Below are 1,153,433 nucleotides of genomic sequence, written 5' to 3'. Positions count from 1 at the left end.
TTTGATGGAGGCAGGATGTGTGACATTGGGCCTTCCTTTGCTTTGTGTCTAAGCAGGGTACTTTAATGAGGTTGTGTTGATTGATCTGGACAACTTCTTATAGTTGTACAATTGGCTTTAAATTCTTATAGTTTGGGGGCCCCGGGTGGCACGGTCAGTTCAGTGTCTGCTTTTCACTCAGGTCATGATCTCAGGACCCTGCCCCTTATAGGGCTTCTTGCTCAGTGTGCAGCCTGCTTGTCCCTCTTCTTCTGCCTGCTGTGTTCTCTGACTCTCCCTGTCAAATAAATAAAATCTTAAAAAAAATATATTGTTGTAGTTTGAGTAAGAGGCTTTAAATCACCCATGGATAATTTGACCTCAGGGTCTGACTGCACTTTACAAGTAAGTGCTTCTTTCTTTTCTTTCTTTCTTTTTTTTTTTTTTTTTAAGATTTTTTATTTATTCATTTGAGAGAGAGAGAGAGAGAGAGCATGAGCAGAGGGGAGGATCAGAGCAAGATGAAGAAGCAGACTCCCTGCTGAGTGGAGAGCCTGAAACAGGGCTCAATCCTAGGACCCTGAGATCATGACCTGAGCTGAAGGCAGATGCATAACCAACCAAGCCATAGGCACCCCAGTGCTTATTCCTGCACAAGGAAAGAATCAAGCAAAGGCTCTTGGGCCTCTACAAAGCACAGGTCACAGATTAGAGCCAAAAGGCTGGTGTCATAAGTCAAAAAGGGAATAAAGCACAAGGTGGTCTTGCAAGGCTTTAGTTAAAATATGCCAGCTAGCAAGAAAGGCCAGCCACATGCATTGTTAGCAGATTTGTACCCTTTTTTTCAGTGTTGGGACCTAAAAATGGAAGTCTGCCTCAGTTTTCTACCTTAGTTTTTTTTAAGGAGATATGATTATGGCTAATAGGTATTTGCTACCCAAAGTGAATTTGTAGACTTCTTTATTTATTTTAAACAGAAATAGAGAGTATGTCAGAAGGGGTAGGGGCAGAGGGAGAAGGAGAGAGACTCTCCAGCCGACTTTTCGCTGAATGCAGAGCCTGACACAGGACTCCATCTAATAACTCTGAGATCATGACCTGAGCCAAAATCAAGGGTCAGATGCTTAACTGCCTAAGCCATCCACGTGCCCCAAGAGTGAATTTTTTACTAATAACCCCTCCTCTGTATGATAAAATTATTTCTCATAATAACTATGTAATAATAATCAGTATAATAATTATTTTTGCATAAAATAAGTAAGCCAAAAGGAAGAAAAAAATTGTATTTTAAAGATACTATTGAAGTCCAGCAAAATGCTTTAAGTCTGAACTGAAATTTAGATCAACTATACAAAAGTACTACATCTCGCAGTTGGTATTCTGCTTCCTTCTTGCAAACATTAAACACAAATGAAAACTTCAGTGTTTGCACATGTAGAATCAAAGAGACTAAAGTTAGTTTCTTTGCCTTTTCAATCACTTGTGCCATCCTGTTTATTTGAATCTATGGTTTAAATGCAGGGATATGCAGTACAGCAGAGCTTGGGGATACAAGTTGCCCTTGAAACAAACTTGAACAATTCTAAACACTTATACAGTGGCTTTTGAAACAAATGTATATAGAGGAATCTTCCTGTGTCAGGCCTGCCTTTCTGTAGGAGTGCTCAAAATCACTTTCTAGGTAAAAATAAAGGATAGATAAGTGTGTAAATGTAAAGCTCATACATTGTTAAAATTTAATGGTAACAATTGTTTCAAACTTAAACCAACAAAATATTTTATCAGAAAGGAGTATTTTATCACTGACATTTTAGAATTACTGATGAACGGTAATAAAAATCAGACCAACTTTTAGTAAGTATTGTTATAGTTCTTAATTGTCTTAAAGTGTCTTCTTATTGTTTGAAACCAAGCTGACAGACCCCACTAGCCTGCTCTTGGTATGTCAGTGGTTAGGCATGAGCCCCACACTATAGGGAAATTTCATAAACCTTTATAACCTTTTTAAGCATTAGGAATGAGAAAAAATATTTGCTATAATATTTACATTAGTTTATGTTGCTAGATTGTGCACACCATACGAAAATGAGTAGACACATAGTTTTAAATAGTTAATTACTGGCCTATGGAGGAGTGTGGATGGAAGGAAATTTGGGGAGGTTTTTCCTGATTCAGCACTTTTGTGATTCCATGAAGTAGTTTGTCAAGTCTGGGGGTTGGTGTTAGTAAGCATACCTGGCTTCCCAGGGGTCTCTATCAGTAAGTAGGCCACCTATCTAAGTAGGTGATAATTTGCCTCCATCTTTACTCTTTGCTTCCTTTCTAAGATCATTCTTCAGTAAGACAAGGAATCTGGTACTGTGTATTTGGGGCCCTTCAGAAATACAGTCACTATTACATCTAGGATTCGATTAACTAACCCTGTGAAAATGTAGAATCAGCTTTGTCTATCCCAGTTAGCACCCTCAGCCAAAAATCCTTGATCAATGAATCTATATTGGTAAATTCACCCTCATCCAAAATAATCTACCCTCTTTGCCCTGGGTGTCTATTTCATGCATATTGCACAGGTATTTTTTAAAATGAAAAATAAATAAATAAAAGTTTTAATAGTTTGGGGGAATTGTGAGCTTTGTCCTCCCCAGGTGAAGTTTGCATTTGCACCATTCCTGGGGCACACTGGGATTTGGATCTAATCAGTAGTCTTGAAACAATGAGAATTGGTTGCCACTAGGACATGAGGACAGTTGGCTTCCCCTTGCAGGTCACTTTGCATAATGTCTTTGGAAGGATAGGTAAATCACTCCCGATAAGAGAAAGGCTGCTCATTTCACAAAGAGCATTAATGAGGGTTTGGATGCTGCCAAGGGTGGGGAAAGGAATAGTTCAGAGAACTCTAAATCTTCTCAAGCTTTCCTTAAGATATTTTTCCAATACTCAAGGTCATATATACTTTCCTAGTAAATGTCCTAAAATTCTCATAGGAGGCCTTGTGAGACCGTAAATTTAAAGGAGCTTATAATCATGGAGCCTATTAGATCAGGTTTCTGGTGCAATATGAAAAAAGGTATTTCAGCCTTGACGTGGCAAGAAATGAGAGAGTCTCCTTAATGCAGTCATAAAAATCCCTTTTAGCATAGACACAGAGAATCAGTCTATAGCTTGTTTGAAAGATGTAGGAACTTCAGATCCTTGGTCCTTTTTCTTTAGCTTCCCAGCATTGTTAGAAACAATCCCTCATGGAGCACTTCGTTGGGTCAGTCAGTGAAGCATCCAACTCTTGATTTCCATTCAGGTCATGGTCTCAGGGTCATAAGATGGAGCTCTGCATTGAGCTAGGTGCTGGATGTGGAGCCTGCTTAAAATTCTTTCTCTCCATCTCCCTCTGTTCCTCTCACCATGCATGTGCCCTTATCTCTCTCAAAAAAGAAATGAGGAAGAGGAGGAGAAACAACCACTCATATTAATCTTTCAAGTCAGCCACCCCTTCTTGGAAGAGTCCACTCAGTTCCCCAGAGTTCTGCTTTTGATGTCGCTTCATTTCACATGACTACAGGTGATAGATAATTCGATTAATTTCTTCACCACTGCTTGCCCTGAAATGCTAAGGTCAGATTCCCTAATACTAGCTGATTTTTATTGCCTTCCACTCTAACCAAGGCAGAAATTCCCACTCTCCTCCATGATGTTATATGCAGCCACTCCTGGCTCCTGGAACCAATTTTTGCATCAATCTGAAAAGGGTTTTAGTTACTAGTAACCAAACCAACTCAGTGATTCAAGCATAAAATAAAACTTGTGGAAGGCTACTAGGATGTTCATAGACTTACTGGGAACTCTAGAGAACCAAGCAGTGAAAACTGGGAAGAGCAGAGTGACTCTTAAGACAGTAACATCCAGATCCATTCTCATGGGACATAGCTGTTGCCTTCCGTGAGCACAGATATCAGAGCTTGCTCTGAGGGTGCCATCTTAGATGTTAGAAGCCTCTGCTGGTACCTCTGTCACTACTAGATCTCATCATACATTTCTAGCTCCAAGTATAAGGTATGGCCAATTGGTCTGACCTGAGACACATGCTTGCGGCCTTTACTGCCTTCTTTAGTATTGGCATAGAAACACTGCAGAAGAAAGAAAATCAGGTTCTTGGTTTCCATACAGGAAGGAAATTCTGCTTCCCAGTGGAATGTCTTGGGTAAGAAATTGTCTAATCATTGGGAAAAGGACTGCAGAAACCAGCAAATGTTTATTGTACCCTCATTCCCTGCACCAGTCACAGTGGTCACCTTCTTCCTATCCAGGAACATTCCAAGCTGCTTCTCTTCCTAAGACATCCACTGGGGACTCTCTTTCCTAATTCTTCCTCTGGCTGGAAGGTTCTACATCACACAGGTTCTCATCACACAGGTTCTACATTAAATGTCATCCCAAACTGGCTTTCCTTGGCTACCCTGTCTAGAAGAAAGTGGCTGTTCTCAACCATTTCCATCAATCTCATTCTACCCATTTACTCAGATTTCTTGTTTGCATCCCTTCTCACTATCTGAAGTGATGTCATGTAGGTGTTTAAGTGCTTATTACCTGCCCTTCTCATCTAGAACATAAGCATCATGAAGTCAAAGACCTTGTCTGTGACCTTATTTGTTCTGCTTCCATCACTGAATCTCCAAAATCAAGAATAGTGGTTGTCACATAGCAGAGTTCAAATGGTATTTGGGAAATAAATTAATTAATCAAGATCCCAGTCTGGAGTAGGCAAAAACTCCTGTGCAATCTGAGGTCTGGATAAAGCTGGGATGCCAGGACCTCCCATAACTCTGGTGTGTATTATTATTGGCTTTCATTCTTCCCCAAGAGTGCTCAGCATGGGGTGTCAGCTCCCAAGCTCAGCCTGAATCTAAATAATGAATGATTGTGAGAGACTTTGAAAATATAAAAGACCACATCAATTCTAGGTCTTATTCTCAATGCATGTGAATTGTTCTGCAGGCTCCACTTTCTGGCCAATCAAAGTACACATTCTGTGTGATGTAGAGGTCCTACCGAGTAAATCGCCATTTAAGTTATACTGATTTATGGCAATTTTTTCTGTTGAAATGATGAACTCTGCATGCCTCTATGGTATGTGCTTTTGACATGCACTGGGCAATGCTATAAATGTCGATGTCTGGGGTTTTTACCATTCACCTTGGGGAATTAAATTCATGTCCTGGTGTCTCTGAAAGGGTCAGAGAACATGAAAACATCCAAAGGGTAAGTCCCAGTGATTCTAGGACACCAGATAAAATACCCACGGGTATCTGGAGAGGACACTTCTCACATCCTGCTTCTAAAATGGCACAAAATATAGTTTATACACATTCATTGAGTAAATCATAATTTCTTTGAAAAAATTATATCTTGACTTTGGATTCTCAGTTTGATCAAGAGGCAGAAGAATATTGGTCAAACACTCAGGACTGCAATCATGAAACGGGACTCTTCTTATTTTGTCATTACCTAAATTATGACTGTGGGCAAGTTACTTTACCATATTGAAGTATAGAATATTGGATAAAATGATCTCTAAGGTCACATGGTACTAATAATTCTGCTCTATGAACACCAATAAATGACCTCTACGCTGCATGTGTGGTGACGTTTGTGGGAACTTCTTCATGATTCTGAAATGAAACTTGGTTTGATTTTTTAACACATCATGTCCAAAAGCTCTTTTTAAAACATCCATTTCCTTTCCTGTGGATTATAAAGGCAATCTCTTTCTAGAGGCTTCCCCTTCAAAGAAGTATTGTCTATTAGCTACAACCAGGTAAATATTTTAGATTTCCATTCTATGACTCTCTTCGTCCATGTATAGGTAGCCAATATTATGAACTCAAGCAATGACTTTTGAAATCCCCTTCTGATCACTGTCTCATTTAGCTTCGACACAGGGGAGACTTGCCATCATCTTTAGAAATTCCTTCTCTTTTTGTTAGCTCTGCAGAAAATCATCTCCATTTTTATTACTTTGCTTTATCAGTGATTACGACGTAAGCCCCTGATGTCACTGTAAGAAGCTCCTGATCAGCTTTAGTTGATTAGCTTCCACAAGGAGAGGGATGAGGGAGAGCAGCTCTGGTTTTGCTTTAAGGGGAAGGCAGCTGAGCTCGGCTGCCAAGTTGATAAGGAACAGAGAACTGTGCACCATCCAAGCAGAAAACTCAGAGTCTCAAAAATTGCTAAGGCAGAGAAAGGCATAAGACACATGTGACTAGTTCTGAGCATATGTGCTCAAGCCAGAGGAGAAGATTTAAGGGAAAGACTGCTTTCTTGTGCCAATTAGAAGTCCTTATATCATTCATCTGACAGGCAAACCTATATCATTTGAGATTTCTAAAGTACAACATGTCTCTCACATATGGCATAGGATATTTTTATCCCTAAATCCCACATTATCTCAAAGGGAAACCATCAAGATAGAAACACAGCAATATATCCAGAGTAAAAATTAGTCCCTCTGAAGCCAAATCTCCCTTGTATCTCTTCCTACCTTAAACCCTATTCACTATTCACTTCACTGGGATCTGTGACCTGTGATCCCCTGTATCTGCTCCCAGCATTTCTAATTATTTAATTAAAACTGTCAAATTCCCTGAACGTGAAGCACAGGGGCATTTTAGCAGGCAGGGGGGTGGGAGAGAGGGGGCGCATATAAAGTATCGCTGCAGTTCATTTCCATGCCTCCAAGTGTTCAAAATGGTGAATCCCAGAGATAGCTTACATTTCTACCACATGCTGTTATTGTAAAAACAAAAACCTAAACAAACATAAAAAGATACATTGTCCCTCCAGGCATGGACTCTATGATGAAGCTGTTCAACTCAAAGCTAAGGTCATTGCCAGCATTAGTATTCTGTGATTATGCATCTTTTCCACAAAACAAACCGCAATTGAAAAAATCTATTCAACTTGCTGCGGAAACACAAACAGAGCTCAGCCTTCTGGGTGTCACCCACAGGCACAATAGATTCTTCGAGGAGACACTGACTCAAGTGACTCTGCTTTGGGTTTTTACTCCCTGTGGCTCACCGTGTTCAGTTGAGGCCACCCCGGCCCTGCAAGCCTATGACGGTCTCCTTTCTCACCTGTGTGTTCTGGTATTTATCTGAATGGTCCTTCAGGTGCTGTTATAAAGCATGCTTCTCTGGGGAGGGCAGTGTAGGTCCATTGGATTTGGATGGCCCCTCAGGACCCCCGTTTTGTGGTGATGAGATGAAGGGCTGGCAGCTTTGTTAGCATTATTGCTGGGAAGCAAGGCCGCCTGCCTGCCATCCTGTTAGGCTCATGGAAAGATGGCACGTTGTGGCAGGTAAGCCTCCAACCCTGGAAGCCTGGTTTGAGTCTAACTGTGCTGCGTAATTCCACCAGCTTAGGCAGGTGACTTGAACTCTTTGTGATGCAATTGTCTAAAGTCCACAATGGATGTGATAATGATCGAAACTATCTCCAAGCTGCAGTTTGGATCAAGTGGGTCAAAACAGGAAAGTGCTGAGAACAGAGCCTGGCACGGGGTAAGCGCTGCAGAAGTGTTGGCTGTCACTGTTATGTCATAGAGCAACTCTTTGCATAAGTTAGTGATTCTTAAAGACGGAGTGACTTTTGGATTAATATTTTATATAATGTCTGTCATGAGTGCACATTTCACGACATTTGTATCACATTTCGCTCCATTTGTACCACAAGGTTGTAGGAAAGATCATTTTGCCCCGTGTTGACAATGAAAAGCTTGATATTCCTAACTGTAAGCTCTGAAGTTAGATACAAGTAAGAAAATTCTACCTCCAAAAAATATAAATAAATAAATAAATAAAAATAAAAATAAAAAAAGAAAATTCTACCCATGTTCATATTTATTGAGTGCCTACAACTGATCAGACGTGGTCACCAGTCGAAAGACAGTAGCTGAAGAGCCTATTCTTAAGTTTATGTTCTTAGGAATTTTGTCTATCTAGTTAGGTATATAGAATATAAGTGGATATCTTATTAAAATCCATGTGATATAACAGTTATTTTCTGTAGCTGTGGTGGTGTAGGAGAGAGAAAAGAGAGTAAAGGGTTTTTCTTGGAGAAATCAGGGATGGCTTCACAGAGGAGGTGGTATTTTGGGGCAGCCTTTGAAAACAAAGGTGAATTTCTCTAGAAGAGTCTAGGAATTCTGGGAGGACGTGTTTGGTGACTTCTAGCTATATTTCCTCCCATGACTAGTTGATTCTCTTCAGAATAATGACTGTCCCGTCTGGGAATGTTGGGATTGTGTCCCAGACAAAGCCTCCCTTCCCCCCACTCAAGCCTGCTCTCCAACTGCCCTAGTCATGGTGTTCTGAAGCCTCCACGAATGCACTGGGCAGAGCCCTGTCACTGAAGGCAGCAGCCACGTTCATTACAGTAGCCCCATCTCATGCTTCGTACCAAGTATTTGGTTTCATCATCCCCTTAGTATCAGTGAGGGCCCTTTGGTATTTATCATCAGCCTAAAGTATGTGAATTCACCGAATCATGCAAGAGAATACTGTTGGCAGTCAGCCCTGATGCCTGGTAAAGTTAAGCAATATGTGTCCCTGTGATATGGGGGAGCTTGGGTCTTGTCTCACGGACTTGAAGAATGAATCTCGCGGACAACAGAGAGTGAGCAAAGTGATAGAAGCTTATTAAGTAGAGATACAGAGAAAGCTCTCAAAGGTGAGAGGGGTCCTGACAGGGTTGCCACTGAGGGCTTTTATGGTTTGTCTTTTATAGGAAACTGACCAGGGAACTTGGTAAATTTCTTGTCAACATCAGGGTGGATATTTAGAACAAACATGGTGGACTTGGAGCTATCATGATAACAAACAAGATTTTTTTTTTAATTTTTATTTATTTATGATAGTCACAGAGAGAGAGAGAGAGAGGCAGAGACACAGGCAGAGGGAGAAGCAGGCTCCATGCACCGGGAGCCCGACGTGGGATTCGATCCCGGGTCTCCAGGATCGGGCCCTGGGCCAAATGCAGGCGCCAAACCGCTGCGCCACCCAGGGATCCCCAGACAAGATGTTTTTGTAAATATCATGAGCCCAAACAAGGTGCTCCCTTCTCTCTGGTTAATAGCTCCTCCATAATATTTCTTGACATCTGGGATTTCTGTGAGCCTAGTCAGGTAGCCCATGGCCTTGAGATTCTTGTACCTCCTTGGTTTGAGCAGAGACTATCGATAACGCCTTAATGACATACTTCTGTGATTACTTGGTAGCCATTAAAGGGGGATACTCCCTAGCATTTTGGAACTAGGGAGCCAGGTTTATTTTTTTTTTCTGTTTTTACTGTCATATCTGTTTTCTTGGGATGAGTAGGAGCCTGAGTCTGGGGCCTTTCCCTTATCTTTCCCTGCCTAGCCCCATCTGCCCCTAATTTGTTCCTACATCACCTGTGATGTCCCGCCCTTTGTGTTTCCCAAAGCTGCATTCCACTCTGCCTTCTCCAACAGGCAGGAACAAAGTAAGATCATTTTGGAACTGTTTTTTAAAACATCAACAAAGTTGTTACCCTCCCCACTTTCTGTTTTTATGAGATGTCATTGCATAAGACAGTCTAAGCTCGGATTTCTTTATAACAGATTCATTTAATCCACTCTCTGACTGTGTTGTTCATATGGAAATGCTTCAACAAGGAGAGCATCTAACTCTATCTTTTCTCTTGTTCTTCTGTGACTTTTTTTGGGAAGTTATTATTTTAGAATAGTTGTATGTTTACAACACAATTGAGGGGAATGCACAGAGATTTCTCACATAGCCCCTGCCCCCACACATATGTAGCTTCCCCCGTTATCAACATCCCTCATGGGAGTGGCACATGTTCTACCAGAGACGAACCTAAATTGACCCATCAAAATCACTCAACGTCCATAGTTTACCTTAGGGCTTGCTCTTGGTGTTCTCTGGGTTTGGATAAATGGATAACGACTTCTACTCATCATTATATAATCACAGAATAGTTTCACTGCCCTAAAAATCCTCTTTGCTTTACCTGTTCATCTTCTACTCCCCCACAACACTTGGCAACCACCGATCATTTTACCATCTCTATAGTTATGCCTTTTGTATAATGTCACAGAGTTGGATTCACACAGTGTGTAGCCTTTTCAGATTGGCTTCTTTCACTTACTAATGTGCACTTATGCTCCATGTCTTTTCATGCCAGATAGATCACTTCTTTTTAGTGGTGAAAAATATTCCAGGGTCTAGATATACACAATTCTTATATCCATCCTCTTAGTAAAGGGCATCTTGGTCATTTCCAGGTTTTGGCAATTATGAATAAAGCTGCTGTAAACAACCACGTACAGGTATTTGTGTAGACATGTTTTCAACTCATTTGGGTAAATACTAAGGACCATTATTGCTGTTTTGGATGGCAAACATATATCTAGTTTTCTAAGAAACCACAAAACTAATCTTCCAAAGTGGCTGCACCATTCTGCATTCACACCAGCAGTGAATGAGAGTTCCTGTTGATCCACATTCTTATCAGAATTTTGTTTTGTCAGTATTCCGAATTTTGACCATCGTAACTGATATATGGTGATATCTAATGTTCTAATTTGCATTTCCTTGATGACAAAGAATGTGGAGCATCTTTTAGTATGCTTATTTGCTATCTTATATGCTATCTGTATCCTCTTTGATGAGGTATCTGTTAAGATCTTTAGCCCAATTTTTAATTGGGTTATTTGCTTTATTTTATTTATTTATTGAGAGAGAGATGGTATGAGAAAGGGGAAGTACAGAGGAGGAAGGAGAAGGACAAGCAGACTCCCCACTGTACAGGGACCTGGATATGGGGCTCATGGATCCCAGAGCCCTGAGATCAAGACTGAGCCAAAATCAAGAGTCAGAGGCCCAAATGGCTGAGCCACCCACGTGCCCTAATTAACAACTCATTTCAAGCAGAAAAATTTATGTTTTGAATTTTGTTTGTCACCAACTTTACATTTGTACTTAGTGGTTGTCTAATTAAACTGGAGACTAATCATGGAAAACTGTAAAGGCAACAGAAAGGCAAAAAGAGAGAAAGAAAGAGTACAAGCAGGGAGAGTCTAGAAGAAGGAGAAGGAGAGAGAATCTTAAGCAGGCTCCATAACCAGCATAGAGCCCCATGCAGGGCTCCATCCCAGGACCCTGAGATCATGACCTGAGCAGCAGGCAGACACTTAACTGACTGAGCCGCCTAGGCACCCCAAGGGTTGTTTGTTTTCTTATTGTTGATTTTTAAGAGTTCTTCATATATTTTAGATAACGGGCCTTTATTTTATATTTTTGGGATTCAGGTTTTTTTTTTTTTCTTTCTTCTTTTTTTTTTGAAATATTTTCTCAATCGGTGGCTTTTATTCTCATCCTCTTTTTTTTTTAAGATTTTATTTATTCATGAGAGACACAGAGAGAGAGAAAGAGAGAGAGAGAGAAGCAGAGACACAGGCAGAGGGAGAAGCAGGCTCCATGCAGGGAGCCCGATGTGGGGCTCGTTCCCGGTCTCCAGGATCAGGCTCTAGGCTGAAGGCGGCGCTAAACTGCTGAGCCACCCAGGCTGCCCTATTCTCATCCTCTTGATGTTGTCTTTTGCAAAACAGGAGTTTTTTATTTTAATGAAGTCCAGATTATCTATTATTTCTTTCATGGATCATGTCTTTGGTGTTGTGTCTAAAAAGGCATCACCATATCCAAATCATGCGGATTCTCTCCTATGCTATCTTCTAAGAGTTTTACAGTTTTGTGTTTTACATTTATGTCTGTGATCCACTTTGAGTTAATTTTCATGAAGGATAAGGTCTGTAACTAGATTCATTTTTTTGGCACATGGATGTCCAGGTGTTCCAGAGCCATTTGTTAAAGAGAGCATCTTGGCTCCATTGTATTGCCTTTGTTCTTTGTCAAAGATCAGTTGCCTAAATTTATGGGGGCCTATTTCTAGACTCTGTATTCTGGTCCATTGATCTATTTGTCTGTTTTTTCACCAACACTACAATATCTTGATTATTGTGGCTTTATTGTACATCTCGAAGTCAGGTAGTGTCAGTCTTCCAAATTTTCTCTTCAGTAATGTGTTGGCAATTCTGTCTATTGAGTCTCAAACAGAATTAGTTTGTTGATATCCATAAAATAATTTGCTGGTATTTTGATTGAGATTTCTAGTGATTTTTTTTTCTAGTGATGTTGTAAAAGATTTCATTTGTTTATTTATTTATTTAGAGCACAAATACACAAGCAGGGAAGAGGTAGGAGAGAGAGAGAGAGAGAGAGAGTCTCGAGCAGACTTAGTACTGAGTATGGAGCCCAACACAGGGCTCAGTCTCACAGCCCAGAAATCATGACCTGAGCCAAAATCAAGAGTTGGATGCTTAACTGACTGAGCCACCTAGGGGTTCTAAGATTTATAGTGATCTTTTGCAATGATTAAAACTGCACAGTCTAATACAGTAGCCACTAGCCACAAGTGGCTAATGAGCCCTTGAAATATAGCTGGTCCAAATTGAGATTTGTTATAAGTGTAAAATACACACAAGATGTTGAAGACTAAATACAAAAAGTAATGAGGGATGCCTGGGTGGTTCAGTGGTTGAACATCTGCCTTTGGCTCAGGTCGTGATCCAAGGGTTCCAGGATTGAGTCCCATATGGGGCTCCCCTGCGAGCCTGTTTCTCCCTCTACCTGTGTCTCTGCCTCTCTCTGTGTGACTCTCATGAATAAATAAATAAAATCTTTAAAAAAAACTAATGAAAATATTTTGTTTTATATTGATTACATGTTGAAATGACTATATTTGGTATATGTTTATATGATAAAATGTCTTATTAAAATTAATTTTCCTACTTTGGCTTTTTTAGTTTTTCTTCTTATTTTTTATATTATTTATTTATTTATTCATGAGAGACACAGAAAGTGAGAGGCAGAGACACAGGCAGAAGGAGAAGCAGGCTCTCTGCAGGGAGCCAGATGTAGGACTTGATCCCAGGACCCCGGGATCATGGCCTGAGCTGAAGGCAGATGCTCAACCACTGAGCCACCCAGGTGCCCCCCTATTTTAGCTTTTTTAAAAAGTAAAGCTCCACAAGAATATAAAAATTGCCTATGTGGCTCACATTATATTTATATTGGACAGGAAAGTTTTAGGGAGCCTGAAAATGCAGCTGTATTTTGCTCTGTCCACTAATACTCTTCCTAGCTGATTGATTGGAACACCTAGGATAGTTTACGGAAAAATATCTAGTGTTATTTTAGTGTAGACCTGGAGATCCTTCCAGCATTTCTAACTAATCTGTAAGAGTCCTTGAAAATCTCTTGGTCCATTCTGCTTAAATTATTTCCATCTCATGAAAATATCTCAAAGTTGAATCACCTTACTGCCATTGCTAACTGTGGTAGACACTACAGACTATCGTTCTCGACTCTCTTCTTCTTTGAAGCTTGCCACTTTGAAGGCTACAGATTTTAAAAGCTTTCTTAAGTCTCCTCACGTAGTTTGATATGCCCAAATAATACAGCTTGAGCCAATGAAACAGAGCTGAAGCCTGCCGAGATATAAGTTTTATACAGATTTTTATTTTTCTAGCAAAAAAGGACTGAAATTTCCCCTCCCCCACTTATTTTTCTCTCCAATGAAGATGTGTTGCTAATACTTCAGGCTTCAGCTTGTGCCTAGGAAGGACAGGCCAAGAGAATCACATAAATGTGTCTGTCTCTTTGTTGAGCTACTGAAACCATGTCAACCGTCATTCAGCTTCAGACTTCTTGTAACATGCAAAAGTAATCTGCTAGCTGTGTTGGCTGCTGTAAATTAGGATTGCTGTTAGGTGCAGCTGAATGTGATCAATTGATAAATTGAAGCAGTTGTTCCCTGAGTGTCCAAATTTGGAGACTTGGTGCCATCGTTGACTGCTTCCTTTTTACCAAAAAGTAAAATTCATTACTGGACCCTGCGACTTAATCTACTTTGTTATCTGTCCTGTGCACTCCTATCTTTTCAATGTCATTCTTGCATCATAATGCAATCCCTCATTATGTAATTCCTAGAAGATATGATAGATGGCACTTTCCTCTTCAAACTTTTTTAAATGATCTTTTATTTCTAGGGCGCTTGGGTGGCTCAGTAGGTTCAGCCCCTGATGCTTGATTTCCCCTCAGGTCATGACCTCAGGGTTGTGGCATCCAGGCCCTGCGCTCAGCAGAGAGTCTGACTCTCTCTCTCTCTTTCTCTCCCAGCCCCTCCCCCTACTTGGGCTCTCTCTCAATAAATTAAATAAATAAATCTTTAAAACATTATCTTTTATTTCTAATCATTGAAGATCAAGTGCTATAACATGGCAAATAATTCAAGGTCCTTCATAATCTGTTCACAATCTACTTTTCCAGACTTCACTGTGCCCAATATTATACATATGCATTTTATCTAATTCACATAGTATTTCTTGGGAATCTCCTAAATATTTATATAACTCCTTAACACCTTTAAGTGTAGCACTGCTTCTTCTGGGGTACTTTGCTTCTCCACAGCACTGTGGAAAGACAGCCTGTTTTTCTTAAAAGCAAATGATGTGCTGTATGTCCATACTCATATTCTCTTATCCTTCTTTTTTTTTTTTCTCTCTCGCTCTTATCCTTCTAGAGCCAAAAGTGAGCCTTCCTATCCTGTAGCTCTTTTGGCCACGCACAAATTTCACTAAAGCCTGGGTATATGTAACAAGTGCTGTGCTGGGTATCAAGAATTGAATGATGAGTAGGACATAGTCCATGCCATCTATGGGCTTACTGATGTGTGAAACAAACAGGAAAAGATAATTCTGGTGTATAAAGAACACAGTCCAACCTTGGAGGTGGGCAGCCTTTGAGAAGGCAACGCCTGAGGCAAAATGATGAGTTAGTAACTCAGTGAAGAAACAGGCAAAGTCAATTCAGAAAGAAGAAATGGTACAGTGAAAGCAGGGAGACAAGGAACACTCTGCTAGGTTTAATACCTACAAGCAGTTTGCTACTGCCGAACTCCTTTTAGCCAATGACCAGACTTTATATAGATGAATGGCAATTTGATAGACTAATATGCCCTCAGATTTGATTTGGTGGCAAACATTTTTTATAATACTGCCATCTTCCCTATGACAGGGCTACTAGTAATGCTTCATTTTAGTTAGTTTTTTTTTAAAGAAAGATAAAACACAAAATGCAAAACGATCCCCTCATATAACCTGACAAAATGGTCAGTCTCTCTTCTTTTTTTTTTTTTTGCATTTTTTTTTTTTTTTGCATTTTTCCTCCTAATTCTTTGTGGAATTTGACCTCTAGTGGATGTATGTTATAAGAAGATAAGAAAATATATGTAAAAAAATAATCCTTATTTGCTAACCTATGCAATGATACAATATCTGCATATAATAATGAAGAAATCATATGGTTCAGTTTTTACACTGTCATGGAAACTTGTCCTTGGGAGAAGAGTTGATTTATTAAGGTGTCACTAACAGCTGTAACAGATCAAGTCTAAAACCTCAGTTGCTTAGCACAATGAAAGCCTGTTTCTAGTGGACTTAACAGGATGCATGAGCCTTTCCACTTCAGTAGTTCTCCTCTAAGTATGGATTTGGTGATCCCTCTGTCTATCCTATACCTTCATCTTTTTCAACATATGGCTCCCAGGTACTTTTTCACTATTCTAGCTAGTTGGAGAAAAAAAGAATGTAAGCAAACTTGCACTTCTACACACTGAATCATTTCTGCTCATATTGCTTGGGTTGGAACTCCCTAAGGGTAAGGGAGGTCTGGGGTTGTGGTTGCCTTCTGAGTCCTAGAAAATTAGAAAGTGAGTTTGGTGATCAGTAAATAGGCTAGAACCTATGGGACAATTAATGGATAAATTAATTTATTCTATGTGTTGACTTTGTGCTAAAAATTTAGAAGGTTAATATTCTGTATCAGAAGAACAAAGCTACGTATTATAATTATATTGCTTTTTTCTTCTCTGTTTATTGATTGATCCATTCACTCATTAATTTCCACAATTATTCACTGAGTGCTTAATATAAGCTAGGTATTATAATGAGAGAGATTGTAAAGAGACACATGCCAGAGATACTGACATGGAATAATTTGCCTCTCCATCTGGTGGAGTGCTTATCTCAAAGTAGGTGCTCACTAAGCATTTGTTGAATTAATTATTCAATAAATGATCATGAACATTGGAACATGCACTGTTGTAGGGCTTCAACAATCACCACAGAGGTGATAGAGTTAACAACATTTTATATTGTATTAGGCTGTCTGAATTCCAAAAAGCTGCCCTGGGTGTATTTTGGCTATTTGTTGGAGAGATAAAAACCTCATGTACTGATTTGCTTCCACTGTTCATTAATTCCTTAGCTAAATACTAAAACACCTAGAACAGTGCCAAATACCAAAGGAACACTCAATTATATGCTATTTAATGAGGATGATGACAATAAAAGCTACAAGTCTGGAAAATGAATATCATTGCTATGATTCCATTTTAACAAGCTGGATGGTTTTTCAAAATTGCTACTTTTAAGAATTGGGGCTTTTTCTTCTTTTCCTTTTCTTTTTTCTTTTTCTTTCTTTTTCCTTTCCCCTAAATAATTTTCCCAAGGAGAGGAAAAAGTTGTTGCCATCTAGTATAGCATTTATAATTTTATTATTGATAATACATACTTTCTGAAAGACTCATGGGTGTTAGGTAACCATAAAGAGGAAAATGTGTGAATTTGTGGCAACCGAATTTAAATCAATTTATCAGCTTACGAAATTTTGAGAGGTTAGATAGTATTGTGAGACTAATGAATCATCAAAAAATATTTCTAAAAATATGGCACAATAAATTAATGCTTTGGCATACTCTCTCTCCCAAATGACACAAATGTAAAACAATAAAAGACACAATCTAAATGAGATAATCAATAGGCTATCTCTGGGCTCATAAACACAGATAGACATTTCTGCATATGCAAAGAGTACAGAAAGCTGAGAGCTTTAAAAATGGCAGGCAGTGGCAGCCAGAAACTTGGTTCCTGCCAGGAAATGAAGTCTGAGTATTTCGTACAAGGTAACCTAACAAGATAGAGACCCACACTTAAAACCAGGGACTTAGGGTTGTCTTAACGACATGCAGGAGAGCCTGGGATTACTGCCACGGCATGGGTTAATGACTGCATAGGGAAATCTGGGTCCAGGTAGGCCAGAAGGCAGATGAATTCTGACAAGAAAGTGAAAAAAACAGCATCTATTTTGTGAATAAATGTGTAAATATCCTAATATCATTGCAGAGAAGGATCGCAAACCTAGTTTTTGCCTGGGAGCTATAAACAATCAGATGGAGGCAATATCCAGATTTTTAGATAAGAAAGGGAGAGTGGGAAAAAAAAAAAAGACAAACAAAATTAAAAACATAAATTTTTCTGCTTAAAATGAGTTAAGCCAAAATTTCAAAAGTATGAAAAGAATAGAATACTACAAAAGAAACATAGATACAGATTTAATTTCAGATACAGTATTTATTTACAGAATTTGAAAAAGAACCTTTAAATTAAATCAGATATTAATGCTCAAAATGATAATTCCTTAAAAGACATAATTATGCATCAAATAATGTTTTTCTTTCTTAAAAATAAACAAAGATTATGAAGCAAAAGCAGAAATGATATAAAAACAGAAAGATATATTTTAAAAACCTATTGCGTGTGTTAGAAATGAAAAGCGTAGTCTTTGAAATTAAATCTATATATATTGGAAAATAAAAAAAATATCTGCCAAGGATTCATGAATTAGAAGATTCACCCAAAACCTAGCATAAATAAAATGACATTAGAAATATCAAAGAGTAAAAAAATTAAAAAGTAATCAATTTCTATCAAGAATAGACTGACATATTCTAGCATATTTTTTTATTGGATTTGCAGAAAGGGTATGATGGTTAATTCTTTGCATCAACTATCTAGGCTGTAGTGCCTAGTGTTTGGTCAAACACCAGTTTAAATGCTGCTGTGAAAGTATTTTGTAGATGTGATTAATGATCATAATCATCTGAATTTAAGTAAAGCAAATTACCTCCATAACATAGGTGGGCCTCATCCAATCAGTTAAAGACGGTTAAGAGCAGTTTTCCAGGAAAGAAGGAATTCTTCAAGATAAGGAAATTCTTTTTTTTTTCCTTTTTTTTTTTTTTTTTTTTAGGTTTTATTTATTTATCCATGAGAGACATGGGGAGAGAGAGAGAGAGAGAGAAAGAGAGAACGGCAGAGACACAGGCAGAGGGAGAAGTAGGCTCCATGCAGGGAGCCTGACACGGGACTCAGTCCTGGGTCCCCAGGATCACACTCTGGGCCAAAGGTGGTACTAAACCACTGAGCCACCCGGGCTGCCCAGATAAGGAAATTCTACCTGAGTTTCCAGACTGCTGGCCTACTCTATGGATTTCAGACTCAGGATTACAACGTCAACTCTTAACTGAATTCCCATCTTGCCATCCCTGGCCTATGAATTTCTGACTTGCCAGCCCCCTCAATTACATGAGCCAATTCCCTAAAACAAATATCCCTCTCTCTCTGGATATATACTATTGGTGTGCTTCTCTGGAAGCAGAATGGAGAAAATGGAGTGAAACTAATATTTAAAAAGCCTACATATAGCATTTTTTCAGGACTGAACAGAGTCCTCAGATTAAAGAAAAGTGGATTCCAAAACGGAGTAGGATACATACAAAAAATCCAAGCATATTTATTGAAACTACAAAATAGTAATCATGAGAAAGAAAGAAGAAAAAGAGATTGGAAGGAAAGGAGGGAGGGAAGAAAGCAAGCAAGCAATCAAGGTGAGAATTGGGGTCACCTGATAAAAATAGCAATTGGAGAACCAGCAGGAGATTTAATTATCGGCAACAACAGAGGCCAGAAAACAATGGAGAGATAGATATAAAGTCCTGTGAAGAAAATACCTGAAACAAAGAATTTTTAAACTCAGCCTAACTAGACAAAGATATTTTAAAAAATTTGTAAGAGAGTTTATCAAACAGCAATCCCTCCCTAAAAGCATTATTAAACAATTATCTGAGAAAGAAGAGTTAACAAATTAGAAGGCATGGGTCTTAAGAATCAATGATAAGGAAGTTAGTTAAAAATGTAGGTTATTTTATTTATTATTATTTAAAATCTTTTCATTTATCTTAGAGAGCATAAATGTGTGCTGCATGCGCACACAAGTGTGGGGAGGGGCAGAGGGAGAAGAAAAGGAAGAATCATAATCCTTAAGCAGACACCCCGCTGAGCATGGAGCCTGACAGGGGGCTGGGTCTCCTGACTCTGAGATCATGACCTGAGCTGAAAGCACGATTTGGGTACTTAACCCATGAGCCACCCAAGCACCCCCTCAAAATGGAGGTTAATTTAAATATTAGGTGTAAAAATTAAAGACGACAAATTTTATGTGTGCTTAAAAACTATTAGAGACAAATACTCTAGACAACATTATCAGCATGAGCCAAGGACCATTTACATCTCAAAAAGGTTTTTTTATATTCGAAAACAGACAGGAATCTTAAATAAACCTTAGATTTGGGCAGCCCAGGTGGCTTAACGGTTTAGCGTCACCTTCAGCCCAGGGTGTGATCCTGGAGACCAGGGATTGAGTCCCATATCGGGCTCCCTGCATGGAGCCTGCTTCTCCCTCTGCCTGTGTCTCTGCCTCTCTCTCTCTCTCTCTCTCTGTGTCTTATGAATAAATAAATAAAATCTTTAAAAAAAATCTTACATTTATTATAAAATATCAGTTATCTATGTATTTGGAAATTGATTATAACTTAAGAGAAGATAAATGAAATAAACAACTACTTAGTAGAGAAAAAACTTTGAAGTATGAAACAAACTTTATCAATTCTACAAAATGTGAGAGAAGAAAATAAGCTGAGAAGTAAAAGTAGTAAGTTGAAAATGAATCTAGGTAAAATCATAATTACAAAAATATAAATGCTCATAATATATGTCTAACACAAAACCAAAATCAAGCATTTAATAGAAAAGGTAGAAAAATATTAAAAGAAAGATGGCTGGTGGGAGAAGGGCATATAACTATCAGTAAAATAAAATTTAAGTTGAAACACACATTCTTAATGCTAAAGAAACTACATAACCTGAAGTCACTTCCAGGAGAACTATATACTTGTATAAACTTAACAACATAAAGGGAATTTTTGAAGCAAAACCAATAGAAATGTACCATGAAGTGGCCAGACCTACAACAGGATTTTTAGAAGATTTTTAAATACTCCTCTATCAGAAATTGAAAAATCAAGCACACACAAAAAATTTTAGAGGCATCAAAAATCTGAACTGGAAAATTAATGAACTTGATATGGCAAAAAATATATATATTTATAGAGACCTGCAACCAATTCATAGAGAAAGTATTTTATTTTCAATGCCCCATTTATCTATTATCTTATTATATCTGTTACAACTTATTATTTTTTATATCATTGCATAGATTATACTTATAGAATAATGCTAATAATAGTGATATCAGTGAATGTCCTTCCCACTGTTGGGTTCAGTCAGAATGTTTTTAAGCATAATACTGATTTTCACTTTTATATATATATTTATCATGTTAACATTGTGTTTATTTCTCTCAGGAGTTTTTTTTTCTTTTAAGAACTGAAAGTAGATAGATTGATATGTTTTTCTCTTATGGCCTGTTAATAGGATCTTACTGTATTTCCCAGTATCAATCTCTCCTTGCATTTTCACCTGAAGCCCACCTCATTTTGGACTATTTCTCTTTAAAATGTTCTACTGAATTTTATTTGCTAATATTTCAGATTTTTTATGTTGATAATAATTCCTTAATTCAACAGAAACTAATATCTTCTTTCACCAGGAGGGATAACTTGAGCTTTGTGAATGTGGGAAGGAATGTCAGGATATGATATATGGGCACATCCCCCCTACTCACTGCCAAAATAAGGGGTATTTAAATCTCTTAAAGATAGTGTTCTCTGATGAGTAGATCATCTTCTCAGCTTTCAGTGGGGCAAACATGGTCACATCTCTTCCAGTGACTGTACGCGTGAAGATAGGACATGGCATAGTAAGTTTATGCCAGTTGTTAAGGTGGTTCATTGATTCAATTATTTACTCAGCCTGCTTTCCAAACCTATAGATTCTGAGCCTGGAGACTCTGAAACTTTTCCTGAAGGAACAATGGGTTGTAGATTCCTCCCCTCCCCTTTCTTGGCTGTTATACCTTTTGCCCTAATTTATCCTTCAACTTCATTTTCCCATAAAATTCACTGTCATTTTTCCTTCATAAATTCTAACAGTTAATTTTCCTTCCCATTCTAGGATTGACGTAAACTCTTTCTCCCGTGTTTCTGCCATCTTAATGGTATTTTATGAGGAAAAGTAAATAATTGTGAGTGTCCACTTCAGTGCCTTAAACAGAATGCTTCTCAACACAGACATTTTATTTTATTATTTTATTTTATTTTATTATTTTATTTTATGTTGTTATTTATTTATATGAGAGAAATAAAAAGAGCTTGAGTGGGGTGAGGGGGAGAGGGAGGAGCAGCCGTCCTGCCCAGAAGGCAGCTCAATGTGGGGCTTGATCGGTTCTGGGTTGTGGGATCATTACCTGAGCCAAAGTGGATACTTAAACCGACTGAGCCACCAAGGGGCCCCTCAACACAGATTTTAAGTGAATATTGCATAAAATGTTGAGATTTTATTCATCACAAATATTCTCTATTCATCAATGGCAGTTGAGAGCCTAGAAAATGAAGTGTTGCACAGACATTGTTTCTATGTACTTCACTAGTTTTTCTGTTGAACAATATTTATACACTCTAGTGATATAAAAACTATGCCTACTTCATGGATAAAGATACTGGAAACTTCCAGTTTCTGGTTCAGCATGAAAGAAGCATAGAAGTTGCCACTGCCTCCTAGAAAAAAGTAAAAATCTGAACAAATTGAAAAATCAAGAACTCTTCTTAACCCCATCAAGGAAATGAGTCATGACAAGCCACCACCCTCAATTCGGAGACAGGTGAATTCAGAGAATCAGTTTACTGGAGCAGAAACCTCCAAGGGAACCATTCTTAAGGTAGGAAAACCAGAGGTATATTTGACAAATTTCTGGAGACACAGTGGGCAAGTCTGAAGGCTAAAGACTCCAGGGAAGCTCAGTCACTGGGGGCCCCCACAGTATTGTGAGTTTTACCTCCAGCAGCTTGACTAGCTTCTCATAATATATATGAGAAAAACATCTGCTTATAGCAAAGGATGGGGAAAAGAACAATTTTGTAATACATAAGAATATTCTGTTCTTAACAAGGCCTGCCCTCAAGAAAAACTTTCTTAGCAGAACCTAAGCCATTGAGGTTTTATCAGAGCTTAACTGATATGGAGGAGGTAAATACCTAACTCTAGCCCCTTCTAGCCATCCAGTCCTACATGAAGGGGGCTGAGGGACTGAGAAGCACTTGTGATATGTCTTCAATGCACAGACTCACTTGAAGTCAGAGAGCTGATCTCAGGACATTTAAATGCTTCTGCTTCCCCTCCCTTCACTTCACTTTACCAAAGGCCTGTTTACAGCAATTCCCTTCAACCAGTGCATCAAGTCTGGCTGTCAAGAAAAAAATCACAAAGCAGACTGGAGGCAAAACACGCACACACACACACACACACACACACACACACACACTTTGAAAAGACAGCAAATAACAGAACCAGATTCAGAAATAACAGGAATATGGAACCAACAGACCAGGAATTTAAAACAACTATGATTAATAACTTCAGAACTCTATTCAATAAGGTACACAGCATATAAAAACAGATGGACAGTGTAAACAAAGAGATGACAATTCTGAGAAATTATCAAAAGGAAATACTAGAGATCAAAAACTGTAACAGAAATGAAAAATGTCTCTGATAGATTAATTAGTAGACTGAGAATGGCTAAGGGGAAAAAACATCTAAACTTAAAGATATGTGAATACAAACTTCCAAAATGGAAAAACAAAAAGGAAAAAAAACACTGAAAGAAAGAAAGAAAAAACAGAGTATCCAAGAACTGTGAGGCAGCTTCAAAAGGTATAACATATGTGTCATGGGAATACCAGAAGAGCACAAAAAAGGGAACAGGAAAAAAAAAGGATTTGAAGCAATAATGATTGCGAATTTCCCTTAAATCAGACACCGTATCACAGATCTAAGATGCCCAGAGAAAACCAACCAGTATAACTTCTGATAAAAACTATACCTCAGCATATAGCATTCAAACTGGAGAAAATCAAAGATAAAGAAAAAAATCCTGAAAGAAGCCAGAAGAACAAAATCACTTCACCTATGAGGAGCAAAGATATGAGTTTCATCTGACTGTTCCTCAGAAAGCATGCAAGCAAGAAGAGACTGGCATGAAATATTTGAAATGCTGGGAGGAAAAAGCCACCAACCTAAATGTTATATCCTCCAAAATTATCCTTCAAAAGTGAAGAAATAAAGACTTTCTTAAACAAACAAAAACTGGGAAACTATATCGCTAATAGAGAAGGAAGGTGATGTAGATCTGAAACTCAGATCTGTATAAAGAAAGCATTGGAGAAGGAATAAGTGAGGGTGCAAGGAAACTTACTATGTTTTCATATTTTTAATTGATCTAACAGGCAACAATTTGTTTAAAATAATAGCAATAACATATTCAATTATGTATGCTTGTGTGTGTGTAAAGCATACACATATGGTTATGAATACCTATGTATAAGTGGAATGAATGACAGCAGTGATACAAGGGATATGAATGAAGAATTAGAAATATTATTATAAAGTATTTGTACTGTCTGTGAGGCAGTATAGTATTATTTGAAAATAGACTTAAATTAGTTGTAAGTGTATATTTCAAATTCTAGCACAACCACTAAAAAGTCAAAAAAAAAAAAAAAGAGAGACAGAAAATAGAATCATACAAAATGTTTACTTAAGACCACAAATGCCAGGATGCCTGGGTGGCTCAGTGGTTGAGCATCTGCCTTTGGCTCAGGTCGTGATTCCAGGGTCCTGAGATTGAGTCCCACATCGTGCACCCTATGGGGAGCCTGCTTCTCCCTCTGCCTGTATCTCTCATGAATAAATAAATAAAATTAAAAAAAAAGGTCACCAGTGCAGAAAACATGTGAAAGACCAAAATAAAAAGAACAAGGACCAAAAATAGAAAACAGTAATAAATATGGTAGATATTGATTCAACTGTATCAGTAATTACTTTGAATGTCAATGGCCTGAATTCATCAATTAAAAGACAGAGATTATCAGAGCGGCCCAAAAAACAAGACCCAACAACATACCGTCTACAAGAGACCCACTTTAAATATAAAGATATGTATAATTCAAAAGTGAAGAGATGGAAAAAGATATCCCATGCTACTGCTAATTAAAAGGAAGCAGGAGAAAATAAAGAAAGAAAGAAGAAAGAAAGAAAAGAAAGAAGGAAAGAAAGAAAGAAAGAAAGAAAGAAAGAAAGAAAGAAAGAAAGAAAGAAAGAAAGAAAGAGAAAGAAAGAAAGAAAGAAAGAAAGAAAGAAAGAAAGAAAGAAAGAAAGAAAGAAGAAAGAAAGAAAGGAGAATCTGCTTTAGGCTTGATAGTAAGGAAAGTCCGTAAAGGGGAATTATATAATGATTAAGGGGTCAAATCTCCAAGAAGACACGATTATCCTTTATGTGTTACCTACCTAAAAACAGTGTCAGAAAGAGAAATAGGTGAATCCCCTCATATTTTTTTAATTTTTTTTTTGTATTTATTCATTCATTTGAGACACACACACACACACACAGAGGCAGAGACACAGGCAGAGGGAGAAGCAGGCTCCATGTAGGGAGCCCAATGTGGGACTCCATCCTGGATCTCCAGGATCAGGCCCTGGGCTGAAGGCAGTGCTAAACTGCTGAGCCACCTGGGCTGCCCTGAATTCACTCTTATAGTTGGAGATTTCAATACCGTTATATAAGATGTGGACAGATATAGCAGGCAGAAGATAGTAGAACTTGAAGTGCCATAAATCAACTGGATGTAATTGGCATGTATCAACATTTCATCCAACAACAGCAGAATATGCATTTTTCTCATGCTCATATGGAACATTCACCAAGAAAGGCCATGTTTTGGACCATAAAACACACCTTCACAAATTTAGAAGGATGGAAATTATACTGTGTTTGCTCTCAGAGCAAGTGGAATTAAAGTAGAAATCAGTCACAGCAAGATAGCTGGAAAATCCCCAAATACTTATGGATTAAACAGCACAGTTCTGAATAACACATCAGTCAATGAGAAATTTAAGAAATAGTTTGAACTAAATGAAATTGAAAATAAAACATCACCATGTATGGGATGCAGAAAAAGCAGTACTTAGAGGGAAATAGATAGCCCTGAATGAATAAGATAAAAAAGAAGAAAGATCTAAAATTAATCATCTAAGCCTCCATCTTAGGACACTAGGAAAAAGAAACAGAAGAAAGAAATAATAAAAATTGGAGTCAAAACCAATGAAATCAGTAGAGAAAATCATCAATACCAAAAGCTGGTTCTATGAAAAGATAAAATCAGTAAGCTTGGCAAACTAAGAAAAAGGTGCAAAGACACAAATTACTTACTTCAGAAAGGAAGGAAAAGACATCACTACAGATCCCATGGACATAGAAAGGATAAAAGACAGTATTGTAAAACAACTCTGTGCCCACAAATTTGGAAACACTAGATGAAATGAACCGATTCCTTGAAAGAAACAATCTACTAAAATTCACACAAGAAGAAAGAGACAATCTGAATAGGCTCATAACTATTAGAGAAATTGAGTTGATAATAACCTCCTAGAACAGAAAACACTAGGCCCAGATGGGTTCCCTGGTGAATTCTCTCAAACATGTAAGGAAGCAGGCAGAGAGAGAAGCAGACTTTATGCAGGGAGCCCGATGTGGGACTCGATCCTGGGACTCGATCTGGGTACTCCAGGAACATGCCTTGGGCTAAAGGCAGGCACTAAATCACTGAGCCACCCAGGAGTCCCAAAGGGAATACTTCTAACCCATTCTTTGCCACCAGCATTATCCTATTACTGAAATGGGACATTGAGGCAAGGAATATTTTCATACCTTGCTTAATGTCACAGAGCTGATAAGTGATAAAGCCAGAATTAGAACTTGGATCCATCCAGTTTCAAACTCCATGTTCTTGTCTGGATTCCCAGCTGCATCATAGTCAGACTTGGATCCTCAAGTGTTATTTTCCTCGCACTTTGCCTTTCTGATTGTAGAGCCTATGTGTCCATGAGGCTTACCATTCTTTTACTTCTTTGCTCTGCCATTTTGACAGGGGCTTAAAAACATAATTCTGGCAATCTATATTCCTTTTTTTTTTTTTCCTGGCAATCCATATTCCTTATCTCACTTTGTCTTCTGTTTCTGTTCCCAAATCCATCCCCATATTTGCCTTTAAATATTATCATTTCTAGGAGGTGCCTGGGTGGCTTAGTCAATTGAGTGACCAACTCTTGATTTTGGCTCAGGTCATGATCTCAGGGCCATTGGATAAGGCCATCACAGGCCCCACTCAGCAGGGAGTCTGCTTGAGATTCTCTGCCTCTGACCCTCCCCTCTGCTCATGTTCTCTTTCTTTTTCTCTATAAATGAATACATAAATCTTTTAAAAATTATTATTATATTTTAATTCTTAACTGTGATGAATCTGACCCCAATGCTAATTAATCCAAGGTGACTTTATTGGTTCTTTTTTTATCCCCAGATGGCACAATATTTGCAAATTTGTAAGATGACTAGCTGGAATTAAGAGTATATTCTGTGACCATTCACTAAAGGTTTTGTGGTACGTAAGTGGAATTTTATTCTATTATAGGATTCAGGCTCAAATAGGGAATTAAATATTTCACCTTATTTGTATCTATAGTTCCTGAATATAATTTTAGTAAGTTGTTGGAAATAAATACTATGAAAAACTGAGAATTTTGGCATAAATACCATCCTAAGAAAGGTATATGTATAGGAGCACGAAATTTAGTTAATGGATGCAAAACAGAGAGGGGGCATGTAAATTATTTTATTTGGCACCTTTGCCAGTATGTACTAGTCAATTTTAATATGTACCTTTTTCTGGAAAAATACTCTCTTAGATATGTTATTACTACTATTATTATCACCATTAATAATCCAGAAAATGAGTTCAAGTAAAAGTTTCAAAAGAACTAACTATTGCTTTTTTTAAAAGATTTTATTTATTTATTCATGAGAGAGACACACACAGAGAGAGGTAGAGACATAGGCAGAGGGAGAAGCAGGCCCGATGCAAGACTCAATCTTGGAACCCCAGGATCATGCCCTGAGCCAAAGACAGACACTGAGCCACCCAGGCGTCCCTAACTAGTCTTTTCTTATTATTTTTAAAGTCAGTGTTATTTAAGAGTGCAACCAAGTTCATGATAGAACAAAAAAATATCTTCTAGCTTTAACGGAATAGAAACAATCTCCATTTTTTTTTCTTCTCTTTTTGTGGAAACATTCAGCATCTTCCAATTAGAACCTATTTGCCACATCTCATTGCTACTTCTTTGTAATATTTTGCAATGATTATAAAATAAAGGAAAATAATAGCACAGGCCTCATCATAACACATATTTATTGATAATATTTTGCTTTCCTGCAATTCTCCTCAAGATATAATCTTCAAAAACCAGTTGACATTGCATACCTAATAGAATCACCAGAATAGCTTAAAAAGAACATTGAGAATACTAAATGCTGGAGATGTGATGGAGGAAAATTCTTCTAGATTGCTGGTAGGAATGTAAAATGGTGTAGCCACTCTGGAAAACATTTTGACAATTTCTTATAAAGTTAAACAGATACCCACCTATCACCTGGCAATAGACAAAAACATATGGCTGTACAAAAACACACATGCAAACATTGAGAGTGGACTTATTTGTAATTGCCCAAAACTAGGAGCAACTCAAATTTATGAGCTAGCAAATGGTTTATCTATATAATGAAATACTACTTAGCAATAAAAATTGCATTCAGTCACAGAGATAAAACTTAAATGCATACTGGTAGGATAAAGAAGCCAAATTCAAAAGGTTGTATAAATTCAGTATGATTTTGTTTATATGACAATCTGACAAAAGCAAAAACTCAAGGAATGGAAAACAGATTAGTAATTTACTGGGGCTGGGCCTGATGAAGACAGTGAATACAGAGGGACACGGGAACTTTCTGGGGAGATGGGAGTGCTCTACATTCTGATTGTGGTAGTGGTAGTGGTTATATGATTGTATGTCAAAGTTCATAAACTTTACACTAAAAAAAGGTGAATTTTACTATCAATTATATCTCAATATAATTATATCTCTGTCAATCATATCTCAATATCTGAAAAGAAAGAGGAAGCAGGGAAGGAGTAAGAAGGTTAGGAGGAGGATGAGGGTGGGTTGGAAAGAAAAACAAATGAAGGACGAACTGTGTGGGAGAGCTGTTTGAGGACAAGGCTTTCATAGTCCTGAGATTTGAGTTAATCAGTCCCTGATCTTGTGTAAAACCAGTCTTTCCTCTCTGGTGTTGGTGGCGAGGGATTTCCCCACCAATCTACTCCCTTCTGATCTTGGGTGGGGAGCCCAGCTCCAGCCATGCACAGGAAATAAAAGAAACAAAACATGTGGGAAAATAAAACAACAAAACCATCGCATCTCCAAAATATGATGGTGTAACTGAACTTGAAACCAGTAGGGTTGTGTTGCAAACATGGCCATTTCCCCAAAAGCCTACTTTGGAATAGGCAAGTTGACAAAATACAAAGAGGGCATTAAAATTGAAAAGGAACTAAACAATGTAAATTACTCTGTAAATTCTTCTTAATTTCTAGATTTTTTAATTTGTTTTTCTTTGACTTTACCCATTTCTGTGGTTAAAATAATTAATATTGTTGGTGGAAGCAATAGGTTCTATGTTTTGATAACATGATTTTGAAATGAAAACTCACATCTACATTTTAAAAAGCACAGTTCAAAACACATTCAAATAATTTAAAAGGATTCCACAGTTCATGTTTTTTCCTGAATAATATTAAGGGGTTCCAAGTCCTAACGCTTAGCATTTTTTCTCCGATCTGTTCCTGCCTTACCCCCACACTCCATGGACCTCTGACTCACCAAAACCTCAAAGTAGTCTTTCCCATTTAACACTGCTTAATTTACAATCCGCCTTTAGGTAAAAATGCTGTCTGCTTACCATGCTTTTCCAGAGTCTTGACTGTGACTCCTTCATAAGGAGTATTCCCCTTTGTGCATCTTTGGTTTTCTTTTGAGAATTCCTTCTGGACATCTTTAGTTCACATCTCACTCCACCACGTCACAATTCTGCATTTTCTGAAGAGGAGATATTTCTCAAAGGTTGTGGATTATAGAAAATGAAACTACTTCCTGAGTGACCAACTTTTAAAATGATGTTCTTAAAGAAGAAACACAATATGACAGGCAAAAACAATTTCCAGTTAACTTAATGAATTTTATTTACTCTAAGACATACATTTCCTCACACTCATGCATCTCTCGAAATCAATTAATAGTGTGTCATAGTTTAGAGAGCAGTATTTACTTTTCTTCATGATATATATTATTATATCTTTTAATCAGAGGCCACTCAGATTTGATGCAATTCTGTAAACACCTTAATTATGTTTTCCAAACACTCAGAAGATGCAACCTAGAACAAGCAACCCAAAGTCTCTCTTCCTATACTCCACTCACTCTTCTGTCTTCCTGAAATCTTCCCTTCCCAGGCCTGTCCAACATGTCATTACCTGCCCCCCAAACACTTTATTATATATAAAGAAACTTAAAAAAAAATTCTATAGCATTTAAGCCCAAGCAACATAACTAGTAAGGGAGGAGAAGAAACCAAGAAATCAGAGTTCAGTTTTGATGGACACAGTTTAGGCTTCTAGCACCATATATTAGTAATTTTACCCTATCATATTTATTGGGAGGAGCCTTATGAAGCAGGACGTGTAATATTTCCATACTAACCTTTTCACTTATAAAATACTATACATAATTCACAAAGTTCATCATAATACCATCACTGATTCATTTCTATGAATGCCTGAAATAGAGTAACTCTATCAAAACTGGACAGTTCTCTTTATTCATTTGTTCCTTGACAGACACTTCGGTTGTTTCTGGACCTTGGCTATTGTGAAAAATGTTGCTGTGAGCATGAGAGTGCAAATATCTCTTTGAGCTTAAGATTTCATTTCCTTTGGATATGTGTCCAGAAGTGGAATTGTGGGATCATAAGGCAGTTCTATTTCTAAATTCTTGAGGAACCTCCATAACAGTGGCTGCACCAGTCTGCATTCCCACCAACAGTACATGAGGGTTCCCCTTTCTCTACATCCTCGCCAACATGTGTCATCTCTTGTTTTGATATTACATGATCTAACAGGTTTGAGATGGTTTTGATTTCATTGTGGTTTTGATTTGCATTTCTCTGATGATGAGTGATGTTGAGCATCTTCTCATGTTCTTGTTGGTCATTTATAAGTCTCTAGAAAAGCATCTGTTTTAGTCCTTTGCATATGATTAAAATGCAGTACCACTGAATATTACTCAGTCTTAAAAAAGAACTTCTGTCATTTGCAACAACATGGATGAGCCTGTAGAATATTATGCTAAGATAAATAAGCCAAGCAGAAAGAAAAATTCTCTATGGTGTTATATAATCATATATATATAAACAGAGAGTGGAATAGTGGTTTCTAGGGCCTAGGGAGCTGGGAAGATAGGGAGAGCCTGGTAAAATGGTACAGAATTTCAGTTATGTGATAAATAAGGTCTGAGAATCTAAGGTATAACATGGTAACCATAGTTTGTACTACTGTATTGTGTAATTAAAACCTACTGGGAGAGTAGAACTCAAATGTTCTCTCACATACACACACACACACACGTGTGTGTGTGCACACACAAAGGTAAACAGGAGGTGTTGGATTATTGAACTCAATGTGGGAAATCTCTTCACAATGTATACATACATCAAATCATCACATCAAACACTTTAAATGTGTTACAATTTAATTGAGTAAATCTGAGACAATGGCATTTCTTTGGCTAGATCATAGAGGGTGAGGAGAGTCAAGGTATTTCCTTGAAATTAAAAGCTTCCTTGGAAACTAGACTTATTTTAAATTTTGACATGAAAGAGATGATTGTACCAAGAAAAAGATTAGACTTTGTTCATTATTTTTGGGAGATATCTATTCTAATGGAATAGGTTAAAGGAATGTATACCAATATATATCTCAGTGAATAACTGGGCCAGGAGAGAACATATTTATCACAGATTCATAACAAATGACTTATATCCTCTTTTATCCTGTAAGGCTGTGAGGCTTTCCCTTTGGGAAATTTGTAATTTATGTGGAGAGGTAAAGAATAATGGTTTTGTTTTTGTAGGTTCATTTTCTTCCTTTTAAAATAAAGAAATTAAAACACCAATGTGAGATTTGCTACTTCAGTATTACTGCCATTATGATAAATAAGAACATATATATTTGCTCTTTTTGTTGGTTAAAAAAGTTAAATGGCATTTATATTAAGGTAGACTAACAGGACTGTTTGCTAAATTGTATATTCATGGATAGATATTTAGACACAGAGGCCTTGCAAGTTATGTCTTATATTGTAGAATGACACCAAGTTCCTAAAAAATGGTTTTTCCCATCTCGTACATTTTTTTTCTCACCTCTTATGCCTGTCTAGAATCTGTTATGTATCTTATAATTGGAGTGATAATTGATAATTATATTAAGTAGATATCTCCCAAGGTTAAACCTAATTTCAGGAATAAATGTCATTGTCACATAGTTTTAGATTTTATACTCTTAGTGTTTGGCATCTTATACTGAAAAACTTATTGCATAGCACTAGATCTGGGAATATCTGAACTTATAGATAGGTGTATGATGATGCCACTAGACAGTCAATAATCTTAATGAATAGAAGGATTCTTGTTTAAAAACATTTATTTATTTGAGAGAGAGAAAACATGAACAGGGGGGAGGGGCAGAGGGAGAGAACAAGTAGACTCCCCACTGAGCAGGGACCTGCACGCAGGACTCAATCTCAGGACCCTGACATCATGACCTGAGCCAAAAGCAGTCACTTAACCTACTGAGCCACCCAAGCATCCCAATGAATAGATGAATTCTTATTCCTTCAATAAATACTACATTTTTTCCCTCTGTGTACTAGAATTTTGTTAGTGTATGTATTCTAATTTCATCAGATCTATTTTTCATTTCTTAATGTCTGTTCTTAAATAATTTCGGTCTTTTGCTATATGGCTTGTTTTTCTTTATATTCTTTATATTGTTTATGTCTTTGCCATTTAATACATTTATTTATAATCTTTATTTAGTGGTTGTATATGTAAGGTTCTTAGAGTATAATCATGTTCTTTCCTATGTGAGATCAATTTTAGCTAACTATGAGATTTTTATTGAAAGTATTTTCCTTATAAAAAATTATTTGTGGGATGCCTGGGTAGCTCAGTGGTTGAGCATCTGCCTTTGCCTCCAGCGTGATTCCACAGTTCCGGGATCGAGTCCCACATTGGGCTTCCTGCATGGATCCTGCTTCTCCCTCTGCCTATGTCTCTGCCTCTCTCTCTTTCTGTCTCTCATGAATAAATAAAATCTTAAAAAATTGTTTGTTTTTACCAATTAATTCAGAGATATTGCAGGCTGGGACCACTTTTTACTATTAATTTTGATGGATAATTCCCAGCTGTAAGGATAAAGTCTTTATGGTGCAGGCAGCACACATTGGAACTACAAACTTTTCGATGGTAGCTCCAAGACCATGAATTCTCAAGACAGACTATATTACTCCCACCAAAAAATGTGGGCCAATATAATCAATATTTCCTCTTATCTATATCTGCTGGATATGTGGACAGATTTTCTAGTCTGTCTTTTCAATGAAGATGAAGCCATCAAAACCCTGGTTTTACGTGGGAGTTCTAAATGTCAACTTATCTTACCTAGGTCCAAGTACTCTTCTGTTCCTGATGGCCTTTAAAACTCTCATTGGTTATCAAGAACTGGAATCTTCCAAGAAATCTCTTTCTCAACTCATTTTGCTACTCTTTCAGTTTTTTACCCCAGTAGTTTTCCCTTAATTTTGTGGGAGCTTAAATATGCATCTTAATGTTTGTTATATTTATTTATATTTTCTCTGTGCTTTGTAATTAAAGTCTTCCAGTATAACACATCATCATAAATAAAAATATATCATTTATTAAGAATATTCTAATATTATTTTTACATATTTAGCTTTTAATAGCTTAATATCTCTATTAGTCATCTCATTTTTTTTTAAATATCACCCTTTCTGGCTCCAGGAAGTATGTACACTAGTATTCAATGGTAGAGATTTTTTTTTTTCCTTTTTATCTGTAGTAAAACTCAAGTGCATTAAAAAATGTGGCATCTGTGGATGTGATTGCTTCATCTACAGACATAACAAAAGGAGCACAGCCTTAATAAAATATGAAAATCGAGTTTCTTCATTAACATGTTACATTTGGATGATTGGAAATTTGTATGCTGTCTGATTTAAAGTCTTTTATTTTCTTCATCTGAAAATCAGAAAAGTACATTTATAACAACTTCTGTGTAATGATTCAATATGTCTTTTGACATTTTTTTAGAAATGCCACCCAAATTATTAATGCTAAGTATATTACTGCTGAAAGAAAAGTTAAGAACATGTTGAATATCGAGATCCTGATGGCCTAAGTACTATGGAATGGGCTATTCTTTGTAATCGCTGTGAAAACCAAATTGGTCAAAGAATCTATTCAGAGACTATCATAGTGTTTTTGGTTTCTGGCCATATTTTGAGATCATACTCACCATTAGCAAAGCTATTTTATCAGATGTAAATGTGCCAAATTAAGGATGACTGAGATTAAGGGACAGAAAGGGCCCACGGAGATTCACAGAACATACCCTGCTGTAACCACTATATTAGTAGCAGAGAGGAAGGAAGAGAATGGTGTGTGAGCAATAACAGGTGGAAGCTCAGTGGGCACATCTGTTCAGATTTAATAACACGGACAATAATCGTCTGTCTTCTCATTGTCCAAGCAAAGCCAATCAGAGAGTTAGCATCATGTAGTAGAGATCCAACTCAGTTTTCAGACTTTGAAAATGCTGGAGGAAAGGTAAGAAGCAGTCCCATCACTTCTAGGTTATGGTTATCTCTTGCAAGGGGATCAAAGCAATATTAAGCAAAGGCCAAAATACCATTGACTGCAGTCAATCTAGCCAAGAACTGATCTAAAAATTGTATTGGATGATCTCCATTGTAAGGTTAAAAATCTTTATATTCCCTTTCTCAGGGGGTCAAATTCCTTCCAAAAACTAAGATAAATCTGAATCTTTAGGTGAGTGGCAATCAATAGGGAAAGAAGGAGGGACAAAGGCAGGTATATATTGATATAGTTGAATACATTGGAAGGACTCAGGGAATTAGAAAACACACTGAATCAATAGAGTTTGCTTGCTTGTGTTGTTGTGTAAAAATAAACACTGCAATATATGTGCTTTTAATATTATGATCAGTTCATTCAGTTTCTTTCATATACTGTTAGAAGAGGAAATTTTTATTAATCTATTAGCATGATAATTGTGCCAAAACAGAGCTGTAGATGAATTTGTTTATAGGGTGAAACATGGTTTTGATAATGGCTATAGCTCACTCTTATATGTTAAAGAAAAATATAGTTAGGATTATTAGATAATAGAGTCTTAATAAATGGAATGTACTTCCATTAACAATTCCTCAAGTTTTTAATTAGTGCCTATTTTTAGACACTGGTTTTATACTTTATAAATTAACGTTATAAAAACTCCTACTATCTTTCCATTGTATTGAGCAATTTATACTTTTCAAGATTCTTCTATAATTATCTTTGTTTCTTGTAATTGTTTTAAATTTATATAGGCAGCCAAAGTTGCATAATGGAACCTCAATTTGAAAAGTTATGTCTGAAGCTTCTAGAAAGTCTTCTATCCCACAGATGTAAGTAAACAATTAGCAATCAATTTGAAAACAAATGAAGCCATCAACTCTACATTTATTTTAAAAGAAACGTGGTTTCAGAGGCACCTGGGTGGCACAGTGGGTTAAGTGTCTGTCTTCAGCTCAGGTCATGATCCCAGGGTCCTGGGATTGAGCCCCACATCGGGCTCCCTGCTCAGCAGAGAGCCTGCCTCTCACTCTCCCTTTGTCACTGCCCCTGCTTGTGTTCTCCCTCTTTCTCAAATAAATAAAGTCTTTTTAAAAAAAACAAAAAACGTCATTTCTGTGTCATGTACTCTATGTGTTGTTCTCAATAGGAAACAGAAGTCTCTTTATATGGGTAAACCACTGTTACAGTGTTTCTTTTTTCCCATTAATTATGAGCTGAAATTAGCCTGTGAATTCTATTAATAATAATCGGAAGGATTATTGCCATTTATATTATTAAACAAAGCCTCATTTTTTAAAAAGATTTATTTATTTTAGAGAGAGAAAGAATGAATGATGGATTAGGGGTGAGGGGTGCAGGGCAGAGAGAGAAGAAGAGAGAGCAGACTCCTTGCTGAGCGTGAAGCCCCAAATGGGGCTGAATCTTAGGACTCTGAGATCATGACCCTGTGATCATACCCTAAGCCAAATCAAAATTGAATGCTTAACTGACTAAGCCAATCAAGTGCCCAATCAAAGCCTCAATTTATTAAGTGTTTCTTGATAGGAGAGGCAAATCTATGTTATGGGAAAAACTTGGAAATGGAAATCCCTAAATTATCTTTTTGACTTGGTCTGTACAGTTAAGGTGTCCAACAACTACTATCTGCTAGGTTCTCAGCTACCTTTAGCTTTTTTACTGTCCTTTCTTTTTTTTTTTTATTTTTTTTAAATTTTTTTAAAAATTTTTATTTATTTACGATAGTCACACACAGAGAGAGAGAGAGAGAGAGAGAGAGAGAGAGGCAGAGACACAGGCAGAGGGAGAAGCAGGCTCCATGCACCGGGAGCCCGACGTGGGATTCGATCCCAGGTCTCCAGGATCACGCCCTGAGCCAAAGGCAGGCGCTAAGCCGCTGTGCCACCCAGGGATCCCCCTACTGTCCTTTCAAAAATATTACTGTCCTATGACTCTGTGACTCATGCAAAGAAAGTTTAAACTTAAAAAAAATGACATATTTATGATATGTGACTTCTAGTGTGACACACCCAATATATAATACCAAATCTTGATTGCTTTTCACATTTAGTAGAAATGATAGATGTGTGAAAAATGCCAAAGAAAATGGCCCAAATGGTTTTTCCACTTAGTTTTGGTGTCTATTATTTATTTTACTCTTAAGATAATAATTGTAGACAATTGTATTATTCTTTCTAATTATTTTCTATGGAAAATATATTTTATAAGGAAATTTGTGCCAATTTGAAGCATAATGCACAAAAAAAAACTTTAAGAACCCAACTTGGCAAGTTGAAAGACCTCCTTCCTCTACTTTATATCACTGTGGAAGAACACTTGTAAAAGAATAAGGATTAGACTTGCCTTTGGGCTTTAAAATAAGCAACTGTGCTTCGAGCAAATGGTTTGAGTCACAGTGAATTAAGCTTAATAAAGACTTTCAGATCCTCAGTGTTCAAGAAATGGGTGTCCAGAAACATTCTTTTGAAGGGCAAATTTATTTTGAAACAACAGACTTTTCTTCGTGGTTTGAATTATGTTGGAAGCTTAGTGTTCTAGAAACCTGGAGTCTGACTAGCATAGTTTTCCTCCTCAAGAATGTCGCATGCCCATATATAGTTTATACAAAACATGTGCATTACCTCTCCACCTTCTCCTCCCCTGAGAGGGTAGAGAGAGGCCATCAGGATCAAGTGTAATTAGATCTTTCTGGTAGATCTGTCTCAGATGGGGTTTAAGGCTGACTGGTCAGACCAACTGCTCTAACATGTAGTAAACCTTTGGTCCTAACCAAAACTGATAAAATGCCTTACTCATGGGGCACCTGGGTGGCTCAGTGGTTGGATGTCTGCCTTTGGCTCAGGGCATGATCCCAGGGTCTTAGGATCTAGACCTGCACCCGGCTACCCCTAGGGAGCCTGCTTCTCCCTCTTCCTGTGTCATTGCCTCTCTCTGTGTGTCTCTCATGAATAATTAAATAAAATATTTAAAAAACAATACCCTACTCATGAAGGAATCATGCTTGAGTGCCCTCCTTCATAAGTACTATTTAATAAAATTTAGACTATGGAAGTAAGAGATAACTACGCGTAGCCTTAGAATGAGGGTTTAGAACCTTTGTGAGAATGCGCACAAGGTCCTTTTAAGCTTTTCCCAGCCTCACCCAGCATACATTATGACAACAAGAATCATTAAGAAGAGAGGAAGGGAGAAACTACTTTCATTCTGACTTAGAGGACTTTTGAGTGGAAACTTGGTCTCATTCACCCTTGATCACAAAATATCCATCCAAACCCACTATGCTTTTTGAAGTTTCTCCTCTTTAGAGATGACTTTTGCCTTGTAGGCTTTGAATCATGTGAGTTGCAGATCATGAGTGGGGAATTTGTAAGATGTTATTGCATACGTGTTGTTGACACAATCACATATATTAATGAACATATAAATAGTGTAGAATTGTAAGGGCCATTTTAGCTACCAAATGACATTATCTCATCAGTGCTGAAATAGCTACTAAAAATCTGAATAGAGGCATAACTATCACTTACACCGTGTCTTTATTACAAAAAGTAAGATTTTCCATCCTTGACAAGGTGAGGATAGGTGAGTTAATATTTCTCATTTTGCTGTTCCAGACCCTCTAAAATATGACTGATCTCATTTATTCTTCTTCATTCTTCTCCTTGCCGCCTTCCTTCTTGAATTTAACAAAGATTGGTCAATTAGCCAATAGATATAAAACACTGTATTTGATATTAGAGATACATAAAAACAAACATAAAAAGAATCTGTTCTATAATAATGTGTACTCTTATGATGAGGAAAATACATATGCATGTAGCTGAAATAGGACACAGGGTATGATTAAATAAAAATTAAACAAGATTTAGGAAGGCATTTATTGGGTGGCTATTTATGTGAGCTCTTTTCTCTCCATCATGGAAAACAGCCATGCTTACTCAACTTGTTAGGTTATCTCATGCCAGTCCTGTGACAAATGTCCACCTCTACATTTGTGAGTTTCTCATCCATGTTCCCTTGACATGGCCTACACCTCCCTAAGCTGCACTCTTTCAAGTGCCAACTCAAGATTCACTGTTTCTGTGTCATTTTTCTTAAGTGAGCCAATCGTAGTGATTCCTCTTTTCAATAATTTTTAATCACTTTTAGTATCACTCTGTTCTGTATTATTTTATCTGTTATGTATAGACTCTATCTTTACAATTGATGATTAATTAAGTACAAGAAGAAATAATACCTTCTGCTTCCCTGTAACCCCAATTTTTGCCTTGCAAATTTTTAACAATAGAAGGGATTTGAACAATGGAAAATGGAATGAGAACACAGAAAGGATGTCATGATAAATTATGATCCCTCTTCCCTTTCCATTGGTAACAGAAATGCCTGGTTCACAGATTTTAGATTCCATTGTCACGCATGTGATGCTGTTTTATAGTTTTACACACAATTTTTAAATGAATGCGCAATAAACAAATCTAAAATTTTATCAACCTGTCACCAGGTGGTGACAAAGTCACAGTGGTGCATAGTTCTAGCAATTCCAGATGGTAAATCACAAACATACTTCAATGTGTAGCAATATTACACAAACATATACACATATAATTTTCAGATTCTTTTCTAGCTAATTTCTGTTCTAAATTCTGGAAGTACACAAGGATCCTAAACTCAGGTTGGAAACAAGACTCTTCTATTCTTAAAACTCAGTTTTGTGTATATTCTCTTTCCTGGCCTCCTGAGGCACACAATTCATCTTTGTATCATTTTGTCTTGTAAAACTCTCACAGAGAACCAAATATATCAAAATATTAGCCACCATTTTTCCTCTCAGTTTAAAATTACTAATAGTTCCTGGATTCTTATTAAAAATCTCTTCTGGAAAAATAAATAAATAAATAAATAAATAAATAAATAAATAAATAAATCTCTCTTCTGGGGCACCTGAGTGGCTCATTTGGTTAAGCGTCTGCCTTTGGCTCAGGTCATGATCCCAGAATCCTGGGATTAAGTCCCACATCAGGTTTCCTGCTCAATGGGGATTCTGCTTCTCCCTGTCCCTCTGCCCCTCCTCCTGCTCATGCTCTATAAATAAATAAATAAATAAATAAATAAATAAATCTAAAAAATAAAATAAAGTCCTCCTTTTAAAAAAATTTAAATGCCAGAAATAGAAAAGATTAAACAAGATACAACAAATCATTCAAATGTTCAAACAATTTAGAAATCTGCATCTGCTACTTACCAATTAAAAGGAAAAGTTTGGCCTCTCACTCAGGGACCCTTATGATTTTGTCTTAGCCTTTCAAACTTACCTCCTACACTTCAATATATATGCCAATTAAATATGGCTGCAGTTGCTGCCCTCCAAATGAACCCATACATTGCAGACCCCCTACATTTATCATGCCTGTATATTCCATGATTTTTCTGAGAGTCAGACTCTCTCACCATCATTTCAGGTACTACCCAGATGTAGCCACCAACATGTAGCCTTCCCTAATGCCCACTACTGTTTTGGATTCTTTTCTCACTTGAATGCTTATATCAGTTTGTGCACTCCTCATTGCACTTACACACATCCCAGTATTGTGATTCTTTTTATAGTCCTGTTTTATTTTGTGTTAAACTAAAAGCATCTTATAACATAGACTAAGCTAATTATCTGTTTCCTTGATTCCTATAGAACTCACTGTATCTATATCTGTCTTCCTCGTATTTATCAAAAAAGAACCCATTGATTTAACATAAACAGGACTTATTATATTACATATAATATCATTTAGCTTTTGGGTTATAGACACATATTTTAAAAGAAACAGAATTAAAACTAGAACAGAAATTAGAGAATTCTTTCTTATGTGCACACTGAACATATATGTGTTAAACTGAACCTGTTCAAATACAACAACAGACATTTTGGTACAACTAGTTTTGCATTTTTTAGATGTTTTACACTGAGCAGGAAAATACAGGGAGAAAAGGTTTTTTGTTTTGTTTTGTATTGCTTTAGGTTTTAGGCTAATCAGGACTAACTAATGATTTTTATGATGGGAATTTAGAGAATATTGTGTGAATGACCAGAAAACATAAGGAAAGGGGCATGAAGGAAAATCTGAAAGGGGAAAAAAAAATAGTAAGGAAGCACTAACATGACAAGCTGGATGCAATAATGGGGGGAAAAGTTTATAGAAATAAATTAATAAGTGAAGTAAATTGCTAAGGCTAAGCTTAAGAAGCTTGAATTATATGTGACAGGCGGGCGCTCGTGGCAAGAATTAGAGAAAAATTATATGAATTGAGTGGGAGAAATGTGTTATTTTACAGTAAAGCATTTTAAGTACATAGGAATGAAAAGAGAAAAAAATCATATTCAGCTACAAAAAAGTAAAGTTCCCTTAATAAAAAATGTGAACGATCACACATAGAGAATGATTCATTGCAGAATGAAGGGTGGGCCTTGGTTCTTGAACAGTCATCTCAGTATGTTGACCTTTGTAGATTGAAGGACAAATAGGAAATGCCAACAGTGCATCACAATCAGCACAAAGGGAGGGAAGTTATTCTAAGAGCCATGGATTTAAGCCACTATTGTGCAAAAACAGCTTTAAAGTGAGAATTGTAGCACTAGCTAAACAAAATCCTAGGAGTGATTTAAAAAGCTAAAATTATAGGCATTTCCACTGAGAAAATTTTTCAAGCCTTCTGAGGACCAAAGAACATATCTATCCAATATAATTTTTACAGTTTCTATATTGTCATGAGTGTATTTAAGAATTTGTTTTAGCAAATTATATGTTGACGTTAATATTAGAATAAGACTGGTCTTTATTTCAATCGCTGTTCAATCACTTTCTATCTTTGTGATCATAGACAAGTTACTTAAACTTCCCTATTTTCATTGTCTGTGCTGGTAAAATACAAGTAGTGCTTCCTATCAATCATAGTTCTTGAAGATTTTGGTGAGGTAACTTGGGTAATGCACAGAACTTGTCCAGAAGCAAGCCTTCAATAACTTCTGTACATTATGGCTTTTTGTAAATAGTGCCTCTAACTTGTAAGGAGAGTTTTATTTGAATATTAAACAATATGTTAATTATTAAATATGGTACAGTCCAACTGATTTTTCTTTATGACTTCCTGAATTTAGATCAATCTTAGAGACGAGGTCTCATAAAAATATAATGGACTGGTTTCTTTAGTAATCTGTTTCATTTCCTGCAAACCTTCTCCCCCTCAATTTTCCATCACATCTCCCACACCACCTCACCTAATATCGCTATTAGTCAAGAATGTAGGGAGATTTTATCATTCAGGAACAATGTGGTGCCAATTGAAGAAGAATCCATCTAGGATGGAAATCAACAAAGGAAAATAAGACAGAGACAAAAAAAGCACACATGTTGCTTTCAAAGTTTATGCAAAAGATAAGGCACCACAGTGATTTACTTGTGTTTGAAAACCTTGGTTATATATACTTGTTTGAACTCTTGTGAAAGCAATCATGTTACTGTATAAAAGTTAAGTGCTAAAAGCCTCATCATGCAGTCACCTACATGCATGCCAATGAAACTGATAAAATGCTTCATAGTTGCAGTAGTTTCTAGTTAGGCCCAACCTACTGACCCATGAAAATTACATTTGTTGAACCAAAACGTAGCAGCTGGGATGCCATCTTGTATACACTTCAGTGATTCTATGAACCATATTTACCTTTCGTTAGCTTCCTTCATTCAAAATGTTCTTTTTCCCTATTTGACATATGGTAGATACTCTAGATTGTAATTAAGTAAGTTAGAGAACAGGAATTAGAAGAGCTTGAACAATTGTTTTTAATTTTATGGACTACTTCAGAGATTTCAAATAACTTGAATTCAAATAGATTTAATTCACTAAATTCCTTTGGAATCCATTATTTGCAAGGCATTCTCATGGGTATTATGGGGTATGAAGAGATAACAGTGATGAAATCCTTGCCCACAGTCAGTATTATAAATAGTAATAATACTATATTATTACTAGGTAGATTCTATCAAAAGGAATATTGGAAGAGTGTAATATTAAGAGACTGAAGCCTAGAACTATATAATTCTAGTAATGCAAACGTATATAAAAGCTCATATGTGTTAAGAATTCTTAGCATATACAGAATGGAAAAGGAATTACTTAAATTAGTAACAATCAATATGAAAAATTTACAATGAACATCATGTTTAACAGTGAAGCATTAGATACATTCTTTTTAAAAACTGGATAATAAAAAGATGCCTACCATCACCATTGCTTTTCAACATTGTGCTGGAGAAAAATCCAGTTAATACTATAAGACAAGAAAAATCATTAGAAAGATGACAGATTAAGAGGGCAGAAGCAAAGTATCAAGTTCCCTAAAGAGGAACACTAGGAAAATTATTGGGTTTAATAATTACTAAGAGAAGGGAAGAAAAGAGATGAGTTTACTGCCTTGAGAGTTTCCAGGAATCAGCACAGGGAAGGGGAAGTGAAACGGATCTCAGTATGCTCCCTGAGCTGAAGACATAAAAATGGGAATTAAGGTTGGCCAAGGCAGTTAGAGCTTGGAAGGCATAGTCACAGAGAGTGAAAAAGAACCCCAGAGATCTGTACTGGATCAGTCTCAAGTGTTCAGATAGTAGTGGTTAGTGTATGTTTGTAAGGAAGCTGTGTTAGAGTAATATAAGAATCAGAAAGGAGTAAGCTTTCACAAGGGATTTTACACTGGATTACAATCAAAAACTTAAAAAACAGGGGATCCCTGGGTGGCTCTGCAGTTTAGCGCCTGCCTTTGGCCCAGGGCACGATCCTGGAGTCCCGGAATCGAGTCGCACGTCGGGCTCCTGGCATGGAGACTGCTTCTCCCTCCTCCTGTGTCTCTGCCTCTCTCTCTCTCTCTCTCTCTCTCTGTGTGTGTCTATCATGAATAAATAAATAAATAAATCTTAAAAAAATACATATAATACACAGGGTAACAGGTAGTGTACTAAAGTAGTGACTCATTGTGGAGGAGGGGACAAAATTAGCCTTGGACTAATATCTTCTCTGATTTCATCTAATAAAGCTTAAAAGAAAACAGCAAAAAGATCAAGCTGCTTCCAAGTAATTATGAATATCTAATAATATTTTAATACAAAATTATCCAGAAGCCAGTAATTAAAAATTCACAATGTCTGCCATATATTGAAAAAGTAACAAGCAATGAAAAGCAAAATAATATGATGCATAATGAACATAAAAATCAATCAATCAAAACAAAACTAGACTTTTTCTGGTCCCATACATAATGAGCTTGGAACACTTCAATACTCAAAACGAGCTAAAAAAGATAAAAATCAACAAGTATTATATTCACTACAGAAGTGAGTCATTGGGCAAATATCTGCCTTCAAATTTAAGAGACAGGCGAACACAAAGAATTACAGCTTGCTCAAGCACAAGTACAGAAACCAAAGCTCACCACTCGAGCCAGTAAGAGACTCCTTTTACCCAGGATACCCTGTTTAGCTTTCTACAAAACTTAAAAGAGATACTAAAGACAAAATGCCATTTAAAGCAACAGAGCAAGCATCAAAACCAGATTAATATATGGCAGAGATTTAGGAATTATCAGACGAAGATTTTAAAATAACTATGTTTTATTTTATTTTATTTATGTATTTTATTTTTTAGAGTGGGAAAGGAGGGGAAAGAACAAAGGGAGAGAGAGAGAGAGAGAGACTCTTAAGCAGGCACCATGCCCAGTGTGGGGCCTGACACAGGGCTTGATCCCACAACCCTGAGCTAAAATCAAGAGTCAGACACTCAATCAAGTGAGCCACCCAAGTGCCTCAGAAAAATAACTATGATTAATATACTATGGCATCTAATAAAAAAATGTAGACAACATAAAAGAAGAGATGAGCAATGCAAGCAGAGAGATCAAAACTCAATGAATCAACACAGTAATGGAAACCAGGAATGCTTTGGATAGGCACAGCAACAAACTACAACTGAGGAAAGAATCTGTGAACTTGAAGAGGGGTCAACAGAAACTTCCAAAACTGAAATGCAAACAAAGACAAAAATTAAATAGATTCATAAAAAAAGAAGAAAATTTTGCCATTAGTGACAACATAGATTAATCTGGGTGGCATTACGATAGGTCAGGTAAGACAGAGAAACACAAATATTGTATCATATCATTTATTTGTGGAATTAATCTAATTTCATAGAAACAGAGAATAGAATAAAATAGGATGGTGGTTGCCAGAGCTGGGGAGGAGGGGGAAATGGGGTAATATAGTTCAAAGAGGATAGTTTTTCAGTTAGAAAAGGAATGAATTCTGAATATGTAGCATATAGCATGGAGGTTATAGTTTGCAATATGGTATTGTTATTGAAAGCTGCTGAGAGTAGATTATCAACATTTACACACACACGTTAGCTAATATTGACTATGAGACGTGATGGATATGTTAACTATCTTGATTTTGGCAATTGTTCTACAATATCTTTGTATAGCAAATCATCACATATACTTTATACATATCACATATATACTTTATGTATATATCAATTATTCCTCAATGAAGTTAATTTTTAAATAGATATAACAATATTCAAGAACTGTGAGGCAATTACAAATGGTGAAATGTATGTCAAATGAGAATATCAGAAGGAGAGGAAAGAAGGGAACAGAAGAAATATTTGAAGAACAATGGCTGAGAATTTTCCTTTTCTTTTTTTTTAAAGATTATATTTATTTATTCATGAGGACACAGAGAGAGGCAGAGACATAGGCAGGGGGAGAAGCAGGCTCCTGCAAGGAGCCCAATATTGGACTTGATTCCTGGACCCCGGGATCATGCCTGAACCCAAAGGCAGATGCTCAACCACTGAGCCACCCAGGCATCCCAAGAATTTTCTGATATTAATGGCAAACATCAAAATGCAGACCCATCATGCCCACAGAACATCAAGTAGGATAAGTACAAAAAAATACATTTAGGCATATCATGATTAAACTTCATAAATTCAAAAATAAAGAGAAAATTTTCAAGGAAGTTAGGTATATGGGGAGCAACCTGGTATCTACAGAGAAGAAAGGAAAAAAGTCATGTTAGACTTATCTTCAGAGATCATGCAAGCAAAAGTGAAGTGAAATATTTAGTGTTGAAGAAGATAACCACTGTTGAAGCTAGAATTCTATATCCAGTGAAATTATCCTTCAAAAATGTAAAAGAGATTAAGACTTTCTCAAACAAAAATTTGAAAGATGTCACTAATAGACCTACTTTGCAAGAAATGGTAAAAAAAAAAAAAATTCTTCAGAGAGAAGAAAATGATGTATGTCAGAAACTCAGATCTATATAAAGAAAATAGAGCATTAGAAAAGGAATAAATGAATGCAAAATAAAATCTTTACTTTTTTTTTTACTCCTATTGATCTAACGGATAAAAGTTTGTTCAAAGTAATAACAACAACAGTATACTCAGTAATTATAACTTATGGATAAGTGAAATGGATGACAGCAGTCTTTTAACAGATAGAAGAGAGAAATTTAAAATACTCTAAGTTACTTGGACTAACAATAAAATGGTATTGTGTTATCTGAAAGTGGAGTTAGATTAGTTACAAATGTGTACTGCAAACTCTAAAGCAATCACTAAAAACAATTTTTAAAGAAGTATGAATGATATCCTAAGAGAAGAGATAAAATAGCAGCATATAAAATGATCCACTAAAACCAGAAAAGGTAGACAAAGAGTAGAAGGATCCCCCTCCCCCCAAGTAAAAACAAACAGGGAAGAAGGGCATGTAACAGAAAACAGTAACAAATAATGGTAAAATAAATCCAATTATATCAATAATCACTGTAAACGTGAGTAGTCTAACTATACCAATCAAAAGAAGATATTATCAGACATCATAGAGGATTGAAAAAGACCAACTATATGTTGTCTATAAGAACTCTCTTTAAATAAAAAGACACAGATTTAAAATAAAGGGAGAGAGGATGATATACTATGATAACACTAATCAAGAAATAGCTGGAATAGCTATATTATAAATTGCAGACAAAAGCAACTTCAGCAAGGAAAATTATCAGGAAAAAGAGGGGTATTATATAGTGATATTAAAACTAATTCTCAAAAAACTTAAATACCTAATGTGTATATGCCTAATAATAGAGCATCAAAAACTGTGAGGCAAAAATTGGTAGGACTGCAAGGAAAAATACAAGAATCTACTGTTATATTGGGAGACTTTAGCTCCCCTCTATCAGTAATGGACCAATCCAGTAGACAGCAAATCAATAAGGATATAGTTGAACAACATCAATAAACTGGGTATAATAGACATCTATTAAATATTACATCCAACAACAGAAAACAAATTCTTCTCAAGCCCACATGGACTATTCATCAAGACGAACTAACTCTGCAGTATAAAATATATCTTAAAAAGTGTAAGATAATAGAAAACATAGAAGTATATGCTCATACCACAATGGAATTAAGCAAGAAATCAATAGCAGAAAGATAGCTAGAAATTTCAAATTATCTGGAGATTAAACAACTCATTTTTAATTTATACATAGGTCATAGAGGTTTTAAGAGAAATTTAAAAACATTTTGGACTAAATGGGAATGAAATAAAACTTATCAAATTTTTGCAATGCTGCAAAAATGATACGTAGAGGGAAATTTATACTGGTGAATGTATATATTAGAAAAGAGGAAAGATCTAAAATCAATGATCTTCTAAACTTGTTTCTTGGGAAGCTAGAAAAAGAAGAGCACATTAAATCTAAAAATAAACAGAAGAAACAAAATAAAATTAAAGTAAAACCCAATGAAATTGGGTACCTGGGTGGCTTCGTCAATTAAGCATCTGCCTTTGGTTCAGGTCACGGTCCCGGGATCCTGGGATTGAGCCCCGCATCCGGCTCCCTACTTCTCCTTCTCCCTCTGCCTGCTGCTCCCCCTTGCTTGTGTGTGCATACTCCCTGTGTGTGTCAAATAAGTAAATAAAAAATCTTAAAAAAAAAAAAACAAAAAAACATTGAAATTGAAAACAAGCAACAGGGAAAATCAATAAATTCAAAAGCTGTTTTTTTTTTGTTTTTTTTTAAGAAGGGCGATAAAATTAATATACTTCTAGCTGTGGTAACTAAGGAATAGGAAAAGAAGATACAAATTACTAATATCAGAAATGAAAAAAAGGAGCCATCGTTACTGACCCTATGGACATTCAAATGATAATAATACTACAAACAACTCTGTGGTGATAATCTAGATAAAGTGGACCATTCCTTGAAAGCATATAGTGTATGACCACACACTGGAAGGAAAAGACCATCTGACTAGACCATTATCTATTAAAGAAGTTAATCAATAATTAATAACCTTCCAAAACAGAAAGCACTTAGATGGGTTCCCTGATGAATTCACCAGACATGTAAGGAGGAAATTATACCAATTATTTACAATCTGTTACAGAAAATAGAGGCTGAGGAAATGTGTTTGAAATCATTGTATGAGATTAACAATGTCCTAATACCATACCCAGATAAAGACATTAAAGTAAAAACTATAGGGCAAATTAATGACCTAAACTTCTAAATTATGAACTAGAAAAGAACATCAAATTAAACCTTATTTATTTAAATGGAATAAAAGGACATAACACATATAGGGAAAAATAAACAGTAGAAAGTAGAAAATTAATAGAGAAGTAAATAAAACAATTTATTTTTCCTTGAGAGCAATAAAATTGCAAATATATAGTGAAATTCATCAAGACCAAAGGAAAAAGACACAAATTACCAGTACCAGGAATGAGAAAAATGGTATTCCTACTCATTCGATAAATATTAGTGTAGAGTAATAAGAAATATATTAGGTCTTGTCCTCAGTTCCTGGCACAGAGCTCCTAAAACCCTTATAATTTCTTTAGTAATGGGGTGCTAGGACCATGTTTTGTTCTAATATTTGACTTTTTGATTGTGGTTCCTGACATAAAAACATTTAAGACTCTCTCTTTTTTTTAAATAATAAATTTATTTTTTATTTGTGTTCAATTTGCCAACAAACAGAATAACACCCAGTGCTCATCCTGTCAAGTGCCCCCCTCAGTGCCCGTCACCCATTCACCCCCACCCACCGCCCTCCTCCCCTTCCACCACCCCTAGTTTGTTTCCCAGAGTTAGGAGTGAACATGAAGACTCTCTGACTCTTTGGAGAGATAGTAGTGTTTTTTGTATACTAATGAGATGCTTGGTGGGTGGGGGCCTCTAGATAGCTTCACAGTGGGAGCTAGTCATCAGAAAGACCAAGCCATGATTAGAAGTTTAGAACTTGTAATCCAATCCCCATCATCCAGGGAGGGGAGAGGGGCTGGTTATTAATAATATAATCATTCATGTGTGATAAAGTTTCTGAAAAAGTCCCTAAACTATTGGGATTTGGACTTTTTCTGGGTTGGTGAAAACATCTACATGCTGAGTGAGTGGCACACTCCAACTGCATAGGAATAGAAAGTCCTGTGCTCAGGCCCCTTCTGGGTCTCTCCCTACATATCTCTTCATCTGGTTGTTTATCTGAATCCTTTATCCTGTTCTTTATAACAAACTGGTATTTTTTTTAAGTTTTGAGAACCTTTATAGCAAATTTCCAAACCTGAGGAATGGGATGTTGGAACCCCCAATATACTGCGAGAAATATGAGACAACCTGGTGCTTGGGACTGACATTTGTTGTTTTTTTTTTTGTTTTGTTTTGTTTTGTTTTGGGGGGGGTGTGGGTGGGTACTGGCATTTGAAGTGGAGTTTGAGTCCTCGTGAGACTGAGTCCTTAAATGGTGGGGTTGTGCTAACTCTGGGCAGTTAGTGTCATAATTGAATTATAGGTCATTCAGTTGGTGTCCAGAGAGTTAGAGAATTGGTTGGTGTGGAAAAAAAAATCCCACAAAATTCATGTCAGAAGTGCTGTAAACAGGGGAAATATGGTTTTCCTTTTAATTAGTAAGAGAATGTAATCGGTAACTTAATGTCAATAAATTCAACAACTTAGATGCAATGGAGAAATTCTTGAATTTAATTTTTTTGAGAGAGAGTGAGCTAGCATGAGTGGGGGGCAGAGAGTGAAGGAGAGACAGAGAGAATCTCAAGCAGGCTCCACACTACCCGGTGTGGAGCCTAGTGTGGAGCTCAGGCCCATGACCCTGAGATCATGACCTGAGTCAAAAGCAAGAGTTGAATGCTCAACCGACTGAGCCAGCCAGATGCCCCCAGAGAAATTCTTTAGAAGATCCAACCTACCAAAGCTCATGCAAATGGTAATATGTAACTTGAGAAACCTTATATCTATTAAGTAAATGGAGTCTATAGTTTAAAATCTTCCCACAAGAAAGACTCTGTGGATAGATGGCTTCATCTGTGGATTCAGCCAAATACTGAAGGAAAAATTAATAGCAATTCTGCACCAGCTCTTCATGAAAATTGAAAAGGAAAGAATACTTCCCACCTTATCCTGCGAGGCCAGTATCACTTTGATACTGAAATCACGTGGAAACATTAAAAGAAAACAGCAGGGTGCTGGGGTGGCTCAGTCTGTTAAGAGTCTGCCTTCAGCTCAGGTCATGATCCCAGGGTCCTGAGATTGAGTCCTACATCAGGCTCTCTGTTCAGGGGGGAGTCTGCTTCTCCCTCTTCCTCTACTCTTCCCCATTGCTCGTTCTCTCTCTTTCTCTCTCAGAAAGAAATAAATAAAATCTTTTAAAAAAAGAAAAATCAACAGGCCAAATTCCTTTATGATTTTCTTAAAATTCTAGCAAATCAAGCCATATATATATATGAAGGATAGTATGAAATGACTAAGTGGGGAACTCATGCCTCATGGTAGCTCAGTATTGAAAATCAATTAATATAATTCATCATACCAAAAGCCAAATAACAATATGATCATCTTAATAAGTACAGAAAAGTAACTTGACAAAATTTAGCATTTATTAATGATAAAATTTCTCAGTGAACATAGTTCCCTAACCTTATAGAAGGTTAGGTACCTCTACTTTCTGATTTCATAGCTTCCTATTATTTTCCTTATCATAAAATTCTCCACACTTTGTTGCTTAGTTTCTTTTTTAGTTAATTCAGTGCATAACAGAATTTCTGTTATATAATTGACACTTTGATAATTTGCTAATGAATGGTTAATATGTGGTTCTTGGTTAACTGGGAGACATATCATTTTAACATAATTCGAATTTATACTACTTAATTCTCATTGATTATTTTTGTGTGCTAGAAATAGTGCTACGTGATTGACATGCAAAAATTTATATTATTTTTACAATAACCACTATTATTATAATTCCCATTTTACACATGAGGAAATAAAATCACAGAAATAGCAATCGATGTATCCTAGCAAGAGATGAGCTAGGGCTTGTCCCAGATGTACCAGAGGTAGGCCTTGTTCCCAGTCAATCTTATCTTGAACTCCACTTTCAGTGCCATCATCACTGACCCCCAAGCAGAAGCAAGTGCGGATATAGAAAGGCTATAGAGGAAAGAGGATGGGTTTAATCCTGGCCATGAAAACTTTAAACTTTTACATAAAATTTCATCTAGCTGCTATGTGTGAGTAGAACATAAATGGGCTACAATGTTTGCCCTCAATAAGATCAGAGAAAACATATAAATGCAGTGATTAAGTTAACAAACATACACTGAAAAACTTTTATCTGCTATAACTGGACTGGGTGAGGATTCCAAAGATGAATAAAACATAACCTTGTCTTTGAAGATCTCAAAATCTATATGAAATTTGACAAATTAAAAAAGTATTTTCCACCCCTTTATTCTTCCTGTATTCTGACCTTATTTCTATTTTGAATTTAAAAACATTAAGGTGATAATAAGAAAAAAACTATTCTAGTTCTAGTTTTTCCCAGTAAATAAAAATAAACTTTGTTTTTCTTTTTGAAAGTTGTGATAATTGAAATTGTTCAGTGTGAGAAGGATCTAGATTGAAGTAAATAAAGTACATACAGTGAAACATAGATCTCATGAGAATCATGTCATATCTCTGACCTTTCTTGTAAAAAGATCTGAAAACTATACATCTGCTCAAAATATCTACACATCTGCTAAAATCAACCTCCCAAACACAACTGTTTCCCTTGGTTGGAGCAGTAGAATTCCATTTACCAACAGTTTCTCATAATAACCCATAGGCTAGCTAAATATCAGATTTGGTGTTTTCTACAGCTGCAAAGTTTAAGACACTTATATTTCAGAGAATATAGAGAACAGACCTAAGAGCATCCCGTGGTACAAGAAAAATATAGAAAACTTACTTCTTCTTAAGGCTTATTAATACCAAAACACATTGATATCACCTCATGTTGAGGGAATGAGGAGGTTACTTGGGTCAGCATCCACACTGATTCGTGTATTTAGGTTCAGTCCTATCAGTTAGTTGAGACGACTGTCTAATTTTTCTGATCAGAGGCTTCTCAATGTAATTAGGGTAAATCATGCCACCACTGCAGCCACACAACACAAAAATATCTGAATATATATGGATTTAGAATGACAAATAGCACCACAAGGTATTTTATTTAATGAAAACAACAAAACAAATAAAATTGATTGAGGCATTTAAAGGAACAACATTTTGCTAGGGTCAAGGAGCCAGAGAGGGTATACTTCTTTACAGTTTTGGATTATAATCAGAGAGAAGTGACAACCCTTTGACACTTCCTAGAAATTGTAAGGGTCTTGATATGAGTGGAAGGAGTTGGAGTTTCTACTAGACACCGGGGATTTCAGAATTGGTAGAGAATATCTTGGAAGGAATCTATTTGACTTTTATTGGAGAGGGCTGGGTCCAGCAAGGTAGGTATCAGGCTATTTTGTAGACAGGAAGCTTAGCAAGCTAATGCACTAAGAAGCTTAGTAGATTCAGGGAGAGAATAATGGGCTTTGGAAGGGCAAAATGCATAAAATCATATTTACGTATAATTATCCTTGTAAGTTTGATTATGAATGTGGAGAGATATTTAGTGTGAATTAAGAGAAAATACTCATTACATAAACATTACTCTAAAAAATGGTACAATTTGGGACACCTCGGTGGTTCTGTTGGTTGATCATCTGACTCTTGACGTCAGCTCAGATCTTGAGCTCAGGGTTGTGAATTCAAGCCCCATATTGGACTCCATGCTGGGTGAGGAGCCTACTTTAAAAAAAAAAAAATGGCATAATTTGAGTTTATATGTCCCAAATTTTTAAAAAGGTGCTAAAATTCACTTATGCCTGTGTATAATTGTAGTGGTTCAAAATTCTTAAAAGAGGTCTTTGTTTTATTATATATACATTTTACATTTTGCGTAACGTGTATTATGTGTGTGCTTATACAGTTTTAACAAAAGTGCAACTTCTAGTTTCTATTCTGACACAAAGGAGCTTGGAAGTTATCACTCCTCACAAGAAAAAAAGCTTAAAATAACCCCTTAAAACCACAACTCTTCTTAGATCTGTCAGTCATAGGACAAGCCATCATCCCCAAACTGCTTTTTATGGGACCCAAACTGACAAGTCTATTCTCTGGAAGAGCTAGGGTATAAGCTTGGACTTACCTCTACTTTAAATATGGGGAATAAATGACAGGAGAAGTCAGCTAGGCTAGGGATTCTCATTACAGAGAGATTGAAAGTAACAGATTCCATTCCTCTAGTCAATTCTGTAGTATACAGAATTTCTATTTCTTCTTGTTTCAGCTATGGAAAATTATATTTGTTAAGACAGTTCCCAATTTTTATCTAAAATTTTAAGTTAACTGGCATAAAATTGTTTATAGTGTTATTTTATTATCTATTTAATATCTGGTGGAGTGATGCCTAATTTTTCACTCCCTTCTCTTTTTCTCATCTGCCATCACTAATCTGTCACCCCCTCGCTACCCTGCCCTACTGCCACTACATGGTCGGTTTTTCTGAGGGGTTATTGATTTTTCTCTACACTTTCCAACAGCTAACTTTTGGCTTCATTGGTTTTCTCTATTATACATTTATTTTCTGTTCATTAATTTCTCCTCATATTTCCTTGGTGTTGATTTTGCTGTTCTTCATGAGTTAGAAACTTAGACCATTAGTTTTGCAGACAGTCATTGTTTCTGACTTAGGAATATAAGGATATAAATTCCTCTCTGAGAACTGTTGTATTTTTCTTTATCATTATTTAAATATTTATTCAAAGTATTTCTAAATTTTCTTGGTAACTTCTCTCTTAATCTGTGTTATTTGAAAGATAATTTCTCTCTTAATCTGTGTGTTGCTTAATTTCCAACCAATTGGGAGTTGTGTAAATCCATTCATTCATTTTTTGTTGCTGTTGTTAATAATTCCTAGTTCAGTTCCGCTAAAGTCAGAGAATGTAATCTGAGATTTTCATGTCTTTTAACATTTGTTGAGGTTTGCTTCATAACCTAGCATATAGTCACTTTAAATGAATATTCCATAGGCTAAGAAGAATCAAATTGTCTATTTGTTGGGTGTAAGGTTCCATAGGTGCCAATTAAGTAAACACTTTGAAATGTAATTTTTTAGATTTCTATTTTTTCCCATATTTTTTTTTTTTTCTGTTAGCCTTTTGAAGGAGGTATATTCAAATCTCCATGATTTGGAGATATGTTTGTGAGTTTGTCTATTTCTCCATTTAATTCAACAAACTTTTGTTTGATATGTTTTCAAACAGTTGTTGAATGATGATTTTCAATTGTGAAATATTCCCTGTCAAATGACTTCTTTATCATTTTGAAAGATGTTTCTTTGTTTCCAGTATTTTTTTAAGCCTAACATCTACTATGTTTTATGTTATTATAAATATATGTCAGCTTTCTTTTGGTTAGTGTTTATACCACATCTCTATTTCTATTTATTTATTTTTAACATTTCTGTGTTTTATTATATGTGATATTGATATATTGTGAGCAGTATATAATTCAATTTTGCTTTTAAATCTAGTTTGAAAATATTGGTGTTTTTCTTGAAAAATTTATTCTATTTAATATAATGTAATTACTGACATAGTTGAATTAATATCTATAATTTTACTTTTTTTAATTTGACATTTTATCTTTCATTACTTTTATTGAGCTAATAAAAATGTTTAAATTATTTTATTTTCAAAAAATAAAAAAATAAAAAAATTAATAAATTAATTTATTTTCTTTTCATTCATTATTTTTGAATGATTATTTTAGTGTGTATTTCGAGATTATAATGTTTGTCCTTGATATATTATATTCTAAAGAAAATGTTTACATTTTTCTAATAATAGTAGAACTTTAGAAAGTATTAACGCCATTTACGCTCTCCTGTTTCTTGTACTATAGTTTAGCTCTTGTTTCTTGTTTCTCCTGTTTCTTGTACTATAGTTATACAAATCTCACATCATTATAATGTCATATGACTTAAGTGTTGTTTTGTGGCATCAAAATTCACTTATATTTGTTGTATATTTGCTTTTTCTATAACACTCTCTTTTATCTCTCATTTCTATGTTTCAGTCTAAATAACTTTCACTCGTTTTTTTCTTTTTTTTTTTTTTTTCAGTGCATGAATGCTAGTACTGAAGTCTCAGAGTGTTTATTTTCCTGAAAACATCCTTATTTCACCTTCATTTCTGGAGAATAGTTTTCTTCAGTATAGAAGTCTGAGTTTTCAGTTATTTTCTTTTACTGTTTAAAAGACAGCTATGCATTATCTTCTGGTTTCCATAATTTCTGTTAAGGAAGTCAGAAGCAATTCTTTTTGAGGTGACTTCTCTCTCTGGCTATTTTTTAAGATTTTAACTTGGCTTTTGCTTCTCATTAGTTTTATTAAAATATACCTCAGTGTGGTTGCCCATTCTTTTTAGTTATTGTGCACTTAATTTCTGTATCTTCTATTATTTATTTCCTTGTTCACCAGTTTTGTGTTCTGATATGTGTGATGTTAGGTTAAATCTATCCATTATTTTCTTAATTTCTGTTGTTGAACTTTTGAGATCTAAGATTTCCATTTGATATTTTTTATATTCAAATTTTTGTGGATAAGTCATGAAATACTTTGTTCTATTTCTGTCTTTTGCTCTATTGTCTTCAACATATTAATATTTATTTTAATATTTTTGTCTCTTTACACAAATATCTCTGTCACCTATTGGCCTGTTCCCATTCTGTTTTTTTCTCTTGATTTTCAGTCATATGGTCTTGTTTCTTGATGTAGTAGATCAAAGATGATCACACTTTTTTCACCCTGTTTATTCCATGGAGAGTTGGAATCCAATTCCCTTTTTCCTGAATTTAAACTGGCTTTACTGATTTGCTTAGCCAATAGAAGTTGATGATAGTGATAATCTAGGACCTTCAAAGATTAGATCATAAGAAATATTTCAGCTTCTTAGACCTCTTCTAATACCGTGTTAAGCTAACAGCCATGTTATGTGTAATCCCAAAAGTCCATGTGTAAAGAATCAAGACTTCTAACAAACTATTGTCTGAGTTCCCAGCTAGAGCCAGGGCTGTTTGTCATACATATGGGAGTGCCATCTTGGAAGTGGATCCTCCAGGCAACGTTCAGCTGCCCAAGGTGATGCTGTTTAATATAGAGATAAGCCATTTCTGTTACACTCTGCTCATATTGTAGATTAATGGGCCCTAAGATATATATATATTTTTTATGATAGTCACACAGAGAGAGAGAGAGAGAGGCAGAGACATAAGCAGAGGGAGAAGCAGGCTCCATGCACCAGGAGCCCGATGTGGGATTCGATCCCGGGTCTCCAGGATCGTGCCCTGGGCCAAAGGCAGGCGCTAAACCGCTGCGCCACCCAGGGATCCCCCTAGGATATTTTTTTAAGCAGCAATAACTGGAACATTTGGAATTATTTGTGATTTTTAAATATTGAACATTGTGTACAAAGAAATGCAGATTTTCAGACCCTAGTTCACATGAAGAATCAAGAAATGCTTCTAGGAGAAAATCAGCTCTATCCTCAACTTGACTTTCAGAAGTTTTCCCCTCACTAGAAGTTGGTCCCTCTAGTCCTCATTATTTCCACAGTTCTGTGATAACTTTACACGAAGATTGTTGTATTTTGTCTGACTTTTCAAGTTGTTTCTAATGAGAGTGTTGTTCTACTGCAAAATTCTACAACCTGGCCAGAAGTAAATGTTTTCTTATGCTTTTAATTCTGATTATAATTTAAAAGGAAAAATACTGCTTCTCTCTTTTTTTTAACATTTATGGCTGAGAACATATCCTTAGATAAATCAGTTTACCAAAGGACACACAATAACTTGATCAAAGTTATATAGAAAACAGACAAGTCTCAGTTTCAGCCCAGCCCTTACTGCAGAGTCTGGATTTTTTTATCACTAAGCTATATTTCCTTAAGATTTTTGTCTTGGTATAAAATTCCAGGTAGGAGTAAAGTAGGTCCCTTGTAACCAAACCAAGGCTTTGGGGGTACTGGCACCAAGAAATAGAAGGCAGTAAAATATCTATGTTAAGAATCCATCTTGGTACTGTAGTCATGTTTATCTTTCATGACTCTGAGCTAAGATTATACAGTTAGTTCTTTACTAACAATGTTGTGTTGATTTCAACATTTCCCCATAATCAGAGATTAATGTGTTTTTCTATTCTTCTTTTCATCCCAAATAGAAATGGGCTTTTTAATCTAACATCTTGGAATTATTTAAGATGAAGTTTGTAGAATTTAATGCTATTGTAAGGCATATGGAGTTACTTAGATCAATCCAAAGCTGCTTATTCTCAGCCTTTTTAAAGAAAAATATATTTTATGTTATAACCTTCATTGTAAATATTTAGAGACCTTATAATTCAAAGGGTTTTGTGTATCTCTTCTGGTAGCAGTGAAACCCACTGAAGTTATTTTGTGAATGTGAGAATACAGATTAGGTAATATTTTTTCCAAACTCAGAGTAAAAATATAATGCCTAAAATTAATACAAGTATGCTATTTCAAAGGCTCATGTACATTGTCATTTCCTTTACTATTAATATGAAGTGCTACTTCCTTTATAGAATATATAAACATATTAAGTAATACTTTAGAAACAAATACATGCATTAATGGAGAGTCTGAAATTTTATTATTTTTTATTTAATTTCAATTAGCCATCATATAGCACATTATTAGTTTCAGATTTAGAGATCAGTAATTCATCAGTTGCATAATACATATTGCTCATTACATCACGTGCCCTCCTTAATGCCCGTCAGCCAATTACCCTGTCTCCACCCACCTCCCCTCCAGCAACCCTCAGGTAGTTTCCCATAGTTAAAAGTCTCTTGGTTTGTGTCCCTCTGATTTCTTCTCGTTCAATTTTCCCTCACCTCTATGATCCTCTTCACTGCTTCTTATATTTGATATATGAGTGAAACCATTCGATAACTGTTTTTCACTGTTTGACTTATTTTGCTCAGCCTGGAACCCTCCAGTTCCATCCACGTTGATGTAAATGGTAGGAATTAATCCTGATGACCGAGTAATATTCCAAAATATATACATACCACCTCTTCTTTATCCATTCACCGATTGATATACATCTCGGCTCTTTCCATAGTTTGGCTATTGTGGACGTTGCTGCTCTAACCATCAGGGTGCAGGTACCCCTTCATATCATATATCAGACACATTTGTATCTTTGGATTAAATCCCTAGTGGTACAATTGCTGGGTCATAGAGTAGCTCTATTTTTAACTTCTCAAGCAACCTTCATACTATTTTCCAGAGTGGATGTACCAGTTTGCATTCTGAAAATGTAAGAGGTTTTCCTCTTTCTCCATTTGTTGTTTCCTGACTTGTTAATTTTAGCTATTATGACTGGTGTGAGGTGGTATTTCATTGTAGTTTTGACCTGTATTTCCCTGATACCGAGTGATGTTGAGCATTTTTTAATGTGTCTGTTGGCTATTTGTATGTCTTCTTTAGAGAAACGTCTCTTCATGTCTTCTGCCCATTTCTTGATTGGATCATTTGTTCTTTGGGTATTTAGTTTGATAAGTTCTTTATAGATCTTGGATACTAGCCCTTTATCTGATATGTCATTTGCAAGTATCTTCTCCCATTCCATAGGTTGCCTTTTAGTTTTTTTGACTGTTTCCTTTGCTGTGCAGAAGCTTTTAATCTTGATGAAGTCCCAAAAGTTCATTTTTACTTTTCTTTCCTTTGCCTTTGGAGACATGTCTAGCAAGAAGTTGCTGCCTGTGTTCTTCTCTATCATTTTGATGGATTCCTGTTTCACATTTAGGACTTTCATCTACTTTGAGTTTATCTGTGTGTATGATGTAAGAAAATGGTCCAATTTCATTTTTCTACATATGATTGTCCAATTTCCACAACACCATTTGTTGAAGAGATTGTCTTTTTTTCCATTGGATCTTCTCTCCTGCTTTGTCAAAGATCAGCTGACTATAGAGTTGAGGATCTATTTCTGGGTTCTCTATTCTGTTCTGTTTATCTGTGTCTCTTTTTGTGCCAGTACCATACAGTCTTGATGATTACAGCTTTGTAATATAGCTTGAATTCCAGCACTATAATGCCCCCAGCTTTGGTTTTCTTTTTCAGTATTCCTTTGGCTATTCGTGATCTTTTCTGGTTCCATACAAATTTTAGGATTATTTGTTCCAGTTCTGTGAAAAATGTTTTGATGGTCTTTTGATAGGGATTGCATTGAATGTGTAGATTTCTCTGGGTAGCATAGACATTTTAACAATATTTATTCTTCCAATCCATGGTCATAGAATGGTTTTCCATTTCTTTGTGTCTCTCTCAATTTATTTCATGAGTGTTCTATAGTTCTTAGGGTACAGATCCTTTGCCTCTTTGTTTTGGTTTATTTCTAGTTATCTTACAGTTTCTGGTGCGATTGTAAATGGGATTGAGTCCTTAATTTCTCTTTCTTCTGTTTCATTGTTAATATATAGAAATGCAACTGATTCCTGGGCATTGATTTTATATCCTGCCACTTTGCTGAATTTCTAAATTTGTTCTAGCAACTCTGAGGTGGAGTCTTTTGGATTTTCCATATAGAGTAGCGTGTCACATGCGAGAGTGAGAGTTTGAATTCTTTGCCAATTCAGGTGCCTTTTATTTCTTTTTGTTGTCTGATTGCTGAGGCTAGTACTTCTAGTACAATGTTGAACAACAGTGGTGAGAGTGGACATCCCTGTCATGTTTCTGACCTTAGAGTAAAACCTCTCAGTTTTTTCCCCATTGAGAATGATTTTTGCTGTGGGCTTTTCATATATGGCCCTTATGATATTGCATATGTTCTCTCTATCCCTACATGTGAAGAGTTTTAATCAAGAAAAGATGCTGTACTTTCTCAAAAACCTATTTCTGCATCTATTGAAAGAATCATATGGTTCTTGTCTTTTCTTTTGTTAATGTGATGCATCATGTTGAATGATTTGTGAATGTTGAGCCACCCTTACATCCCAGGAATAAAACCCCCTTGGTTGTGGGAATAAAGCTTTTAATGTACTATGGGATCTTATTAGCCAGTATGTTGGTGAGAATTTTAGCATCCATGTTCATCAGGATATTGGTCTGTAATTCTCCTTTTTGGTGGGGTCTTTGTCTGGTTTGGGGATCAAGGTAATGCTGGCCTCATAGAACGAGTTTGGAAGTTTTTCTTCCATTTCTATTTTCTGAAACAGCTTCAGAAGAATGGGTATTAGTTATTCTTTAAATGTTTGGTAGAATTCCCCTGGGAAGCCATCCAGCCCTGGACTCTTGTTTTGGGAGATTTTTGATCATTGCTTCAATTTCCTTGTTGGTTATGGGTCTGTCCAGGTTTTCTATTTCTGCCTGTTTCAGTTTTGGTAGGTTATAAGTTTCTAGGGATGCATCCATTTATTTCAGATTGTTTAACCTGTTGGCATATAGTTGCTCATAATATGTTCTTAAGTTTGTTTGTATTTCCTTGATGTCCATGGTAATCTCTCCTCTTTCTTTCATGATTTTATTAATCTGGGTCCTTTCTCTTTCCTTTTTTAGAAGTCTGGATATGGGATTAATTGATCTTATTAATTATTTCAAATAGCCAACTTATTTTTTTTTAAGAATTTATTTTTTTATTCATGAGAGACGCACACAGAGAAAGAGAGGCAAAGACACAGGCAGAGGGAGAAGCACGCTCCATGCAGGGAGCCTGACGTAGGACTCGATCGCGGATCTCCGGGATCATACCCCGGGCTGAAGGCAGCACTTAAACTGCTGAGCCACCGGGCTGCCCCAAATAGCCAATTTCTAGTTTCACTGCAATGTTCTACTATTCTTTTGGTTTCTCTTTCATTGATTTCTAATCTAATCTTTATTATTTCTCGTGTTCTACTTGGCTTAGGCTGTATTTGCTGTTCTTCTCCAAATCCTTTACATGTAAGATTATCTTATGTATTTGAGACTTTTCTAGTTTCTTGAGAAAGGCCTATATTGCTATATACTTCCCTCTTAGGATGGCCTTTGTTGCATCCCAAAGGTTTTGAACAGTGTGTTATTTTCATTTGTTTCCATGAGTTTTTTTTTTTTTTTTATCTTTAATTTCCTGGTTGACCCATTCATTCTTTAAGAGGGTGCTTTTTAGCCTCCAAGTATTTGAGTTCCTTTCAAATTTTCTCTTGTGATTCAGAGTTCTGGTATCGAAATATTGTGGTCTGAAAATATGCAGGGAATAATCCTAATCTTTTGGTACCAGTTGAGACCTGATTCACGATCCAGTACGTGATCTATTCTAGATATTGTTCCATGTGCACTGGGGAAGAATGTGTATTCTATTGCTTTAGGATGGAAAGCTCTGAATGTATCTGTGAAGTCCATCTGGTCCAGTGTATCATTCAAAGCTCTTATTTCCTTGTTGATGTTCTGTTTAGATGATCTGCCCATTGCTGTGAGTGGGGTGTTGAAGTACTCTAGTGTTATTGTATTATTATCAATGTGTTCTTTTAATTTTGTTCTAGAGAGTCTGAAATATTGATAACTTCCTGTTTTCTAATAGCAAGTGTTCCAAGAGGGGCTCTTTTTTGCCTATACATTTTCTTTCTCTTCTCACTGTTATCTGAAATTCTTTTTAAAAGCATAATTTTTTTTCATGTTACCATTTTTGGAAAATGTTTATTTAAAGGAATGTGCTTCTTTGCTCAATTGTATTTGTATTCTAAGTTATAAGTAGCTGATAGCAAGTGGGAAGCAGTGATAAATCCCAAGTATTCAGAATCCCACGTGGCTTTCTTATCTTATATTTGGATCTGTTGGGGTGTAGAGAAGGATGCAGGGTCCTCAACCCATCGCTGTAGTTATAAGAGACTGAATAACTCCTCTTGCAAAAAGCCAATATATCCAAGTTATTTAAGTATCTGTTTCTCAGTTGAGAGATCTCTCAGAAAATCATCTCTTCTATCAGATGAATTTAGCAGAGATAGAATTGGATTAATCATGGACAAATTATACAGGAGAAAAAAATCTAAGTGAGATTATAAAGAAAATTTATTGAATATTAGATGCTAAACAAGGAGTGTTCTTATGGGCATAGGCTAGAAATGTATATGAATTTAGTCAAAGCTTGGCCATAAAACAGAAATCAGGATCTCCATGGCAGGTAAAGCACATTAGGGTAAAAATCTCAGGGAGGCACCAAGAATTTACCTAAAGGAAAGTGTTTTCTAAAAGTGACATATTCAATTTTTTTATATCTAAAAATAGAATAGCCTCTTTCATATGTGACCCTTGAAATTTCAAGGTTTTTGAGTTTGATCCCCACACTGAGCATAGAGATTACTTAGATTTTTTTTTTTTTTTTTTTTAAAGAACAGGGACACTTGGGTAGCTCACAGGTTGGTGCATGTCTTTGGCCCAGGGTGTGATCCTGGGGTCCCGGGATTGAGTCCCATCGGGCTCCCTGCATGGAGCCTGCTTCTCCCTCCACCTGTGTCTCTGCCTCTCTCTTTCTCTCTCTGTCTCTCATGAACAAATAAATAAAATCTCAAAAAAAAAAAAAACCCACACACAAAAAAAGAAGTCTCTCTCCTTTAGAAAAGTTATTTAAAAATCCTGTCTTCCCAGTATTAAAGACTACTGCTTTCCCCACCTATAGTGCTAGTGCTTTGATTACTCACTATTGCTTCCTCATTTTTGTATGCCTCTGAGTTTTAAGATTTCTTTATAAACTTTATGATGGTAGTCCTCTGATTATGATAATAGTTTTCATATCCCTCATTTTACCTTCAAGCACCCAGTTAGATCTAGTCTTGTTTCAATCTGATTGCTATAGGGAGATTCTTTAGAAATGATTCTAGGGAAAAAAAAAAAAAAAAAAGAAAGAAAAAAAGAAATGATTCTAGAGGCACCTGGATGGCTTGGTTGTTTAAGTGTCTGACTCTTGGTTTCAGCTCAGGTCATGATTTCAGGGTCAAGAGATGGAGCTGTGAATTGGGCTCTGTGCTCAGCAGGGAGCCTGCTTGAGATTTTCTCCCTCTCTTCCTGCCCCTCCTCCCACTCGTGCTTGCATTCACACAGGTGCAGGCACCTGCTCTCTCTCTTTGAAATAAATAGATAAATATTTTTTTAAAAAGGAAATGATTCTAATAATTTGTACAACAATAAATACAATTGTGCAGTATCCTATCCTACTTTGTTTACTATGGCCAAAACCCTAAGCTACACATTTTATCATATTTTGAAGTAAAAAATGATTGTGTGCTAATTCAACAAATATTTGTTTTATAGAACCTATTCACAGTAATAGAGAAGGAAAATAGAGAATAAATAGTATAACACTGAATGTACATCATTAAACAGATTTAGAAGCTGAGGTGATGTGTATAAAAGTAGCGTATGGCAAATATTACTATAAGTACTAGAAGAAACATTATAAAAGTTCACTGGAGTATGAGATGTCATCTAGATGGAAATGAGGGGAAAAGAATCTATGGGAAGATAACATTCTTCTTGGTCTTGAAGTATGTACAGTATTTTTGGAAGTGGACATGTTGAGGAATGTGACCCAGGTAAACGTCCCAGGAGTAGGTGGGTGTATAGAAATACATGAGAGATGCCATATTAACAGACTGGAGTCCAGTGCATGGAGAGAATGTACTAAGGTAATTAATGTTAGCTTTTGCAGGCGATTCCAAATCTCAGTGGCCTAACACACTAAACTTCATTTCTAGAAATTCACAATTCTAGAAATTGTTTTGGAAGGCAGCAGTATGCATGATGACTCCATTTTGATAAGATACTCTCTTCCAAAATCTATGCAAAGAGTTCTGTTATCTCACAATGAAAGAGTAAAATAAAAACAGTAATACTGATCAAGTTTTAGACAGGTCTGGATGCGCAGTGTGTCATTTCTGACCACACTCCATTGACCAAACTTTACCAGTGGTACCTCCTAGGTGACAGGAGATATGGAAAATGACATCTTCCTGCATATCTAAGAATTAAAGCAAAGGGTATTTTGAACACATAGTGTTATCTATGCCACAGGGAATAATGGATGATAGAAGTAGAAAGGAAAATGGATTGAAATAACTAAAGGCATTGAATGCCAAGTTTAAATATATATATATATTTTAATGATAGTTCCGTTTCTGTTACATCACATAGATTCTACCCATATAACATTATTGACTAAAATCATTATTTAATGTTAGCAAGGTTGCCTGAAAAAATTTTATAACATAACTATGTCTAAGGAAGAATAATATGTGGAGTGTATGTATTATGTGAGGCTATTATATCTTCTTTCAGAAATTCAAGTCAGCAAATATGGGTATTTTAAAGCAATTATCACTCACTAATGATTCTTTTCATGTCAGCTTAACTTACACTGCTTTCCCTCCTCCTTCTCTACATTTGAACAGAAATTTCTAGCATTTACATAGTTCTAATACATAATTCTAATACAGGCTGATTTCCATGTCTCATCACTGCTATATTAAATAGTCTTTTAGGATACAGCTATTAACAATCAATCATTTTATTCATGTCCAAATTTATGTCCAGCACTTTGAAGATAGCAGGTGCTCAATAAGGTCTTTTAATGAATAAATAACTCCATAAGGAGGGGTCTGCCTATCTTGATATTAACAAAATTTTTATTTTGCCATTGTGACAATTATAGAAATAGCTAAAATGATGCCAAATTTGCTTAAGCAGTAAACACTTAAGGAGCAGTTCATATATGTCCGATGCTGTAATGCAACCTAGGAAATAAAAATTAAACAGAAGAAAATTAAATATGAAACAAGGGAAGATGAGACAATAGGAAAAGATGTTTTTGACATTGCAGGCCAAATACAGCCCAGGAAGTTTCAAATACTCAATTTCTTTTCTCCCAAGCTTTTCTAGATTCTCTAGATTCCCCTGCCCAAAATGTATTAACTGATTTTTTTAAGGCATCATCTCGGGGGAAGGAATTGTGTCTTATTACTTCCAGCGAGGAGGAGTCATCCATGACTGAGAGGTTTTGGCTGTGCCTCTGCTGATAATAACCTATGGATATTGGAGCAGGAACAAGAAATGAAAAAGAAATTGGCGATATAGACTTCAACTTCCAGAAATTGAACAAAGTTGTCTTCCCTTGCATGTTTTAAAACTTTGATTACAAAACAGGCTCCATTTTTTTTTGTTTTCAATTTTATTCTTTGATGTTCACTCCAGCCATTTAAAAAAAAAAAAAATTGGATAGAAGCCATTTTCTTGTAGAGAAATGCTTAGTTTAGGAGCTTGAATAACCTTCAAGTTTATGCTTGCTGACTTTGCTGCAATTTAAATAACTCTTAAGTGATGTTACTTTCCCTGCTTTGAATTGATATTATGACCTGCTGATGATTCATATTTCTGATAGTAGTGTAAAGTCAGGTAGACAGTAGTTTATCGAGATTGTTACTATATATGTTTCATTGCTGGCTATGATACCGAAGAAAAAAAATATGACAAAAGATAAGATCCTAAGAACAAAATGAAAGATTTGGCTAGTTTTGTAAGATTATATCGTTTGAGAAGATAGCTATCTGAGGAATATTTACTGATCGGACAGTTCTGTAGCTAGAAATTTAAAGGACATAATAAAATTTAAGAGGTACACGGGATGGGTGTGAGCCTTAAAAAAAAGAGAGACAGATCTAAAAGAATACCTAGCAAGGTCAGAAGCCAGACTAAGCAACAAAGAAAGAGAAAGAAAAAATCATTTAGACAAAGGATTCCAAAACGATTGAATGTCACCGCCTGCCCATTCTAACACTGTAGCTAAAGCTCAGTGTTGGTGTGACCCTTTCACCTCCTTACCTCCAGATTACCTAATTTATTGTCAATTTCTTTCTGCCTCAGAGGTGTTCTTTTTCTCCTTTTAAAAAAAACCCCATAGTCTCGTTCAATTTTCAGACTCGTATGAGCATCTGACCTACTACGTACGTAATGTGAGTTTCTCATAACTGATCTCACTAGCCTTATGGCTTCAGCCTGGCAATTGTTTCCAAATACATCTCTCTAAAGTTCAAATCCAACACATCATTTCTTCCATTTTTGAATATTGATAGTTCTGTCTCTCCCTTTTCCTCTTCTTCCCCTTCCCATTTACTTGTGTTTCCCTTCTTGGAAATTCACTCCTAAGGCCATTAGGTGGAACCCAATGAGGACAGGATGCTCCAGGGAGGAGGGTTGCTGAAGGCAGTGGTTGGAACTGTGGCACCCGGGCCCCCCACGGGGTGTTGGAGCTGAGCTGTTAGGTCTTGCTGCTGCTATGGGGCATCCCACTAATCTTGTCTGAGCCTAGCAGGATGAGAAAGGCATTCGTGGAAGGTGTGGGGAGGCTGGCCAGGCTAGAGATGTGTAAAGCAGGACAAGGTGAGGAAGGAATCTGTGCCAGGCTGGGCTGGGAGTCAAAGGAGAGCCTTTTATCAGAATTTGGAACAAGGTGTGGAAGGTGATTCTGGTGAAGGCCGCCCACCACAGAGATTTGGAACACGAAAAGGGTGATGAGAGGTTCCTTAACAGGGCCCAGCCAGCTGTTTCTGAGCCTGGGCAGGGTAAGGGAGACCTCACACCTGTGGGGGGTGATGACAGCACATGGTGCTGGAGGCAGAGTAGAGTAAAAGAGGGTACTGGTAGGGTTGGATCAATTGTATAACAAAAGGAGATTGGTGTATATATAGTAAGAATAATTAAATAAGTAATTAAAGATGACAGTCATGGTTATCACTCTCAGAGAATAGAACTACAAATAGAGAGAGAGGAAAGAAGAAAAACAAACAGAAGGAGCCAATTTGGCATCAGAGATGCTGGTGTGCACTTAACCTACATGAGGAGGTCCAGAATACAGATGTAAATGTGAGCAAGTGTGTGTATGCAAGTGTGCCGGTATGTACACAGACACATCCACACACATCTTCTGGCTCTGCCCACTGAGACCATCAGGGAACAGCCGCACTTCAATAGCAATGACCCAACCTAGTGCTTGGATCTTGATTTAATAACGCTCATTCTTCCCTGAGAAGAATGTAGGTAGTTTCAGGTACGGGGAAGAGAAATTATAGGATCTCAGAATATCTTGTTTCTGAAACTAAGGAGGTGTGTGCTCAAAGAGTGGCAGGAACAAGTAAAAGGACACAGGGGCCAGCTGGTAGGAGCTCCCACTGAGGACAGCCTGAGCATCAAAATAAGTAATAAGAAGTTGTAACCCACTGAATAAACTAGGAATCCGGGGAAGAAATTAAAACTTGATAAGGAATGGGAAATGCACATGTCTACAAATACCCCTTCCTACAAAATATTAGTTATTTACATAGGAATGAAGGAAGACACTTTATGGTAGAAAAGCCTAGCAGATACCATCTAGATGGAATAATCAAACAAGATTGGCAGTCCGGGGACAGATCAGACTCACGCATGCCCCTTTATACAACACAATGAGAAGAGCCATATAACTTAAGTAAAATCCCTGTCAAAGATGCATACCCTCAAAAAAAAAAAAAAAAAAAAGATGCATACCCTGAAAGTAGTCATAAAGAAACATCATGGAGGACCTAGATAAGAAACATTCTATGCAGTAACTGACCCATACTCTTCAAAAGTGCTAAATTCAAGGAAATGAAATGAAAAGACTAGAGACCTACTCCAAACTGAAGGAATCTAAAGAGAAATGGCAATAAAATGTGGTACACAATCCTGGACATGGTCTGTTTGCTGTAAAGGACATTGACAAGATTTGGATGGAGAGTGAGGATTAGATGGTAGCAATGTGTTAATGTTAATTTCCCGATTGTTCTGGTTGTATTTTCAGGAAAATACCCTTGTTTGTAGAAAATACAATTAAAGTATTCAGAGGTATATATTTTAAAAAAGATGGTTTTAATAACACTGAAGCATGTGTTAGGCATAGGTAATGGCCCAATTTCCTTTTATAAACCTTACCACACATACACATATCCCACTCTCCCACCCATACCACATATCTTATAATAACACTTGGGTTTTGCATATATAGTCTTACCTGATTTTCCTCTGCTATTCTACTTGCAAATCTTTTGCTAATTAAGATACAACTTGGTGGTAATGTATTGTATTAAAAAACTTGTATGACTCCATGAGGCACCTTACATTCCTCTCTCTCCAGTACAGACAATGCAGTCTTCTTTAAAAATTAGCAGTTCACCCTGCTTTGCATTTTAATAATTTGTGAAGGACACTATTTCTCCTCTAGAACGTAAGGAATTTTACTATTTATTATTATTATTATTATTATTATTGACATATTGTTAAATTTCCAGAGCTCACTCCCCATAATATCCAGCAGTATTAGGTGTTCAAATATATTTTGAATAAATGAATGAATATTCTGTGTCAACCTTAGGTATTTTGTTTTTTGTTTTGTTTTGTTTTGTTTTTTTACCTTAGGTATTTTGTATGTCACAGCTATCAGCCTGTCTTTCTGTGACAGTAATATTTTAATTAGATGAGTATGTCGATATACTGATGAACAAAATTGTGGATGTCAAAAAGCTTTTTAACATAGATGATATTTTATAATGCATTTTAACATGTTCTGCTTGAATATCATGAAGAAATCCACTGCCTTGTCTCCTGACCTGCTGCCAGCAAGCAGCTACCATTTCCTCAGAGTCCCTTTCCAAACCACAAAAAAAAAAAAAAAAAAAAATCAAGAGATCTCAGTTTGTCCTTCACAACCATCCTGCAATTGCAGAGGTCAGGGGTTCTCAGACCTGAGCATGTATCACAATCACCTGGAGGGTTTGTTAAAAAGTGAATTTCTGGGCCCCAACCTCAGAGTTTCTGTTCCAGTAGATCTGGGCTAAGACCCAACAATGTGCATTTCTAACAAGTTAGTAGTTGGTACAGTGCTGCTGACCACCATTTGGGAGCCACTAGTCTAGGATTTTTTTTCCCCACAACCATGAGGTCAGCTAATTCTGACCATGACTTTTATCATGAATCCACTCAGCATGAAAAAGGGAGGACCCCCTGCCCAAGCCCCTGCAGGTCAATCATACTTTCCCAAGCCATCATTTCCACTAGGTAAGCAGAAATTATATATACTATACAATATCTCCATGCCTCTGTGATTTCCAGATTGTTCCACCAATTTTTTGGTAAACAGACTTTCTAGGTCTTCTAGCCTAACTGGATTATCTATCTAACTGGCTTAAAACTCAGTTCTCCTTTCCACATCCATCCCTCCATAACCCACTCTAGGAGAGGTTGGTCTTCTTCCATAGGGTCCAGTATCTCAATTTCCAATGGAAATGTTGCATCCCAGCAATTGCTCCCTTACATCTTATATGATTCTTTGCTTCTTTAAGGCTCAAAACTTCTCTTCCTTTCCAGCTTGATCATCTGTCTACCATCTCTTCAGACACTGAAGACTTTGAATCACATCCTTCCTCTCCACTGAAGCAGAGCTCTCCTAGCAGGGGACTTCAGTGCCTAGGTATTATGGTGGCTTCTCATCTCCATCAATTCCCTCAATTCCAAAGACACTTTCCCCTACTTTATTTAAGAGACTCCTTCACAAAGCAAAACTCTGAGCCTTGTCATCTCCGAAATTATAAAATGATGCATTCCATTCTCCAAAAATCATGTCTTTTGATATACCTCATTTACACTTAGAATAATGTGCATTGATGCCTCCACTGCCTTCCCATGGGGAAGAATTAAAGGGCTTAACCATCTTATTTACTGCCCCCCCCCTTACACATACTCTGTTTATTAGGCACTCTGGTTCTTTTTCTTCCCTCTGTAGAAAATGCCACATTCTCGCATTTTTAGTAAGAAATGTAGTTTGCCTCCTTGGATTTCACCTTCTACAAACTAGTGTATGTATATTACTGGTGAAGCCCTTTCTGTTCTTTATTATCAAACACCCCCTCTCTGTATCCTCCTATCATTATACATGTTTCGATCCCTACAGCATTACAATTAATATCCCTCCTGGAATCCCCATTCTTTGTTCAGCTACTATCTTTCCTTTCTTATGTCTCACATCTACACATCACACATAAACTCTCTACATTTGCTCTCATCTTTCTTTCGTATCCCGAAAACTCTGTAATTCACTGTGGCCCATCAGCACCTGCCCACTCTTTCCAAGGTTAACAAGTAGCACAAACTAAGGATCACACTATCTTGGTTCTTCTCTTTCCTTCTCTCCTGGTTAGGTCCCTCTTCTTTGTGTCATTTACTTGGAATTATTCAGTGGACTTTAAATCTTCTCTCAGTTACCTCTTCACTACACTGTTCCATTGTTTCCTCCAGATATTGGGGAGAGGGGGAACTTGTTAGCTAGAATTGTATACTAGATGAATCCCTATTCAACAGTCAGAAGAAAAAAAGTTATTTTCAGACAAACTGAGAGGCTCTAACGTTCACAGACTAATTTCTAAAAAAGGTACTTCACAAAAAGGAAATATAGTTGGGACTTGCTAGCTGTTCCAGTCGGAGAAATACTGTCTTTTAAAAAAAAAAAAGATTTTATTTATTAATTCATGAGAGACACAGAGAGAAGCACAGACACAGGCAGAGGGAGAAGCAGGCTCCATTCCATGCAGGGAGCCTGACGTGGGACTCGATTCTTGGTCCCCAGGACCACACCCTGGGCTGAAAGCAATGCTAAACTGCTGAGCCACCAGGGCTGCCCAGAAATACTGCTTTTTAATTGAATTGTTTATGTAATGATCAGCATGGTTGAGTTCATGCCTACCATTATACCTTATGTTTTCTATTTGTTCTATGACAGATTTCTTTTTGTACTCCTCTTTCTTCTTTTCTGCCTTTTTGGTTGTCAACTGATATTTTGTGAAGTATTCTTTATTTCCTCTATTGGCTATTTGGTTTTATTTTTACTGGGTGCTCTAGGGATTGAAAATATATCCTTAAATTATTAGCATATGCTCAGAATTGATATGATACCACTTCACCTAAAATATACAACAGTATGATTTCAGTTACCCCCAGTCCTTTGTGCTATTTTTGTCCTACTTTACTGCTGGATGTGTAATAAACCCATAATGTGATGTGTGCTATGTTTAACAGTTCCTTGTCTTTTAAAAAGTCAAGAAGTCAGGTTTTAATATTTACCCACCTATTTGCCATTTTAGGTGTTTCTCATTCCATCATGTTTATCATGTTCCTCTGTTATCACTTTCTTTTAACCAGAATAACATCCTTTAGAACTTCTCATAGTGAACATCTGCAAGTGACAGTATTTCAGCTTTTGTTTGCCTAACAACTTATTTATTTCACACTCATATTTAAAGACATTTTGCTGGATACAAAATTCTAGAATGACTGGTTTTATTTTTCCTGTTAAATGCTTTTGTAATCTCATTGCAATACCCTATAATGTCCACTTTTTTTCATAGTAAAAGTCACCATTTGTTTCATTTTACTGTTTCCCTGTAAAATGTATGCTTTTGGTTTTTATCTGTTGATACTTCTTGAGATTGGCTAAACTTCTGAAATATGTAAAGTGGTATTTTTATATATTAGTTCCATTATCTCTCTCCTATCCTTTTGCTGTGCTGTTCTTGTTTTTCCCCAACTAGATCCTGTAATGTTGATATATAGATTCCTGGGGCTGTGTTCATGTTTCTCCCCCACCTTTTTAACTTTCTCATTTCTGATTGTGTAATTTATATTTATTTGTTTCAAGTTTATTGATCCTTTCCTCCACAGTTTTCATCTCTTCTTAGGTTTCCCTAGTTTGTTTTTTATTTCAGTTATTTACATTTTAATTCTAGATTTCCATTACATCTTTTCTTTATTGTTTGCCTTTCTCTGCTGTAATTCCCAGTCTAATTTTTCACCACATATTTTTCTTTGCATCATTGAACATATTTATAATCACTTTCTTAAAATCCTCACTTACTAATTCCATCTTACATTAGGGTTATTTTGCCAGGTTTCTTCCTTCCTCCCTTCCTTCCTTCCTTCCTTCCTTCCTTCCTTCCTTCCTTCCTTCCTTCCTTCCTTCCCTCCATATTTCCTCTCATCCTTTCTTGAAAATAAGACAATTCTATGCTTGCTGTTTCACTGTCTTCTAATATCTTTTGATCTAACTTGAACATTATAGTTAGAAAGTGAGTTTGTCAGAACTATGTTGTCTTTCATAAAGGATGCTGAGTTTTACACTTATAGTTAATTATTTTTTTAATCCTGTGAGTCTTTCATATATGTATTTTTATGTAAGATCTATTTTGTTTTTTTGTTTTGTTTTGTGTCTCATTTGTATATTTTTAAATTTAAATTTATATAATTAGTAATTAATATAGTTAATTAATAAATAATGTATTATTATTTCAGAGGTAGAGTTCAGCGATTCACCAGTCTTATGTAACACCCAGAGCTCATTACATCATGTGTCCTCCTTAATGCCCATCACCCAGTTACCCTATCCTCCAATACCACCCCCTCTAGGAGCCCTCAGTTTGTTTCCTATGATTAAGAGTCTCTTCTGGCTTGTCTCCCTCTCTGATTCCGTCTTGTTTTATTTTTTTCCTCTCTTCCCCTATGACTCTCTGTTTTATTTCTTAAATTCTATATATGAGTGAGATCATATGATAATTGTCTTTCTCTGATTGACTTATTTCACTTAGCATAATGTGCACTAGTTCCATGCATATCATCACAAATGGCAAGATTTCATTTTTTTGATGGCTGAGTAACATTCATTATACACACACACACACACACACACACACACACCACTTCTTCATCATCCATTCATCTGTTGATGGACATCTGGGCTCTTTCCATAGTTTGGCTATTGTGGGCATTGCTGCTATAAACATTGGGTTGCAAATGCCCCTTCGTATCCCTGCATTTGTATCTTTGGGATAAATCCCTAGTAGTGCACTTGCTGGGTTGTAGGATAGTTCTATTTTCAATTTTTTGAGGAACCTCCATACTGCTTTCCATAGTGGCTGCATTAGTTTGCATTCCCACCAACAGTGTAACAAGATTCCTCCCTGGGACGCCTGGGTGTCTCAGTGGTGGAGCATCTGCCTTTGACTCAGGGTGTGATCCCGGATGGAGTCCCACGTCAGGCTCCTTGCTGGGAGCCTGCTTCTCCCTCTGCCTGTGTCTCTGTCTCTCTCTCTCTCTATCTGTGTGTGTGTCTTTCATGAATAAATAAATAAATAATCTTAAAAAAAAAGAGGGTTCCTCCCTTTCTCCACATCCTCACCAATGTCTGTTGTTTCCTGACCTGTTAATTTTAGCCATTCTAACTGTTGTGAGATGGTATCTCATTGTGGTTTTGATTTGTATTTCTCTGAAGCCAGATCTTGGTTTTGTTGTTAGTCCTACCACATGGCTCTCGTATCTCCGTTCACCTCCCAGTTCTGCTGCTTATTTTTACTAGGCCTCCAAAAGTCACCATTCATATGCCTCAGAACACCAATGGGAAATCAACACTAAGAATTCTATATTCCCTCCTTTGTGCAGTGCCTCCTGCCAGGGTCCTGCCCCACAAAAAATTCTAATTGTTTCAACAGCCTAAATTCTGTACTCTGATCACTGCCTTCTTTTTTTTTTTTTTTTAAGATCATTTATTTATTTATGAGAGAGAGAGAGAGAGGCAGAAACACAGGCAGAGGGAGAAGCAGGCTCCATGCAGGGAGCCCGACATGGGACTCAATCCCGGGTCTCCAGGATTATGCCCTGGGCGGAAGGTGGTGCTAAATCGCTGAGCCACCCAGAGATCCCTGATCCCTGCCTTCTTGGTTTAGTGAGATCATCATGTTCTCCAGAATGGGCTCCACTGTCCTTTGGTATGGTGGGAAAGACACCCCAGGCACAAAGCCAGGTCAGATATGAAACCTACCTGATATGTTATCCTCCCTCTCAGAATTAGTCTTGCTTTCTTGCTTTGCAGGAAAATAGTTACTTTGTGTATTTTGTCCAGACTAAGAGAAATTATTCTATCAGGTTGGGTTGCAGAAATATGCATTGGATTTTAACCTTCATTTGCTCTGTTACTGCTGGTGCATATTTTTGCAGGCTTAACTTGTTTTTGTAAATTTATCAGTTTGGAAAAACAGATTTTGCAGTCTGGTTTGTCTCTCCCATATTCCATAAGCAATCTTCAATTATTATTTTAATTATTTCTTTTTTATAAAAGGTTGACAGTATGATAACAACAGTGTTATTTTCCATGCAGCTGTAGAAAATAGAATTCAATGGGTATAAAATTTGATTTCCAATTCTTTATTCAAAAGACTGTAGATATTTTCTCTTCATATTTTCTTTTTTTTTTTTTTTAAGATTTTATTTACTCATGAGAGACACAGAGAGAGAGACAGAGACATAGGCAGAGGGAGAGGCAGGCTCCCTGCAGCAACCCTGATGTGGAACTCTATCCCAGGACCCCGGGACCATGACCTGACCCAAAGGCAGACGCTCAACCACTGAGCCACCCAGGTGCCCTCTCTTCATATTTTCTTTTCAGATTTAATGATGTATAAAAGTCTGAGAGGCCTGCCTAATTTTTTTCCTTGAATATAACCTGTTTTTGCTACCTAGCACTGAGAGGATTCTTTCTTTGACTCTTTAAATATTTTTGTAAAGATATGTGGCTACATGCCAATTTATTGATTTTTCCTGGTAGATGATAAATCTTATCTATCTTCATACAGAAATATTTCTTTGAGTTAGGCAATATTGTATCCATTGGATTTTTGATTACTCCATCCTCTCAAATTTTTGTTGTTATATCTTTTAACAAATACAAAATCTTTGTATGTTGATTCTTCTTGTTTTGTCTTTTATGACCATTGCTTCTCAGTGTTTTCTTGTACATTCTGATTTGATATTTCGATGAATCAGTCATGTTAATAACTACTATCCATGTAGATCTTTGTTACATTATTGACTTATTTCCTTCCAAATCTTCAGCATACCTTTCCATCTTCTTCATTTCAACCTGATGACTTTGCAGGTCCGTCTTTTACCTGTAGTTAGATGGCAGTATAATTTTGAACACAAGTAGTTTACTTTCTCCTATATGAGAAAATATATAAAATATATACAAAAATATAAAGGCAAGTTAAAGTTAACAACTTAATATTATAAGGTTAATGAATATGTATAGGTCCTTAAACTCTTAAGAAGCAATAGACACAATAAGGAGAAAAACTCAGGTATGTTTGCCATCACGAAAAGTAGAGAGGTGATGTTTAACCAAAATGGAAGAAAAGTTGCGGGTGAGATTGTTCAGAGGATGCTGCAGTGTATATTACCTTGACATTTGGATCTCCTTACATTTTAAACATTGGCATAGCCAAGTAATGATTATGGCAAGACTGATAAAAAAGGAAACTCTAAATAAAGCAGAGTGTTGAAGTGGGCAAAGCTCCATTATAATGATTTTTTTGATGTGTCAACTTGTGTAGGTTACAGTATCCAGTTATTCAATCAAACACTAATCGAGGTATTACTGCAAATATAATTAAAATTTAACCAATTGACTTTAAGTAAGTAAGATGATCCTGGATAATCTGTATGGGCATGATTCAATCAGTTAAAATGCCTTAAAAGCAAAGCTGAAGCTTCCCCAAGAAAAGGAAATTCAGTCTGTAAACAGTAGCTTACCCATGTATGTGAATTTGAGTCTGCCCATGATATTCCCTTATCTCTTTCCTGGTGGCCTAGCCTAGAGACTTCAGACCCTCCCAGTTATTCTGTAAGCAGATTTCTTATAATAAATATGTGTGTGTGTGCATATAGGTATCTGTCTGTTTCTCTTCCTCCTTCATTTATAAATATTATGTATTGTATTATATATGTGTATATCTGTTTATATGTTATATATTACATATTAAGTATGTATATGTAGTGTGTGTGTATGTGTGTGTGTGTGTGTAGATAGATAGATCAGTATGGTTCCACCAGAAAGGTAGAAAATATATTCAGTACTGTGCCTGGTTCATCTATCTTAAGGGAAAGTCTCTGGAGGAATTATTTTTGGTTTTGAGTTAGATTTTGGGAAGAAATGGGAATGGTTGTTCAGATCATCACTGAAGTTAGGAAGAAAAAAATTGGAATTAGTAATGAAAGGATTAAATTACATCTGCATTCTCAAGAGCTTCTTGGGGGCCGTATTTATTGTTTCTTCACCTGATTTTAGTGGGTCCAGCGTAAAGAGTGCAGCAGTTGATATATCTACAAATCAGTGTCAAGCCCCCTCTCTGCACAAAAAGGCACTTTGTGGGAGTGGAGCTGACTATTACAACACATTCTTGCTTATTTTAAATGGTGATGCATCACAAAATGACTTTTTTCTGACTATAGATAAGAATTCCACTTTTAATGTTATAAACAATATGGAAAATGACAGTCACTTGATAGTTTTTCTCATTGAGCCATTTATGAAACTGTCTGACCCATGGATAATAGTCTATTTAGGTTCATTAACCTAAAATTTCATTCATGAGGCATAGTTGAATGAGCTCTAAAATTGTATGTTAATTATTGAAATATGAGTTTCTATAAGCTCATTAATTTTCAAAAGTTATTTAGAAAGCCTCAGGGGTTCCATTAACCCCATGCTGTCGCCATATTCTGCGGGCAGGGAGTAGAGATTAAGAAGACCACTTCTATTTATGTAACTTAGAGGTTTGGGGCCAGCCTCGAGTTTAAAGTCCAGCTCCACTGTTTATTATCAGTCTGAATGAGTTAGAAAAACTCTTCCATAGTCTCATCATCTGCAAAAAATGCAAGAAATATTTACAGGATCCCGTGCTGTATTAAATACAAGAGAGGCAGTGCTTTAAAAGAAGTGAAATATATCCTGTATGTTATTTTATGGGATTTTTGTAAGCTTTTATTTGCCAATGAAAAGCCTTTCCTCTAGTTCTAAAATTGTATTTATCTATGTAGATCTTTATTATATCACAGACCAAAGTTATCCTTGTGTTTATCTTTTTCAAATGACTCTCCAGAGGGTATTTGAGCCATATACATACACATATATATATATATGAATATATATGTGCATACGTATATGTGTATTTAAATCACATATATAATATGTGTGTATATATTAATATTATATATTATATACATGTATAATATGTGTATATAGATATTATATTAATTATATATATCTATATATCTATATCTATATATCATACATATTACTATATTATATTTACTATATTATATACTACGTATCCATATTATATAGTATATATAGTGTATATACTATACATATCTATACTATATATCTATATCTATCTAGATATATATCATCTATATGTATCTATACTATATACATATTACTATGTAATATCTATATTATATCTATATATTACTTAGAAGTTACGTCGACATAGCTCAATATGTTTTTAGGCTTATCCAGTCAAACTCTGGAGAGAAGATTGATTGAACGGGAGAAAAAGAGGGACGCCTGGGTGGCTCAGTGGTTGAGCATCTGCTTACAGCTCAGGGCGTGATCCCAATCCGGGAATTGCGTCCCACATCGGGCTCTCTGAGAGGAGCCTGCTTCTCCCTCTGCCTGTGTCTCTGCCTCTCTCTGTGTCTCTCATGAATAAATAAATAAAATCTTAAAAAAAAAAAAGAAAGGAAGAAAGAGAGAGGGAGAGAGAGAGAGAATACAGAAATTATCGTAATGATGATTTTGAGAAGTCTTAGGTAAATTAATGACATAATAACATTCTTTGTTTTATGGACTCTGTAGCCCAAAAGAAACCTATTTCTTTGGGTTGTGATCAGGATTCTTATGAATAATTTTGGGTAATATTCTAGAAGAGGGAAAGATGTGCCATTTCCCTTTGAGAATTAACTTTATAGGTTGGCATCATAGGGATTTGCTTGTTCTGCATAATAGAAAAATTCCAAACCTATTTTTAAGGAAAAGGGTATGTATCTACCAGAATACATATTTAAGGAAAAGGATATGTATCTAGCAGAATAGCTAGGTATGTTGTATTAAGAAACAGCCTCAAAATCTCAGTGGCTTAAAACAGTAAAAATTTATTTCTTGTTCTTGCTCTCCTATCTCATGCCTGGTCTCCAGGACAGAGAGCCTCTGTCTCTCTCCCTGTCTCCCTATCACTTAAGGACTCCTTCTCATTCCTCCCTATTAACATGTGAATATGTACAATGTTTGACCCAGGAGTAGAGAAAGATGGAGAATTATCATCAGTGCCCACATCTCATTGTGAAAACAAGTTACACAGTCACTTACCTGCAGGGTTTTAGGGAATCACAGTTGTGTGTGCCCACAGAGAAAAGCCAGTAGAATTGCTGACTCTCAGTAAGGACTACCATGATGACCAGTCTTGCATCTTCAATGTCATCCCAGACTAGTAGAACAGGAAATGTGGGATTAGATAGGCCTGTTATCTGTGTAGTATTTAGCACTTTATTTTATTCTCTAAGTATGATTTCAGTTGGAAGTGATGCTTTATCTAGCATCTAGTGATGCTTTTTTAAGGATTTATTTATTTTAGAGAGGGAATGCAGGAGTGTGGCAGAGGGAGAGGGAGAGAAATTCTCAAGCCGACTCCTCACTGAGTGTGGAGCTAGATGCGGAACTCCATCCCAGGACCTCAAGGTCATGACCTGAGCTGAAATCAAGAGTCAGATTCTCAACCACCTGAGCCACCCAGGATCCCCCTCATCTAGCAATGACTTTTGAACAGAATTACTTTTACTCAATTCTGAGTCAAAGTAGCAGATAGCATGTATGAAATGGAACACATAGAAAGTATACTGGATTTTCACTTCATTCTGCTAATAGGAAAATGTCTTCATAATCTTTTTTTTTTTTCAGTCTGCACTCTCATTAAACATCAATAACTACCAAAGCATGTTCTGATTTCTGGATATTCTATTTGGGGGGCAATAATAGAGAAAAACAGAAATCTCAAACTTTCCAAAATGTTGCCAGAACTTTTAGAGGTCAACTTTAGAGAACAGAAATCTATTTTACCCTAAATGCTTCTTATATGGAGGATATACATTTTATTACTTAAAATATCATTATCATAAAGAAAGCAGAAGAAAGTGAATCACAGGCTTGTATTTAACAATGTGTACATTTGAAGTGATAACACTGTTTTCATCTGACTGCTTAACCTTAGAGTGTATACCATCATAAACTTTGAAAATAAATATGAAATCAAGTCAATGGGGGCAATGTTTCTTTATAAGAAGTATCAAAGCCTTGGGATGCCTGGGTGGCTCAGCAGTTGAGCATCTGCCTTCAGCTCAGGGCATGATCCCAAGGTCCTGGGATCAAGACCTGCAGTGGGCTCCCCACAGGGAGCCTGCTCCTCCCTCTGCCCGTGTCTCTGCCTCTCTCTTTGTCTCTCATGAATAAATAAATAAAATCTTTAAAAAAGAAAAGTATCAAAGCCTCTATAGAGTGAGTGTGATCCCCCTTTCCCACAAAATCTTATGTAAACACTTTTTTTAGTGTCACATGTGTGATAAGGAAAGTCTTGAGGGTAATAGAAAATTATATCTACCTCAGGTAAGAGAATTGAAACTAAGGAGTGATGCTTTAATTTACTTAAAATTCATATATATGGAAGGCCAATTGTTATATCTTTTGGAAAACACAGACTCCAAGGATCTGATTCCTGATTTCAAACTCAGGAAAGATGAAATGATTGATTGTTAATATTCTTTATTCTCCATTCTGTTTAAGAAAACAGTTTTTCCAGAAAGAGGAAAGGCTTGAGCATTTGGTCGTATTTGCCAAATATCTTTTAATATATTAAAAATAATTATATGCCAGTGCTATTGCTTTTATGTCGATTTCTTCTTTTTTCATATTTACAAGTGACATTCATTCTCAATCATTTGAAAATCTTCTGAATCACTCATGCATTAATTTTGAAATGAAACGTTCTTATACACTCAGTCTATATGTATAAATCGGATCAGGAATTTTATGTTTTATTTTTGAAACTGGCTGTAGCTCTGTGCTCTGCCAGTATCAGAAGTGGATCTTTGCGTAGTCTTTCAATGATATGAAAGCAGTGGACCTCAGATTTAAGGAGCAGTGGTAACAAGATCAATTAGAAAAGCACCATTGCTTCTTTGTTCTAGATGCAATGTTTTTTCCAAAGTCATTCCACACTGCAAAGGCATTTCTAAGTCTTTGTCCATTTATTCAGAGAGGCAACATGGCTCAGTGGTCTGAAATAACAGGCTGGAAGATCAAGGACTGTGAGTTCTGGTGTTAGATAGGAAAAAAAAAAAAGAAAAAGAAAAAGTGTTGCTTGGGCTTTTTAGATGCCTTTAAAATGCTTCTTTAATATTGTGTTCCATTTATTCTTTCCTTTCTTGTTACTGTTCAGGTGGCATTTATCATATGGGTCATGGATACAAAAGTAAAAGTCAAGGCTGTCCCAATGACTAAGAGACACCATAGGAACATGTAGAGATGGATCTTGCAGAGACAGCCGCTTCCTTCTTGTTTGATTAATACCTGGAAGAATCTCAAAATAGTTGAAAAGTGAGTATTGGTTTAATAGAAGGAATGGGATGCAATTAAGCATGAAGGGTCAGAAAGCTGAGTAAAAACAATGTGTTATTGCAAAATCCAAACGTGAGGATATTGATGTAATGCTCATTTAAAATGGGGCATGAGGGTGTGCCCCAATTAAGATGTCTATTTCCTCCTCTGTTTCTCTAAAACTGTCAGAATAAAGTCATTCCAGTATCAGGTTCCCTTTTCAGAGAACATGTAAATTTTAGTGTGTTCTGCTGAGTTATATCTGTAATCATACATCTTTTTTTTTTCCTCTTTCATGCCTGATGTGGGCTTTCAACATTCTAAATTTCATGAAATTAAAAGTGAGGAAGCTATTCAGTAATGGCATAAATTGAAACAGAGCCAAATAAATGCTGAGTGGAAATGAGCTTCAGTGGTTTCTGACAGATCAGAGTTGGATTTACTACCTTAATTTATAAGGCAAGGCCAATATAAGGCACTCCTTCTCCCCAAAAATTTCTTCAGAGAGTGAAAATTATTTACAGAACCATCTTGCAAAGATTTTCTTTCTGTTGCTTCTGAAGGCATCCTTTATGGCCCTAAAATATAATTAAACTCGGTTGCAGTCATGTATATTTACCTGTCCTAGGCTAGTCATGAGTCTTTATTTTAAAGGATCCACAGAAAGTTTTCTGATGTGGTTTTACATGTTATACTTTGTGAGGAAGAATTCTATCATGTAAATATGATAGAAACTGCCAATAATAAGAGCTTCCTCAGTACAACACTATATATTTTAAAAGGTAAACTGTGTGGCTCAGTCTATTTTTAAATTCCAAAATAGGTGAGTTTTTTAATGTCAGAGAAACTCTAATCTGAAATAACTTAGGAACTGGAAGCCATAGGAACTAGATGTGTCACGGAAGTGTAAATGCTATGATTAATATTTTTGCTTCAGCTTTCCTCAGGAGAAAAATAAATGCATGTAATTAAATGATGAATAAGTTTTATTTACTTGGTGTCCTGTCCCGGTGAAATCATGTCAAATTTCTCAGCTTGGAAATTTTCTTAAAAGTGCTAAATTGTTCACTTCCGCCTTATCAGAATAAATGTCTTACTTGTGTTAGTAATAGTTCACCAAAAAAAAAAAATTAATGCAGGCTATAAAATTTCAACATTTTAGCTGTTTTTGATCAGTGAACACCCACTGTGGAACAGGCTGTCTAACATGTTCATGGTTGATTTCTTTTTCAGAAGTCTTTAAGCATAGAAATTATTTTTATGAACAGTTTTAAAACTGCACACACTTCCAGAGCTACAAAACAAGTTTCGTTGCTTGGAAATGCTGAAGTCATGGATCTTCATGTTGAAAATCATGGAAGTTTTATGAGATGGCAAAGTTTGAAGTGAATTCTTGTTAATTAAGTAATTTTATGGGGGTTAGGCCAATGTTACCTTCACAGGATAAAAAAAATATATATTAATAATAAAAAATATTTTTAGACTAGTAAGCACTCAACAAATATTAATTCTCTCCTTGGGCCTAGAAGAAACTGATTAATCATCTTCTAATCCAATAATTTTCCAGAAGTAGTAATTTCATCACAACATCTCTGATAGGTATCTTGGAAATCAAAGGCATTCTATTTCAATCTTCTTGTTTTTAGAATTGGAAAAACCACTTAGAAATGGTCCTATTGAAGTGATTAGACCAAGATTACATAGCTAAGAGCTGATAAAGCACCAGAATCTAGTTTCTAGGTTTTTTTTTTATATCAAATCTACAGTGTTATTTTCAAATCAGACAATGCTCTTATTTTGTCTATTTCTTTAAATAGCATTAAAACAACTGAAAGGAGTCTTAGTAGAGCTAATGCACCCAAACAGAGACAGTGATCTATGTTTCTTTTTTATTATAAAATGTATATATTTCCCTTTTCAGCATTTGATAAGAAATATCTTTGTTCTGAGGCTGTCTGCCATCAGGTATACACACATTCACACACTCTCACGCAGGCACACAGGCTGTAGCACAGCCTTCTTGCTGAAATTCTGTAGTTCAGCTCATCACACCACCCTTCTTGCCTTTTGCTCTCCATCCCTTGTCTCTCCTTTTCTCCCCACTGCTTCCAATTTAATCTCTAGAATGAAAACCTGACTGTGTTTCTCCTCTCCAATCAAAATTCTTCCAGTATCTCATAGATGACATATAAAATCTTTTCTGACGAGGCCATTACTTTGCTATTGAGGAAAACTTTGTTACAATCTCTCCTTCATGTTTTTTAAAGATACTCTTATTTTGGAATAATTTTAGATTTTATGTAAAAGTTTCAATGATGGTACAAGTTCTCATAGACGCCCTCACCCAATTTGCCCTACCTCATTCCAGGTAAACATCTCATGTTACCATGGTATAGTTAAGAGAACCAGGAAACCAATGTTGGTACACGACTCAACTAAACTCCAGATTTTATTCAAACTCTCAACTAAACTCCAGATTTTCACCACATAATGTCAGTTTCTATTACCAGATTCACTCCAGGATACTACATTACCCTACACCATCCTATCTTTCTAGTCATTTCTGGCCTGTGACAGTTTCTCAGCCTTTACTTGTTTGTCTTGACCTTGATAGTTTTTGAGTGCTTGTCAGGTGTCTTGTAGAATGTCCCTTAACTTGGGTTTATCTGATCTTTCCCTGGTGATTATTACACTGGAGTTAGAGGTTTGGGGGAAAGCATTACAGAGATGAAGTCCCTCTCTAGTCACATCATACATTTTTGGGAGTATGTGGTATCCAAATGACTTCATTGACCTTGGTGACTCAGTCAAGAGGTGTCAGAAACCTTTCTTCCTGGGAAGTTACTACTTTTTCCTTTCCATACTCTCTTTGGAAGTGAACCTACCATCCTCAAAGAGGCTGGGAAAGAAGTTTATTAAACTCTATCTTCTAGAGGCAGAAATATCTACAAATACTATTTAGAATTCTTCATTTATATTAGTATGAAATCACACATATTTGTTTCATACTTTAGGTTATAATCTAATAATATGTAATTTGTTTTGTTGTTTGAATTGTTCCATTTTGGCCATTTGGAGCTCTTTTTGGCTGGTGAAGCTATCCCTTTCACAGACAGAAATATTCTTTGGATTTTCTGGTCTGACAAGATATTCCAGGCTCATCTTGTGTATTTCCTACCTTAGCCCTAGAATCATCCTCTTCTCCAAGAAGTGTCGGGGTTTTTTTATTGGGAAATGAAGTTTAGTCCTTGAACTATTTGCTCCCGATTTGTAGCATTCCGTCTCAGCACTCACGTGTAGTATTTGTTTGTGCTATACTCAACTTTGTGTTTGCACAGAGCAATTAACATTTTCACAGCATTTTCAAGTCTAACAGGATATTGTCAGAATTCTCCACTGTGTAGAAAATTTCTGCTGAGATACTAAGTGAATCAAGGTTCCTACATTTTAAATTCAGAGGACCTCCTAGGATTTGTTATCACTCAGGATCAGGCATTTTCCTACAGTTGTTGCTATAAGTTGTGAAGACATCTCCATAACCAAACTACCCAGCTTCCCAGCCAACAGAAGAAACACTCTGCAAAGAGAAGGGAAATAACTAGAATTATTAGAGCACATAAATATGTTTCCTTTCCTTCTGGATTTCCCTTTACCTTCCTAAAGGTAAGTTCAAGGGATCCCTTACAGTGTTCAGGCATACCTAAAAGAAGATGTGGCTGATTTCTCTTCTGGTGCTTTCCCAACACACTCCCCCTTTTTTCCTGTCTAAAAGTATCCTTTCCTGGCTTTCCTTAAGTTTGTGTGGTAATGTGCTCATCCCCTGAGTATGAATCGTAATGATTCTAGGCAGGGTTATCATTTCTTTTCCCTTTCCCAGTGATTAGTCTAGGTGTGGTCATGTGACTTAGTTCCATGACTCTAGGGGACTTGGGAGCTCCCTTACAAAAGTGAGTATTGCATGCAAGAAGATACTTTGGTCCCCTTCTCTTGTAGACTGTTTAAAATGGACACTATCATGTATGAATGCAAGGTTTCATCCTGAATCTTGCAATTCAAGTAATAGTCATAAATACACAAGTAAAATTTATAAGAAAAAAATGATATATTGCTGGATGGTATATTGAGTCCCTTGGCCTCTGGACATCCTGTTAGGTAAGCAAACAGCGAATGTTAGAATCATCATCACTGGGGTTTTCTCCTTATTATAGGTCAATATAGAGATTGAGAGCTTTTCCCCCAGATGAATGTTTGCGGAGCTGTAGAACCATCAGACTCCCCTTGGTACTGTTTCCTGAGCAGGGATTCATTGGAGAGAGTTCAAGGAGTCCAAAAATATGTCCAGTTGACTTGTTCAGTCCCTTTTGTCCCTCGTCAGTGCTTGACCTGTGTTTCCTGAAGTTGGGTAGTATGCTTGTACGTACAGGGTGACCCCTTTTCTGACCCACAGACTTCTGAATGAAGGAGATCTACTGAATGAAGGAGATTCCATGACATGCTTGAAGGAACTGTGATATTCTGGATCTGGGAAAGGTATGGCAATGCTCCTCACTCCATTCTAGTACTCTCTGATCCTCTAGGAGTGAACAGGAGGGCCTCATTTGTTCCTATGGCTCCACACAGGGGAGCCCAGAGGCACAGATGAGCATGAGCTAAGGGGATGCTCAGATGACTGCTCTAAAGATGGAGAACCCAACTTGGACAGCAGACCAGGAATATGAGCTGCTGCAGGGCCAAAGGGAGTTAATGGTGCTTCTTGGAGGAGGGATTCCTCAGCAATGGAGGTGTACCCTGAGGGTGAGCAGCAAAATCAGACACATACCATCTACCTGGAGATAGTTCCTCCAGCAGAGGCTGTCAGTCCCAGATAGAACTCGCCAGACTAGCATAGTCAATTACGTAGGGGCCCTCTGTCACCCAGTTCTCTGCCACATACCCTCCTTGTCACACCACGGCTCTGGGAGCACAGCTCCAGGCAGAGCTCAGGAAAGAGAAGAGCTGTGCGCTAAGCTGATTATCACACTCTAAATGACAAGACTGAGTGGCGATACATCAATAAATGATTACACTTGGCATATTTCTTTTCCCACCAGACTGTTCATTTTTTGGAGTTAGGAACCATGTTTTTTTGTTTTATATCTATAGCCTCTTTTGAAGACTTCTCAAGCTGGGGGTGGTGGGGTGGCAGTAGTTATTCTTCCTCCTGTAGTATGTTGAGTAGTTTTTGTTTTGGGGTTTTTGTTTGCTTGGGGTCTTTTTTTTTGGGTTGTCACAATGATTAGGGAATGCTCAAGGCATTTAGTTGGTGGGAACCAAGAATTAATGGCCTTCAAGATAGTGCTCCACACTGGAGAGATAACTGATTGAATGAGTGAATGAATGAATTTATCCATCTATTGTTTACGTAATAAATGCAATGAGAGTTTTTTCTAACAATGGAAAACATGGCTTCCAGAACAAACGAAAAGGGATTTTAAAGTCTTTAACACTCAAACATCAACGTAAAAACAAAGCCATGTTTCAAAAGATAAAATTTAAAACATTAAAAAAATAAAAATAAGGCTATATTTTCTAAAGAACAAAGAGCTGATCTAATTTTTTGCCTTCTGTAGTCACATTATCATGTGAATTTTGTTAATTTGTTTACTAGAAGACAGAGCGTACTTTTAATCAACTAAAATGACAAATTTTCTTCCTTAAGTTCATCTCCCTAAGGATCTCCTCATGGTATATAGCTCATACACACACCATTCTAAAAATAGAATTCCTCTCCCATATGCCCCTCTCATCCATATCCAACCCCTCTCGGTATCACTCGTTTGTGCCCCCTCTCAATGGCATCTTCAATCATCCAAAATCTAACAGTGCTGTATGGTTGCGATTAGGAGAGTGTGAATCCAAATAGAAGCTCTGCCCTGTGTTTTATTTTTGTTACTCAACACATTCAGCTTTATTCCATCTGCATGATTGCCGAGCCTCTGAGAATGCTAATTTCTCACTCTATTCTTAGTGGAGTGAGCTTCAGGAGGGACGAGGCTGCCCAACCCAGCAACATGGTAGGGAACCAAGGGAGCTGAGAGTGCTGACATTTCTTTAACAAAGTCACTACTCTCTTCTGGGAAGTGTCAACGTCTCAGTCTTTTTCTTCCTGCCAAAATTGTGCACGTATGTGACTCCAGCTTTCTTTACAAGGGGAGCCATGACCCCTATAGGGCCACCATCTGTCTGCCTGGAGCAGGTGGTCTCATCGGGATAGCAGCTCGCCATGGGTATAGCTCATTAGAAGACGTGCCGACATTGACTTCAGGTCTTTGCATTCAATTATTTTCTTCAAGCTTGTTTACCTATACATGGAGGGAATCTGAGCTATGATAAAAGAAAAAAGGAAATTCTCTGTGCTGTAAAGATACTCAAGTACATAAGCGTAAGCCACTGGGCTGACTTCTGAAGCAGCACTCAAATAGAGAGCAGGTCTATTTCACACATTCCTGTAATTGGAAATATTCAGTAGCCCTATTATCTGATCAGTAGCCACCACCTCCCACACCAAACAAACAGGTAAGTAATTTGGAAAGTCTTCAACGTATTTTCAAGATAAAGATGCCTTTTTGCTTTTCTTTTTTTTTTTGGCCGGAATTTGAAATTCCATTTTCTTACTTAAATCTGCTTCAGAACATGACTAGAAATAGTACAAGTACTGGCATACTGGGACATTTTAATTCCTAAAGGTTCCGGCTGGAAATTCAGCAAAAAACTGTTTTCTCTTGGCACTTCCCAAGAAATGGCCCAGATTTCAGAACAGGCGATGAAGTAAAAGAAAAAAAATAGGGAGCCCAACTACCTCCAAAACAACAGTAGCAAGAAGAGTTATTGAACGTTTGGGGAACTAAGGTTCAGATTTTTTTTTTTTTTTAAGTTGCAGCAGGAGAGCTGTCTCAGTTCCTGAGACTACAGATGGATAAAAACAGATTTGGAGAAAGGTGGAGACTTTCTTCTTCCCTAGTTATAAAACCAGCCCCAGAGGGAATATTTTACATTATCCTAAACCCTCTAATCCCCTGCCCAGGCCTCCCTGATGCCCCTCACCGGCACATTTGCATTGCTTCTCAGAAGAGGTGGTGTGTAAATAGGGCTCCCTGAACACATTTCTTCCTCCTCCACAAAGCATCACGCTAGAAGAAGCACAATGGTTTAGTTTACAGCTCAAAAAAGCTCTTGTCCCAGCTTCCCTGGCCACTGGCTGTTCTCCATGCCCCTGACAATTATATGTATCTGAAATTCTAAGAACCGAGTTTTAATACTCTGCCTTCATTGTTCAAAAGTACACTTGTAGTGGTATATCATAGGCCTGATTTTTTTTTTTTAATATTAGAATGCCATTCAAAGTATGTACACCCATTTCCTTGCCAGCTTTGTGTACCTGGAAAATCTTAAAGCACCGTTTTTCTCTGGAAGCTTACCTTGTCCTGTTTGCCCTATTTTTAATTTTTTTTAAAGATTTTATTTATTTATTAGAGAATGAGGAGAGAGAGCACACAAGTAGGGGAGAGAGGGAGAAGCAGGCTCTCTGCTGAGCAGGGAGCCCAACCTGGGGCTCGATCCCAGGACCCTGGGATCGTGACCTGAGCAGAGGGCAGATGCTAACCAACTGAGCCACCCAGGCGCCCCATCTGTCCTATATTTAGATTAGATTTGAGTCTGACTCCTGTGTGTATGAATGTCTGTGTGCATGTGTGTGTGTCTGTGCATGTCTCTGTGCTGCAGGTCTGTGTGTGAGCAGGTGTGTGTCTATGGATGCGACCGTGGCAGGGAGTGGAGTATTCTGGACTGAGGACAAGACATGAGAGTGTGTAACACCCAGGGAGATGTCACGGATTATCTGGTGGACTGAAATGTCACAGAGCTCCCAAACACATATTCTTCTCCAGTCATACACGCAGGGAAATGCTCCGCAAGGTACTGGTGCGTAGTCTGGAGAAGGAGGAACACCTCTCAGTGGGGTTAACCGTAATGGATCAGATGACAACGTAGCACAGTGGTTTCCTTAAGAGAAAATGCTCTGGAAAATTAACACTTTTCGACAATATAAAGAATAACAGCCTCAATCCTTTGCCCTAGAAGGGCATAGGAACTCTGCATGTACACGGGCTGCTCTGAATCTCAAATAACGATTTCTCTGATGTGGTAATATTACCGCTACCATGGGCTCCAAGAGCACAGGGCTAATTGTACGGTGTCAGATGGTAGGTGTGTCAGTGGTAAAATTTTAAGAGGCACATCAGTGAGGCTTTCTACAGCATAATAGCACTGATTAGCCAGCCCGGTGGCGTGGCAGCCGCCGACTGTTAGCTGCCAGTGTGGGCCGCCCTGAGCTGCGGAACAGCACGATGATGCCCCTGGAGAAGGGAGCTGCTGCTCCAGCATTTTTCATGGGGGATTAGCTACTAGTCTGGGAATCGAGGGGGTTAGGAGCGATTGCAAAACTCCTCTGGCAGGCTTTGCGGATGCCTGATTGTTGCATCCTGGTCAGCTCACTTGAACAGAGACCCCTTCATGCTGTGCACACCGAGGCGGGCAGTGCCACATCTGGGTGAGGTCCAGGGGGACTGTCCAGCACAGCCTGCTGTTCCTTGGCAGGGCGACAGATGCTGACTTCTTTCCTCATGTGTCGTTTATGTGTCACCCAGCTATACCTAACGCTTCCTCTGGTTTTGTTTTTTTCTGCTTCACTCCATGCTTTCCATTTCCAGAGTTTTGACCTCATGCCCTGATCCTAGGCCCAGGAATCAAACACAACAGGATCCCCCTCCCCCCCCCCCCCCCCCAGCAAGTGTCAGACCTGCCTTGTGTGCATTTCAGGCTGTGTATCAACTGTCTACTTCCCTCCGCCTCTGCTGCCTCATCCCTTGCTACTTCCCCAGGCAATACGCTGCTAATACTGAGAGGCCAGGCTGTTTTCCTCTCTTGTACACATGGTTTGCTTTCTTTCCGTTGTGTGTCTTTGTTCTTGCTTCTGTAGTCCATTCGTGGAATACTTGCTTCTCTATCGTCTTCCACAACATATGCTAACTGTTCAAAATTTGTCTCCCTTAAAGGAGTCTTTCCTGACAACTCATTGTATTGCATCCACTGTGGACTCTCAGTGGTTAAGAACCAAGACCCTGGCCCCTTTAAACCCATGTTAAGATCCTGGGTCTCTTATTCAGTTGTATGTCTCAGATTTCTGACCCAAAAGAATACAGACTTCCCAATAATGTAAAGAGGATTTATTGGGATAACTTCCTTAAATGCTTGGCACATGGCAGATATGCAAGAAATAGTGCTAATCACTATTATTGTTTTTACTCTTGAGCTAGTCTTCTTACCCAGGTTTTTATAGCACTTCTGTACATGGGTTAGACTTATTACCATTCATTAGTCAAATACTCACATATGTAGATTAATTTGAGTCTTCAATAGCCCAATGACAGGGACCATAATCCTGCATTCTTTGGCTTTACCCCCAAAACCCATAGGTTTGGACTGTGCCTGGGGTTGGCTTTCAGTAAATACGGGAGTGACTGCCTGCTATTAAGAATTTGCAAATGGAAAATTATGCTCTGGTTTTGTTTCTTTGTTTATCTAAGAAATATATTTTTTCAAGACATCATTTTCATCCTGTCTTTCTTTTTTCAGAACCTACAAAAAGTATGGAAAAGAGCTGAATTGTGTACACCTTTTTAAATTCAAATGTTCAATATGTGTTCCATTTTTTTTCTCCACATCTCTAAAATTAGGATTTTAAATTTATATAAGCAAATTAAAAAATACTTAATCCTGGGCAGCCTGGGTGGCTCAGCGGTTTAGCGCCATCTTCAGCCCAGGCCCAGGGCCTGATTCTGGAGACCCGGGATCGGGTCCCGTGTCGGGCTCCCTGCATGAGCCTGCTTCTCGCTCTGCCTGTGTCTCTGCCTCTCTCTCTCTCTCTCTTTCTCTCTCTCTCTCTGTGTCTCTCATGAATAAATAAATAAAATCTTTTTAAAAAAAAGACATTTAATTCCAGCCATGGATTATAAATCAGTCCTCGTATGTTGTTGTTGTTGTTGTTGCTTATATTTCATAGTTTTTAAGTAACAATATCATAATATTCCCTATGATGTGAGATTTGCTAAAGCTGTACGTGTTGTGTCCTAACCTTCAATGTGTACTTTGAATCCTCCCTACCCTCAAGGTTGCCACATTACCATTGTGCTTAGGGAATCTTTTATTTTAAAAGAATATAAAGAATATGAATAATAATAGCCAATATGAATCAACCACTTACTCCGCGCCAAGCCCTTCACGCACTTTGTATTACTACAGGCCCCTCAAGATGGGATTAAACATTCAAGAGATTTATTGAGAAAATAGCTGTGAAGGATAAAGGGGAGGGAGCCAAAGAAAACAGGGAGAACTTTTAGTCAGTGATATAGGAGATTGGGTTGAAGAGTCTCAAACTCTCAGGCAGTCCTAAGAAAGATCCAGCCAGGAACTTTGAGAGGAGTTCTTAAACTAAAGTTGCCCATGAAAGAGTTCCTAATGTTGTAGGCATTGGGTTTGCCTTGCTTGGTACCTTTGTTGAACCTAAGGGTGAATCCAGGGAGCCAATCTACTCCTTATAGTGGGAGAGCTGAGCGGTACACATGCGTGGTGATTACACGTACAAACTCAATCTCACAGCAGGTAAAAAACACCCAGAGAGGTTACACAGCTTACAGCTAATGAGTGACATAGCTTGGAAATAACACGAGTCATCTGATTTCAGAGCCCATAACAGATGGGTAGCTAGCTAGCTAGTGTATTCACGAAACAAAGTAGTTGTGGTAGATCTGATATCCAATGTTATCAAATTCAAACACTAACCAATTCTATGGCTTTTAGAAATGTCATAAATCATTCTTAATCTCCCAAATTATTCACAAAAAGTCACGATCATTACTTTTGGAGAGTGCCTTGTGCACTTCAATTCAGATAACTTTATTTAGACCGAATGTTGAGATATTTAGGAAGGAAATAAAACTTCAATCTCTTTTTTCTTTTGTCTTTAAAATCAGCCATTTGCCTCGATGATAAATGGTAATATTTTATCCTTCAAATAAATGAATAACAGGAATTTCCTAAAAAATGATGCTATATTTTTATCAACTAATTTCCTTTTGAAAATTATTCTTTCTGTGGCTTCTTCTTTCACAAGAACTATTTCCCTTCAGAGGGACATCAGTATTTTGCTTATTTGCTTGTTTCCTAGCTTCAGTTCTACTTTACATACTTTTGTTGACCACTTGTATTAGTTAGGATAAACTAAGAGTAAATAGCAAAAAAACCCAGATATAGATGTAGTCCTGTTGACATAAATGTTCTCTTCCATGTGATTATACATGGATCTAGACTCCTTACTTCTTGTGGCTACTCCTATGAGAAAAATTCTTGGTGATCCCCCATCAGTTGTTTTTTATGAATCAGACCTAGAAGTGGCACATACCATTCTTGCGTACATCCCATTTGAGGATTCTAATCCATATGACCACATCTAACTACATAACAGACTTGTAGATATAATCTGGTTTTAGGCCCAGAGGGGGGGGTCAACAGGTTTTGGATAGCTAACTAACATTCTCTGCCAAGTCTTATGTGATGTTCCTGTAACCTCTTCAGTACTCCAAGCTCCCTCCGTTAGGACCCTTTCCATCTTTATCTTCTCAGTTTGCTCTGTTTGGAACAGATTCCAATAGCCTTTCTTCTCCCCCCTGCCCCCCCTTTTTTTGAGATTTACTTATTTATTTTAGAGAGAGAGCACGGGAAGGGCAGAAGGAGAGAATCTCAAGCAGACTCCACGCTGAGTGTAGAACCTGACGTGGAGCTTGATCTCACAACCCATGAGGTCAAGACCTGAGCCAAACCAAGAGTTGGATGCTTAACCAACTGAGCCATCCAGGTTCCCCTCCAATAGCCTTTCTATATGTATATGAAGCCTCATTTAAACATCTTTGCTAAAAAGTTGTGACGCAAGCGACCACAGCAGCCTTACCCATTATGGCAAACTACTGCAATTGTTTTATCAAGTTAATCCAGAAAACCTGGTTTATTCAAAAATAGTACTCATTCAAAAAAAAATGTTCAGAATAGGCCCTTAGGGGTAAAAGCCTTAGCTGTCACTTGTATTGATCATTTCTATTTTTGAGGATAATCTGTAAGGGCTCTGATATGACCCTGGCCTTCTGGATAAAGGCTATCTCTGTCATCACCAAAACACAATGAATGTTGCTGTTAACTGTGTGTGATTCAGTAGAATGAACACTAGATTGAAAATAAGGAAAGAATAGAGCTAGTTTCAGACCTGCCTCTTATTAGTCATGGAAACATGAAAATGTAATTGATCTCTCTTAGCTTATGCTCTCCCATCTGTACATGGGAATCTTGCCCCTCTGGTTTCACAGTTATGGTGGGCTCAGTACATGAATGTGCTTTTGAAAACCATGACTCAGATGCCAAGGGTTGGCGATGCTTGTTAGATTCACATCAGAAGATAACAAACCAACCTTTGTTGAACTCCTAGTTTGTTCAGGTTCTGTACAAGGAACTATAGAGTGATAAACACGAATTAGGAGCCATAAGTTAAGTGTTCAAGATAAAAGAAACAGGCACAAAAATATGATAAAAGATAAAAGATAGAGGCTCAAAGAAAATATGAAAGCAACTGCAAACTAAAACCGCTTGGCAGAGCTGAGAGGATGCTAGAGATAATCTTTTGATCAGTGTGGTATGGAATGAATTAGGAGAGCCTTGCTGATCACCTCTGCTGGAGTTTGTGGTCCATGCCTTGAAGTAACCAACACTACTGGAGCTGCCAATCCCACATCGAATTCCTTGTGTGTATCCCTTGGGTTTCACAAACTCCGAATTTAATTCTTTTCAGTGTGCCACTAAAAGTTCTAGTATTTTAAAGTGTGCTGCCAACACAGAAAAGCTGGAAATAACCACAAATATTGGAATAAAATGATATTGGCTGACATTTAATAATAATACTTAATTGGTTAGAGTTGGGATAGCTGCTGGACCCAATAAACTAAAAATTATCAATGCATTAACACAATAGAGATTTAATTCCTACTTATGTAAAGTCAATTAGTAGCAGGATGGGATGGGGCTCTAGTCCATGAGTTTATTCAGGTACCCAGGCCGTTGAGGGCTCTACCATTTTTCAACATGTAGTTTCCAGGGCTACTCTGGGCATTAACATCTAATCAACTGACATGGAGAGAGGCTTATATGAGATATTTCTTATGAGTTAGATCTGAAAAAGTACCGTGTGTCACTTTCTGCCCATCTCATTGGTTATAACTCAATTATATGGACACATCAAATTACAAAGGATTCTTTGAAGTAAAATATATTCGAGCACCCCCTGTCCCCCAAATACACAGTTTCAAAATTGAAACATTTAAGGTTTGGAACTTACATTTGTATAGTTCTTGTACCACTGTAGCTCTCTTTCATCTGCTTTGACTCACTGGATTACGAATGAGTCAAAACCCTGTGAATTATTTTAGTCAACATCCTTATTTTTGGAAACAGAATCAGAGGTTCATGGCTGTATGAATTGCTCTGGTCACATACCTGATAATTTGAGAGTCCAGTACTCAAAGTACTTCAAGTATTCTAACTACAAAGCCTACTTTCTTTGCCTGCTGCACTCATACTTTCATGGGAAAGAAAAACAAAGGAATTAATGGATCCTGTCTCAAAATTGCTTATAAGAAAGCGTATAAAGCTATGTAGGAATAATCATAAAGCAGTATATAGAGTAATAGAATGTAATATATTCAGAGGCTGAAAGTAATGAGATTTGGTGAGATAATTCATCTAAGGCCACCACTCATATAGCATCTACTCATTCTAAAACCTGAGATTTAAAAAATAAATAAATAAAACCTTAGATTTATCTCTAAGTTTTCAGTAAGGTTTCTTGGAAATAAAGAATGTTCCAGACATAACTCTGGAAAAGATATTTGTTGTCCTTGTTCTGAAAATGGGTTCCACCAAAACCTGTTCCCATTCCTGGGACTTCACATATCCTCAAGCATAATTCATGGAGCATGCTGAAAGAACAGTTCTGAAGGAAAACACCAACAAAACAACCCTCATCCCTCCCAAAAAAAACCATAAAAATCAAAAACCTATGAGAAAAAATAGGTTTAATAATTTTCGATTCAACCAACATATATTGAGTACCTAATATAAACTAGACACTGTGGATGATTTCACACATGTTATTTTGTTTGTTCAAATGAAATTATGTAGAAGCAAAATAGGATTTGTATTGTCTGGAGATATAAATTATTTATGTTATCCTTGGATCTCTTTAGTATGAGTAAATGGTATTTGGCTTGAGTATTTTTTGCTGGGTTATTGCAAACTTTCCAAAAGTTGGCTTAATTTTTTTTAATAAAACAGTAGGTTACGCAGCAGGAGGAAATACCAAAAGCACATGTGTTATTTTTACCCTTCTACCTCTAGAAAATGAGACTGTTCCATACTCATTGGCTCTGCAACTATGAGCAATTCATTGTTCTGAGCCTCAGGATCTTCATATGGTAAATGATCTCTTAATCAACCTTTCCTGTCACTGGTGCTGATTCAGCTGTAAGCATCACATGTTCATTGTGTTTTCTAAGCTATAATGCATTATGTAGCTACTAGGTGGCAGCTAATTGCCATTGGACAGATGAGACAGCTGAGGCTCTGTGTGGCATCTGGATTTGCTAGGTGTCACAGAGTCAGGTAGAGGACTATGCAGACCTAGACTCACTACTTCTAGGATGACCTTCTTCATTTTTTTTTCTTTGAAATGTAATTGCTTTATAGTCAAAGGACTTGAACAGAATGTTCATCGTTTCTTTTGATCTTTCCTAAGATTAAAGTGGATGAAATATCAAACCAGAAACATTTTGTTTAGTGGATAAAAGAAGCAGAAGCGACAGCCTCCCCCATTATACTGAGTGACTGGCTCCATGAACCAATGTTTGTGCACTTAAATCACAAAAAGCTCAAGGGGCTCCAACTTAGCTGTATTTGGTAAGCATTTGAGTAGGACACACACACACACACACACACACACACGCAAGCACATTACTACTTACAAATTGAAGCCCTTTTCCCATGGACTGGGAAAATGGCCCCGATTTGTATGACGGTGAGTTTTAGGGACTTAAATTTTGACATGATTTTTGTCCTGTAATAAAATAAACATTAGCTCCTCCTTATATTCTCATTGCAATTAGAGTCAGAAATTCATGTCTCAGGGTCAAATTTGGGAATTCATTTCATATTCTGGTAAGAATGAGCCAGTAACAATTTGGAACACAAAATATCGGATGAACAAATAGATACTCGAGGCAGGGTTTTTAAATAAATGCAAGTAGAGGATAGCCTTGCTAAGTGTGCCCAGAGTCATTGTGGCATTAGGGGCATTTTGATCAATTGAAATAACAAAGTAATTAACACCTGCTGTGTGTTACAGCAGGGAATGAGGTAAATTGCCATTCTCCTGGAAGCTTCTGCCTTCTACAAATGTCATGTTGAAGTACAAGCACCAAGAAGATCAATGTGCTTGTATGCAGATTTCTTACAAAAGGAAGAGGACTGCAGAACGTGTTTATAAGTTTAAATATACATATATGTCTCTTCTTCCAAGAAGATTTTGGTCTCCAAGGATGAATATAAAGGCTAGGTCAAATAATACTTAACTCATTATTGAAATTGAAATTAACTCATTATTGAAATTATTGAAATTGCTAAACCGCAATTTCCTTCTAAGATGTAGAGTATCCATCAGTTTCAAAAAAGAGTGTCTCCTGGTATGTCAGTAAACTCTTCCTCAAAAACCTGATATTATGAGATTGTATACTAAAATGTATATATTAAAGTCTTAACCGTCAGTATTTCAGAATGTGACTGTATTTGGAGATAGGATCTTTAAAGAGTAATGACATTAAAATGAGACTATTAGAATGGGTACCAATCCAATATGACTGGAGTCCTTATCAGAAAAGAAGATGAAGACACAGATATATAGAGAAGGAAGACTACGAAGAGTGGCTTGGAGAGAAACGAACACTGCTGATAACTTGATCTTGGACTTCTAGCTTCCAGAATTGTGAGGAAATGTCTTTCTGTCGTTTAAGCCACTCAGTCTGTGTTACTTTGTTATGGCAGCCCTGACAAACAAATACACCTGAATTCCCAAGAACACTTAAGTTATGTTCCAGGAACCAATTCCAGTGTGTGTGTGTGTGTTTGTGTGTGTGTGTGTGTGTGTGTGTATGTATTATAGGTGTCCATTCAGCAACAAGCAGGGTGTGTGAGAATTCAGCTCAATTCTGACACTATCTACCCAAAGTTAGAATCACATTCACCCAAAGGGCTCAGTCTCAGAAGATGACTCTCCACTACAGAGGCCAATCACAAGCTCAGGTTGTTACTTATGCTTCTGACTGACCAGCTACAAAAATGAGGTTCCCTTGACTTCATCCCCGGGTTCAATTAATTTGCTAAAGGGACCATAGAAGGCCAATTTGTTACAAAGGATATTAAAGGACACATATTGGTGCCACATGGAGGTACACAGGATGAGGTCCTGAACAAAGGGGTTTCTGTCCTTGTGGAGCTTGGGTCCCAGCATGGTGGTTTGTGAAGTTATCTGGCCCCCCAATGTGGAAACTCTCCAAAACCCCTCCTTTTGGGTTTCTATGAAGGCTTTCTTATGTAGGCGTTACTGTTTAATTTGCCACTGGTGACTGATTGAACCTGTGGCCCCTCTGCCATCCCCTGAATCCGAGGGTGGGACTGGAAGTTCCAACCATCCATTCATGGTTGGTTCCCCAGGCAACCAGCCCTCATTCTTAGGTGCTTTGCAAAAGTCACTCTCATTAACATAAATCCTGTTGTGGTAGAGCTTCTTCAGAATAACAAGACATCCATGTTATCCTTCATGGCTCTGAAGCGATTTCAGGAACTGAAGACAAGAGACAAATATTCTTTTTTTAAAAAAGATTTTATTTATTTATTTATTTATTTATTTATTTATTTATTTATTTATTTATTTGAGAGAGAACACAGAGGGAGAAGTAGACTCCCCACTGAGCAGAGAGCCCAATTGGGACTCGATCCCAGGACCCCAAGATCATGATCTGAGCTGAAGTCAGACACTCAACCAATTGAGCCACCCAGGTGCTCCAAGACCAAATATTCTAACAAAAGATTCTCTCATTGCTCTTATTGTTCAGGAAATTCCAGGGGATTTTGGAGCTGTAAGCCAGGAACTATGGATAAAGAAAAATATATATATTTGTAATATATAAACATTTCTTATAAATTATGATATCATAGACACCATATCTGAAGCCACCATTTTATTCTTTTAATTGTAAGTATTGGCATTATTTGAAAGACACCTCTGAGTTAGTCATGTAGGTTGGTGTTTGGGAGGTATTAGTGAAAAGATGGTGTGCTCTTTCCAAAATAGAAACAGGTTATTGGAATCTGGCATCTCCCTTGTGAAAAGGGGGAAAGTGAATTAAATAGTTATATTTTAAGGTTCTGTAATTTCAAGATTCCGTTATTCTAAAAATCATCATTGAAATTGTGGGGTTAAGGGATCCCTGGGTGGCGCAGCGGTTTGGCGCCTGCCTTTGGCCCAGGGCGCGATCCTGGAGACCCGGGATCGAATCCCACGTCGGGCTCCCGGTGCATGGAGCCTGCTTCTCCCTCTGCCTATGTCTCTGCCTCTCTCTCTCTCTCTCTCTCTGTGTGTGTGACTATCATAAATAAATAAAGAAAAAAATATTAAAAAAAAAAAAAAAGAAATTGTGGGGTTAAGAAGAGAAATGAAAAAAAGTGACTATCAATTTTTAGTAAGTAAACAAAAAATGGAATTTAGCTTTAGGGTTAAAAAAGCGTTCCCCTTTGAATCAGGAAAGCTGAAAGCTTTGCTCAGAGTCTAATATTACATAATTGCTATGTCTTAGATGAATTTTTTCATCTTTTGGACTTCAGTTTCCTCTCAAACCCTTCAAACTGTGATAGTCTCCAACTCCTGACTTTATATTTTTCACAAATGAATATTATGTTTTAAATATTAGGTTTAGATTTGTACACTATTAAACTAGCATGTCCCTGTTAGTTTACTTGGAAAAGTGTATTTTCTTGACTGTTATAAAAATACATACTCGTGATGACACTTAAAAGGGAGAAAAAGTAAAAAGTAAAAATAATAAAAATAATTTAAAAATTAAAATAAAAATTTTAAAATTTTAAAAATTTTTTAAAAAGAAAAAGAAAACTCACCTGTACCCTAACTTTCCAGAAAAAAACTTCAGTATTCATCCCAGACTCTTTATTTATGTTCAAGTACAGGTATACATTTCTGCCTTATTTTCCCATATCGGTAGCACCGTTGTTCTAGAACATGATTTATAACCTGATCTTCACTTACTATATTACCCATATTTTCAACATGATGAATAGTCATTAGTGCTACTAACCAAATATTTCTAGTTCTCCTAATTTCAGGGACATGTGGGGTTCCTGAGGCCCTAAGGTTTGGGGTGGGGGGCATCAGTTATTTTTGACCAGTGAAGTTTAAGTGGAAGTAACTTGTGTTACTTATGGGAAAGAACATTTAACTTCCAGAGTATAACCTAACAAAGTTCCTTTGTGCCATGATACTGGCAAAGATCAAGATAATGCCTCTTCTGTTCACTTCTCTGTTAGATTTTCATTGCTACTCTAACAAATCACCACAGACTTGGTCGCTTTATTTTATTTATTTATTTATTTATTTACTTATTTATTTATTTACTTATTTACTTATGATAGATAGATAGAGAGAGGGAGGCAAAGACACAGGAGGTGGGAGAAGTAGGCTCCATGGCGGGAGCCCGACATGGGACTCGATCCCAGGACTCCAGGATCACACCCTGGGCCAAAGGCAGGCGCTAAACCGCTGAGCCACCCAGGGATCCCGACTTGGTAGCTTTAAATAACACAGATTTATTCTCTCACAGTTCTGGAGTCCAGAAGTTCAAAATGAATATTATTTCAGGACTAAAATCAAGATGTTAGCTGGGCGTGCTCGCTCTGGAGACCTAAGGAAGAACTCATTTCCTTGTCTTTTCTAACACCTATGGTTGCATTTCTTGACTTTCTCCTCCTTCTCTCTCTGCTTCCCTCTGCTTCTGTCAAATGGCCCTCTTTTCTCCTGCCAGTAATCAAATATCCCTTTCCTCTCTCCTGTAAGGATATTTGTGATTACAAATATTTCTATATTTCTATATTTGTGATATATAGAAAGGTGAATAATCCAAGGATAATAATAATAATCCTCTTCACCTCAAGACCTTTCATGTAACCACATCCAGGGAAGACTCCTTTCCAATTAAAGTAACATTCACAGACTCCACAGATCTAGATCTGGATATGATTGAGTCTCATTATTATCCTACCTCAGGCTTTATCCCATAGTAAGATAAAGGAGCAAAACTCCCATTCAGCCTACCAAGGATATGTGATGTTAGCAATATATAAACCTATATTTCTTTTTTTTTCTTTACTTAAAATCAATTAACATATAGTGTACTATTAGTTTCAGAGAGAGAGTTCGGTGATTCATCAGTTGTATGTGACCTCCAGCGCTCATTACATCACATGCCCTTCTTAATGCCTACCACCCAGTTACCCCATTCCCCCAACCTCCTTCTCTCCATCAACCCTCATTTTTTCAATACCCAAAGAACAAATAATCTAGTCAAAAAATTGACGGAAGACATGAACAGAAATTTCTATAAACCTATATTTCTATAATCCACTAGGATATAAGAATTTTTAAAAAAGTATTTGTTTATTTGGAAGAGAGTGAGAGATAGCACAAGTGGGAGGGACAGAGGAAAACAGAGAGACAATCCCAGGCAGCCTCCATGCTGAAGCATGAAGCCTGATGCAGAGCTCAATCTCATGACCCTGAGATCACTACCTGAGCCAAAACCTGGTGACTGTGCCACCCAGGCGCCCTGAATTTGTTGTTTTTATCATAGCATAGCTTAGAACATACCGATAATGATATTAATTTAATATTTGTTGACTTTATTACTTTTAATAGTTGAATCTTTTTAGAAGCTTGCCATGTAAGGATATCATAGCTAATGTAATAGTTATCATAATGGAAGTTAAGTTGCATCTAATGTTTCAATGAAGATCCTAATTGATAAATTCTTGTGCACATTTCTGCTTACCTTCTTAGAGATAAGTTCTAGATAATAGACTCCAGGATCAAAGGATATATAAACTCCTAAGGATGGTCCATTTAGAAACATCTAAAGGGTTTCTAGAAATGTTATGCCCAGACTCTTCAATAGTAGCATTTCAGGAGAACAATTTTTTCCCCTCTCTCAGGGAGGTCTATTGTTAGCCAATCCGATAAGATAAACTTGGAAAGTTGAACTGATCAGTTAGTTCTCTGTGGAACTTTCCAATTCTCTTGTGGATTAGACTAAATAGGGCAGAGGATGTATCTCATGATTCTGCTTTAAAAAGATCTACACTGACATGTTTTCTGTATATAGAAATGTGAAGAGCATTGGGATGAAAGAGGTAATTGTGATTGTGGTAATTTTGTAATTGTCATTACAAAGGAGAAATTTGTGAATATATAACCTCACTCAGGTAAAGAATCCGAAAGGAAAAACAGAACTAACATCTATTGATCACTTTTTCTGAGAAGGAACTATCTCCTTTATTATCAGTGACTTCTTTCCCCAACCCATTGTAACTCTTGAATGCCATCCACTTTTGTTTGCAGAATTGGTTCTCTAATGGGAGGGAGAGAAAGCGTTTGGGCCAATGGAGTGGTGACTTTCCCACCACCCCATCAATCATGAGGGTGGAACTGACAAAGTGCAGCAACTCAGCCTGCATCCCAGCAGGAACTAAGTATATCATCTGCCCAAGCACCTGATCTCCACTTGCCAGGGCTGAGAAAATCCAGGAGCCCTAGGAAGGCAGATGTCGAAAGGACGTACTGCCAGGTGGAGATGACAATAATTTTTCCATAAATTGACTATTTCTGCTTCTATCCGCCTCCCCCATCCCTGTCACACTTTCTAGTACTATTTAGAACAGTCGTTTCAGCCTTAGTCTGTTGGATCACCTGCCCCCTTTGTCAGACCTGGTGAGCCATTTGGCGGGGATGGCATTGGCCATCTGTGCTGTTAGAATGAGGCTCTTTTTCATCGCTTACCTGTCTCTCCCATTCCAGAGATTCTTGGCTTAAGGGAGTCAGGTGCCTCACTTTTCTGGGCTTCTTGCCATCAACAGGGTGGGTTTCAAAGCTTAGGTTGGCCTTTCAGGTAGGCAGATCTACAGGGGATTATGTTTTCTTGGCAATTTCCTTTCCATTCCCAGAATACTGAAATTTATTTGGCTGTCCTCATTGGCTGGCTCTATTGAACTATCTACTTTTAAGGATTAACTCTTACCGTAAAAAGTCTGGTCAGCCAAGGTAAATGTGATTCCACATAATCTAAACAATAGAAAGTGATGAATGGGCTGGCTGCCTTCCATTTCTTGGGAGGAATATGTGTGTGTGTGTGTGTGTGTGTGTGTGTGTGTGTGTGTATCAGGGTGAGGAGTGGAATTAAGATTATTGCACAAGATTTTCCAGGTTTTAAAATACTGTTAACAGATACTTAGGCCTGTAAGAATAGCATCAATGAAGTATATTACCACTACGCTGTTTTAGGTTTTCTTGGATTGCATGTTGCTTTCATTTTAGGTAAAAGGCAAACCTGGAAAAGCACAACCTTTCACTTTTGGACCAAATATAGGGGAGTCTGTTTTATAAAAATGTACCACCTGGGGGAAATGATGCTCATATAACCCAGAAACCACATGAGTTCAGTAGTTTTCTGCCACACTTTAATTTTCTTTTTGAAAATATAGGCAAAAAGCAGTAAAATTTGTGATTAAGTTAGAATGTTTTAAAATCTATTTGGTGGAGTGGGAACACAACATGAAAGTAGCCTTTCTAGGGCAAAGCACAATAACTGAGGTTGAAAAACTGGATTCATGACTTGTCTCTATCTCATGGTTGATCTTAATAAATTACTCAAAGCCTTCTGTCCCTTTCTTTGTTTATACTTAAACCAGGGGAAAATAATGTTTCTCTTCTCCCCAGCTCATAGCAATATCATAAGCATAAAAGTAATTAATGGTTGTGAAGACCTTAAAAGTACTGCAGTACCATAAAAAGAAAAGGAGAATGTATTGGATTGTAATAAATCTCATTTATCTAGACACTTTTAATTTAGAATGTGGTGTAATATAGAGAGACACACTTCTGAAGTTTACATTTGTATTATATGGGAAGTAGTTTGCTAAGCAAATTGAAAGGGTAAATAGTCTTTCTAGGAGAATATATCTAAGAAATATATACAATTAAAAGCTCTTTAGTAATTATTTAAAATAGAGGATGGGGCACCTGGATTGCTCAGTTGGTTAAACGTCTGCCTTCAGCACTCTGGTTATGATCTCAGAGTCTTGGAATCTAGCAAGGAGTCTTGCCTCTCCTTCCCTCTCTGCCCCCCTCCCCCCACTCATTTCTCATTTCTCTCTCTCTATCAAATAAATAAAATCTTTTAAAAAATAAAAAATAAATAAAAATAAAAAATAAAAATAAAAAATAAAATAAAATAGAGGATGAGAGATCTCCAAGTATCTATTGACCTACTTATACCTTTAAAAATCATTATTTATATGAAATAAATTAATAAGATAACATATTAGTCCTAGACAATAGTTTTGTTTTCACCTTTTCATATCTCCATTTTAAAACTTGGCTATAATATGACCCAAAAATTATATTCATTTTTCAGTAACGTATGAAGACATTGGGGCTCATGATGTATTGAAGGGGAGAACAAACTATAAATATGCAGGGAATATGGTTGCAAAATAACATGTTATGATAGTATGAAAAAGAGAGCATTTAATACTCACTATTAAGATTTAAGTTGGACTATAGCAATGAGTAGAATTTTAGTAACACAGATGGGGAAAAGAGCATTCTTAGGGGACAACATAAAAAGCATGATCTACTCAGAAACTACCAAATAGATCATCATTGTTGGATCTAAAAATAAAAAATAAATAAAAATAAAAATCTAAAAATAAATTTTAAAAAATAGAGTCAAGGCATCTTGGTGACTCAGTCCATTGAGCATCTAATTATTGATTTCAGCTAGGTCATGACTCAGGGTCATGGGATCAAGCCCTGCATTAGTCTTTAAGCTTAGTGGGGAGCCTGCTTCTCTCTTCCTCTCCTTCTGCCCTGCCCAACATCTGTGTGCACACTCTTTTTCTCTCTCTAAAATAAATATATCTTTAAAAAATAAAGCATTGACATAGACCTGCTTTGGGTACCATGCTATGAAGTTTAGAGTTTATTCTAAAGAAAAGAAGGACATCAGAGTACATGTAAGAAGGAGATGGTATGAGATACATGATTTTGGAAGAGCTTCAGGGTGAGATTTTAGAATGGCTTCAACTGTGCAAAGGAGTTTGGAGTTAGTAATAAGGTGAAATAAAGAATCAGCAAGGAAATCTGTTGCAGACTTAGCTTGGTAAAGTTTAATGGTCTGCTTTGGAGACTATCTCAAAGAAGACCCCAAATGAAGCAGTCCATCAAAACAACATCCAAATTTCATGTTTCCTGGATTGAGACACTGAGAAATAGTTGAGAATTTTTATAAATGTAAGGGGAGATAACAATATAATTTGTGACCATTCAACTAAAGAATATGAAGTCCCAAAAGTATGTAAAATCAGAAGAGGGTTGAGAGCATACCAAGAAAGCTTATTACAAATGGAACATAAAGAAGAAGTCAATGAAGAAACCCGCAAAAAGCATCTCCATATGGAAATTAAAAGCACAAAGTGCCTGGAGTGTTAATGAAGCCAAGGAAAAAGAGAATTCAGGAAAAAACCAACATTCTCAGAACTTTCAGATGCCACAGATATGGGTTAAGCCATTGGTATTTGATAAATATACAGACATGATGACCTTTGAAAATACAATTTCAAAGGGAGAGAATGAGAAAAAATAAAGAACAGGGAGTAGAGCAAATGGTAAGGGGTTGAATGATAACATAGGGAATAGGCATTTTCCTCTTAAAACTAAAGGCAGAGAATGGAAGATATTTACGAAGGATAAAGAAAAAAATCAGTGAAGAGGATAAGACTAGGGATTGAAGAGATCAAAGAGGTACTTCATGAAGATAAGTCTCATGGAATGTAAGAGTAGATGGTTTTCAGAGTTCAGGTGCAGGTGTAAATCTTGGAAAGATTTACAGAGTTCCTGGAGACAGGAAAATAGACAATATTATTGAAGCTCGGGAGTTCTGAAGTGATAGCAAAGAAATTAGAGGAATTCACATTAGTTGTACCTGCTATTCTTCCTTGAAATCAAAGCTCCATTGGTGGGAAAAAAAAAAGTGAGCATAGGATGATTGTATATGCAGAGAATATTAGAAAATATTCAGATTTGTGATGGACTAGGGAATTAACTAAGGATGAAAAAGATATTGGCAGGGCACCTGGGTGGCTCATTCAATAAACATCTGTCTTTGGCTCAGGTCAAGATCCTCAAGTACTTGGATTGAGCCCCACATTGGGCTCCCTTATCAGTGGGGAGTCTGTTTCTCCCTCTGCCTCTCAACACAGCTTGTACATTCTCATTCTCAATCTCTCTCTCTCTCTCTCTTTCTCTCTTTCTCCTGCCCCACAAATAAGTAGATAAATAAATAAAATCTTTAAAAAAATATTGGCTAGTAATACCTTGAGCAAAGTTAATGTCAAATCATGTGACTCTATCATTTCATTATGCATATTGATCTTTTTAAAAATAAAAGTAAATTATGTTTAGCATGAAAATGTGGAAAGATTATAATGCTAAAAATAAATGATCAGATTTCTTACTGTATCTTTTTTATGTACTTAACAATTTATATATATAAGTGTGTGTGTTTGTGTAAGGCTGATTGTATCTTGTAAGGGTCATGGCAGGAAAAAGACAGCACACTACTCAAAAGCCGTAATTGAGAAGAGTTTCACAAAGGTTTATCTACAACCCATGTTGGCAGGGTAAAGAAAAATCGAGAATTGGTGAAGTGTCCTGGGGATGAAGCATCCTAGAGCTAGCCACAGGTTGGGGAGGGGAGGACAGCTGAGAGGGTAATAGGATAAATCATTAATGAGATGTGTAGCTTTAGAGAGGGCCTTTCAATAGAAGCAATGATCCTTGGCAGACATTGGTAAGTCTGGGCAATCAAATCCAGGAAAGCCAGTCTCCAGCAAGACAGAGATGGCTAGAGTGAATCTGCAGGGAAAAATAGACAATAAAGAACAAAATATGTTTTTTTTTTCATAATTGGAATTCAGCATCTCTGAAGCAGAAACAAAGAAACAGATGGTTGGATTTACCCAGTGTCTGAAATTGGGGAGTAGGGGTATTAGGAAGGAGCAGTAGGATTTAGTAGGAGGCAAGGGAATCTGGACCATGATGAGAGAAACTTGAACAACTCAGATCATAGCTCAACAATGTTCAAGGGACAAGTGTTCAAGTTTTATAAGACTGGCATTTTTTCTCTATCATTAAATGGAGGAAGTAGCAATAGCCTGCTGGATCTAGAAACTCTTTCACTGGACTGGACAATTTCCTGAATTATTTTGAAGAAAAAGTAAAGATAACTCTGGTATGAGGTCATTTAAGCATCTCAGGTAAAATCTGAGTATTGTTGTCAATGCACTATTTTTTTAATATCTTTACTTTTCTGAATCAAAATGTGTCTTACTGTGGGAAGTCATGTTTCCTTTTCTTCTTCTTTCAAAGAACTGTTTTTATGTTTATGTTGACTCAAAATCAAGGACACTTTAACATATAGAAAGTATTGTGATGGAGAAGTGATAAAAAAAGAAAAACAAGAAAGCCCGAGGTTGACATGATAATTACTAAAACAAACTTTCAATCAAAATGCTTCTAAATATTCTTTTGGCAGGTGCTTATTGATGCAAATTGAAAGGAAGATGGAGTAAGCAGATTGCCATTTAAAACTTAATTAAATTAAGTCTTAAACATCAGTCCAATCCTTCAGAGTACTCAGTAAACAGGGGACAAAACCGGGCTATTACCAATGAGGAGAAGAGAAACAAACATTAAGAAGCAGCTAAGTTTATTTTTCAATTCCTCACTTCCAGCCCAAATGAGAGATGAGAAAAGGAGATTAAAAAAATAAAAGTCTAAAGATTATCTGGTAGCATCTTTGAAATTGCATCAATTATATTTATGCCATCACCATCCCACTGCTATCATCCACACAACATGACCCCACATTTTTGAGGGAGTTGCACATTTCTTGCCTGTGTGTCTTTTATAAATACAAAGAAATCTTGCTAAAGGAACTCAACACATACGGACCTTGTTGGAATAGGTATATATTTGCTACAGAGACCTTGCTTGGAAGTCTACTGGGAATTGTTGGGAGGTGTCATTATTCTAGTCCCTTTGCTTAATCAGGTTTCCTTATTCTGTTCCAGATAGCAGGAAACTAGCTGGTTTTGTGGTTGCCTTACATAAAATCTGTTTTAGTCCATTCAGTATAAGTGCTCTGTCATAGACTTCAAGTAGATTTAGGAGTTATCTTTGTCAGGCTCCAATACTCAAAATTTAAATGACTTATGTGTGATAAGAATGTGTTGAGCATCATTATAAACACTGCTTCCTGTGAGGCACTAGGATTATAGAGATATACCACCATCTCTCTCCATCAAAGAATTTACATTCTGTTATTAGAAGCAGTTGTGTAAGTAAATAAATGTCACATGGCATGCCACATACTACAATTCCAGCAGAGTTCAAAGTACTCTGAGAGGTTAACAATGCAGGAAGTGCCTGACTCTATCTAGGAATACCTACACAAGCTGCTTAAATAAGGTGATGCAAATTGAGTCCTAGAACACCTGAGCAAAGTACAGCTTTTAGGCTCTATTTAATTTGAAGCTCAGGTTTAGAGTCTCTTTTAGCTCTGTGTACTGGTAAAAATCCTTACTCAGAGTTTTAAAAATAAGTGGGTCAGAAAATTACACCAAAAGCATGTTTAATATAAATAATCACACCTAGGCACAGATCAACTAAGAACAGAAAATGGAGGGCCCCCTGGGTGGCTCAGTTTTTTAAGCATCTTCATTCAGCGTAGGTCATGATCCTAGGGCCCTGGGATCAAGTCCCACATCAGGCTCCTTGCTCAGCAGGCAGCATACCTCTCCCTCTCCCTTTGCCTTCAGCTGCCCCTGTTTGTGCTCTCGCACGTTCTTCTCTTTCTGACAAAAAAAAAAAAAATCTTAAAAAAGAAACAGAAAACAGAGATATCTTCAGAAACTCTGAAATCAATGTTGACGTTATTAAATATATTTTAACATATACAAATTGGAAGCTTATGTTCAAAAATCCTGTATTAGGACAAAGGCAAAGACCTTCACCCCAGGGCTTTTTACATTTGATAAAGGGAGATAGATGTACATTTGCAGGAACGAAGTCTATATCCAAAAACCACTGTGAAAGCAGTCATGTACAGGTACACAAGACCTATAATCTGGTGATGGAAAGAGCAAAAATTCTATCAAGGAGAACTTCAGAAGTTTCCTAGAGGAAGTGAAGATTTCTGTTCATGTAGTTTGAATTGTTTTCTCAACCACAGTAAGAGAATTGCCCCAGTGATGGATTGTACTGATTGACGTGTGTCCAGAACCAACTTTGGAAGGATTGCACATTTATAAATTGAGCACCCGTGTGTTCAAGCCATAAGAAATGCAATAACGCTGAAATCAACTGACCTTGATCTCAGTGTCTCATGCAATCTCTTTATACTATGGTGCCAAGGCACGCCAGTGAATTCCAACCAGAGGAAAAGAGAGATACAGCCAGGTGTCTGTGAATGACACATTAATTAAAATTAATTTTCAAATAATTTTATTTACTCAGAAAACTTCTGCTAATCTAAGGCAACAAATGAGGGTGTGTCCACCAGTACCTATTAATTTTTCAAGCAGATATCCAGTGAAGAGAAAAGGGTTGAGAATTACTGTTACTGAATGACAACTAAATCAAGCACTGAGATCCATATAATACCAAAGGAACTTCAAAACTTCATAATATCCTCAGCTGTAAAATGGGACCAATTGGCCTGTCAAAACTCATGGAGTAGATTAAAAATGACTGAACAGAGTGATTTTTAAAAACAGCAAATAGAAAGTGCCATATAAATGCTAAATAATCATATTAAATTTCTAGGCACTATGGCAAGTGGCACTAGATAAATGCTGAGTAGATTAGGGCCTATTTGATTTGCATTTAACTTCAAGAAAATAGAGTTTTTGAAGTAATTTTGTTTTTTACACTATAGCTTCTAAAAAGCCATAAATCTTGTTTGTGTCTCTGAGGCTCTGTGAAACTCTTGATTGAAATGAAATGTATCATCTGGTTTCTGTGTTGATTTTTGCTTGAGCAAAGAAAGTGAGTAGATTCTCCAGGCTGCAAAAGCATATAAGATATAGCTGTACTTCTTCTAATGCAAAATTCCACTGCCTGTTGGCATGAGAAATGAAATTGCGCTTTCCTACAAAAACTTAGTAGGGTAGATTTTTAGTGTTTGGCAAGAAAAGACACAATTGTTAAAAGGTGTGAACTAAATTCTGTTACTGAATATTGTACACTAGACCTAGTTTACTGCTATGGAGGCAGTAAACATGTGTTTGAGGGCAAGACACCCAATGTGTATAATCTCTGCCTTAACAATGAGTTATGGATTTCCTTTGTATCCATATTTGAAGTCAGCACTAAATTTAGTTGCCACATAAAGGACAGTTTCCCTGGAGAGTCACCTGTAACCACACTGAATAAGAGAAGGAAGATATATATATATATATCACTTGCAAGATGGGATCTGTTTGTTTCTATAGCATAGCTGAAAAATACGTCACCATTAAACCATATTTTCCTTCTCATTAGAGCAAGATAAACCAACAGATTTTAATTATTATCTAAATAAGGCATGCAATTTTTATCTTGTACCTTCAAGAAGATTAAGACAATGAAATAAAAGATGAAAGTCTAAATTTCTCCCAATTAATTCTCTCTTTTATGGAAATTGTGTTTGCCTACTCCTTTGCATTTCTATAAAGAAGTTTTAAATACTCCCAAAAGCCCAAATTTCAAATAGTGGCCTAGACAGAATTGTAGGAATTGCCATAAAGCATGAGCATTTCCACCATTTGCCTCCATTCTCTGAGAAAAATGTCAGCTTTGGGACCATTATGGACATTTGAGAATTCCCAGCTTCAGGTGGCAAACTTGGACAGAGTTGGCTTCATGGAGGTGTCACCTGTGTAAAGACACAGTGTCCTGTGTTTAGAAGAGTCCTGTGAATTGTTTAATGCTCTACCATCACCATTTTGAAATTACTGAAAATTTGCAAATAAGAAACCCTGTATTCCAATATGCACTGGGATCCAAAAATTATGTAGCTGGTCCTGACTTGGGGTCATACTTTATATTACTTGGCATTGCCTGATGCTACATTTTCTAGGGAATCTAGAATACGCTAAACTCTTTGTCAGGTCTCTGCCTCTAAAGTGGCATCTTCAGAGGAAAAAGAAAAAGAGATGATGTAGTGTGGAAAATCATGAATTTGGAATAAATCTGGCTTGAGTCAGTTTTCACATTGGGCAAGTCACTTAAGCACTCTGATTTTTAGTTTATCCATCTGTAAAATGAGAGTGCCTAATGGGAAATGAGAGTGCCTCACAGGAAAGGAACATTTTAGCTTTAAAATTTTATGAATAGTAAGTTCAATGCATTCTCAATCAAAATCCTTGCAAAGTATTTCATAGAACACTACCAACTAATTATAAGGTTTATATGGAATATCAATAGGCAAAATATAGCCAATGCAATCAATCCTGAAGAGGAAGAGCAAAGCTGGATAACTGACACTACTTAACTTCAAGACTTAATAGTTACCTTCAGGAATGAAAGTAGTGTGACACTGGAGAAAGGATAGACACATGGTAGAGTGTAGAGTCCAAAAATAGATCCACTCAAATAGAGTCACCTAACTGTGCCCCTTTGAAAAAGGAGCAAAGGTAATTCAGTGGGGAAAAATAATCTTTTCAACAAATGGTGCTAAAACAATAAAAAATTAATATGCCAAAAAAGAATCAAGAAAAAGATCTGACACTTCTCACAAAAATTAACTCAAAATGAGTCATAAACCCCAATGTCAAATGCAAAACTTCTGGAAGTAAACATAGGAGAAAACCCTAGTTGACCTTGGATTTAAGATGATGGGGTTTTAAATACAACACCACATCCATAATCACAATCCATGAAAGAAAGTATTTATAAATTGGATTTAATTTAAAACTTATGTTCTGGAAAATATACTGTTAAGAGAATAATAAGACAAGCCACAGACTGAGTGAAAATATTTGCAGAACAAATAATTGATAAAGGACTTCCCTCCAAAGTACATAAACTCTTAAAACTCAACAACAAAAATACGCAAAAAAAAAAAAAGAAAAAGAAAAAGAAAAAGAAAAAGTCATCCAAATTAGAAAGATGTAAAATTATCTCTTTGCATGGATGGCGTGTCCTTATATACAAAACCATAAAGATTTCCCGCCCCCACCCCCACCCCCGCCAAAAGAAAACTGTTAGAATAAACAAATTCAGTAAAGTTGTAAGATACAAAATCAAAACACAAAACTCAATTGTATTTCTATATACTAACCATGAGCAATTAAAAAAAAAAGAAGAAAGAAAGAAAAACGTAAGCCATTCCATTTACAAGAACACCCAAAAGAATAAAATAGTGAGGATTAAGGTTAAATAAGGAGACAAAAGAGTTTTATACTGAAAACTACAAAACCTTTCTGAAAGAAATTAAGATACAAACAAATGAAAAGACATCCCACGTTCATGGATTGGAAGAGTTAATATTGTTAAGATGTCAATACCACCCAAAGTAATCTACAAATTTAATGTGATACCTATCAAAATCTCAATGACATTTTTTTGAGAAATAGAATAACCCATTCTAAAATTCATATGGAATCTCAAGGGAACCCAAAGGCCAAAAGAATCTTTCAGAACAAGAGCATTGTGGAGTAGGTGGTATCTGTTGCCTATTACCAGGAGCAACAGTCTGAGTACTTTTACCCTCTGTATCTTGGTATCAGTGTCACCCAGGCAACACAACATAGTCAGGCATTGAAAGGAACAATAACTTTACTCACATAGAGACAGAGCAATAAGAAACAAACAATTAAAAAATGGGCAGTGATCTGAGCAGAAGACTTCCCACCAAAGAATATACACAGGTGGCAAATAAGTATATGAAAAGATTCTCAACATTGATTTTAACTGCAAATTAAAACAATAATGAGATATATTCACAACTATTAAAATGGCTAAAATAAAAGAAATGGTAATAATAATTTCTGACAAAAATATAGAGCAAGAGGAACTGTCATTCACTGCTGGTGGGAATGTAAAACTATGCATTTACTTTGAAAGATAATTTCCCAGTTTCTTAGGAAGTTAAACATAGTCTTACCAAACCACATAGCAATCACATGTGTAGGTATTTATCTGATATGATTGAAAACTTATTTCCACACCAAAACCAAAGTAATTGTTTATAGTATTTTTATTCATAATTGATAGACCCAGAAGCAAGTATTAAGTTGTTCAAAAGGTAAATGGATAAACAAAGTGGAGTACATACATAACATAAAATAATATTTGGCTATAAAATGGAATAATCTCTAAAGACACTAAAAGACCTGAATTAATCATTTTTTAAGATTTATTTATTTATTTATTTTGAGGGAGAGAGAGAGCACACAGGGGAAGGAGCAGAGGGAGAGAAATTCAAGCAGACTCCATGCTGAGCTCAACACAGGGCTCAATCTCACAGCCCTGAGAACATGACCTGAGCCAAAATCAAGAGTCAGATGTTCAAGCAACTGAGCCACTCATGTGCCCTGACCTGAATTAATCTTAAATGCCCATTGCTACATGACAGAAACCATTTTGAAAGAGCTACATATGGAATGATTCCATCTATATGACATTCTGGAAATAAAACTATAGAGGCAGAAGAAGTTCAGTGGTTACCAGGGTTTGAGGAAAGAGATTGAATAGGTGATGCACAGGGAATCTTTAGGGTGGTGATACTATTCAGTATGATAATGAACTGGTCAATGCATGATATTATGCATCATCAAAACTCAAAAGTAATGCAAAGAGTAAATTTCATACATGTTAAATACACACACACACACACACACACACACACCACACACGGGATTTGAGTATTCCAAGGAAGGAATACACATTGTCACATGAGAATTCAACTGTATTTCAAATGTATGAAACCACCTCAGTTAAGCAGTTAAGGAGGTGGGAGAAAGAGCTGACCTCAGTAATTAAAACTGAGTAGAATCTGTAAGACTAAGGGCAAAGGAACTACACATAAGCACTGCACTATAGGTGGTAGTTTCTCAAACAAGTGATGGGTATGATTATCAATTCTGTTACTGCTAGCCATGTATACTGGGAATTGAACAATTAAGTATAAATGGACATGGATGGCAGAAGCCAGGTTTTCAACTATTATAGTGGGAATTTACAGAAAAGTAAGGGAACAAGGCTACAGTGATCCATGTTGAAATGGATTAGAGTTGGATATTTCAGGGTATACTCATGTTTTCCTTAAAACAGACACAGATGATTATACATAGAAATATTTATACACGGATTAGTGTAGGTACATATATTTTCTTCCTCTGTCAACTGAGAGATCCTAAAAGAAATGACACCCCAGTAGCAACAAGCATATGCAGCAGCCTGTATTGGTTTCTAATTCTAATTCTACAATGAAAAGAACCAGGGCTTCTTGGAGAAATAGCTGATTCTAGCACTGAACATATGCAAGATGATCCTGGAGCATCTTATTGTGCAAGAAAATAAGGAATGCTTTAAACACACATACTTGCATAAACACACACACACACACACACACACACATACAGAGACTGATGAGGATAAGTCAAAGGGACCTAGGAGTCAATTGAAAGAGGTTACAATGACCAAAGGCTAGAACATGTGAGGTACAAAATAAATAAAGTAGAATCAGATTATGATTTAAAGTATAAAGCAAATTTCCATAAGAACTTTGATAAAAATAGATGGTTAAGTAAATAAGTTCTGGAGAAGACACAAATATTCCACGCAAAAAATATTCCAAATAATTTATGCAGCCACATTATCCTCAAGAATGAAAGCACAAATCTTCACTCCTTACGTGTGGACTCTGCATATAATGACTTCCCCCAAAGAGCATCATATGGAGAGGGACAAGTGAGTAACTTTCCAATGGGGCAAAAATGCCAAACACTACTCAGCCAGGTGAGCAAGGTCAACGTCAACAGAGATAAGTCATGACACTAGTATGTACCCCTAATGTGATGAACATGGTGCTCTATCTTTCTGATCTCTCAACAACTCATAGCCCCAACTAGTCATGAGATAAGCATCAGAAGAATCTAGTAGAGAAACATCTTATAAAACACTTGAGATGTTGAGAAACATCTACAAAACACCTGGGTGGCTCAGTGGTTGAGCATCTGCCTCTGGTTCAGGTGATCCTGAGGTCCTGGGATAAAGTCCTGCATCAGGCTCCCTGCAGGGAGCCTGCTTCTCCCTCTGCCTGTGTCTCTGCCTCTCTCTGTGTGTCTCTCGTGAATAAATAAATAAAATCTTAAAAAGAAAAAAAAATACTTGAAAAAACTCCAAATACTCCTCAAAACTATCTAGTTCATCAAATACAAGAAAAGTCTGAGATGCTATCACAGTGCAGAGGGGCCTAAAGAGATATGACTAAATGTAATATGGTGTCCTGGATGGAATCCTGAAATGGAAAAAGGAAATTAGGTAAAAACAAAGGTAATCTGAATAAACTGTGACATTTAATGCATCAGTATCGGTTTGTTTATTGTAACAAATGAATCATACTGATGTAAGACATTAGTAATAGGGGAAATAGTATATAAATTGTATATGGGAACTCTCTGTACAATCTTAATTTTTCAGTAATTCTAACACTATCCTAAAAAATAAAGTCTATTTTAAAAATCATTTTTCTGGAAATATAAAATTAAAGTTGTTTTTAAAAATGAAGCCTAGGGCAGCCCGGGTAGCCCAGCAGTTTAGTGACGCCTTCAGCCCAGGGTGTGATCCTGGAGACCCAGGATCCAGTCTCCTGTCGGGCTCCCCACAGGGAGCCTGCTTCTCCCTCTGCCTGTGTCTCTGCCCCTCTCTCTGTGTGTCTCTCATGAATAAATAAATAAAATCTTTAAAAAAAATGAAGCCTATGTAAAAATATTAATTATTTTTAAATCCATGATAGGATGATGCAATCATTACATATGGTTTACTTTGCACATTCCAAAGCTTTATTTTATTCACCTCGTATTTAGTAGTGGCAAGTGAACATATGGTCTCCTAAAACTTAAAAATATTGAAGTCTTCTAAGATGATTCCATCTGATTTTCTCATGCATCTCAGGGGCAGGAGTTCTTTTTGGGTCAACCCAAATGTTTTAAGAAAAAAAATGTTACTTCTGAATACAGGTCAATTCTAAAGCCTGTAAGATATAAACATTTAACCTATTAATTACCCTGAACCTAAGAGTAAATTATTTAAGCTCCTACAGATCTGAAAATGGCTCTAGTCAGTTTCTACTCTCCTGCCTAAAAACCATCCCTGTTCTTTTCAACTTCTTTTCCTGACTGGGCAGAAACTCAAAGTACAGTGTTTGAAATCTTGGCCTCATCACTACCACCGCACACATGCACTCTGGGAACCTAATAAAACATGATTGTCATTGTGAGGTAGGGGTTATCCTCTCCCTCTTTCTGAGAGTGACTTCGCTTTCCTCAGTGATTGACATTTCCCAGGTTTCAGATGTGCCAATTCTAGTGATGTTCCCCCATCCCGCCATTTTATGATTTTGAAATTCAGGATCTTACAAAAAATAAATCTGTGTGTCAGCAGGCTCAAAATGCAGTAAAAACTACCTTTGCTCCAGCTTACTTTACTTCAAACGTGTTGGTCAGGAAGAAAGTTTTCCCCTTGTCTATTTGATCCCTATTTATTGCTTTTGTAGGAGCTACGTTTTCCTCAGCAGGCTAGCCTTTTCCAGCATGTCACGTAGTTGGAATTATACAGTATGTAGCCTTTTCAGATTGGTTTCTTTCATTTAACAGTATGCATTTAAAATTCTTCCAAGTCTTTTCATGGCTTGATAGCTCATTTCCTTTTTTCTTAAAAAATGATTTTATTTATTTATTCATGAGAGACACAGAGAGAGAGAGGCAGAGACACAGGCAGAGGGAGAAGCAGGCTCCATGCAGGGAGCCCAATGTGGGGCTTGCTCCTATGACTCTAGGATCACACGGTGGGCTGAAGGCAGGTGCTAAACAGCTGAGCCACCCAGGCGTCCCAATAACTCATTTCCATTGCCTGGCTGCACCACAATTTATTGATCCATTCACTTACTGAAGGCCATCTTGTAGGCTTCCAAATTTTGGCAATTACAAATAAAGCTGCTAAAAATATCTAAGTTAGGTTTTTTGTGAACATAGTCCTCTGGATAAATACCCATGAGTGCAATTGCTGGATTGTATGGTCAGAGTGTGTTTGGATTTGTAGCATTTTGCATTCCTACCAGCAATGAATGAGAGTTCTTGCTGCTCCACATCCTCACCCGTATTTGGTGTTCTTAGTGTTCTGGATTTGGGCCATCCTAATAAGAGTGTGATGGTATCTCATTTTAATTTGTGTGTCTCTGATGACATCTGATTTGAAGTTTCCCTTTCATATGCTTATTTGTCATTTGTATACCTTCTTTGGTGAGCTGTCTGGTAAGGTCCTTGGTCCATTTTTTAATTGGGTTGTTTGTTTTCTTATTAAGCTTTAGAAGTTCTTCATATATTTTGGATAACAGTCCTTTATCAGATGTGTCTTTTGCAAATGTTTTCTCCCCATCTGTGGCTTGTCTTCTAATTTTCTTCATACTATCTTTCACAAAGCAGAAGTTTTTGATTTTAATAAAGCACAGCTTATCCAATATTTCTTTCATGTATTGTATCTTTGATGTTATACCTAAAAAGGCATCGCCATACCCAATTGATGTTATCTTCTAGGGTTTTAGAGCTTTTGTTTCACATTTAAGTCTATGATCCATTCTGAGTTAATTCTTTTGAAAATTGACAGTCTGTGTCTAGATTAATTTTTTTGCATGTGGATGTTCAGTCAGTCATTCTAGTACCATTTTTTGAAGACTATCTTTTCTCCATTGTATTACCTTTTATACTTTGTCAAAGACCAGTTGACTCTTTTTGTGGACATCTATGTGTGGGTTCTCTATTTTGTTCCATTGATCTATTTGTCCATTTCTCTAATACCACATTTTCTTGATTACTGTAGTTTTATAGTAAGTCTTGAAGTAGGATAAGGTCAGTCCTCCAAATTGTTCTTCTCCTTCAATATTGTGTTGACCATTTTTGGTCTTTTTGACACTCCAAATAAAATTTAGAGTCTGTTTGTTCATATCTACAAAGTAACTTGCCAGGATTTTTATTGCTATTTTCCTGAATCTATAGATCAAGTTGGGACAAACTGACATCTTGACATATTGTCTTCTTACCCATTTCTTCAGTTATTCAATTTTTTCATCAGTTTTATAGTTTTCTTCATATAAATTTTGTTCATATTTTCTTATACCTAAGTATTTCATTTTGGGGGGTGCTAATATAAGTGGTGATAATTTTTTTAAATTTCAGATTCTGCTTGTTTATTAGTGGTATACAGGAAAGCCATAGACTTTTTTGCATCATTCTTGTATTCTGCAAACTTTCTATGTTCATATATTAGTTCCTGGGTTTTTTGCTGATATTTCAGATTTTCTCCATCAACAATCATGTCATCTGTGAACAAAGACAGTTTTATGTCTTCCTTCCCAATTTGTCTACCTTTATTTCCTTGCCTTGTCTTGCCATATTGCATTGTTGAAAAGAAATGTTGAGAGGGGACAACTTTGCCTATACCTGATCATAGCGGGAAAACTCCAAGTTTCTCAGTGTTGTGTGATATTAACTGTACGGTTTTTGTTGATAATCTTTATCAAGTTGAGAAAAGTGTCTTCTATTTTTAGTTTACTGGGAGGATTTTTTTTTAAAAGGTTTTCTTTATTTATTCATGAAAGACAGAGAGAAGCAGAGACATAGGCAGAGGAAGAAGCAGGCTCCGTATGGGAAGCCTCTTGCAGAACTTGATCCCAGGACCCCAGGATCATGACCTGAGCCAAAGGCAGATGCTCAACCACTGAGCCACCAGGTGCCCCTTACTGGGAGTTTTTAAGATGAATTGGTATTGGATTCTGTCAAAAATCTTTTATGCATCTATTGATAAGGTCATGTGATTTTTTTCTTCTTTTAATCTCTTGATGTGGTGGGTTACATTAATGATTTCCTTTTTTTAAAAAATTTTATTTATTTATTCATGAGGGACACAGAGAGGGAGAGAGGCAGAAACACAGGCAGAGGGAGACACAGGCTCCCTGCATGGGGCCTGACATGGGACTCGATCCCGGGTCTCCAGGATCATGTCCTGGGCTGAAGGTGACGCTAAACCACTGAGCCACCCAGGCTGCCCACATTAATGACTTTCAAATGTTAATTCAGCTTTATATATCAGGATAAATCCTACCTGGTTATGTTGTATAACTTTTATACTCTTATATTCAAAGCTGTTAATAGTTATTGAGGGTTTTTACATCTATATTCATGAGTGATATTGGTCCATAATTGTATTTCTTTGAATTTCTTTGTCTGGTTTTCGTATTAGGATGATGCTGGCCTAATACAATGAGTTAGGAAGTATTCTTCCTCTGTTTCTCTCCTCTAAAAAAGATTGTTGAGAATTGGCACAATTTATTTCTTAAATGTATGATAAAATTCACTAATAAATCCATCCGGGCCTGATGATCTTCATTTTGGGCAGTTATTCATTATTGATTCATTATCTTTAATAGATACATGTCTATTCAGATAATTTTTTTTGTTTGTGTGAATTTTAGCAGATTTTGTCTTTCAAGGAAGTGGTCCATTTTATCTAGGTTATCAAATTTGTGGGCATACAGTTATTCATAGTACTCCTTAATTGTTTGTTTAATGTCCATGGTATCTGTAGTGATGTGCCATCTTTAATTTCTGATTAGTAATCTATGTCATCTCTCTTATTTTCTTAAGTAGCCTGATTAGAGGATTGTCAATTTAATTGATCTTTTCAAAAAGCCAGGTCTTTAACTTTCATTGGTTTTTGAGGATTCTGTTGATATAGCTTCAGGGAGTCTTTCCTCAACTGTGTCCAGTCTACTGATAAGCTCAATCAAAGGGATTCTTTATTTCTATTACTGTTGTTTTTTATGCTTAGAATTTCTTTTTGATTCATTCACAATATTTTATCTCTCTGGTCAGAGTGTCTGTCTGTTCTTGCATACAGTCTTCTTTATCCTTTAGAGCCCTTAGTATGTTAATCAGAATTGTTTTAAATTCCCAGTCTGATCATTTCAATCTCCCTGCCATATATGGGTCTGGTTCTGAATCTTATTCTGTCACTTCAAATTGTGTGGGTTTTTTTGTTTGTTTGTTTGTTTGCCTTTTGGTATGCCTTGTAATTTCTTATTGATTACCAAATACTGTGTACTGGGTAAAAGCAGCCGCTATGTATAGCAGCTTTAGTAACGCAGTGGTGAGGTGTATAGGATGAGAAGCATTATGTAGTACTATGACATGGTCTCAGTCTTTTGATGAACCTATGCCTCTAGACTGTGAACTCCTCAAATGTTTCTCACTTATTTTCTACCCCTTAGGTAGGACAGAATGGCCAAAGTAAGCTGGAGTTGGGTAGTTCCCTTCCCCAGGTGTCCAATTATGCTCTGATAACAGCCCAGCAGGTTAGGCTCTGGTTAATTAGTTTCCCCTGATGGCAAGTCTTGTTAAGAAGAGAGTGTCCTGGCATGTTTCAAAATGGTTCCTTTTCTACTTCCTCACTTGCCCAGAAGTCCTCAGGCCTGCATTCCAGGCCCGGGAGCTGCCCCGAATCCCCCGTTTGTCTGTTCTGCCATTCATCTGTTTCTCCAATGGTCCCTGAGTTTCTCCCTGTGCCCATCCACCATTTGACTACCCAGCTGCCATTATCAGAGGGTCTCAGGATTTTCTTCTGTCCTTGTCTGTCCCTCTGTCTCTCCATTCTCTGTGCCTGGGTGGGACTGTGGAGTTTGCTCACTGTTGCCTCCCCTCTCCCTGGTTTTGTTAATAAAATTTTGAAGAACCAAAAAAAAAAAAAAAAAAGTTTTTGTTTTTGTTTTTGTTTTTTTAGATTTAGATGATCACATTTTTTATGCTTTCAGACTGCTCAGAAGTCCTTAGAAGTGCTTTGGGATCAGTGGAGAGTCTTGAACATGGGATCTGAGCCATGGACTTCTCTCCCACTCTGCACTTGGCTGGTTTTCAGGGGTTTCTTCTGTTACAGGGTTTAAAATTCACTTAAATCTCCTAAAATATACCTTGGAAATACAGTCCATAAATGTGAAACACAGCCAGCCTGGCACTAGCACAGGAGATATGGTGCAGCTCAGTTAAACTAGTGCAAAAGGCCATAAAATTTTCTTCAATATTTATGGTGGGAACCTGGTTGAGCTCCTAAGGGTAAGTTTCTCAGTATTTTGGGGCCCCTCCTATGACTGGAATTTTAACTCTCAGACTTATCTGCCCTGAATCTCCAGCACTTTGTCAGTTACAATTCAGATTTTCCTTCCTGCACCATTTTCTGCTCCTGAGTTTCTGCTCTGGTAAGCCATATGCCCTGCATTTGCTTCTCTGTCTCTCTCATCTTAGAGGCAACAGTTTGCTTTGTGTCGTCTTCTCTTTTATGAATGCAAGGAGAGTTGTTGATTTTTTTGTTGAATTTTTTTCAGCTTTTTACCTGTTGTTAGCATGGAGTAGTAATGTCCAAACTCCTTGCTGTTGTGAAGAACAAAGGCAAAGGGAATGTAGAAAAAAAATGTTAAATATCCTTTGCAGCCCATTGGCAAGTAGTTAAGACTGATAGGGTGACCTTCCTCCAGGAACTCAACTGCTTCAGTGCTAATACTTTACTAGAGGAAAGGCAAAAGGCAACCTTAGCTTGACATTAGCCCAACTTCCAGGATCCTATAAGTCTTCTTTAACATATAAAGTTTCCTTTGGAAACTTCCTTTATCTCTGTCCCTCCAACCTCAGTAATATATGTTAATAATCATGCTCCAAGCATATGAACCATTGATATCTACCTGAAGGGTCTCACGACTAAGGTTTTACTAGACGTAGTAAATGACCTTATCCTAACAGTGGCTAGCCCCTCAAGGTTCTGGAAGCCTTGCCTCCAAATTCCTCAGAGACTTACACTCTCCCTAACCCTCTCCCAACTGAAAGTATATAATGGATCACTCCTTAAAACCCTAGTGCAGCTCTTTCTGCCCACTCATCCTTTCCTTGTGCTTTAATAAAACTACCTTTTTTGCACTTAAGACATCTCAAGAGTTCTTTCTTGACCATTTAATCCCAAACCCCAACATTTCATATTAACCTACATGTGGAACTGGAAAATGGTGGTTGAACTGTTTTTACATAAGTTTTGCTACAGTGCTTTATGGGGATGTGCTTTATTGGGAAGACAGCCAGTTGAAAGGAGAAAAGTACTGAGCTTTAGACTCACCTGATTTAAATCTTGCCTCTACCATTTGCTAATTGGATGCACTTAGAGGTTTCAGATTTTAGCTCTTTCAGTTTTAAAAAATGAGATGAGAAAAAAAAAAAACTCATTGGTTTGATCTATGCATCAAATGAGATAATTTATATCCAGAGGATAGCTCTGTGCCTCTCAAGTAGTGGGTTCTTAATAAATATTTACTCTTTTTCTTCCACATTACATTTGGGAGGGCTTTTTTTTTAAATGAGAAATATGGTTAATGTATAACAAGAAAGGGAAAATAATAGTTTATATCTGAAAATGATAATTAGTGGAATTGAAAAATTAAAATTCAAGGCCCCAAAGACCTATTTGTGTTTATACAGAATATGAAGTGCAAAAAAAAGAGGAATTGTTTATTATATGTATGTATTATGTATACATATATAATATATATGTATTATAATGTACACACTTTCTGACTCAGAAATTATGTCTCTTATAAAATATATCTTAAGAAAATATGTGTAAAATAATTTCAAAAATATATGATATTATTTAAAATAAATATTGGAAATCATTCAACTACATAAAGGATGGTGCATATATAAAATGAAATAAGTTCTCAAAATTGTAGGGTAGATACCTATTAAGAAAAAGAAAAAAAAATATGAGAAAAGAAAAAGAAAAGGCCAGTCACTTGGAGACAACATTCCTAATACAAAGAAGTCATATTTGTTTATCTAAATACATAAAGCAAATCAATTAATTAAAAAAAATTTAGTGGCAAAATATTTTAACATACCTTTCACAACAGTCATTTTAAAAGGTGCTCAATCTTTAATAGGGAATGCAAAATAAAACCGCAGTATAATACAACCAACACATATAAGAATCCCTAAAATTGAAAAATAATATTAAGTGTTAGCAAGAATGCAGAGAAACTATAACTCTCATACATTGCTGATATGAGTGTAGAATCTTGTAAGCCCTTTGGAAAACTAGGAAGTTTCTCATAAAGTTAAGCAGATACTTCTTACTTCACAAGTATATTCCCAATCCTATATGCCCAAGAGAAATAAGTTTATATATATATAAACATATATATATATATATATATATATACACAAAAAAAAATTTGAACAAGAATATACATAGCACCTTTATATGCAAGAAACAGCTGTGCCTGGGTGGCCCAGTTGGTTGAGCATCCAACTGTTGAATTCTCCTCAGGTCCTAATCTCAGGGTCATGAGCATTGAGCCCCTCCATTGGGCTCTAAGCTCAGCATGGAGTTCGTTTGAGAGATTCTCTGTCTCCCTCCTGCCTCTCCCACTCATGCTCTCTCTCAAGTAAACAAATATATAAATAAAATAAATAAAAACTAGAAACAAATGTTCATCACCAAGACAACAGGAAATACGTTGTGTTATATACATAAAATGGTATATTACTCAGCAAAAAATGGAACAAAATGATGATAACCAATGACATAGAGAAATTGCCAAAACGTTATGTTGATCAAAAGATTGCCAACTGCATGTTGCCTTTTACAGGAAGTTCAAAAAAAACTGGCAAATATAGTGTGTGGGAATAGAAATCATAATAGTAGTTATTGGTGTAGTGGGATTGATTAGAAAGGGTATGAAGAAACAGTCCTAGGTGATGGAAATGTTCTATTCCTTCATTCAGTTGAAGGTTGCCTGATCATTCATCAAAATTCAGCAAACTGTAAACTTGAGAGTATGTAATTTACAGTATGTAAATTATACCTCAATTTTTAAAGAATGCTACAAGAATAAAGCATTCTTCATTTTAAAAAATGTACAAAATCAGGATACCATTGAAGCAAATATTTTTGAACATCAGGGAATGCTGAGGTAATAGGGCCTCAAGGTTGAACAAAGCAGCAAGGCTCTTTGTATGAAATGAAGAGCTAGCACTAGAGGGAAAGAGGTACATGGTTCAAAAAGAAGGAAGATGAGGTAGAGGAGTAAAACAATAGCATGCCCTAACAATTATAACTTTTTGTATTATATGTTACAATAAGAAGGATTGGCTAACCATAGTATGAGGTAATTGAGCTAGGGACATGTTGACTGCCTTCTGGAAACTTCTTGGAACCCATGATGACTTTTATCTTCCAATTCACATCATTTTTCCATTCTACAAGATATGTGTTCTCAGTCATATTTCTACTGCAACAGGATATGTAGGAATCCTGAATTGTAGGGTTGTTCTGTTTTGTTTTGTTTTTCCAGATGTTTCCTCCCTAGATTGAGATAGAATTGACATACAGAACTATATAAGTTAGGATGTATAGTATAATGATTTGGCTTAGAATGATTCGCACAGTGAGTTTATTTAACAGTCATCATCTCGTATAGATAACAAAAAATATAAAAAGTGCTTCCCTTGTGATGAGAACTCTTAGAATCTATTACTCTCTTAACAACTTTCAAATATACTACACAGCAGTGTTAACTATAGGAATCATGTGCATTACATCCCTAGGGGACTTATTGATCTTATAACTGGAAGCTTGTACCTTTTGACTCCTTCATCCAATGTCCCTACTCCCAACCCCCCTCCCCCATCTCCTATAACAGAAATGTAATGTCTGCCTTTTTTTTTTCTTTTTAGAGTTCAGATGTGAGATCATACAGTATTTGTCTCTGACTGACTTAGTGTAATGCTTGAAGATGTTGCAAATAGCAGGATTTCTCTATTCTTTATAACTGAGTAATACCCCACTGTATATAGACCACATTTTCTTTATCCATTCATCCATCGATGGCCAGAGTTTGTTTCTATTTCTTGGCTGTTGGGAATAACACTTAGGAACATGAGGGTACAGATAACCTTTTCAACAGTGTCTTCATTTCTTTAGGATAAATACCCAGAAGTGGAATTGCTGGATCATATGACAGTAGTATATTATCTTTAACTTTTTACAGAACCTCTCTGTTGTTTTCTGTAGTGGCTCCGCCTACTGACAATCCTACCAACAGTGCATATGAGTTCCCTTTTCTCCGCATCCTCACCAACTTTTGTTATCTCGTGTGTTTTTGATGAGAGGCATTCTAACAGATGTGAGATATCCCATTGTGAATGATTTGATTTTCCTAATGATTAGAGATGTTGAGCATCTTTTCATGTACCTATTGGCCATTTGTATGGCCTTGGGAAAATGTCTAATTAGGTTGTTTGCCTATTTTCAATTGAATTTGTTTGGTTTGGTTTTGTATTGAGTTGTATGAGCTCTTTCCATGTTTTAGATATTAACCCCACATCAGATACCATATATAAATATGTTTCCTATTCCATAGTTGTTTTTTTTTTTTTTGATCATTTCTTCTGTGCAGGAGCTTTTCAGTTTGATGTAGTCTCATATTTATTTTGATTTGGTTGCTTGTGCTTTAAGAGTGCTATCCAAAATAGCATTGCTAAGGTCCATGTCAAGGAGGTTTTATCCTGTTTTCTTCTGGGAGTTTCATGGTTTTAGGTTTTGCATTTATATCTTTGAGTTAATTTTTGTGAATGATGTAAGATATGGGTCTAGTTTCATTCTTTTGCATGTGAATATCTTTTTTTTTTTTTTTGAGCACCATTTATTGAAGAGCCTTTCCTTACACCATTGAGTATTCTTGGTTCCCTTGTCAAATATCAGTTGACCATCTGTGCATGGTTTTATTTCTGGGCTATCAGTTCTTTTCCACTGCTCTATGTGCCTGTTTTTTATGCCAGTACCATACTGTTTTGGTTATTAGACCTTTATAATCTAGATTGAAAGCTGAAACTGCCCCTGGCTTTGTTCTTCTTTCTCAAGATTGCTTTAGTCATTCAGAGCCTTTTATGGTTCCATATAAATTTTAGGATTGTCTTTTTTGCTTGTCTAAAAAATGTCGAGGGATCCCTGGGTGGCGCAGCGGTTTGGCGCCTGCCTTTGGCCCAGGGCGCGATCCTGGAGATCCGGGATCGAATCCCACGTCAGGCTCCCGGTGCATGGAGCCTGCTTCTCCCTCTGCCTGTGTCTCTGCCTCTCTCTCTCTCTCTCTCTCACTGTGTGCCTATCATGAATAAATTAAAAATAAATAAATAAAAAAAATAAAAAATGTCACTCAAACCTTCAGAGGAATTGCAGTGAATCCATAGATGGCTTTGGGTAGCATGGACATTTTAACAATATTAATTCCTCTAATCCACAAATAAAAATTTCTATTTTATCTGTGTCTTTTTAAATTTCTTTCATCAATGTCTTAAAGCTTTCAGTGTGCAGATCTTTTACCTCTTTGGTTAAATTTTATTGTTTTTGTTGGTACTGTAAGTGGGATTGTTTACTTTCTTTTTCAGATGTTCCATTGTTGGTGTATAGACGTGCAACTGCTTTCTGTATGTTGATTTTTGTATCCTGCAGCTTTACTGAATTTGTTGATTTGTTCAGTTTTTTGGTGGAGTCTTTAGGATTTTCTATATAGAACATCATATCATCTGCAAAGGCAATTTTACTTCTCTTTCCTATTTGAATGCCTCTTCTTTTCCTTCTCTGATTGCTCTGGCTATGATGTTCAGTACCATTTTGAATAGGAGCAGTGAGAGTAGGCACCTTTGTAGGAGTTTTCAACTTTTTACCATTGATTCTGATGATGCCTGTGGGTTTTTCATTTATGGGCTTTATTGTGTTCAGGTATTTTTTTCTATACCCAATTGGCTCAGTGTTGTTTTTTTAATCATGAAAGGATATTACAGTTTGTCAAGTGCTTTTTCTGCATGTATTGGGATGATTTTTATTTTTCATTCTTTTAATGTAGTGTATCACATTTATTGATTTGCATATATTGAACAGTCTTTGTATTCCAGGGATAAATCTCACTTGATCATGGTGAAAAACCCTTGTAACATGCACTGAATTTGATTTGCTGCATTTGTTGGGAATGTTTGCATCAATATTCACAGGGATAGGGATGCCTGGGTGGCTGAACAGTCGAGTGTCTGCCTTTGGTTCGGGGCGTGATGCCTGGGTCCCAGAATCAAGTCTTACATCGAGCTCCCTGTATGGAGCCTGCTTCTCCCTCTACCTGTGTCTCTCTCTCTGTCTATCTTTGTCTCTCTCTCTCTGTCTCTCTGTCTCTCTTTCTCTCATGAATAAATGAATAAAATCTTAAAAAAAAATATTCACAGGGATACCTCTATATTTTTCTTTTCTTGTAGTATCCTTATCTGGCTTAGGTATCAGGTAATGCTGACCTCATAAATAAATGATAGTATTCTTTCTTCAGTTTTTTAGAGAAGTTTAAGAAGAAATGGCACTAGTTCTTCTTTAAATGTTCAGTGGAAATCACCAGTGAGACCATCTGGTCTGAAGCATTTCTGTCCTGGGAAATTTTTTATTATAGTTTCAATTTCTATACTTGATACTAATCTGCTCAGATTTTCTATTTCCTCATGATTCAGGCTGAATCATGTTCAGACTAAATATGCTGTATGTGGATTATGTTTCTAAAAATTAATTCATTTCTTCTAGATTATTCAGTTTGATATATAATTGTTCTGAGAAGTTTCTCGAATCCTTTGTCTTTCCGTAATATCAGTTGTAATGTCTCCTTTTTCAGTTCTGACTATAGATGAGCCCTCTCTCTGTTTTTCTGAGTTAATACAGATGAAGTTTTGTGAATTCTTTTTGACTCTTGGTTTTATTGATATTTTCTATTGTTTTTTTATGGTTTCTGTTTTATTTATTTCTGCTCTGATCTTTGTTATTTCCTTCCTTCTCACTGTGGGCTTAGTTCTTTTTTTACTTCCTCAAGGTATAAAGTAAGGCTGTTTGAGATATTTCTTATTTATTAATGTAGGCATTTGTCACTATAAACTTCCCTATTAGAACTAATTTTGTTGCATCCCTTAAGTTATAATATGCTGTCCTTCCATTTTTCTTATTTCAAAATAGTTCATGTTTTCCCTTTTAATTTCTTCTTTGACCCATTGGTTATTCAGGAGCATGCTATTTAATCCCATATGCTTGTTAATTTTCCAGATTTTCTATTATTTATTTCTACTTTCCTTTTTCTTTTTCTTTTTTTTTTTTTTGGTTGGGAAGAATACTGTGGTGTTATTTCAGTCTTCTTACATTCACTAAGACTTGTTTTGTGACCTGTCATGTGATCTGTTTTGCAGCATGTTCCTTGTGCACTGGAGAAGAATGTATATTCTGCTGTAGTTGAATGAAACAGTTCTGTAAATGTCTGGTAGATACATTGGGTCTAATACATGTTTTAAATGCAGTATTTTCTTATTCATTTTCTATATGAATATCTTTTGTTGAAAGTGGGTAATTGGGGGTGGGGAGGTAAGATGGCAGCATAGTAGGAGGACCCTAGGCTTGCTCATCCCCCAAACACAGCTAGATAACTATCAAATCATTTGAATACCTAAGAAAATAACCTGAGGACTGATAAAACAAACTGTACAACAAGAGGGAGAGAAGAAGAGGCCACATTGAGGAAGGTAGGAAGTGTGAAGGTGTTTGGGGGAGAAATGGATTGTGGGTACTGTGGAACAGAGGAAGCCCTGGTCACAGGGAAAGGTGAGAGCATGGATCACACAGGGATATACACAAGAACACTTCCCAAAGCCATTGGCTAGGGAAATGAGAGGGACGGATATTCGTGAGTTTTTGCAACCAGCGGGGCTCAAAGACTGGAGTTTTATAGGTCCCCGGGCTTGGCAAGATAGAGACCTGAGGGTGCTTCCCTATACCTGGAGAGAAAGTAGGCAAGCAAACTGTCAGCCAGATTGTGTGACCTGAGGATCACCTAAAGCACATGGAGAGAGACTATTTGTATTTCTTGGAGCATATTTCTGAGAGGCGGCATTTCCCCTCTGAGAACAAAAGAATTAATGGTTCATTCCCTTCCACACTCCTCAGTATAGGGGCAGAGACATCTGCTGAAGGTGGTTAACCCAGATACTGGCTCTTTAGCCTGCTTTGTTCCAAATCCCACACCACTGTGCTCTGGCTCACATGGGACATTCTACAGTATAGATCACATACTGGGTCACAAATCAGGCCTTAATAAGTACAAAAAGACTGATATCATACCATGCATATTTTCTGATCACGTGGCTATGAAACTTGAAGTCACCCACAAGAAAAAATTTGGAAAGACCACAAATACATGGAAGTTAAATAACATGCTATTAAAGAATCAATGAGTCAACCGGGAAATTAATAAAATTCATGAATACATAAAAAATATGTATATGGAAACAAATGAAAATGAAAACATGATGGTGGAAAGCTTTGGGATTCAGCAAAAGCAGTCATAAGAGGGAAGTATATAGCAATACAGGCCTACCTCAAGCCCAAGAAAAATCTCAAACAACCTAACCTTACATGTAAAGGAGGTAGAAAAAGAATAGCAAGCAAAGCCTAAAACCAGCAGAAGAAGGGAAATAATAAACATTAGTGCAGAAATAAATGTTATAGAAACAAAAAATAAAACAGTAGAACAGAACAATGAAACCAGGAGCTGATTCATTGAAAAAATTAACAAAATTGATAAATCCCTGGCCAGATTTAGCAAAAAGAAAAGAAAAAGGTCCCAAATAAATCATGAATGAGAGAGGAAGAATCACAATCAACACTGCAGAAATACAATTACAAGAGAATATTATGAAAAATTATATGCCATAATGATCTAGAAGATGATCTAGAAGATGATGGATAAATTCCTAGAAGCTTATAAACTACCAAAACTGAAACAAGAAGAAATAGAAAATTTGAACAGATTTATAATCAACAAATACATTGAATCAGTAATAAAAAAAAAATCTCCCAACAAATTTTGAATCCAGGGCCAGATGGCTTTCTCGGGGAAATCTACCAAACATTTAAAGAAAAGTTAATACTCATTCTTCACAAACTATTCAAAAAAAAAAAAAAAATAGAAGTGAAAGGAAAACTTTGAAACTCATTCAATAAGACCAGCATTACCTTAATTCCAAAAACAAACCTTCCACTAAAAAAGAATGTTATAGGCCAAGATCCCTGATGAGCTAGATGTAAAAATTATCAACAAAATCCTAGCAAATCGAATCCAGCAGTACATTAAAAGAATCATTCACTACAATCAAGTAGGATTTATTCCTGGGTTACAAGAGTGGTTCAGTATTCTCAAATCAGTCAATGTGATACACCACATTAATAAAAGAAAGGATAACAACCATATAATCCTCTCAAGAGATGCAGAAAAACCATTTGACAAAGTATAACATCCATTCACAATAAAAACCCTCAACAAGGTAGGGATAGAGAGAACATACCTCAACATCCTAAAGGTTATATGCAAAAACCCACAGCTAATATCATTGTCAATGGGGGAAAACCCGAGAGCTTTTCCTCCATGGTCAGGAACAAGGCAGGGATAACCATTCTCACCACTATTATTTTACATAGTACTGGAAGTCCTAGCTTCAGTAATGAAACAAAAAGAAATGTCATCAAAATCAACAAGGAAGAAGTTAAACTTTCACTTTTTGCAGATATGATGTGATACTCTATAGAAAACTCAAGAGTCCCACCAAAAATTTCAGTAAAGTCACAGGATATCAACTTACAGAAATCTGTTGTGTTTCTAAACACCAATAATGAAGCAGCAGGAAGAGAAATCAAGGAGTCAGTCCCATCGAGAATTGCACCAAAAACCCTAAGATCCCTAGAAATAAGCCTAACCAAAGAGGTAAAAGATCTGTATTCTGAAAACTATAAAACACTGATGAAAGAAATTGAAGATGTCACAATGAAATAGGAAAACATTCTATGCTTTTGGATTCAAAGAACAAATATTGTTAAAAAGTCTATACTATCCAAGCAATCTACACACTTAATGCAACCCCTATCAAAATACCACTAGCATGTCTCACAGAGCTAGAACAATAATCCTAAAATTTATATGAAACTACAAAAGACCCCAAATAGCCAAAGCAGTCTTGAAAAAGAGAAGCAAAGCTGGAAGCATCACAATTCTGGACTTGAAGTTATACTACAGCACCGCAGTGATCAGGACAATGTGGTACTGGCACACACACAAAAAAGACACATAGGTCAATGGAACAGAACAGAAAACTCAGAAATGAACCCACAACCATATGGTCAACTAATCTTTGACAAAGCAGGAAAGATGATCCAATGGAAAAAGGACAGTCTCTTCAACAAACGGTGTTGGAAAAACTGGAGAACAACATTCAAAGAATGAAAATGGACCATTTTCTTACATCATCCACAAAAATAAGTTCAAACTGGAAAAAAAAAAAGACAGGAAATCATCAAAATCCTAGAGGAGAACAGAAGCAGTTACTTCTTTGGCATTGGCCATGGCAACTTCTTACTGGATATGTCCCCTGAGGCAGGGGAAACAAAAGCAAAAATAAACATTTGGAATTCCATCAAGATAAAAACCTTCTGCACAGTGAAGGAAACAATTAACAAAACTAAAAGGTAACCCTTGGAATGGGAGAAGATATTTGCAAATGATGTGTCTGACAAAGGGTTAGTATCCAAAATATAAAGAGAACATGTAAGACTCAACACTCAAAACACAATCCAATTAAAAATTGTCAGGAGACATGAATAGACATTTTTCCAAAGAAGACATCCAGATAGCTAAATAGACACATGAAAAGATGCTCAACATCACTCATTATGAGGGAAATATAAGTCAAAACCATGATCAGATAACCCTCATACCTGTCAGAGAGGATAAGATTAACAATACAGGAAGCAACAGATATTGGCAAGGATGTAGAGAAAGGATATGTTGATAGGAATGGAAACTGGTATAACCACTAGAAAACAGTATGGAGAGTCCTCAAAAAGTTAAAAATAGAACTACCCTATGATCCAACAATTGCACTAGTAGGTATCTACTCAAAGGGTACAAAAATACTGATTCAAAGGGATACATGCAAAAAATCAAATTAAAAATAAAAAAAAAAGGGATACATGCACTTCAGTATTTATAGCAGCAATATTTACCATAGCATACTATGGGAACACCCCCCCCCCCACCCCATCCCTCAACTGATGAATGGATAAAGAAGATGTGGTATAGGGAGGCCTGGGTAGTGCAATAGGTTAACTGACCAACTCTTGGTTTCAGGTCAGGTTGTGATTTCAGGATCAGGAGATCAAGCTCCTCCTTGGGCTCCATGCCCAGCAGAGTCTACTTGAGATTCTCTGTCCCTCTCCCTTTACCCTTCCTGCTCAGGTGCTCATTCTCTTCTCTAAAATAAGTAAGTAAATTAGGGCACTCGGATGGCTCAGTTGGATGGTATATGACTCTTGTTTTCAGCTCAGGTCATAATCTCAGGGTCCTGGAATTGAGCCCCACATCAAGGTCTGTGCTCTGTGCTCAGCATGGAGTCTGCTTGGGATTCTTTCTCCTGCTCCCTCTGCCCCTCCCCTGACTTGTGCTTGCAATCAATCAATCAATAATCATTTTTAAAAAGATGTGATGTGTATAATGGTTTATTACTCAGCCATCAAAAACAATGAAATCTTGCTGTTCTCAATGAGGTAGATAGAGCTAAAGAGTATAATGCTAAGTGAAATAGGTCAGAGAAAAACAAATACCATGATTTCATACATATGGGGAACTTAAGAAACAAAACAGATGAACATAGGGTAAGAAAAAGGCAAACCAGAAAACAGATTCTTAACTATAGAGAACAAACTGAGGGTTACTAGAGGGGAGTTGGGTAGGGGGATGGGTTAAATCGTTTTTAAAGAGTATACTTGTTACGATGAGCACTGGGTGTTGCATGTAAGTGATGAATCACTGAGGTTGACACCTGAAACTAATATTATACTGTATGTTAACTAACTGGAATTTAAATAAAAACTTTAGGGTCATCTGGATGGCTCAGTGAATTAAGCATCTGACTCTTGATTTTTGGCTCAGATCATGATCTTGGGGGTCCTGGAATTGAGTCTCCCATCCAGTTCTGCACTCAGAGGGGAGTCTGAAGATTCTCTCCTTCTCCCTCTGCCCCTCCTCCTGCTCTGTCTCTCTCTCTCTCTCTCTCTCTCGCTGTCTCTCTAAAGTAAATAAATCTTTAAAAGTAAATAAAAACTTGGAAAAGAAAAAATAAAGTGGGTGATTGAAATCTCCTGCTGTTATTAGATTATCTTTCTCTTCCATTAGATTATTATTTGCTTAATGTATTCAGATGCTTTGCTAAATATTCATTTATAATTATTATGTATTTCTTGATTAATTGACCTCCTTATCAATATATAATGGTGATCTTTGTCTCTTATCACCATTTTTGGTTGAAAATCTCTTTTGTCTGATATTAGAGCTGTCCCTCCTCTCTTTTGTTTTCTACTCGTGTGTAGTTATCTTTTGCCATCCATTCACTTTGAATCTATGTGTATCTTCAGAACTGTAGTCTCCTGTAGGCAGCATACACTGGTTTTGTCTTTTTTCATTTTATTTTTTTTATCCATCTAGCCACTCAGTGCCTTTTGATTAGAGAATTAAATTCCTTAACATTTAGAGTAATTACTGATAGGTATTATTAACGTCACTCTATTGATTTTTTTTTCCTCTGTGTTTTATCGTTCCATTTTCCCCTTTTTCCTTTCTCTCTGGCTTCATTTGTAAATTTGTAATTTTCCATAGTCATATGGCTTTGGTTTCCATCTCCTTATGTTTTGTGTACTTTTTATAGATTTTTGCTTTGTGGCCCCCTTGAGGTTTATATAAAACATCTTATGGATGTAACCATCTATTTTATGCTGATAACAATTTAACTTTGATTACACAGCAAACTTTATCTTTTAACCCCTTTTACATTTTTATGACACCATTTACATTTTTTATTATGTGTCCTTTTACAGAGTATTCACTCTTCCTGTCTTGGTGAGAGGAGCCCTTGCTAGCTGCAAAATTTCTCTTTGGTGCTGAACAATGCCAGCTTAGGGGGTGAGATGATGCAGGCAAAATGAAGTTTTCTTCCTTCTCTTCTGTGATTATTCCGGTTTTTGTTTTTTTGTTCTGTGGTATTGATGAAACTTCCTCAATGGATTCGAGCGTCTTCCAGAGCTGTTTTTGCTTGTGGTTAGCTATCTAATTGTTGATCTTTGTTGGGAGACTGGAAAGGTGGGATGTCTTACATCACTATTAGTTTCCAGAATCCTAAACCTTCAAAGTTTGTTTGGTAAGGTTGTAGGATACAAAATCAATATGTAAAAATCAACTATGTTTTCTTATACTATGAACATTCAACAATTGGATTGTTTTAAAATGTCATTTATAATAATATTGAAAAGTATTTTTTCAATATAGGAATTAATCTGAAAATATATATGCAAGACCTATCCACTAAAAACCATGAAACTTCACTGAAATAAATGTAAAAGGGTCTAAGATATTGGAGACTATGGGACACCTGGGTGGCTCAGCAGTTGAGCATCTACCGTTGGCTCAGAGTGTGATCCCGTGGTCCCGAGATCAAGTCCCACATCAGGCTTCCTGGATGGAGCCTGCTTCTCCCTCCGCCTCTCTCTCTCTCTCTGGGTCTCATGAATAAATAAATAAAATATTTTTTAAAATGGAGAATATAATTTGGTCATGAATTAGAGTGAATAGTATTGCTAAAATGTCAGTTCTCCCCAACTTGATTCAGAACAGTCCCAACAAAAATCTCACCAGACTCGTTTTGTTTTTTGGTAGAATTCTATAAGCCTAAACATCTTTGAAAAAAGACAAAGTTGAAATACAAAGTATGCATGTGTGTGTTTGCATAACTAATTTTTTAAATAAAGTATAAAGCAATTCAGTTGAGAATAGTCTTTTCAACAAATAGTGCTATAATTTTGTCCTTATAAAAACTTAAATTTTATATCTTCATTGCATCATATACAAAAATTAACTCAAAATGGACTATAGACCAAAATATGGCATGCCAGAGAACATAAAACCTAAAGCTACAAAACTTACAGAAAAACTTGTGATTAAGCAAAGATTTTTTTAAAGATTATATGTATATATATCTATATCTATATAGATAGATTATATAAAGATCATAAATAAATAAATAAATAAATAAATAAATAAATAAATTTTTCTTTCTTTACAATTTTGAGATGTAGTGTCTACCAACAAACTGACCAAAATACACCACTCAGGATATAGTATATTGCTCCATTCTGTTCCTCTGTGTTTCTATTCCTTTTTGTGTCTTTTAATTTTCATTTTTATAGTTATATTCAATCTTTTCATTGTATTCAATTTTATCTTTTTCTTTAGTACATATGTAAGTTTTCTTTTTTACAGTTTTGGGATCTAGTTTTCTAACAAACAGGCCAAAATACACACAGGACCCAGTGCATTATTCTGTTTTGTCCACCTGTCTGATTATATTGATTGTATCTTCTTCTTTTTTTTTTTTTTTCCTTTTAATGTTTTTTTTATTTGGGTCTCATCTGATTTGGTTAGAGCATATATTTCTCTGGGGGCGTTGTTGCCATTTTAGTATTTTGTTCTCTTGTTCATCTATTCTTCTGTAAACAGAATAACAAGATGGAAGAACTCACCTCAGAAAAGAGAACAAGAGGGAGTACTGACTGCCAGGAACCTAATCAGTATGGACATAAGTAAGATGTTGGAACTAGAGTTCAGAATAACAAATGGGGCTTGGAAAAAGCATAGAAGATACTAGAGAATCCCTTTCTGGAGAAATAAAAGAACTAAAATCTAATAAAGTCAAAATCAAAAAGACTCTTAATGAGATACAAGGAAAAATGGAGACTCTACCTGCTAAAATAAATGAGGCAGAAGAGAAAATTAGTGACATAAAAGACAAAATAATGGAGAATAAAGAAGCTGAGAAAAAGAGAGATAAACATCTACTGGGTCATGAGAGGAGAATTCAAGAGATAAGGTATATCTTAAAGCAAAGCAATATTAGAATAATTAGGATCCCAGAAGAGGAAAGAGAAATAGAGAGGCATAAGGTATATTGGAGCAAATTATAGTGGAGAACTTCCCTAATCTGGGGAAGGAAACAGGCATTCAAGTCCAGGAGGTACAGAGAATACCCCCCCCCCAAATAAATAAAAAATAGGTCAATACCCCAACATTTAATAGTGAAACTTGCAAATCTCAGAGACAAAGAGAAAATCCTGAGAGCAGCTTGGGACAAAGGTCCATAACCTACAAGAGTAGAAACATTAGACTGGCAGCAGACCTATCCACAGACACCTGGCAGGCCAGAAAGGACTGGCATGGTATATTCATGGTTCTGAATGAGAAAAATATACAGCCAAGAATACTTTATCCTACTAGGGTGTCATTCAAAATAGAAAGAGAAAAAGCTTCTAGTACAAACAGAAACTAAAAAAATTTGTGATCACTAAACCAGCCCTACAAAAAATATTAAAGGGGATCCTTTAACTGAAGAGAAAACCTAAAAGTAACATAGACCAGAAAGGAATAGAGACAATATACAGAAACAGTAACTTAACAAGTAATACAATGGTAACTAAATTCGTATCTTTCAATAGTTACTCTGAATGTAAATGGACTAAATGCCCCAATCAAAAGACCTAGGGTATTGGATTGGATTAAAAGCAAGACTCATGGGGATCCCTGGGTGGCTCAGCAGTTTAGTGGCTGCCTTTGGCCCAAGGCATAATCCTGAAGTCCCAGGATTGAGTCCTGCCTCAGGCACCCGGCATGAAGCCTGCTTCTCCCTCTGCCTGTGTCTCTGCCCCTCCTCCCTATCATGAATAAATTTTTTTAAAAAAAGTCTAAAACCCCCCCCAAAAAAAAAAAACTGCAAGACCCACCGACATACATTCTACAAGAGATTCATTTTAGACCCAAGATACCTCCAGACTTAAAATGAAGGGATGGAAAACCATTTATCATGCTAATGGATATCAAAAGAAAGCTGAGGTGGCAATCTTTATATCATAAAAATTAGATTTTAAACAAAACCTGTAATAAGAGATGAGGAAGGACACTATATCATAACTAAAGCATCTATTTAACAATAAGATGTAACAATTGTAAATATTTATGCCCCTAACATGAGAGCAGCAATTATACAAACCAATAAAATAACAACATTAAAGAAAGAAACACATTGATGATAAACAGTAATAGCCAGGAACTTTAATACCCCCTCACTGCAATGTTCAGATCATCTAAGCAGAAGACCAACAAGGAAACAGGGCTTTGAAAGACTCACTGGACCAGATGGACTTTACAGATATACAGAGTACTCCATCCTAAAGCAACAGAATGCTACATTCTTCTCCAGTGCACATGTAATATTCTCCAGAATAGATCACATACTGGGTCACAAATCAGATCTCAACTGGTACCAAAAGATTGAGATTATTCCATTCATATTTTCAGACCACAATGTTTTGAAATTGGAACTCAATCACAAGAGGAAATTTGGAAAGAACTCAAATACAAGGGAGGCTAAAAAGCATCCTTCTAAAGAATGAGTAGGTCAACCAGGAAATTAAAGAAGAATTAAAAATTCTGGAATCAAATGAAAATGAAAACAGGACAGTTCAAAACCTTGGGATGCATCAAAGGTGGTCCTAAGAGGGAATTATATAACAATACAGTCCTTTCTCAAGAAACAAGAAAGGTCTCAAATATACCACATAACCTTACACCTAAAGGAGCTGGAGAAGGAATAGCAAATAAAGCGTAAACCCAGCAGAAGAGAATTAGTGAAATCGAAACAGTGAAATAGAAACCAAAAGAAGAATAGAAAAAAAATCAATAAAACTAAGAGTTGGTTTATGAAAGAATAAGATTGATAAACCCCTGGCCAGACTTATTCAAAAAGAAAGAAAGGACTCAGATTAATAAAATCATGAAAGAAAGAGGAGAGATTATCTTGGATATCAAGAAAATACAAATTTAAGAACATATTATGAGCAACTATATGCCAACAAATTAAGCAATCTGAAAGAAATGATTGCATTCCTAGAAACTTATAACCTACCAAAACTGAAACAGGAAGCAATAGAAAACCTGAAGAGACCCATAACCAGCAAGAAAATTGAAGCAGTGATCAAAAATCTCCCAACAAACAAGAATCCAGGGCTGGATGGCTTCCCAGAGGAATTCTACCAAACATTTAATGAAGAACTAATACCTATTCTCCTGAAGCTGTTTCAGAAAATAGAAATGGAAGGAAAATTTCCAAACTCTTTCTATGAGGTCAGCATTACCTTGATCCCAAAACCAGACAAAGACCCCACCAAAAAGGAGAATTACCTCAGGACCAATATCCTGATGAACATGGATGCTAAAATTCTCACCAAGATACTAGCCAACAGGATCCAGTAGTACATTAAAGGGATTATTTACCACAACCAAGGGGGATTTTTCTCTTGGATGCACGGGTGGTTCAACATTCACAAATCAATCCACATGATATATCACATTAACAAAAGAAATAACAAGAACCATATGATCTTCTCAATAGATGCAGAAAAAGCATTTGACAAACTACAATATATTTTCTTGATTAAAACTCTTCACATGTATGGATAGAGAAAACATACCTCAAAATCAGAAAGGCCAGATATGAAAAGCCCACAGTGAATATAATTATCAGTGGGGAAAAACTGAGAGGTTTTCCTCTAAAGTCAGGAACATGCAGCGATATCCACTCTCACCACTGTTGGTCAACATAGTACTAGAAGTCCTAGCCTCAGCAATCAGACAACAAAAAGAAATTCAAGGCATTTGAATTGGCAAAGAAGAATTCAAACTCTCACTCTTTGCAGATGACATGCTATTCTATATGGAAAATCCAAAAGACTCCACCTCAGAGTTTCTAGAACAAATATAGGAATTCAGCAAAGTGGCAGGATATAAAATCAATGCCCAGAAATCAGTTGCATTTCTATACACTAACAATGAAACAGAAGAAAGAGAAATTAAGGAGTCCATCCCATTTAAAATTTCACTAGAAAGCATAAGTTATCTAGGAATAAACCAAACCAAAGAGGCAAAGGACCTGTACTCTAAAAACTATAGAATACTCATGAAAGAAATTGAGGAAGACATACACACAAAAAAATGGAAAAACATTCCATGTTCATTAATTGGAAGAATAAATATTGTTAAAATATCTATGTTACCTATGGTAATCTATACATTGCAATCCCTATCAAAATACCATCAACATTTTTCCTAGAGTTTGTTTGAAACTAGAAAAGATCCCGAATAGTCAAAGGAATATTGAAAAAGAAAAACAACACTGGTGGCATCACAATTCTGGACTTGCAGTTATACTACAAAGCTGTAATCACTAAGACAGTATGGCACAGACACATAGATCAATGGAATAGAATAGAGAGCCAAGAAATAGACCCTCAACTCTATGGTCAACTAATCTTTGACAAAGCAGGAAAGAAGATCCAATGGAAAAAAGACAATCTTTTCAATAAATAGTGTTCGGAAAATTGGACAGCCACATGTAGAAGAATGAAATTGGACCATTTTCTTGCGCAACACATGAAGATAAAATGGATGAAAGACTTAAATAGGAGACAGGAATCCATCAAAATCCTATAGAAGAACAGGCAGTAACCTCTATGACCTTGGCCACAGCAACTTCTTGCTAAACACATCTCCAAAGGCAAGGGAAACAAAGGCAAAAATGAACTATTGGCACTTCATCAAGATAAAAACCTTTTGCACAACAAAGGAAACAATCAACAATGCCAAAAGACAGCCTACACAATGGAGGAGATATTTGCATATGTCTTGTCAGATAAAGGGCTAGTATCCAAAATTTATAAGGAACTTATCAAATTCAACACCCAAAGAACAAATGATCCAATAAAGAAATGGGCAGAAATCATGAACAGACATTTCTCCAAAGAAAACATACGAATGGCCAACACATGAAAAAATGTTCAACATCACTCTGTATCAGAGAAATAAAAATCCAAACCATGATGAGATACCACCTCACACCAGTCAGAATGGCTAAAATTAACAAGTCAGATGTTGGTGAGGATGTGGAGAAAGGAAAACTCTCTTACTGTTGGTGGGAATGCAAGATGGTATTGCCACTTTGGAAAAGAGTACGGAGGTTTCTCAAAAAGTTGAAATTAGAGCCACCCTATGACTCAGGAATTGCACCACCAGGAATTTATCCCAAAGATACAAATGTACTGAAATGAAGGGGCATCTGCACCCCAATGTTTATAGCAGCAATGTCCACAATAACTTAACTACGGAAAAACCCAAGTTGTCCATCCACCAATGAATGGATGAAGAAGAGGTGGTATATATATACACAATAGAATACTACTCAGCCATCAAAAAATGAAGTCTTGCCATTTGCAATGATATAGATGAAAGTAGAAGGTATTATACTATGGGAAATAAATCAGAGAAAGAGTTATCATCATATGATCTCAGTCATATATGGAATTTAAGAAGCAAAACGAGGATCATAAGGGAAGAGAGGAAATGAAGATGAAATAAGGAGACAAACTAAGGGTTGCTGGGGGGATGGGGTAACTGGGTAATGGACATTACAGAGGGCATGTGATATAATCAGCACTCGGTATTGTATGAGACTGAGGAATCACTGAACTCTATCTCTGAAACTAATAATATATTATATGTTAATTAATTAAATTTAAATTAATATTTTTATTTTAAAATAATTAAAGGCACTAATCCATTCACAAGGGCTCACTTTTATGACCTACTTACCTCCCAAAGTCCCCACTTTCAGATACCATCACACTTGGGATTAGGTTTCAACATATGAATTTTGAAGGAACACAAACCATTCCATCTATGTTAACAGATACATATGTGCATTACAACTCATCACATTTTATATTTTAAATGTCTGAAATTTATTGCAGTTCAATCATTCCCTCAGTAAAACTGGGGGGTGGGGGGTGGGCAGGAAATCACAAAAGATAGAGCTGCTCACATAATGTATAATCCTCACTTTAAGTTATTCATTGTCCAGTTATTTATTTTGTATCTATCGGCCTCCAGAAACAGTCCTCCTCATGAAATATGGTCACACTCAAAAAAGTTTCTCTGTCTTCCTGGCGCTCTACCAGAGAACACAGAGACTGATCGAGTAGCTACACAGATGATTAGTGCTAAAAAAGGGAAGGAAACAAAAAAACAATAAAACAGTGGGTCTCTATAATGGTGCCTGATTAATCTGGGACAGATCCCTAACCAAGGAGTGATGTATAAGTGAAATTTGAAATTTTCAAATTTCAAATTTCAAATTGCCATGTGGAATTGCCACAACTTTCCATCAGATGGAACTGTGCGTAGGATGCCTTGTGGTGAGAAAGAGGATGCATTCTGAGGATCTCTACTGGAAGTTAGAGATAGAAACAAAGTGATGCTAGAGAATCAGCTGGAGCCAAAATACATGCGGCTTTACAAGCTGTGTTAAGGATTCAGGTTTGTAACTAAAGATGATGGTAATCATATTGGACTTTAAAGGGACATAATTAGATCGGCTGTAGGGGGAGAGAGGTGTACCCAGGGCATTGCCACGGTTCTGGAATTACAATGATAAGTGCTGTGTTGGGTCAGGGTCCACCTGACTTCAGATTGTGTGTCTTAGAGACATCTTCTAGGTGGGCGTGGTTTGTGTGTGTCCACATAGCAGAGGGGCATCCCCATGGATCTATGTTTTCCTGTATGTGTTTCCCATCCATTAATGCACCTTTCCTTGAAGCTTTTTATGGTCCCTTGCATGTCATGTTCCCATCAAGGGGATAACACATTATATGTATTGACTATAATATAATGTCCTATATTATTGATCCTTAAAATACTTTGTTCCAACATCAGTTGATGATCATGAGTACTCTGATATACTAGAAAAGTCTGTTCATCCTCTGTTGATACCCTTTGACTTAAACTCAGATTTTGTCAGAAAAACTCAAATGGATGTCATCACCTCATACTCCTGACTAACCTCTACTCTTTCCTCAAACTTTGGAGGAAGCTGAAAAAGTGTCCTGTCCACAAACAGCTGCTGGGCACTCTGTCATTTAGTCAATTACTTCCACATTAAAGCTGACATGAAGGAACAGTTGCTCCTTGCCAGCACTTCCCTGCTTGTCCTCCTCTCCGCCTTCCCCACTCCAGCTCCTTCCACATATTTCAAAGAGTCTCATTTATAATTAGGAGGAGGTGAAAGGGTAAATTAAAAACAACTTAAAATTTTAACACATGGCTGTCATTCAGTATGAGTGCCAATGATGTACTAAATCACCGAGTGCACAATTACCAAGTTGGTGAGTGAATTTTCAATGCTTGCTCCCCATTTCTGTTTGCATTTCAACCTCATGCATAATGATACTCCGTGATATGATCTGAAATAGCAAATATTTTGCTTGCATATTCATTATTGGAATTCTGAAAATCTAGGTGGGTTCTCATTCATATTTAAATTTTTTCAAATATGGTATTGCATATTACTTTTTAAGAGATAGTCCAGAATAAATATTATATAAGATGAGGTTGAATGAGTAACTGAGACATGATGTGCTACAACTCATTAACTATTGTTTTAACTATTTATCAAATCATACACACCCAGTTTGAAGGAAATCATGGAAAGATTTGTTGGTGTTATCTAATACGAAGAGGTTGAAAAATATAGTTCATGAGAACATCTAATTATATCTAGAAAAATCCATATTCTCATATCTGATGCCTTTGGTTGTTCCAGATTCAGAATATTTCTCATGAGCCCAGCTTTACCCCCATAAGAATACGTATAAAATGAAAATAAGAAAAGACAGGAAGATTAACAGGATTAGAGACACTTCCCCCAAACTGATATTTATAACTTTTTTCACTGCCCTGGAAACTTTATAACTTAGCTAAGGGTACCAATCATAAGATGTGGTATGGGTGAAGAGTATGCTTTCCTTTGAAAAGAAGACAATTTCAGAAAAGGGGATGTGTCTGAAAACCAAACAGGATTATGCCACTTGTCAAGTGTTGTCTTTCCATTGTGTATTTAAAAATGGGAAATGAACACCAGATAATTTGGGGACTCACTGCATACATTGGGAAACAGGCCAGAAGCCTATTTATCACCCAACCCTCGGAAGTCCCCACCTTGATTGATAGGCTTCCTCAGGTTTAATGCCAGCTCAGTCAGGGTCCAGTCATCCCGAATATCCTTATTTCCCTTTCTGAACAACTCAGCTACTCAAACTAATGTCTCCAAGTCTTTTTGAGAAGGAAAAGAGAGAAGCACTGACAGTACGCACTTGTGACAGCTTAGCAGGTGCTTCCTCATCCCACCCTACAGAGGCATCTCATGGGTGCCATCACTGCCCCCTCCAGAGGGTGTCTGCAGAGCTTACCAAGGATGGCAGCACTCCCCTCACCAAATACTGCTCTAGAATTCTGTGAAAGGAGTGTTCTCTAAGCCCTCCCAGTTGGATGAGTCAGTCACAAATTAGAAATCCACTCCCCCAAAAAAAGTCACTCCAATAATTCTGTTCCCTTAAGCCAGTAGATGTCTTCCTCCACATTATAGCAAGGAAATTGGACAAATCACTTTCATTTAATGTAGACCGATATGACATTCAAGTTTCGGTTGACCTGTGAGGGCCTTTGCCAGTTGCTCAAGCTTACATAGGGAATCCAGGATCCCTCCTAATTGCACCCATACTGATACATGTGGCCATCCCAGCTTTATTTTCCTTACACTCCAGACAAATACAGTCATAGTCCATAGAGGTACATGCATATTCCTGCTGATATAAACTACATTTTGCAATTTTTGCAGAGAGTAAGTTGACTCCTCCCAGATCAGACGAGGTACTCACTCCCGTGGGTTAGATTGGATTTCACTCTCTCTAGTATGCATGTGGAGGCCATGAGAGGTAGTGACCGTGAACCTTTTGGAAATAAGCCTCTGTTTGCAATATAAGGTCATTATAGGATCCTCATGCTAGGAGAACCACCTTCCTCAGATGGGGGAGGACCCTTGTCTGCTGGTAGGGAAAGTTTAAAAGAGATTTATCAGGAGGATTCATCTGAATCCACCTTCATTCATCTCCATTCCAATTCTTGGGCACCATTCTTTCCTACCAGTGCCCTAGCATTCACATAAGTAATTTGATAAGGGTGAGGGATCATCTTGAGTCATAACTTGGAGCTACAGGAGATTATTTCATGCTAGTCATAGAATTACCTGTCCAACATTCTCTTATGCTGTGCTTGGACTTGTTCCTTTTTCATTCTAGCTCTTCTCCAACCCAACAAAAAGTAGTTAGCATAGTCTTTCAAAAAGGACCCTTTGTTTTCCAAAGTATTCTCTTTGATAGGCACATTATTTCAGGCAATACTTGGGGGTTTATGACTCAAAAAGGGCAAGGTCTCTATCATGGACATTGTAGTAGGCTTCAGTAGATGATTAAAACAGTGAAGTAAATGCTACTCTTCTTGATTCAGAAGTTATCTATCTCCATATGTTGGGCTTTGGAAGCACATTTTTCTTAGATACTTGGTTTAAAATTCAGGGTTTTGCCACGAATGAGACATCACCTTGATGAGACTCAATCTAAATTCTTTGACTAAATTGAGTATCACAGAGAGCCCAAACTAGCGCACGATTCAGTGTCTTATGTACTGATTATACTGCATTGATTTAAAATATGTTGTTATTTTTATTAACAAAATCACAATTCTTTAGCGAGGGGGAAAAAAGGGGAGCTTAAACAAATGCAAACCTGTGTCCTTGTTACCACCCTGTAATGTTCCCAGAGGCTCTGAGCTTTCTGACTGTGCCTTTTGTCCTACTCCCTCAGATTCCTTCTATTTCTGGCCAATTTAAGGTTCCAGTGGATTATAAACAGTGCATTTTACTAGAAAGAAGACATTAATTTTCATCCTTGGCATTTCTAATTATCTCTGGAGTTGTTCTCCATTCACATTTGACAAGGGATATGACTGGCTTTCTGCTTCTCCTATATCCCATCTCTGTTTTCATTCAATGACTTGGTGAGAAAAAAAAAAAAGCCAATATATTCCTCATTTCTTATTGAAAAATAGAAAAGTGGGGTTGTGTCTGTATACTAGATTTCCTAACAATGGTTTGTTGCAATCAACAGACCATTGCCCTGCAAACAAGTCTGCTTTAGGGGTTCATGCTTTGTATGTCATGATCCTCATCAGGGCCATTTTACATAAATTAGTGAAGAAAATGTACCAAATCTACTGTCTCCAGCTGGTTTTATACTACCCACCAAAAGTTGGAACCAGTTTTCTCCCTTAAATATTTCTAAAGAAATTAAAAATAAAATGATTTAGGCATAAAATATGGAGCTATCTTATTAAACATTTTTTAAAAACCCACAAAACTCTGAAGAAAGATCATATGAAGAAAAATCTGTAGAGGCTGCTTTTAGGCAAACAGGTTTGAGCAATGAATAGAATACGGAAAGGGCCACGGTGACCCCCGGGCTGAGTACAGGCAGGCCCATCAGGTGACCTACCCCAAATATCCACAGGCCCTACCTGACCAATGGGCTACTGACAACCAGGCACAGGTACCAAAAAGGAGAGAACTCTGTATGTCCCCATATGTCCTCACCTCCCCCCTTCAAATGCAGCCTCCACTCCTTGCCTCCTGGCACCCAGCCTCTCCTCTGCTATCCTGTCTGCTGCACCCTTGAGATGTATTCAATAAACTTCTGTCCCAGGGGAGTCCTTTCATCCTCACTCCACACCACCTCCCGTCAAGTCATCCCACATTTGGGGACCCCCATCAGTTCTAGAGGCACCCTATTTCAGCTCCACATTTGGTGGCCCCACATAGGGAGACTGCATGAGGAACCTTTGCTGCTCCAGGACTCTCCCTGGATTCTCCTAGAATTTCTCAGGACTTTCCTTATGTGGACTGACTCTAGTACTCCTTGGAGAGCTGACAATCTTCAGCCAGTCACCTCAGCAAGGATCTGAACCCCAAGGAGGGAACCAGCCCCAATGCCCTTCCCCAGAAGCAGTGAGGGATTTCCCCTTTTGCTCTTGGTTTGTTGTTGTTGTTTTCCTTTTTAAGATTTATTTATTTATTTGACACAGAGAGAGCACGCACAAGCAGGGAGAATGGCTGGCAGAGGGAGAAGGAGAAGTATATGTCCTGCTGAACAGGGAACCCAATGTGGGGCTCGATCCCAAGACTTTGAGATCATGAGCTGAGCTGAGACAGAGGGTTAATGACTGAGCCACCCATGTGCCCCATCACTGTATGCTCTTTAGATGTACCTTCCCTCCTCTCTTTTAGCCCTTGGGCAGTCTAACCCTGGTCCTCCTCAGAAAACTGAAGGCCTCCAGCCAGGGTGACTCCCTGGTGCAGTCAGAAGGTCTGAGGGCTAACAGATGGGACTTCTGTGCGTGTGAGGAAGGACTCCCATTTTTCTGCTTTCTCCCTTGGCCGCCAGGTCTGTTCCCAGAATCCTGCACCATTGGCAGCTCGCCCACGGTGAATCCTCACACCATATGGACTCTGTTGGGATGCTTTTCTGACACTGGCTGATTCTCAGCTGCCTCCCTTCTTTTAACTGCACCCTGTCTCTTCCTGAGGGTCCAGCAGACACCTTGATCTGCGGGCAAAGGCGGTCCTGCATCTGAGTGGTGAGTCCTCCTCCTCCTTTTACCCACCCAGACTGGCCAAACTGGCATCAAGCTCCCCTTGTTGCCAAGGGACACCCCCACAGGAAGGACCACGCCATTTGCCTTGACCCTATTGGACACCCCAAAAGAGTCAGTCACCCATATTTGCCTTGACTCCTCTTGGTGGTGAGATGCCACCAGAAGAGTCCATGTCCTGATTTAGGTACGGTCCTTTCTCAGGTCACTGGGGTGCCTTGACCAAACTTGTGACCCCGCATTAGAACTCTATTCCCTGGGATCCCTGGGTGGAGCAGCGGTTTAGCGCCTGCCTTTGGCCCAGGGAGCGATCCTGGAGACCCGGGATCGAATCCCACGTCGGGCTCCCGGTGCATGGAGCCTGCTTCTCCCTCTGTTATGTCTCTGCCTCTCTCTCTCTCTCTCTCTCTCTGTGACTATCATAAATAAATAAAAATTAAAAAAAAAAAGAACTCTATTCCCTTTGGAGGGAGGGACCATTGGGTATCAGCAGCCGGTCTTTCCCACCCTTCTCTTTTCCTTTGAACTCACCCCTGAACTGTGTTCTTAAAAGCTGGAACATATTTGACCCCCAATGCCTGATATTTCTGGCCTCAGTACACGCTCCCAGATCAAGAGGTCTGACCTTCCCATGGAACTCTCTCTTCTAATATATTATCCAGCTTGACGTCCTTTGCTAAAATTCCTCCAAATGGTGGGAACTCCCATATGTATCTTGTTTAGTTTCATGGCCCTAAATCAGGATGCTGACCTAAGAGCTTCTTGCAGAAACAGCTACCTCCCAACCTGGGTGCTGACTCTTTAACTGTTCCTCCTCCTAATAGATGTGAGGGCTACTCCCTCGTTCGTTTAATGGCTATGATCATTGGAGCCAACTGTGGGATGGGGACTTTAAGGAATATTCCCAAGTAGCTTCTAAAATCCCTTTTGTTTTGGGGAAATTCTCTGTCTTCTCCAGCCCAACATGGACTGCCTATTTCCGCTTTGGTGAAAAACCTAGCATCTGCTCTGCTGTTTGAGCTGACGAGGTTCAGAACTAGGAACCCTCTTCCTTAGCCTCTGGCAGCACCTCACCTCTTCTGCTTACCCCTCCTCCTGTCTTTGCACAACCTCGGGTGCAGCCTGCATACACCGCCCACTTCAGGTTTCCCCACTGGTGCCCCAGGGAAAAACTGACAAAGAGGAACAAATCGATTGACTTTAAGTGGACCCAGATGGAGCATAATTTGGTATTTAAACTAACTGAAACTTTTATTCTACCAAGGTTTAGTATAAGTCAAATAAACTCATAATATCTCAGTTGTAATTTGTCAGCAAAAGATGGATGTAGGAAAGATGTTAGAGTTCAAAGCTGAGGGACAAGAAAGAATTCTTGAGATGTCTTTCATGCAAAAAGGTGGTTTTATTAAAAAGCACAAAGACAGGACCTGTGGGCAGAAAGAGCTGCACTGACTGGGGTCATGAGGAGTGGCCCATTATACACTTTCAAATTGGGAGGGGATTAGGGAGAGTGTTAAATCTCTAAGGAATTTGGAAGCAAAGTTTCCAGGACCTTGAAGGGGCTAGCTGTTGTTGGAAAGAGGTAATTTATTACTGTCTAATAAAACTGTAGACATGAGACCCTTCAGATGTATATTGACGGGTCATATGCTTGGGGGATGATTGCCAACACGTATCTTGGGGAGTTTAGAGATAAAGGAAATTTCTAAAGGAATTTTCATATGTTAAAATAGACTTTCAGGATCCTGGGGGTTGGGCTATGATTGCCTTTTGTCCTTTGCTGAGTATTAACATGGAAGCAGCATGTTTCAAGGACTTGTCAATGGGCTGTAGATAGTAAGGAAATTTAATAATTTCTCTTCTGCCTTTGTTTCCCACATCAGAGATGACTTACAATGATAATTAATTTTGTCTGTCTCAAAGTTTTCATGGTAATTGTTAAAATAGCTTTCAAAGTCTTTGGTAACCTGAAATGTTAAAGTTGTGCTTGGATGATAGATTGGGTTAAATTTATTGGACATCTAGGTCTTTTCAAAATAGGATGAAATTCTAGAGCATTGATTACCAAACATAAGATTTGTGCTTCTGACTTCTTATGCAAAGAAACAAAGGAGATTTGGGTCATTTGGAAAATGATTTGTGCTTAATTGATTCAGAAATTTGTCATTTAAAGAGTTCTGATGTAACAATTCGTAATTGGTTACTACTTAGTTTTCCCTGGAGACTAAGGTTTCTAAGAGTTAAAATTCTAATGTAATTAAGACTGATGGAAATAAGGGAAGCGACTCTGTGTAAGAAAGATATAAGGAATGAGAATACATCTTTGTTGAAGGAAAAGGAAAGTTCTAGAAGGTTTGTGAAGGGAAGACTTTGGAAAGGAATTTTATGTGTAGTCAGGATGGACCAGAGTTGAAATGAATGGATTTTAAAAGTACATTGGTATAAGATTGAAAGTGTACTTTCTCTCAGTTAAAAATACATTTTCTTTAATGGTCTGCTTTTTAAGAAAATGTAAACAAAGTCATTTGCCCAGAAGAACCAGTTCGGTGTTGTTGTTATTAGGTCTTTGATGATCCATAATCCTATTTAGGCATGTGCTTAAATTTTCTAAGGTTTTAACAAACTTCCCCAAGATTTAAATTGTAAACAAAGTCTTTTCGCCTAATTAGTCTTGTTTAGTTGGTATGCTATGTTCTGATATAAGGTCATCACTAGATATTCTGATTATTGAAATGTTATGTGTCACAGAAATAACAATTTTCCTCTCAATTTGTCACAGTGAACTCTATTAGATCATTAACAATGTCCATTTCTGAGGTTTTCTTTGTCATTTGCAATTGTTCTTATTCTCTTGCAAAATGTGTTTCATCTTCAAGGGGATTCATAAGAAGGACTTTTAGGACAAATATAGGTATTTGATATCTTTAAGATCAGAAAATTAAAATGGATAAGAATTTCCAGAACTAACTAAAAAAAAACTGCCTTCAAACTGAATAAGAATTAGTAACATGGGACTAACAGAATTAAGAAAGATGATTGTAGTTTTTATAACTTTTGTTTGAAACATTGCTGGTTTTCTAACATTTGCTCTTCCAGACTACGAATACGTTCTCTTAAGATATCTATGACTTGCAAAAATGTAACAAAATATTCATTTGTGAACAAAATCAAGCATTTAACTTTTCTCTCTACTTGAACTCTCTGAAATTCTAAAGGTCTCAGTGGGTATTCTTTCTTCCATGGCAATCAATCAGACTTATTTGCATAGGTTCAATAAGAATCTGTTCTCCTTGTAACTGGACACCATTGGCAACTTTGGTTATTTTAGGATTTGACTGGAATGTCATATTTGGGAGACATATGCATAGACTCAGACATGACCAAATAGCTTTAAGGAACTTATGGCTGCATGTTTCATAGTAAACCTAAAACCCCTTGGAAATGTTGGCCTGATACCTTACTTAAAGAGTTTCTTGCAACCTTACTGGGTGAGTAAAGAATGTCACTTCCTGGTAGGTGCAAGAACCTCAGGATATTTGAGAACCTCAAGAAGAGGAATTCACCCAAATCTACAGGTATTGCAGACATGTCTGATGGTAAGTACCTGGCTTGGCTTCTGGCCTTGAGAGGCTATTAAAAGTTCAGTGAGATTCTGTATGAAAAGTTCCAGCAAAGCAGATTTTGAAAGATTTATATGGCTGATCACTATTCTTGCTGAGCTTATATAAATAATTAGGCCAAGTTTGTTAAAAATTGGACTTGTTTTACAAACAAATTCGTCTTGACTTGGCTATATCTGGAAACAAGGTGATTTGGGAGAGAAAAATTATGTTTCAATAACCTAACTTTGTGGAAGTTAAATTCTAGTCCCAATTGTCTTTGAATCTTGTTTGTATAAGCCAGACAACTTGAGGCAAACTGTTACAGTAGCTCATGTATAGAACATCTTTGTGCTTGTTGTTCTGTGGGAATAATAACAGGACCCATGGACATATGATTTTTTTAACAGGTGGGAAATGAGAATGATTCACCAACAACTATATAACTCAGCACCATGACCGATTCTGTGTGGATGGAATGACATACTTGTTCCTTAAAAGCCAGGGTATACACCACTCTATGGAATTGATCATGAACTTATGAAGATAATGGAAGGTCCCACTTTCCCTATGATTAGATTAAGTGATACCCTTGGAAATGCCCTTATCCTGAGACCAGTCTTCCCCTTCTTGCCAATGATTCCTCGTAATTAGGTTTTTGTTAAGGCTAGACTTCAAACAAAGGGCTTCTTGATGGTTTTATCCCTTAGCCATATTTTTTGTAGAAATCACCTCTATTAATATAAAATTGCAAGTAGAGGCTTTAGCCAAGCATATAGCAGCCACTTTTTAACTAAGTTCGACATGTAATCACCCACAAATTTAAAAGATGGCCTTCCAAAACTGAATGGCCCTTGGTATATTGATGCAGCTCTAGAAGGAACCTATGCTTTATTAAAACGGAGTGTTATGTATATACTCCATATTACCACAGAAATAGGACAAGTTTGCTAGAAGACCTGAATACTCAAATTGGTGCTATAACCAATCCCTTTCTTATATTTAATTCCTGGACTGGAGAAAGATTTTTGTCAGCTATCAAAGGATATTCCTAGAACAAACTTTCTCTGCTATTAATAACCAACAATCTAAAACCTGACCCCTCTCTCTTAGGTAACACATATCCAAAACTTACATCGAGGGATCAAGTATACCATAAGACCCTTTGCAGGACAAAAAGCTGCTTGAACGTGTCTGGACTGGGCCATATCAGGTTCTCCTGACTACCCCAACAGCCGTGAAACCTAATGGCTTCTCCCTCAGATCCATCTTTCCAAAATCAAGACCACTCAGGCCCAGATGAGGAGCCCTCTACCCAGTACAGCTGTGAGCAGGTTGGAGATCTATGCCTATTAATCAAAGGAGACTTGGTGATACACACCCTCTGTGTATTCATGGGTCTGGAGGCCTGTGGATCTGGCCCATCGCCAATCCCTACTCTGTTGCACTCAATCATTCTAAGATGTTATCTTAGAAAAATTCCCTCAATATTTTTCTCAAAACTCTTGCTTTCTCTTTCCCAATTGCAAGACTTCATTCTTGATCTTTTCCTTCAAGGTGACCTTTCTGAATTTACTTGATCAGAAATCATGTTACTTGGAGCTTCCTCCCCTTGAGCCCTGATATCACAATATAATCCTCACCTCTTTTGGGGCTAAGCTTTGTCTTTCTCATCATAATCTTCTTTTGGTTTTCTCCTTCCAGGCCTGTGCAACAGAGGGATGGTTTTCCTAGAGGGAAAACTGTTCCTGGCTCTCCTGGCTTCTTCCATACTTAGGACCACTGGCCTCAGTATTCCTACTCTTAATTATTCCCCCCCCCTTTAATCTCTTTGTTAAATTTGTCTCTTCTAGAATCCAACAGTTCCATATTTGAATGATGGTTCAACAGGGATTTGAATGATGGTTCAACAGGGATTCCAGCCCATTCCATCGGAAGGTCCCCTTCCCCAAATCCCATGGGCCTGACCACTAAGGAATTTCACTCAAATCACCTATCAGCACATTAATATAATATCACTCTCTGACCTATGACTGCCCAGAACCCCTGATGGACTGACAAGTGTAGCTAGGGACATCTCTATGACTCATTCAGCAGAAGGAAGCTGCTAAAGATGAGACCTTTGCCCAAATGCTAAAGATTTGTCATTGTCGACCTGTAGGGGGAATGTAGAAGCTGCTTTTAGACAACAGGTTTGAGCAATGGAAATTTGATCCAGGTATACAAGGGCCATGGTGACCCCTGGGGTGAGTGCAGGCAGGCCCATCAGGCAATCCACCTCAAAATACCCACAGGCCCTAACTGATCAATGGGCTACTGACAACCAGACACAGGTACCAAAAAAGGGAGGACTCCATAGGTCCCCGTACCTCTTCAGCTTCCCCCTTCAAAGACAACCCCCAGCCACTGCCTCCTTGCAGACAGCCTCTCCTCTGCTGTCCTGACTACTGCTCCCTTGAGGTGTATTCAATAAACTTCTGCCCCAGGGGAGTCCTTCCACTGCCAGTGCCACCAGCTTCTACCCCACCCTTACCCCACATTTGGGGGTCCCCAGCTGATCAAGAAGCACCCCATTTGGGCACCACACAATCTAGAACAGACTTTATAGAAGTATCACTGGAGAATTGTCCTGAAATATAAAGAAACAGTTTTCAAGATCTCATGATTTGGATATGATAGTTCAGCCTGTACATATGTAATCTAGTCTCTGAGATAAAATCATGAAACATCTTGGATAAATTCATAAGCACAGAGTGGTTAGAAATAAGATGTTGGAAATAAATAACTAAACCAAAAATAAAAATCCCTACCAGTTAATTTTTCACTGCCACTTGCTAGACCTTCATTATCTTTTAAAATACCTTACAAAAGTATAGTTTAAAATGAACCTGCAGTTTACATTTTTTTCCAATGTATTTTCCAGTTTTAATTAGCATTCAGTATAGTCTTTAAATGTTTGAGGGGTTTGGTTATGGGAAATAAGTTATCTCCTTCCAAATCCAGGGACATAAAACGGTCTTTAAACACATTTAAATAAAATTTAAATACTTTAAAAATTGCAACCCAAAGTGTATGTTTTTTAAGAGCTGTAAGTAATTTAAGAGGCTCAGAGGCTTTGTCTTGAACAGATGCGTGAGAGCAATCTGAAAGGGAGCACATCTAACGGGGAAACAGTGGATGATGAAATTATGTATGTATTTATAGTACTTACATTGTTCATGAGCTCTTTATATAACTACCTTTTCACTTTGGGATTTTTTTCCCCATGGTGTGTGTTGTGATCTTATCTGTTTGCCTTTCTTTTCTTTGGGGACAATGGGTTATTTAGTATCTGTTTTAAAAATGTGTTTAGGGGTGTGCATTTTAACAGCCTTTTCTAGTTGCATTATTTGCCTGATTTCCTCTCTGTGACATCTCTCCCTTGTAAAGCAAACAAAGAAAATAATTTGGGGTTTGGGTAAAAGAGAGGGAATATTGTGATATGAATGGATATAGAACAAACCAGGAGACGTTTTTAAGTATCATGAATGGGTTTTGCCAGAAATCCTTGCCTGTTTTTTTTTTTTTTTTTTTTTTTTTGCTTTTGGGATTTATCATGAAAATAATAATATTAAGTATTACGAATAGGAACTATAATTTATTGTAAGCCTTTACTTTGAATACCCTATTCTCAGTGCTTCATATGCATTTACATACATGCATTATTGTATTTCATGCTCACAGTGACATAGAAGGCAGATGTTACTGTCCCCTTTTCTACAGATGAAGGACGTGAGACCCAAGACAGATCAGTCCCTCCATAATCACATGGTCAGCACATGACAGACCTGAGAAGGTAGCCCGATGCTGTAGGACTGGAAACCCTGTGCAATTTATGACACTCAGACCACATAAGCAATCAGTAGAAGGATTGAGCCCATATTTTGTAAGGGCTGGAAGTAGAGAAGGAAACATGGTGCAAGTAGTAACAGAAGCAATAACAACGATAATAATACTAATGACCACCATTTAGGACCATGGAAAGGCTAGGAATCAATTTAGGGACTTCACATAAAGTATATTTATCTTCCTAATGACCTCTAAGGGAATGGTATTTTTATTCTCATTCTGAGATCACAGAATTAAAGTCAGGAAAATTAGGTATGTCATTCAAAGTTACGAAGCCAGCACATTACAGCTGCAGGAGTCCAGCTTGGGTATAGGTTCCGAATTCCATACTTAATCTACTTCCCCATGGTAAGCCACATTTCTTCTCTATCTGTGATCTCATCTGCCTGCTGGAATAGTGTGTGTGTGTGTGTGTGTGTGTGTGCGCGCGCACGCGTTTAATCCTAGTGTAATGTGACATTTATATAGCACAATGATTGGAGATATCTTTGTATTTACCGATCTACTCACCCCATTCATTTCAATTTGAAAGAGAAAGAAAAAAAAACACTTTCTGAGTATAGTGGAGCAGTGCTGGCCACAGGTGTGGAAATTGTCCACATAAGCCAAAAATCTCTTAGCAAATGATAATATTCTCATTGGACAAGGATAAGAAGTATGATATTAGGTCTCCAAAATTTTAAGCTATCTCATAATGCTAACAGAAAATAGAGCAAAAGTAATGTAAAGTTGTCACTGAAAGTCTCATCTGAAAGCAGGATTTAATTAAATGAATAATAGTGTGCAGGCTAAATTATTTGGTAGCAACCTGAAAATACTGGAGCTACCAAGGCCCAGGATCTGAATCAAGAGGAAGCAAACCATTTTTCTAAAAACTTTTCCAAATTGGGATGCCTGGGTGGCTCAGCGGTTAAGTGTCTGCTTTCAGCTCAGGTCGTGATCCTGGAGTCCTGGGATCGAGTCCCACGTCAGGCTCCCTACATGGAGCCTGCTTCTCCCTGCCTGTATCTCTGCTTCTCTCTTTCTCTGTCTCTCATGAATAAATAAAATCTTAAAAAAAAAAAGCTTTTCCGAAGATGTGAAGGAAGATAATTCTTCAGTTAGGATGTTAAACATTTGGGTTAAAATTCAAGTTGCATCTGTGAAAACTTTCCATTTTGGATTAAAGAAAAAACGTAAATGTTTGTGGGCACAGTATATCAATCTGCTTGGGCTACCATAATAAAATACCCCAGGCTGGTGGCTCAAACAATAGGAATTTATTTCTTACAGTTCTGGAGACTGGGAAGTCTAAGATCAAGGTGCCATCAAGGTACAATTCATTCTGAGGCCTTCTCTTGGCTCATAAGTACCTGCCATCTCCCTGGGTGCTCAAATGGCCTCTTTCTCTGGTTTCTTATAAAGGCACTAATACCATTGGGGTGTCTTATCCTTGTGACCTCATCTAATCTGAATTGCTGCACAAAGGCACCAACTCCAAATGCTACTATCAGGGTCCCTTAGGTGACTCAGTCGGTTAAGTGTCTGCCTTCAGCTCAGGTCATGATCCTGGGGTCCTGGGGCCAAGTCCCACATTGAGGCTGGGAGAGAGTTGCTGAGCAGGGATTCTGCTTCTCTCCCTCTCCCTCTCCCTCTCCCTTTCCCACTCCCTCTGCTGCTCTCCCTTCTAGTGCACTCTCTCTCTCAAATAAATACATAAAATCTTGAAAAACAACACCACCAAAAAAGTCAAATGCTATTATCATATTGGGGGTTAGGTCTTCAACATACGCATTTGAGGGGGGAGGGCACAAATATTCAGCCCATCATATCCTGCCCCTGGCCTTCCAAAATTCATGTCCTCACGTGTAAAATACATTTATTCTATCTCACAGCAGCCCCAAAAGTCTTAGTTCATTCCTGTATCAATCTAAAGTCCAAAGTCTTAGCTAAATATCATCTACATCTGCTATGGAGGAGCCTCAAGGTATAATTCATCTTGAGACAGAATTCCTTTTCAGCTGTGAACCTGTGAAACCAGACAAGTTATGTGTTTCCAAAACACAAGAGGCAAGTGTCAGACAGACATTCCCACTTTGAAAGGAAGAAATACAAAATAGGAAGAAGTGGTGGGTCCTATGCCAGTCCAAAACTTAGCAAGGTAAATTCAATTAGGTTTTAAGTCTCAAGAAGAATCACCTTTGGTTTGATGCCATCCACTAGGGCAGCATCACCCTCAGGGCTCAGACCACATGGCTCTCTTCAGTGGCCCCCCATGTGGCTCTCTGTGAGGTCTCTGCTGATAGACCTGAAACCAAGGTGGTGGTAGGGTTGCCACCTGTGCTTCTGAACTCTAAGCCTACAATGGAGATGGTAACCCTGGTGATTGTTGAATCATATTTGCGATCTTTCTTCCTTTCTGGAAAGATAGCTCACATTCGCAGCTGAACAACTCTATAGTCCCATCTTGTAAAGTCCAACAAACCTGGAAGCCTGCCTTCTTGTCTCACATTCTCTGTCCCTCCTTTAGTTCAACCTGGCAGTGTCTCTGCTGATATAATTCCACCTCTACTCTAGGCTTATTAATGAGTCACATCCATGAGTTCTTTATCAAATCATTTTCAACCACACACATAGTATTCTCTTCAGAACAGGTGTTCTCATTGTTTTGCAAAATGGACAGGCTGAGAATTTTCCAAATCATCAAATTCTGGTTCTTTTTTTCTTAACAGTTTTTTTTTTTTTTTTAAGATTCATTTATTTATTTGAGAGAGAGGCAGCACACACAGGAAGGGCATAGGGAGAGAGAGAGGGAATCTGAAACATACTCTGAGCTGAGTGGGGCTCGATCTCACATGCCTGAGATCACCACTTGAGCTGAAACCAAGAGTCAGATGTGCAACCGATTGCACCACCAAGGCACTCCATGTAACGAGTCTTTCTTCAACTCATCTTTCTCTCTTCACATTTTGCCATAAATGCTCAGGAGGAACCAAGCTACATTTTCAGTCCTTTATCCAGAAATCTCCTGAGCTAGATATCCTGCTTCATTACTAACAGGTTCTCCTTCCACAATACACTAGCACACAGTTCAGGCAAGTTCTTTGCTACTCTGTAGTAAGGATCACCTGTCCTCCAGTTTCTGAAAACATGTTCCTCATTTCCATCTGATCTCTCCAGAATCACCCTTAAGGCCCACATTTCTAAATTCTCCCAGTCTTTACCCATTACCCAGTTGCAGAGCCACTCCCACATGTTTGGGTATTCATTACAGCAGTGCTTCACTTCTCAGGACCAAAACCTGTCTTAGCTCAGACTGACAAAACAAAGTACCACAGATTTGGTGGTTTACAAACCATCCGTTTGTTTCTCAAGATTCTGAAGGCCAGAAATCTAAGATCAGGTGCCAGCAGGGTTGGGCTCGGATCAGAGCTCTCTTCCTGGCCTTAGAGGGCCACCTGCTCACTGTGTTTTATATGGTGGACAGAAAGCAGGGAAGCTCTATCTTCTCAGTAGGCAAGTCTCAACTTATAAGGGCACTAATCCGCTCATGGAGGCCCCACTCTATGGCTGCATGCAAACCTAATTACCTACCAAAGGCCCCATCTCTGAATTCCAGCACATTGGAGGCTAGGGGACACAAGCATCAGTCCAATATATATACATACCTATAGGTATGTGTAGATAGATGGCTTATATATATATTATAACTACATATTCTGCTAACTATAGATCTCGAAATACCATTAGTTAGGAACAGGTATAAAAATAGAAGTGATGACATCGCCTTTCACTCTTTACGTGCATATTGCACATAAGCTGTTTTTGAAACAGCTGGCAGAAGTGTTACCTTTTCTTCTTGGTGTGAAACTGAGTGCGGTGAAACCAGTCATTTGTTTCTAATCAACATCACAGATAGGCTGACAGCAATAGCACCCAAAATTGAGGCTTCTGTGCCTCCTTGGAGAAGACTGAGCAACACCTCATAGTGTTAGCTTAGACTTTAAGTTAAAAATCCACTGGTCACTGTCTATAAACTCTCTCCATATTTTTAAAAGGCCATTAGATAGTAATTTCACTTATAGCATGTTTCTATGGAAATAATTGTGGATATGTAAAAATGCATATCTCTTGAACTATGTCTACTCTACTGTTATTTACATTAGTAAAAGAGTTGAAATATCAAATGGTAGGGAATGTTTTTAAAAAAGTATAGTGGCATGTTTCATTAAGATGATAATTTTATTTAAACAAATGAGAGAATAGAAAAAAATAAGAATTGTATTGGGAAAAAAAATAGTAGAGTGAAGACAAGCACCTAATTTCCCTCTCCCTCCCCACCAAATCTCTGTGAAATGCAAGATAATAAATTGTGTTTAAGAAAATAAATTCATGAGTGCACTGGAAAACAAAGACATTGGTAGGGAAAAAAATTCTGAGGAGTTCCTAAGAGCTAGAAATGAAGTGAGATCAGAATCAGAGAAACAAGTAGAAAATGAAAATCCAAAACTCATGCAGGAAGATTGTGGTGGCTTAGGAGCAGTTTCAGGGAAACCCAAAGTTACCTGAAGCAGGGGCAGAAGGGTACCATATTGAAATTGAATGGAGAAATGCAGCCTAACAAAAAACCATCAATTTGTTCAACCTTAAACCATCTGGACTAAGCAGGAGGCAAAGTGTCCAATAGGACCAAGCAACAACTGTGACTCTTGGGTACAGAGCTGAGACTATAGCCAGATCCCTCCAGATCCCAAGGCGGGAGGAGGAGCTGTACGTCCAAGGTGGACTTTCCATCATGATCACCAGATGCAGGCTCTTATAGTCATAACCAATCCCAACTAAACCTAGTGAGGCAGATCTCACTGAGAAACAAGATATGATAACTAATAATTTGATATATATATATTTATAATGCATAACATAATCATATATTTATAATATACAATAAATATATAAATAAAATGTATAATTAACAATTTGTATAAAATAGATAATTTTATAATTGTGATATAATAATACCTATATTTAATAGACACATACACTCATTAAGGGGGAATAGCAAATTGGCACCCCCCCAAAGAACAATGCTTTCACTGAAAATCGAATACCTCAAAATAAATTTACCTAAAATCCTTTGAAGATATGTGCGAAACATGGAAATTTAAACATGTTTTCAAAATAAAAAATCTCAGACTGAATTGCTGAAAAGAAACTGTAATAAAACCAGTCAATGAAACAGAATATCAAAGTATTTTTCCAGAATGTAGTATATTTCCTATAAAGCAAACATAAAACATAAAAGAAAAATAGAGATACCTAGGATATATCCAGAAATTCCAACAATCATTCAGATAGAAAATATTGTGAAAAGTTAAGTGTATATATAGTTATAAGTACAGTTATATATATATAAAGACGTAACAGGCTGGAAATATGACTTTGAAAAAAATAGAATCTATAGAAGATTATGAAAGTATTTTAAAAGCAGCAAATTAAACTAAGGAATAAAAAAACAATTTAAACCTCAATGGCTGGATTAAATTAGAGATAAACACACATGACAAAAGAATTAGGAAATTGATGAATATAGCCCAAAAAGAGTATGGCTTAAAATGTCTGGACAAAGAGGGGCTTCTGGGTGGCTCAGTTGGTTGAGTGTCCTCCTCTTGATTGCAGCTCAGGTCATGATCCCAGGGTCCTGGGATCGGGCTCCCTGCTCAGTGGGAGTCTGCTTGTCCCTCTGCCCCTCCCCTTGCTTGTGCTCATACACTTTCTCTCTCTCTCACTCAAATAAATTGTTTTTTAAAAAAGTGCAGTAAAAGAAATGGGGAAATAAGAAAAAGAGGCTAAAACACAAAGTCCAAATTAAAAAAAAAAATAACCAGTGTTATGGAGGAAATTTAAGAGAATCGGAAAAAGCGATATCAAAAATAGAGTAGCTGAGAATTTGCCTAGAATTGTTGAAATTCACCATTCTTCAACTCTTGGAATCCCAACAATTATCCAGGGAGGAAGGGATGGAGGAAGGCTTGGAGGAGAGGGGTCAAGCTTCATGCCAATGAAGGTACAGAACAGCAGTGAGGTGTTATGGGCACTCACAGAGATTTCATCAATCATCTACTAAAAAAAAAAAAAAAAAAAAAAATCTGGCTGACAGGTAACTGCAGAGCAGCAAGTAACAGTTGAATAATACCTCAGTTTATGTAGAACGAACACAGAAAATAACTGTTTTCTTTGATTGCAACACCCACCAGAAGTATCTTTCAAATATGATGGTGAAACAAAGGAAATTTCAAACAAAGACTGGGATACTGGAGGACCTGGGTGGCTCAGTCGGTGAAATATCTGCCTTCCACTCAGGTCATGATCCCAGGGTCCTGGGATGGAGTCCCACATCCGGCTCCCTACTCAGTGGGGAATCCGCTCCTCCCTCTGCCTCTGCCCCTCTCCACCCTGCTCTTGTGCTCTCTCCCTTTCTCTCTCTCAAATAAATAAAATCCTTAAAAAAAAAAAAAAAAAAAAAAAAGACGGGATATTTACTGCCAGTAGAACAACTTAAGTATAGGGAATCATGAAAGAAGTACTTGAAGCTCAAAGAAAACTATTTCAGATTGCAAGTCTAAAATGTAACGAGGAATAGTGAACAGAGACATTGGGAAGTTTGTGGGGAAGTCAAATATTGACTCTACTGAATGATAAAATGTTAGGAGAAAAATATGATAGGATTAAAACACTAGACCACAATACCGTATAAATTGAGAAGAGAGTGGATGAGAGCTAAACCTTTCTAAAGTCCTTGAACTCACTGAGAATGAAGCAAAGATACCTATGAAATTTAGGTTGTTAAGTCTGTAGAAAATCATACCCTCCCATTTCCAAATACATAAAGGGAAGGAAACGAAACAAGAAGAAAATTGACAGAATCAATAGGGGAGAGAGCCAGGAAGGTGAGAAAAAGGAACAGCAGAAAAGGGCAAGTAAATGAAAAAGAGTAAGAAAGAAAAAGTATTCATTTAGCCAAGAGACCATAAGAAAGGAAGAACCAGAAAAACACCAGGATAAGTAGGAATTGTTTAATGGTGAAAATAAATCAGAAATCACATAAATGCAAATTCATTAAATACTCTAGAGAAAAGGCAAAGATTCTCTGAAAGGATTCAAAACAGCTAATTGATATTTCTGAAGATATGCTGTGGGATTTGGTTGGCTAACATTTATTTGGGGTTTTTCATCAACATTCATGAGTGATATTATGGAAATACGATTTTCTTTCCTCATACTCCTTTTACTTGATTTTCTTAACGAAGTTCTATTAGCTTCACAAAATGAGATGAGTATGTGTTGCCCCCACTTTTTCTTTTCTGCTTTTAGGGGTTTGTATAATCCTGAAATTATCTCTCCCTTGAATATTTAATAGAAGATGCCTAAAATGTCATATGGACCTATAACGTTTTTAATGAGTTGTTTTTGTTTTTGTTTTTGTTTTTTTCTGTTGTGGAGAGAGAAATTCCTATCTATGGATTGAACATCTTTAGTTGTGAGACGTCTCTTCAGGTGTTCTATTTCTTCAATATGTGTTAGTAAAGTATATATTTTACTGAATTTTTGTCTATTCTCAAATTTGTCATAAAGGTTTTTTTTTATTTTCTCATGTAATACTAAAACTTCTATAATTAATCCCAGCTATAATTTATCTTTCCTTATGTTTCTGACATTCCTTATCTGGGCTTTTTTTTAATCTTTGATTTGTCGTGCCAAAGATTTATCTACTTTATTAGTCTTTGTAAGGATCAGCTTTCATCCTGTTGATCTTTTTTCTTTCTCTTATATCTTTATTTCTAATGGAATTAACTTCTGCTTGTATCTTTACAATTTCCTCTCCTCAACTTTTATGAGCTTTATTCTTTGAGTGAAAAGAGGAAAAACTTAGTAAACATAGGAAACATAATCACTTGTTGGAAAAGTTATATACACGTTCTGGACTTGGCATTCTCATTGTTTACGAGAGGTTTCCATTCCTTCTTTCTGCATCATCAAATTTAGACAGGAAAAGACAATATGAATTTATCTGGGATTAAGAGTTGCCAGTTTAAACCACAAAGTCTCGAAAGTCAATTAGAATATATATAAGTTTGTAAATCAGTGTAGCTTGTAGAAATGATCAACCTCAATATGCCTTGACTAAACTTTAATAGTGCCTAAGGAAAAAAAAAGTCCTTTTGCTACTAATTTCAAAAGTAATTGTTTTATGAAGTATATCTTCTTATATTCAAAGAATTAGTATTACTTGTCTTATACTAATATTCTATGTAAACGCCACAAAGAAGATATATAAAATTATATAAATATAAAGGGAATAGTCTAGTTCGATTCCATAAAAGAAAATTAAATGTTTGCTTGATAAGCAAAGTTCCTAGGATGATGTTTTTGCACATTTCTTGAAAGACATTTTATTAAAACACCATACAAATTAAATTCTTAAATTAACATTGATACCCCTTCCTTAAGGGAAGTATATTTAAAATTAAATTTGCGTGTGATTACCTCAAACATAGCCTTATTAACAGCCACCTAGATGTTTGTGGGTTTTCATGCATTAAATTTTTGTTCCAGATTATTCACGGTTTGTTAATTGGTGTGATACTTGATGAATATTGATGGTGCGTATTGTGGAAATAATTTCCATATGAAAGGGGGTAAAAGCATTTCCTGCCCAAGCAAAACTCTGGAAATAGAAATGAAAGAATTCTGAAAGGCGGAATTTAGAGTATGAGTTGACCCTCTTATTTAACAGTTAAGAATTCTCTATAACCAGGCATCCCAAAGTGTATGTGTGCCAGATTATGGATGAATACTTTAATGATGTCCAAAACAAATTAGGAAATTAATTGATTCATTAAGGCCCTGTTTAAATGTCTAATGCGAAGGTTAAATGTTTGCTTTATTTAAATGAGATGTTCGGGCTTTCGAAAAATCTACTAGATTTAACTTCTAAAACACCACGATCTAAGAGTGTTTATATTTCTCATTTTACATAGTTTACAGCAGGTATATCAATTCAGCCAGTATATTTGTATAGGGAAGACCTTAATCAACTCATGATATCTTCTTTAGCCAGCATATGATTATTATTTATCAAGCTGATAAATCCACAGATTATTGTATTTATAATAAGTAGTTTTGCAAATTTGATGAAATTCCAGTTTGTTCAATGTCTCTATTTTCAAAGAACATACATTAAGTGCTCAATAGATACTTGTTAGTTTCTCTCTTATATATAAATTTTCAAAGAATTCTTGACACTAGTAGATGCCATTTAGACATAATTTCATTTAATCTTTACCACTTCACTGCAAAATCAGTATAATTCTAACATTGCACATGAACAACCTGAGACTTGAGAAGTTGAGTTGCTCATTGTTTTATTTCAGAATCTTCTTATTTATGTAGCTATGGCCTTCTTAAATTATGAGTAAGAGAGAAGTTGAGATATTTTGGAGGTATCTTAACTATTGTATTGGTCAGATTTGTGAGAATAAGGAAGGAATATGATATGACGCAGTCCCAGTAACCTTTTTCTTTGAAATTAGATCATACTTTCTGAGGTCCCATTCTTATAAATACACAATTTGTAATCTCATGTCCCTTTTGTACCCTCGATTACTCTATAATACTCATGGAAGAAAGAGTCGACGGCAATGAAAAAAGGAGTGTGTGTGTGTGATGAGGAAGGAATGTGTATTAAAACCACTTCCCTAATTCTTGAGTGAATTTTGGCAGCAAGACCCCTCCTTGCAGAGCTATGCTTGATTTATGGTCGGTTTGCATTGTTTATCTTTGGCTTCTCTACTAGGCAACTTCCTATCAGTTCAGGCATCTTTAGTTTTGAATCATGTGCCAGTGCCTTGCCATTTAGTGCACTGTCTGCTTTATCCTCCAGCCAGTAAAAATTAATTAACCCCATGAATTCTACCCAGAGCAGCAACTAAATAGGCCAGGACTCGATTTCCAAGTCTAATTCTCTTCTCAAAAACAAAGGTTCTCTTCAGATTCCAGTCACTTGGAGTCTAATCATATGCATTCTTTGAGAGAGAGAGAGAGAGAGAAGAGGAAGGAGGGGCAGAGGGAAAGAGAGAATCCTACAACCCCAAGATCATGACCTGAACTGATAACAAGAGTTGGACGCTTAACCGACTGAGCAACCCAGGCACTCCTCATATTCATTACTCTTTTTTTTTATAAATTTATTTTTTATTGGTGTTCAATTTGCCAACATATAGAATAACACCCAGTGCTTATCCTGTCAAGTACCCACCTCAGTGCCCATCACCCAGTCACCCCCACCTTCCCACCTCCTATGCATTAATCTTGATGGACACATAATTTATTCTTGCTTTTCAAAAATTGATTATTAACATAGTTTAAAAAAACTGGTATATTCTACATATCCTGAAATCATACTAGGTTTGAAATAATTTAGGTATTCCAGGCAGTTTTCTGAATTTCAAACATATTCCCTAGAGTTATGTAGTAGCAAGCCAGTTACTTTCTGAAAGCCAACCTTTCACCAGCCTCCCCTGTCCTTGCCCAGTGGACTCATGAACAAAGTCATCATGTTGGTAGGCAAATCCAGCAACTTGGAATTCCACTTTCCAAACCAATCTGGATAGAACCACCTCTGAGTATCTAACATGCCAATAGCAGGGACTAATCTTGAATGCCTGACACAGTACCATTCCCAGAGATCACCAGCCAGCCACCTAGGGCAGGATGATTACTTTGATTACTTTCAACTACTTCCATCACAGAAGAGGAAATCATTTACTCATTACTACTCATTTACCTGCTGGAAATTTTTCTGCCCAAATCACCATCTCTGGATTTACAGAGTGCCCTAATCATTATATAGCATCCCTTGCCTCTGACAAGGCAATTTTATTGCAGACTAAAAAACCACTCCAACACTTAGTGGGTTCACAAAACATTCATTTTATTATCTTTCATTACTGTGTGATTGGTGAGTTTGGTAATTCTATTGAATGGGAGGTTGGGTGGTACTACAGTCATTGGGCATATCGATAGGCTGGAATATCTAAGCTGTCTGTTACAGAGGTGGTGGATGTCTTGAAGGCTGGGGGTTAGCTGGATGGCTGGGCTTTTCTCTATGTGTCTGTGTAGTTTCAAAAATCTTGTTTCTTCATATGGCCTTTACACATAGTTTCTCTATAAAGTTACCCCAACTTCTTAGATGGCAGCTCAATACTCACAAAACCACAGAAAGAAAAAGTTACCAGGTTTTTTTAAGGTCTAGATCTAGAACCACCTCAAGTGGTTTAAAGCATTTGCATGCTAGCATAGTTTCAAGGGGAGAGAAAATAAATTCTGCCTCTAGAAGGGAATAAGGAGAAAACACTGTGCCATCGTTAGTCCATCATAGAGAGAAGGACATTCAAGGGAGAACCAAGAACATTTGCCTCTAGTCCAAGGAGGGACAAAGCACATTGTGTTTGAGAACAGTATGGGAGGTAAGGTAAAGAATAGCATGAGACTGGACCACAAAAATCAATGGTCTTACAGGCCTTATTGAGTCTGAGGCTTTATTATGCATGATATGGAAGGAAGCCATTAAATAATTTTAGATAGGGAAGTGTAATAACTAGATTTTCACTTTTAGCAGGTTACCCTGGCTAGAATGGGAAATAGTTTGGCCGAGAGCCCAATTGGAGGTAGAAAGTCCATTCAGTAAACCAATATGATAATATGGGAGAGGGGTGATGGTTTTTTAGAATAGAGTGGGAGGGACACCTGGGTGGCTCAGTGGTTGAGTGCCTGCCTTTGGCTCAGGTCGTGATCCTGGGGTCCTGGGATCGAGTCCCACATCAGGCTACCTGCAGGAAGCTTGCTTCTCCCTCTGCCTTTCTCTGTGCCTTTCATGAATTAAAAGAAAAAAAAAAGAAAGAAAAAAAAAGAGAATAGGGTGGGAAAGTGGAAATGAAGAAAAGCAGACGGCCTCAAAAGATAATAATAATAATATAATAAGCAGTATAATCACAGGACCTTGTGATTGTTTAAATGTGAGTATACCAGTCTCTGGCTTGACTCCCTGGGTAGCTGATGATTCCATTACCAAGGCAAGAAACCTGCAGAAGCAGTTTTGGAGGGGACTAATCATTAATTCTGTTTTGGATGTGTTGAGTTTAAGTTTCTGTGAGATATCCAGATGAAAATGTTAAGCAGGCAGTAATCTACTAGAGTATGGAGCCCAAAAGAGAGGTCTAGGGGTACGGAGAAATGCGATGTATGCAAACTACGAAATAGAAAGTGGTCCACATCATCACAGATTCATATTCAGTAGCCTAGCACATCAGATACCTCTGGGGGATTACTCCCTATTTTGTAGGTCTCGCCAAGACCTCTAGTCACTGCTGCAGCAACCACTTTTGCACTTGAGAGATTTGGCTGGCTGCATCCTGACAGTTCCTGACCTTGGTCCCTATAATAGACCATCGTTTCCTTCCTTGGGGCTTCTCAGAAGCTGTGGTATGGGACGCCTCTGGGTATCTTCCCCAGAAACGGGCAGGTCCACTCAAAAGTATAGGGAAATCAGTGCCTGTGAGATTCCACTTGGCCAAGTGAAGACAAAAGCCAGTAGATAAACAAATGTTTCCCGCTTTGATCCCCTGGGCAGAAAATTCCCAGATGCATTTCATACGATTTCTAAGAAGAGTGAAGGATTGAGGACCCATGATAGGTAACAGTGGAGATGACCTGATAGCCTGTTTCCATGTTGGCCTTCTTTCTCTGCTCACTCTTTCTGTCCCTCAACCAGCACTCAGGGACCGTTCCCAATAAACTGCGCAGAAACTTTTGTCTCAAGTTCTCTTTCAGGAGAAACCAGGCTAAGACACATGGACAAGATTTTTTTTTTTTTTTTTTTTTTTTTAAAGCACGACGTTGACTGAGAAGAATAAGGAGAAAGAGTGAGATACGTAGCATTATACTACTTACGTAAACTAAAAGTAGATACGTGTACAACAAAAGTCTTATATTTTAAAGGATGGATGTATGTCTATCCTATATAGATACACATGCATATGGAGATTTATGAGACATTTACATGTCCATTTATAGAAATGTTTTTACATGTTTATGTCAAATATGTTTATATATGCATAACGACATACATTTAAAACATAATGGAGACTTTTGAGGAGTTAGGAATGCAAGGAATTTGAAGTAAAGGGGAGGGGAATAAAATCAGACAAAAGGGGGACTTCTGATGATACCAAGTTAAGTCTTGAAAATTATTTACTCAACTCATTACACCTGAGGACCATTTTTTTTTTAATGGAAGAACAGAGCAAGGGAGAAGCTCAAAAGTAGAAAGAAAAAGATGGGCATGTCTCAAACAAAGGGAGATATTTTATACCAAAAAATATTCCTTAACTTCTTGATTATTTTTTGGAGGAACACACGCTTTATAAGAAAATAAGAAAAATAGGAGTAGTGATATGGGACTTTCTGGATGTCACTTACATCTGTGCTTCTCAGACAGCTTTTTCTGTTTATGGAAGTACCGATTCTTGCCTAAGTACCTTGCTAGTCTTGATTTGCACTCTGGCCACAGCACAGAATAGTTGAAATTGTAGAATGGGGATGTCGTCACCCTCCTAGATTCAAACCATTCACCTCATCTGATTTTCCTTATTTCATCAGCTTATGCATTATTTGTACCTGACCTGCTTGGTGAAAATATTGCTTACTGAGTTTGGGGGACAGGACAAGGGAAAGACACTCTCCATCCTAAAATTAACAATGCTGCTTTGCTGCTTCATACATAAGCATTTTGAATGTTCATCCAGCCTCTCTGGGTATTTCAAGAACTACTATAATTATTTTGCCAGCATTTAGAAAATTTGCATTTGTTCTGCTTTTTTCTTAACGTGTGAAATGTTATCAGAAAAAAAAAAAATCTTGGAGGCAAATGTGGCCCATGCTTCCCGATCCACTGGGGAGATGCCTAGTTTCCATGTGTTTGCTCTTTGGTTACATTTCCTTAAGAGAAGGGCATGTCTGCTGGTTGATTTGGCACAGATTCTATTTTTTGAGAAAATAAAAGAAATTTCTGATCAAGAAAGCTAGCAGGACTTTCTATATCTATGGAGTGAGAGACAACATAGAGGGAATATGTATAATTTCCAACAGCTGGATTGTCCTCTTGTAATTTATCTTTGCCCCAACAAATTAAAGCCTTTTCCTGTCACCAAAATGAAGGGGAGGGAGGGGCCTGGTCCTCAGTCACAGGTGTGAACAGCGGGAACAGGTGAGCTGAGAGCTGAAAAATCTAAACCTCAGCAGGACTGTTTCCCAAGACAACTTGCCCGAGGGCACAGGGCTGCTGTCAGGCCTACAGAGGTTTTTCAAGATGATCCCTAGTTCTAGTCACTTGTGTTTCTTCTCCCTAAATATTTAGTCGCATGGCTAAAAAATTTATAAGTTTCAAAAAATTCCTTCAGCCTATTTAAAATTAGAGTTTCCTTGCTAAAAGGCAGATAACATAAAATTTCAATAAGCTCACTTGAAGTATCTCCGACTCGACTTGCCACAAAATTGTTTCCCCCCAGGGAACACTAGACACTTTAGAGAGCCAACCAGGTATGGCAGAAAGAACAATAGTTTGTAGGAGAAGAGATTGTCAGAAATCTCATCTTTGCCGCTTACAAGCTGTATGAACATACACAAATTTTTAAAATCCTAAGAGGCTCTCCACAACTATAAAAAAAAAAGTAGAGGTCATAATATTTATGTCTCAACACATAGCAGACTAGCAGGTGCATAGTAGGGTTTTTCCATTGGTGATTTATTTCTTCTTTCCTGCTATTCTCCTCAATATCTAAGAGTTGAAGCCTTCATTCCTATTAAGTGAAAGTTTATCTAAACCATTTATGATTCAGTGCTTATCTGTACATTATCTTCTCTTTTCCTCTGACTCTTTTTTTAATTTTAAAAAAAATTTTTTTTCCTCTTACTCTTTTTAAGTTAACCCTTTATACATTGTGTTTCTGGGGGTGGGGGTGGGGGACAGGATGGGAAGAGCATAGTCCTTTTCAATACTAAGTGAGAATAAGTTCCCAATCCTGAAGAATTTTTAAGTAGCCTATGCCTTTTTAGAAACGTACATACCATACTGGGGTAATGTGATTGTAAAAGTAACTCTATAATACACGAGTCGGAAAATGTGATACTCCTTTTCTTTCCTTTCTTTTCCCCATCAACCAAATTTAATCTACCCTGATACTACTCTCCTGGCTAGGGGGAAAAAGTGCATTCTCTGTCATTATCAAGATGGCTTTATTCCTTCTTTTGTATGAAATAAGAGTCTGGTCTTGCCAGGGTACAGACCAGGTCCCGCATCTAGACTGTTGCCCATTCTCATCGTCTTTGCATGAGGCACCAGCTCCTGCTGTCAGGCATTGGTGCCCTGAGTGAGGCCCTCCCCACAGGCGCTTCTCCTGCAGGAAGCTTGCTTCACTGCTCTCAGGCACTGTGTCCTTCAGCTCCATCTGAAGTTCGGCCATCTCTGGAGGGTACTTGTAATCTCTGCTCACCTGAACCAATAAAACCTTGCTGTAGAGGGGATGCTTTCCAAATTCTCTCTTCCTAAGGTTGGCCTACATCAACCTCTTACAATTTAGGTCTTTCTTAAAAACAGAAGTCTGGATGGAGGTTGTGTTTTGGGTAACTGTCAATCTGTTTTTGACCAGCTAGCAACAAGTTGATAACAGCTCTTTGAAGGCAAAGACCTCATAACTCAAGAAAACAAAACATAGCTATATTTTTGGGGAGTGGGAGAGGGAAAATACCTCCCATCTCCTCCCATTCCTCCTGACCTCTTAAGCAAGGAGAAAATGCAAAAATTAATCTCCCAGTATGTGAGCTGACTTTTTTTTTTGAGCAACTTTTTAGGGTAGTACTTTACTAGCATGCAAATAGATCTTAACAAGTTACCTCTAATCCTTTTATCAAACTCCCTGGTAGTATTTTTTCCTCCATATTTTAAAGTTGAGGAAACTGAAGTTCAGAGACTCTTAGTGATTTACCAAAGTTCACAAATCTAGTATATGATGAAGCAAACATTTAAGCACAGGATTACCTATTTATACAAATTGTACTCTTGGAACAGCATCATGCTCCATCCCAGAGAATATCAGAGAATCAACAATCCTTTTAATGCAACATTTGATGCAGATGTATCTGTGGAATTAACTTCCAGATTACCTCAGGTATAAGTCTTGTAGATTCCTTTTGACTAAAACTCACAGTCAGAAGCTTAGAAATACACCCTTTACTAGTTGTAACAGACTTCATTTTAAAGCAATGTGACTGGGGTGCCTGCCCCACTCTTGGTTTCAGCTCACGTCATGATCTCAGGGTTGTGGGATGGAGCCTCACATGTCCTCAGGACCTCACATCCCTCAGGTCACAGGTCAGGAGTCTGCTTTTCTCTCCTTACTCTGTCCCTCCCCTGCTCACACATACACATACTCTCTCTCTAAAATAAATAAATGAATCTTTTAAAAAAATAAAGCAATGCAAACATGATACATTAGAGAGAAGTATAATCAAAAGAAAGAAAAATAACAAATAGTTTATTAGCTCTAAAATGTATTTTTTTAGGATTTTATTTATTTATTCATGAGAGACAGAGAGAGGCAGAGACACAGGCAGAGGGAGAAGCAGGCTCCATGCAGGGAGCCCGATGCGGGACTTGATCCCGGGACTCCCAGATCATGCCCTGAGCTGAAGGCAGGTGCTAAACTGCTGCCACCCAGGCGTCCCTAAAGTAGTTGTTCAACATCTCCCAAGGAGTGGTTGATTCATTTATGAATAGACAATCTGTTTATCTAGACCACACCTACATACCATTGCCTTTAATGGAATGGCTCACCCTGATATATTCTTGTACAGTTATTTTGCTATTGTGACTTCTGACCATATTGCTATGTTGGTGTACTGGTCTAATGTCTGATGAATATATCCTCAGTAATCCAGATTATCCACATAGGGTTCTATGAGCACCCTAAATGAGAGGGCATAAGTATAGTGTATGACAGAGTGGTCAGATAACTGGAATTAGGGTACTTACATTGTAATTTCAGTTCTACTACTGGGTTGTATTACATTAGATAAGTTATGAAATATGTCTGAGCCACGATTTCATGATCAGTAAGATGATGGCAATAACAACATCAACTTTCAAGGATTGTATGAAGGTCAAATAGGGTAATGAATATATTTTATACAGAACACTGTGATCATGGTATGTTAGCTCTGGAAAAAAAGAACAAAGTATGTATTAGTACAGCCTCTCCCTCAAAGCCCTAAATTCCTATAGCAATTATCCTCAGGGATATCCTCTTTTTGGGGCTTATGTCCTCTGTTTTATATCAGCTTTCTTTTCTTCCTGGAGCCTGCCCTAGAAATAGCTCTCACTTACAGTTCTGTATGTAATATAGCTTATTGGCTTCTCAAAGATCACGTGTAAAAGGAAGGCCTGTTTTCACTATAAAGGTGACATCTTGTCCCTCCTGCAGTGAACTTTTGTGCAATAGCAATTAAGGGTCATTGACTTAGTGTCTCCTGACACTTTGGATATATTGTCTTCAAACCCTGATTAAAATATTATAAAGGGATTGGCCCCCAAAAGAGCCAATTTTATGGCTCTCCTGAAGCCGTCAAATTTTTCCTTAGTTCTTAGTGCATACCAGAGAGGCACTGGGGCTCATTATGCAAATTTAAATGACTTATACACAACCCAAATCACCTTAGGTTATACTAATGAGTTCTAGATAAGAAAGAATGAACACAAAATTGCATCAAGGGTATTTAGAAATAACTGCCCAACGGAAAGAATAATGAGGTAAATTGTAAAGGAAAGCTATGGAAAGAGTTTTAAAATAATATGTCATACCTTCAATCATTTTTAAAAGTATGTTCACCTGCTACTGTGTAGTACATCTGAACTGGGTATGTGAGCAGGAAACCTTTCAGAATATCAAGCACCAGTGAACTTGCTAAGGTGTGGTCTTGATTAAAAGATGGGATTTTGTCTTTTCCAGCACCAGTCTTGAGGGCAAGAGAGCCCCATTCTACCCCCCAAAACACTGCAAAGCTGCAGACCAGAGACTTCCATGAGATATTTCAGTGTACCTAAAAGGCATGGAAATTGCTGAAAACTCTGGCTCTTGAAGCAGCATGTAACTCTTCACTAACCCTAGGAGCTCCCTAGCCGCATGGGAATTCAGACCTAAATGAAAGTGTCCAGGACTCAAAAAAGCAGAAGGAACATGTGCTAAATTTATAACCAAAGAACACAGAGATTTTTTTTCAGAACCCTGCCCCTTCAGGAATTCTCAGTTTGGGGCTCTGCATTAATGTCCCTCTCGGAACATATTAGTAAGGGTTCAATGTCTGACAAAAGAGTTCAATTTAGAGAGTTTAAGCTGAGAGAAATTTATTATCTAATGAAGTTTGAGCAGAAGTGGTATTAAATGACTTAAAAGTAGTTCAGAGGGTGAAGAAACAAATTCTAAGCTGAGTTTCCAGGAATGACTCCTAAACCCATACTGCAGAAGAGGGTCACCAGAGTGCTACTGCTTCTACCTCAATCAGAGAGCTGTGGAATAAAAAATAAATTAAAAAAAAAAAAAGTCAGGAAACACTTCTGAATCCAAGACGACACTGTCTTTGCCTCAGCCCATTCTCAATGCATGTCCCAAGTCCTGCCTCTGTCTTCATTTGACTCCTTCCAGGACTCAAAGGGGAAATCTGATTGGCAGAACCTGAAACACATGTGGACACCTTCCCTTTAAGAGTGCTAGAGAGTTTTTAGCTTGTCAGTCTTATGTACTAGAAGCTATCACATTGTATACTGAATGAGCAAGTTCTAGTTTCTGCCGAACTGCCCCTGAAATCCACAGATGGTCCTGATCTTCCAGAATAGGATTCCAACCATGGGAGTAAAACCAACATCTCTTGAAGAAAAGAAATGGCGCAGGAGAAAATAGACCTTCCTGCATATGAGAGGAAGGTATTGCTCCACATATATATATATATATGTATAGAGGAGTACAGGAATCATTCTAATCATTCTTGTTTTGCAATGTTTTCTGCTTGTCGTATTTAGATAGAACTTCTCTCCGAGTTTGTCTTAGTACCCTATTTGTGGTGGCATTTGGGTATTTGTTATGGCTAAGAAAGATGACCTTAACTTCTATCCCTACCGATAATAGTCTCCCAGGTGTGCCAATACTGAGCAGGTGACTAATATCAGGGGTTCTCTCCGAGGTATTTGCAAGAAAGCATATTTGGACAAAGGAAGAGGTGCAGAGGGATGCATTAAGGATAAGCACTATGACCATGTGAATTTTTCCATCCATTTTGATGCAAAATGAAACTAATCAGCTTTATAATAGAAGCAGAACTAGAGCATCAAATAAACTTGCTGATTATAGTCAGAATAGTTAATATTTGAAACAATAGAAGAGCAGAGAAAGTATCTTGTGGGAGGGTTTTATTCGAATGTTAACTCACAAAGTAAAAATTATGTATAGTCATATTAACCTTGAAAATTTCAAATCCCCTATAACATGTAGTATATTTGTATATAGGCCTGGAGTAGAATCTTTATGAACCCTAAGATTAATATCCACTTAGACCAAAAGAAGAAATGAAAAGAAAGGCTGTGTTCAGATGTCTGGGCATTCAAACTACTGTCCTTTGGGACAATGATCAAATTCTAAGATGTGAATGGAGGTTAGATGGAGAATTTTAAAATGTTTGCCTGAAAGGATTACTCAATTTGGTGTTTTTCTCTTAAGAACATTAATTGTAATATATGTTATTGTTTGATATTATAAGAACTAATCAATACAAAAGAGTTAACTCTTCCAAGAGGTACAAAATCGGCTCTCAAATTATCATGAGCATATGGAAAGACACAACTATTTAGAATGGAATTGTAAAAGTTTGGACACTATCCCTGATTCTGTCATTAATAACCTTAAGATAAGACATTCCCTTTACTTTTGCATATCTTATTCTTCCTTTTGAGAAATTTCTTCCTCCTCCCATCACTGAATACATTATTAGAGTGAATTTTCTAACTCTCCTGACTATAAGACCTTCTCCAACCTGGCCATTCCATCAGGCTGCTCCTCATCCTTCATGACTTGGCTCAATACTTACTACTTCAAGTTTTAATGTTTTTAATATTTAATGAAACTTAATTTTTAATAATATGGAAGCCTATATTCTTAGACAACTCATATTATTACTTCTTTCTTAAGTCAAATGAGGGGTTTCTTTCTCCAACTTCAAAAAGTATTTACCCAAGAAGTTTTTATTGACCATGTATTCTTTTCTAGTGAAAATATGACCTTGTCCCTGACTTCAAGAAGCTCTAATAGTAGAAAAAAACAGACATGAAGATGAATAATTATAATATTCATATTTACCAAGCTTTATATGATTAAATAATGAAGCTATGTGCTGTAAGACCAAGGGTTCACCTATATTATATATTACTTCCAGTAGCACACTGAGTGAGGACTAGGACATTATGTAGAAACTTCTACCAGATGGCATTCCAGATATATCACAGGAAATCGCAAATAATAGTGTTTATTATATCCTAGGCACTATTCTAAGAAATGTACATTATTAAATCATTTAATATTGACATAACACAGTGAGGGTGGGTACTGGGACACAAGAAGCTAAGTAACATGCCTAAGGTCCCACAACTTGCAGACAGGAGGCTTGAGTTTACACTCTTAACCACCATGACGTACTACAAGACAGAAGCTCTTTCCCATGGGAGCTTCATAAAAAGGAATTTTCATTTGCTGGAATTCTGTATTACCTAGGCAAGCATGAAGTATAAAAACATCTAGAACTAAATAAATGCATATTCTATACGTTGGAAGTCTGAACAATTATATGAAGATAGAGATTCTCTGGGCATTGCAGATGAGTCCTGCATAGAGAAAGCAACCCTATTAATTCTGTCCTCAAAAAGATGGTGAACTGAAGTAAAATCTCAACTGAGGGGAGAAGAAACTGGACAGAACAGGGCCACAGACAATTGTCATGGTCTCACCTCCCAAGTGATTGAGTCCATTGACTGGTGGAGACAAAGTGGGATGTATTTGCATGTATCGTGCACACATACACACGATATACAGAGATTGAATCCATTGTCTTGGAAAACATGTATTAAATGTTTTTGCAGCACTCATTTATTTACCAAACACCCTTGTAAAAGTCCAGCAGAAAAGAATGATAGTTATGTAGCAGTCAATATTCTGGTACTCACAGAAGACTGATCAAGTAAACTGTATATCTCATTAACTGACGTAAAAACAAAGTCTTACCTCCTTCATTGTGTGTCACACATTAAGACAGCACATATCACCCTATGTGTATGTGACATTATAGAAACAGAGGGGAGGCAGGAGGCATTTGTAACTACACATAAAACAAATGCATTTTCCTCATGATCATCCTTCAGTTATCTCCCCGAGGCACTTCTTCTCCATTTTAACTGTCCTCTTGTCATACAGGTTTATCTTTGGTGGACATGATGTCTGAGGCTTTCACCACCCTATTCATCTTCCTCTTAATGCACTCTCATTGGCAATATGCCACTTCAAACAACCCACAATTGAATGAAATATGGCACATCTGATGTATTTGTGTGATGCCCAGGAGGCTGATTTATGCATTGACCTGGACTTCCTCACCCCATTCTATTACTGTAGCGTACGCTGACATTTACTATTATTATCTGATGCATTTCCAGAGTAGATTGACCTTTTGTCTTTTTTGTATGAGTAACTATTAATCTGAGTCTCCCCCACACTGTAACTTATTTCACCTTGTTAAGGTTAGCCTATTTTTCTGTTGCAGGATGAGTATAGGAGGTTAGTTGGTATCCCTCTTTACAGTGATTCTATCAGCAAATCAAACTGGTAACCTTTTCAGTTTTCAGTATTCTGTAAATTTGATAGGTAGATATTTCCTATCAGTAAAGTTGCTACTTAAATATCAACATGTGATAATTATTGAAAAATTCTTTGAAACATTTGGGGGAAAATTTCATTACAAGTAAAAGGAATATTTTAGTCTATTTACATTTAATGTAATTATTAAAATGATGAGGTTTAAATCTACCATCTTATTATTTTCTCATTGTCCTCTCTGATTTGTGTTCCTTTTCTCCTCATTTTTTCCCCTTCATTTTGATTTATCAAGTATCTTTTAGTAATTCATTCCAATTCCTTTGCTGGTTTTTTATCTGAAGTACTTTGTAATATTTTAATAGAGCTTCTTTTGAAAATACAGTACATATAACTAGATATAGATTTTAATATTATGCCACTTAGTGATTAATGTAAAAATTTTACAACAGTGTAATTCCATTTATACCCCTTTCTTCCTTTATACTCTTGTTATGAGATTATATATCACAATTAAAAAAAAAAAAAAAGCCCTGCCTTCTAATGCTTGCATATGGTTCTGCAGTAGGTCTATTTTTACAAACTGATTTTTCTCTTTATATCTCCTTTGTAAATTTTTTTAAATTTTTATTTATTTATGATAGTCATACAGAGAGAGAGAGAGAGAGAGAGAGAGGCAGAGACATAACAGAGGGAGAAGCAGGCTCCATGCACCGGGAGCCCGACGCTGGATTCGATCCTGGGTCTCCAGGATCGCGCCCTGGGCCAAAGGCAGGCGCTAAACCGCTGTGCCACCCAGGGATCCCATATCTCCTTTTTTTTTTAAATAAGAATTATATCCTGTTGAGACTCTGGATTCTGTTATCTTTCTCTGAGGAATCTGAAAAGTTATATTCTAGTAGGCAGTTAAATTGCTACAGGTCAACTTGGACTGGTAGGAGCTTGATTTTTTTTAAACTTTGTTAAGGTAAGTCTGATTTGCTTTTGTTTTAATCCTACTATAAAGGCCTTAGTCCTTGGGTAGTACTCTTAGCCTTTTTGGGATATCAAAATATTTGCCAAGCCCCTCTAACTTGTTGAGGCCTGAATTCCTAATTCAATCTTTTATGTGGTATCCAGTTGCTAAAATCCCCATCAGCTCTTTCAGTTTAACTGCTGTTATCCTCCAAGCTTCCCTGGTGCCTTGCTTTGCACATACACTATTAGTGTTTGAAGTATTTAAAGAGAGCTTTTATGCCAGCTTGGGGGCTTCTCCCTCTATGGCTCCATTCTTTTTGGAATTCCCTAACCTCTTTTTGGAAATTTTCAGCTATTCTACATCTCCAAACTTCATCTTCTTGCACACTAGGCTAATCAAACTCTGTCTTAATCTTATTCATCTCTGGCTGGGGGGTGGAGTGGGTAAGAGTTCCCTTCAAAGGAAAACCTGCTGCACCTAGGTCTTACCCATTGTGGCTTCTTTCTGTCAAAAATTGAGGCCCCTCCCATTTCTACCTGATTTTGATCACTTTCTAGTCCTTCAAACACTTCTTTAAATATAATTGTTATGAGCAGGAAAACCAGTCCACCGCAACTCAGCAATTACTAAAAACTGGAACCTAAAGATATTTTAAAACGTGAATTCACTTTTTATCTAAAAGTGAATTATATGTGTAAGATAACAGAAGTACAGTAATACAGGGTGAAGATCTGACTCTGAATTGCCATTCTAACCTAGATCACATCTCTGGCTGCGGGCAAGTTGCTTACTCTGTAATTTCATTTTCTTCCTCTTTAAAAAAATGGTCCTTTTCCTTGGAATGCCATGATTCTCAAAAGACATTAGTTCCTTATCCGATCCCTCAACTGAATGAGACTGAATTTGACATTTTGAAGCAATATAAACATTACTGGGGAGAGGAGAGCTCTGAGAGTTACTGTAACTCCCCAGGTTGCCTAAAGCAAGTAAGAGAGGTGTATAGACTGTAAGAATCTGACTTATTAAGTTCTACAGATAACAATCCCTTACTTGTGCCTCATCCCTTGCTCTTAACTTTGCTTTCCTTTGCTGGAAAGAGAGATCCAGGGAAAAGTTGCCTTCCCCAGTAATTTTTAATGGCAAGGAAAGGTGATGCTATTGTCCTCTCTACTATTGTTTTTTATTAGATCCTCTTTGAGAAATAAGGTAGAGAAATAGAAACTGGTGGGGTTTGTTTTTTAGAAAAGCATAAACTACAAAGAAAATTATGGCAGAGAGAGGTTTAATAAAAAGGGGGAGTTATTTTTCTCCTTGGATATATCATGGAGAAGGATTGTCTTGAAGAAGTCAGTAAGTATGTGATTCCTCTTTTTCTCAAAAAGTTATTTTCCAACCTTGTATTGTGGTACTTTTTAATACTTTTAACTTGTTCCCTTGACTTATCTATGTAATAAACTATTATAAAATAGTTTTAATAGCACTATATATATGTGTGTGTGTGTATATATATATATATGATTTATTTTATATATATCATATTTACTAGGAGAAAATTCTAGTTTTCTAGAAAATTCTAGTTCTGAAAATTCTTCTTGTTTTTTTGTTGTTGTTATTGTTATTGTTTTTATTGAAGTTTGATTTGCCAACAATTTATCATATTTACTAGGAGAAAATTCTAGTTTTCTAGAAAATTCTAGTTCTGAAAATTCTTCTTGTTTTTTTGTTGTTGTTATTGTTATTGTTTTTATTGAAGTTTGATTTGCCAACATGTAGTATAACACCCAGTGCTCATCCCATCAAGTGCCCTTCTTAATACTCATCACCCAGTTACCCCATCTCCCTGCCCGCCTTCCCTTCTACAACCCTTTGTTCGTTTCCCAGAGTTAGGAGTCTCTCATGTTTTGTCACCCTCTCTAATTTTTCCCACTCATTTTTCCTCCTTTCTCTTATAATCCTTTTCACTATTTCTTATATTCCCTGTATGAGTGAAACCATATGATAATTGTCCTTCTCCAACTGACTTATTTCACTCAGCCTAATATCCTCCAGTTCCATCCACATTGAAGCAAATGGTGGGTATTCATCCTTTCTGATGGCTGAGTAATATTCCATTGTATACATAGACCACATCTTCTTTATCCACTCATCTTTCGATGGACACCATGGCTCCTTCCACAGTTTGGCTATTGTGGACATTGCTGCTATAAACATTGGGGTGCAGGAGTCCCAGTGTTTCACTGCATCTGTATCTTTGAGGTAAATCCCCAGTAGTGCAATTGCTGGGTCATAGGGTAGCTCCATTTTTAACTCTTTGAGGAACCTCCACACTGTTTTCCAGAGTGGCTGTACCAGTTTGCATTCCCACCAATAATGGAAGAGGGTCCCCCTTTCTCCACATCCTCTCCAACATTTGTTGTTTCCTGTCTTATTAATTGCTACTAGGAGAAAATTCTACTTTGTGAAATGTTGGACATTGAAGCTTATAAACTAAAATTTGGATATTTTTATAAAATTCACATTCCTAAAATTTTGGGATCTCCTTATCCATGATTTTATTTACTATGTTTATTAAGAATAAACAAATTGAAAAAGAAAGTTGGAACAGAGCACATACATTCTTGCACTTAAATTTCAGATTTAGATTGTAAAGGGCAGTCCTGGAGTGAGGACACAGGATACTAGTATGCTATAGAAGGATATCCCCTTCACTAGAAAAAGAAACTAGCAATGGCACCTCTTAGAAGTCTTTCCAGATAACCTGCTATACTAAATAAGTTCCCAATACTGAGTACAAAAAGGAGGAGCTTCAGGTGGGATAAATACACATATGGGAAAAGATCGGGAAGAAAGAATGAAGAGAGAAAGAGGGGCAAGGAATGGAGAATAGAGAACACTGGGATTATAAAATTTCTATAATACCTGGAAGGTGAAGTGTCACTATATCATGAGACAGAGTTGTATTAAAGAAAAACAATAGTCTTTATTATCAGATAGCTGGGTGTGAATCTTGACTCTACCTAATTCTTTATCTAGTTGTGTAGATTACTTTTCTGAGTTTTAGTCTCCTCATATGTAAAAATGGTAATGATATTTAACAACCCACATACATTTCAATGTTATCATGAAGACTAAATTAGCGAGCTGATGTAAAAATGTGTACCCTGATATCATATGTGAGAATCTCAACAGGTACAATGCAGATGTGACTCAAATGAGTGAGCCAAACTTCCAAATTCACTCTTGTTTGGATGTACGCTTTTGGCAATTTTTCAAAATTATTTTTAAAGAAAAGCAGAATCAGAAAGATATTGACTTCCCTGTTTATACAGAAGGATTACTTTTTATTTCACATATGTATGTAATTGATCTGTACAATACAGATATATCACTAAAGTTATTTTGGCATTTTATGTATTTCAATAAACGAGTTAAATTTTCCATTTATTCCAACGTGTTCTTTAGAAAACCCACTGCTACAAAAGATATTTCTTTTTAAATTATGTGTTCCAACAAGGGTCAGAGCTAAAGAGATAGCTACAGTTACTAATGTTCACATCCTAAGTAATGTTCCAGGTGGTAAAACAATACATAAGCTAATTCATTCACACATCCATTTGATCCAAGCACAGCAAGGTTTAGCAACAATATTCACTAGAGATGACCTCAGGTAGATTGGGGCTACATGGCTCATCTCTGATTTAGCTACATTTCACTGAACTTTTTTTTTTTTTTTTTTTTTTTTGAGAGAGAGAGAGAGAGAGAGCCAGAGAGTTAGCATGAGTATGGGAGAGGGAAAGGAAGAGAAAGAATCTTAAGCAGGCTTCATGCTCAGTTTGATTTCAGGACCCTCAGATGATGACCTGAGCTGAAATCAAGACTTGGATGTTTAACTGACTGAACCACTCTGAGAACATTTATTAACCTAAACAGTCTTATCTGCATAAACTGTTATACCTGTGTCAACAATATGCTAAGACTGGTACTTTTTTCCCTTCTTCATAAGAGAGACAGAAGAGGTTTAGGAAGTTTTCAAGGCCAGCAAGAGACATAGCTGGATTCAGAATCCCATCTTTTATGCATGAAAGCTCCACGGTTATATATAGCCTCCCCATGTGGACAGTCATGGAAATCTCATTGGCTTCTAAATATTGGATAAGAAGATCAGAGTAACCCACAGAGTGTTTGTTCCCAGTGTTCCACCCTGGCCCTTTCAAAGTTTAAGCAGAACACCAAGGGAGTGTGTGTATAGATGTGTGGTCATCCGTGCAAATCAGGAGTGCTTCCAGATATGGTGCTTCGGCCTCATTGTTTGTGAGATAATTGTGTGTATATACTGATCTCAAGTATTTTTGTTTCTGTAGCAAACTGTTCAATAGAATCCGTATACTTCCCTTGTAGGTTAGCCAGAGAAAGGCTTTGTCCATATTACTCAAAAAATGATTTCAAAGATTATTTTTCTACAGGTAGTTAATGGTCAGAATAGACACCAGATATGTTTTGCAGGACCATTTCAGTCTGAGTGCTGGGGAAATATTACCTTTGTGGATGAGTATATGTTTGATTACATCATACTCTTAACTTCTCAGCAGGTTTTTATTATTCATACTTTGTAACCTCCCGCCCCATATTACTTGAAGATTTCTTGCTATCCAATGTAATTCTGAAACCAAAATAATTTTGGACACCTCTCTAAGGTTAATTGTCAACAACTAGATTTTCAGTAAAGGAGGTTGGGATGGACAAAACTGAAGAAATCACCAAGGACCTCACTAGACAACCATGAAGGAGTAAGTTAAGGATTTCCAGTTAATGGTTGACTTGATGTACTGTTTCAGTTTCATTCACTCATGGCCCAATATATATTTGTTGAGGATAAAAGAGTGACTAAAACTATACAATTTTGCCTTTTCGAATGAATAGAGCCAAGCAAGTAGGCAATTACAATGCAGTAGGATACAGCCATTAATAATACAGCATGCTTTGATGGTCCATAAGAGGGGCCCCTGAGGCAAAAAGGATGGTGGGAGTGGCTCTTGAAGGAGTTGGTGATGCAAATGAGATGAAAAGACAAGTAGATCTAATGAGAATGAATCTTTGTAAAGAAATACTTTGAGAAGAGAGTTCAGCTTTGTACATGCTGTCTTGACGGTGTCTCGAATACATACTAATAATAGCTAATGTTTCCACTGAGTGCTGAAAATGTGTCAGACAAGTTTTAAATGTTATCTTCAGTGCTCCCCACAGCCTGATGTGGTTTATCCCCGTTTTTACATCAAGATTGAAATAAATATTTGTGAGCCGTTACTGCATTGATAATCATGGAAGCCATGGGAGGGTTTGAGGTTGCCCAATAGAGATAGAAATTGGAAGAAAAAAAATGTTTTGATGAAATATCCCGAGGAATATTCCAAAGTAGGCAGAGAATGAACAACTGAAAAGATGGAAGAAAAGCAAAGAGAGTTCTGTATAATGGAAACAAGGGAAAAATTCACATAAAGGAGACGTGAGTGGTCCACCATGCCAGAAGTCAGAAACCAAAACGACGAACTGTGGTGACAGGGAGTGGGTGCCCTCTTGCAGGGAGCTAAAGAAGGGAACAGGAAGTAAGGACCTAGAGGCAGTGAGGAAAATAAAATTCATTCAAATACCAGGCTGAAAGGAAAGGAGAGAGAGAGAGTATGAGAGAGCGCAGTACAAGAGTGGAACACAGATTTGGGGGGCTTTGTCGATTTGTAGGCATGATTTCTATAAAGAGGTGCCAAACGGAGCTGAAGAGGTGGGACATAAATCCAAGCAGAACATTAGCTCAGGCTGCGAGGAAGAACATTTCTGTAAAATATCAGGAAGGAAGGGGAGAGAGAAGGTTGTCTCTGGATATGGGCAGGTGTATATATTGTTCCTTCTCTGTCATAACTCCTTTTCTTCACGTAGATTGTAGGATGGAATTCAGCCAGGCTATAAATTAGTGAACCAAAGTGCTCTGATCCTACTGAGGTTCATGAAGACAGTGAGTTGTGTCTATTTGCTTTTTGTTTTGTCAGTCATATACTGGTTGGTATTTGCTTTCAATTGTAAAGAGCATTTTTAAAAATCAAGAGTGAGCATAAAATTAACATATAGTCCACCACCTTACTTATTCTTTTTTTTTTTTCTTTTCTTTTTTTCTGATTTGGTCACTATTCTTACACTTTGGGAAATGCTGTCAGGATTTCCCACCCATGTTAAACTTTTGAATTTCAGAGGGTAGTGAAAAAGTTTGGTGACTTAGATACAGCTTTGAGACAAACACATCTACACCATCTTGGCTCTTGTATTGGAATCCTTTTTGTTCAGCATCGCTGCAAAAGTTATTTTCGGAACATCATATGGATTTTTCATTGAAACATCTGTGTTAACTTTTATTATCCCTGGTCTGCTTTGTAATTTTGGAAACAGATATAAAGAACGAGCAACCCAAAGCACAGTAATATAGTGGGAAGCATCCTTCATAAGTCAATTGAGGAATTTAATAATCTCTTTAGAAATAAGCTCTGCAGCTATGAGAAAAATGTGTGGGTTAAAGGCCTTCCAATTAAGAAAGGTTTCTCTGTGGATTTATAGGCTGGTGGTTCACTCTTCCTGTTCGTGTTTCCATAGCAACTGTCAGGTAGATTTTCTGCTACTTGCTAGGAAGTTGGAAATGTTGAGTCTGGTTGAGCCTTTTCAATTCAGTGAAGCTTAAATGAAATTCTTTGCAAGGAACTGGCATTTAGCCTGGGTCATTTATTCATATCTAGAAGAAAAAATCAATTATAGTAATCAAATGTGCAAATTTTTTTTATTGGGATTATTTTTGGTACATATTTTGTGCTGTAATCTATTTTTAATGCCAGGGTACTAAAGGTTTGAAGGGCTGCAGCTGGCCTCTTTGCTATCTGATGGCTTGTGGCTTTAATTACAGCCCAAGACATAGGAAAGCATGCCTTTTGCTGGTCTACTTTTGCAAGCTATAATCACCCCTGGTGATATTCAGAAGCAAACTAGGATCCAGGAGGCTCATTAGGTTGAGACACCTATACCGCACAAAATACAATGCACAACCTTTTATTCTTTTATTTTTGCTGTCCTGTTGGTTACTTGAGTTACATCCTGGGAAATAAATAATTTATATGCCATTATTTAAAGTTCTTGGGAGTACAGTATCTTCATTTTCCCTTCAGATTAAACCCACTTGTGCGTCACTCACTGTGGTTCATGTCAACCCACATTGACTGATGTGTGACAGCGCCATGTAGGATGGTGTCTTTTAATCCTTAAAAACAAATCAGGTCTGTAGGTGGGCAAAGTACGCACATGTACCATTGCCCCGTATATATTATACATATGTGCCATGAGAAGGACAGACCTCTACGGGCCATTACTTAGTGTTTTCTTTTGTTAGCATCTTTGCTTACTGGCACTGAAATAGCAGCTCCTACAGAAAAAAGGCACAATCCTTATTTCACACTGTGGTTCTATTTATATACCAGCTCCCCTGTGGACATTTTTTTATAAGATATATTATTTACAGCAATGGCTTTGAATGCATATTTCAGTTCATTTCTTTCCATCTCTCTTCTCTTGTATGTATACCACGCCTTTATCTATTACAGTGCTGCTTCATATTATATAGTATGATTGATTACTGGTAAAAATACAAATAAAACTGAGAGAGAATGAGAGAAAGAGAGAGAGAGAGATTACTTTAAAAAAAAAAGTCAGAGCTGAAATGTCTTTTACTTACTTGCCTTGCCTTGTCTTATTTTCTTCCTCTTTGGTCTGGAAACTGTGCTTTCTTCTAGTAAGCTAAATAAAAACTTTCTGAGAAAAGCAATTGAAGCTGAAGGAAGCTCACTCTTCAGTCGCTATACTAGGAAGTGGAAATGAAGTGTCTCAGCTCTGCTCTCAGCTTTATTTACTCTAAAAGGTGGGCAATTTTCTCTTAAAATAAATCGTACTTGGAGTTGCATGGCTCCATCAGAAGCTTCTCCTCTACCCAGGAGCAGAGAGACAGAGAAAAGTGAGATTCTAAACATTGGTCTGGGTGTGGTATACTGTGGAGGCAATGGACTGACTTAGTTATAAAAAATTATTAAAATAGATGCATGCAGGGATAAATTGTTGGGCACAGAGATCATTCTGACTCAGGCTTTGACACTTGCAAGCAGACCGTTCTGGGTCAGCTAATGAAGTGAAAGCATCTTGCTTTGGGAAAGCAACAAGGATTAGATATTGGCTGTCACTGCTCTGGAAGGGTGAGGCTGTCTCTGCTGCTGGCATTTCCATGTTGGACAGGGCTTTCTCGCACCTTCTATTCCTCTCATGCAGATGCCTCTTCTGCCATTAGTCCCTCTGATCCAGCAGGAGGCCCGGCTGGGCACCCACTCATGGGACCGAGGACAAGCAGTGGAGGGGGTCATTCACCCCCTCACGTGGCTCCTTGGCTAAGCATGGTTTTAGTTCAGTAGATGAGCTCTTTCAGGCTCTCCTGTTGTCCCTGACTTCAAAGTCACCAACTCCTCGAGGCCATGGCTCCTGCTGAATGTATCTCTAGCCTCCAGGCCAGCCTAAACTCTCTTCTAGACTTACTTTCTGGAAAAAAAACAACATGCTTTTCTGACGGGACCTCAGATCTACTACTTTGGCTTCACAGTGAGACAACTTCCAAGGTCTCCTTCTGGAGCTGTCTGCTTAGCTTGTCTTTTCTCTGTCTGATGGCAAGTGTCTTACTTAGCACTTGACAACTTCTTCCCAGCTTTCTCACTTCTCCACCTCCCCACATTCACCCCATTATCCCATCCTGACCTTTCTCACTTCCTTTACTTGCCAGTACCCTGAAGCCTTCTGCTCCAGGCTAGTTTGTTCTTCATTTTCTCTCCTAATACCAGTCAGGTATCCGAGGTCACCACCCCTGGCTCCACCCATACACACTGAGGCTTTCTTTGCTGAAATAGCAGTTCAGATGTTAATAAGAATCTCTCTTTAGCACCAAGAAGCTTCCCTCTGATGTATCTTCATCAGCGCTCTAACAATAATTAGCTATGAGATGTTAAGCAGGTTTCTTAACTCCTCCAAGCCTGGGTTTCTGCATCTCGGAAATGGGTACAATTGTACATAAATTAAAAGAGTGCCATACACTGACGGGAGCACTTGATGGGATGAGCACTGGGTGTTATTCTATATATTGGCAAATTGAACACCAATAAAAAATAAAAAAAGAAGAGTGCCATGAAGATTAAATTAGGTAATGCATGTACCATCTCTAGTACAGTGTGTGGCACTTATAACGTGCTTCATAAATACTAGGTTTTATTACTGTTTTTATGGGATTTTTTGCTGCTGTTGTTACAGACAGCTCTAGCTTTACAATCTTGAATTTCTCCTCTGCCTTTATTTACCACCTATGTGTCCTTGGGTAGGTTTTAAAACTTCACCAAGTTGGTTTCCCTTCTAGTAAAGTAAGGAAAATCATAACTGCCTCCTGGGACTGTTAGGGGCAATAACTAAGTGGAAGGATTTGTGGCGTTTAGCATAATGCCCACTGGACAATAATAATTTTCCCTACTCCTTAAACTTGTTGGTTTCCTAAACTTTTATGAATTTTTCATCTTATCTTGTAACTTCCCATTGTGTGCCTGAGACATCTACTCATAATCTTCCTCCATTATACTATCTCCTTTCTTAAAAGCAATCGCCCTTTCTCCTCTGATCCATAGGGAAATCTGTGCCCTCCAGTTCCTTTCCCCTTACAAAGCTGGATGAATATTTTTAAGAGGTTGCTTCCAAAGGCAAAGGAGTATCTCTGCTTCCTAGGGTAGGGTGGCAAGTTGTGAAGAGATCATGTTTTGCCATGGTTCAGGCAGTGAAGAGATGGAGGGGTGTCTTCCAAGCACCCCTACCCCCAAGGAGCCTACTTCTGACTTCCAAGCATGAACTTGTCCCACTGGTAGGCCTGGGAAGCACTTGGAGATATTCTATATCCAATTTTTGGCATCCTTATCCCACTTTCACATTTGCATTTTTTTTTTCCTCATCAATCCTGGATATGGTCCTAATTTCCTTGTTATGCTTGTGGTCTCTGGAAGTGCAAAATTTGAAATTGTTCTTGTCAAATACGCCCCTTCCAGATTGGCTAACTTGAAGATCAGAGCTTTCCGCACAAGAAAAGACTTTCTGGCTCAATGTGTCAGTTCCCTTTCATGTAGCTGGATCTTTCAATTTGTAGCATAACCCCTGCAGCACTATAGAGAAAAGATGATATGTCTGAAATGCTGAACTGCAGTCACCCCTGCCTACCATTATGTTTCCACAGGCATTCTATAAAAAGCTGCAAAACCAAGGGGTCTGAGATCTGACACCTGAAAATGGCTGCAATCACTCAAAGGCACCCCTTTTCCTATCTCTTGCTGATTGACCCCATCCCATTGTGCCTTTCAATACACAGCCCACAACTCTATATTTAGGGCGATGACCAGCTGTACATATGGGCTCCAAACACTTCTCACTCCTCCTTTGGATAGCTTCCCCTGTGAGTTTGGTGTTAGACTCAAGAGAACTGCATTCCCGTCTCAGCTCAGCCGCTTATGGTGTGATATTATACACTTTCCCAGAGCTTTCTGAGGTTTCATGCCCTATAAAATAATAAACAGTAGTGACAGTGAATATTGTTGAGCACTTGCTGCCTACCAGATATTATTTTGAGTGTTTTCCATATGAGTACGTGTGTGGCACCAATTCCTTTAAACCTCATCACAGCCTTATGAATGAGGTCCTTTTGCAAGAGAGGAAATTGAAACCCAAACTCTACCAGGTGGTAAGTGGTAGAGCTGGAATTTGAACTCACATAGGCTTGCTCTAGAGCCCACCTGCTTCACCGTTAAGTTACTTGTTTGTCACACATGCAGCTACAATCCAGTTTCATTATCCATAGTAGCTGTGTTCTATAAAGTCACTGTGAGCATTGAGTTAGCAGAACACTGTTCAGCAGGGAAATACAACCCTGGGGGGAAATCCAGGGCTGGGGTCCTACAAGCCCCTGACTGCATTTTCATCCACCCATCAATACATAACCTTGTATTATATGGGTTTCTATTTAAAGGCACCTCACTTAATACATAGTGTTGATTCATTAACACTGAACTCACAGCCAACGGCATTATAACTCATGCCTGAATGAAGCTTATTGAACACACCTATTTTCTCTGTGAGGCACATCCCAGTCTCCTGCTCAGGAAAACTATTCAGTGTTTCAGTATTTCTTGGGGGCCATTTTAAACAGCAAAATCAAGAAAACTGCAGAAAGACATGGCATTAGATAGACCCCAAAAAAGGACTCTTGTTTAAATCACAAGAGCTGAAACAGGAAGAGAGAATATCACCTTGTCTGACCTCAGCTGGGAATGTGCACATCCGGAGACTCAGAGTTTTTGCTGCTCTGCGCATGTCCTGAAAGGACTGGGAAAGCACTGCCGGTTATTGACTTAGGGGTTCAAAGACATCTTAGTGGGTAGGTGAATTTGCAAATACGGAATCTGGAGTAATGAGGATCAACAGTATACAATAACTGGAAAAAATCTCAGAACATCTTCAAACAAGAGTAGGACCAGTAGATATGGGTGAGAGGAGTAGAGTCCAGGCGGGGGCACTCCCATGCAAAGGCATGGGGTATTGCACTGCCAACACAGGCTAGGGCTTTATGTGTCTCCCCAAATGAAAGAAAGAAAATGAAATATTCTGGGCAACTGTCCACATGTTAAATGAGCCTTTATACCCAAGAAATAAGTGTTTATCTTGAATTCTCATTTTGGATCTCAGGAAGATGTTTTAATTCATAGATATACAAACTCTGCACCCACAACTTATATTTATTTATCTTTCTCTGCAATAAAATGTAATGGCATATGAGTGGTAGATATTAAGGTGTGTTTTCTTTAGGGAGAGGGTAGAAAATAGTGGAGATTAGTTCTTTCCTGCCCTCATTTCTGGCTCCCGCTGTGCATAGCTCTGGAGTGTTCTGTAACCAGCACATCTGGCCATGTCTCCTTAAACATTAAAGGTACACTGATTTATAAACTGAGGTTGGGGAGGAAAGCTGGGTTTCTAGCATGGTTCTTTTTAACCTTGCCACTCCAAGATGGTGTGTGGATCAGCAGCATTGGCAAGACCTGTGAGCTTCTTAAAACAACAGCAACAAAAACAGAAGCTCAGGCCTCACCCCAGACATAGTACATTTTTACAAGCTATGTATGTGCTTCACATACACATTCAAGGATGAGAAGCAGCTTTCAAGACCTAACCCAGATCCCAGTTTGCAGCTCTTCATAATATTAAGCACTCGATAATTCTTTACTGCTCTCTTCGGTCTTAACTCTGGACTCCACTTTGGCATAGTTCCAAGCTTACCAAGATCCCCCAAAATTCCAGAACTCTCTGTGGCTTTTGTACCAGGTTACCAGTGAGCACTATGCCCTTGGCCAACTTGCCCAAGCTCCATTTTTTGTTTTTTCGTAACCATTCATTCTTGTTTTAAGCAACTGATTGTGGTTTATTATCCATGACCGATACCTAAGCTGAAGTGTTTAAGTTTCAAAACAGCTCACTCTGCCCTTTTGATCGACTATATGGTGTTTTCTTTGTCTTATATCTTAGATGTCAAACCATGACTTCTTAAGCTAACTCTGAGCAGAATATATATGTAGGAGAGTTTTTAATAATTCATGTTGGTTTTTTTTGTTTGTTGTTTGTTTTTTATTTTTTACCAAAGCTTCTATCTCCAATTTTTGACTCAAGAGACCCTTGATGCTCAAAGGTATATAATCATTAAGAATCGGAAGATTCAGTGCAAATCTTAGCTTTTCCACTTAATCAGTCTTTTCTCCAGTTTGCCATTTGGTAGGATAACAGGAGGGCAATAGCCACTGCTGTATTTCATAACCTCTGTGTAAGAATCAAATTAGAAAGTGACAAGGTACTTTGAGAAGCATAAAATACTATGCAAATAGTAAATTGTATTCATTACTGTTACTAGCAAGGATAACTCGCAGCACTGATGCTCTTAAAAGTCAGCAATTTACTAATACACAGGAGGATATAGGCATATATATTCATTTTTCAGTCAGAAAAATGTTTTGGTATAATGAATATTACACTTTTATGATCACTAGTTGGAGTTACGGAATCAGATCACATCTTGTAGCCATTTGGATATTTGCTTTGACAGTGACTGGTAGACAATTGGGACAGACAGGAAGACACCCCACTTCTCTTTCTATACTCTGAGGTTCTTAAAATGCAATGAAAGCATTTGGACCATTTTTAATGGAAATGTCATCCTTGATATTTATAAGACCATCATAGAGTTCCACCAACTCCCTTAAACACCTCTTTTCAAGTTGCTTTTGCAAAGCACAATTGACCGTGACATTAAATAGCCAGTCATGTAGTCCTGTCCAGCACAGACAGAGACGTATTTTTTTTTAAGCAAGTATGTGGAGGGCTGTGATAACCTTAACTCCTCCTCAGATTCAGAATCTGGTTGCCCCTCTGTTTTCAAAGGTTAAGTAAGATGTGTGTCATTGTCTGGATAAATACTGAACATTTCAACTCACAGATACCCATGTAAGCAATTAACCCACATCGGTTAATGAACAGAGGGACCCCCAGTGCCTAAGTCATCTCCTAGTGATAAGTAAGGTATTTGGTGGGGTGTACCCATCTGAGCCATTAGAATTCAATTTAGTGCCTTCTTGCTTCTGGAGTAAATGTAACCAGCAAATCCGGTCATGTCTGGCCAAACACTAAATGGTGCCCAATGGAATGAGGTAGAAGTGGAATAATGTACTTCCCTGAGCCAAGAATAGGCTGACAAACAGCCAAGTTTATCACTGGAGGTAATAGAACCCAGAAGTTGTTTTTTGTCTGTTGGTTTGTTTGGTTTTTTTTTTTTTTTTTTTTTTTTTTTTTTTTTTTTGGCCATTTTCCTTAATTCTGAAGATACTATTTTGTAGTTAATGCCATGCAGTTCTGGGGCTTGGCATGCCCACTCAGCATGAGACTCTTGCATCCAGGACTGTGTGTGCATACAAAAACAAACTTGAAACCTGAAACTTCTCTTGTCTGTTCTGCAAGGAACAGGTGGGTAACTACTCCTAATGATATTCTTTTTATTTCTCTCCCTTTTCCAGATTTTATACTGATTTTCATACCAGGCTTCTGTTTGTTTTATTTTTGTTTTAGGTTTGGTTTGAAATGAGATGTCTAGTAAGAACTTTGGGAAAATATTTAAAAAGAGTTTTAATTTCGTTTAAAAAGAGTTGGCAGACATTTATATCAGAAGTGATAATATCATGTTAATAACCTTAAATTGCACTTCCTGGTATTTAAGCCTGAAAAGCTCAGCCTTCTCTCCTCAGAGAAGTATCTACAGACACTGAGGATTCAGAGATGAAAAAGATCTGTTCCTGACCATGAGATGTTTACAATAGAGTGAAGACAAAAGGGTGGATTCAGTAGGGTCATGGGCACCTTCATAACAGTTACAGAAGCAGAGAGAAAGGGAGCCAGCCTGGGGGTTCCAGGGAGGCTTCCTGGTAGAGTTGTTGCCTGTATTAAAAGAGGAGCAGGAATACAGCGGATGAAGGGGATCGGAAAGGAAATTCTAGGAAAGAGAAATTGCCCAAGACAAAGTACGGAAGTGTGAAGAACCTTCATGCACTTCATGCACCAAGAATGCCAAGCAGCTTGGAATTAATTACTAGGAGGACAGTAGTCCTTTGGAGAACAGAGGTGAGAGTGGAGGGAAGACAGTATCCAGGTAATAGCATGTATAGGAGTTTTGGCTTTATCTGTAGTTGGCAGGGGACTGTTTGCGGGGTTTGAGAGGTGAAATGAGAGGATGGGAATTTGTTAAAACAGCGCTGCTCTGCCTTCACTCTGAGCAATTGGGAATTTATTGGATGGTTTTGGAGGAGTGAAAAGGGAATCCTGAGGGAGAGGTTATAAAACGGTCATGATGTTTCTGGTTCAAGTCCCCAGGTGGGTAGTGCTGCCATATGGGAATAAGGGGGCCAGGAAGAAAAATAGGGGTAGTTAGAGATCCTAACTTCAGCTGCAGCACCTGTGAAATGTCCAAAAGGAGTTGAGCATTCAGGCAAGTTCTATGTCTAAAGCTCAAAGACAAAGTGTAAACTACCATTTTAAGACCCTTTTTAACACAATTTGTTTGGTGAGTCTCCTAATTTATATCTGCAAATTTTAATTCAGTATGTTAACCAACTTAGACCCTCCATCCTAACCACTACAATAATGGGGTGGTTATCATTTCAATAGCTGGAATTCCTGTGTCTTCTCTATGGCTTCTTTCTTGTTTCCTCCAGTGGTTAATATTTTTTGCAATGAGATTATTTTTGGTCATTGACCTTCTTACTTATTTAAAAATGTAAAACATGCTCAATTGTGGTTGTACATTATATATATAAAAAGGAAAGCATTTGCCATTCAAAGGTGATATTCATATTCCTAAGGTTTAGATATTGTTCACTTAAAATATATCTGACTCCTTCTCAGTTCTAAATGGCAAAAACAAAATATTATTCATCCTACACTGGAAGGTTTCATATTATTTGGAAGTATATGTCACTTGATGGTTTTTTGTGAATAGTTCAATGACTTTTTATTAAGAAAAACTCTTCCATTCCCATTTTAACATATTCTTTCAAATATCATAGATGATTGCAGAAATATTCTTCTAGACATCTATGGAAAAGTTTATTGTAAAATATTTTAGCTTCTGTGTATTTTTCATATAATAAAAAAAGAATAAGTGAATCTATATCTGTTGTTGCTATGGTAACTAACACATTTTATATATTGAGAAAGAACATGAACATTTCTAAGTGTATTTCCATCTTTCTGATATATGTATCTGTATATACAAGACCATATACTTGGGGTGACTTTAAGTCAGGAAACTCTAGAATACCCCATCTTGTAGCTATTCTGAACCCTTGTTACCACATAATGATGTGCTCTCAGACCTGGGGTTAGTTTGGTGGACACTAATTGTACACATTGTGCAAGACGCAGGCATTGATCACTGTTAATTCAAAAGAAGATTATAAAACAGAGGTGCCTGGGTGGTTCAGTCAGTTAAGCATCTGACTTCTGCACAGGTCCTGGGATCTAGCCCACAATGGGCTCTCCACTCCACAAGAAGTCTGTTTGTCCCTCTACTCTGCCCCTCTTCTCATGCCCACTCAGTCACTCTCTCTCTCAAATAAATGAATAAAACTTCAAAAAGATTATAAAACATTCCTAACAAGATATTTATGCTTCAGCTGTTTGTTAAATCCTATGAATGTCTCAGGTTGTTTTTTGAATAGAGTTCAAATCATCAAACTCTTGGTAAACCACCTATCTGCCTGAATCCTAGGTTGGCTCTGAATCAAGCACACTGCACATGCATTCATTAATTAGCAGATAGTTATGAAAAACTTCTTAGTTAAGAATTTGTGCTAGATTAATAATCTAGCAGAGGTAACAATTACATACCAGATAATTATATGAAGTATGCAGAATTTGCATAACTTCATTTCTTTCCATAGATCAAGCTATATCTGCAGTGGGATAATTTGACTGGAAACCATCCATTCATTCTAGACTCATATATAAAGTATGAAAAAATATGGAAAGTTATACTTACATATTTTTAATATTTAAATGAGTATGACAGGAATATACAGAAACATCAATGGAAAAAATCAAAAGTACAAAATGTTCTCCGAATGATGTTTTTATTATAAGAACCATCATTTCTAATCAACAAAAATGGAATGTTATTTAATAAACACCATTAACAAACTAGCTAAACTAACCAACCAGCAGAAACTGAAAAGAAAAGAAAAATGACAAATGAAATTTTTGAGTCCATGAAAATTTTAAAAACTTCTCTAACATAAAAAAAAAAATCACAACATTGAAAAGGACTCCATAAACTGTGAAAATAATTGAGAAATGTGTGTTAGACAAAGTATTAAAGCCCTTAATATTTTTTAATGCATACTATTTTCTCACCTATTAATTTAGCAATTAAAAAAGAATTACTAATGCCCAGCATTAGTTTGCCCATGAAAAAGCTGAGTATTCAACACATTACCCCAAGAGGTAAAAATTGGTAACTTTTGTGGAGTAATTTTTGAATATGAATGGACAGTCTTTAAAATACAAAATACTTTTGATATAGCAGTTCCAGGAACATATCCTAATTAAATAGTTAAATAATCATGGATGTGTACAAAGATACAGTCACTACAGTTTTCAACACAGCAGTATTAATGAATGTGAAAGAAATATCATTACCTAGAAAGTCCCAAATTGGGGACTGATTAAATATAGTATGCATTATATATTGTCATGGAATGATAATTTATTACATAGTTATTTAAATATTAATTCTATTTATTCTCACGGAAATATTTTCATCAATGAGTTTCACTGAGCTAATTAAGCCCAACAGATACAGTAAGCTTATATTTTTGAATGTCTTAAATTAGCTGCTACTTTGAGATAATTGACATTGCCTATATTGCATTTTGTCTTGTAAGTGCATTTTGTGTATAAAATGGAGTTGAAATATAGAGGCCAAAGACATGGTGAAGAAGAAAAAGGAAAAAATTTGAACATGTGGCAATACTGGAGAAGAAAGATTTAGCAAAGGGTCAAGAGTCTCTGAGGAGAAATTATCCAGGAAGAAAGTGTTGTAGAACCAATGTAAGGAAACTGGAGTCAAGAATGATTTGTAGCTAAAGAATTAGGATAAACTTACATATGGTCTAAGAAAACATTGCAGGAGTAGGACACGAAGACCAAGGAGATTATGAATTTGACTTCTGGTTTTGAAAGTCAGTCATGGGATGGAAAAAATAATCAGAAGAACAAAGATGGATTCTCAGGCAGAAAGGTAAAAGAGTTTCTGAGGAAGTGAAATAAGAGTCCTGTTGAGCCTCTAAAACAGAGACTGGTAAACTATGACCTGCCTATTTTTATACACCTATGAGCTAAGAATCTTTTAATGGTTGGGAAAAAAATCCAAAGAGTATTATTTCTTCACTTGTAAAAATATGAGATTCAGATTTCGGTGTCAGTAAATAAAGTTTTATTGGAAGGCTGCCATGTTCATCTGTTTATGTATTGCCATGGCTGCTTTCATACTATAAGGCAGAGTTGGGTAGTTACAACACACAGCCCATAAGGCTTAAAATATTTACTATCTGGCTCTTTACAGGTTTTCTGATCCCTGATCTAGACACCAAAGGAGACATGAAGGAACAGGCAAATATTTAGGAAAGAAGTCAAATGAGAATTGTTTGCTTGAAGTTAAGGGTAAAGGAGATTCTGAAATGTTAAGTAATTGTGCTTTTTTTAAGATTTTATTTGTTTATTCATGAGAGACACACACAGAGAGAGGCAGAGACACAGGCAGAGGGAGAAGCAGGCTCCTCGCAGGGAGCCTGATGTAGGAATCTATCCCCCCAATCCCGGGATCACGCCCTGAGCTGAAGGCAGAAGCTCAACCCCTGAGCCACCCAGGCGTCCCATGGTTAAGTAATTGTTATTCATGGTTTAGAGGAAAGGGACCATTAGAACCTTGGTTCACACTGGCCCTGTCACCAGTTAGCTCCTTAGCAACTCCATTCCACCTTCGTGATATAATCAATCCCACATTGTCTCAAGGGTTCAACCCTTCCTGCTAAATTTCTAATACAATCAAGGCTTTTTTGACTTCAAAAATCAGAAGTCATCCCTATCTTATTCTAATGAAAAGTCAAATTTCTGAAAAAACTGTGCAGAGAGCTTAAGGAAGCAAAGTTCAATTGGACCCTATAGGAAATGGAAAACCAGCAGGTTCTGAGGGTCCCAATTTCTCCAACATCTTCACTCCAGGATCCATATCTTCCTGTAGAAAGCTGGCTTTCCCTGCTTATTCTCTGACTTTCACATGCCTAAAGGGGACAGCCAACTCATTGTCTCTATAGTAACATCTCTGCCCTAGAATCCAGCACCAATACTGGACTGTCCTTCTTTAGCCCTCTTTCAGATTACTGGGGAGAGACTAAGATGCCTTGTCCTACCATTTCATTGATGGCATTGGCAAAGGTGTGTGCCCTTGATCCCATTGATTGTGCAGGGGGCAGTTGAATTACAAAGCCAACATCACACTTCCTAGGTTCTTACACTGGGTAGACGATGGTAACTAAAGGTAGAATATGATAAAATATATACTACATATGTATAGTGAGAGACCTTTCCTTCAAACTTCAGCTCAAACCACTTCTTCTGAAAAGCCTTTACTTACTATGCAGTCTGATTTAGATAACTTTTTTCTGTACTTCCAGAGCATCTTGCTCATATCTCAAGCCTGGGCAAATTCATTAAGGGTAAAGTTGCATCTTTATCATTTGGGTCTTTGCCACAGTTCTAGCACATAATATGTGTTCAATAAACACACGTTGAAAGGATTAATTAGGTATGCAAATGAATAACCCAAGCACTTGTGGGGTCAAACACAGGGAAGATTGATTAGGTAGATAAGAAATGGGGTAGATATTTTTTTTTGGGTGGGGTAGATATTTTTAAAATGCAAGAATTTGATTAACTGATTGTGAGCTACCTTTTATACATCCTAAATATATATGAAATTATATATATATGTAAAACCGTAACTCATATATATTTCTATTGTCTATCTCTATCTATCTATCATCTATCTATCTATCTATCTATCTATCTATCTATCTATCTATCCATCATCTTTCTATTTGACCAGATTGAGTAATAGGCTTAACCCAATCCCAATCAAAATCCCATCAGGATTTTTTGTGATTATCACCAGCGAATTCTAAAATTTGTATGGAAAAGCAAAGGAATTAACATTGAAAACAACTTCTGACAAAGAACTTGTAACCAGAATACATAAAGAACTCTCAAAACTCAACAAGAAAACATCAAACAAAAATCCCAATTTGAAAAATAGGTAAAATATTTGAACATATACTTCACCAAAAGATATAAACAGATGGCAAGTGAGCTCATAAACAGATACTCAAAATCATTAGTCATTTGGAAAATGAACATTAAAACCACAGTGAGATACCATTATAAACAGAATGCTATTATCAAAAAACACTGACAATACCAAATGCTGACAGGAATGTGTAGCAAGTGGAACTCTTTGTACTGCTGGTGGGAATGCAAAATGTCATAGCAACTTTAGAAAACAGTTTGGCATCTTTTTACAAGGCTAAACACATACTCACCCCAAATCCAGCAGTCCCACTCTTCAATATTTACCCTAGCAAGTGAAAACTTATATTCCCACAAACAAAAATTTACATTCCCCAACACACAAAAAGTGTGAAGTCAGTATCATTCAGATCATTGTGGTTTGTCAATGTTTACATTTGATCAGAATAAATAAGGAAAATATATGAAGTAAATAAATTAATAGGAAAAATATTTGACTTCAACTTTTCCTTAAAAATTAATTTGTGAGATAGAAAGTAGAATAGTGATTGCCAGGACCTATAAGGAGGAAAGAATGGAGAGTTATTGTTTAATGGGTGCAGAGTTCCAGTTTTATAACTTGAAAAAGAGTTACAGGGGATCCCTGGGTGGCTCAGCGGTTTAGCACCTGCCTTAGGCCCAGGGCGCGATCCTGGAGTCTCGGGATCGAGTCCCGCGTCGGGCTCCCAGCATGGAGCCTGCTTCTCCCCCTGCCTGTGTCTCTGCCTTTCTCTCTCTCTGTGTCTATCATGAATAAATAAAAAAATTAAAAAAAAAAGAGTTACAAGGATAGATGGTGATGATGATTGTACATTATAAATGTATATAGTATCACTGAAGCATGTACTTAAAAAGAGTTAATTTCTATGGGTATTTTAGCATAATAAAAAGATTGAAAACAATATTCAAAGATACTAGTAATAAAATCCCAAAATCTCAAAACTTTACAAACTAAAAAAAAAAAAAAAAAAAAAGCAGAAATTTAAAAAGTTAGGAAACATAGATAAAAACTCTGTGAATTTATCTTTATAAAGTGCAGCAGAAAACAAAGTTAATTGGGTTTGGCCTAGTAATTTAGATAAATATCATTGGTAAATTCAAGTTAAATTTAAAACTTTTTGATCTCTCACATGTTACATCATAAAATTATAAGGACATTCTTCTGCATTTCTCAAGAATAAACTGACCAGGAGTTTGGTCATTGGTATATGCATTGATTGAGATAATCAATGTGCATTGATTGAGACAATTTTTACCCAACCAATAATACAGTGCATTAGTCTAAAGATACTGCTTTGAATTGTACCCAACTGGTATTTGCAGAACTGGGTAAGTTCCACTTTTTTTAAAAAATTTTTATTTATTTATGATAGTCGCACACACACAGAGAGAGAGAGAGAGGCAGAGACATAGGCAGAGGGAGAAGCAGGCTCCATGCCCAGGGAGCCCAACGCTAGATTAGATCCTGGGTCTCCAGGATCGTGCCCTGGGCCAAAGGCAGGCGCTAAACCTCTGCTCTGGAACCTCTGTTCCACTTTCTAGTAGCCTCAAGAGGTTACTACAATGGTTTGCTTTATGGATTGCCATTTTTCCATTAGGGTTGACAAGGTTAATATCCCACCATGCATTGTTCCCTGACCTTAAGAGATTATAGAATGACATTCAGGAGATTTCAGACGTTTAAACATCCCGGTACTACTAATGTTATTTTATTTTGCAGTTCCAAAACTAACTGGGTAAAAAACCCCAAGACCCTAACCAGTCTCCTATAAAGTAGAATGAAAATTTGCTCCCTTGTCTCCATCTAATGTTCTTCTCTGTAATGGTAAAACTACCCTGTGCACTACTTCTCTATTTATAGCTCAGACAATTCAACTCCAGGCAGGTGGTTCTGTTGAAAGATAAACAAACTTGTAATAAACCCCCACTGGTTCCAAATAGTCAACTGTGCTGACAAGGCAGGCTGCAGGTGACTGAACTCATCCAGGGATGTTGGTCATTTACTACAGAGCTGGGGACCCACAGCGCCTTTGGCCAAGAAACAGTTGGTACTCTCAGCATTTTTCTCTCTTAAAAATCAAAAATCAAAATCAGTGGTCATACAACTGGTTAAAAGTATCAGGTGGCTTTTGATCTAGCATACCCAAACCCCAAAAATACCATATCATCTTTACTGCCTTTATATAATGTGCTTATTGATCTCCGAGAAGTTTTAGAGAATTTTGTTGAACGTTCTTAGCTTTGAAAATGTGGAGAATTTGGTGGAGAATGGTTTTATCTCACATGCCACTCTGGGGACTACATTAGTCCCTGTAGAGCAGGGGTTCAGTTGGAGTGCCTTCAGACATCTCAGGACACATGCCTTCTCACTTCCACATTGCTCCGTTTTCTGTCTTCCCTCACCACTAGGGTGGGATCTAAATTCTTACATGAAAAGGCTGACAAGAATTCCTCCTTCAGCAGTGGATTTCTGCAAACTCTCTTTTTCAATTTCCCATTCCCATCCAAGGTTTCATTGGATCTTTATACCACCCAGTGAATAAACTGGTACGGGCTCTTCTTATGTCCTAATTAATTAAATCTACCACTCTAGTGTGAGCTATCCTGTGGTCACAAATCTGTTCTTCACAATTATATTTTTTTCACTGAGGTATAATTTTTTTTCACTGAGGTATAATTGACATAAAACATATTAGTTTCAGGTGCACAACATGATTTGATATTTGTATATATTGCACAATGATCACCACAATAAATATAGTTAACATCCATCATCGTACATAGTTAATTTTTTTTTTTTTCCTGTGATGAAGACATTTAAAATCTATTCTCTTAGCGACTCTCACAGAAGTAGTACAGTATGTTGACTGTGGTCACCATGCTGTACATTACATCCCATGGCTTATTTATTTTATAACTGGAAGTTTATACCTTTTGACCCATTTTACACACCTCCCACCCCCTGCCTCTAGCAACCGTCAATATGTTCTCTGTATCTATGAGATACTTTTGTTTTATTTTGTAGAATCCATATATAAGTGAGATCATATGGTGTTTGTCTTTCTCTGATTTACTTCACTTAGCTGATGCCCTTATGGTCCACCTGTGTTGCTGCAAATGGGAAATTTCATTCTTTTTTATGCTTGAATAATATTCCACTGTGTGTATGCATGTGTTTATCCATTCATCCATCAAGAGACCCATAGGTTGTTTCCATGTCTTGGCTATCATGAATAATGCTAAAATGGGCATGTGGGTGCAAATGTTTTTTGAGTTTCTGTTTTTGTTTTCTTCAAATAATATGCAGAGGTAAATTGCTAGATCATATGGTAGTTCTATTTTTAGTTTTTATAGGAACCTCCATAATTTTTTTTCTAAGGTGACTGCACCACCATAGAACCAACCAACCAACCAACCAACCAACCAACAAACCAACCAACCAACCAACCAACCAACCAACCAACCAACCAACTATACCATGGTTGGTATATTCCTAACAACAATGCACAAGGATTATTTTTCTCCACAACCTTGTCAATACTTGTTATTTCTTGTCTTTTTGACAATAGCCATTCTAATAGATGTGAGATGACATCTCATTGTGGTTTTGATTTGTATTTTTCTGAGGATTAGTGATGTTGAGCATTTTTCATGTACCTATTGGTCATCTGTACATCTTCCTTGAAAAATTATCTATTCAAATCTTCTGCCCATTTTTTTAATTGGAATGTGGGGTTTTTTGGCTGAGTTTTATGAATTCCTTACATATCTTGGATATTAACTCCTTACCAGATATATGATTTGCAAATATCTTCTCCCATTCAGTAGGTCGCCTTTTCATTTTGTTGGTAATTTCCTTTGCTGTGCAGAAACTCTTTAATTTGATATAGTCTCATTTGTTTAGGTTTGCTTTTTGTTGCCTTTGCATTTGCAACCAGATCCAAAATATCACAAAGACTAATATCAAAGAATTTACCGTGAATGTTTTCTCCTAGAAGCTTTATGGTTTCAGGTCTTATATTCAAGTTTTTAATCCACATTGAATTAATTTTTGTGTACAGCATAAGAGTGGTCTAGTTAAATTATTTTGCTAGTGGCTTTCACAATTACATTTTGACTTCTCTCATCCAAGACTTCTCATGTTTCTTTTAAGTATGAAGAATGTCTCCTGGCCACTAGCATCTTTCCAAGGTATGGCCCAATCCATTGCACAATTATTATTCATTAAGGAAATAGGGAATCTGCCTTCAAAGAGCATGTAAGAGCAGTAAATAGACAATTAGTTGTAATATATTTGCCCTATATGGATGTGACACAGAAACAATACTTTATGATGTTGAGTACATTTTTAGACATGAAAGGGAGATGTAAATTGTTTCAGCAGATGAGGCTAGCAAGGTGTGTTAGGGACCAGAACATAGAGGGATTTACAGAATGATGGAGGAAAATTTGTATCATGAAACCAACATCATCAGATTTCTGTTATGAGAATATACACTCTTGTTGAAGTCTGGAGGCTGTTTGAGACAGATGGAAATCAGATTAATAAAACCCTCCATTGGATTGCTGTCATAATTCAGAAGATAGTATGTGCCAAGAGCAGTGGATATGAAAAATCAGTATCTGACAACTTTTTTAAAAGAAGTATTTGTTTAAATCCTAGGTTTTCAGCTCCAAAATAGTCTGGATAGGTAATAGAAGCAGGAAGTTGGAAATCCTAGAACAAAATCTTCTCTTTTAATTTTTGCTTAATAGTTAAAATTTTGGGGCACTTGGGTGGCTTAGTCAGTGAAGCATCTGACTCTCGGTTCCAGCTCAGGTCATGATCTCATGGTCATGAGATCAAGCCCCATGTCCAGCTTCACGCACTCAGTGTGAAGTCTGCTCCAGATTCTCTCTCCCTTTCTCTGTATTTCTCGCCTTGCTCATGCTATCTGTCTGTATGTCATGTCTCTCTCTTTCTCTCAAATAAATAAATAAAATATTTTAAAAATAATTAAGATTATTTACTGGAGATTTCAGAAGATAGTAATGGTGTAATACAGAGTAGAAATGAAATGAATATTTATCAATTGTTGAACAAGTGTAGCTTGCAATAGGAGGAAGTTTAAGATCTAAGATTTAATATCAGATGAACGTTTTTAAACTTTTAATCACCAATATTATTGAATAGTGAGTATAGACATATATATAGGTTTTTTTTTTGTTTTTTTTTTTTTTGCCTATAAGAATGTCTTATATTTAGATTTTTCTGAATAGCAGGCAAGGTAACCTCTCAAGTCCCCTTCATTGCATTTTGAAAGAGAAGGAAAGAAGTTACGTGTTTTATAAAGACAAATTTTACTACATATACCTCTTTTATTTACAGTTCTATGTTCCTTGTTAAGTTTTTCAGTATTCTATAGCCCTGTCTGTGCTACTTCAAAGTGGTGCCCAGTCACAATTTCTAAAAAAGTTAAAGTAAAATCATAATCCTTTATAACTAAAGGTTTCATGGAATAAAACACAGCAATAGAGGGCTGTAATTGATATTCACCATCTTTCTACACTTTCCACCCCAGTTTGCTCTTACTGTCAGCTATACTTTTGCTGGTCTTGTTTTTTGTCCCATGGTATAACTCAGACTCATTTCTGAAGTAGCTGAGCCCCCCCATTACTATGTACTTCTTAAACTGTGGCTATTTCAACTGCACATTCACAGCTGTCACTAGACATGGAAGCACCAAGATATTCCCCAGTAACTTCTATGGGTTGTAGACAGTCTAGTCCCCACTGTCATGGTATAGGAGTCTTATATCTTTATTATAATCAGGATCAGTTACTCCTGCCAATATAGGAATTCTTTTTTCTGCCTGCTAGTCTACATGGCATGAGGTGCCCCAAAAGACCACATGGCAGTTGGATTTAAGTTTAGTAGATTCCTTTTGTGTTCCCTGAAAGAAGTGTTCGCTTTCTACCAGGAACCGGGATCCTTAATGCAGCAAAATCTAGCGTTTTATAGGTAACGAGCACAAAGTCTCCAAGTCAATAAATTAGAATTAATGATAAGAGTGAGCAACTCTTCTTTCTACTCTTTGGTTCCCAGATCCATTTTTATCACTGTCGTGACACAGCACCATGTAATGGTATCTTGTAGGACAGCACATCCACTCACAGAATTGTCATCTCCATGCTGTGGCTTAGCTCTACCTTTAAGGAAGTTGCTTTACTGCTCTATCAGGTTATCAGATTCTGTGATGCAATTTATAGGAGGACTGGTGGCTTCATAGTCATATGCCCATTGTCATACTTACTTTACTGTAAAGTGGATCCCTGAGTCCTCTGACACTGAGACACTATAGGCAGAGACACATTCATACTTGGCATATATATCATTTTCAATAAAATGAATCATAGAAGGGTAAGGGCTGTCTAATGTTACTAGCTTGCCAGCAAGTGGTTAAATCATCTCCTTGAGGAATTGTACAGGTAAAACTTTCAGTGGTAGCTAGAATAAGCTTGGTGAGATGGAGTTGAGGCCAATTCAACTATGCAGAGTGTTCATTGCTGCCATCGTGACTCCTTTGTTAATGGGGAAACAATAGGAAAGCCGACAGCAGATACTGGCTAGCACCTACTGAATGAGACATTCTGGACAACTAATTTCCAGTTCTTTCTTTGCAATGGATATTCTTTGGTTGAAACTGATATGAGACAGAGTTCTACACACTTTGTGTCTGTTACTATAGGCCTATCCATATAAATTTCTTTGCCTCTGATCTTTAAGCCAGTAACCACTGCCACTGAGTCATGTTTATTCCTACCTCAGACTATATCTTTCTTCAAACAAAGTGTATGATCAAATACACTACTCAGGCTATTGCTTCTGAGAAGATTTCCCCTAATCACTGCTCTTTAGGTGCATCCTTGTATGAGTCTTTAGTGGATTAGGAACTCTTTATAGGTTTGCATTAACAATCTGTTCTGCCCATCAACTGGTCATGATGTGAACTGAGGTAAGGCATTAATATGACACAGGTAAATAAATGGAGTTTAAAACCCCATTTCCTATAATTTATTTGTACTCTGAAGACCTGGATGGGACCAATTCTGAATGAAGAATTTCTGTGTATAATGTATCACTGTTGTGTCCACTCGACCTTATAACTTAGTGATTATGCCAGTACTAACTCATGAGGCATAGCTTAGGTCACCTTATTAATTAATATTGCCTGGTTTAGTATTCATTATTTAGGGCTAGTGGCATGCTACTAACTGCCTTTCAAATGGCATAACTTGATTTCAGAATCCTATACTTCTGCATTGCCACTCTCTCATCCACATCTGCATCTACTCTGGTAGTCTGAATTCTCAAAAAAAAAAAATTAGAACCAATAGGATAAATGGTTGGATGGATGGATGGATGGATGGATGGAATGGATAGATAGATGATAGATAGATAGATAGATAGATAGATAGATAGATAGATAGATGATAGATAGATAGATACAGAAATTTTAAAGAATTGGCTCATACAATCATGGCAGTGGAGGAAAGTCCCAAAATTGTGAGACAGACCAGCCAGCAGGCTGGAAATTCAAGTAGTTTCTATGTTGCAGTCTTGAGGCAGAATTTGTTCTTCAGGAAACATCAGTCTTTCACTTAAAGCCTTCACTAACTGGATAAAACCCCAACAGTATTTCAGAGAATAGTCTGTTTTACTTAAAAGCAACTGATTGTAAATGTATTGATTTATTTAAAAAAAAATACCTTCACAATCAACACCTACACTAAGTGTTTAAGCAGTGTGGCACCACAGCCAAGCCATGTTGACATATAAAATTAACCATGATCTCCACTGTGTATCTTCTAGATCTTTGCATCTAGCAGGCTACACTGATTAAATAGAAGAACTGTTTTATACATTGTATCATACTCTAAAACTGGAGTATAATTATCTTACACTCAGATTTTCTCAAAATGAATAGCCTTCTGAGTTACTCAAGAAAAGAACTTCTAAGTGTGGTGTGTGCTGCTTCCAAATTCAGAAAGGAATTTTCAAGTGTTGTGTCTCCTTCTTATTGATAGAAGCTAAAAGGTAGACTATTGTGTTCTTCACATTCTGGGGATATGTATGTCACAGAACAATGAACTCCTAAAAACTCAAACCCAATGAGGAAGAGCCCTTAATAATTACAGTATTTTTCTCCCACTTTCTCATGTGCTGGTGTATCACCAAGGGATTCAGAGTATTTGTCAAGTTTTCCTTTCTTGGTCTGATAAAATGGGTATCATCAATATTGTAGGCCAATACAATGAAGGAATGTCAAGTAGATCAAGTTATCTTTGGATTATATTATGTCAAAGAGTAGGAAAAGTAAGATAGCTCTGGGTCAAGATTGTAAACATGTACTGTTGTTCATCCTAGCTGAATGTGCAATGCTCTTGATTCTCCTCATCACAAGGATAGAAAATAATGTATTTTTAGGATGAATAGTCACATACCAGGTTCCAAAGACTGTATTTATCTTTCCAAGTAAAAATATATTTGACATGAAAGGTTTGAATATTTAAGTATAATTGGTAAATTTTATTCTTAACCCAATGATTTATGAAAGGCCATACCAGTGAATTACATTCTCTGTATGTGTGATGGGGGAATGCCACTTTTGCATACTCAAAGACTGTAAGAGCAGTATCATTCAATACCATCCCACTCAATTCATGTGTTACTGCTTTTGACTTACTTTCTTGGCTGATGGGGAGTGGAATGTTCAAGGGCTTCCACTGGACTTGTCTACTGTTACGGCTCTTGTTCTATGAGGCAAGTAACCATTATCAGGAATCTGTCCACTGTTAGATACATTCATCCCAACTTTTCCACTCAGAGACTATGAAAAAAGCTAGGGGGTAGGTATGGGGACCCATTAGACTAAAGGTCATAAAAGCTTTTTCTCTAAAGGGCCAGAGTAAATATTTTAGGTTTTGCTTAAGGTTATATGGTATGTATTGTAGCTATTCAAATCTGTTGTGGGAGCACAAAAGAAGACATAGGCATTAAAAAAGAAATGTATCTGTGTTCCAATAAATATTTACATAAATTGATGGTGAGCAAAATGGGGCTATGGGCCAGTTTGTTGACTCCTGCATCAGCCCCTTTTGTGGTTAACTTGATCCAGAACTCAATGTGTCACCCGACCTCTATAGATTCTTACCTTAACAGGGGGACCTTAACATTTTGCTTCCTCTGGTATCAGTGTCATCTCAGATCATACATCCTGTAGGCCTCAAAAGAGCTGGGTATTCCCAACTTAGTATATTCAGTTAAATTGCCTTAGAGGAGGATTTGAGGGAAAGTACTGCATACTTCCTGTGACATTTCATGGCTCTTCCTTTGGGGTCTCTGGTTCTCTTTCAATAGATGGGCCCAAAATCTGACAATTTGCTCATTTCTGGAATGGAAAGAAGAGCTCATGATTTTCCACTGCAACATTTGACTTGAAAACTCAAGTAGAGTACCCTTGCTGCTGGACCATCACACCACAGATCTCTGCCAAGCAAAATGCCCTAGTTGTCTTTCTTCCTTTGCTGTATGTTTCAGTAATTATATCCATCTTGCTTCCAGTGGTTAAATGCCTTCACTTGGCCTTGAGTATCCTAGACTCCTCTTACTCAAAAACAATAGGAAGCCCAGTTTCAAAGCAGCCTTTCCCACTATTTAGCCTGCCTTACAAAAGATAGTCACCACTGATCTTTCTCCACATATAAAATGAGATTGAAAACAAAAAGCAGTATGCCACTGGTTGATGTTTGTTTTTAAAAGGCAAGATTAAAACACTTAACTGAGTGTGAAGAAAGCAATTCATTGTCTGTTGCAAAACGAATTCAGAGTGCTTCTCATCTATGTCTGGCATAACAGGGGAAAAAACGGTACTTAACATATCCCTCTCCTCACTGAAACCGTGAAGAAGTTACTTCTTGCTCTCTCTCTTCATTTGCTAGCTGAAGAATCACGTTTTCTTCCCCAAGTAGCATCTAACTGGTAGCATATATGGTGATGAAATTGGTTAGGTATGGAGTGTGAAGGCAATTTTAATACTGAATTTATTTAGTCCAGAACATTTCTTTTTTGTACATGTAAGTGTAACTTAAACAAATCAATTCCATCTGATTAAACTCACTTTACATGGTTAATGTACCGTGGACACTCTTTCTCCTCTGGTGCTTTTCCCAAAGATCACAGGAAGAGCATTTAGATGTTTGTTTTGCATGTCACCCCAATGCACACAAAATCCAATAGATTCAAAAGGAAACATTGCATTAAATTAATTCAGCTTCAAGTTCAAAGGCTCATCATGTATGATAAGCAAAACCAAAGAAAATGGTAAGATGCAGTGTCACATTTCATTTAATATCTAAATCCACTCACAACAAGGTAATATCTAATTCATTGTAGCCTCTCTGTATCCTCACATGGCATAGATCCTCAGGGAGAGAAAAAAGCTCAAAGAACCTGGAGTTGGCAAATATAATGTGAAGTTATAAATGATTTAGAGCTTTGGTTCTCAACCTTGGTTGCACTTTATAATCAGCTAGGGAGCTAGTAAAATTCTCAATTCTCTAGCCTCACCTCAGTAACTAATTCAGAATTTCTGGGGTTAAGACCCAGACATATATATATTTTTTTAAATCTCCCCGGGTAATTCCAGTGTGTGAGCAAGGTCAAAATCCTCTGATTTAGAGAGTGATTCCCAAAGGGTGATGTACTTCAAATCACCTAGAAAACTTGTTAAAACTCAGATCTCTGGGCCCCACTTTGAGTTTCTGAATCAGTAGGTCCATAATTTGCATTTTAAACTAGTTTCCAGTTGATGTTCTTTGCTGTTGGTAGGGAGCACAGTTTGAGAATCACTACTTTAGAAGAGCATGGTCAACTTCAGATAAGAAGTAAATCCTATAATGTTGCCATTGATATGGTGATAGAAAGATGACAGGAGATAACAGTAATTCTGTAATGGGCATGGGGACATCTGCTACCTCTGAGTTCTGTAGAAGACAAACTGGTCTAAATAAATAAATGCCCCAGTTATAAAAACCTAAGGTTCTATAGAAGAAAGGATTCAACAAGCATGAGAATTTAAATATGAATGTGAGGATGGAGAGGATAGAGGACTATGTTGGTGACTTGAAATATTTATGCCAAATAAAGAAGAGAGAAAAACCTAAATCTAAGTCCATGTCATCATTGGTTTGGCAAAGCAGGGAACAATTTTTCAGGTGGCTTTTATTATCAGTATTAAGGGAACAAAACAAACTAGAAAATATGTCTTGATGATTATACATTTGACCTGGTCTTGGAATGTATTTCACAAGCTACTCTTGACTATTCATGTTTCATGTTCTATAAATTTAAAATATTTCATAAAATAGGGATCCTTGGGTGGCGCAGCGGTTTGGCGCCTGCCTTTGGCCCAAGGCGCGATCCTGGAGATCCGGGATCAAATCCCACGTCAGGCTCCCGGTGCATGGAGCGTGCTTCTCCCTCTGCCTGTGTCTCTGCCTCTCTCTCTCTCACTGTGTGACTATCATGAATAAATAAAAATTTAAAAAAATAAAATAAAAAAAAAAAATAAAATAAAATATTTCATAAAATATAACTAAGACTCAAACAGAAGAGGGCCTGAATTGAAAATTGAAAATTTTTCTTCTCCCTGTGATGATACCAAGATTGGATAAAATTATCGGTATGGTACACTGACATGGAAAAAAAAATCCAAGATATTTTGTTAACAAATTATGTATAGTCTTATATATTACATAGATGTGAAAATGAAACCACATGCCCAAAACACTAACTTATGTTTCTTTATGGTGAAGAATTTTAGAATTTAAGTCTTTATTTTTTCTATTTTGTAATTTTTGTATTATTTACTATATAATTACTTTCACAGTGTAGAAATGAAAAATTCAACTTTTAAAATTACGCTAAAAAATTCTAAATAAAGGGTAAGGATAAAGTGAGTTGCCAGAAATAAAGACTACATTTCGCAGCCTCCTTTGCAAGGAATGATCATGTGCCCAAACTCTGGTAAGGAAATGTAAGCACACCGGTCATGTGTGCCTTTCATTGAATATATTTAAAAAGACAGAGACATTTCTTCCTCCCATTCATCCTTTCCTTCCTTTCTTCCCTTCCCTTTCCTCCTCATTTTTTAAGTTATCTTTTAAATTATGAGTATTTTTTGTTTTGTTTTGTTTTGTTTTTTGGAGAGGGGAGAGAGTGTGTACACATGAGCAGGGGGAGGGATAGAGAGAGGGAGAGAGGGAATCTTAAGTCGACTTCATGCTCAGTGTACGGAGCTCGATCTCAGGTTCTGACCTGAGATGAAATCAAGAGTCGGATGTTTAACCAATTGAGCCACCCGGGTGCCTCAAGACTATATTTTTTAGAGAAATTTTAAGTTCACAGCAAAACTGAGACAAGAGTAGAGAGACTTCCCATATATTCTCTGCCCACACACACATCCATAGCCTCCCTCATTACCAACATCTCTCACCCGGTGGTACTTGTTGCAATTGATGAATCTACATTGACACATCATTATAACCCAGAATTTACATTACTGTTCACTTTTGATGCTGTATATTCTACTGATTTGGAAAATGTATGATAATGTGTACCCATCATTATGGCATCATTTAAACTATTTTCTCTGCACTAAAAATCAGCTGTACTCTCCTTATTCACCCTTTCCCCCTAACCCTCACCCTCTGGCAACTAATGATCTTATTGTGTCCATAGATTTACCTTTTCCAGAATGTCATGTAACTGGAATCACACAATATGCAGCCTTTTTCAGATTGACTTCTTTCACTTAGTAATGGACATTTAAGGTTCCTCCACGTCTTTTCATGGCTTGATAGCTCATTTCTTCATAGCACCAAATAAAATTCCATTGTCTAGATATACCACACTTTATCTATTCACTTAGTAATGGACATTTTGGTTGCTTCCAAGTTTTAGCACTTATAAATAAGGGTGCTATGTGCAGATTTTTGTGTGGTCATTGGTTTTCGATTCCTTTGGGTAAATACTAAAGAGTGAGATTTCTAGATCCTACAGTATGTCTAGTTTAGTAAAAAAAAATGCCAGAAGTAGTTGTACCATTGCACATTCCTACTAGCTGTGAATGAGAGTTCCTGTTGCTCCACATCCTTTTTAGCATTTGATGTTGTCAGTGTTCCAGATTTTGTCCATTCTAACAGCTATGTACTGATATGTCATTGTCTCAATTTGCATTTTGATGACATATGATGTGAGCATCTTCTCATATGCATATTTTCTATCTGTGCATCTTCTTTGCTGAGTTATCAGTTAAGGTCCTGGCCATTTTCAAGGTGAATTGTTTTCTTATTGCTGAGTTTTAAGAGTTCTTTGTATATTTTTCACAACAGTCCTTTATCAAATGTGCCTTTTGCAAATATTTCTCCCAGTTGGTGACTTATCTTCTCATTATCTTAACATTGTCTTTCACAGAGCAGAAGTCCAACTTATTATTTCTTTCATAGATCATGCCTTTTGTGTTGTATCTAAAAAGACATGACAATGCCAAAAGTCATGTAGGTTTTTCTCCTATGTTATCTTCTGGGAGTTTTATAGTTTTGAGTTTTACATTTAGGTCTGTGGTCATTTTCAGTTCACTTTTGTGAAGGCTATAAGATTCATTGTTTTGTATGTAACAGCCCAGCTGTTCTAGTGTCGTTTGTAGAAAAGAGCATCTTTGCTCCATTGAATTGCCTTTGTTCCTTTGTCAAACATCAGTTGACTGTATTTATGTGGGTCCATTTCTGGGCTCTCTACTCTGTTCCAATGATTTATTTGTCTCTTCTTTTGCAAATAACACGCTGTCTTAATTAATATAGCATTATAGGAAGTGTTGAAGTCAGATAGTGTCTGACCTTCAACTTTATTCTTTTTCTTCATATTGTGTTGACTATTCTGGGTCTTCTGGCTCTCTGTATAAATTTTAGAATCAATTTGCCAAATCCACAAAATAACTTGGAACTTTGATAATACTGCATCGGAATCTATAGATGAAGTTGGAGAGAAACTTGAAACTATTGAGTCTACTATCCACAAACATGGGCTGTTCCTCCATTTATTTAAATCTTTGATTTCCCTCCTTCCTTTTTTTAAAAATTGAAGTATGATTAACATACAGTGTTATATTAGCTTCAGGTATACAATATAACAATTCAAACTTCTGCACATTACTCAGTGCTCTTAATCTCTTAATTCTTTGATTTTGTTCAGTTTTATAGTTATCCTGCTTTTGTTATGTTTATTCTGTTTAACTTACCAAAGTATTTCATTTTAGGGGGCAGCATGGATGTAAATGTTAATGGATATTTAATTTTAAATTCTACATGTTCATTGTTTGTATATTGGAAAGTAGTTGACTTTTGTATTTTAACCTTATATTTTGCAGCTTTGCTTAAATTGCTTATTATTTCCAGGAATTTTTTTCAATTCTTTTTTTTATTTTGTATATAGATGGTCATATAATCTGTGAACAAAGATAGTTTTATTATAAGGTATTTTATCCTGGTATTTTTTCATTTTTATTTTTTCTTTATCTTTAATGTTCTATAGATGGAAAATGATATGCTGTTAAGTAGTTTTTTGGCATTTATTTTGCTTGGTGTTCTCTGAGACTCCTGGATCTGTAGTTTGGGGTTTGGCATTATTTTGGGGAAATTCTCAGTCATTATTGTTTGAAAATTTTCTTCGATTCCTTTCTCTTTCTTCTTCTAGTATTCAGATTCTTTATATGCTATACCTTTTGTAAGTATCCCACAGCCTGGATAGTCTGCTCTTTTGTTTTGTTTTTGGTTTTGTTTATGGTTTTTAAATTTTTTTGTTCTTTTTGCTTTTTGGTTTTGGAAAATCCTATTGATATGTTCCCTAATTTAGACATAATTTCCTTAGCCATGCCCAGTTTACTAATGAGCCCATCAAAGGCAGTCTTCACTACCCTACAATCCAGCAATTGTACTACTAGGGATTTATTCCAAAGATACAAATGTAGTGAAATGAAGGGGCATCTGCACCCCAATATTCACAGCAGCAATGCCCACAATAGCCAAACTGTGGACAGAGCCATGATGTCCTTCCACAGATGAGTGGATAAAGAAAGTGTGAGATATATATATCTCACATGTGATATGATATGTGATATGATATCTCGTGATATGATGTGTATATATGATGTGATATCTCATATCATATATATATATATATATATATATGGAATATACACACAATGGAATATTACTCAGCCATCAGACAGGATAAATACCTACCATTTACATTGACATGATGGAACTGAAGAGTATTATGCTGAGTGAAATAAGTCAGTCAGAGAATGACAGTTATCATATGGTCTAACTCATATGTAGAATATAAGAAATAGTGAAAGGGACCATAAGATTAGAAGGGGAAATAGTGGGGGAAAATTAGAGAGGAAGACAAACCATGAGAGATTCTTAACTTTGGGAAACAAACGAGGGTTACTTAAGGGGAGGTGGGTGTGGGGTGGGGTGACTGGATGATGGGCACTAAGGAGGACACGTGATATAATGAGCATTGGGTGTTATATATATGTTGGCAAAATGAATTTAAATTTTAAAAAGGCAGTCTTCATTTGTTACAGTTGTTTTTACACCTGATATTTATTTTTTGAAACTTTCTTAGGGTTTCCCTCTCTCTGTTTACATTGCCTGTTTATTCTTACATGTCGTGTATCTTATCCATTAAGATATCCATTAAGATGATATCTTAGCATATTAGTCATAGTTGTATTAGCCTTCCTGCCACATCTAGTTATGATGCTTGCACTCTCTCTTCAATTTGTGCTTTTTTGCCTTTGGTATAACTTTTAATTTTTTCTTTATAGTTAAACATGATGGACCAAGTAAAATTTGCTGATATAAGTAGACCTTTAGTGATGGTCAAGTATGGGTGGAGGGAAGTGTTCTATAGGTTATGATTAGGTCTCAGTCTTGGAGTGAGCCTATGACTCTGGACTGAGAACTTCACACGTGGGTCTCAGATTTTTTTTCTCTCCTCTTAGTTGGAACAGGATAACTGGCATGGGCTAGGTTCCTCAGGTCCATTAGGCTCTGATAATGGCCCAGCAGGTTAGGCTCTAGTTAACTAGTTTCTCCTAAGAGCAGACCTTGTTAAGGAGAATAGATCCTCTTGTGTATTCTACAATGGTCCCTTTCTCCTCCCCATGTTGTAAACATAAGGATTTTTTTTTCCTGATAACCTTGGTAAAACTCCTGGAGGTAGACTTCACAAAGCTACTGGCAGGTTGGGGGAAGGGGAGATACGATCCTCTTTTTTTTTTTTTTTAATTCTCATACTTGTCCACACTGGGTCTTCAGTAATCTTACAGTTCAGTGTTTTTTACCCCCAACACTAGTCCCCACAGCACTTTCTGCTCCTTTGTTTCTGCCTGAATAAACCACAATTCCCTGTCTGTGTCTGCAATTCTGGGGGTAGTGACTTGCTCTGTTTCCTCCCCTGTCCTATAGATTCAAGAAGCATAGTTGATTTTCAGTCAGTTCAACTTTTTACTTATTGGCAGGACAGAGTGGTGACTTCCAAGCTGCTTACGTGAAGAACTGGAAATGGAAGCATGTCTTTCTTTGTCCCTTCCTCCTTCCAGGAATGAGGATTGATTGGATGGTTAGAGCATGAGTAGCTAACTGAGACTGTGAAGGGAAAGCCGCATGCTGAGGATGTCTGAGATATAAAAGATAGAAGGAGCCTTGATTTCTAGTACTGTGGCATGCCATTCAAGTCTAGTATTTCCTGAATCCGAACTTCTTGAACATAAGGGGAAAAAAGGAATTTTAATTGGGTTAGCCACTGTTTTTGGAGATTTTGAGTCTCTTGGAGCTGAAGCATATTCTAAATGTAACAACGATGAGAAATAAAGTCTATATTTCAAATCTTGGTTTCCAGGAGGAAGTAAGGTTATCACAACTAGGGTATGGCTTCAGCAGGAGAGGATAAACATTCTATGGTAATTTCTAAAGTCCTGGTAGGACATTGAGGATTCTATTACTATTTACAGGGAAGAAGAAAAAAGAAAAAAAAAAAAAAACTAAAACAAAACAAAAAGGATAATCCCTGCTGATGTCATGAGAGGGTAAGTTAGACTCCTTTTGAAGCTGTGTTCCAGATGCAGGAAGCAAATCACACCTCTCTGTTCATTAAACAAGTTGCATAAACTTCCTAAAAGACCAGAAAATTAATAACCAAATGGATGAAACTACCATCCAGTGAAAACATTTAATTAGCAGAACTTTAAAAGTTACTTTCCGAGGTTTAGTTTTTTTTTTCAATTTAGAGCTTTTCTGAACAGCCATTACACAATCTTAACAAGAATGTACAGAAAATCAATAAACTGAAAAGTTCAATGTAGTATAATATGACTAAACTTGAAAAATATTGTGCAATATGGTCTTACAGTGAGCTAATCCTACCAGATTTTTTCTTGTTACTACAATCCCTTTTAATGCATTGCAGTCCTCAGATAATGTAGCCTTCGTTTTAAAGTCATTTCTGTACAGCAGGGAGTATTCCCTTGAGGAAGCTTGAACTCAAATTCTTTTTTATTTTTCCCTAAGTAAAATGAATGTCAGGTAAAGTATCTAGATAACCCCTAAAAAGTCAAGACTCATTCACAGTAAAATCTGTGGGATAAAATTAAGAATTAATGAAAACATAAAACAATAAATATACCAGGTTTCTTTCCAGAGTAGTAAACAGGTTACACAGTGCTGAAGTATAGCTATAAATATAAATATAAATATAAATATAAATATAAATATATAAATAATAAATAATATATACATATATATATTTGAAAAAAGTTCTCTTAAATTTTGAGGGAAACACTATTTTTATTTTTTGAATTTGGGAATAGTCAAATTTTACTTGTCTCTAATATCAGCATATTTGCTTGTGTGACTCATGGGTGACTGACTCATGGATGACTCTGTATAACTGGACATCTAAATATTCTCAATTTATAAACCATTTACTTCTTGCTTCAATACAGCTCCCCCAAATGTTAAGAAACTATTAAACCATTCAAACTACTCAAATTTTTGGAATTTAGCCTCGCTACTAATAGTCCATTTTATCTTAGGTTTGTCCAGGGCCACTTTGCATTTGTGTCCCAAGACATAAAGTGGGGCATAGAAGACAGGGTTCCTGAGACTTCCCTACGAGGATGAGTCAAGAACTAAGTTAGCTGTTCCTTCTTTGGGAACTGACAGCAGAGAAGTGAGAAGGCAAAATACATAATGCATGGCATACAGTTGTCTCAGGGCATGATCATCATTGGTATCTCTAAGTCAGGCAAGCAAGGACATCTGGAAGCTGGTTCTGGCAAGAAAGCCAGAAGCATAAGTGTGCGTAATACAAAATGTGCAGTTATTTCAAATCATAATCATTGCTGGAAGCATTCAGAAGTGTGGCTTGTGTGTTTGAGGGCCAAGCATCGTTATCCAGGCCTGAAAGGTAGATTGGAAAGAACAAGACAACCAGGCCATAGGAGATAGGTATTCTTAGGCAGGCGCTCAGATAAAAATATTCTGTAACAAAGACAAGGACAGATGTTTCATTTGAATTCAAATGGTTCTACTCCAAAATCTCCAACATCAAAATTAAGGTTAGGTTTGGCTGGGAAGCAATGAAGAAATTCACTGAAAACTGAATCCTGAGACTTAGAACTAAATATGGAAACTCAGTGGTTTTGATTAAAAAAAAAAATGAAAACAGAAGAGGGAGAAGGGACAGAGCGGAAAGAAAAGGAGAAATATTTAATGTTCCTTTATTCTGTGCATAACCGTTCTAAGCATTTTGTCTGCATTCACTCACTGAATTCTTACCCCCCTTCTAGTGGGTCAAATAGTAGTTCCCTAAAAGATATTTCAAGTCCTAAAGTCCAGAACCTGTAAGAGCTACCTTATTTGGTGAAAGGCCTTTGCAGATATAATTAAGTTAAAGATCTTGAGATGAGACCATCCTGGATAATCCAGTGGGCTCTAAATCCAATTGCAAGTGTCCTTTCAAGGGACATACAGAGGAGGGAGACAGAAGGAGGCGATGTAGCAAAGAAGCAATGGAGGCAGAGAATAGAGTGATGCAGCCACAAGCCAAGGAACAACAGTAACCACCAGATGCTGGAAGAGTCAAGGAACAGAATCTCCCCTAGAGAATCTGAAGGAGTTTGTCCATTACAGTATCTGGATTTTGAATTTCCGGCCTTCAGAAACATGAGCAATTAAATTTCTTAAGCCACCAAGTTTGTGGTGATTTTTTATAGCAACCATTGTAAACTAATATACCCATGAAATAGATAATACCATTTGTCCATATTTTATAGATGAGGAAGCTAAGCTAAGCTTAAGCTAAGCTTCCTCTTAGAAAGTTCCTCTCAGAAAGTTTGAGAGAGATGACCAAGGTCACCTAGATATCAAGTAAAAGGGTAAGGATTGGAATCATTTTGGCTCCAGAGCCCATAACCTCATCCCTATACCACATCACTGATTCACAAAACCATGAGATTTATACATAATCCTTTCAGGAAGCTGGAGCTGCTCTCTTGCTTCCATCAAGGTCAGAAAACAGGGGCATCTGAGTAGTTCAGTCAGTTAAACATCTGACTCTTGACTTTGGCTCAGGTTATGATCTTAGGGTCATAGGATCCAGGCTTGCTTCTGGCTCCTCAGCAGGGAGTCTGCTGGAGATTCTCTCTCCCTCTCTGTCTGCTTCCCCCCACCTCAAATCAATCAATCAATCAGTCTTTTTTAAAAAATGTTATAATACAGGGATGACTGGGTGGCTCAGTGGTTGAGCATCTGCCTTCAGCTCAGGATGTAATCCTGGGGTTCCAGAATCGAGTCCCACATGGGCTCCTTGCATGGAACCTGCTTCTCTCTCTGCCTATGTCTCTGCCCCTTTCTGTGTCTCTCATGAATAAATAAATACAAATTAAAAATAAAAAGTAAAATAAAAAAATTAAAATGTTATAGAACAGTGTAAAGGCTGGAGCTTTCAAGTTATTGGGGACTTCAACTATAGGATACTGAAAATAGGGGATGAGGAAATTATATAGGAAGTACACAAATGCTCCAATAATCAAACATCTGTTGGATGTTCTTGTATTATCCTTTCTAACTAATCAGTAAAGATAAATCCAATAAGCATGATTTTAGGAATGTAATATAAAGCCAGAAAATGATAAAATATATAAATCTAGTAGAGGCTTTTTTTTTAATACCAGAAAATAGGTAGTCATGAAGATTTATCGCCCTCTTTGTCAGAAGTACAGTTTCTTAACATTACTGAATTGATTCAAAAAAAGGATAAAAATGCCTATGTCATCTTAGTTCCAAAATAGATTAGAAATGAGATATTTCAGTAGAACTAAAATGGTGGAGCTCACATTTATGGGGCAGTAAGAGCACAGATTTTAAGCTCTGAATTCAAGATTCAAGAACTAGGGACTGAAAAAAAAAAAAAAAAAAAAAAAGAACTAGGGACTGAAGTGCAAGGCGAAGTCATGAAACTCACGTGACTCACATCTTTTGGCGGTTACTCAGTCCCTAGAGATTTTTTCCCTCTAATTTCTTTCCCAACATGCCCTGGACCACCACTTACTGCTAATCTCTTGAAATTCTTGTATGTGAGCTGAGTTGTGGCAATGATTACTGGTAAATATTTAACAACCTGGCTTTCCACAAAAAAATGTCTGATTTGTAACATTGCCAGTGTCCATGGTGTAAATACTCCTACCATAACCCATTTTAAGGTACAAAATTCAAGCTATTACTGAATCTGGAGTAGAGATGCACAACTGCGCAGTTATATTGTATATCCACCATAGAGATACAGTAGACATAAATGAAGCCTGTAACTAATATTAAAAAGTAATAAAATCATTAGGAAGTGATGTTTTGAGTATTTATTTTGTCTGTTTTTAAATATAATTTATTTATTATTATATATTTAACTTTTAATAGTGACTCTACTTAATGAGGAGCTCACAACTTTTATGAAAATTTAACAATTGACTTTCATGGGCTAATACAAGCTGCCTCCTGCACTCACTGGAGGTAGAATGTGTGTTCCTAATCATCTGTGCTTTGAATTCCTAATTGAAAAGAATTCAAAGATGAGTTCACCACTTCATACTTTGTAGCCCCACTCAACCCTCATTCTGAATACTACTTCAATTCTTCATTCTCTAAAATATGATTGATTTAATGCTATGTGAATTATAGCTGTTTATGGATATTTTCAGATGATAGGCTTTTTGTATTAGAACACTCTATGTAACTAAGCTTAAGCTAGTTATTAAACAGACTATCTTTATTCTTAAAAGTTATGTGGCCTCCCTGACCTTTGGAATTTCTCTCTTGACCTGTCTCCACAGGCTTTTACTTTTCTTCTCATTGGTTCATGGACCACTTTCCTCTTTTTTCTCCTATTTATTTCTGAGTGAAAAAAGAAATCCCATTTATTGTATGAGGTATATTTGTTAGCACTCTGCCTCCAGTTACCTTTCAAGTCATGCCCCACAAGTCTCAAACTTTTACATCTAAAGAAATTTATCATAGCATTAAAAAAAGAAAAAAAAAAATATATATATATATATATTTAGATGGTTCTCAGTCTAATAGGAATCCCAGAGCTATTTGGTAAATTAATATTTCTGATGTTTGCCACATGAATGAGCAAGGATAAGGACCACTTCATTATCAGAAACTATGATACAATGGTCTATTAGAGACCTTGATGGACACAGCAGGAGTTAAGATATTGGTGGTAGTAGGTGCCAGGGTAAAACAGAAGAAGGAAGGTATAGCAGAAAGTGGATGAATGATGAATTCACATGAACATCAGCCCCCAGAAGTCCATAGGTGGCCTCAAAATGGAGATAGGATTCTGACTCAGGAAAGCACTTCTACTATGCTTCCTACTAAAACAGGAACCATTACAGACAAAGGCAACCCAAGCCTACAGATAAGCAAAAATGAAAGACCAGAAAAAGAAAAACGGGTAGACTTTGAAAACAAAAAATATAGTCTGTGTCTACCTATTTGTTGCATGATTCCTAGAAACCAAAGCAATGTTACTATTATCTTCATATCTCCCATATTGCTCATCCCAGACTATGATTTAAGAATTCTATACTTTAATTTGGAGAGTAGTTAAATCAGACATTCAAAAAAGCCAATGGATACTACAAAGTTGCTGCATTGCCCAGCTCCCAATGATGCCATTCAATGAGTCAGTGACAGAGTGGCCCCTCCAGGCTTGCCACCATTCATTATATTAAAAAATTATTAAACCTCAAATTAGCAACATATGTGATTTCTATGGCTTTTATTATAATGTATATTTATGTCCCTGACATAAATAGTAATAGCATTTCTAATGTCAGATATAAGAAATCTTAAAAAAAAAAAGATATAAGAAATCTAGAGTAATCCTTTTTTTTTAATTTCTAAAAATTATTTTTTTAGCAAGCCGTTTTTAAAAAGATTTTATTTATTTATTCATAAGAGACACATGGAGAGAGGCAGAGACATCATCAAAGGAAGAAACAGGCTCCCATGGGGAGCCTGATGTAGGTCTCGATCCCAGGACCCCAAGATCATGCCCCTGAGCCAAAGACAGATAGTCAACCATTGAGCCACCAGGTGCCCATAGAGCAACCCTATACTATATTAAAGAAGCCCATCACATATTTTTTTAAAGATTTATTTATTTATTTATTCATTCATTCATTCATTCATTCATTCATGATAGACAGAGAGAGAGAGAGAGAGAGAGAGAGAGGCAGAGACACAGGAGGCGGGAGAGCAGGCTCCATGCAGGGAGCCGGAGGCAGGACTCGATCCCGGGACTCCAGGATTGCGCCCTGGGCCAAAGGCAGGCGCTAAACTGCTGAGCCACCCAGGGATCCCCCATCACATATTTTAACCCAATTCTTGTTTTCCATATTACAATTTTGCTTCTTTTATGTCATTGAGATACCACCAGCTTTATGTAAAAATAAATTAGTAGTCCTTAAGCCGTGTGCTTATATGTTTCTGTAATCACAAAAAGTATTACAGAACATAAGCATATTACTTGACTTCTGCGAAAATAACCCTGTCTTATTGTATTTCATATAAGAGAAGAACATGCCATATTACACATGGCATAATAGGCATATTAGTTTGAAATCCATTTAAGGTAAAATTCCCACTTTACTAAGCTTAGTTGGATATCAAAACTGCTATAGCTATAGTCAAACATCATCAAAATAAGTTTATTTCTAAGGCCTACACAGGGGAGACACTAGTGTTTATTGGGTCTTTTCTTATTTGTTTACATAAAGCAGATGTTTAATGCACATTCATTTTACAAACAATAACATTTCTCCACCTCTCTTTGGCTTTTTAATGCCAAGAGGGGCATATTGCGGACTTATAAACTACGTTTCCTAGGAGCAAAAATATATTTATACCTATATGGATTTAATTTTCTCTACTTGTATTTGAATGTAGTATGAGAGATTCTTAATGAAATTTAATGTTATCTAAAATGCACTCTTGGTGATATGTTGTTTTAAAATGTGCTATTATTTAAATTTGGTCTAAGCATGTTTTCCATATTTGCCTCTAGGCTGGAGCTTTTTAGGGCAGGAATACATCCTATTCATCTTTGTATCCAAGCAGATCTAGGTATTTATTTAATAGATGTTCATAAATATTTGTTGAATGAGCAGAATTCCATTAAGTTTGAACATAAGCCCAAATGCCAAAGCCATTTAGTAGAAAAGAGAAAAATCTGATAGGGTTATAAGGTCAAAGTCACCAGCTGAATATGAGAATGATGGTGGAGGGGTTGTGGTAATGGGCTTTGGATAGAAAATCATGAAGCAGAAGGGTTGCCAAGTGGACCAATATTAGGAGGTACTCATCCATTGTGATGTTGTCATCTAGAAATGCCTGAGGGCACTCACCTGGGCCCTTGTGAACTTCTCACAAACATCTCCCCTTCCCAAACCAATGCAATGACTGGACTAACCCTTGTGGTTCTTATGACTGCAAGATGCCCTTCAGCAATAACCAGCAGGAAACTTTGAAACTTTGAAAAAGAGTAAAGGTTTATTACTTACAAGACTGCAAATGGCACAGCACATCTGAGGCCACACAGCAAGGTGGGGGGGAGGGGAGCGGGAGAGAGAACAGGCCAGAGGTTCTGCTTTTATTGGGGTCAAAGGTGGGGGTCTTGGGTTTTGTGGGCTCACTCTTTATTGGTGAATTTGAAACATAAGAGCAGGAGTTTGAAGCACAGGTAGAGGGAAAAAAAAAAAAAAGTGGCCCAAAAGGTCAATTATTGAAATCAATGAAGATCTTTAAAATGAAGGAGGCTCAGATGGGGGAAGTGGCCCAGGTGTTCATCTGGAGGTGTGACTGGGAATGTGATTATTGGGGGATAGCCTCATTGAAATGGATGCTAGGCAAATAAAGCTTAAGTCAGATCCTTGCATTACAAAACAAAACAAAACAAAACAAACTGCTAAGATTTTACAACAGACCTGTAGGTCAGGTAGAGGTCACAGGAAGATTACAACTTCTCCCCACTGGTTCTCTAAGGCTTAGCCACACTCTGGGGCTGGCCTCTCCACAGTTCAGTTTCTCCACTGACCATCCAGTAACATTCTTATGTATCCTGAGAATTTTACATGTCTTGGCCACCATCATTCATTTCCTCTGATACTTTTTCTACTGTATTTATCACCCTAAGACCCCAGACTCACAGGTCATTAGTCAGATGAAAATGGAAGTCGAGATGCAGTTTACTCACCTGTGAAACAATACATTCTCTTCCTGTAGGTAGTACTTTTGTTGAAAGGGAAGGGAAGGGAAAAGGGAAAGGAAAGAAAGGAAAGGAAAAGAAAGGGAAGGGAAGGAAAGGGAGGGGAGGGAAGACAGGAGAGTAGAGGAAACTGGAATGGGGAAAGGAAAGGAAAAAGGAGGAAAGGAATGGGAAAAGGAAAGGAAAAAAGGGAAAAGGGAAAGGAAAAAAGGGAAAGAAAGGAAAGGAAGAAGGACAGGGAGGGAGGAAGGAAAGAGAAGGCAAGAGAATGAACAAAAAAAGAAGAAACAAAGGAGCAAAGAAACAAGGGAGAGAAGGAAAGGGGAGAGAAAGAGAGAAAGAAAATATATTTTCTTCCTAATAAAAGACAAAGTTTGGGGGAAAATCTAAATGTGAAGAATTTCATATATCTCATAGTGAGAACACATATAAGGTTATGCATAGAAATAATATAGGAAAAGGAAAATAATATAGGAAAAGAAATAATATAGGAAAAATCTTAAATTTTTCTCCACATAATAACCAGGGGTTTGTAAGCAAATTAATTAAATAGAATTTTTTATTGCACTTTACAAAATGTGCCATCTCCTTAGAAATCTGATGGGGTAGATTTTCTCTCAGACATGCCCATTGTTTAGGTCACTAAAATAAAATTGAATGGCACTTACAGAATCAAGTCTACATGAGTTACCGTGCATTCCCATCAAAAAACAAAACTAAGTGTGGCATTTTTAAATTCCCAAATATATTGCCCACTTTAAATATAAGCAAATATATTTTATGTTTTTATCATAGTGCTGATTTTTAAAAATTATGATTATTGATGATGGAGTAGATTCAGTAATTTTTCCTTTTAATTATAAAACTAAAATTATGTGTATAATTATACATAATATGAAATGCGTGAGTGCATATATGTAAATTATATATATGACACATATATATGTATATATCAATCCTCTTGAGGCTTCATATTCAATTAAATATCACTTTTGCCCATCATTTAATTTTTCAATAAATGTATATTAGAGTATAAGTTCCAGGCAGTGAGCTTAGTAGGAGAGTTAAGGGAGGTAAGACCTATTTCCTGCCTTGGATGCACCTGCAATCTAACGAGGAAAACATATACAGAAGCAAGAGACACAACACAGGCTGACGCAGTCAGGGAACATTTCTTGGAAAGAGATGGTGTCAGAATGATGTCTTGTGTGTATATGGTGGGGGGAGGAGTGTGGTTAAAGCCAAGCAGCTAATCTATCATGAAGGACCTTATACATCATCTTGTGAAACACTATCTTTTGACATGTTTTGAGAGAGGAGTTACTTTTTCATGTTTGATCTTTGGAAAGATGTGGTGGCATTGTGCAGTATGGATTGGAGATGGGCAAGAACAGAGTCAAGAGGACCAGCTAGGAAACCATTGTAGTCATCTCAGTGAAGATCTGGATTGAATCCGTTACTGCAAGAATAGAAAGAAGAGGAGTATGTGGACACCATTGAGGTGTCACTAGGGTTTGTTTTCAAGAAAGAACTTGATATCCAGCTTCAAGAAGTGCAGTTAGCCAACCCCTTCCAGCTGTAGTCTTCAAAATGCACCGAAGCATTTGAATTGAGACCATGTTTATCCTGGCCAGCCCCAGCCAGTGGCTGACATGACACAGCGCTGGAATCTGGCCATTTCTTCCCAATATGGGACTCATATAATGGTCAGTTTCTAGTTCTGAGCTCCCTACTGGGTTGATTTTGAAAGATCTGCCTTATTGTCTGAAACTCCCTGCCCTGTCAGGTTTGCCACACAACCTGATGGCTCTTACTATCCAATTCTTCTTCTTTCTCTCTGTATATTTCACAGGGAAAAAAAAAAAAAACTCTGAATAAACTGCTTTTGCTCATGTCTCCATCTCAGCACTTATTTCCAGGAAAATGTGATTGCCACAGGGTTTTTGAGAAATAATTAGAAGACAGAACTGACAGGAGCATTTATTGATGGGACGTAAAGTAAGTCAGGAGGATGATTCAAAGACAACTCAGGATTTGAGTTTGGATGACACTTCAGTTCACTGAAACATAGTTACAGAAAGAGCAGGTCTGGAGCAGGTGGTAGGTTTTGGAGATGGTGAAATTAAGATTCCTGTGGGACCAGGAATAGTTTGGCCCCAAAGTAACTGTATGTATAGGGCTCAGAGAAGGCTTATGCATATCTTGCAGTTGTAAGCATGTTGCTCACCAGCTCTAATTGATTAGTGAAGATCCGCCTCTAGAATGCCATAGTGCTACAATTCTACAATTAATTTGAGTAGTTGTGATGAATCTTTGTGATTCTATTGTCTCATGCACACGCACGTCTTCAGTAATAGAATCGTGTCATAGCAGAAGCTTTTCCACTCTGCTGTACACATTTCAAAATGTAAGCATTTTTGTGCCTCAGTGTTTTTTTTTTAATTATAAAATGGGATCAAAAGAGTACTAATAACCTCATAGGATTTCTATAAAGATTGAGAAAACAGGTGACTAACCTGGCCTGAAGCTTTTTTTTTTTTTTTTTAACATACTACTACATGCCTTTTATCCTCCACAGTGCCTACCAGGATTACTTTTCATAGTCCACATGTAATAAATATGCTTGTCAAGACGTCTAATGGAATGAAAGTGAAAATACAAATAAGTATTTCTAAATTCCATTGACATGATAGGCTAAATTCAAAAATTGTCTCGTTAAGGTCAAAGTCTTACCTGATTTAATTCCAAGCCACTCTTTATCATACCTTCTTCTGGTTTTCTGGAATTCATAGCAAGAAAAGAGGCAAGGTGCTAAATCCACCCCCACCCCCACCCCTCTTTCTAGCAGCATTCTTGTCGAATCAATCAGCCCCCTCTCAAATGCCATGGAAACTTTAGTCACCCATGCCAGACCCTCCATCAGTAATCTTAGACCTCAAAGGAGATATAAAATTGTATTTTTTTAGTAGATTAGTGGTAACATTCTTGTGGAATGAGCAAATCACTGTCAGCTCAACTACACACTACTTTTACCTATATGCTTGTATTTCTGTCACAATTAATTAACTGAACTGTATCTGAGCATTTTTCCAAATTAGCACCATTTATAAGATGTTAATGTTTATTCTGGGTCCTATATTAGGAGGCCAAGAAGGCTTATGCATTTGCCTCTTTGTCCTTCTCTTGAAAATCCAATCTAATCACTGAGGTATCAATATCATATTTTCATTTTTAAATTGAGACATAATTGACATATTAGTTTCAAATGTATAATATAATTTGATATATGGATATATTGTGAATCCACCACCACACAGTTACAAATTGTTTTTCCTTGTGATGAGAACTTTTAAGATTTATTGTCTTAGTAACTTTTAATTATACAAGCATTATTAACTTTAGTCACCATTCTTTATATTATATTCCCAGGATGCATTTATCTCATAATTAGAAATTTATAACTTTTGACCACTTTCACCCATTTTGTCCCTCTGCCCTCAGTTCTGGTCATCGCCAATCTTTTCTCCATATCTATGACTTTGTTTTTTGTTGTTGTTTATTTTTACTTTCCACATGTATGGGAGCTTATATGGTATTTGTCTTTATCTGATTTAATGCCCCCAAGGCCCATCCATGTTGTTGCAATTGTCAGAATTTTCTTCTTTTCTTATGGCTGAATAATATTCCATTGAGTGTATGTGTGTGTATCTCATTTTCTTTATTCATTCATCCATCAGTGAAAACTAAGGGTGCTTCTATGTCTTGGCTATTTTAAATAATGCTATAATAATAAACAGGAGGATGCTATTATTTTAAATTCCATTGTAAGTAACATACAGTGTAATATTAGTTTCAGATATATAATATAGTGATTTAACAATTACATACATTACCCTGTGCTCATCATAAGTGCACTCCTTAATCCTCATCACCTGTTTAACCCATCCTCCCACCCCCTTCCCCTCTGGTAGCCATCAGTTTGTTCTCTGGAGTTAAGAGTCTGTCTCTTGGTTTGTCTCTCTCTCTTTTTTTTTTTTTTACTTTGCTCATTCTTTTTTCTTAAATTCCACAAATGAGTGAAATCAGATGGTATTTGTCTGTCTCTGACTGAGTTAATTTGTTTAGCGTAATCCTCTTTAGCTTCAGTCATGTCGTTGTAGATGGCAAGATTTCATTCTTCTTATGGCTGAATAATATTCATTGTACATTTATATATATCACCTCCTTTTTTATCCACTCATCTATTGAAGGACAATTTGGCTGTTTCTGTAATTTGGCTATTGTAAATAATGCCGCTATAAACATAGGGGTGCATGTGTCCCTTTGAATTACTGCTTTTGTATATTTTGGGTAAAGACCCAGTAATTTCAGTACCAGATCTTAGGGTAGTTCTACTTTTAACTTTTTGAGGAAACTCCATACTGTTTTTCACAGTGGCTCCACCAGTTTGCATTCCCACCAACAAGGCATGAGGATTCCTTTTTCTCCACATCCTTGCCAACACTTTTTTTTTGTGTTTTCAATTTTAACTATTCTGACAGGTGTGAGAGGATATCTCATAGTGATATGAGATTTTGCTTTGTATTTCCCTGATAACGAGTGATGTTGAACATTTTTTCATGTGTCTTTTTGCCACCTGTATGTCTTCTTTGAAGGAATGTGGATTCATGTCTTCTTCCAATTTTAATTGGGATTATTTGTGGGTTTTTGTGTGAGTGTGTTGAGTTGTATAAGTTCTTTATATGTTTTGAGTACTAACCCAGTATCAGATAGTTATTTGCAGAAATGTTCTCCCATTCAGTAGGCTGTCTTTTAGTTTTGTTGATTATCTCCTTTGCTGTGAAGATTTTTATTTGATGTAATTCCAATAGTTTATTTTTGCTTTTGTTTCCCTTGCCTGGGGAGACATATCCAAAAATAAGTTACTATAGCCAGTACCAGAGAAATTATAGCCTGTGCTCTCTTCTAGGATTTTTATGGTCTCAGGTTTCACATCTAGGTCTTTAATCCATTTTGAGTTTATTTTTCTGTATGGTATAAGAAAGTGGTCCAGTTTAATTCTTCTGCATGTAGCTGTCCATTTGCTGAAGAGATTTTTCCCACTGCATATTCTTCCCTCCTTTGTTGAAGATTAACTGACTATATAATTTTGGGTTTATTTATATGCTCTCTATTCTGCTCTAACGATCTCTGTGTCTATTTTTTGTGTCAGTACCATACTGTTTTGATTACTACAGCTGTGTAGTATATCATGAAATCTGGGATTGTGATACCTCCAGTTTTGTTCTTCTTTTTTGAAATTGTTTTGGCTATTAGATGTCTTTTGTGGTTCCATACAAATTTTAGGATTATTTACTCTAGTTCTGTGAAAAATGCTATTGGTATTTTGATAAGTATTTTATTAAATCTATATATGGATTTGGTAGTATGGACATTTTAGTGATATGTGTTCTCCCAATCCATGAAAATGAAATATCTTTCCATTTGTGTTTTCTTCAATTTATTTTATTGGTGTTTTGTAGTTTTTAAAGTACAGGTCTTTTACCCCGTTGGTTACATTTATTCATAGGTATTTTATTATTTTTGGAGCAATTGTAAAAGGGATTATTTCCTTAATTACTCCTTCTGCTGCTTCATTATTAGTGTATAGAAATGCAATGAATGGGATGCCTGGGTGATTCAGTTGGTTGACCATCCGACTCTTGATTTTGGTCCAGGTCATGACTTTAAGGGTCATGGATCAAGTCCTGTGCTGGGCTCCATGCTCAGCACAGTGTCTGCTTGTCCATCTCACTTTGCTTCTCTCCCTGCTGATAGGTGCACAATCTCTCTCTCTCTCTCTCTCATAAATCGATCAATCAGTCTCAAAAAAAAATGCATATTTATCTGTATTCTGCAACCTTACTGAATTCATTTATCAGTTGTGGTAGGTTTTTTGGTGTGTGTTAACAGGTTTCTGTATATTGAATCATGTCATCTGCAAATAATGAAAGTTTTACTCCTGCTTTACCAATTTGGATGCCTTTTATTTCTGTTTCTTATCTGATTGCTGTGGCTAGGACTTCTGGTATTATGTTGAATAGAAGACATGAGAATGGACATATCTTTTTCTTGATCTTAGGGGAAAAGCTTTTAGTTTTTCACTATTGAATATAATGTTAGCTGTGGGTTTTTCACATATTGTCTTTATCATGTTGAGATATGTTCCTTCTAAACCTACTTTATTGAGGGTTTTTATCATGAATCAATGTTGTATTTTCTCAAATGCTCTTTATGCCTCTGTTGAATTTATCATGTCTTTTTAAATCTTTATTTTCATGATGTATCACACTGATTGATTTGCAAATATTGAACTACCTGTGCACCCCAAGAATATATCCCACTTGATCATGGTAAGTTATTTTTTTTCAAATGTATTGTTGGACCTAATTTGCTAAATATTTTCTTGAGGACTTTCGCATTTATCTTCATCAGATATTTGGTTCTCTTTTTTGGTAGTGCTAGCTTCAAAGAATGAATTAAGAAGCTTGTCTTCTTCTATTTTTTGGAATTGTTTGAGAAGAATAGGTATTAACTCTTCTTTAAATGTTTGGTAAAATTCACCTGTGAAGCTATTTGTCCTAAACTTTTGTTGTGAGTTTTTTGATTACTGATTCAATTCCATTGCTGATAATTGGTCTATTCAAATTTTCTATTTCTTCCTGATTCAGTTTTGGGAGGTTGAATGTTTCTAGCAAATTATCTATTTATTCTAGGTTGTCCAATTAGTTGGCATATAATTTTTCATAATATTCTCTTATAATCCTTTGTATTTCTGTGGTAGCAGTTTTTATTTCCTATCTTTCATTCTTTTATATATATATATTTTAAAGATTTTATTTATTTATTTATTCATGAGAGACACAGAGAGAGAGAGAGAGAGAGAGGCAGAGACACAGGCAGAAGGAGAAGCAGGTTCCATGCAGAAAGCCCGATGTGGGACTCGATCCCGGGTTTCCAGGTTTAGGCCCTGGGCTGGAGGCAGCGCTAAACCGCTGAGCCACCCAGGCTGCCCTCATTTCTTTTATATTTTTAAAGATTTTATTTATTATTTATTATATATAATTATATATTTATTTTATATTATTATTTATTAGTATTTATTTTATTTATCTGAAAGATAACATGGGCAGGGGGAGGGGAAGAGGGTGAGGAAGAAGTAGACTCCTTGCTGAGTATGGAGCCCAAAGTGGGGTTTGATCCGAGGACCCTGGGATCGTGATCTGAACCACTGGCAAACACAATGGACTGAGCCACACTTCTTTCATTTCTAGGTTGAGTACTATTTCTCTCTCTCTCTCTCTCTCTTTTTTTTTTTTTTTTTTTTTTTTGTGAGTCTGGCTAAAAGTTTATCAATTTTGTTGATCTTTTCAAAGAACCACCTCCTGGTTTTATTGATCTGTTTTATTGTGGTTTTTTTTTTAAGTTTCTATTTAATTTTTTCTGCTCTAATTTTTATTACTTCCTTCCTTCAATGGGCTTTAGGTTTGTTTTTCTTTTTCTAGATCCTTTAGGTTTAAGGTTAGAGTGTTTATTTGAGATTTTTCTTGCTTCTTGAGGTAGGCCTGTATTGGTTTAAGCCTCTCTCTTAGAAAAGCTTTTGCTGCATCCCAGATTTTGGACCATTGCATTTTCATTTTTATTTGTCTCCATGTATTTTTTTATTTCCTCTTTCTCAGTTGACTCATTCATTGTTTTAGTAGTACGTGATTTATCCCCCATGTATTTGTGTTCTTTCCAGATATTCTTATGTGATTAATTTCTAGTTTTCAGTGTTATGGTTAGAAAAGATGTTCGGTGTGACTATCAATATATATATTTTTAATTTGTTGAGACTTGTTTGGGGCCTAATATGTGATCTATTTTGGAGAATGTCCCATGTGCACTTGAAAAGTATGTGTATTCCACTTCTTTTAGGTTAGAATGTTCTGAATATCTCTGTTAAATCCATCAGGTCCAATGTGTCACTTAAAGCTACTGTTCCCTTGTGATTTTTGTTTGGATAATCTATCTGTTGATGTAAGTGAGGTGTTAAAGTCCTCTACTATTGCTTTATTATTGTCAGTCATTTCCTTTATGTTTTTTATTAGCTGCTTTATGTATTTGGATGTTCCCATGCTGCATATATAGATATTTATAATTGCTATATCTTCTTGACGGATTGTCTTCTTTATGATTATGTAGTGTTCTTCTTTGTGTTGTTGCAGTCTTTGCTTTAAAATCTATTTTGTCAAACGTAAGTATTTCTTATGTTTCACTTCTTTCTTTCTGCTTCTATTTGCATGACGGATGCTTTTCCATCCCTTCACTTTCAATGTGCATGTGTGTTTAGGTCTGAAATGAATCTTTTGTAGGCAGCATATAGATGGGTCTTGCTTTTTTATCCCCCTGTCATCTTAAGTATTTTGACTGGAGCATATAGTCCATTTACATTCAAGGTAATTATTTTTTAAAGATGTTATTTATTTAGAGACAGAGAGGGAGAGTGGGGGAAAGGGGAGGAAGGAGAGGGAGAGAGTATCTCAAGCAGACTCTCCTCTGAGCATGGGACTTGATCTCTTGACCCTGGAATCATGATTTGAAACAAAATCAACAAAGCAATTATTGATACATATATGCTTATTGCCATTTTGTCATTTGTTTTATGGTTGTTGTAGTTTTTCTCTGTTTTTTGTTTTCCTTCTCTTGCTCTCTTCTCTCACATTTTTCTGCCTTTTTTAGTGATATATTTGGGTTCCTTTCTCTTTGTTTTTGTGTATATGTATTACTGGTTTTGATTTGTGGTTACTATTAGGTTTATATATGACATATAGCAGCCTATATTAAGTCTTTGGTGACTTATGTTTGAATCTATTTTGAAAGCACTAAAATTTCTCTCCTCTCTCCACCATGTCTTGTATCTATAGTTCCTTACTTTATATCCTTTTATTTTGTGAATCCCTTAACTGATTTTTATAGATATATTTAATTTTTCTGTTTTTGTGACACCTACTTTACTTACTTCTGCTTACAGTCTTCCCTTTCTACTTTAACATTTTTTTATAAGACTGGTTTAGTGGTGATGAATTCCTTTAACTTTTGTTTGTTTGGGAAACTTTTATCTCTTTTTCTATTCTGAATGGTAACATTGCTGGATAGAGTATTCTTGGTTGCCAGGTTGTGGGTTTTTGCTTTTATTTTTGTTTTTCTTTCACCACTTTGAATACATCATGCCAATCTCTTCTGGCTTACAAAGTTTCTACTGAAAACTCAGCTTGTAGTCTTATGGAGTTTCCCTTATATGTAACTGTTTTCTTTCTTTCTTTCTTTCTTTCTTTCTTTCTTTCTTTCTTTCTTTCTTCTTTTTTTTCTTGCTGCTTTTAAAATTCTCTCTTTATCACTACTTTTTTGCCATTTTAATTACTATGTGTTTTGGTGCAAACCTCCTTGGGTTGATTTTGTGAGGCACTCTCTTTGCAAGTTGGACCTAGATTTCTGTTTCTTTCCCCAGATTCAGGAAGTTGTCAGCTATTATTTCTTCAAATGACTTTTCTGCCACCTTTTCTTCCCCCTCTCCTTCTGGGATCCCTATCATGCCATTGTTTTTACACTTGACGGTGTCACTGAGTTCCCTTAATCTATTGGCATTTTTATTAGTCTTTTTCCTTCTCCTTCTCAGCTTTCCACTACTCTGTCTTCCAAGTTGTTGATCTGTTCTTCTGCTTCCTTTAGGCTACTATTCATTTCCTCTAGTATATTTGTAGTTTCAGTTATTAAGTTCTTCATCTCTGATTGGCTCTTTTTTATGTTTCTATCTCTTTGTTGAGGATCTCACTGCAGGTCCCCCATTCTTTACTCAAGTCCACTGAGTATTCTTATGACAATTATTTTAAATTGCCTATTAGACATGTACTTATCTCCATTTTATTTTGTTCTCTTGCTGTGATTTTTCTTCCCTGTCTTTCATGTGGGACATATTCCTCTGTTTCCTCATTTTGCCTAACTCTCTGTGTCTGTTTCTGTGTTTTAGGAAACTCAACTATGTCTTCTACTTTTGAACATAATGGTCTTGTGAAGAAGAGGCTCTGGGTGTCCTGTCATCCGATGTTTCCTATTTATTAGAATCTGATGCTTAAGAGGTGTCTCTTATATATGTTTTGTGTGTGTCCTATTATTGTGGCTGGCCATGGTTGCCTTCAGTCCAATGGTCTGCGGTGGTCCTCTTTGCGTATTGTGGCCAGGGCTTGGTCCCTGTATTGTCAATGGGCCAATCTGAGGTCACCTTGGGCTTGAGTTGGGTCAGAGCAGATGATTGTCAGAGCTGTGGTCACACATGAACTGCAGGATACTATTCCTGTGTTGTTTCCTGAGAAGCTTTCATTGGTGGGCAGGGTTTTTAATCAGACTGGATGTCTGCCCCCAGCCCACTGCTGGCACCACAGTTAAAGGTGTATATGTGGTTTTCTTCCATTTTCCCCAGAGAAGGAACTCTTTTATGGTGGTGCTCAGTCCTACTGAGACTCCTTGCACACCACCACACTTGTGACACAGCTTTGGAGAGATTCCTGCCCAGATGCCTTGGAGAAGTGGGTTTGCCAGAGAAAGTGGGAGCATGGCATTTTGTGTTAGCAAGGTGTGCAAGGTCTGCCATGGAAGGGGACTGTAACTGCTTTCTAAAAATCCCACAGATAATTTGATTAAGGGGCAAGTCCGCTAAAAACCACAGGGGATGAGGCATTCTGTTAGCAAGCTAGGTGGTGTGTCCATGCTGCACGGGTTCCTTCAGGAACCAGTCTATGTATCTAGAATGGAGGGCACAGTAGGGAAATGAAGCCACCAGCTCTTTTGTTCTTTGAGAAGTCTCCCAATGATCCCTGCCCTTCCAGATCCACATGCTCTGAGATTAGTAAACAAATATCTCTCCCGTATATCCCAGGCATTTTTCAAACAGCTGCTGTTATGCTGTATCTCAGGGGGGCTGTTTGTTAGACTGTCTCAGTTTGTAGTACTATAGATACTGACTCAGTTTCTACTTTCCCAGAGCCAAGCCTGCTGATTTTTAAAGTTCCAGGTGTTGAGCCCCACTGATTGTGAGAACTAGTGAAATTAGGCCCCTCTGCTTTTCAAAGCCAGAGTTTATTTTCCCAATGCAGGCTCCCCCATTCTGGGATGCCTGATGTGGGGATCTATTCCTCTCATGTCTCCATACACAGAGCATCCCTGCTTCCCACAAACAATCATGTGGGCGTGTTTGAGTCCCTATAGTATCTCTTCCCTTTCCCCCCTCTTTGATGTGACCTCTTCTCTCATTTAGATATGTAGAGACTGTTATGCTGGTCTTTGGTCCGTTTTCTGGGTTATTTACACAGATGTGGCCCATATATAGGTGTACCCATAAGACAAGGTGAGCCTATGATCCTCCTACTCCATCATCTTCCTTGGCAAGAAGATGCTGATATCTTTTTGAGTTAGAGTATTTGTTTCCTTTAGATACATACATAGTGGAATTGCTGAATTATATGGTGGTTCTATTATAAAAAATTTGAGAAACTTCTATACTGTTTTCCATAGTTTATAGTAGGTTACATTCCTGCTAACAGGGCTCAAGGGTTCCCTTTTCTCCACATTTTCACTTGCTATTTCTTGTCTTTTTTATAATGACTACTCTGACAGGTTGGAGGTATTCTCTCATTGTGGTTTTGATTTGCATTTTCCTGATGATTACTAATGTGTAGAGCACCTTTTCATGTACCTGTTTGTCTTCTTTGGAAAAAAAATGTCTATTCATATCCTTTGCCCATTAATAAATTGAATTTTGTGGGGGTTTTTTTGGTATTGAGTTTTATGAGTTCTTTAAATATTATGGATATTAACTCCTTATCAGATACATGATTTGCAAATATTTGCTCCCATTTGGTAGGTTGCCTTTTCATTTTGTTAATCCAAAAAAAATTATTGCCAAGACCAGTGTCAAGGAGCTTATCACCTATGTTTTCTTCTCAAAATTTTATGCTTTCAGAACATATTCAAGTCTTCAATCTAATTTGAGTTATTTTTTGTGTATGGCCTAAAACAGTGGTCCAATTTCATTCTTTTTTGATGTAGCTATCCAGTATTGCCAACACTATTTAGTGAAGAAATGATACTTTTCTCAGTGTATATTTTTGGCTTCTTCTCCATAAATTAATTGACTGGATTTGTGTAGGTTTATTTCTGGGTTCTTTATTCTGTTGCACTGACCTATGTATCTGTTTTATGCCAATACCATACTGTTTTTTTGTTTTTGTGTTTGTTTTGAGAAAGAGAAAGAGTGTGAGAGAGTTGGGAGGAGCTGAGAGAGAGGGAGAGAGAGAATCTCAAGCAATCTCCATACTCAGCAGTGCTAAGCCTGATGTGGGGCTCAATCCCAGGACCTTGGGATCAAAACCTGAGCCAAAATCAAGAGCTAGATGCTCAACTGACTAAACCACCCATGTGAGCCTATACTGTTTTGGTTATAACTTTATAATACAGTTTGCTATCAGGAAGAATGTTGCCTCTAGCTTTGCTGTTCTTTCTCAAGATTTCTTTTGTTATTTTGGATCTTTTGTGGTTCCATAAAAATTTTAAAATAATTTGATGTTATTTCTGTGAAAAGTAACATTTAAATGTTGTTAGGTATTGCATTAATCTATAGGTTGTTTTGAGTATTTTAACAGTAGTAATCCTTCTAATCCATGAGGATAGAATATTTTTCCATTTATTTGTGACTTGAGAATTTCCTTCACCAATGTCTTACAGCTTCAGTGTACAGGTCTTTCTAGTCCTTGGTTACATTTATTCCCAAATATTTTATTCTTTTTGATGAAATTGTAAAGGAGATTGTTTTCTTGATCTCTCTAATAGTTTATTATTAGTGTACAGAAATGCAACTGAAATTTGCATACTGAGTTTGTATTCTACAACCTCACTGAATTTGTTTACAGTGTTTTGTTACAATCTTTAGGGTTTTCTCTATATATCATGCTATATGCCATAAGAACAGTTTTCCTTATTTTTCTCCAATTTGGGTGCTTTTATTTATTTTTCTTGCTTAATTGCTCTGTCTAGGACTTATAATACTAATTTGAGTAAAAGTGGCTAGAATGGGCATTATTGGCTTATTATTGATCCTAGAGGAAAAACATTTAATTTTTAACTCCTGAATATAATGTTAGCTGTGAGCTTGTCATATATGGCCTTTATTATGTTGAGATATGTTCCCTCTGAATGCTCATTGTATAGAGTTTGTTTTTATCATAAATGGCTATTATAAGATCATATTTTATAAGCTGCTAAAACATGTGCCTTATATCACATTTTTTTCCCTTGAAGGGTGCCTATAGGTAGTCTAGAAAAGACAATGAGTATGCCAACATGTTGGAGAGTTTTCTTTTTATATTCCAGTTTGTAATAGAATAATAAAAGAGGATATTTGAATTGAAGCCTATATCAGAAATTCTAGAGTAAATGGTTGTTTTAAGCATAGGATCTTTCAGTAACAGTCTTCCCATAATATTAAATCATTTTATGTGAATGAACTTAAGATCTGAGTAAAAGCTTAGAAGTAAAATTCTTTATTATCAGACCAATGAATAATATATGAGCACTAGTTTCAGAAAATAAAAGCTTTGATATTATCCCCATAGCATATTCTCTTCTTGCTACCCCCACATTTATTCATATACCAGCACTGTGCTGATATTTTGTTTAAAGTGTATATGTAATTTAGATTATAATTTACTGTTAACAACCTCTGCATTGCTTTATTTCAGATAACAGGAGAATTATAAGCTAAAATGCAAAATTGTTATATATTCTGATTGAAGTATTATATGTGTTTAGAAATCCAGTTTACATGATAGCAATTACAGTTATATTCTCTGTTAGAGTTTGTTCCCCTCTAGCATCCAAAGGTGTTAGGTTCATTTTATATGTAATTTCAGGTCAGCACAGGATGCTTAATTAGCAACAAGTTGAACTGGTAGATTTGGAAAACAGTTCCACTCTGATCATTTTAGCAACTATAATAATATTTCATACACAGTTGGCTCATAGAAATGATAACTGATAGTATCTGGCTCAACTTTTCAGCCAATGCAAAAAATCACTGGTAATTAGCTATTCAGTTTCCTCTTACTGATGACCACTTCATTACCTGATGATGCTGTACACTTTATGGTATGGAATGGTATGACCATTCCAGATTTTAGATAATCCTCCAGCATTTAAATGTTCATATTTCAGCATATTTCTTGGCAATTCACTCTTACAGTATAAATAAAAGAACTGGTAGTATTGACAGAATTTTTTATCAATTCCTTTTACAGGGAGGGTAAATTTTATTAGAGGACATAGATTGTATAAACAAAGGTACCCTATGTGTCTTATTCAGAAAAACAAGCCACCAACAATTGCTCCTAAGTATCAAAACTGACACTGCCATTTTCATCCTATTTCAAAGGTCTATGCTTAAATCTCAATACTTCCAGCCTCTAGGTCCCTATGTTCTTGTCCTAAACACTCAACTGTTGTTTGCCACTATTATTCATAATAACTGAATTGCCTTACCCCAAATTCTTGTCATCAGTATAGTGGCATGACCTCTTTTGGATTCCTCTTATTTGAGTTTTCTTGACACTATAATGTACTTTGGTTTTGATTGAACCAACTCTTCCATTCTGCATGAAAGACTTGAGGCTTTTTGCTGACCTCCCTTATTAATGATTTACAAATGGAGAGAAACTTTAAAGAAACATTCAGTGAGGATTTTGAGGATGACATAGGGGAAGGATAGATAGAGTAAATCAACACACTAGCCATATGAACCATAGCTACAGACAAGTGATAATAGAGAGCTCACTCAACCTGCTTCCTTTAAACTTGCCACTTTTCTCCTTAAGTGAGCCAATTTTGGATTGGAATTATGTAGAAGAAAAGAGTAGTGTATGTGGAAGATGCTCTGTGCTTATCATGCTAATTTGATTCCCTTAACATTTTTTAGCTGAAACTTCAAGTCTCAGAAATAAAGATCAAGCATATGGCACATTACAGCAAGTCCCATTGAGGCATGGGTGGCCCTGGAGCAGGTGAGTGTCTCAGGGGATCATTATCTGGCCAGAAGTACTTGAAGAAGAATGTATGTGGCAGAGATCTAAGGAGCTCACAAAATTCAAAGCAAAGTGTTTGGATCTCTATTCAAAAAATTTTGACAAATGCTGCAAGGTGCAGAGGTAAGAATTACAAAGGTCCCATTTCTCAGCCTCCCCTGGTACCCTGCAGAGCTTCCATTGATTCCAAAGATTTGCGAGGCTTGGATCAGCTCTGTGGGGCATGGACCCAGGCGAGGAATGGACCAAAGACAGGAAGAAAGAAAGACTGAACAGGGGAAAGTTCTATGGATGAATTTTAGTACAAAAGAGTGCCCCTTTCTTCTGACCCACATGAGTGCTGATACAGCTGATCTAAGCATCCATCCATGTTTATAATAGAAACCATATGCTATATAAGATACTGATACACTTGATTATGTAGCATATGCAGAATAAATAAACTACTTTTTTTTTTCCAGTAAAATTTAACCCAAGGGAATCTTGAATAGGAGCAGTAAGGATATTAGAGAATGTCACCATAAATCCTAGTGTTCTTTCTTACCAATTAACTAGTGATTATATTTCATCAGTGAGACCATAGTGAAAGATATCACATTATTCAAGTCGATTTAGGGCCTGAGTAATAAAAGCTCAGAGAGTGAGAGGTTTGCTAGGAAAAAAAAAATGCATTCATATGAAGACTTTGGAGACTATGTATATTTCTATTTCTTCTTTAAGTCTTGCAATTTAATTTTTCACATTTGGGTCTTTCATCCAGGTTGCATTTATTCTTTTTGTATTTATTTATTCTTGAGTGCACTGTGGCACAGGAATTTATTTAAAAAATTTTATGTAGGCAACCATGTATCCCAAATCACTTATTAAGCAACTTCCTTTTCTCAGTAATGTAAAACTGCATTTCTTTCATATGAAGGTCCTATATATTTTTGGGTTCATTTCTGGGCTGTGTCATTTGTCTATTTTCTACTCCTGTGCTAATACCAAATGATCTTAATTGCTATAGCTTTATAATAAATTTTGATATATGGTAGTAACCCCCCCCACACACACACACACCCTTTCCTCTTTTTCAAAATTGGTTGATATTCGTTTTGTCTAGTAAACTTAGGATCAGATGGTCCAATTTTTCTAAAATTCTGTAGTTAGTTTAGCTTAAATTATATTTAAATTCTGGATAATTTAGCATGAGTAACATATATACACTATTTAGTTTTCCTGACTGTTAATACATGATCAGAAGAGGATTTCCATAGATCCCAAACTATGCATCCACTCCACCAACATTGTGTATGTTATAAATGTCCCTAAAAAAATAATAATAATAATAAAAAAATAAAAAAATAAATGTTCCGGTAGATGAATAACCCATGTTTCCACCTGCAACCAATCCTGCTCCTTGTGCACTCTCTTTTGCCTTATCAAGCATATCTCTCAAGCAATTGTGTCCTTTTCCTCTTACAACTCTACCAGATTATTCCATCATTATATGAATATGCTATTTCTGCCATCTTAAATACTTCTCTTGACCTCATTGTTCTGTCCAGGTACCACCAAAGTTCCCTATTTCCCCATGCCACAAAATAATTCAAAAGCATTATTTTAACTCCAAATCTGCTAATCTTCCTTAAACTCCTTTGAGTCAGGATTTCTTACCACTTCACTAAGACTGTACTTTCCAATATAACCAATGACCTCCATCTTGATGCATGCAATTAGATTTCTGTTTTTCTAGAAAATGGTCTGATTTGCCTAATTTCCAAATGTATTGATGTATTAGTTATATACATAATCTTATAATCTCTTTAATGTTTCCAACATCTGTAGACAGTGATTTTGCCTTTTCTTTTTTATCTCCTCTGTTTTTTTCTCCTTTCTTTTCAAATAATGTTTTACTTTTTCATCTTTAAATCAGTATCTGTTGCTGTGTTCAGTATTTTGTTTGTTTCATTTTACTTTCTTTAGATTCATTTTGCTATTTTTTTTTTCTGACCTTCTTGGAACTGAGACCTAGGTCAGTCTTTTTTAAGTAGACTCCATGCCCAACACAGGGCTTGAACTAAAAACCTGAGATCAAGAGTTGTATGCTCTAGCCACTGAGCCAGCCAGGCATTCCAGACCAGTTATTGTTTTGTTTTGTTTTGCTTTTTTATTTTTTAAAGATTTATTTATTTAGAGAGAGAATGGGGTCAGGAGAGGGGCAAAGGGAGAGTCTTAAGCAGATTCTGAGCTGAGTGAGGAGCCAACTCGAGGCTTGATCTCCTGACCTGAGATCATGATCTGAGCTGAAACCAGAGTTGAATGCTTAACCCAACTATACCATTGAGGTGTACTCCCAGATCAGTCATTTTTAAACTATTTCTTGTTAAAATCTTTATGTTTCTTTAAGTTTTATATATGGCATTTTATTACCATTAATTTCAAAATATTTTCTAACTTTTAATATGATTTTTTTTGGGGGGGGACTCAGGACTTACTTAGACATTTATCTCTCAATTTCCAAACATAAGGTTTTTCTCTTATCCTTTAGATGTCTACTTAATTGCATTGAGGTCAAAATATGCTCTATCTTATTTAATTCCTTTGAAATTTGTTGAGACTTGCTTTATAACTCAGCATATGATCAAATTCCGTACTTCTTTTATGCGAACTTGAAAGGAATGTGTATTCTGCAGTTTTAGGGTTCAGATCTCTATATAAAGCACTAGATCAAGTTTGACAATTATAATATCCAAATTTTCTGTGTTCTTGCTTATTTATTATCTACTTGTTCTGTCAATTACTAAGAGAGTTGTTTTAAAATCTCCAATTGGGACTGTGGATTTCTCTTTTTATTCTTGTAGTCTTGTCTATTTTTGTTTCATGTATTTAGAGTTCATGTATTAGATGCCTACAAATTCAAAGTTTTCTGATAAATTGGAGGGTTTTTTCTTTTACTATGAAATAATCCTTTGATGCCTAATAATGCATTTGCCTCCAAGTTTCTTTTGGAAAGAATTAATCTAGACTGTCCTTCTCCATCCTTTTCATTTAACCTTGCTATATATTTTAGATGTCTCTAATAAGGAGCATGTCGTCAGATTATTGTTGTTTTGTTTTCCAGCCTGAAGAATCTTTGGTTTTCTTTAATTAGAGCATTCAATCCATTTCCATTTAATATAATCAATGATATTGCATTTATTGTACTTCATTTCCCCTCTCTCCCATGTTCAATATTTACTTTTTCCGTTTTGCCTTTTTAATATATTGAGCCTGTTCTCTTTCTTTCTTTTTCTTTCTGTTTTATCATCACTACAGTGGAATTTACACTTTCTTTTTAAAGCACCAACTTTTTTCGGGTCGTTTAGTGTTATAGGCAGAGTTCTAAGATGACCCCAATGACTCATGCTTTTGTAAACTCCCTCCCCCTTGGGTATGTGCAGAATTTGTGAATGTGATGGAATCTCATTCTCATGATTATATTACCTCTTATGGCAAAAGGGATTTTGCAGATGTAATGGAGGTCCCTAATCATTTGACTCTGAATTGCTCAGAAGAGAGATTATCTTGGGGGAGGGGGTACTGACATAATGAGGTGAGCCCTTAAAAGAGAAAAGAAGCAGCAACAAAGAAAAAGAACATACATTAATAAGAAAAGGATTTAAAAGGCAGATTACTAGCTGACTTCACAAAAACAACAATGAAAATCAGAAGTTACTGGATTCCTATCTTCATTGTGCTAGAAAAAAAAGTCCATCTAGAATTCTATACAAGACAAAAATGCTTTTCAAAATGAAAGAATGATAATGAAAAGAGATTTTCAGGCTAGCAAAAAGTGAGTTTTTCATTAGATGAAGTCACTGAAAGAAAATTCTGAAGTATATATACTAGTCAGAAGTGACATATTTTAGGTGAATAGTATGAAATGTAAGAAGGAATAAAGAGCAAAGAAAATGGTGTATGTGTGAGTAAATCCAAATGAGCATTGGAAGTATAAACCATGAAAATCACAGTGTCTTACAGCACTACAAATATAACAAAATAGACAAACTTTATTAAAAGTTTGGTATTAAAGTTACATTATCTGGTTACATTATCTGGTTACATTATCTGGTTAAGAGTAAATATGTTCATTAATCTTAAAATATGAGAAAAGAAATGTGTTTAAATATTCTAATGTAATCACAAAAATATTTTCTATGTGCAGATTAGCACAAATTTAGGACCTTGTAACTACAACAGATGATTTTACATTTTTGGGGGTGGGTGGGCAGGAGTCCAGCAGGTGTTACCTGGGTTCTCTGCTCAGGCTGAAATCAGTATTGGCCAGGGCTCAAGATCTGAGGCTCAGGACTGTGTCTCAAGGCCCTGTTTTTGGAAGAATTCAGTCCCTTGTATTTGTAGGACTGAGGAGTCAGCTCCTAGGGGCCTCCTGTCATTCCTTAACATATAATATGGCAGCCAGGCAGTACTATTTCATCAATAAAAGAACTGTAGAAGAATGCAAAATGAACAAGCAAGTAGTGGGGAAAGTAAAATAAACCTTAAAGTATTTTATTAACCCAAATACATAGGAAAATGTAAATGAGATGTCCCAATTTCTAGAAAAATCAAGTCATGAAATTGGCACAAAAATAGAAAATCCGAGTAGACTTGTACCTGTATTAAAGATATTAAATCTGTAATTTAAATTCTTCCCACATTCACATCTATTAACCAGTGATTTTCTTCAAACATGGAAGGGAACTTATAGGAGTTCATCTGCAGACTCCTGTCTATCTCACAATCTTTTTTTCTAGGAATCCAATCTGAAACAATAATCTTGATATCAAAAATTCCAAATGATATATAAGAGGAATATTATAAGCTATAACCTATCATGAGTATAGGTGCAAAAATCTTTTTTTAAAAGATTTTATTTATTTGACAGAGAGAGAGAGAGAGACAGTACAAGCCGGGGGAATGGCAGAGGGAGAGGGACAGACTCTCCTCTGAGCAAGAAGCTTGACACTGGGCTCAATTCCAGGACCCTGTGATCATGACCTGAGCTGAAGGCAGGTGCTTAACTGAGTTGCCCAGGTGCCCCTAGGGGCAAAAATCTTAAATAAAATTTAATAAAATAGATTCTGGCAATATATAATAGGGATGACACATCTTGACCAAGTTGAGTTTATTTCAGGAATTCACAGTTTGTTATTTAACATTTGAAAAAAATCAATGTGATTCACTACATTGTCAGGAGAGAAGAAGGAGAAAAGTCGTGTCTTTCAATAGATGAAGAAAAAGCCTTTGGTAAAATTCAACATTTATTTAGGCCAAAAGCCTCTTAGCAAACAGTCATAGAAGCAGGGTTTCTTAATCCGATCGAGAAAATCTAGAAAAATCCTATAGCAAACATATGATTAATAGCAAAATATTATAATGATTTTCCTGTGGTTGGGAATGAGACAAGGATGGCCTTTATCACCAGTTTTATTTATCATTATATTTTAGGTCCTAGCAGTCCTAGCAAGTGCCATAGGCAACACAGAGGAATAAAAAAAAAAACATAAGGATGGGGAGAGGAATGAATACTGTTTTTTGCTTTTTTTTGCAAATCTTAAAGTTGTCTTTGTAAAAAACACAAATATCTACAAATAAAATATCAAGATTAATAAGTGACATTAGAAAGGTTATTGGATATAATGCCCATATGTAAAAATTAATTATATTTTTATGTATTAGCAAAACACAAAAAATAATCAAATTTCACTTAAGCCTATATTTTATTTACAGAACTTTAAAAATGTTTGAAAGTAATGTCCGCTGGGATTCATAAAATAACTAAATGTATAATGTTTTAATTGAGGATCTTTGTATTTTCTGACAAAATAATGGTAATGATAAAATTAAACTCATGCACAAAAAATACATCTCTAGGGCGCCCAGGTGGCTCAGCGGTTGAGCATCTGTCTGCCTTTGGCTCAGGGTGTGATCCTGGAGTCCCAGGATCGAGTCCCACATCGGGCTCCCTACACGAGGCCTGCTTCTCCCTCTGTTTATGTCTCTATCTCTCTCTGTATATTGCTCATGAATAAATAAATAAAATCTTTTAAAAAAACTATATCTATCTACCTACCTACCTAACTACCTAAACAATATATATCTATAAACCAAAATATTTTAAGATTTTCAAATTTTACCCAATTTTGTCAGACTCTCTTTTAATCTGCTATTTTCTTTGCCACCTCTGGTCTTCCCTCATGCATTTCCCTGTACCCCTGTGCCTACTACAATACTAAACATAACCCACTAGCCAGCTAAACATGTCGCTCTGTCCTTTTCTGGTTTCTCAACTAGGAGTAATTCTTTCTGCTTTTGATCTTCCACTGTAGTTTTCAGACATTTAGCAATTTCCATTCTGTTGGCAAAGTAGTCATTTACATGCATATTCTACTTTCCACACTAGATTATAAATCCCATCCAGGGGAGAGGCAATACACACCACCTATTTGAATCTCCATTATACTGATCTCACACAGAGACTTAAAACTTGAGATTCATTCAATAAATACTTAAGCTAAAATTTACTTACTCAATAAAATACGTTTTAATCATCCTTTTCTAGAAAACAAAAAATAACCAAAAGAATGTAGGCAATAGGGAGGACATAAACAAACAAAAATTTCAACAAAAGAAAATAAGACTAGGAGAGTTGACAACAGCAGTCAAGGACAAGGTATGATCAGTTCCTTCAACTAAGTTCCTTTTGATTACATCTTTTCCTTCTCTAGCTCTTCCTGTCTCTCCTGTGTTTTCTGGCTTTCCTTGTTTGACTTCAGTCTTTCACTCTGCCATTACTTTATTTTACATGTGGGTATTGCATCCAATAACCTTTCCAATGTAACTTACTAATCTGGATATTTTATTTGCACATCTTTGTGTTTTTTACATAGACAATTTTATGATTTGCAAAAAAAAAAAAAAAAAAGTAGTCATGATAGGTAATAGCTTAAATTATAATACTCCTGGATAGGTCACTGGTCTGCTGGAATAGAGTAAATAAATAAATAACCCAACACCTGATAGAATGCTAAATAAATAACCCAACACCTGATAGAATGCCTGAGGCAAAGGATGATTAATGTTAGTGGATGATGATGTTTAAAGCAATATTTTCTTTCCCCCCCCAGTCTTGAATCCTAATGCTCTGGAGACAGCTGTTTTTCTCGTGGCAACAGCTGGACTGTGGTACCCTGTGGGCAGCATCAGACCACCTCATGGGTCCTGTGTTTCCCAGGAGAGCCTAGTTAGAGTCTCCCACTGCATGCAAAGAACACATCAAAGGAAATGACACAACAGAGAGGGTGAAACATGGAGCCATTGAAAATGTTTTAAGCCCATCTTCAGAAAAAAAAAAAAAAACACTTCTTACCTAAACTGTGTCATATGCTAATAAATTAAACTCTGATTAAAGATGCATCCTCATGGCACCATAATTACTACCATTATCAAAGACCTGAAATGAATAGCCACAGTGCCAGGGCCAGGTGGTGGGCTCAGGGGACGGGACACACAGAGAATAAGGTACATACCCAGGTTTCTCCCTGGTGTTTCACATCTATGCTTGTGATTACCTACTGGGCAGTTGTCTCAGGCTGTCCCACAAGTAAGAATGGTCAAAACTTTAAAAGACCCAAAACAAACTTCTCATTTTCCCTTCACAAAGCTCCTCTGTCTCCTAATTCATTCCTTTCTTTGTTAATGGCACCAGCATTCACCAAAGTATCCAGGGCAGAAACTTGGGGATGATTCCAGATGCCTCCCCATTCCCACCCTTCTCATTTACCAAGTTCTTTAGGTCATGTCAACTAAATAGTTCTTTGTGCCCAGTTGCTTCCTCCTTAGTCATTTCTGATTGTATTTACTGCCGATAGACATCATCTTCACCCATTCAGCTTGCTGTAACAAAAATATCATAGGTTGAATATACGAAATAACAAACATTTATTTCTCACAATTCTAGAGGCCAGGAAGTCCAAGATCAAGGTACCAGCAGCTTCTGTTCAATACTCACTTCCAGACACCTTCTTGTGTCTTCACATGGCAGAGAGAGAGAATTCTCTAGGGTCTCTTTTATAAAGTCATTAATCTCATTCATGAGGCCATTCCCACCACCCTACCTCAATCCCCATCATGATCTAATCAACTCTCCAAACAACCACCTCCCACTAGGGGATTAGGTTTTTGTTTTAAGTAATTTCTACCCCCCAAGTGGGGCTCAAACTCATGACCTTGAGATCAAGAGTCACATGTTCTACCAACTGAGCCAGGCAGGTGCTCCACTGGGTATCAGGGTTGACATAAAAATTTTGAAAGGGACACAAGCATTCATTCCACAACATACACCTCCTCTAAAACATTCTCCACACTTTACCAAAAATTAATAGTAATCTCTGTTGCTAATCTGTATGAATCATTGCATAACTTTCTTTGACCTTAGGATAAAATCCAAGTTTTTAGCATAATATACAAAACCCTTAATCATCTGAGTCCAAGTATCATCTCCTGCTGATCTCCACTATTTTAAATTTTATGCTCTATTGGTGCTGCACTACTTTCATTTCCCCAAATGGGTCGGATATTACATGTTCCAGTCCTTTGCACATGGTTCCTTTCTGCCTGAAATAAAATTCTCCTTCCCCTACCCTTGCCTGAGGGACATCAACTTATCCCAAAGCCTATCACAAATGTCATATTTCTAAGGACTGTTTCCCGACACCTCTGCCTTCAGCCCTGTAACTTTCTGCCCTGCTACCTATTACTTTGGTCTCATAATTCTGTGGTTGTATTTATCCCACTAAGCTTGGATCATGGGCCAGCCCCCCTTATCTATATATTAAACTATTTATTAGAAACCAGCGATCATGCCTTAGGTATTTCTCACCAGCACCTCACATAGTCCCTGACAAGTAATAGGTACAGAATAAATATTTTAAACAGAATGGGATTGGGTTGAGCTGAAGTATAATCTGTTGCTCAGGGGGGTGCATGCAAATAAAAAGATTCAGATGTAGGGGTGCCTGGGTGACATAGTCGGTTAAGCATCAGGACTCTTGGTTTCAGTTCAGGTTGTGTTCTCACCCCTTTGAGACCAGTCCCCGCATCTGACCCTGTGATCAGCAGGGAATCTGAGACTCTCCCTCTCTCCCTCTGCCCCTCCCACTCCTGCTTTCTTTCTCTGAAATAAATCCATAAATCTTAAAAAAATAAGATTCAGATACAAAGTGCCAAATGAGGGTTTAGAGTCAACCAAAAGAGAGAGCAGTTCTTCTGAGGGAGAGTTGGGTGAGGCAGAGCATTCAATAATGTGAGTGTTGTATTTCATGGACTCAGGCCCATTGCAGCCTTCACAGAGATACAGTAAATGTGGAAGTGACCGTATCACTGATAGTATCAGCAGACCCGTCTTCTGGCATATGATGTGTTCCTTAAATTACTTGGAAAGTCCTACAGTTGAGGTCTTTGGGTACGCTTTTGTGAGGAGGGGAGGAATAACTTCATTCCCACAATGGCAGAAAACTAGAATGCTCTTCACATTAATTTTTCTTCGTCGTGGTAACCAGTGCTCCATCTGTATCGTGGAGCATACTTTTACAAGAATAAACAAATAATCTCTCAGATTGAAGTACTTCCTTTAGATTACTTTGCCAGTATCCAGAGTTAATCTAAGGAAAATTATTAGTAAAATAAGTATTCATCTTGCGTTGTTTAACCATGAGGGTCTACCAAAGTAACTTGTCAGCCTGTTATCTGGGTGGCCGCTTCTGTCCATAGAGCACTGAGACATACTATTTGGCAGTTTTGGAAAACATTTTGTCTCTTTTTCCAGCCTTCAGGTTTTCAGTAATACTGAGTTCCAATTTTAGTGAATCCTACTGCAAAATAAAGAATTTTAAATGGCAAAAGGAAAAAAAGAATGTGTACATCTCTGATTTATTTTATATATTTATTTTTTAGCCAGAGACATATATACTGAATGAACTCATGCAAAGTTCAATACCTGTCAACCTATAACAAATGTTCATTCAGGCACTACCTCTCTTTAAACCCAGATAACCCTTCAGCTAAATAAAAATGTCACAGATGTTACCCAGGCCAGGAGGCTGCTCCCAGCTATCCTGGGAAACTGGGGGTTCTGAACACCTTGCACAGATCCACTGCCCTTCCTACCCCTCACAGATCTAGTGTTTATACTTGCCCAAAGGGAGCATACTAGTTCCTGGAATATTAGCAAGAGAAAGGTCTTAGTCATAATTACTCAATAGTGGCCTAAGGCCATATGGCCAAACTCCCTCAATCCTATTGAATAGACAAGCATGTGGCTGCCTGAGTAGAGGTCCCCAAACGATTTCTTCCTCCAACTCAGGGCTGTGCTCTACTGTGGCCAGGAGAGAAGGTAGGAGGGTGTGAGCATTTTGCAAAGAGGGAAAGTTGCCTCTGACCATAAGGAAATGCCATAACACAAGCACTTGTGATTAAGCCAACTCCAGACCCTCACCCTTAGGGCTTTCATCCTTTCAGGAGAGGAGAATAAAGACTTGACCATGTCCCCACTTTGTCCCCCTGGAGCCCCCAGCACCAGGGTTCACCCTGGTAAAAACAAAACAAAACAAAAAGCCTGTGCCATCTTGACTGAAGCTCAGACTTTCCTCTCAGAAAGAACTTCTGTCACATGGAACTCTGTTAGAAAGCCTAAAATGTTCATTCTTTTGTGAGCCCTAATAATTAAATTCTGTAAAAGAAAGATGGCATAGGAATGCCAGTATCTATTATATGAAGTGGGGAGTTGTATGGAAGTTAAATGAATAACAGTCACAGGCTCTGTGTGAACAGTTTCGTTAGGGATATTTCCTCCTATCTGAGAGACCATATTGCATCATTCCAAAAAGCTACCAGTGTGACTCAGCCATGAGAAGCCCTTCCCTTTTCTGCCAGGTAATTTGGTTCTTGCAGTCCTCACCTGGGGAGACTGAGTCTTCTTACCGTTGCCACCACCTGCAGTGACTCTGCTTAGTAATTTTTATTCACTGGGCATGGAAGCAGTGTATTTTCATTTCTCTCTGGGCTGAGTAAGATGATGGAGATAAGAAATGATCACCATCCTGCACCCAAATAGTTTCTACTGTTCTAGTGTTGCTCAGACAAAACATAAAGCAAATTCAGTAGAAGGACATAGAATTTTCAAGTCCACACTTAAGTATGTCTCTGAAGAGTATATACAATTTATATGATATTGATGCATATAGGTATTATTTTATATTCATATATAGTCAGTTTAGGCCACTGAAGCAAAATACTATAGACTGCCTGGCTTATAAATAACAGAAATTTATTTCTCACTGTTCTAGAGCCTGGAAGTCTGAAATCAAGATGCTATCATGGTCAGGTCTGCTGAGGACCTTCTTCAGGATTCCAGATAGTTGCCTTTCATTATATCCTTACATTGTAGAAAGGGAGTGAGAGAGCTCTGTGGTGTCTTTTTTATAAGGGCACTATTCTCTTTCATAAGGGCTCTACCCTCATGACTTAATTACCCCCCCCCCCCCCCGCAGAGTCCCCACCTGTTAATACCCTCTGGGGATAAGGTTTCAACACATGAATATTGGGGAAACACAATAAGTCCATAAAAATAATTATTATTACTTTCTAGCTAGAGAAGCTATATTTAACTTCTTTATTCCTTTATGCTGAGAATCAGAAGAGGGTCATACAAAGTTAGGCTTTCAAAGAAAGTTAGTTCTCAAAGAAGGGTGCTCATAAATGTTCCTTCTCTGCACCAAGACCCTTTCTCCCTTTAACCTGTGCAGTCTACTGTTTTATGGAGTTCAGACTTCTCCATTGTGCCCTCCAAATCCAGTTCAGGTTCTACTGCAGCAGGGTTGGTGCTGATTAACTCATTAATTGACCTAGGGATGCAGTACCTCTCAACAAGGCCAGTGATATATTCCCCCAAACTCAGCACAGTGTGGTCTCACTTGAGACAAGTCTATTTCTCCCATTAGCATGACTCCAGCCTTTATAAAACAGTCTTGCTTTAATGAGCATTCATTCTTTTCTGGGCCTGTCTTTATTGAAAGAACCACATCACAGGCAATGGCTTTTGCCTTGACATCAGGATTAGAAGTATGAGCTTAGATTAGATTATGTTTTTATTATAAATATAGCTCACCTGCATTCCCACCCTACCCTCAATTAAAAGGAAGTGTCTAGATTATACCTTCATGTCAATTTACTACAAAACTATATTTTAAAAAATTTCTCTGAGTATGTCTAATGAATATATGCAGTAAGTGAATATATTTGAGATTGCATGCATGAATCATGTAATGAACACAGTTTTCATCTTGTTAAAGGCCAGGTGAGAGTGGGGGTGTTAGCTAGTACTCCTACTTACTGTGGAATGTCGGATTCCTAAGGTCACAGACATATGGACAAGCTAAATTAAAGAGCTCAAAATAGTCTCTGTAAGGTGGGGTGTATGCATTTCCCCAGGAGACTGGTGGTCTGTACATCAGGAAATTAGGGATGTTATTGTCATTTAATCAGAGAATTTAGCTCTCACGTGACTATCATGGGAATAAGTGTAATCTAATAGGAGGGAATGTGTTAGGATTATTTCCCTTGTAGGTACAAATGCACAGTAAAAAAAGGGTTATTTACTTACTCACCAGGACATAAGCCACTACCTTGGTAAGAAAATGGTGCTTTTGCAAAGTACTCTATGAATACTTTCTCATCTGAAAAGGATCACTTTGAGGAACTAAGAGTGTTTTGTTTTCTCCAAGTTAAAAAAAAAAATAGGTTCTTCAAAGTTGAACATTTTGAATTGCAAATATAACATGGAACTCATGATTGGGAAAGCTGACCTTAGTATCATAGGGAGTAATATTGCTTTACCATAGAATCTGGATAAAATCTATTCTTAGAAATATTCCATGAAATTCTATGGCTGCCCAATGGCCCAATTTTACCTTTTATTTTCAGTTATTTATTGTTAGGGTATTTCATAAGTTACTTTTATTAAAGAACAAATAAATATAGAAGTAAATTAAAGTTAGATTAGAACTTTTGAAACTGCTACCTAACTCTTCACTTATTCATTGACATGATAAATGTGCACTGAATAGATCAAATGTTTAAGGTCTATATTAGGATGGAGGGAGTGGGATGAAGGGTATAAGAAGAAGCAATAGCACTAGGACACCAGTCCTACTTGCAAGGGTCTTACGATAGTGGAGAGAAGTAGAGTAAAACACAATGAATTAAAACATGCAGAAGAATGTATGAGGAAAATGCACACAAAATTCTATGCAGGTTGAGACTAGGTCATTCATGTCCAATTAATGAAATTAAAGATAATGGAAGATGTCACATTTGAATTAGATCTCAAAAATTTTCCTGGGATATGTTGGAAAGTGTAGATCCATGCAGTGTTGCAAAAAAAAAGATGCTATATGAGGAAAGTACAAAGTAACTCCATAGACTTAATGGATCTATGGGTCCACACATTCATGCCATGAAACTCTATATGTTATTCTTCTGTGGGTAAAATCCCCAGATTTTATCAGAATCTCATAAGAGGTCCATGTCCTAAAGATGTTTAGGGGTAGATCATGTTCTGGGAATAGCAGGAAATTTGAGGTGTTTAATAAGAACTATACGTGTTACCCTATGAACAGTAAGCTAAAAAAAATAAATAAAAGGTTCACTCCCTTGATTTTTAAATCAAAATAATGGAACTCTGCAAGCTGATGGGTCTTAATCATATCACTGGGCTTTCTACTGGGTAGAGGTAAGGCTAATGTCCAAGAAGACTTTCTTAAAAATATGTGAAGAATGGACTTTACCAGGCAATTGAGAGTCATTAAATTGTTTCTGGACAAAGAGCATATATAGAAGATGTGTCTGCCAGAACTGTTAGTTGCATTGGAGAGGGCAAAATCTAAAAGCCAATTGGAAATTTATTGCAGTGGCTCAAATCAGAACTAAAAATGGTTGTTCTTTTTTTTTTTTTAAAGATTTTATTTATTTATTCACGAGAGACACAGAGAGAGGCAGAGACACAGGTAGAGAGAGAAGCAGGCTCCACGCAGGGAGACTAATGTGGGACTTGATCCTAGATCCTGGAATCTCTCCCTTAGATGAAGTCAGACGCTCAACCGCTGAGCCACCCAGGTATCCCTAGAAACATTTTTCTAGATATGTCTCCTCAGGCAGTGGAAATAAAAGCAAAAATAAACTATTGGGACTACATCAAAATAAAAAGGCTCTGCACAGCAATCAACAAAGCTAAAAGGCAACCTACTGAATGAAAGAAGATATTTGCAAATGCCATATCCAGTAAAGGATCAATATCCAAAATATATGAAGAATTTATACAACTCAGTACCCAAAAACCAAATAATCCAATAAAAAATGGGCAGAAAATAAGCATCTGCCTTCAGCTTGGGTCATGATCCCAGGGTTCTGGTATTGAGCCCTGAGTCAGGCTCCCTGCTCAGTGAGGAGCCTGCTTCTTCCTCTCCCTTTGTCTCCTCCCCCCGCCCCAACTCATGCTCCCTCTCTGTCACTCTCAAATCAATAAAATCTTTTTAAAAATGGGTAGCAGACATGAACAGACATTTCCCCAAAGAAGACATCTAGATGACCAACAGACACATGAAAACATGCTTATCGTCACCTATCATCGGGGAAATACAAAGCAAAACTACAATGAGAGATCACCTTACACCTGTCATAATGGCTAAAATAAGAAACATAAGAAACAATGAGTATTGTCAAGGATGTGGAGTAAAAGGAACCTTTGTGCACTGTTGGTGGGAATACAAATTGGTGCAGCCACTGTGGAAAACTGTATGCAGGTTCCTCAAAAAATTAAAATAGAGCTACCTTATGATCCACGAATTATACTACCAGGTATTTACCCCAAATATACAAAAACACTAATTCAAAGGGGTACATGCATTCTGTCTATTGCAGCATTACTTACAATAGCCAAACTGTGGAATCAACCTAAGTATTCATGGATAGGTGAATGGATAAAGAAGATGTGGAATAAATATATATATAATACACACACACACACACACACACATACACACAATGGAATATCACTCAGCCATAAAAAAGGAATATAATCTTGCCATTTGCAACAACATGGATGGAGCTAGAGAGTATAATACTAAGTGAAGTAAGTCAAAGAAAGACAAGTACCATATGATCTCAATCATATGGAATTTAAGAATTAAAACAAGTAATGGAAAAAAAAGATAGAGACAAATTAAGAAACAGACTCTTAATTCTAGAGAACAAAGTAATGGTTACCAGAGGGGATGTGGATGGGTTTTAATAGGCGATGAGGATTAAGGAGTACACTAGCCATGATGAAAAAAAAAATAAAATGATAAAATGAATTGTAATAATTTACCTAATGTCTAAAAGCTAATGAATGACTGAGCTGGGGTTTGAAGAAAAAAAAAAACTAAAAGGAGAACCTTTAGTAGGAATCAATGTAAAGTCTTGTTTTGGGAGGCATAAAAACTAACCTCTCAAAAATGTCAAGTGATGATAATAGCTAATGTTTCTAAGTTTGTACAGAACATAGCTAATTTATATTTCATAAATTGACATAACAAAAAAGGATTAAATTTTTTTTTAAGGATTAAAAATTTTTAAGAGTTTACAATGACATAGATGTGAGCAAGGATGGAGAGGAGATGTCTACAATGACTCTTGACTTCGCTCCTGTAAACTGGGAAACACTACTGAAATATGTAACACACAGGGAAAACCAGTTTCAGGAGAAAGGTGATATTTGATGTGGGATACGAATGGTTTGTTTAATAAATAAGTTATGCCAACTTCCCAACAAAATTTACAGCTCCACAGTTAGTTTTTGGAAGAGAATTGGCATCAACCCAATGACAATTTCATGGTCAGAGCTGACATCCACTTCAGCTGACATTCCTAGTGGGGTATACATGCCATGTGAAAGTAATAAAAATACAGTTAACTGAGTTTATCTTACCACCATTACATAGAATAGTAGATCTAGGAAAAACCAGAATAATTTTTATCCTGCCCGTAGGTTAATGAATATTTATTATCATAACTGCATCAATCCATATAGCTTATAAAAATCATGCTATTAACTCAATGTAATAAGTATTTAGTGAGCTTCTAGGATATACTAGTGATTATCCGTTTTTTTTTTTTTTAAATGTAGGGGGTGTATGCAAAAGAGAAATAGGACATAGTCCCAAACCGTAAATAACTGGTACCTTCTTAGTAAGGGATTTCAGAAATAAATACAATCATTGATTTTTCCATTGACACTAAAATGTTTGTCTAAACATAAATGCTAGAAGCCTTGTCAAATATGCATATCCCTTTTGCTCTTCCCTTGAAAATAGTTTTACTCTATTGGAATTGGAAGCTGGTAGGGATCAGCTAAAGAGACAAAAACAAACCTTGTCACTATAGGATGTGAAGAAACACACGCAAGCTTGTTCCCTCAGCTTTGCAGTTGTTCTTTATGAAGCTGACAGTAGCCGGTGGCTGCCAGGGTCAAAAACCGAGTTTCAGCCCGTGGGTATATATTCTGAGTTGCAGCAATAATACGATGTGGACTGTTGCAGCATCTGACTATTCTTAGGTCTGTGTCTCTGCAAACCCGTAAGACTTGACAAGTTCACTCCACCTTAAACTCTCTAATTTCTGTTGCACACAAATGGCATTCTTTACTCTTCTTGAATCTCTACTTTAAGTTGTCTCTCTTGTTCACTCAAACTTTCTCACCTTCTTATCCTGTTGGCTATAAAAGTTTTACTTTTCTTTCAGTTAGATTTTTTTGAAGGTCAGAGTGAAACTAAATGATTCAAAATGAAAAGATAAAACCAGGATGAGTGCCAGTTGCTAAGAACTCTCCTGCCACCATGCCTTTCTCCTCTCTCAAGACGCTGGTTTCTCTGAAGAGTCTTTGAAACCCTGGAGCTCTGGACCAGCAGCTGGTGTCTGTCATAATTACCTTAGAGTTGTATTATTCTGTGAGCATCAAGAAATAATGAGATTTGCCTGAAAAATTATTATTTGCACATCTTAAAGGTTTAGACCAAGGTTTGCCTCTCTCCTTATTCTGAAGTGTTAAATATGTTAATGGTGTGGCCTGGGATCAGAATAGAATACTCTGCCTGTAGTGTGAATGGCACAGAAGTAGATTGCTAGAAGTAAGAACACCTGAACTGTGAATATATGCAGTGGCATTATCAGCAAATGGAGGTGGTTGGGGAGTGGGTCCAACCACTCCCTGGTCGTTGAACTGAGAAGAGAGAAACACGTCCCAGGGGACTAATGGAGCTTCAGAAGTAAATCATACCTGAAGCTGGGTAGAGCAATCCCTTTATTTCAGCACCCCATCTTCATAAGGTTTCTCCAGTAGAGCACGGATGGTTAAGGTTTTCCTTCTTAGGAGGCCTGTGGAGAAGCAGCTTTGCCCATCTGAAGACAGTGGAATAGAATTACTAAAAAAGTCAGTGCTATGGCGTGAAGTGGTTTGAACTTGAATCAAACTTCACTTGTCACTTACTGGTGTAACCTTAAGCATTTCATAATCTGTTTGAGCCATTGTTCTCATCTATAAAATGATGGTGACAATCAGCCTTACTTTATAAACTATTTGTGATGATTAAATGAGATAATACACATTAGTGGCTTAACCTGGCTCTTAACAAGCACTCAGTAATGTTGTTGCTATTGTTATTGTATGTCCTAAATTTCTAGTAGGATACTTAGCCATTTCTTCATGAATGTTTCCCCTAGTGACTCGGGTCAGTAACTCCCAACACATGCATGGTTCTTCCTTCTCTAAGAATCTGCTTCTGTGTATTGCTCCAACAGTCCCATGGCTCTCCATTTATACCTACATGAATCCTGCCATACCTGAATCATACACATGACTGGGTAACATGTAATTGGTGATGAACTGATGGACTCACCTTCTTTCTCTGTTTCCAAGAGATGGCTATGTCAATCTCAGAGCAACATCTCTTTTTGTATCTTGTCCAACATCACCTTCTCAAGAATTGATATGTATACATGCTTTCCCCTGCCAGCCAGAATGATTCTATTCCATGTCACCCTCCTCCCTTATTGACTTTGAAATCAACAGAGAAAAATGTAATTTGACTTTAGCAAGTGTAAATGCAAAAGGAAATCTTCTACAAAGATACTGCATTAAAACATATTTAAGTTTTTAATTTGAGAGCATAATTTGCTATTTTGACTTACAGGAGAAAAAATAATCCTACTTTAATGATTGTTACTTTTAAAAAAGGGTTTGCTCAGATGAATTTCTAGGTCCCTAAAGGTGGATCATACCCTGAAAGTTGGATCATGGAAATAAGTTTGTTAATCTGCTTACAGATACGGATTTTACCCTAAGAAATCATGTGTATGTAAATATTACATAAGGTAGAAAATTGGTTATAGAAGATGTTTAAATAAAGTTCTGTGGGAGCTCAAAAGAGGAAAAAATAAATTTCCTAATACTGAATCAGGGTCAGCTTCTTAGAGACAAGATGAGATGAGTCTTAAAGGATTTGGATATGTGGTTGTGGCTTGGGTAATTGTTGACTACGTTGTAAAAGTAAAGTATGTACAGTCAGTGAGTTTATCTGTAGTTAACTCTTAAGCTCCCTTTCATTCTGTCATGCAGTATCTATTTTATTTTCATCTCTTTACCCCAAATATTCCTAATCAACTTATGTTAGCCTGAATTTTTGCCTTTTTTGCTCTGTAACAAATGTCACCAAACTTCCTCTCTAAGAAATCCAGATAGTAAATACTTTAGTCTTCAAAGGCCATAGGGCATCTGTTTCAAGTCCTCACCTCTGCTATTGTACGTGAAAGTAACCATAGACATCATGTAAAGGACATGCATAGCTATGTCCAAATAAAACTTTGTTTACAAAAACAGGTGGCAGGCCAGATTTGGCCTACAGGTGGGCAGCAATTTGCCAATCTCTGGTCTACAATATAGGCTCACTGATATATCACCCCAAGGAAAGTAGTCCTGTTATTTGATACTCATAGGAGTGGTACTGTAACAAATAGGGAATTGGCATTCCTATTAGGTCAAATACCCAGCTGTTAGGAATAGCATAGAATCTGGGATCTTACTTCCAAGTGAGTAAGTTAGCCTGACACAGTTTCAAAGGTGTTGGCATAAGACACAAGACTCCTGGGTCAGAAACAAAGGAAAATTTACTACTCATCGTAATAGTAGAGTCAAAACATCTACATTTCTTGTGCCAGTTTTCCAATTCCTAATTTCAACAAGCCAACACACACACACACACACACACACACACACACAAAACAGGTAATAACTGCGCACATAGTGTATTGCATTATAGGAAAAAAGAACCACTCAGAGTTTAGGGAACATGAATCTTTTATAATGGGCAATAAGCCTGCCTGACATTTGCCCCAGTGAGAGACATTAACTTTATTATAGTAGACAGTAAGTATGCCTGCCCTTTGCTCTAGAGAGAGATACCATCTGTATTTTCCAAGGCTGTTCACCATACAAACATCCTTAATAGATAATCCAGAACAAAAGCAGATAGTGCCTCTAGCTGTAAGATGTGCAAAAGTGCTGGAGACTCAGACAGAGCTATCTACCAACCCCAACTTCCCAAACCATCCCCATGTTCTTGTAGATCTTGAATGCTTTGGTAGAAATAAAAGGTTAAACCAAACACACTTAAATGTCCACAGAATTTAACAAAATAAATATAAAAATAATCTAAGAAATAGGCAGAAGCACTCTGAACCTTTGTAGTTCAAGATGCCAGCTAATGAACAACAAAGATGGACATCAGCTCTCTTTCAACATCATCCCTGGGATTATATTTCTTTAAACAAGATTCCATTAAAATCAAACTATTTCCATGCTATTTGTTTATACTATGATTTTTAAAAGTTTTATACATGTATGTGTATGTTTGCATATGTGTACACATCTATAGAAAAGTATCATTACTTATCAGAGGTTACAGGGAAAAGAAAAAAAAACTGATACTAAAATGAAAATAAGTTGAGATGCTTCAGATTTTAGATGAACTGATCAGAATTTCACTTTTTTTTAATCAGATTTGCCCCTTCAGAATTTTTAAACTTTAATTAGAGTCTCTAAGAATTTAAATGTTCTATAATCACATTTATACAGTAAGAGATGATCTATGCTATTCCTCATCTGTGGTACTGGGAAATAGAGGTAGGTGTACATAGAACTATTTGGCCAAGGCTGATAGATGGAATTGGAATAAAAGCCTCATTTTACATCTTTTTTTTTTTTTAACAACAGATCTCACATATTTATTACTGAAACAACCTGCTAGCAAAGATGTATAAAAACAAAAAATCATATTTTCCCAATAAAACATGCCTAACTGTCCAGGTAGTGGTGACTTTTTCCATTTGATACAGTAAGATCATAGTGACCTTGACACAGCTTAAATACACGAGCCATCACATGGGATTCCTTATAGACTCACCTTGGTTCTTCAATGTCTCCTTCTCAGTTGTACTTGATTTTATCAGCAGTTTTCATTCATATCCATGAGGAAATAAGATTATTCTGCTTTTGTTTCTTGGCCTGGAGTTGCTGATCCTGAAAGTTGTCTGGGAAGGCTCGGCAATTGCACACACTGTGATGGTGGGAGAAGGGGGAGACGGTCAATCATTTTTTAACAGATGATTGGAGGTTTCTGAAATGCAAAGCCCAAGGTATTTTATTGAAGTAAAAATATGTGTTAATGTTGCTCTTGCTGTCAATGTTTTAGGTCTTCGTATATTGCTCTGTCAGCATACTAGTTTCTGTGGAGGAAGCAGGATATAGGACTACGGGAAGCCCTGCTCAGGTGCTGGGCAACACCAGGACACATGTACCATATACGTGTGTAAGCAGAATACATGAACATGACAGCAGGCTAGTCCATGGCAAGCAGAATGCTAGTGGCTAGGATCTGGGAGGAAGGTGACCTGTGTCACACAGCTCTCCCTCCAAGAATACATTTATGCCTTCTTTGAACAGTTTGCTGAATATGAGGAGAAAGGTATGTGGGTACAGATGGCAGATGGATGTAGATGTGTGTGTATTTTCACTTCTAGAGACTTTCTTTCCCTTTCACAACATTGACCCTTTTGGAGTTGTACACCTATAACTGTGCAACTTCCTTCATTTTTAGTTTGGGCATTTGAAACTAAAGACATAATGAATTAGGCTTTTCCTCGGTATAGACATTTTTTTTTTTAGTAGGTATGGACATTAAGATTCCTGGAAAATGCTATTGATATGTATGTCCTGCATCCTGCATCACAGAAATGTTAGCCATGACTTGGTAATGGGGAAAGAGAACTCTTGCAGGCACCAGGTTTCAGGCTTTATTTTCACCCTGCTTGTACTTTGTTTAGCTTTTAGTAGCGGCACAATGTCAGTCACATTTAAATCAGATGAAAACCTGAATTTTTCATATTAATTAAAGTTCAATGGATTCATTATAAAGAATACATGAAGAGATCAGCAGTGATGAGAGTGGGGGAGTCACATGGGGTGGATTTTTTGCAGATTAACTGTGGCTGAGTTGAACTTCTTCATGGATTTTCCGGACTGATTCCAAATTTAGGAAGAGACTGACAGACGAAGTTCTTTTATCCTTTTGCTTCTGTTTGACTGTGTTTTTTTTTCTTCTATGAAAAGGAACATACAGAAAAAGGGAGAATAAATGTTTTCAGTGGGTACTGATATAGACAAGTTTGTGTGTGTGTGTGTGTGTGTGTGTGTGCGCGCGCACGCGCGCTGTGGTTCTTCTATGAAGTAACACATTGTGATGATAATAATAATAATAATCATCATCATCATCATCCAAAAAAGCCACTTTATGTGCATGTATCTCTAGCACCACAAAACAGGTGACATATTAAGGCCTCTATCCCAAACCCTCCCATTCCAGCTCTGTCATGTAGCCTGAAGAATCAACTAAAGCAGAGTTGCTCAGGTTTCTAGGTCATTACCATGTAACCAGTTGAAACCATCTGAGTTCAGTCATTTATATTCTAACTTCTAGATGGATATTTTAAAAGGTATTACTTGGTAAAGACATAGACAAGAAAAAAATCAACACTGTGGTGCCTGTATAATCTTACTAAGAACTAAATTTGAACTCAAATTTATAGATGTGACTCTCATTGAACTGCCTGTGACAGACACATTCTGTAGGTTCATAAAAATCTGTCATGGTAAGCGGGAGAGACAGTCTTTGTCCCTGTCTCCTCAGGTCCCACCTGCCACCATCCCATCACCTGTCTTATTCCCACAGGGTTTCCAGAAAGATCCCGACTCTAGAATGTTCTCAGAGTCAGATTCCTCATGCCTAGGGTCTCTCGCTTTCACAATCACTGCTGGTATAATTATTGCTGGTAATTACTATTAATGTGCCTATTTCATCCATCTATCTCTTGATATTTAGACTGCCTATGAGGACACAATTGTCTCTAGTTAGGGTAACCTAAAATATTCTTTTAATCTTTCACACTTTGCTTTTGGTACACTGCATCAATCTGTAGTGGCCCCTATCTCCCCACATTGAATTAATGCTTCCTGTGATCCCATTTAAATCTTCTTTGTCAAGGTTTTCTTCTGTTTGATCAGTTGGCATCATCAAAGTAGATGATGGACCTTAAGACCTGGTATGTCTCTTGACAGTGATTCTCTAATTGTGAAACGTGAACCATCTAGGAAACCAGATACAACAGCCATTATTGAGGAAATTAACAAAAATCACATAAATAAATGTACTAAACTTTTAAAAAAGCAAAAATTTAGGTTTATATTATAGTGGCACCAAGATTCTTTGATATTGGTTGATATAAGACTCGTAAAACTTAAGAACCAGTTTCTGGTCACTGAATAACGAGGTTTCACTAGACTGTCTATCTTCTTTACCATGACGGTCACATCCTGACATTTCATTTGTACCTCTATTGTCATATACTAGAAGGAACAATTTACCCTACCCTATCCTTTTAATAAGAATGAATAACTTCCAAAGACAGTGTCTCTACAAAATGCCTCTTACCTGGAAACCACATACACTTATCTCTGCTTCTTATTGCTATTTTTTTTCAATGCCTCAAACCTCCATGCAATGGGACAAAGACCAAAATGACCATGTGAATATGCATTTGAAGAGCACTCATCGTGAAAAAAAAATGCCTTTTATATATTTTGTTTCATGCCTCCACATTGTTATAACAACACACCACTGAATTACTAGTGGGAAATAAGTCAACTATGGGAAGTTTTAATGGAGCATGTTGATATCTTCAAGATCTTTAAATTGTTGAAGGAGAGGAGGCTTTTTTAAACCAAATGAAATTTGACCTAGTGTTGTATAAGTAAAAAAAGTAAAAAAGAAATAAGAAAAAGACAAGTACAGCAAAGTAGGAAAGTAGTTGGTAGTATATATGAGGATGAAGTGAGTGGTATATACATCCTACAATTGCATAGCTTGGTAAAAATGAAGTTTTTAAAAGTCCAGTAAATAATTCACCTAATATAAAATTTCATAAGTTAATAGAGAAAATAAATTTTAATGGTGTTTTACACTGGTGTATATTACTTGATAATTTTTTACACTGGTGTATATTATGGTCTCTCTCTTAGTTACATCTAACTTTGTGCACTAGGGCAGAACCTAGTGAAACCGACAAGTAAATAAACTAATTGATAAATTCTGTAAATATAAAGCCTATGTTTTCAAATACTGAAAGTATAAATATACATTTCTAGCATACAAATACATTTAACTCAAATAGTTTAGAGTGACTACTATGTGCCAGTCACTGTTCTAGGCTGACATGCTCTTAGCAAAATAAGGGTCAACTCTCTAAGGAATAGTAAATTAAAAACATAGCCAGAATAGATATTTATAATGAATGTTTGAGCTTTTAAAAATCATGATGGTTTTTTTATGCTGATTTGTATAGTAAGAAATAGGAAATTTGTTTTCAAAATTGCTTTTGAATGCTCAATTTTAAATTTGAATAAAGCCAGCCATCGTGAATCTGCTAAACTCTCCATGAATCACAACAAACAGGACACTCATGCCTTTCTTGAGTTTCATAGTGAAAGACATGACTCAAATGTTTTATTTGATAATAATTGAAAACCTTGGTATTGAGCAAATTTATTTTCTACCATGAGTCTTTTTTACAGAACAAATGCAATACATTTTCTAATCCATCATTCAAAGGCTATTTTCATTCATCAACTTGGAATGTACTTTTCTTTTTAACATCACTTTTTTGGTAAGAAAAAGGAGAGAATAGGAAAATCTCCTTTAAAATTACATATGTTTTGTTTTTCTACTTTATGATTGTTAGACCAAATCGAAATATAGTTTTTTTTTTTTTATATCATTGTTTGTGTGAGGGGAGGGGGCCGGGAAAGTTAGCTTGTATCTTGTTTACTTCCTATGAACTAGACTGAATGTTTGTGTTCCCTTAAAGTTCGTATGTTAAAATTCTAAACTCCAAGGTGATGGTAGTAGGAGATGGGGCCTTTGGGGGATATTAGGAGAACAGAGCCCTTCTGAATGGGGTTAGTGGCATTATAAAAGAGGCTGCACAGAGCTCCCTTACTCTTTCCACCATGTGAGGACACAATGAAAAGACTACCATCTATGATCTAGGAAATGGGTTCTCATCACACACAAATCTTCCAGAGCCTGATCTTGGACCTTTCAGCTCCAGAACTGTGAGAAATAAATTTCTGTTGCTTATGAGCCACCCAGTCTATGGTACTCTGTTATAGAAGCCTGAATGGTCTAAGACATTTTCTCATTACTATATATGTACTAATAGAAGGTCAAAACAGATAATAAATTGAAGAATTCAATCCTGCTGTCAGTATGTTATTAAAAGAAAACCAAGTATTTTGGCAGTTTTTCAGCAAGTCTCTAAAAGGAAACCAGAGGATGAGAGCCTTTTTGATTAAACTTTCTGTAATGGCACTGCTGTAAGAATGGCTCCACGTCTGCATCCTCTGCTCTCACAGTGGATGGTATCCATAACAAAATCTCGGCTCATGTGCAAATCACTGATTCCGTGGAAATATCTGGAAAAGTAGAAAAACTTTTCTTCCATTTGCCCTGAAGGAGTAATCCTTTTAGATATCAAGAATGGAATGAACTAATTCATTTATGAAAGTATTTGTGGGGGCCAAAAAATAATTCCTATTCTGGTTGAGGGCACCAGTAAATAATAATTGCAACGTTTTTTTTTATAGCTGACTGCATATCTCATGTTGTTTTCTCTTGCCTTTAATTCTGCAATCACATCTCAAGTCAAATTTTATTACCATCATACTAGAGATGAACAAAATAAGATTTGGAGAGGTAAAATGGGATTCTCAAAGACAAATACTTAGTAATTTCTTAAGCTGGAGCTCTAACACAGAGCTAAAGACCTTTCATTGCATCACACTGCCAGCTCATTGGATGGATTCTTGGCTAATTCACCTGGAACAGGAGAGTTCCCTAGAAGGGCTCTACAACATTATAAAAGGCAAATTTAATGGAACAAAAAGCAGAAGAAAAATGTAATATTAGCAGATTCACTAAAATTGAACATATATGTATATATATATATATATATATATATATATATATATCAAGTTTTTAAAATCACTATCAAGAATTAATCAAATGCATAATTACTCTTCCTAGATGCTAAGGAACAAGATCTTGGTAGTAATTTAATTTTTTAAAGATTATATATGTAACTAATAAAGTTTTAAAAGACTTTGTCATTGATAAGATGTGAATTTTTGATGACAGAAATCAGGAATAATGCTTGCCTCTTTGGCTAACTCTTTTCTACATTCTGAAGAAATTGAATACAGGCATTAAAAATAAGATTGATTGTAAGCTTATTTCTCAAAACATTTTTTTGTATTTCATGCTGATTTTTGTGGCTGATTTTTCCTCTTATACAAATGAGAACTATAATGAGTGTACTGAATAAGAGTAACTTGTAAGATTCTGTTAAGAAAGCTTAATGTTAAAACATGAAAAAATCAATTGTATCCCAATATTTTACCCAATGAAATATTAAATTTCAGCTTAAAGATACAACTATTTTCCATGATTAATCCTCCAGAATCTGGACATATGGGAAATATACACTGTTTAGATAACAAGTAAATTATGAAAACTGCCATAATTGGAATAATCCTAAAAAAAAACAAACCTCCAGATGACTCAAATTTTATTTTTTAATCTGGATTCTTTGGCAATAACTAATATATGATTCAAGCCTCATGTTGACGGGAAGGACACTAAATTTTATTTTTTTCTATAGATATACATTAATATTTAGTTTGCCAGTGACATGACTTGCTTATGCAAAAAAAGGAGGATTATCTTTAAAGATAGCCCAATATTTCATGGAATATAAGCAGAGGAATATGGTTGCACTCAGGAAAAAACAGAAATACAAATGATATTGAACTCTGTCTTATCTGCCTTTCTGTTCTCTTCTGTTTTTACTTGTCTCCCTCCTTCCTTTTACCTCTTGTTAAAGAGAGGCTACCTATCTTTTTCTAGTGTATATGACAAGACTTATGATGACGTGTAACATCCAAGCTGTTTTTCTTATACGCACCATCTGGGTTCTCAATACACCTACCTCCTGGAAGGGCTGAGTTTCAGCCAGAGTGAGCCAGACACCCTCTTCAGAACCACAGCTGTGTCTTGGTGTGCACAGGGTTATGTGTACAAAAGAGATCACAGTGGTGCTTATGTGGATAGAAGTTGTAAATCCCCAAATTGAGGCATAGACCTCTGGGACTAAAATCTCATAAATATCACTATTCTATAAATTTAAAAAACTTCTACATTGTCACCCAGAGATAGTTACCACATTAATTTATCTTTTATGTTCTTCCCGACCTTTTGATGTACAGGCCAGTGCTACTTGACTCACCACAAATCAACAATCAGTTTCAGATGAACACTGCTGGGTTCAGTTGTTTTCAGAGTTTGGACTCATGAAGCATTCCAACTGTACTTGGCATGAGTAATTGAGTACACATAGGGAAGCTGCCAAAATGGGCAGAGTGTCTTTGGCAGAAGAAAAAAACAGATGGTCCCATCAAATGGATCACGTTCATGGGCATTAAATTAGATTCGAAGAGAAAAGAGTGATATTTACCTGGGGAATATATTCTAAAGGGTTAAGTAGCTCAGTTATCATAAGCTCAAACATAAAGCTTCAAGAAACTGATTATGAATTTGAGCATATAGGCCAGATTCCAGATACTGAAATAGTGGCAGGAAAGGATGTTTCATGATCAAAAACTCTGCAACAGAGCTGCTGGGGGCTAGGAAGTGGTTGACAGATCACACTGGCAAAGAGTCAGACGTGAGAAGAGCCAGCGTGAATAAAAACATCAGTGTGAATGACCACAAGACAAGAGCAGAATTTCTAAGGCCTAAGGTATGCAAGCAATATGATAGGTTTCCATCAAACTCTATAGAGATTTTAGAGTATAAAGAAAACTTGGAAACTCTATTTGCAGGTAAGGAAATGGAGGTCAAGAGACGGAAGAGTTTAGTACCAGGTCTCCTAATGACACAGGTAGTGCTCTTCTGAACAGAAACTTTGAGTTAATAATCAAAAAGAGAAATAATCTGCTTAGAAAGACTATCTTCATATAAATTCATCCAGGACTGCTTGGTCTAATAACCACTTTGCTTCTGGCATGCCTTCCTATTTTCGTAATGAATGTAATGAAAGTCATTCAAGTCATAAATGGAGGAGCACTGTTGTCAATCCTGGGACAGGCCTCAGCCAAAAATTCCATTTATGGTTTAATGAAGTTGATAGAAACTAACGTGTGGGTGGTCACTTAATAAAGAAACACAGTGACCTGAACATTAAAGGACAGGCTTGACAAAAGCCTCCTAATATTAATTGATATATCGGACAAGATGAAGATAGCTGTTGACATTCATGCTTCCCCTCCATAGCATAGAGTCACTCTGGAAAGTAATCGCCCAGCCAGGGGCTGCATTTCCCAGCTGCCCTTGCATTATGACCAGAAAAGGAACAGAAATGATGTGTGCGTGCTGCCTCCAGCCCAGGGAGTTAAGAGACATTGTGCTTCCTCTATACTTTTTTCCCTTGTCTATTGACAGGAAACAGAGGATTCTCTTGCCATGAAGGACAGTAGAGGACTGCAAGTAGAAAGGAGTATAGGTCCCCCCATCACAGCACAGAGGAAAGTTTTCCATAATCCGTAATATCCACATCCCACTGTTATTTGAGCAAGAAATTAACCTTGGCAGGGTTGAACCACTGAAAGTTTGGGGATTATTTGTTAAAACAGCTGAAATTACCTCAATTAATATAATAGACTGTCTCCTTATGCAGATGCCATGTTGGATACATCTGAAAATGCATGATAATAGGCTGTGTTCCTAAAGGTATATAACTGCGTGAAGTAGGTCTATTAGCAATGCATAATGTGCTAGAATTACAGGCCTGAGCATCTTTTTAACACCACTAGCATTTCTTTTAGAGTTTCCAAGCTGATCTGTCTCTATATAACAGAAGATAAAGTTTTATGCTAAAATAATCACTTATAATTTGATGCTACAGCTTGAGTCAAAGAATATTGTTACAGTGAGATTTTCACAGACCTACTGGGAATTACACAGGCCACAATTTCTAACATGCTTCTCCGAGTCATTCATCTCCTTTGGACCCAAGCAGCCTGATTTGTTTGTGCCAACAGTCAATCTCAGAGATGACTGAGGCACTTAAATATCCCAGCAAATGAAGCACCACCATAAGGGACGCTAATTAGTAGAAGATACATGGAATATCAGGACAGGACCCTAAGAGTCATCTTGTCCAATTTCTTCATTTCTCATAGGAGAAGACTGGCTTTTCTTTTTAATGTCACTGAGCAAACAAATGCCTTAAAAATTCTGAGATCCCTGACTTTTCCTGCAGAACTCTAGAAAACTAGAACTCATCATGAGTTCATAGTTTCTTTTAGTTATCTCTTCTTTCCTTTGAGTCCTAGACTGTTTTCTTCTTCTGATTTATGTATACACAGGACTTGTTCACACCCAACATTGAGATTTCCTCTGAGGATCTAAGCTTTCTATAGCAGTGTTTACTTCTTTGAGTCTTCAAAACCCTTCTACGGAAGTATTAACTTTCTTTGCTGCCAAATATCCCTGTGAATAATGTAAAAGCATCACTTTCTACATTCTAAACAAGAAAAAATTTAATGGTAACACAAGATTGTTGGAGGCACTCCTGCAAGTTTCATCTAAAGCACACTCTATGAGAGATGGGTGATTTGCACAGAACTTCCCAGTGGGGCGATTGATACTGACACCTAGAATGCTTGATTCTACATCTTATATTCAGTTTCTCAAGTTAAAAGGACACTGGCTTCTCATATACCAACCATATCATGCAGGAAGCTTTTCATTAAATGGAGTGTGTTAGAGAATCAGTAATATCACCTTTGCATTGAAGGCTTATAATTAGTTGTAGAGAAGAAAATACTCAATTCCATTTTACTTCTAAAGTGAAAGATATCAAGTTCTTAACAACATGATCACAGGAAGAGCCGTACTTTCTTCATCCTAATTGGTTTTCCAATCATTCTTTAAAAAGATTAAACAAAGATAACTGCAGTGCTAATGCATTAAAATCTGGAGAATTTTTGTTTCTCAAGGAAAAAAAAATCTGCAGTGAATTTTATACTAGATATTTTGATTGTATAGACATTGCATGACACCCCTTAGGGCATGACCACATGCAAGGCAGCAATAAATTACTCCATTGGCAAAACACTAGAAAATAATAAAGATTTATAATCTCAATTATTGATCAGTAAAATAACAGCAGTATCATTCTCTGCCAAGAAAAATTGTGTAAAGGGAGGAGAAGCTGACAGAAAAGAAACTCCCAGCAATGGGAATTATACAAGATACCATCAGGTCTTTTTTTCCCCTCTATACAAATAAAGAAATGAAGATCATATTTAGACATTATATATACATATATATATATATTCACATTACCTATTGTGAAAGTTGAGTTACTCAAGAGAAAAATATAAGCCCTGAGACATATAATTCAGGCTAGATAAAACCACATCACACCAAAAACTTGTATAGCTCTTTGTGTGACCATGTATGATCGCATGTAGTGATTCTTGGACTAAAAAGTGGTTAGATAATAACCCCCATTCATTCTCCCATCTGGAGAATCACCTTTCAGGTTCACACATACCGAAATCATGCTCCTAACTTTAAATAGTAAGATGAGAGACCAATGAAAAATGACAAAATAATATTAATTACTGATATAAATCAAAATTATTATTAATCATCCAAAGAACTCTGATTATTTTATAAAATATGGCCCTAAAATCTTTCTAAGTTTTTATCCAAACCTTAAACATTTATTTAAAATACTAAGTATTATTTTCACCTGTATATGGGAAAAGATGAGTCATCTTCCATTTTAGAAATTTATGTTTAAGAAATCATCCAAGTAAAGATTTATAAACAAGGATATTAATTGCATTGTTATTTAAGTAATAGTAATAATGAAGATAAGAAATCATTGGACAAGAGAAGGGAATATGTAATAGCATTATATGTGTATATGAATATACATATAAAATAATTTTAGTTTTAATATTTTTAAGCTTTTAAAAGTCACTTTATGTACATGGTAAAAAAAATTTAAACAGTAAAAAGAAAGGGAGGGGTGGTTACACAGGGAAAAGTTAATTTTATTTTCATTCTTCCAATTAGCTTCTCAAGGGGAACTACACTTATATTCCATATACATTTTATTTATATACCAAAGTTATATGTACATATCTACCTTTTGGTTTTTATACAAATGTTTGCAAACCATTCATACTGACTATTCTATAGACTGCTTTTTTCCTCTTAACAAAGTATCTTCAAAGTCATTCAGTATAAATACATGTAAATGTTACTCGTTCCTCTTTTAACTTTTTTGAAGTATAACATGCATAAGAAAAACTAAAAAGTCATCCGATAACAACTTGAATTTTCAAAAACTGAACACTCCCATGGAACTTGCACATAAATCAGAAACCCGGAACTTAGTAACAGTCAAGAAACCTTTGTGGTCTCTCCCAGTCACAACCCCCAAAGGGGTTACTGCTAACGTGACGTCAAATACTCCATGGCATTTGTCCGTGTTTGAGTGTTTGAACTTTATAAAACTAAAACCATACAGTGTATCCATTAGCTATTGCAACAATAATGCTGCATGATGAATCATCCCAAAACTCAGTGACTTAGAAAACCAAATAATTATTCTCATTATTAATTGACTTGGGCTAGATTGGATTTCAGACATTTTTTGTTCATTTTGTAGGATGATAGAATAGTTATACCAGGGTCAATAAACTTTTTTGGCCAAGGACCAGATAGTAAATATTTTGGGTTTGGGAACCATAAGGGACATTCTCAATTCTGCCATTGTAACATTAAAGCAACAAGAGATAACACATATGTAAATAGATATGGCTGAGTATCAATAAAACTTTATTAATCAAAATAGGTAGTGGACCAGATTTAGCCTGCAGGCCATAGTTTGTGAATCTTAAGGTACATTAGGATTTCACATAACCTCAACATTTCAGTGGCTTAACAAAACCAAAGTTTCATTTCTTCTCACAGGAACATGACCAACACAGATTAGCTGGAGCAGGAAGTGTGCTCAGGGACAGACCCAGACTGCACATCGACACTTAAACTATCACCATGGCAATGGGAACCAAACCTGGCTACTAGCACAGTGGCTCAAAGTTACCATTCAGAAGGGATGCCCATAGCTTTCAATCATATTTCACTGGCCAAAGCAATTCAAATACCTTTGACTCACTTCAGAAAGGGCAGGGAAATAGAATCGTCTTCAGTGTATCCATGCAATATGGCAGACTAGGACCCTGTGGAAAAACACGTGTATACATTTCTGAGTATTGCAAGTGATTGTAACTTACCATGTCACTGCCATCCAGTCAACATGATCTCCACACAGTTTTGCCTGTTTCATTATGGCGCTGCATGTTGCCAGCCTCCAGCATGAAGACCTTGCTGACGTGTCTGCTTTGTAACCTGTAGACCTTCTCCAAAGCCACGGACTCTTCTCAACTGTGCAGAACCAAGACCCCAAAATGTGGGATATAAACACTCTCAGGAACCCCCATGGTACAATTCTAATGTGTGTTGCACATGGACCCTCAGAGAGTTACTAGATGGCTTGAACCCCAGTTACCCATGACTATAGACAGTGATTTAATGCAACTTCTTTCATCAAATTCTTTCCCTTCTTAATTTTTCCACTTCTTATTTCTGCTCCTGGGAACTCTTCTCAGATTCTCTGCATATACTCAAGCAATTGTGTTATGTTTTGCTTTCATGAGAACAGAAACTAAGCAAATTGGAAAGCCCACATTCAAGATGGAATTCGAGAATGGATCACTTGCCAGTCAAAGGGCCTCCATTATGCTCTTATTCTAGTCATCTTTATGGCCTGTATGAAAAATTATATATGCATTATGTCTGGTGGTGGTGGATTACTGTAAACCTAACCAAGTTGTAGCTCTAATCTCTGCTAATGTGATAGATCATCACAGATTTTGATGCTTTGGAATTTTGGCTCTTGATACAGTGAATATCATTTGATATGGTGAATTCTTTTCAATATCCATAGGTAAAGAAGATCAAAGCTCTTTGTTTTCACATGGTTAGAATAACAGTACACATTCAGTGTCTTTTTAAAAATATTTATTTATTTATTCATGAGAGACATACACAGAGAGAGAGAGAAAGGCAGAGACACAGGCCGAGAGAGAAGCAGGCTCCCTGCGGGCTGAACTAGGGTTATAAAGCATGATATCACGTATGTTTCAGAAGCAGCTTCTGGCATGCTCTCTGGCCCTAGTAGACAGTGAATGCCTAAATAGGAGATATCAATGACTAAAAATACCTTAGTGTACATGATAAGCTGGGTATGCTCAGGTTCACCAAGTTATATATTCAGAAATGCCACCATAATCCATCATAAAACAAAAATTATACTTTCAGAATTTGTCATCAGCAGGTCCTGATGGCCCCCGAAATGAAAAAAGAAATGATTCCTCAAATGCTCATACCACCAAGATCTGTTGCATTGATGGCTTTCCCCCAGCACATGACCATGGACCTCCTGGAGCATTCCCTACAAGAAGAAAGAAGAGAAGGGAAGAAAGGAGAGAGGAGAGAGGAGAAGCCTTACTTCAAAAATGACTTAGTTCAATATGTTGGTACAAAGAATGGATGTACTACAGCCCTAATCAAGGATGACCTCCAAGAGCCATGGTGGAAAATCTATTTGCAGAGCTACAAGCAGTACACTTGGTCATCACTTTGGTAAAGAGAGGAGTGAACTGGAGTGAGAAGATGTATGAATAAATGATCTATAGCAATGACTTGATTGATTGGTAAGGAACCACACAGAAAAATTGGAAGCAAAGAAGAGGAAAAGACACATGTGAAGGACCTATGAGATCAAAACCTACCAGAAAAGGAAGAATTCAATAGCTAAATAGCTTGAGTTTGTAGATAAATATCAGGTAGGCTCTGTGCTTAGCCATCTTTTGTCCTTGCACAATTGGTTCATAAATAGAGAAGAAAAGATGATATAGATGAGGCTATGCATGAGCCCAGTGACTCTTCTTCACCAAGGCTCTTCCTCATTCAGGCTTAGCTCCCTTTTGCTGTTAAATATCCAGCCCTGCCAGCAGCAGAGACCAAACCTGAGCTCTCAATATGGTATCTTAATGCAAGAGATTAGCCAGCCACTTGGGGTAAAATCTGTTACATTGGACTTCTTGTATTCTAGAGGGCCAGTAATTCATTCTTACTACAACTGGCACTTAAGCAAGATATGGATTTTCCTTATCCTGCAAGAACTATCCTGACAGAGTTTAGAGTATGCCCAGTTACTGGCATAGAATCCCACAGAATATAAGCTTGAACTAAATGACCTGTTTAATAGCAAAGTCAATGTGAAAAGAGACACCCGTTTTCATGGATAGATGGATCTATTTCTAAGTTCCCTATGTTGCTCCTTTGACAAGTTCCCTATGTTGCTCCTTTGAGCCAATACCACACTGTCTACTACTTAATACCAGATCTTGATACCTGGTAACCCTACACACATATACACATCTTTTTCTTTGTTAGAAATTTCTTGGCTGATTTTGGCCTTGGAGTGCTGTGTATAAATTCAAGAATCAACTTTTAAAGTCCCATATGATGTTCTTTTGAAATTTGTATCAAATTAAATCTATAGATCAATTTGAGGAAGACTTAAATATAATACTGAGGCTTTTAAGTAATGAATATATATATATATATATATATGTGTGTGTGTGTGTATATATCTTTATTTAGATTGTTTTATCACATCTCTTAATAAAATTATCTTGTTTTTCCATTCCTGTCTTGCACAAATTTTGTTTGACTTACTTCTTTAGCCAGCCTCATTTCCAAACATCCTTATTATTGATAATAATTAAGATTAGTGTCTATTTTCTTTATAGATAATTATATATTCTGTGAATTAGAGAATTTGTTTATTTCTCATTCTTATACCTCTACATCTACTTTCTTTTCAGGTTTTAGGATCTAGTGCATCTAATACAAGGCTAAAAAGATATGGTGATAATAGACATCCCCTAGGGATTTTTTTTTTAAGGTTTCACCATGAAAAATGATATTTTTGTAGGCTATCATTTATTAGACAGAAGTGCTTTAGTTTTCTAAGAATTTTAAACAGGAATCAGGGGTGAAATTAACTTGTACATTTATTAGGATTATATAGATGTCTTTTAAAATCTGTTAATATATGGTGAGTACATTCCGGTGATTACATTCCTCACATAAATGTTACTTGGTTCTTTTGTGTGTGTATGTGTCATAATAGAGACAGTTTAATTCAGGGAATTGGTTACAAAGGTGATAGAAAGGCAGAAGCCAAGCAGGACAGGGACAGTGATGCACCTGTGCTGGGGAAAACCCAGTGAAAGCGGACTCAGCCAGTGTTGGCCAGAGCCACAGAAGAGTCACTTACTACTAGAAATTCCATCCAAGATAAAGCTAGGGAGAAATGTCCTGGCTTTTCCCTTCCTTCTACCTCGTATCTCCCCTCCAGTGCTTCACACCGGTTGAACCCAGGCAGAAGCCAACAGATGTAGGAATCCTGGAAATGCAGGTGCAGAGTTTGACCACCTGTAGTGGTCAGTTGATTGCAAAATTCAGTGATGCTTCAAGTCTATATTTACAGAGGGGAGTTTGTAACTCTGTCTTTTTTAACATAATATTTCATTAGATTGTTTTAAGGAGTTTTGGATACGGGATCACAATTGAGATTGGCTTCAAGAATATACTGGTTTCATGGAATGAGTTGGAGGGTATTTTCATTTTTTACTGTTTTCTGGAAGAGAGAATTAAAGCAGAATGATCTTTTTCTTTAAAGTTTTGTAGAAGTCACTGGCAAAAATCATTTGAGCTGGGTGACTTTTTCAGGAGATTATTTTTAATACTAATTACATTTCTTTGGTTATGATGAGCTTGCTCTTTCTTCTTGAGCATGCTATAAAAATTTATATTTTTCTAAGAATTTGTCTATTTGATCTAAGTTTTCTAATTTAATGGCATGGAATTGCTTGTAGTATTCTAATTATATTTTAAATTTATCTCTAATTATGTCCCCTTTGTTGCTACTTGTACATTTATAAGAGGTTTGTCTATTTTATTATTCTTTTGAAGAAAACAACTTGAATTTTTAAATATCTGTGGTATCTTTATATTCTAATCCATTGGTTTCTAATCTGTGGCTTATTTATTGCCCTTTTTATGCTTTCTTTTTGATTTATTTATTTCCTAGAATAAATATTCATGACTCTCAACTTCCCTCAATTTACTATTATTATACCATTCAACACGTTTTGACTTATAATTTCTTTTACTCAGTTATAATTTTATTTTACTCAATTCTAATTTTTGTTGTGATTTCTTTTACAGAAATATGAGTTACTTAGGCATATATTTACTTGCATGCATAGAAATACATGGAAATCATTGTATAATCTTTCAATAGTAAAGGATTATTTTCTACATGACAAAGTAAAAAAAATCCTAAAAGAAAAAAACTGATAGATTTGAGTACATCAAACTTCTAAATTTCTTAATAACAAAGAACTTTGTCTATTAAAAAGACAAATTATCAGAAAATTTAACATATACAAAATACAAATTTTAATATCTTTTAATACATGAAAGCTCTTACAACTCAAAAAGAATATAAACATCCTAACAGATGATTGGGCAAAACATGAAAACAGAATCCAAACAAGACATATAATGACAAGTAAGAAAAAATGTTATGTAAATGACCTAGAAATCAAATTAAAATAATATATATTCATTCCATTTTATTTATGAAATTATTAAAGCCTTTAAAAAATTAAAATACCTAAAGAATTATCATATGTCAATATTTGAATGTAAATTAGTTTGACTTTTCAGGAGGTAAATTTAGGAATATAAATGATATAAATCAGAAACTTGAGAACTGTGTTTCAACTCCTAAATCAGTAATCCATCCTTATAAATACAACTGAAGGCAGAAATAATGATAATGAGGAAATATCTTATTGGCAAAATGTCCATCACCATATTTAAAAATAAGATGGGAATTTCTATATACAATTAATATTAAAATATATTAAAATATTGGACAGCATAAATTTTCTTAAGGTGGGGCTCAAATTTCTATCTGAATCACTTCATCAAAATCTATTCACCACTATCATGAGCTGAACCTCAAAAGCAGTTTTATTAATTTTTGTGTTATATTTATGGGTGGCCTACTTCATAAGACACATACAAGCTTGCAAACCTATAAGCTCCAGGTGAATAGAACCTCTCTATTATTATGTAGTGATCCTTTCTATCCTCAATATGTTTCGTCTTAAAGTACGTTTTTATATAAATATAGCTACCTGCTATTTGCTTTGGTTTCTGTTTTCTTTACGTATCTTATTCCTTCATTGTGCTATTATCGTTTTCATATTGTATATACCACTCACAATGGGATAGAAAGGTAACTTTTGAAAATCCCTTGAAAAATCTGTAATTTTACCAGTAACTTTAGGTGTCATTGTCATAAACAATTATACATTTATTATAATTGTCATTATTTTGGAATTACTTTCATTCTATCTCCTTTTAATTTTCTCTGCTCCACTTTTTGGGGAAGAATAAGATATGGTTTCAAGAGTTGGTTTTGTAACCAACCTGTGTAGTTTTGAATCTGCCATTTAGTAGCTTCATGAAATTCTGTGTCACACTCTCCTACTCTGTAAAATGAGGATAGTCATAAAGCCATAAAGATGTGGCGAGGGTTTAGTTAGTTAATATATATATACAGTGCTTAAACCAGCCTGGGTTGTAGGAATCACTATATGAGTATCTGTTACAATTACAATTCTTTCTTGCTTATGACCTTTTCATTTTGTTTGTTTGCCAATTATATTTTTCATATTTTTCCTCTATGATTTGAAACTTAAGTCCCCTATTTTTTCTTCCTTTTGGTATGATTTTTTGTTATGGGTGATTGCTGTTGAATTATTTTTCATGAATATTTAACTTAATAAAGTTAAAAGCCAAAGTATAGCTTTTCTAAAAAACAAGATTTGTTTCCAGAAAATAAGATTCTAGGATTTTAACTCTACTCACCTTTCTCCAAACATACAAATTTTTTCTAATATTTAAATTGTCACTTTTGATGAAAATCTCAATAAAATCTCAATATTAATGGACATTAATAATACTTTATATAGAAATTTTAAATTTATATATTTGTTTAGGATAATCTTTCTGTGCCTCAAAATTAATATTCCATTTTCTTCAGACTTATATTGTTATATTTAAAATATATGCAGTTATTTCAATTGTGCTTGTTTTGTTACTCTTCCACCTATTTTCTGTTTTCCACAACTTTTACTGTAAACAAACTATATACAAAACATACGATAATGTGCATAGATATAAGTGTACAGTTCAACGTTGACAAATATATATGTCAATGTAACAACCACCCTCAAAATTTCCTTCTCCTCAGAAAGCTTTCTTCACACCTCTACATTCCATCTCCCTAACCCTTACCCCACAAAATCACTGGCCTGGTTCCTAACAGCATTGATTAATTTTGGCTCTTTAGAACCTGATATTAACAGAATTAAACTCTATGGGTTATTTTATATCTGACTTCTTTTACTAAATATAATACCTATAAGAGGCATTTATTTTCTTGAGTATATCTTTAGTTTGAGTGTATCTTTCAGTTTATTTTTACTACTAAGGAATATTCCACTGTACAAACATTGTTTGCCCACCATCTGAAGCATATTCTTTAAAAAAAAAAGATTTCATTTATTTATTCAGGAGAGGCAGAGACATAGGCAGAGGGAGAAGCAGGCTCTCTGTGGGGAGCCTGATGCAAGACTCAATCCCAGGACCCCGGGATCTTGACCTGAGCCAAAGGCAGATGCTCAACCACTGAGCCATCCAGGTGCCCCTGTTAATCATATTCTTATTTCTAGTTTCTGGTATTGTGAGTAAATGAGTTATTAAGATCAAGTTTAATTCTTTTGGTGATATATGTTTTCATTTTTCTTGGTCAAACTCCTGGGATTCGCATTACAGAACAACTGGATTGGTATATCTTTAAATCATAAGATATTTTTGGATTGTGCATTTCTTTTCTTGTAATATCCATGTAGTGTTTGTTACTACAGTTATAGCGTATAAATTAATTGGAGTAGTGTTCTACTCTCCATTTTCAAAACACTTTGTATAAAACTGAACATTATTCATTAGATATGATTCACCAGTATACGTGGGTCTGGACTTTTCTTTGCAAAAAGATATAATGTTACAGGTCTAATTATTTTAATAAATAACTTTCAGGTTTTCTATTTCTTCTTGTAAGTAGAGTTTTTCAACAGATTTATGCATTTTATCTGATATGTGGAGATTTAGATAGTGTTCTCTTATTCTTATAGGGCCTGGAAAATATATGATGTCTGCTCTATCATTCCTGTTATTGGTTATTTTTTCTCACTTATTTTGAAATTTATTAACACCTGTTTTATGGCCCCAAATATGGTATATCTGTGACTGCCTCATGTACGCTTGAAAGGAAAGTATATACTTCAGTTACTGCATATGATGTTCTGAGGTCAAATCTTCTATATCCTTATTGATTTCTTGTCTACTTGTTCAAACCATTTCTGAGAGAAGAGTCAAAATTGCTAACTATAACTTTGAATTGGTCCATTTCTCTCTTTAGTTCTGTCAGTTATGCTTCATATTTTTTGAAGTTCTGTTACTAGACACATGTGCATTTAAGATTATATGCTTTCCTGTTGAGTTTAATCCCTTTACTGTATAAAATTCCCCCTTTATCTCTGCTAATACTACTTATCTGGAAATCTACCTAGTTTTATACAAATTTAGCCTTTATATACTTTCATATGTTTCATTGTTTTTCACTCTATTAATGTTTACAAGGTATAACTTTGTCATCCTTTTACTTTAGACCTAGTTGTAGCTTATAATTTAAAGTGAATCACATAGAATACATTTTGCTGGTTCTAAGTTTTTTACACAGTCTGCTAATCTCTGCTTTTTAATGAAAGCGTTTGATTCATTTACATTTAATGTAGTTATTGACATAGTTGGGTTTGATTCTGTCATTTTTCTACTTCTTTTCTATCTACTCCATCTATTGTTGTCCTGTTGCTTCTTTTTTCATGTCTTCTTTTTGATTATATAATATATATAATATAATAATATATAATAATATATAATAAATATAATAATATAATATATAATATGTATTATTTATAGCCTATATATCTATGGCCTATTCTACAGTCTAGAATGCATGCAAGAATGCCAGTTGGGAAGGATGATCAGTTATAATAAGTATGGGTTAATGTCTCCTTTTAAAGAATGTTCTGTTTTGTTAAACAAACAGAAAAGCAAACAAAACAAAACAAAGTTAAGTTACTGACATCTTAAATGATTTTGTTAAACTTAGTTTTAGGTTTTGTTAAGAAAAACTACAGTTATTTTGGGGCATGATTGTTATCCCTAAGGTATAACTGTGCTGATATATCAGCTGAATGTCCATAGTATTAACAAGATCCTTCCATTATGATAGAGTCAAAACCCCAACATTTCCTGGAAATGTGCAGTCTTTTGGTTTCACTGCCAACCTTGAAACAGCCACTCTGTCCTAGGCAATGCTTAACCTCACCTTAAGCAAGGAACATATACTAAGGATTCCCTCTCTCCATTGCCTCCTCCTTTCTGGCAGCTATTCTGCACATCTCAGCTGCTTCAATAGCCTTGAAATCTGTTCTCAGCCTCCTCGTGTCAGTGACCCTGTGATACTCTGCTTTAGCTCTACTTTCTTCTGCTGCAGTTAGGAGTCCCTTCCTAGGCAGTGAGCTCGGGTAAATATGGTGCTCATCTCAGGTTTCTTTTGTCGTGGAGATGACAGACCTGAGCTGCCTATGGTTTAACATTGGTATGCAGTTTCATATATTCTACCCAGGTTTCTAGTTGTTCATAGCAGGAAGGTTAAGTCCAACAGTTAGTTCTCACATCATGGCTAGAAGTCAAAGCCTCCTTTAATAGTGTTTTACCTTTTTGTCTTCATTGTGTATCATGGTAGATTTCTTTTTTATTCATTTTCTTTGGATGCTTCTTGAGGCTGTATTTTCCTATTTTTTATCATGAAATAGCTGGGAAATTTTCATGTATTATCTCTCCAAATATTGCCTCCCTCACTGATTCTCTCTATTCTTAACTTTCTGGAACTCTTATATAACTTAAGATTCCCTATTCTTATCTAATATTTCAGCTGATCTAAGGTGCTTGCTGAGTGAGGGATACCAATCCTTTCATCTCTGAAAGATCTGGGGCTTTTGTTGCCTTGCTCTCATTGTCTTGCTACAGAAATTGTCCTTGTACTCCATTATAGGCATGGAAGCACATCTTAGGAGATTTGTATCCTATAAACCAACAATATAATCTTGGCCATATAGTGCTTAAAAACTAAAATATGTACTGACAGTGTGCACTTTTCATAACAGCAAAATAACTAGACATGTTCAACAGATGATGTATAATATGTGCACTGTTTATAATAACCCAAACCAACCAAACAAAAATCTAGAAAGAATCCAAGTATCTGTCAGTGGAAGAGTAAAAAAATAAATTAAGAATAGAATATTCTACTTGAATGACTATTGATTATCTACAGCTACAACATCTATAGGCTTAGTAGGAATCTAAGTGAAACAACAAATTTTAGAAAACCAAATACAGCATGATAGCATTTATATAAATCTTAAAAATAAGCAGAAATAACATTATATTTTGGGAAGGATAGGACGGAGGTGTTCACAGCATGCCAACCCTGCCAATGAGAAGAATGTGAAGAGCTAGAGATATTATAAAATTAAAATATTTAAATGTACCATAGAGCTATAGAAGCAATGACGACGAAAGAGAGTCAAACTCTAAAGAGGAGACAAACTGTCAGGGGTGAAATGAGGACCTAGGCTTACCTGTCCTAAACATATGATAAATATTAAGAATCTGGTGTTGGCCCAGTTGGAGCACTACTCCTGGGGAAGGGGAAATACACAGAGATTTTGGTTATTGTGTGGGATGGCCTCATGTTTTCTTATTCTACTCTATAGTTTCAAATATATTTATTTAAAAGTTTACTATATTTCTTTTAGGACTCTATTTTTACATACATTTTGACAGTTTAAAGCTGTCAGTCCTGATAATTTTACTTCATCTGTTAACACATGCTCATTTTGTTCTCCTTTAATTCATGTAAATGTAATAAAATTATTTAAAAAATCTGAAATTGAAATCCATATTTTATAGAAGAGATTGCTTGCATAGTTCAAGCAATATATTTTGGATCTTCCCTGAGTTCTAATGTATCAGATTTTGACTAAAATTGCCTTGCATTTATATACTAATTTGAGGAATATTAGAACTCTACAACCTTGTGTAACTCAGATATTCATATCCTACCTTATATATTTCAATAATATTTTATGATTGTGTCCAAGAAGATCTTGCATATCTTTTGTTATGTCTATTTCTTAAGGCTTCACAGTTTTGTTCCTAGTATATAAAGAGGTGTTTTCCACTAAATTTTATGGTTATTGCTGAAATATAGGAGTATTCTTAAGTTTTATATATGCATTTTTCATCAGTAACCTTGATGATTTCCTGTTAGTTATAAATATATAATGGTTATATAAGTATATAACCATTTATATATATATACATATACTGCATTTTCTCTATAGATAAGTATGTCGTCTGAAAAGAAAAAAGACAAATTATAGTTTGTTTCTTCCTTCTCAATATATACACTGCTTATGTTTTCACTTTTATTGATTAAAATCTTTCAGAAAATGGTGAATAACAAGGAAAATGAAAGTCACTCTCATCTTTCTGATTTTAATGGAAATGATTTTGATTTCTAAAACAACACAATGTTTCTCACAAGTTTTAGGTAAATGTCATTAACTGTTTTCAGCAAGTGTCATTCTATCAACTTTTGTTAAGAGATTATTCTTACTTAGGAATTGATTTAGAATTTGTTTCGATTGCTCTGTTCTAGGCACTAGAGATACTAATTCATTTGAGGAAAATTGTCCACTTCTTTGTTCCCTCTGAGTGTGACAGTTTTACCTATTTCCATTTTCCTAGTACATTCTTTACCTAGTCTTTTTCTTCTCCTTCAGGATGCTGCATAGATGTCACTTCCCCTTGGAAGCCATCTAGAATTCTTTCAGTATAGCAGGCACTATCCTTTCTTTGTCCTCCCATATCATACTATACTTCCCCATCCTTCTACTCATCATTCACAATTTCAGCGTGCTATTACTTTGTCTTTATCCTCACTTGTCTGCGAGAAAATATTGGTTGTTGGTTCCAATTGTATCTCTAATGACTAGGACAGTGCCTGGCACAAATTAAGTGCTTAATGTTGGTTTAATTGATCAGTTAATTGCTTACTATGTTTTCTTGGTTTGTTTTAGGGTTGTAGTAGAGCATTTCATTGCTTTTCAGACTAAAATTTTAATTATTTTTAGCTTTTTTTATAAGAAGTTTGGCCCATTTATAACCAAAACCAGTCCCATAGTATATAAGATACAAATGTTTGTGTTGAGAAAGTTGTTTAATATACCAGTCTGGGATGTCTATGAGAACCTGTGAGAGAAATATCTTTCTAATTTTTCATCTCAAATATCTATATTTCTCCTATACAACTGGTTTGTTTTTATCTTATGGATAGTGTGACACATGAAGCCGATTGTGTTGTTTTATTTCACATTGTTTGGGAATATTAGAGCCAAATTACCTCCTACTTCTATAATATTAGAGTATCATTTTCTTCATTATTTTTTTATTTTATTTGTCTTTGTACTTTTATTTTCTCTCTCCTTGAGATCATTATTTTATATTGTTGGATTATATGTTTCCCTGTAAACTACCTTAAATCATTTTTTTTAACCAAGCAAGATAAAATATTATCAGGGTAATATATCATTGAAGGAATTCTCACCACCTCAACCTATTGTAAATGCTGCTAGCAGATTTGTTTTTCAACAATACATATATAATTATGTCTCACTGCTGTTTAAAATACTCCAGTGACTTCCCATTGCATCTAGGATGCTACACAAACTTCATATAAAGTTGTGCATAAGCCTTTAGGACACCTTTACTCAGGTGTAATCTTGACATAGATCATTTAAGCACATCACATCTGCATTTGACGAAACCATTTGGAAAATAAAATATACAAATATATTTCTATGAAAATGGACTGGCTCACCTTTTCATCAAAATTATAAAGCAAGACATTTCCTTTTCACAGTAGTGAGCTTAAGGATAGTTAGTTTAATTGTCGTTTGTTTTATTTTGTTTTATTTTGATTTTTTCCACAATGATAAATGTTGTACTATATTTGGCAAGTAATGGAAATTCTAGATTTATGTCATGTTGCAGAAAATGGATAGAGTGCAAGACAAAGCATAAAAATATAACTGAATTGTTCGACTGCCGTCTAAATAAATCAATAATAAAACCTTAACATGTTATGCACTATGAGGCAAACTGTTATACATATAAGTTAACTCAGAGTCCAGGAAAACCGTACCTACAGTCCTCAACTTTGAAGCAGCTTTAAATTATGTAACAGAGGGAAATTAGTTTAGAAAAAAAAATTAAAGAAGATATTCAGGATTCAAATCCTATATTCTCCACTGTATTATCCCCTTTGTTTTTTTCTCCCTACATCTGAAAAAGAAAAAGAATGTCAGTTCTAATAGATATAGATAATCATGATTTGGGAAAAATAACTCTACTTTCACAAAGACTTTCTCACCACTGGCCTTGGAAGAAATGGGTTTTGTAATGAAATTCTATGTTCCTTTGCTAAAGTGCCAAAATAGCAAGTCATTTAATTCTGCTTTCCTAACAGTATCAGATAATAGAAGCATGTTGAAGAGGATTTTGCAGAACATCTGTAAGACAGGAGGGTTAAACTTCTTTATAAATCAATTGACAAAGTGTCTAATTTGAGAAAACTCCTGGGCAGTGACTGAAGTGCAGTACTGGAAACAAGGATGGAATGATTCCAGTTCAGCCCAGAATGAACAATTGAATAATGCACTATTTGAAGTGACATTATGCATTTATACTTGTGTGATTTCTGGGATGTTTGTTTAATATAAGGTACATTATGGTGTACTTCATATTTATATTTATAGACTAATATTTCCACAGATATCTCCTTGGCTTATTAGGTGTTACATAAATCATATTTAAAATTATGTACAAACATAGCTTCTGCCAAGTTGAATGCTATATATTAGTAAAAGAAATCCATATATCCATTCACATTTGTTGTCCTTTCGATCATGTCACAATTTTCTCTACGTGAGAAAGAGTTCTAAAATAAACCTTTAAGTGCAGTTGTATAAACAATTGATCCTTGAACAATATAGGGTTTAGGGACACCAACCCCCACACAAAAATCCGTGTATAACTTTTGGCTCCCCAAAAACTTAACTACTAATAACCTGTTGTTGACAGGAAGCCTTACTGAGCACACAAATTGTCAATTAACATATTTCTATGTTATGCATAGTATATACTTATTCTTACAAAAAAGTAAGCAAGAAAAAAGAAAATGGTATTAAGAAAATCCTAAGGAAGAGAAAATATATTTACAGTACTTGACTATTTATCGAAAAAATCTGTCTATAAGTGGACCTGCCCAGTTCAAACCCATGTTGTTCAAGTATCAGCTGTATTCAAAATAGATTGTCATATATTCTAAATAGATTGAGAACAGGAACCTTGAACTCTTGTTCTTTTGTATCTCTTACTATCTAAAGCCTAAACTACATTGCCAGATAGAACTGCTGTAAGATGGTTAATAAATTCTAATTAAATTTAATTATGTTGTCGTTAACTCCATGAAATTATGGCTTTGGCAACTTTCTTTTATCACTAGTGCTATCTGGCAACTGACCTCACCACTACAATGAAATTGTTTTGCCAGTAGCCTTTAGCTGTCTGTTTCTTATTAATATTTTCTAGTCTATTCCAGTCCAAATTATATATATTTGAAATCTTTGCAGAATTTGATGCTCTAGAGTAGCACAAATCATATCACTTGAATCCTTTGACCCCATCATATTCCACATTCCCTCTCACCCTTCATGCCACTTCATCTGTCACTTGAGCTCCTCTTTTGCCATCCCTGAAATTCTTCTTATTTCTTGGCATTTTTGTGAGGTGCTTGCTCATCATTCTTTGGTTTCTGTTATATGATCACAACACTCATCACTATCATTTCTCCTCTGATCACTCTTCTGGGAGCTAGACCCAGATACTGGCCATCTTCTGTACTTTGTCCAACTGAATTCTTTAATGGATGTGTTTCAAACTAACGTCATGCAGAACTTGCATGTCCTTGCAGCCCCCACAGGATGAACTGTGCTATTATCCACCTCTTTATCTAGGTGAGATGTCACCTTTCCTTTGAAGCACTGAATATATTCTACTGATCCTATTCAATAAGCTCTATGTCACCTTGGACAGTATAGAGGCTTGAATTTCCTGGACTTTCATCTTTGCTAAAACCTTCTCAAAATACACTCTCCAACTGATTTTTAAGGAAGTTTTGCTTCTTTCCAATATGCTCTACAAAATTCTAGCTACTTCCATGTAGAGATAGAATTTAATGTTGATTCCCATTATAAACCACCATTATACTCCATGTATCACCTGTTCCCAGCACCACTAGTAAAGTGACATTATGTTTAGCCATTTGAGTTCCAACTCGTATGGGCTACCTTACACTTCAGAATAGTTCATTTGCCATATGTCTGTGTGAGAATGTTAGAAGTTTAAGTCTTTATTCAATCCTAGGCCGAGTGTCAGCTTCCAAGTCAATACTTTTGTAATCTGAATACCCGGTCTGAACTGTCCATAACTTTCTATGTACTTGATCCTAAAGAAATGATAATGAAAATCTTCTTAAAATCCAGAAATCTAAGGGATCCCTGGGTGTCCCAGCGGTTTAGTGCCTGCCTTTGGCCCAGGGCATGATCCTGGGGTCCCGGGATCAAGTCCCGCGTTGGGCTCCCTCCATGGAGTCTGCTTCTCCCTCTGCCTGCTTCTCCCTCTACTTCTCTCTCTCTCTCTCTGTCTATTATGAATAAGTGAATAAAATATTTTTAAAAATCCAGAAGTCTATGTCTGTGTGTGTATATGTTTAAGAAGTCAAATTAAGCCTACTTTTCATAAATTTGATAAAATTGATTTCATAATGGAAATATGTTTCAAAAGACAACCCAAGAGTAGCAGACCATTTTATGACAGCAGTGAGATATTTTTTGGTTATTCAGTTTTAAAAGGACATTACTATGATAGTTAAATGATATAATAAATATGAGAAATGTTTCAGAACTTTATTGAAGTAAAGAAAAAACATTATTCATTGGCTTTTGTAGTCAGTAAGAAATCAAGGTCACAAAATACTGTTCATTAGGCAGTATTTCACAAAACAGTAAAATCACAGTGAAGAGAGTTGATTCAGAATGAGGGAGACATTTATCAAAAGGTAATAAAATAATTTTTAAATATGCAAATATTTAAGATAAGTCTTATTCAGATAAGTCTGAAAAAATATCAACTATAACTGAGAAGATAAAAATGTATTAATTTGATAAACTTAAAAAAATCAACAAGCATTTCTCATCCTGACATTGAGTTTCTCTGAGCATGAAGATTTAAATAATGCATAACATTAAAGCTATTGATGGAATTTCTCAAAACACATTTCTAATAAACTTGTTCAGAGTATTTAAGACCTGTTTCCATGATTTGAAAACCATATAAATGTCTAACCTTACACAGAATTCCTAACAATTCAGTGCAATATTTTTGAAGTGCTTTTTTCCCTCAGGTTGGCTATGAGATATGCAATAAGATGGTATTTGGTCTCCCAACACAATAGTAATTTTCATGAGGTTCATACATTTCCTAAAGCCTATTCCTTTTCTAAAGTTCAATGTCAGGATTTTTTATTTGCTCTAGACTAATATTCTGCAAATTGTACTCAGTCAGGATTGACAACCATAAAAATATTCTTCTTCATTTAAAACAGAAATGTTCAGAATATAAACCAACGTGTGCTGCTCTGTATATTTGTATATACCCTAACTTGTTCTAAGTGTGTTATGCTATTCACAGTAAAACCAGAGTATTTACTATTGGCATATTAATCATATAAAATAGACAATTATCAGGTAAGACAACAATTTGAAAAGCCATTATCATTGCTTTTTTTCTAGCTCTACACATTTTTTCTTCTACATAAATGTTTTCTTCTACATATTTTCAACTCTACATATCTTTCTAGAATGCTTTAAAAAAGAAAGGATTGAGGAAAAGCCACTTGAAATCACGGAATGCTTCAGGAAAACAAAATCTCTCTTCAGTTAAATCTTTTGGGAAAAAAATCTATGCATAACACTTTCCAAGCCAAGACATGGGTTGGTTTTATTGCATTTTATGCTGTGACAAAGTACCATAATTAGCACATTGGTGTAATTTACCACTGTTTCATTAAAGCTGATTACCTAACTACCTGGGAAGTTAACATGGCTTCTTGAGTACTTGACTTGCCTTATTTTTCTACGCTATAGTTGTTCATGGGAATCCGGTGAAGGCATTCATTGCTGACAGAAAAATAATCCTGACGAACATAATCTATTATATTTCCTTTTATTTTTTAAAAGATTTTAATTATTTATTCATGAGACACATAGAGAGAGAGGCAGAGACATAGGCAGAGACATAGGCAGAGGGAGAAGCAGGCTCCCCACAGGGGGCCCCTATGCAGGACTCGGTCCCTTGATCTGGGATCACGCCCTGAGCCGAAGGTAGATGCTCAACTGCTGAGCCACCCAGCCGTTCTTATATTTGGCCTTTATAATGCAAGGCAAATATATAGCTTTTCTCTCTGCTTCTTTGGCTTTTCCCATTTTTGATTGGTTTGCCTTTATAATGAAACTTCAAATGGCAGTATGAATATCTGGTATTCAGCTAGATTTTTATGAAGAAAGAAAGCTAAATCATGTTTATTTAAGTTATATTGCTGATCATTTCTCTTTTGAAAATCTCACTATTGTGCAGAAATAGTGAAATGTATTTAAAAGGCTTGAGGTAGGGATAAGGGAAAAATGTTTTAAAAAATACAAAAACCAACAAGCAAAAATAAACTAAATGCTGTCATATATGAATAACTCTCCTATATACAAATAACTTTCCTTCATGTTTGCAACCACTAGCAAAGAACCATGTGCATTTTATCATTTACTCCTTAACCGCCCACCCTGACTATGTGACATGACACGCCAATCAGCTTGGTACTCTTATGTTAGAGTAGTAGGCCTATCTAAGAAAATTCATATTTTAATAGGAGATCCAATGCTATATACCATTATAGAAGCAGTGCTTCAGATTAAGAGGCAAACTTCTAGATAATCCACAGTACATGCTGGTAGCTTCCATACCAAAATAGGCTATAGCAGCGTCATCTGGAAAGCAAGTTGAGCAAACAACAACAAAAAACCTTGTAAATTTTCAATAAGCTATTTACATTCTGACAGAAGAAGGATAGGCTTTATTACCTTTCATAATTTCTCTGCTACAAACTGACAAGACATGCTACACATTAAGTAGCCATTTTATTTTTGTTGCTAAAATTAAAGTGGTTTTCCATAGGGGATGCTTTATGTTAAATTTGCAATGTATAGCACATCTCTCTGTATGATTTGTAGCTATCTGCCCCTTTCATAAATATGAAAATGAACTTTTTGGATTTGGTTGTGGAGACTTTTTTATTAACATTGCATCCTTTTTAGAAGTTTCTGGTTCTTCCTAGGCCCTTCTGTCCCTTGAGTTATTCTCAATACTAAATGCTCAAAAAAAAAAAAAAAAAAAAGAATCGGCTAAGAAGTGGAAACTCTGATAATCTGGGTATTTCTATCATCCCTAGAAATGTCAATGGTTAGGAGTAAAAGGGAAAGACAGGAGAGAACGTGTCTTGGAGAGGAGAGGGCAGAAAGAATGCCAAAGGATGGTTCTGAACAATGATAAGAGTAAAAATATAAATAATAATAGTAACTAGAATTATTATGCATATTTAGGAAAAAAATGAAAGAGGGGGGAATAAAAACAGGAATCAAACTCCATCATCATGAGCTATGGTGTATCATTAAAATGGAAGGGAATTACATGCAAATGCTTCAGATAGAAAATGTAGGATACCTTTCCACCGATGATTTTTAGTTGTCAGGACAAGTGAGACCCAAACAGCAGTGAGAACGGTACCAGCATGCTTGTTGCCTTTTTTGTTTGCACAGTAGCTGTCAATTCCAGCCTTGCAGGTAGTGGAACCCAGCGGGAAGAAGGGGCGGGACCCAACGATGCAGCCTGAACTGAGAGCAAATTTAAATTACTGAGCCTTTTTCCCCCCCTTTTTTATTTTTCTACTCTGCGACAAACTGAAAAGATTCCAGCACGCTAATTTAACCACCCTGCTTCTTCTTCTTTGCCTTTTTTTTTTTTTTTTTTTTTTTTTGTCTCCCTGCTTCCAGGATAATTAAAAGAGAAACCTGTAAAGGCAACATTCCTGTGAGCGAGTTGATGCTGCAACGTGCTGGTAAGAAAACGAATTTAATTTTTTTATCTTTTCTCTTTTTTTTTTTGCCCCCCCCCCTTTTTGGCTTTTCTTTTTTTTTTTTTTTTTTTTTAAGAGCTGAAGGCTTTGTCTGTCTAATGCAGTCATAAGCGTGGCTTCCCTGCCGTGAGGGGTTAGCATGTAATGAAAAGGTGTAATTGCCTGATATGTGACCTTCGCGTCATACTTATAATGGGTAATAACAGCATTCCTATGTGCTCTGATGATGCTTCTCCCTGCAAATTGACTGGTCACCCAGTTGCAACAGGGTTAAGATTGTCGCACTATGGCAATGAGTTGTTGATCGTTCAGGGTTGGTGTTTCAGTGTCCTGTCAGGGAGCATTCTGGAGTTCTCCAACTTACTCGCTTGCAGGGATGTTAGGGTTTTAATAGGTCCGTTACAGACCATAACTGTTCTGTTGTTTACTCACCAAACAGGAAGTATGATGATGAAACTTTTTTTTTTTTTTTTTTAGGTAGCACTGTAATTATCCTAGACTTCCCTAGTTCAGATAATGAAACAGAGTAAAGTGAGTGCTGAGTAAAGTTATTTTAATCCCTTTGATCTATAACTAGTCTGGAGTTCATTAGACAGTCAACTGTGGAGAGCCTAGATGATTTGGGGACCTTGGACTAGAGATGCCAACTTTATTCTTTAAAAGCACAAATTTTAATTCAACCCAATTAAATTCAACAAGTATTTGTTGATCCTGTGCCTGGGACTGGTGCTGCAATTGTTCTTGCCTGTTATTCTGTTACGGGGAGAAACTGGAGCTAAGTGGAATAAATTCTCAGCAACCGTCTCTTCTTACTACCATTAGAACTGATCAGGTCATTTAAGACACATTTCAAAACACAAAACTGTTGATTATGAGATAAAGTTCCTAAGGTTAAATCTACAACTGATGTACTTCTTTTCCTTCCATGCGTGTAATTTTATGTCAATTGGCGACTATGGTCAGTCCATTTTTTACTGCATTTTAATATTATAAAGAAGAAAGAAAACAAAGAAATCTTTCTTGCACACCACACGTCTCATTTGAAAATATATCCATGTGGCAAACTTCATTTGAGCTTATACAGATTCTAGCCTCAGAGGCTGGAATATACATGGAAAGGTTTAGGCTTGTCAGTGAGTCTGGTTGGATTTGGGTTGAGAAACTTAGGAACAAAGATTTTGTTTTCTCTTTTCTTGCCTTAAAAAATACATATAAAGTATCAAGGGATATGCTCTGCTTATCCTCCATTGTCATTTGTTAGCTGTGTTTTTTTTTCTTTTTTTTTTTTTAATAGGTAAGTAAAAAAATAATAGGGTGATTGTCAGGAAGAGAATGTAGTTAGCAAATGTCCATTAAGACCTTTTTCTAAAGAAAAACTCTCCTATGAAAGTTTGAAGATTGCATGCCATTTGCATCTGATAGAGAATGTGGCATTCCATACGCTGCTAACATTTGGTCCCCAGTCTCAGTAGCTATTCTATCTAATTGTGTCATTTCTACATTTAACAGCTCTGAACCATGCCGCCCCTTGGGTCCTCACCAATGCCCCCCAAATCACTTGAAATGTCTAGAAAGACCTGGGAACATTAGAAAATGTCAATTGTTAGAATAATTTCTGCCTCTTGCATCAAGAGAAAATACTATGGATTTAATAGTTCATTTTTAAAATCTGTTTTTATCCGCCAGTAACTGTCTATTAGGAACATTTCAGTTATAATTGGAATAAATTGTTGCCCAGTAACAAGCAACTAAACTGAAAGTACTTTCCATAGAATCAGTGACTAGAAATAGCTACAAAGAGCTAAATACAAGTCAAACCACAGTAAGGGCATTTCTTAATTTTTTTTTTTTTAAAGATTCACTTCTTTGTAATTTTACCCTTCTACCTAAATTATTAAATTTGTTACCCACGGTGTCTAGTCTATGAAAATGTCTAATTGACCAAAGTCCCATATATAAAGGAAAAAGGCCAGTAGACTTCTGAAAAACATTTCTTTCTGATTCAAAATAATAATGAGAGAGAAGATAAGCACAACCTCTCAGACTATGAGTGTTAACAAGATTCTGGGTAGCAATACCATTATATGTGAAGAACTGCTATCATCTCTTGCAGAACGTAATGTAAAATTATGGGTTTCACTGTAGGACTCTGTCATTTGAACTAGTAATCAGTCCAAATTCTATAGATGGCTGCAGTTAAAATGATGCTTCCCCCCATTAATAAAATATTGAATAACACTGAAATTACTTTAGATTTTACCCTATCCATTTTTTCAATAGAAAAAGAACCAGTAATAACCCCACATCCCAATACCTAAGCATGCATAATATCAGAATGGCTTTTCTTCTTCCCTTGCTGAAGTGCTATGACATTACAATTTCAAGAGCAAAATTCTTTAACAGTAGTTCTACACTTGCCATTCAGCTCTTGTGGCGTTTGGAATAGTTTTCACCTTATAATTGCATAGATAGTGAAGTAGAAAATACCTCATCGAGAGAATGAGAATTGTTATTTTACACATAGACATACAAACAGACAAAATTATATATGATGCTAGAATGGAAGCACAAAGGCAATGTAAAAATATACATAATGCTTTTTGAAATTGTGTCATTTGCTCAATTCATTGTAACTGTTTACTAAGTATCGGCTATGTTGAGATCTGTGGGAAATTGAAAAGTGAAAAAGCCATATCTTGGTCACCTAGGAACTTAAAATGTAGTTGAAATTGTAACCGATACACTAAAAAGTGTAATTTGATTAATCAGCCTGTGGCAAACTTAGCATAGTGTGAAGCTCTCAGAATCAAAAAAAAAAAAAAAAAAAAAAAAAAAAATGGTGTCTTGTTTCTGACCTCTTGGAACTGGCATATTCTTCAGTCCTCATGTTTGCTTCAGTAATATTTCTATAGCCATGTGTGTGTTTTCTCTTCCTTCTGGTTTAAAAAAAGTCATTGTTATTACTGATACAGTTGTCATATTGTATTTTTTCACTATAATAATAAGCAAGAAATACCAAGCTGGATAACAGGAAATATCAATCCTAGTCCTTAATTACCAATGACTTTGTTAATTAATCTTCTTGGGCCTCTGTCTCCTCATCTTTGCAAAGAGGAAATGGCCCCATCAAATAGCCAAATTGTTGTTGTTGTTGTTGTTGTTGTTCTTATTCTGCCTAACTGAAGATGAGTAACTTCCAAAGAAGAGGAAGGGGAGGGGATCCCTGGGTGGCGCAGTGGTTTAGCGCCTGCCTTTGGCCCAGGGCGCGATCCTGGAGACCCGGGATCAAATCCCACCTCGGGCTCCCGGTGCATGGAGCCTGCTTCTCCCTCTGCCTGTGTCTCTGCCTCTCTCTCTCTCTATGTGACTATCATAAATTTAAAAAAAAGAGGAAGGGGAATGTCAGTTTGGGCAGGCACTGGGGTCAAGCGGTTTAAACGAAATACAAGAGGCTAATTAGTTAATAAACTCTATGTCATAGCCTGTGCATTTGCGCCGAAGCAATGTGTGGGTTGGCCAATCCCTTGATTCCATACCCTCTTCTCACTTCACTGATGTAGTAATACCCTCAGGACTCAAGAGAATCATTGCACCAGAACAGTAAGTGTATATAAAGAATGCTGTTCTACTATATGCTGTTCTACTATCTGTTGAGATGTTTCCACATGTGACCCAAGAGAATAAAGAGAACATCTCTCTCCTCGAGACTAAAATGTATGGCAATGCATTCTTAAACACGTAAAAACATTCTTGTGTATACCTATCCCTAACACTTTAGAGTAATGAAATGATTCAAAAATGTCACTTTATAACCTATATGTTAGTAATATAAAATATAAGTGTAAAATTAGAATATTCTCTACTGCCTATTACTCATACTGTCAAACTGTCAAAATAATATACTTATATTTCCTCAGTAAATACATAAATGCTGATTTATACTATATCTTATAACCCTTATGCTTTCTTCCTGCCTCCCTGGTTTTCTGCTGTTTTTATAAGAATGAAGATAGAGACATACATGCAATAGAAATAGAGAAACTAGCTTATTTTTTGCTCTTTTATTCTGATCCAAATGTTAATCATTTAGAAACTCAAGTGGATGGACAGAGGTAGAGATAAGGTTAGCCATTCTTAGATTATCTTTGTAGGAGGAGTAGCAAGAGAAGACTTGTGATTTCTTCATTGATCCATTTATTCATTCATTCAAAATTTGTTTTTGTGTCTATTTTATAAAAGGCCTAGACTACCTGACAAAAGAAATGGATATGGTTCCTCTCCTCTAAATGCCTAAACTGTTGTAAATGGCAAGATCTTGTTCTTTTTTGTGGCTGAGTAATACTCCATTATATATGTACACCACAGCATTTTTATCTATTTTTAGATAAAGGGACACCTGGACTGCTTCCATTTCTTGGCTATTGTAAATAATGCTGCAATAAAAATAGGGGTGCATGTATTTTTGAAATTAATGTGTTCATTGTCTTTGAGTTAATGCCCAATAGCGGAATTACCAGATCTCATGGTGGTTCTCTTTTTTAATTTTTTGAGGAAACTCCATACTGCTTTCCACAGTGGCTGCACCAATCTACATTCCCACCAACAGTGCAGAAGTTTCCTTTTTCTTCATATCCTTACCCACACTTGTTATTTCTTTTTTTTATACTAGCCATTCTGACCGGGGTAAGGTGATATCTCCTTGTGGTTTTGATTTGCACTTCCCTGATGATTACTGATATTGAGCATCTTTTCATGTGTCTATTGGCCATCTCTATGTCTTCTTTGGAAAAATGTATGGATAGACCTTGAGGGTATTATACTAAGTGAAATTAAGTTAGACAGAGAACAACAAATACCATATGATTTCACTTACATGTGGAATTGAAAAAAACAAAACAAAGCAGAAAGAGACCCATTAACACATAGAATAAACTGGTGGTTTCTGGATGGGATGGGGTGGGGGATGGGCAAAATGGGTGAAGGGGAGTGGGGACATAATCTTCCACTTATGGAATATATACATTACAGGGATGAAAGGTACACCACAAGGAATATAGCCAATGGTATTGTACTAGCACCGTATGGTAAGAGATGATGGCTACTACACTCACAGAGAGCATAGCATAAAGCATAGAGTTGTCCAATCACTATGCTTCGCACCTAAAACTAATGTAACATTGTATGTCACCTATACTTCAACAAAAGAAACTGTAAAAAAGGCTAAAAATGTAAGACATTTTTAAATAAAGGAACACAAAGTGTATCATTACAAGTTGTGTTAAGTGCTGTGAAGGAAAAGTTCAAGTGCTCTGATAGAAACTATGGGGGAGACTAGTTGAGATTGATGGGCTCAGAGAAAGCTGTTCTAAGCCAAAGATACAGATGGAAACTCTTTATAAAGTTAAAAAACAACAACAACACATAATTCTATTTTCTCACATCTTTGGGTAATTGAGTTAAGGAAGTTCTTTGCTTACCTGGATTTTTGTGATAACTTCCTAACTGGCCCCGTGCTTCTACTGCAGTCTCTTCTTCATGCATAGCCCAAGAGTTCCATTAGAAATGTAAGGCAAAAAAAAAGGAAGGCAGAGGGTGTTACTCCTCTGCTCATAACACTGCTATAAAGATGCCTTCAAAACTGGTAACAGTAGTTTCTGAGAATGGAAACTGGAAGCCTGGGGCACAGGGATGAGAGGAAGGCTTGCATTTACTGTATACTCTTTTGTACCTTTTGAATTTTTCTGTCATATTCATGCATTGCAAATTTGACTAAATAGGTGGAGTGTACAATTTTTCATTTAAATCTGGACACAGGATCCCTGGGTGGCTCAGCGGTTTAGCGCCTGCCTTCAGCCCACGGTGTGATCCTGGAGTCCCGGGATTGAGTCCCACGTTGGGCTCCCTGTATGGAGCCTGCTTCTTCCTCTGCCTGTGTCTCTGCCTCTCCCTCTCTCCCTCTCTGTGTCTCTCATGAATAAATAAATAAAATATTTAAAATAAAATAAATAAAATAAACCTGGACACTTTTGAGAATGACAGGTGATAATATTAATAGTCACCATGAGGCAATGACATAAAAGGGAGCTGTCCAGGTCAACAAGGATTACCAAACCTTGACTCTCGCTCCTTACTCCTGTTACCCTAATATTCTAGGCACATTCGTATACTTATATACACATAGAGCACACCAGCAGGTCTGCTCCCATCTCAGGATCTTTGCACCTGATCTTCTCTAAGCTTGGATCATTCTTCTTCTTGAGCTCCAAATCCATTGCTTGCTCACTTCCTTCATGTTTTCCCCAAGTATCGCCTTCTCTGACCACTCTTTTTATAAGTACAATCCACTCTAACCCTCTTTTTTTTGATTCTGAGAGCTTCACACTATGCTAAGTTTGCCACAGGCTGATTAATCAAATTACACTTTTTAGTGTATCAGTTACAACTTCAACTACATTGTAAGTTCCTAGATGACCAAGATATGGCTTTTTCACTTTTCAATTTCCCACAGATCTCAACATAGCCAATACTTAGTAAACAGTTACAATGAATTGAGCAAATGACACAATTTCAAAAAGCATTATGTATGTTTATTGTTTATTGTTGAACTCTCTCCGTTAAAATAGATGTTTCACAAGTGCATTTTGGTCTGTTTTGTTCACTGCTGAATCCCAAGCATCCAGATACACCTAGCACATAGCAGGTGCTCATTAAGTACTTGTTAATGAATATTGGGTGTCACTGTCATCCAAATCAGTAGACTGAGGTCTATGTTCTGCGGTAGGGTCCAGAAGCTTTGTCTGAGTACAGAAGTAGAAGAGACTGGCTCAAAAATGTGGGGAATGGAATCAGGGAGGCTCAGAAATATAGATATGGAAACAGAGAGAGAGAGAGCCAAAAACTACAATAGAATATCCAAATATCCAAATAGGCATCATTTAAAGGACTCAGACAAAGACACCAAAAGAAGTGGACACGTAAGGCATAATTGGAGATGATGAGACACAACCAGTAGGTTAGACAGCAAGTAGGGGTAGTAGAGAGTTTTCTGGTGTTCTGATTATGTGCAGAATCTATTGGAATGTGGGCTGGATCATCTAAAATAAGGTAGTTCTTTCTTACACAGTAACTGCTGGGATCTCTAGAAGAATTTAGGGAACTGTAGTTAACCTGAGTAATAATGAGCTGATCTAATGATTGATGATCGTCCAAAGGAAAGCAAAGTTCAAGGGAATCGGGAAACATTTTACTACAGTTGTTTTTACATCCACATCATAGAGTCTGAAATTTTCTGTGTGCTCTTTAAAGTAGCACTCGAGAAGTACAAATAGCATCCCTCAGAATCTACTGGTTACAGGGTGATGTCAGCAGGCCACAGAGAAATGGACAGAACAAGCTCTTCTGTTCATGTTGAAATCCACCATGCTTGCATATTAAAACAGCCCTTTATTCTAGGGATGATATTATAGGGAGATAATGCTCTCTGAATATTCACCTTCTTAAAGGTTGTTATGATAAAGATGTAACGGCATGCTCTCCTGGGAAGAAGGACATGCTCTGAAGATGTACTATTTTCTGAGTATTTCTATTATACTAGGCTTATTTATTATACAGCTGACCCCTATTTAATTGAGGGTTTGGGGATAAATTCCAAAAATTCCGCCCTTATTTTGACAGATACTTGATAGTATTTTAATCAACTAAATTGATATGTAATTTACATAAAATAAGTTGAACCCGTGTTAAGTGTACAATTTGAAGAGTTTTCACCAACGTGTACACCTGTGAAACCAGCACAGCAATCAAGATAGTGCAGAACATTTCCATTCATACAAAAATTTCCTTAAGTCCATTTGTAGTCAATCCTATTCTCCACACCTAGCCTTTAGGTAGGCTACCACTGATCTGCTTTCTATCACTACACATTAATTTACATTTTATAAAATTTTATGTAAATGGCACCATACAGTGTGTACTCTTTTGTGTCTGGCTCATTTCATTCAGCATAATGCCTTTGAGATTTATACATATTATTATGTGCATGACTAGGGTTTTTTTTTTATTGCTGAAGGGCATTCCATTGTATGACTATACCACATTTTGTTTATCCATTCACCTGTTGATGGACATTTGGGTAATTTCCATTTGCAGCTGTTATGAACACAGCTGTATGAACATTCACGTACAGGTCTTTATATGGCCATAGGAGTTCTTTTCTCTCAGGTAAATAGCTAAAGATGAAAATGCTTGGTCTTATGATAGGTGTATGTTTAACTTTATAAGGAAAACCAAGCAGTTTCCCAAAGTATTGTAAATTTTTTTTTTTACTTTCACCTGTAATATACGAGAGCTCTAGTTGCTAGACATCTTTGCCAATGGTTGATAGTGCCGACTCTTCAATTTTAGTCCTTCTACCAGGTATATGGTGGTACCTTACTGTGGGTTTAATCAGCATCCCCTAAGAAGTAAGGATGTTGAACATCTTTTTATATGCTCATTGGTCTATTGTGTAGTGTCTGTTCAAATCTCTTGTCCATCTCTCTTCTCTTAAAATTTAGTTGTAGAAGTTCTTTTCAGATTTTGGAGAGACTTTGTTTTCAAATATCTATATGGAAAATATTTCCTCCCAGCATATGAGTTTTTTTCTATTTTTTAAAAATTGTATCTTTCAAGGAATAACTTTTTTTAAATTTGGATTAATCGAAAACATACCATATAACTGATATATGAATTTTTTCCTCCATAGTTCATACTTTTTGAGTTCTAAGACATCTTCATCTATAGAAGGCAACAGATTTTTTTTTTGTTTTTCCCTATAAGTTTTATAATGTTAATTTTCACGTGTAGATCTATGATCCATTTTAATTTTTATCTTTGATACGATGTAAAATCAAGGTTCAGGTTTTTATATGGATATCCAAATACTCCAGTATCATTATTGAAAAACTCTCCCATTTAATTATCTTGAATCATCTGCCAAAATTCAATCAACCATATACATGTTGTCTTCTAGAGTCCCTGTTGAGGGATATAATCTATGTTTTCACTAATCCTACTACTGTAGAAATTGCTCTAGCTTTGTAGTAAATCTTGAAAACAGGTAGTATAGGTTCTCCAACTTTTTTTCTTTTTCCATATTCCTTTGGCTATTCCAAGTTGTTTTCATTTTTATATAAATTTAGAATTAGCTTATAAATTTTTCCCTCAAAAAGCCTCCTGAAATTTTTATTAGAGTTGTATTTAATATATAGTTCAATTTGTAGAACTGACATTTTAACTACTTTGAGTCTTCCATCCATAAACATTTATTTAGTTATTCTTTAGTTTCAGTGATGAATTGTAGTTTTGAGTAAACAAGTATTTTACAATTTTTGTTAAATTTATAAATTAAGTACACAATGTTTTTGGATGTTATTGAAGTAGAATAGTATTTTTTAATTTCAGTTTGCAACTTTTGTTGCTGTTATATATAAAGACTTCTGTTTTTTGTATACTGACTTCCTATACTGCTAGCCTGACACGTTTACTTATTCTAGTGGGTATTTTGTGCATATGTATTTCTTAGGATTTTCCAAATACAACATCTACTTTTGATCAAAACATTTCATCCTTCCCTATCTATTTTTCCTTTTTCCCTTTTAACTGCCTGAAATCGTTAGGATTTCCAGTAAACACTGAATATAAATAGTGAGAATAAATGTCCTTTCCTTGTTCTCAAACTTAGGGGGAAACATTGTCTTTCACCACAGAATATGATATCCATAGAAAGTGTTTCGTGTGGACCCTTTACCACAAAAGGAAGTCTTCTATTCATTGTTTGCCAAGTGTCTTAATAATGAAAGTATATTGTCTTTTTATATACCAAGGAATTGATTTGCTAATATTTTTTGTAAAGATTTTATTTGTTTGTTTGTTTGTTTGTTTAGAAAGAGCACAATCGGGACCTGGGGGTGAGAGGATGGGGGGCAGAGGGAGAGAGAGAGAATCAGACTTCCCACTAAGCAGGGAGCCTGACAATCCCAGGACCCCAAGATTATGACCTGAGCTGAAGGCAGAAGCCTAACCATCTCAGCCACTAGGTGCTCATGATTTGCTAATATTTTTTTAATATTTTATTTATTCATTCATGAAAGACAGAGAGAGACAGAGAGAGAGAGGCAGAGACACAGGCAGAGACACAGGCAGAGGGAGAAGCAGAGCAGACTCCATGCAGGGAGCCCGATGTGGGACTCGATCCTGGGTCTCCAGGTTCACACCCTAGGCCAAAGGCAGATGCTCAACTGCTGAGCCACCCAGGCGTCCCTATTTGCTAATATTTTTATTAAGGATTTTTGTGTCTCTGTTCATTAAGGTACTGGTTGGCACCTTTCTTCTCTTGGAATGTATTTGTCTGGTATTCTCTCAGAGTAGGATTAATCTTGTAAGATATGTTGGAAAATACACCTTCTTTCTTTATTTTCTGAAACATTTTGTGTAGGATTAGGATTTTTTTTTTCTTCCCTAGATGTTTGATAGAACTTATCAATAAGCTGTCTGGGTCTAGAGTTTTCTTTGTGGGAAGACTTTTAATGACAAATTCAATTTTATTCATAGATACAGTTATTTAAATTTTCTATTTCCTTTTATGTTAGCTTTGGTCATTTGTGTTAGTTAAGAAATTTATATATTTTATCTGAGTTATCATAATTATTACCATAAAATGCTCATCAAATTCTCATATCCTCTGAGTATTGTAGGATCAGTAGTAAGATCTCCTCTTTCTTATTATTAGTAGTATGTGTTTTCTGTTTGTTTTTTTTTTAAAAATCAGTTCATTAGTTTTCTACTTCTGCTATAGCAAATTACCACAAATGTAGTAACTTTAGCATTATAAGTTTATTACATTATAGTTCTGTACATCTAAAGTCTGACAAATCTCACTAGGCCAAAACTAAAAGCATCTGCAGAGCCGCATTCCATTCAGGAAGCTCTGGAGGAGGATCTATTATCTATTTCCTCACTCTTTTGCATTTTTGGCAAAATTCAGTACCTTGCAGTTGTAGACTGAGATCCCCATTCCTTTGTTGGATATCTGCTGAGAATCAGTCTCATCCTCTGAAAGTAATCTCTTGACTTGTGGTCCCCTGCCATCTTTGAAGTGGCAATGGTGGGGTTGAGTCCATTTCACACTTCAAACCTTCCTTCCTTCTTCCATCTTATTTCTTTAACCCAAGTGAGAAAGATTCTCTACTTGTAGAGATCCATTTGATGGAATTGGGCCCATCTAGATATTCCAGGATAATCTCCCTATCTCCAGGCTATACTATTAATCATATCTACAAAGTTTTTCTCATCATCTAGGGTCACATATTTATAGGTTTCAGGGATTAGAACATAGACATCTTTTGGGAGCCCATTTTTCTGCTTTCTATGCTGGAAGCTTACATATTGACTTTACTCTTTTTTTTTTCTCATGTATGCATTTAAAACTATAATATTTATCCAACCACCACATCAGCTATATTCCACAAATTTTAGATAATAAAGTAATTTTAGAGAATAAAATTTGTGGAATATAGCTGATGTGGTAGTTGGATAAATATTATACCATTCAGAATAATTTTATTTTGTGGTTGCTTGATTCTCTCATGGTTTTTTAAGAGTGTGTTACTTAATTTCTAGATATTCGACTTTTTCTACATATATTGTTGTTGCTGATTTCTATTTTAATTCCATTCTAGTCTGAGAACTTACTCTATAATGTCAAAATTTTAAAATTTATGTCCTGATATATGGCTCACCAGGGTGAGAATTGGAAATGTTCATAGAAAGAATGTGTATTCTGCTGTTATTTGGTGAGCTGTTCTATAATTGTCAGTTAGTCTGGTAATGTCCTTCTGATCTTTTATTTTCTTTTTTGTCTATTTGTCTTATCAATTACTGGTAGTAGTTTAAGTAGATCTCCATCTATGATTTTAGATTTGTCTATTTCTCCCCCTTAGTTTGTCTTAGATTTTTATCCATGTGTTATTATTAGGCTTATATGCACATATAATATGTATATACATATAAATATATAATATACATGCATCATAATATATTCTAAATGTATATACATAGTGTTTTATACATTATGCATACATACTTTCTGTATTTTTGTGTCTAGAAATTAACTTTATTTTGATTAATTTTTCCATTCTTCCCTTCTTTTGTGTTAATCAGATGTTTTTTAAAATTTTATTTTAACTTATGTTTTGGTTTTCTAGTTATATTTTTCTAAATTATTTTCTCATGATTTCTTAGAAATTAAAATATATATTCTAAAGTTAATTGTAATATTACAACAGTATATTTCCATTTACCTTCTCTTTTTTGAACTATTGTTATATAAATATATTTACATACATTATAAATTCATCAATAAATTTTTTTTTTGGTTTTTGTTTATTGGGTTTCGCTTGTTTTAGAGGGAGGTTTGAAGGGTTTTTTTTTTTGTTTTTTGTTTTTTTCTTTCTTTAAACAATAATTTCTCTTTTAAAGAAATTAAGAAGGGGTTCCTGGATAGCTCAGTCAATTATGTGTCTGCCTTTGGCTCAGGTCATGATCCCAGGTCCTGGGATCAAGCCCTGCATCGGGCTCTCTGCTGAGCAGGGAGCTTGCTTGTTTGTGCTTGTTCTCTCTCTTTCTCGAATAAATAAAAAAATAAAATCTTTTAAATCTTTTTAAAAAGAAAGAAAGAAATTAAGAAAAGGAAATATGTTATATAACCTGAACACTTTCCTTTACATTATCTTTAATGCAGTTCTGGTAATACATTTTATCACTTTTAATTATCTGAAAATATTCTAATTTCATTTTTATTTTTAGGATAGCTTTATTAAACATAGAATTTATTATTTACAGCTTCTTTTTTCTTTTAGCAATTTTATTGTGTTATTTCAGTATCTTCTGGCCTCCATAGTTTCTCAAGGGGAGTCAGGAAATTGTAGCATTATTCACCTATTATTAATGTGTATGTTTTCTCTGGCTGAGTTCAAGATTTTATTTGTTATTTTTGGGTATAAGCAGTTTAACTCAATGTATTCAGGAATGTTTAGGAATATTTAGGAATATTATTTAAGAATAATGTTTTTCTTTATTTTAATCCTGTTTGAAGTTTATTAAGTCACTTGTATCTGAATTTAATGATTTCCATCAAATTTTGGAAAGATTCTATTTTTTTTTATTCAGAAAAATGTTTCCAGGTCATCTGTCTCTCTCTTTCTCTCTCGGTAACTCCAGCTACATATATAATAGCCTAGCTGATATTCTCACATAAGCGTCTTAGACTCTACAATTGTTTGTTTTTTGTTTTGTTTTGTTTTCCCTCTATTCTTCAAATTGAGTAATTTGTGTTGATTAGCCTCCAAATTTAATGATACTTTATTCTATGTCCAATATACTGTTGGGTCTATGAGTTAATTTTTAAAGTTTATTGAATTTTTTAGTTGTATTTTTTTCTATAGATTTATTTCTTTATTTTCTTATCTTTTTCTCACTGGCATCATACTTTCTTTACTTACTTGAGCATATTTATAATCACTCCTTCAAAGTTTTTATCTGCTAAATCCAATATCTGGGACCGTAGGAAGTCAGTTTCTATTGACTGTCTTTGTTTCTTTTTATGGGTCAAAGTTTCTGTAGCTTTGAATGTCTAGTAATTTTTGGTTGTAAACTGGACATTAAAGATAATACATTGTTGTGACAGTGGATTTTTTAATGTCCTGAGAGTTTTCCTCTTTTATTCCGATATTCAGTTAATCTTCCTGAATGTGAAATGCAACATTTATCTTTTCTTTTAGCATGTAGCTACTGATATCTCTGGACTGTTTTTATGAATTCCAAATGCTTTTATTAGTCTAACCTCTTGGATTTCTTCCCTGTGCCTGTGTAATTCAGCAATGAGGGATTTGGGCCAAGATTTTATTCATATTTTGGGGCTATCCTTTCTATTGCATTTTTTTTTTTTTTTGCTTCTAGGAATTTCCTTCTAAATCTAGCTTCTGTGGCATATCCTTAGGATCTCACTTCTGACACTTCAAATCCCTGAGGCTTCAGCCTTCTGCTTGCTATGTTTCATGCAACTGGAAAATGTATTCAGCTTAAAAAGCAGCAAAATTATGTATCTTGCCCTATGCATCTTTTATCTTTCAAGAGTAGATTCCTCTCTGACCTCTTCCTGCTTTGTTGCAGGGCCCTATAGAATTTTCCCTCACCATGCATAGCTTACCTGTCAGCCAGATGCTCTGGGTTTTTGGTTTCCTTCCTCTGCAATTATCTTGCTCTCATAGCTTCATCTTTACATTTCTAAGTCTATTCCATTCCTAAACTCTTATTTCTGCAAACATTTGACAAGGCTTTGTTTTTCTACCACCATTTTACTCTGCTGTAGCCATGGGGATTGGAAATTACCCCCAATTCTTATGCCTTATAACTATGTTTTTCTTTTTCTTTTTTTTCAAGAATACACTCTTTCCAGCTTTTATACAGTATTGGACACATCCAGTGTCTTTAAATTATTGGGATTTTAAATATTTTATCCAATTTTAATAGTTATTATCTGTGGAAGGGTTGGCACAACCACTTAACTCCACTGCCATAACTGTAAGTTCCTTTATAAGGCATATTAGTGTATTTTCTGTATCTGATATGTCACAGGAACTGTTTAAAAGGTAAGAAATAAACTAATCCAATGAGGAAACTCTTTGACTTTTTCATGTCTGTCAATTTAAACCTGCCCTGTGGTCATTACAATCTCTTATTAAATGGTTAATATATTCACAACTCTCTTGCTCTAAGAATTGAAAACATTGAATTTTATAAAAAAGTCTGTGAAAGAGCAGCATTTCATGAGATATGTTTCTAGTTTTGAACAAACTGACAAAACTCCAGTCCTCTAATCTAAAGGTCTCATTGTAGCTGACTCTGGGACTCCAGGGGTGATCATAAGTATGTTAGGGTCACATCTGAGGCTGACAGTGAAATCATCAGATGGTCATTCTTCTTTTTCAACTCGAGCCTCAAGCAGTAACTATCATATATCACTGAAAGAACCTGGACAATCACAGTACCAAATGTTGGTTTTCTCCCCCCAACCTCCTCAAAAAATGCTGTTTACAATGACAATGAGCAAATGTCATGAAAGAATATCCATCATAGAGTAAGCCCTTCTCCTGTATTCACAAAGATAAGTATTAAAGATCCTTGCAATTGCACTTTTGGGTACTGTATGGGTTATACTGTATCCCACTCCCCCAAAAAAGATATATTGAGGTCTTCATCCCCAGTACCTCACTATATGACCTTAGTGGAAATAGAATCATTGCAGATGGAATAGGTAAAATTTGAGAGATCGTCCAGGCATAGGGTAAGCTCCTAATCTAGTATGACTGGTGTGCTTAAGAAGGTAACCATGTAAAGGCAGAGACACAGGGAGAACACGTTATGACAAGAAAGCAAATGTTATAGTTGTGCAGTTGCAAGCCAAAGAACATTGAAGATTGCTGGAAAACCACCAAAAGGTGGAAAGGCAAGGAAGGATTCCCTTACAGATTTCAGAGGAACATGGCCCTGCCAATACCTTGATTTTGAACTTCTAGCCTCCCAAACTGTGAGACAATACATTTCTGTTGCTTTAAGCTACCCAGTTTGTGGTACTTTTTATGACAGCCCTAGGAAGCCAATAAAGGTGCCATTGCTAGATATGTACTTTGCAGATGTAAGTAAAGATAGTCATCTGGCAAAGGTAGTCACTTTTCTAAAGAGAATGAAATCCTGGTAAGGATGGCATATGCCATAATATGCTGAATAGATATTTGATTGTTCTTGCTGTTCTTGTTCTTCTTAAAAATGTAATCGTTATATGCCTATGTTTATCCATCATATTTCTAATGTAGCTCATAAGGAATATCATTAAATCATTGAAAGGAAAACTGAGGCTCCTTTATGCTAAATTATTTGTCCAGAGTCACATAGTAAGCTCTTGGAAGAGCTGAAAAAAAAGAAAAAGAAGCATATAATTTTTCACTCCCAGGTTGTCCTCTAAACTGAGCCATTCAATATCAAGTATGTGATATTTGACACTGATTTTTAACAGTTCCAGATTTTAATATCTAAAAGAGTCAGAGTTTGAACTCTGACAAACCATGATTAGAGCTTAAAAAATTCGCATGTACTATTTTAAATTTTATAACAGTGCTATTTTCTGTAGGACTGTCAAGACCTTTTTGGGAAAAGTACCATATTCTAGAGTGATATGAAAGAGGAAGTCATAGAACATCCAGGAAAATATCCAAGGGCAAAAGGAAGCAGCATATAAAATAGCACTGTAGCAAGAACAAGCATAAAAGAATAAGCTATCAGCATGATTGAAGCAGAACAACAATGAGAAGAATGGTAGGAAAGAGGAAGGATTATACCCTGTGGGCAGAGGTTGCAAACTTTTTCTATTAAGAGCTAGCTAGTGAACATTTTAGGCTTTGCAGGCTATAATGTGTGTCTAGGAACAACCAAACTCTGTGGATGAATGAAAGCACCATAGATAGTTTGTAAATGACTAAACATGGCTATGTTCTAATACTTTATGGACACTGCAATTTGAATTATGTAGTATATTCATATGACAATCATTCAACAATGTAAAAACCATCCTTAGCTCTTGGACTGCACAAAACTGGTAGTGTGCCACCCCCACTGGCACTGCAGGAAGGGGTGAGGACTTCTGATGAAATTCTCTGTGTGAGAAGCACTCATCAGGAGGGTTTTGAACCAAGAAGTGACCAGATCCAAATTTTATTTTTAAAATACTGCTGTGGCTGCTCTGGGGAGAGCAAACTGTTGGGGGAGGACATGTGGAAGCAAGGAGAATAGTTAGGTTCATCCTGTGAGAGATGATGAGGCCAGCACCACGATGCGAGCTCTGGATGTGCTAAGAAGGGAGCAGCCTTAGGATTTACTCAAAAGTAGATCTGAAAGTTTTCGCTGGTGAATTAGGAATGACATCCTCAACACAGAGGTCAATAGGGAAGATGGAGAAGAGGAAGACCAAGATTCAGGGTCAGAATGTCCAAAGTAGTATTCAAAAAAAAAATAAATAAATAAAGGTTCAGAAGCTTTCATACTGGGAAGGATACCTATGAGCTACATTTTGAACAACTCCCTATATTTCTTGAGCACTTTTCTGTGAACACATATCATGACTACCTTACACATCTCTCTGGTTTAGGGAGGGAGGTATTGTCATGCCCCCTCTAAAAATGAAGCAGCAGGACACAAGGGATTACAGAACTTGCTCAGAAGGATGCATTGGGTGCCTGGTGATATAATCCTATAGGTTGGTCCCATGTTCTCTGACACCTTGACCAGGACTCCTTCCACCATACCCGTCTGCCTCTGTCTCATTCAGATGTATGAGGATGTACAAACAAGGCAATGGTACTTGTCATCAATGTTGCAAGTCAATTATTGGCAGAGTTATTCAAGACCTTGTGCTTGGCCACTCAGAGCACAATATAATCGTGCCACTCAAAACAATAGAAAAGTAATGTATTTTTCTGCTTCTAGATCAAGTTTTTAAGATAGCATCATTATTTAGGAAGAAACAAATATTCAGTTATATAATTTTGGGGGGCCTCTTTCTGGGGAACTAGTATAATTCAATCTTTCAGTGGAAAAAGGACAAAGAACCCATTGTGCCATAACTAGAATATTTTGCCCCTAATTTATATGCTCAATATACACTGTTCACATAGGTAATTTAAGGCTAGCAAAGAATGCTCCTGATTACTTGTTAACAATTTGTTTAGACCTTGTCAGTATTTTTTAATGCATAGAAAGGCTTAACATTTAAATAATGAACCCTTAAACTCCCAATTTTGAGCAATCAAGATCAGGGAGTATATTTTTCTTCAAGCAGGCACATATTTTCTTCCTTTTCTTCTCTTGTATATTCTACTTTTAAGCTGTTTAGCTCTTTCTTTTGCAGTGGTTGATGACAATTCCTTTTTTCTTTTGTAAACTATTGCTTCTGAGTCTCTGGTAACTGGTCCCACTACAGTTTGAGGCTTTCCAATATCGACACTGCTGGGTTTTCATGCTCTCTTGAATGCTATTCCAAGGCAGAGAATTGGTTAGCAGAGTTCAGTAAGAAGCAATTGAAAACTAACTTGGGAAATTTTTCTCAAACTCTAGAATGCTCTTGGCAAAATCCTATGATTTCAACTTGTTTCAATGTCATGCCGTTCATGTTTATAAGGGAAGGTGGTTTTTTACCTCCCAATAGCTCTACTTTCTGATCTAACTTTAATCATGCATCCCTACCCCGCTGCCTCACCCCACCCCATGTAGGTCACTCAGAGAAGATATTGAGTCCCTACAAGTCAATAATGACAGGAATTATTCAACCTTGGGGTTACTATCAAGAAGATATTTGAAAAGTAAGTGTGATGCTGAGACCAAGGGCTTGAATGTAAAAGCAGTCACTTTTTACCAAGTTGAGAACATTAACAGAGTTATAGTATCTGTAAACATCTTTTTGCACAAAAGGGAATTCTCTCCAGAAACCAGAAAGAGGGAATATCTAAGTAATACCATTTTGCTGGTATTCTAACATCAATATTTGAACAGGTATCTGTGCGCTTGTCCTACTTCTAAATGTCTGAACTCTAAAGACTTTTGCAGTAAGTAAAATTTTTCATTTAAGTATGTTTGCTAGCATGCAAGTGTTAAAAAAGAAAAGGATCAAATACCCTAAAAGATAACCAGCTTCCTGGTGGGAAAATATAAATACATTCTTCATCAGAGCATTAATGTTAATAATGGCTGAGGTTATGTGCATGTGTGTAGGGAGGTGATTAGAGGGGTTATATGGGAAATTGGTCTTTCTTCCTTTCAACTTTGTGATGAACCTAAAACCACTCTTAAAAAAAAAAAGAAAAAAAATGAAGCAATTTTTTTAAAAAGATAGGTTGCTATAAATCATGGACAACAAAAATTACAATTCTGTCCACTCTGTTTTGGTGCTGCCTTTGACTGAAAGAGTTTTTTGCGTGACTTCTGAAATACAGTGGGTGGGTTCCAAAATATTCCCTCTCTCTGGTCTGCCCAAGTCCTATTCATAGCTAAGTAGGTAGAGAAAATTGAAATATCTGGTGGGCATTCGGACATCCAGAATTTTGAAGGTAATCTTTTCTTAATTAAAAACATTGTCAATCATATTGCATATCCTCACCCTGTCCTTATTTTCTTGACTCAGCCAGTTTCTAGGGAGAGGTTATCATTATATAATATCCCTAAAAATTAAATGTGATTAACAGACCCATAGCCTGTTTTTGTATAGCCCATGAGCTAAGAATGTTTTTGCAATTTTGAGGGTTAAGAAAGAAAGAAAGAAAGAAAGAAGAGAGAAAGAAGAAAGAAAGAAAGAAAGAAAGAAAGAAAGAAAGAAAGAAAGAAAGGAAGGAAGGAAGGAAGGAAGAGAAAGAAAGAAAGAAAGAAAGAAAGAAAGAAAGAAAGAAAGAAAAAGAAAGAAAGAAAGAAAGAAAGAAAGAAAGAAAGAAAGAAAGAAAGAAAGAAAGAAAGAAAGAAAGAGGAATGGGAAAGGAGGGAGGAAGAGAGGAAAGGAGGAAAGGAAGGAAGAGAGAGAGAGAGAGAGAGAAATAGGAGATGGAAACCGTGTGTAAACTGCAACACCTAAAATAGTTATAGACTGGCTTTTGATAGAAAAAAAAATTGCCAACCCCTAAACTATAGGATTTACAATATTTTAAACACCATAACATAGAATCTTTACATTCCTCATATTATTTTATTTTTTAAAGATTTTATTTATTCATGAGAGACACAGAGAGAGAGGGGGAGACATAGAGAATGAAGCAGGCTCCCGCGGGAAGCCCTATGCGCGACTCTATCCCGGGACTCCAGGATGATGACCTGAGCCAAAGGCAGACTCTCAACCACTGAGCCACCCAGGCGCCCCCCTCAGATTATTTTAGTAAGAATATCAATAATTGCTCCCCAGGGAAAAATAGATCCTGCATATAATGTGGCAGGTTATTTATTTCTGCTCTGATAATATCAATAATACAGTTTAATGCTATAGACAAGATCCTTTCAGAGTTGTTTTGATCTTCTTGTGGTTGAGTCACTGACAAATATCAATTAAAATATCACTTAGATACCAGTTTACAGATGAGCAATTTTCTTACATACCCTTTAAGGAAAAAGATGACCATCAGCTTTTCTATCTTTTGTTTGATAAAAGATCATGTTCCACAGCACGTAAATTGCTTTTGTCAGCAGGTGAGCCAAACCTTTGATGGGAAAACCTGCAGACCACAGTGCTGTTTTACTTCTCAATTATCTTATGGGTTTCCACCCACTAAAAGCTGAAATCTGACCAACGTGAGGCTGTTCTGATTTATTGAAGCTTCCAACCCAAGTTGTACTTCTTCATCATAAAACATATTATACATTTTGCACATTTGATTTGTACTAAGATTCAAACACTTTCTTGAAAACGCCCAGTTTAGAAGGAAGGGCCTGATGTATACATTTCCCTTTTAGCTGTTGGGGCAGTGTTACTACATTTAATTCTAGATCAGAAAAAAACGATCAGTTATAGAAGATAAAGTCCTTTCTAAATTTGCCCCAATCTAAAAACAGAATTATATAGTCGTTAGAGGAAAATGGTTTTTCAGTTCTGTTTGGACTCACCACGAATATAGTCCATGAGAGAGAATTCTAAATAAATTATTAAATCAGAATGACAGAAGTGGCTGCCATTCAGGGACTATGGCCATATGAAGTCAGTAACTCATGGGCACAATTGGCCATGCCTTTCTTTAGCCCCAGACATTTCTGGAAACAGACCTCCATTATTTCTGGCCAGGACAATTTCAGCTTTGAAAGCACTCACAGTCAATTACTGACAGTCACTGAATATTTTATCTGTTTTGGGAGCAGTAAGAGGGTAAAAGCACAAAGAATGGGTTCAAGTAATTGTTTTTGTTTGGTGTGGTTTGGTAAAACTGGAAGGATTTCTTAATCTTTTATTTGTTCATGCTCCCAGCCCTGCAGCCCCTGCCACTCCATTTTCTCATTGGCAAAGCACTTGTGCGGTCCTGAATTTTTACATAGTTTTCTTTCTTTTCACATGAGGACTGCCTCTCACATTCTGAAATGGATGGAGAAGTAAAGAGATGCCCTCTCCTACTTTTCTCTCAGTTTTTATTAGAGATGGTTCATCTAGATTGATTTCTGAACTGCATAAACTTATAGTGGGAATGAAATAAGTATTACAATAGCGTTATCAAATCGTCTGTAAATCTCATCACTAAAAAGGCAAAGCACTATTGTTCTAAGGTATGATCTACTTGGAAGTTGTGATTAAGAACATGCTCTTTGAAACCAGACAGATCCTAGGTTAAAGCTCTAGATCTGCTGGGGGACCTTGGGGAAGGTATTTACTATCTCTGAGCTGAAATTTATTCCCTTGGAAAATGGGGATATTCACACCTTCCTCAGTGACTCACTGTGTGCAATAAATGACACAAAGTATGCAATCTTGTAATTTAGTACTTCCTTAATAAATTATTTATTATTATTATTCACAACTTAACCCTGTTCGCCTTTTTCTGTGCAAAGAAAGCATAACTGTGCATTAAACATCTTAACCAAGCATTATCAAGCTTGACCTATAAGTTTACCCCAGTTCCAAAAGCTCACCTCTTATTTCTGGTGCCAAGAATCTTTTGGACTCTAGACCTTGCCTGCTCTATGGAAATACAGCTCCCAGCTCTTTCTCCACTACATAGTTCTATGGTGTTTAATCTATTTAGAAAGAGAACTTTTCCAAGTGAAATCATATACGTAACCTCAATATAAAATCCAGTTGAAGGAAAAGCTGCTTTAGTTTACACAGAAGTATGGCCCAAAATTCACTTTACAGGCCTCTGAATAATATCTGAGGAGCCCAGCCTTCCAACCCCTTAAGAAAACACTAGTGTAGTGGATCTTCGAGAACTTAGCCCCGTGTCCAGTGTTACTGGAGAACCAGCTCTCCCGTTGTGTAACTCAACTCCTATCCCTACCCACAGAGAGCAACAACCCAAGCTCTCTGCTAGCCCAGCCTTTTGCTCTTTCAGTTGGAGGTAAAGTCAGAACAATTTTAGGATGTAGTTTTTATTGGGATCACTAAAGGTTCAGATGAGGTATTCATATTTTAACAAGTTTCCCATGTGAGAGAGCTGTTGCCTTACTTGAGAATCACTGCGATCAAGGACAAAATGGTCACAGGTTTCCTAACTCCCAAATTGAAGGGAACAAAGTCACTCTCTAACTTGAGTATTTGAAGATGGTTGTTTAACAACTGCTTTTGAAAAATGAGAATCAGAAAGAATAACTAAAATCTACACGTTTTCAAGAAAGCTCAAAGTGAAAAAAGAGTCATCTACATTCCAGTAAACCATGCTTTTGAGAACTGTTTTCTAAACACTCCATTATTTCTTTTTCATCTCAAACACAATTCATGTGGTTTTTGTTGCTGTTGTTTGTACCTTGATATTATTCAGATGATGGGGACTCTTGCTCAGTGTATGTTGAAAGGAGGAAGGTTTGAATGGGATGCTTTTCCCCTGGCTCCTTCTTTTGTTCAGTTTAAACACTTGACTCCTTAGGGAGTTCTCCCTTGACCACTGCATTCAGAGTAGTGAACAAATCATTCCCCTTTACTTCAAACAATTAATTTTCTTTATATCACTTATTTCTATGTATTTTCATGTTCAGTTATTTCTGAACTTAAATCATTTATGTGCTTATTAGTTCTTCCCATTTACAGAATTTGTTTGCTCCATGAGTGCAGGGACTTTGTCTTCCATCAAGGGGCTGACCATTTTGGCCTGTAATAAATATTTATTGAAGGAAGATGGAATGATGAGCTCATTAAGTGAGCCCCCACTTTAAACTGCCATAAAGATAACTCTTTGGGGTGAGAAAAGTGTGGCAAAAGAAAAATTCTCTCAAGAGCAATTTAAGTCCAAACCTGAAGTAACCAGATTCCCCACTCTTCATTTCCCCATTTTGAGTTTGGTCATTTAAGAATGGAGGCTATCATCCCAGTCATAGATGCTCTGAAAGGACTAAAAGTTTAGCCAGGGCCTTTGCCTTTTGGGTTACATATAGTACTATTGGAAAATTTATAATTGGGTCAGTAAGACTTGGGAAGATGAGGAGGAAGGGGAACAAGATCGTTCCTTTGTTTTCAGAGCACAAGATTTTGTGTGCTGATTTTTTCTCCCCTTTAATTGTTGACTTATTTCTGTAGTATGGGGGAAATCATGCAAATGTTATGCTTCATTTTCCTTCTAATAACTCAAAATAATTATTCACTGACAGAAACACAGGCTTAGCAGTACATGAAATAATACAGAATCAGGTCTCATTGCATATGTAGAAGGTCCAATTTAGGCAAAAGTTATTTCTGGCAATGCATGATTCTGAATCCTCAATGGCCAGGTTTTGGATGTTCTTAAATTTATTAATGTTAAGAATCATTTTCCCATCTTTTAAAGAAGATATAGGAGTTAGCATTACAGGAATTGCTAGAAGTAGGTGAACAGTATTGTTGTGCACATATATTCACTGTCTCTGAAAAAGAATTGCAAGGGGTTTACATAGTAAATGTCTTTGAGGAGATGATCCCATTTTGGAAATGGTTGGTTATATTCAAACCTTTCATCGCATAGGAGAAAATTCTGTTTAGAAGAATAATTGTTTCAAAATACCTCAATGCACATTGTATTTTTTTAACATTAGAAATTATCACCAATACACAAAGTGTATGAAATATATGTTATAATTAATGTTCAATGACAGATTTATAAAACCACCCAATTTAAAATATGAAAAAAGTTAAAAAGTTGTAGTTCATAAAATTAATGTTCTGCTAAATGTTAATAGGTGTTGGGTCAAATCAATTTAAGGAACTCTGGGTTAAACAGTGTTAAAAGGTTACTTTACTGTAGGACTTCATGCAAACTTAAATATGCTAATAGGCATTGTGAATATTCAAACCAAGTATAAAGTTTGCATGATTTATCAAATGTATACCAAAGACAATTTTCTTCTTTAATCAATGATGGGATTATTTTTCCTGTATTTTATGATGGTTTGACACCCTGAGGGGCCTTGCTAATTTTTGACTGACTACTCCCCCCTGGGCTTAGCTAATTTCTAAAGGCAGTAAACTTTCCAGATGACTGTTTGGACTGCTGTTAAAAGTACCTCAGATCAGATTGCTTCTAATCAATAGAGATTTATTGCTCATAGTTCTGGAGTCTGGGAAGTCCAAGATCAAGGCACCAGCATGGTCTTGTTCTAGTGAGGACCTTATTCCTGGTTCATGGCTGGCAACTTCTCCCTGTGTTCTCATGTCATAGAAGGGGAGAAGGACCTCTCCGGGGTCTCTTTTGTAAGAACACTAATCTCATTCAATGAGGGCTCCGCTCACATGACCTAACCATCTCCCAGAGGCTTCACTTCCCAATATCATCATATTGGGTGTTAGGACTTCAGCATATTAATTTGGAGGGAACATTCAGACTGTAATACCTGCAAACATATCTGTCACATACAAACATATCCCTTGTCTACATCCCAGCTACTTGCTTTTTCTTTCTTTTTTTTTTTAAGAATGTGCTCAGTTTAATTTTTATTGGAGAATGCAAATTACAAACCACAACATAATAGTGCTTATCATAAACCCATCACAATGGCTAAAAATTAAAAAAAAAAAAAACAGCAAATTTTGGAGAGGATGTGGAACTCTCAAAACTTCTGGTAGTCTAGAAACTGGAGCAACAAGTTTAAAAACAATTTGACTAGGATCCCTGGGTGGCGCAGCCGTTTGGCGCCTGCCTTTGGCCCAGGGCGCGATCCTGGAGACCCAGGATCGAATCCCACGTCGGGCTCCCGGTGCATGGAGCCTGCTTCTCCCTCTGCCTATGTCTCTGCCCCTCTCTCTCTCTCTCTTTCTGTGACTATCATAAATAAAAAAAAAAAAAAAAAAGTTTGACTTACATTCTAAAGTTGAATTGACACATACTTTCCATTACACCAAAAGCCATGTAAAAATAGTTATAGTGGCCTGTCTTAAATAGTCAAAACATTAGAATATTCCAAATACCTAAAATAATGGAATGGAGAATATAGTCATTTAATGGAAAAATATGGGATAATGAAAAAGAACAAACCAATCCTATAAGAACAATATAGATGTCACTTACAAACAGTGTTGAACAAAAGAATAAATACTGTAGGATTTCATTTGTATGAAGTTCAGAAATATGCAGAACCAAACTATGATGTTAAAAATCAACATGATAGCTACCTTCAAGGAGGAAGGAATGGGTAAATTACTATTTCTTTATTGGGGTGTTGGTCATCAGTGTATTATCTTCCTAATAATTCATTCCGCTGTATGCTTGTGATTTCTCTGTGTGTGTTCTGACTCACACACCAGACCAGTGTTTTCCCTGCCCCACATCACTCCAGGGCCAGGTAGTAGACAACTACGGATCATCTCTATAGCCTGGAGCCTGCTGAAATTATTCAAACTATCCAGTCCTAAGGCTGTGGTGTGCTTAACCTGCCTTATATCCTCCTTCCTCTGGAAAATACAATGAAGGCTCTGGGCCATGCATTTCTCTCCTGCTCTTGACCAAAGCCATGCTTCCCTATGTAGTCCTGCATGACCCAGTGGGCCCCCTTCTCTCAGACACCCTAAGTAATAAAAACCCCCTCCAGTGGCCTTGACCACTGTAAGTCATCACTCATTTGTCCCTGTAAGTTGAAATCTCAGAAGTACAATTAGGATAAATCATTTGTTAAAAACAGTTTGGTCAACACTGATAGAGTAAAAAGGAGCATAAACTTTGGAGTCAACTGGGGTTCAAAGCAAACCCTCCTTCTTACAATCTAAGATATCATGAGTTAACTTCCCTAAGCATCTATGCCCTCATTTGTAGGATGGAAAAGATAGCAAGAAGCTCTCAGAAAGCACTCTGAAAACCGAATTAGATAGGCTATGTAGAACATCGTTTCTGGGAAAGCTAGGAGTTCAATGTCTAAGTATGTACATAAATCCAGTATGTAAATAGAGAAATGCACGAACCAAAGAGTGAGTAAAGTTTTTTTTTTTTTTGAAGATTTTATTTATTCTTGAGAGACACAAAGAGAGAGAGAGAGAGAGAGAGAGAGGCAGAGACACAGGCAGAGGGAGAAGCAGGCTCCATGCAGGGAGCCCGTGTGGGACTCGATCCCGGACTCTTGGATCACACCCTGGGCCGAAGGCAGGCCCTCAACCTCTGAGCCACCCAGGTATCCCTAGTAAAGTTTTCTATGAGCCGTTGATCATCCTCAAGATATGGAAAAGTCACATTTATTTGCCCTTAAATAAAATCAACCTGTTTTTTAAAGACAATTTTAAGATTGCTATCTATGTCTTTGGTTTTGCTTAGTTTGGTAGTGAAATGAAATAGAAGTCAAGTCTTTTTAAGATCAATTTTATTTTTTATACATTCTACCAACTAGGCGAGTCCCTCCACCTGTGTTTGTTCACTGAAAGGAGGACCCCACAATGCAGCAAATTAAACAATTCAAAGTATTCTATAAAGAAAACATTTTCTTCTTAACTCCATAAGTAATAAAATTTTATTCCTCTGAAGATGGATTTCAACTAATGTACTTATGACCTTTTGGTTGGTTAGGGAGATAAGCCATGCTCAGATCTATATGCAGCTAGCCACGTTTGTGCATTTTAATGACCAAAGTTTGACTCAACTTCCAACAGGTGAAGAGTCTAAAAATGAAATATACCAAATAAAATACCGTCATATATTGTAAAATGCCATTCTTAATTAGTACACCTCATAATTAGGCAAGCAGTATATCTGCTTTTCTGGATATGGGTTTTATTTTAAAATCCTGTTTCCAAATCTCCCACAAGGAAAAGGGTATTTTCCACTGAAAGTATGATCCCTTTTGTTGAATTTTTCTTTTAGATAGCTTCTTGGTAATGCTTTATGGGCAGCCTGTACTTTATATCTCTTTATGTACTCTTTCTGATGCTGCCAGGAATTGGCCTCTAGGGACACTATGACATTTCACTGGGGCATTTGAGCAATAATTTTTACGTGGTCTGCTAAGGGGATTGGCTTCACCTAAGAGTTAACTCCTTACTCAGTCTTTGATAATAGATTTAATTACATTGACTGCCATTTCTGAGTCTTATTGCTATGATAAAATTCATGTTGTTACAGCATAATCTTTATTAAAATGTTAAAAGCAATGATGAGTAATACCAAGGACCTGCATTTGTAAGGTATGAATGTCCAGAGGTAACATGTATTCATTTCCTTACTCAACAGATGCTCTTCCCTATAAGCAGTTCTACACATTTTTATTTCTGGATACCACATTAACCTTTTTTTCAATTTGGTCTGCAGTAAGAGGCACCTGCATACGTATAAACTTTTAAGCTCGGGATATTGCTTTTCTTGCAAACAAGTCTTTAGGTCACATTTGTGAGCTATCCAACAGATACATACAGACTGGCATTCACAAAGCCATCCAATGGATAATTCCCCTTAAGAAATGTGAGGAAAAAGTTGTCATTCCTCACGCAGTGAGTGAAAATCATCTCTGTTCTATTTGTGGCACTGGCAGCTTTGTATTAACAATGTTCACAGTGCACCCACCTCATGAGATGTTAGGAGGATGAATAAGACCATCTTTGCAGAGTGCTTTGTGTTTATATAGCACCTTTTCCCAGAATGCTCCCAGAAGGGCTGCAGCCGTTGTCACTAAAGTTAACAGCACCCATCCTGTCCATCTCCAAGCGAGGCATACGAGTGCAAAGCCAGATTTCAGAACCTCAGCATAATCAGGATGAATAGAAAGGTCGTTTGTGTAAAAAATAAATAAATGAAATACGAGGATCCCAATGTAGAGAAATACAAGAGAGCAAGTGAAATCACCCACATAATCATCAGTGTTTGTGATCAGAAACTTTTAGATTCTATACTTGGCAGTCATGTGAAGAAAGACACCATTTTAAAATGAGTTAATTGCATCCATTAGAGCATGGAGTAGAATTAGAATCATAGAAATGTAGAATAACAGCATCTGGAAAATGAAGAAACCTTAGAGCTTCTGCAGGATTATCCTCTTTATTCTCCTGGAAAGGTCAGAGAGACTCTAAGAGTGTGTGGAAGAGCCAGTAGTGAGGAATTGAGGGCCCTCATCATCTAGCTGCTGAATTTGGGCTAGACAAAGCAATAAGAAAGACAATGAACAGGCACTATGAACACAGAAGCAAGGAGCCCAGGCGTTACCCTTTTGTTGCTGATTATCCACAGACACAGACACACACACAGGAAAGTTTAGATACTGGCCTCTCTCGTGATCTATTAATACCTATATCTATTAAATATCTATTAAAAATATCTATTAAATATATCTAATATAAATATCTATTAAATCTATTAATGATTTAGTTATTTGTGATTTAGAGACAGAAACTGCTAACCCTCAGACCTCAAACGAGTCTTTCATAATAAGTTGTATTTTTTTGTCTTCTACTCAAAAGTAACTTACACATTTCACACCATTACGTACGTATCATTTTATTTATTGTTTACTATCATTACACTGCTGTATTTTTTCAAAGTAATCTAGGTAAACATCCCCCGGTTTGTTGTCCTGCTGTTCACATATTAATTTAGGAAGTTGTTGCCAGGAGGTTAAAAGCAGAAAGATCCAACAGTGTCGGGGAAGAATTAGTCAGCCAAAGGCCAGTAAATACCAGAAGGAACAGAAAGGAATGATTACAAAAACGCAAAGCAACAAGTTGATAAATAGATCAACTGTGTTTTTCTCCATCCTCTCTTCACTCCACCTAGTATAAAATGAAATATCCTCTTCTAGTGTATGTCTAGGGATGTTTTTCATTTGACTAGAGAATGTGCAAGCATTTTCCAGTTGGAGACATAAGGGTGAGTCTGTTTCAGAAATAAGATGATTTTTCTTACAGTTTCTGGAATGTCTCTCAGAGAACAACATGTAGAGTACATGTTCTTTCCAGACACCCCTTCTTGGTTTGCATTTTCAATTTCTTTCATTATCATTATATACAAGTTACCAGTGTCTCACTTACAACACAGATATAGAATCTATATTATAGAAGGGTCAAGTGACCATGTCAGGAGCTGATGCCACATAAGGCTGGGTGGATATCTGTAGTCAAAATATCCCCCCCACCTTATGTCTCAGCTACTTAAGAAGCCAAACTGCAGCCTGATTGGTCTGGTCTTTCATGGATTGGAGTGGTTCTGAAGGTTTATGCATTAACCTCCAGAAATTTCAAATCAAACACACCACAGTACATTTGTTTATGTTATTAACCGTGGGTGGTTTAGATGCGCTTTTCATGATTTTCATAATATTAACTTCCTACTGAAGATTCTTCTACTGTATCCTCTGGAGAGAGAAATATGCTTTGGTTATTTCCTTAACTTTGGCTGTTTAATTAAGAAACAAAACATTATACTTTGATGATACTTGAGAAGATATTGAAATAACAATAGACTATTTTTTTATTACAATAGACTACTTAACTGATAAATTATAATGGAATCACTTAGAAATTATATATTATATTCACATTTCTACCCAATTAATACATCATGATTAAAGGTCTTCTAAGGAATGCCAAATGAGTTAGTAATGATGGTCTTTATGCATAACCCTTTAAATTAACCCTTTAAATTATAAATTATTTGTAGCAAATAATTCAACATAAGAATAAGAAATTGAAGTTAAGTTGCATTTTTTTAAGATTTTATTTATTGATTTGAGTGACAGAGAGATATCGAGCACAAGCAAGGCAGAGGAAGAAGCAGGCTCCTCAATGAGTAGGGAGTCGGACAAGGAGCTTGATCCTAAGACTCTGAGATAGTGACCTGAACTGAAGGCAGACCCACTGAGCTGCCCAGGTGCCCCAGTTAAGTTGCGTTTGTAATATAAAGATCACAAACTTTTATTTGTGATATTTTTAGGGCTCTATTGTTGTTTAACAATTTTTCATTGCATGGTGTCTCTTATATAACAATGCAAGCTAGTATATTATTAATTAAATAAGCAAATTCCAGTGAACAGTTTATGGTGAGACAAAAATCCCCCAAGTGGAAATAAACTAATATATATATATATCAGTTTATTATATATATATATATAATATATAATAAACTAATATATAATATATATAACTAATATATATATCAGTTTATTATATATATATATATAATCACATCCTCTTTACCAGTTCATCTATTGATGGACACTTGGGCTGCTTCCATAATTTGGCTATTGTGAATACTGTGGTAATAAACAGAGGAGTGCCATATATCTTTTCAAATTACTGTTTTCATATTCTTTGGGTAAATAGCCAGTAGAGAAATTACTGAATCATCTGGTAATTCTATTTTTGCTTTTTTGAGGAACATCCATACTGTTTTCCACAGTGGCTGCACTAGTTTGCATCCCTACCAACAGTGCATGAGGGTTCTTTTTTCTCCACATCCTCACCAACACTTGTTTTTTGTATTTTCGATTTTAGCTGTTCTGATAGGTGTGAGGTGATAGCTCATTAATGGTTTTGATTTGCATTTCCCTGATGATTAGTGATGTTGAGCATCTTTTCATGTCCCTTTTGATTATCTATGTCTTCTTTGGAAAAATGTTCATGTCTTCTGTCCATTCTTTAATTGGATTTTTTGTGGGTTCTTTTGTTTTTTGGGGGGTTTTTTGGTGTTGAGTGGTTTAAATTCTTTACATATTTTGGATACCGACCATTTATTGGATTTGTTTTTTTGCAATTATCTTCTCCCATTTGGTAGTCTTCTAGTTTTATTGATTATTTTCTTTCCTGGGTAGAAACTTTTTACTTTGAAATACTCCCAATAGTTTATTTTTGCTTTTGTTTCCCTTGGCTCAGAAGACAAATCTAGAAAGATGTTGCTATGGCCAATGTCAGAGATATTACTGCCTGTGCTTTCTTCTAGGATTTTTATAGTTTCAGTTTTCACATTTAGGTTTTTAATCCATTTTGAGTTCATCTTTGTATATGGTGTGAGAAAGCGGTCCAGTTTCATTCTTTTGCATGTAGCTGCCAGTTTTCCCAGCACCATTTGAGAAAGACACTTTTTTCCATAGTGTATTCTTGCCATTTTGATCAAAGATTAATTGACCAAGATAACATGATTCTGAATCAGTAAAAAAAATGCAGCTGTTGAACTAGGACTGCATTTGATACCACATCTTTCAATTATTCCTCTTCAAAGCTTGGAAAACCCACATAAGAGAGAGGAAAGGTCAAAGTTCCCAACAAAGGCATAGAGATAATACATCTGAATCTCCTTCCCTACTATAAGTAGCAAAGTTGAGAGTAGGGAATGGTAATGGTAACCAATTTCCAAACAAAGCTGTGGAAGACCTGTTAAATCTTCCTTCATTGAATTATCAGGACAGGGTTCTGGTATGTATTCCAAACCTTCAGCCCTGTAAAACAGCTTCCAGCCGTTTATAACATCTCATTGATGAATAACTTATTTTCAAACCAATTTTTTCACCAAAAATCCACTTCACCTAACACTGAAGGTTGAAAATAATTCAACTTAATACGAATGGCACCTCAGTGCTATAAAGCATCTTTCTTACAAATAGGCCAAATGTGTTAATTCTGTAAAATTCTTTATGTAGAGTGACAAATGGCCCTAGGATTTCAGAATTATTTTTTAAGATTTTAAAGAGAGAGAGAGAGAGAATAGGAAGGAGGCGCAGAGGAAGAGAGAAAGAAAGAGGGAGAGAATCTTAAGTAGACTCCTTGGTGAGCACAGAGCCCAACTCGGGACTCCATCTTATGACCCTGAGATGAGTACCTGAGCCCAAACCAAGAGCCAGATGCTTAACTGACTGCACCAACCAAGCAGTTGAAACCCCTAGGATTTCAGAATTTTAATTAGAACATCCTAGGTATACTTATACTTATCACTGATCATTTAAAAATGGGACAGATTTTTCAATGTCAGCTTAGTCTAGAATTTATTGTTTTGACAATGTCCAATCATATTGTAGTTTTCATGTTTCTTCACTAATTTGTTTATTTACATTATTTAATAATTTCACTTAGGGCCCCTTAACTGTTCATATCACTGAGTGAATATACAACATGTATTAGAAATGCTGGATTTCACTGTTTTGATTTTTATACAAGCCAGTCATGTAAAACTAACAATTCTAGGTGAAGACTGTCAACAATGCATGAGAGACCAAAATTTTCTGCTAATTTTTTGGCAATGTTTGGGCTTTTTGATATTCTGAAGAAATTTGTCATAAAGTAGGCCATGAATTACTTGAGAGCAATTTGTGCTAGCATGTTTCCTGTGGCTTGTCCATAAAAACAAAATATGGGGGAAATTAGTAAAATGGCAGGATTTCAGGAACAGAATTTTAATTAAGTAAGCTGGTGAGCTCTAGAATCTCAGGAAAATAACTTTTTTCCCCATCCATTTCCCTTAATTTAAAAATTTTAATTTACATGAGTATATCCTAGATTTGGGGTTATTTATGTATCACAAATAAATAAATCTTGCCAATATTTAGAAGGAACACTCCTTTTTTGTAACTATTTGGCAAAGAGACTCAGATGTTAGAAGGGATGCAGTATTTTATAACATTATTGAATCTCATAAACCTTTATTACCTAAAAAATCACATTTGATGATTCTTCCAATAAAATTCTCTGACATGTCATGGGGAAAATAACTTCTATCATCTTATCAAAAAAATAAAAACTATTAAAACACCTGAATTTAAATGAATTGTTCACCATTTCTTCGGATATGTCCATTTGATATTAAGACATGGATAATGTGAATCTTTTGGCTTGCCTAATTACCAAAGAGTAGGTCAGTTTTGCCTAAATTGGAAATAATTTTGTCATCAAAAGATATAGGGGGAAGAATGTGATTAGAAATTTTAGTTTTAAAACTTGCAAAATTACCATAAGTAGAAATCATTTTTCTCTATTATCATATGACATCTACCAGTTATTCTAACATGACTATTCTCTGGAAGATGCCCTTGTCTGCAGCAGAAAGTTTTACTATGATTGTTCTTTTGGACTTCATTCAATAGAAAACATTAATGGGTATTCTCTGTGGAGATAAACCTGTCTTTGATGATTTTGAAGAAAAAAACCCCTAAAAAACGAAAATGCCTTCCATTATTCCAGAGAGTATAACCTATAGTCTATCTGGCCATGGAAAGAGCATATACACAATAAATTGGAAATTATTCACACACACACACACACACACACACACACACACATTAATGTAGAAAAAAAACAACCCCAAAACCATGCACTACAAAGAGTACAGAAGAGGAAGAGGAGGAAGGGAAGCTAGTAGGAATATGTGAGTAGGTTAAAAATTAGGGCAAGGCTCTGGGCTGAGAATGGTCATCTCTTTCCCATCTCTGAATCCTGAGAGGTAAATAGGCTTGTCAGCAGGCGGAAACCAAGAAATAGAAATTGACAAAATTCGCCCAAGGGAATTAATAAAGAAAGGCTACTTGGAAGTGAAAATAAACTTTAATTCAAATGGAAGCATCTTAGGACCTGAGATGTTTCACCTCCAAAAGATGACCTCCCAAACTGAAAAATGAAAAGGTCACATAAAAATACAGCTGTAGTTGGGCAGATGATATGAAGTTTTCATAAAATTAGTCATTATTTGCTCCCCAGTGACTATTGTAAGAAAATCAATACTATTTAAATGTCTATAGGGGGATAGGCTAAAGAAAACTTAAATATCATCACAGCTAGAAAACCACTTGATTCCTCCTTCTCTGAGGCAGTTTGTCTTCCAAGGTCAAGGTTAGAGGCACTTGCTTGGCAACCAGGCTTCCCCAGCAGAGCAAACAAATGCGTCTAGATACTTCAATCCAGCCCGTTTCACTAACATTACAATCTATTCAATATATTTTATTCAGTGTGTTTCAAAAACTTCATCCAGACACATTCAATAAATGCAGGATTGTCTTGCACAGAAATTATACTTGTTTGCATAGCATATCCATTTGAAAATATGGCTAAATGAGGTTTCCAGCAGCGTCTGCACTAGGAATAGTCTCAAATTCATTTGGTACTCTTTTTCTCCTACTCTTCAGTATCATCAGGAAGATAATTTCCATTCTAATCACACTTATAAGTTGATGACCCTGTGTATCCCTGAATATGGGTGGTAACTGGACTGTATTTCTAATCTTAGGATTTTTCTCAGCTCAACTGCAAGAAATCCATTTCCCAAACTGTTTATGTTGGTGTTCTTACTTTTGTGACTTGTGAATCCTTACAGAATGTGAATTCCTATTCTCATCTCTAAAATGAAAGTGCATTTTACATTCACACGCAAACCAGTGTGATTTTCTGCTCAGCTGAATAAGTGATCCAGTTGACTAGCTGGGCTGCCTTATAACTATCCAATTCTTATTTGAGAAGTGCATATACTTCTCTTGACTCTTGCTTTGTCCACCACTTCTCAAGTACATCTTTGTCAGCTTTTTAAAAAGTTCTGTGACATGTATGACTACACGATCATCTTTTCATCAACCTCTTCATAGGATCAGTTTCTTCTGGTCTTTTTCCTTTTTTTCCTTGGATTTCCCTGTTCTATTGTCTCCTCCTCTTCATATCCCTTCCTCTCTCTTTTCTTCTCACTACTTCTTCTGCTATTCTATTCCCCACCCCTTCCCAGGCAACTCCTTTAATGGTTTAGGGTTTATTCTTTCCTAAATTTTCTGCTGTGGCTGGGCTGGAGCACCATTATTGGTGATGCCATTAAAACAATGCTTCATTAAGCACTTGATTGTACTTCTCTAAGAATCTTTGCAACTCATCATCTGTCCTCATCCACATAGGGCCAGCCTTAGTTGACATCTTCCTCATCGCTAAGCTGGTTACCAGCATCCTAATGCCAGCTCTCCTGCCTTTCGTCCATCGTCTGCACAGCAGGCAGTGAGCTTTCTACACCAAATGATCAGTCTCTCACTAGCTTTAAAATCCTTTACAAATCAAACCTCATTTAGGCATGTTAAAATTGTGCAGCTGCTGTGGAAAAGAGTAAGGCAGTTCCTCAAAAAATTAAACATAGAATTACCATATCATCCAGCAATTGCACTTCTGAGTATATATCCAAAGGAAATGAGATCACTGTTTCAAAGACATATATGTACTTTCCATGTTCATTGCAGCATTATTCACTACATCCATAAGTTGGAAGCAACCCAAGTGTCTGGCAACAGAAGAATGCATAAATAAATAATGATCTATATACACAATGGAATATTAGTCACCATTAAAAAGGAAGGAAATCATGGCACATCCTGCAACATGGATAAATCTTAAAGACGTTGTGCTAAGTGAGAGAAGCCAATTACAAAAGAAAGGACAAATATTGTATCATTCCGCTTATATGAGGAACCTATTTTAGTCAGGTTTATAGAGACACAAAGTAGAGCGATGGTTGCCAGGGGCTTGGTAAAGGAAGTATGAAGAGTTATTATTTACTGGGTACAGAGTTTTGACTTTATAGGATGAAAAAATTCTGGAGATGGATGGTGGTGATATTTGCACATAGTGTGGATATACTTAATGCCACTAAACCATGCACTTAAAAATGATTAAAATTATCAATCGTATGTTATGTATATTTTATGACAAAATAAATTAAACCTCACTACCTTTAGCAAAATTATGAATTCCTTACCAAGCCATAGGCTAATTCCACCAAGCCCTGCTCATGATGTTTCTTCTGGCTAGAAAATACCACTGTGCCAGCCTACTCCTGAGCTTTCCTTGACAGCCCAGAGCAGAATATATATTGCCGTCTCATGGAGATGCAATGGGTCTTTGTTATTAGGACCCCTACAGCATCAGTACCATAAAATCCTGAGAGGCTTATTCTAATATCTCCCCCAAGAGGGGATTAACTTATCAAATACAGAACAGTTTTTGTGTGGCACAGAGCAAGGGTTGCTTCATGAACATCGAAGTAATGAATGAATGAATGGTCAGTCTTGTACCATGTAGAACATCTGTAAGAATTACCATATGTCCAGTTTACTGTTTTTCCTTTAAAAAGAAAGGATAGGGCAGCCCAGATGGCTCAACGGTTTAGCGCCACCTTCAGCCCAGAGCATGATCCTGGAGACCCAGGATCTGAGTCCCACATCAGGCTCCCTGCATGGAGCCTGCTTCTCCCTCTGCCTGTGTCTCTGCCTCTTTCTCTCTCTCTGTCTCTCTAATAATTAAATAAAATCTTAAAAAAAAAAGACGAAAGGATAAAAAGGTGTAGTTGTCACAAGTTAAATGGAGAAGGATTTTGAAATATTGGAATTAAAAATGTTTTCCTTTAAAGTTGAGTTGGTATAAATACTTCTTTTCCTAACACCTAGCTTTCGGTAGATTTTGTTACTGATCAGTAAAGCATTAAGAGTAACCCAATGTCTTTGATCATTCCCAAGGAAATGAGCATTGTGAGATACCACCATACATCCCAAGTTCTCTTAATATTAGAGACAATCACTTTCTAATATCTTATCTTACAAGTAGGAGTATCAAAACATTACATAGAAAAGCTGATGGATTTATTCCAGTCATCATAAAAAGAAAGCAATAGATACATGAGTGGGATATTTGACAATTTCTTCTTTATACATCTATCAAACTTCCTTCCCATGATATTCTACAGTAGAGTTCTCATAAACACTAAACCCATCAGTGAGGGTTTGTTGAGCATCTATTACATGTTCTGAACTATAATTGACCTTGGGGAGAAAAGAGAGGAGTACATAAAATATGTAAAAGGCCCAGTCCATGTTCTCATAGTTTATCACCTAAACATTACAATCACTATCAAACACATCTATGAAAGGCACAGCAAGATTAAACTCTGGGCTTTTGATATCCTAGACAAACACTAAATGGATCTATCTATACAAAAAATTTATGGATTTATATATAGAGAGAACAATAGAGAAAATCAAAACTAGGGAAGATTAGGATACCATCTTCTTGAATTATTTTAAGTTAATATTAGTCCACAAGCAATCAAGGATTGCATTCAAAATCTACCTTGCCCCATTAAAAGATGTATCTCTTTGTAAATAAGAAAAATAGAAAATTTCATATTATTATGGAACATTAGATAGTTATGGGTCATATTAGCAAATTGCTGTGTGGCCTTGAAAATAAAATTACCCTTTCCACTCGTATCTCAAAATAACTAAGCACTGGTATAGAACATAAGGTTACTAAAGTAGATATTGTCTATTGAGGACCTCAAAGGTGGTTAGAAAACCATCCATGTTTTAATGAATGTTCCCTGTATTCAATCAGGCAGCAGGGTCCATGGGCGACCAGAACTTCTCCCCTGAGCATCTCCCGCTTTCTCCCCTTCCTTTAAAAAAACAAGTGAAAGTTTCTGGCACAAGAAATAGTTATCCACTGCTCTCTGGCAATACCATAATTGAAATGACTCTACACGACCCTTTTTGTTTAAAGCAACATGGACAATGAGAGAGAGAGACGGGCGACAGACAGACTCGGGCACTTCTGTTTGCTGTGTTCTACAGTGATCCCTTCTATCCCAGCAGAGCAAACTCACTAGTTACACTTGATCCACTTTCTGTGGACTGTAGGCGTTTTCTCCTTGTATCCTCACATACCGTGAAAAATGAGAAGGAATATAATTGAAATAAATGTTTTTATTTATTTCTATTTGAGTGGGAGATATTTCCAACTGTTAGGAGAATCCATTTGTCACTCTTTAAACAATAGCATTAAATGTTTATAATAATGTAAATAGCACTTAGTTTGTGCCAGACCCCATACTGTTCACTTTACACCTATTACCTCATTTAATCCTTGAAAAAACCCTATGAGGTGGGTTTTGCCCTTATCTCCAGCTAAGGAAATTGAGACTTGGAGAGATTAAATAATTTGCCCACAGCCATACAGCTAGCAAACAGAGGAACTTGGGGGGGGGGGGGGGATTTAAACTCATATCTATGCAACTTCAAGTCCTAAATTCTTAGAAGCCACTCTTTCCTTCTATGACAAATCAAGTTCTTCATTCATTCAGTAAATACTATTGAAAGACTATTCTTGGTAAGTCATTTATTGGATATCTCTCACATCTGGCTACTTATTTCCACCCATGCTTTTCCTCCTTTAGAAACTACCGTAGGGCAGCCCGGGTGGCTCAGTGGTTTAGCGCCGCCTTAAGCTTACGGCCTGATCCTGGAGACCCTGGATCGAGTCCCATGTAGGGTTCCCTGCATGGAGCCTGCTTCTCCCTCTGCCTGGGTCTCTGCCTCTCTCTTTCTCTCTCTCTCTTTTTCTCTCTCTCGTGAATAAATAAATAGAAAGAAAGAAAGAAAGAGAGAGAGAGAGAGAGAGAGAGAGAAAGAAAGAAAGAAAGAAAGAAAGAGAAAGAAAGAAAAAAAGAAGAAAGAAAGAAAGAAAAGAAAGAAAGAAAGAAAGAAAGAAAGAAAGAAAGAAAGAAAGAAAGAAAGAAAGAAACTACCTTAATTTCTTGCCTATGGTACAATAGTAGCCTCCTCAATGGTTTCTTCTTCACTGTGCCCCTGATCTTCATAACCTGAAACCTTTGAGCTCTTCTGATTGCCCTTAATGCCATCTCAGTTTTTACCTAAACTTTGCAATCTCAGCACCTTAGAAAAAGGCCTGACATATAGTGGGTACCCAAACATATCTGTTGGTGAATGCATGGATGGATGGAGGGAAGGAGGAAAGGATAGATGAATACAAATATGAACAGTGTACGATTCTTGCCCCTTAGAAGGTTATCAGACAAAAAGGAAAGAGAACACAGAAACTTGTTTCTATAACCCAGGAAGGAAACTCAAGACGTTTATGATAAACAGTACTGAAATCATCTCTTGCCCTGCAGGATCTAAGTGTGTAGCACCCCTAACAATAGTCAGGGGCCCATTAGAAGTATAAGATGGAAGGAAAGATGACAGTACCTTGGAGTCAGGGATCAGTGATGAAGGGAAGCAGGTGGAAGGAAAAAGGAAAGGGAAAGGAACATAATAAAGAAAAGATAAGAGCACCCAGGAGAAATTCCTGGGACATACATGAAGCAGAGGAAGGAAAGAATAGCCAGGAATGGAGAAGACACACAACAAAGGGGAGAGAGAGAGAGAGAGAGAGAGAGAGAGAGAGAGAGAGAGAGAGAGATGGAGAGACACAAAGATAAAGAAAATAATCATTCAGTCCACATAGAAACATTTATTGTGATTCTGTATGCTGGGGACTAGTCTTGGTGCTATAAACAGAGCAATGAAAGGACAGAGATATCTGCCCACTGAACTCACAGCCTAGTAGAAGCAAAAGGCACTAAGTAAGATTAAGTCAAATGTGAAATAAGTACTGCTGACAACAAATAAAATAGGAATGGGAGAGATGATGTGTTTGAGATGAGAGCTTTCAGCTTCTCCACAGGTGGTAGGGAAGGACCTCAGGTAACTCTCCGAAGTCTGACATGAGGAAATCAGCCATGCTACTCCCTTGAAAGAGCATTTAGACAGAGAAAACCAAACACAAGCATGAGGCTTTGAAGCAGGAGTCTGCTTGGCATGACCAAGAGGACAAAGGAGGCCGGTGGGGATAGATCAGAGTGAAGGATGATGTAATAAGGTGAGAATGAGCCAGTGGTGCAAACTGTCCTAAGGACTGTCTCTAAGTGAGACAGGAAACTGTTAGACGTTTATAGTAGAGACTTGACCTGCTACCATTTAACATAAACATGCTGGCTTTTCTGTTAAGAATTAAGAGATGAAGCACAAGGGCAGAAACAATTGCAGTGATCCAAGCAAGTGGTGAAGGTGGCGTACATGAGGGTGGTGATGATAGATGTGGGAAGAAGTATTCAAATTCTAGAAATATGTTGAGGAAAAGCAAGGAGGGTTTGTTTACAGACCAGATGTAAGGAGGGGGAAGAAGAGGTGATCAAGGGGTACTCCAGGTTTCTGGCCTGAACAAGTGGATGATTGGAGTAGCCATGAACTGAAATGGGAAAGCAGATTTGTGTCACTGATGGACATGTTAGGCTTGAGGTGCCAGTGACCCACCCAAAGGCAGATTATGACTCGACATTTTATAGCTCTATCGTAAGGAGAATGAGGGAGGCAGCATTCATGCAACCAGGAAAAGAAGGTGTCAAAAGTAAGGAGGTGGGTGGTTAGGCCAAAATCTTAAATGGGCTAACTGAGCTAAGACTGGGCCAAATCTTTTGGCTCTGACCGAGAAAACTATTGAGCTGAGCCTGTGGGGGCAGAGCTCTGACTGCCAGTGGTTGAGGAAAGAGTAAAAGGGAGGAAAGCATGGCACAAAGAAGATGGCAGTTGGGTAGAAGGAACTAGATAAATCAAGCACATAATGCCTTCTGAGGTCACAAGATGTGCCTTTTTGGCAAGAGCTAATTTGCAAAGTATAGTCATGCTTTACCCTCCTCTGCCCTCTTTCTCATCACGGAGCTAACGGCTAACACGGAGGCCCACTGGTGGAAAACACCCTGTTACAACAAGCGGCGCAAGCCAGGGCATTAAATCCATGAAAAATTAGGAGGTAGGGATTTGCAGCTAAAATTTGATTAACTCATTTCATTACAAAGGACATTTACAAACAAAATAGTGTAACACAATTAATGGTCTCATTAAAATATTTACTCACAAATTAGAGAAGGACCACAGGGAGATGGGAGAGAGTTGGAGGAGAGGAAAGGGCAGTCTGAGCCTATGCTTTGTTACTTTCCCAGCCCTGCCCCATTCTCCTCATTCCCTAAAATCCAGAGGGGAGAAGTCCAAGGAAGGCTTCCTGCTCCTTTACAGCCACCACCCCAGGAAGGACAACCGGATGTCCCTCAAGCATCCTACCAGTAGGAGGGTCATCTAAATCATTGTTGTTTCTTTTAAGACACAAAACATCCAGAAGGAGGGCTAAGCTGATAATTCACATCTGATTGTATAGGGCTGTGATGAGTTTGCTTTGGAGCTTGGATGGGCAGTTTACATCGAGTAACGGTGGGTGGGATGGGAGGGAAAGAATCATATTGTGGGTCTTTTAAAGGCCAGCACGCTGGGACGATGCGAATTGACATCTTTACTATTTTTCATCATCCAGTCCTTGAACACAGTATGTCTCTCTATTTATTTAGATCTTCCTTGAAATTCTTTCATTAATGTTATGCAGTTGTCAGCATAAAGTTCTTTAAGTGTTTTGTTCGACCTGCATCTAAGTATTTGAAAGTTTTAGATGTTTTTTTGTTTGTTTTTTAGCAATTACAAATGTATTCTTAATTTTGGTTCCCCTCTGTTCATACAAATATTATTTATATTTTTAAAAATCTTTTTAAAGATTTCATTTAATTATTTGAGAGAGAGACGGAGAGAGCAACAGAGATAGGGAACCCAATGTGGGTTTCGATCCCAGGACCTGGATCATGACCTAAGCAAAAGGCAAATGCTTAACCGAGTCATCCAGGTGCCCCAATTTTTATATTTTTCTCTTATATTCTGCAACCTTGCTGAGCTCAGTGGTTCTAGGTGGTTTTGTAGATTCTTCAGAGTTTTCTATGTAGCTAATCATGTCATCTGCAAATAGGACACTTTTATTTCTTCCATTTTGATCTGCGTGTTTTATATTTCCCTTTCTTGCCTTAATGAACTGACTAAAATTTCCAGCTCCATGCTGAAGAAGAATGGGGAGAAGACGTCTTAGCCTTGCTACTGACCTTTGGAGGAAAGTATTTAGTCTTTAAAGATTAAGCATAATGTGGGTGGGAGGATGGGATAATTGGGTAAAGGGCATTAAGGATGGTGCTTGATGTAATAATGAGCACTGGGTGTTATACGCAACTGGTGAATCACTAATCTCTACCCTGAAACTAATAATATACTGTTTGTTAACTGCCTGAATTTAAATTTTAAAAAAAGAAAGAAAAAAGTATAATGTATGCTGCACATTTTTTGTAATCCTCTTTGTCAAGTAATGAAGTTTCCTCTATTCCTGTTTTTGTAAGAGTTTCTATCAAAAATGATTGACAAATGGTTTTTCTACATCAGTAGGTAATATCATTTTTTCTTCTCTGTATGCTAATATGTTAGATTCCATTAATTGATTTTCAAATATTGAATCAGGTTGGCATCCCTGGAATGAACTCTGCTTAGTCTTGGTGTATAATTCTCTTTATATATTGCTGAATTCCATTTGCTAATATTTTATTAAGGATTTTTTATATCTATATTCAGGAGGGATATTGGTTTGCAGTTTTCTCTTTATTAACTATCTTTTGTCCAATTTTGGTATAATGATAGCACTATCTCTGTGAAAAGAATTGGGGAGTTTTTTTCTCCTATTTTTTGGAAGAGACTTTGTAGAATTGGTATTCTTTTTTTTTTTTTCATATTTGATTTTGATATCAGGGTTCCAAATTTCTGCAGTGAAATTCTCTTGGCCTAGAGGTTTCTCTTCTGTGAGTTTTAAAATTATGCATTCATTTCCTTCATAGGTATAGGGCTATTCAAACTATTTCATGTGGGTGAATTGTGCTAGTTGATGCTTTTTTGAGGAAGGTGGTCAAATACATTGTGTGTAACATCATTGGTAGTATTTTCTTACTTCCCTTTTGATATCTGCACAGTTTGTAGTGATGTCCCCTATTTTATTTCTAATATTGGTTATTTGTGTACTCTTTTTTTTTTATCAGTCTTGCTAGACATCTGGCACTTTTACTGATTGTTTTTTAAAGCTCTGTTATCTTTCTGATTTTATTTCAATGTTTTCCATGCTTTACCTTTTTTCCCCCTTTTGCTTACTTTGGATTTATTTTGTTCCGCTATTCCTATGTTCTCAAGGTGAGAAGCTAGATTATTGATTTGAGACTTTTCCTCTAATGTATCCACTTAGTGCTATAAATTTCCATCTCTAAACTACTTTATCTGTGGCCAACAAATTTTGATATATGGTATATTAATTTTTATTCAGTTCAATATTTTTTTTATTTCCTTCAAGTCTTCTTCATGATCCAAAAGTTATTTAGAACTGGGCTATTTAGTTTCAATATGTTTGGATATTTCTTGTTACCTGTCTGATACTGATTTTAATTTGATTGCATTGTGACGGGCAAACACACATTGTATCATTTTAATCCTTTAAATTTATTACCATTCAGGCAGCCTGGATGGCTCAGCAGTTTAGCGCCACCTTCCGCCCGGGGCGTGATCCTGGAGACCCAGGATGAGTCCCGCGTTGGGCTCCCTGCATGGAGCCTGCTTCTCCCTCTGCCTGTGTCTCTGCCTTTCTTTGTCTCTCTGTGTGTGTCTCTCATGAATAAATAAATAAAAAAATTTTTAAAAATAAATTTATTAAGATTCATTTAAGTCACAAGATATAAACTATCTTGATATATGTTCCAAGATGCTTGAAAAGAATGTGTATTTGGTTGTTATTGAATGGAATGTTCTATAAGAAATGTGTTGGTTGATGGTACTGTTGAGTTCTTCTTTATCCTTGCTTACTTTCTAATTATTCTATCACAGTCTTCTTCTGTTTGTTATATACATAATGTTAGGGATTCCAACAGGAGGAATAAGAAAAAGTACATCTACTCTGTCTTTCCAGAAGCAGAAATTAGTATTTACTAATTTTAAAAAAATATTTTACTTATGAGTCAATTGTCATACCTCTTGCAACAGTAAAATCAAGGGGAGAAACTGCCTTAGGTTGTCCATTTTAGTAGGAAATCATCAGTTCTCTACCATTGAGTCTCATGCTTATTTATTTATTTATTTATTTGGCTTTTCACTCTTATCAAATCCTCAGGATGCTCATGTTGAGTGAGTGAATTTATGGGTGCACATATATGTGTGTCTGTATGATGATAAATAATTTAAACTCATACTGAATGTCCACCACCAACAAACTTTTCAATAAGTGTGGGTCCCTAAAAGCATAATCAAATAATAACCAAATGCTCTTCAAATATTTGATGCTTTTCAAATAATAACAAATTGGTTGCCAGAAATCACTTGGTGGAGCTTGACTGCCCGAGAGAGCCGTAATGCTTATCCCCTTTCTCTACCCTACCCTCGTTTCCATTAAGGTAGAGGGGAGGCTGCAGAACTTGATGGAACTTATCCTTGGGAAGCACGAGTTCTCATCCTGAACTCTGGAAGAGTGCATACATGGTGCAACTGTCATTCACCACACCACTGCATGTCCTGTTCTGATTAAAATCACATTCCATGGTGGAAATACAGATGAGGGATAGGCTTTGTAGATCGGATAATGGAGATTTGGGGATATTTGGGATTTAGTTCATAGGATTGGCCAAAAGGCTTCAGTCCCCCACTTCAGCTGCTCCAACCTCAAGTTTCAAGGACTTCAACATTACATTAAAATGAGCTATTTTCTTTCCTTTTTCTTTCACCAGTAACATGGCTACGGTTATGTCCTGATTCTGTAGCCCTGTGGGTCAAAAACATGAGAGGTCCCATCTAAGCATGTGTCATACTAACATCCAAAAATACTTCAAGGGAACCACAATTTTGAGAAGCAAAATATTCACGAATGTCTCATTTAAATCACCACCAATGGTGCATGCTTATTTGTTTTGTTTTGTTTTCTTTCCAAGCAGCACTGTGATAAGTAAAGGAGTCACTTTTCCTGCACTCCAGTTCCCTACCCCATGTATCCCCACCCCTGTTGGGAAGGAGAGCATGGAAACCATCTGGCAAAATGCATGAGCCAGACGGTGTATGTTTTGCAGGACCCACTTCACAACTGCCAAGATAAAAGAGAATAAGCAGCCACTTCATTTTCTGAGATCAACCCCTCTCCCTGCTATAACACTAGTTTAAGTATATGTTATAAGAAATGCAGGGCATTTCTGGTTATCATCTTTTGGCAGGTTTAAACTCTGAGTATAAGTGAGATAACATAAATAAAACAAGCACCGGGAAATCAATAAACTCTTGTCCAGGCCCCTTCTACTCCTAATTGGAAAAAATTGTTTTCAAAGTCTCAAGAAATCAGATGCAAGTGCAAAAACAAAAAGTACATAAAATATTAAGAATTAGGCCTGGGAGTTGGAAGGTCTCATGACTGCATAATCCAGAGGATAGGGTATGAAGTGGCATAATCGCATATAGTTATTGAGTGAGTAGTGAGGAAGGAAAGATCAAGAATTTCCAAATAAGTGCATCCCCAAAACTTCATTGGAAATTTATGACAAAGTGAGATATTAGGGTGCGAAAGAAAGGAAGTTGTGGGAAGAGAAGGATGTGCACTATCAATGTGAAATTTTTCTGAATGTATTTGAATTTAATTTTCCTTCACCCAAATGAAGGCTGATGTTCTAAAAGCACTTTGGGGAGAAAAGTAGAAGAGAGAAGAATTTTAAAAATTAGCAGATTCTAAGGAATCAGATATGCTCTTGTATTACAGAGAGCCCTCCAATATGGCAATAGTTTGAGTCAAGCCCTGTTCCAGGGATACCACTTAATTTAGCCTGTAACTTTCTGAATCAATACCAGACAGGTGATAAAATGGAAGTAGCTAGCTTTCCATCGCATTTACCTTTGGTTTCAGTGTTACATAAGCCCCCAGGGGAAAGTATGCTTGCAAAAAATAATAATAATATAAGTAAAAATAAATAGGCCCAGAACAATTTGGGAAAGTTATCTAAATCTTTGAACTGGTCCAAACTGGAACTCCTAGGAGGTATCTGTGCTGTCTCACACAGACAAATCAAAAATTCATGTGCTTTGCAATAGGCAGCCAAATTGTGCATCCTGCCTCCAGCAGATAAGCCTTTACGGTTGTGCAATGCTGTCTAGCAGGTAAAAGGAAAACCACTGACCCCACTGAGCAACTCGCAATACTACTTGAACATGAAAATACCAGATGGATTGAAAGTGACAGACCTAATAAGCAACTTCCAGAATCTGCATGAACCTAATTGCAGAAAATCCTTAGTGCAGCTGCTTCTATTTGCTCCCTCAAATCCTTAAGCCAAACAACCGAGATCAGAGAGCCTCAGCATGCTCTTGAGCTGCCCCAGCCATTTTTAATGCACTGTCAGATTTATCTGAGCCATGGCTCCCATTAGGAATTATTCAGAAAGATTTCCCAATATTCCACAGGAAGGAATGTCAGTTTGGGATACTGGCTGTGTTTGGGTCTAATTGCTTAGATTTCAATGCAGCCTTCACCCAGATTTCTCAAAAGTAAGAGAAGCATATTGTCAATTAATGAAATAATAATGATCAAATGACTTGCATCCTAAGGTGGCTACATGGTTGGGTAAGCCTAGAATATTTTTTCAATGGGAAATATGTGGTTCCTCAGAATTAGACACACATCAGGATGACAGATCCTGTTTAACTTTATTTTCTACTGTTTTGCCAGCACATTTGTTTTTGTTGTTGTTGTTGTTGTTGTTGTTTCGTTTTTTGTTTTCATGTATAACTTCAGGTACTGGGAGAATCAGGAGGTGCTTGTAGTGAGACTGGAAAGGGATGGGTTCACCCCTTCTTGTTTGAGTGAACTGCTCTGATTCCATCATGTCTGCCTGTGACATTCCACCACAGAAAAAAAACCCAGCCTGTCCCAGGAGAAAAGGTTCACTTGAGAGAATAATCTCTGCGGGTCCCTGCCATTCTTTGGCAGAGTTCAAGAGTCACCGCATGTACTGACAAGCCACTATTTCAGCTTTGGTTCAGTGTTGGAACAGTGGGACAATGACCACTGCAGGTCCAATGGAGATAATCTCCATGATACCTTAAGAGCACATTTCTAGAAGACTCAAAGAATATTGTTCTCAGTTTCCTCATCAGCATGGGTAACAGTGAGCTAGTAGGTGAAGGCAAGCCAGAAACCTCCTGTCACCCTTGCAGATGAACTTATGTTATTTCTACAACCGAGGTCTAGCATCTGCATGGGTATTTCTGTCTAAACAAGGGAGAACCAGGCATCTGAACTTCTCTGTCCTTTCCCGTGCATTACACTCCTGGATGTCGTTGCCCTTGTTCTGGAAAAGAAGGTAAACTTCTCTGAGCCAGTTACCTTCAATATTGATTCATTAGATCTTTCTTGGTTGAGACTTCATTTTAGTGAGGATCCCTCTGGATATACATTTCATCATCATATATGCTTCCTATTCACACACCTCTGAGGGCTATTATCCTGAATGAAAATTAGACATTTTCACTTATGAAAAGTCATCCTTTAATTCTTGATTCAGAAAGGCAGTGGCTTCTAGTCTTTGTGCAACCATCTAGTAAAATAAGCCCTTAGCAGTGTGGTTTTTTTTAAGATTTTATTTATTCATGTGAGACACAGAGACACACACACACACACACACACAGAGGCAGAGACACAGGCAGAGGGAGAAGCAGGCTCCATGCAGGGAGCCCGACGTGGGACTCGATCCTAGGACTCCAGGATCACACCCTGGGCTGATGGCAGGTGCTAAACCGTTGAGCCACCCGGGGATTCCCAGCAGTGCTTTTAAAAATTGTACTGAAAAACATAAGCATGAAAGGAGAGAGATAAACATATCTTTTAAAACTTATTTTTACCTTGACAAAATGTTTATCTTCCCTGAGGTGATATTCCATCACTTTGCTCATTTATTCATTTACCAAATACTTGTTGGCACTGATAATATCCTCGCCTGTGTTCTTGTCACTGGGGATGGCAGCGATGGACAAAATGGATGTAATCCCTACCCTGTTGGGGCTTGTAGTCTAATGACAGTGACAGACAATAAACAAACACACAAATTATGAATTGTCAGACACCGATAAGCGTAGTTTTAAAAGAATAAGGCCATAAGGGAATGAGCAGTGGGATGACCATTGTAGATTGGGTCCATGGAGGTGATATCTGGGCAGAGATGTGAATTTTTAAAAGTAAGTCGTGCACAGAGTTGGGGTTTGAGCCTCCCAGGTAGAAGAGCAAGTGCAAAGGCTTGAAGAAATAATGAGCATGCGGCATTCCCAGACTAGAAAGGCCAGGGGCACTGAGAGGAGATGGATAGGGAGAGGAGGGGATGGATGATGAGCTCAGGGAGGTGGACAGCAGCAAACTTGGAGACCCAGGAAGCCTGTGTGGAGGGTTGAATTGGGTTCTGTATGAAAGCGGAAGCAAAGCAAGGGTTTTGAACCAGAGTCTCATATGATTGGTTTCACTTAAAAAAATATATATGTAAATATATTTATACACACACACATATATATGTATGTTTATGCGTGTACCTGGGACCCTGATTCTATCATGAAAGCTTGGATAAGTTATTTCAGTCTTTCAACCTATCCATGCTTCAGTTCCCTTATCTATCAAACATCAATAATACTGTCACCTTGTTCAAGGTTTGCTATAAGAATCAAATGGGCAAATATTAGTAAACCACTTCGAACAGGCCACAGAATACAGTAAGAATCATATAAAGGCTCGCTATTATGGAGGCTAATAGTTTGCACTCATAGTTTCTCTTTTCAAAAAGATTAAAAGATTTTGTGATGTGAGAACCATCTCTTTTTTGTCTGACTGGTTTTGGTAGAGCCAACAAGAGATCACAAATGTTAGACTGTCCATAGATAGAACGTGTTGAATCCAGTGATTTTTTAACCCCAGGACACCAAAACATGAGGATGTCAAAATGGGCACATTCCTAAAGGACCCTGGGAATCTGGCAAAGTTATCTTCAGTTTTCTTTCTGGTGATTCATTTTTAAAAAATAAATTAATAAGCAAACCAATCCGGGATAGAAGTGAAGCAAGCCCTTTGTGATCAGAGGACACCTCCTCCTCTACTCCTGTAGTAGGAACTTTGTAGATATTTGTGCTTCTGGTGGCAGCATCTGGAGTGACAGGATTTGGAATGCCTCACTCAGAGTGTCAAGAGTCCCCCACCCTGACAACAGAAAAGAATGGTTTCTCTACTACCAGCAAACATTTAACACGAGACCTTCCTTTCTCAGAAAGGTCTAGTGTAGGCAGGCAGCTCTGGGAACTCTTCACAGGATCAATTAAAGTCATTTTGGTTTCTGCTCTTTGGTAGTTCCTATTCTCCTCTTAAAACACAGTCATCGTGGGGCAACTGGATGGCTCCGTCGGGTTAGCGTGGGTCATGATCTCAGGGTCCTGAGATGGAATCTAGGCTTGGGCTCCTGGCTCAGCAGAGAGTCTGCTTGGGGGAACAGGGATGGTGGTTCTCTCTCTCTCTCTCTCTCTCTCTCTCTCTCTGCCCCTCCCACCGCATGCATACACACACTCTCTCTTACCTGCTTTCTCTCTAAAATAAAGTAGTTTTCTGATTATTTTAACATTCTACTTTTTAAGAAGCTGCCTGTTGCTTAAAGTTGAGGTCCAGCAGTTCAATGATTCATTTGACACAATGAAAAAGAGTGCAAAGGTGGTTGTTCTCTGCAGATCCATAAGGTCATCTGGGAAGCTCACTCTCTCATTTTCTGTCCTTTCTGAGTATGGCACAATGATAATAATCAGTGTCTATTAAAAGATTTAAGTTAAGCATTAATAATGGACCAAATGCCATGTATCTTAGCAATTCGTGGGGCACTGTAGATTTTTGTCCTTTTTTTGTTTTTGTTCTTCACGTGAATTTTCTATGACACATTCAAGAAATGCCATCACCCTATGGATTTTGGTTATCAAAGGATGATAACATTGCAACCAGATCATCTTCACAACTAGTCCCACTAGTCCTAATGTGTTGAAAGCAGTATTTCCTTTATCCTGGCATGACCCATTTATTAGGGTCAGAAGATTTCCCTCTTCTACTTTCTATTTCAAAGTTTTTTTTGTTTTTTGTTTTGTTTTGTTTTTTGAGAGAAAGACAAAGTCCCTCAATCCATAAGAGCAAATACTTTTGTCCAATTAAGTGAAATCCTCCTTCATTCAGTATAAAGTGGAAGAGAGAAAAAAAACATAGAACCTCCCAAATAAGAGAAATACAAAAACCTCAATTTATCCTTCAGTTCTAAGATTGTTTTAGCAGAGCCACCTGTATATAGTAGAAAGTTCAAATTACAGCAAAATAGCCAAGATGATAGTATCTTTTAATCTAAAAAGATGTATCATAAATCTAAGTCATAAAGCATGTGCTTTCTTCAAAGACCTAATTTTGAAAAATACATTCAGGTTCCACTTTGCTACAGCTGCTGTCACTTTCTAAGTCAGCTCCAAAGAAGGGGAGAAAGTAATGTATGTAAGCAAAGCCTAGGTTCTTTCTATAAACAAACCTAGATTCTTTCTCCTGCTAGCAGACCTCCCACTTTCTATCACCTACTCAAACACCCTAAAGCCATCCACTCCTGATGGTTGCCATCCTGACAGGCTCATTCATATTCTTTGCCAAGCACACAGAACCCCTGAGGGCTTTAGAAGATGTTATCCCTACATCCTCGGGGGATGTACGCAAATATAAAGTTCTTGATTTCAGATATCCTCAAATGAGAGATGGTAAAACTCAGTTTGGAAGAGTGGAAATGGAGAAGTTTATAGAAAGAGTTCGCTTGGGACTGCAGCTGTAGACTGATCCATTCATGGAGTTGATTTTCAGATGGTCGGACAAGGACATAACTGACCAACTGAGGGATGATGAGCAGCTGGATCAAATATGGCTTTTGTTATGAACTGTTGTTAGGGAGCTATGTTCAGCAAGCTCCAGGTGAGGCAGAGGGTACAGAAAAGCAAAAGACACAGTCCCTACTCCTTGGGAATGTATTTGAAGAACAGTAGTATGGTTAGTAACAAGCACGAGGCGAAGAGGATGGTTAAGTGCTAGGAACTTCATGGCTCAGAAAGCCTCCTGAGGCAGTGCCTTGAATCCTGGCTAAAAGCAGAAACCTAGCAGGGGCCCCATGGGGTGAAAGCAGGATGGGATTGCATTGGGTTCACCATGTGGTAAGGAGACCAGCTGGTCTAGACAGAGTAGTAGAGGGTCCAGGGGAGCTGTCTCTGCCAGAGACATGGTTTCTGGATCCCTTTCCAAAGAAAACAAGTAGCCAGACTTTTAATCCACAGCTCAAACAGAACTAACAAATTCAGAACGCGGAGTGCTAATTCCCGAGACCACCATTGTGTTACCATTTGGTGTGATTCAAACTCCTGTTCCCAAATAAATCTCACCTTCCAATTCCTCATCAGCAAAATCAGGATAACCTCTGGAAGACTTGCAAAGCCCTGCTAATTAGCATTTATGACAAAGTGAAGTTATGTAACAGGTTATGTAAATGTGTGATAGCAGCAAGGACCCAAATGCATTGCCTATGGCATTTTGACTTGAAGGGAAAATACAAAAAAAAAAAAAAAAAAAAAAAACAAGACAAAAAAACCCACCAAGTTTGAGGAGAGTGACTAAGGACAGAGGGTACTGAGCACATGAAATGCCCTCTGAGCTATTGCAGTGACACTGAGCTCCTCAATGGCATCTGAGCACGTTTTATACACATACCCAGGTCTCACAATCCATTTGATATATGTAATGAATCTGGCATCCACGAGCTGTATAAACTCATGAAATCACCCAACAATGATAGGTACTAAAACCAGCCACGTTCATGCAATGTGATCTTCCCAAATCCTCAACTGTCTTGGCCAAAGGTCATTCACTTGAGCTAAATTCTCTTTCACTACCACACAAACTTCAAACACTAACATATAGTACTTGAACATTTATATTTTAATAATTAGGGAAAAAATGAGCATCATTCAACCTGGTAAAAGAGAAATCAAGTGACCTTGAAGGGAGCAGAGGATCACTTGAATTCAAAGAATCTTTGATAGCCTAGGATCCTACTGTGCCTCACTAGCACTGTTATTATCGCTGTTAACTTCCCTTGAAACAAAGAAGAAAAGAAATGTAGCGTAGAGAGAACTGTGACTGCTCAAGGTCGCAATGTTAGACAAGCTAAGTTGGAAAGATCTCTAGCTTTAGAAACATTTTTGTCTCCTGTTTTGGTCACTTAGTAGCGATGTGAACTTTGATCAGTCACTGTGCTAGTTTTCTCCTCTGAAAAGTGGACATGTCATATTTCATGAATTCTAAGAACATTTTTTTTTCTCCTTGAGCATCACTGAAACGGGGAAACATCTTAACAACCTATATTGTGGCACATTTTTGTGGGCACCACTTTTTTGTTGTTGTTTGTTTAGTGGTACATGAAATAACAGTAGGTCTCAAAAAAAAAATCCATGCATCTTAGATTTGATAAAAGACAGTAATAACCAGTTCTGATGAGATTATGTGAGAGAGCTACAAATGTGGCAAGCAAGTATATGCACGCAGTTTATTAAACTGGGAGAGTCACTCCAACCAACAAACCTACTCAGTGACTGGAATTTTCTAGATGGACGAAAGTTAACTTGGAAAAAAGAAATAAGAAAGAAAAGAAAACCTCACACGTTGGTCCAGTACTAACATGTGGAAAATATGGCTATTCAGTCTGAAACACTTAAGACACCTGACCACGAGGGAAATAATAGGCATTGCTCGGTCAGTGCAAACGAAACAATCAGAAGTTTCATGGAATATACCTGAAAAGTCTATTATTTAAATCTGAATTCCATATTAGCTTGTCATCTTGGTATTTTTGACAAGTGCATGTAAGGATTTTGACACTAAGGAAGTTTCCAATATACTTTTACTATATAAAAAAAATGTAAAATACATAAATGTGTTTCTAAATTGCTACTGTTTATTTTAAGAAATAAAACATTCATCATCTTAAAATTCTGTACTTCTGTACACTGATTGCTATGTGGTAAGGGTAAGAGTGGCAGCAAATTATAGTCAATTCTGCAGCACAGATAAACTGCAGCTGTTTTTAGTTCTGTTTCTACAACATCCATAGTGGAATTCAGAATTTACTGAGAACTGGCTTCTCTCATTTTACTGGCAAAGGAATTGCTGGCTTAATTACCCTCGGGGTCCTGTGTAAATTATGTCCATAGATCTGGAGAGAAAAGATGGCAGAAAATAAATATTCAGCAGCATAAAAAAATGCAAACTTCACCTCTGCTATGTTTGCATTCTCTCCCCTGACTCCTCTGAAGTTTGAAGGGGGACAGCTCCCCTCCCCGGTCCTACAGAAACCATTTGTTCCGACATACCCTACTCATCTCCACGAAATGTCTCTCCGCCTGGCATCTTCATTCACCACCACCATACACGCCTGTCCCTAGAAGGCTCCATTTACCTCCTGGTTCCCTTGCCACCGAGCCAACAGGTGCACCCCGAGGGGCCCCCACAGTCTCCTACGTTACCCTCACTCATAGTTTAATGCTAAAACTGCAGGATGGGTGCATAGAAACATTCATGCACTAATCCTATGAAGCAAGTGCCAGCAACACAACAATATCCTTTTTTAAAAATTATTTTATTTATTTATTTGAGAGAGAGCATGAGTAGGGGGGAGAGGCAGAGGGAGAGAGAGAAGCAGGCTCTCCACTGTGCAAGGAGCCCAATGCAGGGACTCGATCCCAGGACCCCGGGATCATGACCTAGGTGACCTGAGCCCCCCAGGTGCCTAACCTAACAATATCTAACATGTACAGAGGGTTAAGCCTGGGTCATTTGTCCTGGCTGAGGCTTACCACCACTGTGGTCAACGGTAGGTAGGCATTCTTTTTTTTTTTTTTTTATAAATTTATTTTTTATTGGTAAGTAGGCATTCTTAAGTCAGCGACTGGATTGTGCTACAGCTGGAGGAGAATTGGGCTGAGACCCGGGCCTCCCAGGCTGAGGGGAAACTGGGCCTGGAGGAGTAAGAGGTGGAGCCTGCTTCCATCCAAACCCAGGCTGTTTTTACCCTCAAGCCGACACTTTTAGCCAATTTACTCTTTTTTTTTTTTTTTTTTTTTTCCTTCCTGGTATGAGAATTCTGGCCGGGAAGGAGGAAAGGCAAGCATCGTAGTAAGAAAAATGGGAAGGCTGTCAAACCTTCATAATCCTGACCTTGGTCAGCTCGGCTCCCATAATAAGAAATATATTTTGACATGTGACTCTCTCCTGGAGTGTGGGCTGACACTCAGAGCCCGTATTCGACATTTGAAGCCTGGATCCCTTAGTCAAGTGCATTGAAGACATCAGCAAGGGCTAATGCCAGATTGTCTCGTGAAATTAGCCCAGTTTTGGGAAACGATTTTGATTGGCAGCCTTAAAAAGGTGAAGAGAGGAGCCGCGAGGGCGTCGTCTCACTGGGTGCTGAGATGGGCCGTGCCTCTCGCAAGGGCTTTGAAGGCTTTCCGCAAGCAATCCCACCATGGCAATTATGGGGGAGAAGGCTGCACTTTGCACCGAGCTCACGATCCTGCTGAGGAATTATGCAGTTAATGTGCTAGAAAATCCTTTATAAAATGGCATTTCCCTTTCCGGCCTTGCAGCCGCCTGCACCTGGGGTGGGCCAGTCTCTCACATAAGGACAATGGCCTCACTGGCGCGGCTGCATTTCATTTCTGTCCAAGAGGTGACAAACCGTGTCATAACAACCCACTAACCACCTCGAAACCCCTTCACCCACCCCAGCTCTGCAGACAGCCCAGTCACACTTGCTGTCTATCTGCTTCATGTCACCACTAGACAGGGGGCCCCTCGATAGCGCCCAGCCCAGCTTCTCCCAGCACCCCACAGCTGATGCCCCTCCTCGTGTTTGGAGCCTTGTCTTTCTCTCTAGTGGGAGCTGTTGTGAGCAGTTGTCAGACTATGATTATTTTCCTGGGCTCAGTGCTATTCTTAGAATGGCCCTAAGACAAAAAGTGTGCTTTCTCACCAACATGTATGTGCATTATTTATATCAGACCGAAACTGAAACTGTGATAAAGAAAAAAAAATACAATAAAAGGCAGGAGATTATATTTTCATGTCTTAGTCTGCTGCTGTGTGACCTCAGAGAAGTTATGGAACTGCTCTGGGCTCTGGGCTCCTCATAGATATCGAGAAAGGATTGTACTAGAGAATGTCTATGGGCTCTTTTAGTATAATGATTTTTTTAAAGATTTTATTTATTCATAAGAGACACAGAGAGAGAGAGAGAGAGACAGAGACTCAGTCAGAAGGAGAAGCAGGCTCCCTGTGGGGAGCCTGATGTGGGACTCGATCCCAGGACCCCGGGATCATGCCCTGAGCCAAAGGGAGATGCTCAACCACTGAGTTGCCCAGGTGCCCCGGTATAATGATTTCATAATTCCAAACACCACAACAGTAGGAATTTGTCTTATTATCTTGGGTTGCAAATTATTAACTAAAGTCCAGTAAAATTCTTAATAGTAGGTAACGATGCACAGAATCTGATAAGGTGCAATGTTTGCACCCAGTGTTGGCATGTACTTTTATCTGGTGGACATCAGAATAGATGCAGCATATCACAAATTATGAGAGACAAACAGCTCCATTCGCAGAGGTAGCCTTTTTTAAGGACCATCCTATTGGTGACCCAAGCTCCAAAGGTGCAGGAGAGGACAGGTTGGCTGAGGGGCCATCTCTGAAGGATATAAATTTCTCCATGGGGATGGGAAGGCATAGTGCTGGGAGCTGGGCACCTGAGGTGAGCCCAACAGAGCTTTCCAAGTGGCCAAAAACTTGTCAGAAGTTCAATCCAAAAAGAGTCAGAAAGGGGATGAATAAGAACCAAGTTTTAAGAAAAATAAGCAGAATTCTAGGAATTTAATCATAAAACAAAGTAACATTAACTAGGATGATCTGAGGCTGAACATGAATACCAATCTGAGGACAGCCTAGCATTGATTTTTGGCGAGATAGGCCATGCAGCAAGCCAGAGCAGAATTTAGCAAAACACTAAACTATTTGGCTATTTTGTGGGCAGGTTCCATGTGTTTATGAAGCGCAGCCTCTATTCGTCTCTGGAAACAATTGTCTTTTAAAGGGTCGGGCTTCGGAAGGCCTATTAACATAGGGATGTATGAATATCTTGGATAAATCTTCTAAGCAAATTAATATAGCCTGATGTTAGGCTAAATCAAAAAAAAAGAATTCAGATCATCAGTGGATGGATCAGAATTTTAATAAATGAAATGACCCACGCCATTACTTTTGACAATTTGTGTTACGGTACAACATTAGAGAAGCTTTGGAACTTCACAAGTCAACAGCTAATTCAACTTCCTAGTGGTAGAAAAAGGAAAGGAAAATGGTCCTGACAGATGTAGCCCATGAAAGCAGAGTGCTAAAAATGAAAGAAATGCTCACAGTGCTCCTGCCAGATCCCATTCTCCCCAAGAAAGCTTTCTTGTCGGTGAACAATTTCAGGTTGTTCTGTTTACAAACACCTCCCAGATGCTGAGCTAGGCCAGACCACAAGGTCCATCCCAGCTTCAAAGACTAGTGAGGATCTTGAGTTGGACGGCTAGGTTGCTTTCCCTTGTGTTTACCGTGCAACCAACAGATACTGGGATCTGCCCATGAGACGTGCGTGAGTTGCTGCCCTGGTTCCTCCAGATGCTGGAAGCGATCTTCACAGCCTATGGAAGGTAAGGACTGCTTCTATCTAGATGAGCCCAGACCCTCTGGCCACTGACTGAATGTCAGAAGGTTAAGCAGAAGAGGGGTCACGGCTGTCCTTGCGGGCCTGCCAACTTATTACCAGCTGAGGAAGTCCATGCCACGGTTCTTGACTTCATTGTCCTACTTTTTGCTTCACAGTTGGGTCTATTAAATCTTTCAGTGCATTGAGCCAGGTAAGGGACAAAAAATGTGAGCCTGCTTCACATTTCAAAAATGGCATGACAACATTAGATGGCCCTCAACAATTCATAAGCATTTATCTAATGACCTATAGAGAAATCTGAAATTTCTACCAGTGCTCATGGGAGCAGAAGAGGACAAGAGGAATTGGTATGAAAGCCCCTTTCCTACCTGATGCCTTGTCCAATTTTCACTACCATCGACAAAGGCTACCTTAGAGTATCTAGATCTTGACCTAACACCATGGCTAACTGTCCAGCCTGCTGGGTTCGCATAGGTCAACTTTCTAGAACATACTGGAATATTTTACATTTTGTGCTAAGCACTAGATACTGTAGAGCCAAATATTTCTATTCTCCAGTGCTTAAGAGCTTGTCCTCAAGCTTTCACCCAGCTAGTGATTCTATGGAAAGCAAAACCCACGCTGAGTTTTAAGCTGCCAGGATAAAATGACATGCAAAGGGAAAATGAGGGCACGCTGCTAAAGGCAAGGGTAAGAGAATAGGGCATGTATAATATGGGAACAGCAGCCGGAAAGCCAAAGCACAATGTGAGATGCAACTAGCAAGAGAAACAACGGGCAGCCAGACAATATTTCACAAATACATTAGGAACAAGACAAAGGAGAATGTAGACCCGCTAATTAGTAGGGAGGGAAAACAAATAGCAGATGCATCAGAAGGCTTGAGCTTTTAATACCTATTATGCTCTAGGCTTCACAAAAATGGTTAGCTATCATCAGAAGCTGAATATAAACCACAGTAATGAGCACATGGTGGGGGAAAAGGAAGTTTAAATGGAAACCAAACAGATTAGTAACTACTTAGTCAAGCTAGATGGTTTCACATCAGGTCCTGACAAGAGCCATAGTGCTATGGTAATGAAACCAGTTTTTGAAATGCAAGTTTCTGTCAAAAATTCAGTTGAAGGAACAAGAAGATTTCGGGTGGCTGAGTCTGAGGCAAATGCAGGGTCGGCACTGTGCAAGAAGGAAGTAAGTGCCCAGAAACAAGAGCATTGACCCTGGGAGAGAGTCCCAGGAGGAGGTATCCTCACCATGGGATGGTCAAAATGAGCTAGAGAAGAGTCATCACTCCCAGACCAAGCATAACAGTAAGACCAAGCACAACTGCGAAGGGGGCCACTGGTGGACAAGAGCTTGGACACAAGCCATGCAAGTATCACATTCCAAAATAGAGCTGCCATGTCTCCATAAAAATGTCAGGCACTTGACCAAAGAAGGCAGAGTGGGGGAGCCCGGGGTGGATGTGGATATGACAGGGGAGGTAGAGGCCTAAGAAGCTGAATTAAGGTTCTGTGGTTTTAGTTTTCAGATTAATAACAGCTGAAAGAGTTTGCATTACTAATCAGTGTCATGCACTGTGCTAAGTACTTTGTGTGAGTCTTTAATTTGTTATTCTCAATAGCCCGATAAGATAGATCCTCTTATCAGCTACCTTTTATAAACTCTTAACTTCCCTGGGCCTTAGATTCATCGTATAAATGATCCAAAAAGGTGGACCTAGAATGGTGGAAAAAGGGGAAGCGGCTGCATTTACCTGTTATTCGTTTTGTTTTGTTTTTTACTGAAGTATAGTTGACACACAATGTTACATTGGTTTTGGGTGTACGACATAGTAATTGGACAAGGCTATACGTTACACTGCGCTCATCACAAGTGTAGCTACCATCTGTCACCAAACGATGCTTCTACACTACCATTGACTATATTCCCTGTGCTGTATCTTTTATCTTTTACCCCTGTGACTTATTCACATCGTAACTGGAAGCCTACCCTTCCCTGTCCCCTTCAAGCACTTTGCCCATCTTCCTACTCTCCTCCCCTCTGGCAACCATTAATTTGTTCTCTGAATTTGTGGGTCTATTTCTGTTTTTTGTTTGTTTGTTTGTTTGCTCATACTACACAAAATCTGTAGAACCCCTTTGATTTGTTAGCTAAAGTAAAGTACATGAAATTTAATTCATTACATGATTTTGTCATCTAAATGGAACTTCCAGGGTTCTACCAAGATATCCATACTACTTAAAAAAAAAAAAAGCCATAAGCAGATGTATTATTTTTAAAAAGAAAAAAATATCAAGCTCTACGGACTTATCACATCCTTCTCTAACTCCCAGCTAATGAAGAAGGAATTAATAAGGGTAACTGGGCAGTGAGTAGTGTCCCAAACTTGGTTGTTAATGAAAGAGAATGGCTACAGCCCAACCAGGGTCTCACAAGGTAGCAGCATCTTGGTGAGGTCACTTTTATCTGGGGCAAGGATGGCAAAAATGAATGAGTCCCTCATACTTGCTGCAGCCTTGGCAAATACTGCTAACTAATCCCAGTAATCTTAGGGCCCCAAAACAGCCTCCTTCACACATAATACAAGATTCTGTTTTTCCCAAAATGCTTGCAAGTACTTTGTGCAGTACTTCTTGGTACCAGGGTGTCTGAGGCAGCAGATTAACTATCAGTAAGATGCTTGGTGAACATGGACCCGAGAAGTAGAAATTCCTGTTTGGGGAAGTTCATTCAACAAACGTTGGGAATTGTTGGTCTCAAATAGGCAAAATCGATTTCTTTACCATACCACTTCTCAATCTTAGACACGCCAATTTGAATTGTTAAGTCTGCGTCAATAGGATATAGTATACAGCATTTCCCAAGGTTGGGGGATCATTGGAACCATCTTCCCACAGACATGTAACATCCTATAGAGCACCCCTTATTTTTGAAAGGTCAATAGCATATTCCTATCAGGGAAACAAAGGTTTTTGTTAATCATATTCAACATATTTCTTCCTTGGATGACTTTAGCACAATAGACTGGGTTGAAGTTTAGGACGGAGACAGGCAAACAGAAAAGATGCTGGCTGTTGAGATACAAAGGGTTGGAACTCTTTCAGTCTCCCCTGCTGAGAGGAAGGGGTCGATTCTAGAGTCTTGTGCAGAACGGTGCCTCCTTGGGAAGAGCCACAGCAGTCTGCCTCTGGGAGATGAGGCAGGGAGGAACTAGCAGGCAACAGGGACCTGACAGATAAATACAGACAGATTCTCATTGTCAAATTTCATTTTTTATGTGCACCATGGAGTTCCTTCAGCCCATTAAGTTGCAATGCAATTTATTAGGTTACAACATTCTTCAGTAACACTCAAGGCTTGACTATACATATATCTTTCAAAGAATATCTGAAAACATTTTAGGTACTTTAGCTACATGCATTTAAAGCATGTCTAAGAGTGGGTTAGTGTGAAGATGGCCACTCACATCCATTGTACTTCAACTTTTATTGATTAGCAGTCAGAAGGTGAATCATCCCCAGAATTTGGAGCCATCTTACTACAGTGCTGTGTACACTTCACTGTGTTGCTGAGGAGCTAGTGAAATTTTGTTAACTTAATATGAAACCAGCCTAGAAGACCCCCTTAGCCTCTACTACCAAAGCTGCCATTTCCTGGAATCAAAATAAGAAGTCGATGCTTGCAGGAGGGCTAGGAACATCAGGGCATCCACTCAACCTCCATTCAGCATTCATTCACTTATCAAATGTTCATTGAACACAATACTTTATTCTTAACACGGGGATGCAACAATAAAAAGAGGCACAGCACAGTCCCCGCCCTCCCAGGGCTGATGGTATAGGTGCAATCTCTCTATATGTGTATACACAAGTCTAAAATAAAAATAAACTTGTCCTAGGAGATTCAGAGATCTTAAGGCTAAAATCACTTCCTGCTTAGTATGAACACAAGCTGGACAAAGTTTTGAATAGACGTTCAATCATTATTTCCATGGGATTGAGATCGGGGATCTATGGCCATTTGTGTACCATTACCCCATAAAATGCCTATCACACCAAAGGCGATCCATGACCTTAATTTTATGTTGCTTCGAAGGAGATTTTGCTTTCAGAAATAGTGACTTAGGAGACAGGCATCAGAAGAGATAATTAGAAGTGATAGAATTTCTCTCACTGATACTTCCAGGAAATGTGTACTTGGCTTTTTAAAGAGATTTCAAGCACTGTCATCTATTTCTACTATAGTATTCAAAGAATGCCTCACAGTGAAGATGTGAGGACTTGCTTTTTGAGCTAATAAATTACCAAAGTATTTTTGAAACTTGGAATTAAACTTAAGCTTTGTTTAGAAGAATTGGTTGTGTATTTTTCGAGGAAAGGGTCAGCATCTACTGCTTATTTAGTGCCTGGAAGCCTACAAATATGTCATGTGGGCAGTGAATGTTAAGTCTTTGTATGAACATATGCATATGTTTCTGGTAAAATTATCATGCTAGCCCTAACAATAGAAGGTTCTGAAATGGGGCCATATTTCTAAGTTCCTTAGTTCCTTTAAAAAATAATAAAGCTTTTAAAGATTTGCCTACCGAACTTGTCAGGTTTTTAATCTGTTTATTAGCCAAGTATATACCCCTTTCTCTTCCAACTATCATTGCAAAAACATTATAAAATAAAAAATAATAGGCTGTCACATGTACCCAATATTCTAGTCAAAAACCACTGTAACTCAATGCATGAAGGTTTCTCTGAAGATATTTTATCTGGAATCAACACTTCAAATGAAGCTTTTTGGAGAAATGTCACAGTAATGTTACAAAGGAGCAAATGGGACTCACCTTCTCACCTGTCTGATAAATTCTTAGTAAACTCCTTCTGTACATCTTTAATTAGTGCCATTTGATAGGCCCTCTGCCATCATTATTTGCCACCCATTTAATTTCAGAGTGACTTCATACAAAGCAGATACTGATAGTTTCTAAACCTGCCCTTAGGTTCAAGCATGTCTATCCAACTGACTTTTGGGCATTTCCATCCAGATTTGCCCACAGACATCTCAGATTCCACAGATCAACTCAGAGCTCATCCCCTACCAACCCTACACCTTGCCACTTCCTATTCTTCTTTTACTCAATAAATGTTTGTTGGATAAACGAATGAATTATCTTCAGTAATTGCTAAACAAATGTCATATGGAAGGCAAGCATTCATTTTTCTATATAATGAGGTGGATGGATGGATTCCTTTTAAATTGGATGAATCCTTTATAAATAGGGTTGGAAATCACAGGCTAGAGGAGCGCTGGGGAGCTGGACGTCTGGTCATCTGAGCAAAGAAGCATATTCTAGACAAGGACCAGACAAGGATATGTTATTGAACTTGTACCATAGTTTATAAATCATCTGTAGCACTTTATTTTGAACCATTCAGGCAAAATGTTATGATTTCATTACAAGCAGAAAAAGATCCAGATGCGTTTCTTTGCTCACACATTTACATAAAAGGAGACCAAGTCAGTTAATATTTGGCTAACCATCTCCCAGGACTACAGTACTCAGTGATGTCACACTCCAGTGATAAACCTGTGAGGCTGTGAATATGGCCTATTCTTAATTAGCTAAACTACAGAGAGAATAATGTATTAATGCATGAATGTTCCTTTTAAAGATGATATATGCCATAGAGTACGTGGAATTCATTTGACTCTTCTGAGGTGACTCCAATACTTGAGGTCTTCTAAATGGTGCTTATATTTCTTTTCTGAGTCTTTAACTTTTTACATGGCTGGGACCCCGGAGGAATTTCTGGCTAATGTCCAAGGAAATCCCAAACGGCAATTGAAGAACAAATTATTATGTCTAGTGGCTGACAATAATCCTTTACAGGAAGAAGAGTGCTGTTGCTTACATCACTTTTCTGGGGCTTTGATGACCCCAGGAGTAAGTGCATGGACAGGGACAAACTATCATGAAGGAATCACTGTAAAGAGTCCTAAGAAGTCATACTTCTTTGACCTGGTTGTCATAATCCTCACTCAAGAAAAGTTCATTTCAGGAAAGCCAGCCAATTGACTCTATGACCTGTATATGGTATTTCATTCAGTGTTGCCAGGACTTTCCCATACATTGTCTCATTCAGTCTCCCGGGATGTTAAATGACTTACCCAAGATCACATAGCTAGTGGAGGGTCTCATATTAGAGCCCAGAACCTCTGCAGGTCTAGTTCATCATGAAATATTGCTAACCAAACCACCTTACTGCATTTTATTTCAATCCACAGGTGCTTGAATTTTCACAACTTGAAATATACTTGTGTTTTGTTTTGTTTTGTTTTGTTTTGTTTTGTTTTGTTTTGTTGTATTGTGGTCACAAAGCAAAGGCACCAGGAAGGGGTAAGTGAATTCACCAAACTCTCTGGGAGAAGATAACACTAAGATGGAAGACATAAAGAACAAAAGGCACAGATTACCTGGTGGCCAAAATGAAGGCAGGTATGAAGGATTAGAAAGGTGATTCTGGGACAGCAGATACCTTTGGCCTTCCTCACTATCACGTGGGCAGCTAGATGATATTGGCATTTAGTATTAATATGGGAGGTTTCCTATGAAATGAACACTATCTATATAATAAGAGGAAAGTCCCAAGTTTAAAAACCTGACTCTTGAACCTTAGAAATGAATATGCTACTCTACTCTCTCTAAATTAACAACTTTGGGAGAAGGAATCCCATCTATATAACCCCATGAGGAGTCCGTCTGCAATGTTGGCCTGTGTCAATGCTGAATTCATGTTCAGCCCATACTCACTATCCAGTCCTGTTATTTAATGAGTGGTGATAATTACTATGGTGTCACATTCTTGGAAAGATCTGTGCTATTACATGTGGCAATATTTAAGATCTTTATCGTCAAACAAGTGAAACAAGAATGCAGATAATTCATTCATGACTCAGTGGTATGGGAGGGACTTTAAAAAGGGGGGTACATTTTGATCTTAAAAGGATTTTGTCCTTTAAAACTTTATTATTGTCATTATAGTTAGTTTTGTTTTGACACTAGCATTTACTTTGGACTATCATAGCACTGCCAAGAATGGTAATTGAATGTAGAATCGATTTTTACTGCATCTAATAAAAAGCAACTATTATTATTATTACAAATTGCCCATAATTATAATTGTCTGGAGAATGTCTTATCAGCCTGAGTGGGGTAGAAAGAAGTTGGGTGTACAACAGCACTTCTCCTTCTGTGAGTTAAACATGTACGTACGTTCATTAAAGGCAGTGTAAATTAGCATTATAGCAAATTCAATCCATTTCGCCCTCCTGGACAGAGCCTAATGCTGCTGCTGAATGGTATTTAGTAGACATGCCATTTATTTCGGCCCTGTCACACTCAGAGGAGGCATGTGCAGTATGGTGGGTGTATTCTTTCTCATGAGTGGAGAGTCTGTAAGCCTTCCACATCAGAGCCTGGTTCATAAAATGTTAAACAGCTGTCCTGCTCTTTTTACACAGTAGTCTTAAAGATTAGTCAAGCATTTGTTAGCCATATTTTGGAGACCACTTGCATTTTTGAATGTGTCTTCCAGCCACCTTCATATCTGGTTCCTCGTTGCACAGCGAGAGTAAATGAAATCTACCCCTGCCTCAGTCAGAACACCAAAGAATCCCTTGTAAGGACAACGAAGGCACTCTGTCCCAGGGTCTTTCTCATCAGCTCTGAATGGGATCAAGGCAGTGCTAACATTTCCAAACTGTGACTTAACTAATATTTAACTAGTATTCCAGGCTATGACTTAACATATATCTTTATCCTCAAGACAATGTCCAAGCTATGTAGGAGCTGAACAATTTCTAGAGCTGCTCTGTTGTCTTAATGGGAAATCAGAGGGATGTTTAATTCTTTTTCCTATGTGCCATCCTCCTCCAACACCCACGTATAATTACATACAGGGGGTGTCTAGGAGCCCTCTCTGCCGTTCATGTTGATAATGTAGGGATGGTTAGGGTAGATAGGGTGGAGACTCCTCTCGCTTGCTATATGACTATCATATATTGATGCCTGGTTACCTACAAAGTTGTTTGGAAACAGTGAGTGCAGAGATGGGCTGGGTGTATTGAATGAAGAGAGGTTTCTGAAGCAGTGAATAAATACAGCATTCTATTCACTAATTCTTATTAAAAACTACTTTCAGGGTTGAATTGGTACTGTTCTTTTATCCCAGATACAGAATAGAATTGTCTCTTTAATGCTGTGTCTTCAAATTACATAGGAGTAAACTAGAGGGTGGACCTACACCTGCAGCTGATGATTGCTCAGAGTATTTATAATACAAAATAGCTAATTAAGATGATGGTCAAGTGGTAGTTTTCTGCTGATATTAGCACAGAAAATCATGGTTGTGTCTCTTTGTGCTTTTACCCTGTACAGTATTCGCAAGCTAGAAACTAATGGTTAATTCAATACCAGATCTTTCAAAAATAAGCTAGCCACATCTTCTAAAGAAATGCATTTGGGACACCTGGGTGGCTCAGTCAGTTAAGTGTCTGCCTTCGGCTCAGGTCATGATTGCGGAGTCCTGGGGGGGAGCCCTGCATCACCTTAGTGGGGAGCCTGCTTAGTGGGGAGCCTGCTTCTCCCTGTTCTCCTCACTCATGCTCTCTTTTGCTATCTCTGTTGCTCTCTCTCTCTCTCTCTCTCTCTCAAATAAATAAACAAAATCTTTTTAAAAAGAAAGGAATATATTTCAGTGGCACCTGGGTCATGCAGTCAGTTAAGGATCTGACTTCATTTTAGCTCAGGTTGTGATCTCAGAGTCCTGAGATCAAGCCCTGAATTGAGCTCTGTCATGATATTGAATCCTGAGTTGAGCTCTGAGCTCAATGCAGAGTCTGCTTGTCCCTCCCCCTCCCCTCTGTCTCCTCTCCCCTCTGCCTCCTGCCCCTCCCCCTGCACATGCACACACACTGTCTCTCTAAAATAAATAAATATTTAAAAAAATAGAAATGCATTTGACTTGGCATTCACCTATGATCACACAGTGCCTCAGTCTAAACTGGTATTCCTTAAGCCACAGTCTCTCAAGGTATCTCAAAGTAGGATGTGAGGAGCACATACATCACAATCCACTGGGGACACTTTTTAAGATACAGATCCCTTGACCTCGCTCTGATCTACTGGGTTAGGCTCCAGGAATCTGCATTTTAGTATCCTACATGGTTTTGATGGACACCATGTTTAAGAATCATTTTCTAAAACAAAATAGTATAATTGACTAAAGTCTTGTAGTGTCTTTATGATGATGAAACAACCAACACAAATAGTCCTATAAAAGGAAAATACTGTTTGCCAGCCTCTGATACCTGACCACATGCCCCAGATCCTGACCTCAGTTCCTCTTCTGAATCACTCTTTCTGGTACTTCTTTAGACAGTTCTGGATTTGGACATTGGCCACTGCCGAATCTTTTGCGCTGAGCCCTCTCTCCCCAGCCCATGAGGTACTAGGTGGCACAGTCTTCACTTAGGGCTGAGATGTGATTATCTATGAATTCTGCAGGAGAAGCCTAGTATTTAAGTCCCTATTGACTGAAAGTTTCCTCTTAGATGTTGTTTAACTGGAAATTCACTCTTGTAGAAAGAACATGAGTTCTATCAACTGTGGTGATTGTTAGCACCCTTGGGTCCTATAGCCAGCCAGGAATAGCTGGTGTTCTCAGGAGGCTCCAGCATGGCATGGTGTTCCAATCCCTCTCATGGTATTGCAGTCATATTAATGACTATAGATGTACCCATTGCTCTATGAGGAAAGCAGGCTAGTGGGGAGTTGACTGAGTGTTTAGAGATCCCTAGAGGAAGATGGCTAAGAAAGAAGGAGAAACACAATATTTTAAGTCTTCAGCATTTGAATAACTAGTACAGTAAAAGTTATTCAACTTCCTCAAAGGACAGGCAGGCAACATCTTTTCAACCCTTACTGTCACTGCTTGGTTGAGAACTGCAGGAGTGGACAGGTCTTCTCAATAATGTTCAGTGGATACTACTGCAAAACTCCTTGGCCAAGTCTTTAGTAATCATTTGTTCCATGATTCAGTTAAAATTTAAGCCATACATTAATTTGAAAACATATAGGCAGGGATAGCAAAACTTGTTCTTGGGATGGTGATTGACAGGGAGGAACAGATTGACTTGGCATATATGTAGGACTCATTAATCTTCTTCAAGTACATTCTGGGGCAACATGGAGTTCTCTCAACAAGCTGTTACCAAAACAACACTTTTATTTGCACAGTTGGAATCCTCACAGTTTAAATGGAAGTCATAAGTTAAGGGAGAGAGAGGTCCTCTCCTGTGATAAAGGCTTCTGTGATTACACAACCTAATATTGTAAACAGCACAACACTAGTTAAATAATATCACATCATTGTTCCATTTGCTGTAGTCCTCATCTCTAAATAGGATACAGCCAACGTGAAGGTTAGTCTTAGATATCACTTGTGAAATGTGAGTCTCTGCCTGTTAGCGAATTTTATATCTCCTTTAGGTATCACATATTTCTATTGCCAAAAAAAAAAATGAAGAAGAAAAAAAGAAAAATGTTTAGTCACTAGATCTCTAGGAGCTTTCTGAGCTATCTTGGTATATCATAGGGAGATGAGATACTGCAGTGATACAAGAGGAAAAAAAATTAAACGGAGATATCATTTTCTTGAAGAAAGAAATCAGTCAAAATATAACATAAATGTCGAGCAGCCATGCTCAATCAGACACCCTCCAAATATTGGCGGGAGATTTGGGCTGATGGGAATTTTCATGAACTTAGCATTTTTGGCTTTGTTCTTTCTCTGAATGCTGTCTCTGCAGATTTAAATCCATCTTATATTTCAGAATGCTGGGTTTGTAGCTGAGAAGAAATAGTGCAGATGGCTAAATTATCTTCACTTGTTCGAAACCATGACAACTTACCATAATATAGCTTTAAACACCTGAAATTAATTAGGGAGAGTACATCTGAATGTGGAGAGTATGATTTACAGTACAGGCTTAAATATGGGGACGTGTTTTGATTTCAGGTTATCATTTATTATTTTAACCATAAATGTTGATCAAACAGACTTGTTTTATCTTTAATGAAAATAGTGGGAAGGGGCTACTGTCCAATATTCAGACTATACAAATTTTGGAAGAACCAGAACATTTTTTCTATAATCGTGACACAAACCTTTAATGATTATTATGGAGAGGAGGGAGGTACACTAACAATATTTAAGAACCTACTAAGGGTCATTATTTTTTCAGAATACTATTCCCTGAACTTTGTTAAAGGTCCTTCAGGAGCTGAAACTAAGTTTTATTAATCTCTTCACCTCTGAGTGGCTAATAAAGGAAAGAGCACAGTGTAGTAGAGTCAGACATACTCTGGTGTGACTCTTATATCACAGCTGGCTAGCTGTGTGACCTTGGTAAATGGTTTAAGAGGTAGGATTCTGAGAGGTAAGATTCACAAATGAGGGAGAAATAGAATCAGAGTAATGGGACAAAGACTATGCCCAGACAGGGCGATCTCTTTGAGGAAATAAATATATAGTTAAGGTGTTCATTTGTTGACTCTGAGATGCCAGTGGACCATCCGGGACAAAACCTATGACAGGAAGTGGGGCACCAGGGTCCAGGAGAGAGCTAGAACAGGAAAGAGTAGAAAGAAAAAAGAATAACTCTAAGGATATGCTTGGAAAATCGAAAGATCCATGGCACTTAAAGATATCAAGAAAGGATCAGCTGAAAATTGGAAGACAACCATGAAAACCAACTTCCATTTCACAGTGTTTGAGTAGGAGAAAGTAGACCACAAGATCAAATGCTCTAAAGTCGTCAAAAAAGATCAGGGCTGGAAAAATAAAAGGCAAGAGGTTAGAAGTACACGTAGTAAGGAAAGGAAGGCACTAAATACAGACACACTTTTAAGAAGTTGAGGGTAAAAGGAGAGGTGAAAAATAGCACAATGATTTGAGGCAATCCAGAGAACTTCTTTTAAAGTTAAGAGACCAGAGTATGTTTGTTGATGGGGCAAAGAGCTCAGAGAGAAAGAGAAATACATCAAGCAGAGTCCAATGAACCAAGGAGGAAACAAGGTGAAGGACACAAAGTTAGGTTAACCTTGGAAAAGAGAGTCTTTTTCATCGAACCAGAGAGAGAAGGGTAAAAGGAAATACAGATAGAGCTTGTGAGGGCTCACTAAACTGAAAATATGGACGTATGCTCCAATTCGGTTTCTCTTTTCTCACCTATCTCTTGCTCTGTGCCTGCCACCCGCTCTTACCAGATAGAAAGCAAAATTCTGTCTTTGTGAAGAAAAGAATGTGTTCATTTTTAAGCAATGGTTAACTTCAGGCCACTTAGAAATCAGGAGGTAATCCTGATACATCATTATGGTCTAAAAGAATTGATGTATTTTGAAAGAGGGGCAACTTAATTCTTTCCCTGAGTAGGGTTGGGCATAATGTAGGACAGTTCATACTTAAAGAGATCTTTAAGAACCTTCTTTATCAGCAGTGCAATGTTAAGACAAATCCGTGACTATATATGCACAGATAAGAAACTAGTCCGTGTAGTACTGCAAAACTCCTTACTAAGAAGAGTTTGCAGGAAAGAAAAAAAAAAAAAAAAAGAGCAATCAGGGCCTCTGGGAGGTAGGCCTTACAGTATCGAAAGGGTGAGGGGTCCCTAGTTCCCATGGGAGAATGTGATTGGCATATTTGAATAAATCTGCAAGCCCACAGGGAACCAAAACATACTACTCAGGGGTAACCAGGAATTGTACCTCACCCCTTTAATAAGGAGAACCTTACCCACAGGAGCAGAATGGGGAGGGAAACTTGTGGTTAGGCCATCCAAGGCCCTTCTGATTGTACCAAATGTCAAGCCAGCACACAATACTGAGCCTTACTTCTATGCTTTATATCACACCCACAACATAAGCAACTCCACATAAGTCAAGTTATAACAGGATGGTGTTAGAATTTGAGATAACAGCACATTTTGCCCAGGGAGGGGTGGGGTTTCAGGAAAGGTTTGGAGTCTTACTGGAGTGATTTGTGTGAATGATACTTTATGTGCTTTCCACATACATGGTTTGAAAGCACCACGAAAAGAATTGCTCACATAAATACTTCCTAATGCTTCTGGTCTATTTTGCAATGGCATCTGCTATAAGCGTACGTCCTTTCTCTAAGCAAAGTGTTCTTCACTGAGGGGAATTTAAGGAATCCCAAGCCACTGATTAAATATCAAGTCAGTTTTGTGGATCACAACACTCATCATTTGCCCTGTGACTCCAGAAACAGGATTCCAGGTTTAACTCTTGGCCAGGAGTATCATTCTGGGTCCCAGCAGGTAACACACAGCTCAATCAAGAAGGACCATTCAGAAGAGTTTGATGGTGGATGTCATCAGAGACAGAAAAATGCACCGGTTATTTTAATACAGAGAATTTAATATAAGGACATGTCTATTGGGTACTTGAAAGGGTAAAAAGAAAACACTAAATAATCACAGATAGTACATGAGCTTGAACCAGAGAAATTATGGGCAGCAACTGGAATTATTAAAGATTAAAGAAAGGCCCTCATGGATGGGAACCAAACCTCAGAAGAGGAGGCTCCAACGGCAGGTGTTGATGGTTCCTGAGGGACCGTGATGAGGCTGATTCTGCGATTTTTGAAGAACAAATGGCAAATTATACCAATGGGATTCAGTTGCTGCTCCTGTGGAAAAAAAAAAAAAAAAAAAAAACACCACCAGCAGAGTATAAGGTGAAGCTGCCATGATAAGAACAGAGAAGTTCTTGTTCTGATAGAGCAAGAGGCAAACAAGAAAGAGAAATCCCTTCTTCTTCCAGGCTTGCAGTCTCCCTCTGGCATGAAGAACCTAACAAAAGCTAGTTGACCTTGTGCAGTTGTAAACCAGGTCCCATATCACAAAGAAATGTATAGGGGAGGAGAGTTTCGAAGCTGAGAGTCAATAGCTTTAACACCAGTACAGGAACATCGAACATCCCAAAAGGTGGGGCAGCATTAAGGGAAACCACCAAGGCATGTGGGGAATCCCAGGGCCGGCAGCAGTAGGGGAAGTTAGGAGATTTGTCTCTAACATGTGTGAAGCCCAAGGCAAGAGCACAAATGGATGCCTACCTCCCATAGGTCTATAAATTTTAAAGCTGTAAAGTAAGCAAACAAACTGTGAAATACAATGTATCTTGCCCACTTACCTAACCAAATATCATTTTTTGATAACCTGGGAGCTGGCTTGAATGAACAATTCTGGGACTCCTTGGAGTTCTGCTGCAAATCTGTGGTGTAAGGAGAGCCATTCAGCCTGTACCCTCACTTTTCTTCCCACCTCTGGCTGTACTGTCCCAGGAAGGGGTCTCACATGCACGAGCCTGGGCAACCCAGCCCACATGTCCCAACTCACTTCACTCTCCCACACAAGCAACTGAGTCTTAACTGCCCCCACCCCTCAGAGCCTGTGGCTATAGGTGCATGATCCGCCCAGAAAAAAGTCCTAGTTGAACCTGCAACTAGGCTTGGAGTCATCTGTACAGAGAATATGGTGTCTCTAGTGCTTAGAGCCTGATTTAGAAGGGGCAGTGCATGTCTTTCAAGTGGCATGGCACCTCATCCTGAGGACTGTTCATGGAATGAAGAGGGTTATGGCCAGAGTTGCAAAGCAGAACTCATACAAGCCCTAAGGGCAATGCAGGACCCACTATGACCTATAGTGCAGGACCCGCTATGACCTGTAGGTGTGAAGGGGCAAGGAAAGAGAGTGGGCACCAGAAAATAAGAGAGTCCCTTTGACCCTTGAACAACATGGCTTTGAACTCCACACATCCATTTATACACAGATTTTTTTTATATAGAGTATTGTAAATATATTTTCTCTTATGATTTTTATAATAATTTTTCTCTAGCTTGCTTATTATAAGAATACAGTATAGAATACATATAACATGCAAAATACGTGTTAATCAACTTTGATCAGTAATGCTTCCAGTCAACAGTAGGCTATTAATAGTTAGGTTTCTGAGGAATCAAAAGGTATACGTGGATTTTCAACCATGCAGAGGGTGGGCACTCCTACCCACCCCCCTTGTTCCAGGGTCAACTGTAAATGTAGGAGAGGGTTATCTGACAGACGGCATGGCCTTCAGCAGAGGAGCACTGCTGCCAACTGCCCCTTTGCCTCAGGGAGATAAGCAGAATGTAAATACCCCTTTTCCCTGCCTCTGTTTTCCTGCCATTATTCCCCATTGGCTGAGCCCAACCGGAAGCCATTGTGCAAGAGAATCCAGATGACACAGCCCACAGAGCTCAACCTCCTAGGCATAGGGGAGATGGAGAAGCGGGGAGGAGGATGGGTCTGGAGGGGCAAGCAGAGGCAATAGCACACACCTGTATACCAGTCCCTCCAGCTTTTGTTTCATGCCATGCTTGGTCCCACATGTGTGTGGCTCAACCCCTACATCTCTCCATCTGCCTTCCTGGCTTTCACTCATCATCTGCCACCAGGGAAGTGAATACTATAGTCATAGTATAGTCAGGAATCAAATGCCAGCCCAGAACATTCTACAGAAGAGAAGAGAGATGAGTAACAGTTTGGTATTGAGATTGGATAACTTCAAAACAGCCATGTATGCTAAGCATATAGGAATTACTGAAGGAAAGAAGAAATGTCGGGGGGAAAAGATCATGTTGAACATACACCACTCTTCCCTCTTCTTATTAACTGGAAGAAAGCTTTTTTTTTTTTTTTTTTTTTTTTTGTCTCTTGGTCTCCTTATTAGTTTTAATGTCCCCTAGTATTTTTTTTAACCTTTTTGTTTGTGTGACCTCTTTTTTTTAAATCGTTCCCAATTCTTTAAAGAAACAAGTAGGGTATAAATGTGTATAATAAATAGTGGCAGGACAGTGAATAGTAATATAGTTCAGTGTTTCTCAGTGGTCTGAAGACCACTGGTTCATAATAGAATCATCCAGATGCTTTATAAAATACCGGTATCTGGTCCACATTCCAGATTCCTGGGAGTTTGCCCTAAAGTCACCATTGAAGTGGTGAAGAGTAGTGATCCTAGAGTTGTAGTGATCCTAGAGTTATAGTGTCACTATGAGATTTAGGGAAGGTTTCTTAACCTCTCTGAGCCTTTTCTCATCTTTAAAAGAAAAAGTAGTGGTGCCTGGGTGGCTCAGTTGATTAAGCGTCTGACTCTTGACTTCAGCTCAGGTCATGATCTCAAGGTCATGAGATGGAGCCCCACATTGGACTCTGCACTGGACATGGAGCCTACTTAAGATTCTCTCTCTCCCTCTCCCTCTGCCCCTTTTCTCTTTGTGCTTTGCTTGCTTGCTCTCTCTTTCTCTCTCCCTCTCTCAGAACCAAAAAAAGGAACAGTACCTATTCTGTTTTTGTAAATACCAAAAGAGGTGATAATATATATATGAGGACTTAGCACAATCCCCATTGATCACCACACTAGGGACCTGTGTTTCAGTTTTGCCCTGGGTCTCTATGGGGTTGGCCAACTCAGGTGAGCCTTTGCTTGGCTAACTTGAGGGGGACTCTGGGGCTTCCAAAGAACCAGGACCCTCCCTCTCTGTGCTTCAACTTCGGGAGTTGACTCACCCATTAGGATTTCTCTCATCACAACTGCAGCAGAAGAAGTAAGGACAGGTGGTTCACTCCCACTACACGGGTGGCAAAGGCGACCCCCAGAAGGGCACACTCCCTGAACCAGGCTGCATGCTCTCGCCTGTTGGAGCTCAACAAAAAACTCTGCAACAACAACTCTTAAGAGATTATGTTTATTCCTAAACCATGCTACTGCTTTTACTCAGCCTGCCTTGAGAATGCCTCCCGGTTAGAAATTGCACCACCAGGCTTTAGAACTACGTGCAAAGTCCATCACTGAAAAAGGCTGAGGCATAATAGAACCCATTCGAAATAGCTCAGCAAATATACATGTTCAGTTACAGAAGCTTTCAAAGTAAATAACTTGACTACTTGACGCAGAAAGTAAGAAAATAAGCCAGGCCTCAGTAAGGGAATCTTTCCTAGATTTTTATTTCTTTCCCCTCGGGTAGTCAGGGAAAACCGCCAGGTGTAGTTCTAACCAATTTTATAAAACAGAGTATTTCAGCAGAGGTAAAGGGAGAACTGGACTTCTCTGGCTCCAATGGGGGTTTTGTTTGTTTGTGGGTTTTTTTTTGTGGGTTTCATTTTTGTTTGTTCTTGGTTTGTCTTTGACATGCTTATACTCCAGCTCTTTCCAAAAGAGACTGAGGCAGAAATAATTCCTGTTGCTCCCGTGTCTCAGTTTTGAACAGCAGAGTGGATATGAAGAACCCTGTAACTTCTTTTGCTGCAGGCGGCCCTTCCTCAGTTAGGTGAAAGGAGGACTTCAAGGTGAAGTTTTAATGCTTCGAGATCAAACCCAAGCTGTTTCATCAGAGACTCTGGAAGCAGGCATGTCAGCACACAGCATAATCCATCTACCCCACACCGAACGCAGGGTTCAGTTTAATGTGAGACAAAGGGCCGCTGCTCCTGGCCTTTCACACCTGGGCTCTCCTTATTTGCCCACACAGGTCTGGACCCCAGGGCTTGAACTGACATCCACTCAGGAACTTTTTGCTTAAGGGGGCTGTTCACAATTGCCATCAAGAGAAATCTCATGCCCTACCTATTTTTCTAGAAAAATACATAAACTGGGTTTGCCTTTTGACCAAGCAAAGGTTTTTTTTTTTTTTTTTTTTAATTCTTTAACTCTAGGAGACCTGTCTACCCACACAGTGATTCATGATTCTACAGGAGGTTGCAGAGCAGCAGGGTGGGAAAAGCCGATCTTCTCAGTCCAAATTGGTGAATGTTACAAATGAGAAATTCTTGAGATAGCTTCCTGGTGAACAGAAATAGAAAATCTGTACAGGGAGCCCTGGATTCCTCCTGGAGAAGGAGATCCGTCTACTTCCACCAATTATTAAAATATATGAGGCGACCAGGACTGTGTCCACCGTGAAAATCCCGGCCTCATTAAGTGGATGGATTTCACAGCACTGGTGTCCATTCTCAAACCTCCTCCCCCCACAATCACAACCACAACCGCATCCTAAAACCTCCAGTGTCCTCTCACTTCGGTGTTCATTTGATGCCCACTGAAGCCCCCAGAGACCCACACGTGTACAGCCTGTCTCAAGGCCTGCTGATATCAAATTTCAGGATTCTTCCTAGGTTAATAAATCTTCTATACTAATTCAGGTTAATTTGTGAATAAATGTCAACAGCTTCAAGTCCTGCCTCTTCCAGATTAGATTTATATCTTATCAGGATTTATGCCTGATAATGCAGGTCAAAGACATGCGTAATGAGACAATGAGCTTACTTGTAATAGGGCTGATAAAATGGCCAGCAGTAGCACTTAGAATAGATAGTTCCAGATGCTTTAATGGGCATCGAGTCATCTAACTCACATACCTTATGGAGCAATGCAGTCATCAACCCCATTTACAATGAGGAAACTGATACACAGGGGTTAAAAGTAGCCTACCCAAGGCCACACAGCTGGCAAGTATTGATGCCTGTGTTCAAACAAAGGTAACTGGTGTGTTTCCAGAGCCCCAAACTTAACTACTATACAAGATGGGAAAAGAAACATTGGGGCATGAGGGTATAAATGAAGACCAAGCAAATGAGAACAGACACAGGTTATTTGTTCAGAATTTGCTACAGGAAAAGAGTCAGCCACTCTCTCTTGTGTTGTGGCCAAGACTCAGTAAGGGAGGAGTGGGAAAGCTGCATAGAGGACAAAAGAGAAAGCTTCTGATGCGTCCTGACTGGTGGCTGTTGACATGGGAGGCTGTGGGCAGGCTAACTGGAAGTGAGTCATCCCACATGATTGGTTAGAGTGCACATTTGGCTTTCTCTGGCTGGTCCTAAGTCAGAAGCAGAGACAAAAATTAGGAACACTGTCAGTTATTGATCAAGTCCTGGTCACTTCAGGCCAATCGTAAAAAGGGCTATTGTTTGGTGGTTCCCTAGACTGTTTTCTAGAAATGTGGATATGACCTTTTATAAGTCTGCTAGCTGGCTTCCAGAACTGGTTACTAGTAACAGGGGATTGGTTTCCTGAACTGGTGGCTACAGATAGTGGGTCACAGTCCTATTTTTATATATGGTCTGGCCATTGTCAGCTTGTGTATTTAATCTCTCAGGCAGAAGAATCTCCTAGAATCATTCATTTTCTCCCAGCATGGAAAGCGGCCTCCCTCTGGAAAGGAGTCTTCCAGCTATCAGCAGATTCTTTCACTGAAACAAGTTTGTGAATTAGGTCGAAGTCTTGATTTCTGGCAAATAAATTATTGAGTTTCCTGGTGCTGATCTTTCTTTTACTACTTAATATTTTCCTGGTGGTGAGGAGCCAAGAGGTGGAAAAGCTGTTGGCCTTATCTCTAATCATGCCAACAGAGTATATGGCAAAGGTTAGCTAAGGTCTTAGCTGATAAAGAAGGAGGGGAGAATTTTTCTTTCCATTTTCAAACTAAAATGCAGATCTCAAAATTATCACACAGTGAACTGGAGGATAACCAACCTGTTCAACTTGCTTGGTCCCAAAGACTGAGGTCCTTTACAGCAGCTGTTGACCTATGCATTAGGCTTACAGCATTTCATTATGTTAATAGATTGTTCTGTTTTCAAGAGGAGCAAGCATATCCCAGAGAAACTCAAATATAAACAACACAGCTGGTCAATATCTTTTTTTTTTTTTCCTGAGAACCTGCTTTGTTCATTATGATAAAAGAAGTAAAATGTAATGCCCCTCCCTTCACAGAGTCCTATAGTCTTTTGTGTGAGATACCATTTTTCAATGACTTGAGCGAATGACAAATTCAACACTAAGCATCCAGTGAGTTTTGCCTTGAGAAATACATGAGCCCCTAATGAGATATGGCTCTAGCTGTGATTTTATTGACTCTTTCTAACACAAAGTTAATATGAAAGCTAACACAAGTGCTTGCATTTGGAGACCTGAATCAATTATGTACCCACAACAAGTACAGATATATGTTCTAAAGATGTTAAAGGAGGAGAACATGATTAAAAGGATGCCAGCATCCTACCTATGAAAGTCCTGATGTAACAAGTGCCAGTGCCCAGTGTTAAAATTGGAATCTAGTGTAAAATAAAACAATGACTCCGGCCGGCTATCAGGTAAGCACAAACCCAGAAGCACATTATTGCACATTATTCATTGGTAATGTCAGTAAAATGCTGACAATGTCTGGCCAAGGCTGTAATCTTACTCACTCTTCCTGGAAAGGAACAATTTGGGACCAGGAAAAGGGTCACAGGAGAGTAGATGTGAAGAATATCCTGTTACAGCACAGCAAGGATAGAGTGCAGCTTGGTAAACTGAGTCTAACCTGACTCAGTTATCAGAGGAATGACACTTCCCCAGAGCAAGAAGTGATTGGGCAAATCACCCCCCTCTCTGAGCTTCTGTGGACATTATACCTGACAGTGCTACATAGGTAATATATGTGTGATACTTTTTGTATAGATCTGTGTTTAGACTTATGAAGTATTTTAAAGTAAAACAAAAATATCCCACGTAGAAGACTATTATAATACCTCTAGTATTTAAACCAAAATGAGAGCTGCATAGAAGAAAAACAAGTGGAAGACTGAAAGAAGGAAAGACAAGCCCAAAATTTGGCAAACCCTTCTCATCATTAACTGTGCAGACAGAGAGGAGAGAGACGAGCATTTTCCTTTAAGAAGCCACACATGGAATTAAACAGGAATTGTAAGAGACTGCTCACCAACCAGGACTGAAACAAATCCGAACATCCCTTCCAATAATACATGTAAAATAATTCCTTAATTTGATATTCTATTGGCAAAAAGTGGCAAAACAAACTCCGTTGTCTTTCCAGGACCCTTGAATGAGTGTCTAGCTCTATACCTAAAAGAAAATATTTTGTTCAAAGTCATCTTTAAAATTCTTAAACCTGAAGCACCTGGATTCTTAATCACCGTAATGCACACATCTCAATGGGTTTTCTGTTTCTCTTCAATACACACATAGAACTAAGCAATCAGCCCACGCAACTTCTCAGCTCTCCTTGAACACTTGATGAATAAAATGAGAGACTGCAATAAAACCTGAAAGATGATGCTTTCTATTTTTTTTACATGAGGATGCCCATTTCTACTTTAAAGTATTCTTTTGTGATTTATTTTGAAAGCCAGAGATGATCTATGGAGATGTGTGTAGGCAGGTGTATATGCATGTGTGTGCATGCATGCACCCGTGTGTGTGTGTGTGTGTGTGTGTGTGTGTGTGTGTGTATGTGTGGAAAGAAATTCAATTACATATCCTCACTCAGGTCATAGCAGATATTCTTAGATATAAACTTTCCACTTAATCTACTATGGCTAGTCATCCTATAACTGGATTAGCTATATTTCGGGACTCTTGGGTGGCTCGGTGGTTGGGCGTCTGTCTTCCGGCTCCGGGTGTGATCCTGGAATCCTGGGATCGAGTCCCACGTCGGGCTCCCTGCATGGAGCCTGCTTCTCCCTCTGACTGTGTCTCTGCCATTCTCTCTGTGTGTGTCTCTCATGAATGGATAAATAAAATCTTTAAAAAAAAAAACTGTATTTCTGCCTACAATCCAAAGGAATCCAAACAAGTCCCGCTATAAAGAAATGACACCAAGTGTGCTTCTCTAAATGAGAAGTTTTAATTAAGGACAAAGATTCCTATCATATGAAGAATGAGTTGATCATCCACTGTGTTATCCTCGACAGTGAGTCAGAAGGAATAAAACACAAAGCCACAAATTAAAGTGATACTTTTGTGACATTGATCTTACTCTCAGAATAAAATTATATATATATATAATATATATGTATTATATATATAATATTTTCATATTAAGAGGGACTAAATCATCAGGTAGAAGACAATGAAAAAAAGAGAGAAGTTCATACTTTTCAGATGAGTGAGGTAGCAAAGCCCCTCTAAGAGACATTTTGCAGCACACTGAGGAATAATAACAGCCACATGCATGATTTCTGGCAGAAGCAGCCTTTAAATGAAGAGCATATCAAAATAAGGCCAACTCTGTGGTTAAAAGCACTGAGACAAGTGGGAATACAGCAGCAGAGGAGGTGTGTAATTTTGGCCATGCTCATGGAGAAAGGTAACAATCTGGTGAGAGGTTCAGAGCACAGGCCTTGTGCTAAAAACCCCTCAAGATATAGGATGACACTGATAACGATCAGGGAAAGAAAGTTGACAAGCACTTTTAAAAAATTGTTCCTACCTAAGGTACCTGGCACCAATAACCCATTCAAAACACCTTTCAAAGCGCTGGGGCTATATATCCAATGGCAGTTGTCTACACAATTGCCACTAAACAATAAAGCCATTCTCACAGATTGTCATGAGGTGGGTGTTATGCAAATTCTCCCAGTCCGGGGGTGGGGGGGGTAACATGGCAGTCATCACCCACTGATCCCTGTATTGCTAATTGTACCCACTGAGTTTGGATAAGGTATCTATAAATAGCATAACAGACACCTCTGTTCACGGTGTTCAGGTAGATATTTTTTTCAAGAGTTCATCCTGATTTTGGTCAATTTGGACCAGTTGACACAGACTGTTGGGAGAGAGGCTTTTCATGATCATTAGTGAGTTTACATCCAGGACACTTGGGTGGATGAACTCTGTCTCTTTCGTGGCAAGCTGACCACATTACAAATACACAGGTTGTCCATGTTTGCGTGGGTCAAAGTGGGAGCATCTTCTCCACATGGACACATTCCATAGGGTAATGAGCCAGCTCATCCAGCCAATAACACGCCGTAATTACTCTCTAGTCAAGAACACGCTACATTAGAATGGATTTATATGTTGTAGGTAAATTAGTCTCCTGGCTTCTGTCAGGAAAGAACACGATACAATCCTCCCCAAAAAAGTGAGGGGGAGGAGGCAAGTACTTTGTAGACATTTTGTTTTCCTTAACGGTTCCTTGAAACTTGATTTTCAAGGAAGCACCTATGAATTAAAATGATTTTGTCTGTATGTGGGCAGGGAGGAGGAATCTTGGAGAGGTCAGTGTTTTCAATCCTGCCCCTTGCCCAAATACTTGCCTGTCAACAAATTTCCATCGCCCCCTTGTCCTTGTTTTACCAAAACTGCAGCCCCACCTGAGCCTATCTGGCCAGCCAGCCTGTAGACCGGGTAACCACACCACCCAGTAATCACCTCAATTGATTCTACAATTGTTGGAAATATGTTTTGGACAGCAGGAGATTTTATACCCACTTATTTTTCTAGCAAAACAGCTAATAAGAGATAAATGTCAGCTTGCCTCGTGAATACCACAGGATATTCAAGAGCAAAGCACAGAAACAGGCCTTATATCATGCCTGTTTCTGCCTTATATTATTCCTAATATGCATATGCCTTATATTTCAGATTCTGTTCAATACGCGATCTATTCTTCAAGCGTCTAGAGCCTTTGCCTCTTATGTCACCAGGAGTCACTCATAGACCCATGTGAGCCGCTCAGTCTCATGAATATCTCACCACTGCTGGTCCCCTCTCCCACGACATAATACTGCTTTGTTCTTAGGACAGCAAAGAGTGCAAGTAGCCTTAGTGCAATGATGATTTTTTTGCCACCTCAGCAATAAGTTCTTTGAATGTCCATTTTTTGGGGAACCTAACTCATCAGACAGGTGAAAATCTTGGGCCCTTTGTTCCCTAGTCTTCGTTGTTGAGCAAGTTTTGATCTGTATAAAACATCCATCATCCTGCCCTCAAAGCGCTAATATTATATGATATGACATAGAATGCAAGTGTAGTGCATAAACTAATCCCATTTATAACACACAGAGATGAGCACTGTTCACACACACAAAAAAAATCTGTTCTAAAGATTATTTTTGGTTTTCATTTAATTTGGTTACATTTTTAAGTTCAGTTTGTATGGAAAGAAAAGACAGTAATCACAGAGGAGACATCCCCAGATAAGCAGCCGGGGGCCATTGGTTCCAGCCCTGGCTCCCACACTAATGAGTGTGTGACTGCGGACACATCATTTCATCTTTCTGGGCTCGTTCCCTCATCTATTAGTGGACTAGAGCGTCTCTAAGGTCCCTCCCAGCCTAACATACAATCTGAAATCCTTCACTGTCAACCCCCCTATTTATAATTACCCCTGCAAGCATGCATGTGCTGGTCGTTGTTTCCTCCAGAAGGGGATTTGTCACAGTCTCAGCCCCAGGTTTCAGCCTCATACTCCCTGAACACTAGGATAACCACCAGCCTTTCTTTCTGAGTACAGGGAGTAGAGAGAATTGGAGAGACAAGCCTTCAAGCCATTCTAATAAGGTTTTAGTTTTAATTATGAATATATATTCTAGTAAATATCCTAATGGTACAAATAATTTGGTATGTCAGACATGTTCAAACACTGAAAGCTTGAACTGAACATATTTTATGATTATGAGGATCACAGTGTTTTGCAAAATTAAAAATAAGTAGGAGTTTTTATTTTTAGATTTCCCAATGTATTTACGAGAGAGAGAGACAGAAGAGCAGAGGGAGAGGGACAAGTGGAGCCCAATGCGGGGCTTGATCCCATGACCCTGAGATCATGACCTGAAGCAAAATCAAGAGCTGGAGCTTAACCACCTGACTACCCAGGCGCCCCGAAATATAAGTAGCTTTTTTATTTCCTCAGTGGATCAATAATGTTCCCTTGGCTAAGAGTAGATCATGATTTCTCATTTCTGAGAAAATTCATCAAGGTTTTCTTAATCTCTTCTGATATTGGTTTAAAGTTATTATGGTTTTCATAAATAAGTATCCATTTTACTTCCCATAATTATTTTTTAAGTTGAATATCACCTTGAATCTTTTAAGTGTGTTTAGGGTTCGGGGAACATGCTTTTTTAAATGATTAGTAAAGCAAATAAATAGCAATCTGTGGTTTGTTCCTCTTGATCAACCCCAGTTACAAGGAACCTTCCTTCTGGGCAGGGGTTAAATGCTACTCAGTGTAATTTAGTTCTTAGTGTCTGTAGTGAGGGTTAATAGTGGTTACAGAAGGATAATCAGATGGCAATAGGAAGTTCAGATTTCATCTCCAGTAGCAGAAGGATGTGGTCTTAGGCTCAGGACCTTACTAGCCTCACTTTCTAGCTCAGTGACCTTAGGTGGTTATTGAATCTCTCCAACTCTCAGATTCTCATTCGTAAATGGACAGATGGAGGAACTAGAGAAGGTGTCTTAGGTGCTGAATTAATTTACTAGTGTTGCCATGACAAAATATCACAGACCGAGTGGTTAAGCTTCAAAAGATGTAGTTTCACTCAGTTCTGGAGACAGGTGTGGGCAGGGTGAGTCCCTTCAGAGGCCTCTCTCCTTGGGTTCCTCCTTTCTATCATCATGTTTACAAGTGTCTGGTGTCTCTCTCTGTGTGTCCAACTTTCCATCTCCTATAAGGAAGAGGAAATAATGACACCAGTCATTTTTGGTTATGGTCCATCCTAAAGACTTCCTGTTAACTTGATCACTCTTAAAGACCTTATCTCCAAATATAGTCACATTCTAGGGGTAAGGACTTCAACATATGAATTTTAGAGGGACACAACTCACAACAGGTAGGTTCCCTGGGCAGCAATCCCTGAGGTGGCTGTCTGCATGCAGCCAATTTACTGGTGGGGGGGCAGGGGGGTCGGCAAGTTCTCAGAACAAACTCAGGAAAGAAGTCAAGGAAGTGGCATCGGACAGTGGGAGAAGTTGAACAATAGAGTCATAACAGAGGCCTCAGATGATCCCACAGAGAGCTCTGGAACTAGGACGGCCCTTTAGAGTTGCCCCAAATTGAGGTCAGAGGGCTGGGTGACCAGATGCCTCCAGGAAAGGAATGCCCCCAGGGAAGGGAAGGGGGCAAATCCTTGTGCAAGGAGGCTCCTGGCCATTGAAGGTCATTCATGTGAACCTTCAGCTTGGCAGCTGGAGGTATAGAGTGCCTTGGTCCTGAAGGTGGGGTGCAGGGTGATGCCCCCAACTTCCACTGGAGAGGTAAATGTCAGTTTCACCATTTTACAACATTTGGATGAGAACTGACTAAGACAAGCATAGGTACTAATATTTAGTCCCTGAAACATAGTAGGAACTGGAAAATGATTCCTCTTCCATGGCCCCATCTAGGGCATGTCCAGAAGGCCCTTCGTTGACAGCAAGATCCTCAAGCTGTGGAGATTCCTGGCCTCCCACAAACCTATTTAATGCATTTCTGCAGAATAGGAATGGGGTCCAGGAGAGCTGGTTTTCAGGTACTTTCCAGTGTTGATATTTAACGTCCTCTCCCCTACGACCCCCTTCCTTCTGTCATCCAGGTAGCTCAAATCAACAATCCATAAACCATCTGAACTTGATATATGGAGCTCTTTAGGGAGCCGCATGCCGCTTGACTACAAAGCTCTGTAATTTTCAGGGTGTTTTTTTTTTTCCTTATTATTTTTAAATACCCTGCATTTAAAGTTTCACATCTGCAGAGGCACGGAGAAGAGCATGTGGAAAATAATGCTCAGTGAGCTCTGGAAGAAAACAAAAGAGGAGGGGGTGGTTTCAGACAAAGAGGTTGCCTTGTATCTCTGACACAAGGCTTTTGTTGTTGCTGTTGATCAGTGCAAATGAAAGTCCATTTGGGAGAGCCACGTGCCTCTCCAAACTGTGCAATAATACTTCATGGCAGTGAGTCCTTGGGTTGAGGCACAGTTAGGCTTAGAGAGAGAAGCTAAATGGCAGCCTATTGTTCCGGAAAATGTAACCTAGCAATGAATGGATGGGAAGAAATAAAGAATTTTAAGTAAAGAAAGGCACTGTGTGGGAGTGAAAGAAGTACATAGTATCCTTCTTGCCTGCAGCTTTTCCTAATGGAGACTAGCAGAAAATAAATGGAGATTTGCCGGATATATTTGTTCTCCCAAGGACAAAACCTCATGTGGCCTGTCCTTCAATACCTCCTGGAGGTGGATCCTATTTCCAGGTGTAAACTCACACCCACCATGTAAGGAAGGATAAAGAAGCAAAATGCTTCAGGCTGTGAAATGAAACAGTTTACTCTGACCTCAAAGGAGCCTCTAAGTGTTTTGTGGGGTGTGGTAAAACAGATTCACGCCCTGCATAATGGATGAAGAGGAGAAAAGGCTATTTCATGATATGTGAATTAGGGATCAGGGACGGTTCCTACAGGAAGCTTTGGCTTGTTGGGCTGCCACTTCCCTGTTAGCCTTGCTTATTCATTAATTCTCCATTTATGGGGCACCCTCTGTCTTAGTCTTCTCAGGCTCCCTTAACAAAATACTACATAGTCTGAGCTGCTTAAATAACAAACATTTATTTCTCACAGTTCCAGAGACTAGGAGTCCAAGATCAAGCTGCCAGCAGACTTGATTCCCTGGAGAGCGTTCTTTTTCTGGCTTACAGATGGCCACCTTCTCATGGTGTCCTCACATGGCAGAGAGGGAGGGAGCAAGCCCTCTGGCCCTCTTCTTATAAGGGCACTAATCCCATCATGGGGCCCCACCCTCATGACCTCATTTAAAACTAATCACTTCCCCAAAGGCCCCACCTCCAAATGCATTCACATGGGGGTTTTGACATTTTCATTTTGAGGAAATACAACTCAATCCCCAGCATTCTGCCCCTTGACCCCAAAATTCATGTTCTTCTCACTTACAAATTACTGTCCTTCCATCCAAAAAACCCTACAAATCTTAAATCATTCCGAAGTCCAAAATCTGAGCTAAATATCAGTGATATCAGATGTGAAGGAGTCTTGAGGTATAATTCATCCTAAGGCAGAACTCCCCATGAGACGTAACCCTGTGGAATGAGACAAGTTGTGCGCATCCAAAATGCAGCGGTGGGACAGATAGAGCATTGGCATTCCCATCCCAATGGGGAAAAATCTAAAAGAATTAAGGGGTGATGGGTCCCAAGCAAGCCAAAACCCAGCAAGGCAAATCCCATTGCATCTTAAATCTCAAGAGAACTCAATATGTTAATATGAATATGAATGTGAATATGTTGGGGGATATTTTTCCATCCATCACACAGAATGAAGGGGATCTATGCCATAGAAAGAAGGGGGGAATATGGTCTCCACTTTCAAAGATCGGGATGAAAGAGACAAAACCTAGTTAGGGAAGTCAAGAAGACTTCCTATGACTAAACCAGGATCTGATAGATGAACAGAGGTCAACCAGGAAAGAACATTTGGGGCAAGTGGGCAGTACGAGCAGAAGCCCCATAGCACAAGTAATATGACAAGTACAGAGCCTAAAGAAAGTCCTCACTGTATCTGGCGGAGAAAGAGCTCAGGGAAGCATAATGGGCAGGGTGTGGTTGGAGAGGTTGGTGGGTGCCAGACCAGGCAGGTCCTTGCCTACACAGTATGAAGTGTATCCTCTAAAGGAGTTTACACAAGGTGGCAGCATGATCATTTTCACAGCTTGAGAAGATTGCCCTGCTTCCAGTATAAAGAACAGACTAAAAAGTGGCTCAAATCTGAATGGATACTGTTAGATGGAAGGCTGTAATTGCAGTAACCCAAGCAGGAGACAACAGTGGCTTGGACTGAAGTGGTAATGGTAGGAAAGGGGAAGCAGGACTGATGCAGGTGTCACTGAGGAGATAAAGGCAACAGAATTTGACAGTAGACTAGATCCTGGGGACAAAGGAGAGGAAATTAGTGAATCTCATTATCCTTGCCATCAGACAAAATGCTCTGTCCCAGATGTGTGTGCACAGCACATTTCAGATCTCATACCCACCAGTCTTCATGTTGGGCACTCAGCATACATCTCCTAAATCAGGACAGCCCATATTCCCCATAGCTTTGGTGGGTATCAACCTGTTTGCTCTCAGCCCTCCTCCTTACCCTTCCCCTGCTCTGCTCTAATTACCAAGAGACTGGCCTCTTCAATCTTTGGTTTATAGGCCACTTTTGGCTGCACTTGGCCATTGAGAGGCTATGTAGAGTAGAGGGCAGGAAGACAAGCTTCTCTGCCTTAGGCAGTATGTCTTAGAGTTCCAGTTGCTGCGAGACAGGTCTGCCTTGCTTCCAGGCCAGATGGCCCTGGCCCTGGGCTCCAAACACACTGCTTCTTCCATGATCCCCCACACTGAATGCCATCCAGTTTTGTAGTTACCAGTCTCTGGGTTATCTCACTAACCCCTGTTTGGCTTCTCAGCCCTTCCATCATCTGTGTAACTATTTCTCTGAATTAAGTTCTCTCTGTTTGCCTGTTTTGACCTTGTTTCATGTGGCTGTTACATCACTAAGTCCAGGAATGCATCCCTTCCAACCACTTCCCAATGTCTGAAACTCATTAGTTCTCCTCCACCATGAAATAGAAAGCTTAGGATTCAAATAACCCTAGGAGACTTTACAAATTGAATTATACATAGGACATGGTTTTGCCCACAGTCAGCACAATGTATATATTTGGTATAAGAGAACAGGATGCAGTGGAGTGGGGGTAGAGGAGCACTAAACAGAATCACAAAGAGAAGGTCAGAGAATGAAGGGGCTAGAAGAAGAAAGTGAAACATGCCAAGATTGACTTGCTTCCAAAGTTGCCAAGGGCAAGCCATAGGGTGACACCATTGCCAAACAGATATATGAAGTGATACCTCCCAAAGGTTAGGTAAGTTATAGCAAAGAGTCATTAACAATTAGGCAACTAAGAGTAGGATCTCAAGAGGAATAATTAGAAAGCTATATCAGCAAAATATAGAAATATAGGACACCAAAAAGTCGATTCTGTTTTTTATGTTATCTGTGATACAGTTAAAATAATTTCCACCTGGAGTCCACACCAAGCTATGATAGCTGTTCAGTCTCCATTCTTTATTGATTGTCATTTACTAGAAAGAAAGAAAAATCATGTCTGTATAGTCTATGTATCATTGGTAAACACATGCCTAATATACTAGGGCAGGAAGCAATATAACTTGAACCCAAGTTATATTTGTTCAGAGCTGGGACCTTTTTATACTCATGAGGATGATTCTGGTGTAATACAAAATTGGATTTGCTCAGTTGTAAATATAACCTATGTATTAGCAATTTGTGCTGGGAATGACCCAGATTGTGGCTTTTATAAATAGCCCACATTGTTTGGTATATGGTATACCCTACACCATTTAGTACATTAAACAAGTTAAACTCTGCAACCTCTCCACCCCCTGTGTGAGTGTATACACACACACACACACACACACATGCACACAAACGTACATGCACATGCACATTAACTCATCTATCTTGCAAACACTGTTAATTGAAGATTTTAAAGTAAAGTTCAGTAAACTACAGCAACAAATATATCATGAACCAAGATGACAGCCTCACTTCGTTCTCCACAATTGCTGTCTGAGATGGTAGTCACTGGCTGCATAATGGCTACTGAGCACTTTAAAAGTGGTAATCTGAATTGAGATGTGTTTAGGTATAAAATGCACACTGGATTTCTCCAAGACTTAGTATAAGAAATGGTACAAAATATTGCACTCATATTTTTATGTTGATTATATGTTGAAATAATAAGACTTTAGACATTAAATTCCATATACTTTTTTGAGAGAGAAAGCATGAGAACAAAAGCAGGGGGGAAGGTAATGAGGGGTAGAAGGAGAGGGAGGAGAGAATCTTTTTTTTTTTTTTTAATTTTTACTTATTTATGATAGTCACAGAGAGAGAGAGAGAGAGAGAGAGGCAGAGACATAGGCAGAGGGAGAAGCAGGCTCCATGCACCGGGAGCCCCACGTGGGATTCGATCCTGGGTCTCCAGGACCGCGCCCTGGGCCAAAGGCAGGAGCTAAACCGCTGCTGCCACCCAGGGATCCCCAGGAGAGAATCTTAAATAGGCTTCACACCCAGCACAAAGCCCAATGTGGGGCTCAATCTCATGACCCTAAGATTATGATTTGAGCCAAAATCAAAAATTGAAAGCTTAACCAACTGAGCCACCCAGGTGCCCCAAATTACATATATTTCTAAAATTAATTTTAATTATTTCTTATTACTTTTTTTAGTGTGGCTACTAGAAAATTTTAAAATACGTATGTTGCTGAGGGCAGTTTATTTTATTTTATTTTTTTTAAGATTTTATTTATTCATGAGAGACACAGAGAGAGAGGCAGAGGGAGAAGCAGGCTCCATGCAGGGAGCCTGACGTGGGACTCGATCCCGGGACTCCCAGGATTACGCTCTGGGCCGAAGGCAGGTGCTAAACCACTGAGCCACCCACAGATCCCACTGAGGGTAGTTTAAATAATCACCCATCTAAAGACAAATTGTAGTAAGTACCACAAAATTCAAATTCCCTTCCACCACCATTACGCATGTCTGACCACTTCATTGGTGATTTGGGGAATGCGGTGTTTCCTCTGGGAGGCCTGAAGTATAGCAAAATATAATGAGATTGGTAGCTAGAGAAATCTGGCTTTGAATCTAGTATTCAGTAGCTGTGTGGCCTTGAGCGAGTTATTAAACTTTCTGAGTCTTAATCTCCTCATCAGTTAGACACCCCACAGGACTTTGGAAGGATTAAGGGTAATGAATGTAAAGTGCCTAGCTCAGTGTTTGAATATAGTAGCTGCTGAAAAATAATACCAATATTTTGTGTGTTTGTTTTTACATCAAGTGTGCATGGTAACAGGTGGGTAATATAGGACCGACTTTGTATCAAAGTCACCATGTCAACTCAAGCAGCATTGGTGATCAGTTAATACACTCATGCAAATTGAAGAAAGGGCACCACTAGCAAAGTGTTATTCGGTAAAGGCTCTTTTAACTCTTTATTAATTACAAACCATCTAAATCTCTAACCCATTTAAAAGCCCTGGGAATTCCAAGGTAAGAATTTATGCCAATGGCATAAGAGATAGGAGCGAGGCATGCTTTCCTTTGCTCAGTTATGGGCCACTCTCTACCACCAGCCATATTCTCATCTTGTCGCTAACACCTCCACAACCTTAGCTATGATGTGTGGTAAAGAGCTCTAGGAGTATAAAAATGTGCGCCGAAATAGTTATTGAATGCAAATTTGCTGTTTGATGAAGCTTTAGAAGTCTCTGATAGCTCTCTGCACTTCTGAAAAATATACTACAAAGCCAACTTCACATTGCTTTAGGTTGACTTTCCAACCAATTAACCAAATAAAAGAGGAAATCTTGAATGAAGTCTCAATGTCATGAAATCCTCAATCTTATTTTTCTCTGTTATGATTCTGGACAGACTTCCCAACACTCAGGTCAACTTTCCAAGAATAGCTGTTACTTACTATCAGCCCACAGCCCAACCAAAGACATTTTATTCTGAATCTATAGCTTCTAAAGTGTGTAAGCTCCATGTCCTTACTTTTTCCTCAAGAGTGATGAGTAGGCATAAATCAAATACAGGCATACTTAAAACACACATGCTTATTTATGTTGAAACTAGAATTTATACTCCCACATGGCTACCATATTGTGTATGTCTCTGAAACACACTGAACGATTACTGACAAAGAGACTAACCACGTAATGAGACCCATGGAAAAATGAGTCCAGAACCTAACTGTAGTCCAGCATGTACTCTTTTCTTTCCTGATGGGATTAGGGATGGTGCTCTGTCATCTGTCACACCCTCTTTTGATTCTCTCACTTATTCCCTCCATTACAAAGACATTCTCAGCCTCCTCTCTCTCCAACAGAACCATGTCTGTTTGCTCTCCCCCCTTCCCAGCCACACTGCCACCTGATCCCAGTAGAAGACTTACTGACCTGACTGGTTAGCATCCCAGGTCATTTATCAGGCTGGGGCTTCCTAGTGGCATGGGCAATTCTTTGTTAAGACAGGCTTCATGCCCTTTCTTACACTTCATTCATTCAATAAATATGCGAGGAGTTGCCTTCTCTATCCCAGACAGTCTTGTAGTTGCTGAGATAAAGCAGTGAACAAAATAGGCCAAAATCCCTTTCTTAATGGAACTTACATTTTAGGTGTGAGTGGTTCTTATCCACAAGATGAATAAGGAAAGCTTTGAGTATCTCAGGTAATAAGTTCTAAGGGAAAAAAATGAAGCCAGGAAATATAGGGGGTTGTTGATGTGATATTTTAAGACAGGAAAGATGAGGTCAGCTTTACTGAGAAGGTCGCAATATGACCTAAAATCTGGCTACAGATGCAGCCATCTTTCTCCCCCCTTCTTCTTGACTTCATTTCTTTATAAGCTTAACCAGAGAGAGTGGTACAATCTCAAGATTAAATTCTGCAGAGAAAAATCTAAGCTGTGTGCTCCAATTCCAGCATTAACCAGAGGGCTCTAAACCTACTAACATGACCAATCAACTCTGCTATTCATTGCCTAGAATTCCCTTGAGAATTTCCCCAGATGTAGAAGTTATTAGCAGGACAGGATTTTCAAATTGCTGTATTTCCAGCTGTAATAGTTCTAAAATAGCACTAAAACAGCTCTCTTACCCTCTGGCATCTCGCTTTTCTCCATCCCCCCGCCCCCAACCTCTTTGGAGTAGGAAGGGAGAGCAGATTCCCAATATGATACTGTGAATGATGACATCTGCAGTCAGGTCTGGGTTTCTAGTTCAGTGAAGACTAAAAGGGAGCAGGTCTGCCTAATTAGAGATGAATAATCATACTCCCTTACTTTTATTAATCACTTACTTTTTATTGAAACTCCTATGTTCTAGCACTATCCTGAAAATGTACATATATCATCGTTAGTTGTCACAATAATTTTGTTGTGTATGTGGATAATTATCCACCTGTGTTTAAGGAGGACGAAGCATAAAGTAATTTACAGCAAACGATGGCAGATCTAAGACCCACACACAGGGGTGGGTCTGTCTGGCTCTAGAGCATTCATTTTTAGAGACTATGCAGTGTTTCTGTGGAATACTGGAAGATGGTGATTTGAAAGGAAAGATCCTCATTGGTTAAGTTAGTCACAGGAGCTACAAGCTTTGATCCCTCAAGCTTCTCATGGTATTGCTCCTTTCTTCCTTTCCCTTTTCTCTTCCTTTCCCATTTCCTTTCTTTTAGTGTCTGAGTCAGATGTTGACTTCACATCTTTGCCCACCACTGCCATCATGGTTCTTCCAGCCAAGGATGCTCTCTCCATCTTACTCTCTAGCACAGAACCTCTGGGAAGCCTTTCAACGCTCTAAACACTAGTAACAAAGATAAAGAGACAGAATGTGAAGACTTCTTCCTAGGGCCTTTCTGTGTCACCACCTTCTTTTCTCTTTTAAATCCTGCAGAGAATAACAAAGTTACCATTGTAGGGGAGGGAGGATAAATTACTTTCATTCCACCCTCCTGGGTTGTCCAGCCAGGCCCTATAAATTGGTCTGACAAAAGCAGACCAACAAGAGAAAAACAAGTTTATTAACAGATGCCTCCTATATTCACATGGTACCCAGTCCTCAGTAATTCAAAGGAGGGTTGGACTTGGAGTCTGTGCACCCCTTAGCAGGGAGAAGGAGGTAAAAAGACACGTATGGGAAAACAAGAGACTGTTTGGAAAGACAAGTGGGACCTTAGGAAAAGTGATGGGTGATGTGATAGTGTGTGGTAGTGTCTGGGTGCGGTCCCTGTAGAAATTAGAGTTGCCCAGGGAGGGGATTTATGACAGTTGAGTATTTTGGGGAGGCTTCGCTTTCAAGCAGATCAGAGATTTCCAAAACTCAAATGCCTTCAGATCAAAATGGTTTTACACCAAAGTGGCATATTTTGGGGTGGTGTGTCCTGATCCCCTTCACCATGTTAAATATTCAGGAAGCAGTTTCTATCCCCAAACACACATTTATAGGCCATTGTGTCTCTGGCAGGGGGAGAAGAGCTGGATGGGGATCTCCGTGACACTGGGAAAGAGAAAGGCTTACCCTTCTGGCCCTTTATCCATTGTTCTTTGTCTCTTGCAATGCTTCTACAACCAGTCCTAGCTAGACAGCACCTAGCCTGCCGAGAGGGCGAAAGAGAAGGTGCCAGGATTATCGAACCATGAAAAGGAAAGGAAGAAGAGAGATCCTCAGAAATGGTTGATGGCCGAGGTAGGAAGACCTTAGTCACTGGGCATTCCTTGATCACCATTCGAATATGAGACACATATCGAGACTGTCTATTCTGTGACGGTACGTTCTACAACTTGGGTTCATACAAAGGTGACACAGTTGAGCCCTCCTTTTCAAGGATTTTGCAATCCAGACAAACTTGATAATTAATTGCCTTAAAAATATTTAACATTCTCACTTGCTGAGGTTTGTGTGAGGGGAATTGAAAGTGTTGATTTTAGTGGAAATATCTAAAAATTACACTTTGCTCAATAAAGAAGAGTGGTGCTCAATGCTTGGGGCCTGATGCTATGCATCTTTGGTATTCTTTTTTGTTTTTGTTTTTTTTTATTAAAATGTCCTAGTAGAAGTATAACATAATATTAGGTTAGTTTATTTGCATTTTAAAAAACTTCCCCTCTCTCATCCTTTGCCCCCCCCCCCACATTTTGCCTCCAATATCTCTGTGTGAAATATGAACCACTTCCAAACAAGTTAAACTTGAAGACCTACTTAGTTTCTCAGGCTCATTACCAAGGATTTAAAACCTCTCCTATTCATTCCACAACAATGGTTTCCATGGCAATTACTGCAACACATGACATCCCCTGCAGCTCTGCTTAAAAATGCACCAGCAGAAATGGCTACACATCAACACATTCATCAGGAAAAGCTAGGCTGGGCAGGTCTCCTTCTTGGGGGCACTGGGTGTAAGAAATTAATAATAATAATTTTTAAAAGACAATCATTTTGATTTCTTGGTGCTATATTGATTTTTTCCTCTTTTTATTTCAACACTTCACACCTGTAAAGATATAATTTCTTGTAGCAAATCATTTGAATTGCATTTGTGTGAAAGTGGCTGGGGATGAAGACAAAGTGCTTACCATAATTTCTGTCACCCCTTTACCTCTTTCATCTGTTCCTGACTCTTTTAGTCATTAGCACTTGCCCTTTCCCCTTCTAAGAGAGACATAAATTCTGAAAGAATAAGTAGAGTGCCAAAGTGGAATCCCAGACAGAGAAGAGAATCACACACCACACTATCTCACTGTCTGCCCTTTCTCTCTCCCGCCAAGAAACACAAACAGCAGGTGCAGTTAAAATACATCCACAAGAAATAACAAATCAAATGAATACACAAAACAGGGACATCCTTTTTATTGAGCACAGCAATGTGCAGGTACCATGGTAAGAGCTTTGCATTAATCATTTCATCACGATACTATACAATCAGTATTTTCACTGTTACACAAATTAAGAAATGCATGCTCAGAGAGATAAAGAAATTTGCCTAAGATCATGCAGTCATATGTGTCAGAATTGGATTTGTAACCCAAATTGGCCTGGCTCCAGAACCCATGCTCTTACGTTAATTGATAAAGGGACTGATTTTTCTCACTCAGGTCTAAGAAAAGGTACATGGGGAGAGGTGTGTAGTCAAAAGGTCCAGGCAATTATCTGAGCTCTTGGGGTCCTTGTGCACTGTCTGGGACCATTCTAAACAAGTCTCTGCATCTTCACTCCTTCCTTTTTTTCTGGGAAATGTTAATAGCAATGTTGACCTGCTTCCTTGAGTTATGTAACAAGAGACTGAAATAAACAATAGGTAAGAATTTTGAAATGCTAAGCAGTAATGATGGTGATCATAAACCCACAGGGATAGACAGAGGGGAAACAAACATAACAAGAATACTTTAAAATGAATAGGGAGAGGGGCTTGCCCAGAGAGAATGAATGGTATAATCCAATTACCCTCATTCTGTCAAGCCCTAAGCAGATGTGTTGGATGAGAAATGTAGCTCCTGATTCTAACTTCTGTGACACCTGGCTCTAGAGGTGTAAAAGGCCCCCCTGAGAAGACTATCTGGGTCATTCCTGGTTGTTTCTGGCCCAAGAATATATAAGACCATGGAAGACTGTATGCATGCTCATTAATTTTTCTGCAGGAAGAATTTCGGACTTCAAGATTTCCTTTTAACAAGCATGGTAGTAATGCAAATATCACTTACCTTCATTATGGGCTCCAATTTGTGTAATCATTAAATAAAGAGCTATATTAGCTACATATGAAGGTAATAGCTTTGCTTATCTAATTTTGCATTTACTTAGGCTCAATTCTTAATGACATACAATAAAGTTTGGCAATCAATGAGGCAGTTGAGGTTACCACGCTTGACATTATGTTTTAGTTAACAGAAATTAAACATGGTTGTAATTTTGCATCATTTCCCCCTTTTCCTGCACTTGAGGAGCTATGTAAAGGAGAACCTTGGAAATAACACAGAACTGTGTCCCATCACATATTCATATATTTAAGGACAAGCATTTATTCAGCAACTGACAACACACAACAGAACCCCACATGGTCCCTTTGCTGAAGGACCTCAGAGTCTAGGCATCACCATACAAGACTTTCACGGACATCATTTAAAAAGAGGGCTCCAGAGAAAATAGGAACTATAATCTATGTAGATGTGATCAAACTGAGGTCCAAAGACTTCAGGATTTTAGAGGGCTTCTCATTCTCTTATATTGAAAACATATAGAAAAAAAAAGTGTCTCAATTGTCAATAATTGCACCAAGCTCTTTTAAGGATCTTCCGCGGCTGTATAACAAAAACAAAAACAAAAACAACAACAACAAAAAAATTAACTTTCAGAAAAAGAAGATTAAGCAATAGCATTTTATAAACTTTCAGGTTAATCATTTTTGTCCATCACTTATATAAATAAATTATATCTGAATTCTAGGTTGAGTCCAAAAGGCTTTAGATTTTCCAAGGTTATTATTTTGGGATGTTTTAAAAAGATACCCTGGAAATTGATTTAGCTTCTTGGAAATAAATAACTCTTCTAGAATGTGTTTTTTTTAGATATCTCTCCTTAAATCTTTACATTTTCTTAGGGTGCCTGGGTGGTATGGTCTGTTAAGCATCTGACTCTTATTTTGGCTTAGGTCTTGATTTCAGGGTGATGATCTCAGGAGCATGATCTCAGAGTTGTGAGATCTAGCCCTGTGTTGGGCCCTACATCAGGCTCTGTGCTCAGCTGGGAATCTGCTCAAGACTCCCTCTCCCTCTCCTTCAGCCCCTCTCTGCTATGCTCTGGCTCTCTCTCTCTCAAATAAATAAATAAATCTTTAAAATTTTTTTTTTTTTTTTAGGTTCTCTCAGATTATACAAGCTGAAGCCAAAGAACACACATTGCATTTTGGCTTTCAGAGACATAAAGACTTAAATATACATATGCATAATTATACATATTTAAATATTGGTCACATCTGCTACTGACAGTGAGAAGGATCATTGCAAATAGAAAGATGGTGGGCATTTAAAAAAAGATATCCTAATGATATATCAAAGACTAAAACTTCTGGGTAGATTTATAATAGATATGCATCTATCATATAGATTTGATGAATAAAATAAACATTCACTCTATTGCTCTAAGTCAGTTTTAATGGTAAAGAGAACCGTAAAAGGAAAAGAAGGGAAAGGGGTTTATCTTAAAACTAAAGAATCACATGAGTCTTCCAACAAACAGATGAAGAAAAGTGCATTGACTTTAAAATTCAGTAAGAATTTGTTTGAATCCCAAGTTGCCATTTCCAGATCAATTAAACTTCAGCAAGTGTTACAAGTTCCCTAAAGAAACTGACTCTCAAATAGGAGACTTATCTGGGGGTGCACATGGAATGAACACCCAAAGAAAGAGAGAAAAGAGAAGAAATGGAAGCAGGATTAGGTAGAGAGAAGTTGAGCTTCTCTTCAGTCTCAACAGAGGTTTCCGCTTGCCCTACAAGGAGCTCCGAAGCTAGGTTAACCCTTCAGGATGGTCCTGGGTCCGGGGGGACCAGGCCCTTGTAACTACCACACTGAATACTCATTGGATAGGCCTCCCCAGGAATGCCATGACTTTGAGCAATGTGGTTCCCTTGAGCAATGGCACCAGCTAGCAAAAAGCTATCTACCAGTAGCACTCTCAGAATCTGAGGAAGTAAAATCTGGAAAGGGGGACTCGAATAGCATGTTAGTGTCTGAAATAGTACACTGTACTCATTCATGTATTCATCCAATGGATGTTTATGGAACTCTTAGAATTACGGTGCCCATCATCAAGTGCTAAACAAAGCAGACCAGGTCATCACCCTCTTGGGACTTTCACTCTGGAGGATGAGGAAGGGGTTTTACAAAAAAGAAATGAACAAATGAAATAATTACCAGGGATCAGTACTATAAATAAAAATGCACCTGGGTAGCTCAGTTGGTTAAGAGTCTGCCTTCGGTTTAGGTCATGATCCCAGAGTCCTAGGATTAAGCCCGTTGTTGGGCTCTCTGCTCAATTGGGAGCCTGCTTCTCCTTCTGCCCCTCCCCCTGCTGGTGTTACCTCTCTCTCTCTCTCTCTCTCTCTCTTAAATACATTTTAAAAACTTTTAAAAAAGAAAAAATATAAAGCAGTCTAGAAATTTGAAACATAGAGGTATTTAATACAGAGAATCAGATGCTTACAAATCATTGGGAGGGCTGAAGAATCCCGTTCGAGGCTGGATACCCTACAATAATGGGAGAAAACCATGGAGTCAGGTACAACCTCAGCTGCCCTGGTAGCTTCCCAGGCTGGCAGCTCCACCAGTCCCTGGACACCAGGAGAATGTTCAACAGAAACTGCCTCAGGAAAGCTTGCATCCCAACAGAGGCAGAGGCTTTAGGAAGATTGCCTCTACCTCACTTACGCTTTCCAAATCTAGCATGAATGTACTTATTTCACATCTGAGAAAGTTTATACTTTCTAACTTCTCCAGATAAAAGGAAAAAGAATTGGCAGAAACTAATCTAGTATCCACCACAATGAGGTATCATAACATGAAAGGGCTGCTGCCTGAGGCCTGGGGTCTTAAGTTACAGAGAACTGTGGGTCTTTTGAGATAGTTAGGGGCAGGATAAAGCCTGAAGGCCAGAAACTGAGTCAGATCACCTCCTGGGTCAGTGAATGGACTGGATGAGCGCTGAAACACCATTTAGATTCTGAGATTTAGTGCTAAGTTTTGTAACCAGGAAGCAAGGTGGAGGCAACTCCTAGGTTAGAACTAGTGAACAAAAAGTGAAAGACAAAGAAAACAGAAAATGTCAACTCAAAATGAACCTAACAATTTAAATTTATTCTAAGAAAAGAATGAAATCAGTAATCAGAATACAAGTTCACTCCAGGTGAAATTGTTATACAAGTTGTGTAGGGTGTTCAAAGAGATAAACAAAAGATTAATATCAATTTTAAAAGAATAATAACTTGTGAAAGAAAAACTGGCTGAAAATAAGTGGCTATGAAAGATAAATTTAAAGTCTATGAATTTAAATGGAGTTACCAAATTTTAAAAAAATCCATAGATGCCATAAATACAAAATTAGCATAAAGAGAGAATTAGTAAATTGAAACACAGTACTAATAAAGTCCACTGGATCACCACTAGAGACATTAAAAACATAAACAAGAAATCAGGAGGTGTGGAAGATCATTTTATGTGCTTTTATATCTAAAGGGAGTTTGAAAAGAGAATGCAAAAAATAATGCACAAATAATACTTAAAGATGTATTTCTGAGATTTTTGCAAAAGGAAAAAGGGTAGTTTTTCTTAGATTGCAAGTATACTGTGAATACTAAGCAGCTCAAATAAAAATAAACCCACACTGAGATGAGTTATAATTAAATAAAAACACTTCAAGGATAATGTTAAATCTTAAGAGCTTCTAGAGACAAAAAGATGACTTAAGAGAACCAGACAAGTACACTACCGTCAGAATTCTCATCAGCAATAATATAATGTTTTCAGAAGTAAATGTCATGCTAGTTTCAGAGGACTGAAAAACATAAATGGCAACAACAACTCTATGCCTAGATTGACTAGATTTTTTTAAATGACAGCAAAACAAAATATTCAGACATTCAAAGACATAGAGTGCTTACCACCCACAGACCTTTAGGGAAACTATTATTAAACAATGTACTTCAGAAAGAATAATAAGTGAACATATTCAGTTGGCGTGGGATAAAAGAAGAAACTGCAAGTAAGACATTGATGAAAATGTTGGTAAATATTATTCATTGTTAACAATAAAAAAAGTAAAGCCAATCACCCAAATAATATATTTTTTTCTCCAAAATCTAGACATATTAAGCAGCTCCAGTCTTGACATAAAGAATGTAAATAGCTGAGCTTTTACGACATCAATTTAAAAGCAGGTGAGAGAGACCAAGTTGGTGATCATGTATCTGGAAATGAAAACGATGCTGGACCATGGGCTGTAATTGGAATTATAAAGAAAGTAAAGGAAATTTAGCAATGGTAACTAGTGCAAAAATGGTAGGATCATTAGGAGGTCTCATTGAGGTCAAAGGATAGTTACACTCAGGCCCCTGGTAGGATAGGATATAAAGCTGTGTCAAAGACCACATCCTTGCCCTAGATTTCTGAGGTATTGCTCTGATGGGGTGACCATGGGTATGAGTCATGAGATGAGGCAGGGAAAAAAAATTTAGAAGTGAAATCAAGGGAATGATATAATTCTACCATTCTTCAGAATGAGATGAGAGTGAGAATGGAGGGGAAGGTTGAGAGGCAGAAATCCAAGGATTCAATAAGCTGGGAGTGATGGCGTGATCTGTAAATAAAGGTGATAGGGAGGAAATGGAGTGGGATGTCTTGAGTGTGACCATGAGGAGCAGCCCTGACATTGTGATCTTCTGTTTTACACCTAAATGAGGACAACCTGTATAGTGTGGGTTCTCAGGAAAGAGTCTGGCCAATGAACCACACTGCAGAATGAGTCTTTTAAGAGTTCCTACTCATAAGGCTTAAATTAGATGTAAAGGAAAACTAGAAAATAGTTTTTTATCACTAAAGGCAGTTTAGGGTCTATAGAGTTCCCTTGTTCTTTCTGGATGTCTCAAGATTAGATCTTCTGACTTAATTTTAGGATTCTTGGAAGAATCTTTTATGCCTTGTTTGCATTGTCTTATAATTTCACGAGTGTCCGAGGGTTGTATGGAACTATATGTTATTCTTTGAGGAAGTAATCTATACTAAAAAGATTCAGAAATCTATTTATCAAGGAATCTATAGTCCAATGAAAAAAGATCAGGGAATAGATCATTGTATGTTTTATTGCTTATATTGATTATATAGGTTGTAAATAAAATATGCAAACATCTTGCAGTATATAGATAAAATCTATCCAGAATATAAATTCAAATATATTAATAATTCTTAGATAATATAAGGAATAGAACATTCTGATTAATCAAGTATTTTAGATTTCTTTTTTTTTCTTTTTTTTTAATTCATTTTTTATTGGTGTTCAATTTACTAACATACAGAATAACCCCCAGTGCCCGTCACCCATTCACTCCCACCCCCCGCCCTCCTCCCCTTCTACCACCCCTAGTTCGTTTCCCAGAGTTAGCAGTCTTTACGTTCTGTCTCCCTTTCTGATATTTCCCACACATTTCTTCTCCCTTCCCTTATATTCCCTTTCACTATTATTTATATTCCCCAAATGAATGAGAACATATAATATTTGTCCTTCTCCGACTGACTTACTTCACTCAGCATAATACCCTCCAGTTCCATCCACGTTGAAGCAAATGGTGGGTATTTGTCATTTCTTGTGATTTGAAAATAAGCAAAAATATTGAGCTCCTCAAATATTTTATTTTTTATTTTTTAAAATATTTTATTTATTTACTATGAGAGACAGAGAGAGAGAGAGAGAGAGAGGCAGAGAAATAGGCAGAGGGAGAAGCAGGCTCCATGTAGGGAGCCAGACGCAGGACTCCATCCCAGGACTCCAGGATCATGCCCGGGGCCAGAAGGCAGCCGCCCAACCACTAAGCCACCCAGGCATCCCATCCTCGAACATTTTAGGTGATAGTTTCTGTGTCAAAGATGAAACAAAGAAGCATAAGACAATGTTCCTACTTCCCAGAATTTCAGTTAAATATTTAAAAAATGTATCTAATATTTTATAAAAGCTGATTCATATTAAATGTTAAAGGAAGAATTACCCAGATTATTGTAAAATTGCTCTGGATGTTCAGAGTCAAAAAGGGACTATGTGGTCTGATCTGCTCAAGGAGAACCTCAGAGAGATCTATATTTTAAAGAGAAATAGAAAGTTAAAAATGGCTTGAATACAAATTTAGAAATAGCATTGCAGAAGACTTATTTCATAGAACTAGCTTTCCTAAATAAAGTGTATTTGGATGGTAATAATGGAAAACACAGATTATGGAGTTGGAAGGCTTTGAATGACAAGGACATTAACCCATAAGTACTTTGGGCCACGGGAGAAAGTTTGGGGGCCGAGAAATGATAGTGTGAAGTCAGCAGTTTAGGACTGACTTATGACAGGATGCAAGAAAGATTGCATAAGTGAGACATTAGAGGCAGAGAACTCTGTTAGAAGTTCAGTGCTAGGGGATCCCTGGGTGGCTCAGTGGTTTGGCACCTACCTTCAGCCCAGGGTGTGATCCTGGGGTCCTGGGATCAAGTCCCACGTAGGGCTCCCTGCATGGAGCCTGCTTCTCCCTCTACCTGTGTCTGCCTCTCTCTCTCTCTCTCTCTCTCTCTCTCTCATGAATAAATGAATAAAATCTTTATTAAAAAAAAAAAAAAGAAGTTCAGTGCTAGACTTGAAGAGACATAAGCATACTCCAGGGGTAGGAGAGAAAGAAAAAATATAGGACTGAATGAGAAAGACGTTATGGTCAACCAATAGACTACTAATCATCAGCAGTCAGATGTCAGCAGAAATAAATCAAGGATTCAAAAGGGTCCAACAGGAGTTCAGTTTAGTTAAGGAAATTATGGTATTTCTCATGAACAGTCTAGAAAATGGGGGGAAAATTGCTTTAGCCCAAACTTAGTATTCTTGTGTTTGTGAAGCATAACATGCACAAGCAACCCACAAATTAGGAGATGGCAGTGTGTATGTTATGTTTTATTTCAAGCAGATGACTTTTTATTTTGCTTTTCTTATTAGAAATGCTAAGTGCATTTAATAACTTTTAAAAACGCCTTAACAGTGATAGAGTAAATAGAACCACAGTTGATCACTGTGCGAGGCATACTGTGTTTCGCTGAGCCAGTTGCTCCTAATAATGGCAACACAAATGTGAATAAACAAACACGAGTACACATGACTCAGTAACTCATTCCTGATGGGCATTAGACACTGAGTAAAGAGAACATATAAAAGCCTGATGTAGAATAAGGAACAAATCATGGAAGAAATCTTAGCAAATCCATGCTTTGAGTTTAGATCATCCTTTGCTTATTTTGCTTTATTAGCAAAAGTTATTGGCCTTGATTTATTAGTGTTTCACATAGATTAAAGTACGGACCAAACTTGCTTCATGTTGAAGTTCATTTTTGTGGAACTGTAAAGAAAATTTCATTTTCAAAATATCTGATCTAGACAGGCCTTTCTTCTGTTGAGTGTTTTATGTACCATGCCGGGTTTTTTTGTTTTTTTTTTGTTTTTTTTTCCTAATGCAGGATCCATTCTACCACCATACAAAAGGAATACACTCTCACTATGGAATTTCTCTGTCTGACCTTGCATCAAATAGTTACTGTCTATTACCAGAATTGAAAGCCTAGCTTTCCTCTGACTACTAAGGTCATGTGTTTAATTTTTTAGGTCAACATATCCAATTAAAACCGATTCGGTTCAGAATAGACAATAAAAGGTGGAAGCCTTACAAGGGACAAGATATTCACTCATCTGAAGTTACATAATTAAGGGGGGAAAATGAAAGTTTTGTGTTGGTTTGTGCTGAGAGTGTTGGGTACTTTAGGTAAAATTCAACCACTCAAAAAACATGTTTTCAAGGTAGCATCAAAGGAATCCCATGACCTATAGCAAGGTCAAGAATCATGAACAGGTATTATCTCCAAACTTGGAAAAGTAAATCATATCAAAGTCAATTTTGAATCAAATCAGAGTGGATATTTTATCAGTCTCAGGACTGATAGGAAAAGTTCTGCATTTTGAATCTTTTGCAAAAACTGCAAAGTACAACATATATAGACATTTACTGGCTTCTTTATCCTATAGACCATTAGCCCCAGAGTTTTCCTGTTTTTCATGTGACCAGAACTCCAAGAGACCTCTCTCATCCCTGTAGGTAGAGACCAAATCAGGGACTTCAGGCGGTATGAGAAGTTAAAGGACTTAGAAGGCTCAGATGACTGGGTATAGCCAACTGAAAGCTTCCTCTCTGTTGCCCTTTCTCTAAAGTTAACATAATCATAAGAGACTGGCCTGGATTAATTTTTAGGTTCTTTTCTTTAGCAAGATCACAACAAGCTCAAGTGTTTGCTTTCTCGGCCCATGTTTTGACTTAATATGCACCCAGGAAAGAAGAAATTGACCCTGGAACAGGCTTCTGATGTGCTTAGGTAGCTAGTCAATGCATTATTAACCAGAAAGTCATCCGTGGATACATAAGGGAGTCTTCATACAAGTATATGGTTTCCTTTGAGCCAAACTACCTAAGTTTGAGTCCTGGGTCTGCTATTTATGAATGCCACTTCTGGTTGTTTAAACACGATAGGCCTTGGTTCCTCACTTGTCCAGGGTAAAGGAAAATAGTGCCTCCTCCAAGCAGTGAAAGTGCTAAGGTAATATGAGGGCACTTGGATCGGGGATTATCTCCTCCCAACTGCTTGGTACATGTCAGCTGTCCTGTGGTTACCCTGTGACCCTACTTCAGCTCACAATGAAAACTTGATCACATATGATAATTTCCTGCATTTGAGCAATTGCTTTCATTTTGGGGGGATGACTTAGATATTCCCATCATTGTGCCTTTACTTATGTCGTTCCCCTTGTTTGGAATATCCATCAGCCTTCCTTCACTACACTATAAAACTCGACATAAATTCATCTCATTCAGGATGTTTTCTCCATCTCGCTCCATTCTCACCACTCCAGTCCTTTCTCTCATTCCTCGTGCACTTCATGGTCACTCATTTATGTATGTCATGTGATCCTGAAGAATGTATGTAAAGTAAATAAACCAACACTGGAGTTACTCTTACCAATGGAATATTTGTGTTGTACAGGAAATAGAGTGTTTCTTATGCATAGGTAAGTGAGAGACTTGGTTTCATTTTAGAAATAAAACAGGAAAAGGTTATGCTATCCCCAAAGGGGCTTACCAATCCATTCCCATTACCAAAGCAAGAAGGAAAACACTAATCACACAAGGAGAAGGGAGCCATCAAAGCAGAGGTCTCATATCACAGCAGAGAGAAACTCAGAGTCAGAATACTGTACTTTGAGCAAGTGCATCAGCAAATACTAAACTAGGGCCCTGAAGCTAGAAGCAAACTGCCTCAGGCCAAAAGTGAGTGATGAAAATATCGAAGGACACCCAGAAGAATATGTAGACCAGCCTTGATCTATTCGCCAAGCCTCTGTGGCCATGGGTTAGATTTTCCTCGGTAGAGAATAACTGGAATTGGAGACATCACTCGGTCAATTCTTCAGATGTTTTTGGTAGGAGTAAAAATCTGAATGTGGCTCTTTGTGAAATTTGAAATTGTGAAATTTGGGTTCAGTTGTTCTCAACAAATCACTTTCTCAGTTTTCATGAGGTCTTCAGTTTTCACACATCAGAGAAATAACTCAGTGTAAATGTATATCCAGGGTTTGCCCTACAAGACAATTTCAAGTAGAGTGTTGATTTACAAAGTGGGGAAAGTACCAATTGAGCATACTTCACACCTAAAATATAATCATCTTAACCAGATATGCTTCTCTTTGGATATTCCTTCATTGCATTTAAAGCTTTCACTAAAATGACTTAAGTTGCTCACATTTCATGCGCATATTTGGTTCTTCCATGGGTCCTGAGACTCTTTAAGCATTTAAATATTTATGTTAACTCTACCCCTAAAAAACTAATAATTTCTTTCTATACTGATCATTCCAAGACTCTATAGTTTTATATGCTTTTAAGGCTAGCAATGTTTATATCCATTAGCTGTTTACCTTACGCATGTCTTAGCTTTTCAACATTATATCTCCAGGTCTAGGATATGGGAACTATATTTCCTTCTTTGGAAAATTTCAAAATGCCTGCTACTTCTGTATACATAGTAGAAGAAATATTTCATTTTAATAAGTGCTTGAAGAAACGAATACATTGTTGTAAGAGAATAAAAAGTTTCTTCTAGGTTCTGATTTCTTGGAATTTCCAACTGGACACCTAGGAAAATTCAAATTTCAATAAATACATCAAGGAATGTTATGGATTTGGGGTTTTAGGTTCAAGAAGGCTGCAAATGTGTGATTTAAACTCATGAGGAAACATCCAGGTTAGAGCTGTGTTCATGTCTTTCAGCACTCTTTATATCTTTGCCCTTCTCCATTGAGTGGAGGCTCTCTGGTAAAGATGAAACAGAAGCCTCATTTCAGCATGGTCTGAGTAGATCTTCAGGAATCAGTTTAGGTTATTAGGTGGTTACTTAAGATGACTTTTTCATTGTGCTGCATTTGTTTTTAGCCTTAGAAACTCTGGCTGTTGCATGGCTTTGGGATTGGGATCAAAGGAAGACATACAACTTAGAATAAACTTTCTCCCACCTTGAAGAGGTGGCATCTTTAAGAGAGCATGAACAGGCAGTCTCTCGACAGAAACAATGCTGACCCATAATAATAAGAATATTTTTCTTTTACTGCCATAGATTCCCCCTCAGGATACATTAAAGGAATTTTTAATCTCCTCTGGGAGACATTAACTATCTGCTACCCTAGAATACTTAGAAGTTCCATATATCTGGGAAAAAAACAAAATTGTTTTTGAGTGAGACCTACAAAGCAAAAAAAGATATGCCCAAAACACAATGAAGTATTGATGGAAATGATTTATAAATAGAATACTGATGGGGTGGAGGAGAGATTTGAATTACAGGAATAGATAACAAAGAATGTAAGATGTGGATTGACATCTGGGGATTCAACAACATGTCAAAAAAGGTTACCATACATTATGTTCTCCTTCTACATAGCAGTAATAGCTGCCACACAAGGAAAACATATTTAAATATTTTCGAAACTTAAAATGCCACATCACAAAAATATGTTTTCATATGAATTAAAATGAGAGAATGAGTTTACAAATTCAAGCCATTTGAGAAGCCTATAATCATTTTTGGATTAATGATATGGGATCAGCTTTATGCAGAGGAAAGGAGAGATGGAGCAGTGTCTACTCCTTTCTCAGATTCATCCAAGCACTCTGCAAGGGTTAGTTTATTTAATTTTCCTTTTAATCTCTTAACTAACTATCCCCACCTTGACAAAAATTCTCCAGGTCGTATTTCTTCCATTAGTTCACTCAGGAATGACTTTAGGAAATCCTTTTTCTAATCTTCAAACCTCATGACCTGTTCTCAAGAAAAAAAAATAAATTTGCATTTTGAATACGTAGATGGTAGTATGGCTTACTAAGAAGACTCTTCTGGCCCTGTCACTAACCAACTATATGATCCTGAGAAAGCTCCTTAATTCCCCTGGGCCTAAATTTACCCATATTTAAAATAGAATGAACAAAACTAACAAATTCCAAAGTCCCTCAGAGTGCCACAACTTTGATTTTAAGGAATTAGTACATGGCACAGATCATAATACATATGAGAAAATAGAACCCAAATGAACGTATTTTCCAGTTTCAAGCTTTTTCCTCTTGAAAATTCTCCTCTTGGAGTCAGAGACAAGGTAATAGAAATGGTTTAACAAACTCTATTCTGTCAGGTTGGTAAATATTTACTGTATGATTGAGTCAACGGGTGAAGAGATCTCATAGTGACTGCATAAACTCTGTAGAAGTCAATAGAATTATCTGAAAATATAGTGCAAGTTGTAGGAAATGATTTTCACTTATAAATTTTACTTCCTTGTGCTACTGTCCATGGGAAGGTCACAATTTTAGAGAAACAGATTTTTTCAGGTCACAATTATGCTACTATTATGACAACTCTTTGTTGATCTTTTTAGCTTAGTATGGTCATTACTGCTCATATGTCAGAGATAATGTGTTTTTATTTTTTAAGTGCTGCTGAATTACCCATATTTGAATCTCCTGCCAAGTGTAAGATGTCAGTACTTGCATGTAATGATTATTGTGGAAGATATATGGTGTTTACAAGCAAACAAATGGGTACTATTCACAGACTGAACAAAGGAGGGGGTCTTATTCATTCTATTTGCTAATAGTTGCTCCCAAAATACTACTTTCAGTATAACCTTTAGCTGTAACTTGTGTATTTAGAATACTTTTATAAGGGGGGCACCTGCGTGGCTCTGTTGGTTAAGTGTCCAACTCTTGATTTCAGCTTTGGTCATGATCTCAGGGTTGTGAGATTGAGCCCCATGTCGGGCTCCACACTGAGCATAGAGCCTTCTTGAGATTCTCTGGCTCTCTCTCTCTCTCTCTCTAAAGAAGAATTAAAATTTAAAAAGACAAAGTACTTTTAGAAGTAGCCAGTTATTTGAGTCAAGGAACAATATGAAAGCTAAGTTGGAAATAGTGCAAATTTTGATCCATTGACTGTCAAAAGGGTGTGTTGATGGAGAAGCCCAAAGCACTGGAACTTGGATTGACCATTGCAAATAGGAGGTGACAGTCAAGATGAGAGATGATGAGAAGACTTTGGCAGGAGTGGAAATTGCATCAGTAGTACTCAGAAAAGCTGACATTCTGACACCAGTAACAAAAAAGACCACTCTGTCTCCCTCCCACATTCAGGCAAATGAGTATTTTGGTCACGCAAGGCTTCAAAGACAAGGAATAGAATGAAGACAGAAAGTTGGCAACAGCTGCCATGGGCACCCTGGAGACCAATGCTACATGGCCATCTTGGAGTCCATTTGAAAATCAAGAAAATATCTAACCTGAAGATTTGACAGTTCCTAAGATACCCTCACATACCTACCAGTCATGTTAAGGGTAAAAGAATCCCATGTTTCAAGCAGCAGAAGCAAGATTAACTGATTCCTGTGAATATTTCCCTAATTCTTTATACAACTCTAGAAAGGTCCTTTCCAATAAAATTTCATTTCCACTTGACACAGTTTTCTTGCACACACTACCCTGAGCATCTGAATCTCAGCTTGGGTCTAAAGATATTACAACTAGCTGATGTAACTAGTTACATTTACAAGATTTTAAATATTTTCTCAAAATTTAAATATATTGACAAAACTCATTATTAGATAGCTTTTGGCTATGTGTCTTTGGTGAGGGTTTTAATCACGCCTAGATTACCAGGATATTACAAAGGCTGATAGTATTTTTGCTAATGACTGAGGTTCACTTCTTGGGATCCAATATGTGTTTTCATGCAAATGTGTATAAATCAAGGGCACCTGGGTGGTTTAGTTGGTTGAACATCTGCCCTGGGCTGAGGTCATGATCCCAAGGTCCTGGGATTGAGTCCCATATTGGCTCCCTACTCAGCGGGAAGTCTGCTTTTCCCTCTACCCCTCCACCCTGCTTGTGCTCTCTCTCTCTCTCTCTCTCTCTGTCTCAATCTCTTTCTCATGTTTTAATAAATAAATAAATAAATAAATAAATAAATAAATAAATAAATAAATTTTTTTAATGGAATGTTTAGGGATCCCTGGGTGGCTTAGCAGTTTAGCGTTGTCTTCAGCCCAGGCCATGATCCTGAAGTCCAGGGATCAAGTCCCATGTTGGGCTCCCTGCATGGAGCCTGCTTCTCCCTCTGTCTACATCTCTGCCTCTTTCTCTCTCTCTCTCTCTCTCTCTCTCTGTCTCTCATGAATAAACAAAATCTTTAAAAATAAAATAAATGAAATAAAATAAAATAAAATAAAATGTATAAATTGAGATGAAGAGGAAACTAAGTGATTATAGAGTCCAGGCTTCTTGCTTTATAGAATGACAAACTTCATTCTCTAGAATTGTTTTACCAACCAGCTCTCCTAATCCTTTCCCCAGGTAATAACCATGTTATTGTATTTATTTTGTGATTTCCTCATTGTGCATATTCTCTCTTAGACTTTCAAACAATCAATAGGCTTTGAACCCTTAATCACACTCCTAGCTCTGCTAGCTAATCTAGATGATAGGGCAGAACTGTGTATATCATGATATTTCCCCAAGGTCATTAAAATCTTCGAAAACAAGGTAAAACAAATAAAAATATCATGGACCAGTGGGTCATGAGCTTCTATATTCTGTCATCTTTGGCCTTCAACAAAAAGTGGTGGTGATTTGTGTTAATAGAAGCATAGGATTTGGAAAGAAGGAGGTGATCGTTTCATTCTTGTACGTTTCATTCAGTCCTGGATTCTCAATTTAAGAGGAGTTAGACAAGCTATAGGTTCAGAGGATAATGAAAAATCCCAAGACCACATAGAATAAAGAAAGACTGAAGAATAATACAGACCTTAACCTAAAGAAGAGAGGATTTAGGGGGATAATGAAAGCTGTCTTCAAATATGAGGTCTTGTAGTGCAATTGTGTGAAAGAGCATAATGATCTTATAGATATACATAACCTGAGTGTCTCTAAAACACCAGGCTGAGGGTGTAAGTGATTTTATTTATCTACCCCTTCCCACTTTTATAACTGCAAAGTTTGGCCCCACCCCTCAGACTCATCCCTGTTTATGCCTGTATGTCCTCAGGCTATTTTCTAAATACTTACTATTTGTTCCCTTCTGTAGTTTCCTGCTCTCTCTCCATTGCTTATGAGCCGCATGAGAGTTGTACTTCAGGACCACCATTGTTGGTGGAAACTCTTTCTCTGCCAAAGATATGATCCTTGTGTGCCCCAAAACTTTAAAATCATTCAGATGCAAAAATTTGTGGGTTCTTGAGGCCTAAAGTTGCTTCCCTATTGCTCTAAATGAAGCCATTCCTTCTCCCAATAAAGTCCAAGACCTGGCTGCTGGGGAAAAACCAGAGACAAGATTCTCTCCTAACACACCCAAGGCAGATCACCCAAAATTTCTCTTTTCCAAAAGCCCCTTCCTTCTATAAAATATATTCATAGAGCATGACACCTGGAGAAGAGGGATGGACTGGCATCAGCTTTAAATGCCAAAGTCAAGATTGAGCTCTGACCAGAGACAGCTCTGACCAATGAGGGGAAGCTACTGGGACATAATTCCATTTAAAGGCAGACTAGTAAGTTGTTGGGGTTTTGATCATGTCAGATGTACCACCTTGAAATGTGTTCCTCCAACATTGTTCTTATTCGAGTACATATCCCACGAGTGCTTGATGGAAGGTCATCTAGAGAGGATTCAAACAACAAATGGGTGTTTGGACTAGACAAGCTTAAAGATTCCATCCAACTCCGAGACTGTAGGAGTCTAATGCTACTGACTCACCTTAGGCCCTGAAGTAGGATGTTGGTAATAGAGACTGATCAGTGGGGCAGTCATCACAGACCCAGAAACAAAAGATCAATATGTCTTCCAGTCCTCTTCTGTGTGTTAGCCTTAGTGCTGTTTCTCCAAGCATGATGTGCAGACACTGCATCAGAATCACCCAGGGAGTTCATTAAAAATGTAGATTCTAAGAACGACAGCTTAGAAATCACTGTCTTAAAGAAGCACTATTAAACACAGAACTTTCTGCAATGATGGAGATGTTCCATATCCATGTTGTCCAGTACAGAAACCACAAGCCACGTGAGCCTATTGAGCATTTCAAATGTGACTGATGTGACTAAGTGGCTGAATTTTTAAGTTTAGTTCACTTTAACTAATTTAAATTTCTTTTTTTTAACTAATTTAAATTTCAAAAGCCATGTGTGGCTAGAGGCTGCCATGTTGAACAGCACAGTTTTAAAGTCTTAGAAAAAGGAAGCTTAGAGAGAAATAAGTTTGCATTAAAAGTCAGACTGTGCAATTGAAGCAACTGGAGACTAGAGCAAAGATGCAGCAAAAATTGAAGAAAATTATAATAGGAAGGGATCTTGGACGTCATCTTGTGCAATAGCTCATAACCTTTCTGAGTTTCTGGAGTCCTTTGAGAATTATTGAAAGCAGTGGGTATTCACAGCCAGTAATAGGCATATACTGATTTATATGATACATTTCTATGAGGTTTTGGGTAGGAGAGTTAGAAAATCCCTAAAGCTCATCCACTGCCCCCTTTCCAAGCCACAAATCCCTGATTGGGAATTCCTGATACAGCAAAACACCTCTTAGTCTATAGACAGAAACAATAAAGCACAGACTTTCAGAACTGGCCCAAGGCCACTCATTTGTCATCAAGCTTGGCTTTCATTGTGTCCCTGTCCTATCCTCTCTACATCTTTCTTTACCCTGGGTCATGTAAATTTCACATTTTATATGGATAGTAGAACTAGCTTAGATTTACTCATAAAAATTGGGAGTTCAGCTAGGTGTAAGTGTGTGCTGGAGTAAGCACACTTGGATTTATTTGAAAGTGCAGTGTGGGGTGGGTTTTTTTTTGGCAATGTTTAACCTTGTTCTCCCATTTCTGAAAATGAAGGAACCATTAGTTCCATATTCCAAGTGCAGGAAGAACAACAAAGTGCTTTTGATTATCTTTCCTGTCTCTTATAAGAATAAAATGTGGTTAAAAGGAGTCAATAAAGAGGAGTCTTGCTCCTTGGTGTTTGATTAGGGGAGCCTTTATGCAATTGATTTTGCAAGCTCTCCGTCATATTGCAGAAAGGTCCCCATACATTTCAGGAGTATTAACTGTTAAAAATAGTTTGCAGTTGCTGGGTAAATACCAATTTGCAGCAATTGGGAAGAAAAATTTGGCATGACTGTTTACATACATTGTAGAGAGAATATTAACATCACCTTGAGCTATCTGCTGTTTGCTTGTATGTGTGAAGGGAGAAAAGCCAATGCTTAATACAACACTTGGAACTCACATTTGCTATTGTGTGTTCATAAATATTAATCTAGAGAGATAATTAGCTCTATAAATTTTACAATTAGCCTTTCAGAAAAGAAGTGGATGCTAATAAAAATAAGACGTGCTTTTAAGCTTTTCCACTGCAAATGTTTTCCCTCTAACAACTCTGAGGCAGGTCTGTCTGTGTTTAATCTTTTCTTGAAATAGGCATGCTTTACACTTATTCCATCTCTCCCTTGGGACCATAACCTTGTAACAGGGAAAATAGGTTTTCTATTCTTAAAATCTAGTTACCATCTATTTTTAAAATCTTTTTTATTTCTTTTTTCTCTGAAATATCCTGGGATAACAAAAGGCCATGGTTCACTCCCTCTGAGATTGCTCCAATTCAGGCCAAGGGAAATCTACATAAGTATGTTGCCCAGGTGACATCAACATGTTTGTGTTTGTGTTCTTCTGCATGTATTGATTTTAAGCAATGCTCCCAGCCCTTAAACTAACAGTCAAATCCTACAATTTAACGTCAGTCGAAAATTAGGAAGTTATTCGTCCCAAAGACCCGGTCAATACCCTCTTTTAGAAACTACACAATGTAGCTGGAAACCTATTCAATTGGAAGTCAGCAGTGTTGAATCCTAATCTAATTGATATTAACTAGCTGTGTAAACTTAAGAAAATAACATAATTTCTTTTTCTTTGAAATTAAGAGGTCCAGCTTGATCAGGGATTCCTAATCTGTCTATGCATTAGAATTTATTAAAATACGGATTCCTGGGCCTCACTCCAGCACTACTAAGTCAGAATTTGCAAAGAGTGAGGCCCATGAATCTATATAATATATACTCATACATACATATTTTATGTTATTATTTAAATTATAGTTAGCTAACATATAATGTATAATGTTTCAGAAGTAGAATTTTGTGATTCATCACTCACATACAACATCCAGTGCTCATCACAAGTATCCTCCTTAATACCCATCACCCGTCCCCCCATCACCTCCCCTCCAGCAGCCCTCAGTTTGTTCTTCATAGTTAAGGGTCTGTTTTATGATTCCTCTGTCTTTTGTTCCCCCATGTTCATCTATTTCATTTCTTAAATTCCACATATGAGTGAAATCATATGGTATTTGTCTTTCTCTGACCGATTTACTTCTCTTAGCATAATATACTGTAGCTCCATCCACATCATGGCAAATAGCAAGATTTCATTTTTTTATGGCTGAGTAATATTCCTGTGTGTGTGTGTGTGTGTGTACCCCTTTTCTTTATCCGTTCATCAGTCTATGGGCATTTGGGCTCTTTCCATAGTTTGGCTATTGTTGATAATGCTACTGTAAACATCCGTGTGCATGTTTCCCTTCAAATCAGTGTTTTTGTATCCTTTGGGTAAATACCTAGTAGTGCAATTGCTGGATTACAGAGTGGTTCTATTTTTAATTTTTTGAAGAACCTCCATACTGTTCTCCAGAGTGGCTATACCAGTTTGCATGCCCACCAACAGTATAAGTAGGTTTCCCCTTTCTCTGCATCCTCCCAACACCTGCTATGGTGTTGTTAATTTTAGCCATTCTGATAGGTGTGAAGTGATATCTCATTGTAGTTTTGATTTGTATTTCCCTGATATTGAGTGATGTTGAGCTTCTTTTTATGTACCTGTTAGTCATCTGTATGACTTCTTTGAAAAAATATCTATTCATGTCTTCTGCTCTTTTCTCTTTCTTTTCTTTCTTTCTTAGAAAGAAGGACAGAGAGAGAAAGAGAGAGAGAGAGAATCTTAAGCTGGCTCCATGCCCAGCATAGAGCCCAATGCAGGGCTTGATTTCATGACCCTGGGATCATGACCTAACCTGAAATCAAGAGTCAGATGCTTAACCAACTGAGTCACCCAGGTGCCCCTGCCCATTTCTTAACTGGATTATTTGGGGGTTTGGGTGTTGAGCCTGATGAGTTCTTTATAGATTTTGGATACTAACCCTTTATCAGATATGCCATTAGGATAGTAGAATACACACACACACACACACACACACACACATAATACAAAGTTCCTCTATAGTGGTTTTCATTATACCCAAAGGAACCCAGTGGATTATATATGGCAGCTAGTGAACTCAAGTGTTTTTATGGTCCCTTCCTGTTCTACATGTCTATGATTGAAATATACCCATGTAGGGTATAAGCAGGAGACCTCAGGAAGAAACAGGTTTCTATTCTGGATCATGCAGATAAAATACAAAATGTAAGCAGAACCAGAGATGGGCTGTGGCCTTTCCTATTCACTCAAGGCCATTTCTTTATGTTGTAAGACTGGTCAAAATTTTCCCTTGAGGCAGCCTAGAACATTGCCAGGATGGGAAATAGTTTCCTGCTCTCATGACAACTATAGGTGACCAGTGGTGGAGCCTGGAACCTTGTAAGAAGAATAGCAAGGCCAAGTCTAAGGCTAGATGAGGAAGGGCACCAGGATGAATGGTTAACACAAGTGTGGCCACATGAGCATCACTTACTCTGCTTTTAGACCATGTAAGAGCTCTGAAACTCACAAACTTTGGAGGGGAGGATTCAAACACGAGCCCCACCATTCATGGCCATGTCACCTTGAGGAGGTCTGTTCCCCTGCCTCACTAAAAATTAGGGGTAATGAAACGTATCTCATAAACTCCTTTGAAGACTAAACTGATAATGTTTGAAAAGCTCATAACATACTTAGCAATTAAAAGGCAAAACATATTAATTCTTCATGCCCCTCCTTCCATCAAGCAAAGGATTCCTATCTGATCCATTGATATAGCTTCCAGTCTGGACAGTACACCAGGGCCATAAGAGGTGCCTGAATAATTATAAATGGATATTGAATGAATAATAAAAGAAAACAGCTATATAATGTTTTATGTGTACCTGGAAGTGATCTAGGCACTCAATAGCCTTGTTAATTCTTCCCATCTGCCTTTTAGGGATGAATAAAACCATGGCACAAAGAGGTTAATAGTTGGTGTTCTAGCATCCATGTTCATAACCACTTTGTCATCATGCTGCTTAGAGGGAGGAAGGGAAAGGGGAAGAAAAGGGAGTTCACATCACCGAGGAGAATGAGAAGGCAACAGGCCCCACTTTGGGCAAAGTGCTTGTTTTGTGTGGCCTGGCCTGCATGGGTTGGATTAAAAATTCACTGTGATACATATAAGCAGGACATGCACATTATCTTTGCTTCGGCCTCACCATCTTATTGTCTTATAATCAACTTGCTTCACTCATTTCAGTTATGTTTGTCTCTACCTAACCTGAAAAGTGTTTGAATTTGGGATCACTCTTAGGACAATGAAGCAGAGTCCATGGAACCCTTACCAGACAAAAAAAAAAAAAAAAAAGCACTTGGATGGTGGACAGTGAGTTCTGGTTACTCAATTAGAGATTTAGAAAACCTTCCAAATTATTTTGACTTATGTGCAAAAGAGATCATTTTGTAAATTCCAAAATAAAATAAAAATGAGCAAAAAAGTAAGTAGATTCTAGGGATATGTTTTCTTGTCTCTTTTCAAGTTAAGTTCCAGGAAGCTTAAAGCATCAGAATTCTACAGTTTAGAGACAGTATTGCCTTGCTGAGATTTCTAGCTCAGTTCTTTCCTTGTCCTCTTTTGTTACCCTTCCCTCCTTGAGATTTTTCTACAGAAGAACCCAACTTAGCTAAATTCAAGAGAAGAAATGAGGGCTTAGCTGATATGGGAAACTAGCTTCTGGCTTCCTGGGCTTGCTGGGGAAGACCCTTGGGCAGCTTATAAATAGATATTTGCAGGTATGAGAAAGTTTACAAGATGTCCCACCTCAAGCACATGTGAACGAACCCCCACTCAGCCTGAGGAGGAAGAAAGGGAAAGAACAGTGCAGATTCCACTCTTATTTTTTCCCTAATAGAAAGTGTTAATTGTCAGAGATAAAGACGTGGCCCCTTTCTAACAGATTACATGTTAAGGAAGCATACAAATATTTCTACCAAGTGGGCCAGCAGGCGTGAAATTGTGAGTGTTTTACAACTGGCAGTCTCTTTGTGGGTTTGTGGCTGCCCCAGTGACTCATTCATTCCTCCAAATCCAGGAGAGCCTTGAGACCCCCCTGGAGTCTCCTGAGGATTGCTACTGGAACTTTGAGCCACAGGAGGGATTTTGCCTCAATGTTGAGAGCTTTTCATCCAAATGAAAGGGCAGGACAGTGAGATAAATGACCCTGGCTCCAATCTGGTCCCTAACAGCCTGGCAGACATGGGGACCCTGTGCCTTGCCACTAACTGCTCCAAACCTCAAATGAACCTCACAGCTCTGGCTTTCTGTGACTTTAAGCTTGGTCCAGATGCACCACCACACCATCCTGGGATACCCGAAAGCGTGGAGGGAAACTATTGCTGTCATCCTAGAGCTTACCCTGGAGCAGTGATGCCCAATAAAGCAGTGGGGAAGGTGAGATAACAAGGGGCAGCTCTTTGAGGGGTTGTAGATGACTTCAGTTTAGTCTTGATGGTACATACCTTTTGACATTTCAAACAGCATTAAAGAAGCACAGGAGATGTATTTTTGTCAAGAGGTCATGAGTTTAAAAGAAGAACAATCTTACTTCAAAACCCATTGATGGAACCTCGAACCCTCTGGCTGTCCTCAAAGTATTCCAGGCTGTGCTCACCTGATTCTGCAGCACACACACCCTGCCACCTCATCCTGGTGTGGATTCTTATATTAGAAGAAATGCCAATTTACACTGAAAAGCCAATTTACTCTCCCCGGTAGTATGACACTCCTTAATTCACACTTCCCTCATGACTTTACCCACATTCACTTATGGGATCCCTACACCTTTCTACCATTTGTGCTTGGTGGGTGCCAGCCCCCATATAATAGAATATGAGAAAGTAAGACTCCTTGAGGACCAGTGACCACTCCAGGCCATGAGCTAGTGCCCAGCCCAGCTGAGGGTCAGAATGTGTCCTTTCCAGCACACTAGAGGATGAGAGTCACTATCTTCATTGTTCACGTGAGAAAAACATTAGACCCAGAGAGATGAGGTGACTCCTCAAAGGTTATTTGGCCTATTGGTGGCAGAAGGCAGGACTACAAACCAGCTTTCCTGACTCAGAGTTTATATTCTCTTTGTGCATCAGGCCACCTCTAAAACACTGGCTAAGATTCTAGAGCTCCCTCAGATGCCAGGAGCAGTGTCCTTAGGATCTTAAAAGTGCTATGATTGAGGTGGCCAACCTCTGACAGGGCAGCTTTCAGGAAGTCAGAGGCAGCTGAGTGTAATGTCTTCACGGGCAGCCTGGGAAGCTTTCCCCCATCCCCACAGAGGTGAGCACATGTGAGGCTGCCCTACTGGATGTTGGTAGTCCTCTAGGACCATAAAGTCACTCTGACTCAAAATGAGACACACCAGGGACACGCGCGCGCACACACACACACACACACACACCCCTTCCTATAACCCATCTCAATTTGAGGCAGGGGAAAGAGGAGAAAAAGCTTCTAAAAGTTAATTTGTTATTTTTGTGGCAACAGGGGTTGGGGAAAAAATTGGTTATTTGGAATCCACAGATAATCTCCAACCCTCATGCTAGCCATTACTTGTAGCACTTCACAGAGTTGCTTATGAGCAAAGAAGTGTCTAAACTCACTCTGGAGCAAGAAGAAAGCAGGAACCAGAACAATTCGCAAACTGAATTATCAGCTCCAAGTGGAGAGAAAGTTACACAATAAAACGCAGCTTTACCAGCCCCAAATCGAGACTCAGTGGTACAAGGAAAGGTACAATGTGGTGGCCTGTTTTATCTTGGATTCTTGTTTGGCAACTTCCATGGCCTGTTACCACCAGCAGCCCTGCAGGAAGGAGCCTGGTGCCTTCATGTCCCACCGTCACCCTCCCTTAGAGTCCACCCTGGCCACCCACACAGGCTCGCTCTTCCTGATAAAGCCCTGTCTCACCCCTAGTTCCATGTTCGAGCTCCCTGCACAGCTTTTAGAAAGTGCCAGTACCTGGCCTCTTTATAAGCAGGTAGGTCAGAATCTTCCTAGGTTCCTTAGCCGATTCCTTTATGCACTTGCATCTAGGCTCTGGACATCTCTTTTTTTTCTTGCCTTGTTTGTCTGTGTCCCATTCATTCAAACCCTATTCCCTTCCAGAGCAAAATGCAAGTTAAATTGCTATAGTAGACAAATAAAATTGTTTGTCCCTACTAAGAGCAAAAGAAATGCACATCAGGGGCACCTGGTCACTCACCAGTTGAGCATCTGCCTTCGGCTCAGGTCGTGATCCCGGGGTCCTGGGATCGAGTCCCACATCAGGCTCCCTGCGGAATGTCCCTCTGCCTATGTCTCTGCTTCTCTCTGTGTGTCTCTCATGAATAAATATATAAAATCTTTCTCAAAAAATTTTTAAATGCACATTAAAACAATAAGATAAACCTTTTCATATGACATTGGTAATATTTTAGAATATTTAATTCCTTGTGTTCAGGAGTATGGTGAAACATGCAGCCTTATGTACCATTTAATATAAACTGATACAAGATTCCTTAAAAAGCAATATTGGCTTTTATATTAAGAGGTGGAAGAGCTTGGGGTTGCCTGGGTGACTCAGCTGGTTAAGTGGTTAAGTGTTTGACTCTTGATTTTGGCTCCGGTCATGATCTCAGGATTGTGAGGTCAAGCCCTACATCACGCTCTTTGCTCAGCAGTGTGTCTGCTTAAGGATTCTCTCTCTCTTTCTCTCTCTCTCCCTCTGCCCCTCCTCTCCTCATGTATGTGTGCATACTTTCTCTCTCTTCCTCTCTCTCTCTCAAAAAAAAAAAAAGACATTCAGCAGCTCAAACTCCCTAATACATAAATTTTATTTCTTTAAGTTACCCAAAAGAAAATAGTGAAAGATATGCAAAGTGTTCAGTAGTGTGCTATTTATAATATCAGGGATTATAAATAAATGAAACATTTAATAATAATAATGGAATGGTTAGAGATATTACAGCCTATCCACACTATGGAACAATATGTAATCATTAAAATTTACATTTACAAAGGCATAGAACATGGGGATATGCTTTCAGGATATTAATATTAGTGAAAAAAAGATACAAAGTTGTGTGTGAGTACTTACGTATGTACATAGAAATAGAAATTTGAAGAAAAAAATGTGAAACTCTGAGTGGTTGTCTCCAGGTGGTGAGATTACAGGTAATTTTTATTGTTTTTCTCCTGTAGATTTCATTTTCTGAATGTTCTGTCCCCATCCCCCCCAAAATGCATCACTTTCATAATTAAGGAAAACCAAAAAAAAATGCATTTTTAATGAACTGACCGTTTGATCATCCCCTTCACAGACAACATGTTTGTACATTTTTAGGAAGCTGACTTTCATCAGGATGCAGGGGTGATGTGAGTAGAAATCAGAGGCAATTCAAGTAGAGAAGATAAAGCTATGGGGGAGTGAGGGTGCCTTTTCCAGCCTCTCAGCTCCCCCTCCCTGGGCAGCTTCCCTCACCAGCAGTTCCAAAACACCTAAGCCAGCACTTGAACACAAAGCCTCCTCTGCACTCAGTTGTCACCCTTATGATTTTGCCTTAGTGTGTGTTTGCTACCTGTATGCCTGCGTGTGCTCTCACACATACACCCTCTTGTAATTGGACATGTATTTGTTTCATTAAATTCACTCAGTCAGCAGTTTCTGCTCTAAACAGTCCCTGAGGCCAAAAGAAAAAAAAAATCAGTAATCAACATACTACTTTCAAGTACAGAGTACCGACCTATTTATAAAAGGAAATTAAGTAAAACCGGTAATTATAACTAGCGTACAACCTTTCAACATAGTCAATGAGAAATTCAATTTGCTTAAAATAATGAGATACTCTGGCAGGAACAATCTGTTCAAATGCTGTTCCCAAGGGCCTCGGGATGGAGACGAAGCCCTGGCTGACATTTGATACTATCTGTCAGTTTATCAACTCTGTCTCAGGGTGAGTTTTATGATGGCGCTAGGCAGTTTGGGATAAAGGAAAGAAAAAAAATCTCTTTCTCTTCTCTATCTAGTTAAAGGAAACCTATTAGAAAATGGATTCAGATTTCCATTCTGAACACTTGAACAAGTTCAATAATGTACCTCAGACCTACTTTCTTTGCGTTTCATTTAGCTACCTTCCACTCTTCTACACCATCGTCCAAACTGCACAGTTGACATCTTTGAGGTACCTGTTCTACTGGCCACTCACAACCCTCTTTGCCTAAAGTTCATCTGGGTTGTTTTGCCAAGTTCATGCTTTCTTGAGATAGGATGAAGATACATAATAGTTGAATTAAAGAGAGTCAACACAAACAACACCTTTGACTTGGAGTCTTTCCCCAGCTAGCTACAGACTACCTCCTGACTTCCTTTATTCCTTCTGTTATTCATTCATTCATTCATTCATTCATTCATTCAACAGGTTTTATTGGCTGCTACGAGTGTTAGCCACTCCGCTAGATGTTGAGGGGATGGAGAAGAGAGAACAAAGCAAGACTATGTCTTCAAAAACTCCAGCTCTAGCAGGGGAATAGATCCATAAACAGGCCATTATAAAATTGTTTGAAAGTGTGGTGATAGGGAGTTTCGAAAATAGTGGGAAGAGGTACCTACCTAACCCATGGGGAAGGGTGGGAAGAGAAGCATCAAGGAAGGAACAAGGAGATGAAATCTAAACTAAGTAGTAAAGGATGAGTCAAAGTTAACCAAGCTGAGAAGAAGTGAATTCCCAATTGAGTGCTCTCCATGAGCAAAGGCAAAGAGGCAAGAATCACAGGCCAACAAGAAGAATGCCACTGTTGGATAATGAATGGCAGCCAAGAAATGAGAAACGAAGATGGAAAATTAGGCAGCTGTGTCAGCTGGCTTTTGCTGGGTAACAAACCACCCCCAAGCAAACCACCCCAAAAGCTCGCTTAACGTAACCACCATTTTATTTATTCATGACTCCAAATCACCCCCAAGCAAACCACCCCAAAAGCTGGCTTAACGTAACCACCATTTTATTTACTCATGACCCTTTGGGTCATCTGGGAGTTTCTTTTCAATCTGGGCCAACTTGGTCAGAGATGGATATTCTAATACAGACTTGCTTACACACCTGAGGCCTCACCTCGAATGACTGAGATGACTTCATGTGATCTCTCATCTTGGAGGCAGTTAGCTTTGGATTCTTTCCATGGAGGCCAAAGCATTCCCAGAGTTAGGAGCTTCTCAGAATGCAAGCACCATGTGAAAGCATTTTTCAGGACTTCACTTGCATTTACACTTGCTCGTGTCCCACTGGCCAGGCCCATAGTCAGTGTGGGAGAGGTCCATCAAGGGCATGGGTAGAGGGAAGTGGGATATATTGCAGGCTGGGATTCTTAACAATCTGCCACAAGAGCTACAGATAATAGAGGGCCTTGAATAATATGCTAAAGAAATGAGTGACTATTTAAGGCATTTAAACAATAAAGTTTCTTTTTTTTTTTTTTAAATTAAAGATTTTTATTTATTTATTCATGATAGTCACAGAGAGAGAGAGAGAGAGGCAGAGACACAGGCAGAGGGAGAAGCAGGCTCCATGCACCGGGGGCCCGATGTGGGATTCGATCCCGGGTCTCCAGGATCGCGCCCTGGGCCAAAGGCAGGCGCCAAACCGCTGTGCCACCCAGGGATCCCAACAATAAAGTTTCTATTTTAAGAGAACTATCCAGGCAACCATGAGTTCAGAGAAATTAGTGACTTAGTGATAAAAACTCACTCTCTAAAGACAGGAGGACTTGGATTTGCATATTGATCATACCACATTCTAAATATATTTCTTGGTGCAAGTTCCTTGACCTCTAGAATCCTCAGTTTTCCCATCTGTCAAGTGGAGGTAACACCAGATGCCTAGTGCATAAGGTTACAGTGAGGATTAACATGAGATAAAGCATCTAAAGCTCTTCAAAATAGCCTAGAGCTTGTGATAAGCACCTGTTAAGCATTAACTATGATTACTTTATTGTTATTATGGATCTGAGAGAGAAATTAGGACCCAGATATAGACTGTTCAGGAGAGAGATGATAAAAGCCTGAAATGAGCACTAGTAGCTGTGGCAGAGAAGAGAGGTTTGAGAAGTATTTGGGGGTTAACGTTGGAGGATGAAGGAGACTGATTGCATGTGGAACTCTAAGGAAAAGAAAAACTCAAGAGAAATTTCTAGATTTTCTTGCTTAGGTTACTGGGTAAACTGCTTCTGACACAGTTGTGATAGGAGGAAAAACTTATTTAAAGGAAAAATAATGAGTTTTTTGAGGGCAGTTTGAGATACCAATGAGGATCTAGGCTTATAGGCACCCATCAGACAGACTGCGAGTTGAAGTTCAAGCCTAACTGTGCCTGGCCATGAGATTATATTATGTGGAAGAAAGCTCTTAACTGTAAATTTAATTACACTTTCAGGCAAAAGGTTTCATTTTTTTCCCATAGTTTTATTGAAATATAATTGATATATAAGACTGTAAACTTTTGTTTGTTTGTTTATTCATGAGAGACACAGAGAGGGAGGAAGAGACACAGAGGGACAAGCAGGCTCCCTGTAGGGATCCCGATACGGGACTGGATCCCAGGATCCCGGGATCACACCCTGAGCCAAAGGCAGATGCTCAACCACTGAGAACCCAGGTGCCCCACAACACTGTAAGTTTAAGCTGTGTAGCCTCATGACTTGACTTACATATACTGCAAAATAATTTCCACAGCCAGTTTGGTGAACATCCATCATCTCATAAAGAAAGAAAGAGAATTTGGTTTTTTTCTTGTGAAGAGAACACTTAGGATCTACCCTTTTGATGATTTTTAAATATAGCAATATAACAGTGTTAACCTTACTGATGATGTTGTACATTCCATCCCCACCTATGGATCTTATAACTGAAAGTTCGTATCTTTTGACCACCTTCCTCCAATTCCCCTGCTCCCACCTCCTGCCTCTGGTAACCTCAGATCTGATCTCTTTTTTCTATGAGTTTGGTTATTGTTGTTGATATTGAATTCCACATGTAAGTGAGGTGATAGAGTATTTGTCCTTCTCTGATTTATGCCTCTTAGCATAATGTCCTCAAGGTCCATCCATGTTAAAAAAAAAAAAAAAAAAAGTCCATCCATGTTGCCACAAATGGCAGGATTTCCTTCTTTTTATGGCTAAATAATATTCTACTGCATATCACGACTTCTTTATCCATTTGTCTGAGTGGACCTTAGCTTGTTTCCATGACTTGACTATTGTGATTAATGCTGCAGTGAACATGAGGGTGCTAATATTTCTTTGACAAAGTCTTTTAATTTCTTTCAGGTGTATTCCCATAAGTGAAATTGCTGAATCATAGGGTAGCTCTATTTTTAATTTTTTGAGGAACCTCCATACTGTTTTCTGTAGTGGCCGCATTAATTCACAATCCCATCAACCGTGCATGAGAATTTCAAAGGATTGTATTTTTAAAGGTTAATAGACCCTTATTCCTCCATAAAATCCAGACTCTAGTAAGCAAATATAAGTGGCTAAAAGTCCCTGTCTTGGTCAATTTAATTGCCCTTTCCCTGGAAGACAAGTCAGTTCTCACCTTGTCATCCCATCAAGGGTCTCCATTGGAAGGGGCTGAGCTGAGAGAAATGCCTGGAAGCAGAGAACAAAAATGGCCAACCAGAGAGGAAAACAAAAACCTGGGGGGAAAGGGACAGGACTTTGCCTCCTCTAGCTAGGGACAGCAATGCAAGACTGGTCTAAACAAAGGTACTGCAGATCCCCAATTAAATGATGAGGATCGAGGATCACCAGGCAAAAAGGAAAGAAAGACATAGATTTGCTTAATAAGAACTGCAGAATTTCTACTGGAAGAATATAAGGTACCAACTCTGTTCTTTTAGGAATTCTCTCAACCCTTAATTCTCAGAACTCTGGGGCCAGTCCATCTCTCCCCTGCCATAAAGTCTTTCAGGCCAGAGAAGGTGAGCTGGGTGCTTGTCCCTGCTTGGACAGATGGAGGACTGCCCCCCAAACAGCATAGTGGAAGTAGCTGGAGCCTCTACCCTTGCACTTAGCGCAGACAGGAGAGTTCCCAAACATGCTAGTTTAGGACAAGGGGTCCTAAAGTACTTAACTACTAGGTCATTAGTTCTTGAACGGATGAAAACCATAAACTATCTTACAATGAAAATTCACATTTACACACAATTATCCATAAGACCTTGGGACTTGCATAAGCCTTTTAAAGACTATCCATGGAAAGTCTAAAGATCAGAGGACTCAAAGCTAACACCATAGACATAGAAAGGGAATAGAAGGGGGCGTAAAAATCAGCAGGTAACTGAGTCCTCATTCTCAAGCGTGGTGCAGGAACCAGGTCAAGACAAGGGTATACAAGGAATGCACAATTCCACCATGATGTTAGCTGGAATGATCGAGAGATTTGATAATGACTTGCTCAAAGTAGTTTGTGAAAAACCATTGCATTGCTCCATTTTGGTGGGATAGGTACTGAGGCTAAAAGGCAAGCTGAGTGAAGAAGCAAGGAATTTGGGAATTTGGAAAGGAATTCTGACTTCTACCTGCTAAAAAAAATAAAAATAAAAATAAATAAAACCCCTAAAACGACCAAATTTAAGTCTTCATGCAAAGTTTGCTTTGAAACGGACATTTAAGAAACTTAGTTTTCACTTTCCTGGGTTTAGATTATCGTTCCAGGGCAGCCCACCCACTCTCTGCCTTTGTCTTCGATTTGTACATGTGGCTCAGTGTCCTTTCAGGGAACATTGTGTGCGTGAGGCTTGGGTCTGCTTCACTGTGGTGGGTGGGCAACAATCTGTGCAGGAGACCCAGTTGCTACTGCAAAAAGTGTAGGTGTCCCACTAGCATCAGACAGTTCTGCATTATGGAGCAAATAGAAACATAGAGGATGGGGCTTAAGTCCCATCAGCCACTTCACCAATTCTTGCTTCAAATAGCTTGATTGATGTGCCCAGGTGCTGGGCTCCTGCTCAGCACCTCCACTTACGTGCCTTCCATTAGCTTATTCTTTTTCCCGGTTCTCAGAGGACACAAAAGCCATGGTCTCCGTTGTCCTTTCAAATTCCTCCCCTTGAGGATTTCCCATCTTTTTTCCTCTCTGAGATGAAATTCAGCACTGAAAGATGTGGAGGGGGCCAGGGACTCGGAGATGAGGGGTTTTAGCCTCACTGTGATCCCAGCTCCCTAACTTCTCTTGGATCCCTCCCACTGGTGTCCCCTCCTCCTCAGCCCATGAGAAAATACAACTGTTCCTCCAAGTTCATACACCAGACCAACTCTTCTCAGACATCTGTACAACTTAAGCCCCTTCCCACCCGCAAATCAACTCTGAGTTACTTGAGTGTGTTAATCCAAGATAGAAAGAGACATGTCTCTAGTAATTTAAATTTGAGAAGGAGATAGATGTTTTGATCTAAGACCATGAGGGACCCAATGAGTCAGAGAATTTGTCTAAATTCAGCGACTTGTAATCATCCACATTGAACTCTGAATGGTGGAACATTTGGAAATACCATTCTGAACAATGGGAATGTTTTAAAATAAGCCTCAGCAAGGTCACTTCTTTTTATCTCATATGCCAAAATATGGTAGAAAGTAAACACCACTAGCTGCGCAATGAGTACTCAAAGCTTTGGGCTTGTTAACTAATGATGATAAACCACATTTCTAAATCCTTCCCAGGCGGGCACAAATGTGACATAGACCAAATCAACTCTAATGACCAAGAGAACATTCTGTGTAATAACCTTTTGATATTACATAGTAATTATAATTAACTTTAAAGGACCAGTGTGTGATACACAGTCCTCTAAAAAAATCCCTGTAGTTGATTCCAAGTTAATGGTAAGATTGGATAAATGAATGCAATGAAGTGCAGCAACATTAGCAAAAATCACATTTCAAGTGCCCTGATCCTTAGGCCTCTTCTACCACAATGTGCAACGTTTTCCAATCTTTTTCAAGTGCTTGTTCTAATGACCCTGACACTTGACTATAGATAAAGCAACACATTTGTCCAATTAAACATCTTCTTTTAAATATTCCCCAGTGCGTTCCAGAGGAAAATGGTGTCCAAGATTAACACATAAATATTACTTCTCAATAAAATCCAGGCGTGAGCCCTTAATTCTAATGAATCTAGTCTAGGGAGACTACCTTTTTTGTGCAGAGGGGATATCATTTATCAAAATAGTGCTTTCTAGTTAAGAGGGAACCCCTTGGTGCCTGGACTAAAAAAGCATTTCAAATAATACTTTCTCTTAAGCTGATAGAAACCATGAGTCCAGAGAGAGTAGGGATCCTAATGAATGGAGCACTTCCAGAGCACTTAATTTTGAATCATATATTCCACCTGAGTATTTAGTATGAGATATTGATGTGGCCAAAGATTGTGTTCTGGAACCTCAGATAGGCTTGAATAAAATATGAACATATTTATGACATGTAGCCTCAGCCCTTCCTCAGAAAAGGTCCTTTATAGATTTATGTCAGTCATCATTCTTTCAAGGAGCTTTTTATTTTTATTTATTTTATTTTATTTTTTACTTTTCCCATAGTTCTTCAGGGACTTGACAATGGGTTATGCACAAAGATAATGACTCTTGTTGGACAGCTGTGATAATTAATATCAAAATGTGAAACAGAAGTACTGCAGCAAATGCCTCACTCATGTTGTTGGGGTGTAGAGAAGGGCGCCCCGGTCTCCGACTTGATGGCATGCTGCTCAGAGGCCACCTCGTTCCAGTTACATGCATACTGTGGTGGGGGTGTCCCTACCTGGTAAACTATCGTAAATGCGTATGGATATTCAGAGCACACTGTTTAGATGAAGCACTCACTGACCCTGAAGAACATAGGCGTTCTGAGTAATCTGTGGGATCTTGACAACTTTTGGCAATTTTTGAAAATCAAGGTCTGGGGGGCTAATTTGTGCAGAATTCAGCATTTTGCTTCTCTTCCGTCCTTATGCTCATTTTTGGGGCCTGGTTTGCAAGGTATTGATGAAAACCATTAACTAATATAAATTGAAATAAAGTTGCTATGGTCTGAATATTTGTGTAACCCTAGAATGCATTATGTTGAAATCCTAACCCCCAGTGTATGAGGAGCGACCGCCGTTGAGAAGGGAGTAGGTCCTGAGAGAACAGCCCTACTTACTGGTGGGCTTAGTGCCCTTATGATAGAGGCCCCAGAGAGCTAGCTCAACCCTTCCGTGTGAGCTTAGAGAGAAATTGGTCATCTGCAGTCCAGAAGAGGACTCTCAGCAGAACCTGACTTGCCAGTACGCTAATCTTGAACTTCTAGCCTCCAGAACTACTAGCAAAAAAAATTCTGTTGTTCATAAGATGCTCGGTCTATGGTATTTTTGCCACAGCAGCCCCAACAGACTGAGGCAACAATGTAAAGAAGTCATTCAGAACAATGGCTTTTGATGAAGACTTCAGTTTTGGCTCCACCTCTTATAAACTGTGACCAGAGCTTGTCACAGGCTCTTAACTTCCCTGAGATTCAAGTTCCTTACCTATAAAATGGAGATAAAAGTAGTCTATCCCTCCGGCATTACTGAGATTAAATGAGGAAGATACATTAAAAGCACTTAGTACCATGCTCAGCTCAGAATATGTCCTCAATAACTATTAGCAATCCATCTTTAGGTTTACCAGCAATAGACTGTAAAGGATTTATTCTGTTTCTGAATCCTGGTTGATACGAAGTGTGCCCATCAAGTCTATAAAACTATAGGATGCTGACAGCAGGAGAAGCATTAGCTTTGAGGCTGGTAAGGCATGCGAAGGGGTGGGGGGGATAGAAAACATGCCTGGAAAGCGTGACAAGATTATCACTATGCCCTTTGCTGCCAAACCCACCTGTGACATGTTTTTAATTTTTTTTTCTGCTGTCTTTATTGTTTATTTTCTGTCCCTCTTACTTGAATACCTTAATGCTGACCTCCTGCCTAAACACGCTATTAAATCCTAAACAGTTTTTACCAGCTAATGTGGTGGGGGCTCATGAACACTGGCAACTCTATCATCAGGAAAATGCAGACTAAGTCTCTCAGCCCAGGAGGGGGTTGCGAGGGCAGGGGAAACTGGTTTATGATGTGAAGATACAGGATTTTGCATAGTAAGCCTTCATTTAAAAGTTATGTTCTCAATTGGCATTCATAGGGAGTCAATTACCAAAATCTATTTTTAACGCTTCTTCCTGGGAGCCTGGTGTATCTCTGAAGTCGTTCCGAAGACCCGGGCACTGTTCCTAACATGTGCAATTGCCATTCCACTTTGTGTTCTTTTAATTGAAAGGATTGAAAGGATATATTTTTTTTTGCTTATAATATTTCTAAAAGAGATAATTTGGATAAAAACCGAGACGTGGAAGTTGCTGGCATGATGGTGATATTTGTAGCCATGGAAACAAATAAAATCCCCAAGTTGAGGAGGAGGCATGAAATCTGGGTGCAGACCTTTGAGAAAAGCCTTCGTTCAGATGATGGATAGTGAAAAAGGAGACAATCCTAATAGTCTGAGAGGGAGAAGAACCAATGTATTTATTTGACACATAAAACAAGGGAGGGAGAAAAACCTGAACAGAGATTTTAGACGTCGATTCTTCTTCTCAAAGGATTTGATGGGAAGTTCAATAAATAGCTGAAAATCATGGTCCAGTGAATAAACTAGCAAGAGCAAACTGGTGGGATGCACTATGTGTCATTTTTAAGCACTCTGTATACAGTCCCTCATTTCGATCTTGCACAACCCTGAGAAATAGGTACTATTATTACTCCCTTATATTTGCTTATTTTACAAATAAGCAAACAGAAGCACAGAGAGGTGAAGTAACTGCCCAAGATCACACAACCAGGAACGGGTAGGTCCGAGGGTTCAGATCCAGAAAGGCTGGCTCCAGGATTAGACAGGTCTGGGAAGATGTTGTCAGGGAGGAGGAATAGGTCTTAAAGAGGCCAGAGCAGCAGCCAGATGATGAGAAATGGGGAAGGACAGCAAATGATCTGTTGGCTACAAAATGTTCAGTCCACAACCTAGCTTTTAGAACTCCCTTTCCTCTCTATTCTTCACAACCAGATGGGGTTTGGATTTCCCTGCTGAAATCATGTGAAAGATAGTCCAAGGCCCTCCATAATGCTTCCATTCAAATCTCAAAAATGATATTCCAAGGGGGAATGAAGGAGAACAGACAGAAAGTCACCCAAGTCATTGTTGCATTGGCAGGGAGAGCAGGGTTGGGGAGCCCCCCTGCAAAGCAGAGGAGAGGAAGAGTTAAATGGTGTAAGAATTGTGATGCATCTCCAGTCGAGGTGAGAGGACTTCATCAGGACTCATAAAGATCCTGTGATAGCCCAAATCTGCACTGCACAAAAACAGTTACCTGGGTAAGTGAGAAACAGACTGCTCCCTGAGCTTCGGGCCAGGAGAGCCCATACCGAAATGAGGCACATTTAAACCACAGTTGATTTCTCTTCAAAACATTCTGTCTCTAACCTTTTAAATGTCTAATTGGCTGCATCATAAATCTACGGAATGGCCCATCTGTGCTCTATTCCCTCTCACAAACAAAAAACAAACTTAGCTCCTAGATTTGTGCTCCCTCGATAGCAGTGTGATTTAAGCAATGGATTTCTGGATTCCTGGGAGTGGCACTGCATCCACCGTGATGGGTTTTGTGCTTGGGTTTTCCCTGAACTTCTCCAGACTTTGCTGACCTGATACAGTTTTACAAAACCTCTGGACCCTGGCCTCAAGTCTGGGCTCCTTAAATACGGTACACCGTCTTACTTATGTCTGCTGACCCCTGCCCCAAAACAAAACAATCACATGTTTAGGCACATGGTTGCACCTAACTACTAATTATCTGGATAAACCAAAAGCAGCAGATATACTATGACTTGAAAATCCTTTATAATTAAGTAAATTCATGTCCATTTTGCAAATTTTTGCTGAGGGTCTACTGTATACCAAACTTTAGGTTTTATGATGAGATTTCAAAAAACTAATCCATTTTATTTGGGCCGTAAGGTCCCCCAAAGCTGGAGGGAGATAAGAGAATTTTATTTCCCACCATGATTTTCAGCTATTTTTTTGATTCATTGACACTTGGTGAGCACACATCTATTTATAGAAACTAGGCAGGCATCACAACAGTATCAGTGATGGCAACAGGGACCTGGTTTTTTGCTTTCAACAACTTGCCACACAGCCACAAAATTAACAAACCATAAACAGTAACTCACAGATCACTCTTCCTGTCTTTTCCTAACTGATGTGGTTTTAGGGGATTTGCAGTTGTCTCCAAAATATGAAACCATGCATATCAAAAAGGTATCCAAAGAGGGAATATACATTTACATTTAAAAATATTTTGGATCTCATTTGTATCTTTGCCCAGGTAGTCATAAAACTGCCTTCATACCAGTATTTTCATCAACTCACGCTATACCCATAAATCTCTGATTTCATTTTCTATTATTTCTAACTAAAGGAAGAGTCAGATAAATGTGTGCATATTGAAACACCTGGTAGATCTTTAATAGCGCGCTGCTCTGTTGGATGGAGAATTGGAAATTCTGTCTTGTAGGGAGACTTAAATCTGTTTTAAAGCAATGTTAAGTGTAGTGGGAAGGCCCAGAATAGTTCCATGCAGCTTCAAAATGAGAAAAATAGCCAAGAGGACAATGAACTGGAGGTAGAATTATTTTCCATATATTTCGCAAATCCAGGCAACGCATTCTCCATTCAAGCCACAAAATGAATGAACAGCTAAGGGAGCGAGCCTGAGATGAAAGCTTAAATTGCTTTTACCTTGGGGCCACTGTCTTCTGCCTCCTGGGAAGCATTTCCATCTAAACTCTTCTTATTTTGGGAGAGTGGGGAGGAGAGGGAGCCAATTATCACAAAAGTAGACTACATCATTCATCTTATCACTAGAACGGAACCACTAACTTTAATGAAAACTTGGAATATTTTACTGTAAACAAATCCATTCTCTGAATAAAATAAATGACTCTTGTCTATTAGTCTGCTAATAAACTTCTATGTCCTTAGTGCTACTACAGAAAGTGGTCAGATCTCTAATGACCTAAAGGCACACAAAGTAAGGAAGTAATGTCTGGGATACTTTCTCCAAAAAAAGAAAAGGAAAGAAGAAAGTCACCCTTTGAAAAAAAAAAAACACCTTTAACTTACAAGGTGAATAAATTTTTTGTGATATAAATGATAAAAATTGGAGGGCTTCAGAAAAGAATATGATTGAAATGCTGTTTAGAAAATCCACAAAGAATAGCTAACTCTCATACGTAAAACAAATTCACTTAAGACCCTGTATATTAAAAAAAAAAAAAAAAGACCCTGTATATTTAGTATTTTGGCTGTGGTTCACTAGGAATTAGTGAATCGATTGTTCTGGTCAAAAAGAAGTTTGATGGCCACAAAGGCTAAAGATAAAAACTGTTGAAATTATTAGCTTCAGTAGGTTTACCTCCAATAGACAGTGTAAAATGACCTCTAAGATTCTTCATAATGGCAGTGGTAGCAGAAATAATAATTCACTGCATCATTATATAAATTATGGTTAGTAGGCTGAAGAACAAACATAAGTGCATAAGGAAAAAGATGTATTGACATTAGTCTGCTGTTCTTTCTACAAAGAGCCACTCCAGGAGATTTGGCTAAAATTACCCACCTGTTCTAGCCAGCAGCCTATCAGGTATGAGCACAGATAATGGATAAAACAGTCAAAAAAACACGTCTAATGTCTTCATGGTTAGTACAAGTATTTTGTTCAAATTAGTAAGTACCAGTGAAAATATTAAGTAAAAATGGACTTTTTTTTTTAAGACTTTGAGAGAGTGAGAGAGAGCGAGTGCATGTACTCGAGTGGGGAGGGAAAAGGGAGATGGAAATGGAGAGAGGGAAGTACACCCCTGCTGAGTGGGGAGCCCAGAGCGGGGCTTGATCCCTGGACCCTGAGATCATAACCTGAGCCTAAGGCAGACGTTGAACCAACTGAGCCACACAGGCGCCCCCAAAATGGAATCATTGTTGATGTCTGTCCTTTGTGTATGTATATTTTACATCACTATTCCATTACTGTCTTCCTAAAAATATTACAAGTAGAAACACAGAATTCCAACTACAGAACGAAACTTTAGGTTTTCCACAAGTTTGAGAAAAAGCTCTTGCTTTAGAGCTGAATCGCCCCTAATGTGATTACTCTTTTGGCTGGTTTGTTGGTTAAATCAGAATGCATGGTTGATCCTGTGGTTTACCACATTGTCCAACATGAAATCAGCTTCAAGCATTGGCGCCCTGGCCAATTTGACCACATTGTGCAAGCATGCTTACTCTGAGAAGTGTCCAGGAAAGGGGAGAGTGTGTGTGTTCACACAAATGCTCTGTAAAACCGTGTACAGAGAGCACGGGGTCACCTCGGCCATGTGAGAAATAGCAAAGTCATAGAGCAAGTGTGAGCATGCTTTTGGAAGGTCCTTTAATCAGTCCAAGGGACTTTGTACAGAAAGTGAATACAACGAATTATTTGGAACAGCTCTAGCGCCTTGGAAATTGCTAGCCTATAATCATGAGCCAAAAAGCATTTGTATCATGTGCCTGAAATGCATGATCTATGCTGAGTGTTCCGCCAACATTTTCAGGGCTATAAGTCATTTTACAACCCAGCATGTGACTCAGAGCTGGAGAGCACTGGTGTTTTGTTGTGCTCAGTGCTACTTCCCGTTCCCCTCCCATTCCTCTTTGTCCCAACCCTTGTCTCCCTTTTAAGCTAAGCAGACAGGGCCTTGGTTTCAGAGGTAAATAAAGGGGCTTTGTGCATCCACTGGTGGTGCTGGGTTCTGTAAGTGAAGGCACAACCAATGATAGATCTGCGGCCCTGAGGTATCTGTGTTTGAGAGAAATGTGACTGAGGGGACTTGGCTAGTTTCACTACTTTAGGAGTCCTTGGAAGGAGTTAGACTGTGATGGAAAATCCACTGGACAGAGAATAAAAGTTCTAAGTTTTAGTCCCAGTCCTGAAACTACAGGCAATTTTTCTTGAGCATGAATGTTCACCACTGTGCGACTGACCCATGGTGAGTTGAGAATGAGCTTTGGATTGGACGTGATTTACTGATGATAAATTGAGCAGAAGCAGCCACCAGGGTCACTCTCCGGGCTGAGGGCACATGTTTTCACAAGTTAGAGGGATCTGTTATGGTCACACAAGAGAAAATTAGCCAGCATTTTGTGGCGTTCAAATCCACAAACTTGGTTCCCTATAACATGTTCCAATCAACTGAGATTTTGTGAGGTAAATTCTATTGAGTCCTTTTTGAGCTGTACCTTGAAGCTTTCTGAACTCACTAGAGTAAAATTAGAACACTCAAATAAGAATTTATTTGATAAAATTGGGATGGGTTAACTATGAGACTGACTAGAAAAGTCTGGTTCTTCAGGTATCTGGAGACACACAGCTTCGTAGAAGGATGTCAAGACCAGAAGAAAACAGATCAAGGTTTTAGAGGGGGGTCTGTTAAGAATCAACTGTGTAAACTAGGGGATGGCTATCCGAACCTTATTCCAAAGTTCTTTCTAGACCTGAAATTCCGTGTTTGTTTTTTTGTTTTTTAAGTAAGCTCTATGCTCAGCGTGGGGCTTGAACTCGTGACCCCTCTATCAAGAGTTGCATGCTCTACCGACTGAGCCAGCCAGCCACCCTCAAATCCCACAGTTCTAATCAAAGGAGAAACCAAAGAAAAATTACTGAGATCATCTTTAAACACCAGTATGGTATTACATGCTCCCCGTAAATATTCAAAAGCTATTTAATGCTAAAAGGTGATCCTTGACCAAGAGCAATTTTATTTCCTTACTCAGTTTATAACCTTAGTAATGCTTCTAACACTGAAATATTCAGCGAAGATCATGCGTCAACCCACTGCTTGAAATGACTAATGCTGCGAGTGCTCTCTGGTGCACCTCATCGTGTGTTTTGTTCAGGTGTTTCATTTTTCACAGTGTTACATTTTATTTATGTAAAGGGAATGTTAAAAATAGGAAACAGCAGCAAAATGAGCTACCTGACAGCCTAACAAAACGCCTGCCACAGGAATTGTGACTTCCATTTGTAACTCGTAGGTTCAAACTACAAGTATTGAAATTACAGGCTTACTCTTTGATAGCTCTGGAAGCCCAGCACAGGTGGGATCCCGTTCTGAAAAGCAGCAGGTGTTTTCCATTCGTCCTGAATCGAAGCCCCCGAAACATGAAAGGTATCAAAAGGAAAACATTGTGAAGAAACAGGGTGGGATTAATAATTGCTTCTCTGTTAATTGCAGAATAAGACCATTAGGTAAATTTTCTTCTTCGGATGTGAGACACCAGGCAAGAGGTGAAAAAAGCTGGAATGCTTTAAAACTAGTGACGACTCCTCTTCAATTAGGGACGACTGCTTGTCCCAGATCGTTGAGAGTAAGAGGCCAGGCATTTCAAAGCGACACAAGACTCCGTTTTCTTGGACAGCGATAAAGGAAAGATCAAATTTCACTTGAAAAAGGAAAAGCGTTTCTTATAAGCTTAGTTACATCCTGGAAGTCCATGAAATTACCCAAAAGATACTTGGTTTGGGGATATTTTTTTCAGATTAACATAGCTGTTTGAGGTAAATGAAAGAGCATTTTTGAACACCGTATGTGTTTACCTTGAGACAACCAGATTAATACTGGCCTGGGGACCTAAAATCATTCATCCTTAGTGACTGTCCATTACTCTCCACAAAATAACATCCTGGACTCAGTGCATCCCACAGGATACTTAATTAGCTCCAAAGACAAAATTAGACAGTGCTGATGCCTCTGTTATGTCATCTTAAAGCTTGAGGGGCTGAATGGATCTGAAAGCCAGACTATTTCATCATCTTTAATGGGTGTTCTTTAAGGGAAGATTTAAAACTCTATCCGGCTTGAATTGGCAGCAGGGGAAAATACCAGCATGAGATAAAAGCAAATGAGACCTGACCTCTCAGACAGCTTTCGACTTGGGTCTTACAATCAATACCTTTCCAGCTTTCCCAAACTCTCCCTAGCCCGGCAGCCTGCCTCATGGGTGGGTCTAGACTCACAGAGAGACCAGATAGATGGCGTGAGTGGCCGAGTCTCATGAGATCCTCGAGTCTCTGCCAAGTATCTTCCCTGGTTTTTCTGGAATTCCTTGATAAAAGCAGTGACTCCTCACTAGAACTACCTATCTAGAACCACCCATCAGAAACACCCGCGGTTCCCTTTAAAAACACAGGGATAGATGCCCCAGAGGACCCCCCCCCCAAATGAGCAGACTTCATATGAGAAATTTCAAATGCCCTGAGGATTGGGGGTTACTGTGATTTATGGGCAGGGTTGAGAACACTGGCTGAAATGAAACCAAAATTGAAAAGCAGCCTTCTTGCAAACGTGATCTCCCTCACACTGACCGAACAAGTTCAATCACATTCTCCTATAATTCTAGAGTCAGTACAGTCTGAGGGTTCATCTAGTCTAGTGCTCCTGTCTGTATTCTTGGTGAGAGAATTAAGTCCAGAGTGAGAAAAAAGAAAATGCATTAACCAAAGTCACACAGGTTTAGTGGCAACAACCAAAGCCAGGAACTAGTTGTGTGTGTGTGTGTGTGTGTGTGTTTTTTTTTTTTTTCAGGTTCAGTAAACCTTCTGCCTTACCACCACCAGTACCACCATCTTTAATTTGTTTATATAGCATCTCTCATGTACGTGATTAAATACGGTCCCCTCCTAATAAGCGCTAATGAGGCTGGGAGGAGAGGATGGTACAAACTACCCAGAGCTGTGTTTGCAACAGAGAAAATGGTTAACAAATGTTTCCCTTGTGGAGGAGCTCCTTTTACCACCTGAGTACACATACCCCTCCCCTGGAGCATCACAGCAGAAGGCTTGACTAGCTGATGAGAATGTTGTGGTTGGAGGCAAAGAGAGTGGGTAAGGAAGGTGGGATGCAGTAGGAGCAAGAAGTGCAGGAGTGGGGAAGTCTAAGCAAACTTTCCCGGGGCCAGCTCCATCCCTACTAATGGAATCAATAGACTCTTCTTACAAAAGAACAGATAATTGGCTCCCGAAGTCACTTGAAAGAACAGATGGGAGGTAGGAGTTGAGAACTCTATTCTGGGATTGCAGTAATCGCTGTAGATACTGTGGTTTTGGCCAAATCACCCAACTGGCTTGTGACTCTGTTCTCTCCATCTGCTAATGTGCTAAAATAATGGGCCGCACCATCTTCCGCACCTACTCGCCTCTCTGATGTGCTTTGAGGAACAACATTACAAAGCTTCTCGGAGATTTTGGATTAATTGAAAATTATCCAAGGTATAAGGAACCCAGCTAATCACTGTTGTTAAGGAGAAATTAATTTTAACCTTTGGATTCAATGAGTTTCTGAGGTCCTTTCTAAATGTAAATATTATTTTCAAAAGGACAATTGATCTGAGACCTAGTCATGTGGATCAATATATTCTGCTGTGCATCATATCAATTAAGATAACTAGTTGAGGCTGAAATACCTTTGATATTTTGATCAAAACTAAAAGGCTGCAACAATATGAACCTTGCTTTTCTTCAGTTAAACAAGATCTATCAAAATGAATATGCTATGAGCCTGATTGAATGTGCCACAGCACCCAGCATTACTAATTAGAGCCGTATCTTTATGATATTCATGGTTCAAAACTGTAAAAATATTCTTCCTACACAAGTAAAGATACATCTTCACATTCCGTCTCCCTCAATGCTTCCTTAAAATGGTGCCAAAGAAAAATTTTCATTCTAAATTTTAGAACATGTGTGAATGTGACTTTATTCTGTGAGTGGCTGGTAATATTTTTTTGGAGTTGACATTTTTTGACAGTTCATTTAAAGTTTTTATTGCTCCAAGTTGTTTTCAGTAATGTGAGATAACTTTAAAATCTTAAATTTATCTTAAGACCAACTTGCATGTTCTTCAAGATGGAACTTAGAAGTTTGAAGAAAGGACTTTTTCTTTGATTGAACTCTGTTTAATGTACAAGAAACTGTTCTTTCATGCCAATACATGTTTTTGTCTATATGCTGCCAGAAAAGCCAACAGTGGATTCAGAAAAGTCAATAAAAAATAGTGAAACTCATACTTTGATAGGTATAAGAAAAATAAGTTAACTGGCTCAGTGTCTCACTGTTAGACTAGTTATGGTGGTTGGGGTAGAGTAAATTGGGAGAATTCTGGGTTGGGAAATCAGAGTTGGACAGTAGAGCCAACAAACATAGTTTTGCAAGTTAGTATTGGTCCAAATAAAGACAGAAGAAGCAAAATGATCAGAGGCGCCTTAGGGCTATATTACTTTCTGTCTCTCAGGAATGGGAGAGTAGAGATAAGAGTGAGGAGTTTGGAGGACATTCTTCTGGATGCCCTCTGTGTTCTACTATGATCCAACTATGATGTGAGTTGTACGGGAGAGTTGGAAATACCCTGTAATGGAGCCAAGTGAAGAATATTACTCTATACCCCCTGAATTACTTTGTATGGGAGGAAGGCACTGCTGGCCTCATGCAGGCATGGCCAGAAGAAGGCAGCTGGAAGCCTGTGCACCCCGCTTTGCTGCATAGAGTTACTAGTAGAAAATCTCTGTAACATATAGTCCTTCTAGGGGGGTGATCCTGAAGTCAGACACGGAGGCCCAAGTACATTTATTCATCCTAACTTTCTTTACTGAGTTACTTTAAGGAAACTTTGCATGCATCTGCATTATCTCACTTGACTTTTCCTCTTTGACTTGTAAGGATGCCACCTCTGATGAATTTACCTTGGAAAGACACCTGAAAAAGTGACACCAGTGTTGTACTAGTAATACCTTCTACAACTCCAATGTCACAAATGCTTGAAATGAAGACACAGTTGTAATGAGCCATATTTATAACAAAACATAACTGGGATCACTTCAAATTATTGCCCCTAAAAAAAAGTCCAACATGATTGCAAAGCCCTTTTCCTAAAACGACCCTGAAAATCAGTGTCATCTCTGTCCATGTCTGATTTGATTTCCTGGTTAAGTTAGAGATTAATGATAATGAGGCCAGAGATGCATGAGGCCCTGTAATTTTATACAAACACTCAAGTACACACATAGGCATACACACATATCCATATCTCTCTAACCCCCTCTGTCTATACACACACACACACACACACACACACATAAATATATATGTATATAACATTTAATATGTCTATATAATACCCTTTAATATTTCTCTTTTATGACTAACCAATTTTCTAGTAAAGACAAGCTATTTGTCAGAAGGCAGACCAGGCATGAATTTAGCATAGCCCATCATGATTGGGCAGAGGGAGGAAGCAGGGATTCTGTATTCATTCATAGCGTTATCTAACCATTAAACATGACTCCACAGAGTCTATTATTTCAGTTCCTAATTCGAGGAAAAGAGAAAAAGAAACACCCTATCTTCTTCTTACAGTATTGTGTAGCAGAAACAATCAGTTGGAAAAGTAAAACTCTCTCGTCACAACTAGTTATTTCAATATTAGGTCCCACCCATAAAAACGTGGCAGTGGCTTTTACCCAAAGTATAGTCAGTGGTGTTTCCATAAAAGAAACAACAGCAAAGAGGCCCCGTTATATATACTGTATATGATTCCAACTATATGACATTCTGGAAAAGACAAAACTATGGAGATAGTTAAAAAAAAAAAAAAGTCAGTGGTTTCCAGGGGTCAGTGGGGAGGGAGGGATATCTAGGTGTAGCTTGGAGAATCTGGGAACAGTGAAACTACTCTGTGTCATACCATAAAGTTCAATCCATGTTGCTATATATTTGTCCAAACCCATAGAGTGTACAACACCAAGGGTGAACCTTAATGTAAACCATGGGCTTTAGATGATAATGATGTGCCATTGCAGATTCATCAAGGGTAACAAGCATCCCACTCTGATAGGGGATGTTGATGATGGAGGAGGCTGGTAGGTGGCAGAGGACAGAGCACCAGGGGTATTTGGGAAACATCTATACCTTCTGCTAAATTTGGCTATGAACCTAAAACTTCTCTAAAAAATACAGCCTTTTTTAAAGTCCCCAGTGGCAATTTTTTTTTTTAAATACTTGTCTGCTTTAAGGGTAAATCAAATGCAGTCATATATCTCATCTTCCACTTGTTGGTTGCTTTGTCCAGGAAATAATGAAATGGTGAGCTTTTCTATAGATTGTGTGAAGAGAAGGAAGCACAAGTAATAGGGGGAAACACACACACATAAACAAATAGGAGTTTTAATCTCAGATCTGTAGCTAATTAGCCATGTGACCTTAAGCATCCTATCACCAAACAATTATCAAGAATTTTATGTGCCAAGAATCCTGCTAGATGCAAGGACATACAAGCCAGAGAAGAAAGGGCAAACAAATCATTCTGAATAAGAGACGTTATCTCTGATAGAAGCAAGTAACTTTCCTTTTTTTGGACAGAGGGACAGCATGTGCAAAGTTATAAAGGTTCTGCAACAGAAGATCCTTACTAGGATGATAGAAGGAAGTTGAGCCATGGCCAGCAAACCTCTTAATTCCTCCAGAACTCAGTTACAACAACTTAAAAGTAATCGATTTGCACTGGATGCCCTCCTTCGGCTAACCCTTTGATACCCTTTGTTATTCTCATTTGGGGCTACCACATCTGACCAATTCACTTGTACTTCCAGAGCCAGATTCTTGAATTGTGTCCTCGTGCCTTAGCAAAGATGACTGGCCACTTCAGTCTGATAAAAATCCATCTTTTCTACAAATAGTAAAGACTTGTTGATGTTGGAGTTGCAAGGAGAGAGTCCCAGCTGGACATCTCAATCAACAGTCAGATGAGTGAAATTGTTTTAACTATCCAGTTAACATGAAGTGACAGATTTAGAGGAAAATAAAAATAAAATTAACATAGGGGCACTTGGATGGTTCAGTTGGTTAAGCGTCTGACTCTTGGTTTTAGCTCAGGTTGTGATCTCAGGGTGGTGAGATCAAGCCCCACCTAGGCCTCTGTGCTCAGCACAGAGCCTGCTTGAGATTCTCTCTTCCTCTTCCTCTACCCCTCCCCAATCTCTCTCTCTAAAGTAAATAAATGGATCAAAAAAAAGTAACATAAAAAAAAGGTAAAGCAATGTATAATGAAGCTTACAGCAAACACTCATTCAAGGTATCAGTGTTGGCAGTCAAACTTTCTTAACTTATAAACTTTAAATTCTTAGTTCAGTAACTTTTAAAAGCAGATTTTTTTTGTATTGTCCAGAAATCATGAAATAAATGTCAAGTGGAATTACAAGGGCGTTCTCTTTCTTAGCACTGGAAATGAGGGTGGGCTGTGTGAGGGAGAGGAATATTACCGCTGCTTGACAACATTATGCTCAGAAAATATCAAAAAGCAAAGAGAGTTTAAAATGGGTATTTACATATAATATCCATGCATATTTACATTTAATATCATATTGGATTTAATTTTATTACTTTCTGGAAGGCAATTGGGAGAAAAATAAACACAGTGGAAAGTTATCTCATTGGCATGCAGAATCAATATGATAGTCACATGGCTGATATAAACTCATAAGGAAATGCTTCTGACATTTTATCAGAGCTTCTTAATTTAGTATTTACAATGTCTGTGTGAAATGATATAGTAGTTTTATTGTTTAATTATGGAGATAACAGAATGCAGCAGATTCCTGACTTTTCCCCCTTAATTACTATTAGGAAGTATATAAGTTAGGATCTTGTTAGATTTGCTATTGCTCTGATTTCAAATAATTTTTAATCCTCCCTGAAAATGCTTTAAAAAAAAAACACTTTTCCTCTCCAATATGTGGACTTTTATTATGAGCAATAATGTAACACAAGGGTATGATTATGGCGAGATAATCACAGTGCAAAATAGAAATGATGCTTTGGAGTACTATAACCTGCCCAAAATGGTTATTCATCTTGCCGATGTCCCTTAGATTTATTGCTCCTTCCTGCATAAGGTGATCAGCTCTTTTAGAAATGAGAACTGCATTTTTTTTATTGCACTCAATGTGTATAATTTTTAAATGTCATTATTTGTGCTAGCAAATGTGTAATGGAGAGTAAGTCAGAATGAGGGAATAAACAAATGCCTTGGCCCTATCCCCAACTAATATAGAATTCATGACCATGGGCTGTACCCATAGTAATGTTTGTAGAAGGGAGACTGAGCTTGTGTTTCTAGAATAATTTGGATTTCAGAATCTGGGCTAACTGATCTCTAGGGTTGAATAGGTTGACCAGATGTCTCCTTTCTCCCCCATTGCCCCTTTAGTAATTTTAATAGTTCTTATTATGCCCTTGGATTTAACACCTGTTAGATGTCTGTTAGCATTTCTACTCTACTGGAGCAGTAGAAGAATGACCACCTCCCATCCATTTCCCTCCAAATAAGTGATCTTCCCCATCCCTGGGGCATAGGCCTCCACCATGAAGCCAATGTGAAATATGTCTCTCCGTCAGCAGCAAATTTCATAAGGCAGTCTCCGCAGAAGTTGTTTTCCTGATTGTAAAGGCAGATTTATCTTATGGCAAATGGCCCCATTTAAACAAAACAAAACAAAAGTTATAAAATCCCACTGTCTCCAAAACTGATTGTGAGTGATTAACATTCCCCACAACTTCACAGAGGCTGCCACAAGGAACTCCGCAAGGGAGAATTGATTGAGACACTTATTCAAGAATAAAAATGAGCAGGGTGCCAGGCCTGTTGGCAGGGAGAGATAGGAGTCCAGCCTTATCTTCATGTTGGTGCCTTTGCCAGTTGCTATCACAGATTAAGAAGAAGCCAGCCACCTGGGTTTATAAGCCACCGATTGGAAGTTGGATAGTGAATTCAGGATTTTTTTGCTCTGCCAGTATTGGCCAGGGCCCAGACAAAGGTGAGTTGGTAAATGAAAAATCCAGTGTCTAGGAAACAGACATATAAGCGAACCACAAGGCTTATGCAGCCAGACAGAGCCTTTCCTATAGAATGGTGGGAAGTGATCATGTGTGGAGAAGTGCTGGATGGGGAATCTCTGAAGTGCTAAAGGCTCAACTAAACAATGTTCAATTTGTCCAGCCTGGCTCCTATCTCCCAGCTCAGGAGCCATCTTCCCATTAGTAAGTGAGGTTTACTAGGTTCGAGTCCTTGCTATGTGATTGTGTGACTTATTCACTGTTCTCTGTTGAAATTTATAAAAGTGGAGATAAAAAATATTTCATGCAATTGTTGGGAAGATTTATATCAAAGTACAGTCCATACAGTCCATCCTCATTATTCATTGATTCCAAATCTGTCAATTGGCCTGCTCACTAAAATTTATTTGTAACACCCAAATCAATACCTGCAGCACTTTTGCAACCATGTGTGGGCATGCAAAAAAGCAGCAAAAAATGCTTGAGTCACTAGATGTGCATGTTCCCAGCTGAGGTCCGACAAGTCCTGCTTGCTTTAGCTCCCATGCTGTAAACATTGTTTATTTTGTGCCATAGTTTTCACATTTTTGTGCTTTTCGTTGACGATTTCACTATTTATCATGCCCCACCCCCCCAAGCACAGTGCTAAAGTGCCATCTAGGGTTCCAGGGCCAGAAGACTGTCCTATTGCTTATGGAGAAAGTACATTGGGCTAGATCAGCTTCGTTCAGACGTAAGCTGTGGTGCTGTTGGCCCTGAGTTCAATGTTAATGAGTCAACAGTATATATTAAATGAAGTGTCTTTATTTTTTTTATAAATTTATTTTTTATTGGTGTTCAATTTGCCAACATATAGAATAACACCCAGTGCTCATCCCATCAAGTGCCCCCCTCAGTGCCTGTTACCCCGTCACCCCCACCCCCCGCCCACCTCCCCTTCCCCACCCCTAGTTCATTTCCCAGAGTTAGGAGTCTCCCATGTTCTGTCTCCCTTTCTGATATTTCCCACTCATTTTTTCTCCTTTCCCCTTTATTCCCTTTCACTATTTTTTATATTCCCCAAATGAATGAAACCATATAATGTTTGTCCTTCCCCGATTGACTTATTTCACTCAGCATCATACCCTCCAATTCCATCCACGTCGAAGCAAATGGTGGGTATTTGTCGTTTCTAATGGCTGAGGAATATTCCATTGTATCCATAGACCACATCTTCTTTATCCATTCATCTTCCGATGGACACTGAGGCTCCTCCCACAGTTTGGCTATTGTGGACATATGAAGTATCTTTAAATAGAAACGCTGGTGTCTTTACACTTGAAACACATAAAACAAAGCTGTATATTAGTTGGTTGGTGAAATGTTATGACCAGAATCTCAGAGAAACCTAACCTTATATTTCCCCCTAGGAGCAGTGGTTCAGTATTCACTAATTTAGTGTTTGCAAGGATTTTATAGAACACAACTACCACAAATAAGCATCAGCTATATTTTGGAAAGTAAAAAAGTACTATATAGACTCAAAACATTTTTTCCCATTATCTAAAATTTCTTCTACAAAGCAAATTCAGAACCTATTGCTCAGAGGAAATGGGAGGATTCTATTGCCTTCTGTCTTAGCAATGACTTTGCCATTAAATAGATATTGGTCTTTAGTAAGCCTCTCTATCTTTCCAGGCACACCTTGGTTTATAAAATAAAGGGGTTACATGAAGGTTGCTTCCAGATGTCAGGTTCTACAGAAAGGCTTAATAAACATTTGCTGAATGAATAAATGGGATTCTATAGTGATGCTAACATGAGAAATTATGCTATAATGGTCGGGTCATGAAGCAGCCAAGCTCCCTTCAGGCAGAACGAGGCTATCTACCTCGTGCCCTCCGGGAGAACAAGACCAATAATATCACTTCCTCCTCTCTAACATTCTCTTTTAAATTGGAAAAACCCTAGATTGGCCGACATCAATTCACATGCATCGGATAGTTTCTCAGATGTCCTGGAGCTCTATCTCCTAAAAGAATGAGAGTTTTGGCGGTGATAGTTTGGAATAATAACTTTGGGAGTTCGGGTTTACAAAATGGGGATGAGGGAAAGTCAGGATTGCACAGAATGACAAAAAATAATAGCTAACATGTATTGATCACTTGCTCTGTGCTGGGCACTCTTGTAAGTGAGAGCTCATTGTATACCCTCAATAGCACTATGAGGGGCAGACTGTTGTCAAGCCCATTTTAAGGTGAGGCACAAGAGGTTAAGTAACTTGTTAAAGGTTGCACAGCTATTCAGTGGCTAAACCGGATTTTGAACTTGGGTCTTCTGATTGTAGATTCTTGGCTTTAGCAGCTAACTACAGCAGCCCCCCAAATATCCTCTTAGGAAAGATGAAAATCCATAAACTCATAAGTGTTTTGGGCTCAGAGAAGAGGAAAAGTAGGTCTAGAAGAGGAAAGAAAATACAAGAAGGGAAATCAGAGAGAGAACCAAAGCACAATACAACACTGTCTCAGGACTAAGTCACTGTAAGCCAAAGTGTAGTAGCATTGCCAAAAAGGACACACATATAATTTGCATTAATATTCCAATTCTATACCCCTCTCCCCTTCTTTTCTAATTGACACTAAATCCCTTTGCTAGAATCAGGCAGCACAAGGCTCAGAAAGGACCCCCGACATGACTCTCAACTACTTCCTTTCCCTGATGTCTTCCATAAAGCAAAATAATCTGGAAGTCACCAATTCACTGCCTAATACTTCAGATTTTCACCAGCTCTCTCAACCTTCACACTTTCATTTAGCCCACCACCACTTCCTATTTGGATTACCAAGCCCACTCTGGTTTCTAGGCTTGTGTCTTTCCAACCCATTTTTTATAATCCAGCTTGAAGGATCTTTTCAAAATGTACATCTGATACATAAAACCATTGTATGGCTCCCTATGTCCTTAGGAGTAATTCCATTTCAAGTTGCATGATGATCTGGGTCTCTCTAGCCAGTCTCTTCTGCAACTCTTTTACTGTGGCTCAATGTTCCATGTTTTCCTTTGAAAGGAGCATGTTCCTTTTAAGCTCAGGGCCTTTGCACTCTCTGGACCCTTGGCCTTCTGGGTTAGTATAAAATTTGTCTCATAAAATCTCATGCATCTTTTGTATATCAAGTGATCTATTGCATCACCCAGGAAGCCACTCCTCCATATGATGAGATTCGAACACTCTATCATGCAAGTGCAAAGCACTCTAACCAGTCCCCATTGGGCATATCGGGGTGCACTCTATTGGCCTTTCACCCCATCAAACTGCAGGTTCCCTGAGGACAGGAACTGCCCCTAGTCTGTCACAGTATTTCCAAGGCCAATCACAGGGCTTGACATATAGAAAGCAGAATTTCAATTAATATTTTCTAAAGTGCTCTGCCAAGCTGTGGAAAAAGCACTTGGACTTTGAGACTCGCAGTTTCAAATGTGTAGAAATAATACCTAAAAACCTAATAAAACAGCTTGCACACTGGTGGTCTTTGGGCTCACCTTAGGCCATAGGTATGTTTTGTTGATGAACACACCACCGTTTCTAAAGATTGATGTGAATTCTTCAGGCATCGCATGCCTTTCCAATTCAGCTCTTATTTTCCCACTCCCTGTGGTCTCACGTACCTGGTCACTGCCTGATACTGAAGGCATTAGTGTTTTTGACAACTGATTTACAGGATTGTTGAGATGATAGGATTGAATGAGGCAGAGAACACTGTGATCTAATCTAACTAATCACTTAGGGCCAGACTCCCTTTCAATGGGAGAATTGTCTTTGCTTATAAAAACATCTTCATAAGAATTTACAGAAGTAGAGACCCCAGGGGCTTAGGTACCATCTGATGTCAAGGTTCTGGAGAAAAGAATAGAATCACTCTACTTGGGAAGAAAAGGTCATTTGGGACTATTGGTGATGACAGAGATGGGGAACAGGATTGACAAAGAGGTGAACAGAGAAGGGAGAAAGAACCCGCAAGATATCCAAAGGAATACTCTAGGGCAAGATTGACAATTTGTGACCTACAGGCCAAATTCAGCCTGCCACCTGTTTTTTGAATAAAGTTGTATTGAATAGAGTCAGGACTCATTTGTTTACATACCGTCTGCGGCAGCTTTCACAGGACCAGGGCAGAGTTGAGTAGTTGTGACAAAGACCATATGGTCCACGAAGCCTAAAGTAGTTACCCTCCCATCCTGCACAGAAGAGGTTTGCTGATCCCTAATCTAGGGAAATAACCAGTGGGCAAACCTTTCATTTATTAGAGTAGCAAAACAGAACTTTTTAGATAAAAAAGGTCTAATATGCAGTTAAATTGTAGTGTAAACGTCCTCAGCCCCCTTGATTCTTTGGGAAGACTTAGTCTCTTGGTGAAGCTTTTTATGAAAGGACTTCCAATGACAAGTATGAAGAAAAGTTGAGTTTCGCATCTGGGACAAACATGCATATTCTTATAAACGGAGAAAAGTTGAGGCAGCTGTGAGAGCTGGGATTCCTGCTCAGAACGAACAAAAATCCCCGAGAAGGATTTCTTGATCAGGAAATGAGCAAGCTATAGACGGTTGGGTGCTGAATCCAAATTTAGCCCCCTATGTAGAGAAAGAAGGGCAATTGACATGGGTTGCATACATGAGTCCCCTGTCACAGGATCTGGTATATAGAACATTCAAGAAACTGCAAGAAATATCAGCAGTAATAGTAGGAAGAGGAGGAAGAGCACTAGTGGTAATTATTATTATTTAGCCCATTTTCACTCTTGGATCGTTGAGAAAATTGAAGAGCCAAAACAAGACACAACTCCCTCAAGAATATAAAGAAACTCACAGTAAAATATATAACAAACATATTTATGAGAGATATTAAAATTACATCAAGAAATAAGGGCTTGAATATACTTGCCATGAGAGGTCAGATGGCTTCTATGATTGAACCTTAAATTTACTCTAAGTTTCCTTCTATCAGGTATAATAAGAAGTAAAGTGAATTATAATAAATCTCTCTCTTTCGGAAAAGAGAGAAAGCTGTGTCTTTATTAGAAAAAAATTTCCTTGGCTTCGAATCCTAAAAGGAGTTTCTCATGTAGGACCTTGAGGGTACTCGGAGTGGCAAAATGAAAAGCAAAATGGTTCACAGGCTGGCTGCACACTGTAGGCCGTGTGGAAGTTTGTAGAAGTTCTCATTCTGAAGCCTCATACCCCCCTTGATGGTCTCTAGGGCTGAGGCCCTCATATCCCCGTCAAATCACCAGAGGGGATTCGGAGGCACAGCCAGGATTAATCACCACCAGGACAGGGCACTCTCTGATTTAGATCATTTAGAAGCAGAGTTCCAATGAATCCATTTTCGGTTTTGAGACCTACTTTTAAAGTAACTCTGTGAAGGATAAGCATCTTCAAAGGACGGACTGGTTCTTGAAAAATGCCAAGGTTAAGGCTATGGATTGGGAAAAGAATTGAAGGTTTCAGGGTTGAGATAAAGGTTAGTAAGTAAGAAGGCGAAGGAGTGGGCTGCAGGCAGGATGTGTGTTGGTGTTGGTGTACCTGGAGTCGAAGTAGGTGGCTGGAGCCCTCTTTACGGCCATAAGCAGCCTTGCTTTAAACAATACAACAATTTGATGAAATGCTTTTGCTCACATGGGAGACACACAGCCTGTGGAATCCGTTCCTGTGAATAATAGCATTGCTGTCTCTATCTGCCAGAATTTGAAACCTCTCTGCAGAGGGAATCTAGAGGAGGGCTCCTCTTTATTCTCCAGAGGGCAGCAAATGTGGGTAATCTGTGTCATAAACATGCGTCAGAAAAGAGCTGCATATTTTACTGAAAGTAAAAGGGCAGTTTGCAAGTTGATTGCAGAGTAATCATTTAATTTACTCTGAGTTATCTCTACTACTGTATTCTGATTCTGCAAGAGATGCTAATCTTAGCAGTGGGAAATTATGTCATGCTGGCAGTGTTTTATGGCACCAGGCCTCTTTCCCTTAGGCAGCGTTAGCTATCACTTCATTTCCCCTGGCCGCCGATCCAACCCAAAGCCAGTGCAACAGGAAACTCCTTGGAAGCAGCGTGCCAGAACCAGTGGCTTCTGGACCTCAGAGGAAGCATACCTGAGCCTGAGCATTAAGAAGCAGGATGAGCCAAGACAAATCAGTGATGATGAAGGGGGAAGACGGACGGATATAATAATGAGGATGGGCGTAAAAAGGGCTCGTATTTTTGAGGACATATAAGGTGCAAGACGCTGGACTAAGTGCCTTATGTGAGTTTATCTCATCGGATACTTAACACAATTCTACAAGATGGGATGGATTGTAGCCGATTTCCTGATCAGAGAGTTGAGATGCAGAGAAGTGTCAGCCAATGGGTCAAATTGGCAAGGGTGGCTCAGAACCCAGGGTGTGTGACTGTGGAGCAACGTGCTTCACCCCACACCCAAGAAGGGGGAGTGCCCATCTGATAAGACTGATGAAAACTGGACTCAGCAAGTAGTTCTGGGTTGTGCTCCTGTCCCTGCTCCATTAACTAGTCAGTGTTTTATTTTGCTTCCCCCCCCCCTTTTTTTTACTCATCCCTGTGACTTGGAATGAGAAAGAACAGTATACAGGAGGCAGTGTGCCCTCGGAAGAATATTCCTAGCAACAGATAGCCTTCTCCATGGCCTTTGCTTCATTTCTGTCATCCCCTCTGCTTTAGTGACAGTTGACATGGCTCATAGCAGAGCTTGTGTACACGGATTTCTGCGATCCAAACTGGAAATCTGCTCCCTGTCAATTCCCAAGCCATTAGGCCACTTAGCACCTTTAACCTCTCACCTTTGTTCCCAGCACCTGTGAACCATAGGGAGTCACAGCACATGGTAATAACTCCATCACGCAGTGCATTATTCTAGTCTCTTAGAAGATCTGGTCTGCATCTATATAATCAAAACGATTTTTGTTTCAGTACAATCAATTAGTAAATCTAGCTACCTTAATCAATTCACATCACATTCAGCTAATTTGGTCAATCGATACATAATGGCTTGTAAAAATGACCCAAATTAATGCTGCTCCATGTTTTCAGCGTATAAACCTAGTCCTGGCGCTATTACATATGTTGACTGCAGAAAACCCTGGGGGCCTGTCTCAACTCCCACTAGATCTAGAAACCTCTGAATAACATACCATACTGATGTATTCCTGGAATTTGACGAATTAAGATAATAATCCTGGCTACAGAGATTTTTGAGAGGAATTTTGCACTGCTGAGATAACTAGAGGGTAATCGTCTTCCTCCAGGGAACAAGAGGAGAAAGAGCAGATTCAGGCACAGAAAGAGGCAGGTGGCAGAAGGAAAGGTCTTGGTTCTGAAACTTTTGTTGTTCAGAATAAAATAAGACGCCACGGAGACACCTATAACCCCTCCGCTCTTGTCCATGAGCAATAGCACCATGGCCAAGTCTATGTGGGCAAGGATGTTTCTTCAAATTTGCCCCTCAAAAAATATAATATAAAATAAAATCAGGGTGCTGATTTCAGGGCGTTGGTTAAGCATCTGATTCTTGATTTTGGCTCAGGTCATGATCTCAGGGTCGTGAGATTGAGCCCCGCGTTGGGCTCTGTGCTGGGCGTGGAGCCTGCTTGAGGTCCTCTTTCTCCCCCTCCCTCTGCGCCTCCCCTTCGTTTGCACGCTCTCTCTCTAAGAAAAAAATAATATTTTAAAAATAAATGAATAAGTAAATAGATAAAATAAACAACTGAAAAGTTCAAACTTTGGGCTGCCTGCCCTCTTGTGACCTTCCTTTGCCCTTACACTTTTCCATGATTAGTCTTCAGTTCCATTAGACTTAGACGACCACTCAGTACACATGTAGAGAGGTTGGTCACATTTCCCTAATCCTGTAGGTATAGAACTGATGGAAGAGACCAGGTTAGAATCTGTCACCGTTGGTCTTTAATCCACTTACTGTGCTATCATTTACCTGCCTTCTGACAGAGCACGATCCTTACTATGGAAATATGGCCACAGTCACGACAAGAGCGACAGCAGCTAGGTTTCATTGCCCTCGTACCCTGTGAGGGTGCCAATGTGAATTAACTCATTTACTGCTCCTGGCAACCTTTTGTAAGGCACTGGGGTGGGTACCGATATTAATCCCATTTTACACATGAGGCTACATTGCATGTGTGATAAGCACAGTAATAATGTCCTGTGTTTTCATAGAACTAAGAGCATCACCATGCTTTGCTGGATCAGCTGGGAATGTAGTTAAGTTTCAAAACTTCAAATCCTGAAGCTCTGAGAAGCAAGGTTTTCCCCATAATGAGATCGCCTCAGGGCCAAAGTGAAAACTCCTTACTTGATCATTTGTAACTCAAGCTTTAGGAAGCGTCCTTGTAGGACCGGCTGCCTTCAGCTCCTCCTTTCTTCACTGCATCCTTCCCTGCAAACCTCAGCCTGCGCGCCCTCCTTGGACTTCTAATCCACCCTTTATTGAAGAAGTGCAAAAGGAACAAGTCACACTCAGCATCGTCCTGAACCCCAGAGGGGACAGGATGGATCTAAGTGTCCGGGTGTCTCTGAGCCAGCACGGTTGTCCTCATTTGCTTTGTTCATGTCTTTGAAAGCTGTGGCCACTAGATCTCTTTCATGAGACTTTTTTTCTCTTCTGTCTCTGAAAATACCAAGTTGTCTGCCAGCAAGTCTCAAGCATGGAACGGTGCACTTGATATCCGCTTCACCTGCCATTGGCATCCGGCTTTCACCTGCAAAGAGGAAGAACATTTTGGCATTTGCTCCCAACTTGCAGCAAAATTAAAAGCCAATGTAGACTTTTTCTCCCATCTCGGGGCCACTTCCATTAGGCGGGCGTGCTCCTGTGCCTGCACCCCATCATGTGAAGCATGTCAGCTGCTTTCTTGGTTTACAGTCACCTCTGGTTTGGGAGCCTCTGAACCTCACCTCCCCCCGACGGGCCAGGAACTGCATCCCGGCCTCCCTCAGACGAACAGAAAAGGCGAACGTCAAGTCAACGCTCCATATTCACGTTAGAGTGAATTTGTATTAGCAATAGGAGTAGAGTAAATGAAATAAGACTCATCTAGGGGAGTAAATCTGCCTGACTTAAGTGAGTCTCATATGCAGTTAACAGCATGTAAATTTCCTAAATGTGATTAACAGCGTCACGCTCGTGAGACCCGTCAACTACTGACAAAGCTTTCATGGGGGGGGGGGGGGATCACAAATAAACAGATTGTCTTGAATTCTCCCTCTAGAGTTTTGTCTTGTTTGCTATAGATTTTTACTCTTTCCACTTTCTTTTCTTATTTTAGGACTTATTATTTAATGCTTTTAAGGGTTCCTATATTATTGAGTTGAAGCAGAGTGATTCTTCAGCTGGCTAGCTCTGATAGCAGGCAGCAGTGTAGTTTTTATTGGGTGTACTTCATTGACAGCTTATTAAAACGCTGTATATTAATTCTGGAGTCCTCAAATCCTGAAAAAGCTGTCCTTAATCACCTGTTTACAATACAATATTAAGATGTTGAGTATTTTTCTGTCAACACCGCTGATGTACCGATGTCATACCAAGTGTTAGAGGGCTCAGAGGAGTTTATTATTATTTATTATTATTATTATTATTTTATTTATTTTTATTTATTATTATTTTATTTATTTATTTATTTATTTATTTATTTATTTATTTATTTATTAACATTCCCTAAACTATAGATGGGACTTTGTGAAGTCAGCGCAAGTTGTTTGTTGGAGGGTTTCTCTGATCCCAAACTCTAGGTCTCTGGCATGTAAGAAGCCACTGCTGGGGCCCCTGGGTGGCTCAGTGGGTTAAGCATCTGCCTTCAGCTCAGGTCATGATCCCATGTCAGGGGATCCCTGCTCCATGGGGAGTCTGCTTCTCCCTTTGTCTCTGCCCCTTCCTCCTCGCTACCCCCCATCTCTCCCCTGCTCCTCCCTGCTCCCCACCCCTCATGCATACTCTTTTTTCTCGAATAAATAACTAAAATCTTAAAAAAATAATAAAAGGAGAAGAAGAAGCCACTGCTAAGTCGTAAGTGGCTGTTGTAACTAAACAAAGAATTTGGCAGAGAAATCCAAGTCTCAGGACCATCCCCTGAAGATATACGGGGGGACCTCCACAGCCCCTAGAAGAGTCTCATTTTACGCACTGAAAGGAGGAGGACAAACTTGCTTTTGTTGCAAGAATTGCTGTAGGTCTTTGGACCCCACATCTCAGGGTCTCATGCTTGCCAATAAAACCTCTGAGTAAGTATAAATACCTTCAGAGGGGAGTATAGATTGGGAGGAGGGTGGGGGGCTCTATAGGGATGATTAGAATTTAAGTAGTAATATATCATTATTTCTGACAGTTTTGTCTGCTTGTGGGCTGCTATGAAATACGTGAGTGGTCTCAGAATGGCCTCCTGGAGCCTCCCCCACCCCCACCCCAGGAGTGTACCTCAGAGAGCAGAGCCAGCTGCAGGAGGTCAGACCTCCCCAGGGTGCAGGCCTGCAGAGAGCCCAAGGTGACAAAAGGGCCCTGTCTCTGTCTAGTGACTTATATATTCCAAAACTCTTTCACAGATGTTTTCTCATTTGAGCCTCACCACCTGCTTCCAGGCCATCAGTGATCTCAGGGGATGGTGGCATTTGGGGTGGCCTGCTCAAGGGCGCTGTGTGGCCTGAGGTAGAGGGATGTGTCTGATGCTGCTGAGATCATACCCTAAACCCAGCAGACCCACCCTCCCCCAAACCCCCTGGTCCTCTAAGGGCTCAAAACACTTCAGCCTCTACCCTTTGAAGGAAACTTTCTACATAACCACTTAAAATGGGATTTCTTTCCACTGCCTGCCAGACTGTAAGCCCCAGAACAGTAGAATCATGTGCTTATAATGTCTTTATCACTACACTCTAGTTCTTAACATAGTATTTGGGACCTTATGGATACCTAATTCTTACCTAACCCTCTTAAAAACAGTAAATGCCACACGGCATGGCCAATACTTTTATCAGTGTCCTTGTGTCTATGGAACCAGATATTTTATTATCATGTTCCCATTCCAGAACGGGGAACAGAAGGAAGGGAGGGAAAAGATCCCATCTATGGAGCATCTACCATATGCCACCCCCTCTGCTAGATCCTTTCTCTGTGTCTGTTACCAATCCTCCCAAAAAATGTACGAGGTGGGGAGTACAATCTCCATTTGGAAGATGTATCAATCAAGCCTCAGAGATGTGAAGTAGCTTACCCAAGCCACCAGGCTAAAAGTAGCAGATCACCTCTTAAAACCCCAAAGCTCCTAAAGAGTCGAGAGGATCCACATTTTTAATCCAGTGGATTCACAGATTGTGATGTGAAGACAGATACTCCACTCCCTCTGGAGCTTGTGTAATGATGAATCTCCCAGGTACTAGGGTCTCGTGGATAATTACCCCAAATTTCTTCAGCACCCTGACCTTAGACCTTTGCCCCAAACACGCCTTGGTGCTGATCGTCTTTGTTCTCTTACCCTGGTTCATTTTCCCATTCTTTGAAAGCCGCCGAAGTCAGTAATTTTGCTCCATGGTTTTAGAAGAAAATTGTGCTCACAAAAGGCACTCCTATTCCTGGAGTCCAGTTTATAATTCATTGGACTAGTGGGTTCATTTGCTTTTTAATGGTAGGGTCCTTATATTCCCCAGAAGATCCGCAAGCTGTTTTTAACCTCCTTTTTAAAATTTGATTTCCTTAAGTTTAATTAAAGCTCTCTTTACATCATCTCGGACAAATGCCTGACTATCATGCTTTCTGCAACATAAACTTCAAAATCATTGTTACTTGAGCTACATTCTTTTCGGATTACATAAACCCAGATACTTTGGGAATAACAGTCTCTCCAACAAAAGAACCAGTGTGCTTAAAGATAGCAGAGCCCTCCCAGTGAAATGTTTTCTAGGGAGAATGCTGGAGTGGCCAGTGTCCTCCATTTCAAAGTACTAATTGGAAGGGTTTGTTTTAGGGATCTGGACACATTGCACATGATGTCATGGTAGCTCCTTGCCTGAGCAAACCACTGCAAAGCACAAATGAAGACAAAGAGGATCAAGCTTTTGCAAAACTACTAAACAATAGCCCATTAGTTGTTATGGCCCTGAAGGAGTTTAACCTGATGTTTTATTACTGGCAAATCTGTATCTTCCATTATTCTATGTTCTCCCATTTCAGAAGTTAGATAATAAAAGAATAATGGAATAATCTCTTGCCAAGCAAGACGCTCCATCTGCTTTTGTTTGTTATCGTTTTCCCCAACCCATCGCCCACTTTCCCCAAATGCTTCCTCTAACGCAATAATTTTCCTTTAACACAGACCTATGATTTTAATCAGCCCATCTGTGTGGCTCCGTCTGGGGGAAAGGACTGAGGAATTAACGCTTGTTCAATCCGCATTTTGAACGTAAGGGCATCCGCAAGCACAAAGTGCCCTCTGAAACTCAAAGTTGGCAGTCATGAAGGCCCTGCTAGGGTGCTCGGCGCTCACCAACTTTTCCTTGTGCTCAGCAGGGGTTGTGCCAAATATCAGGCAAGGAACTTTGTCTCCTCTGGGAAGAGAGATCATCCCTACACCAGCCATCTGGATCCAAAGCCCCTCAGATCTGTATTCAATAGTGACTGGTCCCCTAGCTGTTAGAAAGACAGAAGCCAAAATCAGGACTCTGGTGGCTAGGCGAAAGTAGATCCACTCGGCAGGGATCGTCACTAGATGCTATGAAACATTTTGTAGCTATTAAACCAACAGCTCATAAAACGAGTGAGATTTGGACAAGCGTAAACATAGAACCTGTTAATAGCTCCACAAGATCTCAGGGATTGGAAGGGAAATTAATGAGAGTCCGATAAATGGAATAGGAAAAGGGACTGAGTGTTTTCTCCCTAACACTCGAAGCATATGCAACGTGTGAGAGTCACTAAATCGTAGGAACTGCAAAAATAGAGCTGCAAACAAAGAAACTGAAGAGCTGAAACACAGTAACTCAGATTTCAGAGGTAGCTCTCACACCCCCCTTAAGGCCCCTGCCCCCTGCCCACGGATTTGCTGTGGGGTGTGCAAAGGGTACATTTTTATGCCTCCTCACTACATAAAATGCGATGTCACTGAGTTACAGTTGCCAGGGGAGCTCTGATTTGGAATCGCCAATGTTGCACACCTTAGGATTCTCAACTATCACACAGCCTTAAAACTCCTCTCACTGAATTTCCCTAATAAAAAACACAGCTGTGAGCGTTCATTCAAATATGTACTTACCATGTTTTATTCCTATGAGTAATCACTTCCAGATTCAGCTTGACATTTGGACCTTTGTTTCTAAATAGAAGTCTTTAGAAGTAACAAAGGCACCTTTCCTCATTAGAAACAAAGCCAGACTCACAGTGAGTTTGAACAAACTAGACTAGGGATAAAGAAAAAATCTAGTTCAGAAGCATGGGACATATCTTTGGAAATTGTAACTTGGACCTGAGACTCTTCTGGGTGCACACAGAGGGAACCCGAAAGGCTCAGGGCTAAGATTATCACCAACCCAGATAGGCATCTCAAGTTTGTCTCTACAGGTCTTGCCAGTCTGAAAAACGTTAGCTGTAGAAATTTCCAGAAGCTGTCTCAAAGCAGGATAAAGAAGTCATCCCCGCATCAACCGTTGCATTGAGAAATGACTTTGAATCTGACCATAAAATTACTTAACTTGCTTAAAACTAAAAAACGTTAAGACCTTACTTTATTTGAAGAAAAGAGGAGGGAAGCTGCAAATTCCTGGAATGTGAATGTGTTGAGATTTTAGTGAATCACTAGACTTTTTCTTTTTTGGAAGAGCATCCACATTGGACATTCAGCTCCTCTTCTTCTCAGTTCTTCCCATCAGAATTTTCCCTGGCACAGGGGAAATTCTACTCATGAAGGAAGGACGATGTTCCCCAAAATGTGAGATCAGAAAATGAGAAGGCATTGAACGAAGATACCCAATAATGCTCTGGGGTTGGGAACCTGGTTCGCTTCTTACCGGCTGCAAGGCTGCACTTGTCTTCACACATAAAATGATATCACTAGCACATACCTCTTAGCATCATAAGGAATACGTGAAAAATCCATGGGAAGTACTTAGCACAGTGCCCACCACACGGCAGGTGTTCCCGTTAGTTCTTTGCTCCCACATCCCAACCCATCCCCATTCCAGCTCTCCCCTTCTGCTTTATTTTCAAATGCCACAGTGGTTTAAGCTATCTTCTCATAACTAAAAACAAAGCGGAGAAGTTATCATTTTTGTGTTTTGGTTATTTTTTTTGAAGACATGAATCTGATCCATACCTTCCACACACAGGAGCAAGGCAGATGGTGGCTTCTTCTTTCTCAGAGACACAGGCACAAAGCGGGGGGTACATCGAGGAATGAAATGGGTTTTAGATTCCCTGTCTAACCTCGTAAGTAACCACCTGGCTCATCCAGTGATTTCTTTGATGTTCCCAGGTAGTTCTAGAAGCCTCATCTTATAGATTCTGCAGGCACAACTCCATTTCTAAATTCTCCCTAAAAATTAAAAAAAAAAAAGGTATTAGCTTCTACTCTATGGAAGGGTAGATCATCTGGGTCTTCTAGGAAAGGTGAAAGGTGAATACAGTGAACATGCCGGGCCATCTGGCAGTTGGATCACTGAGAATAGTCAGCCCTCAGGTACAATCTGTCTCTTGTAGCTCTGTTAGAATTGCTAATCTGTCATAAATCTGCACTCTTTCTAAAATCTCTAAACCTCCTTTTGGTTTAGATGTGTCTGATTATTCCAAATATTTTAGAAGGTAACGAAGATGTGATGAAATTCATAAGGTAGAAAGGAAGTCCTAAGTATGGAATTCATAAGGTAGAAAGGAAACCTTCTTCCTAACTCTGAACCATGTATTCCAGTTCCTGTCTCGATAGGCAAGCATGACTGCCAGGGCTCTAGAATATTTTTCTGGAATTATACTGTGCACATTCAAAGGGACAAATATATACCAATATTGGGTTCTGAACCTGAGTGCTGCATTTCTCACTTCCCAATATAGCTTGTAGCTCACTCCGTGTGAGTCATGAAGACTTCTCTTCTCATTCTTTATAAAAGCTACATAATAGTCTAGTGTATGGGGGTCCCATGCTTTTCTTTTAAATTCATTCTCTCTTATGATCTTGAAATCATTCTTCAGTCTTTATTATTATCATTAATATTATTCATTATTACAGAACCTATTTTGGGAGCTTATACTTGAGCCCTATTCATTTCATACTTGCATGAGTGTATAAGACAAATTTAAGGAAGGTAAAATAATAGTTCAAAAACTCTGGGGATTTTTTTTAAGAGTAGATAGACCCTGCTAAATTATTCTCAGACATTTTAATAGTTACACCACCAGAAATACGGGTGAGTTCCTCTCTCCCTGCATCTTCATCCACACCATTCATAGGCTGCTTCAATCTTTGCTCATCTGTGATAATGATCTTGCAATGTAGTGTTTGCTTACTTTTCTCTGGCCTGGTATCTTTTTGTATGTTTCTGTTCCCTCATATGTGCTTTATTTCATATCCATTGCTCATGTTTCTACTGAATTGCTTATATTAATTGGTATCTTTTTACATTAAGGACATTAACTATGGGCAGCCCCGGTAGTGCAGTGGTTTAGTGCCGCCTGCAGTCCAGGGCGTGCTCCTGGAGACCCTGGATCGAGTCCCATGTCAGGCTCTCTGCATGGAGCCTGCTTCTCCCTCTGCCTGTGTCTCTGCCTCTCATTCTCTCTGTGTCTCTGTGAATAAATAAATAAAAAATCTTTAAAAATTAAAAAAAATAAAAATAAAAATAAAATAAAAAAAGGACATTAACTATCTTATGGGTTACAAACCTTCTATATAGTTTCTCATGTACCTTTGTATTTGGGTTGGTGGGTTGTTTTTTTTTTTTTTTTTTTTTTGGTCACATAGAAAATGTTTTTATTTTTATGTAACTAGATTTTTCATTTCAATCTTTTAGATCTTCTAGGCTTTGTGTTACATTAGAAAGAATTTTCTAACTCGGAGATTATTGGTTTTTCTAGTATCTTAATGACTTTAGATTTGTTTAACCTCCAACAGTTAGACTTCTCTACCGTGTGTATTTGTGTAAGTAGTGAGGTAAAGATGTGATATTTGCATGATACACCTCTCCATCTGTTGCTTAATAACTATTACCTCTTTTCCCACCGATTTCAAATACCATTTTATCATATAATAAAACTTTATATGTATTTGGGCTTATTTCTAAATTTCTAAACTCTGTTCCAACTCTCTGTCTTCCTATTCAATTGCCAGAATCACCAGTTTTTAGTTATCATAGCTTTGTAATACATTTTAGTAAGTCCTAGCCAGCATATTTTCTGTTTCTCTGCTTTCCTCAAATTTCCCCGGATTTCTTGCTTTTTATTTTACATTATGTACTCTGAAATAAGCTTATCTTGCCATTTCAATTGCATCACAGAGAATTTTCAAATTAACCTAAGAAGATTCTTAGATATTTATGATGCCATGTCTTCCTAGCCAAGAACTTGACGTGTTTTTATATTCATTCAAGTTTTCTTTTGAGTTCTTTAGAAATGTTTTAAATTTTTCTTTATATATATTATGTGCATGCCTCATTAATTATATTCATAGGTATGTTTTCAATTTGGGGCTGTGATTGGAAATAGAGATTTTTCTTCTACCATACTTTTATATTTATGGTTGGCCATATGTATGAAGGCTCTTCATTCTGCATATCAATTTCTCAATAGACAGTTTACTGAATTATTATACTGCTTGTAGTACTTTGTCAACTGATTTTTCTGTATTTTGCAAGTAAATAACATCCCAACTGCAAATATCCCTTCTTAATTGGGGTTTTAGCTTCTATTAGGATAAGCTAGGTTAAGCTGCGGTAGTAAACATCTTCAAATTCTTAGACATTTAGCACAACCAAAGTACATTTCTTGCCCAGCCAAAGTCTTCTGTGGATCCAGGTGATCCTCCAGGACAGTGACCCTCCATGTGTCAGGTGAGCATTCCAGGTAACCCTTACAGCACCTTCGTATTAGCATGTGCTTCCCTGAAGACCACAGAGCAGAAGTGATGAACAAAGACCTGTGTGTCAGCAATTAAACTAGTAGGCACATGTTTCCCTTCTGCTTACATTCCATTGTTCAAAGCAAGTGACACACCCCACTCTGATCCAAGAGGCAAAGCAGAGCAATCCTACTACTGTATTCCTGGAAGTGGAGATCGTTCCGGTGCAATGCAATGTGACTTCTCCCTTGATTCCTTTGACCAAGTTCGCAAATTGTCCAGTTGCCCCGAGTGGAAGTAGCTCCTTCATTTATTTCTCATCCTGCAAGTAAAAAAAAAAAAAAAAAAAAAAATTACATGTGAATGATTCAAAAACTCATTTCAGATCTTGCTAAAAGGAATCCTTATTAAAGTCCAGTTCTCAAACATATCAGAATAATCATTCCAAGCCCATTTCCCTTCCTCTGTGGGAGGTCCCATGTACTGGTTCATCAATGTTTCTTCCAGGGGGCCACTCCACATTCTAATCTTATCCCACGGCAGGGTTTATCTCTTTGAATTTTTCTTTGGTGTTTTATTCCTTTAATTCTAGATTAACTCTGTACATCTTAGGGAAGGAGACAGACGTTCTTCCTTTAAGCACTGTGAGTTATATAAAATCTTTGTTTTTAAGAGATATGTGTAGAGGGAAGCCTGGGTGGCTCAGTGGTTGAGCACCTGCCTTTGGCCCAGGGCATGATCCCGGAGTCCCAGGATCGAGTCCCACATCAGGCTCCCTGTATGGAGCCTGCTTCCCCCTCTGCCTCTGTCTCTGCCGCTCTCTCTCTCTCTCTCTCTCTCTCTCTCTGTCTCTAATGAATAAATAAATAAAATCTTTTTTTAAAAAAGAGAGATATGTGTAGAGGGGGAATGAATGTATGTGTATACATACATATAGTTTTACCTCTCCATCTGTTCTCCTCAGAAGCCACAACATGAGAAATAAACATGTCCAAGTTCTCTCTAAATAATTAGCAAAATAAAAAATGTTTATGTAGGAGAGATTCTACATGCCTATGAAAAGATTTTTAGACATTATTTTCTTCAGATTCTGCCCACAACAAGGTAGTTACTTAGTTGGTTAACAGATACTATCCATGTGACCTCTAGGTCCTTCCTTCTTAGGGGTCAGCGTGGTGACTATGATAATATAATTTCTGAAAACTAATGTTTTAAGAATGCCTATTATTTATTTGAAACATTTTTTTCCTTTTTCCTTGGGCCTCTTTGGGTCCATTGAAACAGAAATATATATGACAAGTACCCTGAAGGAATGATTATCGAGTGGGAATATTTTTCACATAAGAAATACAGCAAAGAACCTAAAAGAATGGAGTTTTAACACTTCAAAAATACCATCTTAATGGCCAATTAGTCAAAGTTTTTATTTGAATTATTCCCTTTTGATCAATAACATATACACAAGAAAATATCTGTTTTAAAGAATTCCCTCCATGATCAAAACAATATATAATTGCTACTTCATTTGACTTACTTTGTCACAGAGCTAATATTTGGCTTTTCAACCTGCAATAAATATCTTCCTCTCTATTCTCTTCTGATTGTGCCATAATTAACACCAGAGAAGCACAAGTTTAACTATATATGACAGATATTTATTTAAAATACCTTCTGCTGCATATATTAACATTTTTCTTTCTACATTCTAAAGTAGCCTTGAGTTCAGCACTAAAATCAGATTCATATTTCTATTATGTTAATAGCCCCATGCTACAGCAGAGTATATCATTTCAGAGAAAGTCAGTGAGCTGCATCACAATAATTGTGTGTTTACTCCATTGAGCAATTTAAGTTGAAAAAAAATATGCTATGGAAATATGGCACCCTCAACCTCCTCTACCATCACCAAGGACAAACATGGTAGTCGTATCCATACTTACTAGCAATAACCCATTAGGTGCCCAATAGCCAGTTTCTTACCAATTTCTGAGAAAATGGAAATCCTCATTGTTTAAGATTCCTTACCCTAACATCATAGAGTCAATAATTTAAGTATATCTATTGTCAAAAAGACCTTCCCTGTGAAGATAATCTGTAAGCAAGATGATGATGGGGTGTGGTTCACCAAATTCTGGAAATTCAGACTTGTGAGACATTTGCACATGTGGCAATGGAATTATTGGGATAAAGAGAAGCAAGTGTTATTTTCATATTAGGATATGAGTTTTAAAATGTACCTCTTTCTAGGGAAGAGATTTAGGTGGAACACATCAACAATATCTACAAATTGAAAGACTTTCTGGATGGAAAGTGTGGTAGATACCATGATAGTTGTGTACATGAGGCAACCGGGTCTCAGAAAGTTCCAATAGACACAGAGCTTGTAGCTAATTGCATTTGCATTGGAACCCAGTGTCCTGGCCCCCGTAGGATCCACTTTTCTCTATTGTACCACATGAATGACCCACCTCTGGTAAATTAGTAAGGGAAAGCTGTAAATGTTGAATTATAGTCTGCATCCCATAGGAATTCACCATAACCCCTCAAAATGTGCTGTATTGTCCCAGAATCCCAGGCAGAGATATTCAGCAGAAGATAACATATTTATTCATTGAAGACTGGGACTAGAACCCCACCTGATCTTCCTAGATCCCAGGCCAGTGCAATTTTCCCAGCACCATACTTCCTCCCTGACCATCACAGAAAGAATAATACATCTTGTGGGCATTGCCTTTGACCTTTCATTTTCCTCAAAGCAGGGGAGAAACATCCAGATTAGCCCTGGCTCTTGTAACAGGTGGTTAGAGAAGAACTTGGGAGCCTTCAACTCAAAAGTTAGAGAACCCAAGGCTTTCCAGACTCTGATATGTCATTGCTTCACTACCTCAACCCAGGGAACGCCTGGCAAATATAACTGGGAAACATGCTCTTCCTCATTGGGTTGTGATCACAATGGCTATATGAAAAATCTGATTTCACCTTTAAATTTATCACTGAGTCTCAAATGAGTTGAACTTGCCATGAGATCTCTGAATAGAAAACTCTGGCCCATTTTGGTCCCTTACATCAGAAACCTCTTTATTGCAGCTACACTAAATTCCACACCCTGAATAGAGAGGGTAAGTAAAATTTCTGAGGTCTTAAAAATAAGCATCATATTTACAAAGTTCAATAATAGAAATTGTACTTCTTTAAAAAAACAAGAAAAGAAAAATCATAAGGTTATTATGTGTGGTCTGTCCTCTGGATCAATTTATGAATAGTTCATCAAAAAGAGAATCTGGAGAAATACTCAGTTTAATTAAGGGCACTGACATGGGTAGAGTGGAATATGTTTTAAATATTGTAAAAAATGTTGCCATCATCGTCATGGTACATAGAATAAAATGCCCACTATACTGTTTTCTTTCGTTTATGCAAATTATTGCAACTGGAGGAGCATCATTACACTCTTGATTACTGAAGGGCCCAGGCTTCTATAAATCCATGGATCCTCTTGGCTTCTGTGTCTGAAGTTCATTGCAAGTATCCTCTACTCCAAGCCTATAGTTAATCTCACCACTGAAGACTTCTTGCATTAAAGAATTCCTATGTGAATGCATGTATTCACTCACTCATCCATCCATTCATTCATTTATAAGTGAGTGGTAAATGGTCATGTTGTGGTACAATAATAGAGTGTGGAATTGTAGAATAATTTGTGCAATATCTACTGGAAGATCATAAATGCCATAAATGAGATCAGTTCCAGATTCTCTACTTGAGACATTAATAGAAAAGAAACATTTTAGAGAAATACCCATCTAGAGGCCAATTCTCATTGCATCTAACTCATGTTGGAGGGTATCCATTGCTATTAGGATACATAAGGTTCTGGAAGTAGGTGCTCACTAAGAAGTTGCTATTAGGAGTATACGGTGAAAATAGGTGCCTGATTACAGCATCTGCCTCAGAGCAAGTCAGGACCTACTGGCAAAGGACAAAATTCCCTATGCTTTCTGGACCAAATTCTTTCTTTAAGCATAGAATTCTCTTTAAGGCCTGAAGAGCTGGTTCATGTGTGGATGGAAAGATTCTCTTTGGTTCTTGGTTTTACTCCTGGAGAAATCCAAAAGAGACCTTGTAATACCAGACTCTGGCTTTATGATCATGAGAAAACAGACTAAGATAAATCCTAGATATATGTGCAGTTGCTCTGGATTGTGTGATTAGCACAGACATTATGAAATTCTTTCTAAGCAATTGAATAGCCTATGCATTTTGAGTGTTTTTAATAGCTAGTACTATTGTCAGCTTGTGGCATAGGCATACTGTGGAATATTTTCTGGTCTGGGCTGTACCACAAACTTACCATACCTCTTGAGATTCCCCTCTTTGGGTATTGAAATAGTGGTCACAATTTATAGGACTTGTGTCTTTTTGAAAATGTTCCTACCTTTTAAGAAACTAAATATAAAATGAACATTTAGAGAGTTTTATAAATGTTAGAGATCATTATTTCCACAAAGCATTGATGCAAATGATAAGTTCACTCTTTTTCTTTTTACCACTTTCCCTTCAACTTTGTTCAAACAATGTTTATGGCAAATGGATTTTAATCGCCCTGATATATGTATATATAAAAAAATCATTGAAAAATATTATTGCAATGATGAAAGGGCTCTAGGCAGTCCCCAGTAAACATTTGATAATGTTTTTTTTTTCTTGTACAGTTTCTCATAGTTACCAAATTAAAATATGAATTTATTTTACTTCGGCAACTGATTTTTCCAAGAGTCAGCTTCCAATTATGAGGACTTCCCCTGTTGTCTAGACCAAGCAAATGAGATTCCTAGGGACAGTCAATGAGAGTGAGACTTTCAATGAGAGGGGATGGAGTCAACATGGCCAGGTTCATCTGTCACTACCTGTCCTGTGTGTGTTGTCCTCTATTCCACAGGAATAGCTTCCATTCCTGGAAAGGGTCCCACCTTCCTGTCTTTGTGCACCTTCTCCTTGCTACTGGGAATATCTTCTTCTGATACTGTCTGTTAAAAGCTTGTTCATCGTTCGTTCAAGCCCTATTTCAAATGTCATCTCTTCCAAAAAGCCTTTCAAGATCCCTTAACTAATCACTGCTTCTCCTGTACTGAGAGCATGTTGCTTTCGCCCCCTTTTTAACACTACTTTTTGTCATGTCTTTTTTATTTTACTTTTTATTTTATTTTATTTTATTTACGCCGTTATGTATAACTGTCTCTCCAATAAGATATTAAACATGTTGAGAGTGAAAATTTCATTGTATCTTAGTGCCCTAAGATACAATCTTAGTGCCCTAACAGTATTTTGACCATAGTAGATATTCAATAAATTCTTGGCTTCAAAAAAAAAAAAAAAATTCTTGGCTTCAATCATTTTTGCAATTCTATGAAGATATCATTGCCTTTCTCACCTTTGTTCCTACTGTTGGTTCCCTTTGGCTGGGATACTTTCTCCCACATCCTACCCCTTTTGCTACCCAAATCTTTTACTCATACATCAGAACTTCCCCAGTTGTCATGCCCCTGTAGTAAGCCTTCTTCCATTATCCCCTTCCTCTCCACCTACAGCCAGGAGAGATTTGGGTCTGTCCTGCACACTTCCATAGAAATCTCTTTCTTCCTGTATCATGGCAAGGATCACATGATTATATAGTGGCTTATTTACATGGTGGTCTTAACAGTTCTATGGGTTCCTTGAGGACAGGAATCATTTCTTGTATCTCTGAATTTCTAAGACTAGTATAATAGGCACTCAATAAATATTTGACAAACGAATGAATGAATGGATGTCAGAATGCAATTTGGTGGATAAATCAATGCATCTTGCTATCATTCTTGTATTATTTACTAAACTATGAAACAGAGAAACAAAGAAATTTAATTGCCTAAACATATACAAAATCTTTGGCTTCACTTTCCTTCTACTTTCACTATTCATTGCATAAGTCTGTTGGCCCAATTATGGCAATGGATGGCTCCACCCCTCAGCCCTCTTCTTTTTCTTCTGCACTCTACCCACTGCCACCCAGTCCCATCTACTTAGCTATGAGAAGCAAAGACATTCTGACTGGTGATAAGTCAGAATGACTTACATGAGTATGATGTACCTTCTTTAGGGAAAAAGAAAAGTTTCAGAATCTCTCTGCATAGAATATAAACTACGCCACTGAGAATTTGTGGTACACCAGTCATAGTCATGCCTTACTGGACATTCCAGTAAGAAAAATCTGAAATTTCACCAACTTTCCATAGTCTTACCTGATCAACAATAATATTTTTATTTAGGAGGCACCATGCGTTCATGAAAAAAAAATGATAGACCTTGTGTACAGATAGACCAAGATTTAAATAGGTAACTCCACTTCTAGAGTGACCTTAGACAAGTGACTTAGTCTCAGTTTCCTCGTCTGTAAAAGTGGCAGTAATACAGCACTTTGTCATGTTGTTCCTAGGAAGTAAACTTCCTAATATATGCTTCACATAAACTTCATAATAATATGCTTAACTTGGCAGTGTCTAGAAACACACTAAGAATTCTTTTCCTTCTTTCCGCAGGTGAAATGCAAAAGAGATTTTAAACAAATTTCTCTTTATCTCAGTTAGCTCTCCCACATCCCTTACCCCTACCCCCATTATCATTTTCGGATAAAAGCGGGTTAAAACAGATATCAAAACTCAACTCAGAATCCCTCAGGCTGTAGTAGGTCTCCCTCCTTGTTCTCCCGAGGCATTCTATGTTATCTGCTATCATAATTTTTCATGCTGTTTGTTTTAATAAGCTTTCAAACGAGATCATAAACCCCTTGAGAGGAAGGACACTGCTTTTATTTCTGATTCTGAGTGCCTAATAAAGACCTGACAGTAGGTGGTCAGCAAATGATTGATTCTTCATTCATTTATTCAGTAGTCAACCAAGACCATCCTGGAATAAGAAAAGACAACAGGAAGCCTGCTAGACACAGATGGAAGAGCGGAAAGAAGGGATTCCTCTTGCCTTGGCAAGGATATTTACAAGCCCCGAGATTGTTGATTTTCCTATTTATCATCTGAGGCAAGTTTCTCTCCTTCACCAGTATTGCCCAGTTATTTTGTCATTATAGTGTTGGAGCAAGAGGGACTTCAGACAGGTCACACCGTCCATACCACTCTATCAATCTTTTCTCCAACAAAGTCCCAAAGTCAAACTCAGATTACCTTAAAATGGACACTACTGAGCGGATGGAGAGTGTGGCATGGTTGCCTGCTTTAAATAATGATGTCACAGCCAGACTGAGGATGTCTTTCTAGCGCAGAAACAACTAGAGAGAGAAAGTGTTTATTGAAATGCAAATGAATCCTTTGTGCATTTTCTTTAGCTCTTTTGAAAAGGAAAATCTGTTAGAAGATAGCATTTGTGTTGTCCCCCTCCCCCTATGCTTATCTCTACAGTGTTAGAGGGCACTCATAATATGAAAATATGTGAGAATCTTGGAGAAGAAATGCTTATTTTAAAAATGCAGACTTCCTCTAAAAATAGCAAAGGGAAGAGTAAAAGTTCCCAGAAGAGTAAATTAACATTGGCTCAAAATCATCCTTTTTCCCAGTGGGTCCAGCAGGGGTGCAGGTGGAGGCCCGCCCTCTCTGCTTAGACCCCGGAAGCCAGGGAAGGGGTGCGTGTTGAGATCCCCAGACCCCCAGCAGGCCTGTCACTCCACGTGGATTGCCTCTCAGCCAGCCCCGCTGCCGCTCCCCCTCTCAAAGAACAAGGACATTCCTCATCTGCATCCGCAGTAAACAGCAGTTGTGAGAATTGGAGCCGCCACAGCCCTCTGAGTCTGCAGATTAGGAAATTCTCTCTTGAAATGTAAAATATTAAAAAATGTTTTAACCATCACAGGGCTTCCTTCACTGTAATGCTGAACAGCACAGGACATATGAGCCTTTCAGCATCTCACTTGCGTGGGCCCTTTGCAGGGTCAGATTACTGACAGTTATGTCATTCTTATAAATGCAAATTTGTGCAAAGTCGGACCACAGAGATTTAAATCTTTCCTTGGTTTCTACCGGATAATTTTGTCCAGGGCTCTCGTTTATTAATCATGCATCTTACGGAACAACATAGGTATTGAACCCTGTGGAGTCCCTATTCTAGAGAGAAGAGCACCGGGAGCTCCTATAAACATACCCAACCTTCTCCTAGACCTGAAATTGAACTTCTGTATCTACCTTTTTGTCTTAATGTAGCTTCTGAACAATCTAAGTTGCATCCGTCTTAAGGGACAACTTCCTAGTCTCCATTTGCATTTTGAACATTTGACACAGTGACAATTTAATGGGTTACAAGTAGTAGACTCCTATAGTCCAGAGTCAGAAATAATCTCTTTCTCCCCTGTCTTCCAAATGATCACTTCTTGTGCATTGGCAGCCCTGAGGTAAAAAATGCAGAAATGTGGACACCTTCCAGTCTCTGCCCTGCAATCCCAAGCCTTGCTTTTGTTTTCTACCAGGTGACAAAAGAGGTTTACCCATGGCCGAAAATGCGATGCCACAATTTAGGCTTGCTTTACAAAAGCACGTCTCCTCTCTCCTACCCCATGATAAATAGAATCCGTACTGCCTGACACTTGTGAACAATGGGTGAAATGGATATTAGAAAAATCTCATTTATCTTCTGCTTTATTTCTTGATAGGGGTCCTTGTCACTAGGGCTATTGTGTGACCGGCTCTGGAAAGGGCATCTCATTAGTTTTTCTTATCAAGATAGCAAGGTCCTTTTAAACAGCAAAGCACTTACATTTTAGATTCAATTAGGAAACGGCATTGTGTGTGTGTGTGTGTGTGTGTGTGTGTGTGCACTTCGGAGCATCTGCTTGGAGACAGAGCAGGGTCAGCTGGAGTCTTACGGATTCAGTGTTCACTGCGGTTGGAGGCAGGAGCCTGTCACCAGGTGCCACACTCCAGGACCTAGGGCCCACCTGCAGTAAGAAGTCTGCTCAACTCGTCCTCACCTGGTCCCTCGGTTTCTTAAGAGGTAGCGCCAACCTGAGCAAGGTAGGGGACACCGAAGCCACCTGCCTATCAAGGGATATTTGTAGATTGCTGAGTTGCTTTATTTCAAAACCGCAAAAGCCCTTTTCTTGGCCCCACAAGCTGCCGGGGTCCCCCTCTGTTTGCTCGGCCCTCGTGCAGCGGGCTCTTGTGACAAATGTGCCTTGGAATATGTCGCTGTTGCCACCTGGACAACTGGGAATGTCAACAAATCAGCAAGGATTTTGAATGTGTCCGATGGAATTCAACTTTTTCACATCATCTCAAAAATCCTAGTGACAGGCAGATGAAATGGGACAACAGTGCTTCACGGCGAAGTTCAGTCAACGTAGCCCATCTGCTAAGAAGGAGCTCCTCTCCTCCTCCTCCTCCTGCAGCTGTGGAAACAAAGCAAAAAGGAAAATACCCCAAATACCCCGCCAGGGCTGCGAATGACCTCCCCGGGATGCTGGCCTCTTTCAAAAGCACAGTGATTCTCTCGGAGCAGTAGGATGCCATGTAGCTGACTTGTTAAGTGGGGATGGGATGTCATTGGCTTGCAAGATTGAATCCCCTCTTGCAGGATGCTGCTGTAGTGACGGCTACGTCTGGGTGTTAAGTATCATGAGTGAGCTGGAGGCGGCCTTGCCACTCTGGGTCATCGCCAAGCTCACTCCTTCTGTGTTACTCTGTCTACCAGCACCTACTCCCTCCATTCACTTTCCTTGCTGTTCACTTTTCTAGGTTCTTCTTCCTAGCAACAATCCCCTCTTGTGTGTGTGTTTTTTTAAGATTTTATTTATTTATTCATGAGAGACACAGAGAGAGAGGCAGAGACACAGGCAGAGGGAGAAGCAGGCTCCCTGCAGGGAGCCCGATACAGGACTCGATCCTGGGACCCCAGGATCACGCCCTGGGCCATAGCAGACGCTCAGCCCCTGAGCCACCCAGGTGACCCGAATCCCCTTTCGTTGAGCAGATGTTTCAGGCAAAAGCTCCCTTTACTCTACTCTCTGCAGAATACAGTCACCACTCACGATCCACACTCACCATAATCGTGATTAAGAAATGACTTGCTTATTCACTGCGTATCTCCTGTGTCTTGCAGATGCCTGGCCCACAACAGGCACTCAGCACATTTCTTTCTAAGTGGGAGAAAGGCTTAATGGAAAATAATATAAAAAATTTTAAAAAATAATGAAATAAAACTTGCTTTCCCTTATTGGGGAGCTCCAATCTGAGAGGCCAGGAGAATGAATGCCATGCAGCACAGTAACTGAGGCCTGTTTCAGGCTTTGGGCCTTGCTGGCTGGGACTGATGTCCACACACCAGCTTCCCAGAGTCTGTTTACTCTCATGTGTGTGTGGTGGGGGGGGGGAGGGAGTGTGCACTCAGATCTCTCCAGATGTTCCACTCCTAGTCCCTTGGGGTGGGATCCTGGGGTGCTTGACCTCTTATTCCCTTTTGAATGTGCAAATTCCCCGATGAGGAATTGGCTAATAATATAGTAAGGCTTGTGTTGGCCCTGTTTTTTCCTATGAGATGCGGCATCTGAGGCCCCCTAAGTGTTCTGAGCACCTAGAAAGAATAGGGGTATTGACGGGGGACAGAGAGGGAGGGAGAACCGACCAAAGCCGGTGGGTTCAAAGGACAGGAAATGTCAGGAAGCAGGGTCAGCCAGAAAATCTTCCAGCAAAGAGACCACATAGCCAGGCCCTGAGGGAGACTTAGGGTTTCAACTGGAGGTGAAATGGGGCGAGAAGGGGGGCAAGGGGCCAAGGCCGGGCTGTGAGGAGGGCCAGTTGTCCGACCTAGAAATGGGGGCTGAATCCAAGAGGGACAGGAGAGGCAGGCGCTGTCTGTGGTCCTGATTGCACAGTCAGAGACGTCACAGGGCAGGGGGCCCACCTGTGTCATTCAGGCCACTGGGCTCACAGGCTGCCCCCTGGCCTCCACCTCCCGCACCTGCCGTGGCCCAGCGGACCCAGCGGTGCCACCCGAGGCCCACGCACAGCTCCTGGCAAGCAGGTGCCACGCAAACGCCACATAAGGATGCGGCACCTCGATGGCACCTGTTTCTAGTCAGAACATCCTGGTTCAATATTTTATCACAGCTCATCATAAATATTCCATGAAACAAAACTCAGGAAGTAATACTGGATTTGGATAATTTTTCTAGTCTCGGAAGGCGCGGCAGCAGCGATCTTCATTTTCAAAGCATCTAATCCATTTCTTAATTATGCATGAAGATGGATGTGACTGCTCCAGTGTTTACCACTAGCCCGTGTTGTAGCGTGGGGGAGATGGGGTACAGAGCGAGGGGCTGGGGAAGGGGCCGAGAACCCCCAGAACCCAGCTCTCTTCGTGCGGGTGGCAGGTGGCAGCTCCGTGTTTTATGGGAAAATTGGGGGATTGGCATCAATTCCACGTGGCCTTCATCTGCATGGAGCTATTCATTTTCATCGTTTCTAGAAACATCCTCTGCTTTTATTTGTGGGTGTTTCCCCACTGGCCAAAGGGGGAAATTGTGAAGTAGGTGAATCCTTGCTTTGATTGGTTCTCCCTCCCTCTCTGTACCCCGTCAATACCCCTATTCTTTCTAGGTGCTCAGAACACTTAGGGGGCCTCAGATGCCACGTCTCATAGGAAAAAACAGGGCCAACACAAGCCTTACTATATTATTAGCCAATTCCTCATCGGGGAATTTTCACATTCAAAGGGGGAATAAGAGGTCAAGCGCCTCAGGATCCCACCCCAAGGGACTAGGACTGGAACATCTGGAAAGGTCTGAGTGCACACACACTCCCCACCACACACATACACACACACACACACACACACACACACACAGGAGAGTAAACTGAGACTCCAGGAAGCTGGTGTGTGGATGTCAGTCCCAGCCAGCAAGGCCCAAAGCCAGAAGCAGGCCTCAGTTACTGTCCTGCATGGCATTCATTCTCCTGGCCTCTCAGATTGGAGCTCCCCCAATAAGGGGGTGGGTGCATCCCACCCCAGATCCCACCCCATTTGTGAGATATGCGCATCATCACTGCCTTTACTTAAAAGCTGCTTTCAGTTTGATCTCAACTCTTCCGCATGTTTTTGACAAATTAAGAACTATTTGTAATTGCGAACTTAAATGTGGGTAAAATGTTGCCACCAATTCCGAACCCACGTTTCTAGAGCCAAAGCGTAGCTCTTGCATGGTGAGGATGACCTGCCAATAAATGACGACGGCAGATCATTAAGACCACCATTTGGACACTGCCCTACATTTTGCCCAGTGCCTCCATAAACAGCACTTCTCAGATTTTTCCTTCCTGATACCCTGGATGTGGATCCCCTAGGGCATGAGGACACAGCTCCAAAAGGCAGGCAGGCATAAAGTATTTTAAGCATCTTGCTTTATTTTAAAATTTCACTGAATGCTGTTATCTCCCATGATAAGCCTACTCATTTTCTATTTCAAAGTGTTATAGATTACTCACCATGGAGTAAAAATACTAGTCCACGGTGATCCCATGAGTCTATGACACTAGTTTGAAAAATGCAGGAATGTCGTTGAACTTGATCCTTTTCACTGCTCTGTGAAAGAGGTGAGACATTTCTTTTTAATTCATTGTGATAGGAGAGAAAACTGATCCTCAGCTTGATTCACTTCCCTCCGTCACAGATTAGTGACAGGCCAGTACTCAAACCCAAATGCTTTAAGCCCAACCTCATGTGAAAATTTCTTTGCTCCTCAAGAAGCTTCCAGCTGCACTGGCTTAATGATAGATGAGGTCCTGCCTTGTATCTACTGCCCCCAGCACTGCAGGCCCCAAGGCCATGTGGACTTACTCCCCTGGGAACCTTGAGTCCAGCTCTCAGCTCTGAGCCCTTCTGCAGCCGCCCTCAGCAGCCAATCTAGAGACCAGGGCGCCCTCCTCGGTCTCCCTGTCTGTCCAGGGATCATAGCCTGCTGAGGTACTTCATTGCCCTCATTATTGTCAGACAGCTGCCCTTTCCTACTAGACTATCAAGTCCTTGGACATAGGGATCACCTGTCTGCATCTTAGGCATCTCCTTAAATCCACTCAATGTCTGACCCATCCTACATGCTCTTCTATACATATTTATCAAATGAATGAACTAGCTCCCTAGTTTTCTGGAACGGAGCAGGAAGGGTTGGAGTGAGTTTAAAAAAAAAAAAATGTACCTTTACCCCAGAGCCAAAGCTGTAGCATAATTGCAACAATGAATACATAACAGTGTTGAGGCAGGCCAGTCTACAGCTTTTCTTCTCTACTCTATGTGATGATACATAGCGTTCTGGAAGTAATGGTCTGTGGCTTAAATGGGCCAGGTGTGTATTCTGATTTCCTCTTATTGCCTGTTGAAAAATATTTTACAGTGTTGTAATTTTGTTTCTTAATATCCAAGATGATTGACCATACTACCCAGCAGCCAGAAGGAAGACATTCTTAAATGTCATGATTATTTATCCCAAAATATTAGCACAATCATATTTGAAATTTGGTCTTCTCAGAAACATTCCTGTAACTCCTTCCCATTTGATTTAGTGATTGAAATAAGGCAGTGGGATGGGCAAGCTCTTTCCCATTTCTCTTCCCCTATCCTGCCCCGAGAGCCAAGGATTGAAATGTTACATGTACCTCACCTTTCCTTATGATATATTATAACCTCTCAAGGCTTGAGATTTCAATCCTGGATTTTCAGCAGCTAGGCTATAACTGATTTCCCATCCATTTCTCTTTGAAAGAGGTACTATGTCTAAAGAAACCATTATCTCCTGATATTTTCACCCTGCTGAAGCCACAGCTCTTCATAGATAATCCTATACACACTCACACCCTCTTCATAGCCAAGAATGGTGAGGCTTTTGTTTTTCTAAATGACCTAATAAATAAAAGGTAACTACCTTTTCTGAATATACATGCCTTCACGGTCTCAGAATAAAAAAAAGCAGGTCCATTTATCTTTTGGGGAGGTTGGGAATTATAAGTACTTAGTAGGATGTGTCTTCTCTTTTACGTTTATTCAGGTCAATATTATTAGCTGTTTTCTCTGGAAAAAAAAAAGGAGCTAGACCATCCCTAAGATTTTTGCTGTATGTTTTACATATAGATACATCCTATAAAGAGGAATGTAGCACCAAAAGCCACACAGCTTATGTTGGATGACAACCTGAATTCACAGACATAACCTCTGTGTAATGATGGGCTTGCAGAGTAGATTCAAGGCATCGAGAGATGCAGTGATTGGCACTTCTACAAGAAGTAAGCAGGTTCCCCTAACCCCAATTTCTCCAGAGTTCCCCAAAACACTGAGTCCTGACAGCTCGCTTCCTAGCACTGTGAAGACCCAGCAGACAGTGTAGATAAACTGAGCGTGCCCACTTGCTCGCAGGAATACTCCAACGCCTGAAGAGTTTACATCCAGATTCCCCCGGACCGCGGCAGTCCATCTGCTCACTCCTGCCACCTCCACATCGATCTCTGCGGGGGGAATGATTTAAGTGGCCGATTAGATCGATTCCTAAGACAGCTCAACAAAGATATCCACCCCACCATAATCTGCTCATTCTGTATGGGTAGACGTGGGCTTAGCTCCAAGAACTCCAGTTGCATTGCAATCTGCCGGAAAACTTTCAGACTGTTTAACGCTCTGCAAATACTGTTGCTGAATCCAAGGAATGATAAAGAACAATGCAAAGTACAGCCTTGTCCCTTAATGGTGTTTTATTAAAGCCTCAATTTGAGGCAATAAAAGAAAATTGAAAACCAAAATAAAACGAAGCAAAACAAAAACCCCCTTTTGAGAGCATTGTGAGCTTTCAGTTAAAGCAATCGCTTGGGCGGGAATAGACAAAGAGCAAGACGTCTTAGCAAGAAAAGCAAAATTATTTTCATCGAGCACATCCAAACTTCTGCGATCCATCTTACTGTGTGAAGGTATTAAATCTGTTCATTTTTATCTCACTTAAAAAATAACTACTGTAATTTTTCATAAAGTTAAGGTATGTGTACTTATGACCCCAAAATTCCAATCCTAAATATATATTCCTAAAGGTGCACAAAAAGGTCCATGTAAAAACATACACGTGGTATTATTTGTAAGAGGAAGAAAAAAGAGAAGAAACAATCTATTATCTATTAACAGGAAAATGAATATTTTTTAACAAAATGGAATACTATACAGCATTCAAAAATGAAACAGCACCACAAGATACCACTTCACATTCATGGCTACAAAAAGACAGAAAATAATAAATGTCAGCAAGGTTGTAGAGGAACTGAAACCCTCATACATTGCAGATAGGAGTGTAAAATAGTACAGCCACCTTGGAAAGCGGTTTGGGAATTCCTTGAAAACGTCTCACATGGGGTTACCAAATGGCCCAACAATTCCACTCCTAGGTATCTACCCAACACAAATGAAACATAAGTTGGGACGCCTGAGTAGCTTAATAGTTGAGCATCTGCCTTCAGCTCAGGTCATGATCCTGGGGGCCTGGGATTGAGTAGGGAGCCTACTTCTCCCTTTGTCTATGTCTCTGCCTCTTTCTATGTCTCTCATGAATAAATAAATCTTTTTTAAAAAAGGAACATATTTCCCACAAAGGGTTTATACATGAATGTTTATAGCAACATTATTCATAATAGCCAAAAAAATGGATACCATCCAACTGATGAATGGACAAATGAGAAGTGGTATATCCATGCAATGGAATGTTATTCAGCCATAAAAAGGAATCAAGTACTGATGCATGAGACAGCATGCATGAAGCTTGAAAGCATTATGTTAAGTGAAAGAAGCTGGACACAAAGGGCCAAATAATATATGAGTCCATATTTTAGAAATGTCCAGAACACATAAATCTATGTAGACAAAAGGTAGGTCAGGTTGCGTACGGCTTCGTGGTGAGGATCGGAACAACCGCTAAGGGGCTTTGGGGGAAGGAATGAGAATGTTCTAAAATTAGATTGTGGTGATGGTTGCATACCCTGTGAATATACTACCAAAAAATGGAATTGTATGCTTTCAGTGGTTAAATTTTATGGCATGTTAATTATATCTCAACAAAGTTATTTTAAAAAAAAGTTATGAGGAAAAAGTGAAATAGAAGCAAAGTTATCAACATGATTAATTCCCACAACATAATGTTAAGTGAGAAAAAGAAAAGGATACATGTAATATAATTCCAATTATATAAGGTCTAAATATTATGCCAAACAATACTACATTTATATTAAGGATATATGTACACAAGTAATTAAGGAGAGATAAGAGGATGGGAAGGGAAAATATGCTCTGGAAGATTTGTACAAGTTTTCCAACTCTACTTAGAATATTTTATTTCTTAACTGTGGTTGAGGATACAAGATATTCAGTATAAGATCCTTTATGTCTTTTTAATATTTTGAGCAATTTTGAGACAAAAATAATAATAATTACCAACAAGCCCATTCAACCAGAGGGATCAGCTGAATTTTAGCAGAATGTGCTTTGCCCTATTAAGTAACTTTCTGCTCTCATTAATTAGGCTTATACTGAGTTGTAAGATCAAAGAGAAGTTAAACTCTCTATATGAGTTTTGGTTGCAATCTTAACATCCCACTATAAAATTTGGAGGAAATTAGCAATGTATTCCCACACTTGCCCCATAAAAATATTAAGTCTTTAAGTTATCATCACTATTCCCCTGTTGAGAATGGTTAATTCCTATCTGATGATGTTTTTCTAAAATCTAAATATTGAGTCTTTAAAACAAACAAACTAGGGGTGGTAGAAGGGGAGGAGGGCGGGGGGTGGGAGTGAATGGGTGACGGGCACTGGGGGTTATTCTGTATGTTAGTAAATTGAACACCAATAAAAAATTTAAAAAAAAAAAGAAAGGAATAATGGCATCTGTGTAAGATGATGGAAATGGTCCAGGTGAGAGAAAGACATATTTTAATTATCTTTAAGTTGGTTTGCATATATGTAATATGTATACGTAATATGTATGTGTATGTGTGTATGCATACACAACTTTAATGGTCCTCCTCAAATAAAATCAACCCCAAATTTAGTTCAAAATAAAATAAAATAAAATAAAATAAAACAAACAAACAAACAAACAAATAAACAACATAGTGGTCTGCTATGGGCTACTAGGATCATCATGGTGTTTTTTGCTCATTTACTTTTTCCAATCTTCTGCTGCTTGGGGCCTTAAGAGTGCTGATGTATATGTTCCATCACAGATTGTCAAATAACCGCTTAATCATTTTCTCTTTTGATCATATCTTCACTTTTTGATATTATCTTAAATTCCAAACCTGGAAGCCAAGATAATATTGGCAATTTTATAAGTGCTATCACCTTTTAAGCTATTTAATGAGAATGCTTTGTTTTTATTAATAAAATCAATACAAATCTATATGCATGCTGAATCTAGGACCAGATCTCCTACACACTAAGCACGTTTATGTATGTATCCATTTAACAGGATGCCAGGATCTTACCCTGTTTGCCAATTTTAATAAATGTTTTTGTTGTCAAAGCATTTCAGGCCTATTTTTCTGCATTTTTGTTTAATTCTATAGTAGAGAAAGACTTAAACTCAGTAAATTTGACCTTATAAAATGTATCCTATATTGTTACAAATTTCTGAATATAAGAGTATATTCTGTATAAATTTATTTTGGTTCTTTTCCAAGTCAGATATTTTACATGTTAATTGGCCTAATAGAATTTGCTCCTCATAGAGTCTAGATGGTCATTATCCAGAACTTGACATTGTCTAGGACTTTGTACTTCTTGCCTAGATAACTCAGAGAAAATGCCAAGTCTTTTTTGAGAACTGTAGAATCTTCGAGTGACAAGAGGGAGCATTTTCTGTGGTTTGAGAAGCATTTGTAGCATTTTATCTACAGGTGATGTTGAGCTCATAAATCAATCCGCATTACTGTTTGAGGTGCTTAAAGTAATGAATGTTCACCAGAAGAATGCATAAAATTTATGTTTGACTTCTGATTATTAGAAAAAGCAAGCATAAGCTACTTTGCCTCTTGTAAAAATGCTGTTCAAATTATTTTATTGAATATAAAATGACCTCCAGAGCTTGATAATAAGGGTTTTGTTCTTTAAGACTTTCTTGACCCATCTAATCCCTCAATTCATAAAGAAAACAGGAGCATATCAAGGCGATCATGCCCTGTATACAAATAACTTGCCAGTGTTTTCATAATGAGGGGATCCTCTTCCTATCAGGTTAGTTGCTGAACTGTTTGCTCTTTAATAAAATATTTATGTTTCCAAGTCTAAAATGCCCTCAGTGTTGTAATATTTAAAGGAATTTCAAAGTCAGTAATTACAAAAAAAATAAGTCCCATGAAAGTTATTTTCCTTTGTGATTACCCGTTACTAAAGCTCTGAAAACAAGAAACCCATGTTTCTCCCTCCCATTCTCCTTTCTTTCTTCATATTCTTCTCTTTATATCTGCCCCCCCCTCATTATGGTAATGTTGGAATTTATCTTGGGCAAGATTAAAAAACTGGGGAAATATCTAGTTCATACAGTGCCTGGCCCACTGCAGTGACTTCCAAAGTTATGGCCTCATCTCCAGTTTCCAGACCCTTACAAGCCATCCTGTAACCTAAGCAGAACTGGATCCCCGAAGCACAGATCTGAGCTTGTCATCAAGGGCTTCCTCATGCCCTCACTCCAGTTCCCTCTCATTGACCTTTCTCTGGCCCCAGGCAGCCTCTCATCCATTCAGTCCCACCAATGTTGACACTCAGATTCCCCAAAAAGTTCTCAGAACAACTCTCCTATATTCCAGAAGAGGCTGCATGACATCCTCTCCACAAAGATGTCCACATCGAATCCCCAAAACCTGGAATATATTACTTTGTATGTTAAGGGGGGTGCTTTACAGGGATGAGTGAGTTAAGGATCTTGAGATGAGGAGATTTTCTTGGATCATCTGAATGTCCATCGTGTTATCACAAAGGTCCTATAAGGACCATCTTTTAAAAGGGAGGCAGACTCATTCTCTCTCTCTCTCTCTCTCTCTCTCTCTCTGTGACTATCACAAATAAATAAAAATTAAAAAAAAATAAAAAAATAAAATAAATAAATAAATAAAAGGGAGGCAGAAGGGTCAGAGGTAGAGAAGGTGATATGATGACAAAGCAGAGAGAAAGTAGGAGATCTGGAAGGCTAAGCAGAGATGAGAGAGGAAGACGTTTGAAGATGCTTTACCGCTATGAAGATGAAGGAAGAAGCTATGGGCCAAGGAAAGCTGGTGGCCTCGGGAAGCTGGAAAAGACAAGGAAAGGAATTTGATCTTTGGCCCCCAAATCAAAGTTCCCCAGTGATTTATGCTTCTATCAGACTGGGTTGCTAATCCAATAAAGCAAAGTGTTAATAGATGATCGTTACTTAATCATCTTCCCCAGATATTAAAGATAATAACTAATAAGAAATAATGAAAGGGAGTCTAAGGGAAAAAAGGGAAACTGAGTGGGGAAAAAATTAGAGAGGAAGACAAACCATGAGAGACTCCTAACTCTGGGAAACAAACAAAGGGTTGGAGAAGGGGAGGAGAGTGGGAATATGGGGTAACTGGGTGACGAGCAATAAGGAGGGCACTTGGTGGGATGAGCACTAGGTGTTATATGTTGGCAGATTGAATTTAAATAAAATATTAAAATAACAACAACAGCAATTAGATATGATGTTGTAGCAACACTGCAAGTGTTATTATCCCAAATTAGAAATAATGAGGTGGAGGCTCAAGAAGGATAGCCCAATTGCCCACAGTGATAGAATGTGTTGGAGCAAACCTCTTAGCTATGTTTGCCTAAATCCAGACTTGTCCTGCTTTAGCAGGACCACACTGTCTCTCGTGGTCTACTAAGGCCTGGGGTGTTTTACTTCAAGTATCACCTCCTTTCAGAGGCTTGTCCTATACCCCCAGATGGGTTTCTCCATCCCTGTCCATTCAACATCTGCCATGCCCAGGAAAGGACTTAGTTCCATCCTGGTCCATCCAGGATTCTATGACCACAGTAGCTACAGTCAACTCCTTCAGCACATTCTTAAGCTGAGAAAATGACTTATCTTTATATTCCTAGCATCTAATTCAGTACCTGCAATGCCATAGGTAAACTACAAATGATAGGAGAAAATGAGTAAGTGATGAAACTTTTTATGCTTTTGCAAATAAACCATCATCAAAAAGATTTACTTAGATCACATTCATTTTTTTAAGCAATCAAGAGAATCAGCTACGTTTCTCTTTCTCTTTCTGCCTCTTGTCTTTCTCTCTGTCTTTTCATCCAAAGGAAACCTGAAGTAAATTGAACCCAAATGGAGAACACTATGTAGAACAGATGCATAGGGGGCCATGTAACCAATCACTCTGATGATTCACTCTGAGCTACCTTCACCACAGTCCCTGTTCAACACAGTTTATGATCAAAATAAGCAAAACTCAGAAAAAGATGCGTTTCTCACATCTGCTTTTTTTTTTAATTGAGGCATAATTTACACACAGAGAAATGCTCAGATCTTCAGTGTGTTCTTCAATCAGTTCTGATGAATGCAAATCAAGGAAAAGACATTTCTATCACCTCAGAAATTTCTTCCTGCCCCTTTCCAGTTGCTTCCACATTCTCTTCCAAAGTAATCACTGATCTGATTTGTGTCACTCTGGATTAGTCTTGTCTACTACAGACTTTCATTTAGATGGAATCACATGGCATGTACTTTCTTGCGTCTGGCTTCTTTCATTCATTAGTGTTTTTGAGATTCACCTCTCAAAACTGGTTGTTGTCTACACCAGTACTTGATTCTCTTTGTTGTCAAGTTGGATTCCATTTTAGGAACACATCACAGGTTACATTTCCCTTTTTATATTGATTGACATCTGGATTTCCAGGTTTTGGTTTTTATGCATAAATCTGCTGTGAATGTTCTCGTCAAAGGGTTTTTGTGGACATATGTTTTCGTTTCTCTGGGATAAATACCTAGGAGTGGAATTACTGGTTCACATTATAAACATGGATCTGCATTTTACCAGATGGATTATATACACATAAATTTTAGAATATACAAGAAATAAATTATTTTAATTGTCCCACGAAGGTTAGTGTGTTGCAACAATAGACTTAGTTATCATGCGCCTTGGGTCATGTTCCCTTGCAGTAGAGGCTGAGACAGAGATTCTTGTGGAGGTGATATATTGAGATGGTGCCTCTAGGAGGAAACAGGGGGCAGGGAAGAAGCTGAGAAAAGAGGTGGTTTCAGCTGAAACTCAGCTTCACCCTTATACCACCGAAAGCTCTGGAGCATCTCACCTTCAAGGAGGAGAGCTGGACACTGCAGAGTCATTGGCTGAAGATAGCACTCCTCCATCTCCATGGCACTGGAGTTCGCATGTAGGAGGAAACTCCCAGGCATCTCTTCGGATTGATGGCTCTTGTGGGGACCAAGAGTAATTTATTAGAGAAGAAAGCCAACTGTTAGCCATGAACAGCCAATAGTTATGGAAGAATAAGAGCTGGGGGATGGGAGGGGTATGTGAGATGGGAACATTGACTGCTCAAGGATGGGAGCCGGGGGGATGGGAGCATCGACTGGGTCAAGAACATCTGGGCAGGGTTCAGACAGCATCCACTCTACCAACTCAGTCACTAGAATACAAATATTTCCACACCACAGGGTACCTGCCTTGGCTCAGGACAAGACAATCCATACAGAGAAAGGCACTTAGACATTACTTTGAAAGGCTCACCTCTGTAGCCCAGAACTGATGACTCTAGGTGACATTTTTCTGCCCAGGCTTGGTTTATACCTGAAAACTTGCATCATTTATCAGTAAGTAAAAAGCCAATAGTGGCCGTCAACCCTGAACTTCTGCTTAGCGACCTTGCACTTCAGGGATGATGTGCCTGCATACTGAGACCTTTCAGCCCTGACGTAGCTCCCAGTATGGCTGTTTACACCTGTATCCTGGTGGTCCAGTCGCCACTTCATAGCACAGATTTGTAGGCCTCGCTGGCCTGGCAGGCATATGAGGGAGGAAGTGACTTGTGAAATTCATGTGCCTAAGAAGTCTCATTTTTGCACTAAAAACTGACCCGTCCTCTCTGGACCTGGTTTTGGAGCAAGTGGTATCTTTCCTTCAGAGATATTTTCACTCTAAATTGATAGAGTAGGTATAAAAATGAAAAAGAAAAGGCAAAAAATGAATATTATCTTTTTTTCCAGTCGAATAATCAAGTGTGGAGGGATCAGTGGGCACAGGGGACTTCTAAGGCACCGGATGATCTTGTGGCCCAGTGGCTTTGCTTTCTGACATGTTAATTAGAGTGTACATCACCACTCGCTGAAAGAGAGGAGTGTCACTACAGCATCATAAGGCATCCATGGCAACTCAATGTGAAGATGTGTTTCCGTGACCTTTGTGGCACTTTGTGTGAAGAAAGCTCCATTCCAGCTCCGCATTCTGAACTCCACTGTTCTGGAGGGTCTTGTTCTCAGCAATATAAGGAGCTATTGTTCCACTTTTTAGAAAGAAGACGGTGGTGGGAATGAGAGCTGTTATTGCAAACTCATCGTAGTTTATTATTTCCATCAAAGAAAGGGAGGAAGTCCTCAGGCAGGCTTAGCTGAAATATTACAGAGGCTAAGAGGTGAAGTTGAAAAACCTTTCATTTTAAGCTTGCAGCTGCTGTGTACACTCCAAATACTGTGAGGAAGGACTTGCCCAAGAACAACAACCATGAAATTGAGCAACGTTTATTAATCTTTGGTTATTTCTCTGTGGTTGTTCAATAGCGAGCAGCCACAAGTTAATATTTAAGGCTGTTCAAGTGAAATAGTCTTAAAAGTTGCAGCTCATCCCCAGTTCCCACCAAAGAATAAAAACACAAGAAAGATGTAGGGTATTTACACACTGATGAAGAGGAAGTGATCTTTCCATTTGAAGTTTTGGTCATTCTCAAAGTCCTATGACATGAATTTCAGCTTTGAAAGCTGTGCCGTTGGATAACTATGGCCCATGGAACTTCAATGTCTGCAGCTGAACCACGGGGACGGTGGGGCGGATAGGAAGAAATACCTAAAGTTCATTATTTCTCATGTGATTCCCCATTGTTAGGATGCAGGAAATTACATGTTAAGGTGATAAGCAAAGCCTCAATTGGCTGACCCATTCAAAAATACCTTGAAGCCCACTTTATGTTTGAAATGACTTAGCACTGATATCAGAGACACATGTCGGTGGCCCTATCTCTCTTTTCTCTCAGAGATGAATCACAGCACGTAGCAGAAATATTATTATATTTCTAACTCGGTAGTAGCGACATGTTATAGAATTAGAGCACAAATAGATTGTTCAGCATGTCATCTTTAGTTTTCTACCAGTAGTTCACCTATTAGAACAAAAGAAATCCATTGTGTTATAAGTGACATTTTGAAAGAGATACTGACTTTGAAAATTTACATTTAGTTAGCCTTCTGGAGCTTTATCTCAAAGAACTTTGAACTCTCAAAGCAAATTAGGTTAAGGATAGAAAAAAAACACTGAAGACAGATGCATATTAACATCTTTAGAGTCAAAAAATTATGAATCCATTCCAAATCGGGGTAAAAGATAGGGAGACAAAAGCAGAAGACACGGTTTTGATAGTCCTAGCAGATTGCAAGCCGACAATAAATTTTGAGCAATCAAAAGTGGTAGACTTAGTGATATAATGATGGGAACAACTACAGTTCTCTCTTTTTGGAATAATGAGATGAGGCAGGAAGTGAAACCACCACTCAGTTCAAATATTCATTGTAATGCTTTTTGGTACAACCAGTTTGGAGCTCAAGTTTTTACAATGCATATAGAAATACCCACACAATGTGATATTAAACAGGCTATGTGATGAAAGATTAATGGATAACAGGACTGTTTTAACCGGGAAAAGTTAGGCAAACATACGACCCTCATAGCAACCCTTGGGTACCTGAAGCCATGTCAAACAGAAGACACAAAATGGATTTTCTCCACTTTGGATTTGGGCTAGAAGCTGTTGCAGGTACTGTTTAATTTTTAGCGCTGGGATGACCCATCAAGAAAAAGTTTAGGGTCCTAGAAATTGTTAAAAATAGCCAGGTTAGGAAACAAACCAGAATAGAAACCCATCTACACCATCTGCCTTCATTTCTACTAAACATAAAATGAACTAAAAGGAGCGTTTATGTCCGCCGTCCCGGTAGCCGCCGCAGGTGTGTGAATCCATCTTCATAGGCATCTCTTGGGCTTGCATTCTTTGCTTCTCAAAGTCAGAGACAAGTAGTTCAAAAAAAAAATATTGAAATAGTTAAGACATTTTTGCAATTACTGAGGGAGATTCATATTAACTGTGCAAACGAAAATCATCATCATTCCAACAAATCAAATAGAACCAAGGAAAATAACAATACCAACAAATGAAGCCAGTGTGAAGCCACTCAGCACTGTGGTACTGGATTAATCATGTTGCTCTTTGAGAATTTAAAGCTTTTAATCATGTAGGGCTGGAAGTCTTTGGTTAAAATTCATGGGCACTTTACGGGTTTATTCTGGCCCCCAGAGCCCCTGTATTGTTCAGTAAGTACAATGAAAACCTGTTAAGAATAAAGAAGAAAAATTAATGTCAAACTGAATAAAAGAGCTGAAAAGGTCAAAACCTGTTCCTAGGGCCAAGGAATATGCCTGCCTGTGGAAAAGACCACGGCAATCAAAATTAAATACAGAGCGTATGCCCATAAATTTGTGGAACTAGCAAAATTGTCCTCAAATCGGCTTTCCGATGGCTGTGCACTACAAACGCACAATATGCACAGGAATATATTATGAATATACATAGACATATGTATAAGCAAGAAATAAATGTCTAATTTTTCTTGGAATCCAAATATCTTGAATTATCTCTTTAATTATCTGTTCTCAAGAAGATAGGAGCAGGCTCCCTCAGAAGACCCATGTCTAACCTGATGTATAAACCTACCAACAGGCATTAAAAGTCTGATATCTAATGAGCACTTGCTTTGTAGTTAAAAATGAATATAATACTGATATAACAAAGAAAATACAGTTTTATTATTTAATTTCAATTTCAGTGCATCGCAAATTAGTTTTAAAAGGAGACTGACGCTCTGTTTTCGCAAATCACTTATCAATAAATGCTAGGATTTAGGGTTGCCCAGGGAGGTAAGGTTGGATATATCAACATCTTGCAGATTATTCCTAAGTGTTAAGGCACACAGACAGCTCATATGGTAGAAAAGTTTGTAAAATTCTAGGGAAAAAGAAAAGAAAAAACTCCAGAAACGTTATTTGTGCAAGTTTATCCCGCATGATTACCAGCTACTCATGGTCCAGGAATGGAGCTAAAGTCTTAAAACCTATCACGGGGCTCCACGCCTCCTGCCAGGCCGAGCTGAAGGATGAAGCCTTCATCCTTCTCCAGGGCCGTGAAGGGGAGAAGTTCCTTCCACTGGCATTGTCACCATCCTGGGTAGGCTTCTGGGCATCTAGCTTTCATGCTCATTTCCTGGGTTTCCAAATACACTCATCAACCTGGCAGTGCAAATCCATTCTTTTTATTCAGGGCTCTCAAAACTTTACCCTTTCCCTATTCTGGGAGAAAAGCCTCAGCCAGGCACCAGTGACTGAGCAGATTTGTAGACCCCCACCAGTCAAAATCAGGTCGAAGAGCCTGCATGGGCTCGGTGTAGCCCCAGGTGACATGGGTTGGGGGAAGGAAGTGCACTGGTCAATACCCTGCACAGCCCGGGGCAGCCCCATACTGGTAACAGCTCTGCCTCTAACCTGTGTGTCACCTCCATCCCACATCACATCTGCCCCTAGAGTGAGGTAGAAGAAACCAAGAAAGAGATCTCAAGTGGTAACAGGAATAGCAGAGAGGGCAAGAGAAGGAGAGCCTCAAAATGACTTGTCTCAGAAGCAGGCAAGGTTCCTATCTGAGGGCACAGGTTGTGTGGCCCCAAGAAAGAGGCAGGTTCACCTCATAGCCTATTCTGAGGATGGCTTCTTGCACGTGCGTGTTCACACACACACCTCAGCCTACATTTATTAAGCCAAAGGCCCTCCAAAGTAAATCACATGGGAACCTGACGGAGTAGCACAGACTAGAAAGGAAAATGAATATGCATTCTGGGCAATCCAGAGGGTCCCTGTTTCATTTGAAAATGTTTAAAGATGTCAGGTTGAACGGCACCGTGCTATTTGAATAAATGAATCAATCCATGGGCATTATGGCCATGGCAGTTAGCTATTATGGCTCAAACAGGTAACTTAAAAAGAATTATGCAACAGAATCAGGGAAAGTGTCCAGGGTCAGCTTTCTATTTTAGTGACTGCCTATGTCGGTGGATGTTGTGAAAATCGAACAAGCATATGTTTTAGGAAAAAATAATGCATTCAAAAATGCATCTTCCAAGTAAATGAAAGCATGTGTATTTGTGACTTTGGGCTAGTGTTCTCAGGCGTTGGCACAGTGAAATGGAGGTGTTTTTAAGCATGAGAGGCCACGGGCGTAGTTGCCAAGCTAGTCACAACTAAATTGGTGTTGAAATAGTTCCTGTAACCTAAAAGGCATTATTGAAGTTTTTGAATATGTTCCCTAAATTTCAAGGAGTCTTTTTATTTTTATCTGCAGGAGCAATATCATACTTATTGATGGATCTTTTCAACGCTCCGCAGTGTGTGGGCTTATGCAAATTTGATTTTTCAAAGGTGCCTCTGTGAGTGCACATGCATTAGTCCCAATCCACTGGAACACTTGGGATGAGTGCATGAGGCAGAATGAGAAGGAGCTCAGATTGAAATAAAATTGAGCCTTTCAGCTCTCCAGGGGCCTATCCCATACCATTTTCCAGTCGGGATTTTGCTGGGCATCTCAGAATGATCGCTCATTTTAGCTTTCTACCCTGAAACCTAACCCCATGAGTCTCTGTTAGTCCTTTTGACTACATTAACTGCTCAACTTACATGCCCCAAAGAGGCACAGATTCTTGAAATCAGCTGAGCCAGTCCTTTAGTTTTCTCTACTGTTCAAAGGGATAAAATGGACAAGCCAGGCAAAAACACCAGCCTAGAGGGAGAGACTGAGATGTCCACAACTTAGAATGAGCATCTCTATAGTTCTGTGAATCACTTCCACCATTAATATTTTTAACAGGTTTTTGGGGTTTTTTTTAAACATGTTTTTAACTGAAATATAGTTGACACCCAATGTAATGTAGTTGGATAAGTCTGTGTGTTATGCTATGTTCCACCAAAATGTGGCTACCATCTGTCACCACACAACATGATTACAATACCATCAACTATACTATTTTATAGCATTAAGACTTTATTTTATTTTATATCATAGGACTTTATTTTTTAAATTTTTTTAAAGATTTGTTTATTTATTTGAGAGAGAAAAAGTGGAGTGCAGAGCCCCACAGAGGGCTCAATCTTGTGACCCTGAGATCACGACCTAAGCCAAAATCAAGAATTGGATGCTTAACCAACTGAGCCACCCAGGCACCCTTAGACTTTTATTTTAAGGGCATTTTTTGGTGGTGCTGAGGAATTTTTATTTTATTTTAACTTGAAGAATTTTAAATAAGGAAATGATCATCATATTCTAGAGGATCACTGTTAGCTTTTGGCACAGAAAAGCATAGGTTGGGATCCCTGGGTGGCGCAGCGGTTTGGCGCCTGCCTTTGGCCCAGGGCGCGATCCTGGAGACTCGGGATCGAATCCCACGCCGGGCTCCCGGTGCATGGAGCCTGCTTCTCCCTCTGCCTGTGTCTCTGCCTCTCTCTCTCTCTCTGTGTGACTATCATAAATAAATAAAAATTAAAAAAATAAAGGGATAGACTTCATGGATTTAAAAAAAAAAGAAAAGCTTAGGTTTATTGCAGTTTATACAATAAACTGCACATACTTAAAAACATACAATTTGGTTTTACTGTATGTAGTCATCCGTGAGATCATCACTGCAGTTAGGATAGCACCCCAGATTCTCCTCAGGTCTCTTTCAATCCTCCCCTCCCACCACTCCCTACATTGCTCAATGCCATCCTCCAGTTCGTGACCTTCATCTGTTAAGGAGGCCAAGAAAGTTGTCCCAACAGGGTGCCCCACCTTCGGGATTTGACTGGTTGCTTCCTCTTGGTTGCCATTCAGCTTATTCTCCTATCTGTTATGTTTCTTATAAAGTGGAAGGTGCAATTTAGAGGCCTGATAAGTTTGTGTTAAGTGTTTTTTGGCCAAAAAAATGGATTGAGTGTTGCACTTTGGATGAAGTGTTGTATTGTATCAGAGACACTTACTATATCTGCTTGACCTGGTTATTTCTATTTTGCTTTCTCTGAAATAAACTTTTATTTGTTGTCATTTTATGATTCTTCACTTTTAATGGTTTCTTTTTTCCTTAAAAGTTATATATAAAAAAATCTAGAGATTTGAACAAGAATATTACTTGGGCTATAGTTCATGGAGTTTTGACATTGTCTGTATTACACAATGTTTGTATATCCACCCTATTCACTCCTCACTGTGAAGAGAGGCAGCTTAATGGCGGTTTTTAGTGGCAGTAGACATGGGTTTGAACTGTGGCCCTTTCACCGAAAGCAGCGTGGTCTCAGACAATATACTTTTCTTCTTCTCTTGGTTTACTTCTTCCCTCACCTGCAAAATTGAAGATTAAAACATCAGTCCAAATTCCCTGCAAGGTTGGTTATAGAAATCAACAGAGATAACATATGGGTTGTTTAGAGAAGAGTAAAATCTTAATCAAATAGAAGGGGTTTTTTGTTGCTTTTTTAAAAAATATTTTATTTATTTATTCATGAAAGATACAGAGAGAGAGAGAGAGAAAGGCAGAGACACAGGCAGAGGGAGAAGCAGGCTCCCCGTGGGGAGCCTGATGCGGGACTCGATCCCAGGACACTGGGATCACTCCCTGAGCCCAAGTCAGAAGCTCAACCACTGAGCCACCCAGGCATCCAATCAAATAGAAGTTTTTATTATGTTGATGTTCCTGAGAAATCAGGAGGAGTCCTAAGAATTGTATTGCACAAGTGAAGAAATGAAGACCCAGAGAGAACGAGTGAGCTCACACAGCTAGGGAACAGAACATCATCTTGTTGGCTCCCACCAGGCTACAGTGTGGAAAGCTAAATAACATGATTTTATTTCCAAACTATTCATGACATATTTTTTTTTTCTGAAGGGGTTGTGCAAATCTTGATCCTAATCTTGAAATTAGCGTTGCCTTGCTAGGAGCCAGGGCCCAAACACATGGAAAGATAACAGGTCTATCATCTACTATCACTCCCAAAATGCAATCGGCAGGCCACTCAGATTGGAGTACGTATTTCCTCAACACAGCCCATGCTTAACTGCCATTACTAATACCCCCTTTTTTATGACATGTTCATTTATCCTCACAAGATACAATTTCCTTTCCCTCTGAACCTTAGGCACTTGAACTTTTCTTAGAGATCTGACACATTTTTCATATCATTGCTACTTAAGATTTCATTCTCTTGCAGGCAAGGGCTGAGTCTCATACATGCTTTAAACATAGCACATACTTGGCATACAATTGTTGAACTAAATTAAGTAGATTTTCAGTTTGAGTTTCCAATGAGAGTAATAATACCCTAACTGATAGGCCAGCCCAGCTGTGACCATTAGACAAAACAGGTCACTTTCCGAATAACAGAATTCTGATTAAAATTTGACAAAAAATAAAACAGGTTGTTTATGGTTTAGCTCTTACACTTTTAATAACTGTGAATGCCAAATTTAAATTTGGGGAATTAAATTGAAACTGTCTTTATAATTAGTCATTATTCTAAGGGCTGGATGAGCTAAATACTTAACCTTTAATTGTCTCCATTTATTAACAATATAAAATCTTTTAATATAGTCCAAAAAAAAAGGCAGACCAATTCAAGCCAGCTGCTCATGGTTTTATTTGACAGCTGTAAGGTAATGATGACCGCTAGCAATGTGTAGTCTAGGGAAGGAAATCTGCCAAGAGTATTCCCTGGGGACATTAGAGTATACATTTACATGATGTTAATAGGATGCTTTCAGAGGGTCACATCCTTTACATTCTCAAAATTATATGGAAGCCAAGTAAGTACCATTTATATAATGGCCATATGAATCTTATGGCTTGTGGACAGGACCATTGGATATAACCTTTCCTACTAGGTCATAGAATGTGAGGCCACTGCAAGGTCCAGGCCTTCAGCGCATGAATTCTGTGGTGACATTTTTGAAGCTTAGAAGCAGTTCTGACATTTTCGGGCTAGTGTTTTTCTAATCATCAATATCAGAATGACTTGGGAAGCTCTTGAGAATGCATATCCCTGGGGCCCCAATACAACATACTGAATCAGTGTCTCTGGAATGGAGCTTAGAAATCAGCATTTCTACAAAAGTTGCACTAACTTGTGATTGTCACACACAATAAAATGGGAGAACCTTCCTTAGGGTGTCCGAGTTCCACTTTCAACAACACATGGTGGTGCTACCCCGTGGTTTGCTCTCCACCACATTCTTTCCTTGGAAGTAGCTTTGTGTTTAGTGCTTTCAGTGATTCAAATATGGCTGACTCAGGCTTTGGGGGAATCCTAACTGCTATCTGCTAAACAATGAAACAAGTTGCCATAGGGTCAATTTGATTGAATTGTTCAGTTGGCCAGAATAAGCCACTAATCAATGAGAGTGGCCTGATTATTTGGGGCCACGTGAACAATAGAATCAGATGAAGTCCAGGTAATGCAATTACCAGGAATTGACTTTCTGACCATGGATCTGAGTGACTTCAGAAAGACAGTAACTTTATAAGATGACCTGGTAAGTTTCTGGCTTTAGTATACATGTATCCCTCTGTCTGAGCAGACCACTGATAAAGGTCTGTAGCAAAACTCTACTTTGGCCTACTCTGACAATTCGATGCAACTTGTTACCACCAATCTTTATCATCCTTCTGCCTTTGTTACCTATAATTTTATTATTTCATAAGAGAGATTCATACCCCCAACATCTAGCAAAAATATTTCCAAACTGTGGATTTTTAGGTTATTTTTAAAGGTCAATAAATTATATCTGATACCTTAAGAAGTTAAATGAATACTTAGAATTGCTTTACCTATTACCATATAAAAACATCCCTATTGTGGGGCTATCATCAGATTTGTCAGACACTAAGCACTTACTTGGCAACTACTAAAGAAGTTCAGTGAACTGATTCTGAGGAATCATGTGCTTTTTTTCAATCTTCTCTTCCCTGCATGGAAGATGTTGGTGATCTTTCCATATGACAGTAGTGCCTGTGCTGTGTAGACATGCAATGGTTGCAAAGAGTCTAGAAACTGGACATAAATGGATCTCTGTGGACACAGGGGACCAAGCGTTGATGGGTTTAAACCCTCCTTGTGGTCAATCAGTTTAAAGTTATTTACCCAAGCACACAGTAGTCCCAGAACTGGGGTAGATGGTGAAAGGGAGAGAGAAATCTCAGTTCTTGTAAGCAGAGGAAGTTATAGTTGATTATTATGATAATATGTGTAGCTAAGATATTAGCCATTTCATCATCTAACCTATACAAAAGTTGTTCATTCTACTACAATTAAGTCAAAACAAGAGAAATACACATGTAAGTGGGACAGAATTTCTAAGACTCCAGCAAATAGTGAATGAAAGAAACTAAAACCAATGTTCTAGCACATGACCATGGGAATTATGATTTTGATCCTTGAACAACAAAGTGACTTTTTTGTGAAAAATAGGTAATAGTCCTTGAGTAATAAGACTAAGGACAGAATGGCAACCTTTCCTGAAGCTGAATGCTTTCAATCCTTCAGTGGACCCTATGTGTATGTATGCCTGTATGTGTTTATAGTAACATGCTCTATAGGGAGATTTTACCTCTTTTTTTTAAAAAAATGAGATACCATAATAACAGAAGAGTTTATAAAATGTATATGTAAGGCTTAAAGAATAATTATATGTTAATATCCATTTAACCATCATCAGATCCTAGGATGCTAACTCCTAGAATCCCCATGTCATGCTCACTATCGAACCCTGATAAACATTAATGATTATTAATGGTGATTTTTTTGTGATATATACACACATACATATATACTACAGTCTTCAGGGGTCCCCAAAACTACCCTCACCTCTAATGCCAGCCCTAAGCTAGCAGGTCCCCAAAACCAATCTCAGGTTCCATAATTTGCTGGAAGGATACACAGAACTCACTAAAGCTGCTATACTCACGATGATGGTTTATTACAGTGAAAGGCAGAATAACGGCCAAGGAAAGCAGCACAAGGGGCAGGAAGACTCCCAGAGCACAGCATTTGGTTGTCCCCTCCCTGGGAAGTTGTATGAATAGTGCTTACTTCTCCTAGAGAAGACATGTGACAATATGTACACAGTATTACAACCATACAAGCCCATCCAAGCCTCAGTGTCCAGTTTTTTGGGGGGAGACTTCGTCACATAAGCATGGGATTATCTGCTGGGCTGACCTTTGTCTCCAGCTCTTCCAGAACTTGAGGTGATAGAGCATGATCCAAGGCCCCCCTTGATGCCATAAATCACGTAAATCACATTGGCCCTGAGATAAACAATGGCACTCTTATCAGGCAGGATATTCCAAAGGCTTATGAATTACTTCCCAAGAGCAAAGCAAAGGGCAAAGGCCAGACCTCTCTTGGAGCTAGGTTAATCCTTTTCTACACATATATGAATATACATATTATATATATGTACATATATATATATATCTTATATAATTGTCATGAAAAATATAGTGTTTCTGTCTTTGAACATCATACAAATGCTTCATATAAATCATTATATGTATACTTATATATTGTGTTTTGCTTCTTTATTTTCTATTTATTCCATACTGTTTTAATGTTCTAGATATTTTTATCAAATAGAAAGGAGAGTGTTGAAGTCTTGTTATAAGATAAAAAGTAGATTTGATAAGTAACTATAGTACAGCAATGAAGCCAATCTAGAACTTCATGCACAAATAGTTAAGGACTCCTTTTAAGGACCATGAGTATGCCCTTCATGGTCGGCGATGAGTGACCTAGATGACCCCAGAATGAAATACAGTCATATTTATTTTAATAAAAGCTATCACTCACCTATCTATATGGATTAACCTTAATTTTTAGGGTCAACAAAGATGAGCTCAATCATAGCATAAGCCAGGGGTCAATACAGTTTTTCTTAAAAGACCAGGTAGTAAATATTTTAAAATTTGTAGGCCAGGGGCACCTGTCTTCAGCTTAGGTCATGATCCCAGGGTCCTGGGATCCCGCATAGGGCTCCCAGCTCAGCAGGGAATCTGCTTCTCCTTCTCCCCCTGCTGGTGCGCGCACTCTCTCTCTCTCTCTCTCTTTCTTTCTCTGTCAAATAAATAAATAAAATCTTTGGAAAAAATAAAAATAAAATTTGTAGTCCATATCCTCTCTGTTCCAACTATTCATCTCTGCCGTTGTAGAATGAAGGCAGCCATCGACAGCATATAAACAAATGTGTGTGGCCATGTTCCAATAAAACTTTATTAATGGAAACTGAAATTTGAATTTTGTGCAATTTTCACATGCCATGAGATATTATTTTGATTTTTTCAACCATTTAATAAGGTAAAAAAACATTTATAGCTCATTAATCCTATTGAAACAGGTAGCAGGCTGGATTTGGCCCACGTTTACCCATATTCTAGGTCTAGGCTAAAGGATTCGGGGTTTCTAGCATTAGGTTCACATTTTCCATTTATAATAGAATACTCCTCATTTCTCACTAATTCATCAATCTTATACCACTGACAATCACAAAAGCGAAATGTAACTCACCTAAAACATTTTAGAACCCCCTTTGTATTGCTTGGCCAAAAAATAACAATGTTGCACATAGTAAATAGGTTTTTTGTTTTTTTTTAAGCGTTGGACCAGAACAACTAGTCGATGTTCTAGATTTTCTAGCATAAGAAAATAGACCAAGCTGATTCCTACAGTCATTTCTGATATTAAGTCCTTAGAATTTCAGTGGCAGAAGAAGGGTATTAATTTCTTCCTACCCCCCAATTCAATCGACATGGATCAAATTAAAGGTAAACATCAGACATCAAAATCCCCAAAGCAACATAGAAAAACTCTAGTAAACATTTTATCAACAGAGGTGTGGCAGAAATCAGAAATCAGTTAATGCAGCACTATCATTTTACCCTGAGAATGAAGGGGTCCCCCAGTGAATGCAATGAGCAATGAGTGATAGCAAATAACACAAAAGTCATATCATTGGCTTACTTGTTATACGTCGCTTTTATGGCAACATTTTTAACAAAAAAAAAAAGAGCAATTTTTTTAGAAATATGTTAGCCTAGAATATCTTTCTCAAATTCAAGAACTGAACTTAATCATTTCTTTTTTTTTTTTTTTTTTCATCTTTAGGTCTACAGAACTAAAGAAAGAAGTGATCCAGCCAAGCAGGTAAGAGCTCTTCTCTTCTGTAGGCTTAAGATGAACTACCTGAAGACACCTACTAAAGGTAGTGGTGGTACTTTAATCACATGGATTTGATTATTTGATTTTTGCTTTATGCTTTCTGATATGTGAATGGTTCTGTTGTATCTCTTTGGATTTTTCTCTTCTGGGTTTTGTTTACTGTTGAATCTGATCCTGTGTCTCTTTGGATCCCATTTATATCAAAGTTTACCTGTTGTTGGATATTGGCATTCCTGTATGACTAATTGATTTCACATTCCTGTACTACTCTTGGTTTATTTGATTGCAAGTTGTTTTGTTTTCCTAAAACATTGGCTTCTTTAAAAAAAATATTTTGAATAAGGTTATTGGAAGGATGTTCAGAAAATTAGGCCTATGGATTTAGTTTTTAGGTTGCAAACTGTCAACTATATACCAACCCCATCACTCTTGAATTGACAAAATGGCACACTATGCCCAATGCTGTCAGCGTCACAATCACCTGTTCATACCACTCAGCAAGGCCGTGTGGAAAGACGTCATACATACTTTTTCTTTTCTGTGTTTTTAAGTATCAAAATAATAATACCAAATTTGAAAGAATAATTAATTTTCCTTAAATAACTTAACACAGCAGTGCTTTCCTGACTGTGGTATTTCTGTATCGAGACCTGGTAAAGATTTTTGGACTGACCATTTCTCACAACAGCCCAGAAGATACACAGAAACTAATCAACGATTTCAAGTCATGCTCGCAGAAAAGCTATTCAGAATCCTTTTCCTTTTTCTCTTATAGGTTTTTAAATATCATTTCAATTGAATATTGAGGACTGCAAACTCAGGAACATTGTACTGATAAATGATTTCCATTAATAGCAATTTTATTCATTAGAGCTTTTTAATTTGTTTTGGTTTTGTTGATTTTATGCTTGTGTTTTTTATTTTTTCAATACATTCCATTTTTCTGTTTCTTTTCAATGTTTTAATCCAATTACCAGCTCTGTAAACAAGCATTTGCCACATCTACAGTAGATGCACTGAACTGTGAATGGAAGTGATTTCTGATTACAGACAGGCTAATTTTCAAGGGACAAGAGGAACAAAATGCAGTGAACTGAATAAAAGAATAATGGAAAATACCTTGTTAGGTGACATATGGCACAGATTTAGAGCACAGATGGGAAAGGAAAAGTTACTTAATCTTAAAATACATATGCATTGCATGGATTGTAGTTGTGATCTGGATCATATATGATTTCTTGGTTTTGAGAGGAAAGATATTTTACATTTTATTGCTCAGCAGTGTTCATTAATATTAGGATTAGCCTCTCTAATTGAGAGGGTGACAAGAAACAATTTAGAGCCTGTCAAACCCTAGAGTTTTGTTAAGAGAGCCAAAGGCAAAGGCCGTTAGGCAAGAGTGTCTCCCGAGTCCCTGAATTTTCAGTTTCTTATCCATCTCCCTCTTTCTTGATCCCCTTTCTCCACCTCTCTTTAAAATTTCTACTGTCATGGCCTCCTATTCTACAAAAAAAAGAATAAAAAACTTGCAAAATTCCTGCACCTAGAGGAATGATTAATAACATCTTGGGGACTTATCTGTGTTACAATTTTCACATATTGCCTGGAATTCATGCCTTGGGATGAATGGAGGAAGCATTGGTAATAGAGAATTGGGATCATTTTAATATGAGCCAACAGATGGGTGGACATTCTAGGGAGTAATAGGACTGTCATAGACCCCCTCACTTCATGGAGGTCTCAATACAAAGTGGGTTGCTCCTCTGTTAATGTGAGGGTTGACCATGATTATTTATTGGATTTAGAGTCAAAACAAAGTGAGTTTGGAATGGCTGCAGCTGTTTCTTACCATTCTTATCAGGAATATGAATGATGGGGGGGAGAGGGATGGAGAGCTCTTTCTATTGACAGAGGGTTCAATAAAATAAAAATCACAAATCATGAGTGCCTTGTCAAATTAGGCCACCTCCCATCACAGGAATACAATGTCCTGATTTGAAGCTCCTAAATCAGAGAAACAAGGCGCATAGGCTTTGGAGTCTTCAAGAAAACTAGCAGGCACCTAATATTCATAGCACTGGAAGCTACTTCACTGAACTCTTAACTACTGGGAATTAAGATTCTTACCTAATGATGAATTCTCTTTGGTCACAGCAAAGCCAACAAAGACAGAAGGCTAAACACAAATGACCACCAGAGACCAAAATATCAATTTCTTAGTAGAAAAGATGAGCTTGAAGGGATTTTTAGAACAAGTTAAATGTAGTAGTGGAAAGCAGGTAAACTCTTAATTTGCTTGGTGAAGAGCATGAATTTGATGAACCTTGGAGAATGGGGTGTCTGGAGATAGATGGATCCTGTACTCTTCTTCTCAGAGGCCAAAAGAAACTAGATTAAACACCTGTCTTCTGGTGGTTTTATGTGGTACGGTCTGATTCTACTTAGTAATGCAGCTTTCCATTCTTTAGGCAAACATTAAATCATAAAACGTTGCACAGTATTTAAAAGACATTTAGCTGCCAAACGATGAATAAAACGGGTGATTTAGACACTGGAATCCAAAGCTTGATGTCACTTTTATCATCTCATTTCATTATATACCATAAAATACAGAGTTGTAACTTATAATGACAATGACAATCACACATAATATATTCTGTAGATTCACTGCTAACTCTAGCAGAATGTATTTTAGACAGATTGGATAGTCCATATACAACTATCACACAGGGCTCTTGACTTTGGTTTCAGTGGTTTTATATGCTGCCTCAAGGATCAAGACCTAAAAAAACTAGTTGATGTTCATTTGAATCTTTACTTGATCTGAGGTTGATTTTATAGCCCAGGATGCCTACTGATGAAACCAGAAGGCTGTTCCAAATATGGCTAGGAAACATCCTAATAGACCACAGACATTTGCACAAGTGAGCCTTCAGTAAACAGAAGCTGACATGCAGAAGGTGAATGAATGGTCTAGGTTGGTTTTCTATGTTGATCAAACTCGTTGAATAATTGCTTAGCTATCCTCTTCCTTACTGAAGAGAGGGAGGAAAGAGGCCAGTTCAGAAAGGTAGTGTGGGGCAGGGACTAGATTGCCTTCTGTGGTCTTTGGCACCCACAAAAGACCCATAGCTACATTTTCAGTACCCTGCTGAATGATATGACAGAGAATTTTATCTACAATCCATCTGTCAATATGGGACAATATTGTGAGAGGTTAGACTTGCTTCCTTGGTGGCAAATAGTATATTCATTCAATTTGTTGATAAGATGGGGGTGGGGGGTGTTTCACTTTTCATTGCCCTAAACTATTTGCAGATTAACTGGAAAAGAGTTTGGAGTTATCCCCATGAAGTCTGTATCAGATAGCTTTAACTGAAAACTTAGTTGCTAAAAAACCTTAACTTTCTCTGTGTGTGTGTGTGTGTGTATGTGTAAGCCCATGCATGCGTGCACACACTTGTACACACATACCACAACCTCTTGCTAACTCATCCCTTCTCCAATCAAGCAGGCAAATTCTGCATCACATTGTTAGGGCTGGTCCACCTCCGATGACAGGCAGGCTCCATGACGTGGCTTTCTCATCCTCCATTCGGGACTCTGAGTCTGCCCTGATTTCACTTTCTTGACTAAAGCTTGAATCATGGCTGTCCTACCTAAATTCCTGACCTCTCGTAATTGTATACTCCTTAACCCTTGTTTCAGAAACCTGTAGCATTCACTTTTCATCTATTTTGGTTATGTTTTCATGGGCCTGATTTATGCTTGAGGACCACTGTTCCTTTCCTGTGCTTGGACCCATGAAAACATCCTATGCTTAAACCCTGGGGCTCCTTTTCCATTTCAGCATTTCACAGAAGAGAGTCGTAGAGTCTCTATGCATATCGGCATAGTTGCAAAGCACTGATGCTGTGAGTCTGAGCTGTTTTTTAATGGATGCCCATAGTCTATGCCCAAAAGGACTGCCATAGAAATACTAAAGGTTAACTTTCCTCCACCTGAGATTTACTGCTGAAATTAGCAGAGCTCATTTGAGAGATAAATTTGCTCTTTAAAAATTTATTTCCTCTGCATTCATTTTCTCTTCCTATAAATGGGAACCTGGGATCTCATAAAACTAAATTAAAATTATCAAATACTATTGAACCAACCTAATGAAAATTTTAACCAAAAGTCATTGTAAATTAGGTATGTGCTATATTGAGAACACAAGCCTTTGTAAAGTAGATATTGTTCTTATGTAAACTCATGAATGGAGACTTTCTTGAATAAATTACTTCTTAATAACATCAGAAAGTCATTGGCTGGGTAAATATCTCCCTGGGGCATTCACTGAGATTCTGGAATTTAAATGTTCAATAGAACTTCATATTTGTCACCTTTACTAACGAGTTTTTCTTTATGAAATCATTATTAGCATGAAAAGGTTAAATTTTGTGTCTTATTTCTAGAATTAATACCATTTAAAAGACCTCAAGGGATTGAAATTTGTCTTGCCGGCACACAACATTTACATAATTTCTCTTACCCCCACATCTTTACTCCCCAATCCACTGGCACTTCACTACCTGAAGCAGGAGGGAAATAAATGATCAGAACAGCCTGAATGTCTGGGAATTTCTGCCAAAAGGAGCAATGGGCCTTCTCAAAGGACCAAATAGCAAAATCATTTCTTCCATTCCAACTTGTGATTCTGGCATCTAAAACTTTTACGGTTGTTCTTTCTAAGCTACACGTTTCCCTGTGGCTGCCACATTTCTAACACTCCTAAACACATTTATCAAAACTCCTTGAGTTGTGAGAATTTGCTTTGTTATGGTCACTCCAGAGTTTTGTTTTTTTTTTTTTTAATTTGGGGACATTTTACCTGCATTTCTTTCCTTTCAACATTGCAGCAGATGCACTAATTGTTCTACTATCGAGATAAGAACTGTAGGTCCTGTAACTGCAGCATGGACTTATCAGGTAACTCTACGCTGCAGAACCCTGTGAGGTAGGAGATAGAATACTTATTTATGAACAGATCTGCACTGCTTTTCCACATAGGGAACACTGAAGCAATGCTATGAGATTTCAAAGATGCCATCCCCATGACCACACTCGGAAAGAACGAGGCCAATAGATTATCATCACTGTTCTCCTATGCTGCCCAGTTCCTGCCCATACTCTTTCTGTTTGTGGCTTTCCCAAATTTACTGATGACTTTATACCACAATGAACTAAGCCAATAGGATACTTGCTGCATGTCCAGGACAGAGAAAATCCAGGGTGCATTGCTCTCTGACAACTAAGTATTCACAGCACCTTTACAAGATTTATAGCATCTGGCTTCCTTAAAAATGGAATCAATACCTTAAGACTAATCCATGACAATATAATTGGTTGTAAGAAAATGAATGGTTTCCTTTTGGAGTACCATAATCTTTTATCACTGTTGCTACATATTGGGTCAAAAAAGTATATTTAATAAAATCATAACATGAAAAATTAAAACTAGTATTTGAATATACTTCGTAGTACTGTGAAATGTTTTTTGACACAGAGGCTAAAGGTGTTAACAAAAGTTGCTGAAGGATGGTTTTATGCCAATGCATTTGCTCCTAAGCCAACACCCAAAAAAGCTATGGATATCACCGCGGCACAAAACAGATTTGCCAAAGACCCCGGATTAACAAATGATTGAGTATTTTTCCCAACATTTGCAAAGAAAACCCTATATTCACCCAAAGATTTTAAACAGAAGTGAAAGTATTTCCGCATTATGCTGTAGATTCATTTTGAAATACGTATATTTTAACAAACTTGCCTCCATATACATACACATAACATTTTTCTACTAAATTTAAAATCCAATCCCATCAAACATAATTGAAATCAAATATGAAATCCCACAGAAAATATTTCCCAGGCTGATAATAATCCAAACACCAGATGGAGTTCCACAGACAGAAGTCAGAGTAGATAGGATTGAGAATGAGGTTTAAATGGTAGCTAGCTCTGTGGAACAAAGGGTGAGATATGCACTCACCGTTGTTAGGACCTACGGTCTCTGGTCACAACTATACTTCGTCTTTCTATCATTCCTCCAAATTCCAAATTCTCTCCTCTTCTTCATTACTGTCTGAGACTCTACAGATTTCCTCCATGACAGAAGATTCTCTGACCTCACACTTGAAAATTCCAGAACCTTGTAATTTTGTAACTTGACTTGACTGGCTCATTACCACGTCTGAGTTGCAGGTGTCACCTCCAGGGTATGAGGTACTCCAGTCTGAAATTCCCTTATGTCTGAGGCTTGAGTTATATAAGACAAGTATGTTTCCTGTTTTTCAATTCTGTGTTATTAAAATGATCTATGTGTCTCATTTAACAAGAGTTACTCACATGTGTGCTAAAGCAGTACACTACGTATGATATTCTGACTTGCCAAAATAAAAGTAGTAAACTAAGTCAAGAATGCCCAGGTGCCCTCATCAGGTTCCCATCAGTATGTACTGGTTGGCCATAGTTCAGGGTAAAGACGGAACACCTGGAGGCAAAAATCTCAGCTCAACCTCCTACAAGCAGTATGTCCTAAGGAACACTTTTGTGGCTGTCTCAATTTCTTTAAAAAAAAAAAAAAAAAAAAAAAAGGAGGATTACCATATTTCCTATCTCACAATGTGGTGTTATGGATTAGCTAATAAAATATATTTAAGATGCTTGGTATCATGACTAGGACATGTTATTATGACAACCTGACTTAGAGCAAGGCAAAAGAAGTAGCAGTCTACCTAGAGCAAGCATCCAATGTGGGTTTTGGAGGAAGTCGAGTATAACAAATGACTACAGGGCTTAATAAATAGCAAGACAGGGCACCAACAATGCCTGGGAATTACCAATATGGTAGTGGTTGTTTGCAGGATGTTTCCAATGGGAGAGAGATGTAGGGAAGTGATGATAGATTACCAGGGCAGCTCTTGGATGATCGCTGTCCATTGCAAAGAAAGAGCACCACAGGAAATCCATCTCATTAAGAATGCTCCGAAGCAGTGCTTAGGGCAAGGTTTGAGACCTGGTAACAGTATACAGACCAGCTCTGTAGGCAATCATGAGGGCTGGGATCGTAACCCACAAGCCCTGACATGACACCAGCCATTTCACTTCATAGATCCTAGAAACTCATTTAATAGGACAGTAAATCTCTGGTGGAGTATTCAGGTTAACTGGAAAAGGGGCTTCAGGAGAGGATCCTAAGCCAATGGAATTGACTCCTGGCGCTCAGAACGGTAGAACCGTTCCACAAATCAGGCTACTGATTATGCAGGTTAACTGAGTTTTCTGCTGTAAGATGTCACTAACTATACCTATGTCTCTCAGCATATGGGGAGAGTTAAATAAGAGATAAGACATATGGAAGTGCTGGGGTGCCTGGTGGCACACTTGGTTTAAGCACCTGACTCTTGGTTTCAGTTCAGGTCATGATCTCAGGGTCGTGAGATGGAGCCCCCCCGCCCCCTCGTCGGGCTCTGCACTCTGCTTGAGATTCTCTCTCCCTCTCCCTCTGCCCCTCCCACTCACTCTCTCTCTCTCTCTCTCCTAAATAAATACATAAATCTTTTTAAAAACCAGAAGTACTGAGCAGAGTCCTTGATGCAAAGTACATGAAACATAGGTGTAGCTTTCTTTTTGTTGTTGTTGTTGTGCTTCCTAACCTCATGTACCTAAAAAAGAGAAACCACATACTTTCTTAAAATCATACATCCATTAGTTTTCAGGATTATCATCCAAAGAGCGGAACAGCATCCTCAATGAACTGTAGGTCTGAGGCTCTGGTCCAATAATGTGCTTGTGCAGCAAACACATTTTCGGCTGAACTGCTTCCTGACTGACTACTGTTTTATTCCCTTTCACTTTATAGAAAAGTCAGCAATGAAAGACTTCTCAAAGCATCCATTTATTAGCATAAGCAAACAGCAGAAGAGCCATTTTCACACACGCCAACACGGAAGGAAGGGCTGTCTAGAGCCAAGCTTCTCAACAACACCCACACAGAGTCAACACTATCTTAACCGTCACTCTTGATTACACAAGTCAGTAATGAAGTCTATCTTTGCAATTAGCCTACAGTGTGGTTCTTTGTAAATATATGTAATATGGTGGTAAGCTTGTATATCCATTATATATATAATTATACACTAGTAAATTGGTACATATACAGTATATATGCTATATACATGCTATGTAGCATAGGAGATACAAACTATAGTGTGTATATATATTATGTGCTATATACACTAAGGTAATATGTATATTTTATATATATATATATTTACTATATACCAACACTATACATATATATACACTATATACTATAGTAGGTAACTACTACTACTACACACTGTAGTAAGATATACATCTTGCTATAAGATGATATGTATGTATATATAGACATGTATCTTAATTTTTTCAGAGTAAAATGCCTTACTTTACTCACAGAGATTTTTTTGATAAGAAAATATGTTAGAAGATGAAAAGGATCCTTTGAAAAATTAAATATTATCCCAATTACGCTGCATGTGTATGTGTGTATAAACATGGAGCCATACATATCAAACGCCAAGAAAATAATACATGTTTTGAAGACAACTCCATTGAAGGTCTCTTCTGGTCACTAAACTTACCATCATGATGATCATTCAGTCAGGATGGGAGAAAATTTCTATGAAACTTCAGGGCTTCGATATAATTTGTCAGTTATGTACGTAAACTGCTTGACGTCATAACTGCTACTCATTGCACCCTGTGAGCCAGGCAGTGTGCTAGAGATGGGAACATCAGTGGTAAATGCTTCGCATGCAGCCCTCGTCCTTATGGAAATGGATACTTGGGCACTCAGTAAATAATGGCACAAATAGAGGTATAATTGCAAATTGTCTCAGTGCTGTAATGGATAAGAATAGAGCAAATAACAAGGAGATGAGACCTAATCATCAAAATATTCCCTGAGGAAGTGACATTTGCTCCAATATCTGCAGGGTGATTTGTAGTCATCTAGATAGACAGGTGGGGTGGAGGATGGAGAGGACGGGAGAAGTGAGGGTGCAACTTTCAGGCAGAGAGATAAGGGAGGATCAGATGTCCTGGTGTGGAGGAGGTGGTCCCCTGAGGCAGACTGGATTTTATAGCTGAGGAGCTGGAGAAAGCCCTATCAAGGGTGGGGTGGGGAGAGTTCAGGAAGAAGCCAGAGAAGGCTGCAACCTCCGGGGACCTTGCTGGCCTCCCAAAGGATTTCGGTCTCTACTCTAAGAGCCATTATTAACTACTTCTGGCTTTCAGTTGGAGTGAAGAGATTTGCATTTTACTTAGAAAATACCAGTAACCCTTCTGATGATGGTGAAGAATAGAATGGCACCATGAAAATATTTTCCACATTTCACACTCTTCCTACCTTCATCTTAGGGGAGGCTGGGCTTAAATAGAGAGAAGTTGTATCTCAGTAGTTAAATGTTGACATAATAATAATTCCAGGAAAAAACAAGAACAAAATTCCAATCTCTACCCTCAACTGAAAATACGGCCCCTGCTAGATATTTGAAATCCCTAAGCAAAAGTTTTACATCTTTGGCATAAAGGCTTTATTTCTATTAAAATGCTAAAATAAACTAATAAATAAAATAAAATAAAATAAAATAAAAAGCACACACTCTGAGAAGTAGTGCATGAGCCCCATGCACCCATGGCTCAGTATGGGTCAATCATTCCCTGCTATAGGGAGTGGTTTTATTTAGGAAAAGACAGAATAAGACCCAAATATGGGAAGACGGACAGGGCAAAATGAGGAACACCGTGGAGAAGAGATAGTGAGACAAGGGAAAGCCCCGGAAACCAAATCCACAGACTTTACAATTTTGCAATCTGATCACTACCTCCTTTGAGAAAACTTCACAGGAGCCCTGGCTACCAAGTTTTGGCTTCATTATTCCTTCTGTTGCACCTCAACTCAAGGATGCAGGCTTGATGCCTCCCTTTTCCCTACACCGATAAACCACAACCATGATGCCAAGACTTAGCTTATCAGGGGCCCTCAGCTAGAACAGCTCAGAAATGCTCGGAACCGTGTTCGCAGCTTGCCTGGAGTAGAAGACCCTAGACTCCGGGTTGAAAAGCCTTCTGCCACCCCAGAGACGAATCCTGCTTCCCCACCTGCTCCGAAGGATGAGGCAGACAAAACCCAAACACGGAAAAAGATGCAAATCTCTCCAGGAACTGGGACAAGTAGGAGCCTCAGCTCCGAATGTCAATTACTGGAAGTCTCCAGAGCCTGGTTAAAAATAGATACGCAGGTTTCTTTGTTCACATGTCAGAAAGGGTCATCCCATCAAATCAGATTCCCATCACCCTCTTTTCACCCAATAGCTGAGTTGTCAAGCATTTGCAACTGTGAATCTTGGTTACGGTGCTGTCACAGTGTCCAAATTAGCATGCGCCCTTTCAATTATATCCAAATACCACGGTCTCCAGGCTTTCACAGGATGTGCACGATGCGGAGATGCATGTAGACATCACATGTGTGAACAATGCTATAACCAGGCTGTTTTCCCCCCAGATAGCCTCTGTGTGTTTGTGCAAAGAGAGAGAGAGGGAGTGGGGGCCGGGAGCAGTCCGAGGTGCCAGCAAGCAAGTTAAGGCAAAAGCAGGAGGCAGGACAGGGTGCAGATGTGGAAAGCACATACGATTTTCCATTTCAGCTGCCTCCTTGCTTAGGGACCCTTAGAAAGTCCCTCACACCGCAGCTTTTCCCTCCTCTAGACTTAGGTGAATCCCTGGCTACCCACCTTTGCCCAAGAAATACTGTACAAATGAATTAGATTTAGTCTGAATGACTCATGAACTTCTCCTGCTAAAAGTACTTAAATTTGCAGTCAACTCCAAATTAGACTCGGTAATTGAAGGAGCCACTGTACAGATATTCCCAAATAACAGACAATCTAAAAGTCATTTTGACTTGATTCTGGAATGCAATGTTTGATTTTTGAGGGGAGCAGCGAGTTTGCTTCCCTAATTAGTTTTGGCTTAGGCCGGTATTAAACTTGTATTCTATCCCCCGAGCCTTGCCTGGCTTGAAACAAAAAGATACAGAATAGGAAGAAGAGACCCCCCCAAAAAAATGTAAATTTTGCCACTAAAAAGGGAAATATTCACCACAAAATGAACAATTTACAAATCCTCAATAAGTCTGGGTTTTACTTTCGAGAGAAGAATGCTGGAGGTATGCTTAACTTTTTGCTCTTGCCAGAATTTTCCTCTTCATTCGATTCTCTCCTCCACAGTGTCTCTCACCTGCCAGTCTTTGGGATTTCACCTTGCCGAGGTGTCCCCACCCCACCCCACCCCAACCCCACCGACCCCAAGGAGTCACTATGGCTGTGTCAGTGGTTGGGACATCTCAACCAGGCTCATCACGTGTGCACAACGGCTCCTTCCATGGAGAAGCAAGCATTTTAAGAACCAGTCTTCCTTCTAAAACAGCTGTTCCAGATCTGGGTTTGGCGATGAACGGAATTTGTCAGAGCTTGGGTATACCCATCTTTCACTCTAAGTGATTTTAGTCCCTTGGCCCTTTTCTCATATAAGCTTGCTTCTCTAGTAGAAGATCCTATAGAACGGTCTCCATTTCAGACCATGTCTGGTGCCTACCCAAAGGCTTCCTGACAGCCCTCAGCAATTCTGCTGTCTCCTGGGCGGGGGCGGGGGGGGGGGCGGCAGCCTAATTTTTTCAGAACCTGCAGGCCTTACATAGCGATGTCCTTGCCCTCTGGATCCCTTTGAATGACAACTGCCAAGCTTACAGTTTTTGCCACATGCTGAGAACTGTTCTGAACCCTTGGTGTAAGTTAACTCATTTCATCACAACTCTCTAGAGGTGATGGTTTTATTTTCTGCATTTCACAGGTGAGGAAACCTGAGCAGAGGGATGTTAAGTAGTTTTAGCTAGTGGCCCAGCGAGTGATGGGCTGAGAATTCAAACCTGGCCTGCTGAGCCGGGCTCGGGTTTCTACTCCCTTCCTCCACCTGACAGCCAGCCTGCCCCTACCCTGCCCTGCCATCTACCCTGATCCTCGCTGCTGCGGCCCTAGGAAGGACACAGAGTAGAAAACTGAAGATAAAGACAGCTCTACATGGGTCCCTCTTAAGTACGGTCTCTAAGCAGCTCTCAATCATCAATCAAGGCAGAAAGTCTGCACGTGGGGAATGGTGTGTTTGAATCATTCCCCAGTGGTTCAGTGGACAGCCAGGGTTGAGAACCATTCATCTAGCTTAATAGAAAGGAGAAGAGAAGGAGGTCGCACAAAACGATGGGTCATAAAAATTGAGGTGCGTTGCATTCCGAATCCCAACATTACCCCTGGGCCTGGGTCTCATTCCACACATAACAAAATGTGCAGCCCTTTCCCAGGCGAGGGGAGGATGGCATGTAATTAGGTTGGATCTCGCCCTTTCTTGAAGGAAAAATCATAAAACCGTAATCGATACAGCAGTGTAGTAGACTAGGAGGTTGGGCAAGAGAATGTATAGGAGGTCACTTCTGCCTCAAAAGACCCATGATTGCAGAAAAAAATATTATAGCAACACGAAATGGCAAGCATAAGATGGATTAAACTATCTTTTTTTACCTCTGTCCCTCGCTTTGCATTTACAGTAGAACTCCATGGTTCTCACTTCAGTACTTTGTAAGCCAGATAATTATTTGAAACCCCTGCAGTCCCAAAGCTATCTCTGAGTAAGGATTTAATGTCTGAGTTCTATAGTGAGATTTCTGATCACCAAGACTTCATCATCTTTATGAAACAAGCGACAATACATTTACTGATACGCAGCACAGTTTTATCATAGACTGTTAAGTCTGAACTGCCATTGTCAAGACAAATGGATAAAGCATATTGTGTGATTTACTTTCCTTGATTTTTTTTTCTGTTTGCATACCCATTCATCTGCAAAATTCAGTAATTCACAATGGGGCTCTCTGTCATTAGTCTGAATTAGTAAGTTTCTACTGTATTTTAGAAATCAAATTGAAGTCCTCGGGAGGTTGAAATGCTCGAAATTATCTAAATGATTTTCATTATTGTAGCTCAGATTTTTATTAAACATGTTATTACTTTTCAGAAATAATGAACAATAATATAATAATTAATAATCAAATATACATCAAGGGGTACTTTATCTCAAACTACAAAATTAAAAGGCTGATCGTCATCTATGGCAATGGAGTACATACAGTGTCTGGTTTCTCTGTGAGACGGTTTTGCTGGAAAGTTGGAGCTTAGTGAACTCTCAGGCAGGCACCCTGCTTTCTCCCTTGTCTTGCTGTCTGTCAACACTGATGACCAGCGCATCTTGCTGACTGGGTCCAGGCACAGGCTCTTAACCGTAGAAGAACTTTTAATGGTGGTCATAGTATTTGATGGTAAAAGAGTTATCAGCATTCCCATTGAAGTGCTCCCTCCTCAGCCCATCCCAGCAGAGATGAGAAAGCCTGTATAAGAATCCTTTTCTCTTCTCTTTCCCCAACCTCACTTCCTTCTGGCCCTACTTCCTTCCAGATTCTTCCACAAATGAGCATCAAGTCACAGAAGACATTTGTGAAACTCTGAAACCATGCGAATGTGTGAGACCCATTTCCCCCTTTCTCCTATGACTCAGAGATCCCTGAACTCACTGTAGCACTGAAGTCTGCCCCCTTCCCTTTGAGAAACTGGAAAGACTCATAGTGAGACTTTTCCTTAGCAGTTTGGAAACCCTCTGAAGCATTTGCATTGAAAACATTCAATCCCTACTATGTAATTAATGAAAGACTGTGTTTCAGTGTCCAGGTGGGGCTGCGGGAGTGATGGCAATGCAGAGTAAAGACACTCCACCTGAAATTATACACAAAAATCTAAAGTGGAGTCTCAAACCTCTCACTTACTTAGCACTTAGAAGATCAGAAAAAAAGTTGGTGCTTATATCCAACCCCCCCCAAAGCTTCCTGGATTTTCCATCACTCCCCTGCTGAAATAATCTATTTTAAATGTCCTTAATTTGCCAGTTACTCAAAGTGTCCTCTTAGTCTGCAGGGTCTCTCTCCTGTATCCCTCCCCACTTGTCCCTGGCTATTTCAGCCTCATCTTTCAGGTTTCAGAGCAGATGACTCTTCCTCCAAGAAGCCAAGCTAGGGCTGGGGTCCCTTCTATGTCCACTTTTCCCAATAGTACTCAATAAATCATGTTGCTTTCATGGTCTCCTCCATGTAGACCATAGACTCCATGAATGCAGGATCACATCTGCTTATGCATCTTTATTCCTATTACCTAGCACCTGGCACAAAGTAGACACTCAACAAATTTTTGTTCAGTGAAAGAGTGGGTGAATGAATGGGTGGATGATGTCTGTGATGCAGGGGAACATTGCGTCTTCCCTCTCTCTGTTCATTCCACTACCCTATCCGGGTATCCCTCCAGCGCATCTCAACCAGCTTCACGTCCTCCATCCATGCCTTCCACTTTACAATATCTGGACCCTCCCACCTTCAGAGCACTCAAGGATGGGAAAGGAAAGGGTGTGCATGGGCTCTTATACTATAAAATAAACAAGACCTCAGGTTTTCCAAAGGCAGATGTATCAAATGATGGAAATGATATTGAGGTGAAAGAAAAAGAAGGGGAGCTAGCCCATGAAATTAGGAAATCAAGAAAAATTAGCAACACTGGCACTGATTATTAAATGCTTGGATTGGCTATGTGGATGTAATACAAACTGCATTCATTTACATGAGTTGCTCATAAATTTTGCCTGAACATGGTGCAGAAAAGAACAACATTATCTATCATAAGACACCTGTCAATGTTTCTCCAGTGGTGAGTCTTTCCTTAGAGTGGCAAACCCAACACACACATTTTTTTTCTTTTTTTCAATTATCTGTGTATGTAGCTCAGTCAACTCTCACAGCTTTAAAATCAAGAGAGAACTCTGTGACTATATATGCATTTGTTTTTTTTTTTTTAGATTTTATTTTCTTTATTTATTCATGAGAGACACACAGAGAGAAGCAGAGACACAGGCAGAAGGAGAAGCAAGCTCCCTGCGGGGAGCCTGATGTGGAACTTGATCCTGGGACTCCAGGATCACACCCTGAGCCAAAGGCAGATGCTCAACCGCTCAACCGCTGAGCCACCCAGGCGTCCCTATATATGCATTTGTTGAATTGTGTAAGTCATTAAATGTTTTCAAATACTGAAATTGACTTTATCTAAATCGATTACCCCATTAGGAATAAGGTAATAGTAACAAGTGACAAAACTTTTCTGTTTGGACTTACCATTAATTCATTTGAATTAAATTCAGCCAAAATTGAGTGAGTGCCTTCCATGTAACCGATTGTAGAAATACTAAAGAGAACACCCCTTTCAAGTCTCCATCCCCAACCAGGTATTTTAGAGTAATGGAACCCAGACTTAGCTAGGACTAATCACATAACCAAGATCTCAAAGAAATGGTCATTTCATCATCAACTTCAACCCATCAGCCTCATATTGGACTCACAGCATTTGGAACACCACTGCATTTCTCAGGTTCTGTCTTCACAGTAATAAAACCCACGGGCCTCAACATGGTATACAAAGAAGGTGCCTAAGTCATATTAGCAGGTGCCTGACCAAATGCAACCAACCTTTAGTTATTCCTAATAATAGGAAGCAAGAGGGCACTGTATTAAAATTCTCAAGTAGTTCAAAATCCTTCCTTAAGAATATTACTGTTGAAAAGGAATGGATATTTGAGTCTTAAAGAGTCTCAACTCGATCCTCTCAGATTAAGTATTAAGAAACCTAAAATCTAAAGAATTTAAGTGTACTGTCAAAGATCATAGTAGTTAGTGGCAGAGTCAAGAATAATACTCAAGTTTCCAGATACGTAGCTCAGTGACCTTTTTTAACCTAGATTTTACAACTTTAACCTTTTACCAAAACATTAAGTAGGTATATTGGTCAGCCAACCAAAGATAACTTATGTGTCTTCTAGTGAATTGAAAGAGAGGAGATAGAGCCAATGAAAACACCAAAGAAAACCCAGAAAGCCTTTAATTTTATAAGTGACTATTCCAGACTGGCCTAGAACTCAGACTTTTATCTTCCAAAATCAGGTCAGTTTTTCAATAGAACCTCAATCCTTGAGATAAATGTTAAAATCGTGAGCTCTGACTTTGGGGGGTGATGGGGCTTTCCCCTTCTCTATCAACCCCAGTTAGATAATCAACTTCACTTGAAATGCCAGCTCTTTGAGTACAATGCTCTGGTGGCAATATAAATAATAACTCAATTTTAGGGTACTAATTACAGAAGCCAGACTCTATAATCAGTGTACAATTTGATCTAGAAATTCTCCATTGGAGTGTGTACCCTCAATCTCCAGACACTTTATTAAATGTCAGCAAAAGTCTCGCCATCTGATACTATTAGGGGCTTTTGCTTATGTCAGGCAGGGTGAAAATAGATTTCTTTCCTTTATTTAAGATAGGAAAAATAGGTCAATTGAATGAAGTTCATGTCAGATAACGGTGAAATGATAGTTATCTTTAAACACTTGAACAATGAACAATGTGAGATGCATTCCTTGTTAATCTAGAGACAAAATTAGAAAAATTGGGTAAAGTACAGGGAGGCAGATTTTTGTTTCACATAAAGAAAAGAATCCCTCCCCAATCAGAGCTGATTGACAATATAAATGACCTGCCACAAGAATGGGTAAGCAACTGGTCACTGTTGAGGCAGAAGCAGACTGATGACCGTCTGTCAAAGGTGATGTAAGTGGGAGTCCTGCATGAGTGGAACAGTTGAACAAGATGATCTCCTTTTCAATATTTTTTTTTCTAAAATCCAGCTTTGTACGATTTAGCCTCTATAAATTTATTTCAATAATGTTTGGTCTGTTACTAGAAATCACTGGAAATTTTCCTGTTGTGCAGTATTTCATAGCACTGGCTAAGTCCACAAACCAGAAACACAAGGATCATGTTTCTATAATGAACATGTAAGTTTAAACAAATATAGAAATAAAATCTCGAAGCCAGAAGATTCTCTAGAATCCCATCAACCTGCTCTGCAGATGAAGACTTTGAGATCCAAGAAGGCGAATGACTTGCCCACAGCTCATGGGATTAACAGAGTGGTGATGGCTTTGGGCACTGTTTCTAGCCAAACCAATTAATCCATATAAGGGCTGATGTCTTGGAACACAGGACAATGATATTAAATGGCCCTGAAGAAGGAAACACAAACAAATGACTGGGCACATATAAAATACTTCCAAATTAAAACATAAAACTCATGTCCGTGTGCAAAACTAAGGGGAAGGAAAAGAATATTATAGAGCACAATGATAAGAAAAGTCATTGACTCAAGAAAGAATAGGAAATTATAAGAAAAGCATTCCAGATTATTCCACTTGAGAGCTATTTTTCTTGTTTGCTTCTCTTTTTATTGACTATATCTCATTGTAAGATCTTGCCTTGGATTCTGATATAAATATTATTATTGAGCCCAGAATACAGTCGTGTATGATTGAAATAATATACTGAAAATGGTGGGAAATGATATTTAAGTTAAGAAATAACAATCCCGTGAGCATACTGGTATTCACCCTGACTGTTGCAAACACACACACACACACACACACAGACTAAATTTTTCTCTAAAAAAATGAAGGCATAATTATATAAATTTATAAAAGCAAAGGCTATTTCTGGCCTGTGGTCTTTAAGCTGCCTGCCCTTGCAAGGTATTATATATGCAATATGTGCTTAATAAATACTCATATATGAAAAGGATGATGATGATAGCAGCCTTTGCCAAATGCCAATTACAGGACATCCAGTCAAAGCTTCATGGGTCAATACATCAGCAGAAAGGAAGCAGCAAATGGAATTAAAATAATGTATCTGTTTGTTCATTGTTAATGGCTGCTATGAATTTGAATTAGGCCAGTAATTGCTTCCCTGATATGAGAGCAAAATGCCAAGGTAAAGACTGTAATTAACATTCAGAAGGAATGTACTCCCGGAGTGTGGGGACTCCTTTGAAAAGAAATCTCCAGTTTCTTCTGTCCCTTCTCCAAATCTCTTTCTAATTTCTAATTTCTTAGCACTCTTTTCTCTCCATTTTTGCTGGTTTTCATCCCTCCCCCTCCTTTCACATTTAATCGTTGTCCCTGATTTTGAAGCTAGCAAAATTCCTGTGTTAAGGAACGCTCCTCCTTTGCCTCAAAAAGTTAGGAAATAGGAAGTAACTGCCCCACCTGAAGCAAAGAAATGCAGGAGTCACACAATAAATCCGTAAATTCCATAGTGTCATCATTCCCAGGCTATGTGACTTCTTGGTTTGACCTTTAGGCAACCAAGAATGGAACTCATTCCATTGAGTTCATTCCATTGGTGTATTGAACTCGAAATTGGCCTTTTTTTTTTTTTTTTTTTTTTTTTTTTTTTTTTTTTTTAGCAATCACATGAATTTTTTTTTATCACATGAATATTTTTAATTTTGGAAATTTATGCTGTAGGTATTTCATGGAACACGTACCTTTATTTTTTTATTTTTTAAGGTTTTTCTTTATAAATTTATTTTTTATTGGTGTTCAATTTGCCAACATATAGAATTACACCCAGTGCTCATCCCATCAAGTGTCCCCCTCAGTGCCCATCACCCAGTCACCCCCACTCCCCGCCCACCTCCCTTTCTACCACCCCTTGTTCGTTTCCCAGAGTTAGGAGTCTCTCATGTTCTGTCTCCCTTTCTGATATTTCCCACTCATTTTTTTTTCCTTTCCCCTTTATTTCCTTTCACTATTTTTTATATTTCCCAAATGAAATTGGCTCTTAAGGCCGGTAGGGACACAGAGGATTCACTGTCAGGCATCAACACACAGCAGAGGTTCTCCAAGGGGACTGGAGAGTGGGGAGGGCGGTGTCCCCGGGAACATTAGGACACTTTGGCTTGTGCCGGAGGGTGGCTCCTGCCCCTGGTGGGGGGAGGCCAGAGGCTCTGCTGAACACCCTGCAACCCACAGAACTGTCTCCACAACACAGAATTGTCTGACCCTATATGTCAGTGGTGGCGAGGTTGAAAAAGTTGGATACAAAGAAAATTCCAAAAACCATAGTCAACTCTCAGCGTGAGACTTGATTTCAAAACAGACCGAGAGTACAGTCTTGTCCATTCCTTCTCCAGACTGTTCTATCAATGTCTCGGTTTTATGCCATTTGTTTCACTTCTGGGAAAAAAAAAAAAAAAGAGAGAGAGAGAGAGAGAATGAGAAAGGCATTCCATTAGGAGTACCCAAACATGCCCACAGCGTTCTACTGATTTCAGGAATGCATTTTAGCATCATCTGTGAAGTTTTTGTGTCGTTGAGACTGCGGATGAAACCCCCCACTGCTCTTGAGACAAAATGTGACATTTAAAGTCAATCCAAGACAAGAACAGAACTTTTTTTTTTTTAATTACTTTTCGGATTTTAGGCTCACCGGGTAGTGGGTAGCCAATCCAATTGATTTTCAACCAAATGATTTTTTCCCCTAATCATATTATCAGATCAAAAACCTACTTCTGCTGGACTCAGTTATGCTAATAAGACAGTGTGATACATGCTGTGTGTGCTCGTTTCTGCTTCCTGAGGAAGCAACGCCCACCCGTTCAACAGTGCCTCTTGCTTCTATGCACTTATTCCTACTTCGAGATGTGAAATCCTGGTCTTCGGAAACTTTTGCCTGGGACACTAGTTATCTTCAGATGATGGAGTCTCTGGTTTCAAATCCATTTCTTTACCCCACTTTATGATTGCAACATCTTTAACCCGCCTGAAACTTTTACTTTGAGAAACACATTTCCCTCCTGAATTCTGTCGCAAATGCACTGCCTCTGGGCCCCATACCCTCCCAGGAAAACTCTTTGCATTTGCTGTTTAGAGCATTCATTTAGTGTGACAAGAGTTGAGTCCTTGCAAAGTGGCAGGCAGGGCTCTGTGAATTTTCCTGACTGTATTGTGTGGAATCCTCAGTCAAAACATCGTTATGGGGTCAAGGAATCCAGCACAGAGCCAGAAGCCGTGAGGGAAAGAATGCACAAAGCAAATATTATTAGCTGTGTTATCCACCCAAGCACCAAGCCATCAGCTTCCCTTGCGGAGACATCTTCCTTCTATACCAGTCTGACTTACAGGGGAAACCTAGGACCTCCAACACATACCAAGTAATAACATTCTGAGCCAGTAAAAGGAGTAAGAGATAACAAACTGATCCCAACTCTTGGGAATTTTTAAGAAAACCTGAGTGCTTGATTTTTTAAAAAATCTTTTAATTATTTATTTCTTGATGGGTGTAACCGAGTGAATTGGTTTCCTTCAGACATAGGATGTTCAGCCGTAGTCTTACCCCTTTCCCATTAAACAATTATCAGATAGGACAAAAGGAACCAGCTCGCCTCCCCTAGGATAGAGAGGAGCTTGGACAACACGAGTTATCTTTAAAATTGAGTATCTCAGAAGCCTTTCCGTATTCTCTCCATCAAGACTCACAGTTGCTCTAAGTTAGACCAAGAAATCACATAGGCTAGGAGTGATGACACTATGGAATGTACAATTTTATTGTGTGACTTGTGGTTTTCCTTTTTTTTTTTTTTTTTTGGTTTTCCTTTCTTAAGAAAAAGATGAAAGACGTTGTGATGTCCTGTTCTCAGAGTTGCCTTGCTGAGTCACAGTGTAGCACCGGCTGCCCGGTGTCCAGAGTCCATTCCTCAACATCACTGAGCAGAGACACCCACTAGCATTTCCTCTAATTTGCACACTTCAGACTTAATTATAATGACTAACCATGTGTGCTATGAGAATAGAGGGGCATGTGGGTGGCTCAGTTGGTTATGATCCCGGGGTCTGGTAATGGAGTCCCATATTGGGTTCCCTACTCCACAGGGAGCCTGTTTCTCCCTCTCTCTCTGCCTGCTGTTCCCCCTGCTGTTCTCAATCTCTCTCTCTCTATGCCAATAAATAAATAAAATCCTTTAAAAAGGAGAGAGAGAGAAAGAGGAGAGAGTGTGAGAGAGAGAGAGAGAGAGAGAGAAAATAGAAATATGAATGCATTTATCCCTACCTGTTTTCCTCACAGGAGGATGGCAAACTGTTTGCCTCTGGATTTGCAATGAGGAGACCATGATAGCAGCATTGAGCTCAAGCGATCCTCAGCTTTTCAAGGCCTTCGTTTTCCTGTTTATAAACTAGTTTAGAAACCTTTCTCCCCCTGACTTTTCTCCCCTCAAAAGATTTTAGCATGTGTCTCTGTACTTTGATGAAGTTCCATGGAGATTGGTAGGCTTTAAAGACCAAGAACTGGAATCTATCCGATCAGGGAGGGTACGTTGGTGCCCTGCTGGCAGGGCAGCTCAGGCCTATGTTACAGCTCACCACTCCAGTGAATCCACCAGAGAAGGTCTGTATCCTCACAAGGGGGAGGAATTTCCAGAGTGGACAGCGCTGAGTTAACATTCAGTAGCACTTATCACCACTGAGTACACTTCTTCTCTCGTCATTTTATTCTCTTGACTCCTATGATCCACATATGTCTCATTTTCCTTCTACATCACAATTTTTTTTCTAAGCTCCTTTCCTAGATCCTTCTAGAAAATCTGTAAAATTTTTCAGTGTTTACAGGGCCCTGTCCTCAGCCATCCTCTCCCTATACCCCCTCCTCTCGTGTGATCTCACCCACTCCCACTGTTTCAAATGCAATCCATGTATCAATGATCTATTTCCACAGCGTGGACCACTCCACGGAGTTCTATCTTCTTTTATCCAGCTCCTACTCAGCATCTTCACGTGGATACCTGCAGGGCATCTTACACTGAACCCGGCCAAGGTACAACTATTGATTTCCATAGTCACTTCTACCTATTAGTCCACTCACAGACCCAACTCCTTCCCAAGCCTACGAGTCATCCTGGCTTTGCTTCACATTTACATCTAGCTCTTCAAAACATATCTCAAGTCCAACTGCCACTCACCGTCTTCACTCTTCCACCCTAGTGCAGACCACTGGCATCTCTCCCTAGAACCAATGAAATAGTCTTTAAATCATTACTCTGTCAACAAAGTGTTTCTAAACCTTTAAATCTTCTGCTTCCCCTTATACTTGGGCTGAAATACAACCCTTATTAAAATCTACAAGGCCTCCAAAACCTGGGCCTTGCTTCACACTATCCTCCCCTCACTTGCAACACAGATGTCACGCTGACCTTCCTTCTGGCACACAGCATATCTGGTTGGCTTTGATTGCAAGGGCCTTTTTTGCCAGCTGTTCCTTATGTTGGCAAGATGCACTCCCCAGATCCTTGCAAAGTACTTTCTTTTCATTTAGATCCCAACTCTAGTGGTGACTCCTGAAGAGACCCTTGTTACCTGATGAAGCAGCCCTACCCTGTCCCTCATGCGAAGCATTCATCTCTTTGATCTGAATCACAGTGTGTGTTTCTGAAAGTATTTCTTCACTACATATCTATTTTCTGTCCTCATGGCTAGAATATTTGCCCTTGCAGGAAATTATTCCATTTGGTTTATTGCTGTATCCCTGGAGCCTAGAACAATACATGATACATAGAAGAGCTAAATAAACATTTGTGGGATATCTAGATATAATCCAAACAGTGTATGTGTGTGTGTGTGTTGGGGGGGGGGAGCATGTTAAGTTAAATGCTGCCTAATAAGCTAACTGCTTGATCCAGTGCCCATCTACCACCAGAGTACATTTATCCATCTTGACTTTTGTAGATAATCCCAAATCGACCTTCAGTGATTATAAGGCAAGGCCCATATATGAACTAATCAGGTGAACTCCTGATCCCAAATAGCTTGCTTCAAATCCTAGTATGTCATGAAATTCTGCTTTCATATTTTTGCTTACTGCTGAGGTCCAGTGAGGCCAGTATTCTTATTCTCTTTCATCAAGGACAGAATGAATGAGTCATTGAGAATGAATTGAACTAGCACCAAAGGAAAATACGGCTATCCATGCTTTTAGAGCAATGAGATCAATAGAAGACTCTACTTTCAAGAAATGTTTAGATGGTCATTGAAAATGTAAATGCCCCCCCCCCCAATATATCAAACAGTTTTTGGCCACTAGAAAGTATGAAATTTCCTCCGAGTGGCCTTTAGATTGAGGCAACTTTCTGAGGCTTTTTTTTTTTTTTTTTTTGCGTTGATACAACTGTTATTTTGTCTATAATTGCTTTGTTATTGCCAACATTATCAGCACTATCACTGGTAAAAGAAATTTCCATTTGGAAAAATAAAGAAAGCATGTGGTACAATTACCAATATTGACCTGAAATTTAAAGCAGGATGGTGGCTGAATTATAACTAATTAGAGGCTGGCCATCAGAATTAGGGAGCTCTGCTAGTTAGACATGTTCAGCTTCAAGAGGAAGAGAAAGTGTGAACTAGGGATAAAAATCATAGAATCTACCTTGCATCATCCCACAGTTTGGCAATTAAATGAAATTCACACCAATTGAGATCAAGGATGCCTGTAGGCTGACACAATAAAAGAAGGTTATATATGCCCCTACGACATGTTGACAGAATTACAATCATTTCAGTGATGGAAGGAAGGGGAATTTTTGATGAGTTCCTTACAAGGGATATCTTTTAATCATAGGGAAAATGACTTCTCCAAAATATAAAAGCGGGCATGTTGAGATGCTTCCTTTTGCATCCACATGCTTATATTTTAATTGACAAATAATTGTGCTAGTTCAGATCTACAATGTGCTCTTCCTCTTCTTATCCCTGCACCATACAGATATAAACATTTAAAACATTTTGGCCATATAGCCAAAAAAAAAATCTGACTTTTTGGAAATAGTTTATATTACAAAGGCATTTTATCTCTACCATTTGAAAGATTCATCACTGGATGACTTCATAGAGAGCTCTCCTGTGTTTTTAAGTGTTTGCTTAGAGATTATTATTGGACCAAGAATGACAGAAAGAAGGAAATTTAAAGTTCACATTCTAGGAGCCATAACCAATTCAAGAGCCATCAGAAATAAAAATAAAGCAAGTTTGAAATCATTAAATGTGTCGATAGGAAAGTAAGTTAACATTTTAAGGACTTCATGGATCATTTTAAAGAACAAAAACACAATATAAAACAGGACATTGGTAGTTAATCAAAAGCCATGAAAGAGAGAAAATAGACTCTTTGCTTTTTTGGTAACTGGAACAAAAATATCCTTGTTCCACACTATCTCCATAGAATTTTCAACAGTTCAGCCTCAATCCGTAAGCTACACAATCAAATTGCATATGTGAAATAAGTTTTCATATACCAAGACTCTGACGCATAGTGTTTAGTAACCACCTTTTACTTTCAAGTCACTAAACATTGATCTTGGCCAAAAGAGAATTTCTATTCTTTTATGAAAGTATTGTTTACAGTATTTACTGTTTACTACCTTTATAAGGAAAAGAAAAAGTTCAAATCAGTTCCCTTTATTAATCTATGCTACATCACATTGTGGGTTCAGATGGAATAAATTACCACAGCATTGCTCTAGAAAGCCAGACATTCCTGACACATGAGCCAAAAACTCCGATAGAAGAGTTGGTGGTGGGACCGAGTTTTGATTCCATTACATAACCAGCGTTTTCTTCACCGGTGAAATAACCCCTCTATTATCGGCTTGCCCTATAGGATTGCTGTTAAGACAAGATTGGCTGAGCTGTTCGGAATCTATTTGAGATGCATGTATAGCTACACACAAAGCTGTTGGAAATAGTGCTATTTAACCCTAGCGTGCCATTTGCATTTATGATCACCAAATGATTAGAAAGTCTTCCCATGATATCCAGGAAAGATTGAACCTCCTGGCGTGTCCTCATTTGTCATGAAGGATCACTACCTCTGCCGTGTGACCTGTCCTTTTGAAGTCAGCTGAAGTTGATACAGGCCAGATATGGTATGTTCTCTACTTTAAAAACAAACTTCACTCCCTATTCGTTAAGAGAAGTTCTCTGTGAACATCAAGTGAAACCGTGTGAAAGGAAATGAGAATGTATCCGGCTGATTTTCCTAGCTGGCCCATAGATATAATCATGGATAGAAATTCTATCACCATTAGCACTCAAGAGCATTTTGATCAATGATGCTCTTCTATTAATATTCAAAAGATACAGGTCAAATCATTTATGAAAGTTCTATCATATTATCCACACTATTTGTAAAAATTATTGACACTGATCTTTAAAAATGAATTCCTTTGTTATCTTCTCTTTAATCTTGCAATTTAAAAAAAAATGGGCCAATTAGAGCTACTTTTAGTTTATTGCCACGTCCTGCTCCTTGTTTTGATTTTAACCCCAAGTTGTCAGCATATCTGAGTATCAGAGACCAATGTGGACAGTTTTAACCAAAGCACGGGCAAGAATCAGCTGCCTCTGCAACTCTCCTCTTCACTGCAGCATTTTTGGCTTTTGTTTTGTTTTGTTTTTATTCCCATGCCCGAAGTTTGTACCTAAATTTCATGACCCAGATGCTATAATTATGCCTAACATAGCTAATCAATACCAGTGAAATGCCCCCATAATTTAATAGAGCAGATAAAGCCTGGGTGTCTAACAGATAAGGATAAATCATGTGGGCATGTGAATCACAGTTTTTATCAGAGACTCAGTGGGATCATAATGTATTCTTTCAATCCGTACCAAAGGTAGTAGCAGGAAGCTATTTTATAGATTTCTTGGTAATCTGAGCTGATGTTATACCTGTTATAGGACTTTTCCAATAAAATAGAAACACAGCAGGATAAAAAAGATACAAATGATGATTTTATAACAGTCAATAAAAGCATGACTCTATAGTAATGGAAAATTTGTTCATGAATTGTGAAGTATCAGTGGCTCAGTTGGTGTGGTAATAAAATAATTTGTGTCCTGCCATTGGAACTTTTTTTAATGTGCTAGCATGTACCTTTAATTTACTGGATTTTTTTCCCCCTTTGAGAGAGGAGTCACCAAAGGCAATGAAACTTATTAAGAAAATAATGTATCTTAGTCAAATACAGACACCTAATCAAAACAGCCTCTTCAATGGCTTTTTAAACTATTTTATAGGCCATTACTTTTATTCATGAAAGAAAATTTCAGCCCATTATGTGAAGAATAAATTTATATTTGGTTCTCTCCTTTCATGTAAATGGGAATGAACCATTTTATGTATGAAATAGTTAACCTCGAGCCCTCCAAATTGAGAGTTTTCACTACCTCTTAAGTCATATGTTGACCTATAGGAAGTAAAATGCAAAACGACTGAAAAGAATGAATCATCATTTTATGTGATGATTTAAATTAAAAAGAAGAAAAAGCAGAGAAAAAGGAACCATGGGCATTTAGGGGAAAGAGCAGAGGTGATATGTTCTATTTGACCCGTCAGAGAACTTTTTTGCCCTTTGAGCTTCATCCCCAGTCTTCTCCAAAGGGAATTGGAGAGAAGTCTTTGTGGATATTAGTTTGCTAGGAAAACTTTCATCACCTCCCTCACCTTACCCCCAGGGTTCCTAATTATTATAAATAATTAAAATAACAGCAGAATCCTAGTTGCTAGTGAGACCATACCATCAAATTCCTGAACTATGATTATTCTCTTCCAGTGACCAGATGCATTTACTTAAATTATGTGACATTGTATTTGGTATTAGAGACAGGGAGAGATCATTTTTATCTCTGGGATATGAGAAATGAAATCTCAAAGGGAGAAGGAACCCTTTACAAATGCCTTTTTGGCTCCCAAACCAATCCAAGTTGCTTTAAATTTCTTAGGTTTCAAATAAACACATCTGGGAGCCAGATTTGAAAACGTGGGTGCTGTCTTATTCTGAATGGGAAGCCAAAGCACACTAGTAAAGCTGAACCAAAGGCACATTATTCTGTTTATTCTTTTGTCCTTCTGGTGACTTCACTACCTGCAAGTCTAAGACTTTTTGCCAGTTTTCATGGGCTGGAAAAGCTATTTAAGTGCACAGCAGCACAGATCATGAAGATGCCCCCCTCACACTGCACCGTACTGTGTGGTGCTAGCCAACGCCACACTGCTGGCAAATTGTTGTGCTTCTCTCATGTCCTCTCCTGTTGGCATTTCTCCCTCTTTCACCGGGCTGGTTCCAGCATGAGTGTCACCAGTCAGACCCCGCCATGCCAAGGGGGTGCGAACATGGAAACCCGCACACACCAGCTGGAAGTGTTTGCAGGGCCCTCAGAGGTAGGGTAGGAACAGCTCTGCCTCACTGTGTTTGCACAATTAACACGATGTTGGATGTGCAAACAGAGCTGGAGTGCTGACAACATGCTGCAGCAAACACAATCATTGTCACGCAAGAACTTGATGGCTCCTTGCTCAGGGGAAATAGGTTTGTTTTCCTTCCCTCAATTCACTTAATGAACAAACAGCTAGGTGGGAGGTTCGCCACCCTGCAGCTGAACAGTTTGGCTGAAGGAGGTCTCCTCCAGCAAGCCGACCAAAGTTAGGCCACCAAACACCATACCCTGTGGCACTACTCACACCCAGGGAAAGAGTCAGGCCAGCAGGATTCCCATCCGTGGCAGTGAACTTGTCAACCAGGATAGTCAACCTGGTTGTCTTCTCTACCAACACCCCAGACTTCGTTAACCCGAGCACTTTAAGAAGTGAAGAAAAGTAATTATTTAAATGTCCCCATTGATTCTGAGGAAGCCCGACTAACTTCTCTCCAGGATAATTAATTATTGGAAGTGTTATATTGCTTCCATATGTTGCTTGACAGTGGTCAAGTGCTCCCTTCAACTCCATGAACTGCATAATAGCACTAGAAACAAATTACCGGAGCTTCTTTCCCGACCTTGACTTAGTTGTGTGACCTTACCCTTTCTGTACCTCATCTAATCTGTAAAGGAGGAATTAAAATCGTACCTATCCCGTAGGGTGATAATAAAGATTGATAGAGGTAAAATAGCATAGCATGCCGCACATAGCAAGCACCAATAAATGTTAGCTATCGATTCCAATTTCGGTGATGGGGATCACAGCAACACATAACCAAATGTGAAAAGGACAAAAGCAGTTGTTTTCAGGCCAGTGACAGCCATCCAGTTAGTCACAGGGGCCCCCTTGTTACCAGCCCCTTCTGTGTGCCTAAATATCATGATTTCTCATTCAGTCCTAAAAAGCTACAGCTTAATACAATGGAGTGACTCAAGATGGGCTTCTTTTCATGAAGCAAGGCAGGACTACAACCCAGAGGCCCTGTAGGCTCTGGCTCTGGCTTATCGCTGGGTAGGGCATCGGGCAGGTAACTCATTTATAAATAATGACACTACTTATATCACAGGTTTAGCAAAATAAACAAATTTGAAAACATGATTATGTTAACTCTAGAATGCCAGGCAAACATAAAGGACTGTTACCCTCCTCACTGGCCGGATCCCTACCGGCAATTAATTTCCCTGCTTCTTCCTTGCTGTTTTGATGCTACCACCAATACCCAATGCTTTGAGATAGTCCTTGCTGCCAGCACGCTCTCCTGGAAAGCCCACAAACTGATAGTAGAAATTATGTTTTGCATAATGATCTCAAGTAACAACCAGTAGGACAGTTTCTTCCGGTAGAACATCCCTTCCCTAATTCATTTCTCTACCTGCACCTGTTCCCCTACAGAAAGAGAAACAATGGTACAGAATCTGATGCACGAGGGTTTTGAGAAGAAAGGGGCAATGCCAAGGATTAGACTATCCTACATCATGTAGGATGGAGGAAAGGATACTTTCCATACGTACGTTATGTATGTAGGAAAGTAGTAATTGTAAGTAGTGTGTATATAGTAAATGTTGACTGGATGTTCCTCGTTAAAAAAAATAGAGAAATTTGGAGATAATTTGAGAAGCTTAAGGGTTCCATTGAGGTCTGCCTATCTAAACTTCTTTATCCAACATAACTTTTTTTTAAGTAGGCTCCACACTGGGTGTGGGCTTGAACTCACTACCCTGAGATCAAGACCTCAGCTGATATCAAGTGTTGGAAGCTTAATCAACTGAGCTACCTAGGCACCCCTGCCCAACATAACTTTTTAATCATGAGTCTAGTCATTGGTCAAGACTCAAGTGATTTTTTTTTTTTTTTTACTGGTTACAATTTATTGAAAACCTACCATGAGCAGGATATCATACAAGACTCTTCGCATATATTGCTTCTCATCCTCACAATTGTACTTGGGGTTGCATACTGTCCCTGGCCTATAGAGAAGGACATGGGCTTGGAGAGGTTCAGTAGCCTGCCCCAGCTCACACAGGTGATAAGTAGCAGTCTGGATTCACACCTTTGGTGCAGAAATGTACCCTCTTCCCCTATGCCATAGAGCCTCCACTGTGAAACAGCTGGTGTCAGACCCAAGTAATACTCATAAACAACTGTTGCATGTAACCTGGTTGGATTCTTGCCTGACATGAGGTTGCAAACCTACTGGTAGGCTCCCTCTTCACAACTGAATTCAGCAACCTGTGCCCAATAAGGTGACTAGAAATAACATCTCAAGCAAGCCCATTGGGACAAAATCCTAAATGCAAATCCTAAAACTATCATTTAGCCCCACCCCCCCCCCGGATGTAAAACAAAATGTTCTGCTGGTAACACAGATTAATAAAATAATTAAGCCATGTTAGACAGGTAATGTGCTAGTCAATTTAGTAAAGTACTCTTGCACAGATTGCAACTCTACTCAGAGAACTATAAACATTTGCATTTTATGAGTTTTTAAAAGCATATCTGATTTTAAATTCAAATCCTTAATGTCACATACAACCACATTTGATGAAAAGTTATTCAGGCACCATTTGGAATGAAAAGCCAAATACTTGGCTTGGGCAGAGGTCTTGAAGTAGGGTAAGGTCAATCTTTAAAAGTAGCCAAGTGGATCTAGCTTGAAATATTAATCATTTGTTTACCCACACTTAATGCATTTTACCCCTGTTAATCTACACGGAAATCTCACTCGGAATTTAACAGCAATCTATACCCAACCATCAAATATTTAGTGTCTGTTTAGGAAAAGTAATCGGTAGAACTCAAAGCTACTATTTGTTCTGTTTGATTAATGTTTACCAAGTGAAAGTTTTGGAGCAAAATAATACATCAGTGCTCCGCACTTACTGATGCCTCTTCAGCTCATCAATACCCTGTCTCCTGATCCTTCTTGGCATCGTCCTTTGAAAATGGAGCTCAATGAATATTTTCTTGAATTAAATTTTAATTTCTGTTAAGAATCTGCATTTCTCGTGGACAACAGATATATCTATCACCTTTTCAAAATTCATTCTAGATAAGCTAATAGTATTCACCCCTCACTACGTATTTGCCTGCTATTCAGTAATCACTAACCACGGTCAGTTATAGCAAAGAGCAGCATCCATCCTGCCCTGGGTCCTTCCTCATGTGTTACTTCAGGTGAATGCTGTAATCTCTGGGGGGCAGCACAGTCCTAGCATGTGCTCTGGGCTCAGGGTTCCATGAATGAATTAATGAGCATCTTCCCATGCTTACTAAGGAAAATGGAGTCCACCTTGCCCATTGAGTGAGCTGTTTCCGTGATTAAACAAGTTTAGGGAAACATTTTTAAAATAATAAAATGATGTGTATATGTGCAGTCTTGTTAAAATTGCAGGCCTTTGAAAAGTGCATGGTAAGAAATATTTGAAAGAAGTTGAAGGGTAGGACATACCTGTAGGCTCCTAAAAATTTGCATTTTGTTCCCTAAAATAAATTAAATGAGTTAGCACAGTTCCTTAAAGCCTGAATTAAAAAATTGAAAACAAAGCTATGCCCTTTTCCTTCCTCCTCTCAACTCTGACTCAGAGCCAACCTCTCATAACAAAATTGTTTTTGTAATTAAAAGGTTTTTCTTTTTTTTTTTTTTCAAGAATAGAATTGTGTTGGGGCACTTGGATGGCTCATGCATCAAACTTTTGATTGACATTCAGGTCATGATCTCAGGGCTGTGGGATTGAGACCCCCATCAGGCTCCACGCTGAGCAGGGAGTTGGCTTGAGATTCTCTCTCTCTCTCTCTCTGCCCTCTGCCCCACACCCCTCTTGAGCTCTTGCTCACTTTCTTGTTCTCTCAAATAGGTAAATAAATCTAAAAAAAAATAAATTCAAATAAATAAATAAATAAATTCAAGAACAGAATTGTGTAACATAATCTGTAAAAGGCATCAACATGTGATGTTCAACAAGGAAAATTCTGCTGTGCATGAACCATAAATGACACATGAACTGCTATGACTAACCATCCAACGAGGACCAGAGAAATTGAGAATAACTCATATGAGGGAATTGGAAGTCCTCACTGTATATCCAGAAGCATGCTTTTGCATTTCTTTTTATAACACCATCTTGGCTATCTTGGGCAAGGTGACCTCAAGTGAGAGTTAGAGACTGGACAAGTTAAAGATCATGAAGCAAGACCCTTCCTGTTTTGACAAGGAAATTATCTCTTCCTCAATTTCATATGTTGATATTAATCTTATTTTGATTCTTCTAAAAGGAAATGCTAAAGTCATCACTACAAAGTTGATTTGTTATGAATCTGTGTGCACTATGATATTCTTGTGTTTGGTCTTTTCTCTGAATTTTAATTCAGTGGTATCTATGAGGAACAGGAATTTTGAACCAGTTGTAGTCAATTAGAACACCCCCTAAATTCATCTTTTGATTATGTGACTATGTGCCTAGGTCTGTGCTTTCTTGATGATGGCTGCTTGTGTTGTTTTGCAATGGGAAGCATTGCATGAGTGTGTAAAAGTGAGTGTTGCTCTCTCAAAAAAAGGTAAAATATATCTTGGCTTTGGGCAAGCTGACATACCAGAGATTTGGGTCTAAAAGTTTTTCTAAGCAGTGACTCCCAACATTCCTGAAAGGAAATTCTCAGCAGCTACTCAAAGAGATCCAGTAAAAGTGGAGCTGTATCAGACACTGGTAAAGACTCCTCGGCGTTTGGCAATTGTGAATACATTTTCAGTTCTTAGTTAATTATCATTTGAATATCATTTGAGTTGCTGGAAATTCTTCCAGAAATTCCAAAGAGTTCACCAATTAGCATTTACCTTGAGGTGTGAGCCAGTTTTTTGAAGCGTGTTGAAACCATCTAAAGTGCTAGGTAGTCCCTCATTTTTTTAAGCACAAAACCACACTACTCACGTGGATGAGAGAATTGATGTGAGAGAGGATGAAAGAATAAAGTAGAGAATTCCTGGATGCACCTGTGTGCCATCCTGGGGAGGAAAAGACAATTCTGAAGAAGATGATAATTAGATGTGGCCGTTAAGATCCCAAGAACAGCCAATGCTTTTGAAAATGATTTGTTATACTTATTAAAAATCACATCCGGGATCCCTGGGTGGCGCAGCGGTTTGGCGCCTGCCTTTGGCCCAGGGCGCGATCCTGGAGACCCGGAATCGAATCCCACGTCGGGCTCCCGGTGCATGGAGCCTGCTTCTCCCTCTGCCTGTGTCTCTGCCTCTCTCTCTCTCTCTGTGACTGTCATGAATAAATAAATAAAATCTTTAAAAAAAAAAAAAATCACATCCCATTGGCTATATTCTGTACATCTTGGTTGAATAGTTTCTTTAAATATCGTTGTAAGGGAAGGACTACAGCTTCTTTTTTCTTTTCTTTTTTCCTTTCTTTTTTTTTTTTTTTTGAAAGCAAACATCAGATTATTTAATCTTTAAAGGGCCAATAGCATTACATATGGATGTGTTCCATCAGAGCAATCTAGAATCAGTGATTGATATATTCAGTAAATAAAACTTTGAGTTCCTCCCATTTGTATCCCAAGCCCAGCCCTGTGATGGCTGACATAGAGCTGCAGAGAAATTGAGACCCCTTCTTTGGATACACCATGGTAAGTCACCTCTATGCGTTTTTAATAAAAGTTCTGTTCCTTTTGTTTTTAGAAACCAATCAAAACCCAAGCCAATAACATCCATGTAGTAATCATGACATGTTTTTAATCCCAGGGCCATGTCTGCTAGGTTGTACAAATCTGGATCAATTTCCCTCTCTTGGCTTCAGTTTTTCAACTAAAAATTGAACTTAGAGTTTAATCATGGATTGTTTGACTCCTTTGTGACTTAAAGTGCAAGGTACACTGAGACATTGAAACTGCAGTGAAGTGGATGTTGTGGGTTCTACCCCTTAGCATGACATTCGTACCAAAAAGGTACTAACCATTCATCTCTCTCTCAAATCCTTGCCTCTAAATTTTCCTGGCCCATGAATTTCTATATAAATGACTCCAAATGGCCCAATGGAATTGACTTAGTTTCTGTCTATTGGAATGTCTAGAAGTGACAGTAATTTTTATATACATTCAGAAAGCTCCAAAAGGAGTATGATTTTTAGCTCAATTCTAAAATGTACAAAGGGTGCTTGGGTGGCTCAATAGATTAACCATCTGACTCTTGATCTCAACTTAGGTCTTGATCTCCCAGTCGTGAGTTCAAATGCTGCATTGGGCTCCATGCTGGGCATCAAGCCCACTTAAAAATAACAAACAAAGATGGAAGCTCTACTTTAAATGTTTCATCCTGATTAGTATAATTACTTTTCAACCCTAGATTTTATGTTGTTTTGAAAACATGCTCAATTTCAGCATTAACTTTTGTGAATTATTCCTGGATTTACTTTTGCTTTTACCAGAATTCCAATTCGTAGCTCAATTATTGACTGTAATTTCCCTAAGGGTAGCTTTCTTTCTGTATTACTGAAAAATCAATTTTTTGTTTCTGGATCTGAATTGAAAAGTGACTCTAATTAGCTGCCACTAACAGGAATAATAATAATAACTCCACTGGTAAGTGTTTACATTTATATACGATATATATATATATATATATATATATATATATATATATATATATATATTTTTTTTTTTTTTTTAATCAAACGAAGATGGAGTACTTCTCCTGTTTGACAGGCTGATAAACAAACTCAGTCAAAGTGACCGATTCAATCACCTGGGGTGGAATGTAGTAGCTATTAAATAGTCCGTAACAGTACAGGATTGAAGGGGAAAGAACAGAAAGGATTTCTTTCTTTATGGCCTTATGGAGTATAGATCCACTGCTGGTGGTCCTCCTTGGAATGCCAGAGAAAATCCCAACTTGCTTATAATAAATTTCACCCCTTGTAACTTGTGTTCTCACCTTGGGTGAAGTTTTAAGCCACTGTGTTGAAATGAGACAAGTATGGGCTTAGAGCCAGATGGACCCGTCTCCTTTTCTATTTCTTCCACTTACGAGCTTACCAGCTTGGGCTGAAGATACAACCTTTGCAAGTAGCACTGTCCCCATGTGGTAAACCAGGATGTGATGATGGTTCTCTTGGTGGGATGTTATCACCATTAAGTGACGTACACTATTCAGGCTGCCAGGTGTATGCTTTGATACACCAGATGTGGTAATTCCTCGGGGAAAGAAAATATAGAATCGGAATCCAGAGTTGAGAGTGGGATTGTGGGGTTTTTCCATTGTGTTTGGCTGGTTTTTGTCCGTAGGGGTCCTGTCACACCCCCTTCCTGGTAGAGAGCAGACTTTCCTTCTGACATCTTTTGTCTATACTCATCAAAGTGTCTAGGTTGTCATCTTCTATGGTCCCTAGCTGGGGATGCTTGAGGCACAAAGAAAATCCAGGGACTTCACCACCCTGCTGTTAACCAGATCCCAAGGAGCCTCGCTGGGCTGCCTTTGTCTCATCACCTTCCCCAATCTTTTCATGTGTGGTTTAGACACACATACCGTCCCAAGTGTTTAGCTATACTTAATAGGAGAAATTGGTGTGCTTATTCCACCTTGGTCATGAACTTGGAAGAGAGATTTTCTGTTTTAACGTTTGTTTTTGAGAAACATTTCTGAAGTATTTGCCCAGTTTCCTACTTTTATAAGCATCCTGTACAAAACATAATTTAATCTTTTATAATTAAGAAGAATGCCATATTGGCTGTCATAATCACATAGTACAGTAGATCAAGATGCTGTAGGTGATCAGCCCTACCATAAGTTAAATCCTGAAAATAATTTTCAGACAAAACTAAGGTCTGTATAATAGCTAAGTAAGTCTATGGGCTTCCATTTTTTTTATGCCACTTTTCCTTTTTTATGTAGCCACCTCTCCCAGCATTATTAAAGTCTTTTATACCTCCTTTCAGATATTTCCCACATCATTTCTAAACTACGCCACTCTGTATTGATATTGAACTGAAGTCCTAGCTGGCTTTATAAATCGCCATCAGCAACAACACAGAACACCTGCCCTTGATTGTGTGATAAAGAAAAACAGGATGCCATCTTAAAGATTCCTTTATGGTATACGATAACTTTGTCAGATAGAAAATATTTTCTATTTAATCAAATTCATTTTTTATTGAGCACTACAATAAGCCAGGCACTGAGCTGCTAGGGACACAAAGATGAATAAGATCGTCCCCCAAGTCGCTTACAGGAGAGTGAGGAGGAGGTCACATACACAAACGACAGGTAGGGATGACATGATTCATGCTGACTTGGGTTGGGAGACGGAGGTTGGGGAAAGCCTCTGAGCAGAGGCAACCTTTGAGCTGGATCTTGAAATATGAGATTTCGTGTGTGTCTGTCTGTTGAATATAGGGATAAGGAAGAAAATTCATGCAAGAGCACAGAGGCAGGAAAGCGTCCAGGGAAGCCCAGTGCTTGGCGTCGTGCCTGCTGCTCTGGAGGGTCCCAGCAGATATTTGCAGAACTGTTGATTAAGGTTGTGTGGTGAACAGCAGAGGGTAGGAGACAGTCAAAGGAATTTAGTGAAACATTTCTTCTATGTCATTCTCTATCTTATTAAATGCCTTCATTGCTTTAGTTCCCTTCACCTGCCGCTGGTATCTAGTGATAATATATGCACATTGCAAACTGCACAAAGTGAAAATTTATTCTCTTAGGAAAGCAGGTTTCTTTCTCTTTTTTTAAACCCTAGGAATATGAACTGGTTAAATTATTTTGCCGCCTCTAAATGTGGAATATAGTTGAGTTCTGGAGGGGAAAAAATTGATTGCCATAACAAGGTCTACTGCTAAACTGAACATATGTTGCTCATAATGTCACTTTCTAAATCAATGAAATTATCATTATAGAACATGTCGACAAATTAGACATGTAAAGTGCCGGCTGTATGTGGGAGAGATGTAATTTGGCTCCATAAAAAGAAAATTAAACAATAAAATATCAATGACAGATGTAGTTAGCTAAAGGTTTTGAGGTTTAAATACCAATTTGTGGGGAAAAAAATTATGCAGACAAACTGAGGATACCAGATAAAAATGCCAGTCTTCACAGGAGGGGAAGATCCAATCTTTTGACCAGATGTTCTAAGACCTTAGCTGTGCCCTCTATTTAACAGGTGAGTATACTGACAAGTTCCTAACTCTTTCAAATCCAAATTAACTAGACTAGTGATGATAAAATAAAGCCAATCTAATATTAAATTCATGTCTCTGATTTGAAGGTGTATACATTAGTTTGGACTGGTAAAGCCATCTTCTTCCTCACCAGGGCTTCTTCGAGTGAGATTTGTCTTGTGTGTCTCTTCTTAGAAAGCAACATGCCAAAAACCCACAGGTTCCAACATATTTCTAGTTGTAGTTAATTCTTCCAAAAAGTAATAGCATTTGTAGAATTATGTAAGAGTCTTAAAGAGAAGTATGAAAATAATCAACACAATTCGCGATGATAAGCTTATTGTTATTACCACGAAAGCTGTGTATTACTACTTGGATAGTAAAATGAATTAAAATTAATCTTCTTTTATACTTCAACTGCATTGGTTATTTCTGGTGTGTCTCAGGGTTATAATTTCCATCGCTGGAAAAGTAGATAGAACCAAACTTTTTTTTAACATTGATGCCAGGGACAAGAAATGGATTATAAGCAATAGAAAACACTTGATGATTTATAAATCTTCACCATCACCTATAAGTTAGGATAGGAAAAGTGACACATCCTGCAATTATAGAAATATTGAAGCATTTCAACATCAATTAACTTTTTTCAAAGGTTTTATTTATTTATTCATGAGAGACATACAGAGAGAGGCAGAGACACAGACAGAGGAAGAAGCAGGCTCCATGCAGGGAGCCCGACATGGGACTCGATCCTGGATTCCAGGATCACGCCCTGGGCTGAAGGCAGACGCTCAACTGCTAAGGCACCCAGGTGTCCCACAATGAACTTTTTATTTTTCAATATTTTGTAAATCTTCTGCTTTCTTCCTCCACTGCACCCACCAATCTCAGGAACCAAAAGTGGGTTCATCATTCTGTGCCCTAACACTTAGCACGTAACTTACACATACTAGTGACCAAATAAACACATGTTGAAATAATGTACAGATAGCTCGATGCAGAGATCAAAGAAGAATGGTTAAAATATACCCCACATGAAAACCATTAATCCTGTTTATAAAATAATTTTGCCTCTGTGTATTCCAGATGCTTGGGAGGGTCGGAATCTAGGCCCCCACAAAGATCAGAGGGGCCACGTGAGTAGTGCTTCTACCTATGAGTTGTAAAGGGAAGCAATCTGGGTCACTTCCAGACTGGAACAACTAGTTGCTGGTGTGATACGCACCAGAGTGTTTTTCCCCCTGTCTCAGTGTTCATGCCAGCTGCTTTAGCCACCTGAATCCCAGGTTACTTATAAGGAGCAGAGTCCCCAGTTAACCTGTGGGCATAACTCATAGTGAAAACAATCTTTCGTTGTCCTAAATCCCTCAGATCATCCTGGATAGTACAATAGGCAGAGATAGAGTAACTACTAATATCTCACAAGAAATATTGCTTCTCCTATTAAAATGCCAAATAGCATACATCTTTAAAATTACCTTAACCTTGCTCCCAATCTGTATCCCATTCCCCAAGGGGCAAGTTTGACTGAACATTAAATATTGTAGTAATCCACACCTGAAGGTTTTCTTCCAGTGGGAAATCTCTTTCTAAAATGGGTTTAAATACTAAAGAGACAAGGATGGGTGCAGAAGATTACACACACACACACACACACACACACACACACACACACCTAAGTAACTTCACTATCTTCTTGACCAATACAGAACAGACTTGACATAAATAGCTGGATTACCATGGTCATGCAGGTAGATATTATCTTCCTGATTTCCCACGACTAATGTTATTGAACTGATAGTTCCATTATATTGTGCACACGTAATTAATAGAAAAAAATGACATAATTAGATAAAGTAGGAAGAAATGAGGACCTAACATAAATGACATTCCCTTCTGAAAGTCGTGGATAGAAAACTTCTCCAGCATCTGTTATGGAAATATGGAAACTGGTATTTTTAAATGCAGTGTGAAATGTAAAATAAGAGATAAAATGTGGTTAGTCCATATTTGAGGATCTTTGCTTGTCAAAACAACACTTCCAGAGAGAAAATTATTTAGAAAGATTACCTTCAGAATACTGCCACCAACAGTCCTGCTTTCAATTAGTGGTTTATTTAGTATATTCATATAACATTCAACACCACAAACCTATGATCCCAAGATGACTCAGAAGGAACAGAAGAAGGAATGTACCTGTATAAATAGGAAACCTCTTGAAGGTGTGAAAGGAGCCGTATTTCAGGAGGTAGGTTGGAATTGGAGAACCTACCCCCAAATTCCGCACAATGAGAAACTTATGATGAGGATCATTAGTCAAATGGAAATTACAAAGGAAACATCAAGCAATGGTGGAACATAGAACAGTTATCTTCTGGAAGTTAACCATAAGACAATTTTCTTTAGCTTAGAAAGGAGCATCAGACAGGGTCAACACAGAAAGATATGAGTTGAAGCCCCATCTGGATTACTTCTCAGCTATATATTCAGGGCAAGTCATTTGCTCTTAGCTCCAGCTTACTCATTTTTTACTTTTTTTTTTTTTTCACGTAAGCTCCACACCCAGCAAGGAACACAACACAGGGCTTGAACTCATGATCCTGAGATCAAGACTTGAGCTGAGATCAAGAGTCAGATGCTTCACTGTTGTGTCACCCAAGCGCCCCCTCATTTTTTAATTAATGGCATTTATCTGGTTGTTGTCTTCAGTGAGTAAATCACATAAGCTTCATGACCAGTACATTGTACATAGTCAATAAATAGTCACTAACATTGATACCAGTAGTATTAATATTGCACATATATTTGATGAGTTTGGTCTGCAACTCAGATCAGTGGTTAGGCCCATCTGCCTCTCAGAACATTTGCTTTCCTTGCCTCCATAGCCATGTCCATGAAATAAGGGAGTAGAGTTCCATGATTCCTGAAGTTAATTTCAATTCTTTTTTTTAAGATTTTGTTTATTTATTCATGAGAGAGAGACACACACACAGAGAGGCAGAGACACAGGCAGAGGGAGAAGCAGGCTCCATGCAGGGACCCCGATGTGGGAGTGGATCCCAAAAGCCCGGGATCACGACCTGAGCCAAAGACGGACACTCAACCACTGAGCCACCCAGGTGTCCATTAATTTCAATTTTTAAATTTGTAGCTTCAAATAACTTATTTTATTATTCCCGAATATAGGTTAACTAGAATGTCTAATTTCCCAGTCATGCCAAAAAAAAAAAAAAAAAGAAAGAAAAAGGGTAGCTCACCTGTATATGGCATGCACATAAAGAGCTTATCATAAAAGGAGCATCGGAGTGCAATCTACTAATAATCAATGAAGCGATGGAGACCACTCCGCAGGGAGAAGCAGAGTGCCTACTGCATATTTCAGTGCCTGCATTGTACATGTGCACAAGTAGAGTCTATACCTGGGTCTAGTCCACTTGTTTCTCTAAGAGATTTGTTTTTCTCATTTCTCATAATCACATCCATAATTTATATTTTTTCTTCAAACTTTCCCTTTGTCTATCAATAGAGATAAACATTCCAACCACAGACTTTGAGCATGTAAAGAACTGGAAAGTGTGCTCAGGGGAGGCAGCAAGGAGGGAGCATCCTGCTGAATACAGTGCACCTGAGACCTTAGGACCATCGAGGGATGGTTCCAAGTTTTGTGGGACCTAAGATATGAATTTGGTAGAGCTTCCTTAAGAATGATAGAAAGTTACAAAAACAAAAGGACCATAGAAGTATCTATTTAGGATGAGAAATTACGGGAAATTACAAATGTGGGAAACATAAAAAATCCAGAAAAATAACATACATATATTAATAACTGTTTAATATATCTCAGTAATACTATTTTTCCTATATCTTTGTCCATGTAGTCTTTGATTACCTTTTGATATGGCAACAGTCTTTTTTTTTAAGATTTTATTTATTTGTTCATGAGAGACACAGAGAGAGAGAGAGAGAGAGAGAGAGAGGCAGAGACACAGGCAGAGGGAGAAGCAGGCTCCATGCAGGGAGCCCGATGTGGGACTCGATCCCGGGACTCCAGAATCACGCCCTGGGCTGAAGGCAGGCGCTTAACCACTGAGCCACCCAGGGATCCCTGATATGGCAACAGTCTTATGTTCTTTTTTTATGATAAAATGGGAAGGTAATTCAGTCTTTCAAAATGACCAGAAATTGGTGGTGGTGATTATTATCATTACTGTGAGTTCTTCCAAACCTCACAACTTGTCATTGGTAATATCATGTACCTATTTAGGGTTGTTGTTAAATTTGAGAGAACCTTTTCAAGCTTCTTTGCTATATGAGCTTTGAAATTTGGAAGCATTTTCCACAGCAGAGCTTCTTGATCTGTACATTTCACGTCCTGTTTTCCCTCTAACTCACACGCTTCCAGTGCAGGGTGCTAATCAGGATATATTTATGTCACAATTGGACCTCTGACCCTGCAGCGGCTTGTCCCAGTACTAGGTGGGCTGGCCAAATGGGCATAGGAGTAGACCTGGAAGCCATTCCTAATCTAGAATCACTGGCAAACAATTAACTGTCCACAGAAGTAATTGCAGACCACATAAACATATCCCACTGATTGCAGCTCAATCTCCCATCAGCTAGAACCCAAAACTGTACAGGCTATTCCAGTAACATGCGGTGAGGTGAAACAAAGGAGAAGGAAAGAGTGGGAGAAGACAGCTGCTTTAGTCCACTGTGACCACTCGATATCTCACTTTTTAAAAAAGATTTTATGTATTTATTCATGAGAGACACAGAGAGAGAGGCAGAGACACAGGCAGAGGGAGAAGCAGGCTCCCTGCAGGGAGCCTGATGCAGGACTCGATCTCAGGACCCTGGGATCATCCCCTGAGCCAAAGGCAGACCTCAACCACTGAGTCCCCCAGGTGCCCCTGGATATCTCAGTTTTTAAAAAATATATGACCTTTTATCATAGGATGGCTAACTATCCCAGTTTGCGAGGACAATCCCAGTGTTAGCACGGAAAACCCTGTATCCCAATAAACATGTCAGTCCCAGGCAAACTAAGAAGTTGGCCACCGTGTCTTGTAAACACATTTCTGAGGCACCTCCCAGGGTCTGGAGGGGCCAATATGAGTGAGGGATCCCAAAACTCAGACTTCACTACCCTCATGGTCAAACTATGGTTCCAAACCTTGTCCCACCAGCCATTACAGTGAGACATTGGACAATATACTTCATCTTCTGAGCTTCCTTCTCTTTTAACAGGAATAAAAAGAGGGTTGCTTGAGAGAATTATATTAATTTATAAGGATAAAGTGTCTGGCACAAGGTGGGAATTAGACCTTCGTGAATTATTATTACAGACTGTTATTGAGATCAAGAACCAAAAAAGGGGCAGCCTGGGTGGCTCAGTGGTCTAGCGCCACCTTCAGCCCAGGGCCTGCTCCTGGAGACCCAGGATCAAGTCCCACATCAGGCTCCCTGTGTGGAGCCTGCTTCTCCCTCTGCCTGTGTCTTTGCCTCGGTCTCTCTCATGAGTAAATAAATAAAATCTTTAAAAAAAAAAAAAAAAAAGAACCAAAAGATTTCCATGGCTGCAGGGCTTTCATATTTTCGGGTGAAGTCAGTGATAAAAAAAATTAAAAAGTTAAATTTGGAATTTAACTTTACAGTTGACTTTTCAGAATCCCATCCCTGTCATATTTCATGGGCTATTTCTATGTAGCAGGATGCTGTGGGGAAAAAAAGTCAGCATAAATACAGTAGCACAATAGCTAAACTGTCTTTATGAATTCTAACATCTCGGAGAGAGCAACAATGATATTCTTGATATCAAAAAACAACTTTGTAACTAAAACCCATGGAATTAGTCATTTGAAACAGGACCTCATGAGAAACAAAATGAGTAATTTGCAAGAAAACTAGAGTCGAACACATGAGTATCTCTTTCAGTTTATATTATCAACAAATTCCCTCAGTAATTTCAATGCTTAATCACCATGACATCCAAGAAGTGGCTCCTTGTTTTGTTTTGTTTTATTATTTATTTATTTGAGAGAGAGAGAGAGTGAGTGAGGGCAAGAGAGAGAGAGTAGAGACCAAGTACAGAGGGAGAGGGAGAAGCAGACTCCCTGCTTTCCAGTGAGCCCGATGTGGGGCTTGATCCCAAGATCTTGAGATCATGACCTGAGCCAAAGGCAGGTACCCAACCGACTGAGCTACCCAGGTGCTCCCGGATCCTTGTTTTTAACTGAATTCTATTCCACTGCATTATGAACCCATTTATTTGTCTTGTTTGCATCCCTATGGTGATAATAAATGGTAAACCTCATCCTCAGAGTGTCTCATAACCTTGAGGACAATTATGGTGCTTTATAGTCTTTCCTAGGTTAAATTAAACAGTACTGTGTCCTCTCGTCAGTTTTGAGAAAAGCAGTATGATGGTAGGAGGGTAAACTGAATGACAGCTTACTTACCACTCCCTTTTCTGTGCCTAAAATTCAATAATACTCAATACAGTCGATACACAGCCAACAAACACCTGCTAAATGCGTAAGCCTGCCAACAACTCAGTGTATGAATTTAGATCCCTCACCAAACCTCCATGGCCTTAATCATTCTTATCTTTAAAATAAGGAAATTAGACTAGATTTTCTTGAGCACCCAGTCCAGTCTTGAAACTCTGCCATCTTGGAATCTATTTTTTCATTCTTTATCTTCGATTCTTTGTGCATATCCAAAACAAGACACAAAACCTAACAGAGGATCTGGCCCAAAATACTGGGAGGGCTTTCTCCTTGCATCTTTTGTTATTTTCCTATAAATGGCCATGATAGCCTGCTTACTTTTAAAAGAAAGGTGCTAGGAGTGTAGTCCACTCTCTATCTCAGAATTTCTTGCTGCTAAGATAATTTCTATTCATTTGTTTGCCTTTCTCCTGTTTTGCATACCTGGTTCCAGAGATGTATCAAGCATATCAAACTGGCAAAATTTGAATATCTGTAGATAAGCACTTGATAAAACACTCAAAGTTTAAAATAATGCAATCTAAGAGAAATAGATTAGGTCTTTATTTTTGTTTGCTTCTTTGCTTGTCTTGGCTCACAAAGCCATACCCGTAGGGTGAGATGATTGAGTTAGGACTGAAAAGAAAAAGGAAAAAAAAAGTTCAAGTACCATCTCTTCAGCCTTCTTAGTGGCCCAAATGTGCTGACCAGCAATTTTTCAGGATTCAGTTAATAAGATGATTTCATCATTTTTTTTTAAAAAAGTCAGCCACTAAGACCAATTTGTTCAGTAGTTTTATACGCATATTGACTGATAATCTTGCTCGTGATGATGTGGTGCCCTGACATACATGTTTCTAAAACTCTAGGGATCGGAAGAGTCAACCTGCCTTCCAAATGGCACAACTTAATCCCACAGAGAAAATTACTCAAGTAGGATGAGCTGCCCCTATTTGGGTAATTATAAATTATAAATAAGTAATTAAAGATTAATTCTAAATCTCAGTAGGCCCTATGATGGATGTGCCATCTGGTTGTTCCTGAGATGTTTAAAAAACCTTGGTACTTACACATCCCAATCAATGGCAGGACCTTTTAGAGAAGTTTTAGCATTTTTTTCTTTAATATATTTATTGGTCCTGTCTAACTATTCCCTACATGTTTAAAAAGTTTTCTGCTGGTTCTGTTTAATGGCTCATATACTGTTCCTATCATTCTCTTTAGTCCTCATTTTTTAAAAGCTATGAAGATTTAGGAGATTCTAGTGCTTTATATCAGCCCTTTGTCATCCCAAGTGTGATAAACATCTTTGCATGAGGAATTACTAAGTCACACCAAAGGATAGATCTAGTGTCTCACGCAGAATTATCCCTGAACAGCTCTTTCTGATGCTACCTTATGTTCTCATCCTGGGTAATGTGTTTGCTGCCAGGATTCAAAATTAGCAGAAAACTGTCAGCTGTCTGAGAGTTGTTTCTCTCATCTCCCCATTGCTCTTCATTTCAATGCAGTACACGATGTGCAGCAGGAAAGGTGGAATTCATTAGCAGTCATTCAGAAGGCCTTCAGCAGTGGGAAGGCTCACCCCATTCTTGCCCCATCCCACCCTGCCACCCGGAGGGAGCCCCTCTCTCTGAATAAATCCTCTTGTCACTCCCTTTTCTCTTTCCGGCCCTATATTCTGTGTTTCCCCCACTCAATGGCAAGTTAGATCTGTATAGGAAAGCATGGCAGGTCGTCTATCACATGGCCTTTTTTTATGACCTCGATCCAAGGTCAAAGAGAAACACCCAGCCATTATCTAATTGACCATTTTAAGAAATGAAGGCATGGCATACATCACATCAAGGAGATTGGGTCTCTCCCCTGCTAATGGCCTCCCATTACACTGAGAATAAAAGGCCAACTCTGTACATCCTGCACAATTGGGCCTCTGCCCACCGCCCCAGCATCTTCTCATATCACACTCACTCACACCAACTATACACAGGAGGTATAAAGAAATGGCATGCTCTTGCTGATGCGTGCTAGTGGGACTATTGCCACAGATATTCTGGAATCTACTTTGCACTATGTGTCAAATGCCTTGCTGTACATATTTTGATCCAGCGATTTCACTTCTGAGTTTTTATCCTAAAGAAATAATCAGTGATTATATGAACAGATGAGTGTTCCTGGTTAGGAAGCATTGCAAAGGTTCTTTATAGTAATCAAAAGTTGAAAACCCTCTCTATGTCCATCAAAAAATAAATTGGTTAAATAGACTGCAAGACATTCATATTTCTGAAGCCATTAAAATTAGATTATATCTTTAAAGGTAGGATGTATATATTGAGTTCTTTTTAAAGATTATAGAATGGGGACGCCTGGGGGGCTCAGTGGTTGAGCGTCTGCCTTTGGCTCAGGGCGTGATCCCGGGCCTGGGGATGGAGTCCCGCATCACCTGCTTCTCCCTCTGCCTATGTCTCTGCCTTTCTCTGTCTCTCATGAAAAAATAAAATCTTTAAAAATAAGTAAAGTAAAAAATAAGGAGTATAGTATGGAAAATGGGGAATAGAGTAATTTTATGATAATCCTCTGACAGGTGATCAACACTGATATCCACATGTTAATATAAATTAATATAAATCATATTGATGGCATAGACCCTCAATACATTTTAATAATAGCACTTTGGCTCTGTGGTCTTCCTCCCAAAATTCTATCACCCCAATCTGATCTTGAGAAAAACATCAAATTCCAATAGAAGTGCATCCTACAAAATACCTGACTGGTACTTCTCAAAACTGTCAAGGTCATCAAAAGTAAGCAAAGTCTGAGAAACTCTCACAGTCTAGAGAAGCCTAAGGAGACAAGACAAGCAAATGCAATTTGGTATCCTGAATGGGATCTTGGAACAGAAAAAAGGAAATTTAGGGAAAAACTTTTTAAAAATTCTGAATATAATATGCACTTTACTTAATAATGTAATGTATCAGTATTGGCTCATTAGCTATGACACATGTATCATACTCATAACATGTTAACAGTAGGACTGAGTGTGAAGTATATGGAAATTATCTGTATTAATATTCTCAAGTTTTCTATAAATCTAAAACTCTTCTAAATTTACAGTCTATTTGAAAGAGAAAAAGTGAAGCTATAGCTGTATATGTATTTACACAAAATATGTGACAGTTTAATTTTAAATGAAAAAAGCAAATTATCAAACAGAATCTGATTATAACAAAAATTATATATATGCATACATATTCATGTTTTAATACACACATATGTCCATAGGAAAATCTGGGCATTACCAGATTAACAGTGGTGTGACAGGTTTTTCTTTTTTTCCTTTTGCTTATTTTCTATTTTTTCACAACTTTTATTTAAGTATTTAAAACATTGTGGAGTTGGTTTTTATTTGTTCTTTTATTCAGACCTTCCAAATGTTTAGCTATACCAATGCTAACCAATGATCAATGCAAGCTCCTGTACCATATGGGGACACGGAAATGGGAACAAATTTTATTGCACCTTGTATTCCATTTTTTACCTTTTTATTTTTATTTTTAATATTTATTTATTTATTTATTTATTTATTTATTTATTTATTTATTTGAGAAAGAAATAGAGTGAGAGAGCAGAGGGAGGAGTAGAGGGAAAGAATCTCAAGCAGACTTCCCACTAAGCACAGAACCCTGTGCAGAGTTGAATCCCACAACTCTGAGATCTCTCATGATCTCATCATGAGATCATGACCTGAGCTGAAATCATGAGTCAGATGCTTCACTGAGTGAGCTCCTCAGGTGCCCCTTTTTACTTTTTTATTTTGAAATAATCTTAGACTTACATAAAAGTTGTGAAAATAGAAGAATTCCTGAATCCTCATCATCCAGCTTTTCCTAATGTTGACATTTTACATAATCCCTATAAAATGATCACAGCTGGGAAATTAAACTGAGGGAGGACTATTAACAAAACTATAGACCATTATTCAGATCTCACCAGCTTTTCCACTGTTGCCCTTTATCGCTTAGTTTCCTCCAATTTGTGAAGGTTCCTTAGTCTTCCCTTGTCATCTGTGAACTTGACATTTTTGAGGATCACTTGTCAGTTATTTTGTAGCATACCCCTGATGTTTGTCTGATGTTTCCTCCTCATTAGCAGAGGTCACTCATTTGGGCAAGAACACAGAAATGACGTTGCCCTTCTCAGTGCATCACCTCTGGGTGTTCATGAGGCTGATATGCCTTATTACTGGGGAAGTTGACTTTGACCACTTGGCTAGGCTTTATGAGATATTTCCACTTATGAAGTTAGTAGCTTTCTCTTGAAATTCTTTATCTTTAGTAGGACTTCGAAACTATGCAAATATCCTGATTCCTCCTCAACCCTTTGTCTCCTAAGTTTAGCATCCACTTTGTGGCTCTTGTCTGTAACATTTATTACCATGTTGTTTGTCCGATAGTGGTTTTCCTATTTCATTCTTTCAATATTCATTAGTTGGAATTCTTAAGAAAAAGATCTTCCTTCTTCCTTATTTATGTATTTCTATCAATATGAACTTACACCATTCTATCCAATACTATCATTATTTATTTTTAAATAAAATATATAGAAAGTATAAATATATCAAATTGTTCCAGACTTTGCCATAAGGAACTTCTTGGGATTGATTGTGAGTCCTCCAAACATGCCCCATCTGCTTTGGAGCAATTGTGAGTTATGGCACCACAAGATATTTCAGATTCTTGTCATATCCCTCTATTCCAACCCTGGAACCAACCACATCTCCAAGGAGCCCTGGTCCCTTTTTTGGAAAAATCTGTTTTTGGCTGTTTAGAAGCCAAAATCTAGACCAAGATATGCAATTACTACTGAAAAATCATTGTTTCTAGGACCTCTGAGCAGAAAGAGCTAGTAAGTATATGCATGTATACCAACCCACATGTACACGCTAACAGCTGTACCAAATCCATCTGTAGAGAGAGATTCCAACCCAACACCACAGGTTCATTTTCACCTTGTTTATAACTTCTAACAGTGAAGAGCCTAGTCTTCATTATTGACACTGTATTCACTTACTTTTTCAATCTTAATATACATATAAAGTAGTTTCAGAATACCTCTGTACCGAATTTAATAATTGAATTTGTATACAGGTGTGTGTGTATATGTGTGTGTATGTGTGTGTTGTCTTTGGATTTACAACATTTATTCATAATATTATTTCCCAAGGTTATTTTGGTTAGTTTTTTTCTTCCCCACCCCCTTCAGTATGGTTCTGTCACCAATTCATAATACATTTTTTGGTTCATTTGGTTTTGTTAATATTTAATTTTGAATTTTTCACACACCTTGTTTTCTTATTCTTGATTTTCTTGGCTATGTGAAACAACTGCAGTTCTTTTTTTTTCTTTTCTTTTCTTTCTTTTTTTTTAACAACTGCAGCTCTAAGAGTGTCAATCCCTTTTTATCAAACTGCCCCATTTCTGTTCAGTCTTACCCTTTCCCACCCACCCTCTGTTGGGAAACCAGTCTCCAGTTTCTGTTTATCTTTCCTGTATTTCTTGTGCACAAGTAACCAAATATACATGTGTTTTCTTACAGGGAGGTGACATACTAGAGATTCTATTTTGCATTCTGTTATTTTCACTTAACAATATATTCTGGAAATTTCCTCATGTCAGTTCATGGAAATCCCCCTCATTTTCTCCACTGTGCAGCTCTACAGTAGTTTATTCAATGATTCTCCAGTGTGTATGTATTTAGGTTTTTTCCAATATTTTGCAACTACATGCAATGCTATAAGACATATTAGTATGCATATATCTATTTTCCTATTGTTTTAGATGTAGCTGCCTAGAAAGTGAAACCCCTGGGTCAAAAGATAAGTGCATATATAGCTTTGATAGACATTGCCAAATCCCATGTAGAATTTTTTTATTGGTTTGCATTCCTACTAGTAATGTGACAACAAGCTGAGTTATATTTTTTAATCTTTGCTAATTTGATAGGTGAGAGATACATTTCTCATTAAAATTTAAGATTATACTCTAAAGATATTGATGTTTTTCATATGTTTAAGAAACTTTTCCTATTATTTCATGAATTTTCTGAATCTTTCCCCATTTTTCTACTGAATTTTTGAAACTTTGTCTCTCAAGTTTTTAAAAGTTCTTTAAATATTAGGGATATTGGCCCTTTGTCAATGATATATGTTACGAATACTGTCTCCTGGTTTATCTGTTGCCTTTTGACATTATTTATAAGTCTATGTTCTACAATGTAAAATATTTTCATTGTTATCTAGTCAGATGCAGCAATCTCTTATTACCTCTGGATTTTAAGACATAGTGGAAAAGCTTTTCCTTGCCCTAAGGTTAGGGAGGAATTCACCCTTATTTTCTTCTAATGCTTGTATGGTTTCATTCTTACAATTAGGTTCTTAATTACGTTAACATTTATTCTTGTGTATGGCCACACAGCCCCTTCTCTCCACCATCTCTTTATAAGAACATTTTCACTCAGATGAAGTCAGCTTGGAATAAATCAGGTTAAAGGAAAGATGCAGTATTAAGTTATACATGGAGAAAGAGAAAAGCTTTAACTTGAAATGGCCAGAGGCACAGCCAGTGCTTGTCATGACTTATAGTATGACTTGGTCTCTACCTGATGCTATAGCTTCATCACTCCACAACCAGGGCAACATTCTCTCCCCTAACCAGGATCTTGTACCTCACTGCAAATATACATTAAGACAGGATTTATGATGGTTTAGAAAAAAAATGGAGTGTGGAAACTTACTGCAAAGGGAAAATTCAAGTTTGTATTCTTTGAAGTTGGAATCTTAACTTCATGGTAAAGCATTCTAAAAGTTACATCATAGGCATTTCTGTCTTTGCTCTCATGGTAGCCATTGCTAATTTCATTTATTCATCAACTTAGTAATTTTTGAGCACCTACTATGTGCCCAAGATTGCTTCCATTTCTGAGTAAATGATGAAGAAAATGGTCTTGGTTTTCATGGAGTTTACCTCCTACTTCAGAAAATATTTCCACAGTCTATAGATCCCTGTGATCCCATAATAGCCTTAATCTTTACCCAAAAACATTTCTTCCAAACTTGGAAAGTACCCAAGGACGCTCTCGGTGATTTATTGTGTGAGTGCAGCTGGCTGTCTCCATTGGAATGAGGGGTGGTCTTTAGAAACAAAGCTAGCTTCTTTGGACTGGGAGAAATTGGAGCATTTTCGATGAAAAACTAAAGTGACAAGTTATAGGTTATACACAATAATACACTTTTTCTGCGAAGTGTTTCATGCTATGCAGCTAGATAAAGGACTGCTCTTTGAGAAACTGAGAATGGCTCTAATCTCTAAATGGCTACATATAGTTGGGTCTTTATCACCCCTGATGAGAAGACGCCATCTGCCCAAACCCATATTTGAGGATTCCCTCACTGACAGACAACTTATAAGTACAATGAATTTTTTAATTGAAAAATACTGCTATTCCATTTTGTCTGTTTCCCACTCATTTATTTAACACAAAAACAGCATCTATATCTTAGTGATGTTTCATTCCTGTTGTTTATTCCACAAATGAAGTCTTAATCCTCTTTGTGACATCTTAACCCATAAGTGGTTGCTATGGAAATGATTAGAATGTCACACACAAAGGATAATTACCTTTGGTTGGGTACCATTCAGATCATATAAACTCTTAAAGACACTATTTAATGCAAATGTTCCAGTGAGAAACTAGGAAAAAGATATCTTTCTGGAAGCATAAATATGTAGATATATAGTAGTCCCTCCCTTATCTGTGACGGATACATTCCAAGACCCCCAAGGGATGCCTGAAATGACAAATAATACCAAGCCCTATATATATTATGTTTTTTTCATATACATACATAATACATACCTATGATAGAGTTTAATTTATGAACTAGGCACAGTAAGAGGTTAAACTAATAATTAATAGTAAGATAACCAATAACTGATTATACAGTATATTACAGTATACTGTAATACAAGTTACATGGACTCTCTCTCACTCACAGTATATAGTTCTACTGTACTCACCCTTCTTGTGAAAACGCATGATGATAAAATGTCTGCATGATGAGATAAAGTAAGGTGAATGATGCAGGCTTTTTGATAACACCGTTAGGCTACTATTGATTTTCTGACCATCCATCAGAAGGAGGGTCATCTGCTTCAGGACCATCATTGACCAGGGATAACTGAAACCATGGAAAGCAAAACAGAGGATAAAAGGGTCTAGTGGAAGTGAAATGACTCTAGTTGAGCATCCTTGGTCAGTTCCAAGATGTGAAATACAGAGGTAAAATTTTTCTTATTATCCTTGTTCCTTCCTCACACTCACTGTGTGCTACAGAGATTTTTTAAATCTATTTGTTCATAAGTGGAATTTTTCCAAATAATTTGATAAGACTGTTTTGCAAATATCTGAAGCAGTGAAAATGATCCAAAACTGCTCGAAGGAACTCTAAAACATCAAATCCATATAAAGAAGCGCAAATGTTATTAGCTCACTCTACCACCTGTATCGTGAGAATAGCATTAGAAGTCACAATCTCTTCTAAACACAAATTTTCTCTCCCATTGAGTTTTAAAAAGATCAGTGTTATTTTGCATCCTAAATCATTCAAATGCATATAATTTCAGTGCCTGGAGATGTTAGGTGTAATTATTCACATTTGCAAAAACAAGGAGAAATCTTTTGGTCATAAATTAGCAGTAATAGTACATGCAATTTAGTACTTATTTATATTAGTGTATTTCTAAAGTGTTTAACAAGTACTTTTACAAAGCAATTCCCTATGATATCTACTTGTTCCCAATTAAGGAAAAGTTGACAGAAGTGATTACATTGATTCTATGCCACACCAGACATCTCTAGCAACTGAACACCACTGTGGGCGGTGCACACACCTCATCCCATCCAACCAACATGTCCCATCCTCCATGTCAATTACCAACAGCCTCTGCAATGAAAAGACATTGCATTTTTTACTTCAAAATATATATTTATATCTGTGCCTATTATACTAGAAGAATGATTCTCCTACATTTTTCAGCAAACATTTATTGAGTATCTAATATGAGTTGGGCTCTTTCCAACCTGACATTAAATTGGCCAATACTGCCATTAATTTTTTTCTCCCTCATGTTCTGGCTAAAAGATCAAGATCTGTTAAGTCACAGAGAAGCTCTGTGTGAAGAGGAGGGATATTTTCCTACCTAAATCCACCCTCTCCCTAAATTGGAAGCCAGTTAGCAACCTACATGTTTCCATTTTACCAACCTTTCCTGACACCTGGGGTTCATACAGGAGGTTTTCAAAACAGCCCATGCATAGCCAGACTTCCTGGACATAGCCAGAGCATCAAGGCTCAGAAAAGCCAACTCAGAGACATGAATATTAGCTTATTCCTGTGGGAAAATCTCCTTCCCTAAAAGATATGCAGAATCTGCTTGCTGTCAAATCCGTCAAAACTATGCCGTGTAAAGCTATAGGGAGAAAAACAACCTCTGATAAAAACTGAAGAGACATTTGCAAAGAGGCCTGTTTTACGGACATGGCCTACTTGTGATTCTTTTTTCCATCATCACTCAGCAAGCAAGAAGTTAGAGAACTGGAGTTAGAACTTGTGTACAATAACATTCTATTGGTCAAAACTGCTGCTTCAGCACCTGGATTTCTCACTAAATTATTTTCCTTTCTTGACTCATATCTCTTTGTATAGTTTTCAAGGCAATTTTCTAGTCCATGTGAATTTGTTCAATCTCTTCTCCTAGATCCATGTAAACATTTTCACATGTTCATCCAAATTCTTGCCTTCGTCCGCACCCCTACTGAGCTCTCTTTGAAGTGGAGAACTTGGCAGATCCTTCCCAGCAAAGCAGCATGCTTCCTCCTGGGGATTTGAGTTGTGTGTTGTGTTTAACCTCCTCCTAACTGGCCTGCTTGCCAATAGTTAGTATAATTGGAAACCAGTTCCATTTCCCTTCAGTGGGTATATCTATCCCTATCCCCAGAAAGACCACCTCCCTTCGTTCTGCTTCAATACTTGTGGATTTTTTTTCTGCTTGTGTCTGTCTCATGGAGGACAATCCCTCTAGAAAGACCATGGAACTAGCTGCTCATCAATACTCCCTCTCGTCCACCTTGATGTAGGTATCTTTGGGTAAGTCGCATATTCCTTAGTAACTTCTCAATACTCCCTTACTGAATGAGCCTGATAACCTGTTCTTCCCAACTATTTTGTGCTACAGGAGGGTTAAGCATTTTTTCTTAATATTGTCTGCATCTTGTTGATATTATTTCCTGTCTGTCATTTGGATGGGGTGATATAGACATGCAAACATTCTAAAAGATAGTGTCCCTATTTTGCATTTTTGCCTGATTAGTAATTCCCCAAACTGCTTAGCTGCTGCCTGTGTCATTTCTCATTTTAATTAGATGGCCAGTCCAGGGCATGAATCCTTGCGTCGCCTAAATCTTCACCATTCATCTAAGGCAAATCAGCTGCCCTGCCTTTCACTGCTTTCGCTCGTGTCTTACTTTTAAATCCTGCAGCAGGATTTGTTATTATGAAAACTGAATAGTCTGTGTTCTTTGAGGGCAGCAAGTAAATCTGCAGAAAATCAGGATAACAGAGAACGTGGACAATATTGACATAGACTTTAAAAACCAGATGTTTAATGTTCAATTATGCATTTATTTGGCAAAATGTGCTATAATCACTCTCTCTGCATATGGAGAATTTAAGAATTTCGCTAGTGCTAGCAGCCTCTTGGAAAGAGGTTGTGTCAAATAGGCTCAGCCCCCTCAAAAAAAAAAAAAAAAAACAAGAGAGAGAGAGACCTTGATTTGAGATTGATAGCCATCTGATAGAGTCCTAAATCAAAAATTTTAGAGGTTTAATTGACTTATTTTAGCTTTAGCCTCTGAATGAAGCTAAATTCAAGAAATAAGTTCCAATGCATGTTGTAAGAGAGAATCCTATTTTTCTTACATCTCTGCTGGAAATAGAACAGAAACCAGCAATCACTATAAGTCAGTTTCTTGATTTTCTTTTTTTTTAAGATTTTATTTATTTGACAGAAAAAGAGAGAGAGAGAGAGAGAACAAGGCAGGGGGAGGGACAGAGGGAGAGGGAGAAGCAGGCTCCCCACTGAGCAGTGAGCCAGATGTGGGGCTGATCCCAGGACTCCAGGATCATGACCTGAGCCAAAAGCAGACACCTTAACCAATGGAGCCACACAGGCACCCCTGCAGTTGCTATTCTTAATGAAAATTAATAAAATAAAGTGATTATATCATTAAATGATGACAATAATAAGTTAAATATCTCAAGGGCAGCAAAGTAGATAACTACGCTGTCACCACTGAACCACATTCCTCAGCAGCATTATGAGCAGAGCCTTGGCTCTACTGTATGGCTGGGTGTGTGATAAGAAGTATGAGGGAAGTCAACAGTTTTGTTCATGTCTAAGGGGGAGCTGGCTGGTATCAGATATAGCGTGGCCACAGGATAAGCTACCCTGAAGAAGGAGCTTAGAAACCATTTGTTGAACTTACTAAACACTCATCAAGACTCTTTTAGGGATAGAATTCTTTCAGGGTGCTTTGAAAAAACACTACAGTGGTTCTGGGGTTGCCTATAAGCTGGTGGACCTAGGATGAAGACTGTTCTAAGCTATCTCTAAATCACCCCAGAACGATGGATCCTAAGGTCATGTCTCTCTCTTCAAATATCCCTGAAGGGTCTAGTATATGCCACACACTGTGCTAGGCACTGAGTAAAACACTATCAATGAAATAGATAGTATGGCCCTTGCTTTCCTGCAGTTTTCATCGAGTGAGAGAGACAAAGGAAAAACAAAAATAAATGTATTTGTAAATTATGGTAAGTGCTGTGAAGGCAATAAAAAAGGCACATTGACGGAAGGTGATGGGTGTAGGAGGAGGTGGGAAATGCTCAGACCTGAAGTGTGATAAAAATCCACCTTCACTAGGGTGCCCCGGTGGCTCAGTGGTTTAGCGCCTGCATTCAGCCCAAGGTGTGATCCTGGAGACCCGGGATCGAGTCCCACGTCAGGATCCCTGCATGGAGCCTGCTTCTCCTTCTGCCTGTGTCTCTGCCTCTCTCTCTCTCTCTCTCTCTCTCTCTCTCTCTCTCTCACTGTCTCTCTGAATAAATAAAATCTTTTAAAAAAATCCATCTTTCTGAAGGGCAACAGGGAAGAGGGAGACAGATACAGAACAAGAAGGGATGGTGTAGGTGGAGACTTTGAGGATGAAAAACGTTGGAATCATAACCTACAAAAGGTCCCTGTGGCAGGGGGCAAATCAGGTAATGCTTTGTAAGCCCTGGTAGAAGATTCTGAATTTGTATGTTAAGAAAACCCTCAGTGCAAAGGGCCACAAGTATGTTTTAAAACATGTCTGTGTGAAAGAGGTCAAGAGTGAAAGTGGGAGGACCAGAAAGTAGGGCTCACCCTGAGCAAATGGTGACTCGGACCAGGGTGGTAAGCTGCCGCATTGGAGAGAAGACAGGTTGGAAGTGCTGGTTCTGTACAGGAAGCAACAGGACTTGTGCTGCACAGGGGGAGACAAGCATGTGAAGGATAATTCTCCATCTTCTGGTTTGACAGGATGTGTGAATTGTGGACCGATTTGCTGAGATGGAGAGGAGGGAGACAGATACAGGTGGTGTTTTGTTTGTTTTATGGGAGATTTGTGGCAGTTATTAAGAGTTTAGCCTGTAAGACAATCAAGTGAAACGTCCAACAGATGTGTGGATATTCAGTGTACAAGATTGATTGACTGCCCATTCTCTGCCAGGCACTGTTCTGTTATGATAGAAGATAAGTGATTCTGAATCTAGGGGAAGTTTGGGCTGGATATAAAATCAGCTTGGAGCTGCTCCGAGGGCTGGTTTCATTACAGAAGGCACGTTGCCTTCCGCTGCCCTCCACTAAGCTGTGTCATGAGACACATCACAACAAGCTGGCTCGGTGCTCCTAAGGAAGGAAATAAGTTACAGCTTTGTACCCTATCCATCAAATTGTAGATGTCACCTGAGTGACAGGAATCAGTCAACAATGTTTACTAATAATCAGCATGCAAAGAAGAATACCATTTATTTATAATAGCAAAATATTAATCCAATCTACCTAACACAGAAGAAAATGTTGAGTAGGATATATTCATAGAAAAGCATGTTAAGAGGTCATTGCAAAGAATAATTTTGAAAAATATTTAATGATGTGAAATAGTATTTAAAATGTCAAAGTGAAACGTAGGCCACTAGGGCACATTGGTAGGATGATCCTAGCATTCTTTAAAGTCTGAAGGTAATAGAGGCATTTAAAAAAGACGAAGGAAATTAGTCAATATGTCAATTATGGCTATCAATAGGTGATGAGATTTAAAGGGACTTCCGTATTTTCTCGGTGCTTCTAAGTGTTTTTAAATGTTTTATAATGAGCCTCCCCCACAGTTCTAAATTAAAGGTGGCAGTAATTCCCTACAGGAAAAGGGGACCAGGATAGGAGTGTTGGGGAACTAGGAGGAACAGGGAGATAGGACCCCTGCCCCTAAGTTAAGTGAATAGAATGGATCTATGAAAAACAGGGCCATTGCTTTCTCTTAACTCACTGAAAAGATCAGTACTTTTATTATTTATAGCCAATGTGTCTCATGGACAGGCTCATGGGGAAAATGTGCAGAACAGTGGAGAGAGAGTCTGAACGAAGGCAGGCAATTAAGGCAACAAGTACAATTGTTTTTGTTTTGTTTTTTTTAAGATTTCATTTATTTATTTATTCATGAGAGACACAGAGAGAGAGAGAGAGAGGCAGAGACACAGGCAGAGGGAGAAGCAGGCTCCATGCAGGGAGCCTGATGTGGGACTCGATCCCTGGTCTCCAGGAAAAGGCCCCGGGCTGAAGGCAGGTGCTAGACCGCTGAGCCACCTGGGCTGCCCAACAAGAATAATTGCTATTGTCAACCAACACTTAATTGCACACTTACTATGTGCCAGGCACTCGTAAGTATTTTATGTTTGAGAATGAAACTTGCAGAATGTTAAATTGATACTGGATTAATCTGGGTTAAGTACTAACCCTTTCCCCTTAAATGCTCTGATATAAAATAAGAAATTGGAAAACTATAATTACTAAATAAACAAATACATACATGCAAATATATGTGTGTGCAATGCATGTTCCATCTTCATATAAAGTCAATTCAGTTTGATAAGTTAAAATTTAATTAAAACTTTTGTCACTAATTCTAGCTGCAGCGATAAGGTGAAGGAATATAATGGTTGTCACCTGTCTGTTGATTTATCATTAATTAAAGCTCAGCTGGTAAAGGTGTCCTTGAAATTGAAGTGGTGAGACCTGGCTCCAACGTAGTTGCCATGGGTGCAGACAGTGAGGTCCCCAGAGTCACCAAATCCAGTCCATTCTTATTCCAACTTCGACACTAGCATCTGTAAAATTCGAATCCCTTTGGTAAGGCAGATATAAAGACCTATGAAAATAACAAATCTCACTGCTCAAAATAATTGTTTCAGGATTTCAAAATGTTTCAATGATGTCTGGAAATCCCTGCATATTCCTTATGTTCTTAATAGAATCCAGTAGGCTTAAAATTCCATTGTGCTAACAATATCTCCTTCTCTGAGAAATATGGGAGTGTTGGGCTTGTGGCAAATCTTTCTGTAATCTTGGTTTGGGAGTCTGTTTATAAAGCAGATTTACTGGTAGCCCCGCCCACTCCCCTTTTGTTTAAAAATAAGTATCCCTGTTGGGACACCTGGGTGGCTCAGTTGGTTAAGTATTCAACTCTTGATTTTGGCTCAGGTCGTGATCTCAGGGTTGTGGGATCCAGCCCTAAGTCAGGCTCACACATTGGGCATGGAGCCTGTTTGGGATTCTCTCTCTCTCTCTCTCTCTCTCTCTCTCTCTCTTCCCCAACCCCTTCCACCCCGCTCCCTACAAAAAAAAAAAAAAAGGTATCATTGCCTTTACAAATATTTGCATCAAATGGAGTGACTGTCCACTGTGTCCTGTGAGGACGTTTGTTTTAAAGCAGAGTCAGCAGACTCGAGTTTGGAGGTAGAGGAGTGAACATTCTGAAAAGTAAAAGAACAAAATTCCAATTCAGATAGAGACCCACGTCTGAGGCAGAATGAAGTTTGCCTCTAAAAGGAACAGAATTGTAATGTAACTCCTTCGGGGCAAGATAGACCACCATCAACAAAGTCATTCCATGTATCAGCCACTTTGGAATTCCATCCAGATGGCGCCTTTTGCCTTTCTCTTCCATGTTCCTTTGACTAGAGCTTCATGCTGATGAGGCAAAGCATTGTACGCGATCTTAATATCGATCAGTCAAATTACCTCTTGGGGCTGAAGATTTCGTGACTAAGCTTTATTAGTTATTATCCCATGCTCACGAAGGAGCAAGGTGAAAACAGAGATGGATCAGCACAGATCTTGTACCGGTTTTGGAAACACAGCTTAATATCATGCTTTAATGAATTTGACTTATATATCATTGGATATATAGAGATCACATCTCCAATTTGTAAGATGGAAATTTTTAAAAAATCGAATGAGAAGTTAAATACTCCAGTGTGGTTTCCAGCACTAATGTATTCATTTGTTGCCAAGCACTCTTGACCTCCTCTTGTCTGATTAAAGTTTAAAATGCATTCCCAAGTCAAGTAGACCAATATCTTTTCTGCAAAAGATGTGCATATAACAACAAATTATGACCTGCTCAGGTCATTGAATTGATGAAGTTGAGGTAAGTCTTACCCAACCTACAGAAAACACGCAAGTGGATGCAGAGAAGTGTTTCTTTTCAGCATTTACAACAACAAGGCATGTGCCAAATCTAAATCCTGGTTCCACTAGACTTGTACTCCTCGGGGGAGAGAGTCTGTCCTGTAATCCTGTGCATGGACACTCCCTGGAGGTTTTCTGTCACTATCAACAATTGCTAATCTATTCATCACATTGTGGAATCTTCTTTGCGCTGGAAAATGCTAGTAGGAACATGTGAATGGCTGGAGCTCTTAAATAAAGTTGGTTCTAGAAATATGACAGGGCAGGAGTGAGCTGCTTTGGAGTTTCTTTATGTTCCAAGAGATTTCTGGAGATCTAAAAGAATTTAGGCTGTATAATTTACTGATACTACACAGGGGGGAAAAAGTACTGGAAGCAAAAATATTTCTACCATGATGGCATTAGAAATGAAATACTGAGTCTCAGAATTATTCTACCAGTAATCCCTGACTCAGGAGAATCTAGTTAACATATTAACAAACCAATATGTAAATATGTTAACATGCTGTGTAATTGTCCACAAACATTATATAACGTACCTAAAGACAGCATTTTTCAACTGATGTGACCCATGGGTGTTATGGGTTGTAACCTTCCCTTGTTTATTTTTCAGTGAAAGATACTATAAGATAAAAAATTATCTGAGTGCATTTCATACTAAAAAGGCACATACGGCTTGGTGAAATGTCTGTTTTACTTTGTGTGTATTTAGTGGGTTTGTATATTATGTCACAATGTGGAATAAAATTTAAAACCAATAGCATAGGAAGTTTATGTCCCTTTGGTAATAGAGGGTCACACTTTTTTAAAATTCCTTACTAAAAATGAATTCCAACTTTCAAAGCTCTGTGTATGTGAATGTGCAAACATGTGCAAAGGACAAGAGAGTGTGTAGGTTTTTAACCTTCTGTGGGTATATATGTGTGTGCATGTGTGATTCAACAACAGAAAGTGCAGTTCACCAGAAAATCAATACACATTTTACTGCAGAGTTCCAGCTGTCCCCACCATTGCTCCCTATCCTGTCCACTTAGGAGTAGTAGAACACCCTCTTCTCTTGCTCACTGGCAACGTTGTGAAAGTGTGCTAACAAATATCATCTTATGAAAAGTGAATCCACTCTCCAAAATGAAATACGGTCAATGATTGGGAAGCACATCATGTGATTTATTATAGCTCCTATTCCTGGGCAACTAACAAAAGGAGCATTTCTTATAAAAAGAAATGCACATTTCTTTTGGAAAAACTCCTAGGATGAGCCATTGACTGGAAACTATAAAATTCTCTGTGATATTCCTACCTTGGGGACATAGTCACATACCCCCAACTTCCCAAATTAAAACTAAAGTTTATGCAATGGACTGTTCAAAGAACACAGGGCCTCCCTGAGGTTATACAAACAATTCCAGAGGAAAATTTAGGACATCTTAGAAAACAGAACACATGGCTTAACGTGGATGCTTCATTTGTATTTTCAACGTATATTTATAGGTAAGGGTTTATTATGAACAGGATGTTCTGCAGATCAAATGCATGGATGTAATTAAATTGCTGCTTGTTGAGACATGTTTTGTAGCTCTTATTAGAAGTAAATATAAATAAAGGTTGTTTGGAGATTTCTGCGTGCTTTTTTTGACATTTGACTTGAAAAAACAGATTAACCATTTCAGCCATGAGGCAGAAGTACTCATTCATTTTCTTTAAAGTCCTAGAGGAGACATGAAGACCCTTGACCGGCTTCAAGTGATAAACACGAGTGCACATAATCATAAAGAAATGGCTTCAGAGCAAACTCTGCTATCTCAGAATTTGATGATATAAAGGTGCCTGGTCCCAGCTCTATTTTTGTTGTTTATGGGTTTAAGTCCAGATTCTTGGGATGCCTGGGTGGACCAGCAGTTGAGCATCTGCCTTTGGCTCAGGGTGTGATCCCAGAGTCCCACTTCGGGATTCCTGCATGGAGCCTGCTTCTCCCTCTGCCTACGTCTCTGCCTCTCTCTCTCTCTCTCTCTCTCTCTCTGTCTCTCATGAATAAATTAATAAAATCTTAAAAAAAAAAAAAAAAAGGAAGTCCAGATTCTTTAGGCCTCTTTTCTTAGGCTTCAACAATCTTGCCAAACATAGTCTCCTGCTACATTTGCAGATTTGAATTCTACTTGTTCTTTGAGGCCCCAAACAAATCTCTCTGCCAGTCCCAAGCCCCTGTGTCTCCTTCTCCTCTCTAAAGCCTTAAATTATGCCATCCCAAGTTCCTGAGGCACAAACTATCTGCTTCAATCAATAGACAATAAGAATGTATTTCATGTATCATGTTAGCAATAATTGCATTTTAAAATTTAGATGGTTTCTATCCTTAAATAGATTATTTCCTTCCTGTGAACAGAGACCATCTTCTCTGGGTTCAGAAATGACACTAATCAGTCATTCCAAATTTATTCCAAGGTCATATCTACAAAAGACCAATACTGGGATAAAAACTCAGAAGAGAAATGAAGAGAAAATAAGGAATGACAAACAGATAAGCATAAGATCTCAAAATATAAAAATATTCATATTAGGATATATGAAGAATTAGTAGGCAATTAGCAGATAATTAATACAATAGTTGATCATTTTCACCAGATACTCAGACTTTGATCGTGCATTTCTTGCATACTGGTATTTATCTTCTATTGCCTCTTCTTCACAGTTACTAGTATTCCAGTTATTTAGGTATTTTCTGGTTGAAAGTGACAGAAAATCCAGTTCAAATTGGCTTCAACAATAATGACATTTGTTGGCCTAAAAAAAATGGAAATGCAACGATAGGACAGGCTTCAAGATTTGCCTTCTGGTCCTGCTTCATTTTCCTGCAATTCATTTGGTTCTGCCTTCTTGTGTCTACTAGCTTTCTCCTCCAACTGGTCTTGAAATGGAGCAATAGTTTCATACCCAATGTTTGCACAGGGCAAACTGTCCAAAGGGAAAAGAGAATGGGTCATCTTTGTAACCTTTCCCAGGACAGCAGGGAAGAGCTCTCCTAAGGTGATCCTGCAAATGACATCCATGAGCCATTGTTGTCAAATTCCATCACATGAGCCCTTCTACAAACTCCACCAAACTAGTCATGCTCCCTCTTGGAGCTGTAGGTGTAATTAGACTCACCTGAGACATCCCCTGAGGTGACTGAAAAGGAAGAAGATACTTTAACAAAACTTTGGAGTTCTTTGGGAAAAAGAAATGAGAGAAAAAATGCTAGGTAGGCAATTAACAACAACCACTACTACAGCTTTTCAAAAAAACCTTTCTTCCCCAGGAGAACCAAAGGCAACCATTCTAATGATTATCTCTCCATTGTTCAGTATTAATGAACAGAGCATTACACTTAACAGAGCAAGTATAAAATGCTCCCTGGGCAAAAAGCCTATTTCCCACAACAATTTTACAGATATGTTATTGGGGAAAACTAGTAAATACTTATTTGGGAAGAGTCCATTTTATAGAACATCAAGAATAATTTTTTTTTCTCTGTAAACTCTGTACCTAAAATCATGCCAGGACCATGGTGATTCACCAAAAATACAGGTGCTGTTTCTTCCCATTTCTATGTTGTTTCTTTTGGAAAAAAAGCTATACGTCTCAGGTCACTTAATATTCTGATGCAGCTCGTTCAAAGGTGCTCAGTCTATATTTAAAAATATTTAAGAATATTTAACTCACCGATTACTAATAATGGTAGTTATGTCACTATTGCCATGAGGGCGTTTGGTAGTAAGAACATTTTATCTTCATCATTTCATTCATAAGGAATACAATAAGAAAATATCTCTGCTTATAACTATTGGCCTCTACTATTTAATAGACCCATCATGAGATATTCGGGAGGGAGTAATTATGTTTGAGGTAGAGGTTTTTTTCTTTCTCCTGAAAATAATAGTACCTTCATGGTTTTCAGCTAGAGAATTTATTTTGGCTTCTCCTAAATGACTATTATATTCAATCTTGATATATAAAATCCATATTGTATCCAATAGGTTTATTTTATATTTGTTTAGTCATTTTTCACTGACCATCAGAGACACCTCAAAGGAAGTAGATTTCTATTGACTATATCTCTCTGATATGTTGACTTTCAATTGCTCAGTGATATTGATTCAATTACATTAACTGGTGATAAAAATGATATTTTTATTGATTCTTTCATGTTTCTTTTCTTGTAGTAACACCATGAAAATTCATTTATGATTACTAATTTTCTAAGAACCATCATCTTAGAACAATGTGAATATCAAGACCCTATAAATCAGATTGACTTAAAAAGAATCAATAGTTTAGTTTTGTTAATCACTAAATGAAAGGTCAGTATCTGAAATAAAAATAAAACTTCTATGAAATCACTGAATTCAACAATGGCAATGAATACACATGCATATATGTATGTATGCATTTATGTATATGAAAGCCATAAAACCAAAGAGGCAAACAGCTGAAAAAGAAAATGAAATGATCAAGAAACATAAGAAAAGATACTCAGTAGCCTAAAAATAAAACTACCAATGAGATCAACTATGAAGTATTTCCTAAAACCATAAGAATAAGTTTATTGTTAAATATATTGTTTGAAGGGATCAATTATACACCTGTGCTACAAAACCATAATACATTATACCAAATACTCCTCTTTCTTAGCATAATATGAAAGCAGTGTAGAGAAAAATAGAATCATATGGTTCTTGCCCTTATTATCCTACCATTAAGGTTGTTATGATTACATTTTGTGTCCTTTGAAACTTGTAAAGAACTCTTCTATAATGAAGAAGCAACGTTTGTAAACCAGGCCCCTCATAATACCAAATTGTTTTGAGCCCCAGGACTTTCTTTCCGTTTATTGATGGGTTCAGATGCCTACACTCTATCTACAGGTACCACAAATAAAGTGTTGTTAACAGTTGAATGATATTGACAGAGCTATCAGCAATCTGCAGATTTTCATTGTGAACTGTGGCATCCTGGAATCAGTTGAAGCAGAAATAATATATCTGTGTTGAAAGATTTCAAGTTCCTTTTATTGATAGGTGAAGTGCAGGACTGGATAGGAGTGACTGAAGAATACTTTGAGAGGGCAGAAATAACAGCTGGAGTGCTGCCTACAATTGTGGAAGGGAAAACAAGAGGTAGGAAAAGAAACCAGCCACGCTCTGTGCTGTTTGGTATATTAAGCTTCAATTCACCTTAGGTTCTTTATCCAATTTTCATCAGGTTTACCTCTCTGCTTTATTCTCTTCAGAGCTCTGTAAGGAATTATCAGCATCACAACCCTTTGGCAACACTTAGTGGGAAGCCCTGGGAGGTCAGCAGTGTGAGCCAGCGTAATGACATCTTCCTGCCTGGAACAAAGATAGCATTCATCATCATCTAAGTAGACACACAATGCTGCTAGACGGCGCGTTAGCTGTAGATTGCCTCAGTGTTCCATATGGAGCCAGCCCTTGTCCCAGTGTCTATATGGAGTAGGAATCTCAAGGCTACATAGTGAGACTCTTGCTAGAACTTCAAGGAAAATTAATGCACTAAATCAGTTGGTTAATTATCTGTATCATTGACCTTGGTGGCTTAATGGGAAAAGATAGTTCAGACGTTGCATGGTGGTAAGCAAAAAATTAAAATGCAGCATCCACTGCATAATTGTCAGACTTGAGTGTGTTTTAATAAGGTGGAATGAAATAAGCCACCTGATCCAAAATAAGTGCCTTTCCTTTTTCTTCCTTTATTTTAGACATTTCTTGTTCCCCCAACATAGACAACTCTCAGTTTCCCTAAGATTAATGCAATGTGTCCTCTAACTTCATTTGTCTTTTGATTAAAATTGCCTTTGTTGAACAAAGCTACTTGGATAGCTTTCTCTATTGCCTGACTGTCAGACAGTCCTCTGGATGTTTTTAACCTTGTCAAAAAGCTGGAGTTCTCCTTACTTGACATGGATCTTTGCTTCATAGTGATAGGAGACATCTAATCCTTGATGGCTTCATAACACTCTTCTTGCCATCCATTCTCTGAGCCTGAGCATAACATACAAATTCATCACTGAAGCCAGGCATAATACTCCACGAAATCAAGATGAAATAGGAACACATAGATGGAGAAGCCAAGTCTAACACATTCACCCTCCATAAGGTAGGGAATATTAGCTGAACTCAGTGATCTCACTCAGCAGCCAACCACAGCTCACACAAGGCATCATCCACAAGTTGAGCCATGTGGTCCTTCCAACTGACAGGAGAATCACCAATGTCATAGAAGGTCCTTCCAAGTGATTTTATAAGTCTAAATGTTTCTCTTCCCCTTCAAAGATACCAAAAAATGAGTATCAATATTGGATGCTATGTTTTTCCTGGATATGTATACCTTTGGGAAACCTCAGGGAAGATAAATTATATTCTTGAAAAGAGAGTGCTATTTCTTTTTTTTTTAAGATTTATTCATTTATTTTTAGAGAGTGAAAGAGAGAGGGTACAAGGGCAAGGAGGGGCAAAGATTTATTTATTTGAGAAAGAGAGAGAAGCAGACTCCCTAATAAGCATAGAGCCCGGCATGCAGCTCAAACCCACAACCCGGAGCCAAAATCAAGAGTCAGATGTTCAACCAACTGAACCACCAGGCACTCCAAGACTGCAATTCCTAATAGAAGTGTAGCTAAAATATCCAGGTTTTTATAATTTTTCATTATTTTCCTAATTCTTCCTCTTTCTGCCCTGGTATATCCAGAAGTCCTTTTTATTTTACTTTCACAGTCCTCTTTATTTCTGATGATGTGGGAGACTTGGAATTACCTGCTACTGCCCTTTAGATTCTTCACATGTTCCAGACTGACACTTGGATGAGGAGGAAGTTCTGCTACTGTTGCTTGATTTGGTATCTGATTGTGTTAGAAGAGCCAGTCATTTCATTGGTCCATCCATTCATTTACTCACAAAATCATTATTCATTTATTCATTATATGACTCATACCTTGTATGAGCCCTGCATAACTAACAAGATGCAAAAATTCAGATGGATAAAACTTATAGTCTGACAGGGGAGATGGACATTAAATATAATTACAAAAGCAGTGAATTAAGGATACCTATGATTAGAGCTGTAATGGAGAAGCACAAGGTGCTTTAAGCACAGGTACACCTAATCAGGGGATTCAAGAAGATTTCCCAGGGGAAGTGACATGCAAGCTGAGTCCTGAAGGCTGTACAGAACTTGTCCAGGAAAAGGCAGTAAAAGGCCAAGAGTGTTTCTGGCAGAAAGAACAGTATCTATAATATTGTCGAGGAGGAAAAGAACGCTCTGTGTGGGAGGAAGTGAAAAAACTCCTAGCAGGGCATAGAGAATGAAAAAGATCGACAAGATAAGGCTAATGATGTTGGCAAAGGTCACATCATGCAAGGCTTTGTAGGGCTTGTTAAGGAGTTTGGATTTATCATACGGGCAATGGGAAGCTATAGAAGAATTTTAAGCTGGGTGGTAACATGATTTAATAAGTATTTTAAGCAATCTCTTGGGACTTTAGGGAGTGTGGATTTGGGTGGTGGGAATTTCGAAGACTGCAGATCATCATTTTGGTCAATAATTCTTACAATATATTGTGATACCTTAATTAAGTAACAATAGACATGGAAAAAAGTAGAGAGCTTCAACAAATACCTGAGACTTGGAATTGGCTGAAATTGATGATTCAGGGAAATGTGGGGAAAAGGGTGTGAAAGGTGGCTCTTGGGTTCTAACAGAAGCAGCTGAATGGCTGATGGTGTCATTTTACGGTTTTTTGGAATATTTGAAGGGGAATAAACGAAAAAGCTAATACATTAATTCTTAACAGATTAAATTTCAGTTACTGTGTGAAATCAAAGTAGCTGGTAATTAGGTAGAAGTTTCTGAAGAGTTGTGATGGTTAGTTGTGATGTGACTGGGCCTTCAAGCACCCAGATATCTGTTCAAGCACACCATTATTCTGAGTGTGTATTGTAGGGATGTTTTCTGGTTGAGATTAAGATTAAGTCAATCAGATTTCCTTCCCAAAAGTGAACTGGCCTCATCTAGTCCCTGGAAGGTCTGAATAGAACAAGAAGGATGACACCTCCTGTAAGAAAGAAAAGTACCTCCTCCTGCCTGAGGGTTTGAACTAGATTTCAGTCTTTTTCATGACTTTGGAGTTTTGAACCAAAACATCAGATCCTCTTGGCTCTGGAGCCTGTTGGCTTTCAGACTAGAATTTATACCATTGACTCTAATGGTTTTCAGGTCTTCCTTCCTTTCTGGACCTACGTCATTGGTTCTTTCAGGTCTCCAGCTTCCCAATGGCAGATGCGGGCTTCTCAGCCTCCATAATCACATGAGTCCATTCCTTATAATAAATTTCTTCGTGTGTGTGTGTGTACATATATATCCTTTGAGTTCTGTTTCTCTGGAGAACTCTAATACAAAAGCTATCTGAGTGTGTGATATAAATTAAGGATTCTGAACATATAGATGATAAATGGAACCATTGGAACTGATGAGATAGCCTAAAATTGGAATGATATGAGAAATTCTAAAACTGGGCTCTGAGGCATTTCAACATTAGAGATTGGGTAGAGAAGGATGGCGATCCAACAAGGGACAGAGAAGGATTGACCAGAGAGGTAGGGAGCAAAGTGGAAGACTGAGGCACTATGGAAATAGGAAGAGAATGCTTCAAGAAGAAGTAAACGGGTGTACCCTGTGGTATATTTAAGGAGTTGGTTGAGTTGAGCAATACAAAAATCAGTGCTTTAATGGCATCTAATTATGAATTATGCTCGCATACAACAAATGGAAGTAATATGAAGCATGACTTAGAAGTGCAGAGATAGAGATATTGAGTAGGAAATTCATCTGAGAATAGGTGTAAGAGGAAAAAAGGAGAGAATAGATGGTAGCTACAGAGACACTTGGAGTCCTGGAAGAGGAGTCACCAAGGCTAGATATTTACATGTCAATAGAGTTCAAACAACTCTATTTGAGTTGGAGGGAGACAGGAATGCTCAGGAATGAAGACAACATCCCAAAATGTTCTGGGAGAGCCTAAGCTCTAGCTTTTGGGAGAAGATCTCATAATGGATTCACATCCTATATAAGATACGCACCCTGTGCCAATGGGCTTTTAATGAGTACAACCACCTACCCTTTCCAACCAACAATTTCAGAAGGATAAAGCAAAGATTTGAAAAACAGCCATGTTTTTAGAGCTGTTATTTCTAGTTAGTATTAGACCTTCAGATTAGAAATTAGAATTTCATGTTAGAAGTCCTAGTTTTAATCCAAGATATTCTATACACAATCTCTTAATGTCTCTGAGCTTCAGTTTCTCTGTTAAAAAATATACCTGAATGATACTTGCCCTGTTGAACTCAGAGAAGAGTTGTAGGAGTCAAATGAGCTAAGGCATGGGAAGATGTGTTACTAAGTTTAAAACACTGGCCAAACTTGTATTTATGGGGCACCTGCTTTTTCCCTTATGCAAGTAAGTTATTTGAGCAGTTCCAACCATTTCCAAAAGATTTTTAACCTCTGACTTATTTGTAGTGAACCCTATAAAGTTGTTTATGAAATACATTTGACAAGGGATATCAAAATTAGATCCAAAAGAGTCCAAGTCTGTGAGTATGATATGGAGACCCTACAGCTCACACAGTCTGGCCTGCTTCCTTGGTCAAGAAAACTATCTCCAAAGCATCTTAGGACTGCATAGCTCTTTTCTAAGGAACCTGTACCCTGAATATAAAAGAAGATGAAGAAGTTTGGTAGAGGAGGAAAAATAATTTTCCCTCCACCCTTCTAGGTGGCTGAGATTCCTCTGTAATAAAAAGACAGATGAACTGGAGAAAAACAAACAGAACTTTAATAACATGCATACCTCCCGCGTACCTGGGAGAGACCCAGGGAAACTAAGGAACTCCCCAAAATGGTCCAATCCATCACCTAATGCCAGCTTCAGGTACTAAAAAAAGACAGATGTTGCCAGTGGGCAAGGCCTGTTACCAGGGGGTTACCAAGAAATGACAAGTAACAAGAGTAAGGTTTTTACAGAGATCTGAAACCATTGCCTTGTCCATAAAGAAGTTTCTAGAGACTTTGTCATCCTTCCCTTCCTCATACAGACAGCATGACAAACGGAGATTTCCCTTATACATTTAAATGCCTTTGCAAAAGGCTAACATACTCGGTTTTCCGAGCTTTCCCTATGTCTGCTGCTCCTTAAAAATAATCAACCCAAAATAATCCTTATGCCAGTCAGGCATTTTTGGGGTGACAGATTCTGCTCCCCTTCAGGGAACAACAGGCAGAAAGGTAGATAATGGGGTCACCTGGGTGGCTCAGCGGTCTAGCACCTCCCTTCTGCCCAGGTTGTAATCCCAGAGTCCTGGGATCGAGTCCCACATCAGGATCCCCGCAGGGAGCCTGCTTCTCCCTCTGCCCTCTGCCTATGTCTCTGCCTCTCTTTCTGTGTCTCTCATGAATAAATAAATAAAATCTTAAAAAAAGAAAAAAGAAAGGTAGATAATGGCTGGTGAAACCAAAACATGTAAACCATGTCCCTTCTGTGCATAGTTTTTTGCAATAGTGTGGCCATTCAAACTGGGGAGCTATTTTAAATAGCATAGAGGCATGAGCACGGGAACAGAGAGTCAGTGTATCCTCACTCAGGGAAAATATAAAACCCAGCTGGAAAATGGTGGAACATGGGGAAGGAGAAGGATGATTAAAAATGCAAAACAGAGGAAGACGGTCTCCTATAATATTTATTTGTGACAGGTAAGTCAGTCCATCATATCCCCTGAACCACGGAGAATTGTGCTATTGTATTAATTACTCTCTTTAGTGACTCTCTGAGCTTTGGACTATTTAAATTCCAGGATGAGAAAGCACTAATGGATCTGGTATTGTAGATGTAATGAATTAGTATTTCACGCTGTGCTACTATCTGAAAGAGTTTTAAATGGTAACCCACAGACTAGCAGCGCCCCATGCTTTCAGTGTGCATTCAGCCATTTGTTCCTATTAGTAACAGAGCCACTCTAGGGTCATGTAAAAATTCAAAAGAGAAGAAAAGAAAAGTAGATGTCAGTGGGACACTTCGGGAAGATTAACATGTTTTGCTGTGAGGCTGTTTATGATACACTGTATTGTGTGCATTGACAATAAAACCCCAATAGTTCACATTTGAAAGTGAAATCCTATGTCCTTTAAAAATTCCAAATCAAACCCGCTTTCAAACAGGAGTTTTTGAAAAGGCATACTTCCCACACGAAATCCATTTGGCCAATGGCCACAGACCCTGTACCATGCATTCACACTTTGCCATTTCCACCCATCTAACCTGGGCTTCCACATACAGAAGAGGGATAAACAGGCGGATGGAAGAATGTTTCAAGTGTCCAACACAATTGCTCATTAAAACCTAATCAAAGAGGCTCCTGGGTGGCTCAGTTGGTTAAGACTTTGACTTCTGTTCATCGGGGAGCTGGCTTGCCCTTCTGCCCCTGCCCCACCCCTGGGCTCTCTTTCTCTCTCAAATAAATAAAACCTTTAAAAAAAAAAACAAAAATAAAAATAAATAAAACCTAGTCAAACAATAGAATGGCACTACATCGTACTGCACGTGTGGGCTCCGCCAAGTGTCTTCTGAGCAGAGTCGAGGCCAAGTTTTACAAGAAGAAGAACAAGCCCAGAGATGAGTCTCTGGAGAGGTAGGCACCAGGCAAGGTGTTAATGTCAGAAAAAGGACAAATGAAATGGTCCCCTTCTTTACATGTCTCATAATCTTACTTTCTACTCTTCCTAATGTCTTTTTAATAATATTATAAATCCTCATGCCAATATTTCAAAATGTCTTGACCTGGAAAACAGTCAAGAAGAAAAAAGACCCCTCCTCCGCTTTCCAGGCACATCTCCCTGTCCCCCACTGCCCTGCTAAACATCTGTTTCTAGATCCTCTGTTCAAACTCACTCTACCTCAAATCTCTGCATTCTTATTTCAATTCAGCCTTGGCTAGGCGTCCCAGAAAGCAAAGCCTGAGGCAAAGGCTTGTGTGTAGTATTTTGTTAGAGAGTACAGTCCCAGGAGAGTGGGATTAAGAGAAAAGGGGCCTAAGTGGGGGACGTGAGACCCAATATAGGACAGGTTATGCCTACCAAGCTGGCCACTTTGGGACTGAGTGTCACTGGTTGCTTGATCTTATAGGACTGTCATCCAAGGAGCCATGTGAACAAGTTTGACTTTAGACCATGTGTCTGGGGAAGGAGAAAGGAAGACATCTGCTAGGTCCTACCTTTCACCAGTCAAGTTCCACTTCATGAGATAACTGCCCCATACATCTGAGTTGTGCAAGTATGGCAATGAGCAAGTCTCAAGGCCCCTCTTGCTTCAGTTCTTCTAAAAATAGAAGGCCCGGGGCATGATGGCAGAGATGCTTGCTGCAATGACCAAAGCTGCTCTGGGGTGGTGCCTGCAGAACCCAAGCAGGGCTGGTTATACAACAGTGACTAGGCCAGAGCCAGGGGCCTAGGGCCCTGGAGATAGATGAGTCAGTCAGAAGCAACAACAACCCCATTCCTACAGTTTGTCTTGAAGCCCTAATAGATCATTCCCCTCCCTTCATTCTGAATTTCCCTTATGCTCAACCAGCACTGTGGCTTATCTGTGTTGTTTACGTGGAGGGCTGACCAGAGCTTCATGGCTGAGAGATGGTCTTTCCCTTCTTGGGCTGTAGTTGTTATAATTGTCCATTTCCCACCCCCACTCAACACTAAAGCACCAGGAGATACTACCGTTTATCCCTGGATTCCAGACATACTCTCCCTGCCCCTCCTAGCACCACACGATATGATTGAGCTACCAATTTTCAAGAACTACTTTATTGGCTTTTGACCCACTGACCTGAGAAACCAAGGACCCCTGTGGATGTGTCTCAGCCACCAGTCCTGGAGACCAGAACCTCTAACCTAGTAGAAACTAAGATTGCAGGGGCAGGAACCCTAGATGCGATAATTTGGGCTGTGAGTGATGGCCAGAGGGGCCAATCCTATTTCTGTCCTTTTGGTTCCCAGGCTCATATATTCTAGCTACTAAGAACATAATATATCAGACAATGCTTAGTAAGAACTGCATGTATACTAATATATATATATATAGGATCACACACTGACCTGTAGGATGTTTTCCCTGAGCTGGTGCCTTGGCTGACCCTTTGACAGGCCAGTCCTTGCTCTATAGGGCCAGCTCTTTCTGGGTAATGGTTCATATAAAATAATGAGAGAATTCTCTTGCTGTGTGCTCACTGTTGCACTTCCTTTGCCAGAAAAGGTGTCTAAGAGGTTCTTATATGGGATAGGTAAATAGGTTGAGGCCTTGACAAGAAGGAAGGTGAACCACAAACTACTATCTCTATCAGGATGGCAGGCTCTGGTGTAAGTGACCTCCACTAGTATCTGAGCAGGCTCCTCAAGAAATGGTGCATAGGAAGGCCCAGCATCAAGCTCTGCTTCTGGGAGGCTGGGTAGTCAGCAGTAGCGGTAGCTAGATGCATCTTGATGAGAGAGAGAGAGAGAGACCATGCTGTTGGGCTCATGTTTAACTTCCATTCCTGCCACCGTGGTCACTCTGTTCATGGCTCCATTACATCTGTACTGGGGCTGACAAAGATGGAAAGTCTGAATGACACACACAGAGTGAGTCATCCTATCCCCTAGTTTTTGAGAGCCCCTAATTCAGTGGATGTTCTCCCTTGGGCATTACCATGAGACCCAAAGATCTGCACGCTGCATGCCAATCAACAGATGCCCATCTGCAGGTGTCTTCCCCAGACTTCTTTGTCCCTAATCATCCAATACTTTTTCTTCCAAGCCCCTGAGCAACCAATCAATTCACTTACTGTTCCCAAGGGTCCATATATACATCCATATCTCAGACCACTTCTCCATCAATCCGATAGGCATGACTAAATATACTGCCAGAAGTCCTGCTAAATGAGCCTATTTCCCTTCATCACTGGCTTTTAGGGTTATGCCTGATTAGAGCTAAAATGTAGCACTAGTCTAATTTATACTAATATCAATATATCATGCTGACCAATCAATGCACATTCAAATGATCATATGAAACCCTACCACCACCACCATGATGCTATAGGTGTGAGTTGAAGGACAAGTATTAGCACTTTAGAAGTAGATGACAAGTAGATCACTTGTTCATGTAATTTATTCGTATCTTCTGGATCTCATTAGGGCTAATTCCAAATCAAGAATTTCCAAAACGCTATCGTTAATGTTTTCAAAAGCCATACCTGATACCAAACTGGCTTATCCTGGGTCTCCTAGAGAGCAGAGACTAGGATTATAACAAAAATAATAATATAAATTTTTAAAAATATATATTACTATATGAGGGAGTACAATGCAAGGGAAACAAGATGAGGGAAAGAGGGAGTGAGCCAGCGAAAAAGAGAGCCCATCTAGAGTGTGTTAGTAAGCAGACTGCTGCTTAGTATTCAGCATAATTGATTATTCAGTCTCCTGGGGGTGACTTTGAAAGGGCTGTATGAATAGTTTCATCTTCAAACAATCCATCTGTGGGAAGTAGGGGGTAAAAATGTATCAGCTCCCGTAACCAGTTGGTCAAAGATTTGCTCCATGTAGCAGTTGCCCCCAACCTTCCAGGGCTACACCTGTGTGGGGCATCGGCAATGTGATTACCCATGGGACAATCATGAATCCTAGATGCATCGGGACATCTCACACCTCAGCATCAAAAGCAAAGCCTGAGGATAGGGGATAAGAAGTAATGTGGTAGGAACATGATGCAACGTGCTGGCAGGTTGGAGCTGTTAAGAGTTTGCTGAAACAACTACTGGGTAGGAACAAGTGGCCAAAGGCCCCAGAAACCAGTAAAGTCAAGAGGATTTGAAGAAGGTGACTGTCTGATATAAGCTTCCTACCTCTGACATTCTCCTTCTCCAGATCTTGATTTTTCTTTTCTAATTTTTATTTTCTACTAGAGCCTGTACCTATACCAACAGCTACCATCTGCAGTGATAATAATGCCCTCTCCTCTCCATCCTTCCTTCCACTCACCAAATAAATGCTCTACAATAAACAAAATTATAGAATAAGCACAGGGAGTTTTTGTCTTCTTACTTCTTAGTACTTCCTTTTGGGATTCTCACCAAGCTATCCTGAGCTCAGTATAACAGATAATAGCTTGGCATCTGTACTACAGAATAAAAGTGTAGAAAAAGATGAAAGAAGTGACCCTTATCCTGATAAGATTACAACCTAAGAGGAGACGTCAAAAAAGCGGAGGCACTTCTCCCAACCTGGAGGACTAACCAAGTTTTCCTGAACTAAGTCTTAAAGGGTGAGTAGGAATTGATCCAGCAAATAATGGGAAAGGAATTCCAGGAGGAGAGAATCATCTGATCAAGGCAGAGAGACTAGCTCAGGATACAGAGAGAACTGCAATCAGTTCTATGTTACTTGCACATAAAATGTGATATAGTGCCTGGCTAGGGACTAGTACATCATGGGAGATCTTTTATGTCACAATAAGGAACCAGATGGTGGGTGATTCAGTAGGTAATATCAATCCACTATAAAATTCTAAATAGAAAGATTAAAAATCAGAATTACCTCTTAGATACATTACTTTGGCTGAAGAATAAAGGATCAATATATAACAGCAGGGAGACTAATTGTAATGTTACTGCAGTTGTCCAAGCAAAGGGCAGTGAAGGTCTGAACCAGTAATATGGTTACAGAGGGTCAGAGAGAAGGAGAGAAGTTAGAGATATATTTAAGTGGCGATATCAGTAAGACTTCATAACCTATTAGATGTAAAGATTGAGGTGAGCAGAGGTTGTTGAGGTGCACAGAGGTATATTGGGTAACTTGAAGGTTTCTGAACTTGAATTCCTGAGAGGACGCGGTACAATTAGCTGGGATTGAGAATATAAAAAGAGATACAGCTTTGGCAGAAAAGATGATATAGTCAGTTCTGGATATGTTAAGATTGACATGCCCATGGAACATCCAAGGACTATCTATAAGGAAGCTCAGGCTGGAAATATTTGTGAATCATCACCAGTTTCTGAAATTGGTGGTTAAAAATATAAGAATATATGAGATCACCCAAAGTAATTATCTAAAGGGAGATAAGTGGACCATAAATATATCCTTAACTAGGTCCAATGCGTAAGCAGGAGGCAGACAATGAGTACCCCCACAAAGAGAAAGAGAAGGAATGTGGAGAGAGAAAATGTGACCCATGGAAGTGTTCCATTGGTCAGGAGCATGTAGAGATGCTCAAAAAGAAGAATGCTTCATTCTCTGAGAATAGAGAGAAAGAGATAAGTAAGGAACCATGTCTAGATTTAGAGAAATTTGATAGTCAAGTCGGTAGTCTAGATGGTCCCAATTTTCTCAGTGAAGTAGGGGAAGAGGAATACGCTGGACCTGAGGGTTGAGTGGGTGGCTTGATAAGAACGAGGCAGATGGGGCTTAGTCCCTAATGATAACAGGACAAAGAGGTAGCATAATAAAACTTTGGAGTGTCACTGTACAACTTCCTCAACAGTGAGTGGCACCTGGCAAGAAGGAGGGAATAAAGCAAAATATGGCACCAATCAAGGGCTGAGGTCTGGTGGACTGGGGAGTCCTAGAGCAGGAAGTCACAAAGGAGGTGAAGCAGCTCTATACTCCAGGCTGGTGGCAGAGTAGAATGAGGCCAGTATGAATTTAGGAAAAAAAAAAAAAAAAAAAAAAAAAACCTGAGAAATCACAAACTGGAAGTTTAAGGCTGAAGAAAAGTTGCAAAGAATGAGGATGTGAGAGTTAGAATGATAGACTGGTCAGAAAATGGAGTATGAGCTTAAGATCATTCTTGACTATGCAGGGCCCACCTGCAACGCCACAGCCCACCTCTCTGCACCCCAGGCCAAACCCCATTAGTGCCAACCCCAGTTCCTCTTTCCTGCCTCATCAAATTGTATTCATCCTGCATCTCATGCTTTTGAAATCCAGCTAAATGAATTAGGCTAATCTGTTGAACTAATCATGATAAGATATTGATGGTTGATGAATGCTTGATATGTTATCCATCCCGGAAAATAGACTCCTGATGATAATGACTTAAAACAGTGGTTCTTAACTAAGGACGTAGCAGAGTCCCCTGCCGTGCTATTTCAAGAATAAGCTCCCACTGGGCTCCAACTTAAAAAAAATTCTGATTCAGTCGCTCTGGGATGGGAACTGAGCATCTGAATTTTTGCGAATATCTCCATAAAAGAGGTAGGTCGATGGAATAATGGCTGGGGAATAGATGAGCCTTCATCCAGCTCCTCAAGTCAATAACTCCTTCTATATGTGATTGACTTTGGTGGTGGTGGTGGTGGTTGTCTGTCTCTCTATGAAGCTTTTCTGTGCCCCATCTTTCACTTTTGTATTTGCTCCTGATCCAACTTGCGATACCCTAGACAACTATGGTGCCATTTTCCTCTGGACACAATGAGATTTATGACCTAAGAGAAAGTCACCAGAGACCTCTTTCTGAGATTCAGAAATAGATTTGGAAGCCATGGTTTACAGTGGTATTGCTAATTCAGTATAAATCTCCAGCCGCTAGTGGCCATCTTCCCAGATATTGGTAGGAGTCTGTCCACAGAATGAAGCCAAGTAAAGGTAAGCAGAAATGAGATATGAGTACCTATTCCTGTCCCTGGTTCCTGGAATTCTTCCTTCAATCCTATGTGCTGTCCCAGTATCCTTCCCAGTTATGGGAGCCAAAAACATCAATTTCAGTCACTTACAACAGAAAAAGGCCTGATTAAGATATATGCGTGGAAGGCAAATTTTTCCTAAGAACATCAACCTATTATTCATTTCTCTGGATTCACTCATCTGCATGGATAGGAAAGCCTTTTACAGTTACACGACTGACACTAGAGCAGAATAGAGCAGACCCTCATCAGTGTGACTGGCCAACAGGAAGGGAAATTAGGGGAAAAGTTCTAGAAGATAGAATGTATTTTATGAGAAGCATTATTACATTCAAGAACAAAAACAACTGGAACTAGTGTAGATGCTTCCTGAGGACCTGTTTTTGGTGAATAAATGTGAAGGCAACATATTTGTGAGTCTGCAAACTCGCCTTCTAACCTTGGTTTTGGCACTATCCAGACACATGATCTTAGGTAAACCATTTCTCCAGTTTTAACTGTAAAACGTCAATGATATGATTTTACAATTTTTAAAAATCAGATTATTTTTTTTTTAGATTTTATTTATTTATTCATGAGAGAGGCAGAGACATAGGCAGAGGGAGAAGCAGGCTCCCTGCGGGGAGCCCGGTGCGGAACTCAATCCCAGGACCCTGGGATCACGACTTGAGCCAAAGGCAGATGCTCAATCACTGAGCCACCCAGGAGTCCCTAAAAATCAACTTTAAAATTGTTAAAGATGAATTATATAAACATCAAATAATTTTTAAAGGTGAAAGTTGCATAAAATTAGTTTGGTCTTGATTCATATTCTATCTCTTATCTTTTTTGTATTATATGAATTTGCCAAGCAAACCTTTGTGAAATGCATGCCATACAAGTCAGCCCAGCCCCAATCTGAATGTTCACAAATTAGGGTCTGAATCAGTGAGCTTGGGATGTACCCAAGTGAACAGGTGGGATTAGTACTCTCACAGAGGGAACTCTGAGAAATCTCTATCATCAGCCAAAAGCTGTAAACTCACCATTGCTTCTTATTCCTCTTTAAGGCAGAGCTAGAGAGGAGAAGCTCTGGATTTCCCTTTAAATTGTCCCCATGAGATAATTAAACACAGATCCTTTATTTCTTAGGCAGTCTCCCATATGGGTAAAAGATGTGAAAGATCAAGGCAACATATGTGAAAATGTGTCAAGCAAAAAGAAAACTCACTTATTTGAACATCTTAAAAAATCAAGATAAAAAAGAGAGTACCAAGGGAGTCATAAAAAGTTAGCTCTAGGCCAGAGAAATGTTGCTTTTAATTTCTATATGGTAGAAGAAAATTTAGCAGCATGATAACACTTCATTAAAAGGTATATCTTTAAAGATCTGTATTATCAAATTTGAATCAGGGAGACAGCATAAGGTATTTAAAATGACACATGCTGATTTAGCATTTATTCAGTAAACAGGATCTACCACTTACTGAAAAATATATAGAACATCTCTATCAACCCAAATAGGGTGTAGATTTCAAAGGAATATGGAACAAGGGAGGGAAAAAATAACCCCCACTTATTATAGTCACCCACCTTCTAAGGTTATTCTTGGTCAAGGGGCTCGTTGTGTTGTGTGTGTCTGAGCAAGTCTCCCTAGCAGCCCATTAAAACACACAAAACAGAGGTATAAAAACTGAAAATGAGAAATCTTCTTATAGCTTTTGAAACTGAAACACTCTCTCTGAAAGCCTTTTACTTCATCTTGTAGTTCCGGCTCCAGCATTGTTTTGGGTGGTTTGGTTTAATTATGACATTGAAGATTCTTTTAGGCATTTATACGTATAGAAGCCTCTTCTTTTCACTGAAAGCTTAGCCTGTTGCATCAGGAAAATAAGTCATTGGAACAACATAAGCTCACTATTTGAGCAGCATGATCATTACCTTGATCAATCAGATACCTCTGTACTCTGGCTTCAGTGGTTTTCTTTTTTTTTTTTTTTTTTTTAATTTTTATTTATTTGTGATAGTCACAGAGAGAGAGAGAGAGAATGAGGCAGAGACACAGGCAGAGGGAGAAGCAGGCTCCATGCACCGGGAGCCCGACGTGGGATTCGATCCCAGGTCTCCAGAATCGCGCCCCGGGCCAAAGGCAGGCGCCAAACCGCTGCGCCACCCAGGGATCCCTTCAGTGGTTTTCGACCGTGGCTGCATATTAGAACTGAGTGGGGCACAGACATCACTATGTGTTTTAAAGTCCAACCCCCAACCTCCTCATTCTGTGACCCTTTATCCCTGACCTTGACCTCTCCCCGGTCAAGAAGTGCCCTTCTCTCTTTACTTCCTTCCCCTTGCGGCCCACACCACACCACCGGTCTGTTCCATCACTTCCCTCCCAAGAGTCACAGTAAAACTGACTGCAGGTGACTACCATATGCACCACTTTCTACCCTCACGGAGAGAATCAGCCAAGACTGGGGCTACTAGAGACTCAAAGTCCTCAGGCTAAGCCAGGTCTTTAGTACTGCCTGGTAACTTTTTTTTTGAAGTTTTCATTTTAATTCCAATTAGTTAACATACTTATATTAGTTTCAGCTGTGTAATATATCAACCATTCCATACAACACCTTGTGCTCATCACACTAAGTGTATTCCTCAATCCCCCATTTCACCTATCCCCCCTCATCGCCTCCACCCCTGCTCACCTCTCCTCTGGTAACCAGTGGTTTGTTCTCTATAGTTAAGAGTCTATTTCATGGTTTCTCTCTCTCTCTCTCTTTCTTTATTTTCCCCTTTGTTTTGTTTCTTAAATCCGCATGAGTGGAATCATATGGTACTGTCCTTCTCTGACTTACTTCATTTCACCTTGCACTCTCTAGCTCCATACATGTCATTGCAAATGGCAAGATTTCAATCTTTTTTATGGCTGAATGATATTTGTGTGTGTGTATGTGTGTGTGTGTGTGTGTGTGTGTGTGTGTATCAATGGCTGCTTCCATATTTTGGCTATTGTAAATAATGCTGCTATACATATAGAGGTCCATGTATCCATTTGAATTAGTGCTTTTGTATTCTTTGGGTAAATATCCAGTAGTGTGATCAATTGCTGGATCTTATGGTAATTATATTTTCAACTTTTTGAGGAACCTCTATACTGTTTTCCACATTACTTCCCACCAACGGTGCATGAGTGCTCCTTTTTCTCCACATCCTTGCCAACATCTGTTGTTCCTGTGTTGTTGATTTTAGCCATTCTGACAGGTGTGAGGTGGTACCTCATTGTAGTTATGATTTGCATTTGCCTGATCAGTGATGATTAGCATCTTTTCATGTGTCTGTTGGCCATTTGTATGTCTTCTTTGAAGAAATATCTGCTCATGTCTTCTGCCCATTTATTAATTTGGTTATTTGCTTTTTAAGTGTTGAGTTGTATAAGTTTTTTATATATTTTGGATGCTAGCCCTTTAACTGATATGTCATTTGCAAATATCTTCTCAAATGCCATAGGTTGCCTTTTAGCTTTATTGATTATTTCCTTCCATGAAGAAGCTTTTTATTTTGATGTAGTCCTAGTAGTTTATTTTTCTTTTGTTTCCTATGCCTCAGGAGATATATCTAGAAAGAAGTTGCTATAGCTAATGTCAGAGAAATTACTTCCTGTGTTCTCTTCTAGAATTTTTATGGTTTCTGGTCTCACATTTAGGTCATTAATCCATTTTGAATTTATTTTTGTATGTGGAATAAGGAAGTGGTCCAGTTTCATTGACTTGCATGTTGCTGTCCAGTTTTCCCAACACCACTGGTTGAATAGGCTGTCTTTTTCCCATTGAATATTCTTGCCTCTTTCTCAAAGATTAGGTGACCATAAAATTGTGGGTCTATTCCTGTATTTTCTATTCTGTTCTTTGACCTATGTGTCTATTGTTATGCCAGTACCATTACTACAGCTTTGTTATATAACTTAAAGTCTAGAATTCTGATGCCTGCTTTTTTTTTTTTTCCCCCCTCCCAAGGTTGCTTTCTATATTCAGGCTCCACACAAATATTAGGATGAATTGTTTAGCTCTGTAAAAAAATGCTATAGGTATTTTGATAGGGATCACAATAAGTGTATAGATTGCTTTGAGTAGTGTAGACATTTTAACAATGTATGTTCTCCCAATTCATGAGTGTGGACTGTCTTTCCATTTCTTTCATCAGTGTTTTATAGTTTTCAGAGTACAGGTCTTTCATGTCTTTGGTTAGGTTTACTCTTGGGTATCTTATTATTTTTGGTGCATTTATAAATGGGATTGTTTTCTTAATTTCTCTTTCTGCTGTTTCATTATCAGTGTATAGAAATACAACAGATTTCTGTACATTGATTTTGTGTCCTGTGATTTTACTGAACTTCTTTATTAGATTTTAAGATTTTTTTATTTATCTGAGAGAGAGAGCATGTGTATATGTGAATTGAGGGGCAGAAGGATAGGGAGGGAGAGAATATGAAGCAGACTCCACATTGAGTTCAGAGCCCAATGCAGGGCTCAATCCCATAGCTGTGAGATCATGACCTGAGCCAAAACCAAAAGTTGGACACCCAACTGACTGAGCCATCCAGGCACCTCATGTTTATTAGTTCTAGCAGTTTTTGGTGGAGTCTTTCCAGATTTCAACATGCAGTATCCTGTCATCTTCAAATAGTGAAAGTTTTACTTCTTTCTCACCAATTGGATGCCATTTATTGTTTTCTTGTCTGATTGCTGTGGCTAGGACTACATTCCGGTACTATGTTGAATAAAAGTAGTAAAAATGGACATTCTTGTCTTGTTCCTGACCTTATGGGAAAAGCTCTCAGTTTTTCCACATTTAGGATGGTGTTCACTGTGAGTTTTTTATAGATGGCCTTTATTACATTGTGGTATGTTTCTTCTAAACCTTGAGGGTTTTTATCATAAATACATGCTATACTTTGTCAAATGTTTTTTCTGCATCTATTGAAATGATCATATTGTACTTATACTTTCTTTTATTAATATGATGTATCATATTGAGTGATTTACAAATATTGGACCACCCTTGAAACTCAGGAATAAATCCCACTTGATTGTGATGAAGGAATGTTTAATGTATTGTTAAATTCAGTTTGCTAGTATTTGATTGAGAATTTTAGCATCTGTGTTCATTAGTGATACTGGCCTGGTGTCTTTATGTAGTTTTGGTTTCACAGTAATGCCATCCTCATAGAATGAATTTGGAAGTTTTCCTCCTTTTCTATTTTTTGGAATAGTTTAAGAAGAATAGGCATTAACTCTTCTTTAAATGTTTGGTAAAATTCACCTGTGAAGCCCTTTAGTCCTGGACTTTTGTTTATTGGGAGTTTGTTGATTACTGACTTAATTTCTTTGCTGGTTACTAGTCTGTTCAAATTTTCTATTTCTTCCTGTTTCAGTTTTGGTAGTTTATGTTTCTAGAAATTTATCCATGTTTTCTAGATTGTCCAATCTGTTGTCATACAGTTTTTTTTATATTATTCTGTTATGATTATTTGTAGTTCTGTGGTGTTGGTTGTTATTTCTCCTGTCTCATTTATAATGTGGTTATTTGAGCCCTTTCTCTTTTTTTCTTGGTAAATCTGACTAGAGGTTTATCAATTTTACTGATTTTTTTTCAAAGAACCAACTCCTGGAAAAAAAGAAAAAAAAAAAAAAAAGAACCAGCTCCTGGTTTCATTGATCTGTTCTATTGTTTTTTGGTTTTGTTTTTTGGAGTTTGGAGTTTATTTGTTTCTGTATCATTTATTTCTGTTCTAATCTTTATTATTTCCCTCCTTCTGCTGGTTTTAGGTTTTATTTGTTGTTCTTATTCTAGCTTCTTTGGGTTCTAGGTTAGGTTGTTTGAAGTTGTTCTTACTTCTTAAGATAGCAAGAGGGTATTGAGATAGTGCTATAAACTTCCCTCTTAGAACCACTTTTGCTATAATCCAGAGGTTTTGAATCTTTGTGTTTTCATTTTCATTTATTTCCATGCTCTTTTTTACTTCATCTTTTATTTCCTGGTTGACCCATTCATTGTTTAGTAGCATGTTCTTCAACCTCTACATATTTGTGGTCTTTCCAGATTTTATCTTGTGGTTGACTTTTAGTTTCATAGTGTTGTGGTCAGAAAATATGCACAGTATGATTTCGATCTTATTCAATTTGTTGAGGTTTGTTTTGTGGGCTAATATGTGATCAATTCTGGAGAATGTTCCATGTGCACTTGAAAAGAATGTGTATTCTTCTGTTCTTGGGTAGAATGTTCTGAATGTATCTATTAAGTTCATCTGGTCCAGTGTGTCATTCAAAGCTACTATGCTTGTATAAAACTACCCTTCTATATATAGCAGTCTATATTAAGTGGATGGTCATTTAAGTTTGAATTCATTCTTATCTCCTCCCCACATTTTAGGTGTATGTTATTATATTTTATATCCTGTTTTTCAGAGTTCCTTGACTGGTTTTTTACCAAAAACAAATTTTTTTACTGCTTTTGTGTTTCCTACCTCTGTACTATTACTTTTAGTCTCTCCTTTCCACTCCAAGAGTTCCTTTTAATATTTATTACTGAGCTGGTTTAGTGGTCATGAACTTCTTTAGTTTTTCTTTGTCTGGGAACTCTTTATCTCTCCTCCTATTCTGAATGATCACTTAGCTAGATAGACTATTCTTAGCAGTAGAGTGTTCTCAGTCAGCCCCTTTGAAAATATGCCACTCTCCTCTGGCCTGCAAAGTTTCTTTCTTTTCTTTTCTTTTTTCTTTTCTTTCTTTTTTTTTTTTTTTTTTCTGCCTGCAAAGTTTCTGTTGAAAAATCTCCTGCTAGCCTTATACGTTTTCCCTTGTAAGTTAGAACTTTTTTTGTCTTGTGCTTTAAAAATTCTTCTCTTTAGCACTCTATTTTGCAAATTTAATTATAATATGTCTTGGTGTAGGTCTCCTTTTGTTGATTTTCTTGGGAGTTCTCTGGATGTCTGTACCTTCCTCAGATTGGGGAAATTTTCAGTTGTTAATTCTTCAAGTAAGTTTTCTGCCTTCTTTTTTTCCTCTCTTCTTCTGGGGCAACTATAATATGAAAGCAATTACATTTAACAGAGTCACTGAGTTTCCTAAGTCTGTTCTTATTTTGCATAATTCTTTCTCCCTTTCTTTTGTTTAGCTTGATTAATTTCATTGATCTGGCTTTTAGGTCACTAATTCATTCACGTGCTTCCTCCATCCTGCTTTCATTTCGTTTATGGAGCCCTTTATCTCTGCTAGGTTATTCCCCATCTCTGTGTTAAGGGCCTCACTCATGTCTTCCACTGTGTTCTCAAGTCTGGTGAGTAACCTTATGGGTCATTGTTTAAATTCCCTCCTATCAGGCATGTTACTTACATTTGTTTTGCTTAGCTCTCTGGCTGTGGCCTTGCCTTGTTCTTTCATTTGGCATTAATGTCTTTCTCTCTTCATCTTGTCTGCCTCTCTGTGTCTGTTTCTGGGGGTTAAGAAAGTCATCTGTGTCATTTGCTCTTGAAAGTAGTGACTTCATGAAGGAGAGGTGCTCTACAGTGCAGCATCTCCTGTTCTCCTGAACCTGGTGATTGAGAGTATCCTATGGGTGTTGAGTCTGAGTCGCTTGTCCTTTCAATGTAAACATCTTCAGTGACTCTGGCTTTGGGGGGCTTTGCTTCCTTTCTAGTGTATTAATGGAATGCAGGCAGGCATGCTGTGAAGGGGTGTACCCACTGGGAAACTTAGGAGCTGGGTGGTGGTAGTAACAAAATTTGTACTAGGCCATGAGTCCTACCTATGCCAGGTTTCCAGAGGTGCCAGAGCAGCTGGGGGCTGTATACCAGGGTGGCCTGGGCAATGAGGCTGGGCCCAGTGCATGGTGGCAGCTGTGTACCCAGTGGCTGAGTGGGGTCTGTGAGTGGCTTTAACAGAATGTGCCTGAGCCCAGGGCTAAGGCTAGCAGGCATGGAGTGGGTAAGTCCTGGGTAAAACTTGTGCATGGGGGGCACTGTTAGCAGGTCAGCTTGCAAGTATTTGTGCAGCCCTGCTTCCTTGGGTGGCTCTGTGTTTGTCTTGTGCTTTAAAAAATGGCACCTGCCAGCTCACTTGTTTTCAGAGAAGTCCCTCAACATATTCTGAGATCAGTATGAATAGGTCTGTCTGCCCTATATTCTGGCATCATGTAAACTGCCCTTTCTATGTTGCCTCTGCACAGGCTGCTGTCTCTTTAAGTGCAGCAACCAAGTATCACTTGCCTTCTCAGCTCACAGAGTGCTGAGTCAGCTGACTTTTAGAGCTCTAGGCTCCAAGTCTCCTTGATTTTACAAACTTACAGAATCCAGTCCCCCTAGTTTCTGAGCTTCCTAACCTTCAGCTGCAGCTTCTTCTCTATATTTAGTTGTGGAGTTTGCTCTGCTGGACTTTGGATGCTCTCCAGCATATTGGCTTATATGCGGGTGCTATCTAGTTATAAATGTGGGATGGGGTGAGCTCAGGGTCCTCCTACTTCACCGTGTTCCAAGCCCCTACCTGGTAACTTTTTAAAAGAATGTTCTTGATGTGTCACTAACACTTCCAATCAACCAAGAAATAGTCATTGAACATTTACTCAGCACTGTTTTAGTTGCTGGAAATATAATTTCAAACACAGTAGATGGAGTCCCTGACTTCAAGGAATGTACATTTCATGGAAGGAAACACATGGAAGGAAACACAAAGGAAATATAGACAAATAAATGGATATGCAAATGTGGAGAACTGATACATAATATAAAGAAGCTAAAATAGGATGGTGTGGTAAAGGAGGGCAGTGGATGGAGTAGTGGGGATGTGCTTTCTAGAGTGCTCAGAGAAGGGCTCTTCTGGCGAGGTGGCTTTTGACTTGAGACCTAAAATGTAAGCAGACAAGCCTGAAAATATCTGGGGGAGAGCATTAGAGCAAAGGAGCAGCAAATGCAAAAGCCCTGGAACAGGAATGACCTTAGTATGTTTGACAGGCAGAAAGGAGGCCCAGGGCCTCTAGGACTAGTCAAGGGAGAAAGGGACAATACAGTCGTAGAGATGGGCAAGTAACAGAGCATAGGGGCCTTTTAGGTCCTGCAGAGGATTTCAGGCTTTGTCTTAAATGTGATAGGAGACCAATGAGGGGTTTTAAGCAGAGGCTCCCCATGATCTGATGAAGGCTTCTTTTTGTCCCACTTGCTCCTTGGCCTCTGGCTCTATTTCCATCATTCTTCTGACAGTCTGATGAAGGTCACCCATTCTCTTTGCTTCTTCTCCATGGCACTTAGACCAATCATCCAGTCTCTTCTTCCTTAAAATCCTCTCTTCCCTTGAGTTCCACACCCCTCTCTCTAGAATTTCATTCCTAGTCTCTGCCCATTCCTGACTCCTCAGTCTCTTTTGTGGGATTCTCTTTTCCATTTACTCTTAATGGTTGCTATTCTTTAGTATTGTGTTCCAGGCCCTAATTCCTCCTTACTTTACACACCCAGCCAGGAGAACATCTTCTGTTGTATATGCTTCAAATACACCTCTGTGATGATGATGCCTGTTTTAGCTTTAGCCCAGATCTCTTTTCCAGGCTCTGGGAAACTGTGTCTAGCTTGCTCCTTTGCATCCTCACATACATGTCCCCAGGTACTACATATTCACTGTATCCTAAACTAAATTCATAAGCATCTCTCCAAATAAGTGCCTCCCTCTAGATTTCCTATCTTAAAGAATACCACCCCATCTAACATAAGCATCTAACAATTTGGTCAAGCCAGAATCAGAGATGTTATACCAGACCTCTCTCTCCATCACCCTAAACATCTGATGACTGGCTCAGTTCAATCTGATTCTTTCTTCATAGCATCTTTCTATTATGCCCACTCTCCTCTACCCCCAACACAACTGTCCTTATTTAACCCTCTCTCATCCCTTGCCTATGTCAATGCCACATTCCCTAACTAGTCTCATGTCCTTAGGTCCTGTTTCTCTCAACTGCATTCAGGGTGATATTTCTAAAGTGCAAACCGATCACACAATCTCCAACTTAAAATCTGTGATTGGCCCTCCACCCCAGGCCTCTTTTCCTTGAGGTTGAATCAGAATGCCTAAGCATGGCTTCAAAAACAACCATGATTTAGCTGTTGCCTATCCTGTGCCAAATTGATTATCAGTCCTTGCCCTGATCATAACACACTACTGGCAGTCCCTTGGTCACCGCTCCTCTCACTTCCCTCAAAGCTCTCCTGTCTGCCTGCACATCAGTCTTTGGTTGATGCCCCTTTTCTCTTTGACAACTTCAGGTCTTAGCCTAGAATTAGCTCCTACAAGAATTCACCAAACTCATGCCCCACCTGCAAACCCAGTTTTCCCTTCTCATATACTTCTGTTGTAGCACCATCTACCATGTTTTTGAGTGAAATAGGAAAGAAAGCATCCCTCTCCCTATTTAGACCACCACTAAAATGTCTGCCTCCTGATGAGAGCAGATGTTGGCACAGGTGGGTCCAGGAGAAAGGGACCCTGGACCCCACTGTTTTGGAAAGAGCCCAGAATAGTAGCAGCAAAACTATAATTGAGTTTATGAGACTAGAGAGGGGACAAATATGTTGGGGCATGAAGGATCTATCCTACATTCTTTGGCATAGTGCCTGATGAGGTCAAGTTCCCAGGGAAGATTCAATAGGAATCTTAAGCAAATACAATGACCTGAGAGAGGAAGCCATCTAACCTGGATGATAAGAATATAAGATGTCTCATTGCTTTTCTACCTGGATGTCCAAACAAGCACATGCCTCAGAGGCTTAAGTCTCAGATGACCCTCCTGCCTCCAAAACCTTAGTAAATTGTAATCTCCCAAAACTGAGACCAAAGCTAGGAAAAGGGAGAAAAAATTATACATTAACTGAGAACTGAACTGCCCTGGTGACATGGGAACTCAAAAAGATGAAGCCAAGTTAAATAAAAAGTTAAGACATATTTCTTCCACACCTGAGTTATGAACTGAGATTTGTATTGTTCTATTTATTCTGAAGAGTAATCACCTATTTATCTATCTCCCTAATTAGAATATGGCATGCCTTGCCCAGAACATAAAGTCTGGCTAATCATGGTGATCAATAAATACATGTGAGAAGAATAAATAGATGAATACATGTTTTAGAACCAAAAATGAGTCACAATTAAGAACTCTGAGAATCTCAGTCTGCTGGGGAGAGAGACAAGGATGCAAGTAAATGTGGAGCAGTGGGTTCTAGTGGAGAACCCACTGGGGGCAATGGGGCAATGGGAACACTGGCATGAACAACTAAAATTCTTGCTGGAAGTCTAGGAAGGCTTCATGGAGGAGATGACATTTTCACTTAGATGTGAAGGTAGACAGCAGATCATGATAACCAGTGGGATCCAGCATTAGGCCTAGATAATGATTTCACCCATTTAAAATTTGGATACACACTACTTCCACTGAAGGTCAACACAAAAAGTGCAAAGATGCATCAAGGAGGGCACTGAGTGCAGAACCTGAGAAGAGGCATTTGGAAAGATAACAGTAGAGTGTGTGTTTGCGTGTGAGTCGCTCATTCTTCCTTCACTTCTTTTTCACCTACCTACACTTGTATAATCTCTGCAACTTACATTTGTATTGCATGTTCAAAAACAGTGTTCTGTGTGTTGACTCTCCCATGTCATAGAATAGTGCTATGGTTTAAGGTTAAAAAGTAGGTTTGAAACTCAGGAAATTTTGGGTCTAGTTTTGCCCTATTTTCTCCCTAATCTTTTCCTACACAGTCAATTAAGTGAATACAATATATGGTCAGTATGGAGGAAGACTTGAACGGGGCCAAGTACTTTGCAAATATCAAATCCTTATTCAACCCAGGGCCTGACCTAAGGAGAACTAGGCTCCTCTGTTCTTTGGCCCCTTCCGTTCCACCTTTACAAAACCTCCAGTCTCTCCTTCTGATTTGCTCTTTTCTTCCTTTTCCTCTTGTTTCTTTCTCTAGACTCTGAACTCTTGCTCCAGCATGGAACATGGCAGTGTAAAGTTTTCTGTTAGCAAGCACTGGTCCCACCTCTGTTGCTACAAATTGAACAATCAAGGCCATCTAGCCCAGTGGTTCCAACCCTTCAGTCTTCATCAGTTTCATCTGAGATATTTTTTTTTTTAAGCCAGTACTCATGGCCTCATTTCAAGATCTTTGAAAATATTCTGGGGTGAGGTCTAGACACAGGTGTTTCTAAATGTCTCCCCAAGAGATTCTAAAGTAGAGTCAGGATTAAGAATCACTGATCTAAGCTCTCCCTCCATATCACATTTTGCTTTTTGTTTGTTTGTTTGTTTGTTTCTATAAAATGGTCATTGGCTTGAACAATATTTAGGAAAGCTAACAATTTACTAGTCTCTGATGTCCCGCTCAAAGGCCCATAATGGTGGATCCCTGGGAGAAAAGTTTGGTGTACATTGGGAGTTACAGGAAGAGAGAGTGAAGCTGGTTGCAGATAAGATGTGAAAAGACAGAGAGAGAGGTGGGACTCTGACACTTCTGTACCTGGTTAGTCCTGGTATTTCTGATAGTAGAGGGTTTTGTGTTTTGCTTGGCTTTGTTTCGTTTTCTTAAGAGAGATAAGCACACTATCTTTGAGGAAAGTGCCTTTAAATCATACCTTTGGACATATACTAATATTATTTAAATACTGTGGCTCTTTTGTTTGTTGTTTTGTTTTGTTTTAATTCAGAGTCTACAGCCAAATAGCCATTTTGCAGAGCTTTCCAGTCCCACCCCAATTCTGTACATATGAATAAGAATGATAAGATTCCTAAGGCACTTATTCTGGAAATTTTTTTGAAAGATTTTATCTATTCATTCATGAGAGGCACACACACACACACACACACACACACACAGAGAGAGAGAGAGAGAGAGGCAGAGACACAGGCAGAGGGAGAAGCAGGCTCCCCTCGGAGAGCTGATGCAGGACTCCATCTCAGGACTCCCGGATCAGGACCTGAGCCGAAGGCAGACACTCAACCACTTAGCCACCCAGGTGCCCCAATCTGGACATTTTTAACAAGAGGAGAGACACCCAGTGCTTCTCCGTGTGGCCAAATTGGTAGTACAGATCAATTACTCTAGACATCTCTTCCCTTCCCGATTTAAGAAGTGAGTTGCTGACAAAGGAAATACTTAGAAAGCCAAGGAGCTCAAACATCTGTGGCCTCTAGGGTATGCAAGGGTTTCTGTGCATGACACCATTATCTAGAATCCTACACATCAGTACAACTCTGATTAATCTGTCAATGTGTGTTAAATTGGGGTTGGTATAGACTTCGAGTAACTTTCATTGGGGGCTTAGTATATTTCAAGAACCAATATGCCTTGTTGAAAGAACAGTCTACTCTTCTGAGTCATCACAAAAACACTAAGAAATCAAGCCATTTCATCAAAAAAAAGCATTTTGTGAAAATGAACCCACTCACTGAGAGAGTCTTAAGTGTCCTTCTTCTCATGTGAATAACTAGTATTTATGGGAAGCCAATAAAGTAGTAGCATTGAGTTTCCTTTTCTCCCCTCAGTGTGTCACCTTGATTGTTCTTCTCCATGAAGGAGAATATATTCACCTTTTGCCTTCTTTCGGTCAGAACATTCAAGTTCTTTGTGACATCAATTAAGTCAATGTGACGTTTCTCAGCCATCATGCTTCATGGTCCGTGATGAGTCTGGCTGGACCCCGAATTTATTTGGGGAAAGTAGTGGATTGTGGGGTGGGATAACTGAGCCTCAACCATAGACCCCCCCCTTCCCACCGCACTTATTACTTGTGGCCTCAAAATGTTTAATTGAACTCTCCGATTTTCATTTATTTAGTAAATCTGGAGGGCCTCTGTGAAGATAATGAGTTAGTGTCTAAGAATGTGTTTTCTAGCTTCAAAATTCTATCCACATTTAAGGTATAGTTCTTATCTTCTTTCAGAAAAATTAAGAAATTCCTTCTCATTGGGGATTTCCACAATTTCTAGTTAGTATTAACTTCTTTCTGTTGGCATACAGTATTTTTGCAGACTGAATGGTGTCCTTCAGAAAGATATTGAGGTCCTAACACCCAGGACCTGGGCAAATAGAGTCTTTGTAGGTGATCAAGTTAAGATGAGGTCATTGGGGTGGGCCCCTAATCCCATATGATTATGTCCTTATGGAAAGGGGGAATTTGAATACAGAGGTGGAGACACCTAAAGAAAGAAGACAGCCATCTAGAAGCCAAGGAATGCCTGAGGCTACCAGAAGCTGGGGAGAGGCCTGAAACAGCTACTCCCTTGCAGACCTCAGAAGGAACCAGCTTTGCCGACACTTTGATCTCAGACTCTAGCCTCTAGAATTGTGAGACAATAAGTGTCTGTTGTTTAAGCTACTCAGTTTGTGGTATTTTGTTATGGCAGCCCCAGGAAACTAATACATTATTATTTCCGGAAGACCTGAAATGCCCTGCAGCTGAAGTTCTGAGCAAGAATCTTTTCTGTCTCCAGCAGGGGTTGTTCTCAAGCAAAATAAGAATGGGAGGTTATGATCTCAAACTTGCTGCCTTTGAAAATGTTTCTGGGAATTAGATGGCTTGAGATATTTAGCTAGACACATGTGGCCCCACATCACCTGTTTGGGAGCCTGGTGTGTGGGTACCTGTCCTCCATGTACCCTCACCTCCACTGTGTGATTTCATTCATGTCACAGGCTCTGATCCATGAATATTTACAATGGAAATTGAAAATGTTTAATTACATAATTTTGACTTTTCAAATCAAATTCTACTGTATTTGTGTGCCAAACCTATTTTATTTTTTTATTAGAGTTCAGTTTGCCAACATATAGCATAACACCCAGTGCTCATCTATCAAGTGCCCCTGTCACCCAGTCACCCCCACCCCCACCCACCTCCCCTTACACCACCCCTAGTTCGTTTCCCATAGTTAGGAGTCTCTCATGTTGTGTCTCCCTCTCTGATATTTCCCACTCATTTTGTTTCCTTTCCCCTTTATTCCCTTTCACTATTTTTTATATTCCCCAAATGAATGAGACCATATAATGTTTGTCCTTCTCCGATTGACTTACTTCACTCAGCATAATACCCTCCAGTTCCATCCATGTTGAAGCAAATGGTGGGTATTCGTCATTTCTAATGGCTGAGGAATATCCCATTGTATACATAGACCACATCTTCTTTATCCATTCATCTTTTGATGGACACCAAGGCTCCTTCCACAGTTTGGCTATTGTGGACATTGCTGCTAGAAACATCGGGGTGCAGGTGTCCTGATGTTTCATTGCATCTGTATTTTTGGGGTAAATCCCCAGCAGTGCAATTGCTGGATCGTAGGGCAGGTCTATTTTTAACTCTTTGAGGAGCCTCCACACAGTTTTCCAGAGCAGCTGAACCAGTTCACATTCCCACCAACAGTGCAAGAGGGTTCCCCTTTCTCCACATCCTCTCCAACATTTGTGGTTTCCTGCCTTGTTAATTTTCACCATTCTCACTGGTGTGAGGTGGTATCTCATTGTGGTTTTGATTTGTATTTCCCTGATGGCAGGTGATGCAGAGCATTTTCTCATGTTGTGACCAAAACTATTATGAAGGGTTACTTTCAAATATAAAAAGGAATATTCACAAAACTTCCCTATGTACTTGGCTCAAGTTTGCATTACAGCCAACTCTTGTTTCTTGTGATGATCAATAAAGAAGTCCCTAGGGATCCCTGGGTGGCTTGCTCGGTAAAGTATCTGACTCTCAACTTTGCTTCAGGTCATGATCTCAAGAGTCATGAGATCGAGCCCTGAGTCTGGCTACATACTGGGTGTCATGGAACCTGCTTGAGATTCTCTCTCATCCTCTTCCTCTGCCCCTCCTCTATTGCTTGTGCTCTTGTGGTTTCTCTCGAGAGAAGAAAATAAAGAAAGGAAAGAAAGAAAGAGAAAGAAAGAAAGAAAGAAAGAAAGAAAGAAAGAAAGAAAGAAAGAAAGAAAGAAAGAAAGAAAAGGAGAAAAAGAGGGAATGCCTTAGTGCAATGATATCAACCTATTGTGCATATTAGCATCACTTGGAAGTTTTTAGAAATACTGATGCCGGGGTAATACCACCCTCTGAGATTCCATTTCATCTGGAGGATGTCCTAGACATTGAGATTTTAAAGCTCCAAGCCAAGATTGAGAAGCTCTGTGCGAAAGCATAGGTTCTGGAGTCAGCCACAAGTGAGCTGGGGTTATGGTCCACCATTTAATGTCTGTGCTACTTTGGACTTGCCTCCACTTCTGCTTCCTATTTGTGATACAGAGATATATCTCATAGTCTTTTTTAAAAATATTTTATTTATTTATTTTTAGAGAGAGCACATGTAAGTGGGGGGAAAGGAAGAGGGAGAGAAGCAGACTCCCTACTAAGAGTGGAGCCTGACCTATGGCTCAGTCTCAGGACCCAGAGGCCATGACCTCAGCCAAAATCAAGAGTTTAACCAACTGAGCCACCCAGCACCCCAAACCTCATAGTATTTATGTGAGCATTAAAAGAGATAATGCATATAAAGTGTTTGGCCCATATTAAGTGTTATCAAGAATAAGTATTTCCTTTGATGACTTACGGATTTCTGGTCATGTTGGGTATTTAGAAAAGACATTGAAAGTGATCCTAGCTACCACATCATAAGGTTATACAGTTGGCTTATCATAAAACTTAGATCTAGATGATGAGAAGTCTTTAGTCACAGCTTGTGATTCATCTGGAAAAAGAAAAAAAAAGAATAACCCTGTAAAAGGTTAATTCTTTTAAAAGGAAGTTACAGAGCAGAAACCCTTGAAATATTTCTATATTTCTCAATCTCCTCTGACAAGTTTTCTATACTCTGTAATTTAACTCAAAGAACAGAAAGCAAGTGAACAAAAAATAAATGGCCTAGCCTTATGTTCAAGAGGTCACGGGAGGTCAAAGGTGCTATAGGAACGAGAAGGACTTTACAATTATGCAAAGTGAAAATCATAGACATAGTGAATGTAATAACCCCTCTGCACCCTCTGCCCCCACAGGATGTATTCACCTTCTACTCATTTTGATCTTTATTTGCTTGTAAGGATTATGTTATTAAAACACACACATAGACATTAAAGGAAAGGCTATAGAATAATCCACTCCCATTTTCACAGAGAACTCATCATCTCCGAAAACTATTTTCAAGTTTTAAGGCGAGTGATGTGAGATGCCTCCTTTGTAGAGAGAAAGCATGGCCAAAACGGAGCAAGAATCACATTATGGAGTTTCTGTTATAACTTTAATATATGTTAAATATTCAGTTATAAAAAGTTTCCCTTTGCATTTGTAATTATAAACTGACACATTCATTTAAACATTGTCAACAAGAAGTCAGAATTCTCACTTTTTAATGCTTCAGTGGAAAGAAAGCCCTTAAGGTTTGACATCACACACATACACACACACACACACACACACACACATCTCATTTTAAAGATTCTATCAAGCCTTTCTTTGAAAATGAATTACTCTATTTCCTGATTCAATAATGTCAGCCTAATGGCTAGGATACACTTGTTTTTATTCTGTAATAATGTGAACAATTTTCATTTTCTCTTTTTATTTCATACTTGTAAAAACACAAGATGCTTTCAGTAAAATAGAGAAATTAGAAAAACAATGGCTGGTTAAAAATGAAATCCAGATCTTTCTCTTTGTTTTCCCCATTTTCATAAAACGCATGCTCTATAAACAAGAGAAAGGGTCAAACAAGCTGGTTTCCAAGAAGCCTCACCCTTTAAGCAGAAGACACCCAGAGGGGGATGTGAATAAAGATTACCGTATGTGTGCAGCCGTAATTCTGTAATTAATTTGTTTTGAGCTTTGTGAAAAGCATGCTTTGTCCTGACAGAAAGAGAGGGCTTTGTCGTTTTCACCAGTTATTTTATCCTAACTCTCAATCGCCTGAGCCTGTTACATTCTTTTTTCCTAGACTCAATACTGTACTTATTGGCTACATTCCATTTTCTTGTTTTTAATCCTCTTTTATTAAGGTGACTATCCAGACAAGCATACGTCAGGGTGGTGGCAGTGCCAACAACCTTAAAGCTTTCTTTTCTGTTCCCAAAGCCACGCCTCGCCAAACAGCTATGGAATGTCCTAACATTTAAATAATAAAAGGATCTTTGGCGGAGGAACTGCCCAAATCAGACCATCAGTGGTCTCTACCACTAGGTTAGAATATTGCTGGACATCACCCAGCTACATCATTGAAAAGGTTGGATGTGATTTGAAGGAGAAAAGAAAAATGGAGCTGAATTTAGGCAGAAAATGTTGGGAGTAAGTAAGCCATAAAGGAGTACAAAAATGAGACAAGTTTTTAGATCCCTGTTTTTCAAAGAAGCTTCCAAGGGATTAGAAGGAATGATTTCATGAATGCGAACATGATCTATAACCATGTCGTTGTGTGGACATATCGAGAAATATAAGATCAGAGACAGACTTCAAAATAGAACCATGCATTTCTTTTAAACTACTCTGTATCTTCTAAAAGGATTACTAAATAGATAAAATAATATGAGAGGAGGTCATACATCTCCAATTATAAAAAGAAATACAATGGAGAGAACTTAGGAACTAGCAAAGGCGCAAAAAAAAAAAAAAAGATTGAAATTATGCTAATTGTCTACAGCCATACCACTCTGGATGCGCCCAATCTTATCCGAAATTATGCTAGTCATTGTATTTGTGTATGTTTACTTCCAGTTGTTTTTACATTTGTTTTGCACATAAATGTGGATGTTAGAAGTCACAAATGTGAAGTCTGTCAATATGTTGTTTGGTCCTCAAGAGTGTGTGTGTGTGTGTGTGTGTGTGTGTGTGTGTAAAATCTTAAGTCAACAATACAAATCAGAATTCACCTAAAAAAAGAAGGATTTCTGTCATCCTTTAATGAAGTGCAAGATCTGGTATAGTCGTGGGCTCCACCCGTTATGGCAAGAATAGATTGGGTAGGACTCCTGCCCCCAGAGGCTCATCTCTCTAGCCAGCAGCACTCCCGCCTCTGCATGCTGTTCCTTAATATTGCTGAATTTCCATTGCCAGTAATTACACATTTTTACAGTATAGATAGATTTTTTTCAGTAAGAGTGAAACAGGCCTTCAGTAAGACTGGGAAACAGGAAAGATTGGTGGTAGAGGGAGGAAACATAATTGTAAAGGAGAATGAAGACTGAATATTCCAGAAAAACTGGAGAAAGGAAGATTGTTGCATTTTAATGAACATCTTCCTTGCCAGCTTCACTCACTATGATACTTCTGTGGACTCTTGGCAGTTGAATTTACAGTCCCTGGTAGGAATACAAAATATTGATAATATGTTATATATAACATACTATGCCCTGCATTTTTCGCTTATTTAAAAAGTCTTTCAAAGATATTGCACCAAAGCATGGTTTTGATAGCTTCATAATATCCCATTTTATAGTTACAACTTTGTAGGCGTAGATATTTTTAATGTACCTTAAATTGTTGGACATTTAGGTGGCCTCTAATGGCTCATTAATATCATTACTATTACAATGAATATCCTTCTACATAAATCTTAAAAGCCTTTGGAAGTGAAATTTCTGGGTGAAACAATAAGAATATTTTTTGAAAATTTTTGGCATTCATTACTAAATACCTTTCTCAACAACTAGTTTAAACATTCACCAGCCAAATATGAGTGGGTCCATTTAATTGTACCTCATTCTGCCGTTAGGTATAATCATTTAAAGATGTTTACCAATTTGATGCTTAAAACACTGTATCTCGTTGAATTTAACTTATACTTCTTGATTCCTACAGAGATTTTATGTGCACATTTTTGCTCTGAGAGAGTATGTATGAATGACGTGTATGAGGGTTGAGGCAGGGGTTGTTGCCTCCTATATAGGACCAATTAGGGATGGATGTCTACAAAGGAAAGTATGAAGGCAACCAAGTGGTCATTATATTACGATAGTTGTCTCAGAAAGGTTGCTGAGAAAAGTGGTTTTTAAAGGGAGGTGAATGGATGATTGGGGAATCTTCGGAGATCTAAGAATAAATCTATGGTTTCTGCTTTCTACCTTGACCTATGAATTAGATATGTTCATGGGAAAGTCTTCGTGAAATCACCATGCTCATTAACTCAATCATCCATTTGAATGACATTTTGACCTTAAAATTCTTTACCCTTGTTTCTGATTGTCAATTACAACACACCCACCATATATTGAACAAGAGTAACTCTTAAGAGTTTGGTGGGTTTCAAATCTTGTCTCTGCCACCGACTCACTTCAGCCATCATTTACCTCTTTGTGTGCCTTAGTTTCCTTGCCTGCAAAAATGAGGACAAAAATAGTCTGCCTTATAGGTTGTTATGAGGATTTAGTGAGTTAATTTTTGTAAAGACTTTAGAACAGTGTCAGGTACATAGTAAGTGCTATAGGATTGTTAAATCAACGCAATATTCCTCTAAATTTCCCTTCTGGCCCTTCTACTTAGAACTGTGTCTCAATTGTTTAGTGATCTAAGGAAATGCTTAAGTACACTAGAAGAAATTAAATATATTAAGGAACCCTTCACAATATTTTGTAATCTAAATGTAATCTTTGGGGAGTACCCTTGGATTTTCGTATATTGAGATATCTTAAATTGTGGCAAACTGGCAGCTGTGTTTTGTTTTCCTCTCTCTAATGAAATAAAATAGGAATTAGAGGAACCAGTTGGAGCTGTGTCACAGGCAGTTAGTAATTTCCAAACTTGCCAGTCAACAAAGAATTATTTTCGGTGAGCTCGAGTCCCAGTTTTTACAGCATTAATGTAATTATAAGTGATTTTAAAATTTCTCATCAAGTGGTAACTTATGGAATCTTTGACATCGGTTGCCTATTAGGTTAATTGATTTTAATTTTTAACCTTTTAGAAGAGTTTAGTGCATTTTTGTTTCATCAACAATATAAATAGTTATAGTTTCTATTCACCCCAGATCCTACAGGGCTTGGTTCAATGCAGACCCTAAAACTATTCCTTAAAAGTATCTACAATAATTGTTTTTTGAATTGTAGCATACTTTGCATCAGGACTTCTCAGTACTGCACTCAGAGTGGTGCAGGTCTGTAGATTGTAACCAATTGCAAACAAAGTTTATAATTAGAGGTAAGAGTTCAAACATGCATAGCAGTTCTATAACTTTATGCCTATTAATTCAATAATTTAAAAATGGGATTTGTACTTTGTATGCTTTGTTTTTCCTAGTAATTCAATTAAATATGATATAATTGGACTGAAGTATTGGACCACAATGTATTGGAAACAAAAAAAAAAAAGAAAGAAAAAGAAAAAAAGAAAAAGAAACATGGTTCTTCACCATGGAGGGAAGCACTGACTTGCCTAGTAGACTAATGGGAACCTGCTTTGGCATCCTGACGGATCATTTGATTGCCAAATAAACCCTTTATACAATCAAATATTATGCAATATGTGTTTGTTGTGGTGGTTACCACTTTACATTAAATTGCCAAGTTACGAAGTTTTTAAATCTGTATCTTCAAGTGACTTTTCTGCACACCTCAATTCCACCTAAGTCTGCTGGGTTTTGATTCAGGGAGAATGATGGAAGGCTTATCTTTGCCTCTTAGTGATTCAAGGGCGATATCCCTGGTCAGGCAATCCCTCTCCAGGAGCAGATGCCGACACTGCTTCATTGACTGGAAACTTGGCAATTGTGCTTGACTTTTCTCTGCAACTCAGATATCCCTTTCAAAAACCAATGAGGAGTCCTGTCTCTACGCACACAAACGCCAGAGCAATCTGAAACTGCCATTTAAAGAAAAACAAAACAAGATGATAAGATCAACGTTGCAGGTTTTATTCCCTGGCCTGGGACCCCAGGGACTATCTGAACAATACATCCTTCTTCTGGGCATTCCTTTGTCCCTGTTGGTGTAAGCCATGAATCCTAACAAAAGCAGACTGGAAATTCAAAGAAGGGCATTACACAGCTTTGAAAATCTCATCTTCCATGGCAGTACAGGAGTTAAAGCTTGAATTTTCTTTTTTTTTTTCCCACTGTATGTATCAAATTTGGCCTGTGATTCCTTTGCATGGCATGAAAAGCAGCCGGCTGGGTGTGAGTCTCCTCTCCCTTTCTCACTTGTAAAATATGCCTGGCAAAGACCCCACATTCCCCTCCCCCAGCTTTAATCCATTTTGCCCTCCTGTTCAGCTGACTAAGGCTCCAGATGAAAAAAAGCATTCCTTCCCAATTGCTAGAAGGGCTTCGCATCAGTAGAAAATATTCAGTAGATATGTTAGACCCCCAGTAACATGTTCGGCCTTTCCCTATACTTAGCAGGTTTTGTAGCTGTCTCTTTAGAGACCCTTTAGAATTTTTCAAAAATAAATAATAGCAGGGTTTGTGTGTGTGTGTGTGTGTGTGTGTGTGTATGTATGTGTGTGTCCCATAATAGCAATTCTCAAGTCATTGACGTAGCACCAAAACACACATCTCTGTTCACAGGCTTTTCATTGCATCAGGTGTTGTGAGCCAAACATGGAAGCACTTGAAATTCCATTCAAGTTATATTCATTTATTTAAAGACAGAAGAAAAAACGACCATCTTTGGAAGTTTGTCTCTACAGACATCATTAAAGTAAAGATATGTACAATACACATTTTATGTAACTGAAGATTAATGGTTAACTATTCAGGTACAGATTCCTTACAGCAGGAGCTGATGTGTGGTGCAAGAACAAAACACAGCAGCTGTGTTAACTGCCAAGTCTCTCTGTATAAAATAAATATAATACAGAGATGCTGCCCAATTTACAAAACGTCAGCTTCAGTCCATCTGAGCATATCAGTGTTACCAAAAGTTAAAAATGCATTCAACTAACCAGGCTTAAGACAAGAAGCCTAGGTGGCATTTCCTAATTCCCAATATTGATATCCAATATCTAATAAGATACAAGCATACTTTAATCATATCCCTGCTTTGCTGAAAAAGCAATCTCAATGTGGCTTTTTATGTTTGGCTTGTAACTAATACACGAGAAAAGCTTTAAGAACATTTAAATAAATGCATTTTGATGCCTACTTGATGATATCAGGGTGCCTTTATAGACCACCACAAATGAAAAATAATAATCACAGTGATCTTGCTATTTTTATTTAAAAGTCCATCTAGCCTAGAGCTACCAGATTCAGCAAATAAAACCACAGGGTACGTAGTTAAAGTTGACATTCAGGGCGGTGGAAGGGGGAAGCAAGTAATTGTTTATTAGTAAGTATGTCCCATGTAATATTGGGGGGGTGTATAACACTAAAAATTTACTCGTCGTTTCTCTGAAATCCAATTTTAACAGAGGGTGCTATATTTTATCTGGCAACCCTCGTCTATCATCATTGCCACACTATGGTTTGCTATGAAAAGCATGCAAAGCTGGATCCTATTTCCAGGGTCAAGAACAAGTGCTGGAGTTTCTGAGCTCCCTCCATCTGCCAACTTTAAAAACCCTGGCATATCAACAAGACCAGGAAAGCTTCTTTAACAGAAGCAGAATGCATTTCCAATTAGTCATTTCAGTTTCTTATAGGGAGAGAGGGACCTTCCCCACTTGAGGAGAAGTTAAGAGCTGGCAAATAAGAAAAGGAAAAATCTGGGACAAGCAGAAGGGGAAAGAATCTTTATCAGGAAGTTACAGAATTAGGAATAAGTGTAAAGGAAAACTTTCTAAAAGAGAACAATTATTTAGGATAATCATATTCCTAGGAATCCAGAGACAGAGAATGAAAAAGAGGATATAAAAATGTGTAATTTTTCCCTAAAGGGAAACATTTTAAAATATATTTTTTATTTTTCTTTATTTTTAATTTATTAAGTTCTTGACTCTCGGGAAGTTAGACATTTTGTGGGAGAGAAATTTCCTGAGACATCATACCTGCTTTCCAAACCTCTGTTCAATAGTCCGTCTAATATTTCTTATTTGCCAGTGGATGGAGAAGGCCTGTTTTCTTTTGTTCTTTGGCTAATTCACACCTCCAGGTGCTTCCTGCTTCTCTAACATAGAAGATGAGCTTCCACAGATCTCCAGCTTTGGCTCCAATGACATTGACCGCGCCCATATGAGATGCTGTAAGACCTGGGTAGCTTCATGCTTGCTGACTCTCTCTCAGCATTTTTCAGGGTCTTCTGGAAGGGCCTGGATCCGGTGTGAAATGCAGACTCCTGGGCTCCTGCTGTTGTCTCCTTCCTGACATTTTGCCTTTCAATCTGCTTTTCCAGGTGACTTGAAACTCAGTATCTGTGGAAAGCACGGGCTCATGGGGCTTGGCGCTTTCCTTTGTTTGGATGGAAAAGGTACAGACAGTGGGGTTGCTTTTTGTTTGGATTTGGGCTTGGGTTTCTGTACTTGGAAAGAGGAAGGGGTAGCATGGGACCTTCAGTTATGTGAAAGGGAGAATGTTGACTCTTGGGCTGGTAGTAGCAGGACAATTCATGAGTATTGCTTTATACAGATTGGATTCTTCTTTAACACATACGGACCATTCCCAAGAGCCAACCATTGAAGAGCCATTATAAGCCACGACAAAATAATCTGAGTTTTTAAAGGCATACATTTATCAAAATAGGAGAAGAATAACACGAATCAAACTAAAACTCATACAATGACACAGAGGAAGATTATATTTTTTTGGCTGAAGTTTTCACAAGGCTAAGCTTAACCTTTGTGTTTTATATACATTTTATTATAGCTTTTCCTGAGTTATAGATGAACAGTTGGCCCAGTTCTGAACAGGGCAGTGTTTTGGTTTGTTTTTAGTGAACACCCTCACAGGTGAAGGTGGGCAAATCATTCTGATGGGCTTTCTCTTAGTAGGAAGGATCCACCTGATACGAAGCTGTTCAGAATCAGGAACAGAGTGCTTGGAGGAAGGGGAAAAGGAATCCGTGATACACAGGCAATGTGGAATTACTCTAGAGGGTATGTGAGAAAACACTTGGTCCTCAACAGTAAGAAAGCAAAGGCCAAAATATTCAGCTTGTTCTGGACTCTGTACAACCTTTAACAGACCATTCCTCTCCCTCATCACCAAGTACTTCCAGGAAGTGGATTTGCAAGTGTGTCCTGAAAGCGAGGGTCTCCCTAGAGAGCCCTAGAAATCAAAGCATGAGGTTGAAGCAACCCCTCTTACCCATCCCTAACCTGATCCTAGCCCCAGTCCTACATCCCAACAGATGCTTTCTGCTTGAACATTCCTCTCTACTGGAGGGAGGGCGCACCTACAGTGCTGGTCCCAGGGGCCCTGGGGTCCCATAGGCACACCTTCTGGGTCCCACACCTCCCCCAAAGGGCGACTAGCCCTGTCAGCTCAGGCCATCTGCTTACTCTCTGCCTGCCCAAATACCCTCAGCTGCATTAACAAACTGGGGGTGCTTCTGGCAATTTACCTCATTAGTAAGTTAGTCATGAGGTCTGAATGATGAATATTCCTAAAGAAATTAGAGCAGTTCCTTCTACCTAGTAATAAACTTTCACTCTTAATCTCTTTCTGTATTGGAATTTGGTGCAGATTTTTTTTTTTTCCAAAGGAAAGTTTCTACCGCCTTTAAAAAGTTTTTGGAAGAACTAATGCCTTAAAATGGTATTTCATAGTTAATGAGCATGCTTTTGTCCTTTTGTCCTTTGACTGGAAGCCAGGTCCCTCTCCCTTTCACCCATTAACCCTGAACCCCAAGAGTTAAGGACTCTTTCCCTTTCTTTCCCCAGTTCTGAATTCAGGGGTGTGGTGGGTTAATGATATAAGGATGATGTCATTACAGTCACAGAAACTATTCCATTATAATCTTTTGTTTTTTCCTTTGCTAACTTCCTAAAGGGAGAAACATTTTACTAATTATCCAAGCATTTGAAGCCCTTTGGAGGTACACTCTGCATAAATGCTATTATTATCACCCACATTTGGTGAAGTCCTGGGCATTAGAAGTGTTATGTACATGTCTACACATTATTACGCTGTGGCCCAAGATCCGCAGAGGGACAGCAACACAGCCCAGGAAGAAACGTGAAGCCTGAAAGAGGTGATGGTTTTGGTAAAGGGTATGACCTTCTTTTTAATTTCAGCATAAAGATGATTGTACTTCTAAAGAGAGTCATTTACAGCCATTAAGGAAAGTATATTTGACTGTAGAAGAACAAGTGTACATCGGCTGAGCGTTTGCTGCAAATTTTAAGGATGGGGTCCTTAGAGAAAAGGAGGATGGGGAACGGATTTAAAATGCTCTGAGGGGCATTTGGAGTTGACTAGAACTTCCACATCTTTCCCTATGGAGATCCAGGAAAGAACAGAGATCTCTTTCTTGGAAGGTTCAGCCTCAAGGCAAGAGACAGGAGCCCTTCCTCCTGGCTGACAAAGATTATGGGTAGTAACGTCATCACAAAATTGGAATCGTATCTTGTGCCCTTTTAAATCTTTACTTTTCCTGGGGTGGGTGGGTGGCTCAGTGGGTTAAGCATCTGACTCTTGGTTTCACTTCAAGTCATGATCTCAGGGTCTTGGGATAGAGCCCCGCCCTGGGTTCCATGCTCAAGGGGGGAGTCTGCTGGAAGTACTCTCTCTCCCCTGCCCCCCCCAAAAAAACAATCAATCAATCCTTAAATCTTTACTCTTCCTTATTGGGCAAGTCCTGGTTGGTGCAAGTGTGTCCTTAACACTCCCCTAACATCAGTTAAAATCTTTTTTCAACCAAGAGACAAAAAGCCCTAGATCAGTGCCTCCAGCTGGCTTATGTGTCTGGGTAAATTGTTTTATTAGGCCAGTGAAGCTGATTCTCCATTTATGGTAATGCTCTTGAAAATTCCTTTTAAAATAAATGTAAGAAAAAGAGAAATTTGATAGAAAGAGAATATCCAGTAAAGCTCATGTGGCACGCAGCTAGGAGGAAAATCTTGGGTGACCTGAGAGATGGGACTCAGGAGCCCACGTAAACTAGATGATTTCAAGGTCCTTTATCTCCAGAGTCCTGCCAGGACAGGAGGAAGAGCTTCAGCTGTAGAGTCTTAGCTAGAAGAGGGGGGAGGGTGTGGGAAAAGGGGGGAAGGGAGCAGAAAACCGTTGCTTAAGAGGCAGTGCCTAGGAAAATAAGAAATCTGTACACTCACAAAGAAACTCCATCAGCAGAGAGGAGAACAGGAGATGCTAGAGGAGAATAATCCTGCTCTTGATATAAATATATATGTATGTATATTTAACTTCTGCTCTGCACAGTTTCAGATGATTATGGAAAGGATGCTCAGCTTTAAAGAAAGGACAAAAGATAAACAAGTTGAGGGAAAAAAGCCCACACCCTTCCCCATTGTTCAGAGAAATTCTACATCCCTTCCTTCGTGCTATTTACAAACAGAAGAAAGAAAGAAAGAAGGAAAAAAAAAAGAAAAAGAAAAGCAGTGTAGTAAAATCACTGTCAGAAAACATACAATACATTCGAGCTTGTTAGCAGCCCGTTCCCAAATTATTTAAAAAAAAAACAAATCCTAAAAAATTTAAAAATTTTAAAAATTAGAAAAATTAAAAATCCTAACAGTCATGTAGTTACAGCTTCTGAGGGAAGCTCTGAGCCGGATGCTAGCGTCCCAGAACCCAAGCCACCAAAAAAAAAAAAAAAAAAGGAAGAAAGAAACCTAACCAGTCTTCCGACAGGAATTTGAAAGCAAAATCTGCGAGACAGGAGGGGTGCCCCAGAGGAGGAGGCTGCATGCAGCTCGCCGTAATCTGTAAATGATTGCTGCTAAAGTCTGGAGGCTTCAGGCTTGATCTGTGTTTGTTCCAAAAGAAAGCCAAGGAGGACGGTGTTAATAAAGAGAGATTTAACCGAGAGCTGTGCTTGGAATAAAGTGGGCTACAAAAAGGTCAAATTTGATCAGTTGGAGCAGATTACAGGGGCTTTAAAAGGTGGTGTGGAGAAATGAGCCGGGCCTGGAAGTAACCTAGCGCAGGACCGCTGTGGGGGCGGAGGGCGGCCGGGCCGCGCGGGCTCCTCGCTCCCGGGCAGGAGGGGGGCAGAGCCGGCGCCCCGCAGCCCCGCAGCCCCGCCGCCCCGGCCGGCTCCCCCGCGCCCCGCGCCCCGCTCCCCGCCCGGCCTGCGCGCGCTCCCGCCCCCGGACCATGGTGTCCCTAACCTCCGACTCCGAGCCTCTCAGAGACTGGAAAGTTTTAAGGTAGGCCTGCTTCTCTTTCTCTCCGCGGGCTGGCCCCGCTCGCCGCCAAGTTGCGCCCCGCCCGCGGGGCAGCGGGTGTCGTCGGGGCCGCGCAGCGCAGGGCGCCGGGAGCAGGGCGGCCCCGAGACCCGGTGCCCCCAGCCAGCCCAGGGCGCGGGGTGCACGGCGGACCCGAGACCCCGTGCGCCCACCGAGCCCAGGGCGCGGGGAGCAGGGCGGACCCGAGACCCCGTGCGCCCACCGAGCCCAGGGCGCGGGGAGCAGGGCGGACCCGAGACCCCGTGCGCCCACCGAGCCCAGGGCGCGGGGTGCAGGGCGGACCCGAGACCCCGTGCGCCCACCGAGCCCAGGGCGCGGGGAGCAGGGCGGACCCGAGACCCCGTGCGCCCACCGAGCCCAGGGCGCGGGGAGCAGGGCGGACCCGAGACCCCGTGCGCCCGCCCAGCCCAGGGCGCGGGGTGCAGGGCGGACCCGAGACCCAGTGCCCCCAGCCAGCCCAGGGCGCGGGGAGCAGGGCGGACCCGAGACCCCGTGCGCCCTCCCAGCCCAGGGCGCGGGAAGCAGGGCGGACCCGAGACCCCGTGCGCCCACCGAGCCCAGGGCGCGGGGAGCAGGGCGGACCCGAGACCCCGTGCGCCCGCCCAGCCCAGGGCGCGGGGTGCAGGGCGGACCCGAGACCCGGTGCCCCCAGCCAGCCCAGGGCGCGGGGAGCAGGGCGGACCCGAGACCCCGTGCGCCCTCCCAGCCCAGGGCGCGGGGAGCAGGGCGGACCCGAGACCCGGTGCGCCCACCGAGCCCAGGGCGCGGGGTGCAGGGCGGACCCGAGACCCCGTGCGCCCACCGAGCCCAGGGCGCGGGGTGCAGGGCGGACCCGAGACCCCGTGCGCCCGCCCAGCCCAGGGCGCGGGGAGCAGGGCGGACCCGAGACCCGGTGCCCCCAGCCAGCCCAGGGCGCGGGGAGCAGGGCGGACCCGAGACCCCGTGCGCCCACCGAGCCCAGGGCGCGGGGAGCAGGGCGGACCCGAGACCCCGTGCGCCCGCCCAGCCCAGGGCGCGGGGTGCAGGGCGGACCCGAGACCCGGTGCCCCCAGCCAGCCCAGGGCGGGGGGAGCAGGGCGGACCCGAGACCCCGCGCGCCCTCCCAGCCCAGGGCGCGGGGAGCAGGGCGGACCCGAGACCCCGCGCGCCCTCCCAGCCCAGGGCGCGGGGAGCAGGGCGGACCCGAGACCCCGTGCGCCCAGCCCAGTGCGCGGAGACCCGGGCTGACCTGAGACCCCATGCAGCCAGCCCAGGGGAGCGGAGACCCGGGCGGACCTTGGGCCCAGTGCGCCCAGCCCAGGGCGGCAGGATCCGGGTGGACCTGAGACCCCGTGCTCCCAGCCCAGGGAGGCGGGAGGCGCGGGGAGGCCTCCGCCGGGGGAGCCGGTGCGGGGCGCAGGAAGGGGCCGGCACCCCCGGAGGGTGCTCGGTGGGGGAGCCGGACCCTCTGGGACTTCAGCTGGAGAAGGCAGACTTCTTCCAGAAAACTCTGGTGAGATTCTGGGCAAACGCACATGTTGGTGCCTTCTCTCCCCTCTCCTCCCCTTCCCAGGTCTAATTGAGAAAAGCCAGTCTTAGGAAAATCTCAGCTGACCCTAATAACCGAATGAGTACAATTGATGTGCTAAGGTCCTCTCCGACTGCCCCTAAAAAGGTGAACTCTGGCCTCTCCATCTCTCAGAGGCCCAGGAAAATTAGAACCCAAGGAGCGCCAAAAGGCCGAGTTCGCGCATCGCCCCCACTTGGGTGTGCGCCGACCCCTTTGGTAGAGTTCACAATGAATTTTAGGTTTAACTTCACACCAAATGCTATTTCCCAGCCAAAAAAAATATATCCACTTTGGGCGATTTTTAAAATGTAAAAGTGTTGAGAAATTTTTATTAAAGGTCGTACTATGGGTCGCCTGGTTTGGCTCCGTGGTTGTGCAGACATCTGCCTTGGGCTCAGGGCGGGATCCTGGGGTCCTGGGACTGAGTCCCACATGGGGCTTCCCGCAGGGAGCCGCCTTCTCCCTCTGCCTAAGGTCTGTGCCTTTCAGTGTCTCTCATGAATAAATAAATAAAATCTTAACAAATAAATAAAAGGCATTCCACACAATGTCATGTTGTCCCAAATACTTCTCCCCTCGGCCCCCAGATATGGTTCCACTAGAACCAAACCAAGACCCAAAGAAGGAATAGAGGTGTGTACCTTACTGGGACATCTTTTTCCTGATTTTTATCTTGTATTAATTAGCTATTTCCTTCTTAAGATTTCTCCCTTAGTGTTTGTTGCCTTGAAAAATAATATTAGACATAATAGAAAAGAACAAGTAAAAGGAAAAATGGCCAATCTTTATTTTCCTTATTTAAGATTCTTCCATCTTGTTTTCTAGAGCTTCCCACTATACATGGACATCATATAGTACCTGCCATTTTATAATCTGCCCTTTCTTTAAATACCAAACATATTTCCATGATTTTGCCTGCCCTTCATAACCATAATTTCAATGACTAAAGCACCGTGGTGTTGGTGTACCTTATTTTACTAAATTGCTCTTTTTCTTGAAAATTTAGATTGTTTCCAGCCCTTGATTTGTATGAACAACAACACAGTGAACATCTTTGTGTTTATAACTTTAAAAAAAGTGTGTGTGTTTTAAATAGTCTTTAACTCAATTTATTTGGAAACCACTTTCTTGAAAAGATATGCTTAAGCTATTGGTGATGTGTTGGTAGTACTTAACTTTTTGGAAGAGTAAGGAAAGGGCAGAAAGTTTTTTTTTTTTTTTTTTTTTTTTAATTTTCTTACTGAAAGACCACATTAACGGGATGTAGTATTTCACATACTTGTCATGGTATTTAGATTCCTTAAAGGACTTCTGAGGGCCTACAATACAACTGAAACAACTCTCCCAAGAACTGGAGGCTCAGTGTTAGCAGTGGTGGTGATGCAAAGTTCTGGGTGTTAAGAACAATTAGAAAGGTCTTTATCATAAGAACAATTAGAAAGGTCTTATCATGCAGATGGTGGTTGCAAGAAGTTCATTGTTCAGGAGCTGGTGAGACCAGGTGAAATGCACTGGAGTGCTGCGGAAAGATGGAAGCGGTTACTGGGGTTCCAGGAGAGGTAGAGTGTCCATCCGGAGCATCAGGAAAAGGTTCCTGAAGTGGGTGACATTTGAGAAAGGTTACTGAAGGATCCACCCACATAAGTTTTTGCTTTCATTCAATAGCCCCCCCCCAGGATTTCTAGCTGAAAGGGCACAAACATTTTTTATGGGTCTGTGATATTTTCTTCTGTTTGTAGGTTTAAATGTTATTTTTAATCAAGTGATGGTAAAGTACTTCTGTAAATGTTCCTTTGATGCAGCTATTAGAATAAATTTTATTGTTCTTTTTTCTTTAACTGGATGTAGTGACCTTCTTTAAAAGTTGAAATATTTCTTAAGAGTGCTTTTAAAAACCATTGTTTTGGGTGATCAACTTATTAACGAAATTACGCAAGTCGGTAAAGTGGGCCCTAGCTCCAGGAATGTGTTTGACCACGATTACAAATTTTGGCAGTGCAGCTGTCCAAAGGCCTTTTTAGACAAGGATCTGGGTCTTAATCCATTTAAAACTCAGTGATAATGTTGTCTTCCCCCCGCAGATGTGTGCCTAACATAACGGAAGTTGATTTTATGCCTAGAATAAGTAAAGCTCCACACGCTTGGACTGGCAAGGCCTGAGAAAGAGAAATATTTGTACGTTGACCACTTTGGGTGCCCCAGGTTCATTCTGTCCACACCTCTTCTTGGCAAGTGTCATTCCATCAGCTTTTAATTGTGTTTGATCCCTTCTTTGGGAAGGAATTATAAAGGAGCTAGTGTTTATGAACAGCATCTTGACTTCCATAATTGTGTACAATGAGGCTAAATCTGATTCCTTGAACCATTCACTCACCAGCAGTAAGTGGCTGCCTAGCCTATGGGGGAGGAGCAAAGATAGAACATGACCTTATAAATGGCATAATGTAGCAGGAGAATGAAGATGTATATGCTAATGCCATACAGGGTCATGTGTGGTATGCCAGTAAAATGCTTTAGGAACCCAGATGTGAGAGAACCTATTATAGTACAGAAAAGGAGCACCATTGCTGCCCTTGTCTAACAAATGAACAGAATGCTTGGTATATACTGGCAGAAAGGCTTTCAAACCCGCATAATCTGGAGTATTTTCAGGCATTTGTTCCACTAATGCGGCCTGGAGCCCTGCCACGCCTCTTGCTCCTGAATAGTGATTAAGACACAATTTTTAAAACTGCTTACATCACATTGTAGTGTTTCAACTCAGACCTAGTGGTGGGACCCGAGTTCAAGTCGTAAGCCTTTCTCAAAAACAGCCTAGTTGATGTCATTCCATCCTAGGTCCATTTCGTCAAATGGAAAAAAATGCAGGAATAGCGCTGTTGGCTGTTCTAATTACTGTCAACATCAAGGGGGCATAACTTCTACCAAAATACACGGCAACCATTCTCAACAGTAAGACGGACTCCCCTTTTAACCATTGAAAAAGTGCAAACATAAAAGCTTCACTCAAAAAATCAAAATCCTCTAAATCAAAAAATGCTCTTAGCACACAGAGGAGAGAAAAGGAAGTGACAATGAAAGGGACAAGCCTGGTGATATGATTAATGTGGAATTTAATATTCACTGATACTACTTAAGGTAAACAAGTTGGCAGTTGAGGGAGAATGAATAGGGCGGAGCTCTGTGCTCTTGCCCAGTCCCTGTGTCACTGCTGCGGAAGAGTCTAGAAAACCCCAAATCTAGTTTATTGAGCCCAGAAGATGAAGTGATAAATGAGGTCACAGAACTCATCAGTGGGACACATCTCCACTCCCCCATCTTCCGTGCTGAGGGGTGTATTCACCACCTTCACTTCCATTCCCATCCCTCCTCCCCTGATTTAAGATGCTAAACCCAGACCTGTCCTCAGAGCTCCCAGATGTCTCCTCAGCATTGCCAGTTTGTGTCCCAAAGATGACTCAAGGTTGCAAACTGTGCCTGTAATCTCCCCCCAAGACCAGGCTCCTCTCCGGTGCTCACAGGCTTATGAATCACATTGCTCTCCAGCCAGGTAGTCAAATCAGAAAGCTGTGCATCCTCCCAAATCTCTCATTTCCCTCTCTTAATTACATCCTTATGAGGTCGTTTCATTTGGCTCAGACCTCCACACCGTCTCCTCCTAACGCATTTCTCCGCTATCATTCTTGCTCTTGTAGTCTCTTTTCCACACCAGAGGAATGAGAACATGTGGAAGGCCATCAATCAGATTATATGACCTTCCTATTTAAAAGCCTCCCTTATACTCTTCAAATAAAAGCCAGTATCCCTATCCTGACCTGCAAGACCCCATCTGACCTAGCCTTCAACTGCCCCTGTAGCCTACCTCCTCTCTCCCACAGCTCCTCTTCCTCCAACCTCTCTGGTCTACTTTCTCTTCCTCAAACAAGCCAAGTTTAAATTGGCTGTAGGATATTTGCATAAACTACTCCCTTTCCTGGCCTGGAAATCTTTTCCTTAGCTGTTTGCAGGGCAGGATGCTGCTTCTTATTCAAGTCTTAGCTCAAATGTCATCTCCTCAGAGAAGCTTTCCCTGACCCCTGTAATTTAAAGTCACCCAAAAGTCATTTTCTGGCATATCTCTCCAATAGGCTGAACCATATAGAGTTGCCAGCATTCAGCCATTTTTAGCCTATAAAAATCTTAATTTTATGTAGTTCAATTAATATTCTCATGGTAACATCCATACCTGCTATTTTCACATCAACTTCTTTATTCCCTCTCTTCCCCATTAGAATATATGATTTGTGGGATAATGGTGTATACCCAGGACCTAAGATATTTCCTGGCATGTAACAGATAATGAATGAAGAATGAATGGTCAATGTTTGTCCCCCTGTCATCAACTTTACACTCCATGAGGCCAAAGGCTTTATGTATATTTTGTTCATACTCAAATGCCAGTATTTTCCATAATGCTAGTGATATGTCATGTGGGATGAATTAGTGAATTTGAACAAATGATTCCTAACTCCAAGTTGAATAATCTTCAGGTTCTCGTTCCTGTTCTAATCTGGATTTGATAGCATGAAACATTTTTAATTCATATACCTAGTATTGAAGCAGAATTTATTTTTTCTACACAAGAGAATGATCTATATCAAGGGTTGGCTGAGATAGTAGATACTTCAGGTTTTGGGGGACCCACAACCTCTGATGTAACTACTCAACTCTGGCAAGGTAGACTGGAGCTTGGATGTGATGGGATAAAACTTTATTTACACAAACAGGCCGTGGCTGGATTTGGCCCATTGGCCATAGTCTATCTCTCCTTTGTTATCTAGGCTAATGATTTGACTAACAAGAAAATAGAAGTGGTTTTGACTGATGTTTTCAAACCTCACAGGACAAAGTGCATATTATAAACTTGCCTCATGATTGGGAAAGAAATTTAAAGGAGTCTTAATGATATTTCAAAGGTCAGAGATGTTTTAGGTCATGAGCAAGTGACCTCACAAAGATGCGATTATGGTCTGGAGAAAGTTTATGGATTGCCATCTCTCTTAAATGTTTGGATGAGTCTTAAACTAGAACAAGATACACTTTTGCCTGTTCCCTTACAGAGTGTGTGAGAAACTCCCATTAATGAGAACAGCACATGTTGATGGAAAAAAATAGATCAGATCCTGACATGTTTTAAGTAACTGCTTGGCCTCGTTTCTTTCTTTTTTCATTGCTTTCTCGAGCTCATTTAGGAGACATTCCCCTTTCACATGCCTGATAAATCTCCCAAGATGAATTCCAAATTCACAGAGGAAAACATGCTCTGTAATTTTGAATGAATGCCATGTGTACATATTCCTCAGCTCACATGACATGACATCTTGGAGATGCATGGAGAGGGGAGAGGTTATGTGGAAGCTCTGTTGGTGTCCACTGAGGGTTGGCTGGCCATCTGCAGATGAGGGATTAGTCCTCTTACAGGGTGACATAAGAATTATTCACACTTTCTATGTGCCAGGCTTTATGCTAAGTGCTTTATACTTAATAGCTCATTTAATCTGTGCAACAGCCCTATGAAGTAGGTGGTTCAATGGCTGCTCCATTTGCCAAAGTGGACTTGGGTTTTGCTAACTCAACTTTGAAGAGCCAGAGCACTTACAAGATGATGTCATATACTGTCCTGACATAGCACCTTTCTTTGGTACATTGGTAACTTGATGAAGCATGTTGCCTTAACTATGTCTCAGATGGGAAAAAATGTGCACCACATCATTCTTCCTTTTCCCTTAGGGAAGTCTGAAGAATTCTGACCCAGTTACTGCTGGGTACTTTAAAAAAAAAAATTTGCAGAGCAGGGGGGAAGTAGGCTATGAAAATACAACATCCAGTAATAATTCTCTAGGTGGAATGAATTATGTGTTTATGAAAAGTGAATACAAGACCCGGGCCTTTTAAATAATTTATTATTTTGGAGAATAATCTACTATTTTTCACAAATCATGACTAATGTAGCCCATGACCTAACTAATAATGACAAAGGTTATTATAAAAATCACATAAAAATGTAAAGTAGAGAAATCCTGTTATCTGTTGGGTGGATGCTACTGCCATCACATTATTTTCTCATTTCAGCATTGAAACAAAACCCAAAAAACCCTGGTGAGTTGTTTCCACTCCATTGACACAAATAATCAGTAAAGAAATACTTGGTATGCCCCCCCCCCCCCAAAAAAAAAAAAAACCCTGGATGCATCTGTTTCACTTGTGGGCTGAACTAGCAAAGTATCCAGTAGAAAACCAACAAGTCCAGGTCATTTGAAACATAGGGGTGCCTGGGTGGTACAGTCAGCTGAGCATTGGACTCTTGGTTTTGGCTCAGATTGTGATCTCAGGGTTGTGAGATTGAGCCCTGCCTAAGGCTACTCACTCAGCATGGAATCTGCTTGAGATTCTCTCTCCTTCTCCCCCTGCCCCTCCCTGGACTAAAATAAATCTTAAAAAAAAAAAAAAAATAGAAACAGGAAAAAATTCCTCCTCTAATCAGATAACATCTCCCAAAGGTAGGAGACCACAGTGAAACTGTTTTCCCAAAGTGGAGAAGAATCACATGGCACTTTTATTCCATCATTTGGGAGTAGAAAGCCGAATTTGCCACTTACCTGCCGACGCTCCCACACAGTGCTCAGGCTCAGTGTCAGATTACTAGAATCACATGCTGTAAAGAATGCTTAAGCAGAGGTCTGGGGTACAGGTGTCCTGTCTGTTCTCACACAGACCCTTGCTTCACCTCCTCTCTCCACTTTAGTGCAATGAGAGAGGGACTGATCACTCTCTTCAAGTCTGCTTTAAAAAAAAAAAAAAAATCTTCCCTCACCCCAAGCACCATATTATTCACAGACATGGGCTATCTGTCTTTTTTACCACTGTCTCCAGCAAAGCCTAGTCCTGACTTCAGTGTGACACTTCCTAATTTCAGCTGAGAATTCTCCCCCCCCCTCCCTGTGCCTTCCCACCATATCCCACCCACTTCTCAACGGCAAGAAAGATTTTCCTTCTCCTCAATGATCATAGCACTGAATCAGAACCTTAGATCCTCAAATGCAAGTGCACATTTTTCTCTAGTCCATGACATTTATGTACATCTCAGTTCCATTAGCAGGCTGAGAACTCCCTGAAGATGGAGGGAGGTCCACATCCGATTCATCTTGGCATCCACTTGCATCCTTTCTATCACCGGACAAGGCATTGTGCCGAGCCAGTATTTGCACAGACATCCATACATTCCTCATTTGTAAAATGAGAGACTGAGCCAGATTATAGCTCAGGATCCCCATCTATAAAATTATACGATCAATGTGAAGTAGAACAAAGAGGCATCCTCCCACAGGATCCACCTCCAAGCCATACCATGAATCCTTCTCCTACCCTGTCGAGTTTTTCTTGCGGCAAAGCAATTCTCTTTATATTGATCCTCATTTTCTTTCAAGGCTCTTTTATTCCCAGTCCTTCTGTAGAGTTGATGGCCTAAGCTGCAAACCTGTTTTCAGACGTTTTGTCTCTGAACCAGGGCTATAATGTAAATCAGCTGTTCCAGGGATGAGTGTTGCTGACACGTACAGACATTAGCAATCATATGACGGGTCCCGTGGGGCCGGATATTGCCATCTATCCTGGTTGCAGGTGCTTCAGGTAGCCACGGCTTTGGAACTCTGTTTTTATTTTTCATTGCACTAGTTTTTCATTCTTATAGAGACACAAATGTCTCAGCCAGAAAGAATTGTCAGAGGCCCATGGAAAAGGCAGCTTTATATATTTTATCATGTTTTCTGGTGGGTAAGTGAAAGATTTTTGTAAACTGGAAAAATGCTGCCTTCATTTAGGTTTGGTATTTACACATGGAACCTAGTGCTTCTTCTGAGACTTCACACGTGACCTTTCTTTTCCGCCGTCATTGGCATCATTATTGACCATCACAACCGTTATAGAGTGCCCCAAAGCTGGAAGGCCCTTGCCTTCTTCCCCAGGAAACACAGGTGCCGAGAAGGTTTCTTCTGCCTGGAGCTCCTGAGCGTAACTTTGCCTGATAACCCTGTTCAAATCGGTCTCTTGCCTCGTGAGAGCTTCCTCAACATTTAGTTATGACTCTACAGGGATGTGGTTGAAATGACTCCTTGGAAGGTGGGTTTTTTTCCACGTGTCATTAATACAGAACACTACCTTAGCTTCAGCTGTATAACAGGTTTGATCAGCAGGTTGTGATCAGCACAGTAAGACTAGTTCACATCCAGCACAGAGTTAGGGACCGTTTGTCCCTGTGATGACAACTTGGAAGGTCTACTCTCTTAGCAACGTTCGGATACGCAGTACAGCGTTATTAGCTGGAGTCTCCATGCTGCACATTCCATCCCCCAGCTTACTTATCTTATAACCAGAAGCTTGTACCTTTAGAGCCCTTCACCCCTTTGGCCCACTCCCATCCCTGTAACCACCCTCTCCCCCACCTCTGACAACCACCAATCAGTTCTATTTATGAGTTGGGTTTTGGTGTTTTGTTTTTTTTTAATCTACATATAAGTGAGATCATATGGTCTTTGTCTGACTTAATTCACTTAAGCATAAGGCCTTCAGGGATCCATCCCTGTTGTCACAAGTGGCAAGATTTCAGTCTTTGTTATGGCTGTAGAGTATTCCATTCTGTTTCCATTCTGTATCTGTATGATGTGTGCACCCACACACCATATATATACCGCACAACTTCTTTATCCATTCGTCTAAGGTTATAGTCTGTATTTTTTTAAAGATTTTATTCATGAAAAATAGTCTGTATTAATGACACCTGGAAAAACCCCTACCTTCCAAGGAGTCATTTCAACCACATCCCTGTAGAGTCATAACTAAATGTCGAGGAAGCTCTCATGAGGCTAGTGACTGAGAAGTAGAATTGCTAGGTTGTATTTTTTTATTTTTCTATTTTTACTTTCAGTTTAAGTTTCTAAGGAACCTCCATAGTGTTTTCCACAATGGTTGTATCAATTTACATTCCCACCAGCCATGCGCAAGGGTTTTCTTTGCTCCACATCCTCATGAACTCTTGTTTTTGCTTCTCCTTTTGATAATAGCCATTCTGGCAGCCATGAGGTGATACCTCATTATGGTTTTGACTTACATTTCCCTGATGGTTACTGATGTTAAACACCTCTTTGTGTACTTGTTGGCCACGTGTGTGTCTTCTTTGGAAAAAATATCTGTTCAGATACTCTGCCCATTTTTAAATTGGGATATCTTGGGGGGGGGGTTGCTATGAAGTTATAGGAGTTCTTTGTATATGTTGGATATAAACCCTTTATCAGACATATTATTTGCTGATATTTTCTCCCTTTTGGTAAGTTGCCTTTTATTTTGTCAGTGGTTTCCTTTGCTGTGCAGAATGGAATGTGCTTTTTAAAATTTTCTTATCTTTTCCTTTGGATTATAGAGTAACTTCCATGAAAGCAGAAATCATGTCAATGTACACATTTGAGCGACATAAAAAATGTAGTTCTGTTACATAGATGGAAAGTAAGATTGGGTTCCATTCAAAGGCATCATGGTCAGGGAACCCAAGAATGTTTGGGTCCTGATATTGACCACAGCTGCCCTTCATGTATAGGTTTCCAGTGGGACTGAGGATAGAGAGACCAAGATGGAGCCCATAATTTTTCTCAGTTGAGGATCCTGAAAACCATTTGTTTAGCAATTTCTTTGTGGGGAGAGGCTGGAGAATTCTATGATAGTTGGCCTCCCATATTGCTAGTTCTGCCAAACCCAGACCCTCATGGCCTGAAAGAAACAAGGACAAATTGAAGCAAGATAATAGCTTATAATTAAATGTAGCTTTGCCTCAAAACCCCAATATGTATCAATCCAGTGAGTTGGGCTGGACTTTGTAGAAGATCCATTTTAACCCCCAAATCTAATCTAGATTGTCCCAAATAACTCCTGCTCTATTCCACATTGAAACCTCAGTCTTTTAGTAAGGAATGTTTCAGCCACATGTAACCAAAAACTGAATATTTCAGCTCGATTTTACATTGGCCTAAACCAAGGGTTGGCCAACTTTTTCCATAAAGGGCCAGTTAGTAACTATTTTGGGTTTGCTGATGAACCATATGGTCTCCGTCACAACTACTCCACTCTGCCATTGTAGCAGCAGCCAGAGACAATATATAAATGAATGTGGATGGCAGTATTCCAGTAAAACTCTACAGAAACAGGCAGTGGGCTGGACTTGGCACACGGGCCATAGTTTGCTGACTCCTGGGTTAGCCGAAGGACTATGCTCCACTGAGTTTTAGACCTTTCAGAGCCAAGGCAGCCTGGACAGCAGTAGGGAAACTGAACTAGAGAGGGAGTAGCAAGAGAGAATAGGTTTCTCTAGATGCTGTGTGCTGAGCTGGCCAAAGCTGTACTGAGTTTTGGCCCCTGGAAAGGAGAATATATAAGGAGTGAGGGAGGGATGGCTGGACCATCTCAGACCCAGGCTCACTTTTCACTTTGGCCATCCTGAGGCAAGAAACAGAGCACATTTTGCCTTTAAAGTCAAGACCTACACTCTCCCCACCTGTCCTTGATAGTGACCTGGGATCCCATCAGTCCATAACATGAACGCATCCCTATGGGGAAGGGGGACAGGTCGGGAGATGAGACCGAGGAAGGGAAGAAAAAAGAAAAGAGGATCTTTGCAAAACCTGCTCTACAAGGATTACAGGACTCTGGACAAAAGGCAGATGGGTTAATTCATTGCCTGATGCCCAAGAGAGATAGAAAATGACTCATAAAGAAATAGGATTTGATTCTTGATGCCTTTGGTCTGTACCCACTATTGCTGTCTTCATCATCATAGAATTGACCTATTCTTTAGAATGTGGCCACGCAATTTAGTATTAAACAAAAATAAATCTCATGTATGGAATGAATGCTAGATTGAATACTTGCATGATCATAGCAAGCAGAGATTTAGCATCTCCTGGAAGCCCATGTTTCCTGCTTACAAACAGGTAACTCTGCCTCCACCATGATGGGTCATTCATCACAGTCATTGCAGAATAAGAAGAGTATCTTTGCAGAAATTTAGGATTAAGACCTGGCCCTGGGGCCAAATAATAGGGCTTTTCCTACTTCCTGTTGTGTTGTAGGGCTCTTCAGAGAGAGAGCAATCAGTTAAAGCTCACTATGAATTTAAATCTAAGTAATATGACCTCAGAGAATTTGTATTTGAAGACTTCCAATTAGTCTGCATGGAGTGGGGGTTTGGGGGTGGGAACAGAAGAATCCAGGAATTAGAAGTCTGGTGAGGCTCTTGGTATTACTGAAATCCAGCCCCGTAGGTTCTGTCTAGAAAGACCTGAGTCAGGAACACTCCTTGGTTATGAGAGCTCTCTCCACTCTTGACTCTTACTTAATAAATTACCACTTCACAATAAATTGCCATTAAATTACCAGATCAAAAGTGTCAGTTTCCCTTGTCAAAGGAGTAGAATTGCACAAGAGCGTGGGGCGTAGAGGAGACCACTGGAGAGGAGAGTGGTTTGAGGCACAATCTCTTTTTTTTTTTTATTTATTTTTGTTTTTTATTATTTTTTTTTCAGGCACAATCTCTTAAAGGCTTTAATTTCATTTATGACTTCTTCCTGACACCTGGGCCACCCCGGATTCTGCTCAGGTCCCCTCCCTGCTGGCTGCCTGTCACCTCCTCCTTCCCTGCTGACCCCGCAGAACAGGGGCAGGTTTCATTTCTGGGCACCTGGCATTGCTGATGACGGGCAGAAAGTGGCAGGAAGGAACAGCCTAATTTGCTCAATTCATATTTCTGTAGGAAAGGAAGGAAAGGGTCATTGTTTTCATCTTTGAAAGAGGGGGTGAGTGTGTTTGAGGCAAACAGCTCCTGAGAACTTGGATTTGGTTTCATTAAAAACCAGTAACTGAGCTGGAGAGTAAGAACCCGTTTCCCTGGCTCCCAGACTAGATTTGCCTTCCTGTCTTCTCTCATTACAGGAGGCAGGCGGCGAAGGTGGTTTTCCACTTATTGAACAGATCTTGGGCAGAGCTCTCATAAGGGAACTAGTGTGTTGTGCTTCCGAATCCTGGGTTTAAGCTCTGTCTGCAATCAAGCAGAGCTCTCTAGAGGATAAAGCTATATTAAGCTTTAATTCTCTAGTTAATTTTTTTTTTTTGTTTCCATAAAATTGGTTCCCTTGTCTTTTACTTATTCTCTGCAGGTCACCATTCAGCAAATCAGCAGAATCACCCGCACTCTCAACGAGCCCATTAGTTAGATGGGGATCAGAGAGAAATATTTTGCATATAAACCATAGCGTACAAAAAGAGAGAATAAGAGGATTTGCAGTCCTTGACTCTATTTCATAGCTTGGGTTTTTCGCCCCAGTAATTGGCTTAAATCCTTTTTGATCATCGTTTCGTATTTTTTTTTTTTTTTTTGGCACACAGTGTTTTTTTTTTTTTCTTCATAAAAACCATGACTGGTTTTTTAACTTGTGGTAACCCTGTTCTCCCACGTAGATCTTTTACTTTCTTTGACCCCCGCGACTGTATTTGCTCTGAACTTTAATCTCCAGAGTGTGAAATAAAAATTTAAACCACATCTTGAGGCGCTAAGTTTCTGCATTTGCCATTGGTACACGCAGAGACTTCTGTTAATGTGAGTTCAGATGAGGGAAAAACAAACCTGTTTTCAAAGGTCATGGAAAATACCCCAACGTTTCACAGATCCACTGATTTGCATTTTGATTTCTCTTTATATCTGATTTAAAAAAAATAATTGGAAGCAAATTTGGTTAATATTGTGTTGTAAGGTGATTCTGAGAGCTGCCTCTCTGCTTCTGGCTTTAGATAAACCTCTGTTTAAAAAAGTTATTTGCTGAAAACCTAACCTACCTGATTATAGCAATCACGATGTTTCGGGTATACTGAATGTGTTTTGCAAATGCAGTTTAATTATGACAGTCTCTGTGTCCCTTTTCCTATAATTATTTTTCTCTGCCTTATGCACATACTGAATAGCCAAAGAGCTGTCTGTAAGGAGGAAAATGAATACGTGGAACATTAAATGTCCAGCTAAGTAATGACAAGCCTCTGTGCAGATATGGAAAACGAGTCCTATCTTAAAAATACAGTCCATTCTTCAGAGGGGCCTTGGATAAACAAACTTAGTATTACTCAAGCTGATCATATGGCACTAATTTGCTGCCTTGCTTTTCCATTAAACTCTCCGCAGGTGACTCCATATAACAACTGAGTTTTAGTATATTCCAGATTCAGGTAATGGATTAAAGTTAAGCAGATATTCTTTTAAAAAGACAGCATGTAACCAGAGGCTGTAACTAGAGTTTTCAACATGAAAACCTCTAGTACGGGAAAGATAAAATATGTTAATATGCACTATCCTGACTCTTCCTGAAGAATGAAAATTGGGAGTTGGAAAAGGAAATTGCAAGTCTGCAGGTCAGAGTTATGTGGTGTCAGCAATGCAGACAGGTGACTTGGAAAGTGGTTCCGGAAGATTCCAGATGGTACACAGCAAACACAACAGGCCGGCGGGGTGGGGTATGGGGGGCAGAGGTTGCATGAAGAGAATCGATGTTTCATGTGAGTCAGAAGACAGGCAGTAAGCGCATCTCTCTATATTACACTCTGAATTTTGGGCAATAGCATTCTTATGGAGTCAGATGATGTTAGTGAACCTGTTGCCTTCCTCAGAATTTCTAGTTCTTACTCAACGACCTACCATTGCTATTATTTCTTGTGCATAAAACCACACACTTCCTTGGATTTCCTTGGAGGTAAATAAAATTCTTTTGGCAGTATCTATTTAGGAACTACATTTTGAGGCTCTCAGGCAACATGTTATGAGGTGATCCAATGCCATGGAGTGTTCTTGAGACCTGTAGGCACATGGTCAGTGACCCTGACATCTGTTCGGCCTGGATGAGACAATCATGTCACTGGCATCGGGCATGTCGATTATATGTACAGGTGCCAAGAGCCGAGGACTCTAGCAAATCCAGCTTCCCAGCTGCTAATATAGTTCTCCAGAAGAAATGCTTCCTTTCAAGAGTTGAGGCTCAGCTTCCATCAAAGACGTGATCATAGAGGCAGATGAGAAAAACCCAGGCAGCCTACATTCTGGGATCTGAAGTCGGTCCCAGCCTCCACAGCTCCAGCAAGGGGCCTGGCTTCTTCCATGTAGAGAGTGGGTCCACTGGCTTACTGTGTGTGTGTGTGTGTGTGTGTGTGTGTGTGTGTGTGTGTAGGGAGGGATGTGCTTGGCTGGTACTTCTAATAGCACATCCCTGGGTAGACTAACCGGGAAGCATCCAGGGTGGCAACAAGGGAGGAGTCCAGATTGGGGCTAATCGTGACAGGGGCACGTGTACCTGGTTGTGTGGCCCCTGGGAAGCCCTCCCTTGCTCTAAGCTGCTGTGTATTCTCATCTAGCAAATGGGGACGACTCCAGTCCAGTACCTCTGCAGGTTGTTATGATAATGCGAAGCATTTTCCCAATTACCCTTGCTTTGGTTTTATTGTACTTCCAGTCTAAGTTCTAGGTGGAGTTGTAGACTAACATTGCAGGAACATGTGAGATTCGTAGGCTTAGCAAGGGGAAGGCCGAGTTAACCACGGGCAGAACAGGGCTCTGTGGTCACCCCACTTGTAGAGAAGGCATTGAAATCAGCCTGGCTCTGGAGCTGGAAACCACGAATTTTAGCCCAAGTTTCGCATGAAACTGCCCCTGCTAAGGTTACTGATGCCAACTCCAGTGGCCTTCCCGTAACCCTCACTGCACTTGAGCCCTTAGAACTGTTAATATTGTTGACTCCCCCTTTCTCTTCCAGACCTTTCCTCTTTCAGCTTCCAAGAGACCACCCTCCGCTGGTTCTGTTGTCTGTGACCGGTGTTTTTCTTCTCCCCTTGGCTGGCTGCTTCTCTGCATTCCTAGGTCTTTATCTGTGACCTTCCCCGCCCCCTCCTCTCCAAGATACCAAGCAGCCCTCCAGAAGGGCTGGGCGGAACTTACAGAAGTGTTTTGCTGAAAAGATGTTTGGTTTTGATCCAATTTTGCATGGCTTACGACAGAGCATGCATCCTCTGGTTCATACCCATGGACCCCTCACCCACCTCATGCCCTGCCCTACCTGGCTCATACACAGGCTCCTGGGGGCCCCTGGGGAGCATTCGAGCTTGCTCTTCTCTGTATCTGCATCCTTAGCACAGCAGAGTTTCAGGTACCCACACATATCGGCTCTTCAGCTTCTCTCGAAACTTCTCTCAAGGGCACTTGGGTGGCTCACTGGTTGAGTGTCTGCTTTCAGCTCAGGTCATGATCCCGAGGTCCTGGGATTGAGTCCTGCATCAGGCTCCCCACAGGGAGCCTGTTTCTCCCTCTGCCGTGTCTCTGCCTCTCTCTGTGTATCTCTCATGAATAAATAAATAAAATCTTAAAAAAAAATGAAAGAAACTTCTCTCGAGAGTATTTTGTGTATCCTACCACCTTCCTGGGGATCCCACGGAGGTCTGTAAGTTGTCCCAGACTGAATCCACAGTCCAGCTCTCTTCTCAGCTCTGAGATGACTTCATCCATCTACGTCTTCTTCCTCATTAGAAACCATGGACTTTTCCACTGGGTCGGTTTTCATGCAGAGGTTATTGGGTCCCCGAGCTGTACCAGTTTGGGGCTAAAAGAGGAGAATTAAGGGGTGAGCATAAACAGGGCTGGCCCCTGCTTTGTGGATTTTACTGTTTGGTCAGAGTGAAACACATTCATGAGAGAACACAAATACACAACAGGACCCACACTACGGGGTAGATCAAGAGGTGTGTCGAGCCATGAGAATTACATGTGGGTCTCTGACCTGGTTAGGGATGTTAGGGAAGGTGCTCCTGTGGAAGAGTTGAGCTGACGTCAGAACGTTTGTAGGGTGTAACTAGTGGAGAGGGCAGGGAAAGGCGTTAAGGTACAGTCGGGGCCACAGGATTTTGTTCATTCAGCCTCAGAGCAATGGAAACCAGTCATATTTTTCAACCATGACTTGTGAGTTCCTGGCACGAAGGAAGTGCTATTTGCTAAGATCGAAGCCTCTGAGAGCCAGATAGGGGGGTGATTTCAGGCAACTGGTGTCCAGGGTGCCTCCAATCCAACTAAGAAGACCTCTCAGGCAGTGAGTTGACCCTGTGCATCCAGAATTCCAGGGAGATAGCTGGAGAAATCTGTGATTCGCTTGTGTAGGGGAGATCATCGGGTGTGTATGTGGCTGTCAAACGCCTAATTGTGACACTGGCACAGGAGGAAAACCAGACCTAGGATGGAGGCTTGAAAAGCGCCACGGTCCATGGCTTAGCTCCTGTCCCTTCCACATGTATTTCATTGTCGTGAAACACTTCCATGGTCTCCTGGAAGCACCTCCTGAGCTGAGGTCCTTCTCATCTTCCTTACTGCTCCTGCCATGACGGAGGTCTTCAGTGTCTCTCTCCAGTGCTCTTAGAGTCTAACAGGGCTTACTGCCACTTCTCTTCATGACCCCAGAGCCCCCCACTATGCTGCTGTCACTAGCGTCTTAAAAGACAAGTGTGTTCGTTTCTCTCCTCCTTGAAGCCTGTGGGGCTTCCTGTTTTCCTGCACCCCGTTTTTATGTCCTCCCAGCAAGAGTCACCCTGTACTGTAGCTACTGATTCCAGAGTCTCTGTTTCCTCCCTGGCTGGAAGGCAATAAGCTCTCTGATTGGGGGGCTAGACCTTACCCACCTGGGCATCTCCAAAGCCTGGAACAGTGTGGGCATCTGGCATCTTAGGAGTGGGCCCCCATGTGAACGCTGCTGCCCACTGACCTTCCTTTCCCTCTGTGCAAATGCAGATGTAGCCCATTTGCCTCTTCCCCACCTCAGAGGCACTTTGGCTGCACATGAAAGGAATCTCCTTGCCTAAACGAGGGGCATTATATACATGATGCTTAAAACAAAATAGTGACACAAACACAATCATGTGGTTTTAAGGCAATAGTCACGGCTGCTTCGCTGGTTTGGGCAGGACATTATATTTACTCAAAATAAAACACCCTCAAAACCCCATTGGGTTAAGTTCCACAGCTTAATTACACGTGTTCAGCGAAAAAAAAAGTTCAAATTGCAATTGAAGAACCTCAGGGGAAAAGGTGTCTTTTTTAAGCAATTAACTATCCATGCGTCTTGTATGTAGACCTGACTTCCTGTTTTACTATTCTTTTTCCAATTTTGGTGTTTTGCCTACTGTCTTTTCATATGGAAGAGGGAGAAGGAGGGAAAGAGAATGACGGAGAGAGGAAGGGAAGAAGGAGAAAGAACATGTTTTTGATAAGTTTTGAAACGGAGTAGTTTGAAGTAAAGAGAATTAAGCCATTTATTACAAATTTTTTTTCACCCTGATCAGAAAGAGACTGGTTGGTCCTAATAGGGTGCCTAAAATTTATGCATTTCCCAAGAATCCATTTATAAAGACAATTTCTGCAAATTTCTAGGATTTTCACTTGTGAGGGGCTATGATGGAGGCAGATAAATCCAAAAGGGAATTTTTAGAAATTATTTACTTATTTTGATCAGAACCTCCATGAATATTGGCTCTTGAACATAAGATATTTTCTTGACATGGAGCAAAAAGGCCCTTAAAAATTCTATTCTTCTGTTGTTTCCTTGAAGAAAAAAAAAATCACAGAAGGCACTTTTTATAGCGTATTTTTGGCATGTAGAAACAGAAAAATATATATAGGCATGGCCTGTAGTCTCTTGAGTTCTAGTTAAAAATAAGTGTATTATGAGCCTATAGTTGAACTTACATACTATTAAGTGAAAATCCAGTATCTGAGCACTGTCTCAACGATTTTGGTTGCACAAATACTGCATTTACAGACCTTTCTAGCACAGTCTTACAGGACGAAGGGAGAAGTGAGGAGATCAGGACCCTTGCGGGGATGGAAATTGGTTCTAGGACTATCACCCCATCTGGTTCTGGGAATGGGGAGTCTTGATTCATCTCATGCTATGACCTGTCAGATTTAGATCTCCCCCTCTCTGCACATAATGCTTTTAAACTACAGGCAGGAGAAATCATATAAGGGGGTCTGCAAACTGAGCTGTGTGTGTATGCTTTTTGGTTTGAAAAACTGAATGTGTGTGTGTGTGCACATGTGGTTTCCTACAGATAAAAAAGCAGAGTGACTGAGTTGTGTCAAATGTATGAGAAAACCATCAAAACAATCTTAGTCATTTATAAATATTAAACTAAATGTGGCAGAGATAGTAGTATCAATAATCCCTTTTAAGTATAGTATTAGCTGCTATTTGAATAATAATCATCTGCCAAGCCCTGTTCTAAACATTTACACTTATTCTCTCCATCTTTACAACGACCCAATGAAGCAGGTACCATCATCCCCATTGTATGGACGAGAAAAACAAGGCACAAAATTTGCCCAAACTACCATTAGCATGTTTGCTTCTTTCAGCTCCTTTGACCAATGAACAGTAACTCCATTAAACCAAAAAAGACATGTACATATTTACATATAGATTTTGCTTTATGTTTTATAAATGTACATAATTTATAAAATATATAAATTGTATACATATAGGGACAGAGAGAGAAAGAGGGTTTTTATGGCTGATAGATTTGGAGCTCACCACAACCAAGAGATCAAAGTTCATTTTCACCTTATAGACCATTTAGAATTTGTTCTGATTATACGAATAATCTGTTATTAAAGCTTAAAATTAGGAAGTCTCGCATATTCAAATCTATGTAAGAACTTTGAAAACTCTTTGTTTTATCATCTAAATAATGAGCTGTGCTATATGGGTCAGCTGCACTAAGGAATGCTATTAAGTGCTGTTGCTATTTATTTGGCTAACAGAGACAGCTTCCTAGAATTTTCCATTTCTTTCACAATATTTCTCACCCCTCAGTTTTACCCACCAACCCCCCAAAGTTCAAATGCATATCTGGAACCTGAGGCAGTCCACCAAAACTCTGAAAGGAATCAAAGTGAGCCGAACATGAGGGTATGCAAGCTCTGTGTCCGACCAGTCCTCGGCACACAGGTCAGGCATTCCTATTTCCTTCTCCACGTGACTTTGGGATAAGAATTACACATGGTCTCCCAACTGGAGCATTTAACGCTATTGCTGTTAAGCCATACCTTCAATAAGAATGCAAAGTGTAAACCCACTTAGGATGACTCCTTTCTGAAGCAACGTCAGAAATATTTAGTCTCTGTTGCTGAGCAGACTGCGAGGGGACCTCCGCCAAAGGAGGTCAGCTCAGATATGTGCCTGCACATTCAAGCTGCCAAACAACATAAGAGAATGTTTAGAACAATGAATTGTAAGTTGAAGGCTTCAATTCTCATGGAAAGTTAAGTCCAGCACTCACTCACACCTCTTTAGCCTCTGATGAGGAGGGAAAACCAGGGGAAGACCATGGCGCTGGGCTGCCTAATGGAAATATTTCATCAGGCGGTGACCTTTCTGTGTGTTGTCATTTGGCCTCTCTGCTTTCTTGGGCATGCTGTTTTAATAAGCATTTGTAATAATCTGCACAAGCATCTTAATAGTTTCCAAAGAGACTTGGATACTCATTTGAGCTGTTTCACAATTGGAAATTGGCATTTGTTTGGAGATGGCTCTAGTAGGATCATTAGCTCCAACCTCCCTGGTGTTCTCCTGTATGATTTCAGTGGGTCTTTCTTGGGAAAGATGCCAAAGGTTTAAGCTTCCAGTGGTGGTAGTGGAATCTCTGTGTTCCTGTAAACTGTCATAATTGTACAGTTAATATTTGCACACATGTTTAAATATGCCTCTTATTTTTGCTTTGTAGGGGTAAATCCATCATGAATTATTTTAGCTATCTAGGTATCTAGAGCGTTAGCGTACATCTCCACAAAGTCTTATGATGTAACAAGGAAGAGTGCAGAGGACATCAGGCTCTGCACTGACCTGCCAGGAGATGAAGTAAATCACTTAATTTCCCTAAGGCCTCAGTTTCCTTGGTGTAAAATGACAAATTTGGACCAAATCATCTCTCAGATCTGAAGCTCTCATTACAGGAGGCTTGTAAATACATCTCCAGGTTATGAGGCAGGTTGTTCATGCAGAGATGTTTTAAGAATAATAATACTGTCTACCTCTGATGAGCATGGACTCTGTGCCAGGAGCCATACTAGGAACTTGAAATACAATCTCTACTATTAATCCTTAACAGATTCAGATTAGAGGGCTACATAACCAAACAGATGCCAGAGTAATCAAGCCATAAGAGGCTTAGTTTCTGACAAATTAAAACCTCACATTTGAGCATTAATTTATTATTAAAATAAAACAGCTTATTCCTACTTTTACTAAAAAAAAATTCATGCAAGTGTTTGATGAGTATTAATTGGATGGAAGAAAAAGAATCATTAATCTTTCCAGGGTTCCATTTATCTTGAGTTGGCCCTCCCTTAAGGAAGATGATTATTATTTACATTCAGTGGGTGAGGAAACCAAGAAGCCTGGAGGTTGTGTAACCTACTCAGTTACTCATCCACTTGTGACCAAAATGGGCTTCACACCCAACAGGTCTCATGCTCTTAAGGTTGCAAGATTTAGCAAATAAAGATAGAAACTCTGCAGTGAAATTTGAATATCAGATAAGCAACATGCACCTTTTTTTTTTTTTTTTTTTTAGTATAAGTATGTTTCAGACATTGCACAGGGCATACTCATCCTTAAAAAAAATGTATCATTCATCTGAAGTTCAGATTTAATTGGGCGTCTTGTATTTTTATTAGGGACCCCTATCCGTGAGAGCGTTCTGTGATAGAATCTGGATCTCTGTCCTTTGGTAGATGCATTGAGGATAATCAGGAGGCCCTATCTCTGAGAAGTTTGAAATCCGGAGGACAAAACTGAAACAATAAATACAACCTCCATGCTTGTTGGAGATGAGGGTACAAACTATGCACAGACTCAAAGCTCCTTGGATCTAAAATGGAACGACTTAACTCCCTTTCTCAAGGACCTTTTAGGGAATGAGGGGTGAAGGAATGTTCCAGGTGGTATAGCACTAATTACATAGGGCTAAATAATCCTCTGGCTTCCTGGAAATTTTATTGCTATCAAACGGTTTTTGTAGGTAGCTATATAGAGATTTTTACTATCTTGACCCAGATCCCCAGGCCACCAAGGGGTATAGTCTTCTCCATTTTACAAATATTTTATGTTCACATGAACAGATGCTACTATTCACTCATAAGTGTTCAAAACTAAATATCTAAACTGTAGGTTACATGGCTATTTTTTCTGTTTATCCTTCATTTTACTAACTTGCTAAGAATTATTTCACAACTAACACTCTGACCTCTCAATTAATGTCTCCTTCTGAAGATATACAATAGAAAAAGGATAACAAAACAAATCATTTATCTTTGTGACAAACCACTCTCGAAAAAGCATTAAGGAAGCAAAAGTTTTAAGGAAATGACTAAATAGGGCTTATCCATAGATTTTACTAATTCATCACACCCTTGACCCTAGTTACCGAAGGTGATCTAGAGTAGACTGTGGGTTGTAGTAGCCCTTCCTCTAGACATGGAAATTATTCATGTTCCCTTGTGTATCACAGTGGAACTGGATTATGTTTGGGAAGCATAGTTATTCCTTAAAATACTTCTTAAAAAATACTCGTGTCATATTTGGCATTGATTTTATATTCCTATATATAGAAAATATACAAAAGAATGTGCGCATCTGTGAATGCATGTGTATACATTTATTACAAAGATGAAATAATGCAAATCATGAGTGGAAAAGCGTGTGTTATAAATCTCATTCTCACACTTACAAAAAATAGAATTTGGAGCACAAAGCCATAAGATAACACATCAACTCATTAGGATGACACTATCAAAGGAAAGTATGTAACAAGTATTGTCAAGGACATGGAGAAATTGGAATCCTGGTGTACCGTTACTGGGAATGTAAAAAAGAAAGGTTCAGCCACTATGGAAACCAGTACAGTGGTTCTTCAAAAAATAAAAAAATAAAAAAAATCATATCCAGCAATTTCATTTTTGGATATATAACCAAAAGAATTGAAAGCAGAGTATGAAAAAGATATTTCTATATATGTTCATGGCAGCACTATTCACAACAGCCAAAAGTTGAAAGCAACCCAAGTGTCCATCAGCAACTGAATGGATAAACGAAATATAGTGTTTTGGAAACACAATGGAACATTATTCTGCCTAAAAGAGAAAGGAAATGCTGACATGGACTATACCATGAAGGAACCTTGAGGGCACTATGCTAAGTGAAATAAGCCAGTCACAAAGACAAAAGGAGTTTGAGTCCATTTATATAGTGTATTTATAGTAATAAGATTCATAGAGTAGAATGGTGGTCTCCAGGTACTGCAGGAAAAGGAGAATGCGGAGTTGTAGTTTAATGACTAGAGTTTCAGTTTTGTAAGATCTAAGAGTTCTTGAGATTAGTTGCACAGCAGTATGAATATATTTCATGCTGCCGAACTGTACCCTTAAAAGTGGTTAAGATGGTAAATTTTATGTATATTTTGCCATAACTAAAAATAACTAATTAAATAATAATTTGGTCATTTGCTCATTTATAAAAGCAGTGTTTACTGAACATCTGTTATGTTCCAAACAATATGTGAGACCAAGGATGTCCAGGGCTAAGACTGATATTCTGAGCTACATTAGTGGGTATGCAGTAAATATCTATGGAATGAAATGAATGCATTAAGTAACAAATATATAGACTCACTGGAAATGATGCTGAGCCTCATCAGTAATATTTATCATGGGCATGAGCAGGGGAGGTTGAAGAGCTAGTGGCACTTACTACTTATCTGCCTTTTTTGACCACTCACTGAGTCACAAAATGAAAGATACCATGTGCCTTTAAGAAATTCAACCTCTAGGAGTTTCTAGGTGGCTCAGCAAGTTAAGTGTCCAACTCTTGATTTCAGCTCAGGTCATGACCCCAGGGTTGTGAGATCGAGCCCCATGTTGAGCTCCTCACTGAACGTGGAACTTGCTTGGGATTCTCTCTCTCCCTCTCTGCCTCTCACGTGCATGTGCATTCTTTCTCTCAAAAAATAAAAAAGGTCTCACAAGAGCATAAAAGAGTACATGTGGAAAGAAAAACTTCTAATGTGAATTTACAGATTACAGAATAGACCCGTAAAGATGGTCTCCTGTGTTGAGGGATGGTTAATTATTATCAGTATCCTCTTCTGCATATGCTATTTTATCAGTGTGATATGGACTAACATTTATCTTGAATATTGACTTTCAAATCTTACTCATGCTGTCCACTTTTGATTCATTTTTGGATGAAGGCTAAGTAAACCAACAAAGAATGATGTTATACAATGTTAGAAATGTTTGCTTATTAAACATGGAATTGTTTAAAAATACTTTTAATTGGAAATCAGTCCCTAATCCAAGAGTGAGCAAGGCTGTATTTTTGTCCCTATCTAATCATTAAACTATAGACCTTGATTGGATAGATCACATTCTCTTTGAGACTCATTTTAAGAGCTATAACATCTTTAGACTTCTGGGTAAGGTCCTTTCCAGGGATGCCTTCTATGGATTTATGAATTTGAAATTTTGATTGATTCTGGTTGATTTGTCTATAATATATAGTTTCTAAAACTTCTTCATAATTTCATGTAATTTGGATTTGAATATCTTCATTCCTTACCAGCAGTTAATCTAGGGGAATTGCTTTGTTAGATTTGTAGGTACAAAAAAAAAAATTAAAAAAAATTTAAAAAAAAAAAAGATTTGTAGGTACAGCAGGCTTTGGGATGTAAGGTACATGGATTTCTTCTGGGTAACTTTCTATTAAAAGCTTTTAAAATACACCTTGCTTCTAGGCTTGTGGGCAGCCAACCTCCTGAGAGGTAAGGAACAAAGGGAGAACACTAAGGTGCTTGGGACAGAGGTGAGCTGCACACAGTTGCCCTGACGGAGCTGAAATGGTTGGTTGTCGGCCCTGCAGAGGCTGACTTCTATAAATGTGATGCATGTGTACTAATGGAGTCCCTTAACATTCCAAGTAGTCATTTCATGTTTGGAGCTTATATAATATCATTTTCAACATACAACTGCATTTTTCTAAAATCCAACAGGTGCAACCTGTAACCCATTGGTCAGTTGTTTGTTTCTCTTACTACTGTTTATTTGGCATTCTATCATATTTACCTTTTTGCCTGCCTGGCATCAGTATGGAAAGGCTATTAAACTACATAGCCAGTCGAGGGTCAAGATACAGCAATTTCTGTTGAGAAGTTTTATAAGATTCCTTTCTTTAAAATGCACGGGTGATATCCCAGAATAGAAGTCCCTCCACTTGGATACATAAAATCAATCATGTAGCCTAGCATGTGAAAAGATTTCCATAGGGCAGGACAAATTGTAGGCTATTAAGTGCCATGGATTAAAAAAAAAATCAACAGGAAGATATTGTAGAATTACAGTAATAATACAAACAGTATTTATGGCAAATTGTTGGAGTCTGAGTTACAATGTAATCATAGCTATTTTATGGCAATAGTGTTTACTTCCATGCCAGTCTATTTCCTGAAAGCTTAAAAAAAATATAACATAGTTCATATAATATGTCACTCCATAATGAAGCCAAGATTGACTCTTCATTTTACGATATTCTTCCTTGGGTCCTTGAAGGAGTTTTTTTTTTTTTTTTTAATTAGTAGTTTACAATCCACTCTCTTCTTTTTCTTTTTAGAGATCTTCCCACTCCTGATGCCCTGTGGGAAGAACTAAGGAAGGACTGTGGGAGAGAGGTCTGTCCAAAACAAGCCCTCTAAACCCAAGGGGCTTTATTTCTTTTATTTATTGATTTCTTTATTTATATTACATAGAGAATATTCACATAAAGAGCATAAGAGATTTGTAATTCCCATAATTTGGCTGGAAGAAGCACACAAGTACATACTTCCTGTGTGTTAGTCATTTTTGGTTGCCTAGCTGCAAAACACAAATATATTGCAAAACTATTTTTTCATCACAGTCCTACACATCTGTCAATGAATTGACTCCCCTAACTTGTTTTGTAATGTGTGAAAAACAAGACGTCACCATGTCATATTCCAAATTTCTGATCACTCCACATTCGCTTAACTCTATGTTCGATCCCTGATCTAGCTTAAGTGTCGGGCTGTCCAAGGCGGCAGGAGAGAATTTCCTAAAATAAACCAAAAATGCTGGAAATAGGTAGTTGTGGTCTAAAATTTTTTTTCCTGAAACCAGCAGAACGAAGACAGAAATGTTCTTATACACTGAGATGAATTAAATTCCCAATCGCAAATTTCAAGTATGTTAGCATTATTCTAGAACAAATTGCTCCAGTGTTGACTTCTCGTGGTGTAATGAGTATTCTGAGATACTTGAATACGATCCCAGATTCCCTGGTGTTTACCTCCTCGGGGTTGGCTGAGGGTCACGGCTGAGACAAAGGGTAGCAAAGGCACTTCTCATGGCTCACAGAGGCACTTCTGTCTTCCCTGTACCATGACGTTGGCACAGGCTGATGTGCGCCAGCTTCCTACCAGGCCCTCTGCCCGAAGAAGTGATTCAGTAAGTCCTAAAAGAAGATGTTGGAAGAAGCAAGAGAATGTGATAACAAACGAAGTTTTCTTGGACTTACCCTGTGCACAAGATAGGCGTATGAGACAGTTCTTTATTTCACCATATACAAGGAAATCACTGACTCTCACAGGCACTTTTGGGACCCCTGAGGATATTCTCGAAGCCTGCCTTCCACCTAGGCAACCTGTCATGTGTCAGTGTCCCCTCAAGAGAAACCAGTACAGTCTGACACACGGTAGGCATTTAATAAGTATCTGCTGAGTGAACAACACTGTAGGGAACTGGGTGAAAGGCATACAGCACAGGGATTCTGGAGCCACAGATACAGTAGAATGTCCTTGGGGCCTCTCCTAAGACCCCAGACGTGAAAATAGATGGGATCACCATTACCCATAGCACAAACAGGTTCATCTTTTGCAGTTTCACACTGGAACTCAACTTCTTGATGACTGCAATTCTAACAGTAGATCAAAGGAACAAGTAACCCTTTCTAGGAGCAGTTGGAGCTCTTTTGTGGGTGTGTAGGTGAAATCAATTTCGAAAAGCATTGATGAGGAATCAGTTGACTACATAAGCCATGAATCAGAGACAAGGACCCATCCTGATTGCAGGATCTTCTCCCTAGGGACCTTGAGAATAGTCTCAAACTTACTTTCTCCCTCTCAGTGCCCTGTTTTTAGAGTGTTAAATACCAACCATCCAATCAAACAAAACAACCACCCAGAAAGCACATCCACTGCACTAGAATTCTGGGGGAGAGAAGATGCAATACAAATTCAGCCTGTTACTAAGAACAGTCCTGAATGAGACCCCTTCCTCAGAAATCTACCTTCCTCAGCCCTCCAGGAGCCACCATACTACACCATTTTAGAGTTCTCCATGCCAGGTGCATCACCTGGCAATGTTAGCAGTTTTTGAGATGAATACACACACAGAAGGAGTGCATGGTATTTTTAAAATGTGAGTTCTGGGAAGCAAAAATTTTAGTAAAGAGGAAAAGTATAGCCACTTTTTACCCTTCATATTTTTGAGGATCATTTCTCATGCATAAAACTTTTGTGATAATGCCTTATGTTTATGGTTTGTCTTCTCTCCAAAAAGCATTAAGTCTTTTCAGAAATATGGCATGTAGCCCATTATAATCAACCTGGTTAATGTAAATGAAGCAATTCCAGACATAATTCAAAACACGAATAATTTTAAAAGGCATTTATGCTTGATTTTGGGATGTAGGTGGCATTTTTTTCCTTACCAACTGTGTTTATTAGACTGATATTCCATTTGACCCCCTTTCTCATAGTGCATAGCAACTGATGGTATAAAGAAGCTGCCAACATATCTCCTAAGGCCAGGATGAGACTAAACCAAGGGTAGAAACTTGCTGTAAATAAGCTCCAAAGTGGGTATTTAGGAGCAAACAGTATTATCCCATTTATTCTCACACTGTCTCTGGAAACTAGGTAGGAATATAAGCAAAGATTTTGAATTGTGAAGATCCAGGAGAGGATGGGAACAGACCTGAATTGGAATGGGTGAGGGGTGGGTTGGAGCACCCAAGACCACACGACAGATGCCACACCCAATCCAGGCCCTGAGTGCGACCTAATTTTAATTGTCAGAACAACACGAAGTTGCTGTTCTCATTTTACAGAAGATTCCAAGAATCAGAGAGGTTAATTAACATGCCAAGGACACACACCAGGGAGCAGAAGACTGGGAGTAATATGCAATTTTTTTTAATTTTATTTTTTTTATTTTTTTTACTTGATCTCAAAGCCTTTCCTCTTTGCAGAAGAACCGGAAAGTTTTCTAGGTATATTCAATATCACGCTTAAGACGGAAATTTGTGTTTTTTGTGATCTATAATAAAATTACAGAATTCATGAACAGCACAGAAGGAAACCTGTTATATTAAGGTACAGGTTCTCAGTAGTCAAAGCAGTTCAGGTACTTTTATCCTACCTCCTCTCCAGAGCACTTGTATGGGTGATTAGCCAGGGTGTCTGCCCAGGCTCCCCACCTCAGGATCATCTCTGTTGCTTTCTTCTCTTCTCTCCAGCCTTGTCAAATTAGCACAATGCTTACGGTCTTAGCCCTCTTCATGTCTCTCACACCCGAGCCTCCCCCTTCTCCCTGTTTTCCCTGATACAGGAGGCTGGGGGATAAGTCAGCAATGTGATACCCGGATGGTTGGATTTCCTTCTGACTTTGCTTCATATCACACAACTTGTGATATTAGCTTTAAAATGTTTGAGTCCTTACCATGCATCAGACCCTAACCGTGAACGCCATCGTAGGCAGAACAGGTGTTGCCCTTTTTTGAGCTTGTGACCTAGTAGAGAAAATAGACCAAGACCTGTAAGCAAATGCTTAATTTTAAGACCATAGAGCTCTAAAGGAGATAAGTAGGGTAGTGGGATAGAGCACAGTTAGGAACCTATTTAAATCAGATGGCCTCTCTTAGGAGGTGACGTTAAAGCTGAGAAGGAGCTCATTTTGTGAAAAATCAGAAGGGAGATTGCCAGGCAAAGCCAGCAGCACGTGAAAAGCACCAGGACACCAGGACCTTGTCCTGCTGGGTCATTATGAGTGAGGGAGGGATGGAGCCTGACCTGACATGAGACCGGATAAGCGAGCACGGGTCTCATCACACAAGGCCCTGTAGTCCACGTCAAAAAGTTTGGGTTTTGTTCTGTATGGACAGGGGACACTGACTCTAAGGATTGTTGCGTGATGAGATGTGTATCTTAGGTTCTGAGACAAAGCTGGTGTGGTTGAAGTGTACAGAGCAAGGAAAACGTGAGCAAGATGAGGCCAGGAGTGAAGATGGGACAAGCCAAGGCAAGGTGCATTAAGTATTTTCACTTTTATCCTAAGAGCCACAGGAAGCCACATGGTATTTTCATTAGAGGGTGACTGGTTGACATTTGTATAGACGAGAAAAAGGATTGAGGCAGATAAGAGAGGAAGCAGGAAAACCAGTTAGGAGGCAGCTTCCGGGCCTCATGCAAGAAACAATGGCTTGGACTAGGGAGTGGAGAGAATGGACACGTTTAAAGTAATTAGAAAATTATTTTTTTAATGTTTCTGTTTTTATGTTATCACTTAAGATAGTATCTACCCTTCTAGCAAATTTTTAATTATAGGATACGGTAGGGTTAAGTATAGATCCTGTGTTGTACGATAGATGTCCAGAAATGATTCATCTTGTGTAAGTGAAACTTTGACAGCTCCCCATTCCCCTACCCTCAGCCTCTGCTGACCACCATTCGACTCTCTGGTTCTATGAGATTCACTATTTTAGATTCCTCATGTAAGTGGGATCATGCAGTGTGTGTCCTTCTGCATTTGGCTTATTTCATTTAGCAAAATGCCCTCTAGGTCCATACATGTCGTCACGAATGGGAGGATTTCCTTCTTTCTAATGGCTGAATAATACCCCACTACATATATACAACCCTGAGATCATGACCCCAGGCAAAATCAAGAGTTAGATGCTCAAATGACTAAGCCACCCAGGCGCCCCTCAGGTAATTTTTCAAATGTAGATGTGATAGGACTAGCTGAGGGATTGGATGCAACAGTGGGACCATGGTCAGAATCAGCATCTCTCATGTTTCTGTGCAGAACGAGGAGGAGGGTAGTCCCATTTATGGAAATGTGAGACATCAGAGCACAATATAAGAAGGAGGAAGGGGAGATCATGAGAGCAACTTCAGACATCTTGAATTTGGGGGAGCTCTGGCATGACTCTTTGGCATCCACGAGAAGCTGGGAGAGATAGTTGTATCTGGATGAATGGAACTCAGAAGAATTCTCTGCTACAAGTACAAATTGTGGGATAAAATCAAACAGATGGAAATGAACCAAGCCATGAAAATGAATGCAGTCAACTGAGGAGAGAATATAGAGGAAGAAGAAAAGGGAACAGGTGGGGGCTGCAAGAACACCATCTACTTAGAGGTTGGAGAGAGAAGGAAGAACCAGCAAAGAACAGTAACAGGGAGATAAGGAGGAAATAAGGAAGCTGATGGTGTTACAGAAGCTCAATTCAAGGCGGGGAATGATCCCTACTACTAACGTCAAGGTAGATGATGACCAGTGGCGGCTGGGTGGGAGCCATTCTGGAGTGGGAGAGAAGGAAAGGGAGACCATGCATGCAGGTGAACCACCACCCGAAATCCTCAGCTGATTTTGTTCCTCCTTTAGTAGGAGACTGTGGAGGGCTCGCTACGTACTTCACTACTCCCACTGTCCCCGATGGAGGCTTTCATGAGCACCCTGATTTTTTCACCCTTTGAACGTTATAGCCCATTCTGTCTATAACCCCTGTTGTGGCATTTATCAAAGACTGTTTTTGTTCGTGTTACCTTTTATGTTTTATCTTTCCAAAGATTAGAGACTGTGATGGGCATTGCATTTAACGTTTTCCCAACATGTAATCTTACACATATTAGTACACAGGATTAATTGCCTGACAGGTGGTGACATTTGCACTCATTTATTCCTAATTTAGGGGTCGGTGTCAAGACCTACCCGTACACCTCAGTAGATGTCCTCCTGAGGTAAAATAGTAGCAGGATAATAAGATTCTGACTCAGTAACCATGTTTTGTTTTGCTTTTAATATCTTTTTTTCAAAAATTTAGAACATTTGTGGATTTACAGGAAAATCGCAAAGACCGTACACAGTTCCCATATACCTCACATTCACTTTCCATGATGATTAACATCTTGTAGTAAGTGGCATGGCACACATGTTACAATTAATGATCGATCCAGTATTGATACATTTATTATTATTAATATTATTATTATTTAATGTCCATACTTTGTTCACATTTCTAAGTTTGTACATGTCTTTTTCTCTTCCAAGGTCCCATGTTTCACATTTTGTCTTTGTGCCTCCTTAGTCTCCTCTTAACTGTAGAAGTTTCTTAGATTTCCTTGTGTTTGATGACCTTGACAGTTTTGAGATGTGCTGGCCCAGATATCCTGTAGAGTGTCTCTCAGTTTGGATTTGTCTGATATTTGTCTCATGATTAGACTGGGTGATGGGTTTGGGGGAGGAAGTCCACAGAGTTACCTGAGTGCCCCTATTTTCATCACATCCTATCAGGGATGTGTTCTATTAACGTGGCTTGTCTCTGTTGATGTTAACTTGATCACTTGGTGTCTTCCATGTGTCTCCACTATAAGGTTGTTCTTTTTCCCACTCTTTGGAAAGAAATCACAATGTGAAACCTACACTTAAGAAGTAGGGCGTTATGTTCTACCTACCTGAGGGTGGAGTATCTACAAAAATTATTTGGAGTTCTGCGTGGGAAATTTGCCTCTTGCTCTCCATTTAATTACTTATTAAATCATTTATTTATATCATGATGAACAGGTGGATATTTGTATTTTTATAATCTAACACTAGTCATTTTGTTGCTCAAATTGTTCTAGCATTTGCTATTAGGAACTCTTTCAGTTATCTCATTAGTCTCTCTGAAATACCCCTGCCCTTGTGAGATTTTTGTTCTATTTTGTTCTATTTTGAGCACTTCCGTGCTCACCCTAGGGCTAGTATCAGCCATTTCTCTAAGGGGCCCTATTTCTGTTTATTGGAGAATGGTATTAGAACGAAGATCAGGGCAGTAGATACGCTCACTGCTACTGGATTGTTATTACAAATAGGCCCATGCAGCTGGCAGGGCTCAGAAATATGGGCACATATAAAAATGCATGTATACACACGTATCTCTAAATATTTCTGCATATAACACTCCATAGCAATATTATGCTAAATATTAAGCTAAAGATGTCTCCAACTCTAATCCGTTATCTTCCCCCTTTTTATCTGCAGGCTCCCACTGTCACAGCAAGACACCTAGATCTCAACTATACCATCTATTTACTTAAGTATTCAATTTCTCTTGTCATAATGGTTTCAGAATGTTAACCCATATTTATACTCCATTGGGAAAAAACACTATCAACTAGAGTACAGTGCTTATGGATAGTTCTCTTAGTCTTTAGTCTCACAGACTCCACTCATTTCCAAAGTTACTTAGGCCAGAATCTTTCCCTTTTTTATTTTTATTTTTTATTTTTTATTTTTTTTTAATCTTTCCCCTTTTGTAAGATTGTTTCATATGTGTGAATATTCTTAGATTCTTTTGGCCCATTCTGAATTGCATCCTGAGATCCCCTGAGCTCCTAAATGTTTTTTTTTTTTTTTTTTTAATGTGTGTAAATTAAGGTTCACTCTTTGTGCTGTAAGGTTCTAAGGGTTTTGGCAAATGCCATGTCATGTATCCACCATTACAGTAACAAAGAAAATAGTTTTACTACCCTAGACTCTCCCCTATGCCACACTTATTCAAGCTCTCACCCCAACCCCTGGACAACTACCCAGATGTTTAGGATCTCTTTAATTTTGGCTTTTCCAGAACGTCCTAGACATAGACTCATACAGTATGTAGCCTTTTCAGACTAGCTTTTACTTTGCAATATACATTTGAGATACATCCAATTTTTTGCCTGGCAACTTGGTAGCTCATTTCTTTCTATCACTGAGTAGTATTCCAGTATATAGAGGTGCCACAGTTTATCCATTCACCTATCAAAGAACATCTTGGAGCTTCCAGCTTTTGTCAATTCTGAATAAAGCTGCTATAAATATTCTTGTGTAGATTCTTGGCATTAGAATGCCATACATGGGCATAAGTCTTTGGATCAGTTGGGTAAATACCTAGGAAGATGATTGATGGATTATAAGCTAAGACTATGTGTAGCTTTGTAAGAAACTGCCAAACTGTGTTCCAACATGGCTGTACCATTTTGCACTCTCACCAGCAATGAATGAGAGTTCTGTTGTGTCACATCCTCACCAGCAATTGAAACTGTCAATTCTTCAGATTTGGGTCATTCTAAAACATGTGTGTAGTGCTGTCTCATATTATTTTATTCAGCATTTTCTAAATGACAAATGTTACTGGGCATCTTTTCATGTACTTATGTACTGTGTATATATTACTTGATGAGGTCTCTATTCATATCTTTGCCTGCTTTTAAATCAGACTGCCTGTTTTATTATAAGAAATCTTTGTGTATTTTACATACAAGTCCTCTATCAGATACGTGTTTTGCAAATATTTTTCCTAATCTGTGGCTTGTCTTCATTCTCTTAACAGTATCTTTCTCAAACTAGATTTAATTCTAATAAAGCCTAAATTATCATTTTTTCTTTAACAGATTATAATTTTCCTGTAGTATCAAAAGAAATCCTCATCACCAAACCCAGAGACATATAAATTTTTCCTATGTTTTCTTCTAGAAGTTGCATAGCCTTGTATTTTAGTTAATTTTTGTGGAAGGCATAGATTTGTGTCTAGGTTCACTTTTGTGTATATAAATATCACCACGATATTCCAGCACCATTTGTTGAAAATACCTTCCCTTCTCCACTGAATTACCTTGAACCTTTAAAAAACAAAACCTGTTGACTATATTTGTGTGAATCTATGTCTTGACTTTCTATTCTGTTTCTTTGATCTAAGTCTCTTCTTTCACCAACACCGTACTGTCTTGATTACTTTAGCTTAATTATAAGTCTTAAAATTGGATAGTGTGAATCCTCCAGTTTTGTTTTTCTTCTTCAATATTGTTTTGACTATTCTAGGTCCTTTTTCTTTCCATATAAATTTTAGAATCAGTTTGCTAATGTGTTCAAAATAACTTGCTAGGATTTTGAGCACATTGAATCTATAGATCAAGTTGGAAACAGTTGACATCTTAATAATACTGAGATTTTCAAACCATGGACACAGATTACTTCTCCACTTATTTAAACTTTTGGTTTTTATCATCAGTGTTCTTGTAGTTTTCTACAAAAAAACCCTACAGGTCCTATATATGTTTGGTCAGATTTATACTTAGTATTTTCCCTTTACTTTGGTGATATTAAACATGTTATTTTTCTTCAACTTAAGATTTCAATTATTTACTGCTGGTGTGTGGGGAAAAAACTGACCTTTGTATATTGACCTTGTATCCTGCAATCTTGTTTTACTTGTCAATTAGTTCCAGGATATTTTTGTAGATGCTTTGCAATTTTCTACATAGACATGTCATCTGCAATTAAAGACAATTTTATTTCATCCTTTCCAATCTGTATACCTTCTTCTTTCTTTTCATTGACTTTTTCCCTTAGCTAAGACTACCAGTATGACATTAAATTAAAATAGTGGGAGATAATATCTGTGCCTTGTTCCCTATCTTAGGAAAAAGGTGTCTAGTAGTTAGTATTTCACTGTTGAGAATGACAGGGGTTTTTTTAGATGTTCTTTATCAAATTGAGGAAATTTCCCGACATTCCAACATTTCTGAACGTCTTTTATTTATTTTTATTTTATTTTTTAAAAATATTTTATTTATTTATTCATGAGAGATACAGAGAGAGAGAGAGAGAGAGGCAGAGACACAGGCAGAGGGAGAAGCAGGCTCCAGGTAGGGAGCCCGATGTGGGACTCGATCCCAGGACTCCAGGATCACGCACTGGGCCAAAGGCAGGCGCCAAACCACTGAGCCACCCAGGGATCCCCTCTGAGCATCTTTTAAATTGTGAATGGGTGTTAGAATTTTGAAATTTTTTCCTGCCTCAATTGATATGATCATAAAGGTTTCTGCTTTGGCCTGTTGAGACAGTAGGATATATTGATTGATTGTGTAATGTTGAACTAGCCTTACATACCTGGAATAAATACCCTTGGTCATGATGGATGATTTTTTTTTTAACAGATTGTTAGATGTGATTTGCCAACATTTGTTGAGAACTTTTGTATTTATATTCATGAGAGATACTGATCTGCAGTTTTCTTACAATGTGTTTATCTGACTTCGATACTAGGATAATGCCAATCTCCTAGAATGAGTCAGCAAGTGCTCCCTTTGCTTCTGTTTTCTGGAAAATAGTGTAGAAAATTGATATTTCTTTCAAAAGTGCTTGGTAGAATTTACCTATGGAACCGCCTGGACTTGATCCTTTCATTTGAAGATTAATTATTGACTAAATTTCTTTAATAGATACAAGACTCTTTAGCTTGTCTGTGCCATGAGTTTCACAAGCTTGGATCTTTCAAGGAATTGGTCCATTTAAGCTAGGCAACCTGATTTGTAGCCATAGCGTTGTTTATAAAATTACTTTATTATCCTTTAAATGTCCGTAGGATCAATGATGATGACCTGTCTTTTATTTCTGGTATTGGCAATTTGTGTCCTCTCTTTTGTTCTTACATGGCTAGAAATTTATTAATTTTATTGATCTTATCAAAAAAACAGCTTTTGGTCTCATTGATTATGGTTTTCCTATTTTCAATCATTTCCAATTTTTTAAATTCCCTTCCTTCTCTTTTCTTTCAGCTTAAATTACTCTTCTTTCATTAGTTTCACAAAGTAGAAAGCAGTTATTGATTTTAGATCATTCTTCTTTCTAATATATGCATTTAATGCCATAAATCTCCCTGTAATCCATGCTCTTTGCTATGTACTATAGAGTTTCTTAGATTATGTTTTTATTTTTATTTGGGTCAAATTATTTTAAAGTACTCTTGAGATTTCTTATCCAACACACGGATTATTAGGAAAGGGTATTTTAATTTCCAAATATGTAGAAGTTTTATGCCTCATCTTTCAGTTATTTATTTTTTTAAGATTTTATTTATTTATTCATGAGAAACAGAGGCGGAGACACAGGCTCCATGCAGGGAGCCTGATGCAGGACTTGATCCCAGGATCACACCTTGAGCCAAAGGCAGACACTCAACGACTGAGCCACCCAGGCTTCCCCAATTTTCAGTTGATTTAATTATATATTGTAGGCTGAGAGAATACTTTGTATGAATTCTATTCGTTTAAATTTGTTAAAGTGTGTTTTATGGCTCAGAATGTGCCATATCTTGGTAGATGTTGCCTGAGAACTTGAGAAGAAAATGTATTCTGCTGTTGTTGGATGAAGTATTCTATAAATGTCAATTAGATCAAGTTGATTGCTAAATGCTGCTCAAATTGCCTCTATCCTTACTGACTTTCTGCCTGCCTGATCTATCAGTTACTGACAGAGGGGTGTGAAGCACTGACCATGTTTTGATCTTTGGAACAAAATCACCTCCCAGCACTGCGGATGTACCTTCTCTCTGGGTCTGCTCAGTTGTCTTTCCACAAACTATGAAAATGAGTATCCTTGAAAGTGATGATCATGAATTCCTTGGCAGTAGAGGTATAAAAAAATTAGGCTAGGCACCTGTGGAGGATATTTTGGAAGAGAATCATGAATCAGGACAAAATTGAAATTGTTGATTTCTAGGGTCTTCCAATTTTGGAATCCTGGATTCTCTTAGTGATATTTTTTACTTGACTCTTCTTTGCTCCCACTCTGGTTTCTGCCTCATAGTCCTGCTAATTTTGTCCTCGGTACTAGAAGTTATCTGTTCAGTAAAACCTAAACTGTGACCTCTGACCAATATACAAGAGTATACTTATGGGAGGCCTGGGAGGGTCAGATATCTTCCTAGCCTTTCCCTAGATCATCCTTTAATATGAAGTGCCTGTCTTAAAACATTCAACCCCAGGGGAAAGCCATCCATACCCCACTGTGAGCCAAAGGGCTGGGTCTGAAAAAGTTGAAGAAAATAAGGAGTCTTTATCAAAACATCTGGTCAAAGCAGTGACTCTCTTGTTGCCTTCTCCTGGAATAAGATTGTAAAAAGAGAGAGACACAGACCGAGAAAGAAAAATAACTCTGTATCTAAGACATTTGAACTTGGATAGTACAGGAGATTCTGCTAAGTAGAAACAGATAGTCCAGGGAGGATTTACTCTATTGCTGTTTGTACTTTTATCCCCAGAAAAATGAGGAGCCCAGGGCAGTGCTAGCAAGTGAATCTTTGATGATGTCTATAAATCAGTCGTGCAAATCAGCATATGTCTTATGCCCGACACTAAGGAGGTTTCCTAAACCTTTCTCCTCTAGGTACTCTTTGTTAAATTTTTTTGGGATTCTCTTACTTTAGGAAATTGTAACTATGTTTTAGGTCCATAACAAAGGGGAGTTCCATTAAAGTTAGGAGAAAAATCTGGCACGGAGCCTGACATACGACCTGACAAAGGGACAGAAAATTTGCAATCAGAATTGTCTTGGAAACTAGGAAAAGTGCAGCTGCTATTTTTTGCTCTTCTCTCCCACTAGGACTCTCTTTTGAGAAAGAGCCTTGTAACCAGTCATTAGTTCTCAGAGCTTCATGTTAGATGGATGAATGACCAGAATTTTCATTCCATTGTTGTAGACAAGAGTGAGAAACAGTGAGGTTTTAATTATTTGCTCAAGGACAGGACTGGTCTTCTAATTCCAGTTCCTGTTCACTGCTGGAGCAGTTTCATAGCCTGTAATATTTATGACTGCTTAAATGTTTTATTTAATGATGAGTGGCTTTTGCCATCGTGGATGGGAAATAGGTGTGACCAATTTTCTTGCTTGAATAACTGGAGTCTCTGAGAGGGTAGGCTTATTCTTTGAGGGTCTCAGATGAGAAATTTTGTTTTAAACATGTTTCCAAGTGCAAATTACTTAAAGGGAAAAAGAAAGAGAGAAGTCCCAGTTGTCCATTTATCAGCCTTCAGTCTTTTGCTCCAAAGAAAATGGGAGTTCTGAGACGTCTGAGTGGCTCAGTGGTTGAGCGTCTATTTTTGGGTCAGGTCTTGTTCCTGGCGACCTGGGATCCAATCCCGCATTGGGCTCCCCGCAGGGAGCCAGCTTCTCCCTTGCTTGTGTCTCTGCTTCTCTCTGTGTCTCTCATGAATAAATAAATACAATCTTAAAAAAAAAAAAAGATAATGGCAGTTGTTTTTATAAGTAGCCCTCTGGTATGGTGATGATATCTATGGAAACTCCCTAAAATTTTAAAACTAAATAATAAAACCACACACATGCACAGACACACACACACACACACACACACACACACACACATACAGAGTTGTAGCTAAATCCTGCCATCTGTCTCTGAGTTATTTTTTCCAAGAGAAAGTGCCTTAGGAAGAGGTGTCAAAGAGCGATTCTAAAAGCAGAAGATGCAAGTGGAGATTATGTAACCGTTTGGCTCAGTGATGAGCAAATCCTCAAAAGAGTAAGTCAAAATGTATGTGTTTCTATTTATCTGACTTTCCCCATCTGTAAAATGGTTCATTGACCCACTAGGTCCCTTTTATTTTCGACATTTATAATTTGAACAGATCCTTCCATGCTCCCTGAGTTCAAATAGGAGCAGACATTTCCTTCTTTGGGACTATTTATAGCAAGAAATCTGTTTCCTCCTCTTCTGCTCAGACCCAGCATTTTCATGCTTGAATCTGTGTAGTATGGTCTTCTCACATCCCAAGGTTGCGGTGTTGTTTCCTAGCATCTTTGTGCTTTCCAGGACCTGGTGATTCCTAGAGCTTTTTTTTTTTTTTTTTTCTGACAATGAAATCGCTCTACTCACTGCCCAGAATTTTTCACAGATGTTCTCTGTATCAACAGAGCAGCAGCTGCTGCCTGGTCAGCGAGAGTCTAAAGGAATCTGCTGGTGGCTTTTCATCTTGGCAAATATCGTTCAGATAAGCAAATAACTTTCCAAAAGTTCCAGAAGAATCTACGTATGTGATAGTTTCCCTGTCACTTTCTTTTCAGGAACTTGTCTTCAGTTTGATGTTTTTATCATCGGGGATAAAGATTTAGAAGGGATCCATAAATTGTGGGAGAAAGTAGTAATTGCCTTCTGAGTGGAGTGCAACATGCAAAGCCAGTGTGAATCCCTGAATGGTCCAGATCTGTAATGGATGCTTCATACCTTGAGTTTACACTTAACACAAAGCAGAAAGACACCCGAGTGCAGTACATATGAATCTTGAGATAAAGGTCTGTTTTGCCGAAATGAGGTTTGAAAACAATCTAAGGAAAAGTTATGTTTTCCTAAAATAAAAATTGAGTTCAGGCACCAGATTTTGTACATGCTGTTTAAATAAGATTTGGGCACTTTCAAGTGATTGCAGGTTTTGATTTTCTGTTTGTAATTCCCTCTTGCAATTCCCCATACCTGCTTGCCCAGGGTTAAGAAAGATATAGCTGATGTGATTTCTTTTATTACCTACATATTTGATGTACAATTTTGATAGCTAAGTCTGTTATTAACCTTGAAGAAGGTAATCTAAAAAACCTAAACAGTACCCTAATATTTTTATTGACAAGAGATGTGTATATATTATATGTATAAACAAATATATATAGAAATAAAAGGTTAAGATACAGTCATATGCAATAATGTTATATATAAACATGATTATATATTTTTACATAGAAGTGTATATTATATATGTAAGTAATTTCTGTATATCAATTTATATATGGGGGAAGCACTGCATTAGGGGTAAGGAAAATGTGTTGGTCCTGTCACAAAGATAATTCAAAAATGTCACTTCAGTCCTTTCTGATTCCTCATGAATCTGCAAAACAGGGATGATACCATCTGACCTACTTGCTTTATAGGCTCAGATGAGAAAATGTTCTCGGGGAAAAAAAATGTAAATGTGAAGTCCAGGTGGTATCCCCATGTTGCACGTGTATGAAGAAAGCATATTCATTTCACTACAGGCACCTCTCTCTGTAAATACTCACCTGATCTGCAGCAAATACAATGTAAAAAAGAAATCAGATTCATGTTTCTAAAAGGGAGGATGGCTCTCCTGTTGAAACAGCATCATTATAGAGGGACTTTCAATATCAAGTTGTGAATTTTTAAAAGGTTTTCCATTTTCAGGAGCATGGTTAATGTAGAAAGGAGAATGCATATTTTAAGGGGGTGGTTCTCGGCCCCCCCTTGTTCAGCAGATCACCTGGGCTCCACCCGCAGAGACTCTGATTCACTGGGTCTCAGCTGGGACTCAGGCATGATGTAGTTTGAAGCTCCTCTGGGATGCTAATGGGCAGCCAGATCTTATACTGTTCTCTATGAATTTGAAAATACAGTATTTAATACACATCCAGGTAAAGTGAGTACACTGCAATGACTACATTCAAGTAAAGCTTGCAAGCATTGAATTTTAACCGGGAGACTATCACAGCACCTATATATAGAATGATCTAACCCCCACCACCCCCCACCTCCGCCTACCTTTCTCTCTCTCCTTTCTCTTACCCTCCAGGTATACAAGTCCATCAGATAACTGGAGATGACAATTTCCTGCTCTATTGTGCATATCAGTTCAGATTAAATCCTTTAGAGGAAATTTCATTTCCTATTCCTATATGAAATTGCCCTTTTAAACAAGTGCATTTTAGGTAAAAAGCTTTTCTATTTGATGTGTTCAGTTCCTCTTTGTTGCGATAAAAATAGTATGGACCTGAATAAGTTTGAAGGGTCTTGAGTTAGGGAGTGAAACCATGTTGTGAATCTCATGTTCATGCTGACACCTCCCCCTTGGAGGACTGCACTTGGTAAAATTAGCAATGGTGCCCTGAATATTGCAGTGGGGTCATCTTATGTATCACCCTCTTGTGAAGCATGCTTAAGAACGGTTAAAGATTTGGGATGTTGCTCTTCACCCAAAGACACGTCATAAGAAATTCAAGTTTGATTTAAGCTTATGAATGGGATGAAGGCAGCAGTCTTTAATTAAAGCAGTTCCAAGCCACACAAAACAGAAGGCTCGCTGAGGCAAGAGTTCTATTTTGTCTCCCTCTCTGGAAGGCTCCCATGGTGGTGGAGGAATTTCTGGTGTCTTCCATTCAGAGTAAGTGGGGGAGTGTTAGTTTTGGCCTTCTCTGTGGCTTCTGACATCCTCCCAGGCCTGTGGGGGAGCCAGAGAAGGAACATCAGAGGTTCCTATGCCTAGCTCTGTCAACCATGTAAATAGAAAAAGCCCTTTTGTCTCCATTAGGTTTCTTCAGCCATGTAGAAGATGGTGAGTATCACACACAGTGGTGTGGGGAGTCTGATAGGAGGAGATACTGCCATGTTTTAGGCAGCATCTGAGTTCCGTGTTTAAAACATTTTTTTAAATTTTTATTTATTTATGATAGTCACAGAGAGAGAGAGAGAGAGAGAGAGAGAGAGAGAGGCAGAGACATAGGCAGAGGGAGAAGCAGGCTCCATGCACTGAGAGCCCGATGTGGGATTCGATCCCGGGACTCCAGGATCGCGCCCTGGGCCAAAGGCAGGCGCTAAACCGCTGACCACCCAGGGATCCCTGAGTTCCGTGTTTAAGGAGAAATCACTCTCTTCTCCAGTCCATGACTGTTGACTGCCCTTCATAGTCTCTAGGAGAGCTTGTCCAGCTCTAGGGGTGACGGGGAAAATCATAAGGACAGCCTCCCCCTCTGCTGTGTCCTCTCCCCAAACCCACCAAATTCACATGTTGAAGCCCTAATCTCCAATGGGATGATATTTGGAGGTGAAGCTTTTGGGATGTGATTAGGTTCCAATGGGGTCATGAGGGTAGAGCCCCCATGATGGGATTAGTGTCCTTATAAGGAAAGGAAAAGACCAGAGCATGCTGTCTCTTTCCACTGTGTGAGGACACAGCAAGGGGGGAGCTGTGAGAGGAAGTGGCTCTCACCACTCACTGACTGCCAGTGTCTTGATCTTGGACTTCCAGCCTCCAGCACTTGAGAAGTAAATTTCTGTTGTTTATAAGCAAGCCATCCAGTCTGTTTGTTGCAGCCTGAGCTGACAAACAGTCTTGATCCTTGACTCCTCATTATTCTTATGTATTAGTAGAGTTCTTAATTACAAGCAACAAAATCCACTTTGATTAATCATTTTACTCTTTAATTTTTGTATTTACTTAATTTTTATAGTAATTTTAAACTTGCAGAAAAATTGCAAGGGTAGGAAAAAGAATACCATGTAGCCTTCTCCCACATTTCCTATTTCTTAACAACTTGCCACATTTGCTTGAGCTTCCTTTTGTACATATTTCTTTCTGAATCATTTGAGAATAACTTATAGATAAGGTCCTTTCCTTGTAAGTTTTTCCATGTATGTTTCCTAAAACCAAGAATATTCTGTTAAATAATCATAGTAAAATTATCAAGACCAGAAAATTAGTGTGAAACAGTACTATGTACGATACAATCCACCTCATTGAGAGTTCTTCACCTGTCCCCTAAATGTCCTGTATACATGTGAATAAGTATTTTATCTTTTTATATATGTCTAAAATATTTCTGTATTGTGTATATATGTCTAAAAAATTTATTTAAACCGCACACACACACATGACCTTTTAAACTTGGCTAATTTAAATGGCAAGGGAAATTATTAAATAATATTAAGTTATTATTAGCCAAGGGAAATTATTAAATAATATTAAGTTATTAAATAATTTTATCAATATTAATATTATGGTTAGTTGGGTAATCTCCTAAAAGGCCTGACAACCACACTCTGAAGCTACACAGCTAGGGAATAAAAAGCCCAAACAAAAGATAAGGCTCTCTCCAGGAAGAGAAACCAGTGCTTCTCTGCTCATACCTATGCCACTTGGTACTGAATTCTAGAACACTGCTACAGCTGTCCTTACAAGTTCTTTGAAACAGTGAATTGCTCACTTTTATTTTTACTTTATCTATTCTGTGCTTATTGGTCATCCGTATATCTTCCTTGGGGAAGTTGGGCATGTGCCTGTTTAAATCTTTTGCCATCTGCTTTTATTGCTCACTTCAGAAAAGCTATGCCTGATTGGTAGAACCAAGTCATGCTTCTACCCCAACTGCTAGGAAAGATGGAACTGCAAGTTTCCTGGCTTCTTCCTAAGATCTCAAGATGTAATATATGTATATATAAAATATAGAAAGGGTGTTGAAAGATGATGAACAGTCACAAAAGCTAATCGTGGCAATGCCAGTTGCAAACAAGACCAGCTAAGATTCCTGACCATGCCTTATATGCTAGGCATTCTTTTAAATACTTTTATTTTTAATATATTGAATCCTCATAGCAACCCCCCGTGAGGTGGATAATACTATTCCCATAGCTTATAAATAAGGAAACAAGGGCACAAAGATATTTAGCAAGTTGCCCCAAATTCTTAAGATGGAAGAAGCAAAAGCTGAATTCATACAAGTTCTTAATCCATAAGTCTTCTTTTCTCAACACATACTAAAAAATTGGCAGTTTTTATTAAAATTCGGCAACTGCATTCTTGGGCATCCATTTCAGAGAAATGAAAAGTAACTTAGGTTCACACAACAAATGTTCATAGCAGCTTTTATTTTAAAGATTTTATTTATTTTTGCTACAGGGACTGGGCGGGGGGGAGAGAATGAGTTCAAACCAGGGGGAGGGGCAGAGGGAGAAGCAAACTCCCTGCTAAGCAGGGAGCCCAAAGCAGGACTCAGTCCCAGGACCCTGGGATCATGACCTGAGCTGAAGGCTGACACTTAACTGAGCCACCCAGGTGCATTCATAGCAGCTTTTTGGTCCCAGACTTGCCCTCCCACCACAAATGACAAAGGATGATGGAACAATTAGATCTCCATATGCAAAAATAAATTTTGATCCTCACAGCACATTCAAAAAATTAACTCAGAATTATCACAGACCTAAATATAAAACTTTAAAACTTCTAGACAAGGCTTTGGAGAACATCTTTGTGACTTTGTGTAGGAAAAGATTTCTTAGATAGGACTCTAAAACCTGACCCAAAAGTTGGTAAATTGGACTTCACTGAAACAAAAACATAACAAAGTCTTCTCTTTGAAAGATCTTTTTAAGAGAACAAAAAGACAAGCCACAGACTGCCAGGAGATATTTACAAAGCATATCTTTGGTAAGTGAATTATATCCAGAATATATAAAGAACTCTCAAAACTCAACAATAGGAACACAAATATCTCAGTTTTTAAAGTAGGCAAAAGATTTGAACAGGCACATCCCCAAGGAAGGTATGTGGACCAATAAACACAGAAAAGATTCCCAACATTGTTAGTCATTAGAGAAATGCAAATTAAAACTATAATGAGCTACTTCTGCACACCCGTTAGAATGGCTACAATTAAACTATCAAATGTTAGGATGGGAAGGAACCTAAATGCTTTTATATGGGCTGGTAGGAATGCAAAATGATAGTTACTTTAGAAATCAGTTTGGTGGTTTTTTTGCTTTTTTTTTTTTTTTTTTTTTTTTTAAGTTAAATACATGGCTGCCATCTGAAGCAACCATCTACCCTTAGGTATTTACTCAAGAGAAAGGAATTCATGTTTCCATTCAAAAATGTGTACATGAATGTTTAGAGCAGCTTTACCTGTAACAGCTCAAACTGGAAACAACCTGGATGTCTTTCAACAGGTGAATGTTTAGTGGTACATACATGTCAGGAATACTACTTAGCAACAAAGAGAAACGAACTATTGATTTACACCACAAATTGGTTGGATCGGAAGGGAATTGTGCTTAGTGAAAAAGAGCTAATTCCAAAAGGTTACATGCTTCTGTGATTCCATCAATATAAAACTCTCGAGATGACAAAATTATAGCAGTGGGAGAACAGATGAGTGGTTGCCAGAGTTAGGGACAGAGGGGACACAAGAGAGGTATGTGGTTGTAGGACAGCATGATGAATCTTCACAGTGATGAAATGGTTCTGTATCTTGACTATGGTGATGGATACACAGCACTACACATGTGATAAAATTGCATGAAATATACACACAAAAATAGGTTCATAAAAACCTGGGGAAACCTAAGTAAGATCCAAGGATGGTATCAACGTCAATAACATGCTTATGATATCATACGTACAGGTTTTACAAGATGTTAACAGTAGGGAAAAATGGCTAAAGAATAAAGGATCTCTGTATTTGATCTTATAACTGTATATGAATCTACAGTTATTTCAAAATGAAGTTTACATGCACGCATGTGCACACAAACACACAAAAACAATAGGATGAGATGAAATAAATACCCTCATTTGGGTCTTTAATTTTCAAAAGCTCTTGTTGGAGGCAGGACCAGAAACATATAATTTATTTTGGGGTATCCTTTTCAGAACACAGAATTAACACTTTAATTTTCCTTGGACACAGGATGATTTGTGCCAATATGATACAACTATTAATCATTATTTTAACTTGGTATTTTTCGAGTTTATCAGCCCTAGATCCTTGGTTGCAGTTAAGAAGAATGGGCTTACTTATCAGGCTACTATAAAGAACAAGAGCTATTTAGTAAAAGGATCTGGGGAGCTCAGAAAATCCACTGGAAGGCTACAGAACCAATTTCCTACAGAACCAATTTTGGAAATGAGCAGAAACCAAAGCATCTCTCCAGGTCTAGAAAACAACCACATAAATAGAATGGTGTCCCTGTAGGAACAAGTGACTGGGGAGGGAGGCATGGAAAGAACGTACTCCAAGCGTTCTTTGGTCATAACCTCGCTTACTCATGGGCCAGAGTCTAGCAGAAAAGGCTTCCCATCACAAGACTTACATCATGTGCCTCACTCCTGCCCATAGAGCGCAAGGATTTGGCCTTCTCGGTTTTCTCAGTGAGGGCCAGCCACCAGAATTTAACACTGCACTAAATTTCCCATGATTTAGAAGGTGTGGCTCCCCTAGAAAATATCGGGAAGCCATCAGAACAGAGAAGTGAATGCTGGCTGGCCAGGCGATGATGAATGTCTGCCTCAGCAAGGATGTCAAAGGGAGAAAAAGACTTACACATATACAAAAGTCGAGGAATGTTGCATTTTTTTTTCAAGATTTTATCTATTCATAATAGAGAGAGAGGCAGAGACACAGGCAGAGGGAGAAGCAGGCTCCATGCAGGGAGACTGACATGGGACTCGATCCTGGGTCTCCAGCATCATGCCCTGGGCCGAGGGCAGGTGCCAAACCTCTGAGCCACCCAGCGATCCCCAAGGAATGTTGTATTTAAAGAGTAATGAGAAGACAAGCTTTCTACCCCCAAATTCCTTCTTTGTACAGTTTCTAAAATTCTATCATTTGGGAATATTTTTCTATTAAGAATTAACCCTCATTTAATAATCAACTTAAAATACGCATTCTACTGGTACTGGCAAAATACCAAGTCAAGAATATACAAATATTACTATTAAATTTGGGGAACATTAGGAGGGCTCTGTGTCAACATGAGAACAGGTTCCAGAATGTGGAAGTTAAGAACAAGGCCGTACCTACTTTAGCTTTGTCCGGAGCTGGCTCAGCCAGAGGAACAATTTAGGGGCAGTTGCACCTATTTTAGATGTTGTTGGCCCAAGGCTATGAAAAACTGCGGAGCAAGGTAGAATGAGGAGTCAAGTTATGTATGTGCTGTGACTACTCACAAGGTGTTGTGCCAAACCTGCAAATAGCTCCTTCTGAATGGCCATTTACTCCAGAAAGGAGCATACAGGGACCAGTCAGCAAAAAGGCCACAGGTAAGAAATTGCTTCTGGTCTGACATAATCCAGTAAACCCCAGGCTATATGGGGCTTATTCCTGGCACAGTAACTCATTCAAAGGAATACAGTCCAGGAACCAAAAATAATTATTAGCAAAGATGATCCCACTTTTATCTGCATTTCTCCCAAAAGGTTTAAATGAATTGAATCCAGTATCTAAACCACATTTCCCAAAACCCTTTCTTTATTTTCTCTCTACCTCACTACACCACAAACCTGAGGATTCTTTCTTCCCCTAACCTTCAGCTCTCAATCCAAACCCATTCTCACAACTCATCTTTCATATAGAAGTATTAAAATATCTGAATGCAAATCCGATGTCCCCACTCCTCTCTTCTCTTCACCCCAGTCTCCTAGTTGATTTCCTTGATCTGCTTAAGGGGCCTAGAGCACTTGGGGGACAAGTAGAATAAAGACCCTTTCACTCATGATAATGTTGGGTTCTGTTACATAGGGATTTAATCATACATCAGTGGGCACAAGTTTCCTCCAGGTGAGGAAAATTAGGGACAGAGCCCTCCTGCCAAGCATGGAGGAGTAAGTTCGCATCACTAACACCATGAGAATAGATACAACTGGGCTGAGCAGACACAGAAGTCCATCAAAGTCCACCTTCACCTGCTAGGAAACTTCATCTCTGGGTCATAAATGTAGGTCTACCCACGTCTCCTTGGTTCCTGAATTGTTACCACCTTGTGCCTTGCATTCCAGTCGCAGCGAGAATCTGTGCATGATGCACAAGCTTTATATCTCGTCACAGCACTCACCCTGAGGGTCTTCAGGCCCCCTCTGCGTGTCAAGATGTCCATTTGGCATCTATTCTCCCAATCACTTCCTCCAGCCTTGTAACTCAGGGGTGCTTTTGGCATTCCATCTGCAAGTGTGATCAGGTGTAAAAGGGGATGTGATACCAAAGTGACACTGCTGTCACCTAGGATGGACTTCATGCAGCTGACACGTGTACACACCACAGCAATGCACAGCCTGCTCATCTAAATCCATTGGCACCAGGGTGAGAGCCAAGGACAGGGGCTCTGATAACAGGAAATATAGTGCCCTGTCACCAAAGACTAGCAGAGCATAGAAAGATTTAATCCTTTCAATATCCCTGGCACATAAATCCTACACAGATTGTGACTTTAAAAGGTTCAGCTACCAGACTTAGGATGTAGCCTCTTTCTGACATACACAAAGAAAGAAAGCTTCCCATTCATTGTGCTACAGAAGGTCTCAGCACAGAGAAAAAAATCAGGTTGGTTAACTGAACAGCAGTTTCCAAAATTCGTTCCGTGGAATACGAAGGTCCTTGGAGGTGTTAACAGGCACTACTATTCAGGATTAATTCCAACTTAATATTTACTGACTTCCTACTGTGTGCTAGGTATGCTTCTAGGACCTGAAGATCCACCAGTGAACAAAAGAGATAAAAGTGAGGAAAGATAGTAAGGAGATCTCAGTTTGGAGAAGATGGATCTATGAATAATACTAGTAAGGGAATTTAGATGGAAAAAAAACTTAATTCAGTAGACCTATTTGGTGGATGGCATCTAATATTGTCTTCCTAGTTAATCTTTCCAGAGAACTTAAACTTTCTTTTTTTTCTTTCTTTTTTTTTTTTTTTGAACTTAAAATTTCTAAATGGAAGACAGAACTCTATGAGCCAGAACTTCTGCTACCTAAGGAGGAGAAAAGATAGAAATTGATATTCAGGGACAACTATGGTTGGCACCTTGATTATATGTTGTTTTAATCCTAACACTCTATTATGTGCTTATTAATCTCAATGCAAAGTTATATTGGTTTTACTAACTAGACAACAGTAGAGAGCTAGTTTTTTAAAAACCACCAATTGACCAGCACCCAAACCCAGAATTTATCTGCAACAATTCATGCACACATAGTATTTTTTTTATATCTTTTATTTGATCCTTCTAGATAAAGAAATCCTCAAAAGAAAATAGTTGCATAGTGAAACAGAGAGACTAAATATTTAAAGGCTTGTAGTTTGGGAAGAAAAAAATAACTGTTTTGGCCAAAGATAAAGAACAAATGATTCATTATATTTGCTATTCTATTCACTCAAATCATTTGATCAAAAAATAATGGATATAGTATTTCTATATTACATACCAAGTTTTACTTTATTATTCTGACTTTGTTAGCATCTTACTTTAACTCAGAGTTAATAAAATTCTCAGAGCACCTGGGTGGCTCAGTCAGTTACACGTCTGCTTTCAGCTTAGGTCATGATCTCAGGGTTCTGAGATTGAATGCCATATTGGGCTACCAACTCAGTGGGGAGCATGCTTCTCCTCCTTCTGCCATTCCCCCCACTTGTACTCTCTGGCTCTCTCTATCTCTCTGTCAAATAAATAAATAGTCTCTAAAAAAAAATAACATTCTCTTTTCCTTATTAAAGTCAACCCTGGGGATCCCTGGGTGGCGCAGCGGTTTGGCGCCTGCCTTTGGCCCAGGGCGCGATCCTGGAGACCCGGGATCGAATCCCACATCGGGCTCCCGGTACATGGAGCCTGCTTCTCCCTCTGGCTGTGTCTCTGCCCCTCTCTCTGTGTGTGACTATCATAAATAAATAAAAGAAAAAAATTTAAAGTCAACCCTTCCACTCATGCACTGGTTTACATCCATCCTCAGTTTCTTAAATTGCTTCTGAAATACTTCTCTCAAAAATCACCAGATTTTTCTTCTTAATTGAATCCTTCCCATTGGCCTATAACATTGCTGTGACTTTCCTATACAAACGGATAGTCTTCTAAACTTCTACCTCCATCCTAGATGGGGAAATTAGTATTAGACTTGCTTTCTATTCATAAACAGAAAATTGAATAAAATATATAAGCCAAATTTGTTTGGCTATTGGGCAGCAGGCACCACAGGATTCGAATCCCTTAGAGAAGGGAAACAAGAAGTGAGGTAAGCCCCATGATCACCCCAGATTTCTGCCCAGAGCCTTTTTCAGAAGTTCAGTACAGGAAGGGTGAAGCCAAGGAGGGAACAGCAATCTCAGTGAATTGAGCAGACTAAGATTTGAGGTCAGAAAGGCTTGGGCAGATGGAATTTTTAGGGATAAGAACCAGAAAAGAAACTTTATAGAGAGAAATACTTTAAAAATCCACAAGATCACCTCAATTCACCTTTGGCTGAATTATAAGCTTCTCACGGATTGGGTGAATCTCCACAAGTTTGGGTAAAGAAGTACCAAACATCTTGTAAATTACAAACTTTATCAAGTATTCAGGTGGGTGGGGATGTTTGAATTCTAATCAGATAGAGGGAGAGACCTTGTTGAACACCCAAATTATTCAGAAAAGACCCCAAAATATTACTTATTAGTGGTAGGACTAAATTAGCCCTGTAGTAAAGAATACTGTAGACTCACCCTATTAAATCTTAAAAAAAAAAACAAAAAACAAAAAGTCTCAGAAGGACGAAGTTACTCCACAAGAACTTAACTGCCTACCAAAATATACTTTAAAGGAAGACAGTGGTATAATTAAAACGTCCAACATCCCGTTTCCCACCAGAAAGCCTGGGTGGCTCACGGTTTAGCACCATGTTCAGCCCAGGGTGTGATCCTGGAGACCCAGGATCAAGTCCCACGTCAGGCTCCCTGCATGGAGCCTGCTTCTCCCTCTGCCTGTGTCTTTACCTCTCTCTCTCTCTCTCTCTCTTTCTCTGTGTGTCTCTCATGAATAAATAAAATATTTAAAAAAATAAAATGTCCAACATCCCATCAAAAACTGTTGTACAAAGAGGCAGAAATATGTAATGCATAGAAAAAGAAAAGTCAATAGAAAAAGACCCAAGAATGACTGTGATGATAAAATTAGGAAAGTATTTTAAAACAGTGGTTGTAAATATGCTGAAGGATTTAAAGGAAAATATGAATGCAACAAAGAAATTGAATAAAGCAGCAAAGAATTTCTGGAATTAGTAAATAGTTTCTAAAAATTTTAAAAGTCACTAAATGGGCTTAAAAGCATATTAGAAAGTACAAAAGAAAGTATCACTGAACTTAAGGACATAGCAATAGAAATTATCTGAAATTAGAAACTCAGAATAAATGCTGGAAAAAATTGGACAGAGCTCCATTGAGCCATGAACCAATTTTAACTGACCTTAACTGATATATTTAAAAATGTGTTGAAAACTATAAACACCAAAATTCAGTAATTTCACAGATACCAAGCAGGGATGTCATCATTCAGTAGTCTGGTGCTGGCTTATTTATATGGCTGAAAGCATTGCAAGGGAGAGAAAATCCCATCATCTGACTACTTTTAAAAACTCTGCTTATGTCCCATTTTCTTATGTCCGGTTGGCATAGCAAGTCACATGACCTGGGCCAATTTCATACACTGGAGACATAAACTGTAATCTTTTGATGAGAGAAACAGCAAAGTCACATTTCAAAAAGTTGGGCACATTGAAATAGAATATGGGGCCATTTGTAATCTACTTAGTCACTCCATCAGAGAAACCTTTCTGACCATCCTATCTAAATATATCCCATTCCACATCCTATCACTCTCTATATTCTTGTTTTATTTTTCTGCCTCACATTTATAAGTAATCAAAATTATATTTAATATTAATTTACCCCATTTGAATATAAACTCCATCATGTTTGTTCTTTTCCAGTGCCTTATTTCCAGCAAAGCACATAGTGCTTGATCAATAAATAGTTGTTGAATGAATTTTAAAAGTACAGATAGGTGCATTTTCAGAAAAGCTCATAGGGTGTAGAGTCTTTATTTTACAGTAGGACATTTAAATAATATTATCCTGGGGTACCTGGTGGCTCAAACCATTGAGTGTCTGACTCTTGATTTCATCTCAGGTTGTGATCTCAGGTTTGTGAGATGCAGCATCATGTCAGGCTCCATACCAGTATGGAGCCTGCCTAAGGAAGAGATTCTCGCTCTCTCCCTCTCCATCTGCCCCCTTTCCTCTCTTTCTCTACCTCTCTAGGATATATCTATATCTGTATCTGTATCTATATTTATCTATCTATCTATTCCTTTTAAACTCAAAAGATGGAGAAAGCTAAAAAGTTTATAAAACAATTTAGGTTTATCTCACAGCTTTTGATAAGGCACTATGCATATAGGTATAATTTGATATTAAGTTAGGATGAGTGGTCTCTATCGTTTGTATAATTTTTATATTCCCACAAGGTAACTAATAACTAACAAATAATAAGTAAATCTTTTTCTTTGAAGAACTGACTTTCAGACTATCATGTGTAGGTACCATAAGAACTGGACTTTTTCAAGAAGTCTTATGTAGATTATGTGGGATTTTTCCCCCTCCTTTTTTTTTTTTTTTTTCAAACCACACTTAGTCACTTTTCACTTGATTTTAAAGAAAAATGTGATTTTATTTACTTTTTTTTAAAAATTTAACTTATTCATGAGAAACACAGAGAGGCAGAGACACAGGCAGAGGGAAAAGCAGGCTTCCTGTGGGGAGCCTGATGCAGGACTCAATCCCAGGACCCTGGGATCATGACCTGAGCTAAAGGCAGATACTCAACCACTGAGCCATCCAGGCACCCAAATAACATGATTTTAAAGGTCTGAAAGCAAGTCATATACAAAAATTGCACATTTCCTTAAAAACTAAATAATCAGATCAAGGCTTGGTTGAAGGCTCAGGTTGGTCAGGGTCATTAATTTTTATTACCTTGATTAGAATATAATTTCAGGATTTCTTAATCAAAAGCGATTTGGTATTTTCATGTTATTGGTTAAGAGGCAAAAGGCTAAATGAAGTGAATATTAACACTTTGGAACAGGAGGATCTGACCGTTTTTCATATTACCTACTTTGCTAAGCAAACAAGGAAATGATGAATAGTCACAACAGTCTGACTCTCTTATCTAGTCTGAAAAGAGAAGAGGAGAGAGATTTAGAGAGAAGATAACCTAATAGTATTCATTTAATAGTATTTCACACAGAACATTTTTTGCTGGTTTTCTGCCATTCTATCAAATAATCACACTTAAAAAAAAAAAAGTCCAAACAAATAATCACACATGGACACACACACACACATACATCTTTTTATGCTAGCTGGGATCTTTGGTTCAAAGTTCCAAAAAGCCGTCTGGCCTACAGTTGTGGTCTATCAATTATATGGTCCATATCAATTAGCCCACATATGACACAATGATGTTTCTCATTCTTACTAGAATTTTTTAGTGTTGCAGCATAACACAGATTTAGAAGCTTAAGGTTTTGATTTACCTAGAAGTATAGATGTTACTAGTTATTATCAGCTAAATGATGTTTATTTCCTCAGATAAATTTCTGACCCAGGAGTTCTCAAATGTTTTGGTCTCAGTCCTTTACATTTAAAAAAAAAAATTGATTCTCAAAGGGTATTCTTTTATATGTGTTACATCTATCAATATTTAACCTTAGAAATTTAAACTGAGAAAATTTAAAAATATTAATCCATTTACTAGTAAATTTGTTACATGTTTATGGTTTTTAAGAAAATGTATTCATAATTTGTTAACAATTTTATAAAATAGTTTTATTTTACCAAAATTGGTGATAAGTCACATTATTTTACATTTTTGTGGGCCTATTTAGTGTCTTACATAATACAACTGGGTTTTCATGTATAGTTCTGCATTCAATCTGTTGCAATATCACACACCATGCAGGCTCTAGAAAATGCCACAGTGCACTCAGAATGAATAAGATCAAAAATAGAAAATAGAGTCTTAACATTATTTGGAAAATAATTTGACTTCAAAGACCTCCTAAAAATATTTTTTGAGACCTACAGGTGTTCTGGCCACACTTTGAGAATGTTTGTCCTAATCAGCTCAAAGAACTTCTATCTCTGACCAGAGATGATGGCAATTGTATGACATGTAAGAAAGGAATGACAAGTTATCAAAAGTATGAGATAAAGTAAATTTTATTCCTTGTGATTCTTTTTTTTTAAAAAAAGATTTTATTTATTTAGAGAAAGAGTGAGAGAAAAAAAGAGCATATAAGCTGGGAGAGGGGCAGAAAAAGAAAAGAAGAGAGAATCCTAAGCAGGCTCCATGCCCAGCAGGCAGCCTGTATGGGGCTGACTCAGGGGCCCTGAGATCATGACCTGAGCCAAAATCAAGAGTTGGATGCTCAACTTACTGAACCACCCAGGTGCCCCTTATTCTTTTTATTCTATGGCAAAACTCAATTTTAATTCAGTTGATAAATTTTGATACATTTTTATAAAAGAAAAATATATTTGCATGGTCCTGTAAAAGTAGAGAATCCTTAGAATGTTTCTCAGCTTTGAAAGGTGTGGTAGGAAAGTCCATCAAAAGAGTTAGCCTCCAGCCACTTGACCAACCAGTCAGCAATGCTGTGCTTTCCCAATCCCCCTTGTTACCTGTAAATCCCTAATATCTTGCAAGAATTGGAAATTCCTACTTTAGAAATTATTAAAAATGTTTTCTTTTAAAGTGGAAAGTGTTCAAAGTTTATCTCTTAAAAATTCCAATTCTCCTAGAAGACACGATCAAGGCAGATAAAAATTATATCCTTGAGTTTGTGAAACTAAGACAGAAGATAATTAATATGTTCAAAGGTAGACAAAGGCTCTTGACTCCCTAATCATTATATAATTAGAAATAATCTTTAAAACACAACAGGTCTAATAAAAGGAATTGGCAGAGTGAACCTATTTTTTAAAATTCTCCTGGTGTTCAGCTCTCCAAAATGCTTACAGTCAAGGTTCTTGGGACATTTTAATGAAAACAAAGCTAGCTCCTCATATTAACACATGACTTGATCTGTGGAGGGATGATCTTGGAAATATTAACATATAGTTTGAGAGGCTGTAAGTTAGACCAGATGAATAGAAGACATTTAAGCATGTAATCATTGTAATATCCATGTGTTCTGGTTACTAGCTGTGAATAAATTATCACTGAACTTAGCTTAAAACTGTCATTTTGTTTTGCTCATGATTTTGTGGGTCAGGAATTCAAGAAAGATGTGACTGTGCAGCTTTCACTTAGGGTCTCTTGTGTTGGCAGGGCTGCAACATGATCTGAAGGTTCAACTGGGGCATATGCGTCCACTTTGGCTCACTCATCTGCCCGGATCTGGATGTAGGTTGTTAATTAGACTGTCAATCAGGATGCTAATATGTGGACTTTTCAGTGTGACAGCTTCCAGTGTGACAATTTCAGACTTCTTTTTTTTTTTTTAATTTCAGACTTCTTATGTAGCACCTGGCTGCCTTACCCCAGAACAAGCATCTTATGAGGATGAGGCAGAAACGTCTCAGCCTTTTCTGGTGCAGCTTCAGAGCTCACTTGGCATCATTTCCATTGTATTCTTTTGGCTGCAAGAAAATCATTAAAGTCAGCCTATATTCAAGAGGAGGGCGCATGAACCCTACCTTTCAATGGGAGGAATATTCAGTAGTTTGCAGACATGCTTCAAATTTGACACTCCATGCAAAGAGTAGAGTGGTTGCTTTAATATTTTCAAATATTTCCTGTGGAGACAATGTATTGTAATTTAAAATATTCATGATCACTTGGAAATAGTTTACATTTAGAATTCTTATTCTGACTCTGTTAGGAGTGTTATAGTCTGTGTAAAGAAGCAATCTTTTTCGGAAAACAAATTCTAAAGAATTATCTTATTCTAAAGTTAATTTGTTAAAAGCTGCAGGTTGCTAAGCCGTAGATAGTTACTGTTCAAGTAAATAGTACTGTATTAAAAACTTTTCAGGTAAGTTCTGAGAAAACTATTGAGAGAAGAATTGTTTTACCCTTTTGATTGGTGAAAACATGAACATAAAGGGAAATGCTGTAAATTCTCAACAAAGGGTTGACTCATATAACCTCATTTTCTATGTGGAAGTAAAAATGGACAGAGAAGAAAACTAAAAAGAAATCCCTCTGTAGGGGAGCCCAGCTGGCTCAGTCGGAAGAGCATGCAGCTCGATCATGGGGTCATTAGTTTTTTTTTTTTTTTGGGGGGGGGGTCATTAGTTTGAGCCACACCTTGGGGGTAGAAGTTATTTAAAAATAAATAATGATAGGGCCTGGTGGCTCAGCGGTTTAGCACCTGCCTTCAGCGCAGGGCGTGACCCTGAAATCCTGGGATCGAGTCCCATATTGGGCTCCCTGCATGGAGCCTGCTTCTCCTGCCTGTGTGTCTCTGCCTCTGTCTCTCTGTGTCTCATGAATAAATAAATAAAATCTTTTAAAAATAAATAATCTTAAAAAAAATTCTGCTGATTTATAAGCACTTCAACAGTGGGCAGTATATGAAGGAAGCTATATGCCTGATTCCCAAAGCTAAAAATGTCCATTAATTACAAGCTGAAAGAACCTGTAAGGGCTCTGGACTCTGGGTTGGCCTAATGTCCAAGAGCTGAACCAGATCCAGGACAGATTACCTACCAAGGCAGAAGTTAGGGTGTATCAAGATGAAACATTCTAATTTAGGACTGAGAATTAGAATAAATTTAAATTAAATTGATATTCATAGTAATTTGTGGAGACAAGATGATACTTTATTTTAGATGCAAAAATGTTATAAGTCATAAGAATTTTGAAAACAAAACCCCATATGAATTTCAGATATAAGTTCCCCTTTACATTTTGCCTGGATTATTGCTATTACCTCCTAACTACACTCCATGCTTTTACCCTTGGAAACAAAATTATTCTTTCAAAGCCAAAGTTACTCTCAGAATTTTTCAGGCAAAAAGCAAAGGCCTTGCAGTGACCCATGCAGCCCTACATGATCCTCTCCCACCATTTGCCTTTTTGTCCAGTTCATTCACCTTATCATTCCCTTCCCTTCACAGGTAATCATGGCTCACTTTTCTTTTCCTTTCCTTTTTTCTTCCTTTCAAAATTTTATTCACTTATTGGAGAGGGTGAGAAAGCAAGAGAGAGCACGAGCAGAGGAGGGGAATACAGAGGAGAGACAGGTTCCTTCTTGGGCAGGGAGCCCGAAGTGGTACCTGATCCCAGGACCCCAAGATCATGACCTGAGCCAAAGGCAGATGCTTAACTGAGCAACCCAGGCACCCCATGGCTCACTCTTTTTTCTTTCCTTCTGGGAATGGCTTCAAGGGTTTGTTTAACAGACAGATAAGTTAGGTCTAGAAATTAAAGGAATGTTCTTGTGTGGACATCTAGAGTTGGAAGTTGTGAGAATTGCTTTCAAAAAAGTAGAGATCCATCAAGAGAGGGACATCATTACAGAAAAAAAGTAAGGGTGAAACCTTAGAGTTCTAGTTTAAAGGGGTAAGTATAAAAAAATAATAATAAAAGGAAAGTTCAGAAGAAATGAGGAAAGAAACATGGCAGCCAAAGAAATGTAAAATTTTAAGAAGTAGTAGTGACCGGCAACAATGTCAAGTTTTTCTGTGCTAAAATTGGAAAGGGTTAAGTGTAGACCATTGACCTGGTAATTATGCGGCTGGAAAGTTACCCAAAGAGTTTGAGACAACCATTTCAGTAGAGCCACCTACTGAAACCACCCAGCTGATGTGCTATATATGTATTATAATGATAACAATAAGTGAGTCCATGTTCATTTTCTTAATCAGTTTTCAGCTGTTCAGATCAAGACCCAAAGAAGGAGACTCATCTAGAGTTGGGATTTTCCATTGACAAAGAACAAAACAAATCACAACAGAGCTTTAAAAGGATGCAAAGCCAATTTTATTAATAGTCCAGATGAGAAAACCTACACCAGTGAGGGAATATTCTGAATAGTTAGCTGGAAGAAAAAAAATCAGACGTCATTAAGTATTGGGAGTGGGATGGTTCACAGTGATCATGCTAATTAAAGATTAAAACCTAGCACTGTAGGTAGGATGGGATAAGCCCAAAGGTCTGTACAGGGTTAATTTTTAAAAGTTTCATTACTTCTTAGGAAAGAGATTTCTAGTAGGTCCAGTAAAGTCTGGTGTTCGGAGTCACTCAGAATTTGTGTTCAGCTTCAGCTGCTAGTACGAGTTGTGATAGAACATGATATTCATTTTAGTATCTCTAGGTAAGGACTCTAGTAAGGAGGAAATGTTCCCTTTAGGCTGTATGGATGAGAGGGAAGGACAAAGAGAATGGCGCTGGTGGAGGGACCATGGAGTCTGAACTAAGTAAACTAGGAAGTAAAGATGCTGAAAGCAAATGCATCTGTGTGTTGGGAAGTAGTTCTCCATCCACTTGAAGGGCTATCTCAGTGGGGCCATGTAAGCAAGAGGTTGGAAGGAGAGGAGGCTGTGACAGGGAATGAGTTGCATGAACTTGTGATTGCAGATGTGATGGCAAAGTCAAGGGCGTGCTGCTAGGTTGGCAGAGGGGCAGCAAAGGAAGTGATCAGACAAGATCTGAGAGCCAGAGTGTTAGATGTGTCACCTGCATGGATTTTAGAGATCCTTCAAATGATGGCAACTTAAATTGAGGGAATTTAGGAAGGATGGCATCAGTTGTGGTGAGAAGCTAGTGCAGCCAGATGCTGTGAGCCTCCAAGTTGCAGAGGTTTTGCAATGGTGCAAAAAAGACTATGAATGAGCAGGGAGGACTGTCATCCCTCCTCCCAGCTGGGCCATGTGGACTAAGACAGAAATGTTCTCTCTAGAATAGCATTCATCCTCATGTTGACCCTCTGAGGAAGATATTACCCAAATTTTACTGATGAAAAAATTATACTTATGTATTTTCATATGTGTTAATAGTGTGTAAGCAGATTGTAGGGAACTACTGATCAGCACTTGTTTACCTTTTAATTTCCTCCAAGTCATTTTATATTTCTTACCTTCCTTAAAACATTGATATTCCAGTATCTGGGTTCAAAGCCCAGCTCCAGTCAATCATACTAGCTATGTGGCTTGGGGCAAGTTAGTAAATTTCTAAACCTCAGTTTTCTCATCTGTCAAATGGAGCCAGGGTCGTTTTGAGGACACAATTAGATATGCACATCAATGTTTATGGTAATAGTTAACACAAGGTGAGGGCTTAATTAAAATTGAGTGAATGGGTGAAAAATGTATTTATTTATATAAACACACACACGCACATATACACACATGACATCTTGGATGGTACTGTGGCTCTACCACCAGTTTTGACCCTGAGAAAATCACTTGAACATACATAAGCACAGTTTCTTCACCTCCTCGTACATTAGATCTCAGCCAAGTGGGTAAATCTTCAGTAGTGCCTTGTATTATTAGCACCTCATGCATACTCCTGCCACAATTCTTATTGAAATCGTGTGTACACCTTCTCCCTCTAGATTGGGCCTGTTGAAGGCAGTGACTATGTATTAATTAGCTCAGGCTGCCATAACAAAATATAGACTGGATGGTATAAACTATAGATAATTGTTTTCTCACCATCCTGGAGGCTGGGAAGTCCTGGGATCAAGGTGTCAGTTCCTGGTAAGGGGCTCCCTTCTGATTTTGCAGATCGCCTCTTTTCACTGCACCTCACATGGTGGACAGAAGGAGAGTGAGCTAGCTCTGTACTGTTCCTTCCCATAAGAGCACTAATCCTATCACGAGGACTCCATCCTCGTGACCTCCTCTAACCCTGATCACTTCTCCAAGATCACATTGAGGTTGGACCCTCAACATAAGGATTTGGGGAGAAAACAGACATTCAGTCCATCACGGACTAGCTTTAATGTCCATGTCCACAGTCCTTTACATTGCCATTTTTCCCTCAGGAAAAGGTTGTTGAAGTATTAAAGCCCCTTCTCGTCTCCAAATCTTCTCGTCTTCCATCATCTTAAAGCGCGGTAATGGAAATATCCACAATATAGTAGTTTCTCCTTCTGTAATAAAAGAACCTTGGATATTTTCAAAACCTCATAGTGTGTTGTTGTTTTGATATAGCAAGTTTAATTTGCTGTATCATTGCATATTCATTTAAAAAATCCATTTTAATAAGTGCCCTTGGAAGGAAAAATGAGGAAAATTATTTTTCCCTGTTAGATAATTTTCATTCACGAAACAGAATCACCATTACACAGAATGCACCCTGTGCCTCACTCTTCATCTGTTCTCAGTAGGAAACATGGTCTTTTTTCTACTGTATTGAAGGGGAAATATGTAAGGAAGTCTTCCAGGGATTAACGTAACACCTGCAAGTGCCTAATGAGATTATCGTTGAAGCCACCTGGATAAAGGATGTCAGAAAACAGAGTTCAAGTGGTGTGGAGGTTTTCTTAGTACTTTTCTTCTGTCTCAAAACTATCACCCTGCATTTCAACACCGGTTATTACATATTCATCTCTTCTAATCCTCCCCCCAAATAAAATACATTAATGCGTTCCCATTTAATAGAAACAGAAGAAGCTAAAATGCTTCTAATTTTAATGAAACCTTTCAAGTCTGTATTGCAATTCTGAGAGTGAATCACAAAGAGCTTTATTACCCTTATATTCACATCTAAGTCATTCTCAATAAGTTTTTATTGCATGAATGGAAAAATATTAATATAGTTTAGTATACTAAGGGGCAGCTCAAAATTCCCAGATTTGCTTTGCCAACAGATAATATTTTTGCGTCTTCCTTCAGATTTATCAGGCTGAGGATCCTCTCAGGATTATGTTTTCATATTCCCAGGAACCTTTCCTTTTTATTGTGCTAATTCATTAATTTTTGTTACTATCCTAAAGCAAAATGAGGAGAAAAGGAAAATGCAGACAGCATTTGAAAACTGAACTACAAAAAAAAAAAAAAACCCACAGCCCCCCAAAAAGATGAAGTGAGAAAATGAGCCTGTTTTACTGTAGATTCTAATATACCAGCTACACTATGGGGCACATTGGAGAGCTTAAAAATTTGAGTGGTTGGTTTATTAGCATTCTTTTCAGTGCCAGTGTTATAGTGTTTGCAAACTAAATGTGGAAGGAACACAGTCATTTTGGGGTGTATTTCTGGTCCCGTGACTTTCAAGTAGCATGGGCGGGTGTATTTGCACAGACCAAGGAGAAGGCTTATCCTGACTTCAATTCCTTTTTGCCACAAGCTTACTGAGAAGAGAGAACAAAGTACGCCAGTTTCCCCCCCCCCTTAAAATAATCTTTTGAGAGTTAATCCTTTTTTCAATTCCATAGCTGTTAGAGGACCTACATCTTCACATGGCTGAACTTTGCTTACTTCAGCTTGTTCTGTTGACTTTTTCCTTCTGTCTTGGAATGTTCTGGCATAGGAAAGAGGGAGAAGTGTGTCTTCACATGTAATAAATTACTTATCTTGAATTCAACATTTGTGTTGAAATAATCCTCCACTCACATCCTTTGAAGAAAAAGGCATAAGTTAGGTGATGTGCATTTGTAAGAAATGTGCAAAATTAAAACCTCTTTCTTGTGGTAAACAGGATATATGGAGGGAATGAGTAGTGGTGTGCTGATAAATGTTTAACAACCCACCCTCTGGCAGAGAAAAGCCCTGAATTGTAGTGTCTGCAAATTTCTGTAATGTAAATATTCCACCACGGCCGATTTCAACCTACCACCGTAATGTCACTGAGCACAAATATGGAAAGCTGCACACAGTCAGCTCTCACAAGTCTTGGGTATGGGCCAACTCCAGGACACCACTGAATATTGGCAGATAAAGCCACCATCCGACCCTTCATTGTGAATCATCTTCCTATTCAGGGTTGTTTGCAAATTCATGACAGGTGGAAATATTCACTGTTTGGATTTTTTAATCTTTTAGCCTTTAAATATTTTATAGGTAAAACTCTTAAGTACTAACGAGGTCATAAAAAATGCAAATACATCAAAGAACTCAGTAATATTCTATTTTGGATCAAAACTTCTCTCTCTAGCTTTCTCATTTCTTGCCTTCACATAGGTAACCTTTTATGCATCCACTTTCTGCATCTTCTTTTCTTCCACGTGCAAAATCGGGTCTCTCCCAGTTTCATTTCCTTTCCCTACACAGGCTAAGAGCCATGGTCCATTGCTTCAACTAATACCTACCAGAACCCACAGCTGCACTGTTCTCCCTTCCTTCCTCACCTGCCCTTTAAAATTGTAATCCAAGATCAATCGAGTCATATGATTTCTCTTCTCCTAACCCACACAGCCAAACACAGATGAGGAAAATCCCAGCCCCAGGCAGATGTTCTTCAGAATGATCATTTACAACATCAGCCTTGTCTTCAAACGTGTCAGTAAACTTTTGCTGGACTGTCCCCAGTTGCACATATGATAGTCCAAATATCGATCCCTTTCTTAAACCTGATACCCCATCTTTCTCTCTTTCTTACCAAATACCATTGCTTCTAAATTCTCACCTCTCATTTCTCAACCATTCAATCTGTGAGTATTCTATAATCCTGTTTATTCTTGTCCCTTTTCTACTTTCCTTCTGTGAAAGTGAAATTTCTCCATCAGTGTCATGGTACCTGTTCCAGTTATCTGCATCTAGTTGACATTCTACCCCCGCCAATTAGTGGATTTAAAACTATTTATTATTATGTGTCATGGGTCTGTGGGTTGATTGGGCTCAGCTGGGCGTTTCTCTCTCATTCAATTGAAGTCAGATGTTGGCTGGAGCCACAGTCATCTGAGGTCTTGACCGAGCAAGATATCCAAGATGGCACATTTGGGTGGCTGGCAGTTGATGCAGACTGTTGGCTGGGAGTTCTGGAGTGTGACTGAAGCACCTACACATGGCCCCTCCGTGTGGTTTGGGCTACTTACAGCCCAACACTGGGTTCTGAGAGAGAGCATGCCAAGAGCACATATTCCAAATGGCAGAAGTTGAAACTACTAAAACAGTTTAAAGGTTGTGCCCAAAAAGGACACAGTGTTCTGTCTACTGTATTAGTCAAAGCAGGCACAGGGCCCACCCTGATATGAGTGGAGAAATAAACTCTACCTCCTGATGAAGGAGCAGCAAGGTCACACTGCAGAAGGACATATGGGAGGGGGGAGGTATTATTGCAGCCACCTTGGGGCCCTACAATCTGCCAGTATTGAAAATCTCCTAGTTTTTGTCTGCTTTCTTCCTACTGGCTCCTCTCCTGCCTTAGCCCATAAGCAAGTTCTTATCTCTGTGTTGCTAAAAAAAAAAAAAAAAAGGATTGAGATCAATGAATTCATTACTTATGTATACTTTGTGTGTTATGCTTCAGAATTTAGAGGTGCCTGGGTACACACAGTTGGTTAAGCATCTAACTCTTGGTTCAGCCCAGTGATCTCAGAGTCTTGAGATCAAGCACCTCATCAGGCTACGTGCTCAGTTTAGAGTCTGCTTGGGTTTCCTCTCTCCTTTCCCTTCCCATCCCCATGCCCGGGTCTTGTGCGCTCTCTCTCTCTCTCTCTCTCTAAAATAAATAGATATTTTCCAAAAAGTTTAAACATAGTAGAAAAGGGGAAGAATTAAACATGTGGGTCTTTATAATATGCATTTTGAGTACAATTCTAGTAGTACCCCAGACTTAGCATCTTCTTCCTAGATATAATCAACGTTTACCACAAATATAAAAGTCAAAATGTTACAGTAACACATGCTTACATTAGAATAAATAAAACTGCTACAAATATCTCTATTTCTATTTCTCTATCACCCATCTATCCGTCTACTATCTATCTATCTCGGAAAGCACTTTTCAATTTTCCATGCCTTACTTCCTTTAATAGCAAAATGAGGTAAGAAACTGGCCTCTTAACTCGGATATGGTGGGATTCGACAAGGTGTGGAAAAGGTTTTGAGGTCTATGAAGAGAGCATATTCGTGCAAATATAGCATATTTGATTTCTATTATAGTTCCGAGGAAGGTAGGTAAAATAATATCCCTTACAAGTTAAAATAAAGATGGTCCTGCACTTACATCTTAGGATAGAGTTTCTCTCTGTCCAAGCAAGTAGGACAAAACATTTCCTAGGCTCTGGTTTTAGGAAGAAATACAAACCAGGCAGTCTTCACATGCTCTCTCCTTCCTGCTGTGCTATGTCCACTTTTTCTGCAGGCCTCCTCCACGTTGTGTGCTTTCACAATGCCTCATTACGTAATGGATCTCTGAAAAAAATCAGCGATTAGTCATTGAGATAATTTTACCTGGACGCGTAAATGTGTTAGCACAGGGTGTGTGCATTTAAACCTTCTCTCTAATTAAACAGTAGCATTGGTCAATTTGGACATCAGGGCGAAGGGATACATGTCCACAGGAAAGGTCCACCCTAATGGAAAAGACCACTGAGGCTCTCCATGCCACTCAGTACTGCAGCGATTTCCAAAATGCCAGGAAATCGCCGAGAAGCTTTAAGAAATCCATCCTTGAACCAGCCCTGTTGTAAACAGTCAGGTCCTCTGATCCTCAGCGTAAAGCTGTTTGGACACTGAGTAGACACACAAACCAGGGTCAAAACTGGGAAGCAGGAGATTCCAAATTAGCAAAATCCCTTCTGCAAATTCTCGAGGTTCTTCTTATTTCCATTGTTAAGAGTTGACCCTTCAGCCCACGTGGCCCTTAGCCCATCACCTGCCCCCCGGCCCAGCCAGGACACCCGCACACAGCTGCCGTGTCCCAGCCAGAACCAGAGCAAACTGGCAGCCCTAGCAGGTGGGAAGCAGTCTCCAAACAGTGCACAGTATTCACTGCCTCTTTTTTTGTTAATATGTCTTGGTTGCCTCCAGCCCTGTGATTTTTCTTTAGACGTTACTGGACTTAGGAACGCAGTGGCCTGGAGTAGACAACAGGAGGAACCGTCCACCCCACCCCCAGCCCCCCAAGAAGACCAGCTACCTGCTATGGCACCATAAATAATTTAAAAATCTCTTCCAGGCAACACAGTCAAGATGCAGATTTAATTTATTCCCTGGGAGGACCAAACGTGGCTCTGTAGACCTGGTTCACAGTCAAGCTGAGTTGGGGACACTCGTTCCTTTCACTGTGTGTCAGGCCCCTGGAGCACATGTCCTCGGGCCTAGCAGCGGACACCATTGCAAGGAGTGGTTGGAGGGGGGGGTGTTTTGTTTTTTCCCGGGTCCTCATCATCAGGGAGAGAAACTTGACTCCACAGCAGAAAGGGAGAGAATATGGGATGTAACTATGTGGCGTTTTGTGCATCTCTAAGTTCACAGAAAAAAATGTAGGCATCGATTGAATGTTGATTCGAATGTTGAAAGATTTCATCTTTCTTCTCCTTGTGACTTTCTTTCCAAGGCTCCTCTACTAAAAAGCCACCTGTGACCTGTTATCCGGTGTTGTTGTTTTCCCTAACACACCCTGGAAAGGACACCTAGTAGGAGCGATGGTTACTTTGCTCATGTCATTCATGGTCCTGGCAGGAAATGACAGAAAGAAATTCGAATTCACACAGTTCGAGAGTCTTCTAATGAAGGACTGCTGGATGGGTAGCATGCAGGAGGTGGTGGGGGAGCCCACAGACCTTGAGCAGAGGGAGGACCCAGGAGCAAGGGGAGGGTATAGTTTTTCCAAACAGGCAAATGTAAGGAGCAGCAGGGCAGAAATACCCCCGTCTCTCTCTCTCTCTCTCTCTCTCTCTCTCTCTCTCTCTCTCTCTCCCCCCCTCTCTTTCTGTCTCTCCTTCTGCCCTTGTACCTCCAGCCTCTCTTCTTGGCCCAACCCCACAGGAGCCAGCTGCCAAGGGCTGGGAGATGCAGTCCTAGTGCTCAGTCTCCCAGAACCCTGAGGGGTGGTTGGGATGTGGGTGGGGGCATAGAAGAGGGGGCTACACAAAGATTAATGGATCCAGAGCTGAAGCACCCAAGCACACATAGGTCACCAGCAACTACAAAATTGAATATGTTGCTTCCCACATATTACATTCCATCGATGTTTTACAAAAACATATTTTGCATTTCAAAAGCATATATTTTAAAGATCTTCTGGTCTGCCTTTTAATTCCTCGTATCTAGAAAATGCTTAATGTTTTTTTTCACGTGAAGCCTTTCCTTTTGGAAAGCACTCCTACCCTGCGTCCCTCCCTCACCTTTCGCTGTGAGGGCATTTGTAAACTATGTAGAGTATGGCTGGATTCTTTTTTTTTTTTTTTTTAACAAGTACTTCATAATGCTCAGACTTTGTTTTTCTAGTCTGGGTTGCTATGATTGTATTCCTCAGGAAGTTTGTTAAGTTTTGGAAAGACTTGTATAACTCAGAGAGGCCCGACCTGTCCCTCTGACCTCTGAGGTGATTTGAGGAAGTGACTTAAATTCTCAATTGTTGGAATGACCTTGAGGCACAGAGAGAAGAAATTCGCTGCAGGAGTTCAGAGTAGTGATGTTCTGCTAACATTTAACAGAATTTTAAGTTAAAAGTTTCCAAAGAATGGAAAAAAAAAACCTAAATAATGTGTCATCTGATTCACTTGACACAGCTGTCAGCTGACTCCAAACATTTATGGTTTCCATCGAGAGCTCGGAGGAACAAGATAAAGGTTCCTTCTGGTCCATCTAGGCTACTGATAAAAGTCCGAAGCTGTACCAGCTCCACTATAAACATGTAAAGTAAGCCCATGGAAACAACAGCAAAAAAATTGTGAAATCTCTTCCTTAGGCTGGTGAGCTTTTAGTTTTTTTGGGCCCTACTAGGTAAGGAAATACGACAATGTCCTTTGGGGGAAACCTCTGGTCATAGGCGACTTGTAACATAAAATGACATCATTTCCAGAGTGATGTTTGCACTTTGTATCACCCATAGGATTTGGGGAGAGAACGCACTTGGTTAATATGATTCTGAGGTCCCACTTCCTGGGGCGATTTCTCCAGTAGTTTATGGGTGACTCTTCTTGGCAGTTGGAATATAACACAAACTTAAAACATCCAAGTTTCTCCCTCACTTCGTTGAGTCAGCGCTCCTAACTCGGTGCATATTTGGGTAAATGTACACATATCCACTCATTGGCTTATGTACACACATATATTTGTACCAAGCTGGCCAATGCAATATTTATGTTTGTACTTTGAGCTGCCTAAGATTTTGTCATAAAATCTAAGGCTGCTGTAGGGGAGAGAGCACATAAAACTTTCATGACTAGTATAAAAAATACAAAATGTTATCATTAATATTTAATAAAATTTGCAGCAGTCAATGAGCAAAATCAATGTTTTTTAATTAAGTTATTCATTTGTAATACGAGCTGTACCTTGTTGTGTGTTAGCATGGAATTTAGTGGGTTGAACTTAAAATGAATAAATAAACCTAATTTTAGCCCTTGGGGTAATGGTATTAGTAATAAAACTATTAATTGGTTGCCTTTTCTTTGATAAGCAAACAGGGTTTCTTCAGTGACAGCATCTCGTATTCCAAGGTGTTTTATGATTCTCGAGCTGGCTGGTGTCCAAGATGTTTTAGTAAGATGAATTGCAGTTCAGACTGTTTATAACAGGTACCCCCATGCTCCTAGCATATTATTTGTCTCACCAGGTCTCTTCTAATAAGAATCAGGGCAGCCGAGGGCTGGAAGTTTATACAACACATGTGGGGTTTTCACCAAGGTTTGGAGTTGTTGTATGTTAAAGAAATTAGCAGTAAGCCATCGGCTTGTTACTCTTCACCCCCACCTTCCTCTGGAATTCATCTTCCTACCATGTAGTCTTGTCCATTTCTTCTCCTGATCCTTGTGGCTTATTTTCAGAACCTTGCTCTTTCTCCAACCACCTTTCTGCTAGTGTGGAGGAAATGGTTTGCTGGAAGCAAAGTTGACCTGTGGGATGCATTCTTTTTCCTTATGGCCTTTTAAAATATGGGTTTGATGGGCATGATGTTAACCTAGCTTCTATATATTCCCTAAACCTAGTTGATATAAATAATACATTGAAATTACATAGTAAAAACCGTACCGCTGTATTCACGATATACTTTACCCAGATTGCAGCATTAAAAAAAAAAACCTCACCTATGTTATATAACAGCATCCACACTACTTGCTAATCATAATTGGGACAATATAAGCAGACCTCTAAGGACTTCTGACACAAGCTTTTTGAGGTTTTCAAGAGAAAAGGGAATTTTTTCCCACATTAACCATAACCGTTAAATAAATACAAATTATTGGTATGATTTCTAAATGCAAAAAATTTAAGCACGTTTTATTATGCAATGCTATTGATTCAGTTTACCTGTGGGAACATCATGAAATCCCTGAAGGGCCAATGCAAACAAAATAACTTAAAATAAATTAAAACATAATATATATACGTAAAGTGTGGTATGTAGAATTTGGGATTAACTTGATAACTTCTATAGAATAAGCAAAATGAGACATGCATTTCAATATATGTTCCGGATTCACTGAAATGAAATTGAAAGTTGGGGCGGGGGGGAGATGACACAGATTTAGCAGGGTAGCCACCCACAAAAAGTTAATTTTAAGAACCTCGAGAAATAAATATCAGATATAAACTCAATTTAATTAGAATAGATCAAAGATGATCTCCCTATCAGAGTTATCAAGAATACTGAATACAGACCCTTTGGGGGTTAGGAGAGTGTAGGAATAAAGTATACTACCTTCTGTTATGCATGGCTTTCTTAGCTTATTGAAACGGGTCAACCTTACTGCTAATACTTCACGGTGGTTCTTTCTTCATCTCTTCAATATAGAATTCAGTTTAGAATAAAACCCAATATTCCAGCTAAATATCTCAGTTCCCACCAGAAGTATAATTCAATTAAGCTCCAAATATTTCTTTTAAAAATACAAAATAAAATCTTCTCTCTACATATGCCATTCTGCTCCATTCCAAAAGGATAAAAAACTGCATTTGTGTAGTTTTGGTTCATCTATCACTTTGTACGTTTTTATGGATTTTTATGTGTAATCACATTTTCAGAAGGGATTTTTATGTGGTCTGCTCCATTTCTGCAGAGTTATTATCTTTCAGCTTTAAAATTATAAAAATTGATACACAATCTTTGGTTTCTCTCTCTTTGGGAAAGTGATGGGTAGCCATTCATCATTCCCTGTGACAAGCTAAACTTGCTTTGTTTGCCGTAGTGAAAGATGACTTTTACTCTTGTTTCTATTCTTTGCCCCTTCTTACTAACAATGGTGATGGGGACCATAGTGGCCTGGGTGTGTGCTGGGGTTAGGCCTCTTCTTTCTAAGCTTCAGAAAGAATCTGCATTTTTCTTCTAACAGCTCAATAAAATATGTTATTTAAAAGGAATTTATAAGAGAATTTAGACTTCCATCTGCCTATCCTGTTGAGGCCTCTCTCCATACATGACTTTTCCCTGTCTCTCTCTACCAATTTGTTCTTTACAAGATGACTGCTCTATCAGACATAAAATGCTGCCTTTTTCACTTAACTATGCAACGGCCGCTCTCTGTACTTCTAGGGCAGATTTAATGGTGCATTTATATTCCATTCAGACTTGAACACAGCAAGAGAAAACCTACCCACAGGGATCATAAGTACTGGTGGCATTTGTGGGATCTGAAAGCTTTGCATATGGCACTATATTTACCTGAGCCATTCCAAAGTGTTATCATTAAAACACAATCATGCTTTACAGGTGTCAGCTGAGCATAGGTGAGATTTAGAATCATTTTTATGCCTCATCCCTCTGGTTTATGTTGAGGCTCATTTTAATCTCTGGGTTAGAGCAAAGGGCCATATAAAAAAAGCTCCACATACATCAGAGTGTCTTAGACGTGAACCAGATGTCAGTTTCCATTTGAATACCAACTGAAGAAATGCCTTCTTCTGTAATATGGTGGGAAGAATGCTAAGTGGCAAGAAGCAGGGTGATGCTTTGGAGGAAGCTGTCACGATGGGCCAGCCTGCTGAGATTTCATGCAACCCTACAGTTAATATGCTCAGAGACAGAGTCCCCAGCTTGTCCAAAAGAGACTCGCCACTGACAAGAATGTAGGTGCACAATATGTACCCTCTCCCTCCTCACCGAGTGGAGACTCACACATTTGGGCAAGTATGTCCTACCACAAATGAGATGTGGCCCCAAAGTGCTGCATTTTATAAAGCCGATCAGATTCAATGCAGTTTGACCACTTAGATTTTCTGATGGCTCTAGGACAAACTCGTGAAATAGGGAAATGGCTCTTCACTGGCCACAGCCCTGTGCTTAGGCCAGGTTTCCCGCTCCATGGAATGTTCCTCCGCTTAAAGGATTACTTCTCCTGTGTTTTCCTCTGTTTCCTTCTTCCTACTAAAACTTGCTGTCAGGAAAGAATCATCATCACACATTCCTTTGTATGAAGGTGAAATTTCAGATATAAATTAGGAGATGCTTTTCTTCAAGCACAGTGGTATTCAGTCCGTATTTGTACCGTGCACTGTGTTTGTGTGAGTGGAGATCAATCCTTCCTTAAAATTCCTGAACTTGTGTTCCTTTAGCTGAATGGCATCCGGAAAGTTTATTTCCACTCCTCTTTTCTATTAGCAGCTTTACATCATTCCTTTTGGAAGAGTCCTAATCCACTGTAGGTCTAAAAACTCTCCGGTATGGCTCCCTGTCGGTGAGCTCCTGATGCAAACTATGAGTAGGCCAAAGGGGAAGTACTTCAGTGATGTAGGTGGACACGGATTCAACCTTCCTTCATCCCAGCCTTCAAGGTATTGTGATTAAAATTTGTTTGAATGGATGGGAGAGTTAGCTGCCTGGAATTTGGGGAAGGAGAGCTAGTAGGGCTGGGTGGGGAATGAGTGAAGTGAAAGGGTTGGATAGGAGGGAGCCAGTCTACTCTCATCCTTAGTTGGATGAGTTCTCCACCCATCCGTCAATCTACGCTGTGCCTGTGGTGTTCAACAGGCCTGGCATAGCCTCCAGCTTCCTTCATTGACAGCATGTGTCTCTTTTAGTCATTCAACTAGAAAAGACCTGATTTTGCAGCAGCCTGAACCAGAGCATGCCGATGAAGATGCTCCCTTCCAAGATCGAGGGTTGATAGACCCAGGGGGATGGCTGATAGAGGAAAGAGCAACACTGGGTCCCTGGGCCTCCCTGCCTTCACAAGAAGCTCAGGTAATCCAAAAGCTTGAGACTAGTGGCCTGCCAGCAGGGCTTTCCCAACTATACACAGAATGACTACAACCCCTACCCCATCCAGTGTGAGAAGTCCAGAAGCTCCCCTTACACACACACACACACACACACACACACACACACACACAGTGACTGTATTGGGATCCTTTATCCCAGTTGATTGGGATATCCCAATCCCAGAATATTGATTACAATGTCAACGTCAATCAGCATGGGCCTGAGAGCTTCCCTGCCCTCTGCTACATTGAGGGTTGGAGATGGAAAATGGGGACCTTTCTGTGAATCTCTGAGAACTAAGAGTTACTGGTAAGCACCTCCCACAGTGGCACAAACGCCCTCAGCTTTGGCCTGAGGTCTCTCAAGCCGTGGTGCATGCTGACCACACTCTCCTCATCTTGGGTGAGTGGAAGGTTTTCTGAGGAACGATAGTATCTACTTGTGGCAGAGAGTGTTTCTCATTAGAATTGAGACCATGTAATTGCTTATGGTGGAAAACATGGCTTGCTTTCCCTGAGATGCACAGATGAGAGCAGCTGTACCTATCATGGCCTTGTCCCAGCACATCCTTGTCTCTGTCATGCTCTGGGTAAAGGTCAGGGAAAGTGAAGAGCTCTGGCCGGCTTGCCACTTGAGTCCCTCCCACCGCCCTTGAATGCGTTGTCTGAAGAAACAAAGTTTTGATCGTGGACTTATCACATGCCTCGCTCCCAGGGCTATTGCACAACCGTTTAGGGTTTTTTTTTTTTTAATATTTTATTTATTCATGAGAGACAAACAGAGACAGAAGCAGAGGGAGAAGCAGGCTCCCCCCAGGGAGCCCAATGCTGGACTCGATCCCAGGACCCTGGGATCACACCCTGAGCCAAAGGCAGATGCTCAACCACTGGGCCATCCAGGCGTCCCTCCTTTTGGTTTTGTAAGGAGGCCTATGGAGCTATTAATTTCTTGTCTCTTCGTGTCCAGGGAAATACCCGGGATGGTTATACCCACAGGTAGCCATCCTTTAGGTAACCAAATGAAAACGGTTAACTCCAAGTCTACACAACACTGGACTCCCTCAGTATGGAAAGTGAACCCTATCACTCTTCCAATGCAGCTGGACACTTATAGAAGAGGCCTGGAGAACCCACCCCCATGCAGGTAGCCAGGATGGAAAACATCCGGGCTCTCTGCAGGCACCCACCCTTGACACTTCTCGAATGTATAGAAGAAGCAGTGCCACACTCTGGCTAAAAGTCTTAAATGCAACTTAGTTAGGTCCAGACCAGTAACTGGATTTACAACGTCACGTTGGCTAGGCGTTTCAAAAAGAGAACTAAATTGATTAGAGCCAAGTTGTTGCAAAACACATTCTTGACGTTGTTTATATCCTAGATTCTCAGAATTGCAAGTCAAGTATGGTGTTGAACTTACCAGTACTGTCCCAGGAAGGCCTGTGTTGAAGCCATTCTGAATGGATAGATGACAGTTCTATTTAAAAAGCTTTCTAGGGAAAGAATCTATAGGGCAACCATCTAAATCCTCTGACACTTGGTTCAGGAATCTCGTAAATTCTTCCCAATCGAACATAATCCCATTAACTCATGTCCATTAGGCCTTTGTGCAGAAATAAATGCTGCCTCTCTGTAACTCTTCTTCATAACCTGAAATCCTGTTCCTCAGTCCCCTTTTGACCAAGTCCAGTAACTCGGGTATTTTGGTAGTCGCCCTGTCCCTACCCACCCACCCACCCACCCACCCCCTCACCATGCACACATTTTGCAGACACTCTCGTCTAGTCTGACAGAAATGGCATCACTGAGCTGACCATCTTCCTAATTAGAAAACCTGACATCTAACCTCCTGAGAAGTCTGACACAGGGTAAACTCCAGCAGCTCAATTTTCATTTCTAAATCCATTTAGCAAATATTTATTCACGCTAAGTAGAAGAAAATGTGCTCAATCTAATGGGAGTCAGGAAGAGTAAGATAAGGTTCCTATCTTCAAGGGCTGTAAATCTTAAGTCTGTGAATAGCTAAATGAAAGAACATAGCAGTGAGTCGGGGTAGCACAAGGAAAGGGGGTTCCTTGCTGCCCCAAGGAAGCATTGGTTCCTACACGTTCTACGCAGACTCTAAGTGGTTGGGCTTTACCAGGGAGGACATGCATGGGATTTGAGTTTGGGAAGAGTTAGCCCTTCCTCCATGCCTACTGTTAATGGGCATATTTGTAGTTTTTGCCATCTTTTAACTTACAAGTGGCCAAAAAATGAAGTGCACTCACGTGTTAGGCCTGAATATTCACAGCAGAGAGACAATAGGGTAATAAGCCTACTCTAGAAGTTCTCAGGCCTCATTTCTTATCATGGTCTGATAAAGAAGAATGCAGAAAAGCACATCAAAGCCTTTTAGGAAATTGCAACTCTAACCTGAAGGGTTCTTCAAATGAGACTTGGGTTATAGAGACACTGGCTGTATCCTCTGCTGCAAAAATCTGTGGGGTGTATGGATCGTAGAGGAGGACCTAGTCTCTGAAGCATGAAGGGCAGGCTGGGGGGAGGGGGGCTGTGTATCATATGCTCTTGGACACTGCCCCTCTTTAGAGGCGCTGCAACCAGGCCAGAGCCAGCTGAAGTGGAACTAGGTCTGTGTTCCATGAGGGGATGAGGTCAAAGTTGCCTTGGAAGACAAGGAAATGAGTCTCTCTGACCCCCAAACCCAGATCTTAAAAACACCTGCTGTCCAAGGGGTGAGTGCCAGGGAGGGATTGTGGGCAGAGCGGCACATCCTGGGGTCCTGAGAGTTGCGTGCCTGTCCGGGATGAAGAGAGGATTGTGACACAGTCACTGGTTATGATCACTGTGCTTCTCATGTGTTTCCGTAAACCGAATGATGACCATATAGATAGATGTTTTTCATCCCGTGAAGGAAGATTACTTCGGATCCCATTTTATCCAAAACTTCTGTGTTTCTTTGTTTTACATCTGTTCAAGTAATCTGGTAATTCGTAGATTACCAAATCTAAAAACATCCTTACGTTTTGATGCCAAACCCTGAGAGTTCTTGACTTGTGATTTTTAAATATCGGTTAAATGTAATTTCTTGAGGTTTTACCTAAAATATTTTCACATCGATCGCCATAAGGAAAACTGTCTTTGATTTTTTTTTCCCTTTTCTTTCGGGTTTTGATACTAGAGCTTTTCTCCTTTCACCAAATACACTGGCTAGCCTTGCATTTTATACTCAGAAATCATAGAGTAGGGACTGATCAGTGCCTAAAAGTTTGTTGTTTTGTTGTTCAAGTGCGGAGGATTTAAGGAAAAAAGAAAAACCTCACCTGTAAAACTGATAATGGGAGCCTATTAAGGAGGACATTTTTCCTACTATTTTTTGGTTTCAGTTTTCTTTTTTTTTTCCCTTACTGAGGTATAATTGATAAATAAAACTGTACGGGAAAATGTACAAGGTGATGATTTGATTTACATATACACTGTGAAGGGATTCCCCCATCGAGTTAATTATCCCACCTATCACCTCACATAGTTGCCTTTCGGGGGGGGGGGGCGGGTAAAAATATTGACATTCTACTCTTAGCAAATTTCACTTATACAATATGGTGTTATCAGCTACAGTCACCATATTCTACATTAGATCCTCAGACCGTATTCAACCTGTAACTGAATTTTTTTTTTTTTTTTTTTTAAGGGGAACAGGAGGGCAGAGGGAGAGAGAGACTCTTAGCAGGCTCCATGTCCTGCACGGAGCCCAAGGTGGGACTCGATCTCACAACCCTGAGATCAAGTGTCAAGAGGCAGACACTTAACCCACTGAGCCACCCAGGTGCCCCTTGTAGCTGAAATTTTGCACCCTATTACCAACCTCCCTGTTTCACCCACCCACCAGCCCCTCACAACCACTTGTCTCTTTTCTGTTCCTACGCATTCAGCTTCTGTATAAGTGAAACCATGCAGCATTTGTATTTCTCTGACTTATTTCACTTAGCATAATGCCCTCGCCAGGTTCATCAGTGTTGTTGCAAACGACAGGATTTCCTTTTTTCTTAAGGCTGAATAATATATATTATATGTATATATATATACATATATATATATAATGGGATATTATGGGATATATATATATATATATATAAAATGGAATATATTTCCAATGGATATATATATATAATGGAATAATATCCCATTATATGTATAATATATAATATAATATATATATTATATAATGCACATCTTCTTTATCCATTCATCTATCCATAGACACTTAAGACTTATTTCCGGAGCTTGGTTGTTGTGAGTAATCCTGCTATGAACACAGGGATGCAGACATCTCCTTGAGAGAATGATTTGTTTTCTTTGAATATATGCCCAGAAGTGGGAGTGCCAGATACATGGTAGCTCTAGTTTAAATATATGTTTTTTAAATATCTTTGGTAGCCTCCATACTGTTTCCCATAGTGGCTGCACCAATTTACATTCCTGCCAGCAGTGCACAAGGGTTCCCTTGTCTGCACAACCTTGTCAGTACTTGTCGTGTCTCATCTTTTTCATAACAGCCCTTCTGACAGATGTGAGATGGTATCTCATTGTGGTTTTGATTTGCATCTCCCTAATGATTAATGATGTTGAGCACCCCTTCTCATATACCTGTTGGCCATTTGTATGTTTTGTTTTGTTTTGTTTTGTTTTAAATGTCTCTTTAGATCCTTTGCCCAGTTTTTAATTGTGTGTTGCTTTTTTGCTATTGAGTTGTATGTGTTCCTCATGTATTTTGGACATTAACCCCGCACTGGGTATGTGGTTTGCAAACACTTTTCTCCCTTCATTAGGCTGCCTTTTCATTCTATTGAAGGGTTTTCTTTGCTGGACAGAAACTTTTAAGTTTGATGTCATCCCACTTGTTCATTTTTGCTTGTGTTGCCTTTGTGGTTTTCATTGTCTTGATTTGATTTTTTCTAACCCCCCCCCCAAGTAACGAGTTCACTAATTAATTTCTGAATTTGTGTTTTCTCTTTCTCTAATTTCTGCTATCATCTTATACGTCTTTGTGCTTACTCATCTTTTTCTTACTCTCTAAATATGATGTTTATTTTTATTCATTGTTTAATAAATTTACCCACTTGTAAACTTTCATATGTTGTGTTTTAACATTTTTAGTCCAAACTAGTTAGTAAAGGCTTTAAATTTTTTCCAATAGTTTTGGGCACGTGGGTGGCTCAGCGGTTGAGTGTCTGCCTTTGGCTGAGGTCATGATTCTGGGGTCCTGGGATTGGGTCTTGCATTGTGCTCCCCACAGGGAGCCTGCCTCTCCCTCTGCCTATGTTTCTGCCTCTTCCTGTGTGTCTCTAATAAAGAAAATCTTTTAAAAAATTGTTTTCTAATAGTTTGTAATTTTTAAAAATTTTCTGTGTAAGGGTTATTTAGCATAAAATTATTTTTTATTTTGCTTTGTTTTGTTCAGATTTCCAAGTGACTGGGTAATTTTGCTTACATTTGCATTATGAATTCCCAGTTTTATTGCATCATGTTTGATTTGAGTCCATGACATTCATGACTCTTTCTTTTTGAGGGATTAAAAAAAAATCCTTTGACATCCAGGGCCTTGTACCAATTCCATGATAGCTGCCTTGTACCCTATAAAATGAAATATATATTTATTCAATTTACCCATTTTATGGTATTCCAATCTTGGAAGCTCCTTGAAAAAAATTCTTCATCTGTCAAAGACTGAGCAAGTTTTAATTCTCAGAGAATTTTGGATTTTCCCATTTCTTTATTTCTAAATGTTTGATTTAGTGAAATGCTACCAGAATTGTCACCTATGTGTTGGATAATTTCTTGAAGGATTTTAACTTTTCGTAATGAAAGTGATGCTCTTTCTCATTTGACGTTTCTCTTTAGTTCAAATCTACTTTCAATTATCATTGCCACCTCTGCTTTCTTTTTATGTGTAGCTTCCTGGTATATATTAGCTTTTGTATTTTTGTCATTTTTAACATTTTTCTTTCCTCTTGCTTCCCTTTACAAGTTTATAGTTGAATTTTTGAAACCAGTTCTTTGAGTCTTCATTTTTAAAGGGGGCTTTAAACCTTGTTCACACATCGATTGTCTGTCTTAGCCAAAATGTGTGGGCAAACTTCTGTCATATTATTTTATACATTTCATATTTATGTACCTGTTTGCTTAATTTTGTTTGTACGTGTGTATGTATTTATTTATTCATTCATTCATTCATGCATGCATGCTTTATTCTTCCCAGTGATGAGGAAGGTACATTTCTGGAGTGTAGAAAAGCTTTATTCACTCTAATGACACAAGTGAAGAATCATTATTTTCATTCCACCCTCCTGTATGATGAGAAATTAACTTCCTGGCTAATCCTTTTATGGTAGAGAATTCCAGACCCTAGTTATTACTGCTTCATAATTTTTATCACTAAATTGTTACTTGCTACAGAAAGAAGATTTTCTTTCAGAAAGTGTTTTTAACATTCACGTTTGGTTTTGCAACTTTATTTACAGCTGTGATTTGAATGTAATTCTATGGGGTTAGCTTGTTTAATTGCTTATCACAGCCCTTTTACACCTTGACATTCCCAGGCTTCAGGTTTTGCCTTTGATTCATCTCGCTTATAACTGGAATCAATTTGCATAAAATTTTAAAACTAGTACATGGGTGATATATTTTCAGAGATCTTGCATATCTAGGCAAGACTTACTGTTGCCTTAAAATCTGAAAGCCATCTGGCTGTGTACAGAATTCTTGAGAAACCAACTATTTCCTTCAGAAAAAAGTTTGACTTTGTTTTTTTTTTCCTGGAGTTTACAAGTTGAGAAAGAAAAGTCTGAGCAAGGCAGACCTGCTCTCATTAAATGTAAAATATTTCAAATCTATGCCCAAAGATTAGTAAAATTTGACAAAAGGAAACCCATCATCCAATTGTAATAAAGTAGGTTTTTTTCACCTGTCCCTCAGATCTCTTCCCTTTTAACAGAAGTAAAGTGTTAAGAGCTAGCAATATTCCCAGTCTCGTGTTTGATGAGACTATTTTGCTTTAGTCTTGACATTTAAAAAATCTTGGAATGTGTGTAGTTATGTGTCTCTTTATGCTTCATATTCTTTTCTGGAACACAGGTGAATCTTTCCTATTGGCTGGTTTTTCTTAGTTCAAGAAAGTGTTTACTGAACTTTTTTTTTCTATTTTAAGATCCCACTAATTGTAATATTCATGTAGTTGTGTATATACATATGCACATGGGGGTTTATGTATGTGTGTGTATATACACCTACATCAACAAGAAGGTGGCCTTCTGTTTTCACAACTATTAAAAAGTCTATATTGAGGAGAGAAAACTGTTCTAGCATCGCAGAGATGTGCTATTACATATCTATTTTTGCTTTGTTTTGTGTTCCTTTCTGGTTTCTTGGGACGAGTGGATTTGTTAGATATAGGATTATCAGTTTGATCAATCTGATCTATTTTACTTGCTTGTTGTTCTCTTATAAATGATCTGCGGCTTTTCCTCAGCACCAGCTTTTGTTACACACTGTCCATTCTGTGTTGTCATTGACTTAAATGCACATTTTCATTTACTCAGATATTCGTGTTTATTTTCTTACATGAATTTCTTCTCTGTCAGCTGCCTTTTCACACCGTGGCCAGATCCCTGCTCCTCTAATTTTGTAATCTCTTATTTTATAAATTCCACGCTTCCTTGACATTCTAAGAGAACGTGGGCTTCCTTAGCTACAGAGCTTCATGTAATGGTGATGGTGGTGACAGTGACAGCAAGCAGTGTGCCCTTACCTTATCCAGGGCATGATGTATATATTAACTTATTTAATCTTCATAACATGTGGTGCTGTTATCCTCTTCATTTCATAGATGAGAAATTGGAGTCCCAACAGGCAAATAACCAATACATGAACAACTTAGGATTTTAGTCCAGAAATTTGACTTCCAACATCCTCCACCCCTGCTCTTAATGACAAAATTATACTATGAGTGTCCTCCTTTGTAGGGTATATTCCCAGTGCATCTACAGGACAGTGGATCCTTTCTTTTATGCTAGTGCTTCTCATAGACCCCTACATCAAATATCTATATTTGATCTATCTAAAAATTTCTTTTTACTGATTTTTGAACAAAGATTTTCTATACCCAGTGTTGGTCTGTGCAAAGTCCATGTCCTCTGCCTGTCTACCTGGTGCTACTAGAATGCCTTTTTCTCAGATCTGAAGCTTGCGAGCAGGTGGGTGGGTGCCTGCCCTGAAACATTTCTGCTGCCCAGCTGTCCTGTATCCAGTATGACTCTACTGTATTGAGTTTCCAAAGTTTAGGCATGCCTGCATATTACACCTTCTTCCATATGATCCACCTGTTTTGCAGTTGGGGCCATTTCTGCCAAAGATCAGTGACATTTTCACTAGTAGTTTCCTTTGGTAATGCTACTGCACTTTTGTATCTTTGGATGTATTTTGAAGGACACTGCAAAAAAAAAAATGTAGCAAGTGAACATGGCACAGTTAGCAGATAATTGTCATAATTCTGAAGAACACATCATTTAGAATGCTACAGACTGGTATCTTATTACTTACTTTTAGTGTTGTCTCCTAAAACCATTAGCAAGAAGAGAGAAGTTGAAAAACTCGGTGAGGAAGGGAAGTAAAAAAAAGAAGAAAAAACACAAAAAAATCACGGACTCCCTGGAATGGCCTCGGTACTGCTCACACCGCCGTGGAAGAGCAGAGTTGAGATGTGGCTTCCCTTGGGGTTTCCGACATTCATTTCTACCCTCATTACCTGACCGCAAAGGGAAAGTGCTCTGTTGTCACTAAATTACTTGCCTGAACAGGGAAGAAAGTTTATATTGGTTTAATCCTCATTCACAGCTATGAAAATGGGCCCTCTTTTTTCTTATGAAATTCAATTCATTATTGGAAAATCCCACGGCTAACATGAACAAATTGAATTATTCCATTGGGTTTTATTGCTCTAAAAAGCAATTCCTTCATCGATGAGAGAAACTCTGTAATGTACTAAGAGAGGAAAAAGAGTATACTCAATGACAAGGATATGCCCCATCTGAATTTCCTCCCCGGAGGTTTTCTTGCAATTTGGGCCCTTGATTTAAAAAAAAAAAAAAAATGCCTTTTATTATTCTGCTCTTGTTGTGTTATTATTCTCTTCTTCCAAAATTTAAAACATTAAATATACACCATCATGTTGTGGGTACAACACTAATCTGTGGACTGCTCGCTTGCCCCCTCGATGCTGTCTTGGGCTGAGGATGCCCTGACAGGTGGTTTTGTCATGACCATCTAGCAGAGCGCATTTCCCACCCCGCCCCCCAGTTTCTAAGCTCTGCATATTGGAGGATGACAAAAGTGATTCTTGTCATTCTGCCTGTTTCTTCAAATGTTAGTTCCACACTTTTTAATTAAGATAAGACAGCACTGGGAGTAAAAAATAGTTTACTTTCATTTTTATTATATTTTAACAGGCCCTCATAAGCTACCCACCAATACTCTGTCAATTTTGCTAACTTAGTAACAGACACATTCATCCTTTCAGTGGGTAGCATGCATATCTATGCCATTTTCTAAGAGCAATGACTTTGGAAAGCTTTGCAAATTTAAATACTGACTAGGGGAGCAAATATATACATATATATAAAATATATATATATGTGTGTATATATATACACACATGCACACGTGTGTGTGTGTATATATATATACACACATATATGTAAATAAGACTGCAGAACAATAAATGAATCTGTATGTTAACCAAGCTTCACTGTGTTTAATTCCAGCTTTAAAATTCCCCATAGAAATTGGACATTTAAGATTTAAAATTTGAGAAGTATAGCATTTTTCATGCTCCAAAATTTCATTTCCTGCATAATAAGGAAAAAAAATGTTTTATTCACCTGATGGTGTTGAGATTGCCCCCACATCTCTGAAAGCGTTCTTATTTGAAATGTGTCCTGTACATAAACTGGCACTCTTTGTTCTTTCCTGTTTGCTGCCATTAGTCATCGTGGGCGCTGTTGCTGAGAAGAGCATTTTTAGCTGCAACTGAAGTGAACTGTGTGCTGCTCACGCTGCACCCACGAGAGCCCCTGGGGTGGGCCCGTGCGCGGACCACATCGCCTCATGCTGCCTACGCTGTGGGTGCTGTCGCTCTACCTCTGTTGCAGCTGAGATGACACTGAGCCTGGATGTGTCCAGGGGAGGCTCATCTCAAGGGGGACTGGGAGAGTGGAGAAGGATAAGTTAAATCAGATCAAACTGCTGATATTTGACCATTTCGACTTACAAAAAATGATGATTTCAGGTGGTTAACCTAGCACATTCCCCTCCTGCAGCTGAGTGTTAAAGAGCTGACATGGAAAGTTAGAAGGGAGAGTGGGAAACAAGCTATAAGAGACTCTTAAGGATAGAGAACAAATGGACGGTTGATAGAGGGGCAATGGGTGGGGGATGGGCATGAAGGAGGACACCTGCTGTCGTCGTAAGCACTGGGTATTGTATGTAAGTGATGAATCACTGAATTCTACCACAGAACCCAATACTGCACTGTGTTAACTACCTAAAATTTAAATTTATATTTAAATAAATACATTTTAAGTTTTTTTATTTTATTTTTTTAAGATTTTATTTATTTATTCATGAGAGACAGAGAAAGGCAGAGGGAGAAGCAGGCTCCAAGCAGGGAGCTCAATGTGGGAACTCGATCCCAAGACCCCGGGATTGCACTCTGAGCCAAAGGCAGATGCTCAACCACTGAGCCACCGAGGCATCCCAAATACATTTTTTTTTTTTTAAAGGAAAAGTTAGATGCTCTCACTGAGATTTCCCTCCTCTTTCTTCTTTGCCTCCTCTGCTCTTCATCAGAAGCTTTTTGGCAATATGATTTAGGAATTAGCAAGGAGGGGTGCCTGGGTGGCTCAATTGGTTAAGTGTCTATCTTTGGCTCAGGTCATGATCTCCAGGTCCTGGAATGGAGCCCCACATCAGGCTCCCGGCTCAGCAGGGAGTCAACCTCTCCCTTTGCCCCTCCCCTGCTCATACTCTCTCAAATAAATAAAATCTTAGAAGAAAAAAAAAAGGATTAGCAAGGAATCCCAAGGAACCCCAAGGAACTTCTCATTTTTCTTTCCATTATATTTGATTTTTTTTTTTTAATTTTTATTTATTTATGATAGTCAGAGAGAGAGAGAGAGAGAGAGGCAGAGACACAGGCAGAGGGAGAAGCAGGCTCCATGCACCGGGAGCCCGACGTGGGATTCGATCCCGGGTCTCCAGGATCGCGCCCTGGGCCAAAGGCAGGCGCCAAACCGCTGCGCCACCCAGGGATCCCTCCATTATATTTGAAAACAAACAAAACAGACATTGAAAAAGCAGCCAAGGCTGAGTAAACAGTCATCTCAAAGGTCATCTTCCAGTTTTGCAACTCGCTAACAGTGACTCTGTGAAGAACTATAGCTACATTGGATTTCACTGGCTTTGGGAGAGTTGGACCTGTGCAGGCCTGCCGCTGGCAGGAGAGATTTTGGTAATACAGAAGGTGACCGATGCTTCTCATCTCAATTCTGAACTGAACTGATGTCCCCTGCTAACACAGCAGGAGTTTGAAACATCGAAGGTCAGGGACTCAGTTCATGCAAATCTGAAAGTGTGCTCTCAGCATTCCCTAATTTTTATTTTTTTAAAGATTTTAGGTTTATTTATTCATGAGAGAGAGAGAGAGGCAGAGATATAGGCAGAGGGAGAAACAGGCTCCTCACCGGGAGCCAGATGCAGGACTCAATCCCAGGACCCCGGGATCATGACCTGAGCCGAAGATAGGCACTTGAACAGATGCTGAACCACTGAGCCACCCAGGTGCCCCCATCCCCTAATTTTTAATTTCATTTTGTATAAGGTGGAGTCTACATTCTTTACTAGGACTTTTAAGACTAAGAACAGGGGATGCCTGGGTGGCTCAGCAGTTGAGTGCCTGCCTTTGGCTCAGAGCATGATCCTGGGGTCCTGGGATCTAGTCCTGCCTCCTTTTCCCTCTACCTATGTCTCTGCCTCTGTGTGTGTGTGTGTGTCTCATGAATAAATAAATAAAATCTTTTTTTTTAAAAAAAAAAAAAGACTAAGAACAGAATTTATCCTCTCGTTTCTTACGTGTTTCATCTGTTGTACCTTTTTGCCTACTCCCATTCTCAACATGAGCATGCATACACACACACATACACACCCAGTGTTTTAACCATCTCGTAACCCCATGTCATTGCTAAAACATACCTTGTACTTGAAGGACCACAACTACTCATCATGTTTTTCTGAACTTGAGAAAAATATGTATAAATGAGGACCCAGGTGAAGTTTTATCTTTTTTTTTTTTTGAAAGCCTTCCCAATAAAAGCTAACCTTCCATATCTCTGCATTTATTCGGGGTACCCAGGTGTATTTCTTTGGACCCCTTGGTCTTTTTTATATCCAGCATTTCTCTGTGTAAATGCGTGTATCTATAGTTTATTAATTGTTGCATTTTCTGCCCTTCAGGGCAGCATCTGGCACGTGGTTAGTGCTAAGCGAGTGGTTTTTAACATTAAATAATAGGTCTTTACAGTTGATATGGAGCTACCTGCTTCATACAAAGGTGTACATATTAAAGGAAAAATGCTTTCTAGGTGTGCTAAAAATGAACTTGAAACAAAGCTGTCAATGATGGATGCTTGTTGTGCAACATTATATAAGAAATGTCACAAGTACAGTTGTCTGAATCTAGAATCTAGGCTTCGGATCGGCCAGAAACAAGCAGAAGACAGGAATTTGATTGTGATGAGCTGTATAATGAACCTCAACTAACCTGAAATTTATAAAAACAGTTACATTCGAGAAGACAACGAAGTCAAAAGAACAGTTTTGTAAAATCACAAAAATGGCTTCAGAGGCCCCTGGCAGGCAAGATAGAAATCCCCTTCCTATGTTGCTCTAACAAATGAACATACACTTAGTGGCTTCCGTAACACAAAGGTATTCCCTTACCATTCTGGAGGTCACAACTCCTGGAGGCTCTAGGGGAGAAGTGTCCCGTTGCCTTTCCCAGTGTCTAGGGGCCACCCCCACCTTTGAGCCTGTGGCCCCTCCTCCATCTTCAGGGCCAGGGGTGCTGCACCCACAACTATCCTCCCTCACCTCTGCTTCTGCCCTCTCCCCTCCTTCCCTGACTCTGAATCTCCGGCTCCCTCTGTCCTTTATAAGGACCCCTGTGATGACATTGGGCCCATCTAGATAATCCAGGCAATCCTCCCAACTCAAAATCCTTCATTTAGTCACATCTGCAAAGTCCCTTTTGCCATGTGAAGTAACATATTCACAGGGTCCAGAGATCAGGACAGAGATCTCTTTGGAAGGTCATTACTCTGCCTACCATACCTCATGGGACCCGGAAGGGCTCAGTCTTCTCAGGTATTCCAGGGGTCTGGACAGAGGGTCTTTTATATTTTTTATATCCGTGTTCTATCCAGGATTGTTTTCCTTACTTCCCCTCTTCCTACAGGTGTTCAGTGAGTGTGACCCTGCTGAGTGTCAGGCACTGGTTTGAGCCCAGGTGAGCAGTACCAGTGGAAGACACTTGACCATCCATCTCCCTTTTGACTATTCCTTCGAGACAAAGCTGTTGGAGTTCAGCTGTCCCCCAACCTGGTACTCCTTACATGGGCCTTCCCTAAGCGAGTTTGAGCACCACTATGGCAAAACACTCCTCGAACGTCTCAAAACCCAGAATGCTGGCAAAGTGCTGACAGAGGGGCTGCCCTCCTGGTACTTACACTTCCTGACAGATAAGACTGTTGCAGAGAGATCCACAAAGAAGGGCCTGACAACTGGAAGCAACAAGCTCCGAACATTTCTGTACATTCAAAAAGTCGATGAGTAACATGTTGACGTTATTTATAAGCTGTTTGCAGCATGCCAAGCAAGGAGCTGTCACAGGAGTTGCGTTTCTAGACAGGGTGGGATTGGGGGTGGGGTGGGGGGTACAGATTTTTGTCTGGGTGTCACAACTTCTGAGTTTGCCGTTTAGAACAGGTGCCTCGGCAGCCTCTCTTAAGCCTTCCACTCCCTGTCGCCAGGTCTAAAATAACTGGGGATTGGCAGGAGCCTAGAGCTATTCCTTCCCAGATTTGTAGCATTGTTATTTTTTTTTTTCTAAACTCCACTTGTGGAATATTTAATGCCAATCCAACTTGCAAAGCCATCTGATATGAGCACATCATCCCGTAAGCATTTTTGACAGTGAGTGTCACTATGCATCTTTTTTATCACCCTCCCTTTTACAAGGGATCACAGATAGCACACTAAGTTCAGCTGTGATTAATAGGTCTCTCTCACCATTGACTTCATGGGCTCCAGCCTACTAAGAAAAATGTGGCTGCTGATAAATCTCATGTGATAAGAGCTGCGTTATGTAAGCAGTTTGGGCAGGCATTGCGGTGCATATTATTATGACAGTGTGGTAGTTTGCAAAGTTCAATTGAATCGACGAAGCCTCTTGTTCCATTGATTTTCTAGGCTTCTGTGGAGTGAGAATAACAAGTACTTTGAGTACAGAAACCCATGTGCACATAATAGAGATTAGACCATGTGGCTGCTTGTGTATATTGTTTCAAACCACTTCCAGAATAGCATATGCACTTCGAAAAGGATTTTTTTTTTTACAGGTGTCCTTTTATTTTATGTCTTAGCAATTAATATAGCACAGCTCCAGGTAGAACACGAAGTTGAGAAATTAAAAATCGTCTCGCAAGGTCCTTGGAATGGAGTCTCGGGAGCACAATTGCTCTGTTTCAACTTGTGACGCTCCAGCTGGGCATGCGGGGGACTGTTTAGCATGTCAAGCTGAACGTGTGTGTGAGATTTATGGATGAAATGACACATTACTTGGGTTACTAAATTTCTAAATGACAAGAGATTTAAATGGTGCAAAAAGCTACCCCGGGTTTGATGGGAGCATAAAGAACATTCCTTCAAGGCATGACTTGCTTACTGGAAGCATTCCGAAGGAAATTTAATTGTGCACACAGGGTATTAAGGGGCATGGAGGAGGCTTTCCAGTGAATTGAAGTCTGTTGGGAGAAAAGTTGGGGGAGCAGTTTCATGTCAAAGCATCGCTTTTAAGCACAGCTAAAAATTAGCACTTGGTTATACAGAGCAGCATGCGACCGTAAGGACCTGTTAGATAAACGAATCCCGATGCTTATGAATATAACATGCTGAGAGTGGGGTCTTGTACTTTAAAGGCCTCTTCTCTCAGCTGTCATGTGTGTCTCATGAATGTGTGATTCGAGCCACACCGACAAGCCTACGTTCCCCAGACATGGATTTTTTCATGCCTCCCCACCTTTGCTTGAGCTGTCTCCTGTGCCTGAAACACTGTTTTTCTTCTGGTGACCTCCTACTTCTCCTTTTAGGGCCGGAACAAAGAGTCATTGCCACCTCTCCTCAAAGCTAGTGGGGATCTCTTTTCTGAAATCTGCTGAAACACACAGTCCTTACTTTTATGACAAATTTGTTGCTATTTATCTCCAGCACGGTCTATCCCTCCCCCTCCCCCATAGATCATGGGCTTCTTGGGGCAGTGGACCCCCTCTGAGCACCCCCCACCCCAGTGACTTTCACCTTTGTATTCCTGCCTTGCCCAAGCAGATCATAGACTCCCGGTGAGCGCTTATTCAGTGATTGAACGACTCTGTGCCCAGAGAGAAGAAGCACCAGCCGGTCAAAGGCACAGCCCATCACCCTCTTTTGTATTTCTTATCTGGTCCAAGAATGTAAAACTCTTAATGTAAAATCTTCTCTGATGAAGAAAGCAGGAAAAGGTTGTAGAATTTAAAATCCTCTAATATAAAATGTTCATGTGGGCAGATCCAACAGAGAAGAAAGTAAGCCTAGGGGATTTTCGCTCTGAAATCCATGGATTTGCTTTCTTGTTGTTTTCACCTCTTTCCAGTAATTCCATGTGATAGAAGCATTTTGCAGGGGTTAATCTACACGTAATGAAGTTTCAAAGAAATCATATACTGTACTCTACTCACAGAGCCCTGGGGTTTTTCTTTTTTAAGGCAGCATGGTACAAAATAGTGATAAATAAGCTGATGTTTATCACTGTAGGTAATACTTTTTTTTTTTTAACTATCCCCAAAGTAAGTGTGTATTACTGTGAGTAGTTTCTTCATTAAGACCAGAGGTTTTGCACATAGGCCTGCAGAACTCAAGAACCAGAGACGTGCAAGATCTGACGTTTTATTTCAAAAGAACTCCTGTGGTCTCTGGCCCATGTCAATCTTACCTTTGCTTTCTCATGAAAGTAATGGGCAATGTCCAGATCTAGCCCTGCGTTTGAATACAGATATGAAGAACTTATTCCCACCACCTCCAACCATCTATCTGCTGGCCAAGAAAGCACACAGCACCCTGCCCCTCTGGATTTGCAGCTGAACAGTGTAACACAGAGAGTTCCCCAGAGTCACAAGACTCACACCAAGGTTCTGATTCTGAGAAAAGTGAATAGCCCATCTGGACTCCGTAGTAATTGCTTGTCGAGTGTAGAGTCCTTCTTGTGTATGATAAATTTGGGGAAGTTACAGTAGGAGAGTCCTACACAATGGTCGGTCAACTTTTAACTTAGACTTCTGGCCTAAAATCAAAAGTATGAAGATTCCTGAGATGTAAAGAATGAGGTTAAGGTGCCTGCGTAGCTCAGTCACTTAGATTGAGCCGACTTTTGATTTTGGCTCAGGTCATGATCTCAGGATTGCGAGATCAAGCCCTTCATGGAGAGGAGTCTGCTTAAGATTCTCTCTCCCTCTGTCCCTCCCTGCCTCCACTCTCTCTGCCTCTCCCACTGAAATAAAATAAATAAAATCTTAAAAAAAGAAACTTTCTTTTATGACCTTATGAGGTCGAATAATGAAGATTTTTTTTTTCCAAATCCCAAAGAACAGAATTTTAGTGACTTATGGATGTCATTAATTCTCGTGACTATCTTCTCTCCCATTTCAAAATGAGAGTACAGATAATAACCCAAGGGAAGGAGATAATGACATACCCAGATATAAGAGGAACTGATCAACTGCTGTCCAAACCTCTGGAAATCGGTGGTGTTTCCATAGATCTTCATATCTACATCTAGACTGCTCAGAGCTGAGTGGTCCAAATCACGCAGAATGAGCTATGGAAGAAGGAGCACAGATTTGGAGTTTGAGGACACAGAACCACACATCCCTCTGCCACTGCCCAGATGCTTTATACTAGGCCAACTTATGAGACTGGCTGAGCTCCATAGGATGTCATGGAAAAAACTGCTTTGGAAACTAAAAAGTGTAATACAGCACTCAGTTGTTCATAATTACAGCTAATCCTTGAAAATATTGCTTTATAATTTTACTGATTTTCAGTCCAATCTGATTAACACGAATGTGATTTTATTTACTGTTTGTCCATTGGGTGAAAGCGCTGAAAGCGTTTGTTCTGAAGCACTAAGTTCCTCTCTGCCTTGGGAAGGAGGACGTGTCCTGAGAGAGGTGAACTCGGGTTTTGGGCGGAATCCACAGCAGGAAAGAGAGGACAGTGATTACAGAAGAGAAATAGTAGGGCAGCTCAGTGTTCAGAGTGATTTAAAATTGTGTTTAAAATTACTTCCAGAAGATTCAGTGGCCATACTTTTATATCAGAGCAAATGTAAATAACTTTTGGATTACATGTATAGGATTATTCATATTGATTTCCCTACAGATTAGTGTGAGCATTTGGGGATTGGCTGTGTTGTCGACCCTCTCTGATAGAAATCCTTAGCCAAAGCAGATCACTTGGGTGAGGAGCAAACAGTATTTACCCAATAGCCTTCATAGTCAAACTCAGTGGAATAATTGCTATTCCTTCTTCTAAAAGAGGTTGTTGGAGAGAGGAGCTGTTAGTGCTGGGGATTGAAAGCTGGAAATGACAAAATCCTAAAGCTTTATCTTTCATCATCTATAATAGCAATAATAATAATAGGCAATAATAGTAATGATTGTACCGATTCCCTTCTGTGTGCCAGATGTGGTACCAAGCTCCGAAATACATCAGCTCATGTAATTTCACTCTTACACCAACCTTGGGAGGTATGGATCATACTTCCCGTTTGTCAAATGAATAAACAGCAGCTCAGATCCTTGACGTAACTTAGACAGCTTTTAAGAGGCAGAGCTGGGCCTTCAACGCACATCCGACCTCAGGCCTCACTTCACGCCACTACTCTGTGCGACTCCTTCGATGTTTATTAGCTAGATGAGCTGGATGGATGGATTTACAGGGCTCCTTAAGGTCAAATAACCCCTGGCTTCGCATCTCAATTCTGTCACTTATTACCTCTGTGGTCTTGGAAGAGTCTGTTAATCACTCTAAGCCTGTTGTTTCATCTGTAAAGTGTTGTTAATATTGGGCCTTCAATCCTCACAGGATCGCTGGGAGAACAGAATGACATAATGCATACTGAGTGCTAGACAGATGCAAGGTCTCCTTCTGACCCTTCCTTCTTGGCGTGGCATTGCTTGCAAGGCTTATCCTTCAAAATACTTCTGTCTTAAAGGTTTTGTATTACTCTCAGACATGGGCATTTATCAAGGAGTACAAGCAATGAGATGCGATAAAATCCTTCATTTAATGAGAGCCCAAATAAACAGAAACTCTTAATTAGCTATGTTTGGGTTTTTTTTTTTTTAAGATTAATTTATTTATTTATTAATGAGAGACAGAGAAAAAGAGAGAGAGGCAGAGACACAGGCAGAGGGAGAAGCAGGCTCCATGCAGGGAGCCCGATGTGGGACTCGATCCCTGGTCTCCAGGATCATGCCCTGGGCCAAAGGCAGCGCTAAACCACTGAGCCACCCGGGCTGCCCAGCTATGTTGTTTTTGTTGTTTTCTTGAACCCTGCTTTTGAGAGCGAGAAATAATTACATAAGAAACTAAGCGAAAAGCCTGGATTTGCTAAAAGTCCCAAACAGTTTCTAAGATTGTTCTTGGGTCACAACCAGAGACCGTTAGAGCAGAAAGTTTCTGTAGGGACAGAGACATCAAGTCACTGGTCCCAAGTCACTTACCTAACGAGAAGCCTGCAGCCCAGGTCCTCTTTCTATCACATCTCCCCCGGGTTGCTCTCCTCACCTCATCACTCCTTGGCCTGATGTGGGGTCCACTCACATTCAGAGTGTTAACTCCCCGCATCTTCTCCATCCACATGGGGAGGCGCCGCTGTCTGTTCCTGTAGGCTGTGCTTATGCTCAAGGAAATGACTCCTTTTTAAAAAGACTTTCAGCCACAAAGGCTGGAAATAGAAATTACGAGTTATCAACATGATCCATTTCCTGAATCATCTCATGAATGGGTGGGGTTTTTTTTTGCCTCCGTGTTATTTGCCTTATAGAGTAATGGGAAAATCAGTTTGCAGGGTGACCTGAACTCTCTGGGGGCACATACTGAACTTGAACTAGTCATCCCTCTGACCCACAGTCACCCTCTTCATATTGTCCCCAGTTCACTGGAAGACAGCCGACAGTCCTCCTAAGTTTCGTCTTCTGTCATGGGGGAGGCAGCATGCGGCACTAGAGAGGTTGAGAAGCACATGAAGATGATTTTTATTGTTTTTGTCCATGGTGTTTTGTCCAAAGTGTCTGGGCAAATGCGTTTGTCAACAAGGGGTAGGTCTAGTCATTACTTCCTTTCTGGTGGAGGTTGTAGTGCTTGAGAGAACAGAGGAGGGGCCAAAAAGCCAAACGTGGACATCACATTCCGTGGTCCTCCTTTCCTCCTGATTGTTTCTTCTTGATTGTTCTCCTCCTAACACTGGCTCCTGAGGGCATCCTGGACAGCATGAGAATGGAACATTCACACATTTTTGCTTTGAAGCGAGGATTAGAATTAACTGCCCTTTAAATACAGCAACAAATTAATCCAGCCCAAATCCCAATGAGAGAGGTCAGTAAAATTCTTCTTATTTCACAGATGCAGGGCATTTCACACAGAGACACAAGAGAGGGTAAATTACTTGCTCAAGGCCACACAGCAAGTTACTGAATGGCTTGGAAGCAATTACACATATAGAAAGATCTTAATTATTTAAGCCCTAAGATGATAGAAGTGTCATGATATCTGAGGCATCCAACAGTTACTCTGCAGTCCAAATGGTTGCCATATCAACTGCCATGAGGTCGGGAGCAACCAGCTTAAGCCCCAGAGTCGGGCTGGAGCAGAATGCAAGATTTATAAGAGTAGAAAGCCACCACTACATCCTTATAACAAGGCTGCAGGACCTAAAAACGTGGCCTGGCTCTACTGCAGAGGGATCCCAGAGCAAACTGAGTCTAGGAAGGTAAGCACTGAGTGCTATTTATGCTTTCTAGAATCGAAGGTCTTGGACTGGAATGACCATATTAATGGTAGAGGTGATTGATGAATGTGAGTCAGAACCATAAAGATAATTTTAACAACAACAACAAAAAAATGTTTTTGACCTGATTCTCATAGGGCAAAGAAAGTCCTAGTGATAGATTTTTTTTCGTTTGGGGCCAAAAAGAATTGGAGGTAATCTCAGAAGTTTACGTCTTTGGGCCAGAGGCCAAAACTTGCAGCTCAAAGAGGACGTATAATGTGAGCTTTAAAGTGGATTATAAAAAGCCAAATAGAATAAAATTGGGGTCTGAGTATAAGAGTTGGTAACATGTTACTGGATTTCCTGAGATGAATCGTCCGACCAGTTCAGTAGCACCAACATGATGGCTTTAATGTAATGTGTAAAATTGCTAAGCTTTGATATTGTAAGTAGCCTGACCACACGGGGAGATTCTAAGAGTAACTTGATTTTGCTGGTATTGTTCTAAAGTGAATCCTCTTTATCAAAGCCACAGATACATGAGGCAGTTTAAGAGAGAATGTGAAAATTCCTCTAGCATAGTAAGCATAGTAAGTCAGTCAGTCGGAGAAGGACAAACATTATATGTTCTCATTCATTTGGGGAATATAAATAATAGTGAAAGGGAATATAAGGGAAGGGAGAAGAGATGTGTGGGAAATATCGGAAAGGGAGACAGAACGTAGAGACTGCTAACTCTGGGAAACGAACTAGGGGTGGTGGAGGGGGAGGAGGGCGGGGGGGTGGGAGTGAATGGGTGATGGGCACGGGGGGTTATTCTGTATGTTAGTAAATTGAACACCAATAAAAAATAAATTAAAAAAAAAAAAAAGAAAATTCCTCTAGCATAGAGACCTCACAGCTACTGGTTTGTATCATTGACAATCAATCATACCAACGGGTCTGGGTTATAGGCAGTTCGTTATGAAAGCCTGTCTGAATTTAGGAAAGCCAGGGTTAACTAGAAAGAGTAATTTACTGTGATTATAAAATGTGCTGCCTGAAAAATGAATCTGTAGTAAAGACAGGCAGCCTGTCAGGCACAATGTTTTTAAATGGCACTACATCGGTTCCCAAATTCATTCTGCATGGTACCCCGTGGTGAATCCTCTTATCTGACTCTCTGGTGAATCCACTCTGATGATGGGTCGTCTGGAATCTAATATGATCTCATACTCTCTTTATAAACTGAAAAATGTCCATTGAGAAACCCAAAGCTGTATTAAAAAAAAAAAAAAAAAAAAAACAGATATCTGGGTGGCTCAGTGGTGGAGCACCTGCCTTTGGCTCAGGGCATGATCCCGGGGTCCTGGGATTGAGTCCCACATCAGGCTCCCCACAAGGAGCCTGCTTCTCCCTCTGCCTATGTCTCTGCCTTTTTCTCCGTGTGTGTCTCTCATGAATAAGTAAATAAAACCTTTAAAAAAAAATTTCCCCTACATGGCTCACACCTGTAGTCTCTCGGCAATATTGTGAAGTAGAAGTACCTAATAATAGCTAACATCTAATTGAGAATCGAATGCTAGTTGCTACACGCCTGGCGCTGTGCTGGGCGTGCTGATGTCTGATAGGACATTAAATCCTCACAGGAGTCTAGATTTAGCCACGTTTTATAGACAAGGACACAGGTACACAAGGGAGGAAACCTGTTCAAGGTCACGTGCTTACAGGGGACAGAACCAAGATTTGAACCCAGGTGTTCAGACTTCATTATTATTGTGCCACCTCCGATGTCCTTCATGGACTTACCCTGCAAAGCTGTTTTCTGAAGGAAGAGTATCAGTCACCTTGATGTGAATTTGACAGTATTACATACCCGACAAATTTTAATCTTAACTATAGTTACAAAATTGGAAGTTTACTTTCCAACTCAAGAAAAAGGCAGCTGGGGGATTTCTCCTGACCAAGGTGGAGTAACAGGCACTGGACTTGCATTCTTGTCTGATGAAACAATAAGAAAAAGGAACACGATATATTTTATAAGTTAGAGTTAAAAATTCAATATACTTTTGAAAAAAAAAAAAAAAACCACACACAACAGTTTGCAAGACGCTGGACACCAAATGCTGAAGGATAGTGATCCTTAAGAAACAAGAGACAGATGAGATGAGCTCTAAGTTGCTCCAGCTTTCTGTCTTGAGAGAATTTCCAGGCCATGACCAGAGCATGAGGGAAGGAGAGCAGAGCTGGTGGACTCGTCGAGTTGAGAACACAAAGCTGAGAGTCTCAGCAGACTGACATGGCCAGGGCTCACATGAGTCCTGGACAACAGAGAGCTAGCTACATAGGGAAAAAATTCCAGACGTCTCCGGAAGGTCCCTCTGGAGTACTCAGCTGAGTCCTGGTCAGCTTACGAATGTGAAGAAACTACTAGAGGCTGGGGGAAGAGCCATCTTCAAGGATCAGAAGTTACAGTGTCTGGCACTCACCAAGGGTTGAGAATAGTGCCTGTTGCCATCAGCCTCTAGAGGAAGACCTTTCTCTTGAGGAAGACCTCAAGATTTGCAGGGTAGTGGGTCCAGGGCATGGAAGGATCTTGTCTTAATAAAGGGACATGATAAGCCATGAATCGAGCAAGACCCTGCCTGTAAGAAATGAGCTGCCAATGTCAGTATATAAAGAGGCTAAAAGTAAAAGGACGAGAAGGGTACACCATGTATACTGGGTTGTGAACAGTGCTCACCTCCCCCAAATTCACATCCACCCAGAATCTTCTGTATCTTATGTGAGAATAGGGTCTCTGCAAATGTCATTGGGGAAGATGAGAGCATACTGGGAGAGGGTGGCTCCTAAATCCAATCTGACTGGTGTCTAATAAGAAGAGAGAGGAGACAGGGAAATGGAGACACAGGGAAGAAGACCTATGATGACAGAGACTGGAATGATGTTGCTGTGAGCCAAGGAATGCCAAAGATTGGTGACAACAGCCAGCAGCTAGGAGGAGGCAAGAGGTTCTCCCCTAGAGCCGTCAGAGGGAGCACAGCCCTGCCAACACCTTGACCTCAGACTTCTGGCCTCCAGAACCGTGAGGAAACACGTTTCCATTGCTTTCATCCCACCCAGTCTCTGGTAATTAGTTACGGCAGTCCTAAGAAAGTAATAGATATTTTGGTACCGGGAAGTGGAGTGCTATTATAACTAGTAATGTGGAAGTGGCTTTGGAATTAGATAATGAGTAGAAGCTGGAAGAATTTGGAGGTGCCTGATTAAAAAAAAAAAAAAAAAAAAAAGTTTAGATTGCCTGGAAGAGACTGTTGGTAGATATCTGGACAGTAAAGGTGATTCTGGTGAAGGCTTACGAGGCCATGGTGGAGAAAGCTTCTGTCACAGAGAGCGCATGTAGGGTCGTGGCCATGAACATTCAGGCACTCCCTGTGAGGCCTCAGGACAGACATGTTCTCAGATGCCAGGCGGGAAGCAATCCTTGTCATGAAGTGACAGAAAGCTTGGTTGAATTGCATCATCATGCTTGGTAGAAAGTAGAACTTAGAAGCAAGGAACCTGAGTGTTTAGCTGAGGAGACTTCCAGCAAATTGTGGAAAGTGTGGCCTGGCTTCTCCCTGTGGCTTATAGTGAAATGAGAGAAGGAAAAAATAAATTGGGAGAGAAACTGTTAGACAAAAAGAAGCAGAACTTGATGCTTTGGGAAATTATCAGGCTATCCAGAGTGTGCTCTGGAAACAACGCCAGGGGTGTGGCCGCACAGACCTTTGCTGGAGGGATCAGCTGTGTAACTCATGGGTTCAAGCAATCCCCTCAGTGGAAGCCAGGAATAGAGTAGAGCTATGCGGGAAGGATCTGTAGAAAACCCTCCTGTGTAACGTGTGGATCCCCAGGACACACCCAGAAGACCAGCAAGGTTTTTGAGAGCATTATATCTGCAAAAACACTTCTAGTTTGGACAGAACGAGACAAAGACAGGGTGAAAAGGCAGAAGGCTGTCCAATTTGGGGGATTCTAGGAGCAGGAAAGGGCTGATGGAACCACTCAGCTACAAACATGCTCTACTTTTCAATAAAATGGAAGAATGGCTATGAGGTCGGAGCTGCAGATGGAGAGGTCAGAGAGGCCGCCCCAGGGGAGAGGCTCTAGGGTCTTCTGTGGTCTCAGAGGCAGGGCTTGATGGGAACTCTGCCAACCCAGAGACCAGGAGCTGGCTCCACTGTGGTGAACCCAGAAGATGGATAGAGCCTCAAAGAAGTAGTCTCAGGCTCTGAAACCTAGTGGAACTTGCCCTGCTGGGTTGTAAACCTATTAAGACCAATGGCTCCTTTATTCTTTCAATTTCTCTCTCTCTCTCTCCCCCTCCCTGCCTCCCTCCCTCCCTCCCTCCTTCTCTCACTCCTCCTATCCCCCTCTGCTCCTCTTCCCTGCCCCCCCTCGGGAATGGAAGTGTCTATCTTATGTCTATCTTATGTCTGCCCACAATTGTACTTTGGAAGCAGATGACTTTTTTCAAGCATCATCTGTCCACACATGGACAGGGATTTTTCCAGGATGTACCATACCTACAATCTCACCCATCCCTAATTTAAATATTTGATGCAATAATAGTTGGACCTTTTTTGAAGTGACGATATTTAGATGAGATCCTGCGTTTAAAGTTGATGCTGTGGGGGGGGGCCTAAATGGGAGATGGGGATTAAGGCGGGCACTTGTGATGAGTACTGAGTGTGATATGTAAGTGATGAATCACTAAGTTCTATTCCTGAAGCTAATATTACACTATATGTTAACTAGAATTTAAGTAAAAACTTGAAACAAATAAAAAGTTAAGACTAGAATGGGTTAAAACCTTGGCAAATGTTGAGATGAAGTGAATATGTTTTGCATGTTGTATGAATGTGAATTTGGGGGGTCTAGACAGCAGACTGGACTGGGTTGAGTAGTGTCCCTCCAAAATCATGTCTACTCAGATTCTCAGGATGTGGAAATAAGGTCTTCGCAGATATAACGAGGCTAGAGAACATTCTAGATTAATGTGAGCCCTAAATCCAATATGGCAGTTGTCTTGTAAAAAGAAAAGAGGAGACAAAGAGACATAGACCATAGACACATGGAGGGGAGATGGACATGTGACAGTAGAGGCAGAGGTACACCAAAGATTGTTGGCAGCTAATAGAAGCTGGAAAAGGCAAGGAGTGTTCTTTCCTGGAGTCTTCAGAGACAGCATGGCTCTGCTGACATCTTGATTTTGAACAGTTAGCCTCCAGAAGTGCTAGAGAGCACATTTCTGTTGTTTCGAGCTACTCATTTCCTGGTATTTTGTCACAGCATCACTAAGAAATGAACACATCATGGTAACATTAATCAAAAGAAAGCTGGAATGGGTCTGTTAGTAGTGATAAAGTAGATTTCAGAGAAAAGAATATTACCAGGGATAAAGAGGGTCATTTGGTAATAATAAAGGGGTCAGTTCATCAGTGTATCCAGAGGATATAGACTTCTATCCATTTAACAGCAAAGATTCAAAATACATGAAGCACAAACTGATAGAGGAGCAAACAATCCCACAATAGTCAGAGATTTTAACACTCCTCTCTCAATCATTGATGGAACACGTAGACAGGCAATCAGTAAGAGCGTAAAAGATTTGAACAACACTTGAACTAAATTGACCTAATCGACATTTATAGAACATTACCCACAACAACAGAATTCATATTCGTTTCGAGAGCATATGGAATATTTAACAAAATAGACCACATTCTGGCCCATGAAACAAGTCTCATTGAGCCTAAAAGTATTCAAATGGCGCAGAGTACACACTTTGACACAACAGAATTGAATTAGAAATCGATAACAGAAAAATCTCTAAAGATTTGCAGCTAAAACAACATACTTGTAAAGAATCCATGTAGCAAGTAAATCACGTGGAAAATTAGTAAATATTTTGAGCTGACTAAACACAGAAACACACTGTATCTGTATGTGTGTGATGTCACTAAAGCAGTTTTATGGGGGACTTTTAAACCCCTATATTAGAAATAAAAGTCGCAAATCGGTGACTTCAATTTCCACGTTAAGAAACTACAAAAAGAAAAGCTAATTAAGCACAAAAGATATAGAAGAAAGGAAACAATAAAGATGAGAGTGGAATAGAAAACAGAAAAACAATAGAGAAAGTTAATGAAACCAAGTGCCAGTTCTTTGAGAAGATTGATAAAATGGCTAAAACCTCCAGCTAGACCAATTAGGGTGGAAACTATCACTTATTAATAGAAAAAAAATATGAACAATGTGACATCACTAAAAATTATCCAACTATTTACAAGGATAGTAAGAGATAATATGAACAACTTTATACCAATAAATTCAAAACTTAGATTAGGGGTCATTATGCTTTTTCTGTAAAGGGCCAGAAAGTAAAAATTTTAGGCTTTGAAGACCACATCTAGCCTATGTCACATACTTTTTTTCAATTAAACCAATTTTTTTTAAAAAAACACACTCTTAGGTTATAGGCTATGGACCAACTGCTGACTTAGATAAAGTGAATACCTTCCTTGAAAGACAAATTACTCAAGAAGAAATAAAATACCTGAATAGCCCTGTATCTAATAAGAAATTGAATCTGTAGTTATACACATTCTCATAAAGAAAACCCCAGACCCAGAGAGGTTTATTGGTAAATTCTACCAAATATTTCAGGTAAAAATGATACAATTCTACACATACTCTTCCAGAAAATCGAAAAAGGGATTCTTCCCAATTCAATCTATGAGAACAACATTACCCTGTTCCCAAAACCAGACAAAGATGCTACAAGAAAATTACAGATCAATATCTATGTGAGTATAGGTGCAAAAATCCTACACAACGTTTTAGCAAATTGAATCCACAACACGTAAAAAGGAAAATTCGTGATGGCCATGGAGGTTTTATGGGAGGAATGCAACATTTGAAAATCAATTACTATTAATTCACCGTATTAACAAACTGAAAGAGAACAACCATGGGATCATCTAATAGATGCAGAAAAGGATTTGACAGAAATGAACATCCATTCCTGAAAAAAAAAAATCTCAGCAAAATGGGAACAGACAGGAACTTCCTCAATCTCATATGAAAAATTCACTGCTGTTGTCAACTTCATAGTAAAAGACTTAACAGTTTGCATCTGAGATCAAGGACAAGACAGCGTCTGCCTCTCCACTTTCATTCAGCATTATCCTGGTTCTAACCAGTGGAAGCAGCAAGATCACCCTAGCAAGGTGCAAAGTGAAAGACATCAGTACTGCAAAAGAAGTGGGACGTCTAGTCAAAACCAACATGATAGCCTATTTTAAAAATTCTACAGAATTTACAAAAAAGCTCTTATCACTAATAAATAAGCTCAGCAAATTGGCAGGATATAAGATCTATATATAATAGAAAATTGTATTTCTATTTACTACCATTTATGACACCATCGAAAATATTAAGTGCTTCGGAAGAAATCTGACAACAGACAAAAATCTGTGCACTGAAAACCACAAAATTGGGGGAAATTAGAGAAGACCTAAATAAATGGAGAGGACACTGATTCATGGTTCAGAAGACTCACGGTTGTTAAAGATGTCAATCCTCCCCGAATGGATCTATAGATTTAATATAATATCTATCAATATCCCAGCAGGCTTTTCTTGTAGAAATTGACAAAAATTCATGGGGAAATGCAAAGGGCCTAAAAAATAGGTTTGAAAAGGAAGAACAAAGTTGGAAGTCTAACACTATTAGCAAGCTGCAGTAATCAAACCTGTATGATTCAGATACAGAATTAGACAAGCAGAGAATAGAGAACCAAGAAAGAGACCTACACATACATGGACACCTGATTTATAACGAGGGTGCAAAGGGGAAATGATAGGTTGTTCAACATGTGGTGCTGTACCAACTAGACATCCACACACAATAAACAGACTCTGTGCCATATAAAAAAATGAACCCCAAATGTCACAGGACTACATACAAAACTTAAAACTAAAAACTTCTAGGAGGAAACATTGGAGAAACTCTTTGTGACTTTGGATAGGCAACGATGCTTAGCTACATCTCTAAAAAGAATAATCCTAAAGTCGGTAAATTGGACTTCATTTTGTAGAAAGTCTTCTTTTTTTGAGAGAAACCATTGAGAGAATAAAAAGACAAGTCACAGACAAGGAGAAAAATTTGTAAATTATAGATACGATAACTCTGGAAGCTCAACAATAAGAAAAAAATCCAGTATTTTAAATATTGGGTAAAAGATTTGAACAGGCGTGTCTCCAGAGAAGATGTGTAGATGTCAAGTAAGCACATGAAAAGAGTGTCGACATTATTAGTTATTAGGGAAATCTAAATTAAATCTACAACGAACTACCAGCAAACACCTATTAGAATAAGTTTTTAAAAAATATTTGAGAGAGAGCACAAGTGAGGAAGAGGGGCAAAGGGAGAGGGAGAAGCAGACTCCTCACTGAGCAAGGAGCCCCCCACAGGGCTCGTTCCCAGGACCCTGGGATCATGACCTGAGCTAGAGGCAGGTGATTGACTGAGCCATCCAGGCACCCCTAAAATAAATGTGTTTCAAAAGACTGATCATGCCAGATCATGGTGAGAGGAAAAATACTGGACCTGTCATATGCTCTTGTACCCTAACGGTGAGAATGTCAAATACTCCAGTCACTGCAGAAAAAGTTGGGTGATTTCCTTAAAAGTTAAATATACACCTACCATATGATGTAGCCATTCTACTCCTAGGTATTTACCCAAGAGAAGGGAAACCACACAACGTCTATACAAAGATGTGTGCGTGAATGTTTATAGCAGCTTTATTTGCAATAGTCAAAAGATGGAAACAACCCACATGACCACCTAGAAGAGAATGGATAAACAAACCATGGCGCGTTCGTACAATGGAATGGCACTTAGCAATCCAAAGAGTGAACTATCCATACAGGCTACAACATGCGTGAATCTCAAAATGATTATGTAAAAGCAGCCAGACCCAAAGAAAGGAATGCTGTGTGATTCTATTTATATAAAAGTCTAAGAAATGCAAATGAATGTGGAGTGAGAGAAAGCAGAGCATTGGTGATTTGGGAATGGGGGGGATGGGAGGAAGGGATTACAGTGGGGCAGAAAAACACTTGTGGTGGATGAATATGTTCCCTAACTTGATTGTGGCAGTAATTCCATGAGTGTGTACGTCTGTTGAATTTTATCAAATCCTATACTGTAAGTATATTGCTTCCTGTATATTAGTTATACCTTAGGAAAGCGAAGAAGAACTCTTCCTTTTTTTTTTATTTTATGTATTTATTCATGAGAGACACAGAAAGAGAGGCAGAGACACAGGCAGAGGGAGAAGCAGGCTTCCTGCGGGGAGCCCAATGTGGGACTCGATTCCGGGACTCCTGGGTCACTCCCTGGGCCAGAGGCAGATGCTCAACCACTGAACCACCCAGGCGTCCTGAAGAGGAACTCTTCCTAAGGAAGGAAGAGGAGCAGAAAGGGAAAGAAGAAAAGAGGGAAGGGAAGGAGGGAGGGAAAGTCAAGGAAGGAAGGACATTTCAACTTTCAGAGAAGTGCTCTGGGAGGTTAGGTTAGTGAAAGGAAAGTGAAAATTTCCTTAAGGCTCCCCAAATACCATTTCCTAATCTGAGTAAGGCTGGCCCCGAATACGCATGTGAAGCTAAGTGACATTTTGCACTGGAATGTTTGCTCAGGTGCTTCTAGTCACATTTACTTTTTGCAGCCACTCTGTGATATTTTGGAACGTCAGGGTCCCACCAGTCCACCATCTCCGAGAAATGCTACCTTCCTACTCCCAGGATGTTAGATGAAAAAGTGAATGACTACATATAGAACATAGACCACAGTTGAGGTGTTAAGACTCATTTTTTTGAATTATTATTAGCAGAAATACCTCCTTCCTTAACCCTTACCGCAGAGAATTCTCTTAATCATAAAACTTTCCAATAAGCAAAATGATTTATGAAAATACTAATTTTAAAACAAGCTGAGAGATTGATCACATTCCTTACCAAAATAGGGTCCCCAGAGGGCCCCTTGAAATAGCAAAGTTTCTTGAGGGCATCTACACTTGATTCAATACGTTAAAAATTGGCTTTTGCACACATTTCAGGAATCTGTCTTCATACTCTTAAACCAGGCTGAGCACGTGAATGAGTTTGTTAAAAGGCAGCTCTTTCTTTGGATGGGCTTCTCTGGACATGTATGTCCACCCTGTAGCCCCCCAACCCCCTCCCGGCAGCCTTTGGTGGAACGCAGAAGGTGACAGAGAACTAGGCCTCATGAGCTGCTGAGCCTTCTTGCAGAGGGCTTTCTAGCGCCTCTAGCAGATGGGAGGCCCGCTGTGCAGCTGTGCTGGAGATCCCAGATCGGTGCACACCTGGGCACCGTGAGCACCCTGCTGAGAGTGGGGCCGACCTTGACCCAGCCATGGGTGCGGAAGTCTCCCTTCCGCAGCAGGCAGGTGTCACAAGTGGGAGGCAGGTAGCCCACAGGTCCACCTCAGACCCCAGCCTCAGACCCCTTCCCAGGGAGCAGGGACAGAGGGCCAGTGTCCAGCTTTTGCCACCTCTCAGCAGATGCTGCAATCAGCCTGTGCACCGCCATGGTGCACACCTCTCTCCAGAGAGCTGAAAGCCCTGCTGCAGCCCTAGAAATGCCACCTCATTCACCGGGCCCTCAGGCCAGCTCGGCAGCCCTTTAAAAAAAAAAAATTGCATTTGTAAGACTGAACTATGCCCACTGCTCTCCTTTCTGCAGAGACTACCACTTATCAGATCTCCTCCAGGCCCGTTTCTATGCATTTCCATACTCACATGTACTCATGGAACTTTTGTTCTGTGTTTGTTTTTTACATCAATAGCATAAAACCCACCTATGTTCGGCAACTTAATCTTTTTTATAATTGAGCATGCATTGGAATTCTATCCATTTCAGAACACAGAAAGCTATTTCATTCTCTCTAACCGCTCCATGCATATTCCACAGTGGGGATATCGCACGGCGTGGCCGGTACCTTATTTATGAGCATTTAGACAATATCAGCTACAGACAGAGCTATAATGAATGGCCATGTCGATGCCTTCGTGTGCATTTTGGGCAAGGATGGATATCCAGAAGTAGGTGAAGTTAACCCTTAACCCTAGACCTGACCCATTGGATACCCCTTTCATGGTGCCTGGTACATATAGACCCTTTTCATAGAAAGTACGTCTGAGAACCACTAAGATAAAAGCCTATAGATGTATAAGTAAAGTTGGGCTTGAACCCTTTTTCTTAGATCCCTGTTTCTCTCATGGGGGCCATTAGGTTGCTCTATGGATTCTTCACCCCCTCACCCCACAGTCTCAGGCTATCACCCTACTTTTGGTGTCTTTTGACTGTAATTTACCGTGTGTACTTTTGTTTTCTTGTTTTAACTGTTTATCTTAGAGTGGGACAGGCCTGGGTTCAAATTTACTTGACTTCTCTGAGACTCAGTTTCCTTATCTAAAAAAAAATGGGCATATTAATAACAAACAGTTGTGGAGAATGAGAGAGCGTTATGTGAAGTGCTAAGCAAAGCACTTGAAGCATAGTACGTATGTAGTAATTGCTGGCTGTTAAGGAATAAATTATAAGCTTTATGATATAAATTGCATCCAAATCTATTTCAGTATTTTGAATATTGAGAGTATCTTTAACAGGAGCAATTCTCAGCATCTTGGATACTAATGGTCTGTCTTCTGCATGTGATTATACTCACCCACCCCACACACTAATCCACATGCCTGTTTTAGGCTTATATTAATTGCCTTTAAGATTTTTAAGATTTTGTCTATGTGGAGCACCTGGGTGGCTCAGTGGTTGAGTGCTTTGGCTCAGGTCATGATCCCAAGGTCCTGGGACGAAGTCCCACATCGGGCTCCTCGCAAGGCACCTGCTTCTCTTTCTGCCTGTGTCTCTGCCTCTCTCTCTGTCTCTAATAAATAAATAAAATCTTTAAAAGAAATTCTATGTTCCAGTGAAAAGGACCTTAAAAGATCATCCCTTCCAATCCCCCATTTCCAGGTGTGCAGACTTTGTCTAATAGTGACTTTCCCAGGACTGCTAATTCAACCAGATAAGCGGTGAAAATATCCTTAATTTCCAGAGTTGTATTACCTAATTTTCTTCCATCTACAAAGTCATTCAGGTGATTAATTTTCAATTATCCCCAACATAAATGGGAAAGACCTGAAAAAAAAAAAAAGCCCTCTCCATTGATCCAACATATTAGTGAGCACTTTCTTCGTGGCCTCTCTCTGATTCGAGTGCTGGTGACAGAGAAGGACAAGAGATCATCCTTGCCCTCATGGACCTTCCAGTCTAGCAGGGGGGGACGGTGACCTGGTAGAGATGAATTGGAGTCCAAATTTATGAAGAGGTAGCATTTCACTGATTCTGATGAGGCCCTGATCCCATTCCACTGATGCTGACCATGTGCTTTGTGAGTTACTAAACCAAGGGACAGGTCTGTCACAATCCAGGGACTTCATTTTGACACTGCATAAATATGCAGTAAATAAGAGACAGCGTTCTGCAATATAGAACTAGAAAATACCTCTTTCTAACACAAGCAATTTTTTTTCCAAAAATCTTGAGCCAAAAAACACACACTAAAAATGTAGCATTTTTTTCTTAAAGGACACACACATGTGCATGCGCATGTGTGCATGCATGAGCATCCATAGACATCCATAGACAACTAAAAGGGAAAATTCTTTTACGGCTTGCAGCAGGCCCCAGAGATTTAAATACTGAAACCTCCAATTTGTACCAATAATTCATATACAGCTATATGGGGTGAAAAAGGTTAATGATGGAATTTTTTTAAAAGTATGTTCCATTGACTATAAATGGCAGATCTGACAGTTAAAATGAAAATTGTTCCAGAAGAAACTTTAGTCAAACTAATTATTTGAGACGTTATAAGGATGTATAATTATATTCTTCACCTTTTTTAAAAAAAAAGTTTTATTACAAATGTGCTTTTAAAGAACAAGTAGAAATAAAAGCTGTAATTGTTCTTAATTATAGCTAACTGTAATTGCACTCAATTGCAATATGCTGAATATCACCAGTGGCTAAAGAAATCCTGGCATACAGGCAGTGCACCCACATTCATGAGATGAGGTATAGTTTTATGAATATTCTGTTATCTATAATTTAGCTCTTTTGCTGTTGATTCCATTTCTGTTGGGTTTATTTTATTTTATTTTATTTTTAGTGATTGTAGAGATATAATTGTCATCTGTGAGTGTGTTGAAGGTTGGAGATTTCATCTGGGATTGGTTCAAAATCCTTATTGCCACGAAAAAGGCACATTGGCGATTGTTAAAGGAGAGATTTGGACATGCCCCACTGTGGCTGAATAGATTTGAATTTTCAGAGGTAGTGATGAATACCACATTGAATTTACCCAGCAGAGCCCAAGACGCAACCAGGAAAATAAGAAGGATCTAAAGTAGCATTAACTGTCCCTCTGCGGATAGTGCTGGAGTCTTGTTGTTTTGGATGGGCAAATTTAAGAAAGTGAAAGGGTCCCCTGGATGAGAACCTTCATCTCGCCCCTCCCTCTCTTTGCCCAGAGCGCAGATTGAATTCTATGTTTCTGCCCAGACCTCTGATGTCCGTGCCAACCTTTTATAGTGAGAAGGGCTGGGCTCCCTGACTTGGCTGTTTTATCACAAACTCTGGAACCCCTTGGATCCCCACTTGACTCGTCTACGAGGTGAGGGGTAATAGTGCGTTCCTGTTCCTCACTGAGGACTGTATAAATGGGTGGATTAAAAACAAATAAATACACTGTTGGAGAGAAGAAGTGAGGTCTTTAGCTTCAGCATTTTATTATGTGTTTATGGCCACTGTACTGGACAGTGAAAAAACAAAAACAAAAAAAAAAGATTTCCCCAAATCACATCAGCGCAATATTTATTATTTTCCAATTTCCATGGATGCCTCTTATGAGTTTTTTTTTTTTTTTTTTTTTAACGCTTTAGCCAGAGTCAGCTTTGACAGAATTTCTGGGTTTTGTCTTTTTTTTTTTTTCTCATTAAAAAAAGGAGGAGGAAGGGGCTCAATGCAGTGGCCTGAGCCCCATTGCCAACTGCAGGGTGGAGGCTCGATCCATCGACCTGGAAGCCCTTTGAAGGCATGTTCGCTGGTTAGGGGTCATGGTTGTGTTACACGCCAAATAGGAGTGTCTCTGTCTCTTACCTGGGGACATGGGGCGGAAACCAACAAGGCCACGAGTCCTGAGTCCAGCTTGTGTTCCTCCGAGCCCCCCTCCTCCACCCCAGGAGCCAGCCTGGCGGGGTCTGGGGATCTGCAGGTGGTGGCACAAGGGGGGCAGGAGGTAATCGGACTCTTCGCCAGATTCAAACAGACCAGGACTCAGGAGGTGATGCAACCATCTCTCCACTTTTTCACTCCATCGCCTCATCCCGCATAGAGTTTGACTGTGGCTGTCACAAGCCACCCCCTTCTCCCTCTTCCTTCCTGCCCCGTGTCCCCCGTGTGTCTCCGGCTCTCTGCCCCCTTCCCCCAGGCCAGAGCCTGTGTCTGGAAGGTGCGCGGTGTCCTGCAGGTCCTCACATCCATTTCAACTGGGCGGTGGCTCTTGCATTTTCAATTCTTTGAAAGGGCAGCTTCTGTAAGACAAAATATCCTTCCTCTTGCCAAAGTCTGGCTCATCAGTCCAGACTCTAGCGTTGCTATGCTGATGAAGTCTCTCTGGATCTGTTACTCCCAGACGCCTCTCTGAAGGGGATCATCAGGGGATGGGAGCACATAAAATCTCATCCTGCCACTTACAAGCAGGCGTTGCTTTGTGGAAGCCTTTGCAGGGAGCCTTCCACATGACACGGTCAACCCTCTGGGGGAAGGGGGTCTGTGTGTATTTATTCCCTGCTCAATCCCTATATGTAGAAACCAGCACACAGTAGGAGCTGTAGACATGTATTGGTTGAACAAATTAATAAATACGTGCTAATAGTATATGGTAAAGAACTTGGTACCATACTTGTCAGTTGATGGATTAGGCCATTAGTCAAACATTACAATGCAGGCTGGTATTTGCAAATCCCTCTTTGATCCAGAAATTATCAGGAGTGGGGATGATTTTCTCTCATTAAGAGGACTTATTGGTCATATTACATCCCTAGGAGCTAATAGAAAAATTAGGCATCATTGCAAAATGGGCCTCCTTTCAGACTGATTTATCAAAGAAGAAAATGATTTTTGATTAACAATTTTTTGGCATATTTTCCCTTAAGCCCACTTATGAATTGCAGTAAAGCTTAGAACCCAATATTCTAGCAGTATTAAATGCAGAGACCTTTTAGTAATCTGATACCCCTTCACCCCTGGCAGAAGCATAGAATTTGAAGAAAATATACCTTTTCCTTGGGTTTTGGGTTTTTTTTGTTTGTTTGTTTTGTTTTGTTTTGTTTTGGAGGGATGTCATTTTGTTAACAAAGCTTTTAAACACACACACGTGCACACAGCCTTGCATGTATGTTGTCCGGTTTTGCTTTTTGTTTTGTTTTTGCTTTTCCTTTCTGCCTCTGAGAGTACAAGTTGGTAAGTGAAACATAATGTGCCATTTGTAGGCTCTGCGACCATCCTCCAGGGCTGGTTACACTTGCTATTGCTAAAGTCTAAATAAGCACGTTTTAAGGAGCAGGTCTTGTTACCCATGGCCGATTGGGGTCCTTCCTGGGTACATTATTTAACCGAGGTGGACTCAGGAGCATCGAGGAGGAAGACTAACAGGTATACCCGGGGGTGTGTGCAGATGTGGTTCCCTCTGGAAGGCCACCCGCGATGTCGAGGACAGGCCTCCCCTTCCCAGGAACATTCCTGAGCTAAGTGTCCAGATGACACTCTTGAAAGAAAAGAAAACACAAGCCCTGAACACCATCTCAGGATGACCGAAGGGGCAGCAGGGCTGTTCGAGCGGCAGCCCCTTGTAGGTGGCCGTCGGGCCGGGGGGCCGATGTTGCAGAACTGATGGGGGGTAACCTTTGGCAATTTTGTTTTCGGGGGCCTGGGACACAGGAACACAGCCAAAGGCACGCAGTTGTGGCTGCTTTATGTAAGCAATACTTGACTGATCCGAAGAAATTCTGAGGCCCCAAAACATCTCAGCGGGGACTCTGAGTAGGCCGTGCCTGTTCCTTAGGAGGCTGGGTGGCTCAGCCATGGGAGTGCATTAACCTTAGTGCAGCCAGTCTTCTGGTGACCCAGGGGACGGAAGTTCCAGCCCCCACGGGCCTGGGCCTGTGGGTGCTGCTGGTGGGGGACTCTGGGCTCCAGGGGCCTCCACAGCAGCGTGGGGCAGCTCTTGTCCAAACCTGACGCTTTCTGAGTGACGCCCCTGTGTATCCGAGGGCCTGGTACCCCTCTTCGTCTGCCAGCGTGCTGAGTCTACAGATCCAGCCTGCCCAGCATTTTTTTACACCAAAGCAACACCTCGAATTGTCTGCTTCGTGCAGTGGGTCCTAGGTGAATATTTGCTGAAGGCAAGTGTGAAATGCAATAGTGGCGAGGAAAGCAACCGACAGAGAAGTTGGGGTGTGTGTTTTGCGGGGGGTGGTGGGGGAGGAAGTGGTTCTGTTTCACGCTTTAACACTCCCTGGAGTCTCCTTCCAGGGGGCCCCTCCTGACCGTCCTCTCTTCTTCTGCACCTATCCAGTGAAAGGCAGTAATAAATATCCATTTGCTCATTTGTCTTTGGCCTGCCTCCCCCTTCCACACTGTAAAGTTCCAGAGAGGGGGCCCTTTCTTTGTTACCTACTGTAGCACACAAGCCAAAGGGAATCAGTAATTGTATCATATACACATACATACATGAGTATTATATTTATATGCATATTATATATATTATATGTTTTATATCTATATAATTATATAGATATAAAATGTGTGTGCCCTATTTTATTACCTCTAGGGAGTCTCCCAGGCAGCAGCCGTGTTACCCTGAGAACACTGCCCAGGAGCCCCCCTCCCCTTTCCAGGCCTGCCCTTCTAGGCTTCTCCCTCTTGTGCGGACCACAAGGCACTTTGCTGAGACCTCGCCTGCACTGTGCTACAGGACAGGCCTGGAGAGCCTGCAGGTCTCAGATGAGCCTGGACCCACCCTCGCCCTGCCCCAAACCTGGCGCCTTTCAGCCCTGAGACCCCACTCCCCTCCACCTCATTCTGCTGGCATGGGGGGCTGAGGGTGTCCATCTCCAGGCCACCTTGGCTGGCTTTCTGACCCATCCCACTTCCCTCTAGCCCGGCCACTGCCCTTCCAACTGAATCTGTAGATCTGCCCCCACTCCTGCCTTTGTGCTGGGGTCCTGTCCTGCAAAAAGAAAAAGGAAAGAAAGAAGAAGAAGAAAAATGCATGTATAATATGTGCACACACACACACAATTTGTAGCTGGTCAATACTGTGTAGGAATATAACATCCTGATCAAAAGCGTGGATTCTGAGGCCAGAGTGCCTGGATTCCCGGCCCTGGCACTAGCCATGTGTCTACTTACATTTTTCTGCTTCATTTTTCTCATCTCTGTTTTGTTTTAATCCCAGTGATGAGCTCTTGTAAGGGCTAAGTGAGTAAACTCACATAAATGGCCCAGAATAGTGGCTGGTATTAAATGACGTCCGAACAGTGTGAGCTTGTGTGTGTGTGTGTGTGTATAGTTTGCACCACATGGGAATAATTGCTTGTGTCTATATACAGACATGCACTCATGCACGGCAGCACACACGATGATATTTTAATCATGTGAGCAGAAATTTAGGAGGGAGGTAATAAGGGACAAAATAAAGAGAACATAAAGACAAACAATAGGGGAGAACAACGTTGGGTTAGGAAGAATGAGCAATGTTTCTGGGCTTTCTTCATCAGAGAAGAAATGTCTAAGGTGTTTTAGATTTCCTGGAGCTAAGGTTCACCATGGAAGAAAAAAGTTAACGGGCTTAAATTAATGTACACATTTGTAATGGTGCTTCTAAGTGAGTCTTCTTGTGTGTGTAATATTGGGAAATAAATCCAACTTTAACTGCCCACACTTTGCCCCAAGCCAGGTGACAAAAAAAAAAAAAAAAAAAAAAAAATTTGCTTCCCTCTCATCCTTTTCTTAATTAAAGAAAACCTCACCTCTTCTATGACTGAAACATTAAATCATTTGCAGGACATGCAATAGGAATAAGCTGCATTTTAATATTTTAAAAGTCTTCGTACTTTTGGAAGAATCAAAGGTAACTACCATTGGAGAGGAACATTCCAGGTCTTAAAAATATTTATCATGCCGCCACACAATTAGCATGGGGGCTCTCGTCCTCTGTTTTATAGTTGTCAGCTAATTTTGGAAACTGGCAAGCTGCACAGAAATAGATGGTATGCTCTTGCTTCAACACTTCCTAAAAAAAGAACTGTTTGCATAGTTCAGGAATGGAAAGGGATGGGACATGATGAAGAAGAACGCTATTTCAGACAGATGATAAAAGCTGGCATCACTGTGCACCGGCGAATGTTCTACACATTTAAAACTAAAGTTTTTTTTTTTTTAAGGGATGCTAAATAATCTACAAAGGAAAGAAAGGAAAGGAAAGGAAAGGAAAGTAAAGGAAAGGAAAGGAAAGGAAAGGAAAGGAAAGGAAAGGAAAGGAAAGGAAAAGAAAGGAGGAGGGAAGGAAGGAAGGAAGGAAGGAAGGAAGGAAGGAAGGAAGGAAGGAAGGAAGGAAGGAAAAGAAAGAAAGAAAGAAAGAAAGAAAGAAAGAAAGAAAGAAAGAAAGAAAAGAAAGAAAAGAAAGAAAGAAAAGAAAGAAAGAAAGAAAGAAAGAAAAAGAAAAGAAAGAAGAAAGAAAGAAAAGAAAGAGAAAGAAAGAAAGAAAGAAAGAAAGAAAGAAAGAAAGAAAGAAAGAAAGACTGTATAATACCCCCATGGGACACATCAGCTTTTGAAAAGTGCTTGTCTATTCTGTTTTTTTTTTCTTTGATAAAATTGAATTTATAGCACAACTTCAGATTTGCAGGGAGCTTTCTTGTTTGTTCACATTGGTGATTGATCCAACAACTCCAGATCAAAGGGCAGCATTGTTATTACATTCTGGGATTTAGAGAGCCAGGAGGCAGAAGAAATTGCCCAAGGATATGCAACCTGTCGCACGCCCTCCATCATTTCAGTCTACTTCTTAGCCCCTGGGACAGCTCGATTTCTTGGAACACAGAATTCTGCTTTGTTGTTTTTCTCATCATTGTTTTCACTTAGTTTTTAGCATTCTACTCTTTTCATGAAATCAGATTATCTTAGTAATGGAAACTAAAGAAAGGAAATTAGTGCAATTGCGATAATTCCAGAAGGCATTTTAAGAAATGGATGGGAATTACCTGCAAAGTAGAAACGTTTCTTGGTTCTATTCCATTCATATGTACTGAGTGTCTGGGTTTTGCTGGGGATGGAGTATTCAAAATAACAGATAAGTCACAGTCTTTAAAGGAGCTTTCAGTAGTATAAGATTGAAAAGTATCCACCACTTCATGCCTTATATAATATCCTTTACTGGAGTATAAACACTTGGAGAGAAGGATCAGGATCTAATTCACCTTGGTGCCTCTGAAAGCACCCAGCATGGTGTGTGCCAAACATATGCTAAGTGTTCAGTGAGTATGTTGGATGAATAAGTATTAGTGCTGAAAATGAATTATGCTTAGAAGGTCACGTGGACATTGCAACCCATACAAGTTCATTGAAAAAAAAAAAAAAAAGGTTTGTCTTTATTTTTTTAGAGCAGTTTTTAGGTTCACAGCAAAATTGACAGGGAGGTACAGAGATTTCTCTTATCTCCCTTGCCCTTGCAAATGCACAGCCCCCCCCCCAACTATCAACATCCCCCACCAGGATGGTGTGTTTGTTATCATCGATGAACCTACACTGACACCTTAGTATCATCCAGAGTCCATAGTTTGCATTAAGGCTCACACTTGGCCCTGTGTGTTCTGTGAGCTTGGACAAAATGTTTAACAACGTGTATCCACCTTTATGATATCATATACGGAGTAGTTTCACTGCCCTAAAAATGTTCTGTGTAATACTTTGTTAAGTTCTCTCAAGTGGGTTTTGATAGAGCATTACCTAGGGGAAGCATAGCATATTATGCTAAATTTATTTTCCTCAAAGATTTCTTTACAAGCGTACAAATTCATGAAAACACAAATGATTCAGATTATTAACAATAGAAAATGGGTAAAAATGAACAAGTTATTTTAAAAGCTCTAGTGTTTTTGCTTATCTTGAAAACGGTTTTGGGTTGGTGGGTCCTAGCTCCATTACTGCAGTCAGATATGTTTGGTTCTTCCTCTCTCCGTGTTCTTTCTTGAAGCCGTGGAGCTACATGCTCCAATGGAATCATCAGGTTTTTAGGTAACATCTGATCATTTAAACTGTGTTCATCCACTCATGCATGTTCACTCAAAATTACTTTTCCTGTGAAGTAGTGTCTGTGATTCTAATGTAAATTTTTGGGTACACAGTTGTGTAAAACATAAATTTCCCCCACTCCTCCTTCCTATGTGGACAGCATAATTTTCTTTCGCAGCATTTTTGCTCTGAAAGTAAAGCCAACACTTTGAGCGTGTAGACCCGACTGGGTGGAGTCCTGCATTGTCTTTCATGCACAAATCACACCTACAACTCACCACCTATTTCTAGTTTATTTTTTAAGAGGGACAGGTACTTAAAGACACTTGAGAAAATCACATCTTTCGTCACCCAGTATTTATGGTTGTCCGGCCCCTAGTGCTAATTCGAGATCGGTTTTTCTTAAGCTACTTGTCACTTTTTGCTCATTCCCAAGAAGATAACTTAGATTTCAGAGAAATGAGAACTGTTCCACAGTCAGTTTTCATTGGTTTTATATCTTGTTTCATTAAATTTGAAAATAAGAGTTTCACTAACATAAATTTGTCGAGGAGCAAACACGACATACCCTCAGTCTGCATTCACACTTGGGTGCCAGGGGCCAGAGGGAGATGAGCATTCTTGCCAGGCCTCAGCCACCATGTTTTTCCGAGGGAAGTGGAGAGTATTGCTCACTCCAGTAAGGTTTTGAAACAGAAGTCAATTATGGAAAAAAAAAAAAAAAAGTCAATTATGGTTGCTTCAGTTCTGTTGTTCTACTGCAGAGCTTCTCCACTGAGGGCAGTTTTGCCCCAGGGGACATTTAGCAACGTCTAGAGACATTTTAATTGTCACAAAGTGGAGGGTGAGAGGGGTATGTACTACTGGCATCTAGTGGGTAGAGGCCAAGGCTGCTGCTAAGCATCCTACGGTGCACAAAACAGCCTTTATGACAAAGCAGTCAATATTGTGTGAGGTTGAGAAATGCTGCTCTACTATGTGATTTAAGTGAATTTATTATAATGTATGTCCAACATTTTTTTAAGAAAGATACTGGGGGACTCAATATGAAAGTACCTATAATCTGGAAAGCAAAAATAAAGAGTTAAAAGATTACAAAGAAGGAAAGGTAGTGTACCTTGACCCTGGGATGCTGCTATTACTGTGATCAAGCTCTAAAACTTAGATCTAACCTTCCAGTGCCAACAAGAAGGTCAGAAAAGTTCATTAATTCATTCCTTGCAAACAAAAATTTATGGAGACCTCCCGTATGTCGGCCTCAAGTTACAAAATAATAAATACTAAAATAGAATTTAAAAGATACCTGTTGCGATCAATTTTACAAAGAAGACTGAAGGGAGGGGTGCCTCTTAGCTAGGGTACCCACAGTTCTCATTCTGTTTGGAAAGAGAAATTTCTAATGCAGGCAGGGAATTCATACAAGAGACAAATACATGTAAAGCCTTCAACAGTGTAGCAGACAAAACTTTGCACTGTGGTTTTGCTAAAGAAATGGAAGCTTTCTCTCAAAAGTTGATTTCTGAGGCAATAAAATCTGGAGGTTTAATATTATCTGGCCTTTGGGGCCCCTGGGTGGCTCCACCGGTTAAGCATCTGACTCGTGATTTTGGTTCAGGTCATGATCTCATGGGTCGTGGGATCGAGCCCCATATCTGCTTAAGATTCTTTCTCCACCTGCTGTCTCTCTCCCCACTGTGCTCACACCCTCTAAAATAAATACATAAATCTTTAAAAAATATATTATCTGGTTATTTAGGAGAGAATATATCTATAGGAGCTCAAATTAATTCACTCATTTACAAATCTTTCGTTAATTGAAGGTGGTATGGCTCTGCAGGAACCAGCGAGTCCCTGCGGCGCCTGGGTACTGTCACAGACAATAGGTAGGAGGGAGTTCTAGAGGCTGGGAGGGCCAGAGAAAAGTCCTGCAGAAGGAAGCCCTTTATTTGGATGGTCAGGATGAGTAAAGATGTTGGGAGCCTAAGGCTAAGATTCCTAACCCAAGGTTGACACAGTACTTATAGGAGGTCCACGGACCATCTACAGCTGTGTGCCATATTTTGTTGCATCTGTATGGGTATATTGTTATTTTACCCCGTGTAAAGTGTTTGTGTCTTTAATGAGATTCTTAAAGGGATTATATGACCTGAGGAAGATTATGTACTGCTGTTCCTAAGAATTCCACCTTTAATCCCCCAAAGCAAAGTTGAACCTACCTCCACTTTTAAAATATCTCATCATTAAGCCTCTATCTCTACCTCTTACTCCTTGCTTCTCTCAACTCCGAAGAACACATCTCTGATTGAAAGATAGGATATTGCAATTAGGAAAAAAGTTAGTTTTGAAATTTGTCTCTCATCCTTCTTATTAGCACACTGTAAAGCTTTCAGTTAGTGACTTGTCTTTTGTGCCACTTGAATTATCCTAGCATGTGCCTTCAAAAATCCCACCTGGTAGGATGCTATAATGAAGAAATAAAAAACAGCAATTTGCTACTAAAAGAGTTGGATTTGTGCTGTACGTGTTCTTTCATAAACCTCAGGTGACAGAGATCAGCAACACAAAGACACATTCTTCAAGGAATTTGTTACTAAATGATTCTTGGAAAAATGAATACATGTGCTTTATTTAACTGGAAAATACCTAAAAGGTGGTTTGGGATTTTTTTTCCTTCCTATTTTCTTTCTGTATGTTGTACATTTTCACATGTTAATATTTTGAACAGAAAGCAGAGGCAGATATTTTGCATGCGTGTGAAATTGCTTTGAAAGTGACCATTGAAATATTTGTGGGAATTAATGAGAAATGTAATGAGTCAATTATAAATTTCTAAACAGGTGCATATACAGTATCTTCTTGACACATGTGATTATAATGCCTTGGCATGTTATGGTTTCATTAAACAGATTTTTATAATTTACCAAAATAAGCTAATCGTATGTATCTTTTTTTTCTCCTTCAGAGAGACAACCACCGAGTTAGCGGGAAGTCTACCAAGGTGAGCAGGCTGGCTTTGATTATTCTGTGTGTGATTTCTGATGCACCTCAAAGGAAATGCTGTATCTTCTTAGAGAGGCCTTTGTAACTTTCTCTTCCTCGCATCAGATTCTAAGACCTCGTATTTCATTATGTAAATACCAAAAATTGTGTATGAGTCATATATAAGATATGTAGCCAAAAAGTAATGAGAGAAATGTCCATGTATGACTTAGAAAAAGCATCCTTATTTTTTTTTAGTTATATCATGCGTTTGGAGACATATGTGTAAGCTATATTCTCTGCAGAAATCATAAACATGTTGCTTCCTTTATTACATTCATGGGAATTAGCACAATGAATTGTATTTTTCTTCAGTATACTACTATTGTGATTGCATTCAGGGACTTCGAGAGTTATGAAAGAATTCTATTTTCCATTAAAGAACTTACATCATAGTTTTGATGATAATATCAATACTTTTGTATTTCTTATTATCACTGAAATAAATATTTAGTAATATCGTCTCACTCGGAAAAGAAATCGATATATAAATTGATCAGTGTGCTTTATATATTTTTGATATTTTTGTCACTATAAGAAATAAGATATGAACAGGATGCATATTATAGACAACTAGCTGTCAAAAATGATTATCACTATTTATTAGATGAAAGAAAAAAAGAACAACAGTATTTTAAGAAATATTTTAGTGGGCACTGTATGCAGAACCTAGCATCTTGCCTTGGTCTTTGAAGGTGCTCCATAACCGCTTGTGAATGAGTGAATAGGGCACAGGGTATTTCCTGGGAACTGTTGGAAATGAAAATGATGAGAATCTCAAGAACAAGAAAAAGAAGAGCCAGAAGAATGTGATAATGAACAGCAGTAAGGAATAGGGAGAAAGTACATATCGTCACCATCTGTTACAGGAGATAAGCACATTTGGTTGCTTTTTTTTTTTTTTTATGTAAAGAAAATCTTTGCTTATAGGATCGTAATTAATATTGCCAAAAAAGAAAACTGTTTACTGTGATCCAAATATTTAAATTACTATATGTCTTATTTCTTTGGATATCATCCCAAAGAAACTTTTCAACTCCATGCCGGCTTACAAGGTTAGATGTGGACGTGTGTTCTGGTGTGTGTGTGTGTCCACACTGAGTTTGTTTGTCATTGCGCTTTCGCTCCAGAGAAAGTTCGCTGTGAAGACCTAAGCATTTGTCATTTTCAGAGAGAGAAAGAGGTGGATCTGCCCATGTTTGTGGTGAGGAAGTTAATCCCGAAATAATGGAATGCAGAATGACTTGCAAACTTTTCTAGAACAGCAGACCACCCTGGTATTGTCAGATGAAACCCACGTGGAGCTATAATCACCGGATAGAAATTGCTCAGATGTCTGAGAGACCTGGTGTGCACCTTGGGTCCTATTAAGTAGTGTCATATCGGGAATACCAAGAGGCAATGCCCATATTCCCTGCAAACCATCTTCCGTTGTAGCTGGTTTATTACTCGAGGGAGGATCTGTTCTCTCCTGCAGTTTGGTGGGAGGTTATTTTGGCAGTGAGCCTACCTATATTTTTTTTCCATGGGATTTTGCTATTCTAATGTTGCACCATGTTGAAAATAAACATGACGACAATCCCATCCTAACCATGATTCATAGTCATTGTAACGCACTACAATTAGGACATGAGAAATAAATAGTAGGTTAGGTCTTTCTCAATTATGCTTCTTCTGATGTGGTCTCAGGTATCTTTTTACTTTCTTTAGAGCAGCTCAGGACGTATCCAATTGACAATTATTTCTCTTCCTCTTATTAACATGAAATAATGTTAATAATGTCAGTGAGGAATCCTTCTGTTGGCGGCAGACTTTTTGCTAGCAGTCGTTGGTTTGTGTGATCTTGTAGAATTCAATCAGTCGTCCAGCTTTCAGCCCTTTTAGAGATTTCTCCAGCCTGTCACTGGCAAAGTGCAAATGAGCCCTGGGAAACCTTGGTGCTATTTAGAACAAGGCACCTGTAGTTATTTTGTTTGTTTGTCAGCTAATGATGAGTGGAACATGACATTTTGTGTTTTTTATGCTTTTAGTCATAAAAACGTGCTTATGCTAATATCTAGGGAAAAATGGAAAATTCAGGCAACTGCTAACTAGTGATATGTGGCTGGAAAGGAAGACGGTGGCATTTGAAAGCAGTTTTGGGGTTTGGTTTTCATTGGCTTTGTCTTGAAATTTTCTGAAAGGCCATTTACAAATATTGCACGGGGGTGGAGTATTTCAACTTTAATTGCTTTACATGGCATTAATTTAAAGTAGCTGGCCACTGGCTGATAATATTCTGTGAAAATGTACAAATCATGTAGCAGTGGATTGTGTCTTGGTAGTTAAAAATGCTTTGAAGTTGAAATGAGATATGTGCGAAAGGTACTTGAACAGGTACCAGGTTTGTTTTTCATTACTAATGATAACCAAAATGTGTTTTTGAATTCTTGCCATTGCTGAAATTAAAGCCCGGTAATAATATGTCACCAGAAAAAAAAATTAGATTATATGAGCAACATGCACTAAGCATTGTAATTATATTATAAATATTAAAAACAATGATCTTGTTGGGATTAAAACAAATATTTAAACTGGCTACATGTACTACTCATGCTACCCCTCTTTGTCTCGAAGTGTCCTGGAAATGGAATGTATGTTTCTTATTTCCTGAGCTGTGAAAATGATCATTTTCAATCTCACAGGTGACTCCCCACTTTTATTTTGCTGTAGCAAAGGGCAGGTTAGCAATCTGAACAATTGGTTGTTGTGAACTGTACCTTGTGAACTGTAGGTAGGGATGTAAATTTTTCCATTATAAGCACGTCTTTCGAGATCTTTTTTTAATGGTGAAGGGTGTTTGGTTTGGGTGGATGTGTTTTAATTAAATTATGGTAAAATCCCCAACTATTCAAATGGGAAAGAGGCGCTAAATTAGTTATGGTAAGCTGGGGTTTTAATATAAATGATGCTTATCTAGAGCTAGCACTTGATACTGGATAGCCGAGTAAAGGTATAAAAAGGTTTATATTAACAGAGGCTTTAGGATAATCATGTACTATTATTGGCTAATTTTGAAAAGGTGAGAGCATTTTAATTCTTTGCTAACATAGTCCACTCTTCTAATATAAACTAAATACTTTGGGAAATAAAGCAGTGTACTAGACCTCAGTAGAAGTAGTTGAAGTGCTACAATGAAGATTCGCGTGCTGGTTCTTATAGCACAACACCCAGAGGTCAGGATGCTCTTCGAGAATCATGAGGTATTAGTAAATGAAGCTTAAGATAATTAAGTATGTAACTCAGAGGCCATGCTGTACAAGATGTTAGCTATTGGAGGCAGGGGCCAAAGGTTAAAGTAAAGAAAGAAAAACTTGGACTTTTTTCTTATGTTTTAATCCAACAACTTGATCTTTTATCTGTGCCTTCTTTGAGGGGATTAGGGAATATAAGTATTAAATATACTGTAACAGAGCTCCTGAGTCCTAAAGAACCAGCACAGGCCATAGGGTTGCTATTTGAGATCCTCTGCCAGGAAAGTAGAACTGCTTGTTTATGTGACTATCAGAGATAAAAGTCACTATATTACTGTTTCACATGTGGAATTTGGGTCTTCAATTATTGATCTTTGTTATTTGGAATTTGAACTGAATAGATTCCTTGTAGTGGAAGAACAAGAATAAACTTTCTGATTGGCCATATCTCTCAGTCATGGGCATTGGGTTTTAAATTAGATGCCTGTGCCCCGTAGAGAGCTTTGGTAAGTAAAAGAACCTAATATTTCTTGTTGTCTTCAATACAAAATGCTATCTTCTTTAGAAATTGGAAGATAGGAAGAAAAAAAAAGAAATTGGAAGATAGGGACACCTGGGTAGCTCAGTGGTTGAGCGTCTGCCTTTGGCTCAGGTCATGATCCTGGGGTCCAGGGATTGAGTCCTACAAAAAGCTCCCCATCATAGGGATCCTGCTTCTCTCTCTACCTGTGTCTCTGCCTCTGTGTGTGTGTCTCTCATGAATGAATAAATAAAGTCGTTAAAAAGAAAGAAATTAGAAGATTAAAAATGTTGGTGGCACCCAAAGCAAATGCAACAAAAGCAAAAATTAACAAGTGGACCATATATCAAATTAAAAAGCTTCTGCACAGCAAAGGAAACTATCAACAAAATGAAAAGGCAACCTGTGGAACAGGAGCAAATGTTTACAAATCATATATATAACCTAATAAGGGCTTAATATCCAACAAATATAAAAACTTACACTGTTTCTCCCTCTGCCTGTGTCTCTGCCTCTCTGTTGTGTGTGTGTGTGTCTCTCATGAATAAATAAATAAAATCTTTAAAAAAAAATGGGGTGGGGGGATCTCTGGGTGGCTCAGTGGTTTAGTGCCTGCCTTCAGCCCAGGGTGTGATCCTGGAGTCCTGGGATCGAGTCCCACATCAGGCTCCCTGCATGGAGCCTGCTTCTCCCTCTGCCTTTGTCTCTGCCTCTCTCTCTCTCTCTCTCTCTCTGTGTGTGTGTGTGTGTCTCTCATGAATAAATAAATAAAATCTTAAAAAAAAAAAAAAGAACTTAAAGAAATCAATAGCAAAAGTACAAATAACCCAATTAAAATCTGGCCAAAGGACCTGAGTAGACATTTTATCAAAGTAGACTTACAAATGGCCGACAGATACATAAAAAGATGATTGGCATCACTAATCATCAGGGAAATACAAATCAAAACCACAATGAGGTATCACTTCACACCTGTTGGAATGGCTACCATGAAAAAGGCCGGAGATAACAAATGTTGGTGAGCATGTAGAGGAAAGAGAACCCTTGTGAACTGTAGATGGGGATGTAAATTGATGTAGCCATTGTGGAAAACAGTATGGAGTTCCCCCCCAAAATTAAAAATGGAGCTACCACATGATTCAGCGATCTCATTTCTGAGTAAATATCCAAAGTAAATGAAAACAGGATCTCAGAAATATGTCTACACTCCAACATTCAGTGTAGCTTTATTCAAAATAGGCAAAATATGGAAACAACCTAAATGTCAACAGATGAATGGATAAAGAAGATGTGTGTATATACACACATATGTACACACATACATACATACACTAGAATATTATTCATCCATGACAAAGGGGTTCTGGCATTGGCAACATGAATGAATATGGAGGACATTATGTTAAGTGAAATAGGCCAAAGACAACTACTGCATGGTATCTCTTATGTGTGGACTCTAAAAAAACACAAAACAAATAAATAAATGAAACGATCAAATTCATAGAAACATAGAGTAGAAAATTGTTTTCCAGGGGCTGGGGAGTGAAGAAAGTAGGAAAAAAAATGTTGGTATTTCCAGGCCAACCTCTTACTAAGTAATCTGGAACTGATGAGCATATCCTGTCTTTTTTATAATCCCTAAGAAAGAATAATTCCCCCAACTTTCCTGGGACCCAAGTCTGACCCAGTTTAACATTTACGAAATCTATCATTTATTCATTAATTCAACAAAGGCACATCAAGTACTATATGCCAAGGATAGTTGTAGGGTCTTTGGTAGAAAACAAATGGAACATTGTCTCTTCCCTGGAGTAGTTTAGGCTGGTGTAGCAGGCACGGCTCTTCAGAGTGCTGGGGAAAGTGTTTAATGCCATAAGATAGAAAGACATCTAAGCAAACAATAGGCACTAAGGAATTCCAGCAGCAAGATGAGGAAGCAAGGACAGCCTCGTGAATCAACCTTCTGAACATGACTTGTAAAGATGGGTCAGGATGGAGCATGTAGCAGTGGAGAGGGTTGTGCACTCCACACAGAGGGAAAGTCATCACAGAGGCCCGGGGGTGGTACGCCAGCAGGAAGTGGTACCATATTGTTGGATAGTGTGCAGAGGTGGGAAGAGGAGCTTAGGGGATGACTGGTTGATGTGAGGGTTTAGACACCAGTCTGCAGAGCTGTTATTCTCTTTGAGACTGTTCATCCAGGGAATGTCCTAAACTGTTTTTAAAGAGCAATCTGGGCAAATTAATAGAAGATTTGGGGAAAGAAAAGCAGTTAAAATTCTCCACATAGGACACCATTATACCCCTAGACCTTACAATCTGCAGAACCCTCCCTCTCAGATTCACTACCTTGCTAGCAATAAAAAAAAACAAGCCACACATCTTAGATGCCATTTTTTCTGTGAAGGCTTCTTTGCCCTGAAGGGTTTTATGCTCCTTCTGTTAATGTACAAAGCCCCGGGTGCTGACTCCTGTCCTAGCATTTGTATTACTGATGCTGCAGTTTAATGGAGGACTTCTACACCTTCCCCACTAAGTGGAAACCACATTGAGATCCCATTATTATTCATTATTTATTCTCAGTGCCCAGCAGTGCCTGAACATGTTAGGCCCAGAAAAAAAAAAAAATACTTTTATCAGTCTTTGACCATCTGAGAGAAGAGATGTTTGAATGAATGCATAAAAGTTTGAATTGGAAAGTATCTTAGTCAGCTATAACAAAACACCATACTACAGACTGTTGGCTTAAACAACATTTATTTTTTAAGGTTCTGGAAGCTGGGAGATCCAAGACCAAGGTGCTGGCCAACTCAGTACTCAATGTCTGGATGGGGACCTGAGTCCTGGTTTGCCGATAGCTGCCTTCTTGCCATATCCTCTTGTGGATATGACACACTCTAGTGTGTCATCTAAGACTTCTAATCCCATCATACCGACCCCACCCTCATGACCTCATCTAAATCTTATTACCTCTCCCAAAGGCCCTACCTCCTAATTCCATCACATTAGGGGCTAGGGCTTCAACACATGGATTTGGGGAAATGGGGGTGCAAACTTTCAGTCTATAGTAGGAAGGAAGGGAAGGAGCACTGAAGAAGCCTTCTCCCAGAGAACCAGTGGTAGACCAGATGTATGATTTCTGCCTACACTCCTTCTTCCCATGCTGCTCACTGCTTTGTACACACGGCATCCAGAAACATTCATCTTATTGGTTGGAAAGTTATTAACCTAAATTTGACCGTTAATATGACTATTGCTAGGCTGTTTGGAGCTGTTGCTGTTGACTATGTGTTAGCACAGAGGTTAGGAGAATCTTGTGTCCGCTGTTTCTTCATTGTGTGACCTTGAGCAGGTTAGTTAATGTCTGTCTCCGTGTTTCATTGCTAAATTTGGAAAAATTATGATACCTGTCTCAAAGTGTCAGTGTGAGAAGATAAACCATATAATACATTGAGCTCAGTGTCAGGCACACAATAAACAATCAATACACGGTTGGTATTATAGTGGTCCATTCAAAGATGGGTTGATGCTGATTATTTTACCAACACTTTAGCACTGTCCATATCTAAGACAAGGCACCTTTGGTATTGTAAGAAGCAGCCTAGTGAAATGGTTCAGCACATATGCTCTGGAGCCAAACTCTAACATGTGTTCAAATCACAATTCAGCCATTTACTAGTTCTGTGATCTTGGATGAATGTCTTTACCTCTGTGGTGCCTCGTGTTCTCTGTAAAATGGGGGCAATAATAAGCCAATTGTTCTGATAATAAAATGATGTGATACATGTAAAGTGCCCAAAGCAGTGTTTACTTTGTTATTTTATTATAAAGAAATTAGAGTTGCATGCTGGCTGAAACTTGTGGTGGGGAATGAAGGTGTAGCAAGCCCCTGATTCACATATTCATTATTCAGTGGCCAGATTTTTCTTTTTTACTTACCATGAATGATTATTGAAAAATAATAAAGCAAAATGCCCCAAACATTAACTAAAAAATTCCCTTGACCTTGCTATCAAGCATGAAAATAATGATTACCCAAAGAAAGTATATATGCAGATACTGCCCATCTAACATGGGCAGCTCTCTCGGAAACATGAATTTCATTACTTCTCTAAATTACCTAAATCAAAACATTTCATTCTTTATAGATGTATATAAGAGTCCGTAATGACTGAATTAAATTGCACTTGTTTTATAATATAGTGTTCTGATGTGTAACAGACTATCAAAGGAACGATCTTTACAAGGAAAACTTTAGAATATTGTTAAGTTACTCACTGCATGACCTATTTAAACAGCTGAGATTCTTCTTGTTGTAGACTGCATAATTAAATTTTAAATGGAACATGATAAAGAAATTATACTGGTGATCTCCAGAGATTTTGATACCCTATTTGGCTCTTTATAAGAGTATAGCAAAGGCATACTTTAAAATTTAATAAAGTCCTGCCCTAATTTTTTTCCTTTTAGATTTTCCTTATCTGCTCTGTAATTCAAAGCTATGTTATATTATCCACAAGTGTTACCTGAAATAAATGATAAAAATAAAAATTCTTAAAAGCGCATTTATCCCAATTTGAGAATTCCATTATTTGCACATGAGAGCTTTTGTGTATCGGTTGAACTCCTTTAAGATAAAACCTGCCATTTCCTGAATTTGTCACCATAGAGAATTGGGGCTTCATTCATTCTGTTTGTGGAAGCATTCATATCTTCAGAGCTTCTAGAGCAAAGGAGTAGAAAATGGTTTCCATGGAAGGTATAATTTTGCAATTAGAATTCCTTATTTGCAATGTCAGAGTTGCACTTCTTGAGAAGATTGAAGGGAAAACACGCGTGCACACACACACACACATGCACACTCAGCCCGCAGTAAAGAGAGCCAGGACAGAATAAGGATAATTTCTGGCTCCAGCATTCAAAGAGCCAATGCAGCCTCTTAGATAAATAATTTTGTCTCCTAATTTTCCGTTGTTCATTTTCTTTTGTACTTAAAGGGACACTGCCAAGATAAAATTATGTGTTAAATATAATTTTCTCATATTTGCTTAATACAACTTTGTCGTAGAAAGCAGACCCATGGGGAGAAAAAGCTACTCCAGCTTCCCTGGAGGGCTTCGGGTTTTGCCATCCACTGAGCTTTGACAAAACACCAGGTGGGAGGGTTTCTCTCCCCGTCCAGGGCTGGTTTGGTTTTTACACCTTTGGAAACATTTGCCTCCTCCGATGTTTGGAACTTACAAGCTACCAACATTGTAGAAATTAATACAATTCAATTTTATGTATACGTACGTATTTTTAAACCTCACAAACCTTTCTTTTCGGATTAGGTTTTGTAAATGTTTCTGTTATGTATTTCTGTTTTCCTTCTTCCTGGCAAAAATACAGATTTCCTTTTGGGCCCAAACCACTCAAGCATCCTGTGTTGTTTTCATTTTTCAAATAAGCAACATTAAACTCACATAACACTATATAAAACCAAACTAGGGCAGTGACACAAGCCAACAGAGAAAATAAATTCACCATTTAGCCTGACTATTCATCCTTAACCCTCTGCTTGTCGTGATGATTTTTTTTTTTTTGGAGGGGGTGAGGGGGAAGGAGGACATAACTTTAAGGAGCAACGCTGAGCTACATAAGGGATTCTAAAGAGAACTCCATATTGGGAGCATGAGTATCCAGTGAATACGTGGAAATTCTACTTTACCACTGTAACGCAACATTTGAGACCCTTCCTCATCCAGAGTCAGACCAATGGAACTAGCATCTACAAGAGTGACATCTGGTGGCTCATAATTCATTATAGTGCATCCAGTTCCCCTTCCAAGGTAAAGGGACACCATTCCCAAATTAGGCTTTAAGTGAAACAGGCTTCTGCAGATAGTTCACAATTTAAACAAATATATTTAATGAACAATAAAGATGATTACTGGCATAATAAATAGTAAAATTTTTAAATGACTCTGTTGGTATTGACAATATCATTATTACCGGCTGTGTCACTGACTACCCATATGAACAAGGAAATATATAAGGTCCCTTATATATAAATATATGCCCTTCCTTAGATCGCAGTGCCTAGCACAGAGTCTATCACATGAGAAGTTGGAAACATTTTTATTGAATACGTTACGTATTATGTAAATTGGCCAAATATTTCAGTTCAGAAGGGATAAAGAAACTTTTTTATATGACAATCAGAAAAATTTCACGAGGGAGGATACAGATCTTCTGGGAAAAGAAACAGCAGTAACAAAGCAAAGAGTCACAAATACGGAGTGTCCTGAAATGGGGATGCAGCCAGCTGGTTTCAACCAGATGGTTGCTGAGAAAATAGTAAAATAGGCGATTAGAGAAGCAGGTAGGAGCTAGCATGCAATGCTTTAAAATGGTAGGAAGAGTTTTCCTTTCGGTTTGCTTTGTTTTCAGTTGGCTGTCGGAGGCATTTGAGCCGGACAAATACAGGATTCAGAGAGTGTTTGTCAGGTGACCTGATGGTGTCCTGTAAAATATATCCTCTGGGAAGAGCTGTACCAGCCTGTGAACTCCCTGAGGACTCGGGCCACATCCATTTTGCTCATCTTTTCATCCTCAAACACCTAGTATGGTGCCTACAGCACATATTAGGTGCTCAGCTATGCACCGAATGAATTAATGAGTAAATGGGAGGTGAGCTTTCTAAATCGCTCAACTGGGGATCATAAGCACATGAATGAAACTAGGCTCTGTAGAACGGAAAAAAAAAAAAAAAAGCAACAGTGGATGACAGAAACTATTGGGAGAAACAAATCAGCATGACTTGCTCAAACCCAGACAATGGAGGAGAGGGCAGCCCAAAGGATTATCCAGTTTCCAGCTTGGGAATGTCATTGTATCACCCACAAAACCCAGAGAGGTCTAGAGGAAGAGTTTGCTGGGGTGACAGAGAGGGTTGTTTTATATTGAGTTTGGGATCAGGCCAGATATCCAGATGAACGTTCCTGGTGGTCTTGGGAGTTGTTTGCATGAAAGTTCTGTTGTCCTTTCATATCCACAAACGGGCTTTGCCGTTGTCTTTCCTAGTGGCATCCCTCGCCAAGTTAAGCAAGATGCAAGTTTGATAGGGAGGCCTCGAGGATGAGGAATGTGGAAGCAGAGATAAGCGTAATATTTAAATGGTTTCTAAGTCATCCTGGCAATGTCTCAGGGAAATAAAGTAAAGAAAGAGTTCTCTAGGGTGTTTCACATATTCGACCACACCTTCCTTTTAAACACCCACCTCAATGGCCATCTTGTCCCAACATTCAGTGTGAAAATTTGGTACGTAATACTGTTAGAGGGGTTCTGTTGGCAACAGAGTGGTGTAAACCGCCTGCTCTCATTTGGCCTTGGCCTGGTGCTGCTTGGCTAATTCCATCAGGACTGGAGTTTTATCTTTTCTGGGTGCTCGCCTGGAGCCCCTGGCAGCCGACAGTGCTCAGTTGAGAAAGTTCGATCCGAGTTCAACTTCCATGATGCAAGAGTTTCTCTTTACTATCACGGTGAATTGAAACCCAACACTGGTGCAACATTTTAGCTGTTTATTTTGTAACCTGACTGTGGGCATTGCCTAGATATTATAAAGTAAAATTTCCTATGGAAGAGCAGAGATTCGTTTGGGGAGGCTTCGGGGCCACTTTAGGTCTAACAGTTAAGGGAAAATCGGTCACAGAGAGGGTCCCTGGTAGCTGACAGCCCAGGGCTTGTGGAACCACGTGGATTTTAGATTTTGTCTATCGATGTGTGTGGCCATTCAAACATCATACAGAGATGCTTGTGTCGATTAAAGCATTCTGTTCCCATTCTAGCCACAGTAAAGGATGGGACAGTAGTTCCCCTAATCTGTGGTTTCACTCCCCATGGTTTCAGATACTCGCAGGCAACCACATCCAGAAGCAGATGATCTTCCTTCTGACATATGGTCAGAAGGGCAGCTGTGGCCTCACACTGTCATAACACCCACATCATTCAGCTCGCTTCAGCTCATCACACAGGTATTTTATCATCTCAACATCCTCACAAAAAGAGTGAGGGTGAGTACAGTACAATCCAATATTTTCAGAGACCACAGTCACGTAACTTGTATTACGGTATCTTGTTTTAACTCTTCTACCTTATTGTTCATTAGTGTTGTTCATCTCTTACTGTGCCTGATTGATTGATTGATTTGTTAAAGATTTTATTTATTTATTCATGAGAGACAGAGAGAGAGGCAGAGACATAGGCAGAGGGAGAAGCAGGCTCCCTGCAGGGAGCCCGATGTGGGGCTCGATCCCAGGATCCTGGGATCACACCCTGAGTCGCAAAGGAAGACACTCAACCAGTGAGCCAACCAGATGCCCACTGTGCCTGATTTATGAACTAAATTTCATCACAGGTGTATTCATATAGAAAAAACAGTGTATATAGGGTTCAGTATTATCCAAGTATCAAGTATCAGTATTACCCAGTATTCAAACATCCTCTGGGGATCTTGGAATGTGCCTCCGGTGGATAAGGGGGGACGACTGCATTACTTTAGAATGGAGAAGTGAGACCCCGTGACAGAACCGAGGTCTGGAGTGCAAGAGGAAGTCAGAGCGGGCACCATGACTTCTCCGCCCAGTGATGCAGCGAGTGCTTGCATACTTCTTTCTTTTCTCTTCCTCTCCACCTCTGGCTGGATTCTCTCCCTTCTCTGGTCCATGGGTACAGTGTGGTTGACTCTCAGAAAGTAGAAAGAAGCAATAAGACCTTTAGAAGGAGCAAGGATAAAGACATGGTTACTCTCACTCACTACAAAAATAAATTTTCCACAAATAAATGTTTTTTTTTTAAGCCTTAAAAAAAAGTTACTCAGTGGAACAATAATCCCATTTTAATGTAAAAATCTCCCAGGATCACAAAGTAATGTGCACCCGAATTGTGAAAATCGCCTTGTGCTATGTGAACGTTCTCGCCCCTACTATGTACCCTAGCTTGTTACTTTTTTGTATGTTGAATGAGAGGACTTTAGAGCTAGATGGAGTTTATTTTGTGTCATCTCCTTGTTTATCAGATGAATAATAGACTGAGTGTTAGAGAGTCCTCATGACCTCACAATTTGGGCTTGCTGGGCAAGCTGGTATTTGCTTGGTATGGATGGAGTCCAGTTATCATTTCAGGGCTTGTTTTGGAGTGGGGGAGAGGCATAGGCCTAGAAACCCCTTTACTTTCTGGTTGTCTGTACGTCCCCCCTCTCCAGCACTTCTCTGGTAACTTCTTTCCCATTCCCCTACCTGGCCTTGAGAACAAAAATGTCATTTTCAGTGTTTCCATTTATACCACATGATGTCATGTTGTATGGTAGAGCTCCTCCAGTCTTCGGGTACATGTAAGTCACCAGAGGGTTTTGTTGAAATGCATATTCTGATTCAGTTGGCTCATGGTGAGACCTGACCTTCTGCATTTCTAATAAGTTCCCAGAGGAGTCCTAAGGCTTCCAGTCCTCGGACCACAGAACCATCAGCCACATTTTGTTTGAAAGAAGTAACAGTCACTTGCCAAATTCTAATCCATGCCTTCAGGAGTTGATGCTTTTATTCCTACTGTCCTACCTTATCTCTGGTTGGCTTGTCACTATTTACTTTTTTGAGAAGACGCCACAAAAGCATTTTGGAAACTGCCACTGCAGGAGTAATTTCTTTTCAAACTCTGAGTAACTATAAAACCACTGTAGAAGCCTGCAGATTGAAAAGAACTAAATAAAGGCAGTGTTCTATTATCAAGCCTGTACGAGTTTAGGATATAATATCAATCAAGATCTGACTTTCAATTCTGAGTTTATGACAAGTAGCTATCATCGAAGGAGAGACCAGAAGTTTGGCTATTAGAAAGTTTTTATTTTGCAAATATGAAGTCTTATTTATGTCAAGTAATTGAGTTCCCAGATATTCCCATTCTGCACAGTGACTGTAGACTGTGTAAGTCTAGGTAGTATGACAGTATGAATATATGTATATTCATATTCATATTCAGGAATCAGCTTCAGCACTACAGTCAATTCACGGGCCATGAAACTGATTTCTGGAAACTGACATTTATTGACTGTGCAGATGTTAAAATTGTCTTTGTTTTATTCATTCCGTGTGAAGCTGAAAAGTATTATAGAAGTAATATTGTCTCTCTCTTTCTACTTCTATTCCTATTCATCCTGTCCCCTTTACTGAAGAAAAGTGAGGTGTCTTGGATATAGCAATCTAATTTGCAAAGACTCAAGAGGGAGAGAGGGAGCGAGAGAGAGACAGGTAACACTGAATATTCAGAATTCAATAATGAAAAAATAATCACTTTAGTGAAAAGCCAGCTGTTCTTTGATTTCTAATAGACTTGTGATGTTGATAAAAAAAATAGCATTCAAGTAAAGTTTACGAAGTAGAATTGGTTTGATTCAGGGTCTCCTATTGTTTTGGAGAATAGGAAATGTTATTTAGCTTTCACAAAAAGCAGAGCAGCACAGCCAGTCCAAAGACCCAAATGCCAAAGGATTATCTTTAAATTTAGAGAATGAAAAATGCAAGTGCATTCTATTTGAGGCATCACACGATAATTCTTTCAGAGAATATGCCTGTGTTTTCTACGTCCTTCAAATTTCACTAGAATGAATACTTTATGGATTTTCGTGACACTTAGGGATGTGTTAAAAATACCATTGCAGACATACCAGGCAGCTTAGGTTTAGATGATCTTCGATCTGAATGAGTTTAGCATTCGGCTATTTTCCTACTTGGAAAAAAAAAATTGGAGTTTTGTGACAATTTGGTAACTTTTCTATGTCTCCCCAGGGAGTTTGTACGTTCAATGAGTTTCCCCCAAAGCTAATACTGAATCCAAAGAGAGGAATCCAAGGACATGAGGGAGAGGGGAAGTGATGCAGGGAAGGAGGACAGCCAGTAAGCATATGCTCATAGGTGGGTTACTGCCTGGCAGTGACCCATGCACACCGGGCACCTGTGGGACACTGTCCCAGTGAGAGGTGAGCCAGCTGGGCTGTTGTCCATAATGCCTTATCCTTCCATGGTTTATGTTACTCTGCGAGCATCATTCTTGGGTACTTCATCTTCCCCATGCTCAGGCCAAGCTCTCCAAAAGGCCAGAAAAATAGCTCTTTCATTCCCTGAAAGACAGAATGAGGCAGAAATTCACAGGCTTCTAGGGAAGCATCTGCAGGTGACCCAGGGGACAAACTGAGGGCATTAAAGCAGAACATGGACAGTATCTTAGCGCATCACTTTTATATTCCCAGCACTCGTTATAATGCTTGGAACCTAGCAGATGTTTAATAAATATTTATTCAGTGAGTAAAAGAAGGAAGGAGAGAAGGGGAGGGAGAAAAATACTTGACTCACATAGGTTTGGAAAAGCCAGCATAGGCTATAGGTTATCAACTACAACATCCATACATCAAAGATTAGAGAGAAGGATTTTTTTAAAGATTTATTTATTTATATATATATATATATATATATAGCGAGTGAGTGAGTGTGAGTAATGGGGAAGGGCAGAGGGAGATAATCCCAAGCAGACTCCATGCTGAGCAGACCCTGATATGGGGCTCCATCCCACGACCCTGAGATCATGAGCTGAGCAGAAACCAAGAGTCAGATGCTTAACTGACTGAGCCACCCAGGCACCCCAAAGAGATTTTTTCACATGGTGCTTTACTTCTAATTTAGGTACCCAAGCTAATACCTAAATTTTAGGCTAGCCGGATTTATTATACATGTGGAGATGCACAAAGGAAGGACAGGGTAAGCACCAGAGCCAATAGCTCCATGTATCAACTACCTCAACTCTAAAGGCAGGTGCGCTGGGGACTTCCACTTAGAACATCAACCATTACATTCTATCCCTTAATTTTTAAAAAGGTGGACCGTCTGTTTGTCTTTGATCATTTAGTATATACTAGTTTCCAACATTCCAGTCAATTTCTAGTGATTAGTGAATCGTTGAGGAGCTCACTGTGTGGCTCATCCGTGCTAAGTTCTGGACTAGAAAACAGGGAAATGGGAAATGACAGACTTCTTGGAGGCGGGAAGAGGGGTGGGGACAGCAAATGTCTAGCATCTAGACAACAATGGAGACATTGCTTTGGTTACCTGGATGTTTGCAGATAGCAGGATGTTCAGTACAACACCAATGGCTTTGTTTCCATCCTGCTGACGTATTTGAAGAGTGCAGCATTCAGTAAATCACACAGATGTTTCAAATACATGGTGCTAAGCATAGAAATATCTAGAAATAGCATTTATTGCTTGCAATTATTATTTTGATCATTCTCATTATGTGGGTAGTTACCACCTGAGAGTGTTTCTCTTTAACCAAGCATGGATATGAATGCGTGTGTGTGTGTGTGGTATCTATGTATGTTGGGAGGAGGGTTGGAGGGAGGACCTCCTTCCCAAAATAAGTGGTTTTGTTGTTGTTGTTGTTGTTTTCTGTTTTGTGTGGGTTTTTTTTTTTTTTTTTTTGGCTTATTTGCTGGTTTTTTTTTTTTTTTTATTTGCTGGTTTTGATCATGTGTAACTCTTGAAACACTCATGATTGTTCCTTGATTCAGTGAATGTGTAAAAGACCTCAAAGGGCCATTTGTCTACCATACAACCCTCTCTCACTATGATGACTGTGTTAACTTCATAACTTCGAGTCCACGCATGCATGCTCTTTTGTCTCTTTTTCTGGAGCATGAGTGATGTTGCTGTAGACAGACCACACCAGAAGACAAAGGGGGCACGCCAGAAAGCAGTATCAAACGGGCAGAGTTTGTGTTCACAAAGAGTTAATAAGTTAGAAATACTTATTCCTTGCCAGAAACAGAAACACAAGCAAAAAGAGTTTGGCAGTGATTATTTTTTGTTTTTTGTTTTTTGTTTTCCCTGAGTAGCAGAGAAATGTGCCACAAAGACACTAAGGCCCACATGAACCTAGAGTACTGAATTGTTTTTGTGCCGCCGGGCCTGTGGCTCCCTCTCTCTCTGGGCCTCTGATGGCCCTGGAATTGGGTGGCAGGCCGGTTACAGAGTGCTCCGGGAATTCAACCCATAAACACTTGCTTTCTTCTAGCAGGACTCCTAGCTCCTGACAATTTCCTCATACTGATTTATTGATTTAATTTTTTGGTTGGCAATGGTGGTAGTTAGAAAGTAAATTTACCCCAGAAAAAAAAAGAATATTTTGGGAATTCATTAATGCTAACGCTGCACTTGGATGCTAGACTCACTTTCCATCTGCCCAGAACAGCTACATAAAACAAACAAGTGACACCAGGCAAGTGACAACTAATTATCTCCTCCATTTATTCTGTTGGGATGGTGGGAACTGAACGATATTTTCTTCTTAATAGTTTTAACCTTGGAAATCAAAAGTCAAATGACCTTCACTAACACCACACTTGTCATCATGTTCAAATTTCAGCAATGCATTTCTCTATCTCCATTTTGACTTAGGATTTAGGGGTGGCGGGAAATGTCTTGGATGTGTGTCTTCCTTATGCTCAAACCTGTTTTTGTGTAACAAATTACCCCAAAACTTAGCAGCTTCAAGCAACATACATGTGTTATCTCAGTTTCTCTGGTCAGGAATCTGGACGTGGCTTAGCTGAGGGCATGTGTTTTAAGATCTCTCACAAAGCTGCAAGTGAGGTTTTTTGCTGAGGTCATGATCTCATCTGAAAACTCAACTGGGGAAAGACTTTTAAGATAGTTCACGTGGCTGTCGGAAGGATTCAGTCCCTTATGGGCTGTTAGAATGAGGCTCCACTGCCCAGTTTTCTGTTGACTGGGGCCTCCACCCACTTCCTGGCTATGTGGGCCTCTCCATAGGTAAGGTGGCTTCCACTGTAGTCAGATATGAGATATGGCCAGCAGTATGGAAGTCACAGTCTTTTTGTGACCTAATCTCATCAGTGACATCCTATCACTGTTACCGTATTCTTCTCATTATAAATGAATCACAAGATCTAGCTCATACTAAAAAGAGGGATTGTATAAGGACACAAATACTAGGAGGTAAGGATCACTGGGGGCCATTATAGAAGCTGCCTACACAAATATGATACCAAACTGCAATCTGATGGAGAGTGGGTTATTTATTTATTTATTTATTTATTTATTTATTTATTTTTGCTGTAGTTTAAATGTTGTTTTCTAAGACAATTCATAATACCTTGCTGCTGAAGAAGAAAGAAATCATAGGTCCAAGAAAAATATGATCGTTAATTATTTCTCTAATAGTTGAAAATTGTCCCACCAGGGCTAAGGAGGAACCAAAGTTGAAGGCAAGTGTAGGCTCAGGACAGGACTCTGTGTCTGCTCTAGGGAATGATGAGTTATGTATCACTAGGAAGGATTCCCTGCGAGAGGTGGAACTCCCACATGGCACTGAAGAAAGAGTTGGTTGAGCTCTGAAAGGAAAAAAACGTGTGGATTTGGGATCTAGATAGATAACAGGAATGTAAGTATGCACTTCTTGGGGCCCCTGAGTGCCTCAGTGATTGAGCTTCTGCCTTCAGCTCAGATCATCATCCCAGGGTCCTGGGATCGAGTTCCACATCTCTGCCTATGTCTCTGCCTCTCTCTGTATATCTCTCATGAGTAAATAAGTAAAATCTTAAAAAAAGAGAGAGAGAGAGAGAGAGAGAGAGAAGTATATTCTTCTTACTAGAATGAGCAGATTCCAGTAGGTAACGATAGGGTACCTAACATAGGACTGGATTTTAGGGGGAAATAGGGAGGGATGCTCTGGAACTCTAGAGCCTTAGGCAAAACACTGTTCTCAAAAAACTAGTTCTGTCACCTACCCCAGATGGTTTCTGAATGGGTTGACTCTGTAACTTGACCATCTCAGGGTGGCCTGGCCATGGCCCAAAGGGGAGGGTTCTGCTGACACCAGAGTAATAAAGCCCAGACTATACTCCCGATGAAATGATTCAGCCAGTATGTCTTGGGCACATATTGAACTGAGGGTCAAGAGTCTGTCCTAGTCCTGGATCTGTCTAGATGTCTGACCTTGAGCCTCCTTAGCCACATCACCTCATTGGGTTTAGGTAGTCGATCTGCAAAGTGAGAGCTCTGCTCCTGTTCCCACCAACGGAACCTCACAGAGTTTGCCAGTGACTTGTGTACAGCTCAATCCAATCCTGTGCAGTGACACTTCAGCATGCATATTGTTGAGCCTCTTGGCAGTATTTGATATCGTGGACCATTTCCTTCTTCTTGAAATACTACTTCCCTCAGTGTGGATATAAATATAATTTCAGAAGTCATGAGCAAATTGATGACCTTTGAAGCTTGGGAGCATATTTGACCCGGGGTAGGTATTTTGCACGTGAAGGGCAGAGAGCCTGGGCTAGCCCCTCGGTAATTACCTGCACTCAGGAACAGGGGGGTTGGGGTTTCCAGCACAAGTTTTGACCAAGAGCCAAGAAGGTAGCCCCATTGGAGTGGATTTAAAAGGGAGTCGAAAGTGAGCAAGTCTAGAAAATTCATTCAAAAAGCTCAGCATCAAAGGGGCCAAGAGAGAGGCTGGTGGGACATGAGGGGCTTTGAGGTCGGAGGGTTGTTAAAGTCAGGAGAGGCGTACACATGTCTAAATGCATAGAAGGAATCAGCAGAGACGGTGGGCGAAAGGGGAGCAGTCCTTGGGAAGGCAGGAGGGTGCAGCACCCAGAGCGCAGGTAGAGAGGTCAGCCTGAGAGAAAAGAGCCAACACTTCCATCTAAGCAGGATGGAAGACAGCAACGGTACCTGTGGATTCAGCGCAGTGTGTGACTGGTGGCATCGGTGTGTCTCCTAGACATTCCACCCAAGAGTAGCCTGGGACGGGAGGCCAGTGGCCCAGGAGCAGGGGTGCTGTTGACGAGCTTGATGCAGGGCAGGACGGAGGAGGTTAGAGATGGTGGGTAGAGACAACTCACTGCATTCGCCCTCCTTCCTGCCTTGCCACCTGCCCCTGGGCAGTGGGACGAGGAGGCGTGCACAGCCGTCCAGACAAGAGAAGAGGAATGGGAAGAGGGGAAGAGTTCCCAGCATGGCCAGGAAGGGAGCAGGGCAAGCAGTCTGGGAAGGCTTCATGGAAGAGGTGCGACTCAGCCTGGGCCTGGGAGGAGGGTCAGGACCTAGGCGTTCAAGAGAGGGAGGAGAGCAGGTAAGGCAGGATCCGAACCCGCTCCCTGCCAGGCCCTGGCACACGCTCCCCGGTGTCACCATGGCCTTTGGGCAGAGCGGTGCCAAGGCTTACCTGCGGTCCTGGGCTGGCGGGACAAGGGGCCAGCATCATACCTGCTGCGGGTCGAGGCCACGGGCAAGTGGAGGGCACGTGCACTTGCGGTAGCTGGGCGGCCGCGACAGTTCTGATGGTGGCAGCATCTGTGCCTGGTGCCAAACCAGCGGTGGTGACCCGGGAGCGGCTGTAGGTGCTGAGAGCTCTCAGGGGCCCCACGGGGATGAATGGTAAGGACTGATGGTGGGGTCCCTGGTGCTAGACCCCAGGGGGCCGCTGCTGCCTCACACCTGACCTCCAGGGGGGCGGGGGGCCCGAGGGCCCCACGGTGACTGCAGCCAATCGGGGACAGAAGCCCGGGAGGGTGGTGGTTAACTCTGGGGACAAATCCCTGTCCGGGCCACTAGGGCGTGTCAACATGCTGGCTGGGCCGCAGTCTCCCTGTCCCGCTCTCCCCCCGCTCCCCGCCCCATAGCCGGCACAGCCAAGGCTCACACAAACAGTGCAGCAGGGCTGGGCTGGGGGGAGCGGCAGGGGGCCCCTTGGGGAGGAGTTTACCTTTTAAAACTAGAGGGGGAACAGGTGCTCTGGAAATGGCTTGTCACTGCGTGAGGGTGGGGATGGCATTCCTGAAGGGAAAGGTTACTTAGATTAACAGCACTCTGCTGAAAAGGATGACATCCTGGCTCTGTCATTAAAACAGGTGGCTGTCATTATGGCCGCTCACTCCTAATGGGAAGATAATACTGGCTGAGAGAGATTTATGCAGGCCCCAGAAAGATGAAATTGCACATAAAGGAGGAAACAAGGCATAAAGAGGGCCAATTTGGGGAATGTCTGGCCCCACAGGGCTGCACGTGACACTCATTAATGCTGTTGCGTGTGTGTCACCCATGCACAGGGTTGCAGCACCTACCGAGCTTTCATTTGTTCAGGTTTATTCAAGTATCGTTTGGAAGAGATTCTCTTTTTTTCTCCCTCTTTGGATGTCTTCCTTCCGCTTAAGAGAGTAGTAAGCATAAAAATGTACTGTGTACAACAGAACTCATTCCTCTCCTTTTCCTACAAATAATGTTGGCTGCCCCCTGGACCGTCGAGAATGGAGAGTCATTCTACCAATAATGTTGAGGTCGTGAGGGGGTCCCTGTGCTGTGTGGGGTTACTGATGGGCACAGGTGTCCTATGCTGCTTTTCTTAAAAAAGATGAAGTTAAAAAGAAAAAAAAAAAAGGTAAAGTCTAAAAAAAATTTTTTTAAAGATTTTATTTATTTATCTGAGATAGCACAAGCAGAGGGAGTGGTAGAGGGAGAGCGAAAAGCAGACTCCCCGCTGAGCAGAGCCTGATGTGGGGCTCGATCCCAGCACCCTGGGGTCACGACCTGAGCCAAAGGCAGATGCTTAACCGACTGAGCCACCCAGACACCCCCCACCAATTTTTTTTTTTTTTTTTAATGAACACTTATATGGTGCTAATGCTTGCCAGGCACTGTTCTAAGCATCTTTTGAATATTAACCCATTTAATACAGTAACACTTCTAGGGACTCTTACTATCTCCATTTAGGGAGGGAGCACACAGAAGTTAGGTGACTCATCTGAGGTCACACAGCTTGTAGGCGTTGGAGTTGGGGTTTCACCCCAAGCAGTCGCTGCAGAGGCTCCTAGTCGGCACAATACACTGACCACACACATGGTCTTTGTTTTCAGTTTTAGGGGGACATTTCAACTATTCGTTTGCCCCATTGTGGAGTCTCCTGTCCAATGAGAACACTTTTTTTTTTTAAATCCCAGCATGTTATTATTTTTTTTTAAGATTTTATTTCTTCATGAGAGACAGAGACAGAGACACAGGCAGAGGGAGAAGCAGGGTCCCTGCAGGGAGCCCGATGCAGGACTCGATCCCAGGACCCCAGAATCATGACCTGTGCTGAAGGCAGACGCTCCACCACTGAGCCACACGGACGTCCCAAATCTCAGTATGTTAAATGTGGTTGTATAACAGGTCGGGAAGGTACCAGAATCACGCTCGAGCTTGAGCGAACAGTAGTGTTTTCCATTTCACGGAGCATCTCTAAAATGCGCGGCACATGTCACAGCCAGACCTTCAGAGCCCCGCTCCGCGCTCTATGTGTAGAGTGGGGGGAGGGAAGGTAACCTTTTAAGTCCCTCCGAAGTGCACAGGCTCGCTCTCAAACAAAAGATCGACACGAAGTTTCAGAGATGCTTACACACCTACTGTAGGCCGCCCCTTACCTACTGCACAAAACCCTGCTTTTCCACGCACAGTTGGAAGGATCTGTCTTGGGCGATCCTGAGCACAGTTTTCCTGGAGATTTAGAGCGGATTGGGCACAGATGGGAAGCAGGGTAATTTACCCTTTTTGTCTCCTCTCTGTTCACCAGTTGACACAGACATGAACGGCTCTTTTGCCTTACAAGGCCCAGCCAGATTGCCAGGTAATTACCTTGATTTATGAGGGCAGGAGTAGAAGGTAGCATGAAACATAATTGTGAAGTGAGGATGGTCAGATTACCACTCCCATAATTTGTAAATTATTTCATGTTGTGTTAAATACCTAACAAGCATATTGAAGAGGGGAACAGTATCTTACTACCTCTGTGTCCTTGATGCTTAGCTCTCGGTGTTGGTGGGATAAAGAGATCAATGAATAAGTGAGTACCTGGCACCTAGGTGCCTAAGTTCTATGCCCAGGTACTTATTAGCACCTAGGTCTCTAGCATCTAGAGTCCTCCCTGCTAGACACTTGCAGACGTTCAATGATGCCTTCAAATCTCTGCGTCCAAGGTCACAAATAGTGTAATAGGACACAAAATCCTCATTGGTACCACAAATGCATGAGAGAAGTATCATTCTAGAAGAGAGAGCAAATGCTTTTGCTTCAGGGGAATAAGAAGGTCCTCATGAGGAGGGTATCAGAGAAAGCTGGTAGACGACAGGGAGGGACTCCAAGAACCCGTGGCAGGAACGTGCAGAAGACTCACAAGCCCCATGCTGCACAGGAGTAGGTGTGCAGAGGTTACACAGGGGATAATGACACCGGAGACAGATTGTGAAGTATTTGGGGGTTGTTGACTGCCCGCTGGGGCACGTGTGCCTAGACACCAGGCAGCGAGCAGCAGCTGAGGGTTTTGAAGCAAGGGTCACAGCTCATCGTTGGCCAGGTTGAGCTCCCAAGTGTCCGTAGTGAGGGCTGGGTCTGTGAGAAGAGCAACCAGTTGGGAGACTATGAAAATCATCCAGAGGGAGGGAAGCAGGAGGGATGTGGGCATGGCAGCCGGAACGGAAAGAGCAGACGTCTCAGAATAATTTTTAGGGATTGAAGTCTTTGGGAAAAAAAGGGAAAAACAAAGGAGGATTGAGGTGCAACTATAAATCCCACCCTGGGGACCGGTGGGGGCTGCAGGAGAGGAAATAGGGAATCGTAGAGGCGCTCGTGCGAGTTAGAGACATGAGGGCTGCGGTGTGGAGGTCAAGGGTATCCCCGCAGAAGGACCAGCTGAAGGAAGTTGGAGGAATCAGGGCCCCGGGGGACAGTGAGGTGGGGTAAGCGAGACTGGCTTGTAGGCAAGTCAACAAGAATGTCAGTCGGTAATATTTGGGGGAGCACGAGGCAGCCAAGAATGAAAACTCATATTTTCTCTGGTGTCCACAGTATCCCGACCCTGCTCTGCAAGTCGGTGGATCGGTGTGGACAGTGCACAGCCCAGGGGCACGTCCACACAGACCTCAGAACAAGCCCGGTGGGGCCTCAGGCCTGCTGCCCCCTCCTGCCTCCTGACCTCAGGGGCTGTTGTTGGGTTGTTGGAGGTCAACAACCTCTGACTGGTTTCCTGGCCTCTGCCCCCGAAATCCTTCATGTATTCCCAGCCCAGCAATAAGAACTTGAATAGGAAAAGCAGGCCATGCCCCACCTCCCCTCAGATTCACCGGATGGAAAGCCACAGGCCTCCGGCCTTATTCCTCGCCCTCAGGCCTGGAGGGTTTGCAACTGAATGATCTTCCCTGGGATAGTCTCCCATCCTCACCTCTGGGTGGGCTTTTGCTCAGCTGTCACCTTCCCTATGAGGCTTCCCAGGATGTCCCTATTCAAAATCTCCACTCCCAGCCCAACCCTGCCCCAGCCTGCATGACCTTGGGTGGTTTCGTCAACCTCTTGAGGCTTCAGTTTTCTCATCCATCAAATGGAGGTAAAACAGGGTTGAGGGCGGAGTAGGTTCACAGATGTAAAGGACTTAGAACACTGACCAAGAGAGGTTCTCTGTGAGAGTTAGCAATCGTTATTCCACAGCATTGACCACCCCTGGGCGTACTGTGTATTTACTGGTTTATTTATTTCTTGGTCTGTCTCTTCCCACTAGTCTAGTTAGTGCCACTGAGGCAGGGATTTGTGTGTGTGTGTGTGTCTCCTGTTCACTACCATATCCCCAGGGCCTAGAATGGGACCTGACATCGAGTAGCTGCTCCATAAATATTTATCAGACAAATAAGCTTGGCTGCTGTTCCCGGTTCTTCCTACTTTAGTGTGTCTGGTTTGCTTCAGGCATTAAGAAGAGCAGAATTCAGAAGTTGACAATATCAGTTGCTTCTGAGTCAGGACTCTGCAATCCTGGGTGTGGCCATTACTGCCAGTGTCAGAGTTCCCAGAGTTCCCTGTGGAAGAAACCTTCATCTGCTGTACCAGCCCTTCCGCTCAGCCATCCCCACAGCTCTGGATCTCCTTCCCTCCATCCTCTGTTCCAGCCCCATAAGAAGACTGCAAAGGGAGAGCCCCAGAGGGACCCGCAGGGTCCCGTGGTAGAGAGCCACCCCATAGGACTTGTCTCTCAATGGGATGATGGCCCTAGGCTGGGCGTCTGCCATGGTGTCAGCGTCTCTACTTCTGAGCCCACGCAAACACTGGAGGCTGAAATTGTCCCCTCCCAACACATCCCAAGGCCACATCCAGTTTCACCCCGGCCAGTACCTAGGTAAGAACATTAGTATCCATGCAACCTTGGAAAGGTCTCCACACGTGCAATCCTTATCCTTTGCCATGAGAACAGTACTTTAGACTAGTAAGGCATTGGATTTTGTTATCCAACTCTAACTAGCCATGGCAATGCGGTTCCTTCTCTGAGGGTCCTCTGAACATTGACCTGCCTCCCACTTCTCACAGCACGTTTCTATGTGTGATACAAACAGCCCTTTGGTCTAGGTCCATTCCAGCACTTTGATGATCTGGTCCACTGACTTCCCAATGCTCCCCAGTGTTTCAGGGAAATGGTTCATTCATCCATTTGTGGGCTGCCTCAGGCCGTTGGTCAAGCCACTGAGTGGGCCAGCAACCATCCTTACAATACTACTGAGCCCTCGTACCTCGATTAGTTCTCCATGGTTAGGGGGGACAGGCCTGTGTTCAGGGCAGAAGTAGAACTTAGGTCTGTGCTTCCCTTGGTTGGTACATACTTGTCCTACATCATTGACTGAAGTGCCATAAAGCCAACACATATCAAAGGGTAGTTTCAAGGACACCCCTGTGGGACAATCCAGCCTGGTTACAGAATCATTACTCCTCAACCATTACCATTACTCCTAAACCTTTACCCCCTAAACCCCCTATAAACGTAATATTTTGCAGAGAACACCAGCCCCTCCCATTTGTTTTAGCCAACTACCTTCTCCATGAGATGCTGAAAGGTGGCACAAAACTGAGGGTACAGTGAGGCATCCTCTCCAACTAGGGAGATTCCCTGTGCAGAGCGCTAGCCTCTCCTTATTCTTCTTTGGCCACCCCTTAGGATAAGGCTGCAGACCTTGCATGAAGCCATCTAACACAAATTAACTGTGCGATGCTCTGGGCCTCACCAGCTCAGATGAGCCAGAAGAAGCTTCTCTTTGGTCCCAGTCTTCATCTGACTCAACATGAAGGCACACAGGATATGCAGTAGAAATTACAGATATCAGTTACTGATTCACAGGGGCTAATGCTCAGAAGGGATTAGGGTTGGTCTGGATCCAGGATCCTGGCCCACTACCACTGTGATGCTCACTTCTCTCAATTAAACTGGGGATGGGCCTCACTTATACCCCAGTGTGCCTAGCGGCGATGTCCACAATAGCCAAGCTGTGGAAAGAGCCTCAATGTCCTTCAACAGATGAATGGATAAAGAAGAGGTGGTATATATACACTAGGGAATATTACTCAGCCCTCAGAAAGGACAAATACCCACCATTTGCTTCGACGTGGATGGAACTGGAGGGTATGATGCTGCGTGAAGTAAGTCAATCGGAGAAGGACAAACATTATATGGTTTCACTCATATGTGGACTATTTGTGCCCTTGCAGATCCTGGGTTGCCTGAGGGGTCTTTTCGGATGATTGTGGGGACAAGGAGCCATCCCTCATCAGGCTGATCTCCTTCATTCAAGTTTATCCCCTGGAGGAGGTTTGGGTGGGGAGCTGGCCTTTCTTGTGCATCCTAACAGGTTTGCAGGTCCCATGTGCCTCTCCCTTCGCTATGTGCTCTTGAACAGAGCAGGAAGCTTGAGTGGGGAAGGACCATGATCTTTAGGGTATTTCTGAGAGTGTTCCATAGCCTTGGGTTGCTGGAGAGCCAGACAAAATTACCCAGAGGGAATGCAGAGGAAGGATGTTGCAATTGAGAGTACATGCTTCACAGCTCTTTAGAACCCTCTGCTTCTGTCTGTGGCCCTAGCAAACACTGGTTCTGAGCCAGGAGGGCAAAAGGCTTCAACCAGTCAGGGCTTCAGATGGAGGTCTGGACAAAGGGCAAAGGAAGTGTGCCATATTCTTGTAAATATAGCAACCACAGGGGTAGATGGGTATGGTCTTTAATAGCCTGTTGATTTTATTCTGGGGGTGGGGAGAGGGGGCATGCTCTTCCCCTCCGTTCCCAGGAACTGCCCTTTTCAGGGAAGGCTGGAGGAAGAACAAGGATTGCATTAGGGAGGTGGGAACTGTGACTATTTCTTCGATTTCCCACCGCTGCCACCCTCTTTTGGAAACGGAACACCATTTACTTATTTATCATTTTTAGCATATCAAACTGCAACTTTCGTGATGAAGTTGCCTCAGGCCACAAGTATAAAACAGAAAAGTTCAGTTAAAGTATAGGACACAGAACAGCAGCAGCCATCACGTATGAAGATGTCTTCTGTTAAATGGCTGCTACGAAGGCAGGTCATGCACCAAACCAAAGTAGAATTTCCATGAGACACACCCTTGTGAGTCAAGTTTCAGAACAGTCAGGCTTGAACTCTGTGGGATGGTACATGGCAGCAGGAATTCTCTGGAGATAGCCTTGCGGTAACAAGGGAACATGGCTCGTGTCCCATGGGTGTGACCCTCTGTATTCTGTGTGTGTCTATCAAAGTCACTTCCCAGAGCCATCAGGACATATTCTTCAAGCCTCCCAGGAACTCATCTTCAGCACTTCCTTCTGCTTTGGTGGTTCCAAGTATTTAAGCCCTGATTTTGGTGAGTTTCTGCTCATTGAAAGGCCACCAGCTAGTGGAAGGGTGACTGGTGGGTAGGCATGGCTCCAGGTTGTTTCACTCCAACAAAGACACTAGTTTAGAGAGTGAAAATTGGAGTCCTTCCTCAATGCTAGTTGAGGAAACATTGTCTTCCTCAAGTGTCTTGAGGAAGCATCTCCCCTCTAAAGCCAGCTCGTTTACTCTTGGACAAAGAGGAAGGAAGGCGGCTCACACTTTTCCATTGACATGACATCCTGGGGGCACCTGGGTGGCTCAATGGTTAAGCGTCTGCCTTTGGTTCAGGTCGTGATCCCGAGGTCCTGGGATTGAGTCTCGCATTGGGGTCCCCACAGGGAGCCTGCTTCTCCCTCTGCCTGTGTCTCTGCCTCTCTCTCTGTCTCTGTTTCTCATGAATTAAAAAAAAAAAAAAGAAAGAAAAGAAATCACACTCTGGTCCCCCACACACACACCCGCCCCCTGCAATGCTGCCTCTTCCTGTTTTGGCCCAGCGGCCCAGATACAATAAAGCCATGGTGGAGCAAACAGATGGACACAAGAGAGGAAAGGCATTCTCCACCAAGAGATGTCTAGGTCTCTTCTCCGAAGAGCCAAATGCTTCTTCCAATGAGAGATTGTCTCTAAGTCTTCCATACGTTGAGCTTCTGAAGCTGGCCCACCACCCATGGGGCAGCTTCAGCCCCAACATCCGGGGTGAGGAAAGGGAGTGGAGGACAAACTGAAACAGGATGGCATCAAGCCAGAGCAATGCCTCGGGGACAGGCAGGGAATGGGGGGCTGCCCTCAGTCATGAGAGTGAAGGCCCCAGAGCTTCCCTGCAGGCATCCAAGGAGGATATCTTTGGCCATTTTCAAATGTCAGGTAATAGTAACAGGATATCACTATGCTAGAATTACTGTCTTAGTTGTACATTCTGAGGGAAGATCCATGTCATAACAAACTCTTAATCTCTACGTGTGGAAATTCCACGCCTCTTATGTACTTTCCTCATCATGGTTGTGCGAGCCACACCAGCTCAGCCGAGAGCCAAACTCTGATCCGTTTGGAAAGCTGGGTACTGGGGTACCTGGGTGGCTCCGTGGTTGAGCATCTACCTTCGGCTCAGGGTGTGATTCCAGGGTCCCGGGATCAAGTCCCACATCGCGCTCCCTGCAGGGAGCCCACTCCTCCCTCTACCTGTGTCTCTGCCTCTCTCTGTCTCTTATGAATAAATAAATAAAATCTTTAAAAAAGAAAAAAGAAAAGCTGCATACTGCAGCATACCCCCAAGGAGAGCAGCGACAGTTGCACAGAGCTTTGGAGTTGGAGACTCTTCAGGTGGAGAAGAAAACCTTTCACAGAGAAGGAAGACAGGGAAGAAGGAAGACAGGCATTGGACTCTGGGGAGAAACGTGGTGGATCATAAACCCTGGGGGAGTGACAGTTGCTGGGGAGTCCCAGAGTCTCTATTATAGTGTCCCTTTCTCTACATAAATATTTTAACATTTATCTCTATCCGTGTCTAGTTACATCTATTTATTAATAAAGAATTAGTGACTCTGAGATGGTCCAGAAAAAAAGATTACAGCTACTTAAGTGGCTACTTTAAAGTGATTTTTATTCAGGCACTTGTGTAACATAATTATGGCCTATGGCTCTATGGGAAGAAGCATAGTTTAAAAAAATCAAGCAAAGATAGAGTGGGGTAGTGATGCCTGGATTGTCGTTCACCATTTGGTCCATGTGTAATTAGTTTTCCTCGTTCTTCCTGTAATCAGGCGTCCAGAATGATCTGTACATTTTAAGGGGCTCAGGTTTGGTGGTAGTAAAAGATGATGCTAGAGAAAAGCAGACTGGCGAGTTGGTTCCGATGTCTACATAATAGAAAAAACAGTAATAAAAATGCCATCACCTACATATTGTAGGAAGATAAAATGCAATGCTCCTCACGGATGAATGGTTAGTCTCATTCTGTCCTCAAGCCATAATCAATTGTGCATCATTAACAAGACACAAAATCTTTACTAATTAGCTTTTATGATTATATTGTTATTGCACTGAGGCATTTAAAGCATTGGAGATAAAGGAGATAGGATTGCCCACACGAAAGAAAGGATCATTTGAAAGGGGGCAATGATGCCATCTTCAGAAATTTTCACTCACTGTTACCATCTGTAACTTTTAATTTGATTCACTGTGAAGATTAATATTTTTAGTAAATGAGTGACAACTGTTGAAAAGAAGAATATCAAATGCGCTTTCACACCAGGAAAACGGAAAGAAAGTCAGCTGTTGGAGTTACCTAACACGAAAAATTAACTGTTCATTTTCTCTTTGCTTGAAATCTTCAAGGCGGCTTTTTTTTTTTTCTTACCATACATATAATTTCTTATAAATTATTCTTCTCTAGGGACACCGGGGTGGCTCAGTGGTTGAGATTCTACCTTCAGCTCCAGGCGTGATCCGGGGTTCTGGGATCGAGTCCCACGTCGGGCTCCCTGCATGGAGCCTGCTTCTCCCTCTGCCTGTGTCTCTGCCCCTTTCTCTGGGTCTCTCGCGAATACATAAATAAAATATTTTTAAAAAATAGTTCTTCTTTAAATACAAGTAATAGAATTCAGTCAATTAAAAAAATATTATATATGTACCTTCCACCAGCATGCATTTCAAATGGATCAAAGATTTCAGTGCAGAATGCAAAACAATACATGTATCAGAGGAAACCATGAGAGAATTCTCTGATAACATCACAGTGGGGAAGCCTTTTTTGAAACCTCAATACAAACCCTAAAATCCATAAGAGAAATAGTAGATAAATTTAACTCCCTAAAAAGCAACAACAACAACAAAAACTGCATGGCAACGTAACAAATACGGGACTGGGGGTGAATAGCAATAGGCAAAGTCAAAAAATAAATGACAAGCTAGAAAAAAATATTTGCAATTCATATCACAGACCAAGGCCTGCCAACTCAAATATGTAAAGAGCTGCTATAAATCAAAATGACAAAGCCCAACGAATCAACAGAGAAATAGGCAAAGGATAGGAATAATCATTGTCCAGAAAAGAGTATTCGGAATGTCCTAAAACATACTAAAATAGGCCCAAGTGTACTCGAAAGGCAAATTCGACTGTAAGAGATTACCTTTTGACCTTTGGATCGGCACAGACGAGAACATTTGACAGGAGAGTGTGTTGATGGGGGTGTGGGAAACAGACCCCCTCTCGTTGCTGATGGGGGTACAGATTGGTGCAAAGTCTGTAGAGGGTGAGTCAGTGATTTCTAACAAGATGACAGATGTACAAACCTTCTGATCCAACGACTTCACTAGGAATTTATCCTACAGATGTATTTGTGTGAAAAGATTTATCTAAGAGTTCTTCATTTCTGCATTGTTTGTACAAGAAAATGCTAGAAAACCACCACACTGCTCTTCGATGAGAGACCGATTAAATTATGAGACCTCACTTCAGCAGAATACCATGTTTCTGTAGAATAAAAATGAGGATCTTCTGTATGTACTGATTTGGGAAAATCCCCAAGATATATTGTTAAGTAAAAAGAAAAAAAAAATAGATAGCGAGGAATACATAAATTTGTTTTGTTCAGAAGGGGAAAAAAGGTAATATACAGGTGTATCTGTTATCTAAAAAAAAAGACAAGTGATAATTCATAGTTCTTAGAAGATTAACTGCCTTCCACAGGCCCCAAGTAGCCAGCACTTCTCCCATTTCTGTTCTTTCCTTCTGTTTGAGCAATCTGTGTAAAGAGAAGTATACATTTTTAAAAGCATCATCAGTTGATTGCCTGCTGCAGCTTTCACAGATCTCTCTTTCAACCTCAACGCCACAATCTCCGAAAGGTGGTACCATCTCCATTTTACAGATGAGAAAACTGTGACTCACAGGAAATCAGTGACCAGCTCCAGGCTACGTGGCTGAGAAATGGCCAAGCCAGTGTTCGAACCCAAGGCTGCCTGGGTGTAAAGCGTGGGTGCCTCTCACTCGACCATACTGAGCAAGGCAGCCTTGAGGGCCGCACGCTCTTGCCTCTTCTGTGCATCAGGACTTGGCAGCTTCCTAGACTCCACCCCCAAATCTGCTGCTCCCACCGTCTAGAGTAGAGCCTTTACATGAGGTTTTCTCAAAGCCCCACGGATGAGCCTGGGACCCAGAGGCCACTGCCACTGTGTAATAGTAGTGACAGCGCACACTCATTCACTCATTGAATGGTCAGACAACCACGTGATGCCGGTGCTGTCCATAGCCCCATTTCACGGATGTGGAAACTCACTCGGGCTCAAAGGAAGAGGGAGGGTAAATGCTTTGCCAGGTCTCACAGCCAGCCATGGGGTGGGGGCTGAGATTTCAGGCCGAGTCCTCTGGCTCCCGGCTGTCATCCATTGTGCGATATTCTTAGCCACCTACTGTGCTCACACACAGTAATTTCAGTCATAAGCCAAGATGAGGGGATGTTGTCATAGGGATGTGCTGGTGTTTGTGTAGGCGGAGGAGAAAGAGACCACAGGGGTCCCTTCATGCTACTCACAAGGAATCCGAAGCTCAGAGAGGCAAAGGAGGACGAGCCGTGAAACGCTTAGCAGAGCTCGGGGCTTCCTCCTAGGCCCATCACTGCAAATCAAGGCGTCATTTGGAATGGTTCAGACAGACGTTAGGAAAGATTGCACTTGTTAGACAGAAATGGGAAGGAAAGGGCAACTGAGAATCCATCTGCCCTGGCTTTTAAAGTGGTCTTACGTGGATGGATCAGTTTACGGATATTTTTATAGCAACATCCTTCTTCCCTTTTTCCTCTGTGTTGGATGGGGAGCTTACCGAACATCGATACTGAGTTATTTTACTTTATTGCTGCCACAAAACTGCCCTTAATAAGAAGTGAAGGAAAGACGAATGAAAGCTTACGGTCTCTCCACTCTATTTCTTCCAGAGAAGCCCGTAATCAAAGTTTTAGGGTTTTAAGATTCTGTTTAGAGAAACTGCTTTCCTGTCACGAATGGAAGCTGTTCCCAGGGCCGTGTTCACTTGCATGTTCCTGACCCTTTTCAGCAGCATTTTCCTGGGGGAGGCAGCCGTTGAATGGGCATCATCTTGGGAGTGGCCTAGACTTGGATCGAATCCTATCTCTGCCTCTTATAAGCACTTTGACCTCAAGCAAGTGTCTCAACTTCTCTGATCCTCAGGTGCTAACTTCTCTACCACGGTGTTATTATTATTATTTTTTTAAGATTGTATTTATTTGTTTGACAGAGAAAGAGTGAGCCCGAGGTGGGGGGTGGGGAGGGGGGGAGCAGACTCCTTACTGAGCAGGGAGGCCTACATGGGGCTCCACACCAGGACCCTGGGATCATGACCTGAGCCAAAGGCAGAAGCTTAACCGACTGAGCCACCCAGGTGCCCAATACCGTGGTGTTAAGTAATATCTACTGTACAGCTTGGGGGGCAGGCAGTTCTCTGAGCCGCCATTTGTAAAACCACCCCCCAAAGTGACTCATGCCTAATAGGTGCCCCTTACATCTTAGATCCTTTTATAATATACCAAACTCTGCCTCCGTGTATCATCACTGGCCGGTCCCAGCTCTGTGTTCCGGGCACTCGGGAACATACGTAGAATCTTCCACAGGACAACCCTCAAACTATGTCAAAGCAGCCGCCATCTTCCCTCCCAAGTCCTTTCTTTGCTGCGGCACTCTGGAGCTCCCGACTTTCCCACCTGTGATAATTCATTATCTCTTTATCCTGTAAAACCAGTTTTCCCACCAATTCACTCAAACTGATTTAATGCATTTAGCTATGACCGAAGGTGCTGGTTAATTTATTGAGAGCAGTATATTACCAGTCATGGTACATTAGCGCTATGATAGAATTAGCGTTCTTTTTGTGTGTATGCATCCTGAGGGAGTCATTCCCTCTCTGAAAGATTATCCCAGAACGCCTTTTGTTTGAATGTAAAAGGATGAATTGATTCACCTGTGAGACAGTGTGAGTTAAGGCCAAAGGAAAGCACTGGAATTAACCAGGTTCTGCTTTAAACAGCTGTTCCAGAGTTTGCCTGGTGGACTGTTGAGTAGATCCTCCCTTCCTCCCTCCTTCTCTCTCTCTCTCTCTCTCTCTCTCTTCCTAGAAATAAAGCAGACAGGTTAAGGTCAGTGAGAAGACTTTACATGACAACTTCTGTTCTCCCTGCCTCCTAGTAAAATGACCCATCGCTAATAGAGCTCTCCATCTTTCCACCGGTTTCAGCATTATGAGTCTTCAAAAGAGCTGCTAGCTGGTGGATAGGAACCAGTCTGAAGGCCAGAGCAGACCCACAAGTCCTTTACTCTCAGACTGACCGAGATTTCCTTCGTGTCCCTATTTCCCTCATTGGGACCACACAGTCTACCTCATCTTTGCGTCAGGCCATGGTGACGTTACATGAGATGCCGTTAGAAATGCTTCCCGTTGTTCGGGAGGAGATCGTTCTGAGCAGTACTGTGAGTGGTGCTGTTTCTGTGGTCTCTCCCTGAGGAGTGTTGGGACTTGGGGAATGTTTATGAAGTGCTCCCCGACTGGGGTGAGGTCGACAGATTGCACGTGAATGATTCTTGAGCAGTAGGTAACCGAGCTTGACTGAACGCTAAACTCCGTCAAAGAAATGTTTAGACCAAAATAAGTGTGTATCTGTCTCTTTGTCTGTCCATCTGTCTAGAGAGTGGGGTGTATGGAGGGAAATGAACAGGTTTCAACGAAGAAAGAAAAACTTGTTCGAGCTTGAGGGAGGTGTTCCACTGAAATCTGTGCTTGGCTTCTTCCCAGAGATAGCGCTTCTCCCAAGCTTCGCGGCTGACTTCCCGTGGATCTATCCTCAGAAGTACTATGTGTACCAATTCGTCTGTCTCTAGAATGAACCACATTTTAAAAGGGGAAGATAGAACAAACTGCGGAGCCAGGGAGACGGAAGTGAGAAACCCAGCCATCTGCCCGAGATATTTTGCCCCAGCCTGAGGTTCCGCAGGGTACGTGCATGGAACACAGAGCGTCCTGGCAAAGCTGTGATTGAAGCCCTCTGGTTGGGAAAGCTGGCTGCCCTGCCCTCCATTCTGAAGTGTGTTCTCATGGCTCTGCCTTCCCGATATGTTAGAAAACACACAGAGAAAAGGGCCACGAATCACCACTGTGTATGCATGTACTGTGCTCGGTTGGCATGTCACAGACTAGGCCAACTCATTTTTGCAATCCAAAGAAGTTCCAGAACCAGTTTAATACTGCCATGGGCTGCATGTCTGTGTCCGGCCCAAATTCGTATGTTGAAGTCCTATTTCCCAGTGGGATGGTATTAGGCGTTGGGGACTTTTGGAGGTAATTACATCATGAGAGTAAAGCCCCCACGAACAGGATTGGTGTCCTTAGCAGAGGAGGTATAAGAGAGATCATGCCTCTCAGCCATGTGAAGATTGAGCAAGAAGGCGGCCGTCTGCAAACCAGGAAGAGGGTCCTGAACCTGCGGGCACCTTAATCTCAGACTTTCTGTCTCCAGAACCAGGAGAAATAAACATTTGTTGTTTACGCCACCTGGTCTCAAGTAGTTTTGTTACAGCAGCCAGAACAGACTAAGCCAAATGTCTTTTTGTGGCACTTTACAATTATGACCTTCTGCATATCAGTCATCAACAGAGGTACATTTTCATTATGGCCCATCATAGTTTCTTTGAGGCATTGTACTCTTAATGGGAGATGGGAGACCATGATTATCATCCATAAATATTTACTGAGCATTTAAAACACTTTGAGTTCTGCTCAGAAAAAAAAAAAAAAAAAAAGTTTAAAAAGAACATTGTTACATGCATTTTACAAGAGAGGCTGATAAGGCTCCTATTGGGCGCTTTGACCGACATGGGTTTGCAAGAACGTTTTTGAATCTCCAGCCTGTGCTATCCAGAGCAGTTTGAAGATTGAATATTACATTTTTCCTCCTCAGGTCTTCCTGGCCCATCTGCAGAAGGCGCTGTCATCACATAAGTATTGTCTGGACTTTTCAAAGACAGGGAATGACCCATACTAGGGGAATTTACCTGACTTTCCTTTGTAAGAAAAAACAACAACAAAAAAAACCCAGTGTATTTTTAGTCTTCTGGATGAAAAAGCATGAAGCAGGTGAAAAGTGTTATAGCATTGAATTATCGTTTTCCTTTTCAATTAGCACCAGTAGCTGTCACCTTGTGTGACCCAGACTGAAAAAAAGATTAGCACCAGCATACTTTTATTCCAGCACAGTGGTTATCAGCATACACATGAAGCTGTCAGGATTCCTGCTTCAGGCTCTGAAACTCTCCCACCATTCACGATGGCTTTGAACTGCAGTTTGGATTTTATGGCCAGAGAGTAAACTTCCTACCAGACCTTCCAGCCCATGATGCACTCTTCCTTGAGGACACTGGAGCTCTAGAAGCTTAAGATTTTATTTTATTTTATTTTAAAGATTTTATTTATTCATGAGAGAGAGGCAGAGACACAGAGGGAGAAGCAGGCTCCCTGCGGGGAGCCCAATATGGGACTCGATCCTAGGACCCCGGGATCACAACCTGAGCCAAAGGCAGACGCTCAACCACTGAGCCACCCAGGGGCCCTTAGAAGCCTGAGATTTTACAACTGGAAAGCTTTCTGTTACGTGTGCTATAAGGATAACGGGGGAGGAATTGAAGCAACTTGTACTTCTCTCCTCATCCCTACCCATTGTTAATGGCAGAGACTTTTTTTTCCCCCAAATCTTGGCTATTCAAAGCACACAAAGCCAGTACTCACATAGGTGCTGAACCAATGGACTGCCTTCCTGTGCAAAAAATCCAACTAATTGGTATTCATGTTGTGTCTAGTACCCACCCAGTAGAGACAATATACTGTTAAAGCTAGTTGTTAGAACATTCTGTCAAATGGAAACCTCTATTAATTGATATAACCATGCTTCACTGGGCATAGTGAAAATTGAGGTTCGTCTTGGTGACCTAGAGGCAGTGGAATGTTCTGAAATGTCTTGAATCATCAGAGAAAGACTAAAATATGTTCCATGTTTTTTTAGTGTGAAGTATTTTACTGTATTCCATATCTAGCAGATTGGTAATGCATACCTAGTATTTTTGATAATAGTCTATTAAACAGTATTTGATTTGACACAACATCCCATTTCCTACCAGAGCAGGGTAGCAGAGACTCCATGTTACATCTGGCTGGTTGTTCTGCTCAAGGCAGAGTTAGGTCATTCTTATTTTTTACAGCGAACCTAATAGGTATGAGAATCTGCCTCCTTTTTCTTCTTAATTGGGCATTAGCTTTATAGATTTAAATACGCTAGGCACATTTTAGAGGGAGGTATTGTAACTAGTTGTGCCTCTAGCCAGACAACTCGCTGCTCCTAAATTTCTCAAAGTACAGCATTCTCTTTGGCTAATGGGATTAAAGAGAACATAACAACGATGGCAATCTCTTTCATTGCTCTGATATCTCTACCTATTTCTTTAGCACAGCCTCCAGCTGCTCGATGGACTTTGAATTCCAATATGATCCTTTTACAAGACTTTTTTTTTTTTTTGAGGCCTAAGGAAGGCCAAAGAGTTAATTGGGAATTAAAAGGCTTCTGTTCTTTTCCCTAAAAAAAAAGAGAGAAGAGGTAAGGTCTTTAAGTAGGTGAGGGGATTTGGAGTAGGGGATAATGATCTCAAGTTCTAAAGGAGACCCAAAGGAAAGCTGACCTCATTTTATTGGCAGAAGATTAAACTGTGTATTTATAGTTTGGGATATTGACTTCCTGAAGAGAAAAACCAAAAGTATATTGTAAAATATTACCGTGTTGAAGAAGGAGTGCGTGACATTCTCATCCAGGTAAATTTCTTCATTTGACTAATTAAACAGTAGTGTCAGTGGCACTGAAGATTTAGTTTTAAAAAAATGAAAAGACGTTTGAAGTTTTTTCCACATTATTTAATTTTTAAGTTAATCTTTTATTGTCTTCCTGGGTATACTTTTTTCTCTTTGTTTCTTCCTCTGATTTTTTTTTTTTCCTAATCCAAGTATAGATGAAAGGCAAAAATCAAATCTAAAGTTAGAAAAGGCTGTATCTTCTCTCCCACTTCTAACCCACAAGTCCCACGGGAGCACCTGGTGGAGATTTCAGAAGAAATGAAATGGGGCTCCAAGTGCAAGTCCGGGAGCCCTGCCCTGTCTCCTTTGGCTTTTTCTACAGCAACCCACAGACCTCGAAGAGCCCTTGGAACCCCCACTTGTTCTAGGATAAGACCATCATTCTACCATAAGAGGTTTTTGTGCTTGAAGTAACAGAGAAAATATAGTATAACAAGAAGTCTCTCAACAACTCTAGTGAGGAAATAGAGGGAAGAGGTGAGATGATAGGAAAAAAGTAGGAGAAAAATTTAATATTTCTTAAAAGATCTCCTAAGGTCATCCAAACTGTGGGCTAGTGCTGAGGTAGATTCTGCTCTGTTGCATGGCCTTTGGTTTCCTGCATTCCAAGTGTCATGTTTTAATGTTGAATACCATCTTGGTAAGTCAAATGAATTAATCTTCTCTCTAAATAAATTCTTTTTAGTCAACACTGAAAAATTATTGCTCTTCTATTACACACTTAAGGTTGCCGTCTTTAACCTTGGCTACTTAATGGGGTCTTTCACACTCCTCAGCATCGAGGGTTAGAGCCTTCCCTAAAAATTTCTCAGAAGCATGGACACAAGCAACCCATGAAGCTAAAACCTAGAGAGACTTAGGTGAAAAATGGGATAAGAACATACTGGGTTACCTTTGCCTGACGGATTGAAATCCCTCCATAGTCCTGTGTGTGTTCACATCTAATGACAGGTCCCTGACCACCCCCCCCCCCCATATGTTTGTCATAATGAATTTCTACTTTGAAGGAAGCTCTTTTTAGTCCCTGGGTTTATTGGAAAATAATGAGGTAGCCCATGAACTAGACTTAATTTATGACTTGTAGGTAAGGGTAGCAAACTTAAGTCAGAGTGCAAGTCACATGAATAGGTAAATGTGTCCATTTAGGTGAAGGAAGGGGTCCCCTCCTGAACTTGTCATTTGACTGTGTTGATTTCAGTGCAAAGGCAGCAATGAGTCTTCAGCCATTTCCACTCTAGCCCGGAAATGCCTAAAGGCAAAAATCAAATCTAAAGTTTGATTTAGATTCCTCATGAACAAGGCTGTTGAGTTCCCACCATATTCACAGTTATTGAAAAAACTTCAGAAAGCTTCACTCCTAGCCAAAACTTAAATTCTAATATTATATGCTCCCGTTCAGCCTGAAAGGATAAATTGGAATCAAGAAGATATTAGACTAGATGTCTTCCTTGGTATCACAGAGCATGACCAATAAAAAAGAAAGCACAACATTTGGATATTATTTCGCAACTACTGGACAAATCTATAGTTAAAATCTCTGAAAGCCATGGTATTCCTTTACTGGGGAAGCTCTAAAATCATTTTCAGGGGCTCCCTTTCCCCCACCCTAACTTTATGGGAAAGGATGATTTGATAATGCCTATAAAGGTGATTTATGTTTATCAGAATCTAGCACTAAGGAAATTGAAGCTATTTAGATGGATGTGATCAGTGATTAAGGAGTAAACTGACCACTCTTGGAAGGTGATTTAACACTTTCAGACTTTTAAGATGTCATTTAGTGCCCTGGAAAAGGTAATTTCCTAAATAAGTACTTTTGTAACTTCAAAGAATTAATGACCACCAAAAGTGAGCAAATTATTCCCTTTTTTAGTTTTAGGATCAGGTTTATAGAATTATATCTGAGACCATCCACCTTTCAAAGGGATTTGATTTTATGTCATTGCAGCAACTTAAAAAAAATATCTTGAGAGCAACAGAAAGCCTGGGGCTTTTGTCGGTTGTACGTTTTCAGACACATCTACAGAAGGAATGAGGAAATAGGTTGTGTTTTTTTTTTTTAATTTTAAACCGCACGTGAACCTTCCCTTCTCATGTCATCATTTTAGAGTCAACAACATCATTAAGCCCTCTCATGCAGAAGCAGTGCTACTGTTTAAATCAAACAATAGTAATAATGACGGTAGCACATATCTAACTTGTGCATAACTTTTAAACTTTACAGAATGCTTTCACATCCCACTGTCTCACAGTGGCAATTATGAATTAGCTATGAAGAGCTTTTTTTCTGGTCAATAAGAAAAGCTCTCAGCTGGGCATGAAAACCTCTCTCAGCTCTCACAGTGGTAAAATACTGCCATGATTTGCTCAGAAAGGCTGCGGAGTCACTGTCTTTGAAGATGAAAACAAAGTGCATTTAGAGACAAGATGAAATTTAACCCTAACCCAATTCTTGGGGTCCAGAAAAAAAGGCTTTAGCCTCTTTTTTCCTCATTTACTAGAAGAATATCTTGCCATCAAAATTAATTATATATTTGTGAGGCAAATGTTGAATCATATCCAAAGAGATATAGCCCAATAATATAATATTGGGCTATATTATAATAATATAGTCTCCTCTCTTGAATATCCTGTAGTTACAGTTCGATTTTACACAAATTTAATGATTTATTGTCCTATCAGCTTTCTGTTATAATTTCATGTGTCTGAGATGCCCCAGCTGGCTTGAAAACTCTTTTAAAAGTCAAGACAGGGCGCCTGGGTGGTTCAGTCCATTGAGCATCTGACTCTTCATTTCGGCTCAGGTCATGATCCCAGGGTTGTGAGATGGAGCCCAACCCTGGGCTCCACACTGAGTGCAGAATCTACTTGTCCCTCTCCCTCTGCTCCTCCCCCTGCTCATGCTTTCTCTCTCAAATAAATAAAATCTTAATAAAATGAAAGGTAAGATTCATTCTTGGAGCTATTTTCATGCTTTCTACAGGGATTATTACCTATAGCACACTTAAAACCATTTATACGACCCATGATTTATATAATCCTAGCCTAAAGATGGTAGATTCATGAGGCCAGTGGTTCCCAAACTTGAGTATGGATCAGAATCAACTGGGGAGCTTGTTAAAATGCAACTCTGGGCCCCACCCCCTGAGATTCTGATTTAGGAGGTGTGGAGTGGGGCTGATAATTTGCATTTCTAATGATGCCCAGGTCATGCTGATACTACTGATCCTGAGGCCACATCCTGAGAATCATTGCATCCGATTAATATTTAAAGTCTCCTTCAAATTTTATTTGCTGATACATCAGATCTCTACCAGTTTTTAATTGGAGTTTAGGAGCACAAAGCAACATTACTCATAGAAACAAATGTTGTCAAGTAACTAGCTGCTAAACGCAGAAGTTAAAAGACTTAAAAGAGATCAAGCTGAGCTCCAAATATATCAGATTATGAATGAATAGCTCTAACTGATTAATGATAATAATCATTTTCTAAGTGAGGATGTATTCCACATCATTAGCACAGCTACTACCCAACTTATGAATGGATCATATTCTAGTTTATTTAGTATCTGTTGTTTGAAAACTCAAAATGTTTTTTGCCACAGAAGAACTGCAATAAGCAATCGTAGCAAATGTCTCTCTAACTCATAATTCACCCAAAGATAGTTCTAATAATACTGCGGATCCTAATACTGGGTTCCTAAGGGAAACCCTTGGGATTTACGGTGATACAAATCACCACCAACCAAACAGGGTTGCCAGATAGAGGGACAGAGAGGAAGGAGATGGAAGTTCTGTTTTGGACACATTGAGTTTCTTTGGCACACTGGGTAGTTATCCACCATGCAGTATTATGGGGCTATGCCCACCTCCACTGAAGTTCACTCAGATTCCATTTGCCCTTCCCTTTTTGTCAGCCAGACAGTGATGAGGGAGAAGGATGTGTCTTCCTTCCATGGCTGGGTCATGACAAAGCACAGTTCGGGGAGAACTGCACGTACTCCCCGTATTTATGTGGTTTACGTGGCATAAACCACTGGGGATACTCCTGGTCTTCTTTTTCATAATTCTCATCTTTCTTATCAAGGGCCAGCTGTGGACAAGCCTACTTAGATATTTCAGCCACCATCACTGTAGCTCTACTCCCATAGGCTTCCTACTATGCCCACAACCCTTCCCTTTCCTTTCCTTCTTCAGATTTACGAAGAACTAACAGCTGATGGAGGTGTTTTTTGAGACATCCATTCACTTACTTTTCAGGAGAAATCCCAAAGTACTTGATGCTGAGCAGGTCTTCTCCATTGAGGATGGGAAGCATGTCTGGGAATAGGGAATTAAGGAAATCGGTAGACAGGACCAGGTGGCCAGAGTCAGGACCAGGATAGCTGCAAGGCATCATGAGTTGCCATCAGCCCCTGTAGCCCTGTATCACTGCATGGACTGCCTCAGAACCCACCCCAGATCCCAGGTACCAGCAAGTTCTGTATCATTTGGGGCTAAAGGAATAGAAGAAAGTCATCACCATTGGCAGATCAGAAAGAAAAAGAAATTCCTCCAGCCATCTGATGGGTATTGTTTGGGGTGAACCAGAGCAGCTGTTCTGAGCTGGCCATTTGTGGCCAGGAAATTCCCAAGTACACACACACACACACACACACACAAACACACTCTGTGATGCTGATTTCATTGATTGTTGATTCATTCTTTCCTACACCTGATTGCACATAGAATTTTAGTCTGTTCGAGTTTGGGTACTTTGAGAAGGAGGTGCCACCAAGAAGGAAATACCCATGAAAGGATTTTATTAGAAGTGTCTGTGAGAGAAAATGGAGAAGGATCTGGAAGAGGCTGGGAGAGTGGCCAGACTGCAGTGCCATGGAAGGAAGACACATCCTTCTCCCTCATCACTGTCTGGCTGACAAAAAGGGAAGGGCAAATGGAATCTGAGTGAACTTCAGTGGAGGTGGGCATAGCCCCATAATACTGCATCAAAAGTATCCAGGGACTGAGCCTGAGGGAGAGGAAGGCTGGGTAGAAGTTACCAAACCCAAATCCGACGAAGATTCCACAAGGCTTGGGGGTCCTTGAGTGAGAGCTATCCTGGGTCTTCCAGGAACGGGCTTGTCTTACTATCCCTTCTGTGCCCAATCAGTGGCTGGGAGCAGCTCTTGGGAAGCGTGACCCGGAGGCAGCGTGCTGGTGGATTCAGAACACAACAGCTGTGGTCCTTGGTCAGTTATGCCTCATGTAGTTGGAATGTTCTGGAAGGTGGGTGTGCTTCCACATAGACCAATAGGCAAAGCATCTCAGGAAAATCTAAAAATTGTGCTTTGCAGGGGACATGGCGTGATGATATTGGCTATTAAAGTCAAGAAGAGAAAATAAAAGAAAAAGAAAAGTGCTTCATTATCTTTAGTCCTTAGAAAGTAGAGAGCAGAGGCGCCTGGGTGGCTCAGTCAGTTAAGTGTCTGCCTTCGGCTCAGGTCATCATCGCGGGGTCCTGAGGTCGAGTCCCATGGTTGGTTAGGCTCCCTGCTCAGCGAGGAGTCTGCTTCTCCCTCTGCCTCTGCCCCTCCACACTGTTCATGCATGCTCTCCTTCTCTGTCTCAGATAAAGAAAGAAAATCTTAAAAAAAAAAGAAAAAAAGAAAAAAAAAAAAGAAAGTAGAGAGCATCAGTCATTAAAATCTACCATGATCTGAAAATTTTGCCTTAAGCCTATGGGTTCAGCCTCTCTGTCCCTCCAGACTGATATTCAGAGGTGGTAAGAGGAGCAAAATGAACCGCCTTGGCCTCCGTCTTCTCTCAGAGCCGTCAGCCTCAGGGAGGGCGGAGCGGGAGGTACTGGGGAGAGCACCAACTTAATCATTGCTGCTTAATAAGCAAGAACTGGCAGTGCATCTTTTTTTTTTTTTTTTTTAAAGATCGCTAAAACTTTCATTCTTTTGACCTAGAAAAAAAAATCTTGGCCTTTAAATGTGGAGCACCTAATTTTTCATTTTATAAATAATCTGTATTCCATTGCACGGGGTGGAATGCATAATGATGTTTAGAATACCAGCTGCCACCTAGCGATGTTCCCAAAGTTAAATATACATCTATACATATATCATGCTGTATTTTAAACTATGTAAATAGTTTGCTTTGTGTCTCTTCTGATGTCGAAATGGAGAAATGAGGAGTTACGGATTCCAAAACTCAAGGAGTACTGTATACTTTATGCTGTTTGTAGGAGGTGGGGGTGTGCGGGGTGGGGGCAGGATTCTTTTAGATAACTTGCTGCTGCCTGTGCATTGTGTTCTGATTGTATCATTCTTCACTCTGTTCTTTTAGGCTGAAAATAATGTGTAACAAAAATGACACCATATCAGCACATTTTGCTTAAGATACTAGTAGTAAAAGACTTTCGGTCATCAGAGTGGGACAGTTTCCTAAAGTGCAATATTCTCTTGGTAAAGAATCCACACTGAAGGTCCGACCATTATGATTACTGATAAAATTTCTTTTTTGTGATAGTTAAAGAGATACACTTCTAATGATTGGAGTTAAAATGAATAATAAGGAAATGACTCTAAGTTCTGAAAGACCTTTTTTTTTTTTTTTTCTTGTTAGGAATGAGAATACTTTTAACTGACTCTAATAATACAGAAATGGGATTAACAAAGACTTTGATTTTCTTCTGGGAGGAAGAACAGCTGAGGTTGGGAGTATGATTCTAACAAAAGTATCCAGGGACTGTTTCAAAATGCGGGATTTGCGCAAACCCCAAAAGGCGTGGATTGAATTCCACCAAGTTGCAGGCGAGGGTGGGCAGAAACAATGGGGAAGCAGAAACAATGAGGTGTCTCTAAGGACTGTGACTCACGGGGGCTTCCAGGATTTGAAGGTGCGTTTTCTTAAGCGAAATGGAGACTTAGCCATTAAGTAGAGCAAATAATTGCCTGTGGATCAACCAGTCTGTCCCCTTGGTTTACATAATAATAAGCAAACTACAAACATTCCTATTTTGCTGCACATACAGAAACACATTCAATATCGCATGGGCTCCATGTCTCCCTCTCTGTCCCTTACACACGTGCACACACATACACACTTATAGGCACATTCATGTATTCACTAACCCATTACACAAAAAGGAAGGAATGGTCTCCATAGTTCCTTGCCTCGGAATACATATCGAATACAGATGCATCCCCTACACATCTGAAGTAACGGGCAGCTACTTGAGGTCTGTTTATATAAGCCTCCCCACAGGAGTGGAGATATTTGTCCTCAGCAAAGCTCAATGGTCTGTGGCAATTAAAGATATGTACGTCTAATGGTCCTGTTTTCAACAGGCTGTTGGTGATGCTGGTGTCTGAGGTTACCAATTTGCCACTTAATAATTGTTGCTTAAATATTTGTTTGGGGTGGAGAGCAACCTCCACCAGCTGCTGCGTGGACTAACAAAGAGGCCTCATCAAGGAACTGAATGGGACAGCCTTCTGATTAGAATGACATCTTTAGAACGGAATAATTTCCATTTCTGTTATTATTTTTTAACATGACGTTAGCTAGAGAGTGGAAATGTTCTAGAGGAAAACAGTTGAGAAGCTTCTGCTTCTGCAGTCTGTGCAGAGCAAACATGTTTCGGAGAAATGTCTCCTGAATACGCCCGAGCCCCCGTACTCACACTTCCTCCAAAAGCAAGAGATAACTTACGGAGTCCTTGCTTTGAATTGCCCAGGCAAGAAAACCTTTTAAAATAATTGTTTTTAAAAACGATTACCAAAAATACTGATTATTTCATCCCTGTAAGTGGTAAACAGTGATCATCAAAAACCAACTCCCATCTTCCTGTCTAGAAAAAGATGTAGTTCCAGGAAGGTAGAAAATGCCATCTCGTATAGATCTATTATACACCTCTCTTTCCAGGTTCTGGTCTTGCATAAATCTCTTGCCTGAACTCTAAGTTCCAGATTGGATATGTAATTTTTTTACTCCCAAGATTTTGGGTTGTTTTGGCCAGGTTTGTTTGTTGATACTCTTCAGTCCACCAAGAGGAGACTGCGTGTTTCTTTACCCTCCTTTTCCTTTCAGTAGAAAAGTTGGGTTGTGCAACTTTAGGTATGGGGAAGCAGATAATAAAATAGGGCCCCAAAGTACAAATCAACAGATGGATGAGCGTGTCACTGTGAAGGATCCTGGAGTCAATCAGACATCCTATTCCATGGAATCAGTGACATCGGATGCAAAGGGAACTAGCTAAGAATGAAGAGGCCTGGGATTCCAATCCCAGACGTCCTTCCTTGGGCACACTCTGTTCTCGAGCACCTCCACACCTTGTCTTCTGGCTCCTGTCCCTTTGGAATGGCTTGCATTTCTGGCATGCCTATCTTCTCTGCTTCTCTCCTGCTCATTCCAGGCCCGGGCCAAGGGCCACCTCTTGTGAGGAGACCTGCCCAGTCCTTTCCATCAGCCCTGAGCTCCTCTTTCTCTGTATTCTCGTGGCTGGCTACTTTATTTGCATGTGCACACTCCGTAATCCCTCATCCATCTGGTTCCTATCTGCGTCTCCGGTGCCTTGTCCCCGCACCTACCCCTTCAACCCACTCTCTCAACCCACCCACATATTTTTGGCTCCTCTCTATCTCTGGTTTTTCCTCCACCCTATAAATTTGCACAGAGCTCTTCCATCCTGAAATGTCCTATTGGAGCTACCTCCCCTCTGGTTCCTAGCCTGTGTGTGTGGCCTTCCAAACCCAGGTCTCTTGAAAGAGAAATGAATCTGCACTGTTTTCACATCCTACCTTCCTATTACTCGGTCCTCTACTGCCTTGCCTCTGTCCTTCGTGCTCCACTAAAACTGCTCTGGTAAAGGTAATCAATGACTTACTAATTGTCAAAATGGACCCCCTATTGAATACTTATATATTGGCTCTCTCTGTGTACTGAGATCACGATTTCTTGTTTAGGGGAGCCCCTGGGTGGCTCAGTGGTTGAGCGTCTGCCTTTGGCTCAAGGCGTGATCCTGGGGTCCTTGGATCAAGTCCCGCATCAGGCTCCCCACAGGGAGCCTGCTTCTCCCTCTGCCTATATCTCTGCCTCTCTCTGTGTCTCTCATGAATAAATAAATAAAATCTTTAAAAACCAACAACAACAACAAAAAAAAACAGTTTCTTATTTAGGGAAACGGACTCTAGGTTTTCCCAAAATGTGTTCTGAGGAAACTTGGTTATGAGACATGTGAATAGGTTTTATGTAAAATGAAGAGTTCTGTGGTCAGATAGTTTCAGAAGGCTCTCTCTATATAATCCTCTTTAAAGATTCATGCTACAAATTAGCAGGGCATTTTTACTTTAATCTGTAAAGCTTATCTTAGATAAAACTAGGAATATCCTCTGAGAAATGCTGCCCTTTAAACCATATTCCCCATCACCGTTCTCTCCTGATTCTCTGATTTCTCTGGCTGTTCTCCTAATTCTCCTCTCTTTCTGTCTGTCTCTCTGTCTCTCTGTCTCTTTCTCTCCTTTGTATTTCCCAGGGTTCTGCTTTAACCCACTAATCTTCTTTCTATATATTCTCTCCTTGGGCGAGCTTATCCTCTGTGGTTCAACGTATCTCCTGAATATCCACGATTCCCTGCTTAGGTCTCCACTTCTGAACTTCCCATTTACTTGAGACTCTATATCCAGTTTTCTACCATACATCTCCCCTGGATGATCCTCAAGCAATTCCGATCTAACATGTCTCCAATTGATGTGATTATTTCCACTCCCACCCACCCCTCATTTTGCCCTGTTTTTGTTTCTGACTACAGGTAAAAACTAGTGGCACCCATTGAATCACCCTTAACATGGAACACAGTTGATTTTGCCTGTGGCTTCACTCCAGATTCAGTCACAACAGGATGGTCATGTGATGGAAGGCTATGAACGGAGGATGGAGAGTTTCTTTAGTAGCAAGGAATACAGGAACCTAGGGAGATGACTAGACAAAGCAAAAGATAACAATATGCTCCCAGATGGGGTATGACTTCTGGGGGCCCCAGGTCTCCATACCACGCCATCTCAGCAGAGTCCACATTCCACTGAGTCTAAGAACTTTCGCCTGTGACATTTTGAAAGGGCATTACACCCTGGCACCCACCCACACTGGGCTCTTCTAGAGACCATGCCCATAAGCCTGCCCACTCACCATGTGGATGAGGCATGGCTTGAGTGGGAAGATCAGTCACCGGCTCTTTAAAGACAATCTTGATAGAAAATTTATGGCAGATTGACCCAGGTTCCCTTCTTGAGTCCCTGGGTCCCACTGCCTTTCTGGTTTGGGCTTTCACTGGACAACTGCATTCTTGGTGCCTTCCATATACATTGTTGTTATTACCTTCTATTTAGACGTGCAGCGATTGTAGGGCAGTGTCCGTAAATGGAACGTCGTGGACGTAGGATTAGCTACACCTGTGTTTAAATCCTATTCTCCTTTTTCGGCTCCTATGGCTTTGGACAGAGCTGTTGGAAGTCTCTGTAAACTGGGTATAAAAATATCTACCTCACAGAGGAGCCATGAGGATTGAATGAGATAATTCACATCAAGTGCCAAGCACATGGTGGCCATTCAATAAATGGCAGTTACTATCACATACTACATTGGATTCGTCTTTGCCTCATGGACTGGGTCTCCTACATCCATCCTTTCACCAATACTGGAAGCCTATATATATAAATTATGTAGCTCACAATTCCACCGAAGGATTCTCATCCCAATTAAAAGTTTTCACACAATTTCCTCCCTAAGTGCTGGGAAGGTGTTAAGAGACAGTAAAGCCTGAAACTCAATATTTAGATAAATAAAAAGTACAAGGTATTTAGAGTCTCCATAAGATAAACCGGATTTGGGTTATAAAGCCTTATTGGAGTCTCTCACATAATAAAAATCTATGAAATATAATTGATCAAACTCAAGGAGATGAGGAGTCATACAGACCCTTCTGAGATTTGAACTTAAGGTTTTAAACAGCCTACGCATAGCAAACCTGAAGCTTAGTGCATTAAGCTATGCCCGCTGGCTATGGGATTATATACAGCAATTTACTATTAGTGAAAGGAGAAGAACTGCCTGCTGTATTTCTCTTTTCCCTGGTCCCATCTCTCAACTATGGTGTACGTAAGTTGAGTAGACCATCTTAAAGAAACCTTGGTCCCGCCTGGTCAAATTCTCATGGACCGAGACTGAAATTAATTTTCAGTTTACAATGTAGAGTTGAGCTTCGGTTTTTACCACAAAGGCAAAGCACAGAGTAATTCTTCAGTTTCCGCCTCAAAAATATATCTTCCCATATTGGCAACACACCGTTCAGATCTTTATCTGAAAATGAGGGTTGGCCACTTGTTGCAATTAACAGTGGGTGGAGGGTAGAAAAGAAAGCCAGCAGTTTCTAGTGCTCACGAGTAGTAAAACATGGAGCACTAAGTAGACGCTCTCCTCTCTTCTCCCTGTGTGACTTGGGGTACTTTTTATTTAAATGGTTTATTTTCCCCAATGAAAAGATCCAGAGGTCAGAAACTGGAAGGCCTTAATTTCTAAAGCCGGGTCCACAAATTGACCATTCGGTTCCAGTGTTCCTTAGTTGTAGGATGGGAACAACATCTTAGATGAGAGATCTTAGACGATAGAGATCTTAGATGTGACTCTGTTATCCTGAGAAATGTTTGTAAGTGATTGACAAAGACCAATCTGATTATCATTTTAAAGTGACATTTTCAGCAATTGCACTGCTGGGGATTTATCCCAAAGATACAGATGCAATGGAACGCCGGGACACCTGCACCCCGATGTTTATAGCAGCAATGTCCACAATAGCCAAACTGTGGAAGGAGCCTCGGTGTCCATCGAAAGATGAATGGATAAAGAAGCTGTGGTTTATGTATACAATGGAATATTCCTCAGCCATTAGAAACGACAAATACCCACCATTTGCTTCAACGTGGATGGAACTGGAGGGTATTAAGCTGAGTGAGATAAGTCAATCGGAGAAGGACAAACATTATATGGTCTCATCCATTTGGGGGAATATAAATAATAGTGAAAGGGAATAGAAGGGAAGGGAGAAGAAATGGGTAGGAAATATCAGAAAGGGAGACAGAACATAAAGACTCCTAACTCTAGGAAACGAACTAGGGGTGGTGGAAGGGGAGGAGGGCGGGGGGTGACTGGGTGATGGGCACTGAGAGGGGCACTTGATGGGATGAGCACTGGGTGTTATTCTGTATGTTGGTAAATCGGACACCAATAAAAATAAATTTATTATAAAAAAATAAATAAATAAAGTGACATTTTCGCAGGCCTCCTAAACACTCAACAATACCAAATGTACATTTTGCACAGATCATGGGAAGCAGGCCCTTTCACTGTTGTTTTGCAGATAAAAAAGAGTGGGCTTGGGTATTGCCGTCCGGGTGACACAGCTGGTAAGTCACTGAGCCCAGTCCGGGACATGGGTCTTCTGACTCTTCTGAGCATCACGGGCTGTGCTGCAGACTCAGTTTGTATCTGCATTTATCTTTGTGAAGTGAACTTAGTGTCTTAGCTCACGTCAGGCTTGGTGAGTCTTCTTGCTTGGAGCTGTTTTACCCTGCACCCTTCTCACGTCTTTAGTTTCAGGGAGGAGAACTTGAAATCACCTTTAATTTAGTTCCCTTTGACTTTTATCTCCTTTTCTGGGCTCAGGACCTGGTTCCACTTTCTAGTGTCAGGTTCCTGATTGGTCAGATGACACGGTGCCCCCGGCAGGGCTTTGGAGATTGCAGAGCACCTGTGGCTACGAGAATTGGTGATCATCAGCATGATGGCTAACCTTGCAGTTCCAACCACAGTTGCATATCCATTTCCATTGACTGTCACATTCCCTCCTGCCTTTTATGATCTGAACGTTTGAGATTTCCCCTATCTTCCCTTGAGGGAACTCAAAATGCTTCTCGTTTACAACCCTGGGGCCCTCTCTGGGCCCCATCCTGTATGTCAGGCCTCATCATTCACTGCGCATCTTCCAGGTAACTGTTCCTCTATCTGCACTGCTCAGCCGTAGTCTTCTCTGCTGTTCCCATCACTGAGTTATTTTTAAGTGCAGATTCCACCTACATATCTGTGTCCCGGAAAGATATTCCGGCACCTAGAAAGTTCCTGCTGGTTAATTTTCTTCTGTCAGGAGCATTGCCCTGATTTGGGCCAACTCTTGACAGCCTCCCACGGGCAAACACCTGCAGAAACCTGCCGGTAGCCACAGGTGGATTCCGGGCCCTGCGCAGTGTCTAACGCTCCTTTCTGAAGTCGAAGTGAGGACAGAAACTCATTGGTTCTTCCCCAAACTGTTGTGGAGAAGAGGGGAGCTTCAGCTCCCCACAAGTCATTTTGTTATTCAGAGGGAACAGCAGGAGCCCAGAACATCTGTTGTTTCAGAGGCGTTTACACAGACACTTAGTGATGCATCAGGTCCGATGGTGTTCGCGTGGTATTTCCAGATACTCTATCAGCAAGGAGTATTTTTAGTCTCTGGGGAATATTGTACATGGTAGACTCATCGTTGACATCTGGCTGGTTCATATGCAGCCACGGAGATCTTTCAAAACAAAACTGTTGCAAAGGATAGTTAAACCCAGAATGTCACTTGGGAATAAAATGTTCCCTTCTCCGACTGTCTTTCCTGGTGTGAAATGTACAAATTTTAAAGATTAGGAGTGAGTCGCTTTAGAGACTCTGAAGCACAGAAATGGAAAGAAAGCATTTTTCTGAATGTCATCCCCTTGCGAAATTATGGGGTGGGGGGAGATTTTGCAGGTTTTTTTTTTTTTAAAGGGAAGCAGAAGAATTTTGTACATTGTATTGTCTTCACTGGGCTTATTATTCAGGTACATCGTTGTCTACTTGGCAGTTCACTGCTGTGTTCCCTGGAATTGGACTCAGCTCAAATCCCACCTCCACCACTTCATAGCTACATGGCCGTGAGCACAGCGGCTGACTCCTCGGGGCTCGAGTTCTTGCTCCATAAAACGGGGCTGTTGGTGGTCCCTAACTCCCAGGATTATTGTCAAGAATAAGTGTCTTCCCTACAAAGAGTTAAAGCCAGTGCCCAGTACGGTGAATGCGCTCAATAAATGTTGCTATTTTAGCTGCTATTTTTGCTATTACATGGAAGTGAAAGTACTAAAGAAGGTGGAAGGGTTCTTTCTTTCAGAGAAAGGTGGTACATTAGATGATTCTTTTCTTGAAGTTGATCATAGATTTACAAAAACGTTTCTGTGAAATCATCATACTTGACTCATATCGAAATTACATGACTCAAAAATCAAAACAAAACAACTGCTCTCAAAACATTTCCAGACTTCCCAAGACACTGGTTTTACACCACTGTTCAGTTATTCAGAAACTGAATATCTAATTTTAGCCTAATGCTTGGCAAAAACCCTTCTCTGTCGTCCTTTAACGATTTCACGACCGCCTCGCGGTTCTGATCATTTGAGTCTCTGGGGAAAAACAATCAAATGTTAATCAGACATGATCTGCTTCTTTTTAAAAAGCTGTGTTAAAAAGTAGGTTCACTCAAGATTTTCCTGTTTATATTTATGTTTTTGTCAATGACCTCGATCAGTGGGCAAATTAAGAAGGCAAGACCGGAAGCGTTCTGTGTAACCCTTGGGTCTCTGATGCGGTTTGTGTGTTTTCAAGACATAAAGGCATAGGAGAATGGCAGCTACAAGTTGACCAGCGTCCAGAATAATTGACTGAATTAGAACTCAAAATTGTACCATACGTGCCAAGAATGCAATAGCAACAATTTGGAATATTATAGTAGCTTATGAATGGGGTATCAGAGCCACATCTACCAATTGTCTAGGAAGCAGGGGGCAGGAAGCAATTGGCCAGACTCAACAGCTACTGATTATGTTGTAGGCTATTACCCTGAGCCTGCAAACGGAATTTGAAGAGAGGAGAACAAGTTATGAAAATAGGAAGAGACAGTTGTAAAGCCTGGTGTCCAAGCAATATCAGTCATACTAATGCGTATGAGAAAATTAACAAAAATATTCATGAGCAAGGAGGATCTTATATAAGCATATCGCGTGCCTTTTGAGAAGTTGGGAACCAGTTTTGGCTCCTTGGCAGGACCTCATAGCCCATTTCTAGGATTCTAGGCTTCTTGTTACAAAAACCCTAGAAACTGTATTCCAACTTTCAAGGTCTAGTCAGTTCTCCTCACTTGAGGTTCTTCTATTCACTCTCTGGCCCCAGGTGTGGCCAGCATTTTCCAGGAGAAAACACCATTGAGACACAGAAGCCTGAGAGCAAGGGAAGTCTGAGGTGGGATGTGCCGGGGGTCCCTCCCGCGTACCCTCCTTTATTCTCTCGGTTCCAGGCACGAGCTTCCCAACTGGCCAGATAAGGTGAGGCCCAGAAAGTCACTGATCAGCAGACTTCAGATTGTAAATCCAAGAAAGCATGATGGCAGGGCATTGTGGGCATCGCTTAAATAATCAGTAATGATAATGACAATTATAATAAAAATCACATCAGATTATAACTTTACAATTGGCAGAGTGCTGCCGCTAAAGAGCAAATCAAACTTTATGATGCTTGTAAGAGCAGCACGACATGGGAACATATTTGGCAAAACTTGGGAATCAGGGGGAAATAGAGAATCGACAATGATAAAGTGAAGGAGGCACATTCTATAATTGCAAGGGTTTTAGTAACTGTCTCCAGGTCCTTTTTGATAAAAAGAGATTTTGTTGTTGTTACCATGGTGGTTTTAGGAAAGCCAGTGCACCTTTTTAGAGGGAATGTTGACAGCACTTGTAGAGGCAAAACGAAAGGTGGTAAAGAAGGCAGTGGTCGGTCAACATGAGGCAAACCGGGATTCTAGGCCCCATAATGCAGTGAAAAGATACCGGACTCTTATTTTTCCTGATAAATTGCTCAAAAACAGAAGAAAGAGAGAAAAATGCAAGGAGAGTAAGAAAGAGAAATAGCGGTAGCCTCAAATGTCAGAGAACAGTAGCAACAGAGGGGCAATCACAGATTACAGCTGACCGAGGTCTAAGAGTACAATGCAGGATTGTTAACTGCGGGCGCAGTGTTGTACAGCAGACTTCTAGACGTTTCTCTTCTTGCATCACTGAAACTTTATGCCCTTTGATTAGCAATTAGCCATTTCCTCCTCCCCTCATCCCTGGCAACCACCATTTCAGTCTCCTTGTATGTGTTTAACTATTTTAGAGACCTCATGTAAATGGAGTTACGCAGTATCCATCCTTCTGTGGCTGGTTTATCTCCCTTAGCATAGTGGCCTCAAAGTTCATCTATGTTGTCGAATACTGCAGGGTTCTTCTTTTGAGGGTGAATAATATCCCACCGTGTGTGTGTGTGTGTGTGTGTGTGTATGTATGCACATTTTCTTTTTCCACTCATCTGTCAGTGGACACTTTGGTTATTTCCACATCTTGGCTGTTGTGAATAATGCTGCAGTGAATATGAAGGGTCACATGTTTTAAGATTCAGAATGAGTACACAGGAGGGGGATTGCTGGATCGTATGCTAGTTTTATTTTTCATCTTTTGAGGAACCTCCTTACTGCTTTCCATAGCAGCCGTGCATTTTTGTCTTCTCACCTGTTGTACAGAAGGCTTCCAGTTTTTCCACATCCTTGCCATCATTTGCTGTCTTTTTTAAAATATGTAACAGCCACCCGAAAAAGTGTGAGGTGATAACTTATTGTGGTTTTGATTTGCATTTCTCTGATGATTAGTGTCATTGAGCAAATTTTTTCTATACCTGTTGGCCATCTGTACGTCATCTTTGGAGAAATGCCTATTCACGTCATTAGCCCATTTTTAAATCTAGTTGTTAGTTTTTTTTGCCATTGAGTTGTAGGAGTTTTGTTGTTGTTTTGTTTTGAGAGAGAGTGTGTGAGTGGGGTCAGGAAGGAGAGGAAGAGAGAGAACCTTCAGCAGGCTCCACACCTAATGAGGAGTCTGGCATGGGGCTCGATTTCACAACCCTGAGATCGTGACCTGAGCCCAAAACAAGGGTCGGACATTTAACCAACTGAGCCACTCAGGCACCCTGAGTTGTAGAAGGCTTTTTTTGTATTTCGGAAATTAGCTCCTTATCAGATATATGATTTGCAAATATCTCCTCCCATTCCATAGGTTGCTTTTTCACTCTGTGGTTTCCTTGGCTACGTGGAAGTTTTTGGACTTTTGTCTTACACCACACATGAGTCAATAATTCAAAATGAATTAAAGACAAACATAGGGCCTTAAATGGTGAAACTCCTAGAAGAAAATGGGTGGGGGGGGGGTTGTGTGACATCAGCCTTAGCAATGATTTCACAGATTTGACACCAAAAGTACAGGCAACAAACACAAGAACAGACATGTGAGACGATGTCAAGTTTTGGTTCGGTTTTATTTTCTACCATTCCCAGTGTTTGTGCTGGTGCTCTGTTTTGTTGTGCATTAGGTTTCTCTTCCCAAATCATAGAGTTTTATCTTTACAGATGGGCCTGTTTATTTAAAAGAAGCTGTGTCTTTTTCTCCCTTCTCTCCCCAAATGGTATCCATCTTATTTTACAGAGAATATTATCTTCAAAGCCCTTCTTGGATCTGAGACACTGGTACATCTCTATTTTCGCTGTGTGTTACAAAGCCCGCATTCTCTGCAGCCTAGCCCTCTCATTTACCACGCCGTACTCAGCAAATCTGCTCGGTTGTGCTGGCCGTCTTGCTGGTTCTCAACACCACCAACTGGGTCCTGCCTCAGGAGCCAGCGCTTGCTCTTTCCGCGACTGGGCTGCTTTTCTGATGGCTCATGTGCTCTCCTTTCTCCCTCTCTCTCTTAGACACTTGTTATTCAAGTCTGGTCTGATATCACCCGCTCAAAAAGGCCTTCTTTCCCCTCCTCCCCCCACTCAACACAGCATTTATTGCATCTTTAAGATGTCACAAATAAATCTGAAAAATCATCTGGCATCTTGCTGTTTCTGTAGCTGGACAAGTTAGATCTTATTCATCAGCCTGCTGAACTATTCCTGTTCAGAAACATAGATACCACCCCCAATTTTTCTGATACCCTTGTTTTTAACTCTTGTGGCTTGCTGAGTCAAAGCAGCTGAGCTTGATACAAGTTCAATGTCATTTCCTTCAAGAATTAACTCCTCTTTCTGGGCTTGAGATACTGAGGAAGCAACACCTGGCCTGATCCGAACCCTGCGGATGTATTTTTCAAGCAAGAAATCCTGGGTTTCAACAAGAGAACCATTCTCCCTAATAACAACGTTGATGGGAAAGTGAGCATACACAGACCTCATCCCGTAATGGAAGCCCAGGGTAATGCCCTTGACTATGTTCTGTACAGGACTACAGATAGAAAAGAACTGGCTACTGTTTGCACTGTCTCCCCACCATTTGTCAACTCAGAGCCTCTTCTTTTTCTTTCCAAGGATACTGAGTTCTACACTGATGTGATTGAAGTCACTCTGCAGGGTTTCCCGGGGGCCTTTCACAATAACAATGCATCCCTTCAGAGTGATGTTGAAATTTTCTGGAATGTTGATGGTCTGATTGCTGAGAATCGTCCTCCTTCTTGCAGTAGATACGGCAAAAAGCAGAAAAGCCTTCTTTATCAACATATATAAAGTATCCCTTAATCCCCCAGCCCCCTCTCCTCACCTTTCACTTCTTTTTTCTTTATTATTTTTTCTTTATTTATTTATTTATGATAGTCAGAGAGAGAGAGAGAGAGGCAGAGACATAGGCAGAGGGAGAAGCAGGCTCCATGCACCGGGAGCCCGACATGGGATTCGATCCCGGGACTCCAGGATCGCGCCCTGGGCCAAAAAGCAGGCGCTAAACCACTGCACCACCCAGGGATCCCTCTTTTTTCTTTTTTTAAAATTTTAATTCCACTACTCACTACTTGTCCTGGGATCACATGTTAATTTGTGCGTATCTACACGTAGGTTTTTATAATGAAGATTGTCTCAAAATCCTGAACTACTAGCCCATGGGGGCTATGGGTTAGTGGCCCATCAGGGTCCTCATGCCTTCCTGACAAGTCAACTGAATTCCCAGAGCTGGTATATATCAGCTGCTCAATAAATATTATTAAATAAATAAATGAATGAATGTTTCCTAATTCTCTCATACCTTTCTTCTCATTTGGTTTCCACTTCATTATATAGACTTCTATAAAAATCTGTAATAAAAGATACTTTCTCTTTAGTCAGTGCAGATATTAGAATGATCTGCTTTGTTGAAAGGCTGAATGGAGTATGAACTCACTACGCTGGGCTCACCTGTCAAAGCATTTATTGGCTTTTACCATCCACTTAGCAGTACTCTCTTGCTGCATTTTGAGAGTACTAAAAAATAATAGCCAGAAGAAGAAGGATACGTGTAGTCTGATAGTTGGGCAGTCAGCGTCTACAGTAATTTGCACAAGTTAGTAAGTACTCCACAGGTTGGCATCTCTATTTTTAGAACACTGAGTTTCTACTCCTGCTTTATAAACAAAAAAATATATATATGCATCATAGTCTATTGTCCATGGGTGCATTATTTTCACTGAGACTCTTAGAAAACGTAAGTATTTTGAGCAGCGCTGGCCACAGCTACTCCCCCTTTTTAGGGCTTCACTGATTTTATTGCATTTTGCACTCACCTTTTCCTGCTGAGATAGCATAGAAATAATAATAGCTAACGTTTTTGTGCACTTTCTATGTGCGAGGCATTGCGCCAAGCCCTACTCATGCATTTCCTCATTTAATCCTCTCTACTCTATTAAGCAGGTAAAATTATATTATTCTCATCTTAGGACTGAGAAAACTGAGACTTAACAGCAGCTACACAGTTCCTCAGGATTTAAACCTTGGCCTGTCACATTTTCAAGCCCCTGCTCCTGACTGCTTTGTGGACCATCTCTTCCACTTACTGGCACACTGGCCCTCAAAATTTTATGCACTTGGATCACACAGAAATCATCGAGAGAGGGGTAGGATGACCCAGAACCCTCCAAATGCATGCCCCTAATGTTATATTTCTCAAGTGACAAAACCAGCTCCCAAACTAATAGGAAATATATGAACCTGACTGTCTCGGGGGGAGGGAGGGTGCAGACTTGAGGTTAATCTAGCAACATCTGGGTTGCTGGAAGAAATGGCAAAATAGAACCCAGTCCTGCCAGGCTGACAGCCTCAAAGAAAGGGAGGGAGGCCAGAGTATGTAGCAGTGAGGTCCAGGAAAGTGCTCCTCCTCGGATCAGAGGATGTTAAGAAAGTATACCTAACACCTTCTTATTACCTTGTACTTTCAGCTTTGATCTGAAGGGAAGAAGTTGGTTCCGTCTCCAGACCAGATTCATTTTATGACCTGAGGCATATTCATTCAGGCAGCTGGAGTATTACATTTTCCCCGCAGCTATTTTAAAGCTAATTAATGTATCAAGCACTTTCCAGTTTTCCCATTCTTGTTCGTAACTACCCCCAAATCTTCAATTTCTAAAACGGTTTTGCTTTTGAAGTTACTTTCATTTCTTTGGGCCTACCAGAGCTTTCCTCAAATTTTTTTTTTTCATGGTGGAAATTTTATGGGAATACTGTGCTTCTCCATTTACACATTTAAATGGTCAAAAAGTATGTTGCCGGAGTTATAGGCTGAAGAAGTCCCTTACCCCAGCAGTTCTGCTATAGGAACAGGGTTATTAACCCCTCACTGACCCGAAGGCTGCATCTTAACCCGACAGGTTGGCTGAGGTACTGATTATCTCCAGGTTTTCAGAAGATAAATTCAGACATATAGGCTCATACAAGATGAGAATATTCAATAAAATTAGTGATACACTTGAATGATGTACTTTACACATTTTTTACTTTACTACCACCCATTCCCACATATGCACACGTCATAGTGAAATCAACTAAGGGTGTTTGGGGGGGAGGGTCTTCATAAGCGATATGTACCTAAGTTGACACTTCCTCCCTGACCGAACAGTGTACTTGAAGAGCGAACACATATATAGCACAACCATTCCCCTGCACTCGGAAACCCAATCTACAATTTTTATTGTCTATAAATGCCCAATGCTCTGCTAGGTGCTATTGAAGATACATATTTTTTAATGTAGGCTTTGAACCTTGCCCTCAGTGATTTAAAAACCAGGCTTTCAGTTTGCATGTAACCTCTGTGTTCAGTTACTGAGAGTGGAGCATGGAAGTCTCCTCTATGGGAGTTGGCTGATTTTTTTTTAAGACCTCAGGGATCGAGAGATCATGATAAGGAATAATAACACTTATGAAGTGTCTATTACATGACGGGCCCTTGGCATCTCTTCAATTATTTTATCTTTGCAATGTGCAAGTAAGGTTTGCATCAACCCTGCCTTACAGATGGGGAGGTGGGAAGCTTGTTCAAGGAACCACAGAGAGTCATTGAGTCGGAATTGGACTCTTGGCTCTGTCTTACTCTAAAATCCATCTTCTTTAAAGCACACTTGACATCTGACCATAAAATATAAAATTAAATAAAGTTTGGATAACTGCTTAATATGATCAATGTAGGCGGCCAAATAAACTAGAATCTAAAATAGGTATTTTGCTTTGACTAATTTGGCTTATTTAACCATCTTACAGTTACAAGTTAATTGTAAAGTCTCTAAATTACTTTAGGTTATGTGGACATAAGCCTGATGCTGTTTTATTCTGACTCTAATTATATTTAATTTCATATTCCTAATAGCTCTTGTCTAACGGGTGTCCTAGAGGATAGGGAAAGGTATATTTTCAGCTTGCCCTCGGTTGTGTATGTTCAGTAATCCTTAGAACAGGACATGTGTCCTCCTCTAAAGACACTCCATTCAGAAAAGTCAGGCTTACAGATACATTAGGAAATGATTTGCTCACAAAACAACTCTTCTCTCTTAAAGGGATTCACCACAAATTTTGTTTAATCAGTCAGACTCTCTAGTATATTTAATATTGTATTTTAATAAATGAATGTCGATGACACTTCCTTTAAGAAATATTTCTGTTGTGTTAAGTGGGGCACGTCTGTCCCTAGAATTGATCAAATGTTTGTCCTTACGTAGAGCACAAGATACTCTTTTCATGTGATCTCATTCATTCTTGTAATAATTTTCACAGCAAACAGGGACAAATGCAGAGATGAAGAGAGCCAGGGGTGTGAGTGTGTTCACCCAAGTTTATTCCAACGACCAACATTGCAAACCTTATGAAACTTTGGGAGGAAATGTAGTAATATGTTGCCCCCACTCCTTCCCCATCTCCCAAAGAAGCATTTGGGAATTAGGTAAAATTTATTCTATATATAACACATATGAAGATGTTTAAACTGTAATTGCGATTTGAAGGAAATGTTCTTCCAGCGGAACGAAGATTGACCTACTCAGGAATATTAAAATATACAGGGGTTCACATTTTTGTGATAGCATTTTATCATTTTGAAGACTTATTCTTAATAGACCCCCACATTACATTTCAGTAAAGTGGTTTCATTTTCTTTAACAACCATTAATAGCTATTAGAGGTAAAAAAAAAAAATAAGGCTTTATATAGATCATTAAAGTACACTTAAGTAATATGTAATTGACAATTAAATCAGCATGGCAATGCATTATCATAAGTTTGATAGATCTGCCTTTTCTAAAGTACCTAGAAGAAAGGGCCCTTTGTAAGACGCCCCACTACAGACTATTCTTGCTCTTTAATTGATCACAAAGAATACATTGTGTTCTTGGTACATGTATGTATGTGCTCGGTAATCATCTTTATACAAGTTTGCTTTTGTGAGGATTTTGATGCAGTGTGTGGGAGCTGAGTTCATGCTAGAAATAGTGTTCTTGGCAAGATTTGGAATTAGCAGCAGCCACCTCTAACCCTGACTCTTTTGTTATCATAATATGTAAAATAGTTGGAGCTTTCTTTCCACTCTGAAAGCCCAGCATCCCCATTCTCTTTCCTTCAACGTTCCTTCACCACTCTGAAGTGGTGAAGCATAAATGTGTGGTCATGAGGCTGGGTCCCGGTGCTACCAAATGATAGCCACACTGATGATGTGTGCCCCTCTTTCTGGGCAGCCAACGGGCATTGACCTTATCCTATCAAGCCATAGAAGAAGCATGTGGGCCATGTTTGGGAAATTAGGACTCTTACCACCCACACCACCCCCAGGAAATATGTGGACGTACCATCCAGAAATTCTGGTTAACACAGTTTATACACTGATATCGAAATATAAACACATAACTGCATTCGAGAGGGAATTCTAATCATTCCCATATTTTTCCCCAGGTGAACCTTCTAAAAACTTTAATTGATTAAGTCCCACTTTTCTTCATTTCCTTATACCTATAGCAACAATGGAATTTAGTGTCAACTTGAAGAAATATAGAATATATTCTCTGTATTTCAAGCTATGAAGAAGGGAACAAATTCAAAAGATTAATTTCCATCTAATTTGCCAGACTCTGAGATAGGTTAACGTACCGATAGAGTTCCACCCACCCCCCCCCCACTATCTTATTTAGGTATTTCATAATCTGGACATAGTCAAGTTTAATGTGAGTCTGATTAATCTTGGAAAGATTTATCTGCCTTACTACATATTCCTACTATTATTTAATTTATGGGTTTTATGGGATTTTATGTGAGATAAATGTATCACATTAAAAGTGAAAAAGCATGATGGGTGATTTTTAAGTAGTTTTAAAAATATTGAGATTAGTTACATATTGATACCCAATTAGCAGAAATTAATATTTTAATTTACCTAGGAAGGAGAAAGGAGTCTCCTATAATCAGAGTGAGTTTCTTTATGCTGTAGTATAGTTCTATGCACATGACAACTTCTGGGTGATTTTTTAAAAATTAAGTGAATTAATGAATTCAAGGAGTTTAAATCACACTGAACGTGACTAGGGCACAGCTGTACTGGGCGATTCAGCTGAACTCTCCATTCCTACCTCACTGCAGCCTGGCCAGTCTGGCTGGAAGGAACATGTGAGATAGGTTCGCAGCCAGAACCCCAGGGGCCATGCATTCCTGGTGCCATATATGAAGGGTCCATATGAGATTATTAAAGAGAGGCACTGCCCTCACAGAAGGGCCCCTGTCCTGAGGACTTTCAGCAGTAGTAGGAAGGCACAAATCCAAGGGATAACTGATGAATATGTCAAGAGAATGCTGTGGAACTGTATAAATTGCTTATTTTATGGGAAGAAGCTGAAAGTCACTGATTTTCTGAGCGTCGGCCATGGACAGACTTCTTGGCAAAGGTGATCTTTAATTTTCCAATCCCGCCATCTCAATTTGATTCTACTACTTGAAACACATTTCATGGTATTAATGAAAGAAATTAAGATTGGCAAGACTATGGAGACTCCTGACTGCAGAAACCAGGCAGCAGGGTGGCCGGTAACTTTAATGCCTCTGGTCAGTCGGCAGTGAAAAGATGCTAACACACCTAGTAGTGCCTCAAACCTCACTATTTTTTTTTTTTAAGATTTTATTTGTGTGTTCATGAGAGACACGGGGAGACAGGCAGAGACACAGGCAGAGGAAGAAGCAGGCTCCCTGCGGGCGGCCCAATGCAGGACTCGATCCCAGGACCCCGGGATGACGCCCTGGGCCGAAGGCAGACACTCAACCACTGAGCCACCCAGGCGCCCTGAAACCTCACTAATTCAAAACAGTCTCCGAAAATTGGAGAATTTCCCAAATGTAAACTATATTTATAAATATTGTACTAGGGAGGCCTGGGTGGCTCCGTGGTTGAGCATCTGCCTTGGCCCAGGGTGTGATCCCAGGGACACAGGATTGAGTTCCCCATCGGGCTCCCTGCATGGAGCCTGCTTCTCCCTCTGCCTGTGTCTCTGCCTCTCTCTCTGTGTCTCTCATGAATAAATAAATACAATCTTTAAATAAATAAATATTGTCCTAAACTAAGGCACACATATACTACTTAGCTAAATGAAGTATGTTAAATGAAAACAAATATGTCACAAGAGGGCTATATTAAATGTACTTTCTAAACTTTAAAATGGTAAGTTATGTCATTAAAATATTTTAAATTTGGGGCACCGGGGTGGCTCAGTGGTGCTTCTCCCTCTGCCCGTGTCTCTGTCTCTCTCTCTGTCTCTCACAAATAAATAAATAATATCTTTTAAAAAATTACTTTAATTTAAAAATTTCACCCAAAAAAAATTACATATTTGGTGGGATTTCTCGTTACAGTGGTGCTTTGACATATGCCCCCTGACATAATTCAAAGGTAGACTACATTAAAAGAATAATCTTCCACAACCGATTGTGTTTGTGCCAAGAATAAAGAGATGTTTTTGTTTTAGAAAATCCATTAATATAATACATCACCTCAGCAGGTCAATAAGAAAGAAAATGATCTTACACAGTAATTGAATTTAAATTAAAAAATATTTTAAGGGGATCCCTGGGTGGCTCAGCGGTTTAGCGCCTGCCTTCGGCCCAGGGCGTGATCCTGGGGTCCTGGGATCGAGTCCCACATCAGGCTCCCTGCGTGGAGCCTACTTCTCCCTCTGCCTTTGTCTCTGCCTCTCTCTCTCTTTCTGTCTCTCAGGAATAAATAAATCTTAAAAAAAAAATTTAAGAAGGCACACAATAAAATTAAACCCTAATTCCTAAGGGGGTGGGGCCTCTTAGAAAACTAGGAACTTTTAAAACTTAATAAAAGGTAAGTATTTTAAGCCAATTATTGGATGAGAAATGAGCAAGTTTGCAAATTATCATCATTCATTAAATGATGTTCTGGAAGTTCCGGTCATAGCAATAACATATGGAACTGAAATACTGATATGCTAATTAGAAACAAAGATGAAAAATGTATCATTTTGCACATGGCTTGAATATAAACATGAAAAAACAAGGTGGTCAGTGAAAACCTCTAAGAATTTAAGGAGTTTAATAAAAAATGTTTTAAATAAGCAACTTCACTAAAAATCAGTAGTAACAGATGAGAAAACTTTTTGAAGAAAATATCAAGTCCTCCCTGAGAGAGAAATAAATGAAGATTTTAGTAAATTTAAGAATTAACCAATATTTCCAGGTGGAGAGAGCAAATATTATAAAGATGTTCAATTTTCCCAAATATATCTAAGTTTTCCATTCAAATACCAATTAAAATCTCAGTGGAAATTTTTCAAATGGACATGTTTGTTCCAAACTTCAACTTAAAGTTTCCTTTGCACAGAAAGAGTAATAATGAGGGTATTTGCGATGCTGGATGATATAAAACACAGCTACCAAGTTTTCCGCTTAAAGGAATGAGATACCAACATAAGAAATGACAGAGAAACTCAGTAGCCCTGAATCTAACACATAAACACACTCATCATACCCTAAAAACCATTGGGAAAAGAAGGGATCACATAATCAATGAGGGCAAAACTGCCTGTTTGTGAAAGACAGAAAATTCAGGTTGAAACTTACTCTCTAAAATGATTCCAGATGAACCAAATAGTAAAAATAAAAATCAACAAAACACAAAGGCAAAGATTAATCTACTTTTAGGGTGAGCAAGACTTTTGATGTAAAAAATAAAATGATAAGGAAATTATTGAAATATTCAGTTATATACAAATATTAAAATTTAGTACCAGGAAAAAAAATTCCTTTTTTAAAAGAGAATTAAAGTACAGAAATATATGTAGAAATGGTACAACTCATTGAAAAATCACTAGTTTATAACAGAGGCACATGAACTGACCAAGCATAAAAGAAGACAAATGACAATTAATATTAGGAAAAGTATTTATCATCAGTAGAAAGAAATTCAAGTAAAACAGTGAAGTAACACATTTCACTCATATTTGCAAATTTAAAATTAAATATTAGTGTGTTTAGGAGAATGCTGAATCGTGTACTCTTGTCCTGTGAGGGAGTGTCAACTGTTGCAAATCTGCAAAGCAATTTGATAATATATGTTAAGAATACCCATTTCCCTTCTCTCAAAAGAAAATCAGAGATGCTCATAAACATTTATATTAAGAATTCTTGAAAACAAAAACAAAAACAAAACAAAAAAGAATTCTCATTTCAATGTTATACGTGAAAGTAAACATTGAGAAATTATTAGATGTTATAAATATCTAACCTTAGGAAAATAGTTAAATTATAGGAAATCAGTAAAATGAAATGATGTGCAGTCCTGGAACATATTTTAAAAAATCATTACTTATAGGAGAAAAGCTGCTCATATTGTGAAAAAAAAAAAACAGGATGAAAAATAATATGATCAATACAACCCAAATTTTATGTGGAACGATGAAGTATATGCATTGAAAATGACTAAAAAGAAATTAAAGTCAAAACAAAAGTCAAACAATTCTTTTTTCTTGTCAGATTTAGGTGATGATAATTTTTCCTCTTTATGCTTATATATGTTTCTGAGCAACATTGTGAACACAAATTGCTTTTATAATCATTAAAAATAATAAATGCTATTTTTTACAAGAATTACATTGTATGTCCAAATTATCACTAAATCTGAGTTAATGGCATCTAAATTAAGAACATTTTAATGGTAAAGTTTTAATAGTATAATTTTATATGCTCAGTGGGAATTCAGTATATTATATTGATAAGTTTCATTTATAGCAAGATGCTAAATATAAACTATAAAAAGGAAATTATTTTCCAGAGATTTCAGGATAAGTAATTGTTACAAGTTTTATTTCAGCCTGAAACAACCTGGAAGCAGGATTCAGTATAGTGCTCACATCACATTGACCCACCTGTTTTTCTGTGTATGTCAACATGGCTTGGGTACCAAGAGTTTGTATTATCCATAGCTTTGTACAACCGTAATAATGGCTTTGCAGAAGTTCCGGATCAAGGCTTCATTTATAGAAATGGGAGTGAAACACATTCAGGTCCTTATGCCATTTTTTGATGTGTGTGTGTGTGTGTTTGTTGGTTTGGTGTAGTGTGTGTGTGTTTTCCTATGCAGTATTCCTTTTGAAGTTCAGAGCTTAGGCAGAGAAAGCCTGAGTTTGGCGGGTATAACTTTCAAATGCTTAAAACAGCAACTTTAATCTCAAGTTATGATTGACACCAAGCAAAATGCAGACTCCCTTTGTTCTCCAAAACACAGAGGAATGCGCGTGTGTATCGGTGATGGTGGCTGTGTACGTGTGCGTGCATGTGTGTGTGTGTGTGTGCTGTTTAATGTAGGAAAAAGGTTTGAAAAGTTCAACCGCAGACACTAATGAATTTGGCATCCTTCAAGATGTGTCTCGTAAGGAGCAATTCTAATGACAGGCCTGTGACACATGCTCTAAGGGAATGTGACAACAGTCCCAATTGAGAGGACTGCTGCTGCGGAGACCTGCTTTCAGCTCCCAAGCTCTGCCCTGGGGAGAGAAGGCTGTATAGACCTCTGGTGACCAGGCTGAGAGCTTCAGAGATGGCATCACACAGGCCTTCCAATAACAACAAAAATGATCCATGGATCAAGGTGACCATACACTGCCCACATCGGATTAGATCATTACACAGAGACAAGGTTACCTGAAGGAGAAGTAGGAAAGTTGTTCTTTCTAGTAATTTTGTTTTCTGATTGTTTTTGGAGGAGGTTCGGGCTTTTTATCATTGTCGATTTCCCCAGTAGTACTACGGTGGCTAGTGGCTACAGATGGGCACAGCATCTTTGGTTGCAACCTGCCCCCAAAGATTTATGAGGGTTACAGTAGGAAAAAAAAAAAAAAGAAAGAAAGAAAAAGAAAAGAAAATGCTTTTTAAAGATGACTTGAGTCACATGGAACCTCTGTGGCCTTTTGAGCCTTTGATCATCTGAAAATAAAAGGCAGATAACTTTTGATCATACAATTGTTCATGGACCATATTATGCTTCCACTTGCTTCTAGACTCCTCTCCCCATTTCCACCTATGCTAGTTTCTACTTCCTAACACCCCTCTTCAATGCCTCTCTCCATTATAGTTCTTTGAACATTTGGTCATTTTTAAAATTTATTTTAGTATGCAATAAGCATGTATTGAACATCCACCATGTATCAGGCATCTTAGTAGGCATCAGAGATACAAAAATTATCATCATGGCCTCTAGTCTCAAGGAGCCAACACTCTCTAATTGAGGCACAGAAAAGAAAACTAAATCACTAGTCAGTTGCTACAAAAAGCTGCATATAAATGATTACACAGTATGGTGGCTTCAACAATACACATTTCTTCTCATACTTAAGGGTCTGCAGGTCAACCGCAGGCTAGCAGGTCTAGGTTGGGTAGCTCCCTTTCAGGTTGTGAGTCAGCTGTGTTTGGCTCCAGGCTGTGGGTGGGGCTCAGATCTTCTTCATTTGTGTTTGTTCTGAGGCCCAGTTGGAAGGGGCAGCAGATTCTCCCAGGCATGCTTTTCTCATGACAGGTCACAGTATAAAGACCCAAACTAAACCACATAAGGACATTTAATATAGGTCTGCTAACATCTTGACAACTGAAGCAAGTCACATTGTTAAGCCCAATGTCAACGGAGTAGGGAAATGGATTCCATCTACTCTAGTGCGTCACAAGGCAACATGGTAGAGGGAGGGCAGGAAGACTTGGCAAAATAATCTCCCACAATCAAGTATGATAAATGGTATAAGAAGTATATCCAAGGTTTCAAGGAAGCACAGAAAAATATCTTAAAGGAGGGATATATGAATCAAGAATTGACCAGGCAAGCAAAGCCAATAGGATGGATAGGTAGGTGATAAATGGAGGGATGGATGGATAGATTGATGATAGATAAATGGTAGTAGATGATAGATAGATAGATAGATAGATAGATAGATAGATAGATAGATAGATGATAGATAGATGATAGATAAAAGATGCATACATAGTTGTTACGGGGGGAAGGGGGGTTGACTTTACACAGCATGGGGAAGCACTCTCTAGGATTTTTCTGCATCTGATGATGGAACTTGACCTTCAAAGACCAAATAGTCAAGAAGGAAAAATGGATGCAAAGTAAGGGAGATCAAGAGCAGATTGGAAGCCACAGACACTGAATGTTTGTGTGCAAAGATGGACTGAGATGTGTGTCAGTTCTTGTCGCATTTGCATTGGGGACCTTGATGATAGAGGTAAACGTACACCTGGCCCAGAGCTCAGGGAGGATCTGGAGAAGGCAGAGCAGGTGCGGGCTCAGCTGCCACTTCACACCAAGGAGGCAGGTCAGCACATCAGCAAAAATGTGTGCGAGCTACAGAATGACTCTTGCTTCCCTTCTGTCCTTCACATCTCCCTATGGCTCACCCTAACCAGAAACATTAAAAGAATAAGAAATAAAAGGAGGTGGAGGAGGAGGAGGAGGGAGAGGAGGAAGAAAATTGAAAACCTGGGACATGTAGCTGAGCATAGCCTAGTCGATACATTACACAGCCAACACAAGGGAAATCTAATCCAACTACTAGAAAGAGTAAATTAGAAAATGCTTCCTGGGAAGGTGATATTTGAACCAAATCTTTAAGGGTTAAGCAGGCATTAACCAGGAAGGAGGAATAACCATTTAGGCAGGTACAATGCATGAGAGAGGCTGAGACTCAAGAATATGGAAGGTCCTGGCATGGAAGCACGGTAGCCAACGCCTGCAAGAACACGTCGTAGCCAAAGTTGGGTTTCCCTTGCAGCAGCAAAGGAGAATGCACACCAGGGGTGTGATGGCACGTCTCAGGGAAAGAGCTGAAAGTGGCTGGTTATAAAAAAAAATAGAAGTTGTGCACATGCCAAGGAGGTTTAGGGACGAAGGAGTCAGTTCTCATTGGCTGTTTTTGAGACATGTTAGCATTGTTACAGACTGAATCATTCTCCACGCACCCCCACCCCCCCATCCATGTGCTGAAGTCCTAACACCCAGGACGTCAGAACGTGACTGCATTTGAAGATAGGGCTTTAGAGTAGGTGACAGAGGTTAACAAGGTCCTAAGGGTTAGATCCAGTAGAACTGGTGTCAGAAGAAGAGAAAGCAACACCAGGGATGGAAAGCCACGTGAGGGCACTGAGGGAAGGTGGCTATAAGCTAAGGAGATGGGTGTCTGGAGAAACCAAGCCTACCAACACCTTGGTCATGGACTTCCAACCTCTGGAAGAACTGGGAGAAAACAGATTTGTGCTGTGCAAGCACCCCACCCCCACCCCCCAGTCTGTGGTATTTTGTTACAGCAGCTCCCACAGACTAATACAGCTACCCCGGGAGCTTTCGTCTAGAAAACAGGAACATGAGAGCAGAGCTAGTAAAGAAGCAGTTGGAAGAAGGGGTATGTCATTATATTTTGCAGTTGCAATGTCTTTGTCTTTCTCTTGTTCCACGTGGTCTCCAAGTCTGGATATTTTTATATCCTGTGAGAGTTGTTTGTGTTTAGTTGGGAACATCACGGCCTACCTGTCAGCTACCAGCTGCCGGAGCCGATCTCCGCCTTCCCATTGGCATATGCAGAGAGCGGTCTCACTCACTGATCCAGAAATTACACGGAGCCTCCAGTGCTTATTTTGTTGAATCCAGATGCCTTTGCTCGGTTTCCCCAGATTCCCAGCCTGGCCTTGCGCTTCCGAGTTTCTGTTCTTCCCTCACGTTCCCCAACACTTGTGCTGTTCTCCCCAGACTTTCCCTTCGCCCGCACCCACAGACTGTCCTCACACTGGTCTCCCCTGCTGGGGGTGTCCCCAGCACATCCTCCCCCAGAGCCAACATACCTCCCCAGATCCTCCAGGAAGGACTCTCCCATTACTCTAGCCACGTCTTGCCATGTCTCCTTCCTTCGAACGCCTAGGAAACATCACAGCAGTAGGCCCTGTATTGTGCTTTGCTCCCCTGTCTCCCCTGTGTCTCTAACAGCACTGTCCAATCCCCGAGGGCAGGGGCCCTTTTTAGAAGCTCTTTTGAATTCAGTTGTAGGTAATTACATCATAGTCCTCCAGATACCAAGAGGTGTGGTTGGCTTATTACATGATAGTTTTGTTTCCTTTGTAAACTGGGACCATATTATGACATCGTCACATCTCCTCTGCTGCCGGGATGGTGTCCTTGACTTAACTCCTGTAGTCCGCCAGCCAGCCAGCCGGCAAGTATTTTTGAGGGACTATTTTTGTGCCCAGCACATGATGTTTAAGCCAAGTCCTGAAGGATACGCAGAAATAAACCTGGTGAGGGGGTGGGAGCCCTGGAGAGTTTTGTGCATGTGGGCAGCCACGAAGCCTAGAGCGGAGGCCACGAAACCTGTGTGTGATGGCCTGAAACAAGTGGCCAGTGTGAAGGGTGTGATGCCCCAGCCCAGAAGACCTCGACGTGAGCCTGGAGATGGGGGTGGGTCTTGTGACTCGTGTCGCATGGCCTGGACTTCATTGTCAGGGTGGAGAAAGCAGGGAGCCTCTGATGAGTGCTGGGGGGGTGGGGGGCAACAGGGAGCACTTTGCAGGAGCAGAGACATAACAGCTGATACGTGTGGTGTGGTTCAGAGCCAGTGAGACTGGAGGGAGAAAAGGTCCCTAGAAACTGGTAGCCTGGGGCACCCGGTGGCTCAGTGGCTGAGCATCCACCTTTGGCTCAAGTCAGATCCCGGGGTCCCGGGATTGAGTCCCACATCAGGCTTCCAGCAGGGAGCCTGCTTCTCCCTCTGCCTGTGTCTCTGCCTCTCTCGCTGTATCGCTCATGAATAAATACATAAAACCTTTCAAAAAAAAAAAAAAAAAAAGGAAAGAAAAGAAACTGGTAGCCTGAATTCTGAATTCGGGTCATGCAGATGGTGAAAAGTAGGTGAGTTCTTGAGAAAGTTCTGTTCAACGGACTGTCACTGTCTCAGGCAATTTTTACTTTCAAGCATTACCAGTTCCTAGGTATTTATATTCACCAAATCCTACTTTGGTTATGGAATTAAAAGCAAGTTCTAGATTTAAAAAAAAAAAAAAGAGGGGGGTTGGAGAGGTGTTTACTGGTTGCCCCGGGTGCCGGTTGTATGGCTGTCCTCACTCTGTCAACATCAGGGAGCTGAATGCTCCGGGCGACGTTTCTCTAAGAATACGATGCTTCGCTCAAAATGGGGCAGCCCAGCGGTTTAGCACCACCTTCAGCCCGGGGCAGGATCCTGAAGACCCGGGATCGAGTCCCACGTTAGGCTCCCTGCATGGAGCCTGCTTCTCCCTCTGCCTGTGTCTCTGCCTCTCTCTCTCTCTCTCTCTCTGTCTCTCATGAATAAATAAAATCTTAAAAAAAAAAAAGTGTCAAATGATTGACCTCAGATATGTCATCCAAGTCTAGTTTTATAGTTCCTTCTAACTTTTGGCATCCTTACCTGGCGAAGTTTCATAGACACCTTCCAAGAACGACTTCTGCTGTTGGCGTTTTCCAGCTACTGGTCCCAACTGGCCCGTTGGAAGGGGACGACCGTGATCTGCCCCTGGTGCTGTCCTGTTCCGTAAGCTGGATGCAGCCCCGGCCCCCCAGCCTCCCTGTTTGGGCAGTTGGGGCCTTAAAGCAGGTGGTGAGGAACAGCACGGAGGCACCCCTTGATTCTGGCCCAGGCGTCAGGGGCACAGCTGAAGGTCCAGAGTCAGGCCCGAGTGAGCAGGGCTTTCCTGGGATCTCAGACAGCCTGGCCTCGGCTCCCTGTCTCACGTGGGCGTGGACGTGGCCTGCCTCCTTTTCTTTTTTTTTAAGATTTTATTTATTTATTCATGAGAGATACAGAGAGGCAGAGACACAGGCAGAGGGAGACGCAGGCTCCCACCTGTGGGAGCCAGACATGGGACTCGACCCTGGGACCCCAGGATCAGGCCCTGGGCCGAAGCCGGTGCTAAACCACTGAGCCACCCAGGCTGCCCTCCTTTTCAAACTAGACCTCTCACCAGAATTCCCAGCTGATTCTCGGAGCTTCCAACACGTTCCCGCCCCTCATGTGGACTGTCCAGCCCTCTCCTGTGGCGCCCACACAAAACTCGTGACCTCAGGGGCAGCAAGGTGCCTGCAGAGCCCGGAGCACCTGTGCCCCCCCCCAGCGAAGCTGGAGGCCTTGAGCCCCGTGGCCGCTTTTCTCTTTCGCTGGGGCCTCGGGCTGTGCTTCTTCCTCCTTCGTCTTTCACTGGCCCTGGGCTTTGGGTGTCCCCCTCCTTGTTTTGGCCCCAGAGTGCCCCTCCTGGCTGATGTCACCCTCGGCCGCAGGTAGTTCTAACCCTGGCGCAGGCATCTCAAGTTCAGCGGCTTTCTCCGTGGCCCCCCGGCCTTCCTGGCAACCCCGCTGTGCCCCCACCTTTCCGGGGCTCCCCCCAGGCCGGCAGAGTGATCACCTGCTAAACCCACGGGTTAGCACCCTCAGGACTCTCTCCCCACCTCCGTTTTCTCCCTTGCGCCCCTACAGTTGTCCAGGTAGCGGTTCTACCCATAGACTATCTTTCAGCCCCTTCTAGACACCGTGGCCAGGGGGACCTGCCGGGCCCCCATCTGTCGGCCCCCTGCCCCCGTCCCCTACCCCGGGTGGTGTGTGCAGCTGCTGAGGCCCATGAGCTGCAGCCCCTACTAGGGGAGTGAGCTACTCTGACTTGGGGTCCCCGATGCCCGTGCCCAGGCCTACCTTGTCGCTTACCTGTACGGTGGCTTCCCGACTGCGCTTCCCGACTTCAGGCTTGTCTGCATTCCTGCTTTAGTCTCCATTCCCCAGCAGTCACCGTCTAGGGCCAGAGATGCTGTAAAATCTTTCGTGGCTTCCTACTGCCAGTTTCCAATAGGGAATGCAGTGTCCTTCCTTCTTTCCTCAGCTGCAGGCTACTTCTCTCTCAGCTCTATCATCCCTTTGGCCTCTAGAAACTTCCCTCTGGGGACGCCTGGGTAGTTCAGTGGTTAGGCGCATCTACCTTCAGCCCAGGGCATGATCCTGGAGTCCTGGGATCAAGTCCTGCCTCGGGCTCCCTGCAGGGAGCCTGCTTCTCCCTCTGCCTGTGTCTCTACTTCTCCCTTTCTGTGTCTCTCATGAATAAATAAATAAAATCTCTAAAAAAAAAAAAAAAAGAACAACTTCCCTTTGAAGACCATGACTCAGTCATGTTCTTAGAACATTTACTATATGTAGCATAACAACATTAATATACATATGATATATACAAGTTATATATAATATTAATATGATCAAAATAGGTAACTATATTTAATGTGATGTGCATATATATAATGTGATATGTGTACACAGGAACATATATGTACATATATATGTATAGGAACAGGAAAGTCAAAGTAATGTTTCATGTCAGGCCCTGCCACATAAATCAAATAAATCAAAATCATAATTAAATCAAAATCAAATTAATGCACTTTTAAAAGTGAGGATACATCTCCTGAGGAGCTGACTTAAGGAAATGTGTGTTTTGTTTTGTTTCTAATAGCAGGTGGAGGGTGGAAGTGATAGGAGGGTAAGTTGCTGTAGACCTCGGGGACCCCAGTGACTGACAGCCATGTGGTGCAAGACTTCTCTGGCACAAAGGAGCATTCGCCAACTCCTGGTGCTATGGCGCAGTTAACTAGAGAGTTAAGTACACGCTGTAGATCTCCTCCTGAAACTGAATGAAACCAAAGGTTGGCTGGCCTCTGATTCTTATTCCTTGCCCATTAAGAACACTTACTCTTTCCAGGGCATCACAAAAAAAATCCTGTAATTCTCATTGCTCTCAATTCTGTAAGTTTTGTCCATGCATCTCATCGTCAATGCCCAGTCCTACCTGCTTGCAGCTTACCAACTCCCAAACTTCAGCATTATGGAAAGTAAAGGGGGAAATATATCTGTTTATCACTTCATTTTATTTTTTTTAAGATTTTATATATTTATTCGTGAAAGACACAGAGAGAGGCAGAGACATAGGCAGAGAGAGGGGCAGGCTTCCTGAGGGGAGCCCGATGTCGGACTCAATCCCGGGACTCCAGGATCATTCCCTGAGCCGAAGGCAGATGCTCAACCACTGAGCCCCGCAGGTGTCCCTGTTTATCACTTTATTTTCTATGCACCCATATAGATGATTAAGTTAAAAAATGATTAAAACAGCAAGCTTATCATTCCATCTCAGTGAGTCTACACCATACTTAAAGCCAGGAACCGACCTTCCTAATCTTTGTGTCCTCAGAGATTCGAGCCACAGTTTCCATAGTTGAGCACGGAAAGTGCTTCACAAATTGTGTCACGTAGCTGTGAGCTACTGAGATCAGGTCACTTAACAAGAAGAATGTGCCTCACAGAGAAATCCAGCCATTGAACAAATGTTTATTAAGTGTCTACCATATGCCACACATTGTTCTGAAGTGGTGATAAAAATGGGGTAAGTTCCTCTCTCATGTGACTCAGGTTCACATGCAGGAAACAGATAATAAACAAGTAAACAAGCATATGGTTTAATTTCAGAGTTATATATAAAGAAATGTAACATTTAAAGCACCTGCATATTCTGTAAGAGCTGTGAATGTGTTGTGGGGGTTTCAGGACCACTTTCCTGGACCATCTGAGTTTCTCTTTCAACTGTGTGGTAGGGCCACGTGAATCCCCACCTTGGCCTCACCTTCCTGTGAGGAGGCCTTGTCTGCTCCCCCAACAGCCTTCCTTATACTTGTGCCATTTTTTTCCTTCGGTTTCTCTAGGATCAAAACTACTAAGCAGGAGGGATCCCCAAATGCACCAGATCCTACATGTCCATTGAGCGCTCATCGACAAGGGTCAAATTACACAACCTCTCCGACACGGCCATTTGAACAAGCAGAAAGGCAGCTGTGTGCACTGTGTGTCTTAAAAATAGCAATAAACTGGGCCCGTTTTCCATGCAAATGTTAATGCCTAACTTATGTGTGGTCACCTGTGGCCTTCTCAAGATTTCCCATCTGCCCAAGAGTGGTCCTTGACAAAACATTCAGCTGAAAATCACTGCTCCGTTGTAAACATGTTGTTTGCTAAGTCATAAGAGTTCATGAACCAAAGTTAGTTATTTTATCAACTAAGTAGCCTATGTTTTCCACGGGAATTCCTTTATTTTCTCAGGCTTGTCTTCAACAGACCTTTTGCTACCTACACAGAGATAGTTCTTGAGACCCGCTTCCTGGTGTCTGCCTTTATAGCTCTTTCCTTTATAACAAGCAGTCATTATTACTCTTTATAATACCTCTTAAATTTATCTAGTGCATATTTTCAAGTGGCTTCTTGGAGCTCTAAGTACTTTATGGTTTATTATTTATATCTACTTATTGATAAATATCACACTTTATAATTTTAAGGGGCTTTCCAATTTTCTCTCTAATTACTTATCCCCATGCCCCACTCATCCCAGTAAACATCTCCATTTTGAAGCGAATAAGGAGTCCCATAGCTGGTAGAAGGAATGTTTGTTTAGAACTTAGGGGCCTCGGGCTTGCTAGGGACAGTGGCCTCCTGCTTCTCAAGTCTGACTTAGAGGTAACATTTGAGTGCTCCAGTGACAAGAACTCATGTTACATGGATCCTCGGATCACCATCAAACCCTTCCTTGACTAACGCTGCCAGGTTTTAATTTAAACCAACTGTCAGTTTTATGTTTCAGGTAGTGATTTGTGATACCTATGTCCTTTTGGCTTTGGAGGGTTTTCCCCTCAAGGCAAAAGAGAGCCCTGGAGTCTGAGAGAAGAGGATTGTTCCATAGTCCACTCATCCAGGCTCCTTTCTGGAATGCTGCTCTGGGCTTGCTCCTATGAGTCTACTTCACTACTTTGCCTCCATTTTGACCATAGAGACCTTTCCTGGGAGGCTGATGAGGCTGCTCAGAGAAACTCTGTGCCTTCAGCTTGATATCAGCTCTGGAGAGAAATGTATCCATTTGCACACAGATGTGCCAACTTTATTGAGCACTTACTGTGTGCCACTCACTGAGTATACTAGGAATCCATCTCTTATAGATCTCGGCCATTGCTTTATATTTACCTCATTCATGTGTTCTGTCTATGTTCTTTTTGTCTTTTGTAGCAATGTGATTTCTTTTTTGGTTTGTTTGTTTTAAGATTTTCTTTATCTATGAGAGACACAGAGAGAGAGAGGCAGAGACACAGGCAGAGGGAGAAGCAGGCTTCCTACAGGGAGCCCGATGTGGAACTCAATCCCAGGACCCCAGGATCATGAATTGAGCCAAAGGCAGACACTCAACCACTGAGCCACCCAGGTGCCCTGCAATGTGATTTCTTATTTAAACCTGGCAGTTCTTTGTATCTGCTATGGCTTGAATGTTTGTGTCTTCCAAAATTCATTTATTGAAATCCTAATGCCCAATGTGATAGTAATAGGGGATGGCGTCTTTGGAAAGTGATGAGGTCATGAGACTAGAGCCTTCAGGCATAAGGTTAGTGTTCTTATAAAAGAGACCCCCTCCCCCAAGAGATCCTCTGCTCCTTTCACCATCTAAGGACATAGCAAGAAGGTGCCAGCTATGAAACAGAAAGAGGGGTCTCACTATAAGGGCCATGCTGGCACCTTGACTTGCCAGTGTCTAGAACTGTGAGAAATCAATTTCCATTATTTATAAATCACCCAGTCTGTAGTATTCTGTTTTAGCAGCCCAAGTGGATTAAGACAATATCTAAAAGTATCAGCTAAAGAGATTTAATGTCCTCGGGGCCTCTATATTCCAAGATTGTTCTTTTTGGATGGGACTCTAAGAAGCAGGATAGAATTTGGTAGTATCCCATCCTTCATCATAGAAGGAATCTGTATTGCCTGGCCCTACATCTCTAGCACACTTCATATTGTACACTTCCATTGAAATACTCTCTTCTACTTACCTTTGCAACATAAATGTCAAAGTGCAAAAATAAGGTATAGAAGTCAGAAAAAAAAGTTGGCATTTTTAATGTTGCATTTAGAAATTCAGCTTTTAGGGTAGCCCAGGTGGCTCAGCGGTTTAGCACCATCTCCGGTCCAGGGTGTGATCCTGGAGATCCGGGATCGAATCCCACATCAGGCTCCCTGCATGGAGCCTGCTTCTTCCTCTGCCTGTGTCTCTGCCTCTCTCTTTCTCTGTGTCTCAATAAATAAATAAATAAATAAATAAATAAATAAATAAATAAAATTTATAGAAATTGAGCTTTTAATTCTAGAAATTACCTGAAACATAAGTAAGGGCACACATAATTTACCCTTGAGAACATTTTTGGGAGGCTCATATCTAGAAAGGTCAAGATACCTGGCTCAGTCTCAGCTCACTCCTGTATTCCCACATTGCAGGCATTTTTCAGCCTTCTCTCCCCAAGTTTTCATAATTAGCTAAAAATTCAATTTAGGGGATCCCTGGGTGGCGCAGCGGTTTAGCCCCTGCCTTTGGCCCAGGGCGCGATCCTGGAGACCCTGGATCAAATCCCACATCGGGCTTCTCGGTGCATGGAGCCTGCTTCTCCCTCTGCCTGTGTCTCTGCCTCTCTCTCTCTCTCTCCCTGTGTGACTATCATAAATAAATAAAAATTAAAAAAAATTTCAATTTAAATAGTTAAAAACATATATGGAGGAATATAAGGATTTGAGGTAAACTAAGTTTTTGTTGCTAATCTTTGCCAATTACTGCTACAATCTTTTTGAAGAAAATTTCCCTGCAAACCAAATTCAGTAATAATCAGGGTTGCTAAAAATCAACTCTTGTTGTAGATTACCTCAAAAAAAAATCATTCCCCAAAGTGCTTAGACTGTCTAGTTTCAGCTCAATTTTCATTTGAAATAAAGTTTTGAAAGGAATTAGTAAATACTGGTTGCCAAAACATAACCTTTTAGTCAATTTTTCATTAATTTACTCTCTATTTTTTATGTTTATTATTATTGCATGAGAAAAGGTAAGGTTTAGGGCACTGGGGTGGCTAGGTTGGTTAAGCATCCAACTCTTGATTTTGGCTCAAGTCATGATCTAAGAGTCATGGAATCAAGCCCCATGTTGGGCTCTGCACTCAGCACAGATTCTGCTTGAGATTCTCTCTCCCTCTGCCCCTCATCTAGTTCATGCTCAATCAATCAATTAATCAATCAATAAATAAAATCTTAAAAAAAAAAAAAAAGAAAAAGCATAAGGTTCATTGCACTAAATACTCCTTACAACTCATGCCTTGCCTGGGTGTGCTGTGAACCACTGACCACAGTGAAAGCACTGGATCACACTGTGGAGCAGTGGAAAGAATGTGGGCCTACGGGTTGGTGTAGACTGAATCCCCACATCGGTCATTATTGCACTCTCTGTGGGCAAGCTGCTCGGACTTTCTGCGTGTGAACTTTTTCAACTGAGAAGGCAATGGCACCAGTTTCTCCTGCCCCACAGTGTTGTTATGGGGATTGCATGAACTGCTAAATGTGAAAAGGTCCTGAAATTTAGAATGCAAGCAACATGTAAGGAATTCTCAGTGATGTCAGCTACACCAACTGAATGTGTGAATTAGAATTAAAAGTGAGTTGTTGTGGGCTCTTTTCCATATATTTGTTAAGGAAACTACGTAAAGGAATTGTGGGAATGAACTGGTCCTTTCCCCCAAAGTTCCAATAGTTGAAAAATAAATTTATTCCTTTACTTAACATTTATTAAGTACTAGCTATGGGGAAGTTATTCTTTTGGGTGGATTAAGAAGTGCAGAGATTAATCCCCATGGATTTAGAGTCAAAGACTTATCACACAATATGTAAATGTTAGAAATAAGACATCTTCTTTCTAGTCACTCACCTTTATAACCCAACTTCAGCACACACAACAAGCAAGTGTAAGACCCTCAATCTGTTAATCTTAGTGGAGTTTGGACAAGTTCTAAGGTCTTGCCTCAATAGCTTTCTCATTATTTAGGTCCCTAGACTAAAAAGGGAGTGGGGAAAATAGAAATATTTAATGGTTTGATTCACTTCCATTCCTTACACCTGTGGATCTGTAATTCATTTCCCTATAGGAATAGCTGCATGTACTGCAGCACTGGCTTCTGATGCTAAGAATCTATTTATGGATAAGCAAATGCATTATGGTTATACATTAGTACTTGCCTCATAGTTTAGCCCTGATTAGAAATTATATACAAGTATTCAACAAGGTGGGTATAGAAGGAACATACTCTAGCAGCAGAAAGACCATACAGGACAAGCCCATAGCTAACATCATACTCGATCCTGAAAAGCTAAAAGCTTTTCCACTAAGATCAAGAACAAGACAAGGATATTCACTCTCACCACTTCCGTTCAACATAGTATGGGAAGTCCTAGCCAGAGCAATTAGGCAAGAAAAATAAAAGGCATCGAAAATGGAAAGGAAGGGATCCCTGGGTGGCGCAGCGGTTTGGCGCCTGCCTTTGGCCCAGGGCGCGATCCTGGAGTCCCGGGATCGAGTACCACGTCGGCCTCCCAGCATGGAGCCTGCTTCTCCCTCTGCCTGTGTCTGTGCCTCTCTCTCCCTCTCTCTCATAAATAAATAAATAAATAAATAAATAAATAAATAAATAAATAAATAAATCTATCTTTAAAAAAAAAGTTCTCTTAGAACTAACGAATGAATTCAGTAAAGTCGTGGGATACAAAATCAATATACAGGAATCTGTTATGTTTTTATACACTGATAATGAACTATCTGGAAGAGAAATTAAGAAAATAATTTTCTTTGAAATTGCATCAAAAAGAATAAAATACCAGGAATAAATTTAACCAAGGAAGTGAAAGAGCTATATGTAAGACAATGATGAAAGAAGTTGAAGAAGACACGAATAAATGGAAAGATATGACACACTCATGGATTGGAAGAATTATTATGTAAAATGCCCAAACTACCCTAAACAATTTACATGTTCAATGAAATCCCTACCAAAAAGTTCAGTGGCATTTTTCACAGGAGCAGAACAAACAGTCCTAAAATTTACATGGAACCACAGAAGACACCAAATAAAGCAATTTTGAGAAAGTAGAACAGAGCTGGTGCCATCATACTTCCTGATTTCAAACTATATTACAACACTATAGCAATGAATATGATAGTGTCCCCAAAACAGGCACATAGATAAATGGAACAGGATAGAGAGTCCAGAAATAAACCCACACATACAGAGTTAATTAACTGATGACAAAGGAACCAAGCATATACAAGGAGGAAGAGTCTCTTCAATATATAGTGCTGGGAAAACTGGACTGCAACATGCAAAAGAATGAAACTGGACCCCTACTTTATACCATACCCAAAAACTAACTCTAAATGGACTAACGATTTGAATATAAGACCTGAAACCATAAAACTCCTAGAAGAAAAAAAACATAGGCAGTAGGTTCCTTGACATTAGTCCTGGTGATGATTTTTTTGGATCTGATACCAAAAGCAAAGCCAAAGAAAAGCAAAAGTCAGTAAGTAGAACTTCATCAAACTAAAAAGTTTCTCTACAGCAAAGGAACCATCAACAAAATGAAAAAGCAGAGTACCAAATAGGAGGAAATATTTGCAAATCATTTATCTGATAAGGCGTCAATATTCAAAATACAAAAAGAACTCTTACAACTCAATAGCAAACAAACAATCTGAATAGACATTTTTCCAAAGAAGATACACAGAAGGGAAGCAGGTACGTGAAAGGATGCTCAGTATCACAAATCACCAGAGAAATGCAAATCAAAACCATAATGAAATATCATTTCATACCTGTCAGATTGGCTATTATCCAAAAGATAATAAATAAGTGTTGGAGATGATGTAGAGAAAAGGGAGCCCTTGTGCGCTGTTGGTGGGGAAGTAAATTGGTGCAGCCACTGAGGAAAACAGTATAGAGGTTTCTCAAAAAAAGAAAGAAAAAAAAAAAAAAGAACTACCATACGATCCAGCAATTCCACTTCGGCGTATTTATCTGAAGAAAATGAAAACATGAACTCAAAAAGATGTATGCATCCCCCTGTTCATTGCAGCATTATGTACAATATCCAAGATAAGGAAATGACCTTAGTGTCCATCAGTGGATGAATGGGTAAGGAACATGTACACACACACAACCATGTGCACGTGCACACATTGGAATATTATTCAGCCATTAAAAAGAATGAAATTTTGCCATTTGCAGCAGCATGGATGGACCTTAGGGGCATTATGCTACGTGTGGAAAAGACTAATACCATATGATTTCAGTTATGCATGGAATTTAAATAAATAATCTCAACTCATAAGTACAGAGAACCGTGAGAAAGGTGGCCAAAATAAACTTCCAGTTATCAAATAAACCATGTCGCTTTAATGTACAGCATGGTGAATGCAGTTAATGATACTGCATTGCATATTTAAAAGTTGCTAAGAGAACAAATCTTAAAAATTCTCATCACTGAAAAGAAATTGTGTGTGGTGATGGATGTTAGCGAGACTCACTGTGATGATCCTTTTGCGGTATAGATAAATATTAAATCATTATGTTGTATACCTGTAACTAATACCGTATGTCAGTTTTACCCCAATAAAAATCATTTTAAAAAAATTTTTAAGGAATTTTATGAAAATATTAAGGAAAGAGCTTTTTGTCTGAGCAGCACAGTTTTACCTTTTTCTAAGAGACACAACTGTGGCCAATGTCAGGCCACTTATTTCACTTTTTATAAATATTTGTATCAATAGGGGGTGCCTGGGTGGCTCAGTGGGTTAAGTATCAGGCTCTTGACTTTGGCTCAGATCATGATCTCGGGATCCCGAGATCCATCCAGATTTGGGCTCCGCACTGGGCGTAGAACCTGCTTGAGATTCTCTCTCTCCTTCTCCCTCTGCTCTTTCTGCCACTCGCGCGCTCTCTCTCTCCCCCCCCCGTCAAAAAAAATAATAATAAAAATTAAAATAACAGGACACACCCAGTTTCATTATAGGATCTTCAGGTGCTTTAAACAAATTAGCATTTGTTGCCCTCTCCCCCCATTGAAGAATGGGAGTCAAAGAGCGCCACGGAGAGGCTAGGTCACTAGCGGAATGGCTCCAACTCTTTCCCTCCCTCCAAGATCTCTCTGGTCCCATGTTCATGTATGTGATGTTTATCTTGCTTCTAAAGAACATCTTAGGTTTTAAGTACTATCATTCTTTGGCAAGGTAAATCATTTTTATATACTCACTCTATAACTTCCATGTGTCCTAATCCTAAGGAAGGAGGGGAATGTAAAAATGTGATTGTTTTAGGGACAAGCATTATTTCATCATTTGACCTTTGTCGAGTTATCCATCATATTGCCTCCCTGTCATCCAGAAATAGGGATGGTGACTGCTCTGAATCGCCGCTTTTTATTGTCCTCAGCGCCATGGAAAAACTAAGCGAGATTTCTGTGCAGTAGATTGAAGAACCCTCAGCACCCTCCAGACCATCTCCACTTGCCTAGCTCTGGGCCAAGACTAGGCTCAGAGGTCAGAGGTCTTAGCAAGATATTGGGTTATATTCCAGCTCTTCAAATAGGAGAGAGACAGAGCTCACCGTGATTTTCCCCACCCCACTATTATTCCCACAGCTGTTGTAACCCCAGATTATTACTGAGGTTCATGGCGGGTGCTAGTGGAGGACAGGGACATGCTTTGAGCCGGGGGTGAAGAATCCAGGGTTCAGTGATCCAGCTCTTTTTCGGGCTCTGCCCTGCATTGTTCCATACCCACCGCGAGCATTCTTGGCTTCCTGCGAGCACACAGAATGATGCCTTAGTTTGCACTTTTGGACAACTGACTGTTCTGTCCATAGCATCTCGTCTTTTCTCTGTGTGTTTAACCTGCTGTTCTACTTGGCTAATCTGCATGGAATTCTTCTAGTTCTGATAAACAGAAGTAGAATGCATATTTCCCTGGCTGACTGTATCTAATAAGCCCGTTGAGTATAATGAAGTAGGGGCAGCTGATTTTTCCGATTTTGGAAAAGAATATCTAATTGGTCTTTTGAGGATGATGCTCCGGTGTCAACTAGGACTTCAATATGACCAAACAATCTTTGCATTGCCTGCCTCCTTTGGATGTCCTGCTTCAGGTGAATCCTGCTCTGATTGCAAGAGCTCTGGTGTGCACAGAGTTAAAATATTTCCAAGTCCCCCAATCTCTATCTTCTGCATCCATGACCCAGGGTGGGGCTAAGGGTCTTGACCTTGTCACTCTTCCCGAGGACAAGAGGAAAGGAATAGATGAATCCAACTGTGAATTCAGTGTCCCAGAAAAGAGAAGCAAAAATCCTTTTTAGCACACTGACCTATCCAAATCCTCTGGTAGTCATCTGCGATGCCTGCTGATAGTTGATACAGCAAAAAAGAAAATGTGGCATTGGCTTGGCTATTCTATGTCTAAGAAAAAGGTAAATGAGTTCCTTCTTTTTCTTTCCAATTTTTTAAGATGGTAATTAGGAGAACTCACACCAGGCAGGCTTGAGTGAATGCAAACAAGACCCCTATAGGCAGCACAGTGTATTAATGTAAAAATATGCCCAGACAACATAACTTGTCAGAGAGGATTATTTCTACTTAGTGAATCTGCAGGAACCTCTTTGCTCCACCATTCAGAATTTGACTAGAGAAGAGAGTGGGGAAAGAGAGAGAGAGAGAGAGAGAGAGAGAGGAAGAGAGAGAGTGAAAGAGAGAGAGAGAGAGAGAGAGCGCATTAGTGAACAGCTACTGTGGCATTGATGTTTGAGCGCACTTCTGAACTGGCTTTTGTGGAGACTACCAGTGTATCAGTGTAGAAAGCATGCGCTGTCCCAAATCCGCTGTTACTATGAGAAATGAGGAGCTGCTTTTAAGGTATGTTGTTGTGTCCTTTGTTTTTAATGTGTGCTTTTTCTAGTTTCTAGAGCTGCCGGAGACAATAATCATGCTCAGCATCAAGTAGCTTCCTTATCTTAGAGGGGGGGAAAAAAAGAATCAAGACAGAGAGAGGGAGAGAGAGAGAGAGAAACAAAATCAAGACCAAGGACTGGGAGAAAGGGAGCCAGCGAGAGAAAGGAAAGGACTGCCCAGCGCGAGTTATATTTGCACCCGTTGCCTTTTGAAAGCATATCATGTATTTGTTCCCTGCTATTTGTGAGTGGCCAGTGGATAATTTTAAAGGCTCGGAATCTGGCTCTTGGTTTGTCTTTTCCTTTGCAATGTCTCAGCCTCTCATTATCATGCACTCTGCATGGAATAATCACCGAAAAAGGAGCTAAGGAGACTCCATATTAGACTTGCGTTCCAAATACCGCTCTAATCTGGACTTAGCCTACCTAAATAGTCCTTCTGTGTTACCAGGTTTGGATCACTTTATCCTGTTTGCCAAAATGTGTACCTGTTTAAAGACCTCTGTTCATGCATGGCGTCCTGGGTCCCTCTGTATTGAAAGCAAATATTTGTTTCTTGCATCTGTGTTAGGGTTCGATCACATACCAAGAATGAGCCACCACTGACCTTTCGGGAAGCAGAGAAAGAATTATGATAGAATTGGCATCCTGCTTTGAAAAATGTAGTCTTTTGTTTATTTGCTAGCAGACATTGTAGCACTGAATACATCTTTGGGTCTGACAATGGGACCGGTTGAACAATGGAGCTGTCAAACTAGCTTAATGCATGTCTGGGGCTTTTTTTTTTTTTTTTCTTTCTCAACACCCTTTTTATCTGCTTTAATCTTGTTTGTATAGACTCTACAGAATGAAGGGCTTTTAGAACTGCTTGTTTGTGGTTTTGTGCTTTTAAAAAAATTTAATATCTATCATTCATAAAGCTTTTTGCATTTTGCAGCTATGTTGGTTGGATTAAGTTAGAGATTTATTGCTTACCTCTCTGTTAACTACAGAAAGAAATGTATTGATTGAGACTGCTTGTAATACCATTATCATTCTGGCAAATACCTTGTTATCAGACATGCCTCTACAGTGTTTAATGCTGGGGGTGGGGGTTAAATTTGCCTATTTTGGTGGACTCACGGAACATAAGGATGAAAGAGAAGTTAAGGGGAATATTTCTAATATTTAAGTAAATTGTTATTTCTAGCCTCTACTTCTTCTTCTGGCATCCAGGTAGATAAACAGTTTCGAAATTCAAGGACACGTGAGAACTTTTGCCCTGAGAATTTTGGTCACAAACTATTGTTCCACAGCCTATTTAAGTTATCAAGTTAAAGGTCTCCATGGAATATATTGATTTTTGATATATGGTTATGTGCTCATAAAATGCATTTTTATGCAGGGCAAACGTTTCTCATGTCTTCGAAAATCTTTCATTTTGTAGCATAAGCATTGGTTTCTAAGGTGAAAACAGAGTTCAAAAAGAAAAAAAAGGGAAAATCTGTTTCAAACTTCTCAAATATTGAAACCATTCTTATTCTCATGCTTAATGTGAAAGAAAGGGTCCTCGAATATTCAGTAGTCATTGATTTACAAGAAAATCATCTTACTAAGGTTGGTTTCTTTAAAGAATTTATCTTATCTAACACTTTAGTGTTTGGTTTAATTAGTTGTTCCTGCCGCAGCAATATATTAAAAAATACTAGTAAATTTATAAAGGAAGATTAAGGACCTAATTTTTAAACACAAAAGGGAGATCATTTGAAAGGACAAAAAAAAAATTTTTTTTTAGATATTTAGTTACATATATTTCCTCTTGGATTGTATTGTGGTTCAAATTAGTGATGCTCTCAGTACATGAGGAACAAAATGCATTCCTTACAAAAACACAGTTATGGAACATTAACCATTTTTTAGAGTTTGGACAATGCATTTTAATTTTTTTTTAACTCAAGGTGAAGTGTTATGAAATATCTAATTCCAAACTATTCAAATTAATGTTTTGGGGTAAATAAATTGCATTCTCAAGTATCAATTTTCTGTTGACTGTATTCAGAGCCTGGGTGGACCCAAAATGTATCTGTAGTATAATAATATTTCAAAAGTTATCCATTGTGAATAGAGTGGATTTTAAATGCATACTTATTATCTTCTCTTACTTCCAATGGGATCTGAACTGCTCATTCCATCGGGTATGCCAATAATTGCTTTTAGGATGAGCTCATAAAAGGTAATTGACGAAGCTTTATATCTGAAGCCCACTGTTACCAGCACACCTAGATTCTGCTTTCATGGGAAATTTTTATTCCAAACAAAGGCTGCAAAGCAATTTTTTTTTTTTTTTTTTTTTTTTTTTTGCAGTTTGGGAGAAAAGTGGTCCTCTGTGCTCCCTAGCTGCTTGTCAGTAGCATGCTGAAATAAAGAAATAACTTGGAAGCCTCCATGTTGAATTTTTGACTATATTACAATTATTTACTTGTGATCCATTCACTTTAATCCCTGGGTGGTCATAATTAGGTCCAAGAACAAGGAAAATCCTTTCTTACTTTGCTTCTCCTGTGGTTTGATCCACCATCAGCTTTCTGAACTTGGGGACCCCCTACTCCAGGGTCCAGCACGAAGATATCCTTTCCTTTAGCCTGATGGGGATGGTGTGAGGTTGCCTGAAGTTGGCAAACTTGTCTGCATCTAATTCCGCAGCAGTATAGAAGAAATGTAATCTGCACCCTGCCATTAGCCTCCATGTGCGATGATGCCCCTCCATAGTGACCTAAACAAATGTCAAAGTAAATTTTAATTCAAAGCCGAGACTTGCAGAAAAGGAACAGCAAAAGATTCAAACGGGGAAAATGGCTTCTTTTAATAGAGTAACGATTGCATCCAGAGTCCCTTCGCACCCGAGCCTTGGAAAGACTCACATGGATGTGTTCCGCAGACCACAGACTGAGAGCTATAAGCTCAGTGTATTAGTACTCTTTTATTTGTCAAAAATGAAACCTCACATTTTTTTCTTTCTTAAAATAGGAGTGTGTACAGTTGCAAAATACCCCTTTGGGGCTGAAAAACAAAGGAGAGCATTTGATTAATATTCAGATCTAGAACTTTATGGCAAGTGCAGATCATGCTTGAATTCCTAGGAAGTCATTCAAAGTGTGACTCAATACCAATTATTGTCATGGGGGGGAAGGTGGTTAATTAGGTGAAAAGGTGGCTGATGGAAAGTTCATTGCCGCTCAGCCCTGGAAACACCCTGGATAGGTAACATGCAGAGGGAGGAGGTGATGTGGGTGGGAATGGTGGTTCTGAATTTAAGGGGCCAGAATTTATAGATGCAAAGCATACCCTTCATTTCCCATATGGAGATTTCTGTAGAGTCATTAACAGAATGTGCTTCGTTCATCGGCATATCCCCAGCTCCATAGCATTCATCTGCACGCTCTTCCAGAAGGAGTAAGAGCAAGGACAGGAGGGTCCATTCAGTTGCAGCAATGCCTCGGTTCACCTCTCTCAGCCTTCACTGAATTTCTTTCTACACTCTAGTCATTCCTGGAGGGGTGGTTGAGAAGGACGGGTGCCCCCCCCCCTTCCCAAGCCTATTGCCTCCCTGATGGTTCTTGGCGTTGGGAGCTTTTCTGAACTCACAGTGACTTCCCTTGTGTAGGAAAGACAAGGCAGTGGTTTGGAGAGAACTGAAATTCGTGGCATTTTACTTAACTGACACTGGGAAGAGGGTGTCAGAGTAAGGAGAGCATATGTGAGGCTTTAATGTTGTCGCCCATTAGGGACTGAAATGAAGTGTCCTGGAGCTGAAGCACCTTTCCAATCACATGGTCACAGTCTATAGAGATGGGAGTGACACGGAAGCTAGATGTACATGGGCGGGGGGGGGGGGGGGGAGGAGAGAGAGAGTGCACACACACGTGCACCTCCACTCAACTCAGAAATGTGCTGGGGAACCCTGATTTGGGATGAGATACCCTTTCCCTCCCCAGCACAGCCTTTTGCTTCATGCAGTGTCATTAGGGATTATCATGCACAGGTATGCTCATCAGCTCTGTAGCTTTTTTTCTGACCGTGACTGATCTCAGCACATTTTCTCCTATGTCAAGACCATCACGGTTAACAGGAAATGGCGTCCGTGGGGAGATGACACCAGCCCAGAGTGACATGTATTACCAGGGCGGCTCAAAGCTGCCACCTCAGCCCATTCCAAGTTGACCCGCCCATGATTGGCTGCTTGGGAACCTGATGAATCACTGGAGTTTATAAAGCAGAGCTTGCCAGCATGCCCTCAGAGAAAAAAAGGAAAACTAGAATTTTCCCCGTGAAAGCATTCAGCTCAACAAACTTTGTTGTCTTGGTCAAGGAGAGCTTGAGGTTTATAGTCATAGTGATGACACGTACATCTACGACATGGTGGCTTTTTTCATCCCTGTCTTGAGAAAGGCTGTGACTGCAATTGGTTAAAAAAAAAAAAAAAAAAAAAAAAAAAGTCCATGTTGAACTTCTGGATGGCACTGCTGGCTGGTGTGGGAACTAACTAGAATGGGCACAGTTGTACCTTCTGTAGACATGGCTCCGATGCTGGTCACCCTCTTGTAAAGCTGATCTCGGTATCACCAGGGCTGCAGGCCCCACTATGTCCTGATCTTTTTTTTTTTTTTTCTTTTTTTTTTTATTTTTATTTTTTTTTTTATTGGTGTTCAATTTACTAACATACAGAATAATACCCAGTGCCCGTCCTGATCTTTATCGTGTCTTGCTTCCTGTATAGCTTGGTCGGGAGCCCCAGCTCTCTTTCGGGCTCTGTGAAGTGGATGGCTTACCCATTCATTCAGAGATGACTCAGGAAGCATCTCTGGAAATGGGAACTCTCGGGGTTGGCGGTAAGAGGCCTAAGTTCCTGGTGGCAGCAAATAGGACTCGTTTGGACCCTCTCTTTGGAAACTGACCTGATGAAAAGGGATGGAGACCTCACCCCAATCCCCAGGCTGCTCAGTGGCTTCTCTCTGTAAACCGCAGCCTTCTTCTTCCCTCTGGGTCAGGCTGGTGGCCTTAGAAGTGGAAGTGTCCGTGAAACTTTAATGCTACAAGAACAATAGGATTAGAACTGGCTTTCTCTTTTCCTTTCCACCTGCCAGTTCCAGGTTTAAACAGAGATTTGGGTGGGGGGCATTGGGGGTGTTTGGGGAGAGTGGATTATGATTGGAAGTAAGGAATAAAACCAAAATTTATGAACAGTCTATGCCTGGCACTACATTAGGCGGGTTTTTAAAATTTTGTATAATTTAATCCTCACTGGCATCCAAGAGTTGGAAGTAGTTATGTTATCACCATTTTAAAGATGGATAACTGAGACAGAGAAAGGTTAAGTAATAGGCCTGGGGACACACAGCTCATATGGTGGGAGGGATTCAAACTCAGGACTCGGCCAGATGCCTTCCCTGCCTACCTGAAAGCGTAACTAATGAACACCTGACACTTTAAAAGCCATCTCTTCCTCGGTGCTGCATTTCCACCATGGTCTTTGATTTGTAGACACCTCAGAATTTTGCCACTAAGGAAGCTGTACAGTAAGAAAAGAAAAATAATGAATATGAAAGGAAAAATCGCAGTGGCATTTGCTTCTGACTTGTAACGCCTCCGCCTCCATCCTCACTCATCCGCCTTCCAGTTCATGAGGTCTTTGAGCTAAAGCATCCTGTGCCTCACTTTTCTCAGGCTTTAAGCTGCACAATGGGAATAGGAGTGGGCAGGCAAGAGGGAATTTTAAAGCACTATGACGTTGAAAGGTAACTTTCTGTAAGAGGGGCCAAAAGATGTCCTATTGCAATCGTAACCAATCAAGGCACAAATATATCTTGTGCAGGATACGAGACATAGTCTCAGCCGTCCAGAAACTCGCAACAGTCAGGAAATGGAGAGAGAGCAGCAGGTAGAAAGGTATCAGGGGTGTGATGCAGGATGGGGAGTTGAACGGGGTGCAGAGGATGGGGAACCTAAAGCAGGGTGAGTGAGGAGGAGAAAGCGGGTGTCCTAAGGACACCCTGGAGTGATCTCTGTTATTAAAATGAAGCACAACAAAATCCCTAGCTGCTTCTCCTTTCTCCCCCAGACCCGAAGTCTTTCACACCTCTCCCGCTATATTCCTGGGAAACAGGGCAAACGTACCTATTAGCCTCCAGAGAGTATTGAGACTGAGCTACGGGTTGACATCAAGGCTCACACTCAGCAGTGGAGATAACATAGAACACATCCACTTAGCTTGGGAAGATAGCTACGCCACCTTTCCGCGAAGATCTTGGGTAGTTCTTTTAAAGAGGAAGAAAAAAAAATCACTATTATTATTATTTTTTATTTTATTTTATTTTATTTTATTTTATTTTTTTGGCCCTCATGGACTTCAGGGGAATTAGAATCAAAAGCAAATTTAAATAAAACGCCATTTGGGATTTTCAAAAACCTCTACCAGGAGCTAAAAATGGCTTAGAGATTTGAACCATATTATAGGGGAAAAAATAAATTTCCTGTACTCAAAACCTTAATGTATCTTCAACCTACATGTCGCTTTAATGGCTGTGTTATGTAATGGCTGTAGTAATAATTAGGTTAACACATTGCACTTCCTTACTTGAGGATCACGGTAGATTTTGATCTTTCAGCCATTTGTCCCTACGAGGAAATGATGGCCACGCGTGTGACAAAGGTCTGGCTGACCAAGGGGTAAAGTAAATGTCCCGTGGCCGGTGTCAGTCCGTCTTTGACGGAATCAGATGCAGAATCAACCCGGTTTGGTTCTTAGATCATCTGGTCTTTTCCACTCAGCTTGAAGGTAGCATTTGCCTGGAGTCTGGCCTGCGTGCGCGCCGTCAGGTGGGCCCTGACCTGGGGACCCCAGCCCTCTGCGGGCGATCCTCCAGCATCGCGGGTAGAGCGGGTTCGTGTGCTTGGTTTTACGGAACCCCCAGATTTTACTCTCTGAATCTTCACTCCAAGATGTGTTTGTTTAGAAAAAAACAAACACACTGAGATTGCCTCCTCAGTTAAGGTTTTGATCGTTGCCCAGATCTGTCCCCGACAGCCCCACCCCAAGGCTTGAAGCTCCCGGCCCCCCGTTTCCTTCCCCACACCCCCCCACCTGTTGCCCCCCCCCCCGACCTCATGTCCACCCCACGCTGTACCCACCCAGCTGTTGCTGCTCAGCTGGTGAATTTCATCAAGCAGAAGTGTCTCCTTTTTTTAATCCAACCACACGTGACAGTAAGATGAGAACTTGTGGCCAATCGGGGAAAACCTTTTGTGGGCCTGGGCGGGGGCGGGGGTGCCGGAGGGCAGACTGCCAGGGAATTAACCGCCTCCTTCTGATCGGTATGAATTCTGTTCCTGCCGCCAGGCTGGCACCAGATAAGGGTACCTGGTGTCGCCTGACCCATCTCGGGATCATCAAGAGGCCAATGGAACATTCCTTCAGAGGTCTTCACTGGGTGCCTTGGGGTGCAAATCACCACACCAGCCCTTTTGGCTCTGTGCACCGTTTTTGCCACCTTCCCCGGGTTCATCTCCTGCGACCTCCCTTCATGGGACACAGACTTGCATCCTCCCCCACCCCTCCCGCCCTCTGGTAACGTCTGGAAAGGAATCCCATGGCTCACTCCACAGACAGCTGTTCCTAGTTCAGAAACCAGCTCTGGTCAAGGCAAGGCAAACTTGATTTCTCTTGCACATAAGCAACCAACCACAACTCTCTTCACTTTGGTAGTCACCTGCCTCCTCAGACACGCAGCTGTAGAGGGAAGCTTCTGGCATTGTCTGGCTGCCATCTGAGAAAGCTAAAGAGGGGGAAGCGAAGAAGGTGGCAGCGGTACCATGGAGAAAGGCAAGGGCAAGGGCAAGTTAGAGAGGGAAGTGATGACCTGGTTGGGCTCTGGGTCTGACCGACCCGCGGTGTTAGCATTTCATCCCCTGGGAATGGAAGCTTCTGGAAACTCTAGAGGGGCATCTCATTTCGGAGCACGAAGGTATGTACACAAAGAACCATCTTCATGGTGAGGGCCTCTTCAGAAGGAAGATAAATTCACCATTATGTCTTTTGGCTCTATTAAAAACAGATTCAGAAAAACACAAGATTGCAAAAAGCCAGTAGCAGCTGTTCTCAAGGGAGAGTGACTACTTAAAATTCCCGTAAAAATGTAAAATAAGACTTTAATAACTACTTCATCTTTATTGGCATTTAATTTTACTTAAGTCATTTTAGGAATGTGACAAAGTCACCGTTCCAGAAGCTTTCAATTGAAAATAGGGGCGGGGTGGGGTGGGGTGGGGCTGGTGGCAGAGGGCGTTGGTGGATAATAAAGTGATCATTTTAAATTTCTGATTAGATAATAAAGTGATCATTTTAAATTTCTGATTAGCGACATAAGTATTTTTTTAAGGGATACCTTTATGGAATGAAGAAAAGATATAATTTAAATATATCATTTAAGGATCTGTCTGGCTTTTTTCAAGCACATACAGAACACCATTGTTTATTTTTGCAAGTTGCTAATGAAACTAGAGGAAGCCAAGAGCAAACACATGCCCACAAAGTCAGATACTCTCTCAGGTACTTAAAATTCATGTGGATTTCAAATTTATTGGCTAGAAATGATGGGAAATCCCCTTATAGGGCCTGTATTTCTTGCTCCAAATGGCTCTGAACACATTAGGCTTTTTTTTTTTTTTTAAGCCGGAACAGCTATGTTAATAAAATTTGAATTTGAAAATGTGATAGGGGAAAGATGTTTTGGATTCTAGTTCGTAATGGTGAGCCAGAAGTGAGGTGTGTGTGTGGGGGGGGGAGGGGGGTAAGGTGGGGAACGACCCTTTTGTGAAGGAGGCTTTTTCAGTAGATGGAACAGTAGTGATACATCTGCAATAACATAGCTGATAGTCTTCTGCTTTTAAGCAGATTGCCACGTGTGACGTATATAGAAACAATTAAAAATGGAAATTTGTTATTAAATATACAAGGTCTGTACGGAAGAAAAATTGTTTGCTTATGAACACAAATCACCATGTATCAGGCACCCAGTCTCTAAGTTATGGTATAAACTTGGTGCAAACATGTTGAAAGCTGTATAACCAAGGGACTATATTCTGGCTCATTGATGGAATGGGGTGGCAGGGATAGGAGTCTTCTAGTTCCCTCAGTGTGTACTCTGTGCACAAATGCATTTTATTAGCACGCCGTTTCTATTGAGAGGTTTGTGGGCTTTTTTTAATGCCAGTGATAATTCAGCGCTCAGACAATGACCATTGCAGAAAACTCCGTTTGAGATGAGGCATGAGGGGGGAAGCGGCTTGCTGAAACAGCACAGTGCACCCGATCGCCTTGGAAGGCCTCATATAAAATGAGGTCATTCAGAAACTTTCCCTTGAAGTGCTTCCAATTCTTGAATTGCCTTTTGTTTGGGAAATGAATAGCAAGTTGATTAAAAAAAAAAAAAAATAGACAATTAGGGAAGGTAGGGGGATGGGCCTAGGGAAGAGCTTAAGGTTTTTCCACAATGAAGCTAAAACTATGAGGAACCTTCATTGTCCACAACAGGCCCGTCCCCAGTGATGTCAGCACGCAGTGGTGTCACCAACCAGGTCATATCCACGAGAGGGGCCCGCTGATGGCCTCATCCCTTTTCAGTGCTGTTGATAAGATCCTTGGCTAGAAAATAGCTCCATTGAACCCAAGTGTTCAACAGCGGCCCAGTGGAGCTGTCTGCCAAATAACACCAACTGCCAAAACATGATACCTGATGGCTCATTACTGCATGAAAATTAAAAAAGGGGCCCCATTGAGTTGTTTTTAGATTTTGTCTTTTCCTTCTGCCAAAGCAGTGAAAACGAGAGATTTGCGCTTTTCATCAGGTGGTATTTGGTTGGGTGTTTTTGTTTTGTTTTCGTTTTTAGACTCGAGAGCTTTTGAAATTTGTATTTTTTAAAAGGGCTATTGTGCGTGTGCTATGATCATGGAAACAACACCCTATGGGGTGTGTGTATGTGTGTATTTTGTTTCTCTTTGGCACCTACATCAATACCTGTACAATCATCGTGTTATTTATGTATTTGGCAGCCAAACTATTTAAACACGGCTTCACTCCATAAGCGTTCCTTGGATTCACATTGTCCCGATATCCCATGTAAGAGCAAGTTTTCTTCTTGCATTTGACTCTGGTTTTGCTTCTAACTTCACATGGCAAAAGCAAATGTGCTTTGAAAACTCGGGTACACTGTAGTTGCTGAAGAAGGCAATAACCTATGCACTTGTAATTCTTTCTCTATGACCTACTTACATACTACTTCACCCTCCTTATAGTATGATTAAAAGCTGCTTTGAATCCACTATTGCCTCAAGGGATTTGAGGCTAGAATTTAACAAACTGCTGAGAAGGCTTAAGTCAGTAAGAGGGCTTCCCTACAGCTTCTCCCAACTAATTCACATGCAATTAAGGAGAAAATAAATATTTCAGAAGTGTACATGTTAATGAAGCTTTTTTCTACCTTATAGAATGTAGATATGTAGCTTTATTCCACAGCTGATTTGAAAATATTTCTCTTTTTTGATTAATGCGGCTGTGTTCTGCTTCCATTCTGGAGGCCAGCTCTGTTCATTCTTAAAATAAATTTGTTACACAGTCAGCTCATTACGTACATTTGGGATTTATATAAATGATATATGAAAAACCAAGAACTGACAAGGTTGGTCTCATTTATCCAGTTAATTACTTTATTAAGATTATTGAAAGACCAACAAAATTCTTATAATTTCAAAGGCAGCCTGTAGTAGCAGGGATGGGGAATAAATGGGACTCAGTCCTATCAGGAAAAGTTTGGGTATTTTGGAGCTAAGAATTCATTTTCCTGCCTCTGTTTTTCGATTCCTTATGAACCTAGACCTCGTTCCTCAGAAAGGCAGTATTTTCAAAGGAAGGGTGGTCCTAGCCCTACCTTTGTCTTGGAATTGGAACTGTGTTGGTCAAAGCCAGATACACTGTGCAGCTGAAGAAGAAGGTACTCAAGTCCATTCGGTATGTATAGGCTTAACTGCATACTCCAGGCCTGTTGCTTCATACTGCTCAGGCCATCAAACCTGGTTTTAAAATTGAAATGTGGGTTTAAAATTGGTATGTAAATACTTCTTCTCCTTCATAATCTCAAAAAGATGGTCAGTTTTCCTATCACACGAGAAGTTGGCGAGAAAAGATCCTTTCTCCAGATTATGGTGTCTGATACATCTCACACCTGATGTATTTTAACCACACGTGACCGACTTGCTTAACCCTCCGGGCTACTGTGATTACATCACCAGGTGTGATGTCATTGCAAAATAAAAGTGATTACCCAAAGGCGCCGGCTGTGAACTTCTGGCGTGCAATTTATGATTGCTGCTCCAGCACCCGAGATACAAAGAAGTTTCCCGTACTTGTGACATGGTGAAAAGTTCGGTTGCATCCTTATGCCCAAACGACAAAACAATGACAGCAGCGAAGGAGACCGCCACCATGTACCTTACCCTTCCAGAAGGTTGCAAATCACTTGGGAAAATTAAACTCCCTGCTTCTTTCTCTTCATGTGTGAGCTCTTGGCCCCTTGTCTCCATCCCTGTTAGTAAATAGCCACACATCCAAATGTCAAGTGGGTGTTTAAGCTTCGTGGCCACCACCTTAGAGATCTCCCAGCCTTCCTTCCAACAGAGTCGCCGCTGGTTTTCAGTCATTTTCTTCAATACTGGAAAATGACAGATCTGATTTCTTTTTCTTTCTTTTTTTTTTTTTAAAGAAAACGTGATTCCCATGACTCCCATATTCAGAGCCTTCTCCGAACTTCTCCGTTTGCACAGAGGATACGAGGGAAATGCAATCGCGTGCAGACGCGAGTCCTCTTTGTCCTGAAAGCCTTGAGCTAAGTCCCCAAGTGTCACCTGGGCCGTTTATCGGGTCTTTCCCCGGGCTAACCCACGGATGCTGTTATCAGTCAGTTATCATTGTTCCTGCCGGTGGCAAGCACATCGCACAGGCGGGCGGCCCGGGCCCAGCAAGCCCTCGGGAGGGGCCCGTTTCTGGCCGGCGGGCCCGGAGCTGCTGGGGTTCGGCCGCCGGGTGACCCGGGCTCGGGCGCTACGGTGGCACCGGATCCGCTCGGGCGGCGGTTCGGGCCTCGCGCCGGGCGCCGTGCGAACGGGGAACTGAGCGCAACCGGCCCGAGGCTGGGGACCCCGGGAAAGTCGGGCTAGTTTTGCAGCTGGTGAGCTCAGCCCGCCGCCCCCCTCCCCCCTCCCGTCCCCCTCCCCCTCCCCCTCCCCCTCCGGGGGCCGCGCGGGCCCGCAGGGGTTAAGCGGCGGCGCGGCGGGCGCGGAGCTCCGCCTCCGCCTCCGCTCGCCGCACCTGGCGCTCCGCAGCCCCGGCGCCGGCCGCGGGGCTCCGGCGGGGATTGGCGGAGGGCGGGAGCGAGAGAATGTGACAAGTGCCGCTCGGGCGGCCGCCGGGAGGCCGCGCGCACCTGCCCCTGCCCGTCTCGCCGCCGCGGCCGCTCGGACGCGCGCCCCCCGCCCCGCCCCGCCCCCGCCCCGCCGCCCCCGCCGCCCCCAGCGCGGAGCCTCCGCGCGCCGAGACCATGACTTCTGCCTTCAAGCTGGATTTCCTCCCGGACATGATGGTCGAGGGCCGCCTGCTAGTTCCCGACCGAATGTGAGTGGGGCCCCGGGCACGCGTGGCCGGGCGGGGCGGCTGCAGCCGGGGCGCCTCCCCGGAGCCCCGAGGACGGCGGGAGCGGGCGGCGGGCCCTGGGCGGGCGCCTCCCTGGGGTCCCGGGCCGCGGGGCGCGGGGCGCGGGGCCGGGGCGGGGCGGGGCGGGGGCCGGCAGGCTGGGCGTGGGCTCCAGGCGGACACCCGCGAGCCGGGGGACCAGGTGAGGACCGGCGAGCGGGGCGCGGGGTGCGGGGACCGGCGAGGGGGGCGCGGGGGTGCAGGGGGTGCGGGTGCCGGCGGGCGGGGTGCAAGGTGCAGGGGGTGCAGGGGGTGCGGGTGCCAGGGAGGGGGGGGACCAGGTGAGGACCCGCGAGCGGGGCGCGGGGGTGCAGGGGGTGCGGGGACTGGCGAGGGGGGGGCGCAGGGTGCAGAGGGCGCGGGGGGTGCGGGTGCCAGGGAGGGGGGGACCAGGTGAGAACCCGCGAGCGGGGCGCGGGGGTGCGGGGACTGGCGAGGGGGGCGCAGGGTGCAGAGGGCGCCGGGGGTGCGGGTGCCAGGGAGGGGGGGACCAGGTGAGGACCCGCGAGCGGGGCGCGGGGGTGCGGGGACTGGCGAGGGGGGCGCAGGGTGCAGAGGGCGCAGGGGGTGCGGGTGCCGGCGAGCGGGGCGCGGGGGTGCAAGGGGTGCAGGGACCGGCGAGCGGGGCGCAGGGGTGCAGGGGGTGCGGGGACTGGCGGGGACTGGGGAGCCGGGGTGCAAGGGGTGCAGGGGGTGCGAGGACCGGCGAGCGGGGCGCTGGGGTGCAAGGGGCGCGGGGACCGGCGGGGACCGGCGAGCGGGGCGCGGCGTCCCGGGGCGGGGTGCGCGCGTGCACGCTCATGTCATTTGAAATGCGGGTCTGACGGAGCCCTGGTGGCCCATTTAAAGATCCCTTCTTACCGAATTCCCCGCTCCTCCGACTTGCATTTGCAAAGATCCCTTTCCGGTGGTGGAAGAGTGCAGGGAGAGAAGGGGTGGGGGGTGGGGGGGCGGGAGGAGGAGGATGGATAATTATAAAGCATTAAAATAGCCCGGTGTACTCTGTTGCAGAAATTGGAGGTAATTTTTACGTAATCATGGTGGTTGGTCTGAGATGCGGTCTCTAATTTAATAATTAATGTGATTCTGGTTGTTTTACGTGTCGCCAAACTAGGGTGGAGAGTTTATCGGGAGAAGTAGAGAGCTGGGATCTTGAGAAAGGGAAAGTATATCTGATTTTTGTCTGGCTCGTTAGTGTCGACAGGAAAGTTTCTCCCCTCAGCTCAGGCGCTGTGGAGTCCGTGGCACCCACTTGTATTCAGTCGTGTTGTGAAAAAGAAACCTAGAAGGATTGCCAGAGCGGGTCTGAAAGGTCTGTGTCCATTTTAGACTTGGAATGCAGAAATTCTCTCTTACCAGGCACGAAAACTGCCAGGGAATCTGGGCTGCAGTTAATCTAGTGGGGGGAAAAAAAAAAAAGAAAAAAAGAAAAAAAAAGGAAGAAAAAAAAAAAAAGGACTGTTATCCTTGGTAAGAGTTCCTATAAAATGTTTCCTGATTCCACCCGCTATGGAACTTCACATCCATATTCTCTCCGGCACCTTACCCTACACTTTGCAATTTGTAGGCCATTCAGAGCTTTATGATCCATCTCTCTGGCAACTTTCCCCTACGGTGCTGGATTCATTTTCTAGCATGTTAAATGTTACGAGTTTGAGAGATTTTTGAGAAACTCTCAGTGGCCAACTATTTGAGCCCCTAGGATTTAAAAAAAAAAAAAAAAAAAGGTGGGGGGAGGGAGCGGATAGAATCGGTTAAGTGCAGTTGTCCTTCCAGTCGATATGAAGAATGTTAACTTGCCTGTACACACGATCGGGTTCGTTGTCCCAACTAAGATAATCAGATAACGTAAATTAAAATATTGAATTTCCTTTTGGCAGTTTCTCTGGGAAATTAATCTTGATTAGTAACGTTCCCATGATACTTGTTTTTACAAGATCTGTGTCCTGTCCCCCTTAAAATAAATATCTGTATAGATACATAATGCTTGTTTGCACCTTTGCTCTGGAAAGTTTTGTGCTTTCTGCTCTCTAGAGGAGTGTTGGGAGAGAGAATTGGCTTGATCGTGATAGTGAATTTATGGTCACCTTGCTACTTAGGTGACCATGATATGGCTAATGAATGCTCTGTGAATTTAATGTGTTAATGGTCTCCGAAAGATCCTGTCTGTTGTCAGTTAAATTATGAATTATGAAAGTTTAATGTGTCCTTTTCCTTTGGTGGCTGAATGTGGCTTTTTCAAACTGTTTGCTCTGAATAGAGCCTTTGTATCTCTGCCCTGGTGTCTTCTGTACAAACCCTAATATGTAACTTCTACCCTACTTCTCTTCCCAGATGCTAGTTCTTTCCAAATGATATCCTTTGGAATCAAACTCCCATTGTTTTCAGTGCTTGCTTGATTGAACTTAAAAAAAAAAAAAAAAAAAACAACGAAAAATAGAGGATTTGTAAATAATCTGTTTCCAGATAGCTATTCCGTCTTCTTAGCCCTGAAAGTACTGTAGCATGCTTTCCAAAATAGTTTGCAATTAACTCACATTGCAGACTATCTTTGGGGAGCAGAGGTGTGTGGGAGGGCATATGACAAGCTGAAAATGCTTGAAACCCACCTAACAGTGTATCTTATTGCCATATGCATGCAGTTGGGAAGATAGCTGTGCAGATTTATTGTTTTGGGGACTGGTTGTCACATATGGTATATTTCCATTTGGACTAAATTGCAGTCGCCTAGATGTTGGCCTATTCCTAAAAGGAACTTAAATAAAGCATAGGGGCTTTTCTGGTGTTGATTTTTCTAAAGCAGTAGGACATAGTTTCAATGGCGTTTTCCCACAAGAATATATTACATAAGTTTGCAAGATGTAATATGTTTGAGTCCTCAAGGCAGATGAACAAATAGCTTTTGAGATGAATTATTATGCTTGATGGCCCCACGAGCCATCCTGTGTTTAAAGAGCCCAGATCATATAAGGCTTTGCAATGGGTCTGAATTGTTAGGACATATGCTTCAAAGTCTTGGCGTTTTAAGCGTTCAGTGTTGAAACTATAAATGGAAATAGACCTTTTAAATAACCTTAACTACTACTGTTTTGTTGTCCTTGTGTTGCTATAGAATATCGCTTGCTACAAAGCATAATGAAAACAGAAATAGGAACTGATTTCAGAAATTTTAAACTGGGACAGTCTGGGGTGGGGGTGGGGATGTGGGTTTCCTTTGTTTAACCTTTTTAATGATCACATATGTATTTAGGGTTTTTAGCTGCTTTAGAATTTTTAAAAATCTAAGAAATGATGTCTTGGAAATGAGAAATCTCAGGTGGAAAAATATCTACAGATGCAGCTTTAAAATTATTCAGATTTGTGATGTTAGAGTAAGACACCCAGAAGCTAGCAATAAATTAACATGAAATCTTTTTCTTTTTTTTTTTTTCACCTTCAGTAAGTTAACCTTGTTGGAAACAAGAAAAGTTGTCCTGAATATAAATTTATCAACTTGGCGAATTCATCATTTTTGCTCATTAGGTCCTCCCAAGTGAGGAAAACTGGAAAAATGTCTGTCAGTGTCCAGTTAAACTGAAAGGTGGTTCTAGGGACTTTCACTGTTCAAGTTGAAAGGGGCTTTAGAGACCATCTGGTCGAACTTTCTCATTTTATAGATTGAGAAGCTATTGTAGGGGCAATGTGACCCCTCCAGGAGGCAGTGCAATTACTAGCTTTCTCCCCTTCCCTCCTTAAATGGACAAAAACATGAGTTGTTCATTGAACGCCTACTGTGTGCCAGGGCACTTGACTTACCTGTCTCTGACCTTGACAATAGATGTGCAGGGGGCATATTATACCCATTTTACAGCTCATGGTTAAAGAGGTTCTGTGCTCCCCCATGTCGCATAGGCAGTCAACAGCAAAGCTATGGTTGGCTTGTGTGTGTGTTATATAAATGCCAGTTCACATGTTGTTGGGGAGACAGGAGAGAACTCTGAATTAAATATTCGACATAGAGTTTTATCAGGAAACCCAAATTGTGCCACACGAGAGCATTATAGGAAATACACATCACTTGTTCAGAATTGCCTTTCTATTGAATTGCCTTCAAGCCCATACTCTTATTCCATATGTTAATTAAAGAGAATGTATTTTGATGAAAAAGATTTTCTGGCTTACAAGGTACCAGCAAAATGAAGGTCAAAAGCATGAGGGTACCTTTTGCTTTTCTTTCCCCCCAGATGGCATTTGAACTATATTTGGAAAATGCCAGTAATAAAACAGAGTGATAACTGAGACTTGTCACCTGATTCTTTGATGACCGCATGAGGGATTAAAGAGAGACACTCGAAGAGTTAGGTATATGGGTTTTTAAGGAAAAATTTTAAACATGTGCTTTCAGGTAGGATTTCTCAGTAAGCAACACGTATTTTAGCATCAGCCGCTTCCCGAAACCAAAAACTCATCCCATGTTGGCGTTTTGAGACACTGATGTTATCTTTGATCTGGGTTAGAGGTGTGTTGTGAATTGTCGGGTGTTGCTGTTTAATTGGGATTTCCTGGATTGAGATTACTCGAGGATTCTGTTGATCAGATGCTGTGAAACGGGGGCAATAGGAACCTTGCAAGACAAGATAAAAAAGGAGATAAGATTTTCAGATACAAAGCTGGTAATTAAGATTTCATGGGATCATTTAGAATGTTTTCTACCTCTGAGCAGTCTCCCCCTCCCAAACTGCGACAGCTGTAACAACAGTATATGTGGCCTTTGATAAAAGACTGAAAACTACTTCCCCTGCCTCCCTCTTTTTTTTTTTCACAGAAATTTGCAAATTTTTCATTTCTCCTTACCCCTTCCTTGTGGTTTCGTTGCTTACAGATTAAATGCTGAGCTTCCAATTAACGACAGGTATGACTTTGGCATGCAAAATCATCGGATAAACTTGAGTGTCCTCCAACCAGCACACGACGTGATCTAGCTACTGTGCCAGAATTTGGGGTAACACTTGTTTGTTAAGGCTTACATGGAGACTTCTGCACGGTCACTGATGTCATCGTAGCACATTTTAAAAATGCACCCCTCAACTGCTAAACCATGCTGTCAGCATCCTTTTATCTGATTGGCATTCCACTGGAAAATCTGGTATTTTCAACATGTTTCAGGGAGCCACACGTATAAGGCACCGATGTTGTGGCACTTCCTGTGCTGAACTTCATCCAAACTTTAAGTCTTTATTTCCAATTTAGACTGTTCATTCTGGAGGATTGTGGTTCGGTGGTTTTTCTTTTTTTTCTTTTTTTTTTTTTTTTTTCCAGGGGAGGCTCACAGTTTTGCTTTTGGTTTGCAGATTAGGACACCACCAAGAGTCAGCTATTTGTCCGTGCAATATGTGTGCCACAGCACCGCAGAAGGGAAGGTCTGGAAAGTACTAATGGTTTCCAGTTCATTAGCACCAATAAGTTCCCCTGCCCCCGTGTCTGTTTCCCCCACCAGGGAGGGACCTCTAATACAACGGGGCCGGCGTCACTGGTGTGCCACTTGTGTAGCAGTGCAGAAAATGTATTTTTATTTTTCCTTAAGAGAGAGCTCTTGCTAAAGCTAAGAGAAATGGAGCTGCACATTCCTGGAAAAACCTTTGCGGGAAACAAAAACTAATTAGCGCCGCAAATGTGATGCTCTCAGGTAATTGTAAAATAATTATTCCCCTTTAGCATCATCACTGTTTAATTGTGTCATCCAATAGTCTCATGCTCTGAATCTAGATGTGAAGGGATGGAAACCACCTCCTCCTCCTCCTCCTCCTCCTCCTCCTGGGGATTTCTTTTTTCATTTTACTGTGAGTGTTAGACTCCTCCTAAAAAGGACTCTTAAAAGAAAGGGGGCAACAGGGAGATTTTGAACCGGTTCGCCCTTCCCATTTGTCCTAAATCACGACAGAAAGTGATTACTCCAACTGGTTTTATAGAAATACAATTCCAGTTATGTGGTGGAAATGCGTGGTGAGCATATTTGAGATTTACACGTTCACAGAGCTACACTCAGAGTTTTATGAACGGCCTGTTTTATGAACTGCAGATTGTATATTATGTTCAGATACGGAGAGTGATACTTTAAAATCAGCTGATCCTTTAAAATGGAATGCTAATAAATATGTAATCCTACGGCTCTCAAAATGACAGATGAGTACAAATTCCGTTTTTGGTTAAATTTTAATTACTCCATTTGAGTGAATGCCTCAGAGCCAACTTGCCAGCAAATTATTAGACCCATTTTTTTTTCCTCCTGAAGATTTATGTAAATTAAGTTTAGGCTGTATTTAGACTAAAATATCATTTGGGTTTGTTATTCCGAACTTCTCTACCAGACTCCGATGGCCTTTTACTTAAGGTCAGATTTTAAATAAATCTATTCTGAGGAGGTCTCTGTTTAAATGATCTGTGCTCCCGTTTGGTCAGCAGAACGGTTAAGAGTCAGTCCTACAGAGAGATGACCGGGTCACGAGATTCCTTTAATAGTAACATTGCCTTAAAAACTGGGTTTTGGGGATGTTTTGATTCTATGCCTCTGTCATAACCACAGACATCAGTACCCCCCAGCCCATCAGCTGTTTTGTCTGACATTTATAGGCTCCAGTAGGGCCTGAAGATCCCCTAGTTGCACAGACGATGGTGGTGACTCACTCCTCAGAAGGCAATTAACTTCAGCTGATTGATCTGACATTTTGACATAACTTTTGGACAGTATAACAATTTTTTTTTTTTTGAGTTCATGGGAGAGTGACTAGTTCTTCAGCTTTCATACTAGGATCTCAAGTTCTGTGATTTGATGCTGAAATGCTTAACTTGCATGCTTTTTTGTAAAGAAAGTTCATAGTTTGACTCAAGCTCATTAAATTGCGAGGTGGTATTTTATATCCTTTATCATAAAGTCTGTTTTCCGCTTCTCCTGGTCTCCCCCTGTCGCAGGAAACTTGAACCACATTTATCTGCCAAAAATAAAAACAGCTGGTCCTTTGATGAGTTAAAAGAGCCAAACCAGGGATGCCTGGGTGGCTCAGCGGTTGAGCGTCTGCCTTTGGCTCAGGTCGTGATCCCGGGGTCCTGGGATCAAGTCCCACATCGGGCTCTCTGCAGGGAGCCTGCTTCCCCCTCTGCCTGTGTCTCTGCCTCTTTCTCGGTCTCTGCTTCTCCCTCTGTCTCTGTCTCTCTCTGTCTCTCTCATAAATAAATAAATAAATAACATCTTAAAAAAAAAAAGCCAAACAATGCTCTTCATGTGGCTGTGGTCAGTAGGCATAAAATGTGTGTGTACACATATGCATACATATATTTGCATGTATATATGTATGGAAATATATATACAGAAGCTATTTTATTGGGCATAATTCTTTACTTCCTTAAAATACCTTCCCCTTAGTGATCTTTGGCTATAGAAGCTATGAAATTGCTAGAACATGGCCTGTGTTTACAGATTACTATCTTCATAACTGATCATTTTAGGGTTTAGAAAGGTTTAGCATCTTGACCAAAAGTGTATTCAGATCAGTGATCCCACTAGAAATAGGTCTCAGGATGATGCTCTGACTCTTTGGCCCAGAGCCTCTGAGTAGCTTCTGTCAAAGGTGAGGACAAAAGTCCCCTCTGATAGAGTTGTTACACCTTATAGGGGAAATAGCTGAGAGTTGAGGGCCCTTTCTAGCCTTGCCGCAAAGTCCTCAGACCCGGAGCAGGGGCTTCTGTTGCTACCATCAGGATCTTTTAGGTTTGGAGCAGGAGGAAAGACTCTTGCAGAGCCACCTGGACAGTTGACCCTAAATGGATATTTTCTTGGGTAGCTGGAGCTGCCGTGGCTGGACCACACTCCTCACTTTGTGCCTCTTGACCGCTGCCACCCTCTTCCGGATGTATATCATGATCCCATGGCTTCCCGTTCCCTGTTGCAAAGAGCCCCTGAAATTCTGATTGTGGCCAATGAGAGTTCAGCAGACTAACAGAGCATCTGGAAAAGGCTAACATTACAGGAGATGTCGGGACGTGCGTGGGGGGGGGCGGGGGTAGAGAGAAGTGGTGGAAACCATCCTACAGGTGCATCAACACTCCCCACCCACCCGGCGGTTTTCCTCGTGCATCTCCGGGGTAAGACGTTGGGTGTCGCGCAGGTGAAGCAAACAAAGGTTGAAACATGACATTTCATTTGCTCCGTGAGAAACCTTCGGGGAATAATAAAGACCCAGACGTCGTGGAGGAGCACGAGGGAGGCGGGCTCTGGGAGACAACTAATGCATATTTAGGGAGCCAGGCTGTTCCCTGGACTCTGCGCTTCTGATTCTGTGCACCCGCTCGCTCTCCGTCCTGCAGGCGCAGCGGCTTCTGGAATTTGCTTTCCTGATGCTATCTTTCCTCCTCTTGTTTTACCCTTCTCTAAGCCCGTCTCCTCCAGCCCTGCTCGCCGAGGGGCTTGCACCTGCGCCTGCGGAGCCGGGAGGGCAGCGCGGAAACCCCTCGGCCACCGCCGCGCGGCCAGTTTCACGGAGCAGCTGCGTGTTTCTCTGCACAAAACTGTATTTTGCCTTCCTGCATTAGGGAAGGGGTGTTGAGTTTTCTGCTTGAGCAGAGGGGGAGCATATTTCAGAATGATTAACTTTATGGAGGCCATTGTCTCGGGCAGCTATATTTGGCTCCACTGCAGCTGTGTTTGCTTTCTCAAAATTGTCACCAGGAGTCCTCCAACTGCAATCAGTCCCTTCGGTCCACGCCGGTGACATCCTTCCTCGTGCCTCCCATCGTCCACGCAGCCCATCTCTCCTTGGTGTCAGGATTGAAAGGCGACCCAGCAGTCCCTGAAAAGCCTGGGCGCTGGTTGACACGCCTGGCGCAGTCCCTTAATACCGAGTCGTGTCCGTCTTGCGTGATGCTGTTACCTGTCGGGATTCTTCTTCCTTTTCATCAAAAGCCATATTTTTCTGGTCTCTCTTTGTCTCCTCTTTCTCTTTTTCTTCTTCCTTTTACCCTGAGATGTCAGAGGGTCGCATCCAACAGGTGCTTCATGCCTGCCTTTACCTGTACTCACTAGAGCACACCTGCTGGCGTTGGTTCACTTCTGGTCCTGAGAGGTGCTTTACAAAACCCTGTGTTGGCGTGGACACTGAGGCCAAGCGCTCCCCTCTTTTCAGTAAACACCAGCCACAGAATTCCCTTTTCTCCAAGGAATAGCTTCAGAAATGTTTTAATTCCACTAGCCGTCGCGGGGGGGGGGGGGGGGGGTTGTTATAGTTTTAGTTAGAAATCACTTCCTCTTGGATTGTTTCTGCTCATCGGGGTTCCTTGCCCTGTGTTGGGGTCTGCTTGGGTGAAGTCGGCCGAAATCACTAGGGATGTTGCTCTAGGTTGTCTCCAGCAGCGACGTGCAGGTCCTTCAAGACGAGACCCCCATCACTCACTCAGCAACAGTCTCAGGTGTTCCCGGGCTTGTCTTCTGGTTCGTTCTGTGGCCATTTCTGGTCTCAGGTGACTTGTCAAGATTCCTCATCTAGAAAATAAGGCTATTAAGATACACTCCTTACCTGTGCCACGGAATTGTTGTGAGGCTAATGCTGGGAAAAGAATGATAGCCTAAATATTTTATAGCTTCACGGTACTTAAAACTGACCACAAGTTCACCTGCATTTCCTGGGAGAGTCAAGTACAGTGAAACCTCATTACAGCTGACCAGTTAATGTGTTCTCCCTCAGAACATTTGTGCTTTAGAGTCTCAGCCAAAGACCCATAAAGCAGTATTGCTCCTATATAAACTTCCAGAAAATGCTCAGTCCCCAGGACAACATTGTAAAGACTGATTTTTTTTTCTCTCTCTCTCTCTCCCTTTTTTGCATGATGATTGAGAAATAAAATGTGGTTCATCTTCCAATTGTGAACTTGTGGTCAGACCTTCCATTCTGGGATAGGGTTGAGGCAAAAAGCAATATCTTTATCCAATATCCCCATCTGCGTGTTCTGAAGGAAAAAAAAAAAAGCCCATCTCTACACCAGCTGAAATAGATTTTGATTTTCTTATGGGGAGAGAATCAGCCACACAATGTGCAGGCTGGTTCCCAATAATGGGACTCCCAACGCTCGCCAAAACCCAGCCATAGGGAATGTGGGATGTGAATATGGAAAGGGACTATTGTCGATCTTGGCACCTAACCCACTCATGAGGTGCTCAGGCCACAGAATGCCTAGAGATCAGAGAAGGAGAGTCTCCAAAGGGGGGAAATGACCTGGATAAGGAGTCAGTGATGTTTAGGAGGTGGCACAGTGGATATGGGGTGTATCCGGGTGGTGCCCGGCTGCAGGATACATCATAGTTGCTCTGGTCTCTGCTTTAATAAACAGGCACTTCTCCCAACGGAGCTGCTAGGGTCCTTGAGGTCCTAAGACACCAGAGCTGCCTTAGCTAGTGTGGAGATTCGCTCCTAATGTTGATAAGTCATTCAACTGATTAATAAGATCACACCTGTTCAGATTCAGTGGGGAACCCAGCAGCCTGAGTCCATTCGTTGAAGGATGTTCTCAGGATGATGGGCCAGGGGAACAGTTAGCACTTGCTCTGGCTAAGAGCGTGATGTTGACTGCGGATCACCGGGTCACTCATGTGACCGCCCAAGCTAAGTGAGCCCTGCCTCCTGGGAACAGACCACTTTGCATGAGGGTGAAGCAGGCAGTGGAAGCGTCATCGCCATCAGAGATGACTGCAGATCCCGAGCTTGGTGGGAAGGAAAAACTCAATCTGTGGCCCAAAGCTGGCCAAACCCTTGGAGAAGGGCCCCGCCACCCAGATACTCCAAATGTTCCTGGGCAAATTGATTGGTACTTTGCAGTGAGCACATTCTATCTTCTCAGGGTCAAAGAAGTCTAATTAACTTTATAGGCAGCCTTGCAGTTGGGCCAAGATTTTGTGTCCAGTTGTTATAAAAAGTGACCAGAATTGGACTAATGTCAGCCAGGGAAGCCGCGTGGTGGGCTTTATCTTGCCCCTAACTGTGTCTTGTTTTTCAGGTCTTCTCAGAACGTGATCCTTTTATCCAAATTGATTTCTAGTCGTCTGTTCAATAAAATAATGATGTCTACCCAGAAGCCAAAAAAATGTTTTCTCATGTCAACAAAGCTATAATTCTCTGACAACTAAATACTCCTTGTTAAACGTTTTTCTCCTGATTACTGATACTTTAAAGGATGCCGCCTTCCTGTGGGTATACCTTCCGAAGTATTTTATGGTATTAGCTGGGGATAGGGGCCAGCCATCAGGCTAAGGAATTCATATAAATTATCGATAATCTTCAGAACAACTTTGCGAGGTAATTTGTTTCATTCCTATTTTGCAAGTGAGAAGAAGGTTCTAGAGGATGGAAGTGCCCATTTCCAAAGCCCAAGGTCTTCCTCTTGTGCTATTTCACATTCTGGTCCAAGAGGCTGCTTTGGTCTTTTGAGGGATTCTTAGACCCTTCTGTGACCATGAGCAGATTAAATTTCTGCATATGTTGGTGAGTTGGCAGCTGACGATGTGGATTCTGAGTATGAAATACAGTTTCTTAGCTGTGACCTAAAAATGATCTACTTTTTACATGTTCTTTCACGTAAATCGCTTGTTCTTTTTTATTTCATAGGCAGACCAATTTCTGAGTCTAGAAGGCAAGAGTGTTGTGACCAGTGTCAGTAGAAAGGGTCGCCATGGCAGCGTCAAGATCTCTTAATGCCTGTTTTCCCTTATTGCACAGATAAAGAAACAGTTAACATTGAATGTTAAGGTGGATCCTTATTCTTCATCTGGTTATAATATATAATTATAACCTTATATTTTCATGAAGAGGCTTCTTGTGAGGACTTCACTAGGCACCTGGCCTTCCCCCTCATTTATTTCCAACAACTTTTTTTTTTTCCAACTTCTTAATTTCTACATCTGATTTAAATGAACCCTTGGCCCTTCTCAGGGGCACCTTGAGCCAGAGCACGCCGCCTTGTGAATTAGAAAAAGGCTTTCGAGTGACGTTCTGTCTCCACCATCCGCCTCAGTGACTTCATGCAGCATCCTGTTACGTGCAGTTTCACCACTTCATATGTGGACCAGCTAAGGAGACAATAGCATAAGCAAGTCTCCAAACCAGTGGATTTTAGATGATTGACAGTTGTGTCAACTTGGGTATGGTATCCCATCCATTTCTACAAACTTGTCACGTCCCCCCGTAGCTTTTGGCTCAAGTGCGTAAACATTTGATGGGATTCTGAATCTTCAGCAAACCATAGATTTCTCTTTCATGGCTAGATACCCAACGTAGAGGAAGGGATCATGGACAAGTTGGAGTAGAATCCACGCATGGGTTGGTCTAACCCTCAAACCGTTTCATATTGAGTATTAGTTTGTCGAAATGCCTCCACTTTTGGCAGGAGAGAAGCGTCGCGACCGAAGAGGATATGATTTGAGTGGAGTTTCCATGCCCCGTGTGCTTATTGTATTCTTGCTACTGATGCAAACATTATCTATAATTACATTTTCAAGTGACTGAAAATTGTAGGCTTTGTTGAACAAAAATGCAGCCAAAGAATGGAATGTATACCCACTCCACCCTCATTATAAGGCTTTCAGAAATCAGCCTAGAGGGCCCAAGACCATGGCTCTCAACTACATGACACCAGCTCCCTTCTCTGATGTTTGAACACTTTGCCAAAATGCTGGGTTCCCAATGACGATCATACAATGGGAAGAAAATGCTATTACTGTTTTAGCTCTTGGTTCCCTCCATAGTCTCCTCAGTCACTGTGGCATGTCCACTCACGAATCCTCTGTTTCCAGGATGGAAAACGAGAAACCAGGATTGGATTTAGATCCAAGTGTGATGGGCCAGTTTGAGAGAGTTGAGATACAGACACTATTGCCTTCCTGGGGCAGATCCAATTATGGGGTGTTTTCCTGCTGCACCCCCTCCTACCTAGGATGTGATTTAAAAATAAAACAAGGGATTCCTGGGTGGCTCAGCGGTTAAGTGCCTGCCTTCAGCCCAGGGCGTGATCCTGGAGACCCAGGATCAAATCCCACATCAGGCTCACTGCATGGAGCCTGCTTCTCCCTCTGCCTGTGTCTCTGCCTCTCTCTCTCTCTCTCATGAATAAATAAATAAAATCTTAAAAAAAAATAAAAACAAAAACAAAACAACAGACTCCGGTGTAGACATGACTATAAGGTAGGCTCTCCCTTTGGTCTGAGAGGCTGGGCATGATAAACATGCTGGCCAATTTAGCTTTTTTTTTTTTTTTTTTTTTTTAAAGATTTTATTTATTCATGTGAGAGAGAGAGGCAGAGACATAGGCAGAGGGAGAAGCAGGCTCCCTGTGGGGAACCCGAAGGGGAACTCTACTCCAGGATCCCGGGATCATGACCCAAACCAAAGGCAGACTCCCAACCACTAAGCCACCCAGGCGCCCCAAATTTAGCTTTTTTTAGACACAGGATGAGATCCTCTTTCTAATTTTAGTGAGAACTTACACCACTTGGAATTAAAAAAAATAAAAAAAAGGAATGTGACAAGTTATACCTTAGTAGTTCACTCATCGGTTCCTGGTTTTAGGATGAAAATAAGCAGTGAAATAGAAAAATGTTCCTTGGTTTTGGAGGTAAACAGGAGGAAGAGGTTACAATAACATTGTTACTCTATTGTTGCTGTTTTTCAGGTACCTGATTTATCATTTATGTGGTGGTTCAGAATGTCACAGCTCACTCTCCAGACCCTAGTAGAGTTTAAATTCTCGGGCAACTGAAGAAAAATCATGGTTGATGCTCAAATCCAAAATAGGAGCAAACATTTGACAGGTGGTTCAGAAAACCCACAGACTGTTCCTGATTCTGTGGAGCCCTGCCCTGACAGGGAGGACAGACATGCATTCAAACAGGTGTTTATTAGGTGATAATTAAATTGCAAACCGTTGAAATCTGTTTAAGTTCGCTGTATACCTGGTGAATTGGATATTTCTCCATATATACCTAATGGGTTATACCTTCTAACATAAATTACAGAGGCACTTGAGTGGCTTAGTGGTTGAGCGTCTGCCTTTGGCTCAGGTCATGGTCTCGGGGTCCTGGGATCAAGTCCTACATCGGGCTCCCCACAGGGAGCCTGCTTCTCCCTCTACCCATGTCTCTGCCTCTTTCTCTCTGTCTCTCATTCTGTGTCTCTCACAAATAAATTTTAAAAATCTTAAAAAAAAAAAAATAAATTACAGCCTCTCAGGTATGTTGGGTTTGGGACAGACCACTTTACACAGACCATAAAAATAACCAACCGTGTTCAGGATTTTTAACGTTCCTGGAATGGAAATTAACTCTGGTGTCCAGGTAAAACGCCTTCTGTGTAATAAAACACATCAACAAGTGTTGTACATTTTTATTTATTGTATATATATATATATTTTTTTAATGTAAATGGATTGCTATTGCTTTTGAAGCAGGGCCTCTGCCATGAAAACAAGACATGGTCTCCATAATATAATTGGCCAGTTTCAAGGTATAAATGAGAGCAACTCAATTTGTGTACTCCATAAACTCCTTTTGTGAGTTAACAAATACCCTTCTCTTGTTCAGGGCCCTTGTTTTTTGTTTTGTTTTTTGTTTTGTTTTTTTACACTGGTTATGTGTATGTCTCTAAGTGCCTGGGCTTTTGGTAGCTTGTATTCCTAACCAATCAATCAGCAAAACTTCCTTGAAGAAATGTAATTAGCCCAGAACCAAAGTAAATTAGCTTTTAAAGTTGTCTGATTCTCGAAGTTTCCTGTTCGCCCCTACAGTAGCAGATTGACTCCACGGCAGCCTGGTAAATTCAACTCAAGTCCGAAAGTACATGGTAGTTTTTCAGTTTAAATCACAGATTCAATAGTTAAAATTAAGTCAGACAGCTGAGGAGTTTAGGAATTATGAGTCACAGCTGACCTGTTATTTGGCTGAATCGATCAGTTCATTTGTTGTCCTGTGGAAACCACCTAAACATTTTCTGTACTGAAAATTCCGTTTTTTTTTTTTGTTGTTGTTGTTGTGGTTTTTTTTTTTTTTTTTTACTCTAAACTGCCTCCCTGTGAACAAGAGTTGTAACTTTTCTTAATCATCATTCTCAAAAAAAAAAAAAAAGTCTCATGATGTACTGGTTAGCCGCCTGTTGCAGGTGTTACAAATTTTACAAAATGTTAATCGTAATTTCTACTCTAAGTGAAACATTTGGTTACTCTGAGCTTTAGTCACCACTGTTGACTTGGTTTCTTCTTCTGTTGACTTGGTTTCTTCTTCGGAGAAACGCTGGTTTAAAAGGAGAAGGATCTGCACTGTTGTGTTGTTTGGGGCTCCTAAAGGATTTCCTTGTTGGGACCTGAGAATAGAACTGTTTTCTAGCTTTCTGAAGACCTTCGTTCTTCATCTTGCAGAATCTCATTGGGTAAATAATATTGCCTCATCACTCCCCCCCCCTTTATCTGGACCCTTCCTAGAGTTCTTAAAAATCACATTTCATGTGTTATTTAAGAACCCAGTAGAGAAAACAGTGCCTCGGTGGAAATGCTCATGTACATTAGCACTTTTATGATGTTGGCTGCTTGGGTTGCAGAATCCAGGTAGTTTGAGAGATCATGGGGGTGGGTGTGTATGTGTGTGTGTGTGGGGGGGGTGGGATCAGCATTAATTCTTAAAACCTCTAATATTACAGTTTTTTCTCATCTGAAACAGCGGCCAGAGTGTCCTAGTGTCCTAGTCCATTAGGTCAGATTGGATCTGGAGTGATCCACAGGATTAATCGTGCAAGCAAAGAAATCTGGATTCCCTCCCGTCTGCCCTTTTGCCGCCTGAACCTCCTTTAGACATGCTCTTTAATTTACACTAGAGCTGGAATCTTGAGGACAAGTGGGCATGGAGAGTGAAAAGAAGCCAATGGGATAGCAGCCACTTCCCTGGCGCTCGGGACAGGACTTCAAGCTCCTTTTCATGCCCCCGGCGCTCAGGGTGCAGGGAGTGGGTGTCCTGGTTAGCTGGGATCCTCCCAGTTTACGCCAGCTGGCCTGGCACTGTCATTATCAGTGTCCCTCTGTCAACCTGAAAAGTGTCCAAGTTTGGATGATAAATTCTCGCATCTGATCCCGTGGCGCTAGCTTCCTTAAAGACAGCACAAGCGTGGTTGCCAGCTTTTGTAAAGCTGCACAGAGGACTAACCCAAACCCTCCCATGGAAGGGGTTTTCCGTGCTTTTAAACATTCAGAAAAGGCCATTTCTAGCCTTGCTCTCTTTCTCTGACCCATTCTCGTGAATCTTCCATAATAGAAAATTTAACCAATGTAGCAAGAGCTCCTTCTGCGTCCCTAACGCGTCTGCACCCTGCTGGGCACTTCGGGATGTGCTGTCTCAGTAGCTCAGGCTTCTTCCCGGCCTGAATCCGGTGGACGCGCCCCTCCTGCCGCACCTGGGCTCGGCGCTGGAGGACCCCGGGGACCAGCCTCCAGCAGGGCGACCTTTCCCTTCGCTCCAGCTTCAGCTCCTGAGACAAGGGCACCTCGTTCTGGAAGCTCGTATCAGAAGCTTGGTTGCTTCTGCTTTCAACCGGAGCACGACCAGGGGAGAAAATGACCTGACCGCACGGCCTTTGCGTCCCCACTGTCCTCTGTGACAGAGGAACCGGAGAGCGCGGCCCCAGTACAATGACACCGGGGTGCCCAGGTACATTTTTCGAATTCTAATCTCTGAGACACTTGGGCACTCTTCAGTGCTAATTGCTCTTTCTCATTCAGTGCTGGGGATTTCAGAGGATTCGTAGAACATGTGTGTTTAAGATCGATTTCCCGATTTTTACATTTATACCCAGCTGTTTGTTATTCAGGGCAGCCATCAGCATCCGAGTCTCAATGGACCATGTAATGTGCAGCTGTAGCCAGATGTAACGCTTCTGCTCCCTAACTGTTTCTGTTAGAAGCTTCGAGAGGCAGGCTAAAGACTGCTGATAACCCCGTTGCCTGCATTAATTTACCCTCTGGAGCTACACAAACTCTGCCTGGCAATTTTGTTTCATGACCAACAAGCAGCGCAGTGTTTGCGATCTCCATGCCTGGTAGTGATGTTGACACGGTATATATCAAGTATCTCTGCGTCGATATGAAAGGTACTTGTATGGCTAATTCCAACGGCGGGGAGTTGTCTGACGTGCATGCATAAATACCTGGGAAGTGAGGTTGTGCTTAAGAAACATCAGCAAGGATTCAAGTCACACCTTGGCCTGGATCAAAACAGGTTCATAAACTAGTCTTTTGAACGGAGGGACTTCGGATTTTAGGATCATTTCTCTCCAGTCTTAGCGTCAAACCTTGTTTCCAATTTGCATTTATTATTGAGATCCGTGTTGCCTTTTGTGTTCGTGTTACGTATCTTTGTTTAGAGGCTACCGGTTCTACTAAATTTAATTACTTCCCTTCGAGGCTTTAAATTGAGGGCAGCTTCTATTAATTGTTAATTACTCTCCCCTGCCATTTACACAGCGAAGGTACATCTACTAATTGAGGGTCTGTTCTGTGCAATGACAAGAGGCTTCTCCAGCCTCAATATTTACCTTTCTATGGGGAGCGAGTTTTAGTTCTCTAATCTTATCTTTTATTAAACATAAAAGTAGACAGTCTAGTGACAGATTAGCCATTCCTGTGATGCAGTGTTGTTATATATCCTGGAGGAATAAATGGGCATCGTATTTGGCTCTGTGCTGCCATCTGGTGGTGTCTCGATCTCTTTTAGCCCCAAGGCCAATTCCTGATGGGAAGGTGGCCCCCCCTTGGGTCTGTTCCTTTGCTAGTTGGACCCCGCATCCTCTCTGGGGGGGTTAAAATGAACGTCATTCCTCAACCGGTGGCTGCGGGAGGCATCAGTCTATCTCGGTGTTTCTTGTATGCCACCAAGTGCTCATGGCCTATCTTCTAGCTTTTTCGGCCAAATGACCGTCCTCCTAAAATTCCTCACTCGACCTCCGTGGCACATGGTGGTTCTTTTTGCTTTTCTGATTCTTCCTGTCTCTCACCTCCCAACTCCCCACACCCAGTTCTTCTTGCCTTCTGACCGTGGGCATCTTGCCTCACTCGCTCCTTGGCCCTCTGCCTGTTATTCTCAACCTTCTCTTTCTTAGAAAGCTTGTCTCCACAATCACACTGCCCAGACCGATGGAGGTTGGGGCGTCGGGGTGGGGGTGGGGGAACCGAGTCTCACGGTTTGATCTGTTAATTTTATGTGGGGGTGTTTGGTGAACTGTGTTTCTGCCTCAATAGCCTGTGCTTGGTGTCAGTCCAGGAGGGGGTGGACGGCGCCTGTGAGCTCAGCAGTGGCTGCTTCCTGGGTGTTCTCGGGTTGGCCACGATCCCATTTCCACAATTTATTAAGAGCATTATGAATCCCAGAAAGGGTTTTGTCATTTGCTGAAAGGACAGCAAGAGTTGTTTCTTCGTTTATTCGACTCAGTGCTCCACGAGATGAAATTCCTTCCCAACCCAGCTTGGGCTCTTTCGTCTCTTATGACATTTTAGTCCTCTCTTTGAAATGGATCGGCTGTAATACTTGGCTTTCGTGTCATCATGTGCTCTGGTCCACAGCCCTAGAACTTTGAGTTTAAAAAAAAAAAATCATGAAGGTAGAGGGTGAGAAAGAACCAAGATACAGGTTGAATTCATGGGCGTGGTGAGGTGAAAAAAAAAAAATCTTTAGATTCCTCCTTATTAGGCTTATGGCAAAACCAAAGTGATTTTAGTTTGTTGTTTTTATTGGATGTTGTAAAAACCCTACAGCACGAAGAGTGCTGTACCTACAGGTAGGTAGCCACGTTAAATTATGACAGTCGTGATACACAGAGGAGCCACAGCAGGTACGGGCAGGTCTGTGTCCCTCTGTCCTTGGAGGTGGCTGCCCCTGGGGGGACCGAGCCTTACCTACAAGGATGTCATAGGTCAGTGTTCTGGGGGTACACTTCAGCCTCATTGGAGACATGACTTCTCCCTTCTGTCCTCCCCACCCGTGCCTGGGCCTGTATTCGAGGAGTCCTCTGGCAAAGCCTCTGACCTACATTTTAAAGAGGAGAATGCTTCTCCTCTTGGAATGACTGCATCAGAGGTGGTTTGCACTGTGTTACGTCGCCAAGTTGTGCCAGTAGAGGTACGTGGTGTGTGAAATTGAATGGTCTTTCCGACAGTAGTGCTTATTAAGTTATTGATACGGGATGGTTGTCGACTTAGGCAAGGTGTGAAGAAAATCCTATTAGGAGATGATTACTCCTTTACCGAAACGCATTAGGGAGAGCGGTGGTTATGGTGCAGGGACAGTAGGAATTCTGACGGGACTTCTGTGATCAAGCAAATATTAGGCACTACATGGGCCCAAAAAGGAATTCTAGAGTGAAACTTAGGATATCCATTTGTAGCACTGATTTTGTACATATTGCATCTATATGCACTTACGTATCATGTGTAAATTACAGATGGAGGGGGGATGAAATGCTATTTCTTGAGGATTATGGTTTACAAATGTGCCGTAGCCTTTGTATAGATACCCCACATGAAACCATTTTAGCATTTGGAACCACATCCATGAACTTGAAATCACGACAATTGTTTTAAATGATGTTGGGTTCGTTTTTATTAAGACGTTTGTGGCAGTGATGAAACTCATTTATTAAATGTGAGTTTTGGGATTAAAAATGGAAGGCTTTACAAAGTCTTCGCGCCGGAGGAGGGAGGGGGTGGGCCTTGGTCTGGGAAGCTGACTGCATCACGGTGTCATTCCTCACCCTCCCCTTCCCCCCATGCCAAGCTGAGTGCGCCCCTGCTGCCCCCGGGTCCTGCGCTCACCTGTGGATTCTCCGGGGTCCTGCAGCACCTTGAGCCATTAGGCCGCGGGACCCTGAGCGCAGACAGCAAGCTGCAGTGAGCTTCCCGACCGCGGCACCTACCACCTCCCGCTCCATATGGCGCCGAGTAGGTGCAAGCACATCAAATCCAAGGAAAACGGAAGAAAAGTCGCGACTGCCTATTTTGAGTATGGAATTGAACTGAGCAAATGCTCACGGAGCTCCCACCATCTGCCAGGATGTGGGCCGGGAAGGCAAGGAAGCATGTCATCGGCGCTCCCGCCAGTACTTCCTGAGATCTTTGCATCCCGCCTCTGGAGGCAGGAGCCCTGTCGTCACGGGGAGCGCTGCCAGGGCCCCCAAACCATGACTCAAGAGCCTCCACTGTGAGCTTAATTATTTGCCCCAAGAGCCACGACTTTATTTATTCTGTATTTGCCCACATGCACGTTTTAGTCCTTGCATCAGCTTCGTAAGCTTCTCGATGCATAGCGTGGAAGAAAAAAAAAAAAACATTTTGAGTCACGAGTTTATTTTTAAAGCTTTATTTAAAGCCGCTCAATGGATGATCAGTGTTAAATGTGCCTCATAACTTTCGTCATTGAAGTGCGAACTTCTATATCAGTTTTTCAGGCTAGTTTCATTGCAAGATGAGGAATGATTGTGTATCTGTTACGTTTTACACTTTTATGCCCGTGCTCCTGAAGGAGACCAGAAGCCCAAGGAAGTTCAAATAGGCAGATAGATTAAAAAAAAAAATTCCTAGTGACTTTGGGATGTGTCGTCTATGTTGAGTGGCTGGGGTGGGGAGGACAGAAGTGATGTCTCCTCTGTTCCGCTTCCATCGAGCTCACGTCATTGTGTCACTTCTACCGAGAGGATTTCAGAAACACTCCAGGGATCAAGAAGAACAGAATGGGTGGGTGGCCTGTCTTGGGGCTGCGGCGGGTTTTTAACTGAAGATCTCCCATTTTCAGACTTCCACGTCTCTTAGAAAAAAATGGCAGATCTAGAAAAATGTCACGATTTCCGTCTCATGGACAATGGGCCCGGGTGATTCTATGGGAACGCGGGACGGGAGGAAGTCCAAGGCCAGGCGGGGGCAAGGCGGGAGGGAGAGAGTGGTATTTGTGCATCTGGCCGCGTCTCCACTGGCTGTTCTCTGTGTGAATCGCCTCCGACGACACGGAGATAATCCAAAACAAGTGTTCACAAGACGGAGACACCACTTTGAAGAAGAGATAAAATAGGTTCTCTGTCGTGTAAACACACCGACCTGTGTTGAGTACTTGATAAGATCTTAATCTGCCATAATAACATTTTTCACATCTAATAAATTGCATCATAAGACGAAAGTAACGATCGTTTATAGAAACTTTAAAGGTATAATTTCTAAGGAATTTTAATTATGGCACCGTAGAACTCCGAGCCCCCAGGAAAGCCCTGTTTTATGCTGTATTTCCTATGTAGTCATTTATTTGGTTTCTGCTTTTTGTCACTCTCGCCTGGCTGGTCTTCTCCCCGTTCCCTGTATAATGATTTGTAGTTGTTACTTCGTGGCTCAACAAATATTTACTAAACACCTGCTCCTGTGCCGGTCACTGCTTTACTGCTGCCCCCCGCCCCCTGGCGTCCTCAGCATTGTATCCCCGTTCACAGAATGGGTAATTCTTTACTAGCCTCCTGTTTGGTGAGCTCACCTGCCACCACCTCATCTTCTACTTTTCAGTCTCTCTTCCACGATCCAGCTGTGTTGCACCTGCTGTTTCACTCCATCTCTGTGCTAGGTTGCGTTAGTGGCTCTTCTTCTGGCCTCTTGGCACTAGCGGGGGCCTTCACTCCATTCAGGAGGCTGTGACAACGGCCCACAGGCTGGGCGGCCCACACAGCCTTTACTTCTGACACTAGGGAGACTGGGAAGTCGGACACCAAGGTGCCAGCAGGTCTGGTGTCTGCGGAAGTTCCTCTTCCCACTTGTGGTTGGCCACCTTCTTGCTGTGTCTTTCCATCACAGAGACAGAGTGAGGGCTGTGGTCGCTTCCTCTTTTTATAAGGGCACGAATTCCATCAGAGGGGCCCCACCCTCATGAGCTCATCTCAACCTAATTACCTCCCCAAAGCCCATCTCCAAATTAGCATCATTCTGGGGGAGTTAGGGCTTCAACATATGGGTTTGGAGAGAGGGAGACACAGGTACGCCACCCATAACGGGGAGTGATACTACAAAGACCTAGAAGCAGATCCCAAGAGAGGAGAGGAACCATAGTCTCCACTCCTAAGCAGGGCGCACGGGGTAGGAAGGTGACCATGTGACCTCAAGACCCACCAACTGTGAAGAGTGGTTTATTATAAACACACATTCCCTGGGATTTCCCCTTAAAGCTTGGAGCAGGAGCACTTGGAAAGCCATCCCGGAGAAAGTCCCCAAGCCCTCTCACTTCACGAGGCTGATTAGGAAGGAACGTGAAAATCGCACATAGAGACGCTGTCGAGATTCCAGGACTTCATATGAAAAATGTAACTCCTGCTTCTTAGTTCAACACATGTCCAGTCTCTTCTGTGCCATCAAGTTACACAAACTTTTCACATCTGGTTTTTCCAGACCATTTTCTTAAGAAAGTTGGCTTTGTGTAAAGAGATCTCTCTGGGTCCTGTTCCCCGATGTTTACGCAGTAGGATCTCTGTAACCCTCCATCCGGACGTAACAGGAATCCCCTTGGAGTTGAATGGATCCTGGAGGTTTTAAAGTGTGTAAGCTGATCTGCTTGGACATTCCCACTCCGGTTAGCGTATGTAAAAAGAGTCCTGTCAGGATTATTTTGATTTTTATGTCTTTGGCGCTTACCTAGCTCTAGCGTCCTGCGCTCCGTCTCATCATCCTGTGTCTGGATTTCACGAAAATTATATTATGATTTAATCATCAAGATACAGTTGTGGGTACATGGTCAGCAATGGTTAGAATCAGAATAGCCTGGAATGTTTCTGGAGAACTTTTTTTATTTGCGTGATTAGAATCTCATCAATAAGAACAGGAAAGTTGGGGGCTTAGCATTGGGTTGAAACATTGGGAAATTACCAAGAAGTTGGTTTTCTCTTTGGGGGAAAAGAAAGGGCATTTTATATTTACTGCCTTTCTGTTTGTGTTTCCGTTAGTATTCCATCGGAAGCCCTCGGTTTAATTCAGAGCTTTTTAGGGCCCGACAACATTGCTGTACGTTAAACGACTTTACGTGGGGCACTCGGAGGCTCAAGTTGTTTGAAGGCCGGGGTGGTGATTGAGGCGGACGTGAGCACAGGATTGGCAGGTGTCATGGCCATCCCAGCTCCCGAGTGACTTCACCACTCCCTCTCGACTTGAAAGGGTCACCTCGATGGTTCTCCTACAGCAGATTTCCGCCTGATTTCCTTTGCCTTCGCTCTGAGAAACTGGCAGCCTTCCCTGGTGTTAGTCTAGTTTGTTTTTATTTGAAATATTATTCACCTACCATAATAGTCACCCCTCTGAAGTGTACAGTGGCCTGAGTGTATTCACAAAGCGGAGCGACCATCATTGCCCCAAATGTATATTTTCAGAGTATTTTCATGACTCCCCCACTGCAAAGAAGCCCCACGTACCCCCCCTTTTGTCCCCTTGCAGCCCACCTCCCGGCCCCCTAGGCAAGCACTGTCTATGCTGTGCATCTGCGGGTGGCCTGTTCTGGACATTTCACATAAATGCAGTCATTGGACTTTGTGGACCTTTGTGTCTGGCTGCTTTCACGTGGCCGATGTTTATTTTATTTTATTTTATTTTAAGATTTTATTTATGAGGGAGAGAGAGAGAGGAAGAAGCAGGCTCTCTGCAAGGGAGCCTGATGTCGGACTCGATCCCAGGACTCCAGGATCACACCCTGGGCTGAGGGCAGGTGCTAAACCACTGAGCCACCCGGGAATCCCTGGCCAATGTTTTCAAGTGCACCTGCTGCGGGGGGGGGGGGGGGGGGGGTGTGTCCATACTCCATCCCTCGGTTTAGGGCAGAGCCTTGTTCCAGGGTCTGGGTGGGCCCGCCCAAGTCATCAGCTGATGGGCATTCCTGGGTGGCCTGGGCTCTTAGGAATAACGCTGCCCTGATGGTCCGCGCACAGGTGCTGGTTCGAGCACGTTCCAGTGGGGTGTCCGCTTAGGACTGCGTGGCCGGGTCACGGGGTGTTTTGGTGTTCAGCCTTTGGGGGAAGTGCTGAGCTCTCTCCAGAGCAATCGCACCATTTTACGTTCCCCCCAGAAGCATGGTAGGAGTTTCCCGTTTCTCCACATCCTCACCGACACTTGTCACCATCTGTCGCAGTGTCATTTCTAGTGATACTTACTTTGTGGCTAAGGAGGGTAGGAGGCGGGACGTAAAGCCCAGGGTCACAGGCAGGGCCCGGATGGAACGTGCGTCTCCGGTCACACGCTCCATCCTCTCTGCTGCACCATCTCCGCGAAGCACTTGAGATTTCATTGTTCTGGAGTCACCTGTTTTCATTTGCTCCGTGTCAGAAGAGATGGTTTGTGTCCCTCCCCCGTGATCACATCTGTCGTGTCACCCCCTTAGCCTTCTCTCCCAGCAGCTCGAATGTCCAGCTGCCTCCTCACCGGTCCCAGCGACGGTTTGTCCCCGGCACCCCAGGCGTGTCCCAGACCAAACTCTTGATCCCCTCCCGCCTCCGGTCCCCATCTCCCTAGCGGGTGCCCAGCCACCCCTGCCCAAGGCCTCAGCTCTGCGGTCTCTGTCAGTGTCCGTGGGCGGCTCATGGACAAGCCCGTGGGCCCCGTGCGCATCACGGCGTCCCTTACCTTTGGGCTCCTGCGTCCTCCCCGGGCCCTGGGCTGTGGATCACACGGGTCCCCCGCCCAGTGGCTTCCCTTCACACCTGCCAGAAGGCCCAGTGTCCTACCAGTGCCCCGAAGCTCCTGTTCCCACTCCCCACTGAGACGAGCTGCCCTGCACCTGCCGTCCCCTCTGGGTCTCAAGCCCTCTGTCCCCAGATGTTGTGCATAGGCTCACACTTCTCTTAAGTGCCTGCTTGAAAGGTCGCCTCATCAGAAGACTGTCCCTGAGGCCCCCTTGCCAAAACCAGCAGCCCCATCCCTTTCTCTGCTCTCCCCCTACTTCCATCTCCCTGAATGACGTTTCCCACTGACCTTACGGTATATACTTAACTTGCTCATTTTCCACCTCATCTTCTGGGGGATGTAAGGCCCTTGTCTTTGGTCTGCTGCTCCGTCCTTTCGCCTGGAATAGTACTGAGCCCATGCCGGGCACTCAATAAATTACTGTTGAGCGAGCAGGTTATTTCATTCTTCTTGACATCACTCAGAATCTTTTTGCTGCCAGCCTATATTGGGCAAGCTTTTAATCTTTCCTGCATTTTGCAAAAGAGTTCCAAGCATTTATGCATAAATTTTGTGAAGCCTCTCTATAGCACGGTTTCTTCACATATAAATTTGCCGTAATGCCAGGCAGGTGCTTTGGAGGCCTCATCTGAAAACTGTTTTTTTTCCCCCAAGTACCAAAGATGATGATTATGTTATTGTCATTTTTATTACTCAATCTGGCCTTAATACATTGTAACAGTATGGACCCTATTAGCCAAGTACGTGATAATAGCCTTGTATTACAATACCCTAGGATGTAATATTGTAGAAATATCTTATTTCTGCGGTTCCACTAATAAGGACCTCACTTACATACACACAGAGCTCAGCTCTTAGAGTTTAATAAATATCCGAGGAGAGAATCTGCCGTGGAGAATCTTATCTAAAACATGACATATACCACGGTACCAAAAGGGATGTTGACAAAGCGTATCCATATATTGCTGTACTTTAATTTGTTTCTTCTTGTGGTGTCTCACATGATGGCCCAAGATTCCAGATTGTTCAAGCACCTTCCAGCCTTCCCCTTGTCTGTTTATTCCATTCCATGCGATTGCCAAAAATAAGTGAGGCTAATATTAACTTTGGTGAAGATAATGTACCCGTGCCTTCCAGTACACTAAATAATTCAGGAGAATATGATGCAATGGTTAAAGACTCGCTCCCTATAGTCCGGTTCACCTGACTTTGAACCTTACCTTCACTCTTGAGCGCCCTGTGTACCGGAGAGGCTTGATCTCTGCAATCTTCAATTTCCTCACCTGTACAATGGGATGAATAAAAGCTACCCCGTGAGTTTGAGAATTCTGAGAGCTGATTTATATGTAGCCCATGGCACGTAATAAAATGCTCAATAAACGTTAACTGCAATTATTATTACTATTATCATTTTAAAATATTTGCGTGCTCTGAAGACCTATTCTTTAGCAAAGCGATGCCGGGATGGCTGTCAGGTAACGCGTAGTAAAAGGGCTTTAAAAAAGGGCAATAAAATGCAAATGTATTTCCCCCGGAACGCCGAACTGTATCTCATCCAACTCATTGAAAATAACAAATATAACCCAGATAGAGACCCCCTTAAGGTACCATATATGTTTATAGCCTATTTAAAGAATAAGAATTGATCTTTCTGTAGCACTGAGTCTGGCCGAGACGCTCAGCATACCCATTAGCGGGTGTGCTCATCTAGCTGTGCTCCTGGGAGCCCACACTCTTCCTGCGTTTTGCACAAGCTGGAGGGAAGAGAAAGGAAGGATGCCCAGGGTTGGTTCTTAAAGGCAACGAGGCAAAGGCTTGCCCCTGAAGAGTGTGCATTTGGGGACACTGAGCTCTCTGAACTTGTCAGCTCCATCTTGTCACCTGCTACTGTTTAAAGTTTCCATGCCTCCCCACCAGCCTGTAGGCCAGCGGTTCCCAAACATCACTGCACGTCGGCACCCGTGGGCCGCGGGGCAGGTGGTGGCCAGACTCTCTGATGCACTGGGCCCCTGAGGTGGGGCTGACAGTTGGCGTTTCTGACGAGCTTCCAGGTGGTTCTGCTGCCATCGGTCGGGACACCTGCCCCCCTCCCTGCCCCCCGACCTCCCATGCCACTGCTGCTCGCGATTTGAGGCCTCCCCAGAGTGCTGGGCCCTGGGGTCAGGCACAGAGTATGCACTCAATAAATACTTGTCTAATGACACCGAAATGAAACATAAAGGGAAGATAAAGTATATTAAGGTTCTCATTAAGTGCACTGCCTGATTCTCATTAAGACTGTCCTGATTTCTTTTATGTCTTGGGCATGTGGGCTCCGTGCTAATTTTCATGGCTTTTGTGTCCCTCACGTGCTGTCATTTTCATCTCCTCCAAGGTCCTCCTCCTTTACCCTTTCTTTTCTTGACTCGTTTTAGAGAGATCGCTAATAACAGCCAACAGAACCCTCAGGATTAATACGTGTGTGAGAATCCTTACACCTCCCCAAGAGTTTTTAAAAGTCCCTGATCGTTAATCTCATTTTGCTCGGTGTCTCCACCCCCATTGACAGCCGGAGCTTTTGGCTTGTTGCTTCCTTTTCTAAAAATTTGAAATTTGATGGAAATTGCCTCTGCTAAAGCTAACACTTGATTAAGTCACTGGGGGAGCAGAATAGATTTATAGAGAAATGATACAAAACAAATTGGACTTGCCGGGGAAGGATTGTTTGGAATTATGGCGTTGCCAAACTCATTGTTTATTTCCCTTCTGTTTTTCTGGGTTGTGAGCCCTTGGCTGTATCTTCACCAGAAAAGAATTTTGCCCCGGGGGGGGGGGGGGGTGAGCTTGTGTGGGTTGTTTTGTACATCCTTTCAACTTCCTATTTGAGCATCAACAGATTATAGAGGAAAGTGAAATTTTTCTGCATTAAAATAGAAAAAAAAAAAAAACTGAGTTTCAGTTTCCACTGACCTGCGGCTGCTGGCAAGGGAGCCTTCTCTGTGAAGATATTGAAGACTTTTAAGTATATCTTCCACTGAGTTTTCTCAGCCCGATATTCACTTTTTGCTCTCAGCCAGCACCTAAGTTGTTCTTACATTAGTGTTTTCCAAAGAGGGTTCCGTGGAACACTAGGAGGGTGTTTGCTGGATCAAAAGGACTCTGGAGCAGAAATCAAGCAAGCTTACAAATGCAGGCTAAAAGTGTCTAATTCTTTAATTCAGGGACTGTCAGAACAGGAGCATTTCTAGGCTCTCAGTGGCCACGGAAACTTTTGGTGGAGCATCCGGTGGTATCTCCCTAGAGCAGACCTTGGGAAGCTATGGGAAAACCCTTGGTGGTACCATCATCTGTGATTCCTCAAGAAGCCTCAGAGACAAAGGGTGTAGGAAGCTGCCCTTTCCTATGTAGTCAGATGAGAGAGGCATAATTTTGGTTTCCTTTCCAAACCGGGAAACCCTGTCCCTCAGTGATTCCATTACTACTTAAGCCTTCGGTGCTGCCTGGACTGAATGCTGGTTTCTGCTTAAATTTTTCTGGAACACAGAAATTCCCATTCTCCACTGTTCATATTTAGACAAAATTTCACTGCCTAATCCACCTGGCATCCTGTGGCTACATTACTTCTGGGTTGAAATCCTGCAGGAAGGTCATGGGTTTGGGTTTGTTGTTTTCGTTTTGTTTTTTTCCTCTGAGATGTCAGTTTTCAAATTGAGGGAAAATTCAAGCTCATACTCATTTGTACTCAGTCATTCATAATTTAAGCAAGCCCATGAAGCCACATCTCCAGATGTCAGAATTATGGCTTGCCAGTTTGTACTCTTTCTATTCATTATTCGCCCCCTGGCCCTCCCCGCCCCCCAACATTCCTCCCCCCAAGGCCATATCCCAGTTAGCAATATTCTGTGTGTCCTGTTGCTTTTCTGAGTCACTAGAAAGTGCCAGGAAGTATAGTTTGAGCTGGGGAGGCTGTTAATCTCCGAGGCACCATCAGAGGAAGGAGTGGAGTTTTATAGCTGCAGGCTATTAACACTACTGACAATAGAAAAGTGGACTTTCTTTTTATACTTTGCATTGGAGCGACTGCTGCTTTTTAAAAAATTGGCGATGAGCAGGGTATGCATTTCTAGGTGTTTCGTAGTACCTGCGTGAATATGGTGAAAGATGAAACCAGATGTGCCCTTTAGAAAGCGATGGTTAGCTCTCTGGACGTAGTGCATTCTCAGTCTCTGCACAACTTCACTCCTCGTGGCAGGGTGTCCATTCGGGATGTGTCCCTGCGCCACCAATCCTTGTCTTCTGTGGCACCCCCACGTGAGGAATATTGGCGTCTGGAAAGGGTTAGATCACCCCCACTTGACAGCAATATTATGCTCGTTAAGATCCACCGAGCTGTGAAAACACATCTATAAAACATAGAAGGTAGAATTTAAGAACACAGTCGTCTTCTTCCCTCTTCTCGAGGGGCAATCCAAACTTTTTAACGTGATAAATTACAGAGCACTGTCATTTTCCCTTTCAGCCAATCTGGTTCTCATTCACCAGCTCTAATTATCGGTGCAGGTATATGAATTAGTTGGTTAGAAACTCCACAACGCGCACCCACATCAAGGTGTCGCATGTAAATGTTCTGAGCACAAAATACTTCATTTAAATGAGTGACGGGGAGCAGAACAGCATTGAAGTTGACGGGGAAAACAGAAATTAGGTATTTTTGCAGCCACCTCTTTGTCCCTGCACGCTGCCTTCATGTATCAGAAGCTGGAGGAGCTGCAAAATGTGTACAGAATTGAGTGGGATCTGGGGTGTAACCTATTACCCTGAAACATTGGCAAGAAGGAAATCATTTCTTGTTTTCTGCATGTTCTTATGTAACCTTGAACAAACTGTTCTGTCTTTTTACTTTTTTCTTGCTGGGGGAGGGAAAGAAAAAACAACAAACTTCAGCCTTGTTTTTGATAGCTGTACTCGTTTGTGTGCCTTTTTTATTTTTTTGAAACCACATCCCACCTCCCCACCCCACCCCACCCCACCCCACCCCCAAACTTCCCAAGTGTTGGATTGCAGATGTGAGGCTGGACTGTGAGAGTCCAGACAACTTGACTTTTAGCAATATTTTAATTATTTGGAAGATAACAGTGTGTTCAAGTGGGCTGGATCGCATCATGGCTCTGCTGCTGCCTTCTGATGTCAACAGGATTATGCGAGCGTGAATGCCCTGCTTGTTTTATGGCAGAAGTACAACATGGAGGGAGGTTAAGGACACGGTCTATAGAAAAACAATAACAATGCTGCAGGCCTGGGCCTTTGATTTTTTTGATTTTTACCTTAGCCCGAGCCACTCAAAAACTGCCTTTATTTGGTACTTTCCATTCCCTTTCTCCTTCAACTTGATAATTTTTTTTTTTTTTTTTTTTTTTTTTTTTTTTTTTGTCTCTCCTGTCCTTTGCTTGGGTTCAGGTCTCTTTGTTCTTTTTTCTCATCCCAAAGAGTCAAACTTGCTTTATCATTTTGTTCATGTCCTTCTCCTTTCAAGCACCATGCCCTGCTTCCAGAGTGTTCTTAGACGCAGAGAGCTGAGGGTGGAGAGGTCCACCGAGAAACTGTTGACTAGAAGGTCTTGCCCACCTCCTTCAGGTGGTTGGGTGTTTCTCTTGAAACAGGTTGTGTTTGCACTCCAGGTGTCCCAGGGAGGAAAATGCTCTGTGTGACAGCCTTCACCAACTCTCTTGCCACAGTTGGGGGAAGAATAGAATATTTTATGAATGGAACTCCGGGGAATGAGAGCAACATGGAGCACAGGTCATGCCTTGGAGCTGTGCCACCCATGGTGGGGTGATACAGGTTGCTGGTCCCACATGCCACCATGGGTTGGGGAGGCTGGGGGTCTGCAGAGACAGGCAGTAGGGTCTGTGGCCCATTTGGGCTCCTGGGGCTCTCAGCTCCCTCTGGGTTTCCTGACCCACTAGCCTCCTGCTAAGGGTGAGGAACCCAGTGGCAACAGGACCAATTAATGAGCCACAGAAAGTGTGCCTCTTTGAGAACAGAGCATGGTGTGTGTCCCAGACTCTGGCCCTGCGGTTCCGAGAGAGAAATCCCGTGTAAGAGGCTTGAAAACATCCTGTTCATGTTGATGTCTTTTAAATGGTCAAAGAAAGTGCAGTGTTTAACGATCAGGATGGCTCGTTGTTGGGGCATCTTGATAGCTTGGGGTTTCACATACTTCTGGGACATGTGGGAGATGCTTGACACTACAGAGGGCTGGAGAAGGGCGAGGAGGGGACGTTGTATTATTGTCAGAGCATGGCCTTTCACAAGCCGGGGTGTGGGTCTCCCTTGGTTCTGCTGGGCTGGGTCCACTGCCGTGAGGCTGTTGACCCTGACCCACAGCTCTGTACAGGCGCCATATGCATTCTCCTCCATTGTTCAAGTTTTCTCTTGTGTTGGGTGAGCAGTTGGTTCTTAGAGCCTGTATTTGGTGGTAGTCATCTCTCCCACCCCACATGGTTACTCTGTCCCCCAACTGTTGTGCCCTGTCTAATCCCTCCCTGTAGTCATGGTGCTACAGCCATCCAGTGGCACCTTGCCTCTTCTCAGGACACCTGTGGTCCCCTTTACCACGCTGGCCCTCAGAACTCTACAGATTGTCAGATATGTCTTACCTGTTCCCCCTCTTCATCCATACCTTTCATCCCCTAGCCTGGTGATCACGTCCCTCTCTTGCCAGCCTCCTTATCTGTGTCCTGCCTCCCTCTGCATAAAACTCCCATTTGTGAGGGAAGGAGAGTGCACCAAACCCACACCCAACAGAATCCACCTGCTGCCCGGGAGCAGGTCTGTACTCAGCACGTGAAAGCTGGATAGGTGTGCTGTGTGATCAGCATATCTTCTTCAAGTGCAGGGACATCCTTTAAAGGTGGAAGATGCCCAGGTCTGTGAGAGGTAAGGACTTTATATCTCCATAGTTTTTGGTCTCTAGTTTTTCTTAAAAAGGCAACTCTGCTTGAAAAAGTTAGCCTTTTAGATCCTTCTTGAAAAAGAACTTGTATTACATTGAATGGGGGCCATATATTGATATGGCTGCTCTACTGAAAATATCCTTTCTGCCACACTCCACTTGGGATGCTAACTTACATTTTGGATATTGAAAACAATGGACACATAGACAGTTTTCTTTCAATTATCCGTTCATTATTTATGGAAAATCTTTAAATCCAACAGGGTCAGTAGCCCAGCCTGTATTCTTTGGGGCTTAGTTCTCCAGCTCAGCAGGCTTAGGTAAAACATGATAACCTAACTAAGCAGTGCATGTTTATGAAACCCAACCCAGTGCCTCCCCTAAGAAAATGCCACATTTGATTTATTTGTTCAGTGAACATTGAACACCTGCTGAGTGACAGGCATCACACTGTGGGTTAGGTAGGGTTTCAGAACAGATATGATGACTGCCTTCATGGAGCTTGTATTTGAGAGGAAGAGAGAGATTCATCAAGTAATCACACAGATACACAATTATAAGCTAGTTTAAGATGTATAAGCAAGGGATTTGATTTAATTCGGGATGGAGCTGGTCATGGCTTCACTGAGGATGGAATGCTCAAGCTTTATGTCCAAGGTCTTCCTGTTGTCTACTGTGTAGGATTGCCATACAGTTTAATGACCCAAACTACTTCCTAGGCTTTCAAGATTTCTTTTCTCATGTCTGTTGTCTGCATTTGTTGTTCATACTCCCTGCTTTGCGAAATTGGGTCTGTGGACCATTCAGGGGAACTCTGAGAAGACTTGAACCACTGGAGATCATAACCTTTTCTTCAAGACATTGCCAAACGTAGTTGAGATAATCTAGTTCATAGTTGCTGTGATCCGACCTTGGTTGACGCAGACACCTGAGATAGATGTTTCTTGATATGACTGCTAATCTGCGTTGTTCGGCCTTAGAAACCACCAGGCTGGAATGTGCTGGTACACGTTTCCTTAGGAGATGATCATTGTCACAGGAGCATGGAGGGCTGTCCTGTGGCTTTAGCAAATGGACTTTTGCCCTGTTCAGGACCAAGCAGTGCCATATTTAAAAGTGAAAAACTAACTGCAAATAGATAAAATAGACTTTGGTTTTTATAATGTAATGGTCTTGTTAGTTGCACTTCTCTGGGTCCTTATAAATTTCTCTGATACAGGGTAGGATCCTTTAAAAACAAAGCTATTGCACAACCTGTATTTCGGTCTGATCCAAACAATAAGTCCGTGAATTAGAAGGACCTGTTATTCCAGTGGAATGCAGAAGGAGACTACAGCTCAAGAAGATGAAGTGGGTGAACTCAGGTGTGCAACAGCCAGCCTGTCAGACAGTAGAGATATTCCAGTGTCAAAATCATTTATTTATTTATTTATTTATTTAGTCTCAGTAACAGACTTCCATACGAATGCCTCAGAGCTTATTGCTGTCCTGAGAATGAAATCCCATGTTATCCTACTTTCCTCTTGCCTGAAGCCTGAGTTTTAAGATAAAAAAAAGCCCTCTTCAATATAATTTTGTAGTAGAGGGTCCGTTATTTCAAAGATTTTTTTTTAATGGAAAACCAAGGTCAAAACATAGGAAGTTGTATTCTCATAGGTTGGAGGAGTCCTTTAGAAGAATCCAATTCATTTATGCCTTTAAATTATCAGCCATTAACACTATAATTATGTGACATATTCTCTGGACATTTATTATTATTATTATTACAGCCAATTTGTTAATAAAATGTCACACAAGAGCATTCTTTTGTTCCTTAAATCAACTATTAATTAGTTTTTCCTCAACAGAGTCTCTTTGGTTAAGTGGATGTATGCTCTGTCTAGTTCAGGGCTTCCTAGTACATGGATCCATCCCTGAAAATGGCAGTTGGTCTGCTCTTCCACCTAAGAGATTTCCAGGAAAATAAAACTATTCAAATACATTCACAATGAATTTCAGCTATGTGTTGTGGCTGGATCAGTAGGAGGTATCTTGTATTATCGCTTCTTTCTTTTTTTCTCCCATTTGTAGGCTAAAGATTTTCTTCTTTTGTATCAGTAAATTTCCTTTTTTTGTGTCCCAAGAAACACATGTTTAAAAGAGACTGAACCAGTTTGTTTGAACATTCATAGACATATGCTGATTTTTCTATTAGCTCATCTTGAATGTTCTTTTGGCAGTTTGTTTATAGTTATTGATGATACTATTGTAAGTAGTGGAACTACATTTGGATCATTTGGAAAATATAGAAAAACAAATAGCCCATTTTGGTACTGCCCAAACAGAGCCACAGTTAATTTTGATGTACAATGGCTAATATGTTTAGAAAGCAACAGATTCTGAACTCAAATCCTCAGGTTGTGAGGACTAATGAGATAATGTGCTTAACAAGCCTGCACAGGGGTTGTGCGTAGTCAGTGTCTTGATGATGCCTATAAAGCTGGTGCATACTTATATGGCAGTGATCATGGGATCCATCCATGCCTCTCATTCCATTGTGCCTCTCGTGCACCAGTGATTTGATCTTTCATCTTTGGGTTATCTTACCATCCTATAGTTACTGCAGTATCATTAGGAAGATGTGGTTGATATTTAGGGCTGAGGCTCTTACACAGGGAGGGATATGCATAAGGTGCTAAGCTTCTATTTCGACAAGGAAAGGCATTTTAAACAATGTAACATCAGCTTTCGTCATTTTAAAAAAATATGGAGATAATCTCAGTGAATATTAATAGGACTATCTTTTAAATAATTTCAGTTTATGAAACATCAACTACATTGTCATTATTGACCTTATTTCAAAATGGACCAGAGAAGACTCTGCATAGACACTGCTTAGGTGAAATGTGATGGTCAAATAAAGGTCTGAACAGGAGAGTTAAGATACGATTAAGGGAAGATCATAAACTTCCTTTCTCAGCATATCCTATGAGCTATAAATCCATGAGCTAGCTATAGTAGATGGTGAAAATGGATTGAAATGTGGATATTGCCATAATGGTCATAATCTTTACTCCATGTGTCATATGTATCATTTATACAAATTTCTAGTTGCCCAGAAAAGCCGTGGGAAAAAAAATGTTGATGGGAAAGCTGTTAACTCATGCTTCATCTGTCTATCCTCTCTACATCCTTCAGTAGCACAGAGTAAGAACAGGTGACTTATATACACGCATACACACAAAACAAGTAGGAGTATCCATCTATAGGATGCCTTTTAAAGTCCAATTGAGATCCATTCTTACTCTGCAGTTAGTATTACAATTTCATCATAATCAGCACTTTATAAATAGGGCAAATTCCTGTTTCTGCCAAGTTTCTGAATTGAAATAACTGAAAGAACGATAAAGTGAATTGTTGTCCTGACAAAATATAATCATTTTATATAGGATAGTTTTAACAGAGTGTACAGATAATTTAAGCTCACGTAAGTGCGTTTCCTTCTTTGAGCAATTTCCTTCTTATCCACATGCCCTCATGCCTTCTGAGCTCATGAGTAGATATGCTGGTCCTAGATGGTCCTTAGGAACTATTCTAACCCTGATACTCTGTAGAATGGGTTCCAAAGAGGAAAAACAAAACTTCTTTTCTTCTTCTTCTTTCTTCTTTCTTCTTTCTTCTTTCTTCTTCTTCTTCTTCTTCTTTCTTCCCCTTTTTTTTTTTTTTTTTTTTTTTTTTTTTTTGCTAAACACCTGATTTTAATCCCAATTGTTCAGTCAAACTCTTGAGAGCATTGAGAAGGCATGGCATAGTCTATAAACCCAGTGCCAATGCTAGCCACCATCTTGAAAAGACTTACAAGTGAAGGTCTTCTGCCCTTCCTCTCCCCATCTGGTCTATCCCCTGTCTAGCCATTTCTAAAGGTTCCTTTTCAGTCCCGACTGCTGTATTATTTAAATCCCATCTACAGCACTCACTACAAGCAATGCTCAAATCTGCTTTTGTATTTGAAAACAAAGCTTTAAAAGCAGCCAAGGGAGCCACACAGAAGAGTAGTGATTTTGTGACAATGGCCTAAATCCAAGAAATGCATTTAGAAAGAGTTTTTGTTTGTTTTCAGCAGAATTGCTTTCAGTGTGTTTGTCCATTGAAAATGGAGAATACTGAGCTCCCATGTAGATAAAAAAAAAAAAAATCTGAGGGAAATTGGAGATTTTTTGTTACAGGTAGAAGTGGATGTGCACCATGGTCTTTTAAGTTCCATTTCTCTATAAAACTATTTAAGATGTAGTTTATAATCATTGTCATGTTTTATATTATTATAAAACATTATTGTAATAATTCATTGTGTATAGATATGCCCTTTCACACTCCATGGTATTTTTAGGGTTATTCCATAAATGGGGCCTTGTCATCCCTATAGGATAGGAATGTTTAGAATGAGTGGTTAGATCTTCTTCCTTTTCTAAAATGCATAGCTTGGAATACATGGCTCCCAGCATGCTCTGTAGTTTGTACTCCATCAGGTAACTCTCATACATGATTGTCAATACTGTGACCATCTGTGTACAAGACAAACACAAGTGTAAAATGCAATTGTAAGCACACATTCCATAAAACACACTCATGATGCAAAAATGAGAGAGAGAGGAAGGGAGCGAAGAAAGAAGGGAGAGAGGGATGTAGGTTCCTAAGAAGCCCTGATGCAGGAAGGGAATGCATCTGACTTGGAAAGGAAGGGGAGGCAAGGATTATAACTTTTACGAATAAGAATGAAATGTTTACCAAGAATGTGGGATTTTGATAGACAACTCAGAGAACACATAAGAGGAATCAAAGTTGGAGGATTTTCATTAAAATCGAGACCACGACTCTCAGAAGAGGTGACAAAGGTGCTAAGTAAGAGCTAGTGCTAGACATAAATCCTTGTGATCAATCAGGACATTCCCTTCAAAGAATTAAATCTGAATTCTGAAAGGGCACACACATTGGAAGTGATTCTAGAAACTTAAGCCCCACCCCCCCACACCCCCAAAAAAATCCCCAAACCTGGAGGTCCTAGGACTAGGGGACTTTTATATACAGTAAAAGGCGAGGCTCCTAGGAGGAAAATCTAGAGCCAAGGCCAGGCTCCTAACCAGGCACTGAGGAGGGGCCTCCCTCCACCCCACCCCCAACTCTCCAGTAGGTCAAACAACCACTGCCCCAGGAAGAGAAGAGCATCAGGAGCAGCCGAGAGGGCGTATCCAGTCACCTGCTCTCAACCAAGGTGGAGCAGCCGGCCCAGGGGAGGCCATGCGAGGAGGATCAGCAGGCAGCTGAGCCAGAGACTCTGGTACCATCTGGGTAATAGGGAAGCTGTCTGCCCTGATGAAAAATCCATCTCGGGAGAGGCAGCAGATACAGCCCCTGAATGAATAAGAGGTCCCAGACCAGACTTTTAGTGAGCCGCCACCAGAGCTAATGAGCCCTGGACCTTGAGAGCATCTCAGGCCGGGGTTGGGGAGGGCGCTGCCGCCCAGGCTGGCGAAGCACAACGAGCTCCCAAACCCACTGCCCTAATTCTTGTGCCCCTTGTGAGTAGATTCCCCCCTGGGAGGGAACAGTAGTTTTTATGAATGCCTTGAAATGCAGCCAGGTAATTACCTGGAGCAAATTTTCATTTTGCTAAATGCTAATCTATAGAGAGAACAAGGGAAAAAAAGAAAAACAAGTTAATGGCATGATAAACAACGACTCACCATGGAACTCTTAAAAAGAAGCCCCAGACAAGGTCTCATAGGGGAGGACTTCATTTGAATAAGTGTTAATCCAAGAATGTCTGGCCTTTTTGGATACGAACACTAATTATACACGCAAAGCCATTGAAACATTCTTTTTTTTTTTTTTTTTTTTAATGCTTTCCTCCAGGAAAGCCCTTGAAGCTGGTTTTTTAAGGGTGAGGACCCAACAAGGGGTGACAACTGTTGGGGTATTGGCTCGGGGACTACAAGAGCCACAATATGTTTCTGCTGGGCCTGTTTCCCCAAACCTTTTCCTCTGTCTTATCAGAGTGATGCATTTTCATCCAGCAGGATTCTGGCATATGCTAGCAGTCCACCACAAAGAACAATTGCAAGAAGCAAGACCAAAAACAAAAACAAAAACAAAAACAAACAAAAAAAACAACTCAGCAAGACTAATTCTACTTCTTACTGTTAGCTGGACAGATATAAAGAAGAACCTACGCAAAATGAAAAAAACAAAACAAAAACAAAAACCTTCCCAACCAAATAGGAATATGTTATATGAAGGAAGAAAAACCTCATCTAAATCTAATGTTAAAACACCTTCCCCTGGAGCCTGGGGAGAAGTCAGTCCCCCCCCCCCCCCCCAAACCTTTCCCCACTTAGATTGCAGGGTTTCAATGCAGTGCAAAAGAGGAAAAGAGGGTAAATAAGACAGACCCGGTTGGCCTGAGCTGAGGCCCAGGATAACGTGTAAGTAGCGGCTGCACGTTGTCCCGTGGATGGACTGCATCCAGCTACCACTGTTCTCCCATAGGCTTCCTTGACAAAAACTTTTAAAGGATTCCTTGCAATGAATTGCACCATCTTTGCTTTCCACCTCACTCCTGCTGGCTTTAGTAGCTCAGCGAAAATGCATTGCAGTAAAGCATAAAGTGTTATTTTTTGGCCACCCCCATGAGAGGGCCGTGAGGGTGGTGCAGCAGACACCTGAGGACCTCCTTTGGGGTCTGACACCTGTGAATGGAAGCAACCGCCCCTGCAATACAGGTGCTCTGACACCCCCCCCCCCCCCCCCGCTCTGGCTGCTGAATCACATGGCTTCCCCACATGATGATGTGGCTTTAATGAGTCAGCCAAAATAATCTGTGTTCAGATCCCCCATCCCTGACTTTTTTTGATTTGAATCTAAGGGGCCCTCTTGGGATGGTGATCCTGGGCTTCCATTTGTCTTTACAGTGGGCTCGATCAGCTTGGCCTGCCCCGTGAGATTGGTGGGGGTGGGATGCAGGTACAAAGTGGAAGGCAGATTCAGGGCCCCGGGTAAGCAAGTGCTCAGGAAAGTGGTGCTTTTACCTAAGGACCCCTAAGGCCTCCCAAACCTGTCTTGCTGAATGTCTGGAATCCCTCAAACTTGCAGGGTTTCTGCATGCTGCCACTGGGCCTCCCTTTCACCAATCTGACTTGATGTGATGAACCACAGGCTTCAGGCTTCAGGTGCTTTGCATGGACAGCAGCTAACTTGGCCACAGTTCTCTGTGTCGGGTTCTCTTCCTCCAATCAGAAACACTCATCTTTGTGATTAATTAGAAGCTTGTGCTCCAAATGGAAGAGAAGAGCCGTCCAGCCAAGGTGGGGAGTGGAGGCCGTGGACCGTCTGTGCCCAGAGAGCAGGGTAGTCAGATTGCCATTTGTCTCATAGGGTCCCTGAATTGCCCTGGGGTCTCGCAGGTGCCAAGGGAGTGTTACTTTCTTCCAATACCTCAGAGAACATGGGTGCACCTTGTAATGGGATCCGGCTCCTGGCTTCTGCCTGAGTGCCTCTCAAGCACAGCTCTCCCAGGATAGGGTGGCCTTGGAGCTACTTCCCCACCACGATTCACACCTCCTGCGGCGTGACATGTCCCCACACCAGATCTGGTCCGTACAGTCAAATAATTACAGGAAGTGTATAATTTGAAGTATTTTGTACCATGGAGTTTCCTAATGTTACAGTGTTCTCTGCATTTCAGGGCCCCAAATCTGCCCCCTTTAACTTTTCTCCTCGGGTGCTCTAAGTACCATCCTTGTCTGATGGGTTTTGAGACCGACTGGGTAGGGACACGCTATGTGGAAAGAGGGGGCTGCATCTCCCTCCCCACCCCAGAGATAGATGAAGTGATTTGAAATCATTAGATGAGAAATGTTGGTTTGAGATGGGCAAGGAAGCCCTTGTGATTTATCTGTAAAATGTAGGCCCAGAAACCCATACACATCAACAGTTAAAACTGTAGGATTTTATTTACCAACTTTTATTTGAAAGCACCACCTCATGAGGCACTGTGCATGGCATTTCTATTTTGGAGTAATTTGGGAATCACGTTTTAAGTTAAAGCGTCCTAGGCAGGAAGTTTATTTCTTGACTTTGATGTGAAATGTCCTTGGAATGTGCTTGTTGCTTGTCAATATAGATAAAACATTATTACATAAAAAATGTTTAGGTTTAAGAATTCAGTGTTGTATAGATCAGTGGCTTTTATTTTGGGCTACGCATTAGAATCAACTGGGTAATTCTTTAAAAACACTGATGTTTGGGTCCCATCTCAGCTAGTTTTCTGTCTTACTGAAAGGTAGAGTCTGAATATCTTCATTTTGTGTACTTGCAGGCAGGAGGGGAGACTTTGCCTTTTTTTATTTTATATAGGTATTTAATGTCGCTCCTGAAGAACAGTGTTCATCCAGTGGAGTTGTATTCACTCAACTGCACTACGGGAAACCTCATTCAGGAGTCTGTTTCACAAATATTTTAAGGGTCTACTGTGTATCAGGCCCTATTCCAGCACCTGCTGGGGAGAGTCTTGATTCCTTCCTCCTGGAATTTATATAACTTTGTTTTGATAAAAGATTATTTCTCGAACCTTCTCAAAGTCTGAACGTACCACTAACAAGACCATCTCCTTGCACGGATAGATTTGATATAACTCTTGAGTCCGTTTTAGGTGGTCAATCCCTTCATGGTACTTGATGTTTTTTCTGACTCTGGGATTTCATTTCTCTTCAACCACATGTCAGATGTGGATTAATTCACTAATTTTATCCGAGTTTATCTCTACCGTGCACCCCTCATGGTCCTCTGTGGTCATTTAGCCAGAGTCCTTTCTGTTTGCCTGTTAGAATGGAGCAAATAATACACTGCCGTCTTTCTTCCCAGAGCCCTAAACTTCTGAGTTAAAGTGAAGCAATGCTTCTTAGTTTAAAAAATATGTTTAACACTGTGGAAGAAGGAGTGTACATAAACAACTAATATCAATTTAAATGGTAGCAATCCAGTTTAAAAGTAAACGCAACATTCAAGAATGAAAGACTTTAAATTATTCAGGCATTTGGAGTTGTTCTGTGTCAAACTGAGTGTGATTATCACAGTCCCTTCTGCATCTTGGAGCCAGTGTTTTCTCGCTTCCCCATTCCCCAATAAATATCTAAAATCCTGATATATAGAGCATGAACACCAAGGATAAAATGCCCATTCAATTAGGCAGAGACTCTTAGCTGACCTAAATAGCAGTTCATTCGTGTGATAATGTGACCTGAAGTCATAGAGATGAAAATCTGTCGCGTGAGCTGGGCTGAACCTGGCGCGGTGCAGACTGTCCCTCCGGTGGCCAGAGGATCATCTAAACTTAGACCAGGCAGGAAAATGCTGCAAAAGCTTTGCAGTCCTGGTGTCAGTTCCAGGAATATTTCTCCCTCAAGATGTGTGTGTAATTTGTCACCCGGAATATCCCTGGTAATCCTTTCAAGCTCATCTTTATTAGCACGAAGCACGTTGGTAGTAAAAAAAATGGACAAGTTTGAACAGTTTCTATAGTTTCAGGTTGGTTTTCTGTTCCTCCCTTAGAAACCACACCTTCTGTTCGAGAAGGCTCTTTGGAGACAGCCAGCGTGTGCTGGGATATGGGGGGAGTCACGAATTTGACAGCCATTCCTATTACCAGAGCATCTGTACCTGTCTTGGAAGTTGATACTCTACTGTGTATGCAAGTGTGTATTTCTTCATCAGTGATTGCTTTTGCAGGACACACATACACACACACACACACACACACACACACACACACACAATTATTGTGTTCCCTTCGGGTGTCTTCCAGGAAATCTGACTGTAAATTCCTTTATTGCCGAAGGGCGCTTCCTTACTGAAGCTACCTCAGATTTCTGTTGGGAAGAGATGGGTAGAAATAAATTTGATGCTAATTCCTTTCCTTCCCAGCACAGGATCTGTTGTGATGGTTAGGGATCTCCTGGATCATTTGATCTAAGATGGGAAGAGGACAGGGGTGAGGTTTTCTTCTTCAGATCAGTAGAGAAAAACTTCAAAGGCCATCTAAAATATCAAGTTCCCCAAATATTTATGGAGCCTCAGTGAGCAAAACAAACAAAGGCCCTGTCCCTTTGGGAGCTTGCAGTCCAGTGGGGAGATAGCAGACAGGCAGCAATAGATACAACCAGTAACTTGCACGAGGAAGTGGCAGGTGCTATAGGGGAACATAGAGCAGAGTAGGGGAAATTGGGGGTGGCAGTTATGCTGGGGGAAGGCTCGTGGTCTCAAACAGTGTCAAGGTGGGCTTCATCAGAGGGGAGGTAAGGGGACTCAAACAGGAAAGGGATGAGGGGTTTTCACCAGGTGGTCAGGTGGGGCAAGCAATGGAGGGGAAATGCTGGGACTGTGCCTGGAAGGTTGGAGGGAGAGTAAGGCGGGGCGGGGGGAGGGGGAGAGCTAGTAATAGATGAAGTCCCAGAGGTGAAGATAGTCGAGACTCCAGAGGGCCTGGATGGCCTTGGAAGGACTCCAGCTTTACTCCAAGTGACGCAGAAAGCCTGAAGTATTTGAGCAGAGGATGACCAATCTGGCCTCACTCTGTGTCTCCACACCCATCAGATGTTTGGGAACTACTTTTTTTTTTTTTATCTTAAATTTCATTTCTTTTCTGGGAACATGGGCTCCATCTTAATTTTCATGTCCATGACAAGCTAATGCTTGCTGCATTGGGCAGGCTGCCGTTCCACCATATGTGGATGAAGCCCGATGATCCTTACAAGTGTAAGCAACAGATATGGTCATTTCCATATCACAGGTAAGGAAACTGAGACCTGGTGGGTACAAAGGACTTACCCAAGGACCTTGGGCCGCATGAGTGGCAGATGGACTATTCATCCCCAGGAAGTGTGTCTGTAGATTCCTGGCACTTGACCCCAGGGGTAAAAACACTCATGCCCTCCCTGCCCTAGGTCATCCACAGACCTCTTGAGGAGCAACTGGTGTTTTCACCTCGCCCTTACCTTCCCCGGACCTGGCTGACTCGAGCAAGATTGAAGGCCAGCCTGGGGAGGAGGTGTACCTGGCCTATACCTTATGAATCAACATGTGTCTTCCAGGGGTGAGGAAGGGGCACAGTTTAGAGTCATCTGTGGGGTCATATCAGATTGTAATCTCCCAATTATAACCTAGTGTCCTGTGTGCCCAAGGGGGGGGGGGTTACTGAGACGTGCATATGTGCAGTGAACAAAGAACTCGAGCTAATGCTAGGACCTCTCCCCATCGAGACCACAGGTGTGTGTGTGTTGCTGGGTAATAAATAGCACAGTCAGGGTGACATTCCCCTGGGGTGTGCAGTACCCATCACATGGTGTGATAGATACTCCTGCCCACAGGTAGAGATTATAGCAAGGGAGTGGAATTTGCGACTTCACTTCATTCCCAATTCCCTTCTACATCCAGTTATTAGTCACTTAATGCCACTCTAACCTTTTTATGGCTAGTAAGGATGTCATCTCATGAATTTGCCTTTTCGTTTTGAAAGGAGGAACCTAAGCATCTAATAGAAATGTATGGGGTGAAGTCAGTTCTAAGGAGGGAGCTATTAGAACCTCTTACACAGGTGCGTAAATATGCACATCTCTTGACAGATTTAAAAACATGGGGCTTACTTTAAGCCATTATGTTTATGGAAACAAGTATTATGGTAGCCAGTGGAAATATATTTTTTGAGGTGCTGGTAAAAGTCAAATCCCTCATTGGGGAACTTCCTAAATTTGCTGGGGAAAACTCACACAGATATGTAACGTCTCCATAGTGCATTGCCATTCCGAATACATTGGAGCTGACTTTCTGTTTTCCAAGAAGGATAAAGATGCTCAGTGCTTGCGTGGCATGTATTCCACTTTTAAATAAGATCCCACACAGAAGACAAGGAGAGGACGAGCCTTGCAGAAAATGTTAAAACAACCCACGCGGCTAAACTGAATCCAAATACTGATTTAAATTGAATCCTAGCTCTCAAGACAATACCTCCTAGTACCCGTTGTCTCCCAAGCCAGAAACTCCATGGTGTGGATCCCCATGGAAGAGATGGAACACACTTTCCGAGTGTATGTTTCAGTGGATGGAATGGAGAGAACACAGATTGGAGTCACATCAGGCAGGAATTTGAATCTCTCTTTTCCTGTCCATTGGTTCCAGGACCCTGGGCAAGTGACTTAACCTTCTGGACACCAGTTTCCCATCCGAACAATGAGAATAGCATGATGTTCACTCTGCAAGATCTTGAGACTTTAAAAACCAATAAATGTAAATCACTTGACCCCAGTAGGGACTTAGGGCTCATTTCCTTTCCTGTTGTCAATGATCATGCAGTCGGGGGTGGGATGAAGGGAGAAAGAAAATAAATAATCTTAAAGAGAGGAATTTTGAAACAATAATGGGCAATTACAGTTATTTCACATCGTGGGGAGGTAAAAACAGAACTGAGTTTGGACTCACTTCCCCAAGATACCTATTGAGAACCTACTGTGTGCCATGCTTGGCGGCAGGTGCTGAGATCACACCGGAGAGTGAGATCACAGAGTCTCTGTCCTCCTAATCTTGGTGGTTTTGTGAAAGAGCAAGCACTGAATAAATACACTGGTCTGACCAATAAATGTCAAATCGGACCTGCGCTTAGTGCTCTGAAAGAGGAAAATGATAGGGAAATACACAGCACGGAAGGTGACGTAGTTAGGGAGATCCAGAAAACCTTCCCTGAAGATAACAGCAACAATACTGATTTTATTTTTTTTCTTTTCTTTTTATTTTATTTTTTATTTATGATAGGCACACAGAGAGAGAGGCAGAGACACAGGCAGAGGGAGAAGCAGGCTCCGTGCACCGGGAGCCCGACGTGGGATTCGATCCTGGGTCTCCAGGATCGCGCCCTGGGCCAAAGGCAGGCGCTAAACCGCTGCGCCACCCAGGGATCCCAATATGAGTAGGGCCTTTAACTGTCAGTTTAGCCTCAGAGTCCATTGCATCCCATTATTGGTTTTGGAATTTCTTTTTCCAGGAGTCTTAACTGTTTTTACAGATTGCTGTTTTATAAAGTTTTAGCTCTCTGTAGAGGCCTTTCAGGGAACAAAGAGAAAAATCTGCTTATTTCTTCCAAAGCAGAAAACAGGATTCTATCTTACTATATGATTCTGCTGGACTCTTTAACAAATCTCAGATACATTGTAGGATCAGAGTGATCTTCTCTTTCGTATATCTTGAAGCATTTTGCATCTGAGTGCATCCTTACTCATCAGTTCCCAACCATGCAAAACAAAAACAAAAAACCCACACTGACATAGTAGGAAATGCAAAAAATGATGGGATTCTTTGAATGAAATAAATGTTCATTATTGTTCTTGAGTTTCTTACTGCATTACTGCAGTTTTGCATCATCTTTCAAGAAAGTATAAAAGAAGTTGAGAGACTTCATCTTTGTACCTATTTTTTTAAAAAATATGTATTTAATTGAACATAAATGAACTTTCAGAATTTTATGTTTTCTCCAATGATGGCAAAGAAAATTGATGGGGTAAGTCGTCTCATGATGATTACATGATTCAGAGGTAAATGTAAAAGACCTATAGAAGCTCTCTCGACTATGTTGGTGAAATCTCAGACTGATTCTTCAGACAGAGATATCTGTCCTAGGGGAATTTTCCCCAACTCAGGAATCAGTGAGCCAATGACACATTTCAAAGGACAAATAGGAAATACGGTTTTCTTATCAGATTAATCAATCCAATAGACAGTACTTTGTCCTGCATTTTGCAACAAAAACCTAGACCATCCCACTTTGCTAAAATGTTGTGTGACCATATTCTTCTCTCAGCTTTGAAGATATTTATGCACCAAAATTTTTCTTCATATGCTTCATGAGTAGACAAATGTGGCATGTACGCAAAGGTGGTTAGAAGAAACAGATGGTGTAGAAATGGAAAATGAGACCATTAGCCTGTCATTCTCAGTAGTGGTGGTGTGACTAAATCTAAAAAGGAAAATGTCGTGTAGTTAAGTCAAGAAAATGTGCTCTTATCAGCAGAATTATGAGCCTTCAAAATGTTCAGAGATACTGTGTTTGAAGCCAAGTGTAAGAAGAATCAGAAGTAATAACAAAGTAGAACTCACTAGAGATGCATACTAGAAACTGCAATCAATGTTTGTGGGCTGGAAATTTAACATTGCAACGTTCCAGGCTCACTGAAGACTATGGATGGGAAGCCAGTTGCATTCAAAGGAAGCTGCCTTTAGGCAATTAGGATGTCTGGACCTTCACAGTCAGGAAAAGAGAATAGAACTTTGAGTTTGCTTTTTAAATTCTTACATTTCCTTTTTTAAAATAGTTTTATTTTGGGGCATCTGGGTGGCTCAGCAGTTGAGCGTCGGCCTTTGGCTCAGGGTGTGATCCCGGGGTCCCGTCATCGAGTCCCACATAGGGCTTCCTGCATGGAGCCTGCTTCTCCCTCTGCCTATGTCTCTGCTTCTCTCTGTGTGTCTCTCATGAATAAATAAAATCTTTTAAAATTTTTTAAAAAAATAAAATAGTTTTATTTATTTATTATTTATTTATTTATTTTGAGAGAGAGAAAGAGAGCACAGAGTGGTAGAGAGGGAGAGAATCTCAAGCAGGCTCCATGCTCAGCAAGGAGCCGAATACAGGGCTCAATCTCAGCACCCTGAGATTACGATCTGAGCCAAAATCAAGAATCAGATGCTTAACTGACTGAGCCACCCAGGTGCCCCTAAATTCTTACTAACATTTCTAATAAAGCTTTCCCGCTCTCCCTTTATTCGTTTGCAAGTTATTCAATAAGTTCACTCCAAAAAAAGTTTTTAAAAAATTAAAGGGCTTATTGCAAACAGATGGTAAATGGTGATGACCACTTTCTTGGAATATAGAGGGTTCAGCAGGCAAAATGCGAGGGAAGGGAAATTAAGAGGGAACAGCACATACCAAAGCCCTGAGGTAGGGGAAGTGTGTTTTATTTCAGGAACTAAATGCAGGCTTGTAGGACCGCAGTACAGAGGGCAGGAAGAGCAGATTGAAATGAGCCTGGAGACAGGAGTCAGAGCACCTGACATGTGGTTTGTGGGACTGTTGAGGATTTTTGTCTTGATCTGAAGAGCAAGGGAAGCCAATACAAGGTTTAAACGCAGGACTGACCTTATCACACTTGCATTTCAAAGGAAGATTGCTGCATTGGAGGTGATTTTTTAAGTGTCCAAGATGAGGTCTCAAGTAGGCAGTCAGGAATGTGGGACTGGACCTCAAAGAGATTTCTGGGCTGGAAATTTAACATTGCAATTCATTTACATTTAGTTGGGTGTAAGATCTCTAGTTATTAAAATCTCACACGAGTGGGAAATCAGACAGGGGAAAGTAGAAAGTGAGAGGAAATCTGCTCCCCGGCCTCTGGGATGACCAATAATTTTGGTTCTTAAGTGGAAGATCAGGGCCTGAAGGAGACAGAGGAAGGGGACTCATACCATGGAAGACCTGGGGGTGTTGTGTGAAGGAGGATGGAGGGATGGATGTCCCCTAAGCGAGGGGTCCACAGCATTGTTGCTGACCATTCAGAAAAGTGACACTTTTCAAAAAACTGCTTTCAAATTCACCAAGCAGTATGGCAATGATGAGGTTACAGGCCAGTTTCTGGTTATCTCTGGGACAGGAGGTGAGGAAAGGTGTGTAGATAAGTTGAGAAATATGGCTGTGAGGAGAAAACCTGGTAATGTCACGAAGCCACATAAATACAACAGAGAATTTCTTTAATCTTGTTTATGTTTTTATTTATTGAGACTCATTCTGCTTTAATTTAAATCAAAACGTTTTCCCTTCACCCAAACCATCAAGAATTTTCTCAAGTTCCATCTGGATTTGGAGGGTTTTGTTTACGGTCATGCCCCGAGCTAGGTCAGGCACCGATTCTCATCCTCAAGGTGCCCAGCCGGCTTCCTGGGTGTTAGTTTTGATCGTCTGCACAGCCCCGTGGGCAAGTTCATTACCTGCATTTTGCCGATGACAAACCCAGGGCTCAGCGGTGACTTCCCCACCACAGTCAAACATCTGGGAGGATGCAGAGCAGCCCAGCCAGTCCCTGATTTGTCTCCTACCCACAATAACATCTCAATTAAAATAACAGGCTATTTCTCCCGAGAGATTTTTCAAATCAAAACCCAGATTCTTGGGGTTCATTGCTGTTCTTCGTCGTCTTTTCATACAGTCTGTCGGTACGAGACCCACTGAAGACCAGGCAGCTGTCCTTTCTTCCTTCCACTGTAGCCTCATGTGATTTTTCTTTCAACTGCCTTTGTGCTGGAATGAGCCCTTCTGCAGAATGACAAAAGTAACAGGAGTTTGCTTCCCAGAGGCTCTGGGAACACGGAAAGGCATGGGATTTGTTTCCACTCCCTCACACCCCAGACACTATCCCCTCAGCACTTTATCCAGGAGCCCGAGGCAGGAAGAAATCTGATCTGAAATCCCTGCATCCCTGTTCCTGTTAAGTCCTGAGTAAGTGGGGTCGTGTTAGTAACAGGTTTTGACATCTGTACAAAGAAAACCATGAGTGACAGCCAGATAGAGGGTCTGGTGACAGCCATGGCTCAGCGATGGCCCTGCATGTCATATTGGTCTGATTCCACAGAGGATCAAGCTGACCAAGCATGTAGAGCTGGCTTGCACACTTCCAAGTAAAAGAGAAGAAAGAATTGATGGGGACAAAGTAGAGTAAAGCATGTTCATATCTTCTTTCAGCCACTTTTCTTCAGGATCAAAGTGTCTGTTTAACATGCACTTGCAAGAAGTGCCCATTTTGCTTTCCTAGAGTTCTATTCATTTTCTGCATCTAAGGGAAACTTTTTTTTTTTTTAAGATTTTATTTTTTCATTAGAGACACACGGAGAAAGGCAGAGATGTAGGCAGAGGGAGAAGCAGGCTCCCTGCGAGGAGCCCAGTGCGGGACTCGATCCCAGGATCCCGACCTGAGTAGAAGGCAGACACTCAACCAGGTGCCACCCAGGTGCCCCTAAGGGAAACTTGTAGAACCTCTTTTAAGTGCACATGACAAGGTGTTTCTTTGCCTTCAAGGGAAGATTTTGGTTGCACAATCACAGTAAATGGTGTTAAGGACTTGAGCATCTGTTTTCTGCATGTAAGCTAATGTCTGTGCTCAGCCTGTGAGGCTAGATGACCACTGGCCTCTGCAAAGCTATGGCAGCCTCACATCTGAGCATTGACCACTCCAACTCTGGGTGGCATTTCACATTAGGGGCTGGGGGAAAAATGATGCTGATGTCATTTCCTGAGCCTGATCTTCCTTCCCTCTGGGTCTTAAACATCTATAAAGAGGCAGCCCCTGCCACAGATAGATACACAAGAGTAGTTTACTACCCACTTGAAGTTAGCAGAATATGATCATTAAGTTTGAAAGACATTTTGGGTTCAAACGGCCAAAATAAAAAAGATGGGAAATAACAAGTGTTGGTGAGGATGTGGTCAAAAAGGAAACTCCTGCACTGTTGGTGGGAATGCACATTGGTGCAGCCCCTGTGGAAAAAAGTATGGAGGGTCCTCAAAAAATTAAAAATAGAAATACTATATGATCCATTTTACCCAAAGAAGAACAAAAACATTAATTTGAAAAGATACATGAACCCCTATGTTTGTTGCAGCATTATTTACAATAGTTAAGATATGGAAACAACCTAAGTGTCAATCAGTGGATGAATGGATAAGGAAGACATGTGGTTGTGTTTGTGCATGTGCGTGTGTGTGTGTGTGTGTAAAGTGGAACATTACACACCCACAAAGAGGGATGAGATCCTGCAGTTTGGGACAACATAGATGAACCTAGAGAGGATTATGCTAAGTGATATAAATCAGACTGAGAAAGACAAACACCATGTGATTTCACTCATAAGCAGAATCTTAAACAACAATAGGGGTACCTGGGTGGCTCAGTAGGTTTAAGCACCTGTCTTCAGCTCAGGTCATGGGATGGAGCCCCACATTGGGCCCCCTGTTTAACAGGGAGTCTGCTTCTCCCTCTACCTCTGCCCTTCCTCCCTATTTGTGATATCTCTCTCTCTATCATGATCTCTGTCAAATAAAGTCTTTAAAAAATAAAAACAAAACAATAACAAATGAAAAAACAAAAGGCATATCATACCTGTACATACAGAAAACAAATGAGTGGTTGCCAGACAGGAGGTGGTGTAGGGGGATGAGCAAAATGGGTGAAGGGGAGTGGGAGATACAGGCTTCCAGTGATGGAATGAGTAAGTGAATCATGGGAATAAAAGACACAGTGTAAGGAGTATTATCAATAATACTGTAATAGCCATGTATCAGGAAAAATGGTAACTACACTTGTGAACACAGCATAATGTATGAACCTGTGGAATCACTGCTGTAACTATGTAACATTGTGTGTCCACTATACTTAAAAAAATGACTAATGTAACATTGTGTGTCCACTATACTTAAAAAAAAAAAAAAGACACAAGGCTGAGCAAGTATTACTGTCATTTTGAAATATCCATTTGGGTGCTGCCCTTTTAGGTGAATTCTGTTTTCTCATTGTAAATCAGAGATGCATTAACTGGAGGTGAAAGCAAATGTCCCTGAAATACAGTGTGTAATTTAAAACGGAGGAAAAAAATGAAAAGAGCATATTTTGAATAACTGTATTAAAGTGCTATACTACTTCATATCTTAATATAATTGTGTTATGTATTTTACAAATTATACTCTTGTAGGAATATATTGCACATATATATAATAGTATGAATTATAAATTTTGTGTTACACAAAATATTATATAAGTTCTATAAATATATTCTATAACATAGTGAATATTAACATGCATAAACTAAAATACACCAAATCATAGCCATAATACTTTAATCATAAATCATCAGAACATCTTGAAAGCTAGAAGTATAATGCTCACCCTCAGTGAGACTCCGTTGGCCTCAAAGATTGCTCTTACTGTGAATGGAACTCTCTGAAGCTTTGACTATTTGATCTCAACGTACTGCAGCATTTTCCTGTAAGGGAGGCTTTCTCGGGGCGGGGGTGGGGGAACCTTCCCCTCACCTCATTCTCATGATTTTGTCTTTCCAGATAACTTTTTCTAGGAATATTGATCCATTTATTTTAAAATAGAAGGATGGCACTAGCAGCAAGGAACTTGAAATAGTATGGTGAACTTGTAGAAGTCCCTGCAATATACAACAATGGCAAGAAGTTTCCTAGCATTTAGTATATATTGATAAAAACAAAATTCAACTGAGTAAATTTTTAAGAGCTTCCTGGCTTTATTCAAAGATGCATGAATTGGGCAGCATCTCATCTAGCAAAGAGAAAGTCATTCCATGGAGCCATGGAAAATGAAAGACTTCTATAGGCAGAGGGGAGCAGAAACAAGGAAGTTATTCTAGGCAAGGAAGCAGGTTGGTTATTGCACAGTCACTTGCCTTTAGGGGATAGCAGGTGTCTGTAGGGCAGATGACCTAGCTTGGGCTGATCAAGCAGTTCCTGATGGGCTGGTTTAAGATTACATTTTTTGGAAGGGTCGAAACTAAGTTGGACCTTGGTTTGGTGACATGGGGCTTAGCATAAGCAACTCCATTTTGGACTTGTCTTCTTTTTCTTTTTCTTTTTCTTTTCTTTTCTTTTCTTTTCTTTTCTTTTCTTTTCTTTTTTTTTTTTTTTTTTTGAAGATTGATTGATTGATTGATTGATTCATGATAGAGAGAGGCAGAGACACAGGCAGAGGGAGAAGCAGGCTCCACGCTGGGAGCCCGACACGAGACTCGATCCCGGGACTTCAGGATCGCACCCTGGGCCAAAGGCAGGCGCCAAACCACTAAGCCAACCAGGGATCCCCCCTTGTCTTCTTTTTCAATAGTGTTTAAGTTTCATGAGTTACTAGCTTGGGACAATTACAGGACTAGCCATATTTGCTGACGCCTTCTGTATATCGGGCACTGTGCCTCAACACTGGATACGCTGACTGTGTGGTTTCGAGCGGAGTGGTTTTTATATTTGAGTCAGCTGTGGTTCACTGGTTAGGGGTTAGCATGGCATGAAAATAGCCTTGAGCCTTGCAGCATGTTAATCTTACACCCACCTTGCAGAAGAGGAGGGAATCTCCCCTGGGTGCAGGTAAGAGAAGGTGATGGTCCCAGAATGCTGGCATGAAAGCCCACAAATGCACTTTTGGACTTGACATAGTTTTGTGAAGCAGAGTTAAAATTTAGTTCAGAATTTCTTTACATTCATTTTTTTTAGCAATTAATTTTAAAATAAACATTTTCACAACATAACTAAATGTAAAGAAAGTGGGGATATTTTCCTAAAAGTCCTAGAACTTGGGAGTCTTGGGACTTAAAAGACCATTTTAGAGAAATTATTTCTAGTCTCTATGCCCCAGGCCCCTGAGGGGACTGCAAATATAATCAAAAGTTCTGAAATCTCTGAACACATCAGGCATTGACTGTAGCCTCCCATGTGAAGTATATGTGAGTGTGTCAGTATTCTTATGTTTGTCCAGGATAATTGCTATTTTGATCAGTAAAACATCGATGTATCACTAGCCTCAACATAGCTTTCTATCTTCTTGTATATTCTCAGTCATCAAATACCAAAAGTTCAACTATTATCACCCAAACAGTCTAAAACTTTTTCAAAACAGGCTCAAAAGGAGTGGGTATTACTGTTCAAGGAAGTTTTTAAAAAACAGCCAAACACTGGAAATTACTTAGTGATTTTGGCTTTCAGCCTAGTTCTGCATTCTGGCAGAGTATGTCCGCTTATCCTAAAGTAAAATTTCATCACTGGATACCTTCATTTTCAAAATCTCTAGCACTGCCTCAGAAGCCACTTGGAATCAAAGGGAAAGATTTCTAGCCCAAGCCTGGTTGCTGTTCTGTGGCTTCCCTAATTAATATTCAGCGTGAAATAAATAACATGCTATTCTTTGAAACGTACTAAAAGATGCCCTTCGTTCCCTGCGGTCACTCTGTGAGCCGGTGTTATTGGCAACATTTGTGCAAGCAGAGACAAAGCATGTGGTACAGAAACACATCAAATGCGGTGGAGGGAGCAGTGGCAGTTCGGATGCCACAAAGGGTATAAATCATGCATTACAAATCTGAATGATCAAATGGGCAAAGTTCTGTTTGAACCTCTGCCTAGGAGAACCTCCGTTTCTTCAGTGAATACTCACTGGTTACCTTGCCCAGACAGAGGCAAGGTTGTTATAGTTTGGTTATCTAAAGCGAGACAATTGGATGGCCTCTAAGTGGCAGGTTAGTTGAAAGTTCACTTTAAGTCACGTATTTGAATTTTGGAATTTATTTTCTCCCAAAAGTGGTCTACATGTAGGTTTCCAAAAAAAAAAAAAAAAAAAACCACCCTTCTTGTCTCCGAAGGAAACTGTTTTAGTTTAGTTTTTGTTTTTATTTTTTTCATTTAAATTCAGTTTATAGTGTAACACCCAGTGCTCATCTCATCAAGTGCCCTCCTTAATGCCTGCCACCCACTTACCCCCTGCTCCCACCCAGCTCCCCTTCTGCAGCCCTTTGTGTGTTTCCCAGAGTCAGGAGTCCCTCATGGTTTGTCTTCCTCTCCAATTATTCCCCACTTAGTTTCCTTCTTTTCCCTTATGGTCCCTTGTTTTGTTTTGTTCTTAGATAGAAGGTCAGGGAGGGTCAGAGGGAGAGCTAGAATCCCAAGCAGGCTTCACCCAGCGCCAATCCTCAGCGGGACTGGATCCCATGACCCTGAGATCATGACCTGAGCTGAAATCAGGAGTCGGTCCCCTTAACCAACTGAGCCACCCAGGCTCCTGTAAAAGATGTTTTTAATGATACTCTTCTAGTATGCTGCTGTTAGGAGGGGGAGATGTTCCTCTGACCTCATGTTTTGGCCCCGTGAGTGAGTGATCTTTCCCTTTGCTAGGTCCCCCCTGAGTGTCCCCTTCTTCCTTTGCGACTACTTCTGGGTGGCAGAGATGCGAACAAGCCCCCTGTGTGGCTCTCCATTTGTAAGGGGCATTCATAAGTCATCTGAAGACATGGTTATATTTTATAAAATAGAGAAAGCATAGGGCCCGCTCCATGCCCACCTTCCAGCATCCCCTGACTCATCGCACATGTGTGCACGCTCACGCGCGCACACACACATACAAATTTAAAACAGAAAAGAGTGGAGGTTAGTGTGAGAACTGCCCAATAAGAAGATGATGATCTTTGACACAACCCTTCATGAAGGATCACAGATTCAGTGAGTGTGTGGAGCCTCAGCGTATAGACACCTGACAGATGTGATCAGGAAAGTTTGTGAGAGACTGTCACGTGTGTGAGCCTCAACACCAGGCCGTGGGAGGGGTTCTGCTCTAGAAACACCCACTCTCAGTTTAAAGGGAGGCTACTGGGTAGGTGAATTCAGGTGTCCAGAGTCTAAAACAGAATGTATGTTGTGTCTCCTTTGCTTCCGTTTGGGTTAGCATTTTACTAGAGACCTGTCTTGGGGGAATAAACTACATACAGCAAAGCCCTTGACATTCATCCATCAAGCAAGGATGAAATGGGGAGTGAGAAGCTCTAAGAATTCTTAGGAGCAAAGAGCAGTAATGACCAAGGAGCCAGGCAAGCAGATATAGGATTATCTAGGTAATTTGGTGGGGACAAGTGACTTGGGGACCCTACTCTTCCGCCATCTTGCCCCACCTCCAAGCAGATACTAGGAAATAATGGTTGGAAATCCTCTATGCAACAACAGCAAAAATTTAAAAAAAAAAAAAAAAGACTAGTATTAGAGCACCATCTCAATTAACTGCAGTCTTTAATTTACTGCTAACATTAACAGTCTCCAAATGAGCAAATCAAGAAAACTTTCCTTCTTGTTTTTGCCCAAAAGTTTCAGAGTGATGCATCATTTTTTTTTTAGTGTGGGGGGAAAAACCTGATTATTTCAGAAGACTAAGGCTGTGATTTTTTTTTAATTTTGAATTATTCAGAAATAAAAGTTAGGATTTCTTTTTTTTTTTTTTTTAATTTTAAAGTCCAGTTAGGTTTCTAGTCGACATAAAAAAAAAAAAAGCTGGGTAGCCCTGGTGGCGCAGCGGTTTACCGCCGCCTGCAGCCCGGGGTGTGATCCTGGAGACCCGGGATCGAGTCCCACATCGGGCTTCCTGCATGGAGCCTGCTTCTCCCTCTGCCTGTGTCTCTGCCTCTCTCTCGCTCTCTCTGAATGAATAAATAAATAAATCTTTAAAAAAAAAGAAAAAAGAAAAAAAAAAGCTTTTTAGGTTTTTTAAAGAGTAGATGGGATGTTTATCGTCACAGGTTGGAGGAAGCTTGTTAACAATATTGCCAGGTGGACCAAGGCCACGGTGAACTTAAAGCACACCTGTGTGCTGACGGAGGAAGGGTGCTGGGACTCCTAAGTGATGGACACGGAGACTGGATTTAGCAAGGAGCAGCACAAGGGGACGGACGGTGTCCTTAGGACAGTGTAAAGGCAGGGCAGCCGCCGTGAGGGTACATCTGCACTGCCAGGAGCTCTGCTTGATGCATGCACAGCAGGAGGTGGGTAAACGTGGCCTGAGGGCTTTAGTGTGCATGCTTGTTTTAATATCCGTGGAAAGATCTGGAACCACAGCTGCCTTTCCCTGCTTGAGTGTTTCGTAAGTGGACCTTCTAAGGATGTTTTACAATAAGGAATTAAGCAGTGACTGTTAACAAGGGAAGCTAGAGCTAGCAGTGGAGCGCGTCGCACCTCGCATTCGCTGGCACGCGCGCCAGCTCTAGCTGAAATGGTGCGTGGAGCCTCTCGCGTGGACTCTCAGATGATGTGCATTCATTAAGTGAAACCTGATGGGATGACAGGCATCGCTCAGATTGTGGACATTATCTATTTTCAGCTTCCTAAGCCTGAGGAAAACTTAAATGACCCGGTTGAGCTCCACAAATCAAGGCATTGGTAGTCAATGGCAGAATTTCAAGCATAAGGGGAACTTGCCTTGTAAATTTAACGGAGTTATCGATAGCCTGTGGCTTTGCAGAAAACAGGTGAGAGTAAAGGAGAAAGGTATGGGAGCATGATTGGGCTTGTAGGTAAGATCTGGCTTGGAATTCTTGCTCTGTCACTTAATGCTCAGGGACCTTAGGCAAACGACTTCATGTTTCTGGACCTCAATTTCTTCACCTATAAAGTGGTAATTGCTTGGGTTCTTTGCAGTTTTAAAAACCAATAACTCTAGGACAGGTTAATGTCTCTGTGGTGGTTGTGGTTCATACAATGCCCGTTTATAGATACCAGATTTTCAATGTAAAGAATGGTCGTAGGAACAGTGTGTGAAAAGACGGGGAATATGTGCCAATACCAGAACAATGCCAGAGCAAAAGACCTCTCATTTGCTTCTTTTTTTTTTTTTAATTTAAATTGAATTTCATTTACTTAAGTTTCAGGGGTAGAATGTAGTGAGTCATCAGTTGAATATAACATTCTATCAAGTGCCCTCCTCAATGCCTGTCATGGGGTAACTGGGTGCCTGACTTCTTTTATTTTGATAGAAGTTTTTATCGTGACTATAATTGCTCATATTTTCTTTTTTTTTCCCTCTTAAAGGCAAATCAGGTGAAGTAGAGAATATTACACTGGAAAAAAATTCTAGAATAATTCCTAGTGGGCTCATCCTGATTTGTCCAGCTTTTAAGGTGTTCTATAATGCTTTTCTAACTAGAGACTTGACACCAGAAATGAGCAAAATATCAAAAGTAATTAGGTCAACTTGTTGGCATTAGAAACTTCTATCTTCCAAATAAGCAGTCTTGTATTTGTAGTCTTCTGTATCCCAGAAAGTGATGCAAGTCTTCTGAGCCATATAAAAATATGCGTTGTTAGTTCTGAGTAAAATTTAAAGTTGAAACAGGAAATTCATTACTTCCAAAGTTAGTTATTTATGGCCAAGCATGTTAAACATTCTCATACCCTCTGAGATATATTGAAGTATAGGGTGAGCCTCCTGACAGATGAATTATGAATGACTCGCCCATAATCTTAACTGTACAGTACACATAAACATAAAATTAATTTCACTTTTATGGATTCCAGTTCCCATAGAAATTGTTGTGCGAGTAGAAGCAAAATTTGTAGGAGCCTGATTTTCAAACTGTTACATCAGGATGTAGACATAAATAATGCTTAAAAAAAAAAAAAACAAAAACAAGGAAACATGTCAGGAGCCTTGCAGCTAAAGCCCAAAATAATCCTTAAGAAAAGCACACGGCAGGGAATGAAAGTTACAGATAAGCGTTGGGAAGTGACCAGTGTAGGTAGACTAGAACAGACCATTTGCTGCGAGTTCAGGGTCGTGTTTACAAGAGTTTATGTCTCATCCATCTAAGTTTTGGATGCATTCCCTTGGAGGGCAGTCCACAATCTGATAAAGGTATCGAGAGTTTCTTGAAGAGGTTCAGCCTAAATTTTCTTCTAATTTCCTCTTCCAGTTGCTGTGTAATTGGTCTTTCTTGTATTATCCTAAAAGCAGTTTGTGGGGGAATGTATGCAGTGGGAAACCGAGTTCAACAACATTTCCTCCCGTGGGTGCTACAGATTTCATCTTTCATAAATGTATGCTTTGCTCAGAGAAAATGATTGCAATGGGAATGAATTCATTGCTTTCCTAGAGCCGAACAAGTTCTGCCCATATTAAAAGTGTAGATACACTAAGTCCTGGAAGAGACAGATTTCCTATTTTTCTCTGGCTTCACATTCGTGCTGGACACATTTCTAGAGTTGGCAGTTTATCTCAGATCTTTACTCAGATTCCTCCATCTCCCATAATCTGTCTATACCCCCTACGAACTTACTACTCAGAAAGGCTAAATAGAAACGTAACACCCATTAAAAGCTTGATGAATGGGTGATTGTATCGGATCACAGAAGTGTGGACAGCTCTTGTGTCTTCATGCGCTGCCTACAGAAATCATAAAAAGAATCCCAGGCAGCAGTTCTGTATTCTGTCCCCCATACTGTGCCCCTGACCTAGGGAGGAAAGATTCTAAAGCTTTGGATGCTCCACGGCCTGATCTGGGAGTGATGGTGCTCTTGGGCATGTCCATTTCTTTCGGGGGATCCTACTGCTCCCATCTTTAGTAGAAATGTGATATGATTAAAGAATTAGGTAAGCAAACACTTTGGACCAAAAGAGATTTGTTTTACAATTGATTAATCCACTTGGGCAGATTACCTCCTCCTTTCAACTGTTGTTTGTATTCCGCGAGTACAGCTGAGGTGTGATAGCAGCGTATGCCCTTCATGCCCTGAATGTATAAAACTACCCTTTCTCTCTTTTTAACCTCCCTGCCCTCTCTGTGATTTTAAGGATCCTCTCCGATTGATTGGCCTTGAAGCAAAAACGAAAACATTCTTAAGTTTGTTCAGAGGGGCCGGGGGTAGAGGGGAGGAGGAGGAGGGCATTAGAAAAATGTAAATTTCATAAGTTTTTTGTTTAGAATCTACTTGAAATAAAGTCCTATGACCTAAAAGACTTCTTGTTCTATAATTTCTTCATGCTTTATCACTACACCTTGGCTTTAGCATATATCTTAGCTTTTGGGTTGATGTACAGCTATCACCTCAACAAAAATACGGGGAAAATGCAGATCAGTGGAATTTAGCTATTCAAAATAGAAAGAGAAGCTGTCACTCAGCCTTATCTCCTGAGTTGGCTTTTGCTATCACCTGGCTGTATCCTTGTGTGTGATCAGAATTACCACAGTACAGTGCAAACAGCAATACCATTTAGTAATAAAAAATACTACTTTGGGAATCTGTTAGTTGCTAGCCATTTGTGTGACTCATAGCACTAAAAAAAAAAAAAAAAAAAAAAAAAAAAGGATCTGGCTGAATAATCACAATTGTAAAAGTCATTCGTTTGCTCCCTGGTTTGGAAACGTTTTCTCCATATTGGGGAGCACAAGCAACAGAATGGAAAGAGTTTTGCTCTGGGCAGATAATAATAGTTCAAATGCTGGCTATGCCACAGTCACCGTGAACAGGTCATTTAACTTTTTACAGACTCTAATGTTTTCACCTAAAAAATGGAAATGATACAGACGCATCATGAGAATTAAGTAATGTATAAAAGCTCCAAGTAGAGACTCCGTTAATGTTGCCTTTCCTTTCTCGATCTTTGTTTAAATAAATGTGTCTACTTGTTAGTCTTTTACCATCTTTAATGAATTATTTCTGGGTAAGTGCCCAGTCCCATTTGGATGGCTTAGTAAATATTCATAGAATGAATGAGCGAATGATTACGTGTATTTACTGGGATGTGACTATTCTATTTCCTCTACTAGACAAGGAACATAGAGTTTAAAGTTTGCCCAAGATCACCCAGGAGGAGGGTTCTTGGCCCACCGGGGCATCTAGAGAAGTGGGTGACCTCATAAATTTCAGGCAGCTGCAGTATTAGACTAGGAAGTTTCTGTATGTTTTTTTTTGTTTGTTTGTTTCTGTATGTTTTGATCATTACCTTCCTCTCAAACACCATGAGCATATACTTTGTGCGTGACACTGAGTCAGACACTGAAGGGCCTTTTCAACACATACTGTCAAGCGATCCTCACTATGTGCTTTTACAGCTTACATGGTAAGGAGAAGGCGCTGCGCTGAGGTGAAGGAGAATGGTGGATACCCTTTGCTGGGACAGTGTTGGATTTGAAAGCCTTTATACTCACTTAACAGAAAAGAAATCATATGAACTGTGATTTGACCCACGTCTGTTGTCATTTGAATTAGGTCTAACCAGCTGCCAGTTTTTAGAGGCATGTGTGCCTCTGTTTTCTGCTTCCAAGTTGGCTTTGTTAGATGAGTTAGTTCGGTATTGACGTGAAAAAAATTGGTGTTGAGTTTCTGAAATGTTGCTTGAGCATCTGTTTTGTCGCAATCAAATGAGCAAAATTGTTTTTTTTTTTTTATTAAAAAGTGCTTATTTTGGAGGAGAGGGCCACCCGAACCTTTTCATAAAATCTGTAGTCAAGTGAAGAATTATCAATTTACCTTTTTGTATCAGAGTAAGGTTTTTCATATAGCAGCGTCTGGGCTCATGGTAATAGCATCAGTTAGAAAGGAAGCTGGTTTGAAGAAGCTAGCTTTACCAAGTGATTTCCTGTTTACTAAGCTGGCAAAAAGACTGGCAGGGAAAGGATGAAGAAATTTTGATGAGGATAGATGTCTCAATCTCAGCGTCACAATTGAAAGAATATCTCTGGAAAATTCAAGTTCACTGTTCAGATTTACATCAAGCTAAGTCATACCTGGGATGATCTGAGTTTTGAAAACTGGCTAGCGAGTGCGAGGACAAGAGCATTGACATTCACTATAGGCTTTGTTCCTGAGAAGGACCCTGCATCAGAACCCTGCTTCTAGCAAATTAGCCATTTGTGTGACTCATAGCACTAAAAAAAAAAAAAAAAAAAAAAAGGATCTGGCTGAATAATCACAATTGTAAAAGTCATTCATTTGCTCCCTGGTTTGGAAACGTTTTCTCCATATTGGGGAGCACAAGCAACAGAATGGAAAGAGTTTTGCTCTGGGCAGATAATAATAGTTCAAATGCTGGCTATGCCACAGTCACCGTGAACAGGTCATTTAAATAGCAAATTCTGGATTCAGATGCCAGCCAGAATCTAGAAGGGTTGAGCTAGGGAAAAGAGAAAGAGAATTCATTGAACAGACACACTGGAGCCTCTATGTAAAGGTTCTCATGAGGGATCCATGTAAAAATAGATGGTAGTTGGGACTTGGGTATTTTGATTGGTTTATTTTTCTCTGAAGTATACTTCTCACAGTCTCTTGGACCAATCTTGTAAATAAGTATTGCTATTGGGTTTCTTGTGGGCTATCACCTGGGAATTCTCGATATCCTTTCTTGGGAAATAAAGATGTTCAAGGTCTATTGGACATTGAATGGATGCATGGTCATTGAACTCTGATTCCTCCATTATATTGGTACTTTCATCCATAATTTGTAACTCATAATTTTTATTTTTTAAACTGAGGTCAGTATCCCACTATCCAGGCCTGCTTTTCTTTCCCTGGAACTTTAGAATTTTCCTGCAACTTTGGCCAGTTTATCAGAGAATGGTCAATATTCTAATGGACTGGGGGTGAGGCTCAGGGTTCCTTGCTTCTGGTTGAAGCGGGGTGGGGGGGTCCCGTGGAAGAGAGGAGGAAGGGAAGTTAAACAATTTTTAGATCCAGCCCTCCCTGTTCCCTTACCCACTGCCACCCCTATTTAACCCCCAAGGGATCTCTGAGTTGAGAACTCTAATTACTTGCCAAAAACCACACCCCTGAAATGATAAGCAACCTATAAGTCTTTACTATAGAGGGACTCTTAACAAAATCTGTCCAATTGCAGCCAGTGGGCAAGCTCATATCTTTCATTGAAATATTGGGAGAAATGAGCCCTATGACCTGGCCCAGGTGGTGATACGTCTCTCCAAACCCTCTTTTGTCCAGGCTTCCTAGATTTCCGGATCACCCAGCTGTTTATTGAGCAACACAGTACTGGTGGCTGATACACATGCAAGGCAGTGTGCTCAGTGTTCCTGCAGGGCAGAAAAACGTGGTGGCCTAGGAATCCTAGAACTTGGGTTCCAGCCTTCACTTCAGCTGCTGTGAGCAGCTGAGTGACTGTGTGTGAATTCACTCCTCCCACCTGGCTTTCTCCGCTCTCCATCTGTAAAACGAAGGGGTTACTGAAATGAGCTCTGAGGCCCCTTCTACATCTAAAATGCTGTGATTTCCTGGTTACAAATCTCTATGGCCAGGTTTTCACGTTTCCAAATGGAAACTGAAACCTAAATTCTTTCTACTCTTGGTATGAAGCACATGGCGATCTTTGGGTAATCCCATAGTTTGTGATGTGGTTTTCTCCCCCACGGTAGAATCAGCCTGCCAACTCTAAGATGCTTATTGTAGCTGGCAAAAGAAGCCAGACCTCCAAGCACATACACCAGAGCTTGGCTGTCCTTCAGATAGCCCCTTTGCATCTAGAAAGTAGCCCTTACGAAATCACTAGTGTCCTAATACTTAGAATGGGATGCAGTTCACTTTATCCTGATGTCTCCAAATAGATGCCAGATAAAGAATTCCATTTATTTAAAAAAAAAAAAAAAAAAAAAAGAATTCCATTTATTCCAGAAAAAAAAAAAAATGTTCCTCTTCTTCCCTCACAGTAACTTGTTACCTGTGAGGATGGATCCTAACCCCAGGTCCCATCCCAATATGTATCATTTCCTTTGGTTGTGCTTTTTATTCTATCCTGACTGGCAGTGAGGTCAGAGGTCATAATGACCCTTCTGTTCATATCCCAGAATCTGTTGACAGCTGACACCTCTGTTGGGAGAATAAAAACGAGCTGGTGAAAGCACTGTTATCATTTTGACAGATGCCCATTATTGGGGGCTATGCCAACTGGCAGATTCCTAATAATAGGAAGCAAATGTGTACTTCGGTTTCTTGGCTCACTCTGTGAATGGCTTATAGGAGCCCTTGAACTTAAATGTAATTGAATTTAAATAACAGAGAGGTGGAGAAGCCAGTGGGAACTGGTGCTTTAGGGCAGTTCAGGGTCTGTGCTATGTATGTGATTCTGATGTCGACACGAGTGGGAATGTGCCCAACAACTAGCCTGTGGATGGTAAAAAGCTCCTTGGGTTTTACCTGAAAGCTTTCACTGAGGTGGTGTCGTGTACCCTCCCTCTAAAACCTCAACTCAGCCCTCTGCTTTTTTGTCTTTTCCATAATCCCAGTTCCTCTTTTCCTGCAGCAGGTGAGAAATTTGTCATGGACTGTTTCAGCAAAGTTGAGCGGTTAAGAGCAGGGACTCTGCTTTCTGCTCCAGTTGGAGTCTTGGTTCTAGGGCTTAGTTGGGCAAGCCACTTAGCTTCTTTATACCTCGGTTCCTTTGTCTTTAAAAGGTGGGGGAGTGAATTACACTTTTCCCATTTGGTGATAGGGAGGAGAAAATTAGGGAAGGCATGGAGAGGGCTTTGAAACGGAGCCTGATGAGTGATAACCACATCTTCCTGCTTCCTGTTGCCAATTGCTACCAATCACAACAACCAAAATATGGGCTTTTTTAGCTTTGTTTTTTAAAAAAGATTTTATTTATTTATTCATGAGAGACAGAGAGAGGCAGAGACATAGGCAGAGGGAGAAGCAGGCTCCCTGCGGGGAGCCCGATATGGGACTCGATCCCAGGACCCTGGGATCATGACCTGAGCAGAAGGCAGACAGACAGTCAGCCACTGAACCACTCAGGTGCCCTGTTTTAGGCTTTATTTATCACTCTCTTAATCCAGTGGGGATGCACCCCACAATGGAGTTCAGAGAACTTACCAGCCCACGGTGAAGAGCCAGTGCATGCTGATTGTCAGTGGTCTGAGCAAATAACTTCTCAGCAAAGACAAAAACCACCACTTGGATAATCTGTTTCCTTCCAGAAGAATCTACTGTCTTCTTCTCTAGTTGGGGATTACCCCAACAAGTGAAATTACATAATCCTACAACTTATACTGAGCAGCACCTTTAGGGATGGGATGTGTTAGGTACCATGGAAACAGCAATGAAGACTTAGTCCTTGTATTTTTTTTTTTTTAAATCGAATTGGACAGATAGAGGAATACGCAGACTCAGGGTTGACTGTATCTTTGAGTAAATATGAGCTAGAAATGGTCCCTATGCTTACAGTATCCTTGGGCCGAATGACAGCACATAGTAGCACACAATTAAGTGTGTCGTGCAGAATATTACACTCGAGGTGTGAAGGTTTGGTGGGGGTTGCTCTGTGAAGGGAGAAATGAGTATCATTTGGAAAGGCTGATGATGACATCTTGGCATTTGATTAGGGCCTTAAAAAGATAGTAGGTTAGCAGGCATCCTCAAGGGTAGGGTTGGGAGACAGAAATGAAGAAATCATGCTCTTGACTTTATAAGTGGTATAATCCACAAGCAGCAATTTCAGCTTTCAAATTGAAAATAAATATATTGCCGAAAAAACTAGCCAATTTTCTATTGGTGTTGAAACCTCGGGCTGTACCTGGTAATTAACCAGTGTCTGGGAAAAACATGGAAAAAACCCCAATATTCTAAGTTCTGCCAAGAGAACGTGAAAATTATGGTCTAGATTATAAACCCCTTCAACACAAAGGCCATTATCGTCTAACTGCTAAGGTCATCAGTATATATGCTTTTAAATAAACCCAATGGCCCTTTTAATATCATTATGGAAATACAAGCTCGAGCACATTAAATGTATCCTATTGGGAGACTTTGCTATTCCTGTATTTTGCAAAGTAAGTTTTTAGAGGCTTTGACTTACTAAAATGTCTGCAGATAAACACCCTGTGGCTTTATTAGTTGGTAAGCTTAGTGATCTTCTAAATACTCAGATACACCTTTGATAGGGTTGCCTTCCATTCATATAAAATTTCAGATGTGTTGCACTGATTTTACATTCGCTCCCGGTGCTGTTCCTCCCCCTAACAAAAAGAACAAGTACAACCTATGGGTTTATGTGATACCATCACTGAGGCTACTTGAGATCATTTTCCAATTCTGTATTTTATAGGAAAACTAGACCCAAAGACAGGAAGTGCCTTGACCAACATCATACTGCTGGTTAGTGACTGAGCTGGCTTTAGAAGCTAGACCTTTTTTTTTTTTTTTTTTTTTTTTAGAAGCTAGACCTTTTAACTCCTTTTTGGAGTTCATCCTTTATTACCCTCATTCTGTCCACTGTCGGGGGCGTGGGTGGGGGGACTGGGTACTGGATTTGAACCAGTATTTTAGAACACCATGGATGGGAGGTCTAGGGAATTCCAAGTACATTTTGACAAACTTATTTAAAACAATGACACTGGCTAACATTTATGAAGTTCTCCTGAGTACTGCTACATGTATTAATTCGTTTGAGCCATCCCAGCAACCTTGTGATACCAGTACTGTTTTTTTCCCCCAGTTTACAGACGAGCCACTGTGGCTCAAAGACTTTACATATGGCGAGGGTATGTGTTCTGAGAGCAATTCAAACACAGGCAAGCAAAGACACCTTTGCCCTTACTTGGCATCTCCCAAATGGGATCTGGTCACTGGAGCTTTTTGTTTCTACCTCCCATCTGCCTTGTGTCACAAACAGTCTTTGCAATTTTATGTTAACTACACAGTTGGTACAGTTCAGAGGCAATCCTGCTGACGTTTCATTTGAATCCAGGATCACTGTTCCATTTCCAGAGATGCATAGAACATTCAGAACAAAGGTGCGGCTGCACCATGGCACTGATTTTGCCATCTACGGCGGCCCAGGAGGGGCAGTCCCATGGGAGGGTAGGGGAGATGACCACTGCCTATTTGAGCAAGTGATTGAAACTGCCTGGGCACTGTCAGCAGTGGCCACATATTTTTCTCTCCAGCCAGGGTGAGTCTCTTCTTTGAGACAGGACTCCCATGTGGACAGTCCATGAGCCATGGAGAGTGTGAGCTAAACATTCCCGACCTGGGTGTAAAGCCAGATGGGGACTAGACTCCAACATCATCATATAAAATAAAACCATGTCATTGAGAGAGATGGCCCTGAGTATCTCCACACTTTTCCTCTCCACAATTAATCCATGTCTCCATTTGCATTTGTAAAAAAAAAAAAAAAAAAACCCAACTCCTGACAGCACCAACAACACAACAAGAGAAATGCACAGCCTGAGCAATAAATCTCCCGAGGCATTCAGCAAGTGCCACAGGGCTCATTAATCTTGATTATTTCCCGTAATAGATAACTTCACAAATCAGCTATTATTCCTAATCACGCACATAAAGATAACGGACGGGTAATAGCTTCCTGCATGGTGAGACCAAAATAAAATTTCATTTAAAAATATATTTCTGCAAATTCCAGGGAAAAGTGTTCTCAGGCCTTCTTGAAGGAGCAGGAGGACATGAGGGAGCAACCAGCGGAAGAGAAATTGATCCACAAGGATTGGGTTTTTAAAAAGAATTAGACGTTTGATTTTCTAGGAGGTGTCGGCTGACTTGTGTGGCACTGTGCCGCCGTGAGGTGGTTTTGAGAGACTTTGGGCCATAAGAGACAACAGAACTGTACAATTCCAGTCTCTGAAAGGAACTGAACCAGAATACCCCAAGAACAAATAGAAATCACAAGAATGTCAGGGCTGTCTCGTATCTTTAAAGTCAGTCCTTGGATTTCAGAATTTTTGCTAAGTTTGGTGAAATTGTTCATCTTCGTGCAGCATGTGGGTTACCCGGGATCCCAGCTCCCAAACAGAACGAACAACAAAAAAAAGTGTTCGTAGGTGATGAGAGATGCATTTCTTACATATTTAGATAGTGTCTGGAGGATAATCTAACATCCCCTGTGAAGAAAAACACTTTAATTTTAAACCTCAAAACTCCCAGTTTTGATGCAAGAGGCGGGAACACGTATGTCATTGCACACTGGAAGGAGCGAGCCAGAGTTGCGCAGGTGAAGGAAATTAGCACCTGGCTTCCCCTCCGAAATTACACCTGTCCGAAGGCATTTGCAAGTGACGTGGGAAATGGCCTTGTTACTGCACAAGTCGCATCTGTCCATCATTTCATTATCAAATGCCAGTGCCTCCCAGCAGGGCCTGGAATGAGATGCATCCCATTTATGATTGGATCCGACTCCGTATTATCTGATCAGTAGGAGTAACTGGCCTATCGCAACAATACATACCCCCCAGAAATGGGTTCATGACGCATGCATTTTAAACCATCTGTGTCACCACACAGCACTAGCAAAAGTACGTCCCTTTACAGACCTCTTCTCTAGGCACCTAAAAACCCAAACCACGCTCGAAGCTTCTTTTTCCTTTATTATTCTTTTTTTAACCTAGAGTTAGGTGGCCTAGAGCTTCCAAAGGACGAACTGAAAGTGAACATTCCGATGGCCTTGCACTTTATTCATGTTTGTTAAATGTTAAGGTGAAACAATTTCCAGACCAGACGATGACACTTTTTTTTTTCTCCTTCCAATGACATGTTCTGAGCAATGACAGAAATACTGAATGTCCTTGAGGTACAAGGAAGTGTATTAGGCACAGGGGATAGAGAAATGCAAAACCGAATATCCTTACAAGATGAAAGGCGGACAGAGCAGAATGAAGGCGATTAAATGCTGAGGACGTTCGGTGAGGGAGAGGTGGGCATGAAAGGAAGCGTGAACGTAGCCTCGTGGCCGTGAGAAGAGACATTGGAGGCAAAGCAAGGCGAAGCCGTGGAAGAGTTTTGGACATCTCTGGAGAAGAGTGACTAATCCAGTTGGGTTGAAACGGGCAGTGAAAATGGGAACTGAGGCAGGGAGTGCAAATTTGGGCCACATTTCAGAGGACAGTATGCTGCGCTAAAGAGTTTGCACTTTTCCATGTAGACGTTGGAGGTCTTCTACTAAAGGCTTTGTGACAGGGGAGTGACAGGGTTAGGCCTATGGTTTAAAAAGATTAATTCAGTAATATGCAGAATGGATAGGAGACCAGGATGCAGAGGAGACCAAACACAGGAGCAGAGTCAGTGTGAGATACTGCTGCTCACCTAGACTCTGCAAGAGTGTGAATGAACCTGCTAAGACCTAGGCCTCAGGTGTCAGGGGGAGCCAGGCAAACTGGTGGGATTGTTGGGCATAGCAGGTACCTTTGCTGTGTAACAGATAATCCCGAACTTTGTGGCGTAAAACAGTGACCCTATCACTGTGCAATCTGTGGATCAGGAATGTGGACAGGGGTCAGAGACCATGTCCGGGGCCTCAGCCGACAAGGTTCAGATGACTGCCAGGGTCTCAGTGGGCTGAGGACTGGAATCATTGGCATCTTCTTCACTTACATGTGTGTGTCAAAGATAACCAGTGCCCACACCAGTTAAAGTGGTCGGCACAGATTTTAATCAGTAGTATAGTACTGCAGTGGGAGAGTCCAGCATGAGCTGAGCTCAACTTTGATTTGTACGGAGGTGACTGGTGTTTTAAATGGAGAATGACAGAATGGGGAGTGGGTGGTTGGGGCTCAGAGTCAGGCAAGCGAAAAATGTTGAGAAAGCTAGAAGGAGGAGGGGATTGGTCCATGTGACACCCACCTGGGTTTGTTAACTGGTGCTTAATGGAAGTTAGGCTCCTGCCCTCCACGGAGGCTAGGAGACAAAATCCATCTACAGATACTGGAACAAATGGTAAATGGTTTTGGCAGCTTTGAGTTTTTCTTAGCAGATACTTTAAGGGAGAGCTAGAGTCATCTCAGGGATGGAGCTGTTAGAAACTATGTTCCTGTTTGTGGTAAGTCTTTACAGCCAGGGTAAGGCCTAGCAGACAAAGGACTCAGAGGAGAGAATCTTTGCCCTCTGAAGTGTAGGATCGGTTCACCAAAAAGCCGGGCTCAGCTGGAGCTGGTGGCTCGTGCACATCTGTGCCTTGCCATGCTTGTTGGGCTTCTTGCAGCATGGCTCCTGGGTTTGCAGAGAGGACGCTTCTGTAGGGGGAGGGTTCCAGTGGCACCAGGCAAGAGCCGCATGGCGTTCTCTGACCTAGCCTCACGAGTCAAACAGCACCACCTCTGCAGAGATGACAGATTCAGTTTTACACTCACTTAGCTCAAGGTACCTGTAGGACTAGGGAGGTGCAAAGGGTATGGTAACCGAAAGCATTGGAGTTAGGCTCCAGTCTAGAGATAGTGCAACATGGCAAGGAGAGGGTATGTGCTAGGAGGAGGTCAAGGATAGTCAGAGCTCCTACAACCCAACCTTGAGAAGGGCAGGCTGAGGGGCCCCCTGCGGAGGGGACAGCAGACTCCAGAACACGGTCATGGAAGGTGAAGGAAGCATGAGTTTTAAAGAGGAGTGGGACCATGTGATGTTGAGAAGAGTCCCTTCAGTGGCTGGTGGAGGCAGAAGCCAGACAGCAAGAGGTTTATGGAGTAAGCAGTTAGCAAAAAAAGGAGGAGCAGTCAGGGGTCGGTTGGAGCGTTTTAACTCTGATGGAGTCAGGAGCAAAAGGCAGTTCAGAGACCTGGCAAGTTGGAGGGAAGATTTCTATATATGTGTATGATTATACGAACATAAGTAGCATTTTCCTTCCAGAGCGAATTGGAGACTACAGAGTAAATCATGTCCAATCCTGGATATTTCTCTTTTTAAGAAACTTCCCTTCCCTCTTCCCAATTAGAAATCTAAAGAATTTACGTGTTTCTTCTACCTCATAGTTAAAAAAAAAAAAGAAACGTAGGTTTCTATACAACATTCAGATGTTTTAACAGACTCACCTAGAAATCACCAGAAGATAGATTTGTAATTTGGGAACATAGGTAATGAAGTCAGAGCATTATTTATGCCGATGAGAAATTAGGAGCAATTTAAATATCCAGCAGTAAGGGAATACCTAAAAAAAAAAAAAAATATGCCATTTCCACTTAATGGAATACCTTGCAGCCACTTATAATTAGAATAATCAGGAAAAATGGCTAATATCTACTTTTTCTATTTGTCAGAACTCGACTAGGATGGACATAAGTAATCCAGTAGAATTTCACAAGCATTTCTATGATGGCTAGACTTTCCCCTCACCAATTTATAGGCGAAATGGATGTCGTTTAAATGAAAAATCGTACGTGTGTGTATACAAAAAACTTAAAAATACAGGATTGAAATATATCCGGACGCTAAAGATGGTTATCTGAGGCTGGATGTTTTCTTCTGTTGCCAAAAGCTTCCGTTATGTGGTCCTATTTTCTAAAAAGACATGGAACTGTTACATTCGCCATCGTTCCTTTATCACCCTTAGTTCACGTACAGTCATGTGTAGACTTTTAAGTATCAATTAACTGAGTTACCTTCTGAAATTCCTACCGAAAAGGACGATTTCAAGGAAAAGGTATAGAGCAGTATGCCCACAGCATGAATGTTTGATGCAACTCTTGTCCTACTAGCTTCCTGAGGTAATGGGCTCATGCTGGAGGACAGCTGGCCTCCCCCACCCCACAGACACAGGTCCCCTCAATGGTAGCAAACCACTGTGGTGTTGCTGCATTTGAGGTCACAATGTGAAATTGTGGGTCTCTCAGGAGATGTGGGTGAGGCCCCTGGGGGCCCTGCAGCAAAAGAACGGAGACTTTTGTGAGAAACATGGCCTCTTTTATAGAAGTTAATCAACCTCTTTTGGCCTGGAGAGAATACTGACCCACATGGCCAGGACCTACAAGAAAAGAGGCCATGAACACGTGAGACAGCCCCTCAGAGAAAATTAATGTGCTCTGACTTCTCTTTTAATGCCTTTCCTAGCTTTTTTTAAGTAGCTAAACTCTACTTGTGAGGAAATATTAAAATGTAGGTTCCTGCAGTCAAATGAGCATGTTCTCTGCTGATAGGAGAGCAATACAAGGAAAAGTTAAATCAAAGATGGAGGGGGGAAAAGTGGTTGGTTTTCTTTATATATATAGTAGTTTCTGAACTCATTTTGTAAAATTTAACCTGTGGAAAAATTTAACCCATAGAAAAATGGAGGAGAAAGGTAAGCATTCTCCCCAATGACTAAAAGTGACCTTCCTGTCAGAATTGTCTCGAAAACTGTCAAATAGCTCTCAGTCAAGGAAAGAATGACCAAGTGCCAGAGACTTATTGGACTCATCAGGGAGGAAGCCGGGAAGGTGGTTAACACAGATTTGCAGAGCATTTGAGTAACCGGGTATTTATGGACATTTAGAAACAGATATTAGAATAAAATTTCTTGATTGTACATAGAACTGATTGATGTCCTAGAAAGTAATAAACCACACTTTGGGGGTTCTCTTTTGAACCAGACGTGTACCCAGAAGTTCATCTGGACTATCAGATGAATTACCTATCTTGCAAAATCCGACACAGGTACATCCCAGAGAATTAAAATAATCGAAGGACAGAAGTAACGGTGCCCAATACACCACCCCCACCCATCTTAACCTGCACATTTTAGGTCATTTTTCTTACCACCACACAATGGTCAAGGCTTCTTCCTCTCTACTTTTCAAAACATCTGGAAGTTTAATACAACTTCCAGTGCCCTTCATTGGAATGGTCATGACCAAGACAGAGCCAGGCTCCTGCCAGAGGGTCTTGTGAAGACCGCTCCATCCTCTCGCTCCTTGATTTCAAGCCATGGCATCACAGACTGATAAATGCATACCTACCCGCACAGTTGCGTGAAGAGCCGTCCACACACGGGATCCAGAGAGCTTAATTTGAGCCATGTTTGAATTGAGCCATGTTTGAATTTGCAGCTTCACTTTCCTTTGCACACTTCTCAATTAAAGAGGAGATGCGCTTTCTGGCATTTTGGATGCTGCCCACTGCAGTCCCTTCCAGGGTGTGACAGGAGGCTGTGCATCGTGATTGGCATCAGTCTTAATTTCCCATTCTATTGGGGAATTAGCATGCCAATAGCTGCAGAATGATGTGGTCACTTATAATGGTCTCCTCCAGCCTTTTTTTTTTTTTTTTTTCATCTGTAGTCTGTTGATTTTCTTGACAGAAGAAGGAGTTAATGCTGCTGTCAGTCATCTTGTGGGACACTTGGCCTATTCCCTTTTCAGAGGGTGCTTATCATATGGCAACAGTTTGGTGTTTGGGGATTCGTTAATGTGCAAATTCCAACTGACTATTCCCAAGGTTGGAGTTGAGCCTTAAAAGTCCTGACAGGCAACATTGTTTTCACCGCAGGGTATCTCTGCCCTCACAAAGGGTACTGTGAAATTCAAACTAGGATCAGTTTTAATTTATTTTGGTATTTAAAGAAAATCTGCACCATATAAACTAGGAATGGAGCCGAAGAAGAGTATGAGAGATGCCATAAAATGGGGCTTCCCGGTGAAATTGTTCTGATGGGCCCAACAAACTTGATGCTCATAATAATCTGCACACATAGAACAATTTGAGCAATTTTGAATTCACCAAGGAACAACTTCTTTTTTACTTCTGTTTATCCAGCCCCCCCCCCTTTTTTTTCCAGCTCAATCAGCCAATGAGTTTCATGAACTCAACCCAAGTTGTCAGTGCAATCCCAGCCTACCACTGCTTTCTTGATCTCTGTTTTACAGCTAGAACTCCAGAATGGCTAATTAATAAGGTCAGCTTGTGATAGAATTATGATAGCTTCAGACTGTACCTCTACCACACAGACTAAATGAACTATTCTGAGGTTGAGCCGGTATTTTCCATCATTGTCATGGGCAATTAGTAGCCACTTACAATTGGTTACAGTTCATTTCTGCTAATGGTATTGGGATGAGATCCTATCGACCACATGACAGCCCACATGAGTTCTCAGAGACCAGACGTCCAAATGGTAGGTTGGAAGCCATTCCATTTTTCACGCCAGTTTGGAAAACTACTTTTGGTGGATTCCAGAGCTTTATTTGTACTCATGTTTATGAAAACGTGTCTCTATGGCAAATTAACTTGCTGGAGACCGAGTTGCCTGAATGAATTGAACTGCGGGGCATTAACTTTACACTAAGTACATAACAGTGACAGGGACAGCGTGCTATCTTAGAAATCTCAGAATCTGTGTCATTTTCCTAAAATACCATCATTTAGAAGAGTAGCTTTGGAAAGAAAAGTGTGTCTGAAGGAAGCAGTAGTGATTACAGAGATCCTAGTTACTAGGCTCTGCATTGTCCATTTATGGGCAAAGCGCTGCATTGGTTTTTTTTTTTTTTTGAAATCACCTTGTCCGCCTCTTCCTCATTCTTATTATAATGAACTTGGGAATGTTTAGTAGATCAGGTGACTTGAAATGGTTGAATGTTTTCCAACCTTCTAATACTGAAGTGGCCTACAATAAAGCTTCCATAGCAACCAGCCTTTTCCTGAAAACATTTTCTCTGGAAGGGGGGAAAAAAAAGCAAATGGAAGCAAGAGCGATGCCTCCATGTTAAATACATTTGCTGATTTATTTTTGAAGATAAAAAAAAAAAGAGAGTGTTTACAAGAGCTGTGGGAAAGGCCTGCCTGCTATGTGTCCCTGCCAGAGTGTCTGTCATTTGGTTTCTGAATCTCCACAAGAATACGTCCCTGGCGATAAACCTTAAGCATCTCACAAACATGTGCAGGAAACTCCTAGAGTGGGGGACGTGGGCGAGAATTCTAGTGCAAACCCTTGAAGGATGCACTGCACTTGTTTTAATTGAATATCATTTTGTCCATTAATTAATGTGTCCCTTCTAATTCCCCAGAATGGCAAATAATGATGTGTGAAAACAGTATAATTACATTTTGATATTTTTGGTAGAGTAATAACTGGATTCGATTTGCTTTTGATCTCGGAAGTTATTTATGATTCTTATCAATCATCCATCCTTTTTAGCTGTATCTATGTTCATTTGTGTGTGTGTGCGCGGATATTTTTAATTACGCACCGCCGTCAGCAGAGGCCCTGACACATTGGCCTGTGATACTTTGTGCAGGGGATTTACAAAATGGAGTTTCTTCCTCTGCTTGTGAGCAAAATATTTTGAGATTCCCCACTGTGGAAGAGGCATGCGCATGCACACAGGTAAACTCACACACGCCCAAGTATGCGCCAGAATTTGTGATTTAATTAAAAGGAGAATCCTTGCCTTTTTTTTTTCTTTTTTTTAGCAGCAAACTGGTTGTCTGCTGCCTAATTCCAGAATATGTCACTTGGACTGAAATGTCGAGTGCCGTCTGTGATTGCATGTTGCTCCTGCTTCATCTCTCCAGGGTTGGCTTATTTTCTCCATTCACTTGTGATGGTTTACCTGTAGCCAGGATGCAGCCGAGGGACAAGGGACGTTTTAATCCGTGACCCGCAGAGGGCCGGGACAGCTCCCATTTACCAGAGGCATGTAAATCTCAGGGTCCTCTGCTCACATTTTAACTGTGACAAGGAGTTGTCACTTGGAAACGGCCTCTCAGCTTGGGAAAAGGCCCTATTGCCTTTCAACTTGAAAAAGGCGGTGGTGGAATTTTTGTTTGGAGACCAGAAAAAAATAAAAAAAAGAGTGACAGAGGCAGACATGCGATACTCTCCCCAGTAGGAGAAGCCAGGCTCCAGCATTCATCATGATGACAGGAGACATTGAGATGAAATTCTTACAAAATATAAGACCAGCACTTAGGACAAAAGGGATGAAACCGTTTGTGAGACTCTTTTGTGAAAGAGGATCCATTTCTTTTTAGCTGATTTTTACAGTAAAACTATTGAGAGAAAGAGGGGAGAGAGAGAGAGAGAGAGAGAGAGAGAGAGAGAGAAAGAGCCAGAGCCCCTGGTCTTGACAATTTAACATTTTGCCTTATTTATTCTATATTGTCACGCAATATGCTTGGGCATCTGTGTCACATTCTTAGGTATTAATAACCCCTTTTATCTCCTCCTGCCTTTGTGCTGACATCAGATCTGATTTTGCAAAGACAAGTAAGTAGCCTCACGTTGACCTGCATTTATTCCAAAGGCATTATGCGCCCCGGTGCGGAGAGGATGCATTTACCTCTCGCTCCAAACAGCCAAGATTTAAATAATGCATTTCAGCAAGGTAATCTATTAGAACAGCTCTCTCGAGAAGTGTTATGAATGGATTCTGCATTTAAAAATCTCCATTTTGTTCCTCCCTCCTACTAATTACTTCTTTCTTTGTCTTACCTCTCATTTGCATTTACTTAATCGTAAGAGAGGGAGTCTAGTTGGTGGTTTTCGCCTTTACAAATCCTTACACTGAGTAGCGGTAAGTGTAATGTTGACTTAAGCTCATTTCCGTTGCAGGGAAACTGCATTGCCAAAGAAAAGATGCTTGCTAATCGCTACATCTAATTACAAAGAAGAGTAAATCACTAAAAACAAATTAAGTATCTTAAATAAAATGGAATATGAAAGCAGTTAACAATCAAAGAGGGAGAAGGCGGCTGTCTCTCCAGTCTGTTTCCTGCACTAATTGAAGGCAGCCCAGGTTTGGAGAGCTGGCCAGAGTGGGGGGCTTGGCAAGGCTTTTCTCCACTGAACCCCTTTTCAGAGAATTCAACCAAAATGATATAAAAGAAAAAAAAAATCAGGGCACCTGGGCAACTCAGTAGGTTAAACATCTGACTCTTGATCTTGGCTCAGGTCGTGGTCTCAGGGTCATGATCCAGGCTCTGTGTGTAGCACTCAGAGTGGAGTCTGCTTGAGATTCTCTCCCTGTGCCCTTTGCCCTGCTGGTCCTCCTCATGCTCTCGCTCTCTCTCAAAATAAATCTGAAAAAAATCTTAGGTCCCAGGATTCTAAGTATCTTTTGTAAAAGAGGAAACCACAGGTAACTTTTCCGCTTGGGCCCTGTGGACGCACTTCTCAGCTCGGGATGATGGAGGTGACTTTCAAATCACAGCAGCCCTGATTTAAATAAACTGGAAACTAATGAGAATTTTATACTTGACCTTAATCTGAAGAGGTCTGAAATAAGCTTATTACTAACCAAATCCTTCTCCTTCTTGCATTTCTTTAGTACTAGTTCCTTATGCTTTCAAACGCATGCCAATCTGCTAGATGTTAAAGCCAACAAGGAAATGAAGTTTTTAATCACTGGTTCAAAAAATGTGGTCTGAGGACTACTATTGTTCCTCACAAAATTCTCCTGACCGTGTTTTATCTTGACGATTTCCATATTTTTGTATCTTCGTGCCATTTAGTGATTTTATAACATTTCCCATTAGTATCCCAACAAAAGTTGGGCTGACCTTCCCATTCTTTTTTTTTTTTTTCTTTTTTTTTGCGGTCTGCGGGTATTATAATAAAAATCACGAGAGCAAAGATAGAATTATTTCATTGAACTGTTAATACAAGAAACTTACCTTTAAAAATGCTTATAGCTCTTCCCTTTGGCTATGTATCCATAAAGTCATTCCATTTGCTTTTCAAAGCCCTTTGCCTACTCTTGATCTATGTGAAGAAAGATCAGAAAGGTTTTAAAGTCAATTTATGAATAGGGGAGTGTAGGGTAAGAGAGATGGCTGGGAGATGGAAATCTGGCCTGGGAAGATTAAAATACCCAATAAAATGATCTGCTTGGTTCTATTCTTTAACCGAAAAACACTTGCCTCCCAATATAATAGGCTTCCACTCTACCCTAAACTCTAGGACCAGGGGATTTGAAGGAGTCCAGCATTCAGGAGATCGGTCGCAAGCCACCTTTACTATATGCTTTAGATCTTCTGCCTTGGTTCTAGAATCTGAATCTTTATATCGTTTCCTTGTGACCAACGCCTGCACGTACCATGACCTGTTCTTCCATTCCTGTTTTTAGGATCCTGCTGGGACCTGAGTTTCTCTGGGGTTTTCTATTTCTAATTCTATGCTAACCTGCTAGGAACATCCCCAACCGCTGGGTCTCTCTCATCAACTGATAAACTCTGCCATTACAGTCCCCTGTAATGTAATCAAGGCCTTCCTGGATTGGTCCTAGGTCGGTATCGTCTCCAAGTGCTGGCCTTCTGGAATATGACCCATCTTGCCCCCAACCACATGAAATTCTAACATGATAAGTCATGTAAGGCTGGGTGTTGCACTTCTGTGATTGTGCTTCAGGTGTTAAAATCTGACAGGCAGTGACCACTCATCAGAGGTGATGAGGCCTCACCAGTAAATGACATGTTGTTCCCTGACACTAACCAGAAAAGCAGATTCAGGATGATTATTCAAAGAAAGCCAGACAGTGAGTAAAGATTTAAAGATTGAGAGTTTTGTTTTTTTGAATAGTGAACTGGTTTTTGTTGGTGGTGGTGGTGGTGGTTTTTATGCACCCAGACATGTTGTATTGAATGGACCAGGCAGGACTGGGATAAAGATACTGGTCAATAGAATGCTCTTTGCTGTGGACAGAGACAGGCCCTCAGGAGCCATTTCTTCTTCTTTCTATAAGTGAAGGGTCAGGATCCAGTGTGCCTTTAGATCTGGTTCAGCCCAGAGCAGTAGACTCAGGTGTACAAGCCTTAGCAGGTGGAGAGAGGTGCTTGCTTCTCCCTTTTGCTCTGCACATTCACCCCCCAGGGCAGCAGAACCTGGATGTCAGCTCAGCCCGTGGTGTGCTGGAGAGAGATGAAGATGCTAGCTTCAAAAAAGGAGGACTTAGTGGGAAGGGGAGGGGGAAAAAAAGTAAGCAAATGTGGGAAAAGAGATGGTAGCCTGTGAAATCGTAGACTGTCCCCGGAGAGAGGAAGCAGTTATCATGGGCTCGCTCTCATTTTTTAAAACTCTAAGACAGGGAACCTGTGATATGTACAGATATGTGTAATGAGTGTATTATTTTTCTCTGCAACAATAATTAAGACCCCACTCAGTAGTGTCTCCGATCTTCCTATCTGTGGACGGCCTCTCCCAGTCCTTCTTCAGTGTGACTAGCTGCGGGGCTGACCACAGTGGGGAAGCTGCTTGGACCAACCCTGGACTCTGCCTGCAGGGGTAACACCCCCCGGGCAGCCGGCCAGGGCTGAGAGTGGACAGGCGCCCATGCACGCTCCAGGCCTTCCCCAAGCTGGGAAGCAATGTAAGAAAATATGTAAAACCGTGTTTGACTTAAAATGCAGATAACAGACAGAAATACAAATAAGGTTGTACTGCCCAAAGCACAGGGAGACCTTCAGGTAGAGATTTGGCCAGAGAATTAGGACTGTCCTCCTGGGGCAACCCGACAGCTCTTTCCCACCAGCCAGCCCATCTTTCAGGACCGGCGGAGTATGTGAGTCCGTCGGAAGGAACTATTTGAAAATCCAGGGGATATGTGACGTGTGACTTTATGAGGAAATGAATGTACTCTCAGAATACCTCACCTTTTTAATAGTAGTGCGTAGCATGGGCTGTTCTGCTCTTCAGTAAAAATGATTAATAGCCCCCATCCATCACATTGTACAGTATGGTACATCTGAGTAGCAGAGAGCCTATAAAATAAACTTGGCAATAAGTCACAAAAACATTCGTATTTTTTTAATAACATTTTTGAAGGAGAAAAATCTGTTTTTCAATAAATTCTGGCATGGCTTCCTTCCAGATTTTATTTCTCATTTAAAATTATCTTGGGGTCGATTTTTTTTTTTTCCTCTTCATTGGCGTTTTACTAGGTTTCTGCCTAAGACAAACACATTTCAGAGCCGGATTAAAAAGAAGACTAGCGCCTGCACATGGAGTTCTAGGTCTTTCTTCTATTTCTGCTTTTGGTTGAGTAGTGATGGCATTAACACCAATGTAATCCGTTAAATTTGACCAAAGTTTTATGGTCACTGTGACTCATGATCACGTAAAATTATTTCTCAGCTCAACACATTCCTATGTTATTACCCCCATATATTTGGCTTTTCTTCATGGAATATCTTATTTCTGTTCACTGCTGTGTAAATTACCATCTTTCTTATAAAGTGGGAGGTTGCTACCATTTTAAATGATAGAATTCTGATTTCAGTATGTATTGCATAACCATCCCTGATGATCAGAAACGCAATTTATACTTATCATGAGTAATCACTCAGGGCCAACAGGGTGGTGCTGGGGATTATTAGCCGAGGATGCCATTAACTGTCAAAATGCTTCTCTCTCCTTTTCCAGTCCTAGAAAGTGAACATATTCTTTACAAGTGACACGGGGCCTTCTTTGTGCAGGGCCTTCTAAACATTCCTAATAAATATAGGTGGATTGTATTCTCTAGGAAATGGAAAAGGAACCCTTGGAAGTTCATGAAATTCATTCTTGCACCTGAAAGAAAAAATGACACCCCATCTTCTGTTCTTCACCTCCCCCAACCACCAGCTGAACATTATTACATCTAAGTCCATGAATATAATAATGTACATGTTCCTGTCCAGAAAGAGGATTCATAGCATTTTTTGTATTATGAGACATTTTCAAAGCAGAGAAGTGGCTAGCATTCAGGTATGTTCAAACTCAGTGAACATATAGGTCGGGAGAGGCAGGAAAAGCTACCTCTCCTTCTGTGTTTATAATACTGAGAGATCTCATATACCAGCTGCCTGGTTTTCTTCTCGTTTATGGAATGAAAGATTTGATGTGGTGAAACAAAACCTACATTAAAATGCAGATGACAAAATGTCAAAAGAGCTTGCCAAGAAGTTACTTTATCCACTAAATAAATACCTTTGGTGCCATCTAGATTTTGAGACCTTGATTGTTTCTTTTTTCTTTCTTTCTTTTTTTTTTTTTATTTATGATAGTCACACACACACACAGAGAGAGAGAGAGAGAGAGGCAGAGACACAGGCAGAGGGAGAAGCAGGCTCCATGCACCGGGAGCCCAACATGGGATTCGATCCCGGGTCTCCAGGATCGCGCGGCCAAATGCAGGCGCCAAACCGCTGTGCCACCCAGGGATCCCACCTTGATTGTTTCTAAAGCACTTTGTTTCTGAACCTTGGGAGACATGGAGAGGGGAAATCAATGGGACATTGTGATGGATTATATTTGGAGGGTGAGAGAGGGAGAGAGGCATAAGTGATGGCCCAGCGCTTCTCAAGTCCTTGAGGAGACACTATGGTGGTCAAGTGGAAAGCTAGTCCCTGGGAGGGAGCCAGGGTTGGGAGAGAATGATCAGGAGTGCTGCATGTTAGCTTTGTGGAATGAGCCGCAGGACTTCGAGACACCCAAGTGGACATGTCCAATAGGGAATTGGATGCACAGGTCTGGACTACAAGGGACGAGCCAGGGTGGAGATACAAAGTGTGGCTGTGTAGACAGGAATGATTTCAGCCATGCGTGTGACTGATGGAATTTAACAGCTTAACTTCTCAGCTGCTAGAAAATAAGCCAGCACCGGAGACAGAGGAGGAGCAGCCTGAGAAGGGAAAGTCTCAGGACGGTGTACATCCTAGAACCCAAGGCAGGAGGGCATTTCAAAGTCAGAGAAGCAAAAACTAGACAATCACACATGTGGCTTTCTCTCTGAACTGGAGCATAGCCTAAATTTCCTCATAGAAAATCATCTGTGCTTTCTAAGCAGCAAAGATTTGCCCTTTCTGACTGGCTGACGGGTATATATTTTCACCTCTCTGACAACAGAAAAACTTCCAACCTCTACCTACCCAGGATCGTCTGTCCCTTGCCTGGAATAATTCTGCTTTAATATCATCCTGTGGGAAATGTATCTAGTTTATTGCTCCATTCTTTCTCTTTTATATGGGATCATAATGATCTTTCCTTTTGTTGACAATTTGGATAATGACGGGAAAATATCATTATTTGCTGACGTATTCTGGTTTAAAGCTGTTTCCTGGGAGAACACATTGAACTCCCATAATAAAGTTATAGTCCAGATATAATAAATGTATTTTTAAAAGTGTATTTTCCTCCACATAGAAGCAGTGGGGCCCTTTATTGAACTAATTATAATGGCAGAGCTCTTGATTGAGCTACGGTGTAGGGCGAGAACGTCCCCTCTCCCTTTTCTTTACCACACTGAGGTTGCAAAGTTGCAGAGTTTGACACTCGCCGTTAGACTATAATCCAGTGAATCCATTGCATAAGCAGAAATAATTTTACAAAAATAGCCATTGTTGTTTACTTAAGCTTCTCAGTCCATGGTAAAAATAGATCTTCAATAGATGGCAAGATACTTTCCCTAATATGCCGGTTTTAAAATCATCGATTGAAAGAAAAAGGCATTAACTGGTTGTTTTTTGGGGCATGAGGTAAGAAAGAAAATTAAAATATCTAAGCAATTCTCAGTTCACAAAGTAACTTTACTTTCCCTATGTAAACAGTTTCTGCCCTAGCTAAATATGGAACAAACGTCCGTGCTATCGATTCTTTTGGAAGTTAAACTCTGTCTTACTGAGGCTTAATTACATGAAAGAGTTCTCAGATTTTAAAAGACATGGGCTTCTGTTCTGGCATCAGAAGCAGATGTGGCTTCTAACTTGGAGGGTGGGGATGTGGTGTTTGTCCCTGAAACTCTGAGCCCAGCTGTCCTGCAAGTGCCAAGTTCAGCCATGCTTGTGGCTTTAAACATCACCCATACTACACCGACTTCCAAATCCTTATCTCAAGCCCCACTTTTTTTTTTTTCTTGAATTTTGCAAAATTTTCTGCTGGAAACCTCCGTATGTCCCACAGGCAGCCTCATTCCATGTAAAATGGAATCCCTAACTCCTCCTCTAATTTGTCTGCAGAAGCCTTAAAAAACTCACCCAAACAGCGCATCAAAATCCTGCTTAACATCTTCTCCCTTCCTCGACCACAGCTCACAGAACTCTCAATCCTGGGTTTTCATACTAAATGCCTTTTTAAAACCTAGTCACCTTTTCTTCACTATGCATGAACAGACCCTCACCCCACCCGCTGGAAGATTATTCTCTTTGGGGTCACCCTCCCTGCCTCGATATTCAAGTCACGGATTTTTCTAGAACCCAGGCACATCATTCCCTATTTGAATTTCTTTAGCACCTCCCTTGGCCCCTGGCTGAAATCTCAACTGCTTAGCATTTCCAGACTCGTCTCACCATTTGGTTCCAACTTGCTTTGTTCCAGCTTTTTAGTTAGCAGCTTGTATACGCTCATCGCCCAGCTGCCCAAGACCACTTACTGGTATTTGAGGAACGGTCTGCCCTCTCACAGCCAAGCCCACGGTGTGCTTCCATCTTTGAGTTTCTCGTCTTTTAAGACTCAACTCAGGTGTAACATTTGTGTGATGGCTTCCTATACATTCAGGGCTACATTTTTTTCCTCTTATCTATTTTCCATAAGTATATAGTTGAATACATTTTTTATTCATTTTAATCTTTTACAAGAGACAATAGAGCCTAGTGCTTTTTTTTAGGGCACAGGATTTTAAACTACCAAAACCTGAGCTTGAAACCCTAATTTCAACAGAAACAGTGACAGTTTATTTGACCTCCCTGAACCTCATTTTTCTTGTCTGTAAAATGGGGATCATAGCATGTAACTCTCAGAGGGCCTTCATAATTACCTCTATAAACTTTGCAAAGCACTTGACTCATTAAATTAAACCTTGTCCTGGTACGTATTCATTTGTATTCAAAATTGTAGGTTCCAGTAACTGGTCCTTAGTAGAAGCCCAATAAACATCCAATAAATGGATAACCAATGGGTAAATTCACACATGCATGTAGTTTGGCAGTTCCAGAGATCAATGTAAAAACCATACCAAGATACAGTGTTATTAAGATCAGAAGGATAAATTATTGGATATTTTAAAATTAGATGAAGCAAAATTGAATAACTCCTACATTTATCCTATTCTGAAATGTGAGAAGTCCTAGTAATGCTGCTTATGGTGGGTCTTTCTGTTTTCACTCAGAAAAGCACAAGAAATACTTAGACAAGGAAATATGAACTGACACCGGGACGTTGCTCTTCACCTTTTATCTCCAGCACTAATCTGATTGTCACTAGTGTTGACGGTTTTCCCATCATGCTACAATTAATGTACCATAAGTTGCATCATGATAAACAATTAATTCCATGCACTTGGAGGAAAGGGATTTTTAGAGTCTTTTTCTACTACTATTTCTAACTTACTTGCTTGTATTTTTCCATGTGCTATAAACTATTATAATCCTCTTTCAGATGATCAAGTTCTATAACCTTCACATAAAAAAAAATAAATAAAAAAAATAAAAAAACAGACCTGGGCTTCAAGTTTCAAGAAACACATACAGAATGTTCTGGTGAGGTTTATTTTGTGAACTGAATGTATTTCCCCGGAATAGAGAGAAGAAATACTCTAGAACAAAAAACCAAAGTACCCTTGAACTAAGAAAGAAAGTCCACTAAATGCAATAAGGAGAAAAAATCATTAGGAACAAGCTATAGTTCGTGTTCTCATAATGCTCTGTGGAGTTGGTAGGTACAGGAATCAGGGGCAACCATGGGACGTTCCAAGCTTTCACACCAGCGTATGCACTTGGTGTGTAGCCTGGCGCCCTGACATGTGGCAGACACAGGAGACCTGGTGAGGAATGTGGGACGTGAGACCCTGGGGCAGACTGCTCCTTACAGGTGCATGATCGCCTTCTCTGAAGATCCACAGTGAAAGAATGAACACCCTGGTCGCCTAAAAGCAGTGGGCCCCGTATCTTCTTTCCAATCTTCTGATTTCATAATTGGCAGAATTAAAACAGTGATCCAAACACACATCCAGCTGGGTTATGTGATGGCAAATAGATCAAGACATCCTCCACAGTTTCACTGGGTGAAAAATTAAGTCCTCTTTTTTATGGTCCTCATTAGCGATTAAGGGCAGGGATTCCAGCGCCCGGCTCTCTGGGTTGGTATCTGGCTTTGCAGCTTCCTAGGCATGACCTTGCATCAGCTGTTTTGCTTCTTGAAGTCCCCCCCTCCTCGTCAGTGGAGTGGAATGATGAGGTCCCTTCTCCAAGGGGGTGTCACGGAGATTGTGTGATGGTACATCTGCAGCAGTTGCTGGCGCAGAGAACAAGTGTGAGCTGCTGCTGGGGTGAGTCAGCCATGACTCCATTGATTTCCAGAACACCGGTGACCCCTGAATGCCTCCTCAGCCCCTGGCCTTTTCTGGCATCCAGTTGTGTTTTTCAGCTACCTGCTACGGGTCAACTCTTTGTTTCCTTTCGGGGCACCCGCGTACCTGGCTGAGTCCGTAACCTCATTGATGTTCTGTTCATTGTCCCAGCTCCCACTAAACCTCCTCTTCCTCTCTCATTATCTGTGTCAGGACGTCCGTTTCCCACTCCTGCTCCTCGCACTGGCCTCCTCTTCAAGCGCCTTGTGAACACCTCTGCCCCGGGGCCAAGCCCTACCCCTGCCCAGTCGCCACCCAGGTTGGAGCACCTGCCTGCCTCCACTTACCCGTAGACTACTCAGGGCGGCATCACACTCCAGTGACGTGCTAGCTTCTACCTTTAAGATTTCTTCACAGCTCTCACTGTTCCCTGACTAAAGTGTGTTCACTTAACCATGGTCTCTGATGGAACACAAATCAGAACAAAACATATATGAGTAGTGATTCCAGTCTTCTGATAGAACATTTGCTACTGGTACCAGGGCTTTCCATTGCAAAGAATTGACATTACGTCCTTGTCCATGCCTATGTGCACCATACAACGTATGCCCTGGTCATTTGAGGCAGTTACTAGCCACTTTAAAGACAGAATGAAGCAAAAAAAAAAGGACATTTAAATTCATCTCAACACTTGTATTATTAATCTTAGAACGTAACCCACCCTTCATTTCTTTTTTTTTTTTCCCCACCCTTCATTTCCATACAACTTCTGTAACAGGGACGAGGATCCAGCATCCGCAGGATGTCTGAAGGAGGTGTGTTAAGCAAGAGTGAGAAAATTAATATATAAATTAAGCCATGAGCGCTGTACATGGGGCAAAGCAGTCACTGCTGGTGCTTTCGTCCTCTTGATGGACAGTGCTAATAGCCGAGCAGGGAACCAGGGTTTGTAGTGACATTTACCGTGAAGGGGGTACTGGCCCTCTGGGGACCAGGATAGCTGGCACGCAGGCATCTGCTCCGTCCAGGCTTGCTCTCACCTCCCTGCCAAGAGGTCTTTATGGAACCCCATCTGCTTGAATATCTTCCAAACACAGGAGAACCAGACTGCTTTCCTTTCCCTGCCCCATTTCCTCTGCTAATTCTGGTGCATTCCGGAGGGAGTAAAGCCCTTCCAGATGTCCCACTTGAAATGGGCCTGCGCTTGTTTGAAGCTAAGACTTACATCGTTTTCATTAGTGACCTGCTCCGCTCCAACAACCAGCTTCCTCTGTGGCTCCAGGCTGCGTGGCCACCTGTCATGTCCAGTGCTGAGTAACTGGCAGCAGCAGCATCACCAGCACCGCCGCCCGTGCAGCCCTGAGGGCACTGCAGGCAGGTGGGGGGGCTGTTGCACACCTGGGGGCGCACACCTGCTCGCGGGCCCATTGTCCTGGATTTCTCCAGTTCTCTGCACAAACCAGGAATCTGTTCTTAATGCAAAATGTAAATGTTGGCAGCTAATTCGGTAGCATCATTTAAGCAGGATTTGACCCATGGTCCACCGGCCGGTGACCTTTGTTCTTGAAAATAAGCCTTTCCTCTTTATCCCTGTTTCACCCCCCACGGGAAGTGTTCTAGGTCCTCATGTGACTCCTACAGTAAATCCTACAGATTTGGGAGCTTAGGGAGCGGGGCTGTCAGGACGGTGGGAGTTGCGGCCCGTCAGGAGCAAGTTTGAATCTGCGCCTACGACAATCCCAAGTCCCCGATGAATATGTATCAACGTTTGATCCGTACTTTTTTTTTTTTATGAGATTGCCAATAAGTTTATTTTATTTTTTTTAATAATAAATTTATTTTTTATTGGTGTTCAATTTGCCAACATACAGAATAACACCCAGTGCTCATCCCGTCAAGTGCCCCCCTCAGTGCCCATCACCCATTCACCCCCACTCCCCGACCTTACCGATGGGACGCCAGGCTGTGATTTTTAGCAAACGTGTGTGTTTCTAGAAGTTCAAGTATCTCAAGCCCTCTGATGAATCCTCTTCTAACGTCTTGCAGTCCAGCGCTTTGGCTTCCCAGGCCCTAATCCTGTCCACACTCCAGTCTTGGGGCGAGCCGAGTGCATGGGCCTCCAGCCGGCTCCCCCGCCCCCTACCCGGTCAGGTGTCCAGAGCCAGGGGAGGGCATGTCACCACCATCAGGCCCTGCATCTCTCTCCCCACCCAGCTCCTGGCCCCATTCCCATGCCCTTCAGAGGTCACCGGCATCCCACAGTAAACGTGGCTCTGGATGCATGTGTGTCCTTGGGAAACACACACTTGCACGGGTGAATTTTGCAATCTACACAGGCGATGATCTAGATTCTGGTTCCTTTTTTTATTTCCTTCCAGTCAGTTTTAGGGCTGCTCATGTTGCTGAGTGTGCATCTTCTTCCTTCCTCGTGGGTACCGCGTGCTGTGCCATCCACAGAAACCCTGCCGTGGTGCTGGCGTGCACATGCGTGTCCTCGTCTGGCTTTGCGGGCGAGCCTGTGGGGGTCGTGCTCTCGGGACCATGGGCCACAAGCACCCTTCACCTCCGCAAACTCAGAGGACTGCTCACGGGAGTGCCTGAGCCAGCCCGTCCTCCCATCATGCGGCTCCCTTGGATTTGCCCTTGCATAGCCGATGCTGGCTGCATCCTTGTCCGTTTAAATGAACATTTCTCTGAATGCTCGTGAGCTCGAACTTCTCTTTATACACTTCACCACTTGTTCATATTTTATGCAAATTTTTCTCTCTTTTTTCTTGTGGATCTCCTCTATAGTCTAGATGTTCATCTTTGGTCCATTTTTAGAAGTGTCAGCTATCTTCTATCAGTGTTGTCTGGGATCTTTGGTTGAGGTCAGGCCCATCACTGTATTCCTTTGTGACTTAGAAAAACATCATGCTTAAGAAATCCTTCTTCATCCCCAGTTATCAAGAATACTTTCCCGTTGTTCTTCGTGTTGGGTTTATGGTTGTACTTCACCTCTACACCTTGACGGCATTTGGAGGGGAGCTTTGTGGGGATTTGTTTTGTTTTTATGGCAGGGACATATCGATCCAACATCTTCTCTCTATAGAAAGCTAGTTTTTCCAACACCGTCTCCTAAATAACCCATCTATTTCCCACTAATTGGTGTTGCTCAGTCTTATGATGAATTGCCACATACACATGGATCTGTTGATAGGACCCTGATTCCGAAGTTTCTCGAACAGCTGACACACCTGGGCGTCCGAGGTACCAGGAACCCTTAGGCCCTCACATACCTAGCATATGGGCTCGAGTTTCTATCTAGAACTTTAAAGCTGAAGGCACCTTTAAATATAACCTGCTTCCTACTCTCATTTTTACATGAAGAATCTGAAATTTAGTGTGATCAGAGTCCCCTGCGGGCACGTGGCAGCCGCAGGGCTGTGACCCAGGTGTGCTCCAGAGCAGCCCATGTTCTCAACATTACCACTGGCTGCCTCCCTCTTCGGGGTTAGAGGAGGTTGGTTTTCAGCCTCACTTTCTCCTTTGGTTTGTCAGTTTTATGAGTTTCTAGTGATTTCGTTTAGTGATCAAATTTTTTGCTCTTCAGGCTTGCTATTTTTCATAACTAACGGGTGCAGATGTTTTGTATTTTTCTGCTGTTCTTTTTCCCCCCTCTGTCTCTCTTCCTCCTTCCTCACTGCCTCTCCCTCCCTCCCTTCCTTCCTGGCAAAGGTGAATTATTGGTATGAGTCTAGGAAGTACGTGGAAATCCAGCCAATCTAAAACTACCTAGATTGTCATCTTGATGCTTTTGTATTTTGATAGATGTCTCAGAAAAATCAGGGCCCCTGGGTGGCTCAGTCGGTTAAACGTCTGCCTTTAGCTCAGGTCATGATCTCAGGGTCCTGGGATCCAGCCCTGCATCTGGCTCCCTGCTCAGTGGGGAGTCTGCTTCTCCCTCTGCCCCACCCCCTGTTTGTGTGCCTTGCACTCTCTCTCTCAAATAAATGAAATCTTAAAAAACAAGAAAGATTAATGTTATTTCTTTGCTGATGCATTGTTTTTAGAAGTGTTACAAAAATATATTTCTCCATGTGAGAGGCGCTTTCTATCTCTGAATGGAACAGAAAAAAAATGTTGTGGAACAGAAAGAATTATGTTTTCAGCCACCCTGTCCCGTGTGCTTTGCCCCATCTTTTGCCTAAACGTCAGCCAGACCCTGTCCAGGCGCCTACGTCGTGATGGCTTTGCTTGGTCTGTCTGGACACTGCTGGGTTTGTAAATATGTTAATTCATGAAGTAGAAGCAGAAGAACTTCCATTGGAGGTGGCATCCTGAGGCGGAGCATCAGAGACCAGAGAGAAGGAGGGAGGCTTGGTCTCTTGAGTCTGCTGTTTGCCGAGGGAGGAAGGCCATAAAGCAGCAGCCAGTGTGTGTGATCTTTATGGTGTTCTCCAAGGTCATTCTCCATCCTCAACAGTGCCCCCCAAAAAGGCCACTTGTAGAATAGCAGAGTCAAACAGGCCAAAGGAAGAGTCTCATCTGGTGTGCCAGCCTGACCGTCAGCACCTCATCCTGTAGCCCTGAGTTTGGCCCCATGGCCAAGAGTAATAAGACCCAAGGCCCTTGGGGAAGGTAGTAGAGCATACATTTTACCGTATCTCCCTGTTCAAAATGGCACAACGACATGGATTTTTAGCAAGCGTGTTGAGAGAGGGCCAGGCGGATCAGAAGATAACCACACCGTGGAACCTTTAGTATGAGTTCTCCGGTTTCCACTCTTGTCTGTCTCTACAGTGGGATCTGACATTTGGAAGTGATTTGAAATCCTTTGATGAGATACTAGTATGTGGCATTAATGGAATGGTATTTTTTTTAAAAGATTGATTGATTGATTGATTGATTGATTGATTGATTTATGAGAGAGAGAAAGAGAAGCAGAGACACAGGAGGAGGAAGAAGCAGGCTCCATGCTGGGAGCCTGACGTGGGACTCGATCCCGGGACTCCAGGATCGCACCCTGGGCCAAAGGCAGGTGCTAAACTGCTGAGCCACCCAGGGATCCCTGGTATTTTTTTTTTATTCTGGGGCTCCTAGTGGTACTCTTCATCTTGCTGTTGGACGTTTTTATTTCTTAACTTTCTCTGTTAAAGATGGGCATGATATTGAAGCACTTACCTATCTGCCAGGTAGGTCTTCTAGTGATAATCTAGAAAGAAGGTCGCCACAGAGATGAGAGGCACCGTTTTGATGCTTTTGTAAATGATGAACATTTGTCAGTGTAGTTAAGATTGATTCAGGGGATCCCTGGGTGGCTCAGCGGTTTAGCACCTGCCCTCGGCCCAGGGCGTGATCCTGGAGTCCTGGGATGAAGTCTCACATCGGGCTCCCTGCATGAAGCCTGCTTCTCCCTCTGCCTGTGTCTCTGCCCCCCACCCCCATGTCTCATAAATAAATAAATAAAATCTTTTTAAAAAAATATTGACTCATAAGAAGAATGAGCTGAGTTTTCCTGTGATCCGCATTCAGTCTGCCTCATAAACTAAGAAATGTTTCTCTTCCCAGCAAAGCCTAACAGAGTTGTAGAGGACGGCTATTTTCAATTAGAAAGAGGATTTATTTTTCTTTTTCTTTAAATGGGAAACTGTTCTTGGTTTCTGGATTGCAGAGGATTGTAAATGCTTGTCTGTCTGATGGGAAAGCATTCTCTTCTTTCACTAAGCAACTTGCCCTTATGTCATAGAGGTTATAGATGAAAAATGATTGAAATCATATGAATGAATCTTCCTCTGCTGTGTCTGTAGTACAGGCAAAATGCCCTGAGTTTATGGTGGATACACTGAAACTCAGTGTGTTTCCACAAGCAATTTGAGAACAAATCAATACCTCAGACAGTAATGCATTTTAGAAAGAGACTTTTCTCATATAAAGCAGAAGTTGCATCTTATGAATTTGGTTGATGTATAATAATCAAATATTTCGAGAAGAGACCAGTTCTCCGACAAGAGTCAGTGCAACCTGTGTGGTAGACTTGGTTTTTGTAAAGCAAACACATGAAATATTTGGGGGACACCTCAGGATAGGTGGGGTTTTTTTTTAGATCTTTTATATATTTCTTATATGCATTCTTCAAGGGGACTTTCCATATTTGCACCTTCAAATATATGCAAAATACAACAGAATTTTGGAAATGTCCTGCGTCAGTGCAGGTTCTGAGCTGACACTCCTCCGCACAGCATGTTTTGATTAGACATTAATGCCTTTTCAAGAGAATCTTGATTTCTTGGCTCCTCCACGCTGCTGTTCGTCTCAGCCATGGGGATCGTAAGCCTTTTAGTTTCTTCAAGGTCTAATATGGGAAGTGGAAAGCATTTCTCCAGAGATCAGCAACTTGGGACACATATGAAACTTGAGGTTATGAGTTATTTAGTTTTAGAAAGAGAATCAGAAACTACAGAAGTTGAGGGAAGATGAGGCCAGATTGGTATTTCTATTGACGTGTGTGTGTATTACATAGGTGCACATGTGATCTCTAACTGTGATTTTGTATACACACACACACATTTAATTGGAAGGACTAGAGCTGTTGGTTGAGTTCCAACTGGTTCATCGATTTTCCGACTGGTGATAGAAGTGTGCTCAAAGTGGACTGTACGTATGGCTTTTTGTTGTTGCTGCTTTTTACATTTTTAATAACAAAGGAAGAAGGGGACGTGGTGGATAGCCAGAGAAATGCCTTTATGTTTATAAGGAGGAGGAAAAGAAGTGGCAATAAGCTGGACAACAAGACTTATTTAGGGGAAAGCACTCATAATCATCAATTCTAATGTAGGCATCTGGGAGGCAAGAGAGGTTTGGACAGCAAAAATGATTTACTAAGACGTGGCAAATGAAAGGAAATAATGATGGAGGGTAGTTTTGGAACTGAGACTTACTAAGTAAAAGCATTGCATTTTCACACATGTAGCCCATGCCTGAAGCTTGTGCCCCGACTTCAAAAGCACCTTATTGTCTTACTACCAGTATTTGGAAAGCCAGTGAACAGGGAAATGCAATTTTCAATTGCTCGGAGAATCAATACCTTCTTATTGTAAAATATAGATGGCTTTACCTTGCATTCTAACCCGGAGACCTTGGCGAGTCTTGTCAAGGTAATGCGAGCGCTTCATTTCTTAGGAAGTGTTTCCAAAGGAAAATCAAGATTCTCTTCCACTCACTGGTAAAATGGCCTGTTTAGGTGTTTGAAATTCATTGACTATCATCATCCAGTATCATCATCAGCATCATCATTACCGTTAATATAATTATCATCACCACTAGATGGTGCATGGGGAATTGGGGGCACTGAATATTATAGGATTCATTCTCCCGCATGCTATCACTAATTGGCTGGTAAGGGAATAGAGCAATGTATCCGAAGGTAGAAGAGGGGGATGATAGCATTCGATGGACTTTTCTCATTAATTAAAATTATGCTAAAGACAGAGTAGTGGGGATAGGCAGTGGCTGGAGAGGCGGTCTTCCATATGTGCACCTGTGCATACACACAGCATACTCAAGTAGGGAGATGATGTTTATGTGTCGTAAATGTCCTGGATCAGAAGCAAGTGTTGTTTAAATCCAAGTTGGGAAGGGCCTCTGGTGTCCTGGGAGGGCTGGATTCTTGAGAATCCTTATGACACGTAGCAATCTGTCTTGATCTAGGTCCCTGTGTGCAGAATCACCTGAGTTAGGGCTGTGCCTTGGCCCCAGTTCCCCCCTTCCCATGCAGCCAGTCCAGGAACATAAGAAACACAATCACGGTTCTGGACTTAGCAGATGTCATTTTCTAGGACCCTCACTTGTTGATTTCTTCTTTCTTCGGTGATTTTAATAGACTTGAGGGAGTTTCTGCTGTCAAAAAAACGTGCTGGCTTCTGGCTTCATGTGTAACATCTTGTGTCTGGCTTCTTCTAGACTAAAAATATAAGTGAAAGGAATTATAGATGGTTCAATTAAAGTAGTAATTGGGCAAAAACAGCTCATAACAAATCCAATTCTGGGAAATGCTTCTACGCTTTGATTATTATGTTCCTCCCTATTTCTCCTGCTTAATTTTTTTTAGCATGATATAATAGCTCAATTAAGGATTCTCCGTGTCTCATTTGTCTTCCTAGTCCTGGTGCCTAGCAAAGGGCCTGTTGCACAGAACATACCGAGAGTAAAAACAATACATCAAATGAGGGTAAGTAATGACCAGAAAGACCCCTAAAAAAGGTTTTGAACACAAAAATAATTCCTTAATATCCACAGCATTAGAAGCCAATAGTATTTATATAAAATATCAGGATAAAACTGATATGAAGGGGGGTGTTGATGGGAAGAACTGACACTATCCATAAATATATAGCATGTTGAAGAAAACTTGACCATTGTAAATATGTGTCAAAACTTTTGATAAGGCCAAATTTGGAATCATCGTAAGTCACTCATGGCTATTTAAAACTAGCTAACACTGTCGCTTAGCTCCACTCTCATAGACTTCTAATCCAGGGAGGACTTGAGGTTAAAACACACGAGTGGAATTTCGTTGCAATTGTACACTGCTCTCTGTGCGAGAGCTTAAGTGAGTGGATGGTGGTGGTGGATTTTGAAGAGAAAAGGTTCTTACTAAGTGATTGTCTAGTTGTAATGGGCTGGCAAAGGCCCTTGCATTCTTTTGACCTGAGAAATTTAAATGTATCCTAACATCTTGGACCTCACAAAAATGTTTATACTCCGGAAAGAATGTTACCTTGTCTAAGCACCCATAGCAGAAAATGCAATAATCTTAGTAAGAAGCATATAATTATAAGCTCTGCTCAGCCAAAACATACAACCAACACCTCAAAATTACATGTTTTTGTAAGTTCATCAGTTCAGTGGGTAAATAACTATGTGTCTCTGTTTCGTATCCCCAGTGAGACACCAGCGCATGGTGTCTGGCACATATTAGGGGCTTAATACACGTTTTTGAATGGATGAATCCAAATTAAATACCTAGAGAATCAAAGTGGCCCTACATAAATGTGTAGAGATCAGCATATTGCAGATTTTCCAACATACAGATTAGCCACACAAATTAGTATCTGGAGGTCAGTGGGTTAGAACAGGGAGATGTGTATGCACACAAATTTATTCTTTTTCAGCTTAATTTTGATTAGTAACATTAATTCAGATAGAGTCATAAGCCATATACTAATAGGCTTTTAATGGTTAAAAGGATGTGTGTCTTTTTCAGCTTTTTATATCTAGCCCAGAAGCTGCATAGAACCTAATACTACAGGCGCTTAACAAATTTTTGTTGGGTTGTTGAAAAGGGGAAGGGAAGAACGTATTGGGTCATTGAGAATCCTTGCCCTTTCTCATCTGGAAAAGAAAGGGCTTGCTTGTAGTAGGAGGGAATTGCATTTGTGAGTCATAGGGACCCATTATCCATATCTGCTGAAGGGCTGTCAGATATGAAGTAAATTTAGAGACCTACTTGTCCCTTTAGCTATTCATCACTGTTGACTGGCTCCGATGGCAGGCAGCAGTATTTTTAGAGAAGCAAATGATATGGAATTTCTTCATGTACAGAACATTAGCTGATCCCATTACTCAAAGCTACTCAAAGAGTCATTGCTGACACTTGACTGAGCTTCAGAGGAAAAACAATAGCCCTAAGAAACAAAATACTGAAATGTGTGATGAAAATATACGTAGATGCAAGTTACTTATCACCATTGATAATCCGGTTTGGTGCTGCTAGTTGTCAGTGGTATGAAAAATAGAATTTTCATAGGAATTGATTTCATGAAGGTCTCTTCACCCTATCATGGAGTGAAAAATCGGTTGATACTTCACATCTTCTACCATTCTCCTTCAAAACCTGACATTTATGCTTTGACAAGTGTTATGCGAAGACAAAGCATGAAGGACCATTCTCCTTATAGCAGCCAGCATGGTGCTAGGATATCCTGGTTTTCAAATGATAAAGGCAGGAGAAAAGTAAATGATTTTTTTAAAAAAGCCATAATCCTGGGGGGATGGTATTAGTCATTTCTAAGATAAAATCCTTTCAATACTGTAAATTAATGCATTTGAATTGCTTCTCTGCAGGAACTCTAGACCACAGAAAGTTATAGGTAATCCTTCAGAAGATCAAAAGACCAAGCCACATGTAGTTTTAACTAGCAGTACATGGCCAGGTCTTATCCAAATAAATCATTTTCAGCACTCTATCTTTTAGACATAGTTTTTGACACTGAATGATTTTTAAGATGCAGAGATTTCTCTGATGGGTCTGATAGGCTTATTCCATGCAAAGTCTGTTTATTAATATATATGCTGTACATGTGAGGCCTCGGGGGCTTAACCATACTGACAGGGCAGGACTGCAGGCCCGAGGCCATGATGTACTAGTGCTTGAGGTAGCAGTGGTCATCACTTTGGCTGAATAGGTTTCTTGCTTGGATCAACCCATGTCATTATTTGGTAAAATCAGTCCATAGTTTTTCAGCTCTTGAGAGAAGAGTGATCCTCATGAGCCTAGGGAATAGGTGGGATCTCAAGTAGTGAGGACAATCTCCTGGTTACCAGAGGGGAGGTGGGTAGGAGGATGGGTGAAATAGGTGATGGGAATGAAGGAGTGTACTTGTGATGAGCAGCAGATTAGGTATGGAAGTATTGAATCACTATATTCTGAAACTAATATTATACTGTATGTTAACTAACTGAAATTAAAAAAAAATTTAATATTTTATTTATCCATGAGAGAGAGAGAGAGAGAGAGAGAGGCAGAGACACAGGCTCCATGCAGGGAGCCCGACGCAGGACCTGATCCTGGGTCTCCAGGATCAGGTCCTGGGCTGAAGGTGGTGCTAAACCGCTGAGCCACCCAGGCTGCCCAACTAACTGGAATTTAAATAAAAACTTAAAAAAATAAGCACTGCTCTTAAAAAATAAAGTTCTACCTATAAAAAAATTTAAAAAATCAGTGAGGAAAGAGGCCCTCTGTTCCTATGGTATAGGTTCTATTATCATTCTCCTTTTAAAAACAAACTCACATACTTGATGGTGAAAAACTAAAAGCTTTCCTGTAAGATCAGAAACAACACAAAAATGTTCACATTCACCATTTTTTTCAACATAGTATTAGAAGTCCTGCCTGCAGCAGCCAGATAAGAAAAAGAGACAAAAGGCATCCAGATTCGTAAGGAGGAAGTAAAATTGTCACTATTTACAGATGACATGACACTACATATAGAAAACCCTAAAGACTCCATCAAAAACTATTTGAACTAGTAATGAATTCAGTAAACTCGCAGATTACAAAATTAATATACAGAAATCTGTTGTGCTTCTGTACACTAATAATGAAGTAGCCAGAAGAGAAATTAAGAGAACAATCCCATTTATACCAAAAAGAATAAATACCTAGGTATAAATTTAACCAAGGAAGCGAAAGATATGTACTCTGAAAATTATAAGACATTGATGAAAGAAATTGAGGGTGACACAAACAAGTGGAAAAATACACCATGCTCATGGATTGGTAGAATCAATATTGTTAAAATATCCACACCACCCAGAGCAATCCACACACTCAGTGCAATTGCCATCAAAATACCAATGGCATTTTTCAAAGAACTAAAAAACTAAAACAGCAAATCTTAAAATTTGTATGGTGCCACAAAGACCCCAAACAGCCAGTGCAATCTCAAGAAAGAACAAAACTGGAGGTATCAAATCCCAGATTTCGAGAAATACTACAAAGCCATAGTAATCAAAATAGTATATTACTGGCACAAAAATTGATACACAGATCAGTGGAACAGAATAGAGAGTCCAGAAAAAAACCCACACTTACATGGTCAATTAATTTATGACAAAGGAAGCAAGAATATACAATTGGGCGGGGGGAGAATCATCTATTCAGTAAATGGTGCTGGGAAAACCGGACCTACTTTCTTACACTAGATAGAAAAATAAACTCAAAATGGATTAAAGACCTAAATATGAAACCTGAAACAATAAAACTCCTAAAAGAAAACATAGGCCATAATCTCTTGGATGTCAGGCTTAGATAAGTTTCCTCAGGCAAGGAAAACAAAAGCAAAAATAAACTATTGGGACTAGACAAAAATAAAAAGCTTGCACACAATGAAGGAAATGACCAACAAAATGACAAGGCAACCTACTAAATGGGAGAAGATAGGGGTAGATGGTATATCAGGCAGGGGTGTTAATATCCAAAATATATAAAGACCTTATACAACTCAACACCAAAAAATCCCAATAATCCAATTAAAGAATAGAAGACCTGAATAGACATCTTTCTCTTTTTTTGTATATTTTTTTCATTGGAGTTCGATTTGCCAACGTATAACATAACACCCAGTGCTCATCCCATCAAGTGCCCCCCTCAGTGCCAATCACCCAGTCATCCCATCCTCCCGCCCACCTCCCTTCACTACCCCTCGTTTCCCAGAGTTAGGAGTCTCCCATGTTCTGTCTCCCTCTCTGATATTTCCCACTCATTTTCTCTCCTTTCCCCTTTATTCCCTTTCACTATTTTTTATATTCCCCAAATGATTGAGACCATATAATGTTTGTCCTTCTCTGATTGACTTACTTCACTCAACATACCTTCCAGTTCCATCCATGTTGAAGCAAATGGTGGGTATTCATCATTTCTGATGGCTGAGTAATATTCCATTGTATACATAGACCACAGCCTCTTTATCCATTCATCTTTCGATGGGTGCTGAGGCTCCTTCCACAGTTTGGCTATTGTGAACACTGCTGCTATAAACATTGGGGTGCAGGTGTCCCAGCATTTCACTGCATCTGTATCTTTGGGGTAAATCCCCAGCAGTGCAATTGCTGGGTCATAGGGTAGCTCTATTTTTAACTCTTTGCAGAACCTCCACACAGTTTTCCAGAGTGGCTGCACCAGTTCACATTCCCACCCACAGTGCAAGAGGGTTCCTTCCCCTTTCTCCACATCCTCTCCAACACTTGTTGTTTCCTGTCTTGTTAATTTTCACCATCTTCACCTGTGTTCCATTGACCTATGTGTCTGTTTTTGTGCCAGTACGGTACTGTGAATAGACGTCTTTCTAAGGAAGACATCCAGATGGCCAACAGACACATGAAGAGATGCTCAGCATCACTAATCATTGGGGAAATATAAATCAAAACCACAGTTGAGATACCATCTCCCACCAGTCAGAATGGATGGTATCAAAAAGACAAGAAATAGGTGTTGATGGGGATGTGGAGAATAGGGAACCCTCATGCACTGTTGTTAAGAATGTAAGTTGGTAGAACCACTATGGAAAACAGTATGGAGGCTCCTCAAAAAATTAAAAATAGAAATGCTATATATGTACTGGAACATTACTCAGCCATAAAAAAGAATGAGATATTTTGCCATTTGTGACAACATGGATGGGCCTAGAGGGTATTATGATAAGTGAAAGAAGTCAGACAGAGAAAGACAAATACCATATGATTTCACTTATATGGGGAATCCAAAAAAAAAACCAAAATGAGGGATCCCTGGGTGGCGCAGCGGTTTGGTGCCTGCCTTTGGCCCAGGGCGCGATCCTGGAGACCCAGGATCGAGTCCCACGTCGGGCTCCCGGTGCATGGAGCCTGCTTCTCCCTCTGCCTGTGTCTCTGCCTCTCTCTCTCTCTCTGTGACTATCATAAATAAATTAAAAAAAAAAAAACCAAAATGAAATAAGTTTATTATTTCAGAAGAAATGGACGCATTTCTGAAATAATAAACTCTTAAGTGCAGAGAAGAAACTCATGGTTGCCAGAGGAGGGAAAGGGGAGAGGAATGGGTGAAATAGGGGATTAATAGAAACCTCCAGTTTTAAAGTGAGTAAGACAAAGAGATGAAAAGTGCAGCATGGAGAATATAGTCAATAATACTGAAATAAGGTATGGTGACCAATGAGAACTACACTTAATCGTGGTGAGCATTGAGTCATGTATAGAATGTTGAATCACTATTTTGTACCAAAAAAACAAAAACAAAAACAAAAAAACCCAGAAAAACAATAAGGCAACTCAGCCACAGAATGTTGAATAATCTATCCAGGATCACACAGCTAGTAACAGCAGAACTTGGATTTGAATCTGGGTAGTGTGACTGGTGACTCCATGCTCAAACCACTGCAATTGAAGACATGCAGTGTCTTCCTCCCAGCAATTTAAGACATGATTTGTGTATCACACTGACAATCTGTGATATTTTCTCTAACATAATGTAGTTTACTCCTTTGTATCATATCTCTTGCATTTTTTACAAAGACCATTAAGAGATATTGGGGAATGGGTGTGCTGGTTTAGAAGTCCTGTGTTTGAATTCAGACATTTATTACCTGTGTGGATTTAGGAGAGTCACCATCCCGAGTCGCTTTCATTGCCAGATGCTTAGAATGATATAAACCCTATCACTATCACAGAGTCAGTATTCTGTAAAATGTAAACACTATAGGAATGGGTTGGGCATCATTCAGAAGGACCAGCATTCCTCTGATGTTGAAAATGCCCAAAGGGGCCTTGCTGTCTTCCTTTGGTTATCCTGTGTGGGTTACCCTCTGTAGGTGCTCTGGAATTCCCCTCTAGACCTGGGTCTCACTTGAGGTCATGCTGGGCAACCTATTGGGGGGTTTATGTTTATTCATGTTTGTTCAACATTTATGACAGAAAAAAAGACAACAAATATGATGAAACCAAGGCCTGAGCATGATTCCTAGAACAACAGTCTCCACTCTAGGTGATGAATAACACATTTGCGCAGATATTTTTTAAAATACCTGACTCTCCAGAGAAGATCCACCTTTGAGTGGTCCTGTCACTGACCCCAGGTGATGTGACACTGAACTTCCAATGAAGGATGAATAGCATTCATCTGAGCTCCTGGTTCTGATCTTGTACGAGCTAACTCATGCATGCACAACATGATAGGCCATGTCATGCCTCACAGCCTTTTTTCTGTGCTGTCCTTTTCTACGGTGGTATTGTGTTTTTTTGTTTGTTTGTTTTTATAAGGCAGAATGTATTCAAAGCATCCTCCCTCAAAACGCATTTTGCTCTAATGGCTGTGTAGAAATGTTTACTCTCTGAGTCTATGTTTTTAAAAAACAAAAGGATAATCAGAAGCATTTAATTGTCTTAGATGCTCTACAAATAGTAATTAAAAGCTATTTTTTTCCAGTTTTGCAGAAGTATAAGCATGTCTGTGAATTAAATAAGGCCCTGTGTCAGGCCTGATTTACACAGCAAAGGTGATCTATTTTAGTAGTCCCAGAATTCAGGGCTCCTTGCCCAACTGCACATTAAGTAAACCCTAGTTAAGTGTGTTTATTCTTCACCCCTGTTCTCAGTTGTCCTAAGACAATGTGCAATGCAGTGCTTTCAGGATGTCTGTTCGTCTTGGTTCTTATTTCCATCGTAAGTGGCCTGCTCAGAAATTTTGCACTCCCACAGCTTCGAGTAGCAGTACTCAAAGATATGTTACTTAGGCTAAAAGGTTTATGTATTCAGTATGTGGTCCAAACTGTCCCCATTTCATAGGGAGAAAAATCAAGGCACAGCAGCCTCTCATTTTTGCCTGAGGTTATAGCTAGTCTCCTAGTGGAGAAGCCGAAGTCACCAATTTTTGGATTCTTGGCCTTTGGTTTCCCCGCTAATTCAACAACCTCTCATTTAGACATCCAAGAGAAAAGTTAAGGAAGCGCCTCAGCTCATCCTCTTGAAGGGAGAGAAAATCAAAAGCCTGTAGTGTTATTTTACAGCTCAGAAGTCACTTCTCTTGTCCTTGAAGCATTTGAGCAGGAGACAAGGAGGTCAGCAAACCCCGATTCTATTTTGGTCCTGACCAGTGACTGGTGGTTTGACCTTTCTCAAGTCACTTAACTCCTCTGTCACTGTCCGTGAAATAAGGATGGAGGCGCTCTGGTCTCCTGCCCATCTCAGAGGGTGACTCCATAAGGAAAGGTGAGCGGAGTCTCGGGGCAGAGCGGGCTGCTGAAGGCACGTTCTCGAGCCACCATCCGGTTGACCAGATACATAAACAGAGCCGAAGCTAGCTGGGGACTAATGATTTTTCAATAAGAAGATGTACCAGAAAGACGGTATAACCTTGACACCTCTGTCACCCTGTATTAACAACAAACGTGTGATGGTCCAGAGGCATGATTTTTTTTCCCCCTGAAACTTTAGATTTCTTGAGTAAACCGGAACAGATCAATTTAAGAGGATTTGATAAAATAGAGCAATAAATTGGGTTGGTGGAATTCAGTCAACGTGCTTCCTAAAATTCAGATTTCACCTTCCTGTCATCCATCCTTCTCGAGGAACCATCAATGTCAACCACCTACCTCGGCAAAAGCTAGGAAAATTCTTGTGACTCAGGATAGCAGACATAACTTCTTGTGAAAGCATGCGACAAGCACTCTCAGGGACCTTTCCCTAGCATTAACAATAATAGAAAAATTTTCTATTGTAACGTAAATCAAATTTATGGTTCCCTCTAACATAGTCTATTAATTATTCTATCAATTTCGGGAGGAAATACCATCCTCAGAAATGTCATGTTTGCACTATAGATCTTCAGTTTCTTTTTGTTGCCAAAGTTAATATTTTAATATTTAAACATCTTTTCTAAATTATATTTTAGAATTCAAAACCCCAATAAAGAAATGGGTCAGGGATACAGATAGGCTTTTCAGAGAAGATATACCAATTGCTCACAGGCACAGGCAAGTACCTCCAGCCTTGTTCTGTAATTGTTGAAAGGGGCTGGAACACTTCGTGGTCAAGAGGTCGGTTGCATCCCCATCCCTATCCTCCTGCACCACGTATGTGGATGTTGGATCCCCCCTTGGCCTTTTGTTTGCTAAAGTATTAGTTACATACAGTGGAATTCACTCTTAGAGTGTATAGCTGATACGTTTTGGTAATTGTATACGATGCTGTAGCACTACCAGGGTCCACTTTGTCTCTTCTCCATCCTTCAATGTCCCAACAGTTAATTTTCCAGACATAAGCAGAATTTGATTGGAGGCAGGTACAGTGCCAATTCTACAGGGGAAGGATGGGGTTCCTCTAGGCCAGCGAACGTTCCTGGAGCCCCTGCCCTGTGTCCAGAACCTTCAGTAGGTCCAGGGAATACTGAGTTCAGTGCGTTTCTGTATGAGGAAGGGCAGACAGTCGCAGACAGAGAGGATGCACATTTAGCTGCTAATTTACACGCTGAAGAAAAAACAGGTTGCTCACTTCTAGTGCTGGGGAGCCAAGTATTTCCGTAGTTGATGTATCAAATGGCAAAGCTGTCCACATACCCTGTGCCTCCTGCCTTCAAGAAGCAAAAAGAATAATTTGGCCGGTTATTAATGGTTCCTAGGTTCCTAATGTTCTAATGGAATTCCATTTCTATTGTTGAAAAAGAGGAAATTTATGAAGAGAGAAATCAGACTTCAAGCTTACCTTCTATTATTTGAAGACACACTAACCCCCACCATCTTTGAAGCTGAGATTCCTGTAAATATCAAGCATCTCCAAAGACCCACCTCCAAGTGCCAGCTTCCACTCGGGGAGCACTCTTGCTCTTCAAAAACCCAAGGAAAATGGGAACACTCCATCCAGCCGTGAGACTCCAGAAGAGCCTGTGCTTCTACCTTTCCTGCATCTGGGGCCTCTTGATTCATTCACCAGCCCCATCCCAGCCTCCAACCCTTCTATCCCCTCCATCTGCTCTGGTGGTATGGGCTCTTGATTTCCTCGATTACTGTCTGGAGAAGGGCCATAGCGAGACCTGCAGGAGTAGCACTAGAGAAAGCACTCAGGCTCTTACGGATACTTCACCAGCACTCCTATCTAAAGCCTGCAGTCCGTGAGGTGCAAAGGGACTGCAGGTGCGGATCAAACAGAGCATGGATTAGCCAATCGGTGCTCTCAAACTGACAGCTTTTAGCGTGTCCATTTACAGAGGCACTGAGAGCTTGCAGGTAGATGTGCAGCCTGTAAATGAGCTCAGTGTCTACGGTTTCTGTGACATAGACCCCAAAGCGTGTTCCTGTCGGGTACAGGCATCGCCAACTTAGACCCAGGTCTGGCCCTCGAAGTTGAGAAGTCTACACAATTGGACCTTTCAACCAAATGCTGTTTTGCAAATTCAGAAATAATGAAATTCCCACCGATTTCCAGGCATAGCCAACCAATTTCTCCTTCGATGCATCCAATTACATGGTTGGTATAAAATTTTAAGACCTGTCTTAGTGTTTGCTGAGACTAGCCACTCTCTGTGGGCTTGTGAAGAAGATACAGCGCATGTGAGACATTTGAGAATTTGTAGGTCTGGACTCTTTGCATGAAATCAAGCAGGCAGATTTTTCTCACACCACACCAACTAAGCAGCATTTTCTCTTCTGCAATACCCCTTTCTCCTTCCTCTCTCCTGTTCTCCCTCTCTCCTCCTTTCCCTGACAGACATTTGAGACCCTACTAAGTGCCAGACTCCCATGTTCTGCTGGGGAAACTGTGACCAACAGAAACAAAGCTGGTCCGTGCTCTCATGGAGCTAATGGTCAAACAGAGGAGACAGGTGTTAGCCAAACAATCACAAAAATAATCATAAATTACAAACTCTGATTAGAATGAAAAAATCGTGCCCACTGCTGAGAGGTTCAACTCTTTCCTTCCTGTCTTTGACCTGGAGCAAAGGATGTAAATCAGCTCTTTGTTTCTGAATGCAGGGCGCCCCCATACAGGGCTTCTTGCAGACATAGTCTTTTGGGAGGTCTTGTTCTGGGTCCATAGAGCCTCTTGTGCTGAGAGAAATGGTCTGAAAACAGGAGAGAATAGAGATTTTTATGTCTTTCATGGAAATCATTATGCCTTCTGCTGAGGAGATTGGCTTCTCAAGGAGAGGCTCATACAGATGATGGGGACGGGGGCAGGTGTCATGCGGACATGATTTTATCTGCATTTGCCAGATAACCATATAGCCTAGAATCCATGGCAGGACATGAACCCATTTTAAAAGGTCTGGTGTGTTTCAGATCCAGGTGAGATGCTCCAGGTGGCTAAGGCATCTCTGGGAGCTACCTTTGGTTTCTATCCTGCCTTCCATCGTAGTTTTTAAGCAGCCACTGAATGGAACATTCTTTTTTTTTTTTTTAAAGCGCATAGCACTGTTCAGCATTTGAGGCAGTGTTTTCCTGAAAATGGATCTCTACAGCCAGGCCTTGGCTGCATACCTGGATCCTTTCTGAATATGACATCCTGTCAGCCCCGTTACTGTGCAGAACATTCTTGCTTCGCAGCCTTACTCCACTGTTTTTTTTTTCTTTTGCAATAACGATGGTAACCATTAGAATAATATAAACCACTTACTAATCAGTTTAGTAACCAAGGACATCTGCTTTACACAATACAGAGCCAAATTAAGAAGGCTTTTATGATGTTCAGAAATTGCCTGTTAGACAAAGTCAAAAAACCTAATGATAAAATCAATTGACTTTTTGTGTCTGTTTCCAACCAGCTGTACCCTTCAAACTGTGACTGCAGAAAGTCACCAATGTGTGCTCATTCAGAATGTCTACCGGGGCATCTGGGGGAACTCAGTCGGTTGAGCATCCATCCAGCTCTTGATTTTGGTTCAAGTCATGACCTCAGGGTCTTGGGATGGAGCCTTGCATTGGGCTCCGTGCTCAGCAGGGAATCTGCCTGAGGATTCTCTCTCCCTTTCTCTGCTTCTCTCCCCGCTTGTGCTCGCTTGTTTGCTTGTGCTCTCTCTAGAATAAATAAATCTTTAAAAAAAGAAAAGTCCTCAGAATGTAATCCCTTCATAGGTAGTATTCCAAAACCTTCCTAATTTGATAATTTAGGGAGTGGAGCTTTTCCCCCTTCTCTTACATTTGGTCATTTAAAACCAGCAGGAATGGGTCTCTTCAAACCAACAAGTCATGAGAAAAATCGGCTTAGGCAGATCTATTCAAGCTTTACATACGCATATCAGGTGTTGATGATAGCCAAGCTCATTGCCTAGCAAGATAGGACTCTTGGCCTCAGGAAACTTACAGTCTTGGATACAAATACATGAAGCTGGTGTAGAGTGTGGAACTGCTCTGAAATAATTTGTGCATGGGAGCCAGAGCAGGGGTCCTGACCCAGGGGAGACTGGAGATGGGAGGCGGGGAAGGTCCCCAGAGGAGGAGGGAAAGAAAGCACCTGTGTGTCCTTGGAATAGAGTTGGAATGTCTGGTGCCAAAATGTGCAAATTTAAATATCAGTCTTTCTCAGGCAGCTGAGAAAAAGAAGAAAAGTAAGGGCAGATAAACTTGACCTTCAGAGTTGCCCACAATTTCCCAGTCTCTTAGTCTCCAGTTGAGGATTTGTGGGGTGAAAACCACAGATGTGAAGGAGGAGGTACCTTCCACAACAAAGGAGATCCATAGTCTCTAACGTGTTCTTATCCTCGGGGACCTTCTGAAAGGCCACCATCAGGGCCATGACAGGGCAATATCTGAAGCCACACACCACTGTATGTGTTGCCAAGGCTTGCGAACCATGGTTTCTATCTTCTGATGAGCCCTTCATGGTTACCATTTCTGACCCTCTTCCTATTCCTGTCACCTAGCCACTAGAGAAGACAGAAACAAACAAATCGAAAAAGGAGTTTGCAAATAACAGGCCCAAGAACCATCAGGCATGACCCTAGAAACTGCCTTGGAGTGTGGGGGAGGGGGTAACCCGAGGCTGAGGCATCATGGGAGGTGGAGGGACAGGGAGAAGCATTAGGTGATGATACTCTGTAATGTTAGCAAGGCTTCTGCTGCTGAGAACTTCACTGGGGCAGTTCCTTAGTGTTGGGCAAGACTTGCTCTTCCTGGAGAAGGACTGGCAATTCTTGTCATGCGGACATGCCAGCCTTGTGCAGTGTTGAGGACATTGACAGGTCCCAGTCTTGGAAGTACTTCGCCAAAACTTGACCTCTGGTCATGGTCCAGACATGGGGTCATTATAAAACTAATAGACACAGGAATGTGAGGATGTGTATGTTCCTCCTCTCTCTCCTCCTCCCTCTCCCTCCCTCCCTCCCCCAGCCCCCTTCTCTCCATTTCCCTCACCTCCCTTCTTCTCTCTCTTTCTCTCTCCCTCCCCTCCTTTCTCTTTCTCACGCCTCCCCTCCCTGCCCCACCTTGTCTCTCAACACCGAAAGATTAGATTTAACTCTATATCCATACCTACACACACTTAATCTGGCCCTGCTTGTTATTCTTAATGACTTCCCTGCGAAATGAGATTGGCTCCAACTGTCTTCGTGCCTGTTTGGGAGAGGGTAATATCACTTAGCTTCTTTATACCTAATAAAGATGGAAACGGGTTGGGATAAATGTTGCTCAGTTGAAAATAAATTGCGACACAAATATGCATGTAATTCACTTGATGTTTTCATATCTAAAACAGAAACTGATTCAGCATTTTAAAATGTAATATTGAGTGACTCTTGAAAATTTTCTAAAACTCAGTGACCATTTATTTCAGGCAAAGAGGGGGTTTAGTAAAATGTTATCGCCCAATGTATTCATTGATTCAACACCTATTAGGTGATGCCTGTTCTGTGCCCAGCACTGAGAGAAGTTCGTGAAACATTTTTGGTTCCTCTTGTGGAGCTTGCAGCCCGTCATCACGTGTGAAACCGCAAAAGATGTTCCACGTATTCAGAAATCCCTTTGATACATATTCATAATTCTAACAATTACTTTCTGTAGCTTGTGGACAACATAATACTTCCCTCTGATTCATATGTGCTCATTTTAAAGAAAAACGCAAGGTGATTTCTTGTAGACCAGGATGGAGGAGGAAACCTCGAACTGAAATTCTCTCTTGGAACCACAGGTTCCAATTTTCACAAACAGGTGCATGCGATAGAATATGCCTGCTGACCACAGGACATTGTTTTATAAGTTACTTCGATCTAAATGACTCCCTTTCCATCCCACTTGGATGGACCATTTTAAGGGTGATGGTTTAAGGGTCCACAGGATCTCTTGAAACTGACCTGATGAGTGGTGGAAATGGCCAGGTGCTGGGCAGATGCGGCATGGGGACCTGTGTGCCCAGTCGGGCGGAGATCATTAGACCACAGGTGTGGTGCACACCGGGCTCCCGAGCGTCATACCCTTGGCTCGGGAAGAAGAATCGTTTCTCTTGTGGGCTGTAAAATTAACTTGCTTGGGCCTAAATCTAAACTTTTGTCAACCAGGAATTGGGATTATTCAGAGACTTGTATTATTTGTGATGTGGCCACAGGGAAAGAGCCTCTGGGTGTGATGCATTGATATGGAGAGGCAGGTGTGGGACGGGTAATTCGGTAAAAAATGAGAGTTTCACACCGGCAGCCAAATCACTCAGAAAGGATAACTCACCCTTCACAACTAAATTTTGAAAATACTCCTCCTGTGAGGGATGGAGTTCCTCCTTTCACTCCTGTTTTTAATAAACCGATGATCTATTATCTAATAACGTGGCTTCTTCATTTTCAGTTACTCTGAAATGGCACAGTGGTCCAGAGTTGATGCTATTAAAATAGTGATGGTGGCGTTTTGTCACACTGCCTGTCACCTCTCAGTGTCTCTATCCCACCTCCTTCCTTTGTCACTATAGCCTTAAATCCCTGCTGCCCCCATTAAAGTGTCTACTTGTCTCCTAAAACTCATTTATACTGTTTGTTTTTGATGTCTTCCTTGGCAACTTAATTTATACGTCTGCTATCTTTCAAACAGAGTAATGCTCTGTGCTTACTTGAATTTCCTGTTTTTGTTTTTTTAAATCGCAGCCTTTGGGTTTGTGTGGCTTTTGTCACCTTAAGCCGTTCATCTCATTCTTCTGTCAACACCCGCTTATAATTTTCAGTACATTTCCTCAAATCTTCTTGCCATCACTCTCAGAATAAGATCTTTCTCTCCACTTGACAAAAAAAAAAAAATATATATATATATATAAAATATTTTAGGTATGATTCTAGCAGCTAGAGCCACGTTACGCCTCCTTTGAGTAACCAGAGTGTGCTGTCTAGAAAACCATGACCGGTCACAAGAATTCATTGATGATGACCAGTGTCTTAGAAGACAGCTAAACTGATACCTGAGTTTGTGATTCTGTGTTCTGTATTTATTTCCATCACCTTTCACAGCTTCTTGTATAATAACCAAGGAATCTTGAATTCCCATGTCACCTCTGCATCTGTGAAGCACTTGCTCACACGTGACTGCTCTGATGTTTCAAGATGCCAACAAGGGACCAGTACACTTACACGAAGATCAATATAGCCCTTGCAGAGTAGATTCTAATATTAAGCAAAGTAGGAGTGAGCGAGGAGTCTGACCTATCTCCAGAAATTTCCAGGATAGCATTATACGTACAAGTAGATACACGTACGTGTGTGTGTGTGTGTGTGTGTGTGTGGATTTGTAGTCAGAACAGAGGACAGGGATCATCTTTTCAACTATTTTCTGAAAAAAGAAAACGTTGAAACACTGATGATGTGCATTAAAAAAAAAATCGCCTTTCCCTTGGTTACCTCTGGTTGCAGCTCATTAATACGGTTCAGGGAGCTGTGTCTAAATCAATGTTGAGTCACAAAATGCAGCATAATAGCAAGAGAGTAGAAGGAAACCGTCGCATCTGTGGATGCCAAGTGAGTCTTAGAGGTCTCGCCAGTTTTATGATGTACACATTATTAGTGGTTGGCATTTTATATTTCCCACAGCCCTGTAATACTCTGAGTGTTTGCCCTCATAGTTCATCGCAGACCCCAGGGAACATTCTCGCTCTGCAGTCATCTGTGCTCATACATTCAGCCATTCACTCAGCAAACACGTACTCTATGCCAGCATTGCCACAGCTCAGTGTCCCTAATATGAAACCATTTGGGCTACGAGCTATCTCATGAGATCCCTAAAGAGGAGGTAGGAGCCATGTCTACGGTTTTTGTCTTCACAGACTATCTGCTCTTCCCTCCTTACTTGCCATGATGTAGTTTTGTTTTCTCTGATGCCTCATAGCATTTTCTTCTTAGACATTTATCGCTACTTTGTGTTAAAAGTACTGAGATCTGAAGTGCGTATGCATGTGCATATATTCTTCTGTATAGGTGTGTATACATATATACGTACAGGTAATATATATTTGTATTAACGGCCCTGAGTTCTGAAGTGTAACTGCTTTTCATATTTCCAACCAGATTACATATTTTTGAGAGTACAGTGTATTTTTTTTATTCCTCATAGGCCCACTAGCATAATCTTTAACATTTGTATGTGTAGATGCATTGTACGTGTACATTTGTATATGGATGTGCATCTGTATATGCGTATTTATATGCAGGTACTTGTGTATGTCTGTGCGTATTTGTATTTGTGTACTTGTATATGTGCTTGTGTATGTATATTTGTATTTATAAACACTGAAAACTAAAATAATTGTTGGGGGAATAAGTATTAATGAAGCCTAGTCTATTACTAGGGCAGTTTCTTTCTCTTTTCTCCTACACCTTTTCACTATTGGTTTCTTTTACAACTAGATATTGAAACTCAGAGAAAGGTGATCCATCCAGTGTTAGAAATGAGAAACCCCTAAGATAGCAGTTTAGTGCACTGACTTCTAACAAAGAAATACTCACTGAACGTCCAAGACAAGCTCAGCCATTGTTACGTGTGAGTTGTGGGTTTTTTAACGAAAAAGTACTGTAAAACAAAATAACTTGAATCAAATTGCAATTCCATCGAAAATAGTTCACAGTAAAACAGCTTGAGAGTTTCACTATTTGACTTCTTCAAAAATTTGGCAGGCTAGTGAGGATGGAGTTGGGGTCATGATGCCTTAGAAGCCTGAGGACAAGAAGACAATTTCAAAGATCTCAGAGCTTGTAGATATGTCCTAAAGGAAGCCAGCCCTCATATGTTTGGTCTCATGGAGCATGCACTATACCAAGAGGCATGAGAACCTCTGGGGTTCATTATGGGCATTGTAGGCTTGATCACTAAGCATAAACTGCCATGACGTCTTTACAGGGCTTAGGTTGCTAAATTTTATTTTCTAATTAGGTTGCTAAATTTTAAGCCCTAAAAAAAAAAAAAAAAAAAAAAAAATTAAGCCCTGAAATTCATCCTCCTATTTGAGAAAAGGTTCCAGTTAGCTGCCAGTGGTTATCTTGGACTTTATAGATCTCTTCTGAAAGCTGACTTGGTATACAATGGAATATTCCTCAGCCATTAGAAACGACAAATACCCACCATTTGCTTTGATGTGGATGGAACTGGAGGGTATGATGCTGAGTGAAATAAGTCAATCAGAGAAGGACAAACATTATATGGTCTCATTCATTTGAGGAATATAAAAAATAGTGAAATGGAGGGAATAAAGGGGAAAGGAGATAAAATGAGTGGGAAATATCAGAGAGGGAGACAGAACATGGGAGACTCCTAATTCTAGGAAACGAACAAGGGGTGGTGGAAAGGGAGGTGGGTGGGGGTGGGGGTGACTGGGTGACGGGCACTGAGAGAGGCACTTGAATGGGATGAGCACTGGGTGTTATGCTATATGTTGGCAAATTGAACTCCAATAAAAAATAAATTTAAAAAAATGAAAAAAAAATGAAAGCTGACTTGGATACCAGTCTTTGTTCATAAAGTTCCAAGATAACAAATAACCACCACGAATTTTGTGAATTAAAGCATCTTCTACTGTTCTTCAATCGCTCACTACCTTCCCAGCATTGTCTGTGTACTTTGTGAAGATGGAATCATGAACCACCATAAGGTGTTCTCAGCTATGTTGTGGTTGCTGCCTTGTAATGACGGGGAAAAGCAAAATGTTAGACTAGCTGCAGCTAGTTGCAGCTCAGGAGCCAGTAGGCCTTGGTGATTTCTTCAGGGAAAGAGAAGATTGCATGGTGAAAAAGAGCAACCATTTAAACGGTTGGCTCAAGAATCTAGTTTTGCAGCTGGTGAGACATAAAAGCCAGCACTCCTGAATTACAGCTCTTAATGAAAGAAATGGTTTTCGAACACTAATTCACAGAAAAAAAAATCATGACAGATTTTGAATAATAATTTGGATGGATATTGACTTTTAAATTTTGTGTTAATGAAAAACTCTATTTTTTAAAAAAGCAGAAAATATGATTACTCAGACTTCCTTTTTTTTAAGATTTTTTTTTTAAATTCATGAGAGACACACAGAGAGACAGGGGCAGAGACACAGGCAGAGGGAGAAGCAGGCTTCATGCAGGGAGCCCAACGTGGGACTCGATCCCGGGTCTCCAGGATCAGGCCCTGGGCTGGAGGTGGTGCTAAACCACTGAGCCACCCAGGCTCCCCTCAGACTTCCTTTTTAAACAGAAAGTACGATTTATATCTGTGTGTAAATGTGTGGTTCCGTTGAGTTATCCTCAGGTTGTCCTGCTATATCCTGCTTCATTCCCTCCTGCTTTGTTTTTACGAATCTCACTGCCAATTCACATGTCCACCAGGATGTAGTCCGTTGCAAGGAAGAGGAAAATCATCCATATTCTTGCAAAAGATTGGCTTCTTACTAAAGATCTAATATCCAAAACAAGCTTCTAGGCCAATCTTAATCATTATCTTATTTGTCCATTTGGGCCAGTCTCTGCAAGTAGATTATAGTTTCACGAGGGCAAAAGCCTGGTATGCCTGGGAGTAGAATATCAAGGAAAGGAAGTACAGACATATTTTTATCACAGCAAAGCCAGATTGGCTCAATAGAACAGCCAAGGAATGAAAATAAACCACCTTTGTAATTCAGCAAATGTGGGCAGTAGAGGCAATGTCCTAGAAACCCACAGGATCCTGAGTACTCAGGGGACTGTGTGTTAAACAGCGACAGAGCCCAATGAAATTGTCTCTGTGTTATAAATTTTCAATTGCAGAAAGTTACAGCTCATTCAAGACCTAATATCCATAATACAGTCTGACGGCAGCAAAATCACTCCAGCGGCAAAAGACTTAAATGAAAAGCAATGCTAAATGCCTGCCTAGGAGAAAAAAAAAAAAAAAAAATGGACCCAGTGTTAACTAATCCCACGTCCAAAAGGTGTCCTAGAACACAGAACAGGGCCACCAAGTGGACCCGGGGGCCTCTGCGAAGCATGCCTCCAAAAGATGGTCATTTGTGCAGGGAAATTTGCTTTGTTCAGGCACCGGCTAAGTTTCTCCGCCTCAGAACAGGACAAATACTGATTCTGAAAACTTAAGGATTCGGGGACTGGGGGTTGGCTATACACCCTACAGTATTACTGAAAGGAATGGCAGAAATGTTGGGCCACGTGTGAGGGATGGAAAGGCCATTAAATTAGTGCTGTTGTATTGGAAGCCATAAAGCTGTAAGGAGCTAGAAGAACACAGCGAGGCTACAAGTGTGCTCTACCCTAGAATTCCAGCGAACTTTCTGTCGTTGAATAGGAAAGTCTAGAAAGGAAAGAAGATACATCTTATTTCTCCTCAAGAGATCGTTGGGTGCATAAGGAACCATTCAGGAAGAGAGCAGCCAGTAGAGTGGTTGAGTGTCTGCCTTTGGCTCAGGGCGTGATCCTGGGGTCCTGGGATCGAGTCCCACATCGGGCTCCCCGCAGGGAGCTTGCTTCTCCCTCTGCCTGTGTCTCTACCTCTCTCTGTGTGTCTCTCATGAATAAAGAAAGAAAATCTTTAAGAGAGAGAGAGCAGCCAGTAAAATAATAGTATTTTAGAGCCCCAAATCAACAGATGTCAAGAACTTGGATTTCTTACCTTAGATCATCAGAATTCTTTAAACAGTTAGAATCTAGAAAGCTAGAGCTATCAAGTGTACCCCGTTTAAATATTGATCCCCTTATTCAAATACTAATTCTTCCCCCGATGACATGTTGATTCCTTTCTCCAAATGTTGACCTTCATCTCCATCGAAATTCTGGTTCTTTGCTCCAACAGCATCTGCTCTCGGGCTGTACCAAGAACAACGGTCAAAGCACAGAGCTCTTCACAGGTCACAGCTTAGAGGCTTGCACGGAGATTATGCAATTTATGGTGACCACGATAATGATCATTGTGAAAGGGAGGGAGGTCTCATACGTACACGTGAAGATAGGAATGTGCCAGCCTCTGGACGGAAGAGCCAATATTTCTTAAGAGAAACCTCATGTTTCTTAAAAACAAGAGGAAAATAATGTACATTAGGCTACTTCCAAGACACATTTCTATCACCGTATTTAATCTCATGAGTGTCCTTATTGGAGATGATGCTCAGTGGAGCAGTCCGTGCTTTATAGAGGAGATCTGAACCTCAGCACACCCCGTGATGCACAGCCCTCCCCATCCTGGAGCATCCGTGCTTCCTGCCTACCTCTCTGGCCTTCCCTGACCCGGCCTCCTCCTAAGGGAAGATACCACTGCCTCACAGAAAAGGAGTCGTCACTCTCTAGGACCAAACCTACAAAGCACTTTGAGATCCTTACAGATGTTAGCACGAGCTCAGTGGAGGCTGAAAGGCATCGTACTTGCACAGCAAAGTTTGTCACAGTTTCACGGTTGGCTTTCTTCTATCACACGTAGGTTCTTGTGTATTTTTTTTGTTAGTATTTTATGTGATTGGCTGTTTACAGTTGCAGGCGTAATGATATTTGTGTGTGGTTTCCTAAGGATGTCATCACACCCCCTTAAGGAGCTGACTATCTCTCCCCTCCCCATCTCCTGCCTGAAGGAAGGACACGTTACAGTAAAGCTGAACATTGTTCCCAAGGAAGGAGAACTTGCCCCATTCCCACTCCCCTGTGACTCTACAGTTAACTGTTCAGAGACTCATGTTTACATCTCACGCTTCCGCTTATTCATAGTAAAATGGTACAGTGGACTTGCTCGTGGGTGCTCTGAAAGCCCCCGTGATGACAGAGTGGGTCATCAGGTGTCACCTGAGAAGATGCTTGCCCTTGGGAGCTTGAGAGAGCCACAGGGAAGGCCCCAAATAGAACCAGCTCTCACCTGGTCAAAGGCGTGGGACTTGGGTTCGTTCAGGCATCCCTGTTAGTGTCTCCCAAGGCATCATGGGCTATTCCTTTCTGCCCTCCCCTCTCTTGTGGTTACCTGTGGGTGAGCCAGTCCTCCATGCGAGGCATGTGCCGTGAAGGCAGGGACCATATGCCTCCATGTCACCACCATCCTGGTACCCTCAGGAGGGTGCCTGCTGTGTCACAGACCTTTGGTGCAAAAGCTTGTTTGTAAGTGTTAGTGCTTCCATTGGCAGTGGGAGCTAAAAAAAGTAGGGCAAGCGGAGAGAACCCAGAATCCTTGGGTGCCTTGCCTACAACCTCCACCATGCACAGAGAACTGGCGGGGGCGGGGAACGCGCATGTGTCTGTAAATTTGAATTGAAACACTTTCCTTTTATTTATCTTTTCAAGATTTTATTTATTCATGAGACACAGAGAGAGGCAGAGACGCAGGCAAAGGAAGAAGCTGGCTCCCTGTGGGGAGCCTGACATGGGACTCAATCCCAGGACCCCGGGATCACGACCTGAGCCGAAGGCAGATGCTCAACTACTGAACCACCCACATGCCCCAAAATACTTTCCTTTTAAAAAGTTGAAAGCACTCTGGCCACTGGCTTGAGAGGATAAATGACCCAAATCACAGTGCCCACCATCAGTGCTGTTGGAGATCTGAGGTTCTCGTGTGATCCTCAAATGCAATTTCTGCAGCTCCCCAGAGTTCTTGAAGAGTAGGCTTTCATATTGACTGATGTTTTGAGGCCAGTGACCCCTAGAGGAAGACTGGGTCCCTGGTCCTGACTCTTATCCCAAGAAGTCACATGACCTGCACCCCCCAGTTCTAGTACAATGTGCTGTGACATTTTATGCCAGCTACCTAAAAGTACCACCTAATTCCACCCCCCCACAGTACCATCAATATCTCGGTGCTTGTCTTAAAAGAATTTATACGCAGTTTCTCTATTAACCTGCACACCTCTTTTTAGCAATTTCTCCTTTCCCTGACTTGTCTTTTTGTGGCTTTGTGTGTATGACATGGCGAAAGTGAGAACCCCGGACCAACTACATGGCTTGTACATTACGTTTCTTTTGGTTTGTCAAAAAAAAAAAAAAATTGAGCTTTCACCGATGAAAAATGCATTTCTTCGAACTTGTCTCCACTGTAGTTCATGACTTATCAAACATTTTCTGAAAATGAAAATAATTGTATCAATGCCCATGATTTACATTATTAAGAAGACTCTTGCCTTTCTAAGAAGTATTCTAAATATCTATAGTTATTTTTCTTCTTTCTCTCTTTTTTTTTTTTTTTTTTTTTGCTGTTTTGTTCTCAAGAGAGAACAAAATGAGGTCACAGAGCAAGGGGTGCTCTCAGCTGCTGTGCATTTCCAATATTGGTCTTCCCTTTATAAAATTGGCCAATACCGCTCCCCTGCATTTTGCCCAAATAGCATGGGCTGCCCTGACCCGACCTTTCATGGGAGTCTTGGCAGCAGATGGATAAGGTCGGTACTTGTCTGAGGTCTGTAAATACCAGCATCACTGGGGGCATTGGTGCAGGTTCTAAGATTTCTCCCTAAACCCCCAGAATCAGACTCTCTGGGGCTAAAGCCTGTGATCTTGGACTTCTGAGCTTCCAGGCGATTCTCGGCTCTTTGAGAATAGTTGCATCCACTGAGTAAATATTTATCATGGTCTCTAATGTACCAGGCACTTCACTAGATGCTGGGAATGGAGAAATGTACAGAAGCAGATGTGGAACGTGTTCTACACTTGTTTAGAAATGTGACTCAGCCTTGGATGGTAAGGTTCAGGGAGATGCCTGAAAACCTGGAGCTGACATTTTTTCAACTTATCAGCCAGTTCACCAATGTTTATTCTGTTCCTAAGAGAAAGGCGCTGTGCCAAGTTCTTGAGCTGATAGACAAGTATAGCATGGTTTTGGGCTCTAAGAACTTTACAGTCTGGTTGGGAAAACAGCATGTATGAAAGTTAATAATAAAATAATTCAGTCCTATAACAAAGAGACCACAGTCAGGTACGTGGTTAATTGCTGAGTGGTACTAACAGTAATTATCAGTACTTCGGGTGTTATTCAATTCTTCTCCTTCCATCTGGATTTTTCCCCATGCTGAGCCCATCCGACTTCATGAATTAAAACAAAAATTTAATGGGTAGTATTAAATAGCACTTAAAATATCCCCTATTATGCTACAGAATATTTGGAATTTTTGAAGCAAAAGCCCCCCTCTACTTCAGATAGCATATCATTCTGCTGCTTTGCTGTCAACCAGCCATAAAGTAAGGGTTAATTACCTAATTATGTAGAGGTGTATTCAGATAAAATTAGCAGTTTTGTTCTCAAAATGCTACCTAGTTTGAATGAATGTGTGTATTACGCACATGTACACATGTATTATACGGATGCACATGAGAAAAACCCAAGGAAATGGAAGGTACACTTGGAAAATACATGATTCCAGAGTACATTAATTCAAATAAAAGTTATGATACAAGAACTTTATCTTTTATCATTTGAGATATTAGAGACTGCTACAGGTTCCTGTTGCTGACAATACCGGAATATCCTCCCTTGGGAATTTTAAAGAAGTCAGTAGATTAGAGTGAGTTAGAAATGTCCTATGTGATCTTCCTCAGTAGGTCTCCTGGGATTGCCCTTCTGTGACTCCGGGACTCTGAATGTAAGGTACATTCTTCAGGAGCTGGATGCTTATAAACCCCAGAGGGTAGAGGCCACATCCGCACAGCGCTGTGCATAAGTACAGTGCAGTGCCTTGTTTTTAGGGTTGCACAGTTCTGTGTTCACATCACAACTCTCTCTCTTCATTCTGTGGCTGTGGGACTTCATTTTAGACTCATTTGTCTCCTGTATAAAATGACCTCGATAATAGTACTTAACTTAATAGGGATATAGACTATATTAAACAAGTTAATAGATGTTAAATGCTTGCCCAGAGGCCTGGCATAAATAAGCTCTCAGTAAGGATTAGCTCTGATTAGCATCATCATTATTTATTCTTAGTTAGAAGCACCCAGGATATATGTATTTATTTGCCTTTCCCCAAAAAAGTAAGGCAAATGAAGTTCCACAAAATAATTTATCGACCTTTTTCAACAACCATTGCTACCTGCATTTCAACAAACAGATAAACTTTTCTTAATAGAATTATCCATATTCGTTCATTGATCTGTAACCTTGGAACCTTCAAATGTGCCCCTTTGTACTGTACACCCGAAGGATGATAGGAATTTACAAATGCATTATTTACCAGTGGATCTGCCTACCAGTAAATGCTCATTGTAGGACAGTAACAATAATTTGAACAAAGTTAGCACTTGATGAAGCTGTGCTGCAGCAGAATGTGGCAATTCCCATAAAAGAGGCATTGAAATATTGACAGTAATAATTATGAGATTTTTCACTTCCCAGCAGCAGTTGTTTCTTTAAGCTGTGTACCTATTAAATATTAGCATGTTTCTTAAAAAATGAACGGAGATACAAAATTGAATTGCCTTTGCCCTGAGACTGAGGCATAAGGCCCCAGGGGGTCCAGGCTGGGTGACACTTGTGAGGTATCCCACCCACAGCTCTCAACCACTAGGCCCAGCTTCCAGCCGAAGCACAGGGAACTTGCAAGCACCAGGGGTGTCCAAAGCAACACAATGCTTACGTGCTTCCCTATATCTGTTCCTTTGGCGATTTTCTTTTATTCACTCTGCAGACACACAGTCCAAGGGCGCAGAATGTGCAGGATGGTGCCAAGGGCCATGGCGGTTACCAAAACTGAAGCTAACCCTCCAAGAATGTATAATCTAACAGAGAAGAGATTAGCCGGGGTAGACGCTGCCAGATTTCTATTGTAAAAGGATTTGGGCAGGTGTCACCAACTGCTGTTGTTGAGCGTATATCAAACCCTGTTCTTTTGCAGGGAGCTGGGATGGTAAAGTGAAGGGCATGTGTGCAGTAGGAAACCGTCTCTTGTGTGTGTCAAACAGAGCCATGTTCCCTTCTCAGCAACTGCTCATGATTTCAGATGGAACCCTGGTGATTGGGAAAGTCTGTAAATTATCCATCGAAAGGGAGAGAAAGTCCACACTTATCTTGTAACTTGAGCCTCGAATGCATGGGAGGAAATCAGTGCAGTGGTTTGTGTCTGAACTGATGGGAGTTAATATGTAATTACTGTTTTTTTACAGTATGGTTGGAGTGATTACATTTTATTTATTCTATTTTCCTTTGGAAATACAGTATAATGTAATTATAATTAATAACTCTAAAGATAGGCTCAATTACTTAAGTCATGAAAATGAATTACCATCATCACGTTGAGAATTTCGCAACCAGCTCGTATAGAGAGTATCTACAGAAACGATACTGCTTCTGAGAATATTACTTGTAAAGAAACCAGAACGAGCAAATGCTGCGTTTATATGGAAATCAGTACAATTTTAAACAATGGGAAAAAATTACCGGGATTTTGGAGCTTGCCAGTACCTTTAAATCCTTTCATATGTTTTATGAATCTTCAGACTTCAGTTGTAACTGTAAATTTTTAAGTTATAAAAATTGCATTTCAGGAAGGCTTATCTTTGCAAAATAGAGTTGAAAATAGTTTTAAAAGAATGAGAGAGGAAGTCCTGTTAAATTCAGGATTATTTTTTGAACCATTTTTAAATAACTGAAAAAAAAACCTCACATGAATATTAATGGCATTATGTGCTAAAAGAGGCCATATTAGTGTTTCCTTATAAATATTTCAGTTACTTTTCGGTATGAAACTTTCATGCAGATTACGTAATTTTCATGTTAAAGCGAGACCTACAGGGGAAAAGTTACTATCAACAATTTTTGTGAGTTATTTCAGTGCAGTTAGTGTATACGTTTTTCCATTATTATTCTGGTCCCTCGTCTAAGGGGATATGACTGTCAGCCAAAAAGAATCCTCTCGAGTCTTCTAGGCTATAAACCCTATTGGGACGCCTTTGGTTCAGGGCATGACCCCGGAGTTCTGGGATCGAGTCCCGCATTGGGCTCCCCACAGGGTGCCTCCTTCTCCCTCAGCCTGTGTCTCTGCCTCTCTCTCCATGTCTCTCATGAATAAAATCATAAATAAATAAATAAATAAATAAATAAATAAATAAATAAATAAATAAAATAAAATAAAACCTGTCAAATCTTGATTACTTTCCTCTTCTCTCTCCCTTCCACCCCCACATCTGGTTACTTGCCTTATCCTGTAAATTCTAGTTGTACACATACCTATCCTTTACCCCCACCTCTTTCCATTCCCAGCACCCTAAATTAGACCCCCTTCTCTTTACCCCCGCTATTACACCTCTAGACTAAACCATCTTCAGTTTCTCATCAGCATTATTTTCTAGGAGTTAAGCCAGAAACTGTTCCTTGGGATTTCACTTAAAAATGCCCGCTTCTAATTTTTATGGGATGGTGAGCTCAACATTCTGTCTTGGAAAACAGCCTCACCACTTAATCAGATAATCAGAAACACTGAGCCATAATTAAGCTTGCCTTAAAAGAAATCTGGTTGGTAGATTTTTATGTTTCTCCATTTCTAAGTGTCCAAAAGAACAGGAATTATATTTTAGACTTCATCCCTTGGTGTATATATAAATGGCCCATTTTATCTATCTAGTGTGCTTTTTGGTGAAACCCTGTGGATATTAGAATCATTTTCCACTCTTCCTTGGTCTACCTTTTAGCCTCAAGCTACTCTCTTCTTCAGTGGTTGTGTTTGCTTTGACAAGACTGATTTCATCTTATGAGAACATGTTTGTTTGGGTTTTTTTTCTTCAAATTTTTGTTTAAAGTCTAATTAGTTAACATACAGTACAATATTGGTTTCAGGAGTAGAATTCTGTGATTCATCATTTGCATACAACACCCATTGCTCATCACAAGTACCCACCCTAATCCCCATGCATCTCACCCATCCCCCACCCACCTCTGCTCCATCAACCCTCCATTTGTTCTCCATCATTAAGAGTCTCATATGGTTTGGCTCGCTCACTCTCTTTCTCTCTTTTTACCCCCTCCCATATGTTCATCTGTATTGTTTCCTAAATTCCACATATGAGTGAAATCATATGGTATTTGTCTTTCTCTGACTGACTTATTTCACTTAGCATAATTCTCTCTAGATCCATCCACGTCGTGGCCAACAGCAAGATTGCATTCTTTCTTGACTGAGTAATATTCCATTTTCTATATATACCACATCTTAAAGGAACATATCTTTAATCATGAAAAAAAACATTTTGACATGTTGAAGAAATGTAAAAAGTACTGAATTCTGCTTTTCATGTAAATTTGCATCTCTTTGAGATGTAATGTCTTCCTATTTGTCAGATTATAATTTTCTGAAATCATGCCCATCGCTTGTTTGCATTAAAAATAGAGTCACAGTCTTAATTTTTTAAGGTTCAGGCATAGAGCCATTCATTCAGTATAAATTTTAATCACTCACCCTGTGCCAGGCACCGGCCAGAGCTCTGAGAATGAATATCTGAAGGCATGCCCCCTCTGTCAGGGAGCCTACCACCTACGTCCTATATCTTGTATATACTAAGTGCAGTGCCCCCTAACCTACTCTGGAGTCAGGGACTGGAGTGATAGAGAAGAGTTCCCTAAAGAACATTTCAAGGTCAAATAGGATTTGGCCAAGGGAATGGAGCTGAGGCAGCCCCACACTGTAGGACAGTGGAAGAGTGAGTTCTGTCTGTTGGAAACCAGTGGATCCCGAGCAGACTTTGAGAGGCAGGTGAAGTGGTAATAAAAGAGAGGCTGTGGAATTAGCCACTGACCCACTCCTAAAATATTTTGAGCTTCTGAAGAGTTTGAAAATTACCCAAAGGAGCTAGAGCAACAGAGACAGGTTTGCATCGTCAAAAGATCCCTCTGGGAGCCAAGAGGAAAATGAGTTAGTGTGGTGTAAACCAGGCAGCCTGGGAATGCAGGGGATACAAGAAATACAGGCTTTGGTTCCTCAGGCCCTTTGCTGTTGACTTTGAAGTGCAAAATAATGAGCCACTGCATATTTATTTAATTCCTGATGCATTTGCTTAGATCTTGATATGCCTCGATAGATGAAGCTGGGAATCCCAAGGACTGTTAGACCTGGTCCCTGCCCTCGAGACACTGAGAGTCTACGTAGAGAGACAGATGAAGACAGGTTGTAGTATACAGTTTGTCCTGGAACAATATACAGATTTGGAGCACCAACCCTATATACACTCAGAAATCCTACATACAACTTTAATAGACTTCCCCCAAAACTTTACTACTAATAATCTACTATTGACTGGAAGCCTTGCCAATAACATACCATTGATTAATGCATACTTTGTATGTGTTCTGTGTTTTATTTTCCATATTCTTACAATAAAGTAAGTTAGGGAAAAGAAAATGTTACCAAGAAAAATCCTGACATAGACAGTACTGTATTGTATTCGTGGGGAAAAAAAAATGTGTGGATAAAATGACCCACGCAAATTCAAACCCATGTTGTTCAAGGGTCAGCTGCATAATATTGTTGTAGTTTCCAGAGGACTTTCACATACCGTATCTTTTACAATCCTTTAAGCAGCTGTGATGTATCAGATTATTACAGGCAACATTTCACTAATGAAAGACCATCCCCCAGATATGTATTCATGTTCCATAGCTCTGTTTATGAACAGTGGGGTTGCAGCTCCAACCAAGGTCTTTGGACTCCAAGGAGGCTAGAGATCTTAACATACCACATGGTCCCCATTTGTTGAATAATATAATAATCGGGTAAATGTATAAGATGAAAATATACGGGATTACATAAAATGTGATTATTCATCAGACGGCTTATATGGACAAGAACTGTATGGTTGGTTTGGAGAAGAATTAATCACTCTCTGTACCTTGAATGGTAATTTGCTTCTTGATGGAGTAGGAAGCTAATTCTAGGGTACAGAAATGGAAGGAAGAAATGTGCAGAGGCAGACAACAGGATATGAAAGCTTGTGCCCGAGGGTTCTGGGAGGGGAAATCGGGAAAGAATGGGAATTGCCAGTCGGATCCAAGGGTGAATAATTTGCATGTCAAGATTAAGCGTATGTAGAGGCTTATCCTGAAGAGACTGGTGATGACAGGGGCTTAGAAGTACACGCTCAGAAAAAAGAACTCCGTGATCGTGTGCAGCATGAACAGGCGAGGGATTTAAGGTCAGGTCAGCTAGGTCAGGTTACAGGGAAGCCAAGGTGTGCCCTCCTCCCCAGGAGGACTTCCTCCATGCTGCCTCCTGCACTTCTTCCTGTTGTCTTTGGAGTGTCACCACCTGTCACTCTTAGATTCCATGTCACTTAGATACTTGAGAGGCCAATGGTGTCCTCAGTCCACCAATTCCTAAGGATCTTTCTCCTGTTCCTTTCTCTTGATCCTGACACCCAGGTCAATCAAATACTTTGCTCGGTGTTTAACAATCATGATTCTGCTGTATTGAAAAAAAAAAAAATCTTCAACCTCTTGAAATGCTGGAGAGGTTCAGAAAACCCCACATGTACCTCTTTCCAGGTCCCGGGGACTCTCTCAGCACAGCTTGAGGTTTCATGCTTGCTTTCCCATTCAGATGATGCAACGCTTCGGCCTAGCTGGCTTGCCTTCACACCACATATTTCTTGCTGTTACTATCTACTTCCCTTCGTCAGCATTTAGGATGTCTACGTTTGGAATGGTTTTCACCGCAGATGGATTGTCTTCTAACACGCATGTCTTTTTGTCCCCTCTTCATCACATTTTTCTAATCTCTAACCTTGTGTACTTGACATCGGTGGCCTCTACGCCGCACACAGTTCAGTGTGCCCTGTAATATGTTACACCATGTATCCCCCAGTTCCAAATCCTTACCCAAGACATCAGTCTTCTCCAGACCCCACGTCAACCTTTTCAGTGCTCTTCGGAGCATCTCTTTACAATTGGAATCCTCTTTGCATTTATTGTCATCTTTTATTAAAATACATTGGTTTTCAAAGGCTTACCCCTGACTTTTGTTTTCAGATCGCTGAATTGTCTTTACCTTATTCCTCAAAAAAAAAAGGGGGGGCGGGACTGTGAAATGCACAGACTCGCAGGTGACAGCTGTCCAAGAGTAACGTACAGCACCGCCAGGTGTCCTTGACATTACGGCCCGGACCGCCAGCTCCTTGCCGCATTTCCACGGTCCATGCTTGGCCACACAGCACATTTGCCTCTCATCTCCAGGTTCGCCCTCTAGGCCACCGGTTGGTGTGTCTAATATGGACATTATCTAGTGAAAATGCCACACGTCGTGATGTTTGGAACCAAGTTTCACTGTAATTGCCTCTGAAAGGCATTCTACGTTGACAACTTAGTGTCTCGCTCATGTATGGCAAGGTCAGGATGGCAGCAGGCTGGTGGGGAAGAGGAGAAGAAAATCTGTCCCGCTCCCCTCGCCAGGATTTGTGTAGTTGGGCGATTAGGCAAAACAGACAAATTGTAATTTGATGTGGAATTAACAGATTTAGCCACGGGAGTTGAAGTCACAGGGAATGTCATCCGCTCAGGACAAAGCACAGTGCTGCACACGCAGTGGTTAGCATTTGGCTCTACTAGATGGGCAGCGCGTGGCCGCCAATAGAATTATGGTGCTTATTTTACTTTGTTCTCCAGACTCCTTTGTTAGCTGGATGTTGAGAGAAGCAGATGACATGATGGTAAAGGAAGAAAGAAATGTCAGGAACAAAGTTACAGAAACTTAGACTTTTTTCCTTTTTTTTTTTTTAAGAGCATTCCCCCTTTTGGAGCCTCCACAGTGAAGCCCTCCCAGGGACGTGCTGATTGGGGGCCAGAAGTTGAAAACACAACTATGTACCGAGGCTCCCTTGTTTATTTCTGGGTTTCTAAGCAAGGCAGCTTAATAGAATTGGAATATGACTAAAGCCAGCCACTTAGTGTAACTGTCTGCATCCCTATAATGCAATAGCCAAAGGTAATCTGCTTGTTAGGCACTTTCCTTTATGATCCTAGCAAGTCCCACATTCTGGAAGCAAATGTTGTATTTACCATAATCCACGAAAGGAAAAAGCCAGGGCTAAAAATACAAAACAGAACAAATGTAAAACATTGCTGCCGCTCTAGCCCTGTAATTGGTCTACAAATGAGTCTCAGGCATCTGTGTGGCAGAGATACTTTTAAGTGTCACCGAAAGAGCTGGCTGCGCTTCAGATAGGTTTCCAGGGGCATCGGGATTCAGAAGCGGCTCTGAGATGCGGTTTGTGCTGACCAAGCAAATAACAGCAGGTTGTGTGTGGGACTCCCACGTTCGGGAACCCGATTGCCTGGTGAGTGATTACATTTAATGTGAGAAGCAGGTAAGAGTGTTCGCACAGAACCATTTGGTGGGGTGGAGATACTAAAGGGTGGAATTGCTCTTGGGAAATCTATATTCTCAAATCAGCCGCTCCAGAAGGGGGGCGATGTTGAGGGGGGAAGCAGAGAGGAAGTGAGCACCGGGGTAGATGCAGGGCGACTGCTCGGAGAGAGCAGGGGTAGTGAGCTCCCTTCCACCCTAGTGTGAACCAAGTAGCGTGCAGAGGATCCAGCCAGGCCTCTCTCCTAGAGACAAAGGGCCTTCATGCTTCTTGCTGTAGCGTCATCTTCGCATGGGCTAGGCTTCATTTAGTATCTTGGGTGCTTATGATATGTTAGGCCATGTGGCTTCCATTTAAAATGTGGCTTTTAGGGGATCCCTGGGTGGCTCCATGGTTTAGCGCCTGCCTTCGGCCCACCGTGTGCTCCTGGAGTCCCAAGATCGAGTCCCACGTCGGGCTCCCTGCATGGAGCCTGCTTCTCCTTCTGCCTGTGTCTCTGCCTCTGTCTCTCTGTGTCTCTCATGAATAAATAAATAAAATCTTAAAATAAAATGTGGCTTTTATGTACTGCTCTTTACCCTGCATCAGAAACCATTAGTCCTTACTCATTTGTGCATTTTTTTCCGTATTCGAGTTTAGTTTACTAAGAAAAAAAAAACTGTGAGAGCTCCTTTACTCTTTCCAAGGCCCTTAGGCAAGTGCCATACCATATTTAATCCCCACCACAGCACAGAGTTAGGTGTCCTCGCAAACCCATTCTCTAGAACAAGGTTTTGGGACTCAGGGTAACTAGCTCATGGTTATGTAGCAAGAATGCTGCAGAGCTGGGATTTCAACTAGGGTCTGGCTGGCATCAACACCCTCCCTCATTTCCATTCATCGCACTTCTAGAAACAATTTGTAGTACTCAGTAAATAATGAATGAATGAGTGATTCAAATAATGATATCTTATTAGTATTTTACATGCAATCATATGAATTTTTCCAGAAGGGCTCAACACGTAATTGATCAAGCTTCTCATTAGGGTATCTTTTTTTTTTTTAAAGATTTTATTTATTTATTCATGATAGACATAGAAAGGGAGGCAGACACACAGAGAGAGAAGCAGGCTCCATGCAGGGAGCCCAATGTGGGACTCGATCCCGGGACTCCAGGACCACACCCTGGGCTGAAGGAAGGCGCTCAACCACTGAGCCACCCAGGGATCCCAGGGTATCTTTTTTTTTAATGTAACAAATGTGTCTATCTCTACGCATATTATTAAAAAAAAAGGATAAAATAATAAATGTAGCTATGTTTCAACCTCAATAATCAGACTTATTTGAATTTTATTTTTTCTGGCTTTATTAGCATATACTGGGCTTACGACATGGTGTACGTTTAAAAGCACACAGGGATGCCTAGGTGGCTCAGTGGTTGAGCATCTATCTGCCTTTGGCCCAGGGCGTGATCCTGGAGTCCCGGGATCGAGACTCACATCGGGCTCCATGCATGGAGCCGCTTCTCCCTCTGCCTGTGTCTCTACCTCGCTCTGTGTGTCTCTCATGAATAAATAAAATCTTTAAAAAAAAAAAAGTTTAAGGCATACAACTTTTATCATAAAGGGAGGAAACACTTGTTACAATGCAAACAAGAAACTTTGTTTTCCCTTTTCCGTTTATTGCTATTATCCCTTGTGTGTCCTGTGTGTCTGCTCATGGTGGGCTGGCTAAGGAAGATTATGCACAAAGTGGATAGGAGAAGTGTATTGTTGGGTCACTGAACCACACGCCCTGATGGCCACTTGCTTAGGTGTGCTCCATATATGAATCGTTGCCAGTCACGATTAAATGTGGAATCTTTCCTATGATCTGGGAGGTCTTTTCAGGGTTCTTTGCTCTGAGTCCAGAGGCACCTTGACTCTCCATGTCACTGGACAGCTTTCTTCCATTTACAACCCGCAGCCACCTGCCTAAGCACGTTTATCCGAGTAGTCTTATCTTGGCCTGATCTCTCTCATGTCTCCTAGGTGAAAAAATCAGGCAGTTTAGCAATCGGCCCAAGGCCGTAGCTCATGAAGCCAGAACTACATCAGATTGGATGTTTATTGAAAAGAAAAGGATAGAGGCAAAATGGCAAATATGTTTTTACAAATTTGGATTCAGATTGGATGTTGCCTTAATAAACGTTACAAGGGGTTATTAGAATTTTAGATCGGGACCTGAGGTGGATTCTTTATCTTATCTATCCATCCATCCACCCACCCATCCCTTGTACGTGCCATGCTCTCTGCCTAAAGACGCACAGATGCTTTAGAATGACGACACAGAAGTGCAAGAGGCGATGCACTGAAGGGACACTACTCCCTGAGATTTTCAGGATTTTGTTTTTGCAAACGTGATTCCCTGGAGAGAGGAATTTCAACTTTTGATAGTTTCTACCTCGTCCCATCCATGAGAAATCCTCATGCCTGCCACGGTGGTATGGGGCAGATTGTGATGGCTGGCCAGGTCCACAAGTCTGCACTTGGGTTGGTTTCTGAATGTTTAAAGAATTCTTGCTTTAACACTGTTAGCTTCAGAGGTAGCAGTAATTAAAAACCAATGCTACTTCCCTCCCTTTTTGTTTCTTTTAATATGATGAGCCCCCAGAGCTTCTGTAGTCATTAAAAAATAAAATGCTTGTGCAAAGCTTGTCCCCATAAGCCTTTTTGAGCATGGCCCCCATGCATACAAACCAGGATGTCTTTGTTAAGTAGGGTAAGCCTGTTAAAACGATTGAGCTCAGTGTTTCATAATCACATGGCAAGAGATGTGAGGCGAGTGGATCTCTCTTGCATTGAACGTGGCCTGTAAGTGACAGGAGTGTATATCATCACTGTTGGTTGCTTTCATTGGGGAGGAAATGGCTCTGATCATAATTATCTCCATGGTGTGGACTGGAGATGGCAAGCTACTGTGTCACTTGGAAATTCATTTTTATGAACACCTGACCACAAGTGTGTAAAATGGCCAAGCAGAGCCATGCCCAGGCTCCCCATGTGGGGAGACTTGCTTCCTCCCAGCAGGAGCAGGGGTCAGGGTGGCCGCAAAGAAGCCCCCCCCCCCCCCCCGCATAGAGAGCCACACATCAGAATGACAGTTGCCCTGATGGTGTTGGAGATACTCCACACACGTTCGGTTGACATAAAATTGACATTAAAGGAGTTCCAGAGCTTTGCACCACCGGAGCTGCCCCCAGAGTCCCCATGTTCTTGTTTATTTGCATGAAGTTAATAAGCAGCCATAAAAGTGGAACCTGTATGGCAAGGACTTGGTTTAATAGGGGTTCCTGTGCTTTTTCTTACTGTGTTCATTAAGATGCCTGGTCTTAAAACTAACAGAGTGAAAGGTATCCTAACCATCCTAAAATTGGTATTTTTAGCAATGAAGAGAATCCTATGCCGTGACCCATCGTGCATCATTGTTCACGCTTTGCCACAGGCGGTCCTTGCATTCACTCACACTGTAGAGAATGGATGGAATTGCTTTTGCTGACTGGTTGGGATACGCCAAGTGTAAATATTGGAAGTGAATTTTGCCTGATTGCTTCTTTCCCCTGTCTTTAGCCAACAAAAAGACGGGGCTGTAACTAATTGAAGCTGAGACTCAGCGGCAGAGACATCCGTGAATCATAATACAAGTCAAGGACGGTTGATACTTTGGCTGCCTGGCAAAGTGACACACCTTTTATATTTTGGGTCAGAATAACATTGTGTCCTTTCTAATTCCTGAGATGCTTGGCTTCCTAAAATGACCATCTTTATTTAGATTAAGGACCCATTTAGAGTAGTTTTAATAATGTATGGTTTCATACATAAGTGGTTCCATAATTTATTTCACCATTATTCTCTGTCAGGGTCTTGAATGTTATTGTTAATTAAGGGAGGGGGAAAAAAAAAAAAAAGACCAGTATCTCCCTCCAGTCAGCCAGGCAAGTTGCCCTCGTTATCAATTGTTGTCTTAAAAACAAACCCCAAACAACCCTGGTAGCCTGTCAATAATGTCCAGTTAGTGAATTAAAAATTGCCTCAGTAAATCTCATCATCCCAGGTTCACAGGTGAACTGCCTCCTAGCTAGAACCCATTTATCACGAGTAACCCATTTACCAGGGGAACCTTCTACTGATTTACGCCCAATGCCTCCCTCCCACACCTGAATTATTAATGTGCATATTAAGGAGATCCCCTGCCTTCATCAGCCAACGCGTTTGACTTTCCCACACAGCTGAAGCCACAGATCTTTAGGTTTTATGTCCTCTAGGTGAAAATCCCTAAAGGAACAAATCCTTTTTTATATAAATGAAGTACACATGACTATAAGCCTCATGGCCTAGGGGCGGGGGGTGGGTTGCGGGATTTCCAGAAGCAATGCTGAAGCAAACATGGAGGGTTTGCTCTCTCTGAGCATAGCTTCAGGACACATCTGGTGTTCCTCTTACTTCTAGATCTTTCTGTGCTTTGCACTGTGATCCCTCTGTGCTGAGGTGGAAGGTTGCCAAGGTGTCCACAGAGGTCACAATGCTTTGGGTCGCTAATGAAACCTCTATGTGCAAGCCTGAAAAATAAATTGATCGCAAAGCATATGTGTAGTTACACGTACGTAATTATCATCTCAGATTCTCCCTCCATGGGAATGCACTCTGTCCTCAGGGATTCATGCGTTCAGGTGTCCTCTCTCTAGTCAGCTGATCCCCCAAATCCCAGTGCCTTTGTGCTGTTAAATATATTCATGATACCGTGGAAAACCTCACAGAAAACCTCACACAGTTATATTTCCCAGGGGAAATGTGGTTTCCAAAATTGATGCCATATGACCTTGGGAGGGGAATTAAAATCGTTTTCATAGTGACTCGGGTTGTTGTTTTTAAAATTTCGGTATCATCCTGTCCTTGACGGGTTTTTGGGTTTCAGCATCAGTCCTGTTTCTGTTTCACTGTTGTTTTCAGTAACGGAAGACACAACTCTTTGCAGAGGGGTTTGCTTTCCCTCCGTCCATCTTCTAGAAAAACAGATCATGACTATTTGCAAAGTGGACCTGCAGCAAAAGGCAAGATCATAGGTATCACACTGTCCATAGCTTAACATTGTGGACGTTTTAAGCATTTAAGCATTACCGACTGCGATGCTGTTTCCCTCGTGTGTCTTGTTCTCATAGAACCATGACCCCTGTCACCCCAAGTCCCGGAGGAGCTTATGATCTCTTCCATAGTATCTTAGAAAGGCTTCTTTCCTGATAGTTTCTACTGACGTGGATGATTATGGGAATATCTCCAATGTGTTTGATCAGATTGTCCTCATAACATTGTCTATAACAACAAGCACACAGAATTGGAAAGCTGATTGTAATACCCTTTCGAAGCGAGGGTGGGATGATGCTGGTCACAGTGGGCACCTGTCACCATATCATCAAACCTCTCACCATTGAGCAACAGCGAGAAGGAAAAAAACAAAACAAAACCCCCAAAAACCCAGGCAGCGATTTGTTCTCTGCTTTCACTTTTGAACTCACTGTTAAAGCTCTTGCCACACTTAAATTGTAATCTCCTATTTATTTCCCACGCGTATAACCTCCTTCTCTTCGAGGAGTCTATTTAGCAAATATTGTCAGTTCTGGAAAATTATGATCGTAATTTTGGTTGCCCCAGTTCAGAGCTGTCATTTTAAAATTGAAGAACTATTGTAATATGCTTTGTGGTGGTGTTATTAAAGATAACAGTAATTATTCCAGTAACTTTACCAACAATAATCATGGCAGGTGACTTTTCGGTCTCAAGATTTGACTCTCCAAAGCCTTTTAGGATTGACGTGAAATGGTGAAAAAGTCCTAACAGGAGCAAAATAAAATGAGTAGTGATAAATAGGAAAAAAAAAAAAAAAAAGGCTCTTGAAAGGTTGAGACTATATACGTGATTGGTCAAAGGTACGCTGTTTATGATCTATTTGCTTCCATGACCACTGATGCCGCTTCATCCAGTTTTGAGTAGCATAGTACCATGATGCTTGACTTACAAACTGAAAAGTTTTCAGCAAGCGCCATAGTTCAAGTTGAGTTATTAAATGTAAACCTCATGACTTTCCCTTTCTAGAAGTCCCCAGATTCAGGTGGCCACTTTGGCCCTATTGAAGAATCCCATTGCTAGGGTCTTGGGATTTATATGCCCTCCCGAGCTATTTTTTTCTCCCATCCCCTTTCCATGGGTGGGATAATGGGCAGAGAAACCCAGGAGCATGGGAGTGTGTGATGATATTAGAGGCTTTTGTTGTTCTTGATAGTCTTTGGTTTGTTCTATGTTGTTTTATTTGGCTTTGAGGGAAGAATATATTAATTCCTTACTCTGGAGTGAGTTGGAGAGGATTTTGAACTCTGGAGTCTTCTGTCAATTTTACTATACCGGCACATGTACCAAATTTGTGCACAGGGGACACTGTGTGCGGCTAGAAGCCATGGCGTGGATGGGACCCCTGTCTCTGGAGAGCCAGCTTGGCCACAGGGGAGCCACAAGATCTTCATGTGTTAAGTGAGCCTGTGTGATGCTAAAAGGAAGCCCAAGGCTGTTTCTTGTGGACCAAACCCTAGCTTGAGATCCTTGGGTCTTCATATCCTCATGGTGATCTCAGTCAAGGAGGGGCGATTGTAGGGACGGGCTGTTAGGAAAAATAATGTAGCCTTTCTTCTCAAAACCAGAGCATTAGGCTTGAGCCACTCAGTCTGTTTCCACTTCCCCCTGGATCTCCTCTGTCGTGCTGGATCTTGCAAAGCTGGGAGAGGCACCCACTCCTTGGGCTGGGGGGCGGCCCTGGTACCTGGTCTACCAGCCATACCGAGTTGCAAGGGAGTGTTCTCAAAAGAAAAATGCTCCATGGGGAAACAAGAACTTGTAACTTCTTCAAAATTTTCATCACAAGTTTTTGCCCTAGCACATGAAACTTGGGTTTGACCCCATCCATCTTCTTCCTGGAAGGTGGAGTGGGAGGTAAGGAGTCAAGAGTACCAGTGAGCATGCTTTGGACTGGATGTCCTTGTTTCCCCCAAATTCATGTGTTGAGATCTAATGCCCGGGGTGATTGTATCAGGAGGGCCTTTGGGAGGTGGAACCGTCCTATGGTGGTGCCCTTATAAAAGAGAGTTCCTTCACCCCTTTTGTCACATGAGGACATGGTGAGAAGACGGCCGCCCATGACCCAGGAAGCTCTCATCAGACACCAAATCTGCCGGCGTATGGATCCTGGACTTAAAGCCTCCAGAACAGAACTGCGAAAAATAGATGCTTGTTGTCTACAAGCCACCCAGCTGATGGTATTTTTGTTAGAGCAATCCAGACAGAGATAGGGTGGGGAGGGGAGGGCTTGAGCAGCCAGCTGCCTCCCAGTGTAGAGTTGTAGCAAAAAGAGCTGCTTTGCCTCAGGAAAACAGTCATGTAGTCACTTCAAAAGAAACCAAACATTGGACAGGAAAAAAAAAATTGTGATACTTGGTTCAAAACTTTGGATGTTCAGGGCACCTGGGCGGCTCAGCTGGTTAAGTGTCTGCCTTCGACTCAGGTCATGATACCAAGGTCCTGGGATCGAGCCCTGGGTTGAGCTCCCTGCTCAACAAGGAGTTCACATCTCTCTCTGCCCGTCCCCTTGCCCCCCTGCTCATGCTCTGTCTCTCCTTCAAATAAATAAAATCTTAAAAAAAAAAAAAAAAAAACAACTCTTGGATATTTGGTTGCACAAGACACTAAGCAGTGAGAAGCATAAGGGCAGTGACTATGTCTTACTCATCATTGTGTTTTGAAACACATTGCCTGGCACTCGATAGGGTTGTTAAATAAATGAAGGAAAAATACAGTGGAATCAAAGAAAAAAAAGCAGGCGCTATGGCAAGGTCAGAGAGCACGTACTTGTGAAGAGGTTATCATGGGCAGGTCTTTCTTTTGTCTTTGGCTGGCAGGATTATCACCCGTTTCATACTTTCGGGTCTTTAAGGATGTTAATGAAGAGAACATAAAAAAATGTGTTCCGTGTCTGAATCATCTTTTCCAAACAAAAGGAAACTTATTTTTCCTGCAGTTACTTTTTCTGAAATCTGGCCTTGCACCGCGCTGCCATCCACAGGTCCACAGCATGAGCCCATGTGTTCTGAATGCATCAAACTTAAAGAAATCCACACTTGGCAGATTTTTTGGTCCTGACAGGTCCTTCCTAGGAAAATCTCAGTGGCACACGTTGGGCTATAGGCTATTCAAAGGTGGTTTCAGATCCTGGGTTCTAGCAATCCAATTATAGTTAGCCAACAACCTACAGAAGAAGGGCAGGAGATCAGCTACGTCAACCCTGTTACCATGAGGCTGGCTTTGGCATTTATTTCTCTGGAGCTTGCAATCTGCCATGATCAGACGTAGTGTGTTTGAGCTCCTAGCTTCCAGAAACAAAAGAGATTAACCACCATTTAAGAAAAGAATTCCACCCATTGCTGGGCCAAGGAAGGTGTTTCTTCATGTCAGCGAAAGCATCATTGGGAGCCATCACTGGTGCCTAATTTTCTCTCGAAACCTGCAATTACTTTTTTTTTTTTTTCTTGTTCAGGTTGACCCACCAAATTTAAGCCACTCCAGAGGGGTCTATCCCCTCTCCTCTTAAATATAGATAGATAGATATTTCATTTTTAATGCTCTCTTCCAGGTTTTTTGACAGGTTATGCATATGCTAATAGAAATAAGCTTATTATTTGAAGCACAGAGCTGCTTGTCACCGAAGCTTCATTAACACCGTTATCACCACCTGACATTTATCTTATAATTTTCTAGAGCTGACTGTTGTGTCTCCATGGAAACCCAAATTGCAATTGAAACAAGTACGGTAATAAAGGCATCCACCGAGATTGACAGCATGCAAAGCCTGGTTACATTTGTGTCTGGTTCCTTCAGTGGCTACAGCTGGAGAGGGGGAATGTGCACTTTGGGTGTTTAGAATTAACTCTGTCGCTTCACGTGTGTCATACCTGACTCTGCGTACGTGGCAAGTTTACCATTAATGTCGTGGGTCCTGATGTTAGTAATTAGGTCACTCATTCTTATTGGAATCATCCCAAGGCATTGTGAATATTGGATGTGAAATTAACCATGATCCTATGTGGATCCATAAGGAAATTCTTCAGGGATGACTCTGACATGGTGAAGTGTTGGTCCGGCCTTAGGATGGATTCCTTTCCAGGCACGGGGGGCGCCCCCTGACTTGAACTGTCTTCTCCTGCCTTGATATCGAGGAACCTGTGCTCTTTTAAGATCATGACTTCACATCAATTTGGTTGATGCCTCAAAGCGAAGAGTCATGAAACTGGAGTGGGTCCAGAGTGAATTAATCTGAAATTAATTTGATTCTGAAAGACTCCATCTGGCTGTGTTTGGGAAAGGCAGTTAGACAGATACATAAACAAATGATCATCTGTATTCATTGTGCCAGATGTAGTGTCAAAAAATGAAGAAATGGCTTTAAAAAAAAGTCAACTATGGGGAATTTTGATATAATGATATTCAGCCTCTTAGAATAACAGCTATTATAATTTAGCACAAAATCCTATTTTTATTCTTATTTGTTTAGGGGGTTAGATCCGTTGGTGTGTTTTTAAAGAAATAAGCAAATTAAACGTCAAAGCCTGTTTTAATTGGTGATTGAAGATGCTCCATGGAATCTGTGACATGCTGGGGGAGGGGGACTTATAGATTCCTGAGTCAAAATGTGGTGTTTGGTATTGATTTCATCTTAAGATCTGATGTCGGGATTCGAAAACTAGCAAAGTAGAATGTCATCTGGACTTTGCCTTTTGATACGTAATTTTGTAGCATGACCAACTGGCGTGTTCATATCATAGGGAAACATACCCAAGGAGCTGACGTGCATGGAATTCTGGAAGTCGTCCTTGAGTAATGATACAGACTTGGCAGTGTTTTTCCATTACTTTTGCAAATTTCTTTAAGCAGACTATCAGCGGGGCGAACGTCTTGGATTGCTATCTAGGAACTCACTGCAATCTCTATAGATAGAGCCTCTTGTTGCCTTTTCTTATGCTGGGACAGAAACCTTCTAGAAAATTCATGATTAGTTCCTTGAATGGTTTCACAGGCATCTAGTATGGGCCCTTTATTTCCAATTTTCAGACCCCAATTGTGATGTCCTGAAGAGAAAGAATTAAAAGTTTACTTCTTGATCAGTGAACAAACATAATTTACTTTAGAAAAACAAAATCCCCAAAGGGAGCAGCTTCTCTCTCCCCAGATTCCCACCCACCTCCCTCACTTGTCCCAGCCAAATGCAACAAGAGCCGTGATAACAAGCTGGTAAAAATAGAACAGACAACGTAGAGAAATTAAACCCTGCCCCCCCCCCCCCGAAAGCTGAAGCGTCTTAGCAGAATCGGTTGCAGTTGCTGCATTTCATGACCGCAAATGAGATGGTACCCAGATCGTGAATTTTGATGCACACAGTGTGTTAGGATGAGAGAGTAAAGTCTCAGGTACCTGGAGCCCCTTGGGGGATGAGTCAGCCTTATTAGCTAAGTTTGCACTAGAGTTGAAAGCCTATCCTTTAAGGCACTGGTTCTTTATTGTCTCATTTTGAAGGAATCCTTCTTAACAATGAATTATATATTTCCCTGCCTTCTTACACAGCGTTACTGAGCATAATGTGACCCTTTCGATGAGACAAGATTGCCATTTTACACATTAATTATTCTGCTGTGCAGCTGTCCTTGGGAACTCCGGAGAACAGAAGTCATCCCCGGCTCTGAGTGGGCTTTCCACTGCTGTGCCCCTTCAGATGCGTCTGGCGGCTGTCACTCCATGGGCCACCTATCGCAATCCCTCTCATTTGCTACTTGCAGTCTCCTGTGGGTTTGAAAGGCAGATGATCAAGGCCTGTGAAGAACCAGCGTAAAGCCCAAGAAATCTTTTGAGGAATGGATTGAGAAGCTCCCCCAAAGAATTTGAAGAACATAAATATCAGGGCAGGAACTTTTCGACAAACGTTTTGACTGCTCTGAGATCTTTTTTCTTCCTGAATCCTCTTGCTGGCATTTCACAAGACGTGGGAGTTTGAAGGCATTACCCCCCAAAAAAGAAATACATCTGAACCTAACAAAGTGTGAGTCCGGAGAAACACATTCCTCCCCCCAAAAGTGGATGCTGCTTTGTGATCTGAAACTGTCACTAATATGACGCAATTAGTTCCTCTAGATACTACTGTCAGCTTCAGATTTTCCAGATCACTGGAAGGAAACAGTGGCATCGCTAATCGCCAGCACATTTATATCTAGCCTTCTACTGCTGGCTGCATCCCTTAGGCTGGCATTCATTTTCACTAGTACTCCTTGATTACACACCATTTATGACCGAGGAAGGGAAGGCCAACTGCAGGTTGAGGAGAGACCAGCCTGAGATTCAATTTTGCCATTGATAAATGGTAAACTGAATAATGAATGGACACATAATCAATATTTAACGGAAGGGTAGATAGAGTTCTGAATTCAGGGCAAGCGCAAAGGTCAGTGAAGTCTTTGTCCTCTCGTCCGCAGTAGGAGAGCCCCTACTCTCCTACTGAATGGTTTTTGCCATGGTTTTATCACCAGAATAGCCAGAATGAGGACAGTGGCAGTGCTGGGGCAAGTGGACCCAGCGGGCATTTCGAGAAAAATAGGCATGACTCAGTAACTCATTGGTAATAGGTGTATCGACCCTCAGATTCAATAGAACAGTGCCAGATGGGATAACACGGTTCTTTATAATCATGCTTCTTTATAATTGCATAACATGTGACTTAAATTTTACAACTTTAGAGCCTTCTTGCTATATTAAATCTCTTTATTCAGAAAATATGTGTTAGGGACACAGTGAGACTCCCCAGGCACCGTGCTCACCTTCCGTATGAGGCCTTCTCTCCCCATCTTATTTAGAATCGCACCCCTCCACCCACCCAACGCTCCCCGTCTCCATCCTGGGCTTCATTTTTCTCCATTGAGATGACTGACCTCTGTCTAATCTCTGGGAAGCTCACTTCTTTGGCCATTTGGCCATATTATGCTCCCCCCCCCCCTCCACTGCCCCACCATAGAAATAAGCTCCATAAAGGTTGTTTTACCTCATTTTATTCTTTACTGTCTCTCCAGCACCTTGAAGAATGCCTGGATTGTGGGGGTCATTTTATAAATACCTATGGAATTAATGATTGAGCAAGACATCCCTGTCATTGAGAATTTCACGATCTCACCATGCACCTGACTGGGGGGCTCAGTGAATTACTGCCTCCGTGGGTTCAGCTGTCAGAGAAGGGGAGAGGGCTGCGCTGGCAGGAAATCTGCATGATGTGTGTCTTTGCATAAGCCGCTGCTCCTGGTCTCAGATTTGGGTCAGGGGAGGAGGCAGTTGGAGCCCATAAGAAAAACAGGGAAGCCACACGTGAGACCAAACCAGAGGAAAGGAAGACAGGAAGGGATTACTGTTCGGTGTGTGGAGTTCGAGGTGGGGGCAGAGCCTTCTGTTGGCTGCAGGTGGCGGAGAGCAGATTTGGAGGGTCGATGGGACCAGGAGGGAAGGGATTGCCCCACATGGGGTAGTGAACGATGAGAGCGGGCTTGCTGCAGGCCCGAGTACAGAATGGGCATCCGATGCTAATCCGGGCAGTGGTTGCCCATACACCTACCCCTTCCCATCAGTCCAGCTCATGACTAATAAAACAAAATTCTTAGAGTAAAAAAATAAATAAATAAAAATAAAAATAAAAATAAAAATAAAATAAAAAGGGGGGCTGCCCTGGTGGCTCAGTGGTTTAGCACTGCCTTCCGCCCAGGGTGTGATCCTGGAGACCTGGGATCAAGTCCTGCGTCAGGCTCCCTGCATGGGGCCTGCTTCTCCCTCTGCCTGTGTCTTGGCCTCTCTTTCTCTCTGTGTCTATCATGAATAAATAAATTTTTTAAAAATCTTTTTTTAAAAAAAGGGCTTCTGTGGATACCAGTAAGCCCCTACTTTAGGGCATTGCAAGTGTAGATGGGCAGACAGGCCTGTGCCTCCCAGCCCGAGGCAGGGGGCAGTGCACTGACGGCCAGCCCCTCTTGGGTCGCTCCAGCGGGGACGGTCCCCCGTGTCAAGTGCAAGCAAGCTTGTGGGTGGAAGGGGCGCTGGGGCTGCTCTCTATCAAGTCTTAGCCCCCCACGGTGAGCTTTTTTCTTTGAAACCCACTGCAATGGTACAGCTCCTCCTCCTCCTTTGCCTCTGATTTTCTCATATCCCACGTAAAGCTTTGACCCTCCGGATGAAGCATGTGTGGGACGTCGCGTGTGGGTCCCCGTGGCCAAGTCAGCCCCTTGCTGCAGGCTTCCTGCGGCCCCTTGTGCATCACTCTATTCTGGGCTTTGTGTTTTGGTTTCACGTTGTGCACCCTCTTTTCCTTGGCTGCGAGTGGCTTCGGGGCATCAGTGACCTATTTTGCAACCCTTCCTTCAAATCTAGCACCGTGCCTGACATAAAGCAAGTCTCCCATAACTGGGTAATCGGAAGGCAAGGAAAAATGAGAGGTTCTGCACAAGAATAAGCTTCAAGGGGGTTTAACAGAAACCAGCAAAGGAGAGGCGTCCGCTTTCACCAGCAGTGTGTCTTTGGGGAGTGGAGACTGTTGTCAGCCGCCCCGATGGCTTCGTCTTGCATAAATAACTCCTGGCCAAACAGTGTAGCCAGAGGTGGAAGCAGGAGTCACGCGCCTCCAGCAGCACGGTGGCTGGGACCTAGGGACGGGGCACGGGACAGAGTGTCAGTGCTGTTTGCTCCCCTCAAGGTGGGTGTCTCTTATTTGCACCATTTGCTGCCAGCAGGTGAATACAGGAGACCTTTTAGGTGAAGATCCGCCTTCAGTATGGGGAGAGCCCCCCACTCTTATCTCCGTTTCATACTGATTCACATTTCGCTTCCTTGATGGGACCAAAGCAGCATCTCCCCCGTCGTCCAGGAGGACCATTTACAGTTACTTGCCCAAGCAGACAGGTGAATTCTGCAGCACCGGGCTGTGGGCAGGTAGATGGGACAGAGAGGGGACCTGGAAGGGCCGTGTGCCCAAACCCCCCCCTCGCCCCGATCCATCTTCCCATCCACAAAGTGGGGGCAGTGGTACTGACCTCAGCCTTTGGGGGGCGAGGATTAATCAATGTGAGCTCCTGGAGGACTTTGCAAATGTGAAGCCCGATATAAATCTTACCTGTGACTATTATTTCCCTGTTGCCATTTCTAAAAGTTCATCTGAAAAACCCTCTCCCTATGCAAATGCCTTCTGCTCTGCTCTGCTCTGAAGTCCACTGAACTATTTCTGATAAATCACTGAGCGAAATGAGTTCCCTGGGCAGGGGCCATCCGCAGCCGACGCCTCACTGCCTTCCCAGCGAGGGTTATTACATGTTCAGACTCCAGGTACCCCCTGGATGCCTCCACATTTGCTTCTTTGTGGGGGTTTTCCAGCTATCTGCTTTTTACTAGCAGTCAAGTAGAGATACAGTAATAAGGTTTCCCTTTCCCTTGGTGAGTCCACATGTGTGTGTTGTGTGGCCTTTTCTGCGGGAGTCACTTCCTACGAGTCAGGGTTACATTTCGCCCTGGTAAACAAACGTGGAGCTTTTAGACCTCCCTCCAAATACAATCCAACACCAACTCCGGCGATCCAGCAGGATGCCCATCACAAGTGTGCTCTTTCCTAGTCATCTGTGAATGAAATCGATACGTCCCGTGCATTCCTAATAAATTATCTGGTTTTTTTCCCCCACTTTGTCAAAGCACAGAGATGAACCTATTCCATGTTTGTTTACTTATAGGAAGCTTGAACTTGGCTTCAGGGGAGCACAAATTTATTTGCAATTGGGCCATTTGGAGAAAGGCTTTGTCTCCTTCGGTGACTTAGGGTATGATTTGTTCCAGTTAATCTTCTGTGAGTTCACCAGCTGACCTCCAGATGTCTCACCTCGGGGATTTGGGAACCGGTGTGGCCTGGGCTCCCAAAGCTTTGGTGACCAGCGGTAACAGTACCTTCCAGGTAAATAGAGGAAATGCCAGTGGTTTTGTCGTCTTGTTGGCGAGACAGAAGACCTCCAGAGAGTTTTTTTCACATTTCCCAAGACCATTCAGCAGCTCAGAATCATCCCACTGCAATTAAGACGTAGCCATGTCAGTCCAGTGGCAAAGGTGCTCTCTGGAAAGTGGCCACAGAAGACGGACATTTCCCTCGTGATGACCCCGAAACAGTACATTTTCCAAATGATGTGCAATTCCCAGAGCTTGAGGTTAGATGACAAGTGATTCTTTTCTCCCAAGTGAGAGACCATGGAAGGTTTAGAAGTAGAGGCTTGTGACTTCTGTCTGCGTCTCTGCCGGGTTGTCCGTGGAGCAGGGCAGGAAGTAGCTGGTGCTGGACCCTGGGTGCCCCATTGCCAGTCGGTGGAGGAGCGAATTCTGTTTTAAAATAATAAGCAACAGCAACCTGGACAATGTAGGAGATTGTAACACTACTGAGCTTCCTGGCCTTCCCGGTGTTGCCCATGCCCGCCGGAAGGTACCAGGCTCATCGCCAGCTTCCCTCTGCCTTTGCCCGATGCGGCTCAGTCTTGGACAATTTCCTGCGATCATCAAACAAAGCTTGTTTCTCCATGTGCTATTACTTAAGTACGAGTGATATTTAAAAAAAAAAAAAGATTCCCAGGCCCTTTGAAAGAGTGTCCTGTCCTCTGAAATGATGGGACTGCATTTGGGATATTAGGAAGAATTGGCACAAATTGAGAGAGATGATGCTCTGGTAGCAGCACCGAGTCATCAGCCATCCAGCAGCTCGGTCTGAGCCTGCAGGCTGCACTGCTCGGTGTAGGTGACACCTTGTCAGCTCCGTAGCCTCTGCCTTAGTCACCTGTGAGCCCCAGGGGACTGCATCAGGCACAGGGAATCACCCCCAGGCTGCAGGCAGCTGGTCATATTACCTAAATTATCTTCTCCATACATCATCATCTGGACCCAAAGCAGAGTCGCAGGCTTACGGAAGAGTCAGATGAGAACTGTTGTATCTTTTTGTTCTGCAAGGAAATCGAGGTACAGAGTGGTTTCCTGGTTTACCTGGGACCCCACGGCTAATTTATCGCTGAGCCAAGATGAGAACCCAGGCCATCCAGCCCATTATCTCACAGACTTGCTGTCAAGTGCCTCCAGCATTGGTGTCGTTATTCTTGTTTTCCCAAAAACCCCTGATGAAATAATATTCTAGTGAATCTCAACTCCCACTAGTTTTGTTTTTTAAAAAGTATATTTGCAGCTAGAGGATTTTAATTCAAGTTAAAATTAAAAATTGTTTTTCAGTTGCACTAAGCCTGTTTCAAGTGTTTAGTAGCCACTTGTAACTATTGGCTACCTGTTGGGTTATGCAGTTACAGAACATTTCTATTACTGGCCAGGGTTGGGCAACATGGATACAAGATATTCTAGAAAACAAAGATAAGGTGGATGAAAGGGATAGGAACAGTATGATTGTTGATAAACCATCAGGGAGATTAGCTATCTTTATACAAAATTTTTCTAAGACAAGCCATCCTTTTGTGTTGTTTTGGGATATCTTCTGAAGGGGCATTTTATGTCTTTTTTTTTTAAACATTAGTACAGTTACTTATGGCCACATATTTCTTATACCCATTTTGTAGTTTGTTATTCTTCTTTTCCTCTAGATGAATGGACATGGAATGCAGAAAGTTATTTTCCAAGCAACAGTATGACAGAAGAGAACTCTCAGTTCTTTCCTCATCACTCCCCAAAAGAGAAACCTGCAATTCACTGGGCCTTAGAAAAGCTTATTGTTGTGGAATTAATAACAATAATATGTTGAATCAATTATTGCAATTTTTATAATATTTGACTGCTTAGAGGAAGTGCAGAAGATTTTGCATATCCTCTGTTGATCTAGTTTTCTTTACACAAAAATAGAGTAGGGAAGTAGGTCAGTGCCTGTGCTAAAAGCAAAAAGTAAGTGCACTCATTTTTTTTCCCCAAACATCATTATATTTTCGTCTTGGCTCTGAGGCTGATACCACCATTGCCCGCTGGCTTGGTGCTCTCTAACTTGTGGTCCGATTCCATATGGCATCTGTCCTAGAGGAGCCTTACATTTGGCTCCCCGCCAAGAGCAAAAGCAGAATTGGCGCTCAGCATCTTGTAGTTTGTAGGTGAGGTGCCAGCAGAGACGTATGTGCTTTTGTCGGGTGCCTGCAAGTGGCCACTGAGTCTCCAGGAAACCTCACCCTCGAGAAACCCAGTGTAGGGGATTCTAAGCCCTGACAATTGGCCTTTACATCTTAATGGGTCCAGACTCCGCAGACGCCTCTTCTTAGGGGTGTGATGTTGGAAACGTCACTTCACCTCCAAGACTCGCAGTGGCGTCGTTTCCAACACGGGGACGATAGTGTCAACTTTGTGGGGCTCTTGCATTATTGTATGTCAAGTAGCTGGCAACATTTTCTGGCAAAGTGTAGGCTCTCAATAAATATCTGAATTTGAATCTAATTCCTGCACTGCACTGGGTGCTAAAGGTGGCTAGGGAATACAGAGAAGTGAGCTAGTCTAATTTTCTAAGCCTGAGGTCAGATTCTAGTAAATAGATGATCTTACTGAGATTCGGGTTATCTGTTCCCATAATTACCCCTCTGTGAAGAGCACATTGGCTCTCTGTGGCCTCTGGCAAGTACCCCCGAAGGTTTAACTGTTGGACACATAATTTCTGGCTTCCTTAGAAGTGTCAGCGCGTACAGCCTCATGAGGACAAAAGAAGTCAGTAAGTCTCTGCTAAAAACAGGCATCAGCCAGGAAGAAAGCTGGGAGACCAAAGGAGGAGGGGCTTGCCTGCATTAGAGCGAAGTTAACCAGTCTGCCGCGGTACTGTTAGGATCTAGGCGTGGGATTCAGCCCTGTGGGGTCGGTCGGTGGGGTTAGAGCCCCCTGTCCTGCACAGCAGCTTTTGATTGAGATGTGCTGCTGTGGGAGTTTGTGTCAACCAGACATTGTTGGATTTACGTAAGGGATTGTCATGCCCTTAGCATTTGATGATAATCTTTGGAACAGTTGTTTGCAGAATGGCAAGTAGATGGGAAATGATGCGTAGATGTGGATGAGAGGTGCTCATTGATGTCACCCTGTGGGGAGAGGGAGGAAGGGGATCTGTGGAGATGGAGATGCTGTTGTGTGATTAGGGAGAAAAATGTGCGTTTTAACATAGTCTTAATGGAGTTTCAAGTTCAGCCCTTGGCCCTCTCCTTTCTGTAGATAGTAGAAGGGTGCGTGCGTGTGTGAGCATGCACACGTGTGTGTGTTTTAGTGCTCCTTTTCTTCGGCAGTGTGATTCTAGGGACCCAGTAGGATTTGCTCTTCACCTATCTTTTCTTAGATGCACTTGCTCACTCTCAGCCCAAGGGAGGCCTGACACAGTGTTTTGTTCGACCACGTGACGGATTAGGAATATTTTGTGCTTTGGAGACCATTGGGCCTAGGGTTTGAATTCTACTTCTACAATGTGTAAGCCAGTGATCTTAAGAGAGGAGCTTAATTCTTAGATGTTTGCATCTGGAAAATAATACTTTCTCATAGGGTTGTTACAAGGATTAGAAATAATGAGCGTAAAAGCACCACACCCGGTATCTGGCATGTAAGCCCTCGCTGAAAGATAGGCATGATTATTTAGGATATGAACTGTGTTTGAGTCTCCACTATGAAAAATTTTGGATTGAAAGGAAGATTTGTAATGGTCACTCGTGTCGAGGGCATCACAAGTGCAAAGGAGAGATTTAACAGCGGAAAAAGCTAACACTCCTTAGACACTTATTCTGGGCTGTGCTCTGGAACAAGCACCCGACTCTGTGACATGGCAACTGTTGCTCCCACTTACCAGATGAAGAGTTTAAGGCTCAGAGTGGCACAGTTGGGAAGTGGTGATGCCGGAATTGAGAGCCCATGCCCCCAGCCGTGACAGCCCACCGCCTCAGGATGATCGGAGGTCTGCAGGCATCCCTGCAGGATGGCTGATGGGGAAGGGTTATGAATATGCACTTCCCAACATAAAGAGCACAGGCTAGAGGCACAAACCCTCTTGTCAGCTTCCCTTCCTTTGGGTGCCTCCATGAGTACTTTTTTGAGGAAACGAAAAAGCCCTCCCCCCACCCCTGGGAGGGGTGGGCAAGACAATGATGGGATGCTTGCTGTATTCTGAGCTCAGACATCAGGACTAGTGTCCCATCCCTGACTCCTCCATTGTATTAACTGGGCTCTGCACAGACAAGATGCAACACCCCATTTTTGGAACTTCCGTTCCCTGTTAGCTGAGACCTGTGGCAATGCCTTCCTCGTTTCGTCCTAGCTGATTGTCAGCAGCAGTAACCACAGTCCTTCCTGCCCCAGAAATACATCTTGCCACACTCTCTGCTCTCAGGGAGCTGTGAGCCCTGCTTCTGTTTGGCCCGCAGCCCCACCCCCGGAGTCTGCTCCAAGGGGTTCCAGTGCTCACCCACTCCTCGGAGGGGGACGTGTACAGTACAGGTGCACAGGAACACGATAAACGATCAACCTCTGATATAAACAAGCATTACATGGCACCTAAATTGTTGAAAGTAGATCTTGCACTCAATATTTTATTCAGCAGAACATTTTTTTATAACAATAAGGTTGATTAGAGAAAGCTCTGAAAGTGCTTCAAGTTAGACAGTCTGATTGTTTATCTCAAGGATAAAAAAAAATATTAAGTGGTAAAATAAGGGGAAATAAGAAAAAAGTGGAAATTGGAGCAGGGACCTAGTGAAGAGTATTTGCCATCATTTTCCTCTCGGGATTAAAATGAATTCAGGATTTCTCCTTCCCACAGGCATTTCGTTTGTCTTTTAGCCATCAGGCAGGGTCTTTTTTTTTTTTTTTTAATCTGGGGCTCAGGATGACCCTGGGTCCACAGCAGACTGCAGGTGCTCTGGTGATCCTTGATGGTTTGCTTTCACATAATAAGGAGCCCTCCTTAAGATCCTTGAGCATCTTCTAATTATTATCCCCAGGCTGCCGTGACATAACACCTGCCATTTGCAGAGAAGTTTTAGTGCACGTGGCCCCCTGTTTGACCTTTCTGCCTCCTGAGCTGGGGGCTGGCCAATGGTCATGGGAGTGGGCTCTGCAAGTCGTGTGTCGGGTTTGCACTTGCTTAGGTGTATTTTATTGTCGCTGGACGAGATGCTAAACCCAAAGCACCATACTGCAAATGAACGCTGTTCAGGGCATTCAGCCTTGTGGCTTGGCAGAGTGGGTGGGTTTGGGGGCCTTAAGGAGTGGGTGTGGGTGTGGGAGGGGAGATGAAGAGGTAGGGGATTTTGCTTTACTGTTGGCTGCAGCTCAAATAAGAGGGATCCAAATTAAAAAAAAAAAAATGCCTTCACCATCACAGTGCATGATGTTGACTAGAATTGCAGAATTGTAAACGAGAGCGTTCTCTCTTCCAAATGAGGGTTTTTGGGAAACAGCATTAAAGAAGATTGATATGTAAAAGCTTATGGTCTTGCTCTCTGTATCAGCCCCAAATATTTACTGAAGCTAGGAGAAGAAAAGACAGACTTTCCTCTTTTCTCTCCCAAACGTGTGATTGTTTAGAACTCAAGTACAACATCTGGAAGTCAGATATACAGAGAGCAATTTATGGAGTGTGAAAGATTTGAAATATTCAGTGTCCTTTAGTGGGAACTCAACTTTCTGGGGCTGCATTTTTTTTCCCCCGGCACAAAGCAGGCATTTCTGAGATCGCCTTTGCCTCCCTGAATTAAACCCTTTGTGCCTGGATCCCATAAACAATGCGCTTTTTAAACGGGAGCCCCCTCCCCGCCCCGGCCCTTTTCTCCAGCGTGGGCAGCCAATCGGCTGCGCCGAGCCGCATTGCTGGAGCACTTTCCATTCTGAGCAGCAACAACGTACTAATTTGATGCACACATGGATGCCTCGCGCACTCTGCAAATTCATCACCAGCATCTTGCATTAGTCATCTGACGGACTGCCAAGTGTTTCATTTTCTTTTCATGTGACTTTATTATTACCACCTCTCTCCTCTCTTCCAAAAAACCTCCAAAAGGCGGGGGTGGGTGGGGTGGGTGGGGGTGTAGGGTAGGGTGGGGTGGGGTGGGGGGGTGGCGGCAGCAGCGGCAGCAGGGGAGAACCCAGCAGAAATCCAGCCCTGCCCTGCTTTGCACACGAGAGCCAGTGTGGGGCTGATAACGCTGCGGATGCGTTGGTGGCCGCCTTGCAGAGCGAGACCTGCACTTAACTTGCAGCTGCCTCCCGAGCGGGGCTTCAAGATGTCCACGCCCCGGGTGACAGCCGGCGGGGCGCTGCCCTGGGCTCGGGCGGCGATGCTGAACCGCAGCCTGCAGTGAGAGCCCGCAGCCGCCGCTGCCGCCGAGCAACCTCATGGTGCCTGCGCTTTGTTTTAGTTCATCAAATTTCTCCGACTCATTAGGCACTTTGCCCCGTGCTCCTCTTCCTCCTCCTTCCGCCTCCCCGCCCCCACCCCCACCCTCCTTTTTTTTCCTTCCTGTCCCTCCACCGTGCAGCCCTAACTCTGGCTCCCGGTTCCCTTTTTGACAGTAACGGCACAGCCAACAAGATGAACGGCGCTTTGGATCACTCAGACCAACCAGACCCAGATGCCATTAAGATGTTTGTCGGACAGATCCCCCGGTCCTGGTCGGAAAAGGAGCTGAAAGAACTTTTTGAGCCTTACGGAGCCGTCTATCAGATCAACGTCCTCCGGGACCGGAGTCAGAACCCTCCCCAGAGTAAAGGTAGGGACCGCGGGCCGAGGGATGCTCGGCGGCGGTGGGGATGGATGCTCGGCGGCAGCGGCGGGGATGGATGCTCGGCGGCAGTGGAGGGGGTGCGCGGCCAGGTCGGGTCGGGGCGCCAGCGGGGGGGTGTAGGGGGGGCTGCCCCGCGCCCGCGGGAGGGAGGACCGCCCGGGGAGCCCAGCCCTGAGCAGCCCAGCTGCCCAGCTCCTCCCCACGCGCTCGCCCGCCCGCCCGCCCGCGGACAGGTGGACGGACAGGTGGACGGCGCCAGCCCGGGTCGCAGTGGGGAGGGGGGAGTAGCGGGGGCCGCGCCCCCAGGTCACTAACTCGGCGCCCCGCAGGTGCAGTGGGTGCCTCTCCGAGCACCCCAGCTGCTCAGCCTGGCAGTTCCGAAGCCAACTCTTCCTACCCCTGCCTCCCCATCATCGCTGTGCAATTACGACGGCATCTCACTCTTCCGTAGCCCGCGGGGACCTGGGGGGGTGGCCCTGAGATGCCTCCCCAATGCGTGGTGTGATACCCCCGGGTTAAGGAATAAAGGGGACACTTTGAAGAGGGACGTTAATTCTTGGGGGTTTCGATGGGGATCGTTAAGTGAAATGTGCCTCTTCGGGCGGGAAGCAGCAAGCACCCTAGTGGCCCGAGGTAGTTAGCGCACCTTCAGAAATGCTTGTGGTTTACGCCCTTAGCAGTGGGGAGATTCAAGTGTACAATCTGGTGGTTTTTGCTGCCTCCATTTTAAGGCAAGGGTGATGGGGAGAGGGGGTTTCAGTTATTAAAATAGAGACCGGAAACCTCTTTACCGGGTGGAAGCTTCTGTGTGTTGGAACCGGCCTTTGTGCGAACTAAATTTAAAATATCCTCTCGGCTGCCTACCATTTGGTCTTTGTCGCTGTTTCAACCTTGCTTGAGTATTTTTGTTCTTTCTCTGTTCTTGATTTCTTGGGCTGTCGCCCCGGGGGTGGGGGGACGTGGGGGGGACTCTCCTGTCTTTCAGTGGATCTCACACTTTCTTTTTCTCTGCACCTTGGCATTTGGGTCGCCCCAATATTTTATTTCTCTGTTGCCTCTCACGAGGGGTCCTGCAAACTCATTGTTTGGTTTGCACATATACGGTAGTTGAACACATGAGCATCAGCACATACTTTTCTCTGAGCCTCTTTCTCACTGTCAAGGCGAGGGGAGAGGAGTAAAGCATCGTTGAGACCCATGCTCCGTGACTCTGAGAAATGGTGGGCCACCTCGTGCCCTCTAGAGTTGCTGCGGTCTGATAGTACTTAGTGGGGGGACCTTTGGAGATTTTTAAGCCAGGGCTCACTTTATAAAGGTGAGGACTCCCATTCTCTGTCTCAAAATGTGTAACACTGAGAGTGTTTTCAAAATAGCTGGCTAGAATTTTGTCACCAAAAAATTGATTGTCCCGTAATTTGAAAAAAAAAAAAAATCACCTGTCTAAAATTCAGTAGGACTTAAAATGTCACAAATTGGGGGCGACGTTGAGATGTGTGTTGATGGTGTCCCTAAATCATTCACCTACACGTGTCTCCAATGGAGAAGACTAGAATTTGTTTTAATACTTAATTTTTGTGGTATAGGATGTCTTTCTCTGAGGAAAGACCCTACCATGAGCTCAACCGGAGCTAAAGAGTCATGTAATAAAGGCCATCCTGCCGTCTAGGATGACACCCACGGAGAACTAGGCCAGGGGCAGTAAACTGGTGTTTGGGGGCAGCAGCCATAGTTCACCCCAGCCTAGGAAAACATGCGTCCTGATCTCAGTTCATTCAGGATGTCCTCTGACATAGTGGCTCAAGACTCATTTATTTTTTGGCCCGATGACTTGTATTTTATTTTACACATACCTTGCCTTATCTGAGAGGCTGTGCACAGTCTGGTTCTACCATTTTCTCTTTTCCCCAGTGTTCCTCAGAGCACTGTCTTTACCACACTGTGTTCGAGACTCTATATTGTGTTAGCCTCATTCACTAGGCCTTACAAGTAACTTCATCAAAGTAGTTTGCATAAGACCAGAGTCTTGGAGGGACGAGGAGGCCCAACAGGGGAATGAACTTCTTGGAGCACGCATGCCATGCACCAGGCCCACTTTTAGGGGTCTGTTCCTTTAGTTCTTGCCAAAACCCTGAAAGTGGGTGCTGGTTGTCCCATTTTGCAGATGAGGAAGGAAATGGAGGCTGTGCATAAGTTAAGAAACAGCCCAGGGGACCCAGCTAGTGAGTAGCACAGTGGGAATTTGAACACATTCCTTCTGTCTTCATGTGCTCTGCCAACATGTGCTCATCTCAGTGTGATGAGGCCACAAACCACCTTTGTTCCGCTCCATTTCAGGGTGGGGGTCAGAGGCTTTCTCCTTTACCCAAGGGCTCCCCAAACGAAAGGAAGGAGTTCTGTCCTTCACGAGCAAGGTTGCTTTGCTACCTGCCTTTGTGTTTGGTTTTGATGCTCATGGGTTTAGATTGTACATCATTCCAACTCATGGTATCTTGGGATAGAAGTTACAGATGAAATCATTCAAATCTTACCTTTGGAAATATAGGTCAATTCCCATTACTGTGAACTCCAAATCTCACATCAAATATTGCTTGGAAGTACGTGGGCTGTCAGCCAAAGCTTGAAAGGATTTTTGTTATACAGATATCTCTGTTGTAACGGTATTTGTTGTGATGGGATTTGAGCTGTATAATGACATTCCCTTCAGAGGATTATAGCCCTTAGCCACTTGTATAGAGAGCAACAGCCACAGCTTGTCTTTACCCTCTACCTGAGTGTGCCGCGTGGTCTTTTCCCGTGCACACGTGCAGTAGGACCCCACATTTACACAGAATACAGTCATCCTGTTTTCCCAGGGCTGATGGCAAAGTCTCAGAAAGCAGAATTTGGAGGCTCCAGCTAAACACGGTCTAAATGATCTAAGTCGGGCTTTTGGAACGGCCTTGATTCATTGCCTCACTGACATCAGTGGTTCCAAGGAAAAAGACAAAATCAGGTTATTACCTAATCCAGGTGAATTAGGTTTTTCTCTAGTTTTGCAGTTGATGTTCTGTTAAGTCTTGAGGCATAAAAAACTTTGTTCTGTATTTTTAGAGCATCCTGTAAAAGTTCATGCCTTTTCCCTATTCACGTACGTGTTGACAAGGGCAGATTCTGCAGCTCTGGGGAACCCCGCTCAGTGAACTGTCCCATCGACTGGGACTCATGGAGAGGATGTTTTATTCAGTGGTTATTGGTCGAGTCTATGGGTGGTGAGGAATACGACCTAGTAGTTAAGAGCATTGGTTTTGAAGTCAGACAAGCCTAAATTCAATTTCTGGCTTTTCCACTTCTTGGGTGCCTGCCTTGGGCCTGTTACTTAATCTCATCTGAGGATGGAGACCATCCTCATAGGGTCACAGAGATGAAGTTATATGCTTTTCCCAGACCTGGAAGGTGATAGGAGCTTGTGTGGTGATGGTTACTATTGTAGTTGCTATTATTATCACTGTCCCCAAGAACTTGAAATCTAATAGGGACAATGAGGCCAGTGCTATAGGTAACAACACTATTGAAGACCGTGGGATAAGGATAAGAGAGGGAAGAGCATATCTGAACTCTGGAAGTTCAGGGACAGAATGAAGATTTAGCAGCTGTGGAGACGGGAAGATGTGGCATCTTTACCGAGTCTCAAAGAGAAAAATAGGATTTTGATAAGGAAAGACTGTTGAACCTTACAAGTGGGCGGACTGGCCTGATTGCAGGCAGGGAGGTGAGAAAGTGCAGGGCAGGTTCTGGGAACTATGAATCCTGCCAGAGTTTGAAGGAAATGTGAAATCCATGAAACGACATGGAAGGGGGAAGGTCATGACATCTGGAAATAGAGGCTAGAGCCAGTTCTAAGAAGACCTTCGTTCTCAGGCTAAAATATTAGAATTGTATTGGCTAGACGGTGGAGGCTCTGGGAGGGAGACCAGTGTGGTGTATTGGCTGAACTACATGGGGCCTGAGCAGAGATGCTGGTGGCTGTGGCTGTGGCCGTGGAGAAAGGGGTGTCCTGAGCAACACAGACATGATGGTGGTGGAAAGAAGGGGGACTTGGTAACTAAGTTGAGGCGGGGATGAGCAGGATGTCATCCTTTGCCTTCCCTGGGAGGGGTAGGAGAGCAGTCAGCAGTGGAGGGGACAACAGGGAGAAGAGTATTAAATTCAGCTTTGATCCCATTGAGTCTGCGGTGCCACAGTAGAGTCAGGAAGGATGTGGGTCACGGAAAGCCACTGACTTTTGTGGTTGGGAGGACGTTGAGAGCATTTCAGAAGAGTGGAGGTTGCGATCATGCAGGTTTACATACGGGTCTGTGAGTAGAGATGGCCCTTTCTAATGGTCTTGCCTTTTTATTTATTTTTTTATGCAAATAATAAGGTGAAGCTTTGTCTACTCAAAGCACCAAGAAGACAGGAATCAGGGTCTTTGAGGAGATAAAAAGAGTGGCTGAAGAACCATGGGAAAGGATAAAAGGAGGCCCCGTTTAATACGGCAGAACAGTTAGAAGGAAGTAACGACAAGCAAATTTCAGTCTAATGGAGGGAACTAGACAATACAGATGCCCTTTTCTTCTCAGTAGACAGCTCACTCCTGAGAAGGCTGGTGGAACGGAAGACATAAGGAGAATGGAAAAGATTTAAAACAACTGTTCTGGAAAACCCAGTACTTCTCCCATCAGAGGCCCCATTACCTTGGATGGCATGGGTTGATAGCTGGGAGGGCCCTCCCTGGTGGTTGTGGTTCTGTGAGTGAGCACAGAAACGGGATCACCTGTTGCCGGAGAGGACCTGGACAGGTGTGGGGGGAAGGTCAGGAAGGGTGGTCAGTGTGTTGGAATGTTCTCTGCGACCTTAGGTAGGGAAGCTGATCAAGGCACAGGAGGGGTGGCTCTTGGTCTAGGGTTGGCAATCACGAACGAGGTCCAGGCCAGGAGGTGGCAGGTACAGAAGGTTGTGTTCATTGAGCCAAGACTCTGGGCCTCTACGTGTTGGTACGTGGTGTTCCTTGGATCATGGCTCTCTTGATATCTCTCTTCTAATCATAACTATAACCCAGGATCACAGCACCCTGAGAAAGCATGCTCTGTGATGAACGCTAGTTCCATTCTGCTAAGCTCAAATGTTAAATATTATCATTGAACATCATTGAGTTCACTGTTACTTGGATTTTACAGGAAGGAAAACTGAGGGCTCTGTGCTCAGTAATTGAATGAAATCACTTAACATTTGAAATTGGAGGATGGCCTCAGGCCCTGGGTCCTGACTTAAGGCCTCATTGATCACCTCTCCTCCTCCCTCCCTGCCTTCCTCCCTCCCTGTTTCTCTCTCCCTCTTTCTCTCGCTCTCTCTCCCCCTCCTTCCCTCCCTCTCTGCAACTTCTCACCCAAAAGAGAGCTAGAAACGGGAAGTGGTTTGTGTCGACTATCACTACGTGCCACAGGCCTGAAGAACAAAACTTCCTTTTTTCTTGAAATGTGCTCGGAGGTCATGGCATAAGAGCTGTGCAGCTGTGGCTCTTGAAGTGCCTAGAGCCCAGAGTGTTCTGGGTGGAACAAAAATGAAACTCAGGGCTCCTCTGGGAAGAGTTCTGCAGTTTCACAAGAGCAGCGTCGTGGGGGGGGGGGGGGGGGGGCAGCTGCCATTTCATCTTCTTGCTGGTCAGACTGCAGTTGGCCAGGTAGACAGCAGCTCGCCCTGATCCCCTGGAACCTGGACCCTGAGCCCCTCCCTCACTGCCCGTCCACCAGGACAGACTGGGAGTCACTGCTTCCCTTCCGAAAGCCTCTACTTCAGTCTGCAGGCCTTCATTAATAAAATCGAAGTTTGCTCTCGTTTTCTTCATTTCAGAATTTGACAGGAGGACCGCCCCCAGTCCAGAAGGTTCTCCTGTGTTAGGGTAGTATGAGACCCGGCCCCAGAACCTGTAAGAGACTTAGAACTATTTATTGTCTCAAGCTCGTTCAGAGAATGCGTCTCACTTTCCTTCATCCTCACGGGGCAGTGTTACACCTGCCTACAGATCGTATATTCAGTCAGGACAGGTGGGCATGCTGGTGGTATAGTCTGAAGAGAGGTGCTCTCTTACTGAACTTTAACCTTTAAAATGTGAAAGGCTTGCAGAGAACACCTTTGACCTTTTTAATGGAAGGAATCCCATGGGAGGGCTGCGGTGGGAGCATTTCCATGTTGCATCCCTCTCCTTTCTCCTTACTCATGTCAGAAACTTCCTGTAAGTACCGGAAATGGACTTGGAACCTGCAATATTTAAGCGAGGTCATCTCAAAATCCGTAAATGAGAAAGAATTCGAAATGCAGGAAGACGAAGAATCAATTTTACATTTCAGCACATACAAGTCAGGATAGGATTTCTGCCCTAAATCTCTCGGAAACTAGGGTTGCTGCCCTAGATTTTCTGGGCCAGCCCCAGTTTTGGTAGTGCTGTCTCAACGGCCCACAGGAAGGATCTTTCATCCTGAATTAATTTTACGTTAACAGAAATCACTGTGTAACTTCCTGTGACATCTTTCCATTGTTGGCTGACTGAGATCCTACAGGATAAATGTAAAATGCAGTCAGAATTTTTATATTCATGCAGGCAGGGATCCTTATCACCTCCCTGTGAGAGGGGGGGTCAGTAGTTTTATCATATGGCTGTATGAAGGACTTAACAAATCATTTTTTTTTACATGGAGTTGTAAATAATTCTGATTCATACAGACTAAACCCACAGCACTAATTGAGATGAATTTTTTTTTAAATGTTAAATTAGCCTCCTTTGAGTTATAGTGAGAAGGAATCCCTTTCAATACCCCCTACTCTGATGCTGAGACTGGACCATGCCTGTCCTAGCCCAGCTCTGAATTTCTGTCACTTATATCAAAGGACAGATAATATCTGTCCTGGGCATATTTTGATCCTTACATCCTTGGAGAGAAAAAGAGGAAGAAAAGGAAGGGAGGAGACACAGGGGACACACACAGCCAATATCAAAGAAGAAAAGAAATTACTTAAGGTAGCTTCTAATCGTTTTGTTTTCTTCTCCTCTGTTTGGGACATCAGCTGGTCCCCAGTCATCTTGTCCCTAGGAGATTTGCCTTTCTGGAATTAATGTAGCCAAAGAATAAAGAAAACAGGCTCTGGATGAAAGGAGAATGGATTTTTTTTTTTTTTTGGTAGAAATTTGCATGAAAAGTCAGCCCAGAGCTCCATGGCTTACATCTGTTGGGATCCCTCCAACACGTGTCACAGGTTGACTAAAACAGCTAAATCTAGATGATCTCACAATTTGCATTTCCCAGTGAGTGCATGTGTAGTTTGCCTGCATAGACGTCTTATCTGCCTTTTTATGTGCCCCCAATCAGATTTCTCCACATTAGACCTGCTCTCTCATCAGTTACACAAGTGAACCACCCTGGCTTACCATACTGTGGGTCATTATGAAACCGGTCTTTGGAAATGAGAGGTCCAGTTTCCCAGCCAGAAAGAGAGTACTTTCTTAGGGTGGTGCTGTGAGTTTCTCTGAAACACATGTGCGTGGGCCTGAGAGTTGGTGTCGCATGACCTACCCTCCCTTACTCGCTTCCACTCCAAAGACCCCAGATGATCAGGCAATCGGGTTGAAAGATTGGCTTGCTTTCTTCTTCAAGCTTTGCTTCTAATCAGAATTTATCGTTAACCATAGTTAGGCTATTGTTTAGAAGTGTTTAGAATGCTGGCATGAAAAATATAAAGTCATTACATGCCATGTGAAAAAATGTATTGTCTTTCATAATTCCAACCATGGTGAAATGTACAATGCTGGTAGTAGAGCTACAACCCTTTTTCCTGTGTTCGTGGATTCTTTTAAGGACTGAATCTTCTTCTTGGACATATGGCCCCAGATGCTAACAAGATTTAGGCACGAGGTCCCCGATTCTTTGTTCCTAGTCCAAACTTCACTGATCCTGAGATTATCCGTTCACATGCTTTCTCTTCAAATATTGGCTTGCCCAAACCCCTTACAAGACCCGCTCTCCCTCCAGACATAAATGTCCCAGGATGTGCCACTATGAATAAATGTACAACAATCATATAACCTTCCAACCATTGGAAACTAAAAAAAAAAGATGAAAAGAGAATTGGCCAAATGGGAAAACATAGAAGGTGGGCTAAGATAATATGATTTAGCAACAGACTGATGTGGGTTTTCATAGTGTGGTAACAAAAAATGATGGATGATAGTATGTTGGCTTTTAGGACACTTGGTCAAGAGAATTGGAAATGTTCTGACCCCTACTGTAAAATTCAGTGGAAAATTGGACATTAGGTATCTCAGCGATACATTAGGTGTCACACTAGAGAGACTTGCAGTGAACTAGACCAATTATATGTATTAAAGAATCAGGGCCTTCCAGTGTGTGAGGGTATTTTCCAATCTACTTTGGCGAGCACATGTGATGGGGAAGGGAACACAGAATAAAGGCATCCGTGGCATGATGAATTATGAGAACATGGATTTCTCAAGGCAGGTAGGCAGACACATAGGTAGCAGCACAGAAGCAGATTTCGCTGCAGATGGAAAAGAGCTAGTTAGCTGAACAGGGCCAGGTTATAATGGTAAAAACTAATGGGTCTGGGAGACTGGGGACAGCAATTGAGACACCACAGGAATAGGTATTAGGATCAATATTTTTTCACTCTCTATGTAAATTACTGAGAAAGATGCCCCTAATCCAGTTTCCACATTTGGGCATTAATTCAAATTGGAGAAACCCGATCAGAGAAATATACTTTGGACAGTGATCAGTTGGAAGAATAAAGAAATGTAATTTCTCTATTTCCATTAGGGGGATCATAAATTGGAATCAGAGATGAATTAAAGGATTGAAAAGGGAGTATCCACTTATCACACTCCTTGATTAACCCAGAATCTGATCATTATAAAGTATTTTGGGGTATGTTAGGCCTTAAGTCTAGGGAGGGTGAGTCCTGCAACCAAACACATATGTGGCTGGACATCATAGTGATCCTTGAGGGTCATCTGCAGTGTACAGAGTCTCTTGCCAGCTCAGCCTGTGAATTGCTGTTCTTTTGTTGCTGCCTTTCTAGTTTCGGGTAGGAAAAAAAAAAATTTTTTTTTTTTAAACTCCTATAGTTTAAGGGGAACTGCATCACAAACACTAAAGGGACATAATCATAGGGTGGAGGGCACAAGAAACAATGCCTCTGGCAAGTTCAAGGTCAAAATGGCCCCCCGAATGCTAAACATTACCAAGTGATAAGGAACAGGTAATCCACCACCTGGCACAAAGAACTTTTTCGCTCCTCTATAGACCACTGTGCCCAATAGCAGGAAATGGTATTGAAGATGCATCAAGGAGATGGAGGCCTTCCAGAGGAGAGCAGCGTGAATCGCAGAGGTCTAAGAAGGTGAACCCATATGGAAAGGTCCAGGAGGTTAACTTAAAAGGCCTGAGAGCATTGAGTCACAAGAATGAAAAGGGAGGAAGGCTGTAGCAAAACATAAAAAGAGAGGGATTGTGCTCTCAAAAAAGAGAGAGAGAGAATATGATTGAAGTTTTGAAGATGCTGAAGTGCAGAGTAAGGCTATATATAGATAAGCTCTTTCAATTAATGCTAAACCCCTGGATTCTGCTGCTCAGACTTAAAATGTTGGCACAGCAGCAAAGTGTAGAGTTTGAGCCAAACTTGGACACAGAAGAGGTGGTGAACTTAGAACATGATGAAAGTTACAGAGATGGCGAGCCCGCTAACTCACAGCCCCAGGAGTGGACCTCTGGCCGGTGCTGTCATGAGGCCTCACGCCTGGCCCTTTTGTAGCAGGGATCTGGGGCCTCAAAATCCCTGGATCCCATTTCATGTAGACCAGAAGAGATGAACGATGTGGCCCAGAGAGCTAACAAAGTGTTTACCAAAGCACCATTATGGGCAATAAACATTTATTGGCGCCTACTGTGTGCGAGACATTGAACTCAATGCCGGGAATAGAAAGACGAGCAGGGCATGTTCTTTGCCCCAGAAGGAGAGAAGGAAATGAACAGTATTAAAGGCAAGATGGCCATAAGTTCTTTGGAAGTGTAGACTCAACTTTGGATTCAGCGGTGTCCATTTTGTGCGTGGGAGCATTGTCTCTCACGGGAAGTACACTCAGGTGGCTCCATGTGCAGAAAATCCTGTGCTGTTTGTATGATAAAGACGAAGAGAGAGAGAGTTAGGGGAACCCAAGGTCATGTGCTAGAAGGAGCCCAATGTTTATCTTCTCAACAGCGTACGCCTATGTCCTCTTTCCCTTTTTCTTCATCTTTTGTTCTCCTCCTCCTTTCTCTTCCCTGTTGGCAGTTGAGGACAAGAAGAGGCTAAAGTTGCCACTAAATGATCCTTCTGGGTGGTTCTCCATAAAATGCAAAGATAAGCAGTTTTCTGCCTTCCTGTAGCAGAGCCCAGACACGGATGATGTGTCAACTGGCCCTCAGTACCCTCTTTCCGCGTAACGTCTTCGACACAGGGTCCTTTGGAAGGATGTCTGGCCCCTACTTGATGGATCTGCATCTAGTTGATGCTAACGAGTCACAAATAGTCTTATTCTTTGTAGGAGGTATGTGTGTGTGTATACTTGTATTTGTACACTTGGATGACACACCTACATTTGTTTTGAACTTCGTGGTGACACAAAGCTAATTTCTTCAAACCCCATTTCTTCAGGTGGATGTGTTACTGCCTACGTGGTAGACCACTGAGGAATAAATTATTCATAGAATATTGAATGTAAAGGGCCTCGTGCAGTGCCTGGCATATGGTGGCAAGTGGATAAAGAAGAGTGAGTAGCATATAGTAGCTAGAGTACAAGAAGACGGGGATGAAAAAGTGGTCATGGCATCCAGACTTTGTAAACTCTGTGCTTTAGGAAGGCTTTTCAACATGTTTTGTGAACAGGGGGCACCTGGATGGCTCAGTGGTTGAGCATCTGCCTTCGGCTCAGGGCATGATCCTGGGGTCCCGGGATCGAGTCCTCCATCAGGCTCCCCGCAGGGAGCCTGCTTCTCCCTCTGCCTGTATCTCTGCCTCTCTCTGTGTGTCTCTCATGAATAGATAAATAAAATCTTAAAAAAAAAAATTGTGCCTAGAAACCTTCTAATGCTTCTTCCTCAGCTAGTTTGCTAGGAAATATCATACATGATTTAAATCAACATTTTATGGGGAAAGAAAAGGGCATGGTAGAGGGGGCAAGGGGAGGGGTCTTCAGTAAAAACCCGGATCTCTGGGGAAAGAGTATGAATGTTGGCAAAACAAATATTTGGAACTCTATAGAGGGCCTCCTATAGATTCCAAGCCTAAGTAATTATTCAGAATTCTTGATCCTCATGTCCTGGCCTCGAGGACAACGGGCTCTTTCAGAATAATTGTGTCTGATTATCTTGCTTTGGCCCAAATTTCCATGGACTCTGGATAATAACTGTAGGCCTTACGTCATATTGCTCGGCACATTGGACTGTGTTTAATATTGAGACACATTGTAGTCATTGACACCAGCATAGTACAGAGTCTGCAACCCAATAAAGTGGTGACCTTCCTATTTTTTCACTTTCTGGGCTGCCGCTTAGATTCCCCTTTAAGTCAAGTTAGTTGGTGTTTGTATAGCTGAGTGTCTGGTTTTTGTTTGTTCACGTTTGTGTGCGTGAATTGTTGGTAAAGAATTTTCAGTTGCTCAAAAGGGGACCTGAACCCAACTGTTTGTATGGGTTTAAAAAAAAATCAGTGGGAAGCCTTGCCTAATTTATACATCCCTTGCCATGCAGGAAACGTACCTCTCCTTTGCACCTCCCACTTCCTTAAGGCTGGGGGGAGACAGATCAACTTAGTTTCACTCCCTAGATTAAATAAAAAACATCAACGACAAGACAACAAGCAGGGTTTTCGTTTCATAAGTGGCCTGTAGGAGGTTCACGAGTTGTCCGGGCAGATAGGACACTTTGACTTTGAAATAAAGGACCACTGTGTTTGCCCTTTCTCTTTGGGATTGAATGATAACTAGTGCTTTTGGGGCAAGACGGCGAATCATTAGCCAGGAAAGGTGGAAGAGGGCCCTTTCTCCGCCGGCCCTGCCCGCAGCCGGAGAGGGGGTTGCAGGCAGGTGCATTCGGCCTCAGTTCCCAAGTGAGCTCCCTGTGTCCCTGGGGGTGGTCCTCGAAGTGGCTCCATAAGCCAAAAGCTGCGTTTGGAAAGCCTTGCATCCCAGCAGTTATCCCAGTGAGAAGACCTCTAAGAAGCATTTCGAGATGCTTCCTTAAGGGGGTTAGACGGATCGGTAAATATAAAGTAGCCCTCTTGGAACTGCTCATGCTACCTGCCATCCTCTCCCTGGCCTGCTTCCCACGCCACCGAGCATGCAACCTGGCTCGGCAGAACCAGGGAACGCGATTTCCAGGCTCAGGCCTCCGTCCTCTTTGCCAAGCACGCTGCTGAGCGTGGTGCTCCCTTTGTGAAGTGGACATCTGTCTAATGGGAACTGGATTGTGACCACCGGTTCATTTTACGCAGGCCACCGTACAGCTGCCAGATGGTGGCGGGGCTTAGCTATTTTGCAAGTCCAATACGGGTGATGTGCCACCCCGGAGGCGGAAGATCGGGGGGCCAGGGGTGGGGGGGGAGTCCCGCCACCAAGCCCGCATCCCCACAGAGACAGTGCCTCCAAGAGCCCAGGCTTTGCTCTAATCTCCCTGAAGGAAGACTTAAGGTAATGAATAAATTCAAGGCACATTTTGAAAATCAGGTCTTTGGGGGGGGTTTCCTCACCCCTAATTGTTGGCTAATCTGTACTTAGGAGGAACAGTTTTTAAGTGGGACATGTCAGGCTTTGGCGCCACAGATTAAACTCCAAGGCACATACAACTGTGACAGCTTAGGAGGCCTCAGGAAGAGTGTGCATCAGACGGCAGAGCTGGATCGCTGAGCCCCGACTGGTGGGTAGTCGGGGAGGCCGGCCTCCTCTCTCCAGGGCCCCCAGAAGATGCGAGAGAGGCCTGCTCTCCGTGCCTTGCTCCTTGCTTGCCTTAGCTGAAGAGCTGCGCGCGGATTTGTAAAACTGGTGGTCGGACTGCCCTAGCAACATGAAATGCCATGTTGACACATATTCCATTACATGTTCGTGATGAAAACGCTCTATTTTTAGAGCACTTCAAAGGGAGGAAACCGTTAAGCCCTGTCGCATCCTCTCTTGCCCACCACCCCCACCACCACCAGCCACTTCCACCGCTGCCCCAAGCAGATCCCACCCCCATTTTATAAAAGAGGAACCTGAGACAAAGATTAAGTGATATTTTGAGCAAGGCTGATAATGCCAGGGAAGATTGCCGATCTGGCCTTAAAATCTAACACATCCTTCAGAATAATTTTTATAATGCTTCTACTTCTTTCACCTAGACCATGTGGGTTCCATATGACCTTACATCTAAGCCTTAATATTGAATGTGGAGTTCAAAAGACAATTTAGTCTCCCATTTGCTTCCCTGGCATTCATTCAAATAAAAATAGGCACATAATGCCGCACCGTAAAAATTAAAGCCCCAGGCACACTTTGAAAATCTTGGAGAATTTATAATGCTTATTTTCATAATTATCTTTCATGCAACTAGCACACATTTACTTGGTAGAAGTCTGTTTCTTTTCTAATCCCTAAAACTGCTGGGCCTAGCTCAGCACTTGGCATGAGAGGGGCACTCAGAATTAGCTGCAGATTGAATGGGTGAGGGAAATACTCCATCTCTCCGATCCAACACTGACTTACCTTTTTTTTTTTTTTTTTCCAGAGTTACTGCTGAGAAGCAGAGAGGCTTTTATTCATTCTTAGAAAGTGTTTTAAGAGCCTCATGTGCCAGGCAGGGTGCAGTGTGGTGTCCTGGGGATGCGGAGATGGAAGGTGTGGCCCACGTCCACTGGGAGCTCAGAGTCTGGTGGGGGGCACGGTGGGGTGGGGGGGTGTCCAGGAGGTGTGCTCTTCTGAAACAGAAACCTTTCACTCCACCCCTGGGGATGACTGCCCCCAAGTCACCTCTGTCAGCACCCCCAAGTATACCGGGCTGAGGTGTCCCTATTCATTATTAGCCTGCTTAGGACTCTCAGTAATGTGGTGTCAAAAGGAAAAAAAAAAAAAGACAAGCTAGTGAAAGAGTACCATAAATTGTAAAACTGTACAGGTGTGAGATGCGATGTCTAGGTGTGTGCTTTTCCTGGTGTAGGCTTGTCTCCATGCCGTGTTTTGCTTTTGCTCACCCCTTCCCACCAAATAAAATGCCAGCTTCCAAGAAAGCGCTGCTGGAATTGGACAGTGGTAGAGTCAGAAAGGCAGCGTGTATCATTTTTTCCCCATTTTCCATGTCCATACGTAAATGCATTGTACATGTTTTAAAAAGAACTTTATTGTGAAGAATTTTGAGCATATGCAAAAGCAGCCTGAATAGTCTAAGGACCTCCACTGGCCAATTACTTCTGTAACCATCAACCCATGATCCATCGTGGTGTTTTTTTTTTTTTTTAATTCAATTAATCAACACAGTGTATTATGACTTTCAGAGGTAGAGCTGAGCGATTCATCAGTCTTATATAATACAAAGTGCTCATTTCTGACCCACATCTCCAGGCCACTTGGTTTGTGACTAAGAGCAGGTTCTTTGGCACCTCCGTGCCTCGGGTTCCTCGCCTGCAGAATGGCTCTGATGGTTCCTCGGGTTTGCTGAGCACCTGCCTGTAGTGAGCCGTTCCTAGGCCCCGCCTGCTCTCTCCTAGAGCCCTGACGTTCAGAGAGGTTGGGTGGGCCCTTGGGTCTCCTGCCAGCGACCCCTCTGCAGACAGCCTGCAGCCCCAACAAGCTGGCCTCTCAGTAAAAGCAGGATCAGTCCTCGGTAGTACTAACCGAACAACGCCTTGGTATTTATGCTGAGTACCTGGCTGTATGAAGGGTTACAGTAGTACAGCGTGACCCCACGCGTGCTCACAACAGTCCTGGGGCGCAGATGGCATGTAGCAAGCCTGTGATACAGCCGAGAAAAGTCAGGTGGCAGGTGGGGGAATTCGGACCTAAGTAGTTTGTCCTGAGAACCCGTGCTCCTGCATGCCCCGCGTCAGGGGCTCCTTACAGCCCTCTGGGTGCGTCTCTATTCTTGGTATTTCTTATTATACTGAAGTCACCTGTTTCACTTCAGAAGGCGCTGCGTTTTTGAATGCCCCTCTGGAGTGGGAGCTGCCTTTGACGGCTCTGTATGCCTGCCATTGACCCAGCAGGTAACCAACAGGTGCTTAATAATGTTTGTTGGCCCATACTGAATTCATCCCTGAGCACTCCTTGGAATTTCGGCTCCCGTCTGTTTCCTCTGCGTAGACGTGTTATTTCTTCTTCCCAATTCCGATTGTGTCTATGCTGGCCTTTCAAAGGTTAGCACAAATGCCATTTCATTCATAAAAGCTCCTTCTGGACACCCCGTTGGAGTAATGTCCTCTCCATTCTGGAAATCCCTGTGGCACCCTGTCTCCCTCCTCCCCCCTCACCCCCCACCCCCACCCCCCCCACCCCCCGCCATGCACAAGGCTCCCTGTTTCATGCTGTAGTTGGGTGTGCGCTGGTCTTACTGAACTGGAAGCTCCTGGCAACTGGGGGCTGTTTTAGTCCATTGGTGCACTTCACAGAACCTCGTAGAACTTCTTTAATACAGGCCCTTAGAACTATCCTAGACATGGGTTGGGTGAGTGATTGCAGAACAAATTAAGAGAAAGGAATCCTTTTTCCTACCAGCTTAGTCCACCTTTCCGCCCCCCTCTCCTTTTCCTTTTCGTGGCACATTGATATAGAGTGCCCCGCTGCATTCCTGGTTTTGAATCAGCTGGTGGGCACTCTATGGAGCATGAAAAAATATTGTTTCAACCGAAGCAACGGAAGTAAGAGAATCATTTTAGGGTGTCACTGTAGTGTGAAAAGCTTTGACATTTAAAATACAATAAGGAAGGAGGAAAGCAGTTCACTCTGTAGCTCCAGTCTCCTGCCGGCACCGGCTCCGAGCCCTCTGCGCAGCGCGCGCTCACCTGAATCCCCGCCAGACTTCCAGATGTTTCCTTTGGCTCCTTTGCGAAGAGCCACATTGCAGTTCTCAGGAACAATTCCATCCTGGCAGGGACCGGCGAAACAGGGAGTGGGGCCGCAAACGGAGAAATGACTTCATAGGTCTTACCCGTTTCTAGTTTCTTCGGTCCTGGGGTGCACAGGGCCTGTCCCCTCCGCGTGTTCGTACAGCCCTTGAGTCACGGAGCGCCAACACACACGGCGCCTTTGTACGAGGCTGTGAAAGCTCCATGTCGCTGAGTGCAGTTTTGGAACTCGGTGAGATGAGGACCTGGTGGGTTTTGCCTCTGGTTGTGAGCCTAGAAGTTCCCTGAAGGTCACATGCTAGGTGAACGGACCTCTTCCAGGGTGGGGTGTTTTTTTTCTTCCCTCTGGGGCCCAGAGTATAACACAGAAGAAAACGTACCCACCCAAGAGGGATGAGGGAGGGGTGTGAAGTCGAAGAAGAGGATGGAGCATCCCAAGGCAGGGGCTCTTGCCTCCTTGACTTCTAGCCTGAGGTTTTCAACTAACCCTTGAGGGGCACCTGGGTGGCTCAGCGGTTGAGCATCTCATCTGCCTTTGGCTCAGGGCGTGATCCTGGGGTCCTAGGATCGAGTCCTGCATCGGACTCCCTGCAGGGAGCCTGCTTCTCCCTCTACCTGTATCTCTGCCTCTCTCATGAATAAATAAAACCTTTAAAAAATAAAAATAATAAACTTCCCCTTGGGATGAGCTGTCCCGCCGGCCCACATCATGCCCACAACTTGATTGCACCTGCTCTTCTGCCGCTTGTCCCCGTTTCTGTTGACGGTTTCTGTCAACAGAACACCTCACTTTCTGTCATCCAAGCTCCAGAACTTGGGCACTCGATGCTATTGTGTTCTTCCAGCCATTTTTTTTCCATTCCTCCCCCCGCCCACTGCCATCTGTACCACCTTCTTAGAGTCTTGTGTGTAGCCCAACAGCCTTCCAGAAGCATCATCAATGGAAAATACTCTTGACTCTACTACAAGTGTAAAATTTGGTTAAGTGTTAATGTGGATGCACCTCTGGAGCCCTCGCCACAAGGACAGTGACATCTTCTTCACCCCTAGCAACTTCCTTTTTTTCGCTCTTGATCCCTTCCTTACCCTGACCCCCACAGGCAGGCAGCCAGAGATGATTTCTGTCGCTGTTTCTAGTTCCTGGAATTCGTGTGATTACAGTCCTCCAGCATATGCCATTTTCTGGCCTGAGGTCTTTCACTCAGCATAAGTATTTCAAGATTCAGTATCAGCACTTCAAGCCCATCAGTACTTTGTGTTAATGGCCAAGGGACATTGAGTCGGATGGATTTACCACTGTCTTTCAGTTCACCTTTGGGTGGTTTCCAGGGGTGTTTTGTTTTGTTTTGTTTTGTTTTTTTACTGTTCACAAATGAGGCTGTGACCCTTCATGAACAAATATTTGTGTGCTTCTGTTTCTCTTGGAAACATCTAGGGGTGGAACGGCTGAATCGTATGGTAGGTGTATATTTGACTTTATAAGAAACTACCAAACTATTTTCTCAGACGATGGTACCATTTTGCGTTCTCACCAGCAGCGTAGAAGTCCCAGTCCCTTTGTCGTGGTGTCGCCAACACTTGGTATAATCAGCGTTTCTAATTTGAAACATTCTAAATAGGTGTTTATTGGTATACGTCATTATGGTTTTAATTTTCATATGACTGAAGACACTCATCTCTTCATGTGCTTATTTGACACTCACATTTCTTCCTGGTGAAGTGCCAGTTCAGATATTTTGCCAGTTTTCTAATTGGGTTTCCTTACTGTTGAATTTTGAGAATTACCTACTCTGTATACAAGACCCTCACCAGACCCATGTTTTGCAAATGCTTACTGCCCATCCTCTTGTCTTTCCAGTCTCTTAACACTTATTTTAAAAAGCAGATTTTAATTTTGATGAAGTTTTATTACTGTGTTCTCTTACCGGTGATACTTTTGGTTTTTTATCAAAGAAAACCTAACTCACAGTCACATACGCACACATAAAAGGCAGTTTTACTTCCTTTCCAGTATAGGTGTCTTTTTTTTTTTTTTTTCCTTGCCTGCTTGCGCTGGCTAAACACTCCAGGGCAGAATTGAGTAGAAGCGGTTAAGAATGGACATAATTATCATGTTTTTGTTCCTAGAAGAAAATCATTCTGTCTTTTACCATTTGGTATGATATAAGCTGTAGGTATTTCATATATGCCCTTTATCAAGTTGAGGACATTTCCTTCTGTTCCTGTTTCACTGAGAATTATCATCAGTAATGGATGTTGAGTTTTGTCAGTTGCTTCTTCTACATCTGTTGAGATGATCCTATGGCTTTCTTTTTTAGTTCATAAATTTGGTGAATCACACAGATTGATTTTTGATGTCAAAGTAGCCGTGCGTTGCTGGGAAATAATCCCATTTTATCATGAGGTGCAGCCCTTATGGGATTCGTTTGTTCCAATTTTACTCAGAATCTTTGCTTCTGTGTTCAGGAGGAATATTATTAAGTGATTTTCTTCTAATTTCTTCAGCTGATTTTGGTTTGATGTAATCCTGGCCTCATGAGTGACTTGGGAAGTATTCCCTCCTTTTCAATTTCCTGGAAATGTTTGTGTTGAGTTCTGTTATTATCTTCTTAAATGTTTGGAAGAATTCATGCAGAGGTCATCTGGGGTTCAAGTTTTCTTTGTGAGAAGGTTTTTAAGCACATATTCAATTTCTTTAGTATAGTAGACATATCTGTAATAAATGTATGTATATATGTGCCTGTATGTACCAATAAGTCTGTTTAGGTTATATGTTTCTTGTTGAGTTTCTCTCCTTCAGAGAATATGTCTGTTTCATCTAAATTGCCGAATTTATTGGCATAAAGTATTCTTTTATCCCTTTAATATCTGTAGAATCTATAGTGATGTCCCCTCTTTCATTTCTGATATTGGTTAATTATGCTTTCTCTCTTTTTTTCCTTCAGCTGGCTAAAAATGTCTCGATTTTACTTGTCTGCTCATGGAACTAGCCTTTGGTTTTCTTGGTTCTTTTTGTTTGCTTTTGTTTATTGATTTCCACTTAGATTTTTATTCCTTGTTTGCCTTGGGTTTAATTTGCTCTCATTTTTCTGGTTGTTTAAGGTGGAATTGAGGTCATTGATTTGAAATCTTTGTCCTTTCTTGATGACCACTTTTAATACTTTTCTCCTAAGTACTGCTTTACCTACATCTCACAAATTTTATGTGCCGTGGTTTCATTTTCAACCAGTTCTAAATACTTTCTAAGTTCCTTTTTGATATCTTCTTTGACCTATAGGTATTCAAATATGTCATTTAGTTTCTAAACATTTGAAGAGTTTTCAGAGGCTGTTTTTTTTTTTATTGATTTCTGATTCTGTTTCATCGTGGCCAGGGAACATAACATCACTTGAATGGCTTGAAGACTTTGAAAGTTATTGAGAATTATTGGATGCCCCATGATATAGCCTGTCTCGGTAAATGTTCCATGTGTGATTGAAAATCGATATGATGTTGTTATTAGACTGAATGTTCTACAAATGTCAGTTTGGTTGATAGTGTTGTAAAAATATTCTGTATCCTTACTGATTTTCTATATCCTCATTCCATCAATTATTCAAAAAAAAAAAGGCTGTTGAAATCTCTAAATATTATTGTGGATTTTTCTGTTTATCCTTTCAGTTCTATCATTTTTTTGCTTTATGTATTTGGCAATTATCTTACTCAGTGCATAAATGTTTAGCATTTTTAATGTCCTCTTGATGAATTGACTCCTTTATTATTTTGAAATAATCTTGATTACTCTTCGCTTTGAAATCTACTTTGAATAGGTATCAATATAGCCACTCAAGTTTTCTTTTAACAAGTGTTGTAATGGTTTTCCTCCATTCTTTCATTTTTAACCTATTTGTACGTTCATATTCACAGTGAATTTCTTGTGAACAGCCAACACTTGGATCTTACTTCTTTGTAAATCTTTGTAACAAGTTTTGCCTTTTAATTGAAGTATTTATTTCATGAACATTTGATGTGATTGTTGATAAAGTTGGTTCTAGGTCTACCATTTCATGGTATTTCTCTCTGTTCTTTATTCTTTTTCTTCTTTTTCTGCCTCCTCTTGAAATTATGTTTTATTACATTTTATATTCTTTATTAGCTATAAAACTCTTCACTTTGTTATTTTAGGAGTTGCCTCCGAGTTTGTAGGATAGATCTTTACCTCAATGCAGTGTACCTTCAAATGATAGTATACAACTTCACATATAGGTTTAAGAATCTTAGAGTAATATACCTCCATTTTCTCCCTGCCAGACTTTACACTATTATTGTCATACATTCAACTTTGATGTATGTTATAAACCCCACAGTACATAGTTATTTTTGTTGAGGTGGTCAGATTTCTTTTAAAGATATTTAAGTAGTAAGAAGGGTATTTTACATATTTACCCATGCTGTTAGTATTTCTGATACTTTCCATTCCTTTGTGTGGATTCCTATTTCCTTCTGGTATCATTTTCCTTTTGATGAAAAGACTTCAATTAACCTTCCTGATAGAGTGGATCATCTGGTTGGTTAAGTTCTTTTACTTTTTATGTCTAAAAGCATTTATTTCACCTTTGTCTTTGAAATATATTTTCACTGGGTATAGAATTCTTGGTTGACAGGTTTTTTCCTTCAGTATTTTATTTTTTATTCTTTCCAGTTCTGTTGAGAACTGACATACACCTTTGTATTAGTTTTAGGTGTAAAATGTAATGATGTGAGTTTTGTGTATATTGCAAAATGATCACCACAGTAACCTTAGTTACCATCCATCACTTCACATTGTTACAAATTTTTTTCTTGTGAGGAGAATTTTTAAGATTTATTTTCTTAACAACTTTCAGATATATGATATAGTATCGTTAACTTACATCACCATGCAGTATGTTAGGTCCCTAGGACTTACTCATCTAACAGCCAGAAGTTTGCATCTTTGATCACCTTTGCCTAATTTCCCTGCCTTCATTCCGCACCTCTGGCAACCACAGTCTATTCTCTGCATCTGTGAGTTTTTCTTTCAGTTTTTAAAGATTCATAGTCTTCTCTATTGTATTGTCTCTGATAAGAGATTTGGTGTCATCCTTGTCTTTGTTTCTCCACTAATGACTTTGTTCTTCAGTCTTAAGATTTTTTTTATTACTGGTCTTAAAAATTTTCATTATAAAGTGTCTTGATTTAGTTTTCTTCAGATCTCTTGGGCTTCACTGAGCTGCTTGGATCTGTGTGCTTACAATTTTCATCATAAGTAGAAATTTTCATCCCTCACTTTGTTCAGCTTTTTTTTTCTGTTCCATTTCCCCATTCCTTCAGGGATTCCAATTACTCACATAGTTGGCCACTCGAAATCATCATAATCTCTTCCTCCTCTTCATTCTTCTCTCTAGATTTCATTTTGAAACACAGTTCACTAATTTTCTCTTTAATGTTGAATTGGCCTTTCATCCCATCCACTGTTGCATTTATCTCAGACATTATAGTTTTTAATCTCTAGAAATCCATTTTGAGTCCTTTTGATATTTTCCAAATTTCTACTTACCTTATGAAATGCAGAAATACAGGGATAAAAGTCATTTTAATGTCCTTGTCTGCTAATCTAACATCTGTATCAGTTTTGGGTAGTTTCAGTTCGTTGATTTTTCTCACCATGGACCATGTTTTCCTCCTCCTTGTACATGCCTAGAAATCTTTTTTTTAATATTTTATTTATTTATTCATGAGAGACACAGACAGAGAGGCAGAGACACAGGCAGAGGGAGAAGCAGGCTCCATGCAGGGAGCCCGACATGGGACTCGATCCTGGGTCTGCAGGATCACACACCCTGGGCTGAAGGCGATGCACTAAACCACTGAGCCACCCAGGCTGCCCCATGCCTAGAAATCTTTACCAAGATACCAGACATTATGAATTTCTTCTTACTGAGTCCTGGATATTTTTGTATTCTTCTGAAAATTTTTGAGCTCTGTTCTGCATGCAGTTAAGATACTTGCAAGCAATTCAGTTCTTTTGAATCTTGCTTATGGGATAAATTAGGTAGGTACCCATCCTAGGGCCACTTATTTCCTACTTCTAAGGCTAGGCCTTTCTGAGTTCTCTACCCAATGGGCCATGAAGTCGTTTTCTAGTCTGGCTGGTAGGAGTGGCACTATTCTTAGTTTTTAATCATTTGGGGTGCCCCCACACACACGCACCGTATTTGATAGTCTCTTTACTCACATCCACTGACTGGTACTCTACTAAATCCTTCAGGGGGACCCTCCTTAGGTCCCTGGGGTTCTGTCTATGTTGCTCTCTCCTCTCTAGTTCTCATTCTTGAAGTTTTTTCTTTCCTCTCCATACTCTCAGCTCCAAATTCTCAACTCAGGATGTCTGCCAAGTTCTACCTGGCTTCCTCTCCCTGTTCTGTGACCTGGAAACCCTTTAGAGCAGTCAGCTATTCTCAGGCTGGAAGGTTATCTATCTAGACCAGAAGCAGCGGTCTGTTCTTCTGGATTCTTTTTCTTACTCCTGATTCTTTTCTCAAGTGCCTTTTTATCCAGAGGAGTCACAGTACTTGTAAGAGTACATGAGCATTTAGTGGCACCATATTGCCTAGTCAGTAAAGCCCAGAGTCTTTGGCCATGTTTTCCAGATCTTCCATAATCCCTCCCACTCCCATTTTTCCTAATTGCCTCAGAATCTCCATTCCTACAGATTGATTCTTTATAAAATAGAATTCCTGGACCCCATCTCTTTATGTCTATAGCCTGTCTTTTTTCAGGATCTGTTTTTGCCAACAAATTTTTATTAAATCTCCAGATTGAAAATAATCTCCTTTCTCCAGCTCCTTGAAAGACTTATATGTGCCTCTTGCTTTCACCCTATCACCTTCCACCGTGTATTAACTTATTTATGCACAGATCTTTGCTCCTCTAAGTATCTATAAATCCTTTGAGGATTTATTCATGTCTCACTTGGATGCTTTTGGAAAAATATATGATATGTACAGTGTAAAGCAAACCTTACATGTCTATTCAACACATTTTTAGAATAAGCCCTGAAAATGTATTGATGAAATTTTAGCCCATTGATGAAGAATATTCTAGGCTAAAAAGCAAGTGGAGAGATTTGATTGTCTGCAGGATGCTTTAGTCCTACTCCTGACTGAGCTACTGTATCTTTCTTCTCTATGTCTCAGTTTGAAAATGAGAGTTGACATTGTCCCTTTAAAGAATGAGTCTAAAGATGGGGATTTTTATATTGCTATCTTTGTCTTCCCACAATCCAGTGCTGTACCTGGTTCAAGAAATAGCCCTCTAATCACAGTGGTGACTCTCAGTGGGAGGTCCTCTCAATAGAATTGTTCTTTAAAATAAAAAAAAATTACACAAAGTAGGCTGGATCAACGGATGTGGTAAGGACAGCTTTTTTGTCTTTCTCGATCTGTCTGAAACACTGAAAGCATTCAAGAAAGGAGAAAGCACAAAACTGAACTCTGACTCTTTGGGATTTCTGTGTCTTTTTAAAAATCCATTGAAATGATTCCACTTATTTTGAGGACCCCAGGGTAGTCCGATTCTGAGAGAGGGAAAGTAGAAGGATGGGTGCTGGGAGAGGGGAGGAGGGAAAGTTGTTCAGTGGGCACAGAGTTTCAGTTTCAGAAGATGAAAAAGTTCTGGAGATGGATGGTGATGATGGTTGCATAGCAAAGTGAAGGTGCCTGATGCCACTGAGACAATACATTTAAAAATGGTTACAAAGCTGAAGTGTATGTTATATATATTTTACCACAATGGAAAAGAAAAATCATTGAAATCCTGGTCGTGTTTATGGACAGGTGATGGGTAAATCTGTGTGTAGAGTCCATTCCAGTACTCGCTAGCTGTATGAGGGCTGAGAAAGCTGCTTATGTGCTCTGTGTTCTCATCTATAAGTGGTCCTGAGTTAGAAGTGCCTGGTCCAATGCCTGGAACATAGTGGGCACTCACAAATGTTCATTGTGTGCTTCCCTGTGCAGCTTTATAGGGAATGTCTTACTTTGAAAATCTGGCCCGGGTACTTCCAACTTACAAAGTAAATGAGGCAAGATCAGTGGCTTGGGAAGGCACAGGGTTTAGTTGAGCTCAACCTGTGTTCGTGTTGATAAGAGGTTGAGCCACAAGAACCCTGGGACCATAGTCTCAGGAGGTATCCCTGGGAAGGAAGGCTGTCTCAGGTCTACCAGTGTCTTATGTCATCAGAGGGGTGACACCTCTGGACCAGGACTCACCAGAGGACCAGCTCCCTCTATAGTAGCCTCAAGAAAGTGACTCATCAGGGGGCACGAAATGGGGACACCACCTCAAAACCTAAAGACCCTGATGGCTGGAGGAAATAAGAGTTTAAGATAACCCTCTGCCTGCCCTGGGTTTTCATTAAGTGCGGACTCCTCAGCGTAGATACCCTCAAGCATCCTCATTTTCAAAGCTTAGATCTTTTCCAAATCACCAGACTTCTTTTGTAAATAACAAAATAGTTAATGGTTATTTCATTAGTGTTTAGATTTCCGGGCAAAGTGATTATCCATAGTCTGAATGTAGAAAAATCTCAAACAAAAAGAGGAGGGAGGAGATATGTGTGCACACACGTGCTGCTTCTCCGGTTTCTACTGCGCCCCCACCCCCACCCCACATGCACATTCCCAGTCCCTGTGTCACTTTCACCTCTTAGAAACTTGACAACCCAGGGAAATTTTTCCTGTGGAGGCAGCATTGTTTGAGCTACTGCTGTTCGCCCGGAAGAGCCAGTTAGTGGTGAGGAATCGTCATCTGTTCATCTCTCTGGCCTCGCCTGCCTCCGTGGAAGCCCATCCATCAGTTTTAAGGAGCCAGCTGTCCCACGTGCACAGCTGTGTGGCCCCTTGGGCTGTGATCTCATCAAACCCACTCGCACTGAGCAGAGTGTGGGAGCCTGGTCGTGGTTCACATGGGGCTCCTCTGGCATGTGCCCACAACGCCCCTACCCCCAGAGGTAGGACCCACACACACATGCTCATCTCAGCAATATTTAAAGTGAGAGAAAATGATGCATTTCTTTAGAAGCACCAACCAGGCTGCCCCCTTGATTCTGGTAGCATTGGACAGCACCTGCTGTCTTGATTACCAGCACTCCCATTTCTCACCTGCTCATAGCCTGGAGGGAGAACGTGCCCCCACAGTCCTGCCCTGCCTGCCACCCTGAGACTGACCAGCGGAGGGAGGCTGTGGCAGCTGCTCATATCGATGGACTAGATTTAGAGGGAGCTGGTGTTCCTTGGACCCCCTGATTCCCAACCCCATCCCAACCACACCCCTATGATAGTCTGTTATAACGTTTAAAGCAAGTGTGTTAATTGGGAACTGGTTCAGACTGAGAATGGCCTCCTGAGCGACCTGGAGTAAGTTCTATACCTTCTGAGGGTGCTTTCCACGAGGATGGGGAGAGATGCCAGTGAGAGGCAGGGGTTTGCAAGAATGTCAGTGTTAGAATCACCTAGAGAACTAAAACAACAGAAGTATCAGCGCCTGGACCCCACCCTCAGGAATTCTGATTTAACTCCTCTGCAAAAAGGCCCAAGCAGCATCTAAAAAAGTTCAGTGATTCAGGTGTGTGCAGTCAGACTCAAGAAAGACCTGGATGGACAGAGAGGGACACATGGAGGAAGGGCAGGGCGCTAAATAAATCCAGGTGGGTGTTCCCGTCATCACGTTTTCTGCTCACTTTGGCGATCTCTAAGATTTCAACTCAGCTAATGTAAAGATGATGTGATCATGACCTGGCTCTGTTTTTCTGGTCTCGTTTTTCTCAACATTGCTTCCAACACCTTCCGCAGACCATTTTTAGTGAGAATTAGGCCTGGTAGTTCACTACCCTGAACACAAATGCACCCCCCTTGTGAGCCTCTCGCCAAGCTTGCAGCGACTGTTCCATGGAAGGTCCCACTAGCCTTTCCCTGGGGGGACGTGTTTCCACCATGGACTGCAAGAAGCCAGGCTAGCCCACCCCCCGCCCCCCAACCACACACACACAGCAGCGATGGGCTCTTTCAGTGACACCAGGCCACGGTGCAAGGGTAGGGATGTGCTTTGAATGGATAAGGCAGTCCCACAAGCAATCCCAGGTTTATGTGAATGAAGAGAAACACTCAGAAGTCTCACCTTGACAAGATAAGTACAGCAATTATGTTTAAAAGAGTAGAGAAGAAATTTTCACCACAGACTGCATTAACAAAGGACGGGTTTCTACCATGGGGAGTAATTGAATTAACATTGAGATCTGTGCTCCCGCTAAGGCCCCACCAAGGTGGGGCGAGGACCGGGAAGGTCAGTCAGACCTTCCTTAGGGTAGATTTTAAGCAGAAGACAGGACACCTTCTGTGAGTCCAATTGTTTTTGCTGCGAAAAAAGAAAAAAATAGTGCCGATTTAACTAATAGAGCCCAATCTTTATAAGGCGCTATTTCATTTTACACACGTTTGTATTACTTCGTTAATGGGATAGCTTTCCTAAGAAAAGCTAGAACACATGTGCTTGGGTGGTGCTTCACGTTGACAGACTTATAGTGTTCATTCTCAGTAGAATCCTGGGAAGGAGGCTGAAGAGTATGTTCATCCCCATTTTGTGGAGGAACAGACGGCGATTTATGGTTTAAATAACAGTAGCGAGGCTGGGAATTTGGTCACCTGGAGACCAGACTTATGATCTTGTTGATTAACTTTTTTTTTTTTTTTTTTACTTTGAGCTTTAAAAAGTAAAGATTTTTCTATTTCCACTTTTGAAATGAAAACGTGAGAAAATCGAAAATTTCAAAGTGAGGCAATCAGTTTCTCCAGAGTTAACTCAAGTAAGCCCACCTTGACATCCTTCCAGCCCCTTTAGAATCATGAAGTTTTCTGCAGAGGGCACCCTGAAACATTCCGAGTCCAAATAATCCTGATCACAGAAGCGTAGGAGGAGAAATAACAGGAGGCTGGTTTAGGGGCGCCTGGATCCCCGCAGTAAACTCTCCCTACCATGTGACTTAGCGCCTTTGGTTCCTGTTAGCAAAGCTGAGTGACAGGTTAACCTATTATGCTATTTTACTAGAAATATAACGTTTAGGTTTCAATAGATACAGAGTCAGGTAGCAGTTCCTGAATCTGGAAGAAAGTAACATGGTTGTGAACACCCGTAGGTATTATTTGCCATGGAGGAGTTCAACTCCATTTTTATTTGCAGCCTATTTCATAGAAAACAATACACTGTCATATTTTATAGCACCATACGGGTTATAAAAAATAAATACCAGTGGCTCTATGCTGGATAAGCCATAATCTCAGGAAGGAATGGAGGTGAGATTTGAGCTCAGTGGCCTCTGCTCTGAATGATCATTTCCGACAGGCTCCTTTTAGGCATCCTGTGGTCCTAGGTCCCTTCTCAGTGTCGCGGGGAGACGACGATGTCTTTCCCTCCCATAGTTGAGAAGGAGCTTCTGAAGTGCCCTTTCGGAAGCGATAGAAATATATGATACCTACTGTCCGTGTTCCACTCTGAGCTTAACGTTCACCTCCCATCACACTTCTAGGAGCGATAGTATTTCTCCTCCTCTTACAACCAAGTAATGTCACATTGGCACTTCGACTGTCCTCCTCGAATATCCCCCAGAGTGCTTTCTGAGAGTGTTAACTGCTATTTGGCTCATTGTTCTGCAGTGGAGAAAACAGAAACCCACCAGGCATCCAGAGGAGGTTGAGCACCTGCGAAGTAGGCGGTCCCCACCAGCCGGGGGTCAGACCCGTCACTCCCTGGCCCTGCCTGTGTCTATGCTTTGTCTGTGCTGGGTCACCGGGTCTGAGAGCCACGCTGGAGAATCATTTCTTATCTCTTGCTCTTCCCCGACCATCAGACTGGGTCATGCACCTGCCATGCTCCTCCAAACCGACATCCATGCTTTTATGGAACACAGCCCCGCCAAAGAAAACAAGACAGGAGATAAACCATGTTTCATAAAACACAGTTTATGTCCAAGTTTTGGCTGACATCTGATTGGGACTAGGACAAAAGTTAATCTGCCATGACCTGGGTACTGTAAACCGGGCTCTGTTGGCAGGCCTTGTCGCTGCAACCCTACGCTCGCCCCGAAAAGAGGGGGAAAGGAGTCACAGTCGTGAAGACAATGAACAGCCATTTCCAACCTGATAATATTTTATAGGAACTGGCACTGCTATGCTGTAGATCATTTGTCTTCTGATTCCTTGTTCAACATTGCCTCCCACTTGAGGCCAAGAACATTACAGCTGTGCCAAAGAGTGGGTGGAAAAATAGCCTTATTATTAACCTATGTTGAAAACATAATGGCTTTTTGAATGTCTTCATTCACAGATGCAGTCACACAAGATATTAATGCTCTTTCTTAAACATGGCACAACAGAGTCTTCATTTAAACCTCTTTTGTCCCTGTCTGCGGCGCCCGAGCACCTCGTGGGAAAAAATTAGCCCCTTGAAAATGACTTTCTTCTTCGCGTGTTCATATAGCTCAGATTCATAATGGAGCTATTTTTATTGGCTAGCAGCTGTATTATCGTATAAATCTGTGAATATGTAATTTAGAGTCATTTAGACCAGTCACTCCACGGTAACCCGGGGCAGCACACGAGCACCGGGCGTCCTTAGCCTCTTTGTAAAGGGAGGGAAGAGATGGAGAGTTATGTGCCCCAGGCCGCTCAGCCTCTGCCACCACCGATCCAGGTTTATATAAACTTGATCGCTTGGTTGGCCTGTTGGATAAGGACTTCCGTCTGCGTAGACTCCACCTGCCCATAGAACGCTGTTCGCGTCATCTTCTCATTTATTCCCCCCATCGCGGCCCTGAGAGTAGGCAGGGTGGGGTTGGCATCTGCATTTGACACAGCACATGGGTCTGTGGATGAGGGAGGTCAGCCACCTGCCCACATCAGGACACTTGGGACTCAAGCCACCCCTGTGGGACCTGAGCCAGTGCTCTCGCTGTCACACCAGGCGGTGCTGCAAAATCCAGGGTCCTTCCCTTGCAGGGTGAAGCAGCACCTCCTTTCCTACCCATTGTCACCCATAAGAAAGGCTTTATAGGGGCACCTGGGTGGCTCAGTGGTTGAGCTTCTGTATTCGGTTCAGGATGTGATCCTGAGGTCTTGGGATCGAGTCCCACATTGGGCTTCCTGCATGGAGCCTGCTTCTCCCTTGGCCTGTGTCTCTGCCTCTCTCTCTGTGTGTCTCTCATGAATAAATAAATAAAATCTTTAAAAAAAAAAGGCTGTGTGGCTCCAGGAGCAACCATTTGCATCTCCAGTTTCAGTTTCCATAAAATAAGCAGATGCCGGGGGAGCAAAGGGTTCCTTATCAGATGTCACCGGGGAAAGAAGAAAAACCAGAGTCATCTTGTGCACTCTCCAGAATACAGTCCATTGTCCACGTTTCTCCAAGGAAAGCAGCAGTGACATTTCTTGACCGACTCTCGGTGAGCCACTTGCTGTTAAACAATACAGGTGGCGGTGACACGGACCGGCCTCGGGGCTGCCGGGCTCCCATCCCGCTCGTCTGGGCTGCAGAGTCAGGGGCAGGAGGACGGGGAGGCACCTCTGAAATCTTCCTTCCCACCTGGGGTCCCGATAGTTAGGGCGCACAGAGACAAAAATCTGCCCCGGTTCCTGCGGGCTTCCCTCCTGGGCCCGCTTTCCTGCTGCTGTTCAGTCACGTGTGGACGAGGGCTCTCCTGTATCTCTCCTGATGCCGTTGACAGTTTTATTAAGGATATTTCTTTCTATCTTAAAAATGCGTTGTGGCGGCAGCTTCGAGGCGGTCGCAGGAGACTCCTCCGTAATACAAAAGTTGGGTTCAGATGTACAGTAACTGTCACCTGGTAAGCAGACCCCATCCAACTATGTCAACATTGCCAGTGATTTATTGCTTTAAATTGGAATCAGCTGATACTCGGGTTCCACCGTCTTTAACTCCGCAGGGTTAATCTGGAGCCTGCTGGTTCACACGAAATAGTTGTTTTATCTGCTGTTTGAGACTGATGAAATGTGCAAAAGATGGCTGTGTAATCAGTCAGGTATCTCTCCGGGTTACAGCTTATTCCGTATGGCAGCGGACGATCTCAGAAATAATTATTCTGCTGCAGTTAAAGCATGGGAGCCGAAGGTGGGAGCTGATAAAGCAACGGGCATCCAGCGAGTCCTTTTCTGAATCGGGTTGTTGTGTTCTCTTATCTTCCTAGAGGGAACACACAGGTTGGCATGGTCAGACCTCCCAGGAGCCTGAAAGCTTAGGGCAAGGCCCGGGGGACAGAACACGTACTCCGTTGCCAATGTGTCTTTTTCTACCTTTGATGTTTTGTTTTTAGGTACCCTTGATTAGACTAGACTTTTCATTCCCTCCTCTAGACCCAGGTAGGCCCCTTGGAAAAAAAGGATGCTGATGCTCAGAGCTTTCTTTTGTTCTGAAAGCAGTCAAAAGACATCTGAAGTTATGTGAGTCCAAAAAAAAAAAAAAAAGATTCTAGAGCAGTAGCTACTTTCTCACATTCTACTTTCTTAGCCAGCTATTGAAGAAGACCTGAAAGAGAGAGGTCATTTGGTCTGCTTCAGATCTAGCAATCTAGCATCTTCTACAGAGCTCATCTGAAGGAAAAGCACCATAGCGTTTGGGGCTGCTTTTTTTTCCCCCATAAACTATGAAGTCTCAGGGGATATTTATTCCTCTTCACCAAGATGTTAGTGGTACTCCATAGACAACTTAGGTTTCAAGAAAGACCTAAGAGTTGGCACAAAATCTTATAGAAAGGTCTGTTGATTAGATCACATGACATGTCTTTTTTTTTTTTTAAGATTTTATTTATTTATTCATGAGAGAGAGAGAGAGAAGCAAGCTCCATGCATGGAGCTCGATCCCAGGACTCCAGGATCATGCCCTGGACTGAAGGCAGGTGCTAAACCGCTGAGCCACCCAGGAATCCCCCCATGACATGTCTTTGAAGCAAAAGTAGAATGTAAGTTTTCCTCTTTATAGGCAAAAAGAATACAATGAATTGTGTTCTGGGGGACACTTATCTTAAAGACCAAGAGTCATTTGTCTGGTGTGTAATCAAGGATACCTTATGGACGGGGGTTTATAGAGCAGGGATGAGTCTGATGCACAGCAACATGATTACTTTCTACAGATGAGAGATTCTCAAGGAAGAGATGATAGTTTTATGAGAACCCAGGAATATTGGGGTGCCTGGGTGGCTCAGTGGTTGAGCATCTGCCTTTGGCTCCAGGCATGATCCCAGGGTCCTGGGATCGAGTCTTGAATCATGCTCTCCCTCTGCCTGTGTGTCTGCCTCTGTGTGTGTGTGTCTCATGAATAAATAAATAAAATCTTTACAAAAAGAAAAAGAACCCAGGAATATTATCTCTGGCACCAACATCTTTCACTGGAGGTGAGCATGAAGCCATTTGGTTAAGGACACATAATGAGATGCTTTCTGTTTGTTGCTGGGATTTCTGATTCCATTGTTAGTTGCCTCTTTGCCCCTTTCTTTCCCTCTTGAATATACAAGAGGCTCCCTCGAACAGACCTCTGTCCCTCCAGCCAAGTGCTGCCTTTGTCACTCCTTGAACACGGGCCCCACTTGCCCCTGCTGCCAACTAGAAGTGTCGGAAGGTGTCAGGCTTGGGAACAGAGCAGGCCCATACGTTATTGCCCTGTCTAGAGTCTGGATCAGACACATCGGGCCTAGAGAGGGGGATTGATGGCTGTGCACCCCCTCCGTTCTGAGTCTGCCTTCTCTTGAAAAATACATTTCATTACGTGGAGTCCATTTCTAGTCACAGTTTAGAGCTGGCCCTCCAGACTCCACTCAACTTGTCTGTTATGAGGAAAAAGCCATCAATATTTTAAAAGCTGCTGACGGGCAAGAAGTTAGCCCTGCTGCCTGGAACCTTAGAATTTTTTTTTTTTAACTCTCTATGAAATCTATTCATTGAGTCTCTACAGCAGAACTAAGGAAGGCTTAACTTAGAACAAGGGACACGATGAAGACTAATGAGATAAAACCAATCGGAGTCCGGAGGCGTCAGATAACCTAGATGTGTCCTGATTGTTATGGCCTGAATTTCTCACCTGGGAGCTTTCGGCAGCAGCCAGCACCCAGAGATGCCCCAGCATCGATGTCACAAAACTGGGTCATGGGAGGTATGGTGTGTTCCAGAGGATATATTTGAGGTCAGATATTCCAGGGACAGATTTGGACGGTCCTTCCAGATTTCTCATTGTGGTCAGAGAGAATGAATGGGGTTGACATCCACCTCAATTTCCCAGCATTAAGGAAGTCCTCCTCGGAGGGGTTTGGGGAAGAATATTAACTCTTTGGGGCACTAAAGAAGCTTTATAAATGGTTTGTAAGAACCAGTGAGCCCATAAGATTTCCAGTTGCCTACAAACTTGTTCAGGGGACACATTTATACATATAGGTGTCTCTCTCACGTTCAACCCCACCACCCTTGACTCCTTTCGAAATACTCACTTTTCTTTGTTCCTATCTCAGAATACTGAAAGCCTCTTCTTAGACCAAAGCGACTTAGTATTTCTGTACAACCATTTAGATTTACACAAAATCGCAACCAAGGAGGATAAAAAAAAAAAGAGTTAAATTTATTAAATTTTCTAAAATACTCGTTACCTGGATATTCATAGCATACACTCTGTTGCATTTGAGTGTGTGCTTATTTTCATGAATTCTTGAGATTTAAGACAATTACAGAGCTGCCTAGGTACCGAAAGGGCCTGAAGATACCACTTGCTAGCTCGGATCTCACTTCAGGAAAATTGTCCAGGAGAATACCCCTCCCCTTTGCCACACCCAGACCCCCAAAACCCCTCCAGATCAGAATTCTGTGCCCACCTGCACGGCACCCAATGCCTGATGCCCACACTCATTTGGGAAAGCTAATGGGATAGTGAGGCAACAGAGGAAGGGAGTCAAGAGTAAGCCTAAGTTCCTGGTTTTTTGCTTTGAAAAAGTGCTACTGGAAAGTATAAGAAAGGAAAAAGTGAGGGAGAAGACAAAAAAAATTTTTTTTGCTTGTGGACTAAATCTCACCATATAAGCCAATGAAATTAAGATTTGCTCATCACTGAGGATTTAAATGGTAGACCTGCCTATCAAGAAGTAGTACATCCGCCTCTCAGTCTAGCTCATTTTTCCAAGTGGTTCAAAAACAGAAGAGGAGGAAGAAGAGAAGGAGAGTATTCTTACTGTGAAACTGATTTAAATGCAACACAGGCTTCATCTACTTGGTTCTCGAGAGCCATCCACACCACCTTCTGACTTTCTGAGACATATTCACTTCGACCTTCTAGCGTGTTTGTATCATAGCCATGTTGGGCAGATGTGCCAAAGGTGTGGGCGGAACGTCTTGACATGTTTGTCATTGTTTCAGCTGTGTTTTTGTTAATTTTTTTTTTTTTTTTTTTTACCACTCGGTGTTGCAGTAACTAGGGTAGACTAACATCCTGTGATAGACCCAAAAATGTGTCGGGGCTTCAGACACAGCAGAAGTCTCTTTTTGGCTCATGCCAGTAATCCTTTCTGGCTGTTCTTGGTGGGGGACAGCTTTCCTCCACCTTCTGGTACAAGGATCCAGCCTTCTTCATCTGCTGGCCCTGCCTTCACCCGAGGCCTTTCTTTCTCCTATCTGATCCATCCAGAAGAAAGGGAAGGAAAATACGAAAGAGTTCAGTCTCGTCTATTAAAATCCCTGACTCTGAAGCAGCAAATACCACTTGCACTCACATTCCCTTTGACTGCCATGAGCCACCTGGCTTCCACCGTGCGCTCTGGGACAGTCCTGGCCCTGTGGGAGGAGAGGATGGGTGTGGGGTAGCAGCTGGCCGTGTCTCATGGGGGTCTTTTCCTGCAGTGTTTCCCAGACTTCTTAGAGGATAAACATCACGGGGGACACTTGCACAGATTTTCCAGGCCTTTGCCCAGGACATCCACATCCAGTAGGACCCTAGGTTGGTTCCAGGAACTGTTTTATTACACACACTCCAGGTGATGATTATCTTCAGGGATGTTTGAGATGCAACATTATAAGAGGATGCCATTCGATTATAAAACAGTATTTTGTGCATTTTTGCAGTCTTAGGCTGGGAATATATGTTGTAAGGAATAGGGGCAGACCAGATGAACAGAATCTCACTCCTGGCAGCCTTGTTTAACTATCTTCAGCCTTAGAATTTGGCTGTAGGCCTCACTGTATAGACAAGGTTATGCTCTGACTCCACCGGGTAAACACTAGTACATCTGTGCATACAGTTCTCTTAAGGTTTATTTGAAACGTAGAGTTATTTTATGGTTTATGTCAGGTACTTGGAATATATCAGCTTCTGACAGCTCTTAACACGTAGGCCAGTGTGGAAGATTGACTAGGAATGAAATCTTAGGAGTTTACTTTGCCTCCTGTCATAACGTTGAATCCTTTAGAAACCTCTACCACCATGGGAACTAAAAGCATAACTATATTAGACGAAGAGTGTTTGAATTATTTATCAATGACCTCAGTCCAAACATGAAGGACGGAAAGCTCTCCACCCAGTCTCCTAAACATGCCAGAAGCATGACATGAGATGGGAGGAATTCTGTTTGTTGCTCCTCACAGCACGTTGGAATCCCAGACTGCTTTCTCGGCTGCCCAGCACTCACACGGCCCAAGGCCCTCTGCGCAGATCGAAGTGTGCTCAGGGGATTCCCATCAACTTTCATATTCACCCAAGACCATTACACTCAAGAAGGTGGTGACCCTTCCTCCTCACGGAAAACATGCCCCAGGGCAAACCAAAAAGACACTGGTCGCCTCCATTGTTACAGATTGCCTGAGTTCTTGATCTTCCTGAGACTGAATAAAATGTAGAACTAGCCATGAGACCCTTCGTGGTGGGGGAAGATCTCTGCTAGCTGCAAAGAGTGTCATTATCATTTATTATCTGCACAATTAGGAAGCACCAGAGTATGGCAGAGGCTTGGCCGTAGGACTGATCTTTGGCACCCAGAGCCCGTTAGTTTGCTGCAGAGGATTTTTCAACATGCCCTGCCTCCCACACCCGACTTAATAATCGTGTGTGCAAAATCCAAACAAGCAGTAGCTCTTAAGTCCAAAAGAGCTACAAGCCTGGAAATCCATCTTCATCCAGTCATCTCAGGATGGACTGGGAGGCTGCGGGATATTCCTTTTTCTCTTCTCTCTAAAGGTTTCTCAGAAGAATAAGTGTCATTGGCAATGATTGAGAGAAATGAAAGTTTTTAGATCAAATCCCGCTTCTGCGTGTGTGCAGCGTGAGGAAGGCTGGCTGATGGATGATGCTACGTTCTTCTTGAGTGAAACCAAATGGCTGCTAATCAGTGTGTGGCATGTAGAGTTTTCTGTAATCTTGAAATCAAGGAAATATTTCACTTTTTCCTCTGAGGTTTTCTAGGGAGAGAGTAGGTAAAGAAGACGAATCTTCCCTCTACCTGCTAAAGAATGAGCAGTTAAGTCTAAGCTAAATATTAAATACATCAAGTGCATAGACCATGTATTATATTTTTCTTGTGTCCGTAATCTGTTATACATACTTAGCTTCCTGAGAGATGGAAGGCCGAGCTCAGTAGATATGAGGGTGGAGATTTAGAACAATGAGGCATGGTGGTCTTCAACACACAGTCTGCGTCATTGGATTCAGGCCCCAGCGTGGAAAGTGGGGACCAGGAGAGTGACGGAGAGGGTGTGTGGAGCTTTGTCTGCAGTAGTCCTGGTTTGTCTCTGTTGTTCCAGAATAGTCACTAACATTGCCCCCTTCTACTTGCCAAAGTGTCTCCACTGGCATGAATTCTTTAATCACCCTAGATGTAGAAGAAGGCTTCATGGTACCCCTAAAATGATATCCTACGGTAGAAGGAAGAAAGGCAGTTAATCTTTTCCCCATGGGTTGTATGTGCCAGATTCTGAGTTTGGTGCTCTGGGTATGTGATCTTACTAAATGGATGGAACAAAATCTGTCTCACTCAACCAGTAGACCGCACCTATCTTAGCTCAGAAATTGGTCAACTAAACCAGAGTCCTTTCTCAGGAAGTGAATGGAGTGTTGCATGGACAGTTTTTATCTCTGGTCGCTCCAATTAGGAAGGCTTGTGGAACAGAAAGCCTAAAAGGAAGCCATGTTGCTATGAGGCCATCAGATGAGATAATGGTCCCCAGATAATCATTCAAGAAGTAAATGCCCAGCACTGTGCTGTGTCTTGTGCAGGGGACTGAGGAGCCCTTCAACATGGCCCCCCTGCCCATACAGAGCTTCAGGGGTCCTTAAGTGGACATGATACTAGGCAACACCCAAACTGTGATAAGACAGCAGTTTATTAGACCATCAGTGATTTTCTTCTTGTGTCTTTTTCATGGTGATGAGAACTCTCAAAGTCCAGCCCTTAACCACCCCTCTGTTCAGGAGGTGCCTAAATACACTTTGGGCACACGTACCCCAGTTCTCTCTGACATTTTCCTCCCCTGATCCGAGACACTTAGAGTGCCACCTCCCTGTGCGCAGCCCAGTGTCCCTGTTTCCCTTCCTCTGTTGTTGCTGACATGAAGAGAAGTGACAAGTCTGTGGTTAAACTCCTTTTATAATAATGAAACCCGGGTGTGCCCATTAGATGGCGACAGGTTTTATTTCAAAATCACAAACTGTTTTAGGGACTTTTGCCTCCTGGGGGAGTGCCGTCCAAGTGTACAGTTGGCCGAAATTTTCTTGGCCCCTGAACAGGTAAGTCATCGAAATGATTCCATTAAAATTGATTGACATTTCAGAGGCCATGTAAATGGATGTTCAGAGTCCTCGAAGGCGATGCAAATGGGTGAACTTGGCTAGTTCCAAGTAATTACTTCAGAAAGCAGGACAACAAAATCAATTCCAAACCCTATTAAAGGGTGAGTGGTCATCACTTACAAAAGAGGCTCCCTCGGTACTCCCTCCATCGAGAGACCAGCGGGGAGCCATGCGACATGGTGGCAGGCTCGTCCACGCAGCCTTTCCGTACCTCAGTTTCCCGTGTTACAACATTGGGGTGATGCTGTCTTGTCTCTCACCTGCCTCTTGGGGCGTGGGGCTTTGTGGAGGAGCATAACCCATTTAAGGTGGACAATAATCTGGAACGTTTATCAAGCACTTTGATGTAAATGTCAAGAGCTGTGTCATCTATTTTCATAAATTATGTCATCTAATAGAATAGCCCTGTGGTGTAATTGCTGTTACTAACCCCGTTTTATAAATAAACAAGAGGTTTCAGGAGGTTAAGAAATTTGTCAAACACCCAGTCAGTCTGAAATGCTGATAAGGGAAGCTTTATGAATGAAGCAGGACAGAAATATCCAGTGTCTCTTTGAAAACTGTCATGGTCTCTGCCATGAGAACTCCAGGCCCAAGGATTCTTGCCTTTTATCCCCGGAACATCAATTTATAGTTGGCCACAAAAGCGCGTTTCTCCTATGAGTTCCGCTCTTCCAGGCAATTTGTAAAAATATCTTTTTCCCTGATCTCCATGCACATGAAAGATGACTCAGTTATCATGGGAGTGGGTGAGACCGTTATCGTGGCCATAAATATCAGCTCTCCAGAGTCCTCCACCACAGGAAAAAGACCAGAATCAGTACAAATCTTGACCTCAGCCAGCACGCAGTTTCATGCCTCTCTACTTTAGGGTAACCATAGAGACCAGAGTTAGGAACTAGATAAGACTTCCCACATTCTGATTCCAGAAAAAAAAAAAAAAAACACCTTGGTTCTACTTCAGGTTGAAATAACCCCCTTAGAACAGTGCAGCGCCCACCAGAACAGGCCCTTAAAACATGAGAATACAGTGATGCCATGGATCAGTGCCAAAGTAACTGAGCCAAGCTTTATTTTCTCAGGCTAACAATGCATGGCCCATATTCGAGGTGCCCGTGAATGTAAGTTGCCCCACCATTGAAGCTGCATCACAAAGTTGAGACTTATGAGACTGGTCTGGCCAAGAAAGCGTCACATAGCCCAGTGTGCTGACTTGAGAATCCTCGGAAAACAGATATGATTTTAACTTACTTTCATTGCCACTAGGCTCCTAATTATAATGCCATCCTGTCCTCAAGAGAATGCATGCTATGAAATAAACTTATATTAGGAACTTCCTTTTAATGAGGTCCCTCAGTACTTGAGAACCTAAATCCTTTTTAATTGGATTCAAGGTAGAACTACCTTCTACCACATTTAACCCTGGGATGCCTTCCTTCGTGTCTGTGAAATTATCTCGGTGAACTGAACCAAAGCCCTGCTCAGGTGGCCGGGCCCTTGGAGAAGGTGCAGGTCCTGCTGGCCCCACGGGTACCCATCACCGCTTCACCACCAAGACTCTGAGGGGACCGACCGGGCCAGCCACACAGGTTTTAGGGAGACTACTCGTTTCCGCCTCCAGCTGGCTCATCAGGTTCAACCTAAAGTTATTGTTTTCTTACCTTCAGAGAAAAACTACGGTCCTCCGTTCAACTCTAGAATTAGTCTTTTCAAAATGAAAACATATCCAAATCCACGGTTTGCTTATTACCTTGCATTCCAAAGATCTAATGATGTTCCCCACAGAGGAGGCTGCTTGCTTGCTTCATCCTGCCACCCCCACCCCCCATGCCTCACTGACAAACACATGTCCTAAGGCCTCTTGCCTTCCCATGCTTAGAGCAGAGTTGGAATGTTAAGAAACAGCTAAAGGCAGTGATTGTCCTATCTGGGGAAAAGGTGACATTAAAATTCCTCAGATACCTTTACAGCTATTAGATGTTTGAAGTGGTTTAACAGAAGTGGGTTTTTTCAGAAGCCCAGGGACAGGGAGAGAGCAGATTCCAGCAACTTTGCCCTTGACGTCTTTTCTCTCTGTGCTGTGCTCTTGTTGGAATTTACATAATAATGGTGAGGAAGTGTTGCAGTGCACACAAAGCTATGCACATTCGTCCTCATTGCTTTCCCAAAAAGGCTTGAAAATGCAGTAGATTTAATCTAGGTCAAAAAGAAAGAAAGAAAGAAACTTCCATTTTCTTGGCAGAAGATGTAGAAAGTGTGCCTGTGTTCACAGGGCCATGGGAGTATCAGGAGATGGTTCCTCCAGGAGAAGTCCCCAGGGGCAGCAGGAGGTTGGTAGTAGCCTAGATCCGGTGGCCAATTAACAGAATGTGGTCACAGCGGGTCAGGTGCAGAGTGTGAGGAAGACGGGCAGGGTTGCACGGAATGGGTGAGATCCATATTCTCTCCTTTGGTTGAAAAGTTGCCCTCAGGTTTGCTGTGGAGCAGTAATCCTTCTGGGGAGGTGAGTCAGGGTTCCTGGAGGAACCTAGGTCCCTGCCCCAGGTGCCCAGAAACGAGAAGTACAGCTCCTGTTTTGTCATCGAGATGCCCAGGGGATTCCCTTGGGACCACGGCTGGTAATCCACACGGTGCTGTCCCCATAATTCAAGCACTGCCAGCAGAATGGCAGCATTGTTTCTCTGCTTCCTAGGTAGTGGCCAGATGGTAATACTTTTTACATCAGGGTGCCAATTATATCAAACTCTATAAAACTAAGCTAATTGGATACGGTTTCATTAAAAGTTGATTTCTACAGGATGTGGCATTTGTGGTGGGTAGCTGTTATTCGAGCTCAGGAAGTCTCCCTCTTAGAGGCAGAAAAAACAGTTTGTCCCACGAGACAGTTTAAAACAAGGGGCTTATAGGTTATAAAAAGGCATTTTGGGTGCCTTGAAAGAAGATCGCAGGCAGATCTAGGGATCTTTGAGAGGAAGACAAAACCTCTTGGGTGGCTCATGGCATATTCTCCTGTGAGAGGCACAGACGTTGAAGGGTGCTGTCAATCAGTGCTTACTGGGATGGCTATGCCTTTGCTCTTAGCTACCGGTGTGATTGTGGGTAGTCGGCTGACCCCCTCTGTGGGTGATGGAGAGTTAGGCTACCAGCATTAACTCATTGGAAAATCCCAGGATTCCATGGAAGAGGTACAGAAGCTGAGGGAAAACTATGCCCTGTTAACTTCCTCTAATTTTTTTCCCCTCAGTTTTGAGTTTAATGCAAAAAAAAAAAAAAAAAAAGGAGTGGGGTACAGAACAAAAACCCTTTCATCCTCTTGCAGGTCCTCCCTATAGCTAACTAATAATGTTTGGCCTGATTGCTGCTTTTTGTTGTTGTTGTTGTTTAATCCCTTTCCTTCGTCTCTCTCATTTTGTTATCGTGGCCATCCTGGTGGGGCATCCTAGTTCAGAGGAGCTGCACTGAGGAAATTGTACACAGGGCCACATAAACGTGCTCAGCGAGGGGACTGGATTTTAAATGCAGCTTGTGAAATCAGAGCTTTAATTGTTCTATCCCATCTTGCACTCCTCTAAAGCAAGTGTAGAAGGAATAAACACCTAGGACCGTGGAGGCCATGAGTGGACAACAGGGCATCTGGTTAGGGGTCTTCACTGGCAGTGCCACTTCTTGGAGGGTGGGCTTCAGCCTGCAGAAAGGGGTGCATCCACCCCTCTCCATTGTACCCGAGAGGTCTGCGTCTGTTTGAGAATGGCATCTCGTCACTGTCTTTTTCCTCGAGATGCTAAGGGTCACCTTCCAGAACCACGGGAAAGCTGCTTCCTGTTTTTGTTCTTTTAAGGTCATTGCCGACTTGTCTTTAAAAATTTAATTCAGGGGATTTTTGATGGGGTTTTTTGAACCTTTAACTGCTTTGTAGAAACTGAAAGTCGGGGGGTCTTGGCAAGGGTGAGGTCAGTGATTGATAGTCGAAACCTGTAGTGTGTGAAGGATTCACTTGAGCACAAAATGTACCACTTAGATCAACAACCTTTGGACTCTGAAAAAGTATTAAATTCTCTATATAGTGGTGAAGATTGAGGGAGAAAAATAGATTACGAGGGGAATCAAGTATGGGGAGTATGTCCTCCGTTGACTTAAACTGGTTTGTGTGCTACTGACTTGACAAGAAGCCAAGCTCCCAATTGCAGTTCGACTTGTGTAAAGCAGGCACCTGCTTTGCTTGCAAATGTGCATACAAAAGAGAGCTTCATTCACAGAAAGAATAAAAACATAGCGAGTTCGCTAATTTAGCCTTCCAGGGCCTTCGTCCCTTGATCTGTCGGCCCCTCAGAATTCAAAGGCAGCCTTTAAAGGAATTCTCAATTCACGACATGATGGCTTCGTCGATGTCCTGAATTCAAATGTATCTTGAGCTAAATATATCTGCCAGGACCATTACTTTGTTTCTAAAGGAAATAAGTTAAGTATAGTGTTCAGTCATCAGATGATCATTTTATGGCTGTTTTCAAGTGTTTATTTGCCGAGATTTAGAAAGGAATGTAAATCTGATACGTTTGATATGTGGAATGGCCTTGAAGATGTGGACAACCCCCACTCTTTACCCCGTGGTCAGAGGTCACATGGGGAGATAGGTGTCCGGTGCACAACACCAGGAGCTCCAAATGTGAGAATTTTTTTTTTTTTTTTTTTTTTTTTTGCCTTCTTTCCTCCATCCTGATGCTACTCTTCGGCAATGATAACTTAATAATGGAAAATTGTGTATTTTAGAAAATGTTCCCCAATTCTCCATATGAAGATATTACCAAAGAGTAGCATCAAAAAAAAAAAAAAAAAAAAAAAAAAGAGAGAGAGAGAGAGAGAAGAAAAAAAATCAAGTTAGAACTAGAACATTCCAGAAAGGCCCTTTCTCCTATTAATGAGAGTGCCTTTTAAGGGACATTTAACTCAGTGCAGGTGGTGGCCCCAGGAGAGTCCTGAAGAGCTTCAAATAGAGTAGCTATGCAGAGGGCTGGTTCCTGTACCATTGAGAGTGCACATTGTTAGCATGGGATCTGAAACCTCCATCCCATAGCTGACAAGTGACTGTTGCAATGATTGAAAACCATTCAAGTCACTAACCTCTTGTCTTTAAGCCTGGGTTCTATGGTAAAAACTGCCTTGTCATCCATATTTCAGAGTAAAAGACTTAAAGCTGTTTTTTTTAAAAATGATGTCTCCACAGCATTAATCCTTAGTTTCATTCCTCCCCAAGGCAGTAAGGATCAGAAACCTCGGAGGAAATTTCGTTAATGAGTATGGTGTCGACTTTCCTAAGGGCAGAACTAGTTTTAAAATCTGGGTTTTGGTGTCATTCTCTAGGGCTGTGTCTACACTGCCCTCCAACTGAAGAATATAAACAGAGTGCTATTTGACTCAAGACAAGCCATGATACAAACTGGTGATCTCTACATAAGCAGTGCTTTTTTTTTTTTTCCCGTGTGAGTATTATTACCAAAAATTTCCAAGTAAAGATTTTCAAGAGAAACAGCTGTGGTTTGAAAAGATTTGTGATAATCCAGATGGTTTCTTTGAGGATAAATCTACTTGATCATTTAAAATTAAAGTCTTTCACTAAAGTTGAGTGTCTTTATGATTTTAAATACACTACTGACGTGTGTGTGTGTGTGTGTGTGTGTGTGTGTGTGTGTGTGTATAGATTGGCCTGTCTTGCTTGGGGCTTTGTCTCTGGAAACAGCAAAAACCTCCTAACAGTGTCTCAAATTATTCTGCAATTAAGCCCGCAAAATACCTGAGGGAACTCTTCATGACAGCAGAAAACTATTTGTGAAGAGATGGAGTCAGACACCAACTACCCTGTTTGGAGTATGTAGCACTTAGCCTCTGTGGGAACTGCTATTCTCAACTTCTGAGACAAGATGGTCTGATCATATTGCACAGTTAATTATAATGTTGATTGCACGCCACTTCACATGCTGAACATACGCAACCAGATTGCTAAACTTGTCAACTTGTGGGAATCGGAGTGACCAAAGGTTCCCAGTCCCCTGACTCACACTCTCGGGGCCCAGTGTCCACTGCTGTTTGCCGACCACCCAGAGATGCTCACTGTGAGGCTTGCACTGGCCAGCCTTCATAGACAGCGCTCTGTACCCCAAGATCTCTCTAGGCCTTCTTTAGCATCAAAGTTGACCTATCTCACGTTGCCTTCCTAGGAGCTCTGCTAGATGTTCCAACTTAAGGAGCAAAGTGAATTCCCAAGGGAGATATGAATGGCCAGTAAACTTTCATGTGTTACCCCTCCCCAAGGTGTGTACAGACTCACCAGCAACTCTTCATGATCAGTAGAGGAGTCCTCACCTGTGGATGTGTTAGGCTCCATGTGGGCCTAACGCACTGGTATTTGGTTCTGGAATCACCTCCCAAGTTTTGCCCCCAAACCTATTACACCCAGTAATTTAAAAAGACCTGATGAGGAGTATTGGGGAGTTATTGATACATAGACCCATGGAAGATGGATTTTTAGGGCAGAGGAGCTCTGAAATCCAAAGCTCTTATGGATACAATGAATTGTCAAAACTGTTGAAAAGTGAGATGTCATAAAATAACCTGTGGGTGGGACATCACATTTATCCTGTCAAAGTTTCTGCAATAGGAAGAGACTCCTGAATGGGTGGATAAAGGTGGCAAGTCCCGTACAGTGCACCTGCGTGTGAGGCCGTGTGAGATGGACAAGTTAGAAACCTGTGAGCACAACTCAGCCGCATGGAGCAGAAATTGGAGGGTGGAGACCTGCCAAAGCACGTGGCTGGTCAGACTGCATTAGCCTCCACAGAGCCCCCAGGGGTCCCCTTCCAGGTCACTTCCATGGAGCAGAACCTTCTTCAGGTGTTGCACGGGCAGCTGGGAGAGGGGGATTCCAGGACGATGCTGACACTGGAGGGTGTCTCTCCCCAGTGTTTACTGCAGCCATTGGCCATGAAAGAGCACCTGTGGACCTTATAGATGTTTAACTACCCACCTTACAAGGATGTTTGTAAAAGAACCTGCTGGAGAGGGAAGGTCTGTCCCCTGAATCGTATTGCCGAGCCATCTGGTGTTGCAGCTGACCTGAAAAATGAATCCAGTAAATTTCAGACCTGAGTTATAGCTGGCGTGGGGAAATCTAAGAAACAGGTGGTTCCCTTAACAGCTGTGCATCCAGTTAGGGTACACAAGAAAGAGAATCCCAACTTAGCCAAGCCTTCATGGGTTTTCTGGGATCTGTAGTAGCTCCCTGACCTTTTGCCATGATAAAGACCACATCAGGGCAAATAATATTTCTCCCTTCCTTTTGTTGAAATATCATCTCTGTAGGTCACTGAAGCTAAGATTTTAAGTGAGCATATCAGGTGATGGATGGATAAAAAAGACCATGGTTGTTAGGTGGGAGGGTGCTCTCAGAAACAAGAGTCCATCGATTACTGGTTGTATGTAGACCAGTGCCTCTTTAGGGGAAAACCACAAATTTCTGTATGTAAGGGGGCTACTTACATTTGTAGTTCTGTATTTACACTGCAAATTTTAAGATAACCTTAATCAAACACTGTCTTTGTTAAGTGAGTTAGTATGCATGCTGAAATGAAGTGCAAGCTATTTTTAGCCCAAGAAAAGTAAAGAATAATTTTAATGTTTTAACAGTTTGTTCTAAATGCAACACTTCGGCTGTCTCTACCCATGTTGTTTGAGAAGGATCTCGGGCAGCCCTGGTTTTTATTCACTGATTGAGAGGTAATGAAACTAAAGTAACTGAGGTACAGAGGAAGTAAGATATTTCTGTCTAAGTCACTCAGGAACCAAAAGTATGAAACCAAAAGTAGAGTCCTGGGGGGATATTCCCAATCTTGTTGTCTTCCCCAGAAACCCCACGTTTGTGTAGGTTGTTCAGTGCATGAGGGTATCCAACCGAGGCTACAAGTAGAGGCAAAAATCCAAGCCTTAGGCCACAGTGAGGAGCCCATGCCCACCTTTTCCAAAGTCTGTTTGCCAAGCACAGCAGTGAGGGGCTGAGCTCTTGGGTTCAGAGTTGGGAAGCGGACCACCGGGATATTCTCCTGTGTATTACAGCTACACCTAGAGCTTATCGGGACATAATCTTGAAAAGCCTTTGTCTTAAATTGGTATGAAGTAAAGGACACGAGAGCTCTGCACCATTTGAAGAGGGTCTGTCGAGATAACTCTGATTTCACTATATCAATTGTAAAGGCACAGTGGACACCGGGTAAAACTGGAAGGAGGTTGGGATTTGGGGTATCTTCCCATCTGCCATTTTGGACATGAGACTCCTTTCCTCTTTCCTTTCCTCTCTGCCTCCCCACCCCACACAGCTCACTTGCCCTGTCTCTAAAGACAGACAGACTCACACACACACACACACACACACACACACACGCCACCTTCTATTCACTAAGAACTTTGTTCAAGAGGAAAGCGCTCCAGCCAAATTTACAGTAAGATGTAAATAGCTAAGAACAATTAGATGTTTCCATCCTCAGAGGGAGCATCTTAATACTTAAATAGGAAATGAACTGTACCTTCCTGGTGGATTTCAGGCAGTGAGAAGTGGTAGGGATTTTGTCTAGATGTTGAAGGCAAGAGTGCTTGCTGTCTTCTGGAGACCATTGCATATTGGCCTGAGCTCTTCCCGTTGGCCTCACACACAGGATTCACTCAGTAGCATCATCTTTGCTCCTTGGTGCTTTTATCTTATCATTGTCTTGACTTCTCATTTTTTGGCACCCCTACCTGCCCTCCCACCATTCCCATGGGCCAGTCTGGGCTTTGTTTTCAGCTCTGAGGCTGGCCATGCTGGCCTTTGTTCGTCATCTTCAGCATTGCCTTCTTTCCAGGCAAGCACATGCCTTGTAACTTCCGCTCCACCCCTAAGTCTTCTTTTCTCTAAGTATCCCACTCCCCAAATCTCTCTGTTGGAGAGTACCAGACTGCCTCTGTTTAGAAGTTCTGGTCATCGTGGTTGCAGTTGGGAGCTCCCACCCTGCTACCTTCTCCAGCAGCCAACACCATAAGCCCAGGAGAGGGAGAGAAGTTACTGAGATTCCATTAGGAGCTTTCAGGAGGCAGAGGTTACATCTCTCTCTGCTCTTCTTACTGTAGGAAGCCCAGTGAAACACAGTTGGTGTTTTTTTTCTTCTTCGTAGAGTGATTCCAATGAGTTGCTGGAAGCTGGGACTTGACTTCCCTATTTAAACTTATTCCTAGATCTGAAGCAATTCCCCTAGCTAGTCTTAGGATCACATCATGTCACTGCAGCTGAAGTCACTCATTAAATTGAACAGTTCAGTAAAAAAAAAAAAATCTACCATTAGGCCAAATGGACTGTGGTCACAGAGTTCAAAATAGCTGAAGTGAAAAACTCATCTGAACATTGTCAATCTAGGGTATCTGAGTGGCTCAGTCAGGCGTCTGAATCTAGATTTCAGCTTAGGTCATGATCTCAGGGTCCTGAGATTGAGCCCCATATTGGGCTCTGCACTGGGTGTGGAGCCTGCCTAAGATTCATTCATTCTCTCTCCCACACACACACACACACACACACACACACACACACACACACACATCTGTCCCTCCCCTCTTCATTCTCAGTCTTTCTCTCTCTCAAAAATAAATAAAATAAATTAAAATGGTCAGTCTGTCCATCTGTAATTCTTCCAAGAAACTTAATTATTCTCAGTTTCTTCCATTGTGTCAATGAACTCCTATATTTTAAGAGTTTCTAATTCTTCAGTGCCTGTAGCTTGAATGCCAAGAAGCAATGATTGTGCTCTACTTTGTCCAGAAGGTAAAGGTTTTGTGTATTTTGTATATTTAATCTCGGTAGTCTAAAACAAAATCGAACATATGACAAGTTTCTAAATTTCTAAGTGAGGAAGCATCATAGGTGTATTTAGGAATGCTGTATGAATGGAATTGTACTTTAATTTCCCCTACTCTTTAAAGATTTTATTTGTTTAGAGAGAGAGAGAGAGCACATGTGAGCACTTGCATGGGGGGAGGGGCAGGGAGAGAGGGAGAGAATCTTCCAGCAGACTCTGGAGCTGAGTGCAGAGCCCAGTGCAGGGTTCAATCCCAGAATCCTGATATCATGACCTGAATCAAAATCAAGAGTCAGACGTTCAACTGACTGAGCCACCGGGGCACCCATCTCTACTCTTTTCAATGAGTTTTTATTTTGAAAAATAGAATGCCTTAGCCAACCATTGATGGCTAGTGATGCCAACTCCCTCTTGTCAACTCTGCCATTTTTTTCCCCTCCTCTGGGTTTTTTTTGCTTAATTCCCCTAAATGGAACCAAGGCTGATGCCTGAGTGCTGTACATTTTTTTCATGCTACTTGGTATGTGTTCTCTGTCTGGTATATGAGTACTTCTCAAAGTCCCCCCTCCAACTCTCTGGCTCCGTGCTTTAGGATCCCCTAGTACAATCAGGGTAAAATATTTATGATCTTCATAGTGTATCTCTCCTCTTTTTCCCTCAGCACAACTTACAAACTCAACTCAGAGGCGTCCTCTTTCTTCTTTAAATTTCTAAAGATTTTGTCCACCCCTTTTTCCCAAGCTTGGCTGTGCTGAGAAGCTGTATGTTAATGAAGAGATCATTAGCTGGTATCACCATCGGATTTAAACAGCTATGTCAACCAGTATCTTTAGCTACAAACTGAAGAAGGGGTCAGCCATCCTTCAGAATGCAGAAGTAATGGACACCATTTTCTTTTGTGGAGGAAGTTGGTTGGGAAGAGGGGTTTTGCTGGCCTCTCCTGGGGTGGGAGCATTCAACCTGGACTCCCATCAGCTCTTAGAAATAAGGAATCAAAGAGTTGCCAGTTGATGTGCTGTAGCTGTTATCAAATAAGACATGGGACCGTGTGTGCGAACATCTGCTTGGGCGTGTGCCCACCTGTACCGTAACTAAATTTCCAAACTGATTAAAATTATCCTTCATTTGGCCAAGAAATACTGAGCATCTCATAGACAGAACTTTGGGTTATATACTATGGTACAGGTAAAAAAAAAGAAGAAGAAAGCAGTGTCCCACCTTTTCAGAACCTTATAATCCAGTGGTCTAAACCATTGAGTTTAGAGAGTATTTTTAAGATGTGATGTTCTAGAATATCCTTTAAGGAAATTATAGTTACTGAAAGTTTTTTGCCATTCTCACTGTGATTAGACACTTCTCTGAACGTAGTCGCTACACAAGTGCCATTAACATGTCACCCACCTCGTCGCCCCCCCCCCCCAATTCCTGAAGAGCTGTGTTCCAGGTAGTTGGTGCATAGAATTATAAATTGATCTCCAACGTGGGCAAAGCTAATAAATACGGTCTGGTTGAAAGGCACTGGTAAAAGCTTGCAATGTTATTACTGTTCTCATGCACATTATTATTTTTAAATTGTGCATCCTTTTAAGTAGATTGTTTGTTCGCCGTAGTCTCCATTATATCTAAGCAAAGCATTCACAGAAATTTCTAAAACCTTTTCATTTCTCTCTGTAGGTTGTTGTTTCGTAACATTTTATACAAGAAAAGCTGCACTTGAGGCCCAGAACGCCCTGCACAATATTAAAACTTTACCTGGGGTGAGTCGGTTTACTTTTGTACCAAAATCACTTTATTGCTTGAAAATGGTCCTTTCAACTGAAGGTTCTAGTTATGGGCTCTTAGTGGCAAAAATGACTTTGGTCTTTTGAGGAGTATGTGCTGACCCCTCTGTTCCCCTGGGGGCAGCCAGACCAGCTGGCCAGCCCCTAAAGAAGCACTGGCATTAATGCTGATGGGCAGAGCTCTCAAATAGTATGTCCCCTGGTTAGAAAATCAGAGTGACCCCACTGGGCAGCAGCGGCTGCCAGAGAGTATTGGGTGGGCTAAGACTTTAAAAGGGGGGAAAAAAACCCAACACACACAAGAAAAGCGGATGGAAAAGTAAAAGCTTTTACTCACCAGGAGCCCCTTTTGAAATTTAGTCTTAGATTTTCTTTTGAAAGGACAAAATGTACCCTGTACAGCCATAATATTAAGCCTCCTAATGGTTTCTCAACAGTCAATGGCGGTTAACAAAGTCAATGTTTTAATGCCTAATTTGTGGCTTCATGTTGATAGAGAACAGAAAATACAAAACTCGCATTTTTTTTTCCATTTCCTTCCTGGTAATATTTGATGATTAGTACAATTCGCTAGAAGTGAACTGATATTGTATGTAACTGCTGCATCAGAATACGTTATTTCTGGGGGGTTGTGGCAATTTTATATACTGCATGCTGGTATAAAGTGTCCTGTGCCATTTGCATATTTTCCCCACTGACCCAAATTTCCATGAGTTCATTTAATAATCTAATGATGTGCATTGGTTATCGTGAAGAATTTGTAGTAAGCTGTGCAATAATAATTTCACTGAAGCCTGGTCGATCAAAATATAAGGAAGATAATGCAGTGTCCCTAATGCTTTCAGGGTGTAATTCTAGCTGTCGTTTTGCTCTCTTCGTGCTATAGACATACACGGTCATCCGTGTTGTGTGTGTGTGTGTTTGTTCATGTTAACGTATGCACATATAAGCATTTTATACCCCATCACCCCCCAAAAAAGCATTTGTTTAATTTTTAATTCACCTTAGATCCATTGATATGTAATTCATCTTAAATCCATTGAAAATTTCATAATTTCTTGTAGTGGCAAGATTCTCAAGAAAAAAATTTCAAAACATTAGTTCCTTCGCCCTCCAAAAGTAATAAATTATGAACTATGGTCTTTCTATCACACCACTGCAGCCTCTCCCTTTTCCTTAGAGCAAATCAAAGAGCAGAGGATTCAGGAAAGCAAGTGTGTGATAGCAGAAATCTCCCTTCCCATTTCACTACTTCTCCCTAAATTTTAAGGTGGTTTTAGTAAGGCAGCTTTTAGTACGTCTAAGTGCTTTTGCTCAATGACTTTTTTTTAAGTATTATGTAAGTATTTGTTTTCCTTATAAATGGATTATTTTTTCAATGTAAATTCTAGAAGGTTGCGGTGTTAGGTCACATTACCAAGTGAAACAATCAAAGCTCAACCAACAATAGGAAAAAATTTTCTTACTTCTCAGTCTCCTAATCAAACCCAAAGACCACTTGGTATTACTTCTTTTAAAAAGAAACACTTTATAGTAATCAGCACACAAAATCCCTTCCAGGTATATTTTTTTTAAAAATTCCTGAGATGATGAATTTATGTAGCATGTAGGGTTTATTAATGCCAAATCACATTCTGTTTTAAATTAATGCAAAGCTTGGGTAATTTGAATTCATCCATTCCACTAAAAGCTGCACACAACTCCCCAGTATGTCATCCTTGTAGGTGAAGACACTCTCAAGAAACCCAGAGTCAATATGATGAGTGGGCCATATTGAAAACACTACAAGGGGCTGACAAGTCTGCGTCTGTTTGGGACATATTACTCTGACCCTTTCCTAGCAAACAAATAGCATCTTAAGTTTGGTGTTTTGTTGTTGTTTTTTTTATAATGTTGCGTATGTTCTGTTTTTCTCTTCTTAAAAATTCTGCATGCAGAAGTCAGGAATGGTGATCTTGGAGACCCGTTAGTAAGTGCAAGAATTCAGGGGTTGGAAAAAGATGGCCTGGCGATTATTTTTGCTTTTCTTTTTATCCAGTTCAACTTTACCTGTGGTGGCTTAAAGGGAAATTTTGAGAAGTCGGGTCTGATTTGTAGGCTCCCAGCCTACACAGTGCACACACTGTTGCTGCATTTTCCACTTCAAATTAGGTAAATGGTGACAGGGTTCCACATCTTGCATTTATGGATAGTCCTATCTGATAAACGTCCCCCTGAACAGCTATAGGAAACACATGAAAGGCGGTCTCCTTTTAGCTGTGAGCTTTTGGTGGACAGGAAGAAATGGGACCAGACATAAAAGATTAATGCATATTTTGGGGGGAAGAATATTACAGGGTGCCGTGCTGTTTGATTACAAGCCTTGGAATTAGTCAACATTTCCATAATTCTAAACCAATATACACCTGTTTTCCCACTGTGATGTGAAGGCACAACTTAATTTAACAGAAGCCCTGCTGTGCTAAATCTCTCATTAACTACCAAGTGAGTTCGGTAATTTAAAGTTGTAGCACTACTATTTTAACTGGTTGCCTTCATATTATGAAATTAATAAGAAATTAATGATGCACTTTGCCATATGCCTTCAATTTCTTTCTGAATAAAAATAAAAGGGATAAAGAAAAACGCATCAGCAGCTGACACTTTAAAGCTTTTCTGGGTTGTAATCATTTTTCCTGCGGATAAAATCCATTAAAAAGGCACTTGCTGCTTTTTTTTTTTTTTTCTAAAGTGTCCAAAACTTTCCATTTAAAACAAGATCAAATAGTGCTGGGGTTTTTTTCCCCCCTGTTTAATTTTCTTTTGCAGCTGATGTTTTGTATCATAGGGAACTTTTATCATGCAACCAAACTTGATTGATGTTTAGGGACCATCTTTCCATTTTGAGAGAAACAAAGAACTCAGTATGACAGAGGGGAAAAGTGCTGGTGGCACTGTCTTATTCCACTGAGTGAAATTTTCTTTAAAGGCACCTTTCCTTCATGCCATGCATGGGTCATAGAGACCCTTTCCATAGTGGACGGGAAATAGGGTGAGGGACCAGGGCAGTGCAAAGCCATTAAGGATGCATTTTTCACGCCATGTGACTGGAGAAGACACTAGGTCTTTCATCGTCTGAAATGCTCACCATAAATCCTAGAAATACAATATTGGAAACCAAAGGAGCCAATTCAACAGCTCAACACAGGGCAGAGCAAAGAATGAGCATCTAGAGGTCATTTCCCTGATTTGACCACGCTCTCCTCTGGAAATGGAGGCTTGACACTTAAGTAGCAGATCACATCTGGGGCAGCACTATGCCTCACTTATTCCTGGCATCTTGTTAGGTTGACAAAACACAAATGATTCCTGAGTGCACACTGTGTGCCAGGCACTACACTACAGCAGTTCTTGCGTGCACGCATGCCTGACCTTGAGATGCGTAGTGAATAGGACTCCCGTCACCCGAAGAGAACACTCTTGGTATGTCTGCACAGGCCAGGCTATTTGATGAGCCATTGGGTTGGCCACAAAATTATTAGCCTGGCTTTTTCCATAGCTGAGCCATTCGTGTTCCTGGACAGAATTTGGTTGCCTTTGCCTTGACAATACAGCAGATCAGGCTAAGAGGTGGCTCCTTCTTTTGTTCAGGAAGACTCAACCTAACTGGTAGAATGAGTCAATAGAAATGTCATCGCCCGCCATTGTATTTCCCAGAGGGAAATCTTTATAAAGGCAACTTGTGAGATTCGTTTTGTTTTCACCGACTCTATTTAGCTTAATTTTAAAAAAATAATAAAGACCTTAATTGAGGCACAGGAAAGCCAGCACCATCTTTTCAATAATAAGATGTCCAGGGCCACATATCCCTGTACCAGCGACCGTGCTGTGCCCTTATATCATTCTTTTTTCAAGGTCTTAACACATATTGTCTCTGGCAGTAAGGCTTTCTGATTGAAAATCTACAGCAGTATCATTAGAGCATTCACTGTATAAATTAATTTAATTAAGGATGTAATAACAGGGAAGAATATAGTTTTGAAAAAGCTCTTAAATTTTAACAGCAAGGAGGAATCAGAATCTAAATGTCTTGTAAAATATTAATTGCGAATTTCTTCCAGACATTTCCTCTGCCTATGCCTTACCCCTTCCTTTCTTTTTTAGAATCACTACCAGTTTTATTAAATGCAGTTTATATTAAGGAGTTACTGCCCTAAGAGAACATTTGTTTAGAGCACTCCATTTTAGTGGTGGCTTACGGAAAGGTGTTTTATAATAACGCATGCAGTGTGAGCAAGGACTGCACGTAGATTGAAGATATAAAAACAAATGAGTCTGATCCGGTAGGAAGAGGCTGTAAATAAAACTGCCTCCTGGGACAAGTGTGTTCACCCACATGAAGTGAATGAGCCCCTTCTTGGCTTGCCCTGGAAGAGATCATTTACCTACGCGGGTAGGCGCTCGCTTCCTCCCAGGCGGCCCTCCACACAACTCTCCATAGAATTGTCCCCCTGTGTCCTTTAAGAGCGGAATGCTGGGGTTTAATATTCCTTCAGCAGAACAGCTTGGCTCTCACTGGGACCAAATTCAATTTGCCCATTGTAATGCATTTTGAGGTACTCATTTTCTTTGAACCACCTCTTCTAATTATTAATATGTATTTAATGCCTTTGTTCTCAGAGCCATGATGATTATTTTATCATTACCATCATCATCGTCATCATTTCTGTCATAAAATCCCTCAAACTCCATCTCATCATATGGAAACTCCCCACTCCGTGCCCCCCCCCCCCCAAATCATCTCATTTAAATCCAAGCCTAACAAGGCCAGGCTAAAGTTTCTTCTCAGATGCCATTTATTTAAAACAGGAAGAAACAGCCAAAACAGCTACCCAAGCAAGTTTCAGCCCTAAGAATCGTGTATCATGTAGAACACACAGGGTGTTCATGCACTTGTTCAACAAGTACTTATCGAATTTTTATCGTTTGCCAAGAACTGTTCTGGGTGCTGGGAAACACAGTAGCAGCCACGCTATTTATAACCAAATCACCCAAAAACAAAGCGAGCCCACCACGCCTGTACATGCTTGGCGCTTCATAAATAGCTCTTGGACATCTAATGCCCAAATGAGTTAGTTTCATAAGATATTTCCAGAGGCGTCAAGTTCTGTTCCCAAAAAATGGCAGTTGTGCCCACAAGTACTCCAAATGCTCCAAAATAGAAGATGAACGTAGACTTGCTGTTATGAGTGTGTGTGCACGAGGTGTAATTTATATCCTACACACGCTGATGGATGCATAGGTACTCACACGCCATCCATGTGCAGTGTATTAATTTGGCCAAATAAATAAAACCAGGAAGAGAGAGCTTAAAAATCCCATTTTGTAGTTGGCCTGCCAACATACTGTTAATCACTTCCTAGTCACCTTCCTTACAGTAGGCTTCGTGAACTGTATAATTCTTATGTTGGTTTGTCTGTTTGTTGGTTTTTGCTTTGAGTCAGGATCACGGCTGACGCACAGTGCCCGCGCAAGGGTACTCCAGAGCTGCCATTTAGTGGCGATAATCCCTGCCTTCTACCTCCTTCACAGAAGAGTAGGCACTGAATGAGATAATGTATGTAAAGCTTCCTGAGCCCCTGAAGAAATGTGCTCAGAAGACATAGTGTCTACTTGACAGATTCTGTAGGTGTGAACTCTCCTCGGGTAACAACCCAACATACAGAATGTGTGTGCCGTGGAGTGTGTACAGCGAGACATGGGTTGGGTGTCCGTCCGTTCTTCAGATTTGCATCTGCTGAATTGGGCTGAACCAGGCGGCCTAGAGGACTTGCCCAAAGCCTCTATTCTCCTGCTGCCTGTGTTGTTTCAGCATAACGCTGGGTTCTGCCGACATGAAAACTAAACACAATGTAGGGTTTGCTTTTTTGTTTCTAGGATGACCTTGGAAGGGCCTGGGATGGGGAATGAGCGTCAGGGTCAGGGTGTGCCTAGGGAGCAGCACCTCAGGGGTCCACCTGCCCACCCGGAGCCAAGCCAGCGGGGAGGAGATGGGCTCAAGCTGCAGGAAGCAGCACCCCAAGTGGGATTCAGGTGCAGCAGGGGTGCTGGCCAGCCCGCTGGTTTAGGCCTGGGACCAAAAGAGGAGGACAAAAATCCCCGGGCCCAGTGGTTCCCAGTCTGCAGGCCAATCCCAATGGATCTGGGAAAGCACACATTTTAATACCTCACCAAAAAGCCATTGGAAATAGTCTATTTCCCCCACCATAAAGTTTTACCACGTGCCCACTTGAGCAGAGGCTTCTTCTGCCTTAGGCTGGCAGGCATTCAGTTCAATTGCTTTGACTGGCAGTTAGCGATGTATGGCTTTGATGAACTAAAATGAAAAACTAGGCACTCTTAAAATAGGACCTGTTCCATACAAGGACCCACATTTTCTGTGGGAGAAAATTAATGAATGAGGGGTCACTGGTGGTGAAAAGTTGAAAATGACTAAGTGAGCAGCCCAGCCAGCCCAGGGCTAAAACAGGGAGCAGCGACACCACCCTTGATGATAGAACTTCGGTGGAAGGCCTTGTTTATTTGGTTTTGCAAACAGCATAATCTCAACTACATAGCTAATTTTGTTTCTTAAGATTTTATTTATTCATTCATGAGAGGCCCACCGAGAGAGGCAGAGACACAGGCAGAGGGAGAAGCAGGCTCCCTGTGGGGAGCCCGATGCGGGACTCGATCCCAGGACTCTGGGATCATGACCTGAGTCAAAGGCAGATGCTCAACCACTGAGTCACCCAGAGCCCCTCAACTACATACTTAATTACCAGGACTGTTGCTGTGAGGACTTACAAGAGCATCTGTGCAAAGGACCTAGCTCAGGGGCCCGGCCCGGGGTGCAAAATTGCCCAAAGTCATTGAGCAAGACTGCCATCTCTTTGGTAACACCTGAGGGCACAGTAGGATGGCACAGTGGCAAAAAAGAAGTAATAGTTAGATTTCAGAGGTACTCACTTCCCTTTGCAACTGCAAGACTACCCTGGGGATACTACGTTCACCCACTAGATCCCAGTTCCATTAGAGGTTGATAAGATTTCAAAAGAAAATTGTGGGGAGGATCCACCAATTTGATTAAAGGTCTGGATGGAATTGCAGAGGAAGGAGTTAGGACGGCCAAACAAAAGTAGAAATTCTTTTTTTAATCTTTTTTTTTTTTTTTTTTAAGATTTTAGTTTTAGGTGAGCTCTACACCCAGCATGGGGCTCAAACTTACAGCCCCAAGGGAATTGTTTAAAAAAAAAAAAAAACAGTTGGAAAAGAGTTCAAGTTCTGCCTCCAGAGTACGCAGTCGCCAGCAGGATACATCACCTTGAATATGTCACCGGCATGCCGGGCAGACCGTGAATGTGTCAGGTGTGAGGTGTGCGCAGCTCGGGAGACTGTATCCAGTACACGTGGGCTGGCCAGTCCTCAGCCTCCAGATCCAGGCCATGAAAAAGTATGTGACAGGGGTGGGTGTGGAGAGAGGTCTCCCAGGAGCCCCAGGGTTCTTTCCCACCCACCCAATCGGGGAGCATGGCGGGAGGCCAGGATCAAAGGGAGTCTTGGACTCCAACTGGGCCAGATCTAGTGTGCTGAGTGCCGGGCAAGCACTCTGGAAGGTTGGGAGGAAAGAAGCTCCGTGTCCCCTTCGCTCATTTGAGCTGGAGACCGTCCGCATGCACAGGTGCTCTGGAAGTCCCATTAGTATTGGGACATAAGCTATTAAAGTTGTTTTGATAATAAAGCAGTATCTCAGGACCATATCATTACTGCTCCCACTGCCCACAAGTCACCAAGATGAAAGCATCAACAATAAACAGTTGCCTGCAGGAGATCGCAGAAAAGGGACAAGGTGACAAATGTTCTCTTTTGTACCCGTTATTGTTCCTGACTGTCATCACTTCCCACCAGTACTCAGAGCGCATCCTTGTCCTGCCAGCCCCGCCCCCAGCAGCTCTGAAGAGCTCTGGAAAGCGCTTCGTTCCTTCATCTGCAAAATGAAGTGCTCGGGCTCAGTGGCTCTTAGAGTCCTTTGTAATGTCGCAGGACTGTCCTTCCTCCCGGGCGTTGTCTACAGCGATGTCCTATTTAAGGAAGAACATCTGTGTGGACACCTGACTGTCTTCCTGTTCACCTCAAGAGGTAGCCAGGCAGGTAGACGTGACTTGACTTGCTTCCGTGGTGGGTTAGTAACTTTAGAGGACAGTTGACCCTTGAACAACACCGGTGTGAGCTGTGTGGGTCCACGTGCAGGTGGATTTTTCTTTATATAAATACAGTTCCGTAAAATGTGTTTTCTCTTACGATTTTCTCAATGGCACTTTTTTTTCCCTCCAGCTTGCTTGACCATAAGAACATAATACGTAATACATACAACATACAAAATATGGATGAATTGGCTGTTTATGTGATTCTTGAGGCTTCTGGTCAACAGTAGGCTCATTAGGAGTTCAGGTTTTGGAGAGTCGAAAGTTATACACAGATTTTTGACTACATTGAAGGTTGGCGCCCGTAACCCTCGCATTGATCAAGGGCAATTGTACTTTATATGGACTCGTCTGGACCCTGCGGGGCTTGGCTTTCCACTTTGAGGTTCTCTGGACATCTGCTGCCCACTCCCCTCTGGTTTTGAACCAACAGGGAGCTTACCACTCATAATTTTTCCACCAAGGAATAGAGGAAGGGGAGGTGATGAAAGCTAACAAGTCAGTCGAATTCCTTGCTTATAGCGTTGGTTTGGCAAGTAGGGGTGCTTAACCTAATGAGGCCTCAGGATTATTGGTGGATTTCTCTTATCTGTTTGATTCCTGTCCCCAGTTAACATGAGCAAGTGAGTCATCTGTGTTTGTAGATGGCTTTATGGTGTTGTTTGTTATCCCTTCTAAAAATATTTCAGGTGATGTATTGATAGCGTTCACCTTGTTATACTGAGGACACTGAGGCACTGGGAGATTAAATTAACTTCTCTGACCTCCCCTAGCGAAGCAGTGACAGCACTAGAATTAGAAGCCACAGTTGCTGAAACTCGCCCGTCGCATGGTCTCCTGGTAGTGGGTTCGACGTGGGAGTGGGTTCGGCGTGATGTTCTCCACATCTTAGGGGGTAGGGAGCGTGACTCAGGAGGCCAGCACAGCACAACAACAAAAATCCCTGCAAAAGTGACTCTTTATTGGTTGCCCACATATCAGACACCGTGTGGAGGCTCTGTGACTGTATTCCTTTGAATTGTCACAGCACCTCCACAAGGCGTGGATCATATGGTCCCGTTGGCTGGTGAGGAGCCAAAACTCAAGAGTGACTTTTCAGGGTGAGACAGCTGGTAACTGTGAGTCTCTGACCTTAGAGGCCAAGGGGCCTTGCGCCCCCAGTCAGGGAGTGGAGGCTTGCACACTCAAGATCTCCAGGTCCCTCCATTTCTGGAGACTTCCAGCAGAAAGTATGCTCCCTTGGTAGTGCCCTTGCTTCACTGATAAGCTCAGAATGCCCACGTTCGCCCCCTTTGGAGCTGTCCTGAAATGAATCTAAATCCTCAGCTCCTTTACTACTACGCTGGACGTGTCACCCAGGGAGCTCACCAGAGGGGCAGAGCATCCGGGTCCTGGTGCTTCGCTGAGTATGCCTCCCCGGAAGGCAGCTGGTTCCCTCCCCCAGGAGCCGGTCCTGATGCCACCTGGGCACGGGCACTGAGCTGCGCAGCTCTGCCAGCGATGCGAAGCCATGCTCTCTTGCACAGGCTGGGACCACCGACCTCACGGGTGGGTGCGGCGAGGCGTTCGCTGTGACTTGGGTATGAGGTTCCTCACACCGGGCTCTCCAGGAGGGAGCTACAGATCAAAGGCAGTCACTCCCATAAGAGGAGCTGCTTTGCAAAAATGATTATAAATGCAGCACCTTTCTTCAGAAGAATGTAGCTTTACCAACACCATCTCATTAACATTCATGTTATTAGGGTCCTTTCCTTTATCTGCATCCACAGGCTTTGGGTCCCAGTCCCCAATCTGCATTCTAATGCCCTGCTCCGTCCAGCTGGCCTCCCCTCCATCTCTTGGCTCTGTGTCCACCCGTAGGGGAAGGGCCGAGTGGGGGCTGGGCTCATCTCTGAGGGTCCGGCACAAACCCCGTCACCCCCCAGAGCATGGGGCAGCAGGACAGCTAGCAGGCCGTGGCTGTGCACGAGGGCTGGCACACAAGTAGTTCAGCCTCCCCGCCTCATCCCGCCTTGCTGCCCTGAGGAGACCTGCTGCCTTTAGAGAACAGCCGGGCCTGCACCCCTGTTTTACTGATGCATGAGTCTGCACAGCCACTGAAGCGTTGGAATCCTCCGCTTCTGAAAACAGGGGACCAGCCGCTCCACCGCAGAGGAGGGCAGTAAGGAATAAGCAGCAGGGGCTCCTGGGTGGCTCAGCAGTTGAGCATCTGCCTTTGGCTCAGGTCATGATCCCAAGGTCCTGGGATCGAGTTCCACATCAGACTCCCCAGGGGGAGCCTGCTTCTCCCTCTGCCTATGTCTCTGTCTCTCTCTCTGTGTCTCTCATGAATAAATAAATAAAATCTTAAAAAAAAAAAAAAAAAAGAGAAGCAGCAAGCACCACAGATGGGATTGTATGCAGCCCCATGGGACAGCAGCCGCCCCCTCCACCGCGACAGAGGCAGGGGCCAGGAGATGGTCAGCAGGACGCTTTCCCTCGAGTCCAGAGAGCTTGGTGCCCTCCTCTCTCTCTGCCCATCCAGCCACCTGCTCTGTTCTCCCCCTTTGTTGTCAGGAGGCGAGTCAGGACCAGAGGCTGGGTGCTGACTAAGGCATCAGGGCAAGTTCTATGGTTAATTCCATCTGGTCATCAGACCGTGATTGCTGCTGACATGCATGCAGATACATGGATGTGTTGTGGAGACTCGGGCCTGTGTCCTCCCTGCCGCTGGCCTGGTCTTGGGAGCCGAGATGCAATGTGACACCGCGTGTGGTTAGACCGGGTGTGCTGGGCTCTCTGGGCCCCCACATCTGTGCATCTGTCCTTTATCAGGGACCAGAAGGACCAAGTCAACGTGAAGAATGGGTTCCCTAGAAATTTACCCCCGCCCTGAAAATTAAACAGGGTGACTGCAGGTCGGATCGTGCGCTTTGTGCGCCTACCCACGCGTATGCTATATTTAATTTCTTCAGAAAAGCATATATTTAAACACATACTGGGAAACTGTGCCACATGCTTTGTATTAAGTGGTACATGAGGTCCAGCGTGCTGAGGATCGACTGTCAGTGGGTCACGTGGATCAGGAAATAGAAAGTTAATTGTTGTCATTGCATATGTACTGTAAGCTGGGGGTAAATTCAGAACAGTAGTTCTAGAACTCCAGAAGTACGTTTTTAGCAAATTTTGGTTTTATAGATGTTTTGTCTACATGGCTGATGTATTTTTTAAAGATCCTATTTATTTATTCATGAGAGACACACAGAGAGAGGCAGAGACACAGGCAGAGGGAGAAGCAGGCTCCCTGCAGGGAGCCCGACGTGGGACTCGATCCCAGGACCCCGGTATCACAGCCTGGGCCAAAGGCAGAGGTTCAACCACAGAGCCACCCAAGCGTCCCTGGCTGATATTTTTCAGTGACTTTCAGAATTCAGATGATTTTAACCAAATAGGAATAAATGTCTGATAAATAAAAATAATAGTCATAGCTACCATTTACTGAGCTCTTACTATGCCTTGAGCACTGTATAAAGCCAAGGCCTTATATGCACCTGAGCTCTTAAAAATAATAATATACCAGGCAAATGATAGAACAGTGATTAAATAATTTGTTTTCTCCCCCTGGATGCCCTTTCCACGAGAAGTCTGTCATTACAAAACTAAAAGCGTTAAGATAGTTTTGACTAGTAGAGGAGAGTTCTCTAACAAATCAGTGAATGTCTCTGCTGGCTGCTAGCTGACCTCCACCTAGATACAAGGATGATGGGAAAGACAAGTGTCTTCTAATTCAGCTTCACTTCACCTGTATTCCTAATCCATTACTAATAGCTGATGATGATTCACTAATATTTGGAAACGAGCACTTAAATAGAGGCGCTTCAGCCTACATTTGGCCAGGTCGTATCTCAGATTTCTGCAGCTCATGGAGGCATTAACTAGCATCACAACGCCTACCAAAACTCACAGATGCCTCTGGAGCATCAATTAGAGAATCCTAAGCACCGAGTTACCCAAATCACTCCTGAGTTGGTGTTGCCCAGGTGTTCAACCCCTGGAGGTCACTAACCAAAACTAAATCTCATCAGTAAGGAAAGCCAAGAGGCCCAAACCTAGGAACCCCTGGGACTGATTTCTGTAGATTTCTGTTTACTTGAGTGTGGTTCTCTGGGTCAGCCGAGGACGAGAGGGCTCATGGAGGAAAGTAGACCCTATCTCATCGTGGGTCACGGGCTATGGAAGCTAAAAGCGTTTTCTGGAGACAGTACTGTCCTCCAGTCACGTTACATGAGGACGCAAAAGCTCAAACAGGTAGGCGGCGAGGTGGAGGGCAAGAGCATCGTGTGTCTCCTGCCCCCGAGCCTGTTCCCCACGCAATTTCTGTGCCAGGTTATACCAAATGCGCCACTTAAGAGAATCGGGAATTCAGGACCCAGACGACCCATCCGTCCCTGCCATTACACCATACGATGTGCGGCAGGGGGACACGGTGATCCCTTTTCTCCTTCCACCCTCTGAGGAAGACTCAGATAGTAGGAATGAGCCTCCAGGCCATTCACCTAAACTGACAGGTGAACACAATGAACTTTTACAGAAGGGACGAAGAAAAGGGAAACTGTGGCCCTAAGGTTAAGTCCACTTGCATCTACAGCGAGGGCGGTGATGAGTGACTCAGGCGGTGCAACAGACTCACCAGGGAGTTTTTGAAATTACAGATGCCCGGGCCTGGGCCTCAGGTAAATTCAGTAAGAATCTCCCGGGGGGGCGGGGGGGAGGAGCCTGGTATTGGTGTTGCTGAAGCTCTCCACGTGATTCCAGCCTCCAGCCGAGTTTGAGAACCACTGTTGGAGAATGAGCACCATCAGCCCTGGGGGGAGCATGGTGGTGATTAACCTGTGTCCTCCTCCTGCACGTCTGGGTGCGTGGGAGTGCTCCCACCTGCTGCTGACTGTCCCACAATCGCAGGTAGTCTTGCTCCTCAGAGTGGGCTCCGTGGGCCAGCAGTGCTGCAGTCATCAAGGACTGTGTTACGTAGGCCGACTCCCGGGCCTCACCCCGGACCTGCATGGGCACTAGATCCTGGGTGCTGTGCATGTATCACAAAGCTTGACGCGCAAGCACTCGTAGGACCAGGCTGCACCAGGGCTGTTGTCCCAGGAATGTGTCACAAGTCACTCTAAGACGGCTCTGCCATGTGTGCACACACACCTCGTGCAGCAGCATGATGCATCTGCACAAGAGGGCAGAGCTCCTTTGAGGCTGGAGATCACACCACCTCCCCTCCTTCCCACCCCTCCCTCCCCCCGGCAAATGTCCCTGAAGTGATCTGGGTGACCTGACCATGTGGAGACACGTCAGGAAGGAGGCAAAGAGGTCACTGGCATGGGAGGAGGTCTTTTGTTGACCAGCAGCATCTTTGCATGCTGGAAGACTGTGTGTTTTCCATCCCATCAACTCTCAAAGACCTGCCGGAAAAAAAAAAAATCTCACCGGAGTGAGACTTACGTAGAAGTCATGTGTCCCAATCTATAAGGGGGTGAATGGATGTGGTGCTATTTTAAGCACAGGTTTTCTGGCCAGAATAAGCTTAATGCGGAAGCCAAGAGGAGCAATTGTCTGCCGCACAGAGTTCATCCCTAACACTCTGGCAGCGTGGTCCCACCTTGCAGAAACCACAGGCGTGTGGAGTCCTTGCTGTCTCGTCATCCGTGGACCTGCACTTCCTCACCAGGGGAGCAAAGCACACTGCCCCATCTCTCTCGATGGCCTCAGCATGAGAGACCTGTGCTGACAAAGCAGTTCAGCTACATGTTAGTGCCAGGGGTGGGACATACTGGCTTCTGAGAAGAGGCACTTTATAACCATATATGTGGGTGTGAATCTGGGGGCCTCAAAGGAAATACACCTGTTGTAGGTAGTTGTTGTGGGATTTCCCTGGAGTGGGTGCCCGTGTTCCGTCCCTTTTTGTAGGCCTGGAGACCTGGTTCACATGTCGGGTGGTTCACAGGCCCTTGAAATACAGCAGGCATCCTGGGTGGCAGTCTGTAGGCACAGAGTCATTTGTTGCCACCGAAAAACTCAAACCAACACGGCCAGCATTTGCCTAAGTCCCAATGTTGCTCGTCAGACCAGCGTCAAAGCGTGAATGGCGGCCGAAAGAAGAAGCAGGAGCCAGGCAGGGAAGGAAGCCCAAGAGGGACTGGGCCCAGAGATGAGTGCACCCCGAGAGGAGGATGCTTCCAGGGTGACATACCTCCTGGCGTGTGTTAGACCCGCACGGAAAAGCGGACCCAGGCAAGGCACACAGAAGGGGAGAGTCAGACCAGCAAACATCTTGTGTTTATTTTGCTTATCACAACCAAACAGCCAGCTCATGAGAAGAGCCCTCAGCTGAGTTTCTGACCCCAAGGACAGAAGCCTCATTGGCATCACCGTTGCCTTCTGATGTCACCTTGGAGGTCAGGCCCCAGCACTGGTGCTGCCTCTGCCGATTTCCAGTCCAAGACAGGCCCATCCCAACCCGCGAGGGGAGCCAGACTCTACCTCTTGGTAAGGGAGACACTGAAATACAAGGGAGGCCTGTGCATGACACACTGTGCGTCGTCCTTGCTTTGCTCTCCCCACTCTGGGCTTCTCAGGAGAGCTGAATTGATTGGTTGGAGCTGCCGAGGAGCTTCTCCTTCCTAACCCCGCACTTTTGGGGATTGGCAAGCCATGTTGTGCCATCAGTCCTCACCATGCCTCAGAGTCACACGTGCTGAGCCCCCTCACCCTTGGCCTTGGGAGGAAGCACGAGTCCGTGCCCCTCACGGCAGCAGGACACAGCAGCCCCGGTCAGCACACCAGCTCGTTAGTGAACTTGAGCTCCAGACTCTCAACCGCCAGTTGACTAACCATGAAATCTCCTTACCATGAAAGGGAGGGGGCGAGCAAGGGAGAGGACATTCTGGTCTTTGTGGCAATGTTTGCTAAGGCCTCCTCAAGGCGCTTTGACGACATTGGCTGAGCTGAAGTGTGTCGTGCCAGTTTGAAAGGACACACCTGTGTTCTGTAACTCGCCTCACAGGAGTTAGCCACTCATAGTCAGGGACGGGATAAGACAAATGGGAGAACACTTTGCACACAAGGCCCGGACCTCTGGTGAGGCAGGTCTCTCTCGAAAGCAACCGTACACAGTGCCTAGGTCCCAAAATGGCATCCCAGGGACTGTGACCTTCAATATCTTTGACAGCATGTGGTTGGACAGATGTTGCAGTTGAAGGTCTTCAGATGTGCTCAGAAGCATTTTACTTTGACTCTCTTCTCTAAACATGAAACGCCCTTCAAGTTTTATGATAATTCCGATATTACGTATCTCCCGTGGTAACGTGAAAAGGCCTTAGTGGGAAAATGAGAATTGAGCTTAGACTTTTTTTTTAAAAGATTTTATTTATTTATTCATGAGAGACAGAGAGAGAGGGAGGCAGAGACACAGGCAGAGGGAGAAGCAGACTCCATGCACGGAGGCTGATGTGGGACTCGATCCTGTGACTCCGGGATCACGCCCCGGGCTGAAGGCGGCTCTAAACCGCTAAGCCACCCAGGCTGCCCTGAGCTTAGACTTTAACAAAATTCCAAATAATGAAAGAATGAACACACTGGCTGGCTAGGCTAGGTATTGGAAGGGAAAGGGTTGGATCTGGCCTAAAGCTTGAAACAGTGAAGAACCAGGTCTGAGCAGAGCTGAGTGCAAAAGAGAACCTGTAAAGACTTCTCAAGCTGTGAGCCTTCCAGGTGCCTTCATGACACAGCAAAGAGAAGTCACTGACAACCTACCTTTCTCCCCAAAAACAGAAATGTGCTGTTTCTCATAGGATGGCAAGGAGAGAACTATGCCCCAGAGTTCTGTTTTCACCCATTCATTCCCTCTCTGCACAATCTCCAGTTTCCATCATTCATCCACATGGCTCCCTCTGCCTCTGCCTCCTGTGCCCTGCTGCCTCCCAAATCTTGATCTGAAAATCAGATGTCTCTGCCAAGCCCCAAACCTAGTATCTGGTAGCTGCTACTGGAAAGTTCCATGCAATTGGTCCACAGGCTGTTGCAATACTAAAGTCATCTTCCCACCAACACCCAGGCCCTCTTCACATAGTACCCATCCAAGTGGATGGATATGCCTCCTGAAGCAAGAAGCCGGAAGTCCTCCTCAACCCCTCCTCTTCCCATACTGCCCCATCTCCGTACCCCATTTCTGATCAGCGAGGAAATCCTGTGTTTTCCCTTGGCAGTGTCTCTGGAATTCTGGCCTCTTCATCGGGTGGGACTATAGTTGTCACCACAGCTAGTAGAAGCACAGAGGGGATTAAGAGATTTGCAAAGTTATCCTATAATGACCATACTCATTCATCTTCCAGCTGCTCCCTTGAGAGGGAGAGGATGGGGTGGAATTAGGACACTGGGGTTGCACATTACCCGCAGCATGCTGCAGGAGTGTGTGAACATGGTTGTGTTGTGTCTATGGCAGAAAAAATGGATACACCTACTGAGCCTTCAGGGAGAGATCTGACCTCCATACTATGTCCCTTACTTTTTCTCCAGCTTCTGTGACACTCTTGTTCATGCACTGTACTCCAGCCACAGGATCCCACACAAGTGTCGTTTCACTTCTACAAAGGTAGAACCGAATATTCCTTCCTTGTAATCCACTGTAGCAGATAATGTGATTCATCCCTTAGCATCACTGCTGAATGTTATCCCCCCCCACCACTGCCCCATTGTTCACCTCTCCATCTCTCCTGTATTAAGCTCCAAATGCCTCAAGGAGAGAGTACATTCTCAGAGCCCAGCCTCACACCATAGATGCTACTGAACAAATGTACCTTGAGGGCAGCCCAGGTGACTCAGCGGTTTAGCACCACCTTCAGCTCAGGGCCTGATCCTGGAGAACCGGGATCGAGTCCCACGTCAGGCTCCCTGCATGGAGCCTACTTCTCCCTCTGCCTATGTCTCTGCCTCTCTCTGTCTCTGCGTCTCTCATGAGTAAATAAATAAAATCTTTAAAAAAAAAATGTGCCTTGAAGAAACTCTCAGGAATAGCTTTTATTCATTGACACTCTCTCAACATCAAAAAAATCCCAAGAGTTCTTTATAATCCTAGGTTTCTCTACAGCTGATTATATAATCTGATTCAATCCTCACAATCGTAGGAATGCATTGAGATTTCCATTATGATCCTTGCTCCAAATAGGAGTTCACCAAGGCTTCAGGAGGTCAAGTGGCCTGACCGTATGTCCTTGGAGTTGGCGAAGCCAAGACTCCAACCCAGACCTTGTGATTGTAATTGTGATGTTCTTTCCACCACAGAACAAATAAAGCAGCCCAAGTTTTCCAAGACCTCATTCAGAGAAGAAACCATCAAAATAGATGAGCCACTGCAGATCAAGTGCTGTCAACAAAGGCTTCTTGCCTCGCTTCCTTCATATAAAATGTGTCCCGTATTCTTAACGGATCCCCTTTCTGAGCTTTCCCCTGCCATTTGAATTTTGGTTACAGTGCCGTATACTTGAAGGCCTAAACCAGAATCTGATCTTTAGAAGACTGAGCTCCAGGGTGAGGGTATTTATAGAACAATTGAACCGTCATAATTTCCCTGAGCGCTGCCAACAAGTAATTTCCAAAGTTGGTAAACGATCTCACACATGAGAGTAGAAGGTAGAAATCAAAATGAGACAGTAGAATTAAACTCGAACTCATAAAGAATTAGCAACACTGGAGGGGAGATCTTCATTTGGCAAAATACCAGCCAAAGTTTAGTCCTACTGCAGAAGATGAGATGAATAAATAGAGTTGCTAAAAACAATATCAGATGTCTTGCTCAGATGTTTAATGGATTTGCATTTTAAACATGGCTAATATGAAATAGCCCTTAAGGCATTTTTTTTAACTTGCCATCTATTTTTAGTAGGGAATAATTCTTTAAAAACCAGCCTCATTTGTTTAAAAAAAAAAAACTTAATCATTTTTGCCTAAGCGTGATTAAGAGAGGAATATTACACCAGTTGTCTGCTTCCATTCACTTACTATGAATCCAAAAGGCCAGGGAGGTAGCTAAATAAACTGATGGAGAAAGGCCACTGAGTGAGGTATGGCATTTATTTGTCTGATGCAAATGGAGTTGTCATTCCTGAGCCAATCAAACCATGCATTTTTTATGAGAGGTTGCAAGTTGCAGAGATGGAAATGTTAGACACTAATTAATAAACGTGGCTGGCGGAGCAACTCAAACAACTCAGGACTCTGACACTAAGCTAGGGAAGGATCAGTAGAATGCGAAATTCAGTGGGGCTTTTCTGTGGATTTGATGAGACGCCGGTACCCTGTCAGAAGGTTCAAGAGAAGATACAGTTGGCTTAAGTTTTCCAAGTTAGTTTTGAACCCGAGGTTTTAAAGATTTGCTTGATAGAAGGATATCCTTGTGGTGGCTTTAGTTTGCCTTGAAGTTGAAAGGGAGCCTGAGATTACTGGATAAAACATCGCTAATCTTAACAGCGCTCAAGCCGCAGAGAGTGGGCGAACGGAGCTCGGCACTGCACGCGGAACACCCGTAGACCCCACGGTTGGTGCAGGGAGTGGTTTTGCATTGTGTCACCCAGTTCACACTAAATTGAGCTCACACAGCTTGTAAATATTGCAGAAGAATTACTGGAAAGCTTCTCTGAACCTTACAAAGGAGGGCACCTACATGAATTAAACTTTGGGGGCTTGACAAGAACATAATGCAGTCTCGTTGCTATGCAATAGACAAAGTTGCAGCCCAGGAAATTGTCACCTTTCAACTCTCTATGATCTACAAAATGGCAATTGCACAAGATGGGTAGGTGTTCCTAGGTGACAAACACACAGCGGTTACGTTGGCAAAGGGAACACGCTCTTTCTATGGCGGAGCAGGGTTGCCATGCCTTTCTGGGGATGAGCCTATGGATAAGGTTCCAGTAAGAGGGAGTTGTCCACTTTGAGGAGAGTTGAAGAGAAATGTTGAGCAATCGCGAGAAACAAGCCTGAAAAGGTAATTTGGGGTCAAAGCATGGAGTTGCTTGGAAGGCCAAGGAGCTGGAATTTAATTTGGCAGATCATGGAAAGTTTTTGGGCAAGAGACAGAAACTACTAGACCAGAGTTTTAGGCAGATTAAAAAGACAGTGGTGTATGAGATGCTTGGAAGGCAAGGGCCCAGAGTGGAGAGGGGGCCATTTCAGGAATCTGAGGGAGCGAACAACAAGGTGGCAGCAACGGCAATCGCAAGGAGTAAAAGAAGGAAAACAAACTGAAGGGAAATGAGATCTAAATGGAGAATTCCAAAGGGAAGAAAAGTCAGCAAATGGAGGGGCCAAGCCAGAGCAGCAGCCCGGGGAGGACCCGGGGAAGCGGACCCAGTAGCCGTCTCGTCTCATCCAGCACGCGGGCGCCAGCAGGTGACCCAAGCCCCAGCGCAGGCCAGCGGGTTGCACCATCCAAAGGGTGTTTCCTGCAGGGGTGCGGCTACGGGTAGGGGGGGGGGGTTGAGAGGATTCCAGTAAACGGTACCAGGGATGGCCAGGAACCAGGTCAAGCCCCCAGGAGGAGGCGAGCTCCCAGCCTGGCCAGGACTCCTGGCACCGAAGGGCCAGGTCACAGGCAGGTGTCCCCACACAGGGTGAAGGCCAGTGAGGGAGGCACCCGTGATCCACACACCAGCACACGGAGCTCACTTCACCCCACTTCACCGGGGTCTGAAAACGGCTGGTGTTGGGGAAGGAGCCACCATGAGCCTGGCAGGCCGGGGTCTCCTTATGCCCGAGGCGGAGGGAGAGCGGAGCCCGAAGATGGCCATTACAGGCAGAGCCTACTGTCGGGGGGACAATTTCTTTTTTTTTTTTTTTTTTTTTTTTAATTTTTTTAATTTTTATTTATTTATGATAGTCAGAGAGAGAGAGAGAGAGAGAGAGAGAGAGGCAGAGACAGAAGCAGAGGGAGAGGGAGAAGCAGGCTCCATGCACCGGGAGCCCGACGTGGGACTCGATCCCGGGTCTCCAGAATCGCGCCCTGGGCTAAAGGCAGGCGCTAAACCGCTGCGCCACCCAGGGATCCCCGGGACAATTTCTTTTTAAACCGGACTCATTTGTCTTCACACAGGAGGTTATGCTAAGTCTGTGGCATGTGGAGCCATAGTGCTGGAAATATAAATGAACTCCCCAGGTCATTAAACCACTCCTTAATGGCCAGGCCAGGCATTATTATTTCCGTGTGTGTGTTGCGTGGCTCAATTAGGCAGCATGTCTAATTTAGCATCTGGGTAACATCTGGAAGGATGACTCTTGGAGCATCCATCATTGGTTTTGGAAGACAATTCCACAATCAAAAGAGAGATCACAATTAGAAAGGGTATCTGTATGTTTCCCATGTAGCAATAAGGGCAAATTATTACCTTTCTCTCAATTCGGGCTCATTAATCAGGAGTGATTGTGGTCTCCCAGCTGTCACACCAAATCCTCGCAGGGTCTTCTGCGGGACTTGGGGCCTGTCCCAGCAGCACTGGGATCCTACAAGCCTTCTCGTACAGTGAGCCTGCCCGTTTGTCTTCGTTTCCAGAATGCTTTTATGCCTTCCAGGGTTTGTTTGTTTTATTTTTTTGTCATTAAAACATCTCAAGATTCGAGACAAAGCAAGATGCAGTGTCACAGTTTTAACTAGTGACGCCTTACTTTGCTCCAGATTTATTTGGGAGCTCGATCACTTGGATGAATTGCTTATTATATCCCAAAGACGCAGTGATGAGAGGGGAGGCCTGAAATGTTATCAAAGAAAGGGTTTTCTGCTCACAATAATGTTGCTAAACACAATAGCAGTGCCCTTCTACAGAAATAACAGCTAATGAGGTACCACATTTGACTGGAGGGTGACAGAGAGACATAGATTAACCTTTCTAAGTAATATACTCTAATAGTTCCCAGAAACATCAAACTAAGCCCGGAGTGACGTTCTCCTTGAATAGCGGGCTCTTGAAAGCGATAGGCGCCCACTTCGTCGTAACAGTTGTGTTTCATTCACATGCCTCCTACTTGGAGCCTACTCATTTTTCTTGTAATTTTAAGAGTCAGTAAAGCGAAATGGAAGCTTGTGTGACTATTTGATATGAAAACACGGAGCCTAATCACAGCTAATGAGTGTAATAAATGCCGGGCCGTACCTCCTCTTGTGTGTCTGTGTTGCGCGTACAGAAGGTAACACAGGCGGAGTGACGAGGACACCCGAGTTACAGATGGGGCTGTGGAATGTTACTTGACAGCCAATTAGAGTAATCTGTCAGAAATGATGACTTAATCACCATAACAGACTCCGAATTCCCTCACAGAATTCCACCCAGAGTAATCTAATTTTCCCGCCTTATTTTATTTTACTTATTTTATTTAAAAAAAAAAATTTCCCCCCTGGACTGAACGGTTGTGCTGTTTATTTTACCCCCCCTCACCCCCACCCTTGTTATCACACATGATTATAATAGAGATGTAATAAATAGATCGTATCATTATAGCTGAATAGGCTGCTCTGTAGCCCGATAGACCAAAAGCAGAGATACCATTTGGGTTTTCTAGGTTTTTTTCTCCTGGATTTGGGGGTGGAATGAAACTAGCTGCATTCCTGCCAGGTGAGCCAGAAAAGCCGTTCCTTCCAGTTACGCTATCTTGGGTTTTGAGGGGACCTTTCTTTTCCGCTCCCCCCCACACTCCAGATTTTGATGCTGGGTAAAATCCTAATGATAGTTCAGATGACTTCAGTCAGCGCCGACGCTCTCCGTGCTGGTGGCGCTTCATGTGTATCAGTCAGTGACTATCAGGAAGAAATAATTCTTTCCACTCGGAGTCTTCTCCCCCAGTTGTGATTTGCCGTGGGAAGAGAAAAGGTGACTTCTGTTTCTTTATTGTCATCCTGTTCAAAGCCATGGTGATTTCCTGGGCTTGGATCACTCTTGCAAAAATTTAGGTTAGCAAATGTTGGTGGAACGTTAACCGCACCTACTGTGTTGACTCCGTTCGTGGCATGGCACAAAAGCAATTTGGAGTTGCACGGGGGTCCAAAGTATAGATGAATCCCGTGCACTCTGCTTCCGCCAACAAATTCCCTCTTCAGAGGGCAGCTGTGCGCTCGGTTTTCTCCAGTTTCCAGCGCCAGCTTCCTAGTGTGAACGATGCTCAGCCAGCAATAAGTGGTCCACACTGATGGATTTTTATGGATTCTAGTGTCCTTCCTTGTTCTCCCAGTTTGGGAGGAAACCACAAAACGTAGGACCAGGTAATGTCAGGGACTCAAAATTATTTTCCTCTCTGAGAATAAGAGAGAGCCAGTCTTGCTCTTCATCAGTCCGCTTCTCATCGATGTAGGCGGAGAACATTTCAGAGAGCTTGGCCCATGAAACAAACCTCAGAGTCCGATTCCACTGTGTGTGTTGCGTAGAAGGACCTGATGAAGGGATTTTGGAAGAATCAGCCCTGAACCTCTGGATTAGGACAGAACACCTCCTTCACCACCAAATGGCACATTCGCTGAGGCAGTACTTTCCCGACATGGCGATAAGGCCATGGGTTTTTTCCTTTCCATCATTGCAACCTTTTGAGTTTTCTTTCCTTTTGCCTTTTTTTTTTTTTTTTTTTTGTAGAAAATACAGTAATTCTTGTTCTGAGGCTAACTTAAAATGTTTTTTACGTGCATGTGTAATACACACTGATACACATCTGGGTACACTCGTATATGATTCTAAAAGGGAAGAAAATTAGACAATCTCTGGGTTTACTATGGAAGGGGGAAATCATGGCAATTTTATTGGTTCCTAGAAACCCCAAATTCACTTGCAGCACAACTCTGTGGACATATGCTTAGGGGCAGGGTGGAGGAGTGGTCGGGGACGTAAGCTCCAGGCCGGGACAGACCTGAGTGTGAATCCCTGCTCCACTACTGACCTGCTGTCTGGCTTGACCAGGTTGCGTATCCCCACCTCCGTCTCCAACCCTCCTTGGCTCACCATATATACCTGTCTTGGGCTTGTTGGAACAGTTAAGACACACAAAGAGCCTACAGTAATGTTTGGCACAGAAAAAAATGAGAAGGAAAGGCTTCCTCTGTTTTACACACACACACACACACACACACACACACACACACACACACCCCTCGCAAAAATTGTCTGAATTCTCCACTTCACTGACCAGGGGTAGCTATGGGCTGGTTGTGGCTGATGCAACACATGATTTGCGTCCTCCAGTTTCTCGCAGAGGTGCCATTCTGCTAAAGGTATCTTAGCAAGTTGACCATACTGAAGTCCTTAGTAAGGGTCAGTCAACTTTCCAGAAGCTACCTTTGTTTCTCTGTACCCTCCCTTGCGTGGAGCATAGTAGAACTGTGACCAAAAACGCCCCACATACCTACATGGAGAGACAGGCCAGCCTACATAGCTTTGGGGTGCCTTCCTGGAACAGGGCCCCATGACCATTCACACAGCCTTTCAGCTGCGGGCAGGGCACGCCTCCAGTGGGAGGGAAATCTTTTGAGACTTCTTTCTGCAGGCACCTGGGTGGCTCAGCGGTTGAGCACCTGCCTTTGGCTCAGGGGCTGATCCTGGAGTCCTGGGATCGAGTCCCGTATTGGGCTCCCTGCATGGAGCCTGCTTCTCCCTCTGCCTGTGTCTCTGCCCCTCTCTCTTTCTCTCTCTCTCTCTCTCTCATGAATAAATAAATAAAATCTTTAAAAAAACTTATTTTTGCCATATATAAAACCTTGGTGAGAAAAAGGGCAGGACGTGCTGGTGCCTGGGGTGTCCGCGGTGGCCGGTGCGGCCAGGCAGGAGGGGTTCTGCACGAGCCCAATTGCACCGCCACGGGGGGGGGGGAAGGAAAAGTTGTCGTTTGTCTCAGAGGGCCAGAGCCCTGTCATTCTCTCACTTGGGGCCCGGCTCTCGTGTGGTGGGAAGTCACGTCTCCCCCGCCTCCCCCCGCCCCCTCTCTTCCATCCTTTAAATATTTTATGGGCCCTGAGCTTATAATATGTACCATCACGGCTGCTCCCTCAGGGGTCAGGACAGGTTTAGTAATGAGATGCAGAAGAGTGACTCTGTAAAAACCCACTTCAGGTTAAAAATGGCATGTTTTATTGAATCTCGTGTTAAAGGTGGTTAACTCCTCAATCGGAGCCGGCTGGGGTTCAACGAGTTTCACCACGGGTTTGTCCTCTGGGCGGCGCCCCCGGGCCTCCCGCAAGCCCCAGCCTGTGTTAACCGGCTGCTGGAACTCAGAGGCTCCCCTTACCTGTCGCAGGCCCCGGGGTCTGCGGGGTCACGACCAACTCCATCTATAGTGGGCACTCGAGGGAGCGCGGCCTGTGAGTGCTGAGGCAGGTGGCCCAGCCCACCTGTCACCGGGACGTGATGGGACCCAGGTGTGGGTGGTGACAGCTGCTGCCAGAGTTAGAACAGCTCCCTGGGCTTTGCCCCCATGTTCCCTCTTCCCGAGCCACAGCTGGGTGCTGCTGTGACAAATCCAGGGTCACCGCGTTCAGGAGTGAGGAACGGTGATCTCTGATCCTGTCAAGAGATCTGCCATCTGGAGAGCAAGGGTTGCAAAGCCCAGTTCTGGGGCCCCGTCTATATATGGGGGGACGAGAGGAGGGAGAGCCAGGTGCCCCTGACACGTTAGGAGGTGGGATAAAGTGGGGGGAGCTTTGTCCTGGAAGGCTGGCATGGCCCGGTGCCAACTTATGGCCTCCCCTGAGAGTGGAGGTGTGTGGTGGCAGCTGTGCCCATGCCACGAGGGGCAGTCTACATGTCCTCGTGGATGCCACACACAGGTCTGGTGCAAGACTCAGCCCTTAACCTCAAAAAGCTCCGGCTCACTGCAAGTGTGATCAGGTCCCCCAAGAGATGACCTCAGCGAACCACAGTAACCGTCCCCTTCTCCTGGGAGTTCCCACCTTCTGTCCATGGGATGGAATGCTTAATACACAGATATGACCAAAATTAACCAATTTCTAAGGAGCGTGCTTGGCTCCAGTCGGTTCTCCCCGCCCGCTCCCCCCGGCCTTCCCCTACCAGGAGGGAAGGAGCTCTTAAAATTTCCCCTTTTGTTAGATTTCATCTGTTTTTTTGTTTTGTTTTTTTTTTATTTCATCTGTTTTTAAACAGGGCTAGAGACCAAGAAGTTAAATAGTACCTTAATGCGTAACTTGAGGCAAAATGTTGTTCTACAATAGAATGAAAAATTCATGTGCAAAGAGATCTTCAAGGAAATAGACGTAGAAGCCTTTTCTTCATAGGAATGCAAACTTGATGAAATATGTTAAGTCAAATTTACTGCCACGAACAGGATCCATTTTCCAAAACGATTGATCTTAGCATTTCCCCAGGACAAGCACTCTGCCAACAGGGAGTCCCGTTGTGTAGGTTTGCTCCGAGGGCAGCTGACTCGACCGCGAGTCATAGACTCGCTACTCCTGTTCCATCCGGCCTCGGGCAAACCGCCCCGTGGATGTCACAGACTGGTGTTGATAAAAATCCCTAGACTCCTCCAGCAGCATAGACAGATCATGACGGTACAGACCCCTGAAGATTTTTCCAGACACGGCCCACCTTGCATGCTTCTAGAGATGCAGATTCCGCTTAAGTGGCGTGTGTCCCTTAGGAGACCCCTCGGTCCAGAGAAGCAGCAGCTCGGACACCCTGGGTTTCACCTTTGGTTCTTGAGCACGAGGTGAGGACGTGGTTGCTGGCCGCCAGTCTGGTTCTAAGCTTTAATTCAAGCTTCAGTTGACTTGCATTGATTTCATCTTACTTGAAACTCTCCATTCCCCGAGCGTTTCCCTCCCTAGTAGCCTCGTTGTGCTTTTAGGTATTTCGTATTTGGTGAATGACCCTCTCTAGTGACTTCTGTTGCTTCCTAGTTTGAGTTAGAAGGTTGTCATGTCATTCTTTTGTAGCACTGCGGCCAATTTTCTCTTATTCCGTGCCTTCGAAGGTGGTGTCTACTTTGAAACATCCTTCAGTCAGGTCCTGGGGGTTGTTAGGACCCCTTCCAGATTGACCTCCAACACCGCTCGGGCTCAGACACCACCTCCGACTTGCCCTCCCTTTGTCTGCACCTATCATTTCTGGGTTCCCACACTGCATGTCTCATCGCACACGTGCCACTCATGTGTCCGCCGCCCTCGCTACATTACAAGCTCCATCGGGACCAGACTCCTCCATCCGTGTGTTCCCAGCATCTGACTGACAAGGTGTCTGGCAAACCAAGCAATAAGTGAATGAATGTGTCGTGCTAGTCATCCTGGGCCAAGTCTTTGAAACCACTTCCTGGTCTAGGGAAGGAATCCCTTTCTTACACCTTGAAACCTTCCACTAGAATGCCACTTCCTTTCCCGTCACTTTCCTGCTCCCCTCAACAAATCTCCCAAGCTTCTTCGGAATCGTGAGATTTTGAGGAAGCGAAACAACATCGCAAGAACAACTCCTCCAAACAATTTTTTTTTTTTTTTTTGGTTTGTCTTCCTTGATGCCTGTATTCTGTAAATTTGTACCTGAAATGAACTTTTCATGATAATGAACCATTCTCCATCCAGTACTAACAGAACACCTCTCTGCAGGAAGGTCACGCACATGATCTAAGTAGTCTTCCGAACATTCCTGAAGGAAGGTGACCGTCCGTTCAGAATTCACCATGCTCTGACCATCCAACTACATGAAGTTGACTTTCTCTCTCTCTCTCTCGGTGGAGCTGAGTGTCTCGGCAGCTGCAAGAAAACCAAGAGTCAAGTCTTAGAGTAGATGAAGTGCTGGAGGAGGTCAGAGGAGAGAGGTGGCTTCCACCTGATGGGGTGTAGCAGCACCTTCAGTGGGTGAGGCCTGTAGTCCTTCATCGTAGGCTCGTGTGTCCAAGTCCCATAGTGGGCATTTAGTAGAGAAGCACTGTGATCTGGGGGCGGAATCAGCCCTGGATTAAGGGAAGAGCTTAGTTTTTTTTAATCCCAGCTCTGTCGTTAGCCAGCTGTGTGTGTCCTTAGTGAAGTCACTGTTCCCTTCAGACCTATAAAGAGCATCGGCCCCAATGCTCCCTGGGTCCTTTACAGCTTTAGAGTAGAACGACTTCTGTTCTTACAGAATTACAGCTCCCAGAGCTCCTGCCTCAGACCTCCGAGCACGTCAGAGGGCCATCTGAATGCCCACAGCACTCTGTCTGGGCCCCTTTTCTGATGTTGGCCACCATTCCTTCTGTGTATTTGTGCACGTCAATCACCATGATGGATTGTAGGCTCGCTGAGGGCAGGAGTCCTCTTCGTTCATTTTTGTGTCCTGGACTTAGTGTAAGCACACTCCCCTCCTCTCTCCTTGCCTTAACCTGTGACTCTCATCGGAGTCTTTTCAGCACTTTCACCTGTACGTCTTTGCTTTCTGGCAAAGAAAGACTCCCCCTCCTCATCCTCTGCCCAAGACTCCACTGAGCTTTTTGTATTCCCAGCCCCGCCTTTGGCAGCGAATCTTCTTGAAATAATCATGTCCATGTCTCATGTCCCCTGCTGCTTTCTTCCTGTTATTCCCCACTTCCTACCATTGGGCATTCTGGCCCCGCCATCCCTACAGAAACTGGTTTCGATCAATTCCCAGGAAAATATCTTATTATCACCAAAGGATCCTTGGGCGTTTTCATCGTAGCAGCTAGCAGCGCTTGCTCTCACCACCACCTTCCTCTGAAAGCTCTCCCACAGGCTCTCATGGGACCATTTGTTCTGCTCCTGCTCCTCTGACTGCCCCATGCCCCGTCCCGCTTAGGTTCCTCTTTCCTGATATTCTCTGTGGTTCTCTTGACATGCCTTGGCTCTTGGCTCTTTTCACTTTATGTTCCCTCCTGGACAGTTGTGTGCGTGCCTGCGGCTCCCACTGACCCCCACCCCGGGGCCATCGCTACAGCCTGACATGCACACCCTCAACTTCTCTCCAGCCCCAGTCACATCAAGCGTGGCGTGTCCAGATCTGCATTAATCAGTCTCCCACAAAACCATCTTCTTGTGTTTCCCCTATTTGGGCCAGGCTCCCATGATGCTTCTCTCTCCCCCTCACCCCCACAACTAGCCAGTGGCCTCTGAGGTTTAGACCTTCATCAGTTTCACTCGGGTGTTTGCGGCAGCCTCTTAGCTGTCTCCCCACCGATATCTCTCTTCTGTAATCTGTCCATCACATCATAGCCAGAAAGGACTTTTCTAGATTTCCAGATTTGATCTTGTGGCCCTGGCTACTTGAATCTTCTATGCCTCACTTGACTTTGAGACACAATTTCAGTTCCTTAGGACACAGGATCCTCTGAGCCCAGGGTGCCGACTGCCTTTGCACCTCCTTCTCCTGCCTTTCCCCACACGCATATTGGCCTCCTTGCTAGGAAGAAGTATGCTTTTTCTCACCACTGTGCCTCGTGTGGTATATCCTGCTGGTTTCGGATGCCATTCCCCCCCCTCTTCTGCCAACAAGTCCAAACTTGGCCTTTAGGACTCAAGTCACACATCCCCTCTGCTAAGAAGCCTTCCCTGTCCTCCCCAAGCAGGATGAAGTGCCTGCCCCCATGTGCTCCAACATTGCCTTGGACTACCATAGCACTTACCATGTTGCTCCAGGGGCTGTCTACCAGTCGGTCTCCACCCCATCCACAGTGAGCACCCAAAGGGTCCGAACTTCTCCCTTTGGCCTTGAGCCTGGGACACAGTGGATACTTGACACATCTTTGCTGAACGGGTAGATAAAGGCATGCTAGAAGGATGGCCACGCAAGGCCCCAGCCTGTCTTCCCCAAGCATTGGCTGTAGGATAGAGCCCACATTGCTTAGCCCAAACCAGGCCTTTCAACACTTTGCTTCTGTCTGCTTTTTAGGAATAAATTCCAGTCTTTTCTGAAAAGACTGGTCTACTTAACTGACCCCTGAACATTCCATTCTCATTCTAGTCTCTCCTCCACAAATTGAATATGTTAATGGAGTGGGACTCCGATTAGACCCCACATGTCAAGGCCTATGTTCTATGCATAAGAGCATCTTGCCTTTCAGAATCAACGAAGCAGCCCTGAATTATTTAGCCTCTCGTCCCCTGATAGTCCTCCCTCTTTCCTGTTCCCCTTGTGTTTTGAAGACCCTGGCAGGCATTAGCTACACATGGCCCCGACGGCCCGATGATAATTTCCCATCATTTAAGTGCCAGAGCCAAGTACCATTCCCCTTCCCTTTAAATTGGATAAAACCCAGAGCTGTGGCTTGCAAGTGATGGCAGTCCACTGGGGGAATTAAGGGTTCAGAGAGAACGGGACCCATTTTAATAAAAAGCATTTGCACGGCCAGTGATTCCATCTACACTGTGGCTCTGAGGTTCCTTGGGGTAGGATGAAATATGAAGCAAGAGGACCTTTGAAAGTGGTTGGAGGAATTTATTTTAATTGGAAATGGTGGTGGCGGTCTGCACTCGGAGTAAACTCTGGATGGCGCGCAGCGGTGAGATGGGCACGGTGTGAAGAGCCACAGGGCACCCAGGTGCACGGAGGTCCGGGACCCTGGCACCACCGTGTCTCAGGTTCCTGCTGTGCCTGCACAGCTGCCGAGCGAGCATGATCGTGAGATCCGTGCCTCCGTGCCTCCCGCCCTTGCTCGTCTATTCCTTAAGCCCCGCGTTCCCATGCCGTACTTTGTATTTAAGAAAAATTACATAAGCGCGCCTAAATCAATCAACTGCTAGACCTTCAAATTACTCATAACCATGAGATCTAAGAAAAAAATCCCCGCGGCAGACAGCATGGCCAGGAAAAAACCCAAAGACAATCTGCATTTAAATTTGCAACACTGCACAAGCACAGTAGCTCATCTTTCTCAGCACTGCCCCGTGCCCCCCACCCCTGACCCTTTGCATCCTCTACTCCTTTCGTTCCTGCTGGGCAGGTGTTACCTCGGTTGCACAGATAAAGAAACTGAGGCTCAGAGAAGTTAGGACACTCAGGATCACATGGCGATGATGAACAGCAGAGCCAGAATCGCCTACGAGATACGGGCACAGACCATCCCGAGCGGCAGAAGCAGGTTCAAATGCGGGTCTGACTGCAAAGCCCCGTCCTGGGCCTCAAGGCCCAGCGACTCCAAAGGATCCTATTCCTGGATGTCACCGCAGGCTGGCATTTTCACGGGGAGGGGTCCTCACAAGAGTATGAGTACTCAAGTGTAACCGCGTGGGGTTTCTGAGACCGTTCAGTTGTTCAATCTGCCTTTACTTTCTCACTTTTGTATTTTTAGATGCATCATCCCATTCAGATGAAACCTGCAGATAGTGAAAAGTCAAACGGTAGGTGGTGACCAACTGTCTCGTGTCATACTGTCTGTTTCTTTCGATGAAGAGGTCAGATGGGGGAGGGAGGAGCCCTCCCCCACCATGCTCCTGCCCTGGGAAAGTGGGGGGAGCTGCTCCAGGGATCTTGCCCCGCAGCTGGCTCAGCTGGAGAAACATGGAATTCGCTCTCCCGCCTCGTATGCCTCTGCTGTAAAGATCTGGGAAGACAAGAGATGGTTCTCCGTGGCCCTCTGTTCGGGGCCTGCTCTGTGCGGTGACTCTGTGGCCTTTGTCTCTTGTGGGTCTCGTCACGCAGAGCAGCCCAGGGCCCCTGATGGGGAGGAAGGTCCTCGCGGGGTGCAGAGCGGGAAAGGGCTCGCCCGCTTGGAATCCTGCTGTCTTCCCTCCTCCTTTGGTGGGTTCCTCTGCGGACCCCTTCTTGGAGTCCTACCCATGCATTTGCATCCAAATTCATTCAGAATTCAGTGGACCGATTAAATAAAGGGACGCTCGGTACTAAAATATGCATGTGATGAGGTCTGTAAAATAATTGAGATTTACTTTCCCACCCCGGCAGGGCCGACAGCCACGTTTCACTCCTAAGTTTCTGCCTCCATCTACGCCCGCCTTCTGTCCCCTTTTTGTTCTTTGAATTCACCAAAATGTATGTTAAAGGGGATCCGCTACCTTCCCAGACCTCGGCGCGTCTCCGTCCCCCAAGACTGACATAATCAACAGTGTTTGCTCCCACAGGCAGGTCTGCACATCATTAATTAGTAATCAGGGCAGAAGCCATGCACTCGGAGATCTGAGTATCTGCAAATGTAAATTATGATTGGGGTCTCAATCTCTCCGCGAGGTATTTTTTGCTAATTGTGGTGCATCCCACTTTCTGGCTTCTTCACGGACGAGGAAGGTTTGAGGACCATTCCAAGTCATGGCATGGTGTCACCAGCATCCGATGTGTCCTGTCAGGGAGTAGATTTGGGTGCTTGGTCACCCCCCGACCCCCGGCCCAGCCTGAGAGTCTGTCCCCTTCGTCCCACACTACCTGCTGCACACCTGGCACCCAGCTTTTCCCGCAGGACCTCAGGTCACTTCCACCCCTTTATTCTAAAAGCAGCTACTCCATGATGACTTAGCGTTATCAGCACTGAATCTGAAGCAGAACAAGGAAAAGGACTACAGGAAGTGCCCTGACCCCCCAGAATTTACCGATGTTCAGTCTAATCGTCGCTTAAACCCCAAACTTGGATCTCCTTGTTCATGAAATGGGAATGACGGTCACTACCTCGCATACACTGGCTTTTTTTTTTTTCTTTTTTAGACACATGTTAAGATACTCCCAACAGAATATAAAAACTAGTGAAAGGGAACAAAGGGGAAAGGAGAGAAAATGAGTGAAAATATCAGAGAAGGAGACACAACATGAGAGACACCTAACTCTGGGAAACAAACAAGGGGTAGTGAAAAGGGAGGTGGGCGGGGGATTGGGGTGACTGGGTGATGGGCACTGAGGGGGGCACTTGGCGGGATGAGCACTGGATGTTATACTAAATGTTAGCAAATTGAACTCCAATAAAAAAAATTTAAAAAAAAATACTCCCAACAACGCTTTGCAAACAAGAAAGCACCACTTCTATGATATGTGGGGTAGTGTCACCTCCCAGATGTTTCTCTGGCCTCCTACGGCTCTGAATCTGCGTGGAGAGTGTCTAACACAGAAGGCCAGGTGCCCGTGCTGTTTCCGGAGCCTCTCTGCTCCAGAAGTACACGTTTAGGGTCTGTTCTGTTTCCCAGAGGAGAGAGAAATGCTGTATTTGAGGGATGAACCCTGCCTGTGAAGGTCATGTGGGAGCTTCTGGCCGCTAGGAGATGGTCCCTATCCTTTAGACTCTTGAATCTCTAAACTGTGTCAGGACAAGGGCCGTGAAGGACAGTTTATTTCTGAACTTTGGGTCAGCGCTATAAAAACATGATGAATTAGGGAACTCAGCCGGAAATGTTTGACCTGAAATACCCAAGGAGTTGGACTATGACAGGGTTTCTTCCCTAGCATTTGCTGCTGTGCAGACACAAAACCTGACTCGGAGACCCTGTTCCTTGGGCCAGCAGCCTGGAGGTCTCCGGTGGTTGGTCGCCCTTGCTTCCGGTGTCAGCTCTGGACACTGAGGGTGCTGTTTGCTCTGGTTCTAGAACCACAGCACCAGAGCAGAACTGCCATCAGCAAACCCAGTTTTTGCACGATCTCAGAAGCCACGTGGGATTAGACACTGTTTTACTAAGAGGAGAAGATAACTTCAGAATGCCATTGTTCAGGAAGCAGCTCAGGGTCACAGGTAGAAGCAATTTCCAGAAGCCCAGACTTGACCACTGACCCTGCACCTGTTAGCTGTGTCCTTGGGCAGGTTCTGTAACCTCACCCAGCACCCCCTATATCCCCAGCTGCGAGAGGGGGCTACAGTGGTCTATGGTCTCAATTCTTCTTCGAACACCCACCTTACAGGGTTGTCCTAAGAGAACACAAGTTAACATCTACAAAGAACTTAGCATAATACCTGGCACATAGTAAAACTTCGCTCTGCTAAGTCATCAGCACACTCGTGGCTAGCCGAGGCAGCTGCTTGGTGCATTCTGAGCGGCCGAAGCTGGCACTTCCAGCTTCGCATAGATAGCTCTGGACACACGAAGGAAAAGCCACCTCCATATACCTTCTCGTTGGGCCAGCGCTTCCCTTGCTTTGTAGATTGACCTTCATTTTCTGAGTTTCCAGGAAAAAAGGGAAAAAAGTCAAGAAGTATAAGTGGGCTGAAAGCTCCTTTCAAAGCATTTTTCCTCATAGAGGTGTAAAACCCATGCCTCACTTTGCATGGGCTGACCAGGCTTCAGGGTTCTCCTTGGACCTGGCTGCAGAATCAGGAGAAATGTACCGTTTTTGAAAGCAAATGATAAAAGGTGCAAGCCCTTGGTGATTTCACGTGGCAGTTTTGACAGGTAAGCACAGTTTCCAAAGCTCATAGTGCACCAAGGTTTCTTTGGCTCAGATGCTCTCAATAGCTCCTATAGTTGTGAAAGAGGGATAACGAGCTCTAATTGTACCTTTATTGAGTTTGCTGACATTTATGGATAGCACAAAGGACTCATCACGGTTAGACAGTTACCATCTTCATTATCAGGATGTTCGGCTCTCAGAAACTTTGTGTTTGCTGAGCAAGAAAGGGCTGCTAATCACTGGTTAATTAGTGATGGACAAATGAATTCCAGAAGGCCATCACTCTTTGAAGCCTTTGTCTATCTAGAGATTCTGACAAAGGGAGCCAGCCGTCCTGGTAAGCCCAGACCCGCTAGGCTGCTCTTGGATCTGCCCTGCCCTTTGGTATTTTACTGAACGGGCTTTCCAGATCTCCAGGCTTCCTAGAGCCTGCCCTCTTAATTGGCTCTGATTTAAGCTGCAGCCTCTAGCATATTTCTGCAAACTCACAGCATCTTACTTCTGCCCTGGTGCTTCTAACTGTGCCAGGTGTTCCCCCCCACAAAAAAAAAAAAAAAAATCCCATTCTGGATCAGCAATAAAATACTGGGATCTTTGGGAAGAACATAGTGAATAAGTACTCAGATCTCTCACAGAATCCAAGTTGTCTTCTTATTCTTCCACTGGGTACAGTTGAGTAATGGCAGGGGACGAGGCTTGAGGAGGTGTGGATTCCAGAGCGCAGCATACCCCAGCACAGACATTTTTACTACCTTTCATTCCCTATGCCCTGGGGGGGCCTCTTTCCTAGTTTTGTTTGCGGTACAGAAAAAGGTACCCACTGTGCAAGATTGGAAAGTAAATGTAGTTGCTGGATCTGAAGTTTGTGTAGCAGAAACTGATAAGAAAAGCATCGAGGTTGCCTTTGGTTCTGTGCTTGGAGTCTCAGCGACCAGCCAGTGTTCACTCTTAGGTCATGCTCCTGGTTGAGAGGATTGTTTTGGGGTGTTTTTGGTCCCTTCTGTACACAGAGCATAAATTCATTCATCCTGCTTTAATCCTCCAACCTCACAACTTGCCGGGGGCCCTTAAAGCCTCACATCGAGACATGCCAAGGGAGCCCTTTCTCTTTTTCTCAAGACCTCCAGCACCCCTGGTGTCCACACATCGAGTCTAGAGCTCACGGGGTCAAGGTGACCAAACATTGTCTAGTAAAGAAGTGATTCACAGGGCGTCCCCTTCCGGTCACTTTCCGCTTCCCCGGAAGAGGAAGAAATAATTTTGAAATTCAAAGTGGAGAGACTCACGGATTTGGAGGCAGTAATTAAATGCCATATGTTAGCACTAACACATTGAAAAGTTGTTAATTAATTCAGGCCGCCCTGCATCCAGGTGTGACTTTGACAGATTGTACACCAGGGTGTTAGCACAGACTTACAATTAGGGTTTTTTCAAAAACAAAGTTTGTATTCCCCCGAACTTAAAAAAAGTCCCCACTTAAAAACTTAAAATATTAACCCATTCTCGTAGCACAGGAGAACCTAAAGTGGTCTCTGGTCACGGACTGCCTTCCTGTCCCTCCGTAGTTAGCGGTGACGGTCACCCCACCTGCACGGCGCTCTGTATAAAAGGTGTCGCCCCTTGCTCATTCATCAGTTATCCTGAAGGAAAGTAGACTTTTCCCCTGCAGGGCCAGGACATTTTCTTTTCCTTCTTCTTCTTCTTTTTTTTTCTTTTCCTTCTTTCTTTCTTTTCTTTTTTAAAAATTTTTTTAATTCCCTTCAGCACTTAGCATACTACTATAAACACAGTAGGTTTGTTTAAGCAAGTCTGCCTTCCTGTGGATTGAAAACACGAGTAAGACGCCTGTGAACACGGAGGGGGGAAAAACACCAAGAAATGCATCAAAAAGTTGATGGAAAAGTTAAGCGAATGCAAGATAATTGTATTTATTTAGAATGTTGACAAAGCTGCTCAGGGACCCTCGGACTGGGAATCCCAGGAACAAGTTTGACAAATGAATTTCCACCAGGAAAACTCAAGGGAGAAGAAAGGGGGGAGTGAGTAGGTCTCCCCATTTGCCCCTGAAGCCCAACGGGGGCCCAGCTGTTGGAACCAGAGAGGGAGCAGGGCTCGCCGCCTTGCCAGCACCCAGCTTCTCTGCTGGGACCCGCATGCGGAGGACGAGGTGGGCACTTCGTCCCTATGGGTGGACACCCTATGGGTGGTGTCGGCTTCCCTTATATGTCCTGAGCTGCTGCCGCTACTGAAAGAGAGTTCTGGTCCATCTCCCTGCCTCAGGTGTGGCTGGCCTGATGCCTGGGACGCCAGGGCTTGTCAACAGGTGGTTTTCAGCTCTCACTGTTCATCTTACGGGGGGAAAATCATTTTTTCAGCTTATGCAGGAACAGCACATGTAGTTTATTCCAGCATCACCGTAAAGTTCCAAACCTGCAAAGCCTTTTAGCTCCGTGCCGTAGTGATCGGTTTCCCGGTGAAACTGAGGACTCAGGTTATCATTCGCTTTTGTTTGAAAGAACTAAAACCGAATTCTTCGGGATAAGAAGACATTCAGTAGGGCTTTTTTTTTTTTTTTTTTTAACATTCAAGAAGATACCAGCCATAGCCTCTGTGGGTAGAAGTCGTGGAGGCAGTGGGAGTGGGGAGGTTGCAACTGCACCTAGAAGTTTGCTGGCCCCTGCTCTTCCATGCTGCAATCTGTCCCTTCCCATCAGGGATGTCGTGTCCCCTCGGGGCCACCGTGTCATCAGTGTAGGTGGGCACAGTTGCTTGACCGACGTCCACCACTTCCCTGTGGATCACAGGTAGCTCACCTGCTCTGATGGGAAAGAGAAAAGCTTCTTACAAGTGAGATTGTTCATCTACTGGAGGGAAGTCGGGTCCTCCCCAGCTTCCCCCTGTGACTCAGAACCAGTGACACCATTGCCCACGGCCACTTTGATGAGGCTCAACACAGGACTGTGTTGCCTTGAGCCCCTCTCTACAGAAGCTGCAGGGGCTGAAGCCTGGCTGCTTTCCTCCATCCCCCCACTGCATGTTGTCCCCACACTTCTAGCAGCCTCTCCCCGTGCCCCTCCAGGGCCAGCTGAAATGCCACCCCCTCCGCCCACCAAGCCTTTCTGCAGCTCTTGGTGCACAGTCCATAGCTCATAGCCCCATGGTGTTTGGTTCCCACCCATGTGGCTCAGAGTCCTAGATTCTCTGCACCGTCGCAGGAGCTGTGTCGGTGCAGAGCACGGCTGGCAGGTGGGATCCTGGGCTTCTGCATCCCCACCCCAGGTACTTGGGTCACGCCAGGCACATAGCTGGGCTGTCCTCTCTCTGTCACTTAAGAAATACAGCCAGGAAAGAGAGGAGTTTAAACCTCTTTTTATGGATGACGAGGCCGAGGGCCACGCAAGTCAGCTCACCCCTTGGGGTGGCCGTCAACTCAGTGGGCAGTGCGGGACCCGGCAAGTCTCTGACCCAGCCCTGCCTTCCCCTGGAGGCCTCCTCTCCCTCCTCTGCCCTCACACGGGGGCCAGGACTGGAGCCGGGAGAGGGGCAGCAGCTATGGCCCAGGCTAGGCAGGTTCCTTCCCTGCCCCACCAGGGGTCTTTGAGACTGACACAGAACATCTTCCAAGTCTCCTGCTTCCAGTGCGGGGCTCCATGGGGCAGGAGCCCTTACCTGCCTCACCCAGGCCTCGCAGAGCTGCAGGGTCCACCGTAATGTCACACGGGGCTTCTTAAATTTAAATTATTATTTTTTAATTAGTTACAATTAAATCACAATAGCAGTTCAGTTTCTCAGTCACACTAGCCAGGGTTCAAGTGCTCAGGAGCCACACGGGGCTTTAGCAGACATCACGGACAGATGGGATCCCCCCCTGGGCGGCGGCCCCCCAGAGCAGGCCTCGCTGTGTCCCATCACTCCTTCGCTGACAGATCTCTCTCCCAGCCCCCGGGGGGCCCAGGCCGGTTTGACTCAGGCATCAAGAGCACCTGGCCCTAGAAAGCCGAAAATCCATTCTTGCCGGTTAAATGAAACCGAGACACTGGCTGTCCAGGGCAAGAATCCGGGAGACAGAGATAAGAGCCAGTTAAGAGCAGCGGTGAGATTATGACACAGATAGGACACGAAGGTTTCTACACAGCGTGGACGGCAGGGCCCTTCCCTAAGCCAGCCTGTCTAAAATGCTGGTACAGCCGCCTGCCCTTCCTTTAAATCCTAAGACGTGGATTAAAATGCAACACGGGACGTCTAGAACAGAGGTGGAGTTTTTTTTCCCTTTCCCTTTTTTGTGTTTATTTTATTTTTTAATTTTAATTTTAATTTTTTTTTTTTTGCTCTTTCCTTTAAAAAGGCTGCAAACACTGTCCCGAAATCAGTGATAATTGTGCCTTTGAGGCTAAATGTAGGCCACTTATCCTGAGCGCAGGCTTGTAGATTTTGAGGAAAATCTCCCGGGTCATCAGAGGCAAACCTTCCTCAGTCTTTTTACCCTCCCAGCAGTTTCCAGGGTTGGCACTGGTTGGGGCGGGGGGGGGCGTGACACCCAAAATGCATTTCTGTCTGTCAAGTGTCCTGCATCCAGGTGCAAAGAATGGTCATCGTTCCCTTCATGCTCTTTCCCGTTTCGGGTTCCACCCCGAGCCCGGGGCCGTCCCGACGGGATTCTCAAGTAGCCACGGCCTCGCTCTGCCCCTAGAGTTGCCTTGATCTTCAGCCACAGATGCAGACCACATGTTGTCCTGGTTAGAGTGGACGGACGGACGGACAGACGGATGGACGGAAGGTCATCTATGTTTCTCCAGAGAGATGAGCATCTCTCTTCTCTCTCCTTACTGTCTGGATCCACGCGGCCAAGCTATTTGAAATTGAGAGAGGAGGTTCCCCCCAGTGAATGCCTTATTCAGAGTTTCATTTCCCGTGGTGCTTTATCTGTTCATCCTATTTTTCTCTCCCCAACCTTTTTCTCTCTCTTGTCATTCAAGTCCAAAGAACACCTATGGGAGAAAAAAAAAAATGCACGTTCAAAACGATCTCTATGTAATGGTAGCATTTGGTGACTACACGGAGCTCTAACATGTTAGCACCGTGAGTTTCCAGACGGGGTGGGAGGGGAGGACTTGGTGGTGTCTCGGGTCCTCTGAAGATGTCATGTGGGTAAGAGGCAGCTCACGGAGGGAGGCAGGATGAAGGGTGCCGGGGAAGGCTGCCTGGAAGTCCCAAGAGCTGGCCTTGGGAAGTCCCATGCTTCGTCTCACATGACCGGGGGCCCGGTTTGATGTGGTAATGAAGCATTAATTACAAGAAAAAAATGGGGGGGGGGGGGAATGGCCTTTGCTCATTCATTATTTTTATCTCCTAGCTGTGGAAGACCGAAAATTATTCATAGGAATGGTTTCGAAGAAATGTAATGAGAATGATATCAGGGTGATGTTTTCTCCATTTGGCCAGATAGAAGAATGTCGGATCCTCCGGGGACCCGACGGGCTGAGTCGAGGTGAGTGTACTGTCTATAAAGTCTCTTTCCTTAAGTGCTAATTGGAACTGTGTGTCACAATCAAGGTAGATGTAGCCACCGCACACAGCAAGAGGTCACCCTGTAATGCGTCTCGTGTGATCACGTTTTCCAGCGTGAACTTTTCACCGTAGCTGAAGTGATCACCTTGAATTTCTCAGGTCGAGAAGGTCTTAGAGCCAACATATTAGCTCAGGCTCTCCCGGCCAGCGGGGACGCCGACAGGCCGCCCTGTCGTTATACATCCCTTTCGATCTCAAATTGAAGTACATTCTGGGGGTGAAGGAGAGATGTGGAGGAGGAAAGAGAATATTTGTTGTTTTCATCTTAGTCTCTGGCTTCCTGCCTCTGCCCGAGAGCCATGGGAAGGGGACGGGCCCCTTGACAGCGACATAAACCGAGGAAAAACGTCAGTGTCCCCACGTAGCGCAGAACAGCTTAGGGACTCAGGGTAGCTGGGCCTGTCCTGGGGTGTGAGGGTTTTATTTCCAAGAGCAAAATTCCTGGGAGGCCTGAGCACAGGAAATCCCATTACGTGGCAGACAGATGACTTGGTCCAGGAGATAGTAGGCTCCTCTTTGTCACCGTGATGGAAGCAGAGATGGGGGCTTCGAGCCCTGAGGAAAACCAGTGTGTCTGCAAGCAGCTACCCAAGGCAGCTGGAAATAACGTCCCTTTCCACGTCTGGCCCTCCTTGCACAGAAGATCCTTGGCTAACCCACTCCTAAGCGCTGTCACGGAGTGTCCCCCCTCATCAGACCATGTTTCCCGAGACCGCCCAGGAGGCTGGAGTCAGGGTGTACATATAAAACGTCACTGTTCACTTCTCCTAAGCAACCCATATGTTTGCACCACAGAGAGGCTCTCATTCTATCAAGGATACTTCTCGATGCAGTTTCCATGGGGCTAATTAGAAACTTCTCTTCATTCCCAGTCTCTGGTTCTGGGACAGCACTGCCGTCTCGAACCACCTGCTGAAAGAAAAAGTTGGGCCTTACGTCTCAAAGCACTCCTTCACACCCGTGTCCCTCATTTTAGCTAAACTCAGTGCCACGTGAGGAAGAGCATTTGTTCTTTCGACTTTGAGATGCGAAACTTAATGCTGTCAGCTGCTAGAATCAAAGGCGTGGAGAACAAAGGTTTTCCGCCTACAGCCACCTCCGGGGCCCCCAAAACAGAGGCAATCGAGGGGAACAGTAGAAGGAGGTGGAAAAAGCTTCCTGCCTGCAGTCCCCGTGTTTTCTTCCAAAGGTGGTTTTAAAAGGAGGGAGGCATGGAATGGGCGTGACAGCTCGAGGGGTCCCCGACAGGCAGGCCTCCCCGAGAGCTGACCAAGATCGCTCTGAGTGTGGCCCCCACCTGCAGGCCCAGGGCCTCGGGCGGAGCCGTAGCTTACCGCCCACGCCGTTACCAGCGTCAACCACAGCAGCCCCCCAGGCTGGAGGCCACATGGCCTCAGGGGCAGGAGGATGCTGGGACCTCCGTCCTGGCGCACCCCCCCCCCCCCGCCACCCAGTGCCACCCCAGCTCGTTCACTCCCTGAGGACTGCCAGTCACGCTGGGTCATCTGACTCTGCTTCCCCGGGGCAGCCGTGGGGGCGGGGGAGCAAGATCCCCGTGGGAAGAGGCAGCGTGGCTGGAAGAAGAAAAAAAGGTGCAGGAACCCACGAGCGGGACTGTTGCGATCCCTGTCCCTGCCAGCGCAGCGACCAGCGCCTGCGGGCTCCCCTCCTCCTCCCAGCCACAGCCCCGAGCTCGCAGGTTCCCAGTCGCCAAGACCCAGGACGTGGAGAACCAGCAGAGAGGAGGCCCCCCGACTAGCCACGGGGGGATTTTCTAGTGGTGAGAGCCCCGTGGGCCCGAGATCCCGGTCCAGAACTCCAGACGTGAGCTGTGACCACCGCCAGCCCACTGTCCCATCCCTGTCCCATCTCGGCCCCCCCCAAGGCAGCAGTCACAGTGCCTGCCCCGCTCCCCTCCTGGGGCGCCTGCCGTGGGAGGTCTCCTGGGTGAGCATCCCGCGGCTGGGGGAACCCCACCCGTGCTCTCCGTCCGCCCAGCTGGTGCTCCGTGCGCTTCCTCCGGCGGCCTCGGGGCCCACGGTGCCTAGTGCTCCCCGAGCGCCCCTAAGTTACTCCCGCAGAGAAGACCTTAGAGCAGCCCCAGCTTCTCCCCCAGCTTCTCGCAGGACAGAGCAGGATGCGGTAGTGGCCTAGAGGCCTCGACCTGACCTGCCTGCGCTGCCGCCGGGCCTGGGCCGCAGAGCTCCACGCGGACGCCGGTTAGGACGCCAGTTAGGACGCCAGTTAGGACACCAGTCAGGGCAACGTGCTCCTCCCTGCTTCCTGCACATGCCGGCTCCGTGTAAAGAGGAGTACACTCCTCCCTGCCCCCCCCCCCTTTTTTTTGCCTCCTTCTTCTTCTTTCTTCTTAACAGAAAAGTAATTTCTGGTGAACTGATGAGAATTCCCCATGGCAAAAAAAGAAAAATACTCATTTATAACCATTTGTTCTGAAATATAAAGCCAGACGCTGGTAGGTTTTTCAATTAGTGAGACCCAGGGACGCCTGGGTACAGGGGACTGCTCCTGAATCAGTGTATTTGTTAAAAGAACAATTCTCTCCCGTGCTACTATTTTGCTTCCATTAAAGAATTGCAGTTTTCAATCAAATATTAATAAGTGTCTCCCATTAGTGGCTGTGCAGATAAAGGGTGCTCAGCATTTCTGGTCTCTGATGCCTGTTGCTGGCTCAGCCGTTTAAGACGTAAACAAATACATAAAAACCAAGTGAAAGGAAAGGTTGGTCGCCCTGAAAATGAAAAGCCCCTTGTCCTACTAAACCGAGTCTAAACTAGTCTAAATAAAAAAGTTTTTGAATCAAACCATGCGATCATGAGGCAGAGGGACAGAAAAGTGGTTCGCTTTTCTGGCTTTGCCTTTGCCCAGTTCAGCTACAAGAATGAAGACCGAAGAGGCAGGCAAGGGCGCTGGCTCCCCCACAGGTGTCTCGGGTCATTTCTTCTCTGACCACCTCGGTAGCTTCACTTTCCTCCCTGCCAGGTGGCGAAGCTGAGGTCTCTCCGGGCTTCTAGAATCAGGGTCCCTGCACTGATTCGGGGGAGTGGGCTGCCAGGACCCACAGCTCTGTACTTTGGGTTAGAATCTTGAAAACAGAAATCCTCATCTCCATATTGACAAGAAAGACTATTTGCAAAGAAGCCCCGACAGTTACTCCCCAGCACCCAGATCCATGCCAGGTTCCAGATCAGGACCTCGCCCCCCTGCCCCCACCCCGCCCAGGAATCGTCACAACTGTACATGGACAGCACCTAGCATCTACCAAGCACGTTGAAACCAGCACTCAGCAAATATCAGGAGTCTGACTCTCTCTTTTCACCATATGCCCGCATCTCAACGTGCATTTTCCCCTGGGCGGGGGGGGGCAGTAACCATCTTTTCTAACTTGGAAAACCCAGTTTGAGATATTTTCAAGCCGCTCCCTAATACTCAGATCTTCTGCAGTAGCAGGTCAGCCTCCCAGGCCTGCTGACCTGTTTTGAGAAAGTAAGCGGCATACCACACGTCCACGCACAGGAAGTCAAATGAGATGTTTGCTCTCAAAATCAAAGCTGGAGTCCTCCAAGCCAGTGCATTCGTCAGTGTCCCTTTAGCCTGTTGATTTCCTAAAATACACATGTTCTCACTTACCCATAATCCCACCGTCAGAATGGACTGTTTGGGTACAGTCCACAGGGTTTTCTGCACCATGGCAACGAATATCTGTGACTCGGAGACAATGAAAGAGTTTATCTCATTTTTCTTTCCCACAAAGTGTAGTCAGATCTTTACTGCCATGTAAGGTAACTTTCTGCTTGTTTAAGAATATTCCAGCTGTGTTTATGGTGTTCCAACGTTCTCCTGCCAAAACCCTTGACAAATGAAATTGGCAATATTCTCAGGGATGTTGGCGAGCACAGACTGGACTTAGCCACTAAATCCTCATTTGTTTCCATTATATCTGATCAGAATATTAGGATAGGGCTTTTGACTTTTAAAACAGGTACGCACGGTGGACTCAGTTTGGATCATGACAGCTTAGGCTCGCCCACTGATATCTAAGCATGTGTGGAAACTCGTATCAAATACCCCTGGGTTAGGTACTGCATTTTGTTATCTGGTTCTCCATACAGTCCCTGAACCTCCCCTCGGGGCTGAGAATTGGCAAACTAGTAAGTCCTGCTCTGCACTCAGCCTGAGGTGCCATTAAGGAGCAATCCCTCCACACCAGTTCTAGAGAAACGAAGCCACCCCTGGGGGTGGTGTACCCCAGTACTAGTTGTGACGCTCTCGTGTTCTATGGAGAGCATATGTTTAATACACTCTGCCTCCACTAAAAAGATACAGGGAGGAAAATCGGCTGCATTAAGAACTCTCTTTGGCCGAATGGGAAGTTATAAACAAGTTTTCCATAGGCCAAAAGCTGCTTCGTGCCACACAAGTTATTTTAAGTACGCTTCCCTCAGTTGAAATATAGCAGACTGCTGCTTCTCTTTCAAAGAAGAAGCATAAAAGCAAGAGGCCCTGACATTGTACATGCTTTTGAAAGTGCCTGTGCTCCTTCCTTTCTTTCTTCTCTCTCTCTCTCTCTCTCTCTCTCTCTCTCTCTCTCTCTCTGGTGCAGACCAAGAATTCATCTAGTTCTCTCAAAATTCTCTTGCAACTGAGAAAATAAGTAGAACACCTGAGTGAAGATAGCTTTTCAGTTGAGATGACAAGCGTAATAGATGTGTTCCAGAATCTTCTCTGTGACAGGGCCACGTGCGTTCCTTAGATCCCGTCTGTAGGAGGAAATTACTTGGAGAAACCTTTCCCCAGTCAATCATTTATCTGTTTTAGCAGCAAGAAGGCAACCCCACCAAACCGGGAGGAGTGCAGCCCCTTTCATTTCTGTGAGCCATCTCTGACATTCTGAAAGTAGAGACAATAAGTAATTGTAAGGTAAAATACAGGGTGGCCACAGTCAAGGATGAATTTTTTCTTAATTTTTTTTTCAGCTATTATGTATTTAGAGAGGTTTCAAGACAATAAGATACAGGCTATCTTAACTAACCAAAAAAAAGAAGAAGAAGAAGAAAAGCTTCATTTCTTGGTACATGTCATCTTTTTCCCCCCATTCTGGTTTCTCCCACGTTTTAATCAGTAGTCAGAGAACTGACTCCTGAGACAGTACATCCAATAATCTAGAATAGAGGAGGGCTGGCCCTACAAGGCCGTCAGAGCAGTCACCCTGTCAAGAACCAGTGGACCCCACTGCACCCAGAAGCTCATTTTTAGTAGGAAGGGCCAATTGACCTAAGTTATTTTTGCCCAATGGAAAGTCAGTTCCTTGGCTTGTAGAAGAAGCTGGAAGCCAGTCTTGGTGGAAGAAGCTTATGTGACCCTCTATTACTGAAAAGCATTTTGAGGCCTAATCCTGAAGCCACCAACCATGTTTTCAGTGCCGTGGGAAAGAAAATTAAAACCTAGCCATAGGACTAGAGCAGAAATTACAAAGGTTAACAAGCTTCCATTTGGTTCTGAAGTTGCAGAACTTCATCCAGAAGTTCTGGCGTAGAGAGGGAGGTCTTCAATGTGTGCTCTCACTTTACAAATGGCAGTAATTTTCGTTCTTAAGTAATTGAACACAGCACATAGCCCCGAACTTGACAGAGCCCCTAAGGAGACAGGTTCCCTCTTACTGCACCACTGCCAATAGAGTAAAAAGGTTAAAGGAGTCATCAGATTTGTCAGATCATTTTTTTTGGATGCAGTAACGGTTGTATAATTAGAAGCATCAGTCGAGCTTTTAATTGCAGGTTTCAGAGAGGAAAGAGCAATGGTTCGAGTTTATAGAGATGAAATTTTATTGTTCTGTTGCTAATACTTCTGAGACCTGCTAATTGCTGTATCTTTCTCACTAAGTTACTCAAAAAGTTCTGCTTGTTCTGAAATTGTCATAAATGCATAAACTATGCCTTATTGATTTCTGTTGACATTTTACATGTGTTTTTTTTTTTTTAATGCATTCTTAACCTCCATTTGGAAAACTGTTTGGCACATGTTCCTGGATAATTAGAGCAAATAAAGTGAATGAAACAGTTTCGGGTATTAAAAGCAGAGTTAGGCCAGGCTTCACATGATGTCAAATAGATCTCCATCAGATTATTTGCAAAAGCAGATAATTCCATTGCAGTCTCAAGAAATGCAAGAAGAGAAATCTTAGTGCTACTTCCTCCGCTGATCATGTCGGTGATAACCACAGTGTTTTTGAAGGGGCACCATTTTGAGACGGATGGTGACTTTGGGGCTCTCTAATTGTAGCACTGAGTCGCAATATGGAAGCCAGTAGATGTACTGTCATCTGTTTCACACTATTACACACATCTTCTAGATGCCTCAGAGAAGGCTCCAGATCGCTTTCACTGATGACAGAAGCTACAGCCAGTGGAGGTACAGACAAGTGTGTTTAAATAGTAAGCTCCGCTAGCTGCTATAATGTCAGAGAAGTATATGAAACATCTCGGCATTCATAGCAAGCTAGACTTCAGGCTTTGTAAGGCCAGCTCAGCCGGGAGGTGAATGAGGGATGACTCTCCCACCTACTGAGAGTTTTGTTGTATTAAAAATTACAGCATGATGCAAAAAAAAAAAATGCATTGACTTATTCTCATGACTGGATGTTTTTGTGCTTTGGGGGTAATGGGCAGGTGCTACTTTCTCTTATTGCTGTTTGATTAAAAGGTGCTAATACAGTATTGACTTGATAATCTCACCAGGTACACATGCAGAGCAAACGAAGAAAATATACTTTATGACTCACAAATTGATTTACAGAAACCAAACAATCTGCTGGGTTGTTGTTTTTTTTTTTCTTTCTTTCTTTTTCTTTCTTTCTTTTTTTTTCCCCCCCCGGATGTAGAACATTCTGTTTGGCTTACTGGCCACAGGGGCAATAATCTCGCACTGTGGATACCAGAATTCCACTTCCATGCGTTCACTCTGAGAGGACAACAGGCTTCTGCCTCTCAGTGTTTAGATCTGCTTCATTTGGAAATCTTTTAAGTAGTAATAATAATAATGTTTTGAAGAAATTGAGTGGAACACTAAATTATTCTCTGATACCTAAGTTCAAACTGTGCAAAGCTAAAGAAGCTGAAAATCAATGCACTTTTAAAGTCATTAGAGATCATAAGTGAAATAAGTCTGCATTGCTTTAGCTAAGCTTTTAGTGTGCCGTGGTATTATTATAAAATCAGCCTGAATCTGCATTAATTTCACAGTCCTTTTCTCTAAGAAGCCCAAGGGTGCATGATGAATAAAATGTAAATTTCTGAAGGCAGTGTTTTTATTAGTGAAAAGGGCAATGAGCCATGTAGTTGGAGCAGTGACCTGTACGGTGGCCAGTACTGCCTCAAGGAACAGAAGCAGGCACTGTAGACGCTGCTTATTTTACCGCACGAGAAATAAAGAGCCGTGGAAAGTTCAATGGGTCTCACAGGAAACATTCAGAGAACTGTACATTGTCTTGTGTATGTTAGACTTTAGGTCAGATCTCTGATGCATATCCGAAATCACAACTCTGAAAAGTCATAGAGATTTCAGACGGCTAAGAAATCTAATGCAGATTTTCTAAAGTTTTACCTGATAAGCACTATTGAATATTCTCAGAGTGATAGAGCATTTGTTCTTGTGCGTGATTAATAACAACCAAATAGTTCCTGCAGGATGTGGTATATTTCTTTGCATTGGAATCGCATCAGTGTATACGTATGCATATATATGTTTTAACGGCCCAGAAGAGACCAGAGATATTTATTTGCTGACATTTCGAGCCTTTGGAATTTATTTGCTAATTCGCCCTCCGGTGTGAGGATTGCATTATCTGCTGCTTAGAAATCAACTCGAAAATTTGAAATCCAAAGCCTCGAATGTGTGGAGTGGATGCCCTACAAGTCAAGATAATCAGCCAAGGAGAAAATGTAAAATTACAACTTTTTATTTTAGAAAATGCAAGAAAAAGATCTTGCTAATTTCAAAGCACCCTCCCCTTCCCTGTGGCTTAAAAAAAAAAAAAAAAAGTGCCCAACTACTTTCCCCTCGTCTCCATTTAAAAAAATAAATAAATAAATAAACCAGTCAATAAATAAATCTTTCTGCTTTGGTCAGATTAGCAAGTCAGCACTGTGAATAAAAAGCAAACTAAGATAAAAACCGAGAGAGAAGTTGTTGATTTTTATGTACTACTGAGAACGGTGTCGTCCTGTGGCAGTTCTCGTAGACTGTGTTGGTTTAACAAGCGTCCAACCCTTTTGTCTTGTTGTTTTTTGTCTTTCCTGCTCCCTGTCCCCTTGTTTCCCACAGGCTGTGCGTTTGTCACATTTTCTACAAGGGCAATGGCACAGAATGCAATCAAAGCCATGCATCAGTCTCAGACCATGGAGGTACTGTATCATCTGCCCTTTCTTTGTTTTCTTTGTGCAAATGATGGGGAATGGTAAAGCCGCTCTCTCCTGTGCGGATTGTTTACATGACAATCACAGATTGACACTTTCACCATCTCTTCCATTCATTCATATTCATCCTCTCTCTCTCTCTCTCACTCTCTCACTCTCTCTCTCTCTCTCTGAATTTTTCCCCTAATGACTTGAAATGCATTTAGTAAAACCTTCCACTTGCTGTACATTATTTTTTGAGCCTTTTATTGTAGTGGCCCAGGCCCTGCAACGTAGCGTCACGGTGCAATTTAAACCAAGACCCATTCTCGACCTCTAAAGGATCCAGTCCGTTCCTGGTCCAGGGTTGGTATGGAGTCAGCCTTAACAGCCCTCGCTCCAAATTGCGGCCTGCCCTGTGCCAATCACAGGGTTCTTCCCCCCCCCCCCCCTTTTTCCTTTTCCTTTTTTTTTTTCTTAAATGTGAGGTCAAGTTCTCTTTAGTCCAAACAAAATTGTGCTTTTGCATCAAGAATGTCGGGAGAAAATTAATACTTCTCCTACATTGTTTAACCCGTGAAAACGTTACAACGCATGAAAATCTCTGGAAAAACCAGATTCATCTTTTTACATTTAAAAAAAAAAAAAACCTCCCAATAAAAGAAACATAAAGGCTCAAATTTGGTCTCCTAAATGAGAGATAGTGGCTTTGGGGGAAGATCTATACGCTGGTGGGTGTTCGCCCACATGTGTAGATAGATGGCTCTGTACTTCTAGTCTGTGATTTGGGTCTGGCCTTTCAGAATTTTGCACAAAAGCATTCCAAGAGTGATATGCTGTTACTTACTCTGTATTGTCTGATAGATCCATTTGGGAGTGCATGTTCTGCTGTACTCTGTATACTGTACCTCTGTGTATGGGTGATCTTTTCTGGAAAGTGGCCCTGTGGTGTTACCTGAAGTTACGTTTTCATCTTCCGAAAAGCAAAATATTCTCAATTTTATTTAATGTGCAAAAATTTCTTTATGGATTGTTTGCGCTTTTTTACCTCTTTTTTTTTTTTTTTTTTTTGAGCGAGGTGGGAGGTGGAGGGTGATTTTTTTTTTTCATTTGTTTGTTTGTTTTTTTGCAATGCTGCATCTCCCAAAGCACGCTGGGAGCTAAGTGATCATTCCGCGTCATGTTCTGTGGGCGACTTTTTTTTTTTTTTTACAGTGACCCGGAAGGTGGGCGGACAAGGGGGCAAGGAGTGTGCATGGCCTTGTCATTAAGTGTTTACTGTACTTTTCTGAGTTTTGATATCAGCATTGCAAAGCCTAATTGTCTTTTTCGAGCTTCATTTTGACTTTGATATTCCTAACATATCTTATATAATCACTGTGTTTTCCTTTCAGTGCAATGCATTTTTAAGACACTCACACCCCCCTACCTGAAGGCAAGCTCAGGTGGAAAGCGGCCACGATAGGAGATAATTAGCAGGAATTGAAATACCTAGGGATCCAGTCTTGTACAACATGCAGTCACACGTTGATGCTCTGTGTGTCCCCTGCCTTCTCTCCGGCTGCTCCACTATCGGGGATCAGTCTGATTCCCAGCTGCCTTTCAGTGTGGAGATTTAAAAAAAAAAAAATGAAAGTACTGTTAGGGAAGAAAACAAGTTTTCACCTGTATTTATTATCCTCCATACACATGTTTCATTCTTAATCATTTTTTATTTCCTGTGATTTAGTGATTTGTACCTTAGATGATTTTTTTTTAACCTAAATTCTTTCAGCTCTAACTCCCATTCCTTCATCAGGGACCCCCTGAGTAAAGCCGCAGAGGATGCTGGTCTGTGTTCTCCTGTGTTCCTACGGGGAGAGAGCTCGGGAACATAGTGCAGACCTGGGTATGAACCAGAACCAAAGAAGAATAGGCTCAGGATGAAAAAGAATCCGCTATAGAGAATGGGGCATATTCATTCTTAAGAAATCCTTAATCCTTTGGTATTGATATCTCTATTATTAAAAAGTCAAATCTGGTGCACTTGTTTTGAAATCTGGACACCCATGCTCATGAGGACAGAGGGGCCCTCAGACACTTAAATTTCTTGTTGAATTTTAAAAAATACATTTAAATGGAAGACTGTATATCATGCCCGTCACATTACAGTTGTACAACTAAAGTTTGCTGGTTTTTTTTTTTTTTTTAACTAATTTTGTTATTTTCAGGACTCTGGCTCACATCTTTAACCAAGATGTATTATCTAAGGAATTTGAATTCCAAATGACTTGAACGTTAAAGTTTAAAAGAACATTTCCTTAAAAATAATGAATTTTTATATCATACCTTCTATTTTTCCATTTTCCTTCTAATCTGTGCCCACTCTGTTTTTCCTTTTTTATGGTTTGAACAAGTTATTTTGGGGCCTAATTTTTTGCTTCGGTATCTTTTTTTGGTCATTGTTTTATGTTTTTTTTTTTTGGTATTTAAGGAAGAAAACAAACAGTAAACGTACCGTTAGGAGGAGATGCTATGATTTGTTATGGAACAAATTTGAAACAACGATAACAACCCTTTGCATATGCAACCTTCCCTCTGTATCATTTCCATCTTCGGAGTATTTTGCTCTCTTTAAAGCAACGAAGGGCTGAACTCTGGAGCAGAAGAAGAAAAATGAAGTATAGAATTTTTTTTTTAATGGTGGAAATATTATTTACATGCGGTTGACTGACATTTAACGTTGTGTCCCGTGGCCGTGGCTACCAGAGCTGAAGACCGATATGCTGGAAGTTCAAACAAACATCTACCTCATTTTTCTCACTTTTTTTTTTTTTTTTTTTTGGTCATAACATACACCATAGCCTCACATATTCACAGCTACATCCCCAGTAACTACCTGAGGTGATAAGAAACAAAACACACACAGGTTTGTTTTTAAGAGAAAGCAAGATGACCCAAAGGGAAGGGAAAGAGAGAGAGAGCTCCTTTAAGTAGGAATATAAAATTTCTGAGAAGAGAGAGAGAGAGAGGTCTATTATCATGCTAAGCTTCCTTAAAAGTTTTGGGGTTTTTTTTTTTTAAATCACATGGGTAGAAGAACTTCCTTGTACCTCAGCAAAATTTAGTAGCTTTAATGGTGATGAGATGGGTAGGCAAGCCTTAGTGAGAGGGGGAGAGAGGGGTGGAGGGAGGGAGGAGCTCGTGTCTCCGCCGAGGGTTTACCAAGTATGGAATGTTCCAGAGGGGCTCTGGGAAGGAAGGCAGTCTTCCTGCTGGAGGTGGCACAGGCCCTTATTCTTATCCCAATGATTTTATCCATCTCAGACATGAATCCGCCCTATCACATGACCCTTGGCCATGCACCCACTCACTGCCCCTACTCGTTGCCTTCTCATGGAAACGAAAACTGCAAAGGAACCCCCCGAATGGTGAGCCCCGTTGACAAAGGAAGCCAAGTAGATGCCTCCAGCCATTGCAGATGCAGGCCTCGTTTCCGTGGAATAGGCTTCCAAGACTGGTGGTGCGCAGGAGCCCCGGGCCCCGGGCCCCGGGGTGGGGATAGAGTAGGTGCGTTAGAGAAGAAGAAAGAGAGCGAGGGTCCTCTCTGCAAACGTGGGCAGTCCCCTTGGGCTGAGCCTGGGGCCCCCACCCCTGCCCTGCCCGCAGCATCCTCACCCCGCACGCCAGCCCACTGCTCGCTGTTGTTGCTGGTGCTGGGTCGGGAGGCCTCCTGCCTTCCAGGGCACCAAAAAAAAAAAAAAAATGCATCACGGAAAATCGGAAAGAGTGGAAAAGATAAAATACACGAATGAGGGCTGTTCTCCTTCCCCTTGCAGCGCCTCTCCTCCTGGGGCCCCTGCTCCCACGGAAACAGGCAGACACACAGACAAGTCTGTCTCACAGACAAGCGAACCGTGAAGCTTAATTAAAGAACATGCGTAAGGTCTCTTGTCTCTGAGGAGGTCCTGGCAAGGTCGGAGGAAGACCCGCGAAGAGAGGAGGAGAGGCAGTTTTAATGCTCAGAGCAAGAAAGCAAATGGCTTCGCCCACCACCAGAGCCCCAGAGAAACCAGTTGGCAGTGTCTGGAGTTTTCTGTTGATGGTACTGATGAGAGAAGAAGAAGCAATATCAAACCATTGATTAAAAAAAAAAAAAATCCAGATGGTTCCTTGTGCTCGAGCTAGTGGAGCGAGCTAGAGCCAGTGCGGGGTGTCATGCGCCCATTCAGCCAGGCGGTAACCCCCTCTTCACTTTCCGCTGTGTCTGACCACAGGGCTGCTCCTCGCCCATCGTAGTCAAGTTCGCGGACACCCAGAAGGACAAGGAGCAAAGGCGCCTCCAGCAGCAGCTGGCACAGCAGATGCAACAGCTCAACACTGCCACCTGGGGGAACCTGACGGGTCTGGGCGGCCTCACCCCACAGTACCTGGCGGTGAGTGGGGGGCCCTCCTGGGGACGCGGCGGTGCTGGGGGGAGGGCATCCCCTTGGGGGCAGGCTGTACCTCGGGACCGGAGGGAGATGAGCGCCCATGCACGTGTTGCTCCGAGCTTCCGTGGCGGCCCCGGGGCACGGCTCCCTTCGCTTGCGCTGGTGTAGGCCGGGCTCCTAGGCCTTGCTCTGGAGGCATCCAGAGATCCTGCCCGTGGTGGAGGGGCACGGGCCTGTCAGGCCCCAGCGCTACCCCGGGGGCACCCCATTCGGTGACCGCGGCCTTCCCCGTGCACCTGCGATGACGAGATCACACGTTTCTCCATCTGTTCGGAGCCAGGACGTTAGAGCCTCCGTCAGGGCAGAGAACCCGGTTCGGGCAAGCCGTCCCTTCCGTTTCCTTGTCTTAAGCTTCAATCTTCCTTGTGCGGTGCCGTCTCCGTCCACGGGGGGATTTAAGACAGTTCCCCAAGGAACCTGTAAAGAGGGTGCAGAGCGGGGACCCCTCCCAGGACCTCACGCAGCCTGCGGGGGGCCCCTGTACCCACCACGCTGGGCTGGTTCTTACTGATTTTTCCGGGAACCACTGGGAACCGTGATGCTCTGCCTCTGTCTTTCCGCCCTGCCACTTACAGGCCGGACTTCACATCAATTAATACAGTTTAATATTGGGAGCCTCTCCAGGCATGCATGTGTGTGGAGGTGTGCATGTGCGTGCAGGTGTGCATGTGTGAGCGTGCACGTGTAGGGGTGCGTGTGTGGCTGTACACACACAGGTGTGCACATGTGACTGTGCACGTGTAGGTGTGCGTGTGTGGCTGTACACAGGTGTGCACGTGTGAGTGTGCATGTGTGGCTGTACACACGCAGGTATGCACGTATTAGCATGCACGTGTAGGTATGCATGTGCGGCTGTACACACGCAGGTGTGCACGTGTAGGTGTGCACATGCGGGTGTGCACTTGTAGGTGTGCATGTGTGGCTGTGTACATGCAGATGTGCACATGCGGGTGTGCTTGTGCAGGTATGCACATGCAGGTGTGCATGTGTGGCTGTGCACATGTGGGTGTGCATGTGCGGGTGCGCATGCATGTGCGCCTGCGTGTTCCGTCCTAATTCTGTCACTGACCTTGTATTGAACTGTGCCTCTCGGGACTGCAGGATCCATTAACCTCACTTTGTGGGGCGCCTGCGCGGTTCTGCACGACCGCCTCCCTCTGGTCTTGACGGCGAGGAAGGAGGCCCAGGGAGGTCCCCCAGCTTCACCGGGGCGGCGCTGCCGGCGGCCGGGTGGGATCCCCACCCCCGGGGGGCCCATCCTGGGCCCGCAGCTCTGAGGGTGCTGGGTGCGGCTGTGGCTCTGGGGGGCCCGGTGGGAAGAGCAGCGATACCTGTTTGCCTGACGAAGGAGGCGTTAGAAGCCCTGAGTGGCTTTCCCGCCGCCTGCTGGCCCTTGCTCGGTCACATCCACAAAGACGCCCTGAGAGATGTCATCAGCTGTCTTGCTGAAAATCTCGATGTGCCTTGCCGTAGCGCTGTCCTGGTCTCCCAGGCTAAAAGGTGATGAAACAAGCAGGGAGTCGAGCGTAAAAGTAGTTCGTCTTGCCCCAAACGTGTCCCTTTCGGCGGTTCACAGCCCATCTGTTCCCTTATGGAACCAGACTGGGATCAGAGATGGATGTCACGCTCGCCTTCTCATAATTTCTAAGAATCCAGCTTCCTGCTCCATCGTTTCTAAAAACCAAGACACCTGTGCCTGTCCCCAGTCTTCTGGCCCACCTCCTGGGCCCCACGGCACTGAAAAATCTCTGGCACACGCTTCTTTGACCGCATCTGCAAATTATTTCTGGACCCTGAAAAAGAATTAACTTCCACCTCCTTTATAGAAACATATTTTTGTACGATCTTAGCTACGTTTGCGCCTCCCGTTGGGTTCCGTTCTTTCTCAGCCACATTCGTTCTGCCTCTTTCAGTGGGAAGTGCATTTCTTTGAAGAGCCCTTGGGCTTTAGGGCTTTCCCTACTTGTGTGTCGAGGGGTGGATTCTGACTCTGGTTACCCCAGGTGTTCCCACCTGCCCCAGTAGGTATTACTAGCTCCTCATGATCGCTTCAAAACTCCTTTAATTGTACTTCCTTTCATTTCTAAACATACCTAATAGGAAAGGGAGGTAAGGGCTTACAACCCTGAGAGAATGGGACACCCAAGAAATCAAACCAAAATAAGGAATTTCTCTCGATCAACATGCTTAATCCCCAGCCCCTTCCTCCTCCTCACTTTGTGTGTGTGTGTGTGTGTGTGTGTGTGTGTGTGTGTGTGTCTCAGTCTGTGGGTCATCCCTAGGCAGTACATTCCAGCGAGTTGGGACGGGTGAGCAAACATCACAGACATCCTTCTGGTACCTGTCACTGTTAATCCCCAAAATAGCCTTGTAACGGAGACTCGGCCACTAATAGTCCATTCCACTTGGCGCTTTTAAGTCAGTGGCTAGAGGCCCATTTTTGAGTCTTCTCCACTTGTAGACTTTGCTTGGTATTGAACTGGGGGCGGGGGGGACAAAAAAAAAACAAAAACAAAAAACCTACCCTTACCCAAGGAACAGAGGAGCTTTATGTGATTCTGCGGCGCTCCAAATAAATTCAGAAAGCTATTTTTAAAATCATGAATTTGTCTCGTCCCTCCTGAGCGCACAGTAGCCTGACACTTCTCAATAAATTTGGGGAGTGTGTGCTCTCTGGTATCCGTGTACATCCGTGTGCAGGAGACAGCTGGGTGCTGGCTGCTACATACAAACCGTGTCCATACTGCTCTATGTCGTCAAAAAGAGAATTTCAGTGAATCTGGGTTAACCTCTAATTCCGCTGAACTGGCCAAACCAAGGGGCACGTTAGGACAGGAGCCACATGCCTTTTTACCTTCTGGGGCACCCACTGATTTGGTGGGGGGGCGAGCTGTGTCCTCGAGAGCACCAGGGAAAAATGCAGAGACGGGTGTTAACTTGCTTTTGGAAAGATGCCGACTGCGTCTGTAACGCACGGTGTCACAGGACATCACACCGGGTACTTCTCGGTTTTGACAAATAGTAGGTGAAGACCAGCGTCAGATGGGCGACCGCTGTCTCGGGCCTGTGGTCACAGGTGGCCCTGGGCGGCGGTGCATAGGCGCGTTTCCGAGCGTAGCTGTCGTGACAACGTCCTGTGGCCCAGGAGCCCGTGAATCCCTGCTTCCCGTGGAGGACGAGGGCGGCCGAGCCAGGACCCCGGGGCTGGGCCTGGCTGGACAGAGCCGAGCTGTAACCACTAGGCCACCGGGCGCGCGTTGGTTTCAGCCGATGCAACACCTGGTCGTTCAGGGGACTGAGTTGATGGTTTGAAGGCAGCAGCCTTACTGAGTTTCCCCGGCGTCTGGGTTTATTAATAGAGATGAGACGTGCATATGGGTTTACAGCCCCGTCTCGGGGACCCTTCGGGCCAGGAGTAGGAGGCAGCAAGCGACCCTGTAAATGTACAGGGCCAGGCCCCCTCTGCTCCGGAGGCTGCTGCGTCCCCTCTCGGCTCGGCTCTGACCGTCTGCTTCTCCCTCCCTTACAGCTTCTGCAGCAGGCCACCTCCTCCAGCAACCTGGGTGCGTTCAGTGGCATTCAGCAGATGGCCGGTAAGTCCCGACACGTGCCTTTGCTTTGGACCATGCTGTCGTCTGAATGTGGACGGGGTGGCTCGGAGGGCCAAGAGCACAAGCAGGGGCAAGAGCAGAGGGCAGTTAGCAGGCCTGCTCGCTTTCGGACTCGGGGGTCCCATCTGGAGCCCGCTGCTGGGCGCCGGGGCCCCCAGCGGTGGGAGCCAGAGGGGCTGGGGAGCCCTCCGGAGTGTGCTCCAGAGTTGTTGGCTGTTTCTGTTTTTGTTTTTTTAATGGGATTGATTGCTGGGGAATTTCCAACCAGATTCCTCTATCTGGGCCAGCCAAAATGATTGACGGCCTTCTCAAATTTTAATAAGAAGCAGTCAATAAATATTCTGACCTCCATAATGAAAGCCAAGATTGCAGGCCCATCTTTGATACAGTTTGCGGTCCCTTGACAACCACAGACAATTAACAGGGTGCACTTTTTTTTTTTTTTTTTTTTTTTACTTTCGTACCCCGGTTGACGGAATCGTGCATCAGAAGCTTTTATGTGGAAGTATAATCTTTGTTCTCGCGAAAATCAAAGTGGGGCTGGATTTGAAAGCTGGCTCATAAAGGATTTCTTTTTATAATGAGCTGTGTCAGGAGTAACTGAGGTGCAGTGATTAGTGAGAGGTCACTCCTGCTGTGTCACCTTCCAGGCTCGTATCCTAACTTACACGGGCCAGGGAAGGCGGCCCACGCAATAAATCAGAACACAGGTGCCACCAACCTGCCGTGAGGAACGGCGAGAAAGCTCTTCCCTTGTTCGATTCCAGAAAGATGAGGGAGACAAAGCAAGGGGAACAGATTTTTGGCGCGTGAGAATCAAGCACCATTTGTTTTTAATGAAGGACACCCGGACTCCATGAAATGAAACCGGAATGTACAGAGTAAAAGCCAGCTTTCATTTTCTGTTACTACGAAAACTCTTTTTTTTTTTCATGTCTCTTTCTCCCCACCCCCACCAAATAACTATCCTTGGTTTTGTTTGTTCGTTTGTGTCACTTTGAATGGCTCTGGAAGGACTTTCTCCTCCCGTGTGTTCTGGGATCCTCAGCCCAGCCTTCTCCTGCGGCCCCACAGGCTAATGGGAACCTGTTGTCTGATGGGATGTATTGGCCTATAGTATAAACCAAAAACAAAACAAAAAATCAAAAAAAAACCCTGCAGGATTATTCATTGGGCTTTATCTCAAATCTCCTGGCACTGCCAGCTTGTTTTATTGCAATACTGCTTTTGGTTTACAAGGGGGGAAAGATACTTATGTTCAAATGGTTAAGTGGTTAAATCTTTCAGGAGTATCTCTATGAATACAGTTTGAGAAGCTGCCCTGGGAGCTGAGAATCACACTGAAGGGTTAATTTTGAGGTCTGTGAAGGGAGTGGGAGAGACCTAAGTAAAATATGCAGGGAGTTTTCTGTGTCTTCAAGAGAAAAACCTCCAGATTGCAAGCTCTAAAATAAATGCCAAGATTTGTCATACCTTCAGCCAATGCAAGATGTATTTTTCCTTCTAATGGCCTGGACCCACCCGGATCCAAAATTAGGGTCTTTCCTTAGAGGAAGCCCCCGGCTCTCCCACTCCTGCAGTTGAATTATGCAGAGAAGGTCACTGGGTCCTGAGGCTACTGCCAAGCGCGTCTTCCCGGGTGGACAGAGCGCCCTGTCATTTTCCATTAGACGGTGTGTGCTGTGCCCCGCCAGCTGTAGGTCAGGATGCTAGCACTTACACGCTCTGCGTGCTCATTTAAAAACTAAGGGTATCCAGGAGTCACCATAGAAGGTGCACGGAGCAGATGGCTAATTTAAAGGCATTCTGTAAGTGCCCTGGGCCTTCCAAAATACCCCTTTCTGGAACCTTCAACATATAAAATTCAGCATGCTAAGTCGGCACAGGCTGTGAAATCAAATGCTGAGTGGTCCATTATCCACCATCACCTTGCACATTGAGAGTATCAAGGATGCAGATGTCAGGGTTCCGTCTGCTTGGCAGTTTCCAGAAAGGTGGCTTCTTCACTCATAGGGATAATCAGGTTTCATCTTCCTGAGCACTTGAAGCACCGTGGTTTGCAGTGTATTCCCCACCCCCCACCCCCCCCCCCCACCCCCGGTAAAATCAAGCTATGTGGCCTCTTGCTCTTTTGTCTTCTCCTGAAGTAGGACTGACTCTTGCCTTTGCCAGTTATCTGGACCAGTATTCTAAAGTGAACTACTGGTGGACTGGTAATAGAATTGCCTGTCTAAAGGAGGTTTCCCTGGGGGCATCTGGGTGGCTCGGTCGGTTGAGTGTCTCATTCTTCTTGATTTCAGCTCAAGTCATGACCTCAGGGTCGTGAGATCAAGCCCCGTGCTGGGCTCTGTGCTCAGTACAGAGTCTGCTTGAGGTTCTCTCTCACCCTCTGCCTACCCACCCCACCCCCCACCTCTCTCTCCTTCTTTCTCAAAATAAATAATAATTAAAGGAGGTTTCCCTGACTCCCCACATATAGGCGCGGTACCCTGAAGCCCTTCCTTCCTTCCTTTCCTCCCCCACCTCCCCAAACACTCCTAAGCCATCAAGGCCCCAAGAGGGCATGGCCTGGGCTGAGGAACTCAGCCTGGCTCCGCTGAGCGGGGCTACTGACTCCTTTTGAGTGGATGGGTGAATGCATTTATAAGTCAGCAAACACAAATGGATATTTTGGATACACTTCCAGGGGACTTTAAGTTAAACGCCCTGTTTTTTTCAATGGAGAAATTCGACGTTAGCCTTACATCTGAGCCAAGCAAATAATGACAGTGTCTTCACGGTCGAGTTGTCAAGGATTTGGCAACAGTTGGTACAATATCAAACACATGACCAAGTGCAAGGCACACAACATCCGGTAGGAGTGATACGAAGAAATCTAAGAGGCCACTTATCCCAAATCCCACCTGAGGCTAAAATGCTTGCCAAGGGGTTGAGAGGGTGGCACAGTTCCAGTGGGCACCTACGCGATTTCAATGCAGTCTGTATGTTTTACGGCGCCATATACTAAAACTCCACTTGTAAGGTTCAAGCGGTCCGGCGTGGAACACAATCACCAAAGAGAGAGAATCATCATTTCAGAAACCAGCCATAATTTTTTGTGAACAACTCTCCAGGCGTAATAGTCCATCCTTCAGGAGATTGAAGTTCATCACTAATGTCTAAAACGTCTCATTTGAATGAGTAAAACACGTTCCGTGTGAGTAGCAAATAAAGCCAAAAAAGAGAAAGAAATTTTCGATGACATGTCACTAAGTATTCGTCTCAATAGAATGGAATGAAACGTCAACTATCCTTGTTTCCCCAAAATAATTCACCATTTTCCTTTGGAACTAAAAATAGCTTCACATGTGTTTCGTGATCTTGTGGAAGGAAACCTCCACTGAATATGGAATTTAAGAGCAGAAGCTATAGATCGGGGTCAAATCTGTAGCAGCTCAATGCTTTCACGGATACTTTCTGTGCATCCTTAAAGCTGATTGATTTTATTTTCCCTCTTAAACCCTCGAAGAAAAACGTGTCCATTTCTCACTCAACTATGAGATTTGTCCCATGAATTTCTGAAATCTCCGAAACTCGGGCTAAGAGCCTGGATTTTTTTTTTCCCCCCTGAAGAAGAAGAAATTGGGAAAAGTGACTTGTCGGTCATTAATTTCTTTATAACAGAGATCCTCTCAAAAGAGTATCAGTTAGATAAACCGGGGTCGGTCGTGTTTCACAATTTTGTTTTTCACAGCAGCTCCTTGAAATAATCATGCAGTTTATCCTCCCAGCGTTGCCAGGGACAAAACCTGCACTTCGTTACGCTCTTGCTGTTGAGAAACTGAAGGAGAAACATGTTAAATGATGACTGTGAAGGCCACAGCAGCAGACAGGCCGAAGATGCACAGTTGGTCTGAGATGTGGCGTTCCCAGACAGCGCAGGCTCTAGCACCCCCCTTAACAGGTGCAGCAGCCCAGGACTGGAGGCTCATTTGCAGACTTGCCCCAAGTCCCTGCTTCAGTAAGCGGCAGGTCCAAATTTCAGACACATCCGACCCCTGAGCTCCGGCTGCCCCGAAGCCTGTAAAACGGTGCCCCGTGTCTCAGCAAATGCAGATATGTTCCCCTAAACACGGCTGCAGGGGCTTCCTTCTGCAAAGGCTTCACGGGCCAAGTAACCAATCCGAGCCATACATCAGTTATGCAGAGAGCACTCCAGAACTGGGCAGAAAGAGGCAATTCGGAGACAGAAAAGCTGCCTCCCTTCATTCTGGAAGGCATGTCACCTGTATTGAGTGGGCTGGGTTTTGTGGGGGCAGTTGTTTTTGTATTGTTCCCCCCCCCCGCCCCCAGCACTAGGAAGTGTCATGAAAGACGTTAAAGACTTTCCAGAGCTGCAAGGAAGAAGGGTTTATCTGTTGATTTACGGAGCTGTGACCAAAAAAAGAGTTTATCAGTTGACAGATGAGACAAAACTGCTGCGCTTTGCATATTCAGCGAAGCTGGTGGTAATTCTCTTCCAGAATATCTGGCCTGGGTTTTAAAAGTAACAGTGAAACCATACAGCACAAATATTTGCTTAAAACAACAAAACCGCTCCCCTCCCATCAGTTTGTGATCCTGTCTCAGAGAAGGTTGTCCTGGAATGTTGGCGACAAATGGAAAAGAGAGGAGACGTTTGCAGAAGCCAGTGCACGGGAGGGCAGGGGGGTTGCAGAAGCCAGTGCACAGGAGGGCAGGGGGTTGTGGAAGCCAGTGCACGGGAGGGCAGGGGGTTGTGGAAGCCAGTGCACGGGAGGGCAGGGGGGTTGTGGAAGCCAGTGCTCGGGAGGGCAGGGGGGTTGCGGAAGCCAGTGCACAGGAGGGCGGGGGCGGGGGTGCGGAAGCCAGTGCTCAGGAGGGCAGGGGGTTGCGGAAGCCGGTGCACAGGAGGGCGGGGGGGGGGGGGGGGGGGGGTTGCGGAAGCCGGTGCACAGGAGGGCAGGGGGGTTGCGGAAGCCAGTGCTCAGGAGGGCAGGGGGTTGCGGAAGCCAGTGCTCAGGAGGGCGGGGGGTTGCAGAAGCCAGTGCTCAGGAGGGCAGGGGGCTGCGGAGGCCAGTGCACAGGAGGGTGGATGGTCTCCGCGCTGGAGGCACCTCAGTGGTGAGGTGCGCCCTGGATCCTCGAAGATCACGGGCCTTCCTGGAGCGGAGCCGCCCACCCTCTCGCTGCAGACGCTTCCTGAGAATGTGCTAATAGGCCTTATGAGAACATTCCATAACCACCCATCTGTCACTTTTTAACAGACCTGATTGGCAAGCACTTGTAACAACTGACATCTGTTCTCGCTTATTGATATGCAGATTTATGGTAATTGCTATGAACAATAAGACACAAAATTACCTAAGGTGAACATTAAATTAAATTTTCATGCCCTTCTCCTTATAAATAATTTTTTTAAATCTTAAATTTCAAGTAGGCATATTGCACATCTGTTTTGTGTATCATTTCTTCGTTTGGAGAAGGATTCTTCTTTTCCCAAGTCATGAATGAAAACTTGAATGCCCATATTCCCCAATTTTTCTTTTTTCTTTTTTTTTTTTTTAACCATCTTGGTCTTGGCAAGCTGTGGGATTTCATAAAATGTATTGAACTGTTTTGGATTTCTAGTCACCCAGATTGTTGCCCCTGGTTTGCGTGGTGCCCCTTGGGAGCAGAGTGCGAGCTGAGGTTAAAAGGGGTCACTTTTCTCTGGAGACCACAGAGCTCGCGGCCACTCCCTGGTGAGACCGCCCCGTCCGGGCCCTCTCTGGGTGGCTCCATGGAGGGAACAGGGTGGCTCGTGCATCCCAAAACACAAGAAACAATAGGAGAGAACAGAAATGGGAAGGCGCAGAGCCCGGGAGACCCAGGGCGGCCGGGGCAGGCTGGGCCCCTTGGAGGCGGGAGTCCAGGTGGGGGCCCAGGAGCCACGCAGCCACCCCGGGCTGGTGGGCTGGTGGCAGGGAAGGCTCCAAATCCCGGGCCCTGGGGGAAGTGCTCGGGCACCCAGTGTACCCCAGGACGGGCCCTGCGACCCGGGGCTGTGCCAGCAGCACCCAGCAGGCCCTCGCCACTCATGGGAGGCTGTCTTCCTGAGGGACACTGCGGGACGAGGCTTGGGCCCCCCTCGGGCTGGACGGGAGGCCACACAGCGAGGAGCAGGTGCCTGTTGCCTTGCGGCCAGGCCACAGCTCGAGACCCGCAGAGGGGGCTGCTCGGTGCCGCCTCAGTGAGAGTGCCCCTGGGGTTCAGAACAGGAGCTAGAGCTGGTCTGTCCTCGGTTTCCCTCCTCTGCACAGTCGGATCCAAGCCCCAGTTTTCTCTGACCCCCCACGACCCCCTGATCCCAGCCGCTGCCCGAGCGCAGGCCTCTCACCTCTCAGTGGGTTGGGGGTTCGTCACCTCCAGGATCTGTCCGCAGAAACGAGGCGCACATGCCACACATGCACTTTTATGCAGTTTCGGGGCATTCCCAGCTCCCCCACCCCCGCATCCTATTGGTGGGCGACCTGAGTTGAGGTGAGGAACGTGCAGGAGGGACCCAGCCGTGCAACATGCTTGGGACTAACTAGAAAGAGGTCACAGCCCACGTGCTCCCCAAGGACACCGAGACCAGCCATCCAAGCTGCCGGGGGTCCCGGTAATGACTGGAAGAGGCAATCATGTTAGGCGAGTCAAGGATCGATGGTGTGGATTAGGGAACAAGAGGCAGTGCACGGGTGCGACACAGTTCCTGGGTGACTCCCAGCGGGGACCATGCGCAGGGCCTTGCTCCCGGGCCCAGCGGGGAGTGCGGAGGAGGCTGCCCGTCGGACCCGGGGTGTCCCTCCATCACGCCAGCCCAGCCGTCACCCCGTGCAGCCTCCCTGCATGCGAGCCTGTTGCTGGAAGCGCCCCCGCCCTGCAGGCAAATGTCTCCTTTGGAAACCCCGAGACCCACCCCCTTCTCCCTTGCCAACCCCCCTTTCCCCCTAAACCTCAAGGGGCAGAGTGCAGTGGGGCCAGCTGAGAGCAAGCAGCACGAGGAGGGGGAGGCAAGAACTGCAGGTGCAAGCAGGACGGAAGGAGCAGGCGGGGAGGTCGAGGCCGCAGGGGAGGCCGGGCTCACTGGGAGAAGTCGGGGCCCCCCTTCCCTGGGCTTGACCCTCTTGGGGCCTTGGCTCTCCCCGCCTGTATTGTGTGGGTGTCAGCAATGACTTGGTCACGCGGGGTTTTACGTACACTGAGCTAGAGCCCATGTAGAGCCCGAGAACCATGCCTGGCCCCTGTCATCACCGGGGAGGCCACGTCACCGGAGGGGGGCTGCCTGTCACCCTGTTTCGGCTACCTTGGCGCCCCGTGGTCTTCCTTGAGCTTTGCGTGTCCCGAGGCGTCAAGAGGACCATGTGTCTTGCTGCCACTGTGCATCCCGGGAATCCGAAGCACGTGGGCGGGGACGGGTGCTCGGGAGGTGGGGTGGAGCCGGGACTCAGGCCATGGCCTGCCCTCCACCAGCCCACCGCCGACTCTGGGAAATAGGGGCTCTTGCTGCAGGCAGAGGGGGGCCTGCACACAGCCCAGGACAGGGAGGGATGCCTGTGCCCCCAGAAGAGGGGAGCGCAGACAAGGCAGGCTGGTAGCTGCTCTCCACTGCCCATCTCCCCACCACCTGGGGGCGCTGAGCACTGGTTTGGGGGGGGTGGAGAAGGGATCCTCCCAGGAGCCGCATGCGGCCTGAGAGTTCTAGAACGGAGAGCGAGATCCTCTGCTGGGGAGCCCCTGCCTCCTTCACGTGCTTTCCTGTGCGTGTCTCCCCTCCACGAGTGAGAATGATCTTCCGAGACTGGGCCTATTTCCAGAAACAGATGAAGCAGGATTACCCTCCGGTCCCTGGCTTCTCTGTGCTCCCATATACAGCAACTTTCTTGGAGTGGACGGAGTCTTGTTTTCCACTTAATCCTTAATCGGGTGTCCCGGGGCTGGCCTTCAGCGGCCCTTGGTAGCTGCTGAACAGATGGACACGTGGTTGGGTGGGTGGGTGGGTGGATGGATGGCCGAATGAACGAATGAGGGATGGATGGATGGAGGATGGATGGATGGATGGATGAATGAATGAATGGAAAGATGGATGGATGGATGGATGGATGGATGAATAGAGAGATGGAAGGATGGATGGATGGATGGATGAATGAATGGAGAGATGGATGGATGGACGGACGGACAGATGGATGGATGGCTGAATGAATGAATGGAGAGATGGATGGATGGGTGGGTGGACAGATGGATGAGCAAGGCAGACCCACGTGGGCCCTCCTGCCCACTGCGTCTCTTCACCTCCCTCCCCCTTTCCCCCCAAGGCCCTCCGGGGCTGGCCATCACAGCGGCCTCTCCTTTCCGCTCCTGCTCTCTGATTCCTTGGGCCCATACTGCTGCTCTCCTTGCCGTGTGGTCGTCAAACACAGTTGGCCCCCCACCCACTGTGGCACCCCAGAGCCGCGGTCCCGCCGCCTGGCCCTCCTGGCTGGAGGCAGGGAAAGGAGGAAGAGGACAGCAGATCCTTGGGGGGAGACGCGTGGGAAGAAGGGCTAGAGGGGACACTGAGGGCGACACAGCCGGCCGCAGCTCCGGGATTGCAGGCAGAGGACAGCGGAGTAGAAAACCCGCGCGCTGCCAGCTGGGCTCCGGCCGTGCCAGCGGTGAGATGAGGACCACGCGCGGTTCTAATAAACATTTGTAGGACAGATTAACGAGCATCGAGGGAAACAGGCCGTACGTAAAGCTGCCACAAACACTGAAGGACAAGCAGCGGGTGGTGCTCTTTAGTGCAGCTCGTGAAGGCTTCTTACTGTTTGACGCCCCGTCCATCCGTCCTGCGTAGGTCACCCATCGCCTGCCGTGTGCGGCTCTGGTGCGTGTGTCTGTCCGTGTAGGTGGACAGGAAGGTCAGACAAAGTCTTAGTCCCCGGAGAGCTTGGTGTCTAGCTCTGAGGGTAAGAGATACGCACACCGTAAGGTCAAGGGAAGACGTGGTGACTGCCGTGGCCCCGAACTGCGAGGCTGGAGACCCTACAGATGACGCTGCACCGGCGTGCGTGTTGGACACAAACTCAGCCTCCTCAGAGCGCAGCTGTGACATGTGGCAGGAGCGCTGCCCCGGACGCGAGGGTCTCAGGCCTCCGCCCAGGACCTGAGTCTCCGACCCCAGCGAGTGGGCTGAGTTCCTTCCAGCTCTGGGGTTCCCCCCCTGCGGGCAGCTCGGGGGAGATGTCCTGGAGGACCCCGGACCCCCAACCAGGAGGGTGGCCCAGCTGCCCGCTAATGGGTGCCAGGCACACACTGGGGGCCTGCCTCTCAGTGCAAAGCCACCCCCTCATCAGCACAGCTGAGTGTGGGCAACGCGGTCTGCTTATGTGGTTCATGCCACCAAAGAATTCGAGGGACGTTAGTCACAAGAGGGCCAATTGGCACGTGGGTCCGAAGGAATGTGCCTCAGTCCCCCCAGCATCACTCAGAGCCTGGCCCTGTCGCCCACACAGGTGTGACGTGAAGTATGTTGGGCTCATGCTGAGCCCAGGCGGCCCCTTTGCCTCAAGGACCCCCCAGAAACCCAAGACCAAGCTTCCTCAAGTCCCATGTTCTCGCACACGTGACCCCGTGTGACCTCGATCATGGGGAAGGGCAGAGAGAGTTGGTTCCCGGTTTGCACCAAGGGGAGCAAACGAGGCTGCCGACGTCTGCGCTTTCCTTGCAGAAGTGAGCGGGACCCCGCAAATACTTGCGCCCCAGGTGGATTTGGAGAAACAGGTGTTTGGCTTTCATCCCGAGCCGAGAAGGCTGGGGGTCTCCGGAAGAAGGCAGAGTTGTCGTTTGGAGCTAAACGAGGAGCCGTTTTGCAGCAGAGACATCAGGAGCTCCGAGTCGGAGCAAGTCGTGACCGCGGCAGCCGGCCGGAGGGACAGGCCGGGGCGCCCAGCAGCCTGCGCGGAGCCAGAACGTTCTCTACCCCTCTGCCCACCGCCCCGGCCTAGAAGGAAGCCGTGATCCCGCCAGTCTCTCCAAAGCAGGTTGAATTTGCTCAGTAGGCATTTTTTAATTACCTGGATTTGAGACATGAGAAGAAGGTAGAATTAAGCGGATCACTTAACTCTAGTGTCTTTGTGCGTAAAGTTCATCCGTCGAGGGAGAGAACCATGGTTTCCTGCTTCTGGGATGTACTTTAGTGTGAAGTGAATGATGGAGAAAGACTGAGCGTTCAGAGCCCCTCGGGTTGAGAAACTGAGGTGGGGAGGCGACGCCGGCCCCCCCGACCCCCCCCCCGGACAGGTGCCACCCCCACGTCTCCGCTGCTCCCACCCTCGCCTTCTTGCAGTTTCCCTTCCTTCTGCCTCCTTTCTCAGTCTTCAGTAGCCAGATACGTGCCAGCTAAACGTGGCCCTTCTCCAGAACACAAAAATGCAAACACAAGCACTTCACAAATAAAAATATGACAGCATTGCCATTTTTATTCATTCTTTTTTTTTTTTTTTTTGTATTTTTTGCATTCATCGGATGTTACGTGGGCCCCCCGTGGGCCCGTTTTAGAGTTCACGTTTACAGCAGGCCTGGGGAGAGGACAGCGATGGCCGTCGCAGCGGCAGGGTCCGGAGGACTCCCCGGGTTCGACCCTGCGCCCATCATTGTGCTGCGCGGCTCGTGTCCTTCGTCAGGTGTCATCTGCCCTTGGCGGGACACGGCCGTGCAGGAAACGAGGGCGGGGAGCAGCGGCCCCGATCGCACAGCTGTGGGGGGCCGAGCCGGGGCCCCATGCACTTGGGGTTGGGAGCAGGAGCTCATAAGGGTCGTGGCCGCCGGGGGCCCGCCGAGCCCTGCCATGGCCAGTGCACACGCACGGTCTCCCTGTCTGCCGCTTCCAGGGGGAGGACAGATGGGGGGCACCGGGCCCACCCGGGGTCCAGAGCGCGGCCGCGCCAGCCCCTTGCTAACATGGCAACTCTCTTCCCTCCGCAGGCATGAATGCTCTGCAGCTGCAGAACCTGGCAACGCTGGCGGCGGCCGCAGCCGCGGCCCAGACCTCAGCCACCACCACCAATGCAAACCCTCTGTCCACCACGAGCAGCGCCCTGGGAGCCCTCACCAGTCCCGGTAAGGGGGCTGCTGTCTTCCCTCTGGGGACATAGTGGGGGGGGGGGGGGCAGCAGGTGTCGTCGGTGCCGGGGGGCGTTGGGTCCGTGTAAAGGTCCTTGAGGACACCAGGCCTGAGTGCCTGTGTGTCTGATTTTCCGAGGAAGACGGGGTCCACCGTGCTGGTGACCGTCCCCGCTCACCTCGTCCCAGCCACGCTGTCCGGTGGGCGCCGGTGCCCCTGTTTGTTCTGCTGTCTCCGTCGTGGCCATCCAGGAACCCCTGCTGACCCCCCGGGGCCCTGGGGGTGCAGCGGGCCTGCTCCACGGCAGCCCCGGCCTGCGCACCCGCGTGCTTTCAGAAGCCACTGTCTAGGGAGGCCCATCCTCGTGGTGGCTCCGGGTCGCCTTCTGGGCGACGCCGTTTAAAGTCTTTCTCCTCTGAACTGTTGCCGCTTTATTCAAAAGCAGATGCCATTTTTCTTTTCATCCGAGCCAGACATAATGTGGTTGCTTGGATACCACGATCTGGGTCTTAAAAACTGTTTTGCTGGCTTTCCTTCCTCCCTGAATTTTCTAGATCTTGAGAGATGAGCGCCCCTGCCCACCCCGGGTGCGCGGAGGAGGACGGCGGTGCTCCCGGGCTCCCCCCGAGCTCTGCAGACCCCCAGGCCTCCGCAGGCTCTGCCCGGAACGTGGTCGGTGTCCACAAAACTCGGGAGGGTTAGCTCGGGGCTCACTTTCAGGAAACCCCAAAGGAATCAGGGCACAGGGCAGGCCGCTCTCCTAGGGCTCGTGAGGGCCACGGCCCGTGGCTCGTAGATGACACGCTGGGTGTCGCACACGGTCTTGGAGGCTGGTCTGCAGGGACACGCAGGGGAGGCAGCAGGGGATCGTCGTCCACGTGCCGTCCCCCCCTTCGCACCCCCCGCCCCGGCCCAGCAGCAGCACAGAGGTGCGGTAACTTCGTTCTCTAAGATACCTTCCGAAATGTACCGTCGCTATCTGCGGGCCTCATTTGGTGCCCTACGTGGTATTTCCAAAAAAATCAACTTTCCGCCTTTTTTTTTTTTTCCAGCATATTAGGTCATAACACTAACACAATATACACTCGTTATTTAAATAAATCCTTCGGTGACCCTGTTTAAGAAAAAGACATCTTTGACATCAACTCCCACCCTCCCCCCTCCATGAAAATAGTAGTGACTTTTCTTAAAAGCAAATTAAACATTTGACCTCGCTGATTTACCTGTTTTATAAACCAGGTTGAAAGTCTTTCCTTAAATAAGGATGTTTCTCTCCCCTGTGAGGTCTATGGAGAGATTCCATTAAAGGAGCACAAAGTATCGTGTGCGCATTTTACTGTGTCTTTCGTCAGAAGCTGATATTTTTTACTCTCTTTTACCTGGAGAGAAAAAAAGCTGTGAGTCATGGACAGTCTGGATGCTTTCTATTTGCTTACGTAAAAATAAAGAGGATTAGCTGTTTAAAAAAACAAACAAAAAACAATGTTAGCTTTATTTGGCAAAAGTGAATTATTATAATTTTTCCAACCTTGGCCTTCACCCTCTCTTCCTTTTATTAAGAGGAACCAGAAGAAACTGATCACGTCATGGGCAATAAAGTGGAGGCAAAAAAAGAAAACTTTTCCTTAAGGGCCAAGGGGCCATTTAGCCCAATTTGGACCACCAGCCCTTAAAGACTTTGCCTTTGATATATTTAGTGCCATAGCGACATAAAAAATTGTCCTGTCATTCCAGAGACGGGCCATTATCCTAAGTGGGCATTTGGGCTAATGATATGTGGCCTGTGGCTTGTGTGTGAGAGCTCATGTGATTTTCTTAGAATATGTGATATTTGGGCTGGAATGTGCCTTGGCTCTGGGGACTCGGAACTAATATTTGGATGTCTCATTCTTTAAAAGAAGACTTGGTGGTTTAAGCAGCCAAGTGCAAATGGGACACGAGCCGGTCGGTGTAGACAGAGGGGTTGGTAGAGAAGGTGGGGTCAGGCGCTGGCCTGCGTGTCGGGGTGAGGAGCAGGGAGGACCCCGGGCAGCACAGACGTGCCCCTGCTGCCCCGCACCTCTCACCGGGTTGGGGGGTCTCAGATAGTAAGTGAGTCAGAGCCCCGTATGGGCCCGGCGGTGCTGTGAGGACACACTAGACACCATATGACGGCGAGGAAAGGGACACGGAGGCCACATGGATGGCGGGGGGAGGCCCCTGCTGCAGGCCTGGATCCCCGAGCATCCCGTCCCGTAGGGTCAGCGGCTCAAATATGTTGTGAGCTTCTTCCCCGAGGTGGGGCGGGGGGGGCGCTTCTCAGACAGCTGACGATGATGGCCTGCATGTTGAAGGAACTTCAGACACATTTAACCACTCCCAGGTTTTTCCTGAGCTCTTCCTAGAAGGGGAAATGTGTCCCGAGACCTACTTTCCTCCCCCCGCCCCCATAGCAAAGCGTCCTTAGCCTCTGCTCTCAAAGAGGAATTCTGCGGAGGAACCACTGAAAGTGGCTTTGCTCCCCTCTGTTGAGCTTTTGCATAAGAGCTGAACGTATTTCATTAGAATCCTGAAGTGCAGCAATGATTCTAAATCCACGTTGCAATTATTTTTCTTAAACGTTAACTTAAAAATATATATATATCTGGTATTTAAGTGAAAGTAAATTATTTGTCTAATTTCCATCGGGGACTTGTTCAAAGTTCATGGAAGATGTGGTTGGTGGAATTCGTGCCCCTCCACTTCATCAGAGCAATTTCCTATGAAGGGGTTCCCAAGGCCAATGCCATTATTTGTTTTTAAATAATAAAAAGCGGGACCTGCCATTGTGGTCCCGGTAGCGAGTCCAGCCCACCTGTGAGATGCGCTGATGAACCATCACGTGGCTCCCCACAAGCCCCGGCTTTACCCCATTTTTAAAGATGCCCCCTACACTTCAGAACAGTCTGTCTTGAAAGGAAAGGGACAATTCAATCCCCCAAACCATTAATTTTTTTTAATAATTGTAAATTTATCATTTCAATTTTGCATACGCAGGCGTAGTCTCCCTAAAGCATTATTAGAAATGATTTTAAACAGTCTATGCTTTAAAACATGAAAGATTAAGCTTTAATTTTTGTTAAAAAAAAACCCTTAGGCAATAAATAGGTTCCTTTGTCTCATGGCCTTGAAATAAAAATTAAAATAGTTTTAAATTGCCCATGGTTAGAATAAGTGTTTCGTGCAATTATCAGATGGTAGTGAATAAAATTAGAAATTAAATCATGAAAGAATAAAAACCAGGTAAATGCATATTACGCCTTTTATGGGTTTCTCACAGGTCTTTTGAAGATTAATTTAATCGTGTTTCTTGTCTTTTATTTTGATATGATAATTTTTCCTTTGTTTACCTCATTCTCCTATTTAGTTAATTAATTCTTGGGTCATTTCTTCTCCAAATTCTGAACCTGTGTTTGAGGAATGTGTCTCTGTGTTGGTATAAAAAGGAAATTGTCTACAAGGTGTGCAGTGAGGTCTTAAAGAAAGATGACAATATTTGTCTTCTCTCCAGCTCGTGGATTTGTTGTTTATTCCCCGTGATCCTGAGAGCTTGGGAGGGAGCGTGATTATTACCGCACGGGCGCACGTCTTCAGCATTTTCTCCCTCAAACGTCATACCACGTTCATGTACCACATTATTCCACTGACCACCTTCTGTTATTGTTTTTTTTTTTTTAAGATGTTTTAAAATTCTCCAAATGCTTCTGTAAGTGCACTCAATCAAGTACACACTTCAGGATAATAGATAATTTCTTTTGATAACATAAGGAATTTCCAAATGTTGGGGAGGATTTTTTCCATTCCCACTGTTGGCTTTTCAAAGCCTTCTCCCTTCAAATCCTAGCAGTATTTTTTCCTGCCCATGTTGGAGAGGTTGCTTGCGTCCTTGAAGGCTGTGACAGGTGCAGTCCCAGGGAAACAGTGGCCCCTCCTTAGGGAGCTGTTGGAGGTTCACGGAGCCTGGGGCTGTTTTCATGTGGGGTCGCCAGGTAGGAAGGACCAGTGAGGGGTTACCTTCAGCGTCACACACTCCTGTCACTAGGGCAGCCAGCCAGTGGTGGGGAAAAGCAGAGGGGGAGGCCGGGAGTCATCCTCAGGGTCACCCCAGAGGCTGTCATGTGCCTGTATGTGTATCTGCACGTGTGCCCTCCGGGGACCCGTGTCATGTGCAGAGGTGTGAGTGGGCCCCACAGTCCCCCCACCCGAGCCGTCACACACGGGACAGGAGCACCAGGGTGGAGTGTGATGGAGCCAGGAGAGGGACAGATGGACAGCAGGTGCTGGGAGAGGCTACCCCCCCACCCCCCGAGGCTGCCCCTCTGGTCCCACAACTTGGGAAGCCTGAAAAGAAGCTTCGTCCCCAAAGCAGTGCTTCCCTCCTGCCCTCTGTCCCCGCCACGTGGCTCATGTCACCTTCCCTCAGCCACTTTATACCAGGTCTAGGTAGCTTGTGTTTCTCCGCCACACATCCAGGCAGTTCTGGTGCCTTCTCTGGAGCATCCTGCTTTGCCCTCGCAGTCGACACTCCCCCGTGCCGTCACAACAGCCTCCACATCCACTCTCGCCCTCCGTCCACTTTGCACACTGATGGCGAAACAAGACAGGTTGGCCAGACTTGCCATGCGGTTCGGCACCGCCCAGAGTCCAAGAGGCCGCTTGGCGCGGCGTTCTGGGTGCTCCCCAGGCTCCCTCTACACTTCTGGCCGTCACCCCACCCCGCCCCGCCTCCAGCTCCCCTCCAGCTGCATCAGGCACTTCTCCATCCTCTCCAAACAGGCTATGGGCCTTTGTTCCTGTTGGCTTCTCGGCCTGTAGGGCCTTCGCCTGTTTCCTCCTCTGAAACTCCTGTGTCGCTAATTTACTGCGGCGTCAGCGCTTGGGGAGATTAATATGTGGGTTTAAGTCTGGCGTTCTTAATGCACTTGGTAAAAGGTGTAGTTTGTATACTACGTGAATAAAGCTGCAGTAAAAAAAAAAAGTTTCACAGTAATTGATAAAAATTGCTTTTAATACTCTAATACTTTTAAGAATCAGGGCAAATGTCCCCTCCACCAGGAAGCCTCCCAGGAAGAATTAAGTGCTTCCGCATTACAGTTGTAGCATAAATACTTGACAGGTTCGAAGCCTGAGCTCCCTTAGATGCTCCTTGTGGGTGGAAATGGAGGGCAAGCTGCAGCGTCCAGCTGGGAAGAGGCTTCTAGAAATGCCATCTACCCTGATGGGCTACCCAGGTACAGTCATCATACTTCTACTAGAACAAGTATTTTTCTTCTGTAGGATGGTGGTTTGAGCACCTGCCTTGTCTCTCACTGTCTCAATAGTCAGTTCACTCGAAGTAGGAACAGTTTATTTACCGGTCATGCCCCTTGCTTTTGGAACAGTACATCACAGGCCCTCGGATGGTTTCTAATTCACTCGAGTAGCCACGTGTCAGTGTTTTAGGACAGGTGTTTTAGAAGCTTCTGTTGGGCCTGGGACAGTGCGCACATCTCTGAGAAGGGACCTGGCTCCGCCCTGGTGACGAGTGACAGGGTCCTCACAGCCACCTTCGACCCGGGATCCTGGGCTCCAGCAATCCAAAAACCAGCCACACCTTACGGATGCGTATTCCGGTCTGACAGGTTCCTGAAGGATGAGTCATGCTAGTTTAGGTTAGTACAAAACCCCATAAAGCAGGTGTTTAATCATTTTACCTAGATTGGCTTTCAAAATGTTCTGATGTCACGATACAGATGTGAGAGTCTGGAGTCAAATAAAGGCATTTCATTTTGAAAGGAACCATCTACTCCAGTGTGGGCTCTAGAAAGATCCTCCCCAGCGAGCACCCCTGAAGCCTGGGTGCCTCACGGGGAGCACAGCGCCCTCCGCGTGCCGGCGCCGGTCAGCTAAGGCAAGGGCCCGGTCCGCTGCCTGGATGCTCTCACCTCCGCTGTACTCAGCTTTGACCTGCGTCTCTGACCGCCCCCCCCCCCGCCCCCGTCTTTCTCTGGACGCTCCTCTTTTTCCACTGCTTATTACCAGAGAAAAGTCTCAAAACACTCAGTTTTTCCCTGTCATTAGCTACACTTTTTAAGTGTTTCAATGGGAAGGTCGTTAAAATTAGCTATTTATCTGTGGGGTTGGATCAAACAGCTTCACACCCTATTGCTACAGAAAGAACTGGCAGTTCCATTCTTTGCTCACTTCCTGCAAGTCTCAACATTTTTTTTCCTTTGAGAAGGGTTCCGTGTGTTAACTTGTTCTTGACATTACCGGGCTCGCCTTATTTTCATTGACGTGAATGGAATTGAACATGATGTAAAAGCTCCAAAAATAAAATGTCATCATAGTTAGTGACTATGATTTCGGGACGTATTTTTTTCATTCAGTCCGCACGTATTTGCTGAGCATCTCCTGTGCGCCCGGGACTGGGCTAGGCGCTTGAAACCCGTCAGTGGACGAAGCGGACAAAAATCCGCACCCTCGTGGAGTTTGTTTTGTTTTGTTTTGCTTTTGTTTGTTTTAAAGATTTTATTTTAATTTTTTTTTTATTTATTCATGAGAGAGAGAGAGAGAGGCAGAGACAGAAGCAGAGGGAGAAGCAGGCTCCACGCAGGAAACCCGATACAGGACTCGATCCCGGGTCTCCAGGATCATACCCTGGACTGAAGGTGGGCGCTAAACCGCTGAGCCAACCAGGGACCCCCCTCGTGTCGTTTCTATCCTAGCCGTAGCTTTTCAAAAAGCCGCATCTCCACCAAAGTCAAATGATCTGGTGAGCCCTGGACTATGAACTGTAACTTTGACACCCTTTAAAAAAAACCCAAACCAATGCTTTTGTTTATGTTCTATCAAAATTTCGTGAATGAGGCCAAAGTGGGGAAGGGGGGGCGGGGATCTTCTTCCTCTGCTCTCTCCCTCCTCTGTAAGCTTTGCCACTGTTTGCACATTTAGCACGAAGTTCTGAGAATGGGAGTGAAGCGAGTCACAGTGAGAGGTGTACCTGCACGTCTGCTCCGTGGCCTCTCAACGGAAACATTTCAGGAGAACCAAGTTATTTCCAAAGTTCTTAGGCATTCAAGACCTACTCTTGTGTGTGGGGTGGGGGGATTAGTTAGTGGTCTTTCTAGTACGTGATTCTTGATTTGTTTGGCATTGATCATCCTACTTCTAGGGTTTAAAAACAAATCACAATAGCAACCACCACCACGCAGATATGTCCCAACCCAGGAGAGTGTCGCTGGGCTCCGCGCGTGTGCCGGCGTCTTGATGTGGAATTTTACCTTACATCTCACTTACCATCCAGGAAATGGGAAGCCTGTTGGGCCACAGAGGCGGACCGGCGGCCGCTTCCCTAAGTCATCCCTGTGTCCTAATCTGCCAGAGAGCCACTCCTGCCATTGGAACACATGGCGAGGCAGATGGGCAGCCACACGGCTGACGGGGAGCCCCTGGCCTGGAGCACACTACAGTCTCTTGACAGCCCTGAGCCCATCTAAAGCCTCATAAAGCTGCCCAGCCAGGGGGCAGAGGCATTTATGGGTCACCCCCTCTCCGCAGAGACACCAGCCCATTTTTCCTGTGCCCATCGTCCCGGGGTGGACAGGCCCCATGTGCCTTCCCAGGGCCGTCACCCACTTGCCACTCTGTGTTGTGCTCGTGCCTTGTTTTGGGGCCGCTTTTTAAGATTTTTCAGATGTGGGCCCCTGTTCTTTGTATGTTGGCTTGCAGTGGTTCTGGAGTCTGCTGTGCCAAGTATTAGTGGCACGGCCTCTGACGTCGTGTGGCATCAGATGCCTTCGTGATATGCGTACCAGCTCAGAGGTGTGTTTTCTGCATGACACAAGGAGAGTCTCCTCTCCCCCAACTACCTGGGGGAGACTACCTGGGCTGCCGCCATGTTACTGCTGCCAACACTGGTAAGAAGCATGCATGGGTCGCTTAATTGCTTTTTACGTTACAGGTGAGAAAACCTTTCCGGCCAACTGTTGCCAACGAATGTTGCTAGTCACGCTTCCCAGAGGTTTAGGATCTAAGGTGTATCTTTTAATACTTGAAAGCAACAATGTAGGAACATTTAGTTCCTAGGTGCTTGGATCCCATGAGCTGCTATGGACTAGATGTAGGGGCAATGTGCAAAAAGTAAGCAGAATGCACCCATCAGATCCATCTGGTTGAGAAGCGCAAAGTCAGTTAAAGCAGGTACGAGGTGTTGGGGACAGGAGACGTTCTGTCCTGAGGGGGTGGGGGAAATCTGTGATAGAACAGCTGACATTTGAGCCCAAACTTTAAGACAAGTTAGGATTTTGAGATGCCGAAAAAGAATCGAAGGTCTGCCAAATGTGCCCAAATGTGAGAAAATGCTGGAAAATGATTTAGCCAGCCACTGGAAACTCATCTCCTTGTTCGCAAACATTAGACGGATGGGAAATCAGGGCCAGGGAGGGGCCCTGAATGCCGAGGGTAAGGAGCCAGAACTTTCTCTTGAAGGCAGGACTTTGAGCACAAAAAAGTCCACCACGGGACTTGCCTTGCTGAGCAGATGTGCGTGAGGACGGGAACGAGGAGCTGGAGGTGGAAGACGCGTGTTGCATGTGGGGCCCGGCATTTCGATCCGTAGAGAAGGGAGGCAGGAAGGAGCAGGCAAAGCTCGTGGCAGGTGATGGGTCGATTTTGCACGTGCTGAGCCGAGGCACACATGTGATCACGTCCACCGAGCGTCCGCCATGTGGCCGCCGAGTTTGTCGTGGAGCTTAGAGCTAGAAGGGCAGCTGGGGAGTTGGCAACAGAGGTGGGGGGACGGATTGAAGTGTGGGGGTGGGTGAGAGCATCAAGTGACCACCGCCAGACAGAGCCGAGGAGGAGGCTGCGTGCAGCGCGCTGGCCGAGGACGGCATGTGCGGGCAGGCCAGAGGAGCCACGTGGTGGCCGCGGGGAGCGCGGAGCCAGGCCACAGGAGTTTCAGGCGGGAAGGGGATGGCAGTGAGAGCACAGAGCCCTCTGTTCGAAGTTAGCAGCTGGGCAGGCGGGTCCCCACCTTGCATGGCCTGGCCCCTGCTGTGGAGTAGATGCCACAGCCCTGGAGGCCGTGCGAGGGGAGGAGCGTGGGGCCATAGGTGAGAATCCCACACGTAGGTGTGCTATGTTCATGCAACTCCGTGATTGAGGAGACGTCTATAAAAGTACAAGGGTCAGGAGGTGTGAAGACGGAGAAAACCTAAACGTATTTCTCAGCTAAAGAGGAGCCAAAATGAAAGAGAGAGGAGGCCAAAGGGAAGCGAAACGGATGGGCTGGGCACAAGGTGGTCGGAGGGCCGGAATCGACCCTCCCAGTGGGTGGCCTGTGGCAGCTCTGTCACCAGCTGGGAGGGGGACCCCTGCCGTGTGCATATGGGCGTGCATGACAGGGCGTGGCGTGCAGGGATGGGAGAGCCTCGGAAGAGGGAACTCCGTCTTCCCCCGTGAGACACTAGCAGGCACAGGCCAGGATCAGTCTGCATGCAGGGAACTGCGAGCAGAAGGGTAGTCACAGCACATGTAGGTTCAGAATTTCAATATTGAGGGCATCTGGGTGGCTCAGTGGTGGAGCGTCTGCCTTCGGCTCGGGGCATCACCCCGGGGTCCCGGGATCGAGTCCCACATCAGGCTCCCCGCAGGGAGCTGCTTCTCCCTCTGCCTGTCTCTGCCTCTCTCTCTCTCTCTCTCTCTCTCTCTCTCATGAATAAATAAAATCCTAAATAATAATAATAATAATAATAATAATAATAATAATAATAATAATAATTTAAGTGTGTAGTGCTAGAAACAAAAAAGGTCACACCCAGGGCAGAGGTTTAAAAAGGAGGCAATCTGGAGAATGTTCTAGAGAAGTTACAGTTTCATTTTCTTTCCTAGGATATGTGGACATCTTGACCAAGAGTTGTTTTGGAGCAAGTCATTTCATCTTTATTTAATAGTTTTCTCAGTTGTGAAGTGGAATTATTCACTTTTACTGAAATATTGAGGTTAATATGTACGTAGAAATGCACACTTTCACTTTTAAAAACAAACCAAAAAAAGACAACACTAAAGTAAAGGCAGAGGGAGAAGCAGGCTTCCCTGCGGGGAGCCCGATGCAGGACTCGATCCCAGGACCCCAGGGTCATGGCCTGAGCCAAAGGCAGCCGCCCAACTGCTGAGCCACCCGGGCACCCCTCTAACCCCAGCTTCTGAGATAATCAGCCTCCTCCTACCCTGTCGTCCCTCTCTCCCCACCCCCGCCCCAAAAAAACCTTGCAGGAAATCAACTAAAATCGGAAGCCCAGTTCCCATGGAGTCACTGCCCCCCCAAGACACCCGGTGTTGTGGGAATGCCCCAGGCTTGTGAGCAGCTGATAACGACAGGGCTGGCATCCTGGCCCCATTACTGTGCCTCCTCGTGGCCTCCCCTGCGCCTGCGACAGAGTCAGAGCTTGTTTGGGACGGAAAGGCAACCACGGGCTCTGGGTCCTCAGTACATTTGGTCAGTGTAGATGGTTTGCTGTTCGCAGGTATTTTCTAAAGCACAAAGTCACTGTGCTTTCACCATCCGAGTGTTCATCTGCCGTTAACGTTGTTCTGCTGTGGCTCAAAGAGAAATCTCTCACCGTCCAAGGGCAGAGGGAGGGTGGATAACGTGGGGAAACTGAGGCACCAGGATCCTAGTTAGCTTGCTCGTTTCTGGGGTAGGTGTGAGCCAGACACGGACAGCAGACGAGGAGAAAGGGGCAGCGATCGGGTGGGGGGGACGTTGTAAGAGGGGAAGCGGTAAGTGGGAGAGACCCCCTCGCCCTACTACCGCTCCCTCTGGGTCTGGAATCTGTAAAAGGGCAGAGGAATAGCCACATCACCCCAGACTAGGACTCTCAGTCTTCCTCCCACCTTCCAGCAGCGTTTACCTGTGTCCCTGCAGGGGAGGGGAGGTGCCAGGCTGCTCTTGGCCTGGGCCCTGTGCCCGCCCCGCCGCCACTGAGGAGGCCCCCAGGGTGCCAGCTTGGCCACCGCCTCCTACGTGGGAGTTACGTTGGTGATGAGGCGGCAATGGCTTTGTCCATTCTCTTTTTTTAAAATAGCCACACTGTGGCCTGTGAGCAACCAGGAGGAGTTTGGGGAGATCCATAGCCCCCAGCTCTGCTGTGGCCTTGGGGGCCCCCTGTGAGGCACAGCGTAGGGTGCAATGGGCTCCCCTTGGCCTTGTCCCATGGGAAAGTGGACACGGCCTCCAGTGTGCCTGTCTCAGGCTTCAGGATCCCTTTCATGTATTCATTCAGCAAATATTTGATGCCTGGTATGTGTCAGGCTCTAGGAAATTAGGCACAGCTCCTCATTAACCAAGTGTACCTGCTGGTGGGAATTTTTTTTTTTCCATATGGAAGATAGAACCGTAACTCAGTAGCCTGAGATTTTTTTTTTTTTTCACTCCAGGTTCTGTGCCTCCCAGCACCTGCTCCCTTCCTATCACAAGCCCAACCTTACCTCCCCTAGAACCTCCCACCTTCTCCGGCCCCAGACATTCCACACCCCGCCTGGTGGAGTCGGGTGCCACGGCACTTGGGGCGCCTCTGAGACCAGTGGCTCTCACACATTAGTGAACAGGAGATACACCAGGAGGGCGTGCTAAATCAAGTCCCAGGCCCCGCACCCAGAAATTCTGGTGCAGGGGCCCCGAGGTAACCTCCAGGCGACTGTAGTTCAGGGGGTCCTAGACTGTAATCTTTAAAAAGTGAATTTCTCCTTTAAATGTGTGCATGGGCACAGGTCCTCAAAGGGCAGCGTGGTCTCGGCCTCCGGCAGACAGCTGAGCTCCCCCCAAGTGGCCGGCAGAGCAGCTCAGCAGCCCCGGGGCCACGGGGCGGACACTTGCCACCCCAAGTCTGGGCTTCTCCCCGTGTTGTTTTCTCTGTGGTGGAGCCGTTTAGGACTCGGGCCAGCCGTGCTCCGTGGGCGGGAAAGGGGAAGTACAAGGTGCGTTGTGTCTTAGGCTTGACCGGGCTCGGGCTTCTGTGGGTATGGATCCCGGCCTGGGGTCTTCACGTCCAGTTACGCTGTGGGCAGTGCCAGTGGGAACCTTCGCCAAAGTGCTGCCTCCGACTTCTTCCTGCTTGGAGGCCTGGGGGTTTTCTCTGCCAGGAGATGCAGCCAGCATGGGTTTGGCACTAGTAGAAACCGTAAGGACTTTTCCAAAGCTGGGCGACTGGACCTCCAGATCCATCAAGTGTAGGCTCAGGGGCCGCCTGGTGGCCTTGGCGTTCATGGTTCCACAGCGGGGAGGACATGCTACTGAGGCCACTTGCGATCCACAGACTCTTCTCCTCGGCTGTACCTGCCCCCTTGAGGCCTTCACCCGGGGGTCCTCATTTTGGTCTCCTGAGCTACAGAAGCTATCTTTCTGATGTCAGCCCCCAACACCAGCTCTTCCCGTAGTCTTCTCCTCCCTGGGCTGAGTTTGACCTCTGTGTCCACTGTTTTTCTCATCAGCGTGCCTGGCAGGCCTGATCACCCTCTTCCTCACTCTCAGGAGCGTACACATGGGCTGAGGTGCCCGACGACAAGACCAGCCATCCAGGCTAGGAGGCCAGCTGTCCCCCGAGTACTCTCTTGCCTCTGTATGGGGAGGTGTCGAATCTGTGTGAATCGGAGGACAGGATGACCAGATTCTCAGCCTCGGAGTGTAGATCATCATCAGTGTTTCTCAGTCACCTGCTGTGTGCCAGACATCAGGGCCACCTCATTTGACCATTTGATGGTCACGTCACTTCTCAGGGTGGGTCACGGTATTCCCGTGTTAAGGATCATCCTGAAGCTCAGCTAAGTTTAGGGATTGCCCGAGGTCTTAGAGATGGCAGGGCCGGAGCCCTAGGACCAACGGGGAGTCTGAATGACTGCGAGTTCATTGCTTCTGTAAATAGATCTCAGTCGCGGCCACACAGAGATGCAAGATGCAAAATAGGCATTTAAGTTTATATCAGCAGAATGTTAACTTTCCGGAACCAGGGAGCTGGGTTAAATCCTGGCTTTCCAACCCATAGCTGTGTGTGACCTTCCACCAGTGACTTTGCCTCGTAAGATAACTGCAAACAATTCAAGGAGCTACTACACGTGAAGTGCTTAGAACAAAGGCTGGCACGGCGTAAGCCCTCCATAGATGCCAGCTCCCACCACGATTCGCTTTATTCCTGGTGAAGCCGAATTGGAGAATGTATGAGTTTCCTATCGCTGCTGTGACAAATCGCCGCAAACACGGGCTCAAGACAACACAAATGTATAATCTTTGACCCTGTGTAGGTCTAGAAGCTCAGCATGCTCACTGGGCTGAGGTCAGGGGACCACAGGGTACAGTCCTTTCGGGAAGCTCTAGGGAAGAGTCCATTTCCCTGCTTTCCCAGCTTCTGGAAAGTCCCGCAGACTTTCCTCGACAAATGGCCCCTTCCTCTGTCTCCAGAGCAAGTACATCTCACGCTGCTGCCTCTCTGGCTCTTTCGAGCCCCTCTTCCCCCTGACAGGAACCCAGGCGGGTAATCCAGGACAATCTCCCCATCTCAAGGTCTGAATAGCAGCCTGTCATCCCTCTCGCTCATGTCACCTAACATAGTCACAAGTGCCAGAAATTAGAACACAGACATCTCTCGGGGGAACCATAGAGCATAGAGTAGTAATTCTTGTCTCTCTCTCCAGACATAGCCCTGGGACCCAAATACACTTACCTGGCCTCTCCAGTAATGTAGGAATTCAAACAGAAAGAGATCAGAGAACAGGAAGGCCTTCATCAAGCACCCACTGATGTCTTGTGTTTTAATCCCGTGGTCCCGTGGATGTCAGCTCCTCTCCCATCGCTCCAGCTACATTGGGCACCCTGCCTCCCAATAGGAAGATCAAGGCTGCTGGAGGCTGGAAGGGTGGGGGTCCAGTTTATCCATATAGCAGAGCGGGCGGGGGGGGGGGGAACTTCTTCCTGGGAAGTGAAGCAAAAGGCCTTTTCTCTCTAGAAAGCTCAGGAAAATAAGAATAAGCATTTATCTCTGGAATAAATAAGCATAAAAAGAAAACAAATGAGACGCCCATCCTGTACCACCTGTCGCTGTGTGCACGGGGCAGACCCACTCAGCCTGACCCTCTGCTTCACATCTGCAAAGTGGAGAGGAGACTCCCAGTCTAGTTCATGGGTTGCCTTGGAAGATCCAGCCAGGACTGAGGAATGTGTGTGGCGGTCAGCCCTGTCGATGGGGATTAAGGAAGAGAAATCCCCGGGCTGGGTGGGCAAGCCAGCGTTTGGCGTTCCCTGAGGTCCTAGACCGTGGTTATTCTAGCTCACCTAGGATTGTTTTCTCTACTTCCCTCCTGCCTTCTTTTACCCTGGCGTAGCAAGGGACCTCATGATCTAGGCCCTCCTTCTCTGACCTGAAGTTTGCCCTGGGCAGAGAAGCTCTTCCAATATATTTTTGATCCAAGATCTAGCACGGTTCCAAGGAGGAAGAGCCCATCTTCCCCCTTCGATTGGGACAGGTGTCTGGAAGTTACTGAGCCTGGCGCCTTCCCAATGATGAATTAACTGGTCAGAAGAGCAAAGCCGTCCCGTGACCAGGTCAAAGTGGGCGCGTGCTCACCACCCTCCCTTTCCCACCCCATCCCCCCCAACCCCAGCCTCTTGCCCTCTCACCGCCCCCCTCTCCCCCCACTCACATTTTTTCATAAGAAAACATAGAACTGTGCTGCCATGAGAGGTGATAAACACAGGACTTTGGTCGCATGGCCATTTTACCTCCCGGCCAGCTGGCCAGTCATAACCTCTTTGGGTTCATCTGTAGTTTCTAACCAGTAGTAAAACAGGCTGAAGAGGTGACCTGTGACAAGTGATACCTGCACTGCATGAGCAAGGGAAGACAGGCTTGCTTCCCTGACTTGCCTTCCTCTTGGCTTGGTCACACATGGAACAGCCTTCTCCTATAAGAGGTGCTGTGGATGACGAAGAGCCCACAGGTATTTACTGCTCTTCTCCCAGAATGTTCCTTTGGTGGGCCATAGACCATTTGATTGAGAAGCTGAAGGATGGAGTTCTCGGTGGAGACCAAAGGGAATTTTAGGTGGGCAGCATGCAGGTAGCCAAGGCAGTGCCTTGCCAGTGGGCCAACACAGAAATAGGAAAATAGGTGTGGGGTGGGGGGGCATTTAATGTGTCTCTGTCTTTCATGTCTGGTATCTCTTCCTTTGTTGTGTGTCTGCTGAATATTTGGCTTTATTTATTTTTTTGAATATTTGGCTTTAAAGCACATGATTGAGATTGGTTATGTGACAAAGTTGAGGTGTTTTGCTTTAAACAGATTATTTGCTAGAGTTCAAAAGATTCTTACAGGTGGCTAGGTATTCAGTTGAGGGATCTTTTCCAACTGAGATTGTCAGGGTGAATTTTTAGAGTATTGCCCAAAGCTCTTCTCATCCGAAGGCACGTTATTTTGTTCACTCGTCTTACTGTCCTGCTTGGTCCCCTCTCCACACGCCTCTCATCCTCTCCTACCCCTCTACTCAGACCAGCTCCAAACCACATAACAAGAGGTCCACTTCAACTGTCTTCCTGGGGTTTTAAATTAATAGCAATCCAAGACCTAAAGAGAACTCTAATTTGCATATTGTTTGTATTATCGGTGACCAAATGGGCCTGCTGAATTTCCCAGCTCCCATCCTGGCTCCTGGCCACTACACCCAACCCATACCTCCGCTGGGCACAAGCATTGTGTGTGTGTGTGTGTGTGTGTGTGTGTGTGTGTGCGTGCGCACGTGTCTACAGTTCACTCTTCCAGCTTGCCGCTCGTCATCATAAATGAGAATTATCCACACAAAGCAGAGAATGGCCAACCCACCTCTTCCTCAAGCCCATCTAGAGGTGAAGGGTGTGACACATCACCCACGAAGCAGGAGATGAGCCGGTTCTGTTGCCCTGCTCCTTCCCCACTTTCCACCATGTGTAGCTTCAGCTAGAAGGAGGTGACTGACACGCTCACTGCTGCTCTGGGTGTCTACGGGTGAGCGCAAGCAGGCAGCACGTATGGCCTGAAGCCCCCAGCACGGCTCCCATAGAGGGAGGGGGCTTGGGCCCTGCGCACAAGCTCTTCCGTGACTCGCTGTGAGGAAGACGACGGTCGTCCTGTGGCTGTCCAGTCATCTGGAACTGAAGCTGGGTCAGCTGAGAGTGGAGAAGAGCTGACCTCCCTTCTCATTGTTGTAGGAGACGTGTATCCTCTGAAAGGTGTGTCCCCGCAGCTGTCTGTACCCAGTAGTCGACGATGATCTAAAAATCTCCAAATGGTACCAGACCCTGTGCCCAGTTCATTACGTAGATCACCTCACTCAATCTTCACAACCTTTTATGCTGGGTGTTCTTTTTTTTTTTTTTTTTTCCACTTAAAAATGGTGAAACAGAAGCTTGTGGAGACGAGGAATCACTAAGTCTCAGCTACAACCCCATTTTGCCTCTGGTTTCCTGTCCGTAAAAGGGGGGACAGAGATTGTAATGATGTGCAACTGAGAGGGACAGCCTCACCCTTCAGTACCTGTGGGGCCAAGCTGGGAAGGCCTTCTGGTCCTTCTCAGGGATGCCCAAGCTAACCAACTGCCATGACCCTCTCCTGCCACCACAGAGGAGATGCAGGGTGACTGCCCAGGGGGTCACCCTTGGCAGAAAGGATTCGAGACTAATGGGGTCTGTGCTATAGACAAGGGCTGAAAACTATAAGTTGCAGAGATTGAGGTGTGAAGGCCCTGCCCTATGTTTTCTCTCCCCCACTTATGGTGAATATTCCACAGCAGCACGACGACGTGTGTCCTAAGTCTTTCTGGGAACATGCTGGTGTCCCTTACTGATAGATGATAGGAAGCCTTCTCCAGGTTGCTGACCTCAGTGCTTTGGCACCTGTTCATCATCGTCACTGGTGTGAATGGCACCTGAGCCTGGGGGCCTTTCCAATAACAGCTTGTGTTTCTCAGAGAATATTCTGATCCAGTTACTCAGTTTACTCCCCTCCAAGCCTCATCCCGGTCAGCTTCATGTTCATTTCCTGTGCTGTCTGAGGAATATTTCCCCTTCTCATCCTGCACCTTGCTATCCCGTCCCCTTCTCTTAGATCTGAATGAGGAATCTGAGGCCTTAAAGAAAAGCAGAGTACTGAATCAGGGGTTTCTGCCGGTCAATACACACTGGTGCCGGAGAGCTGTTCTCTGCTGCATTTCATCAGGACAGGCACAGATTTTCATGGAAGTATATCAAGGTCCTTCGCAATGCAAGCCGTTGACCCAATTTTCATTCTCTCTCAAACTGCTGCAAAACTGTTCTGTGTCACTTTAGTAGAGCCGGTCCAGCTCCTGTGGTTGCTGTTTGCGTGGTATATAGTTTTCCGCCCTTTTACTTTCAACGTGTTTGTGTCTTTGACTCTAAAGTGTGTCTCCTATAGACAGCAAAAGCAGATCTAGGTTTTGGTTTTTTTTGCTTTTTGTAATCCAGTCTAACAATCCCTGCCTTTTGACTGGATTGTTTAGTTCATTCACATTCAACGTGCTTATCAGGTTGCAGTTGTGTGTGTGATGTTTTACTTCTCGTTTTCCGTGTGTCTCAAGTTGTTTTGTTTTTACGTATCCTTTATGGCTTTATTTGGCATTAAGTGAATATTTTCTGGTATAACGTTTGAATTTCTTCAGGGATTTTCCTCCAAGTTTTAAAAATTTATTTTCTGAGTGGTTGCTCTACAGTTGGCAACATGTCTTATTAGAATCTAAGTAATGAAAAAAAAAAAAAGAATCTAAGTAATGCCAGTGAGATACAGAAACATTCCTCCTATTTATACCTCCATCCCCTCCTCCCCTTTTTGTGCTATTTATATACATATTAGTCTATATATATTACAAACCTAGTATATACTTATTACTTTATACATTTTAAAGAAAGAAGAAAGCAGATATGGATGTAATTAGAGAGTTTGTAACCTCTTTATTTACCATTTCTGGTTCTCCTCACCTCTTTTTGTGGTTATGATCTGGTTTAATTTCCTTGCTGTGATGCCAGCTTTGTCTTCTGCCACCCACTCCCTTTGTGCTTTTATTGTCAAATATATTTCTTTTTTTTAAATATATATTTCTATATGTTAGAGGCCCAACAATACAATTATATACCATTGCTTAAGGCAGTTGGTTTTTCAAACTATTAAGAGAAGAAAAGAAAAATGGAATTATACTTTTATAAGAACCTCCATAATTACCTTTATTGGTGTTGTTTTGTATGTGTAGGTATTCATATTATCATCTGGAGTATTGCTTTCAGTCTGAACAACTTGCTTTAGTGTTTCTTATAACACAGTGACTGCTGGAAAATTCTTTTAGTTTTTGTTCATCTCAAATGTTTCTCCCTTAGTTTGAAGTCTATCCAACAAAAAAACTTCATTTAGTGAGGGTTCATTTAGTTGATTAAAAGAAGTCTGAGCTTTTATGTGTCATTGACTTATTTTGTCAGTTGTAAAATATATTTTTGTTGGATATTATAAGTGGACAGTTTATCTCAGTAGCTTTTACTAATCTGTCTTATATTATTACTGTTGAGATGCCAGATATTGAAAAGTCTAATTGTCACCTCAGTGATTAAAGGCATTTTTTTTTTCTCTCTGGTGGTTTTTAAGATCTTTTCCTTGTCTTCGGTGTTCTGTGTATGGGGAGCAGTATTTTTTTGTTTTGGTTTTTTGCTGTGGTGCATCTAATTATGTATTTTTATTTTTTTTATTGGAATTCACTTGAATCCCTGAATATATGGGTTTTGAAGGGGGGCAGAGCATCTTAGCAGTTTTGGAAAATTCTTAATCATTAACTCTTCCCATATTGCCTTCTCCCATTCTCTTTTCTTCCTGAACTTCACCTAGCCATGCTAGATCTATTCTGCAGCACTTTAACATCTCATATTTCCTCAATTTCTCAGTTATGTATAACTCCTCATATCTGTCTTCCAGCTCCCTAAATTCTCTCTTCTACTGTATCTAATATGCTGTTAAACCTATGTGTCCAATGAACTTTATATTTTGATTATTATATTTTTCATTTCTAGGATTTTCTCTTTTTTTTAAGATTGTATTTATTTTAGAAAGTATCAGCCAAGGAAGGGGCAGAGGGGGAGAGGGAGGAAGAGGGAGTGGAAGAGAATCTCAAGCAGACTCTACACTGAGCATGGAGCCTAGTGTGGGGCTTGATCTCACAACCCTGAGATCATGACCTAAGATCAAAACCAAGAGTTGTATGCATTTCACTGAGCCACCCAGGGACCTCTCTAGGATTTTCATTCAGTTATCAGTATGCTTGGTCATTTTTTATAATCATGTGCTTTTTTCACTTTTCAAAGCCTTTTAAATTTCTGCAGACATATTAAATGCACTTCAATTGTCTGAAATCTTACTAGGTCTAAATATAGTATCTAACTCTGTCTCTGCTGCTTCTTATTCTTGGTACTTGGTTTACTTGTGTATTTTGTGGGCTTTTTTTTTCTTCTGTCAGCTTAACTGTCTTGGACTTTATTTCTGGGAACTCTTTGGGATGAAAATAGGCCTTCTCAAGAATGACTTATATTTGTTTGTGAAGATGCTAGGAGTACAAGCCTGGGATCACTCTAAGTGTTCTAGCCATGTAGGTTTTTGACTACTCAGATAAAATAAAGTTGGGTTACAAAGTCACATGAGGGCTTGCTTATTGTTAAACATTATCAGAGAAACCACCGCTGCCCTACTCAGCACTCAGTTTTGAAACAAGCAGTTTTCCCTATAGTTTGCAAAGGACACTATAGTTCAGATGAGCCCTAGACTTCCTGGTATTTCTTTGGCACTGGGATGCTTTGACTAAAGCCAGAATTTATCTGGTTCACCAAATGCCTTTAAGGAGAAAGCTGCCTTCAATGTACTATTACTTCTCCGGGTTCCCCGTTTTACTTAAGTCCTTGATTTCTAAGTGTTCCATACTAAGTTTCCAGTTACTGATGTAATTAACAGTATTCTTAAAAATATCTTCTTAAGCACTTTAGGATTTTGGCGGTGGTGGTTTTGTTTTTTTGTTTTTTCCCCTGACAGTCTCTCTGGTAACCTAGACCACCTAACTACCGGAAAAAGAAGTCCCCCTACATGGGCTCTTTCCCTTAGACAAATACATTAAAATCTGGGTCAGTCTATATGTGATCGCCCTCCCCAGACTGCTGTGCCATTGAGTAAAGCGTAAAAACCATCCCTAATGTGTGTTCTGATTCGAAACCAGTAATAAACGCCTGAAGAACTTTCACACAATTTTCAGCGATACCTGGGAAGTACTTCTAGAACGGTAATAGGATATCTGTGAAACGTTTCCCCAGTAAAACCACCATAAGTGGTGAAAATTATAAAAGTCAACCACTTAAAATCTCTAGATGCTGTCCTAAAAATATACACAAATGGAGAGCCGTCTGGCAAAGGAATAAAGGGAATGATTACCTTTGATTTTCGTAAGTTACCTTTGACTGTTAAAATTGTTATGGTAATATGTAAAAGAAATAGTATACATTACCTTCAAAGTAGTAGAGGGGAAAATGGAATGTGAAAAGAGTAATAATAGTCCTAAAGGAAGGCAAGAAGAGGAAAAAAATACAGGCAGGACATATAGCACAAATTTAAAAGTTTCTACTAAGAGACTTAAATTTTGGACTGTACTTTTTAAAACTTGTTTATAAATTGATCATAAAGGGACACAGCTGAAATACAAAAAAGCAGAACAACAGCAAAAGGGAAACCATTCAAATAACAAAAAAAATCTGTTGCTTTCTTTTTTTTTAAACATTAAAAAAAAAACAGATTTCAAGGTAAAAGTAGAAATAAGACCACCACAAAACGTTTACTGCACCAGAAGATAGAATAATTTACAAACATCTCTGCAAGTAGCAATATAGCTTCAAGGTGTATTCCAAAAAATTTCCATATTTACCTGGAGAAACTGACATTACCATAGTGGAAGATTTTTCAAATACTTCTCTCAGTAACAGACAGCTTAGCCAGCCAAAAAAGGGGGGAGGGGCTTAAATGTAAATCCAGATTTCAAAAATTTATTGAGCATATTATGAATAATTTTGTGCCACTATAAATTTGATAATTTAAATGTGCAGATTCCTTAAAAGCTTTAACTTAGTAAAGCAGATTAGAAAAGAAAAAGTTGAACAATCCTACTTACTAAAGAAATATAATCTGTATTTTAAAATGATCCCATGAAGACATATCAAATCCACATCATTTTTATTGGCATACTCTCCCAAATATTTTAAGTTACAAGTAATTTCAAACTTATACAATTTATTCCAGAAAATGCAAAAATAAGGGCACCCTCTATTTTACGAGGTTAGCAAAATTTATTAGAAAACTAAAGACAGGGGATCCCTGGGTGGCTTAGCAGTTTAGCGCCGCCTTCAGCCCTGGGCGTGATCCTGGAGACCCGGGATCGAGTCCCATGTCGGGCTCCCTGCATGGAGCCTGCTTCTCCCTCTGCCTGTGTCTCTGTGCCTCTCCCCGCCCCCCACCCTGTGTCTCTCGTGAATAAATAAATAAAATCTTAAAAAAAGAAAAAAGAAAACTAAAGACAGTACAAGAAGGGAAAACAAACGCCCCTCTTATTCATGCACACAGATGAAAAAATCCTAAATAAGATATTATCGCATAATAAAGCCAAGGAACCACTGTTCTTTTTGTGAGGTGTAATAATGGTTTTGAGATTTTAAAGACAATGTCCACAATTTTTAGAGTTGTGTTCAGTTGCACACTGAAGTATATAGGGGTGAGATGACATAAAGTGTGAAATCTGCTTTAAAATAGAGTATATATTCTAGAATATGGATCCAATTTTACGGGAATCTGTCGTGTTATTGTCTCTTGTGTATGTATTTGAAAAGTTTCCTAATACAAAAGGACTAAAAACATTGGATTATGTATAATTTTCTTTTGAAAAGACAAAGAAAATATCTACACATTATGAGGTATCAGAAGCTAATGCCCTGTGTGAACAGATATATGACAAGGGAGGGAATTCATTTTTTTAGACATTTGATCTGGCCCCATGCAGAAGAGATCCCAGACAGGGTACATTTCAACCAATGCTCTAAATGTGATTTCTGAAGGCAGAACAAGGATGAGCTGCAGCTGAACATGAACATTCTAGAAGGATGGATAAAGTTCCTGGCCATCCTGCATTTCACAACTCGAAAGGGCCAGGTGCTTCCTTTAGCACTGGTTAGAGTTGAGCTTTTTTTTTTTTATAAAAAAAAATTTTTTTATTTATTTACTCATGAGAGACACAGAGAGGCAGAGACACAGGTGGAGGGAAAGAGAGAGAGAGAAAGAGAGAGGCAGAGACACAGGAGGAGGGAAAAGCAGGCTCCATGCAGAGAGCCTGATGTGGGACTCGATCCCGGGTCTCCAGGATCACACCCTGGGCCCAAGGCAGGCGCCAAACCGCTGAACCACCCAGGGACCACCTAGGTTGAGCTTTTATCTCCATCACCAGGATAAAGTGAAGTGATGTGCATAGAAAAATTCAGCAGAGTGTAAAACTATACAACTGTATACAAATGTAAGATACTTGAAATATTATTCACAGAAGCCACTGTAAGTGTAAAAGGGACAGGGAGTGCAGCTGCTCTGAAGAACAGTCTGGCAGTTCCTCAAAATGTTAAGCATAAATTTATCATACGACCCTGCAATCCTTCTCTCCTGGGTGTGGGTTGGTGTGTGTGTATATATATACACTCAAGAGAAATGAAAGCATATGGCTAGACAAAGGTTTGTATACAGATGTTCACAGCATCATTATTCATACTAGCCCAAAAGTCAACACAATCAAAATGTCCCCAACTCATGAATGGATAAACAGAATACAGTGTTTCCATACAGCGGAGTATTACTCAGCAGTTGGAAAGGGATGAAGTACTGCCTCCTCCTCATGCCGCATGGATGGATCTTGAGAACACTTTGCTAAGTGAAGGAAGCAGTCACAGAAGATCACAAGTTGTAGGGGGGGCGGGCAACATCCAGGCGAAGCAAATCCATAGAGACAGGAGGAGGGGAGTGGATGCCAGTGTCAGGGGGAGGGAGGAGCAGGGAATGCATGCTAATGGGGATGGGTTTCTTCGGGGTGGCAGCGTTGGGGGGAGAAGAATATCCTGTTAGATGGTGGTGCTGGCTGTATAACTCTGCTGTAGATACACTAAAACCCACTGAATGGTACATTTGAAAGGGATGAATCTTACGGGATGTGAATGACATCCCAATAAAGCTGTTACCTAAAAGGGAGCAGGAGAGGGTAGTTAAGAGAGAGTTTGGAGCAAAATGGTTTCATCTCCTACCCCTCCTCACTCTGTAACCACCACCACCCCAGGTCCTGAAGACTTCTGTCAAATTCAGGAAGATGTAGGATTTTTTTTTTTTATTTTGTTGAGAAAAGAAAATGAGGAGTCCGAAGTAGAAACAATGAGAAAGCCAAACTGCCACTTACTCCCCCCGCACCCCCTCGCGTGCAGGTCATTGATGAACCAGGATAAAAGTCCATGGCCTGGAGGACTGGGGGGCGAGGGGGAGCCTCCCCAGAAGGCAGCCTCCTGTTCACAGATTCGCCCCTACTAACGAGCAGTGAGCATATCCTCCACCTGGCAAAACAGGGCTGTGATGGCTTTTTCTAATCACCAAACCTAATTGTCCAAATTGCCACCAGTGCGGTCCCATACGTCTTTCATTCCAACAGCATCAGCGCGGCTCCAGACCTCCGGTGATGGAACGGCCCCTGGCTCCATCTGCGGCGGTGAGGACGATGACTTTCCGGGCCAGTTGGCTTTCACTCATCTTGTGCTTTCTCTCCCCGTTTTCCTGTCTCGTTGTGTTTTTCAGTGGCTGCTTCAACCCCCAACTCCACTGCTGGTGCAGCCATGAATTCTTTGACCTCTCTTGGGACTCTGCAAGGACTGGCGGGAGCCACTGTTGGACTGAATAATATTAATGCACTCGCAGGTACCATAAACAGTGAGTATCTGCTGCTCTGGTGGACAGCCTTCCCCCAAATTCTCCCCAGAAAATGGTCAGCCAGTAACGGCCTGAAAGGAGACCTAACAGGGAGAACTAAAACTTGGGATGGAGGAGCACATGCTGTGTTCATTTCGCCTCAAAAACATACCCAACCCTCCTCGCCCCCGGTCTCTTCTGATGTGCAGAATGTGTATCCGTCCGTGGGTTTCTGTGGTTGGTGGACAGTGGCAGGTTTCACAGGGGGTGCTTTGGGCTTGGTTTCTGTCTCTCCTTCTGAGAGGCAGTGTGTTTTAACAGAAAAATGGACTAGAAATCAGACACACGGGGGCCAGCTCCAAACCTGCAAAACTCCTAAGCAGATCCCAGCCTGCCCACCCCAGGCTCCGGAGTCCTGTTTGAAAAATCAGAAGTTCTGGACGAGATGATCTTCTAGGGAGGGGCCCTCTAGCTCTAAAGGTCCGTGACCTATACAGAGAAGGAAAAACAAGGCTTTGGAAAGAAGGGAAATAAAGCAGAGTGAAGAGCCGCGCTGGCCGCGGTGCTGCCCGGAGTCTGGAGGTGCCCACGGGGTCCCTCGACAGCATCTTCATCTGTGAAGAGGCGCCCGTGACCGTGGCAGGCTGAGGCAGAGGCAGAGGCAGGCAGCTGGCTGAAAGCATCGTTCAGCCCGAAGCCCAGGGACTCACTGAAGAACTCCAGGTTCTGCTCTGCACCAGCTCGCCCATTTCCACCAGTTTGGATCTGGGGGGAAGGGGGGGGCGGGCATGGTCCCCAGACACAGAGTAAGTCCTATTTTTGCCTTGTGCCTTGTGCTTGGCACTGGCTTCTATACTGGGGAGAGGGATGCCCTGCTCACTGAGAGGACACCTCGTTTGCTGTTCCCTCGGTTCAGTCCTGAGTCGGGGGTAGCCCAGCCTGGGAGAGCCCGAAGAGACTCCGATTAGGGGGCCCCGTGACCCACCATGCAGCCAGGCAAGCCAGCGCCGCCCACTTTCAACTTGGAGAAAGGGCTCCTTGGCAAGTCGGTTTCAGCCATGAGTCAAGAAGTGAACGGTCTCTAAGGGGTAATCAGACGGGACAGTTTTTTTTTTTAAAGCAAAAATATCCTGATGATTCTATACTTTAAAGAACGCCTTGCAGCTTATTTGGTGTATATATATATATATATATTTAAAGAATCTAAAATTTAGCAAACTTTCAAGTTATCTTAAATGCTTTTATTCAGATGCTCTGGGAACAAAAAAAATTGGGATTTGAGTTTTACTGACCATAGCCCCGCCCCCCCAAAAAGAGAAAGAGATTATTCCTTCCGGATCTGATAGCTCTTGATTTGCAAACAGTATATGAAGTGGTAACCATGTGACAACAGAGTGTTTTATTCCAGTAAAACTGCCTCCAGCTCCCCACTCTCCAGCAGCCCAGGAGAAGCCCTCATTGCCTTGACTCCTGTTTCTGACCTTGTTCTGCAGACGCTCCAACCCACTTCCTTCCCCTCGGTTGCAGACAAGTGTTTGCACACATCCCTTCATGCTGCTTCTCTTGCCCCAGGACCTAGTTCCCCTAAAACAAGGACTATGATTTGATCGCCTGCCTGTCCTGTCCTTGGTCTGCAAAGTCACAGGCCAGTGGGAATGGCTGTCCTCCTCAGCACGTGCTCATGACTGCTGTGTGTTGTCCTCCTGTCTGTGTGGTCCTGTCTTCTCTCCATCCCAGTCTCTTGTGCTTTGCTGGTTTTTTCCCATCGGTACCATGAGGGATGGTGGAGGGGCTCTGTTGAAAGGCAGGGAAACTAGGACTAGTTCTTGTGTGGGGGTCTGCGTCACACAAATTTTGCTTCTGGCAAGGACAACAGGCTTAAATTGTTTTGTTTTTAAAATTTGTTGCTGCACTTGAAGCAATACAAGCCATGTGTAGTTAATAGGGAATTGAGAAGGAGTCTAGTTCCAAACAGGCACCACCAGACCATGTGAACCAGGAAAATGTTTAATTGCTCACTGACAAAAAAAAAAAAAAAATCATGAACAAACAAAACTCCATTCCTACTGATTTGGTCAATGTTACTAGCACAGAGCTATTTAAGAATCCCAACGTTGGCTCGGAGCTGGTATCAGTTTCATTTCTCAAATACCAAGAGGAAACCGAAACACGTGGAGTGTCCTCTTTCAGACCACTCTGCCTAAACAGACATGATGGTGCTACCTGTCCTACTGGACAATTCTCAAAAGAAGGTATTCAAGAGGTGGTTACCCATGCAGAAGCATCTTCTAAAATAATTGGCCACAGCTTCCATATCACTGCTATTTCCTACCCCACTGCATCCCAGGAACAGGGACTTGCTAATGAAAGAATTCTCTGGTTGTCCGAATAGAGAGCCATCTCCTTCCCGTGGACAGAGGAGCCAGGAAGAATGTAGGTAGATGGAATCCAATTAATTCCCATACTCGTTTCCGTGTAAGTTTTACCCCCTTCACTGCCCAGGGCCCCTCTCCTCCTCCAAAAATAAAGTTTTAGTTAGAAGACAAGTAGCTAGGTTAAACTGTTCAAATTTGATAGCCCTCTTCTTCCTTTATACATTTGTGAATGGAGGGACTAAAAAAGGTAGAGAAAAACCCTAAAGCTAAAGGCAGAAGTTGCCACGATCAGAAGTGAGGAACCTTCACCTCTGGATTCAGGGCTCTACAGACATGTTTTGCACATAAGATCTGAACTAAGAGAAAGAAAATACTTTTTGCAGTATGTCCACCCAAGAGGGTCTTTATCTGATTTTATGTGTTTAAATGTAGGTCAAGTGACACACTTACGTTTCCTTGTTCAGATCACATCACTCTTGCAAATGGCTTACCATATACTGCTTAAAATTAGGATTGCCAGGATAGAACCAGGTGCAAGTGCCTGGTGAAGTGTTTATGGGAGTGCAGTCGACCCTTGAACAACAACAGGCTTGAACAGTGTGGGTCCACTTATGTGCGGATTTTTTCCTCAGTAATACAGTAGGGTTCTACAAGTGTATTTTCCTTACGATTCAGTGGTCGGGGTATGTAGTGACGCTGTCCACAGACCACATGCAAAGACCTCCCCTTGTCGAGGTTGCCACAGCTGTCATTTTGTTCCTCCTCCAAATGGCATGTGTGGGAATTTAGATTTAATGGGATGAAATGATTGATCCATTTGGCTTTCTTAGAGGAAAAAAATCCCCATTCTTTTAAGAGGAGGCATTTATTCAATCTAACTTTCTTCAAACCCCTGTAAAAACTGTCCAGAGTTTGTACATGTAATCAGATACCAGCAGCTGAGTTGACAAGTGTTATCGTTGATGTAATAATTATTTACTGGAAGTCTTCCTTTGATGGTCTTTCAAATTCCACCAGGTAATCAGTTACCTATTCTACATTGGCTCTAGCAGATGCATACCCCGGAACCTCCAGGATAGTTTTTGGTTTTTAATATTCTCAGTGCACTTGTCAGAATTTTCACCCTTATTTTTTGCTCAAAAGGATGGTTATGCCACAGAGGAGGAAAGGCCCATGCTGGAGAGCCCTCCCTAGTCTGCTCTTTGGCATCAACACCCCCACCCCCTTGGTGCCTCCAACACCATTTGCTTCCCCCCACTGAAGGGAAGGCAGGTAAAGCCAGTCACAGCTGCCTCCCGCATGTCTGGCATCACTTGAAGGAAGATTTGCCCTGAGACATAGTCCAAAAATACAGTCAACCACTGTGAAGTGTAGGCAGGCCCAGAGTGACGATGTGCTGGAAGGTGACCCGGCAGGGCTGCAAGCCTCTCGTCCTGAAGCCCCACCCAGTCTTTCAGGAGCACCAAAGTTCATTCTGCTTCTGTGTTTCAAGAGAAAACAACAACAAAAAATTGGCCAAAAGGGGGAAAGAGAAGAAAATTCACCTGACCTGGATGATTAAAAGAAAAAGAAAAGGTCACATACCAGAGAGGAAGGGAGTCAGGGGCCCCAGTGACTGCCACAGTGAGACACCAGCTGTGTGGCTAGCCGCCGGAGCAGCTGGGCCGTGGCAGCTGCAAGCCACGGGAAGGCACACTCCTATGGCCCTAACGTGGCAGGGACTGCAGACTTCCAGGCCCGTAGCCGACAGGACCACGGAGATGCAGGGCTTTGGCGTTCCGAAGACAGCGGGGCGCTTCCGTCTGCAGCTGTGCTCCAAGTAGCCCTGTAGGCCGCCCACCCTGCACATCTAGAACCTCACGCCTTGGGGTCTAAGTAGAGTGGCAGGTCGCCACTCACAGGCCTGCTGTCTAGAGGGCCCAGCCCCGGGGCGTGATGGTCCCCAGCACGTACTGACAGCCCTGACAGACAGACAACACCTGACTGTGCCCAGCTCTTCCTAGTCATCTCACACCCTCCTCTCACCTTTCTAGACCAGAACCACTGCCATTCCTGTGTATTCACTCAAATATCGGGAGGTGAGGATAAAATTGGCCCAAACGGAGAAAAGCAGAGTTACTCCCCACCCTTGAGCAGCCCTCAGAGCACCAGGGACGGAGGAGGAGACAGGCCTGAGTGGAGTGAATGGGATTAGCTGGTGTCTGCGGGGTTGTCTAATTAGGACGACACACTGGCTCCAGGCTCTTTAACAGCATTGATTTGAATGACAAAAAAAAAAAAATTAGAGAATAGACTCCCTCACGGTAAGGAACTCAAAGCAGAGTCCGCAGGACCTCTGCCGGCCAGCCCCTTGTTAGCCAGGTTGGTATTTGCTAGATCAGCCCGCAGGAGCTCTGTCCTCCGGCCGCTCCTTGCTGCCCGACGCGGCATTTGTACTCAGAGGGCTGGTCCTGGCACCTTGTGCCACTCTTCCAATTCACATCTCTCTCCAGTCCCTTTAGCCTAAGAGCTGAAGTTATGAGAGTAACAAGCGTGCTGAGAGTAAATAGAAACCTCCCCCTGTGCCATCTCCTCTGGATGGCACGCAAGAACACGGGGGGGGGGGGGCGCTTCTGGCACTGGGTTCCTCGGTATGATTCCTAAGCATCCTTATCTGGCCCTCCATCCCCATTAGACTTCTTGCCAGTTTGGGGTTTTTTTTAGTCATCTTCCGCTATTTTAATGGCCCTCATCAATAGCTGTAATCCATTCAAGAGTTTCATTAATGTTTTCAGCGAGTTCTTCCCAGAAACAGATCTTTTTTAAATGTTTTAATCATAAAGGCAATTATGATGTCACCTCTTCCATTTCCTGAGTTCATGTGAGAGTTAACACTCTATAAAAGTGTTGCTTGTTTTGACTCCGTATTCAGGGAAAATGTGGCACGGTCAGCAATCATAACAGAGCGAAAGAGCAGCCAGGATACAAGGGAAAAAAAATATCAAAGCGTGCTGGCCCACGTCCAGTTCACATCCCTTAATAGCCAAGCTCCAGCTTAGAGACACGGCCCTCACGTCAGGCAGCTGGAAAACACTCTTCCGTGGGTGGAGACCCCCACGACACGGGCTCCGCTGAGTGTGTGCACGCGTGTCCGCGTGCCGCTGAGGCTGGCCCGGTCCTGTGTGGTGCCTCTGGGTTCTTGGCTGTGAGGGGAAGGGCCTCCCGCTCCCCTGTGCCCTCGTGCCTAAGTAGCCCGATGACTCTCCAGCTGCCTGGGGACAGAGCTGGCTGCTGGAGCCATCCCCCGGCTCCTCGGCCCAGGAAGGGGACTCAAGTGCACCGAGGTCACAGGCCTGTGTGGCTGACGGCCCTCGTTTCAGAGACAGCCGTACTTGCCAGTAGCACCGTGCATGGCGTCAAGGTGTCCGGTCTGACTGTAGTGCCTGTGTGAAGTCTGCTCACCGGCCTGAGGGAGCGACGGTGCCATCGTGCAGGGGGCCGGGGGGGGGGGGGGGGTTGTCGTACGTTCACCATTACGATGACGTGTCACTTCATCGTTCTGTTCTGAATTTCCCGTTGGTTTGATCGGTGTGCTGGCTGCATGCACTTGCTGTTGTACTTGTGTCAAATGATTCTCTAACTTCCTTCGGAAAGCACTAATGAAAAGTGCTATTTCTCTTCTCTATTGTTGGGTTTTTTGTAAAGTTGCTCAAATGCTCTCAGGTATGGCGGCTCTGAATGGAGGACTTGGCGCCACGGGCTTGACGAATGGCACGGCGGGCACCATGGACGCCCTCACCCAGGCCTACTCAGGGATCCAGCAGTACGCGGCGGCCGCCCTGCCCACTCTGTACAGCCAGAGCCTGCTGCAGCAGCAGAGCGCCGCAGGCAGCCAGAAGGAAGGTACGTGGGCCCGGCCGGCCGCCAGGGCGCTGCTTCCGGAAACTAGGCGCGGCCGGCGCCCGGGGGGACGCGGCTCTTCGCTCTCGGCTCTCCAGGGCGATTTTTTTTTATTCTTTTTTTTCCCTTTTAAGAAACTCAACAGGAGTCTGAATCCTGTCCTCTTCAGACTCCTGTCCTGCTACCTTAGGTCCTCACCCGCAGTGACAGGTAGCTCCTGTCCTCAAAAGCCTGGCGGGACGCCCTCTCCTGAGTGGGCGGGGACCACCTGTCCCTCCCCCTAGCACCAGCTCCCCGAGGGAGCCCACGTCCCTCGGGGCCACGTCCCCCGCCCTGAGGCTGGTTAGCTGGCCTCCCGGGGCCCGGGCTCCAGGGTCCGGATGACACCCACCCCGCAGTGAATCGGGGCACGTGACTGGCTCCGCCAGGGAGGCAAAATGAGTATCGGGAAGCTACTGCTAAGACTAAAGCCAAGCTAATTAGAAAACAGTTACCGAACTAGTCCAAAGAGGGAGAGTTTGTCCTTTCCTTTCTTCCTTCTGCCCTATTCCTCCTTAGTAGGAATCGCTTGAAAGCAAACCCTGCAACATATTTATTCTCTTCCTGACCAGTCAGAGTAGGGGGGGCCAGAGGCTCGACCAGGGAAGTACTGCTGGAGACGTTTTTTAAAAATCTCTTTCCCTCCTCCTTTATCCTCACCCTACGTTTCTAAACTGTTCTTGTCGGCATCCTTTGACTTTAAATACGATGTTGTATAATAGAGTATTTTTACTTTGCAAAGTTTCTACTTTACAAAGGATAGAGCTTTGAAGATACTCTTATAAAGGATAATACTTTTTTCCATTTATAGAAAAAAGATCATTAAACATGAGAGCTATATGAAAAAAAAAACTTTTTTCATTATTTCAACTTTCTCTTTATTCTCAGCTGTGACTGATAGTATAGATTTTTTAAAAACCTGCACAGCTGTTTGGGCAACCGTGCTTCCCTAGGCATGTGGAGAGCCGACGTCATAAATACCATGATTTCCCAAAGAAAAACCTGCATTGAGGTCCCTTTGTCGGGGGTCTGACTACCGTGGTGACTGTGGGAGGCGGCGTCTGGGAGATAATGGTGTTCTCAGGAGAGAACATGAAAGCCAGTTCCCTGCACGATTTTTAAAGAATGTTGGCTACTTCTCCGTTGTCCAGCAGGGCCTCGGAGCGAGCGACGTGACCTGTGTCGCTGAGAAACACCAGTCACCAGTGGACTCAGCATGCAGTGATGCAAGGATGAAGTGTGGGCCCTGCAACAATTTTTCTCTGTTGCTTTACCGCAGCCCACTGTCCCAAATTCCATGCCTTGACTTTTCGGGATCGCCGGTATGGTAGCTAACCCTCTGGGATTAACGTGAAAAATGGCTGCCAACCCCAGGCCATCTGGTCTTTAGGTATTGGGGCTACCAGTAGAATGGCTTAGTGTCGGATTCTTTTTGTGTTGGTGGCGGTATTTTTGGTTCGTTTAGTATTTTTAATCATCTCCCACCTTACCTTCTCATACCTTTCTTCTGCTCACCTTATTTTCGCCCAGCTGATGTGTGCTCAAGAAATTTAATTTTCAAAGCTGGTTGGTTATACTGGGAAGAAAAAAAAAAAAAAAACCTGATGAATTTCACTACCAAGTACATTTTTAGATTTTTCTGCTCTACGGTTTTGTCCTTTAGTTAAGAGCTAAAAAGTCAAGTTGATGCATTTAGTCATGTACTCTCATACATATTTTCCCACAGGAAAACGAGCAGGGCTAGCTTTGTTTTTCGTTGTTGTTTTTTAAAGTGGCTTTGATGTTTTCCCCAGCTAAATCTTCTGAAGGGTTATGGCATCCCCCTCGACCTAAATCCAGGAAAGCTGACCACCTTTCCTGTCACTCCTAAATACCTTCTGACCCCTGTCATCCCTTCCCAGCCTCCTTGATTTATTTGCAGGGGGCCGTCATGCACACACAAGTAGGTAGAGCCTTGGGAAGCCTAACAAGAAGCTGGTAGGTGCTGGCAGCTAGCACCGATACCCTGGTGTTCTATGTCAGACCCAGTGCCCTATGAGAAATACCAATTGTGAACACCCAGCCAACTGGGACCAACACTACAACAGAGAACTCTAGTAAGTTACATTAACATGTCCTGGGAGAAATGTGAGGAACGAATGATATGTCAGCAGGTTTTTACTAGAGGAAAGAGTGAGGTGAACACATAGGTGGGCCCCTCAGAAACGTGTTTTTGTGTCTCTACCCTGGGTATCTATGGCAGCAGCCACCCTCATGGGGAGGTTTTCCACATTGAGTCACCTTTTTCTCATTTTAGCGTTCATACTTTGCAAACTCAAACTATTTCTGGGTAATGAAAAAACTTGAGGGGGGGGAGGGACGTCTACACTAGGAGATGCTGGTGGCACTTCTACCTGAGAAAATAGTGAATAAAGGACAAAGCCACCTCAGATTTACCTTTTTCATATTTCCTGGGTCCGTGAGGGTGGCACAGATGCAGTCGGAATGCACAGGGTTCTAGAATGCCAGGGCTGTCCAGGCACAGCCCGTAATCTGACAGTGTGCATTAAATTCCATTTCCTCCCCAGGCCTCAGGAGTTGAGATGACTTCACAGTTCAAAGTGGGCCCCATAAATCCTCCTGTGTACATCTGGACCGTTTATGAAAGCTGGGTGGTGCCAGATTTACCCAGTACACACATGGCAGAGCCATGCATGGCATAGCAGCACTCAGAACATCCATGCCCAGTGTCTTGGTTTTGCACTTATTTGTGTTAAGTTTTGATTTTTTTAAGAATTTTTTTTAACCGGGAAACATTTGGGGACCTAAGCCCTGCATCTGTATCCCTTGAATCACAGACTGCCTCCTTTGCACTGGAATGTGGATATGTCCGTGGGAATGGTGAGCGACATAGAAAGTTAAAGTGGTCATGGTGACAAAGAAATGCTTCGTCTCTGTGGCTTTAGAAATTTGCCTCCAGAAGACTTCCTTGTGAAAAGTCCCACACGTTAGAACACTATTCGGTTTGACTCTTCTTTACAAAGATGTTTGTAAAGAAATACTCTTTTATTACAAAGTGATTTTTACCCCAGTTTTACTTTTCTTAGACCCAAATAGTCACCACCCTCCCTATCCTCCCCCGACCCGCGCAGGAACCCACTGCAACGGCTCCCCTGGGGCATCCCAGTGGGGCAGGTGCTTCCACTGGATGCCAGTTCCAGGGGGCAGCTGCTAAGGTTGCTTCACCAGTTTTGTGAGGATCCACATGTGCCCCCTCCCAGACAGCAGGTCCAGAACTTAGAACATCCCTGAGGCATCCAGCCCTCAAGCCTCTCCAGAATCAGCTGGGGGAAGTTCTGTAATTACCCAGACAGACCTGGACCTGGAAAGCATCCTTGCCTGTTATAAATTGGGTGATTACCTCCCATCAGGTCATTCAGATCTCTTCCTTTTCACCTTCAGATGGCTCTTAGGCAGGTGGCTAGAGAGACAGGGAGAATGAAATGGGAAGCCATAGAGGAGAGCTTACTTCTCTCACCAGTGTAGCTAGAGGACCTCCCCTGCTCTGCCCTTGCCACTTGTTTCTCTGGAACGTGACAGCTGAGAGTACAGAGCGTGGCCAGGCTTGATCTATCACTAGCTCCTGCACCTCATGCATTCATTTTTGAGGCTAGTCCCCAGTGAGACAGTCCCTAGCACGGCTGGGAAACTCTAGCTACCTATTTTTCCCTGCCTTGACTCACTGCCAGTCATCTCTAAATAAAAATGATTATTAGACTGTGTGTTAAGAGATTTGGCAAATCAAAACTGGATGGATAATTAGGTAAATGATTGAGAAATCCAAGCAACATTACTGCTATATCCATTATTCTAAATTGCTGCAATTTGCTTAGAATACTCAGGACACTCTCGACTCCAAGAGATCGTATATATGTACAACAAAACACAGTCCCCCAGGAAAATCCCACACCTGCACTCTCCTCCCCACCTCCACCCCATGGGGGCCTCCCTCGTCCCCATGAAGAGGAAACTGAAAATATGTTACAGTTAGCAAATGTGAGCCACAGAAGACGATCAGTGAAAAGAAAGCTATTCCTGACCAGTGTCTCTTTGGAAATCAGGAACATCTGAAGGACAACTCCTGTCTTGAAAGACCTACGAGCACTTGACATTTATCCATCTATTCCATTCCCTTCTGGTATGAGAGAGGCAGGCCAATGCGTAGCCTATCTGTTGTTAAAGCTTTCCTAAGAAGAGGCCTGGAGAACTAAGAGGCGAAGAATACCTTACTCTGATTTTTTTTTCCTCTTTAGGTCCAGAGGGTGCAAACCTCTTTATTTACCACCTTCCACAGGAGTTTGGAGACCAGGACATTCTGCAGATGTTCATGCCTTTTGGAAATGTTATCTCTGCTAAAGTCTTCATTGACAAACAGACCAATCTGAGCAAGTGCTTTGGTATGCAAAAGAAACCAAGCCAGAATCTTACAGTACATTCCCAAGGGAGGAGTCATGGGAAGGAAAATGTGAATGGCAAATATCTGAGAAATCCAGATAGGGCCTTCCCTGGGTGGTGCTGTTCCCTGGTATTCTGGATCCATGTAAGCAGACTGCACAGAGTCATTTAATCAAACACAGAAGAAGGAGCTATATAAAAAGGAAGGACCTGGGAAATTAAACTAAATGCTTACACGTTAGGTAGTGTCGTATACTGTGCTGCTGCGGTGTCTTACTACATACATCTAAATAATCTTTCACGACAGAGCAGCAGCAGTTTCTCTAAGCCCTTTAAGTTGGAACCACAAGCTTGAGCAGATGGAAATATGATTAACAGACTATAGCATAGTTTAGGCTGTCATGGTACAGAATGGCATCGCAGCCACTTTGCCACAAATTCCATAGCCTTCTAGGTTCAGTGAGATTTGGGCGTTGTGGATATGAGTAGCACGTTGTACGGGGAGGCCTCATACATCCCCACAAACACACGGCTTCACAGTAGGGATGTGGCCAGGCGGCCCACCACTCTGCAGCTCCACAAGCGCAGGGACGGGTACCTAGGATGTCTGTCACGGTCACATGAAATGCTGCACTATGCTGATGTTCAGAAGCCAGAATTGGGGATGATAGACTCTGCAGGGCCTGCTTGGATGGCTGTCGAGCCCAGGAGATGCAGCTATTCAGAGAGAACACTGGAAAACCCAGGTCCTCGGCGGCTGGGCAGTCATGCCCTCCTTCCTCAGGGAGCCCTGACTCTGTTCTGGGAGCAGCTTGCCTCCCTGAGGGAGTAAGGCGTGCTCTCTACTTGCCCTAATGTTTTATAAATGGGAGCATAGCATCCATTACTTTTCAAGCCCTGTTGGTCCTCCAAGTGGTTTAGAAGCTAGAATGTTCACCATATGTGTTACTTGCTTGGCAAGTTCTGGCCCAGTTTGAGACTGAACCTCTGCCTTCACCATTCCTGCAGTCTACTATTCACAGAGGCAGTAGGCAGTAGTAATAAGCACAAGACAAAGACCCGGACCGGAGGAAAGGCAAAGAGAACTATATGGTATGAAGAAGAACATCAGAGGCGGTAGGAGTGGTACTCAAACTTAGTATTTGGCCCACTGGTCATGTGCAGCTGGTCTAAAGAGAGTGTTTTGGCTTCCAAAACCCCATTATCGTAACGTCTCTCTAATCTCTGTGCTATCACCCAGGAAGATCTAAAGCCTGTGTTGGTAGGGGAATTAGTATGTCAACCATTGAAAGTCACTGTTTTTACCCAAGTGGAAAGGCTGTCAGCCCGAACCCATTACACAATCGCTGCTGCTATGACAAGTACATAAACCCCCTCGTGATGGTTCACCAACGGGTGAAATGGAAAGTGAGTTGTTCTATATAGGGTGTGTGTGCTTCAATAGGCACTTAGAGCTGGGAGCTTCCCTGCCCCAGGTTTTAAGCCAGGCTTTTATACTCCTCATCACTAAACAATGTCCTGGGCTTATTTGGAGATTGGAAAGGAATTGTGCTTCAAGGTCTGATTTTGAGAAAATACTTACTGCCTTGAAAAGAGATTCTATATTGGCCCACATAGACTATTTAACCAAGGTGTGATAATGCAGGCTGTACCTGTGAATGTCAGCAGACAATTCTATTTAGCACTGTGCACTGTTTTCAATTTTTATCAAAAGCCGCAGCATCCCATACATACCTGTTTTTCAGCTGGCCTCATTTGGGGGAGTCCTAGACTTGCTCGACATAGGTAGCCCATTCTTTCATGCTAACCTCTTGGCCAGGTTTCGTGATCCATTTCACCCTCGAGCCATTTCCATTCTTTAATCATCTTGCTGCTTCTAGATAAAGACCCAGAAGGAAAGGAGAAAATCAGAGCCTAAGTCTCGGATTCAAGAGCACATAGACTGGGAATTAGATTTAGTAAAAATCTGTACGACCATTTCACAATACAGCCTGCCTAGGAAAAGCTTTTCTGCCTTATACCATATGCTCATTTTTATCAGCTGAGAACTCTGCTAACGGTATATTTATGTACTTTTCTTCCTCCTCTATAGCTTGTAGAGGAATTTTCTCTTTAGCTTTAGACTTCAATAGCAAGTAGATAGTTGAAGGAGCTTAGTATATATAGCACCTTCTGAACAGCTGATTTTGAGAACTAAAATTCACTCTGTATAATAGCTTCCTTTCTACACCAGAACTAGGGATGGTACAAACTCAACACCTTTACATCAGCATTACCTAAAGAAGGCTTTGCATGTACCCTCCCACCTCCACCAGCATTAGAACAAACTATGTGATCGGACTTTGCAGAGCACCACTGGCTCTTTCAACCGCATGCCTTCCGTGCCATTTTGGTTGTGAGAGTTAGTACAGAGAAAGATCCTGGGAAGTCCACTAGGATGGCTCTTAAGGCCTAAGCTATGCAGACTCTTTCTTCTTAGGGGGTATACGGTAGCAATTTCCAGTCTGTTGAATGCAATGGATCTTGGGAGGTGGAAGTTGAGATATTAAGGAGAAGGGGCCAGTATTTTCCTTGGGTCCCTAGACTAGAAATAACTCCAAAATGGTAAAAACCCAAGTACAGAGTATTCTAGAGGTAATTCACTAACTGACCCCATCCGACAGTTGAACAGGGTGGGCTATGTGGCTACAGATGGAGAATTGGAAGGAAAGCCACGGTCTTTGCAGCGTACCATTCCCTGCCCTGCCTTTAAACCTCACTTGGTTGGGATAGGTGAGCCTCTGGGGGCCCTTTGACCCCAGAGTATTTATACCTCTGCCCATGAGCACCGTCTACTTTGGCACCAGGGGTTCTCTTAGGATTGGTTCGAAGGGGCCTTAAACACAAACGGACTTGGCTGAAATCAGCAAACAGGCCAGGAGTCCGAGATTGAGCTTCTCACGGAGGAGGGGTGTTGTGGTCAGGATAGCAGATTCCCAGGCCCACCAGCCTTCTTCACTGCCTGTCAGTGGATATGCCGGGTGGGCCCACAGCAGGTGCACAGCCGCACAGAGCTGCACTGCGCCCACGGGAGGCGCACACGCTACCCACCACGTACAGTTACACTCTCCAGCCACCCCGTGACATCCTGCCCCCTCCTCTTGCCTCTGCGGCCTCTCCCATGTTGATTCCCACCCTGCTTCCCCTTGTGTCTTGCAGGCTTTGTTAGCTACGACAATCCGGTGTCTGCACAAGCTGCTATCCAGGCTATGAATGGCTTTCAGATTGGCATGAAACGCTTGAAGGTGCAGCTGAAGCGCTCCAAAAACGACAGCAAACCTTACTGATCCTAACCCCAGAGGCTCCCTGCTCTTATTTTAGCTTTCTTAGGGTAAGTCCCACAAGCCAGCCTGTTCTCAACAGGAAAGGCAGAGGAGGACCACATTGCCAACTTTTACCAAGAGAGACGGTTATTTTTACAATAAGGCCTCCATGTCCCCTCCCCCTCCCCCCACCCAGTTCGCCATAATTAAAACTTGGGCTACCTTGTTTCTATCGAGTAAAACTCCTCTTCCACTTGTGCCACTGTATTCTCCTTTGTTTTGCAATTTGAATCTCCTTTGACCTTTTTTTTTTGTTTTGTTCTCGTTTTTTTGCTTTTTTTTTTTTTTTAAAGAAAAACACACATAAATAAATGACATCTTGAGAATTTAAAAGGCAAACAAAAGGCTAACGTGCAATTCTAACTCTGAGACCCCTGGTGCCCCAGAGCACTGCCTGGAGAACTCACCCCTCCTGTCCGCGCCCAGCCCCTAGGAGGGCGCCAACCGTTTAGAGGCTAAGGTGGTGTGACCTAGCGCGAGAGAGAAGCCAGGAGAAGCACTTAAAAACAATACAAACGTCTTTCCACTACATTTGGTTTGTTTTAACAAGTAGGATTTTATTTTAGGGTTCAAAGAAACATGACATTTATCGGTCAGATTATTACACTGGTTGTCTATTTTGTTATTGTTTTATTTTAGTTTTTAGAAAGGATTAATGTAAAAAAAAAGATTTAGAGATCTGTTTCTTAAAGCTACAGGGTTTAAAAATAAAATAAAAATGAGTGAAAATACTTGATGTTTCTTGAAAGATAAATTTAATAATAAATAAATAATACATAAATACATAAATAAAAAAGAAAGCCACAGGCCTGTAAATTTTATTTGTAAAAAAAGCATTTCTATTTTTGTACAAAATTTTTACTGCCTCAGAAATAATGGAAGTTATTTATTGCCTATTGTTAACTTATTGGGTACCTAAAGAGCAGTTCTCTGTGCTAGCTAGATCCTTTTGAAGTAGTCTCTAGAGGAATCGTTCTAGGAATGGGCTTTTTTTCACCGTTGAACCCTAGGCCTACAGTTCATGCTTTTCCCTCTTGTTGTTCGTATCTGTCTGACGACTTTGTGCGTAGCTTCCATGATCTATCTAGTTTATAGTTCGGCCGTCTGACTCTCCCCCATATGTTACATCCGTTGAAACTGGATCCTCCTCCCCTCCCCTCGCCAGCCCCACCCCAAAACTCCCGGAATCCATCCCCTCTCCTCCTCTGGATGGATTCTCTTGGGGTTCCATTGTGCTGTGGATAAAGATTGTAAGAAATGCAAATTACGGGAATGGCTCTGTAGACTCCCCGATGACCTAAGATTTGCATTAGTTTTTCTCCTGCACCCTTAAGAGTGATTTTGTTGCTGCTGCGTAGATTCTGTGTAACTTTTTACTCTCCCTTGTTTTCTCCCTAGACATCTTCATGCCCGTTAGTTCACCGTTTGCCTAGCATGTCCCTGTGGCGTCTCAAAAAAAAAAAAAAAGTTTCATCGTCCCGTCATTGTTTCTGATGTCTTTCTGACCTCACATCACATTTGGTTCTCCTACTGACCTTTGATCTAGTTTGACCTTTGAAATTTGCATGTGACCTCATCTAGCTATGAATTCTGGGAAGTCAATGTGAAAAACATTGCTGCATTCATGCAAGACTGAAATTTATTATTAGACAAATTAATCATAGGAAAAAAAAAACAAAAAAAAAACCTGTGGCAAAAACGTTTCTTTCTTATTTTTTTTTTCTTTTCATAAAACAGACTTGAAAGTATTATACAGGGATTGGCATTCTTCCCGGTCACTGGTAACAATAGCAATATGTGTCCAGGGACACAGAATGTTGGTTTCTAACAGACTACTTCCAAAAACAGTTTGAGAAAAAAAACTGTCTGATTTTAAGTCTCTAGAGGTCTGTAATAGTTTTTACATTTTTCAGGCAGTGTAAAGTTTTTTGATAAGGCCATTTTAGGTGGCTCACTTTCTCATTAAGATATATATATAGAACCACTTTTTGTAGATTAGTATAAGAAAAAATATTTACCCTGTTTTGGGGCAAATGCTACCTATTTGTGTCACCTTTTGCTGAACTGACTCACAGTTAGACAATCCATGGTTTAATGCACATGAAATTACCTATATTTTATACTGTTTCAATGTACAGGAGAAAGGTTACTGTAAACTGTGTTATGTTGGTGCTTCTGTGAATTAAGTTGTGGTTTCAATCATGAGTCTTACGGTCTTAATGTTCTCTGTTGATAAGACAAGTTTAGAATTGGTTTACTTAAAGAATTTCAAAAAAAAAAAGTTTGCTTAAAAAAAAAAATTTCATGTGAGGGGAAAAAAAAAAAAAAAAGACCCTATTCCAGAATAAGTTTTGTGTTGGCTTGTAAAGCATTGATGTCATTTTTTTTTATTATTGTGGACTATTTAGATGTGTTTGTGTTCAGCAAAATGTGATTTTTTTTTCTTTTAAAGAAAAAAAGTGAAAATATATAGTGCCAAATTCCAAAGGTACTTCCTTCCTAGAGCTTCAGTGTGTTTCTTGTGAGAAGTAATTTGATAACATGGGTATTTTATTATGTGTTTTGTATAAATCCCTAATATTTAAAAAACAAAAAACAAAAAAAAAAGAGGTTAAAAAGTTTGTTAACTTGCTATCCTGTGGTCTTGTTGCCTGAAATTGTTATTGTTTGTTATTTCTCTATGATGTTTTTTGTAAGACATTGTATAAGTGCCCATGTCTCACTTTTTTAACCGCTCTGCACATCAATGCTGTGACGGCAACCTCACGATGTATTTCCTTCATAATATATGGAAACCTCTAAGGTGAGAAAGTTTTGAACTTCTAACCCTTTCTACCCAGAGCTGTCTGGAGCGTTGGTAACTTTTTATACCATTGTCATTTTTGTTTGTTCTGGGGTGTTTCTAATTTGGATCTCCTCCCCCCCCCCCCCCCCCCCCCGCCCACTCATACATCTTCTCTTTTGAGTTTTTTTCTGTCTGTCCTACTTTTTTACCCATTGGTGGAGATCCAAAAAAAAAAAAAACCTCCACAAGTCAAATCTGAAGAGAAAAAAAAAACCTATTTTCATCCTCTCTGGGTTTTTTTCCCCTACACTATTTTTTTCTTTTACTTTTGATTATTTCTGGTCATTTTTTTTTTTAATAATGTACTGCTGAAATTCCTTCTCTGGTATTCATTTAAAACAGTTATTGGGTAAGCCTTCTTCTATGGGGGATGTTAGATTCAGCACCTACATTAACCTTAAATTCTATATGCTTTTGAGATCAGGTGTAGGGGTATGTTCTAGTTCAGAATATTTTCATATAGCTTCCAGTTAAGCGACTGCGACTTTGTGATGGGGTAGTATTTTGAGGGATTTTTGTTTCTTAGTTTCTAATCAGCCATTGTGCTGGGCATTCGCTGATCCCAGTAGATACCTCGGATTTAAGCAAGGTGTCTGGGGTTAGAAGCTGATAGTCCTTTCTTTCCCTTTTTTGTTAATTTTATAAATTGAAATCATTGAAAGGGGTCTGACCATATAACTCTGTTCTTTACCACTGACCAAATACCTAGCACCAGATCCTGCTGCCACTTTGTAAAGTGCCATATTACTTTGACTTCATGTTGAACAGATCTCTTGCTGTCTTGACAAACCCCAGTGTCATCCCTGAAAACCCCAACACAAACTCCTGCCTTCTTGAAAGCAGGCCCTGGAAGCTTCTTTGTCTCTAAAGGAGTTCAGAAACTGCTGGCTCCCTTTCCTTGCTCCTTTTCCCACTCACCACTCTGTTTGGTTTAATGTGTGTGTGGACGTGATAGCCCTGGGATGGAAAGGACTAGCCTCTAATGATGCAAAAACAAAAAAAAAACAAAAAAAAAAACAAAAAAAAAACAAAAACAAAAAACAAAAAAAAAAACAAAAAAAAAACACAAAAACTAAACACAAAACAAGTTTCCTTCTTATAGCACATGCACTTAACAATGAAATGATTTGTATTATCCTCACACGTGTTTACTACTGCTGGGGCCTTCCTTCATCCTTTGAGGGCTATTTTGTACTTCCTGCAGCAATCAGCTTAATACCAGGAGTCATCGCACATCTCTCTCACATACAGCTTAGGGTGGTTTGCGGACGCAAAGAACACAAGAGAACACCATCTGAATTTCAAAATGTCCTCCTCTCCTTTCACCCACCTGCATCTCCCCAAGAGGAGCCTGAGTGCCGGTGACAAGAGGCTCAGGATGGGCACTTCACATTGGGTGTTTCTTATTTTGCAGGCAACCAAAACAGTACATTTTGGAAGAAAGTTTTTGGTTTTTTTGGTTTTTTTCTTTGTTTTTTTTTTTTTTGTTTTTTTTTTGGTTTTTTTTTTTTTTTGCATGTCTGCATTGTTTAAAAGCTGACCCTCCTCAGAGACAAACTGTCCTTTTATTCACTTTATCTTTTAATATCAAAAGGAAAAAAAGCTGCAAGGGTGCAAAGGGCCTATGCCAGAAGGAAAAACACACAGGGAAACTGCTTTTTTTAAAATCAAGTGTAGAGAATAGTCATTTTTACACTAAATTAGAGAATTGTGATAAAATGGCAGTCCTCAAAGGCGTAACAAGTTCATCTTTCTTTCACCATAGGGGTTATAGTTCTTTGGCTTGTGCTACTCTGGACTCATTTTACTGTTTGTTTTTATTATCTTAAGTGCTAATTAACAAGAAGAAATAAAATTTTAAAAAAACCTGTAGTTTCATTACCTTTTTGAATAATGTCATACAAAAAATGTATTTGTGTTTTTTTGTGCTGTGAGAATTGTTGTTTGTAGATTAATAATATCATTTTGTTTAGAATTACAAAATAGTTTTTAAATATTGTCTGAGAAAAGCCAAAGTTAATGCAACCTAGTGGAAACTGTAAGACCATTTGAGTATTGTTTGTTTTATTGATGCATTTGGATTTTGTTGTTTGATGGAATTTGAGCCAAAAAAAAAAAAAATACGCAGGCTTTCCTATTTCTACAACTGATTGTACTTACGCATTTTGTACCAGTGGAACTTTTTATACTGGAGATTAAAAAAAAATGGAAATTTTTGTGGCTTACTCTAGTGGCCCCCTGACAATGACTGGTTTCAAGTTTGATTTCTGGTTGATAGAAAGAAAGTTGCTTTTCTTTTGAGAATTAAAAACTTTGGCTTGATTTCTTTTTTCCCTTTGCTTATATCTAGCATTAGAATTTTGTCTTAAAATACAGCGGTAAGTTTCACTTTTTATTCTGTATTGTGCAGTTACACAATAAGGTAATTAGATTTAGAAGTACTCAGTCACTTTAAGTGGATAAATGTATTAGTTACAACTTTAGGGGTTTGCTTTTTTGCTGTTTAGATCAAAGTTTTTTCTGATTCTTCTGTCCTCATTGTGAACATAACCGTGTAGTTGAAACAGTCAAACTTATTTTTGTAACGTATGTTATTGTGTGATGCAGTTTTTTGCTTCTGTCTCCAATATTAAACCATTTTCCTAATACTTGTTTCTCTCTCTGCGTGTTGTATTGTTGGTAGTCATTCTGTGTTGGTGATACATCTACACACCTCACTGTTTCACGTATGTTTTTTTTCTATATGTTGTGTAAAAAGATACAGTCGATTCCACCTAAGTGAATATCTGATTTGGGGAAAGGGGGAAAACACCAGCCACCTCTGATTTATATACAACAGCCCATTTTAAGCACTGCTTCCAAGATTGCTACTTATTTCTATCGTCACCTAAATCACTGCCTACAGAGTTGGATTTGCCAAGACCTCTTCTGGTCTTCTGACCCTACTGGTACCTGTCACCTTCTCTCCTCTTTCCCTCTCATGTGTGCACGGATGCAGTTCCTAAGGCTCACTCACAACTGCTGCTGCTTTGCTGAATCATTTTGAGATGTAAAAGCAAAAGGAGCAGCAGCAGAGCTGGGGTTCCTTCTACCTCCCCACAAGTCTAAAGGCATATCATTACCAACTCTTCCTAGGAACTAACCACATTTTTTGAAAGAGGTGAGCTCTAAGGGAAGAAATGATACACTGACCTGGTGAATAGAAGATGTCAAAGGGTTAAACTTCAGTTTACACGTTCCTATCAATCACGACCTACCTAAAGAAAAGTAATTTAAATTATTTCTTTTTAAGAGCTGATTGAACCCAGGGGCAGTTAATTATTGAAAATAACAGAAAATAAAGGAACTAGTTCCAAGAGTGCTCAAAAGGAAGCTCCACTCAGTGAGGTGGGAGGGGAAGGAAGAAGGTAAAGGTTCTCATGTTCACATCTCTAGGATGTATCCATCATCCATTTCCAAACGAAAGCCAAGAATGCCATATGCATCCACACACTCCCTCCCAAATGAACACCTTGTCCCCCACTATCACCCCAACCCCAGTTAACCAAAAGACAACTGAAGGAACAACTAACTACTCCTTGTACGCCCTCTGAAACCTAAGCTCCAGGCCCCCCTCCCTTCTCTGCCCATCTCTTATGCTCAGGAATCTGATTGCTCTCCAAGTGCTCTTAAAAGATTCCATTGATGTTTGCTCCCTCTGTCTTCTCTCTTTCCGACTTTTCAGACGCACAAACTGTCTGACTCAGGCCACCCAGCACCGGGCAGCCTTCCTCCCGCTGCCAATGAGATCTTCCCCGCAGGTGCTCAAGCCCTTCACCCTCTGGTGTTGGAGGCCCCTCTGCCCCCTAGATTGTCTTTGCTAGTCGGCTCAACAACAGAGGGACCTGGTGAGGTGGAGGAAAGGAGGCTCTTTCCCCCATAGGCCGAACACCTCAGTGAAGTGACTTCCACCAGCTCCAAACCTGCACAGATGGGAGCTGACTTCCTGCCAATACTTCTGCTTTAAATCTCATAGCCTTCATCAGATTGCCTCTGAAAACCCACTGCTTATCTTAGTGGGGAAAGACGGCTAAAGGTGTGATTTCTTTCTTCTTTTCCTTTTTTTGATGGGGTGTGTGAGGGAGGGAGAAGGGGGTAAAGAGAGAGTGATCAATTCTTTCCAAGATGCAAGTGTTTATTTTTAAAATCTGTAAGTAATACAAGTATATGTGTGTGTGAATATATATATATATATGTGTGTGTGTGTGTGTATATATATATATATATATATATATCTCCACCATTTGGCACAAGGCAAAATACTCATGCTCAGTAAAAGGGAAAGACAAAGCCACTTTTTTGTTGTTTTTTTTAGAAAAACAACAAAACTAGTAATTCTCCAAAGAAGGGGACAAAATGCTAGTTCCCTTAAGTACTCATGACTGTAAAGTTGGTCCCTGCTTAAATTCATACTTCTCATTTTGATTCTGTAAAACACCACTGCAGTGTTAGTTAGCAAGGTGTATCTGTCTGCCACACACAGACACCTTGGGAAATTACAGGACTGTCAACATTTACCATGTTGGCGGCAGCTATGCCTGCCCAGCCCATTACACTTACCAACAGTCCACAGGCCGGGCCTCTTAGCTGGCAGGCGAGGAAACACAGTGACCATCAACGTACTGTGAATCGTTCCTGATAAGTGAATAAAACATTGTGACCAAACAATCAGCTTATTCACTTATCAGGAATCGACTGTTCTGCTAATTCGCTGTTTTTGTTTCTCATCTCTGTTGTAGCTCACTATTTTTGCTGTGTTCTGTTTTCTCCTCTCATGCTTGGGCAAAATCACTGGGAATATTATCTTCATGTGACCATAAAACGTTTATATCGAGTGAAATGATATCTTAACAAAATCTATGCACTTGCTATCAGGAACACAATACTGGATGTGTCTTATATATATTGAACTATATAGTACTCGATTTCTTAAATAAAGCTTAAGAAAGGATTCTGTTGTGTGTAAAGTTAATGTGATTATTTTTCAAGGCAGTGTTTCTAAGGGGTATTTTTGTTCTTTTAAGTCTTGAGTGATACAGGATATTTTTCATTATAATTATATCACTGGCTTTATGACTTAATATTCAATAAATTTTCTTTGGAAACAAAATGGAGTGGGGGGAAGTTCTTCCGAGTACATTTTAGCAAAAGACACCTGGAAAACCATTCCCTTACTGGTGACCATGGCAAATCTCTACCTAGGGCACGATGGGTGGCAGAAGAAAACAATCCCTTCACTGCCAGAGACCCCTGGAAAGTGTCTAGAATCTGCCCTAAACTAGAAAACCCAACTGCCTTTCTGAATGTGATCTCTTCAGGTTCAGAAGAAAGGGGACAAAAAAGAAAGGCAGATCCAAGAATAATGCTGGTTTGCGTCAATGCTTTTCCAAAGTGATGTGACACTAAAAACTATATACCCTGCTGGAGCGCAATGGTGGCTCTATTCAGGCCTGCAAAATGAGAGCGAGCAGAGAGGGTGTTTGATCATTCAGGATGAGAGGGGTAAAATTTCAAAGCGATATGTGAGGGAGACATCCTACAACAGCTGCAAAGCTTAAATGGGAGTCCTGCTGCTTGGCCCCTTGAAGAAATACTTTTGAAAATTTTCCTACAGGCCTTAAGTCTGAACAGAATGGAGCTTTCTCTTGGGTTTTTTTTTTGTTTTTTTTTTTTGCTTTGGGGTTTTATGTTAGATTGTTTTTCTTGATTAATGTTGGATTCTAAGAAAAACTCCTAAACTCCGACTTGCAAAATGGCACAGACATCCTAATCCTTTATAAAACAAATCTTAGTAATCCCTGATAATGAGGGACAGAGAAAGCATAGCTAATGAAAATCCACAATCTGAAATTCTTCTTCCAGTCTCTGCCTCCTCTCACCCCAAACATCCTACTCCTCAATTTGGCACAAAAACAAAACAACTTCTAGTGAAAGTGAAGGATCAGAGAAATAGCCAAGAGTAGTTAAATCAAAGGGTCTAGATGTCTATGCTTGCTGGAGCCATGTACTTTGGGGTTAGGACAAAGAGATTCTGCTTCAAAAGTAAAAATAATAATAATAATATTTTGAGAGCCATTGCTCTAAATGACCTGGGCTTAAGTGTTAAAAAGCCGGCTACAGGGAGGTGCCCTAGGCAGTACTTTTTTCATAGTCTTGCCTTGAGCATCAGTCACATAGCTAGAAAGCATCTTCCTTTCTTAAGAGAACACATCCAAGGCAATAATGGGTAGGAGAGCTCTGAGGTTCAGTCAGGGAAGAGTGGACAACAGTATAATGCCCTCTCCATCTCAGTCCCAATTCAGTGGTTCTCCACCTTCGTTGCCCACTGCTGTTGATTCACCACCCAAGGGCTCCACACTGGGAGACCTGGCTCACAGTGAGGCTTGATGGTCAGGTGGGAACTGCTTTAAGGGAAGGCTATGTTTCTTTTTACCTTTTTCTATAGGACAGCAAAGCAGCCTAGTACCAACTTATACCTGCCTACATCTGGAGGATGTTTTTAAAAATAAACAAATACACAAATATAGAGATATTAAATATATAAATTTAAAAGACTGGTCAACTATAGTTAAAGCTCCATTTTAAAATCCCCTATTTTGAGACTGCATGAACTTTCCAACATGAAGCTGGTGTTAAACCTACAAAAACACTTAAGAGCTTTCTCTGGTGAGCCATACTGTCTCAGTTTAAGGCTGAGCTCCACCACTAATTATCCATGTAACCTCTCTGTGCCTTAATATCATCAGCAAAATAGGGGTAAAAACAATATCTTCCCGTGGGGTTATTATGAGGATTAATTAAGCCAACACACAGAAAACACTCAGAGCAGGGTCTATCGCACTTGCAAATACTCGGTAAGGTCAACCAGTTAGTAGCAGTGGTAGTACCTACCGACACAGTCAGCTCAGCTCCTCTCTGCTGGCCTGGTATGTTACTGTCTCCTACCACGGTCGGCTCAGCCAACCCCAGAGAGCCTCGGAGCTATCCCTGGGTTCTTGGGACAAATATGGACAAGGCACAACCAGATACCACAGCTCTTCAAGTAGAGATCTCTATACTAACAAGTCCCAGAACAGGCTTTTTTCCTTGTGAGAAACTATACATTAGAAGCTTGCCCACCATACCTTATAGGCTAATGTACCCACAGTCCTACCCTAGGCCATGAGGACCAAGAACTAACTCCATTCTCAAAAGGGGCAACTGATTCTTCACTATAACCCACCCCTTCCTAACTCTAAGTATTATATATAAATTTCTCTTCCCCAAAAGAAAAGCCCAGCTATCAAGTTTGGGTCTTAAGTGGGTGCCAAAATCACCTAGAGGTTTGCCTGTAAAGGCCTGTAGGTTTTATGCACTTCTAAGGCAAAGCTGTGTCCTCAGCAACAACCAGAATCCAAACAACTTTGACCACCTAGGGAAGAGCAGAGGTCAGGGCTCAGAAGTCTGGATGCAGCCAAGCAGAAATCTTTCCAGATCACCACCCCCATCTTCACCCCACCCCCAATTTAACCAAAGACATTCTGCTTTTGCTTGTTTTATTTATTGGTTGTTTCATACAGAATTTTATTTAGAAAAAAACATTTTTCTACTAAATGCACAAAAGATTTTTTAAAACACTGCTTTGGAAGAGGGTAACTCTGTACCTAAGATAAAAGGCTTATCTGTACCTAAGCCTTGTGACAATTATTAATTGCCTTTGGATTCATTCTCTTCTTCTTTCTTCTTTCCTCATTTCTCTTCTATATTCTCATAGTTCTCTGTCCACGATGCATCATAACATTCACTATTTCTCGTGCGCTGTTTACATGTTGCTTATGTCTGTCTCCTGAACCTAGAACATGAGCTCCTAGATGGAGCAGCCTGTCTCTCATCCATCACTGTACTCCCAGTGCCTCACACAGTACCTGCAAATAGTGCTCAAAAGTGCTGGGGGGATAGAAGGATGGAGAGGGAGATGGGTGGTTGAATGGAAGGATGGAGAGATAGGTAGATGGATGGATCTGTGGATGAACGCATGGAAGGTGGGAAGGAAGGAGGGAGGGAAGAGAGGAGGGAGGGTAGAAGAGTAGGTGGGTGAATAGACAGATGGATGTATCAATATAACAGGTGGCCTCACTGGGGCCAGAGAAGAACATTCCATATTAAATGGACAACTCAGGAAATAACTGTGGAGAGAGATTATGGTATGGGTTGAGGATGGTGGAAACTAGAGGCCTCTTGGCAAAAGTCAGGAGCCACTATGGGAGGTCTGGGACATAGGTAGGAGAAAGAAGAACACTTTTCTGCCTGTGGGTCCCAAATATGCAGGTTCTCTCTTGTTGCCACAGGGCTAATCAGCCCCTGGGTCCTGAATGGAAAGGACATTCCTACCATGAGATCAAGCCACCTTCGTAAACTGTCATCTTTTTTTAGGCTAAATTTTGCACACTCTCCAAAACATTTTATATTTAGGGACTGTTCCTAGATAGATTTTTAACATCTAAGAGACAAGAAAAGCTACAGAATGGAGAAAATCAATTTCAAAAAATTATGAATAAAGGCATATGATCCTAAGACATTCCTGAGCAGCAGGTCAACTCCCATTTGCACCTACTGTTCAATCTGCCAGGTTAGTACTTTGAGCAGGATGGGGCCTGGACCAGCCCACAGCCAATACAACTAAGTCATTACAACAGCCTTGAAAAGGCAAAAAGTTGATGCCGCTACTGTTGCCACTTAGCTCCTGACATCCAGGAAATGTAATCAGTGACGTATCCCAACTTGTCAATAGCTATCACAGAAATAGTGCACAATCAGTTAACCATTCATGTATGCAAAAGATATACATTAAGCAGCTACCATATGTGAGGCCCTCTAGGAGGGAGAGGGACTGCAAAGAGAAGTAATGGGTGATCCAGCCTCCAGGAAATCGCCATCATTTGCATATGTGCCAAGTAAGGAGAAACCCTTCAAGTGAGAAAGAATAGACGGTCCAGACAAAACACCTGTCTCTGCACAACAAGAAAGTATATCACACGGTGCCCACATGAAATTATGTACTGAAATTCTATAAAGAGATGGCAGCTCTTTCAGACAGTTTAGTCCTTGGTAGAGCTCAGCGCTATCAGACACAGTGTCTCCCTGACTAGAGCTTAAAGGTGTGTTCTGGGGGACAATGAAATAAAACAGGTGATTGGAGCAGAGGAGCTAGCCCTAAAGTCTTCAATAAACCAAAGGCTCTACAATGGCAGAGCTGAGTGAAATAGCTCTATGTGCCAGAGTCATGGTCCAAACTGGCCAACTATGGCACATCCTTACCAGTCTACAGAACATGTTCCATCCACTAATTTCATCTCTAAAGACTGAGACCTGGAACAAATGAGAACCTTCCCCTTAAAGAGTACAATGAGACTGGGAGGGGACTGGTAAGGGGAGAGAGAGCCTTGGCCAGAATGAGGGATGGCAGCTACAGCATGAGAAGACATCCTGCAGAGTCAACAGTGCAGTCATCATCCATCTACATGTAGTTCCAGGGCACATGAGCTTGCTCTCCACCCAGCTGCTACCTTCCCATCCCACTGTGAATGTATGCTCCACCATCCAAGAGCCTCATTCAGCTCTCCTACAGGGCTAGATCTATCCCTATTCCTAGTAGCAACTTCAGCCCAGACATAGAAAGCTATTGTTGACATCTGCCAGGCTTCCCTGGTGTCCCACCCTCTGCAGAGCAGGCTTCAGAGCAAAAGGGATTTCCAATTCAACTTCCATGTTCCTGGGATGAAAGATGTGAAAGGCAGCCCCCTTGAGTTGTCTAGAACAACCAAAAAGGAAATACTGGGGACTCTGTTGTTCAAGAATAAAACAGGAATATCTCTAAGATGGCCACAAGTTGTTTAGCTTGTTCTAGACCTCACTTCCCCTCCCAAGAAGAACCACTAATAGCTATTCATGGACAAGACACCACAGAGAGAATTCTAGAACACAGAGGCAAGGATAAAGCAGCCCCCAGCATGACAGACACCAAGAGAGACCATGTTGGAGAAGTATGCTGATGACACTGCCACACCCCCAGGCCAGCACAGCAGCATGCCAAGAAATCTACTCGGAGTATATGGTTCCTCCAGGGGGAAAACAGAGTCCAGGGAAAACAGATCTCAACCACACCCCTGGGCTTTCATGGGAGCCCCTACTCTGTTTTTACCCCAGGAGGTACACAAGGGATTCTGTAGGGGCTCAATCATGGGGAATTTGATTGTGAGAGAGAAGCAGGGAAGGATGTGCAACCACTAGTTCTCAGGTCTTGGGAGATGAAGTTTCTACCTATAAAGCCCAAGTAATATTCCTAAGCAATGGATCTGTGCATCTGCAGAACCAAATAAGTGGCACAGTCTGACCAGGAAACTCAACAGGGTGTGGGTCTGCCTGATTCAGGTCCTCAAATAATGAGTTCTGCTGGCCCTGGAGCCTGGTCTACCTAGGCCCAGGCAGAAGAGGTGAGTCAGCCTCACACACTGTAAAGGATACCTCCCAGCAGCCTCCCAATCAGAAAGCCTATTAGGGAAAATTTGGGAGTTGCCCTCCCAGTCCCACCCAAGCAGGAGAGCTGAATCATATGCTGCAGAGTATGGCCCCCAGCCCCATCTGACAGAAAGAGCCCACAAGAACATCTTGAAGCTACTGCATAACTCAGCAATGGTCAAGCCAGGAGGCAGGTGGGCAGAGCTAATTACCTCCAGAACAAAGCCAGTGGTCTTATCTGGCCAAGGAACCGGGGGCACAGGTCAGCTTGAGTCAAGACCACAAAGAGCCTGAGTGGCCTTGGAGCTGCTTCTCCTGGGCAGGAAAACTAATTTATAGTTCCGCTTATTGCCAAATACAGCCTTCAATCTGCCTGACAAGAGAACCTTACCAGGAAGTATGTAGCCCATCTGAAAGCCCTGGTTACAGTGGCCCTGGAGCAGAACACAGCATATGTATGGCTTTCCCCATCTGCAGAGCAAAACTAGTAGGCTTACCTAACCAAGATATTCAGTGCACATTCTTGGTACCCAAAGAGCAAAAATTCACAGTCCCACCTTCTGCTGAGTATAGTACCCAGTCCAGACCATCTAGTAAACCTGACCAAGGAATCTAGGCAACCAAGGAACCCATTCTACATCCTCACTTCAGCAGGAAACCAAGCCAAAAGTCCTATCCAGCTAGTCTTAGCAAATGGTCCAACCCCTACTCTAACCTCAGAACTCAAACAGCTCTTTCCCCCTAAAATAGATCCTAAGAGCAGATCCCACCAGCAGACATGTCCAGAAACCCAAACTGAGCTAATGTGTGAAAACTACCTCTGCCAAAGCAAACTTGAAAACACTTAGAGGAGACCAGTTACTCAAATGTGCAGATACCAATGGAAGGAATCAAGGATCACACAAGGGGAAAAAAAAAAAAAAAAAATATATATATATATATATATATATATATATATATATATATATACACATATATATATATACACACACACACACATATATATATATATACACACACACACACATATATATATAAATTTGGTAAATTTGACACCACCAAAAGAAACTAGAAAAGTTCTAATAATTGACCCCAAAAAAAGTGGACATCTATGAACTGTCAAAAATTCAGAATAATCACCTTAAAGAAGCTTAATGAACAACAAAAACACAGAAAACTAAATATTAGGAAAGCAATGCATGAACAAATGAGGACTCCACAAAGAAAGAGAAACCATATATATATATATATATATATATATATATATATATATATATATATATATATATATATAAATCCTAGAGCTAAAACTAGTACAGTAACTGCACTGAAGAATTCGAGACAAAGCTTTAAAAAGAGATTTGACTATGCAGAAGAAACAGTGACCTGAAAAATAGGACATCTGAAAGTATTCAGTCAAAGGAACAAAAACTTAAAAAGAATGAAAACAGTGATAAAAGCCTATGAGATTTATGGTACACAATGAAAAGAAAAAATATAAGCAATAATGACTGAAAACCTCCCAAACCTGGCAGAAAAAGACCTCCAGATCCAAGGAGCCCAAAGGACTCCAAAAAGGGTGAATCATAATACAGCAAACTACTATAGGGCTACAAAGAAACACATTACGATTAAATTGTCAAAAGACAAAGAAGAAAGAAAGAATTTTTAAAACAGCAAGAGAAAAGAGAAGATACATACTGGGGAATGCCCATAAGACTATCCACATATTTCTAGATAGAAACTTTTTAGGCCAAAAGAAGTGGGATGATATATATTCAAAATATTAAAATAAAAAAAAAAAACTGTCAACTAAGAATGTCAAACCCAGTGAAGCTGTCCTTCAGAAATTAAGGTGGAATAAAGCCTTTCCTAAATAAACAAAAGCTGAGGAAATTCATCACCACTAGACTTGCCTTATAAGAAATGCCCAAGGAAGTTGTTCCAGTGGAAACAAAAATATGTTAGATAACATCATGAGAACATAACAAGGCAGTGTAAAACTCACTGGTAATGGTAAGTATACACTGAAAGTTAGATTCTGTAATACAATAGTAGTATGCAATTCACTTTCAACTCTAGTTTAAAAATTAAATGCAGTAAAAAGAACCATAAGCCCAAAAATTATGTTATACAATATAAAAAATGTGTAAAGTGTAACACCAATTATCTAAAATGTAAAAGGGAAAAGAAACAAAAGTGTAACATACAGGAATTATATGGAAGGTGAAGTTGTTGGTAGTTTAAAATAGGGTGTCAGAATTTTATGATATTTTACGTAAGCCTCATGTTAACAAGGGAAAACCTGTAGAAATTACGCCAAAGAACATGATAGAGAAGTCAAAGCATAACCAGAAGACATCAAAACACACACACAAAAAAGGCAGGAGAGTTAGAAATAAGGAACAATAGATGCACAAAACAATAAAAAAAAGCAATTAGCAAAATGCTAACAGTAAGTCTTTACTTATCAATACTTACTATATGTAAATGGATTAAACTCTCCAATCAAAAGATATAGAATGGCTGAATGGATAAAAAGACAAGATCCAACAATATGCTGCCTACAAGAGACTCATTTTCACCTTAAAGACAAACAGTCTCAGAGTGAAGGCATGGAAAAAAATATTTCAAGCAAATGGTAACCAAAAACAAAAGCAAAAACTGGGGTAGCTATACTTATATCAGATAACATAGACTTTAAACTAAAAATGGCATAAAAAGAGAAAAGAAGGTCATTATATAATGATAAAGGGATCAATACACCAAGAAACCATACCAATTTTCAATATCTATGCACCCAACATCAGTTTCTATATACATAAAGCAGAAACTAATAGAGCTAAAGGAGAAATAAACAGCACTACAATAAGACTTGGATTCTCAACAATGGATTGATAACCTAGGCAGAGAATAAACTGTGAATTCAAACAATGATATAGATCAAATGGTTGTACAGACATAACAGAACATTCAATCTAACAACAGAACACACATTCTTCTCAACTACACTTGGACCAATTTCTAGGATAGACCATATATTAGCTACAATACAAGTCTAAGCAAATTCAAGAAGACTGAGATCATACCAAGCATCTTCTCTGACCACAATGAGATGAACTGGAATTCAATAATTAGAGTAAAACTGGAAAATTCGCAAATACATAAAAACTAAACCACACTCTCCTGAACAAACCATGGATTAAAGAAGAAATTAAGGAGAAATAAAAAACTATTTTGAGAAACAAAATGAAAACAGCATAACAGAAATTGTTGGATGGAGCAAAGAAGTTCAAAGTAATATAGGCATACCTTATCTTATTGCACTTCATTTTATCGTGCCTCACAGATACTGGGTATTCTACAATTTTTTTTTTAAAGACTTTTTATTTTATTCATGAGAGACACAGAGAGAGAGAGAGAGGCAGAGACACAGGCAGAGGGAGGAAGGCCCTATGCAGGGAAACTGACGTGGGACTCAATCCCAGATCTCCAGGATCATGCCTGGGCTGAAGGCAGTGCTAAACTGCTGAGCCACTGGGGCTGCTCTGGGTATTCTACAAATTGACAGGTTATGGCAACACTGCATCAAGCAAGTCTGTCGGTGCCATTTTTCCAACATCATTTGTTCACTTCATGTCTCTGTGTAGCATTTTGGTAATTCTCACAAAGTCTCTAACTCTTTATTATTATATTTGCTGTGCTCATCAGTGATCTTTGGTGTTACTACTGTAATTGATCTGGGGCACCACAAACAACAGCCATACAAGGTGGCACACTTAATTGATACAAGTTATGTGAGTTCTGGGGTTCCACCAACAAGGCTCAACCAACCTGTTGAGTCTCAGGCCTCCCTATTCTGAGGCACAATGTTGAAATAAAGCCCACTGATAACCCTACACTACCCTCTAAGTGTTTAAGTGAAAAGAAGTATCATGTATCTCTCACTTTAAACAAAAGCTAGAAACGATTACACTTGCTGAAGAAGGCATGTAAAAAGTAGAGATAAATTGAAATGTGGGTCTCTTGTGCCAAACAGTTAACCAAGTTATAAATGCAAAGTAAAAGTTCTTGAAGAAAATTGAAAGTGCTACTCCAATGAACACATAAATGATAAGAAAGCAAAACACTCTTATCATTGATATAAAATTTTAGTGGTCTGGATTGAAAATCAAATAAGACACAACATTCCCTCAAGACAAAGCCTCATCCAGAGCAAGGTCCAAATTCTCTTCAATTCCATGAAGTCTGAGAGAGGTCAGGAAGCTGCAGAAGAAAAGCATGAAGCTAGCAGCGGCTTGTTCATGAAGTTTAAAGAAGACACCATCTCCATAACATCTAAGTGCAAGGTGAAGCAGCAAATGCAGATGTAGAAGCTGCAGCAAGTTATCCAGGAAATCTACTTGAGATGATTAATGAAAGTGCCTGTACTAAACAATAGATTGTAAGTGTAGATGAGACAGGCTTCTATTAGAAGAAGATGCCATTAGGTGTGTCATAGCTGGAGAGGAGAAGTCCATGTCTGGCTTGAAAGCTTTAAAGGACAGGCTGACTCTTGTTAAAGGCTAATGCAGCTGTGACTTTAAATTGAAGCCAATGGTCATTGACCATTCCAAAAACCATAGGGCTCTTATGAATTATGTTAAATCTACTCTGCCTAAATTCTATAAATGGAACAAGAAAGTCTGCATGACAGTACATCTGTTTACAATATGGTTTATTGAATATTCTAAGCCCATTGTTGAGACCTACTGCTCAGGAAAAAAAAACTTTTTTTCAAAACATGACTTCTCATTGAAAATGCACCTGGTCACCCAAGAGCTCTGATAGAGATGTTCAATGAGATTAGTGTTGTTTTCATGCCTGCTAACACAACAGCCATTCTGCAGCCTATGGATCAAAGGAGTCACTTCAACTTTCAAGTCTTATCATTTGAGAAATACATTTCATAAGGCAATATGTACTCTAGTTATTCCTCTGATGGATCTAGGAGGTTGAAAACCTCCTAGAAAGGGTTCACCATTCTAGATGCCATTAAGAACATTCATGATTCATAAGAAGAGTTCAAAATATCAACATTCACAGGAATATGGAAGCAGTCGATTCCAATCCACATGGATGACTTTGAGGGGACCAAGATGTCAGTGAAGCAAGTTACTGCAGATGTGGTACAAAGAGCAGAAGAAGTAAAATTAGAAGAGAAGCCTGAGGGCATGACTGAATTGCTATAATCTCATGGTAAAAATTTTAACAGATGAGGAGTGGCTTCTTATGAATGAGCAAAGAAAGTAGTTTTTTGAGATAGAATCTACTCCTGGTGCAGATGCTATGAAAATGTTGAAATGACAACAAAGAATTTAGAATATAACATAAATTTAGTTGACAAAGCAGTGGCAGGGTTTGAAAGGACTGACTCCAGTTTTGAAAGAAATTCCACTGGGGAAAACTACTATCAAACAGTAGTGCACGCTACGGAGAAATCATTTGTGAAAGGAAAAGTCCATCAATGCAGCAGACTTCATTGTTGTCTTATTTTAAGAAAACTGCCTAACTACAGAGAACAAACAGATGGTTACTGGCAGGGAGGTAGATGGTAGGATAGGTGAAATAGGTAAAATGGATTAATAGTACACTTACCTCATGAGCACTGAGTAATACATGGAATTGTACAATCACCATATTGTACACCTGAAGCTAATATAACACTGTATGTTACCTACACTGGAATTAAAATTTTTAATAAAATTTAAAAATTAAATAAAAAAGAGATACAGGGACACCTGGGTGGTTCAGTGGTTAAGCACCTGCCTTCAGTTCAGGGCATGATCCTGGGATCTGGGATCAAGTCCCACATCAGGATCCTTGTGGGAGGCCTGCTTCTCCCTCTGCCTGTGTCTCTGCCCCCCCCCCCCCTGTGTGTGTGTGTCTCATGAATAAAGTCTTAAAAAAAAAAGAAAGACACAGACAACCCAACCTTTAGCAGCCACCACCCTGATCAGTCAGCAACCATCAATGTCAAGGCAAAACTCTCCAACAGCAAAAAGATTATGACTTGCTGAAAGCTGAGATGGTGGGTAGCATTGTCATCAATAAAGTATGTTTTAATTAAAATAATAAGATAAAATTCTAGTTGTATTTTTAAACATAATGCTGGTGCACACTTAATATACTATAGCATAGTGTAAACATAATTTTTATATGCTCTGGGAAAGTAAAATATGAATCTGAATAACTTTATGGAGATACACACTTTATTGTGATAGCCTAGGATCAAACCTGTAATATCTCCAAGGTATACCTATAAACACCTACCTCAAGAAGAATGATGCCAAATAAACAACCTAACTCTACACCAGGAAAACAAAAGAAAAGATTAACAAAAGTAAAAGTTGGTTCTTTGAAAAGATGAGCAAAATGGACAATATCTCAGGTAGACTAACCAAGAAAAAAAAGAGAAAGAACCCAAATTAACAAAACCAGAAATGAAAAAGAAGACATTACGAGTGATAACACAGAAATACAAAGAATCATAAGAGGCTACTATGAATAACTATAGACCAACAAGCTGGACAATTTACAAGAAACTGAATATTCTGAGAAATATACAAAGTATCAAGACAGAATCAGGAAGAAATATGGAGCCTGAACAGATCTCTTTACTAGGTAAAGAGATTGTATCAATAATCAAAAATCTGTCCCCTCAAAAAAAAAAAAAAAAAAAAAGGAAAGTCCAGGACCAGATGGTAAATTTTCCCATACACTTAAAGACTTGGTGTCAATCCTTCTCAAACTCTTCCAAAAAATAAGAGGAGGGAACACTCCCAAACGCATATTACAAGGCCAGCATTACTTTTATACCAAAGCCAGTAAAGGACACTACCAGAAGAGAAAGCAACAGACCAATATCCCTGATAAATATAGATATAAAAATTCTCTATAAAATACTAGCAAACAGAAAGAATTCAGAAGCACACTAAAAGGATCACTCACCATGATCAACTGGGATTTTCACCTGAGATGTGAGGATGATTCAGCATATGTAAATCAACTGATGTGGTTTATCACATTAAGAGAGTGAAAGAAAAAAATTAGATGATCATTTCAATACATGCAGAAAAAGCATCTGACAAAATTCAACAGCTGTTCATGATAAAAACTGTTAACAAACTAGGTACAGAAGGAACATAATTCAACATAATAAACATCATATATAATAAGCCCACAGTTAACATGGTGAAGCGGTTGAAAGCATTTCCTCTAATATAGGAACAAGAGAAGGGTGCTCATCCTACCACTCCTATTCAATATAGCATTAAAAGTCTTCACTGGGCCACCTGGGTGACTCAGTGGCTGAGTGTCTGCTTTTGTGTCAGATCGTGATCCTGGGGTCCTGGGATTCAGTCCCACATCAGCTTCTCCCTCTGCCTACATCTCTGTTTCTCAGGAATAAATAAATAAAATCTTTAAAAATAAATAAGTAGATAGATAGATAGATTAGATAGATAGATAGATAGATAGATAGATAGATAGATAAATGGTACTGGGAAAATTGAATATTTAGGTCTAAAAAAATGAAACTAGACCACTTACAAAAATTAACTCAAAATGGATTAAAGACTGAAATGTAAAACCTGAAACCATAGAATTCCTACATAAAAACATAAGGAAAAAGCTCCCTGATATGGATCTTGGTAATATTGTGAATACGACACCCAAAACACCAGCCATAAAATAAAAAATAAACAAATGAGACTACATCAAATTCTAAATTTAGTTTCTGCACAGAAAAACAAATGACCAACAAAGTAAAAAGACAATCTACAAAATAGGAATAAATACTTGCAAAGAATGTATCTTGATAAGGGTTTAATATTCAAAATATGTAACTTATACAATCCGGTAACAAAATAATAATAATCCAATTTAAAAGAGGGCAAAAGACAAGAGAGAAGGAAGATTGCAGAATAGGAGGATCCCTGAGCTTGTCGCTCCCCAGACACACTGAGGCAAAAACTACATGCATTACCACTCACTTTGAAAACAACCTGAAGACCAGCAAAACAGATCTTCCATAGCTAAGGTCATAAAGAGAAATACACCTTGAATAGAACAGGAGAAGTCGAAACATGGTCGGGAACCAAAACACCAGCCATGCTACCCACAAGTGGAAGGGTTATCACAAGCATGTAAGAGCAAGGGAATCAAGCCCCCCTTCAGATACCCCCAACCCTGGGGAGGTACACTGAAAAGCTGAATCCCCATTTGACTTTGAAAATCAGTAGGTTTAAACTGCAGGAGTTTTAAAAATCAACAGGGCTTAACTCCAGGAGAGCTGGAAGGCTACAGGAAACCAAGTCTCTGCTCTTAAGGAACCAGTATATAGTCTCACTCAGCAGTACACCCAGCACAGAAGTAGCAATTTGGAAAGTGCATAGGTTATATACATAAAGGAGATTTACTGACTAATTTTAGGACATGCCAGAGGGGAAGGGAACTGCAAGAACTTTAAGAACAGAAGTGTTGGCAGGTACCATTTTTCTTACCCTCCTTCATCCTAGATAGCTGGACATTTACAGGAGCCAGTTCTCATGCTCTCCAGGCTCCTTGCTAACACCACTTGCCAGGCCCCAGCATTCCCCTGTGGACTGCCACACAATCACCCAGTCAGGTGCCCCTCCAAAGTGGTTCCCACACCACCACACACACCAGACAGCCTCAGTCAGGACTGATACCTCCCGCCCAAAGCACTCTACAACACCTAGTGGGCAGACCCAGATAAATATGTTGCCTCCAAAGCCACTCCTGATTCATTCCTGCCTTGAGGAGTGGGGTAGCTCACCCACACACAAGCACACCAGCATTAGCTGCAGCCAGGACTCTCAGCCAGGTGCGCCAGAAATAAATGCTGCCCATCAGCACCCCCACTGTAGCTACAAGATCCCTCACACAACTATGCTGGGAGCAGGCACTGCCCATCAGCACACCCACAGCAATAGGGGCAGATCACTGCAGACAGCCAGGCAGAGGGGCAGCCCTGCCCACTAGCATGCCTGCAGAAAGTGTGACAGAGCTTGTAAGCTAGCCACACAGGGGGAAAAATCCTACCCACCAGTGGGCCCACAGCAGTCATAGCTCAGCCACAACAGGAGGGCACACGCAGCTCACACAGGGGACACCCCAGGAGCACCTGGTTTTAGTGGTTTGGGAAGACTCTGAAACCTCCCACATAAGGCCACTGCTGTCAAGACCAGAAGATGGAGCTGACCTACCTATAAATAGGAAAAAACACAGGGCCAGACAAAATGAGACAGACGAATATGTTCCAAACCAAAGAACAAGACAAAAACCATGAGGTGGGGGTGGGGGGGAGGCTGAACAGAATGCAGATATGCAAAATACCTGATAAAGGGTTGAAAATAATGTTCATAAAGATACTTGAGAGAAGAGTGGATGAACTCTGTGAAAATTTCAACAAAGACATAAATAATATAAAAAAAGAACCAGTCAGAGCTGAAGAATACAATTACTGAAATGAAAAACATACTAGAGAGAATCAACAGATCAGAGGAGACAGAAGTAGAGATCAACAACCTGCAAGACAGGGTAGTAGAAAGCACCCAAGCTGAACAGCAAAAAAAAAAAAAGGAATTTTAAAGATTAGGATAGGTTAAGGGACCTCTGTGACAATATCAAGCTAATAACAATCACATTAAAAGGGTCCCAGAAGAAAAAAGAAGGGGGCAGAAAATTTATTTGAAGAAATAATACCTGAAAACTTCCCTAACCTGGAGTAGGAAACAGACGTTCATGTCCAGGAAGCACAAAAGGCTCCAAACAAGATGAACCCAAGGAGTTCCATACTAAGACACATAATTAAAATCACAAAAGGTAATTATAAAGAAAGAATTTTAAAAGCAGCAAGAAAAAATAAAACAGTTACATATGAGGAAAACCCATAAGATTATTCGCTCATTTTTTCAGCAGAAACTTTATAAGCCAAAAGGGAATGACATGATACATTCAAAGTGCTGAGAGAAAAAATCAAAAACAAAAAACTACAACCAAGAAAAATCTACCCAGAAAGACTATCATTGGGAATTGGAAAGACAGAGTTTTCTAGATAAATAAAAGTTAATAAAATTGACAAACCAGACTTACAAGACATATTTAGGAATTTTTCAAGTAGAAAAGTCATAATTAGAAGAAGATTAAGGAAGGAAAAAAATTCACAGCTAAAAGCAAACATTCTGTAAACATAGTGAATTACTTATAAAACCAGTATGTAGATTAAAACACAAAAACAGTAAACGCAATTTTATATATAAAAATTGGTGGAGGGATACACAAAATAAAAAGATGTAAAATATGACATCATATACATAAAATGTAGAGCAGAGAGCAAAATTTAGTGCTTTTAGAATGGATCTGAACTTAAGTGACCATCAACTTAATATAGACTGCTATATACATAGGATGTTATATATGAACTCAATGGCAACCAAAAATCAAAAACCTGCAGTAGATACACAAAAAATAAAGAGAAAGGAATCCACACATAATACTAAAGCAAGCCATCAAATGACAAGGGAAGAGAGAAAGAGAAGAACAGAGAAAAACCACAAAAAGAACCAGAAAACAATTTAAAGAATGGCAAATAAGTGTATACCTATCAATAGTTACTTTAAATGTAAATGGACTAAATGCTCCAAAAAGGGTGACTGAATGGATAAAAAACAAGATGCATCTGTATGCTGCCTACAGGAGACTCACTTCAGACCCAAAGACACATGCAGATTGAAAGTGAAAGAAAGGGGAAAAAAAAAATCATTCCATGCAAATGGAAGCAGGAAAAAGCCAGGGTAGCAATACTTATATCAGACAAAATAGACTCTGATGAAAGACTAGCAAGAGACAAAAAGGAGTATTAAATAATGATTAAAGTATCAACCCAAGAAGAGTATATAATAATTGTAAATATGCATCCAACATAGCATCTAAATACATAAAGCAAATATTAAAAGGCATAAAAAGAAACTGACAGTAATATAGGAATAGTAGAGGACTTAATACCCCACTTTACATCAATGGCTAGATCATTCAAACAGAAAATCAGCAAGGAGACAATGTTTTTGAACAACACATTAGACCAGCTGGTACTAACAGATACAAACAAACATTCCATCCAAAAACAGCAGAACACATATTGTTTCCAAGTATACATAGAACAGTCTCCATGGCAGATCACATGCTAGGCCACAAAACAAGTTTCAACGCAGTTAAGAAGACACCTGGGTGGCTCAGTCAGTTGAGTGTCCAACTCTTGGTTTTGGCTCAGGTCATGATTTCGGTGTAATGGGATTGAGCTTCACATCAAGCTCCACACTCAGTGCAGAGTATACTTGGGATTCTCTCTCTCCCTCTCTCTCTGCCCCTTCCTGCTGCTTGCATGTATTCTTTCTCTCTCAAATAAATAAAATCTTAAAAAAAAAAAAGACTGAAACCAAATTAGGCATCTTTCTGACCACAAAGGTATGAAACTAGAAATAAATTACAAGAAAAAAATGGAAAGAAACATAAACACATCAAGGCTAAACAACATGCTAACAACCAATGAGTCAACAACAACAAAAAAAAAATCAAGAGAAAATTTTAAAAAATACATGAAAACACCAACAATCCACAATCTTTGAGACACAGTGAAAATAGTTCTAAGAGGGAAGTTTATAGTGATACAGGCCCACCCCAGGAAACGAGAAAAATATCAAAGAATCTAACCTTACAAAGGAACTAAAAAAAGAACAAACAAGGCCCAAAGTCAGTAGAAGGAAGGAAATAATAAAGATCAGAGCAGGAATTAATGAAATAGAGACTGAGAAGACAATGGAAAAGATCAGTGAAACCAAGAGCTGCTTCTTTGAAAAATAACTTTTTTTTTTTTTTACCTAACCTTTACCCAGACTTACCAAGAAAAAAATGAGACAGTACTCAAATATTTCTCAAATCAGAAATGAAGGAAGATAAATAACAACTGACCACAAAAAAGCAAAGAGTTATAATGCTAAAAAAAAAAAAAATAGGATATGCCAACAAATTGGACAATCTACAAGAAATGGTTAAATTCCTACAAACATACAATCTTCCAAGACTGAATCAAGAAGAAATACAAAATCTGAACAGACCAATTATTAGTTAACAACATTGAATAGGTAATCAAAAAACTCCCAACAGGGACATCTGGGTGGCTCAGCGGTTGAGCTTCTTTCTTTGGCTCAGGGCGTGATCCTAGGATCCAGGATCAAGTCCCACATGGGCTCCCGTCAAGGAGCCTGCTTCTCCCTCTGCCTGTGTCTCTGCCTCTGTGTCTCTCATGAATAAATAAATAAATCTTTAAAAAAAAGAAAAACCTTCCAACAAACCAAAGTCCAGGACCAGATAGCTTCAGAGGTGAATTCTACCAAATGCTGAAAGAAAATTAATACCTACTCTTCTCAAACTATTACAAAAAATAAAATAAAATAAAATAAAATAAAATAAAATAAAATAAAATAAAATAAAATAAAATAAAATAAAATAAAATGGAAAGGAAAACTTCCAAATTTATTCTATGAGGCCAGCATTACTCTGAATACCAAAACCAGACAAAGACATGACAAAAAAAGAAAACCACAACCCAATATCCCTGATGAACATAGATGCACAGTATTCAACAATGTACATTAAAAGGATCACTCACCACCAAGTGAGATTTATTCCAGGGATGCAAGGGTGGTTCAATATTTGCAAATCAATATGATATATCACATTAACAAGAGAAAGGATAAAAATCATAGAAAAAGCATTTGGAAAACTACAACATCCATTCTTTTTTTTTTTTTTTCAACATCCATTCTTGATAAAAACCCTCAATGGTGGGTTTAGAGAGAACATATCTCAATGTAATAAAAGGCACTATATAAAAACCCACAGCTAGGGATCCCTGGGTGGCTCAGCAGTTTAGCACCTGCCTTCGGCCCAGGGCGTGATCCTGGAGTCCTGGGATTGAGTCCCATATCAGGCTCCCTGCATGGAGCCTCTCTCTCTCTCTCTCTCTGTCTCTCTGGAATAAATAAATAAAATCTTTAAATATAAACCCACAGCTAATAGCATATACTCATTGGTGAAACCCTAAAAGTGCTTCCTCTAAGATCAGGAACAAGACGGATGTCCACTCGCACCACTTTTATCCGACATAGTGCTAGAAGTCCTGGCTGCAGCATTCAAACAAGAAATAAAAGGCAACCAAATTGGTAAGGAAAAAGTAAAACTGTCACTACTTGCAGATAACATACTAGATAGAAAGACCATTAAAGACTCCACAAGGGATCCCTGGGTGGCGCAGCGGTTTGGCGCCTGCCTTTGGCCCAGGGCGCGATCCTGGAGTCCCGGGATCGAATCCCACGTCGGGCTCCCGGTGCATGGAGCCTGCTTCTCCCTCTGCCTGTGTCTCTGCCTCTCTCTCTCTCTGTGACTATCATAAATAAATAAAAATTAAAAAAAAAAAGACTCCACCAAAAAATTAGAATAAATGAATTTAGTAAATTTGCAGGATACCAAATATACAGAAATTGTTGCATTCCTATACGCTACTAATGCAATAGCAGAAAGCGAAATTAAGAAAACAATCCCATTTACAATTGCACCGATAAGGGGGATCCCCGGGTGGCTCAGTGGTTTAGCGCCTGCCTTTGGCCAAGGGCGTGATCCTGGAATCCCAAGATCGAGTCCCATGTTGGGCTCCCTGCATGGAGCCTGCTTCTCCCTCTGCCTGTGTCTCTGTCTCTGCCCCTCTCTCTCTCTCTCATGAATAATTTTTTTAAATCTTAAAAAAAAATTGCACCAATAAAATTAAATACCTAGGAATAAACTTAACCATGGAGGTGAAACACCTATACTCTGAAAACTTAAGACACTAATGAAAGAAACTGAAGATGACTCAAACAGAAAGACATACAATGTTTGTGGCTTGGAGGAATTGATATCATTAAAATGTCCATACTACCCAAAGCAATCTACAGATTCAACGCAATCCCTATCAAAATAGCAATAGCATTTTTTACAGAAGTAGGACAAATAATCCTAAAATTCACTTAGAACCACAAAAGACATCAAATAGCCAAAGCAATCTTGCGAAAGAAGAATAAAGCTGGAGACAGGACAATCCCACGTTTCAAGTTACGCTACAAAGCAGCAGTAAGCCAAACAGTATAGTATTGGCATGAAAACAGGCAGATATATCAAGAAAACAAAAGACCACCTTTTTTGATAAATGGTGTTAAGAAAACAGGATGGCTACATGTAAAAGAATGGACCACTTTCTTATACCATTCACAAAAATAAACTGAAAATGTATTAAAGACGTAAATGTGAGATCTGAAACCATAAAACTTCTAAAAGAAGACACAGCCAGTCATCTCTTGGACGTCAGCCTAAGCAACATATTTATGGATATGTGTGTCCTAAGGAAAAGGTAAATGAAAGTAAAAATAAACTATTAGGACTATCACAAAATAAAAAGGTTTTGCACAGTGTAGGAAACCATGAACAAAATGAAAAGGTAGCCTACTGAATGGAAGAAGGTATTTGTAAATGATATGTCCAACAATGGGTTAATATTCAAAATATACAAAAGAACTTATACAACTCAAGGCCAAACAAACAAAAAAAAATCTGCAAAATGGGCAGAAGACCTGAGCAGACATTTTCCCAAAGAAAACATATAGATCGCCAGCAGATACATGAAAAGATGCTCAACATCATTCATCGTAACTGAAATGCAAATATAAAACAATGAGATACCTCCTGACACCAGTAAGAATGAGTAGGAAAGAATGAGTAGTATCAAAAAGACAAGAAATAAATTGTTGGTGGGTTTGTGGAGCAAAGAAAACCTTCGTGTACTGTTGGTGGGAATATAAACTGGTGCAATCACTATGGAAAACAGGATAGAAGTTCCTCAAAAAATTAAAAATACCACAGGATCCAATAATTCCACTTCTGTGTATTTACCCAAAGAAAATGTAAACACTAATTCGAAAAGACAGATGCACCCCTATGTTTACTGCAGCATTCTTTACAATAGCCAAGATACGGAAGGAACCCGAGTGATCATGAATAAATGAATGGATAAAGAAGATGTGGTGTATACATATGCAAAGGAATATTACCCAGCCATAAAAAAGAATGAAATCTTGCCATTTACAACAACACGGATGGATCTAGAGGGTACTGGGCTAAGTGAAGGCAGTCAGACTGGCAAATACCATATGATTTCACTTTTTTATGTGGAATCTATAAAACAAACCACAAAAATATAGAAAGAGAGCCATAAACATATTGAACAATTTGGTGGTTACCACAGAGAAGAGGGCAGGAAGACAGGCAAAATGGACAAAGGGGATTAAGAGGTATAAACTTCCACTTATAAAATAAATATATCATGGAGATTAAAAGTATAGCGTAAGATGTAGTGTGTGTGTGTGCATATTCAATAATATAATAACTTCATATGGTGACAGTGGCAAGCATTTCATAATGTTTATAATTGCTGAATCATTACGTTGTACACCTGGAACTAGTATTATATGTCAACTATCCTTCAACTATCCTTTTTAAGTAAAAAGAAAAAAAATGGGCAACAGAATAGACGTTTTCCCAAAGGTGATATACAAATAGCCAAGAAGTACATGAAAAGATGCTCAACATCACCACCATTAGGGAAATGCAAATCAAAACTATGATATCACCTCACATCTGTTTGAATGTCCATCATCAAAAACACAACAGATAATGAGGATGTGGAACAAAGGGAACTCTTGTGCAGAGTACTTGGGAGCACTTGGGTCTGAAAACTAGTACAGCCACTATAGAAAACAGCATGGAGAATCCAAAAAAAATTAAAAACCGAACTACTCTTGTTTTTTGTTTTTTTGTGGGTTTTTTTTTTTTTTCAGATTTTATACTGGCATTAGAGATTTTGTTTTGTTTTGTTATGTTTTTATTTTATTTTTTATTGGAGTTCAATTTGCCAACATATAGCATATCACCCAGTGCTCATCCCGTCAAGTGCCCCCCTCAGGGCTGGTCACCCAGTCACCCCAACCCCCCGTCCACCTCCTTTTCCACTACCCCTTGTTCGTTTCCCAGAGCCAAACTACTCTTTGATCCAGTAATTCCACCTCTGGGAATACAGTTGCCTCTTGAACAACATGAAGCCACTTATATCTGAATTTTTTCGCTAAGTATACATACAGTATTGTAAATATATCTTCTCTTATGATATCCTTAACGTTTGTTCTCTAGCTTACTGTATTATAAAAATACAGTATACAATGCAAATAACATGCAAAATATATGTTAACTGTTTCTGTTATCAGTAAGGCTTCTGGTCAGCAGGTTAGTAGTATTTAAGTCTGGGGCAGGGGGGGAGTCAAAACTTATACAGGCTTTTTACTGTGGTGGGGACTGGCACCCCTAACTCCTGCATTGTTCAAAGGTCAATTGTAGATACAAAGAAAAGGAAAACACTAACTCAAAAAGATAGCTGTATCCTTATGTTCACAGCAGCATTATTTATAAGGGGTAAGACATGGAAATAACCTAAGCATCCATCGATAGAGGAATGGATAAGCAAGTTGTGGTATGCATATATAATTTTTTAGAAACTATGAAATCCTGCCCTTTGTGACCTTGAGGACATTATGCTAAGTGAAGTCAGTCAGTCAAATACTGCATGATCTCATTTATGTGTAGAATCAAAAAAACAAAACAAAAAGTGATAGAAAAAGAGACTAGATTTGTGGTTAGAAGAGGTGGGAGGGTTGGGGGTAGGGACTGGGGGAATTGGAGGAAGGTGCTCAAAAGATACAAACTTCCAGTTATAAGGTAAATAAATACTAAGGATGTAATGTACAAAATGATGACTAGAGCTAGCACTGCTGTATAATATACAGGAAACTTAAGAGAGTAAATCCTGAGTTCTCATTACAAAGAAAAGATTTTTTTTTTTTAACTTTTTATTATATATAAATGAAATGACGGATGCTAACTAAACCGACTCCGGTCATTATTTCGCAACATATAATAGGATGCTATTCACTTGTAAGTGATCTATGTCAATTATATCTAAATGAAACTGAGGGTGGGGGAACAGAGAATGTGATAAATATATAACACACACATATACAAGTGACCAGTTTAAAATTTGGATAATTTATTAATTACAATGAGGTATGAACTTGAAAACACTGGTCTTAAAGCAATGTTTTCCAAATTATTTTCCACATTGACCTGCAAAATAACCTATGGGGAAAAAATACACCTTACACCTTCTTTGGTAGCCAAGAAGGTGTAAGGAATGCAGTTAACTCTATGCTCCTGTTTCCAATGCACAATGTCCATGAACATACAAAGAGCCCTTAGAAGTCTCTGTACTCTGCAGCAAAGATCCACCTATTTACCTTGGTTCAACCCAGTGTTTATTAAATTGGGCATTCATTCTTGAAAAATTTTATCACATAATTCCTATTAACCTAAGAGGCAATATACCTGCAGCCTGATGGAGAAGACAATACCACCTGTGTTTGAACCCTGGACGGCTCTGCCATTTAGCAGCTAGTATTTTCTTCATCGACAAAATGGACACGGTAATAAACTATGCCTACCTACGTGCAAAGTATTTATAACACCATGAGCACTTTATAAATGTTGATTAACATCCAGCAGAGCCAATGTTCTAAGACACACTTTGGGAAACACTGGTACAGAAACTAACCCATCAGTGTTCTGGGGCTCCTGTCTCTCTAAGGGAAGATTACAAACTAGTCGGATGGGATGTATGTAATTATGACACAGTTAGGGGCACCTGGGTGACATAGTCAGGTACGGTTCAACTCTTGGTTTCAGCTCAGGTCATGATCCCGGAGTCGTGGGATCAAGCCCCACATCGGGCTCTATGCTCAGCATGGGGTCCACTTGGGGTTCTCTCCCTCCCCCCTCCCTCCACTCAAGCACGTACTCTCCCTCACAAACAAATCAATCCTAGAAACAAAACAAAACAAAACCACCTAGGCTCAAGGATATTGTAATAGTTTGGCTAAACAGAGAAGACAGGAGCAGTCACACTAAAGAAAAGGAAAACGGGTTTAAAGATACTTTAAATATAGCAAACTATCAGGTGTGACATTTACAGAAAGTCTAGGCACTGGCAAAAAGGGGGGGAAGAAAGGACGACATTAGGCATGCGGGACAAGAAGGTCAAAGGCAGTAGCAGGTATCCTTGAGACACAGGAAGAGTAGAAGCACATTCTGGGAGGGGATATGGGTAATTAAATGGGTTCGTGTCAGGTTCAAATCTCTCCTGGACTTGACCTCAGGAGGCCGGGGACAGAAACAGCTCTGGGAGATGTAATGCGTAGCCATCAGGGTTAGTTACAGGAATGACTGGGCTCATGCTCTGAGAGCATCAACAGGAGGGAGAAGGGCCTGTACTGACAAAGATGCCAGACGGGGTTTTCTCTCTCCCCTTCCCAAGAGGAGATCCATGTGGGGACTCCAGGAAAGCCAGGCTGTGCCACCTCGAGGCTCCATCCCGTCCAAAATCCCGTTTGCTCCTTCAGCCTTCCTCCTCTCCCCACTTGATGACAGAAGGCCTGGGATTTCCACCAGGTGGGAAGCTTTTAGTTGCTTCTCCCTCCCCGAATGCCGGCCGGAGGGTTGCCAAGCTGCACGCTCACCCGTGAAACTACGTCGGAAACGGCTACCTGCTGCAGGAAAATCCTCCACCGCTAAATTCACAAGCCTGTGCATCTGCATTCTCAGTCCTTATTATACTCAGAAATCCTCACCCTAACCCTCATGCCCTTCACATCCTTATCCCATTCCTTCTGAAGTACGCCCCTGAGCTCCACTCGGAAGTGGGGTCCAGGACGCGTTCGGGGCCAGAATGTCTGAACATGCACACTTCTTGGTAAGAAAGAACTAACTTACTTAACTTACTTACTTATTTATTGTTTATTTGTTTATTATTTTTCCTTTCTGCCCATGTCAAAGTAACTGCTGCAAAACCACCACCACCACATCTCCTACCTGGAGCGAGGACGCCTTCTATTCCCACCTGGCCCAGCTGAGGCGCCCAGGTGGTCTTACCTCCTCCAATCAAGCTGCCTGCCCTCCCCTGCGGCTGAAAACCGAGCCACCCAGGTGCATCAATCACGCCCCTCCCTACGTGAAGGCTTTGTTGGCTTCCTGCCGACTTTCCACTTGCGGGCTAACTGCCCCGGCCAAGGACAGGCATCTGCTGCAGTGTGACCCCGAAAGCCCACGGGGTCACAGCGAGCGGCTGTGCGGGCCGGGCCGCCTGCTGGACACGTGCGAGCGTCGCCGATTGCCAGGACCTGGGCCCAGCCCGGGGCGGGGCACCGGGACCTGCTCCTCCGCTGGGGCTGCACCTGCCGGGCTGCACCTGCTGGGCTGCACCTGCCGTCTTAAGGTCTCCGCGGCAGGCAAGGGCTCCCGGCTCCGCAGATGCCTCGCTGGCCAGCCTGACTCAGACACTGACGCCCTGCACTCGGCAGCTGGAGGGCAGGCCAGGAGGCAATGATCCCCAAGACTTAGAGCCCCCAGGGGCTTCTCACCTGGAAGCTCCACGGGGGCCCTTCCCTGCCCGGGGAGCCTGCAGGGAGGCGGGAGGGCGGGCTGCTGCGTGCCAGGCGCTGCACCCTGCTGGCACCGTCTGTATACGCGAGCTCACTGCATCCCGAGCCACCCAGGGAGCGGGCGTCACTGTTTCCGTACTACAGGCGACCCAGGTGTCCGCCGGAGACCCCGAGGCCAGGAAAACTGCGCATGCGTCGTTCCGTGGCTCCCCTGACAACATCCCGGCGCGCAGGTGCGCAAGGCTGGCTCATGCCCGCGGCCACGGCGCCCACCAGGGCACAGGCGGCTGACGAATGCAACCAACAGGCCGCGGATACACTGCGGGGCGGGAGGACAGGAAGGAGCAGAAGGACTCACCTGCCGACGCCATCCTGAAGCGCGGGACGGACCTGAGGAGCCGCGAGGAACCCTGGGAAACTCCCGCGCACTGCACTCTGGGATGGGGGCGGAGACTGGGCGGGGCCACCACAAGCCACGCCCACACCCCTGCTCCCAGGCCAAGCTGCTCCAGGCCCCCCACCACCCCCCCTCCCCCGGGCGTGCAGAGAGAACCCTGGGGAGCCCCTACACTCACCCCCTCCTCTTTCTTTTCTGGCTCCAGCCTCTGCCCCTTCCCCACGCCAGAGCTCTTTTCTTCTCATGCAAGAAAATAAAATCACTCGGCAAGTCGTCTCCCTGGCTTTTTTATTTTACGCTCAACCACAGTTTTTGAACTTAAAAGCCAAGCCTCTGTTGCTTCTGTTCTTTGATTTTACCCTCCTTTGGGGTAGGGTTGCCGGGGAAACTACGAGTCACTCAGCCACCTTTGAATTTCAGGTAAACGACAAATTTTAGTATATGGTCCCCCAAAATTGCAAATTTTTTTTTTTTTTTAAGATTTCATTTATTTACCCATGAGAGACACAGAGAGAGAGAGGCAGAGACACAGAGAGGGGGAAGCAGGCTCCATGCAGGGAGCCCGACATGGGACTCGATCCTGGGTCTCCAGGATCACACCCTGGACTGAAGGTGGCGCTAAGCCACTGAGCCACCCGGGCTGCCCTGCAGAAGATTTTTTAATGATGCCAAAAATTCTAGGTCATTTCTGTGATTCAGATTGAACCGAGCATCCTGTATATTTATTTGCAAAGTCCCGGCAGCCCTGCTCTGGGAAAGCAGAGGCCTGTTTCCCGATACCCTCAAGCAGGGTGGTGCCAAGGGTGAAACTCTGAGTGTCCTTGCAAGATGGGAGATTATGTTAATATTTCACAATATCATCTTCCCACACAAATAAAAATGTACACATTTCCTAAGTATTTTTTAAAGGAGGCATAATAGGGGCATTTTATCTGCACAATCCACGGAGTTGGATACTGTCAGGAATTTATTTGGAACAAATGAAACTGTCATATATCATGCAAGGTAGGAAGCACACATCACATTTCTGGGAGAACAGTTACCACAAGCTGCTCTCCTGGAACAGTGTTTTAGCCACTGACATTCAGACCATGTAGACACAAGGGAATTCAACCAAAGAAAATTCAGCAGAGCTCCAGCGGTCCCTCGTCACACGCTGGCGCTTGTTTAAGCAAGCAGAATGGCAAAGTGCTGTGAGGTGAGGTATTCACTCTTTGTGTGAGCCTGCCCACATTACTTCGCATCCCCACACCTCGGCGAAGGATTTGGCACAAAAATAACCACCCCATGACATGAACTCTGGTAGTCACAATTGGCGGATATGACCACTTCTAAGCAATTTAGATCCATTGAGACAGTGCTCACTTTGGCAGCACGTACACACGAGCTCCGCTGAGACAAAGGAATTGGTTACTCACCCTTCTGAGTGAGAGATGCCTGAGTGAGAGACAAAGTGACAAAGATGGAACATTTCAGACAGGTTATTCCTAAAAGCAAAGAGGCCGTGCCTGGGAATGATTGCACCTTCTCGCCTCATGTTTGTCTGTAGCCCCCATTCTGAAGGGGCCTGTGCCCCAGACCTGGGATGGCATCCAGCAGAAAGAAGGGCCCCAGCAAGACAAGGACAGCTGAAATGCAGGACCGCTATGCCCCAACGTGCACCAGAGCCAGCCTTACCCCACCGTCTGGGACCCCCTGCCACTCCCATCCCTTCCTTTAGCATCTTCCCTCCCCTCGACCTGATTAATATTCCTTCTATTTCACACTTCTCCCTCGGGATCGAAGTTGCCATAGTCACAAGCAGCTGCCTCCTGCGTGATAATACTGTGACCACTCACGCGCTAACCTGGACCTCCAAACCCATTCTCGTCCTCTTTATCCTTTCTTTTTAAGAGTGTGTGTGTGTGTGTGTGTGTGTCCATCCAGACACCCAGGTACAAGAATCTGAGACGGAAGATAACTTTAGCCTTGAGAAAGAGGTTGATTTCTCTTAGAACTAATGGGCTCTTTTTTGCCGATATTGCTGACATAACCAAGGCCCATTCTAGGCTTGCATCTATTGTGCTCAAAAAAGAGATTCACACAAGAAAGGGCTTTCATTCTGCCCTGGGTTTTAGGCCTGACTCAAGGTCCCCTGGACAGTGAAGGACAACAAGAGGACATTTTTAGATCTGTCATCAACTCAGGCCTCTATAGCTCTGATCTTCTTATACAGTCCCTAGGTGGGGGATTCCCATGTGGTCCCCTCTGCCCACATTCTACCCTAAAAAAGAAAAAACAAAACAGAACAAGATCATCTGGAGGACTGCCTTCCAAGAAGGGTCAGAAATATTCCTTTCCATTCTATTGTCTCTGGAGCCACAGACGCTCGATGATGGGTACCACTCACCAAAAGCTGTACGTTTTTAAACACTCTTCCTGCACTACCAGGATATCCTTTAGACACGTTACAATGACCCAAACAAGCCATGAATGAGGCTCCCGGGTTTCTCATGCATGTCCTACATCTTTCTAGGAATTGTAGGCTGATAAAAGGAGCAAGACAGCACCTGCCTTTGAAGAGCTTACAACCCCAGACAGTCCCAAGTGGGCCTCCAAGTGGGTGAGTTATTTAGTTAGTGGGAGAGTGGGGCTTACACCATGGCAGCTTCACCATGTTAACCATCTTGTGACCAGCAGACTGTGGCCTGTGCTGGTTGGGCCAGTAAGGACCTCTGGCAGAGGAGGCTCTCAGCAGTTGAGTATTTATCTTTGGGAATAGATTAAGATGAGGGATGATCTGAGGGGACCAGCACCCCCTGATTCTCCACTTGTCATACCCATTTCCACACCACTTCTGCTAAGGCATAAATTCCTCTCGCGCTCCTTTCTTCAATTACTCTTCATCTCTCCTCCCAGAGACACAGGCCTCCTATTCAGGTAGAGGGCGGGAATGGGGCAAAGAAAGAAGGAAGATATACTCCAGGTCCTGCTTTGTTTCTAACCAAAACACCCGACTTAACATTGTTCTAGGGATTGGGAAGAACAGCAGAGGAATAAGCATCAGGAGTCATGATGTTGTTAGGCATCTCACCCAAACTCCCTCCTCCTTCCTGCTCAGAACTATAGGAAAGGTCAAGGTCAAAAGCAAAAACCAGGTGGGAAGGGCAAGCAGGAAAACCACCAGGCAAAAACCAGTAGCAGTTAACCCTCCTTAAGCAAATGTTAAATACACTTATTATAGCAATAAATAATAATGCAGGATGGAGTGTACATGGTGTAAACACCTTTAATACAATTCTAATTTTCTCTTTGCTTCAAGAGCCACAGATTGTTATGGCAACAAAACAGAAAAACAGATCACAGTATTAATTTCATATCTTGGCTTCATTTGTTCCACATTTGCAATACAACACATGCATAACAAACAGCTCGGGCCGAGCCAAAGCAGAGAAAACACACACACCACAGAAGGGCACCCTCTTGGCCTTGAGTTTTGTTCAGTAAGAAATAAATAATAATTTTCTACAAAGATTAGAAGTTTAGTTGCCCACACAATTTGCCGTCTGATGGATAACACTTGAGCAGCACGTCATCCTGTTCTTGCCAGCCCGATGATGCAAGGGAGAATGGGAACAGGCAGCCGAGCATCTTCTGCAGAAAGTTCTCCACTACAGGGTTTTTTTTGGTTTTTTGTTTTTGTTTTTTTAGCTAAGGAAAAAAACTTGGCTGACCTGGCTCTTTCTTAGTTCCCATGTGCCTGGGCTCCTGGGGCACCCCACCCCAATCCCCACCCAACTTGCTTCTTTACTTTACATCCAGAGTCCTAAAAATCGGTCTTCACTGTAGAGAAAAAGGAACTGTCAGACTGCTGGTAGGAGAAGCCAGTAGAATCCTCTGTGGATAGGAACTCAACAAGATCTAGCAAAGTTGAATATTCTCATGATCTGTGACCCAGGCATTCCCTCCTTACAGATAGAACCTTTGCTTGTGTCTCCAACGAAATATTTCTGAGACTATTCATTCCAATATTGTATATAGCAGAAAAAAAAATTCGAAGAAATTTAATTTTCCATCAACAAGAGAAAAGATGGATTATGAGTAGATAGATGCGATGCTGCAAGTATCTGACCACAATTTACTAAAGTAAATAAATTAAAAGGACAACGCAGGGATCCTTGCGGTGCTGGGACTCTTCTTCATCTGGACTTTATCAGTGTCAGTATTCTGGGTGTGACCTTGTACTATTATTTTGCACAACTTAGAAGAATAATCCAACAAGAAGAGTAAGTTGGGGAATATGGGTGAGTGGGGGTGAATAGATCAATTGGGACAAACGGACTTTGAGCTGCCTTCCAGATTATGCATTGTCAGCTCATCGCCTGGCTCTTAGTGTTCACTGAATACTTGATCCCTGTGGGGATGGCCCCGTGGATTCCTGGAACCTGCAAATATGTTACATCACATGGCAAAGGGGAATTAAGGTTGCAGATGGAATTAAGTTTGATTATCAACTGATTTAAAACAAGGAGATTACCTTGGATTATCTGGGCGGGCCTAATGTAATTACAAGGGTCCTTTAACGTGGAAGAGAAAGGCAGAGGAGTCAATGGCAGTGCAGCGCAATGTGACAATTCCTGCCATGGCTGGTTTTGAGGATGGGAGGAAGCCACATGCCAGGGAATGTGCAACTTCTAGAAATTAGAGAAGGCAAGAAAAAGATCCTCCCCTAGAGTCTTCACAAAGGAATACGACTCTGCCAACACTTTGATTTTAGCCCAGTGAGCCCTATTTTGGACTTCTTTTTTTATAAAAGATTTTATTTATTTATTCATGAGAGACACAGAGAGGCAGAGACACAGGCAGAAGGAGAAGCAGGCTCCCTGAGAGGAGCCTGATGTGAGACTCGATTCCAGGACCCCGGGATCACGACCTGAGACAAAGGCAGACACTCAACCACCGAGCCACCCAAGTGCCCCTATTTTGGACTTCTTACCTCAAAACTTCATGATGATAAATTCGTGTTGTTTAAACCATGAAATTTATGGTTATTTATCACAGCAGCAATAGGAAACTTACAAATCCTCAATGGGGAGTAGGACCACTAGTTTGGGAAGGAGCTAGAAGTCTCTGTTGGGTCCCACATCCCTGAGTGGGGAAGGGAAGGCCAGATAGATTAGAAGTAAATTAAAGAGAACTAAAAATTGTAACTGAGTGACATATCAGAGACTAAGCCCATCCTCAGCCCCACTATCAACATCAGAGGACAGGAAGCAGTAGAAACATCCCTTCGAGGGAAAAATAGCAACTGGACACAGGAATGTTAGGCAAACTATTGTCTTTTCTGGCCTCACAGAATGAACTGCTCCACCCACGGCCCAAGACAGACAGGCCCAAGGTCCCGCATCTTTGTGGGCTACCTGAATAGGGCCTCACTTTGGGAAGAAGAGACCTGACCATCCCAAGAATTCCCTGAAAATGGAATTCCAAGCTATTTCTTTCATAACAAAAATAGCCTTGGGTATCACCATGTATTTTAGCATTGCCGGCACAAAGTAGCATCCTGTGAACACCTGCAGGTTGGATAGATAGAGGTGTGCTTGTCTTATAGGGAGAGAATTCCGACTTCCCATCTCTTCACACCTCCTCAGGACCCCCCCATGGTATACATCCCCTACTTATTCTCTGACTGGATCTAGAAATAGTTGATGTCCAGGGAAGGAGGTCAGAAGTGGGAAGCCAACATTTAAAATATGATAAATCCATAGATCACAGAGCTTTGAAAAGTCTGGGCTCTCTCTCTCTCTCCAAGTGGTTGACTCCCAAACTAGGAGATCAGAGATCAGGGTTCTAGGTGTGGGTCAAAGAAGCTTGGGTGATCTTTTGCTCCTCCAAATGTCCTAGTTTATGACAATAGTCATAATGAATGGAACAAGAGAATAAGAACTAGGAGTGGATGAGAAAGAAAACACAAAGGCAAAGATGAATGAGTAGAGATAAAATGTCAGCAAAAATGAGATGAGAGCACAACCTTCAGTTCTACACGCTCCCAGTTACGGAGAAGCTAGCGGGGGGAAAAGGGAAGCTGACTTAGACCAAGAAATAGAAGCAAGCCAGCCACTCAGTAAAAAACAATTAGAGACTATTCGAGGAGAAGATGAAGAAATTCTCCTGAGGATCCTTGCAAGAGAAGAACATTTAACGTACTGATCAATGTCCTCAAAAGCTTCCTTCTAGGACACACAGTAATGAGTTCCTTGGGACTTATTATAGGCTGGTAGCTTCACACCAACATGAAAGTCGGCTGCTCAGGAACTACAATGCTCTAGGCCTCAGGCGCGCAGTTTTCAGTGGCTCTGGCTAAATGCAAAGCACTATTTTAGATTATTTAGATATATGGAAGGGCTTGTATCTTCCAGTGCTCTTTATCGAATATTGCTTCCAGCAGGCTTCAAGATACCACATCAAGACATTTCTGTCAACTTTTCTTTTTACATTCATCCCAAATAGTAAAGAAAGAAAAAAGAAACCCAGAAATATGAACTGCATCTTCAATGAAATGAAAGGACTTTTGTAACAGAATGGCACAAAGTGAAAGCAAAGGCTAAAAAAAAAAAGCAGATGGAAATGACCAAGCTGGGAGCAGGAAGGTCATACCTAAGAGCCCATGGTAAAGAGTTGGATTAAGAAGAAAGCAGATTTACCGTGAAGCCCAGAAAACCCCAAGGACCAGAGGCACAGGTGCAGTGAAAGGCAGGAAAAAGTGAAAAAATGGAAGTGGGAAGTTTGTAGGAGGCTCCCAGGCCCCAAGACCACCCATTCTGGTAACCGATGCACCCCTGCCCCCCCAGGAATGCTAGAACCTTGGACCAGAGAGGGGACTCGTGGTTGCCAGGTATTGAGGAGGTGATAGTGGAGGGTACCCAGACCCTATGTAAGGGAGTTGAATGAAGGTTTGCACATGACCGGTGAGAACATTGACCCTTTGCTCCTTCCTGGTTCCAGAACTCTAGGAAATAGGGGGAAATTCCAAGGTAGGGAATAGAGGCGCCTTTTCTTAAGAAACTGATACACCCTTAAGAAAAGAAAGACCTACAGATAATGACACATGGGCATCTCCAAGGACAGAGCCTGCTGCCACCCACACCCACCCTACCCCCAGGACACCCAAGGCAGGCGGCCCTACAAGCGCAATCAGAGCTCCAGTCAATTGCTTGTAGGTCACTCTTAAATACCAATGGACTGTAAAGGGTCACAAGGCATTGAAAGGATGTCTTCATCATGAAGGAGAGGTAGCAAAACAAAGAGAACAGCAGAACCTGGGGGAAATAGCAATCTCAAGGAGTAGAATGAAACCTAGGGGAAAAACTGCCTATAAATACAATTTGCAACTGGATAAGAAAAAACCTAAACAGACAACAGAATAATGCAGTTATTAACTCCAAGAAAAATAAAAGTTGAACGAGAAATAAGATATTGTCATGGTACATTACTTGACTCGGCAATGAACAATACTCACAGAGTCACCATAGAAAATATGGAATAAAGAGCTAATAAAGAATGTGATTTAACCAGAGTGGGAGGTAGGAAGAGAGACAGGTGTGAGGACGTAAAATTTTTCATCATCCACAAACCTGATGAATCACAATACAGGATACGTATATTATTTGGGAGTGTGGCATTAAATACCACAAGAAACAATAAAGGGAATGAAAAGTATTCTTTAAGGAAAAGGTAGGATGGTAATAGGAGCCAGAGGAGTCTTTTTTTCTGATTTAAATTTTTAATGACCATTTCACCTGTTTGACAATGTGCAGGCTATACTCAGATAAAATAAAAATTGATTTAAAAACGTGACGTGGCTCTCAGCCACACGTGAGAGGTGTTGAGCGATGGTCAATCTACAGTCGCATTTCCTAGGATTCAGCCATTTGACCAGCCAGTGCGACAGGGACGTTGTGTAATGACGATCTGCTGAGCTGGGGAATGGAAGGCTCACCTGGTAGCGCTCACTGTGGACTCCATGGAGGTGGGGATCATGCCAACCACGCCCACTTAACACGATCCCCACAACTGCCACACTGAATAAGCGTAGCTAACGCTATTCTCATTTACCACTTGCTATACGCCAGCCACTAATGCCAAACATTTTATACATAGCAAGTCATTTAAGCCTGGCAACGGCCCACCGTTACCCCCCATTTCATAGCTGAGACAACCGAGGGACACAAAGGGCAATTAATTCGTGCAATATTGCCACCTCCTGAGTGGTGAAGCCAGGACGTGACTCCAGTCTGACACCTCCCCTCTCAATGACTGTGTGCTCAATAAACATCTGTGGAAGGACGATGGCATGGCCAAGGGAAGAAAAATTAACAGGGAGAGAAAAAAAAGGAAAGGAAGGCCAACTCTCCCTAGAAGATAATTTGGAATCTGATATATTGCAAAAAAAAAAAAAAACCTCTCCAAAATTCCACTCCAGAGAGCAAGTGTGTAGTCATGTTAGTCGAGGAAAAAAAAAAGTTGGAGATACGTCTCTCAAAAGATGCAAAGTACGGGGCCCCAGCAGGAGTGCAGCCCCCCTGCAGCTCCCGGGCAGGAACAGGTCACGGATCACCTCCGGGGGCCACGGGGGCTCCTGGTGACCCTCAGATACCCGGTGAAACTGCTTCCTCACCTTCTCCTTGACGCCCTCATCCTCTAGAATTTGGGTCCAAATCTACAAGGCCGTATTTGAAAATAGATCCCACCTGTCCCCAGATGGCAGGCCCTATCTCAGAATGGAGGTCAGGGGGCATGACCTTCTCTTCTCTGCTGATTTTTTCCCCCTTAGTTCCTCTGGCCAACAGACCCCTGGGAAAAATCCTGGGAGAGATGGGGAAGGGGGGCAGGTTTGAGAGCAAAAACGCATAGACTCTCCTTTTGGGAAAAAGAAGACTCTTGCCCACTGAGCTGGCCAGGGGAGGGGTCAGCAGTAACTGAGCCGCAGAGGAGGGTGGGGTCACACACACACACACACACACACATATGCACACACACAACAAATTCTCAAAAGGAGAAAGCTTTGGGGTTTCACCTTCACTTTCTTCTGCCCTAGCTGAAATACTGGAGCGACCCTGGGGCTGCAGCAGCCACTTTTCCACCAGGAGGACCAAAGCCATACACGAGGGTGGCAGGACAGGAAGACAGAAGGACATCCTTAGGCACTCCTGGGCTGCCTGCCTCAGGACTTCTCATTACATTTAAGAAAAGGAAGGAAGAGGAACACCTGGGTGGCCCAGTCAGTTAAGCGTCTGGCTCTTGATCTCAGTCCAGGTTTTGATCTCATGGTCATGAGTTCAAGCCCCACACTGGGCTCAGCTTAGACCTACTTAAGAAAAAAAAAAGGCAGAAGGAATGAAGGATCTTGTTTAAGCCATTATAAACATATTTATATTTATATTTAATCTATTACTTGCAAGAAAATGCATTCCCGGGCCCTATAGGATCACCCCCCCATCATAAAATGGGAACAGTTGGTAGGAGAGTAGTAACGCAGATTATTAGCCGGCCACACTGCGGAATACTACATAGTGGTTAACAAGGGTGGTGTAAACACACACGAACGTAAGGACGTGGGAGGATCTTACACTATATTGCCAGATAAATCAACAGAACAATATGTACCACCGATCTGTCTATGTGATTTTTAACATTTTTACATGTGCTTGTGTATTTCTATTATTTATCTGTGAATGTATAAATAAATAAGTGCACATACCAACTGCCAACAAGGATTACTCCTGAGGTTGTGAGAGAGCAGGGCTGGGCCGGGGAGTGAAAGGGGCTTTCACTCTTCACTCCACGCTCCTGGGGTAAAGTAGTTGAAAAGTAATGCTGGTTTGCTTCCTTCCCTTTGGGTGATTAAATTCTAAGTCTCCCTAAACTGAACGGAGAGTTAAACGCCTTGGGAGACCATCCTCTGGATGTCGAGGGCTCTGGAAATCCACATATCCCGGTCAGCCCCACCAGAGAGAGAGAGACAGACGGCTGCGAGGACAGGGAGCCCACGGGACTACCATGCTGATGGCATGACCTCTGGGCTTCTGCCCTCTAGAGACCGAGAATGGAGTTCTGAAACACCCCAATCAAGGGGCGCCTGGTGGCTCAGAGGTTGAGCATCTGCCTTTGGCTCAGGGGGTGATCCCAGGGTCCTGGGATCGAGTCCTGCACCGGGCTCCCCGCAGGGAGCCTGCTTCTCCCTCTGCCTCTCTCTCTGTATCTCTCATGAATAAGTAAATAAAATCTTAAAAACTCACACACACACATACCCCAATCGGATAAGCATTTGGGTCAAAGAGCTGATTTTCTGACGCCCGAGTGCAGCCCCAGTGCCCCTGCCCACTGCAGGCGGGGGCTCTCCACAGCCTGAGTGCGCGGGGCCCGGGCAGTGTGGTACCCACGAGGCTGGGAGGCCTCCCCCTGGACCCCAGCCCCACACCCTCCCCACGGGCCTGGGAGCCCGGATGGAGACGCTCGAACGCTTCTCCACAGCAGCCAGTGTCCTGGGGCTGGGCCTTGGCCCGTTCCTGACTTCCCGGGCTCTCCCAAGTGAGGGTCCCCCGAACGCCATCAGGCAGCTGAATGGATGTGACCTGTGAATTACACAGCTGCTCAGAAGGATAATTGCTCTGTAATCTAAACCGTAATGGGCGTGATGGAGAGAATGTTCGCCCGTGGCTGGCCTGCCTGCCTGAGGACGTCCGCAGGACACAGTTCCCTGAGCTGGTCCATGGCCGGAGCCCCACGCACACCCAGGCAGGGAGCCCCCCATCCCCCCGAGGCTTGGTGTCAAGTGAGCCAAATTAGTAAGAGTGCAGATGAAGCAGGCGGGGGGGGTGGGGCAGAGGGGTTCTCACCTAGGATCCCCAGGAGCCTGTGGGAGGGTGGGAGGGGCACATGTCACTGGTGGTGCTCCCCGTGGCCTCTCCCACCCCGTCTCCTGCCTCTTAGGCCAAGTCGCACTCCAACCACTGGGCACCTGCTGGGGGCCTCCCCGAGCCCAGCAGGGGCCACCAGGCTGTCACCAGCAGGTCGGGGAACAGGGGAGGGACAACAGTGCCCCAAACAGCAATGCACACCCGCGGCTGGCGGGAACTGGGTCGGGAAGGCCGGGCAGCGGCCGCGGTGCAGGTCTGCTCGGGGAGGTTGCTCAGGGCCCCGACTGCACATCCTGGCGGCCGACGCTGAGGCTGGGTGACCGAGGTTCCCTGCTCGTGTCTGCCTCTGGGGCTTTTGCAGAGGCTGAGGGTCCTTGGGAGTATGTGATGAGGTGAGACCAAGGGGTGAGGACACTGCCATGCATTGCACCCCTTCATGGTGGCTCCAGAGACCCCAGGAATAACCTCCCCCCCCACCTCCTTCCGACTCCTCCCCAGTCTCCCTGACCCTTCTGCACCCCAGGGCCCGCCCCCCACCCTGCTCTCCTCTCCTTCTCCAGAAGGAGGGGGGCCGTGATACCACCTGTGAGGGGGGCACAGACCTCCCTCACCCCAACCCTGGCCACCCCCCAACCTGCAGCCCCGGGGATGCTGAACCCCCTCAGCAGTCTCTGGTCCTGCCCATCCACCACCACCTGCTCCACCCACCACCCACCCACCCACGCACCCAACCGGAGCTTTTAAAGGAATCATCTCTGAAAGGGGGGGAAAACCCCAACCCTCGAGTAACAAAGAATCATATAATTACTTTGCAGCTACTTGTCCTTGGTAATTTGATGCTTGTGTTGCTATAATTACACACTCGGTGGAGTTAGAGAGTCACAGTGCTTGTGTGGCCCATCAGCAACATCTGTTCTCAAAGGGGGAGAAAGCCCGAGAGGGGGCCTGGCTGATGTGGGCCCCAGACCCGGGGGTGGGGTGGGGGGGTGGGATTGCAGGCAGGAGGCTGCGGGGGGCACCGAGGGGCTGGAGGAGGATACGGGGCCCCAGGTGGGCGCACGCAGCCCCATATGCACAGTGAGCAAGGCCTGTGGGCGCCCCTCTCCCCTGGGGCACCTCGAGGACCCAAGGGCCCGGCTGGCCTGAGGACAGCTCTCGGCCGCTCCCCACACCTCCCCGGCCCTCACCCAACTCCTGCCTCGCCCCATGGCCCAGGCCACCCACCCGTGCCCTGCATAACCGCCGGACAGTCTTTGAAAAAGGCCACTTTGGTGCAACTACCCATTGCCCGGCCTTCGCGGGGGGCTCTGGCCACCCACCTGCTAGGCTGGCTGCACCCCGCAGCACCCAGCCTAGGAAGGCCGGGCTGCCTCGTGGGGCCTGCGGGGGCTGGAAGGCACCCCCTGCCCAGCAGGCCAGCTGCCTGGCTGAGCCCACGGCCCGGCTCTGCTCTGTGAGCACCCCGCAGGCCTGGCCAGAGCCCCATGGCCACAGAGGGGATGGGGAGACAGGGTCAGGCAGTGGGGGGCTCCGCACCCCCCAGGGCTCCTGGCAGCCCTGACCCTGGATCCACTGCCACCCCCTCCACCTCACCTTTGCAGGCCGTCCATTAGAGCTCAGCTCTGCCCTCAAAGGACCCGCTTCTGACCCCTCTCACCCTGCGTGGCCATCACCTGTGTGGCCCTGAGCGGTCCCCTCTGCTCCTAGTTTCTGTGGCTCCCCTCACCTGGACAGACTCCTCCCTCTCTGCACCCCCCTTGCTTTCCCTGCTCCCCCCACCGGGACCTTTCTCACCATCCGTGCACCAGAAGGAAGCTCCACGGGCAAGGGACTCTTCCCTGCTTTCTTCCTGGGACATCATGTCCCGGGGGTTCAGTAAGGAGTCGCTGAGTGACCTACTGCGGGGCCCCTGCACTGGTGCCACACAGAGTTGGTCATGACTGTGCCCACAGTCAGGGCAACACTCCGAGACTCAGGGGTTACCTCGTTCATTGCCTCTTGCCTCTCATTGGGCCCCCGGGTCAAAGGTGGCACTTCAGACAATGAGGCAGGAAGACAGGGTACGAATAGGAGGGGGTGGGCCTGATGTCTCAGCCTGTAGGGACAGCAGGGCTGTAGCCCCGGGAAGCATGGCTGGGCAGGGCCAAGGAGGGCCTGTGGCGGATGAGGGCCAAGCAGTGGGGGTGGGGCAGGTGGCGGGTAGGGCGGGGGGCCCAGCTGACCCTGATCCCCTGGCTGTCCTGGGGCGCAGGTAGGACAGAGCACACGGTGACAGAGGTCCCAGCACACTTTACCTGGCCCCTGGTAACTGGGGCGGTGGGGTTTGACCTTCGCAGCCTCACCCGCCTAGTCTGCAGGTGCTTCTCCTGTTCCCGGGGACACTCGGGTCCAGGCTTGGTGAAGCTACCTCTGAAGATCCTCCCAGTCCCGGCTCAGGAGGGCCTGGGGTCTCTGGGAGACGTCGGCTCTGTCTACGGGATCCCCGCCCCCCATCCCCGTCATGCCCCACCCCACACCCAAAGAAGCCTCCACCAATCACCCACCAGCTTTCTGGGGGTCTCCCTCCAGGGCACCCCTGCTTCTCTCCCTAAGCAGCCTACCGACACAGTCCAGCCTTCTCTTTAAAAGGAAGAAGGTAGGGCGCCTGCCTTCAGCTCAGGATGTGACCCTGGGGTCCCGGGATCGAGTCCTGCATTGTGCTCCCTGCATGGAGCCCGCTTCTCCCTCTGCCTGTGTCTCTGCCTCTCTCTCTCTCTCTCTCTGTGTCTCTCATGAATAAATAAAATCTTTAAATAAGTAAATAAAAATGTAAAAATAAAAGGAAGAAGGTCATAGCTAACTGTACCTTATGAGGAACACACTGGATTCGGTTCCCAGGGCAGCCAGAAAAACTGCCACAGGCTTGGTGGCCTAAAACAGAAGAAATTTCTCTCCCACATTCCGGAGGCCAGGGCCACGCTCCCTCTGGAGGCCCCGGAGCAGAGTCCTTTCCGGCCTCTCCCAGCATCTGGAGGCCCCTGACATTCCTTGGCTTCGGCTTCACAGGGCCTTCTCCTGCGTCCGTGGGTCCTATTCCGGCTCTTCTAAGGACACCCTCGTTGGAGTCAGGATCCACCCTGACCCAGAGTGACCTCATGTCCATTCCTACCTTAATCACATCTGCAGAGACCCAGCTTCCCAAAAAGGTCACGGGTGAACGCAAAGTTGGGGGGCCCACTGTGCAACTCACTACAGCTGCCGTGGGCCGGCATCGCGCCGGGTGGTCACCACGTTACCCGGCCGACCTCACGGGCCACGGTTCTTATTCTCACATTCAGTGAGAAACTGAGGCTGGGGGCACAGGCCGCCCCGGGGCCCCAGGCCGCCCCGGGGCCCCACGGGGGACCTTGCTTGTCTGGCTGTGCCGTGGGGTCCACAGGGAGGGACACGGCCGGGCCCTGCGGAGCACTCGCAGCCACGACCTTCCTGGCATCTGCTACCCAGTTGTGTTGGGGGGTGGCAGGTGGCCCCAAGTGCCGAGGATCACATGCACCCCGACAACAGAGAGGAGCGACGGCAGGGAAGCTGCCTCCCGGGGTGGGCCTCGTCTGGAGCCGCGCGGCCGGGTCTGCTGGTCTGTAGGGGCCTGCGGGGAGGAGAGGGCATTCTCAAAGCTTCTCTTATTCCCATCACAGCCGTGTTCAGCCGTACACAGGCACCCTTTGCAGGCCTCGTTTCCAGGGAAAGTTTCAAGCACCTGGTCCTCCGAGCTTTTAGACAGAGGTCCGTCACCTGGTTGCCACGCCGAGCACACAGGTTTAGAGATGTAGAAGACACCGACCCTGCCCCTCAAGAACCCATGCAGAGATTTGAGGGGAAGAGGCAGGGATGCTGACACGAAAGTGCACCGGGAACGCTGCACGGTGGCCTCTTGGCTGCAGTGACCATGCAGAAGAGTGGGACTAGGCCAGAGCTTTCCATGTGAATGACCACTGGGGACAAAAGGGAACGGTGTGGCCGGCCAGAGAAGAAAGCCACGTAGCAGGTGGCACCACTTTTGAGGCACTGAGGCTCCTGGTCTGTATGTCCAGGTCCACGTCGAGGTTGAGTCGCGTGTTCCTGGAAGAACCAAAGGGCGCTCGTGGCGATGCGGCCCGTGAAGGCTTCTGTGAAGGGCTCATCTTGAGGGCGAGCTCGACGGGGGCCACGGGTCTGGGAACCCCACGAGGGAGCAAGGGAGCCCCACCAGGAGCCCCCAGCAGCCCCACGTGCCGCGCGGCACCCCCCTCAGGCTCCGGGCCTAAGCCTCTCGAGGGAGTCACACGCGGCTGCTTGCATTTCCCGAGGGACAAAGGGAGGCCCAGGGAGGGAGGGAAAGGCTTGCCCGGTGCGCCCTGGGCCCGCCACCCTTGTTCCCACCGTGGCTGCTCCCTCGACGTGGGAAAGCTCGCCCCCCAGATGGCCTTCCAGCCTCGGCTCAAACGTCGCTTTCTCACCGGGGCCCCACGGCGACCCTGAACCCCAGCCCTCCCCATTCCTCACACCAGTGGCGCCCGGCAAATGCTCAACTGGCTCATTCCCACGGTGTAAATGTGCCCGTCGGGGCCAGTTCCCAGCCACCCCCGAGGACGGGTGCACAGCCGGCCGGAGATGCGCACGTCAGCGGCACACGCTGCCCCAACCCCGCTCCGCCTCCCCTCCTTCTAGCAAACTGGGGAAATGCACTTGATATGTTTACTGTTTATTCTTTGTCCCCCCCCCCCCCAGTGTACACGTCAGGGAGGCAGGGCTTCTGTCTGGTTGCCGGGTCCCTCTCATTGCCCCCTGATAAGCCCAGGCCCCTAGAGCAGGAGCCAGGCAAAGGATGGCCCGAGTGAAATCTGGCCCATGGTCTGTTCTTATAAACATAATTTCGTTGAACTTTGTTCGTTGGATCCCACATTGGCTATGGCTGCTTCCCAGTTACGTGGCAAAGTGGTCGAGAGCCCGTAAACACCATGTGGCCCCCACAGACAAACCCCTACTTAGGAGGGCGCCTGGCACAAAGTAGCTTCTCAGCAAACGTCTGCGGGATGCCCGGTGCATGAACGTCGCACACAAACGTCACCGCGGACACTTCTGCTCTCATCCTGCTTGGCCCAGCAGTCCTCCCGTTCGCTCAATCCCCACTTGACAGAGAGTACACAGAGCATCCGAAGTTCAAGCCACACCCTCAAAGTCACGGGGCTAATGGGTGGCATCTGAGCGTGTCCTGCTTCCGCCAGCTCGGGACATGTTTGCCTCCACGGGGGCCGTGTGACCAAGGGCTCAGCCTTCTAGGCTAGAAATAAAGGGACGGGCTCAGTGACACTCCAGGGGGACTTCAATTTCTTCACGGGGTGTTACGAATTCTTTTAAAATGCAACTGATGCCGAGTTGAAATTCATTTCAACCTGAAGTAATAGCCCCAGAAGGTGCCCGCAAAACTGTGCCAAGTGGGTTGGCACAGGGCCAGGATTAAAACTCGGGACATCCAGGGGCCCCTGGGTGGCTCAGTTGGTTAAGCGTCCAACTCTTGATCGGCTCAGGTCCTGATCTCAGGGTCGTGAGGTCCAGCCCCCTGTCGGGCTCCATGCAGGGTCTGTCCCCTGCTCACTCGCTCTCTGTCTCTCTCTCTTAAATAAATAAATAAATCTTTAAGAATGAATAAGTAAATAAAAATAAAATGAGGGACACCCGGTTCCAAGCCCCAGCCCTCATAATACGGCTATTCCATGCCTGCTAATCCACTCCCCGCGCTGATTTTAATTCAGCTCAAGGGTAGATCATACGTTAAATCAGTCTGACTCTGGAATGATAGTAGACACTCAATACATCATAGAAACACAGCAATCGGGAGCTGGCTGGGCCCCTGGAGGCTCTGGGGCCGGTGGTTCTCAGCTGTGGGCACATTTGACTCACTCATAGGCCGAGGGTGTTGGTCCGAGGTGAGCCTGAGAATAGAGACCTTCTAAAAGCTCCTGATTTCATACATGAGGACCTGACGCTAGAGATTTCAAGGGCTATTCCTCCGTTAGCGCAGAGCGTGCAGGGATGACCCAGCGACCCAGGCCAGCCTCCCCGCCAGTGACCTTTGCTCTGTGCACGCTCCATCCTGGCCAGGCAATCCGCTGGTGCAGAAATAATCATTGCGAGGGGCTGGTATAATTGAGCATCTTTGGGATTTTCCTCCTAACATCCTTAAAGTCCCCTTGGCCTCAGACTATCCATGTGAGGGAGGGTAGAGGCCGACATCATTGCCCCATTTTACTGATCTGGGAAACTGAGGAGCTGACGTTCTAGGCTCCATGAGGCAGCAAAGCCCAAAGGTAAAGGGTGCCGTGGACACTGACAGACCTGGCTTCCCTGCTGGTTCTGTCCTTTCCAGCCGTGTGAACTTGGGGAAATCACTGAACCCCTCTGAGCCTTGGAATTGTCACGTGTTAAGTGGGAAATAATGAGTTCTGTGAGCCTGAAGGGGCCTGCTGGGCTGTTGGGACCAAGTGCTCCCCTATCGCTTTGTCAGTTCCCCAACAGCCAACTAGGGCAGCGGACTATTTACAAAGGAGAGAGCTGAGACTGGAAGTCGAAGGACTTGCCTAAAATCACGCAGCTGGCAGGGGGACGGCTCTGGGACTAGGGCGCAGTCCTAGAGGCTCCCACCTGGCCCTGGGGCTTTCCACAACTCTCCCCAGGCCCTGTTCACTCTGATGTGCTGCTTCTAATGAGGCCAGAAAATCAGCTCTTTGTTAGAGCTCCTGTGCAGTGAGCACATGAGAGGGAAGGAGGATTCCACTGGCCCCACAGCCCCCACAATAAACTCGGGCCCCTGGAAGAAGTGTAATTAAAGCCATGAACCCCCAGGACAGTGGCCGCATCACACAGTCACACCATCAGGGAGTCAGGACAGGGAAGAGCTGATTGGCAGACGAGAGCACACTGCTTAGCTTGGGATTTGCAGTCTGGGAAGAGACCGTCCATCTCACTTACGGGGGATAATCACCTAGGATCACCAGCACTCTGGGCCACCACCGGGACAGCCCTGGGGACAGCCGTGGTGACGGGTCGGCCTCTGGAATCAGTGAGAACAAAAGGGACAAAGGCCATCAAGGAAATGGAAAGCAACAACAACAAAAAAGGCCTCCCATTCCCCATGGGTCTCTCTTCCAATAAGATTTGTTCGTGCTGAATTCACTTCCCCCTACAAGCAACCTCCGGAGACCGTGGAAAGGAGCCAGGGGGAGACTATTCCACCGAGCAGCACTTAGGAGAGTGACTGCCATGCTCCCAGCATGGCAGTGGGAGGCGCAGCCAGTAACTCGCTGGGTGATGGGGGGCGTCCCCCCGGCGCCCCCTGGGCCTACCTCCCTTACAAAGTGACCAGGTGAGACCAAGCCCTGACACTCTGTGACTCTGAGGCCCCTGGCAGGAGAGCCAGGAGCTCCAGAGCAAAGCTGGCGGCTGCTGGGGCGGGCCCTCCAAGAAGGAGCCGGGCCCACATCCAGCCCACAAAGGGTTTGAGCATGAGAACAGCACATCCCCCCGGGAAATTTTCCTTTGGACGCTGAACATCTTTGGGGGCTCTTGGGTGGCTTGGTCGGTTAAGCATCTGCCTTCGGCTTAGGTTGTGATCTCGGGGTCCTGGGATCGAGCCCCACATTGGGCTCTCTGCTCAGCAGGGAGTCTGCTTCTCCCTCTCCCTCTACACCCTTTTGTGTTGGCCCCCCACCCACTCTGCTCATGCTCTGTTTTGCACTCTTGCGAATAAATAAATAAAATCTTTTTTGAAAACAAAAAAGGAAGAAAGAAACTGGGCTCATTTTGTCCTGGAAGAATGGCAAACCACAAAGGACTTTGGATGCCGGTGTGGAGCATCTCGATCCTTCCTTACAGGGACCTGGGGGCTCTTCAGGATTTCTGAGCACACAGAAACCATCCAGCCTGTGTTTAAGGATGACCATAGCAAGGGAGACCAGGGGAGAGAAAGAGCTGGGGCCCGGTGCTTTCCAAGGCGAGACAGGGCGCCTGGGAGCCTCTTGGAGCCCCTCTGTTCAGCCGTGTGTTCCCATTATATTTGAACATTGGAGACTATCTAAGGGCGTATTATTTTTTTCTTATTATTATTATTTAGTCTTCTGAAAAGACCTAAAGGCATGAAAAGCAAAGAAGCAGAAGAGCAAAAAATTGTGCATCCGGCCAGAGGGAGTTGTATTTGCCATCCTGAAATCTCTGCTTCTCATTAATTAGAGGAGCCAAGAAATCACCCTTCAAAAACTGGCTTTTCCACCAGGAAGGCCAACTGCTCAACATCTTTGTGGGAACGTGCTGCTGGCCCCCTCTGGAGCCCAAGCCCTGATGGCAAAGTGCCCCAGCCACGCGATTGAAATATCCACTCGGTGCCACCTTCGCCCGTTAATTGTGTGTGGAGAGAGTGCCTCACCTGACCTGTTTATCTGTGGGCTTCAGAAGCAGGCCCCTCTCCGGCGCTCCTCCCGTGAGCCAGGCTGGCCGGGCCACCCTCCCTAATGCCAAGCCCTGGCTGCAGCTCCTCTTCTGCGTCTAGCACAGCTTCTGGATGTCTTGCTCCTCCGCTGGCCCCGCTCCTGGCCATGCAGAGCAGAGGAACAGCTTGGGAAGCTCCCGGAGCTGGCCCCCCAAACGTGGTGGCCTCCTGTCCTGCTCAGCTGCAAGGGGTGGTCTGAAGGCAGAGGGGGATCCTCAGGACTCTGGGCCTCGCCACACACAACATCTGACCCTCAGCCCCACGTGGGCAGGGAAGGGGCCTCATGGGAATGAGACTTTCCACGACGGAGGACTGTGATACAGTGATCTATAGTAAATATAAATTTGGTCTCTGTCCTCATACCTGGTACAGAGCTTCTAAAACCCTTGGAAATTCCTAGGTGGCGAGAGCAATCGATAAAGGTGTCGTTGTCATGTGAATGAGGTGACTTTTGGAAAGCATCAAGGTCACCTAAGGACCAGGGCTGGTCACCTGGGGAGCCAAGGGTGGGATTGGATGGCTGGAACTTTCAGTTCCTCCACTGACCTCAGAGTTGGGGAGACGGGCTGGAGACTGAGACAATCACCCACGGCCAACGGTTTCATCAATCGTACCTATGTAATGAAGCCTCCATAAAAACTCAAAAGGACAGGTCCAGGGAGCTCTCAGGTTGGTGATCACATGGAGGTGCTGAGAGGTGGTGCCCCTGCCAGGGCCTGGAAGCTCAGTGTCTTTTCTCCATTCTTTGCCCTGAGCATCGCTCCCATCCGGCTGACCCATTAATATCCTTTCTCGTAAGCCCAGAACCTAGTCAGGAAAATGTTTCTCTGAGTTCTGTGAGCGAGTTAATTGAGCCCAAAGCAGGGATGGCTGGACCTCCAGTCCATAGCCAGTCAGAAGCACAGGTGACCACCAGGACTTGCAGTTGCATCTGAAATGTAGCAGGGACAGTCTTGTAGGACCCAGGCCTCCACCTGCACGATCGGAGGTGACAAGCAAGCAGACAGTGTCGGGATTGAGCTAACTGTTGGGTGTATGGGAAACACATACACCCATTGACATCAGCGTCAGAGTGGTAGAAACCACCAGAGTGGTTTCACCTGGAGAAGAGAAAACAAGGGGACAGGTTGCAGGCTTCCCGTGAAAACCATCGCCACTGCAGGAGGGATCAGAGTGACTCACTACTGACCCCGACAGGTAGATCCAGGGCCTCCATGGAAGCAACAAAAAGACAAACTTCAATTCGGTAAAGGAGAGACATGTTCATCGGAGGTGTGCGGGAGGGCATGTTCCCCCAAGAAGCCGGGTCCCATGCCGGGGGCATTGGAAGGCCGGACTCCACCTCATTAGAAGTCACTGGGGCTGCCCCAGCCCAGAAAGTGTGCCCGTGTGCAAGGTGAGGGGGTGGGGGGAGGACACTGGCTGGAGAGTCAGGCGGGATAGCTTCCACTCCCAGTTCTGCCACAATCTGTTGACGGCAGGATTTGGCAGGTCACTTACCTCCTCCGAGCCTCAGGCTTCCTGTCTGTAGGATGGCAGGTCTCGGAGAAGACCACCTCGAAGTCATTTCCAATCTTAAGTGTGGCAGTGCCTCCCTATCCCAAAGCTCACCCTGTCCTGTGGCCAGAGAGGGGCTGGGCGTGTGACCCATCAGAGCCAAATTAATGGAAGAAGCCTTCCCAGAGGTAACCCAAAGTCAGGAAGCACAACAGGGGCAGGGGTGGGGGTGTCAGGCAGGATGTTTTACAGCATAAGGTGTTACACCAGCACAGAGCTTCTGGATCTCACATGTGAAAGTGACGGAACTTGTGGCAGAAACCACCCATTTCCAGTATGGGATGTATCTGATTGGCTTTAGGAACTCAAAGTAAATTAAAGGAAAAGACAGCTGTCACCAAGAGCAGACCACCATCACCCCCCGTCCCCTTGTTCCACCAAGCAGCAGAATGGATGGAGGACCTGGCTCTCAGCTGTATCTATAGATGATGAAAGCTCACAAGACAGCAGAAGAGATTAGAGATTCCTCAAATTCTGCTAGAGGCTGGTGGTAGAGAGGGGAGAAGGAGAATAAATGGTCTGGGGGAAAGAGGAAGGAGTTAAAAGAGCAGAAAAATTGTATGGAGAGGAAAGAAGTAGCCAATAAAGCAGAAAAGGTGGCCTAGGGGATGCCTATGAGGAGTCATCCCAAAGGTGTGAGCCAAGATGGCCTCATTCTTTGATGGTACAGGGCACAAGACTTCTAGACCAGGATGGAGGATTTAGGGGTAGGGGTAGGGGTAGGGGAGAGGCAGGTGGAAGGGATATATCTAACCCCTGATTTTTCTTCTATCCCCACCTCTGAAGTTTAGATTTCTCACCAAAGACCTTAAGATCTATCAGAACATGCTTGTTATCTCTCGTCCTCATGCATGTTTGCTTTAGTGGGATGGTGGCCACATGGGTCACAGCTAAAGGCATAGAGTAAGTCCCAGCTCCAATCAACCCAAGCAAGAGACTCGTCTTGAGTGTGGGCTATGAGCCATTGTTAATGGCTGAAAAAATATCAAGACAGAGCCTTTGGGTTGTTTCTTAACCTCTCTCTACTTTATATCCTGGGAAAGAGATAGGGAGCTTGACTGACATGAGAAAAGTGGGGGAGGCCACCATCTTGGCTCTCCAAACTTTGATGCAAGGTCCCACTGTGTTTGGATAATACCGAGGGACCCACAGAGCCAGAGGCGGGACCTGCCCTGCTGCAGAGCTGTTACAGTGGCCAGAGGTATGGGAATGGAGATTGGAAGAGCCCCCCAGAGTGAGAAGGTCCTAGAACCTTGGTTCTAAATCGACTTGGAAGGTAGGCATGAGCCTCTTCTTCTGATCCAAAATTTTCAAGCAAAGATAATTTCCGGAAAGGGGAGACAGGTCTATTGGAGAAAAGAGCTCGGGGAAAACCCAAGCTAAATTTCTTACCTGCTGGCAGAAAGGGGGTGAGAGGCCCGGAGTCCGAGGTGAGACTGGGGAGGTTCTTGGACAACGCAGTGAAGTGGAGGCAGAGAGTCTTAGCAGGGCCCGGCCTCCACTTCGCTGGAGACAGTCACAGTGTTAACAAAAAGCCTTGGGCTTCATGAACTGCCTGAGGGTCTTCCCAAGTCTTCAAGATCAGCCTGGGCAGAGGAAGAGAGTAGAGGCCATGGGAAAAGAAAGAGAAAAGCTACAAGCTCAGGTCTTAGAGACTAAAAGAGGAGTGTCGCACATGGAGAGAGGACGGCAGCTGCCGCAAACAGGGTGGGGAAGCTCCAAACCCCCCCTTAGAGAGGGAGCCAGGCCCAGCTCAGGACATCACCCTCCCACCCTGGGTTCCTACAGTGCGGATAGGGTGGTATTAAGGTATATGCAGTGTGCGTACGGCCTATGACATCGGGGAAGATGTGAGTCAGTCACAAAGTAATTTAGGGTCACAGGTTGGACAAGCTGGACCAGGCCTTAGTGAGGCTCAACACTTGCCCACAGCTCGTGTGCCCAGTTCCCCAGCTGGTGGGGCTAGACAGGGGGTGGCAGGTACAAATCAGACAGGGGGAGACGTGCCTGGACGTGCCAGATGTCAGGTCCCAAGCTGCCCCTCCTTTCCAGCCCTCCCCAAGCAGTGTCCTGTCCAAGGCTCCACTGGGGGACCCAGTGAAGGACACCGTGCTGAGCCAGGAATTCCAGAGGTGGCCCGAGGGTAAGAGAGATTGTGCCACACTCAGGCCTGGCAAAGCGGCCCAGGTCATTCGGACAAATCCTCGCCCTAGGTGTTAGCCATGATTTCTGAGAATAGAGCTGAATCCCTATCCAGAGACACTGTGGCTTCTGACCTTGGCTACTCGTGCGTACCTGCGGAGAGCTTGGGAGGCAGGGCTACACCGTTTCCAACTCAACCGCGCTGGCGGGGAAGGCCTCTGGCAGCAGCGCCCAGGAGTGGAGACTCCCACAGCGTCCAAGGGATTGCCCTGCATGGACGGGCTGTGGGCTGTGGGAGCAGGGCATTATCTCCCCTCACTGCAAGACCCTAAAGCACTCAGAAGACCGATAATTTGAGGAACCACATGAAGAACACCCAGTTAATGGCACTGTGTGGGAAACCCCAGTTTGGCTGAAGTATAGAAGAGGTCGGAGGGACTCGACTGCCCCCGGCCTTGCGCACCAGGCCAACCAGTGGGAAGACTCTGAAACCAGGCTCGAGGCTGGCCGACTGGTTAGAGCACCAGTGTGTGCTGGTGGCCGCCTCTACTGCTCCAAATGGTTTCTCTTCCTTTCTCCCTTTATGGCCCAAGCTTTCCCGGCCGGCTTTCCACACCAGTGTTTGATGCAGAGAGGGTTATTAAAAAGAATTTCCTGAACGCATCCATGGACAGCATGATATTTATGGGAATCCAAAGGGTTGGCGTCTAATGAGTGTTAAATATGACACAACATTTACAACCACCAAATAAAAAGTCAACGATGAAAAAAAGAAATTTTTTTCCCAATTATTTCTCTTAACCAGAGAAATCTCACTGAAATGAATATTTTGGTAAGTCACTTGTGGAGAGTGACATAATTATCAGATGATTGTGTGCAACGCCTTTTATGGAAAGTGGGTCTAGTTAACTCTGCAATCCAGGAACGGGGTTTATGTGTGGGTTTTGGAGTAGAAGCTGGGGCAAGGCTGCCGAGCTCTGCATGAACGAACAGAGGGCGGCCCCCTGGGTCACGTACCTCCTGAGGACAGGAGATATAAAAACACTCAAAGGGGGGCACCCAGGTGGCTCGGTGATTGAGCATCGGCCTCCGACTCAGGGTGTGACCCCGGGGTCCCGGGATCGAGTCCCGCATTGGGCTCCCCGCAGGGAGCCTGCTTCTCCCTCCGCCTGTGTCTCTGCCTCTCATGAATGAATAAATAAAATCTTTACAAAAAAAACACTCAGAGAAAAGATTTAGAGCAACAAAACATCTAAATGGATCTTGAAGTAGCTTGCTGTGATGGAAGCCCCTCTCTCCGTCTCCCCTGCAAAAGCGTCTGTAAAGCCTGGGGAGACGCTGCAGCGAGCGCACGCAGGAATGTATACTTTTCGAGTTCTGCCCCCAAGCTGGTGCAGGATAGAAATAGAGGCTGTTCCCACATGTGCTGGGGACAGAGAACCAGGGACAGCTGACGTGTGGCACCAGCAGATGGACCATGGACTCGCGCATACGGGACGTGGCCTAAGGGATTCTGGAGATGTTCCTCCGGAGGACAAGGGTGATGGGTGTGAAAGAGGGGTGGACCCTCTCGGGGGCACGGTAGAGTCCAAAGGCTCGCTGACCAAGGCTCGCTGACCTGGAAACCACCAATGCCAGCACTGTTTGCCTCCCCCCTGTTCCCTCCATCCAGGTGGCCGTCCTTGAGTCCCACAACCCAGCAGGGACATGGTGGGGGGAGCAGGACACCAATAGGACAAAAGCTCCAAAGGATGTTTTGTGGTGGGCAAAAATAAATAAGGGTAGGCTTTCACACCCAGCGGCACTCTGGAAATCCACCTGTTCACTCTATATTTTAAACGTACGTTCACTGAAAAAAGGACAACTTAACTTGATTAAAGGCATTGGAATCCTCCGGGGGGGCAGGCCTCCCCTGCTCACACCTGACCCCCTTGGTGGCTCCCTGCAGCCCCGCGCTGCTCCCCTCACTGGGGGAAGGCTGCCTGGCCCACGCTGCTGCTCCAATTAAACTCCTTAAAAAAACCACAATATTTTCAATAAAGAGAGGCCAAGCTGAGCACACCTTGGTCATTACTGTGGTACTTTTCTTCCAGGAAGATGAGCAAATATAAAATGAGCAAATATAAAGTAGAGGGCTGAGAAATTTTGATCAAGCGACATGTTTTAAAGGTTTTTATTTCCTCCCTCTTTCATTAAAATCGCACTGCTGTGATTCCATTCTATATATAACATAGATACATT

The 1,153,433-nt window shown here is 41.2% G+C and overlaps 1 protein-coding gene, 9 long non-coding RNA genes and 1 pseudogene across 36 annotated transcripts; 2 read left to right on the top strand and 9 right to left on the bottom strand.

Annotated features, from left to right (window-relative positions):
• The first annotated feature begins 287,219 nt into the window (after positions 1–287,219).
• Positions 287,220–1,102,461, top strand: CELF2 (CUGBP Elav-like family member 2). Of its 20 annotated transcripts, XM_072825857.1 has the most exons (15): positions 287,220–287,300; positions 479,922–479,960; positions 700,428–700,463; positions 940,896–941,092; positions 989,680–989,762; positions 1,020,293–1,020,341; positions 1,028,672–1,028,806; positions 1,037,227–1,037,306; positions 1,041,554–1,041,712; positions 1,045,299–1,045,362; positions 1,056,367–1,056,501; positions 1,080,427–1,080,558; positions 1,086,597–1,086,794; positions 1,091,123–1,091,266; positions 1,094,463–1,102,461. In XM_072825857.1, exons 4-15 carry the CDS (start codon positions 940,915–940,917, stop codon positions 1,094,588–1,094,590), a joined length of 1,485 nt encoding a protein of 494 aa, XP_072681958.1. In that variant the 5' UTR covers positions 287,220–287,300; positions 479,922–479,960; positions 700,428–700,463; positions 940,896–940,914; the 3' UTR covers positions 1,094,591–1,102,461. The 20 variants fall into 20 exon arrangements, with proteins under 20 accessions (XP_072681958.1, XP_072681948.1, XP_072681952.1 ...); XM_072825847.1 differs by lacking the exons at positions 287,220–287,300; positions 479,922–479,960 and adding an exon at positions 584,759–584,846; XM_072825851.1 differs by lacking the exons at positions 287,220–287,300; positions 479,922–479,960 and adding an exon at positions 584,761–584,846 and having other exon boundaries at positions 1,080,427–1,080,546; positions 1,086,615–1,086,794.
• Positions 377,878–379,835, bottom strand: LOC140632907 (uncharacterized). The gene is made up of 3 exons (XR_012030551.1): positions 379,776–379,835; positions 379,095–379,170; positions 377,878–378,380 (listed from the first exon to the last, which is right to left on the bottom strand). It is a non-coding gene; the product is annotated as an uncharacterized lncRNA (long non-coding RNA).
• Positions 664,167–675,999, bottom strand: LOC140633386 (uncharacterized). The gene is made up of 3 exons (XR_012030989.1): positions 675,729–675,999; positions 673,697–673,819; positions 664,167–665,071 (listed from the first exon to the last, which is right to left on the bottom strand). It is a non-coding gene; the product is annotated as an uncharacterized lncRNA (long non-coding RNA).
• On the bottom strand, positions 729,601–730,563 carry LOC140633393 (uncharacterized). Its single transcript, XR_012031001.1, has 2 exons — positions 730,448–730,563; positions 729,601–729,877 (listed from the first exon to the last, which is right to left on the bottom strand). It is a non-coding gene; the product is annotated as an uncharacterized lncRNA (long non-coding RNA).
• On the bottom strand, positions 730,754–731,721 carry LOC140633394 (uncharacterized). Its single transcript, XR_012031002.1, has 2 exons — positions 731,150–731,721; positions 730,754–730,790 (listed from the first exon to the last, which is right to left on the bottom strand). It is a non-coding gene; the product is annotated as an uncharacterized lncRNA (long non-coding RNA).
• LOC140632906 (large ribosomal subunit protein uL6-like) lies at positions 755,359–756,590 on the bottom strand (annotated as a pseudogene).
• Positions 764,736–769,930, bottom strand: LOC140633384 (uncharacterized). The gene is made up of 3 exons (XR_012030987.1): positions 769,691–769,930; positions 766,508–766,789; positions 764,736–764,897 (listed from the first exon to the last, which is right to left on the bottom strand). It is a non-coding gene; the product is annotated as an uncharacterized lncRNA (long non-coding RNA).
• On the top strand, positions 770,013–774,789 carry LOC140633385 (uncharacterized). The gene is made up of 2 exons (XR_012030988.1): positions 770,013–770,300; positions 774,606–774,789. It is a non-coding gene; the product is annotated as an uncharacterized lncRNA (long non-coding RNA).
• LOC140633391 (uncharacterized) lies at positions 816,896–818,437 on the bottom strand. The gene is made up of 2 exons (XR_012031000.1): positions 818,067–818,437; positions 816,896–817,594 (listed from the first exon to the last, which is right to left on the bottom strand). It is a non-coding gene; the product is annotated as an uncharacterized lncRNA (long non-coding RNA).
• LOC140633390 (uncharacterized) lies at positions 844,001–872,505 on the bottom strand. 6 transcript variants are annotated; one of them, XR_012030994.1, is made up of 4 exons: positions 872,383–872,505; positions 872,137–872,224; positions 865,587–865,702; positions 844,001–844,551 (listed from the first exon to the last, which is right to left on the bottom strand). It is a non-coding gene; the product is annotated as an uncharacterized lncRNA (long non-coding RNA). The 6 variants fall into 6 exon arrangements; XR_012030998.1 differs by lacking the exon at positions 844,001–844,551 and adding an exon at positions 856,895–856,942; XR_012030999.1 differs by lacking the exon at positions 844,001–844,551 and adding an exon at positions 858,412–858,642.
• LOC140633389 (uncharacterized) lies at positions 1,079,922–1,128,122 on the bottom strand. 3 transcript variants are annotated; one of them, XR_012030990.1, is made up of 5 exons: positions 1,128,057–1,128,122; positions 1,092,999–1,093,140; positions 1,090,231–1,090,290; positions 1,088,346–1,088,406; positions 1,079,922–1,081,026 (listed from the first exon to the last, which is right to left on the bottom strand). It is a non-coding gene; the product is annotated as an uncharacterized lncRNA (long non-coding RNA). The 3 variants fall into 3 exon arrangements; XR_012030993.1 differs by lacking the exon at positions 1,128,057–1,128,122 and adding an exon at positions 1,100,664–1,100,732; XR_012030992.1 differs by lacking the exon at positions 1,079,922–1,081,026 and adding an exon at positions 1,081,637–1,084,392.
• Between the last annotated feature and the right edge of the window lie 25,311 nt (positions 1,128,123–1,153,433).

The sequence above is a fragment of the Canis lupus genome, chromosome 5 (genome assembly GCF_048164855.1).
Source record: "Canis lupus baileyi chromosome 5, mCanLup2.hap1, whole genome shotgun sequence".
Lineage (NCBI taxonomy): Eukaryota > Metazoa > Chordata > Mammalia > Carnivora > Canidae > Canis > Canis lupus.
Note: the sequence above shows the minus strand (reverse complement) of the source record. Positions and strands in the feature narration are given on the sequence as shown.

Bases quoted from the DNA above. Each gene is read 5' to 3' on its own strand.
- CELF2 (XM_072825847.1), top strand. From the start codon at position 584,794: ATGGTGTCCCTAACCTCCGACTCCGAGCCTCTCAGAGACTGGAAAGTT. The intron at 1,037,307-1,041,553 runs GTACTGTATCAT...GTCTGACCACAG, and splicing joins ATCAGTCTCAGACCATGGAG to GGCTGCTCCTCGCCCATCGT. The intron at 1,091,267-1,094,462 runs GTATGCAAAAGA...TGTGTCTTGCAG, and splicing joins CAATCTGAGCAAGTGCTTTG to GCTTTGTTAGCTACGACAAT.